At 39.1% G+C, this 1,109,954-nt stretch overlaps 13 protein-coding genes and 2 long non-coding RNA genes across 24 annotated transcripts; 7 read left to right on the forward strand and 8 right to left on the reverse strand.

The window, feature by feature from the left end:
- Window positions 1–17,720: 17,720 nt before the first annotated feature.
- On the reverse strand, window positions 17,721–507,189 carry asic2 (acid-sensing (proton-gated) ion channel 2). 2 transcript variants are annotated; one of them, XM_023299503.3, is made up of 11 exons: window positions 506,924–507,189; window positions 505,781–506,402; window positions 57,492–57,642; window positions 42,959–43,086; window positions 37,742–37,892; window positions 34,034–34,090; window positions 26,195–26,348; window positions 24,164–24,255; window positions 22,113–22,192; window positions 21,418–21,486; window positions 17,721–19,788 (listed from the first exon to the last, which is right to left on the reverse strand). In XM_023299503.3, exons 2-11 carry the CDS (start codon window positions 506,354–506,356, stop codon window positions 19,687–19,689), a joined length of 1,560 nt encoding a protein of 519 aa, XP_023155271.2. In that variant the 5' UTR covers window positions 506,357–506,402; window positions 506,924–507,189; the 3' UTR covers window positions 17,721–19,686. The 2 variants fall into 2 exon arrangements, with proteins under 2 accessions (XP_023155271.2, XP_023155269.1); XM_023299501.3 differs by lacking the exons at window positions 505,781–506,402; window positions 506,924–507,189 and adding an exon at window positions 175,621–177,612.
- Window positions 507,190–510,990: 3,801 nt separating this feature from the next.
- On the forward strand, window positions 510,991–513,140 carry LOC129347493 (uncharacterized). Its single transcript, XR_008599630.1, has 2 exons — window positions 510,991–511,327; window positions 512,794–513,140. It is a non-coding gene; the product is annotated as an uncharacterized LOC129347493 (long non-coding RNA).
- A 2,748-nt stretch (window positions 513,141–515,888) lies between these two features.
- On the reverse strand, window positions 515,889–545,916 carry hrob (homologous recombination factor with OB-fold). Its single transcript, XM_023299513.3, has 13 exons — window positions 545,692–545,916; window positions 545,474–545,524; window positions 544,306–545,253; window positions 544,052–544,135; window positions 540,713–540,847; window positions 537,778–537,886; window positions 532,750–532,835; window positions 532,544–532,666; window positions 532,232–532,421; window positions 523,304–528,659; window positions 522,515–522,673; window positions 521,280–521,572; window positions 515,889–516,759 (listed from the first exon to the last, which is right to left on the reverse strand). The coding sequence occupies exons 1-10, from the start codon at window positions 545,773–545,775 to the stop codon at window positions 528,604–528,606; spliced, it is 1,866 nt and encodes a 621-aa protein (XP_023155281.1). The 5' UTR covers window positions 545,776–545,916; the 3' UTR covers window positions 515,889–516,759; window positions 521,280–521,572; window positions 522,515–522,673; window positions 523,304–528,603.
- A 1,572-nt stretch (window positions 545,917–547,488) lies between these two features.
- Window positions 547,489–552,527, forward strand: asb16 (ankyrin repeat and SOCS box containing 16). Its single transcript, XM_023299518.3, has 7 exons — window positions 547,489–547,673; window positions 547,856–548,200; window positions 548,286–548,553; window positions 548,837–549,245; window positions 549,330–549,413; window positions 551,979–552,083; window positions 552,166–552,527. Exons 2-7 carry the CDS (start codon window positions 547,861–547,863, stop codon window positions 552,343–552,345), a joined length of 1,386 nt encoding a protein of 461 aa, XP_023155286.2. The 5' UTR covers window positions 547,489–547,673; window positions 547,856–547,860; the 3' UTR covers window positions 552,346–552,527.
- A 2,360-nt stretch (window positions 552,528–554,887) lies between these two features.
- On the forward strand, window positions 554,888–560,007 carry tmub2 (transmembrane and ubiquitin-like domain containing 2). The gene is made up of 3 exons (XM_023299507.3): window positions 554,888–555,038; window positions 557,116–557,714; window positions 558,811–560,007. Exons 2-3 carry the CDS (start codon window positions 557,131–557,133, stop codon window positions 559,202–559,204), a joined length of 978 nt encoding a protein of 325 aa, XP_023155275.1. The 5' UTR covers window positions 554,888–555,038; window positions 557,116–557,130; the 3' UTR covers window positions 559,205–560,007.
- A 25-nt stretch (window positions 560,008–560,032) lies between these two features.
- atxn7l3a (ataxin 7 like 3a) lies at window positions 560,033–573,994 on the reverse strand. Of its 4 annotated transcripts, none has more exons than XM_023299516.3 (14): window positions 573,740–573,993; window positions 573,059–573,101; window positions 572,734–572,833; window positions 572,488–572,620; window positions 572,221–572,392; window positions 572,020–572,117; window positions 571,684–571,706; window positions 571,535–571,580; window positions 570,629–570,666; window positions 570,449–570,517; window positions 569,558–569,601; window positions 568,914–568,985; window positions 566,973–567,109; window positions 560,033–565,373 (listed from the first exon to the last, which is right to left on the reverse strand). In XM_023299516.3, the coding sequence occupies exons 3-14, from the start codon at window positions 572,782–572,784 to the stop codon at window positions 565,162–565,164; spliced, it is 1,095 nt and encodes a 364-aa protein (XP_023155284.1). In that variant the 5' UTR covers window positions 572,785–572,833; window positions 573,059–573,101; window positions 573,740–573,993; the 3' UTR covers window positions 560,033–565,161. The 4 variants fall into 4 exon arrangements, 3 of the variants coding, with proteins under 3 accessions (XP_023155284.1, XP_023155283.1, XP_023155285.1); XM_023299515.3 differs by having other exon boundaries at window positions 573,059–573,104; XM_023299517.3 differs by lacking the exon at window positions 568,914–568,985 and having other exon boundaries at window positions 573,059–573,104; window positions 573,740–573,994.
- Window positions 573,995–576,098: 2,104 nt separating this feature from the next.
- On the reverse strand, window positions 576,099–588,423 carry ubtf (upstream binding transcription factor). Of its 2 annotated transcripts, none has more exons than XM_023299479.3 (21): window positions 587,629–588,423; window positions 587,327–587,385; window positions 585,795–585,967; window positions 585,614–585,697; window positions 585,362–585,517; window positions 585,212–585,276; window positions 584,425–584,551; window positions 584,225–584,335; window positions 583,998–584,131; window positions 583,735–583,876; window positions 583,608–583,649; window positions 583,408–583,518; window positions 583,056–583,211; window positions 582,571–582,717; window positions 581,744–581,854; window positions 581,571–581,659; window positions 581,294–581,483; window positions 581,156–581,203; window positions 580,859–580,912; window positions 579,314–579,439; window positions 576,099–578,744 (listed from the first exon to the last, which is right to left on the reverse strand). In XM_023299479.3, the coding sequence occupies exons 1-21, from the start codon at window positions 587,634–587,636 to the stop codon at window positions 578,601–578,603; spliced, it is 2,277 nt and encodes a 758-aa protein (XP_023155247.2). In that variant the 5' UTR covers window positions 587,637–588,423; the 3' UTR covers window positions 576,099–578,600. The 2 variants fall into 2 exon arrangements, with proteins under 2 accessions (XP_023155247.2, XP_023155246.2); XM_023299478.3 differs by having other exon boundaries at window positions 576,099–578,747; window positions 587,629–588,419.
- A 1,565-nt stretch (window positions 588,424–589,988) lies between these two features.
- LOC118469622 (uncharacterized) lies at window positions 589,989–601,311 on the forward strand. Its single transcript, XR_008599628.1, has 3 exons — window positions 589,989–590,432; window positions 593,260–593,458; window positions 599,499–601,311. It is a non-coding gene; the product is annotated as an uncharacterized LOC118469622 (long non-coding RNA).
- Window positions 592,223–606,808, reverse strand: slc4a1a (solute carrier family 4 member 1a (Diego blood group)). 2 transcript variants are annotated; one of them, XM_055004928.1, is made up of 21 exons: window positions 606,641–606,808; window positions 605,387–605,461; window positions 605,210–605,265; window positions 603,636–603,730; window positions 603,502–603,548; window positions 603,246–603,411; window positions 602,885–603,020; window positions 602,726–602,795; window positions 602,596–602,638; window positions 602,335–602,519; window positions 600,897–601,104; window positions 599,495–599,698; window positions 599,263–599,411; window positions 598,048–598,242; window positions 597,719–597,964; window positions 597,536–597,625; window positions 596,587–596,753; window positions 596,264–596,505; window positions 596,005–596,174; window positions 593,240–593,413; window positions 592,223–593,153 (listed from the first exon to the last, which is right to left on the reverse strand). In XM_055004928.1, the coding sequence occupies exons 2-21, from the start codon at window positions 605,411–605,413 to the stop codon at window positions 593,094–593,096; spliced, it is 2,730 nt and encodes a 909-aa protein (XP_054860903.1). In that variant the 5' UTR covers window positions 605,414–605,461; window positions 606,641–606,808; the 3' UTR covers window positions 592,223–593,093. The 2 variants fall into 2 exon arrangements, with proteins under 2 accessions (XP_054860903.1, XP_035799387.1); XM_035943494.2 differs by having other exon boundaries at window positions 606,621–606,807.
- A 3,688-nt stretch (window positions 606,809–610,496) lies between these two features.
- Window positions 610,497–613,856, reverse strand: selenow2a (selenoprotein W, 2a). Its single transcript, XM_023299505.3, has 4 exons — window positions 613,713–613,856; window positions 613,391–613,488; window positions 613,104–613,180; window positions 610,497–611,481 (listed from the first exon to the last, which is right to left on the reverse strand). Exons 1-4 carry the CDS (start codon window positions 613,739–613,741, stop codon window positions 611,398–611,400), a joined length of 288 nt encoding a protein of 95 aa, XP_023155273.2. The 5' UTR covers window positions 613,742–613,856; the 3' UTR covers window positions 610,497–611,397.
- Window positions 613,857–617,266: 3,410 nt separating this feature from the next.
- On the forward strand, window positions 617,267–625,054 carry si:ch211-214j24.15 (GTPase IMAP family member 8). The gene is made up of 5 exons (XM_023299521.3): window positions 617,267–617,408; window positions 618,757–619,443; window positions 621,147–621,860; window positions 621,942–622,592; window positions 624,031–625,054. Exons 1-5 carry the CDS (start codon window positions 617,384–617,386, stop codon window positions 624,729–624,731), a joined length of 2,778 nt encoding a protein of 925 aa, XP_023155289.2. The 5' UTR covers window positions 617,267–617,383; the 3' UTR covers window positions 624,732–625,054.
- Window positions 625,055–658,447: 33,393 nt separating this feature from the next.
- Window positions 658,448–700,880, forward strand: ngfra (nerve growth factor receptor a (TNFR superfamily, member 16)). 2 transcript variants are annotated; one of them, XM_055005288.1, is made up of 7 exons: window positions 658,448–658,842; window positions 663,930–664,092; window positions 673,587–673,949; window positions 684,709–684,946; window positions 687,240–687,370; window positions 687,401–687,490; window positions 696,461–700,880. In XM_055005288.1, the coding sequence occupies exons 1-7, from the start codon at window positions 658,804–658,806 to the stop codon at window positions 696,511–696,513; spliced, it is 1,077 nt and encodes a 358-aa protein (XP_054861263.1). In that variant the 5' UTR covers window positions 658,448–658,803; the 3' UTR covers window positions 696,514–700,880. The 2 variants fall into 2 exon arrangements, with proteins under 2 accessions (XP_054861263.1, XP_023155288.2); XM_023299520.3 differs by having other exon boundaries at window positions 658,449–658,842; window positions 687,240–687,490.
- A 100,672-nt stretch (window positions 700,881–801,552) lies between these two features.
- On the forward strand, window positions 801,553–825,923 carry LOC111588913 (neurexophilin-1). The gene is made up of 2 exons (XM_023299522.3): window positions 801,553–802,107; window positions 820,215–825,923. Exons 1-2 carry the CDS (start codon window positions 802,051–802,053, stop codon window positions 820,986–820,988), a joined length of 831 nt encoding a protein of 276 aa, XP_023155290.1. The 5' UTR covers window positions 801,553–802,050; the 3' UTR covers window positions 820,989–825,923.
- Window positions 825,924–931,637: 105,714 nt separating this feature from the next.
- On the reverse strand, window positions 931,638–1,062,090 carry spop (speckle type BTB/POZ protein). 3 transcript variants are annotated; one of them, XM_023299497.3, is made up of 11 exons: window positions 1,062,019–1,062,090; window positions 1,038,874–1,039,009; window positions 1,001,424–1,001,719; window positions 999,252–999,373; window positions 994,363–994,514; window positions 982,406–982,533; window positions 954,000–954,177; window positions 947,048–947,103; window positions 941,176–941,298; window positions 939,389–939,531; window positions 931,638–934,191 (listed from the first exon to the last, which is right to left on the reverse strand). In XM_023299497.3, the coding sequence occupies exons 3-11, from the start codon at window positions 1,001,499–1,001,501 to the stop codon at window positions 934,047–934,049; spliced, it is 1,125 nt and encodes a 374-aa protein (XP_023155265.1). In that variant the 5' UTR covers window positions 1,001,502–1,001,719; window positions 1,038,874–1,039,009; window positions 1,062,019–1,062,090; the 3' UTR covers window positions 931,638–934,046. The 3 variants fall into 3 exon arrangements, with proteins under 3 accessions (XP_023155265.1, XP_035799376.1, XP_023155266.1); XM_035943483.2 differs by lacking the exons at window positions 1,038,874–1,039,009; window positions 1,062,019–1,062,090 and adding an exon at window positions 1,038,010–1,038,074; XM_023299498.3 differs by lacking the exons at window positions 1,038,874–1,039,009; window positions 1,062,019–1,062,090 and adding an exon at window positions 1,002,219–1,002,656.
- A 43,124-nt stretch (window positions 1,062,091–1,105,214) lies between these two features.
- On the reverse strand, window positions 1,105,215–1,107,817 carry ndufa4a (NDUFA4 mitochondrial complex associated a). The gene is made up of 4 exons (XM_023299508.3): window positions 1,107,657–1,107,817; window positions 1,106,212–1,106,300; window positions 1,105,935–1,105,995; window positions 1,105,215–1,105,488 (listed from the first exon to the last, which is right to left on the reverse strand). Exons 1-4 carry the CDS (start codon window positions 1,107,696–1,107,698, stop codon window positions 1,105,432–1,105,434), a joined length of 249 nt encoding a protein of 82 aa, XP_023155276.2. The 5' UTR covers window positions 1,107,699–1,107,817; the 3' UTR covers window positions 1,105,215–1,105,431.
- Between the last annotated feature and the right edge of the window lie 2,137 nt (window positions 1,107,818–1,109,954).

Consider the following 1,109,954-nt stretch of genomic DNA (forward strand, 5'->3'; position numbering starts at 1 on the left):
AGATTTCAGGTATCAGAAGGTGGTTTTCAACTTTCTTTGTTAACTTTCTGCTTCAACTTTAAACTAAATTTCCTTCACTAACCCAGCCCTCTGGACTTCCAGTAAGCTGTGTTCCTATTGGCTGTCCAGGTGGCTGCTTGGTGTTATCAGGAACACCTGAGCAGCTTGGTGTTATCAGGAACACCTGAGCAGCTCAGTGTCTTCCTGCTTTATTTGGTTGCAAACATTTCCTCTGCTTCTCTTCACCACAGAACCAGGTTTAGCTCCATTGCTTTAGTTTGTTCTTTAGGCGTTGGCTTGCAGCTTCCAGCAGTAAAATCGTCTTTAATGTGTTTCTTGGTGTGTTTTAGGGCTTTGTACTGGATAGTTGTCTTGGTAAATGTGGTTCTTTAGCCACAGTTAGCACATGGTGCTAATGTGTGTAGTGATTAGTGGATTTGATGCAGCTGAGTTGTGTCTTTATCTTGGCTGTAGTGAGTCTTTAGAGGTTTTTGGTCAGACACATTCTGTATTCTTGTTTGTGAACCAAGGTTGGCTGTCCAGAAGGTAAGAGTTCCTGTCCTGATTCTCTGTTCTCAGAGGTTCTCTGGTAGGCTGCAGGAGACTTTAGTGTTTGGGTTGTGCTAGTTTGGTTTTTGTACGGTTTCATTTGGACGACTATCTTGAGGCCCCTCCATGTGGTTTAGTGAGGTTTTCTGCAACAGTTCTACAAAGTAACCTGCAGCAGAAGAGACTTTGAGAGTTTTTAGGAAGTTCTGGAGACCAGACTTTAGAGCAGCAGAAACATTTGTCAGCAGTTTGAGCTGGAGAAGGTGAGCTTCAGAGTAGATATGAGATGGAAACCTTCTTGACCCGTGTGGTGAGGTCCTGTACCAAGAGTTTGAGCAGGTTGTGAAGAGTTTGTAGTTCTGTGGTCTGAAAGCACAAGAAGAGTCGACTCATTAAAGGAGAAACAGGAGATATTGTTGGTTCTTCTGTCGCTCTGCAGTTTCCTTAGACTGAATATCAAGTTTATATTTTAAATGATTTCCCATGTGAGCCCAAGAAGACTTCAATAAACTCCCTCCATCCCCTGAACACAACATATTTTATTACTATGTTTTGTTTTTTTTTTGTTTTTTTAATTTTAATCATAATTTTAGCATAGTTTTTTCTCTTTGCTTGTTTAGTTTTGTAATCTGTGTGAAAGGTGCTAAACAAATAAAGTTGAATTGATAAACTGAATAATTGACTAACTCATGATTGTGACAACAGAAGTATTTTCATTGTGATTTAAGGGTTTGTTTCGTTTTTAAGGTTGGGGTTTAAATCTTGACAGAAAAAAAAGATTAAAGTAATAAACTACAGTAAAAAAGCAATTAAATCAAAGGAAAAAAACATTTAATATAATAAAACTTTTAAAAAGAAAATTAAACATTAAATACAATTAAATTATATTAGACAAAATATTTAATTAGATAATTAAACAGAAGATACAAAGCATGTAAGTATGAAATTAAACAAAAAATTTTAAACAAAAATATTAAACATTAAAGATGAAATATTTTAGATAATTAAACATTTAAAAAATACAATTAAACAAGAATATTAAACATTTAGAAAAATATGAAACATTTAATTAGATTATTAAACCTTTAAAAGTCAAAACATTTAATTAAAAAATTAAATGCTTAATTAGAAAATTAAATCTTAAAGACAATAAAACTTTAAATAGGAATTAAACAGAAAATACAATGAAGCATTAAAAAAGAAAATTAAACATTAAAAGGTGGTAAAACATTTAAAAAGAAAAACCTTAACAAAGATTTAGTCAAAAAATCAAACATTGGGAAAGAAAAGGAAATTTTTCAAACAAGCCAATAAAACATTTGAAAAAACAATTAAACATTAAAAAGACAAAACATTTCGAAATCAGATCAGACATTAGAACAGAATAAAAGGTGAGAAAAGAGCAAAACTAAACATTTAAGAAGAATCAAACTAAAGATAAAACCTTTGAAAGGGCACCAGTTAGACTTTAGAAGATCAAATTAAACAGGAGAAAATAAAGTGATCAAAAAGAGCAAAAACAGGTATAGGTGTTAAAGCGTTTTCTAGTCTGAAATGAAAACATCAAGTTGTTTCTTCAAACATTTCCTCTTTCTATGTTCTTGGTTTGATTGTGGACTGATTTATTAAGAACTCATTTCAGAAAACTGCTTTCCAGATAAAGTCTACTAGAGGTTGAAGGCATCAATCAAACTAATGTTACCTTTTGATCTCCACAAACTTTACTGTTCAGTGAAGAGAATCAAAGTTTGTTGAGGATTTCTAAAAAACCCACAGGTGAAGGTCTGAGAAGAACTCATGGATGGTCTAAATGTGAAATCAAGACTCATGGTCACAAGTTTTAAGGCTTCTGTTAACTAGAAAGTTCAAACTAACAGAGATGTACTGAGAAAGGTTTAAAATTTCAGTCCTCAGACTGTCTGAAGGTTCAAACTAACAGAGAAGTACTAAGAAACTTTTAAGATTTCAGTCCTCAGACTGTCTGAAGGTTCAAACGAACAGAGAAGTACTGAGAAACTTTTAAGATTTCAGTCCTCAGACTGTCTGAAGGTTCAAACGAACAGAGAAGTACTGAGAAACTTTTAAAACTTCAGTCCTCGGACTGTCTGAAGGTTCAAACGAACAGAGAACTACTCAAGAACTTTTAAGATTTCAGTCCTCAGACTGTCTGAAGGTTCAATCTAACAGAGAACTACTGTGGGACTTAGAAAATTTCAGCCCTCAGACTGTGTGAAAGCTCAGGTCCTGAGGACTCGGGAGGTGTGGAGGCTTTGGAAAGTCTTGGAACTGAAGGTTCAACCCTCCAGCACAAAGGCTGAAGTCCAACCTCCTGAGAAAAACGGTCAAGACGAGACTCGAGTTAAAAAAAAAACTCGAAAACGACAAAAAATAGATGATAAATGCGCAAAAAAAAGAAGAATTAGTATCTGAGCGAGTAGCTCAGGAGGATAAGAAGAGGACTACCAAGTGGAAGGTCGCAGGTTCAAGACCCACCACTGGCACTTTTCTTTCTTTGTCTTTGTCAGGATTTTGATGAAAATTTAAGAACTGTCTGGTCTTGAACCAGCGACCTGCAGCTCCATAGGCAAATCCTTAACTCACTGAGCTACAGATCAGACAAAAAGAAATAAATTCGTCGTCCCTTTGGCATCGTAGTTCGTGAAGTCACCACATGGGCGGAGCCAAGGCGGAGCCTGGGTGGAGTCAGGGCGGAGAGTAGGCGGGGAGGTGGGTGGCGGCCTCCCCCCTCTACTCCCCCACCTCCCCCCACCACCCACCACCCCTTCCTCCGCCCGCCGAGTTCTTCGAGTCTCGATGAGTTCCTCGAGTCTCGACAGGTTTTCCTGAGTTTCTTGAGTTTCCACGAGGTCGGAGGCAGAACAAGTTGTCATGAAGAGGTGTTGAAGTCGGCCAGGATGGAGTGACTTTTTACAGCGACTAGAAGGAAGACGACTCGAAGAGCAGGTCTTTAACCACCATCCATAAAATCCATGGAGTCGCTCCAGAGAAATGAAGGGAGGTCAACTTTTATCAACCTCCATCCAGATGTTCAACTTGATATCTTTACTTTGACATTTTTAGCACCACAAACCTTTAGTATCACACTTTTTTTTAATCATTCATTAGGATTTTAATGAAATCCACCAGCAGATTTAGTTTTTGTTGACTAACTTTATTCTTGTCGTCGTGGGACTGCAGTATTTAAAACTGTTCCTTCTATTTGGCCTCATGTTTATTAGTTTTAGTGGAGAAAGTTTTAATTGTCAATTAGTCTCTTAAAAACTAAATAATAAATTGGATTAGTCAAGAGGTTTAAATTTCTTACTTTGTCATATTTTAAATATGACAAAAAAATATAAAAATAAAGTCTTGAGACAATTTGACCTGTAATTGGCGTTATATAAAATTGAATTAAAATTGTATGTATCTTGTAATGTTGGAGTAATTCAGCCATATATGTTGGAAAACACATTTTCTTTGTCCATTAATCTGTTGATTGTTTTCTCCAGTAATTCATTTCTTGTTTTGGTTTATAAAATGTCAAGCCCAAATATATTCAGTTTACTGTCATAAAAAACCAAAAAGATTTACATTCATGATGCAGGAATCAGGCAGTTTTTCACTTTTTATCTTAGTTTAGTCAGAAAGATAGTTGATAATGTGTGAATTGTTGCAGCTTGTGAGCCGTAGAAGGTTTTAATCTTTGGGGCCGAGTGTCAAAAAACATTTAGAAACCAACATCAACAAAACGCTCAACAAAGATTTTAACATCATTAAAGGGAAATCCAACTTTTGCATGACAATGTCTAATTAAAGGACATTTATTTCCAACGTAAATGTGTGATATTCATCCTCTGGAGCTTTCTCTTCACATCGTCTTCCACCTGGACTGGTTTGGTCGGGAGCATGTGCAACAAACATTTGAAAAACTGCACTTTAACATCAATGAATGACAGTGAAGTTTAATCTCTACATAAATGAGACCGAGTCTGGATGTGCTGCTCTGTCATTAACTCGTAAGTTTAGGGAAAGTTCAAAAAAAAGAGGACAATTCAGATAAGACTTGAGAATGAGCTTATTTTGAACAAACATCTCAGACTTTCTGAGCTTCAGCACCTCTAGCAAGATATTTTAACAAGTAACTCAAGAGTTCCAGAAGTTGGAGAGAGTTAGCTTTGGCTGAGCCAAAGAACATGTGGGACACTAACCTAGCAAACATTTCAGACTTTTCTCTGTGAATTCTGAGAAATAATTTCCTATTTAACAACAGAGCTACACATCTTAACTCAGTCTCATTAAAACAGACTCTAATTCAGTGTCATCCATCCATATTAAAGTGCAGTTACCCAAAATGTTTGTTGCATGAGCTCCAACAAAACCAGTCCAGGTAGAAGGCCACTATGACAAACAGGAAGTGGACGATTCCAAGCAGATTTATAGAAGGGGGAACCGGACTGTACTAAGTGTGGTCGAGTATAGAGGGGTGTTTTGTGGGTTTTTAAGGCTGATAATGATTATTAGTGAGACATTTGGAGTAGATATTCATTTGCAGTAAATGAAAGTATTTAAAATCTTGGAGTTAAACTTAGAAGAACACAAACTCTAACAGAAAACTTTGTTGATACGTTTTTGTTTTGTTTACAGATGTTAAAGGAGTTTCATTCGTGACGTATAACCAATCAAATCACTCCAGAAGACAGAGCGACCACAGGTAGATAAAGGTTCAGATCCAAAGTAGCACCATTTTTAAATGTATTTATTACCGTAAATCAGTAAAAAATAAAATACTGATAATCAGTAAATCAGTCAGCCCACAATTACTACAATTCTACAGTTGATGTCTCTTTCCTTTGACTTGTTATTTGTACAATATACGATGTATATTATGCCGTTTTTTCATCCCAAAGGCTATACTATGATGTTTTCTAAGACACATACGATGCTACTCTTTTTGTTCTGGCCCTGGGCCGCTTGCACTCCTCCTCTGTTGTTTTCTGGATTGTACTCAGCTGCATGCCTTCGTCCACCCGGCCTCCGTTGACTCGTCCCGCCTGCCGTCTCTGGAGCTGAAGCTGGATTGGAACAGACCAAAGTACAGTCCAATCACGATGTCAGCTGCCTCTCAAAAGGCTCCTTCATCTCGTGGAACTTCTTCTGAGGGGAAGCTGAGCTGGCCCAGCAGAACTTTGGAGATGTGTTCCAGTGGTTGGTGGATGTGTGGGGAGATAGAGAGGGACCTTTGAATTATTCAGAAAGGAAAACAGGGAACCCATTAGTAGTTTTAGTTTAGGGTGCTACTGTGGTGTGTTTTTGGTTTTAAGAGGTGAACAGGAAGGGTTTTTTTTTTGTATTCATTATCTTTTACTTTGTTCCTGGTTGGAATGCCCATCAATGTCAACATGAAGTTCACTTTTAGTTCTGTTTATTTATTTTTATTTTACTAACACCCATTTGTTTTTAATCCCCTCACATGTTGTGTTGTTGTAAACTTACTCTTTCAAATAAATACTCGTCTAACCCTCTGGAAACCAGCGTTTGGACTGTTTTGGTGTTGCTCCTCACCTACTGACAGCTGTGGACTAAAGGCTATACTGTGACGTTTTTAGAGCGACATGCTATACTATGATGTTTGTTGGGCGACACACTATACTATAGGCTTTTTTAATTGACATATTACTGACCTTTTTTTTGTTTTAGTTTTTTTTTGTTGTTTTTTAGCAACATATTATAAGAATATGAACAGTTTTAAAACTTACTATACTTTTACTTGTGCAATGAAATATTATTTCATGGCATTTTTTAGACGAGATATTATACTCTGATGTTTTCTTGAATAACATACTATTTTGACAATATATTGCACTATGACATTTTTTGAACCACATATCATACATGACAATTTTAGGCAACATCCTATCATTTTGCGCTTTTTGAACCACATAATAATCTATGGGGTTTTTTTGCTGACATGCTATACTATGAACTACAGGCCATACTATGTTATTCTTGAGTAAAGTATACTATACTTTGACATTTTCTGAACTACATCCTATACTATGGCGTTATACACAGAGTGCTTTGGTTCCATGTTGATTTATAATCTAGATTTTTTTTCTGTTTTGTTTTTTGATGGGATTACCACAGACCTGACCATGAACACTATTGACACCCACCTGAGGGAGACGCTGCCTAAGATCTCAAGGCTGCTTGGTTGTGGTCTTTCTGGCACGTACTCTTCAAAGATGAGGCGGGAAGTTAAACACTGATGGAATGACACCAGGTCTAAGCCAACAAACTTCCATTTCCTCCTCAACCCATAGTCTCTGGGAAACCTACATGGAGTAAGAAAAGTAGACAGAGAAGTAATTAAGTCTGTACACAACATATTAAAAAAGAAATCATGCTAATAAAGTAAGTACAAATAACCGAATTCGCCAATATACTGGAGACCAGAGCTATTTAATTTGATAAGTATAACCTTGTTTAGTAACATTTCAATTATTTGAGAGCAGTCCTAAATAACTGCCTGTAATCCCAATCATAAAATGGGTTTGGAGGAAGAACATAGATGGTAATCTGGATACACATGAGTTAGGCTTTATAACTACTATTGGTAGTATTGGTGGTAGTTATAGCAATGTGACTACTACTAGTAGTAGTAACTACTGCTGCTGATACTGGCACTGCTACTACAACTTGTAATACTATTACAAATGCTGATACTACTTCTATGACTCTAACAGCTATTTTATACTACTACTGCTTGTACTTTTAGTACTACTGCTACTGCTTGTACAACTATACTACAGCTACTATTAATCGTCTGGTATTTGGTTGTCAAGCTGCTAGCTCGCCTTAGTGTTTTGCTAGTGGCTAACTAGTTAGCTCTCATAGACTGGAAGCTCTCAACAAGATTTCATAATGAAAAAAGAGCCAAAAACTATTCTTACCTATGAAAAGTCATTCCAAGTTTCCTTGTCTCAATCGTACGATGTAGTGTGTAATTGTATGCAGCACAGTGAGCCAGCATACTTGTTACGGAATGCACTGAAACTTGTCCCCCACTAGCTTAGCCTCGCCGTAGCACGCAGCTCAAAGGGACGTGTCCTATCTACTGATTCATATCTATGAGAACAACGGTGGCTGCACCTAAGGATGCCTGACGTTGATTAGCTGCGTAAAGGCTGGAATATACTTTCCGCACGAACGAACCGCGCGGAAATCAGCTGCACGGAAATCCGCGCGAGAGAAAGTGTGTGCATTTATACTCCGTGCGGCGTCTGCTCCCAAACTGCAGGGGGCAGTGTATCGCAAACGCATGTCTACCTGGTCTACTCTAGTAATAAACTAGTGAAGAAGAAGTTTGCTTCCAAACTGCAGGTGGCAGTGTATCGCAAACACATGTCTACCTGGTCTACTCTGGTACTAAACTAGAGAAGAAGAAGTTTGCCATCGTTTACAGCACTTACAACACGGCATTTTACCGAATAAAAGCATTTCAGCAGTTAGTTTTAATTTCACACCATGAATAGTTCATAACCCGGTTACCACGGTGATCTCTGTGTGATGAATCGTTTAAGTGCACGTATTTCTAGACTTCAGCTACGAGTAGGTCCTGGCCCTCCGCCATGTTTTTCCGCGTTGGTTAGAAAAGTGTGGAGGTGAGCGAGCGGAAATTTTCCCGGAAAGGCAGCTCGAGGGGGCGTGGGTGCGAAAATGACGTCATTTTTCTGCACGGAGCCGCACGGACTTCGCGGACGCGGCAAGCATAAAACAAGCTTAAATACCATTATATACAGTCTATGGTAAATACCTATGTGAATCGCATCATTGGCTGGAGAAGCCAGTCACTGGTCACTCACTGACTCACACTGAAAAATAGCACAGAATGAATTGTTACATGTTTATTTTATTTTCAATTTAGGTTGGATTTTTTTTGTGTGTGCGCAGCTACGTATGCACAGGGAGAACATGCAAAACTACATTTCTTTTTCAATGTATGTTAAATAAATAAGCAAAAAGCACCAACTTATTTTCATTTTTGATGTTGATTTATATCATTAGAACTGCACAAAAGACATTTCTGAGTTCTCTCTCCTTGATGGTTGCGCTGTTTCCATAGAGACACAGGACTTTATATTGCAGTGAAAGGTGAGCCCACAATGAGTAAAAATATTCCAGGATCAAAGGAAAAAGAAACCGCTTGGAGTTCAAAGGCCGAATAATTTTTTTTCCCTACCAAACTGATCCTCCTACAGCCTGAATGTGAAAGTTTAACTGGCGTCTTTACACTGAGGTAAACATTTTTCAAGTTACAGACCATGAGCTGCTGTTTCACCACCAGATGGCAGAAGTAGAGCACGACCCAGCTGCCTGTGGGCGAGATGGTTCTGGCAGGAGATGGTGTTGACATCTACCCTAAAATCATCTTGCGCCGCTAATCCCAGCGTCCTAATTGTAATTGCTTTCAGGCACTGAGAGCCATGACACACTTGACTTTGTTTACTCACTTGTGGTGCGAGATATGGGGGTGAAATAAAAAGCCTGTAAATACATAGTTCTCAGGAGTGACGCTGATAAAGGCCACGTGTTATTGAATCACAACACATCTGGTCACGATGACACTCCTCTGCTATCGGCCCATCTAATCTAATCTGCGCCGCCTCTTAGGTGCTGTACAGCATCAAGGCCACACAGTAATCTCCCCAGATGACTTTTTTTTTTTCATAATGTAACCGGCACCAAGTACATTTCTCCATGATGGATGAGCCGCTGAACAAATGACTGCAATTGTGGAGGCTCCTCTCTAAAGGTTTCCCCTCAAGTCCTCTGTTTCATTGCTTTGGCCCACATCTGCCCCGCAGGTCCTGTTATCTGTCACTGTCTGCTGCAATACATTTTACTGAGCAGCTCACACAATAACACACCATTATCACCCTGTCTGCTGTGGGAGTTGTGCTCTATTTTTAAAAATTCTTTTGTTAATTTTAATTAAATTTAACCTTTACATCTGTTTTTGTTTTGTTTTGCATTTTGAGTAGTTTGAAATAGTATGTAAGATGTGTGAGGGTTGTATTTGTTCTCTTATTAAACACCTACTGTTGCAAAAATTCAGTGTTTTAGATAGTTCACTTGTTTTTTTTTATATGCTAGAAGACATAGCATGAGAAAAATAGGCAGTAAACACAATGACAGTCGCAGTCTCAAAAATACAGATTCAGACTTCTGTCACCTTGCAGGGGGAACTTTCTTTCTGGCTTGAAAATGAAACTTATTTACAATATTACAACTTGCCATTGCTAGGAAGAGGTTCAAAATATGGAGTTTTTGGGGTTAAATCAATGACCTGAGAGGAATTCTAAGGATTTGTGAACTTGTCAATCTTCATTCACGTCCTACCTCGTCTTAGTTAGGCTTGCGGTTAATGGTAAAAACAGAAAAAGTCATCAGATTTTCATTTAAATTTAAGTAATTATTTTCAATTCAAATAAATTTTGGTTGACAGTTGAATCAATGAATAGACATATATGTGTGTATAATTTAAGATTTATAAAATTAATGCAATTTTAAAATGGGACATATAGAAAAAAAGTGATTTGGATGATTTAAAGTCTGGATTTAGTTTATTTTTTGCCACTGTATGGCACATAACAAAAGCATAAGTAGTTCAAGGACCTTCAGAAAGTTAAAAATCTAAAACAGAAACACAAAATTAGTGTTTCTGTTTTCTGCAGGTAATTTGGCTTTGTTGGTATCATCTGATCATAACCTTCAGTGGCACACTCTGGGAAGTCTGCTGCTGAGTGTCAAACATCCGGGAAAACAATCAGAACCTCGGCGTTCAGTTCATTCCACAGTGCCTGTTCTGCTCACTACAAATGTCACACAAAGTGGCTTGCATTCTACAGCTGGCTCCAATCCAGCAAGCTGGGTTTCTTACCGATTTGAAGCTTGATAATAGGTTGAGACTGTGTCAGCCCTAACAACTCTAATCATTCGCTTTACCAGATAAAACTGCAAGACTCTAAGCGCAGCTATCCTGAGGGAAACTTTGAAGGGAACCAGCTTGTAGATGCTTTGATTAAGTGTTTCACCCTTTAGTCAGGACCAGTTTGCACATCAGGGTCGCTACAGGCCTTCGTTAGATTTTCCCAGGCATGCCCAGACATAGTTCATCATCTTGCGGGTCCTAGAGACCTCGGTACCTAGAGACCGAGTCTGAGGCTGTGGTTCTCTTCTGGAACATGAAGGATTGCTCCCTTGTTGCTGTCCCAAGTGAAGGAGTTTAAGTATCTCAGCATCTTGTTCACAGGAAAATGGATTGTGTGATAAAACGATGCACTGGTGCAGTATCTGCAGTAATAGAGGTGTGTACCAGACCATCTTATCATATCTTATGTGGCCTGGGAACTGCTTGGGATCCCTGAGGAGGAACATTTCTGGGGAGACAAATATCTGGAATTCCCTTCTCAGCTTGCTGCGAAAGCAGCTCAACACTAGAAAAAGGATGAATGGATATAGCCCTCTAACATGCTAAACTAAGGTGATGAACATAATTATCATTATACCTAATAAACATTAGCATGCTAACATTGTTACTGCAGGTATGAAAAGGCCCTGACATTAGCATTTAGCTCGAAGCAACACTGTCCTCACAGAGCCTCTGACAAGGATGTACGTTTTTAATCTTGTTCATTTTCTTCTTTCACGTTCTTATTTCTATTAGTTCAGGAAAGAGGAACTTCTTGACGAAAATAACACCTCGAAGTATTTTTCATCAACCTTTAACATAACCTGCAGGATAATATGTTCTTTTTTAGTCACATTTGTATAACAACTATTTTTCTCTGTCTTAGTATGACCTCAATTACTGTTGCAACAATTATTTCTTGAAACTCTCTTAAATATTGACAATTTGGGTCAGAGGTGGAAAGTAATTAAATGGGTCTACTTCACTTAACTTTTATGCTACTTTATACTTCTGCTACTCCACATTTCAAAGCCAAACATTGTACCTATTATTCCACTGCATTTAACTGAAAGCTTTACATTTCAGATGAAGATGTTGCATGAAAGAAAAATACATAATAAATGCCTTGTTAAAGATTAAAAGTCAGCGGCTCTCTAACTTGTGGCTTTTCGTCCTGAATACAAAAGCCTCCAAACAAAAAAAAAAAAGCAAAAGCTGAGCAAGAGTTCATGACAAAGTCGGCTCTGGCACCATGACATGTTTAAGTCTCCCTGAGGAATCCAGTCGACAAAGATGATTTTAAATCCATCTGCAGTTTTCATCAAGTGCCATAGTTTGTATTTCCTAATCTGACCAACCAGAGCTAGAGAACGGACTCATGAGCCAAGTTTAAGTGACAATCTGAATCCAGTCTTCTATTGTGCACATGAACACGAGCCAACACACACATCGCTGTGCAACTTCACTTTCAAAGTCTTCCTCTAAATCTCTTTAAGGGAATTTGTATGGGGCTTTAACTCATCAGGCCATGACGATTTGCGAGACGTGTGGGATGCTGCAGCCTTGTTTCAGTAATTATCACGCCACACGCAGACTCCCTGATAGCAAAACTGTCTCGAGGATCTTGAGGAATGTTGACACTCGACTCGAGAGCGGAAGGTAGGTGGATGTGTATGTCGTTTCATTAGCTGCATGATTATTAGCCTCGTTAACTCCTCCGAATGCCACTGATTTCCCCGGGGCGTTAGGAACACATGAAAAGGCGAGCACCCTGATCAACTCGCTTAAGCACTAAGCAGAGTCAACAGGTAATTAAATACGATTCAGCCTCAGGTAACAGCACACACATGAAAGATGTAGATTATTCCAGTGCTCAAACAGATCACATTCAGTCTGGAATAGTCAACAGCCCCTCAAACTTGCGCCTGTTTTGAGTTAAGAATGCAATTATGTGCTCACAATTGCTTTTTGTGAGATCAAATTGGAGGCGTTAAATTATAGATGCGAAGGTTAAACGCTTTGTCCTCACCGTGTCCTTGCTGAAGTGAAACTTTTAACAGTTGAGGTTGGAAATAGCACCTGTAGCATTGCACTGAAAGTAAAATGAATAATCTGCTGTCTCAATGACTGGTAGAAGTAGTGAAAAAGAGTAAATGAAGCTCCATTTTTCTTTCTGATGTTCAATGCTTTCTTCATTCAGTTCTCCTGTGGATGTCTCACTGTCATTGATCATACAACTGTCAAACTCCAATTATGTGTCATTTTGTCTTTCATCTGCTCACTCTGCACTAACTGCCTTTCTCTGGCTGACATGAAAGAAGAGAACAATCATGTGATGTCTAATTAAGTGCGCTTGCTGAGAAGATTGAATCAAGTTGGATTTAAATCCTGCAGGATTCGAATCCAGCTTGATGCTCTGCTCTTTTATTCATGAGTGTACTGTGGAAAGTCATTAGATAATGCAAACTAGGTTGTCATTTTATTGTGGAACTGGGGCTAAAGTGACAACCTCTGGGGTGAAAAATAAAGCCAGAGACAAAAATTGCAGTTCCCCAATTGGCCACTTGGGGCTGGCTTCAAAAACAAGTTAATCCCCGTAGACCTCCACATTAAAATGTCCAACTTACAGCAGAAATAAACATGTTTACATCCTTGTAAAAATAAAGTGGCTTTAGTCATTACAGCTAATTTCTCTGTTCAGGATAACTGTACATAGGGTGAGTTTTATTAAAATAGGACACCTAGAAATGAATATTGTTGTGTAATCTTCAGGACACACTGGTTATAAAAAAAAGGCATCTCTGAAATTGGCCTTGTGACTAGCATTATGATCAATAATCATATTTTGAGCTATAATATATAATATATAATATATCTTATTGCTCCACTGGTTTGGTTTTGTAGTATTCAGTTTGTCTTGACAATAATTTCCCTTTTAGGAACACCCAAAATGTCTTAAGTGCATATAATAAAAGAATAACAAGCTGCCTACAGTCAAAAGCAAACTCTGCATTTAAATAGCAAAAAAAAAAAAAATGTTCCTAAGCATCTGAATCTGAGGTGAAAGCTTAAAAGCTTTAAAACTCTTCTCACAAGCTCGTATACGTACCTAGTGAGGGATGCTGGTTGTAACTGTTCTCACAAAGATCAACAACAGTCAAAAAGAAAATTCAGTGTAAGAGATGAGTCACACAGGCAAGAATTTAGCAATCAATGTCACAAAAAGTTATGGAATATTAAAAGAGTAGTTTTTCTAAGGTAAAATACATTTAGTGAAACTAAATTAAAATTTGAAGATGAAAAAACTAAAAAAAAAAAAAAAATCTCCTCAGACAAAAATGGTGAAAACACCGTCCTTGAACCATCCAAACCAGGAAAAAATCATGTTGCTTTGTCTTCCAGCGGTGAAATTTGCTCCAAAGGTCTTTCTGTGCCAAAAGCAAAACTAATTTAATTTAAATCCACAAAGTTGTTTTTAAGTTTATCTGTCAGCAGCAACCATCGAAAGCTAAACAGAAAATCTTGTGATATTATTACATTGCAGCAGAGCTGAAACAATTAGGAATACACTCAGCAAACAGAACATTGTTGGTGGTTATTTCAATAATTTATCAATTACTTGAGCAATTTTTTTTACAGTTTCAAGCCTCTGAAATGTGCATTGTTACCTTAATCTTTGCTTACCAGTCATGAATATTGCCTTCCTGTACAACTAAACTACATTTTCAAAAGGGTTTTGAGGGTTTTTTTTCTGCCAGATTATGTTTGTTTTGCGACATCATATCACAAATATATGTTTAAGCATCATATCGTTGCCATTTATTTTGTCGTGTTTATTCAGTCAACCAATCATATACTATACGTCTTGGATTCATCCTCCTGTTAACCCACAAAATGAAGAAGATTCAAGTAAGTTGAGAAAGGGTGATTTCTTTGTCCAAACTGTGTCATTTTCCTGGACATTACCAAGCAGTTTTGGTGCTTAAACTTAGTCAAGCTTCTAGAAAGTAGTTGTATATTTTTCTAATCTAATCTAATCTAAGATCATGAATATAACACCAGAAAGAAACACCAACTAAAGGGGAAAAAACGTAAGTTACAGTGCACCAGTTTTAGTATCTCGACAAAGGGTCCAAACATCTGGAATGCACTTGACAGGAACTTACAAGAATTAAATAGCCTGGATATCTTTAAAAAGGAAATGAAAACAGAATTATTACTTAAATATACTGAACCCAAACCCCAGAAGGCCAGCAAATGAAGCTGTTCAGACAAAACCTAATGATATACAAAACACAAAATGCAAAATATGTGTACTTACGTATATGAATATATATGTTGAGATGTGTGATTGGTTTGTTTATTTATTTTATATATGTCTTTCATTTTTTTCTGATTATGTTTTATATTATGAATGGAATGAAGTGGAACTAGTAAATATATGGAAATGGTGGAATGATGACTATCAGTTCTGATTATGATTATGTGAATATAGCTAACATTACCGAATTAAAATGTAAGGAATAATTGTATCTTCAATTACTGGGGAGTGGACTCGATAAGTTCTTTGAACTTTTATTTCGCTCCCTTTGAGAAACAATGTATTGATTTTCCTCAGAATTGCTTTATATGCTTATGTTTATGTTTAACTCAATAAAGAATAAAGAATTAATCTCTCTGTGTAGTTTCGGTGCATCAGCCTAATAAAACAGTGACTGGAAACTGAAATGAAACAAGTGAAAACAAAACTTAAGACAGGTACTCCTGGGGCAAAGTCCAGTTGCTAACTTAATAGATGTTGTGGCACTTTCAAAGTAAAAGCCTTGCAATTTGGGTGCTTCACAATGAAGAAAACCTAAATGAGAATGTAGCTTTGTTGACTCAAATTCCAGTGAAGCAACTTAGACATGATCCTTGGCTGACTTCTCATCCCTTAACACTGCCATCAGTATTTTGTTGGTTGAATCACATTGGTCGCTGGAATATCGAAAATAGTAATTTTGTTTTGGGGTTTACAAATTAGACTCTTTTTGCAAAAGCTGAGAAGAATACAACAGCCTCCTGACATATTTGGGTAGACAGTCTCTTAAACTTTACAACCGAGTTCTGTCGTTGGCTGAGCTCAGTGTTTTTCTCTTCCTGCATTACTACACAAATTTGATTCACGGAACACTTTAACGCACCAAAGGATTTGATCTTATTGTTTTGACAATGCCCTTTTAAGTACTAGTGCAACCTCCACTGTGTGTGTGAGTTCCCACTCCACCAAGGCAATCAGGGTGTTTACAATGAGTTGCTGATGCACTATGGCTGACCTGCAGGCAATTTCCTATGCCTAAATATCTACTAAATGAAGTGAGACTGAACTGGGGCTGAACTCCAGCCTGCAGCAGATAAGAGTCCTTGGCAATGTGGAGAATATCAATTTACGTAAACCAAAAAGGAGTCCTTTTACAAAACAGTTAACTCCATAAATTTAACTGCTGCTGTGCTCTGAATTTAAACTGAACTGGAAGTCTTTGCGAGGATAAATCCCCCCAGTACACCCAGTAACTACTGCTATTATTCTTTTACCGGTGAGACAGTTGTAAAGTTGAACATCTTCTCTTTCCTTCAAAGAATTATTTTAATTACAAACTGAATTAGCAAAACAAATGTGAAACCACTGAGCTCACTGCCTCAACAATTAGATTTTTCTTAAAAGTAGTGATGCCTAATAAAACCTGACTACTGAGTCAAATCGGGTTTTAAGTGGATTTTTCTGCTGCTGTAGTATACCTACTCCATTGTCCTGGCTGCTACTATCATTTGAGGCCAAATAGAGGAATACATCATCTGATATTAGGAGAATGTGGCACAGATGTCGGGCAGAAATTGTACCTTTGCCAAGCTACTGTACAATTGATCCAGCATGGCTTGTTATTCTTCCCTTCTTATTGTAGGGTTGTCAGGTGCTTTGTGCTAACTCACTCTGCCATTCTTTCCAACTCCCACTTATAAAGGCTGAGAATGAACTCAATTCAGATGCCACAGTGTACAACTCCCAAGAAATGACATGTCTGAGTACAGCCATGTTGATCAGCAGGCTATCCCTAGACCAGATTATGCACAACAACAAAATGTCTTATCATTAGTATGCAGATTAGGGATGCTCTGATGAGGAATTTTTTGCCCTTTATCAATCAGTCCCTGCTGATACCATTTTCCCAGTTAACACACTCGTCTAGTATTGTGGAATAGCTGTAGTACCTGGTTGTGCCACAAGGAGCCCTACTGTTTAATACTATAATGACCTGAGGAGGCAAAAAGAGAGCATAGTGGGGATTTAGCTAGTAGAGCGGCACCATGACAAAGACTTCAGTGTGGCTTAATGACCTAAAAAAAAAAAAGCCAGGATCAATTAGAACATTGTCGCTATATCCCAGTGACATATATACCTGCAGCTTTTGTGGCTTGTATCGTGTGTCTCCACCTTTTCCAGCAATACAGGTACATAATCGATAAAAAGGATACTGAACAAGAAAATTCTTCAACATGTGTGACAGTGGACATAAACAAATAATCAAGCTTAGGTTCTTGTTGACACGGATCTGTTCAAGATTGTCTTGATCTGGTCTGTGACATCCCTAAAATGCTTACACGAGGTAATTTTGTGCAGTGGCAAAAGTGGCCAAAATTGTGCTGGTTTTAACTTTGCTAACAGAACTTTTTACATGTTCACGCATTAACACAGCGTTAAAAGATGTGATTCACTCATTCAATTGACACACCAGAGTTGGTAGCCTACCTGTTATAGTTTTTATCAGGGTTTTTTTCACGATAAAGGAAGAAATGCCCATTTTAGAAAAACACGTAAATGCAAACAAAACCTCAGTCTTGTTGTATTGTTTTGTGTTTCTTGTACAATGGCTCTTGTAAAGACACAGACTCTATTTAAGATACGAACGTAGCCCCCGATTAAGAATATAAATTCAGTAGAAAAATGCTTACTGAGGTAGCCGATCAAGTAGGAGTCATTTTCTCATAGACATTTATATAGTTAGATTTTTTAAAACTCGAGCAGTCGTGCTCTGCTGGCCATTAGAAAGAACACAGATGTAAGTCACTTTCATGTCACTTTCAGACATCATCTTTTATATACAGCGTAAAGCCCTTCAGATGTCCTTGCAGCTCTGCTTTCCCACAACAACACGCCTACCACTGCAAAAACAAACTTTTTCATTTAATCGTTTCACATTAAAAACACACACTGTATGCTGCATCACAAAATGAGAAAATGCTGTCCTGCGATAACAATTGAAGCCAAAGAAGAGAGAAGAAACATCCAGTGTTGTTTGCCACCAGAGAGAAGCGAGACACGTCGGTCTGACGCCGCTGCAGGTCGGCTGAGGACTGTGTTCGTCTGAAGCCACAACATGAGATAGTACACAGAGACAGCAGGTTGAGCCACAGATGGGAAATTATAATTCAGACAGTCTCACGAAGCACTTGAATTCATTCCTACCTGTAATGTACATTACCATGATGACAGACACCATGCTAGAAGGATCATGGACTAGAAAACTCTGATACACTAAATCTTCCAAACAGTCTCACAAAAGCTTTTGGTGTAAAGCCGTATATATGTAATGGTTGTTTCTGAACCTGTACCGAAAAGGATGTCTGGTGCTCATAGCAAAGTGTGTCCTTCATTTTCAGCATGACATTCGACTACCCCAAATATGCTACTGGCGGTTACATAACATACTCACCTACTGAGAACTGCAGATTGAGTAAAAAAGAAAAAAAAAGTGAGAGAAATGTCGTTCCTTCTGGACTTGGAGTTGATGTTTGTACAAAAATTATTTGAAATTAGATCTGCTTCAGGCATGTCTGCGTGGTACCCGTTTTTGTGAGAAAAAAAAAAGACAATTATTTACATCATAACACTGCAGACCCTGTATGTATCTTAAAAAACAGACAAACATCCCAACTAAACTCTGCTTGTGGTGCTTTTGTAGTAATTTTTATCATCATGAAAAAGTGTTTACACTTGTCAAGCCTGGGGATTTCTTTTAGCATCCTTGATAAAAAATTAATAACTGTCCGAAATATCACCCTGGCATATTCTTAATGAAGTAATAGTTTAACAACATCCCGGCTATATTCATAGGTGTTCTGGACTTGTCTTGCTGCAGATAAATTTGGTTTCTATCTCATTTTGCTGGGCTGCTCTGGTGAGCTGCAGCACCCAGAAGCCAGTCTGTTATCCACATAAATTACCAGTTAGACATTCCTTTAAAGATGCCTGCAAACGTGAGCTTAGCACCGCAGGAGTCTTGTAGCAAAACTCTCCTTCTAGTAAAGTGATTAAACTGAAACTGACAGGTGAATAAAATATGCAAGACGCGGGCGGCAAAATGTTCAGATTTCACTCTGTTTTCAGTAAACAGAGCAAAATATTCCTCCCCCCCCCCCTTCTGACCCCGTTCTACCCCACAATAATTAAGTAATAAATGATAAATTGCTCAAAGATGGATTGGTCACACCTGAACTATGATTTTAAACAAACCATATGTTCAATCTGTACATTCGATTTCTCGCCCGGGCCCCTCATTGTGGGGCCTGTCCTGCAGATAGAGAGACAAATGGCACACATGTACAGTAAAGCAACACTGCAGTCCAGCGTATGCATCAGCAAAGAGAGCAAGATAGAGCGACGCATGCAGTTTGGACAGTTCGAAACTAATTTTTTTTGTACAGTTCATTTGGCAGTGAGCGACATATGAATGTGTTTGTTACATAGATATGCTGCACAGGGATGAGTCCCCCTTTTTATGGGTAGTTGCCCCACCCGATGTCTGGTTTTGTGTGTGCATGTATGTGGAGAATTGGACCCCACTGCGGGTCTGGTGTAGCAGAGGTCGCCCTCCCATAGCAGTACAGTGCAGGCTGACAGAGAGTGCTGATAAGTCCAGCTGACAGCTCCTTAATCCCCATTAGTGCCTCAGACAGGAGGGTGTGACAGAGCGCAGCGCTGTCCTCAGACCAACCCCTGTTCCTGTCCTCGTCTCCTCCCCTCCCCTGTTAAGGTCCCGTCGGATGCCATAACAAAGGATGTAGCGCCACCCGGTGAAGGGAGGCAGCCGCTGGATGTGTGTTGACTGTGAGGGGAAGGGAGGAGGGCTTCAGCAGGCGATCTCCTCCAGGGTGCCCAGTGTCGTCTGCAGGGGGACGGTCACGGTGTGGCTGATGGACTCGGAGTGGTTCGCCACTGGGTCACAGGAACTCTGCAAGAAGATTGAAAGAGTCTTAAAGCGAGGTCAGACTGCAGAGTGGCAGAGAAGGAGCACACTTACAAGGCAGATGTCTTTTTAGATTCTGAGTCATCCAGGTCATGGTCACCCTAGGAGCTTCAGTAGAGAACAACCGGACAACCATTCACCCCTGGAGACAGGTGAGTCCTGGGCCGCAAATGGGACATTAGCAATGAGACCTGGAGGGACTATAACCATCTGAAACTCCTGAACACTCAGAGCTCAAGGAGACTCTTGGATGAAGGTGAAATCTCTAAGAATCTAAATGAAAAGTCCAGTTGTTTTCTACTGAAGCTCTTGGGAGAGTACCATGTAGTACACAGAAAACAAATCTTAAACAAACCAAACTCCAAGCTGAACTCTGAATCATAGTAATTAAATTTCAAATGAGTCAACACTGTACGACCTTACAGTAACTGCATTACTGTTGAACAGCAGTGTATCTGCTCTTGTTTAAAATCAAAAACTAACTGTTCTGATCTACTCTTTTAAAAAATACAGGCACCACTGTAAGAACTCAATGCAGCATTCATTACTGACTTTCAAATCTTTTATTTTTTCAATACTTCCTGTGCCCACCTTTATTTTTAATGACACTCGATCTTCCTCAGCATGGAGTATTCCGAATTTCTGGAGAGATGTTCTGCTGTTCTTCAGAGATCATATTCTTTTCAGCTGGTCTTTGCTGGAGGGCATCTGTTGCTCCGTCTTTCTCTTAAAAATACCCCAAAGGTGTCTATTGGATTCAAGTCAGGTAATATACTTGGCCTGGTCATAGTTTTTACTTTTCATTCTTTAGGAACTCTTTTTTGGTTTTGGCAGTGTGCTTTGAGATATTCGACCTCTGGCAGGTTTCTGCAGACTGGTAGTCATCCTGTCAGCCAGTATTTAACATTCACCTCTAAATCTCATCTTCCCAACATGTTTTACATTAATGAACCTCATATTATCACAGACACACCTCCGTGCTTCAGTCAGGACTATGAATTTACTATGGCAGTCCTGACCAGGTTCACACCAGACATGCTGGACTCCATCTGAGCTGGATAAATTCATCTTGGTCTCATTGGATCAAAGAATGAGCTTCCAATCTTCATCAGTTACTCTTGTGTAACTTAGAAATACTAGAATTATTTAGAAGTAATGAAACTGCACCGGGGTGTACACACTTCTGCTGTGCACTGTAATTATCACTGAATACCCTGCAGATACCCTCATACAATTTCAAACCAACCCAAAGCTCCTCCTCATTCTGTCACTTCCAGTTTGGTTGATTTAACTCAGATATGATGTTCATGTATGTGTTTATTAGCAGAGCATAAGATCATACAGTCACTCCTCATTGCTGCTTGAATTCATGGAGATTTCCCTCCAGGAGCTGAGCTTTTCCTGACAAATTGGCATGTTGCAGTGGGTCCCGAACACGTTCTTAGTCTTGCTTGAGTGCTCCCTCTACATGCTCATGCGGATGGTTAGAAATAGTGCAAGGTTTGATATGCATGATCAGAGAGAGTGAAATTACACAGAATTATACACGCTCCACTTGTGCGAAGCTTTCAGTGGAGAATGACTGAAAAGTGTAGGGTTAAAGGCCACTCTTACCACATCCTCTCCGTGACTCTCCTCCTCCTCCTCTCTGCTCAGTAGGTCCAGTAGTCTGTCTTTCACCACCTGCAAATCAGAAAACAAAAGTCAGTCTGTTATAAAAAGATCTCCATGAGCTTTTCCTGTAATCAACATTTAACTGCAAAGTAAAAAAATAATAATAAGGTGGCGAACGTAACAACAGACTACATCATTACAATCACTTCAGCATGAAAGTTGTTAAAAGTTTCTCTGAAACTGCCTGTGTCAGTGACAGGAGGGTTTCTTATACCCAGCAATCCATTATGGTCATTAAAACGAAAAAAAAAAAATCTTTTCCAGTATATTTCCAAAACCCTAGGGGGAGGCTAAATCTATTATGTGCTTATCAGAAGCTTGTGCAGCTGAAAGCAGCATGAGAAGCTCTAAAAGGACTGCAAAGCAGAGCAAAGGTAATGGAAAAGTACCATTATACAGTCCTTCATCTCAGTCACCTCTAAGTAAATCTAGCTCTTTATCTGCTTTTTATATCGAAGACTTTGCTTCTGCTGTCAGCTTTCGCGGTCAACGGTCTGGTACTTCACTGTAACACCAAAAAACAAGAGTTATTAAAGTTTATTGGACTGCAAAAGCTGTCTGCGGAGGAGTGATATGTGGGAGTAATTGGGCGTTTCAACAGGTATATGAGAGTAAAACTGCCACTTCAGACTGACCTCATAAGCGTAGTCAAATAGCTCTAAGATGGTGAGAATGCTGGCTCCGATGAACAAACCCATCTGACCGCCAATATCACCTGCAAAAGGATATAAGTAGTTACACTAAGACAAGTAGAAAGAGGAAGCACAGAGACAGCTTTGCCTGGACAGCTTTTTATATGCCAGGGAGAAGGAAAAACTTTATTCTAATCAACTTGCAGCACATAGGACTCAGATGATTGGCACAGACAGGGAGAGAGGAAGACAATTTTTCAGACTGGAAACAGCTCGGTTTTAAAAATTGCAAAAAGTGTGTTGCTTCAGGTACCAGTGAGATGACAAAATATGCCCCTGAAAGTCTAGTTGCAGTGATAGATCCAAGGATATGAAAGTTTATCCAATGGCAAAACACTGCGCTGCAGTTCACAGCACAAAGACGAAAGATTTCACCTCTCTGGGGAGTCATTACATAGTCGATAATTGTATCTTTTCTTGCAACATTATCTTGTAATGACCAGCATTCGTTACACAAAATAAACTATCCACTGACTGACCCATGTATGCCTTGCTAGATAACAGTGCATTAAGTTGTAGAAAAAGTTCATGTTTAACTTTATTTTCCCAGGCGATTGTACTTTTTTTTTTTTTTTTTTTGCACTAGAGCCCTCTGCACAACAGCGGTCTCATTTATATGAATGAGGCGGCTCATGTTAGTCTGAACAAGGTAAACAAAACTCAGTACTTTGTTTAAATGCCAGTTTGTGGCTTCCACATTACCGATGCGGACTCTGGAAGCGGACAGCGGATGTACATACAGCTCTAGTTATACTACGAAAGATTTGCTACCCAGACAGTCGCATTGTTCCTCGTGTCAAACACAGAAAAACACACAGGGCTCCTGTGGATGTTTTTGAAAGGCTGTGACTTTGCATTTTTTTTTTCCAGGATATAGCAGCTGGTTCCAGATTTGGTTAACACTGTGTCATTTCATTCCTGAGGTGTGTCGAGCAAAGTGGGGCAGATATAACACAAGACTTCTGGAGAATTTAGAGCTTCCCATTGTATTTTGGCACCACTGATGGGAAGCAAATCAAAGGACCTTCAAATTTTAAAAGCTACAACTACAACTATTTTAATAACAGATTAAACAGGTATGGATAATAGAAAATCTACTCGTGTAGTTTCTCCTTACAACAAGCATTTGTTTTGAGCATTCTGTACTAGTACTTTACTAGTACTTGCACAGTTGGCATACTTGCATTGTGCACAGTCCGAAATTAAAGCAAATTGTAAATGTCATCATTCACTATCATAAACAACTTTATAGTTTATAAGTAGAAGAGTTATCGTCTAAGTGGCAGCTTTCAAAGTTTGGAGGTGCTTTGTTTTGCTTTCCATCAAAGGAGCCTAAACACAGTGGGAAGCTCTAAATTCTCTAGAAATCTCGTGTTACGTTCGCCCACTGCATTCGGCACACCTGGAGCCTCATGTCTGTTATTCTGTGCTCAGTATCAGTACAAAGCTACTGTCTGTGCATTTCTTTTGAGTACCTATTTCTTTCCATGGTGCCTGTGCAGTAGCATTGCACACAGTCCAATGCAATTTCAGTCTCAGAAATATCAAGTGTAGCCTTATTTATGTATTATTGCTTATTTACATATAGTTTATCAAGTAACCTGGAATACAAATCACATTTGGCTGTTTTTGTGTTGCAAATTAGGCATCAAAATCCCAGAACATCTCATAACGCCAATGATTGTTATAGAAACAAAACCATAACAAGTCCAGTGACCTCTTTATGTTCAATTAAAGCTTGGATGTGGGGTAATTACTGTAATTTTTACCCATTATTGCTACCGTGTCTGTAAAAGAACAGAAAAAAATTGACAGATTTTGCCAGTTGTGAATGAAATTGTACCATTTTTTCTTTGTACAACGTTTGTTCTTTTGTCACATGCTGCAAAAGCATCATCAGTAGCTTTGTTGAAGACCTAATTAGGCATCTCAGAAACATAGCTATGACGGATAATGAGGTTGTGAAAATCCAGAGCACCACTGTGCGAACCTACCCAGCAAACCTGCCACCTCATAGGCTTTCTTCTGCTCGATGGTCTCGTAGTTCAATGCTTCAAAGAACACATCCAGCACCAAGATGTTGTCTCTGCAAAAGGCCAAACAGGGCATTTGTCTAATGAATCCCACTTTAGGTAATCACTTGGCATGAACACACTCAACAACAGTCCATCCATTTCCTACACAGCTGAGCGACCAGAGGAAACAGGAGCGCTGTGTGGGAGGACGACACGCTTGTTGGAGCCAGTCGAAGCTTCCAGTTATTTAGAATCTTTATTAAAAGGGCTATAGGAAACAATGTGGGCAGTGAAGAGCTTCAGTGGTTTCATTTGCTGTCAGGCAGGGAGAAGACTCTGAGCTTGATTCTGCAGAAGTCCTCTCAGTGCAGAGTTTGCATGTTTTTCCTTTTATCGTGTGTCCCCAGGACGCTCAGCTTATCGGGTAAATAGGAAACTTTAAATTCTGGGTTGGTGGCTCATGAATACGGTAAGAAATGTTATCAACTGAACACATAATTTGGCACAACATTAAACCCAACTGACTAACACTGTCTAGGTTTTACTCCAAAACACCTCTTACTCGTCAGGGTATGAACTCCTGTGGTTTCAGGCACCAAGACTTCAGCAGCAGATCCTTTAAGTCCTGAAAGCTGCGAAGTGGTACCTCCATGGATCAGACTTGTTTTCACCACAGTCGTTTGATCAGATATATGAGAATTTGAAGTTAACACCTTGAAGTCCTGAAGAATATTTGCAGGATGGCAGTGAGTATTATCCTGCTGAAAAAAGCCACTGCCATCAGGTAATACTGCTGCCATGAAGGTTGTAGATGGTCTGCAGAAATATTTAAATGGGTTTTACATGTAAAAGTAGCATCCACATGAATGGGGAACCCAATGTTTCGCAGCAGAACATGTTTCAGAAATGCACACTGCCTCTGCTGGCCTTTCCTTCTTCCCATAATGCATCCTGCTGCTATTTCTTTCCTAGACAGATGATGAACCTTGATGTCTACAGGATATAAAAGAAAACATGACCCATCATACCACACCAAATTCTTCTACTATCCCATGGTCCAATTCTGCTGCTCACATGTCCATTGTTGGTGTTTTCAGAGTTGAACAGGAGTCATGCACCTCAGTAAGCCATTAGTTCAGCCATTCGTCCCTCCTTGGACTGTTTTGGTAGTTCCTAACCAGGGGAAACCCAAGAAAACCTGTTGTTCTGGTGCTCCTCAGATCCACTCAGCTGGTCATCCATCACAATTTGGCCCTCGCAAAGATTCTTATGCAGCCCATTTTTCCTGTATCTAAAACATCAGCGTCAAGAACTGACTGTTTACTTCCTGCCTCATATATTTCAACCCTTGACAGGTGCCATTGCAACAATATAATCAATGTTGATCATTTCATCTGTCAGCAGTCTTGTGTTGCAGACCACATACACTCTGGCATGGATGAGGTATTTCCTGAGGAAGGTGGCTTCTTTCGGCATAATATACTTGCTGCCGCACTGCAAACACTGTTCAGGAATGATTTGAGGAACATGACAACGAGTCTAAGTGTTGATTTAGTCTCCCAACTCTCCAGATCTCAATCTGATGGCGCATCAGTGGGATGTACTGGAAAAAATAAGTCAGATCCATGAAGGCCCCACTTGATAGTTTCCAGAACTGACAGGATCTGCTGCTAAAATCTTGGTGCCTGAAACCACAGGATATTTCAGAGGTCTATGGAGGTCAGACCTCAACTTGTTAGAGTGTTTTTGGCAGCAAAAAGCAATATCAGGCAATGTTGTGGCTGATCCATGCAGGAGTGGTCCCAAATGTCTAGTTTTACCCAAGAACATTTCGAGAAAATTAAAACAGAAATCCCCAAAGAGCATGTTAATGAAGATTAAATAGGTGCATATGAACATTAAACGAATTAGCTCTAAATGATTAGTTCAGTGGGTTTAATTAAAGCTACAGATGGAGACTTTATCTTGCAACTTTACCAAACATAAGGAACAAGAGAGGCGTCTACTCACGTGATGTACTTCTCCGACTTGTTGAACTTCTTCTGTAGATATCGGGCCGAGGTCTTGCTGGGGATTTTGACCATGGACAGCTCTTTGTTGTAGCGGGTCATGTTGCATGGCGTCCGGCACATGCAGTTACTGCTCTCCACTGCAGAAAGTTTAGCTTCATACAGATGTGGTGATGGATGATGGAAGTAGCGTAAAATATGGGAGGGAAGACGGAACGAAACATGGGAGGATGAGGATGAGGATGACGGACACAAAGGGAAAAAAATTCAGATGCAAAGTTTTCTTTATAATAGTCCCAGAGACATCCAGTATAAAGGCAGCAAAAGAAGAAGCAAGATCTGCCTGAGTGGTGTTTTCTCAGAGTTTCATAAAGTTCTACACTATTGATTTGGGTGAAGTTTCTCATGCCGTTCTAAATTTTCTGCTGACAATGTGCAAGTTTGACTAAAGGGCTTCACCTCAGTGACAATTCATATCCAACTGGAGAAAAAGACAGCTCATCCTTAATGTTTAAAGAACCTCTGCCCAGACTGAGCTGGTGTAATAATAAAATGCAATAAAAGAGTCAGGAGGAGGGTTATCTGCACAAATCAAACAGCTCATATATTCGTCTAGTATTGTATGAGAGACCTATCTTTCAGTTGAGACCACAGGATATATATGTTATCACAAGTGAAGGATGTGATAAAACAGTAAATCTGATAAAGTCACAAGTAAATACTAAGTGACAGAGAGGTGATATGAGATACTGTTGAGATGTTTTCAAATATAGTAGAGATGTCAGAAATGAGATAAAAGCTGCAAAATATGTTAAGTGACAGAAAAAAAATCACAGTTTTCAAAGCAGTCTACAAAATAGTCAATTAGTTGAGTGACAGAAACAGTTTAGCATTTTAATAATGCTTGCCTTTTGTAAGTATTCAGCAGCTGCAGCTTTTTAAATGATGAGATGATTCTCTGGTTTTTCACAGCAAATCGAGCAGTTTTGGATTTCGGTTTGTTGGTTAGACAGAACAAAGCATCATAAAGAAGTCGCCTTGGATTGAAACAAAGTGCATTGGTACAAATTTTGGACAGTTCATAGACTAAATTAATCATTTTACTTTGTTAGAAATCAAACAAAGATATAATAGAACTGATGCAATACAGCTCAAAATGTAGGAAATTCTGTTTTCATCATCTTAGCCAAAGCCAAGACTTTAGTAATCTGGACTAACATGTAAAGATAACAAGATATTCCCCTACATAACCTACTACAGTAACTACTTTTTATTAGCTATCATTATATTTCAAGCAGTTTCTGGGTTACTTAATTGCTCCTGGCACATTTTTCTTCACTGTGAGCTAATGATGTAATTTTGGAGATTTTGTAGAAATAACACACATTTCAAACCCAAAAATGAAAGCTGATATATTCAAACTAATCCGACACATAGAGCTTCTTGTACTCAGGATGTCAGATTTATAAATCTATAAATTTAAACACTATAAATTAGTGATGCAAGCACAGAAATTACAATGAGACTGCACACATGGCTGCATTTAAGTCATGTTTATTTTTACTCCATAAAAACCTTAATGACACTACAAGTCAATGTCACTGTCAGTGTCGCGGAGGCCAGAATGTAAAGCACCAAACACAAACAAGCCCCCGAGCTGCATCTGAGAAAACAGCCTTTACCCTGACAGAGACAAAGTCCTTATGCAGAAATGCCAAGCTCTATTTGAGGCAGTTCGACTAAGAGAAGAAGAAAAAAAAAATGCTGTGTTATTCCGCGTGAAGCCCACAGCCTCCTCCACAACACCAACCTCTCCTGCAGCACTGATGCTAATGTTAAGTGACGCAAGCTTTTCAAATATAGCTCCGTCAAAAGCTTTTTCTTCAGCTCTGACGTTGTTTAAACAGATCTCACTTTGGCTTTTGTTTCACGCGTGCTTTCTCACCAACTTCCGATTCAAAATCTCCCACCCCGCTATGCTCGAAATGGAAAAAGTAAAGGAGAGGCTAATGTTATCAGGCTTATTTCTCAGTGAGACAGCTCTGTGGCGGACCTCCAGATCACAGAGCAGGAAGCAGATATCCCCACGGCGAGCTAATAGCTGGAAGGGCTACACGGTCACGTAACGGCGACAAGAAATTCAATATGGATCCTCCGCGGTCTCTTATTTTTATTTAAATGAGCCGTTATTGGAAACACGGGAGCAAGACCTAATGCATCCAAATGATTGATTTCTTTGTCTAACCCTCTAACCCATGTCCATGCACACTTAAATCTAAATGAGCAAATGAACATTTCTTCCTCATAATACTAACTGATTAAAAAAAAGTATGAATAAATATCTTTGTGACAGAAAGACGACTTATATCCGCTTTTTTTGTAGGAGTTTTGGCAGCTCAGAAACTGGAAATAATTGTATCTCCGTCTGGATGTATAATTTTAATCCGCTCGTGTTTGTTCAAAAAGCAAATGACTAGATAAGAAAAAAGTTGCTCGCAGACAACAGATGTAGCTGGCTCTTATTAAAATAAAAATACTTTTGGTGCCGCTTCCAAAAAAACTTGAGTGACACAGTTACGGAGCTAGAAAAACCCAATCAAACTTTGACGCGCCAAATCTCGTTTGGTGGTTCGAAGCAAATTGGCACTCGGAAGTTTAAAACCGGAATTCATTTGCATGCGATGATCCGAGTGTGTGTGTGTGTGTGTGTGTGCATGTGCTGTGATTGTCTACGTCTAACTGTTCCAAAAATGAAGCCAATTACAGGAGAGGAAAAGGAAAAGAGCTGTCTGCACCGCCTCCTGCATCGCACACTTTGCTTTTCGAGTGCATGTTAATGACACTGGTGAGTTACGCCGAATGCTCGTATGGTGTGGGAGTCTGCAACCTTGATGCTGATTGCCTGAAAGTTTTGTTGCCCTTGGATACATTTCATTTATTTATTTATCTGTTTATTTTGCACCTCTCTGGCATCCCAGAAATAGTTTTACTACAGGGTGGGAGAGGTGGAGACTGAGCACAGAGAAGAATGACATGGGAGGGGAGAAAGTTTCACTGATGTAACTCCGACCGGCTGGCAGCTGAAGGTGATAAAGGTCAAACATTACTCACTGGAAGTATTTATTTATTTCTGGTTTCCCTGACTATGTTCTTTAAATTTCACCCCGCCCCCCAAAAAAATAAGATTATAGTACAATTAGCATCAGCTAAAAGTAGTTTCGGCTAATAGTTTTTTAAAATATGCTATAACTTTTTAATTACCACGCTCGAAAATGAATTAATCCTGTGTAAGAGCGCTTTAATTAAAAAAACCAACCCACTGCCACCGCTTAAGTTGCTAAATGGGTATAAAGCCATCGGAACCAAATTTTTTTCCCCACACTTACCTCATGAAAACATTACTACATTTTCAAAATAAGACAACTCATCTCATTTAGACCCAGTCTGAAAACACCCAGGGGTAATCAAAGCTGGATTTTAAGAGTTTAGCAGGAGTTTTAGGTGATTTACAGTCAAATTTCATTGGTTAAAATCACCACTGTAACACTATATGGGCTTATTACAATATGATCAGCTGTATTATAATGTTTCACCTTGTCTCATCACTGTGGTCACATTTTTTCATTTATACTGTGAGGACAAAAGAAGGTACGCAGTGTAACGGCTTGATTGAATGGGTGTTAAGACCTTTTCAGACATGAGATGAGTAACTCTGCTGCTTCATTAATCTGTTAAAGTGATGCCATTCCGTCAGTCAGACAGACAGAGGTCACTTTTGCGATAATGATCCTCACATGTGATATTTATCAGCTAGGTGAGATTGGACAGGACATTATGTGATGTCTAATGCATAATAATTCACCAACAAGCAAAAGATTAAATTGAAACTAAGAGCTTATTAAACTGTCTAAATAACTAATAGCTTACACTGTAAAACAACAAAACAAAAACGTAAACAAAATGCTAAAATGTTTTTTTTCCACTAAATTTTTTCTACATTTGATCATAAAATTATGCAGTTTTTTAATGTAATATATATTATATATTGAAAAAGGTAAAGAATTTGTTACAGTTATTATTGTTTTGTTTGCTTTACAATATAGAACCATACAATTTGAGTTTTACTGTATTTATCAGCTAAAAATATAATTACTTTACAGATATTTACAGTTTTTTTTACAGTTTATACCATTTTTCAATGTTAAAATATTCAGCTGTTTTTAATTTTATTTTTTGTTTTAATATAATAATTGTGTAACATATTCATAATTTACTAAACACTAAAAATTTACTACTTTACCAACAGTAAAATAAAAAAATATCCCCACAGCAGGACTTTATATAACAAATCACTTAAGTAGATTATAAAGTAGGAGCTTAAAAAAAAAAAAAAAAAAATCCACAGTGTGAGCTGCTGTTAGATCCATCCTTCCTCCATGCTGGGGATAATTAATTAGTAATTATTGAAGTTACTTCAGTTGTTTAATGTGTGTAAATTCATGCAGCTCTCTCTCTTTGGATCCTGCTTAATCCTGTTTGATGCTGCATTAATTTAATAAACTCAGAAGAAACATTCCCACGAACAGCTGGAAGCAACAAACCTGTTACTGTTCATCGAAACCCAGATTAAGCCTATTATTGACGAGTCTCATAAATTGTAGTGAAGTTTCATTTTTGTACTCATTTCACTTAAATGTGGTATTGTAGACCAAAGTGAATGAGATTTTGCTCTCAGGGGTGTTTTTGGATCAATATTGGTGCTGAAATTTGTAAAAAATGTTTTCCAAAATCGCCTCATGAAACTTGAAGTACTGTACATCGCTTGTGCGTTCACTTCAGACTTGAAAAATTTATAGGTACATGTTACTAATACTGGGGTCACAACTTTTTACAGAAAAGTGAGCAAGGTTCTCATTGAGACATGAAACTGAAATGTTCAGTTTCCATCAGGTAAACAGAAAGAAATGTATGCCTGAAAGGGGCTTTATTGTGAAAGAGAAAATTAGTGTGAGATTTCCTTTTACTCTAAACAATCTCCACTGCTATACATACAACACAGGCTAAGAACGTTGTAATTTGTGTGTCATGTATTTGTGTGTTTGCCTTTTCATAAACTGCCAACAGGCCCAGTGAAAGTCCACCTCTGGCTTTTAACACTCTTATTGGCTGAATCCCTGGAAAATAACAACATGTCTGAAATGTTTTCAGTCTGGGTTCATGGATGTTTCACAGCACCGAGGCTGCTCTGCTTCAAGGTTGCCGACCAGCTTTAAATGGCTGCTGTTGATGGTGTGTGTCGAGTCCTCAGAACTATCTCTGACATGACTGAAAACAGCATCATGTAAGACACACTGAGGCAGGAGGAGGTTTTTGGTGCAGTTTCAGCATAGTTTTCATGAAATCCGTCAAATGGGAGGTTTAAATAGGTTTCAAAGTGCCGTCGATGCAGCCTCCTGTTGATATTCTTTCAATAGCGATGCTGTAGACTAACAGACTTATTCTAAAGTCTGTTAATGGCTTGCCTCTCTGCAAACCTCCTCTGTGCAGGCTGGTGGTTATGTTACAGCAAACAAAAGCTTCCCTTATCATCTCATTTATCTCCTTTAAGGTTTCATCCTCAGCACAAAGGGAAAGTAGCTCCCTAAAGCTGAATTTGCAAACATTTTGTATTTGCTTTTTCTCATGAGCCCAACAAAACTGTTCTTTATTGAAGTCACATTGGGGTTCATTGGGAGTGGATCGCAGGGACTAAAAATGTGCCACGTTAACACATTGTACATGCCTATCTGTGATAAAAGTGACATTTCAGACTTGTGCAGTAATGAAAATGATACAGAGACGTCACTAGATCTGATCTAGTAAGTTTGCCATCACAGAGTTTCAGAGGAAAGGACCAGAATTTACATTCAGATACAAATCCAACACATGCAGATGCCGTCAGATTAATGGAAAAGAGTTCATTTCCCTGTGCATGTTCTACTTGGGCAGGTTTTTCATAAACGTAATGTCTCTTTTCATTTTTATGCTGATGATGCACAGGTGTACCTGGCTATAAGATCTTCTGACCATGACACATTGAATTCTCTTTTTAACTGCCTTTGTGAAGTCAAAAATGAGACGTCAAACATTTTTTTTCAGCAGATAAAACTGAGACTTCTGTCTTTGATAGCAGCACAATGTTAATGTGAGTTTTGAGCAGCGCACCACAAAACTTGTACAATCATCTCACAAATATCTAAAAAATACAATCAATCCTAACTTTTAAAGACACGTAAATCACCTCGTACTGCCTGGATTACTGCAACAGCCTTTTTATCTGCCTGAACCAAAAAACTATTGATTGACAGAATTCAGCTGCTGGGAGTTTTGTGATCACAGGTTTTAAGATTTTATTGCTTACTTTCAAGGCCCTTCATGGGCTTTGTTAGAGAAAAATCTAAGATTTTGTCAGTAGCAGGGTGCAGACTCACGGCCTTTCCTTTTTAATTTCATTTGAACTGTCTTTTACTTCCATTAACAATGTATCAACACATCATCGATTTTCCAACACTGTTTATAAACACCAAATAAAATTAAAAACTGATCATTTTATGACTTTTTGTTTTGTTTGGCTGCTTTAATAACATAGAATTTAAAAAGTGGACTATAGACAAAGGTTATTATTTTCAATTATTGGTATTATTATGTCCTATATCGGTTGCTTTTGTCATTAGATCACAATCTTTTAGTACTTTCTAGATTTTAACTGGCACCTTTGGGCTTTCTAAGCGGAAGCTCCAAGAGTCAAATATCACATTCCCATCTTCACCACCAGTTTTTTAATCCCAGTCAAAAACATATTTTTACTCATTGGGTCACCAGTTTTGGTGCACATTAAAATTTTATCTTGATATACAGTGCTAATGACTTTGTCTAATGGTTTTTAATTGTTAAATCTGTTAAAACTGCACTACTTTAGTCAACATGTTACATAACTAAACTGACCAAACTTTCTCTTGGCCTTTAAGATGATAATCATAAACTGTTATCAGGTATGAGAACGCCTTTTTTAATGATTCCTGTCAGCTTTAAAAGGTGAAACCATGACTTTTAAGCACTTTCTGAGGAATTTAATTTAGATAAAAATCGCAGAATCAGCCTCATCTGACTTTCATGTGTCTCTCCTCAGTGTAAAATATTACAGAGAGGTGTTAGGGCAGCTTCATAGCGAGTTAAAAACAATGAAAAACGCATTATGATGAGCCTATATTTAATAAAACCAGCAAAGTTAATATCAAATCTAGATTCCAATAGAGTGAGCCACAGCTGCCAAAACCTTTAACATAGCTGTATAATTTACCTCAATGCAGGAACTATGACGCATTATCTTTGTGACTACTCAAGCATTAAATTGAACTCTGCAGTCGCTGTCTGTTCTGATGCTGCTTATAGGCTTGATGAGCCCTTCACACACAAGGGGAAATATTAAGATGACTCCTCTTGATAAATCACCAAGTTCAAAAAGTGACACTTTCTCTAATATATAATATACTCTGAAACTTCTGCAGCTTTACAAGTAGACTACTTGTGTGCCTGCATGCAGGAGATTGTTGTTCTTACTACAGTTCTTCATTCATGGCTGGAGATGCTCTTAACTTGAGCCGTCTCCAGTTTGAAATTCTCTCCACTGTTGCTCGTCTGTAAAGCAGCTTTAGCATTAAAGCTCAGTGTCAACAGAAAAAAAAAATCCTAATCCCTTTGGAAAGCAGTAATAATATGTAAAACAGAAAACCGTGTGTGTGTGTGTGTGTGCATCGTCTGGGTTCATGCTTATGAGTGTGTTTGGTCTCTGCAGACTTACCGAGGGCAGGTTCAGCACAGTCTTTGTACTGCTCAGGTGTGCAGTAGGAGGCGTCACCTAGAAACAGGATAAATAACACACGGTTTTAACATTAACCCTGTAAGGCTGCAAATGTACACACATCACATTTAACTGACCACATTTACACAGTCATAGAGTCATATTGTTCGGCCTGTCAGTGCTATTAGATAGTATACATGTGAATATATACGGCTGGAAATCGAGTCATGAACTCACATAACCTATAGACTGATTTATGCTTGCATAGTAAAACAAAAATCCTAATTTTACTGGAAAAAAATTTACAGTGGTATTCTGTTTTTCTTAAAATTAGAGATGCCTAATTCCAAAAATGTAGATCATGACTAATCAAGGCATTTTAATCGATTTTAAATGATTGGTATCCCGATCCTTTATTTACATCAGCTATCTCACAGGTGTCATAAAGGAAAAGCACAATTTGTGACAAGACGCTAAAGATGCACAATTTGAATAATTTTCATTGTGACTAATCGGCAGCATCATCAATGAATAATCAACTGATAGCACAAATTGAGCACAGCAGACATTTGTCCTGTGTTAAAACTGCTAATTTGGTCAACAAACACATGATTGAAGTTCTGTTATATATGTCACTGGAATCTAGGGGCATAGTTCTAGTCAATCCAAGCTAGTCTTAAATACATAAGCTCTGGTCAGAGGTCATTAAGCATCACATAAGCCTCTGTCATGGTGCCCCTTTACCAGCAAACCCACACATCGCACTCTGCTTGGCAACATGAACTGCTAACTAGATTGACTGACACCCTCTCCTCTGGTCGCTATAGTATTAAACAGTAAGAGGCTCCATCTGGTGGAAGAACCAGGTACTACAGCCGATCTACAATACATTATCTGACATGCATGTAGAGAATACAGGATTTCTGTGTCTTTTGGAGCTTGTGGAGTCACGGTACATCCTACACTCTAACACTACATTTAAGACAGTGCTTTGCTGGAGCTGTATGACAATATTTACAACATAAGTAACTTTAAAGAACAACTTGGATGCAGAAATGCTTTTTTTCTTAATGCACTACAGTTGTTAAGCATTGGCTGTACATTGGATTGATTTTGATTACTTTTAACGAACTTGAAGTGTTTATTATCTAAGAGAAAGTTATCGAATTGGAACTCAGTCTCGGCAGATACTAAATATTACATGGCTTGGATCAGATCAGAGAGAGAGAAATAACTTGATTGGGGTATTTCTATTTTAGATTGTGTAGAAAAGTCTATAATATCGCACACATTACCCATAAATTAATAACCCAACAGTTATTTTAAGTACTATACCAAAAATGCCAGATTATATTTGTTTCTCCTTTAAAAAAAAAACAAAAACATGTACTATATTATGTACATAGTATTTCCTGATTTCTTAAATTACACACAAATTTCTGTACAATGACAAAAATGATCTGTAATTAAATGTAAAGCTTGTTACATAAAGGTTTATGCTAATCTATCAATTTAACCTTATCGCCCATATTATATCTTATTAGTTTTACATTTATGTGAATTTTTACACTCAAAACTCTGTAATGCTGGTTAGAAAATAACTTTTTTCATTACTCCACTGCCTGGTTCATGTTGCAGCCCACAAGCTGGGTCATAACCAAAGGCCATTTGTAGTTATTCGATTCCTCCTGAGGAGCTCTGCACAATTGTTTGTGAATACTACTGTAACAAATCTGAATAAATTCAACAAAAGGAACTTGAAATCAATAGTGATGAATATTTTATTTGTCTTCCAAAACAGTAACACTAATAGTTAAGGACAAGTCTCTAAAACAACAATGTTTCTCTGTAAAACCTATGATGAAAACTTCTGCAAATTTTTGCACTTTGCCATAATTATGACATTTTACTTCACATTTATTATTTTTGTCGACATTTTAAATAGATTTTTGTTTATACATTGCGTCTCTGTGGTTTTATTGGCTGGATATGTCAAGATTTAATTAAATAAAATGCCTTACATATATTTTTGGGGTGTTTTTTTACAGTGTAATGTGTAGATATTTAGTTGCTGTGGGAGACAATTGGATTTTGAGTTTGTTGTTGTCTTTGTTGCATTTCTAAGTATCTGGTTGAGAGTGGGAGGCGCTGCGTTTCTCACAAGTTCAGAAATGGGAAAGATAAACTAAGATCTTAATGTGTTTTCTCTGTTAAATTTTAGACCAGAATTGAACAAATGAATAAATTATTTGTGGTTGCAGCACTTCAAAGTCTTTCTGTAGCAGCATCTGAAACTGAATCTGTATCCTATCAGACAAAAAATACACTTAACTGTTTTGGGTTTTGTTTTCTTGCTCAAAAAGCTGCGTGTTGCATCAGATAGAACGGGTTCTGAGTGTTCTTCTGGGACATGATGGGTGGAACAGGTGTGAATGTTCTCTAACGTGGAGATGGAAGTGCTCTGGAGGTTTGCATAAATTCCTTTTAGTATGATAAAGAGGGAGCATAATTGTATACTCAGACAGTATTGTGTGACTTCGGTGAAATGTGTAAATAGGGTTAGAGTTAATTTGCATTAAAATATTTATTCCATTTCAGAAAAGCACAGAGAGGTCTTCTATAGAGTGTGCAGGATGTGACTGATGCCTTCCGAAATGGAGAAAGTGGTTTTGTAATGGAATCAGACTGCACTGCCACTTTGCAGAGGAAAATAACTCAAAATAGGATTATTATGCATGAAATACACTCTATAAAACATCACCATCACTAAGGAATTTAGTCCAATCAACTTACATTTCTAGTTTACTTGACACAAATATATGACTTTTGCTCATTTCTAGTTAACTAAACCTAAAATGTCAGAAGTTAAAAACAAGGTCCAATGACATGATGGATTTTGACTCAAAATACTGAGTTGAACAAATGACAGCTAAATAATGAGTTCACTCAATTCATTAAATTAGGCCCACAGGAAACAAAACTAGCATATATTTCCTAGGATGAATGAGGAGAGAGATAAAACTCTCCAAAAACTCTTGTTTTTTGTAATTTAAAGAATAGAGGTGCATGGTGGAAACTTCCTATGTGTCTTTAATACAACTTAAATTAAGTTATGCTCATTTCTTTTGATAAAGTTAGTACCAAATTCATTCCCTACGCCTGTAAGCTTTTAATTCATCTCAAGAAACAGCAACATAGATTGTTTTTACGCAGATTGAAAATGGACAAGAATGGTGTGAAAAGCTGATAAATGAAGAAAGAACTCTTCATACTTAGAAAATCTAAAGGGAATGTAAGCTTGTGACTAATTGATTCAACCTAATATCTAAAGTTTATTGAACTTGTCTTGTGTTCGGTTAATTAACTCAGCTTGTTTTACACTTTTACAACTCATAACATGACTTTGACGTAATTAATCAACTGAAGTGCAGTCAAGTCACATTTTTAAGGCATTTTAGTTATTCTGACAAAACAAAGTTTCAACAGGTAGATGAATAAAACAATCTGCACAGCACTTTTTTTTCACTGCCGGACACATAATCCCGGGGATTTTATCAGTGGTAACACCTAATCCAGGATCGACTTGTCATGTCAATATGAAGCCTCTCAGTGCTGTTTAATCTCATGTAAAATACTGCAACCTTGCTGAAAGCCCCTGTTTATGGATGCATGTTCGATATATCTGTGTGCTTATTTAGATGGGCTCACCGGGCATGTGTACCATCCTGCAGTTGCAGTTCTCCACGATGTAGCGTGTTTCACAGTCGATCCTGCAGGCGGTAACGCTGTAGACCTGAAAGAAGCCCGACTCCAGAGCTTTGGACTCGCACTCTCCCCACGGGGGAGGCAGGTAGGTCAGCTACAGGTGAGAAAGGAAGTGGGGGTTAGTGAGGCCTGGAGGAAGAAAAATGTGTGCTTATGAAGTTTTACATTTTTTAAGACCATGTCTTTCGCACACTCACACCAGTTACAGAATTGCAGAAAACTAACTGGAACAATATTTCTTTCAACCTCCCAGTCTGGTTATTGTTTAAACTGCTAAAAACTCATCTCTGTGTGTCAAAGTTACATATTTAAAAGCATGTTAACTACCTGAAAGAAGCTGAGAATGTAACTCTACACCTTCCCCTATAATGTTCACATACTGTATATGAAGTCCATTCCCCTCTCCCCACTCATGACAGCTCAAGCTCACCAGCTCACCTATGACTGCTACCCTATGCTACAATGGCAAGTCATATTAAAGTAAAACTCAGTCAAAAACTGATTCTGAAGAAGAATAATATGAAATTCTTGAAGTCTGAATCCATGTAGGGTAGTTTAGAGTTTGGAAATTATTGAGCCTAAGTTTTTATAGTCAAAAGAAATTATAACTATCTTGAAAATTGACTAAAAACACCAAAACTCAATCAATCTGAGCTGCCATTAATAGCACTGTCTGTTGTTATAATGAACAATTTAGGAATTTGTGGATCCAAATAAGCAGCCAATAAAAAAATTATGAATTAAAGTGAATAAAGTTTTTCACTGAGCGTAGAAGCAATGTTTTCTATAGTCTCCTGCAGTAGAATCTACTGTCACACCAAACTCATTTTTCATCCAGCAGCTTTCACAAAAAAACAGTTATCACTCATTTTTGTCTGCAGCATAAAAGATAAAATATTCAAGACCTTTGTGAATGAAATTTAGAACTTTTTCGTGGCAAACTTTTCCAGACCTGCAGATAAACTGCATCAAGTCCAAAGTGAGGACAGAGAGTCACAGCAGTTCTCCAGCACGTTTCCCTCCCTCCCTGAAACGCAGCCAGTACACAGCAAGCCAGGCGCCGTGCAGAACAATGCAACAGATAGCCAGAGTCTGTTGCAAAAATCCCACAACACCCGGCGACGGAAGAGCAGGAAAAAAACTCCAAATGTTCTCCTCCAGCTCCTGTGGCTCTGAAGACCGGGACAACAGATGAGAAACGAGGGACACCGGGCCGAGCAGCGTGGAGGCCCATCTGCTCCCAAACACATTCGCCGAGGCCTGGCCCTGCACGGCATCCATAACCACCACCCTCTGCTCCTTAGTTCCCTTCATTGTCACGGCGGCTCGTCCCTAACGGACCTGCTTCCTCTGCCAAAAGAGCCTTTTTTTTTTGTTTGTTTTGTTTTTTGGATGAGGCAAAATGCAACATCCTGCCAGGTGAAATTTGGCCACAGTCTTGCTTGTTAGTACTGACAGAATTTGAAACTCTGCCCCCCTGTCGGGTGATGTTGTATCTCTGCTTCGCTCTGCAGACACAATCACTCCACTTTAAAACAATAAATCCTCACCGCAGTCGAAATATTGCAGCGTCCAGACGCTTCCAGCCATTTCCGGGCGTAAAGTCTCCTGTGGTAATTGACCATGTTCTCGGTGAACAATAAAAACCGACATCCAGACGCTATTAATTTCGTTATAAGAAGAGGTGCTCCTCAGCTATCCTTAACCTTTAAAACCACCTTCATGGCTCAGCTAATCTTCACTCCCGGCTTAATTAGAGTCAGCTGAGCGCAGATTCCAGATCTGATTATTTTCTCTGTAATCAGATAATCCAAGGTGCTCGATATCACTTTTCACCGCGCTGAGACCTGCTGACCTGATTATGTTCCATCTAATAAGAGCCGAGGCCTGTGCCCCACTCTGGTGTTATTAATCATTGTTCTTCTTCCCCTGTTATAGCAGAGCAATGCTTTAATTAGGCTCCATGACTTGGGCAGCGAGGGACGTCGTTAAGAAAGTTGAGAATGTGGCGGGTTAGAACGAGGTCATTGTGTCTTTGCTCTGGTTGAGCAAGCCAGAATGGAAATTCTCTGGTTTAAACTCAACAACAATCCCCATGAAATTGCTCTTCTCTTAGTTATGTTTTATTTTTCTGATAGCACACAACTGCAACACAAAGACCCTGAGCTTGAATCAAAAGTCAGCAAAGGAATAATGGTCTCATGAAGATGTTTTTGTTCCATCCTTGGGAAGAATGACTTTCTCAACCTAGGGAACACTGTGCCCTTCCAGTTCCAGCTAAAAGCCCATGGAAGGGCAATTTCTGTGTCTAGAGAGTTTAAATTTAAAATTGGCTGCCAGTGTGTGAGGACTCATTCAGCCCTTACCATAGGCTGTGTACTTTGTGCCGTTAGCTCACTTGATTAAAGCCACTTTGATCTGAGCCTAATATTATTAGTCAAAATGAGTTCATTTAAACTCTGTCAAAGTCATTTTCATGAGCAAACTGACTGGTTTCCATTACAAAGATCCAATAATCACTTTTTTATTCATTAATTTTTGCTCCAGAAGGCATTTTTCCAAAATCTTTGCCCCAGATATTCCGACCAATCATTATTATCGGGATTGTTTCTGGACACATCTGAAAGTGCCCTGCAGGCTTCCGGAGCAGAGGAAGCTTAAGGAGACAGGTGGGAACTTCTCACAGTAGGAGGGGTTTTTCCCAGACTTCCCGACACAAAGAGCAGTTCTGCATTAATTAGCTGCAGCTAAATTTGCCGTGTTTCCCGCTGCGGAGGCTTGTGGAGAGAAGCAGCGTGTTCGCAGCAGGCAGGCGGCGGATCGGCCTCGTCTCCGCCCCGCCAGTCACAGAACTGGGCTGACAGATGAGCTGAAACCCTGGAGGCTCATTACCCGAGAGACGGAAGCATCTCCGGATAGATCTCCTCCACTCCTTCAGGCCGATATCGATCAGGTGACTCTTTGCATCGCTGCACCACAGCGAGCTGCTGAGGTTTCAACTGAATTCGGTTGAAGAAAACTTCCTGAAAGATCCGACTTACTTATTCCATTCAGTCTTCTTCACTATGTTTGCATAGACCTGAAGTAAAAAGTTATCTGGAGACACCAAAGAGAAAATGTATTTACATGTGCCTAATTTGTAAACTGTGGCTTTGTTAATTTAATTATATTGGTAGTAACTCATGAGCATTAAAAATTCTATAAAAAACGTTTTTAAAAAAAGTTTTTAACTCTAATGTTTAGAACAATTGATAGTTTTGTTTTTATTTATTGTTATTGTACAGATTCTTGTAAAGTTACAGAAAAAAAAGAAAACATGCCCAACGGTGAATAATGTCCACATCACACACCAGCATCTTTATAAAGGGCAATTAGTTTTTATTTAGTTTTTTATTTTTATTTTTAATCAGCAAAAACATCATTATTTCACAGACATTTGCAACTAAATATGTAATTACAGAGAACTAAATTAATTTAATAAGTCTGTTAATGTACTCAACTGGACTCAACATCTGATTACTTATCTTTTAGAAAAGTAATCTGAAAACTTCCAATATATATGCTGCATATGATTAGACTTCTTTTTGTGAGCAGAGGAGTCGCCTCCTACTGGCTGTTAGAAAAAATGCAGGTTTCATGCTTTTCTGAACCTTTTGTATAGTCTATGGTTATAACTCAAACCTTAAACTAATTGTTTTGGTTTTCTGGAATATATTGTTGATAACAGAGAAAGACAAGGTTAGCAACTAGCTGATGAGCGCAATTTAGCATTTAACAGCAAAAGAGACATATATTTAGCAGAGATAGTCAGGTTTCACCATGGTGTACAGAAACATGACTGGATGAGCAACAATTTACTTAAAAAAAAAAAAAAAACAGTCATTGGTGCGAATGCAGTTTGTTTCTGCTGCCCTCAATTGACTGAAAAATCACCCAGAATAGTCCATGTACTGTAAACTCACTGACTGACATCCAGCAGTTGCCAAGGAAAGGGAAATATCACTGATATGCCAGAGACGGGCCATTTTCAAAATGAGAGGGCAATACATTTATCTTGATAGAAATCTGTCTGCTCAGTGTAGAGCAATACAGTCAAGTCCCACTTTTGAGCCAGACAATACCTTTCGAAAAGCTTGGCTTTCAGACAGGAAGGGAGACAGAAAGGAAAATAAAGAAACACAGACACAAATAGTAAAAAGGAAAGACAGAACTAATAACCTCTGTGAACTGACAAAGCTGATAGGAGTCACAGTGGGAAGACATTCAGCTTGGCGGTACAGCAAAACATTCTGTTGAGCTTATTCAAGTTAAGCAGAAAGGAGAAGAAAGCAAAAAGAAAAAACAACCATGAGAAGCAGAAGCATAGTAACAGAGAGGAGGCTACCAACATCATATCAATCAAAGTCAAAGTCAGCTTTATTGTCGGTTCTGCTACATGCGTAGACATATAGAGAACTGAAATTGCATTTCTCTCTAACCCTAAAATGTGAAAACTAAAGCTAAAAATTTAAGATACACTCAAACATAAGAGAAAAACAAAAAGACAACAATAGTCCTAATCTACATAAGGCACAATTTAGTCTACTGTTCAGAACCTGAGTATTGTAGTACAACGGAAGACAAGAGTGCAAAGTGGCATTTAGGAGAAAACATTAAAGTGACTTAGCGTCAAACAGACCATGTGCTGTTACAGTGCAGATCAGAGGTTATTGACCAGAGTTTGTGTATGCAGGGGAAGGGGGTGGTAGAGAGGGCAGAGAGGGGAGAGAGTTCAGCTTCCTGACAGTCTGGTGGATCAATCTGTTGCTCAGTCGGCTGGTCCAACAACAACAACCTGTATAATCCCCGCAAGCCCTTAATGGTGTCCTTGTGTGAACAAAGCTTCAATATGATTGAGTGGGGCTGAATTTGAGTGGAAAACTTCTCTACCAGAAAGGTCAAAGCCAGAGACATATGAGGAAGTTCATCATCTGTCTGTCAACATTCACCAGGAGAAGACAAAGGCCAGATCAGGGTCCAGTGTGTAGTGAGACCCACAAAATCCCACCAGGGCAAGTTTTCTTTGCGTGATACGCTGAACGTGTGGATTAGCAGTGAAAACCAGCACAAGAAGAGAGATGATATAAAAAGAGTTATTAACTATGCAGCAGGAACACCTACCCTCTGCTCCTGTGTGGCTACAAAAGTCTGGAAGCCGGGGGCAACTCCGAAGCCCAGCTCATGGACAAACGGGGGCTCCGCCTGGCTGTGGATCTGCACCCGTACGCCTGCCTCGAAGGCTGTATCCTCTGCAGAAAAGACAGACGGAGAGTCTGAGTTAGATGATTTATTCAGTCAAAAAGCAGAAATGTGCAAAACTTGAAATATCTTCGGCTTTCTGACTGGTTCAGATAAACAGTTCAGGGAAAGGAAAGACAGAATAAAATGTTTACACTCAGCACAGAATCAAAAACTGAAAAAAAAACCCAAAACTGTTCTAGCAATGAATTGTGGGCCTAGTGGAGTCAAAGCTAAGGGCTTTTAAGATTACTTTTTGCTATAAGACACACTCGGCCCATTTGTCGCAACGTCAAATGCAGGAAGTTAAGAAGGCTCAGCGCTAACTCCACAGATGAAAGGGTCTTTACTCGTCCATTCCGAGCATTTGCACACAAGCAAGGACGAAAGGAGCCATAACATTTACAGGCAAAGCCAGAGCTGCCTTTGCACAAATCGATAATACTCTCCCCTCCGCATTCAGCCGTGTGCTCCCAGACATCCAGCCGAGTCTCCCCTTCCCCTCTGCTAACTCATCAGCCGGACACCTCGGGGTGTTCTGAAACCGAGACACTGGAGACTTTCAGTGCCACCAGCGTTACAAATCGACAGACTGCACACACAGACGCACTGCAGCATCACTCCACTATGATACAGTCATCAATCAAACATCTGCTGTGACTGATACGGTGACAACTTGGATGCATTCACATTAAGGGATGGATGAAGGGAACAAACATGCTTTTTTCATCTCTGTGAAAGAGGACAGTATGTGTGAGTATGAAAGAAGCCGCCTGTCAGAGAGAGATAATTAGAGCCCATGTTTCGGAGGCAATTGGACATAGAGAAACGGGTGCATGTGTGTGCTGTGCTTGAGCATGTGCATCCCTTTTTGTGTCCATTCCATCTTTTTAAAATATAATTTCATGTCTGATGACAGCCCTTTGTGTGGCTGACAACTTTCACGTGCTTTACGTCTCATCCAATTTCAACTGGATTACTGTCATTTGCACAAAACATGCAACTGCAGCGCGGCATCTGTGCATGTAGTTTACCACCATATGGCCGATATGTGGAGGCTTGAGCGCTGCAAACATTCCTGGGAATTGCTCGCACTGAGCTACAGGCACATGGATGTTGGTCTGACTCCTTGTTTCAAAAGTTTGAACCGTTAAAATCAGTCCCTGAACAAAAGTGAGGCGGGCAAGAGGGTCCCTTGTTTGCTCATTTGTGATTTGTTGTCTTCATTCTTCTGCTGTCTGATCACAATTTTATGCATAATTAAGCTTGATTTTCATTTGACATGCTGATTTTGAATTCATCTGCTCAAGGAGGAAAGCTGATGTGCGCATTTTAACTCTTAGTTTTGAACTTGAAACAACTTGAAAACAGATTGTAGAAAGAGTGAGATTATGTTCCAATAATCTTTCTAACATGCAATAAAGTATGCCAGAAAAATATTTAGTATGTCTGATAGGGCTGGACCCCAACATCCGAATATTCGGTCGTGATGGTGGTATCCGAATATTTACTTTGAGAGCCGAATATTCGGATCTGTTTGGGCCAGCCCTAATGTCTGAAAGCACAGTGTCTCAAATGCAGTATGCCAAAAACACCAGGATGTCCAACTATATCATACCACATTTTGCAGTTGTAGGTTTCTCACCCACAATCCTTTGCACAGCAGAAGATGTGTCACATAACGTGTTACAGGGATTTGTGTGAGCATATACAACTTTATGCAGATGACACCTCATTTCACAGTTCAGACTGTGATCGGTATATGAGTAATTGTCTGCATATTACCTGGAACAGAAAGCACTTTGTAGGGGCAGTTACAGAACAAGCTAAAAGATAAAAAGAAAACTAAGATTCAGAACACAGTGTGAGAATAGACTGTTCATCGAAGGAGGATACATCTTGTGTCTAGTAGTTAAACTTTTACAATGAACATGTGCACAATCAAAGCTTCTGGATTTTTCAGTAATACTGAGGGAGTAAATGTTAAATTACAATTTTTTTAACAAGCTAAATTCACCTTAAAAAATGAAATTTCTATGTGATCTTTCAAGTATGAATGTGGCATGTTGAATTAAAGCACCTGATATTCTACTGCGTATCTTAATATTAGTTATAAATGCGCCATCAGAAGCCGCAGCACTGTTAGAACTCACAAAATTGGCCATTGTTGTCCATCAACATGAGCACTAAACAGTGCAAACAAAAAAGTCACATCCCTGAGCCTGAACAGTGACCTTTAAACAACAAAAATATAACTCTACTGGCTATTTATTGCAATCAGGGATTATGTTGTTGTTGGGTCAGACTGTGTGGCTCTCTAGTTTGTTTTAACAGCAACCCCTGTGCAATAGCATTTAAATGTCAAGTGATTCAAATGTCGTCACCTCTGAAAAATTGAATTTTTTCCAGAGTTGAACAGTAAAGTGTGTACTCTTATGAACAATCCAAGACAAATACTTAACGAGGACTATTTTATAAATATAGACCTGAAAGTGGAGGCTCAGTGTAACAAAAGTGAAAACATCTGTGACCACTGACACACAAACAGATATGCTGTGATCATTAAATCAAAGTTAAGTAGAGCTGTGATTTCCACTCAGTCTAATAGTCTGGTCTAAAATGAACCATGAACACCAGGACTTTCTCAGTTTTGGACCTATGGGCAATGTCTATTTGCATGTCTGCATCATGGCTCCACATGGAAAAGAATTACCAAATGAACTGAACAATCTCATTGTGAGAGTTCACAAAGATTGAAAAGAATAAAAGAAGATCTACAAATGTGTGGAAACACAGTTGCAGCCATAATCAGAAGGTATAGAACAAGTTAGTACCACTAATCAGGGCTGGGGTGGTCACCCTATTAAAAATGACAACACAGACAGTGATGTATTTGTACAGTTTGCATCTGAAACACTGACAGGCAAGTGTTTCAGACTTGGCACAGGAGTTACTGATGGAAATCAGTTTCTGTGACAACTCAGACAGTACGAAGGACAGTGTATAAAATCAACCTTTATGGATGTCGTCCAAGAAAAAACAACCTTTCTTGCTCCTTGGCACAAAATTGCAAGATGAAATGTTGCAAAAGAACATGAAAAGACGTCTGATGAAACTGGGAGCACATTCTTTGGTCAGATGAGGCCAAGATAAAATAGTTATGACAGTGAAGCACAGAGGTGTGAGTGTGCTGATATGAAGCTGTGTGAGTGCAAAAGGTGTTGGAGACATGACATTTATAGATGGAACCATGAATGCCTGTGGATAAACCAAAATACTGGCTGGTAAGATGGCTCAAAGTTTGCAGAGGCTTGAAGAAGAGAAATATTCCAGCATGACAGCAATTCAAAATCACACAAGAGTTTCTAAAAGAAGAACAAAGTGAAAACTATGACCTGGATGAGTCTGTTGTCTGACCTGGATTCAACAAAACACATTTGGGGTTGTGGAGAGGAGAGAAATTTAGAGCAACACAACCGTTCAATCAAAAGGCAGTTTAAAGAAAAAATCTCCCTGAAGAATGAGGACTTTGGGATTTTTAAGAGTCAATCTTCCTCTGCATCGAGGATGGAGTTGTCAAAAATAAAGGTGAACATAAAAACAAGAGACTTGAATCTCAGTCCAGCTATGAGGCCTGTATCTTTAATATAGTGTATAAAAACCATTGTTTTTTAATTTTACGTATGAACAAATAACTTGCTGTTCTACTTTGAAGCAATGCAATTAGAATAATGTCAAACAACTTTCTTCTGACATTTAAGTGATATTACACAGGGGTGTTCATTTCCACCTTACACTGTATTTGCACAATAAATATATATTTGACTTTTGCATCCAAGAAGTAAGAAGTGTTGGTTTTGGCCTTGTCAAAGCATGTGTTGACAACAACAGAAAATGCTAAATAAAGTAATTTCTGACCTTTAACATAACAAGTATTCATGTAAGCAGAAGCTCCAAATTATGCCATTTTCTGTTGTTACAGTCTCGCTGCACATAACTCTGCTGTGACCAATTAGTGACTGTTCAAACTGTTCCTTCCCTGTCAAAAAACGGCGTATCTGTTAGTTCAGCTGTTGTGTACAGTGCGTTTTTTAACCAAAGCTCTTGCTGTAACACAAACAACCACATGCTAATGTATTGGCTGAATGTATGTATATTGGATTTGATCAAGCGTTTGCAGTGAACACTGGCTAACAGAGAACAGAGGATGAAGCAGAAACACTTTCTCAGCCAAAACAAGCTGCATTTAAAAAGCTTTCTTTTTTATATCAATGCGAGCGCGGCTCATATCACATCGACAGTAATGTGAGAAAAACTCTCTTTAAATAAATGACTCGTGAAAATGTCAGTTACACTCAGAACGGCCTGACATAAAGCAGGCAGAAGAAGAGGAATTGAACAAACAAAACAAGCGCACTGCAGCACAAGATGCAGGAGACAAGACCAATTACAGGGCCTGATGGTCGGTAATGGAGGTCTTGGCTCGGAGGAACCAAAGATATTAGTCTGATGAAGCAGGATTTCATTTTACTGTATTGAAACTCAGGTTTGTATTGATTTGCAACCAGCTCCATGTGTATCTAAAGATTGTTGTCATTATTAATTAATCTACTATGTCATACAGGAGCAACCCCCCCTTCACAGTCTTATTTTCACAAATATGGTTTATTATCACTGAACACAAAGAAAAGCAGAAAATCTGTACAACTGAGGAGCTGGAACTGGATTTTTTCCCTGAAATCATATACAACCTACGATGAATTAATCAACTGATTGTTCCAGCATTGATTCAGACCCAGTGTTCCTGCATCACAGTGGTCAGACACTAATAAAAACTGACGATACAAACACACAGAACACTGCAAAAACTAATCATCCGCTAGATTTTCTTCGCTGGAATCCGGCTAACACCTCGATTTCTTACAGCGAGATGTAAATTGCACAGAACAAGATGCAGCACAGGAGACAATGACCTCTTACCGAGAGTGAAAATTAGGTATTTGTATTGCCACACTGAATCTCTCCATCTGAAGGAGACTCCGAGAAACTGTGTTAGTGTTTGAGATCAGAGCAAACAGGGATCGCTGCGCTTGTTTGTGCGCCAGTCTGCTCTCCTTATCAGAAGATGATCAAGAGGATCGTGGGCAACGATACATCTGACCCCGACTCGAGCAGAATCACAGACAGCTCCGCAGGTTTGCAGTTACTGTGCATTTCATCACTGCTATCACGCTCATTTGACTTAAGAGGTGGAAGATGTAAGAGGTGCAGACCGAATTAGGATGCTACCAGCGGCTCCGCTCATAACCTGCTGCTTGGTATGGCAGCGAATAAATGCAGGTGGTGTTCTGACCTCAGCTCCGTCCTCCTCCAGCATCTCAAGTGAGTCCTCATGTGGGCAAACATGAGAGGGAGAGAGGAGGTGTGATGGCGTAAATGTGAAAAACCGCTCAGTTTTCACATTTCACATGCAAGATCAGCCATGCCTCCTGAAAAATACATTCTTATATAACCAGTTTTCATGTAATTCTGAGGAAGGTATTTTTTCCAGCGGATTCTGTTTGTTTGTGAACATATCTTTGCCATTTCTTTTATTGCTTGATTAGTGTTGCAAGAGTCATCACCCTGGTAACCAAGAATATGGAGGAGAAGCTTCAGATGTGTTGTTAAAGGGTCGTATTTTCAGTCATACCATGATACTCTTCCAAACCTAACTGCATAGTTTTATGGCTTAAACATGCAGCCTCCATCTGCATGTAGCTCAAAATTTGTAAGTGTTAGCGTAGCGAGTGTGCTGCCTGCATACATGCCAGAAAAACAAATTTGTACGAGGAGATTCTTTGTCATCCACACTTCTTTAATTCATCATTCAATAATCATTAAATCAGTTTAGTTGGAGAGGAGCACAGTTTTGTGGGGGAAAGGGTTGGCATGTATGTTAGAATTAAAACAAAAAAGCCAGTGGCAGTGTAAAGGCCTTTTTATGAATGTGCATCTATTGACACACACTTTCCTGCATGCATTTGCAGCAATGCCTTCCTTGCCACCATCCATTTTGTCCAGAATTTCTGATTAATCTTTTACTGTTTTGGACATGTTCCAGATTACTTCACTTCTTTATATATTTCTTTTATTTGTACCTTTCTTTCATACTGATTCTTTTCAACGTTTTTAAACAAGCTTGTTCTGCTGTCTATCTATTCATCTATCTATAAATCCCACATAGCGTGGTACTGTGTGTCCCTGACTTTTCCTCTTTGCACCATGAGACGTGCAGTAACTATTAAACTGCCAATTCTCTGAAATTAAATGTCATATCATTCACAAAAAGTGACACTTCAGTTGTACAGTTCATTCATGACCTTTTAAAGAACATGCTGAGTATTTTCACGGAATTTACCCTTAAAATTCCTTTAAATGATGGATTTGCAGTTTTATGAGAAATAAAGGCAGAAATTCAGATGCAATGCTTTAAAAAAAATGCTTTTTAAAAAAGTCATATGGTGGAGTCGTGCACTGTGCAGTAGTAGGTGGTAGCTAAAGTTGGTCTTCTTTCCTAGTTTTACTTTGCATTTGATAATTTTCCCAACACAAATGCTTTATTGTAAATCTTTTTTTATGTTCGCAAACTTTTAACTTACTCATTAGTGTCTGTCTCTCTCACCATAAAACGTAATGTTGATTTACTGTAGACAGGAATGATACCAGCTTTCTGTTGTGGCAAGTATCAATACTCCAGGATTAAACAGTCAATACGAGTTGTGTTTTTTCCTGATATGTACAGATTTACATTGGTCACGCACTGCTTCTCCTCACACCTAGAATTCATTCCTCACCGATGGCTATTATTTCTTCTAATCCTCGTCTGTTGCTGGTCTCTGTGAACCGCAGCAGGCTCATAATTATAAAGCTGTGGTTTGCTAAATCCATGTGAATATACATTTTCACCCTTTTCAGTGTAAAAACTACTGTTCTGATCCATATTTCTTCTTGTTAAACTGTATTTTTTTGAGATGGGTACAAAATTCAGGTAAATAACACTTTAAATGTTGTTGCAGAATATACAGACAGTTTTTTTTTATTTCTTTAAATGAAGTTTTTGCTTAATTTTCCTCCACAATAATTTATTTTTGTTGCCAACCTGCAAGCTTGTCTTTAAACATCTCACCAGGAGGTAAATTTAGTAGCTGTGTTGAGCTTTTGACTATAAAGTCCTTCTAAAAGGTAAGTGCTTATTGCTTTTTAACACTGAATTATGGTCATTTTAATGCAAGGAAGTGTCTTGGTGGCCTCCTTTATTAGTCTCTTTCTTGCACAGTAACTCAGCTGGCTCTATGTAGATTTATGCATGTGTCAAATTCTTTCCATTTCTTAATGATGGATGTAAGTCTACTCCAAAGGATATTAAATGACCTAGAAGTTTTTCTCGCACCCCTCCTATGACTTATGCTTTTTAAGAATCTTTTCATGGAATTGTTTGGTGTTCTTAATGGTGGAGGAGTGCTGTTTCACCAGTGGCCGGACCTTCTAGATACAGGTGTCTTTATACTAGTCACTTAAGACACATGTACTGCACTCAGATAATCTCAATTTCACAGATTTTGTGACTTCTAGCATCAACTGGCTGCACCTGTTCTGACTCATCTTACATTTTTAATAACATTATCTTTTAGAAATCTGTTTTCACTTTGATATTAAAGAATGTTTTTGTAAATTTTTGTCAGCAATTCCAAATGAAATTGATCATGATTTAATGTAGAAAAGCAATAAGACGAGAAAACTTCCAAGGGAGGTTAATCCTTTTAATAGGCACTGTATCATATGATCCTAAGCAGCCCATGAGTTTCACAGTTGTCATGGAAATGTTGAAATTTCCATATCTTCGAACCACTTCAAGAGTGTCATATCTGTGTTTATACTTTCCGATTCAGCCATTCCTTTACCACTCTGCTTCTCTACAGATGTATTTCGTTTAAATTGAGCTCGAGTACTGTAATCAGATCTACATTAGGCACGTTCTTTTGTAAAAATATACAACAATCTCTTTTTAATTCACAATCTGATGCTACAACAGGACAGCCGTCACATCACACTGAGCTAAAATGCTGTCTTTGCCCTACCAGCGCAAAATAGTATTATTATAATTTCGCTGCAGGGTGCTCTTGGGTTTACTTTGTGTGGATGTCGAGGCAAATAACACTTTACAGTGAGATGGGAAATAAAAGAAAATGACCTCTAAACGGCAGCAAATAAGCACATCATCCAGGGACGCCGTGTGTCACCCGTTCTACTGCAGCTGCTTCTCCTGTACCAACATTTTATTACCCACATTCAGCAACAACAGCAAAGCAACGAAAATGACTTCTGGATACTGACATGCTTGAAATTTAAACAGCAGTTCCCTACTCGCCAACGTAGGAGAAAATGTGGTGCACTAAAAGGACAATGGCTCGAAACGTCCACGAAAGCTGTTGTGTTTTATTATCGGCTGATCAGTCGTTTGTGAGGCACTTTCAGCTGCACCAAGGCCTATGAAAGGTGCTATATAAAATACAGTTTGATTTATCGAACAAGCAAATGCAATAGTTCGCCATAAACCCACGCAGAAGATTTCACAGATGAGAACATCACACTGGCCAAACACCAAAAAGGGAGGTGATGCAAGTAGGAAAAGATAAAAAGGATCAAGGACTTTCCACTTCCACTTTGCACTCGGTCCAACCTGTTGCTGGAGAAACATCCTTTTTTGCTCTTTTCAGAATGGTTTTCTCCTTCGCTTCGCTTTGATTTAATAACACCAGGCAGAGAAAGTGCAGAGGCATGGCGAGGACTTTAGCGGTGCACTCTAATGCTTTCCGGGCTTTACTTTCCTGTTTGCCACATAAAATGGGGAGTTAAAATCTGAAATGATGGATGACACATTGATGGGAAACAGAAAACAGAAGCAGACAGAAAGCTCAGGCTGCTGATGGGTCCCAGTAGCGTGTACCTACAAAGTCCTGTAGCTGTAAATAAAATAAAGCTTGACAGCTTTGTTAGAGAAACAAACAGAACTCAGACAGCAGCCGAAAGGAGATAAAACTTTAGCAGAAAGTGAAGCAGCAATCAATGAGGGGAAGGGAATCAAATAACGCGGCGACATAAACCAAAGAGAGCAAAACGGAGACATTAAAAAACTTGATATGCAACATGCTGTTCTCCCATTTACAGAGGAGATAAAACAGAGTTCGAGAAACTCGTCGCTCGCTCACAGTCTGCATCACTCCATCAATAATGCTGTTAAAAAAAGAAACGGTGGGTGAGCGAATCATAATTGGTTGCTTGGGAACTCAAAAATGTCAGGTTTCCAAGCTTAGCTTCTGTAGCATGAGAGCTGACTTGATCTGAAACAAAACTCTGTGATGTGCGCGATTAAAAGAATAAGATATTTGTTTGATATAAGAAGGAATGGGACTTCTGTCATCACAGTTTCACAGCTTGTGATGTGTTTGAAGGGATTCTCATCATACTGCAAACATTTCGTTGCTCTGCTGCTGAATGTAATGCGTGATAAGAGTGTAAACACATCGCTTTGATTTGGTCTGTTTGAGGAATCTGATATCAGTCCAATGCTGCAAGATCTGATGGCTTTTTAAAAGTCCCATATGGTGAAAATCCATTTTTATTGTGTCTTCTAAGTTTTAGAAAGTTGGAGGTGTACAGTAAAAGCTGTGAAAATGTACAGACACTTATTATTGCCATTTGTCCAGCCCCTTCGCAACTCCATAATCTCACAGAATTAATTTCTGGTTTATTTCTACATATAAACTGAGAAATAGTGATTCAGAAAAAGTCCGCCAGGTGTTTTTATCCAGAGCAGCCTCTATAAAGGTCACCAAATGTTCTGCTGTTGCCTGCAAATGTGAGCACAAAAGTCTCCATGCACTCCCAGCATCTGAGGAACTGAACCATAACAATAGGAAAATGCTCCATAGCGCATTGTGTGGCTAATGTGGCTAACGATACCATGAACTAAAGTCCATCACTTCAATCCACATTCTCAGTTTCAGTAAAACACAACTTCTTCTAACGTATTAATTATTCTGTCATAAACACACTCTTAGTGACTCCCATGTCCAGTAAACACAAGTTGGAAATGGAACAAGACGCCGCTTTCAGAAGTCCATATCTCTTGAAGTACATGTCCTAGACATATGTCCTAGAGGAGATATTCACAGGTTTCTGGTGAATTGAGAGAATGTAATATCCTTATCCAGGATCAAACCATTAAGTTGTATTAATAGTAGCTTGTATGCTTAAAATTAGGTGATAGTTCTGTGTAAAATCACAGAAAAACGTAGTCAAAGGTAACATGATGTCCTGTTCTCACATCTGCATTCACTTCTATGTCCGCTGCTGATTGATCAGTCATTTTGCTGTCAGTCACAGATGCAGAGAGAGTCTTCTTCCTGAAGGGGCGTGGCCAGAAGCAGCTCGGCTACGTTTAAAGCTATGGACACCGAAACTGCCCATTTAGAAAAAAGCTAATACCACTGGCTAAACAGTCATGGTGAGATATACCATCTTTGAAGTGCTTGGAGCTGAAAATGTCACATTCCAGGGACACCTAAGAATTTGCTCAAAAGGTTTAGCATATGGGACCCTTTAAGCTATAGACGCTTAAAAAGTTTGTTCAGAAACAGACAAGAAACTGGAGTTACACAGAAGTCAGGGTAAAATTAACAAACTTTGCAGTATTTTGAGCTGAAAAACTTGAAAGACACAAAAGGGCACAATATGTGACCTTTAAAAAATGTCATTTTGTCATCTTTCATTTTGTCAACTTCCCAAAACGAAAGATGTAAAAGCCATTGCGGAATGCTTACAAAGATAAAAATAGTTGATCTCTGTGCACCTGAGTCATTTCCAACACACTTAGAATTATTATTCCAAGCCATCACATAAAAAAGCCTCTCATTTCTTGGTAGGAAGCTAAGAAAGGGCAACATTAAGCAGAGGTTGCACTTTTGAACCCATATAACATCCACACAACAAAAGGGTAGGAGAAACACCAGCGGGTAAATGATGTTCTGATTCCGAGCTCTAACCGCTTTGACTGATTTGCTGGTGTTCTTCACGTAATTATTTAAGGTCTGCTTGAGAAAATATCGTGTAAACGGGCACCGAATGAACAAAAATAACCTACACACGCACATCCAAACCATTTATTATTTCCTTCGCTGAGCAGGTTGGTCAGCGGTGCAGTGAGGAGGATGCTGGGTATCCAGGCAACAGGCCATCTGCTTTCCTCTCACCACTCAAACTTATATCTGTCTCGTTCATTTTTCACCGAATGAAACGCGTTTTCTTGTAATGTTTGTCCACTGTGATAAAGCGAGGAGGAGCATCCTGGCCGGCCTGGCGCTAATAGCACCCCGGGGCCCGACCGCCGGCCTCTGGATGATGGACTATAAGGGAAGCCACAGGGGGGTCAGAGGTGTTTTGATTGGATGGAAGCAGGAAGTAACTGGTGGGAGGAGATGCTGGCTGCAGAGTGCGGCTGTCGTGGCTCAGCTAAGGAGACAACGAACTCCCCGCTGAGGCTGACTCAGCTCATCTCGGCTAATTAAACCACACAGGGATAAACAAGGGCACCAAGAATCTGGAACCTGCTGCGAGACGGAGCTCCACATGCCGCCTGGGTAGTGGAGTGTTCAAACGGAAATAAAAACCAGAGAGGACTTCAGGATGGAGGGAGCCGCTGGGGCCTGGTGTAGGAGAAGATGGCAGGACTTTTTCATGATGGATCTTCTTTAAGGGTAAATAATGTCTGTGTGCTGGGGAACTCCCCTGTCTGCCCTTCCACACTGTTCAGACGTGATCAGGCCACGCAATGAGCTTCAACCTGGAGCCAATCAGGCATCCAGAAGCCCTAAAAACACTCAATCTGAAAACAAGGGAGGAGGATGATTTTAAAGCTGCACAGTTAATGACTGAGATAATCAAAAAGGATCCGGTGCTCGACTCGAAAGGTTTTGAATATGCATTATGATCGCTGAGAAGTGTATGTTCTCTGAAGAGGAATATCTCCGCAGACAGAAAACAACTGACAGCGACTAACAATGTCTGGAGCACTTTATTTGGAGTCTCATTCAGAGTGGAAACAAAAGCAGAATATGCTTTAAAACTGCAATTTGTAGTGCTTGATGTTGATGAGAAAAGCCGCCTTTTAGTTAATGTGTACACATTAGGCTCAACTGGATCAATACAAAACCTTAAAAAGGACACTATCAGACAGAAAATAAAGATATTTTCCCACTGATTTGTAGCTGCCGGTTGGATTAAATGAATAACACAAGCGGATGATCTTGCATATCTCCAAAACGTTACACTCAATTTTCCGCAGCTTTATTCGATTTAGAACTTCTAGGTGTGAAACCGTCCCCAAAGGAATTTAATCAGGGAGATAGTAAGTCATTTCTGTGTTAATTATGGCCAAATTAAATAATGTGGAAAATACTCGCGGCCCAAAGGCTCAGCTTGAAAATCGACCGGGGAAATAAAGTTTTAAATACTTTATTGATTTCCAACATCTGAATTTCACTGTTATTTTTTTACGCTCAGATAGAAATATGACTTTCACATGTCAGTAAAGTTGCATGTGAGGCCACTGCAGTAAATAACATGAGGCATAAAAAAGTTGTTCATGCATTTAGCATTTAAACTCAATATTGTTGTCTTCCACATACAGAAGATGCTGAGCAATATCTGAATATCCACATATTGAAGAATTAGCGGTATTGTGTACCATTTTTCACTGATGCTCCCCACATGATTGCACTATCCTGTCTGCTGCTGCAGCTCTGCAGATTTCCATATTGGGGGATTAAAAAAAGGCTTCTTTTATATCATCTCATTCACTCAGAATCAGCTGATTTATTTTGTACAATAACCTCAGTATATTTAATGAAAACATGCAAAATTTTACCTTCATACTGTGGGTATTTTCAGAGTTACAGGCCCTTAAAGGACATAGGGGTGGGTTAAAATTTTCTTTCCAGCCTTTTTAAGTTCTTAAGTATAGGATATAGACATGTGATTTTTTTTTAGTGATGAAAAATACATTTGAGTTCTGTTGGAAACTACTGTACAACCAAATAAATTTTACGTCCACTTCAGATGTCACAATCTGAAGCCATAATCGTGTTTTTGTTCACTACAATTTTCTCTGTATTTTCAATAACAAAACTGCAGCAGTTTAATATCTATGACATTAAGTCAAATGGAGAAGGGAGAAAACTTGAAATATTGTATTTTGATGAACTTTCAAGGCTCATATCAGCATGCGTTATAGGTGGTTGGTCAGAACAAGCTAAGGCAAATGAAAAGTTTCATTTTGACACACATTAGATACCAGAATCATCTCCTAGAAATGATTCCTTCTGGCTCAAATTCATTTTCTATTACGGTCATATTTTAACACCTGTGAATGTAGATTATGACTGTGAAAGAAGACGGGTGTTCTCGCTTCATATCGTGGCTTGTACGAATCACATTCATCAAACAGGTCTGGAACATTCAGTACGTGTTTGTTTAAATTCTCCTCTGATACTGTTCAGTTCTTGTTCTGCCAGTTTGTTCTGTTTCAGATTGTGAGCTGCAGGAATGATGAGCAATCTTGGTGTCCAACACTCGTCTTTTCTATGGGACAGGAAAATGATGCTACAGGAATTTTATGGTTTTATCTCAAATTTTACATTTTGCAAAGTTCGCGTTCATTAAATATGAGTTACTGTGCATAAAGAAATGACTGATTTGGTTGATTTTAGATGGATTCACCCAGTGCAGTGGAGAAATACTGTGATAGCCTGGAGTTAAGTGCTCATTCAGAACAGGAATGAGTGATTCATGTGACAAATCTGCAGAGCCAGCTTCGCATTGGTCCACACAACAGATACAATCTACTCAAATCAAAGACAGAAGTTAAAGTCAGTCAAGGTAGCTCAATGTCACGGATCATATAATCAAGCGAATAATTGGTGAAGACAAAGAAAGTCCTCAACTTCATGAGCAGAAACACTGAAACTTTAAATCAATGCCATGGTTTTGTTTTTAACCTGGTAGTCTTATACATAAAACACACTGTACTGAGCTATTTTTGAAAAGAAAAACCAAGGCAATCTCAGGCTTTTTTGTGATTTTTTTTTTTCAGTCACCTGGCAACTGTGATTTCCTGACTTAAAGCACCTGTTGAGAATGAGTTCCACTTGAAGGCAGAGCAAGATAGGATGAGAAAGAAGAACATAATTGAAGGACGGTGTTGTTTGAGACTAGAATAAAAAGTTTGGAAGACAGCAGAGCAGCAGAGTGACTCTTTAGATTCTCTCTGTGATGCATTCAAGGTCAGTAGGATGGATGAGATTGTGTCCAGACTTACCTGTGTCGCCCCACACTGGCAGGTACTCGTCTTGCTGTATGTCCAGCATGATCTCCAGGCCGTTCCCCGTCCCTCCCTTCATAGTGGTGAGCAGCGTCTTCCCCTCCTCGGCGGCGTTGAACATGTAGCACTTCCCGTACCTGGTGAACACCTGAGGGGACAGGGACAGGGCTGATCAGTGATGATGTGGAGATCTATTGTAAAAATATCACTGTAGACAAAGGCATTAAAATACATTATTTAGGGCGGCCGTGTTCCCGCAACACTGAGAAAATACCAATCTGACCTTCATCAATTTACTGCAGAGAATATGCTAAATATATGAATATGCTATATATATCCAACACATTTGTCTCTTTGGCTCAGTTCTGTAGGTCCTGGAGGCCACAAATATTTAGAGCTTAGCCCTTTTCTGCTCGTAAAAAACTAATTTAACAGTGAGGAAGTCATTGTAGAGCATCAGAATGAGAGAAGAATATGTTCTTGCACTTCACAAGACAGAAACAACCCATCCGACTAACAATAAAATAGATTTTACATTAAATTGAGCTTGTTTTTACATTTCTGCACAGAGAGCAGTCCAGAATGAAAATTGCAGGAGTTTAAAAGCCTTAGCTTATGTGTCTTTAATTTTTTTAAAAAAAGATTGTTTTTTAACAGTTCTTAGTTCTATTTTTTATTTTATTCTTTTACAATTTACTGTCATTTGTCAGATTTTGCCTGTTTTTTCTTTAATTACTGATAATAACATTTACAAATAAGATATTAAAAATTAGGCCAAACCTATACATACAAACATCCACATAATTTTTCTATTGTAATTTCTTCCATTTACTGTATTTAATGAAGCAAAATATACCAAATATTGCCTTTTCAATTGCCCCTCGGGGATAAATAAAGTGTTTGAATTGAATTGAATTACTTCACAGACATCCATCATTATTTAAAATAAAAATTGTGTATGTTAAGGACCGACAAATGGTAATTTCTTAATTTTATTCAACACATTTTCCCTGTTTTCTTAAATTATAGATAATAACTAGTAAAACCACGGAAAAAAATAACTTAAATGGTATTCAGTAAAAAACCAAGCAAAAAGTGGAAACAACATCCACATTGAAAAATTAATATATTTATAATTAGTAATTTTTTCTTTGACATTTTTACTGTATTTAATTCAGCAAAGCATATCATTATTTTGCAGATATTTGCCTTTACTAGAAAGAAAAAAATACGTATATTAAGGATTGAAATAATTGTGAAAAATGGTAAATAATTTTACAAATTTTCCTTGTTGCTTGTTTTTAGTACAATCGCAGAAAAAAATAATAATTTAGATGTTGATTGTTAAAAACAGGCCAAAACTTATTTTACAAAGTGTGACTAATTACAGTTTAACTGTATTTAAATCAGCCATCTGCCATTTTTTGAAAGAACAACTATGTAAAAACACTAATGACTGATTTTCTCTGTTTTGTTAACTTATAGACTGTAACCAGTAAGATCACAGAAAGGTGTCACTGAGTCAATAGTCCTATTTGTCGCCACAGAGATTCTATCCTCTAATAAAAACCTGCAGCTTCACACAGCAGCGAAACAGTGAGTGTTTCTGTAAATTGACAGTATGTGCACATTTACACATGTGGCACATTAGCAGAGATTCCACAGACACAGGACTGATTGATTTTGATGGTAATAATGTTCTGTGTTGCTCTATGTTCAGAACTCAACCTGTTTCGCCACAATGTCTGTCGGGATTCACCGTAGACACCTTAAACTGCACATCGATGGGGCTAATTTACCACCAGGTTGTGTCTTTTTAAACTGCACATTTCGAGATTGCTTTAATGAAAACAAAGCACTTCCATTTGGAATTTGCACATGTTGTTTGTCTCTATTTGCACACGTCTGAATGCAGCAACAATACATAATGTATAAGAGCAGAAACAGGACAGGTTGATGTATGAACTGCATTTACTGGACATCCTCGGCCTTGGTGATGCCAACATTAGTGACTGAATATGTAAAACAGAACAGATAAAATTCTGTGTTTTTACTATCCTTTTCTTTCCCTGATAAATAGGCTTCCATAATGGCTTTGACGGAACACTAATATTTACAGTTTGGTAAATCTGCACCATAAAAAGTCACGCAGCCTGAGCTTCCAGCAGTTCTTGTTTTTATAGAAATTCCGAAAGTGAAAACAATAAGGACCGGGATTATTTTTGATAGAGGGGTAAAAAAATGAATTTAGATAATCACAGCTGAGGTGCAAGATTAGAAGAAGCGCCCTTTTCCCAAGATTTCTAAACAGATGTTTATCCTCAGTGGAGAGTCAGTACACAGATATATGTGATGTGTGCATGACAAAAAGATGGGGCCAGTTCTCGATGGACAGCAGACGCGCAGATGGCCTGAATCATACTACAACAATTAAGATAATATATAACACCAAAAAAACAAAAACAAACCACAAGGCTCCTGTGGAGGATTCTGAAGGCTGAGACTATGTACTTTTTAAAGGAAACAGCAGCAGTTTACAGATTAGACTGGACCACTGTGTCAAGGTGTGTCGAGCACAGTGGGCGGAAGCAGCAACGGATATCTGGAGATTTTAGCACTTACTGCGTTTTGGCAATGTTGATAATAAAAATCAAAGATGGGAGTAGCTACTTTAGTTATAACTCTTTTAACAATAAATGAAAATGTGTGTCCAATGTCTACATTGTAAATAGTCATGAAAATAAAGAAAAATCATTAAATTAAAAGGTGCGTCCAAACTTTTGACTGCTAGTTTAGCTTAGATCAAAACCCACACTAGAGTTGGACGATATGTTGATATTTTTCCACCATCAGTCCAACAACTGGCAATATATTCACAGAGGTTTCTGACACTATATAAAAAAAGAGCATCACATATTGATCTTCTATTTCTTTTGCAATTCAAAATGGGTTGAATTTTAATTGCAGTTACATTGGACCCATCTGCGAATTCAAACATGTGGGAGGAACACTCTGCTTTTCCCTGCAGAATCATTTCAATCCAGATTTCAGAAATAGTTTGTATCATGAACAGTTATTGCATAAATTTGCAATGCTGCAATCGTGCATAGTGGCTACAGCTATGTGCAGCTAACTTACTTGCCACAGCTATTAGTGCATGCTTTGAATTGCACTTTACAGGTTATCATTTTAGCAATTCATTGACAAAAAAAGAGAAACAATGCCACAAAAAGTTTCTTCCAAAACAAACAAAAAACAACAACAAAAAAACCCCAAACAAAACAGCAGGCAATGGACCGAATGGCTTTTTGCATCAACATGTCAGTTGGAGTCTACATGACATTAGTTTTGTCATCTATCCAAGTTTGTGAGGGTCCGCATGGTCCCCTTTGTAGACATCCATGTGCAGCCCAAAATGTGTGACCAACTGTCCTCACTGCAAACATGCTGGCTGCACATGTGCCAGGAAAGCAAATGCTTCTTTTGAGGAGATTCTTGGTCATCAACACCTTTAAAGTTTCAGGTGACTACCTCATGAAGCTCATCCAGAGAATACCAAGACTGTGCAAAGCAGTAATCAATGCAAAGGGTGGCTATTTTGAAGAATCTAAAACATAAAACATGTTTTGACTTATTTGACACTTTTTTTGTTTACTACATAATTCCATATGTGTTCATTCATAGTTTTGATACCTTCAGTGAGAATCTACAATGTAAATAGTCATGAAAATAAAGAAAAAACATTAAATGAGGTGTGTCCAAACTTTTGACTGGTGGTTTACATCTGCTGAAAAAATCCCTTGTGTGTGTTGGAATTGCAATGAGATTATGCGTACACAAACACACACAAACACACACACAGAGATCCCTGACAGCTACAGGTGTTGTTGTTAAGTGTTTTTCTCAGTGAAGGACAGCTTTGGCAATAAGTGCAGGCTGCCAGAGGGACACCTTCTTTCATTCTCACATTATCTACATTTCCCTCTGCAGGAGAAATGTGCACAGCTGTAGCGCTTGCAGAAAAATGCAACAAGTATATAAAAAAAAATGGGGGCAATTTCCCGTATAATCACTTAAAAGCAGAAAGCATCCGGACTGGACTTCAGCATAAACCCTCGATTCCTTTCATTTGTGCTAACAAGCCAGTATCCTGCTCCAATTAGAGCTACTGTAGGTGGACAACCACGTCTTCAAACCCCACACTGAGAGCCACCGAACGGCTCCGAGGCATCGATGAATAATAGATCCGGTTAAAACTGCAGCTTGTTTGCAAAGTGTGTGTGCGTTAGCGTAGCACAAGCCGACATGTAAATGAGACTGCAGTTGTGAGGTCTCCAATCATGAATAGTAAACACCACAACAACCATCCACTCCGACGCTGCAATGACTGATTGAAAGGAAGTGACTGATGGAGAATAAATCAGGAGTAACATGTTCTCCGGACCCCTGACTTCAAAATGGAAATTTAATCATCAATATGATGTTCTTGCAGATTCCGGTTTGTGATGTACGATCTCTGTATTCTGAACTGTAAAATCATTTACACTTGCTATTAGCAAACAGTATACACAATGCATTGGAGTTGAAGTGCTTCTAATATTTCACCCATCATGTTTACATCAGCTTATATATGGACTAAATATTACAAACACCTCTTGTTTAACACAATTCATAAAGCACCACTACAGCCTGCAGCTTCAAAAACTGTTGAATAATCAACACCTCTCGACAAACACATTGCATTAAATTCTATTATTGTACGGCTTACCTAATAAACAGACAACTGAGTGCATATCCTCTTATGTAAATGATGCATTTTGGTAAAAGGTGTCAATGTATGTAGTATGTGTTTTGTTTTAATGTCCCCTGACTCTGCCTCTCAAGCTGCCCATGAAAAAAAAAGCTGCAGACCAGCACTTCTTCTACAAAGAAAACATAAGTAGAACCTGTCCAGCAGCTCTACTTTCGAAGACTCTCGAGGAAACACTCGGAGTTGAGCTAAGACGAGCACTAACAAGCTCCCAACGTGTCATGGTGTAAGTAATGCCAGCAGCCGCCTATACAGATTACGCGCCCCTTGACTTCAACATCTCACCAATCCCTCAAGAGCAGCTCGCATTGCTTTAGTGTTTGTTAGCTGTCAGCTCCCCTTAGCTAACTAGCACACTGAGATTTCTTCACAATGTGGGTAGAATCGAAATAATGACAATCCCTTTTATTGCCAATGCAAAGATCATAAAATTATCCAAACAACAGCCAGACACAGTTAGAGTAGACAACAGAAGTAGAAACAACCCTATGCAACGTCACTCAAATGTCAAATGATTCAAACTTGTCACCTCTCAGCATTATTATTCCTATTAAAGTTGACAAGTCGAGCACTTTCTCTTATGAACAATCACAAACAAACACTTTGGAAAGACTATATTGAAAACAGGCTCCAAAGTAGAAACTCAGTGGAATAAAAGTGAATACATCCTCTATTTAGAACACCTGTGGTCATTGAAACAAATCTGACTACACCAGTGAGCATAATTGCACTGACACTGTGCTGTGTCTGTCTGCATGCATGCATCATGGCTCCACATGAAAAAAGGACCGCAAGAGGAGCTGGAAAAACCTGATTGTAAAACTTAGATGGAAAAGGATACAGAAATCAGTGGTCAGGCAACTGTGGCAGCAATCAGAAGGTATAGAATGAGTGCTAGTACCACTAATCATGGTAGCAGTGGTCACCCCCCTAAAGTGACTCCACAGGCAAGGGGCTACTTTTAAAGAAAAACAGATGGGCAGCTGCTTCAGGCTTGACACAGAGGTTATTAATAAAAATTGTTTCTGTGTAGATCCAACAGTGCGAAGGCTAGTTTTTGCTGTTGGTTAGCATCCAGGAAAGTATGTTTCTGAGGGGTAAGTAAGTGCCAATTTAAAGGATATAATGCTATAACAAGCCATATCCTCATATGACAGAATCTGCAATTATGCAGCATACATTTGGGGAAATTTTCCATTTCATTTTCCCATCCTGCATGATTTTAACACAGTAGCTATTTAAGGTCAATTGTTTATATAGATGAGGAGTAGGGATGAACAGTTGATTGATTTCAAATTGAAATTGCGATTTTGACCCTTATAATTTAATTTCATATGTGACAGTCAAACTTTTGATCATATCTCATGTGGTAATGACGCATGTGCCTCAATTCTATTAGATAGTGAATACTGAACCACAGCTTGACTTCTAACTGCAAATTGAATTGCAATATTTGTCACAAAAATCACAGTTGTATATTCTCCCCAAATCCTTCAGCACAAAAGTGTTGATTGCGATCACCATAAAGAGTGATAAAGAACAAGCAGCACTCCAGCTGACAAAAAGCAGGATTTATGCCTCTTACTAAAAAATACCATTTTACTTTTTGACTGCACTGTTCTGAGGCCTGCTATTAACCTCAGCCTCTATTGTATGAAATGTTCTCCTTTGATTGCAGAGGATTGTTTAAAAAGTCTGAGCCAAGAGCGAAACACTTTGTCTTCAGTTCTGAGGGGCTAAAACCAGACCTGATGTTTTATATTGCTGAGAAATACAACAAAACACAAGGCAAAGTGCACGTCCAATAGCTGGTTTTTCATAGCTGCGATGTTTTAAGATGGATTTTTCATTTCATGCTCCTCCTCCTTTATTGACACCGACCCTCTCGTGGATGGTTTACGGGATGTGATTGATCGACTGGCTAACGCCATACTGCCATAGAGGTGGTGCGGATGGGAAGAATATGAAGTACCACATTAGAGGTTCATTCACCTCTGAGAAACAGAGGTGCTGCGACAGATATGTATCTGAACAAAATAAATGACACACCACAAGTTGCTGGAGCAGAGTGAAGATGTTGGCAAATAAATATTCATAGTAGCATCACTCGTCATTTGCAGGTACAAGATGTGTCAGGATTTTTTTTTTTTTTTTGGTGGATTATTCTGCATGAACTCAGACTTCTAAAGAAGAGACACACCATGCCTGGTACAATATGGTGGTTTAACTCTCTGAACCTCAAGCAGTACTGGGTGTTTATAGCTAATGCCTCATTTTAACTCACTGTGGGCTCATTCTTCACTCTATATTCAAACAGCACAGCCATGACTAGAAGTAGAGAGAACTCCAAAATTAATTTTGTGCAGTTTAACACAGTTAAAATGAGACAAATTATATTTTTAAAATGTTGAATTTCTTTGATTTTTCAAAACCTTTTTCTAAAAACCTGGAATCACCATGTACAATATTTGTAACTGCCCATGGCTGTTTCCAGTACTGGACAATATAGTGGTTCTACATACTATAGGTATTTTACTACTTATGTTTATAATTTACATACTTATTGTTTATTTGCCCTGTATAAACGCAGCCTGCAGTTCAGACGAAAACAATCAGAATTGTTGTCACATGACTGTTGGTTACAGTGGAGTAACTCATAGTTTCATGGTTGCACCGACAAATTCTGGATTTTAAAAAAAAAAAAAGTTTGCTTTTCACAGAATCTAATTTAAAAGAGTTTATTTTTATCTTCATTTTAAAATGAGACATGTTGAATAAAGTAATTTTGATAAAATATCCCAATTTTAAGCTTAGATTTTATTGTGTTTTCCATTTTTTCTGCAGCAAAAATGACTACTTCAAAGACTATTGGAAAGTTGAAAATCCATAGGTATTTATGTTGTCAAAGTTTTTGGTTCTGATAAATAGTGTAATTCAGGGCCTTTAAAAAAAAAACACAAAAAAACTAAAAGCATAGCTTTCAGACCCACTGGCTGGACCTCAGGTTGATTGACAAATTGCAACAGGTGAGAAACAGTTTAAACAATGCATCTTTTCTTATCTAAATGACCCCTTAGTCAGAGTCTTGTTATGTCTTTTCAGCTGTACCAAGGACTACAGAACTTTTTGTTTAATATAGAATCTGGTAGAGCACATGTTTTTTTGGACAATTTTTAGATCTGACATGTAGAATAAAGTGACTTTAATGAAGTTAAATGATTTTAAGCTTAGACTTGGCTAATTTTCCTGATGGATGTGGAAATCATATGTGATTAGTTCAAGGACCATAAGAAAGTTAAAACTATGACATGTTTTTCTATTTTTGCAATTTTTGGCTTTAATAAATACTCTATTTTGTGCTGATTTTTAAATGATACCATCCCATTTACACCCACCAGTGTCTTTTGGAGCTCAGAGGGTTAACACTAAACGCTGCTGAGTCACAACTTCACTGCACAGACCTCAGTTTCATTGGCCCGGTGTTGACATGCACCACATTACCTTGACTCCTCCTGAATGAAAGCATTTTCTAATGACGCCTCAGATGAACTTCATTTGCGCGGCTGCCCAAACCCTGCCGAGATTGTTCCATTTAACCCTCCCTGGCTAATTGGGCAGAGCCTGTACCATTAAACGTAATCACCCTGCCATTTGTGCATGACGCAAGCACAGATTGGACCGAACATTTTCCTTCAGAGCAGCCACTTCCTCCCAAATGTCTACCGTCAACAGCTCTCTCGCCTCTGTATTTTTTTTCTAAGGGAAGGAAATGCTTTCATGGGGACGCTGCTCACCCCTCTCTCGCTCCTTTGTCAAGACAGATGGAGTTTGACAGACAGGACCACGGTTGGGTCAGGATCCCATTAGACCTCAGCCAGACAGAGAGGCTCCTCTTTGGCCACTCGATGACAAAGATGCTAACAAAAACCTTGACAGTGGGGCTCTGTTATTCTGCAAAGCCTTGCCGCTGACCCTGTCTTCGCCTCCCCCTCTTCCTCACTTCTCCGCTGAGCTGCCACCTCAGGTAGAGCTGTCAGATGGGAGAAGGTAATGAGTTCTCAAACCTGTCCAGGAATGTAAAGTAGCACAGGGGACCCTGCTCTGCTTGAAAAATGCATTTTTGGCTAAAAAAAAGAGAAAAGAAATGGGGCCTATCAATTCTCATTTAACGGGTAAATTGCACCACTGAAAATAGATAATATTGACTAGCACTGTCCGCATGAGGAGGTTTTTGTCGCAGGTGTCCCGGGAGAAAGTTGTCTATAATAAACAAGGCCATAATAACCTGTGTTCAGCTGGCACTTCATCAATGCCAGTGAGCCACTAGATACCCCAAAATTACTCATACCCCTGCTAAATTTGGATTTATAGTGAATTCTAGAGGTCTCTTGTGGCTGGAAATCACATAAACAAGTAAGAAAAGATGGTAAGATACTGTGTTATCTATTTCTATTTTTGGCACATTTGGCAATTTTTTGAGAAAATGCAGCTTTTATATCATTCCAAACGGGCTTGGTAATCTCTAAAAATACTCTAGAGTGTTCTAATATATGACAAATTAAGAAGAGCTGATGCAGTAGTTCTCTAGTCAGTAAACTGCAAGTCATGGTTAAAGCCAAAGAGCTGAGTGAGCTTAATACCAGGATACATTACTGATAGAGAGCTGCAAGTGTTCCCAAGTGCCAGTGGCCAGAGTGCAAAGCATCATCAGAAAGCACAAGGAGTTCCACATTGGGAAAAGTCTCAAAGGAAGCCAAAAATGACTCCTTCACACTGGCAAGAAAGAAGCCAGAAAGAATCCAAGGATCAGCACTAAGAGCGTCATGATGAATCTGAGCAGCTCTGGTAGCAACATGTTGGACACCAACCAAGAAGGACGCCATGTCTCCAAGACAGATGCACAAAAGCTCGACTTGATTAAGAAGAAAGCTTTTGGTCATCAGTTCTGTGTTTGGATGAGATAAAGTATTCAACATGGTGCTGGGAATGTAATAATTTGGATGCGTTTTTCGGCCAATGGACCAGACAACCTTGTCAAAGTAAACAGCACCATGAGAAATGAGGACTGCATTAAGATTCCGGCGGAAAACATCACGTAGTCTGCAGAATAACTTGTCCTTGGGAAGCAGTGGAGCTTCCAACAAGACATTGATGTAAAACATTCATCAAATAAGGTCAAGAAACGGTTAACAGAAGACAGAGTTCAGACCTGAGTCCCATGGAGAATCAATCGGTGAAGACTCCAACTGCAAAAAATCCCAGTGGAGACATACAGAAAGCTTGTTGACAATAAAAAGAACAGTTTGATTGATGTGATGGCAAAAAATGTCTTTGCCATGGATGACTGAATGACTAAATGAATAATTTTGGACATGACATTTTTGGTAAAAATGTAGTCAAAACTGAAACTTACTGTTTATCTCTCCTTTTATTAAAGTTGCATTGTTTTTTTTTATGTTAACAAATTCTCAAATTATCACGTGTAACCTCGAAGCTAAAGTTGCTCTGTGTCTGACGGATGAGTTAATAGGCGATCTTTTGTTAACACATGACACTAGAATTAAATCAGTTTACAAGGTCAGCCTTGTTTCCACCGAGTGTTCTTCCGCAGCTAAATGGAATTCATTTGAAAACAATTAACGCTGCTCCAATTTCACGCTTTGTGTCAAAACAACAGCAAAATTTCTGTCTGTTAACTTTTTGAACATTTTTAATTGAGTCAAGCTTCTGTATAAAATGTCAGAGAAAGTCAAACCCGGCCGCTGCCAATACACCGCATTAGTTCCCCCTTCCTATTCAAGCCAGAGGTCTGAGAGCCAACCTGGAAAGCGAGAGAGTGCGCGCATCTCGGCTGCCAATTAAAATGCCTTTTGACCAACAAAACACGTCTCATTAGCATTCACAGCTGCGAGCGCGAATGTCTGGAAGAGGAGAGCGGCAAACATTGCATGACCTCGCCTGTTTCGCCTCCCACAGAGTCCAAGCCAAAGATGACACGGCCATTAGTGTACATTCCCGTCATGATGAAAGGTCAGTTGTTAACACCAGCCGCCCACAAATTACACTCTTACACATGCTGCTCCTGGCTAATGCAAAGAAATGCAAATATATATTATATGAGCAAGAATGGAGGAAAAATTACAGTTTCCATCTTTGCATCTGTAAAGTCATCCCTCTCAGAGACTCTCTCATTCTGAATTCAACTTGCTGTCTTCCATACAATCCGATTTTTGTTATCGCCGCTTTGCAAACGCCTCGCTGACACGATGCCAAAGCAAAACAGAAGAAAAACTGGCAGATTATTGCTCCAGAAAGAGGATGTTATCTTTTCTTTTATATTCCCCCATTCCCACTGGCCTCCTTATTTATCTCTCTCGGTCCATGTGCTGTCCAAAGCATCAAAATTCCCCTAAAGTGCATCACCATATTTATGTATAAATACTACCGATGCAACAAAGCACCTCAAGAAAAGAGCTTCGCCATATCTGCCACCGTTCAAACATCTTTTTCATTATATCGAGTTGATTCAGTGATACGGACGGACCATTTCCTGCTGTAAATCGATAAACAGAAAGACCAGATGATGAGAGCTTTGCCTTTGTAATATTACGCTTTGTTTGAGGCCGGATGAAGAAACTTGTTCATTCAGATGCTGTGTGCTGACTTTGCTATTATTTTCTGTCGGCTGTGAGGTTGGGGTTATGAAACACTGACATTCCTTTCTGCAAATTTCAAAAAAAAGAGCTGAGAGCTTGTGTTCGCTTGTCACTGGATGACATCCCACCCGTCAGCCCTCTTGTATTTTCCCATTACAGAATAAGCAGGTAATAAGACACTTCTTCTCCTGCTCATCCCATTTGCTTTTCGCTGGCAGGCAGGATATGATGTGAAAACCACTGAAGAGTAAATTGAAATGTTAAGCATAACAGCCAGGAAACCGGTTTTATCAGTTCTCGCCTCTAACTTTTCAAGGTTACAGCACTTTTTTTTGTTAGTTTGGGCGGCTGTTGTGATCTGGTGTTATTGTTTGACAAATCAATATCCATTATGGGGGAATTTAGCAGCCGTTTTATGATAAAAAAAAAACCCAGCAGAAAGGGAGGCTGGAGGGTTAGAAGAGAGAGGGACCCTTTATCCTGAGGACTTACTGAAAGATAAGTTTATGAAAAAGGTCTTTGAGTTGCAAGATGTGCACTTTCTCCGCTGTGTGGCAGCAGTAAAAGTGGTTGTACTGCTGTGGGGATAAATAATGTAGAGGAGATGCTGCGTTAGCGACAGGGTTGGCACTGAGCATGAGAAAGGAGGGGTTCCAGCAGCCTCACTCATCATTACGGTTTTATGCACGGCACCCCGCTACCTGCATGCTAAGCTAGCTCGTCGTGAAGCTTAAACACATCCCGGAGCATATTTCTTGTTGCATTAAACAAATTCTGTCATTTATGTGACATGTTCAGAGTTTTATGGAACATATTTATCATTGCAACCCCTAATGTAATTTTACCAAGCCAGTCTATAATGCGTTTTTTACAGGGCGGCACATAAGTGAGGCAGGGCCGCGATAGGATACAAAGGATTGCAGGCGCTGCTGCCAGCCGGTTATTTATGCCTGTGGAGAGAGTGGAGGCTGAGCGATGAGGATACAAACTACAAAGGGAGCAGGAGAGATAAAAAATGAGAGGAGCGAAACAGACAAATACCCCTCTTAAGTGACAAAGTGAATTAAATCCCTGTGGCTGAACTCTAACCGAGGTTATTGTCTTCAGAGCCAGTTGTGTGTTTAGGACTTTTTCAGCTCAGTGCAGAAAACAGCGAGGGAGTGCAGGGGTCACGGAAACAGAGGACATGATCGATTATGTTGCTGCTTTCGGATGGGCAGCTGCTCCCTTTGGCAAAGCCTTTCGGCTTTAATTTCCTCTTTTATTCATCATCATCAGAGAGGCCACATTATCAAACTCATCCATTTCAGTGCATTTCAGTGATTCTCCATCAGTCTGTGATGCCAGGGGTCAACACGCCTGGCTTGCAATGCACCCGACCCCCGTTACTTATTCACTTATAGATTATTATTATTATTATCAGTTTATTTAAAAAGGGACCATGTACAATATTAAACATAAATGTTTCCATTTGATGTATTGCACCAGAGTTAGCTTTAAGCTAATTTCCATCTGCATTTTAGACATGCCACAATATCATAAAGGCAAAAAAATGAAGCTCAGGATAAGCAGAAGAGTATGGATGGATGAATAGATGGATAATCTTTATCAATCTAAACTGAATATCCATCAACTTAGACAGCTTTCAAGGATCAGCTCATCTTAAGTTTCCTTTTAAACTCAACATGATGTTACAGACAGAGGATACTGCAGCAGAGGCAGTGGAGATCAGGACAGACAGAATCTGACATAAGTGTTGCAGTATAATCCATCATCATATACAAACTCCGGGCTCCTGACTCTCCAATATGCAAAAGGCCATCCTATCAGCTCCAATGGTGCCTTAAAGTAAGAGTTCAATATTTAAGGAAATGTGGTTATTTGCTTTCCCCTCTGAAAGTGACATGCTATGATTGATGTAAATCTAATGTCTGTGCGGAGCAGCAGTCAGGACGGGGTTAGTGTAGCTTAATATATTGAGTGTAGGCTGGAGAAAAACAGCTACCCTCGCTGTCTGACTGAAAAAAATATGTCTAGCAGCACCTGCTGCTCACTATATGTTGTATCTTTTAGTTTTGGAGCAAATAACTGGAGGGTCAGGTTTTTCTCGGTATCACTGGGGATGTTACCGCACTAATCCAGCTTTTTCTGTCTTAATACGAATTGTCAGCTCACCCTCTGATACTTAGTAGCAGTGGTCTGTTTTTCCCAAATTTAAAATCTGTATATATCAGTGTAGAACTCACTGGGGTTATTTTACATCAGGTACAAGCCCAAGTATTAGTGTGGCGCATACAAATGGCCCACTGTGACTTAATGTATGCAACTGACAATGAAAACATTGCATTTTATAGAATGTTTACAAAAGTATTTATTGTGGATTGGTCACATAATGGCACATAATAACACCATATTGTTGCCAATGCTTATCTGGCATACTGGATCCATGCATACCAGGCTATTTGCTAGGCAAATATCCTCTCCGGTGGAGAAGTGGTAGGAAAGAAAGCATTACAAAATTGTATGTTGTTTAATCTGTTGTTTGGACAACAAACTGAAACCACACCATCCATCCTTCTAACCAGAGAGTAAAACCTGAGCTGCCTTCTGCAAGAGAAGAAGCCAGAAGAGGTTCTCAGCCACATGGCTACTTCTACCAGCAATTTTATATGGCCTTTTCCACTGAAGGAAGTTTCCTCAGGGACCAGGATCCTTTTGGAGGTAGGGAATGGAGTCTTAATTAGGTTTCTTGGAATTCCTAATAGTCCGTGCTGGGGAAAAGTATCCTTCAAAAGTACAGGAACTTTGGAGCTTGCAGCTCTAAACATTTCTGATTTGTCCTGTGTTTCAGCAGTTTATTTCAGCAACAACCTTTGTGTATGTACAGTTTGTTTTCTCCATTGTTGTTCGACACATCAACATGAAGCAACTTTCCACTTCATAAACTTGGGGCTGGTGAGAATATTTACAGGAATGCCGCCATAACTGGCCCTTTCAACCTTTCTTTCTCCATTGCAATGGAGGATCCAGCAACTTCAAAGGCAAAATGAACTCAGCATGCATCAAAATAACAAGAAATAGTGGCCTAAACTCTACTTCTATGAGCACAAAGGAAATAGATCAATGGACTGTTTGCTATGTTAATCTCTATGGCTAATTTTATGTTGTAAATTGTAAATGTTAGAGGGGAGAATGCTTCTACTCGAGGGCAGAAAAATGGCGCATGTTGTCTGCTGTGGGTTTAATAAATCAGCGTTTGTCGTCCACAAGTTAAACCAATTACTGTTGAGACCTACACTGCAGTTTATCAAGTATTTACTCTTTTTATCTCCCCCAAAGTAAATATGAAAGAGGTTCAATAGGGATTTTTCTGGCGGTGGGGAAATGCACAAAAGCTTGGGACACTCTAAAATGTCTCAAGTTTCTGCAGAAATATCTCGGCAGGTCTTTAGGCCACAGTGGAAATGCAAATGACCAATGGCCCGAAGAAACCTTTTAGTACCTTAAAAACATTCCTGAGAGTAAAAGTTGCAGGTACTTTGGTACACAGTTGAGTTCCACAGCTATGAGTCAGTCAGACCTTTTCCGCCCACTCAAGAGAAGCCTGAGCCATTAATGAGGGTGAAACAGTAACATCCTCACATTAAACTTGCAACACGGATGGCAAACTTCTCAGATTGCAGGGACCTTAATTGGAAGGTAAGTTATGTTTTTAAATATAGCTCCTGAACATGAAGTATCTTGTCTAACCAACACATAAATTAATAGAAACGCACAAACAAAAAAGTTTCATTTGGGGAGAAGTTCGAGCTGATCACCGAGAGCTATAATTCTCACTAATCCTGTTTATGTGAGGGTCCAAAAAATGAGACAAAACATTTTAATTAACTTCAGTTGCATTTTTTTTTTTCTTCTACTGATATCAATCCTCTGAGCTCAAACTGGGTAAGGAGCCAATAAGCACAATTCTCAACTGTTCCTTCAAGCCAAAAGTCACCTCTTTGTTGAACACGTCCTATTTGGTTTAGAAAAAAAACTTTGCTCAGTAAGTAAGGCAGTGTGTCTCCACTGAAAACAGAAAAGGTGAAATAAAATGTATTTATATTAGAACCCTGTGCCCCTGCGCTACTACATTCTTCTCCTTTTTATAGTTTGTAATCTTCAGGATCCTCAGGTTCAGATTGCGCCTCAGAAGAAACACATCAAGTAAGAAAAAAACTAAAAATGTGTGCTGAACATCGTGTACTCACTGAATAATAATTGTATTGCTCTCCTTCCCTTCAACAGCACTTTCTTCTTGCAGCAGATATTTTTAAATATTAAAATGACATGTTCTCCTTCGCTCTCCATCTCGTCCGACACGTCAGTCAAGTCAGGAGGTGTCCAGATATAGCTTATGGACTCGGAGCTGTCACCCCACTCTCATCAATGGCATCACGCACACAGCTGGTCATTAGTTTTAATAAGTCGGTGATGGCCGGTGGGGCTCCATCACACCTGTCACAGTCCGGCTGGCTCTGTTTGGGCTGATGTAAGGCTGAGTAATGGGCCAAGGGGTGAAAGACCTGTGGCAGCTCCTCATCACCAGCAGGAAACCTGACTGGCTCTCGTCTTCATTTCAGTGGTGTATCAATAGTATCAGGAAAACATGAGTCAAATGGAGGTTCATTCTCATCTGATTCATCCATCCATCCATTATCTATACACCGCTTAATCCTCATTAGGGTGGCGGTGGGGCCGGAGTCTATCCCAGCTGACTTAGGGCGAAGGCAGTTGACACCCTGGACAGGTCACCAGTCTATCACAGATCTACATATACAGAAAAACAATCACACTCACATTCACACCTACGGACTGAATCACCAATTTAGAATCACCAATTAACCTCAGCATGTTTTTGGACAGTGGGAGGAAGCCGGAGCACCTGGAAAAACCCACACATGCACAGGGAGAACATGCAAACTCCAAGCAGAAAGATCGTAGGAAGGTCAGGATGCAAACCAGAGATCTTCTAGCTGTGAAGCGAAAGTGCTAACGATCAAGCCACAGTGCAACCCTGGTCTGATTCAGTGACACTGATTCTTACAATCTGAGCACAGGGAGTTAAAGTTAGGACAGACTCAAGTGTGTTCACCTGTGCTGTTCACATTTCACACCTAAGTATTGCAAGGATAAATTAGAGGGGTTTCAGATGTGCATTTCTTTCTAATCTGATGGCATTTGAATGTATCAGCTTCAAGTCTGACTAAGCTTCCTGCTCAGTTGTCCATAAAAGCTGCGACAACATTCTAACTAGGCTGGACCTAGAGAAATTTCCCTATCACTTTCAATACATGTCTGAGCTGCATGCTGTCACATTTAGGGACAGACAGGCACAAGTTGTGTGAAGTGATTTGGGGAAGGCTTTTCCCTCATGTCAACACCAATATTGTCCTGAAAACATCACACAGAGCAGGAAATATACAGTTTGCAATCCAAAAGCATCTCTTTCGTGGCTGAGGCTCTACAATTTCACATCCACTACAGGCTGAAATGAAAATGAAACTTTACTGTAATGAAGACAGAACAGCTCAGATCAATGAGACTTGTTTGTTAAAAAAAAAAAACAAACAAACAAAAAAAAACGCAAACAGGAGCTAGAGTTCAGTTTGTTGCTTCCAGCTGTTTATAGGCATCTTGTCTCTAAATCTATTAAATATCTTCAGCATTAGACAGCAGCTGGATTCATATACGCAATTCCAGAACAAGAAAGTTGTGCATATTTATGCAACAGGCTAAATTATTTCTTTCTAATCATAAATTATCCCTGACATGGAGACGGGATGGATCAGGAACTAACAGCAGAGCCACTCCGTGGACTTTTCTTCACCTCAGACAGGTGAGCTGTCACACAGAGTCTCAGTGTATTAGATACAGGGAAATTCTTACACAGCGGATGTCCTTTTTCACATTATGCCACTTTAACAGATTGATGAAGCTAGCAATATAATGCATTCCATGTCCAACGAAGGTGCAAGAAATCATTTTCGGTCTCTGAGTACACTTTAATTCTCTTTTTTCCTCCTATAAATATTTAGGCATCTACATAGATGCTGCTTTATCCTGGAGAGCATACCCAGATTATACATGTCGCAATGTACAACATTTACTTTCTTAGAAGAGTAGACTAAGTTCATTTGGGGCAAACAGGTCCTGTTATTGGCTTTTGAATCTATAATACAGAATTTAGTGCAGTATGGAACCAGTATGTGGTCTCTCTGTTCAGTGTAAAGCTTGACTGGTTAGGCTTCAATGTATGCACTCAAAGATGAAGTTTTGAAGCTGCATGCACTAAAAGAACGTCTCTGGGAGGTAATATTGCGTCTCATGTTTTATTTGAGGAATATCAGTTTTTTCCATCAAACTGAAGATTTAAGGTCCCACCGGCTCGACTGAACAGACTGCGGCACTCTTTTGTTCCTCCGTCTGTCAAACTGTTAAATCACAGTTAGGGCTCTTAGCGGGCCTCGCTGTTTCATGTGTGGACTCACATTAAACCGATGCACTACAGCCAGACACTTATTCAAGCTGCAATATATGCTATAGCGGTTGTTTTGTTGTTCGGAGAATGTCTTGGGATGTTGTCAGCCCCTTATGGCTGCTAAGATGTGCTTAATGGATTGCTGAGATTATAGTCATTGACATCGGCGGCACGAAAAGGCCGTCTTAAAGAGGCTAGACCTACTGAGATTTCAGGGAATTTCAAGAGGAACCCTTTTAAAAGGGCTCAGAGTCAAAGACAACTTCTGTTTTGTAAGACTTTCCCTCACATCTGCTCTATCTTCAGGCAAACATTATTGATATATAAGACCTGGCAGCTTCCTGAAACCCTGATGTGATCAATACCAGCAGCAAAGCCTCATTTATCTCTTAATATCCAATGAGGCTTGCAGTTGAGTTCCCCAATGGCGACTAATAGGTTCAAAACAAAATACCCATTAACTCAGGTCAATGTGGCAACAACAACATTGGCTCCAGTCACATGTGCTTCAAAAACAGAGACACATTATTTTATGAATAAACCAGCCATGTAACCCCGGGGACTGTGCTCAAAATGGATGGATCTGCGGCACATAGTTAACATTCATTGTCAATGCGGGAAAGGAGAGGAGGTTAAGTGGAGGATGAGTGTGGAGCGACTCTGACTCAACTCATGGGAAGCTGGAGTTTATGTCGAGTCACAGGTCTGCAATTAATACATTTATTTTACTATGAATGCCAATGTCATCTACCAGCCCACCACTTTGGTCTAGAATGAAACTATTATTTAATAAGTGGATAGACTGCAATGAAAAAAAGACACTTGTGGTCCTGAAGTGGTGGATTTTTCTAACTTTGGTGATCCTCTTACTTCACTAGCAGCACCACTAGCTGCCTGACATGAGGCTAATGCCAGAACCGTGCATGTTTTGACTGCAAGAAACATTCCTGTTGAACATCTTTCAGGGCCGTTTATGGGGGAGAAAAAGCACCTATTCCTGGATAAGTACGTTTGAACGTCCCTGAAAAACTGCTGTGCAAGTCTCAACACTGATTGGTTAAACTTGAAGAGGCTCCTGCACACAGCCTAACTTCCAAAAGCCCAAAGATTAGTTTATGAGCTGCATCATCAAGCAGATGGATGTCTAACACCAAAATGTCACTAATTAGTTAATATAGGTAATTTTGCAAGTTAGACAGCATGCAGGATTCTGTTTGAGACTTTTGGAAAAACTTGTCCAACTCTTACCTGCCTCATGAAATAGATGTGCACAGAATCGTTATCTTAAACTTTCAAAGAACAACAAGCCTCATTTTTCTATCTTTTTTCTGCCCTATTGATGTCCTCACTGAGTTGCAGTTTGATCCTCTTAAACATCACTATCAACAACTTAAGCTTCCACCATATATGCTAACATAACAGCCCTCAATTGCTCTATTTCCTTAAGAGAACTGGATTTACTTCCAGAAGCTACTATTTGTTGTTTTGCCACACCTGGATCTGTCACATCCAACACTGCCATGGAAACAAAGGCTAAAAAGGTTGCATATGGGGCTGGCTCCTGTGAATATTTCCCTTCCGGAGCTCCCACAGTGGAAAAAAAAAACAAAACACCTATATCTTTGAGCAAAATGTCTGCAGAAGAATTGGATGAATTATCATAAAATGTGTTGCACATATTCATGTCCACCTCAGGATAAAATGTGAAACATCTGGGCGGATCATCGCTACTGGGTCAAATTCATAATTTGTTCAATACCTGCGAAACTCAAAAGTACAGATATAAATACAATAAGATGTCCAGGGTTTTAACACATAACAAGCCCACAGTACCAGTCCCGTGAAATCGCAGGATTGGACGTTCCGCATCATTATTCTTCTTTAGAATTGGTTTCCGATTTGAACAAGTGTATCTAAGAGGTACCTCTGTATTTAACATCAGCCTCTAAGAGCCACTAGAAAAGCTGTAGACTTATTTTAAACACAGTCTTCTTCCTACCAAGTGTTGCCTCACCAAAACTACGCATTAATGACAGATTAGTTGCCACTCCCAAAATCTTTTCCCTGCTTTTACAACATCTTATCTTCCATGTGTAGATTTTAAAGCAAGAGTACAAAATGTGACTGAAAGAAATCCTGTCCAACATCAGCCTTTTTTGCTTTCAGAAGTGTTGTGGTAGAGATAAACTTGATCCCAGGTGAACGCTGAAGGGCATTCTTGGCTCGCCTTGGTGCTCAGACTGATCCGCTCAGACTCACTAGGCAGCACTGACCACATATCCAAACACTTGGTTAGACAGTTGCATCCCTGCTGAGTTTGATTGTGAGGGTTTGCTGCATCAAACGATCCTTGTAGAAAGAAATCCACATCCACATTTGGAAAAAAGACCCCGTGGTGGTTCCTCTGTGGAGGTGGTGGGCCCGAAGACGCCTCGCAGAGAGGAAGCTAAACTAGCTCATGAATTTGATGAGTGGAGGAAGTCATGTGAAACAACGCAACGAGAAATATGTCTTACTGATCTTTTTTGGTAAAACATTTCTGAAGTGGACCCAACAGTGATCAATATTCAGACCAGTGAAGGGAGAATTCTTGAAGTTTCCACAACCAGCATGCATATTTTACAAAGTAGAAAGTACTTTTACTCAAATACTGTTCTTTGGTACAAATTCAAGGTATTTTTTCCGTTTTGTGCAGCTTTCTATTAGTGCTCCACTACATCTCAGAGACAAGTAATGTGCTTTTTACTTCACAAAATTTGTCTGACAGCTTATTATTATCATATTCAGCGAAAAGGCAGTGAAAAACCACATATCTCTAAGCCTGGTGATTTTACATGTATGAGATCAACTTTAAAGATTAAGTTATTCTCATGAATTGAGAACACTTTCCTACTTCTTTATAAACAAATTTTAATAACTTCTTTTGATCAGTTGGAAAATGTCACAAAGCTACAAACACAACAGTTTTCCTGAGCTCACAAAAAGCAGATTTTTTTTTTTTTTTGGAGAAAGATGTGTTTCTCACAGCACAATGACACTATAAACATTTGCTGATCGTACAGAATATGATGTATTGCTGTGGATTATTCTTCGCAAAAGTATAAACAGAAGTAAAAGGAGCTCATTTTTAAACATCTACTGCTGTAGAATGCAACATATGCAGCTGTAATATTATTCCAAAAACACAATATATGAGTTAGTAAAACGCTGACAGGGACCATTTTGCTGCACAGTGACATTCTTTACTGAGGCAAGGCTTTAAAAACAACTCTTTAACTTTTAGTGAAGTATTTTTACAGTTTGGTGTTCTTACTTTGAGCTAAATTAAATGATCCAAATACTTGTAATGGGTTTTCTGCTTCATGGGTCAACATGCATGATTGATTTTTCGTAAAAAAGGAAATAAATAGAGAGGAAGGCGCCACCTGGTTTGGTTAGGAGGAGAAGCAGGCTAAATACTGGATCTGATATTCAGCATTTTTCAGATTATCCTTATCGTTATTATTATTTGGACTGATTCCCAATAAAAAATAAATTAATTTCAAAGTATGTCAGTGCCAGCAACCAGGGAATTAATGTATACAAGTGTCCAAAACTGTGATATTAGCACACAAAAATGTACAAAATCTTGACATTAACAACAAAACTGCCAAAATCCTTCTTAGGAACGCAGTCGCCTCTCTCTGTCTGTAGTCATCAATCTGTAGTCTGATTGGTTAGATTTTACAAATAAGAGTGTACCATCACTGAAGAATAAATGCTAAAATCAAATATATGAAAATCACAAATAAACACAGGCATTTTAGCAAAGGATTGTGTTGGAGTGTGTGTTAGTCTGAATTTTAGTACCAAGATCTTTAAGTTTTCTACAGATGTATATCGCTTCTAAATGTCAGTTAGTATTGGTCTCCTTGATTTGGAATAATCAGTATTGAAATTGACCTGGAAAAAAAAAAAACACTTTGTTCGACCCCTAACTAAGAGAATTTAAAAATTTGCCTGAGATAGTCTTTGCAGTATGGAGATAGTAATGACTACTTTAGAAAATGAAGAACTGTTTAATTTGTTAATGGCATTTCTTGTCAAAATTTATTTTTAAAAAAATAATGTAACTCCATCTATTTTATCACATTCATGGTGTCACAGATTTACCACAAGTGATTTTTCAGTTTTTCTATAAGAAGACAAAGTGGCCTGTCTATGAATAAAATATCTTAACTTTATGACAAGGTCTTGTTTTTTTTTTGGTTAAAATTAAAAAGTACAATAACAGCAGAGGCCAAGAGAGGACAGAAAAGTGAGTTTGCTGAGAAACTAAGTCATGCAGCATCCATTAGCCTCCTCCTCGTGTACGTGACACCGCTGCACAAATTAGTGATTTTGGCTTAGTTTCCCGTGAAAATGACGAAGAATGACCCTGAGATAATAAGACAGTGTAATATATGGACCTGACAGCAGCTTGCAGCCATGCTGGGACGGCATTTCATATCTACTGCGCAGCAGAGTCACTGGTCCATGAAATAACACAGACTGAAATGAAATATCACAGAGATTGCTAATGATTTTGGAGCTACCATTTAAAAGATTATGTGTGGCAGAAAGACAAGAGAAGGTGCGTACAGCCGGTCAGGAAAAGATTACAAGCAAAGTAGGAAAAAGCAACACCAAATCCAGTCTTCTCTGGTGATTTTTAGTTGGGGCCATATAAAATAAAAACAGTGCCAGGAGTGGGAGGAATCCCATGAGTGCTAAAGATTATGTTTAACACCTGCTACTATGTGAAACCATAATTACAACATTAGCAAAAAATAATAATCAACTGCATGCCAAACCCATCTATTTGCAAGTTAGTAGCCAAGCAACTGGGCGTTTCCCCACAGCTACTTAATCAGCGTGTGAATTACCATGAATACAAAGCCGAGGGAAGCTTACAATGAGGCTTGATTTTTTTTTTTTTTTAAACTTTTTGTCAGATCTAACAGGATTAGAATTCACTGAATCGCATGAGGTTGTTTTTGATCTCATAAATAATGTCCAATATTCTCGCACACTCAAGGACTGTGATTTAAAAGCTGTTTTGGAAAGACTGACAAACGAGTATTAAATTAATTTCAGCTTACATTCATCTATGCTCATTTATTGAACCATATTCTATCACATATTTGACTTTTTTTGGTGACACAAACAAAAATCTGATTTTTGCTGCAACAATAGAGTTAGATTTCAAACTGCATACATGCCCCTGAACATGACCTCATCTAATATACAGCAGATCCACACATTTTAACTCCATGGGAACAGTAAGTCCATACCTGTATCGAATGCACATGACCTGACTGTGAAGCCTACTGAATGTCTTATATCTCAACCCTTAAGATATGCACACACCTTGTACTCAGTTCTCTAGAAATAACATATCAAAGAGCAAGACCCACTGTAGAATGAAACTTATATTTTCACTCCTTCTGCAACGTTAAAGGTCCCACATTTTACGGTTTTGAGCACATTAACTAAATTCTCATCTGTCTTCAGAAAATATTTAATATTTTAGCACAAAATACTACAAAGATGGTTTATTTCACCATGACTGTATATTTGCAAGCTTTAGTCCTAATCTAAATAGATGGTCAGCGTCTGTAGCTTTAAATGCAACTGAGCTACTGCTGTTCCCGCCCCCTTCAGGAAAAAGACTGTCTCTGTGTCTGTGATTGACAGTGTGGAAACCATATGTTTCTATAGCTTCTAACTTTCTTTCTTGATTATCATTTTACATGCAAATGTCGCCAAATTCACAGCACGGCTGTTGTGGTTAACTTGTTTGTTTAGTGAGTTTATTAGGCAACGTTATGGTCATAAAATCAGTATTTTAGGGGTGCAAAGCTGCAGCTTGGGAAATGACTCTGAAGTGGCTGCTGCTTAACATGTAGTGTTAACTGGATGCATTTAAGTCACCATTTCATGTGTTACATTGTCTGACAACAGAAAGAGAAAAATATGTAAATGAGGACAACCATATTGGTAATTTGGCTGCATAAAAATGCAGTTTATGTGAACACAGAGAGCAGGAGAGAAGCTAATGGATGTAAACAGCTGAGTTTAAGTTGTACAAAGCACAACAGACAATACACAACACAGTAACCCACCCAATCCTAGTTTTCACTACCTCTGACTGTCCATTAGCATTACAGTTTGCACAGCGCTCTCACCTCTGGCCATATCATCAAAAGCTAATGGTAACGTTAGCCACATTAGCCGCAAAATGTACAAACAGTGAGAATTTTGGATTATTATGGGGACACTGCCATCAAAACCTAAAGTAATCCAGTGAGCTTCAGTTTCTCAGCTGCTGGGAGTGCATTTAGACTCTTTTGTTCGCTCTTTCAACCAACAGCAGTGCATTTGGTGGGTTTTTCTTGTCACTGAGACATTTTAGAGTTAGCAGAAGCAGCTCTAGGAAGTAAATAAACCTGGTGAACTGAGAGGATGCTGCTCATTCTGAATGGTTCATCTGGAAGCAGTGAGGAGGCAGGATTATATAATTTAATGCAAACATACTTTAGGTGAAATCCTTATTGTCTTGTATCTAGTTGTGTCATGTTCCCCACTCCAGCCCCTGCCTGGCTCCCTCTTTCTCCCTCTGTCTGTCTGTCTGTCTGTCTGTCTGTCTGTCTGTCTATCTATCCCTCTTCCTCCTGATCAGCTTCTCCCTCCCTCTCTTGTTTATCCTCTCTCTCTCTCTCTCTCTCTCCTGTCAGTCCTGCCTTGCCTGCAACCTGCTGATTGCAGAAATAGGAGACAGCTGTGGTGATTAGCTCACCTGCTCGTTATGACCTCGTTCTGTAAACGCCCGGCTCATTCATCTCCTCTCTGCCAGACCATAGACTCTCACTGACTCTGTTTTACCCTGTGGTTCTGCCGGTACCTGATCCATCTGCAGCCTGCTTCCTCCAAGTCGCTGCCTCCTGCCTGCGGTGTTTCGTCAATGCTCTTGCTGTCCCAATCCTGCCTTGCCTGCCTCTGGTCTGTCCTGCATCGGCAAAGCTCTTGGTGGTCTGATCTTGTCTTTATCTGCCGCCAGCCCAGCTCCGCCCTCCTACCAGCCTGTTTCGGCTCGTCTGCTGACCCTGGATTCCCCGAGCCCGCCTGCTCGTTTTTATTAGCTTAGTTTAGTTCATTCTGCTCTGGTTTTAGTAGGATTTCCCTTTGAACTTAGTTTAGAGTTTTTTTTTTTCCAGGTTTTGTAGTGTTGCTTGTTTCTTGTATTCAGTTTGGTTTAGTTTTCTCCTCAGTTCCGAGTCCCCCATGCTGGATTGGTTTCAGTTTCTTGTCTTGTTAATAAGCCTTTTTGAATCCTCCACTGGTCTCCGTCAGTTCCGTGAGTCTGCTTCTCTGACCCGCCCCTGGGATGAGTTGTGGGGAGACTTGACGAATGGCAGAAGTAAAAGTCTTTCTATCATAACACCTTTTACTTTACACATCCAAACAGTCACAAAACACATTAAAAATGGATTTTCACCATGTGGGAGCTTTAAAAGTGTCTATTTACTATGGATTCCGATAGTGTCAGCACAGTATTAAAGCATCCAACACATCACGTCAAACCACCTTGACATCTTATTTAAAGCCAGCAACTTATCAGTATGACCATTTTTAACATATCGATGGAAAGCAACAGCTTGATGACCCCAGGCTGATTCAGTATCATGTTTATACATATTTTCTTTTGCCTGATTAAAGGGCACCAGGTCCATTTATGATATTTTCAGTAATTCAGACAGGTCTGGTGACGGCTCTTTCCTCCAGTTAGTGGGATTACAAATGGGCATGTCATCCTCATGTACCAAAAGCCAGAAAAACGTCTATGACAAATGGCAACAACCGCGGATAGAATCTTCCCAACTGTGCGGATTTTTAAATTCAAAACTGTATTTGATTGGCAACATTATATTAACTGCTCCACTGCATGTTGCATGTTGACCAAAGACTACGTGGCTGGGATGGAAACTGAAAAGAGCCACTATGAACGCAACAACAGACTAAACAATGATGTAAAATCCATAGGCTGTGTTGTCTAATCATTTGAAAGAAGGGCAATGAGACAGTCGCCATAGAGACCAGAGAGGAAAAGCAGGTTTTAAATATGAATCTAATGCAACACATTTTCAGAGCATCTTTCCACAAAAACATCATAGTGTTGTGTTTGCTTCTACACATGGAAATAAAAGATAAAAAATACAGCTACTGAGAGACATTGCTTACTTCTCACCTCCACATGCCTGGCCAGTCATAGAAGATGGTGTGAATGTCATATTCATGGTGTCAGAGATTTACAGAAACAGTCAGACCTCGATAATCCTCAGCCGGAGAGCTGCAGTGAGAAGAAGCTATTCAGCCGTCTGACACCTCTGATGGAGACTCTGAAGCTGATCATCGCCTCCGTCATCAGTGAAAACTAAAAACTCTGGAACTACATGGAGGAACACTTTATTAGGAAAACACATTCACCTGCTGATTGGTGCAATTATCCAATCAGCCAATCAGGCATAATCAGCCAATCACTGCTTCCCAAAATCCAAGATGACAAATGTTTGAGCCACAGTTATTTAATATATTGTCATAGAGAAGGAAAGAAAGCAGAAAAAAAAGCATCAAAAACACATATTCAGAGTATTAACTTTCAAAAATGTTATTGAAATTCTGTGAAAGCTGAATAATATGAACATGTATAGGTTTGTGCATGTCTCATTTTGCCTTTAATTTACTAGCTGACAGCTAATCGATTAATTGTTGCCGCTCTATAATCACAGAGAACATCACTGAGTGAGTGTGGGGCTACAAATCTGCACAAATCATGAGATGCAGTTATGTCTGCAGAGTCCCGAATCTCAAGAAATAATTCCAATGTTATGTGGATTCATGACACAGACAAGATGTTTTAAGGGCAAACAAAGATCTTAAGTATCAGTGCAGAGTTTTCATTGTGTGTCTGGTTTTTGCCATTTTGTGTACTTTTCATCATTTTGTGTCTGTTTGTTGCAGTTTTGTGTCTTTTTTTGTTCGTTTGTTGTCATTTTGTATTGGGTTTTTTCTTTGTCATTTTTTGTGCTTTTTGAGATTTTGTGTCCGTTTGTTGTAATTTGTGTGTGATTTTAATCATTTCGTGTTTGGTTTTTGTCGTTTTGTCACTGCTTTTTGTCATTTTGTGTCAGGTTTTTGTCATTTTGTGTCCGATTTTAATCTGGTTTTAATCGTTATGTGTTTTGTTTTTTAAAGACACCTAATGAAATGCTGTTTACAGCCTTACAGTGAGTGTTTCACACTAAAAACTTCTGTCAGAATCTGTTTGGTAAGTTCCAGACAATCATGAGTCCCATCCAGCCTTCCCTGTAACAGAGAGTTGTACTGTAGCTGCTTTTAGTGATCCCTGCGCTCATAAAAGTGAGGTGTGTTAAGCAGCCCACATCGTCTAAGGTAGAGCAGAGTCATGCATTAGGAGCACAGTGGCGAAACGAAATAAATATACCGCAATGTGTCCCCGCTGCTATACAGATATTACAGCAGCACTGAGACGATGAGTGACACGGACAGCTAAAGTGTAATTGGGGAGCCATCTGCAGAAATGAATATAGCTGATCTTGCATTTCCAATATGTCAAAAACTGCACGATGTCTCCCTCTATTACGATCCATCACGCAGGAGTTCTCACAGTGGAAGCTGGGGGGGGGGGGGGGGGGGGGGTGGATAATGTCTATATTGTCTCATTCAGCTGCATGAAATTGGATAAAGTGACAGGAAAAAGATGAACACTAACGCTGGGAATCGCTGGGAACAGATACATAAAAAGACATTTCCCTTAGTTTGTCAAGGACAGCGCGAGTGGGTGGAGGGACACAGCGATGTGAAATCTGATTAAGTTGCTGCCAGCGGTTGTTCTGCGTTGCGTGTTTTATGTATGGAGAATGCAGTCGCTGAGAATAACCTCGAATTCCCTAAAAAACATCCCATCAACAGATCATCAGTCTTCCAGAGCAGCTTTGTTGAAAGAGCAGTTTGTGTGTTGTTTGGCAGAGTCTATGCAAATGTTTTCAGAGGCATCTAACGAGTAGATTAATATTGATTGTTTTCTAAGTTACAACCAGAAAAAAAACAAAACACTTTAACATCCTTCACTTGTTGCTGAGAGCTTTGCTGATAGCGACTGTTTGGATTTAAGGAATTTTCCACCTTATTCTTGATATTTAAATTGGTAGGGTAGATTTGTAAATATAGTAATAAATACTATTGCAGGGTCTTAGAGGTACTATCTTAGTTAATCAGGTAAATCTGTATTATATGTAATACTGTAGAGTCTAAATATAAATATGTAAACTAGTGAATTTGGGAAATATATAATTTTTTTATAATCAAATCAGGTCAATTTGAATTCTATATATTATTGTAGGGTCTAAACCTTAGTTTTTAAATTTGTCTGATATTTCAGTATGATATACAATAATGCAGGCTTTTACTCTTAACATTCTGCTTATATATATATATATATATATATATATATATATATATATATATATATATATATATATATATATATATATATATATATATATAGCAGGGTCTTAAATTTATTATTTATGTTAGGGAAATCTGTATTAATTAAATTGCAAAGTGTTAACATTATATCTGACAAAGGCAGGCTAATTTATATTCCTTATAATATTGTAGGGTCTTCACCTTTATATTTGAATTAATCAGGTTTATTTATATTCCATATAAAATTGTAGGGTCTGCATCTTTATATTTGAATTAGTCTAGCTAATTTATATTCCATATAATATTGTAGAGTCTGTACGTTTATATTTAGTCAGGTTAATTTGTATTTTATACAATACTGTAGAATCTTTTTCTTATCACATATAATATTGTGGCACGTAATATCTAAAGCCTTCTAGTAAATTTGTATTAAATGTAATACTATAAGTTTATAGCCTATATATTCATATTTGTCAGGCAATTTGGTACATCCTTTATTGACATCAACCGTCTGACTGGTCCTGACTCTAGTCTTGTGACCACAGATTATCAGATCTTTGCCGTTCGTCCTCTGAAAATGTGGAAATCCTTCCCAGAGGGCTTCAGACTGTAATTGTTTTCTTTTAAAACACTACACAGAACATTTTTTTAACATATGACCTCCCCCAACTGGTGTTATTGTGGGTATTTTTTTTTTAGTTCTTGTATATTTTACAATTGGAGCACTTGTTCTCCTTCAAACCTAATGCATTGCGGTTATTTATCCGTTGTATTTTCATGTCTACTTGTTTTAGAAAGTTATTATTTGGAGCTCAAGCACCACAAGTGTAAAATATTTAGCTTGTGCATGGTGACATGTAGCTTACTTAGATTTTTCTCCATCCTATTTACCAAAGATATCTACAATATCTCTTGTTATCCTGGGCAGATTGATAGATTATGGGAGTTTATAACTAACAAATGCGTTTTTATTGCAGTTTTTTGTACAGTTTTTACAGTTTTCCCTGATAATAAATTACAGACTGCATCTGAACATGGTTGCAATGTGGTTCTTACATAACTGTCTGCATCATATATTGTGAAGCACTTCATTTATTGGGTGGTGATTTGAAAGTCTGGCACCAGGTTGGACTCCACCCGCTTCGGAAAACAAGTTTTGAGGGAGATATCCGGAGAGATAATTAACCAAAGTAAATTCAAACAGCTACATCTGGCCCAATCTGTTCATGCAAATATGAAAAATATTGGTTCAGTCCTCTGCAGTGGGATTTATGTGGCTCTGCTGCAACAATAATGGCTGCAAAACGAGTTCAAACAGCAGTAAAACATCCGGCATTGTTCATATCCTCTCAATGGAGCGAGGTGTCGTCGTCTGAGCAACTGGCAACACTGATGTGTCGTGTACTTACATCAGTATATCCAAAGCGCTCCCCTGACATTATCAAGCATCGGACGGGAAAGGACAACCTCTCACATGCTCGACTTTATGAAAAAAATAAAAAGAAATCTTATCAGTCCTGGAGAATGTCAGCAACAGGGCAAGTACTCCCTTGGCTTCAACCCTCAGCACAGAAGAAACTAACAAATGTCAGGTCTTTAGTCGCGAGCTGCTGGCCTTTTCCAAAGAATGCAGGAGCCAGACAGTCAAGCTTCATCTCCAGAAAAGATGACGAAAACAGAGATTCACAACAGTCTGTCACCTTCACTACATCACTTTCACTAAATGAAGCAGTCACCACGCAACATTACCTCACTTACATCAAGGACAAACACCGAATTTGAATGAAATCTCCCCAGTTACCTTCCCATCTCTCTCCACACACTCACAAAGGTATTGATCCTGCTCTCTTTTCCTGATGACCAAACTTGAGTCAATGGCTGCAGCAGTACAAAGTCAGAAGGCTTCTCCCCGACAGACATGTGAATGCTCAGAGGTGGAGAGCAAGTCCATCTGCTCGTGTACACATCCATCTGTTCAGCAGATTCATCCCTTCCATCCACATTAGTGTCCACGCCAGCCTGTTCTCAGTCTGGTAGCTGGGCTTTGCATCACACAATATAATTCAGCTCTAATGCACTAATTGAAGCCGTCTGCAGACAAAATTCGAAAAACTTAAGCATGAGATTGGGGTTTTGTGATGCTTTGCTGCCTGAGATAACATTTTCAGGTCGTCAAACCCAATCAGTCCAAGCAGAGAGCTCCATGTTTATAGGATTTTGGCATTTCCTGGTTTTATTCTACTTTGAAGAGGCATTTAAGCATCGATGACCCAATCTGAAATTCTGCCTTTGTTAGCTGTAATTGTTGCATTCTCAAGGCTGAACAATTAATCACAATGCAATTAGCAAATCACAAAGGCTGCAATTTGGGATTTAGGGGTTGTTTTTGCTTGTATCAAAACATGGTCCAGGCTACATGCTATGGTTTGGTCGACATGAAACCAGTCAATTTAAAAGGCATCTGATCTTTTTTGTTAATCAACAAAATTGCACCATTTGTCATCATAAAATTGCAAAAACAGAAGAAAGCAGCAGACAGTCCATGAATCTGCCATTTTGTTGCAAAAACTAACCAAATTTGTGCTTGAAAATGTACTGTTCAAAAACAGAATCACTTTATTCTACATGTCCAATTTGAAACCTTGGCTAAAAATTTGTTTTCTTCAATAACCAGATTCTGTAAAAAACTAAGTGTGAGTGATATGAGTCTAGAATCTAAACTGCCAGGTGTGAAAGGTATGATACCTTTTTAAAAATCAACTAATTATTTGTCATCAAAAAGCATCAAAATCTGAAGAAATCAATGGATTCAACTTTCTGACAGTCCATAAGCATACAGTTTCCTTTGGGAAATTAACCAAATAATGCTTAAAATTGTGATATTTTAAACAAAATCACTTTTTTCTCCATGTAATATCAAAAAATTGCTAAAATTTACGTTTTTCAAAAACCAGATTCTGTAAAAAAAAAAAAATAAATAAAGAAAGAAATAATAAAATAAAAATCTAAATTCTGTGCAACTGACATATGTCTGTTCTCTGTATTGTAACCCCTGAACCACAAAACGTGCCTGCAGGTGGGAAAGCCATGCTATAGTTTATTTATTTATTCATTCATTTTTTAAATCAGCATTTAAAAAATGCAAAAACAGAAGAAAACTGTGGATTTTACACTTTTTGACAGTCCACGAACAGGCCGCTTTGTTGGAAAAATGAACCACATCCATGTTTAAATCAATATATTTTATCAAAATTACTTTATTCTACATACCATATTTAAAAATTCACTAAAAATAAACTATGTGCAGTGCAGATTGGGCACGAGCAGGGCAACAAACTCAAAATATAAATAGTAAAATATCTTTTGTGTCTAGAGTAACTATTTTTTGCACCTGCACCTGCAGAATCATTTGCACTTGATGATTCCAGGATTTTTCAATTCTTGTAAAATAATCTAAGAAATTCAACTTTTGTTCCCCCTTTAGTTGGCAATCTAACGGTGTCATTTTTCTGGGTTCTCTTTTCTTCTAGCCATGATTGTGCAGTTTCAGCAGGAGTGTTGGACTTTATATTGCAGTGAAAAATGAGCCTATAGTGAGAAAAAATGTCCAGAAACTGCTCTGGGTTCAGAGCGTTCACACGATCATACTAATAACTGCTCCACACAGTAGTAAAGGTTGAAGAACAAATCTTGTGAAAGGGACCAATATAAACTCATCTCAAGTGAGTGTCTGGAGAGACGCCAAACCACAGTGTGATATCAACACAGGATCAAAGTACAGCAAAAAAAATAAATAAAGCATCAAGTCGCCATAATCTTATTACCTATCTTTTGAAACTGCAGGTGAGTCATTTGTCCTGTTGCTATCTGCAGCAGGAGCATTTTTAAATGTTGTATCCTGAGTAAATGGACGCTCCTGGGTTCTCGTTCTATACAGCTCGGAGATTTTCGATATGGATTGTGGATCGGCTGACGGTGCATTTGTCATCGGTATGGGGTAAGACTCAACACGTCTGCCCTCCGCTGAGCCTTTATCATCATCAGCAGGTGCGCTGGTGAGGTTTCCTTGCGCTCACATTCATTACACTTCTGGCAAAGCTCAAAAAAAATGGTCGTTGGCAGAATTTCAAAAAAAAAGGATCTATTCCTCCAGGCAAAGAATCACAAGAATAAATAAATAAATAACCTGGCTGATATTGACATGTATATTGTTGCCTTATGCATGTGGGCAGAACAGCGCCCCAGCGTGATGAATAATGATCTTTATAAGAAACAAGAATGATTAATGAGCCTCCCAGCACTGACACCAGCACATGTTGTTTGCCTGCCTGCATTAAGAGTAAAATTTAAGGGCTACAAGCAGCTTGGATGCATGAATATTTAGTATTTCTTTTATATCTGTGTGTGTGGATACAAAAAGTATAGTCTTGGAGTGTCATTTGTTTGAGACATCGAATAAAAAAACGTGTGAAAAATGAAACGCCGCATAAAACAAGATTTTGGCTCAGACCGAGCAGGCTCTCATTCGTAACACAAACACTTATGATAACTGATACCATCACCGGACAAATTATTCCCACAAACTGTCTCACAAGAGAACATCTACCGCAGGTTTTAGAGATAATGTCAACTCATTCTTCTTTCTCTCTCTGTATTTGTATGCTGGATTTTCTTTTTTTGTCTCCAATTCATTTCTTCTCTGTCTGTGTATTTCTTATCATCGCTCATTAAAATGTCCCTCATTTAGGGAACAGAACCGGCGTTGCGGTGGCACACAGTCGCACTCTGCGGTCTATTTCATTAATCATTTGATCTCCTAGATGCTGGCTCGTAGCTAACCCCAATTACCTGATTGAATGAGAGAGGAAACAAGTGTGGGCGTCGAGCGTGTTGACACAACAGTAACGAAAGTGATGAAGCAGCGCGAGGAGGCATGTAGAAAACACGAGACCATCGCCTGTTAAATGATGAAAAATCCATCAGTCACTTGTCTGGCGAGCTTCTGGTCTGTTTTTTCAAAAGAGAGTCTGTTTAGAACAAAAACTTGTGAATTCAGATGGAAGGACAATACAGCAGAATAACGAGAACAGGCTCAAACTGTCGGTTTCAGTTTGTTGCAGATCAAAAACGAAGGAACAGACGAGCGGTAAAGATATATGTTAAACTTACATGTAGTTTGAATACGCTAACAAGACAAATAGTGATGTTTTGCCACAGTCTCTTGAATGTCTTCGTCATTCTGAGCTTACACATTACTGCTTAATGATCTAACAGTAGTATTGATTGGGTTTGTTTGAGGGTAAAGCTGGGTGTTTCCTGCACAGACAAAGTTTTGGTGCCCACCAATAAGGTTTCAAGCAAGCTCTAAATGAAACTTTTGTCAATTAAGTCTTCATTTATCTAAGAATGATAGACAATTTTGTCAATATAATAGTCAGAAATAACAGGAAAATACACTGATTTCTGTCAAATATGGTAAAACATATTCATTTCCTTTACTGTATGTGGACCATTCATGAAGTTTGGTGTAAGAAAAACCATGGATGAAGACACAAAAATACTATGGTTAGGGATACATATTTAATTTTAGAATGCCCTCCAGGAAAAATCCAGTGTTTCACTTTGTTACTATGTCTATATGATGTGTTTTTTTACATGCTGAAAGACAGATCATAAGCAAAATAAACAGTCAACGCAACATTTCAGCATAGTCTGCAGCTCAAGCACACCAGCTCACCTACAACTCTGCTCTAACGTTGTAAAACGCCTCTACACACCAGCAAATTGTACATATTGGAGTCATTTAACTGTGAGTGTTCAAACCAGAAACCACTTCTAGAGAAGAAAAATGATACAGAAAGCCTTCCCCTACAAGCTGCCAGGATTGGTTCCTTTAATTTGAAATTCCTGAAGTCTGAAAGTGTGTTTTTGAGCAAGTTGTTAGTAGTTTTTAAGGTTTAAATACTGAAATGGGGGGGCTGACTGCTTATTTTCCTCATACAGTGTCTTCTAGTATATAAAAACACCATATGAACACTCTGCAGTGTTGAATCATAGACCAGATGAACATGAGATGGTCAAAGCCTCAGAATTAGCTAAAAAAAAATTTTAAAAAGTGCATCTTGACCAACAACATAAAGCCTGTTGAACAACTAGGTGCCCAGCAATAATGCAAAAACAAACCAGGATGTTCAGTCACTTTTCAAAGTGAGCTCAGATCAACGTCTATTTACAGGAGAGTATTCTAGAACCACCTAAACTGAGCTGAAGCAGTTACAGAAAATAAAAACATGTGGTGTCGAGGCTGTAATACCTGAATCTCCGAGCTAAATGACTGCATTGAGGGCAACCGCTTTGACAACAAAGGAGATTGTGCGGAATAAAATAACACAATATCTCCGGCTCTGCTGCATTCATTACACATCCATTATGAACCGACAGCGTTACAGGAATGCAAACCGGCAGAGCTCTCTTCTATCATATGTAGCCATTTCAGCTAAATAATGAATATAGTCTGCAAATAACAGCTGCTGCTGCTGGAAAATGAACAATAATTAATATTACAGCAAGCTTTTAATAATGTATAAAATGTACACTTCCTTGGATACATCTTGTACATTTCCTGCATCACCTTTAGACCCTTAGCTTCATCAATATAGAAAAAAGTCGGGTTTTGCCTCCAGCTGTGTGGCCATCTTCAGGTCTCAGCTGTAATTGACCGGACAGAGTGTCTGATGAGGCGTTTTAAGCCCCGACGGTCCCATGGAGTCGAGCCAGGAAGTCTTTTCACAACCTGTCCAGAGACTCTCCTCTGCTAGGTTTTCTGCATACTGTTCCCTTAATGCTCATATGTTTCTACTGAGAGAAAGTGAAATGAAATCCTGAGGTGATAAGGAGGGCCGATCCACTTCTCATTACCTTTGCTGGGAAACCACCGTCCTTCATTTCGTCCAGATATCTCCGAGGGGAGCCGGGCTAACAACCTGAGCAGAAAACTCTTAAGCAGACTTCCATCTTTGGTCTTATCGGGACATAGATCACACAAGGAGGTGCCAACTCTTCTCCAACAAGTCCAATACATTTATGGCACAAAGCAGACTTTTATGCAGAAGCCATCAACATACATCTCTGCTATGAATCACAATGACCGATCGGCATCATTTTCTACCGCACATATGGAGGCGGTCCGCATTTCCACGCTGTTAAATCTCATAACACTGTCTTTCAATACCTGATTTACATATTTCTCCGTGTGTTATTCATCCGTGACAAACACGCAAGTCAGCCTTATACTGTAAAAGGGCATTTTTTCACAATTTTCACATCACATGATGCAGCTAAATCCAATTACTGCACGTTAATAACCACACAGACACCATCATCAGTCATTTTATACCTGCACACGAGCTAAAGGTCAAACCATTAAATACTGAGTGCTGCTATGAAGATGTGAACATGCAAGATGGATTAATTATGCTTTTCTCCTGACTGAAAAATTAAGTTTCTCTGCACTCTGCTTTCAAAAAACCGACCAGTACTGGATCCTTTGCTGCCTGACAGAGCAGACAGTTTGGTAAACAAGCACACTTTGCATAGCTTACACTACAGACTTTACTTTGGGATACTGAAAAATTTCCAAATATTTAAAACTCCCCTGAGGAGAATTTGTCTTTAATGTATTCTGATTGCATATTGGAGAAACTTCAAACTAGACTGGCAGTTTGAGCGTCTGTGTTTGCTTTGAGCCTCTTATTGTCTGTATTTTGGAGGAAAAGTTTTTCAGCGTCACAACTGATGCACAAAAGATTGAAAAGTTCAATCTCGACATTTGGTGGTTTTACATTTTAGCGTAAAGTTAAGCCTGTGCTGTAAAAATGGACATTTTTAACAGTAATATTATTTTTCAGTTTTGAGAAATTACAGAAAATAACTAGTAAAATAGCACAAAAAGTATTAATTGTTAGTAACTGTTAACTGTAAAATAAAAAAATATTTTTTTAAAAAACACCACAAAACTGTGTCATGCCCACATCAAAATCTGAATTTTCATAAATTACAGCTTGTTATTTTAGAATGTTTGACCACAAAATTACATTTTTCTTTAAACTAAATTGAAACTAGCAAAAAAATAGGACATTTTACAGATGTTTGTGGTTATTTGAAGGCATTTTTTGTTTTAATTTAAGGATTCAAAATTGGTAAATACATTTTTTTAACTTATTTCATATTTAACCTTTATGTTTTTAAGTATCTAGTAAAATCACACAAGAAATCACGTTAATTTTTTAACTTTTTGTCAACAGAATTTTACGTTATCTATTTTTACAAAAGGTAATTCCTTCTTTTCAAGTTGGGGCTGGAAAATTATGAATTTTACTGTATTTAAATCAACTAAAATATCATAATTTTATGGCTATTTGCTGTTATTTTCACTGTTTCTACAGATTTTGGAGGTTACAATATTCCATATTTTTAAATTTTTTTTTTTTTTTTAATTTTCTGTTTTATACTGGCACTCTTAATTCCAGATTTCTACTGTTTTTATATGGATTTTTTTAGTGATGTGAAAACTAACTCCATCTTAACTAAACTTTACCGAAAATATCTAAAATACTGAAAAAATATATCTATGTGACTATTTAGTTCAGCTGTATGACATTTCAAAAATACCACACTTTAGTTTGCTTTCAGACAATTAGCATTTTATGGAACAAGCATATTGGTGGTAATTAGCCTTAATATCAAGGAAAAACAATATTCTGTATTTTGAAATTATTTAGTTTTTACATGTATCTCACTACAAAATGCCAAAAGTAGAGATATCCTTTCATAATTTGGTAGGGGAGAGTGTGTGTAGTCTAGAAATATCAGAACCATGATGGATACTGTAAGACTGAGAAATTGGTAAAATATGTGCTTCGTGCCAACAGGGAGATAAATATCAATGTTTTATCCACTTGCCGTGCTGATATAAGGTACCCTAGTTGCAGAAGTGGTAAACCAGACAAATGTTTGACCTCCATCCTCAAACAAAAGGCCCCCAAGAGCCACTTTGCCTTCAGCACACCAGTTGAGGATGCTTATTAGTGCAATGAGTTCTTGGGTAATTTAAACCTGAGTAATGGGGCCAAAGATGGAGGCACAGCCAGTTGTAACTATGATTAAATTTGGTGTAAGTTCATTTGAACTTTTCTTGCCAGCACTTTATCGCACAAGCAAACGCCTAGCATTGTTGGAAAGTTTAAGTTGTTCAGTTTCATCTGACATCACAAAACCCTTCTGCAGCAAATAGTTTGAGAGCAACTCAACCCAGAAGCAGGGACGTGAATTTGGACCTCTATAGGTTAGCTAACCGCAACGCTACGTTGTATCACTTCCAAAAGCTTTGAAATTTGGCTTCCAGTGTAGGACTTATCTTTAGTTGCTCTGGGTGTTAATGCATGTCTCTAACATTTGTTCCCTGGCTCTCAAAGGGGAGGATAAATGGTTCAATTGTGAAGCTTCTGATCTGGCAGAAGGATTTAGCAACACTTTCTTGGCAACTCTCAGAGTGGCAGTCGATAACTACTTACACTGGGAACTAAATTGCAGTATTACGGAGCATTAGCGGTAAATGGCAGTGATGGTTTTGATGGAGAGTTCTGTATTTGTCCCGTTATTTCAACAACAATACAAGAGAAGGGAGTCATTGAGTCAATCAATGTTAAGATGAGGTGAAAGGCAGCTTTGCAACATGGAGGGATTCTGCAGGCACTTTGTAGGAATCATGTAGAGGACAGCGAGTCAAGATTAACCATGACGGTCAGGAGATAGGGGATAGATTTGGTGTGTTTCAGCTGTGACGACGCTCCTTAACATACAGAATGTAGACACAGACAGATGCAGGTGGACAGACAGTAAAAATCTCTCGGTAAATAGAGGGATGAAGACGGTGTCACGGTAAATAATGAGCTTGGGGAGCTTCTCATATCCCCAGTCCTTCCTGTGTTTACAGAGGCCAGTCACCAACTGGGCTGCGGGCTAATTGACTTTTAATTAGTGTCTGATCAAACACACATGCAGCCACGGCGACACACACACACCGACGATGACACCGCCTCGACGCCAAGGTTATCACAAAACGTCCTTCACCATTCAATGTGTCACTTCACAGCAAATTAACTGGATTTGAAGAGGGCTTTGCGCGAAAAAATGAGACACCAACTACACTTACAACATGTCCCCAGCTTTAAATCTTCAAGGGAGATAAATTACCTTGTACACCGTTACTTTTAACTACTGCACATTGCGTTCCAGGACCGCTGGGGAGCACTAATTTATGAACTTTCCACCTTGCAGCTCAGCAACAGCGACCGATTCTCCTTAGAGTGTGAATGGAATAACAACCACAATGATTTTTCCAGCAGAGGAGCGAAAGAACCATCTATCCTTCTTAAGTATGTATTTAGAAATCTTTAATAAAAGCATTCCACACATAAGAAGGTAATTTATACACAGGGAAATTACTGACCTCTCCGGTTGTAATTATTTCTAGAGGATTTAAAAGCCTCCTGTGAGTGAAATACCAACATGTTTGAAAGTTGTGCAAACACCTGCGAGGCAGACTTCTTTTAACACTCCGTAGCACTTAGGAAATCCTTGAAACTCCTCTAATGTTTATGCTGAGAGGTCTGCCATGCATATTTTCTCTCTATACTCTGAAAATTGCTCAAAGGATTCCTTGCGCTTAATGTTTTGTGAGTGCTTCTGAGTGCTTGATGCCAAATAGGCTGCCACGGTTTAATATCCAGCTTTCAATCCAACTTTTCTTTCAATCACCTCCAGCAGGTGTTTCCTAAATCACTTTTATTTTTGGTGTAATAACTGCAAACTCACACTTTCAGTGCACGTCACACTGGGCTGCCATCTATACGCCAATTTCTATTATAAGTCAGAGTCTGTTGTTGTCAGTTGACTTTTCTGAGCTCTGAATCACCGTACACCCAATAAAATAGAAAACAGTTTAAGTGGTTGAGGAAATGCCAACATAACGTGGCAAATGAGAATAATCTAAATATGTAAAACCAAATTGCCCTCTTTATTGTGCCTTTTTCTTTCTTTCTTTGCACACTATATAGTTTCATGTATTTTTCACAGCTTACTTTAATTCCACAGATTTTCCCTGTTTGTTAAATTACAGGTAATAATACGTACAATCACATAAAAAAGTATTAATTTACATGCTAATCATCTAAAATGGCAAAAACTTCAGTAAAATGCCCACATCAATCTGTACCATTTGTGTTAAAAATACTAATTTGTTCTTTTGCATAAGTTTACACTGTTTTGCTACATTTAGATAAGCTAAAAAATATAATTATTTTTGAGATTTTTGCTGTTAATTTCTTTTTTTTGCAGAGTTTTCATTTTCATTTTATTTCAGCATACGCTTTCAAGCACCCTTGCTTCCAGAATGTCACAGTTTTTTGTGGTTTCTTAAAACAGTTTTTTGTTTAACAGTGTAGTTTTGCACTTTAGTACCATTCTACATTGTAAAAATAAAGAAAAACCCTTGCATTAGCCAATATGTCCAACTTTTGATTACATATAATAATAATAATAATAATAATAATAATAATAATAATAATAATAATAATAATAATAATAATAATAATAATAATAATAATAATAATAATATAGGACAAAGAAGCATGGGAATGTGAATGTTCAAATCCAGATTACGTAAATTTGTAGTTTTGTGATCATTGCTGTGGATGGGAGAACTTATTTTCGTTGTTTGAGTGACTGAGAGGATTGTGAGGGTTTAGCCAAGAATGGGCCGCCATGACAGAGGCTTCTGTAGCAATTAATGGCTTCCGGCAAGTGTTATTGTGTGGAGAACAAGCCAAAGCTTGCTGGACAGTATTCCTAATGCCAAGTGGCTAATTAGATTAAAAATGACTTCATCCAGCATACGGAAAAGCATTCATTGTGCTTTGAACGCTTTAATGAATACTTGATTGTTGATCGACAATATAGGTGATTATCGACTGAGAAAATTGTTTAAAATTTGCATCCAGTTGGGCGCCTGTATAGCTCAACGTGTTGAGCGGGTGACCCATGTACAGGGGCTGGTCCCTGACGCAGATGGCCCGTGTTCGATTCCCGCTCGCGGCCCTTTGCTGCATGTCTTCCCCCGACTCTTCTGCCCTGTTTCCTGTCTCTCTCTCACTGCGCCTATCTAATAAAGCTGACAAAAAGGCCAAAAAAAAAACTTTAAAAAAAAAAAAATTTGCATCCAGTTGTGAAATTAGACGTAACTAGTGAGGAGTGAATCTGACCATGATAAAATATATCATACTTTCTAATTCTTTCACATAGATGGAAGCACAATTTACAACGCTGTATTTCAAAATTCTTGAAACTAGTTATTTATACTGTTAACTCACTGGGAAAATATTTATTAAAGTAACAAATCCGCTGAGAAGTATGGTGATTTTCTCACAGGCTTCTATACAGTCTTCTTGTTTTTGCAACCTGCGGAGTCGCCCCCTGCTGGCTGTTAGACAGAATGCAGAATTAAAGCATTTGTATGTATGTTTCACTTTTTAGACGTGGAGACTACCTCCTTTTAGATCAAGTAAAAGTATTCAAAGTAAATTCTATATGAATATCAGGACTCAAGATTTGCCACCAGAACATTATATTTTTTAAAAAATGATCAATGTCAGTAACTTCCTGCCAGTGGATTTTAATGTTGTGGCCCATCTAAGATAAAACTAAATCCTGAACACTTCAAATTGCTGCTTCCCTCCCTGTTTTCCCCCCTCGGTCTTCATGTCCACTTCTCTCTTGTCACTCCTCTGTCTCCATTTTCACCCCAGCCCTTCCCTTCACATTTCCACCCCAGGCGGTGAACACAGCGGTAGGTCTCGATAATAACGTTTAATTTGAAGACTGTCATGGTTCTCTGATCGTGGCAAAACTGGCTGTCACCAGTGGATCAACAACACCTCCTCTGTGAGCTCAGCGTCCTGTCACGCCCACCGAGGCCTGAGCACAGCTTCAGGCGGACAAAGAAACAGAAAGCAAAATGGAAAGGAGGTAACAAGAGAAACAGCAGAGGGGATAAGATCTTTGTGGAAACTGGGGACACAAACAGAGCGAGCTTTACAATAAAATGAACTAGGATTTGGAAGGAAATCTCTTGTCCTGCAGAGTGAAATGAGGATTCTGTGGTGAGATGGTATCGTCTCGTCTCCGTCACGTCCAGGTATCTCAATGCGCATAGATGAATCATCTGAGGCTGATATGGTCTGATTGTGCTCCCCTACGAGGTGAATGTCAATAGGCATCGTGGTCTCCTGGCGTGAGTGGAGCACCTTGGGCAGCGGTGTCATTGACATTTAACTCTGACAGGGATAAAAACCCCTCTGGGCGAGGATTGATGATACAGGCCAGCCACGATGACTCAGCCACACTTTAGCGAGCTGTGACAATAAGTGGGGGGAAATCGGGCAGCGTCCTCCCTGATTGGGCTCATTGTGCAGCGATGGGGGCAAACGTGAAGCAGCTAGAGATTAATGTCCACTACCTCTATCAATGAATTAATGTGCCGTACACAAAGAGCAGCTTCTCCCCCGACTGTGGTGTCTATTAACAGTCTTCGAAAACTCCTCTGCCACCGGGTGGATCTACTCCAGCTGATATCATGAAAGGTCAAGATCGAACACATGGCTTTCCACTGAGCCAAAAGGTCATCCGGGACATGATTTCCACCGGGGACATCCCTCATCTGGATCTGGTTACTATATGATCAGAGCCCAAAAGTAGGATGAGTTACTTCATAACTTTTCTTCTTTACAACATAAAGAAGAAAAGTCCGTTTATTATCTGCATATTGAGTTGAGGCTGAGTGACTGACAGCTGCTGCATGAAACCCTTCTGGCTGAATTTCAGTTCAAAAGAAGAACGAGTATATATATATATATATCTGGTTCTTTGATTAAAAGCTCAAACGTACGAGAGTATGTCCACGAAAAGCAAACATTGATGTTCACTAAAGCTGTTTCTCAACTCTAGTCAGTGGTCGTAAAGTTGGCCTCTGACAAGCAGCCTTTAATATTCTGGGTCAATTTCAAACACATCTGGCAACTTACCAAATTACAATCATGAAGAATTGGTTGATGGTTAAAGTTATTTACAGGAACCGAACTGGAATATTGAAAACTTAAATTGTCCAGGAGATTTCTATATTTTTAGTTTTATCAATTTGCAGCTCTGTAAGCTTTATAAGTTGCTATGTCTGTGTTTCCATATGATGGCAAAGGGAATTTTAAGCAAACATGAAATGTCGTAAAGTATTAAAAATGTGTATGTAATGCAGAGTAGGCACGTTTCTATTAACTGCAATGAAATTAATAAACTAGGCTCCATATTGTCATCAAAAGGTGGCGCTCTAAGCTATGTTACACATGACTGTAATAAACAGAGTAGAAGAAATTAACTGCTTAAAAAGAAGAAAAAGACAACAAAAAAGTTTTGTCAATCTACAGTAGAAAAATAGAAGATTTCAGGAATTGTTTTCAAATGATAAAGCTGCAGCTATTCTTTCATGTCAGCTGGTGTTTTTCATAAAAAAAATCTGAAACATCAGATCAATCATGTGTTCAGTGTTCACAACGTCATAAATTATTCAAAAAAGATGTTTCCAACATAAAGCTCATTGTCTCTTTCTCGGAAAACATCAAAAAAGCACCTTAAGACAGCATGAAAACATTTTTTTCCCATGCTACAAACCACTCTTTGATTAGTGGAGCTGTACGTGGCAGTATAATTGTGTATATAAAAGATGAATGTTAGAAGAGTGAAGTCAACATGGAAGTGCATTAGACCCACATTCCCTCTAACAGCCAACAGGGGGCGACTCCTTTTTTTTTTTTTTTGCAAAAAGAAGCTAAATTGTTTAGAAGTCATTGAGAAAATGACCCCACCTCTCACTTGATCTGTTACCTCAATAAACATTTTCCTAATGAGCTTATGGTCTTAATTAGTCTCATCTAATCCAAAATGGTGTTAATTTTATACCCAATGGTCCCATTTAAAGTAAAATAGAAGACAAAGCAGGGTATTATTTGGGGCAGGGCTACCGAGTATCCTCAAGTTCTCAGTCAGGTCCACTGTTTGCTTGATGTCCAGTTTCAAAAGAACACGACAGAAACAGCCAAATTCCAAATTCGAGGCTTCAAACAAGTAGAAGGCAAACATCATGGTTGCTACATCCATCTTTTCTATACAGTCTATGGGTGGGACTCAATGAAAAGAACTGAAGAAGCTACTGGATTCACTAATTATATCCTCCAAACAATATGTTGGGTTTACCATCAATCTGTTCTCGATCATCTGTGGTATCAAAACAGGCAAAAAATATAGAATTAAAAGTAAGTTTTACATAGGATATACTATTTATGTGGAGTCTGGAGTTTGCTGCCAGATGAAGCTTCAACTGCTGCCCAGTATTACTTCTTCAACTTTTCACTCAGAGTTTAGTTTCCATATTACTTTCAAAAAATTGTACGAGGCTTGAATATTATCAAAAGCATTCCTCATACTTAGCAGGCCTGCACAGCTACCCCGGAGTGACTGCAGCATCAGCCGAGAATCACTCCCACGTCTTCTCAAATCTCCACATTTATGAGCGAAAATGATCGTCTTGTATCAAAACCATCTGCTATTCCACAAGGTGAGCTGAGGATTGAGATGGAGGACAAGATGAACTCAGGAGGAGGAAGCGAGATGGAAATCTAACAGCCACTTTTTTTTGTCTCCTTCCCTTCCCTCCCCTTGAGGAGCAGAAGTGTCGAGGTGTGAGGTCTTTAAAGGAGGGAAAAAAAAAATCCTTCGGGGAGTTGTCAAAATGTGTAACAAAGCTGGTGCAAACTCTGGCTGAGCTTCTTCCAGCCTGGAAATGTGCAACATGAAATAAAGTGTTAGGTGGGCAAACGCAGGGTAAACACAGGTGGAGCGTGGAGCGAGGACAGAAGTCCCGCTGAATCCCCGCCAGCTATAAAATGGCAGCCTCATATCTTTCAGATAGCCACCGCGGCTCCCACTGGAAGCAACGCTTTGAATGGCCCATTAAATCATTAAAACAACCTCCCATTCAGAGACCCCTGCTGCATAAGCTATTAACTGCACACAGGCTCGCACACAACACTCAAGCTTTCTCACAGTAATGCAAAGAGTAAAAAAAAAATTACATATGTGTGAAAAGATAAAAGGGGAAGTGCTCCTTACTTACAAAACACACTGAAAATTTAACATGAAATTCCACATTAAATCATATTGCCTCTTTCTTGCAGCATTTCTTTGAGCAACCGATAATGAAGCCGTCGTTTGATTTCGAGAGACTGCAGGCAGCTCTGACAGAAAAGCAGCAGAGTGATGAGATGTCAGAAGAGAAAGACTATTTTAGCTCATCAGCATGGAAATGTATGCAGCGAGAAACACCCAAATCTAATCACATCATCCACTCCACATACAGAAAGTTTCCACTAATGTGAAAATCGCCTTCTTTCTAATTAATTAGCATTTTTTTTCCCTACCGCTTGCTACATTCTTAGCATCAATTTGAACTTGTTAGCTTTAAGTGTTAAGTAGTTGCAGCAATTAGTGGAAAACAGGTGATCTGCAAGCGATAGAAAATGACAACATGGTGATATTTCTGCACCTCCAATGAGTCAACCTGAGGCTCTCTGTGTGTCGTGCACACAGGCTTCATTTTCCATAAGCAGATGGATGTTGAGAGCTGCAGCTAATGAATTTTGCGGTCTCGCTTTGTCCTCTAGCCTCACATCTGTTCATTTCATCCCCGAGCTTATTGCCTTTCTGTTAAGACTGAATCCTGACGGTTTACAGTGGCGGTGGGAGTTGTATATGTTTTATTTATTTATTTTTTTATTTGCACTACGGTGGCCTCATTAAATGTGGCAATTCCTCGTGTGAAATCCCTAAAAGACTCTTAAAAATGTGAAGTGTTACATCAATCCATTACTGTTTTTAGCAGAGTCGTGTGGTTTAGTTTGATCATCGTCGCTTCAAAAAAGGCAGCGTGTATATTTTTCAGTGTAAACTAATGCTGGGTTCAAATTCTCTGGGCTGTTTTTACACAATCGTCCTCTCGCCACCGCTTCCCTTCTTTGTACAACTACACAGAAATAAAACATAAATAAAATATATCCCTTTCTCTCCTCCGACATCTCTGGATGTGTGGTGCTGTTTCTCGAGTGTCTGGAACTGTTCTGTACCTAAGGTTCAGCTGCCTTGTTGCATAGCCAAGCAGTCACAAATTGTTCTTCAAATTGCGGGTAATAGCAGACTGTTGGCTGCAGGCGACTGGCAACAGTCTGAAGCAGGCTGGAGTTTAACATCCTTCTAACGTTAACAGGATTCACAAGGGGCAGAAATGTGCCGGGCATAAAGGAAGAGCTGAATCATTCAGCTAATATAATTTGGGACTTGGGATCAAAAATTAGCCTTAGAGCTTGTCTGCAATGCATATTTTCTCCTCAACCCAATGAACCCTAAGCAGATTCTGGGCATGTTTTCTTTGCTCCTGTCACATTTTTACTCACTGTGGACTCGTTTTTTTATTGCAGTATAAAATCCTGCACCTCTATGGAAACAGCAAAATCAAGGCTGGAAGCAGAGGGAACTCAGAAATGTCTTTTGTACAGGATGTGACACACTTATGAAGCCATAAATCATCAAAAAAAGAAGTTGCATTTTTTATGTATTTTACAAAAATTGAAGACATGTTCAACATTTTGCACACAGGGGTTACCAATAATGGAAAAAATAGCAGCTCTACATGCAATAAATCAATAGGTTTTTTACAACTTAAAGGTTTAATTTCCTTATGTATGTCTCCTATGTGCTCTGTGTAAACACTGCCCGCAGCTCAGCAGAAAAATGTCTGAATTTATGTCAAGTGTCTGTTGATCACAACAAAGTCACTAATATATTTTGTGTTTAAACAAGAAGCACAGAATTTTTAGTTTTTTACAGAATCTTAATAATGCAAATGGTTTGTTTTTAATAAATTTTCAAATAAGAAATTTTGAGAAGCCTACATTCGGTTAATTCTGTCACACATGATTCTTTCAATGGCTGTCAGAAAGTTAAGAAGCCGGTTTTTCCTTCTGTTTATGAAGTTTCTTGCTCTGATAAATGCTGTAGTTTTCACATTTAAAAAAAAAAAGCTAACATGCCTTTCAAGCCCACCGGTGGCTTTTTGGGGTTCAGAAGATTAAACAAAGAGACCTGAAAACAGGTTGAGAATATGTTGCTTGACAGTTTGATCCAACGGTATTCTTCAAATACCTGACAGGACACTTTATGTTATACTTGTTTATAAAAATTCCCATTGGAGAAGTAAAGCGAGTCAGTAAAGATTGACATGTTCTTATGCAAATTTTGATCCGGTTGCACTGATGCTTCCATATCCAGAATGTGATGAAAACACCAAATCAGGTCTTTTGAGTGATCTGAAGAGTTCGTTGTTGTGTTTTTGTGTTGAACCCAGAGGCTTCGGCTGACAGTTTGAACCGCAGCACAGAGGACACTGTGTCAGGCAGCCAAGTCCTTCTTGTTGCAGCAAAACTGGAAGTTTGATACCTCTTGCTGCCCGGGGCGACTGTCAATCCACCCCTCCACTGTCCCCTCAACTACCTCCTGCATCTCGTCTTCGCTATTCTGAAGGATTTAAGTAAGAAGGTTTGTTGGGGTTTTGGAGCTCAGTCAGATTTGACATTTGAGAAAGCAAAACAACTCGGAATCTGAAACAACAGACGACAGAAAGCTCCGAAAGCTACGAGCAGCTTAGTATCACAGTTTACTCAGCAAGCATGCATGCATAGCTGTATGTAAACTGAATACATTTGCATACTTTATCCGAGAGTTTATACATAAAGGGGGTTGCTATGGAGGCTGAGAGAGCACAAGTTGAGAAAACGCAGCAATTAAAACAGAATTAAAGTTTTCTGGAGATACTAAAGAGTGAGAACACAATCATGCATTACAATGTGAAACCAACACCACACTTGTGAGCGAAACTTCATTACAAATGGTCACAGTTTTCATCAGTATTCTTTGTTTTTCTGTTTTATTTGGTTCAGCTTGCAACATTTCAAACAAGTTCTAGAAGACAAAAGGGAGCTGAAGACACCGATTCATCCTCAGCCTTTAATTGCACAAACAGCCAAAAACGTGTCAAAACATTAGTCCGTTTGCATAATTAAAGGCTGGGAACTAATCAGTGCGCTGTAGTCCTCTTTGTCCTCTGCAGAGTCTGCTGTCCTCGAGATGAGAAGCTTTTGATTCGGCTGGAAGATGTGCGGAGAGGCTTGTTTTTACAAGATTTCAAACAACTTATTTGCCCGTGCCCTCTGGAAATATGCATAGAAACGTTTTCTGATCTGAGGCCGACATCGTTTCTGTGTGTTGTCCTAAACTGTTAGAGTGGTGATCTATTTTGAAGCTATTTGAACAGTGGCGAGGATCTTTAAAGCAACAGTCTCGACAGGATCTTGCAAACTAAAAGATATTTACGGTTTTTGATGCCTTAGTTTGCAGTAGCGTCTCCAAAAACTTCACTAAAATGTCCAGCTGTTTCGTTTTTCTGCCTTTTTGCAATAAATTGCTACAAGCAAAACTTAAAGAGCAGCTCGCAGTTTGCGATTTTCACTCCATTTTTCATTACATTTTCTTGTAAATGATTGTTTGAAAATTTAATACATGATTTTCTAAGTTTTACGAGACATTGAGGAAGAAATTTTGATGAAAAAAACTTTTTTTCCCCACGTCACATTATGGAATTGTCTGAGCGGCTGTGATTTAGTGAGTTGGTCGATGTTTTGCTAATTATATTGTATTTCACAATTTTGAGTCTCACATCCTGATATGCGTGAAAGTAATCTCAATGAAAAACTTTTAGGTTATTATTTATTTCTATGCTAATCATCTGTTAATCTTCTATTTATGGTCAGTTGTTATATATTTAGTGACTTTCAGAGAACTTCCGTTCTTATATAGTAATGTGAGATGTGTCTGTTTCACAATAAAAGTCCACAATAAAGATCTCTGGTCTTCTCAGGTTTGGAATTTCAGTCTGAAGAAGATCTTTGGTCTATTTATGAAATGTAACTGTTTTTGCTTTTTTCCTTTTAATTTTACCTTGCGATCTAATAATGGAGATCGGTCAAATTGGCAAATGTTTTTCAAAGCAATTTCTTTGCAGAAATAATTGTATGGAAATGGAAGAAAGGCACTTACTATTGGCTCGCCAGCAAAAATGCAAGGTTAGTACGGCATAGAAATGATTGTATTCTTCCTGTGTGGACTGCAAATGTGGAAAGAAAAATGCTAACTTTAACCTTGCTCCCTGAGTCGACCTTAAAGACGTTTCTTCACTCAACTCTGTGCTTAGTGAAGGAATGTGCCTCTTCATCCTTCGCTTTTTAAAAAAAAAATCTGTTCCTGTTCTCTACATTCACTCTGGCCTCATCTTTTCCCTCCTACATCCGCCTGCAGCGTGACCCTCCATCTCATCTCAGTATTTGCTCCAACACTCTCAGTACAAGAGATCGGCGTATTGATACAAGTTTGGATTATTCAAATGAAAAAGAAAATAAAATGCGGGTGACAAGCCAGCGACAGCGACATGGTGGGAAGGGAACAGCGTGATGGAGAAGTGATGGAAAAGTCACATTAATACCTGAGTGAATTTCAAATAAGAAAGCCTGAAATGGAGTCAAGTGAGGACTAAATATAGAAACTAGGTTGAGGCAATCAAAATGAATCAAATCAATAGTATGGGAGACAGATGACAGAAAAACGACAGCAGGAGTTTTTCAGCGTGAAACTTTATTTGGGGTTTTCAATCCAGACCTCATTAAGTAAGTGATTGATTTTCTTTGCAGCACGAAGTTATCGGCTGACCTGCTCATGTACAACACAGACCCGCTTTAACCTCGGCAGTCTCACGTGGCTTAAACACTACAGGTGATGGCGAGTCAATTGTCTACACAGTGATTTCAAGTCTGCAGGCTGATGGATTTCCAAATCTTTTCTCCTTTTCTTTGCCTCTCAACAAACTGGAGATGTATAGCCATCACTGTTCTTTCAAACCTCCCACCAATCTTCATCTCTGAGGGACTAAAATCAAGAAAAACAGATGTAGAGGAGGAAGAGGACAAAGATTTCTCTCTGACAGCTACTTTGTGTTTCTTATAATCAGAACAAGACACTGAACAAAACGTTTGTTGCATTGTTCTGAGACTTTCATTGCAATGAGATCAACAGCCGAAATGAGGCATTAAAAAATGAAAGTAATAATGTTTTGCTGCAACAACGGAGTCACCCCAGCAAAAAGAAACGTAGAAAATATAAAATAGAACTTCACATGTGACTTTCAGTGAGCTTTAATTGATAAATTACCGCCTGTTATTGCCTCCAGTAACACTTTCCAGCTCTTAATGGCAGATCCCGAATGCTTCCCAGCCCAGATGAGACGTATCCTGACCCGGTTCTGACCTGATGTCTCCGACCAGCTGGATGTACCCAAAAAACCTCAGCTGGCTCCTTTCTACATGAAAGAGCAGAAGATCCCTCCGGACGTCTGAGGCCACCACTCGATGCTCATGACCAACGGTGAAGACTGGAACATAAATCGAGTGCTAAATTGAAAACTTGCCTGCTGATCCCATGCTATATTTTACCATCACTCATGAACAGGAAACTTCAAGATGCTCACAACCCTGCACTTGGGGCGGCAACTTACCCCCGACTAGGAAAGCTTGGGGAGAAACCCATGGTTTTGGACAAACGTAACACCATAAATCCTCAATCTTATCACAACTAAAAGGATCTAAACTGTCACTGAATCAGGGACATCCCTGACAAAGTTCAGTGCATAAATACACAAAGTCATTCCGCATTTAAGGCAGCAAAGTTTTGCAGTTTTCACTAACATAGCAGACAACTGATACCAAATATCAAACAGTCTAGCACCACGACACAGAATACACATTTAAATTATTACAAATGTCTGAATATGATCTCAAAGATGCAGGACCAGTCAAGGAAAGGTTGGTCTTAAACACATGACTTCTGACCGGAGGACATTATGCATTACGGAAGTCTTTGTCATGGTGGCACTTTGCCAGCTAAGCGCCCACAATGTTCTCTGCTTGCCAAGCCTGAACTGCCCATAGTTGGAGTGACTACAGCATGAGTTCTTTTTCCCGCTTTTCTATTACTTTTTCTATTATTATTTTTCTACATATTCAAGAATCTTTGCAGTATTGGTATTTTCTATCCATGGAAGGTTCTGTGCAGATACAGTAATGTTATTTTCAGCATTCAGAGGAATCTACACAATATCTAGACTTTCTATGTGTAGAAGAAGAATCTGTACAATATCAACATTCATTCATGTATATTTCTTATTTATTTTTACTTACCATCCTTTTGCATCCTTCTTATCTAACCAGGTGCTACAGTTCATTTACAAGACATTTTCTAACATGGCGCGTAGAGAATACAGGTTTTTACTGTCATTAGGAGCTTGTGGAGCCAAATATAGGGTACATGTTTCAGCACAAATTAACAATATCTCAATAAAGCATGACATCTAGCAACTTCATGCTAAAATTGTCTCATCATTGCATTGTATCACATATTAGCAGAGAAAAGAGTGTCACCATTATAAACTAAATTACATTTTATTTTTGTTCGTGGGACAAACAAACTTTTTGGTTCAGTTGAAGTAAAATCGCATCAATAATTGGTTCATCATCAAAGTCCTAAAACTAATAATTCTTTTACATCTAATATTATTTTGAACACAGTTAATTTCATTGTGGCCTTTTATAAAGTGGTTTGACATTTAATTTTTCTCTCCTTTAACTACGTTATATTATCAATGCCATGGTTTAATTTTATTTTTTATCTGTTAATTGGCCATGGAAAGTGTTTTTGGACAAGAATATTACCAAATCATAGCTTCAAATAATGAGTTTGGCCATGGTCATTTTTTTTTTACCAGTTTTGGGGGACATTCAAACAAATACGGAGTCAGAAAATACTTAAATCAGTTTTTCAAGGCCATGACAACCCGTTGTTAAATTTTGTCATTTAGTTTAGAGGATTTACTACAGACAAACAATTACAAGCACTTTATTTTTCCATTTCAACTGAGAAAAATATAAAACTTGAAAGCGCCTTGTCAATTTTTACTGGAAAAGGAATGAGCTTTGCAATCACACTTTGTTTTTGATGTTGTGTTGTATCCAGATACATATAGCGAGACATCCACCAAATAAGCCTCTCAAGCGTTCGTCTCTTACCTCCATCACATCTTCAATATGAAAGTATAGCTGCATTCAAACAGTCAAACCTTTTTAGCACTTATTCTCTCCCAGCCTTTCATCTTCCCTTTATCTGTCCAATTTAATTAGAAGTCTGCCGTCTCTTGTGCTCCTTTCTGCCTCGCCTCTTTCATCTTCTGTCCAACACAGATCAATTCTTCATGGCGAACATCCCCAGTCCCTGCTGATGCTGTCAGACTCTCTGAGAAGCACCAAGGACCACTGGGCCACCACAAACTTTTACACATCTGAAAACGTCGTGGGACCCTGTAAAAACCCAAACAATTGATCGGGTCGCCCAGATTTTAAGTCTCTCGTGCCTTCAGCCTTTGACGTCTGTTTTACCTCAGGTGCGCCTTTGGTAGAGGAAGTAAAAAAAAAAAAGGAAAGGCTCTGCTCAGAGTTGCCATGTTACCTGTGGCATGTTGCTTCACTGATGAATAATTTCTAAATCATATGGAGAAGAAGTTCTCTGCAGAGGAGGCTCTAATCCTGTGGCACAGAGGTGGAGGGAGGCGATCAGGGAGAGAGTCTGAAGGATGTGAGCAGTAAGTTAGGAGAATAAAAAATCATAAGAGCTGCTGAGGGGGAGAAGTGGAACAAAAAAGAAGCATGCAGAGGGATTAAGAAACAGAGAAAAAGTCAAGTCATTAACCTTCTGGACCCCTAGGTGTTTTTGGACTTTTTTTTTTTTTGTTGCTCCTGTCACATTTTTTTTTTACTCACTGTGGGCTCATTTTTTGCTGCAGTATAAAGTCCTGCACCTCCGTGGAAACAGCCATGACTAACAGTAGAGAGAACTCAAAAATGACTTATGTACAAAATGGCAAAGTTAGCCATGCCATATGTCACAAAAAAGAAAAAAGAAAAAAACACAAGCTCAATTTCTGTGATAATTTAATTTGCATAAAAAACTATAATCAACATGTGCAACTCTTTCCCAAGTATCTCTGGGTATTACTGATGTTAGAAAAAGATATATTCATATCTACAAATAAATATATTATGACTATATATAATATTTTGCTATTTTGAATGCATTTGTGTGCTTGCTTCCTATCTACTCTGTACAAACACAACCTGCAGTTCATCCAAGAATTTCTTCAATTTTTGTCACATCACTTTTGGTTGCAGCTGAGTCACTAATGGCTTCACAGATTTATTAAAAGGTACAGAATTTTTTGTTTTTCACAGAAAGTGGTTGGTGAAAACGGTTTGTTGTTGACGAATTTCTAAATGACAAATACAGAATAAAGTGATTTTGTTGAAATATAATGATTTGACTAGGTTAGCTTAGCTTAGACAGCTTAGATTTGGTGAGGTTTTTAATGGTATGATTTTTCACAGGTGAGTAATTCAAGTACTGTGTAAATCTTGTAAATGGTTTAATATTGGAGGTTTTTTTTAAGATTTTCAAACCTAAAACTGGTGGATGAAAGCATACTTTGAACTAAACTGCACTGTTTTTTTTTTAGACTTTGGCAACTTTTGGGCAAGTTTTCCTGCATATCTCAGATAAGTACTTTGGACACTGCCTGAAAGTTAAAAAAAAAAAAAACAACATTATTATTCTGTCTGCTTTTACAGTTTGGAGTTGTGATAAATTGTGTATTTTTAGCATTTCTTCCCATAAAGTAACGTACTTCACAAACCCGCCGGGTGGTTTTGGGGTCTAGAGGGTTAGTGCATCACGTGAATAATGCAAATATTATTCCTCCCTATGAAGCTAATTGAATCCATTTGTTGGATTTCCATTGTCAAATGTGATTTGAATCAGTGTGACTCATTAACAGTGGATCCCCACAGGTGATTAACTTGCATGAGCCCTTACAGGTCAGAGCAGAAAGGTGTTTAATCCATTAGTTGGATTATTAATCAGGGTGTATTCACGTCACAGCAGTCTGTATTACAGCCCAGAGTCTAATCAGCTCACCACTGGGGGAACGCCGTATAATTGCAGTAATCCTTACATCAGTTCCCTGAATTACTGTAATGTGATTTGTAGCAAACCACTGTGTCCTGTCGTACTGTTTCAGAAATCAACACGTGGATGGATGCTGAAAGTACTGAGCTCCTGCTTGTAAACTGGCTCATAATTAAATGCTTCCATCCCCGGTGAGACTGCATTATAAACAGCCCACTCTGTTCCATCTAGCTTCCGCAGCAACGCCATGCACGGCTATCTTCCCATCAATTGTCTGAGCTGGAGCCAAGCTGCTGAGACGCTGCTCCAGCTGGAGGGGACGTCGCCCAGCAGGAAGTCCAGGCGACGGCGGCAGCGGCGACGACATCAGGGGACGGTGAGAGGAAGACGGGGCGGGGGAGGCTGGGCATGAACGTTGGCTGCTATTAGTCCTGCTGGATTAGCTTCTGACACCCACAAACTTCAGATCCTCCGTCAAGAAACGGGAGGGCTCCAGGTGAAGCAGAAATGGCCGTGACATAAGGTTCACCTTTGGTTGACATCGACAGACGAATGGAAAGCGATGACAGGACGGATCTGAGAGCCCAGAGAGCTGCGCAACACACCATCCACACTCACTTACTGCAGAGTGTGTATGTCAGCTGGAGAGGAAGGCTCAGCTGCCCAGAACACAGGATGAAAAACTAATGATGTCTCAGTCAGACTAAGCCATAATCCCCGATGACATTTCAGGGCCGGATTGTTTTTGTAGTCCAGCTTTAATGAAAGTGTTGAAGGGGAACGTTTTGTTCCTGGTGGGCTCCAATTACAAGCACAAGGACACAACAAGGAAGAAGGAAACAAAGGTCACGTCGTAGTTAACAGATTTTACGGGTTTCTTGTAACCAGTAATGAAAGCAGGATGCTTTGGAGAAATCTACTTCAGATACAGGTGGTTTGCTTGTAGATCGTTATATGAACAACTCTAATCACACGCCTAACTGAACAGACCTATCTCCAACTAAATAAATGATGGTTTCAAGATAGAACATATAAAGCCTAATTTACTGATTCAGATTTAAGTTGCAGACATTATTTTGACAGGTTAGGTTGACATAATAATGTTGGTAACTGCTTCAACTTAACATTGTGTGTGGTTTAAACTCAAATTTCTGCATTAGTTGATTTAAAACGTAAGTAAATTTGAGGCAACTTAATAAAATTGGCTTGATAAGTTAAAGTTTCTTCACCTTAAGTTCAGGATGTTAAGTCTTCTTCCCTGTCTTAACATGCATGGACAATTTCAAATGGATAGGACTGGTAATTAAAAACACCATTGATTGTAGAGAAGAAGCTAATTCACTTAACTCTGTAATTTGTTGGTTGAACATAATTTCATTAGATATTGTCAAAACTCAAAAATACTCATAGAAATTGTTGCAATAACTTTTTCATTCAGCCCAAGTACTATTGTTTTTAGAGTGATTTTTTTTACAAAAGGCATTTTGACACCTCATTGAAAACATACACCATGACACAGTCTCAAAAAAAGATGAATATTATAGGATTCACAAAGGTAATATTAAATAAAATATAGTATTCAAGTTGCACATGTATTACCGAGATATGCCTGCAGTAGATTTTGAGGGGTTTAGTTACCGTCATTGGTGGATATCAACCTTTCTTGGTCTTAAACTCTCTCTTGGTTCATTGATTAAACCACTAAAAGCTCCTCTCTGTCAAAGTCACACATTTAGAAGTTTATTGTCAATTAAAATGTTTTTGTTGCAGCTCTACCACGTTGCTTTGCCTAGAATATACAGACCTATAAAGTCCCTGCCTCTCTCTTCATGCACCCCTCGACACTCGCTGCAGCTCAGCACACCAGCTCCCCTAAGATTCTACTGTAAACCCAATCTACTGTAATACTTTTAATTCAGCCATACACACATCAAAACCAGAAATCAATTCTTAAGAAGACTGTCATCTGTACGCTGAAGTTTTTAGGTTGATATGCTCAGCCATGGCCTTGACTGCTTATTTCACTCATGATTTGTCTTCCAGCGTATAAAAAACACCATGTAAACGTGTAAACAAAGAAAAAAAGCTATTTAAACTTAAGAAAGTTTGTTTTGTTTAAGTGCACTTGGAGTTCTCTCTACAAATATACTACATTGGGAATTGAACACTATCTGACATTGTGTGTAATATTGATGTTTATCTCTTCTTAAAAATGTCTCAGAATAACAGCAGTTAAAGTTCAGTTTTTACTATTATTAACCATATATACTGTATATGAAATGTTTCTTAAAAGTCACAGATTCTGTCAATATCAGCTGAACTTCAGTGTTATTTTTGGGCTTAATTTTTTCCAGTCTTCCTGCTGGACTGTCTAACTCAGTGCTGGATGTGGTCAATAAGAAATGCACATACTTTTCAGAGAAAGAACAGTAAAATAAGAATTGCAAATTTCTTGCTTAATATACATGAATCCTGGGTTTTGTTCAGATTAAAGGACAGACAGATTGTTTGTCAAAGTGCATTCCAATTCTCATACTATAGTTTTTTCCCTTTAGTACATCCTGCAGGTGCCTGTACAACGTACTGTTGCATACAACTGGGGCATGTACTTCGTCATAATATTGTGCCTTTAGTTTTAACTGGCTTGCAAAAGATTGCTACTTGCTCGACGTACCTGACCTATCTTTTGCTGTGCAGAGGATTGTACTTATTGATTTCCATACTGCAAAACACTGATTTAGTTGAATATCCTGGTATTTTGGGCTTACTGCATTGACATGCAAAGTCTTTTCTAGCATACTCTTTATTCCGGTACTATGTGCAAAAAAATGCACCCTCAGTCTCAGGAAGAGTCTTATGTAATATTTCACAGAGAGAGAGAAAGAGAGAGGGCGAGAGAATAGATATATGGGTGAATGAGAGTCGTGCAGCAAATGAATTATGCAAAGTGCAAATTTTCATTATCAGTTGAGTACTGGCCATCAGGCAAACTGGTACAAATCCTGATGCACCGCAGCATCAGTGGGTATTTACTGGCTCTGTCTCTTTTTTTAAACCTGTTACACAAGGAACAGTTTGCACTAAACTGGGAACATTTAAGTGGCACTACACCAACATATTTGAGGAGTACATGCAGATTGCCCTCACAAACACTGACTGACTCTGGGCTAATGGTTTTCGAGGCTGCATGATTAGTAAACAGGGTTATTTGTTGCTGAAATGCAAAAAAATAAAAATAAAAAGATGTGACACAGACTCTGGCTAATTTCACCGCAGTTTGAGGAGAAAAAAAAGAATGCTCTGCTTGAAAATACCGAATGTGGTTTCTCAGAAAAATAACATCCAGTTTGTAAAATAATTTAAAAAAGACAGCTGGCAGAAAAGCGAAGTGCATTTTAGGCTGCTAATGAATTGAGTCTTTTTAAGACCTTTTCACACAAACTAGCTCTGTTTTTGAGCACTGAACCATCTGTGTTTTTAAATATTGATTGATGAATTTCAAGAAGCCAGATTTTTTTTCTCCCTTCACGCTTATAAAGAAATCCAAACTGAAACTGCTCTTATATTAAGAGTCATTCATTCCCCACAGCTTCAAACCAACAGAATCCTCTTTGAACCTCTGAGACTGTGGCTGCTGGGGTATTTTTCTCTCCTTCCTCTCCCGACTCGCCTCCATCAGAATAACTGCTGGACTTCCCTGAAACACATTACAGATTCCTGGCCCACAAATACAGGGCTTTGCAACACAGATGCTACACTGAAAATACAGGACATAAACTAATGTAATTCAGCTTTGTGAACAGAAATCTACAACCCAAAACCTGCTTGCAAAGCCAAACGGAATGTTAAAAGCAACTCATTCCTCCACAATGGGAGCATTAGATAAACAGTGGCATCAGTGAATAGTGCTGCGATTTTATTAGATGCACAAATGAAGAAAAGGTCTGACAGAGCTAATTACTCTTCTTACTTGAGCGTGAACTCAGGTCAGAGTTAAAGGAAGAAATAACATTGATTTTTATTACAGTGCTCTGAAAATAAGATGGCACAAAAGAGGGGCCATGAATAAATTCACACTTTATTATGACTATTGCCGTCCTTTGACTAGCTTAAATTATTTGTGGGACCCTGCCAGCATCCTGTTTGTGAAAAAAAACAAAAACAAACTAGAGCTTCTTTTTCATTAGAAAACAACTGGGCCCAGTGCCCAAAACAGTAGGAAAATGCTGGCAGCAGCAAAAGAAGAAAATCTAGCTCTCCAGCGTTACAGTAACTGTTGCTCTTTTGGACAAACTCAGCTTTAGGGATACTTTTTGTCTTTTGTGTTGCTGCAGAATACTAAGCACTATGCTGTTTTGAATTTACTGCAGTTCTCTGGGTTCTTTTAACCATTTCATAATAGTAATTTAGAGATAACAAATTGGTATTTTCTGGGTCAGAACCTCCAGCATTTGGATTTAGTAACTGCTGAAAAATAAGACACGAAAAAGCATGAAAGCTACACAATTGGATGTTAAAACCTGAATAAATGACTGGAAAAAACAATAAATATGATTTAGCAGTAAACATCTAATCAAGCTCTCTGGCATGTATAAAAATGGTGAATTGATTCTGATTTTGTATTAAAGTTGTAAGAGGAAAAATCTAAGTTACTTTAAAAGAGGGTTCATTGTTGGGGCACAGATGGCAGGAGCTTCAGTCACAATGACTGCTCAGCTGGTTTCTACAGGAAAGTGAGTAAAGCAACATCTACTTTTACATCTATGGGAAAGACCTCAGTAAACAGACTGTAAAACACATTTGATGACCGTGATGCTCATGTATTAGTTTAATATATAGCAAAAAACTGAACCCTTCCTCAGATAAAAGTCAATGCAGGATGCCATTACACAACAAAAACAATCTGTCGACATTTAGAGAGAGGAATAATATAGCAGGGCTGCAGTGCATAAAGCTTTCATTACAGAGATGAATGCAAATTTCAGTGCTCATTGGTGCAGAACCAAGGGCTCTACAGGGTCTGACTCGTTGAATACACACTTTGGGTATAAATTTGCTATTTCTGCCTTGATTTTAATGCAGCTTTTTCCTATTCATTCTCAATGGGAAACAGAAACAACAAAGTATAAGCAGCAACCTGGACGCTGAAAATAGCAAGTTTTGGAACAAGCATGAAGGCGACCCTGCTTGGTTTTTTTTTTTCTTATATCAGTAAATTAGCCATTTTAATGACAGTACAATTATCAATCAAAACAATTCCTCCCTGGCACTATCTTGCAGGGGCAAAATCTCTGCATCCTAAGCTTAGCACCACCTAAAACGATTGTGGTTGGTTCCAAGAAACACATAAAAGCCAGAGTGTTTTTGTCCTCTCTATAGCAAAATGATAATGAGGTGCAGTCAGACCAATTTCCAGCACTGTGGAGAAAGTTCTGATTATGTGAGACTTATAGACATGTGGAAAAAATAAACAAAAAACAGTATTATGGTCAAAACAGTCACTCTTCACCATATTTTCTACAAATAGGTGTGTGTGGTGAATTTTAAGAGAACAGTAGAGTAGATCAACTTCTACTTAATGGTTTGATAAAAATTATATGAATCATATAGTAGTGGTCTTCACAGTCAACAGCACTTTTTCCTACCATCATCAAAACACCAAGTGAAGGAATATCTTTTGGGAAAATGGCGCTCATGCCTCCAGTAAAGTTCCAGAGAATTTGGTCATTGATGGCAAGGAGCATTAAAGCTGTTCTGGTGGCACACTGTGACTCATTCATCCTCACTAAAACACTTTATGTTGCTTTTTCCTCTAATTCGTCGACTTCAGTGCATCAGTCACGTAGTCAATCCACATTTCATATCTTCTGCGGGTCATTTTCGGGTTGCAGACGTGGGTTGTGAACAGTTAATAAGCTGCCACTCAAAACTGTTTCTGACTTCTCAGCCCAGGAAAAAAAATACAGGCAGGTCTCAGCTGAATCTTTGAGTTATAACTTGCTACAAAAAAAAGATGAAAGCTGAATCCAAAAGAGCCCATGCGGGATTTTAAAGTATTTGTAGATTCAATGCTGGATTCAGATTTAATAAAATGTTCTGGAATCTTAACCTTAGACAGCAGAAAAACTTTATTATTAAAGCTTTTTTTATATACCAAACTTTCACAGAAAAAAAATAAATACTTGAAAGAACAAAAGTCTCATAAATCACAGTCTTGACACATTTTTGTCTGGTAAAACTTTGACTGACCACTATTTATGTATTATCTGTCAATGTGATGTGGCTGAAATGAAATGTTGCAGCATATAAAGTTGAATAAGTGGCAAGTATAGATAGAAAAAAAGTTTTTCTATGTTACTGACCTTACTGTTGATACTGAACACATGCTTTTATCTTAAGGTATGACTTTAGGCCATAAAATAAAGTCCCAATCTTCTTTTTTACTGCAGTGGAGGTTAAAAGATTGGAGAGAAATCTGTGCTACACACGTCAGAAGCAAACGGGAGATACATATTCTAGCTGGCAGGCTGCAGGAAAAAGAGAAAGAATAAAAAGAAATGGAGGCTGAGCTCCTGCCTCATTCACGGGCGCAGGAGGAGGTCTGCTCGCAGGTTTCACTTATTTTCTACAGAAAAATCCCTTCTGAATAAATTCACACTGGACTTGCATGCGTGAGGTCTGTGGGAAAATGCCTTCACTCCGTTTTCTAAACTCACCATTGATTTCAGATGCAGTAGTGTAATAAAAGCCTGATGTGCACAAATACAGGAATCCAACCTACAACGTAGCAAACAAAAATTCTGCTCTTACTGGGTAAAACAAGGTTCTAAGAGACCAAAATGCTGCTACAAAACAAAACAGGAGAGAAAAAGGAACCTGTACTGTCCCAATATGACCTGCTGCATAGTGAATTTTGACAGAGTGCCCTGCAGCGACTCAACTAAACATTTGTTTCTATTTTGTCATGTATTTTTCTTTTGCCTTTTGTTCTCCAGTTGAGCCCTTTTTTTGTTATTACGAAGCTGTCAATAGTTCAGCTCTCGTCCCGAATCATTTGTCAAATGCAGCTATTACTGACGCACAAAGACGAACTCAGAGACACTCCATCGCTCAAGCTGATGCCAGCAGACACACCGAAACAATTTGATCGTTTTCTTAAAACCTTCCCTTGACCTACTTTTCTATCGCTTTCTTTCCCTTATTCCACTCCTCACTTTCCATACTTTTACTGCACCATACAAACACAAGGCAGCAGGAAGATTAGAAGATTTTTTTCTCACCCAAAAACTCTACCACAACACTTGTGAGGTACTTCTAGTGCGGTCTTGATATCCCTACTCAGTCATTTTTGTCACCATCAACACTTAGAATCAGGTGAGCCTCTGTTTGCTGATGGGTTAACAAGTCAGTAAAAACTGAGCAAGCTTCTTGGATGTGAGGCGAAACATCTTCAAGAACCAAAAAAAGAGGTCAGTTTGCTGTCTGTGATGAAGATGAAAACAAGTTTGTTGCATATGCATTCCAACTGACATACACAGAATTAAAATGATGTGTCTAATGCTGCATAGGTTTCTCTTTTGTGCCCATAAATTAACTTTGGAGGTGACTACTTGTTGGTTTACAGCAGTGTTTAGGTAGACAGCAGTAACCTTCACATGAATGCCAGGATCTAAGGTTTCCCACCAGAACGTTGCACTGCAACAAGACGATCAATGTCACTTCACTTTGGCAGTGGTTGTAATGTTATGGCTGATCAAATAATCAATCAGAGTAAGCTTCACCTGCAATCCCACAGCCTGATTCACCCCAAAAATCCATATTTCTACTTTGATTCTCACGATGAACCACGAAATCAGAGCGATTAAGACTCTGATTAGACCAAATGGGGCATCAGACATATTGACATGAGGTCCATGAGAACATCACAACAGGGTTCTACTTGACCTGATTACGCTGATGAATAATACGCCAACATTTTCTAACAATACCATTAAACCAACACAAATAACTGATTTTAGGAAATATAAGTCTGATTGAAAAGTGTAATTTGATCTATTAGGAGGATATTCCTCCATTTTGAACCCTAAAAACATAAAGCAGCGAAACCAGAAAAACGTAAAATTAACGAAGAGGAAGAACTGAGAGCAGCTGTTGCAACATTATGGGTTCCACCTCATCTTAACCTTCTCACTTTTACATTAACCTCTGACCGGTGGATCCTTTCGGGGGAGGTACACGGCTTCGGTGTAATTGCTGCCCGAGAAGCTCCGGTCAAAGCTCCTTAACCACATTATGTGTGAGGAGACCTGAGTTTTGAACCAACATCTAAAGGCAGCGGTTGTGCATATTTAGAGCGGCCGCGTTTGTCTTGTAAAATTCATGTTACAGCCTGGAGCGAGGCGGTAGAACTTTCCTCTTGATCTCTTCACATTTTCTTTCTGCTTGTTGTTGTTGAAGAGCCATTTGGGAAATGTCCTGGTTCAATTTCACTGCAGCTGCAGCTTTCAACTTGACCTTCTCATTATGTCACGGAAAACATAAAGTAAACTTCAAATGCCCCCACGGCAGTGATGACACAACAAAGTAATCTTGTAGATGTGTTTTCTTTTTATAACACAGTAGCTATTATGGCAGTTTACTTCCTACTTCATTTTACTTCATTATATTTTAAAAAAATCAATATCTTGTAATGTCTCAGTTCTCTCCTGGACAACATCCGTGGAGGCTTGATTTCACATTTCTCCATTTCCTTTATTACTATAGCAACGCCAACTCAAATCAATGCCATCATTATGGAGCTCATCTCACCAAATTCTCTTCCTCAACTTAATATTCCTGTCCCTGTGTGCAAAGATGAACAGTTTGACAGAAAACGGCTGATTTGAACATAAGTAGCCACGAGCGTGAAAAGGATCTCAGTGGTGAAACTGTGGAGGTGTGAAGAGGAGGAGCCGAGGAGAATCTCTTGCCATGGATGAGGCCGTGTGAAATTTGTAAATCCTTGATTAGGAGGGATTGTCTCTTCTTCTAAATGGAGATTAAAGGGGAACATTTTCTAAAAATGGTACAAAAAGTATGGGAATATGAGACAGAGGTGGGGGAGCTTCGTGGAAAAAAGCGAGGTGAACTTTGTTAAATTGGAGTTTCCACAGTTCAGGCAGGGATAAGAGACAAGGCTGACTCGCAGACAGCAGCAGGGGATAGGATCTGGTTGGGGCTGGAACAGGAGGCCATACAGGGTCTAATCTATACTTCTGCAAAATTCAGCACCACTCCTCACCCCAGTTCAATGTGCTCAGGTCCAGAAAAGTTGAAACAAGTAACTCTCCCTCAGAATATAGAGGAAATGCAAATCGAGAGGCCAAATTGAACAACCTCACATCTCAAAATATACAAACTAGACTCATATCTTGCTGACCTCTATATATTATATTGGGCTGCACGATATTGGAAAAAAAAAATTACATTGTGATATTTTGTTTTTTCTGCAGCATACTAGTATATTACAATATGAAAAACTGCAGGATTTTCACCAGATGAGTCCCATGACTCTATTTGTACAGAATTCATCATTGCAGAATGATAGGGGAGATTTTGTAGGGAATTCTGTCTATACAAAAAGTAAAAGAATAATTTAACAAAAGCTGAAAAATGAGTTTTTACTGTGGAGACTTTCTTTGGGTGTGAAGTCTGTACAGCCTTTGTCATATGGTGCAACACTGGCAAAGGCAGCCGAAATAGACTTTTACTTTGGACGGAACTCAGATCTGGGTTTGCACTCGTCATACATAAGGTCCATGGTGCAAGACACTTCCAACAACTCTGTACAACTATTGTTCTTACCTGTATTTGGTCTAAACTTTGGTCCACTGTAATTTTGCATGAAAACTGATTGAAGATGCTTTTTTACACATATTTGTGATTTTACGTAGTAGTTTAACATTTATTTTCTTCCTGTAAACTGTTGCCCATGTTTAAATGCATGTATGTTTTATTTCTTTGTCAGAACTTTGAAAGCTAAATCAACATTGGAGTTAGATTCCTTGTATATGTTCACGATTCTGATTCTGACAAAGCACCAGAAGAGGAATACTTGCATAGTTAAGGACTATGACCAAAATGACAAAAATTATTATTTTGATCAAAACTGAGTTTAAGAATATTTATCACAATTATTCATTGATTTTTAGAGACACTGTATTTTCACTGCATTTTCACATTTAAATTAACAGAGTGCTGCTTTCATGTCATGTTGTACTACATTCCTGCTCAGGTACACGTTTTTATACCAAAATGACACTTAAAATAATCTTCACCGGAATTCATGAATGCATCTCCTGGATTCTAAATAGAACTGAAATTATCGCACTGCTTAACATCGGTTATCGATGGACATTGCATTTTACCAGTGTTCCCTAAATGCCTCACATGCAGGCTACAGTAGAAGCTAGCTAGTTAGCTGTGCACAGAGAAGCTTCGAGTCTCCATCAGTTACTGCAGCTCACAAAGGTGTGAAACCAAAACTTACTTTGAACAGAGTGAAATAAGGCAGTCTAACGTCGGATTAACCCCAACACCAACCAGGAAATGTAATCAGCGTGGGCAGTTTTCTGTGGCTGCAGCATGTTATACAACATCTCAGTCAGTCGTGTTCATTTAACTGTGTGAATCCAAAATTATGCAGTGATTAATAATTCATGAATTGTGCAGCCCTATAACAGACATATTGTCTTTTGGTAACCTGCAAATCAGCGAATTCTGTTTTTGTTAAGTAAAGTTAGAAAAAACCTTGGCGCTTGTTTTATCAGACAGAAAATGACAACTGTGTGAGTTTTCTTGCATAAAGCACCAATAAAAGTTGTAGTCTGATGTGTTTCCTTTATCGGTGATGCGACTATTGTGCACACAGCAATAGTGATGCTGAAACAATACATTATGCAGCCCTGATACTATGTATATTCAACTATCTAATCTGAAGAAAACCAAGGACAATCACCATGCATCAAAACAATCTTAATTGGCTACATGCTTAATTTAGTTTATTAAAAATGTACTTTTACCATAAAACTAGAGAGAAAACAGAAAGTTTTCAATGTTTATTTCAATTCACAGTGAAGTGGAGACACAAGCAGGAGACCAATAAAGCTCTAAATTTGTCTCTTTATCCAATGTTTCCCTCAGTGCTTGATTGGATCCCCAACTGAAAACAGATGGTTTGACATATTTTTATGGAACATGTAATTATGTCGATATGTTTCTAATCAACCGTTGGAATGGAGAATATAGTATGTTGTTGCGGCGTAGCTTTGGCTTGGCATTTGTAGGACGGTGACAAGAAACGAGCCACCGCTGAGCGTTAGCTTGTAACATTTTAATGAAGCCAGTGAAGCCGGCGAGCTCTGAGACGAGTTCAGTGGCAGCTGTGAGAAATGTGTCAGTCCTTAGTTCAATTATCTCATGCAATTTAAAGCAGCACAGATCTTTCAGAGTGATCGTTTATTTCTGGTGCCATCTGAGGCCGAGAATGTTAAGCAGCAGTGTAAACTAAATGTATAGAAAGGCGATGATATAATAGTCTGATTTTGTCAGCGGTCAGATTATTTTCTTTACTTTTCTAAATAGGTGTTTGCTTGTTCTTTATGTTTATTTCTGATTCTTGCATATAATTAGAATAATTTCTGTTGTTTTATCTCATGTCCTCTATATACAAACAGTACAGAGAGAACAACAGCTTCCAGAAACCAGAGGAACCACAGGCAACACACTGCGAAGCAGAGTAGCTGTTTAAAGCTATTTTCAGGGAAGATTTTTCACAATGAAATATAATGCAACAGCAGAGCAGGCAGCATCGGCCATGGCTTGCTTTTTTAGAAATACTGAGATTATGATGATTCATGAGACGTCCTCCCTTCTGCTGACTACTGAACACAAGAACTAAAGCGTCCTGATTTTCAGCAAATTCTGCTGGAAATATAACTCAAGTGGAGATAACCAAACTTCAAACTAATTCTAAGATACTAACCCTAATGAACTTCATAGTCGGTCTGAAAAAGCCCGTACTATGCATTTTGGGGTTTTCCCTTTCCTTCAGTTAACTGTAATAAAAAATAATGAAATAAAAGAAAAAAATTTCCAATCAACTGTTAAATTACAGATATTCTCTGTTTTGTTTAATGACAAATAACTAGAAAAATCACAAAAAAAATACTACTTTATATTAACCATTATAAAATACAAGCCAAAACTGTCTTTCCTGATGTTAACATAAATTACATGGTTGTAAAATTGTGTAAAACCAGTAAAAATGTCATTATTTTATAGATATTTGCTGTTATTTTCACAGTTTTTAAGCATTAAAGGCTTCCATGACGTTTTTTAAACACATTTTAGATTTTTTTTAATGATATTGTTTATTATAGTGTGTTATATAGCTGCAAGCCAAAACTGTAAATGCCATCCACATCCCTTATTTAAAAACTGTATATTTATAAATGGTCATTTGCTCTTTTCTGATGTTTGGCCATGAAATTACTCTGTATTGCTGTATTAAAATGCATTAAATTTAGTTAATTTACAGATACAAATATTTTCGCTGTTTGAATTTTACAATATTCTACCATTTTTTAAAAATCATTTCTATGATGCTGTTGCTGCCAGATTTTATTTATTTGGTTTTTTTTTTTTTTTTTGTTTACAATGTTCTATATACCTGTTGGGAAAAAAAGCAGGCCAAACTTTAAATAACGTCCACATAAAAAATAAATAAATCTGTTTTTATAAATGGTAGTTTGTGGTTTTACTATTGTTTGACAATAAAATTACACTATTTTTAAGTAGTTCCCTATAATATCATTATTTTACAGATGTTTCATTTAATTGTTTTTTTAAATAGTTTTTGAACATGACAAGATTGCACCATTTTAAACAGTTTTTCTGGCACCCAGAAACATTTGACCCGTTTCTTTTGTTACAGGATTGTTTTTTACAGTGTGTTATAATAGGTCTGCAGACATACAAAGCCCAAAGTTGACGCAAAAAGGCATTATTGTCTCCTAGCCTGCCTGAAACACCTCGTTTGCAGTGACAGTATTTCTTCTGTTACTTGTCTATGTCATCATGTAACACACTTATATAACACCTGCCTTGCAGCCAGTTTGGCACAAATTCAAACAATACACAAATCTCACAGTTTGCCATTGTTTCCTAATAATCAAAGATCTGGGGTTACAGTAAATCACCGACACTGCTTCCATTGGGCCGACTGAGCTTTTTTAACAATGGACCAGAGCTAAACAGAGTGTGAGAACAGATGCTGCACCAATGTATGAGAGAAATAATAAGCTGTTAGAACACTAAAGCATGTAAATATATTCTAGTAGACCCCAAACATAAAATTATAAACCTGTAATATGTGCAGAATATGGGCTCAGTATATGATTTGGATGCAAATTTAAACTCTTTGGCAGTCAAATTTCTACAAATACTCAGGGCATGACCTCCATGTTCTCTGTTGTAGCTGCAATAGTAGCTACGGATCTGATAAATATTCATCGTCATACACTTACAAAAAGGCTAAAAGGTGAGAGGAAAAAGCATCGGCATAAAAAGATCGAGAAGAAGCGCAAAGCTGACACAGTGATGCTTGAATTTTTGGCATTGTGACGATCGTGGAAATTGCGGTTACCCGGCACATTGCACACAAAGTGAAGTCAGATGCCCCGTGTGAAGCACAGTTGTCCCTTAAAGCCCCAGGACTGTTTGATGCTTCACCTGAGTCTGCAATTTGCATAATCCCTGCCTGAAGAGTGACGGCGATAAGCTTTTAGGTGGAGGTTGTGAGCTCGTGGCAGTCAGCAGTTTAGTCCCAGAGGCATGCTGGCCGTGTTCGGCAGGAAAACATAAAAGCCCAGACAGGACCGATAATGGCTTAACAGGCCTGCTGGGGAACAGCCTTTGCACGCACTCTTATTGAAACAAGAGAGCTGGAAAAACAGCAATGACAATCTGAGCCAATGCATAAAAAGTCAAGATAACTCTGCCCACTTTCAGAGTGCTGATTTGTCAATCTGGGGGAATTTGGGCTTATCGGTGCCGCCGTGGAGTCCACGATTTCTGCAAACAACTCCCTTCGCGAGGAACTTTTAAGGAGATGAGATTGCAGCGCTAATAGCCTCGAGCAGATGGGCGAAGTCGGACAGAGGGCAGATCCTTACGACTATTTTTTTCTATTAAATATCTGCGTTTCTCCTTTGCTGCTCCTCTGCCAGATAAAAAGTGATGAGAGGCAGGGGATTGGAGACGCTCTCTCTTGTCTTCAGGATGACTCCAGCCAGCTTATCCTCCTCTGGCCTGTCCAGGAGCAGCAGCCCCTGACCTCCGCTGTCAAGCGAGGGCTCTGCTGCCAACTGAGGAGGCGGGTAATAAAGTAAACAGAGAACAGAGACTCTAATACATGCTGGAACACACCAGGAATGTCAAGTGAACACCAAGCGGAGACAGACTGCAAACAGAACCAACAAGGAAACACACAAGGACTTGCTATGGATCTTGTATGTTTTGTCTCTCATGTTATTCAAATGCCGGGATATAAACTGAATACGTCTGAATGTCAGGGAAATCTTGCAACAGGTGGACATGATTTTTAACGTCCATAAAAGCTGGAACAGTCTTCAATGACAAACCCATAAAGACAGCTTGCATCGGAGTGGATCAAACTGCAGAGCTCAGTGGTTCTGTCACAAGATGCCATCTTTCCAATAAATCTATTTGTGAGTTTCCTGCCCTTCTAGATTTGCCCCCGCCAACAGTACCGGGGCTGTTATTGTGATGTGCAAATACCTAGCAGCAACAACAGCTCAGCCATGAAGCGGTATGCCACATAAGCTCACAGTCAGGGATTGCTGAGTCCCGAAGCGCATAGCGTGTAAAAATAATTTGTCCTTGGTTGCAACAATTACTAGCAAGTTTCAAACTGCCTCAAGAAGCAAACATCAGCACAAAAAATTGCTCCTTGAGAGATTCATGACATGGGGTTTTTCATGACTATGCAGCAGCCAGAAAAGCCTAACATCTCCATCCACTGCCACCGGAGTCCGAAGCACTGGGAGGAGGTTTTCAGAAGCTGAATCAAGCTTATCTGTCTGATGGAGAAATTTGGGTTTAGTGCAGAGGAAAAGTGTCCTGGGCTGTTTTCAAGGCTATATTCCCTGACCCAAAATGGGAAAAGTTTCAATTTTACAGCAGACGTGCATGTTTTAGACAACAGTTTGGTAAAGGTTCAACACACGCACACAGCTGGCTCAATAAAGAAATGCAACTTTGGGATGGAGCGGAATGCAAACTACACCTTATCACCCAACATTACTTTTGCAATCATCAGTATAGAGGGCGCAATACTGGATCTCATTTGGATTTTCACATTGGCCGATTGCCAACGCTGATACATGCACATATTTTGCCTACTTAATTGCAGAGAACATTAAAGCCCTTTTCAAACATGCAAAATGTAAACTTGCTGCTTCATTAATCTGTTATAGTGATGGCTCTCTGCATTCAGACATACGTCACTTTTATGTTCCTCATGGTTTCAATCTAACACTAAAGCGATGCATAATCCACTATAATGAACTAATAAATAAAACACAAAACCTGAACTAACAGCAAATTTATCAAACTGTCCAAATGACTTCTATTCTAAATTATTCATGATTTCCTAAACACTGAAAATTCTGTCTATGTGCAGCAATGATAAGGATCCTGCCGCTGTCTGATACTGCATTTATTTAAAAAACTCAGAGGAAAGACATCTAAACAACTGAAGGCAACAAACTAAACTTCAGCTCCAGTTGGTTGGAAAGTGGATTACAATAATTACTGGTAAACCTTATTAGTCTGAGCTGCTAGTCAGCAGTAAAGGTTAATTTGTATGGACATTTTAGTTTTTAAAAATGTGAAATCATAGGGCAACAGGAAGGAATTGTGATTCTGGCCACAATTTGTATGTTTTGCGATGTTTGTGGGTGAATATTGGTGCTGAAATATGGGGAAAAAGCCTTCCAAAAACCTCAGAATCGTACTGTGATCTTGTGCATGTCTACCCATTTATATGACAGCATGCAGTTTCGACTTCTGTTGTGCTGAACGTGATATAAAACAGTTAAAAAGGCGGACACGACTGTTCATTCAGATGTAAAGCTAACACATTCAGATGCAGTCACATTTTCAGTGTGTATGTCTGAAAGAAGCTTAAGTGTCTCCTGTAGCGGAGTTAATATAAAAAAAAGTTTCTCTAATGTAATGACAAAACAAGAAAACTGCTTCAACTTACACGTAAAACCTGCCATATTTAGTTTTAGGGGACATTTTTGAATAAAACTGTAAACTTTTGGGTGTTATCGGCCTGTCAGTGTTCATTATGGCCCGACTCGATATCTCTTTTCAAAGCTTTTATCGGCTTATACAGGTGACGCGCTGATATCACTGTGCTTCCAGTGTGTTTTCCCTCAAAAAACACAGCAGCACCAGATGAAGGAGAGACGAAGGAGCTGCTGCTGACATTGAAAGAAAGTGATAGGGAGGTCCTCAGAGGAAGAGGATGGTTCAAATTACACAGACAGGCAGGTCTATTAATATGGAAGAAGAGGATTTTTTCTGACACCGTGTCTCCAACCTAACATGCTCCACGTATCCGAAGCAGTCAGTCAAATTCTGCAGGCAAACGGGCATACTGGCTGCGTAGATGTCTCTGGAGATTAGCGGTTGCCATGTTGCAACGTGGATGCACATGGCTGCGTACTGTAAACACAGAACACGTCACTGTACGAAGTCACGGAGGCCTTTGATGTTTTCTGCTGCTGCGGTGCTCAATGTGACCTCAAACCACATCCTTCACTGTAACTGAGGGGAACACTGGAGCGTTCATTATCCCCCCGCCTTCCCCTGTCAATCCCAAACTACTCACACAACTCGAGTGCGAGAGCATCACCTGCACACACACAACACGGGTATTTGCTTCACACACACATGCACAGGGAAAAAAAAAAGAAGCTGAGATGCACTCAAGAGTCTTCAAAGTAAGCCCATGGCTCAGCGTCTAGCCAGGAGTTATTTTTTCTACCGTTCTGTTTTCTCCACATCAAAAGCTTTCAATCGGATGACAAGTAGAGTCAAGGCAGTTCCAACTCAGTTGCCTCTCAAGCCTTTTAGTCAAAAGATCTCTTTCTCACTCATTCCCCCCTCTTTTCTTTACTTTGTAATATAGACTCCACTCTGCAACCATGACAGCTGCAGAAAAAGGAGGGAAAAAACAAAACACTGCTTCTCACAGACTCGTAGCCGCAGCGCTCATGATAAGTTTGATTCGGACTGTGATTTATTTCATATCTGCCATCGCTGTCACTGACATGCTCATCCTCACCTGGTTTCCTACTCAGAAGACACACACTCGGAACACAGACCGGATCGGGGCGTCTTCTCCAACCCGCTTGACGGATTGATTGACTGATCATTTCAAACAAACATCTGCTTCGATCTGCTTGAATAATAAAAAGGCTAAACAGAAAACATTGTACCCCGGGGGTGTGAATAAATAAAACATCAGGAAAACGGCGAGAGGAAGATGAAGTCGGAGCGAGTGAAGCGGACGGCGGGAAGGGGACAGAAGGCGAGAGGGAAGCAGCTCAGAGAGTCAGTGAGGGGAGAAATGATAATGATGAGCCCTGAGACTGCTGACTATTTTAAGACTTCCTAAAAGTGAAACGACAGCTTCAGCAGACCGCAATATTGTTGGTTTTCCATGAGCACATACACAACTCAATCCGTCGGTCTGGTGAACGCTGGACGGTGACGTGAAACACCTGCAGGAAGGAAGTTTACAGACAGTGTTCGGGCTTAAATAACTCCACTGCTCTTTTGTGTTGATTAACATCCAACATCCTCAATTAAATGGTTGACTGTTAAACCTGTAAAATGTCCTAAAGTCAAAGGTTTGCTGCCCAACCAACAGACCAAAACTGCAAAAATATTCAGTTTAGTGGCACTTCTGATCAGTGGGATGCTTCGAAAAAATTAAGTACATCCAGATGGGTGACAAATTAAAGGAAAACCCTTAATTCTTGATCCTACAGTGATGGGATCTGGTGGATCTGATCATTTGGGTCCACTTTAAAGGAAGAGATACTGCAAATCAATAAAAACTAGTGCTAGCTGATTACTTTTATCATTTGATTGAAAAAACTGTATCCTGATAGTAGCGAAGATTTTGATCAAACACCATTAAAACACATGAGGGAATATGTTTCGGAAAAATAGAGTTCATAAATTTAGAAAACCAGTGTCAAGGTTCACTGAAGCTGTTCTGGTACTAAACTATATCCCAAAACCTTACTACTTAATGTTGGTTTTTCCCTTGATCACCCATCTGCACTTTAAGTTCTAAATTTTCATTTGAGACAACTATTTCTCTTAAAATGTTGCTTTGCTACAATAGAATTTCCACTTTAATGCAGGTAGACATATTTATTCATAAATGCCACATAGCTAAATGTATGTGGAAAACCAACATTACACCCATTTTCATTTTCATATCACTATTTATTTCGACCTGTACATTTGCATTAACAATCCACATCTATATATTCATTTTATGCAATCACACACTCCATCCATATTGTTTATTCTCTTGATTCTGGTACTATATATGTATACGATGCACTTTACTGCTGCTTTTGCAACTTGGTGCCTTAGTACTCTGTGCAGTGACAATAAAGCTGATTCAGTTGAAGGTTGTTGCTCCACTGTTTAGAGTTTTTGATAAAGCTCAGTTAGAGCTGCTCAGGTGACCCTGAACCATCCTTTAGTTATGCTGCTACAGAAACAGACTGCTGGGGACTTCCAATGATGTACTTCTCCTCATTTTAACTCTCCATATATTTATATGCCACCAGTGCATGTCATTAACTTAGTGTCTTCTCTCTGCTGTAGTCTGTGTTTTGTTTTCTCTGCAGGTTACTGGCCTCACCAGCCTCCCCAGAGTTTACTGCTCTCTTATGGATTGTTTGTTTGTTTTCTATCCGTTATTCTGTCCTCTCTCCTCTTTAAACCTCAACCCAACCTGTCGAGGCTGATCTCCACCCTGTCAAAAAGGGAGTTTTTTCTTCCCACTGTCACTAAAGTGCTGCTTAAAGGGAATCATTTGGATTTGTTCAGATTCTCTCTATGATATAAAGCTATGTTTACTTCCTTAACATGACTTATGCAGTGAATTGTTGCCCAGTAAATAAAGTTAATTGACCTGAAATGGACCAAATAAACAGCCTAAACTCTACAGGGAAGGTTTGCCACCAGGTTAGGGTAGAACTGCAACGGCCACCTGAGTTTTAATAAGGCCCAACCCTGACATCGGGTGAAGAAGTTCGGCTCGTGTCAGCATTCCAGCTCATCCCAAAGGTGTCAGACGGTCAGCAAAGTTCTGCCGCACCGAACCGGGAGAAGCAATTCTTTATGGACCTGGCTTAGTGCCTTCCTCACACTGCTGGCACAAAGCTGGAAGCACACTATTGTCTAAACTATCACTGTGGAATGCAGATTTAAGAGTCCAATCGATTGGATCTTAAGATTCAGCATAACTGCCTGACACTCAGTGTACACAAAAGCACTAGGCATCCAAATGCTTTTAGCCACATACTCTAGTCTAGACAGCTACATCAGTCTATTTAACACATTTTCCTAGATCCACACATAGACTAAAGAGGGATGCAGTCTGACAAGTAATGTTGAAATGTCTTAAACCTGCATTCTTTCAAACCACCAGCAGGGGGGCGACTCCTCTGGTAACAAAAGAAGCTAGCTGTTTAGAAGCCAACGAGATGAACCTGCTTCTAGCTGATTTGTTACCTCACTAAACATGTTTTAATGAGTTTATAGCCTCATTTGGTAGTTGTAAGACATTTTTGAAGACAGAATGATGTTTATTTAGTAAATTATGGTCCCATTTCAAGATATATAAGGCACCCACTGTACACTAAAACATTTACATGCCTAAATACTTAGACATATACTCTAGACAGCTACATAGCTGAATGTACTACAGTCTAACACATTTTACTAGGTCAACATATAGACTTTGTATCAAAGACGGATGCAGTCCCAAGTCTGAAAAGTAATGTCAAATTGTCTTAAATCTGCTGTCTTTCCAACAGCCAGCAGGGGGCAACTCCTCTGGAGACAAAAAGAAGTTAGACTGTTTAGAAGCCAACAAGAAACAGAGCTGACTTCTCAGTTGATTTGTTACCTCAGTAAACATTTTCCTAATTACTTTATTGTAATTTGCGAGTTGCAAGATTTTTTGAAAACAGAATATTGTTTATTTATTAAATTATGATCCCATTTTAAGATATAAAAGGTATATGAGGGTCCTCAGGAGCAACAACCTGCCACAAAGACTGCTGGTGACCTTCTATTGCCGCTCCATAGAGAGCATTCTGACTTACTGCATGTGTGTGGTTTGCCAGCTGCACAACAGCAGACGGGAAGGTTCTCCAGAGGGTCGTCAATATGGCCCAGAAAATCACCAGTTGTCCTCTGCCTTCCCTTGATGAACTGTAAAGCTCTTGTTGCCTCAGGAAGGCACAAAATATAATCAAAGACCCCTCCCTAATTCTAGTGTTTCATGGGTTTTATTGAATGGTTTTATGAATGTTTCTATATTGATGGTCTTACATGTCTGTTATTTTATTTATTATGCAGTTTAAGGACTGCACTTTCAATTTCGTTGTTCTCATACAATGACTATAAAGATATTTTGATTCTGATTCTATAAGATACACAACGGTACCCATTGTACACAAAGATATTTACTTATCCAAATACTTTTGGCCATGTACTGAAGAAAACTACATCAACCTATGTAACAACTCACTAGATGAGTGAATATGTCATTTTTTGATTATTTGTTTAAGAGGAGGTGTCACTAGGGTGCACTGTGACGGTTGACTCTTCTGTTTTGGCATTACTACAGCGCACATGCAAACAAAAAGCTAAAAATAAACAGCCGGATGCACAGATAGATACTACAGTTTATGAATCGGTGACAGTAGGTTTTGTTGTCTCGTAAAGGCCAGCTCTGCACATCCAAAATCTTTGGCCTCATTTCTGCAGTGGACGTCACACTTTATATAATGCGTTCTGACAAGAGCGTCACACCCTCTGGATTCACAAACTCCACACCACTAAAAGGCACGCCAGGTTCCCAATATATCCACACACATTTCTACTACCAGCAGATCTGGGAATCAGAGTGCGTTGCCCTACCAGGGAGGTATGATTGGCATCAGGCTGACAAACGCCGCAAAACAATATCATCAGAAATAAAGTCAGATCTGTCATGACAAAATCAACAGAGGCTGAATTTTTGTGCTGCAGATTTTAAATCATTTGCAGCAAAATGTGTAAGAGGGGTTGTTTGGTCGAGATGTTGGTGAAAAACACGGAACAAAACCCAGTGTGACTCGGCTCACTCGTGTCTCTCTACGCAGATAAATGCGCTGATGACAAAGCTTGCAACAACTCATGGTGAGGGAAGTGAAAGGAAAAAAAAAAGCTGTGATTTCAGACAAGAGGAGCTTTGCCCTGCCTGGTCTGTTAATGTAAAAGGAGCTTCTTTTTTTGAGGAGGAAGTCTTTGTTTCTTCAGATATAAAGGAATAGAGCAGAGCCAAGAAACTGCTTGACCTGATTCGAAACCAGACAAAGAGGTACCACTCAAGTCTTGAATAAATACTGAGCTAATCACAGTAAAGCTATCTCTGAGAGAGCAATCGTTGGATGGTAATATTATGCAGCTACACACCACCAGCTTGTGAGTCATCTGTCTGTCATCTCTTCTACGGTATTATGCAACAGAAACACCAATTGTTTTCCCTGCACGTGTGGTCCTAAATCATTTTTTAAATATGGTGCGCAGTTTTTCATGTATTATACCGTATCATAGCAACAAAAATATGAGCTATAATGATGCTACAGCTCTTGTGCAGGAGGTTTAATTTTTCAAAAGAGAAAAAAGGATGTTTATGAACATCTGTGGAAACGGTGACTCTGGGAGGGCTCTAATGTGGCAGTGGCTGACTGACATCTGAGAGGCAGTGTTGCTAGGTAACGGGGCTGTTAACTTCCATAGTGTACTAGTGACTAGAGAAGCGTATGACGTACAAACATGAACACAATACGCTTCATCCTCCTTTTTCAACGGGTTCACACATAGACTGCATTTCAAAGACGGATGTAACCTCCAGGTCTGAGAAGTGAAGCCAATGTGGAAGTACATGAAACCTGCATTCTTTGTAACAGCCAGCAGGGGACGACTCTTCTGGTTGCAAAAAGAAGAAAAAGAAGATGTACCAAGCCTATGAGAAAATCACTACTTCTCAGTTGATTCGATACTTCCATAAACATTTTCCTAATGACTTTATGGTGTCATTTGCAGTTTCAAGTTTTTTTCTTTTTGACAAAAGAATGCTGTTCATTTTGCAAAGTATTCCCATTTTGAGTAAAATTATGATTAAGCATGGTGTATTTTAGGCCACGTAAGTGGTTTCAGAAAAGCAAAAAAGTGTCTTGAAAGTATTACTCTACAAGCCAGCAGGTACATCAGTTTTTAAGAGTCTGTGGCTCCACATAAAATCTTTACACAGCTGTATAAGCTCTTTGCCCCTTTATAACAATTGAAAGACTAGTATGCTGTTAAGTTTGTGCTTAACTTGGAACGTTGAAGCAACAGTAGCTAGTCTCATTTGCAAATGCTAGCATGGTGATCACTGGCCTGTGGTCAGTGTCCAGCTCGGAGCTGAGGTGATTAGAAAATAATTTTTGAGAGACAACCAAACAGATACAAAACCAGTCAAATTACTCAGCAGCCAAACAGCAGTACAGACACAATGCGTTGAATTAAAATATATGCACATAATTGAAGCCATTAACATACACAGAATGCTTTTCTTTGCACGTTGCCATTTTGTTTTTACAATGTAATGTGGGAGTTTACTGTCTGTCTGTTGATAGATGTAGGGAGGATCAACAATTTCAAAGAAAGGGACTCACGCACCGACATGCATGAGCAGCTACAAAAAAGTATGCAACACAGGGAGCTCAGATTACACAGAGTAGGCCATTACCCCCCTATATCATTACTTAGAAAATAGTTGCTTGCTGTTATGCTATTTTTCTTTTCAACATCTCATGCAAAGAACCTTTAAGATACAGGTGCATAAAGATATAGAACAGAACATTTGCAGCTAAATGCCAACAGAAGGGTTCACAGTCATTTTTAACGATAAGAGCAGGAGTCTGTAGAGAGTGCAGGAAGTTAATGAGTTGAACCTATGAATGTAAAACTCAGCAGGTTAACTCAAGCCAATACAGAAGAAAATGCACCTGCTTTAATGTCACATAAACAAACAGACTCTCTCCCCACTTAAAACGCCAGGTGCAGAATCAAAGTCATATAAAACCCGCCTGTGCAGTTTTTCTGGGCTGTTATGTAAAAGGCTGATAAATCAGCAATATGGCAGCATGAGTAATAAACTCATCAGCAACTGCTTCTTATTTACTGGGGGGGTCTTATTTCCATCCCATAATTAAATTTTCATGGACTGTGTGTGTGTGTGGATACAGTGCTGAGCTGCACAGCCGGAGTACGAAGGTCCTCTCATGGCAACCGACATGGTTTTACACCCAAACTAACATCACAGGAGCTGATAGGAGGTACCGTTAACCGACCAAGACTTCACTTTGAAACATTCTGGAGGCTGACGTAAGTCAGTTGTTGCATCATCTGTGTTCTTTTTTTTTACCTCGTGATGTCCATCTCAACTGTTGGTGTTGCTGAGTCACATCCTCTCGGTTCATGTGTGTGCTGGTGCCAAAAAACGACAGCAGAAGGTGTTGTTTTTAAAGTGCAGGGGACAAGATGAGCAGCAATATGTGAATCATAAGGGTTGCAAGTCCTGGCCTGTGAGGAAACCAGTAGTCCTGATCGGAAGCCTCTGGAGACGAGGACCGTCTGTCCAGCCAGCAGCACATCCAGTACCAAGGCTTGTTTGGCTGCCACACAGGAGCTTGGTCTCCACGGAGGATGTCAGTGACAGCCGAGGCTTATCTTCAGCTGAAAACAACTGATCGGACTCTTTATAAGCTAATTGGCTTCAGTTCTTGAGCTCCAAATCCAGTGAGATAAATAGATATGTTACCGCACATCCAAGACGTGTTGCATCTTAGTGATTGGTACCAATTTGAGGCTCGAGAGGAGAAATGGCAAAGATATCCCGCCCACAGGGGAAATCACTTTGGGAAGGTGTCTGCAATGGACTTTGCTATGAGCTGTGAACTGTAACAGACTCAGGCAATTTTACTTTAAACCAAAACTCAGCAGCTGTGGGTGCCAGAGCTGTGCCACTGTGAGTGCCGATACATGGCTGACATGAACTGCATGCACATATCTCCCCTCAACTCATTTCCCGTCTTCTCTACTTCACTGTGCAGCTCAATTTTCATATTTTCACACAGTTGTGATTTCTCTTCACAGTACTCCTTTTGTTTTGTGACCTTTTTCTGCATTCCTGCAATCGCACTCGTTATTTCATCATCTCAGATTTAGAGATTAGTTAATTAGTAATCTATGATGACGTGGACAATAACCGTGAGCTAAATCTGAGCTGGTGTGACCGAGTTATGAATCCATTTCAAAAAGGCATGCTTGGATGAATTTTTAAAAAGTGCAAGGAAAGGGAGCAAGAAAGGACAAATGCAACATGCTTTTTGGAGGATTCAGAGGGTTGGAAAATGGGATGGCATGCCTCGATGGATCTGCTTTCCAGTTCAGCAGAAACAGAGCACTACAAGCCCAGCCGTGATGGAGACAAAGGTCGTTGCTCTGCAGGTCAGGACGAAGGCGACTGGTCACAGTAGAAAGGAGAACTGTGGAAAAACAGTCATTTTACAGCAGCACTTTACACAGTACATGCAGATACCGCGGCAGTCTTATCAGTCGCCAAACAGATCATCATAAATAATAAAAAAAAAAGCTATTTGAGTTGAATGGCTGCACAATACATATGATTCAAAATTATTGTAGTGTTTGAGGGTCTTGGAGGCTTTCAAGATAATCCTGAAATAATAAACAAGACTGACAGCCAGAACAGAAATATCATTCCCGATTTGAAGCAGCCGAGTAAAAATAACAGAAGCATAAATGTGATAAAAAAAAAGCTCTGAAGTTTTCAAAATGAGCTTTAGATATATGAAAAGAAGCTCTCCGCTGCCGAGATAAAGCGGAAAACTTCTAAAGCCACTTAACTTCTCACAGTCAGAGGAATACATCACACACTGCACTTTGTCCTTGAGGATGTGCACGGCAGGAAGAAGTCAATATGCTTGTGTTATTTATTTATTTAGCCTTAATTTAAAAAGGTAAATCCAACAATGTTTGTCCGACAGCAGCATTACAGTTACAGACAGGTCAATGCAACATCGGGTACACACAGAGACCTGCACTGCATAAGAGCAATGCAAGTTCTTATGCAAAGTTCAAGGAAAAGACTGTTACTAAACAACTGTCTCTGTTAAGAAAATAAATAAAAACACAGACAATCCTCTGACCTGACGGTTCAAGGACAAAACATAAATGCAACATCCCTTTTTTCCTGTTTCTCTGCCCTTTCAACCGTCAGATAAAGGCAAATATCGGAGAAACAATCAGCAAAGACATCCTTTAACACAGAATACTCAATGACCTTTGATTAAATAGCAACTTGCAAGCCAGTGTCCCTTGTCTATCAATGTGCAGGAAAATGAAGCAGAAACTAGACTTTTAGAAAATATGTCTGTATATGCACTCAATTAACATTTTAGAGACGTGTTTGTAGCAGGCTTGGTCCTAACAGTAGTGTTGTTACTGTGCAGGTTGAAAATGTGGATTTATACGCATATGACGGAACGCAGCTTTGTAATTATGGACCTCCTTGGTGTCACAGAGATCAGGAACAGACAAGGATTTGAAGAAAAACAACCAACGGTGAGAAATTAATTAGTGAGGAGAACTGGTGGAGAGCCGGGGAGCTCAGTGACTGACTGACATTTAATTAACATTAGCTAACTCTCAGTACTGTAAAGTTTGCTATCAAATGTCAGCATATAACACAACAACAACAACTGGCTGTTTAATACTGGATGATTGATACTTGCCACTTAACAGGAACTAATGGGCAATGATTAGTGAAACTATCTTTACTGGTGGCAGGTAAAGGAGAAGTGAAAGAAAGCTGGCTATTTTAGAAGTTTGCAAATTCAGAATGTGCATTTGTTATTTTCATGGAGCTGAATCTTTAATAAGTCACCAATGCCAGCACAAGAAGCTGCTGCTGATGGAGGAACTGAAGTTGTTGCCATTCTGTTACCAGTCTAACACGTCCCGACTTAGACACCCCATCCAAAACTCTTCACTAAAATGACTTCAGCACACAACCATGTTTATGCAGCAGAGAAGTGTCTCCACCTGCACGAAACTGGAAAAGGCATGAAAGCAGCTTCTAAGTTTGGAACTATGTGGATTGGATGTATTGACAGGTTTGAGTTTGTGCAACTGGCATGGACACAAAATTGTGAAATGCAAAGTATTTTGTGAAAAATAAGAACTTTTTAAGTCACAGCGGCTCAGACTCTGCACACTGCACTAAGGTATTATGTGACGTCACATGATGCATTACGGAAAGAAAATGCAGATAATTGATGCACACGATCATGTTTTCCATAACAGATGCAGCAGTGAAGACTCTTTACCTGCATGAAGCAGCCCAAGGCATAAAAAAACAGCTTCAATGATTTGAAATATGTACATTGGATGTATTCACAGGGTGGAGCTTGTGCAACTTGCATGAACACAAAAATCATGAAACACAATTTAGTGTTTATATAGATATTTAATTTTGTGTTACATGACACGCTGCATTGTGGGAAAAAGATGACTTTTCATTTAAATTTCTGTCTTTTCAGGCTTTAGCAAGAGATTCTAAGTACAAATGTAATGAAATACTCAACTTGCAAATTGCTCTTCAAGTCTATCATCATATCAGCTGATGGCAATTGGTTTGTAATTAGCACCCTAATTGTTTATGATGTGTGATACAACTCCCAAAGAAAGAACACATGGATTCTTATTAGCACCGCTATAGCAACTATATATGTAATTTACCTTTATTATTGTGTTTACAAGCCTGTGTTTCCCTTCATCTGAAAATGACTGTGAACTAAACTTGTAAATGATTACATCTCAATATGTTAAATAAAAGTTAATGAATTTTTCCTCATTGAATTAACGTAGCTTGTTTCCTTTTAATGAGTGTAATTTGTTAGGACGGCCCCAGAAAGTCAGATTATTGGATGAAAGTCGCGACCGTTATCGGGAAACAAGGGCAGAAGCCGATCATTATGACAGTTATTGGTCTGTTGGGTGTGTTTACAAGAAAATCTGCAAAACAGCACGTGTGGAATGAAAGAGTGTCATGCTCCAAGAGCTCGGGCCCACCGATCACACTGTTGTTTATTAGCTTGCAAAGCCGCATATGATCCGCACTGCAAATTACGATGCCCAATAAGTCTTAATGATGGGATCACATCAGACACTTTGCTGCATGCATGACAATGACTTTTGCCAGGCACTTGCCGTCTATTGAATCAGCTACCTGTAGATAAGAATGAAAATGTGCATCCACGATATACTGAGCGTGTCCTGCTGAATGTTCAAAACAGGAATGAATATTTATGCTAGGATCCTTCAGGGTTCTTTATTCGTGTTTGTCAGCGAACGGCCAGTCATGACAGAGACTGCATGATATTATAATGCTTCAAATAGACTATGATTATAAAATCCTGCTTGAAGAGCTAGTCAACAAATGCTGTGCTCCATGGGAAAGGATGTGTTTAATCTCTAGGGAGATTTATGCATCTTATTTATAAGTCTTTTTAACTAGATTGATTGTCTCTGTGTCTCTGCTGCATTCGGGCGAATCTCAACGTCTGGCTAATTAGAAGTGTGGTTTTTGGGGATGGCAGGTGGTTGAATAGGAAGTGGGCTGCTGTCGCCTCCCCCAACGACACACTGAGAATGGATCATAAAGGGGAGAGATAATGGTTGCTATTTCTTCGGCTGAATAAAACGAGTTATCTGAGGCACGCAGCTTCCTAGTGGCGAAGAGGCGGCGAGGGCCTGTTGAGCAGATGAGTTAGGGCCCCACATCTGGGAAAGTGGATATAAGTTACAGCAGTAATCAACATGGAGGTGGAAGCTGTTTGCCGTGATGAACGTCTCAACACATGCCACCAAGTCCATGTGTCTTATTAATGAGGCGGCAGAGACAAGAAAGCAGGTCGTCACCGAGACTTATGGAGACGGATCTCCCAGCTTGTCTACATTAATGGATATAAAAGCATAACAAAAATGATTACCGTTCTTACCCACGTCAGCTCTGAGAATGAATGAAGCAGGTACAGATGTGGAGATTACTTGATTACTTCTGTCTCAAGAACTTAAATCACTTTGAAATTGTTTTTAAAAATCGGTATCATTAAAGGTGCAGCTTGATTTTGGAGAAAAACTGTTGATATTTCACTAGTTAGCATATTCAGATCATTAGCATGCAGCAGATTTATCATCCCTTATGCTTCCACTGCATCATTTACCCTCAATGTCCCTCCAGTTTCCCCTCATCCTGTGCTTGAGCACCCGATTTGGACGTTATCAGTCCATTAAATGGCCATTATCATTGCACATCAGGACAATACATATGGGCCAGCAGGGACATCTTACCCCATCTAGAAGGGTGTTAATCATCCATTCTGATCACTGATAAACAAAAAACAATCCTGATGACATTGGTAAACTTTTGAGGTTGTATGAATAAGTGCATATAAGATCTCTGGTGGAGTCAGCACCTTGGAAACATGGAAAATGGAGCCTTGTAAGATGTGTTAAACACATAGAGGGTTTATTTTGAACCCAGGCAAGTGGTTTTAGTGCCAAAACTTAACCAGGTAGCTTTGGCAGATACATTGTGGCGATAGCGAAAGTATATTATATTGAATGTATTGAGAAAGTGTATATTCACCTGACCTCCAAGCCCCAGCAGCTCATCTGCATTCCAGCCAGTAAAATGTTTGAATTTCCGCGCGCTGGAAGAACAGGATCTACGACTTCTTGATATCTGCCGGTCTCCAAAGCAGTAGGGCGGAAAAGTCAGCGACAGATAGTTCATGGTGTTGGCCTCCCCACTGAAACTCGACAAGTTGTCCACAGTTACCGGCTACCGATTGCCGGCGGCGCAAGCCGGACTTTCCTCGAAGGACGCCCAGCTGCAGCACAAGCATCTCCGCCGCACACGTGAAACAACAAGGACCTGTGAGCTTGGTTTACTTTCTTTTCCCTCGTTTACGTTTCATCCTCCGTTCCCAAACCGGACGGCAGCGCTTTTCTTTGGATTATTTGTTTCTTTGGAACTGAATGAACAGTCGAAACTCACTTCCTTGTTTGGATTCTTGTTTTTGTGGGATTGGTTGGAAAACCTGGACTATTTGTGTTGGACGGGTCGGACTGTAAACGAAAGGGACTAACGAAAACCAGGACTGGATTATAAAATAAATAATTTGCGTTGATTATTGTAAACGTGTATTCTGCTCTTTATTTGTTGTATAGAAGGATTGTGATAGTAGGTTTGATATTGTTTCAACATTGTTTCAACATTGAACCTTTGTAGGGGCAACAGCATAATCTTTTAGTTGAACCGCTACAACATGTAACCAAGTATTTTGGTGACCAAACACCAACTGCACATGCAAATCAACACAGACTGAAAAACAACAATTAAATGTCAGAATGAGACTTAAGGGGGAAAAAAACAAACTGGAATGTGCTCAAGCACTTGATTCAGACACTATCAGCCAATAAAATGCCCATTAATTCAATTCAATTCAATTCAATTTTATTTATATAGCGCCAATTACAGTCAAATTGTCTCGAGACGCTTTACAGAACCCATATGCCTGACCCCCAGAGCAAGCCAAAAGGTGACAGTGGCAAGGAAAACACCCTTTTAACAGGGAAAAAACCTCGAGCAGAACCCGGCTCTAATGTGGGGGGACCCATCTGCCTGCTGGCCGGGCGGTTTGAGAGGGACAGAAGAAGTAGAGAGGTAGAGATAGAGGGGTAGAGGTAGAGATAGAGGGATACAGATAGAGGGGTAGAGATAGAGAGGTGGGGGGGGGGGGGGGGGGGCGACACGGACCATAAAACACACAGTATAATACATGCATGATAAGACAGATGATACATGCAAAGTACAACTAACATGGAAACTGATTATAGTTTACTGCTGTGGTGTACGGCTCTGACATTTAATATACTATATATATAGCTGGTGGTAAATTCAAAAATATGTAGATGAGCAAATCAAGTATAGTAAGGGCAATGCAGAGTAGACTGGTGGAAATGGGCAGCTTGAGGTGGGAGAACAACCACACATCTGAAGCATCCAGCTCTGGGACCAGGGACACTCGGAGAAAGGACACAGAAAGAAACAGAGTGAATGTAATGCAATAATGGTATATATATTAAATACATAGGTAGTTAGAGAAGGGCTCAGTGCATCAAGAGAGGTTCCCCAGCAGCCTAGGCCTATAGCAGCATAACTAGGGGCAGACTAAAGGGACGTCAAGAGGGGAAGTCAGTTTTGCAAATGAAAACACCAGCTCACCCCATCAGGGTCCCCCAGTCAGTCCTAACTATAAGCTTTGTCAAAAAGGAAGGTTTTTAAGCCTGGTCTTAAAATTAGAGAGGGTGTCCGCCTCCCGAACCCAAACTGGGAGCTGGTTCCACAGGAGAGGCGCCTGATAACTGAAGGCTCTGCCTCCCATTCTACTTTTAGAGATTCTAGGAACAACAAGTAAGCCTGCAGTCTGAGAGCGAAGAGTTCTGCTAGGATAATATGGTACTATCAGGTCTTTAAGATATGATGGGGATTGGTTGTTAAGAGCTTTATATGTCAGAAGAAGGATTTTGAATTCTATTCTAGATTTAACAGGAAGCCAATGAAGAGAAACCAATATAGGAGAAATATGATCTCTCTTGCTAACTCCCGTCAGTACTCTGGCTGCAACATTTTGGATCAGCTGTAGATGTTTCAGAGAGCTTTTGGGACAACCTGATAATAAGGAATTACAGTAGTCAAGCCTAGAAGTAACAAATGCATGGACTAGTTTCTCTGCATCACTCTGAGACAGGATGTTCCTGATTTTCACAACATTTCTCAGGTGGAAAAAGGAAGTCCTACAGATTTGTTTTATGTGTGAGTTAAAGGACATGTCCTGGTCAAAGATAACACCGAGGTTCCTCACAGTAGTACTGGAGGCCAATGTAATGCCATCCAGAGTAACTATATGCTTTGAAAGCAATTTTCTAAGATGTTTGGGGCCAAATACAATGACTTCAGTCTTGTCTGTATTTAGTAGTAAGAAATTATAGGTCATCCAGGTCTTTATGTTCTTAAGATAATCTTGCAGTCTGGCTAGCTGATTAGTTTCATCTGGCTTCATAGATAAATACAACTGAGTGTCATCAGCGTAACAATGGAAATTAATACAGTGCTTCCTAATAATATTGCCTAAGGGAAGCATGTATAATGTGAACATTATCATCACAGATTACCTCATGGGCCAGTAGGGGCATCATCCACCTTCTTGCAACCTCAGTAGGCATGTCACTATCCATTCTGATCTTTGATAAACAGAAAGCTACCTTGATAATGTTGACGACCTCTTGTGGCCATGCATGTAAAATCTCTGTTGGAAAATGAAACTAACATATGATTAATGTTAACAGGACATATTAAACTTAAACCATGATCCTTTTCTAAATGTAACCAAGTTAAAATGACATCTAAAAAGGAAAATTATAATTTTGGTCTGAGATCAGACATGAATTCAAGTCTGTTAGGTAAAAAACACCCAATTTATGCTTCCACCAGCCCTCCAACATTCAAATGCAAACATTTTTGTTAATTTTTGCAAGTGCAGAATCACTGGAGCTCTGCACAGTGGGGTGAAAATACTACTGAGCTGACTAGAAGGTGGAGAAAGTCCCTACTGGCCCATATGTACTGAAATGATGAATAATGATGGGGCTAATGAATGGGCTGATCACATGTGAAAAGGGGGCACACACAAACGTGCAAAAGACATGCTGGAACAGCTTTGTGTGGCTCAGTCTGAGCCACTTTGTTTCCCATTTACAGAACCAGGCCTGTGTGAACATCAAATTAGTTTCAGTGCACACACAGAATTGTAGGACGGTGAAGTGATATCCAGTGAATTGCACAAGAAGTGTATTGGATTAGAGTCACGTACTCCACCTTTAAATGCATTACAGTTGTGCCTGAGCAAAGCCTGCAGCAAAGTCACCGACATATGATCTTCCCCTCTCATGGTTAAGCAGCACATGTCTGCATGTCTGTGGCTGGAAGGAGCTGCTGGTGACATTAGATTAAATGTTTAATTACAGATATCAAAGGGGGATGAATGTATTCATGCCCCCACAGCTGCATCAACCTGCTGCTGTGTCACTGATAATGATAGAGCGGCACATAGACATGCAGACATGTGGGAGTGCACACGTTCACACTGTGGCAGCACATTAATGACAGAAAATCATGGTGTCATTTTAAAAATGATTGAATTTATAAACAACACTGATTAATTTGCATTTGCACAAAAGCAAAAGGCCATCTTATCTGAGAGGTGAGGCCAGTGACAATGTGGCACATAAATGTCATATACTGCACACAAACAAAACATCAGCCTGGAGAATGCAAGACATTAGATATAAGCAAATATTGATACATGCTAATGATGACTACAAATATTAAAACTAATCTCCCTTGCTAAATAAAGCAATGGGTATATTTTGTTTTTGAAAGATAATAATAATAATAATGACAGAAGCAACAACATAATTAGCTGCAACTGCTGACAACATCCCCAGAAAACACAATATAACACCACCACAACTGTCACTTGCTCATGAGAAAAAACCTGCATCCCCAGATTGTTTTTCTTTTTGGTATTCTGTGTCAACCACCACAACTATCGCAAATTGACAAGACATCTTGGGAAATGCTACTGTGCGAACTGAGCATATTATGAAGAAAATGTCTTAAATAAATGCATACAAAAGCATATTCTTAATTTTTTGAATTTGTGCTCCATTAGGCAAATTAATGATAGTCTCACCTGCCCGTCAAATGTGCAGTTTATATTCGCAAATCTACTACCGTACTCAAAAATTGTTTAAAAATGTTGTCTGATTTATGAATGCACGGGAAGAATTGTTCCTTAATTTATTTGTACGCTGTGAAATTGTATTCTACTCTATTACATTCTTTCCAACTCAAAATACCACACAGAGGATTTATTTTAATATGATTATGTAACTCTTGGTTTCAGTCCTGTTCTAAACCAGCTGTTGCAGGGTCTATAGCTTGAAATGCAGCTGAAGTGCTGCTGTATACACCCCCTTCAGGAAGAAGACTCTCTCTGCATCTGTGATAAACATATTTATGTGGAAAGTGGATAAAATTCTCACTGGGTTATAAAATTTGGATGCCATCTATGCAAGAGGAATAGCAGAAGTAAGTGTATTCATGTTCTCACAGCTATATTTTGCACCTTTAAATTTACAACAACCCCAGAATACAATAAAAATACATTTTCACCATATGGCACCTTTAATATTAAAGGTAGAGGTGGGTAATAAAATATTTGCCTTGTTCTTTTTGAAAATGAAACTTGTTTTTTGGGAAGCTACAGGCTCTGGTTCTTCTCTTTTAAATAAAAATGTTACATTAATGTGCATATTAGTAGTTTTATTGCATGTACTTAACTACATGTAGCCTCAGCTGTGACATTACAACAGTCCAATTACTGAGTTCAGAGAGTCTGAAACTTGTTGGTAATTGGAATTCTAAGTATCATCTGGCTAGAAAGCAAACAGTTGCACATTTATGTGCTTCAGACAAGATTAAAAGCATTGGGCAGTGCATTCACTATTAAAATCAAATTCCTCCTCAGAAGTTAATCCCATCTGAATAAACTGGAAAGTGGTGAGTCACATAATGATCTCAATACTATTTAAAGACCTCATAACTATTGTGCAGCACTAACAAATTACATGGCATCCAGTTTCTCTGGAGTACTATATTCTGTCACATGTGCAAAAGTTTCCCTATTCCAGTTCCCGTACAGTCTGATTCATCCAAGGTGAATTATTTACCACAGCCCTCTTCCAGCCACTTCACAAAGAATCCCTAATAAATGGGCTAGGTCCTGAGGCATTTATGCACCGCTCAGCCAGTGGAAGTACTAAAGGGGAGAGTACGCTGTCAACTACCGAGAGCTGCCAAATTTATTAATGACTAAATGAATAAGAAAGAAAATATTTTGCAATTCAGTTCATCATTCTCTTTGACTAATGACATCTAAAAGATTGAAAAATCCTAGGACACAGTGCCCTTGAGTCCAATGCTGAAAATGTAGCAGTTTCGTGGATTTTTAGAATTTCTACCAAAAAACAAAACAAACCAAAAAAAAAAACCCACAGTGAGGGATGATTATACAGTTCAAGAGGAGGGCAGTGGATGATGCTCGGTGCAGATTGAGATAAAAAACCAATTCTGCAGACTACTTTGTCTGCAGTAAAGCACAGTGAATAGTGTGGCATTGAAACTACAGTTACATTGAAAGAGCAACCCCATAAGAAAAAAACACACCCCAAACTTGTCAGATGGATGAAATATGGAGAAGAAAAATACATTTTTCTCTTCGGATCTGCAAACACGGTCAAGTTTTGCCTGCAGGTAGAGTCCAAAAATCCTGCAGTTACCTTAGACTAAAAAAAAAAGAGGAGAATTCTTCCTCCTCCGTACAGCCGATGCTCCAGGACTCGGCTTGTCAAGCTTTCCTGTATTGAGTTGGTTTGACTTTCAGCAGTCTAAAGCCTCTCCTTTACTTCCACTGGAGCCCATTTGTCTGACAGCTTCAGTCTGTCATAGCGGATTAAACTCTGTTCTGCAGGTTTGCAGGATTAACTAACAGAAAGTGTCTTGATGAGTCTTTTGTTTGACAATGAAGGACTAATCATTTCTATGTGAGACCCACCACCCATGTTTCGCACCACACCACCAGACTGCAAAGTGCAGAGTAGCTCCGCTCTGTATTTCCTGATCAAGCATGTCAGAGCAATATGGGACTGTAAATAAGTGTAAAATCTGCAGCAGATTCAGCTCTACCTCAGTCTCTGTATATGAAGGCGAATGTGTAGCATGTAAACATGTTACGGTTAGCATGGTACTCTACAATTACAACCCAGTCTCCATAAAATTAGGTTGCTCTACATTTAAAGTGCATTCCTGAACATGTTTTGAGGGAAACGTGTTTTCTGCCATTTTTTTTTTTGTGATGGATCACAAATGCATTTCAAATGAGCATATCATTTATTTCATTGCTTCACTGTCATTTCTTTTCAGTCAACCAATTGGAGAAGCTTCAAATGTGTTGTGAAAGGATTGCATTTGAACTCAAACCATAATATCTTCGTAAACCTAACTAATTTTGCTACCAACACTTAACAGAGGCTCTAAGAAGTTTATATCATTGTGAAAGTATCAGCCAAAGCAAACCAAAGAGTGAAAGAGTGAAAACCTAAACCAAAGGAGTAAAAACAAACCTTAAGTCTAAGGATAATGTTCCTACGCTTGATTCAAACCTCTGTGTCTTGGTTGAAAGTTCTGTTGCCGACTTATGCCTCCATCTTCCCCTCCTACCTCATTTCATGGACTTTGAATCTAATTTAAACTAAAATCTTTCCTACAGCATCATTAGTGGAAATTATGTGTCTGAGAAAACAGTTTAGTTGTATTGGAACCATTTTTAACCCTGTTTTGAAGAAAAAGTGATTTTGTTTCATAACAGACACAATTTGTCACCTGTGATGCGTTGGGAAGGGTGACCGGTTTTAAAGAGCAGTACTATGAGTATTCAGAGGCATGAAGAGGATGGATGCATCAACTAGAGACTGGACTGTCAAGTCATCGATCTCAAACTTCTCATTTAAGCTTAGAAAAACATCACACTTTGGTTGTTAGAAGCTAAGGTTTAACGTTTGACACTAAGAAGGGAGAATTCAGAGACTGGGCTAAAACACAACCATTTGACTCCATGTTTGAAGCTTCATTTTCTGGGCTACCGGGGGAAAAAACACAGATGTTTGATGTGGACATTATTGATTGCTTTATCCTGTTTATTCTTCTACAGTCAGTATGTAATTTTTTTTTGGATTGATGTTAGTACATATCATCTGTAATTCAAGACACCAGGTAAATTCTTTAAATTCTTTATTCTTTAAAAAATTATTCGCTCTTGTTCAACACTTAACATACATGATTTTTTCTTTTAAATAACACCAAATGTCTGTAAAATAATATTATTTGCTTATTTTAATAGAGTAAAATTTTGTGTAATTCTACAGTTACACTTTAAAAAAAAAACAAACACATTTCCATTTATAAAAAATCCAGACTTTTAATGTGAACATTATTGACAGGTTTGGTCTGGGTTTTTTTTGTTAGTTTTTTGACAGTTAACATGTAAATAAATTTTTCAGTCCCTAATGAAGAAGAAGCAACAGTAAAGTAATGTAATAAATGGAAAAGATGCACTGATTAGAAATGCACTCGTGTTGTGCGAAATGTTATAAACAAATGTAATCCTAGAGAAAATATGTTCCCCTCTACATATAGCTGAGAATGCTGTTGGCTTGATTGACAATTGCAGACATCTGCACTTATGAATGCTGCTTTTTTTCTGTACCTGACAGTAGTGTGGTCATTTATTTTCGAAGGTTTCTAGTATGAAGTGTTGAAAACTCTCCCAAAGAGAGCAGCCGTGGCCTCAGTCTCAGAGGTGCTGACTCTTATCCCGACTGCTTCACACTCTGTTGCAAACGGCTGAAGATTGTGATTGCGTTTAATAAAAAGTCATACCTGCGTGTAAAGCCAGAGGAGCAACATGCTAATACGCAATCCCCAATCCACATCTTGCATTTTTTTTGTCACATAAAGGCTTCCATCCTTTTTCCCGTGTCAATTTTCGGCATCAGGGGTGGAATCATCCAATATGGATGACAGTCTCAGAGGTAGTGGGCAGCTTAACAGATAGATACACAAATGCGAGAACACATGAATGCATCCGTCCATCCGCCCACACTCTCTTTCTGTTTCTTCCCACATCCACACGAGTTGGATCGCAGAAGGAGAGAGATTTGACAGTCGAGTGTCTTTGATCACTCTGATGCAGCCCTCTGAGGCCTGAATTGAGGATGGTGGCTCGGCATTATATCTCCACAGGCCTGCTGGGAGGTCCAAAAGACAGAGTGGTCCGGACCTCTGCAGGCACTAAGAGGAAGGCTGGGGGGATTCTGTGATGTTTAGACAGGACTGACAAAATACCACCTGTCATACATTCAGAGCTCAGAAAAACACGCTGACCGCCTTGTGATTCTAACTCCGGCTGACAGAGCGAGAGGTGGCATATGAGAAAGAAAATCAAAACACAGAAGACAAACTAAAGAGGGCAAATGTGTGAGGAGTCAGCCTCAACAGGGCAGTAAACCACATGCTGCTGCCTGCCTGGCAACCGAAAAACACTGCGGTGAAGGATTTATTTTTCCTGAAAGCAGTGACTTTCATGGAAATATGGCAGATGACACCTTGAATCAGAGCACCGGCTTTGATGGTGTCATTAAAGATGGGAGGGGAAGCGACTAATAGTTGCCACAGCTTTCTGACATCACCTTTAATTGTTTCCCTAATTTGAGGTATTTTTCATCGGCTTCATAACCGACTGGAAGTAAGTGGTGTTTAGTATGAGTCAGCAGAGGTACAGTGAAGAACAAATTGTACCAAAATCTAATTAGTCATCAGCAGATGAATATAAACAACAGAAATAGATCAGTGTTGTTACCTGAGAAGATGCACAAGCCCCATTTCAAAAAATTATTTTGACACAAACTTTTCATTTATAATTAGAATTCTCCCACACCTAGAATTTTGAATAAAGTGCTCTGCAATAGAAGCTTGCTGCCAAACTCAAAAGCCATCTCAGCTGAGATGGAAGTGAAATACAGCAGAGCAGGTCTTTGAAAATGAAATGGTAAAAGCTGTGGTCATTCTCTTTTTTCAAATTGTTCGAAAATTGCATTTTCGGTTTAATTTTGTCACCAAAAAGCGCAGCGGTACATAAATGTGAATACACAAGACCGAGGGCTTATTGCATTTGAATAATAACCACTGTAGAACAGGTCAACTCTTCGAAAATTACATTCCAAATGCCCTTTTCTTTCTCATTTTAATATGAATTTAATAGAACACCCATTCTGGTATGTGAAAATGGAAAGACAAATTGGATTACTGCACTTTCATTTTCACTCAAATAACACATACATTTGTGGAGAATTATAATGCTACTGAGAAATAACATTTTCATTTTCAAGTTTAAATTATCATTTAGATAAAGTCTGCCATAGATTCAGTCCTTCATGAAGTAGCAAGATTTGAAAATGGAAAAATAAAGTCAGTTTCTTAAATTCAATGTCAAAAAAGACACAGGTGATTCCAAAATAGAAAAGTCACATATTAGGATAAAACCTCTTCTGTCCATTAGCACAAAAAGACAAAAGCTTTTCTTCACTTTTTGGTGTTAAACAAGTGAGATGAAAGACAAGGTTTTAACTCAGAGACTGTTCTTAAAAAATCATATGTGTAGCCTTTCGTTAAATTATCTTTTGTTATATAGACCGACAGGATCAGCTCTCGCTGCACAAGTGTAATCGGTGTAAAATACAATCACAACCGCAGCAAATGATGTGATGTCAAAGCTGCTTTCAGCTGTCGTCTGTTAAAGGAGCTGTGAAATCAAGCCAATGTGTAATCATTCTGTGTTTTAGCAGCTCTGGTTGGAGATTTAAGCAGACAACCCTTTTAATTTCTCAACCAGGGAAATTTATTTCAAAGCTGGAGGATGAAAAATATGAAGAGAGCTCATTGTGGAATATACAGCACCACCCATGCATACAAACATACATACATATATTAAAAAAACATGTCTTTATGATTAATCCCCCTCCTACTGCCTCCCACGCATGTCAAGCCTTGGACCATCTCACAGATACAACAGGGGCTGAACACTACTTGGCAGAAGGGTGATGGTGCAGTACAATATTTTGAGAAAATGGCCACTCTCAGGAGGACAGCACTCACCACGAACAGCCGAAACCACCGTCGGCAGGTTCAGACCTCTCCACGACACTGAATCTGTCCAAGGCAGCATCACGGAGGACAGCAGAGGGAAGTGGGCAAAACATGAATCCAGAGTGGTTTTCATGTTGCCTCCCGGTGATGGTAACATGACAGAGGCAGATTTCCGTTTTGCATGCTTGACTTTGAAAATGTGAGTTTCTCCTCTGGTCATCGGTGATCACAGAGGAACTTTTGACACGGCTGGGTTAAGCCAGTAGAGGCTTTGGTCAGTCCGGAATTCTCCCTACAGGACTTTGGCTCATCTCAGGCTGCCTGATTCCAGCTATTGAGCCTCTCCTTGTTCTGCATCTTAGTGAATTTGGTTAAAGCATTTGTAAAGCTGTCATCATCTGTAAAGACAGCCTCAGCTTGTCCTCCGCCTGTCTACTGTCCAAGAAAGTCCCTCTGGGAGGAAGAAGCACCTGTCCTTCAGAAGGACAGCTCGGCCTCGGCCCAACAGTGCTGTCAGGACCGCTGTCCTCACCGCAAATCAAAATGCCTTGGGGGCCTTGAAGAGGTGATGAGGACACAAGATTGAAATCCAGAGTGTAGGAAGAGAACAGTGGTGCACACCATCCTCATGTTACAGAAACCAAGGCATGCTACTGATTACTAATCACTGCAGGGCTTAAACTGGCCTTTGAAAATCGCCCACAGTGGGGAATTTGGCAGCTTCATTATGTGAAATGAAGCTTCAGAACCAGCTAAAAGAGCCATAGTGACTCTGTGTGTGCAATTGTACGTTTAATACTCCCTTTAACCAAACGGTTTCTACTTTGTGACTTTGCTGATGATGTTTATCTATGACATTACTGAAGGTTGACTGTTTAAGAAGGACGTGATGGTACCTACTTGTTTGTGGATTACCATTCGGAAGCCTCTAGTTTTGTATTTGGATGCCGCCATCTTTATCTTTTGAAACCAAACATGGTAAGCGAGCTGTGAATCTGACTCAAGGACACTGCCCATGGCGATGAAGTAGCAACTTGTCAATCACAAAGTAGCCACGCAATAAAACACACACACAGAAAATGCAAATCATGCTGTACACAAACGTGTTCAAACTAACTATTAAGACCAGAAATATACTAGGAAAATGTTTACAGAGGTAGAAAATTGAGGGAAAAGTTTGGTCATTTTCTCATACAATCAGATTTCTTGGTGTCGCCCTCTGCTGGCAACAAGAAAGAAGGCAACTTTAAAGCACATATCCTACAATCTACGATCAGAATGCAACCACTGTGCATACAAAATGAGAACATTTGATAAAACTAGACCTATCTGGAGCTTTGACACACAACAGATCTGTGACAGTTGTGGACCCTGATGTGTCGACTTGCATCAAAATGCAGCAACATGTATGACAACACTGCCAGAAAATGGGCCTCAAGGTGGAGAATGAGAATCTAATCCAATGCATTTTTTGCTGAGGTGTTAGATATAGCTAAAGCACACTAGAACGATGCTCCACTACTTCCTTTTTTCCCCACGCGATGAAATAGAATTATCGAGTTGAAATTCATCTGCATTTTTTTAATCGCTTCAAGGTCTGATCATGATTACAGTGTATGTCAAGCAACAGAGACAATGAGAATGAAAGGTCAGACTTGTCATATTGATATTTGTCGTCTGCTGTGTTGATTGATTTACGATCTCACATCATGCATTGAGCAACATGCAAGAAAACATTGAACCCTAAAGGGTGCTGGATGTCTTTTAGTAGCACAATGAACTAAATTATGTTTTCTATGGTCAATAGGGGGTTCATCCATATTTATAGATGTCCATATATGCAATTTATATTGTTTACAGTGTCCTTGAACAAGACCTTAATTTTGTGTCAGTGGATAAAAGAAGGAAAAATCTATCAGAAAGGTGAATTTCAGATTTTTCTGCAGACCACCTCTGTGTTTTGCGTTACCAAATTATTAACTTTTCACTCAAAAGCCGTGGCACGCTTTGGCTCGGCTGCTAATGACAGTTTAATGCTTTTCAAAGTCGACAGGAATGGATGCCTGAATGCTTCTAATTATAGCCAAATGGCATACAACAGCGGTGTAGTGCAAAAATCTGGGCCGTACATATGCAGCTTCAGCTCCTCTCTTAATACTTCCACCGTCTCGCCTGTACAAAGAACTAAATCAACACATATGCACATGCATTTGTAGCAGCAATAGCACCCTGACAGGAGTCTTCTAATGCAACATACTGTAATAGCTTAGTCAAGCTGTCAGCATGGGCTGTTGGAACATTATTTCTGTCAGGTTTTTTTTTTTTTAAATAGCAGAACATAAAAGACAGGGGGAAAAGATTGGTATATTATTGTCCTCATTTTCTATATCATGTTTAGAGAAAAACTCTACACTCTTAACAATGAAGTAATCAAGCCACTTTCATTTAGTTACCTCAACGTGAGTTTATTTTTCAATCAACTACTGCAAAATTTTGCATTTTAATTACACACAATATGAAGTTGAATACATATTTTCCATTATTCTGCCAACTCAACCCACCAAAATAATGTTTGCAGCACAGAAGATGTATCTAAATAAGCAAATTGTATGTTTTTTGTCTTGCAATTATGCACTGAAATCGGTGAGGGGAATAGCTTCAATACGTTAGTTTTTGGAGTGCTGGACAACCTCTGTGCATCTCTTTATTTAATGCGTATCAAGATGAGACTTCCTTTGTTTTTATTTGTATTTCATTGTTGTGTTAACATGTTAATTATTACACATACGTATTTAAGTAAAGTAGCTAAATTCATTTCATTTATGTATTTTCTGTTATATTATGCTAAACCTGCATGGATGTATTCAGGTGTCCCTGACTGTATCGTGTACATGTGTCTGCAAAAGTATGACAGTGACAGCTACAAAAACACCTTGATCTCATCCGGTGTGACACAATCTCTGCCAGTCTAGCAAACCTTCCCTGCACTATTTCTATATATACAGTATCTACTTTTACCTGTGTGCTTGTTTGTTTTTCCACCTCGCTGTACCTTTCTATATTTACACAGTCTGCATAAATCTCGCTCAGAGACGCGGGCGGATTGGTGGGTCACACAGTCTGGAATCTAATTTATTTAGCCTGGCTTGCTTCCGCAGTTTATAATGAGGGGAAACGCAGATTTCTACATCGTGAGAGGAAAATCTTAATAAACCGTGTAGTCAGTTCTTTGCTTTGAAATGCGTGATATTTTCTCAATTTTTCCCGGCTGCTTCTTTTGTTACAGCCACCCACACAAGCACTGACCCACACAAACACTGCATGCCACAGCAGGGGATGTGCTAATGGGACTCCATATTTCCCTTTACCCATGAAAGATGGGCCATAGGGGTTTGAGTAATGAGCCAGTGCCACCTGTGCCCACAGTGCCATGGGGATGTGGACTATAATGCTGATGAGCTTCTGAGGGCCAATGTGACACTGTGCTCCTCCGTTCCCCCTCTTTACATCTCCATCCATCTTGGAGAATGCTCCTCGCTAGAACCTTGTGTCTCCCATTTCACACATTTGTATCAAAAGCTTTGCCGGGACGCTGTAAAGAAAGCGGCGTCTATGGCGAAAGAGAGCCCTGGGTCTCATTTGCTGAGGAGGACGGTGTGGGAGCAGATTTTGCAGCATTGTGGGCCTCCTCAGAAACTCTGTGGTTGGAAACAGTCATATTTTAGAAAAAAAAAGAAAAAAACCTTTGCTAATTGCTGTGCTAAGGGAGCAGCAATTAGTTTTCACAGAAAGGCTTCTTCATTAAACACTTAACGACAAACTGCACCAAACTCTTCCCACAGATGGATGTTAATGTACACTGAAAAGGTATATGTGCATTAAAAAGCAAGCTGCTATAAAAATGACTCCACGTTTTAGCCTGGGCCTCGTATTCACACTTTCAGCCAGGAAGGAATCGACCAATATTGCTTTCAGTGCCACAGCTGGAACCAGTATTTACAGAAAGTCCATTGCAGAGTTGAACTCACTTCCCTGTTGCCAAGAATTGCTAATTATTAATCTATAAAGCTCCACTGTAAGGTAACAGCAGCAATGCTCCTTATTGTTTTTATTGTCCACAAATCCCATGAGAAGACTAATACCAGAAATGATTATTCCTGTTGCATGCAGCAAAACCTCATATAACTTAATAATAATATCACCTATTGCCATAGAGTTGGAATGTCCAAAAACCTTTCTCTAAACATTGACTAAACCCCTACGAACTCATCTCTGCACATCAAAGTTACATAAAACAATCAGTCTGATTTCTTCTGCATCTTTGGTTTCTTAGTTTTGTTACACATGAAACTCTGGAAGTCTGAATATGTGTTTTTGAAAATAATGGCTAAGTGTGGCCTTGACTGCTGACTTTGCTCACAATGCATCTTCTAGGATGTAAAAAAGCACCATGCGGGGATGTTAACAAGGTAAAATAAGATACGTTTTCACCAGCATAGGCCACACTCTTGCTCTGTGCTCCTTCATTACTACTGCAGTTCATTCTGAGTCAGGGCCACATATAACTCATCCTTGCTGCAGAAAAATCACCAAAGCTGTATTACTGCTGCTGAACATAGTCCCAAACAAATGTACTATAAGATCCGGTTGGTCTAAGTTTGCTAAAAGCTACACTGCTGAGCTGTTTCAGGAAAATGCTGAGTCTTTTTTTCAAGTGAAACTGTGTATTTGGAAGCTGCTTTTAAAGATTTACATCTTCAGCCTGAGTGCTACCCACAGAGTAAAGAAATGTATGTCTCCCTTCATATTTAGAGTCTGTGCAGTCAGCAGGCTGACATTAAAAAACCTGCAGCTTTTTGTTGTTTAGTTTGGTTTTGTTTGTCATTGTACCAGCTTACTGAAATTATGTTTAAGAAACTGAAAGAAACGTCACAAATAATTGTTTTCAGTGTTTATTATAAGTAGGGTTCATCGGATATGGTATTTATAGATTTGAAACTAATTTGAAATGACGCTTGCAGTTGAAATAAATATATTAGGGTCAAAAAGCTGTCCAATTTTAGAATAACAACACAAAACTTTGAAATGAAGCTGGAATTTGCTCAACAGTACAGAGTAACTAAAGAAAAAGGAAGGAGGCTGCAGAAGAGGAAAAGTAGCATATTTTTAGATTAATTGATAGGGAATCAGTTAAAAATTAGCAATAGTAATAACCCTAAAAATGCAGAATATTGGATCCAATAATCTGCAACGATGGAGTTAAGTTGATCCCTAATTTCAGGTTATATATTTATCAGTTAAATTAGCACAGCATATATAACCTGTTATTCTGATGTATTGATTATTTATCATATCTGGTGAATGTCCTTTGTCTGAGATCATTGTGTTACGTATTTGCTTCAGTGTTTGGGGTCATCATCCTGCAGCGTCACAAAGCTCCCGCTGAGCGTCACCTGGCAGACGGCCACTGTGATATTATCCTGTAAGATAACTTGATAAACTTGGGAATCCATTTCCCTCCCCTCTGTGATGGCAAACTGCCCGGACCAGGGACAGCAGCCACAAATCACGACGCTGCCTCCACTGTACTTCACCTCTGGGATGGTATTTGCAGTTTGGTATTGTCACTTTCTGGTTCTCGTGACAAAGTCGCCTCTCAGCACAATGCCCTTGTTGCGGCGGACGTAGTGATGCATGTTCTTAACTCTGCTTTCAGGAGGCCACAAAACATTTTCCATTCGGCGCTGCGTCAAGGTGATCTTTGCTCTTCTTATAGAACAGACTATCTAACTGTGGACTGATTAAAAACTAAATATATCTATCAACATTTATTTCTGTCAATTTCTTTATGTTTGGGTGTTTTTTAGTAGTAAAAGTAGCTTTAATGCATATTGCAGGTGAAGAAGGGACCTAAGCAGACTAGCATGCCTTGGGAGACCTGTATGAACGCTAAAGGTAGCATGAAGGAGGCAGAACAGGCTGAATTACAATTGTAAACAAACAATTCCAAACAATTTATAAATCAATATTCTTATTTTTTTCTGAGCAGGTACCAGTAGAAACATCTTTGTTTTGTCAGGGAGCAGCAGAAACAGTCTATGTTCAGTAGCAGCTGTCCATGTTAGAGTGAGGTGAAGTGGTCAAACACAAAAAAGTACACAGCTGGGACTGACTGTGCAAAAGACTTCTCAGTCTTTTTTTTTTTTGGCCTTTTAGGCTTTAATACATAGGACTGTGGAGAGTGACAGGAAATGTAGGGAGAACAGTAAATGGTCATGGGATGGATTCAAACCTATGACCGCTGCGTCGGGAACTATAGTCCTGGTTCACATCGTGACACACACACAAAAAAACACTTCCAGTGATGCAGATTGAGGCTCACACGTGCCGTCATTCGTTGCGATCCTAAAAACTTTCCTCAGACCGACATCTTCCACAAAGCTAATCTGAATGCAGTCTATAGTCTTCTTCGCTACGACATTTGTTAGCCTGTCTTGTTTTAGTTTATCTCTATTTCTCCCACACACTGTATCCAACCAGTCTGCTGAAGCCTCCCTCCACTGTTAGTTTGGGTGAGACGTGATGACGCCCATCCCAAGCACTGATCAACATGCAGCCCTCCTGTGATCCATGGTTTGTCTGTCTGTGTATTCAAAGCCCGTGAGCAACAGACTTTCAGAATAATAATAATGTAATAGACTGATTTTGTTGTTGATGTTGAGGGTTCAATGTTTATTATTCACTTCGAGATTTACCTAATGTCAGTGAACGTGCCATGTTTAGTTAGCTCCCCTCTGATTGTCTCAGAGTCAGCAGTAGTGTGTGTGTGTCGCTCCATGTCGGTGTGTGTGTGGAGCGAGAGAGAGCTGGGAATGACGGCTAGTTCTGGAGCTAAGTTATAGGTTTTTTGTAGCTATTTTGGCGTTGGCTACGGCCCACAGTAGCCTGTATGAGGCTTCAATAAAAGACCAGAGAACGAAATAAAGTCTCACTCATTCATCACAGACGGTCACTACAATAATTTAAAAAAAAGAACTGTGTTAATGGGCGATAGAATAATTATCGTCGTTAATTAATGCACATTAACGTGTTAAAAACACATTAATGTGCCTAGCCCCGGTAATTAGTTAAAACAGACTGTGTTTGTTCCTAATTTTAACTTACAATCATTTCAAGTTGAAGATCTTTATACATAAATATATATTTTCCCATTACTTTTTTTTTGGTACTGCAAATTCTAACCTTTGCTTTGAAAATTCACAACTTTATTATATGATGCTTCCCTTTCTTGCTTGATTTTTGGATGTCTAACTTCATATATGTTGTTTTTGTTTGCTGACAGTATAGCTGATTGTAAATATATTTTGTTTCTTAAAAAAACAGTGCTCAAATTCCCTCCACAAATACTATGACTAAAATATTTGTTCATGACCTGCAAAAATCCTTTACAAAGGCCAGTATCATAAAAACAAGCTTGGATTTGTTGGCAACAAACAGCCAAAGCCTAAGGAAATAAACAACTCCAATCTGAATGTACATGCAGAGATAAAAAAAAAATAACACTTCCACATTTTTGTTCCTTCTTGCCTTTGCTCAACTACGTTAATTCTCATTTTTTTATTTAGTCTGTTGCTTAATTCCACACAATGTTTCATCTCAGTTCTTGCCAACAGCAGTATTAATATCCTCAGACTGACTAAGCCAACATAATGCCACACACAAACACAATAATATAAATATATACGTAGCCTCTTACAAAGTTGGACAAGCAGCACAAGGCGGTTTTCTCAGTAATTAAAGCCTGTTTTCCAATTTTTGGGAGAAATCTCCTGAATATTTAATCTGCCACCCACAGCAGATATAAACAATGGAAATGATTCATGTCTTTATATATTTATATATACACAAAACAGAAAATGGGCGAGAAGGTAAAGCTAAATTAAAGTGTGCTGTCAAGGAGACGGGATGAATTGGCGTGAATTGCTCCTCGTGTTTCCATTATTCATAAACGCACTGAAGCAGAGGCACAAACAATGGCGAGATGTTCAGCGTGTTAAATTATTGATGGAACCCCAAGATCTCAGACAGGTTTCTCTCTTTGATACTGTTCATGGTAAATGTGTGTTCTCCGTCTCTTGATGCCCACTCCTTCTTCCTGCTTGTTTACCTTTTTATTCTTTCCTCCTTTTGACTTAGGAAACCTCCTCCTCTGCTCTCAGCTTCCTCCAGAACAAGACAACGGACTCCCGGGATGCAATATTAAAGGCTTATCCAAATCTCAAGGCGATAAAGCAGAGAGGGGCGATCGCTTTGTTCTTCTTAGATTAGACTCGCCTAAATGAATCCAAAATGCACACTTTAAGGCTTCTACACTTCACAACACATGCTATGTTACGTCTAATTTCTCGAGCAGCTCCGGCTACAAGATCCAAAGGATGAGCTCAGAATCAAATAGTGAACCTTTGACACAAGGAAAAGGTATAAAATATGGATTAAGTCAGACATCAATAACATCCAGTTCAAGCCAACTGACTGGCCAACAGGTCAGGAAAGGTCACGGGAAAGCAAGAAAAGGAATCAGATATGTGGACATATATATGAAGATGGATGCTGGCTAAAGTTTTTTCAGCAGAACCAGGTTTTCATCAAAGATGCACAACCTTAAAACGGACTGTCGGGAGAATAGACTTGTATCCTTCTGTTGATTCCACCTTCAAAAAGCAAAGTCTTGTGAGACTCGAGTGAGAACAAACATGCGCTTGCCGTTTTAAGTCTGTTCACATTTGCCTCTGCTGCGGACCTTTGCTCCCGACCCTGATTTAAACAGGTTTGCTCGGAGGTATCTGATCCTCGGGAAGTTTCAGACACACCTCATCCCGCAACTCGTCTGGGGATTAAGTGCTTGCTGAAAGGCACGCGGGCAGAAGAAAATTGAAAAGGGAGACTGGGTTATAGTCGAAATCTAGCTTTCCTTCTCTTATTTGGAATCAGAATAGGAAACTGGCGGTGCGTAAAGGAACTGCGATGTGATGTGACAGATAGCACCAGAGACCATAAAAATTCAACCGGCAGCTGCATTTCCAGGATGAAATAGTGTAGCAAGTGTTGCATTCAAGAAATCGGATAAAAACTAAAAAAAAAAAAAAAAAAAAGAGAGGATAGGATGAAATGGCTGCTTCATTCTCTGACACTGGCACCATTGTGATCCATGAGTCTTTGATCAAATCAGATGCCAGTAATGCGCATTAGGGAGCTCTAGCGTGGTAAGGAGGATGCAGCTAGGTGAGATGGAAACAGAAGCTGAATACATGCTTTTTTTGTTTGTTTGTTTTGCCCAGAGTTTGAGAACTTTTGCCTCCTGTGCTGCAGTCTGACCTGAACAGCTGAATCCAAACTGCACACAATCCCACCTCATATAACTGATCTATATTAGGAAGCAGCACTAGAAACAGTCAAAATCATGCACGCTGAGATGGTCAGATGTCACGTGAACGCTAATATCCGCAGAGGACGGCAGAACCCTGATGATTTCATATTCCGAGTGTGAAAACACAGAGTGTGTGGGATGTAATGAATTGGAAATGTGTTCTTGGCGTTCTTCCAATGTGCTAGAAAATGGAATATAACTTTTCCCAGTGCCAAATGGATTCCTGTATATGTGCCGCCCTGTACTTTTGTAACTAAGCTTTTGTACGAGACAGAGGACTCAGAGCTATTAAGTGAAAAAGTGTGAAGTTTAGTCTGCTCCTGTGAGGGCGATATTATGAGCTGCAGAAGCTTAGATGCAGCATTTTCTTCACACTAACAGCATCTCGTCTGTTTGTGTGCGACTGTTTATGGCTATATGGGCCAATTGCTGCCCTGTCAAATGATAAGAGACACCTACAGTATGAGGAGAGCCTTACAGAGCTGCTATCACATGCTGGGAAGCTCATATTAGCGTCAGTGCTGCACCTGCTGGTGACTGATCCACCAAACAAGCCCAGAGGATGCTGCCAGCTCTGTCCTCCGTCCATGTTCCTACAAGGTTGTTTATATGAATCATGCAGCGACTATCACACACAAGCTATTAATGGTCATCCAACTAATTAGTTTAACCCGCTTAGCCTCAAAACCTGCCAGTGGGTGTGAAAGGCTTATTTCTTTAGGAAAAGAAAATCGGCAAAATGACACCATTTATTGGAGCCAGAAACAGGTTTTCAAATTCATGGCAGTTCTCGAACTTATGTGTGATGTACAGTTTCATCAGGAAAAACAACCAAATTTAAGCTCAAAGTTGAGATAAAAAATTAACAATATCACCATTTTCTAGATGTCTAATTTAAAAAGAAAAAGGAAATAAAACATTGACACTAGATTCTACAAAAAACACTGACCTTTGACTGACTCAGCTATGATGAACAGTCACGTTACAAAAATTCTGATTATTTTCAGGTGAATTGCAGGCAGTGTTGAGGAAAAGAAGCATATTTTACTAATAAAATAAATGCACTATGGCTCCAAAAAGGCTATACAGAGGACCAAGTTTTCAGAAGATACATTCAGCATGTTGAAATGTCTTTCTAGCATTCATGTGCAGAGTTGTGTGAAAAATGCCAAGTTTGTAGAGGCTGTGAAAAAGTAAATGGATAAATATCTCAAGATTTTAGAGGCCGTTTTTTCCCCAGTATTGCCACCAACTTAAGGGCACTTGGGAAAATGCTCTGCTCTATTTGACCAAAAGCTAAAAAATGTAACTTTCAGACGTTCCTTTATTTTCTGATTGCTGGTATTCTGTCAACGTTCACAAAATACCTTTCTGAGTGCTCTCATCTATTCATCTGTGGCAAGGCATTCCATAGAAAACCTGACCAAATCTGAGCCTAAAGTCGTGATGTTTCATCAAAACCTCTAAAAAAAAACAAAAAACAAAAAAAAAACAATTTGCAGCAACCTGTAAATGTAAAAAATGTAGTTCTGCACTCTGTGGCACAAAAAAATAATTCAACCTACTGGCCACTTTTAAAAGGTGTGCTTTCTTAAAACAAAACAAAAAAAACAAAAAACAAAATGACACCATATGTAAGAGCCAAAAATTGCAAAAATAGAAATAACTGTCACATTTTTAACTTTCAGAAAGGTTCTGTAAAACAAAAAAATTCTGTGCTCCACAGTGCAACCAAGAAACCACTAGTGACTCAGCTGCGACCAACAGTTATGCGACAAAAATTCAGGGAATATATGGAAAGTATAGAAAAAAGTAAAAATAAAAGTAGTAAAATATATATGGTATGTAAGGTCATTTTTTCTCTACTGTAATACCTACGGACACTTGAAAAAATGTTGTCCATGCCCATTCCGGGTTCTTTAAATTGTTTTGAATTAAAGAAAGCAATTCAACTTTAATTTTTAAAAATGATTTATCACATTATAATTCTTCATACTTCTCAAAAGACATTTCTGAGTTTTCTTTTCATGGTTGTGCCGTTTCCATAGAGATGTAGGATTTTATATTGCAGTAAAAAATAAGTCAACGGTGCATAAAAAATGTGACAGGAGCATAAAATGGGGCTCAGAGAGTTAACAAAAACCCAGAGTCATAAATTAGCATGATTAGCATACACAGAACAAAATGTGTATAATACTGTCCACTCTAGATCATATAAAGGATACACTGGTACTGTGGCTCATATAAACAGGACTATAACAGCCACTACACAAACATTTCTTTGCTTCAACATAAAACTGAGTGACTTGCCGCATTAAAAATGTGTTCATCGAGCTGGTAATTTGTTTAGTCCTTTTTCTAATGCAAAAATCAGAGTGTCAAATTAATTCAGTCGCTTAATTTGATGTCATATCATATCAAAGCTATTGTAATTACAGTTTCTGACATAGGGAGCGTTCACATTAACTTGCAAGCTGTAATATGGTGTTATATTGTCAAGGCACACTACTTTAATCTCACAAGGCTAACTTTGTCATCACACACGTTAACATCTGACGATTTCTCCTATGTGATAATTATATGGGCTGATAATTACGAGGTTACCTGTCTTGTAAGTGACAAAATCATCTAGTTAAACAGAGGTAATCAAGTATTTGAATTACATTTTACAGTGTAGGTGGTGGAGGAAAGTAGCTCACGCTGAGAAATACATTATCTGTATTGAGATTAGATAAGTGGTGCAACGTAATGCAATGTGGGACAACAGCCCTGCAATAATAATATCCCACCTTTGTAAAGCTTACAATGTTTAGTTTTTGTGGACTCTATGCCAGAGAGTTGTTGATGCAACTCTAGGGTAATCTTTAATGTCGTATTTTTCTTGGATTGTACTCTCCTAAAGCCTCATAGTGTCCATCTGCATTTACATACTTGCAGGTGGGTGTTTGTTGCCCAAAGGTGCGCCCTGACACCACATAGATTTGAACTGTGGGCGTAGTAGTATTTATACCTTTAGCGCATACCTACTGTGTTTGTGACGATAAAACAGTCAAAGGTGAGACAAACAAGCAAGAAAAACCCGGTGATCGCTGCCTGTCATCACTTATGTCTCGCATAAATACTCGACAACAGACAAATGGTTTTTCTTCACAATAATACAAAGAGTCTGCTGTAAGTTGTCCCTTTATCATCTGTGCTCCAGATTGGATACAGCTTCTGCTAATGGTATTCATAGAAGAGAACAACATCCATTAGCTTTCTATTTCAAACACTAACCTTTTACAAGTCCTGTGGCTTATGCATCGGCGCGTCCTGATGAATGCTAACCATGTATAATCTTTCCATCTGCATTCAGGGCCTGCGTTACACCGGGAGATTAAGGTGACTGTTCATCGTGGCCTACAGCTTGCTGTCAAACAGCAATAGATGCTCGGTGTATCCGGTGGCTGTTGCATATCAATGACCGGTCATAATAGGACACAGCACCGTTATGGTTTTTCATATGGAAACTGGAAGTTGGAGCTCAGAAAACCACTCCAGCCATCTGCTCTGAAGAGGGAAATTGGACTGGGGTGTTGTGAGGAGCTGGTTTGCACGGAGCCACCTGTGATAATGAGATTGCTTTGGTTGGAGTTGCAGCTTCCACCTGACTCCCAATGTTGTTTATTTCGAGCCAAATCAAGAGCTTACGGTGTTGCTTTACTGAATCCTACTGAAAGGTCAGTGACAAGCAACAGGAGAAGAGAAGCACATTATTACCAGGATGTGCTTAAAACTCAGTCGACAGCCCCTCCAGGCTCGGCAGTGATTGACCGGGCTTTGAAGGCGGCTTCACGGGGCCCTCCGCAAATAAGCCTCTGTCAGTCTCTTAATTGTGTTCATAGGCTCAGTGTGCAAAGTAAAACAAGGGAGAGTCAACAGGTGGTGCAGAGCTTGCTTTTCCCGCAGCGCTGACCCTAAAACTACAAACAATTGGAGCTACAGAATGAAAATAGAAGCTGAAAATAAACCCATCGACTGACTGAGCAAACCTCGCCTTTTCAGCTCTCAAATATATTCCATAAACATGCCCTATAGCCGGAGACAAGGGCATGTTTAATCAATTAACCTTTTGGAGAGATGAATTTTCAAAGATACCAGGCCTTTTTCTCAAAAGGTCACAAAAGACTCAGAGAAATCTGACAGAGGAGAGCAGTTAAAACAAACATCCAAGTCCATTAGTGCGACTTTCTAACCCACAGTACCAACAGAGGAATTCAGGGAGGAAAATGAAAATAGCAAATTAAGCTGAAGTAAAACAACTGCTTGAAGGATTGCAGGACATTTGGTTACTGTAAATTCACGACTGGAGCAACGACTTTCTTATTTTCTTTTCTTGCAAGCGGCCAAAGTTTACTTTTTCAAGCCCAGTTGAATTCTATTAAAGAAATACATAGAGAACAGATTAATAACATTAAACTTGCAAGCATGCAGCAGAAACAAGCTCTGAACACGACTGGGACACATTATCACCTTTTAAACTGAAAAACTTGTTAGCCAAATCAACTCATGTAGTTACACATCTGGCAACGGACCAACAATACCATTCATTTTAACAAGTACTGTGAAGTGAACTATCTCTAAAGCTGTTTTCAGGATTTTTAAACATTTGAGGTTGTTAAAAGTGAAACAAAACAGTAAAGTTTTATGCTGTAAATCAAATCAGTGATCTAAAAAAGATGCTGAAATAATCGAACTTTAAAATCCCAAAATGCAGGAGGTTTATATTGGTTATATTTATATGTTGTTAGTATTCCAACAATGGTACATCCAATGTGGTTACTACTTAACAGATGTATTAGTGGGGAGCCAGTAAAGTGCAGTGTGAAATTTGAAGTCATTTGAAAGTGTGATTCTCAAGAAAAATAATGTTACATGGCAGTCGGTGATTATTGTAGACTGGGGGTGACAAATACAACTGTGTGTCTCAAACATGGCAGCATGGATTGCCTTGAAAAACGAGCTGCAACCTCAAAAACTTCCATCACAGTCTTTTAAAGTGAGGGAGTATTTTATACAGAGACCCAGCAATGTGGTGCCAGAAGGCTTTGCTAAGACTGCAGCAACAGACAGCATCATCCTGTTCACTTTTTGTCCACGGTCAAACTTAGAGTTATCAGCTGCAGAAACTTGTGGGCAGTTTAAGGCGGCCCAAATCTTTGTGCATGTTCCAGTCGCATCAACAATGTAAAATCCATCATAAAGGTGTCTGGAGAACTTGATTTGCATGCAATCACTACAATTTATTGTTGTTATGCTGCATTTGGAGGTAATTCCATGGTCGAAACTGTTGGATTCGACACGAGAATAAAAACCGAAAGCCTGAAATGGTCGTAGAAAACTTCACACCAACTTCCCCAACATTGTAGCACTGGAAAGCCTCCCAATATGTTGCACATCTTGTTCTAGTGGTTTCATCATTACACCATTTGCCATCTCATGCTGTTTGGGCTTTTGCTATTGTCTATTGCCACGTATGGGGGAGAAAATGGCTCAATCTAACATTACACTGTAAATCATTTCAGTTATTTTCCTTCCGCCACTTTAGAGTTGCACAGTAAATTGCTTCAGCATCAACACTGCAATACAAGCATTTAGTCACATCACAGATACATCACAGATTCCATTACAACCGTTTGTATTGCTTAATGCAAAAGAAATATTTCACAGATTTAGGGTTTTTTATTTTTAGGTACGCTAAGCTTTTTTATTACTTTGTTTAAAGATGAAAAGTTTGTGAACATACAGGGTTCACATGTGCACAGCAAAATGCACAAGAAACAGGAAAGCGACACTAAAAATGTAGATTTGTTTGCAAAAACTAACGCAACTTCAGTGACTTGGAAATAATTCAGCTACGGAAATGATTATTGAAATCAGGGACTCTGGCACACAATGCAACGTGACTGCTTTGTTTGAATCTCCATTACGTTAGAATTTGACTGCTATATGTGACAAATGCAAAACCACATCTGAACGTCATCCAAAGAAAAAAAAAAAACATTCTGGATGTCTTTGCCAGTGTTGCACCACATGAGAAAAGATTCCAAACACAAGAGAGAATCACTGATGCGATAACTTTTCACCTCGCAAAACACATGATACCAATTAACACAGTTACCGGAGAGGATTTCACAAATGCAATCCAGTCGCTTGAGAAGCACGACGTGAAACAATCACGCGCCTGCTTTTTTTTTTCTTTCTGTTGCTGAGATGAATGAACAACAAAAGGCACAAGCTGAAACCGAGCTGTCAAAAGCAGAACATTCTACAGTTCCAACAGTCTTGTGTTCCAGTCGCACAAAGTGGCCCTACATGAGTCGGACCGTCCGCTTTATTAACGAGGATTACCGAGTGAAAAGTCGCTGTTTGAAAACAGCACTTTTCCAAGATGATCATACAAGTGAGAACATCACGGTGAGGATGAAAGAACCCACTTGAGGCCTCGATGAAAGATGTCAAGTCTGAAAAACAACAAAGTGGTGAACATGAAGAAGCTGCTGCCCTGAACAAGTGGACCAGACTGCACCTACAGTTGCTGAGCTGTACTCAAGCTGTACGCTGTTTTCAAATCGCAATATGCATTTCAGAAAAACCAAACATCATGCAGGGCTGTCCCACAGTGATGCTAAAATACATTTTACAGTGTTTGTCTTAACTAGATATTACTGCAGTGATGAATCCATGTCATGAATATTTTCCGTTTTAAGTCCTTCAGTAAAAATAGTGATTCTGCACTATGGGGAAAACATTTATTTGACAGATTTAATAATGTACATGTCCAATTGAAATAAAAATCCACATCATTAGGACTGACATAATAACAGCAGTGACGTAGAAATTAGATGATGATGGTGATTATAAGATTGAATAAAATGTTGAGAAATGAATACAACAAGTACTACATTAACCGTCTGAACCCCAAAACCAATCAGGGAGGTAGACAGGCATGTTATCTTTAAACGGATGGTAAAATGACACCATTTATCAAAGCCAGAAACTGCTAAAACAGAAAGAATCATCAGATTTTCAACTTTATGAAAATCCTTGAGCTACCCATGTCATGGACGTGCTGTTCCATCAAGAACAACCATCAAATCTAAGCTTACAATCTTGATATTCAAACAAAAATCCTTTATTCTACATGTCGCATTTAAAAATGAGCTAAAAATAGACCATTTGCATCATGTTCTGTAAAAAAATCTAATATTCCACACTCCTGGGCGCAACCGTGAAGCCGTTAATGATTTAACAGTCACGTGACAAAAACTTTGGGTGAACTTGGAACTGCGGGCAAGGTTCGTACGGGGCAGACATGAGATGGAAGTATGGAAGCAAATTAAAAATAAAAGGACTAAAATATGGTAGGTAGAGCCACCATTTTGTCTAGTATTAGTGACACGTGACCATTTGGAAAAATAGGTTGTACGTGTTGATTTCAGTTTTTTTTTCAGTTGTTGTAAAATAAATAAATAACAAAAGTCAACTTTATTTTTTTGTTTGTTTTATGATCCATGACAATATAACTGTGTCACATTGCATAAAAGACATTTCTGAGTCATGGTTGTGCTGTTTCCTTAGAGGTGCAGGACTTTATATTGCAGTGAAAAATTAGCCCAGAGTGAACCAAAAAAGAAAAAAAAAATAACTCCCAGAAACTACTTGGGGTTCAGAGGGTTAGTAGAATAATTTATTGTTATATTACTTGATATAAAAGCCTAGAGTCTGTTAGATCCAGAGTCATGTAGAGAGAGGGTTTCACCAGTGCCGGTCATCGCTACCTCAGCTAATTTGGGTTCTAATGTTCCCGTTTTGGCAACCCGACGCACTCAGTGTGGAGTGTGGAGTAGTTTGGATGAGTGGTTCATCACAGAGGAAGGAAGTACTGGGGCTGCACTAGTTCACACAGCTGAGATAAATCGCAGCCAAGTGATCATTTTTTCTCGGGTCATCACTTGGAGCACACCGCCTCACACAGACGTAGCTGCTCGAACCAGTGCTGATAGAAAAACTAATACACCCGCATTAATAACGCTACATTTTACCCACAGCATCACATAAATCACAATTCAAACCCACGTATGAACAAACCTCCTGAAGCCAAACACCTTCAGAGAGTGCAGTACAGCTCTGTGGCTCAGCAGTTATGAGATTTCTCTGGAGATACAGTTGATGCATTACAGTGGCCAGGGAAAGAGGCTCACCTTTTTTTTTCTTCTTCTTCTTTTTTTTTCATTCGCTACCTCAGAATGTGATCAGGTGCTACTCTCCAACGCCAAACACTGTTTAATTTGTCATTGCAGGTTCAGATGTCTACTCCTCTTTGGAGATGAGGGAGGTTTGATAAGGTGTCACTTACTCTTACTGAGGAAGGTGAGGACGCTCCGGCACCTTCCTCCAACCCTGTCATACGCTGCTGTTAGGATTAGCTGCTGGCTGCCTCAGAGTACATCAGTATCGGAGATGTGGGTGCAGAATAGACCGCCATAAACTACAGCACGAAGCTAATAGATTTATTGATCAGGCAGCCTTCTACTAGTTCGCAGAGATGCAGTAGATTCAGCAGATGAGATGCTGCTGCTGCAAAGAGGCTGATCAGATTGTGGGACCCAACTATATTCCCCACCGGGTTTTTTTTTTTTTTGTCCACACCACCTCTCACTTCCAACCTCTACCTTTTCCCCCTCCAAACCTCTCGCTTCTTGGCAGTTCAAAGCATCCTCTGTGCTCTTAAGCCTGTGATATTCAAATCCTATAAAGACTGAATTTCTCACTTACTCTCCAAAACAATCACTGAAATGTGCACAAACACACAAGACAGCAGCTCTCACGTATATATTTGCTCGCAGGTCTATGTTCCTGTGTGTTCCCTTTAATGTTGTTGTTGCATCCTTTTCGGTCCTGAGAGTGACAGTGCTCTAAATGCAGTGATAATGAATTGGCCTCGGGGAGTCTTTGCTGACTTGCAGCAGCAGGCTAATGAGATTAGCAAACCACCGAGGCCCCGTTAACGGCATGAGGCCCCCCTTTAAGGTAAAACAAGATGAGAAAGAAAGCAGGACTGGGGGCAAACAACGGGTCTCTGATGTGCAGAGTAAAGCTGACAGCATCCAACATACTGCCCGTGAAACGGCCAAAACATCCAGAATGTACGACCTATATTCTCATAAATGCGGTCTCAGTCAATTTGGGATCAAATACATCTGGATTTATTTGCAGTTTTCTGGTTTTTGTAGTGGAGCTGCTGCAGCAACTGTGTCCTTCATGGTGTCACCTCTTTGGATTTACTGATATTTTAGAGAGATTGTATTGATTGGTTGTTTAACCCTCTGAACCCCAAGCAGTTTCTAAATGGTTTTTTTCACACTTTTTCTCACTGTGGGTGTCACTTTTGTTAACAGCTCAACCAGGCTTGAATAACATCAGGACATAGGAAAAAAAAAGGAAACTAAAGTATGCTCTTTCTGAGCACTGAAAAAAAGTTTGTAGATGACAATTTTTAACCCTCCAAGGTAGTTTCTGGGGTTTTTCTTGTTTCTGTCACACTTGTACTCACTGTGGGCTCATTTTTTACTGCAATATAAAGCTCTGCACCTCTACGGAAACACAATAAACATGGCTAGATGATGTTAAATGTCTTTTGTATAGTATGGTACAATTATAATGACATAAATCACAAAAAAACAATGAACAAAAGTTGAATTTGTTTAAAATCAAAAACAAAAAAAAAAAAAACCTGGAATCAACATGTACAACATGTGCCCATAAGTGTAACCAATACTGGAAGAAAAATGTTGATTCTCTTGGGTTTATATTTGTCTCCTATATGCTCTGTGTGTAAATACAGTTCAAAGCAAAAATAACTTCTTTTTTTTAAGTTTTAGTTTAATTATTTATTTATTTATTTTACAGATTTTGGTCACTGCAAAGAGCTTAGTTTTGGTATTTTTAAAAAAAAAAAATAAGACATGTAGAACAAAGTGATTTTGATGTAACATCACGGTTCATTTTCTCGACAGAACTGCGCATCAATCATGATCAGTCCAAGGCTGATTCTTTCTGTTTGTACAGACCTTGGTGTCACTTCACCAGGCTTTAGAGATAACATGCCTTTCAACATGTCTGCCAGTGAACCTTGGGATTCAGAGGGTTAAGTCTGCCTAGTAGTTGCTCTCAGAGGATGATTTCCCATCCACAGCTTGATCCATTCTTACACCGCGTTCAGACATATTAAATGTGAGTAAATCATTCAGCCTGAGCGAACCGCTGCAGCACCAGACTCCACATGAAAACAGCTCATATGCTCAACTTAGTCGCAAGCCTCACGTTGGTAATGAATCATCGCTTCCACCCGACTGAATGCTTTGCCTTGACAGGAAGTGACCTGCCAATATTGAGGGAACAAAGCAGTGACACCAACAAATCAACACAACATTTCCAAAGCTGCACTGAAGCTGACATCTATATTTAAACAAATAGGAATATGTCTCTCCACATACAAAAAATAGCGTTTTTTAACAGATACTGGCTTAGAGGCATGATTCTTTTTTTTTCTTTTTTTTTCCCTAGAGGCATGATTCTAATCAAAGAGGAGGGCAGGAAGTCAGGGCTGCCTACCAGAGGTGATAAAAATGATGAAAATCATCCCGTTTGATCAAATTGCGTGCACAAACCAATAAACAACCGGCCATTACTTTTAAAAAGGTGAATTTATATACAACATTTTAGTTGTTTAGTTGTTATTTTATGCTTGCTGGAGCGTTGTCAGCATTGTAATCATCCATCCATCCATCCATTATCTATACACCGCTTAATCCTCACTAGGGTCGCGGGGGGGGGCTGGAGCCTATCCCAGCTGACTCGGGCGAAGGCAGGGGACACCCTAGACAGGTCGCCAGTCTGTCGCAGGGCTACATATATAGACAAACAATCACTCTCACATTCACACCTACGGGCAATTTAGAGTAATCAATTAACCTCAGCATATTTTTGGACTGTGGGAGGAAGCCGGAGTACCCGGAGAGAACCCACGCATGCACAGGGAGAACATGCAAACTCCATGCAGAAAGATCCCGGGAAAGCCGGGACGCGAACCAGGGACCTTCTTGCTGCAAGGCGAAAGTGCTAACCACTACGCCACTGTGCAGCCCGCATTGTAATCATGCTGCCTCCAAACAGCAATCATCAATTTCTTTCCAGCACTGGAGAGTCTACTGCATAATTTGATTGACATTCAGGAGGTTAAACTCTTTAAAAAACTTTTATTTGACTAGACAGCACCAGAAAAAATGCAGTTCCTCTCTGCTCACTTTCTCCAAATGGAAAATGATTATGTGCTTAGTGCAATTCAACACCATGGAGAGAACAGAGAAAAATACAAAGGACATTGAGAAAAAGTAATGACCTTCAACTATTGTGGGTCTTTTTTTGTGAGCTGCAATAAATAATCAATTAGTTGTCAGCTATTGCATTAATTGACAGCTGTTTTTATAATCAAATAATGTATTTTTTAAAACAAACAAAAGCCCTAAATGTGTTTATATTCTGGTTTCTTTCCTTCTCTACGACAGCTATCTTTATTGGTTATCTTTTTGAAAACACAAATCGCCATTTTTCACCATTTTCTGACATTCTAAAGACCAAACGATTTGATTAATTGGAACAATCAACAACAGATTAACAATGGAAATATCATTGGCTGCAGCCCCAAATCATGGTCTACACACCCTAATATGAAGTCCCAGCAAGTCTGACATTACTGAATACAGTGTAGACAGAACACTGGACTCTAACCCACAATGTCCACAGTAGGGAACACGCTGAGACAATCCACTATCATTTCACCCAGCATGTTTGCGTCCACCTACGTGAGTCCAGTCTATGCCTTGTAGTTTTCTCTGCTGTGCAGTGTTTATGCACTGGGTAAATCTTTGCCAAAACACCTTCCATCTCCAGAGCATAAAATTCACTTGTGAATACATTTAAAAGCCTGTATTTCATTAAAAAAAAAGAGAGAGACTTATTATTGCTGTTGCTAATTTCGTGCAATGCTGGCTTTAACACAAATACAACAAAACTGCAGCAACAGACAGGCTGACAGAGAGAACAAAGCCACAAAGTATCTAAACAAGATGAAAATGTGTATTCAATATGCTGTAAAATACGACACCGAAACAAATCTGCTCGCCGGAGAAGATGCTCAACACCTGAGTGAGCTGAAGCAGAGACACAATTCAATGCAGCCGGATCCTGTGGTAATACGGGGTAGGAATGAGGAAGTATCGGTGTTATAATGCTTGGTGGTGACTGTGATTACAGGTTGCTTGTGCAGCTATTCAATAACAGACTGTCCACAGTGTCACACTAACAGAAAGATGACTAAAGACAAGGTAATGTCAGGGATGTAAGCTGGTTAGAAGATTGCGAGGATACAAGAAAACTGTCAGAACTAGGGGAAGTTTGCAGACATGCATTACATGCTTATTTCAAGTTATATTTGGAGCTGCCTGGACAGCCATTATGGAGTAATACAAGCTCACATCAAACACATGAAATGAAAAAATGTGGGAGCTGAAAGCATTATCAAGATGAAAACAAAAGCGTACCAGAAAAAAAAAAAATTTATGTTGGAAATCAGCTCAGCCACATCAGACCATGGCGTCTTTGTCCGCATGTGTCCTTAAAATGCCATTTTTAGGCCAATTCATAACAGAGTTTGCACAGTCATGACCAAAACACCTTGGAACCACTGTGCATGAACCCAGTGTCAGATTAAACACACCCTCAGCGTGATTTCTAAAACTATCATAAAACTTATCGGGTTCACTTTTTCACATTTCTAAGATCACCTTAGAAAATCTGTGACATACTCAGCTGATCGTGTACAGATAAATTGTACAAATAAAAAAGATGGACGTAGTTTCTAGGTCCAAAAAAAATGAAGTTAATGCTTCTTAAACCTGCATTTTTTTCTAACAGCCAGCAGGGGACGACTCTGTTGGTTGCAAAAACTGTCAGATTGTACAGAAGTCTATGAGAAAATCTATCTACTTCTAACTTGATTTGTTAACTCAGAAAACATTGTCGTTATGAGTTTATGGTCCCAACTGCTAGTTTCAGCACTTTTTGAACACAGCATGATGTTCACTTTGTAAATCATGATCCCAATTAGTGTAAAATACACAATAAAATCGGGTATGTTTTAGGGCTATCTTGGTGATTGACAGTTCGCTAACATATGCTGCACATTGCTCTTGGGTTTTTTCAGTCAGATCCCTTGTTGCTTGTTATATGTGATTTCCAAAGACCAACAAGGTGACTGCCAAATTCCAAACTCCACAAACCAACAGGTAACGCCACGGTCGCCACATGCATGTTTAACGTACAGTCTATACCTACACACAACTGTCATACTGTTATTTTACATTATTGTGGATTATAAAAATTATTCTGCATTGCTAGAATTAGTAGAAAAAACACTTTTTAATCACACTTCATGTCCCCATCTCAATCCTGCCTGAAAAAATAATTTCTCCTCAGATGTGCACAAATCTAAAAGGTGACCTACTTTAATTGCAAAACAGTGAATTTTACTAAAATACAAAGAGTCTGAACTCATGACCAAATGTAGTACTCTGTATTAAATGACTCAACTTAGCATTGCATTCCAGTTTGAAAGAAAGGATCAAAACTGAAGCCGAACCAGAGACATTCGCTGCATTTCAAATTACATATACAGTAGAGTTACAAAGTACATAATGTTGCATGCAGTGCACACATTATTTGGACATACTTCTTTGTTGTGCACAGTAGTGTTGTGCATGGACTGTTTTGCTCATGTATCCCTTGCTTTCTGCAGCATGAAATCGCCTGTTTGTGTGCTTTTTGTGGTTCAAGCGTGTTACTCTATACCATGGCGTGTGTGACACATCTTCTGCTGTGCAAAGGATTGTGGGCCAGAAAAGCATGCTGGCTTGCATTTTATGAAACGAGACCAGGCGAACGAGGACATTCTTGTATTTTTGCCATATTGCATTTGTCGTAGTATGAATTGGGACACTCAAAATATTACATTGCAATGTAATAAGTGTATGTGAACACAAAAATTGTCATTTTCTTCACCCATCTGCACTCCATTTTCTTGTCAAAACTTGCAGCCTGCATTACCCACAATGCCACTTCCCCATCAACAGTTTAGCCGAAGATTCAGTACAAAAGCAATGGGCTGCAGATGGTTGATAAGCTCACTTCTTTGCAACTTCATACCCCTTCTTTTGTTTGAAGTTTCCAATTTCAGTCCTAAAACGGAGGGAAATCACTTCAGGCAATTTATCAGATCTGGCACAGCTTCTTCTAAAAAAAGAGGAATTTCTGCCAATAAACAGCTTTTCCAACATATTCTGCAGTACTCTCCAAAAGCCAGTAAACAGACTTAAACAGTTTCCGTTTAAGTGCTGCATAGATAGCTGACTGTATTCTACTTTAGATTCAATATATGCATGCATTGCTTTATCTGAAACTATAGTTTTGGTTAGTAATTTGAATCAACTGCAGGAAAAACCGAGAGTGCCACTAAGAATCAAGGCAACAGCAAATGGCTACTGGTGAAAAACGCCTGTAAATACTACCAGAAACACCATTTATTTGGTTATTTTGGTGAACATTTCAACAGCTACAACTTTAAAGTGTGCAAAGGGAGGTCAACAAACTCCACGGCAGCAACATGCACACAACAAACGGCAACCATCACCTGCAGCCTTTGCACACAGGTATCAGTACAGCGCATCTTCTTCTGTCAGACTCTGAGTTTCAAAGACGAGTTTGAGCGTCCACATTACAGGAGACATCTGCCACAGTTCAAACATGCTAAAGGAAGAGTGTACACACAAATCCCCAAACTCACAAACATGCACACAGCAAAAAGAAAGAAGACAGATATGAAGGAGATCAGACACTGAGGCAGTAATCTCCTCTGAGGGGCTGCTCGGTGCTGTGGGAGAATCTTTCTGATATCTAGAGGTTGTAGCTGTCAGCCATGTATATGACCGTGACTACATTTTTCGAAGCTGCAAATGCTTTATGCCTTCACCCAAGAGCTCTGCTGGTGATTTAATAATTACCCCGTGCAAATTTGCTTACATTTAACAGTCAGCTATAAGAGGAAGCTACAACAGCTTGTACTGTTTTAACAATACTTTAACAGCCTTGTAACTTAAGGCTAACTATAGAACAGGAGAATGCCCTCCTCCGAGATAATGTAATGAAGTAATATGCTGCTTCAGCATGATGCAAATGTTGTTGTAACTTTAATACACTGCAGTTGATGGCGGCGGTAACTGACAGCGAAGACAATGTAAAAGGATGGAAGTATAGGAGGACACACTGGACTGTTTAGTGCTGACACAAAATGCAGCAGAGGACTTACGGAGGAGAAGTTGTGAGCTCCACAGGGCTCCCCTCTGTATTTGCATGAGAGCAGCATGTCATCCAGTTGGTGGCTCAGTCTGTCCATAAACTCCAGGTTGGTTCCCTCAAAGTTTCTCGGTGGCAGGAAGAGCCTGAAGTCGGAGAGCTTCCTGAACCAGGCCCGGCGGTCCTCCTGAAGCAAGTCCAAAACCATGGGCCTCACTGTCCGGTTAGCCAGCAGCAGGCCCAGCCAGTGGCCGGCGAAATACAGGTCGCTCTTGGTGAGTTTGTAGAGGCGGATGGGGTTGTTGTTGCAGATAGTGACTGCAGGAAAGGCGAGTTCTTTGGCCCACTCAGCGTGAACCCTTGTGTACGTGGGGAAGGAAAGCCAGTGCAGGAGGCGGTTGGAGGACCAGGATAAAAGCAACCCCAGGGAGGTGCAGAGGGCCAGCAGCCAGAAGGCCCTGCGGCCGACCGAGCCGCCGGGGACGCAAACGTGCCGCAGGCCATGAAGGCGTGTCCTTGACAGCAGAGTGGAAGTGACCTGAGCCAGAGTTGGCTTTGTGCGACGTCGCTGATGGCCCTTTCTGATCATGGCCGGGGATCCCCTCCGGAGATAGCGGCCCTCCAGGGCCATAGTTGCCCACAGCACCCCTACAGCTGCGGGAAAGGCATCATTTCCCAGCCAGGCCTCAGAGGCTGGGGCCCACATGTAGCTCCAGGATAAATCCACTACTGTAATCCACACATGGATAGGTGTTTGGCCTTACCAACTCTATGGACCCATGCAGTCTTAGTGGCAGCAACTCTATAAAAGAAAAGTAGCGTCAGGGAGAGCTGTACGGTTTGAAGTCTCCTGCTGGAGCTCAGATGAACTCAGCAGCGCTGGCTACTTGTTGGTCATCTCCCACTGGTCCTCTCAATCTGCAGGTGCTCTAATCATTTATCTCAGCAGGGGAAGGGAAGAAGAGGGAAAAAATTTAAAATCAGCTAGACAAATGTGCTCCAAGCAAGGTGTCTTCTACATGAGTGACTCCAGCATCCACGGCAGTTAGTGTGACAGTGAACAAGGGAGGACGAGACAGAGGGGGAAGGCAAGAGAGGCAGAGGAGGGGAGGAGAGAGGGAGGATAGAATACAAAACACCAAGGGCTCAGCAGAGAGGACAAGAAAAGAAAAAACAACAAATGAAAGAAGGGAAGGTAATTAAAATAATGAGACAGCAGAGCAGAGGAGGGAACCGCTCGGTGCTGCAGTCTGTCGGACGAGAGCTCGCCTCGTTCCAGTGTTGTGGTTTCTCTTCTCCTGAGTTTCGGCAGCTTGCAGAGACGTTCGTAGGCAAGAGGTGGCAATCAAGTCACTGCGAGCTCTGATTGAAAAAGTCTCCCATCTCCTTGTCTGTTTCCACTTCTCACTTTTTTTTCCTTCCCTCGTCACTGATCTGCTGCAGGTCTCACTCGCCTTTTAGCGGTGTTATCAGGTGCTGCTGGTGTCCACGGGGAACCTCCATCTGGCAGCGGACTCGCTTCCTCGGCGCAGCCACAGTTAGAAACATACTACAACGCGCGTTCACATGGACCAGGAGCCACTCATGCACGTACACCGGGAACCAGACCAGAGATAATCTGCTCTGTCACACTCTGATCTCAACATCTCTCCCCTCCTTCATCTCCTCGTTATTCCCTCTTTCTGCCGAGTTTCTCCCCTCTCTGAGACGGCGTCTCTAATTTCGGCATTCCTCTCATGTCTCCTCTCTCTGCTAAAAATACTCTCGCCAAATCAAATCCATCAACTTGCCCTCACGCTCCTCCTCCTCTTCCTCCTCCTCTCCTCGCCTCTCTGGTGTCAGTCAAGCCCTCGTAAGCTCGACCTCTTGTCCGTCTCCTCCTCCTCCTCTTCTTTTCCACTTTCCTCTCCTCCCGTCAGGAACGGCGTCTCTTTGCGCTCTCCTCCCTCCGTGTCCTTGTCAGCTCCATCCACTTTCTCTCTGAATGACTTCTCTCCCCTCTGTGATCGCTGTTTCCCCCCCTCACCCTCCCTCTTCTCTCTGTCGTGGTGTTTTCTCTCTCTCTTTTTTTTAGCTCCTGTGTTTTTTCCCCCCCTTTTCAGCTCCTCTCGTCTCCCTGCGCCACAGCTCTTTCCACGCCGCCGGTGAGTCCGTCACCTTGGAGAGCTCCCGTCTCTCTCGGCGGTAACTCGCTCGCCGTTCTTCGCCCCCCTCCGTTCGCCTGCTGCCGCTGCTGAGCCACAGAGAAGCTGCTGTGTTCCTGCAGCGCAACAACAGCGGCACATAGAAGCCTCCGAGCAGGAGTCCAAACTTCTCTTTTGGCTTCTCTCTGTCACTGTAGTGGACGTTGGAGATTTCTCTGCAAACTGTTTGTGAATAAGGAGTCCAGCTGGGATCATGAATTAAAGATGATTTTTTAAAAAGTTTTGGGGCACTTCATTTAGAGATAACACTGGTTTTTATAGTAGTTGTTTTTTTTTCTCCAAATGTGAGTCTTTTCCTTTTGCTGATCAGTTAAACCCCATTAAAAGAAATTCCTACATGCCACTAACCCTTCTTACCTGTTAAATTTTAACCTGCTGCTATTTTTAGACATCCACTACATCATTTTAGTTGCCATATTTTGTACTGGTAAGGAGCGTTTCTTTCGTTTTACTATGTGTGCAAATGACATCCAACAATTGTTATCATTTCTGCCTCAGAAATTCATACATGCCAATTATAAGTATTCTCAGCCAACCCCGTCTCCCCAAAATTAAGAAAAAACATTATTTCATTTCCGAGCCAGATTTTGCTCAGAAAACACAAAATGGCATAACATTATAAAATGCAGTGCCTTAAGTAGAAAAGTAGTGAAATCTGAGTACAATACATTACTGAAATACAAGAAGCAGCTAAAGCAAGGCTAAAACAACGGGAAAATGCAATGCTAGCAAAAAACAAAACAAAAACAAACATGTTTCTATTTGACTAGACAGCATTTATACTTTGAAAAGAATGTATTTTCTTGCTGGAAATGTAGTTGTAAAAGCTACCAGTTCGAAAGTCTGCACAAGTAGATGGACAATATGGAGGCATAATTCAGCAACAGAACTTTCACTCAGGAAACTGTGATGTTCATCTCACATAGGAGCATTATTCTTAGATGAAAGTTTAATTTTCAATTACTGGTTTGGTATAGACAACAAAACGACATGGTTAGATTTAGGTAAATATCACCCTTTGGTTATCACTCTTAGAATTAAGAAACCCTCAAGGAACTCTGAGAGAAAAGAATGGAACTGGAAAATAAATCTCTACGAACCTTTCTAAGCAGTTCTTCCAGTAATATCTGCTGCAGGAGTTCTTCTAGGAACTATTTAGAACTCAAAAGGTTCCTCCACAGTGGCGATGATAAGGAACCACAAAAGGTTCCTTAAGGCTTGTTTACTTCTAAGAGTGCGTTTTTTTACAACAGTAAGTACATGTTAGTGGCTTGGTTAAAGTTAAGAACCTAACTTACCTGTTTTGGTTGAAGAAAATAGCACAATTTGCGTTTAAAATGCAACCCTTTAAATACATACTTTAACCTTTTGCTCCATTTCCTTGGTTACCAGGGCGATGAGTCCCACCACGTCGAATATTTGATCGGTTGATTGAAAATAGACAGCATTAAAGTAATGAAATAAATAGCAAAGATATGTTGATTAGAGATGTATTTGTAATACATCTGAAAATACAATTTCTGTCGAAATGTAGCTCAGAATGGAGCATAGTTGTATAGAAATATCATTTTATGGAGACAGTGGTGTCTGTGCTGTACAGTCATTTTTCCTGTATATAGTAACCACAGTTACAAGTGTAATTGTTGAGGTGAAAGTCTCCTTCCAGTCTTTCCTTGCACCCTTAAAAGCTCATCTATGTGCATCAAGGTTACATATTTAGACGTTGCATTCATTAAATACAACACTATCCTAACTTAAAATGGCCTGAATGTAACTCCACACTGCTACTTTGTGCTGTTTATTGCTTAATCCCCTTAAAAACCATGACACAGACATGTTAACGAGGTCAAAAATTTGAATTTTACTGGAAAAAATCTCAGTTCAATTTAGGAAACCACTTTAGTCAGGGATGATGTGTTATTTTAGTGGACAAAACAAACGAAACACTATTTGTTAAATGTATTACAGTCCACTGCAGCAACACGACCCACTGTGACCTCAATAAAAAACATAAAGCATCACCTTTTTGGACAGCCTCAACAAAGACTGAAAATGAAAAAAGCTTTGCCAAAGTCAAATTTACAGAAGAGCTGCTGCCTTAGATTTTATATTAAATTCCACAGGTGCTCCTAATAAAGTGTGTGTCACAGTTAGAGGCGAGTATTTACTATTTTCTAAAGAAATATGTTGAACAATTGCCCACAGCACTCATAAACTAAACAAAGAACTGACACCAACATCCAACTACAACAACTCATATTTATTTTCCATAAAATTTGGATTAAAGCAGCATTTCAAACATCCTCGGTGGCTCTTTGTAAAACAACCCTGCACACACAGAATGGCATCCTTTTACCGTGTTTCTCGGCTTTTGTTCTATATTTCACTGCTTTTAACGGTGGCAGAGTTAGTTTATATTCACTCTGCAATTATCACAGAAATCTTCTGTCCCACACGGTCGAGTTAAATAGAGTCCATCAGTAGAAGTTAACAGAAAGCTTGTGAGCCAACACTCCGCTGAGTGTTCTTGTTCACCCAGTGCTCTAATGCACGGTTTTATAAAAATCCAAGGTTTGACTCATTAGCATTCATAAGTATTCTTCTGCCAGTTACAGAGGAGACCATTTTCTCCCCATGCGATGAAGAGGGATATTTTTTCATTTCATTTGAAAGAATTTCTTAATTAAACTCCCCTAAGCTGCTCAGTGTTTCTGCAGAAAGAGGTGGAAATAAAACCCACAATATACCTCTGCAATGTATGAATCATTATCCCAGCATCGGATAATTTCTGCATTTGGGTGTGATGAGTCACAGGGGCGAACCAAATTATTATAAAACACTTTTTGATGCCACACGGGATGAGACAAATGTGGCATTTGTTGCAGAATAAGCTGCATGTTTGGGCTTGTCATTATTTTGACGCGAACACACGTCGGGCTTCATTGTGCGGCTGAATGTTTCCGCAACGCTGCCTGAAAAACTCCATGTGATCTCATCTTTTGAATGTGTAATGAAAAGACATTTTTACCTCGAGAATCGTGAAGCCCACACACGAGTTCCAAGAAACCTTTCACTCTGTCAGAAGAAATTAGCATAGAAACCCGAAACACACACACACGAACACACACAATGAGGCACCCAGCAGCAGAACCAGGACTGTGAAAATGTTAAAAAAAACATGCATGTAAAATACATAAGTGGTCCAAATACACAAAAAATAGGAGCGCAGTATTGAAATGTCGAAAGCGTACACTCATTCTTCCATACGCCTACTATATGGTACATTGTTGGACACACACACACACACACACACACACACACACACACACACACACACACACACACACACACACATTTACAGCCTGCAGCTACAGTCAGAGGCATCCTTCCAGAGCCTGAATCCACTGGATCTACAGGCTGAATAAGCTCGGAGTCATGAGGACGGTTTCTCAGTCCAGCTATGCAGCGAGTGTAAAGAGCAGCTCAAAGGCTCAACATATCCAATTTGCAATTCTAAAACATAAGGGAAATCACAGATTAATTAGGGATACAGCCAAGCCGAGCGTCACATACAATTACACGGCATTCTATAGCTGCAAAGCCACGGCTGGCGTTTCCAACCTCTACATTTCCACCAAGATCAGAAGACGCATAGCGGTAAATGGGCTGTGAGAGAGCAGCCTGTGAATATAATCCAACAATTAAACATTCATAGATTCATGTTAATGAGCTCCAAGAATGTTTTGGAGATTAAAAACGCCTAATAGTGCAACAGAAAAGTCTACAAGGAAGGCAACAGTTGGGGGTGATTCATAAGGATGCGGGCGTCACGTCGGCCTTGTTGAGGAACGCTCAGGTGAGGCCGCCTCGTCGGTGGCAAGTAGATGAAAGATGAGGGAGGAGAGCAAAAATAGTGTGTCCCGTGGCAGGCTGCCATTAATCAAAAACCCCCAGTTTGATTTAAAGTGACAGTGATGGCAGGCAAAGCTAGTCCACGGCGGTTCTCTGCTTTATGAGTTTTCTAAGCCGACTGCAGTAGCACGTCATGTTGGTGAGGGAAGAGAAAACGCTTCACCTTCCATCTTCTCCCGAGACCTGGGTCAGTTTATAAATGAATAAAAAGGATAAATCCCTCGGCTGCCGCTGATTAAGTCAAGAGATAGATGGTGTCACGAAGCTGCTCAGTTAACCGTCGCGTCACAGAGCCGCTGTAGTCGTAGAAACATCTGGAGATGGTGTGACAGAGGAGCACACTGGACAATCACCCACCTGTCAAAGTGTCCATATACACTCATACATAAATGCTGCAGTGCTCATCAGCTTTGTTTGATTTCCCTGCTCATGATTTAACCTTAAACCAACTGCTGGCTTCGCACGAACATGAAAAATCTCTTTGATGTCGCTGATGCAGGCAGAACTGTCCTGCTGCATCTCCCTCCTGGAGGACAAAGTGTCGTTATGGTTACAGCTGCTCTACATATACACAAGACCTGTGCAAATAACACTCTATCTATATTAAATTTAAACAATTACCTATTGGAGGAGTCACAGGTGCCTTGTTTCCATGTAAATAAAAAGCTGTCTTTGCATGCACCGTGCAAAACAAACAGCTTTTGTCTTCTTTTTTGTCACTGCCGGTCAATTCTTACTACAATAATGCTGCCAACTGTTGATCACAGAAAGTACTCAACAAAAAAAAAAAAAACTTTGCTCACTACCTCAAGTATTAATCATTAATTCCACATGGTACCTTTAGAGCAGCATTAATTTATTTTCTATTTATTCTTTCCCTTGCAAAGGAAAAACCTTCACAAATGTGATAAAATACAATCCTATGCAGTTGTTCTGCTGCTTTGTATGTTTGCTGAGCCTGACATTCCCTCTTGCTGCAGCTCTAAAGGGAAATATCAGGCTCTTTACTTCACTAAGTTAGTGTCTGTCACTTGAGCTGGGCAGGTAGTGTATTGTGGGTTTATCACAGATCTTTTTGCTAAAAAAAAACCCCAAAAACAACAACTGCATTCTGCGGCTAGAAACAAGATGAGGCAGCTGAAACAGAGGATCGATACAAACAGACAATAACAGAAAGAGACTAAAAAGCTCTGCAGAGCTAAAAAAGACACTTTCGAGCTGACTGACAGTTGCATGCGGGTTTGTTACCAGGAGAACACCCTACATATCAGTCATTTGATTAATTATTTACATGAATGCTAATTAGTGCAGCTATAAGTATGAAATTAAGCTACTTTGGAAGGAGAGCATGTATATATTTATACACTGTATGTGTAGTCTGTCTGACAGGGTCTTAACCGTCTGAACTCCAAGCAGTTTTGTCACTCTTGTCACGTTTCCACGCATTGTGGGATAACTGCAATATAAAGTCCTGCACCTCTATGAACAGACACTAACCATGAAGAAAGAGAGAAAACTGTCTTCTTTGCAGCATAAGGAAGCTGTAATGCAAAACAAAAAACTTTAATCAACATATAAAATATTTTTTCCAAGTGCCCATTGGTATTAAGTATACTGGAAAAATGGACTCTACATATTGTAGATATTTTACCCTTTACATTTTTATTTAGTTTCTTTATGTTCACCTATCCCTGTAGAAACACAGCCTGCAGTTCATCTGAAAAGCCCCTGAATTCTTGTCACGCGACTTTTCGCAGCTCAGTAAGTAATACGTTCACAATTGTGTCAAGGAGCTGATTCTTTGTTTGTTTGTTTTAACAAAATCTCGATTTAAAATATGTAGCTTTTTTTAGCTACATAAAAAAATATTTTAATGAAATATCAGGAATTAGATTTGATTAATGGCAACTAGTCACAGATGAGTAGTTCATGGACTGCCAAAAAGGTGAAAAGCCTTCAATTCATTCTGTTTTTACAATTTCTACTTCTGTTCAAGTTCATTTTGGTGGTTATTTAAAGATAAAATGCCTTTTAAATGTTGATTCCATCTTACTGAACTATAGTTCTATTCTGCAAAGATTACGATGAATTAATGTTTTGCCTATGGTGACGGTCGATATTAAACTTTAGACAAGTTCAAACAGAAACTATCTTGTTCTTCATTTGGAACCAGCAGTCTGCACAGTTCTGCAGAAACACGACAGATTCACACAAACTGGTTCGGTTGCAGATCAAATATCACCTGCGTTCTCATTCAGATTGTAAAGTTTTTAATAATGTGACTCATGCAGAGAACAAAGCATGGCGGAGTTCACTCTACCTGCAGAGAGCACAGCTGTCTGTTCTGTCAGGGCAGGAGGTGACACGACTCAAAGGAAATTAGAAGAAAAAAAAGCCCCTGCAAGTAAAACTGAACATTTACCTGTGATGGAGATGCTCAGATGAGTTGTAATTTAGCCTTCAGGCAGAAAAAGGGAAGAATTCTTCACTGAGTTAAGAAGAATCCACAGGGGGACTGCTGTACCTAGTCGGGAAGAGCGCTTTCATTTCTTGACTTATTTTAATAACAGCAGGTGAGTGGAGATTTCCTGAGTCTGTACTGCAGCTGACCTCAACAACTCTCTAAACACGTCGCTGCTCGCAGGCTACAGGTCAGGACGAGATTAAACAACACTAAATTACATGAAGCTTTAATGATCTCTGTGGGGATTTGAGGTTGAGAGAAGGATGTAACTAAGAATGGAAACATATGCAGAGTGTTCGGCGTGATGCAAAAACAGATCCTGAGGATGCTAATAAAAACTAATGCAACATCGACAACATTTTAAGTTGGATTTGTCACCTTACATGTCTAAAATTATTGGCTTTAATTTGATTATTATCTTTTACCCTCAATGCAATTAGAGTTTGATAATTGGGGATTAGCAGCTCATCGCCGCCTAATGAACAGGGGATGCACCTCATTTTCAGCTAAATCGATGAACCGGCTGCAGCCCTGCATGCTTCAGGAAGCCTGGAGGCCGCATGAAGCTGCTGCTGCCAATCCTGCAACATCCCTGCAACAGCCTCCGCTAAATGCGATATCGATCAGGTTTTAATTGATCTCTGTGGCCACAAAAACACACAAAAAATGCATAGTTCAAGAGAAACAAAATGGCCAATTGATGCTAAGAAATGGCATTTGGGTGTTGGGTTGCAACTGCACAATTGTAACAGTCTTATCTGCTGCTGCTGCATTATTTGTTTGAATTAACTCCCAATGCATCACTTTATTAGCTACACCTATAAAATCTCATGCAGTCCAATTTAACTTGTAATTTCATGCATATTAGGAACATTTTTGAAGATATTTCCTGGTTTTTCAATCTTGATAACACTTCACATGGTGTCTTTTTATTTGCTGGAAGACACATCATGACCAAAGTATTTAGTCAACCCCATGGCTGAGTTTTTCAAAACTGCAGCGTAGCAATGAAAGTGTCAAAAACACACATTCAGATTTCCAGCGTTTCATACGTGAGAAACCTAAGAAGTCAATTTTGTGAGGCTTTCCATTCAATTATTCTTCTTTAAAATCAGTTTCTGGCTTAAACATGTTTGGCTGAACTACTGCAGTATTACTACTTGCCATTGTATATTGCAGAGTAGTGCAGCCGTCTTGGAAAAACCTTCAGGCAACTGTTTCAGGTTAACAACACCAGGCTCGTATCTAAATCAATGGGAGCCATAACTGTATTTTCAATGGTCACTAGAACATAAAAAACTGCATATACAGTATAGAATCGGCAGTTACTTTACCGTGAAATAAGGTTTAAAAAGTGTTTTACCCCACAGTTTATACTTTTATGTTTAATGTGTTCACTTACATGTTACTGCATTTGCATCAGTTTAACAACAAGCAACATGATTGGCTGCCTGTTTCCTGGTTTGACTGTTACAAGGACAAAGGTACAATTGACATTTATTGGAGGGATGGACAGGACATGTGTCATACAACCACCGACTTTGGAGCTACAAAATTCTCACCATGATTTCTTTTCAGGATTCATTAAGTGGCGAAATTCTTACTTATGTCTCTGGTTATGTCCAAGTCATTGTAAGGCATTATTTTAACACACAGAGCTGAATTTATAGAGAGGTTTTAGAAGACATAAAGTAGATTCTTGATCACAGGAAGATCAACTGAAACTGCAGAAGCTTTGTAAAAGTAGAATTTAAGGCAACTCTATTGTACTGGATTGCATCGGATTAAACAGGTGTTTCTAAAAATGGCTGATGAGTAGGAATGGTTGGCATTTTCTATTATCAGAAATAAATATTGTGTCCTTTCCGCATTTCCAAACTACAATGAATCAACAACACCACAAAAAAAAAAAAATTATTAAAACCTCCCTGCTGTTTTTTTTTTTTTTTTTTTTACTCCTACACAGTAAAATTCAGTTTAACAAATGAGCAATATCAATTCAGTGGCATAAGGAATATACTTTTTATTCTATGCATTCTTGGTTCTTGTCAAAACCTAAAATGCCCACAATGCAACTTGACACTGGGAACTCAGTCGAACATTACGGTTTATTACGCAGTTAATAGTGGCTAATGAAGCCTGGAGCTGCTCGCCTCAAGCTAAGCTAAGAGGTGGGCGACTGACCAAAACCCGTCAACAGACTCCTGTTCACAGATGTTATGTATACAAATGCTAAGTGAACTCAACAGCGATAGAAACAGCCAAAAGGAGGAGGGCAGGAAAACTGTACAAAGACATATGCTGTAGGATCAGCTTAGAAAAAAAGAGTTTCAAGCTTGTTGCTGCTGCTTTTGATTCTCCCATTTAATGGTTGGTTAGGTAGATGTTCATGCTGCTGCACTTTTTATAAAACTGCCACCACCTTTTTCATTTAAAGACAATACGGAGCAGCTGCTTTGGCTCAACCTCCACACCTGGCTGGAATTTAGGGAAACGTTAAGCTGCCTAAAAACTGTGTGTGAACATGCAGTGGCAACAAAGGTCTGGTTGGTATTTGTGAATGACTTAGATAAGTGTGTCTTGGTCATGATATCCCAAACGCTGGTGTGTTGTTCATCCAGCTGGACTCCCATCTCTATGATTATAACATCAGCTCCAGTTAGACTAATAATCCTTCCCTCGCTGACACTACCTAAACACTATCTGACAGTTTGGCAGCATCCCAGCTGCACTCTGCACACACACTCCTGCCCTTTACTGCTCCCCTCGGCTATCCGCTCACTTTGCAAACGCCGGTCACGAATCAGTCACCGTGCCGACCTTTAAGAACCACACAATCCCTATATGCATTATAAAGGAAACGCAGCACTTGAAAGCAACACCTCAGCATTATTAATACCAAATACAACACCGTCCAACTGTATTTTAACATGGAAGTTTGAAGTCAGTGCATAAGCAGTGAGGCAGAAGCAGCCAGGCATAACATTAAAATGTACATTGTTTGAATTATTCAGAAGAATATGGGAACGCTTATTAAAGTGTAATGTCAGCAGGATGATATGCAACCAAACCGCCTTCATCACTGTATCTGTGCAAAATCAACATACCTGCAGCTTTACGTTTGCTCGAAAAGATGATTAAAATGTCATTGGAGGTTTAAGTTATTCACCAAAAACCACCCTTAGTTATGATTTACTGTTTAGCTGATGGGAGTATTTTGAACTCAAAGGGAAAAGGAACAATTGAAACCAACCAAATGACAAGATTACTAACTACGTAAGCAATATTGTCATTTTTTTGCATAAAAACACACTCATCTATCAACAGTTGCTAAAATAAATATCACAAACAGGTTACAATGTTGATTCTAGATCATTTTTTAAAGCGCTGCATGGCCTGCTCTGACAAACAGTGTAGTCTCCCTGTAGGGTAACATAACAAGCTGACATTTTATACACCGAACAATTGAATGATTCATCAAGAAAGTAAACAGAAGGTTAATGGCAGGTGAAAATAATGATTTATGTGGATTAATGTTCACGCTGTACGCTGATGCTGTGTCCATTATTGTACTTCAACAATAATGGGTTCAAGAGGTTCAAGTGTGTTATACAAGCTGGTAATGCTTTCTCTGTTGCAGTCTTGTTTATTTATCACCTGTAGTAACCCTCTGAACATCAGCACATGCTGGCAGGTTTGAAAGGCTTAATATCTACAAAAAAAATGCTCAAATTTAACTGTTTTCACTATTTATCAGTGTCAGAATCTGAAAAAAAACAAAACAGAATGAATCATCAGATTTTAAACTCTCTGACAACCATTAAGTGAATTATGTGTGATAAATGAGCCACTGAGAAAATTAACCAAACCTAAGCTTAAAATTGATATTTGATTCTGCATGTCTCATTTAACGTTTTGCCAAAAATAAAAAAATTTTGTTTAACAAATTCTGTAAAAAAATTAAAATTTTTCACTCCTCTGTGCAACTGAGGAGCCATGACTGATATATCTGTGATGAACAAAAAGATTTACAAATATGTCAACATGCATGTAATATACTTTCCAGTTGAACTTCTCCTCCTTCCACTCAAAACATAATTTCCATTTGTTCCCAGTGAAATAATTACACAATATCATGGGCAGTCACAACTATCTGAAAAAAGGAGACTTCAAAAACTTTTTTTCTTGCTTTTACCCTCTTTGTGTGCCTAACAATCTGTGAACTCCCACCATGCTCACAGCTTCCTGCGTGTTAGACTGTGACTCAGTACTTACCAGCTAAATTCTTGTTGTACAAGCTGAACAGTTGGTGAGGTTCAGCATGTCGATCCTGTGAGCTCAGACAGCCGACTGCTCATCTGAGACTTCAGTCTACTGCTGATTAAACCACGAAAATTCGACTCCCGCTGCATCTAAAGATTGTCGGCAAGGCCATTTTGTGCCTCTTTGACACTTGGGACAAGTAGCTGCTAACACTTTATTGAAGCTTTTCCAGAAAATGCACCTGTTTGGTGATTACATGCAGTTAACACTTAGGTGCTAATGAGTCGCTGCCTCTCTAATGATACACACAGGTCCTGCTGCAATTATGCTTCCTTGTGCTGTCATTTCTTTTAATACAAGACTTGTCCCAAGGTTGTCATGGTAACAGCAGCTCCAGCTTGACCCACGGAAATGGGTGTGGCGACGGCAACGCTAATAAAACGACTTTTGCTGTGCGATGATTTGTGTTTTACTCTCACTGAGAATCAAAGCCAATTAAAACTTAACCTGTCCCAATCTACGTTCCAAAAAAACCAAAAAGGAAGAATAAAAGGACCTGCAGAGAGGGAACAGAAAGCTCAGAGCCAAGATTGCAATAACAGTCCCAGCTAATGATGCTATTAGTGCTTCGGAGCAGCACAATCAATCAGAGAAGTGATTAGCATGAGCATGTACAGAGAGCCAGACCATTAGTCAGATGTGCTGTGTATAACCTTCAAGACTCCACTCATCCAACATGTGCAGCAAGCAGAGGAGCAACACAGTGGAAAGTGAGGCAGCAAATACAAATGGCCTTTATAATAGTATGTAAAACAGCATCATTAAGTTATCATGAGGAAGAAGCAAAGCTGCATCCAGATTTAGTCAAACACTGGATCCACATTCAGCAAAGACTCAAGCAGGATTTGCAACGCTCCCTTTTCCCCCGTGCATCTGCAACATATGACAAGTGAATTAACGGTCCGAATGCTTTGTGCTGCATAATAAAAACAAATTAAAAGCACTTCAGTCAGAGGGTATAATGGAAGAAGCAGCAGCACGCTGAGCTGACGCTGAGCCAGGCCAGACGAGGGTGCTGAGGTGAAGCGAGAGAGGAAACACTGAGGGCAGCGATGAAGCCGCTGTTAAACTGTAACCATGGAAATTCATCTGCTATTATTCTCCTGACCTATTTCCAATTAATCAGGTTGATTTTAGGTCTCTGGAATAACACATTTCGAGATGTTACCTCTCTGAGGGAAACGTTATCTAGATTTAAAGCAAAGGTTCAAAAGGGAGAGGTGTCAAGAAGATGTAGCAGAACTGTCTGACATTTTGAAATCTGAAAGAAAATGTCACCCAACAGATATGGTTACTGTTGATCAAATGGGAAATTAGTATGTTCATGAATATGCGGAAGGGCTAGTAAAATATTGATTATTTCGTTATATTTATAGAATTTTATTGATGCAGAAGTTGTGTGACTCACAGAGATGATGTTAGCCAAAGTCTGATAGATTTATGTGAAGTTAATCACGGCCATATTTCTATCTGCAGTCTACTTTTAGAGCCACAGGTGTGCAGAACATCACAGAGCTGCGTAAACCCCTGTGAACTATCATTTAAATGTCAAGACGATGTCACTTAAATGCCAATAATTACATGACTTCTTAGTTGAACAGTGGGGCATTTGCTCTTATGTAAAATTAAAAACTAGCAGCTTAGATTCACTCAATTAAAAATACAGGCCCTGCAGTAGGAACTGAATACAACAAAAGTCCAACATATTTCACTCCTGTGATTTAAAAACTGTATTTTTTTTCAATATATGTATATATTTTTTGTGTCCACCTTCATTTTTGATGACAGCATGGAGGATACCAAAGTTCTGGAGAGATGTTCTGCCAGTTTTTTCAGCTTCTCTTTGCTAGAGGGGCTGTGCTGCTCTGTCTTTCTCTTTAAAATACCCCAAAGGTGTTGATTCATTATCATGCTGAAATATTCCTCTCCTGCCAAGCTTCTGCATACTGGGAGTCATCTTGTCAGCCAGTATTTTGGTTTATCCACAGGCATTCATGGTGTCATCTATAAATATAATCTCCCCTACACTCAGCTTTTATGAAGCCCCATATCATCACACTCCCGCCTCAGTGCTTCACTGTCAGGGCTATGCGTTCACTGTGGGAATCCTGGTCACATTCACATCCAAGCATGCAGGATGCCTGTTGAGCTAAACAAATCAATCTTAGTTTCATCTGACCAAGGAATGTGCTCCCAACAGTCATCAGGCTTCTTTTCATGCCCTTAAATTTTGCAGTTTTGTACCTAACAGCAAACAAAAGTGTATTTTCTTGGGTACCATCCACAAAAAGTTAACATTATACACAATTTTTCACACTGTCTGAGATGTTATAGAAACTCTAAATTCCCTTGATAACCCCTGTGCCAAGTCTGAAGCATTTGCCCATCTGTTTTTTCAGAGTGAGACAGTGAAAATAGCACACTGTCTGTGATGTAGTTATAGGAGGACAACTACTGCCACTCATTCTAAACCTTCTGATTTGTCCTGCAACTGTGTTTCCACTGATTTTACTTGGGCACCAATTTTCCCCATAATAAAATTTTTCCAATTGCTCTGACAATTATTTTCCATTTGCATTGAATTTCCACTTTGAGGCTTGTATTTTCAATGTAGTCTTTCCAAAGTATTAGATTTTTAATACCTATACCTAACAACAGGAAATACTTCGAAATAATTGAGTAACTACTACTGTAATGTTGAGTCATTTAATATGTAGGCAATATTTCAAAGGGTTGTGCTCATCTCTGTTGTATACAGTTTATAGTGAGAAACAAAACACAAACAGACAGAGAAGTACATTTGAACAGCTTCGAAAAACTGGCATTGTACTCTATTCCCACTTCAACTCAAGCGGGAGAAAAGAAAAGAATGTGTCTAAAAATCTGTGGCAAGTGGCAAAAACCTTGTGTAAGCAACAGTGCTTGACTGAGAGAAATATTTGAGGACAGAGAGTTTGAGGACAAGAAAATCCCAGAGTTGCTTAGTTCTTGGACTCATCCGTCATTTTGAATCAATGTTTAATAGTGTATTAGATTATATTAGATTACAAAGCTCAATTTTCACAGGGCTAATGAACAGATGTCATCACTGAATTAGCACCTTAACATCTCACCTGCCTGCTGGATAGTGTTCAGCTTTATCAGCTGGATCTTGCACAGTATGTTTTAGATTTAGCTTTTGATCACTCTTTGGTTTTAAAAGGACAACTTGGTTCTCAAGAGGAATTCAAAGTGTTCCAAATCCATTCAAAAAGAAAAGAAGAACAATGTCACAGATGGAAGAGAAACAAATGACTCACGAAAACAAATTGCACTTTGATAAGAAAGAGGATTATCATGAAACTTGTTTACTGCACCAGAATTCACCTTCTCTTCTGTAATCTCCTGTGGATGATTCACGCAAGATGAAAATCACAAACGCTTTTCTGAAGTTAATATAAACCCCTGAATTTATTATCAGTCCGACGTGACTAGTGCTTTTTTAGCTACACATAAAGAGCATTAAAACTATTCATGTTCTTCCTCTAAATGTTGAGATTTTTTTCTGTACTAGGGGTCAAATTTTTGCCAAGAAACAGCTTTCATACTCTTTTCATGCCACAGCTTATTAACCAGCAGAACGTTGCCACAGAGCAAAACCTTGTGAATCAAAGTGCACAGCAGAGGCAGCAGCAGTGTGGCTGGAGTTGGAAATCATTCCTGCACACTGCCAGCACCATCGACCGAAATACCCTCATCAAGCCGGCACTCTTTGATCTTACACTGCGAACTAATTTAGAAACACAGAAATAAACTCCATTACTAAGACCTGATGATAACGAGAGGCAGGCAAGTCTGCGTGTTCCTTCTAAATATGTAAAACTGAATTTCTTTCCCAAATCACACAAGCTATGGTCTTTAAAATAAAAATGTAGCAAAAGTATTTTTTGTGTTTGACTAAAATCTGTCTAAAAAGTCTTTATTTCATGTTCTTTTTTTAAAGATGAGAAATGAAAATCAAAGACTTTGATACTATTTGTACTATCAATTCTCATTAACATATAAAATGAATATTTGTTGTTCCAACAGAGCATCTCAACAACAGGACGGGCATCATGAAACAACCAGGTATATTAGAAATGGTAATATGTAGATAGAAAATGGGATCCAGAAATTGTAAGTCAGTAACAAGTCAAGCATCTGCAACACAGGAAGCTAGTGAGGTTGGTGATGCTGCATGTGGGTCATATTGTCAGAAACATCAACCAGAGCTTCTGAAATGATCTCTTTGATGACAAGTGCTTGACTATGACTGTAATTGGTTTGCCAGCATCTTGTCCTTTTCTAGTCAGCTGTTGCACTAAATCAAATGAATTCAGCTGCATCATAAGGCCTTTAATGTACTGATCTCGCTATCTGATCATTATCCTTTAAAGCTGCACCTACCAAGGCTGTGGATTAACTCAGTGGTCGAGAATTTGTCACCAGTCGAGTTGTTGAGTTCAGTATGAGTTCAGTTTTGTGCACAGTTAGATAAATTGAACTATTTTCTAAGGGTAACAGAGATCTTTAACTTGTTTTCTTAGTCCTAAAGGAAGTTTTTTGTTCATGTATACCAAAACAGAACAAAATAAGACACCCAACCAACTCGTATCATCTGCTCTCACAATTATAATTGCAGCGATGCCTTATACAACACAAGACAATGATTTCCAAGTTCCCCTATAACAAAAAAAAAAAACAACCTTTTTTGTTGTATAAGGAACAGTCTCAAACAGAAGTGCCAATTAGACCCAGTTCAGATACTCAGACAAAACAAGGCTGAGAAGAAAAAAAAAAGGATAATAGTCCTGGACCAGGCCAGTTTCCATCTTTTATATTTAACAATTTAGTTCTGCACAAAGAGGGGAGATAATGACCCATAATGTAATTGTTCTATTATTACACCAATCAACCATCAGGCTTTATCGTTGGTACAATAAGATGCCAGATTGTCCAATTTTCATTAAATATGAATTCTTAATATAGTCTTTCTGTGTTATAAATTCCATATAGCTGCAGTGAGAGAATACAACATTAAACCTCTTCACATCCACAAAGAGTGGATGCCTCTCCAGAAGGAGGAAGAAGAAGCAGAGAAGTAATAGAATGGGATGAGAACTGTGGAACGCATTCAACGGGAGGCCCGTGTCCAGCTGTTTCCCTGAGGAAATGTTGACCCTTCTGGGATCTGCTTTAGCAGGGTGCAGGGAGAAGATTGCCCTGGCACTGCACTGTAAGCACTGCCATGAATTAAAGATGAGCTCCACGACTTATTCTTCTGGCTTGAACTGACTGGAACAGATTTACAATTTGCATTTTATTTGGACGCCCATAACTCGCACCTTCTTTCATTTACACCATCGTATGACACATCTACGGTCAGATTTGTGGGCATGCCAGGGTACCATTTCAGAATTAACAACTAACTGTGTCTAAAGCAGGTTTGTTATTTCTATTCTAAGCAATGCTTACTCAGGAAATTTACCATATTTTAACATGTAGAATAATCAGGGTGTAGAGATTCTCAGACAACAAATGGAATAATAAATTCAGGCCAATAAAATGTCATAAAATAACAATATGTGATGCAGAGAAAGCTGTAAAATCTCTGAAAAAGTCACCCCAGATGACTTGTAAAAGTGATCTCCTATCAACAGCTTGACAACCTCAAAGAACCTCGTTCTACCTCCAGACCTTTTACATCAAACCCAGACTTGCCAATTCCCCGGGGCAGAACTTTCTTCCCAACAACTACACTGTCTTGTTGAAACCAATTTGTGTGACAGCGACTCAAAGGAAGTGTTGCCACTCTCCTTATCCCAAGTGTGTTACCAACTCTGCTGTTTGAACAGTAGGTGCATTTGAAGTCAAACCGCCACCATCTCTGCTCGATAGTGCAGCTGCCGCTCCTAAAAGGTAGACAAGTGTGACCGTACAAGACACATTGACGGCAGATATGGTGAATCAGGTGTTTAGACAAGTGTGACAAAGACAAAAAAAATTTGAATGACTTGGACTGCACACTATTCTACACCAAGAGGCAACATCTGAGGCTGCAAAATAAAGGCAACAAAGAAGTGACAATAACTGCAGTTCCTCAAATAGCCACTTGAAGCAGACCCCACAAGTGAGTCAATGCCTGAAGTTACAGCAGAAAGAAACATATCTAAAGCCTGGTAGAAAGAATGGTTTTGGTCTCTGTAGCTAATTTCCCCGATCATGACCACTATACAAGGGGGGGATTTATATATAACTCACATGATAAAATGATATTAAGGCTTAAAGTTATGCATAATTAGGGGAATAGTCACTTTTCGTCACAGGCGTGTGCCTTTATATGACAGTTCGATGGTCCATGACCCAGAGATGTTAGCATGGCCCAACAAACAGAGATTTAAAACTACTACTCAGTAAATCTATAGGTGACGTCATGTAGTGCTCGTCCATCTTTATATACAGTCAGTGTTCTGGACCAGCCATTTTAAATCGATCCCCAATGAGGCAGAGTGGCATCATGACAAGCGTAGCTGCTGTGGTCCAACAGAGTGAATCGAGCACTTACTCCAGTTATGTTTGCTTTTAGCTGCTCCATTTACAGAACTGATGGGGTTAGTGTACTTACTTGCCTTTGAAAGGAAACAGATGTCTTTTCAAAAGCACAAAGACAGACATCCCTGCACCAGCTCGTACTTTTAAAAGATCAAGAGGAAGAGTCTACAGCCATACTGGGGGATTGGGGAAGTGTGCAGAGCTGTGACCTAATTTCTACCGTCAAGCTCACAATGAGAACACTCATGTTTTGTGAGTATAATGTTAACCATGTTCACCATAAAAAAAATCAGTGTGTTTGTATATTACTCTTGGCAGATCAGTGCAAAACACAAAGTGAAGCTGAGGCTGATGAAAAGGCAAAGTATTGACAGACAGGAATATGAACAGACCACCAAAGTGATTCAAATTCATCCTGAGAGGAGCATAAATGTCTGAACCACATTTCAAAGGCAATCCATCCGTTTTAGAGAAATTTATCAGAAAACCACGAATGCCAGCCTCATAGCGGTACTAAAACAAAATACACTGGCTCACCAAAGTCAGTAGGATTCATCACCAAACTGATTCACTCACAGTTAAGACAATTAAGAAACCAACGAAGCTAATAGGACTCATTTTCTGGGCATCAGGATTTGGTGCAACATTTAAAAACATATCCAATTACTGTTGAAACATTTCACTAAAATAAGAAAAGTCTACCTCACTCACAACCTCAATCCTCTGTGCACCCCAAATAAAAGACCTCAGATACTTCAAATATTAGTGAAGTTCATTCAAGAGTTGTTTAATTTTGCACTAAAGTGGAGAACTTTTCCATTATCATGGCTGGGAATTTAAAAATCTAACTTCACCAAGATGGATTAACAGTACTTGGATAAAAGTTGTACAATCTGATCTCAATAGTCAATTGGTTTACATGACTTCAAAAGCTGTACATGGAATTTTCCACCACTTTACCTTTCAGTGAGTCTCTGCCTCCAGCATATTACCTGGAGGCAACTCTTACCCAAGCACTAGGCTTAGCAGAAAGAAAAGTGAGAGGTGCAATGCTAAGCTAGAAGGTGTCCTTTTACACCTAAAGAACATCAAGAGTTCTTTCAGGTCTAGCACCGCTCAGTTGACTGTTTTTTATTCTCACCCAGTAGGGGAAAAAGGAAAGAAAACTTGAAAGAAACATGTGACTGTGCACTCTATATTGCACCCTGCCTGATTCTTTGTTTTGCTGACAGTGAAGGCACCTTGCAAACCTATGAGCTGGCAAGTTCTCTCAGCACACTCCATTCAGAGTATGGCATTGGCAACAGTCCTGCTGTTTGGGCCACAGAAAAAAGCAGGCTGTGGCGTTGTGGCCAGGTGTAAACTGGGACCTACAGAGGGTCATCGTGTCACCGTCACAACAGGTGCTTTGCCCATGAGATGAAAATCCATTTGAACTGTGTTTTGTGCATCTTGAAAACTTAAAAATATGAAGATGCTTACGACAGCCATTCCTCTAGCTCCCATTCAACTAGAAACCCTTCTAGATTTACAAGCCAGTAAGAATTTTATCAAGGGTGTGCATAAAACTGGGTAACCAATAGTCGTTGAACTAAAAAATTGTATATTTCTGCCCCCTTGGTGTTTCCAGGTGAATCAATTGATCACCTGATAACCCAGTGGATTATTGTTGATGTCACCACAATAACAGGAAATCCTTAGCGTTGGCATGTGATGCAGCTAACTTTACTATTAGCTTTGATAACAAACCCACAGGCCAGAGCTCCGTGAAACTTTAACACTGATAAACATTCAGAAATGATGGAAACTTGAGGACTGATTTGACCAATTTATGACCAATTACAAAATACACTACCAGTAAAAAGTTTGGACACACCTTCTCATTTGACGATTTTTCTTGATTTTCATGACCATTTACATCGTAGATTCTCACTGAAGGCATCAAAACTATGAATGAACACATATAGTATTACATAGTAAACAAGAAAGTGTGAAATAAGTTAAAACATGTTTTTATATTTTAGACTCTTCAAAATAGCCACCCTTTGCTTTGATTACTGCTTTGCAAACTCTTGGCCTTCTGTCGATGAACTTCATGAGGTAGTCACCTGAAATGGTTTTCCAACAGTCTTGAAGGAGATCCCAGAGATGCTGAGCACCTGTTGGCCCTTTTGCCTTCAGTCTGCGGTCCATCATATCCCAAACCATCTGGATTGAGTTTAGGTCAGGTAACTGTGGAGGACAGCTCATCTAACACAGCACTCCATCACTCTCTTCCTTGGTCAAATAGCCCTTACACAGTCAAAGTACCCTTGGAAACAACATCATGCTGACAAACACAAATAGGGACACAAGCGAATATCAGCTGGAGATATAGACACAATAATGCACTCCAAACACATGGCTCTTACCAACAACTCCTTCTGATGTGTGTTTTTCGATGAGTGGCGGCGTATAAACACTGGTCATTATCTCCTCAGAGTATATAAAAAGAACAAGCAGTTCACAAAAAAAAAAAAAACAGCCCAGAGGTCTCAGGCAAACACTCAAGTATCACATCCTTCAAACTCCAGACAAGGAGTGGGCGAACTGACAGGCATGCGAGAAATATAGAACATGTTGTTTCTCAGTGACTTGGTACACTTGCATTTGCCCCTCCAGCCATTTTATTTTGCTGTCCCTCACGCATGGCCTTTACTCTTACACATACAGCAGATGGAGTCGAAAATTGTAAAGGTCAGACATATTGATGCAGGGCAAAGCAGAAATGAGATTTGTTGAAGGTTACCTGCATTAGATCTACACCAATGTGGCCTTTTTAAGTCCAAAATAGAAACAGTAAATGTGTTGCTGTGAAAGAAAAGAAAAAAAGGTTGTTGTTTGTCCTCCATTTTCCTGTGACCTTTTATCTAAACTGTCTGTGATCTTCAGAATGTCACCGTGACATGGCCTTGATGATTTTCTACAAAGTTAGCTAATCTCTGACAGCCAGCTCAGACGTTTCTATTTTTGTTTCACAGGCAGTCTGGATGCAGATGTTTCTTTAAACAAGCAGCTTATGAGCGCGACATCAAGTATCACATGGAACCAGAAGCATCACATGAAACAGACACGCTGAACTGATGGCAAAGCTGAACAAAGTCAACGAAAAGTGGAGAAGTCATCTAAAAGGCTGGAGCTTAACCTTCGGAACCACGAGTAGTTCTGGGTGTTTTTCTGCTCCGGTCACATTTTCACTCATTTTTCACTGCAGTATAAAGCCCTGGAAGCAGCAGAATGATGGCGAAAAGCAGAGATAACTCCAAAATGTCTTTATTGAGCTACAATAAAGTTATAATGCCAGAAATCATAAAAAGAAAAAAACCCCATAAAAGTCCAGTTTCTTTAAATATTTATTTCAGAAAAGTTGAAAAATACTGGAATCAATGTCTACTAAATTTTTCCAAGTGCCCCCAGGTTAAAAAAAAAAAAACACCGACGCTCCACATACTAATGATATTTTACTACTTGCATTTTCCCAACCTCTACAAACTGTGGCATTTTCCCCACTACTCTGCACATCAACTCTATAAAGATATTTCACCAAACTGGATGCATCTTCCAGCAACTTGCTGACAGTTTGCTTCTCTGTATATGGTTTGTGAGTCAGGCTGTATTTATTTCACTGATGTTATATGTTTATTTTCCTCATAGTCTCTCTTGTCATCTCCTATCTGCTAAAACACATGTAAACACAACTCAGATTTTAATTGAAAACTCTGTGAATTTTTGTTACATGACTGTTGGTCACAGCTGAGTCAGTCATGGCTTCTCAGTTGCCCTGAGGAGTGCAGAATTTTTGGCTTTTTGCAGGATCTGATTATTTTTGGTGAAATTCTAAATAAAACACAACAAAATGTGAAGTAATTATGAAATATTGTAATTTCAAGTTTAATTTTGGTCATTTTTCTCTATGGAACCAAACATCACATATGATATGTTCACGGAAACTTGGAAAACAGATGATTCTTTCAGTTTTTAGCTTAAATAAATGGTGCCAGTTGGTGATGTTTTTTAAAGATAGTTTTTTTTTTCTCATATTGTACATAGCTGCAGTACCTCTTCCCATCGATTGTCTGAAATGTTCCATTTGAACTTCTGTATTTTAAGGATCCCTACTAAAAAACAGATTGGTTAGATATGAGTGTAACTCCAGACCTATAATTATATGGATATATATCACTAGTAGAAGTGATTCTAGTGAGGAAATCATGCCAGACTGCCAAGAAGCTGCTCCTTGTTGGTTAGAGGCCCAAACTAGCTGCTTGGTAGGCCTTATGCAAATGTGTTACATGTGACATAAATATGTAACGGAAAAAAAAGGACTTCAAACGAGGCATTTGTAGGAGGTAAGAGTCAATGTGGTAGAGAATACCTAGACTCCTAGATTTTGGGCTTTGTAAGTTTACAGATCTTTTTTACTTACATGCACGAAAGAGCAGCTATATTACACACTGAAGGAGCACATATGTAATATAATTACAGTGTTTCTCACAGAAATGTGGTGCTGCTGAGAACTATAATCATAATATTTCTGAAAAACACATTTTTCTTTCTTTTATTTGTCAGACTCTAATAACGCAGTGAGTTGAAGCTCAAAGCCTGCTGCACTATACAGATGACATGTAGCCACATGTGTGAACACGGCAGGGATATTTTGTATCAACACACACACACACACACACACACACACACACACACACACACACACACACACACACACACACACACACACACACACACACACACACACACACACACACACACACACACACACACACACACACACACACACACACACACACACACACACACACACACACACACACACACACACACACACACACACACACACACACACACACACACTACTGCTGAATATGTCCATAATGACACTAAGCATTTCTCACACCGTGTCCTCAAGCTCCTCATTATCTGTGACACTGGCAACTCTTGGTTATGTGACAGACGATTCAGACCCTGGTGTTTTGCAGCAGTCGATGTAGGGAGACACTTTTCGACTAATTGTCACTCATCAGGACTTTATCTCCTCTGTGGCGGCAAAACGTGTTACACAAGCTGTCAGAAATTCCCACAAGTTGAAATGGGATTCACACTTAATACTTTGAGGGCTAAAAGACATACAAAGAAACTCACTAGAAACAATACGACTGAGCAAGCCTTAGCACAGTCCAAAGGAACTGAAGGAAACTGTGAATTCTCATTGCCACTGTTCGGATCTATATTTTTAAGCTACAAGCTTGAGGGATTTTAAATACTTGCTCTCTGCTCTCTCCAATGAACAAGAATTATGAGTGTTGTGATACTGCTAGAAGTGAATGATGATGGAATAATGGCCTCTAAAGAGCGCTGCCGGACCTCAGGGTTTCATTAAAATGACTGCACTGATAGCACTGAGCGCAGAGCACCGCGGGTCTTTCAGCACACTTTTAGCTTTACAGCCCTTTGGGATAATCTTAAACAGCACCGCGACATGCTCCGAAGTGGAAACGGTACAGAAACACATGCCCTCAAACAGCAGCGACATCTCATCAGCATCTCAACGACATGCGTGGGGTTCACAGAAGCCGCTGCAGCTGCTGTTTGGTTAATAACGGGGTGCAAATGGCAAATGCTCTGCAGGTCGGCGGACTGATTTCTGATCAGAAGCCCGGGTGATGATGTTGTCTTTTGGGGGAGAACACTGATGAAAAGTTTAAACTACAGCTCATGTGCTTGTTTTTATTAATGTCTGCAGAATTTGCAGGTTTGCAGATTGAGGATCAGATAAATAGACAGCGTGGACATTCAGTCAAAGCCCAGAACAGGCGATCGATGGCCAGAGGAGCTGCTGAATCGACTGGCCAGCAGCCACCAGCCTCAGCACTAATCAGCGTTCCAGTCTCTATGAGCAATTAAAATTTTTACTGATATTACCTTTATTGTCCAGCAGTTCATTATACTTAAGCATTTAAACCTTATGCTGGCTGATGTTTTGATGCTCCATGCTGCTGCTAATTACTGCATTTCTGGTGGAACATTTTTCATAACATCAAATAGGTGAAACAAACATTGTAGAAAATGATGTTCAAAACATTAAGTTAAATGATGTAATTACTACTATCATTGCTGTTTCATAAATAAAGTAAGGAGGCAGAAGCAGAGCCATCTTACAGTACACAACGTGTAGAGAAAAAATAAAGACAATGACCGATGGAGTTAGTTGGCAGCAGCAGTGAAAAGGACTTTCACTATAGCTCTGTCAGTGCTAATAAACTCATAAACTGTTTCATTAAGCATCATATGAACCTAACATGTAGGATACCACACTATAAGACTCCATATTGTTTGTTCAGCATATACCAGCCACAGAAGACTATCTCTGAGTAAACACAGAGATAGAAATATACAACACAGCATCAAATTACAGTCCTGTGTGTCCCAAAAAATTACATTTTTCCACAGCTAAACTGCTTTCTCCACATCCAGAAACAAAAGAAGACTATTTTATACTCTGTTAGCAAATGAAATTTGTTAATTTCATTTGCAATAAGTCTGCTTTTCACCACTACGGACACAGATCTGACCTTGCATTAGCAAAAAAAACACAATTTTTTTTCATTTAATAATTATTTTTATTCTTGAAAGTTTCTTGGAATTTATTAGTTATTATGCTGAAACAGTACCACAAAAAGTTTCCAAATCCTTGAAAATAGGCAGCTTGCCTCCAAAACATATGTTTCTATACAACGAAATTGTGTTCTAAATTATGTGTTGAGAAGCATTTTCTACCAGACTGTATTTGCTTTTTCCTGATATTGTATCAGGAATACGTTCCTCATCAACAAGTGTGTGCTCTTTATTTCACTGCTGTCCCGTTGGTCCTTTTTAGCCAACCAATCATATACTAGCTGGGTATTTACTTGTCATTCAGAAAATGGATGGCAAACTTCAAACATGTTGTGAAAACGTTATATTAAACCAAACCGTGCTATTATTCTCAACCTAAGTATGTAGTTTTGGTTCCTAAACTTATGAAACTCTCTCCACTGGGTGAAAGTACTATTGTGGATTTATAGTACCTTTTAAAAGCATTATTCCATTTGGAAATTTATTTTCCTGGTCAATTTAATTTGGCTTTCTGGACAATATTTTTAATAAAAGCGTTTAAAAAAGACTTGTTCATGTCAAAGTCAAAACAGATTTGTACAATGTATGACAATTTCTTACAAATATAAAAGGAAAAATAAGTGACTCCATAAATATTCACCCGTTTAATAAATAGATGCACCTTTGGCCGCAATTACAGCTCTGAACCTGTGTGGATTTCTTAATCAGCCATGTATTTTTATTTAATTGACATTACATAGTAGAAATTTGTTTTTAGTTTGACACAAAAGACAATTTTTTTTTTGTAAATTCTTGTCAAAAAGCCAAATTATGTTTGCCAGAATTCAAGGTAAAAAAGCAACAAAGGCTTTCATGGGGGATTAATACTTTTTATAAGCACTCTATGCCTCTTTCTTTAAAGTGACTTTGGAGCTCATTCAAACTAAAACATGTTCCTATTACTTTGCATTCTAACATTTCAGGGGGAAAAAACTTCTTTCAAACTAAAAGTTAGAAAGTAGCTTAATTGTATAGAAACTACGCACAGAGATGTTGCTGCAAATTGATGTTATTGACATTTCTCATACTACACCAATGACTTGTTTAGAACTAGGAAATGCATTGATTGAGACTGTAATGGTGCTGTTTGTGTTGGGCTGCAGCTGCATGTTAAACTCCAGAATATAGGTAGGATTATATGTTGTTAAACAACTCCATTTATTATTTATAAGTCCCAGTAAGTAAATCTGCTTTCCAAACTGAATTATGCCAACAAAACAACCATGAAGCCTCCATTATTATTTAGCAAGGTATTCCCATTCTTAGCTGTCCATATGTCATTGCTTCTGTGGATAAAAATGCTCCGTAACTGTTGAACCATGTGCCAAGAGAGGCACACATCTTTTCGTAAAACATTTCTGACAGATGGACACACATTCTCTAACCACAAACCCAGATATAATAAAAGCTTTGATAATGTTTAATTCATACAAACAAATTATGCTTTTCTTTTAAAGTCATCAGTGCATAAAATGAAAAAAAAGCTACTTTACCTAACTTTAAAGATGACTTTCTTTCTTATTTATAGCATCTATTGATTTGTTTGCTCTTCCTTTACTTCCAGGGAGTGATGTTATTGTCTGGATCTGTCCAGGAAAGTAGCATTTGGGCTAAAAAGTACTGCAGAAACATAATGGCTGTGGAATTGATTGCAGTAATCATTTAATCCACATGCATTGTTTACTGTGGAGACACTGCCAGGCTTGGCCACAGTTGATGCTGACTTATCAGTAAGAAGGCTCATCAATAAATGACCTTGATGCTGGTTCTATATTAAAAACGTACTAAATGGACTCTTCAGATAAGAAATGAGCAGAGGAGAGGAGGCTATTGTCAGGGGTTTAGAGTTAGTGCTGCAGAGAGATTGTGTGTCTGAACCAGATGCATCGAGGTGGGGGGTCCGGTCTTGTCAGGTGGCTGAGATTCCTGAGCAACGCTCTCAGAAATGGCAAAACATAAAACAGAATGACCAAAGAACCGGAAGCTTCATGCTGACACTTTCATCTGCTTCCAACAAACCGCATGTAACAAGAAAACAACCTCAAAGTTAATTTGAGCACACATGAAAAGAAGAATATTTCACTTGTATGCAACTTTAGCTTCAGTGCGTCTCCCCTGCTCATTCTGGATTGCAGAAAAACAAACGTTAATTATGTCAAAAACAAAAAAACCACGTGGTGTCAGTGCATGTGAACTGAACTCAGGCTTTAAGTTAGTCTCGCTCTTCGCCAGCTTTGCCTTGCCTCGCAGAGCTCAAGTGTGGGTGTGTTTGTTTGTCCCCTAAGGGCTCCTCGACAAACTCATCAACACACAGAGAACAAAAACATCCCCCCAAATCTACAGCGATGGTGATCAAAGCCAAGCGCACAAACAAAATGCCACTTTATTGCCTTTACTGCTTCATAAATTCTGTCTTATGGTCTCCTCTTTTCCTCCAGTTTGCACTGCAGTGACCCTCAGATTGGCTGCAGTGTTTTCGGTCCACTCTGCTAAATTATGGGCCAACACAACAGAAGGACACAGTGCGTATATCAAGAAAAGCGTTTGCAATAGAAAAATATGTCGTAAGTGAAGGGGGTAAAAAAGGAAAGGCACTCTGAAATCTCCTAACTTTATGCCATTTACTGGAACCATCATTTACATACAGTATAATGCGCTGCAGCATTTTAAAGAGTCTTTTACTGGAAAGAAGCAAAGACAATCACATTTTCTAGTGATTCAGAGACTGAAAATGCCAAAACATGCATTAAACATGAGACTGCTACTAAAAATATTGTTAAAATCCAAATCCACAGGCAGATAATGTGCATAGATTAGTGATTAGGATCAGATTAGGGGCCAGTTGTTGGTATTTTTTTCCACAAACTGCAAATGAGCTGATGTAAATACAGACGGATAACAAATAAAGGAATGAATGGGACCATTGACCCCTATGGTGAGAAGAGCTGGTGGTTGTGTTATGCTGTACAGGGCTTTTTGTTGACCTTCAGAATAAAGGATAAGTGCAAAACTACACAAAGCTGTTCTAAGTGGTCACCTTTATCCTATGATATGATGAAACGCTTGTGTGATGGATGGCGTAAACCGCTTTAGATATAATGACAAGATATGGACTCTCTGCAACCCAGTTTTTGTGGTTTTACAAATGAGTCCACATCACCATTTCCACATGTCAAAATATCTAAAAACTGGAACTTTGACTTGCCATACTTGTCACATTCTACTGATGTCAAAGGCCTCAAAAGTTGGTGAAATATCAACCAGTTTTTAGTGGGAAATATAGATTCATCCATATATATATATATATATATATATATATATATATATATATATATATATACATATATATATATATATACATATATATATATATATATATATATATATATATACACCCAATACCCCTCCTGTCTGAGAATTTGACACTTTGATCCATTTTTAAAGGAAGATATTTAAAGATTTGGCCTCTGCTGAAGACATTCAATCACTTTGATCTGCTGGAAACAATTCAGTTTATGTCCTCACCAAATTTCATGCCAGTGGGAGATATATTTCTGGAGATATTAAACCCTCAAAATTCCTTTAGACACTAAATTGAAGATTTTTCAGGTCTCAAAACACATGACATTCTCAAAACTCAGCGAAAATGTTTAAACTTTTTAGGTTCCCAAATAACAAATGAGTAAACTTTGTGCAGCAACACAGCTATCTGAATCGACTGTCTCGGCAGATCTGTGGTGCTATGATGGTGTTCCCTTAAAATAGTAATGAGGAAAGCGTGTTGGTGAAACATTTGCAAGAGAGGAGGTGAGCACCGCCATTAAAACGGCTGATTAACAGGCTAATTAAGCAGGGCTGCTTTGTTGCACAATCCAAACTTCCACAAAACTGAGATATTGTAGGTTGATGCCAAAGGCTGTTTTTGTTGTTTCCTATAGTTCATGGGATTTTGAAAACAGTAACACCAAACAACCGTAGATGATGGATTTACTGTGTATTAGCAGTTTAATTACAGAAAATATGGAGAGTTTATGACCCATTTATGTAGAAAAGGGCGGCACACATCTAGCATAAAAACATAAATAGCAGACAGATGCTGGCAGCACAGATGCAGTGTAGCTAAAAGACAGAACTCTCTACCACCAACATCAAAACTCCAGATGAAGACGTAACTTTAAGAAAAAAATGATGTTCCATCCCTCCATTAAAGTTCCACGGACTTAGAGAATCAATATCAAGGAGAAATGAAGCTCTCCAGGCAACATATGGAGACCGACACCTTTAATTTGACACCGATCTGTACATTGCTTCATTTATTCCACATTTGTTTTTGCCCGTTTCCACCCACACTGACAACTTAATTCACAGAAAAGCATCACAATCCCCTCTTACCTATCTTTTACCACACAGCACTGATGATCTACCACTTCTGCTTCAATAAATGTCATGCTGTTCAGACACGATTACAGCTAATAACTATATTGTTCTCAACACAATGCCACTGCACACATCAGAGAACAAGCAGATAAATTGCTCTTGATGCCTCATTTTCCCACATTCCCCACAATTCGCAGCTTCATTTCCTCTCCTGCTTTTGTTTATCTTCAAGCAGCAAAGTCTCCTAATATGCTCTGAGATTAAAAATAAAGTGTATTTATGCACAACACCAAAGTAACTTGTGCTTCTTTCTTCAGGGAGTCCTATATTCTTAACTATAATCCTACATGTCCTTTTTTAAATTAAAACCATTATTTTGCAGCTGCAGAGGGGTCGGGGAGAGAACGCTGGTGTGTGACTACAAATGAGCACAGCGAGAAAGAAAACATTTCAAAAGTGATAAATATATGCTCTTTTAAGTGCAAACTGAAAGGATGTGTTTCCAACGTACCCACAAAGCCTGATTTGCTCTAATTTAGCTGTAAATTTCCTGAGCTGATCTCTGTCCTCAAAAACTTTCAGGCTGACTATCCACTTCTAAATCAGCTGGCACCCAATAATGCAACCGCATGCCAAAAGTAACACAAATAATGTGTGTTACGAAGCTTTTGGTTGCCAAGTCTGAAAAACAGAAATGGTGAGTCCCATTGACTAGATTTGAATGTAGTGCTGGGAGAAAAGCTCTCAGTAATCCAATAACCACTTAGCCACATCTTCCTTTCCCGCCTCTCCATCCTGGTATTTTTAATGATCTCAAAAGGCCACATATTGAAAGACACACCAATTTCATGATCTGACTCCCGTGACCTTTTCTAGTGATTATTTAAAAAGTCATGCTATGTTTTCCTTTCACATGTCTGCAGAAGTCTCCCTTCTGTGAGGTTGGAGGCAGTAATCTTCACTCTGATCTCCTGAAAGCTCTTTTCTTTAATGGTGTCATCACCGTCTGACTCATACCTTCGCTCCACTTGGAGGAAACACATCCATCTTAGATCACATTTTCCATTTCTCCCTATCTGATGTCACCTTTTATCTCCCGCTACAGCACACGGCCTAGATGTCTTCGGTGCACTTTTGGCAGGGGGGGAACCTGCTAATGCAGGCCGGCCGGTGGCTAAAAAGGAGTCCTAATGAGTGGGCATGAAAGCCGCGGAGGCAAACACTGGTCCTCATTAACTCTGCCGTTGTTAGCCTCCACTTCTCATTAGCATCCTTCATTACCATAGAATAGGCTCGGAGGAAGGTCTGGTATTTAATGCGGCGTACCTATACGCACGCAGCCCTAGACCGTTTTCGAAGAACAATTGAGTAAACTTTAAAACAAACTTGACTCACACAACAGGATCGGGAGCATCAGCCGTGTTTTTACACATGAATCTATTATCAGTCGGGAACAGGGACAGTCGGAGTGCAGTGATCTGTCACAGAGGTTGGACAGTCAGAGGACAGCGGAAAAGACAGCAGTTGAATTTACAATTAGCTTGTTGGCATCTGTTTCAAATGGTGAAGTAAAAGCATTTCCTCATTTCAAACGGATGTATCCGCTCTGATGGCACTGACACCTGCTCGATGAAACAACACAGGCTGCTGGGCTGATCAGCAAATTTCACGCTGCTATAGATATAGGTTTTTGTCGACCATTGATGCCTATTGACAGATGCCATGTGGAGGTTTTTCTTCTGTAAACAAACAAAAGACACACCAATCAGTCACAACATCTAAACCAGCTGTCTAATATCGTGCACGTCTCTCCTGTGATGCCGAAACAGCTCTGATTCAACGAGTCCTGCACTCCACAGACTTTTCAATGTGTCCTGTGGTTTCAGGATCAGACTTACTTTTCTCACAGATGCTCAATCAGACTGATATTTGGGGAATTTGGAGGCCACATCAGCACCTTTAACTCTTTTTTACTCAAACTATGCTGAACACTGTTTAGCACAGAGCATTTTGCTGCTAAAAGAGGCCATCAGGGAATACAGCTGCTATTAAGGCATGTATGGGGCCTGCAGCAATGTTTAGTTACAACATCCAAATGAATGCAGGGACCAAGGTTCCTCAAAACATTACACAGAGCTTCACACTGGTTGCAAAGATTAAAATTCTTTCAATAATGCGTCCTGATGCCAAATCCTCCACAAGTAAATGACACACCTGACTGTCTACATGATGTGAAAGAAAATATGATTCATGAGACCAGACTAAGCCTTCTTCTACAGGTCCAGCTTTGATGCTAACATGCCCATTGAAGGAGCCTGTGGTGTAGAAATGTCAGCATGGACACTTTGAATGGACAACTGTGATGCTCTGTGTGCCGTGACGATTTTCTATTATAGCCAGCAATATTTTCTGCAGTTTGTGCTACAGTAACACTTCTATAGGACTGCACTATACCAGCCAGCCTTCCATCCTCATCAATAAACCTTGAGGACCCTGCCACCAGTTATCCTTGCTTGCGTCATTTTTTCTAACCACAACATACCAGGGACGCCACACAAGACCTGCTGTTTTGGAAAATGATACACAGTTTGGTCTCCCAGATCCTCACACCCATTTTTCCTGCTTCCAACGCATCCACTTCAAGAATCGACTGCTCGCTTGCCCCCTCGTGTATCCCACCCACTGACAGGTGCCGCTGTAATGAGATAATTAACGTTATTCACTTCACCTGTCACTTCTAATGTAGTGGCTGATGGGTGTATATTTACAGCGTTACCCACCAAAATGCAAAGCGAATAAGAACTCCAAATCTTACAGTGTTTGTGTTTACTACCTTGCATTTTTTTTATCTACCTTCATTTGTGCATTACTGAGTCTCCTTCATGCATGTGTGCCTGCTCATCCTTGTGTGAGCACAAGTCCAACAAAAACTCAGACTAGCTCAGAGATATAGTCGAAATCAAACACTTCTAAGGGCATCTTCAAAAAATCAGAAGGCAGTTTATTGGCTCTTGCTGTTTTTTTAGTGTAAACAGAAAACACTTGATAAGAATCTCTAATCTTGGACATTTTATTGTCTCTGGTGGACAAACTATGTGATTATCAACATTATTTCAAACATATCTTTGAATATAAGGGTGTCATCTGGGTTGATTAATTGTGCTTTGTGCAGTTATTATTATTATTGTTATTGTTGTTCTTATTATTATTGTTGATATTGAAATTAGTGCTATTATTGGTGCTATTATCATCATTATTACTGCCGTTGTTTCCTTTGCTATTGTTGTTTTTGCCATTGCCAATGTCATAGTTATTGTTGCTGTCATTGTTATTATGACTGTTACTGGCATTATTATTTTTATTATTGTTCTTATTGATATAGTCGCTGCCACTGTTGTTGTTATTATTGTTTCCTTTGTTATCATTGTTATTGTTATTGCTGTCAGTGTTGATGTGATTGCTGTTGTTACCATTGCTATTATTGTTGTTGCTATTGTTATAGTTATTGTTGTTATTATTGGTTTAATGATTGTTGATGTTGTTATTACAGTTATTATTGTTGTTGTTTTCTACTGTTGTCATTGTTATTGTATGTAATATCATTGCTGTTGTTATTTTCATAGTTGCTACTGTTGTTGGCATTGTTATTGTTATTACTGTTACTGCTGTTGTTATTGTTGTTATTGATGCAGCCATTGTCACTGTTATTTAACAGGCTTTATTCTGGACTGATTTGGGTTAAATCAGTATTATGGTACAGTACATGGATTTATTTGTTATTTGTGCAGACTTTTGGAAGAAAAGTTGAGTTTTTCCAGACCAAAGAAGCAAACATGACTCTGTTTACATTCACCCAAACACACAATGTTTTCCCCTCAGGCGGAACAAACATGTTGAGTGCATTTCATATTTCATAAAACAAGGCCTACTGTTGCTAGTTTTCAGATTGCTTATTTTGCTTCAGGTTATTGTTACTTGTTAGAATTTATTAAGAAAACCAAATTTAACCAAACTATGTATTTGCAAAAATAACAATTTAAACATTTTTTATTTTTTTTAACATAACATTTCCTATCCCTTTCATTTGGTAGAATCTGTCCGTTTTGGAGTTTTCAAACCCCATATGTGTGAGTTTGCCAAAAACCTACAGCTTGACATATGAAACAACAGCGTACACAAGACATTTGCATTCCCCTCCTCTGCAGGCTCCGTAAAATGCTGTGTATGTCTTAATGTGCTAATTACAGGATCCATGTGGAGTGCTGCTAAAATGCACAAACGACGAACGGCATGTTTATGGAAACAATGCAATACCTCCACTGGAGACACCACCTGACTGCAACTAAAATTGGGATTCTCCTCATGTCTTTGATTTCAATCAAGTTTACTCCAACTGTTTTTTGTTTTCTCTGTTTGGATCTTTATTAGCTTCTGTTACACCAAGAGAGGCTGTGACAGTATCTGTAATAAGAACACTGGCTGCATGGAAATTTCATATTGAGAAATTGTCTTTATGAGGTCAAATTCTGAATATTATAGTCAGTGTAAACAACTGGTTCCCCACAAAGGATCTCTGTCATTTGAAACAATTTAATCAAAGTTAGACAGACACTTCAAAACCCCTCTGGATATAAGTCAGAGTGTAAGTCAACTTAACCGGAGTGACAACACTGATGCAACATGCAGTGTGTATTACATATTAACTAACCAAAAGAAGTCTTGATCACCATTCCAATATGATCAGAATCACATGAGGTAGGCAATAAAATATTCTGCTCCTAGGTGATTTAAAGGTTCTCTTAGAATGTTGATTAAACCTCTAAAACCTCATCTCTGAGTATCAAAGTTAAATGTTGTAGAAGTTTTAACCATAAAATAATTCCTTCCTGACTTGAAAAGGCTTTCATGAAACTTTTTACTGCGGCTTCCTTTAGAATGTGCAGATAAATTACATCTCATGTCTTCTAGGACAAGTTAACAAGGTATAAAAAAAAATGATTGGTTAGAAATAGATTTTGCACTCAAAACTGCAGCAGATCTTACAACAAACAGCAATCAACTGGCTTTCATGTTTTTCCCTCATCAAACATTTGCCTGGTTTTCATTTTCCTGCAAGAACACTACAGTATGTTCACATTTCAGTAAATAAAACAATGGCTGCTATTTACGTTAGGTAGTAAGCGCTTACATGCTGAGCCCAGTTTCTAAGTCACACAGTTTCCCATCATCATGGTTCTATTATAACCAGATTCCAGACAATCGCCTCGACAAAATTATGAAAGGGTAGCTCTATTGTAAGTATGTTATAGTGAAATACCTGCAAAAACATCACAAAAAATCTGCAATTGTTATCATATCAAGTGTTGGAAGATCTGGATAGTCCAGGGGGAAAACAGTGTGGATCGTCTTTATAATGGCTAAGATAAGAGCTTGAAAATAAAGGTAGTGAAGTTACTCTGAAAATAGCTTGGGGCTCACAGGGTTAACAGCAGTGGGAATCTTTCTCAAAAAGGTGCTAAAACCACTTTAAATTTTTATTAGGTTGTAGTCTGCGCTGCTGCTGAACTGTACTGAATTACACTGAGAGGTGTCACCTTTACTTATTAATTAGCATCTTTCCTAAATAATTAAGGAGCGGGTGGATTATGTGGTGAGAATGCTTGAAAATCACAAGAGGAATGTAGTAGTGTTTAGAGTTCTTCATTCTCACCCATTAATCTTCCATCTGTGATACCTGTAGACCTCCCTCGCATCACCTGTGGATTATATTAGAATAAATCTGCTCTGTAAATGTGATATAATGCCCAAGGATTTATTCGGTGTCCTTCACGAGGCTGAGAGGAATCGTATACACATCTCAGCATAAACTGTGTCTCATTTGGGTGTGATTCATGTCCTCCAGACGATATAATATGCTTTGTGAAATTGGACTCAGCCAATATTCCTTCATGTCCGTGTCACTTTGCATATTAAAGAAACAGGTGTTTAATGTTCAGTTCCAATTATAAGCAGTAATTACAGTCCTATAATGGAAAAAGCAGGGTGGAAGTTTTCATATAGCGGCGTCAAAGCTCATCATTGCTTTTCTTTTAGCATGGAGCATATTAATCCCTGGTTCTGGAAGGATTTGTGTATAAAGATTACTGCCTCAGTGGTAAGAGAGAAGCAGCGAAAGAGGAGAGGACAAAGAGGATTTTCCATTTTTGGGGCCAAGGTAACGACTTAATTAAAAGTGGAGTGAAAATAAAGCTGGTGCGATGTCCACAAGTGCCACCTGGAATGACTTCAAGCTCTGACCTGACAAATTCCCTCTCGAAAAAGGCTTGTGGTGCAGCAGGTTTGTCAGGGGTTTAAAGTGGAGACTGACGTAAGGTGAAGAAATACAGATGCTTGTTAAGTGCCCTCCAGAAGCACACTTTGTCATCAGACTCTCCCCGAGGGCTGGAAACAAGGTGCTCAGAAGCAGCAGAGAAGAAGTGACAACTGTACAGAGTTAATGGAGCAAAGGAAGAAGTGTTTTCTGTCTGTACGTTCACACACCCAGCTGCTGACAGTGTTTATGTAGCCATACCTTTCCTTCATTTCAAGTCAATACTGTGAGATTAATAGCGGGAGAGAAATGGTTTAGTCATCAAAGTAAGGTGGCCTCGTTTTCTAAGAGAGCACTGCACAGAATGCTGAACTACTTCCACAAGCAGCGGTCCAGCTGCTTTGATCTAGCAGGCAGAAGAGCTGAGAGCCTGCATTTAATCATCTTTTTCTTTTTTTAATAATAAAAAAAAGGAAGAAATTTGATAGTGTGTGCCAGTTTCCCCCAAGGGAGAGCTCAACCAATTGAAAGAACGTAATCTGCAGTTACATTTACAAGTGTGAGAGGAGAGCATTGTAGTGGCCATTCTCAAAGAGGAAGGACAATAATACAATGTCTGGAGAAATAAAAAATAAATATGATAATATGTGCAGCATGTGATTTTCAAAAAAGCTGCTGCTTGTTCCTTTGGAAAGAAACGTTATGTGTCTGCAATATCCTTTAACAGAATATTTACACTTCTACGTTCTGTAATTCTCGACATGGGTGTGAAAACACAGAAAACAACATTAAAAAGCAAGATTATTTATTTAAAAGCTCAAATGTTAGCGAGACAGTCTGAGTGGTTAAAATGGAAACTTGCTAAGAGGAAATCAAAGGGTACAGTTAAATGATGCTTTATGCAGACTGATTGTCTGAAGCTGAAGTCAAAGAGCTCCTGTGTAGCATTTACAAAGACAATTATTACTATAATTCTTAACAATTTTAGTGCAAGTTACATTTTCAAGCCAGCAACACATAACTTTCACTAATTATGGAGACATCTCTTGGCTGTCTTCATAAAAAAAAAAAAAAAATTGGGATGCTTTGTTGAATTTACAAGTGAGAAAAGGTTCTGTGATTACTCATTAAAATAATACTACAATGTAAGCTCCATTCAAGACTCAAGACTATTAGAAAAATTTGCAAAAATATAAATGCAAAAATACTAAATCTGCACAGTATGTCCTCCTATACTACTGTATTGATAAAATATATTACAATATTTTTTCATGATTACAGTTTCTTGGAATTTTTCACTGCAATATAAAGTCCTGCACCTCTATGGAAACAGAACAACCGTTGCTAAAGGAGAACTCAAAAATATGTTTTGTGCAGTATGATAAAGTTATGATGCAAATCCTATACAGAAAAGAAAAAGTAATTTAATAAAAAGATTTATTTTGAAAAAAAAACTAACAGAAACCTGGAATCAATACGTACAAACATTCTTTTATAGATATTTTACTACTTAAAAATGTCATTTGTTTGCATACTTCATTTGCGAACTGCACAGCCTGCAGTTCTGATGAAAACTTTCCAATTTTTTTTGCATATGTTTATTGATCACATTCAAATCACCAATGGCTTGCCAGTCTCAGCAAAGAGTACAGAATATTTAGTTTTTTACAGAGAAAGAGAAATTTTTTGTGAATTTTTAAATAAGATATGTAGATGCAATATTGCAATTTTTTGTTTCAATTTGGCTAAACTTCCCAGTTGAACAGCACATCATATAAGAGTAGTTCCAGGACCATCAGGAGATTGAAAATTTGATGATTCTTACAGTTTTTGCATTTTTGGGTCTGATAAATGGTGTAGCATTGCCAGTATTTTTTAAAAAATTACATATATTTCAAAGCCACTGGCGGATTTTCAGGTTCAGAGGAAATTAATGTGTAAGACACGCTGACCTACTGCATCTAGTCAGGATGGAGCAGAGTTTAACTATAGAAAATACTGTAAAAAGCAGAATATTTGATCCTGAAATGTACAACAGAGTAGTAGAAGTATAATGTAGCACAAAACAGAAATATTCACATGTGATACTAATATGCGACTGCAGGTATACAGAGTAAAACTGCTCAAGCACAGTGCTGGAGTGAATATCTTCATATACTTTCACTGCATCCAGATGGCAACTTTTACAACCAGTTAGTCCGATATAAAGAGTAAAAAAATAACAATTCAGCGATCCTTTCTATGTTCTGCATTTAGAAACTGTCAAACACATCAAATCCAGAAAAAGCAGAAGCATCACGGATCAGAACCCGTGTGGACATTGACGGGAAGATTCACATGTTGCTGTCACGCTTCTGTTGTCGTGCAGCCGCCGTTTTCTTAAGCATCAGGACGACACTGAACCAGATGCTCCTGCAATCTGTCACTGCTGGCCTACAGTAAAGTTGACTGTATAGCAAGTTCTGAAAAATCTGCTCCCCTGAAAACTTTTTCTCATGAATATATTATCTAAATCATATCCATTATACAAGAAAGAAGGCACTGCTGGTGTTCACAGTTGGTCTGTTACACTCCTGCTCTGTTTTTTTGACTAATTTTTGGTCGAGCAAAAAAGCTGTACAGATTCCATTTGGCAATTCAAGCAAACGAAGTGCACCTTTGTTTGCTTTAATTATAGAATAAAAAAAATGTGAAAAGCAGCAATGGAAGGATTTGAAAGGTAAGTATTACCTTGTTCTGGGTCTTCAACACATGAAGTAACAGCATCTGGCTCATTTTTAAAACTCACAGGATCCAGAGGTATTTTGTATTCATGTGTCAAGAACACAAAAAGCACAATGAATGTCAGTGGGAGGGAGATACAGGAGGAACTGTGAGTAAGGGAACAGGATCGCAGACCATAATGTTCTCTTTTCCCCTCTGTTTCTTACAACAATCATTAGAGACCAGTGCAAATTAAACATATTTTTCCCACTTTCATCCATTGCACATCTATTATTTTACATGCTTCAGCCCAGGTGATAGCCATGACCGGAGGCATTGTGTTTTCAGGTTTGCCATCAGTCTGTGCGTGCCATTCTCAAGAACCCGATGCCTCATAAACGCCCGCAGGGAATTTCTTCATATTTGGCACAAACATCCACTTGGACTCTGATTAGATTTCAGTGGGAAAAGGTCAAAGGTTACAGTGACCTCACGTCCGTGCCATTCTTGTGAGCAATAATAAATCACAAAGTCCTTCAGGCAATTTCATTATGTCTGGCACAAACGTCCACTCAGGCGGCACTTGAACTGATAAGAATCTGCTGGTCAGACGCTGCTGGAACCTCACACAACACATTTTTTTGGCCATAACTCAATAAACTGAAGCTCTAATTCTCAAACATTTTCACATTTATGTCAGATATATCGATCAGCCACAACCTTAAAACCACTGGCAGGTGAAGTGCATAGCATAGATCATCTCTTATTAATGCAATATCCTGCTGGGAAACCTCAAGTCCTGACATTAGTGTGTTTTCACATGTATCTAAACCTTATTTGAGACCACATTCCCAAACAACAGAGGCCTTCTGAACCAACACAATTACAAAAGCAAAGCAAAACATTACAAAAACTGCTCAGAACCAACCTGAGGAACATGACCAATAGCTTTTGACCTGGGCAGAATGATTCAGAGCTATTTTGAGGGACCTATGTAATATCAGAAAGACAGTTTTACTGTTTGATGTCAAATGGATTGATGAAATAATGTGATTTGACATCCAAAAGGTCAAAGGTCCAGTGAGTGTGATTTCTTACTTTCCGTGTTCCAAATCTACATGCTATAAAACAGTCGGTCATATTATGATTTTACCATACACAAATTGGTGTCTTGTGTCACTATAAAATGTGGAATTAGCACTTTGGTGTGCAGACTGCAAAAACAGAAGTATTGCTTATCTTAAACTTTACAAAGGTCAGTTCATTTAGTGATTTAATGCAAAAAGCAGTAGGAGGAGTTCCAATTTTCAAAATGGAAGCAACATTTTAATCTCTTAAAAGCTATGTGATCTGGTGTACCTTCTGAGACACACAAGTGCATTAATGAAGAAAAGGGACTACTTTTTTTTCAGGTCACAAGTCCAGTACTCGCTTTTTCTGGTTCCTGGTTTCTTATTTGGGAAAATTACTCTCTGGTACAGTTGCTAGTACCTGTATGTAATCTGTAATCAAGGCGTCACAAGGAGATGTATCTTTATTTTAGGGATAATTGTAGTGACATTCTGCATTTTTCTTGTCAACAGATGCCATTAAAGGACCATAACGATAAGATATTGATCCAGTAAAGGCTTTATATACTTCATTTCGCTGTGTCACAGAGCTCTATTGTTCTCCAAAAGCTATTAAAAATGCATTAGTGAGGGAAATATTTACACTCTGTGACATTACCTGCATTACAATGAATGTGGGTATGAGGGATGTTGTGATATCAGAAATCTCATCCAGTTTCCTTGTAGACTTTGAGTTTTTATTACATTTTGTGAGCCTCTGAAAAGAGCATCAGATTTAGTTGGCTCTGTGAATGCACTGATCTTTCCTGCTCAGCATTCTCCTCATGCAGATGCCGTGAAAAGACCACCAAGGTCATATTGTGAGCTGTTGCGACATTAGCCGAAACAAGCCAAGTTAGCCCTTGTGAACACTGTGTGGAGCGATTCATACAAGGTCACAGGATGTGAACATCGTGACAACTTGCTGTTTAAATTAAGTAACAACTGATCTAGGTGTCTGCCATAGATGACTACCATAAAGTGTCATAAATGTGCCAAATGTTTGATTTGAAAGCAGTTCCCCACATGCAGAGTTTATTTATGATTCAAAAAATTTAATCTTTTAGTCGTGTCCAATGCGTTTGCAGGGAAATGCTGTAGAAAAAGAGGCAAGTGAGAAAGTATCAAGACATGGACTAACCTTTTGAGAAATTTGTTGACAAAAACAAATAGACACACCCTTTGTGACATCAATGAATAGCAGTTTTGAAGCTCAGTGTGGCAGTTTCGGATGTTGTCATTTTGGCTTGTCCTTATTCCCTTGAATCTAACAGTGGGCAAAAAGGTCACTCATAGCCACAACATAAATATTTTACACATAATATTATGCCTTAATATAACCTAAGCTGTTGATTTATCTAAAAACGTGTCACCCGTACACTTGTCATGAGCAGAAAAATAGCTATAGAGACCAAACCAGTTTTTGTACCAGGCTGCAAACATGTTCATTTCTGCTGTAAAGTTGGACATTTAAACATGACTCCTGGGACTGACTTGCTTTTGGAGGCAGCCTCCATTTGAGGAAGTGCCATTTCTGGCACTTCAAAATTGGCTTTATTTTTCAGCCTGGAGGTTGTGGTTTGACATGAATTCAAACATGTTACAATCCGAAATGGCGGAGAACTGCTGTCCTACATTATACATGCACTTGTACTATCAGTGCAAATGTGTGAGAAAGAGAAATAAGGGAAAGAAAAATGACACATCTGATCATGATTTGAACTCTGAAATCTTAATCTTGCCTCGATCGTTATCCACTCTTGTGTATTAATGAAGAAAGCAGCAGTTCACATGGGAACGGTTCCTCCCACTGCCCATCTCACCACTAACTCAGGAACCTATGAAGTGCAATCATGTGCTGCAGCAGCAGCGACGCCCACACATTCCTCATCCGCCTTTAACTGAGTCAAAGGAGACTTTTTTTTCTCTCCATTAGAGGTCTGGGAGTGTCGGACTGAGCAAGCGAAGCGCTCTGAAGATCATGTTATGCTCATGACTGAGCAGGAAGGCGTGACCGTGTGGTGGGAGGCTCACTGGGAGGCTCTGCAACGTTGTTCTGGAAGACAAATAACAGTGAGACGCTTCGGTAGCTCAGCTCCCATATGGTCAGCTCGACATGCGTGTAGCTGCAACAGATGGCAAGGTCAGCAAAAACGGACACACTCCTCCTGATTAAAGCCTTTCTCTCCAAATAGAGCAGCTTTAGGGCGTAGGGCTGCTCACTTAGAGAAAGCATAAACTAAGACAGCGAATGTCATTTGTGGTTCATTTATCAAATCCATTTGTGAATAATTTTCGAAACAAGCATGACAGAGTGCTTTTTGCTTTGCGTCTTGCATAGCTGAAAAGATACAGAAGGGAATGAAATAACCTCGAAATGGAACGTGTAATTCAATGATGACCTTAATGTATTCAATTCATACAAATGTATCTCATATTGATTACATCAGCATTACCATTTCTTTTCCAAGCCATTCCTCTCTATTAAGTTGTTTCACTGAAATATGTGCATGAAGCAAACCTCTTCTGCTAAGAGCATAATCTGATGTGAGGCATTACTGGAAATAAGTGCTTGTTGTTTGCATGGAGGCAAGTGTTTTTTGGTTTTTTTTTTGCTTTTATTACAGTCAGAAATAATCCCCTCATTTCATCATGCATTGTCTTCACCTGAGAGATTTGGAGGCCTGGAGGGAAAATCATAGATACTGAAAATTTGCAGGAACGAGCAAAACGAGCTAATTTTTTGAACAACTGTAGGGGCCGCCAGTCGGAGTGGCACTTTGCTGCTCAGTTGGATCCATTTTCAAGTGAAAAGCTCACAGTGGCTGACAAACCACAGTGACAGGAGAGGATAATGGAGCAACATATGTGAACATGTTAAATGTTTGTAGACAAATCAACTCCATTACGCTACTACAGCTGCCAGTGACGATTCCTCAAGCAAATCCACAAATTACAGTGCTAACATGACAATCACAAGAAGGTATCATCACCTGGCTTTGGCTTAGTTACAGAGATAATCCTTCATCTCATACTGACTGCTTTTGACCATATTAAATAAAGAACACACACTGACTACAGCAATAATAAGCAATTTCAGAGTGTATACAATGCTAAGCTGAAGCTATCTATTTGAGGAATTATAAGACACAATTAAAGACATTTCAGAACATGCTTTGCTTCTCTATGTCATTAAATGTAATTTTCTGTCCTTCACGCCTTTCCCTACCTGATGGGATGAAAATGCTGACAGAATAACTAAAATAACATGCATTTGGATGGGTAAGTATCATAAGCAACTGCAGTAAATGAACAAAGAAAGAATGTTGGGGAAATGATCTCTGAAAGGCGAATCCATTGCAATCCAAAGTGTTTACGTAGTAGGAAACTAAACCTATTTCTGGTTCCTCAAGAGCTTTTCAAATGCTGCAGGAGCACTGGGAGCAGAGTATCACTGCACATTCACATTGATATTTATTGGCCCAGCTTCTGAACTTTTTGATCACAGCTTTGCATTAATGTATTGTTATCCACATAAATGAAGCCAGTAAAGCACGATGAAGTGAGGGAATCAGTCTGATGCCAACAAAGCTGCTATCGCTCCTCTCTCATTCCAGTTAGCGAGTGACGTTCAAGTAGCAGCTGTCGTTTGCAGGTAGCGCTGACCCTCACTTTCAAATGACAAACATCATATCAGCTGCTGCTAATCAATCTAATTTCATGATTCACTTAATGACAAGTTAACCTCTGCTGCTGTCTTGTTAAAATGCACCCTGAGGGCCGCAATGAGCTCATGAAATACATAAAGTACGTGGGATTTAACAGCTACAGCTGTTATTTTGATGTGTCAACTACATATTAAAACAGCATTTGGGATTTGGTCTCAGCAGACACACACAAAGAAACGTTAATTAGGACACCTGTAGTTCTTAATATATTGTTTGTGTGAAAACCACACTGAGGATTACATGAAGAAAACCTGAGTCATAAATTAGTGTGTTATTTGGCTCCACTACTATAAATATAATCAAAGAACACATGTAGGTGGTTATCATTAACTGAGTGGAATGGGAATGTTCCAGATTAGATAACAGCAGCCCAGAAATTTTAATGAATTTAAGTCGTCATCAGATATTTCTCCCACGCTTGGTTATTTTAGATTTCAGAGGTTCACACATCTGCAGACTCACACATGCACTGAATGACTAAGCAGCATTCGTGTACAGTAACATTTCCTCCGAAAGGTGATCCGGCAAGCAGAGCAGCTCATGTTTTACTCCCATGGGTGCTTTGTTCTCGCTCTGCAGAGATATGATGCTGTCTGGAGCTGATGGATGACTCCCTCTGTTATCTTCATTAAGAAGCTTGGCTAATCCAGCAGCTCCGTAAATCACGGCAGTTACCTCACCTTGTCTGCTAACTGAGATTTAAAAAAAAAAAAAAAAATCCATATTGTCCTTTTTTTTTTTTGCAGTGTTTGACAAGTATCAGAATGCCTTCAGGATAGAGAGACTCGAGGTTGTTTAATTTAAAAGCTAATTATTCCTGGGTACTGTTTCAGTTATTGTACTTGGGAATACTAAACATGAATGTGAAAACCTGACAGTGTAATGTATTCTCATTTGCTTTGGTTTTGGGCAATTGAGGACTGAAGTTATCCTGAGCTACACTCTGCCGCCACCCAATCAGATGCAGCTTAGCAACGACACGACTCTCTAGTTTCATCACGACGCATAAAAACCTCATACTGAAATAATTTCCTTTTCAATTTAATCAGGGAACACTGAAATTGAGGAAAACTGAAGTACAACATAAAGTAAATGTCATTACAAAACTATCAAGACGAGGATGCAGAACACAAACTTGGCTCATGATTTGATTGCTGAGTAATAATTGTGTTGCAGAATGAGATTGTGTGTGTGAAATGTGGACATGTAACTTCTGACAACTTCACAATCACCATAAAACACCTCAGAGGCATCTGCACTAAATAAAATCAACATTATTTAATGTTAACTTCAACAAGTTAGCATCATTTACCATATTTTTTCCTGTTTCCTCAACTTACAGGCAACTTTGTAAAATTACGAGCCATTTCTAAAAAAAAAAAAAAAAAAACAACAATGGAGAAAAAGATGTCAATTTTATCTACTAAAATGAAATGTTAATATTTGAACACAATTATTGCTATTTTTCATTTCTTGACTGTAAAATTACAACTCTGTCAAAATCAAATGCCCCTAAGTGATCATTATTTTCCAGATATTTGCAGTTTTCTTTTTTAAAGAAAAAAACCCTGTTGTTTGGGATCCAAAAGAAATTTTTTAAAAAGTATTTTAATCATTTTTTAAAAGTTATTCACAAAGCATTTTTCTTGAAATTTTGTTAAAATATACTACATTGGACAGACAAGCACCTATTTAGGCTGATATATATTTTAAGTGGGGCTGCTACCTCATAACGGTTGATGTAAACGATTGAATTTTTAAATCCTGACTATTTAAATCCCGACTCAGTGGTAGCCCAAAACAAATATATAACATTAAGAGGCCAATAAGATCTAAAAATGTAATTTTCAGCAACAACACAATGTCCCAATATCCTAAATTTACTAAAACCCTGAAATAATTTGGCAGAAAGGTTTGTTGTCATGTAGGCCTGGGTGACAAAACGACAGCATTATGTACTGGTGATAGTAAATTATTGGGCAGAACTTTCAACAGTTCACTTTCAAATGCAATAGATGCAAACCTCGATGAATGTGCATGACTAAAATGCAAAGATCGACTGCATGAACCAACTCAAGCTATGTTCCCTCCATCGTATCCCTCGATATGGAGCCTCTTCACTCTTTATTGTCCTGCACCTGAGTCTGAGGCCACATCTCACTTTTGGAGGCCGTGGCCACCAGGGACCGATAGTCGTCCTTGCAGGAAGGGCTGTGAAGCCTAAAAACAACCATGACAGACTCCCTGTGGTCTATTTGAAGCTGACCAGCAGGAACCTTGACCTCAGCTTGGTCGCCCTCCAGGATTAACCCTTTATTTAATGTGTAACAAGGAGACATCATTCCTTCATCCTTATTTACTTTAATTTGTGAATGCAAATTTATTATTTGTGTTTTTCATTTATGTAATATTAAAATTTATAGCTGTGCACATTAATAACTAGGCCTAAGTGGGTAAATTTAAATGAAACACATTTCTTCCTGCTCTTAATTACAAATGCTATTACAAACTATCAACTGAAATTATGGATTTATTTTCAACTAGCTCTCAACAACACAGTGGCAGAAGTTGAGTGTATATCCATGTTTAATATAAAGTAATCTATTCTAGATTGGTGAAGCACATGCAGCAACACATTGTTCTATCCAGTTACTTGCATGCATTTATTTTTTTCATTAAACTAAAGATCATTAGGTAAATATCCTAAATGTTCCTTTGCCAGAGTGTTTGTGCTGCACAGCAGAGAACGAGGACAAATCCACAGACATGTAAGTGATATTACAAAGTGACAATCACGCCAGCGACTGACTGGATCTACATTAATATGTTGTTTAATGTGCTGCGTTTGAGTAGCTTATTATCTGTGGACTCTAACTGTGCAGCTTTCTCAAGTTAATGTTAGTTTAGTTTAATTGTTCGACAGGCTGGTGAAGAAGCTCTACATCCATGTTTGCTGGGAGACTGTAGCAGTGAAGCTAATGTGAATTGTTGTTGTGTAGCTGGCTGCTGCTTGGCAACTGTTGTAACTTTCTGCATATGAAATAATGCTGACGTTCCAGCTTTATCCAAATATTTGGTTTGCTATATTGAATTTCTGCTCTGTTGTGTCCAATTAATTGCAAAAAAATGACACCACGATGGAATACACAATAAAATAATAAATAGGTTACACATTTTTCCTTTTTGTTTGTGAACTGCAGAGCAAATCTGTATGCTGCAGCAGTCGAAAAGAATGCGGTTTAATTGCAGTTGGGCTTTAACACAGAACAAGGTCCTCTGATAGCAGATGCCCTCACTGTCCTCGCACTGCAGATTATCATTTTCATGGCTCCTGGCTATGTCCACAGATTCAGCCGCTCTGGTTGGAGGTCATGAGCACGATATCCGACATCTTTTGGCCTCGGATTCTCTCTCTCCGTCCAACCGTCTCGTTCCTGAGTGACCTTTCTGCAGCTCACATCACTGCACACCATTTATTGAAGTAGCTTTAACACTGGGTAAGGAGATGATATTGCTGATTCAACAGCCATGATCACCAGATTAGACCTTAACATGTGTATAACACTCATCTATCATGATTTGTATATTAAATTAAAGGCAACTTTTTCCTAATTTTCTCTGCAGTGTACCTGTTTGTTGTGAATATATCTCGCTGAGTGGTTGTTACATACCAGTTTACACTAACTTTGCTGCTCCAAGCCCAAAAATTACTTTCCTATGAACTGCATTCTCATTTCCATTTTGCAAAAAACGTATTTTCCCACTGAAAGGCAAAACTTACAGTGAAGGCTTTCAGCCTGAAAGAGTCACAAAGTCGTATTAAGGAGGCAGAAGGGAAGGATAGAGGCAAAAGTCAGCAACACGACTTTCACCCAGGATGACATTTAATTGAGCGCGATTAATGGACATAATTAATGATGTTAAGCTGTCAATATTTTTAACTGATACGTTAGGATCGATTTTGAGACATGGTATGATTTGCTACATGTCATTCCGCCTCCATTTGTTCCAACATTTCCTGTCTCTCTTCAACTGCTCCATAATAAACGTTTAAGATGCACCATTTCTTATCACATTTACTTTTCTTCAGCAACAGTATGTCATTGCTGCAAAACAGCTGCAGTCACCATCATAGTTTTTCAAACTTGTGAAACTTTCCAAAAATCAGTAACTTCAAAAGTACTTCAAATGATCAAAACAACAAAACCGTGGTTTGTATACTGTTCAAAGTTTTGTTGACAGATCACAGCAGCACAATGTACGGGCAGCTCAATAGAAACACAATAGATCACAATAGATGGGACTGATCACATACTGCAAAACTCGTAATAAAGCTGCTCTTATTTACATACTGTTTCTATCTCTGATAACAAAACCAGTCAGAAATAGTGACTGAGACAGCTCATTAGGATTACATGTTAACCAGCTGTTACTACAAACTGCTGCTCAGCACTGCTAAAATTCTGATTGTATCACCACAACATCCTCTGAGAACCTCACCATATACACTACAGCAGCTGTAGAGTGAATTCTGCAATTCTTTCATCGAATTCAAAGCTACTGCTAAAGTCAGAAAACTATCACACATATCCACTCTGCCAATGCTGCACTTTTGTTTAACATACAGACCAACTTTCTGGCTTTATTAAGGAAAACTAATTATTTAGACAAGCGACTAATCAGTAAAAGAGTTAATAGATTAATTGATAGAAAAGTAGCTATTGGGGTGGGGTGACATTTAAGTTTAATTTTCACTCATTGTTTCATTAAATTTAAGAAACTAGCACAGTTTGGGATAAAATATAACCCTTTAACAACATGTTAGAAGCTTCTCCTCCACTTACTGAGTTAGAATAATGCCGCACCTGAAATATGATTGCTTGGATGAAAAGGAGCAAGAGTAAACTAATAAAATAAATGGCAACGTTGATTCAAAATGTATCTGTGATATGTCACAAACAACGTTGTGGTTGACTCCTCTTAGAAAACGTCTCCATTGTTTGATCAAATATCGATCCAATGTTGATTTAACAAGCTGCAGATGTCTTAAAATTCCCTGGAAATATTTGCCTTCAGTCCACATCACTTATTACTGATCCAAATTTGCATCTCTGTGTGTAGATACTACTATATTTCATTGCTGAATAATTCAGCAAAGCCAATTACTCCTGACTTGGGCAGCAGCGATATACATATATGTATTGTAAATGCAGAAAACATGCATACACATAAAGGCAGCATTGATTACGGGCTGCAGGCTCTGTGTGAATATTCTGCGAGCTGTTCAAGGAGTGATGTGATGTGGACATGAGGGAGAAAGCCCTGCCAGAGATGAGCTTTTTCACTGTCACTGTGGTTGATCTGAAGGACTGATAACGCTCACTGAGCCCTGAGGTGGCTGCTGGGAGGAGGGCAGCGCCTCGGCGGCCGTCAGTCCGTCCAGTTCGTCCTACCGGCTGCCAGGATTGTATCTGAGAGTCTCTGACACACACAGCTGCCTTCCTATTGGTGGCACCCAGAGACATCGGCGTCAGAAATTAATAACCTGCTGGGGGCTAGTATGCTCAAGTTTAAAAAAAAAACAACAACAAAAAAAAACAGCTGTCTTGAAGGACTATTTTTCACCTACAGATACAACAGAATGTGCTTTATTATAGGAAAACATCCCACTAATGGGGTTTTCAGTGGCAGAATATTTCACAAAAACAAATTCACTTAATCAAATATGTAATGAATTATGAGGCTCCCTTTGACAAGGCAACAACACTGAATTTCAACTAATGTCTGCACACTTCTATCAGCAGATAAAAGCAGGAAAACAGTTTGACAAATGGGAGTGACTATATAGAAATTCATACGCCACCAGCATTCATATGTTACTTGATCACACATGTCAGATAACTGGTGAAGACTGATGGATGAATCACTCTACTGTATATGTTTGTTAGTCAATATACTATAACTGAATTACATGGCAGGCTGGGAAGAAACAGAACAGAGCAGTTTAGGATGATTTCTATTGGAGATTATTTGGTCTTAGTGTGTTTAATTCCTAATCAAATGAAACAACACAGCACAAATAATGGCTCAGTTTGAAACACATGACAATATTACACTGCATGATTTATCATTATGTGAATTAAAAGGCTCAGCGAAGGAGAAATGAAAAGATTTTTCTGTCTAATGTTTCAAATCTCCCCCAAGTCTCTCTTTTTCTATCATTTTTGCTTGTCTGGACATCATGAAAGACTATGTTTAACGCACTGACTGAATATAAAAGATGGATGTAGCCACAATATTGCCACCCACTGGCTTGTTGACAACTGTTTTTAAGAGTTTAGAATCTGTCCACTTCATCTTGTTTTTCTGAAAATGAATGTAGCCTCGCTCAAAAACATCCCCTGTTTTATTGTCTATTTCACTCTAATATTTAAAATGAACATCATGCTGTGTTGAAGGAGATGCAAAACTAGCGATTCAGACCATAAACTCAGTCGGAAAATGTATGCTGAGATAACAAATCAAGGGAGAAGTAGGTTCATTTTCTCATACACTTCTGTACAATCAGACTTCTTGTTGCAATCAGAGGAGTCCCCCCCTGCTGGCACGTTTAAGGTAGTACCACATTGCTTGCAAGTTTTATATCCCAGCACAAGTCTCAACTGCATAGAGTCCCTTTAACATCAATTGCATGCACAAATTATGTACTGTAAGCTGTGTGAAGCTAATTAGTTTCAGCACCAGTAATTGTCCAAAAACATCTCCCTCAGCACAAATGCTCATTCTGCCAAATGCCAAAATTTAAAAGCCCCCTTTCTCATTCACTTTTCCCTACAATTTCACATCTATTACAAACTCAAATGTCTCTAAAAATTAAACTTTGAGATGATACTTATATTTTAGTGTTGTAGTGTGTTATAAAGCAGTGGTTATATTATCATCACACATGGACAGACTAAAAATGAGTACTTAGGAAAGCATAAATAAATGAGGCTATTAGTCATTTGGACAGTTTGATGAGCCGCTATTAGCTTAGATTTACCTTTTTGTTTTGTAGAGTGCATTAACACGAAAGCAACCTCTGCCTGACTGACAGAAATGCTGTCACTTTAAGAGATTGATGAAAGCAGTAATGTTACATATCCCATGTCTGAAAAGGGCTTTAGAGTCTGTTGACATTTAACTTACAACAACAACCTCATCTGACATTGTGGAAACTGCACATCATACAAAAATGCATCTGGTGTAATCTAATCCTGGTATGATATCAGCTGGATGTCAGAAACTGTCTGTGATATGACGGTTAGGGATCATAAGACTTTTGTCATTTGCAGTCAAGGTATTTGTGTTTATTATATGATTTTATGCCCACAAAGTAGAAGGGTCTTTGTTCGAAAACACCAAGGTCAGTGATAATTGTCCATTTGCTCTTCCCAGTTTGCTTGCATTCATCGGTCTGTAATCACTTCATTCCATTCGCAATCTTTACTATGTATTTTTAGGCTTGGAGAAGACTCGGTCGCTGGGTAATTTGGCTTCTCTGTTACACAAACATGAGCGCGTAGTAGATAATATCTGGGTTTTTAATCACAGACCAAAGTGAGACGTTATGCAGTCAGTGGAGGGAGATGGGTGATAAAACCACACATTCATCACACCACAAACTGTCGCAGTCAAACTCAATTAATTTCCAGAATGCGCTGTATAGTTTGCATAAGTGCTCATTTGGTGGGAGGGGAATAACTGAGACGAGTGATGCAGACAGGAGTAATATTGCCTTTGTAAGTTGCTGTGCTAAATGAGGGGGGTCTGATGTTTGTGTTACAGAGAACTCCAGCTGACAGCAACAGCAGAAAGCTAATGACTGGGGAGATACGCTGTAATTCATAATCAACCGTTATAAACATGCCACTACTATTAAGCTTCTCCATCAATAGTAGTAAAAAAATACAGCAAACTTTCCAGATGAGACAACAAACTTTTCAAATTTCAAACTCTAGTAATGATAGATGTACAGAAAGACACAAAACACAAGTATATGAATGAAAACAAGGTAATCTAGACAAAGTCTGCTTCATAAAAGGGAAACAACACATAAAAGAGAGAGACTCGTAAAGCAATCACTCAAAAAAATAAAATAATCGGCAGCTGGGATAACAGAAGTAAATGAAAGGGGCGCAGAGTGAATGATGGATGAGCCACAGTGCAGGATGTGTCTAGACAGCAGGCAAAAAAAACAAAAAAACAAAATGAGATTAGAAAGAAAGAAAAAAACACTGTCTAACTCTTGGCCAAATATTTTCAACATTTTATGTCTGTCAGTTCAGGTGGAAAGAGAATTTGTGGTCAACAGTGTGAGAACACGGCGCAACAGAGAACAGAATAACACTGAGAGAAACTGCTTGATTCACCAGCCGAATGCAAATGCAATCATAAACTAAGTGTAAATTGCAAACTTTTTATTCAACAGACTCTGGAGTCACTTTTTATATATTTGTTTCACTGGTGTGCCTAATTTTTTCATGAAGGTGCACAAGCAATTTTGGGTTCATCCTAATTTAGGTTCGCTGTGCCTCTTGATGTCTCCATTTCTAAACATGTTGGTGTTTTCTGTAACTGACTGTAAATAAGAAAAAAGGTGCAGAGAAATGTTTTGCACATCTGGCCCTCTCTTTGTCATGATAAACTGAAGCATAGTGTTAGTGTTATGAGTCTTGCCATTATTTTCTTGCAAGAGCTTCCTTACACTTCTGCTAAATGTCTCTAAACACATAGCCACAGGGCCTGTATAACCTGCTTCACATTTATCTAGGAGCTATAAAGCAAAAAGCAATGTACAGTATCAGAAAAATTGTACTCTTTGAACATTAAAGCATGTAAACACATTCTATAAGACTGCAAAAATACAATTATGACCCTGTAAATGATTATAATATGGGCTCTCTAAGTGCAGTGAAAATGTTAATTAGCTAACAAACAGTACAATATTCTTATTTCACTTAATGCTTGTTTACTAAAGACGTGTGATATACAATATTATACCACACATAATAAGGTGATGAACAACAACATTAACAGATGTTTGGTGACTTTCTGTTCATAACAGCAGCAATCCTTTTCTCAAGTGAATGCAGCACAAATGTTTCTATAAAGGAGATGTCATCTGTCACAGGAAATGTGCTCCCGGTGAAAATAGCAACAAAATAACTCTGCTGCCTTTTGTGTTATTAGTCTCTGCTGTCTTTTGTACATTCCCATGACAACTAATGTTGTAACTAACACAGGGCTGATGCAGAGTGCAGTCCAAGGTGCTCATTCTAAAGCAACTGTAACAGCAAACCACAATGCTGTCCAAGGTTCTGAATCTACAGTAACTATTTGTACTAAACCATGGTACTGTCCAAGGTGCTGATTGCATTACATAGTAAACCTGAGCGCTGTCCAGGGTGCTGATTTTAAAATAAAGAGTAAATCAGACTGTCTGAGGTGCAGATTCCAAAGTAACTATTAACCAGTGTGCTGTCCAACGTGCTGATTTTTGACATAACTAGTAAACTAGAGTGTTGACCAAGGTGCTGATGCTGAGATCCCTAGTAACCCAGGATACTGTCCAAGGTGCCTAATCTGAGTTAACTGTTGGACTTTATCAGAGTGCTGACCTTTATATATGTGCTACAACTGCCCTCATAATGTATGTACTGTTCCATGCAGTATACATGCCACTAGGACAAACTACTTGCCAAGATACGCTTTGATTGCTGTCCAAGGTGCTGATTCTCAAGTAACTATAAAGGCTGCATTCCAAATTGCATACCTACAGCTGCCTTGATTAAGTGTGCACTGTTTGATGTATACTACTAGGACAGGCTGCTTTATCATAATCATGTGTGGTAAACTTAAACCTCTGTAGTCTTAGAACAAAATGAGCTGTCATCTGTTTGTACACAGTGATGTAACTGTGTAGAAGATTGCTTGCATACTACAAAATCCACCTGGATGTAGTAGGGCATCCAAGTATTTTTGCTATATTACATTTGACATACTATGTATTGGGACATACTAAATGATTTATGAATGAAGCCATAGAAAACCAGAGTGTGGCCTAAGGTTTTGTTTCAGAGGTTACTGTTTCTTCTGAACCTGTCCAAGGTAGTGGAGGGTTGCACAAACCTACCACCTGTGGTCAAATTGAATAAGGCCAGATTTGTTCTAAATCTGATGGGTCCTGACAGACTGATAGCGGTCTCTGACCCAGAGTATGCTGGAAGAGCTCCAGCTCGCTGTGACTCTTTACAGGATAAGGAGGTACAAGAAAGTGATGGATGGACTTATATAGTAGTTTAGTGTTGGTATTACAGAATACTGCTCCTGGTCTAGCCCCAAAGCTACTGCAGCATTCACTATGTCTAATTTAAGACCTCTTAAGAACTTCATAATACAGCAGAAAACATAAGCATTTATTCTTTAAAATTATTTATTATATTGCATTTTGAGTACTTTTCAGCTGCTCTTTTACAAGGACACTCTGACCACAATATATAAAATAGTAACAGCACACAAAAGACACCATATGAACCAACAAATGCAGAATGCAAAAGTTATGCCATAATTCATGAAAAAGAAAAAATTGAATTAACATGTCGAACTTTTACCAAGCATCCACGAGTGCTATCAACACTGGAAAAAAAATGGTGAGTCTAAATGCTATAGATATTTAACACTTACATTTTAAAAAATATTTTACCATACTTGCATCCTATCTGCTCTATGTAAACACAGCCTGCAGTTCAGCTGAAAAGAATTTTTGTTATGCGACTGTCAGTGACAGCTGACCTACTAATGTTGACTCGTTTGCAGAATTTGGGGTTTATTTTTAATAAGACTTGGAGAACACAGTGGTTTTTGGGTACTATAAGGACTTTTAAGCTGGCAGAAAGGTCAAAATCTAACATTTATCTCTGTTTATGCAGTTTCTAGCTCTGAGACATGATGTCATTTTGCACAGATAACATGCATCTTAAACTTGCTGGGGGATTTTTGGAGTTAAATGGGTTAAACTGATTCAGATCCAATGGTAAATTGTAAATTTTAGTAGCTTTAGTAGAATGCAACACTAAAATAATTAAAAGCCAGCAATTTTAGTACGTACACAATGATTTTGAAGAACCACATATTCTCTTAACTTTGTACAGTATGAAGCTGATCTACAGTTAAAGACCACGAAAACTTGCTTTACTTTGTGGAAAAATAAATCAAATAAATTTCCAAAAATGAAGCCTTCTAAAGCTGCTTCCAGTCTCAAACTTAAGGGTATTATTGTAAACGGCATCAACAGGTTGAATAGTTGATGTATGAATGGATAAATGGAGAAAAATATGTTTTTGTACCATCTAAGAGCTTATTTAGGCAACTGAATTCTGTGCTTTATAGCTCTGTTGTTGGCTAACAACAATGAAAATACATTTTCAGAGCACTTTTCGAAGACATCTTGTAATGCTTGAACCTACTACATTCTGCTGGTAAACATTTTTTAACTTTAACTCTCTAAACACACGTTTCTATTGGAGAGAACAGAGCTGCACAGGCTGAACTGGTTTCCTCAATCAGGTGCATTACTTTCAGGTTAAAGTCAACCTTAATCCGCTGAAAACAAACAAGGAATCACTGCTACAGTCCAAAACTACACAGCTTTGGGAATTGATGAAGTTAGACCTGCTTGTTAGTATCCAAGCTGTGGTGAAAACCTATTTGTGTGAAACAAGCCTCTGGTGTGATGCAGGCACGGTTGTCAGTCAATAGTTCATTCTGTCTCGCTTCTGTTACCTTTAAAACTGTGTGTAGACAGAAACTAAACATGGGCAGTTTAGTCTCTGCTGTTGGTCTGTTATTCTACTGCTGTAAAAATACAATCTGCACTGTTTATTCCTGCTCTTCCCTTTCTGCTGCAGCAGTTGTATTTTCTTGCCGGATCTTATTAAAATAGACAAAACAAACTTTGAGTTATCTTCACTATTTAGCCGAGCATCGCAGTTTCTGCACAGAGGAGACACTTAAACATACAAAAGCACAGCGGGTATGTTTCTATTGATGCTAATTCTCAGTCGAAAACATAGAAACTAACCCACACTGCCATGGCACCAATTAGCAGAGAGTAAAATATATACGAGGAAGCACTCGTAAACACTAATCAGGAGTCAGAGGCGTGTTTGAGTTCAAAGTTTCATCCCACAGACGGCTAGAAGTCATAAAATTTAGATCTTAATTTTATTTTTTTGGACTGACCCCAACGCAGTCTGGAGCAAACAGCAAGGATTTAAATGTTGTTGCAGAACCCGAAGCCTGCAGGAAAATGCTAAATAGCCTTCAAACAAAAGTAAAGCAGTTCTGCTGGGAACGTGAGTTATAATTACTAGAGAGGACTCACAAAGCCGATATTAATTATCTGAGAACAAGTTTAATTGGCTTCACTGCTAAAGGTGATGGAAGTCTGTTTTGTGGAATAAAATTATAAACAGGGTCAATGTTTATGCTTAACTGGGGGGACAGAAGCTGCTGCTCAGAAGTGAGAGTCTCCCTGTGTTACTGAATGAAATTGGCTTCAAACAAATGTGCTTTTGATAATTTCACACTTGTTGAAAGGCTCTTAGTCGGAAAGAAAAAAGAAAACAAACAAAACAAAACTCTAAACTCCTAAACAATGTTTGCAGCTGTAACTTTGGAAATTTTAAGATATGTGAGCCAGAAATATAAGTGATATGTGTAAGAATCAGTAATGTCACATTTAACAGAGATTATTTAACATTTAAACTAGAGGATTGTTCATATTTTAATATGTATATATTTTTAATTACATTATCAAGTAATTTCCAAGAGGCTGGAAAATGCTTCTTTCACAATTTTAAAGGCTCACACTTCAAATACTCCTCTTTGTTAGCCAGTAGAATCTGTGAAATGAGTTTTCTTGCAACAAGAATAAAATTTTGCATTGATTTGACCAAACATTAGCAAAAAAGAGTTTTCATTAAAGCAATAAACTGTCAGAAATATGAGCTAAAAATGCTTTAAACTAGATTATTTTGCATTAAATTCACCCCCACTGTAAGAGCTAATCTGAATAAGGAATTACAAAGGAAGTTCCTAAATCTTTGGGAGAAGAAAGCTGTAGTTTCTCAGAAATTGTTGAGGAAATTGTTTTTCACCTGCAATTATGCTCCTTTTCAATCAGTCAATCGTATATTAGACGAGGCTGGATTCATCACATTTGTAATCCAGAAAAATTTATACTTTTAGTGCCTAAACTTAAACAAGATTCATTTATATAGTTAGCATTGTCAAAGGGAGAATTTTAACCCAAGACATGATATCTTCCTTAACCTAACCCAGCAATGGGTGAAAATGAAGCTAAAGTGTGAGCCTTATTTTCATTTCTCAGTTTGTACGTCCTCAACTCCTCCTCAAGTTTTAGCTCCTCCCAGGCGAGTAGAGAAATCGAAGCAACAGGTTTTTAACAAAACGAAACCTCCTTATTTTGGAGCTGTAGTTTTAAAGCAGTTTTAAAGGATGTGGAAGAGCTGCAGTGTTTTGTTACTGTTGCTCCTGTCTAATGAGCAGCATACTAAAAACGTGACAGAATGTGACAGAAATGTGCGGATGTCAAACACTTTTATCTTCTTATTTAACACACACACTCATGCTGTGGTGTACCAAAGAGGCAAGACACGCAAGAACACTAGCATTGAGTCATATCTACGACACACACATTAGTCAGTCCTGCTCCTGACATGGTTTGGATTTTCCAGCTGTGTGTCCCTGCTTGCAGATGATACACCTCCTAGAGATACATATTCTAGGATGGAAACATCCATCAAAGTGATAAGATGATTGACTTCTGGGTCACAGGCAGGAAGCCAGGGGAGATATGTGGATCAAAATGGAGAAATTACATGAGTCTTAAGAATAATGGTCCAACACAGGGCACGAAAGCCAAACGTCTGGGTCAAAGACGTACTCCATCTTCTGTTAAACCAGCTTCTACTACCTTTCTTAGAGGAAATGTAAATAAGAGTGAAGTTTATTGCTGTAGGATGATACTTCTTGTAAGATAGGGCTGAAAAAAAAAAAAACTTCTAGAGAAAAAAAATCTAGAGTATTTATCCATGAATTCAATTTAATCTTTGAACAAAACCCTGAAAACCTCGATGGATGAATTCTTGAAACATCTCATACGAAATAAACGCTCTTACTCTTCAAATGCTGGCTCTTATTTCAGCAGCAGATGGCCAGAATCTATTCATTCATTGTATCTTCTTGTTGGATCCTATTATATTAGACAAAACAAACGTTGCATTATCTCTGCTGGTTGGTCCTGCATCTCAAATTCTGTTCAGAGAAAATACTCGAGCACAAAAGAGGCAGACTGAGTGGAAATGTGTTTCAAATCAATGCTTATTCTTTGTCTGAAATACAGAAATTGACTGAGCTGCCATCAAACTCATCACTGCAATAAGCAAAAATATGGGGATAATAAATCTGTGTTCTTCTACACACAATTCAAACAGAAAGTTGAAGGTATTGAACTCTTTTCATAGTTTGTCGTAATGTTTGACAAAAAATTCAATGGCAGAAACACTATATAAAAGCAAATAATTACATATTTAACAACCACAAATGCACAAATATCACCTGGGGAAGTACAACATAGCATTTTAAAGGCATTTGAAACTTAACACACACCTGTCTACCTTGAAATCAGATCAGTTTCTAATCTGTACCATTTTTAACAGCACATTGTTCGGAACACAGCAATTGCTGTCTCACATCAAAATTTCCAGGATATTATCTCCAAAGGCAACCATCCAGATAAAATATTGGCACCTCACTTCTTAAAAGCAATCACAGATCCATATTTTAACAACATATGTGCATGTATTGATTGATATAACATCATCCTCAATGTAAAATTCACACAAGGACAAAAATAAGGGAGATTACAGAATTTGATTCTCTTGACAAACCTCCTATACCGTTTAATGGGAACAAGTGGTTTGAAGAGCGAAGCAGGGATGGAGGGGATGCTGCAAAATGCTGTTCAACAGTTGGTATGATGCCAACAGGAGTGACGAGTGGCTCTGAAGTGGAGTCAGTGATATTCTGAACCTCAGTAACAACGACTGTGTTGTATATAATGACTGAAGGCCAAACGATCGGAGTGCTGGTGGCGATTAACAGCAAACTGAGAAATCAAGAGGATTAAAGCTCTGAGTGACATTTACACTGCTACAGCTGAATAAAGTACATGCTATAGTGTTTACGCAATAGTATGGTTTTATTTTACTATTTTTAATCAATTTAAGGCATTACTTCTTCAGTTTGCACAAGAGATTTTGGAATGCTTCCCCTCAAATGGTCCCTGCTCTGTGGAAATCTGCTCTGCTCTTGCAACAAATAGTTTTTTGTGCATTTAAATATACCTTGCCTGCACAAATGTCATGGATTTCAGTTGAATGTGCTCCTCCAGCTTTGTCCTCTTGGATTTTTGGGAACATCCCAAACTAATACAATGCCAGGTTGACCACTGAAATCAGTGTCCATATTATTATTATTTTTTTTTTACTGCAAAAGCTACATACACTACCGTTCAAAAGTTTGGGGTCACCCAGACAATTTCATGTTCTCCATGAAAACTCACACTTTTTATTTATAATTGCACAAGGGTTTTCTAATTATCAATTAGCCTTTCAACATGATTAGCTAACACAACGTACCATTTAAAAACAGGAGAAATGTTCCTCTGTACCCCTATGGAGATATTCCATTAAAAATCAGCCGTTTCCATCTAGAATAGTCATTTACCACATTAACAATGTCTAGACTGGATTTCTGATTAATTTAATGTTATCTTCATTGGAAAAAAACTGCTTTCCTTTCAAACAAAAAAGGACATTTCTAAGTGACCCCAAACTTTTGAACGGTAGTATGTGATAGTAGACCAAAAATTATACTATAAAAGATCAACTTTTTGAACACTTTTTATTTGTAATGTTTAAATATCCATCCATCTATCCATCTACTATCTACACACCACTTTATCCTCACTAGGGAGGGGCTGGAGTCTATCTCAACTGACTTAGTGTGAAGGCAGGGGACACCCTGGACATGTCGCCAGTCTATCACAGGGTTGGTTAAAAATGTGCTCTTGTTTTAGAAATTTTCCCTTACATTGTTAAATTACAGATGACATCTAGGAAATTCAGACATGTTACAATGTACAGGTTAACCAGAAAAAAACAAAACAAACAACAAAAACAAACAAAAAAAGCAGGGTAAAACTGTAAATACTGTTCACATCACACAATTGTATTTTTACAAATGATAATTTGTTCTTGAACAATGTTTGACCATAAAATGCCAAAGTTTTGCTTGGTTTTTTTTGCATTACTGTATTTAAATCAGCAAAATTATAATTATTTTTACTGACAGGTGTCATTATATGACAGAAATAAATAAATAAATAAATAAATATAAATCATAGAAAAAAATAGTGGTAAATTACAGAGAAAAAAAAATCACGTTAACTGTATTAAAAATAAATACATAAGAAACAGGCCAAAGGTGAATCTAATGTCAAAATAAAAAAATTACCATTTCAAACAAAATCCATTATTTTACAATATGTGACCAAAAATATGCAGCTTTACCGTTTAAATTGACTCAAAAAATATTATTTTACAGTTATTGAATGTTGCACGATTCTACAGTTGTTGTTTTTTTCTTACCTTTCTTTTTTTTAACAGTGCAGATTAATCAAGTTTATTATTACAGCATCTTTTACAGACATTTACTGCTGAAGCAGGTTCTGAAAATGTCTGCCAGCTTGGATCACAAAGATCAAACACATCAATATTGTCTTTTAATGGTTCTATCACTTCCTTCAGATTTAATTGGTGAAGGCATATTTATCTAGAGGGAATTCATCCACCATAATATGTTTGACTGTCAAGGGTCTCAGTGTCAAAACTGTTACTAGGCAGCAAACAAGCAGTTTCTCTGATTGGGGTTAAATATCAGAACATCTCATGTTATATCATTTATGTACAGCAATAAGGCTATTTGTCTGAATGGAATGCAGCAAAATTAACATATAAGTCATAAATAGCATGAAGCTTCTTTACTCTTAACAAACCCAGACAATCTATGAGCAGCTTCTTAAAAAAGTAAAATGTCATAGTTCATAGGAGTAACTGTTGTTTTTCTACTGTCTAATGTGTTAGCTGTTGGTATCAGTGGGTTAGTTTTCCTACTTATAAACACTGAGATCAGAATAACGGAGAAACGCTCTAACAGCAGCTATTTGAGAGAGAGAGATATGTGGGTTTTATGGAAATCTGAATGCAAAATGAAGCAATAACGCTCTCAAATTGAAAGACCACACTGTTGAATAAAGATTGGAAATAACTCCCCGCTATGGCGTTTTTTTATTCTGACCACACTCCATGAATATTCACAGCAATATGGAAATGTTAAAGGCCCACTAGAAAAAGCTCTGCTCTTGTATTTTCTCCTCGAGCAGATGAGGACACTGAATCTTCCGGCGACTTCTTGTGCTTCTTGTTTCTTTGCTGAGTGAGTCACCTGTGATCTGAGATTCGTCGCTCCAAAGGAAGCAGGATCGCGGCCGTCATTGTACTCGTCAGGAACAACATGTTTCCATCTGACTCGGGAGGTGACGGCGAAGATTCACACGGAGAAACTCGGTTTCCATTTCGCACATTCATTTGACTTCTTATCAGCAAAAGCTACGAGTCTCTTCGTGGTGTTTATGTGAGCACACGCATGCATACAGTGTGGTTGTGTGTCTAAATATACACAGTGTTTTGCAGAATTCTTCTATTTTTGCAGATTTCTCACACTTAAATGTTCCAGATAATCAAATTAATATTCAAATGTATTGAAAAATAGACAGATAGCCCACAAAACAAAACAAAAAAAGTAGTTTTAAATGATGATTCATTGAAAATCTATATCACCCCTGTGGAAAAGTAATTGACTGGTTGGGCCAATTATGGCAGCAACAGCAGCAGTTCATACACATCACCATGGAGAAATTCTGGTTCACTCTTCGCTGTAGAAATTTAATTTGGTCACATTAGATGTCTTTCTATCATGAACTGCCCTTTTCAGGTTTTGCTGCAGCTTCTGAATTGGATTTAAGTCTAGACTTTGGTCACTCCAAAACCTTAATTTTGTTCATTTCCACTCAGAGGTGGACTTGCTTGTGTGCTTTGGTTCATTGTCTCGCTGCACAATCCATCTGCGTTGAGATTTAGGTCATGAACTGATGGGTGGATACTCTCCAGGAGGATTTTCTGACAGAGAACAAAATTCAAAGTCGTCCATGCCCTCAAACCATCCCACGACCACATTAGCATTTCTCTAAAAATGTGCATTTTATGTTTTCTTGGGTTATCTTTGTCTTATATTAGATTTAATTTGATGATCTGAATCATTTAAGTGTGATAAATATGCAAAAATACAAGATTTCTTTTGCACGGTGCTGTATATATCTATATAATGTAAGCAAATATAAATTCAGCCCATGTACGCACTTGGCGTGCTGTTACTTATTATTTCATTAACTACACAGTGGAAAGGAATTCAACAGTAATTGCAGCATTTGCAAAAGTCTGGGGAGAACTTCATTCACTCATTATGCCTTAATTTGCACATTTGGCCTCAGGCTGGTCAAGAATTGTCATTGAGAGTGATCAGCTGATGACAGTTACTCTGTCTGACTCTTCAAACCTCATGCTAACACTCGGCAACCGACCAACTGAGGATCTGAAAATGAAGGTAATTGCTGCCTACAAAAGAGGGGAAGATCATAAACCGAACAAAAATAATAAATCAAAGCACTTTCAGCTTGCAGTTTCTTCTGTCTGAAATGTCATCATCAAATGGCTGTTAAGAAGAACGGCGGAAGTCGAGACAAGATCGGGAAGCTGAAGAAGAATTTTGAGGGCTGTGCAGCTGTCACTGGAGACAGATAGAAGAAAAGTCCATTCTGTTTAATATCAGTAAATTCTGTGGGCAAATTTTAATGCAGTGACTAAAGAAAGTGAAACAAAAGCGAGGCGGCTTTCTGCGGCATGATAATGAGCCTAAACAGACCTAAAAATCCACCGTGAACTACTGCAAGAAGCTAAAGGGAAAGCGTTCCAACGGTCCAGACACCAGACAATCACTCAACAATGGTAGGAAAATCTTAAATATTCAGTAAGTTTGTGAATATTCCCAAAATCAAGAAGGCAAAAACTTGAATTCTACAATGTCTACTTGAAAGTGGATCTGCAATGATTAGTTTATTAACTAATTAGATGTCAACTATAAAGGAATCTGCAAGTATTCTAACAGTTGATTATTCTGAGAAAAAAAAAGGTCAAACTTGTCAGATTCCGGCTCTGTAAACATGAATATTTTCTCCTATTTTCCGCCTCTGTGACAGTAAACTGTCATCTTCAGCTTTAGGAAACACTGTTCGACATTTCTCTCCATTTTCTGACAATTAAGAGACCAAACAACAAATCAAGTAAACGAGAAAATAATTGACAGATTAATCAAAAGTGAAAATAATCATTAGTCACAGCTCTAATTAAGAAGTATGATGCCTGCCAAAGGAGATTATTAAGTAACAATTTAATAAACATAACACAAGCTTCTGCACAGGCACTGTAAAAAAAAAAAAAAAAAAGAAAAAGTAAATTTACACATTGTTTCTTTCTATTTTAAAGATTTCTTTTAAAATATATGTTCATGTGAAATTATGAATAAAATCACAAAAATAGACAATGAATTTGCACGTCTAATGCAAAATGAATTTTAACTGTAAAAAAACAGAAAATGTATTTTTAAATGACACCTCTTGACATAAAATGACAGTTAAAATACTTTCAAAAAAATCATAATTTCAAAAGTTTTTGCTTAAAGGTGACACTATTCAATTCAAGTTCAACAGTGTAAACATAATTCTAAATTTAATCAAATTTATTGACATTTAATAAACATCAACAAAAATATCGAAATATTGCATACACTACCGTTTAAAAGTTGGGGGTCACTCAGGCAATTTCAAGTTTTCCATGAAAACTCACACTTTTATTCATGTGCTAACATAACTGCACAAGGGTTTTCTAATCATCAGTTAGCCTTCAACACCATTAGCTAACACAATGTAGCATTAGAACACAGGAGTGATGGTTGGTGGAAATGTTCCTCTGTATCCCTATGGAGATATTCCATTAAAAATCAGCCATTTCCAGCTAGAATGGTCATTTAGTTAGTGTATTAGTGCGATAGAAATTCATAATAAAGAACACTTAAGTAACTGAGCAGGTCTCGGCAACCTGAGGACCTTTCTCGACATGCAGCAGAAGCTATCAATAAATATTTGTTGTGTCAACTTTGTGCACCATATAGAAGAACTCCTTCACCTCTGTACCAGTATGTGTAGATAAATATGGTCTATACAGTGTCTCCAAAGACATTTTTCTAAGGTAACTGAGAGACTAACAGCCACACTGGCCTTCAAAACTCTGTTTTTCTTCTTTCTTTGCTCATTTTGACTCGGCTGATTCATTAGATTGTGGATGTGAGTCTGAATGTAACTTACAGTCAGACATGTTTTTGATTTTGCTCTTTACTTTGCTGAATTTACCACCACATGAGATGGTTAATTTTTAATTATTTCATGCTCCAGCACCAAAACATTATTGTTTTTTGTATAGTTTTCTTTACTACAGAATACTATTTAATCTAATTTTCTATTTTTAACCCTTTAAAAAGACTGCCAGGACTTTTCCTGACTCAAAGTGGACCTTTGTAGAGTAACTAAACATGACAGTATCCATAATTGATTCATGTACACTGAAGTCCATCAACCTGTTTTACTTTGACAGCATTCTGTGTATTTTCTATTATTTCTGAGTGTTTGATGAGCAAAAGTGTCTATTATGCTTCAACAAACAAAACCATAATTCACAAAACTGGCTTAATTGGTACCATTTTGGTGATTTTACTGTGATTCTGGCTAAACCTCTTGGACTGTTGCCAAAAATACCACCATTGAGGACAAAACCATGCAGCAGAGCAGGGTTTCTTTCAGCACCAATAGCCTCCATTGACAAGTCAGGGCAGAATATGAACCCCTAGAGGCAAAAATATATCCGTAATACTGTGCACTGCACCACTGCTGGGTGCAAACTTCTGCTGAGTCAGATGAAAACATGGACATTTTTACCAGCTTATGTTTAGACGATAGTGACAGTGCGGACAGGAGGAGGACAATGCGGAGATAAATTTCAGTAATCTGAACAATAACAATGACAGGGACAAAAATAGGATTGTGAAAAGTGAGAGGAAACGTCCCCCAGCGGGAATTATACCCGCATATAAACCTCGGCTTCCTCACCTGTGTGACAGCGTGATGCGCCCGACTATATCTGTTCTTATTGCTTTACTCATGTCATCACGATGCGGGCAGCTCCAGTCTCTACTGACGACACTCAGCCTATAAAGGACAAGGACGAGGCGGCAGCAGCAGCACCAGGTTTCATTTCACACATCACTGACCGGTTCACAGTGACACTTAACAAAAGATAACCACGACTAACATGACAGCGGTCGGAGAGACATCAGATTCAGACCTGCCTCTGGAAACACTGGGAGATGATATTTACTCAGCATGGGGAGAAAAGTGAATAAAGCGACGCTTATCTGTACCTGTGATCTCTGTGAGTCTGGTGGAGTAAAGCGTTCACCAGAAAAGCAAACGGTTTAGGTTGTAAATGTGGCCAAACATGTCTGAATGAACCAAAATCATTCTAATCAAACAGGGAAAAAAATAGATTGCTGAGTCAAAAATATTCCCCACTCTGTTTAAATACTACTGCGATATAAAAGCTGGAGTAAAATCTGTACTTTTAGGTTACAGTGCAAAGATAGAAGAGAAAGATGGGTGTCTATGGTTTATTTTTGAAATTCTACTGAGATATAAAAGCAGGAGTTTAACCCTAAGACAGAACTGTAAGAAGATGCCTCACTCTGTTAGTGGGTTAAGTATCCAAAAAGGAATAGACATGTTCAACAGATGTCCCACTCTGTTAAAACTCTAGTGGGATATAAAGATAACTTCACTATGTATACTGACATATACTACAATATAACAACAACTATTATTATTATTGTTGTTACTACTAATACTACTATTACTATTAAGTTCATATTGTTTCAAGTTATGTTTTTCACTGTTTTCATATAAAAGAAAGCTGGAATTGTCACTTTCATGTGACATAAACATTCATAATGAAGCTCATTCAACTTCCTGATTATAAACAGATCGAGACTCCTCCCTCTGTAGTATATTAATGTGTAAAAATGTGTGTTTCCCTGTGTGGATATGTTTAGGTTTGTTTCTGATTATGAGGCTCATTTTTATTAGAATTTATTGTTATTTTCATTTAGACTGATGTTTCACTTAAAGCACTCAGTTCCAGTTAGAGGAATATAAAAACACCTGACTGAGTTTTCGAAGAGAAGATGCTGAACTTTTGATGAAGGATTTCAACAAGGCTTTAATCATGAAATATAATCAACTAGGATTCAATTCAAAGACAGCAGCGGCTTTATGAAATAGAGAAGCCATCAGTGCAATGAAATTCTTGACACACTGCGTCTCTACCTAATGCCATGATTTCTTTTTAAATGCACTCATTCAAATGCACCCATCACTCGATTCTACTCAAAATTAGTGAAACAGACAAACTCTGAATGTACAAAGAAGAGTGCAAAAAGATGAAAACTGTTAAAAAAGTAAAGTTCATTTAAAATCAGCTACCACAAACCTATCATTTTATTTCAACGTGTGTATGTGAAGCCTGAAAATGGATTTAAAATGTGAGGTTTAAACATGAAGTTATCTGAGCCATACGTTTTGCATTGATAGCTGTCAATTATTGTGATATGCAGGTGTGTTTTGGAGCTCACAGGGAACTATAAATGAGCATGTCATAGAGCAAAGTTTGTAAAGTGTTTTCTCACACAACGTATGATGATTCACAATTATTATTTCAAGTGATTCAAGTCTAACTGGAATTTAACTGCCACCTGAGATACAAAAAGGCAAAAAAACACTTTTTTAAAGTCCTGCTTCAGTTCAAATTTCACAGTGTAATAGAAGTAAAACATGTGGTGCAGCATTACCACATGAGACAACATCAAAAATGTGACTCATAAATTTCTAAACCATTGACATGACAATTAAACCCTCAGGTCAAACGTCTGTGGCTATTAAATAATAAGACTGAGCTAATGTAAGTTGAATCACACTGTGCATGAATGAAACATGTAGCATTCACTGATTAATGGGCTGCTAAAGCAACCCAGAAAGTTTAAATCTGTTGGAATTAATTAGAGTTGAACTGCAGCATCAGTCTCATTATTTACACCTTGTATATCTTAAATTGCTGCCTTTGCGATTCGCTAATTGCATCGTTGCAATTTTGATTTGAAATTGATTAATTGTTTATCCCTAAATGGCTTTGATCATCTCGTTACGATGCAATGTTCTGCTGGAAAACCTTGAGCTCTAGCATTCGTGTGGATGTTATTTTGAGATGTAGCATCCACCTTAACATTGCTACAGACCAAACAAAGCAGCAGTGTTCCTTGACATACCGCATATACTACTGAGGAAGAGCTCGAGGAACACAACAAAGAGCCCATTGCAAATGTGGACTGGGAATCAAAGTGCAAATCTTGCAAGTATTGAACATCCTTCTCTGTCTGACACATCTGTTAAGACCAATTGTGGAAGGAAATGTCCTTTGTTGAGATTGATGTTTTGGAAGGAGAATATTCCTAAACTTGTATCGTGTTTTGTCCTTTGGCTTGAAGTAGTGAATGACTTTAGGTGGCTGAATTCGTTAGGCATCTCGTGTTATATATAATAAAAAGATGCATTACTTAGGTGTTTTCAAGTTCATGCATTTTGTGGTGACCACACAGGTCATGGGAAAATGCCAGTTTGTCACGTGTAGTTTTCTTTAAATGATAAAATAGTTTATTTTATAGTCTCATAAATTATATTAATATAATTAATATTGGAGTACTATTAATTACTTTATACTGGAGCCATACATGCTCGAAATGGAAACCGCAAAAGAATAATGATGCACAAAATCTCACCCGGCAAGTTGACCGCTTTGGTTCTTTAGGTTTGTTACATATGAAACTCCAGAATCTGTGTTTTTGACAATATCATCAACCAGAGCAGTTTAAAGGCAGCATAAAGGTTTAAAGCACCATAATTGAGCAGAAATGCTCAGCTGTACTGCTTATTTCACTTTTCTAACATATGACAAATCCCATATTAACACGTTAGAGGATTTCAGGAGGCTTCTAACTGTTAAAGCACTTATTAATGTCAAAAGGTTTGATCTCAGTCTGCATTGAGGCCGACCTTAAAATAAGATTGTTATTCCAGCTGCTGTTTTCAAGGTTAAAATGGAACTTTGAACCTCACACAGTATAAGTTCTTTAAGCGCTGCCGAAGCTCTTTGGATCCCTGAAAGAGAGAAATGTCTTCAGTCAAGTGCAGAATCGCTGGCTAATATACATAGGAGGAAATTACTGCAGCAGTGTGGGTCTGATGTGGAATAATCGCAGTCACTTATGCAGCAGATCAGAGGCGACAGCTGCCTGAGAGACAGAGGACAGACACTGAATGTGAAACGCTGAGGCCTGTAAATCAGGGAGGTTGGCCTCAATGAGATGGAAGTGTGTCTATTATGTTCCCTTAATTGCCAAAGGTGCCGAAACCGCCTTCTGCTACATTAAAAATTCTTTACTGAGGGTTTAAATCTCCTCGATTCATTGCGGAGAGAAATTCTATTTGCCTCTTCTTCTTTTTTATAAACAGAGGTGTACAAATGTGATGACACCTGGATGGAAGAACAGAAGGGTGAAAGTGACAGAGTTGCAGATCTGATGGATCTCCTGAGGGATTTTAAAACTCCAACAGAAGAGACAGGTGTGGAGGGATACGAGGAGCGGTCGTCATTATCGCTCAACTTCTTACCTCCTATTTCAGATGAGGGGAAATTACATTCCTGTTGTGCTCGCAGCGAATGCACTCCTGCATGTTAAAGTGCAGTCCTCTGGGAATATACCGGGAGAACAGAGTGCAAATGTATGACTGCGAGAAAAAGTGAAAAATAAGATAAACCACTGGAGGCCAAGTCATTAACTGGAGGCCCCTTTTCAAAGCCGGCACTGGCAGACGTTCACCCCGTCTTCAGACGAACATTTAGTCAAAACTGATCCGACTCCCCCCCACTGCACCCAAATCTCAACTAATCCTCAAAGCACTTCAAAGCTGTGCACAAGAACCCACGCTCTGTTGTACTCTGTTGGGTGGAAAAAAAACACTTTCTACAGATCTCATTTAAATTGGAATTGAAGCACAAAACACTCTCTTAACATTTGTCTCATGTGATTTGGTCACAACATCCTCATTTCTGCTTGGAAGCTTGTGATAAAATCGAGGGAAAACTGGAGAAGCGTGGAGAAAATGTGTGGTGTTGTTACGTAGATAGAATACAGACGAGGTTGAGCTGGCTAAAATTGTGCTTTATCTAAATATAAAAATGTGTCTTTCAGGAAAATATATTGTCAAATATTCATATTCGAGGGTTTGATATGTAGAAATTGAAAATGCCTGCACAGATTCTCATCCATCCAAGTACATATTGTGTTAAAGTTGTATTTGTTGTTTTAGTCTGTTTTCTCTCTGTAGCTGTACAGATGAACACCACTTACTTTCATGCACTGTTGGATTCAAATTACTTGTACTTTGCTTATGTTAGCAGGCCACAGTGAATTAAATGTCAAATTAAAACACACACACACAGTCCTGAGGAAGCAGTTTAGCTTTTTGGAGAAATAATAACCACCTTGTGTTCCTCCGAACAGTTATTCTCTCTGCCAACAATCACCACAAAACAATCGTCCACAAACGCTGGAGCTGTTTTTGATCAATACCTCGACTTCAATCAGTGCATTAGGACTCTTGTCCAATCTTGCTATTTGCAAATTAGAAATACTGCCAAAGTCGAGGCAATGCTCCCGAACTCATCACATCCAGAGTCATTTACTCCCATTTCAACCTCTGCAGGTCACTCTCTCATTATTCACTCACCTAAATGATGCAGCAATCACACATTTACAGCGAGTTCAACACTGAAAACACATAAGGAACACAGTATTCCTGCCCCGGCTCCCTGTTCGTTACAGAGTTTAATTGAAGATTCCGTTAATTACTTTTGAATCTCTCAGAAGTCTTAACCTCTTATTCTGCACCCAGAACCCTCAGATCAGAAAACCATGTTAAATTCAGTCTGTTTAAAAAGCTTTTAAAACCCACACACAAGCATTTCTATAATATTTTATAATGTCTAATTAAATGTTTTATTGCCTTATTTTATATTTTATTGCTGCTTGTTTTCGTAAATCTCTCTGTTAGTCTGGTTTTGAAAAGTGACATTAAGTTTATTACAAAGAAATAAAGCTGGTTTATTGTCATTCTGCGGCGTTGTTAGCTTAAATCTCAGTCATATTTGCTGGTTGTTTGTATTGCTACACTAAGATTCTGATTTTCTACCCCTTTAAGTTGCATCACAGGTCTGCTAGAGTAAAGCAAAGCAATACAAAACTGGATGTTTTTTGTATAGTGAAGTAAGTAAAATTAATTTGTTGATGAGTAATATAATGAATAAACAAAGGAAGTTTGTAAAACCAATAGACGGGCATTCATATACTATTTTATAATGTCTAATTAAATGGTTTTTTTGGCTTATTTAATACTTTATTGTTGCTGCTTTTGTAAGGCAGCCTATAACTCTGGTTTTGGAAGGTGAAATGGAAGTTTACTATAGAAAGAAGTATTGTAGAGAAATAAAGATTATTATCATTCTCCTGAGTGAAACAAAGCAACATAAAAGTAAATGTTTTTTGTTTAGTAAAATTATTTATTGGTAAGTACTATGATCAACAAACAAAGGAGGCTTTTAAAATCCAATTCCATAACATTTTATAATTTCTAATTAAATGTTTCATTGCTGCCTTTTTATGTGTTGATCATCTTTTTGTAAAGCACCTTGTTACTCTGCAGGGTTTGTGTCCTTGCTAGTTTAAATCTCAGCCATATTTGCTGGTTGCGTGTATTAATTGTCTCCATTATTTTGCTGTCGAGGGAATAAAAGCCTGGTACCAACCATAGCTAACGATTTTTGCGTTTGTGAACACTTTTATATTGGAATGAAGATGTTTTGCAGTTCAAAACTTCAACTGTGACCTCAAAGTTGTCTGCTGGACCTTAAATTCCTGCAACTCAAAGCGACACAGATCTGAGAGCATCACATCCCAGCTCTAAAGAGAAACTACATGAATGAAGCCATTTATTGTTTGGCAGAAAGAAAGGACAGGAAAATAATCGTTTGAAATAAATATAATGAAAAGAAGACAGAGTTCCAGAGTTCTAACAGAGTTCCAATTTGCTAAATAAACTGCAAAGTGACTCAACTCCATCCCGAAACTGAAACATAAAGGCAGCAGCATCCCTGATCGGAGTCGACCTGACAGAACAAACTCCTAACTGAATGTGGTGTCCCAGTCTAGCAGCTGTAACACTCCATCAGCGGTGACTCTGCGAGTTATTTAGGATCAACACTCTGCAGTAACCTGTTTCTCACATAACACATTTTCCAACAAACGTCTCCTGCCATCTTTATTACAGATAGATACTAAAGTTTAATCTGTCATGAAGCCAGGGCTTACAGCGAGTCATGAGAGAGGACAGTGAGCTGAAAACATAAAAATAATATCTAAAAACTAGAGCTGAACTGGCACTGACATAAATTGTGACATGATCTGCAGCTTTAGTTCAATATTTTTTTTCTCTCGCAATTTTACAACTTTTTAAATTTTATTTTATTGTTTTACATGACGTTAAATAGTGTTTTCCTTGATTTCTGAAATATACTTGCAGACTACAATATGTCATAAAATGCTGTCTTTGAATAAATGTTCCCAATCCACCAAAAGGTACCTTGTCATACCCTTTATTGTTTGTTTTGTTTGCTTTATTTTAGTGCTATATGCATTTGTAAATGTTAAACAGAACTTGTAATTTTGTATCAGAAATATTGAAAGACACATTGTCTTTTTTATGGTATAACTCTGCAATTCATAGCAGAACATGCTGTAATTTACATGTAACTACAGTTAATGTTGATTAAACACCTAACAAATACGTGTTATTGGAAAGTCTCGTTACATTAATAAACAGTTAACCTAAATTTCACATTCTATAGTTGAATATGGTATTAATTTTTATAGTAATTATTTTTTCAATAAATTACAACAGTAAGATGAGAAGAATAGAGTACAATACTGGTAACTTCAGCTGTCAGTTTACAGAATTTTTATGTAAAAAATAATGTTGAGTGCATGAAAGACAGAAACTACTGGATAACTGCATGACAGATAATTTGACAAAATGCATTTTATTGTGTATTTCAGCTTCATAGATGCATGCAAATCTGATAGTATAGTTTGATACATCAACCTGACTTTCAATCTAACCTTCAGACAGTCTTTATTCAAGTATAGATGCTGCAGAATAATACATTTTCTTACAAAGAGGATCATTCTTTATTCATGTCAAACTATATAAGTTTAACTGTGTACAGTATAACCTAGACTGTTGCTGCTGTGCCAAATACATTGTCTATTTTCTCCACATTCAGGATGTGACTGACAATGACTGCTGGTGTATTTATGCACAAGCCATTTGCCTTTAAATGCATAACTGGATAATAGCCCATTAGCTTGTGCTTAACTATTCAATAAGTCTTTTGCATATTGATATTCTTCCTTAATAGAATATTTTGAACTGTTCCTTGGTGCAGATCTTCTCTGTGTGTTGGCCTTTGTTTAACCAGCAATCATTTCACCTAATTACACAATGCAATCTGGTGCCTGCGTCATATGCATACTTAGGAGTGATCGGCCATTCAATGCACATAAATCCATCAGAGTAAAAATTGATGGGCTGAACATGTTTTAAAGGCCCAACATAAAGCGAGCCAAGTTTAGTTTGTGATTCATGTGAGCTCCTGTTGGGTCATTATTAGTAATACAGCCGAGAGTGGCACATTTTTTTGAGTGAAATCTGGCAGGAAAATGTCCACTGTGCTGCTGAGTCCAGCCAGAATAAACTGTGTCAACTTGGCCGAACCCCAAAACTCTTCCACAGAAATGTAGGGGAATGAACTGGGCGGAGGAAAAAGCGAGGCCGAGCTCCGGTTGGGCCTCGTTGAACAAAAAAACCCTAAATTATGAATAAATGACTCAAAATAGATTTGATTTTCCTCAGTTGGATCCAGCATAATTTCATTCTCCGTCCATTGTATTTATTGTATTCATTGTATTCAAGGCCCAGCTGTGTGATTGATACTCGGCCCTGCAGCACTGAATGAACCCATATAAAGTAACAAGCATGTCTCAGCAGCTACAGCGACACAGCTACAGTCCGGCTGTTCATGCTGGCTAACATGATGGTCACTGACCTGACAGTGGATGAAAGCCTTGAGGCTGGAGTCAAGTAAACACCCCCGCCCGCCCTCATTATGTAGAGCTGTCAGCGTGGACTTCAGGTCACTAATACAGTACTGCAGAGCAACCAGGGAATAAAAAAAGCCTCCCTGACCCCAGAAAACATTGTTCAATCTCCCAGCCTCCCTTCCTCATCTCTCCTTGGACAGTCTAATTAATTTAGAGCTGAGAATTAATTAAAAATGTTCATCCATCTGTGTAGGAAACTGTTACATACGACACTGCCGATGTTCAAATAAAAGCTTTCAGCAGAATGTTAAACCCTTCAAGAGGGTGACATTCTTCCTCACTGAGAGGTTTCAGCTCTAATGTAGATTTGGCTGGGGAGATAATTAAATATAATTATAAAAACAGGTTTACTACAACAAAATTACAAGATTCAAACCCAAGAAGGAGATGGGAAAATAGACCCAATTAAAATCAAGATGGCAATATTCTCTTGGTTGTACAATATGTATGTATATTTTTTTTAATTCTGATTTGAAGTTCAAAACAAGTGTCTAAAGAGAAACTGTATTAATTAAGCTCTGAGACTGAGTTCATGCAGTAAAGTCAAACAGTGGTTTGATTAAGTAGTTCAATCGTTGGTTCACTGCACTGCTTTCCAAGTGGAGCGAGAACAAATAACCATGAAATCTTCCATGTGGTGGCCTTGATGATGCTAATTTTGTCTTGTAGATTCAATAGTTTCTTTTGTGCATTTATCTCTTAACCAAACCCACCAGTGGATTTAGAAGGCGTGTTCTCTTTTTTATTTAAAAAATCAAGAAAATTATGCAATTTATCAAAGAAAAAATGTAAAACAGGAGAATTCATCAGATTTTCTGTTGGTCCTTCAAATAATCTTATCTCTTCCAATCTAATGCAAAGTTTGACATATGTTTTTTTTTGGGGGGGGAAATTCACCAAATCTAATCTTAAAATCACAATACCATGTGTTATTTTAAAAATGCCAAAAATAAAGCATTTGCACTAAACAGATGCAATAAAAAAACTGAAAATCCTGCGCTACTCGACGCAACGAAAAAGCATTCAGTGACTGAGCTGTGAACAACAGTGACATAAAAATTTAGAGACTTTTTGGCTGAACTGCAGGCTGTGTTCCCATCAAAGCAGATAGGCACAAGTACAGAAAGTAATTAGCAATTGAGAGCAAAATAAACCATAATGCATCAATAAAATCAATGCAGCATGGATCAAAAACGATACACACAGGAGCTAGGTGTCAATAAAGTTGTCAGATAACCTCACAACACAGCTCAGATTGGAAATGCAAGAATTAGTGCAAGGTAATGCAAAAGTATTGGGACTTTCCACGAGAAACTGCAAAAACAGTCATGAAAAAAGGCATGGACCTCCCAGAGACGCCGTTCTAACAATGACTTCTGAACACTATTTAAAATGGAAAGCAGAGAGGTTGGATACCAGAAGTGTAGAATTTGAACAAACATAATTGTTTGATTGGACAACCAGGGTTATCTGTTATCAGCAACCAGTAATAAAGACAGTCTGATTTGCTTGATAGCTCAAAAAAATAGGTAAAAGTTTGTCTTTTAATTGTTTATTAAGATGAGGGCAAATTTTCTTTTTTCCAGTATTATTATAATTTATGTGAGAGCTATGAATTTTTAATGTATTAATATTTTGTTTCCATTGCATGTGCATCTTAAATAAATACATATTTACTCTCTTTGATATGAGCACTACAGTCCTACTACTATCTACTACTGAAAATGATAGAAAATGACAGAAAATCATAACTGGAATGAGTGCTTTTCTTGATTTTCTACTTGAAAAATATTGTCAACTAATCCCTTATGATGACTGCTGCTTACATTTCCATTAAATAATTGTAGAATCTTCTAATTATTTCCGTGAAAAATAAAATAGGGATCACAAAATAGTACTGCATACATAACTTTCAATATAAGATAAATAAAAAATAAATAAATACAATAGTAAAGTTGTCTCTTGCACTGTTAAAAGCAAGAGAACCAACTGAATAAACCCTGTGGACAAAAGTTAATTATTTGTGTATTTGTATGACAGTTATTCACAAATACATGCAGTATTAAGTCTTTTTCTTCAGCTATTTCAATAGAAACTTTCTGTTGAACTTTTGAGAATAGATCTTCTTTCAAACAGCCAAAACAACAAGCCTCCACCCCCGTAACAAGGCTTCTTTAAAGTGCCTAAAGTGCAACTAAATGTTCTCTAAATGCACAATTTCTCTGACTGTGGAAGATTTGAAAGGTTGACACACTGAGAAAAAAATTCAAAGCACCGTGTGTTTTAACATCACACTGTTTTCCAGCTGCCAGTCACACATTTTTCAGAAAATGTAGCACAGAGGGCCATCTTTAGAGTGTAAAAATTGCTTAATTTTCTGATTGCGTCAAGACCCAGGCAGGAACTAAGTAATTAGATGCGGCTTTTTAGATTTCAGTTCTGGGAATATGAAGAAATATTGTGAAGCTGGTGAAAACTATTCTTCACTTCCAAGAAGAATGACTTTCTATTAGACAGGTCAAAGTAAGGACTTTTGTTCACTTGCTGTGAATTAGTATGCAGAGAAGGACAATCTGTCTCCTCATATCTCTTTTTTTTGTGATTTTCAGGAGCCATTAGTACCATTTTAGGAGCAGAACTCATATGGCAGCAATTCCTCACCCAGCCGTCTTCAGCAGCACTTCCATTTAGTGAAAGTTCGATTTCATTTCTATAGAATTACCAGCTTTGAGTCTCTCCCATGGGTGGACTGCTTATTAGATGTATGGCGCTTTATGCTGATTGGTGGATAGAACATAAACTGTATTAACCGTGGATCATCTCTCTGCTTCAGATTTATTGGCTCTGGGACTGGAGGCAGTGCATTCAGTGTATAACTGGTTTTCTTCATCTGTGGCAGTAAATTTCTGGGGGACACAAAGGCGAGGTGGGGGCTGTGACTGAAAGGTTAAAGTGTGTGTCGCAGCACAAAAAATGCTGTTGTCAAAATAATCAATAGAGCAGCATCGGCCTTTAACTGCAGCTCTGTATCTGCTTGGCCTTTTCCTTTGGTTTTCAGGGGACAAGTTTAAGAGTCACAGCTTTCCTTTGTTGCTTCATTTTGACTTTCTGCACTTTGAGTCGCTCTTCTGCTCGCTTTGTATCGCCGACATTTATCAAATACGATTTTGGGCTTTGAAATAATCCTTTATACTCGGCAGGACTTTTTGTTATGTGGGCTCCTCTCATCTAAAAAAACAAGATTTTTCTTTTGAACCAGTGCATCCAGAGAAAAAAAAAATCTGATTTCTTCCACATTACAAAGATGTGTGTGTTGGGACGTAAAATAGTTTTTCACAGAACACACGATTAACTTTTAAGATTATGGGTTAAGAATAAAGATCCAGTGAATATTATCAGCATTTCTAAAATGTGATGCAATTCCTTACGAACCTGTTGAAACAGGTTGTGTAAGCTTCAGCGAGTGAGTTGAACATTTTAAGTATAAGTAATCTGGCTTTTTAAGTAATAATTTAACAGGGTCGACTGAGGGGAGGCAGTGTGTCATTGCTTCGGGTTGGAATTAGTTGGTTAGGCCTCCCAGGACAGAATCAGTTCCCCAGTCAAAATGTAAGATTATTCCAAAAGAAACCGCTTTTCAAAACATTCAAGGACTCCTAAATTTAGATTCAAACAAAAGTTTTCTGAGCTGACATCGCCATTGAAAGTACAACATCTTGCAAAATTTATACAAATTCACTTGATTCTGACATTATCAGCCCAATAAATGGACATCTCTGTACATCAGTTCTATATCTAAGAGTCAGTCCGAACATCATCCACCTTCTAGGAGGCTCATTAGACAATTATCATTCACTCTTATATAGATAAACAGAAGCAACTGCAGCCTTCTGTATTCATGTGGACGAAAAGTGTATTCACCTCGATTTTGACCTATTTTCTCAATCTAAACAAGGAGTATTGGTGATGAAACATGACCAAACAGAAACTGATCAGGGCCAGTGTTCCGCTTTTTACATCTGCACATATGTAAGTATGCAAAGTAATTACACCACAAGGGCAGTAGAGTGTATGTCTCTCTGGATGTAGACCAAACCTACTGCAGATATATGGAACAGCGTCCTTCGAATGGACTCCAGTGGAAGAGAAAAGCAGCATAATAACAACAATTATGTAGAAGCACATCCATAATCAAAGATTTGCATCAAGGCCAACCTGTTGAACTTCCAAATGTAGATTTTTGTTCTTCTTGTCAGTGCAAATTGCGGCTCCACTTGATTGAAATGAGATGATAAAGTGCATATGGAGGCAATTAGCAGCTGGAGGGGCACCTACTGGTCCACATGTACAAGAATGACCACCAAGGATAACATAACTAAATGGTATGATGGGACTGGAATCGGGTGTCGAATAACTGTTGAAAGGATAAATGTTGCATGATTTGACAAAACTTTGGTTAAAGTTGTATTTAGGTTTGGGGACAAAAACAACTGGTTTAGGGAAAGATGATGCTTTAGGTTTTCTGTTTGTTAGAAGATATCATGGTTGCAGTAATGCCAGTCTGGTTGAAGTCAAAGAATGATGGTGTTAATGGTGTTGATCATGACAGTGATGATGTTCATGGTTAAAACAAACCAATACTGACTGTCAGAATGAAGAAACTAACAGCGGCATTTTGTGTTTTGTCGGTCTGATGTGTTATTAGCTCTGTTTCCATATAACTGAATTGAATCTGAAGCAAATTTTTAAAATGTCAAAATATTTTGGAAAACAACATGAAAATTAAGCTTGATTTTTTAACATGCTCTAGAGCTAAAAAAAAAAAATTTAATTAATTACAAAAAACAGGCTGTGCAGTATCATTAGAATGGTATATGCAAAGAAGGAGGAGGAGGAGGAGAAGGAGAAGAAGAAGAAGAAGAAGAAGAAGAAGAAGAAGAAGAATTTGTTCATCGATGAGAAAAAAATGGAGGTGAGTCTGTTGGCCATGTTTCGTGTCCAGAGACAAAGCAAAAGAAAAACAAAAATCAGCAGAAACAACACATCAGTTATTTTAGTATTTATAAATGCCTGAGGGAATCAAAAAAATCATCTCAGGCAAGAGTGTAAAAGCTACAAATTTGTTTGCTTTTTTTTTTTAAATTGCTGTTTGGAATAACATTTTCTCATGCAATATTTCATTAACATGTGCTATGCTAACATCAGTAATGTCCCATTAATCCAAATCAACCTCCTTCCTCTACAGAACAACATCCAACTTCATCCAACAACTAACCATGTCTACAACCACTGCAGCTCTTTGTCACTTGCCCACATCAACATGCAATGGCCAATTTGCTACAAATATTTTTTTTTCTTGGGTCTAAATTGTCATTGAAAGTTAAGAAAAGAACGAAGTGAATGTAATGTAGGCGACAAAAACAAGTTCCGATTTTTACGGCAAATACTGAAGGCTTCATTCAAAGCCTCCTCCCAGTAAACTCAAGGGAGGCTGTGCAAGAATAACAACACCCTTGTGTGGCAAAGCAGTCAATAGTGTGAACTATTGTGTTGTTGAGTGTTGTTGGGAGCCACTTGAGGCTCAACATGCACAGAACAAATGCCAGGAGTTTTATAAGGGATGAGGTTAATGGAACACAGCAGCAGTAGGTTTACAAGCTTTCAGTATTCTGGGTCAATTGCAAACTCTCAGTCACATTAATTGTAAACCTGCCATTGTACTTTTTGTCCTTCATTCCTTTATGCACAGCTTCCATATAGAACATTAAGTGTATATTCCATATGGTTGAGTTATACAATGTTGAGGCTTTGCTAATTGCTTCTGTTGGATTTCCCATTGTGTTGCTTTTATCATCAGGACGTTTCACCTTGACCCCGAAAGACAAGCTAGCAAAAATCAAGGGTAAATAATGGCATAATGCACGGAAAGGCTCACTTTGACTACAATTAAGCATATATATATATATATATATATATATATATATATATATATATATATATATATATATATATATATATATATATATATATATATATATAAATAAATAAAATTTACTGGACTAACTAATCAACACACTGTAGAATCACCTGCATTTATGCTGTGTGTCTCTGTGAACAGATTTACTGCCTTCATATCAACCCACAGGTACTTAGTGTTCGCAGGATTACAAGTTGTAAACACAAAATCAGCTTGAGAGTTATTTATAGAGGCGTGCTTCCAGACTGGAGATAAACAGGAGCGCTGGGATTTATCAGCCAAACTGTTGCAGGTTGACATTCAGACGTTGAGCACAGAAGCTTATGCTAGACGAGCGCTGAGCAGCTTCTCTGAAAACCGTTCATTATATAAAATACTTTGAACTGGAATTCTTACATGAAATGCCTCATTAGGAATTTTGGAAAAGATCTAATTTTAACACCCACTCTTGTACTAAATTTAACATTCCAAATTTTACCTTATTGACTTGAACTACATTTAGCGCTGAGGACTTTTTAGGCTTAAGTCATTTTCAAGTTACACAGAAGCACTGTAGGAAAAACCTGAAATGTATTGTTATTTAATCTCAACAAATACCACAATAAGACCAAAAGAACACAGTTAAACCCCGACTGCTCTGTTTTTTGTTTTTTTAAACAAAGATTACTCGAACAACAGTAAAGGCTTATTTAGCTCCTAATGCACATTTAGTGTGATTCTCTTCTTGTTTTTGCTTGCTTTATAGGTTGTATTTGTCTGACGATTTGCATTTTTGTCAGCGTTTTGTTGCATTTGAATGTGCTATGTATAAAGCGTTACATGACTGAATCAATGAACTTCTACTGAAATCATGTTTAACCAACAAAATAGTATTTCCAGTACAATAAAATGTATTTTTTAATTTCCCACTTCATAGCGAATTCTTAGCATAAATTCAAGATTTTTAGCTGGTTACTCATAAAAATAAAGTTGTTCCAACAGTATTTAAATGGATTTTTAAAAATGTCATGTACATAATTAATGTAATTTTGAACAGAAGTTTTTAAGTTGGCATATAAAAAAAAGTTTCTTCAGTGTTAAAGGGAAGGTGACTTGACATCCTCACTTCAAAGTGAAGAAAAAAATTACATATCAGCCCAATTTCCCGAAATTATGTCAACTGTTAGATTTAAATCAACCAACGCAGAAGTTTGAGTTGAAATTACACAAAAATATTAAGCTGATGCATTATTACATCAGCACTACAATCAAAATAATGTTTGCAACTTAAAAGTTTTATTTAAATGAAAAATAAATAATAATAATAATTTTTATCTTGCAACCAAGCAATAAATTAGTTGGTGGGGATACGTCCCTTAGATTACTTTTGGAGCATATTGTGGGCCCCAAAACACATTAAAAACACATAATGGGCCAACAATTTAGCTCTGTGGTGCAGATGAATAAGGTTCACTGGGACTATGCAGCTGTACAGTTCTACCAGGTAAAATCCTTCAACAGTGAAATCGAATTTAACACGTTTTAGAGCACTTACAGATCCGATCAACAGATGTTCTAAGAGCATTTGAATTATGAAAAAGGTCCCTTTAAATCACACAATCTGATGGTAATTATGAAGATATATACAGTAGAGCTGTACTCTAGATTTTTATCTGTTTTTATGTCCATTTCATACTAAACGGTGTTGGCTTCTCAGATAAAATTCAAATTAAAACAAAAGCAACAGCTGTGTACGATTAGTATCTAACACTTTTGCGGTCGGATTTTGGCCCAAACATCTTTGCAGAACTTTTTTAAAACAGCCACACTTGAGGGTTTGCAAGCCTGAACTGCTCTTTTCACAGCATCTCAATGAGCTGCAGGTCTCGACTTTGACTGGGCCACTCCAGAACTCCAATTTTCTTCCTTTTGAGCCCTTTAGAGATGCACTCGCTCTTGTGTGCGAGATCATTGTCTTGCATAACGTATACTTGAGCTTCAGCAGACTGATGACCTGACATTCTCCTTCAGGATTTTCTGTCAGAAAGCAGAATTCATGTTTCTCTTTAATTATGGAAAGTTGGCCCGAGGCAGCAAACCGTCCCCAAAATATTCCACTGCCACCTCCATGCTTGACCATAGATATAGTGTTCTGTTTATGCCAGATTTAATGGGATTTCTGTCTTCTAAGCAGCTCAGCTTTTGAATGATCAGACCATACAGCATTTTTCCAAAAGGTTTGAGGGTCATCAAGGTGTTTTGTGGCAAAATTCACACCTAAACCTCAATCTCCTTCTGAGTTAGTGGTGGTTTGGACCTCACAAATCTCCAATGGATGCAGTTTTTTTGCCCAGTGGCATCAACACCTTTACTGAGGTGAGATTTTCTTTGGATCTTTTGTGACTAGCCTGGATGAGTCATCTCTGTGCTCTTTGAGGAATTTTGGAAAGTTAGCCACATCTAGTAAGTTCATTCTTACTCCAGGTCTTCTCCATTTTCCTCACTGTGGATCTGTTCAATCCAGGAGCCTTTGAAATTTCTTTCCAATCTTTCCCAAGCTGATATATTCCAATCCTCATCTTCCTCATCTCTTCTGGAGTTTCTTGTGATTTTGGCAGCATGCTACTGATGGAAGCTTCCAACCAACTTCATGCTCCTGAAAATGGTCTAATCGACGGTTTGACTGAGCGTAGCTGTTAACCTAGCGTAGCTGTCCAGTCCAGCTGCAACCAGTTATCAATGACTTTTTTGGATTTAGTAATCAAAGAGGTGAAGACTTTTTTAGTTGGTATACATAGTTATTTACTCATGTTTCCACATGTTTCGTGTTAGTTTGTTTGAAGACCTGACAGTTTAGGATAACATGCACACAAAAGAGAAGAAATCGAGGAGGTCAAATAATTTTTTCACAATATTGAGCAGTTTTACCACAGCAAGTATTGCCTCACAAGAAGAAAGCAATGACAGCCTATAGCCTAAAGAGAAAGTTTGAAGGGAACTTTTGAAATGTCACAAAACTGCACTGGAGTAAATAAACTATGATGTACAGTGACATCAGAAGGTAGGGGTAGAGACTACGATATTCAAGGCTGTGACAAACAGAGAAAAGAACTAGGAAACAAAAATGCTCAAGAAAACCAAAGAAGAAGAATAATCAAAATTTTGGCCACCTACAAGAGAAAACTTGAGAAGTTTTCAGGAATTGTTTTTTGTCCTGAAAGCTGTTAATATTTTTTCATGTCAACTGCTATCAGCCATGTTTCATACTGTCTGCAGGCGAAGACAATGAAAGAATCTGAGACACCTGATCAGTCATGTTAGATCAATGTTCGATACAAGAAAAGTAATTGGAAAAATGTTTCCATTTCAAGCACGACATTTGTTTGAAACCTTTCGTACTAAATTTGGTTATGTTTTTTAAAACTATATTTCATTAACATCCTCAGCAGACCTCTACAGTGACACCAGCTGATCAGTCATGATCTCAAGCAAATGTAAGAACCTTTAATCTAAAATTGGTACAGTTTGGGTTTTTTTGGAATTGTCATGTTTCCATTAAATTTCTCTGACGGGATACTTGCATAACAGTGCATAAAAATATGGATAAACAAGGCTAATGTCTTGTTGGACATGTAAAATTTCCACATGTGGGATCAAATAAAGTCTCTAACTGTGACGGTTTTACTGTTATATAGTAAAACTATTCTCATCGAACACTTTCTCTCACATAAGTCTGCAGTTGATCTATTCAAACCCATTCTGAAATTGAAGATGTGAACTGCAAAAGTTTGAGAAAAACAGAATCTTGTAAGTGGGGTTAAACCATGGAAACAATACAGAATGACACCTCCCAAAGGACAACATATAAAGAAGCATCGAACCGCACAACTTCATTCAAAATAACACAACAGACATATAAACACAATACATCCTTGGCGTTTCATAAATTGGATTGATTAGATGTGAAACTGGATTGATTAGAGCGTGGCAGCATGTGTGTAGCACACTGATGTGTAGAGTAAGTGGGCTTCAAACGGAGGCCTAATGAAAAGGCCTTTCATGACGCAGTCATCACTACTGCCTGCTGCTTCACGGCCTCCTGAGCACAAAGTGTTCTGGACATTTTGAGGCGAAAACAAACAAGAGGGGAAAATAAACCCTCCAAAATAGCACACTAACACACAATGAGTAACAACATTTTCAAAGAGCCTTCAAACCCGATCAGCATCAAGCCTATGCATGACTGGCCTCCTCCTACTGGTGTTGTAGTGCCTCTAATGTGGAAGGCTAACAGTGACTGACAACAGTGCCTGATTATTTCATCACTGAAGGTGTGCTGAATATAGCACCGACTTAGCGGCCTCTCAGTAACTCGGTCGACTCGCACTTTCAGCCAAAACACGTCCACTTATCACATCCACAGAGCTTCGAGGTAAAAAGAACAAGTTTAGAAACAACTATGACCTCCTGAGATGCATCTTTGTTAGTCTGCTTTGGCTTTGAAATGTCACACTATGTAAAATTAGGTCATCACAACTGAACCAGTATAATAAAAAACTTATTAATCATTTATTTCACTGTTGAATAAACAAACTGGAATTACCATGCCCAAAGTGTCAGGAGGCGATGGTGTCTGCAGAGTTGGTTTTAATGAATTAACCAGCCAAGAAAGATGATGTTCCATTCAGACAGCACAAAAGTGACTCATGTATAATTGATGAGTGACTCAGTGTCGGAAGTTTCATGTTGGGCTGGTGGGTGTTATCAGTTGGAGTGCCAATGCAAATGTGCAGTAGGCAGAGAGGCTCAAGAGGTTTGCTCCCGATCTACGAGTCCTGGAACTGTAAGAGGGCCAGTGCAGGGGATTATGTGCATTTTGGCTCCTCGTTTGTTCCGATATGTATGGCATTAGTGTTCCACAATAGTGTCACTTTCTAGTTTCAGAAATAGAGAAGTGCTCTGTCGTGATTCCACTCTTTCCATTGTTGGAGTCTGTGCTTGTAACAGGGACGTCACAAGAATTAATATTTCTGTACCAAGTTGATAGCAAAACTCTGAAAATGTGATGATACTTATTCACTGAGGTACTGAAAGTAATCGTTGTTAGGCAACTGGAGATTGGGATTCTTTCAAAATGCTGCAGGTTCAACAAAAGGTCCAATGCAACTTGTGGGGGGGAAAGACATACCACAAAAGTCAAATATAGAGATATGTAATGCTTCAATCATTGGTTAGAGACAAGTTATAGATGAGCAAAAGTCAGAATGCAAATACTAATAAATTTGAAAGAATGACTGGAAACACTCCAAACTGTTTACAAAGGCGAACTTAGCAAAAGTCTGACTCACTGAATGTAGATTGCAAATATAGGCCTGTCAAAAATTTCACCCAGCTTTATACAACTTTTCTGTCCTTGCCAGAGTGATATGGTTTAGATAACAAAAACCTGCTCATGATGCTTTCCAAAATTGCATTTTGGTGACAAAATAGAGCTCCTTCTCCCAAGAATTGCATTTCTATACCTGAAAGTATCAAAGAAAGGGTGTGATTTCAACCTGTTTAGCTTCATTAAAGCAAAAAATGTGCCATAAAATCAAGTCAAAGATGCTCAAAACCAGAGGAAGCTCGAAGACAGACATCAAGATATGCTCACAACACAATGCTAACAGAGGTTAACTTGCTTGTTTAGGTTAACGTAGCAACAGTCAGAGTGTAGGTAGATGCCTATCACTCTCTAAATATTTCACAAAACTTTCTTCTCCCCTTCTTCTGTTCAACCATTTAAAAAATCCCCTTCACTATAGAAAATGACAACCTCCAGGCAGCAACATACGCGTTAAAAATCGGGGTTTTTCTGAAGCTCTGCCATTTTTTTCATTTTTTGTTATTTTTATTTTTTTACTTGAAAGCGCCATCACAAATTGCTTCAAATAAAATATTATTATTTATTTTTCTCGCACACGCAGTGTTGAGTTAGGGATCAGTAATGTTGATTTTTATTACCTGAAGGTTCGAATAAAAGACTTGATATTGAAATTCAGTCATTCTGTTGGTTTATTTTTTGCCATTGTATTGAACCATTGTATTGAAACTGGTAGAGACTTGGAGAAATTCAGTGATATTTGTATCATCTGTTAAAATTCTAGAACTGTGACGACTCGTTTAAAGTGACTTTAAAAAGACAGAAAGTAAAGCTGCTCCTGCCATCTTGTAAAGGATTTTGGTGTGTTCTCATTGGCTTTCTGGTGCAGCGCTGACTGGAAATGTCTGTCGCCCTCCCAAGACAACAATGGCTGGAGATGACGTTTGCAATAACTCAGATAATCCCAGTGGAGAAAAGTAATCCAGGCTCATGTTGCAGCAACAAAAACAGAGAAAATGTGCACCAAAAGTTTTGACACTTTCCTAAAACACGGCGACCAGTTCCATTAAAGTTTTCCCATCTGCTCTCATAAATATTACATTTTCCATCATCTAAGTCATTGCAGCAGAAATGTATAATCATGTATAAGTGTCTTTAAAAGTTGTTTTGAGCAGCCACTCAACCTGATCCAAGCCATGATACCTGTTGGTGTCTGTACATGCAGAGATCAATAACCAATACTTGTTTCACAGTTTAGACAACCTGAAACGCACAAATATTGACAAAGTGCAAACACAGTAGATGGAGTCAGTACCTGCGCTCCCCATTTACCCAATGCCAAATAAACAAAGGTACCTATGGGGGACATTATCTATGTTTTGCAGATAAAGGAAGCTGCAAATAGCATATAGATTAGTGTAGCATCTTTTGTGGATGAAACTAAAGCAGCACAATGTGGAAAAAAAAGCAACAATATGGGCGCACATCTCTTTACAAGTCACACTGAAGGGATTTATCTTATGTTGCATTTGTGCATCTATGAAAAAACACACGACAGGCAGAGGAAACATATGCTGCAAGACAGTAACGGGGCTTCATGTCTTCCTGGTGCCTCTGAAAACAAGAACCCTGCCAGCGTGCATCTTCACTCAAGAGCCAAACACCACTCTAATTGACTTTGCATTTTGATTTAATTTCACCACTGTACTAAATAAGAATTTTTTTTCTTCCCCTGGATGCCGACTTAATACAATAATTTGCTCAGAGAAGCAGGCAGATGCTAAAAAAATACATCTTCAGAAAGAAAAAAACCCAAACAAACAACATTCTGGCCTCGGATAAGACACACAGCCTGCCAAGTCACTGAGTTGCTGAGGGCTTTTTTCAGCTTCTGTTAACTTTTCCCAAGCCAGAACCTCACTTAATATATTTCAATGAGACACTTTGTTACTGCTGCATCGCTCCATCAAAGAGGCAAGATAATTCAGTGCAGAGGTTTTTAGGGAAACTTAGGGAGACATATGTTAAGTCATGCAGCATGCTAGCACAACAACAGCAAGGCTTAATGCACTGCAACAAAGAAGCCCATACTTTCACCTTTCTCTAGACTTCTGTAGAGGACAAATCAGCACAGGTTAATAGAGGGTAAATAACACAAGAGGGATCTGGAAGCCACAAGTGACCCATGTCATGCTTGGGCTGTGCATTAATGCTCTCGACTGTTATAATGTGTTTAGCACATGGTTGCACTGCTAATCCCTCTAATGTATATTGTGCTTGTTGGTTGCAATTACTCATTTTGTATCCCTTACACACTTTTTTTAAAAAAGGGTGACTAATTGGATTTAATCAAAAATAACAGTTTCAGTGTACTTGCCAAAGACTTTCTTGCGGTTTGTTCCAAAATCCATGATTCACCACTTCTTTAAGCCTAAAATATCATTTTCTCTGTCAGTTGATTAAATCTACAGCCATGAAAAAGCACATGTACATCTACAGCATCTAATGAGATGTTGATGTTTGTTTTAAAAATGTTGTTTTATAACTCCAACATGGTATCGTAAGCAGGCAGCAGTACGCTGCAACACACAGTGCATTAATTCTGTGCTTTTTGGACGAGTTTGGCATTTTTGAGGCTAAATTTGGCTTGTTTCAGTTCAACAACTGCATGCATTGTGTCTTTATTTTCCAAAAATCCCAGAACGAGTGTTATATTTTTCATTGCAATAGGGAAAGGTCTGGGTGTAAATAACCTATGTTGCAGTCCTACACAGCAAAACAAAAATCTCTTCTCACCTTCAATGGATTTTGTTTGTTTTCAGGCAAGATTGTTTCTTGGGAAAACAGTGTTACATCAATTTTGCTAGATATGGTTCTTTTTAAATTAACACAGCTGAGAAAAAAACTGAAACAGAGAGATAAGTGGACTGCAAACTGAGAGGGCAGAAAAAGGTCTAACTTATAGATGTTTTTAAGACATAATCCAATTCTAAATGAGCCAGTTTTGCTATTCTGATGTATTTATAGAGCCTTTTGGAGCTAACAGAGGGGGAACAAAATACAGACCAAAAATGACGTTCCATTCCTGACACTACAGAAAAGAGTGAGATTTATACCTGCTTGGCTTAATTAACATGATGATTTGTCAGAAATTCAACTTAAAGATGCTCAAAACTGTTTTTTTTCAGTGAAGTCATTGAGTTAATATCTTGAAATGGTTCAGAAAAAAAGCACCCAAATTCTTGTCAGCTGACATTCTGATTTGTTCTGTATCTTAATATTATCTTTTTCAGTGTGTGAGAAGGGAAAAGTCACCTTTTTTGAGGAATTTAACAAAGTAAATGAGCTTCTTTTTGTGGAAAAACTTGTTTTTTTCAATCAATATTCAAATGCCACGAGTGTGCAAAGCAGCAATCAAGGCACTGCTACTGGAAATGCTGGTGGAGAACTGTTCAATGTGCACAATGTATTCATTTCACCAATCAGTGCAGCTGATTATTTCTATCTGACAGCTTTACAATAAAGTTACTAAACTTTAAACTTCATATATGTAAACATGGTAGTGCACTTAGGTCCGACACTGTCAGATAATGCAGGAAATCACTTTAATTTGTGGCCAAATCAAAGTGAAATTAATGTTACTAATTGAATATTCTCTGCAGTAAAACCAGGAGAATAACCAGCGTTCTCATCTGTGTTACATCAGTTGCAGTATCAGCAGTGAAACAGACAGCAAATCAGGATCAAACTTAACACGCAACTAAACACATGTGGGGTTCCCATGGCAACGTAATGCATACAGTGTGTCATACTGTAACTGCTTCATTCAGTGGGTTTAGTAACATGCAGCTCAAAGTGTTTGCAGAAAAAACATTTTCCCTCAGTTGAGAATCTGCATCGCTTGTGAATAAACGTTAGAAAACACTTTTTTCCCTTTATGTATGGTTTTTTATCTCTATGTATGGGTTTTTAATCCTTTTGTATGGTTTTTATCTGTTCTGTTGTATTTGGGGTTTTTTTTGTAAAGTGTCCTTGAGTGTCAAGAAAGGCGCCTACAAATAAAATGTATTATTATTATTATTAAAGAGAGATGCTTCTTATGGCCAATGTAAATCTGAAACTCTTAATATAATCTGCTCCTGACCAGGTTAGCTCTACAGCATATGTTGCCATGGAGATGTAACCAGGTAAAAAGAAAGCCACCTTTGTGATTCTGAAAACTCAGACTTTTGGCTCAACATACCTCACTAACCCATTAATCTCGCTTTGTAGTACAGCCCTCTGGTCACCTCTCAAAAGCTTCTTTCAAAACATATATGCAGTTTAGCTGTAAAGGAGTGTAATTTTTGTCACACATAGTTGCAAACCGCCCATCACTCCAACAAGTAAGAAGCATCATTACTTGTCCAGTCAGGCCTGCGTCGTTTCCACTGTGCTGTTTTCCTGCATAAACTGAACCTGAGTTCAGTAACTCATTAACTCACACTTTCACCTCTCAGGAAAAGCTGATTTCTCTTGCTTTTTTCTCCTCTCTTTATCTTACATCATTTGTCCTGTATGGATTTTTCCTTCAGGTTTGCTGTAAGGTCGGGTTATTGCAGAATTCGTGCAGCTCAGATGCTGTATACAGTATGTGAGGTCAGATGTGCCAGTGTTACAGCAATTAGTCAAGTTTTCTCTCTGAGCGAAACACAATCCGAAGTGGATAAAGAAAAGCAACCCGGCGGCTTCTGCTCGTTCTCCTGGATTTGTTTTAATTGTTTGTTTTAATTTAATTGCTCCTGGTGCTCTCAGTGGGCTTAATGGAAAGTAAATCAATTTGCTGATTTTGCCATAAGACTGAGAGGCACCCCATAAGTAACACAACACTGAGCAAGCATCCAAGCATAAACAATTAAATGTGTACATATCCTGCAGAGAGCACCATACGTTAAAGTCAAATCGCTCATAGCTGCAAAGAAACACAGACTGTTCCCCAAAGTAAAATGTCTATTAATGGTTTCATGGCAAATAGGAATCAATACAGAGCAGAAAGTATACATTTAAGCTGTCTGGGTGCTTGTCAAACCACTGGCGGACGAATCAGAGGTAACAGCTGCTGGTGCTGTAATTAAGGAGTAATTTCATCTTTGCTTTTAACCTTTCGACAACAGAAAATGTAACACGGGAGAAAAACAAGACGAAAAACCTGCAGCAGACCAGCCGTCCTGTGAAGCCCCATTATACAGCATGAGACAAATTTGTCTGATGGATGACAAAAGGGAGACTCATGCTATTAGTGGGGTCAAAAATGAGCAGTTAATGGCATGTTGCAGCGAGAAACAGAAAATGCTGTGCCAAAATGCCTATATGGCTTTATACTGTATGTGAGGGGAAGACAAAGCAACAATGCACCAGATGACAATTTACATCTATTGCTTTTGAGAAAAGCAGCAGATTAAAAAAAGAAAAGGAGTCTGTGAAAAGAACAAGTCTGTCTGGAGACATCTTCCTTTGTCAGAGTGTTTGGGTAAATATGTAGCCTGCTGTTGGGAATGAAAGTTTTCAGTTATTATAAATCCTTCTCGCACTCATAGCTTTCCACAAGGGCATTAAGGAGACAAACACTTGGAAAAAGTAGCTATTTAAGGGGTTCAGGTGCAAAAAAATTGGCTACAAAAGTTAAAATTTGGTGGCCTCTGATACACTTTAATTTTCTTCTTCTATGATATATTTAATGAATTCATCTGCTTATTTGTAAGCATGTAGAGAATTAAGCTTCTTGTGCATTGAAGCGCTGACAGCCTGTAAATAACTGTTAACCCTCTGAAGCCAAAAACATGCTGGTGGGTTTGAAAAGACATGTTTTCTTTACACACAAAAAAAAAAAAAATCACCAAAATGACAGCAAGAAACAGTAAAACTGAAAAAAAAAATCATAGAATTTTCAAAAACTTCATTATGAACAGTTGTGTCTGGAAAAGTAACCAAATCTAAGGTTAAAAGTCTCACATTTCATCAATAACATCTCTTTATTTTGCATGTCTTGCTTCAAAATTCGCAAAAACTTAACCGTTTGCACTGGTTTTGGTAAAAAACTCAAAAAAATTCTGCAATTCTCCATGCAACTGAAAAGCTGTGGTTGACTCAGCTGCAACCAACGAACATATGACAAAAATAGAGACTTTTCCAGGGAACTGCAGGCTGTTTTTACACATAGCAAAGAGAACAGAGGTTTGGAAACAAATTAGAGTGATTGAGAGCAAAACAATACATATTTGAGTAGTAAAATACATGCAGCATGGCTCAAAAATGGTACACAGGGGAGCAAGTTGGCAGCAAGTTGTTGCATTCAGCGTGGTGCAATATCTTTGTAGAGTTGGTGTAAAATGCATCTAGACCTGTGGGCACTTAGAAAAAAATGTTGTGGATGTTGATTACAGTTAGATTTCCAGTTACTACAAATTAAATAATCAAAGATAAAACAATTTTAGGTTATTTTTCCTTCTTCTTTTTGAGGATTGATGTCACACTGCATAGAAGACATTTCTTAGCTCTCTTCTTCATGGTTGTCCTGTTTCTATAGAGGTGCAGGATTTTATATTGCAGCAAAAAAAATAAAAAATTATAAAAAAAAATCTACAGTGAGTAGAAATGCGTCCAGAGCAAAAAAAAAAAAAAAAAACGCCCACAAAATGCTTGGTGTCAAGAGGGTTAACATTTAAAACCACATCTATTCCAGACTGATCTTAAGTCCTGTACATAGGAATCCTTAGACCTTATTTATCATTTATTTATTGACAACTTTATTGAAAGTTTTGTCAATAAATGTCACAAATGGCAGTTAAATCTGTTGTTAATCAACAAACCAACTTCTTCAACTATGTTTTATCTGGCCTATGTATTGGTTTTAAATTAAAACTGTGCCAAAAATGGCTCCAAAGTACCAAAACATGTGAATGACGTGACTCTAATCACGTGAATTCACTTTATAAACAAGTGGAATGTAAACAAAGACGATTCATTCACTCATTAGGCCCATAAACGTCTGTGTGGCATTTATTAAAAATGCAGCACTTTCATGGGACTTTTTAATGATCACTGTGCTCTCGTCAAGTCGCTGCCTCCAGTTTTTATCCCGAGGTGGCCGTCTAATGAGCAATCAGTGCAATTCTTAGTGTGTTTTGTCATCAATTATTGACTCTCTGCTCATTATTTGGACACAAACTCTCAGCTGAGGGCTCAAAAACACACATTTATACAGAATATGTGCAGACACAGTACAGATATGAATATTTCTATTGTCTCTGACAACGTATTGTTGGTTTTAGGGGGAGTCTAGTGATGTATATGCAAAACCAATTCAAACTTTTCAATTAAAACTATTTTTAACAGAATCAAGTGAATATAATAAAGTAGCCGGCTGGATTTAAATGAATAGTTGGCTGTTTTTGCTGAAAGAACTTTCGGCTTGCACCATTTAATTTGCTATTTGGTTTGTCAGACTCACATTTATGAGTCAAGTGTTGCTGATTTAGGTTTTTCAGTGTCTGTATGGACTAAAAACCTTTCATTTTTTCACACTGCCTACTCTACTCCTGCATCTCATTTCTGCACATGTACTAAGTTTAATTGTGAATTTTGGATTTAAATGATTAAAATGTTACATCTGTGTCCTTTACTGTGTTTTTTAATGTTGTGAAGTACTTTAAATTCTCGCTGTGTTTGAAATGTGCTATACAAACAAAGCTGAATGCCTATTACAGCACGCTCACATTTAAAAGATCATGTAAGAAGACGGATTTCTGCCCATTCAGTAATTGTCAAGCTTTCCTTACAATGACTCAGACTTTGTTCATTCAGCTCTATTTTATCACAACAGCATAATGTCAGACAAATACCTGATGTTTTGAAGATATTGTGGAATTCATGTACAGGATTGCAAGTTACAGAAACACTAATTCATCATATTTATGTTTTCTGACAGAAAAGGCAAAACAAACCAAAGTGCTGCCAAGAAAAAGGAAAGAAAACCTCAGTGTGGAATAAAAACTAAGTTGTAGCATGGAACAAACGAACAGAAAAACAAAGTATTTATGTTTTAAATTTCTCTTGTTGACTGAGTCACATCACAATATGCAAATATCAGCTTCTAAGAAAATGAGGTGAATACATAACTGTGGAAAATTTTTATGGAAATGGAACCACTATTCAGAGCTTACTTAGTTACAAATAAAGGACTTTTCCTGTTCAAAAATCAACTCGGATTCAAGATCTATTACTTAAATTCACAATTAAATAATTAAAATATGCACATTTTTGATATTCAGAAATCTAAGCACTTTTTTTAGGTTACATTGCATGTAAATCTACAGCGGTTCTACATGAAACGCAGTGAGTTGACATCAAACGGCTGTGGATTCCAGTCATAATGCTGGCCACCTTTTTTATCTCTCCCCTCATTTAGTTAAATGCCGCTTTGCACAGTAAACTGAGGCCACAGGCTTCCAAGATCATAAAACTGGTAGCAATGAGGGCAAGGTGCTGATAGCACTCAGAGCTTCATGCACCTTCGTCCTACAAGACGAAACAACTGGGACGAGATATACAACACACACTTTCCAGGATAAGATTGGTTTCTAGTTGAAAGTAAAGTAAATTTAAACTTGTGAAAATATATGAGAGTATAAGAATTACATTAAAGGACTATTCTGAGTCTTACTCCTGCCAGATAAACATTGATACTGAGAAGATATATTCTCTGTTTTCCTATTCAGTGGATAATCACACTACAAGTTGCAGAACTACTCGTATATGTTTTCACTGACCCTTGGGGGATGCCAAATGAAAATGCAACGTTGCCATGGAGTCGGTGATTTCGCTTCCAACCACAACCTGAAAACTGTTGTTTTAAAGTTACCGAGCCCGAAGCTATTTTCAAGGTAATTTCACCACTTTTACTTGGAAGCTCTTGTCTTGGTTATTATAAGGGTTAGCTGTATATGATGGAACTTGTTTTATCCAGAACAGCCGCATCTATCCAGATCCTCCAACATTTCATTGGAAAATACTTAGATTTTTTACATTTTCCTCTGTCAAGGTGCAACAGTATTTATTAAAGAATAAAAGGAGGGACAATGAAGAATAAAGAACAGAACAGCAGAGTGAATATTCCAGCTGAAGGGCAGAGCTCCGACATCAGAGATGCGATCAAGATTCAAACAACAAATGCAAATTTACACCAGTATCTGTCCTCAAAAATATTATGTTTTTATAGGTAATTCACCATGAAATTCTGGCAGTAAAAGTATTTTTTTTCCATTATTGAATCAAGGAGATTGTCTTGAATCTGGCAACATCAGAACAGAAATAAATGCCATTATTTTATTTATTTAAGTACATATAACAGTCTACTTGCAGAGATGGAAAACAAAGGAACCCTGGAGTTTGGAGTGAAAAACAAAATTCCTTGTTTGTGTTTCTTTTTTTCATTAACTGGAGTGCAATGTGAGTTCTGTGTGAAAGACAATTCAGAAATGACAACTGTAGTTTGAAAACGGCCTCATTTGTTTTAATATGTGATGGATCTATGTTATGAAACGATGTATACTTCAGGATTTAATCAAACAAGAGGAGTGAAAATAGGTGAAGAAATTATTAAAAATATCACTTTGCACACGATCTGTCTTTATAACAATATTACTTTGGTATTGACAGAATGATAAGAATAATTACAAAGCTCCAGCTTTGCTCTTTCCTGGGTTATGATATTAAAATATTATTGTACCGATATTAACATATGTAGAATTTAACATCTATGCCATGCCGAGCTCATGAGTAATTCAAACAAGAAAAATGGGTGGAAAAATGGATGCAGAGCTGCAGGCAGGTTGTAACTATGATTAAAATAATCCTAGGATCACTGGAAAGGTCAACTTGTGCCGTTTCATTTGATGTTTTGCACCTCTCTGCAATAAAGAAATTAAAAGCAATCCAACTGAGAAGAAAGGCTGTCAATTTGGATGTCAAGTGCATCCATCAGGCTCTAAGGGTTTATTTTGGCAAACTGGGACCTTTAAAAATCCCTTGTTCCCATGCAAGTACAGAAGATAGCATTGGATTACTTTGATACAAAAAGAAACATAAAATATACCGTACATGAAAAATCCTGCACAAATGTGGTATTGCCGATATTTTTACAGGTATTTGTTGCTGTCCTGTAGGAGAAGCTGTGCCAATTTACTCAGTGTTCTTTGGCCTACAGGGAGGCTGAAGGCAAACTCTCAATTTCCTCAACAGCTAAATATATATATATATATATATATATATATATATATATATATATATATATATATATATATATATATATATATATATATATATATATATAATCTCCATGAATTCTAAGTGGATTTTTTATGATTTGGGACATGTGGAAAGTGTAAGTCACAAAAGAAACTAAAAATATATGTTTCATGTCTCTGTTTTATGTTAATATTTAACTGCGGCATGACTCAGACTATGAATTTTGACATAAATTGCTATAATCGGGAGCTGAGGAAATCTAAGCGCCTCCACTTAGTCACAGCCTCTGCTGCTGTTCCAGCTGCTGACCATGAAAAGCACAAACCAGTCAGACAAATGAAAGACCTCAGTGTCATTATACAGCACCAAGGTACACCTGTTTCTCCCACCTAATGGGATATCTCTTCCTCCTCTGAGACTAAAACTCAGCTCATTGAAAATACCTGCTACGCCTCCAGACTTGACCTGATTTCAGCCGATGATACTCAACTTGTTGACCATGAATACTGACAAATGCTCTGCTGAATGCAGCTGTGCGCTTTGGAGCTCAGCGAACAATGTTTTTAATAATTAATACCACAAGCAGGAAGCTTGCAAAGTCTCCATATCCTAATGAACACTTTCAATTATAGTCTATAAATGAGAAGCTAAACAGTTTCCACCACTTGAATCATCTTTTTCTCTTCCCTCTGGACACGAAAGTGACACCAAAACACAAATATTTATATATATGCCAGCTCCTACTTTTGGGTACTGAAAATAGATCTTTTGTTTTTGTAAAATATTTAAAATTCATTTCATTACTAGAAATAATGACACTCATTTAATCCTGCTGTAAATGAGATGTTGGAGGAGGCAAACACCTTCTGTGAAAAACTAATGAAAAGCCAGTATTGAATTAAAAAAAAAACACACAAACCTGTCGGCAGCAGTCTTGTAAACACAATCCTCAGAGGGGAACATGGTGATTAAAACTGAAGCTGAACCTTGTTAATTAAGCTGAAGACAGTAAAATACATGTGTGTGATCTGCTGTGATGATTTTCCTTTAAGGGTTTTGGCTCCATTTAACGTCACGTTCATCAAAACAAACATTTGTGCAAATTGCTTGATCTAATTTTTTTATGTTAACATGAAATACAGAGTTTGAGCCTTCATGCACAACAGTGATTGATCATTATAGGCTTTGCTAAAATGTTGATCGCATCAAGCGTTAACTCGAATGCTGATATAATCGAAATTGGTTTGACAGAGCAGAAAGGTGCTAAAACAGGTTTTCTGTGTAACTGCACCTTTGTTTGTAAAAGTTCTTATTTGACACATACAGTTGATTTTGATTCATACTTGCAACTAGGGCTGAAATATTCATTCATTTCAGATTGTAATTACAATTTGATGCAAGGCAATTGGCAAATCACAAACTCAGTTGAGATCTACGAGGTGTGGCTGCTAAATAATGAGACTAATGCTGCTTTTGAATTCTGTTTAATCTGAACAGACTGAAACGTTGGTTGGTTGTTTATGCTACATATTAATCAATGTATGCGTGGCTGTACCAATATAAACGCTTCTTTTATCTAACAGCTACTAATCGTACATTTTCCAGCACGTCTGACCTAGAGTTTAAACAAATTCATGCACTTTTGATGGTGTTTCATGTTTTAATACTGCATCGCATGCTTGAAGTGAATACTGAATTGAAGTTTAACATGAAAATGAAAACATACACTACAGGTCAAAAGTTTGGACACACCTTCTCATTTAATGGTCTTTCTTATTTCACGACTATTTACTCTGTAGATTCTCACTGAAGGCATCAAAACTATGAATGAAAACATATGGAACGATGTAGTAAACAAAAAAGTGTGAAATAAGTCAAAACGTATTTTATATTGTAGATTCTTGAAAATAGCCACCCTTGATTACTGCTTTACACACTCTTGGCATTCTCTCCATGAGCCCTGAAATGGTTTTCCAACAGTCTTGAAGGAGTTCCCAGAGATGCTGAGCACTTGTTGGTCCTTTTGCCTTCACTCTGTGGTCCATCTCATCCCAAACCATCTGGACTGGGTTTAGGTCAGGTGACTGTGGAGGCCAGGTCATCTGACCTAAGCAGCACTCCATCACTCTCCTTGTTACAACCCGACTGTAGTCGGGTGGTAAAAAAAAAGAACGGAACATGAAACTGAATTATAGAGTGATGGGCTGTGATTTATTTTGAAAGAAAATGTGTACATAGAGGTAACAGAAGGTGAGGGAGTTAAATGCAAAAGAAAATGGGCGCTACATAAATAGAAGAACCAAACATAACCAAAAGCGAACTTGTCTAGAAGTTGGTGAACAAGTAAAAAGAAAAATATAAAGATAGTTAATGTACAGAAATAATGTAACCCAAAAGTACAATGTTGCAGCACCCCTATCTAAACTAACAGGGAATCTCTGATTGCCACTATACCGTTTGTAAGCATTTACTCCCAACAAATATGTCAACTGAGCAGCCTTGGCGGAGTACTGCGCTCTCTGAGTGCTTTTCTAGTTCCATACGCGTTCATTCATTCATTCATTCACAGTTTTGATGTCTTCACTGTGTATCTACAATGTAGAAAGTAGAAATAATAAAGAAAGAACATTTAATTAGAAGGTGTGTCCAAACTTTTGACTGGTAGTGTGAATCTAACTGCAGTTAATATTTTCCATGAACCTTTTAAACATTAAAAGTTCTGTTTCCAAATATTTTCTGTATATTTTTCTGCTACTTAGCACTGATTAACTGCGAAAAAAAAACATAATTCCTGACTTGGACTTGCTTTCTAAGAAGCTGAGAGTTGTTTTGGACTTTGTTCAAAAGACTTAAAAAGTGCTCTGCCTCACAGTTTGAAAACCTGTGCTATAGATGATAAACAGATCTGCTCTGCACAGCTTCAGTGCTGAAGGAATATGAAGTCTTCACGCATTTGAATACTCTGCATCATACGACAAAGCTCTATTCTCTGCAAACCTGCTGCCATGCATAATTCTACTAGCGTAGCTTCAAGATTTTATTAGAAGTCTCAGATGATTGCTGAATATTTGCCTCTGACCTTTAGTTTCTAGAAACATGAGGATATAAGTTGTGAACATTTGAACACTGAAGACTGAATATTTTAATGAACTCCTAAAAACATGGCTGGAAAGAGACATTCTGTTTGCTGTTCTCTGTATTTTACAACCGCTGACACCATCTCCTGATGAAACAAGACTCCATTGTGCAAATTCACAAAATAATCATCCCACCATTTGTGCCAGTGCACTCTGTGCCTCTAAATGAAAAAAAAAATACAGTTTCCAAAACAGCGCTGCTCATTTTGCCACTTGCCAACTATCATCTTTGAATTTCACACACAGTTATGCTTTAAACGTGACGCCCACTTGCAAAATAAAACTTTTCCATGACCTTATCTTTTTGATTTAACAGTTGTGTGAAAAATATGTGCCTCCTGTGGAAACTGTTTCCACTGACTTTTTCCAACATATTTGAATGCAAACACAGTTGATAACCACCACAAATGGATTTTTACCAAATAACAACACAACAGGTTTGACAGTATTTAGTGGAAAAAGTTAGTATTCTGCATGATTTTGTACCAGTCACAGATACTGGCTTGCAAAACTCTTTCTGTTGGAAGATGTTTGAGAGTTTTCTTGCACTTTCAAATCCGCTCACAGCATGTTGATGAGATTCACATCTGGATTTTGACTCCATGTCATAGAGTCTCTGTTTCTTCTTCTTTTTTTTTTTTTTTTAACCCATTCCTTTGTGGATTTGTTTGTGTGCTTTGGACCATTAATCTATTCTTCAACTCCTGGTGAGATAGTTTTGTAATATCTTTAAAAGTTTTGAAAATGATGCAGAATTCAGAGCTGAATCAATGATCGCAAGCTGTACAGCACCTGAGGCTGCAAAACAACCCCACACCGGAACATTTCCACCACCATGCTTTACATTCCAAATGAAGGTCAACTTTGATCAAACCTGTCTACCATCCAGAACAAATTACCCCAAAAGATCTGGTCTTTGCCAGTCAGTTCAATTGCAAACTGTAATTTTATTCTCATCTAGAAAGCAGAGCCTTTTCCTGGCACATCTCCCATGCAGGTCAAATTAGTAGTTTCTGAAAGACACGGCACCAACACTTGCAACAGTTTCCTAAAGATTTTTGCAGTGAAATTTTGGGGCTTTTGAAGGCGAATTGAAGTGAATGAAGTGAATTTGCTTGTGCAGTTAGTCCTGGATGAACTGGCAGTTGTTTCAAGTTCAATCGCTGTTACTTATACAACACATTTAATAAATAGTCACTCAGAAAAACAAGATGAGCAGAACAAATGAATCTAGCAACCTTAATTATTGATGTTAAGACCCTATAGTGTTACTTATGTTCAGAATTTACCTCAGTAATTCAAATATTAGGGATTAAAACTCTACAGAAACCTACACAAAACACACCCTTACTTGACTATAATGCTTATTATGGCTAAAATTCTACAATAGTACTAGTTATGGAGACATTTTCAAATCTACGCCACTTGCAGATGATTTCCATTTTAAATCCCCTTGCAAGACTCACAGCCTTTTTTTCCTGAAACTCTGAGAGCTCTTCACATCTTGGCAAAGTGACACCAAACACTTCAGCAGCAGAACAGCAGCTCCTCGATGTCAGAGGTTTAAATACGTTCCATTTCTCAGTATTTCCTAATCACTGGCTCTTAATGTGGAACTCCTGAATATAATCTCATGTATTTAAAGGAGTGATACATGTAAGGGGGTATTTTCTTTTAACATATGACTAACCAGCTGTTTTTTTTTTTTTATGTATGTTCGTTATGGAAATGAAGAGAAAATGTCAATTTTATGTATTTATCTGAGTGTAACATATTTATCTATATATTTAATGTCTGCTTGTGTCTTTGCTGTGTCTTGCTGACATTAGTATGCAGTGAAAGTATGACCAGTCAGACAGCTAACATCAGTTTAAATGGTAAAATGGCCACTGCAGCTCCTGTCAGAGTGATTAACCTGACGACTACTCTGAGCAGCCACATAGAAAAGAAGGAGGAAGAGAAAACAGCGTAGAAAAAAAAACATCACAAACACCGCAGACGTATGTTCACTGTAAAAATGGCAACAAACGATTACTTAGCAAACATAATTAGAAGTTGTTAGCCATTGGAACCTCACATTTTAAGCAGTTAATGAGAAAATAAACAGGGTCAGCAAATCAAGCTAGCTTCCTGTTTCAACAGAGTTCTGATAAGTTTGAATCTTAATTATTCATTACAAAGCAAGAACGTTCAGCTAACTTGTGTCCTTTAGTTACGGGGCTTGCAGGAAAGTTCAATGTAATTAGATAGGCTGGTCTGTTTCAGGTTTTAATTGTTTAATTATCACTTTCAGAATGACAAACATGAGTGCAGTTGACTGGATGGCCAATGGGTTGTTTATTTAATGATTTAAATTGAGTTATTTAGAAACGCTGCAATGTCATTAAGGCTTAATTTCTCCAGAAATCTACCTATTTCTTGTCTGAAAAAAAGCTTCATAATGGATTTGTCATTTTACACATCTCAGAGGTATTCGTATTACTACTACCAACTATAAATCTATTTCTAAATTAGATATAAATTGTGACAATCAATAGAAAAAGAAGCAGTGGTTATGTAATTTTACATAGACTTGTTAATTAAATAAGAGACATCTAATTACAAATCAAAATGAATGAAATGGTATTTTAACCTTAATTAGAAATTAGCTGTACTCTAATTAGCATCATCATCTGCCTGCAATCTTACATACGATTGGCAGAAAATGAAACAGACAATAAACAACCATTCACACACGGACATGAAAGAGTTAAAAGTGTGAGCCACTCATGAACAGCACTGATCTCCAAGGCTAAAGCTAATGCTAACACAAACTGCAGCAGCAGACATTGGCAGGTTAAACAGTCCAGTGTAGTTTTGGTGCTTATATTTAACCAAACACTGACTGAAATGCAAGTAAACACTGAGTAAAAAACGATGAGTCAACACGAAAACCAGGCTTAAGTGAAAAAAATAAACTACAATAAATGTCCAAGAAGGACCTCAAGTCTCCTGGGTCAAAGCCAGAAAATATGCAAATCCACCAGTTCCTCAAGTCTCAAAATTTTTACATTCTTTCCTTTTTATGAGGGAAAAATCACAGGTCCACTGCACTGAAATAAGGTGGTAACAGAGCAGTCAACAAACTGGTGAACTCAATATTCAATTACGCTGTTTTGATAAGAATTTACAAAAACAAAAAAGGAAAAAAGGGCGTTCATGTTTAAATAACAACAAATTTCTACAAAGTAATGTCAATTAACTAAAAATTAAAGTGTAAAAAAAACTGACATCTGCATCAGTATTCACACTTTTTAAAGTGACTAATGAAGGTGGCCACCAAGACAGCTATGACTCCTCTGACAGACACCAGGAAAAAAACAATGCTGCTCAATACTTAGGTTAAATAGCCTAACTTGACATTAAATTGATGTTTGTTGCCTTCAAATTTTAATTTTTCCCCTACTTTTTTTGGTGTTTTTTACAGTGTGCTGTCTGCCTCCTGATCAGAGTTAATGGTGTTACGGCTCCCTCTTATTACCAGCTCAGGAAGACAAATGCTGGGGCTGATCAACAATCACTGACAAGCAAAGCACCACACATCATAATTGCCTTGTCACACAGCAAATAACAGTCATCAGGAGGTGGACTGGAATAGCTGCAGGATGTGCCGGACATACAGTAATCAGTCGCTTTTCTCGACAGCTGCCCCGCTCTGCCTCACCAAAAAAACATTACACGCTGATATTCTCATAACAACAGCATGTTTTGGAGTTTATAATTTCCTGGTCACGATATGATTAACATTTCCAGCATGGTCATAAATATTCATTCAAAACCAATTTGTGTCATTTTTTTAATACATTCTGTCTAGTTTTCTTGTCTTTGTTGACGGTATTTGGCAGAATGGAAGGAAGAAATTAGCAATTAAATGCTGGGAATGTCTTGTTTATTAGGAAATCTCTTTACTATTTAGAAAATGATAATGATTTTAGCTCTAAAATGAAATGAAGTTGTATAAGCACTAATATGAACTGATAGATTCTTATTTGGACTGTTGTTGAACTCAATAGTGTTTTTTTATTTCCTTAAATGAACACCAATGTTTCTTATTTTTTGTCATTAAAAACATATAAGTGTTTGTGGGAGTCTTTGTGAATGAAGATAAACTCAACTTCAAAGCACTCAGGAGTGGAGCCACGGCTTTCTAACAGATCATAACCTGATATTGCATCATTCCTGAAGAGAAAAGGCCTCCAGTTCTGTAGGAGTTTTCACAAAGTGCCACTCAACTTCCCGTAAAGTTTCAGTGATCTGTGTTTTGAGGATTCTGCTTGGCTTAATCTGGCTGCTCATAAACAACCCCCTAAATCTGTTTACTGCTGTGTCCGGGGGCATCATCGTCCTGGAATGAGGGAACATCAAAGGGGAAGCGTGTTTTTGTACCTGAGGTGCAATTCTCTCTGTCTGCAAAATGGATGCGACATCACTGTGCAGAGCTGCCATCAGATAATGACGAGAGTCTGCATTACCAATCCGCTGCCATGTTAAACCCTGAGCAGCAGATAATGCTTTTATGCCTGGATTTTCTTTCAAAAAACTGAAACACAAGCTTATATGACTCTGATGACACAACCTCTTTCCAGGTTTTCTGAGATTCCTGATTAGATGCTTCATGCCCTTGAACATTTAATGATTTCTGCCACAACTCCTCCATTAAAAAGCTGTGATGCTTTCATTGTAATTGTGACATACAGGTATTGGGAGCAACATATTTTGATGTTCAGAATCTGTGCTCCCACCACATTTTCATCAAAGTTTGTCCATGTTTGATGGATTTTTGTGGCTGGTTCTGGTGCAGGATTGCATCATTATGGTGTTGACCAAAGCAATACAGCCACTAACTGGGTCACTCTGCGGTGCTCTGAGTCACACAGGCTTTAAGAATAAGGAAGCAACTAATAAGCTGATGAAGATCAATGACAAAATAATTTGCAGACAATTTTAATTGTCAGTTATTTTGTGATGTCTCAGAATGCTTTGACAGGTAAACATTACCGCTTACTGGGTTGAAAAATGTGACTTCCTGAGGTGAGTTGCTGCCTGAGGAGATTATATAAAAGCACTTTGGCCTTCTCACAGTCTGGGGACATATACTTATTTGATATTATCTGCTAATCCTGCTGCCACATTTTGCACTTTAAACACTGACCTTCTAAATACTTACACATTTTCAAATGCGCTTCTGTTTTAATCTTTTTGCGAAAGTCTTTTAAGGGACTATCTTTTTGTTTTGCATGCATTTTACTCAGGAAGTGACATTGACATTCTGTTGTAATGCTGTGCACTATAATGACAAGAAAGCTGACAGTGGACTAAGTTCAGCAGAAGAATCTGAGGAAAACAGAGTAATAACTGTGGTTTCCACCAGTGCAATGTTTGGGCTAAGTTCACCTCCCGATTTGGTCGAAGTATCAGGGAGAAAGTTACAGTGGGCAAGCTCAGTTGGAAACAGATATAATGGTTGGAAGCTCACCATCCAGCACTGGAAGCTCCACTGAGTCAACAGCAGCAGGTCAATATCATGCAGCTAGTTTAATACAACTTCCTCTGTAAGTTTTTACACTAACAAGCTAACCTTAATGCTGCAATCAGCCCAAAATCAGAAAAGTTATGGCTGCAGTGTGGTAACCTAGTGGCTGCCCCATTAAAGGACTGGTGCACCTTTTTTGTCTTTCCGTTTGTCAACCCCAGAATCAATATTTTAACAACTTTTCAACATAGTAATGCAGCTAGATATCAGAAATTGCAGTGTTGATGCACCATTCAAAATATGCATACTGTAACTTCCAAAAGGAGCATTATTGTTGTCTTTATTGGGTCATTCCACCTCAAAGTTCATGCCTGACCATTTCTTACTTGCATGATTTTAATTTTTTACACTGATGCTATTAAGTAAAACATGTAAAGATTTTGGTCACGTGTTGAGTAAAACATTTATAGAGAGAGAGGGGTGGAGCCATGTGTCGATTTTTGCATTGTTTTCTTTGCGCCAATCTGTGGATGAATGTTTGAAGTGCCACAACTTGAGAAATACTGTAGACAGAGTCCTGAAATCTTGCAGGCTCATTGATATGTGCATGTGGCCTTCAATAATACAACCTTGCTTTGATAGATCTATATTAACCAGTTATATGATGGTGCAAATTTGGTTAAAAAATTTTTTAAAAAATTCATTTGGCATGAAAAAAAGGGTGCACAACCTCACCAGTCTTTAAGAATTTTTAACTCAAACTCTAATTCACCTCTAAGGTCAGATTTTACACACAGTCAACACAATAAATATTCAACACTTTTAAAGAAAATCTCTGAATTGAAGATGGTCAGGCGTGGGGCATTCAGTGAATTGAGGCGGGATGACCCTATTGTTAGTTAACACATTCCTCAAACTTACTTCAAGCTAAGTTTTAATGCTGAAAGCTAAATAGTCATTGTGCAATTCTAGATCCAAACTGTTGTTTATTCATTTCAAAAACTGGTAGATAAATCATCTATCACTGCAGCTATAATAAAAATAGTTTCCATCCACAGCCAGTATTTATTCACTCACACTCGGCCCTCTGAGCTATTTCAGCCCCCCTGCATCGATGTTGAGGTGTACATACAGAAATTAATATTAATGTTCTTTGGCACAGAGTGAGTACAGTCATCACAAATTCATCAAGGAGCCCTAACAAACCAGGCTTTTGTTCCCTGCAGCCTTTTGGAGCTGACATTTCCTCTCTGAGGGAGCGCTAAACCAGGTCAGTTCACAGCGATTGCCTGAAAGTGCAGGACACCGCTGGAATCCAGAAAGGCATTCTCCCGAATGGGGAAAGGTACAGAGCAACATTTCTAAACTAAACTCCAAACCCCAGCAAGTGAACAAACCAAGAGATATTTCCAAGAAATGAGCAGCTATCTATTTGTGGATGATGTGTTTCTCAGCTAGACACACGCTGTGTCTGGATGGAGCCGGTAAGAGCTCAGTAACGGGTGTTACTTTGAGCATTTAGCACTTCTAAAAGGTGACAAGAAAAATATGAGCAGTGGTCAAATGCATCCACAGTTTTGTCCTCCTGCAAAGTAGATTCAGAAAGCCTCTCAATCTGTTTTTTGTTTGCCACCTTCAACTCTTGAGAGCCAACTTCATCACTTGGTGCTGGTTTGCTCCCTGTTGATATTTTTACCTTTAAAACAAGAATGGATGCAATTAACACTCCATTGACTCAGCAGAGTGAAATCAATTTTGAGTGGTGCACACTGATTTTAAATGCTAAACGTAAGCTGCAAGTTGTATTATTATATATTTTTTAAAGGCCAGTTCAATTTGAATTTTTGTTATTTACTTGAACAAGAGATTTGGGAGCAGCTGTGAGTGAGCTTCATAATCAGCCGGTTGAGGTAAAGTTACCAAAACGCTGAATGGCACAATATGAGGTTGAAAAATGACAGTGTTCACATTCAAAACCATTCAGTGACATTTAAAAGGGACAAAAAGAGTGGTTATTTTGTTGTGTGCAAGAGGATCAGTACCAGAATTACTTCTGCAGCCCTGTATGATGTGGTCAAACAGCAGGATTAAAGCTTTTAGCAGTTACAACATGACTGAAAGTTCAAAGCTAAACTTTTCTCACTCAACTATTCACCAAAAAGAGGCAGAATTATTTTTTAAAAAAGCAAAAATTATTTTTCTATAAAGCAGAAACCGAGAGCAGCTGTGAGACCAAAGATTCTGAGATTTAATATGAGATACAAAAAGGATCAATCTTGGGACCTTTTCGATTTACTCTGTCTCCTAAAAATTACATTCTGTACAGCTAAACTGCATTTTAAATATTTTTTGAGAAAAATACAGAGCATTTTCGACTGATTTTACTGTAGTTTGCGATGTGTCTCAAATATGTTTCTAACAAACATCTATTTGTCTTTTATTTTATTGTCATCTACCATGAAGCGCATTAACTCATTTTCAAAAAAGCCCAAAACCAACTCATCTGATCATAAGAACCACCTTCTTTTTTGTGAAACTGGAAACTCTGGCAGTTTTCATTCACCATTTCTAAAGCAATATTTCAAAATGCCCATAAAAATACATTATAGAAACACAGCTACCATGAGAATAACATGGTATTTCTTAGCTACATAAAAGATACAAAACTCTTCCTGTCATTTAAACCTCCTGAGATTAGGAAACTAGCATAGTTACAGAGACTGTCCCTCAGCTTTCATAAATTCTCCAAACAAATACAGCCACTTCTTGCTAGTCTTGGTCCTAACATTGATGTAAACTCCAAAAATCTAATCTTGGACTGTGTCTTGAACCAGTAGCAGCACGAACCAAGTAGTCGAGTTGTGTTTTTAACAGCAGAGGACCTCGCTGAAACCACTTAATATGGAAAAACTGCCTTCACATTCACTGTGTTTTGCTCATGCTACTATACAGACAGACATTTGCTCTCTGCCTGGTCTCTCCCTGACGAATCATACAACAGCAGAGCTCCTTCACTCTATACCTCAGTGCCATTAAAGCCATTCAATAAGCCCTAAAAGCAATTTTAGATTTTTATTGGCTTTTTAATGAAGATTATACACAGAAATCCTCTTATTTAAGAAAAAAAACCTGACAGCCACAGCAGGATGATAGCTATATTTCAAAAGCCACTGGTTTGCATAAGAGAATGAAAAAATCTGACTACAGACCACAGAGCAGACGTGAGTGTGCTGCAGAGCACTGCTTCACACAATGCAATGACCCGGCAGTTTTAGCCATCACTATTACAGATTACAGATCCATTTGGGATCTCAGCAGATTATAGCCCTTGGCTGATTGTACTGCATGTTTGTTGCACTGTATGGAACTAGAGCAGAATGCTACAGTGAAAGGAAAAAATCAACAACAACTAAATATTGGAGACAGGCCGCTCACTCAATCACAATCAGCTGGAGATGTGCGAGGAATAACCCATGGTGCGTTCATGAGTGCAGAGGCAGCGCTGCTAACGTCGACGTACATTCAAGTTTGATTTTGATCATTTCAGCGTTTATTTTTACACAATGAGAGCAGATGGTTTGTTTATTTTGTTCGAGTCGGTGGATGGAGGCCCCCCTGGGCTTCACGGCGGCAGCTGGCTGTAGAACATGGAACTTACTTTAACAATGTTTGCCATTGTTTTATTAGATCCAGTCACACTGGAGCTGTGGAGCTGCTGCAGGAGCCACAGAATAATTAAACATAACCATATTTTCATTTGTAAGGCATCAAACTGTAGCTTTAATTGGCATCTTTGACTACACAATGATACTTTGAACTCTTTCTAAGCCTTTACTTTTCATCACAGAAAACACAAATGCATCCTCTCTAATGGTGCTACATGTTATGCAGAGTCAGCTCCAAGACTTTTTTTTAACCTCATAATGCTGCGCTACACACTGTTAAGCTATTGGACCTATATATGTTCGATGTTGAAAACACCTTTGAAGAATATGTCTTTGTAGATTCTCAGTCATTTGGGTCACGGTAATCCTAAGTGCTTCAGTGGAAGACAACTGGACATTTCACCTTTATTGAAGAAAACCAAGCAAACTTCTTCAATGAGGAGTGAAATGTCTTCATGAGCCAAATAGAGAAGTTCAGTTGCTTTCTACTGAAGCATCTTAGGATGCTGAATAAGAATAATGATACAGAAAACCCCATCAAACAAGTTGACTGGATTGTTTCTTTAAGAACTGCAAATTAGGTCTTTGTAAATCCAAGACCAGAGTATACCCAAAGTGCATTAGTTTACTCTGCTGCAACTGCTGTGTGTCTATCTGCCTGCTCTCATTTGAGTACTTTAACTTGAATCAGTTATTGATTGCTGGAAATAGTACACGTGAAAGATACTAGACTCTATTGTTATGCTAGCAGCTATGTAAAGTCATACTTGGTTACTTAAGTTGAGACTAGTTGTTGAAAACTACAATAATGTGAAGAATATTTTACCTTGTCACATTTTTTTTTTTTTTTTTTAAAACTAAATCAAAGGGTAATGCTACGTTGGAATACATTAAGTTTAAATCTTGGTTTTCATGAGAGAAGTTATAAAGGAGAGATGTGCCACTTAAAGAATCCTGAGTAGAAATCTAAGGTAGGATTTTGTAACAAAGAAGATGGTGGTTGTATGACACAAGTCCCATTCTGAAACCCAAAAAACTGCTTTCCAAGAATCAAACCTGGAAACATCCAGTCAGCAGTTGCTTCCTTTACATTTTTCCTCACTGTGGGCTCATTTGTCAATGCAATACAAATACTTCCACTTCTATGGAAACAGAAGAACCATGACTGGAAGTAGAAGGAAGTCAAAAATGTCTATTGTGCAGTATTTTACAGTTATAATGTCATAAATCACAGAATAAACAAATAATAATATTAAAAAAGTAGGCTAAAGTTGCATGTCTTTGCTTATTCATTTTACAAAAAATGAAAAACACAACTTGCAGTTCAGCCAAAAACTCCCTGAATTTTTGTCACATCACTGTTGACTGCACACGAGTCACTACTGACATCCCGGTTGCACTGAGGAGCATAGAATTTTTAATTTTTTACAGAATCTAGCTGGACCAAACTGTTTCTGTTTTAGGCACCTTTTTCAGGCTTCCAAACCTGCCGGCACATTTTTGGAATTCAGAGGGGTTAAGCGTGTTTTCATCAGATTTGACTGGTGATTCTATTCATTTTAATGTCCCAATGAACATTTAAGCTGCACTTCTTGCTCTCTCCTCGTTCATTTCAACGGGAGCCTGATCTTGTTAACCTGCAAAAACCTGCCCAGAGGTGACACAAAGGTGGCCAAGTGTGGAGACTTTCCTAGAAGGACCCCGCTATCAGCCAGTCCACAGCAGGAGAGGGCTGTCATGGCTGATACACATGAAAACACAAGGAAAAAAAACAAAACAAAACTGTGCAATGTTTGAAAAGCGCTTAGATGTTTATGGAGCAAAATCACACCAAATAATGTGGGCACTAAAGCGATTTCCACTCAGTCACAGATGCCAGTGGATGGTTCATCATTCATGGAAATCGCCTCCTGCTCCCAATGTGCAGCCAGCACATCAAACACTCCGAGCAGCGACGAGTTCTCACTTCAGAAACAGACATCTCCCCTTCTCTGCTGCTCACTGTTCCCTTCCTCTACACACAGATGTGCACAAAATGCCACGAAGAGGGAAGGAGGCTGGAAAGTTGACAACTGAAACACTAATGAAAAACAAATCCCCTCTGAAAGGAATTCCAGCCAAGTATTCATCCTGCATTTCTGACTGCAAAATCCCCACTTTGGCATTTCACCATCCCATTGTTTCCAGCCATACCTGTGCATGTTTCCTCTTACATGCACTCTCAAATTTTGTAATGCGAAAACATGAGCAGGGTGTTACCGGCGTGACAACGGATTTCTGGAAATTTCAACCAGAGCCAAACAGACAAAGCCGTCAAATTGGGTTTTACAAAGTAATAAAAAGAGAAATTGATAGAATCTGTCTTTAATGTCTGCTTTAATTGTCTGTCAAAGTTCAGAGTAATATTTTCATGACTCAGTTCCAACTGTAGTTCATAAGCGGACAGTTCGATAGCTGCTTTAATAATATTCTTCTAGCCCTGCAGTCACTGGGGGCGAAGGGTTGAAACAGAATGTGACAGTTATGCTAAGCAGCAGGTAAAAGCCGAGAGGGCCGAGCAGATGCAGCAAATGGAAACATGCATCATAATAACAGAATCCCTCGTGTTCCCGCGGCACTGAAATAATCACACTGTAGTGAGAGACAAAGTGAGAAAAGACCGAGATGGTGGAGATCATCCATTCGACTGTTTTAAGCGTTTTAGTCATCGTCCGCCCCCAGAATCTAAATCCAGAGACTGAGTCCAAATCCTGGAGCTGAGGCTGTATTTTTGGAGAGCTGGTCAAGTAAGTGAGCTGGTAATTAATTGTTCTGCCATGTTAAATGATACTTTCCAAACTCTGCTGTACTCCAGCTGAATAATGAAGACTCTCTGGCCTGACAGTTTCTCTTTGTCAAGGCCCAGATTCACAGTAGGACATTATGAAATGAAAGGTTCCCTAAATTCTTACATGATAATTAATTTTACACAGAGGCCTGTGTTTCCTCTTTTCTCCGCGGCTTTAGTATAATTAATCATATTTGAGGAAGACGCATCACTCACTGTTCTACTGCTGAGTTTCTCTTTGTAACAGATTTACTGTTTTTATTCATCAATCAGTTCCAGCTGCTTCTATTTTGCAGTTTTCTCAGTTGCTGTTAAGACACTGTTAATGACACTCAGGTCTTCATGCACTAATGCATCACAGTAAAAGCCTTTCAGCAACTCAAGTAGCACACAGCCTTTACATCCTGCTACATGTTTAAAACTAATGGAAAGCCTTGAAAGTAAAACTCCTGCAGAAAACGGTCAGTTCCACTGATGGTATTTTGAGAGAAATTCAAAAGTTGTCAGAGTAGGAGGATATATTGGAACTGGAACTGTTTTGGGACTGATGTAGTTTTTTCATTTGTTGATAAACAAAAGTAAAGATATTAATGATTCATTGAGATAATAATTCAAGGAGAAGAATATTTTGCACTCGAACTGTGAACTTTACTTGGCAGTGATGTTTCACATATTTCTGCACATATGCTGTACCATTTACTGAGGATTTCTTGTATACAAACTGCAAAAACAATATGGAAATAATAGTAATGTTAATGATTCATTTTTAATGTAAGTCCCTTGATTCTGACTGTATCTGTTCTTTAAATTCTTCATGTAACTGAGTTGATTTTGTGTGGTTGAAAACTGTTTTACCAGCATATGGCAAAATGTATTTCCTTCATCTCAATAATTAATTGATTACTGTTTTTTAACATAGCTGATTATCTGTATTTAGAATTGCATCCCTAAACAGATAATTAACAAACAATACGTTTAAATTTTTTTCCCTTATGTGATAGTTATTTTTGAAGATACATCACAAAGTTGCAGTCAACTGTAATCTGTTACTATTAGAAGCTCAATAATGTCTTGAATTTGATCAGTTATAGCATTCTGTTTAATATACAGCAAGCAGTGGAAAATGAATGGTTATATCTGATATATTATAGGGCAGGTCAAATTTTAGGATATACACGTGGAATATTTTGTGGATGTAGATTCATCCCTTGAAGTATGAATAAATGATATTAAGAGATGGGCTAAAATAACGTGGCTATAGCTGAGCAGCTGTGTGATTTGGGGATGCCCATTAGGGAGGAGTAAATGGTGAGAATCCTCTCATTATGCCGTTGCCTCCCTCTCCGTCTCTGCTCCCCCACAGCATTGTTCAAAAGCCTCGTCTCTTTGAAAAATGGGTTTCTGTGTCTTTTTGAGGAGGAGAAAAACACATTCCACCACAGAGCTTCCTTTTCAACAGACCTGTTTCATTCCGCTGTAGCCACTGTATAATTTCCCTTTATGCTTGTTGGACTGATGGTGCAACTTCACACAGGAAAAGCCAAAGTATAAAAAGTTTTCCTCTCTTTTCAGTTTAGATGTTCAGGGAGATGGCCTGTCAGTCAGAGAGATGTCTGCTCAGTGGGATATAATGACAAATCCTAGCGCTAATGGGAGCTGGTCGTTGGTTGCTAACACACGTAAAAACCATTATTCTCTGTCGTTGCTTTTCTTTAATTTGTGGCTGGTACACAGCAGACAACGTTCCATGTTATCAGTGTGTGTGCACGGTGACACAATGACTACCAGTGCGCTTGCAAATGTGTTGACAGCAGGTAAACATAGAGGAGCCTCTCTTTAAATAATGCATGAGGAGTTTGGAGCGTACGCATGGCAACCCAGACTAACATGCTTTCATTTTTAAGAGTAAATGGGACAGGGCATTACACATTATTATGCCTAACAAGGGCTGTGTTGTTTGTGACGCTGTCTTCCAAGAAAAAATTTTAGTCAAATAATCCCTAGAAGACAATTACTCATGTCCTGTAATTAACATAAGGCTTTTACAGAGTGCAAATGTTCATCACTCTTAGAGAGGCCCGAGCAGCGACTTGGAAAATGAGTCACTTTCTCAGCCCACACAGCTCTAAGCGAGGAGGAAAACATTAGCAAATATAGCATTACCTTGCCTTCTCCTGCCTCTCTCACTATCTGGGCTTAGAATTGTTTAGACTAACAGCATGTACACTATAATACAGGGCTGTATAAACTAAATACTGGACTTTTCAGGGTGAAAGATGTAAAATTCTCCTTGTGGTAAACGTGATACACACGATTTCTAACTATTCCTGCAGCAGGAAAGCGGTTTTTCTCCCTAACCTAATATGTATCTATGTAGATTGTATTTCTATTAGCATTTTATTATTTGCCGAGCAGCAAACAATGTCAGTGGTATTTCCTCAAGCACATAATAAGCACTTAAGTTTCCTATTAAGATGGAGTCGTGTGCTGCGATGTTAGGATAAACACTTAAGTGATGCATAAAGTCATCCAGAACCAACTACAGAGCACTTTACTGATGTATATATTGTTGTGCTGGAAGGGGAGAGTATAAAGTAGGTTAAATCCACTTAATATGCTGAACTTGGGCAAAATAGGAGCTAATATAAACCTTAAACATCAGGCTTACATAATAATCACAGCTTATTTTCTCAGGCTACGGTCTTCTATTCTGCAGAGCTCCAGAGCGTAACCATACGTGACAAAATCTGTGAAATGTGACTAAAGGTTTTCATTGCTCGCACCGGTGCACCAGACAATCAGCAGGTCTGTGTGTGTGTCTCTGGGAAGGACACCCATGTATATGAAATCTGTCACCTGAGGTAAATTTTATACTACATCACCTTATTTCACTGTTCTTTAGCTAAATCCTGGCCATACATCTGTCTGAGCTGCTGCAGTAACTAAGTGGAGACTAGAGGCTTCACCTAGTAGTGTCTACTGATGCATGTGATTTCTTTACTGAACACTGGGAAGTTGTAGCATCCATCAATGCATCTGAGACCTTCAGAGGGCATCAGTATCAACAGATCATCTGCATGTGAGATGTTTAGGGGACATTTGTAAATAGTAGCTTCAGAAAACAATCGAGGTTACACTCTCCACCATGAAATTACATCACTCTTTGCCCACACACCAGCAACACTGCACCATCAACCCCAAAAGCAAATTCTTAACCTGTTAGAACAAGGAGATATAATGAAATGGCCAGCATTATTCTTTTTTTTTCCCAAAAATTATTCTTTTTTTTCCCAAAGATTGGTTGGAAAGAGAGATTTTGGTATCGGAGAATCGCCATTCAGACTTAAAATGCTAAAAAAAAAAAAAAAAAGCACAGTATCTCCAAGAAGCCTATACTCTAGCATGACAGGTAAAGAGGTAAAGAGCGACCTTTTAGTAACTTTAAGTCCCAGATCATCCTCATAAAAATAATGTAAATGTACAATAGATCTACTTGCACCTTCATTCCTTTTTCTGATCATTTACAGGATGTTAAGAAAAATTACAAAACAAAATCTGCATTATTCAGTCCCAAAAGGTACAGCAAAAAAAATGTGAAAAGCTCAGTGCACCAATGCAAACAATGTAAAACATCAGTCTGGAGTCTTGATTTGGTCATCACGCTACATAATCCTTAAAACCACTATTATTTTTGACATACTCAATGAGAAATGATTATGTTCGTATTAATTAGCAAGTGTCAACTGGTTATTACAGTTATGTGGATTCTCAGTCTTATACACATTTAAAACTCATTAAAAGAGCTTTAATTGAATTAGTTACTGCTAGATTGACACAGTAGGAAGTACTAAATCTTCAGATATCCTGTCCTATGTTCTGCCACTTTGCTTGGCATATCTCAGGAATAATCACACTGCTATTTCCTCTAAAAAGTACAAATCTACAGTATTTCAGAAGCATCCACGGGTCTTCAGTATGAGGGGCAATGCAACTGTCTGCAGCAGACTGAACTATTCCAGTATGAAATAAGCAAGTGCACGTCACCGTCATGTGAAAACCATGAACTGACCTTTACATTAAGATTCTATAACTGCAGAGGATGGAATCAAGTAATCATGATAATCAAATACAAGCAATTTTCTTTTCATTCTCTTTGTCTCTCACCAGCAAAGGTGACCATTGTTGACCTGTCTGACATGCTAATGTCAAGCCGTCAAACACAGACAAGTGATTATGAATTGGCAACAAATGAGGATGAAGACAGATTCAATCAGAAAGCTATTTTCTTGTCTATGTTTTCTGTGATCAGTCAAACCACCAAAACACTCGAGGATTTGGCCTTCGCTGAGTGGCAAAGGAAGCAGTGAGAGCGACTGTTAAGAGCTCCTCAGCGTAAGTGCTAATTTTCCACAGGCACGGAAAGGTCGGACATTTCAACTGTTTTTTTTTTTTTCTTTTACCATGGTAACGGGGGGGGCGCGCTGAGCATGGTAGTTGGACTGTGAAGGGAAATATGCAAAGAACGTACAGTCATCAATGGCAGACAAACCCACAGACAGAACTAATAATGTTGTATCCAGAGTAGTACTTTACTGAGACCAGTGTCTATACAGCTACTGCCTAATGGCATTACTGACAAACTTTCTTAACTTGATGTGAGTAAAATTAGTAAAATAAGTATGCCAGTACTCAGCTCCCTTTATTATTTTAGTTATTTATTAGGTGGGTGGTGTGAACCTCAGTGTGAAGCTGATTGGTCAGATGATTGTTATTAAAATTTAAATGATGCTAACTAGTCTTGCTAACTGACTGTTAGCTGGACTCTGACTGAGGATAGGAACATCCTGCATGAGCAACACACAGACACACCAACAAATACACAAATAAATGTAGAAACTAAGAAATAAACACAACATATTTGTGTATATATATATATATATATATATATATATATATGTAAATACATATATATTAAACACCATTAATGTATTGTACAAAAAATGTAAAATGATCACAACTTCTTATACCTGTTGTCACAAGTGGATTTATGATTGTTTTTGTTTTATTTAGGTTGAGCTGACTGTTCCTATTTCTTGAACACGTCCCATCATCTTAAATGTATTTTGAGAGTACCAGTGTCTTAACAAATTCCACAAGCCTTCATATTGTGGCGTGGTGCTGATTTTACTTCCACGACTGTCTGGTGCAGCCATAGAAATATGCAGACATGCCTCAGTGAAGGAAAGAAAGCATTTGCATCTGGAAAATTCAGCCTCCTCTCACTGACAGCCACACAAGCAGGACAGATTTCACTTCACAAAGTTTACCCATTTCAGTCACACTACAGAAAAGTCAACACTCTCAGAGCCAGAGTTCATTTACATTTCACATCTCTTTTCACTCTGGAATACATTTTGCATGAATCATGAAACTGAATTCACAAGCTGAAATCTGTGTGTAATTTAACAAAAAGAAAAAGAATTAAAATCCAAACAGCTTGACAGACTCGGCCGTTGTTCCGAGAAGCACAAGTTTTCAGAGTAACAAACAAATAGATTAAAAGCAATTTCTATTCCTATGCAGCCAAAAAGCAGATTTTCAGAGAACAAAGACAGCATGCTGTGCACACACATTGTGCTGTGAGCAGCTAGAAATCATTCATTTGGTCCCTTTTGGATGAGGAGAACTTTCTAATTCGCTGGTGGTTTTTCTGCCATGAATCACTGTCATTCGTTCATCACAACAAGTGGCTGTATATTAAGACATCCTCGCCTGTCAGCGGCCAAATCTCATCTGACGGAGCCTTAAACCCCACTGGTGCACAGCAGTAGAGGAAAAAAACACGTTGCTGCCTTTTTGAGCACAAAGGAGGCACACAAATAAAAATGTGCAGTTTAACACACAACTGGAAACAGTCATCACTAACCCAGCAGCAACATCTCTGTTAACTTCTCATTTCTCCTGAGCCTCTACTTTGCCTCCGACATGATGCTTTCTCTTTTGCCTCTGTTTTGAAATGTGTCTGACAGCGGCATAATGGAAAACCACCTTACAGTGCCGCGGATGGCAGGATTTCTCTCCAAAGTGTTAGATTATAGGTGATATATTGTCTCTCACTTGGTACTCACAAAATGACCTTGTTTATTGGAGTGATTTTACAGCCTTTGAAGCGAAGAGACATTGTATCCTATTGATGGATTCTGTATGCAAACACAACATGGTGGCAAATTCTGCTTCCAACATGAGCTGAATGAACAAGGCGCCTGTTTCGCACCAGTCTGCAACAGCAGGCGAGAGAAAACTTGTTTTCCTATTATTTTTCAGGAGAAAATACAGCAACGAACTCAAAAAACATCCAAGCAATCTATCTTGTACGCTCTGAGAACAGTTTTTAATTAGACTTCGATGCTGCAGCAGCACAAATCACAGCTTGGAGACATCTGGAGCAACTAAATAACTATGTTAACTACGAACTAAGTAACTATGTTTAATATTTTACTGCTGTGCATGCTGCATTTCAGCTGTGAATTTTAAAGTAAGAGGTTGTGTACCAACAGTATTGTATGGATTGACAAGCTTCATATCCTCAGGCCTTTCAACACACGCCCCAAGTCTGCGCCACAAACACAAGACCTGTGCGTGTTCGAAAAGGATTTCCAATAACTGCATTAATCTTCCTGTGCTGAAGGTGAGATTTTTAAGGTGGAGCTTCTCAGGAAGCTTTTTTTTTTTTGGTGAATAATGAAGATCTTTGTTCTCACCTTCCCAAAATTTGTAAAATTCAAACTGCTCAGAATTCAGTAGTTTGAAACCTCTGATCCCAAAAGCTCGCAGGCAGGTTTGAAAAACATGTTAAACGTTTTAAAAATGACACAATTTATAACAGCAAGGAATGGTAAAAACTAAAAAAAAAATGTTAAATTTTAAACTTTCTGATGGTCCCTGAACATAAAACTTGAACAGCTTCAAGCCTAGAATCGTCAAATTTCATCAAAATCCCTTTATTCTACATGTCTTATTTAAAAATATGTCAAAAACAAAACTTTTGGGCCAACAAAATTTTGTAAAAAAAAAAGTGAAATTCTGCAGTGCTCAATGCAACTGTGAAGCCATTAGTGACTGAGTTGCAATCAACAGGCGCACGACAAAAAATCAGTGACTTTCTGGTTGAATGGGTCGAATTGCAGGCCGTGCTAAAGAACAGATAGGAGACAAGCTCTCACCATGTTGTTGTAGAACCATGATACTGGCCATTCAAACTAGTAGAGAGCAGTCGTAGAAGAACAGAGATGATAAAGATAGAGATTTATTAACCAGGGAACAGTCAAATGGGTGTGTGCCCTGTGCTGGGAGAAATGGTGCTAGCTGGGGGGGCTTGGTGATTGATGGGGACCCTGCTAATGTTGCAGCCACAAAGCAAGCACCAAACAACAAGAAGCAGAGGGAGTCTTTGTTTAGAAGATATTGAACAACAGAGAAGCAGCAGAAACCCTGTCATGCAGCAGCTCCAACTCTAAATCCAGTCCATGTTGGATTCCTATCGGATCAGCTGATTGACACCAGGTTTGTGGCACAATGTAATCCAGTCCACGTCTGAATCCCAGCTTGGACTGATGCTAAATGGCACAACTGTAATAATGGATGCAATTCACTATAAACACTTGAACTCGACACGATGGGCTAAAATTCAACATGCAGCTGAATAGAAATTTGAGGTAGTCGTGAAATTTAACCAAAGCCCCTCATAAATAATCAGCTTTGTTAATGATTCACTATTGATTAAATCTTGTAACATGAAAAAAGCATGTTATTCTAATATGAATCTTTTTTCCTCAGTAAATTAGATATTTGAATTACATTAAATGAGAACAATGCAGTCATTCAGGATCGCAGTTTTCTTTTGTTAGTCGAGTGAAAAGAAGCCAATCTTACATTCATGTCTGTACATTCAGTACAGAGCTGCAAGCTGGAGGTGATTATCTTGGAATAAACACAAGAAAAAGATCACCTACATGTGTACCAATACCTCTAAAAATCATGAATTATGTAGCATTTAGTGGGAAAGAAAAGTCCTACATGCAAATTTAGACATTTTTTTGTGTTTTGTTTATGTGTTAATGCTAAGAATCTGTGTTAATGAAGGGGATAATTTCCCTCTCAGCTTAATGGCACCACAAATACCAATGTTTGGATCATAAATGTCAGTGCAGATGCATGCAAAAATACGTCCTGTACTGCATTCTTAATTCTGGTTTCAGGAAAATCTACTGGATTCTGTTTGTTTTTGTCACAAATATGTTTCAAATCAGCATATCTTCTGGATGTATTTTATTGTGTTATTGTCACAATTTCCCATATGAAGCAAATATTAGATAGGGAAGGACTTTTTGTCATGGTTACCCAGAAAATGCAGGAGAACCCCTGAAAATGGTGTGAAACAGTCGTGTTTTAGGCCAAACCTTAATATTTTCCTAAAGCAAACAGCATATTTTTGGTGCCTCAACTTTCTAGACAGTGAGCAAAAACAAAACTTACGTCTAAAGAAAAAAGGAAGTCCTTCCTACTAGTTCTCAGTGCTACCTTTCGGGGACAGAACATATATAAGAATGGAGTTTAGTTGCATATTTCTGCAAGACACTGTTGCACAAAGAGTCTTGCAAGAACACAATAAAATGAGTGCTTGTTTACTACACAGATTTACTGCACGTTCACCTGAACAAGACAAAGTAAACCAATAAAAGTGTAAAATGGTCTTTTTGCAGAGATACTCTTGACTATAACCGGAGGTACTGTAAGATATTATTGCACATATTCCCTCACCTTCATGGAGGCAGGACATAAAATCAAATACTACGCTCATATAACGGGGACCCGCACGCCCTGGGATGTAGAACACGGTGAGCTTTATACATCCATGCAGGCTGGAATTTCATCTTGAGCACGATGTACCAGCAACACCGAGAACAACAATAACAGCTCATATGACAGCTCGGGAATTAAATCCTGTGGATAAATATATGTCATGTTTGCTTCTTATTGCTGAAATCTCCCTGGTGGGTTCTCCTGCCCACCCAGTAAACACCCAGCAGGGACAAGACGGATATGGATGAGTGAATATATTGATATGTTAGAGTGTATATCATCTCACACATACACACACGTACAAAAATGGTTTTGGCTGAAACTGTTGAGCAGGTGCTTCGCCCAGGGGCAGCACTTCCTTTTAGACCCTTGGTGGGATTGTTGCCTTTCTGCTGCCAGAACATCACACCGGTTTAACCACAAAAAAAACAAAGTTACATTTCTATTTTCAGGGAACAAATAAAAACTCTTCATGGCTGGATTTCCCTGGTTAAGCACTTAATTGAGGTGGAAATTCAGCCTTGCTATAGATAAATGTAATCACTGTAGAGGATCTTCTTTATGTTTGTTCGTTGAAGGCAAATGCTACATTTCAAGTGTTTTCATGTATTGCAGTCTTTGCAGAGGTCCACTGAGAAAGAAAACAAGAAAAAATGCAAAAAAAGTTAAAATAAAACCCTTTCCTTTCCTTCTAGTGGTAGTAAGGTTACACTATTGTATTTGGTAAGATCCTGAAGAAAGATTAGTTAGTTAATATTGATTTTGCAGTGCTATGACCTTTACTTTATAGCATATGTTGCAAAATTTTTCATAATTTTGGTTGCAATTCTAATGACATCTTTGATTCCTCACTTAAATTCAAATTTTTTCACTTTCAGACAGTATTTTTCTGGCAAAGCTTTTAGTACAACTCTGTGTTTGGACTTTTAAATGAAAAAAAGGCATCTCAGAAAAACATGTTTACTCAAAATAAAAAGGATGTTTTTGTAGTTTTACTGGCAAAGAAAACTCAAGTATCATACCAGCACTTAGCTGGAGCAACACTGTACGGATGGTAAAATTATAACTCCCAACAGATGGACAAAATTCCCCTTCAGAAAGAAAAAAAGTACAACTGACAACTAGCCTGAGAATTATGGAATCAGTTTAGCAATAGTCAGTACCTGATCTGCTCAACCAGACTGAAATCTCAAGATCCCTCTAAAGGAGCAGGAAGGCTAAAGGTGTTTTCTAACCTTTAGGTAATTTACTTGAATCATATCTGCACATGAGCAGGCAAACTTTAATTGGTCCAGTTTGTTTTGATTTATTTTCACAGAAAAGTTCAAGGCAGATGTGTCTAGGCCAGTAATAAGTAAGCTAACGCGAAAAAGTAGTATAAAGAAATATTTTAAAGGCTGTGTATTTTATCGCCAATCCAGATCAGACCTGGATTTATTCTTCAGCTTGCTGCTGGAAGCTGTTGAATTCATGTACCCTCAATATATTATTAAAAGGAGACCTCACAAAGGAAGCCACATAAGCTAAACTTGCAGAGTGCACTTTAAATCAGATGAGGGTTTAAACTGTTTCCATGTAATAAACTGTTCCAGAACCAGTCAAAGATCACCTCCGCTGAAGGTTGCTTTAGCCTGTACTCAAATCCAGTTGGGTTCAGAGCTATTCAAAAAGGGAAAATGAACCAGGCACTATTGAACTAAATTAAGTTTGCAACTGTGATAAATGAAAGCATGTATGGATGATAGTTACACACTTTTATGTGCAGCTTCTTTCTCTTTTAAGGTTCTGTGTGCAACATTCAGAATTACTGGATGTCACTGGATTGATAATTTATCAGATCAAAACCAGCAACCCAGAATCCACAGAATGACCTTCCAAAACAACTAAACTGCACTGGCAATTACATTTTGAGGGGAGCAAAAGCTTGTTTGTAGAAAAAAAATAATAAAAAGGCCACTTTAGGAGATAAGAGGGGTGGATGGAGGCTTAAACCAGCAACCAGATTTTCACCAAGAAGACTGCGTCACAGCGTATGATGGACAAGAGACCATCAATTTGTGACTTGGGTTTTATTTTCTGTCTTGTACTTCTTACTTGTCATGTCCTTCAAGTTTTCACATGGTTTCTGGTTTGGTTTAAGCACCAAAACTACGTGGTTAGATCTAGGAAAACATCATGCTTTAGCAGAAACCTTTACATTTTAGAAAACTGATTAAAGTTAGACACCAAAATTAGTTGGTATTATTAAAAAAAAAAAAAAAATCATAATTTGGATTAAAATGCAACTCTTTCACCTCCAATAATCCAGTTCACTGAAAAGGAGTAACAATAGAAATATGTTTTCCTCAAAATGTAATTGAGAATGCACTTTCATTAACTCATTTTTATTTATGACTAGAAAGGCTGTGTACACGAAAGCTAACAAGAACTAGTGCAGCAACAACCATTAGCTCACACTAGTCATGTAAAATACATCAGATGGACGTAACAAGTTCTGTTATTCGCCTGCACTTTTACTGTGCAGTTCTAAAGGTCACGCTCTAATAATAGACACAGGGAGGGAAAACTGTTTCAAAGCGAGGGATCCACGTGCACGAACGTTGACGCACTGCCAAAACAGAACAAAGAAGCTCCGATTACAAAACGCATAGTGTGACTTCAGTTTCTGCTCAGGACACCATTCTTCCATTGTGTATTTATAAGGTGTTGTTTGCAGCCATATTTATGTTTAAAATCCCCTGCACCCTAAACAAACAGTGTCCAAATACCACCTCAGTAACCTCTACAAATGTGTGTACCCTCACATGCATCAACGAACACGGACATATTTCTATTCCTGGAGCTTCTTACCCATCCATTCTAATGATACTGTTGATGTCGGCTGAGTCAATATGCAGCGCTGCAGGGCTGAGACGCTCGCAGCTATTCCTCTGCTTCCCATCAGCCTCAATCATCACCCTCTCTGCAGGGTTCCACAACAAACCACACTTTACCAAACAGCTTCGCTCAAATGACACATTGGCACCCAAAGGCGGAGATGCGATGCTTTTAGTGGAAGTGGAAAACGCATAAATCCTGGGGGCACGGGTGGGCAGGACTTGTGCCGGAATAAAGGACCGATCTAATCAAAGCATTTAGTTCAAACGCCAACTCACACCCTGCGAGAGACAGGACAGGAATGGCTGCAGTATTACATGCATTTGTTCTCCCCTCCCCTCATTCGGCGCTGTCCCCTGTGGTTCTCTTAATCTTCTACAAGGAGAGCAAGATATTGGCAGAACACCTATGTGGACGGAGAATGAGTGGGATATAGAGTTAGGTGTGGAAATGAAGGTGTGGGAGGACAGACGAGAGAAGGAAACTCATGCCGGGTCACTGCGGGAGATGCTATTGAATGGCAGCAATTCCAATGTGCACCACTTCATTACAGAGCTGATGGCTTTTGGAAGCTGGAGCTGAAACACTACTACTAGTCCACGAGGAGCTGAGTTTTTACACTCTCTGTGATCCTCTGAACTGATTTTGACTCCTTCCCAAACAACCACCACCAGCAAACATAAGTTATGTGCAAAACGCTCCTCTGTGAGGTCTGAATACACTCCGAACATACATTGTAATTGTGTAAATAACAGCCAGAGTGTTGGCCGTTGTGGCACACTAATTAAGTAATAATTGTTTTCTGGTTTCCTGAAACCTAAATAGCACTTTTGCAATATGAGAGGACATTTTAACACTCTGTGGGCCAAAACATTGGTTTCTTTACTTTCACTCTGCCAGAGCGAAGAATCTCTGTGATTTCTCGCCTTTATTTGCTTTTAAAACTGCAGGGAAGAGGGAACAGTGGGCTGAAAGTTTATTTCGGAGAGACGATTTATTGATTTTTTGTTCTTGCACGGAGGCCGACTGGGAGAACATTGTGTTTATCTCTTTTTTTATGCATGCATGTTTGTCTGCTATGTGTGTGTATGTGCATGTTTCAGAGTCCTTGCCGCCATCTAAATAGCAAAACAGCTCGGTTCGTCGCCCTGCTGCTACAATCATTTCTGCATCAACATCCAGCGTGGCTCATGGTTGTATCTTCTCCTGGTTTTGCAGCCTTCCCATGCAAAGGGCCAGAAATCTGCAGGGATGCTTCTCTGGACTCACTCCAGACTTCAGGACAAATTTGTTAAACCAACAGGCTCTCCATGATGTCTAAGCACACCAAGATGAAGCCGTCCTTCCCAAACACCGCTCAGAGAATCATAACAACAGTGTCAAGTTTGGTTTTTCTTTTTTTTCCAGCTGCTGCCAGAAAGAGAAATGCAACCCGATGATCGGACGCGGGGCTCAGTTCGGTACAAGCTGCTTTGGATTGGTGGCAGATAAGTGAGATTTTAGGGGGGCAGGAGGATATTTCATCAGTTTCAGGAAGAACACAGACAAAGCGTGAATTATTGGAATGATTAATCTTATTAAAGTGATTTGATTGTTCTGCTCACGGTAACGTAGCAGCAGATCACTCACACTCACACTAACGCTGCCAACAGAGCAAAATGAATTTCTCATGAAATTGAAATCTGGATCTGAAACCACTTCATCACGTAGAGTTGGATCTTATCACAGGAAGAGAAGGAAAACAAGAATTGAGATACAGACAGGCCTTAAAATCGCTCATGACTATCTTATTAGCCTCTGGCACAAAGCTGAGGTAACTCACATCCCACCTGATGCAAGGAAAATATCCCGACACATGAATTAAGGAGTTTACTTTGAAATACATGAAACAGTCTGATGGAAAGCTGTGAAATACTACAAATCTGTGGGGTACAGAATTAGAGTGAAAGTTTGTAAAAACATGAAAACTGTTTAACAATCCACAACTTCTCTGTAGAATTCATTCACTGCCAGTTCAATGTCAAAACACGAACAAGAAGGAGAACATTCTGCTGCACTTTCTGTTTCCTTCTGTTGTAGAGTTCTTGCTGAAAGGAATCTGAATAAAACCCTGGAGTTGCTGGGTTTCTCTATGTAATTTTCTAAGGTCATATGACATATGTTAAGGATCTCCATCAAAACTTGAGCGAAACAATTCAGACTAAAGTTAAAAATTTGCAACATTGAGAATTTGCCCTTTTTCAATTTGAGAAAAGCAAGTTTATTTCCACATGTAGCCAGAATTTGATCAAATTTTCAAGCAAATATGCAGAAGAAAGCATGAATTAATGTACTTTTCCTTCTGACTACAGTGTAGGAATTTAATGTATTAAGGTAAACTGTTGGTGACACTATTTCTACACTTCATTGCCATTAAACAAGAGCAGAAGAAGAGGGTCTTGTTGCATCACTCGTCCATTTTGGGTCTGGTCAGCGACATGTTATAACCCTGCAGAAATTATGTTCCTACACAACTAAACTGTATTCTCATTTACATTTTGAAAGAAGGGCAATTTTCGTGAAACAATCATGATTTCTCACTGAAAGGTAAGACTGTGCATTACTAAGAAAGGTTTCCAGTTTGAAGCAGTCAAGACTCTGCAAGGAGTTAAGGATCTAGGCATGAATTAGCTTTTACCATGTAGACCGGAGTTTGCATCCCAAGTGTCATTTTCACTTCGTGCAGTTAGATTTATGCATTAAAATTATGTAATTAAGTGAGGAAAATATCACAGTTTGGGTTTTAAAAAAAAAAAACAAAAACAAAAAAAAAAACCCTACCTTTTCACAACATCTGTAAAACTTCTACTTTGTTTTCTGGGTTACCAGGGTGACAAGTAACATCCCATCTAATGTTTGATTGTTTGGATGAAAAGAAGCGACAGTAAAGCAATAAAATAAATAAAGGCATGTTGACTATAGACATATTTGCAATATATCACAAACAAATATCATCTGGCAGAAAATATGTTTTGCTCAAAGCATGATCGAGAATGAAGTTTAGTTGTTTTTTTATCGGACAGAGCTGAATATGTTCTGCTTATATCTTCAATCTTATCTCATATCCACTGCTCATACTGTCATTAATCTCCATATATTCATATTTACATTTATCCATCTTTATATTGTTATTTATCTGGCACACAAATATAATATCTAGGGTGTATTCAATTCAAAGATGCTTAAGTGCGTTTCATTGTGCTAGTATTTGTATTTTGTGCAGTGACAGTAAAGTTAAATGTAATGTGATATCATCTAATCTATTGTATTGAATTCATTAAGCCTGATCTAATTGACTTTTTTTTATCTTGCTCAACTCCAAAACTTTGAAATAGTCTTCCTTTTTTAATCTTTCCTCCTCCACTGACTCTGAGAAAGATGCACCCGTTTCCAATGTCAGTTAGTTGCGCTTCATGATCTTAACACATATGCTTGTTTTAGAAGTTGATTTTGCATGTTTTTGTCCTGTTTTCTGTCTTGCTTTTTTGCACATAATATGTGATGTTGCCAGTTTTATTGCATGCTCAATGCAGTCAGACTGGCTCAGGTAGCTGAGGTAGTTTCAAACAGAGCTGTATAAATAAATCTGATTTGATTGGATTGTCTTTATAACCGTAAAGAGCAAAGTAGAAAACATTCAGGTTTAACATTAGGCTCATTTCATCTGACGCTGAGTGTTGATTTTGCCACCTAAAGTGAGAAGTGGCAGGCAGGAGATTGTATCAGCTGGAGCTAATTAACACTAATTCTGTAACAGCTCTAAAGAAACATTTGGCTTCTCTTGCTCTGCAAAGCAACATCTTTACTTGGCAAAAGATTATTTGAGACTTAAACTAGAAATACTTGTGAAACATAAAGCATAAGTGTAAATTAAAGTTCAAATAATGTCATATTTCTTGCAATTAATGTAGTTTTTAGATTGTAGATACATTCTTCATGATTCGTGAACACTCAACATTAAAAGCTGCCTCTAACAACTGCTGTGCTTCTGGCTTCTTAGCGCGCAAAAGCTGATTACAGATATCCATCTTTTTTTTTTTTAAAGTTAATTATAACTGAAGCCACTTGCAGTTAATTGAAACTAAACATAATTAGATTCAATAAGAGATGTAAAACTGGATATATTAGATAAAATCAGAAGATGAGTAGTGTTGGACCATGGCTCTAAATGATGAAACCGGCTCTCTGCAGTCTGGGGAATTATTGATACCTACTGTCGGCTGCACAGCTGAGGCTTCCATTACATTCTGTATTATGAGCCTGACATCAAATGTTCTTCTATTTCAACGCTTTCATCTATCGCGCTGGTGAGTTTTTGTTTTTTTTTATTTCACATTGCAACCATTTGTGCAATGACAATGTGAAGAAAGCATTTTACAAGCAGCAGCATTCAGCATTTCAGGCTTTCAGTAAAACATTGCAATTCTGAGAATAGAGAGAAGACAGTGACAGAGAAAAGAGAAGGGAGCTAAAGAGTGCCTAAGAGCCCTCTGTTATGATTGATTATCTTCAGATGGGAGAAAACAATACCGAAAAAATGAGGCAAGCTTTACGAAACCACAAATTTTAAGGGCTGCTTGGTGTCCTACAGATAGTGTGCGACGCATGAGCAGGTACTGTAATAAAGATAAGAGAGATTTCTTCCAAAGGGCTGCAGAGCAACATTTGATTTTTTCATCTTACCTGGATCCCCATTAGCTGCTACCCACATGACCGCAGATCTTGCCGGGGTAAACACGCAAGACAAACAATTTATACAACAAAGCAGACAGCGGAGATGTGAAGCAGAGGCAAGAAAAGCAGGTCTATTCTCAGTACTATGACCAAAATACAACAATTCACCAAAGTCAGAAGCTGTCTGCTGCAGTCGACTCTCTGTGTAGCTTTTTTGAAAAGAAGTTGAACAATTATGAAAATCTAGGGCAGGTTAGAGACCCGCTTTGAGAACTGTCACGTAATCTTTTTTTTGCCGATCACCGCAGGGATCATCGCTTCTCTTTGCTCCTCTTTGCAACAATAAAAAACTCTCCTGCATAGAGTGCCTGCAGAAGTGAAGGATAATTCACACTACTGAAATTATTTAGTCTGAGTGGATGTTTTCAAAGCAGCTGACTTTGCGGTGCATTTAAATGTAGACTTTCAAACGTCTGGATATCAGTTAACCAAATTGAGCAGAGTGTTCTCCTAACAGCTCGTCAACTTCAAGCAAGAAAACTTTGGTCAGCTTTCAGAAAATATTGCAGTGGCTTTTTCCTGTTCTGCAGCTATGGAAGCTATATGGATCCATGGCAAGAGGCAGTAAAACAACAGAAACAAGTTGTGCTTGTACAGGAAAATGGTCCATTTGAGGCCAAAACAAGGTTGGCTCTGGTCCTCACAGAGTGTAAAAGGTCAAACAAAATGTTCTTACAGTGCTTCCTGGCTCCCCAGTGGTCCATACATATCACAAATTCGCCTGATGTAATGATTTTTTTGTGTCAGAAAAGCTGCAGTGTTCTAGTTGATATTCTGTGCTGATCTTGAGTTTCTCGAAGAAAAGAGTTTGACTTGATGGGGACCTCCTCTTCCTCCTCACTTACATGCGCCTTTATGGTCAAATGATTGTCCAACCAATGATAAATTGGTCAAATGAGAGCACATTGAGCACGGTGATTTACTGTTGATCCCAGTGTTTTAAAGTAAGTTGGATAGTCATTGACTCAACCTTTATTTAAACTTTGAGTACACTGAAACATGAAAGTCTCACTTAAAAATGTAACCAGGTGAGCACACAAAAAAGAAATGTAGAGAGCAATAAAACATTAAAAGACAAAGTTAGCAAAAAATCAACTAAAAGAACAGCAACTGGAAGTAAAATAAGATCAAATAACAAACCTGAATTACTCTAAGGTTAAAAATGAGTCAATCTGACTCTAGGTTGCAGGAGTACATTAATTAAAATTGGATTTTCCAAGCTCAGTAAAAACAGCTAGCACTTGCAGCCATTTAAACATCTATGGTAATGGTCAATATTTTACAATGTCAGTCCAATATACTTAAACTTCCCTAATGATACCAAACAATACTGGAGAATGGTCTGGCCACACCTTATTGTCATTCGACTATATAGGGAAAACAACACTCTGGCTTGCACATACTTTTTTAGACTAATCACAAAAGCGTTGGGAGGTGCTAAGCCCAGGATGCAGCAATGGTGTCCCAGCAAAATAATGTCAGGGAGAGTTGTTTAGTTGGAACATTAACAAGCCGGGAGACAAACGCTGCTGTTAAATTGGCTAATTTACCAAAGATCCAAGCAGAATTGTCTCATTTCACGATTCAAATCAGTGGCAAAACATGAAGTACATTTATAAATTCCTGTGACTTCTATTCAATTTGCTTCTTCGATGATGTTATTTTTTGCATTGAACAATTTAACTTTGGATTATTCGGTCTGGATAACATTTTTGTCTCTCCTTATAGAACCCTAAGTGTGTTTTTAACACTGTGTTGGACTTCCTCTCTAGCACATTAGTGTTTTATGTCCTCTTAACACAAGCATCTGTCCATAGCATTCAGCTCTTCCTAGAGGACTCGCGGTTAAACCACCACTGTCACACTCGCTTACGATGAGCCTCGTAGCTAAGAATGCGATGCAGCTTTCATTCTGAGGATGAGAATATCACAAATTGCTCACAGCAGTGACCACATCTCCCCCCTAAGCTCCCACAGCACCTCCTACAGGAGGCCTGAGGCTCACAGCATGTGGGTTCAGTCTAAATCCATGACTCAGGTGAAAAGAGGATTATCAAAAGTAGGACTGAACAAAGTAGAGGAAGTGTATAAGCTGAGACTCACATGCTGGATGTTGGTATGTCTGTATTCCTTCTCAAGAGAATCACACAATACAGTCGTTAAAGAGTTTTATTGGCTAAGATATGAACTGCTACTAATATTCTGCCGGATATTATATGAGTATTTGATCGTTTTTGGGTCAATTGTATGTAGGCAGCTGTTGTAAAAACAACAGACAGGAGCATATATGAACAAGCAACAGACACTTAACATCATTCATTAACAGACATTTTTTATGTAATTCTGATGAATGTGAGTTGGATATTAAGTCTCCTTCTGACTGTGTTATTCTCCAGTAACTCTTGAGGAAAAAAATCTGGCTTTTTAGATGCTAAATGCTCCACTAGGACCACTGGCTCATCACTTACTTTGCCCATATGTTGTCTGGTGCTGGAAAATAACTTTTTGAGTGGAAATGTGAGTCAAAAGCAAAACAGTAAAGTAGTGGATAGTCCAACTATAACAATGGGATCAAAGAGGATATGTTCCTGCAAAAAGACGAGGAAAGCTCAGATAATGATTTGTTCTGTATTTGTCACTATGACACCATCTTATCCATTGTTTCTCTAAAAAAAGATTTACTAGTGCAGCTTTAACATATATAGTATAACATCTAACACAAATTTCATGCAGCCAGAGCTACACAAAGTAGAAACCCTTGGAAGGCTTTATTCACATATTAAAGTGTTGGTTTGACAATTAGGGATGTCAAAATACCAGAAATGTGGTAGTCGGTACCAATACCACTGAAATTCTACGATTCTATGATACCAGGGCAAAAAATGAGCCAACAAAATCAATGCATTTCAACATCACCTCTGAAAAAACTTGGGTGGAAACTTCAAGCAAAATTTTATTCCTCTTTTATTGTCGCATTGGCATTTCTACGGCAGCTGTCTGACGGATGAAAAACAAATGCAGATAATAAGCATCTGAGGTGTAATAAATATATTTGAAAAAAAAAAGCTTTACAAAAGCTGTAGAATGTATCCTTCAAGTACTTTAACGCAAACAATACTGCATTTTGAAACTCACTAGTTCAGTTTCCTTTTGAGGACTTTGATGTGAGCTTTTGTCAGATTTTCTAAGCCCCTGAAAAAGTGCAGATATAGCTGGTTCTATGTGTGTTTTGTTGTCTCCTGTTCAATATCCTCCTCATGCAAATGTTGAATAAAGACCATTTGGAAAACCACAGAGGCTGCTAAGCCAAACTGCTCTGTGTTAGCATTAGTCTTTATGGAGTGTTGCTGCAACAGATGTAACGGTCACAGCAAACCAACAGCAACATTTCAGGTTGTGAACATTGTCACAAAATGTTAATATAAAGTAACAGCTGGAACTCTCTTAGATTGAATTCTGTGTCCAGTTTGTCTTTGAGCTGCTTTGATCAGTTTGAAATGTCTGCTGTTGGTTTCAAATGTGACACCGTATGAATTGTGCTCCCTGATTGTTGACTCAAAATATCTACATACATGACTTTTACTGTGTTTTCTTCTCTATATATCATATTGTACCTGTGCTGATCTTGAGTTTCTCTAATTTGTAAAATAAATAACTTCTTTTTTTCCTCTGAATTTCAGAAGTTTTGGTCCTCGTGACATCACTAATGACTCTAAAAATAGTGTTACAGTAGTGCTTCAAAACTACATCTACTAGCATGTTCTCACATCATCAGACTCGGCACCCTTGAACTTGGTTTAAGGTTTAAGCAACCTTGAAAATCTCTCAGCCTGGAAAACAGTGGGGGAAATCACAGAGTGTGAGAGAGAAAGAGAGAAGGAATATTTTTAATAAAAAAGTTTTCCTGAAGCCTGTTTAAGCTGCTGTCAGACTTTTTTTTTTTTGAATGGGGAGCTGTGTCTTTGCAAAAGCACACTTTCCTGTTATATCTGGAGAAACCAAGTGGTTGTTTAAAAAATTATCCCCAAAAAAGCAGAAGTCAACAGCAGGTCAGCTCTTGAGGCAAAGCGAACGCTCTGAAACAATTTCAGCTTACAAACAGCATCCGTTATGTGCCATGCGAGCTGGGGAATAAGAGCAATTACTTGAGACGTTTGTGCCTCGGCCCCTCCTGCCCTCGCAGCCGTAATGCAGAGGCAATTGTGTCGTGGCCAAACGAATGTCCTGAACTTGACGCACTCATACCTGCAGGTTGCCAGAAAACAATTGACGGAGCTGCCTCACAAGTGAATAAACAAGCAGCATTGATTTCACATCCCCATGGTGCATTTTGCAACACCGTTCGACTAATCCCAGGTACCTGCGTGCTTTAAAATACAACATCTCCTGTTATTTTTTTACGTAGTTAACCACCAAGGTCTTGTCAGGTCTTGTTATCCTGCTGCTGTGCTTTGAACCGTGCGTCTCATGAACCTTCGTAACCGGCAATCACTGTCAGAGCCGGTGCAGGAGTGGAGCTTTAATGAGGCCAGTGTTAGCAAACACAGGGGCAGCTCAGACAACTGACAGGTGTAAATAGGTGGATATCTATGCTGACACACACACACACACACACACACACGCACTGTGGCATGTACAAACCTGCTTAGCACATGTGCGCTGACTTTGAGCCAAACTCATCCCTAAGCTGTGGCGATGAGAGGGATCACAGGGGAGGATTGACAAAAGCAAATGTTTATTCTTCATCTCCCGAATAAAGAGCCGGTTAATCTGATGAAACCCTAAGACATACAGCACATACACTCCAGCAGCAGCATCTTCCCGACTCCAGCAGCTACTGTTTCACTCCTGACCATACTCTACCATCTAGTGGAGCTCCACGGTAGAGCAGGAGGAGGAAGCAGCTCAGGGTTGGATTTCAGTATCGATCAGAAACACTCACATCCAGCTGTGCTCTCGGTGAAACGCTTCTCCACACACAGTCGTTACTTTGCAGAGAGGTGACTGTGGGTGGACAAAAAGGCTGCAGAGGACCTCCAGCTATGAACCTGCCACTGTGAGCACGATGGAGAGCAACAAAAGAGGCTGGAAGCAGATCTCAGCAGTGCTTTGACTGAGATGAATTATTTCATTATGAAAAATCGACACCGGGGAGTAAACACAATGTATTGCTGTGACTGTGGCCACATCGATATGTGGACAGAGAAAGGCAATGGGAGGGAATTTGACTGACTTGTGTCGAGTTCATGCGCCACCAGGGGGAGCAGTGATCAGATTTGTGTCAACACTTCAAGTGCAAATCGCTGGTGGTGCAAATGAAACTACACATCCTGGAAACATGAAGTAGATGATGTGTTTGTGCAGCATTTTGAGTCTAGGAAAGTATGAGAGTTCAGACAGAAAAGTGCTGCGTCATAGTACAAGAAGCCCATGACGTCTCTCAGTAAAACCCAATTTCAGCAACGCTAGTCACACTTATTTTCCTTTGACCTGCATGACTCGTCAGCTGCAAACTCATTAACAAATTTTCAAATTAATATTAGATGAGTGGCAATCACAGATGTGTGCGTGAGTCATTCTAAAAATACAACTCGTGAAATCAGCCCCAAAGCTTTAAACAACAATGACAATCCTCCCTCTGCCTTGGTAATCCTCCTGACCTGCTCCCTTTTCTCTTTCACATTTTTCACTTTGATATCAATTTTCACTTTTCATTTCTGTATCAATGGACAAATTACTTTTCTCTCACAAAGTGCTATCTTCTGCAGCAGCCGCAATTTGTAACAGCTACCTGCCTCCTTCGACCGCACACGCCTCGATAAAATATCTGAGCAAGCGAGGTCACGGTGGGATTATTGCGTTTCTCATTTTCTTGCTTTCTGTCTCTCACAGAAATGATTGTGGCTTGTTGTCGCAGCAGATTACATCTTATTTATTCCCACTGCGTCCTTGAATTTATCGCTTAAACATGTAGAAACCCACTCATTTTCTCACTACATGACTAAATCAGTGACTTCTAACCTTGAAGCCCCACATTCAGCTTGAAATCATTATGTCTCCACAAGCGGATTTCAGTGGACGAAGGTCTCGGACTGCTCTGGGCTAAGTGTCCAGTTCAGTCCAGTCCAGTCTAGTCAAGGCTACGCTGGTCCAGTACTAAATCTCTGCCAGACCCTCTGCTGTGAGTGGAGGAGCATCCCACACAGCTCCACAGCCAGAGGAGGCAGACAGTGAGTAATACTTAAAAACAGAGTACTTACCTAAGCCAGGACAGCCGGAGGAGAGGCGATGGAGCCCAGAGGAAAGACCCGATTTAGCGGGGAGGAAGGCGATGGTGAAGGTGAGCCAGCAGGAGCAAGGTCATGGAGGAGAGTCCACCCAAAAATAGAAAAACAAAGAAAGATTTAGAATGTGCAACAGTCAAAAATCCCACGTCATGATTTTTATATTGTATTAGTCAGAACCATAAATAAATGTAATTTAACCTACAGTTTTTTTCATTTAAAAAATGTGTTGGTTTTAATATTTTTATGCACAATAATCTGTGATTGCATATTAATATAAATGCTTTCTGAAATAATTTGGGCCAAAGGGGACACTGCTTACAATTTATCAAAAAGGCAGGTGATTTTCAAGCATTTTTAGGATTCATCCTTCAAGTAATTTATCAAGGTTTGCTGATATTATATATACTTATCCCCAGGAAGCCTTGTCTTTTTGTTTGTTTTTGTTTTAAATTGCCAAAATTACACCATGTATCAGAGCCAGAACGAGTACAAACAGAAATAATCATCCTTGTACTAATCATGTGTAATTTATGGTTCTGTCAGAAAAAAAAACAAATCTAAGTTTCAAATTTTAATATTTCATCAAAATAAAAAATGTATACTTGCCAAATACAAACTGTTTGCTGTAACCAGATCCTGTAAAAAAAACAACTAAAATGTTGTGACGTTCAGCCCAACTGAGCAGTCAAGAGTGACTCAGCTGCAACCAACAGTCACGTGACAAATATTCAGAGTTTTCAGTTGAACTGGAGGCTGTGTTTACACAAAGCAAAGTAGAAGACACTAGAGGAAAATAAAACACACCAAGCAGAGTTCTCAATGCTTCTTCCAACAAAACGCAGCTGAAACTGGTGCTTCTTAGCTCAAGGACGAAATCTTTTATACCCAGAAAAAATATATTCAGCACGTTGTTATATAACTCTGGAGGTGATGTGCAGAGTAGTGAGATTGTAAAAATTTAAACATGCTAAGTTCTACTGCAAGTGCAGCCACCTGTGATGCAATGATACCCTTTTCAAATTTTTTTTGTAAAACAAATAACCCAAGTAAGTATTATTTGTGGCATGGTATTTGTGTTACATGGCACTTTTCAGTTCTTTCTAGCTCAAGTCATGATTGTGCTGTTTCCATAGATGTGTAGGACATTATATTGCAGTGAAAAATGAATCCACAGTGAGTAAAAATGCATCACAACTGCTTGGGGTTCACATTGTTAAATATCGTTGGAGACACTGTCCTTGAGATTGCTCAGAAATTGAAAAAAGCAATATATTTGACGATATGACCTTCCTCTCTGGTGAATTTGCAGACATTTTAGGATTAATTTAAATAATTCATGTCTTAACCTGAACTTGAAAAGCTCATTAAAAAGACAAAAAAAGACTGAACCATTGTAGATTTATTTTATCCACCCAAAGGAAACTATTGTCACCCATAATAGCAATTTAATCAGGAATCCTCACCAAAAACAACAGAATTTATGAAAACTAGAAAGATTTGTCTCTTTATTACGCAATTCCCTAATTTTCAACTAAACAATCAACAACAACTAGGCTGTGCAGATGTGTGAGTTCATCTCTTTTATGTCTGTAACAAGCAAAATGTGGCATTAAGGAATGTTGTGGCTGGCGAAGAGTCACATTTACAAGAAGAACACTGCAACAACCATTTTAACCTAAAGCCTGAAGCTTTTTTGGATACCTCTGTATTTAAAAAAATAGTTCTGATACAACTTAACTGCAAGTCCAATTATGTTCTCAGGGAAATGTATTTGCTGCTGGATTTGGTTTGTTTTGCAGCATCATAAATACATATAAAAATATACCATGTGTTTTATTGCTTCACTGTTTCCACTGCTGTTATTTTTCAACATATATTAATCACATATTATGGGTCAGGACTCATTACTGAGAAAACTGAGAAAGTTAATTAAAAAAAAAGGTAGAAATTTAACCCAGACTGTGATATTTCCCTAAACTAACCATATAGTTTGGTGCCTAAACTTGCTCCATCCTCCATCCTGCCTCCTCACAGACTTTGGAAGCCTTTTCTAGCACTTTAGAGTCCTATTTTTTGAGGACAATAAAATATTTTTCCCAGAAAGCATAAATGAAAAAAAACAGCTTAGTTGTATTGGAAAGTAATTTCTGAGAAACAGCACTGACCACGAACACAGAATTTACTTGGAGGTGAACATCAGCACTCAGACAAATAATCTGCAGGCTCACCAGATCCGCCTGGATGATTACAGTGACAACAGTGATGCAGAAACAAACACACAGCATGACATTTATGTTCTTTCACCTGCTGCTACTGTATTATTTGGACATTACATAAAAACTCAAGGGAGAGAAATTACAAGAGAACAAGAAAACATGTCTGCTCTGAAATATTTAGGTAAGGTGACTTATGTTGTGAAATACTTCACCACTGGCAAGTATAAAGGTCACCACTGTGGCAGGAAAAAACAATGATGAGGGCTGTTTGGAAAGACTTTGCACTTAAAAACAAGAAAAATAATTTACTAAAAATCCATAACTCCTTGCTTAACATGAAAGTTGGAGAAGCTCTAGTGGATATTTCACAGTGTAATAGGCAGATATTTCCTTCAGAAGTTCATGGAAATCAAAATCAGAGCAAAAATCACAAGATATTAGACTTGAATTGATCGCATGGGCACGAAGGCAAGTCAGAATAAATGATTGCAAGTAGATGTGTTCACAACTTTCCAAAGAAATTGTATTGCAGGTTTAAAGAAAACATCATTAGCTGTCTGACTGTGCAAACACCCTGCACCAAAAATTCATACATTACAAAACCAATATATAATTTTAAAGAATTTTTCCATTTTATTTATTTTTTATTTCATATATTTTAATGCAACAAAAATTGAATGCAATTGAAAAAACAGATTTTGAATTCATGAGTCTAATGTAAATTAACTGGTAATTGGAACTAACCATAAAATAATGTAAAATAAAATAGTTTGACATAAAAAGACATTTTTAAAATGATCTTAATTTTACAAATTTTTCATTTTCATTAAATAGATAAAGCTGTTAATTTAAATATACTGCAATTTTGTTCTAAAATTAGACAATTATGTACTTCTACAATTTTACATAGATTTCTGTGTTAAATGAGAGATGCCTTGTGTAATTACAGAAGTTTTTACAACAAATACGTGGGTTGAATGTGATTTCAGTGTATAATATCAATAAACAAAATGTAGTATCTATCATCTATCTATGAATTTCATGGTTTTTACACATGTATGTATTCTTCATTAAACATTAAAAAGTAAAAAAGCAAAAAACAAACACAAGATGCCATGTAAAATTAAGGCTATAGAATGTATTCCTTGTGATTTTAATTGTAATTACAGTTTTTTTGGCACCCAGTTATCATAAAGTTACTGTTTTTACAGTTGTTTTTTATATTATATTATAATATAAGTAGTAGCATACAATTTGATAAACGCAGTAATTAATTCTGTCACTGAGCTCTCACAGCATTTGTCATTCATCAGCCAACATTTTAACAGCAAGAATAATGGATTCTCAAAAAATGGTAATAGCATTATAGAATCTGAGTTAACAGAGAAACACCTGGAGTCGAGGAGTCAGTGCTCTCAATTATATGTGAAACTCAGGCAGCCAGGAATAAAACAGAACAAAGAGCTCCGAAATGAAGCTTAAGAGATAGAGGAGATGTAAGACAGCAGGTACCAGAACATGAATAACTCCCCAATATTTATTCAAAATTAGCTGGATTCTACCTTCATGAAGTGCAGTGAAACTGAATGAACAAGATCTAAGAAAATGAGAGAAAGATACAAAGTGAACTAATCGATTTACAAAAGGATCCTAATTAAATAGCAGCACAAGAAAACCATTTCGTAATACACAAATTTCTTAATCTGCATAGGTTTATATGCACAATTTAAACGTTTCTGATGCAATATGATTTGATTTCTGAGTAAAAGTGGAAGTGATAAGCTCTGCTCACTCAAACATAACAGCAAAAAAAAAAAAAAAAAAAAAGGGAAAAAAATGTCCGGCGAATGAATCTCAATCTTCTGTGCTTGTGTAGAGACTTCCGCCCACATCCTGCGCTGATTTTAACTGCTTCAGTCATTCGCCTCAACTTGTATGACCTTGTGAAAACCGAGATGCTTTACCAATGAGCTAATACAACTTATAGATGCTGGCGTCTGCATTGGCTGCGATTTAGCATCTCTGCTCTGTTTCATTGAATTTTAACATTCAGCTAAATTAAAGTGTCAGGTGTCAATCAAGGCAAATTTGAAATGATCAGCATTGGCAAGAATGCAAGTCTGACCTTTTACGTACATCTGCTGTCACAAAGCACTGCAGAAATGAATAAGCTACTTAATATGTGCAGAATTTATGAACTGATAAAATAAACTCAGCGTACTTTTTTATTGATATTTGTAGCAAAAGCTGCAGACACAGACTACTGGCTGAATAAATAGGAATTAGATATGCTAATGGGACATAAAAACAATGTTGTATTTGATCCAAACTGCATTTAATGCATGTGCACTGGCCAGAGGGCATTAGACCTCACAGAGGACTTTATCATGGTGCCCCTTTACTTTATGTACAACACATCAATTTAATGCGCAAGATTACATTTTTCAGGTGCAATTTTTAAAATTTTGTTTGCAATATTTCTTCATCATTTGAAACATTTCAGTTGTGTTTGAATATTTCTTAATCATAGTTCATTTTCATGTGTAGTATCCAAGTTCATGTGCAATATTTTATCTTCATGTAAGATATTACTTAGTATTTGACTTTTCATGTATTTTTTTTCAATTTCATTTGCAATATTTCCTCACCATTTGGAATCGTTCAATTGTGTTTCCAACATTTCTTCATCTTGTGCAATATTTCAATAAAATTAGCAGTATGTCTATCATTTTTACCCTTCCATACATAAAGTTCATGTGCAATATCCAAATTCATGTGCAATATTTCATCTTTATGTGTATTGGAAATCTCAATCATTTCGAGTGATATGTATTACTTTTCTATTTTAGCTCAGCTATTTTTATTTTCAGTAATGTATCATACTCATATTGCTTTTCTATTAGGCACTGCATTTTCTGATGTTACATATTTTTGTTTTTATGAGTAATATCTATCAAAACAGTTTCCTTTGGAATTCCAAAAGTTCTATCTTATTTAATTTATAAAACTATAAATGTATCATCTAGGGAAATGGTGTCAGATACTGCCAGATACTTGGATTAGGGGTGAAACAAAACCTAAGCAGGTCAGCCTTAGTTTCTGCAGACATTAACAGCAATGCTAAAGTTCCTTACTTCTCCTCCAAAACACTGCAATAACCAAGTATAAGCAAGGTCAGTTCGTCCCACATCCAGCAACACACGAGCCACAGAAAATCCACCACAGCGCTGAAGAATGGTTGAATAGACTCTGAACTGGTGATAGCACACTGAAGATGCATCAGCAACTTACAGCTGCAGTGACACAATTCAACCACTTTAGGGAGGACTTCAGAAAATGGATCTGCTTTCAAATCTCTGTCCGGAGCCTGCAGAGGACGCTTCACCAGCCAGATTATTAGGTTGTGTTGTTCCCAAGGTAACAGTCCCCACTTCTCTTCCTGTGCACAGTTTGGCAGAGTGGACAAGACAACGAGGAAGTGACCAAACAGAAATGCTTATCCTGGCCAGGCAGAGTTGTAAGGGTGCAGGTAATCCCTTTAGTGGGAGCAGGACTTAGCAGGGCGTCTAACTCTAGCTGCTGATAAAAACTACTTACCTGCCAGCTCTGCAGCAAGCAGCTGGACAGAAAAGCTGCTATGCTTTTGAAGGAAAAGGAAAAAATGTGCACTTTGATAGACGCAGGGAGTATTGTGGGTTTTTCTTTTTTTTTTGGCAGCAAAAGGATGTCTGATCAGAAAGCGATTACCAACAAAATGAAATGAAAGTAAAATCCAGTGTCTCATGCTTGCAGTTGTGCAGCATCACTGTAGAGGAGAGTGATTACAGATCAGAGGGTCTGGCTCACCATGCCCTGTTTTTAATTGCCTCTCCTTCTTTAATGGGAACCATCTATCACTCTCCGCTGCTAACAGGCGGAATGTGGAAATTCTCACGCCTCTGAGGAAGAGGTTTTTTAAGAATTTTCACAGCATCCACCATTCGTCCCTCATACACAAATGCACGTCCGACGTGACTCCTGAGGATTGTCTCCTCCTTCGTTTCAGCCTTTTTTTGCCCCTCAGACATGAGCTCAGGGATGTGAAACCACAGAAGGGAAGGCTCACTGTTCGGAGTCAGCATCTTTGCTTCTCCAGAGGTCGATGAGAATCTTTGCTACAGCCAATCGCACACCAATCTATCACTCACTGCACCTAATATCGCTGTAAAAATACAGCCTTTTGTCGCGTGTATTAAAAGTGTACAAAACCATTAAACAAGCCCTGCAGTAACAGTCCGGTGTGTTCGGCATCTGACTATAACCCCAGCTGCCAATCATTATTCAAAAATGGATTCTGATATGAAAGCAGGGAGACAGAGAGTTGGATTTTCGTGCTTTATTTTCTCAATTTTTGCTACACACAGTGCGTGCTTCCCTAAAACACTTCTGAGAATATTGAGAACTACACAACATGAAGTTAAGGAGCAAGAAAACCTTCAATTTGAGGCTTATAAATTCCATCTGTACTTATATCTGTGTAGATTTTCAGTCAGCATGACACACAAATCCTACATGCTTCACTCAGCATGCAACTAGTTGTCTTAAGGTACTAACATTATGATGCCCTGAGACACCATTTTCTCAAACTTTTCCCTCATTTGGGAGCTTTTTCAGTTGTCAGCAATATTTTACTTATTAATTTAATGATTTGCATACACTTCAAAAAAATTAATTTTAAAGAATTTTCAAAGATTTAACTTTTTTTTCCCCTGTATTTTTCAAATGCACAAAAATTACAAATACCAAAATACTATGAATTTATTGTGAATGGCCGTAAATCTTTTAGATTTTCTTAACAAAAATTAAAATGTTGACACAAAAAGACTAACAAATTTAACATAAACTAAATAAAAAGTATGATACATACTTGTAAAAATAAAAGAAACTATTTGTATACATCTAAAAAGTGTAATTTTAAAGAACTTTTAAAGATTTAAATATTAGTTTTCTGTATTTTCCAAATACACACAATGACAATTATCAAAAAAGTATAAATGACCATAAAAGGTTAATATTTTCTTAAAGAAAATTAAAATGTTGACATAAAAAGACTAACAAATGTACCACAAACTAATAAAATATATGTAAATTGAAGGCTAGAAAATGTATTCTATTTATGTAATATTACAGTATATTTCTATCAGACGATTATTTTCAATTTATACGTTTTTTTTTTTTTTTTTGGCAAACCACCATTTAAAATATTACTATTTTGTTTTTTGGGGTTGTTTTTTTCCTACAATATAGTACCTTGTTACAAAGTGCTTCACAAAAATGACAATGAGACGAGACAAAAACAACAAATCAGAGAGAAAAATGCATACAAATTCACACTGGTGTGAAAGGTTTAAAGAAGAGATTTAAAAAAAAAAAAAAAAAACACTGATTCAATCTCAGCAGATTAGCTATTGCAGTGTTTGGAAGCCAAAAGTAGCACTCAGGCTCTGGGAAGGATCAGGTGATCTGTTGATCTCAGATAGGGCTTAGTAACATTTGAAAATCACTACAAAACTCAACAGGGGTCAGAGAGGCCAGTATGGGAATTATATAATCTTGTGTTTTGAACACAAAACACAAGATTGGATGTTGAACCTATAACTGTGATAAAGGGAAGATTGAGTGCCATACAGAAATCTGAACTAAAAAAACAACAAAAGCATAAACAACCTTGTGTAGATACTTAACAGGTGAGAAGGATAATCACTGAAATTAAAAGTGTAAGAAGCAGGACTTCTTGACTTGGTCATCAAAACAATGGCCAGAATTAAATAAGACACCAACATTTCTAGCAGTTGGATTTCTCAGTGCAGCAGGGCTTCTTGATTTAGGTGTTATATGTGTGCAGAGGTTTCTTCTATAAATTAAGTTATAACAGTTTTTCAAAAGTGGGAGACTCGAAGCACTGAAATGTTTCAGTTAAATATATGCTATTATTTGCGTTTAAACTTTAGAATTAGTCTCAATGGGGCAAATAATTCTGAATGTACAGTCACCATTGCTTGTTATTGCTACCTGCCCTCTTCTAATAATCTGAATCCGCAGCTGCTCTCAGCTTTCACAGACCTCCATACAGAGTTTCAGCTTATTGTTCAGCTGTCTGTGCAGCAACTTCAGTCCTTTGGTTTAGTCTCGCTGCTCTCAAGTCATTTTCAGGCGCAGTAGGCAGCTGTTTCCAACTAAAAGCTCTTAGAAACCCACTGTACGCTCCCTGTTCAGCACTGACAGACAGACAAAGTCAGCAACTGGCTTCTGGATACAGTCAAGCATTTAAGAGCTTAAAAGCCAAACATTTCCTCCAGTAGCTGGTAGAGACCAAAACACGACTCCGAATGAATCATAACGCTGCTCTGAAAGTGCTCAATGTATAAATAAGGAACATTTGAGATGATGTTATGTCAATATATGTGTTCACAACTTGTTTACAGCGCTTCCAAAAAGATCTAAAATAATGTTTTAGTGCACAGAATGAAAGTGTGATCATGGATTCACCAACAGGTCAGAGAGGTTTAAATGGTTACATACTTAAGGCATAATTCAATGTAAAAAGAAAAATCCCATGGAGGTGAAAATCTGGAAGCAACACTTCCAATATGTGAAAAAAGGTGTTCAAACTAAAAAAAAAAAAAACATAAAAAATAATGGTAAGTTCCCATAAAATGAAGATATCTCTCTATAAACAAATATTCTTCTTTAGTTTTTGGTATTGCATGTTTACAATATAATTTATTTCCATTCAATTACTATTATTATAATAAATGCACTAATCTATTATCAGTGTCAGCTTACAAAATCCCTTCACTCTTGTGTAAATATCATAAATGCATGAACCTAATTTATATGATTATTTATAAATTGCAGCTTGTACACACTGATTTGCAGAAGCTTTTGAGTCTCAGACTGAGTGTGAAGCAACTGTCCCTGGATGCTCTTTAGATTAATCCCTGCAAGGAAAAAGGGGGATTTAAAGTCGTGCAGCTTCGTCACCGCTGAGAGTTAATACCTATTTACCTCCACTTTGTAGGAACAAATCCCTGTGTACATCCCCGGACCATTCAGGTGGATCGCAGACTCGTGTGCAGAACAACAACAGGCTGAGCAATGAGGCTCGCACAAGCCATCAGTGTGTGTGAAAAGTCCCATTTACTGAACAAGACACTGCACAGTACAGTTAAACACAGCAACATAATACAACTTTAGACTGGAAATAGACCACATTTTAAAGAGAGTTAAGAAAAATGCCACTAAAAAACACTGAAAAAAGTACCAAATGCTGTAATGTTCAAAAACTGCAAAACAAAACAAAAAAAACAACTAAAAAAACCTGTGAATTTATGACAAACATCTATTAAATAATAATGTGTTTCAGGCTATACATAGATTTTTTTCAGTTTGCAATATGTAAAATACTGCAAAATAATACAATTTTATAGCACCAGACTGGAAAAAGACAATATTTGAAATAGCAAAAAAAACCCACTAAAAACACAGAAAAATACATTATGGAATGCTGTAATGTTCAAAAATTGTAAGAAACTGTCAATTTATGGCAATTACCTGTAAAATAATTATGTTATTATAGTTGGGTATAGAAATTTTTCTTTGTACATACATGGCAAAACAATGCAGCTTCATAGCATCTGACTGACAACTTTTAACAGTGAATTTAAAAAATAGATAATTAAAAACAATTACAGAATGCTGCAATGTTCAAAAACTGTAAAAAAAATGTCACTTCATGACAAATATCTACAAAATAATAAGGTTCTTCTATCTATATATGCATATTTTCCATTGATTGCACTGCATAATACAGTCAAATACAGCATAATAATATAACTTCATAGCATCAGACTAGAAAAAGGCAACATTTTAATGCGAGTAAAGAATTTTTTAAAAAAATACTAGAAAAATACATTACAGAATGCTGTAACGTTCAAAAAATGTTTTAAAAAAATTTAAAAGTTGATTTATGACAAATATCTGTAAAATAATGATTTTTTCTAGCTGTACAGAGATATTTTTCTTTGTTTACGCTGCACAATAAGGCAACATTTCAAAGTGAGTAAAGAAAAATATCATTAAAAAAACTAATTACAGAAGGGTGCAGTATTCAAAAACTGTAAAAAGCTGTGAAATTACTGATAAATATCTGTAAAAAGGATTTTTTCTAGCTGTATATAGTTATTTTTCTTTGTTTACTGCAGCATGGTGAACAATACTTCAATGTTCTGTTAAAATCTCAAGCTTTGCATGTTTACAATATCATTTATTTTTAAATTTGTATGAATATTTCTCTTTAACAACAGCTCAGGTCATCACATACTGCATTATACAGATTCACTAAAAAGCATTTTGTGTAAAGAGGAGACATTAACTCTGTAGATGAGCCTGCATCTCTTTCAGAAACACAAGAGAAAGAAAAGTGCTTTTATTCTCAGTTGTGACTCTTGGATTAGCTCAAATGAGAACATTAGAATGAAGAGGTAAAGCTTTAAGGATTTTCTGATTAGCAGACAGTGCTTAGGTTTGTTGTGCTCTGAGAGGTGATGTAAATGATTACACTTGTCATAAGCTGCTTCTGAGACTTTACATCTTCCCCAGAAACACAGTAAAACAGTGCTTTGTTTAAGAGACAGAAGCTGCCACGCGCGATGAGGTGCTGAAATAAAATAACTCTGGGGGAAGCTTGATGTTCAGCAGAGGACGTCTGGCATCAATCTGACTCACATCAACGTCAAGTAGCCCCTCGGCAAACGCAGCTGCTGCCCACATCCCTCCATCCTGCCCAAATTCATGCAGCGACAGATCTGCTATACTTTTCTGTATGATAAGGCATTTTAACATTACATCACTGGACTGACTATGGCTTGCATATGTCCATTTTTTCAGTTCTTCAAAGCCAAAAAGAACATTTTTAGATGTTAACATTGTCATTCTTCCAGGACAAAAGACTTCTACCATTCATGTAAATGAGGCTTCATCATTACAGATATTTAATTCAAGATATCTAAAACGTCCTTTTAAAATATTTTACATTAAAAACTAGTCAAATGTCATTGTAGATATCTCAAACTGGAATTATGCTCAGTCGAAGTGCAATTACAGAGTTTCCAACAGTTAAAATGATGCTGCAGATATTTAAGTTAGAAGCTACGGCAAGCCAGTAGCAGATGTGGAGGCGGTTTGCTCTTCAAACCTACTGTGGAACCGTAACCAGATACGACAAGCCGGTTTACTGCCGTGTCAGAGCCGCCTGAGGGCAAAACGCGAATAAATTTCTATCTTCTAAATCTCAAATAAACAGAGCCCTCGTTCTGCAGAGCTTCAGTGCAGGTCAGTTCTTCCTATTTAACAGCATTTTCTAATAATCTTATCCACCACAGCAGTCGTCGTTACTTCTGAGAACACTGATGGATCAGTATTCAATTAGAAGTCTCACATGAGTTAAGTCAATGATGTCTACAGCTTTTATTTTAACTAGTCAAAACTATATTACAGACATCAGTAAGTATGGTTACTATAGATGAAGTGTAAAAAGAAATTGAAAAGTGATTTTTTTAAATTAATTTTTTCACAAACCGTAGAATACTGTAACACCCAAAACCTGCAAAAACTGTGAAGATACAAGCAAGTAAAATGTAAAATAATACAAAAAAACTAACAATTTGTAACAATACAGTTTTTTTACAGTAAAGATGTAAATGAATACTTTTTTCCTATGATTTGTATATAAATGAAATATTCAACAAAAAAGGAAAAATCTGCACAATCACACTTTTCAAAAAAAAAACAAACATTTGTCTTTAATATACGTAATTTATCTTAACAGCAAATATATATAAAATACATTGTTGTTGCTAATTTAAATACAGTAAAAGGTAATGCTGTTCTATACATTCTAAAGATATTTGATGTGGGCATTATGTTGCCTGTTTTGTTCACAATGAACGTGCCAGTTAATATTTTATTTCTGAGATTTTACTAGATAGTATCTGTATTTTTAAAAGTCTGAGAAAATCAGTAAAATAAGAATAAAAAACATTATTTACCATTTTTCCAATCTTCTCAATGCAAATTATACCTTTTAAATAACAGCAAATATATTTAATTTTTTTTGTAATTTTATTCGTTATTTATTTTAAATTTTTACAAAACGGGGAAAATAACAGCAAAGTGTGAAATTTAAATTATTACCGGCTGTACTTTGGGGATACTTCACTCTGTCTGACAGCAGATTTACGCTTCTTGGGACAAAAGCAGATGAAAGACGCAGCACAAAGGCTTGCTGAAGTGTAAAAGGCAAATGAAACAGACTCTCACACCGAATCATAACAATATCATTCAATAATCTGCTTCCAGAGGTGACAGAGCCATTTGCCGAGCAGAGGACTGACAGCATAACGCCACTAATCACACAACTTCTCACCACCGAATGAATGAAGCCTTCAATGAACAATTACAACGTCACATCTGCCCACAAACACACTCAACTCACACCATAAAATGAGACAAAATACCCTTTTTCCTCTTTCTGACGATCACTGAAACCTGCGCTCCACTGATCCCATACATGCAGATGAAAAGGCTTAAGTGAAAATACTTTTTCTCTCCCGCTTGTTATTCAAGAGTCACACAGTAACTGGGAATTACACTGTATAATCCATCATGAGAAAAGCTTCTAATCTTCTGGTGTGAAAGGCGACGCTGAGCATTCTTTAACTGACTGACAGCCAATCTGACAATAGCACAGTGACGCTGGTTTTAAAAAGAAAAGTTCATGCAGAGGATCCAACAAGGACATTTCAGAGTCCGTTAGAAGTCACTTTAACACATATATTTGTCCTCAAAAGTAAAGTTCCAGTCATGTTTTTATTCCTCCCTGTCTCAACCATTGTGGAAGCAACACATTGTCTGATATTTGTACTTGTATCTATTCAGGATCACACACTGAACTGCTTCTTCTGAGTCATCTTCCTCTCCAGAATCAAATGCTGCCAAGAGTATTCAACAAGAAAATCATGCTTGATAGCTAATGCATCTGTATTCTCGGTATGAGGAATTTTCTGTGAAATAATTTATAGATGTTGCAGTTGTTTGGGTGTTTAATGTTTAATGATGGAACCAATCAAACAGTGATTGCAACAAATATATATATATATATATATATATATATATATATATATATATATATATATAAATAAAAGAAAGGATTTTTTATTTATATATATATATATATATATAAAAATAAAAATCCTTTCTTGTTGTCGATTAAAGTACAACACCACCAGATGAACTAATTAAAGCACCTAAAATGCTATTGCCAATTAAGAAAAAGAAAATGAAAGATAAAACCATAAAGACAAGGCTAGAAGTAATATTAATAATAGTAAAAAAAATAAAAATGTAAATAAGTAATATGTAAAATACATTGAAATTAAGAAAAAAATCTAAAAATTAAAAATATATTAGACAATAAAAAAAATCGACTTTACATAAAAGCAAGTCGATAAAAATGGGTGTTAAGTAGTCATTTGGCCTGTTTTTTCTCCCCCAAGAGCAACATATAAATTAATTTAAAAGATGTTTCTATTGTGATTTCATCAGTTATCTGTAGTTTGACCAAAAAAAGGGAAAACCTATAAAATAACAGTTTTAAAAAATGATGTAACATTTTATTTAATCCACTATGACTAGTAGAGCTGAATAAGGAATTGAAATCACAACACAGAGTGATGAAATCAGCATTTGCTGCAGTTTTAAATATACGTTTTGCATGTGATTGAGGGTTGAAACTTTCATGTCAGTGCGTTCATATATTCCTGCCATCCTCCTAGTTGGCTCGCATCCTAAAGCTTGACTTTATAAGATATTATTGCAAATCAAATTGCATTAAATGTCAGGAAAAATTAGAATTAGATAACTTCTCAAAATAATTCAATCCTCTCAAAAAAGAAAAAAATAAGTGAAAGGTAGTGTTAGATTGTGGTGTCTTTCTCCAATGAAAGCAAACTATGATGTGCTGCTGCCAAAAATATATTCCATCCCTCAAAACTGTAAACAAGAAAGTAACTGTTGTATATGAATTTTTGAAACATGAATATTCATCAACTGTACATTTCCCAGCAGCCAAAAAAAGCTACTCTGTGCATTACAGCCTCTCAAGTGTAAACGCAGACAGCTCGGTGGGACCAGAGTACAGATACTGTAGCACATAATGTAGAAATAAATCATTCTGTCTCTGCAGTAAATCTTCAAATATGCTTGAGGTTTTGTCTCTTGCCTAAAGGTCACTAAGAATGACTCAGGACAGCTTGTGAACATACAGCTCTAAAATCAGGCTCAATTAAAGTTAAGGTCAGGAAAAGTTTCCATAGTAAGAAAGCATCACATGACTAATGTCAGAGGTGTCGCTTGTAGTGATGAACAGAGAATTATCACCTGAACCTGCAGCTCCACTCTGATTTATGGAGCTCTGCAGTGAGTTAAGGTGGACTGACCACAACTTTACTGCTGTTGTTGATTCTCACTGTTCCCACAGAGTTATTTTCAGCTGTATCGTGTGGAAAATTATTTTTATAAACAATCACATTTTTATTATTATGTATTACTTTACTTTGTAAACTGGATAAATGATGTGTAAACCTCAATGATGCTGTTTTATCATCACAATCTGAATATAGTATTATGCATTAAGCAGTTGTTAAGTAGTTGGATTTTTGAAATTATTAGTTACAAAAATGTTGAATGAATGTGTTTTCAGTGTACATCATGTATAAGTGCCTATGCATCTCTATACATTATTATTATTATAGGTAATTTGATTGTTGTTGTAACTGTAATTTTCCTTCATTAGGCATTAAAAGCCAAACAAAATACACAATTAAGGCTGGAAAACATATTGTACTGGTTATTGTTGTTATGATGGTTATTTTCTGTTGTTTTGCAGTATTTTTTGCCCCCGAGCTGCCAGAATATCACCGATTTTTCACATCTTACAGTGCCATTAATGTGACTATGAACATCCCATGGAGCAGCTTAAGCATTTTGCACTAACGATAAATGCTGTCATTCCAGTGAGGAGGACAGTCTCTGTTTTTCATTGCTCTGATGTGATCAAAAGAGCCAATTGCACACAAAAAAAGAGAGAAAAGAGGAAACTACAGTTCTGTATGAAGTGAAGAGTGCAAATTATTTCCCCCTGAGGCCCTGCAGCAGTGAACCCTGCTGATGCTGCCGACTCTCACCCAGAGCAGTAGATCAGTGTGTGCCGGTGGGAGGATGTTAAGAGGATCCTCTCACCTCTGGACACACAAACAGACACACACCCAAAGCGGCGGCAGTGTGTAGAAAGTTGTGAGCCTCTTTAATCTGTTAGGGCATCCTCTGTGGAGCACTCTGTCAGCACAGGACGGGAAAAGAGCAGGATTACGACTCAGAGCCTCTCGATTTATTAGAGCCCTGCTGACTCCTGATACTTGACTCCAGTATTCCAGTTCATGCAAATGGAATCCCGACGAGACAAGACACCGAGCCGGCACTCAAAATGTAATAGCGATAAACTGAGGACGCAGAAAGCACAAAGCAGCTACAGGAGCAGAGCGGGTGGTAAGAGATGAGCACAGGGGGAAGAGGGATGTCTGATCAGGCAGGTCGGTTTCCAGTTGTTTATGCTATTGAGACAATGCAGCAGCTGTTAGCAGATGTTGCTTCATCATTCCTAGCAGGGCCATTAAGGCTGAGATGATTTTCAGGCCGTTCGGATGTCACACTCTTGCTTTATGGCTCACTTCACAGCTGCTTTCTGCTCAAGTTATTTCGGTCCCTGTTTTACTCGCTGCTGTGGGAACGTTTTTTGAGGCACCAAACACCTTGAGCTGTTTGTCTGAGTTATGGTGTTTGGAAAAGCTGAGTCTGATCCAAGGTCCGTCATTCCACAGGGAAGTCGACCTGAGAAGCTTCTTTCATTTTCTGCGTGTGTACCCTTCAACTCTCACATGGTTCGATAAGTAGCTCAATACATATTCGATTCAGTACCAATACAATTAAGTGCAATGTGGAGATGATTTGATTTTTTAAGTAACAGTTGTGAAAAGTTTACAACACTCATGGCGGGTGTGAGTTTCCAGTGAGTCTGATTACTCTTAATATTCTATAATAGAATGAAGGAAACATGCATCAATGTCACAAAAATAACTTTCATAGATTTATTGTAGGTCTTCTGGAAAAATGATAAAATCTGTTGGGTCAAAAATATACATAAAGCAATTCTAATATTTGGTGAAATGTACTTTGGTTATTTTAACATCAACTAGAAACTTTTGGTGGCCATGTACAAGATTCTGCTTATATCTTTGACCCTCCTGTTGAGAGAGTTGGTACCGTTTCACAAAATGTGTTGGATTTCTGACACAGGTGGTTCACAGGTTCTTGATGAGGTTTAAATCAGAATTTTGGTAGGAGCAGTCTAAAACCTTAATTTTAGCCTGATTCAACAATTTCTCTAACACCTTTGATATGTGTTTGGGGTCACTGTCTGGTTGGAACATTCATATGTCTGACTGATGATTTTAGCGGCGCAGAACGGAGAGTGAGCAGAGTGGTGAAGGGAAAGAGAAGGAGAACAGAAAGAGGGATAGAAAGAGTGAGAGCAAAAGAATGAGAGGAAGAGGGAGTTAAAAGGAGGTCAGTCAGGGGGCAGATGTAGGGGTCCTAAAACATGGTCTTTACAAGGGTATGAAAACTTTTATTTACAAGTGTGCATAACTTAGTGTGAACATTTGGCAGAAGGAGTTAGAAATCTTGAAATATGTCTTATTTAACAATAGCAAACAATGTGCACTCACACACTGTATAACCTTGAATGTGGGTTGTTAAGTGAATACAAAATGAACTAATCGCCAAAAGGCTCAAAGTGCAGCCTGAAAGATTCTTTGCAACATTTTAAACATAATCTGCACAATGTTTTTGTTTTGTGCAACTTCAGAGACGAAAAAGGAACAGGACCACTATGCAAAGGTTTGATCTCCTATAACTTTACCGAGATCTCATAGCATAATTAGCTTGTTAGTGCTATAAGTTGTTCACAGAGGCCAGCTGGTGAAAGTTTCAAAGCTTCATAAATGCTTTTAATCGATCCCGGTTTGTGTTGCAGCCAGTGGCACAGGGATCATTTCAGTGGGGAAGAAAAGAATAGATTCAATCAACAGCAACAAATTCTGGAGAAAAAAAAAATCACACTGTCTTTAAAAAAAAAAAGCTGAAGATGAAAAGAGGTCAGCTTCTACAACAGGATAATGATCCTAAACACATCGTAAAATCCACATTAAATGACCTCAAGAGCTGCAAGCTGAAGGTTTTTGCGATTATTCTCACTTAAATACCATCAGAAATGTGTGGATGTACCTCAAAAGAGCAGCATGTGCAAGACAGCCCAAGAATTTAACAGAAATAGAGGCCTTTTGTACGGAGGAATGGGTAAAAAGCATCCAAACAAGAATTGAAGAGTCTTAGCTGCTGCAAAAAAAAGCATTTACAAGAAGTGACTCTTGCGAAAGGAGGATGTACTAAACGTTGACTGTTTGGAAACCTTTGATTCTACTTCTATATTCCTTGTCTTGTTTTTTTTTTTTTTTTTTTTACTGTGCTTCATTTTTATCTAGCTGCTGTAATGTGTGAATTTCCGTGAGGGATCGATAAAGTTTATCTCATTTTAACTGAGCCTCCACAGCTGCAGACACATTAGCAGATCATGGAAACAGCAGAAACATTACCAGCAGCAAAATCACTATATAGACTGCAGCCAGCTCTGCTAACTGCTGCCTATTTATTCTGCCCTACACTGTCACTGCACTGATTTGTTCCTGTCATCCTGTTCAATGTTTTTAACCCCACCAATTACGAGCTTATTTACACAAGCTTTCTTTTACATATTCTTCTGGTTACACCATGTGTCCAAACTCATCGATCAGAAATAATGTAGCGGCCCGGATGGGGAGAAATATATCCATCTATCATTTCCAGTGAGCTCAACCAGCTACTTTATACATCTGCTCTGAGGCATCCCTTCATAAATACATAAATTCTATGTTATTAAGTGATAATTCGGTGCTGCTACAAGACCAGAGAGTAAACATAGTTGGATGAAGGGATACAGGGAAGAAAGTCCCTAAAAAATCTATCATGATAACAGCTAATCCTAAAATAATTGCAACAAAAATTGAAATTTTGTTCTTTGTAGGTTTAAATTTCATGGTAAAAAAAAAACTATTAATTATTAATATACGCACCACAATATGATGGCATATTGTCATTGAAACAATTGGGGATGTCATTCTCACAACGGAGAAAAGATGAGTATAACTTAAAGTATAATTAGATGTTGGTAATGACTGCATCTTGACTTATTTATTATAAATGTACAGTTTTGCTTTTGCTGCACATTGGAGTTAAAAACAGTTGCTTCACTAAATATTTGGAAAAAAAAAATTTTCCGAGACAATACAAATAAATGTTCCAAATATGAAAACTTTACTCTATTTATTCATTTACTTCTTTGCACCAAATCTGCTTACAATTCACAAACTTAATGCTGGAGGGAAAGTTCAGACTGCTCCTGCATATTTTGACATTAGAAAATGCTTGTTTTTTTGTTTATTTTTTTTCCCCTCGGCACAATAATTTAGTTTAAAGCAAATTACAAAATGGGGGAAAATGAAAATGGCAGATGCTAGTTTGTTTTGGCATAAATTTTTACAAATCATGTCTAGACAATGCTCTTCCTGTACAAACTGCTCCACACAAAACACTGTGGTGATAATTCAGTGGGCCTGCCATCCAGGCAGTGAATGAGAAGTTCACTTTTAATTATACTAAATGGATATTTTATTACTAAATTGATAGAGTTGTAGAATTTTACTACTTCATTCCTAGAAGCTTCTACTTTACTGCAGCCCTTCTCTACTGCTCCTAATGAAACCCTTTTTTTCTCACTGTAAACCCACTGATTGCATATTTCTTTACAACAATCGGGGTAAACACCATGGTGGGGATGTACACAGTAAATATAAAAGTTACTCATCATCTTATAACAATGACATTCATGAATGCATGTGCTATAAAGTAAAGTGATTTAAGAGCTCTTCCACATGGCTGTCGACATCAGCAAAGTCAAGAAGCTTAAGATGAGACTGTGACTGACAGAAAGCAACAACCTTCACAGACTTTACAGTACACGAAGGGAAAAGAAGCAGCTTGACAGACGGAATGCATTGAGGAGTTCTTCTGCAGTCAGTCATGTCAGCCTGCAGAAAAAAAAACAACCCATGACAGTTATCCATCTTCCTGTCAGTGAGAAGATGAGTGTCTGGACTGACACACTAACTCATAATATTAGATCTGTGTGCCTTCTGAATATGTAACAATGGAGAAGTCACCAGAAGAATTTAGATGCACTCCGGAGCTCGGCTCTTGGTGAAAAACAGCATCGAGGGACAGATGGAGTTAATGGTGGAACCTAATCCTGTCAGTTACAGAGCAGCAGCAAGCTGCGTTGGTGCACTATAATGTCTCGGGCCCATCTGAGGCTCTTACAAAGCAAAAAAAGTGCTCTAAAAATGCATTTAATAGAATATGAATTAACCCAAAACTGCTTCAAGGGTTGCCTTGAAAAGAAAGAAACCAGCATCTATCAGCCACTGTTGATGCACAAAGAACAACCGGTATGCTTTACAAGACATCCAAAGTTGTTTAAAACAATCCAACTGGACAATGCAGTTGGATTGTTTTAAACAACTTTGGATAACCATGACCTGGATGAATGAGAAACTACACAGACATTTTACAAGACATATGAAAAAACCTTCATTTGTGTCACCTAAATTACTTTTGCATGTGGATGAAGCCAAAATTTAGATGAAAATCTTAATTTTGCTAAATATTTTTTTATAAGTGTCGACAAGGCATTAACCCTGTAAACAGAGAAACACTATTTTCCACCTGTTAAAGTTGTTATATTTCAGTTTTTCGGGAAATCATATGATCTTGCAAGAATGTCTTTTTACTCTCGCTGTTTGACACAATGAGAGTTCTTTTGCAGGGTTGATTGCTTATGTAGACCCATTAGAGAACACATCATGAGTAACAATGCAAAACTATCATTATTTTACTACTAGTCATATGTTATTAAATAATCTGAATAAAATTGCCTTTAAAAATGTTTACTTGGAATGACTGTCCCATAGACAGCTCAAGGATCCAAAGACCTTTTTGCCACATGAAGCAATAAACAAGTTATCAATACAATCAAATTCTTATTTCTTTTGTCTTTATCTGGTGCCATGAATAACCTGTTTATAAAGTACATTCATTCAGACACTCATCCCTCACATCCTCATACATACTGAGTTAACAAATATTAATATACAAGAACAGTGCAGTATATGTTCTGTACAGAAAAAAAATTATTATAAAATAATGTGCAATATTTATGGTGCAGAAGAGTAAAGATCTGCTCATATGAAATGAGGTAGGTAATGTTAAATATAAAAAGAAGAGCGCAAAAATGTTGATATACAAAGAAAATATAGTAGATAATTCAGTAGAAACAGTTATTTTCTTCTGAAAGTGTCAGTGTCACCTGATTTCATCCTAAAACCTCTCTCCACTTGGGATTCTGCACACTGTGTAGAAGACATTTCTTTGCTGCTAGTATTCTGAAATGGGAATATTTTTCAGGTTAAATATCTTGGCTGAATGATTTGGGGCAAATTTCTCACTGATTTTTCTGACAGATTGCAATTTGAGTTGAATAAAGTCGAGCCTAACCCTGTCTACACATTCAACTGAAGTCACTCAATACTGTTTAACAGGTCAGTTATTCTCAGTATTTATCATAGCAAAAGAAATACACACAAACCCTCAAGGGATGTACTCCTAGACATTAGAGAACTGCAGATCTCAAGCACTTGTGCATCAAAATATTAATCACAGGTTTATGAGGCCACAAGTGGAATATCTTCAAGACTTTTTTGTTACAAACTCATAAAGATGCAATGAAATTTTGTATTTTTTGGACATTTCATGCAGCATTCACCTATTGTGTGGACTATCTCCACATCTACAGGACTGATTGGCATGAATTATGAGACTGATCCCAGCTTAATCCTCTAATCCCCATGATATCATTGGTTTTGGTTGTGCCTTGCTGATTATTTAACTGCACATTTTTCACTATCCGCCTCACAGTTGTACTGTAACTGGGGTTGAGAGGTGTCAAATAAACAATGGCTTGACTTAACTCAGCCCTCTGTTGCTCTGCTGTATCCTGTAACAACAAACCAGCGGTGTCAGCACAAACTTGCTTAGGTGTGAAGCCAAAACCATAAATCACATCTCTGCGGCTTGTTGATCTTGTTTTTGTTTCGTTTCTTTGTCGTGCTGTGGGTGTTGGAAAGCAATCCCGAGCAAACTCAATCAAACTCAGAAGTTGTGCACCTCTTTTCCCCAGTGTTCTCTTTCTCAGAGTTTTCAACACAGGACGCTGTAGTGGAAACAGGATACACACCGGCGTTCAATAAACAGGCGATCATATTGATCCGGGCAGCGCATTTATCTAATCCTCACACACTTGCCTTTAATAAAAGACCCACTCTTGTGAGGAAAAAGTTGAGAAAGAAAGAAAAGACGATAGAAAAAAATGCAGCAGCAGCAAGTAATTTGTCTCCTCTACAGCTGGTGTGGCTTGTCTAACAGTGAGATGTGCAGCGTCCCTGAATGTTAACTACAGCAATACAGTGCATAGGCTGTAATGAGGCACGTCAAGGTTACATTAACTTTGGCTTTGTTCACTACAGCTCTTTAGGCTTTTCTTTGAGGCAACATGGCATCACGCTACGTCTGAAAGGTGTGATTTATCCACAGGTTAGAATCAAGACCACCAGGAGAGGATGGAAACCAGAAAATATGTCCATAGCATGAATTCAATTCAGAGAGAAACCCAGCAGCCCGCCTCCCGCTTTCTTTACGCTATGAACTAAATAATAAATAAAGCAGAAGAGTCAATCACTAAACACCTGTGCTTGACAGTCGGAGCTTTTCAGGAGATTATTTGTGGCACGAAGCGACTCCAAATTAAATCTCTTAATGGAGCTGCTAATTAAATCAAAACCCCATGAAAATATTGCAATAATTAACATTTCCTTGCCAGTGGATTGGCACAATGAATCCTCTGAGAATCTCAGAGCGCAACTGCACAGGCTCAAGGCAAAAACAGCAGTAACAAGATGGCAGCAGACCATGCCTAACCCCATTTTTATTTTATTATTTTTTTTTTTTGTGTTGCACTGCTGAATGGTAAGTACAACTTTCCTCCCAAAAAAATACAGGAAAAATACTGCACACCTCAACACCGACAACCAGCATAGTGGACCTGAGTACAACTGAAATAAATAACTGATCAGTTAGTTGGGTGACAGAAAGAAGACATTTATTCTTGTACAAATGTAAAATATTTACTGGTTTACTGGTATAAAATGTGAGATCTGACATATTGTGAACATATGAAGGACGTAGTTTGTGAAAAAGTGGACAAGTGGAAAAGTTAGACTTTAAAAAAACTTTGACAGTCGTATTTCAAAGTTTTTCATATATATATATATATATATATATATATATATATATATATATATATATATATATATATATATTAAACAATGTCAAATTTGCTCAAATTCATATATACATTTCTGTTAATGCAAATAACTACCAACTCAGCCATGGAAGATTATTGTATGTTGTGATGTTCGCTCCATATACTGCAACAATTTTTAAATTCTGACATTTAATGCTTTTATCCAACATCTCACAGCTCATAACTGCTGATGGTTAATTATACAAGCACAAAGGATTTACTTTGCATCAAAATGAGTTGAATTGCTCTCAAAGTGAAAATTCTAGTTGCTTTTTACCACATTTACTCACCAAATTTAATCACATATTATGTATGTTAATACCAGAATCATAGCTTTGTAATTCTGTCTACATACTTGTATATACTGATGTAGTAAGGTTTTGAAGACAGCGCAAATTTATCAAAAGTAATCCATTTACTAATCTCTCCTGCATCTCAGTCAAATAAGTCAAAGTAATACAGTTTCACCATCATGGCTCTGATTTTGCCAGATTCTAGATAGTCTCATCCACATAGTTATGAAAATATCTCTGATTGCCTAAATTATATGGTGAGGTACTTGCAAGAACATTATTTTACAATTCAAAATATCTGGTTTTCTTCTGATTTAATGTCTAATACAAAAATCTACAGGTATTATCATATGAAATGATGGAAGATCTGGACAGCTGAGACTGTTCTGAAAAACAAAAAAACAAGAAACAGATACAGCATATAGGACTAGGCCTCAGAATGAGCAGTAAAAGAAGGTAGAGGCAGAGGAAGTGACATTAGCCTGAAAAACGCCTGGAGCTAAAAGAGTTAAACGTCACCAATTTGACAACCACACAAGCTGCATCAAGACAACAAACAACAACAGTATGATGAGAGTTTAAGACTTTATACCTTTTACTTTTTTTCCTGATGATGCAAGAGCTGCGAGTTGACACATCATACATGTTGAATAAAAACAGCTCACAGTGTCTGCCAGCTGTCAAGACTAATCCTGCTAGCATACTATAGCTGATGGACAACAACCAGTGCACTGATGTGTCAGGTAGAACTCTAAAATTTTCATTCTGGGAACTTTCATTCTAAACCAAAGGTCATGTGCTCAGTGGATCAAGATAAAAACACATACCAGCACATCTCTAATCGTGAATTAAATGTCACCTTACCAATCTTAAATCAGTAAATCAAGATTAAAATTAACATTTATGCTAGTTTTAAAACACCACCTGAAGACAAACAGTCTCTAATGGCCTTTCTGTATTTTCCAGTTTAGCAATTCAACATGTCTGCTTCATAAAACCAATATATTCAGGCCTTTTCTGTGAGAATTTGAATGTGAAAAGAAAGAAATATCCACAATACCTGGACAAAATCACTTCCCCACAGGTTTAACTTCATCATAAAATCCAAAACCAGAAACAAAAAAGGCTTTTTTGAGTTAAGGGCATCATCTCATTGACAACTACATTATTTTTTATTTTTTTTGAAAAGATGTCACATTAAACTTGCTAAATGGCATGCTACTGACAATAAAAAAAAGCTATAGCGCCTTTAAACAAAGGATAAACGGTAACATCACACTTTCTCAGACTGGAATAATCCAATTTGCCTCATTCTTTCTGAGTCAGCATGACCTCTGAAAGCTGCTTGACTTTGCTCTTAGCTGTATGAAGATTGAAGAAAGATGACAAAGACATACACTGCAAGGAAAAAAAAAAAGAGCAGGAGAGAGGATACTGGTCATTTTGTCCGGCACCATCTGGGCTCCCTGGACTGGAAATGATTGGGCCTGGTGCTGGACACGAAGACAAATAGATGCTTCACATTCTGCATTGTGTTGCTCCCAGACAGGACCGGTCAGCTAAAACACTGCACAGAGCTAAAATACAGGCTGCAGCCGCACTGCCAGAACATCATACATTTCTGTCAGAGTTTTCCTAGTTTTTTTCCTCTGAAATTCACACTTCCACTCAGAACAGCCAGAGGGCAAAGAATGACACAGCGAGGAAAGCTGCATAAACATCTGCACATTTCTATTCGACGTGTCCAGTTCAGTAGCTGATGGGAGAAGTCTGACATGAAGCTGCGTCAGATGTTGACGATTCAATGTTTCACCTACAGTTCAACACTATGAAAAAGAATCAATGTGACAGAGTTTACATGCCGGCATCCCAACTGACAGCCCAACTGATTCACTTAGCAATGAGAGCTTTTAATAACCACTAATGTAAACAGAAACTACTAATAAAATAATGACTTAGGGGCATCAGCATTTCAATTAATCAACACTATTTCCATCATAGAGACAGCATGAGTAAAATGCAGGGATTGAAGTCCTGTTTTCATGGTTCTGGCAGAATATAAGTGATAACTTCAATTAATCAATCACTGTTGAAAGTTAAGTCTTACATAAGAAATCATTTTTGTTGTGTCCAGGCAATTAAATCCTAAAATTCGCAACAACAACAACAACAATAAAAAAAACCTCGGATTACAGAGTTGCTTCTATACTTTGCACAGTTTAAAAGATCTGAAACTGTACCTTGTAAAATCCTCCCTTTCCTCTCTGCTTCCCCTCATGACAGACATTATTCACTCCTCACTTTGTTTCCTCACTTTTCAAAACTGCTGCTCCACACCTCTCTGACCTCATCTCTGTCATCACTCCATCCCGTTCCCTCAGATCCTCCTCCTCCATCCACCTCACTGTCCTCGCCGGCCGTCTCAGCAGCATGAGGAGCAGAGCCTTCAGCCGCTCTGCTCCCCAGCTCTGGAACTCCCTACTACCCCCGGGTATCAGGAACTGTGACACCCTCACAATTTTCAAATCCAAAATCAAAACTCACCTGTTCAGGACTGCATACTCCCTCACACCATAACCTCACTGTGCCACACCTCTTTGTTGTTTTTTGTTCGATTGATATTTTTTATTGTATAGTTTTTAATTATTATTGTTGACTTTTATGCCTCTGTAAAGTGTCCTTGAGTTCCTTGAAAGGTGCTTTAAATAAAATGTATTATTATTATTATTATTATTATTATTATTATTATTATTATTATTATTATTATTATTATTATTATTATTATTATGGTGGGTGTTTAACAGCTGCAAACATTAACTGTGACAAGTCAGAATGTCAGATTGACATCGAATCGTAAACATTGTTGCCTGTTTTTGTGACCACCGGTAGGTGTTCTTTTGTGATTTTTCCATGGTCCACACATTGGAGCAAGGAGCAAAAATCTAATTTTGAGTCAGTTGGTTATGAGAGGCAGGTCTGCAGCCAGGACTAAAAGAAGACAGAGCAGTTTTAAACACTTTAAAAAAAAAAATCTCAATCTGATCCAAGTTATTTAGTATTTAGCATCTGCTAAATACTTCAAGTATTGCAGATTAACTTCAATACTTACTCGGTACAGCTTCGTACTGTTTCATACTGTAGTAACACAAGGAAGCTGTCTGTTGGGAAACAGAAAGCATTGTGGGAGTTTAGCTAGTAAAGGCGTGGCATGACTAAAGCTTGCTGACCTCGAGCCAGTGCTCAAGTGTTGAGCTGGAAAAACCAAGGACAGTGTTTCTCTATCCCAGTGGAATATCTAACAATCATTTTAGTGGCTTTTTCTTCATGTGTCTGTGTGACAACAGACATAAGTAAAGAATGAGGTGTCGGTTTCTGCAGAAAATGATCAGTTACCTGTGATTGACCCCGATTCTAATTTTAGAATCAAGAGACCACAGTTCTCAAGGCTGGACACAGATCATCAGGTCAGAAGCAAGAGGAGCAAATTCATTGTTTTCTTCGACATTCATGATGTTGTGCACCAGCAATTCAACACCATCACTCAGACTGTCAATGTCAAGTTCCACTGTAGTTTGAGGGAAAACATTTGGTGCAAACCGCCTGAACTGTAGCATGTGGATGTTCCAGTAGACACAGATATCAGCACTACTGCACTTGTGTACCCGTGACTTCTTCTTTCAAAACTGAAATTTTAGTTGAAGAATTTTCACACAGTTCAAGTCATTTAGCATTCAGAGTGAATGGTGCTTGACATGTTTATGTGACAGGACTTACAAGTGTTAAAAGCCTTGCAGGAGAACTTTATCACTCCACAAGGAGACTACTTCAATATTTTATAGGCACATTCTAAGACTTTCTGTTGCACCTAATATAGAGCTACTACTCCTCTGAAAAATGATAGTAGATATGTGATGGAAACATTTGCATGCTGATTATTTACTAAATTGATCGTTTGGTTGACAAAATGTCAGAAAAGGGTGAAAAATGTTATTTTGTGCAAGAGATCAAAGCCAAAGTATACATTTACCATCACATGTGACAAAGAAAAGCAATAAATTCTGAAATGGTAAAATGGTCTGCACTCATTAATACAGACACCAGTGGAGGTAGCTGCTCAAGACCACTTTGGAGGTGCCAAGTACTGAACCATGCAATTAGCAGAGAACCTGCTCTACTACAACCTCGGCTGCCCCTAATAAACTGAAGAAGCTGACGTTTGAGAAATGATGAAAGCAATTCATCAATTATTAAAATAATCAACAGAGCAATTGAACAACTAATCACTGCAGGTGGAGAGTATTCAGTCATTTTTGCTTGGACATTCATCCTTAACCTTTGGGGAAAGTAAATATAACAAAACACAATAATCACCAAAGTTCTTTTTTTCTTTTCTTTTTTCCTGCTAAAAGCATCCAAGTCCTGAAATCACATTCTAAAGTTCTTAGTCAGCAACCAGATCCATTTACTTAATGAATAAAAAACTATTTTGTATGACTGCTCAGACTACACTTTCCATTAATGTATAATGTTTTACTTTTCATATATATATACTTTCAGGCTCAGAAAGTGCGGTCCAGTGCTCTCAGATTAATTTCATTTAGGTTCCTGGGTTTAGTTCTGGCTGTGAATCTTTTGTTGCTCATCACAAACATTCTCTGCTGTCCCATAAAAGCAAAACATCATAAAATCTGCTGCACTATGAGATGTTGTGAGCCAGAGACACTGAAATATAAGGCTTATAAAGCTTACAGGGCCATTAACACTCACTTTTTTACTGCACCATCCTGTATGACAGTCGCACTACATCCTACATTTCTGTATGTTGCCACTGAACATTATCACAACTGTAAAACATTAGTTTCTCAATAGAATTATGGCAGGATTTCACTAAACTTAACTGCTAATAAAGAAACTGCATAAGAGCAAATGGAGATGCTGTGAACATGTGGACCACATGTACTCTTTAAAACAAGGTTTTTCTTTGTTTTCAAGAAAAATATATTCTCTGTCAGAGCTGTCAAAGCGCACGTCAAAGTAACAGGTGGCAATACAAGCCTTGAGTCATGTTGGCCAATCACAGGCCTAAAAAAAGTGATTACTGCATCTTGTTGGAGGAAATCACATGTGTGAACTGTTTCTAACACTGCTGTTCGTCTGTATAGTGAAACAGTAACTGTACATTATATATCTGAACCTGCATTAAATCTGCTATCATATTTTTCCTCACTGTTAGACCATTTTTCACTATAATATAAAGTCCTGCACTGCTATAAAAACAGTACAACCATGGTTAGAAGTAGAGAGAACTCAAAAATGTGTTCTCTGCAGGATGATACAGTTAATTATGTCATAGATCCTTAAAAAATAAAAACAGATGTCAGTTTTCTTTGATTATTTTACTTAGAAAAACCTTTTTTTTTAAAAGACTAAATTTATACAGGTGTTCCCAGTGGTGGCTTTACATACTACAGATATTTCACCACTTACATTTCTACTTTGTTTCCATACTCATCTTCAGCTTTCATTTCAGCTGGAAAGTGAATGATTTTTTGTCACATGACTGTCCGTCTCAGCAGAGTCACTCATGGTTTCATGCTTGAACCAAGAAAGGAAGAATGTTTTTGTTTGTTTTGTACAGAATGACTTCGTTTTTGGAATTTGTTTTAGACGACGTGTAGAACATATTGATTTTGATAGAAATTCAGATTTGGCAGTGTTCTGACTAAAGAGAATGACACAGATGTGTAGTTCAAGGATTCACAAAGTTGAAAATCCAATGATTCTTTCCATTTTTCCATTTTCTCATTCTGATAAATGGTGTAATTTTGTCTATTTTTAAAAGATCAAACCCATCCGTGAGTTTTGTAGACTGTTATCAAATTTAGCACCAGCTACTTTGGCCATTACGCAAAATCACCTCATAGAAATGTCGGACATAATGGCACACACACTGCCTTCAAAAACCTCACTTTCTCCCTGTCAGCACTGCAAATAGAGTTTCTGATTATCTTCATCTTTAGATTTCAGTCACCTAAATCTGCATTTGCATGTGTATTAAAGTGTAAATCGCACAGAAAAAATCTATGCGCATGTGGACAGACCTAATTGTCTTACTGGATCATCCAGATCACAAAATTCTTGCGAATGACCAAATCATCACCCTGCATCTTCAAATCTCGTCACCTCCTCATGACTGTGTTGTGAACTCCATTTGTACACACTCTGCTGATCTGCCTCCATGCTGACTTTACACAACGCCTGCTGGCTCCAATTTGCGCCGCTAAATTATGCGAGTCACTAAACCAAACCAATCACTGACCAACACCGCTCAGCACATCCCCATCTTTCATTCTGACGTTCGCAGATGAACAGAAAATGAGACAATACAAGTCTGTTTACATAACAGATCTGTGAACTGCCTTGCTAATGTTGCTTCACTATTCAAATGAACATCTTGTTTGTCTGTATGTAGATGTTTTTCATGCGTAAAGCAAGACAGGAAACATTTATTTTGGCAGACGTTAACTGCTTGGCACCGACTGGTGGTGAATTCTATACAAAGAGTTCCAACTCCTGCAGCAGCAGCAGCTCAGTCTGGTTCAGTGTTTCACTGCAATTAAAACACGGCTAATGGGCTCTAATCATCTGCTTGTAGGTCTCAGTTCACCAATTTCTGACTGAAGGCAAACAGAGACATCAAACAATGGGGGTCAGTAAATAACAAAAAGGTTGCTGAACGCCCAAAAAAAACAAAAAAAAACATCAGAAAACACACAAGAAACAAAATGAAGAGCAGCAAATTAGACGGATGTTCTGAAGCCTGGAGGATCAGCTGATGGAGCGGCCCCGTCCAGCTCTCTCATCACGGGTCAGTCAGCCAGTAATCATTACCAAGAGGCCTGGAACCTGCCCAGGTACTTTGGCTCGGCTGCCGTCACCGCGGGACAGCAGAATCTGTCAGGGCTTTATTTTCTCCTCCCACCCACAAGGTTTCTCCCAGGCAGAGGGATGACATGCAGAGATCGCCCTGCAATCTGTTGACTGGTTGGCAGAGATCAGCGGAAAGCACCAATCGCTCCCCATTGTCCCATCATGCATCAGTACCTGACAATGGAGACACATCATGCTACGAAATGTTCATCCAAAATGGAGCATTGAAAAGCAAACAATGGAATCAAAAGATAACCCATACCAATTTATATGCAACTTAAATGAGTAAATTTATTTATTGAATTGATCAGCAACAACAACAACAAAAAAAATAATCAGGAAACAACAATGTTAAAAATCCCTGAATAGTTTGTCATTTTCCAGATAAACATACAACAACCTCTTGCATCACAAAAATGAATATTTGCAAGTTTTGCTTTGGGTTTTGGGTGAAACTGAAGGACATTTTGCAAAGCAAACAATTAATTTAAAAACATAAGCGGCTAAACCATCTGAAGGCCAAAACCCACTGGCAAGGATGGACGAGATGTTTTTTTGTTTGGTTTTTTTTTTTGTTGTTGCTGTTTTGCAGTTCGCCAAAATTACGCAATTTATCAGCTACAAAAATGTGAAAACAGAAATAATTCGCAAATTTCCAGCAGTCAGTGAACATATCAGTAACATAGCATTCAATATAAGAATGTTTTTCAAATCTAAGCTTAAAATCACCATATTAATTCAAAGTCAAATTTTTCGACATACACTACCAGTCAAAAGTTTGGACACACCTTCTCATTTAACATTTTTTCTTTATTTTCATGACAGTTTACATAGATTCTCATTGAAGGCATCAAAACTATGAATGAACACATATGGAATTATGTAGTAAACAAAAAGTGTGAAATAGGTCAAAACGTGTTATATTTTAGATTCTTCAAAATAACCACCCTTTGCTTTGATTACTGCTTTACACACTCTTGGCATTCTCTCCATGAGCTTCATGAGGTAGTCACCTGAAATGGTTTTCCAACAATTTTGAAGGAGTTCCCAGAGATGCTGAGCACTTATTGGTCCTGTTGCCTTCACTCTGTGGTCCATTTCATCCCAAACCATCTGGATTGAGTTTACATCAGGTGACTATGGAGGCCAGGTCATCTGACACAGCACTCCATCACTCTCCTTCTTGGTCAAATAGCCCTTCCACAGCCTGAAGGTGTGTTTGGGGTCATTGTCCTGTTGAAAAATAAATGGTGGTCCAACTAAATGCAAACCGGATGGGAAAACCATTTCAGGTGACTACCTCATGAAGCTCATGGAGAGAAGGCCAAGAGTGTGCAAAGCAGTAATCAAAGCAAAGGGTGTCTTTTTTGAAGAATTTAAAATATAAAACATGTTCTGGCTTATTTCACATTTTTTTGTTTACTACATAATTCATATGTGCTCATTCATAGTTTTGTTGCCTTCAGTGAGAATCTATAATGTAAACTGTCATGAAAATAAAGAAAAACCATTAAATGAGAAGGTGTGTCCAAACTTTTGACTGGTAATGTATATCATTTCAAAAAAGCTCTGCTAAAAATAATTTTAAAAAAGATTCTGTGAAAAATAAATAAATAATAATAATGACAAATATGCAGCTTTCACTGGGTTATGTGACAAAAATGCAGAGACTTTTTGTCTCTGCTGTGGGTTATCTGTCCACAGAGCAGATAGACAAGTATGAATACAAACTAAAAAAACATTAGTAGTAAACTGTCTGTAGAGAATAGAGCATCCAGTTCATCCAGCAATGGTAATATTTTCTAGATGCTGATGCCAGTTTTTATTTATTTTTTTTACATTTATCTGAAGCTGATAGCAATCAAAAAACAACAACAAAAACATAGTTCTTTAATTTTGATTTTCAAATTTTTAGCCATAGTTGTGCTGTTTTCTATAGAGGTACAAAACTTTATGCTGCAGTAAAAAATGAGCCCACAGGAGCAAAAATCACCCTGAAACTGCTTAGGATTTAGAGGGTTATTAATAAATGATCAGATAATATAATAATATCAAATAAACAAATTATTTATAGCAATATCTTATCCATCTACAAGTAGGTGAAAAAAGCAAATTCAATACAGCTTCAAACAATCCAAATAAACTTCCTCAAATTGAACATTTTCATTTTTGGATCATTGGTCAGCCAGAGTTATTGGATGACCGATGACCCAAAACTGAAAATATTCAAATAACAGTCATATAAAACTGAAGAAATGTGTCCAATTTAGCATTCAAGAAGCTGGAACCAACAAATGTTTGGCAGTTTTGCTTAATTAACCAATAACAGATTCTCAAAATAGTCACATAATTCTTCCATTGTTTATATACCAGTGTTCGCCACAAAAACTTACTTTTCTATTCGAAAAGTTGTGCATCATTACGAAACCTAGTTAATCTCTTTTCTTTTGTCTTTGTTGCAAAACGTTCTTCCCTCATCAGGTATGTCCATCAGGACATTCCAGCATCATTCCATTGTGCTGTGCAGAAACAACATCTACGGATTAATTATATTGGAAAGAATCCCAGCTCATTCACAGAGCATATCCTCAGCATCAGCATCTAATTTTTGCCACGCATCATATATGAATACATTGGAGGCATAAAAAGAAGCCATGTTGAAAAAGTTGCTTTCACTTAAATTACCATTTATATTGCATTTGCAAAAAATAGAGCATTTTCTATTGTTTTACATGTCACATGGTGTCACCATAGCTGAGAAAAGGCTAATGAAACAGCTGTGCATGCACTCTGCAGGAAAATAAATCACCCAGATTAGTAAACTAAGCATTCTGGGTTCAGACCACAGTGGTTACATGACAGAATATGCAAAGTCAGACAGAACAGCAGCACAGCAGCATGCTCTCTCAGCACTTAAAGCCTGGTGACACTGTGCTTCCTGAATGTGTGTGTCAGTACCAAGGCATGAAATAGAGTAAATATGCCCTAACGAAGGCTGGCTCTTCAAAAACCCCTCTCCTAAAGTACCATGGTAAACTTAATCTGCACACTCTGCATGTGGGATACACTCATTTGCATAATGTTACAGTAGCACATGCAGCATGATGAATGCCTCGCTGCATATTCAGATTCCCAAACACTCGCATGCAGGCTGTGACATATGTGCTCAGACACACAGAAGAACAGATAAACACAGTCACACAGAGCTGACGGCCAAAACAACGCAGCCCCATCTGCTTCAGATTCTGTCGAGCTCTTCCTCTGTCTCCACAGTGACCAGTGTCCCTTAACAATCTCCATCCACACAGACCTTAGAGGGGCATTTCAGGAGTGAAGAATGTGGGAATTTAGCTCAAGACTGTGCATGCAGAGCTGGTACAGTACAGTGCCAATAAAAATTATTCAGTCTCCTTGGAAGTTTTCCCCTTTTAGGGTTTAATTAACAAAGTTATGTCAATTATTTTAAAAAATAAAATATAAAATAAGTGATTGTGTGAGTATTCACAACCTTTAAAATGACTCACCTACTTCACCACAGATGCAGTGAATGTATCTCAGTGATTGTTAGTATATAGATACCTGTATCTGGAAAGTCCAGTCAGTGTTGAATCAGTACTTTGGATATAACTGCACCATAGGACAAACGAACATTCCAAGCAACTCTGGGAAGGTAATTAAAGAGCATAAGTGAGGGCATGGAAATAAGAACTTTCCCAACTCACTGAATATCCATTGGAGTAGAGTTAAATCCAACTTTAAGAAATAGAAGGAATATCACGTGTACAAATCTGCCGAGAGCAGGCAATCCTTAAAAACTATGCAAGACAAGTGAGGAAGGCCACCAAAATGACTCCAGTGAAGGAGTTGCACGCTTCAGCAGCTGGGATCTGAGATACTGTTGTTCCCCAGTGAAAGCTTTATGGGAGAGTGGCAAAGAGAAAGACACTGTTGAGAAAACGCTCATATTAAATCTGGACTAGAGTTCACCAGAAGGCATGAGGGACCCTCTGAGCTCAACTGGAAGAAGATTATTTGGTCTGTTGAGACCAAAATTGAGCTTTTTGGCCTTGGATGCTATATTAGGCAGACACCCCAAACACTGCATATCATCACAAACACACCATCCCCACTGTGAAGCATGGTGGTGGCAGCATCATGACGTGAGCAGGCTTCTTGGTAGCAGGTCCTGAAAGGTTTGTAAAGGTAGAGGGTAAAATTTGATTTCAGCAAAGTATAGGGAAATCCTAAAGGGCAACATGACTCAGTCTGCAACAGAACTGCAAGGAGGGAGGAGACTGGTTTTCCAGCATGACAATGACTCAAAGCAAACAGCCAAAAGTACACAGAAATGGTTTGAAGACTACAAGGTGGGTGTTCTGTAGTGTCCAAATCAGAGTCCAGACTTCAGTCCAATCAAGAATTTGCAGCTGGACTTGAGAAGTGCTGTTTACTCAAGATCGCTGTGTAATCTGACTGAGAGTTTGAGCAGTTTTACAAAAAAGAACGAGATAAAATTGCAGTGTACAAGGCAGACTGAGACTTATCCACACAGGCTCAACGCTGTAACTGCAGCCAAAGGTGTATCTATCTACTAAATAGTGTCTTGAAGCAGGTGAATACTTTTGAAATCACTTATTTTATGTTTCATACTTTTAATCAATTGACATCACATTGTACACTTCAATGTGAACAATGTTTTTTTGTAAATTCTTGATGAGAAATCCAAATTAAATTGGCTATAATTTAACGTCAAAAAGCAATAAAAGAGGAAAACTTCCAAGGGGGGTGAAGACTTTTTATAGCCACTGTATGTCTGAATCTCATACTGCCTCTCTCTCTCTCTGATGCCCTATTAGCACAATTACATCCTCTAAAAGACCATTACTGACAAATTGGTAAAAGCTGAATGGGTTATCACTCATAAAATCAACAAAGTATTAAACAGAGAGAGAGCTCAGCTTTTATAGCAGAAACCGCTGGGCAACTTTTAATACTGTCAATAAAACAGGACTTTCACACTAAATCATATTTTTACTGTCTCTTTCTATGCAACTTGGCAGCACAATCAAAGGAGATAAAGAGGGAAAAAAGGGGATTCTGGTAAATTTGTATAATCCATAATAAGGAACATAACAATAAAAGATATGGAGGTTATAACCTCACACAAATAAAGTTCACAAAGTCCTGCTTTAATTTATTATTAAGGAGACAACCTGGTTATTTATCACATTAAGTGTGAAATGGAACAGATTTTAAAGCAAAACTCTTTGAAAAGAAGAAAGTAACTCAATAATATACAGAGTTGACATGCAAAATCCGCTAAAAACACACTCTGGTTGTAAGAGGCACTGTGGGCAACATATTCAAGAACTGCAGTTTTATTTAGATGCAGAACAAAGCCATAGACGAAGGACAAGACTGATTTGCTGAGAGCTTAAACTAAAGCAGTGAAGGACATGCAGAATTAGTGAAGAATAGAAAGGAAAATGTTTTATCATATAATCTGACAATTTCTTGATCTCGCCTTGATTTTTTTTTCTAAATAATGGGCTCAATCACCTCTAAAGTCTCTAATGAAAAAAAGAATTAAACAAAATTGTGTGCTACCTGCTCTATATGGCATTGTCAACTGAAGATCAAAATAAAGATTGAGATTGTTAAGAGACCATTATAATCATCATCTTTCTATCAGAGAAAAACACGCCTGATTGTATTGGACAAGGTGACATTTTTCAGTGGCTATCTACTGTCATTGTTAAAAAAAAATCATCATGCAGTGCAGTCGTTAAGGATGAAAGTCACGTTTAATAGGGGATATTTTTTCATAAAGGGAAAAACAAGGTTTTTTTCTTAGTAAAAGCCTACATAAAGTGCTTCATGTATGATGTTTTTTTCCTGCAGAAATGTTTTTTCTGTCCCTCCTTAAAGAGGTTTTAAGCAGCTACAAAGGAAAATCACCAGAGCCAGATTTTAAGAAATTAAACGAGTAGGTATTTTTGATCATTTACTCAGACATTTATGTTGTTCAAATGTCAGAAAAAAATGGAAAAATGCATAGATTTCTGTCAAAAAAGGTAAAACAGACTCCCTGTCTTTACTATAAGTATCTGTCATGAGTAGTCTCCCCTCAAAGATCCATTCTGAGCCAAGAAAAACCCACCTATATCAGAAGATCTCTCTGCTAATCAAATAATAAAGAAATCGTTTTCCGGTGAGTTATGATGACACCACCGGATATCTGTGTGATTTCTCACAGTGTCATCACCATTTCATGATCGATTTAACTTCAACCTTCTGAACTTCAGCTCAGACTCTGATCGGGCATTTTGTCTGTAGATGTGACTGTTGTATGGTGGATCCTGAAATGTCGGATGACTGTTTCATCAGTTTACCTCAAGAGTTGCGATATTTGTTGACTGATTTCCGCTTGGAGGCTTGAATAATCTAATAAGCTAAGACAACACAAGGGCTAAGAAATGAACTAAGAGTAAGTTTTAAAGGTTTTTGGCCTCTGTTTTGCATTTTCCTAAGATCGTTTGTTACAAGCCCATTCTTACAAGAACAGTTACAAACCCCAGTTGAATTTTTCTAAAAGCCCAAGTTACATTCTTCATAAAAACAACTCTAGTTAAAGACAAAATCAAGTAAACCCTTTTTTTAAAAAAAAAACACCCAAAACAAAAGCTAAAACTAAAACCCAAGAAAGCCCAAAAGAAAAGCTAAAACATTCCAGTGACTTTCCTCTATATAACAAAAAACATCGTGGTTTATTGGTTTTTTAGATTTTATTTTGAAACAGAAAAACGAATGAGCGAGCCATACACGGATTATTTTGCTTCCTACATTGGAAATGTGGTTGTTTTCTACTTTTCTCCACAATGTAAAGGATCTTCAGTACAGTGAAGAAGAACCTGATCACAGCACAACAGCTTTCCATTTACCAGAGGATAAAAGAAAACAAGATCACACAGGAAATGAGGAGCAGCAACAGAAAACAAGTACGTAAATTGCCAGGCTCAGTGCGGAAACGCCCCAGATCTACTGACTTATGAGCGAACGAGAGAAAGCCTTGAACCTTTTTAAATTACAATACTAACTCTTATAACAAGACAGACAGAGAGAAATCTTCCAGGCGTCCTCACAAGGCAGAAGTTTCCTCCATTGTGATAAAACCCTTTTCAAACATAATGTGCTTACTGGAAATACAGGCATTATTCTTGTAGCACAACAGCAAACAACCCTCTCCTGTGTTATTGTCAGAACAGAGGCCATTCATACATTTTACATTACACTGAGACTGGAATAACAGCATTTCCTGCTGTGTATAGAGCTGAGTAGAGATTAAGGTGAGGCAGGACCAGCCGTAAATGGGGAAAAAACTGATAGTTCTCCCTTTAAAAAGCGTATCTGTGGTGCTTCTCTATTGTGAAAAAGATGGTGGTATACAGAGAGGACAAAGTAGTGCACTGTGCTTATCAGAAGCAGACTCATAATGCCTCGGCATGCACTTCATCCTGATCACAGAGAGAGGGACAATGCTAAGAATACATCAATGGAAGCTTTTTTTTTTTCCATCACCAGAGAAGCAGTCCTGTATGAGGAGGAGCTTTTGGCAGCTAGAAACCAGTTTTCTGTCATGGGGAAGGTTCAACTGTCGTCTGAAGAGGCAAGCTGATCCCAAGTCAAGAAAGAGGGCAAGTTTAACAAAACAAACAAACAAAAAAAAACAAAAACAAAGAACAAGTCTTGTCTGTTCAAGGCCGGCCTTTAGAGTTCATTCTCCCCACAAGAACAAGGAGCTCGGGGGGGTTGACAAGTGACCACAAGACATCAGAGCTCACTTCTCTATAAAGCTGTCCAAGGGCATAACATTAGTTTGAATGTTGTGAGGGCTGAAATACAAAGAACGGCAAAGTTCTGAGAGGACCCAATGGACCACTGCCCCGAAGACTCTGTTTTGTTTTGTTTTTTCCGCACAGGAGCTGTGAAATCTGTAGCTCTGGTGAGATTTTTAGAAAACTGACATATCACAGATCCCATGGAGTACTCATATTTAGCCAAATGTGGATGGGACAGGATGCAGGGGTGGGATAATTAGCCTTACTAATCACTTTTCACCCTTTTTCCAGTCATAATACAACCGCAACTGCTTTCTGTTTATCAGGAAATTTTACAGTCGTCCTATAACTGAAATCACAATGAGAAGGACGTCCTTTGTGGAAGGTGGATATCTATGTTTCTTCTGAATAAAGAGTCTCCATCTACTTTCTTCTCCTTTTGAAATGTGAAATTTTACTTCAGAGTGAAAACGGCCCAATAACAGGTAACGTGAGAAACGAAAAACATATAAAATTCTAGTATCCCAGAGCAATTTCATATTTTGTAGATCTTTGAAGTAAAAAAAAAAGAAATCTTCCAGCAAACAGATGTTAAACATGTACCTTTCTTCAATTGTTAAATCTCTGTTACTGAACAGTTCCTTAACCCAAACACAGTAGAAATAAATCAAAAGTCATGATGGCATGTGAGGAAAGTTAAGATAAGTAGGTTGTTAGGTCCTAATTCAGTCATTAGTCTGGCCATGAGAAACTGTTAGCTGATGCCAGTTCAGCAGCTTGACAAATTCATTTGAAAATCAAGTTAACAAAGCAGTGGAACATATATACATATATATAAAACTACATGTTAATAAACTTCCAGCCTGTAATTTCCGCCATAAGAAATGGCAGTTGAGGAGAATGACTATTAAAGACCTTTTTTGGTGAAATTCACATTTCTTACCTCAATATTACAACTTGTCATTGTGGAGCAGAGCAGTTTTACAGCAGAGTTGTGGGTGAGCTGCTACACAGCATTTTCACACTTAAGGGTCAGTAGAAACCTCCTCCAACTTCTGGTCAGACAGAAGGTGCCTAATAATCCATTCTGATGCTTGAGAAGAAGACGTCACCCCAAACACATAGGTGAACTCTAGCAGTCGACAATTCAAGAGCTTTAGAAATTCATTTAAAAATAAAGTTAGCTGATACTACAAAGCAGTGGAAAATAGAATAATGTCAGGAAACCTACAGCTTGCAATTTCCATTGTTCGAAATGGACATTAATAAATAGCAGTTAAGGAGAGCTGAGAGCAGTTAAGACTAGACAATCTGTTGGGCAGAAAGACAAAGCAAAAAATGCATCAAAGTCATTACTCTACATGTTGCTCATGCTACATTGAGGGACTATGCACACACAAGACACCATCAATGGGCCACAACAAGAGAACATGGAAAGTCAATGACATATGGTGACCTGCAGCGAGAAGACAAAATAACAGTCAATAGAGCAGGTACTGAGTTGAAACTAATCTTAACTTTTAGGCCATATGACTGAAGCGACTACCCATGCCAGGAAAGGATGCTGTTGATTGACATATGACACCATTACTGAGTGCCCTAAACATTTGCCACAACGTCCATATCTTTATTTCTTGCCACATCAAAAATGGGAAAGCAGCTCATCCTTGCGGTCAGCAACAAGTCAAAACTGTACAACTGCTTTCACAACTCACTCATGTATGCTATCTGATTTTTTTTGAAAAAGGTAAAAATTACTTCCCAGTGGCACAGAACAGATGTCCACTGAGCTTCATTAATGTTTTTCATTATTGATTGATAATGCTGCTGATTATTGACTGAAAATAATACAATTCTTGTCATAAATTATCTTCTGCCTGTCTGACACGTGTGGCAACTCTTGGTTGGTAAGCAGAGAGCATTGTGGGAGTTGAGCCAGTTAATGTTTACTGACCAGAGTATTGTAATCAAGCCAAAATCTGTTAGGGCAGTGTTTCTGCATCACAATGGGACATGTAATTAGGCTGTTTTAGCAGTTTCTGATACATGCCAATTATCAAAAAGTAATTTATCAGCATATGAATTTGTCGCCACTGCAACCAGTTTGTGTGAAAGACTAATGGATTCATTGATAAGGCTGACAATTATGGGTTAGGAATTACTACAGCAAAGCCTTCATGCTTACTACATTTGTTGGTCTCTCATTCCAGCAGAATTTCAAAGTGTAGTTACTAAGTTCATCTGTTTAGTGTCTCATCTGGTTGCTTGGCAACATCACTGTGACAACAAGATCCTGTGAGGTCACTGCATCCTGTTGATGATTTGACAGTCAGCAGTAAGAAGCACTAACATCAGGATCCTGGTGATTAAATGCTGCTGTGACGCTGTCCGTGGTGCTGAAACGTTCATTGAGGCAGATTTGCATTCCTCAAAACACCGTCCAGGAATGAACTTATTTTTTAAATTTAAACCAAAAATATTTGTAAACAAAGGTAAACTAGACAAGTATTCAGTGTTTCTACCCATCTGATCATTATTTCTCCTGCTGGGAGGTGCAACAATTTAGTTTCAGATTTTTGTTTTTTTGCATTAGTAGCTCATTAATACGTTGCATGTATGAAAAATGTTGCATAATCTCCATATAATTCTAATGACATTCTACAACTTCAAGGTTAGAACCATTTCCCCCTTATTAATCCTGCACACATCATCCGGCCTGATGCCTGTTTATTTTACTGCTATTGTTCATATTTTTCTAATTAATGTCGACCTGCGTGTCTGCAGTGACTTTCTGACTGATGATGATGGTGATAATGAACAAGGTCACAACCGCAGCCATGTATACGATAAAGACTTGACGTTAACAGGTATGACTTCTCTGTGTTGTTTATTCGACATGCTGTTTCTGCAAACCCTCTGACCACCAAAACCCTCTGGCAAATATTTTCACAGGCTTATCTCAAATTCACTGAATTTCACAATCCTATTGAAGCATTTTCCAATAAAATATGATCATTCCTTGAGGTCAGAAGCTCAGATCTTCTGATTGGAAATATCAGTTTGAGCCTCCAGTCATCGGCAAACCATAAGTACAGCACCTCCCAAGTATTGAAGAAAAGCTTATCATGAATGTCAACAGTGTCTCCTAAAAATCTGGTTCCTAAACAACTAAATTCCATTGTCAACTATGTTTCGAGGGACACATTTTGTGTCACATTATGTTTATTTGCGATGTATCACAACCACATTCCTAATCAACATATATTTGCTATGTATTTTATTACTTTGTTGTTGCTCTTGTTAGGATTTATTATTTTACCATTTCTATTAAACATACTGCTGGCTTAATACTGATTTACACATTGCTTAAGTGCTAAATAAAAGAGTTGTGTTGACCTGTGTAAGATGAGAGGGTCTCGAACACGATCCCACGCTATGTGAATTGGGATGAACCACAGATGAAAAGAATCAGGTCAATTGAGGGCAAAATGCAAGCAGACTACCCTCAAGCACACCAACTCATTGCTGACACACATACATACATGCATGCACACCGCACATTCTCCCACACTCACTCAGAACTGAAGGCCACTCCATGTCATGAAGACTTGTTGTGAAAACAAAAGCTGCTGTGCTTAAGAACTGATAAAGTACTGATGACGAGTTGGTGCATCAACTAGACGCTGTGATAATATATGACTGAGACACAAGTCAGCAGTTAATGGAGAAGGGAACAGTACAGAAAGACACATATGAACCATAATGGCGAGGGTCTCATTTACAGTATCTGGGATCTTCTGATTGGAGGGATTGTGTGCCAAGAGGCTAAAGCCATGCCTGTGCTCCAACGAAGAGAGGGTTGAATTTAAACACAGCTTCTCTCCAACAATTTTTGGCCAATGAGACGGTTGCACATTCCCTAAAAAGACCTATAACTATAGCATCCATTACTGGGAAGACGCCTTCAGATTAACACTTTGTTAACTATTGCCCTCTGAACAGTAATGGTCCTTGATATCAAGCTGCTTGGCACTGCAGAATAAACAGAGAAGTTGCTTGTCTTCTATCTCAAAAAATTAACACACAACACTGTTTTTCATCCAATCACTCTTATATTAAATGGAAGTAATTCTGATACCTAAACTTGACCAAACTTCTAGCCATACTAGCAAGTATACATCATTGTTTAGGGTGTCAACCAAAGATGAAGAAAAATGGTCCCACTTGACTGCAAACTATGTTCTCCTGGGTTAGGATGTAGGCAAAAGTCAGCAACAGGACTTTGGCCTACATCCTCCTCTCCTGCTTTTTTTTTTGCATGGAATTTGTGGCTTTTTCAAACTGGAAGTAAAAACGAAAGAGAATGTAGTTTCATCACATCGGAACATAATTTTGGTAGACACAGATGTAAATGCTGGCTACACATGGATTACTGTTAGCACGCTGTATTATAATTGAATATTTATAGATAGAGCTGACTTGCATTATTCATGTTCACATTCATCAAATAATTACTCTTGTCTATGAATTATGCTCTAAAATGCTTTAAACACATCAGCCACAACAATAAAATTGCTGATAGGTGAAGTGCAATGATCTGTTGGAAAACAAACAAAAAAAGCCTTACTTTGACATGAAACACCTTTACTGACTTTTGCCTTCATCCTGCCTTCCTACCTAAGCAATTTTGCAGATGAAGTGCATTCCCCCATGGTGATCATACTCCCAAATAGTAGCAGCCTCCTGCAACAGGACAATGTGCCCTATCATGCCACAAAAACTGACCAGAAGAGACTCAAGAGCTCCCCACCACTGTCACCACATGTAAATCCAACAGAGTAGCCCTGAGACATACTAGAACATGCCTGATCCATGAACACCTCCCCCCTCAACCTACAGGACCCAAAAGACCTGCAACCAACATCCTGGTATCAGACACCACATCCTATGTCTTGGCTTCTTGCCCTGACAGTTCAGACTTGCTTGGGAGCACTAGGAGGATCAACACAATATTAGACAGGTGATTTTAATGTTGTGTGTATGCAAGTTATACAAGCTGCAAGTGTTGATTTATTCAAATTTCAAATTTAGCTGCACTGAATATTATTAGACCAGTTTGTCAAAACGTGTTCTGCAATGGGGATTATCCATAATATAGTTATATATACATAAAAGCCTGTTGGAGCCCCCTGCAGAGATGCAGTCTGTCTATAAAACATGACCAAACAGAGTCAGAGTGGCTCTGGTGGATTAGATCACAGCTCTTTGTTGATCTAGGACCGTTTCTGTCAATGTCACCATTAATCCTGCTTTTGAAAATCACATCCACCTCGCATCCAAAGTGTCTCTTTAGTTTTTTTTTTCCTCACCGTCAACAGCATATCTATGTCTCGCCTTCTTGGAATGTACCGCCAGAACATCCAACCAATCCCATCATCCTCAGTGGGCCCTGCGTGTCTGTGGCCCTGCTGGATCACATTAAGATCACGCTCATCGAAGCTGACAGGCCAGCAGAGCCGGGAGAAAACCAGCAGCGAGAGGAGGGATTTTAGAAAGTGTGAGGACGCAGACGCACCTTCAGTAGTGCAGCCGTGGACACACAGATAGTGCTGACATTTCCACCAGTGATCTTCCTCTTAGAAGAAATGACAGTCCAGGCAGATGAACTAAATCTGCTCAAACCTAAAAAATGCCTACAGTGCTTCTCTGTGGTTTAGTGGTTGAGGTCTCTCAGCCTGTCAGTGGCCAAAAATACTCTTTAAAAGTTCCCAGCAAACACCTCTTCACATCTCTGTGCATTCAGCTCCCACCACTTCACTTGTGGCTGTGCAGCAGACTGACAAAGTGGACGTTGTGTCGCACAGGGAGCAGCTAAACATCAGCTGCTTTCCTTATACAAAGTGAAATAAACCATAGCGTTCCCATTAACCTCGTGGCCTCTGTGTTTCCATCGGGGTGAGATGGAGACGACGGAAAAGGCCACAAAGATCAAACATAAAGCATTCTGAAGATGATCAAAGTGCCATTAGTGAGATTATTGTCAAAATATAATTAACAGGAAACATGACAGGCTGATTGGGTATTCCAGCATCCCATTTTAGTACTGTGTGTGCATGAACTGTCATGTAACTATTATTGGATAACTTGTTTGTCACAGTATTGCTGATTATAAATTCAACCATTAATGCTGAGATGATGGTCTTTGTTTTTGATGCTGTTTCCTGTTTACTTCATCACCTGCCAGTGCAACTGACCACATCATCAAAGCTTTTATGAATAATTCATAGTCATGATGCTGCACTTATTCACAAAAACGACAGCTTAATGCTCCCATCTAAAGGATAATCTCCACATTTGTCTCAGTATCTTGTCATCAAATGACCATTATATTGCAGAATGTGGGCCACTTTTACAAATAAATGTGCTGCAAACTTCTAACACCAATACTGATGGACACTAACATTAAAAGCGATGAATGAGAATTAAATAAAGGTTTTAAATACGTTGATCCAACACAGTAAAAGGATGCTTTGCTGCCTTTTCATCTTTACTTGTGAACTATAGACTAGAATAAAAAGGTGATTTTTTTTCTTGCATTCTGCTCAGTGCAATGTTGTAAATCAATGAACACACCTTAAATGTAAATACAACAGCCTTTGTTTTTCTCATGCTTGATTACTGGATTTTCAAGCCCTTTAAATAAACATGAAGATGAATTTCAACCAGATTTGCAAACTACAAATACTCCATTTCCTCACTTCGAGAAATAAAGTGGTGGAGCTGCGACACCATAACACTGATGCCTACAGTAGATTTACCTGTCTGATGGTAATGAGCTCAGTTCTTCATTTTTGTCTCCTTCTTTGAGCTTGTTTGCCTCCATTAATAACTTCCTGCTGCCCACTAACTACACCTGCTCTGCCTCTTTGCTTCTCTGTTGGGTCGACTCCAAGCTGTCATCACATTAAGGTGCTTCTAAAGAGGTTAAGAGGATCTAATGTCGCTGTCTGGATTTGGTGCCAGTTCTTCATTATCCCTCTGAACCCCAAACAGTTTCTGGGCTTTTCATTGCTCATGTTATATTTTTATTGCTCACTGTGGGTTCACTTTTCATTGAAATATAAAGTCCTGCACCTCTATAGAAGTAGAGGATACTCAGAAATGTCTTTTGTGCAGTATAGCACAGTTTATAATGTCATAAATCATAAAATTGAAAAGGCAAAAGCAGAATTTCTGTGATTATTTACAATGAAACAGATTTAAAACATGTAATGGAGCATCACCACGAGAGACATTAGAAGTGTGATTGTTGCACATGGAGGACAAAATGAATTTGTAAAAGCACTGACACCACAGTTTACAACCCTGTAGCAGATGTGTTTTATGATGTATATCCTAATGTACAGCCTCTTTGATTGGTTCATTTTAACTGAAAATCAAATCATTTTCCATCTTACATTGCTCCTTGTCCCTACTTTCATCCCATATAGCCACAGAAAACATGTCGTCAGGCACCGTATGTCCCTGTATACAATACAGATATGTGAGTTTTATTTTGTTCACGGCTGTCCTCCCTCTGCTCTCCTGTCAGAGGTTCTTGCTTTTTTTGCAGCAGCAAAATGTATTTACAAATGTCAGGCGCGGCAGACTTCATGCTGTAAAAAGGCGCAGACACTGAAAATCTGAGCTGCTATGTTCTTTTTCTACATTTTTATTTTTATCCAGTGTCATGATGCCATTTTGAAACGAGGCTGGGGGCATCAAATGCAGTCTTCAGTCACAATCTTGTACAAATTGCGTTCGGATTCTCTCTCTTTTAGTGTCAGTTTGTTCCCCAACATAGAGCAAATAACTTCTACTCCCTCCAATCTTCTCTGGGTCTATATGGTAATGAAGTGCAGAGCAACAAGCTGGCTGCAGGAGGTTGTCAAGGCCCATGCTGTTTCTAAGCTCATTTTAATAATGTCTTACTTTTTCTCCACAACCACAAAATTCTTATTTGGTGCAGCGACTTTAAAAGTGTAACATAAATGCGGTTGTCAGAGCTTTGGCACTGCCTCTCACGTGTCACCTTATCAGCAAACGATATATTACCAAGATCTGCTTCAGCAGTCTGCACACCACTAGCAGAGGGAAGGTAGCACATTTCAGACCATAAAGAGTTCAACATTTTACTAGCAGATCAAGTGCACCGTTTCATCTGAAATCACCTTTCAGCTTCAGTTATAAAACCGTGAATGGAACCAACATTTCCATGCAACCGATTATTATCAGTTTAATCAAACAGGAGATGTTGTGTGTGTTCACTGTGTATAGGTCTACGTGCACTGACAAGTACAAAGGATGAGAAAAAGAGCAGTCAAATTGAGCAAATTAAGTATTTATGTCCAATGTCATCTCTGCAGAGATTTAAGCCAGGCACATTTCCATAACAAGTGCTCTCTGTTGTCAGAATGCGATTACAATAACAGGAATTAGTCCAGATTACACAGATCTGTTTTGATGTTTCACATAAACTGCATTCCTTCTTATCTCTGCGACAGATACAAGTGAATTGAATAGGTTAGGGTTAATTGTGTCTAGCGACTGTGTCTTAGTTAAAAATGCATGAAAAGTGAAATCAGAATTTCTCGCCGGCTTAGATGCGCATCACCTTATTATGCCTGTCTGAGCTTAAATTGGTTTGCGAGAAAATTTGTTGTGCGTAAAGTAGATTGGCACCTCCTGTTAATACTGGATAAGCAACGGAGCGCCGGCAGTGAAATCCCAGCGCTAAAGACAGGTTGTGAAAATAGGCATGGAGCTTTCTTCTCAAGGTAATGAATTTTGCCACAAGACACTGAAACTCCAGACAGTTCCTATCAAAGGGATTTTTTGTTCATTTCCACTGTCAGCCAGCGAGAAAAATGGAGGGGAAAGTGACAGAAGGAAACAAGGGAGAGAGAAGTAGACAGATGCATCCAGAGAGTAATGACCACCGTTAACTCTGTGCCAAAGTGACTGCAGAGAGGCTTTTCGCCAGCCTTCATTATTACCAGGAAATAAGCTTCAGCTATTGGAGCCCAAATCTAGTTGTCATCGTATTTGTGATCATTTAATAATAATGATAATAATGATAATAATAATAATAATGATAATAATAATAATAATGATAATAATAATAATAATAATAATAATAATAATAATAATAATAAAACAATAATTCAGCTGATTTATTTTTTAACCACATGTCTTACTATGGTTGGATTACTGTGTACCAACTTTAACGTTGTTTGTACACGTCTCTTCATACACATAGAGCAAGATACATCATCAGCAAGATAAATGTTCAGCCTGAAAAACAGAAAACATCGACTACACACCCAGTCACTGTGGTAGCCCTGGGCGTTTGAAGCTATAACCATGAATATCTTATTTTACTTTTTTTCTCACAACAAAATGATTTTTTTTTAAAAAGTGCCATGAACTCATTCATCTGTCAATCCAATCATGCATGAAGCCCCAAAAATGATATGATGCAGTAGATCAAAAATACAAATAACCTGCATTTTGTGTCCTTGACGTGTCAATCTGGAAGCAGATACACTTCAGATTATTTCACGCTGATGCAAATATATGGTGATACCTCTGTAAATCATCATAAATAAGACTAATTTGGAGGTAAACGGTTTAGTCTAGTTAGCCTGAACTCACAGTGATGTTACTGTGGAACACAAGTGAAGCACAGAAAGAAAGTAGGATGATTTTACGTTTTTTATTCATAATACACCAAAATAAGTTGGTAGCAAAATTAAAATCTGGTAATAAAGTAATGTTTTCTTGGATGAGCTCAGCCACCCCATTGTTTCAAGATCCCAACAAGAAATCTGTACATATTTTAACAGGATTGGTCATTGGGAAACTTTTCCAAAATTCAGAGAGAAAGTTTAACTTCAGCTAAACTTATCCCATTTGGTGCAATTAATAAACAGCGTACGCCTACTATATATCTACCATTATCTGTCTGCAGCATTAGTCATGACAGTTGAATATATCTGTCTTTTCCCATCTCCTGATGCAGTTGTCTTAATAAATCATAAGTCTGGCATTGCTCCCAGTGAACCTGCTCAGCTGAGTTGCTTAATTATCAGGTGAACAGCACAAACTCTGAGATTGTCTTGTAATTAGAATCTTAATATAGCAAATGCTGCTGCAAAATGGTTTATAAGCTTTGGAAAACTTTTACAAAATCACAAATCTGGTGGTAAACTAATGGAAAACAAGCACAATTGACAGTCAAACTGACAGATTTGTTAAACTGCGGCCTGATGTGGTTCTAAACATTAGTATCATAGACAAGATCACAGGACAACAGGAAGGCAACAGACAGAGAAGCAGCTCAACAGAGAGGAAATGAAGACGAGAAAGCCTATTGCCAAGAATAACAGGCAGATAACGTTTCCATTTCAGGCTGTGCACAATATCACCTTAAGTGTAAGCTATAATTTAGATTTAATTACCTCCCTTGTGGTATTACTGCTGAACCAACACAAGTTCAGCAGCCAGCATGAATAGTCAGAACTAAACATGAACAAAAATACATCTGACTGATTAAAAAAAAAGGCCAAAGATGGAGAAGTTGAGGGGTACTTTGAGAAAAATTCCAGAAGGAAAAACCACTTCCACAACAGGTAACAGATTCAAAAGTCTTTGGCACAAAGTTTCAGTATTATCTGGAGCAGCTAGTTTAATTTGTGGTGCAGCAGCTGTTTGTATGCTGATTTTTTTCCAGGAGCTCCGGTGCTAATTCATCAGACCAAACCTGTTGGTCATTATCTGTCTGAACTCCAAGCAGTTCCCAGACTCATTTCTCACTGCAATATAAAATCCCACACCTCTTTGGAAACAGAGCAACCACAAAGGAGAGAGAACTCAGAAATGTATTTTAAGCAGTTTAACAAAGCTATAATGACATAAATCATGAAAGAAGAAAAGAAAATCTAAGTTGAATTTACTGAATCGACAAGTACAACATTTTTCAAAGTGCACAGATGTTAACAATATGAGGAAAATTGTGCCTTTGCACACTACAGACATTGTTATTCAAAGTTATGTCTTCAGATGCCTTGTTATGTCTGAACAATGGTCCAAATATATTCCATTTGTTATTGTATATGACAAAGAGAAGCATAACAAATTCACATATTACAAGTTGAAACCAGATCATGTTTTGCAATAATAAATTATGATCAAATCTACTCTTTCACCTTTCTGTACTATCAAATGAGAAGTTACCTGTACCTGCATGAACGGCACGTACACATAGATATATGGATTATTTTTGTAGGGGATAAATGTAGCAATTATCAATAAAAGAGACATCAACACATATTAAAGTAAAAAAGATAATTTCCACTGATTATTCAGCCTAGTCTTACAATTTATTGTGTTTTTGTGTCCATGTACACAAATCAATAGATTTTCATCATTATTTCAAGAACTGCCTTGAGATCATGCTGGATCCTGTCCAGTTTTATCTGAATTTCTCAGTGCATTCAACATAGAAAAAAATGTTTATGTAAGAAAAAGAGAAGAATTTTGCTAAAATCCGTCAGGGAAACTGTCTAAATATTGTTTAATATTGAGTGAACTGTTAAATACACAATTGTAATAACACACAAAGACATTTTTTCATTAGAGGACCTTCGAAAGGTCATGCGCTGACATTTTTGCATTATGTGAGTACAGAGCAGACGGCACCAGACAAGAACTTTTATTTATAACATCAGCGTGGAACAGTTGTTGAGAAGAAGAGGTCTCAGCCTGCACAAAGAGCAGCACTCAGCAGGGAAAACTGCAATGGCAATAATTCAAACAGATTCATCCCAACAGGTCAGGGCCTCGACCACTGAAGAGTATGTGGTCGATGATTTAAAAAACACAACGTTTCCTACTTGGAGTAGCAGCAAGATAGGGGGGATTTTCAAGCCAAATCACCAAGAGTTTACCATCAAGAAGCTTTAGAAGAGTGCAGCAGATTAGGATGAGAACAAAGTGGGAAAGAGCTGTTTTGTAAAGACAGCCTTGCAATGTAGAAAACAGCTTTCATGTCAAAAAAGAATGCATCGGCTCGATAAGATAAGAAAAGCTGCTGCGTTCCGAGGTCAGGGGGTTTAGTTGAAATGCACAAGGGACATATTACTTAAATCTATACACCGAGTCTTTCCACTTTATACTACGCACTGGAATCTGCACCTTTTGCCAGGAAGAGCTTCCTTCTCAGCTGTTAGCTCACAACAAAAAACACAAACCGCTAAATCCTCCCACACACCGAGCAGCACAGCCTCTCAGAAAATGAGTCAGGGCGAGTCTTTTCCCACTGCACTGAGGCCCGTGAGAGCCGGATTTGAAGTCGGGCATTATAGGAGCACAGACACCTTGACAGGCTCGAGGCGGCGGATAGGGAGTGTGCTGCTGATTCCACGGTGTGACTGCTGCCCTGCAGTCGTTCTGATCCGCCCAGATCCCCCAGAGCCTCATCTCAACACGCCCCGCATGCTGAGAGCAAGTGTAGCACTGGGACTGTTCAAGACGACAGCCTCACCTTGGTGTGCGTTACAGCTCTACTACATTTGCTGTCCACACTGGGGGGTAAAAGCTTCACTTCCCATCACAAATCCTCACAGAAGCAGGTGTGGGAGCACGATTGGTCTAAATTGAGATATTAAAAGGACTGAAAAAACACCAAAGTCTGAGAGGTTTAAGGTTAGAGAGAGAAAAAAAAAAAAAGACACCAGCAGCAACAATGAAGCTTCAAAAACAGTTAAAATAAGCTTATTTACTGCCATATATTTGGTAGCTGTGGGCATGCTGACAAATCACAATATTACATGAATGATGAGGCCAAACCAAAACACAGATAAGCTCTCGAGCACCGCTTCGAGTTGGCAAATACACCCAGTCAAGTATCACTACTACAGAGACAAAATCTAATTTTGAGCATCAGTACGAGGATCTTTCATCAGCACAAACATAAATGCTCCGAACTTCTCCCCTGCTCCTGTGTATCAGTTTACAAAATTTAATTAAAATAAATTTTTTAAAAGTATAATTAAAACTCATTCATGGCTTTTAACCCGCACATAACGAGGTAACAGAAAATACTGTACAAGAAAGACAAGTGATGTGTTTGGAAATATATTTGATGGTAATGAAATTTGAATCATGACATTGTGCCCTCCTCTACATTAGTCACTTTTAATAATAAAATGCATTTATTAGTAATTCCGGTGTTGGTATTACTGGTATTCACTCAAAATCTGAATTTGTGGCATCACTCACCCCTAATATCAGTTTTTTGGAAGGCATTTTAAACTTGCTATTCATTCATTTTTCCACTTATCCAGGGTGTGGTCGCATTGGCAGAAGACCAGCAAGGTTTTTCCTGTTTACCCAGACGGATAATTAGGCATTTGGGGTGCACTCCGGGATCTCCTCTTTGCTGGACATGCCCATAAAATCTTGCAGTGACTCTGCTTCAAGCTACTCCTAATATCGCTAAGACTGACCTATGGAGGAAACACATTTTGGTCACTTGTATCCGTGATCTCATTCTTTCAGTTACTATCCAGGGCTCAGGACGCTGGGTAGGTGCTAGAAAATATCATAATTCCCAGACTATTGAGTGCACCTGAATATAAGCCACACCCACTAAATTTTAAAAATAAAAAGATTTGTACATATGAGCCACACCTGACTATAAACCACAGGTGTCCACGTTGTAACATGAGATATTTACACAGAAAGATTTTTTTAAATTTTTAATTAAATAATTGCTTTTTTCCGAACAGTGCCTGTAACATGGCAGTAAAACACATCGTCAGTTCATGCTGCCGACTCCAACGTCTCACCATCGATTCATTGATGCCAAGCTTACGTGCAGCAGCTCTATTTCCTTCGACAGGCAGATCGATTGCCTTTAACTTAAAGGCAATCGATGCATCATATTAATTTCTTCTTGTGTTTTCCATGATGAGGGTCTGTGCATGAAGCGCAAAATGACTGATTTGGAGAATTTAGTGTGCGTGTGTTTGATTTAATTTGAACAGTTTCATTGGTCCACTGTGACCTGTTTGGTAATTTCATTCTGATGTGACAAGGCTAAATGTGTTGATGGCATGAAGCTCGCCGGGAAAAAAATCTATACATTAGCTGCATCGTCGTATAAGCCGCAGGGTTCAAAGCGTGAGAAAAAAGTAGTGGCTTATAGTCCGGAAAGTACGGTAGAGCAACTGTTAAATCAAGAACTTCGCCTTAAGACTCACCATGATGGTCCGGTACAACATCTGCATTATTGAGGCTGCACCAATTCACTTGTCCATCTCTTGCTCCATATTCCAGTGACAAGACCCCAAGATGATAAATCCAAATCTGCTGTTTTCCATTCAAGAAGATGATGCCAAAAGAACAATATCATCTGCAAAGAAGCTAATATGCAAATCTGATGAAGGACACCTTCCTTACATCAGCTACACCTTCACTCTGTCTTTCTAAATGTATGATTACCCAGAGACAAACAGTAGACCATCAAACAAGCTCAGAAAGAAGATGCACAAGATAGATTCCTCAACACAAGCGTCAGAGGTAAAAATCTGAAAAGCAGAACAATGACATCTTACTAGGTTGAAATACTGTGACTGAAGTTGCATCAGATGTGCTGCCAGAGACTTCTAACAGCGCTGTGGAGCACGGCTGCTATCTTACTGGCTACAGGGTGCAAGGTTGGAATTAGGAGGCTGCGTCTGCACGGACTGCAGAGCTGAGATATTCAGCATCAAAGTACTGGCATCTCAACCAACACCAAATATATCTTTAGAGTTCAACAAGCCCTGATCTCCTATTTTTAAAGAAGATCACACTCAGACTCCAACATGTCAGATTTTTCTTGCAGCAGCCCGATCTGGAAACATGCAGTTTATACTTGAGATCAACAGTTGATCACAAAGGATTAGTACAATTAAAATGGAGCAAAGTTAAACAAGATTTACAAGTAAAAAAGTGCAGTGAGAGAATGATTTTTGGTTCAAAGAATGAACTAACAGTGGCCAAAGCCAGATATCACCTTTGCTGCACACGTTTCTTATTTAGATTTAGTTGATCACAGAAACTGTTAGAATCTGAGAATTTGCACCAAAAATAATTAAACTTTGGTCTCCAAAGCTTTGAGCTTGTGGCCGGTATATCTGTGACCCTGTATTGGTTCAACAGCCAAAAATTAAATCATGTTTGCCAACTGGAGCTGCAATAATCAATCAATTAATCAACTACTGGTCAACTGTTAACTTAATCACCAACTATTTTGACAATAACTTAATTGAAAGTATTATGAGTAGCAATAAAAGTGGTAAAAATTCTCTGATTCCAGCTTCTTAAATGTGAATATCTCTGGGTTGTGGGCAAAACTAGACACTGGAGGACTTGTCAACAGTTTTCATCATTTTTGTGATATTCTATAAACCAAACTACTAGTCCAATAATGACGAGAATACTGGATAATCAAAATAATCCTTAGTTGCAGCCCTGCTGTGAACTTTATCCTCAGACAGAATATAGAGATTCACATTGACAGTAGGAACAGCATATATTGAGACTCAATCAGAATTCTCACTAAAACTCCCTTAAGCTTCCAGATTAAAACTGCCATTCCCCCATTTTAAAGCTCATTTTCAAGTTGTACAAAGGCAGCTGGTAGGACCCAAATGTTTTAGCCGAAAAGAAAAAGTTGGCATATCATAGCATGCCACCACTGCACTCTTGTGTTTAGTATTTTAACAGGCATATTTTAAAACCAAGATCTTTTACATAATCTAATCAAGTAGGTTTAGGGCCTGAACTTAGCCACGTATTTATGTCATGTTAAAAACAGTGACTCAAAACAGGGACTGACAATGAAAGTAAACAAGAAGTGGAAAGTGTTTAGTGTGTGTATTTTAACCTATTTTTTCTAAATGTCCAAATTAAGTACTTATGTAGTGTTGAAATAGGAAACGGAGACCGATTAACTTTCAGTTGCAGCTTGAGTCCAAACGTTGGACTCACTACAGTACAGGAAGTACTTCAATATTTACGAGCTACTACATATTTTGCTGAGAGACTGTGTTTTGCCGCTGAAAGTAAACTGCGTTGTCCCCTTCATCAACCAGTTCAATGATAATGGTGAAGCAGCAGATGGGGTAAAGTCAGGACTCTGGAGAATAGTTTCATTTGTGCTGCACGTCATAGCAGCTGAGTTTGGTGTTAGAACCAGACTGTTCCTGCTTGTCTGTCCTCTGTGGATGCATCTTATTTCTCTAAGCTTCACTCCCTTCTGTACTGCATTGAGTTTAAAGTGTACAGTCGGACTGCAGCTAAAGGTTCATTATTTATGAATGTATTGATTATTCTGATGAATACTTTTGCCCCTAAAAATCTAAAAATGATCTAAAAATTGCTTCAAAATGAAACATGTTATTAGCGGTTAAACATTAAGTACATGACTAATAACTATACAAGATACCAGATGATAAAAGTTGTCCTATAGATGATTTGTATTTAGTTTCTCTTTAATGTACAAGTATTTTTATGGGCACATGGATGCAGCAAATAGTGTGTAATTAAATACCCAATAAAGTTAAGTCAAGCCGTGTGGAGAAAGGCAGAGATTTTATTTATTTATTTTTTTTAATAAAAAAGAAAGAGAGGGATTATCATAATACAGCCGTGATTTTTGTGAGCCATTAATGAGACAGGCTGGATGACTACTAATGACCCTGACAGCTAGCGCAATTATCCACAGATTAATTCGCTATTAAAATCTCCACTGCTCTGTTTGCATGCATATGTATGCATACGTGCACTAATGAGAGATCACGGCTCCTCTTACTGCTGCATTATTAATCATCATGTGACAAAGACGCCGAGCAGCGTCACGCTGAGGAGGACGGCTGTGCTTTATAATGATCAGTCAAATGTGTCACCGGGGCTCTCAGTAATAGCTGCAGCCTCCAGCCGGGCTTCTCAAAAATCTGGCAGCAGCCGGCAAAATGACACACTCACTCTCCGCCTGCTGCTTGTGCTCGGTTTATTTTTTTTTCTTTCCAACATCCCATTTACTGGAGCTGTGTAACCATTTGATGCAATAATCTTTTCTGTTCTGATCTGAGTCGTACACCCTGTCAAAACTTGAAACAGCCATCAAAGAAGCTGCCGACTGTCGGTTTCCTGCCACAACTGGGGACCTGAGTTTACCTGGAAAAGGTCTGAGCCGTCTGCCTGCACATCACAAGCTGGAGGCTTTAATATTTCCACACACTGTTTCTAAGATGAAAACATAAAAGGTTGCTTTCTACTGACTACATGAAGATTTAAAAGTCCATTGTTAACATGCACAAGTTTAAGAAGTTTTCCTGACCAGTGTTGCCCTTGTCAAACAATGTATTTATTCTAAACATTCAATTAAAATCATATCTCTAATTACAGCCTGTAAATCCAGAGATGCATGCCCTTATTTTGACACTCTATAATGCTACATGCATATTTAGACTTTATTAAACTCCAATTAGTCTAATTGCTGTGTAATGTGTCTTACAAGCCACACACACATCCAAGCAAAGTTAGGAAAATTAGCATGTAAGTCAACAAACTGCCCTGATGTTGTTGACTGAAAGTGAAATGCCGCTGTATGCACACCTCATCAGTCACAGTTAGTCAGGAGGGAACATAAACAATACTGATAGAACCGAGTGAACCACGTCGGGATAAAGTGCCGTGTTTCATCAGCTCAACAATGGCAGGCAGCCGCTGGTATGAAAGAAATGCCACAAGGGTGCTGAGGAAAGTGAAAAGACGTCGCGACCACAAAACCAAATGTGGGGGAAAATGAAAAGGAGTTGAAAAATGTGACAGAGGACCAGAGTGGAAATCGCATCCAAGTCTGGACTGGCTAAACTGCACTGCAAACTGGGAAGCGGGATGAAGGTAGGCAAGTAAAAAACAGCTATAACTCAATAATCAAATCAAATCCTTTGTCGTCATTGTATGACAGCGTATACAACGAAATTGAGAATAGTAGCATTCAGTACCGACAGGAGTTTTGTTGTGTGTTTTGAAAGTTTTGGACATGAACTGAAACAAGGAAAAGTGGAAATTTTGACCTGTTAGTTGTGAAGATTCATTATCTGAGGACAATGTACAGTATAAAAAAGTTTACTCCAGATCAAACTCTTGCATTGACACTGGCCAGTGTAGATCCATGGATCTACGCTGTTTGGGCTACATTTTTGAGATATTTCGTTTATGTATGTTGCACAAAACAATGAGTTTTTCTGTTAATCAATAGAGCTGACTGCACCACCAACATAACAGTTCATGTGTCACCCACGCTGCTACAACCTGAAGCATATTTTTAGGTTTCTAGATTATTTTTCCATAAATTCTAACTCAAGCTAGCATATACAGCACTTTGAGCACTTCTACAAGGTGAATGACCGACACGCAACAATGTATGTTGTGGCCACAAAAAGTAAAGGAAGCAAAGCCATTTTAAAAAACAGAACAATCTCAATGTAGTGCAAGGAAAGATCTCAGCTGTTACATCAATGCACTGCTGGAAAAAGAAGGAAAAGTGACAGTGAAAACATGGAACACCCGTGCTGCTCCTTAAGTCTCTTTCAATTCATAATTTATCCAAAAAATGCTGCTCAATGAAAAGAGCTGTGGCTCAGAAGGTGCAGCAAGTTGGCCATTAAAGCTAGGTTAAGGTTTCCTTCCACAAGTGTCTTTGGGCAAAACACTAAACTAACACTAATATGGAAGGTTTCGCTGCTATTTGTATCTAAGTGGGAAACATTGTGAAGTGTCAGGAGCACAACTAGCATGAGAAAGTGCTATAACTGGAGATTATTTATCATTAAATGTTAAATACCAATTCCATCTCAAACCATCAAGTCTGTCTGCTCGACCATTTCTAGCTTGCTTGAAACTTTTACATCATAAACTATAGACATTTAAAATGGTATCTGTGAAGTTTTAGATGAAAACATCAAGTACTTTTCAAGACAACATTTTGCCATTGTTTTCTTTAAAGATTATCAACCTAATGTGAATAACTTCACTTGAAACAAATGTCACAATGTGGAATGGAAGTGATAAAGAAGAGAAAAAGAAAAGCGAGTTGTCTTGTGCATTCTTTAATATTTACCAGATCGTTCGAGTTTGGGCAGGATTTGAACAAAACCTTGCACAACTTGACAGTCTACCTGAATACCTCCAGTGAATCCAGACAAATGAAGAACTCATTGATGCTTAGGTTAGTCTGTTTGCAACTCACAGACTAATAGAGCAACAAATATCATAACAGAACTACAATAACTGAAAATTAGACCTCTATTTAACAATCACTCCAGAAAAATGCATTATTATCACCAAAATAATGACAAATGTAATGTATTTCTATGTCGGTTCAGTTGATCCACTTCGTCTACACAGAAATGTCTCAAAAGTTACAAACACAGTAATAGCTATTCTCAGCATATTTACATTTCTTCTGACATTTCTGCCAATTTTGTGACATTTTGTTTCCAGTGAAATATCTCTCCAAATAGTAGATGTATTGCTTTTACGATTGGGCCACTTCCACTTCTCATGTCTGCAGAATTCATCGCAGAGAATTGGTAACAACACTGAATGTGTCCAGACAATGTTTCCCAACAGTGCTACTGATTGATTCCCTGTGATCAAACAGCATAACATTAGTTTTCAGCTATTAAGCTGCTCACAGATGGAACCAACTTCTTCTTAATCTCAAATATGCTCCAACTCAACTCGCTTTACAATCTAAATTAAAAACTTTATTGGTTTTTCTACTGCACTCTGTGATTCATTTGTTGCATCCATGAGTTATTACTGCACTGTTTTACAACATTATGTGTTTTATTTTCATTTTATGTATTTTATTTCATTTTTTGGCATTTGTTCACATCTTGTTATACTCTGTCTTGATTTTATTCGGTTTCTGATTGCATTTGTTTTGACTGTTGCTCTAATGCTTTTTTTGTATGAAGCACTTTGAATTTCCTCTCTGTGTAATGTGTTCTATAAAAGCCTTTATTTTTAGTAGTGGTGCTAGAGCAAAAAGTTTTTACAGCTATTGGATAAATTAACCATAAAGGCTGGTATGTTTCCATTTCCCACAGGACAAATTTTATTTTCTTTTCTGTGGTTATTACACGTGTCAACTTGGAGGAATGACTGTAAATAATACAGATTTTCGCTATTCAAATTGCTCACAGATTTCTGCATAAAATCATTTAAAAAAGTCAATATATGTGTGGTAAAAGTTCAGTCTGGTGGTCTTCTACAACCTTCAGCAGAATGTGCAAAGCAGAACTTTAGTCCTTTCACATTTGTCAGGCCACAGATATTTTTATCTGCAATTGATTCTCGCTCTGATGTAGTTTCCTCCGGTGCAGTTTTCATTTAAAATGTTCTTGTGGATCTTACATGCTGTATGCTGCCACTGCCATGTCTCCTTACACAGACGGTGCAGTCTGCATGGTTTATGTTAATATTTTTTTCATTAAGTGTTGATTTCTTTCTTGCCATTTACAGATTTTACTCCTGTTTTATGAATATTTTTCCATTACGTGACACAGGAAGACATTCAAAAAGCTTATTACCAAAAAGTAGATTAACTTTTGTATTTATAGGCCACCCTGCCATTTAAACCCCCTTTCAATTTCTCTGCTTTCAACATCGGAACCTGTTTGATACAGGTTCCCAAAGACCTTTACTCCTACATCGCTCTTTCTACAGTTATTCCTCCACAGTCACAAAGGATCAATAGCAAACTTTCGACCTTGGCTTTTGGTTTTCTTGACAAAAACAACAATGCAACCTCCCAGAGCTGCTAGCTTTGTTCTAGACAGACTTGTTTCATGTTTGTCTCGGTCCAAAAAGCCTTCTAAGTTTGCTTCACAAGAAACAAGAAAAAAACCTACTAACAAATGTCTTTTTTTGTAGGTGTCACACTGTCAGCATACTGCTAGTTAGTGACATTTAAACTGGGGAAGGTGAGCGAACATAAGCATCGTTGCAGATGCAGAGGCTCATTCGCATGTTCGCAGCTGCAGATCTGTCAGTTTACTCTCTCTGGGTGACATCAAACATCCACATGCCGCCAAAGAGAAGCATTTTCATCAAAGCAGTGACCTTTCGCCGCCCCATACCATCCTGTTTACTTACAGACAGGCGCTGACATTCACACCACCAGCGTGGAAACATGCATGATGCTGTGTGGTGTCGATGTACCGATAGAGAGAGAAATCATTATGTAACTATCATCTCAAGATGGCTGTGTGAAAAGGCAATTAAGGCTTGCAAGAGTGCAGCGAAGAAGCCAGAAATGCTGGCGTAACGCGCCCAAAGAGAGGAGACACGACTGGAGGAGTGGAGTTGCTGTGTTTCATCGCAGCAGGAGACACACAAGTGGAGGAGAGTCACCTTTCTAAAGTGGAAAAACCTAAGAAGAACCTCTAATTGGCCTCTGTCAGCTGCGTGTTTGGTATTCCTGTTCAGGGCAAACACGGTGGCTGTTCTGTTCACTTGAATGCTCTCCAACGTTCGACGCTCACCTCAGCAGCAGCAGGTGGCAGAACACAGCGCTTGATGCTGTGAGGAGGTGCAGCATTTTTCATACCGTTATTTATATTTCTCACTTTTTAAAAAAATATATGCATTTTGTCAAATATCCCTTTCTGCCACCTCAGCCCTGTCTGGTTCTCCCTTTGATGCTGAAAAATCTACTAATGTTTCCTCTTAAGATAGCGTCTCCTTTGCCAGAGAGATGTTCAAACCTTATGGCAGATTTCAAAAAGACCTGACTTGGCAAAAGACTACTTAGACAAGCAGTAAGTAGAAGCAGAGCAGAAAGAGATGTCAGACAGATGAGAGAGGCCCTAGGAGAACAATGAATAAGAGGTATTATACACCAACAAATACAGTATACAGCCTCAGTCCTGCCTTTTGAGCTTCTGGCGTCCATCTGCAACAACCACAAAGTAACTCTGACGAGACGCTGGAACATTTAAGCCTGCAATCATTTCCATTCAGTTAATTTGTTATTAAATTACTGTCTCTGTAGTGAACAGAGATTATTTCAAAAAACTTGGAAGAATGCATTTTCTGTTTTTTTTTTTCTCTCTCACAATTGCAGTTAACTCCTGTTCGTCCTCAGGCCACCTTTTTTGAAAATCCTTAATATGACTTTAACTCACTGAAACCCAATTTGGAAGACATGTTTCCTTTAATACAATGAAAAAAAATAGCAAAGTTATGTAATTTATTAGTCAGAAGATGCAGCAACAGAACGAAGCAATTGGATTTTCAGTTCTGTGTCAGTTCCAGAAGTCTGTGACGAGCTGTTTCATTGCAAAATGTAACAAACTCTAACCTTAAAATCATAATATTTGAACAAAATCACTTTGCTAATATAACATTAACCATTTGCAATAATGAAATTCTGTCAGTCAAAATGCAGCTCCAAAGTCACACGATGGAATAGTTTTCGGCTGAACTGCAGGCAGTGTAGAGAGCAGATAGGAAACAGTTTTGAAACAAATTAAAAATGCAATAAAATATCTATAGTATGTAGAGTCATCTTCCCCCTCCACTATAAGTAACATTTGTTAGCATTTGAAAAATGTTCTAGATATTGAAGAAATTAAACTTCAGGGTTTGATTTTTTTTTTAAATGGTTGACGGCATTATAACTTTGTCATATGGTACCAAATACATTTTTGAGTTCTAGCCACAGTTGTTACTGTTTCTATAGAGATACATGACTTAATATTGCAGTGAGAAATGAGCCCACAGTGAATAAAAATGTAACAAGAGCAAAGAAACTTCCAAACAAAAGTGTATTTTTCTCCTCCACTTCCTGACAATCCCCTCCCTCATTTCCATTTTTTTCAATTTTTGCAAAATAATTCAACTTTTTGCATGATTTATGGCATGATAACTGCATCAAATTGCACAGAAGACATTTCTGAGTTCTCTCTCCTTCTTCATGATTGTTCTGTTTCCATAGAGGAGCAGGACTTTATATTGCAGTGAAAAATGAGCCCGCATTGAGTAAAAATGTGACAGGACAAACAACACCCAGTCACTGCTTGGAGTTCAGTGGGCTAAATGCAGAAATGCCTCTGAGGCCTTCTGTTGTCTGCATTTTCACCATCAGCTCTGTGGCAAAGTTCCAGTCTCCACACTCATGGACTTTGAGTCATGTTCTCGCTGAGTGCCTCAAGGCTCTCGGCTGTCTCACTGTCAAATCGTCAAGCGCATGAGGGCCCTCGTGCAGCTTTTCATGCTTTTCTGTGCATATCTGCAGATGTTCCTGAGGGGTCTGTCCATAGTATATAGCAGGACTGGTAACGTGTAAATGCAGTTGTCCTGATCTACCACAAAATGTGCACAAACCAGGCTTGGATGGTGAAAGGATGAAATTTATGACATGTGGCTGCTTGCTGTTGTGGCTATTTATTGCATGTTTGCAGGGCTGTTTGAATTTCCAGTCAAATATAGGATTTACAGATGCTCATATCTCTCCTGACCTTTGGTAGTTTGTTTGTGTGTGTACACACTGCAGTGTCACAAACAGGGAGTGCAGCTGCCCAAATTGAAGGAAACACGAGTCCAAATTCACTTTTTTTTAAAAATGGCAACGCACTGATTCCAAGCAACATGTGCTGTCACAATGTGGGTCCTATAGTGTGTAGCACTTCGAGCTTCACAAACTCACACACTCAAGAAACACAAAAGCAGTGACGTCAGTTAAGTCTCTAAGGTTTTGCTGCTCAGGCCTCAGGATGGAGATTGGAACTGGGTCAGTATGTACACTGCTACAGCACTGAGACCACACAGATCCATATGTGAGAGAGCCAGGTCATTTTAACCACACATTTTACAATCCAATTATGTCAGTTTTTGAAGAGAAAAAGGGAGAAAATGTCAGATCACCCTGTGCCTTTATTACTGCAGAACTTAAACTGTATATTACTGATTGGTTTGCTCATTATGAAAACACTTTGACATAAAAATTAAAATGAAATGTTACAGTTGTCTTTATCAGAAGTAAAATCTGTTCTCCTAATATCTTCTTGATTTGTTAATTGGTTAAGGGGCTGTGTCTGGCAACTGATTACTGATAACAATTTTTGGCTCCTAACAGTTAAATGAACATGACTGACTGCAATGTTGATGTTTTAAATGCTTTGCCCTGCTTACAAATTCACTTCGGTCAGACTATAACACTTTATCTCTCTGAGCTGCAGTAACTGAGGAGACTAGAAGCACTTCTGTGCATCGCCAGCTAGCTAGCGTCTACTGCAGCCTGTATATGAGGCATTTAGGGAACATTGGAAAAGTGCATTTCTATCAGTAAGTAGATGTTCTGCAAGCAAAGTGTGGTGGGTCCAATTTTATTTATATTTTCCTTAAGGAGATGTACTAAAATCAGGAGATGAGAAACTTAAAGTCTATTTTGATGCAGATTTGTACATTAGCTGGGATGTAGCACAATACAGAAGCGACAGCAGAACTCTTTTTATAAGTGAAAGTGCAACGTTTGGTCCCTAAAATCGATCAGGAATCGCAATAAATAATCACAGTTATCATATTTGCATTCACACCTACCAAATTACTTCCAGTGTAGACTGTAAGTTCACTCTGTTAACTCCATATTTATGCATTATCATGCCTCTCCCCAACACTGACTATGACTCCACCTTCCTGACATTTTGGCCTCGAGTTTGATCTGCAGCACCAACAATAATCACGGATTCCCTTTTATCTTCAGAACTGGACAAACCTTAAGGGACATGAGGATTCAACCAAGTTCACATCTGAATGCAGCTCAAAAGCAACTGAAATGTTTGAGAAAGTTTAGTGTTTTTAAAAACTTCACTGAAAATTGCCACATGTAATGGCAGCATTATACTTCCAGGAACAGCTGAAGAGGCCATATTGTGCATATTTAAAGAACCATGATTGTATTTTGGGGTGTAATACTATAAAGTGTGTTTACATTCTTAAATCTTCACCTACACATAATTTTCTCATACTGTACAACAGTGCAGCACCTCGCCTGACTATCTGATTGAAAGGTGTCATTTTAGCTTCATGTCTCTTTAAGGTCCTCTCCCGAGAGTTCAACTGCACACACTTTTACCCCAGAATCAATCAAGAACAAAAGAAGACTTCAGTAGAAGCTGCTACGTTACTCAGTGTTTTCATACGCTAGTGTCACTATTTCCCATAATGATGCCATCGTGACCATTTATTTTTCACATAGGTGCCATTGAGGAATGCTAACAAAAAGCCTGTTGAGTTTAGTTTCCATTACGGCACAAAATACTAAAATGAAAACACCGTAAGCCACACCTATTCCTTGTTTATTGATGTCAAATCGGTCTTAGTTTCAACAGTTTCTGATTGTCCTTCAGGTGCAATTTCTACCAAGTGCTGACCTGTGGGAATACGAGCAGAGCTAATGCTAACACTAGCTATATTAACCATTAACCAGCTTGCCAACAGTAAATATACATGGATTTTCCTATTATTGTGTGGACAGTACCATCAGAAATAAAAATCAATCCACTTGGTCTTAAGTTCATTCGATGCTGGGAGTGCACGACGACTTTTGTGTTCCCTCTTGCAGCCAACAACAGAACGTTTTTCGTGCCTTGTAATTAGAAGCAGTTCTAACAAAATAGTAATGGACTACAACACATATGCTCACTTATACAAATGTATATATATGCAAATATATTAAAATGTATGATGAACTACCAAAAAAAAAAAAAACCAACTACCAATGAGATGTTAAAGATGGGTGAAGAGCAACATTTTCTGTGGGAGAAAATAATTCTCTTTGCAACTTTGCAGACCTTTTACATACACGTAAAAGCTAAATAAGACACTAAAGCAAAGGGGAAAGCAAAAAAAAACATAAAATGCGCACTTCAAACATTTCATTATGTGTTAATGTCAACTGTAACCAGTACTTGTGTCTGGAGAATGGAGCCCAGAAAAAAAGAGTGTGAACCAGTCAAAAGTGATGTGAATGAAACAGCACTCTGAGCATGATTTAGAAATTAACGGAAGATTTGATTTGTATCTGTTAGAGCAAATCAAACCAAAAAGGTCAGCTTAATTAATGTGGAGAACTGGAATATTTATAAAAATCACTGTTAATATTCTCAGACCTGACAGTGTCTCTGCAGTGCTGAGCAAGTTAACAAACTATTTCATTTTCTATGGAATAATTCCAGTCCTTTAGCCCTCGGATAATGTTATTATTTAACTTTAATTACAGTTTTCCCCACAATTGCCTCAGTGTTGTCACAAACAAAAGACCCATTTTGAGAATACTTTAAACAAACACAAAAACTTCAGTGTTCCAGTTCACGAAACAGAAAATGCCAAGAGCCAAAAGCTGTTGCACTCTCAGAATGCTTAGGCATTTGTTCCAAAGAATAAAATTTAATTCAACACAGAACACCAAACAGAAAGATCACAATGGCACTCATTTTGCTATAATACTAAAAAACAACACACAAAAAAAAAAATCAGTTGAGCAGCTTACTAGCGCATATTTGCTTATAATTTACATAAAACATCTCTCCAACAGACATCTCAGATAGAATAACTTGTGCAATAAATCCAACCATAAGTGCAGATGTGACTACGACCTCAATTAGCGTATCCTGGAAAGAGAGATCTGCGTTTTAAATATTTCAGATTTTACTGAACTTGAGTTTTTAGTTGGCACACACTGGTGGGTTCATGTGAGTCAGTCTTATTCAGGCTGGTGTTTTTATTCTTAATCTTGCATTTAAAAGCCTATACACAGGTTACTAAAGAGGTCACATCTTAGCTGAAGCAATACAGGAGGTAGCAGTTAGTATACCAGCTGAAAATGTTTAACTGAACGTGTTTCTGTAAATGTATTGAGCTCGTGTTGCTAAAGAGAAAATCTACAACTGCCGGTGAAGAAAAGTGAGCAGAGAGCAGCTGTTTAGTCTTTATAACATTGTCTGTGTGGTGAACTAGCTTAAAGAATTAAAGGCAAAATATTTTTGGTAACTTTTGGCTTTCAATTATGGAATCCAACGACAGGTCTAATCTACTAAAAATGTTGTCAGACATGCTAATCAACTTCAACTCTGAATGGCTAAAATAACACTTTCTTCTGGGCTACTCATCAGTTATTTCTTGCATTATAGCTTATAAGGCATATAATAAACATAAGGAGAAAGAAGAAGAAGGTTAAAGAGTTAAATAACCTACAATCTAAACTAACTGGCAAACAAGAAAAGAAAAGATGAAGGAGAAGGAACCAGGTCAGGTTCATTTAGAGGTGAATTATTGAATATTACTGTGTGACTGTGAAGGTTCATTCAAGGCATTTCAATAAAAAGAGTCAATCCCAAGTACATTGCAATATTTTTTTTTCAAATAATTCTGAAAATAAAACCTTCTTTTCAGTCAAATTAGGTTTCAGGAGGTCAATGACTTCATTGAGCTTTGAATTTAGCCCTTTGTACAAACAGACATGAAAACCTTGGAAAATTAGTTTCATTACTCCACCTATTAGTCTCACAAAAACAGTACAAATGGTTGTGGGCATTTTTTGATCCTTTTATCTATAAACAAGTTGTGTCAGTTTGAATTTGTTTTATTAAATTTGCTGCTTTTTATTGCTAGTTTGCCCCATGAGAGATTTTGAATACTGAATATTGTAATATTCTACCTGAAAAACCTTGAGTTCATGTTTTTCATGCTGCACAACTTAACATAACTTACTTGAAATTTTCTTTAAAAGCAGATTTAATGAGAACAGAAGAAGTGCTGTTAATTTGTTGATGTTCAAATATCCAAAGTATGTATTCAGTAGTAAAAATGAGGTGTTGCTGTTGCTTATAAAACATATCATAAAATGTTTCTACACCTTTATGTTTAAGACAAATGCTTGAGATATTATACCACATGTACTTTAACGTAAACAACCTTATGTTACACTGAATTGCTATTTTGCATTTTCTTCACATATTCATTTCACCAGGATACCAGAAATCCTCCTCATGCTACTCACTTTTGCTCCTACTATGAGACTCATTTATTCCTGGAAAGGAAACCAAGCGGCTACAAAAAATAAAAAAATTCAGAGTACAACTACTCTAGCTGTGGAGTGAAGCAACGTGTGGGCGCATATGACAAGCAGGGAGAATAAAATCTTGTTTAGAAGCAGCATTAAGTGACGATATTCCTGTGAAAATACGAGGCAGGGAAACTAGGCCATGGCAACTTTCCAAAAAAAATCCAGTAACTTGGGTTCAAATCCAACAGAAAGGCAGACGAACCACAACTTTGTTGTTCCAGAAATACTAAAAACATGCAATAACTGGGCTCCAGGAGCTACAGATGAATCCATTTCAGGTGGCAATGCATGAATAATGACTCATACAAGTGGAAAAGAATGTTTTTTCCCTACAACTCAGAACGATTCCAGGTAGTCATTCGGCTCTGCACAATGTGTTATCAGTCAAAACATTAATCTCTCAAATGAGCTGGAATTAGCATTTGAATCAGACGCGAAGTAATGACTGGAAACAGAAACAGACAGAGAGGGAGGATTCAGAGGAAACTCTATTGCTTCAGTTGCATAACTGTTGTTCAGACCTCTGACATATGCTTTTCTTGTCACAAGTTTTGACTTCAAAGATGCCACAATGCAGTAATTGTCCTGCTGTTAAAGCGGCTATCACACACTTTCTTTGTGCTGCAGGCTGAAATGCAAACAGATGCAAAACAAAACCAAAAAACAAACAAACAAAAAAACTGAGCACATGCTTTATAGACACTATATTTTTCCTCATTTAGGCATTCTGTCAGGAAAAAAAAAACCTGAGCATAAGCCTCTACAGGTAGCCTTTTTCTCAATTAGCACTCAGCATGGCTAAAGATCTACAATTTCAGGTCACATTTAGTCTATTACTCTGGATTTTTGTGACTCATTAAGTTCTTTGATTATTTAGACAATGAAGATGGAGAGCAAGTTTAATGTAAAGACTAATAAAAGCAAACGATCATGCTCGATGATCTGCTTTTTGAACAGGCTTCTCCGGATTCCATCATTTCATATGACTGGGTTCATCTGGGAATAAACTCAAAGTATTCCCATTTCTGCATTCTGTTTTTAGATGCTGAAAGACTTCAGTCAGTCCTAGCAAATGCCACTTAAATGGGCTACAGGCATCGACAACTGCTCCCATTTCTGGTTCTCCTTATGCTTATGAAAGTGTTTTTTGCATGTAGTTTATGTTAAGCAGACTTTTAAAACATGTATGACGTAGAATATTCATGACCACTGATGACAACTTTTACATTACTCATTCATCCTGGCACCCTATTAAACCTTTCAACCTCAATACTAGCCAGAAGGTTTGAAAGTCATGTTATGTAAAAAGGAAAAAAATAATTGAAATGAAACTATTTATGAAACCAACTTAAAGTTTAGATGTTAAACTTTTAGATGGTCCTTGCAGTCATCATTGAATCAACCAAATCTAAGCTAAAAAATGTGTTGTTCACCAAATTCTCTTTATTCTACATGCCTCTGTTTAAAATTCACCAAAAATGAATGCTTTGCACTAATTAAATTCTCTAAAAATCTAAAACCTCTGCACTCCCTGGCAAAACCATGAAGGCCTAAGTGACTTATCTGTGACCAACAGTCACATGACCAAAATTCAGACTGCAGACTGCGTCCACATGACTTAAAATAGACAATTATAGAAACTAGCTAGAGAGGCTGAGAAGAAAACAAAACATATTTAAGTAATTAAACAAATGCAGCATGGCTTAAAAACAGTATACAGAGGAGCAAGCTGTCCGTAAGTTGGTGAACGATACATTCAGCATGGTGAAATATCTTGGTAGAGCCGATATGCAAATTAGTGTGAAAAATGCCTGGTTTGTTGAAGCTGTAAAAATGTAAATAGTTAAATATTTATAGCAGCCTGCATTTATTTTTATGATTAAGCTGTTCTGATAGAGGTGCAAGACTTTACATTACAGTGAAAAATAAGTCCACAGTGCGGAAAACTATGACAGAAGCAAAGAAAACATACTTGGGGTCCAGAGTGCACTATTTTTTGGCTCATGACTGGTACTTTAATCAATATTCAGTCCCTCTTCCATGCTTATAATGTGTGGGAAATAAGCATCATTCACTGAACCAACACAATTAATAATAAGAATATAACAACAAAAGGCTGATAGGGTCCCTGATCAATACCAATGATTTCATCGAGTAGCTTTCAAAACTCAATTTCTGGTCTATATTCCTGGAACAGAAATGTCCTTCCACTGCAGCAATTTTTAACAGCTCAGTGGTAGAGAACAGCGCTACCAGCAATGGGCTTCAAAAGAGATTTTGTTCTGAAGCCAAGTTGTGGGTCCAAGCAGCCGCTCGAAGGACTGCAGCCTTAATTTTCCTGGTTTCAGACTCTCCGCTTTATCTGGTAAAGAGACTGATTGGAGGTCTAGAGGCCAAAAATGACGCTTTGTTGCTACTACTGGGAATTGCACAGGATAGATAAAGTCCTCCTGTGAGATACTGAGAGCATTAACAAGTACAACTGTGTGAGATAATGCTCATATGTCCTACTATAAAAAGCCATACACAAAACTTATTTGCAAAGTTCTTATATTTTACAAGGCAATTGTAGGGAATTTAAATACAAAGAGACAGCAGCGTATTGTTAATGTTTTGTAGAAAGCTGAAAGTCAGAGTGAACACTGGTTTGGACTTAAACCTGAGGATGGAAGTGAACTCAGGTGTCCAGGTGGTAAACCGTCCACACAGGAATTATAGCGTTTTTAGTCTGATTCATCAGATGCACACTGTCAATTTGAACCAGACATTGGTCACATATTTCCCCTGGTATTCCCCAGCCCTTTTATTCTCGATATCTCCTTCACTACAAGAAGCAACAACAATGCCTGAGCAGCAACTTACATACTGAAAATGTCAAGTTTTGACAAAGATTTGGATTGTGCAGTAAAGCCTGCTTGGTTGTTTAGGTGAATGGTTATGTACAATGACTGACAGAGTAACTGCAGAACCAACAGAAGTTTTCATCCTTATTTTATCCTTATGGTAATTTGGTGGTTTCCTACTGATGAAATTCAAATAACCACAGCCTAATTTGGTTCTATTGTTCTACTGTAAGTGTTTACAAGGTAGAAACTCCCAAAATAAAACAAGTTACACCACACAGACTAGTTATCCTACAGAGAATACTTGTTGCAAAATATTAACACCCAATAACTGCCAGGTGTAATGCTTAAAACTAACATTAGCTTACTAACATATGATCTGTTTCAACTGGAAAGTACGACAAGCAATATGGATAACATATCTGACTTCAAATCTAATCATGAAGATTTTCAATTAGATTTCACTAAAACAGCACAACATATTCCAGTGACTAGTATATCTGCCAGCATAACCAGACAATGTAATTATGTCAACTTCAAAGGACAGCATCCAAGAAAAATACTTTGGTGTTCAGCACAAAACTGCAAAATGACACCAAAGGAAATTAAGTGAGGCTTGGGGAATGTTGGGAGCACATTCTTTGGTCAAATGAGACCAAAAATTTGTTCAGCTCAGGAGGAGCCCAACAAGTTTGGTGTGAACCTGTGCAAGACTATCACATTGAAAGCATTGTCCTGACAGTGCAGCACAGAGGTGGAATGTGATGATATGGGACTGCAAGAGTGAACAACAGCACTGGGAAATTACACTTATAGATGCATCATGAATGCTAGCACAAAATACTGGCTGGCAAGATGACGCTCAGTCTGTAGAGGCTTGGCAGAAGAATAATATTCCAGCATCATAACAATCCACAGCACACTGCCAAAATCACACAATAGCTTCTGAAGGAGAAACAACAACCTGGACGAGCGTGTGATCTGACTTGAACCCAATCGAACACCTTTGGAGTGTTTTAAAGAGAAAGGCAGAGCAGCACAAGCCCTTTAGCTAGGAGCAGCTAAAACAAAATAGTCTCTGAAGAATGGCAGAACATCTCGTTGTGCAACAACTGTATCTTCCATGCAGAAGAGGGATTGGGTCTGTCATCAAAAATAATTGTGGAAATAGGGAGTATTGAAGATCTGAATCTCAGACATGAAAGTTGCATTGAGTAGAGTCTGTATTTAATGCAGTAAACTGTGAAATAAACTGAGGAAGGGCCTTACATGTAGTCTTAGTAACTGATTAAAGTAGTTGGTGCAACACAACTCTAAGGATGACCTTAAACCTACAAAGACCACAAATAAAGGACCATTAAACAGTATAACTACGTAAATATAACAGTTTTCACACTGAGCAAACGGTCAGTAATGACCAAAGTTTGCTGGTGGGCAACATTATCACGCTCTTGTACCAAAATAAACACAGAAAGTAGCAGTTTCCCCTGCATACACAGAGACATTTGCACTTTAAAGAGTTTGTGTGAAGTAGAGGCGTGGGTAATGCTAACTTTATAGCCTACAGAGATAACTGGAGGTGAGTGAACTTCATCAAACAAAGTTTACTTCAGCTAAAGCTGTTCTTTAACGAGTGTGGCTTCCTTTGGCAACACACAAGTGACGCAGCTGGTTGTTGATGTTTTTGTAAGAAAGGATCTATCTGAATATATATAAATCACATAAAGTAATAAGAAAACTTTCAAAACCAGCTGAAACTGACCTGGCCAAACTTTCCTTGCTGAATCTATGTTGTTGTCATGAACACAGTGTGCAGTTTCAAGGTAGAAATGCTCCTCTGTGGAGTTGATGGCATATTTCGTTCATGACATGACTCTGGGATATTAAAACCACCATATGGACTTGTGAGTAAGATTTTTTTTTTTTTAAAAAGCTGTCTTTAAGTCATACAGATCTACTGCAGTCTTCTGCTCTAGATGTCAATCACTTATTGACAGACTTCTACCACCAAAATTTAGACTGCTGCTTTTTTTTTTTTTTTTTGTGGCCATGACTTCAAGCTAACTATTACAACACACACAGCTGTGACCTCATTTTCTGCGGAGGGGATCATTACTCCTCTACATCTTTATATAGCTAATAATTGCTTTCTGGTACATTAATGTTCAAAATCTGATGTATAGAACCTCTAAATGGTTATCTCATTGATAAAGTCTGGCATTACAAGTTTGTAGGAAGTTTGATGTACGACAGATTGTCCTACAAAACTCATGCAGACCATTGTGATGTAGATTCAGGTGGACTCCTTCTAATGTGAATACAGAAAATAACATACAGCATACTGTCCACAATGGATTATTAAGCTATCTAGTAGTCTTATGCTGTTGTCATCACCTTTAAACCACAGGACACATCACCACAGCACCCTGTGGTTCATTACTGCAGAGAGTTATCCAGCTTATCACCGTGAGGTGCAGCGTATGAAAAGGTTGGCTGGAAATCACTGGCAGCTAGACGGCAGAGGCATGCTTGTATTTTTATCTATAGGGATGATTTTTTAAAAATTGCATTACATTGTTCAGAGCCAGAAACTATGACAACAAAAAGAATCATTGGATTTTTAACTTTCCAGTGGTCTTTGTAAAGTAAATGTGTGTAATGCAGTTAAGTTGAGAACATTAGCCAAATGTCAAAAATCTTAAAATTGAATCTTTCGCAAGAGCCAGAATTGGTAAACCAAAAAATAAATAAATAAATAAAATCTGCTCATGAGGAAACAATGAATTTGCAAGTGATTCATCTGCAAACAGCAGTCACATGACAAATATTCAGGGACTATTAGCTGAACCGGGATGAAATGCAGGCTGTGTTAACACAGAGCATATGGGTGCCAAATATGGGAACAAATTCAATTTAAAAAATGCAGTTCATAAAGTGACTAAAGCATCTGGAGTTTTTTACTTTGCAGTTTTGCTAACACCTGTAAGCACTTAGAAAAATGTTGTACAAGTTGATTTTATTTTTATTTTTTTCAACTTCTGCAAAATCAGTAAAGAATGAAATTCAACTTTCAATTGTACTTAGTGATTTATGGCTTCATAACTTTGTAATACTTTACAAAAGACATTTCTGAGCTCCCTCTACTTCTATTCATGGTTGTGCTGTTTCCATAGAGGTTCATTACTTTATATTGTAGTGAAAAATGAATAACACAATAACTAAAAATATAAGAGAAGCAAAAAACACCCAGACATTGCTTAGGGTCCAGAGGGTTAAAGCAGCATGTGACGAATGGTTCATTAGTAAAGAAACTAAGAGCCTCCTTCCTTTCATATACAGACCCCACAGCTGGTTGATGCAGCTCATAACACAGAATTCTCTTAACATTCATGTAGCACCTCAACAGTGCAGTAAAGCGTGATGTTAATGCTGTAATAAGCTACACACGCCAGAATGCCTATAACCTGTGGTGAAATACAACGTTTTATGATATGGTTGACTGTAACTACACTTCCTCTCACACTGAGGGAAGACTGTGAATGGAAGCAGATATGTAGCTATAAACAGGGCAGGATATAGTTCCAATACAGCGCATGTATATATATATATATATATATATATATATATATATATATATATATATATATACAAACAAACTACGTCCCAGTGGCCAATTCGTTGCCAAGCAGTAAACTGCCATCTGTCACAGCCTCTCAGCAGCAAGCAGCCACTCTCACACTGAAATGTGTCATACAGACACAGTAGGCTTGTATGCAATACCGGAAAAGCGACAAAAAAAACATTAACAATGGCTCAGTTGCATTAAATATCAAGGCCCACCAGGAAACATTAATGCACCTGTGCTTTTCCTGCAGTGACATGTCAAGAGGTCTGCCGAGAGAGAGGTCGCAGGTATAAACGTGAGCAAATTAACCGAGCGAGATTTGATCTATGTTCCTCACTGTTTCCTTATCAGACTCCTCTGACTGACAAGACCTCACAGCAGGCAGCCTGTGAACCCAACGAAGGTCTGGCTTTAAACGTCATCAGCCAAAGAAAAGCAGCAGGCGAAAGATTAGTAACTGAGTGATGATAAATATACGCTAACATCATATCTGTAACTCGTGATTAAACTCCAGAAGAAACATTCAATATTATAGTAAAACAATATCAACATGAGATTGCAAGCATACGCATTATAGTCAAAATGATGCTTTCCAGGCTTGAAATCCCTGCAGACAGCTCAGTTTCGATGTGTCTGATCTAAAGTGCTCTTCTTGGTGACTACAAAGGAATTAGTAATCACAGGCGGCCGCAGCCTCAGAGACTAAACACTGAGATAAATCTCTCAGGATTAAAACTGAACAATCACATCACAAAGAAGACACAGAAGTGCAAAAAAGACTGCTTGTATCTCAACAAACATTTCTAAACCTACTATTTCTTACCCCTCTGGCAAATACAGTTGTTGTTCTCATCTTAATGAAGCCATGAAGATATCAAAGCAGATATATATCGCTGCAGAAGACAATAATTGTCATTCATGCCTACGCAATACAAACATCCACCATATTCAACTAGGGATGCGAATTGTCAGCTTATCAATCAATATATCGATTAATCAATAACACAGACAGTGTACAGCAAATACTTTTCCACAAGCTGATAAAGCTGTTTTCCACAGGACTTGATTGCATGTGCCAGACTGTAAGCACACTGTCATAGTAGACTACAGCACTTGATCAATACTTGACTTCCCCCTGGAAGCCGTTAACCATCACAGAAGTCAATGTCATGGTGCCCCTTTTCAAGCTAGGTCAACACAAGGCTTTCTGCTTAAGAACAAACAAACAAACAAAAAAACACCTGCAGTCTGACTGACCATGTCCTTGAGTCGCTGCAGTGTTAAATAACAATAAACTGCCGTCTTCCATCCAATCAAATAGTAAGAGACTCCACCTGGTGGTGCAACCAGGTACTGCAGTAACTGTATAATACATCATGTGACATGCCTATCCTACAGCTTTTTTTAAAAAAAAAATTGGTTACTGAATACTATAGAAAAACACTTCTGTACAATTGGTCATGAGCCCCTTTTTTTTCATCAGTGCCAGGACTATTTGATTCTTACATTTACATTGTATATTTATCAAATCTGAATTTAATGCAGTTGCAGGACCTAAATAACTTGTGAATGCACCTAAAGGAAATATATGACTCTGCCTCCCAAGATTCTCGATTCCTGACAATCTATTTCTTGGCACTGGTCAGTTAAAGTTGATTTGACACATCTTCTAAGTCTGGAAGCGACATGTGCCAGTAACATGGACTCGACCAATGTACAGATGTGTTCCACTTCCTACGAGCGTCGATTATGTCAGTTGTTAAAAGTTCTGCAAGGGCCACACACCCCCAACAAATCATCTGTGGTTTTAATAGGTCCAATGAGCTCTTTGGGACCGAAGGACAGATATGCTGCACCACTTGGTAACCGACTATTGAATTACTTTTGTCTCTTCTGTTGTTCAAAGTCATATCACCAAGCTGAAACACATCCTTTATGAAGTTTTCTGGCAATTTGTTTTGGAAGGATTTAGCCGTTAATTAGTAATACAGTTTTTGCCTCAGCACATGAAACTGTTCCACCAACACAAGTTTCTATTATCACTATTTTGCAGCGTCGCAGTCACAGCATCCCCAGCATCCCCAGCATCCCCAGCTTTGCCCTTACAAGCCAGGGATTTTTTTTTAACCCACAGCAGAATGATAGTGAAGTGCAACCATTGCAACTAAACCATTATGTTCTACAGAATAGGCTGCCTAAGTGAGACTAGTAACTTTCCAAGTGAACATCTGTGCCAAAGTTGAAGAAATTCTCTCAAGGTTCCTCATATATATATATATATATATATATATATATGTATATATATATATATATATATATATATATATATATATATATATATATATATATATATATATATACCTGACACCTGACAACATATCCCCTGCTGTAAATAAAAAGTCTTCATTGGATTATCTGCCTCTATCATGCTTACGTGTACACAATCAGCAAATGAGTCGGTGTAGGAGTGTTTGTGCGTCTGTTTCCAGCTTAGCGAGGCCGTGAACTTCTCCCATTAAGCCATCCTTCAGTGCTGTTAATGAGCTCCAGATAACATCCATCTCCATCTCCACGGTCTCATCGGACACCGAGCTCATAAAGTAAACAGACAAGAGATGGAGAGACGGCGGCGAGCATTTTATGAGTTTGTGGGAGAGAATGCTCCGATTATTCACAAGTCACAGATAAATAATGGTATCTGATTGAAGAAATGAGTTTATCGAGAGATGCCCTGTAGTGCCAAAGTAATGAAACAAAGCTACTGGTGGAGATGTAAGAACACTCATAGAGAAGATACACATAACTATGAGCTGTTTATGGAGGTTCCTCAGATGACTAAAGATCAGGAATATACAGCAGAGCCACTGTTTACAGCCACTCATAAACAGAAAGCACATTTCTGTACATCTCATTCAGTTCTGCACTGACCAGACGGCAGAGCTTCCACTCTTTCTTTCACAGTATGCAGATATCTTTATAAAGGCTTGTAAATATTGCTTGGAGACTGGAAATGCATCAGTTTATTTCAGGAGCAGTTTGAGACATTCTCGTTGTACATACTGTGCTGGACTCTGTTAGGGTTCAAGCCAGGCTTATGTTACAGGAATTTTAGGTCCATATACCCCAATTTTACCTAGAAATGTAGCTTGAGTCAGATCAAACATTTGTTCCAGATTATTTGGTAACATCAGGGATTTAAAGCTCCAGTCTTAAAACTCAAACTGCTGCGCAGGTTTCAGATTTGATATTTTCGAATGGTAACGATAATAGCATTAGCAGCGGATGCAGTTGTTGTGGGATTTTTAGAACTGAACAAACAGCAACAAGTGAAAATATGATTAAATTCGACTTATGTGCAAGAATGAATAATCCTGTGTGAACCTGTAAAATTACACCGACAAAAAGAGTTTATAAAATGCGTCAAATGGAACAAACACAAGTAGCTGAAGCAGGCAGAGAAAAATTTAACAGCGTGGTTTGTGTACACTTGCTGACACCTGAAACCTGAGCCTATGAGTTTGTGTGTGAGGCTTGTGTGTGTGCTGGTGGGTCATAGTGTCCATGGAGCTAAAACAAAAACCTCAGCAGAATTTAATGCCAGCAGGTGCTTTTTTGTGCCAGTGGTACTTCTGCCGTGCCTAGCGATGCTCCAGAGTCTTCGCTTTACTTTTACCTGCTGTGTGATGTGGTTCGCTTCTCCCTGATTTTAACTTCATGCACAGTAATCTTAAGAATCTTGTACTGTTTGCATGTCAGAGATAAGAGAAAAAGTTATGTGTGAAGTTTCTCCTTACGAGCATGATGCAACACGATTTCAAAATCTGACAAACTCCGGCAGAGTGAATCCAGGCTGACTAAAAAAGCTGTCAAATCAATTGCTACTCAAAAATACTGATTTTTCATTATCACTTTAGAAGCTTTTTATTCAACAGATAGCAGTACGTCATAACAATAGACAACTATGCAAGGTTCTGTAGTGTTTAGATAAACCAATCTTTAAATTAAAGCTGCGTTAATACTATTCTATTCAGCATGCTTTATGAACATGAATATGAGGTTAAAAAAACTGACAAAGCATCAAGGACTGTAATTCAAAATAAATAAATAAAATGCTGAGAAATTTGGAAAGAGAAACAAAAACAAGTTATTTTGTGGAATAAACAAACTGAATAAAATTATGTTTAATCAATTAATTGATGGTTAAGCTAACAGTTTTTTAAGAATTATTTTTTTTAAAATGTTTAAGTGTTAAGAATTCATGTTTCACTGATATGCAGAAAGCCTTTTCAGTGTCTCTGTTGGTGATAATGTCTAGTTTGTGTTGTGTTTTCCATCTCATATAGTTGGAGCTGGACCACTTGTGACAAAACATTTACTTTTGGCAACAACGCATAATCAGATGGAGACCACTTGACTGACACACGCCGTCACATCCTGCTTCATCCTTTTCAGTGGAGAATCCAGCCAGAATTCATGCACATGTGCTGCATCGTGTCTTCAACTGACCCAAGAAAATGACACATTTGTCATCAGTTTAAGAAACCTACATAATTATTGATTATACATAATTTGGTATAACTAAAAACATTTCCTTCTTTTTCACACACTCAAAGAGAGCAGACTGTCTGCCCAGTGGAGGATTAATGCTGAGCAACAACTGCACTGTGATCTGAGCAGAACGCCGCTGGGAAGACATTTGTATCTCTGCCTGTTTCCACGATTTGTGTCTCTGTTTGATTACAGAATGTCGATACACAATACTTTGTCTGGAAACATCCCTCTGCTCTCCGATTCTCCTGCAGCGACACCAAAACTTTCAGATCAATAGGCGCTGCTCAACTGCTGCATCTTAACTGCTGGAAAGTGGAACATTGTCTGTAAACCGACAACAGGGGCCAAGAAATGTCAGCTACATCACTTTTAAATGCTTCATAGCAGCATTTATGTGTTGATTTCTGGTCTCTTTTTGCAGCGCAGATCTTCCCCTGATCAGTTCAGGTAAAGCAAAGTGATGATACTGCTGCTGAGGCTGCATTTAGTAAAATGTCTTCAAAAAGCCTGAAAAGACTTTCTCCTTCTGGCCAATCGTAAAGTATTTCTTCTCATGTCTCCTTTCTGAAAACGCGCAGCTTCCCGTCTGATCTCATGTAACACCTCCCAGACTAACCAAGATCCATGTCAGGGATACAAAAGAGAAGAAAGGTCGAGAATCGCTCTCTGAAATCCTCTATTACAAGCTCTGAGGCCCTGATCTCTGACACACAGACGTGGAGACGAGGACATAGTCGCTAACCTCTGATCCACTCATTGTCCTCCTCCACGCCTCGGATCATCAGCCGGCCACGGGGATAAAACAAGCGCAGCACAGCGCTTCAACTGCAAAATAAGGAAAATGAAAACCTGTCACAGAGAACGGAGCACACAAAACCTGGATGAGCAGCTACAGAACAGCTTTACAGCCAAGAATAAAGAGCGGTTAATAAGAAGCGACTGCATAATTACCTTCTCTTTCACTCTTTGTTCACGGACTAAAGCGAAAGGATGATGTTTTTTTAAAGCCAATATATAATGTCTGATTTATCCCTGAAAAGGTGCAGAGCTGCTAAATTTATCCTCAGAGTCCTGTTGAGGACGCTGGCCTGGCCTGTGTTAATGACGCCTCAATTACATTACTCTAATGTGAAATAATACGTGGCCCAAAGCCTCAGTGAAGATACTAATAATTTGCTTTGTCGCTAGTCAAAAAGGTTTCCCACTATAGTCATTATTTCTCACAGTCAAAACAAAACCAGTATAGTAGAACAGCACAGGATATATTCCCTGTTATTAATCAAATAGGTTCAACTGAATTAATTAAAGTGTCCTGAAGCTAAATTATAGCTGAGCCTGCATTTGTTTTGTTTAATATCCTGGTTTCTATATCTATTCTTTCATTACTTTCACAGTGTAAACAAAGGAAGCACTGAACCTTTTCTGTGCACTTGATGTAAGTTTCTGTGGGTGGAACATCTGCAGTGTGCAGAAGGTACAAAACTGAGAGTGAACTATTCAACAATCCACAACACTGAAATGAATACATCTGAGCAGATGCAGCATAATGAAATCTGTGGCATCAATGAAACTAAATATCTTACCATGAATGTATCTAGTTTTACGTTAAACTGCAGTCGTACTTAAAAAGATATTGTGCTTTTTTTTTTTTTTTTTTTTAAGTAAACAAGATGTATTTAAATAATCTCCACCAATCTTCTGGGGATCACCCACATACAACAAATGCATCAGTCTCCCAGGTATGAGGCTGATTTTGTTCTTTTTTAGAAAATCATATTTGGAATGTAAAGGTTACACAAAGCAGAGAAAAATCTGGTTATCCATAAACCTGTATACAGGATAAATACTAGAAACCCAGTAATTTATTATTGCCTGCTGTTTGTAACTGTTAGCCTATTTTAAATTAATTTGACTGTGACTTTGAGCTTAACACTAATAAATCCACCTGAGAGCAAAAGAAAATATTAGACATGTTCTACTTTTATCGGCGTGAGTTTTCCAAAGTCACTGAACGGTGGATCAAGATATGCAGCAATGACTGATGTGGTAAGGTTGTCCGTGAGCGAAAAAAGAGGGAAAAACTTTTAGTCCATTCAGATGGATAGAACCATAGGGACCTTCTCCACGTTCCAGTAGGTGCTTTATCACTCCATTTAGTGGCGGTGAAGCTGTGAATTACTTATTCTGAAGACAAAAATCAAAATATAGAAGCAGGGGTTGAGTACAGGTGTGGTCACTGGACTTAAAGTTCAAGTTGCATCTTATATTACAATTATAGTTCATTTTCTTCACAAAAGTCTCATTTTGACTTTTGTTTTCAATCCATGTTAATTTTCACTTGGGGTTTGGTTAAGTTGAGGCACGCTGTCACTACACATAACACATGTTTGAAAGCTCCATTGTGGATGTTTCCAGAGTTATGACTCTGGAGTTATGACCAGAGATTGTACATTCACTTAATCACACAATCGCAACATGTCTGCAGCGTTATTGGGGTTACTCCCTGTTTATCAGTGATCTGAATGGATGATAACATCTTCTTGAGAGTGGAGGAAGCAAAGGAAACAACAGTACAAGCACCAGCTCTGTTACAGCAAAGTGCTGGTAGCAGGTAGTTGGAGACACTCAAACTTTGATAAATTGTAACCTGGATTCTTCCCGAGTAGCATAATTGTCAGATTTCTCAAAATCACAACAAGTGTTTATCTGCGTTTTTAAAATCAGAACATGATGTTTACATGCATCAATACGGTAATGGGAGGCTTCAAGAATCTGAAACTGTTCAGCAGCGCACTGTTCATTTGTTAAAATGACCCATCACTCGCCTTTCTAATCCATGTAGGGGCTAAATAATCCATCACAGCAACAGCGGACACTGTTGAAAAATCCTAAAGGTGATAATGTGACGTCTTTGTACTTATTTATCTAATAGTGACTATACAAACAACTCTTCACTGTTTCCTCCTCTCCAATTACCAGCTGTGTTATTAGGCGGTAAACTGCATGAAGCACTGCACCAACAACACGATTGCAGAGATCCGTGTGTTTGGAGACCACCTGCAACACAGAGGCGACCTTCAGAGAGGAGATAAGGTGTTTAGATGGTTATCTTCAGTGGATTGCACTGTGTAAAAACGTCCTACTTCGATGCTCACGTGGAGGTGTAGCAACAATATAAAAACATGCACATATTATATGATAGTCAATGGTTCTGTTTCTGTTCTTGTCTTGTTTTGTTTTTCCACCTAGGGCTTTGCACCACAAATGTAAAACCTGTAATAGTTTCACATAGTTGTTGTAAGAAACACCCAGAAATGAAATGCACATAGTTCTGTTTGTTGATGTAATAGATTCTGAATATTTAGTTTTTCACCTGAAGCCTGCATCAAGACCCACATAGTAGCTTTGCAGAAGTCCCAGGTCTGCAGTAGATACTCTTTTCTCCTCAGGCTCTACAGAGGTGGTTCTTGCAGTCAGAACATGTACAAAGCCTGAAGCTGCCACAAAAACAGGCTGCAAGTTCCGGCATCAGAGAACGACCAGCTGAATAGAGAATCAAGAAACACCCTGAAATGAACAATGGTGCGAAAAATGTACATAGTTCTATCTGTTGATGTAGTAGAGTCTTAATATGTTGTCTTTCACCTGAAGCCTGCATCAAGACACACAAGATGTTCTTTTCTCCTCCAAAACAGACCTGAAAGAGGCTCTACTGAGGCTCCACAGTCTCGGTAGAGCAGGGCTGTTTTGGAGGGAGAAAGAGGCTCTACCAAGGCAGTTTTTGCAGTCGGAACATGCACAAAGATGAAAGCCTGCAAGTTCCTGCATCACAGAACAAGAAACTGATTTCAGAAATATCCCAGCACCAGAGATGGAGACAAATTATACAGAAAAATAGGCAAACTTGCAGAAAAGAAAGATGTGTTTAGAATGAAAGTCCAACTGAGTTCCTTTTTAAAGCGCATGACAGGCCCAATGACAAATACACATGCAACGTCTGCTCTGCTCTCCTAAACATAAGGCCTGTTAATGTAGCAGACATGGCATATCATTACTTCCTCTTTTTTCCCCCCACAGCTCCGCCTGCCAGGCCCCCTGACTGTCGCCAGCCCCTCTCAGCCCCCACAACTTCCCATCTGCTCACCAGTTCACTCAGGGACAAGCAGGCAGAGGAGCAACCAGGGAGTAGAGTCAAACAGCCAGCAAATATGTTCTGCACACACAGCACAAGAGCCTCAGCCTTTCACAGGGCTACGTGCTGCATTCATACCATCTAACAAACTCAGATATGTACTGGATTATGATGTACAATTCAAACAGACGCAGCATCGCAGAGCTTGGGCAACATCCACACTAATGCATTTTCATCACAAAATGGCATTTTACAAACTAAAACGCGACCCAATAAGGAAGCATGTGTGGGTTTCTGTGCCCAAAAGTCTGTTCCCCATCTACACAGCAACCGAAGTTTCTGAAAATCTGCGTCCTGGAAGGAGTTTTTGAAAAGGTCAGTTTTCAATGACTTAAAACTGTTTGTGTGTGGACGGATGAGGCTGTGTTTCAAATAAATACCACGTGGATGTGGCTAAAGTCTAAATCAGACAGAGTAAAAATGTCAGTAGAGGGCTGTAAGGCGTCTAAGGGGCATCTACGAAGCAAAATGAATATTAGCGAGGTATGCTGAGCCTCTTTTAACCTGCTAGATCACCATGGTAACTGATGCTGCACAGCCAGAGGAGGTTCTGTTCAAAGTTTGGATTTTAAACAGGCTGTAAGCATCTCCCTTCAACCAGTTCTTTTCCTGATATTTTCTACTATGCTACTAATGAAACTGAATGAAGCTGTGTAGTTTAAGTAGCAAAAAGTTTATGCATCATGTTGCCATCTACATGCATTAAGTTGGTTATGCAGAAAATGCATAAATAGGTTATTACATGTGGACTTGTCTTGCTGCTAAATCTCTTCTATTCAGCTAATAGAACACAGGTTAGAAAATCAATGAATCTGTTGGTATCTATTAAGGAGAGCATGTTCAATCAATGACATTAATTTCACTTTGACTGAGCCAACATCACTTCCATGTGTCCATCATTAATGTACTGCTTGAGTATCATGTTTAAAATAGAGCTTTAATGCACAGCTGGCATAAAATAATAATCAGCTGCATTGAGTGTGCTGAGCGGTAAAATAAACATTTCCATAGTAGTTCTTCCCTTGTCTTATTGGCAGCTACAGTGTTGTTTTGTTGCCACAAATAAACCTTTTTTAACCCTCACAGCTTTTATTAGATTGGACCACTTTGTGTGAAATCAGTCACATGAGGCAGTAAACGCATTTTATAGAAGTGCACACAAAGTCTGATGAGCAAAACCTGCTTAACAAATGTCGCAAATGTTGATAACAATAGTTATATTTCCAACTGCACTGTAATAAATTGCTGGACAAATACAGTGATTTTTTTTTTCAAAATCTGACTAAAAACTGTCATATTTGATGGTTTTTGGAGTCAAAAACAAGAATGACTGTTAACAGCAGGCTACTGTAAACTGACAGTGTGAACCCAACATTCATAAAGCACTGTTTAGAGCAGCAACTTGATTTAGGCAGCTAATAATATTACTGATAATTTTACACTAATGTCCTGAGAGAAAGCATGTTTCCTTGATCTTTAAAATACATTTAGTAGATTTGTTATGCATTACTGCCTTTAAATGAATGCTCTCAACCCATAAAAATGTTATTGTTTTAGATGCTGTAGTTCTATATGCATCTTAAATGTGAAGCTAAGCTGGTAGATCTCAATTCTGGATTAAATATGAAAGACACTTCAGGGAACATTCACGGAAGGTTCATGTTTGCTTGATATTGTTAGGTTTTTTTTTTCTATAACTCACAGCAGTGTTTGTACTTTTTAAGAAGAAAATGTAATAGTTTACAGACAAATACAGTTAAAGTTAATGTTGGTGACACTGACAACACAATACAATAAGAAAAAAAAATAACACATGAAATACAGTATATTATTTTAAATTCTAGTCATAGTAGTTAAGAGTAAATCTCATTCTACTGCCAAGTAACTGGAATCAATTATAAAATAATGAACTGCTTAATTAAATTACAATTTTAACACTAAAAAATACAGTAACAAACTTGCAGTAATTTTGTCGTAAGATGGGGATTTAGGTTTTGTTAACCCTCAGGTCCGATGCTGCAAAACATGCAGTGTTAAATATCTGCTGGTTAGCATCAAGCTCTTGCAGATCACCACATATCCACAGTAAATCAAAAATTGTTACAGACTCACAGTCCTGAACACCTGTACTCAACCTGGGTCACTTTGTGCTGCTGCTGACTTATTCTTTTGACCCACTTCTGCGTTGTCGCTTCGATTTACACTCACAGTTGTCGCACTGAAGGTAAATTTTGTTGTCAGATGTCAGTGGAGAGGCCCGGTCCTGTTCAAACACACTTCACATGTGAAGCACATTTTTTACAGCTGCACACACCACCATCTGTTTTACATCGAGGTGCTGATAGATACAGGTGGGTGCAAAACTTGAGCATCTCTGAGCATGTTGCATTTTAAACACAATGCCTGCAGCAAAAACACAGTGTAAATGCACTGTTGCCTTTTGTTTCAGGAAGTTAAAACCAGAACAAAACTGTGCAAAGTTTGAGCACCCTGCTAAGTCAGTAATTTGTAACCCCCTTTTGGCAGATTTTAAGCCACCTTGCACAAACACAGCATGATCTGCCAACAGATTTTCACTGGTGTTCAAGTCAGGAAACTGTGAGGGCCTTTTCCAAAAGCATCAGCCTGTGTTTGGTGAAGTAGTTCACGGTGGTATGCTTTGGATCGAGGCCATGTTGTAGCAAACAGCCTCTTTTCAGGCTAAAGTTTGGTGGAACCCCTTCTTGTCTTTGAGTTACAGTGTTTCCTGCACCAAAAGCCACAACAAACAACCTCGGTTGGTGAGGCGATTTTTTCATCAAATGCTGCTCTTTTCTTTTCAGTCGTACCTTTAGTGACTGGCCAAAGAGCTTGGCAGTTCTTTTTTTAACATCTACTCACAGGGCCAGTTTCCAAACTCACTCGGGTTCAACAAGACATTGCTTCTCACAACTTGAAGTTTGTGATGAGTTCACAGGTAAGGCTTCTTCTCACCTTCCTGCAGCTCCTTCTGCTTTCATATTTAAGTTCTTATTTTGCTTTTCTTCACAGTTTTGCCTGTAGGTTTTTTTATCAGATTTGTCTTGACTTCCTCCGTTTCCCTTGACTACCATTTCAGACACTGGAAATCACAAACTGGAAGCACTCTGAGATGCTTTTTATAGCTTTTTCCAGCTTTTTAGACATCAGTTAGCTTCATTTTTAGATCCTGTCAGCTGTTTAGAGGAGATGACTACTGTTGAGTGATAACTGCCCAAAGTTTATTTGCAATTATATTTTTTTAAATTCTGTTTTGTAGAGTCATGAAATGAAATAAATTTGAGCATAAATAGGTGAAGAAAGTATGCAAAGACAAGTTTCCACATTGTCTGTGTTACATTAGCAGTGCTATAATATTAGCTTAAATGTCGACAGCTGCCTGCATATTGTTGTTTCTTTTATTTTTTGTGTGTTGCTATAGTAATGAGTTTAGTTCATGAGCCTGTTTCTCCAGGTAACATTACTGACAGACACAAAACGTTACTGTTGTAAGGTGCTGCTTATTAATGGCAGAACAACAGGTCAAAAAGACAAACCTAGTCCACAAGCTTTCAGCTGCAGTGTGTGATTCCCCAGATGCTGCAGGTCACTGAATACAACTTTGAATTCAAACTGTGTTAATGCTTCTGTGTTCTGACCTGCATCGTTGTGGCTGCTGTCAAGTTATCAATCTCTGCGCTTGTACAAATATGTGTTAGGGTTTTAACACATATGCATTCATTTACAAATGCAAACTGTAAAGTCCTGAACAATATAGATCTTACAGAGCCAAGACAGCAAAGAAAAGTGAAAGTCTGTCCTCCTGTTTGGTCGAACTTCTAGCATCCTCGATACTGTTGCCAGATTCAAGTTGGTTTTACACAGTCAAACAGAGAGCAGAGGGGAGAAACTAGCGACTACAAAACGTTGCTCTCACAACGAGCAGTAACAAATCAAGTGCACATACTGTAGCCAAACTGTGCTACGGTTTACTGGCATACTAAAGGAGCTGAAATTCAATGAGCTATCAACAATATTATTCTAGTTCTTGCTTTGTTTTAAAATAATTAAAAAAATTAAATTGTGCTTAATACCGGTTAAAATTAAATCACCAAGTTTCTAAAGCTATTCACAGATCATGCTTTCTTGGACGCCCTCCTTTACCAATTTAAAAACATTTTTCGACACAAACGTTTTCTCTTTGAGGGGGAAAAAGGTCAAACCTAGTAAATATTTCAAAGTTTCCATTTTATTTAACTACAAATCTGATCAGACATTTGAAGACAGGGTTTTAAAATATTAATGTCCAACCAGTTTTTATTCCCAGCACATCAAAAATTGACATTTTATCAAAGCCACTGCCACCAGAAAGATTGTCCTTTACCATTGGTGCTAACATTGCTGCAGATAAGGTGATTTTTTTTCCAGTTTAGAAGAACTTCAGCAGGTGGGTGTAGGTGTTGTGAGTTACAAGACTTTCAAACAGGTGACAGATGTTTGTATTCCATGTCTAACATTTTTTTCTTTTAATTTTGTTTTCTTTTACTTATTTTCTATTATTGAGTTGGTTAAGGTTAGGAAAATTGTGATTTCAGTTAAAATGCACCTTTTCACAACATTAACCACATTTCAACTTCACATTGACTGAAAAGTAGAGAATAATTGAGAACATAACAGTCACTGCGTGATCTATTGGACAATCCTGCAGCTTGAAAAATTACTCTGAAGAGTCCCCAGAGTGTTCAAATACCAAGTGGTTCTGACAAAGCAGCAGGATGTGACAAGCTGGAAGTGACACTGGGCTCTAACATAAAGAAGTATTGAGCTGCCTTCGTCTCAAACTAAATTCCTGTGATTCAAACATCCCAAAAATGCTTCAAGAGTAAATGTGGGACACAAAACTCAAACGGCCTTCAGATTCCATCACACACAACCTGCACAACAAGCAACTGATGCAGTAAGGAAACACATTCCTGCGACAGAGGGCAAAACAGAGAAGACGAGCCAAGGTTAAACAAGTCGAGGAGGAGGGAGATGAAGGGAACTGAGGTTTAAGGGACGTCTCCAGAGAGAGGACAAAAGAAAGGAGTCTCTTATAGATGAAGAGTAAATGAGACACAGAGAGAAAGAGACGTACCGCAGGGAGACAGACTGACTGATGAAGGAGAGGGGGGTTGTGGGTATTGCAGTGCCAGCTGATGATGGATTTGCACATGCTCTAGTCAGTCGGTAATGCGAGCGTGTGAGCTGTTAGAGCATGACTCAGTGCTGGCGGGTCACACCGAGGCCATGCATGAACAACAGGACACCTGGAGCTAAAGTACGGCTTCAATTAGACCCATATTTATCACTGCACTGTGCTGTGCTAATACCATCATATAAAGCCACTGTACACTTATGTAAATAGAAATCAGCGTTTGCATCCTTTTCAGACAGACAAACAGAAAAATCAGCTGGTAAATGAATTAAACAATGTTTCTACTTGAGATAAACTGGCTCCAGCATGCAAAAAATATCAGATTAATGTTGATATTAAACCATCTGCTGATCAAATAATGTCCCAGAAAAGCTAAATTAGGATGGATGCAGAACACAGTAGGGAATATAAAGGAGGATTGTCAAATCAGGCTTTGTTTCATGGAGAAAGACCTGACTCCCCTCTTTGTTGGCCACTGTGCTTGGTAGGTCAGTTAAAAATAGTACAAGTCTCTACAATTGAGGCTAATCTTTGCAGATGGGATGTGTGCAGCGCCGCGGTGGTAGCAGCAGGGAGGAATGTTGTCTCGGGCTGCTGCAGCCGAGCATGTAAACCTTTTCCTGCACACACACAGTCTTTCTCGACAAATGTCAACTCCAAACTGTTTTCCTTTGCATCGCTGTCTTGATTTCTCAGTCACTCTTTTGGCACTTTGATTCATATCCCACTGCATTCGTGCAGAGGTAAATGGAGTTGCTTAGCAACTTCACTCCAAACAGTCACTTTCCTGCCTCTTTCTACCCACATCGAAAAAACATCCTGCCTCTGTTTCCCCTTCTCCCTCTCCTTCAAAGTATCCACATACAAATACTGTATATTATAATACTAGAACACCAAATTTAGATAGTGTTGTTTAAGGTAGAATATAATGAAATAATATGGATATTTTATATTCTGTCCATGCAAGCATCATTTACCAAAATATTTGCATATGCATAAGGGCACCAAAATGACTACCAACTATCTAACAAGCGCATCTGGCTACTTTACGTCAGGATACATCCCATAGCAGGGAACATTCATCATATCTGCAGACAAACTGCAGATGCTGTAGACCACGTAGTATTAGATGGGTTTCGAGTGCTGGTTGATTAGTGCAGCAACGCCTAGTTAAGTTGTAAATTTGCAACTGCTAATGTAAACCAAACATGAAAAAACCCACATATTTATGCTCCTCACACAAAGCAACATTAGGCCTGCAGGCACTGAGCTAATTTTCATATTCTACATTTTACATTTCTACCAAGACGCACATAAACTAAAGCCCTTAAAAATCTTCCCTATAGAAGGTGATTTTTAAAAAAAAAAAAAACTCCTAAAATGCTGCTTGCATGCAGATGAGACACCCGAACGTAGAGGAAAATGCTCATTTTACAAAACATCAGTATTAATGTGGACTTTACACAGAGCTAGTAATATCTGACAATCTGCTGTGCTTAAGAAATCACTGGAGGTGCATTCACATGGGACAAGCCAAGTCTGTGTTTTACTAAAAATTTACTGACACCATCATCATCATTCATCAGTTTCAACTCAGATCATAATGCAATTAGTAAATCACAAATGTTGCAGGATATCTGTGGCTTTAAAAATTCATGATGTCCTCTTTGTGTGACAGTCATGCTACCTATGTGATAATGCCCCTTCATATGTTTTAAATCTATTACTCAGTGAGTGCTCTGATTCTGAACTGAAAATTGTTTTGTTTGGGGTTTTTTTTTAAAGCATGTTGAACATCAAATTGCATTTTCTATTTATATCCTCACTGGATTAACCCTCTTAATCCAAAAACCAAAAGATTTATTTCTTACAGGTTCTGGCTCTGTAATTTTTTTTTTTTTTTTTTAAAAAAGAGTTGTTGGATTTTCAATTTTCCAACAGATCTTAAACTATTGTCTATGATGTGATGTGTCATACTGTCAGAAAACTTGACTGAATCTAACCCTAAAATCATGTCTCATTTGAAAATTTGCCAAAAATAAATTCTTTGCATTAGGTCCTGTAGAAGAAAAAAAAGATCCTTCGTGAAACCATGAGGCTATTAGTGACTCAACTGTGACCAACATGACAAAATTTCAGGGACTTTTCTATTAAACTGCAGTAAACTGAGTATGGAAACAAAATAAGAATGTAAGCAGTAAACTATTCATAGTATGCAGCGCCACACCAGTAGGTACCAGAGAAATGCTGCACATGTTGACTCCAGGTTTCCTACATTTTTGTAAAATAAACAAAGAAATTTCACATTATTTCTTTGTTTAAATGTCCAATAGCTTTATGATTTTGCTACACTATACAGAAGACATTTCTGAGTTTTTTTTCTACTTGCGTTTATGGTTGTTCTGTTTCCACAGAGGTGCAGCACTTTATCTTGCAGTGAAATGTGAGCCCTCAGTGAATAAAAATGTGAACTGAGCAGCAAATGCTCAGAAACTGCTGAGGGTTCAGGGGGTCAATGGGCCACATAATAACTGTTAAAACTGCTCAAGAACAGCTAAATGTAGCTCACTGAATGCTGCTTGTCATGCCATCCATCCAAACATGCTTCAAGAATTAGTTTTTCTATCACTAAGCCTCCATGTTCTGCAGCAACACAAGCCTCTTGAATTTGCACCAAAAACGCCCCAAACTATCATTTGCAATTGCAAATGCTGCCTCCTTAATTCCCAAGTGAGAAACAGAAAACGGCCCACAGGGATGTCAATTTTCACAGTACTGATATTATCACAGGACCTCTGTGTTTGGCAAAACATGGTAGATAATTTGTGGTGGGAGATCTCTGCAGTTACTACAATTACAAGAAGTCTACTTAGTCCCATGTGAATAGAGCTTTATTCGTAGAGTTCTCTTTTACCAGCACGAACACAAATCCAGGGAGCCAAGAGATTTTATTCTTGAGTACCCACAGCAACTTCATTTATGGTTACAAATTCTAAGAGTCCCTGGTGGGAAGTTTTCCGAATCACAAACAAACATTCAACCCTGGCAGTGTTGTGCTCTGTGCTTATAAGGCAGAGAAAATCTTCAACTACAACCTGCCGACATTCATTTTAATTATCTGCTTTGCAGCACAACGCTCCTCCACTACCTGTAATCTCTGAACCCGCCAGCGTCACTCCAGCATCCACATCACCTGTTGTCCCCGAACACATTCTCAATCAGAAACCTCAGAATTCTTGCACTTGTTCTTTTTTCCAAATTGCAGTTATTTTCTCCCTTGTTTCTGTAAATTATAGATATCAGTGTTCAGACAGACTTCAAAAAACTAGTTAACTAGTTCCTGTACTTACATGTAGAAAAACTAATTTTAAAGCTCTAAAATTCTTCTCCATCCATCCCTGTCATCTTTCAGTTTCAGTCTGTGGATTCAACGGGAGGAAAAACTGCATTCCTACAATTTCCTGAGTCTTGTGCCTCCTCTGGGAGTCTTAATGTGAATTCTCCTACACCCTGAGATGGAAAAAATAAATCTTTCATGTCATGATATAGAGCCATTCACACACACACGACCGGCATTCAGCAGCTTTCCTTCACAGAAGAGCTTGGAATTTGAAAAGGCTCCATATCGACAACATGAAGCCTGTATATTTACAGAGATATGGACAGTGAGTGACAGCACATCGCCAATCAACACCGAGATAATGATAACAGTACGCTTATCTGCAAAGCTGTGGTGGTAATTACGAGCTATTGGTTGGTATGTCAGAGATTTAGAGTGACGCCGCCGCTCCCCGAGGGCTGCGCACCAGAATGTTTGAGCTAATTTCTAATTAGCAACCTCGACTGACTGCGAAATAACAGCCGATTTGGCCCGGTGTCCTCGTAATGAATTCAATTACCAAAGAATGCAGAGTGGAATTAAAATCACATATAGGCAGCACGAAGTTGGATCCCTGAGGAAGCAGTAGAGTAGTCAGATTACCGCTTTGAAGACGGTTTATCCACACAAAAGACACATATTTCCAGGAGTTTTAAATATTTTTAAAGCAGCAATATCTCTGATGACATTTGTGATTATTGCTTTCCTCAATTGGCTTAATTATTTCATCTCTCGAGAAGAAAAACTGTGATGTCCAAGAGATTTCTATAGAAAAGAAGCCAGAGAATGTGTGTCAGTTTGTGTGAGAGAGACACTGTCATGTATATTTAAAGGTGTTCAATGCAGCGTTTTCACATTAATAAAAGATAAGCACATTAATTTTGAGACATTAGTGCAATCAGTGCATGTAAACAAGAGCGTTGCCAAGCAGACTGGCAGCCTCAACACTGCATGTTAGATGATACGACACTGGTTCAGATTTTGGCAGCGAGTTTGCTCAAGTGGCACCAAACAAGGCTGAAACTTTCTCACAGTGTCAGATGGTGCAGGGAGTGGAGAGAAACGCTCCCAACATGTTTATCCTCTTTGGCAAAAGCAAAGAGAAAACTGATGAAGTGAGAGAAGCAAAATAGAAAACTTTATCTTTGCGGCAATCAGCAGAGCAATGTGAAATACTCTGTTTTCCCTCGCTATTTTAATGGAAAACTTCTGTTCATTACAACTCTGATTCAGATTCTGAAGTCATTTCTTGAGTTATGTTAATAAACGCAATCAAGCAGGTTGTGAAAATACATATATATAAACCAGATTAGGCAGTTTTTTCACTCTCAGTCCTTCTGTATCCACTGCAAGTGTAGAAATTTGACAGATTTGACTGCAACATTAACCAAGAGTGCGCCAAAACAATGACAAATGGTATACCAGATGAAACTCTATTTGCTTCAACGTGTATAAAAATGGAACAATGGAGATTTGTTCATTAGCCTACTCAGAGCAGTGGACAAACAGTTGTTGTTCTCTTCACTGAGTTTAAATAGTCAGTGTTGGAGCCCAAACAGCAGTTTTTCAGAAGTCGGTACTTTTTTTTGTTGTGGTCAGAACGGGTACAAATGTTTGTGCTGTCCTAAAATGGTCTGCCAGTTCTTGCAGTGAAAAACTATTTATTACCTTTTATTTTGTCACTTTATCAGTTTGGACTGTGTACAGTACTTCCAATGGATAAAGAGAGAGAATAAAAACGTTCTGCAACTGAAGTAAGCCACAAGATCTGCAGACAGTATGGTCTTTACCAACAGGAGGGACATTTAAGCCAATTCTTCAGTTTATCCTCTGAATGTAAGTGGTTCCTGGGTATAGTTTGCTCAATTTTTACAGCAATATAAAGTTCTGCATCTCTATGTCAACAGAACAACCATGGCTAGAAGTTGTGAAAAGATTTGTTTGCACTTCAACAAAGTTATGTCATTAATCACAATCATGGTAATAAATTGTACAAAATTTAAAAAAAAAAAAAAAATCATGTACAACATTTTTCCATTTGCCAACAAGTGAAATGTTTTTGTACTTTTCAAGTTTTTATTTTGTTTTATTTGATTTGTTGTTGGTTACATCTTCAATTTTTTACAAAACCTGCTGCTGCAAATGCTCTATTTTTAAATGGTAGAGTGAAAATATCAATCTGATTAAATATTTAATTTGCCCAATGTAACACTGTGTCTCAAGACAACAGAAGGTGCAATTTGGGTGATTTAAAAATAACCACATGCCTTTAAAATACAGTAGTGAAATTAGGTGATGAGAGAGTTAAATTTGTCTTTATGCAACTTGAGATCATATGATAGTAAAACATATAGACCTAATATGTATTCATTTAATCCAAGACATTATTTAAATAATATATCTCATTAAATATTCATACCAAGGACACCATGCTGTTATGACTGTATAGCTATTAAATGTAAGTATTCTACATATCTTGTGTATGCTTTTATATTCATTTCTTCGTGACTAAACCCAGCTTGCTTTATATCTCTGGTTGCTGCTTTTAATAAACATCTTATTTTAATTGACCACACAGGAGAGTCTGGCAGGGTTAAAGACATTTAGGGTGATGAATGAGGGATCACAAAATGCATATAGTTCCTATTCCTAAAAATTTGGCTATTAGAGTATATCGTAGGGCTGAATAATTAATTGAAATATCATCCAAATTGCAATATGTTCAAACCACAGGAGGTGCAATTTTTAGAAGGTGGTAAATGTGTAACTACAAATCGGATTCTCTAGATAACTTGTTTGGGACAAACTGCAGCAAAAATCGAATCATTTCTACATTTGCTTCAGAGAAAAAGAATTGCCATATTACCAATTTCACAAAAGTTAAGACTCTTATTGCAATATCTGTCAAAATACATGCAACATAATGTTTTTCTTTTAAAATATCCCTCAGCCCAAACACCTAGTCAACACAACTGTACCTTAAGTTAATAGCAACACCTGTAACACAACATTCCTCTACAAGGAGTGAAGGACACTGAACATTACATCTGGCAGACAAATAGTCCTCATAATCACCACTTGAATTCAATTTAAATAATCATGTGTCTTTAGGGAACATGATGAACGCATACAGCAGCAGAAGAGTCACACAGAGAAAATAATAAAACAGCACAGGTGATGAGGGGGAAAAGCATGCTAATACATGATCCACTCTAAACTGAAAAACGATGTCGCTTCAGAGAGTGTTCCTTCAGTTTCCTCAATTTTATGCAAATCTTTCACTGTATAAATGGTTGTCTGCCTGCTTGGCTGAGAAAAACAGCAATCATCACTCCATGCCCCGTGGGCAAAAGTGTGTAATGAGAACAGATCTACGGCAATAACACAAAATCTGTGTCTCAGTGCACACTGAGAGCCCTACATGCAGGTTTTCAGCAGAATCTTTTGGTGCGTTCGCCTGCCATTTCTCTCTTTGCCAAATGAGGCCAACGCAATGTGTGCGTTGGACGGGGGTGGAGAGGGAAGAGACAACAGGAGGATGCTGCAGAAAAACACAGTTTGTCCTCAAAGGGAGCGACAATCTGAATTTCAGATCAGCTGTGTAGGGGAGCCACTTTTTGATGGCTTGTTGTTGCCGTCATTTGTCATTTTCCGCAAAGCCACATCGAACGCCAAGGTCAGACAAGCTTGACTCATCGCACACCTGGTTGAAATTCCTCACTGCGCTCCTGTTTACTCAATGCCTCTCAGCAAAGCAAACAAGAGAGTAGCATCCTGGGAGTCGTAGTATTTATGGTTGCTGAGAGCTGGAGGTGAATGGAGCTGTGGGGACAGGAGAAAAAGGAAAGAAGGAGGGAATAGACAGAGGTGGAGAAAATTATACTCTGCAACAGCGTAGTGGAAATTCCCACAGGACGGCGGCCCAGGAGAGAACCCGGTGCCACCTACTGCAGCTCCAGGCTCAGAAAAACGAAGGAGGGTGGAGGAGGAAGATGAAGACGAGGGCTGAAGCGAGATGAAAGATTAACGCCTAGAGGAGCATCTCACAGGAAGTTCCACTATCAGATCAGAGTATAAGTTAATTTACAGCTCAGCGAGTGTCAAGATGGAGGATGATGAATTACTGATGGCGCTCCATGTCGACAGTCTCAACCTGTGTTTGATCCAAGTTGGTTTACTGGAACACAAAGCTTCTAATGTTAGCAGCAGAGCGCGTCCTGAGTCAGAGCAGGTTAAATTCAAGCCCGGGGCACCGCAGCTCCACCGGTTTTCGGTCCAAGCGGCCGGGCAGCCTGAGCTGTGGGTCTGAATCACTCACCGCAGTGTGCAAAAGGGACGGGAACAATCAGGGCTGCAGAGCTGGAGGCTCAGACTGGAGGCTAAGAGACTCTCATGTGATAAGTTGAGCACAGCAGTCTCCTGGGCAACACTCATCAAGCAGTTTTGTTCGAAGCCCAGCAGGCCACCGGCTGACACTCCAAACAAAAGGCCGGGATGAGTCGAGGGCTGTAAAATGAAAACTACACAGCTCAGCAGCAGCGGTGACATACAGCAGCCGTCAGTCAACACCCTGCTGACAAAGAGGAGCAGCGTTTATGTACTAGGGCAGCTTGTTGGAGACAAAACAGCACAGACTGTTGATGCCTTTAGAGGCTCCTCCAAGTGACAAAAAACCTCTTGAAAGTCGAGGATAAACAAAGTTACATCACAAACGCTTTCAACAAGCACTGGCAGGAATTTCAAGAGTAAATCCCCGTGAATGATTGAATGTTTCATGCTGCTTCTAAATGATACTTTTAATTAGCACATTTGAATAGTTTTAAATTCCAGAGGGAGCCATACAGGTGTGAGATTTGTTTTGACATCATCGACAGCTTCAAGAGAGGAGCTGCAGAAATATTTAACTCAACTATTACACTCCTACACACATACAGCAGAAACCACAAAAGAGCTTAAAATATACACAACATGACAGATGTTTATCATTTCTTTCCAAAAACACTAAATTCCTCAGCAGGAACTTGACATCAGTTCTTCATGCTTTCCAAACCATATGCCAATTTATTTGGCAGTTTATAAATCTGGCCACTTTATGATTAAGATTTGCTTAGGTTTTAGGCAACAACGCTACTTGCCTTATCCAAGATTATGTTTGTGGTTTAAACTCTAAACCAGATGGCTGGTTTGAAAGTGTCTAAAATGAAATGAACCAAAACAACACCATTTACCAGAGCCAGAAACTGTGAAAACAGAGGAGAGAATCATCAGATGTTCAACTTTCCAACAGTCCTTGAACTACTCAGCTGTCACATGCAATTCTGTCGGGACACTTTACAAAAGCTCAAGTTAAATTTGTGACATTTCAAATTTTATTCTACATGTCTCATCTAAAAATTCACCAAAAGCAAATCACTTGCATAAAGCAAATTCTGTAAAAAAGGGAAAAATCTGAGCTCTTTGGCCAAAATTGTTCAGGTATAAATTACTCAGCTGTGACCAACAGTCACATGACAAAAATTATTTTTCCACATTTTGGCTGAACTACAGGCTGTGTTTACTACACAGAAAACTACACAGAAAATTACACAGAAAACATTTTTGAGTTCTCGCTACTTCTAGTCATCATTGTGCTGTTTCCATAAACATACAGGACTTTACACTGCAGTGAAAAATGAGTAAAAATGTGACAGGAGCAGAAAAACTCCCAGAAACTGCTTGGGGTTCAGTGGGTTAAAGAAATCATCCTTGACAACTAGTAGAAAGAGAGTTTTTGGCATCAAAGTCGCCAAATCTCTCCCTGACATCTTAGAATAATATACTCGAACCTGCAACTTAATGTCTGCTGAGGAGATGTAAAATGGAGCGACAGGGAGACTGTATCATTCTTCAAATTAATACATGAAACAAGCATAAACACTACATTTTTATTTTCCACATTTAACACTCGACAGGCACCGTTTTAATGAAGTCATCTTATTGTGTCTTTCTCATTGTGGTTTAATGGCACCCAACCAACACATATGTTAATTTTTTCACAAGCAACTTGTAAATCAGAAAAAAACTGCTACAACCCTGCAGAAAAGTTGCTTTTCCAGTAGTTTGTCAAACATGTAGAAGTTGTAAACTTACACAAGAAGACAAAAAAATGTATTAAAAGGCAAGAAAGCTCTGGAGTCTGTCAATAACAGAGTAGAGGGCAGCTTCTGGTTCGCAGAGGGATGGATGTAAACAGCAACCAACATGGCATGTGAACCTCCCTTGGTACGTTGTGTAGTTGTAGCCTCACAGCTCAATATGTGGGTTGCAGAAACTGACTGACCAGGGTGGAAACAAGACCTCGTCTCTTTACTCTCCACCTTCAGATTGATTCCTGTCTGTCTGAACTCTGATGGGATCCAGAGTCGTTCCTGTTGCCATGCCACTGTGAAACATAACACTACACTCACAGAAGTCCCTCATTTCCACAGTATGGCCGCTAGTTCACTCATCTTAATGTCAAGCTTTTTTTTTATTATTTTATGCTGCCTGTTTTAATACAGTAATAATACAGCTGATATCTCCATTTGTCCATCAATCTATAGCTCTTTTTCTTCATTCATTCCTCTCTGCATCCTAATTTCTGCAGCTTCAGCATGATTTACTGGTCCCCTGGTGTAAACAATGCGAGCGTGAAGCTGCTGAGCAAAAGCAGCGCAGTTGAATTAAAGTATTAACAAAGAAAGAAGAAAAGACTCTCCCAACCATCATACACAGTTCCATAAAGTCACCAGCAGTAATCTGAACAAGCACAACAAAAACAAACCAAAAAAAAAGACAGTTCAAAGAAGTTAAATTAGAAAGCGAGCAGGAGCGACTGTCTCTGGCTGCATGTCAAGTTGATGCATGTGTCAAAAGTTCGAACATAAATACACCAAATGAAAACACACATTCATTTTCTTTAGCTGACAGTCTGTAATAGGGATGTTCCTAATCAGTAATTTCCAAGTCAATTAAACAGAAATTTTAATTTAAACTGAACCGCAATACCCACCAGCGTTTTTTTTTTTTTTAAAGCATACTTTGCTTTAAAAAAAATAATTAAAAATTAAATTAAAAAGGCCATAATTAGACTATTCATCAGAGCCAGGAAGGGTAAAAACTGAAGGAATCATTGGTTTTAGACTAACTAATAGTGTCTGAAAAGCAGTTTAAAACTGTGATATTTCATCACTTAAAATCACTTCATTCTATGTCTCATGTAAAAATTTGCAAAGAATAAACCAGCAAGCAACAGATCCTATAAAAACACGAGTAAACTATGAGCTCGTTGGCGATAAGTCTTTAGTGACTCAGATGTTTTAAAAAAAAAAAAAAAACAGTCATGTGACAATAATTCTGGGACTTTCATGTGAACTGCAGGCTGTGTAACACCTGTGAGGACTTGATTAAATGCTGTACATGGCGATTCCAGCTTTTTCTATTTATTTGTACAATTAATGACTTTCTTTTTAAAGATTTCCGACATTATAAACGTGCTATCCTGCACAAGATATTTATGAGTTCTACTTCTAGTCACGGTTGTTCTGTTTCCATGGAGGTGCAGGACTTCATATTGCAGTGAAAAATGAGCCCACAGTGAGTAAAAAGGTCACAGGAGTGAAAAATACCCAGAAAGTGTTGCTGTTCATGGAGTTAAAAGTGAGAAAAAACTCAAAAACTATCAAAATGAATCACAATTTAGGAATAAGATTGAATACTTTCTGAAAAAAATGTTCCATGTAGCTATTTAGGAACCAGTTAATTCTTAAATAACCAAATCACATTTCAAATCATGTTGAACGTTGTGGCAAATTTTGAACATTATCCTTAAAAAATGACAACTCACTAAGTAAAAGTTAACAAATGAGACAAACTATCTTGCATGTTAACATCTACATGAGTGAGGTTGCACTCAAGTGTTCATATTCCTTCATCTATACCTATATACAACCTTATTTTCATTTTCTTAATACATTTACTGCCCATCCACACTGGTTTTATCAGATGTCATCATCCCACTTACATCCAGACATGAGCATGGTGAGACTAAGAACCAGTATTATACACTGACATAATATTAATTACTAGTTTATGTTTCTTGCATATCCTGAACCAGCGTTTAAACCGGTGTGTCAGTGTTTTCCAAATTCATCCTTGTTGTGCGACAGTCAAGCTTTCTGATGTGCTGATGTCCATCTTCTGTTTTAAATTTAAAACATACAGCCAAGACTACATTTTAAGAGATGAAAAGAATAAATTTTTGTTTTGTCATAAATCAAAAAGCAGTATCTGTCAGAAAAATTGCAATTAGACCTTTTCCCCAATCCACACCATCTTCCTCTGCTCTAAATCTGACATCCAGACTCTGTGTCTGTAGCGCTGCATTTTTCATGCAGTACAGCAAAACAAAACATTTTTTCTGAATCCAAAACAAAGCACAACAAACACCACATGCTACATATTACAGTGTTATTGGAGACTTTGGCTGTGACCTGATTTCACAATATCCGACACTGTTCATTAAAATACATGTTCAATACTCCAAAAAATGTAAAAGTCATATTTTAATAAAAATGTCATGTGTGACTCCGGTCCAGACAGCCTCCAATTACTGCATGTTCCTTGGACAAGTTTATGTCCCACTTCATTTTCAGGCTCAGGGAGCTGCGTATTTCTCCACAGCTGATGACAGAAGTTGTCAATGACTTAACAGACCTCCGACTGGACTGAATTTCTGTATTTTCTGCTCCAAAATAAATCCGTCTACTGGTGGCTGCTTTTTTTTGGTGGCATACAAAAGACTTCAGAATCCATCAGAACCCAACTTGGCCAAAACACAAACCAAAAACACAAATGAGAATATTAAGTTGACACAGTTATGATTTCATTTCTGCTAGAAACTGGCAATATTAAGGCAGATTTTTTTCAGCTTGTAAAGTCTTTGAGCCGAGAATTCTTTAAACAGCTGACCAAAGTACAGAAGACAGAAAATAAGTAGAGAAAATCAGCCCGTTCTACAGGATAAAATATCCTTTAGAGCAGGGATCCCCAACCTTTTTTGTACCAGGGACCAGTTTCACGCAGAAACACTTTTTCAAAGACCGGGTAGGGGCATGAAGGTTCCAATAACAAAAACCTTAATCATTATATTTAGTATGTAATCTGAATGCAACAATTACATTTTATATTAGGCACTTTCATGAACTATTACACTACAATATCAACTCACCAAAATGTAGAATCAGTGGGAGCTCTGGGCTTGTTTTCCTGCAACTGGACGGTCCCATCTGGAGGTGATGGGAGACGATGACACTTGAATTGTATTCCTTACATCCAGTCTACTCCGTAGTCTTGTTTTTGTTGCTGTCACTGCAGAAAAGCCCGCCTCACAAAGATAAGAGGTTGAAAATGGAAGCAGGACTTTCAGTGCTTTTGTGGCAATGTCAGGATGTTCTGCTTTGACTTTACTCCAGAATGCAAAAAGATTTGAAGTTGTTCCAAACATGGATTAAAGGCCACCATCATTTGCAATCTCAACTAGTTGTTCCTCTTCTTGTAGGGTTAAAGTTGATTCCCCTGGCTTGTTCACAAATGGGTTCCGGATCCATTCCTTCCCCAGCCTCGACGTGCTCTGCTATTTCATTAATTCTTCTTGTTACGGTGTTCGCCGAAAGGGGGATGTTTTCGACCTTTTTTACTGGAGCCTCTCCGAAAAGTTCGCAGCAAATGTCCTTTGTAGCAGGCAAAATCAACTCTTCCCCAATAGTAAAGGGCGTCTTAGCTTTAGCAATGCCGTCCGCGACCAGGAATGATGCTTTTAGCGCGGACACATTTGTCGAAGTAGTGGCCTTCAATAATTGTTTCTGTCCTTCATGTTCCCGTTTTTTTCTTTCAAAATATTCTAAGGGCTTTTCTTTCAATGCTGGGTGTTTTGTCTCCGTGTGGCGGCGCAGTTTTGATGGTTTCATGGCTTCATTATTAGGAAGTTTGTCGCCGCATATTCTACAGAGTGGGTGTGGGGCTTGTGAATCACCTGTTGCGATGAACCCGTAACTCAAGTAGGAATCTTGATATTTTCTTTTAAAAGCAGCTTTGTTTTTGCAGGCAGTCTGTGACCCTTCTGCTGTCTCATCGTTGTCTCGTTTACCTTTTCCAAAGAAACTCGCCAGTGAACTCTGTTTCTGGCTCATTTTGCGAGGGCTAGCTTGCATTGCTGACGCAGGATAAATAGGCACCAAAGAGTCAAGCGCGGAAGTTAGGCGAGGGCGGAAGTGGTTGTCTTTCAAAATAGGACACCCGGAAGCAAAAACATATTTTTATATATATTTTAATCACGATTATTCATTCTTCGCGGCCCGGTACAAAATGATCCATGGACCGGTACCGGTCCGGGGCCCGGTGGTTGAGGACCCCTGCTTTAGAGGAGCTTGGTGAATAGATTCAATAGATTTATTTGCAGTATTACTGATTAAATCAAAATCATAAAGAAACTCTCCCTCACCAGGCAAGGCCACAGCTGCGCATTGAATAGACTCTTTCCCTGCAGAAATAAACCCCATGGAGGTGCCATGTGTGCAGTACCTTGTCCCAGTGTAAATATTTTGCAAATATATGTTATTACCCGCACAGTGTCCTCTTTGTAAAATATACAGCATCTCTGCTTGATATCGGAGCAAAATGACACCCAAAAACCACTCGTACATTACTATTAAAATTAATTAGTTCATTAGGTCCCTTTCATCAGCTGCAGGGTACAAGTAGTTTGGAAAAATGAAAGAAAACAGTCGCTGGATGTCACTGAGAAGATTTATATCATAACTGTCTTGCACACAGTGGCGTCCTACAGAGAAGGATGGATATAAATGAGAATGAGAGTGACAGAGATTCTAGCTGTGAAAAGCAAAAGAAGGAGATGGAGGGAGAAAGATCCGACAGCGCTGCTGGAGCTCATAACTCAAGTAATACTCATGACTCACAGCTAATACCAAAAGTTGTTACTACTTTCCTTATTACCCCCTTGGAGCAATCATTTGCCACAGTGCTTATTAAATTACTCGCACTTAAAGTCGGAAAATTAGTGCATGCATTTGTGCCTTCGCCGCAGTGAAATATCACAATAAAGATGTGCGGAGTTGTCTCTTCATTGTGCTCAATAAAATGAATGTGAAAGAAATGTGCCCACCCTTAGAGAACTGTAAATTAGGTTGTAGTTACCAGGATTTAGCTCAACTGCAGAAACAAGGCTTTATTATGAAGACTTCTAATATAAAGACACAGGCTCTCATTTTCAAATTTTCCTAGCTGGAATAGATATACTTTGCCCTATTAAGACTGGCATATCCCTGTTTCTGTTACTGAACTACTTCAGTTTTCATTTTTCACCTCTTAAGACAGGTTGTCTTGATGAAAATAAATTATTTGACACTAAATCAATCAGCCAAGCAAGAGTCATGCCATATTCACACTCAAATTTCTCTTTAGCAGAAATAACTTCATTCACCTCTCTCATCTTGTGCTGACTTTTTTTTGTAATACAGCATATAATTGAGAAATTTGTATGGAGGAAAAAAACAATGTGCTGAATACAGTAGAATTTATTCAAATGTCAAGTAGATATATTGAAATCACAAACCCAAAAGTAAAACTCAATGCTGCTAAAGTGTATACACCTGTGATCACTGAAACTAAAGTACACACGTGAATGTTTTTTGTTCCAGTTTTGGACCTATGGGTTATAGGGTTAGAGACAGATGCAGCAATAATCAGGACGTATAGAAGGAGCAATAGTCCAACTAATCAGGGCTGCAGCGGTCGTCTTACTAAAATGACGCCACAGACAGTGAACTACTCTCACAACGTAGCTGTGAAAATCTGACAAGCAGCTGATTCAGACTTGCACAGAGGCTATTAATGGAAATCATTTTTCATTTCTGTGACAGCTCAGTGAGTTTGAAGGACAGTTCATAACATCAGCCTCCCCCCTTTCCAGCTGTTGGTAACAAAACTGCAACGTACAATTTTGCTAAAGAACTTGAAAAGCAGCCTGATAAATGTGAAGAGCACATTCGTTGACTAGAAGAGCTTCCGATGAGGTTTCTTCATGTTTAATGTAAACCTGACCAGGACAACCACAGTGGATGCATAGTCCTGACAATAAGGCACATAGGTGATGATATGGGGTGGCATGAGTTAAAAAAAAATGTTGTGGAGATGACAAAACAGATGACACCTTGAGAATCAATGGATGTATCAAAACACAACAAGCCTCCCAGTGTGCAGAAGTTTGGCAGAAGAGGAATATTCCTGCATGATATTGATCCACGGCACGCTGCCAAAACCACACTGAAAAAAAGCTGACCTGACCTGGACAAGTATGTCACCTGACTTGAGTCCAGTAGAACACATTTGGGGTATTTTAAAGAGAAGGGCAGAGCAACTCAACGCTAGAGCAAAAGGCAGCTAAAAAATATATATATTCTCTGAAGAATGACAGAACATCTCTGCAGAAATTTGGTATCCTCCCTGTCAAAGAGGATAAAGTCTGTCATCAAAAATAAAGGTGGACATATAAAGTATTGAAAAAAAAGAAGATTTAAATCTCAGTAATGAAACATGAACGAACCTTTGTTGCAGGCTCCTACTGTGGTCTTTGCATTTTTAATGTAGTATCTAGACGGTTTCTTTTAATCTTACATTAGAGCAAGTACCCTACTGTTCTACTTGGAAGTGATGCAGGTATTGTAAGCTGTTGCCGCTTTAAATCATTTGATATTTAAGTGACATTACACACTTCTGTTGTAAACTGTAAGTACACAGGTAAGTGAACAAGAAGCAAGGGAAATGTAATGTCTCTAAATTGGAATCTAATTGCATGCTCATATTTTTAGAGGCTTTTAATGCGCAAATAGGGCCACAAATTACACAATTACAAGGCAGCCACAAAATAACCTTTCCAAGCCATTTAACAATTGCGTAACTGAAACTGAAAGAATAATTTGTTCTATTACTTTGACAGTTATGCTTGATCATGCATTTCCCCTCCATGCTCCGACTTAATTCTCACTCCTTTGTGTTCAAACGCAATTATGATTTCATCAGTACTTTTATTGGTCCAATCATGCAGACACTAAATGAGTAGAAGTATGGGAGGGCTCCTGTGGATTCCAGCTGTGTCTGTATTAGCACAAAAAACTGGACTGAAGTTTCCACTGCTTCCAGTCCACCAGTGGGTTTCAAACTGTAATTCCAGCTGCAAAAGAAGCAGGTTCCCCTGGGTGCTCGACTCCCACAGTCAGCAGCAAACAACTATTATTAAGACTTCAGCAAATCAACTTTTATGGCATCAACGCTGAGCACTTATTGCCTATTGATATATCACACCTGCAGAGGGAACCTCATCTTTATTAATGGATGCTAAGATCAATCTGGTCAGTGACAGAAGGGAAAGATTAGTGTGTGTTTGGTTGTGTGTGTGCAACACATTTGTACTACAAGGTTTAATGAAGATCTGTATGTATTCAGGCACGAGTGAGTATGTCAGGGCTTTTTCAGTATGTGTTCACTTTATATTAACAACGAAATTCATCCATTAGTTTGCAAGCGACCACATGTGAAAATGTCAGCGTGCACAGGGGAGGCCACAATAACATACCGACCTTTACAATAGAATGTAATACAAAGCAACAGCCGGGCTATTTATACAACCTTTGTGAAGCTAATAGTGTTGAGCTGCTATCAGAGAGGAGCAGATCTGATCTATAATGACTTTGGAAGCCACAGTTTCTTGCTGCAACCCTGTTCTCTAAAAATGCCATTTGCACACAACTAATTTCACTGTTTTCTTCGACATGATGACTGAATGCTGCACAGATTTGTTGTAAAGGATTCTCTGGAATTAAAGCAGTAAAAGTAAGTGAAACTTAACTGGCAGAGCATATCTTTCTGTCTGCAGGTTGTTTTATTTACTGGTGATTTCGTAGATGCCAACGGCAAAAACAGAAGCTTCCCAACATATTTCCTCTGCTGACCATTAGATATTCCATGTCTTTTCTTGGATGTCAGTGACCTGACTAATCTTTAAATATTATTGAAATCATTTTACTGGTGGGAGGAAATCAAGATCAGATTATGTCATATTCTGACTTCAGGCTACAAAACAGATCTCTGTGGGGTTATTTTTTAAAGGAATGTGCATACATAAAATTTTCTACACTGTTAACATGAGAGTCATCTGGAGTTATCCATTAGTTAACTAGAACTATAGCTGTAATATGGATATCAATGATTTGATTAACTCTAACCTTGCTAATGTTAGATTTTTGATAGAAGCTAAGAAGAAGTAAAAATGTATTATCTGTCCAAAAGGTCAACTAGGTGACTTTATGTTAATAATCCCACGCTATATTTGCTTGCTGTACCACTAGCTAATTTGCTGACCTGATATTCCAAGTATCACATATACTTTTTTCATTTTAAAATCCCCCCCAAAATTCTGCTTTTTAATAATTTTAAATGTCATGGGTCCACTGCATGAACTGGGAGACACTACAGGTAATTTTGACAACATTTTTAACTCTGATGTCATCATGAAACTTACAGTTCCAGTTAATTGCTTATAATAAGTTATGTAATGTATTCATATAATACATCTTGAAAACTTTCAAATGAGTTAATGTACATCTAAAAATGCCCACACTCGCATTCATTTCAAGAGCAGGAATCTGAATACTGGACAAGGGCAGTTGTCAACTGTGAAATTCTATCAAGAACGGAATCTATTTTCTACATGTTTTTAGAAGTAAAATGTTCTATAAATCCAGATGTGAGTGAAAGATGAACCAACCCCTCTGTAAAAATGTTTCGAACAGATATAGGATTCATATTGCAAAGCTTGATGGATGTATATGTGAGTAAAAAAAGATTTGTGGCTCAGAGTGATAAAAAACAAAAATCTATGAGAAAGCAGCCTAAAGATGTGTATTATAATCATAATCTACACACCCAAACACATCAAGTGTAGTAAATTACACGCCTAAATGTGTATCTTAAATGTTTTCCTTTTAGTCTGAAAAAGCACACACTATGGAAATAAAATAGGCCAAAATCCTAAAACTGACCAATGCATGACAACTCTAGTGTCTCGTCCTAGCTGCTCTGATGTTCCTGTTTTTCTGTCCACTTGTCTCTCTTCTCTATATGTATGAATTCAAACCTCCTCAGCACTCTGTCATCAGTCACTCTGGGCTCCAGATGGTTCCTTTACCCGCTGAAAGATGAGCTCACCACACAGCTATGATCACTTATAAATCAAACGGCGGATGGTGCAACAGGGATACATAAAGGAAAAGAGGTGCAGAAAGAGAAAAAGCGGGAAAACAAAGACAGCGATGGAAATAAATAACAGATGAGTGGGCGACGGATGAGGAGGAAGCGTGTAGGAACCAAAGAGTGTGCAAGACAACATTAAAAAAAAAAAAAAAAACTCATGAGAGGAGGAGATGGGGAGAGGAAGCATGAAAATGCTCTGATATGGTCAAGGTGAGGTGAGTATATGTTGTACAGAGAACCTCTATCATATCAACTCAATGGAAGGAAATGAGGAGAAGTAAACTGCCGTGAGTGATTATATGCGTCGGGGTTGTCTTAATCTCAGTGTTATATGTGAATATGCATACTGTCAAGTGATACACCGGGTCAAACAGTTACGCAGGAAAGAAGCTGCAGACAGATCCAGATATACTGTATGAATGCAGCAGCGCTCATTTATTAGAGCCTAAAGCAGCCTGTCTGCCTCCTGGCGCTCATATGCAATGCACTTTTGTGTTATTAAGTTTCTTGTGTCAGCTCATTTCCTCCATGGCTGCCCACCTTCCCAGGAAATACTCTGTGCCACCTTTAATCTGCACTTCCCGCCACTCACAGGGAAGTTCATTTATCCGGAGGCGGGAGAGCAAGACAACAGGCGTGATGAGACCGAGGCAGGAGGGCCGAATGCAGGAGTGCTCGAGAGGAGGCTGAGAAACCCTCTTAAAAACCGTTGTCATGGAGACAAAACATCTTGGCCAGGATCAGCCACTCCTCCCAAAGAAGCACTAAAAACAAAAGCCCGCTTAGCAAGCAGGCACTAACCGTTAACACCCGGCGCCGAGTTAGATACGGAGACGAAGGAGATGACAGAGGTGAAATAAAAATGTCATCTCGTCTCCATCTGCAAAAATAATGTTGTAAACGGTCACCGGTCCAGAGAGACACCTAATCTCTGCACAGCAAACTGCAACACACCTCACACCTGAGCAGCTCCAGTGTCCTCGACTCAGCCTCACTTCAGTATTCATCATGTGTAAATGAGCGTGCAGTCAGTCAGACCAAGCATGTATTAAAGGATGAGGCCCGGAGGAAGCAGGAATATGTTCGTGTCCTCAGTGTGCCGGTGAATGAAACACACCTGTAGATCGCTCAACATGCTCATGTCTGAGTTTAAAGCTAGTAATAATAAAGAGTCGGTGACATTTACCTGCAACAAATGAAAAAAGGCTGGAATTTTATTGCAATAAATCCTGAGCCTCTATTTCAATGACAAAGTCTGTAAAATGTTTGATTCTGGACTTTTTAGAATTGAACCGTACAATGTAAAAACAAATCCCACAGAAACTGTGAATATCTGGCTGGAAAGGTGCCCGAAAAAAACAGTCAAAAAACCCCATTAGAATATGATATTGCTCATCAATGATAAAAATTGAAAATAATGCAAAAATTTTTTAGCTTTAAATACAGTAAAACTGTGCAATTTTATTCCTGTCATCAAAATATGTATTTTTGATGTTGACATTATGAACAATTTTGGATATTTGTTCATTAGTTTTGTTTATTAGCATCAACATGTAAACTTTTTTAAATAATGGCAAATATATTTAAAATAAGGTTCTTGCTTACTTAAATACAATTTAAAAAATTGTAGAATTTTTCTGATAAAATGGTGTAAAAAATATTTGTAGAAATAGATTTTTTTTTTTTAAGTGGTCATTTTTGTTGTTACAGTCAAAATGTAAATTGACACATTTACCTGTGATTTTACTGGTCATTATCTATAATTTACCATAACAGGGAAAATCTGTAAAACACCAGTAAATTGCTAAAAGAAAATTACAGTACTGTTGTTTATTTTTATCGTTACATCTCAACAGAAAGCAGCTAAATAAGTATCGTATCTCGTATTTTTAACACCTGTTGGCACTGGTAAAATTTTGCACGTGTTGATTCCAGGTTCCATTATTTTTTGGTAAAATAATTACGATGTATGGCATAACTTTCTCATATTGTACAACAGACATTTCTGAGTTCTCTCTACTCCTAATCATGGTTGTTCTGTTTCCATAGAGGTGCAGGACTTTATATTGCAGTGAAAAATGAATCCACAGTGAGTGAAAATATGCTTGGGGTTTGGAGAGTTAACCGATTGGTTGTTTGTTCTGATAAATATGAGAAAATGGAGGGGAACACTCATCTTGGCCCAAAGAGGCATCTTTATATTGCTTGTTATGTCGTGCCAACAGTCTGAAACCCAAAGATATTTAATTTATAGCAATATTAATAACTGAAATGCAGCAAATCATCATATTTAAATAAGAAGCAGGGACCAAGAAACGTTTGCCATTTTTGCTGAATAGATATTTAAACATTAGATTTAATCAGCATTGCTAATTATACATAACCAATAATTTTCTGCCAGTCTACTTAACTGACTAACCATTTCAGTTAGTTTTATTAGTGATGTACTTTATTCTTGGCACTAGCTCTGTAGCTGTCTGGTGAATTTACACCTTTGGGTCTCAGTGTTAAACTAAAGATAAGCAGCATGTTCACACTGTTTCTGAAGGTTGTTGAAAGTTGTTCTGGGAGAAGTGGGAAGTCAATAACTGTACAATTAAGTCAATGAGGCAAAGTGCTAAACAAATGTGCTGCATTTGTAAGCGCAGAAACATTCTTCTCTGACAGCATTAATTTGTGTTCCTCCATTGATTTTCTGTCACTTAGCTTCTCAGGATGAAGGACAACATGACCTCTGTCAGTTTGGAAAACTCTTTTATTTATCTGATGCGTAAGCGCTGCACGTTTCTGGTGTTACCCTGGGAAAAAAAAAGAACTTGTGGTTCAACTTAAATAAATTGCTTCGATCAGAAACACACAACTATATTAAGTTCATTCAAATTAAATTAGCAAGAAATATTAATGTCTCTCTTTGACTTAGATGTACTTAAATCATTTGAATTCTTTAAATGAACATTTTGCATTGCTGCAAGTTTCCAGTTTTTCAGTGTGAAGCACAATCTTGTTTTGAACAAGGTCATGTTTTCATGTCTGTACTGTGTATTATACAGATTTGGTGGCAGGTTAAAGAGACTCCCCATTTCTGATTTTCACCTGACATTTTGGAGCTTAGATATATTGAGAGTCAATGAGAGTTGTGGTCTTAGTTCTGAGGTGATGTATGAAAAATGTTAAGCCCTACAGCAATAAAACTCAGCTGACTGGGTGAAAGAGGACAAAATACATTTCTATGTATAAATTGTTCATGTCGAGTTGAAGTTGTGATAAGGAGACAAGGTTATCTGTGTTTTGTTTTTTAAATAAAAATTCAGGTCAAAATTTAGACTCTAACCAAACAAAAATTCTGAATTTTAAAAAACGTAATCTGCAACTGCATGAAAACCTTAACGGATATCAAAACATGCATTCAGACAAAAGACAGTCAAAGCCTCGTGACCCGTTTAAACACTGAATGAAGTTTCTATTATAAAATATGCCAGAGCTACACGGTTCCACAGATGGATGGGTTTGGCAGGTGTCTAGCCAACTTCGCATTCTTGTCAATGAGGATTTTTAACATAGTTTTTTACAAATTTCATAAAAAAGTATCACGAATCACTACCAAAAAGACAAAGCTTTGATGCTTATGCACGGGCACATTTAAATGTTATTTTGTTATTGGACTTACTTCTTTCCCCTTTCCTTTACTCTGTAATCAGCAGTTGAAAAAACGGAAGAAACATGAACATGATGACATTACTGACACAATGCTGAGGTAATAGCAAAGCTAATTTTGCACTTTGGCTAAAGCTAGAAAACTGGTTTAAAGGTTCAACAGATAAATTGAAGTTGGTAGAATCCATGAATGTGAACAGCTCAAATGCAGTTTCAACAGCATACACAAAAGCTACACTGGAAACCTGCAGAAAAGAGCAGAAAAACAAAACATCACAGCAAATCCTGCTGTTGTATATTTGCAGTGGAGCGAACACATGCGCAAAGTGAACCATCTTCTTATGCAGTCAGAGCTGAAAATCTGATAGTAATTGCCTGGTTTCCGCATGCAGATATTATCAAATTCAAGGATGTTTGGTATCACCTCTGTCTTCTACTGCCTCTCCCTCCATCCATGTCTTCTAACCACAGACCTGCTCATAACACCAGACAGCCTGTGAATGATTTAACATATGCCCAGTCATGTCCCGGAGCAGGCAAGAGGGAGAGAGGAAAATGCAAGTTTCATTACATTTGTGCTGAGCTGTAGGCAAGTAATTACACTCAGGCAACAGTAGATTTTACTTCCTCCTTCGGACGCTCAGGTTGAATGACCACAGCTCTGCACCTGCTCAGCAAAAACCTTTTATGTCGGAGGGCCTGAGGTGCCATAAAAGAGAGGTCTTTTGACCGAAAGTATATTTTAAAGGCCTCTATTGTAACAGAGGTACAAGAAGCAGAGGAAAAGATAGTCAAATAGTGCTGCTGTCTGAGGGAAGATAGTGCGTTGTCTCTGTTCTTGAATGAGGTCAACAGAAGGTTAAACTTGTCGGGAAGGTACATTGGTTCGGACTTTTCCCGCAGGATGTTAACAGGTTTCTGCTGCTGACTTTACTGTACTGAGCTCAAAGGTTCAGAGATCATGGTCTGACTGCAGGTCAGGACAGCAGCCACAAATCAAAACACAGAATATATGAAAGCATAAAGATGATGGCGTCATTTCAGTCCACTGGCAAGAAGCTGAGATAATCCACACTTCACTCAGGCTTCCATGTGACATTTAAGGGAGCGAAACGTCAGTAATTCCAGCCGAGGCAGTAATATGTGCTTCAGTCACTTGTCAAGCAGAAATGACAAACATTGCCTCGTTTTAGCTTCTCAGTTTGGAGGATTTTTTCTACTTTCTTTGTGAACTATGGTTGATTATTTTCACAGTTGACTGTTTCTCCATTAATTGATTACTTGTTTAGTCTTTGAAATGTCAGAAGATGCTGAAAAATGTCAATCAGTGTTTCCCAAAGCCCAAGACAACAATTTCAAATGCTATTCAATTCTCTGTCACAGAGGAGGAAAAAAAACTGAAAATAGTCACATTAAGAAGCTGGAATCAGGGAATTGTGACTTTTATGTACTTCAACAATAATTCAAACAGATTAACAGATGATCTGAACAGCTAGTAATAGTTGACAACTAATCGAGTGAACTAAAATCTCTTTGGGCCCTGGACTGTTTTGTGGACATTCTAGCAATCTAGGCTAGCAGCTTCCACCCCACATGACTTTTCCATGAGTCATTTTTATGTATCCAAAGTTGGCGTATGACTCGACTGCTTACTAGGTTGAGACCTCAGGGGGCTGCTACATGTGGTTGGTATTCTGTGTGACTCTGTGTGCTGGTTATCTGGAAAATACACATTCGTATATAAGAATGCAAAGAAGAAAAACAAGAAAAAACATTAAAAATCATTCTTATATCAATCTGCATGAGAACTACTCTATACTGGTTTCCTTTCTCTTTTGGGTTGAGCTCTATTAAGGTTGCAGTTGATGGTGTTTTTGTGTGCAAGTTTAGATTTAATTTGTTGCAAACAATGAATACCAGAGAAAGGGCTGGTGGAAATGCATCAAACTGTTTAAAGTCCCAGATGGTGAAAATCCATTTGTATAGTCTTGTGGTTATTGTAAACTTAGAAGTGCAAACCAAAACCTGTTGAGATATGAAGAAAGAAATTTACTGAGCTGCTACTTTCCACCTGAAGAACCACTAGCTGTCTCGCTGTAACTCTGTATAATTCTACCCCCTCGCTGCTTCCAGATAAACCATTCAGAACGAGCAGTTGCCTCTCGGTCTACTAGGTTTATTTACTTTCTGCTAACTCTAAAATGCCTCAAAGCTCACCAAATGTGCTGCTGTTAGCTGCAAGAGAGAAAACAAAAGTCTCCATGTACTCCCACCATCTGAGGAACTGAAAACCCAGCGGATCACTTTCATTTTTAATGGTAATCTCACCACAACAATAGGAAAATCCTTAGTGCTAGCACATTGTGCAGCTAATGTGGCTACCATTAGCTTCAATGGTCTGTCCAGCTCTGTGAAAACTGTAAAGGCGAGAGACATTAAGGTGATAAAGCTTGAATCCGAAACCACGAAACAAGGACTGGGTGGGTTACTTTGTTTTCAAAAGTGCTTCAGTAAAACCTAAACTCAGCTGGTGTTCATATCTTTTAACTTCTCTCTTGCCCTCTGTGTTCACATAAACTGCATTTTAATACAGCTGAATTCCCAGTAAAGCTGTTCTCATTTACATAAACTACCATTCAAAAGTTTGGGGTCACCCAGGCAATTTCATGTTTTCCATGAAATCTGACACTTTTATTCATGTGCTAACATAATTGCACAAGGGTTTTCTAATCATCAATTAGCCTTTCAACACCATTAGCTAACACAATGTAGCATTAGAACACAGGAGTGATGGTTGCTGGAAATGTTCCTCTGTACCTCTATGTAGATATTCCATTAAAAATCAGCCATTTCCAGCTAGAATAGTCATTTACCACATTAACCACGTCTAGACTGGATTTCTGATTAATTTAATGTTATCTTCATTGAAAAAATTTCTTTTATTCAAAAATAAGGACATTTCTAAGTGACCCTAAACTTTTGAACAGTAGTGTATTGTGTCTGTGTACCCTAAATCTGTCCTCAATCAAGTCTTTACCACACCCGCTAGAAAAGAGGCGTGACACACAGCTGGAAAAATACAAATGATGTTGGCAGCAGGACAGACAAATGTGCATATATAATATAGAATATTAATATATGCCACACTTTCTTTGTATAATACTATTTTGTGTGCCACAGCTCTTTTATACTTCACACTGTGGATCATGTATGACATCTGTAAATTATCATGACATTCTGCTGCATTGTGACTTGAATTTTAAGTAAATATATACTGTAAGTCGTCATGAACACAGCTTTGTTCATCTGACAGAAATCATAAAACACAGTGGTAGGTTATAAGTAAAACAATCGACAGGTAATACAGCATGTGTCATATTTAGCTGACATTGCTTTAAACTGACGAGGGTGTTTCATTTTTTGAAAAACTAATTGCCTCAACTTTTTTCGTCGCCTCCACCGCTTGAATCTCTCCAAGGGGAATCAAAGATGTGCAATGAGTGAAATGAGATGAGGGGACAGCAGCAACTCAGCTGCATTTAAAGCTCCAGACGCTGAAACAATCCATTTAGACCAGGTCTAAAACCAGGAGATATGCAGTCATGGTTGACATTAACCATCTTTGCAGTATTCTGAGGTGAAACATGAGAAAAAACACATTCTCGGAACATGCAAGACTTTCATTAACTTGTTGAAAAAGGACACAATATGGGACCTTTAAAGATAATAAACTAGATCAGATGCACAGTGACATTTGGTAAGGACCTTTTTATATCTCCAACAGGCTCAACATGACTCCTTAAGGACAAGGCTGCTTTTCTCCAGGGATAAATTTAGTCAGTAAATTTCAGTTAACCATCGTCGGAACTGGATTAGTGCTCCAGAGAGAGCCGGGTAATGAAATATTTGACATGCAGCTCTGTAACCAAACTCGTCATTCCTGACAGCATTTTAGCCAGTGACAAATCACAGGACGGAGGTAGTAATTGTCCAGGGCGTTTTAAAGGGGAAATGATTTGAGCTAAATCACTAGCAGCTCTCTCTTCCGCCTAGAGCTGGAGGACTAAATGTGATAAGAAACATTTGGGAAGGAAAAAATACTACATATGTGCTTTCGATAACTGTTGAATAACTGATCAGTGAATATAATATTAAAGTCATCCATCTTTTCTTGGAACACTCCTGTCAAATGAGGAATCGGTTTATTCCATGCAAATGTACCACACAACTGACACACAGGGAAAATTTAAAAACCACAGGAGGTGCCTTGATAAACGTAATCTAGTGTGAGCTCAGGTTTATTTGAACATGGAGGGGTAATAACTATAGAAAAACACTGTCATCGTCACAGAGAAAGACACTTTATAAACAACTGGTCTATCTGGCCAGTGTGACCCTTAAAAACTGTCTTCATGTCAGACTTTTAGTCAACAATATGGCAAAGTATACACCTTTACTGCTCAGTTTGTCTGTTTTAAACTTTTTTAGGCAAGATAATTGTTCTTGTAGGCACATTGTAGCTAAAAGAAATGAGAGTGCAAAGATTACGAAGGTGGTCAGAAGTAGTGTTCAGGTGTGAATAGGTATAGGCTGTATTTTTATTTTTATTTAGGTAACATTTTCAGTGCAGGACTTTTAGAGTATGATATTACTACATTTATTTATTGAACAAATTAATTAGGTTACTACGTCTGCTAACCGGTGAAGTTACAAAGCCACAGTCTGACTACAAATCCCTTTTAAACAAAGTGGTGACATAGAAGAGTGGATTTTTCGTATGAATCAAATCTTTCTTGGTGCTTTAGAGAAGTAGCAGCACTTCACTGCCAAAAAAAAGCATTAAGTGTTGCTATAAGGGCAGTGCAGTTATTTTAGTCAGCTGTAACAAGTCTCAATAAGCTGACAAGTTGTGTTTGTTGTCACAGATGACAAATAAAGAGTTTCTGTTCATGTCACATTATTGCAGCATTCTTTTTTAGTGATACAACTAGATAAATATAACCAGCTGTTGTGTATTTTTCTGTTTACTGCAGGTACTTCACTGTAACAATAGTACAAAACTATCCTTGCAAAGTGTTTTATAGCAGCATTTGCCCAATCAATGTGATTGTTACAACATAATTACACAATTTCTGATATTGGCCCGCTAATCAAGCATCTCAGCAGTGGCTGAGGAGGTAAACTGAGACTGATGCTAGACTAGGGATGCAAATTCTGAACAATTTTCTTCAATGATAGTCGGCAGCATTATCAATCAATGATAGACTAATAGAAAATGCTTACAGTAGACAATATTGCATATGTTGATGTTGCTATTTTTGACCACTGTCATGTGATATGAGCCACTTAAACGGCTTAATTACATCCGCAGTCAAGCTTAAAGAGTGCTGTCATACTGTTGCCGTGTGCAGTAGCAGTGATAGTACGAGTTAAGTGGATGTTTTGAGTATCCACTCAATTCACCTCTGACTCAAATTAAGTTGATGCATTAAGTGTGCTAGGACAGCATCAGTGTTTTTAGGAAATCAAACTCTGCTGTGATGTACGTTTCAGCACCACGGACAGCGTCACAGCAACATTTAATCACCAGTATCCTGATGTTAGCGCTTCTTCCTGCTTACTATCAAATCACCAACAAGATGCAGTGACCTCACAGGGTCTTGTTGTCACAGCGATGTTGCCAGGCAACTGGATGAGTTGCTGCACATAAGATGTGTGGACATATAAAATAAAAAAAAGTACACGCTCAGTTTCAACCATAAATGTCAAACTCAGCAAAACAAAAACCAAACAAACAAAATAAATAAATAAATAAATGCAGCTAGAAATAAGGGAGGTCATAGCTGTAGTACAGATGCAAATTTTGAACATTTTTCTTAACCGATAATAGGCAGCCTTATCAATCAATAATCAACTGTCACAACACAAACTGAATGTTGTACATAAAATTTCATATGATGATACTATTTTTGATAACATACACACATCAAAACCCAATAAAACAGCTTGATTTTATGTTCCATTGGGCTGTAGGAACACTGTCCTAAGGCGGCAGTCATTAACTGATCCTCACCCCCATCCCCAACAATGCTCTCTGCTCACCAGTACAGAACTATAAGCAGTATCAAATTTAAAATCAGTTGTCATGAGTGCTCTTAGGAAAAGTGTTTATCAATCAGCCATATTCAGTTTATTATCCGCATCTGCAAGGCAAAGTTTCTGAGTATTGTGTAATTGCAGTATTACTCTTCCCAGTAATGACTGCAGTTTGGTTGCTTTTGAAACATCCACCTTAAACTTATTTAGTGCCAGCTCACGTAGAGTTTAGGTAGATTTTAGCAGGAAACTAGAGTTAGAGGTAGTACTCTGTTTTAATTTTACGGCCAAAAAAATGGGCACAAAAGTGCACTTTAAAGCTACTTTGTCTGATAATTCATGCAGAAGCTAATAAGTGTGAATGACTCAGAAGTTCTTTTTCCAGTTGTCTGATGGGAAGAGAGAATTTCATGGCTGTGGCTGGAACGACAACAATGAACAGTGTAATGAGCAACTGCTTTCAGCCAAGACACAGCTAAAGCTCCTCTTCAGTCATTGATTAAACCCAGACAAGCTCAGCTCCATGTAATAAAATCACATATTGACCACTTTCTTTTCCACAACAATAATCCAGTCCTGTCTTAGAATGGCTTATATACAACTCTAGACCAAATAAAGGGATCCTGAGCACAACAGCTCACCTAAGACAGCTCAAACACTTTAAAGTAAATGATCCATATATGTTAAAGTCAGAAACCAATTCTTAAGAAGATTGATGATATGGAAAGTCCCACTCTGCAAGTCTGGATTTCTGTTTTTGAGACTGTCATCTGTAAAGTGTTGACTATTTATCTGGCTTATGTTGAGTCCTACAGCATAGAAAAACACCAAATGGACAGGGATAGTTTTTAATAGGATAAAATACTAGATTTCCACCAAATAGGTACAGAACAATGTGTAAAATGACTTTTTTTGATTAGTAAGCCCAACTCTGACACAGAGTGAAAGTGTTTCATGTCTGAGGTGAGACAGGGTGCAGTGGTGAAGGCAAACATATTGGAGTTATGCAGATGTGGTGAGCAGGGGTCAGGCGACTGGTGAGACACTAATTATGGCAGAGTGATTTGGACTAATAGGATCTGAGCCTCTGCACTGAGGTTAACTCCTCTGAGGACAGAATGATGATCAGTTCAGAGACCAGACGATACGTCTCCCTGCAGGCAAACCCCCGCCTCCTCTAATAATACCATTAGGCAAATGTCTCTCATTTTGTATCCCTCAGTCATCTTTCACTTCCATCACTTCTCTTGTTCTGTTTTCCTGAGCCTCATCCTTTCTTTCGGTCTCCCTTTCTTCCTCCTCTCGCTCTCATTCTCGTCTTTGTGTTGCCTCTCACGCCAGTGGCTGTTGAATTATTGATGTGATGTTGAGCTGGTGAGATTTCTCCTGCTGCGGACTTGTTTGTTGGTCTGAGTTTGTCTTGCTTTCTCCTTCTCCTTCTGTTGTCACGCTGTGTGTCTGTGCCTGTGTGTGTCTGTGTGTGTGTGTGTGTGTGCGCGTAAATGTAAGTATGCATTTGTGTTTGGCTAATCAAATCTGCTGGTGCATCACTGCAAGACTTTTTAATCAGCGGGTACGTGTTTGAAAGCATCACTGCATTTTGAGGAGCAGAAATGTATGGAGACCATGCATATTAATGTATGCTCTCCTATCATGTGCACACAATCAGCCCTTTATGTAAGTCAAGCGAATCCTAAACAAGGACAACAGCATTACTTATAAGACAATAATACTCATTTTCTTATTTTTTAGAGTTGGACGACCAAAAACTCTTTCTCAGTCTTATGGACAGATCATGAATTTGTTTTGCTTCTCTTCACATAAACTCATATCAAAACAATACCTGAAGTGTTTCTCAAGTAACTAGATCTGTATGTTCAATAAAGCACCATGAGCCAAACTAATGTCATTATACATGTTTCAAACATTGTGAGAAAGCCACCAGGAGCAGCTGTGCAACGGTTACAAAACACAACACTTTGATGGAGGAATCACGTCTTTCTATGTATGAAATGTCAACTATTGTGTTATTTCCTTCCTCAGCGCCCTGTCTGGTCATACTAATCACATCTGACAGTCTCCAAGGAAACCGTGCCATTTTACATTACTGTTGTGACCCTTAGCAAGAGAGACAGCGCAAGTTGCACATTCTTTCTTTGTTGGTTTTACTCATGTTACATGCAAAAATGCATAGTTAAGTCAATGTATTTGCCACCAACAGTCTTCTTCTATCATATCAGTGAGCAGACAGTAACAGTGTGATTTCCAGGTACAAGCTAAAGCACACAGCTGTCACAAACAAATATGAAACCACCTAAACATTGTCTGATTTTGGACACACATTTACACGTGCCATACCAGTCGTTGCCCAGGATTGGTGCTTATCGTCCTCCTCCTCCACCCTGATCCACTACATCTGAGCATAAATATGCACCTAACCTACCAGTCTTTGTGGCCGTGATTCAACGTCTTTTGCTGTCCTCGTGCATTCTTTGTAATTTTGCAGCGTTGTGTTTCTTTATAATCTGCTAGTTGGAGGCTACTAGCTGTCTTTGTCAATTCTCTAATTGCTTGAGAGTGATATCTGGTTGTCTTTCTATAATCTGTAGCCACTAAAAATGAGTTGCTCATAACACAATGTAAACTACCAGTCAAAAGTTTGGACACACCTTCTCATTTAATGTTTTTTCTTTATTTTCACGACTATTTACATGGTAGATTCTCACTGAAAGCATCAAATCTATGAATGAACACATATGGAATTATGTAGTAAACAAAAAAGTGAAATAAGTCAAAACATGTTTTATATTTTAAATTCTTTAAAATAGCCACCCTTTGCTTTGATTACTGCTTTACACACTCTTGGCACTCTGAGCTTCATGAGGTAGTCTCCTGAAATGGTTTTCACTTCACAGGTGTGCCTTGTCTAGGTTAATTTGTGGAATTTCTTGCCTTCTTAATGGGGTTGGGACCATCAGTTGTGTTGTGCAGAAGTCAGGTTGATACACAGTTCAACCCTATTTGACAACTGATAGAATCCATATTATGGCAAGAATCAATCAGCTAAGTAAAAACGAAATAGCAGTCCATCATTATTACTTTAAAAACTGAACGTCAGTCAGTCCACAAAATTGTAAAAACTTTGAATGTATCCCTGAGTGCAGTCACAAAAATCATCAATTATCATGCGGACCACCCCAGTAAAGGAAGACCAAGAGTCACCTCTACTGCCGAGAACAAGTTCACCCGAGTCACCAGCCTCAGAAATCGTAAGTTAACAGCGCCTCAGATTAGAGCCCAGATAAATGCCACACAGAGTTCTAGTAGCAGACACATCTCTACATCAACTGTTCAGACGGTCTGGATGGTCTCTACATGCATGGTTCCCACTGTGAAGCATGGAGGAGGAGGTGTGATGGGTTGAGGGTGCTTTGATGGTGTCACTGTTGGGGATTAATCCAAATTGAAGGCACACTGAACCAACATGGCTACCACAGCATCCTGCAGCAACATGCCATCCCATCCTGTTTGCATTTAGTTGGACCATCATTTATTCTTCAACAGGACAATGACCCCAAACACACCTCCAGGCTGTGGAAGGGCTATTTGACCAAGAAGGAGAGTGATGGAGTGCTGTGTCACATGACCTGGCCTCCATAGTCACCTGACCTAAACCCAAAGAGATGGATCGCAGAGTGAAGGAAAAAGGGTCAACAAGTGCTTAGCATCTCTGGAAACTCCTTCAAGACTGCTGGGAAACCACTTCAGGTGACTACCTCATGAAACTCATGGAGAGAATACCAAGAGTGTGCAAAGCAGTAATCAAAGCAAAGGCTGGATATTTTGTAGAATCTAAAATACAAAACATTTTTGACTTATTTCATACTTTTTGTTAATTACATAATTCCATATGTGTTTATTCATAGTTTTGAAGCTAGAGATTCTCACCTTCAGTGACAATCTGCAATGTAAATAGTCATGAAAATAAAGAAAAACCATTAAATGAGAAGGTGTGTCAAAACTTTTGACTGGTAATGTAGGTTTGTGATTCATTGTACTAAAACACTTGTTCCACTGTCTGGAAACTGGGCCAGACTTTGCTAATTTCACACACCTGCACACACTTATCAGTCATTCTTTGTTAGCTACACTCAGAGCAGGGCGCTGCTGCTTTTGTATTTCAGTTTGCTTTTTTTTTTTTTTTTTTTTAACTTTTGTAGGATACTTACTAATTTGGAATACTGTTAGGCCACAACAACCACAGGCTGTTTTTCTCTCCAGCGTTGCCTCTTTTTTTCTTCTTATAATGCTACAACACAATATGTAACTTTGCTACATCAAAAACAATCTGTTTTATGTTACTCTCTTGTACCCTCACAGAGCTGTCAGAACAGTGTCTATCTATTGATCTATCATCTGTTTTACCAGTCAGTTAAAAGTTAGTTAATTTTATTTCAAAAAAGCAAAATGATGTTTATTTTATTTTGACAAATTGTATGTCATTACATAATGCAGTACAGTATGAAATAAAAGTTTAGATAATGAAGTGCAAAACTGAGGTTAACTCTGATTTTAAAAAAAAATCAAAAATGCACTACTAGCTTATTATTTAGGTCAGTGAAGTATATTCAACATGTTTGTTTCAAACCCATTATTAAACTGAAAAGGTTCAGTCTGTAGATTAAACCAACAGCAGCTAAACCAGCTGCTTTTCTTCTTATTGTGCAATTGTTCTGTACTTTTATAGTGAATGGCAGGCGCCAAAGTAGGATATTTCATCAACTGATAACATCTGAATTAGCTGACACATTACAAATATGTTTGCCATTTCTTTTGTAGTTTTATAATCATATCTTACATGTAGAGGGACTCGTCAGCCTGGTTTATTCAGAAAATTGAGGAATAGCTTCCAATGTGTTGTGAATGGGTCGTATTTTAAGCCAAACTGAGATATTTTCCTGTAAATCTAAATAATATTCTGATCACATTAATCCTGATCTCCAAATATTCAAGGTCAAGCAGCAGCTTGTTAAAATCGGAAAACCGGAAAATCTCATTTGTTTCGAAAAACTGTTGACTAGAATGCTTAAAATCAAGTCAAATACCAATATTATTTCGTTGTCTGTGGCCATTCTCGATGAATCCACTGGGATAAGGCTGGAAACACTACAAACGTCCTACTGGACCAGTGTAAGACTATCTGAGGCCCAACACTTGCTTCTGATTTACAGAACCGCATGAAAATCCTCCCAGTCTACACGTCGCAGTCACCACACAGTCAGCCAATGAAGTCCAACGTCCTTGGGAGACACTATAATTAACCAGGCTGAGAAAAATCAACTCTGATGTTGTTTCCATAGTTGCATTAAAACACGCTACATTTGCCTCACTCAGAAAAACTCCAAATTCCCTCTGTGAATAAATAATGCTTCTCCCTGGATAATTATAACACCACACAGTCCAGAAATATAGCTACGTCTTACCATCAAAGCACTTTGAGGATTTAATGAAGAGTTTATACTCAAAGTACTCATTTGTACTCAAAGGACACCCCACACAAAGCAAGTTAATGTATTCAGTTAGCAGAGCAGCCCTCTCACACTGGAGATTTCCTCCTAGCGTCTCGTTTCACAACTAATCAGCAAACCCACCTTCATTGTCAGACACATAGCCGGAGCTCTTGCTGAACCAAGACATGACTGTTGTTTTTACAACTATGGCACTTGGCATGAATATGCAAAAAGTCTTGGTCTAATTTATTTTATTAAATTTATTTCCAGAGAAGTTTTGTTTTTTTCCCCCTGTGATGCTGAAGGGAGTTTCGGCTTGAAAGAGACCTTAAGACATGACGCAGCTCCTGGGAGGATTTTACCCTTCAGCAACCACCAACAAATTAATTACTGTACGAGATATCAACAAAGAGGACAAAAGTACACAATGATAGTGTGCTAAAACGAGACAGGCCTCATGTTTAGATGTAAAGAGTTACTCAAGAATGAATATTGAGCTTCTTCAAGCCACTGGATCTTTCCATCAGCTAAAATAACATGTCATAATTTCAGCTTATACCACTACTTCTTTGATTTTTACAGATGTCATGTCAAATATTTCAATCATAGCAACAGGTGAGTTGTGCACAGAGACAACATTCTTTTCTATAGCGTTCCTTTCCTGGCATTTAACATTTTTCGGTCAGCTGTAACATTTTGCAAATCGTCTATGAAGTCAAGAGGATATTGTGGAGCTTTAGAGAAAAGTTGAGCTATGATGTGACCACATCTGCATTAATAAATCAGCTTATTACAGAAACGCCCCGATCGGCCACAACACTAAAACACTAAAGCAGCTTTAACCCATTAAGGACAGGACTCCACAGACCTCTGAAGGTGTTTTATGGTTTCAGGCACCAAGATGTTAACAGAAGATCCTTTAAGTTTTGGAAGTTACAAACTAAAGCTTCAAAGACAAAGGATCTTCTGCAACTTTTTTCTGGCACATTTCTCAGATGCTCTACTAGACTGAGATGTGGGGAATTTGTAGTCCAAGTCAACACCTGCAACTCTTTGTCATGTGCTTCAACCCATTCCTGAACAATGTTTGTAGTGTTGCAGAGAGCATTATACTGCTGAAAGATGCCATCAGAGAATACAGCTGGAAAGAAGGGATGTAGTTAGTCTGCACTAATGTTTAGAGGGCTGGTATGCGAAGAGGCTCACCTTCTTCCAATAATATCCTGAAATCATCTCTTCGCCATGTAAACAATGCACCCGGACATTCACATGATGCCAAAGAAAATGTAATCCATCAGACTACACTACCTTCTTCCATGCTCCACGGCCCTGTTATGATGCAAATGTGTCCTTGTAGGAGCTTTCAGTAGTTGACTGAGGTCAACATGGACACTGACTCGTCTGCAGCTGCACAGCTCTATACACAGCAAGCCGTTCAACACTATGTTCTGATATCTTTGTCTCATCTCATAGCAGCATTGAGATTTTTAACAGTTTGTAGAGTTAAGGTTGGTCCATGTTGTCAGATCTTACAGAAATGCTACTGTGTAACACACATCAATAAGTCTTGAGCACTCGTGACCCTGTTGCTGGTTCAATAATTCTCCATCTGGACTACTTTTATTAACTACTGCATATCTACAAAACCCTGCAGGACCTGCTGTTCAGGAGATGTTCTGACCCACTTGTCAAAACCTTTCAGATCCTCATGTTGCTCATTTTTCCTGCTTTCAGACATCCACTTCAAAGACTCATTGCTCACTTCACCTTCAAGCTAATGTTGTGGCTGATCAGTTTATGCCAGTGTATGCATTGACCAATTGCAGTGCAGTGGTGCCAAACTAGGATTTAAAACCTTTACAAAGAGTACAATACTGAGAAGTTTATATTGTCTTTGCAAAAAACACTATTGTCACCTATGCGGGAGAAATGTGCAGCAGATGCAAACCATCCACATTTTCAAATCAAATTAAATCTCCACTGACACAGTTTATGCTGCACACTGACATTATATGACTGTTCTGTTTATTGGTTGGACTCATCAGTTCACAGTTTCATTCACAATACTGAGCATAGAGTGGGTGCATTAGACATCTGGCTTACCACGAGTACATAAACGATGTGAGATTAATCAGCAACTATGCATGAATTGGCCTAGATCTTGGGTTTTTTTCCCCATTTGTTTAAAAGGCACACTGGACAGCAAAGGTAGTAATGAAGACACCAACCAGGAACTGACTGGTCAATACCTCTATCTATGGTTTGTAATTATTCCTGTCTCTTTGTGAGAACACAATGCATTCACAGAAAGCTATACAGTGCATTATAAAAGGGCGAATGAATCACTTTTTCAATCAATCAAATGTTAAAGTATAAAATAATAATAATAATAATCCATCCATCCATCTATCATCTATACACCGCTTAATCCTCACTAGGGTCGCGGGGGGGGGGGGGGGGGGGGGGGGGGGGGGCTGGAGTCTATCCCAGCTGACTCAGGTGAAGGCAGGGGACACCCTAGACAGGTCACCAGTCTGTCACAGGACTACATATATAGACAAACAAGCACTCACACATTCACACCTACGGGCAATTTAGAATGATCAATCAACCTCAGCATATTTTTGGACTGTGGGAGGAAGCCGGAGTACCCGGAGAAAACCCACGCATGCACAGGGAGAACATGCAAACTCCATGCAGAAAGATCCCGGGAAAGCCGGGACGCGAACCAGGGATCTTCTTGCTGCAAGGCGAAAGTGCTAACCACTACACCACTGTGCAGCCCAATAATAATAATAATAATAATAATAATAATAATGTCAAGAAACAGCATGATATCACAATATTTGATTAACTGCTTCAGCACTATTATTGCATTAGGAGAAAAATAAATGAAATAATAGTGCAACTCACATTTCCACACAAACTTTTTAGGTCTTTATTTTTCTGTTTTCTGTGGAAGAAGCCACAAAAATCATAACACATCTTTGTATCACGTGAACCTGTGTGTACAATCAACCAGCAAACACACTTTCTCAGGGTCGACTGGAAAACGCGAGGTCGATCAGCTGGAATGCAGCAGGATTCAGACTATCGGTAGTGATTTCTGCTTTCACAGAAACACCTCCACTTACAAACAGATGCTCACATAGTGGCTGAGCACCTGATGCTTGCTCTACACCACAAACAAGCCAGAAACCTGACTTCAAACATGAGATAAATGTCCTGCTCGGCGCTGTTTGAAACAAAAATCTCCTCTCTTTGCTCGGTACTGTTTGTGAGCGCTCACGGGAAATAGCTAATAGAGAAAGTCAACAGTAGAAGGTTGGAGGGGGTTTGAGAGAGATTCCCATCGGTTAGTTTTAGTGGGTGGCGCTAAACCGTCATTAGCCGCATTAGACAGACTTGTGTCTTGTGTTTGCTTGCGCTGGTTTTACCATTAAGCTGATTATACGTGAGGCTTTTGGAGACACATTTATTAATGCCAATAATGCCGTTTGGATTAGGAGGGAATCCAAATCATCTGCTCCATTCTGCTCTGTTTGCTGTTCTGGGATGGAGACAGATATACAAGCACAATAGCCAAATCTCTCTCTCTCTCTCTTTTTCTCGCTCTGGCTGAGTCTCAGTTTTATGTAACACAAGTCTGAGGTTTTTTCTACACACAGTTAATTCTATACTGCCTGCTGCTTTCTAAGGCTCTGTGCCTTTTTGGCAATAAAAAAAAAATGCTTAACTCCACTCGACTTAACGGAGAAGAACAAGAAAGATCCATCTGGTTTGGTACAATAGGAATGAACTTGTAATAATGGGAGGCTCTCTTGACCCTGCGTGAAGACTATTATTGTCTTGCTCTTTTGCCACAAAAAGGTCACAGACGAGGGTCAACTGCAGCCCCACACGAGCTGCTTGGACTTGTTCAGAACAAGCTGCAACCTTTGGGAATGGAAAATGAAGCAAAGCAGAACAGTCCTTGAGTGTGGCCCTGCTTTACAGAATAAATAAACATATTCACAGAATGGTAGAAGAAGAGATTTTTCTCTTTATAGCTAGTTTCTCTGTTCATGATGACTGTGCAGGGGTTGAATTTTTATAAGTTTTCATCTCTTTGCTCATTTGTGGATCATCCTGGTGTTAGGCAGCGTCTGGCACTGCCAAGACGCCAACAGCTGGAGTCGCCACATTGGCCCAGATGAGGGATCCGACTTTTCAACGCTATTATGTGCCATTTCTTTAGCGTACATATCTCAAGACTTTCCTGATGACATCATTGTTAGAAAAACTAGAGATGTATAAATGTGGCTGTTCTGCTCCTGACAAATTCTACACAAACCAAGCATACATGGTGAAGAGAAGAAATCATTTGTAAGTGTCATTAACTCATCTCACAGCTTATTGTTGTGGTTATCTTTTGCACATTTGCACAGTGTAAACATAGAATTTACAGATGTTCATGCCTTTCTTGACTTTTAGTTAAATTTTATAAACAGGGAGAAAACAAATGAGAAGCTAATCAAACTGCAAATTAGTCCAAGTTTATTTCCTGAGCATCTTGTCCTGTGGCTATAGTTTGGGGTGGACATTCAGATTGGGTTGGCTCTTTATTAAACCTGTGGGAGGCGTCACTGACAATTTTATCTATTTGTAAATACAGCCATAACAGAAACAGCTGTGTGGAGCAGATGGTTGCTGTCATGTTTTTGGATCACACATCATTTTGTTGAGGAATACATTATTTAGAAATAAAAAAACAGGCTACAAGATTTGAAAAAACAACAAAATCTACATCGTACATGACAAAGATCTGTGATAACCTGAAGCGCAACAAATAATCGACTGACTAGTTGTCGACAATTAATTTTGATAGCTGGTTAATTAATTTGAAAGTTTTTTTAAGAAGAAAAAGTGAAATCAGCTTCTTAAAGTTAAATATTTTCTGGTTTTGTTCATCGTCTATGACAGTAAACTGAATATCTTTGGATTGTGGGCTGTACTGACCAACATTTTTCACTATTTTCTGATATTTAGAGGCCACACAATTGAATAGTCGAGAAAAAAATCCACATATTGATCGACAATGAAAATAATCATTTGTTGCAGCCTTAATGACAACTAATGTTTCTCACAGAGATTTCGCCAGCAATAATTTATATCTAAGAATGTTTGGACATTAGTTTTGATCCAGTTTCCCAGCAAAGTAACTCTGATACAGGTATCCTGCTTATTGGCATCAATACAGATCAGTACTTGAAGATATCAGTTCCTTGTGGATACTCTTCCTTAATTTAGTGGGATTAATTTTACAACACAAGTACTCAATATGTCCTTTATTTATTATGTAAAAATGTCATTAGCTCCCTGTGAACTGGGAGGAAGAGAGAATCAAAGGCTGATGTAAAGTCGCTGTTGTTGATTTATGAGATCTGCCAGTGACCTGCTGTCTATTTTACATGCAGCTGCTTCAGGAAAAAACAACCTCCAGACAAGAGCAGTGAGTCAATAAATGTGCACAGATGGTTTTGATGTTGCACAACAGGTAAGATGTCAGATGTAAGCATGTCTGAAATGCACGTCATAGATTTCAAAGCGGAGAGTTGCTCAATATTGACCGCCAGCGGCACTGAAGCGAATGTTTAAAGTTTGGTTGCTGGTATAACTTTTTAATGGTAGTAAAAGTGGAGTTCTTTCATCTGATCATGACGTGAATCCAGCAATGACTCACCAACTCCAGCTGGGGGGATCAGACTGGAGTCAGAGAAGCATGAAACTGTCCAGAAAATCAAAAATATTGCAAAAAAAATATGACATATTGTCCCATTAGTTTGCTAGATTTTGCATGCTGTTTCTGGCTGCACTGTGGGTGTTTCTCCGTGAGCAATGTTCGCATTTAAAACTGTCCAGTGTGGCTACAGTCCAGATGATGCTAACAAGGTGACAACACAGTAGAAGGACACGGATGAGTTTATCTTCAAGGTTAGATTTAGTCAAACAGATAAATGGCTGATGTTCAAATATCAACTGCTGTCCAGGAATTTATTGTCTTTGACCAGTGAGGAACCAGCAACAAGTTAATCCCATCCCACTGTTTGTATATTTCTATAAAAATCTCTTTATTACTTCCTGGACTGACAATCTAACCCATAAAAATGGACACTGAGGCGTTTCAGTTTGGTCACTAATGGCGAGTAAAATAAATGTGTTTCATGGAGTCCTGCTGGATTTCAGAACATGTTTACAGCCTCAGTGACACAAAAATAGAATTGAAGTTGTTTAAATAGAGTTTGTTAACATCATGATTTGTACATTTTGTTCATGATTATTGTATCTTTCAAAATACTGGGTTGGGCTTGCATCATCATTATTGTTATTTATCTGCATTTGTGCATTTTTGGGGATCATATGAACCTTAAGCTACAAGCGTGAGCATATAACAAAGGCACCAAGTCATGAGTAATTAAAAAACAAACATGTCTATTATGTGCAATTGTTTTTGCCCTGTTCTCAGTTCTTAGCATTTTGGCACTGCTCATGTTCCTTTAGCAGCAACAAATATTTGTTTTTATGCACAAGATATCATTACTTACTGGAGCTGGAACATCTAGTGTGTAAATCAATCAATCAATCAAAATAGAATTATCTTCACTGCACTAGTTTTTTTGGTCTTAGATTATAATAAACTGAATATATTGAGGGGTTTGGACTTGCAGTCTGACAGAACTCGACAACAGTCCTCCCCATTGCCACACAGTGTAGTCACCACTGACAAGAATAATGCATTGCAGCCTCAGGGCCTGTGTTTTGAAGTTTACAGTGTCTCAGCTGTCTAACCTAAGAACAAGCACCAAGGGCACTTAAATGTGTGCATTTCTCCACAAACTGAACATGTGGGAAAATGGAAAAGGGTGAAAAGAGGCAGAGAGTTGCATCAGCCCTGGCACTTGAGAAAACCTGTTTTTCCATTTTCCTGTAAATATGTATGCAGCCACTCATGTCGGATATTGCTTCCTTGTCATTCTGCAGAAATCAACCTCAGAAAATCTCCTTTCCTCACCTACAGCTTAGCTTTTATGGCCCGCACAGGCTGTGAATCACTATACACCTGCAGGCATTTGTATACGCACACATTCACAGCCACAAAATAAAAACTGCTGCGTGTTCTGCTATCACACGAGCCACCACGGTCACCTTTCAGGCTAATAATCAGGCATGCCTTCAAACCCACACCGGTCTAATATGCCACCTCAATTTGGGAGACTGAACTCTGTTTACCTGCTCTTTTGTTGAATTCACAGCAGCTCTGGGGCTCAGCTGGAATTTCAAGTGGCTGGCAGAGTCATTTTAGAGGCATTCTGGATACATTTAGGCAGTGGACAAGAGGACATTGTGACCTGTTGGTAGGGTAACATGGAAAGTCAAAGGATCACCAAAGCACTGCTGTAAATAATAAGGATTTAAGTTGGATACTGGCTTTGATATCAATGTAAATTCAGTTTTGTCACATTTAATCCTTGAAGATTCATTTAAACAAAATGAATACAATGTTGCATATTGTTTTTAAATGAAAGCAGCTGCCACATGTTGCTTTGTGACTCAAATCATATCCTTATATACAAATTATATGAACTAATTTTCACAACACAGACATTTTGCACTTTGAGCAACCCCAACGTCACCATTACCACATCTATTAGATGTAACATACAAATGTAAACACAGAATAAAGGCACAAATGCCAATTTTCATCTTAAAATCAGGTATTTAATTAAAAATAGCCAATAATCTATTTTTTACTCAGTTGAAGTAGTTAAAAAAACCCTCCAGTGACAATCAAGTTGTTTGGTAACATGCTATTAAGACATATCACAATCAAAATATGCATTAATTCTGGAGGAACCAATAATATAGAGTTACATCTAAAAAATTTTAAGGTAGGAAGGGATTCACTTTATGTAAAACTTTGATACAGAGGGTTGAGATGGAAAGAGACTTTAGATAAATGTAAAAAATTAAGATCAGCTGAGCCAAAAAAGTGAGAAAAATAAACTGCCTTTTAAACTGCTTTTATACAGTCAACAATCCAACAATATTTAACTTTTGGTGAAAGCTGCAAATATTGGATACCTCACTAGATAAATTACTTCTTTAATCCAACCTAAAGTATAATCTATAATCAAAATGAATGAATTTCTGCTCCAAATTCATGGCACTCCGCCCACTTCTGGAGATATTTCCTGTTGAATCAAACTTTTGAAACAAGTAACTTTGCCAGCTATAGATCCAGACAGCCAGCATGGCAATATAAAACAGGAAAGTGGTTAATTACAGCGTCCCTATGTGCTGCTTTCACTTCTACAGATCGATATAAACACACGGTTTGATGGCCACGATCACACTCCACACCCACTGCAGCCTCCGAGGATTCTAATTCAACATGAGCCTTCATCAGCTCCAAGTGGACATAATTTATTGGACTGGTTCATTTTTCATTCGGGAGGATGGCGTAAAACATTGCAGTAACTGTGTCACCACTTGAACATAACGACTCCTTTGAATACTTTAAATCAAGCACTAAATTACGCTCTCAACCTCAGTCAGACTCCGTCTCGATCAACAGGGGTCAAGCAATAAGACCCTTGTAGCGTTAATCTGTCCTCTGTGATTAGATCAGAAAACTAATTTCCCTGTTCATAAACAGACAGTGTTGGCAAACACGTAACCTGGGGAAACAATGGTTAATAATGAAATAGGCAGAAAACACACCAACCCGCACACTGGAATAAATGGCCTCCTTTTCCAATTAGTGCTTTATACTGCCTTTAGATCACAGAGAGGAAGAAAAAACTACTTGGTTGATTTGCACAGACTCAATCTGATTATCCACCATGAGGATAGTCGGTGGGTTTTAGGCTGTGAGCTAAAAGAGAAAAAAGCCAGAGCAGCTTCATGAAGGCGATGCCATTTAAAAACAGTCTGGGCTCAATCAGATACGCCTGCCAGTCTTCCACAGCTTCTCACAAGACATGTTTCTCTCGCTATTTCTCTTCATAACAGAGAAAACTCTACAAATCAAAGTTTCAAAGACATGTTGGATTTTTTTTTTCCCAGCAGCGATGAGAATAAGTATCAGCAAAAGGGTGAAAAAAATAACAGTGAGCAAATGAAGACACATGATGCCCTTGGCTGAACTGGTTGCTTAAACCAAGGGCTTTTCACCAAAGTACAGATAATTTTTCACAAAGTAAAGTACAAACTGAACAGAACATACAGCTTTGAAGCAAAACTTGGCACAAACAGCCATAAACGGTCATCCTCATAAACTGGCATGAATTCAAGAAGAAAACACGAGTGTTTTACCACTACAAGCCTCTCAAGTGTGAAGAATTCAGTATTAATCTTTGGATTTTGGACTGCACAAGTCATTTTTTCATATCATCTTAATTTTTGATCAATTTTATATTTAAAATATGGGGATTTTCCACATATTTTTAACATAAAATTGATGTGTAGTTGTAATTTGTTGCATCTCATTCTTGAACTATAATCATTAATCTGCTGCTATGACAGCCTCATCGCTCTGGTTTTCAGGATTTTCCCTCATTTCAGCAGCCGCTGTGGTGACTCTCCCCAACAAAACTTGATGTTATTCAAGCTAAATGTTTTTTGTCACACGCCCGTAGCCAGCTGACATTGCAGCAGTGTTTGGCAACTTACTAAAATTACAGCTCGGCCAGATGTCTGTAGGGAGGTCACCTCGGTGGGTGTAGCCACTGGCCATCTAACTGACTTACTGTAGTGAGTGAGTTCTTCTCTCCTCTCTGAATGATTTTCTCTGACAGCATTTTTTTGAAACTGTCTTTTTGAACTCATCAGGTGTGACAGCCGTAATTCTTGGTTGTTTGATTTGATTTGGTTGGATTTTCTCCCTCCCATTTCTGCAGCGAATAATTTTTTTTTCTCTCCGTTGCAGCAGAACACCTTACAGGAGATTTCAACAACTCCTGCAGATGCAACTGTGATATCTAATTAACTGAGGGACTCACTAGCAGAGAAGCCCTAAGGCTGTATTTAAGATAGATAATATGTCACTACTTCATCCAGTTGTACAAAAGTGAAGCCAAATATGTCAGAAAAGCCATTTCGCACTGGTGACATAACTTGAAATCAGATCATCTTGCAAGCATCTTTGCAAGCTGACACCACACATTTCCAAGATATGTTGGCTTCAATTTGGGGAGAGTTTTCAAGACATTCATGAAAATACACACATGCTAAATGGTCCATGCTCCTATCTTTTAGCCGTATTTAACTTCTAAAATGAACTTAATGATTCACTTACTGAACCAGTTCACCTCAATAAGCTGTCACTATATTGCACTACTGCCAGTGTACATGGATTGATTTTTATATATTTCAATATACTTTGAAAAAAAAAAAAAAATCTATACTGTATTTTGATTATTTAGTTTTTCTTTAATGTATGGCACTAATTCAAAGGTAAAACAGAAATGTATTTTCGGTTCCTCTGTATGTCCTGAATATATAGAGAAATTGACAATAAAAATCTTCTCTTCTATTCTATAAACCGCTTTGCAAAGCTGTCATTCAAGTTGCTTGTCTTTAAAAACCTAGAGATCAGTAGCTTGCCCAAAGACTTTTCAGCGAATAGGGGGACCAGAATCAAACTCCAAAAATCACTCTACTGCTGACGGGAGCCACAGCTACCCAAAAAATGAAAAATAAATACATCACTCTCTGCTTATGTCTGTAATTACACTTATTACTTCATTATGAATGTAACTACTTAATTCAAAAAAATACCTAATGAGTTGTAAGTGGATGTACTGTGAATTGCCTCTTTGTTCTGGAGAAAAAAAATAACATAACAAAAATAATAACATAATGGGGGAAATGTTTTCTGCTATAACACTAGATTTAGTTGATTCAAAGCTAAAATTTGGAACAATGCAAATAGCAAATCACAAAAGCTGCAATTTAGGCCACTCAAGAAATGGATTTTAAATAATGAGACAAATGCTGCAATTCAATTTTATTTAATTTACACAAATTGAAACTTTCAGGGGTTGTTAATGCTCCATATTGATCAATGAGTGCTCAGTGGTTCAGGCTGCAAGCTGTGTTTGTCTGACAAAAAAACAGTCTCATTATTTAACAGCCACAACAGTGTGTCTGACCCAGAGTTTAAACTGTTGTGTCAGTGGACAAATTCGCACCGTTCTCCTTGTATGACAATCGCACCTTTAATGTTTAATGTTGTAATACTTCATCACACGTTTAAATATTTACTGCACAATGAATACTGGACTGAAGTTTGACTGTAAAAAAAAAAAAAAAATATATATATATATATATATATATATATATATATATAAAAAAAAAAAAAAATATATATATATATATATATATATATATATATATATTGCAACTCAAATCCTGCCAGAAACATTGCAATTAAATGTTTTTCCCCAAATCTTTTGGCCCTAGTTTTTACATTGCAGTGCCTGAACAAGAGAAATAATTAACTTAGCATGGATTGTGAGTGTGTTTGTGGAAGTCAAAATGTGTGTGCAGATGAGATTTTGATTGGACACAAAACCTTCTCATTTTGGAGCTCTGGTGCAGCAGTATCGTTCCTAACCAAGTAGCTATAGCCAATAATCATATGCAAGTCTTGAAAATCTGAAAACTCAAACACATGGAACTACTATGGAGCATTGGCTTCTCAGAAAATATATTCCTGCTCAAGACTCGGGCCAAAAGGAGGTGGGTCACCTCAAAGTCTGCAGTTCTGTTCCAACAGAGCCCAAAGCTTCCATCAAACTTCAGAAATATCAGCCTGACTTTTTGAAATTTACATGCACAGTCAAAAACAACATGAAACATCCGTAGTGGGTTATAAGTTCAGTGCTTGCACATGCTTGAAAGCTGTTCAACTTTTTTTCCCCTCTTGTCCGTTTCGATGCTATAGACAGCATAACACCTACACATTATCTCTCTAATTTATCCATATAGTCATTTCACAGCACAAACACCCACTTGTTTAGCTGTGGGGCTTACAGTAATGATTTTACAAAATATTCTGTGTAGTCGTGACTCAAAATGTTTCAGAACTACTGGTCTAGTCACCAAATATAACACAATCCTCACTTATATTCAGACCAATGCAATATCTTTTCTCTCCAAGCGTAGTGTCCTTCATTCCCATTTATTTCAGCTTAGATGCTGCTCTTAAGTCTTATAACTGTAGGAAAAAGCTGGCTGTCCTGCAGATGTCAGTGCTCTGCACAGGTCATGTCAAACAGAAATGCGAAAGAGTCTCTGCCAAAGTGCTGTCACCAAGCTGGAAGCACTACATTGTCTAAAATTGAAGTTCACAAACGGTTTTTTTTTGCCTTAGAAGCTCAATAAATGTCAAGCTCCATGCAGCTTTCTTAAGGAACCAAGACCAAAACAAAAGAACAACATTTGTGGACAGAGATGTTTAGTTTCTGCCAAGTTTCTGGTTAATTGGACAAATAATCTAAAGAAATCTTTATAATAAAAATTACATACTACTTAAGATACTTGAAATGATTAAGTTTGTATCCGAGTGGGTCCTTCAACCTTCTGATATCCAAAACCTGCTGGTGGATTTGCAAAGCCTCTCATTTTTAAAATAATAACAACAGATAAATAACAATAAAAACAGTATGCAGTCGATCACTGCTACGATCTATAACAGCAACAATCCTAAAACAACTTCACATCACTCAATTCTGAGTGAAAAAAACAGCGAAAAAAACATTTATTCTAAACAGATTAACAGATAACAATAATAAATGAATAAATAAATAACTTAATTATTGAAAAGATTCTGCACTTCTCTGTGCAACTAAAAAACCATTAGTGACTAACATGCAGCCAACAGTCACGTGACAGAAATTCAGGAATTTTTTGGTTGAACTGCAGACTCTACATAGAGTCGAAGGAGACAAGAAGGAAAACAAATTAAAAACGTAAGTTGTCAAATATCTATGGCATGTAGAGTCACCAGTTTTTTTTCCCAGTATTGGTTACATCTATGTGTACTTAAAAATCTACGTGCTGATTCCAGGGTTTTTCAGTTTTTATAAAATAAATAATGAAAACTTTTTTCTCTCTTTTTTTACATTTTATGACATCAGCTGTGCCATTCTGCTCAGAAGACATGTAGTCATGGTTGTGTTGTTTCTATAGAGGTGTAGGACTTTAATATGCAGTGAAAAATTAACGCACAGTGATGAAAACTGTGACAGGAGCAAAGAAACTCCCATAAGTCCCAACAAAAACACATTTCCTCTCACACACTCACTCTGTCACACACAAACTCCCATTAACACACAGTGTAGAAGCTGTCTGCTACTCTCCTCCTGTCCTCATTAGTAGGCAAGGCCCCCGATCTTGTTTGCACACTCCACTGTTTTGACTAAATGAGAAAATTAATGAGCCGGGGTGAGCTAGAGGGAACACCACAACCTTCAGTGCCTCCCCCACTTCACCCTCCGACTCATCAGCCCACCCCTTCCACTCCCTCACCTTTCCTGTTACCGTCTCCCGCATCCTTGTTTCATCTCCTGCCGTCGCCGTGGCCGACTGTGCAGACGGACCTTTGGTAAACAAAGAAGCTGCTCTGAAACTTGACCCCTCATCACTGTGTTTGGCTGGAGGAACGCTACACTCGATAAAAGACAAGAGAAGGAGAATACCAATGATCACAACGCGGAGCCATGCAGCTGCAGAACTGCTGTTTGATTATAAAGAGCTTTTCAACAGTAAAACAGGCCTCCAGGCAAGTAGTGCACACAAAAGGAAAATTCTATGAAGTACAATTCCTCGATTGCAACTTAGCAACGGGGGCTGAAACTCCGACACAATGCAGACGCATAGACGCTGAGTCACCCAAACACCTAGACATTGTTTACACATTTATGAATAAAAGACATGAAGGATATAAATAAGTAGCCCCCCGCCTGGCACACAAGATTAATAATGGATATTTCTTGTTTATTGGATGCTTTGAAAACGCACACAAACACAGATGGTCTCACAAACATTTGTAAGCAAGCTCAAGGGTGACTGATAGTGAAGCCACGTTTGTGCTCTGTGCTGCTTCAGCTCAACGAGATGCTTGATTCATTACCTGCCCTGAGTGTGACAACAAAAAATACTGAGTATCTTTAAAGCAAGAGGTTGTCAGTCCTATTTTCAGTCCATTCCATCTTCTTCCTCCTCAGTGAATACCAAGAGCCACTGGCTGGAGTTGAGGATAGATTACAGCCTCACTGTTGGTAAACCCCGTTAACACTATTTAAGAGCCATGTTTCTATAAAATTGCCAAGTAAATCTATCGGAAACTTTTGAATAGTTGTTCAAAAAGTTTAAAAAGAGAATGTAAATTACTCGTGTTTCCAATAACTATTTTGGAGCAAACAAACCAGGCTGCATCGTGTTGTCAGGAGGTGGCGCTATGTTACTCATGGCTGTAATAAATGGTACAAGAAAGCAAAACAAAAGCAGATGCTTGCCACTGACTAAAGAAAAAAAAAATTCTCCATCTACAAGAAAAACGGGGAAAAAAATATTTTCAATCAGGCAAGTTGTACTTAATCTTTTGTCACCTGATATCAACCTTATCTCATACTGTCCAGAGACAGCAGAGGAGGCTGAAACAGATTATTGATCAGAACTTACTTGAAAAGATGTTTCAATCTTCCATGAAGTGCATTCCCTCTTTTCAGAGTAAAAGTCAAAAACCAACCACAGCATGCATAAAAATTTTTTGTCAAATCTAAGCACATATATTCCAAATGTCCAGTTTGCATAAACTTTTTTTTAATATGACACCTCTATAAAAATGTATCATAGAATGACAGCTGTTGTTGCGGTGTTTGTTAGTAGTAGTATTTGTGTGCATGCAGATTTACAACTCAAACTTTCAAAGAACGTTGCCTTGCAGAGGGAACAAGAGAAATTCCACACTGCATTTTATTCATGGGAAATCATTTTCTTGTCGGCTGAAATAGCACATTTGTAGCAACTTAATACATGTGCGTGATATTTATGCACACCCTAAATGACATGCAGACAGACAATGAAAAGACAGGTGGGGCTGTTAAAAACGCTGGTTTATTTTTGACCTTCCGATAGCAGACACATCATTGTAGCTAAGCGTTTAGCTGGTGCAGTCCACCAACAGGCTAACGGCAGCAATGGTGGGACCCTATAGTTCTGTAAAAATTGAAGGTAGTGGTGCTCGCCAACCGCACTTGACTTGGTGGATATGCGACTGGTAGATATCTCCGGTTAAATAAATTTAAAAAAATTTTTAAAAAGCTGGCCCACTGTCACTGTAGTTTATGAATGACGATCAAAAAGCTCTGGGACTGTTTATTGTTCATGATGCAGAGAACGTGTCACAGTAACGCAACATGCGTCTGTCAGTAGACTGCATGACACCACAGTATCAATAATGGGACCTGTCAAGTACATGTTTTTGTGATAACTGACAGAAGTGCAGACAAACATTGCCTCCTGTGTCAGCATGTGTCAGTCACTGGTGGGTTTGCAGCTGTAAATGGGAGAAGAAATAGCAGCTTTCATGGTGAAAGCATCAACAGTTTCTAAAATTGGACATGGTATATCAGATCAGGAGCACGCTTATTATTTTCTTCAACAGTCACATGTTTGTGCAGCATGAATTTGTCTCCCAGGGTCAGACTGTATGGCCAGAGTTCGACTATAACGTTTATTCTCTGCCTAATGGCCCATAGGTGCTGCAGCACAGTGAATACACATGGGTTTTTTCAGCCAAAACAACACAATCATCACTCTCCACCTGCCCTACTCTGCAGATTTGATTCTTTGTGACTTCTTTCTCTTGGCCAAAATGAAGTGAAGAGTCACCATTTTGACAGAGTTTAAAGATTAAAGCACTGTATCGCTGCAAAGCTTTCAATGGGGACAGTGGACAAATTTAGATTAGGTGGAGTTTTGATTTTCATAGACACAGTCTTGGAACTGGACTTGTAACACACTGGTAGACACCCTGCACATGCAAAATATTCAGAGAGAAGAAGAAGAGCTACAGTTATGTGTCTTCCCAAAGTCATGTCTAGACACTGAGCCAGAGGTAGAAGAACACTGACAGCTGTGTAGTTTGACGTGGAAACATAGAAGCAAAAGAGGAAGTGAGAAAATAGCTTTTGTTTATGAGCTGGGCGAGAAGTTTTCATCTAAAATAAATGGAGCCAACGCTGGAGTCCAATATCGAATTCTTATAATACAACCATGTGAGAACTCCACAGCCTGTCAGGCCTGCTGTGCCTAGTTACAGTTGCTAAGCTATGATCGCACAATCACTCTGTATTGAATGGTCAATTATGCACAAAGGAAGAACAGAGGAAGAAATTCCTCATAAGTCTCAGTGTCCAAATAAAGCGTTCCCTCCCACCGCGCTCAGCTGAACACTCCAGTCCAGTTTTTTTAGACTTCAGGCCTTTGAACCCTCTTCTGCTCTGTGGTTCTCCCTATATGAGATAGTATAAATAAGAGCAACAGGGAAGGAGTCAGAGCAGGAGAGAGAGCTGCTGTTGTATTTTTTATGTTGGTTCTAATAACTGAATGGATCTGGAGGGGAGTCAGAGCACACCCCGGGTTTTTAATCAGCCTTTAAAATAAATAAAGCATGATTGCAGCCCCTGCTTTGTCTTCCCATGCAACACAAATGGCCTAGGGGAATCAGATCAACTGATATATGAGCTGAGATTAAATCCTAAGACATTTTAAATACAGGGGGATGATAGGAGAGAGGAGTGGGGAGATATTTATCACAAAAGAGACGGCAGGGGGAAACTAACTTATGGAGAGGCAGCCGGGCAGAACGAATCGCCAAAACAAATTCACATGGAGTACATAAAATCGACCATTTGGCATAAACACGATGATTTCTTCGCTCTGTGGCGGTAACTCATTAACAGCAGAACCCAGATCTATATTCCGGCTCGGTGTAAAGGCATGGCCTCGGGGAGGGAACTTGAGGATGCTCAGAGTTTGTAAATAATAGATGCAGTTAGAGACTGACACACACAGACTGGGTATGTCAGAACGTGAAAGGAGAAAAAATGAGAAGGTGGTTTGATCAAACACGCAGGGCTGAAGGAGGCATTCTTCATTTTGGGGGGTTGGTTTCATAGCCTTCCTTGAAACTACTTTCATTTTCCAAAAATACTGAACACATAAGAATCTCAGGCTTGTTATCCAAAACCCTCACGAGGGAAAGTCATCTGAAGCAACAGAAGGTTGAAATTAATTGGAAAAGACCTTCAACACTGGATCAAACCTCATACACAACATCATCAAAAATGTCTCTCTGGGAGACAAATGTGGAGTATTTATTTAGTGCATTTAAACAAAAGCTTCTCTGTTGTCCTTTCAGTGATTGTTCAAATCCCAAATGGATTCCAATTGATCTAAAGAGAAAGTTACTGAATTTGACTGACTCAAAGAAAACAGGAAAACCAAACAATCTGAAGTGGACGCCTTTAAAAACAGCAGCTTCACTACTGTGTGCCAGTTTCAGCCTGATCGATGCTTGTGCACCATGAGGGGTTCAGAATTCAAATCTGACAGTGGCTTTGTGCACAGCTAACATATCTGTGAATATTAACATATTAGAGATACATCAGCATCACATAGTTTGTCTGAAATATCTAAATATTAGAACTGTCTTAATAAAATAGAATATAATGCAGAAAAAAAAACTTGGGATAGTTTAGAAATGGTGTCATGACAGTTTGTCCAGCAAATCAGACAAACTAGACTGCTCAAAAACCGCAAGGGAACACTGCATTCTTATGTCATTTTGTTCTCAACAAATTACACTGTGTAGATCAATGACAGGACAGTGGACAACAAAATTACTGACCCACTGAGGGAGATTTCAAAGTACACATCACAGCTGAGCAGACAGTGGTGAGGAGTCGAGCTGAAGTGAAAAGAAAAAGCAAAAGTTCATATCAATCAGAATAAATTACTTTTGAATGCAGTAAATGGTAGAGTAATTCAATTACTTTTAAAAAGAAGCAACAACTAACTGAAACTATTTAGTAATTTTCAGTTACTTGCATAACGTTACTCATGAGTACTTTAGTATTTAGCTCAAATTTTAACACACAAAATAGACAGAAAAAGATGATTTCCACAGAAACAAAGTTGAAACACTTTGAAGCAGCAAATAGGACTTTGTCTTATTTTGTATTTATCTGAGAGATTCATAATTCTGTGTTGAGTAACACTGTATTGTAAAATCACCAAGTACAGGGATATACAGTTGAGAAAACAGAAGTAGAACCTGCAGCTTCTCCTACTTCAGATCATTGGGTCTTAAGTGGCTGAGATTACATGAATGTTTATTATTATGATAAAAATGCATGATGTCTGGAGATTAATTAAAAACTGTAAAGATACAAGCCTATTTGTTATTGTACATATCACAGACTTGCATGCAATCAGATGAAGTGTTTTTCAGTGCACCAGATTGCAGCCTCTGTCTACTTTCATCCATAAAAATTTTGCCTTTTGAGGCTTGCTGTTGTGTCTGTTTCAGTTCATTACAACTCCATCTTCAGAATTTTTAAAGAGGAGGAAGAACTGGCTTTTCAAAAACCATTTTCACTTCCAAATGAGCCAAACTGAGTAAAAGTTGAGGGCAGGTGAGGGGAGGGGAATCACATTAGCGGGTGATAAGGTAATACCCAGGACAGGCATTGAAGGATGTCTACCTCTCTCTGTAGTCGACCTGCAGACTCGGATCGATTCCCAGAGTGAAGCAAAGAGAAGAGCAGAATGAGATGGGGAAGCCATCCAGGCAGTCCTATATCCTTCAGTCTATCAATACTATTTGTCACCTGTCAGGGCCTCGCCCCAGCCGACCCCCTGTCTTGTCCCGAACCCGTTATTCATCCAGACGTTTCCATACTACCCGGCTGCAGCGTCTGCTCCTCAACTCTGAGACAAATCACCTGAGAGAGTTTGACTGATGAATGAGTTCCTGAAAACTGTGGAGAACAGGATCTTCCAAACCACGATGACTCAGAGTCAGCTAATCATAACCATCATTAATACGAAGAGGCAGCGTGTTGCAAGAAATGTGCGATGGGCAACAATGACAACTGTTTCAGTTTATATTACCACTGAAGCCTGAGAACATTTCTTCATTTCTTTTGGCCTGCTTTCTCCACACTTCAGCAATCTACCCGCGTCTGATTAAATGTGATTATGTCAAGCAAAGCTTTTTCGCATCAGAAAATACTCGGCTCCAGGTAAACGTGGCATATATGCTCATACCAGAATAACGCTATTCTGTATTCATCTCACTAATGCGGAATGCACAGCTGATGTGCAGGCATACCTGTTAAATTCATATATTAATGAGAGCAGTACAGGCAATCAGGCTGAATTCAAGCTTCTCAAAGATGTATTCATACATTTCATCTGATATATCAAAGCGGGAGGAGACACAGAGGACCTGGAATGATGAAATGAGCGAGGAGAACTAAGTGTCAATGGAAGATATGATGAGAAATTGGAAGAGTAATGAAATGGATAAGACAGGAGGTGTTGTAAAAGCAATGATAGAGAAGAGAGAAAATCAAGAGATCTGGCAGGAGATATCCATTGGATACTTCAAGCATCACTCACTTCACTCTGGACCAGGTCTTTAGGAGAAATGCAAGCACAGCTTTTTTTTTAAAAATAATTCATTTGAAACCTACTGACAACCGTTAGCTTCCAGTGTGACAAAGTAAATGATTGATCACCCACCGGAGCTCTACACCAAACACCTGATGCTCAAGTTCACTATTTGCATGATCTAAGAGCAACTCTCAGAGCATTTGAGCACTAAAACCAGACTCTAGAATAAACAATGTCTCATTTAGTCACCTTTTCATTTCATCTCTGAACCCCAAAACCCAGCGGCAGGTTTTAAAAAGTCATGTTATTATTAATAAATTGCCAAAATTACTCCATTTATCAGAACAGGAAACTGTAAAAGCAGAAAGACCCATCAAACTTAGAATTTTCTGACAGACCTGGAAGTAATAATAAATGAGTGACTTGCAGTTTTGTTGGAAAAATTTACTACATCTGAGCTTAAAATCATGATATTTCATTGAAATCACTTTATTCGACGTGCCATTACGAAATTTGCCATAAATTAACCAATTGCACCAACAAGATTGTGTTTTTAAAAAAAAAAAAAAAAAAAAAAAAAAATTTTTAAATCTGCACCGCTCAGCACAAACATGGTGCCAGGAGTGAGTGAGCTTTGACCAACGGAAATTCAGTTTTTGACTGAACTAACTACAAGTTGTGTTTACACAGACGACATAGAAAACAAGTAAGACTGTATGTCAACACACGGTCTTGAAAATAAAGTAAAAGAAAAAACCTCTATGTTGCCAGGAATCCTTAAATCATGTAATTATGTTCTATTGAGTAGACTTGTCTTGTAGATTAGTCATGGAAATTTTTAATTTTTTTTTTTTCATGTCACACTTCCTGCAATGTGACTACAGCATGTATAAAAAACATTGATCTCCCTTGGAAATTTTCATTTCAGGACTGAATCATGGTCAGTGTAATTTACAAACTAAGACTCTGTCATGTCATAGTGAAAACAGATTTCTAAAACGTAATGTCAGTTAATTGAAGTATAAAATAAGTCACTGCAAAATTACTCTTAATACCAAGAACACTGTGCAGATCCTGTATTGTGCTCATGGCAATATATCGTACAGCCCTTATAAGATGTTCAGTTATGTAATTACATTGACAGAAGAAAAGCTTTGTCTCACTTGCAATATAAATAATGAATAATCACACTTCACTAATCTCAGTGCTGATTATCACAACCCCCATTTACACCTGGTATTAATAAATATTGTCTCAACAGATTTTGTCATTTTTTCACATTACAAGTTAGAAAAACATGCACATGTAAATCACAAAATTAATGCCACATGAACTCCATGCAGCTGCTCGCTGTCACACTTGAATTCATGCTATTATTAACACTCTGCTTTAACCAGTCAAAAAATGCCTGCTGTGAAAAAAGCTTATACAAGTGATGCAATGCCAGATTTGTAATTAAGGATGCAGAGCTGTCAACAAACCTGGTAGAGGTCCAGACAAGTGATGTTGGGTCTGCTGCTATACTTGTTTTATCTTTTCTGAAGATGGAATCTGTAGCTTTCTGATGGGTTAAGACAGCAGGCAGAGGGAAAAGTGGGTGACAATTTAGCTTGCAGTGCAGGTTACTTTCTCAGGTTTGTGGTCAAACTGAACGAGTAAACTGCATTTCTGTTCTCTATTCACTTATACCTGTGTTAAATTAGATATCAAATGCAGATCACATGGTAATTCAGGGCATCAGTGGGTCTAAAATAAACTTTCAGTGGCATTTGTAACCTCCAGTATATTGTATAAGAGTAAATTTACCCCAAATAAAAAGAATAGTGTCAGTCTGCCAGTTTTACTTTAAAATCATTGTCAGGATCAGGTGGAGGATCAGGAAACAAGATTGGATAAAAACCAGGTGTGCAGCACATTGCTTATTTGCATTAATTAGGCTGAACACATGTTAACACCCATCGGTCTCGACACCACGTAAACAACCTGAGTTCCTTTGAAGCTGTGAACACACTGTTCAAGGAAGGTTTCTTTATGTAGATGGGGAAGTCTTCACGTATGCCTTGGTGTTTTTTTGTGTTATGGTATATTCCCCATAGATTATTTGCTGTGGCTTGTATTTTAATGTGAAATCTTTCCTTTTTTCTTACTCCATATCCTCTCTTGACGGGTTTGTCAGCTGGGTGCATTTCTTGAGCAAATCTAATCAATAAATATTGCCATGAGGGCAAAAGACAACCAAAATATTTTCCAAATCAAGGTTTATTTGTGGTCTTGAGGTAAAATAATTAACTACAATTTCTGCATTGCTACTTCTTTTCTGATCTTTCTGAACTTAAGCAAGTGTGAGCCCTGATCCTTTTCCTTTGAGCTTTTCTTCTCTTACAAAAATCATCGACAAGGTGTCATGTCATCAGAATGTATGATGAGTTGTTGCCTGAGTAAATCAGATGCTAATTTCACACAGATTTTAAACACAAATTGAATGAATGTGTAGTGCAAAGGGGTTTTATGCTGTCAGGTACATATTAGATCTGGCTGTTGCTCAAATTTTTTTTTTATAATTTGCTGATGGGTAGAACAGCAGAAGAGCGCCTCAAAACAGCAGTAGAGAATCTCACACTGAGCTGGAATGAAATGAGTGCACATGAATGAGGTAAATAAGACTAATAAAGGATTTGTTTCAAATTGTTGGGCTTTGTAGGGTACCAGATGAATGCTGGACTGCAATTTCACTTCATAAATGCAGAGTAGGTGGTCTGTTTATAAGCAAACAGTTTCAATGGGAGGGACACAGATGCATCAACATGCACTAAAATACAGCTGGGCCCACTGCCAAAATATAAAACAGAGAAGTTCAGATCACAACACACACAAAAAAGTGTGAATTCAGTGTGTGGCAATGATGCCACTGCTTGACTATATCTTCACATAGCAGATAGTCATTTGCTGCTGTATTGATGCTATATTAATGTTAAATATGTTGTATATAAATATTGCACTTTGCACCTTTAAGATTTGGCAACTTGCAGCAGAGGCAGGGGACTCTTCTGGACTGAGTTTTATTTTGACTAACTGAATGGACAGGCTGGTCATGACCGGTTACCATGTGCATGACATGGAACGGCCGAGGGCTTGTATGCCTGGTTTGTGTGCCTGTACTGTCAATGTGATACTTGTGCTGGGTTCTCTCCATCTCTTTTCTTGTCTATTTGTCATACAGCTTTGCACAAAAAAACCTTGCTAAATGTGGACTTGTGTATGTATATAATCCATTTGTTGTAATGTGAAAGATAAATAAATGATATATTAAGAAAAACATGAGGTAGTAGCAACACCCTGTACATTTTTGTTCTGTTTAAGGAAGAAAAATCTGTTCTTAGGGCCTGTTGCAACAATTAGAAGTCTTTATACACGTCATTTACTGCCTTCTAAACATCTACTGACAGAGCAACAAAAGATGCAGCTTTGATTGTTAACAAATGGGTGTAAAGACTAACAACAAGATGGATAACCTGATTACAGCTGCTGATGACAGCACTATCTGCAGTGTGATCTGTAAATTGTATTACACTGTTTGATATCTTCCTCAAAAGACTTGCAGTCAACACAGTCAGGAGAAGAAATGGAGAGCGGTGTACATTACAGAGCTGCACTAATCAGGTGTTTCTTCACACCAATTTCAGCCATGTCCTCATTTATGTGTAATAGATTTCAGTGTGGCCCTGACCACGGTGACGTACAATACTCCAAACTGAACAGTATTATAGATGCACAACCCACACACTCTCCATCATTCTGTGTTTCCCGTTATTTTCGCTCGCTGTTGCAGGCCTCCAGCCCACCAGAGCTGAGTGTGATTGGATCAGACATCAGTATGCCTGCTTCTCACAGCACAGACGCAGGCGGACACAAAGGGGCACGATGCACGGATAATCGCGCACACATACACAAGATGGGCGACCGTGCACACACCACACATATACACACATGCACACACACAAATACACACATACGCCGCAGTATAATGCAAAAGGAATAACTATCCAGAGGATTTAGAAGCTTTTTAGCTGCTTGGTGTGACCCCTGGGTAAATCAGCATTGCAGATTTAAAGGGGAGAGTCACCCAATTTAAAAAATACTGCATTTTACTGCTATATAGTCCAGCCAGGGAGGATCAGCATCAAAGCACTAAACAGAAACAGTAAGAAAACCCCTGAAGGTGAATGTTTAACTCTGAATTTTAGGTGAACTTTGAAATGTTGTGTTATTTTTGAGTGTTCACAAACATGTCTGTGATCTTAGAAACAGAGCAGAATCACTGTTTGTGTATCTGTGAATGTCCTCACTCTGTGCTACAGTGGATGGATTTCCCTTGTTTGCTAATTTACAGTTGGCTCCACAGTAAACACTCAATGTGCTACTCCACAGTGAGTGGACACTTGATGAATCCTCGTCCTTTTGCTTGCATTTTCACATGATGGTAGTTGACATGAAGAGACGTAGGATTTTTGAGAGTAAAGGGAGCAAATTACTCACACCTACTTGGACTGAACAATTAATCAACTTCAAATCACAATTTGAAACAACGCTAATGCAATTTTAATTACCCCTCAAAAGTCCTTTTTAATATTTTACATATGTAGACGTGATGTGTAGTTATACAGTTAAATGACTATACAGGGCTCCAGCATGCAACCAAAAATCTCATAGGAACGACTAAACATTTTAATCAGCTGCAGCATTATGCCTGACATTTACCAGGTCAATCTGTGTGTATCCGCACGGGTAGATAAAATCCCTAGGCCTGAACTGAGGTAAATCTGACATGAGAAAGCCTTATCTCACTACTTTCTATCTTCCACCTTAATTTGCAAAGGTGGATTTATTAGCGCAATGTTTCAGTGCTAGACTTAGATCAGGTACATAATCCACATTGCATAAAAAGGTATGAAATACTATAACATTCCACAGAACTACTTTCAGAACCATACAAAAAATGAGAATCATGAATATTACCATGGATAAGAATGCTTAAGGCCTGCCACATTCTCAGAAAGACCCAGACCTACAGATTTCATATGTAGATAAACCTGCAAGACTTCCTTTGAACTATTTTCTATCTAACAAAGGTTTGTCAGAACACTTGTAAAAGTATGTGCAAATGGGAACTAGAGGTTTCTCTGTGCACATATGCTGAGTAGTAATGCACCTCTAGGGAACATTGGTAGATTTCATCTACAGAAAAAAAACCTGATTACACTCTCCCCTTCTAGACTGCATAAGTTTCTGCATGCATATCAGTCATGCAGCACAGGACACAATGAAACGTGATAAAATGACAACATTAGGCACTAAATTTAATGCAAAGAGTGGAACCAAAGCACAACAGGGATTTTTTTGCTGTCAGAGAAGCAACCTTCCAAACGGAAACATTAAAAAAAGCCCAATGTCTTCAAGAAACTTGTCCTGTTACATGACAGGTGTAAGCCCAGCAGAACAACCTTCTTCCCTGTAGGGTTTCAGTGCAAGAAGAAAGCAAACCGAATCAGCAAATAGTCAGAAATGATAAGAAATTCCTGTCAGAGTTACGTTTGCTGCAGTGGAGACTTGAGACATCTCAAGTAGCAGCATCCACTGATGCATCGGAGACTTTAAGAAGACATCTACACTCTCCTCTTCTAAACTACATGACCCTGCATGCACAATAGTCAAGCAACACAGGAAACAATCTTTACAAAGAATAGAGTCAAAGCTTAGCTGGAAACAGAGCCTTAGCTGTCAGTGTATCAATATCTGAGGTAAAACGATAGAGAAACCTTCTTCCTGGCAGTGTTTGTGCACCCAGGTAGCTGCAAACCAAAGCAAAAAGAAATCAGGAATGATTTTTTTTTTTAAACTCTGGAGACTAGAGGCTTCTCTGTGCCAATCCGCCAAGTAGCGTCTACTGATGCATCCAAAATATCTTGAAATTGTAGCTTCAGGAATCAGTCTGGGTTGCACTCTCCTCCTCTAAAATGCATGGATGTCTGCTTGCACACTGGTCATGCCACACCAAAGGAAAAACTGAAGTATAAGAAAAACAGCAAACATTATGCTTTGAGTTTACTGCAAAAACTATAGAGTCAAAGCATGGCTGGAAACAGCCTGAGCTATAAGTGCATCGACATTCTGAGGTGAAACGATAGAAAAGCCTTCTTCCTGGCAGTGTTTCTGTGCCACGAAGCAGCAAGGAGTCAGAAATGATTTTTAAAAAAAACTCTGGAGACTAGAGGCTTCTCTGTGTCAGTCTGCTAAGTGGTGTCTACTGATGCATCCAAAATATCTTTAAATTGTAGTTTCAGAAAACAGCCTGGATTACAGTCTCCTCCTGTCAACTGTATGAGTCTCTGCAACCCAGCACCAAGTAAATTCTAAACCTGTGGGAAACACCAAGATATAACAAAATGGTCAACATTATGCAATTACCACGAGGAGCGCAGATAAGGACAGTTGGGAACAGCGCTTTTGTCAGTGTGTATGGGACATGACAAAAATAAACTAAAAACACTTAAAACATGTTACCCAGTGACACAGCAGGGGGAAATCTGGATGTGCTTAAATGTTGTGTAATATAATTTCACATTCAATAAAATAAAAAGTCAGTCTGCATACATACTAACCCAATAAATTGGTTTTAGTGTTACTTCATAAGGAAGTAATGATTCATGGGTGCTTTAATGATAGATGTCAGTGTTTTAGCTGTTCGTGATGTCTCAACCTGCTCTCTGAAAGTCAGCACAAAGTGTACTTGAGGCCACTGCAGACTTGATGAATTGTGAATTTAGACGGCCCTCAGCACTCTGCATGTCTGCGAGAGGAATGACAAATTTTACTTGGTTGCATTCTCCTTAAAGTACAAGAAAATTCTCTGCTATCTTCTTATCACATATCTCCTGACAAACGTCTAACTGGTAGAGTACCTAACGAGAGACTGACAGTATGGGAGATCATAAAAATGAATGTAATGCATGCAGTTGCTAGGGATACAGAAAAAGGTCGAGCAGCAAAACAGGGACTTCTGTAGCTTTCAGAAGTTTTCCCAAGGCTTAGGTGCAAGACAAATAGAGTGGGTGAGAAAATTAAAGATAAGTCAGTCATTTCTGGGCTCGGATGTTTTCATCATTCCTTACACCCCTATCTTAACCTGCATTTTCCATCTATACGCTTTCACCGAACTGCTGTCAGCAGTGATAACCACTCTGACAGCGCGGGGCATTAGAGAAATATGGAAATTTGTATTTTACAAAAATTTAGCAACAGAGTACACAGGCTTTCAGACAATATATCATCTCATCCGTCTCATCTGTTTTGTCATTTTACTCAAGTGTGAAAAAGAAACACCTTTCAGGAAATTAACTCTCTTCTACCTGCTGCGATGTGCCACTGAATAAGAGATTTTATTTCTGCAGGTTATGTATTATGCATTACACTATTTTCTATAGAGATGGTGCGGTAGTTTGGCCGCAGCTTCTCGCCCATAACATTCAAACAGGAGTCGTAGCTAGAAATTGCTGCACCACAGACATATATAGTGCATTTATGATGCTTCAAAATGGGCAAAATCACTGCAACACTTGCCAGAGTCCATAAACTATTACAACAGAGTCACGACGCACAGATGCCAAAACATTGTAAACACATCACTTTCCACAAACGAAGCCCCACATTCAGGAAGTTTATCTTGAAAATGCAGTTTTAATTTAATTGAAGAAACAATAATTTTTGCTTTGAGGTGGAGTATTTTTTTTGCATGCTAAAATGAGCTTCAGTCATTGTACTGTGTCATGCACCAAAAAACAGCTTGCTCTAAGCGTGGTGCAGAGGCATAATTACTAGAATGGCATCACTGCTCAAAAAGCCATGGGTGAATGCTTGCACACACCTCCGAGTCACCATTTAGCGGTGTGATTAATTCAGATGGGCCGATGTCCGTTTCTTTTTTTTTTCTTTTTTTTTTTGAGATCGATGCATATTTTAGTCTTGCAGCCAAATATTTTAATATTTAGTGCATGTGTGTGACCATCACCGGCCCTCCCTGAAAGCTAAGCAGATATTCTTTATTAGAATTCCCTATTATGAGCCAGGGAGGGCAGTGCTACACCTCAGTGATGTGTGGGGGAAACAAAAACTGGACAGGACGAACAGGACGAACAGGATGAACAGGATGAACAGGGATAGAAATTAACAGGCGGTGCTATTGCAATTAAAGATTGTAAGGTGGTGTGTTATTCCCAACTACTAACTGCCCATCAATAAAAAAAAAAAAAAAATTGAAAAAAGAAAACCAAACCAGCACAAAAGAAAAAGAGATTCGATAAATAAATAATTAAACAAACAGTACTGAGCACCATAATTGTGGATGTCTTGACGGTATAGAATAGAATAGAACAGGCCAGAAGAGGATACCAGTGAAGGAGAGAATGAGTTTACGGTAGAGACTCTGGAGAGATTCTCAGCACATTCCGGTGGGTCCCATCATTCGCCGACAATGGGACTCGGCAGTAGCTGGCGAGACCTGATCAAACATGTAAGTGTGAAGAACCCCGAAGCCCAGAACGGCAATCAAGGCAAGGCAGGGCCAAGCCGGCAGGGCACCCCTCCCCCCGGGCCATAGGAGCCACAGGGCGGCGCCCCCAGAGAGCCACCGGGGCCACCGTGAACAACGCGAACCTGGAGAACAAGAGGGAGCAGCTACCGACACCCCCAGCGCGCCAAGACCCCCCCCCCACGAGGGGGCCAACGGCCCCACGCAGCCAGGAAGCCAGACACAGGGGCCGAGCGGCCCACCGAAGGGGTGGCAACCAGCCCAGCACAAAGCAGGCCGCCACCGGGAGCCGGTCAGAGGAAATCGGAGCCGGGACCCGATGCGAGTCCAGAGGGTAAAAATGGACAGTGTGGTGGGGCCCGGCGACGCCGACAGGGAGGCACCCCGCATACCCCCCGCACCAGGCCCCAGGTGAGCGCAGTACACCCAGGGCCCCCACCCCCCGCAATGCGTCCTGACAACCCACCAGGACAGAGCCACCACATGCCACCAGCCCGCAGTACAGCCACAGCGCCCACCAAGACGGCCAATCCAGCCCCCGCAGCCCACCAAGAGCCATCGCACCAGCCTGGACCCGTCGGGCACGCAGGAGAACCCCCCCGACCACAGCCCCCAGGTCCCGGGGACCCCCCAGCCACAGCAACACGGATGATGGTCCACCCCCGCCACCCCATAGCCATAAGGGGGCCGGGTCCCACCAGCGAGGCCATATTGGTGAAATCTCCCTCATTACTCCCTATTAATATGTCTCCCGATCCCAGACTGGAGACATTATCCCTGCACCGTGATATTGTAACCCTGAGTGTCATGTGGTGCATTAAAAGTGGGGAGGCTGGGCGAGGCGTCCAGGGGGCGGGCCAGAGGACCACAGAGGATGGCTACTCTGCAGCCTACCCTGGCCCAAGTTCCCCGAGCCGTCCCAGACCTACCCCCAAGGTGTGAGTGTGTGTGGTGCATTAAAAACAAAGAGAGCAGGGGAGGCAAGCAAGAGGGTGATGGGGAAGAGACAAGGCCGTAGAGCCCTGCCATCCGCCCCACCACAGAGCCCATCATTCCTGCCCTCACCTGCTCTCGGGGCCCTAACTGTTGTGTCCCTATATGTGCCTAAGATTAGCTATATACAGTGATGTGTGAAGTATGTGAAGTGCACAGTAAGAGGCAGTCTGGTGTGGATCCGGCCCATGAGGAGAGAGCAGCGGGGGAGACAGGTAGTAAGACCACCGGTACTGATGCAGAGGACCCCCAGAGCCCAGAGGCAAGAGGCCGAGGTGGGCCCACCCGAACCCGACCGGCCCAGCCAGCACCAAAACCCCCAGAAGTTGCAGCGCTAGACCAGCGCCCCGGCAGACGCCGTAGCCCCACCACGGGCCAGCCGCATGCAGCACCTCGCCCCGGAGGGAGGACCAGGCCGCACCACTAGGAAGCAAGGGCCATGAGCCCCCACGCCCACCCCGGAGCCGGTACGTCCAGGATGCAGGGCGCCCACCCCGCAGCACCACCGAGACCCCACCCACCCCACTACTCCCCAGGACAGCACCGGGCCCGGACAGAAGCCCCCAGCCAGCAGAAACTTATCTCCAGTGGCGGCACACAGGCAAGTACCAGGGCCTGTGCCCAGATGAGCCAGAACCACCCCCCCAGAGAGACCACCCGGCCCCCATGCCAGTCCCCCAGGCAGCGGAGGGCCCCCAGCCCCCCCAGGGGAGGGAGAGGGACGAGGACGAGCGGCCAGGCAGGAGAGGAGGGAGGAGGAGGGAAGCAGAGCAGGAAAGGACAGGGGAGCGACCGGAGGGCCGACCCACCCCAAACCCCAGGGCCAGCCAGGGCGCCCCAGAAGAGACCAGCCGCCGCCACCCCCAAGGCCCCGGGAGAGCGCATAGACCCAGCAGACCCAGGGCTCTAAGGGAGAGACACCGGGGACACCCACCCCCAGGCAGAGGGGCCCGAGCCACGCCGGCCCCGCAGAGCCAGAGAGCGACCCCAAGAGCAATAGGGAAGGGACACCACCAGTGCATGCACACAGCCTTGAAGTCCATGGTGCCATCCTACTTAAAAAGGTAGAGGGTTAATAAACTGAAATAAAGCAGACAGAAGTCAGATCATACACACAGACAGAATAATAATAATTACAATTTTATGAGGGAAATGGCATACGCCTACATACAAGCGGAGGCTATAGATTAATATTTATTGATTTAATAAATGGAGACCATTTTTCTTTGAAGGAGTCCAATTGGTTTTTTCTGATAGCAGATATTCTCTCTAGTGAAATGTGTTCTGTGAGGAGGTTCAGCCAATGGATGATGTTGAGGGCTTTCTTATTTTTCCAGTTAACTAAAATAGTTTTTTTGGCAATGGCGATAGCTGCAAGTGTGGGTTGGATATGAATGTCTGGTAGGGCTGTTTGTGTTAGATCACCAATTAGGCAAACGTTCGGGGAGTGTGGAATCCCGCAGTCCAAAATATTGGAGAGTTTCTGTGTGATCGTTACCCAGAATTGATAGACGGGTGTACAAAGCCACAGAGCGTGAAAGTAAGTGTCCGTCATGTTTTGGGTGCACTGCGTACATGTGTCTGAGCGCGAGAAGCCCATTTTATACAGTTTATATTGCGTTATATGCGTTCTGTGAAGCACCTTAAATTGGATCAATTGTAAGTTGGTGTTTTTAGTCATTTTAAATGTGTTTTCACAAATCTAGGTCCAAAAATCAGAGTCAAAAGATTTGGATACGTCTTTTTCCCATTTTTGAGTTGGTAGGTGTATAGAGTGTGTCTTTGAGAGTAAACTATAAATTTTTTAGAGATTCTTTTTATTTCTTGGAGACAGTTTCACAATGTATTCGACAAATTCAGGTGGATTTCTGTTTCTATGACCAGAGAGCACACGCTGACAGTAAACATTCAGGCTCAGTTGGAGAGGATGAGCTGAACGAACGAAGGAATAAAAAACAGAATGAAACCAAATGGGAGGTGGATACGGCTTATTGCTTGGTATAAGATCCAGCTGGGGCCTGAAAGAGCAGCCGCTGGTGTGTCTCTTCAGCATGCTCATTATTATCTTGCCACTGCCTCTTTGTCTGTATTATTCATCGGTGCGCCCCGGCCCTCTGCCGTCTCAGGCCCTGGGTGGCTACTGTGCCACGGGTGCTAATTGGCAAATGGTCTGATGGTAATCCTGCCTCTGATCTGTCGTTTCCGTCAGTGAGTCGGTGCTGCAGCCCCACAGCTGATGAGATAACAACTCGGGCGACTCATGCAACCAAAATCGATACGCGCTCAACGTGGCCGTGTTTCCCCAAAACAGGTCAGTTTATACACATTTCCAGCGATTTTCACGGATGAGGCGGCTACAGCGAGCCGAACTGCCCGCTGTGTGGTGGATGGGTTACATGGGGGGAGGCTGTGGCTGTTTAAACACCACTGCACCAGTCTGCTGGACCACATCACTGCTAACAGACCGGATTCAGCAGCAAGCCAAGGATGATACTGGCATCTTCCTGCACTTCAATGAGCAGACCACCTTTAAATCCCCCTTCTAAATGACACTACACATTACAGGCAAATCACACTTCCTAAGACACCGACGCTCATGTTTTTCTGTATGTGGTTTCCCCCACACGCCGTCAGCGTCTTGTCAAAAAGTTACTGTCATATTCTGAAGCAGTGATTCACTGCAACTCTCCAAAAAACGAGACCCTGGATTAACACTTTCCGGCTAGTGCACCTTCTCCACTTCCATCTGTATGACGCATTAAAGCGTACAGGCATTAATTTTGTGGGTCAAATGATGCGACACTCCCAGATACAGAGAGTGCATGTTGCATCTAAGTGACTTCTTAAAAGAGTAGGGCACTGCAGGTTTAAACAAATGTCACTCAAGCAGGAATAACTTGCTGGAGGCTATTTTTAGCTGCAGATTTAGTGATCTGGTGGGTATTTAATAAAGTAACTAGATGAGTGAACTGAAATAATTTATGATGCTTGCGTTCATGGTAAAGGAACAAGTGATTGGGGCTGAACAATTAATCCTCTGAGCCCCAAAACCAGCCAATGGGTTTTAAAGGTATTCCACCAAAAAATAATTACGTAAAACACCCCAAATGACACGGTTTCAGAGCCAGAAACCATTAAAACAAAAGAATAATCAGAGTTTCGGCTGGTCCTTGGAGCCGTTTAGTCAGAAATGTCACCGAATCTATGCTTAAAATTGCAATATTAGATCAAAGTCTGCTTATTCTACATGTCTTCTTTAAAAATTCACACAAAACAAACAAGATGCTGCAAAATAACAAAATTGGTGCTTTTTTGGAAAATTGAGAAATCATGACTGGCTCATCTGTGACCAATAGCCACATGACAAACACTGAGGTTGTTTAACTGCAGTATGTGTGGGCACATAGCAGGTAGGATACCAGTATGAACAGAAAACTAAAAATGCAAATAGTAAAATATCTGAAGTATGTAGAGCCACCATTTTTCCAATATTGGTAACGCCTGTGGTCACTTCACAATGAATAATCAAAGAAATCCATCTTCTGTGTTTCATGTTTTTGTGATTTAAGGCATAACCGTGTCATACTGCACAGAAGACATTTTTGAGTTTCCTCTGCTTCTAGCCACGATCGTGCTGTTTCAATAGAGATGCATGATTTCAAACTGTAGTGAAAGATGAGCCCACAGTGAGTAGAAATGTGACAAGAGCACAAAAAAAAAAAAAAAAAAAACACCCAGAAGCTGATTGGGGTTCTTAGGGTTAGCTGATTTCAAATCAAAATTGCGAATTGAAATATGAAGTGTGGCTTTTAAATGAGACCAACACTGTATTTGAACTGTATTTAATTCAAAATGATTGAAACTTCCAGGGGTTGTTTATGCAGCTCATTGATCAATGAATACTAAGTGGTTGATACATGAATGCTGTGGTTTAACTGACATCCTCCCAGTTCCATTATTTAATAACTGCACCTCGTATGTTATGCAGAATGTGACCCAGGATTTAAACATTTGTGTCAGTGGTTTTACAAATTCATACACTACCTGTCAAAAGTTTTAGAACACCTCAATTTTTCCATTTTTTTTATTATAAATTATGCATGTTAATGTCTCATTGTACTCTGAAATGAAAGCATAGAACAAATAAACAAATTAAGTTTAAAAAAAAAAGAATTTAGAAACCAAACTGTATTCTAAACTTATGACTCAAAGTAGCCACCTTTTGCAGATGTAACAGCTGAACACACTCGTGGCGTTCTTTCCACAATGGAAATCAAATATTCTTCAGAAAGTTCTTCCCAACTCTGTTGCACAAGTTCCTATAGATGTGGGGCACATATAGCTTGCTTTGCTTTCACTCTTCTGTTCAGTTCATCCAAAACCAGCTCCAAGGGCTTTATGTTATGTTTGACAGTTGATGTCACACATGGAGGAACCATCCTTTCTCCTACTCGACGCCGTACAAAAATCCTGCATGATGCACCAAAGATTTCAAATTTTGATTCATCAGTCCATAATACCTTCTTCTAGTCTTCAGTAGTACATTGGTAGTGTTTCATGGCTCAGTCAAGCCTCTTTTTCTTATTCTGACGTCTTAGCAATGACTTTCTTGCTGCAACTTCACCTGCCAAACCTGCAACTCCAAGTCTTCTCTTCACAGTTGAAACTGAGACTTGTTTACTATGACCACTATGAAGCTCTGCTTGAAGCTGTTGTCCTGTGAGCTCCTATCACCAAGCTGTTGACTCTCAGAAACTTGTTTTCTGATTCTGTTGTGGCTTTGTGTTTTCCAGACTTCATCCAGTCAGAGTTTTCCCCAGTTTCTGAGTGAAGATGGTGAAGAAAACTGTACTTACTGACACCCTGACTTTCTTCACAATTTCTCTGCAGGAAAGACCTACATTTTTAAGTGTTATGATGGTCTGCCTCTCTTCTATTCATTTTATAGCAACACACTACTTTCTGCAGTACTGTTGAAATAATGCTCTGGAGGGTGTGGTGCCACGGTGCGTTCCAATTAATCAAGAAAAGTTGGGACACCTGTAGGATTTGGTAGCACCACCTTTCAAGGCTGAATCAACCTCCATTGCTGCAGAATAGCTTTAAGTTGTTTACTCATTTCTTGTTCCCTGAAATACGGAATATAATTCTGCAATGTACATTATTTTTCAGTTTGGGGAAACATTACCTTTGTTAACCTCTGGCAGTTCACCATTTACCTTTGTACCATTTCAAGCTATTCATTGGCCTTGAGCTACTTGAATTTCAATGAAAAACTGGAAAAATTGGGGCATTCTGAAACTTTTAACCGGTACTGTATGTGACTGCCACAATTTTGATGGTCTCTCATGTGGAAATGCTCCATCACATGTTTTAAACATGTTAAACAGTAAACATCTAACTGGAGTTTGACTGTAGAATCTATCAGAAAAAAAAAAAAACACATTTTCCTCAAACCTCTCAGCACCAAAAGTTAACCACAACATAATGATGTGGAAACAATGGAGCTAAATCAGCTATATCAAGCTCTGGACACATTTTGTAGAATTATTTTTTCTTAGGTTTAGTGGATGATGTCTGTGTTTCCTTTAAAATGAATATACTGCTGTTCCTGTTGAGCGGCAGTTTGTTGTCACCTTGAGTTACTTGCAAGCAGCTGCACTACCTACTAGCTTCAGAAGTATGTTTTTCAAATTCACTACAAAGCTGGAAAGTTGTATATTTAATATTTGCAATAAACACAACAACAGTAAACTTCTCCGGGGCTTGTATAAATTGCTACCCACTGGGAGTGCAGAGAGAACGGAGTGACACGAGTTACATTTCCACATAAATCAGCTTTCCAACTGAGAAGTGATGAAAAACTGGAAAACAGACACATCGACTGAAGTTAAAGCAGCTGTTTGTGCTTCGTCAACGAAGACAAAACTGCGAATTAAGTCCATTAAAGAGTCAGAAACGGTTATAATGCAAATGTGGCAGAGCTAGTCATCATCTAAACATAAACGCAAACCCTCTTGATGCTACTTGAGAATACTTTTATCATTGCTAATGCTGTGGCTGCTGACCTCAAACTGCAGTTTACTGACATTTAGCTGAAGAGCAGCTGAGTGGAGGCAGCTCAGCTCCTCTTAATTGCGTGCAGCGATCAGCAGGGATTTTACAGCATCACAAGGACAAAGATGTGATCTCGAGCACTAAAACTTAATTGCCAGCTACTTTGTTTTTTGTTTTGTTTTGGGTTTTTTTTATGGCACTTGTGATGCAGATTTTTCCAAAAATGTGTATTTCCTGTGCACTCACAGATCAGGACACAGTTATTAATCTTTAAAAAGGGAGACAAGAGGGACAGGCTGCTTTTGGTAATAGGCCATCATCACTTGTCATGGAGTTTTCCCTGGAAGATTGCTTTGGGGAAAGCAAGTTATTTTCGACATCACATCGGTGGCCTAGATAAACACCTCAGGATCCTTCACTGAGATGAACCACAGACAGCTTTAACTAACTGGTAGTACAAGAAACGCTGACTTGTAAGGTGCCAGTTCACAAATAATATTGGGGAAATTAATGGAAAAGTGGCTGCAGATTCCAATGTCATCACCTGAATCATTATCAGTGCTCCTGTGGTGCTTCAGCTACACCTGCTGTAACTCATCTTCTGGTCAACTGGAGGCAGCAAAAACAAGTCGTAAACCCAGTACTGACACATGGTCACATTTTACGTTGGTACAGCTAATACAAATAGAATGTATAAAAATAAAAAGTACAAAAATGGTGAACATTTTTAGCAGTAATACAGGTTTTTGATGATGACTTTGATTATATGTAAATTAACAATACAGGGAAAATCTGTAAAATAATTACTCACCCTTTTTCAATCCCTAATATACATAATCTGTCTTTAAAAAAACAAATATTTAAAATATTTTTCTCCTTGACTTATTTGCAATAAAAAATTGTGTAATTTTACAGTCTAAAGTAAAAACATAATAATTTGGATGAACTAAAAAAAAAAGATTTTTGATGTGAACATTATTTACAGTTTTCATCTATTAATTCTTCTGGTGTCTTTTTTTTTTTACAGTGAGAATGTAAACTCACAGTTTCTCTGAATTCCTAGAGATTATCTGTAATTTAACAAAATAGGAAAAATCTGAAAAATGACTTACCATTTTTCAATCCTCAACAAACATTCTTGGAAATAACTGCAAATATCTAAAATATAATTTTTAGGATCAAATGTTGTAAAAAATGAATTATCCTTTACAAAAACACAGATTTTTGGACACAATTTTTCCTTTTTTTCTTTTTTTAAAACAAATTCAGATTTTTTTTTTTTTTTTTTTGCTTTTTTTGTTGTTGTTTTTTTTTTTGCAATGTAGCCAATATGTCTATACATCTTGTAGCTATGAGCACAATTAGGATCCATTTGGAATCAGAGCTTGGCCAAGCTGGAGAATCGAAATCTAATATTTTCACTCTGCTTTTGGACAATATTGAAATCTCTACAGGCTCCAGAGGGAAAATTTTCCACTTAATTCTGCTCCATGTTCAACTATGCTCACAAGCTCATCTCTAACTGTATCTGTCTGCTGTTTAGTGCCGAACAAAGTCATATTAGTGAGGTCTTTAAAGCTCCATAAAGCTGAGAGGAGCTACACATTCAGGTGATCACTCTTAGTAACTTCATCAGCAAGATCATCTCTTTCACATTGTGGCTTGTTTTGTCCTTTGACACATTATTAAAGCCAAATATCAGCTGTAGCTGCATCAAAGCAGAATGAATATCCTGATGATGGATAAGGGTAACATAATTAATCCCCAAAGAGGGCGAGGAGAAGAGGGAACGCAGGTCATATAGGTCTGACGTTACCAATACATGAATTATGAGCATCGCTGCTGCAATTTTGCACAATTCATTAATATGCACAACAAAACACAAACACACCAGCTCGTGTTTTCTACTCCGTCTGTAGCTGAGCATAAAAATAAGGGGATCCTACAACACACCCACAAAAGAATATATATACATTACCATTTAAAAGTTTGGAGTCACCCAGACAATTTCATGTTTTCCATGAAAATTCACACTTTTATTCATGTGCTAACATAACTGCACAAGGGTTTTCTAATCATCAATTAGCCTTTCAACACCATTAGCTAACGCAATGTAGCATTAGAACACAGGAGTGATGGTTGCTGGAAATGTTCCTCTGTACCCCATGTAGATATTCTATTAAAAATCAGCCATTTCCAACTAGAATAGTCATTTGCCACATTAACAATGTCTAGATTTAATTTCTGGTTAATGTTTATGCTTTTGACTCCAAACTTTTGAACAGTTGTGTGTGTGCGTCAGGAATTTTATTTCCCCAGCTGCATAAACTGAGCCTGGCTGATAAAAAGCTAAAAGATCAGAGAGCCAAAGAGCAGCAGAGAGAGCAAGTGAGTGCAATAATAAAGGAGATGGATTTCAGTGAGGTGGCGATCTGTTCTGTGCAGCCGGGTGCCCACTGTGTGGTCGTATTCTCCATCACATCTGTCTGCCTCCCTGCCAACGGCAGCTCCATCCACCTGCTTACACGTTATGTATTGTCAGCTTTATCATCTCTTAAACACTGAGGCAGTCAGCGCAGGATGCCTACTGATTCATTTTACATGAAGCTTTAAGAGAAACAACAAATGCGAGACTGAAAAGCTCAGAGGAATGATTCCAGGAAATTCTTCAAACAGCTGCAGACAGCAAAGAGGAGAAGATGTCGACTCATCACAGCAGCGATGAGTCCACTACAAATACCAGTCAAGTTTTACAGCACACACAAGCAGGAGACAGAAGGCAACGGCTGCTGAAGAAAGTCCTCGGGGAAATACTGCAGGCTTATATCTGTTTTATCACACTGGGATCTTGTTACTATAAAAAAAAAAACCCTGTTCTTGTAAGATGCCGGTAACTGATATCATGTCTTCAGCACAACATGAGCTGTTAGATTGTAGATGCAGCTGTAATCCATTTTGATAGTTTAAAATAGATTAAGAGTTAAGTTAACAGTTAAGATTGGGGACAAGAATGGAAACAAATTTAAAAAGCAGTTAAATATCTATAGTATGTAGGGTCACCATTTTACCCCGATAATACTTGTTGACTGCATGTTTTTTAAATTTTTTAAAAATAAATAATGAAAGAATAGTTTTTTATAAAATGGTTCTGCAATATTGAGCTAAGAAATGTTATAAAATTCAATTCCATCCACTGTGTTTTCATTTTTGCCTTTTTACATAATGACATTATACTTCTGTCATACTGCACAAAAGACATTTTTGAGTTTTCTCTGCTTCTAGTCATGATTGTGCTGTTTCCACAGAGGTGCAAGATTTTATATTGCAGTGAACAATGAGCAGACGGTGAGTAAAAATGTGACAGGAGCAAACATAGATGCCCAGAAACTAAATGAAGTTCAGAAGTTTGAACTTATAAACACAAGTACCAACTTAGTGCAACAACTGGAAAGAGAGTCAAACACAGACTACAAACTATTTACATCAATAACAGCTAAAAGGGCATTTTTTCCTCAGAAGAATCCAGATTAAAATGGTTTTGTCCAAAACAGACACACACAAGATAACATTGGGTGATTGAGTGCCTAAAGAAAATATTAAACGTCACGCTAATGAGCCTTGTTGCAAAAACAAAAAAAAAAAAATTTTGGCTAGTGTTAAGGAGGTTTGGCTATAATGAAAGATGAGACAAATACATTCTCACTCTGTATGTAGCTCACGTTATAAACCCCGCACAGCTAGAATGAGAATAAATGGACACCTCTGCTGACCTAAGTTTAAAAGAGTGTCGCCTCATTTGCCCACTTAGCTCCAGACTCTCTGCATTATTTACAGGGTGCAGGCTACAGGGAGCATCCAGCCACTGAGGGGACGTTAATTAGTGATGCTGGATTTCAGATTATGCTTATTTGTGACAATATTCTGCACCCAGAAATCCAGAAAGGATAGCTTTCAAATCAATATTTGGCACATTGGTTTATGTCACTGAAGACGTTTCCGATTTATCAGTTATCATTCAGTGTATTCAATGATAAATATCACCTCAATCAGATGCTCATTGCAGTGAATCCTGATAGGAAATCTGTCACCGTTGTTATTGTAAACTGCATTATGTGCAGTGCAAGTACAAAAAGCTGGACGGCCAAGGGTTAGCCAACGGTCAATTCAATAAAGCTTCCACAAAGAAATGGCAGCATCAGGATCTGTTTGAGTATAAATACATATTGTGTGATGGATTTAAAATGCTATTACTCTGACAGAAATGTAATACTACACACAGACAAATCTTCAAGTTAGGTCTCGTGTGATTCAAGGCGTAGTTTACTTTTGAAGGTCAGCGTTGTGTTTTTTTTTTCACTGATGATCCCATAAAATATTTCAGATTTTGATCAATCTGAGTTTGTCAGAAGCTTCTACACTTCACTCACAGCCTGCACACATCACAATTTTTTTTACAAAAGTCGATACTGCAGTGTTGCTTCTTTTCTATTTCAAATGCCAATCTCAGTTAAGTGTATTGTTCAGTCTTCATGTGTCTCCATAAAAGCATGATATATGCTCTCACACTAATGTAATATCTCTGTGAAGGACAAGCTCTGCCATGGGAACACAAGAATAATGCATCACATATTCTCTGTGCTGTCACTGAAGACGAACCATGTGCACTGATCTGCATGAAAACAAACACAAAAAACACACACACACACACATTATATAAAAGAGAGTAACAGTATGATGAGGCTGCCACTGCAGTTTCCATTCAGACAGAAAGAAAAACACTCCAGGTCTTTTTCCAGGTAGGAAGTTAATGACACTCCAGATGACAAGTGAACCACCACAACTGCAAACACACTACACACTGATAAGAGACAAATAACCATGTTTCATTCAGGTAATCAGACAAGTTGCCTCTTTTGTTTTCCTTTGCTGCTCATTTCAATACAGAACTGAGAAAAACCAGATTACAAAGCAGGGTTATGACCTTTATCTTCATGGAAATGAACATTATACAGTTTTTTTCTGTCTTTAATTTAATCTCACAGCCATGATAGCAAAAAAAAAAGGTATCCGTGTTTGCAAAGATGGTAATTATCGTCTGGTGTTGAATAAACTCTTCAATGTCATTGAAGAGTTGCTCAACGTTGCTCAACTTCCCTACATCCACATTCAATAACATTTATGTTTTCACAATTCACGTTCTTAATAATTGCAGCAATAACTAAAGCTCTATTCACACAGGACCAGTATTACCTGGGGACCTCTAGTAATTTGTAGTAATTGTAGTCATCTGTGATCTTAATCCTGTGTGAATTTGCCACATCTGTAATTTGCCAAGTAAAAATTCCACCACAAATTAACTGTACAGAGGTCCGATGATAATAATAGCCCCATGCAAATTTGCATCTCTCTAATTTGGGGTCTTTCTTTCCTTTTTTTTGCAAAGTGTTTTTCACAGAAAGACCAAACTGAAATCCATCAGATTAGCAACATTTTCATGTATGTTTAGATGGTTGACATGCATGGCAATATGTGGTAAAAAACAATTTGCTGTCCTTCTACCGGCTCACCAATTATTATGTGGCAGCGCATTAATATAATATCCATAAAATTAAAGTTTATAAATTCTACTAAAAGGCAAATAAGGCTTATCCCGTCATGACTTGTGTTTTCACTAGGATTAATGGTTAATCAATCAGCTGTAGTCAATAACTTAACTAAATAAACATGCATTAACCAATAAGGCAGAAGATGAAGGACATGCATGTCAGAAAATGCATTTTAGATTTGCTGCAATACCTGGTTGCACCACTAAGTGGACCTTTTTACTATTGGATGAGATAAAACTGATCAACTGTTGCCACCCAGTCAACAGTTCCATGTTGGCAACCAGAAAGCATTGTGGGGGTGTAGCTAGCAAATGGCCACCATGACAAAGACTTATGTGGCAGTTCATGCTTTCTGGCCAATGTTGGCATATGCACGATGTTGTGACTCAGTCTGCCGCGCCAAAGGCCAGTGACGATCAGGCAGCTTTGTCAAATATGTAGTGAAAAATCTATTCTGGATCAAAAGTCATCAAAAAGTTCTCAAGAAAGAGTCTTCAAGCAGTCTTCAGATTCTGATGTGAATAATGTTTGTTCAAAACAGAGCTATAAGAACAAACGAGCAAAATCTCGAGAATTTAACTGACTACATAAATATCTATATACCTATGGACACTTGCCCTAAACACTGCTCTTCCTTTCTGGATAGCCACAACCCATCGCCTTAAGACCCAATCAAGACATCTGTGATGTAATCGTACCAAAAGTTTAACCACCTCCTCTTTTTTTTTTTTTTTATTTCTGCTAGGTTAGCATTATTTCTGCTGAGCTCAGCATGGCCTTGGACTCAACTCACAAGTACAGACAAAGAGACAGCTTGCACTTCCAGTCTTAACACCTTATATGGGCTCCATGCATTAATTCAGTTGACATGTTAGGTCTTCCAATCTTATCGTTTGTTCTAAAATCTGATTTACTCATCCTATTTGTCTACTTGGAACATTTATTCAGTCTTAAAATGCCACAACAATCAATATCCACCCCACTTATTCATATTAAAAATTTATTGATTATTGATAGTGTTGCCGACTATTGATTAGGAAAATAGTTTAACATTTGTATCCCTAGTACTGGTACAGCCAGAGACGACGCAAGTTTTCTGTGACAAATTTGTTATTTTCCGGGTTAATAGTGTTTTGTTAAAATTGTTTTTACTTTGCCCAGCAAGAAATTTACCTGGTAGTTTAGCTTGATGTTATGCTGTTAGTAAAGTGTTCTCTGTAGCTATTAAAATGACTTTCCAGGTGGTCACATTGGGTGGAAACTCTACAAGTATCTAAGTGGCAAAGATATGAGTCACCACTTAGAACACACACGTTCAACTAAATCTTTGGGTAGACTTATAGTTCTGATTGTGGACAGTAATTCTACTCCAAAAAACATCATATAATCTTTTAGCCAGATTGTCCATTCCTAAGTAGTGCAACAAGGAAACTTGATATTCAAATCAGTTGCATTCAGCCTTTTTCAATTAGCTTTAGAAGCATCATAAATCAAAACCTAAAAAAATCTCCAAATCCATGTCAAATCCAAATGCAACTTGATGACAATGCTACAAGCAGCTCAAGTAAACTGATAAAATAGCAGAAGACTTTAATTTATAGAAGGGCTGAAAGAAGTGCTGTCCAAAGTATCAATCTAAAGGAAAAGATGTAGTGCTTCAGCACATTATTCACTATATTGATATGAGGCACCTTTTAAAGGTTACTGGAAAGAACACTTCTGCTGTTTCTGTATTCAGTATATAAAGAACTGTATTTTTTAAAAATAATAGACCGCAGATGATCCAAGTGTCTACACAGCAGAAACTTCCCTCTCCTGGATGGCACAGTTTGGACTGCTGGTGTCAAACAGTCGGATGATACCAGCCATGTTTTGATTTCAAATGCATCAACTCCAAAAACAGCAACAAATAAAAACTCACTTGCTAGTTGAACGCCTGTAAATGGAAGGAAAAACAAGATCTTTATAAGGGGAGGCATTTGTACACACAGACACGAAAATTACAAAGCTTTTTCACTAGAGACATTTCAGTCTTGGCTCATCCCGCTAGCCACTTAATTTGATTTAATAAAATTTCAGTTTCTCTCCCATAGGAACCAGCAGTTAAAAGCATTCCCGTGTACTTGTCCTTGAGACTGACCAATGCCGTCATGGCTTTTAACTGTGGCTGCCCTCTCTGCCTTTCTTTTACTGTTCTACCCACAGCACTGTCCTCGGTCTGCCGTTATCCTGCAGGACAGCCCGCTACCATTGTCTTTACCCCCTGAGTATACTGACTGCCCATACACTTTCTTCTCTGTCTTTGTAAGGCAAACAAAGGTTGCTTACTGTAACTTCTCTGAATCTCCTTATTGCATACTAGCCTGATGGTGCTGCAGTGGAGGCAATTTAGAAGAAGGTATTTACAGCATTTCTCATTCACGAGTGGATAACATGTCAGCAGGTCAAGTCTTTCATGAACCCAACATGTAGAAAGATGATGGCACTAAAAGAAAGATCTTAACATCACCATAGTAAATGCATGTCTTTAGGACTGTTTTCAGGTGCCTGGAAAATTTAAAGTCTCTCTCTAGCCATGGAGTAATCCCTTAAAAACTAATTTCTCTGTGTTAAAGTAACATATTTAGAACTTCTTTTTCTCATGAAAATAATCACTCCATGTCTTCAAATGGCTTAGATGCAACTCTACACCTTCTAAGTCTATGAAGTCCCCTCCACCCACTCACTGCAACTCAAGCACACCAGCTCATCTAGACACTACACAATGGCAAATTGCAACATTGGAGTAATTCAGCCATATATATTTGCGCCAGAAACCAATTTTGAAGACAAATAATGATACAGGAATGCTTACACTGCAAATTTGACAGGATTGGTTCTTCAATTTGTTGTTTGTTGTGGTGGTGCAAACGTTGGCATAAATGGTTCATAACTGGCCTTTTCATTCTGTCTGTTTCCTTTGCAAAGTAAGACTCAACAGCATCATAATTTCAGTTCTATAAGCATGAAGAAGCGAGAACAATGGAGGGTTAGTTATAGTTAGTTATATTAGTCTATAAGGATACTTCAAAAAGTTCTCAGAATCACCAGAAAACATCACAGGAGAAAGACCGCTCATAAATTATTTATCAGCAAAGTCGCCTTTAACTTCTGTGCACTTGAATTATAAAGCTTCACTATCCCTTTGTGGGAGATGGTCACATCTTGAGTCACCAGAAACTTAACAGCATGTATGACTTCATCATCACTTTAAAAATGGTGCACAGCGGGATTTGGGAAACAGAAGCAAGAGCAAGTGAGGTTCACTTCAGAGTAACAATTGGCTGCTTCTGCCAACTGTGCTGTTGTTGGGTTTTTTTTTATATTTCCTCTCACCTAGTGATTTTTGAAAGACATCATCTGCAACGAAAAGATGTCAAACATTTGAGTTTTTGTGGACAGTGATATAAGGCTTTATAGTAGACAGTTATGCCAAAATGGGAGTTATGGCCCTTGTTTCTGGGTGAGGTCAAAAATGTTTCGCAGTATCTTCGTATATGGTGAATTTCCCATGTAGAGAGAAGAATACTGCTACTCACTAGGACATCGAGAAGGCAGGAAAAATGGTGGCTGTCATCTTTTATGAGTTTGATAAATTAGCATCAAGCCCTGAAAGAGGTTCTACAGGGTCTATTTTTGTTGTCAGAAAACACTCCAAGGTTTTATGCTGCCCTTAAATGGTTGAAAGAAGTCTATGTATAAAGCCCTGAAAAAAGTCTGAATCCATGTTTTTGAACCTGCAATAGCTGCAGTTTCGTCTTCCACTGTATGAAAAGCACCAAATGGAAATGCTAATCAGTGGGGGTCTTTAGTAATAAAGTCTCTCTTGCTGTCGTCGCCACCAACAAACTACATCCAGAATTGACAAAGCATATCCCGACTTTATGTGTAGGTCAAGCTCCAAAACACCAGCTCCAATTTCTCCCATAACACCACCCCCAAACATCTTTCACACACATTCCCTGTTTGGTGGATGCCCATATTTTCAAACTCCACATGCCGGCTTTCCATCATAAATTTGTAGCCTTGAAGCTCAAGCCAAGAAAATCGTGGCAAGGCAATTTTCTCAGTTGTGATAAAGCTCCCCCAGAACCACTGAAGACTGCTCTCCCAGAACTCCCAACCAAAAGCAAACTGACATTCATGTGCAAAAAAATAAAGCAAAAATCAGTGAAGCTCTCCTTAAGAAGATAATAACATCAAGTGACTGCAAAGTTGCTCATAGGGTAAACAAACGCACCAACCAGGGTTGACACGTATCAGCATTTTGTTAGTAGCTACTTTCTGTGTATCTGCTCCCCTTAGCACCCAAGTATGAATTATTCTTCATCTTTTTAAAACAGCCTCTTAAAACCAAGGCGTCTGACAAACAAAAAGCTCCATCACACTCCATTTTACAAATCCTCTCCCTCTCTGAGCTCATAAACAACTTCTCTGCTCCTTCGGCTCATAACTACCTATTGTGCTAATCCACACAGTTCACTATGGCCTTAAAGAAAAAGCTAAATGATGGGACCTGTGGGCTCTGGCTGCTTTACTCACCTATATGCAAACAAACGCACACATGTGAGTGGTCCATGAAAATTCAACTGCAAAAAATGTGACACTTCATCACATTTCCTAGTTTCCTCAGGTTCTCAGACAGCTTAATTTACACCAAATCCTGTCTGGTTTTTTTTTGGGGTGAAAAAGTGTCATCCTGCTCAATTTCCTGATGTGATAATTGTCTGTGAGGATTTTGCCTACAGTGAGATGCATCTGCAGAGAGGAAGAGGTGGAAGCAGAGGATGACAGGTTTATCACTGCCAACTGAGTCACTCAGAATAGCCCCCAGAGCCACAGCAGGGAGCTCTTACAGGCATTTTTCTTTTACCCCCGAGCTCCATGTCGCCCACATTGCATTTGGTCACTTGTATAAGTGACAGCCTCTCTCTGAAGCTCTGCCTTCAACCCTCCTTCCCTCGTCCTCCTTGTTCTCTGCCATCTATCTGCTGCATCTATTCCCCACCATGTTGATGGCCTCTTCCAGTTTTCGCTGTGATCCCTGCTGTAATGATGTCTCTCTATCGCTCTCCACATCTCTCCTTCACACGCTCTCTCCCACACTCGGGGTGTCAGAGTCACGCTGTCATCCTTAATGACAGTCTCTCATCTAATTTTCTGTCTTTTTTTTGCTTTTTTTTTTTGTACTCCAAGTTCTGACACCCCGGAGACATAAAGAGCAAGCGTGGACTTAGCCGACACTGTGGAAATGCACATTTTTAACATCCAAGCTCTCTAATTGTCTCCGAATGTACATGGCTTTCATTTTATCTCCCCGTTGCCTAAAGCTGGTTGATTCTTTGACTGACTAGAATCTATTTGGGGTGAGCGAGGAAGGCACTTAGGGAATAATTATTATCGCTATTTGCATGAGAAAGCCGGAGCCTTCAGCATTCCCTTCACATACTGCAGCCTAAGATGAGATTAATTTTGGGTTTCTGTCCTATTGATTGTCTCTGATAATGACAAACCATGCAAAGAAAGGGTATCAATCAACCGTACTCCCCGCCGTCTGATGGCTCCCTCTAATTCGGAACCAAACAACAACAACAAAAAGCCACAAAGAAAAAAGAAAACTGAAAAGGCTTCATCTGTGCTATTCAACAAAGATGTGTTTGCTCAATAATACCACTGCGGATGTAAAAACAAACTTTTACCTATAGACTGAACAGAGACCGAGCAACATAGGGTCATGTGATTTCACAGAAATTTGTCATTCAGTTCCATTTCTACCAACATTCCCTCAATAAATCCAGATGTATTAGGCTAGTGGAGGCAATGTCGCACAGAAAGATTAGAAATTGTTTTAGAGCAAACATGTTTTGCTTTAGTGTGATGACATTCTCTTCAATTTACTAATTAAAGATGCCTAATTAGCCAACAAATACAACCTACAGGGTTTTTCAAGCCTTCTCTCTGTTTCATAGTTTAGCCCTGCTTGAAACACAGACCATCATACAAAATGTCAGAAAAAAGAGGAGCAACAGTATGTGCACTTGTACACAACTGTTTTGTATGTCAAATTCAGTTGAGTATGAGACCTTGTGATCTTAACAGCTGCAACAAATCGTTGTTCATCAGCTATAGCATGCTAATAGAGGAAGCCACAAAAGCTGGACAGACTGTGCAATTTGTATTAACCCTGTACAATATGTTAACTCACTCTACACATTTTAAATTGGCTTTTTTGCAAGACCACAACCTGTGATTTCTTTGCCCACGTCACAGGTAAATCAACCAGCCAGTAGCCTCGCAAAAACCAAAATTAGCACAGAAGTTTATTCCAACAAGAAAGCTTGATCCTCAGTGTAGACACAAACTTATTAAATTTCAGTGCTGTAACTGCATTGCCTTTAATTGTTAAGTGAATGATAGATATGCTACACATTTGCTGTTTTTGATTTACATTTGAGCACATTCAGGTCTATGTAATTTTTATTAGTCATTTTTATGTTTTGGGCTGCACAGTGGTTCAGTGGTTAGCACTGTTGCCTTGCATTTTGAATTGTCTTGGACATGAAAGGTGTTATACAAATAAGCTTGCCTTGCAGCTAGAAGATCCCCAGTTCACATCCCGGCCAACATACATGGGTTTCCTCCCACAGTCCAAAATCATGAGACTGTCCCCTGTCTTTGCCCAAAGTCAGCTGGGGGAGACTCCAGCCCCCCGCAACTCAAATGAATATAAAGCAGTGTATGGATGGATGGATGGATGGATGGATGAGCTGTTTCTACACTGAACATGTAACATTCTGCATGTGGACTATTTGTGGAGCAGCTGCTGCAACATTTCGCTCCCACTACAATCAAGGAAAGCGGCTGCATAATTCGTTATGTTTCCTAATGTATGCAGCTTGTTTCACACAGACATGGGTCATAAAATGTTTCCATACATTTTTTTAATTCAAACAACCATTATCCAGGAAACAATGACTTCATATCTAACAGTTCAATCACCCTGTCAGCATTTATTTTGTCAGTTAGCGGCTGTCAGTAGCTTAGTAACTTTATCCCTCACAGAGTGTACTCGTGTCTAATGACATTAACGTACATTTAATACACAGACTTGGAACCTCGGAAAACTTCAACACTCAAAGTGCTGAACTGAAGACACAATCCCAAAATGAACGTTTACATTCTTATTCTACCTGTAATTTCTATCTTCACTTCTTGAGTTAACGCTCAATAATGTGTAACAACACACTACGTATTACACTGTATACTTGAGTTTTATTTCCTAGAAAATGCACATACTACATGCTATTTTACATGCTAAGCTTGTACTTTTCCACTTATGCTTATATTTTAGGACATATTTTTCTAGCTATGTTTATCTACACACTTTATTTAGATTTCTAAGACTTGGAATAGGAGCAGCTGCAATGTAAGCATTTCCCCTCGAGGATCAATTAAGTATTTCTGATTCTAATGAAACACACAAGCCTACACCGTGTCTGCACTGCAGATGTAGCATGTAAAAAGATACTTTTCACTCCACATATGATATGCATATACATTTTCAGTGGACAAAATTACAGCCAATGACTCACTGTTTACATTTTGCAAAATAAATGACAACAATGCAATTTTATGCTATTCTTTTGTTTTATCTGCTGATGTACCAAGGTTTAGACCAACTATGTTTCATGTATCTTTACTGTACCCTTCTTAGAAGAACTTAAAGCTTTAAAATAATATTAGTGTTCAAGAAAAACAAGCAGAGGCATTAAACCACACAGCAGAGGTCACATATCCAGAGAATATTTACTGGCATAAACAACTGGCTAACATCCCTAATGTTCTTAATATATATGTAAATGTTTTTCTCATTTGATTTTCACGTGAACCAATCCCAAATCTACTGTATAGCACTACCAAGATATGAAATTATATCAACTGCGACAGAAAATCTTACTCCTTTAAGTGAAAATTTTATTCCATGCGTGTTTATGCAGGACTTCCAGTGAAGCTGCTCGGTGCATGTTCACAAACATTTATTCATCCATACCAACACGGAACAGAAGATGACTAATTTCTCGTCAGCTGGCCTGCAGCTCTGTATCTGTAGTGGTATCAAATGCTCATTTATATTTATGCACACAGAGCAGAGTAGTGTTTGGAGCTTTCCATAAGTGAACAGATTTGATTATGGTAAGAGTATAAACGCCTTAGGACGACTCAGAGCATAGAAGCCTCCTCGTAGCAGGGAGTTAGGAGTACAATGGTGTAAATGCAAAGCAGAAGCCAGCCAATACCAGCTCAACTAATGCACCCAAACCCGAGGCTGCGAGATACAGGGAAGTCTGCTGCACTCTGATTCCTGTAACCCCTGACCTTGAGCCTTTGTAAGCCGCTACCACAGCTTTAGGGCTCACAGAGCGCACAGGAGAAGGTAGAACTGGAAATATTTCTGACCGAGGGTGAAAAGGAAGAAACACATAGAGGCGTGAAAGCAGGATGAGAAGCAGTGGCAGCACAGTGGAGGAGAGCGGTGATGGGGCAGAATAACAGCAGTTATTCAATTACTTGCAGCTCTAAACACAATGTGCTGTGCATTTTTACAGGGAAAAAACATCTGGTGCACACAACAAATGATGTATTTCTAAGGATACTGTAACAGGAGCAGCTAAGCAGAGTCCTCAGATTTACATAATGAGTGCAGCAGTATAAATAGAGATGTGGCACATAGACTTTAACCCTCTGAACCCCAAAGCCCACCTGGGGTTCAGAGGGTTTAAATTATATTACCATCATAGCAAGAAACTGGAAATACAGGAAGAATATTTCCAACAGTTCATGAATTAATCATGACTTTCAGTTTCATTGGGAAGAACAACCAAATCAAAGACATTTGATTGAAATCACGTTATTCTACCTGCTTAATTTAAAAATGTGTGATCTTTGTCACAAACATAACCATTCGTGACTAAACTGCAACCAACAGTTATGTAACAAAAATTCTGGCATTTTTTTTTTCCTGAACTGCAGGCTGTGTGTAGACAGATCAGAGAGGACACAAGTTTAGGAACAAATTAAAAGTAGCAATAATAAAACATTTATAATACGTAGCTGCGACGAACAGTCACATGAAAATAATTCTAGAAATTTTTGGCGAAACTGAGTGAAATTGCAGGCTGTGTTTACACAGAGATAAGAGTCAAATAGGGAAACAAATCAAGTCATAAATATAGTACACAGAGTCACCATTTTTTGGTTATTAGGAGCATGCGCATGTAATTTTTTAAAAATATTTTTGTAAGATAATTCTTTTTTTTTTTTTGCTGCACAGTGGAACGGTGGATAGCACTGTCGCCTTGCAGCTAGAAGATTCCCAGTTTGTGCCCCGGCCTGGGCCTGGGATCTTTCTACATGGAGTTTGCATGTTCTCCTTGTGCATGTGTGGGTTTTCTCTGGGTACTCTAGCTTTCTCCCACAGTCCAAAAACATGCTCAGGTTAATTGGTGATTCTAAATGGTCCATAGGTGTGAACACTGTTCTTGTTTGTCTCTATGTGTAGTCCTGCGATAGACTGGTGACCTGTCCATGTCCCATGTCCAGGGTGTCCCCTGCCTTCGCCCTAGTTCAGCTGGGATAGACTTCAGCCTGTGATCATAATGAGGATTAAGTGGTATATAGATATTGGATGGATGGAAATACATTTTTTTTCTTTTATTGTGATTAAGGGTGCAGGTCTTTAAATTCCAGTGAAAAATGAGCCCACAGTGAGTAAAAATGAGCACAAATTGTTTAGGATTCTGAGGTTAAAGAGCAAAGAAAATTGTCTTGCCAAGCAAACAAAGAATTGGAAAGCAGATAATTGGATTAACACTTACTGACAATAAAATATTATGAAAACACAGTACAGTGAACACATTTTTCAAAAAGTGGCTTTTTCTATCTGAAGTTTTCAATAATTCAGACTAGTCATTAACTTTCAGACCTGTATTTGCCTGGAATCCAGTCTTGCATTTATTCTGTGTGAACAATGCTCCAGTCAGGAGAATTGTACCCCGAATTCCTCTCTTCTTCCACTTCATTTTCCATCGTTAAAACAAGAGATGAATCAGAATATGTGAGAATGTGCACCATTTACGCAAAGCAGTCAATTCCGTCTACACTTTTATGCATGTGTAGCACAAAAAAACATTTCCTCTCCTTCTTACTTCGAGGTGTTTTTCACTTAGACCAACATTTTCTCACTAAGGATTTGTCACGGGTCCAGGTTGTTTCGCAGGCGAGTCGGTTTATCACATCACAGGTGAGATGCACACATGCCAAGCAGAGAAAAATATCACCGTGCAGGAAGGGAACTGCACACTTTAAGAGCTTCGGCGGTGTCAGTTTGTCACATGGTGAGCTGCAAATCCCTGCAAATCATAGATTATTCATCGGCTAAAAACTATAACACGGACGCTGCTGCGTGGATGTCTGCTAAGTTGAATATTTCAGCTGATGTGCGTTATGTATGCATGCATTTAATTGCTTCTTTGGATCGTATCCGTCAAAAAAAAGGCATATGAGGGCATAGTGAGACTGTAGAAGAGTGAGAGGACAGTGAAATGCCAGACAGATGAGGAGGAAAATGTCCTTCACCAGTGACCTTGTGCTGAGACAGTGAGAGCTGAGGTAGCATCTCAAGCATTTATCACCACAAATGTTGTAACCTGGTATTCATTCAGGACACAAACGCACGGTTAACATGAAAGCAAATTAAACGGCAAAGCATTTTATACCAGGTCAGCGAAGAGGGCTGTAAAATGCAGGTTTCTGTCACAGTTTTAATTGAGTACAAATACTAAGAGGCTGCATTGCAAAATCAATATGTACAGTAGCAATGAAAGAAGCACAGAAGAGGAAGCCACACAGCTTCAAAGTGCCACAGGGCACAAACACACAAACACACTTTACTTTGAAATTAAAATTAAATGGTGATTGCATTATTTCCCTGTAATTAAGTTGCAATCATCATCCATCAAATCCCACACTGATTTGTCATTTTGGTCAACAGAATAACAAAAAAAAGCAAATTTTCAACTGATTAACACAATGGTGTGGATTCGTTTGTTTTGTAAAATTGCAAAACAACTGAAGATTAAATGAGAGACGAAAGGAGCTGCATTGAAATCTTAATGTGACTTAGAGCAGGAGGGAAAAGATATATAAAAAAAACAGGGACAAAAGAAAGTAAGTGGTGGCTAAAAGGAAGAAAAAAATCAGCTTCAAAGGCTAAATGTAAGGAATAAGGACATTTAAAGAAGATACATTTTCTCCTGTCCTGCATACATTGCTATATTGGTGATTTTTTACCATTTTCTAATCTAATAATCAGACTCCATTTCATTTGGCCTGATGCTCTGCTCATGTCAGCTAATTTCTCATTTGTAATGATGGTATTTTCTTTCATCTTGTCTTAACCAATAAATATGTAGACATAAAATGTATTTCTGCAGTTTGTGCAGCTTTGGCAGACAGTAACAGGTTTTTATTCCAGAAGCACCCTAATTCTGCCAAACCAGAGTGACTTAAACTCATGACAGATGGCTGCTCTCAGAAAATCTGATTGCAAAGGTAAACTATGCACAACCAGCTATTTTTGCAAAATTTTCCTCATTTACATCAAGGCTTCAACATGCTGGAGAGGGTTTGTGGAACTAATTAACACAATATCAAGGATATTTAGAGCAACAGTGAATCCAACATTGTTTCTTGTTGTAGATGAGAACAAAACTAACCACAATAACTGCTAAATTTATCCACCTATGACAAAAAAGAGAATTAGTGTAAACTGCAGATTGTACTTTCAGTTATCTCAAAATTGTAGCTTCCACCCTTCTATTAACTCTCTGAACCCCAAAAAGACACGTCAACCATTTATCAACTACAAATTGTTAAAACAACAAATTGGCAGAATTTCTTTGAATTGCTCATCTGTGATGTGACATTCCGTTGAAAAAACTTGACCATATCCAAGCTTAAAATCAAGATATTTTATCCAAATCACTTTATTCTACATATTTAAAACAAAAAGCCATCAAAAATTAATCACTTTCAGAAATCAGAATCTGCAAAAGTAGAAAAATTCTGTATTCCTCAGTGCAACTGTGAAGCTATGACTGACTCAGCAGAAGCCAACAGCCATGTGGCAAAAATCCAAAGGTTTTTTTTTGGCTAAACTGGGTTGAACTGCAGGCTGTGTTTGCATGGCGCAAATAGGGGAAAAGTAAAAAAGAAATTCAAAATGCAAGTAGTAAAATCTCTACAGAACACAGAGTCCCCATGTTTCCATGGTGTTGGTAGCACCTATTTGTACATATCGAATTCAGTTTTTTTCTCAAATTTCAGTTTTTGCGGTATTTATGATTTATGGCATTCCAACTTTATTATACTGCACAGAAGACATTTCTGAGCTCTCATACATCTAGTCATGGTTGTGCTGTTTCCATAGAGGTGCAGGACTTTATACTGCAGTGAAAAATGAGCCACAGTGAGGAAAAATGTGAAAGAAAAAAAACTGCTCGAGGGTTCATAGGGTTTACACACACGTAATGAAATCTGAAGCTCGGTAGCTGGAGGTTTCTTGCGGCAATGCAGCTCATCAGTCGTGGGTAACATGGGTTTTATGAACCTCCAACGTCTTAATCGCAGGACCAGGTCCTAATGTTGTGGTTAATCTCCTGCACTGATGATTCAATCGGGAGAATTTCATGCCGATCGACGCCGTACAAGTGTGAGTCACGTTCATGCCGTCCGTGTGGAAGAATGAGTGGGATTCTTACTTCAGGAATCAGAGGCATCTAAAATAGCTCCTCCAACATCATAACTCTGTAACGCCTGACCTGTTTGAAAAGCTGACAATATGCTGGTGGTGAATCAGAGGTCTGTAACCAAAGCTTGATTTGGCATGTAATCCCATTCTTCTATCTTTAAGGCATGGGCTGTATTTTTAGTCATGTGGTCAGTATTTATGCAGATTTGGCTCCAGAATCAGTCATAATCAAATCAATCATACATATTCTATACATGTAAAAATTACAGGTTTAATTGTGGGATGTGACAGTCAGGAGGCTGCACACATTGGATTTTATGGCTGAACATGCATTTCAGTGGGAATGTGTTTGTTCAACTTGGTAGCAGCTGAGTTTTTCAAGCCTTAAGCAACCCCAAAGTGACTAGAAAAGTTGTTTTTACGATTTCTGTTGCCTGACAGTTACATGTAATTCCAGTATTGTTAGTTCTGTCTAGAGATGAATCTACAACTGTGCTCAAATCATCTCCAATTTTATCTGGACAACAGACTGCAGAAAGACTCGTCAGAGAGAGGTGTGCAGTCAGTATTTGAAAAGTAAATGTTGCTGTTGATCAAAATATCAGTAAATGACAAGCAGATCTCCTCGAGGGTGTCATTATCTTCCTACACATTAGAAAGAATACCTCTTTTGGCAATCAAACAGTGACAGACATGTCAACTTAATCTTTTCCAAAGTACAACTTAGGAAGTTGCTCCAGAGCTCCTTCATATTTTAGCATTCTGCACCAGCACTACACAATAACACAGTGGCTGCACCTAAAGTGCTCTGCTGAGGAAAACTCGGAGAGCAGTCACTAAAATGCAACAATCACTCATTTCATCGTGTAGCTTAATTACCTTTTGTGCTCGGTTTTGGATTTATTAGTAAATGCCCTTTGAAAGTTCCTCATGCAGCTTAATGAGCTTCAGCTACAAGTGCAGCGAGATTTTTCTTCAGAGAAGACAATGACCTCATGTAAATGTAGCCTGCAGGTCTAATCAAAATGCACAGTGACACCGACCATTAGCACAGGTGGAGGCCAATCAAGGACTATGTAGCTGCTGATATATGCACTCTAGAGCGCTGTACTATGAAGTGAGATGAATGGGATAAAGAGTAAAGTTACTGGCTGCAAATAATGACAAAAGTGGTTCTATTTTAACCTGCTAGATCACCATGGTAAGTGATGCCACATCAATAACCTCACATGTGGAGTAGGTCATGTTTACAGTTTGGGAGATAAATCGGCTGTAAGAAGAGTCTTTTTCTGATGATTTAATCTATAAATGATACAGATTATATATAACCTGTTGAGCTACACATCAGTAATGCAAGACAACCAAGCCGTGCAGTTACAGCAGGCAAGTCGTATGTGTTGTGCTGCCATGGGAACCTGCATGCATTCAGTTGGTGATGCAGAAAAATGCATAAATATGTTCACATTCACGGTCCCAATTTATTGCAGTGCAAGTGGTAGAACACAGATGAGAAAATGGATAAGTTTGTTGGTAGGTTTCACATACAAGGACTTAGATATGGTGTTCAAGTGAATAATAAGAAACACTGACAAGTAAAAAAGATTTTAAAGCAGGATAAAAGATTGAAAAAAGCAAACATCACATGTCAATTAAATACAATTATAGCAAATATAAAAATGAAAGTAATAGAAATAGTTATGAAGTGCAGGAAATATTCGTCTGAGGATGTGCAAGATTTACATGTAAACAAGCTGAAATATGCAAAGGTCAATAGTAATTCTATGAAGCTATGCATTGATCACAGAGAATATTCAATTAGCAACATTATGTTTCTCTTTGATTTGGCTAAAGTGATTTCCACGTCTCCTTCATTATGAGACAGCGTCAGACCTAAATGCACTTCTTTGAGTCTCATGTTTACAGCCTAAAAGCTCGAAAGTGCTGCTGTTGTATTAGAAATAAGCCGCTGAACTGGGAGTGCTAAAATAAATATATTAACTTGCACCATTAACAGATTTCTAGCAGCATTTCTCTCTTGCATCATTGCACTCACAGCGCTTCTTACCCTAATAAATTTTTATTTTCCTCACAGCTCCCCATTATAACAACCTGTTTCTCTTTACTGAAGAAGGTGGCCCACAATTAGTCTATAATGTGTGAAAGAACAGCCAAATGATGCTTCAAATGCCTCCTTTCATGGGAGGCTTATCAAGAAAACCTGGATACAAAGAAACCTGCAAACTACCACAAGGACATACATCATCTTTGACTGAGGTTTTAAGTTTTGTCAAGGCAGCTAATACATAGAAGAATAATATGAATAGCAGAACTTTTGGGTCACCTAAAAATAAATACACCCCATCTGGATTTAATTGTGCCTCATCTATGCAAGAACATCTGTAAAAGCTGTTTGTATTATTCCTTTCATCCTCCTGGTCAGTTCAAAATAACAGTAACATGCTCAAGTCTCCGAAGAAAGGGTGGGATGTGCTGAGTTCTTGAGTTTAATTAGACTTCTTATGATAATAATCTCCTTCTTTAAATAGCAAGGTCTCCTACCTCTTTTCCACATGAGATCATTTTGCCTCTGTCTTTAATTCCAAGGATACTCTATTATAAACAGTCAAGCCCATGAAAAACTGCATAAATAATCAGCAAGAAAAAAATGGCAAGTTGCTGGCATTTTGTGGCAAATATCATGGCCACGGCAACATTTCCTCTAAATTTCTGTCTCTACATTCATGGTGCCTGACAGAAAACGGATAGAAAATCAAAATATTTAAGAGTTTTTGATCAGTGCAAATGACAAACAGCAGACCTGCAAAACTCAGATGCAGTTTTCCTAAACACTCCGTGGAGCGTGGAATAATTGCATCAGTGCTGTGAGACAATATGTTCTCTATCCATCAAGTGACAGATTATCTGCTCTGCTTTGAAATGTGCTCATTTTTATTTCTTAACACTCCATTGGTTTGTGCAAAAGGCAGGTTAGTGCCATAATCCCAAGCTGCCGATACAGGTTGTTGCAAATGTGTTAAAATAAACAAACTGGATATTGTTGGATTTGCAGCTATTAGTCGTTAGAGCTACTGTTATTTTCATTTCAGCTCTTTTCTAAGTGGTTTCCACCTTCTAAAATGCGATGATCTGATGGATAAATGATTGTATATCAGCACAGATTTCTTCATGTTGCAGGCCATGTGTTTGTTTTCTGTAGCATTTGAAAATAAAAATCAAGGTTACTGGAGACAAAGCAGAGATAAAAAAGGATCTTGCCAAAGCTGTTCGTAACAAATCTAAAAAAGAAAAAAATTGCATTGCATTAGTGGTACTCGCCAAGTTCATCTTGTTTCTCCTCTCCCGCTGAGATAAAATAACTTTTTTCCCTCAAATAATCTGAAACATGAATCCACCATGATTCATATTCAAAAGCAGACTCCAGAGGGAAAATATTAGCAGAAATAAAATATAATGTGCACTGTTCTACATTAATTCTTATGTGTACACTCCAGAATGAAATGAAATGAAAGGCAGCAGTCTCTTTGGTGTTTTTTTTACTCTTTCATCACACACTTTTTCCTCTGTGATCGGCCCGCAGATTGTTCGCCAGAGATTTGGTGCAAATTAGTTTCTCATTAAGCCTGATGAGTTTTACTGAAACTGCAATGAGAAAGAGACAAGATGGGAAACGTCTGACAAGAGGGGAGGGACAAACCTCAAGGTTCTGGTTGGAATTGGGTTCTGAGGTCGTGGTTGATACGACAGAGGAAACAAAAAAAAAATGCAGGAAATTAAGTTTTGTGATTCGTTTCAAGACTCTCTCAGTGGCCATAGTTTTTACCATAATAAATAACATAAATATCAAAAATGCTTCAACATATGGCATTAAAAGACCATTACAGGCCATTTCAAACTAGGAAAGCAAATTTTGAAACTTCCTTAATTGATAGTCAGCCACATTAATCGACAATTGATTAATTGTTTGAATAAATTAAATACACTTCATATGTATTAACATGCACCTACTATTTTTCTTCCTTTTTATCTTCCTGTTTCCTTTCTCTTGGGAGGTTTCGTCAAGGAAAACTTTTTTCTCAAAGTTGGAAAGCCATAGCTTGATCTGATTAAAGCTTCTGAAATTAATAAGCGACTTTAGCAGTGCAAATAGTAATGCAAATTTTCTGGCAAAGTCATCAATTATTAACTGATTCATCGTGAAATGAATGTGGTCAAAATTTGAATAGGTGAGGAAATTCAAAGTGAAGAAAAATGAAGTTATCATGCCAATTTTAATAAGTTACATACAACTTCAATTTAGTTTGAAATCAATTAACCCTGAAATCTTAGTTTAAATTACATACAATATTAAGTTGATGCAATGTTTTCAACATTTTTAACCACTGGCATTTAATGTTTGTTGCAAAATCAGCTCAGTCACATCAGGAATTTAAAGAACAGATAAAACAAATGACAAATTACTCAAATTATAAATTAAAAAGCAATAAAATTACTTGCTATCCTACAAATGGCCCATCAAAATCCCAAGTGTTTAACACAACAAACGAACTGCTGTCTTCCACATAAATAACATGCAATTGCCTTTATAACTGATCTACATGATGCAGTGACTTGTTCACTGTAGTTAATACAGCTGCTGGAAACAACAGATGCCCCCAAATACTGTCACAGCAACTTTACCAGTTCATGAAATCTGTGAGTATTTAACTGTTGAATTTAAAATCCCATCAGGCTGCTAAAACCCCTCAGACCTGCAGAAAAATGTACCAAGGACATGACCTCAGTGTCCAAAACAGCTCCCGACAGCAGTCAATAACTCACTGAGGGTTTTACAACTCTGTGGCAACAATGATTTAATCTTCTGTCCTGCCGATTGAAGGTAAACAGCAGAATAATGTGCCAAGAATGTGAGCTGGATGTCGCCAGATGACACCGACAGTGACGGAGTGTGTTACAGCACAAGTTGATTACATTGGTTGATGACACAAAAAGGGAGGAGAGAAAGAGTTACAGGTTCCTTGGCAGAGGGTGAAAGTAAAGCACAAGGTTGACTTAAAAATAGCCTTCAGTGTCAAAATAAATAGTGCATATGGTGAGATACAGAACTGTGCATCTTTATTCATTAAACAAAACCATCAGGGAGGCGGCTGATCGCTCATGAATTCTGCAGCATGACAGCAAACACTAATACACACCCAGAGTCATTAAAGACATCTGGACTGACAAGAAGAAACAACTTTTCCACTTATCCTCAGCTTTTCTGTGCTCTTTATTTAGTTTCCAAAAGTATTCATTTATCCAAACAAATGAAGAAAATTGTTTTGCTTGTGTCTTTCTAGCATTGTTGAGCTAACAACAGAAGTTTAGTTCATGGAATGACTCACAAGTGTGATCATCTACAGATGCTAAGAAAGTTTTCTCTGCTGTTAAATATCGGCACTAATTTGGTGTAAAACTGCAGACATGACAAAGAGTTGTTGGCTGAGTCAATTCCTACCTCAGTAATTTTGTGTTTTACTTATCATTATCATAATTGTGATTCATTTATCTTTGTCCAATGTAACTGAGAAGTTGTTTCCATGTCGGTTCCTCTGCATCAGCACTTCCATTCTGCAAAAGCAGCAACTTCACTGGATTGAATGAGCATTTTTGAGTGTAAATGTTTGTCCATCTTGGGTGTCGGATAAAAGAAGAAGAAGTAAATTTTCATTTTTTTCTGAACAATTTACAGTTGCTGTAATTCATTAGTTGTTCAGTAATATCTTGATTGTTCTTGTAAAAATCAGTTCTCTGTTGACTCCAAAATATGAGGATTTGCATCAAGTCTAAACCTGATGAATCACACAGGATAATATTGAATGTTTTTTATATTTTACGTAATGTGTGTAGACTAAATGAGTCGTTGAGTAAACAGACTATGATTGACGTTTGAGCCGACCTGTCCTGTGTATTGTTGAATCTCTCACTTTCCGTCTGTCACACAAACTTCCACTAACTCTACCTTCTCTGCTCATTCTGGCCTCATCATGCAGTCAGCCAGGCGTGAGACGCCACCACTCTGGGTGTCAGCAGCCTCCTCACAGCTCGCTCTAACATTAACGTCCAAGCTGAGCTCCACTCCTCCATATTCCTGCCTCCCTTCCAGCCTTCTGCCTGCCAGTCGGCCTCATGCCGACCAAACGGAGATCCCAGATCAAATACTGCCTCTGCTGCACGCCTGCTGTCGGTACATATTCATAACGAGTCAAAATGCCACAACCGCCGACCATCCCGCATCACAGTCAACGCAGACGATAAGGCGGCACGTTCACTTCACAAGGATGCACTCATCTCATCAGGAACACCGTCGACAGCGGTATGGGAGCGTGTTGTTGCAGCGTGACATGATAGAGACAGTTACTAATGGTACTAGTCGCCCTACGGTGCCACATGTGGTATCACAGGATGGAGTTTGGATCCAGATCCGTGGACATCCAAGCAACTGCTCCTTGAATAATGAATGGGGAGGGAAAGCGAGGCGGCAACTGCCAAAGCACAGTCGAGTGTGAATGCTGAAGAGAGAAAGTAAAGAAGGCAGAGCCGTCACAAACTTAGCAAAATATTATCAGACTGAGGACAGAGGTAGAAAAGAGAAATTGAGACATTTGTTTGCTGCTCATTTACGTGTAATTTGTAGGAAAATAATATATTTTCTTTAAAATAGTTTCACTGTAGGGGAAAAGAAAACTCCTGTAGTTATGATACAGAGTTGTAGGAAAGGATTAGAATTTGTAAAATATTCACCCAAATGAGCTCTCAAAGGACACTCGGAGCGAACACACCTAAGAGCTCACGATGCATTATGTGGAAAAGTCTGGATTTATGCGAGACAGCATATCAAACAGCATCTGAGATCTGTTATCTGAGGCTTTTGTGTGTTTCATGAAGCAGATTCGGTAAACACTGGGGGCATTTCATCAGGCAGATGCTTCAAATTCAGTGTCATTGCTGCCCAAACTATTCTTCCTCCAAGTAAGGAAATGGGGACATGCCGTGCGCTGCCTGTGCCATCAGCTCGTGTATTCGTGTTGCTTTGTTGTTTATTTCTGCTGTACCTATGGTAACAAGAGCTTATATAGCTTCCCTGTGCTTTTTAAACAGACACTTTCCTTTGAGATGAGGTGTGGTGAGGCAGAGGACAGAAAAATGCAAAGTTTATTCATTCAACTGTTTTTAATTTCACTGACCATGATAGCGGTGGGTACAGCCACCGTTGTTCATGCAGACTTTGCCTTATTTCATCCACGGCGCCGCTGCCAAACCAAGGAGGGAGGAAGCTGGAAGTGAGACATTACTAGGTCTCAGTAGAACAAAAATTTAATTTTTAAAAACAGCAGTAAAAAAGTTTTTGGGGTCAGTGTCTTGCATCACAACATGCAAGTGGCACAGAAAAGGGAGTTTCCAGCATTCCCAAGTCTAATTTCTGATTTCAGTGGCAGATGAGAATGAAACGTAGCTTCAGGACATGTGTTTGGAATCACAGTGGTGTTACATTTAAACTGATTAACACATTTCTATTTAGTTCCACTATTGTTTGCAGTAAATTGATTTACCATTAATCAGTCCCTATACTACACAGTGAAAAATCAAAATCAATGAAATACTACATTATATTATCTATTTCTTTAGTTGTTACATGTTCAACCATGTTCAGACTAATTTCATACTAAAACAAACTCTTAGTGCCTTTATAACAGCAGTGTTTGTCAGATTCTTTCATCTGTACTTAGATCTTTCCAACATTCACTATAAGCCTCTGAGGGTTAAACATGGTGAACTCGGTTGACCACAGAGTTCAGATAACACAAATAAATGTACTGTGCATTTAGATTGACATTACTCGTCAGTGTATTATGTAGCCTGTTATTTGGCGAAAAAAAAGCCTGTGGTATAGTATGCTTGATAGAGCAGTCGTGAAGTCTATTTCTTTAACTAAATCAAGATGGGAAGAAGAACTTCAGATGTGTTTGTCCGAACAACAGTGGAACTTAGCACTAAAGTTAATTAACTCATCCTCAATCTGTGCCCGCCATGCTTTGATTCAATGCAAAGTATTTTATAAAATACATTATACCAATGCTAAGTTGTCTAGAATCTATCCAACCGTAAGTGATGCTTGCACCAGATGTGGACAATCACCTGCCAACCATGTGCATATGTTTTGGGCTTGTCCTAAACTGAATGTATTTTGGAGAGATATCTTTGACACACTTAGCCAAGCTTATGGCCAAACCATTGTTCCTAATCCCCTCTCAGCTATTTTTGGCATTCCTCCTGATGCTAACCTACCTGGTCCCCTTAGACAGGCATTGGCCTTTACTACCTTATTGGCTCGCAGGCTAATTTTACTGAAGTGGAAGCTTTCGCACCCCCCAACCCATGATCACTGGGTGAAGGAGGTACTATTTAATCTGAAGCTGGAAAAACTTAGATTTTCACTAAAAGGTTCTGTTGACAAATTTAAGAAAACATGGCAATCATTTATTTGGTTGATGGATACAGTTATTTTGCTCCCTGAAATTGAGGCGAATTAGTCTTGTAAAAAGCTACTTATATCTGTCAATATACTATTGCTATTGTCCCCCCCCCTCTTTTTTTTTATTTTATTTTATCTTATTTTACCTTATTTTTGTTTGATTTTATTTTGTACTTCTTTAGTATTTGGGAGTGTTTGCACAGGTATGGCTGAGATTTATTTATTTATTTACTTATTTTTATTTATTTATTTATTTATTTATTTATTTTCATGTGAGAGTAGAACTAGATTTCTGCAGTGTTGTATCTGGTCTGGACCTGACGTGGGTTAGTTCAGGGATGGGAGGGTGGGGTTAAAACATACAATTGTCTCTGAACTGTTGCTGTCTTCCTGGCATTGCAACTGTCAATATTGTATGTTATGTTGAAAATAATAAAGAAAGTTGGAAAAAAAAAAAAAAAAAGCCTGTGGTCAAAGAAGAAACACAGAAACAGATGAGACAGAGAGTCAATCCAACTTTGGCCTCGTGGGGCAAATGTCTGATTTCTCGTCATGCTGTCCTGCACACAAGCGTCATTTTGACAAAAAGAGCGCACATTGTCCTGACATCGATGAGAGGTCCTTTCCAGCAGGACAGCAGATCTACCTGGAGACGGGGAGCTGTTGGAGGGACATCTTGACATTAAAAGTTTTACTCTGCTGTCTCGGTAAAGTCAGAGAAAGAAAAACTTTCAATTTAAAGCACCTCTTCAAACATTCTCTGCTTACTCAAACCAAAAGATACTCAAGAAAAACAACTGCTAAGCTGCTTAAACAATGTCAAGCCTCGAAGAATGTTGTAAATTTTGACTCATAATTCATAACAATGGGTGCGACCTTGTGTGTTTGATTCCACACTTTTATGCAAGAAGTACTTTCCTCGCTCTTTCGAAGTGTGACAGGCGCACAAGTGAAGGTGACAAAAGCCACGATGAGTAAACGCATCAAAGTAAGCAGCGGTCACTTTCCATTAAAGCTGCCTAAATCTCTCTGCTTCAGCAAACAGACACGAGACCCTGAACACACACCTCTCAGGCGAGTATGAACTCGGAGATCAAAAGAGCTCCTGGGCAGCTTACGGAGATTAAAGAGAGAAAGACAGGTGGACAAAAAGGGAGTCTGAAAGAGTCTGTCAACCTGTTTAAGGAGGGAATGTGGTGTTTCAGCATGAGCCAGTCAGGTTTGAGCATCTAACGCTCGGCTCAGACACTGTGTAGTAAATTATGGAGAAGAGAAGAAGGCCTAGACATGAAAGGTAATCGGGAAACAGAGCCAGAGAGCGCAGGAGGCACGATATCACTGCAGACAGCATGAAATCGCATGTTTGGCTACTGTGTTGATAAAACCCACAGAGCAGTCTGTAGTCTGCAGAGGAATTCTAGATGCAGTCATCTTTATCAGCGTTTACACCACAGGAAAGCTGAATATCGACCACATTCATGTCACCACAGTAGAAAATTAGGCAGCGAGGATAATGTAGTGGACAGGTGATGGATGAGGTTCAGCTTCTTCTCATATCTTCAGTCTGGATGCAAGTAGCGACTATTTTATTTGCAGAATAATCTGTCCATTATTTTCTGGAATTTTACTTGTTTGGTCAGTAAAGTGTCAGAAAATGGTGAAAAATATGAAAAGACGAGATCCTCAAATACTTTGTTTTGTCCACAAACCAAAGATATTCATGGAACTGTGCATAAAATACAAGATAAACACATTTTGAAGGGTTTTTGGTAGCTCTTTATGGCCTTAATGTTTAGTATTTTTCTATTTCTTATATAGATCTTATAACATGTTATCCTGTTTTGCCTTGTTTTAACATTTTTACATCATTTTATTCTCCTTTACAAACTGATAGCTTTTTGCATGTGTTTTTTTTTGCTGCCCGACTAATAAAATTTACAGTACATCAGTCAACACCAGCTGTTTTAAACATTCTATACAAATAAGTTTGGTTTGACATGACAGCTGAGTTGAGAAAACAAATATCTTCTATTTTTTTTATTCGCTTCTTTTTGCAGGGACAATGCACAATTAAAAGCAATATGCTCCAGACTTGGCTGGCAACTAATTTACATCTGTTCCCTGCATCCCTGGTCACGTACAGAAAAAGAGAAGCTGGAGTCTGAGAGCTAACACTGTTTGTAAAAAAAGTAGTCAAACTTATTATTCAAATATCAAAATAGCTGGCAGCTTTAATATTCAGAGTAATGTTTGAACTCAATCTGCACAGCAAACTCTTTAAAACACAAATGTTTCATATTAGTACCACGTGTCAATAGTGTGATCCTCAATTTTGTGTCTACTGGATACTATATGCAAAGCCCCCACATTGGTCCGGTTTTAAATCCAGAAGCAGACAGCACATAAGTTCGTTCAGGTGGAGTCACTGAGACACTGAGTACAGCCGAGCTGTACGCCCATCGAACGACTCCTGAGAAATGCTCAGACCGCGGACACAAACCAAATAAGACCAGTTACTTTCAAAACCGTCACTACACTATGACAAGTTTGCATCAAGTTTGTAGAAATAATCTCTCCTTTTATAAACAAGTCAGAGTATTTTAGTGTACAGCATTTGAGAGTCATAATAATTACAGTAAGAATATTACTAATTAGACACTTTTGAATGTTTTCATTCTGAGAAAACAGGTAACAAAAAATGTTCATTTACATATTTGTTTTTGTCTGAGCTGCACCAAAGACATACTAAACCACCACTCAGACCAAATCACAAATTTTGTGTACCATTACACCGCAACTAATCAAAAACGGACCAAACAATGTCTCACGAAGTCAGATGCAGCAATTCCAGAGCTGCCAGTTCATGAACATTTCATAATTAGAAGGAAAGTAGGAAACGTTCCCATTATCCTGATGTTAACAGTCCATTTCGGTTCTGTATCATCCATGTCAAGCCTTTCAGATTCCCACCTGTATCACGGAAAAAAATCCATAAATTCTATATCAAATCTGTCGGATCTATATACTAATATGAAAGGTGATAAAATGTATGAGATATTACAGCTTGACTAAACAAAATGACTCCATCACACCAGCAACATAACACACAGTCTGCACAGTTAGTGTGAGAAGCCAAAGTGGCAGCGTGTTTGATGCAAAGCAACAGTTTAAATCGAAACTGCACCAGAGGAATCAGAGAGCGACTCAGCTACAGATGAAGATGCGTGCATGTCTGAAAGTCAGTGCCCTGACAGATGTAGTGAGGGCTGAAATTATGTTTTGCAACTTCACAACTTGCCAATGAATGCAGCAAACAGCTTCACTCAACTTTTACCTCACATATGTTGATCTTTTATGATCGGTACGTCATCACCGTTTTCCAAGAATTTTTCAAGGACAGAAAACTCTTTTCCAAGGACCCATGAGAAACCAGATGATGTATGGAGTGAACTGTATGCTGAGGCAGGATATTTTAATAGCTTATCGAGGAACCTGACAGAGTCACAAACCTCCAGCACTCTGAAGCTGCAAAGAGCATATAAATATGATGGCAGTAACACAGGCAGCCACCTAACATTTTTATGAATTCCTCACTAAAACAGAAATCCATTATGAATTAGATGTTGCAGTTTCAACAACACAAAAGAATTTCAGTTTCAGTTTGGTTGTAGGAGTTAGAGCTACAGTGATGAAGCAAAAAAGTCAAAACCGTCTGATTTCAGCTTGTTGAGTTTTAATAGTTTTGTAGTTTCTTCTCTGTGACAGCAAATGGCAGAAAATTACTGGGTTGTGGAGAAAACAAGACATTTAAGGACATAACCTTGGGCTTTGGGATACAATGACTGGTATTTTGCACTATTGTCCCACACTGACTAATCAAGAGAAGAATCATTAGTTGCAGTCCTAGTGGAAGTGCAATCAGCGAGACCATTCAAAATGCACCCTTACATCCAGTCATCACACTGTATGTCCTCACACAGACTCATTGTGTTCTCATGTCCCAGGGTGCTTCTCCATGGCTGACCTGACCGTCTGCACAAGTAGCTGAACAAAAAGAGGATTTCCTCAGCTGATCAATAAAGCACACAGGACAGTATTTCTGGGATGTTAACTACTGATGCGGACAACATGTAATTTCCACTCAGTGGCGTCCAAACAGACCGGGGATTTCAAGTTAAGTAGCCTCCTGACCTTCGATTTCATAACCGTTCGTCGATATCTGCTAAAAGCAACTGAGGGCTGAAAGCATCCGAGCAGCTGCTGCACAGACAGAACAAACCGAGTGCATTTGAGAGCACATTATAGCCCAAACCCACACACATGAAAATATAAACACACCCTGCAGCACTTTTAAAACACACACTTGTGAACCAGTGCACAGACTCCTCCTCTTCCTCCTCCCGTGGCCATGATGAAGTAGGTCTCCAGACAGGCAGCTTAGGTAATGGCCCGTACTGCCTCCTCTCTTGCAACCAACATCTTCAACCACGACTTGATGTCACGCATCGACACAGCGCTCCGTCTCTGCCATGGATCTCTCATTTTCTGCCTTGCTAACGGGGCTACGAGGTGATTAACTCGGCCAGGAAAATAATGGATGGTTATTAGAGATGTCCTCAACTGATCTACAAGATCCATACGCTGCCAAACCACGTGGAGTCAAACTGTGCTCCATTAAAATGCTGTAACTGCACAATGAAGCGCACACATCAACTAATAAAAGAGCTGCAACTACTAGCTGATTAATCAGTCAATCAATTTACAGAAAAATAATCAGCCATGTGCCATTTTTTTAACACAAAATGTTAAGATTTATTTTTCTTCTCTGTTTTACAAAACAACATATTACCTTGGAATCTAGGATGAGGTTTGCCATTATTTTCTGAGATATTAGTGACTACAGGATTGAAGTCTCTCTTCAGCTGTTGAACAATCCTCTAAAAACTCATCTGTGTATCAAAGTTGCATATTTACAAGTTTTGTGTCAATAATTTCTTTTTTCTCCAGAAAATAACTTAAATGCAACTCTGCATTGTGCTATACAGCTGACACTATTCAGCTCACCTACTGCTCAGACACTGTTAAATTACTCTGCAATGGCTGTATTTAATTCAATATTCAATGTATACATAAAAAACACAATATGAACAGCTTAAGAAGGTAAAAAAACGCGCTTTTTCCCCGTGAGGGTCTTTAAATATGTTAATTCATTAAGAGAAGATCAGATTGATCAATAAATCCATTAAAAACTCCCCTGTTTAAGCAAATAGATGTGTCTTCATTATTAAAATTAGATAATTCCTGGTCTAAATTATTACACCAAACCAATGTAGAACAACAGAAAGCTTTGCACCCATGGTCTTATTGTTCAGTCAGTGTACTTCTGGAGAAGGTTCACGTCAAGGAAACAAAACATAATTAAACACGCTGGTGAGTCAAGGTTGAATGACACCACCTTGTTTAATGACAGCATTAAGGGCATCTGTGTGTCCTTGTTACTATTAAAACTTGGAAGTGGATGAAAGACATCAGCGTTGCATGTAGGGGTGGAAAATTTCTTGAATTAATAGTCGGCCATGAAAACAATCGAAGAAATTAAATTTGCTTTGCCATAGGCTGATGAACCCTTTTTTATCCGTTAACACTTAATTTTCGCAAAACAAAATCTGCTCAGTTACCTCTGGGATGTAAAGAATAGATCACACGTTACCAAGTTGCTTGAAATATTAAAAAAAATATATAAAAAATTGTTATCCAATGACTGTCACAACAAAATTGTATGCAGTGACTTTTTCTCTGTTGTCAATCCAGCTGCTGGAAACAGCAGTGTACAGATGGCTACAGATACTGATAGAGCAACTTTATCACTCCAGGAAATCTGTCAGTATTAACAGCCACTTATAAAATGTGTTTATACTCAGAGCAAAGCGTTGCTGATCCATTTCATCTTTTTAGTTTAAATGCTTTGAAAGGATTCAACCAGAGCCCTACGGTTTCTGAATGCTAGCAGCATTTCTCTGCTCCCAGCCTGTGTTAGCATCTGAAAATCCTAGCTTAGCAGTGCTAGCACGAGCCTCAAATAGTTAGCTAAACCAGACAGCCACCAGACACGTTAACAACTTTATGCAGCAAAGTTCACCAGGTACCAATAGCCAGTTAGTAATTAGACAGCAGGGAGGTGCATTTGTTTTATGCAACTCTTACAGGCAGTCAGCAAACACACCTGTAACTCCATCTCATTATACGGTAAGAGGCTCCACCTGGTGGTACAACCAGGTGCTACAGCAAATTGATAACATTTTCTAACGTGCATGTCCCTCGTCTTCTGCCTGAACACATTTTTAAAATAATTATTAAAAGCAATTAATATATTGACAATTATCCATCGACATTCCTATTTGTTACACATTGTCTTTGCAGTTAGTATAGAAGAAATGACTGATAAAGATGTGTCATACCACTGCCAATTCAACTTCAGAGTGATTATTCCAATTTCCAACATTCCTTTCCAGCAGTTATGTTCAGTATCAACTTTCACTTTTATGTTGAGAGAAAAATGTGAAATTGGTCGTGTACAAATGATAGATTGAGGATGTTGCTTCTCTTGTTAATCTCCTTAAACTGCGGTTTTGACCTGCACATCCCTCATCTTCTGCTTCATCTGAAAATAGATTTTTTAATAGAATAAATTATTAACAGCAATAATTTCATTTACAAACCACAACATTCCCAGATGTATCTATGTTCTGTCTTTTCTGTCAAAATTTTGTTTGAACACACCAAATAAATGAATAACTTGGTGAATTACTGAGCCAATAACTTTCAGCCCCAAATCAGTTGTTTGAAGATGAGGAAAACCCTTCAGGGAAAATTATTGCTCCTTTAAGCCTCACCACAACACACACTCCATCATCAGCCTCCGGTAATCCACCACTGCAGACAGCTGCAGTGTCGACCACATAAGCACTATCCACACAGAGCTGTCTGTCTGTGGCTGCACTCCAGCTTTTCCTCCAAGCTGGTTAAATAGCACAGGTTGCCGCTGCCTCTCCGGGGTGTTTCAGAGAGGCGGGCTTGTGGGTGGCAGTGGTGCTTTCCCTGCCCTTTAAGAGACTGAGACATCACGCCTGCCGGGAATGTAAAATGCCATGGTAATGCCACATTAGTGATTGATACAGTACGTCCACTAAAGGTGGCGCATTGGGCTTTCAAATGCTGAGGAATTAATGCAAAAGTGATAAAATGCAGGTAGGGAGATGGAGTGGCCAGAGGAGGAGGAGGGGTGGGCAGGACAGATTAGAAGGCATACAATCCCCCTGCCAATGGGTGACTGACAGCCTTGTCCTGCCGCCGCTCCACGGCTGGCGAGAGCTCGGCGAATCCAGCCATGCAATAATCTGCCAGCGAAGTGCTAAGGCCACAGGTTGCGTGTAATGGCTAATTGCTGCTGCTGTAAACAGCCAACACCATTACGTCGGCGATGCTGTTCCAACAAGGCTCTGGTCAGAGGAATAAACGAGTGGCTAATTAGTGTCTGTGTGACACAGAGCTCAGGGTCTGGCTGCTATCAGGTTTCACATTAAGGCTGAGAGTGTGATAGGATCCTCCCTGGCCTGCTCTGTTCCAGGGGTATTTATATTTATATATATATATATATATATATATATATATATATATATATATATATATATATATATATATATATATATATATATATATATATATATTAGTGAGGCATGCAGGGAGTGCAGGAGCAGCACACTGAGCTGATTCACTCTGGCAGACACTGATGTGCCTTGTCACTGTGATCAATCAGCTTTTAATCATGGTTGTAATCACAGCCGGCATCACAAACACAGACGAGGGAGAAGTCCATTAATACAAATACACTTTACATATGATGTATTTGTATCATCACAGCTTCCTGAGGCTGAGCACGATTTAGCTTAAGAAAATATTTAGCCTTCACGCAGCTCAGCTCATGGTCAATTTAGTTAATAGATGATGGCCTCAATGATGGTCACGCTTATTAAATATATGACATCTGGCACTGGCTCTTTATCCCTTTAAGGTTAAAGCTTTATTTCATCATTATTTTTTATCTTATTAGCTTAGCAGAACTGGCCCTTGTTTCTGAAAAAAGTGGGCTTTACCCAACAATCAAAAGAAGCACAACCAAAAAAAAAAAAAAAAAAAAAAAAAAAAACAACGTAATATTAATATGATAAAGTTGCACGGTTAAGGTCAAAATAATAATCACGTTTATTTTGGTCAATATTGAGATTATATTTAGCAGATATAAATGAACAGAGCTCCTCTTTCACTTCCATGTCTTGCTACATTTCTGCTAATTCTAGTTCTTTACATCAAAACTGAAAAAGTTATTCAAGTGAATTATTTCCTAGAGGTAAACTAAATAAAACTGTGCCCAAACCGTTTCCTTTATTAAAAATCTACTTATCAATAGACACTACAATCAACCTATATTCCTTAAATGCCTCACATGCAAGCTAGAGCACAAATTAGATCCGTTATTTTGTACAAAGAAGCTTCTAGTCTCCACTCAGTTACTGCAGCCCACCAATTCAGAACCAAAAAATTATTTTATAAAGAGTGAAACAAGGTGTTCTAATGTCAAAATGAAACCAAGTGATATAATCAATATGGGTTGCCTTTCATGAAAGTAATTTTTTTGACGGCAACTTATATTTCACATGTCAATACTGCAGTTGATTAAATTAATTTAACTGTTTAACTGAATTTTACAGTTGGAGAATAAAGCTGTTAGCTTCTAAACTACCTCAATTCTTTGTATTTCTGGGATGCCGTTTGTTAGTTTTCAGCTCAAGGTATCAACATCTCATTTTGTTAGCCAACAACAGTTTGCTGGGAATCAAGACTTCAAACAAGAGTGTTATTCTAAATGATGAGGCAATACGATCATGTCCTTAACATACTTTGCAAATGAAGGAAGACGAACAATAAATGTGAAATGTCTGTTCTTCCTTACATTTTAAAGATTCAGTTGTCTGTATCGGAAAGGTGGATGCGGATGGAGATCAAGTTCTGTAGTTTCTTTAGTTGCATCCAACTCTCTGCAGTTGATTTGCAGTCATACCGTACAAACTGGGATGGAGCAGTGCTGCGACCACTCAGCATCCTCGCAGAGATGCTGCGTTGAAAGAAAAAAGGCTTCCCGTCTTGTTCACCAGCTGTGTTTGGAAGGCAGGATGCTGAATTTGGCTTGAGACGTGCCCTCCTTCTTTGGGCATCCTTGAAAAACACTTGTACCGACGTGCTTATTTAGAAGGAATCGTGTCAAGTCGGCTGCAGAGGAACTCGCGTCTGAACATAAATTAAAAAGATGAGCAGTCGGCGCGTTTGAAAATGCTAAAAAACTATGCGAGGCGACACACATCGCACGCACATAGGTGGAAATGTGCCCACTGTTCCTGTTTCCCTTTTGTGCAGTGCTATGCTCCAGTTCCATCAGTCACATCACACTGACTCCCGTGTCCCCACAATCCTCCCCACGGTCATTCATCACAGTGTCAGTCAAACGCTGACTCTGGTCCCTGGAGTGTCGTGGTAATGTCGTTCCTCGGTGTCTGCGTGTGTGCACTCATTCATGTATGCATATATTTTGGTGTTTCTGAGTATGTGTTTGTCTGAATGCATGTGTCTGAGCGCATTCATGCATGCATTTTTTTCTATTTTGGGGGGCCTGCTGTTTTGTTTTGCTTTTTCTCTTTCCTCTCAGAAGGCGCCGCGGACACGAAGGTGTGTCGCTGCAGTGACAGAGGAAGGAGAAGCAGTCGACAGAAAGGCGGCAGCAGCAACAGGCAGAGGGCACAGAGGATGACAGTGCCTCCTAGTAGCCTCTCTGTCAACATGATTATCTTTGAACCCAGCTCGAGGTCAGAGACGTGTCACAAAACACACAAGACGGTTACTAAGGGGAGTTAAACTGAGACTCATGGGGCTGCATACGGAGACGGAGCCCAGCGAGCTTTGCATTAACTCTCCCAAGATCCGACCGAGTGAAATTCCTGGCAGTTGCAAGCAGAAGAAACTGCTCATGTGGAGCTTTTTCTGCAATATGGATCAGAGCTCCAGGGGTAGCATCCGTCTGAAGGCACGAATAGAAAATCGCTACAGCCGTGTGATCCACCATTGTTGTTTTTCCAATTAGTGTCTCCGCATTGAGCATCGCTCAGCGTGAAACATGAAAATATCAATGCAAGAGTAACTGACACAGACGCAGCAGTGGCTTTAATGGCTCAGATTACACACAACTGAGTCGCAGTAGAGCCGCTGATGTGTTCTGTGAATGACAACAGAGTCCACTCTACGAAATGAAGAGCTCATCACAGCAGATCAAGTCCCAGGGGCGGCTACATAAAGCTGTTTGCATCCTGCTCACATCACTGGTCAGATTTGAGGTCAGCAAAAAAAAAAAAAAAAAAAGAACATCTAGTTAATACAGATCTGTATCCTGCGATCTGTGGTGAGAAGGCTGCGTACTGTGAATACTTTAGCAAGTTTTAGTCAACTTACTTTCCATATTTGCTCTCACGTACACAGTGAACCGTTCTGCAATCAACCCAACTGTGTTTTAGAAATTTGAATACATTTTCCATTCCATTCATTTCTGTGCAAAATCTACTGGCAACCTCCTGAAGTTTGTTTGAAAGCCACAATCCATCACAGCGAACATCATGTTTGCATAATAATAGCCAGTTTCATTTCTTATCTTGCTCACAGCCCAAATAACAGATCTGCTGCTGTCCAACGCTGACAAATATCTTAATGAACCCTTTATCTCTCATTGTTCTTAAGTGGAAAACAACACTGTCCCAAACATTCAGGTTACAATATCAGTAACACACGTCTTCATCAGGTCAAATAGTGTCACCACAGTTTGTGCTCTCGCCACACATTCTGTACAACTTAGCCAAACATCATTTGAAAATTAAAGGATGCATCGTTTCAAGATTTTTCTCACCTGATATTATTCCTGTAAATAACCGTCTGAGGCCCAAAACGCACCGGCGGGTTTGAAAGGTATTGAATATATAAAATTGGCTAAATCACACCATTTAACAGAGCCAGAAACTGCAAAAACAGAAGTAATCCTCGGATTTTCAATGTTCTAATTGTCTTTGAACTAATCATGTGTGACAAGCCACAGTCAGGTAACTAAACCTAATATAATATCATGAAAAATCACTTTCTTGTACATGCGTCTTTCAAAAATTTGCAAAAATATAAACCATTTGCACTAGCTAGATTCTGCAAAAGATGAAAATTTCCACACTCCTCAATGCAAACATGAGACCAATAATGACTCAGCTGCGATCAACAGGTGCAAGACCAAAATTGAGGGATTTCTTGCTAGGCGGTAGGCTGTGTTTACACCAATCAGTGAGGACACAAGACTGAAAACAAATGGAAAAATGTGTTAGTAAAAGATTTTAGTAACGTATTGAGCCATCAGTTTTTTTCCAGTATTGGGAACACCTGTGAGTAGTTGGAAGCGTGTTGTACATGTTGATTCCAGGTTTATCAATTTAAAAAAAAAATAATAATACATAAAATTGTAACTTTTTTCTTTTTTGTGAATTATAGCTTTACACCTGGTGCACACTGGGGGAAAAAAGCGTTTGCGAGTTCTCTCCACTTCTAGTTATGGTTGTGCTGCTTCCATAGAGGTGCAGGATTTTATATTACACTGAAAAATTAACCTACAGTGATGACAAATACTAGAGGATGCAAAAAACACTGACAATGCTAATTACAGATCTGACATCAATGCTTTTCTGACTGCCTGGAGATAACTGGGGACAAATCTATGCACAGGAACACGAGGATACATTGACTTATGCTGCTATCAACATAGAAACACTAAAGTGCATCTCAAAAAGAAACAATCTGTAACTCTGGTCTACAATCACAATCAAACTAATTACGTTACCTTTTTTAGTCATATTGATAGTTTTAGAGTTTTGAGTCAGGACTTCCAGCATGTGAACTGAAGTGGCTCATGACAAATGAGTGGGTGCACGACTACTAATAATATTTTGTCAATACTGTATATTTGATTTTCTGGTTGTTACCAGAAAAAGAGAACACTTTTGTCTTCTCACCACCACAAAGTGTTTACAGATTCAGTTATTTCTGCCTTTAATTACTTATCAAATGTTCCAGCTAAATTAAAGCGCTCAAAAAATTAAGTCGATTTAAATTTTATAAAATGCCATCCAACTTCTACCCTTTACGTTATTACTATAATGAGGTGCAGATTGATTTTGAAAAAGTCTTCAGCTTGCAGGCAATAATAATGCAACACCAACAAAACTAATACGGACTCAACGTGATGGATTACACAACTCAAGAGGCTGCCAACGGTGGAACAGCAAAATAAATGCACCCGAAACTCTCAAAGCGTGCAGCACAGATTTCAAATGGTCTGCAGGAATTCTACATATGCGAGATTTATGGTTTACAGTCTGGTATGATCCTTAAAATCTTAATACTAAACAACCAAATCTAAAGCCTGAAATGTCTGAGAAGATCTACAAAAGTGTGAAATGACATGAAAACAAGGTTGTGCTGTAAAAGCTCCAACGTTCCCTTTTGTAGCTCTCATTTATTGCAGGCACCGTGCTGCTCACTTACTCACTGATGGACTAACAATCGACCAGAGGGAGTCTTAAGCAACAAGTGGGTGTTGAGAAAATTGTGTTTTAGTGTCAAAACCAACTTCATGCCAGAATTTGCTCACTTTGATCTGCCAAAAAATTGAGGATTTGAAACAAAAAAGCCTTAAACGATCGGCATTTCAGTTGTGAATCAGTCAGTGCAACAACATACGCCACATTACAGCAGCAGAACAGCCCCTTGCTCTGGTCAGCGCCTCAAGTTTCACACAGCACAGCGTCGACACACAACAAATAGAACAGCAGGGTGCCACGCTCAACATCAAGCCAAATTACAGGCAGAAATTAACACCTGCAAGCTTTCAAATAATGGTTGCGATTTTACGCCTGATCAGACAGTACAACAGGGAGACAAACATCCTTTCAATGTGCAGAGTTGTTCGGAAAAGAAAGAAAACACCTGGCTGCAGAGATTAAAAACAAACTGGCTGCAGGATTTCAGGGAATTTCCTATTCAATGTCACCAACAGTTACTTTGCCTCGATGAGTAAAATACTTGAGACCTGTCGCAGGACTATATTTGCAACCGGTGCACTGCTATTATGTGAAGGCTGAGGACAACAACAAGGCAACTGCTCAAACAGCAAATCTTAAGAGCCAAACAGTGCAGCCTTGGACTGAAAGTGCAGCTACCAGCATACATTAAGTCCTTTCATGTGCAGAAAAAGCATGACCAACCTTCCAAGTTCAGAGCACCTCACAGGCCAAGTCCTCTGAAGGTTACCAGACTGCAGAGAGGGTCTGACCCCAACAGAGCGCACACCACATCTGACATTTAAAGGAAGATATGACTGGACTCACGGTTTTGAAGTCGCTGTGGCTGCAGTCTTTGCCCTGGTACCTGCAGTAGAGCATCATCTCCTTCAGGTCATGGCCTACCCTCTCGATGAACTCCTTCATGCTGAACGCTTTGGGCCTGTAGGCTGTGAAGTTGGTTTTTTCCTGCAGGAAGGCGAGCACGTCGGGCTCGGCCAGCTGAGGCTGGGGAATGGCCAGGTGCACGTCCAGCAGGGCCAGCAGCTCCCCAGCGTGATACAGGTCGTTGCGCGTCAGGCGGCTGAAGCGGTACGCGTTGAGATTGCAGATGGTGATGGCGGGGAAGACCAGGCTGCTCGACACCACGGCGTCCACGCTGGTCACGTGCGGGTAGGAGAGGAAGTAGGCGAGCCGCTCGGCGCTCTCCAGGGCCAGCAGTCCCAGGCAGGCGAGCAGAGCGGCGGCCCAGAGCAGGCGCCGGGCGCTGGGCTGGCCGTACGGGAAGACGAAGCGCAGGCCGTGCAGCGTGCTGGTGTGGGCAAAGGCCTGCCAAGAGGTGGGGTGCAGGCTGGAGCTCTCCTGGCTCCCCTGACTGCCACAGCTCTCCTTCAGATCCATCATCAGCCCACCGCCTCCTCAGCCGGGGAGCCCCTCTCTGCACTCACACCTGCACAGATGGGGGGAGCCAATACTTCACAATCCACGTCGACTGCACAGATGAAAGACACTCAAACAGCAGATGGGAAAAAAATTATAGAAAGAGAAAGTGCACACAGGAAGATCTCCACAACCCAAATAAGTACTAAAGGGAGTTGGAGGAGAAGGATGCTCCCTCAGGGCATCCCCCTCCTCTCAATCACTCCCTTCAGCTGAGAGTTACTGTGGCTGCCAGCCTGCCTGTGGCTCCTACAACCCTCAACACACACTCAACCCAAAATCCCAAAAAGAAATTGCCCGCCTCCCTCCTGTTTCGTGCCCTCTGCTCGATTTCACCACGAGGTAAGTCCTCTGTGACACCCGGAGCGAGAGGTGAGAGCCACTGTAAGCGGCGAGGAAATGAAAAGCTGCCTCTGTGTGTTTTAACATCCCGACTCATCTCCATTCAAACACACTCGGCTCGTGCACGCATGCAGACTGACACACACAAGGCTTCTTCCCGTGCCCTCAACTAATGACAAGCCTGAGCACCTCTCTCTCGTGCAGCCTAGCGAGGAGACATCCAGCCGGCATGAGTGTGTTTGTGTGTGTGAGAGAGAGAGAGAGAGAGAGGGAAAGAGAGGGAAAGCAAAAGCAAGAGAGAGAGACGTTGATGATAAGAGCCGCCGGTTAGTCTCGCATGCCGATCCAAAACTCCTCCTGTTTTCCTCTGGCCAGATACATCCGCTTTCCCTCCTCTTCCCAGCTCATCTGTGGCGGCGGCGAACAACAGCGGAGCAGGGAGAGATAGGAGGCACACACACCAACACACATGCTTCAACAGAGAGAGAGAGAGGAGAGGGAGACACAGAGAGCGAGTGACAGAGAGAGAGGGAGGGAGGGAGGGATGAGGGAGGGAGGGAGGGAGAGGGAGTTAAGACAACGCTCTCCTCCCTTTTCAAAGTCTCACTGAACCTCCCTCTTCCTCCTGCTGCAAACACCGCCACCTTTGCTCGCTGTGCATCCCTTCACACTTTCACCAAACACAAAAAAAATAAAAATGGAGCGATAGAAGACGGAGAAGGAGGGGACTGGATGTCATGGGAAGTGAAGCAGAAGTGGAGACGGAGGAGTAACGGCAGGGAGATGTAGGTTGAGGGGAGGGATGAGGACAAAAATAAAGAGAGGAAAACTAAAAAAAGAGCAGGCGGGCGGCAGCGATGTCAAGCAGAGGGAAGTAATTCAGACGTCGCAGCAGAGGGACGCAGATGTAAAGGGAATAATAAGAGCCGCACAGTGCGTCTGTCGGGCGTAATGGGACATTTAAAATCGCAGAGGAATCAAACTGATCCTTCACCCGAGAAGCAGCGCATTTATCAATAAGGAGAGGCAAGAAGCAGCGTGAGGCGATACGAGGAGACAGCAGGAGGAAAAGTGGTGAGAAGAAAACAACGAGGGTGCGAGAGCATTAAAAGGTGGTGAAAGAGGAAAAGAAAAAGCCTTGGCGTGTGTTCAGACGTGATGGAAATGGACAAGCTGTCAATGTGATCGCTGACAATAAATCTGAATTTCACCGCATCACCTTCAGCTGAAAGAAAACTTAATGCTTACTAAACTGGAAATAGCAGAAATAGAGGGAACACTGTTGATACTGGATGTTTTTAAATACCAATACTGATAGTTGAGAGTTCTTTCAAATAAAATACAAGCAAATATAACTTTTAATATGAAAACACATTTTCATTTTATTATATATAATTTTCAATCCCTTCTGCAGATGTAAATATCTGTGGTAAAAATGACATATTTTATAATACTAATTAATTACAAAAATTTAAGACAACATATATATATATAGCAAAAAATATTAATTATTTTTTAGATTTTAAAATTAAGTTCATATTTTGATCTTTTTTTGTAGATTGTTTTTGTTTGTTTGTTTTAACAAGAAAGCATTTTGTATAATTATTTAAGAAAATTTAAGACAACAGTCATTGCGCCAAAATGCTTTCTAGGTGATATATACATAATTATTATTTTCTAAAAATAATTTCAAAAAAATATGAAAAAGGCTTTAAATAACTTTTAAATAAATACATTGTATATACACATACATATAAAACTTTATTTAACTAGAAAGCACTTTAGTCACAGCCATTGTGAAAAAATATTTTCTAGGCAATATATGTAAAGATTTAAAAACAATAATCAAAAAAATTGAAAAGATTTGAAAAAATTATTGAATTATTTAAATTTATTTTTTATCTTTTAAACAATCTAGACATATTATTTCAGTTAATAACTGTTTTTAGATTAGAATGCACTTGGTTGCAATTGCTTACATGTTTTTGAATAAAAACACTGACTGAACATTTATGGTAAAGATTTCCTAATCTTGGTCCCTAAACAGCAGCAGAAAACTTTTAAGTACAAATTTCACTGAAGCTGCAATAGTCAATACATTTTTGACGCCTATTAAATGAATCAACTACTTTGATTATCAATCAGTTTCACAAAGGAAAAAATTGAAATTATCTGATCCCAGCCTCTCAAATTTGAATATTTCCTGGTTTCTTTACTCTTCCATTGCTGTAACTTTTAAAAAAAAAAAAAAAAAAAAATTGTTAGACTCACACTTTTCACCATTTTATGGACCAAAAAACTAATGACAATGAAATAGCTAGTTGCCAGCAACACCACAAGACAACACTGATTCTTACAGTCCAACCAACAGGTCAGACGGCTACAAAAATTCCTAACTCCGCTAAAAATCCAAAATCCCCTGTGGGGGAAATCTGCTGTCACCAGAACCTCATTTTCTCAAGTTACTGGGCCAATTACTGTGTACCCTTAATGAAGTGGTTAAAAATGAATGAGCAGTCATAAAAATGTGTCTTAATACTTCCAGGATAAAACCCAAAGTTTGAGCAGTGTGCAGTTCCATTAAATTTACATGAACCACCACCCATTTCCCCCATGTAAAGTAAAGTCTGGACTGAATAATTCAATAATTTAATAAATAGTGAGTAATTATTGGCACTCAGTTATTTTTTTTTCCCACCAATGTTGTGCAACTTTTTATAAATTCAACACCTAATTTCGTAGCTACATCTCCTGTATGTTAGAATGTTAACACTTCCTTCGCTAAGGGTTACTTTTATTCACATTATACCACTTTTAAAGCCTTTTCTGGCCGTTCATTTCTGCTTAACAGTGGTTAAAGCGTGCATTTGGTGCATTAGCTCACCTGTGGAGAACCGCATGTCCAGGTAACGCGTTGGTTTCTTCGCCCAGTTCGCCATTTAGATCCGCATTTTCGTCCATTTTCGAATTAATTAACCCGTCTAGCCGCTCTCTCTGCTTATTAGCGCATTTTAAAAGCGTTTTAAATAGACTGTAAAGAATAAACACACGATATTTTCCGAGCTCCACCGCCGAACATCCTTCTTCTGGAAAATTTACGCACCTGGACACTGATTGGACGAAGCTGGGCAGGTGTTCAAGGAGGAACTGATTGGTCAGTTTGTTAAAGATGCATCACCCATTTTAAACTTTTTTTTTTTTTTGATAAAGAAATGATCTCGTTTACAATTATCCTAAAGTCTCTGCATTATTTTACCTCATCTGCGTTCAGTATTTTAACCAATATAGTTGTTTCTATCATTAAAAAACGCATTAAAGGACTAATTCAACTCATATAATGCAGTTTTCTATTTTCCAAAAAGTCAGTACAAGTCCTAACCTTGAAAACTAAGTCAGTATGAGACATAATAAATCACACTCCGATGAAGTTTGTTTCACAGTTACTAATAATCTAGTGTGCATGGACTAATGCAGGTGCAGTGTTGGTTGCTGGACCACCATTTAAAACAGCCCAGATGAAGGGATGCTGCTGTATTTAAAGATAAAAAAAACTTCACCCAGAGACAAAAGCATCCACAGTTTATTCATGATTTCAACACTGTCCATGTGTGATGAGGATTTAGCAAGATATGGCTCAGTAAAATGTGTTCTTTGGTTATCTGTTGCAGTATTTTGGTTGGTACTTCAACAATGAGATGCTCAATGATGCATTCATTCTCACAATAATGTCTCTGTTGCATATATCCTGCTGTTAAAAGTGAAAATCTCCTAATGTGATAGACTTTAACAGTAAAATAATATCTACTAGTGGCAGATAAATGAGATTTCAGATCAATATATCAAATTCAATGCCTTTGTAACAGTAAAATATTGTGCAGTAATTTCACATCTGGGTCAGTTCATGTCTTTTCAGATAGACATGTTGCTGCACAGCCTCAGATTTTACTTATATGAGTTTATTGTTTGCTATTTGGGACCCAAAATTAAGATCTGTAAAATATTCTGGCTGCATTTTGAGAATTTCAAATGTTTTCAACTCTGGTATTTTTGTAATTTTACACTCAAAAAACCCCATCTTACTTGAGAAGCCATTTAAAGTGTTCAGTATCTCCAGGAATTAAACTCTCACAGCCATGAAAATTGGCAAGGACACAGACTTTGTTGTTTCAAGCAGATGCAAATGATTGTGTCAGGCTGGCTGCTGCCAGGCCAAGTTAGTGCCCTCCCCTCTCCTTCCTCTTCCCTTTTAGGGCAGCCCAGCAGCGCAGAGGAAGCAACAGGTGTTCCCTATCTGCCACAATTAGCCAGCTCATGGACAGGTGGCGTGCAACCAGTCAAGCTTGATTCCTGCTGCATAAAACCAGACACGACCCAGCTCTCACTGCCGGAGCGTAAAAGAAAAGAAAGAAAGTCATGTTCCTTCTGGACCCATCCGGTCCTGCCGTCAGCACTGGACCCTGGACCCTCCGATCAAAGGAAACTCTCACCTGAGCCGACTCCCCCCTTTTGGTGTCCTTCCCCACTCACCTGTTGCTGCTCCAAACCCTGACTGCCACCGCTGTGAGCCAGTTGGGAGCATTCCCAGCATACTTCGTGAGTTTGTTGTCCTGTCTTAGTTATAGCTCTTGTTAAAGAAACACTGTGTTGTGAGAAGACTTCAGTTGTAGTTACCTCTCGCTATCATTGTAAGGATAGCCTCGTGTTTTAGTTTCAGTACTCCAGAGCATTCCTAGTTTTACTCGTGTTTAGTTCGGTCATAGTCACCTTTTTCGTTACCCTCATAAAGATAGCCTCGAGTTGAGTTGCTCTGAGGATAGACACTTCTCGCCTAGGTGATACCTACCGTGAGTTGGTATTATTTTGCCGCGTTACAGTTCCGCCCGGCCCTTAGGTGCCGCTATAAGATTCAGAGCCTAGTGCTCTCTATTTCCGTTTCCTGTGTAAATCTTGATTTCCGTTTGTTGTCCCAGAAACGTAAATAAATCAGAGTGCATTCTAACCCCGTCTGTTCATTTCCTGTGCCTGAGCTCCCACTGAACCCCGTGACAGATTGAATGTCTCCAGCAGAGCACAGATTTTTAATTAGTGGCCCTCGAAAATTTAGAAAAGTGCAAAATGCTCAAATGGTAAAATATTTTTCATTTATTTGTTTTTGAACCCTTTTTTTTTTTTTTTTTTTTTAAACTAGAAAGATATTTAGATAAGTCAGTCAGTCTGACCTAGATTTTTGGCAACGGTCAACTGTGGCAAAGTGCTTTCTTGTGAATATATCTTTTTTTTTTTTTTTTTTTTTAAGAAGAAAAATTATTTAATTTTTTAAATTCATAATGTTTTAGCTTTTAAAATCAACATTTTTTTGTGATTTTATTATTTTATTTTCTTTGTAACTAGAAAGCCTTTTGGCTAATCATTAAGAAAATTTATGACAACAGGCATTGAGGCAAAGTACTTTCTAAGTAATATATCTTTTTTTTTTTTTAAGAAAAATTATGAAAAATCTATTTTTTATAAAAAAATTTTATCTCTTGAAAAATCCATATTTTAATTTCTTGCAAATGTATATTTGTGGAAGCATCCACATTTCCTACTAAAAATACAGTCTTTAGTGGACATTTTACCAACATTTGAGGCCTCTTACTTCAGTAATTTGATGTTTGACAAGAATAGTAAGCCCAGGTTCCAGTTTTTGCCATTTTGACATTGATACAAGCACTAAAACTGGCGTCCATGGGGGTCTATATATTGTCAATATATGTGCACAGTTACAAGCTTCTTCCATGTTGTCTTCACATTGAATTTAGCAACATATGGGGCTTAGTTTGTTTTAATGAATATACTTGAAATGCGCATCACGTCAACACGCATCACTATAAATCTCATGTTTATTGGAAGACGAATGAAACAAGATATTAATTCTGCTGCAAAAGCAATAAAAGAAAGCCAAAGAGCTATCATTCATTAAAAGGATTTACATTACATTTGGGAAATTCTCAGAAGCCAATTCGATGTCTCTGTTGGTCTGAACGTCCACTTTGTAATGTTTTCTCCTCCTCTTGTAGTTGGAGCTGGGATGCTGACAGAATACGTACGTTTGGCACCAACAGATCCCATCATACGGCATCCACTTGATAGACGCAGCTGGTCCACTTTGGTGCAGAAACTTCACCCTCACATCCTGCTGCTCTTCATCCTCTTCGGTGGTGAAACCAGCCGCCATTTTCCGCTTTTTTTGTTTGTTTCCTGCTTCAGACGAATACAACAACCTTTCATAAAAGCTGAAATAGTCTTCAAACAGTCAGTGGTGGGGAATTAGCTGGGGGAAAAAATACTGATTCTAATGTATTCAACACTGTCTGGCACAAATTGGGAAAAAGAGCTCTAAAAGTTGCTGGACCTGTAACACCAACTGCATTGTCTTTGCTTCTTAATTTCACCATTTAATGAGTGTATATGATTTGGACTGTGTCCATGTTTGGTAGCCTTTACTCTCTCTGTGCCTAATAAGAGTCTATGTTAAAGCACATTTGGAGGAACCTATCCATCATTCTGCCCTTTCAGACAAAGTTCAGCAATTTGCAACAACACAGAAACCCTAATTAAAAGTAAAGAAAGAGTGAAGTTGAAAGAGTATCTTAGTGTTATCTCTAACTCATCCGCACACACTGTCAGTCGATCTCACAGTCTTTTCTCCCAAATGAAATTTGCTGTGGTCTCCGACAGCTGCAGGGTTTGCTGGTTTCTTAACAACTTAATTAAGCAAATCTCCCTTTTTCCACCGAGGTAATGAGCGTAGTTTTACAGGGATTAAACGGTCTCCGGGGTTGAAAATAAGGCTTTATGCATTAGCAATCTTATTTGCCTTTATCCATCCAACCAACTTTCGATCCGCTGGATTAGAAAAGGCGCCAGGATTGTTAGCCTTTCCTCATACTTCTCTTTTTAATTTGCATGGTATTAATGCTAAAAAGCTTAGAGCAACATTCGGAAATATGAGTCAGAGTTTATTTTTACCGTCACTGGGTGAAAGTGTAAATATGCTTCTTGACTGAACGCTGACAGCAAATAATCAGTCAGAAATTTAGAGGCGTCAAATTAAAGATACACCAAGAAATTAAAGGAGAATCAAAAACGAGTTTTATTAAGGAGTCCATCTTGTCATAGATTCCCTCTACTCACGGTATTTGACATTATTGCATATTCTCTCCTTTGATTTTCTGATAAATGTTGTTCTCTAATCTCCCACCAGCCGTAATCTGGATTAAGATCTGTGACTACAAAGGCCAGGATTCAAATCATTTTCATTCATCATTTTTAATTCTATGACAACTGGCAACCACCATGTAATACAGTGCTGTTAAAAAGCCTTCATCCTTCTTGGAAGTTTTACCCCTTTATAGCTTTTCAACCATAAATCATGGTTTAATTTGGCTTTTTTGACAAGACATCTACAAAATCAAGTCAGCTATTTTAGTAGATGCACCTTTGGCTGAAGTAAGTCTGCGTGAAGAGGTTTCAGTCAGCCTTGTGCATCTGGATGCTGCAATTTTAACTCATTCTTCTTTGTAAAACTGACCAAACTCTGCCAGGCTACACAGAGATTATCAGTAAATTGCTATTTTCAAGTCCAGTCACAAATTCCCAGTTGGATTGAGGTCGGACATTCACATTCACTTTGTTGTCCTTAACCGAATTTGTTTCCTTTTGGCTAATTGTTAATAATTTTTTCCCTCTATATTTACGAGTCTTCCAGGACCTGCTGTCAAGAAGCATACCCACAGCATGATGATACCACCACGCTTCACATCATGATGCTATCATCACTATGTTTCACATCATGATGCTGCCAACACTACACTTCACATCATGATGCTGCCACGACCAATGTTCCCTGTAATTTTTCCTGAGTCTGAGCAAACACACAAACTCCCTGAGCGTCCCTTGGACCACTGTGAGCAACATCAGACGTGTGCACTGTGGTCACACCAGCATCGCATCCATTCAAGTTACATGGTTCATTAAAAGAATCAAATTACAGCATTTACATTTCTGTTAAAACACTTTGTCAACAGGAGCCAGTTGAAGGCTGCAGTGATTTTAGTGACACTACAATGTATAAGAGTGAAGTTATTGAATATTTGTCTCTCTTTACTGTTGCAGCGGTTTTGCAAATTGCAGACGGACCCTGTTCACTCCATAGACACCAATGTTATTCCTGTAGCTTGAAAGACAGCTACTTTTGATAAAACTGGGCTTGTAGCACATTGTCTGCCTTGCAACAATGGGAAAGAGGCACCGTTTATGTTTTGACAACCTATATCTAATGAGTTATTGATGCTGGAAGTCTGAATCTGTGAATATCTTTCCAACTTTACTGAACTTGGGGCCACTACCACCTAAGGAGTGATATATTTAATTTTGAAAAAAGCATTTAGCCATACTTAAAGCTTTAAGTGCTTTATTAACACGGAACTAAAAATTTTGTATTGTTTTATTATCACAGGTTCTGTCTGAAAAGAGGTGGCATCATTTTAAACAGTGAAATCAAACTAATAAAATGTAATGACCAACCAGTGAGCAATACTGGATTCTGCAAAAACATAAACAACTTTTAAAAAAAAAAAAAAAAAATCTAAATCTTATCTTAACACAGTTAATGTATTAACTTATTTTTGTGTGTATGCATGTATTTATTGATTTATTTAGTACTGTTAACATAGAGTTCTGAGTGAGTTTTTCTTAAGATAGGCAAAGGCCATTTAGTGATTACATATATGCTGTTAAATGTTTATTAAAAACTAAAAAGCATTTAAAAAAAAACAACTTAGGCATTTATTGAGTCACTGAAATACTGTAGAGTACAGACCACATCAGCATGATTATAAGCATCCTCTGGTAAATTAACAACCAGATACTGATGTCTCTCACCATATGGACTTCAGGAGATGACTGGGGGATGATAAACTGTGACCTACTGGTTGGGTTCTCTCTGTTCTCATGTTTCTTACATGTTTGTCCCCTGACAGCTGGGTCCTAATGTTTTTTGAGCAACACACCATACTATGACATTTTTACAATGATGGTTCTACTATGGAACCAGTTTGACATGTTCAGGTGTTCTTTGTGTGAAAACTCAGAGATTTCAGGTATCAGAAGGTGGTTTTCAACTTTCTTTGTTAACTTTCTGCTTCAACTTTAAATTAAATTTCCTTCACTAACCCAGCCCTCTGGACTTCCAGTAAGCTGTGTTCCTATTGGCTGTCCAGGTGGCTGCTTGGTGTTATCAGGAACACCTGAGCAGCTCAGTGTCTTCCTGCTTTATTTAGCTGCAGACAAACATTTCCTCTGCTTCTCTTCACCACTGAACTGGGTTTGGCTCCATTGCTTTAGTTTGTTCTTTAGGCGTTGGCTTGCAGCTTCCAGCAGTAAAATAGACTTTAATGTGTTTCTTGGTGTGTTTTAGGGCTTTGTACTGGATAGTTGTCTTGGTAAATGAGGTTCTTTAGCCACAGTTAGCACATGGTGCTAATGTGTGCAGTGATTAGTGGATTTGCTGCAGCTGAGTTGTGTCTTTATCTTGGCTGTAGTGAGTCTTTAGAGGTTTTTGGTCAGACACATTCTGAATTCTTGTTTGTGAACCAAGGTTGGCTGTCCAGAAGGTAAGAGTTCCTGTCCTGATTCTCTGTTCTCAGAGGTTCTCTGGTAGGCTGCAGGAGACTTTAGCATTTAGGTTGTGCTAGTTTGGTTTTTGTACGGTTTCATTTGGATGACTATCTTGAGGCCCCTCCATGTGGTTTAGTGAGGTTTTCTGCAACAGTTCTACAAAGCAACCTGCAGCAGAAGAGACTTTGAGAGTTTATAGGAAGTTCTGGAGAGCAGACTTTAGAGCAGCAGAAACATTTGTCAGCAGTTTGAGCAGGAGAAGGTGAGCTTCAGAGTAGAAATGAGACAGAAACCTTCTTGACCCGTGTGGTGAGGTCCTGTACCAAGAGTTTGAGCAGGTTGTGAAGAGTCTGTAGTTCTTTGGTCTGAAAGCACAAGAAGAGTCGACTCATTAAAGGAGAAAACAGGAGATATTGTTGGTTCTTCTGTCGCTCTGCAGTTTCTTTAGACTGAATATCAAGTTTATATTTTAAATGATTTCCCATGTGAGCCCAAGAAGACTTCAATAAACTCCCTCCATCCCCTGGACACAACATATTTTATTACCATGTTTTTTTTTTGTTGTTTTGTTTTTTTTAGTTTTAATTGTAGTTTTAGTATAGTTTTTTCTCTTTGCTTGTTTAGTTTTGTAATCTGTGTGAAAGGTGCTAAACAAATAAAGTTGAATTGATAAACTGAATAATTGACTAACTCATGATTGTGACAACAGAAGTATTTTCATTGTGATTTAAGGGTTTGTTTTGTTTTTAAGGTTGGGGTTTAAATCTTGACAGAAAAAAAAGATTAAAGAAATAAACTACAGTAAAAAAGCAATTAAATCAAAGGAAAAAAACATTTAATATAATAAAACTTTTAAAAGGAAAATTAAACATTAAATACAATTAAATTATATTAGACAAAATATTTAATTAGATAATTAAACAGAAGATACAAAGCATGTAATTATGAAATTAAACAAAAAATTTTAAACAAAAATATTAAACATTAAAGATGAAATATTTTAGATAATTAAACATTTAAAAAATACAATTAAACAAGAATATTAAACATTTAGAAAAATATAAAACATTTAATTAGATTATTAAACCTTTAAAAGTCAAAACATTTAATTAAAAAATTAAATGTTTAATTAGAAAATTAAATCTTAAAGACAATAAAACTTTAAATAGGAATTAAACAGAAAATACAATGAAGCATTAAAAAAGAAAATTAAACATTAAAAGGTGGTAAAACATTTAAAAAGAAAAACCTTAACAAAGATTTTGTCAAAAAATCAAACATTGGGAAAGAAAAGGAAATTTTTCAAACAAGCTGATAAAACATTTGAAAAAACAACAAATATTAAAAAGACAAAACATTTCAAAATCAGATCAGACATTAGAACAGAATAAAAGGTGAGAAAAGAGCAAAACTAAACATTTAAGAAGAATCAAACTAAAGATAAAACCTTTGAAAGGGCACCAGTTAGACTTTAGAAGATCAAATTAAACAAGAGAAAATAAAGCGATCAAAAAGAGCAAAAACAGGTATAGGTGTTAAAGCGTTTTTTAGTCTGAAATGAAAACATCAAGATGTTTCTTCAAACATTTCCTCTGTCTATGTTCTTGGTTTGATTGTGGACTGATTTACTAAGAACTCATTTCAGAAAACTGCTTTCCAGATAAAGTCTACTAGTAGTTGAAGGCATTTATCAAACTAATGTTACCTTTTGATCTCCACAAACTTTACTGTTCAGTGAAGAGAATCAAAGTTTGTTGAGGATTTCTAAAAAACCCACAGGTGAAGGTCTGAGAAGAACTCAGATGGATGGTCTAAATGTGAAATCAAGACTCATGGTCACAAGTTTTAAGGCTTCTGTTAACTAGAAAGTTCAAACTAACAGCGACGTACTGAGAAATGTTTAAAATTTCAGTCCTCAGACTGTCTGAAGGTTCAAACGAACAGAGAAGTACTGAGAAACTTTTAAGATTTCAGTCCTCGGACTGTCTGAAGGTTCAAACTATCAGAGAAGTACTGAGAAACTTTTAAAACTTCAGTCCTCAGACTGTCTGAAGGTTCAAACTAACAGAGAACTACTCAGGAACTCAGAAGATATCAGTCCCTGGACTGTCTGAAAGTTAAATCTAACAGAGAACTACTGTGGGACTTAGACAATTTCAGCCCTCAGACTGTGTGAAAGCTCAGGTCCTGAGGACTCGGGAGGTGTGGAGGCTTTGGAAAGTCTTGGAACTGAGGGTTCCACCCTCCAGCACAAAGGCTGAAGTCCAACCTCCTGAGAAAAACGGTCAAGACGAGACTCAAGTTAAAAAAAAACTCGAAAACGACAAAAAATAGATGATAAATGCGCAAAAAAAAGAAGAATTAGTATCTGAGCGAGTAGCTCAGGAGGATAAGAAGAGGACTACCAAGTGGAAGGTCGCAGGTTCAAGACCCACCACTGGCACTTTTCTTTCTTTGTCTTTGTCAGGATTTTGATGAAAATTTAAGAAGTGTCTGGTCTTGAACCAGCGACCTGCAGCTCCATAGGCAAATCCTTAACTCACTGAGCTACAGATCAGACAAAAAGAAATAAATTCGTCGTCCCTTTGACATCGTAGTTCCTGAACTGACCACATGGGCAGGGCCAAGGCGGAGTCTGGGTGGAGTCAGGGCGGAGAGTAGGCGGAGAGGTGGGTGGCGGCCTCCCCCCTCTACTCCCCCACCTCCCCCCCACCACCCACCACACCTTCCCCCGCCCGACGAGTTCTTCGAGTCTCGATGAGTTCCTCGAGTCTCGACAGGTTTTCCCGAGTTTCTTGAGTTTCCACGAGGTCGGAGGCAGAACAAGTTGTCATGAAGAGGTGTTGAAGTCGGCCAGGATGGACTGACTTTTTACAGCGACGAGAAGGAAGACGACTAGAAGAGCAGGTCTTTAACCACCATCCATAAAATCCATGGAGTCGCTCCAGAGAAATGAAGGGAGGTCAACTTTTATCAACCTCCATCCAGATGCTCAACTTGATATCTTTACTTGGAGATTTTTAGCACCACAAACCTTTAGTATCACACTTTTTTTTTTAATCATTTATTAGGATTTTAATGAAATCCACCAGCAGATTTAGTTTTTGTTGACTAACTTTATTCTTGTCGTCGTGGGACTGCAGTATTTAAAACTGTTCCTTCTATTTGGCCTCATGTTTATTAGTTTTAGTGGAGAAAGTTTTGTCAATTAGTCTCTTAAAAAATGAAATAATAAACTGGATTAGTCAAGAGGTTTAAATTTCTTACTTTGTCATATTTTAAATATGACAAAAAAATATAAAAATAAAGTCTTGAGACAATTTGACCTGTAATTGGCGTTATATAAATAAAATTGAATTAAAATTGTATGTATCTTGTAATATTGGAGTAATTCAGCCATATATGTTAGAAAACACATTTTCTTTGTCCATTAATCTGTCGTTTTCTCCAGTAATTCATTTCTTGTTTTGGTTTATAAAATGTCAAGCCCAAATATATTCAGTTTACTGTCATAAAAAACCAAAAAGATTTACATTCATGATGCAGGAATCAGAATCAGTTTTTCACTTTCTTAGTTTAGTCAGAAAGATAGTTGATAATGTGTGAATTGTTGCAGCTTGTGAGCCGTAGAAGGTTTTAATCTTTGGGGCCGAGTGTCAAAAAACATTTAGAAACCAACATCAACAAAACACTCAACAAAGATTTGAACATCATTAAAGGGAAATCCAACTTTTGCATGACAATGTCTAATTAAGGGACATTTATTTCCAACGTAAATGTGTGATATTCATCCTCTGGAGCTTTCTCTTCATATCGTCTTCAACCTGGACTGGTTTGGTCGGGAGCATGTGCAACAAACATTTGAAAAACTGCACTTTAACATCAATGAATGACACTGAAGTTTAATCTCTACATAAATGAGACTGAGTCTGGATGTGCTGCTCTGTCATTAACTCCTAAGTTTAGGGAAAGTTCAAACAAAAGAGGACAGTTCAGATAAGACTTGAGAATGAGCTTATTTTGAACAAACATCTCAGACTTTCTGAGCTTCAGCACCTATAGCAAGATATTTTAACAAGTAACTCAAGAGATCCAGAAGTTGGAGAGAGTTAGCTTTAGCTGAGCCAAAGAACATGTGGGACGCTAACCTAGCAAACATTTCAGACTTTTCTCTGTGAATTCTGAGAAATAATTTACTATTTAATGACAGAGCTACACATCTTAACTCAGTCTCATTAAAACAGACTCTAATTCAGTGTCATCCATCCATATTAAAGTGCAGTTACCCAAAATGTTTGTTGCATGAGCTCCAACAAAACCTGTCCAGGTAGAAGGCCACTTTGACAAACAGGAAGTGGACGATTCCAAGCAGATTTATAGAAGGGGGAACCGGACTGTACTAAGTGTGGTCGAATATAGAGGGGTGTTTTGTGGGTTTTTAAGGCTGATAATGATTATTAGTGAGACATTTGGAGTAGATATTAATTTGCAGTAAATGAAAGTATTTAAAATCTTGGAGTTAAACTTAGAAGAACACAAACTCTAACAGAAAACTTTGTTGATACGTTTTTGTTTTGTTTACAGATGTTAAGTTAAAGGAATTTTATTCGTGACGTATAACCAATCAAATCACTCCAGAAGACAGAGCGACCACAGGTAGATAAAGGTTCAGAGCCAAAGTAGCACCATTTTTAAATGTATTTATTACCGTAAATCAGTAAAAAAAATAAAATACTGATAATCAGTAAATCAGTCAGCCCACAATTACTACAATTCTACAGTTGATGTCTCTTTCCTTTGACTTGTTATATGTACAATATACGATGTATATGATGGCGTTTTTTCATCCCAAAGGCTATACTAGGATGTTTTCTAAGTGACATACTATGTTACTCTGTTCTGGCCCTGGGCTGCTGCACTCCTCCTCTGTTGTTTTCTGGATTGTACTCAGCTGCATGCCTTCGTCCACCCGGCCTCCGTTGACTCGTCCCGCCTGCCGTCTCTGGAGCTGAAGCTGGATTGGAACAGACCAAAGTACAGTCCAATCACGATGCCAGCTGCCTCTCAAAAGGCTCCTTCATCTGGTGAACTTCTTCTGAGGGGAAGCTGAGCTGGCCCAGCAGAACTTTGGAGATGTGTTCCAGTGGTTGGTGGATGTGTGGGGAGATAGAGAGGGACCTTTGAATTATTCAGAAAGGAAAACAGGGAACCCATTGGTAGTTTTAGTTTAGGGTGCTACTGCGGTGTGTTTTTGGTTTTAAGAGGTGAACAGGAAGAGGTTTTTTTTGTATTGATTATCTTTTACTTTGTTCCTGGTTGGAATGCCCATCAATGTCAACATGAAGTTCACTTTTAGTTCTGTTTATTTATTTTTATTTTACTAACACCCATTTGTTTTTAACCCCCTCACATGTTGTGTTGTTGTAAACTTCTTCTTTCAAATAAATAAACGTCTAACCCTCTGGAAACCAGCGTTTGGACTGTTTTTGTGTTGCTCCTCACCTACTGACAGCTGTGGACTAAAGGCTATACTGTGACGTTTTTAGAGCGACATGCTATACTATGATGTTTGTTGGGCGACACACTATACTATAGGCTTTTTTAATTGACATATTACTGACCTTTTTTTTGTTTTAGTTTTTTTTTGTTGTTTTTTAGCAACATATTATAAGAATATGAACAGTTTTAAAACTTACTATACTTTTACTTGTGCAATGAAATATTATTCTATGACATTTTTTAGACGAGATATTATACTCTGATGTTTTCTTGAATAACATACTATTTTGACAATATATTGCACTATGACATTTTTTGAACTATATATCATACACGACAATTTTAGGCAACATCCTATCATTTTGCGCTTTTTGAACCACATAATAATCTATGTTTTGTTTTTTTTTTCTTGCCAACATGCTGTACTATGAACTACAGGCCATACTATGTTATTCTTGAGTAAAGCATACTATACTTTGACATTTTCTGAACTACATCCTATACTATGGCGTTATACACAGAGTGCTTTGGTTACATGTTGATTTACAATCTAGATTTTTTTCTGTTTTGTTTTTTGACAGGATTACCACAGACCTGACCGTGAACACTGTTGACACCCACCTCAGGGAGACGCTGCCTAAGATCTCAAGGCTGCTTGGTTGTGGTCTTTCTGGCACGTACTCTTCCAAGATGAGCCAGGAAGTTTAACACTGATGGAATGACACCAGGTCTAAGCCGACAAACTTCCAATTCCTCCTCAACCCATAGTCTCTGGGAAACCTACATGGAGTAAGAAAAGTAGACAGAGAAGTAATTAAGTCTGTACACAACATATAAAAAAGAAATCATGCTAATTAATTAAGTACAAAGAACCGAATTCGCCAATATACTGGAGACCAGAGCTATTTAATTTGATAAGTATAAACTTGTTTAGTAACATTTCAATTATTTGAGAGCAGTCCTAAAGAACTGCCTGTAATCCCAATCATAAAATGGGTTTGGAGGAAGAACATAGATGGTATTCTGGATATACATGAGTTAGGCTTTATAACTACTATTGGTAGTATTGGTAATAGTAATAGGAATGTGACTACTACTAGTAGTAGTGGTAGTACACTGACTACTGCTGCTGATACTGACACTGCTACTACAACTTGTAATACTATTACAAATGCTGATACTACTTCTACGACTCTAACAGCCATTTATACTACTACTGCTGCTTGTAGTTTTAGTATTACTACTACTGCTTGTACAACTATACTGCAGCTACTATCAATCGTATGGTATTTGGTTGTCAAGCTGCTGGCTCGCCTTAGCGTTTTGCTAGTGGCTAACTAGTTAGCTCTCATAGACTGGAAGCTCTTAACAAGATTTCATAATGAAAAAAGAGCCAAAAACTATTCTTACCTATGAAAAGTCATTCCAAGTTTCCTTGTCTCAATCGTACGACGTAGTGTGTAACTGTATGCAGCACAGTGAGCTGGCATACTTGTTTCCGTTTTCATGCCGTCTACATCAACGGAACGCACTGAAACTTTGCCCCCACTAGCTTAGCCTCGCCGTAGCACGCAGCTCAAAGGGGCGTGTCCTATCTACTCATTCATATCTATGAGAACAACGGTGGCTGCACATAAGGACGCCTGACGTTGATTAGCTGCGTAAATACCATTATATACAGTCTATGGTAAATACGTATGTGAATCGCATCATTGGCTGCAGCAGCCAGTCACCGGTCACTCACTGACTCACACTGAAAAATAGCACAGAATGAATTGTTACGTGTTTATTTTATTTACAGTTTAGGTTGGATTTTTTTTTTGTGCGCAGCGCAGATTTTCTGTGCACGGAGACCATGTCAGCAGTGCGCAATTGCGCACGCGCGCAGCTTAGAGGGAACAGTGGCCACCACCATACTTCACATCTTGATGCTGCCACCACCATGCTTCACACCATCATGCGGCCAACACTACACTTCACGATGCTGCCACCACCATACTTCACATCTTGATGCTGCCACCACCATGCTTCACACCATGATGGTGCAAACACTACACTTCACACCACCATGCTGCCACCACCATGCTTCAGGTTTTGTGATGATGTGCAGTTTTTGCTGTCCACTAAACATATTGTTTAGCCTGATGGCCAAAAAGCTCAATTCTGGTCTCATTGAACCAAAGAACCTTCTTCTTGTTAACTTCAGAGTCTCTCACATACCTTCAGTTGAACTGTAGTCCAAAATTAATGAGATTTTTATCAACCGTGACTTTCTCTCCCGTAAAGCTTTGACTGATGAAGAACAAAAACTGTTATCATCTCAGGTGCTGAGGCTTGTAACTCCTTCAGAGAAGTCGTAGGTGCCTTGGTGGCCACCTTCACAACTCTCTTTCTTGCTCAGTGATTCAATTTACAATTCGCAATTTGATTCAGCAGACACTTTTATCCAAAGCGACGTACATCTGAGAGTAGATACAACACAGACTCAGTTTTTGAGGATGACTTGCTCTAGACAGATTTACGTGTCCATATTCCTTCCAATTCTTAATGATTTAACTGTACATTAAGAGATATTCAGGGACTTGGAAATTTTCTTATATCCATCCTTTGCCTTGTCTTTTCCAATAACTTTTTCATGTAGTGTTTGTTAGTCTTCATGGTGTAGTTATAGCTAGAAGTACTGATTCACCAGTGACTGGACCTTCCAGATACAGGTATCTTTATACTACAATCACTGAAACACATTCACTGAACCTAAATAGCCTCTTGTGTGACTTTTAGCACCAACTAGCTGCACCTCTGCTGAATTAGGTGAGTCACTTAATGGAGCCACTTTGTTTAGATTTTATATTTTTAATTAATTGACATGACTTTGTAGAAATTTGTTTTCATTTTGGCATGAAAGAGCCATTCTTTTTGGAATTTTGCCCCCCCACAAAAAAAACCAATATTAAATTGACTATGATTCAACGTTGAAAAGCAATTAAAAAAAACAAGGTCAAGTGAATATTTTTTATTGGCCTCATATAATCCAAGTCTCTGAACCAGCTGTTAAATTGACCTAGAGATGAGGCTATTTTGTCAGATAGTGTTTGTATGGTTTATTAGTCTGGTCACACCTGGACCCAATTTTGAATCCAACACCACACTCATATGCTTGTATTTGAGCAGCGCTGTTAATAGTGTAAATGACAGTCAACATTGCAGCGATGTGGCTTCTTTAAGTTCTATAATAGCAAACAAAGAGCAAGTTTGATTGCAGTTTTCATATTATTAACCATTTATTATAGCCACAACTTGTTAAAAACACTGTGTATGGTGGAACGTTTCAACCTGATCTCATACAGTTAACAGTGCTTTACATAATAGATGAGTAAACCACAGATAATACTTTTTAAAATATCTTTTTGAATGTTTTTTGGGATGTCACCAGGCACTTCTTGAACTATGCAGGTTACATGACAAGACCGGAAGAGTAATTACACTCTTGGACTATCTTAATGGATTATGAAAATAATAAGCTCTTACCGGGAGATAATTAGGCAGCCTAAGTACCAAAGTTGGAGAGACTGGGCACAGCTGATTATTACCTCTGGCGAGAGGCAATTGAAGTAGAAGGGAAAATTATTCCAGCGTGAGAGCAATAGCTGCAGACTCACAGGAACCAAGCACCCCACTCCCCCGTCCCCCCCTTTAGTGAAGGTCTTAATTGGTAGATGTGCAGATTATTGAAGGAGCAGCTCCTCGTCTGCAAACGCACATAAACACAGACAGTTACAAAGAGCCTTGTTCTGGTCAAATTAAGTTCCCCTCCAATTAGGAGTTTTATCATCAGGACTGTTAGCTGGGTGTTGGATGTCTGAGCGCTCTCATAAGCTCATGAACAGGAGTAATGAAGTCCACGAGGACCTGAACTGTCAGACGGGGTGTTAAATGCTACCCCCTGCTGGTTCTAACACTGACTGTATTATATACAGTAGACAGCTGCATCTCCAACAGTGGATCTCAACTTTTTTGCCTTTTTTTTTTTTTTTTTGGTCTTCTGACCCCAAAACACCTCAGTTATAGACAGAAGACTATCTGGGTTGTTCATTTTTTTGGAGAAGCAACAGTTTTCAAACATTTCAAAAAATATACATTACAAAAACATCACTGAATTTTGTTCTACATGAATATATTTTTCTTTATTATTTTAGTGTAGTTGTAAGGACACGTTGTGTGTCAGCAGCAGTCACCTATAGAAAAAGCTTCCAGAGGTGTTCAGACTTTTAAATGAAACCTTACAACTCCTCTTTTTAGGCTGCATTCAAGTAGTTTTATGTCATTTAATGAAACTGACCGGTATCAGGTCTGTTTATTACTTTGATTATGGACTTCTGTGTTTTATTGTCATGTGTTCTATCATTATTTTCATTTTATTCTCTGGTTTTTACTAATGTAAGGCATTTCGAGTTGGCCTTACTGTATAAATTGTGCAATAGGAATAAAGTTGATTATTATGAATATAAAGGCTTGTGAGATATTTAGCAGGATCCAAAAGCAAGAATACACACTTCTGCTACAAAAAGAACTGGTTTATCTGTCTAAATTGTGTTTTTTGTCAATTATTGACTAGTTTTACCTTGAAGTCTGTGAAAGTACTTAAAAAGGGCCACAAGACTAAAAGGAAAGTCTGGAAACACTGATGACCTCCTCAGATTTATCTTTTTACTTCCTGGAAAGCACAGACCCACAGTTCAGGAAACCACTCATCCGCTCGGTACGAACTGTAGCTCTTTAGGATTTGTTATTTTGCCCCACAGCACTTTTTCATTTGAAATGAATCAATGACTATTAGAATCGAGTGCTGACTTTCTGCATTTTCAGGTTTTCACATCAATACTACACTAAAACCCTTTTTATTCCCCAAATTATTAGAGTAGCAGCACATTGACAAGTCTGGCTGGAAGATACATCAATGAGTGTCAAACGTTGGCAATACCTTGCTTTCGATGGTCATATTGTTTCCTGTTAACCATTTCTTGACCACGTTGTGTTTACCATCATTGTCTGCCAAAGGGCAAGTTTTTCTGCGTACTGCCTGATGTTTTCGTCCTCTTTTCCCATTATGTCTTTTATTTTGACAAGGCTGTCTGGTCTACTGGCTACTGTTTGTGTCCAAACAACTCCAACTTGATCTCCTCCAACTACAGAACTGATGACAGTAAGCCTTCTTCTTTGTGCCTGCCTTGGAGTAGTGGAGTTCTCCTTGTTGTTTTGTCAAACATGTTGCTCAGATTCATCAGGATGGCCTTCGTGCTGATCTTAGACTCTTCATGGCGTCTAACATTCTTGCCAGTGCAGGGCTCACTTTTGTCTTCCTACTACTACAGCAAACCTTTGACGATGCACAACTCTGTGTCAGTTGTTTCCGTAACAGCAGTTCACTCAGATCTTAAAATTAATGATAAATTGAAAGTTTGCTTGAATAAACTTTGACCATAACTGTATCTTGTCACAGATCTACTTTTGTTTGTCTGACAACCATTTGAGATGCCCATCTGAGAAATTTACCAGCAAAATAACACTTCAGAAAGAGTCCCCCGGTGATTTGGGACAATCCACTGAACACACTTTCAAAATGACTTTTGGTTTATCTGTAGTATAAAGTAGCAGGACACCGTTTCTGGAAACATCGCCACTGAAGCATGAGGGCAATAACAGGGCTACCATGTAATCACCCTTCCACTGACACCGAGAGTCAGCACTTTAAACTCTCATTTACTGGTTCATTTCAGATCCAATGTGCAGAAGCCGAGAGCCCAAACAACGCAAGACGCGTAACTGTCCCAATATTTACAGACTGCACTGTAAATTGTACTTATTTAAGCGGCACGGCTCAGAGCGGAGACTGTAAACACAAGCCATTTCATCATCCCCATTCTCTCCCCTCTGAACATAAAACCAGGCACTCTGGAGCAGCTGCATCACTCTCAAAATGACAAAGAGGCTGAGGATTAACCTGAATCCGTTACAGTGAGGCAGGGCTACTGGAGGAGTCTGGATGTGGGGATGAGATGCCGCTGGGAAAGCCTCCATAAGAGCCTGTTAGTCACAGTGCGACTCCACCCTGATGCAGATAGAGCTGGGTAAAAACTGCTAGTTGAGAGTTCTCTGAAACTATTTCCCTGCAATCCTCGCCTGAAAACCTCCGATACACCTCTTAATGCACAGCAAACAAACAGGGTCAGTCTGTGCTCCCCCACGTCGAGGCTCGGAGACAAAGATGCGACTGATAAAATGAAGGTCAAGGGCAAAAACGAACAGGAAAACACAGCAGACGAAGAATCCTGATGTTGCTTTCATTTAACATAATTAGCAAATCAATGATGTCTAGAGTAGTTTTTCATTTCAAGGACAATGAAGCAGGCACAACAATGGATAAGAATGAATGGGAAAGTGAAAGGAACATCCTTAATGCATAAACAATCTGAATTAAAGTCCTTATGAGGAATGTGGGATGTGGAGCTGATTAATTAATGAGCAGATGTTCCAGAAACACCACAATCATCAGTAATGCACAGATTCACCACAGTAACAAGAAATAAACTGTCTTCTGTATCTTTTCAACATATATAGTACATATTTTCACCAGTTCTTCAGTCGTCGGAAGGGGTTTCTTGAAGAGGTGACGTCAGGAAAACAGTGTTTCAGGTCCGTCAGTCAATGAATCAGAGGCTGTAGGTGTCCTCAGGTAACTCTCCCAGCAGCTCATCCAGGTCGTCATCTGCACAACACAGGACATTAAACAGTATTTTAATAATTGATTAATCAATTCAGACAACTGGTTGGGAAAAAATAGGACATGTGATGACATCATTTTGGGCCTTGAGGAACTGTAATGGGACTTGGTTAATTATTTATTGACATTTCTTAGACTCAATTAATAATTTAATGGAAAAAATTTATCATAGATTGATTGGAAATGAAAATAATCCATATTTACAGTTCTATTAGTGGTAACCCTCTGAACCCCAAAACTCACTGGAGGGTTTAAAAAGCACGTGAGAATGATGCAATTTATCAGAGCTAGAAAGTGTAAACAGAAAGAATCATCAGATTTTTAATTTTACAACAGCCCTTGAACTACTCCTCTGTGACATGGAGTTCTGTTCGCGAATTAACTAAATTGTATTTAATTAAAAATCAAAACATTTTACATGTCTCAATGAAAAAATTGCCAAATATCAACCATTTGTAACCAGATTCTGGCACACATTTGTACAACTGATTAGCTAATAATGATCTGGATGCCACCAACAGCATTGTGACAAAAAATCAGGGACTGTTCAACTGAGCTAAAAGCCGTGTTACACTTAGGTGATAGTCGATTAGCATGATAACCAGCAGAAAAAAATGTAAATTGTAAAATAATTATAATATGTAGAGTCATCTTTGGACACATGGGAAAATGTTGCACATGTTGATTCCAAATTGTTTCACAAAAATTTCATTTTTTTTTTAATGATTTCTGGCATTATAACTGGGTCACACTGTACACGTGAGATTTTCTGAGTTTCTTATACTTCTAGTCACGGTTGTTCTGTTCCCATAGAGGTGCAGGACTTTATATTGCAGTGAAAAATGAGCCCACAGTGAGTAAAAATTTGACAGGAGCAAATAAATGACCAGAGGCTGCTTAGAGTTCAGAGGGTTAATCATCAATTTAAAAACACACACAGTCTACAGTGAGGCTTCCCCATCAAACAGGCCATAATTTTCTTTAAACATCAAGAACAAAATCCTGTTGGATGATGAAAAACAAAGTGTGGCCTTTTTTCCTTTATTAGATCTTACTGAAAACGGCAAAATGTTAAGTGTGGCTGGAGGGTGGTGTTACATCAAAGGTCTTGTTGTTAGTCAAATCAAAAGAGTTTTATAGAGTAAATGGACTGCATGTAACACTTTTATCCAGTTTTACCTTTTTATTCACACACACCGGTGGCATGCAAATCACTGCTCTGACTGTTAGAAGCTGTAATATGTGGACAGAAAGCTGGAGATCAAACTGCTAACTCTGCGAGTTGTGGATGAACCACGACCTCCTGAACCTCCGCCGCCGTAATTGCTCCACATTATGTATATTCGGTTTAATATGCAGAGTTTTCACATTTCCGAGTGGAAATTCTGATCTGTTGATAGACTAGAATACATCATGCAGAGATGCTGAACATTTGTACAAAACTTCATGTGATTGCAATTTCTGCCTCTGGACGAGTCTCGCTTTCACATTAACATTAAGGTGAGAATTTAGAGTTATTTCACTATTGTGGTCATAGGGGTAGATTTCAGAGGCACACAGCGGGTTTGTCCTTCTCATTACGTAGAACATGGGCATCTATTCCCCAATTATAACATAAATGAAGCAGAAGACCTTATTTAAAAAAACAAAAAACACTATAACATTACTAATGGACAGAACAATGCCTCAGAGAAGGCGTTTTTTCTTCAGCACTGGGTCATTTTTTTACTCTCAAATGATGAATTATGAGCCACTGAACCTAAACGCAACTACTGAATCTTCTGTGGAAACATAATTGGATCCATATATATGTATTCCATTATATTTTGAACTGTCTCCTTGTGCCAAGTCATTTAACCAAAACATTCTGTAGTAAACAACGTTCTGGCTGCACTTCATCATCATCCCGCTATAGGGGGAATAAAACTCTTTTGCTTGTTTGTATTTCTTGGAACAAATCACAGTCGTCATTGGCAGGGTTAAGCTAAGAATGTGGCTTTCTGTTCCCTCGAAACAAGGGAAAAAAATGAAACTCTTCTGGAGGAACATTCGCACACAAGGAGACAAGTACTGTCACTAAAGTGTATAATTAACCAAAAACAAAATGAGCAGGGCTGCCTTACTGCACAGTCCAAATCCTCGACAAAACTTGACATTTTCAGTGTGGAAGGTCGCTGGTTGGAAGTTGTTGCTTCTCCTAACAAAGCTGATTTTAAAAACAGTAACGCACGGATAGCTGAAGGAGAGGAGAGAGCTACCTAAGGCGACCAGACTAGCTGGTACCAGATGTTTGGGTTTTTTGTTCCATAAATGAAGACATTTCCAACATAAATTGAAGCAGAAAAGACACAAATTGCTGCATAAAGACTCATTAGAATGCTGAAAGTTAGGTGACAGATGCTTAAAAGACCTTGTGCTTAATATTCAGATGAAACTGAGGGACATGATTGTTGACTTGTCTTTGGGTTTTATATCTGTAAAAGTCAATCAGCTCTCATGAACCAATCTTTGTCTTGTCTACTCGGAAAGACAAAAAGTTTTTGAATGCTGAGGCAACAGGTTGCTGCAAAAGTCGCTAAGTCTATGTTTCAGCTTAATTATCCAGATCAACAATGAAAGAAAATAAGTTTACCAAGTGTCCAACTGCAAGTTTTGTCTCACACTTTGCTTACAGAACATGTCACAACACAATCATACAGGTTTAGCATCTCGATACCTTCAAGCGGTGACTTAGCCTCCACAATATCATGATTAGATTAATATTTATGAGCTGGCTGCTGATCTAGCCTGGTGTCGGCAGACAAATATAAAAAATACATATTAGTCTGGAACCTATGAGTTCATTTTCAATTTCCAAGTCGTCTAAATGCCGTTGGATGCAATCGCAGAGACCTACAACCAATCAGAGTAATGAAACGTGTGAAGTAGCGCTGAGAAATGGACAAAAGCCAACAGGTTTTGTTCTTATTTTAGAGAAAATACATTGTCTAATTCAGAAGCAGTGATCTTGATTGTCTACACAAACGCGTCAAAGCCTCACCTCTGTACAGAGATCGAACCAAACACACCCAAATCAGATAAATGATGATCATTGGCCCTGCACAGACAAGGTTGGGTGGTAATCTGTGTGAATGGGAGGTAAGCCAGATGCATCTTGGCACAGCAAATGAAACACGAGCTCTCAGATTGGTTCCCAAACTGCTGCTGATCTGACAAAGCGGACAGTTTTCAAATCCAGCATCAAGCACTGACACCTTGTGCTGTGCATCTACATTCACTGCTAACTGAATATTAAGTAGAAATCAACAGGTTAATCAGAAATGCAGCGCTGCTTAGTTGCATCTCCAGAAGCCTTCTTACTACACAGCTCTTGTTTTGCTCCACTTCCACAGGCTTTGGGAGGACAGCCAAATGTTAATATCTCACAACATTACCAGACAGCATTTATGTTTCACTCAGCAAAGCCAAATCATACTGCAGCGTGACACTTGGCAAACTCAGGATGTGACCAGAATTCATCTCTCGCTACCAGTCTGATTACATTCACGGGTACCCACCTGCATCCCAGCCGGGGTCCTGTGGCGTTGGGTTCCCTGCACACTCTTGGGGGCCTCTGCTGTAGCGAGTGTCTGCCGGAGCCCCAGGCCCTCTTCCCTCCTCATCCTCTTCATCGAACACCAGCTGCATGCGAGAAACCGGCTCCCGGAGGACGTTGGGACGCCGAGCGGGTGACAGCAGCAGCGGCTCCTGGAATAAAAATGTTTCAAAGAGACAGATGACAGGTTGACAGAACATTTCCGGATGAGAGGTTTAATATTTGCTGGAATGTAGCGGCGCTATTCTCAGCTGACAGCGGCGGTGGTGCTCACCAGGACCAGCGGGGGGAGCTGAGTGGAGGACAGACTGACTCCATCCGGGGCGTAGATCCTCAGCAGGTTGTTGGGGGTCACGTTCAGGTAATGGTTACGATGGGAGGGAGAAAACACACCCACCTGTTCAAACCAGCAAGATAATATGCTCAGGCCAAACACAGGGGAGGTATTTCTCTATGATGGAGGCCACCACTGAGTGTTACCTGTTTGAGCAGCAGCACGGCTCCGACCTTCAGCTCCTCCGCTCTGTCCTCTAAGAGACGCCGATGCACAGTTCCCTGAATTTCCCCTTAAGAGTGTGACAGAATGAGAGGAAGCAGCACACTCTTTAAAAAATGGCTGGTTAGAAGCACACAATATACTGGCGGTAAGGTGCAACTGAACTAACGTCAGATCTAATAGAAAGAAATTTTACAGTGACTGTTACTGCAAAAGGGAAATAATCTGTACAACTATCATAACATAATGCAGATCAGTGAGTGAAAACCATAAAATAGCATTTAAATTCACATTAGCAAGACCTCAAAATCTAAATATGAGCCCGCTGACAGGTTTGAAATGTTATCTTTAAAGAACATTAAAAAAAAATTAAATTAGAAGTAGAAAGAATTCAAAAACAAAGTCAAAACTTCTTTTATTTAAAATTTATCTTTCAAAAATTTTAAAAACTTGGACTCAACATGTAAAACACACAGTGCTGCAAGCAAATAGTTGCTGAATTTATGTCACGACTGTTGGTCACAACGGAGTCAACAAGGATCCCAGAATTTTAGTTTTTTACAGAATTACTTTAGTTCAATTTATTTTTTGCCAAATTCTTAAATGAGACATGCAGAAAAAAAATACTTTTGATCAAATATTACAAAATTTTATTTAATTTTTCTGATGGAATTCTAAGTTTCATGTGAGTAGTTTGAGAAAATTGGAAAGCTGAAAATTTGTAAATTATTTCTGATTTTTTTTTCCACCCAAGTTTTTATTTATTTTTATATAATTACACAAACCAAGAAAAATAAATGAGCAAATAAAACAACTGAACAATTCCTGGGTAGTAACAAAGCATCTACATCATCCTTCAGTCTTGTTAATCATAATTTTCCCCTTGCTCTCTTCCAACGTTGCCATTTCGAGTCCTGTATTCAGTCCACTTAGTCCATTTTTGGTCCATTTGTCATTCCTGTAGTCTCAGTTTGTGAGTTAGTTTTTCCATTGTGTAGATTTCCTCAGTTATTTTCAACCATTGATCTTTTGTTGGTCCTGTGTTCCCCAGTTTCTCGTTCTGGCTTTTTTACATGCCACTAACAGTATTTCGATTAAATATCTGTCATTTCCCATCACACTGTCTTCAGAGAAATTACAAAGATTAAAGCTGCAAGCAGCGTTGGTCGGGTCCTCGCATCTGAGTGGCCCGGCTGTCCCGCGCATGTCCACCAGGTGGCGCTGCAACAGAGAGTGCATTTCATCCCGTGGATGTGATTGTGGCCAGACTCTGATCACACTTGTAAAGTTTGAGGCAGATTGGAGCATGAACAGGCTAGTTATACTACGCTTCCTGTTTCATGGCGAGACATCCAAAATGGCTGCATTCCGCTGGTCACCATGGCCACACTCTCAGACTTTTGCAGAGCATTTTGATAACTTCTGATCACCCATGACTACTGTACATCCTGACCAAATTTGAGCTCTCTCTGGGTTACGCTGTTTGAGTTTATAGCTTTTGAAAATGTCCAAAAATGACAAAATTGTCCAAAATATGAATCATATTCAAAATGGCCGCATTCCATGGGTTGCCATTTTCACACCCTCAGACTTCTGCGGAGCGTTTTGATAACTTTTGATCACCCATAACTGCTGTACATCCTGACAAAATTTGAGCTCTCCCGGTGCTACGCTGTTTGAGTTTATAGCTTTTGATAATGTCCAAAAATAACAAAATATGAATCATATTTCAAAATGGCCACAATCCGTGGCTCGCCATGGCCACGCCCTCAGACTTTTGCGGAGCGTTTTGATAACTTTTGATTACCCATGACTGCTGTACATCCTGGCCAAATTTCAGCACTGTCGGGGTTACGCTGTTTGAGTTTATAGATTTTGAAAAATGTCCAAAAATGACACAAAATTGTCCAAAATATGAGCCATAATTCAAAATGGCCGACTTCCTGTTGGATTACGGGTAATGATGCAAGAGGCTTTTCTGTGCATCTTGACGAGTTACAGATGCGTACCGAATTTTGTAGCTCTAGGTGAAATGCTGAATTTTCACAATATTACAGGGGGGCGCTATTGAGCCATTTTGGCACGTACGCGTGCCATTCCCCTAAAATATCAAATTTTTCGCCGGTCCTTGTGTGTATCGATTTTCATGCGTTTTTGTGTATGTTTGCGTTTTTCACTTCGTGGTACTCGGACCCTAATAAAAAAATTTAACAAAGAAATAAAAAATTAAACAAATCACAAAAATGACACCATTCATCAGAGCTAAAAACAGAAATAATCATAACATATTATACTTTCCAGTGGTCCTCGAACTAATTATGGGTGACGTGAATTTCCCTTAGAAAAATTAACCAAATCGAACCCTAAAACCGGGATATTTCATCAAATCTTGTACACGTAGCATTTAAAAATTCACCAAAAATATATCATTTGCTCTAATCAGATTCTGTACAAAACAAAAAATAAACACAAAGCCATTAGTGTGACCAACAGCCATGTGAGAGAAATTCAGGGAGTTTTCGGCTGAACTGCAGGATGTGTTCACACAGAGCAGACAGGAGACAAATATGGAAACAAATTAAAAATGTAAGTAGGAAAATATCTATAGGATGTAAAGTCACTATGTTTTCCAGTATAGGTAACATTAGCTGCCACTTGGAAAAATGTTGTACTTGTTGATTCCAGGTTTTTCAATTGTTGTAAACCGAATAATCACAGAAATTTTATTTTTTTTCTGTGATATGATGTGTGGCATTTCAACTGTAGTAACTTTTTGTTATACCACACAGAAGATATTTCCGAGTCCTTTCTACTTCTTGTCATGATTGTGCCGTTTCCACAGATGTGCAGGACTTCATGTTGCAGTGAGTAAAAATGTAACAGGAGCAAAGAAAAAAAAAAAAAGCCAGAAACCACTTCGGGTTCAGAGGATTAAACCTCTTTATGCTCTTCACTTGTTTGTCCTCTTCTTAAATATTGTCTTGGAGAGGCATTGTGGCGTTTTCTGGTTAAAAAAAAAAATGTTAAATTTGAGGTCACCCAAACACACTGCATGTATCCTTCAGGCCAGACAGACATCATGAGTGAATTTTTAAAAATATTTCTAGTCTAGTATATTCTACAGTCCTGCATTATTTACATTCACGTCTGTTAGCCAGCGGTCCTCTTCTTCTTTCCCTTTATTGGGTCATTTTTATTTTTCTGGATGTGTAACCACCATCCGACATCCGGTGCTGAAATAGCACGAATCCTTCAGCATGAATATGTATCACATCACCCCTGTGCATGTGTGTCTGCACGAAATAAGAAAAAAACATGGACTCGCTAATGAAAGAATGACTCAGACCTACGCAGATGAAATTTCTTTTTTCCAATAGGGCTGCAGGAAACAATTATTTCCACTGTTGTCTGATCTGGTGGGTATTTTACTGATTGATCGATTTGTTGCTTGGTTTAAAAATGTCAGAAAATGGAAAACAAATACTCATCAGTGTTTCCCAAAAGCCCAAGATGACAAATGTCTTGTCTGTCCACATTCTGAAGATACTCAGTTTACTGTCAGAGGAGAAACGAAACCAGAAAATAACCACAGTTAAAAAGCTGGAATCTGAGAATTTCGATGTTTTTTATTGTTTTTTAAAAAACACTTAAAATATCAAAATTGCTGATGAAAGAAATAATTTAATCAATAAAACAACTAAACATTGCAATTATATTTTCCACTGTCAGAGCTTTAGCTCAGATCAAATAGCTGACAACTCATTTATCATCATAAATCCAATTTATTTCAGTTATTTTTGACTAATAATATAAGAAAATAGTTTTAATTAACAAATTACAATTCGCTGTGCATGTACATTTTACAAGCAGTAGCCTCTGCTTCAAAAGAGTGTGAACATGAGGAATATTGAACACGTCTCAATGATTTGCCAAAAATAAACCATTTGCTCTAACTAGATTCTGTAAAAAACTAAAAAATTTGCTCTCCTCAGCACAACTGTGAAGATTTTGTTGACTCAACTGTGAGCAAATGTCACGAGACAAAAATTCAGGGACTTTTGGGCTGAGCTGCAGGATGTGTCCATGCAAAGACAGACAGGAGACAAATTAGCATACAACCCATTTTCTAACATGCATGTCCTTTGTCTTCTGCTTCGTCAGTTAATGTATTTTTATTTGGTTTAATTATTAGCAGCAATTAATCTACCCACGGGTTCACTTGGAAAAATGTTGTACATGTCTATTCCATTTTTTTTAAAATTCTGAAACAGTCAAAGTGAGCCCGAGTGAGTAAAATTATGGAAGGAGCAAACAAACAAACAAACAAAAAATGATACAGAGTTCAGAGGTTAAAAAGCAGGAGAGAGGAATAGAAAAACACCTTGAGACGCTGCTTTGTTGATTTATATGCCGTCAATCAATTAATCTCCCTGCAACTAGTGTGGAGTCACCACAGGCTCTCAGCAGAAAACTGCGTGCAGGGAAAAAAAACCTGCAAACTGTCCAGCAGGTGGGAGGCACATTACCGAGAGAACAGTCCCTGGTGGTGTCGGAAGCACTTAATACCCACCCACCACTAATGCCAATCTACTGCTATTGAATCACTAATAAGCACTTAAGGCCTCTGCTGAGTACAACATCCTCTCCGGAGCGCTGATAATCTGTACACCTCATGTGGCTGCTCTCTGGGGGCCATGGCAACCGGCTCAGCCAGAGGTGGATCAGACAAAAGGGTGAAGGCTTAAGGCGGGAAATGAGTGCTGCAGAGGCCACAGTTGTGTATTCCACGTACGTGTGTGTGCGTCTCGGTGTAGTCGAGCAAGTTACAAAGGCTGAACTCTGCTCCCGGACTATGTGGAGCTCAGTCAAATGTGAGGCAGGAAGCTCGCTGCTCCCCCGCAAACAAAATTTCTTCATTCTACTACATTTTAGTCGGAGCATGGAGTGTTTTGCATCACCTCATAAGTGTGTGTGTGTGTGTGTGTGTGTGTGTGTGTGTGTGTGTCGACTACCTGTTGGGTCTTTAAACACAGCCTTGGCGTCAGCATGTGTATGGATAATGCTCTTCAGCAGCACGGCCATGTTGGGCACTTTGTTTCTCGCCAGCTGTTTCAGTGCAGCCTGAGTTGAAGAAACCGGCACACAGATTAGACTCCTTTTAATTGGTTAATTGATGGATTAATTGACAGCCTAAATTAATTGGCAGCAATTTTGATAATTAATCTTTCATAATGTTTCAAGCAAAAATGTCACATTTGCTCAGTCATGCTTGTAAAATGTAATGACGTGAAGCTTTTTTGTGTCATATATGATAATAAGCTGAATATACTCATCAGCCACAACATTAAAACCACCTTAATGTCAAATAGGTCCTGCTCATGCTGCCAAAAAAGCTAAGTAATTGCATTTCAAATTATCATTTCTGATTTGCTAGCAACTTTTTTTTTCATAACCTATGGCTATTATATTAAAATGCTATCCACACATTTTTAGATTGTTATATTAAATACTTTCTAGGATCATTTCTGGTTACTGTGAGCTCACACATGGAACTTTTCATGAAGGGTTCATTCGTTTTTCATATTTCAACTCAGACATTTATTGCAGATTCTGAATCAATAACATGATGAGAAATAACTGTGAAAAATTCAGGCTTCCATCTTGAATAGTCCTTGATAGTTTAAAACACCAGACAGACATTTTATTCATTCCCATGAGGAAATTCTCTGAAAAATGTGGTTCTGACAGGCGGAAAATCCTGCCAAAAATAAGCTAAGCTCGTTGGAGTCTCTCTACATGCAAGTTTTAGCAAAAGGCGAAAGACTTCTGAAGAGAAAACCAGAGTAACCAAGTAACAAACAAAGCCAAAAGAGGCTCGGCTAATGTACAACACATTTTCTAACATGTATGTCTTCTACTTTATAGCTTTATACAAGTTTATTTGGTTTATTATTTGCAGCAATTAATCCACCCAGAGCATCAAACTGCCTCCATCTCTACACGAGGTAAATGACACACCTGGTTGTCCACATGGTGGAAAAGAAAACACGACTTCTCAGGCCAAACCACCTTCTTCCTTTGCTCCATGTTCCCCTCCTCAACGTATTTTCTGACACCTTTCTATTGTAGCAGCATGAAGGTTTTCAGCAGTGTTTGCTAAATTAGCTCGTCTGTAGGCCAACCGTCGCTCCCATCACACATCAAAGAGCCTTGGGCACCCATGATCCTGTTACTAATTCACCAGTCGTCCTTCTTGCACCACTATTATTAACAACTACATACCAGCAACACGCCACAAGAGCTGCTGTTTAGATATTTAGACTCTGTCGTCCAGTCATCACAGTCAAAGTCTCTCAGATCTTTACAGCTGCCAATTTTTCCTGCTTCCAACACATCAACTCCAAGAACTGACTGTTCATTTGCTGTCTAATATGTCACACCCACTGACAGGTGCTATTATAATGAGATCATTAATCTTATTCAATTCACTTGTCAGTGGTTTTAATGTTGTGGCTGATCGATTATACGTTGAGGTGTTGGTAAAATGAAGTCAACACTATTTATACAGCATGTTTTAGACAACAGCCAAGGAACCAGAGTGCATGCAAATACAGAAATACAAGCACAAATTTAACAAGAATGCTTAAATATTACAGTTCAGACCCTACATCATTATATAAAATATAAATGTACCGTTTGAAATTAAATATTCAGGTTATGTTCGACAGTATTATACACAATATGAAATAACCTGACCAAAACAAATAAGAATAATATAACAGAAATACAATATTAAGATTCTATTAAGAGTGAGAACCTACAATATTGTACAAAACCATATGAAACTCAATAAAATCAGGAAATATTCTGACTTTTCTGAAATTTTACAGACAAAACAACAATTTTAAGGGATATTGAATCAGAACAGAAGTGTTAGCTTGTGGGTTAAACATTTTACTTGTGCTGGGATCACAAGTTTTCTAGTAATACTACAAGAAATTATGTGAAATAATAGTTCTTTAAAGTATAAATAAATATTCTTTCTGTATTTCAGTCTCACTCTGTATCTGCAGACCGGTTGAAAACACACCTATAACATTTCTTATAGTTGCTGTGTTTGCCATGAAGCTGAGCCAGTAATTAGGACCACAGCGACACACACAGCTGCAGTTTTATTTGTTTAAGATTAACTGAGGGGTGTTTAGTCATTCTGACAAATTACTGCTCCCTGTTGTTTTCAAAGGAAACTCAAAACCTGAATCAATAAGATCTCAGGTCTACCTACTGCATATCTAATCACCTCAGCTTGAAATCCTACTCCTGTCTCTCTCTAAGAGCACAAACACGGGTAGGAAAATGCATCCATGTCAATAAATAAACAGCAGTGAGCAGGATTTACTACTGGGATCATCCTTTCTTTCCACTGCATTAGATGGAACCTGTCAGGGCTGTGTGCTAATTTGTTTATTCATGCAAACAAGGATTTTGGAAAGCCGACATTCATGTAAACGGCTTAACCTGAATGAGCCTAGCCAGCATCCTGCCAGTGACTCGGTGCATATAAATGGAGTCGCCGACAAGCAAACACAGCAGAAACCAACATGTGTAAGTACTCAGAACGACTGCCACTCAAAGCCGCTCCACAGAGGCCGCCTCCGGTAGCTACACAGCAAGAGCAGAACAACGGCCCGGTCTCCATTAGCGTGATTGATGACTGATCGTACTGTTTATAATCACAAAACACCTCCGGAGCAGCGCCGTCATTTATCCTGATTATATCAATAGACCTCCAGCAGCGACACCACGGCTGCGATGATGGAGGATAAGTAACTTTAAAGAAACTGCTTGGCCTAAATATCCCTGCATACACAACGGTGCTTCAGTCTGAAGGAGAGTTTTCCTGTGGTTTCTCTGAACAACAGCAGATGTGTTATGATGAGAGCTTACCTTGCGGAGCACCATGACCACGCTGTAGGAGTGAAGGAAGCATGACGGATTCCTCTCATCCAAACCCATCTCTGCCTTCATCGCTGACCAGGCGCCGCCGCTGAACTCATCCTCCTCAGTCTGTGAGCTGAAGCCCTTAAAATAAAGCAAAACTGTTGGTAAAATCACAGAAAAAGCTATTGCGCAACTGAAACTTGTGATCATTAAGCCCAAAATCTCTCAGAGGGTATAAAAGGCATTCTATATCCTAAAATATTATCAAAATTATACCATTTATTAGAGTCAGACACTATAAACAGTCAAAGCCATCATTTCCAACTTTTAAGACAATTCTCAAACTAATCACGGGTCATGATGCATCATCAAAATGTATTTATTCTGAATGTCTTTTTTTTTTTTTTTTAAATGCCAAAAAATTGACTGTTTGCACTAAACAGATCATGTAAAGAACTAAAAATTGCGCTCCTCAGTGCCACCAAGAAGCCACAAGTGATTCGGCTGTGAACAACAGTGACGTGACAAAACTTCAGAGACCCTTCAGGTGCGGGCTGCAGATTGAAAACAAGTAAGGAGGAAAATAAAAGAGACTGGAGCAATAAAATAAATGCAGCGTTGTTGAAAAACGGTGGTGCAATTTGCTGCAGGATACATCCAGCATGGTGAAATATCTTTCCAGAGTTAATGTGCACAGTACACAGTGAGCAACACCTTGTCTGTAATAAAAATGTAAATGGTAAAATATCTGCAGCAGATGGAGCCCACAGTTTTTCCACTGTTGGCAACATCTGTGGGCACTTAAAAATACATGTCAGACATGTGGAATCCCGGTATTTTCAGTTTTTATAAAGCAAATAATCAAAGACATTCAGTTTTTCTTTTTTTTTTTTTTTTTGTATTTCTACCAAGGTTGTGCTGTTTCCATAGAGGAGCAGGACTTCATGTTGCAGTGAAAAATTCATCCACTGTGACGGAAAAATACATATTTTTATTCTGGAAATGTATACTGTGCCATATGTTATGTGAAAACAAAGCACTAATCAACAGACTGACTTCACATGCGTTGGCCACTAACAAGCTGGATGTGTACATAAGCAAACATTTGTCAACAGGGTTCCCTTGTCAACATCACAGCTAAGTGTTGTTTCTCACATCTTGTTTCCGCTGCCCCCATGTGGTCAAAACATCTGTTTCCTGATCTCCCACTGTCTATTTCTGTGTTATTTTAGTAATTTTATCTACTTTAGAAGCAACGCAAAGGGAAGAAGGCATACTGGAGCATTTGGGAGATCAAAACAGCTTTCAAGTCAGATCACACAAATCTCAGCAAGCTGTAAATATTAAGTAGTAAAACACGCAGATTTTTGTAAGGGCTTTTGTCGTGAAGCCCAAACAGTCACGTTGGAAACAGACAAAGTCTTGTGAGCAGCAGGCAGGAAAATTAGCAGTTATTGCTCCTCTGTTCTGCTCTGCATACAAAAAAAAGAATGACTGTGCCACATATCTTTTGTTGGAATGTGATCAAAACATGAACGTTCATCGTTTGCAGCATCTCTGTCCTCTTTTCTGATTCTGTGTTGCAGGAAGGTGGAGTTTATCCCAAAGTAAACTGAGTGAGAAGCAGAGAGGAAAGCTACTGTGCCAAAATCTGCTCCCACTGAAGATGAAAACACTTTTTTATTTTGGTTTCAGAGAAGATAAATCGTTTAAAACTTTAAAGTAACATTTTCCCAGGTGGTCCTGAAGGTAACACTCAGTGACCAGGAGCAGCTTAGCAGGACTAAACACAGCAGATCACTTGTGACCAGAGGTTAAAATGGGATTTGTGAAGAGTGGGAGCGCTCGCTCAGTGAGGTCAGGGCTCATAGACCAAACTACAGACTGTAGAAAAGGGGACTATTTCTTTCTTTGAAAGTTGTTCCAGTGAAACCTGTACGCATTGTGTTCCGTGGATTTTCCATAGCAAGCAAGAAATTGTTCCTGGAATGAGATATTACAGCTGAATTTTGTAACTGTCATTAAACTAAAAACTCAATTCTATTCACTTCCCTTATTTTTGTAAATAAAGTGCAGTTTAGTGTCTCCAGTTAAATCTGTCTAAATAGCCAGACTCCATTTGATGTATGCACTTTCTGTATATTTTGGTCCTTTGAATGATGCAATAATTTAAATTAATCGGATGAATAAAATGTTCTCCTCTGTGAAGCTCTGTGAATTTCCCAAAAATATTAATACACGATCTAATATACAGTCCTAGTTGCAAACACGCTGCCGCATAATTTCTATTTAACAAGTCTGATAAAAATTAGCATTTAACTGACGGCTCAGGAAACGCTGACATTCCCGCCATTCATTAAAAACACTTTGCACAAACCCAACTAAAGCATCCACAGCAGCCATTAGACTGAGGATAATAACTGTTTTCATTATTCAGGCGCCCGTCTCTTGCCTCATTTAAGTGATTAGATAAGTTCTATTCTTGCAATAATTCCAACGATTGCAAATGTTACAGCATTTAAGCAGCAAAACTGACAAATCCGTGCAATAATCCACCTCATACAACTGAAAAATATAATGATATTCTCTGAAGAAAATGGCATTTGAGCTTCTGCTGAGAATAAAACTGTAGCTGATGATGCTGGATTCATCAACAACACAATGGGTTTGTTCTCGATGATTTCACCGTGGAAACTGTGGATCTGAGCACAACCGCTCTGTTTGCTGTTGTTAGTAAAGCTACATACATGTCAGAGGATGTAAATAGTTAATGAAGTTACCACTGTTGTCACCTGAGCAAATTATAGTGCGGATTGTGCTGCAGTATTTTTACAGCTGTTTGATAACGTCAAAGAAGAGAAAGCAAAGTTTTACAGTCTGAAAGTAATTTTGAAGGTTTATGTTAGTCTGTGAGTTGGTGATTCTGATACTGAAGGAGGTGGCGGATCACTAATTTAACCCATTTGTGTCAAGATACAACAACCTAGTGGAATAATTACAAGAGAGCTAAAATAAATCAAAATAACAGTAACAGGCATGTCTATTTGTACTAAAATTACCAGTAATTCACTATTTTAAGTTTCCCCAGAATGAATATTTCCTGTCTGTCTAGGTCTTACATGCTGTTAAACTGAACATTCTAACTTTTGGTCAGCTTTTTGGACATTAAAATATGCAAATTTGGGCTCTGAGACATCATTTCTAATGTTATCTGACATTTTAGTGATGAAACAATTAATCAAATAATCAAGAAAATTACAGACTAACTGATAGTGAAATTAATCATCAGTTGAAGATTTGTCAGGGTGTTGGTTAATGCTTTCATGTGATATGTGATTTATTTACCTGGCTTGGCAGCCGGGCGACAACGCCGTGAGCAGGGGTCTGAGGAACAGAAACCACGATCTCCTCCAGATTCTGACCCTGAGGCTGAGAAAGAAGATTTAAATCAGGTTTGCACCTTGGTGGAAAGACAAATACACAACTGCGATGTTTCTCTGATAACGATTTACTTAATTCTGACAAGAGCGACATCTCAGGAGAGACAAGATGCAATTTCACTGCTCAAAAGGGGTAGCGGGAGATACTATGAGACCAACCTGCTGTGGTAAAAGTCCTGCAGGACCAGGGAAGCGCCGGGTCCTCGTTCGGTGAGGCTCAGAGCGAGGCCTCTTCTTTGGAAGCTTATTGGATGCAGATACGAGCTGGACGAGGCGATTGGTCAGAATCGGTGTGTGAAGGGGATGAGGGCTCAGATTGGAGGATGGAGAGGAAGAAGAAGCTGGGGAGACTGTTTCAAAGAGGCTGCGGGTCTGAGGGGAGGGTCTTGGAGTTACTCGTGGATTATGCGGCTGCTGCAGTGTTCTGGAAAAAGTGCTAAGGGAAGGAGAGGTCGCAGGTCGACTGGGGAAAACACCAGGACTCTGCAGAGGAGCAGGGCGAGAGTTCGCAGACTGCAAAACAGAAAGTGTCCGAGGAGGAAGGTTATGATTAGATGAGCTGGAGGTCTTGCTGAGCGCCCTGAGGGTCCGATCAGGTAGCGGCCCTCCACAGGTCGAGGGTCGCAGCGTTTTGGCCGAAGATGAAGGCTCAACTGTGGGAGCAGCAGGTGTACAGGGAGCAGGAGTTTGAGGCAGCTGCTGCATTTGGCCGTCGCACTCATCCAGGTCTGCCAGGTCAACATCCCAGTCATCGAAATCATCCTGAGCCACGCAGGGCTTCAGCAGCCCCGTTGAATGATTCTGTTGTGATGCCAAATTTGCGGGAGGAGGGAGCTGAGCTGAAGAGGAGGACGAGGAGGAGGAGAGTTGCCTCAAACCTAAAGCAACAGTTCGTTGAGCAGCAGCAGCAGCATCAGCGTTCGTGCCGATGCTTAATGCTGTGCCACCACACGGGGCAGCTGATTTGCCTCCAGTTTGCTGAAGGCAAATGTTCTCCGTCTCTCTGCGAGCAACCGAGGAGGCACGCAGGGCGCAGGATGACACAGCAGCTGCCACATCGGCTGGTCCAGACGCTGAGCAGGCAGTCCAGTCTGTCCCGAGCAGGTCCTGGGATACACAAAGGCACATAAAAACACACATAGACAGACAGACAGACAGACAGACAGACAGACAGACAGACAGACAGACAGACAGACAGACAGACACACACACACACACAGACAGACAGTTGGAGGGAAGGCGAGCAGAAGGAGCATCATTATGTTACAGAAAGCTGACAATTAAGTAACAGTGGAAATCAGGTGTGCAGAAGCCTGCTGGGAATCACCTCATCATCAAAGTCCTCGCCGGTGCTGAACAGGCCACTTAATTTGCAGGTCTGTAACAGAAGTAATAAAAATGTCTTTGCGGTAATAAACGTTCAGATGCTACTTAGCAAATAAAAATGGCCCAGTAAACCCCGAAAACGACTCATACATTGGTGTTACTGTGAGTGGTGACTGTGTTGTTAGCACATTAGCTCAGTTAGGGGTTTGGCTCACTTACCATCGCATTCATGAGATATCGCGATGAAAGCCGTTCTTGACAAGTTTGGACAAACACACCAAACTTATTGATACACAATGCCATCCAATACCAGCGTCTCAATAGAACTGCTTTTCTCTTATCGATATATTTTCTTTAGCGAGACAACGCGACTAGGTAGCAGGCTAGTTGAACTTTTTCTCGACTGCTGCTGCTGCTGCTTGGTACCCGCCGTACGTTCAAACACGACGTGATGACGTCAGGCGTGTTTATACAAAGAGTGCCGAAGTGCAGCAAGATGATTCACTCCGCATCAAATCTGACACGTGTTTCATAGGACTAGATTTAACTTTTTTCTGTTTATTTAATATCACTCATTTATTCATTTAAGCAGATTTATTAATTAAACTTTTATTTAAACTCAAAATACACTTAAGTACAAAGGCCTCATTTATAATACAGCTGAGTGATAAAATAAAAGACACACAATAAGAAACTTGGATAACAACAACATAAAAATACAAAAAGGCAAAGTCAGTAAAGTAAAATAAAAAAATAAACATTGACTAGAGCACTTACGATTAAATTTTTTTAAAACTAACTAAAACAGGAGAAGCTGGAAGCAAAATACGATTAAATTAAAGACCTGAACTGCCCTAAGGATAAAAAATAGTCAAGCTTTTATAGGGTTGTTCTGTAGGTTATTTCAGTTTGCTGTGCATAAAAATTGATTTTCCAAGCTCATTCAAAAACAGCCAGCATCTGCAACATAATCCAGTCATATGAATGTGCTTCATAAGTTACTACATGCACGTCTATTATTTTTTATTACTTAAAATTCATTGAATTTGCTATACATGCTGTTTATGTGACTTGTAAAAGTTACTGTTTGTTAACCTGCAATGCTTGCTTTCTTCTCTTCTTTTAAATATTTGATCTTTCTTTAAAAGTGTTGTACGTGTCCATGCTTACTGTAATGCACCAAATCACCACATCAGATTCCTCATCTGTGAAAACTGATGTGGCAACAGGAGAATATATATTTGAAAGTGACACAGAATTCCTGAGATTCTAACTGCATTATATTTAGTTACATTTTGAAATGTAACCTAGTGGCTGGATTTTGTGTTTTCATGAACATAAATAAGAACATTTCTACCATAAATTGATCCGGAAATGGAATTAATACTTCACAAAAAAATCACTACATGCAGGAAATTAGGTGTTTGATGCTCAAAACTTACTGGGGGAGGACGACCAGCCTTCTACATAATGTGTATCTCTAAATGGTCAACAAAATCCCATGAGGGAAAATTGCTGTGCAAATTAGCTTCATCATCTTATCCACAAAGAAAAAACTCATGCATTAACAGCGTTTTACATCCTAATGATAAGTATCTTTAAATAAACAGCTCTTAGTCAAACAACCCCTGTAAGTCAAACTGCTTTGCTTTTCCCTCACGGATATTTATTTTATAGCTTACTTTTGCATAATATGTGGATTTGAGGACACTCTCATAATGCAAATTTCCGCGTTCTAGTTTTTGAATCACTTCGAAGCATGCACTTACAAACTTTAACCCTTATATTTCTGCAAATTTGATACTGTGCATCAAAATCCTGCAGTCTGTGCCCTGCAGCACTTTTTTTTTTAGTTGTGATCATGACCTGTTCCTCTTTAAACTGGATTAGGACACAGTTGATCTTGACATTCCCTTGTTCTTTGCTTTGCTCTACTGTTCAGAGAAATGAATACTGGGTCTACTCTGCCATCCAGTGGCCGCTGTGGACAAGACTGGTATCAGCTTGCATTCTGATCTAAGAATAACTAGTGCTGAACTTGTGCTTGAGCAACAATCTTGTGACTGTGTCCACAAAGCAAGGACATTTAATTTCTCCATAATTAGTTTAATTTAAGAGCAAATTGGGACTGATTCCTATAATGAAAGTGTTTACCTGACCTCTGTTTGGACTCCTGTGACTCTGGACAGCTCCAGTAAAGGGTGAGTAGCAGCTGCAGGTTGACATTTCTGCAAACAGCAACCACACAGTGCTTCGGAGGCAAGACGCTCGGGAGGTTCATGTATGGACTACCTGCTCATATAAAACAGAAAAATTGTATAAAATGGTTTCATTTCTTTTAATAAGCCGTAAAAGTTCATATTTTTATCTGACTGACTTTAAGGTGCCATGTCCAAAGAGACATTTCCGTTCTCCTCTACCTCACTGCGCTCTCTGAGGCTGGAGCAGGAGTTGCAGGATTGGGAGGATGCACGGCGAGCGCTGGCCCACAGGAGAGCCATGACCCGGGCCCCGCTGCCTCGTGCCCCCAGGCCTCCTCCCAGGCAGCAGCAGAGGCTCCAGGAGGTCCGAGCTCCTCCACCACAGGTCCGCTGCAGAGACACCAGCATCCACAACACCTTCATGTGTGGAGACATGAAAGGAGTTTACGCTGTGCTGAAGGACCCTGCAATGGTCAACGCCCTGATGGAGACGGTGCACGAGGAGATGGTGTGGGCTCCAGAGATGGGTACGACTTTGAACATCTGATCATGTAGGCCTGTATCAATATCACCACTACTACTGATTGGACTGTGTTTCTGCTCCTGTGTCAGGCATGTGGACGCTGAGCTCCAAGGTGAAACAGACCTCAGCTCTGCGTCTGGCTGCCAGCAGAGGACACACCGGCTGTGTGGAGGAGCTGCTGTTTCGTGGAGCTGAGGTGAACGCTGACCCTGGTGGCAGCACGGCCCTCCATGATGCCTGTATAGGAGGTCATTCTGTCTGTGTCCAGCTGCTGCTGTCTCACGGAGCAGATCCTGACCTTTTGGCTGTAGACGGCAGCGCTCCTCTTCACCTCTGTACTTCTGCCCAGTCATTCCAGTGAGTGGAAGAGGAGCTGACAACTTGTGTTTTTTGAATTCCCATGAGTATCTGTATTAAAAAAAATCTGCTCTCTATTAACTTCATGAGACAACAAAAGCTGAGTTTCATCCTAATTTTCCTCTTCCAGTGCAAAAATGTTCATCTTTAAAAAACATTTCTGCTACTGTTGTTAAATCATGTTAGGATAATATTTATTTACAGTATAATGAAGCAAATAGTTTTCCAGCTGAAACTAAATGATGCTGGTAAGTCATGATCATAATGTGTCTGTTTTTCCAAGCTGTGCTGACCTGCTTCTAGAAGGAGGTGCAGAGGTCAATGTGAGGACCAGAGAGTCGAGACTGACACCTCTACATGTGGCTGCTCGGCGAGCCCTGGAGGAGCATGTGGAGCTCTTCCTGAGGCACGGAGCAGATGTTTTAGCCACAAATCGAGAGGGGGAGACGCCTCTGAACGCTGCCTGTTCTGGAGCCGAGAGGCCATCTGAGGCTGGACGTTACCTCCGTGTGATTCAAAGACTGCTGGATGCAGGAGCTGATCCCCAAACTGCAGGCAGGAAGCAGCACACCCCGCTGCACAATGCCTGCGCAAACTGTTGCCACAGGATCGTAGACGTCCTCCTGCAACACGGAGCAAAGGCTGATGTTGAGAACTGTGCAGGATACACACCGATGGACTGTTTGTTGCAGGTAGCAGATGAGAACTGTTGGGGATTTAAGGAAAAAAAGTTTATTGCTGTAAATACAGTCACACTTTTGTTCTTGGTCCTTAAGGTGGTGGAAGATTTCCCAGACCAGCAACCTGAAGCAATAGCACGATCTCTTCTGAACCATGGAGCAAAACCGGTTTCACCAAAGGTTCGGTCAAACAGCAACACTGACAGAATGTTGTAACTGCTGCATGTTGTATCAGTCAGGTGTTAGCTAGTGGACACCTGGCCGGCAGGTGTGTTGGAAAGGAAAGGATGAATTTCTACACATGGACAGGATTCTGTTTATTCACTGTAGTCATGGAACTTTGTGAGGCATCAGTTTTACAATATGTAACAATGACATCTTTTTACTAAAACTACACGCCATCTAGGGAGTTAGAAGCAAAGTGGTCTAACCCACAAAAAATTCTAACAGATTTTACATAATTTCTGTAATATTTTATGGTCTAGATTTTAGTGGCAAAGTGGTCTAACCCACAACCCCAATATAACATTGCAGTGGTGCTTCGAATGCTAGATCACTTTGAAAACACAAAACTTAGAACCAATTTTTGTCAAAAACTACAGAAAGTGGGTTAGATCACTTCCAAACCTTCATCTTATCCTGTTGAGGTTACAGGAGGTACAACCCCTAGTTGACATTGGACAAGAGGTAGGATACAGCCTGGACAGTTTTCCAGTTCATCATGGGGCAAACACAAAGGCAAAATCCCAATCTCAACCCTAAAGGCCAGTTCATGGTTTCCATATGGCCAATGCAGACTTTCAACGACTCCATTCATACTACAATGGGTGCATCTTGGTTTTCTATGTAGACAGTCATATTGCCTATCATATCAATCAAACACATGATGCTCCTTTGGATCTTTTAGAAAAGATTGTGAATTTGCCATTTTCACAGAATATAGCAGCTAGTAACAGATTGGACTGTAGCATCAAGTAAATGTGATTATTCCTGAGTTGTGCCAGACACAGTAGATGAACACAGCACAGGACTTCTGGAGAATTTCTGGCAGTGTTTGAGCATTGTGGATGGAAAATATGTAGAAACTGAAAAAATGCCAAAGTCCACCACCAATCGCTTTGATCACAACTCTTTAAATGATGGATTCTACAGGTGTTGATGATGGAGAATCTTTACTTACAGTCAGGCTTGCACAGTGCACATGTTCACACAAGGGTTGATGTGGAACACTTGCAACTTGGGTAGATGACATAATGTTTATCACACAGACCTTTGCAGACAGAGAAAGCATTAAATGGTCTTTATGTGACAGTGTACATGTCCACAAATGAATGCAGCTTGACTCCAACAACTGTGCATCCACAGCTGTCCAAGTAAAATCAAGGCTCAAGACCTCATCACAAAACCCTCACAGGCCGAACTAACATCAGGACACTGTAGTGATTATGAGTTACAGGGCTAGGAATAGGATAAAAGGGGAAAATGGGACACTGTCATGGCAGCAGGCTTGAAAACAGCATATTGCTACCAAAAAAAAAAAAAGAATCTACTACAGAGTTCTGTTTGATGTACAGGTTGATGAGATGCTCAGCTGTTTATATATTTTATCAAACTATCAAATCAGGAAAGCCATGAACATTTGTAAATCCTATATCTGACTGAAAACACAAACAGCTCTGCAAACATGCAGTAAAATAACCGCAACAGAAAGTAGCCAGATGCTGCCTCTGACAGATAAAGATCCTTTAGGATTTTTTTACTTTCACCATCCTAGCTTGGCTTGTGCATATATTGTGGAGGGGAAGAGAACCATGTTTATACATCACAAATTATGCTGTGAAATACGAACAAGTTCTTCAGGAAAGTGTGCAGATATGCAAACTTACAGAGGAGGTGCATGATGGCATTGACAGTCAGACACTTGGCGGGAAGAAGCGTCAAAGCCAGTGAGTGTGGAGATTGGGATCGGGCCATCGAGACAGATGAGCGTGCACGTTCACGCTCACACCTGTGTCCAATTTAGAGCCACCAGTTAACCTCGCGTGCATCTCTTTGGACTGTGGAAGAAATCCAGAGCACCTGTAGTTACGGGGAACACATGCCAGCTGCACACAGAAAGCTCGAATCGACCAGCAGGTTCAAAACCAGAAGGTACTTGTTGTGAAGCGCTAGTTGTAATAACCACTATGCTGACATGATGCTCCAATCAAAATGGCCCTGAAATGAAACAAATAATACATGTTAAAATTTCAAGAATACAACCAAAAGTAGAGAAAAAGATCTGAGTTAGAGGAGCAAAGTCACACCAAAAAAAATGTAATTTTTTAAAAAAAATTATACAACAATAGAATCGACTGTTGTCAAGAAGACATTGTGTAAAGACTCTAATATTGCAGAAAACATAATGGTAATGGTAATTGGCTGAGGAAACAGTCGATTGTTATCCATCTTAAATGTTTTATTCGTTGATCCAAATGCTCTCCATGCTTTAAATTGCCCCGAGAGGATAAATTCAGTTTTTCGAACTGAACTGAATTAAACTGAACCTGACCAGTATTTTCGTGCAATAATAGTAAAGATAAATGTGAAGTTGTTTGAGGAAATATCATGCAAAGTCAGGCAAAGAAACTATAAAAAAAACCCAAACTGAATATTATATATAATTCCACTCAGACACGCAAAGATTAACTTTATACCTTTAATCTTTGCGTGTTAAATAATATGATTTTTCTCCTCCCTCTACAGGAACTGAAGCAGTGCCTCCTCTCTCCTGCCACTCTGGAGGTGATGCTGAACTCCTACACCTCCATCCCTCCCTGTGACTGGATGGACTCTGCTGATGTTTCTGAGGTGAGTTCATCTCTCTGCAGTGCTACTGAACCTCCTCTGCTGCTCTTCGTTTACCTCCCACTCTTTCCGTTTTCTGCCTCAGGAGCCTTTCTTCCAGCTGCTGCGTCAGCGGAGCGGCCAGCCTCGATCACTGCAGCATCTCTGTCGATGTGCTTTACGTCAGCGCTTAGGAGCTCGGTGCCACTCGGCGGTCAGTAAACTGGACATTCCCGGCTCTGTGAGGGATTACCTGCTGCTGAGTAACGACGGGACGCTGCACTGACTTCACACTTTGTCTATACATATATTTAACAGTATGGTGCCTCTTTGGAAACAGTATCTAAGATTTATTTTTACATTACAATAACCTGTTGCTTTTTTTTTTTTTTAAACTAACGTGTTTTTGTCATCTTGAAATACTTAGATGGAGTTTCTGGAATTACAAATAAATACAATTTTACCTCCTGTTGGGTTAATTTTTAGTTTATATTGGATTGGTTGGTGGTGTTTTTGGAGTGTTGGATTGCGTCAATAAACTGATAAAATGTAAAATATTAGTTATTTCAAATACCTGAGCAAAATATGAATCCACAGAGAAACAGAAATGAGGAAATAAGAACCCACTTTATTTGCATTCACCTAATTCCCACCCTGAAACTCATGAAGGAGCAGATCAAATACAGTAAATACATTTAAAGTTGTGCTCCAAATGTTTCCTGTCTATAAGTCAAGAATCCATCTCTGTATATTATCAGAGAGTGGAGCTTTCAGATTTCAGGCTGAAGTTTAAATGGGTTTCCTATCTGGACAAATTTTGCAAAATTATATCCAAAATACAGTCTGTCTATTTCCAGTACCTGCACATTCTGGTCAGTAATTAGGTGCATAATTTCAAATTTATCTTTGACTATATTTTAAACTGATGCAGATGAAGTATTCACACCTTTTTCTGAACAGCAGCAATATTATAATATAAAGTAAAAGTCTTGTGTTCACACTTGCACTGAAAGTATTGTAGCACCAAGTAACGTAATAATTCACTGGAAATGTAATTGATTTTGCACTTAATTAGATTGAAAGTGTAATAAAAATGCCCCTACTGGTGTTGAGAGTGGAGCTTTATGTGGACAGGCCATATTGAAAATCTGTTTTCTAGATTGCACTGAAGGCATATTTCGATTATTTCATTTACAACAAGGACCCATCTGTGACTTGTACAGCTGTCTGTATGTGCAGGAGCTATAATTAAGGCTAAAGGTTGGCCTAACACTGGCATTAATGGAGTTATAGCATGTGCAAACCAGATGTTATCATTTCTTGATTTTTGTGGCAGCTCACTGCCCTCTCTGGAGGACTTATTCAGCTCTTGTTGCCTCAGTAAGGCAGCAAACACACTGAACACCATCTGTTCAACCCATTGCCCTCCAGCAGACGCTTCAGGTCTATCAAATCACAGACAAACGACTCAAAAAAAAACTTCTGCTGCAGCTGAATTCTGCCAAACAAAAGTACCTTCTATTTTTATACTAGACCTGCACATATGTTTACATAAAAGTACGCCTTGTATGTACTTTTTGCAAGACTAAAAGCCACTACATTTCTGCATTCTACTACAGTACTGTTTTTATACTGATCTTAATACACCAAAAAAAAAAGATACCTTTGCAAGAGTCTTTCTGTTTCATAATTCAGTTCTATTCTATTCTGGTTGTGGATATATTTTTTGGTTGAGTATCTGAAATAATGAATATATTCCACTTTCTTTGGTTTTTATAACAAATTGCAACACTATTTCTTTGTAACTATGTTTAAATCGCATCTATTGCGTAATAAAAAATTGTCCATGAAAAACTACCAGAGCATTATTATATTACACATACAGTTGCACTCAGAATTATTCAACCCCCATTGCAAAGCAGGTATACTGGCAAAATTTACAAACTTACAGCTGTTTTTGATGAACAACTCAAACAAGGACAATCGAAAAAGCTCAGCACAACCAGTATTAAAAGTGATTTCTCCAAATTCAAGACAGTATGCCACTCTTAATGAATACTGCTGTCTCAAAATTATTCAACCCCTTCTTAACAAGCATCTTTAGTAGAGCACCCTTTTGCTGCTATGACCTGATGCAAACGTGATATAGCCAGACACCAGGTTCTGACAGCTTTTCTGAGGAATCTTATCCCAATCCTTATGGGCAATAGCCTCCAGCTCTTTAATCTTCTTGCGTTTGCATACTGCAACTGCAAATGTTATTATGCTATTGGCCAAGTTATGACATAAATGGGTTTTACTACATGTTTGATAAGGTTCAGGGCAAATTTGATGACATTTTCAGTAAATTATGACATTATTGGGTGCTACAAGTATCAGAATTAATAATAATATCAATCAACAAATATACCGATCAAGCTCTACTTAAAAGAAGGGAGCCCAAATTGTAAGTTGGTCATAAATGTGTGTTCACTGGCTGATAAAGGGTTATAATTCAATTCACTGAAGTAAGTAAAGATCTTACAAAATTACAGAGGAAATAAAATCAACAACAAATCCAAATTTTGTCAGTTTGAATGTAAAATTTAGATAATTTTTACCGTTTTTTTTTTTTTTTTTGCAAAGTATTACAATATTGGTGCAATAAGTATGAGCTGAGCTGAGCTGGACTTTGGTACTTTTGTTTTTTTTTTTTTTTAAATAGAAACACCAACACTGGCTATATGCAACTGCGTTTAATTTCCATTTGCTATAAAAAAAATGATGGCATAATAAATTCCGCTCATAAAGCCGCCCCGGCACCGTTATTACCGGTTATTACCGGGCAGCTCGGAGGATCAACAGGTTGAGACTCGGGTCTAAAAGCGGCGCCGTGCTGACGTCACGCCGCCTCTGTGTTTGTTATGTGGTTTTGAAGCAGCAGCTGCTAACTAGCACCGAGCCTCGTCTTCAAACATGCTCTGATTCTACACCTGCCAGGTACCAGCTCTCTCACAAACACCCACACACTCCGAACACTTTTAACTCTCCGCATGAAGTCTCTGTTCTGTGTTTGAAAACTGTCGCGACCGAAACAAACCGAACCGCAAACATCCGAAGGTCGTTTTTTTTTTTGTCAAGCTACCTAGGCGCTAGCTGCCAGGCTAAGTTAGCTCGACAACAACAGCATAACATAACAAGTTAGCAGCTCAGCAGGCTATCTTTCATAAAGGCTAATGTATAGATAAAGGCTGAATGTCGAGTTGAACAAAATGACATGACAAACACTGCTGACATGGCTGCATAGCTGGATGTAGCTTCAGAGATACAAGAAACAGCTGTTGAGCAGAATTGCTAGCTAGCTGTATGTAAATTAACTCATCTTGAATGAGGCCAGGGACTTTCTAATATGTAAATACCAAATAGAACCATTAATGTGTGTTCTGCAACAACAGCATATAACTATATGTAACTACTGAGCTGTGAAACGCTGTCATTATAGATTGTTTTTACATTAGGAGTAAAGCAAATGTTAAGAAAGGCCAAGTTTGTCAGGCTTAATCAATGTGTCGTGCTGATGTGCAGATCAGTGTATTTAAATAGAATCTAGCTGTCACCGATGCTAGGTTTGAGCTTTATTAAAATTTGACAGTTTAATTCTGTATTACAATCCTGTTATTACTGCATTTCGTGCCCAAAAACAGGAATGAAATATTAAATCCATTTTACTTTTTCTCTGTCATCATCCAGGTTATGTGTGGAACATGCAAAAAGTCTATCTTCCACAATATTATATTTTAATGGTATTGTACATAAAGTCTGAATGATTTGGGGAAAATAACCAGTTGCAGGTTTTCTAACAGTTTTTTCAATTCCAGCTTCAGTTCCGTATTTTCTGGGTAATAGATTTAAAACATGCGATGGAGCAATAACACACGAGATACCATTAAAGTGTGACCGTCACTAAAAGAAGCGGGCAGTAATTGGTAAAACCATTGACACAACAGCTTAAACTCTGCAATGCATGACACAGATCCTAAATTGTAGCCTTTGTGAGTTATTTGCATTGCTTCAAACTTTAAACTTGAAATTAACTACATGACAGACTGCTGAAATGATTATTCTGAAATCTGAAGACGAGCAAACAGCTGTTTTAACAGTTGAATAAATTACTTTTCCTAATTTGTCCCCAAATTTGTCCCTCTTTTCTGACACGATAATCAGTAATAAAATAACTGCTTGATTCAGTCCTAATATTGTGTTGCGGTACATTTACTGTAACTTCAAGTGTGAAATTTTTCTGTGATAAATGAAGGTACTTTGTCCCAGTTAATTCAATGTTTAGACTCCCTATTGATTGTTAGAGTTCGATATAATATTTTCGAAGTAAAAGATGTGCAAAAAAATTAGATTGTATTTGTTTGTACATATATTGCTAATGCGATTTGACTGCAAATCATAGCATGAATGCTAATTCTAACATTTCTTTTCACCTAAACATGATCTAGAAATTGTGATTTTTACAGTTTTTGCTGCAGCCTGTACCAAACAAGACGTAATAATTTAGGAAATTATGTGCAAAAAGTCAGTAGCTTGGTGGTTAGCATTTTCGTCTTCCTGACCTTCCCGGGATCTTTCTGCATGGAGTTTGCATGTTCTCCCTGTGCATGCGTGGGTTTTCTCTGGGTACTCCAGCTTCCTCCCACAGTCCAAAAATATGCTGAGGTTAATTGGTAATTTTAAACTGTAGGTGTAAGTGTGATTGTTTGTCTCTAAATGTAGCCCTGTGACAGACTGGTGATCTGTCCAGGGTGTCCTCTGCCTTCATCCTAAGTCAGCTGGGATAGACTCCAGCCCCCCCACGACCCTAATGAGGATTAAGTGGTGTATAGATAAGGGATGGATGGATGTCCAAAAAAGTTAAAATTTAATTTGTACAGGTTCCAACCATGTGCATTATTTTTAAATTATATAAATTACATTCTGCTGAAGTTTACTATTATGTGTACATCCCTTTGAAACTTGTGTCACTTAACTCTATCCTTGTTCTTCATGTGTGTCTTCTTGTGCTCTACAGGTTTGGAGGACAGAGATGGCAGTATGTGCGCTGACCATGCTGGATGGGATGGAGGACGAGGTGACGGCAGCAGGTGGCGTTCTGCTCCTGGTCCTGGCCCTCATCTTGGCTTGGCTCTCGACCCACGTGGCTGACCGGGGAGACCACATCCTGGGGACCATCCTCACCGTGGGCGCTCACGCCTCCCTGATCGGACTGGGGGGCCATGACAACTACAGCGGGGGTCCTGCCGGTGCTGACGCCCCCGAACAGCAAACTCCTCCACCTTCACAGGAGAACAAGCCGGACGACAGCGAGCCGTCGACCGAGAGGGGAGAGGGTGAGGGGACGGGGGAAGGGGCTGAGGGGGTTTGGACAGATCTGCTGCTGGACATACAGAGCAAACAACCGCAGGCTGGAAGACTGAACGCTTCCGATGGAGAGGATGAAGAGGAGGATGAGGATGATGAGGAGCTGGATGAGGAAGAAAAGAAGGCTATAAAGCCAGTTTTGACCGCCGCCAGTACGACCACTTCCATCTCTGTCCGCTTGAAGTTTTTAAATGACACAGAGGAGGTGGCAGTCGTGGAACCACAGGACACAGTGGGAATACTGAAAAGGTTGGTGAAATAACCCTGAACAACCTCCACCAAGCTTTATGCAGAGCTTGTTAAAGTAAAGTTTAGGAAACTCTGCATAATAGCTTCCATGCATAGAAGCCAGCAGCCAGTTAATTTAGAATAAAGACTGAGACCAGCTTTCTTAACTCTGTCTCGCAGTTATAAAAATATCTGCCCGCCAGCCGTAAAGCTTCCTAATTAAGATGCTGCTCCTCGCTTATTAAAATTGACAGAAAACAAAGGATGAAAACTTTTTCATGTGGTTTTAGAGGAAGTTGTTTTTGGCACCATTTCGTGGAGTCTCAGCTGGTTAACGTTGATGACAAGACTTCATGCACAAATGACCATGTGTGGATTTGTCACGTAGGCTTTTGTTCCGATTAAACAAACAAGATGTTACATTTTATTTAGCTTGAAAGGTGCTGGAAGACAGATTGTGTTGCCTTTAGACAAGGCCAGATGAACTGGTTCCAGTCTTAAAAATTAGGTAATTGACAGATGGCTGCAACTTTAGGTTGATTGTACAGACACAAGAGTGGGCTTTCATCTAACTCTTGAAACGAAACGCAAACTATTCCTTTGACCCTCTAAACCTCTAAAGCAGTTTCTGGGTGTGGGCTCACTTTTCTCTGCAATATAAAGTCCTCAACCTCTATTAAAACTGCACAACCATGGCTAGAAGTAGAAAGAATTCAAAAATGTCTTCTGTTAATCTGACAATTATAATTCCACAAATCAAAAGGTTAAAAAAACAAGCAAACTTGAAATTCTTACATGATGTATTTTCTGAAAATTCAAAAAGCCTGGAATCAATAGGTGTTACCAATACTAGAAAATAAATGGTGACTCTACATAGGAGAGATTTTTACTATTTAGAATTTGACATTTGTTTCTATATTTACTTGAGGAATTTTATCAGGTGGGAAATTGCTGAAGCATAAGTTTTGATTTTCTTTACAGAACCTAATGAGTGCAAAGGTTTTATTTTGGGCCAGTGTTGAAAAGAAGCATGTAGAATAAAGTGCTCTGATAAATGGAGCCATTTTGGGAATATGTCTTCTAATGGCGCTTCTTTTTCTTCTGTCCTCTTTTCCAGTAAATGTTTCTCAGGTCGGGAGCATCAAATTAAGTTAATTTACCAAGGCCAGCTGCTGCAGGATCCCAAGAAGACTCTGTTATCCCTAAACATCACAGACAACAGCGTGATCCACTGCCACGTCTCCCAGACCCTGCACGAGGCCGGTCCAGAGGAAGGGGCTCAGTCGGGGGCCGGAGCAGGAGTCGGGTCTGGGGTTTCCGGAGGGTTCAGGGCTGCCGGCGTGGCAATCAGCACCAGCAGCCTGGTGGTGCCTGTGTTCGTGGTGATACTGGCCGTGGTGTGGTACTTCCGCATCAACTACCGGCAGTTCTTCACCGCCCCCGCGACCATCTCCCTCGTGGGAGTCACTGTGTTCTTTAGCTTTCTGATATTTGGGATGCACAGCCGTTGAAAAGGCAAAGAGAGGGCTCATGCTTAGAGCTGAATGTTGGGAGATGAAGTCAAAAATAGCTGCAGCGGTGGGCGAGCGTCTAGAGAGATGGACTAATCAAAAAGGGCCTCGGTGCAGATGCTACAGCTGATCGTTGTGTGTTTGTGGGTGGATAGGTGAGCCTGTTGGTGCATGTACCAAGAAAAGACAGATGAGTGATTGTACAAGTGCAGTAAATAATAATCTGCAGTGAGTGAGGAGTTTGCTTTAACTGAAACATAATTTAGCTTCTCTGCAAACATGACTTGGTGGTTCACACCATGTTGTAACACTCTGGCTTTATCTCATCATCATGCTTTCCTGTGCGTTATTCTTTTTCAGAGCACTGCTTCTATGTTTAAAGAAAAGCGCTAGATGCAAGAATCTGAAATCATTCTGAACCACTCACTGTCGTGTTGTGTGTGCCAGTTTGACTCTGTACCTTTATTTCATGTTATTTGACAGATTCAAGCCGTCTGTAAGCTAATATAAACTGTACAGCTGCCTCAGTGCAGACTGAATTATGATTTTTTTTTTTTGTTGCTCCAAAATGTGGCTCTGTAGGAATAGGCTAATTTAAACAATCACTAGACATGGAAATAGACACCTTTTGAGAAGATGCTGTAAATATGTTGTGTATTTTTCTGTAAATAAGATGATAGAATGAATCAGGTGAACCTGCATCTGGCACTTAAAGATGTGGAGGAGGGGTTGTTCTACCCTTCTGATTATGCTGGACTGCTCTGGTTTCAGTGGTATCTCAAATTAAAGCATTTCAAACCAAACCTGTGCTCTAAAGAAGTCAGTCTCTACATCCGGTACGTGTTTATTTATATACAAACATCAGAATGCATGTTAATGAAGAAAAATAGCCTATGTATCACATCATGTTCAGATACGAGTCACTCACACATGCACTCACATTTGTGCATTTTGCATTCTTTGTCATTGCACACAGATACACAAAGCCACGAGAGAACATCGGCTGTTAGCTTCATTCGCTAAAGGTGGCATGAGCATCGGATCATACTTGCCTAACTACCTCAGTTACAGTTCATTTTATCATTAGTGCACATTACAAGACTTTACTGAACAAGATTCACAAGGGCACGGTCAATGCTGCTGCAGAAACTAACAGAAACCTGAAAAATGTGATCCATACTGGAAATGAAATCAGGCTTTGGCAGATTGTCACATTTGAGACACAAGTGAATGCACTTGACTTTAGGGATTGTATAAAAAGTATTTGGAAGCTCAAGAGGCTTGAATATTACTTTTTTTTGATGAAGAAAAAAAGCTCTCCCTGACCGAAATGAATCTATTTTGTGCACCTTTTCCCAAATACCTGAGAATAAAATACTGACAAACATAAAACCTGGTGAATATTTGAGCCATTCTGAATAAAGAGACATTATTGGTTATTTCATCACCCAAATGCTTTCTGCTCTCTGTTGTTGCTGACAGTTGTCATTTACGCTCTTCCTCTTCCAAAACTAACTTCTCAGTCCAACTGTATCAACAAAGCTTTGCTACAGACACATGATTATTATCTGTGAATACTGCCAAATGTATCTTTATGACCCACAGCCATCCATAAAGAGTTTTCCCCTATAAATCTCACAGCAAAAATTGAATGAAACATAATCTGGGTTGAGAAAAATGGCAGAACATTTCAGGCCAACAGCCTTTCGGTGAGTAATATGTGCTCTAAAAGAATGGGCTCGTGATGGATTGTCCAACTGAGACAAAAGATAAAAGTAGTCAATCCAAAGCAGACCTATTCAGGCAAAGAGTGGGAAAACCACTCCGTCATAAAGTAATTTTCCACTGCAGGAACTTATGGGGCATTTTAGGGCACAATAAACCTTCGTGCAACCTCTTTTAAGGCTGTTTTCAGGGAGAAAAAAAGTACCTACTCAAGGGTAGGTAGTACTTCTTACCGCCCAGTGCTTGACTAAACTATAAGAGAAAGATTTGCACCATTTTTCTGCCATCTTGAGATTCCTTTTAACCCTTTGATGCACAGTGTGGGCCAGGAAATACTCATTTTCCATTAGATTTGGGTCACTTTTGACCCATGTTGTGCATCAAAGGGTTAAGCAGCAGTGTTGTCCTCTCTAACATCGCCATCAGCAATGTAAACTTCACCATACATAGGCCAACAAAACAAACCTTTGCTGCTCTATTTTTCATAAACCCCTATAATTGGAATCATGTCCACTATCTGTCCAATCCTCCAGGGAAATGGGAACAGAAATGCTCAGAGAGTCAATTAAAAAGCTGCTCCTGGAAATGTTTGCGCCAACTTTTGCCTGCCCCAAGTTCCTGCAGTGGAAACCCAACTGATAAAAGGGCATAAAAATAGGGATATTGTGCTCATTTTTAAGCAGCCTCTTCAGGTGCACGTCTCTAGTATTGATTTGCAGGCGCAGACAAGAAAATGCCACAAACTAACCTCCACTTCTCCCGTTTTCAAGCCTTTCCCCCCCCCAACAAATAAGTTTTGTACAATCCCCAAGTAGTACAGCATCACAGTGATGCATACAAATTAAATCTACTAGGGCTATAGTTGACCGAAGAAAATCGTATCTACTCCTCAACTAATCGATTGGTCGGCTATTGAATGAACTGTACCTGCTAGTCCAATTAGCCAGGGTTTAACCTCAGTACCTTATACTGAAATGATTACAGACACCTGTTAAATTTCATATGATTTCTGAAAGTAGAACAAGTGATCCAGCACAAAACCTTTTGAGGAATGGAACACAGATAAGTTAGATGCTATTTATACTCAACTTTTTGAGCCATATCAGTGACTTCTTTGATGTTTTGTCAGATAGTTTGGAGCCAACTCCAAATAAATGTTCACTAAATGTAAATAAGTGAGACCTATCATTGTACATTAGGTCGGGCCACTTCTAAATTGGCAATTAATCCTGAAAGTAATACCAGCGACTGTCTGACCAGTGACTATTTGGCAGGAGAACAGCATATTGAACAACCAATCGATCAGTCGACTTCTAAGATACAACATCCATATATTTTCCTATGCATTACTGATAACAACTGTATCAGTAAAATCTTTGGATTTTTAAAGCCAATTTATATGAAAAACAAACGCAAATGCGTCTGAGATGTTAACTGCAAAAAACACATTTTAGAATTTACATCAGACAATGTGAGCTTACAAGAAGCAGACTGTATATAAAGGATAGAAGTAGCCTCAAGGCCTGTAAGGTGAAGCGGACACTGAAGTGCCTTAAACCTGCATTCTTTCTAACAGCCAGCGGGGGGCGACTCCTCTGGTTGCAAAATGAAGTCAGAAATGAAGTCCAAGAAAATGAAACTGCTTCTCACTTGAACTACTACCTCAGTAAATATTTTCCTAATGAGTTTATGGTCAAAACTGCTAGTTCCATGGCTAGTTCAATACATCGTGATGTTTAATTTGTAAATTATGGTTCGATTTAGAGTAAAATAGACAATAAAGCAGGGAATGTTTCAGGGAAGGACTGGCTTGTGATTATTTTGTTTGGATGTTGACTTCAAGCATAAATCTGCCATTTCTAACGCAGATCACAAAAATTTTTGCTCCCTTTATGCTATCTACCTATTACAATTTTTAAAATCCTCTTCACAAAGGGCATCAACAAACTCTGAGCAACACATTCAAGATTTCTATTGCTTGATTAATAGGTGAATTTGCCATTTTTAAATGACAGTGGTCACCTACACACATCCCAGTTTAACATGAAAACTATTCCCCTGTCGCTGTTTTTGCAGGGGCATCATCACTGCATCCTGGGCTTAGCAGCATCTAAGGCGATTGTTCATATTTTAAAGAAATACTAACAAGCCAGACTGTTTTTTTCTATAGTGGAATGATAAGTAGGTGCAGCCAGACCATTCTACACAACGTTGTGTCACATCCAGTTTCAAAAGACCAAGAAGGCAACGATCAAAATGCCAAACTTGAGGCTTCAAAACAGCAGCCCACAAATCAATGGGTGACATCACTATGTCTAGGTCTATCTTTTATATACAGTGAGCAACAAACATAAGTACTGATCTACTTTTAAGTATGACGGAATCTAGAAGCAGAGAATCGGCAAAAATACGGAGGAACAAAAAAAGTTTCATTGATTCATGATTCATTTTCCATCTCACACGTACTGTACATTTGCCCCGAGAGCCCTACTGGCGCATCAAATATCAAAATCTGCATTTACACACAAATAATACACACGTCACTACATAGGCAGTGACAAAGAGGAACTTAAATATATCGTCGATGTAAACAAATAAAGTTAAATATTTAAAATGGCACGCATACTTTCACAAAAAAAGTCACATTCAAGGATGCATAATTTTGTGAGAATAGAAATGATTACACACAGACAGACACCTTCTAACCACATAAAAACATTCACACTGAATGCAAGTCAGCATACAGAGGCGCACGCACACACACACACACACACACACACACACACACAACTGTGCAATATAATGCTAGAATTAAAAAGCCACTGATGAGTACTTCAGTACACGTGTCAAGTGTCGAACTGAAAGCAGTCGCAGTTCTTGTGTCTGCTCATAACTGAGTTTCACAGAACACAGAGTCTAAAAGCAGGACAAGTTACAGAGCCAACGCACTGACAGAGTACCTGAAGGTCACATGGAAGAACTGAAGACCTTTTCATGATGCCTTTTCTGGATTCAGGAGAATTAACAGTGAAAATAAAGACTTTTCAGCCTGAGAAAAGAGAATTGAAAGATTTAAATTTTAAATAAGTGATTCAGATGTATCGGGGCTTTGTGGCATTTTGCATGAATAAAGATATAACATTTTTAACATTTGTTTTAAAGGCTTTACGGTTAACTGCCAGACCACGTTTTTGACAAAACTTATTTTTGTTTTACAATAAAACTCATTTCCAATAAATTTTACAATTTATAATTGCATTGCTCAATTATTTCCACTGACAAGTACCGAATATACGAATAATATTAGTATATTTCCTCCTCGATATTGGTTGGAAGGTTTTACCAGTTTGGTGTGGTACCTGAATGCATCATCAAGTCATCAAATTAAGTGCGTTAACCCTCTGAACCCCAAAACCCACCGGATGGTTTAAGGGCATGCTATGTCAACTGAAATCACACTAGTAATTGGCCGAAAAATAACTTTTTAACTTTAATCAACTTGTACTACTCTGCCAGGCTTTTCCATCAAGATTAACCAGATCAAGGCTGAAATTGCGATATTTAATCAAAATCACATTATTTCACATGCTTACTTGAAAAATGCACCAAAAATCAACAATTTGCTCTCACCAGATTACGTTAAAAAAAAAAACTGAAAATTCTGTGCTCCTAAGTGCAGCCTTGAAGCGATGACTGGCTCAACTGAAATCAACAGCCATGTGACAAAAATTTAGGGACTTTTCGGCTGAACTGCAGGCTGTCTTTAAAAATAATCAAAGAAATTACACAAAAAGAGAGTTTTGAGTTCTTTCTACTTCTAGTCATGGTTGTTCTGTTTCCATAAAGGTGCAGGACTTTATATTGCAATGAAAAATGAACCCACACTGAGGACAAAAAAAAAAGGGACAGGAGCAAAAAACGCCCACGAAATACTAAGGGTTCAGAGGGTTAAAATTTACTTGAGCATCAGAATGAATATTGTAGTTTTTGGTGGAACTGCGTCAATAAGTACCTGCAGATACTCAGTCTGGACTCTGTCTGACTGCCATTCTTAGAACACTGTGTTCATAATGCAGAAGAAGAAATCTCTAAAATGTAGATGTTGTCAAGGCCAAATGATGAAAGAACTACTAAGTCAAGTTTGATCCCATCCTGCTCAGACTTATAAATCTCAGTTTGAGAGGATGGATTTAACAGAGGAGGTGAAAGCTGGTCTGACAGACAGGCCTGTGCTAGTTTAAGTCATCGTAGATGCTCGGAATAGACGGTGCAGAGAGCTTAGGCCTCTTTTTTTTGGTTGATAAACTGATATTACTTTGAGAGCTGCTGCTGCCTCCAGTCAGACTCGAGCTTCCTCCTCCTCCTCCTCCTCCGCCTCCGCTGTTCAGACCAAGAGATGGCCTCTTCTTCTTCTTGGGCCTCCGGGAATCTGAAGGGTTGGTGCCTGTGAGAGGGACACAAATTAATTTATTAACTTCAAGTTTCATCCAAAAAATGGCTTCAAGGATTTATGTCCACCAAAGTGTATGTTGCCTGCTGAAAATGTTGGGCCTTCTTGTGAAAACACCCAGCTGGGAGCGTTTTGGATGCATTTTGTCAAACCTGTTGTAAAGAATGTCAGCGTCTGGTCTGACATTAATCTGAGTTTTGAGTAGCAGACCACAAAACTAGACAAAACTAGTACAAAGAAACCAATTTATCTTCATTTTTAAAGACACAGAGAGCATTTTACACATTTTTGTCTCATCCTGCCTGGTTTACTATAATGGCTTTTTGACCTGTCGGAACCAAGAATCTGTGGACAAACTGTGCAAAACTTAGCTGACAGGCTTTTAAGAAGAATCAAGAAACATGATCACGTCACTCTTGTTTTAGTATCTTTACTCAAAAACCAGTTTGTTTTATTTTTCCCAACTTAATGTCTGACCTGTTAGTACTATGCACTTGTACAATCTTGCATCTGGTCCATTGGTCCGGCTTACATACATATAAAACATACTTTAATCGGACAGTTTTTCCTGATACTGCTTGAGTTTTAGTTTCCTTTGAAAGTGCTTTAATTTCATGCAGTTATATTTGTACACTGTACAGGCTTTTACAACCAAATTGTGTTTCTTTCTGTCTTGTCTGTTTTATTGTGCTGCCGTGTGCACAACTACTCTATAAATAGTGATTATTAATGTTATTTTCAGCTGAGAGGCTTGTTCGTTGTAATCACCATCAACTAACTGACTCAGCTGACTGTTGCTTGCTAGAATGAAATGTTCCTCCAAGCAGGATTTTCCATATTAATACTGTGGCAGTCCAGGGATGTCAACTGGTAGACGCGTGGGCACTCTGAGGGTGGCAATATTAACTTCTCCTCTGTTGCTGTTTAGTGCTATTTGTACTAGTCATCCTGCTCTTCCTCTACTGCGTTTTGACAGCAAATATTGGAGAGTGCAGCATTATAATCTAACTTGAACATTTTCTACTCTCGGTGTCCAAAAAAAAAAAAAAAAAGGCAAGAAAGCAGAGCTCAGTGCAGACAAGATGCTCAGTGCCTCATCCCATTGTTAGTGATTGTCGCATAATGTACTACTCTACTCTTACCAACACTGCTCAGCCATTTTACGTTCATTTTTAAGACAAAAATTAAACAGAATAATAACAAAATACTACTGATGAATCCTCTGTCTTCACTTTTAAGTACAAAAATGCATTCAGGACTTATTTTTTGACACAGTTTGCACTGCGAGATATTGTTATTGATAAAGACTTAAATAAAAAAAGTTGAGCACCTTTACTACCAACACAAATGCAACACAAAAGAAACTAAAAAAAGAAGTAGAGAATGAAAACAAAGCAAGATTTGCATGTAAATCTCTAATTGTGAAACTGAAACAAAATCTCTAAACGACAGTTCAGATGATGCTCTGGCCATTACAGTAGCTTATTAATCTATTATTATAATGGCTCTTTGGTATCTATTTATTCTTGTAGCCTCAGTAATAAAAAGTTTGGTGGACATGTGCTCTAAGCGTACGGAGTGTTTCCTTCTTACTGGCTTTGGATGAGGCAGAGTCAGTGGGTGAAATATCAGATGAGTCTTCCCACTGCAGGCGGCTCATTAAAGTTTGTCCATCTGGAATGTCGAAGCCGTCGTTCTCCACCACAGGATCCGCATCAGGCAGCGTCGGCCTGTTACACGAAACCCAGACACAGAAACACAACAGTTTAACCACACAAAAGTACAAATGTAGTTACACGGCCAGTCACATGTTTATCAGCTCTACAGTACAAAATTACCACAGTGGATTTGCAGTTGTTTGAACGGAGTCACTTATCTGCTTGTTGCAGCGCTTCAGTTATCAAGTGTTGACGGTTGTGGCTTTTTAAAATCACAATCTGGCAGTTTTCAACAAAGGTTTTTCACTCAGTCTGTTCTCAGTTCTTCTAACGGCTGCTTGACTTGCACAGTAAAATATCACTTTTTTACCTTTAAAAAAGAATTAATTATATCTAGACTTGAATTTGTCATTTAATCAGTCAATCAACATATAATTCATTCAACCAACAGTATTCGGATAATACATTAATTCACAATATTTCCGAGCAAAAATGAAAAAGCTTCTCTGGTTAGAGCTTTGGAAATGTGGAAATTTGCTGCTCATCTTTCTTTTATACATGATATAAAACATAGATTAGACAGTTAAGTTAAAACATGACATTTAAATATTGCACTAACAGATCTGGAACGATATGGACAATTTCTAATGACTTTTTGTAATTTTGCGGAATAAAGTGTTTATCAGTTAGTTAAGAAAATAATATTTCTATGGAATGTAATTCGTAATTAAAAAATAGAAACAATAACTCAACTATGAAAAAAATACTATGACACTGTAGCATTGCCAATTTAAAATACAGATATAATGGAGTTAGTAAGAGATGGGTTTAGTATTATTATTTCACCCTTTTACACAGGGAAGGTATTTTGTAATAGTCATAACTAGATTTCAGACAGCTAAAAACAGGCATAATGATGTCTGATTTTTCTGTTTTCTTCTAAATGGCTCCTTGAAGCGCATATCAGTAACATTTAATTACCAACAATTTATCAATTAATACTGCAACAAATTCATTACATTCTTGAGAAGTCGGTCAGTAACACTTTGTCCATATTTTTGTGATAAACCAGAGTTCTGTTAAGTTTATATACATGGTATACCTAGGAATTCTACTATAAAATAATCGAAAAGTTTCAATAAATACCAGTGAACATTTTCTTAAGTTTTGAAGTCATTGTGGGGTTTGTGGTCTAAAGGTACATGCAAGGGTGATATATACTTAAACTGTAAGTAAGTCACATATAGACTGGCACAGGTGTTTCTCTCTCTCTCTCTCTCTCTCTCTCTCTCTCAAAAAAACCAAACTCTTGCAGTATGCATATGTTTTTCAGTGATAAAAGAACACATAACACTCAAGGCCCTTCAACTGCACCATACTAATCTGGTAAAGGACAACTTTGGTTTATTTCAACCTGCCATATTGTCCATTAATGTGGCTACTTTAGCTCTAAATGTCAGGTCAGCTTAGCACTCAGGGAAACACCATTTTGCAAGGCAATAAGAAATACTTTTGTTTCCAGCTTTCTTAGCATTTACTAACTGTATAAAGAGCTGAGCCTTGGTCTTTTGTTCCAGATGATGGTTTTTTAAAATATATTTTTGAAAATTGCAGGGAGTTTATGGCAACTGCCCCGCTACACGCTGTTCACAAGCTCCTCATTTCCTTGAATCTCGTCAGCTGCAGCCACATGAATGGAAAATAAATAAACCAGAACTCTCCTTTAACACCTGTTTTACCAGCTCGTTCAACAGTGTACTGACAACACTGACCAGCAGCACTGCTCCTGAAACCAGTGAACTGTATCAGCAAAACACCTGCACCATGAGGGTCACAACACTACCATGACTTTGTTGTAAGGATGGGGCAGACTCACGCGGACGGCCCCAGGAGGAACACCCTGACGGCCCTCCTCTGTTCGTCCGTGTGCTGGGGACATCGCTGAGACCTGGTGGGACACAAGGTGGCATTATAGATCCCTGACTGACGGCCGCCCAGCACCCACCACACAGAGGTGGGACGGACTGCTGGGACACAGTCAGTGACCAATAAGCTGTTAAAGTTACAAAGCATTAGAGGTTGGTCAGTGACGGGGTCCTCCGTGGTATGTAAACTTTACTGTTTTTGAAATCTCTGCAGAATTTAGTGTGTAATTTTGGAAAGAAAAAGTCAATTGCTGATCCAGAAATAGAAAATGAAGAGTTGCCACTTGTGTACCCATGAGTTAGTCCCAACATGCATGATCAATTTCATAAACACGGAAACTGATCATGTTTACAGATTTCACTTTTAAACATATAATTTTTATGAGTTTCACACAACTATGGGAAATGAAAACACAGACCTCAGAATTTGGATTTAAATCACATGGTGACACCAACACTAGGCCAGGTCTTACAGTACCTGAAACTATGGCTTCAAATGTGAGCTACACAGAAGCAGTTAACTGTTTTCTGAAAGTGGAAAGCTTTAATCAGTAATTCGTTTTCACTTTGTGTCAGACGCTTATAGAATAATTACCTGGTACACATCTTCTTGGTGTGCTCTGAGATCACACCACATTGCTGTAGAAACAAATAGTGATTTAATAATCAATATGTAGATAATTAAAACAGGAGAATAATGAATATTATCTTAATCCTCTGAAAGATAAAACCCACCAGTAGGTTTAAAAGGCATGTTACATTTCAATTGTCAAAATCATCACAATTCATCAAAGACAGAAACTGTAAAAACAGAAACTCTTTCAATGACTAACTTTCTGTTAGTCAGTGAACTAATGTGTGGTGTATACTCCATCTGCAAAGCTAACTAAATTTAAGTTTAAAATTCTAATATTCATCAAAATCATTTTATTCTACAGGTTTCTTGTAAAAATACGCTAAAAATAAACTATTTGTATGAACCAGATTTGGTTAAAAAAAAAAAAAAAAAAAAAAAAACAACTAACACTTCTGTGCTCTTTGGCACAACTATGAAGCCATTAATGATTAAGTCGCAAACAACAGTCGTTTAATGTTTTTTTGGACTGAAATGCAGGCAGTGTTTACACAGAGCAGATAGGTGACAACACGGCAAACTAAAGACGCAAGTAGTGGACATCTTCAGTATTCCCAGTATCGGTGGACACTTAAATATTGTACATGCCGATTCCTTTTTTTCAAACTTTTTATTATTTATTGCATTCTAACTTTGTTATGTTGCACAAAAGACATATTGCAATTCTGGCCATGGTTGTGCTGTTGCCATAGAGGTGCAGGATTTAATATTCCAGCAAAAAAAGAAAAAAGGTCAGCAGTAAGCAAAGATGTGACAGAAACAAAAAACGCCAGGTACTGCTTGGGGGTTTCAGAGGGTTAATCACCTGCAGAGAGATCTTCAAGCTTAAGTGGATTAATGAAAATTACTCACCGTTGTTAAAAGGGATCTGACTTCATCTGGGCCTAAAGTTTCATAACTGATGCCGGTATTAAAGTTGTACTGAAATGAAACACAGAATGAGAACCATTAAAATATTGTGCACTGGACTATGTTATAAAACAGAAGACGGTTTACAATACTTTATGGTTTTGTATCAATGTGGTTTGTCACCTTGTAAGGCTCTGAAGTGACGATAGTCCCAAGCTCACCTGCAAAAAAAAACACAACGGTTGATTCTCACACTATAGACTTTGAAAGCAGCTTGCAGCTACACAGCACATAAGTTATGATTACACAGATGCTGCTGTCATTGCTAATCTTGCTGTCCGCACTTCACTGTTATTGCTAATCTGTATTAGCAGGCGCCTGTATTCTATTTTACTGTGACTGATAAAACTGCATTAACAGAACAACCTGATCTGCAACAAAACCAGCCTGAACAATATGACAAAAATCTCCTTTACCATTATTCAATGTTGCAATAACAACATGGCTTTCGATGAATAAACATAAATTGAAGAACCTAAAATACAAAGTTCCTCGTTTTGCTTTAGCGGCACTGCTAACACAGTTTCCATTTAATAGCCTATTGCCACTAAATAAAGAAGAAAAATATATTGAACTTGCCTTTATTGAACAAATTCTACATGAATACTCAACAAAATAAATAGAACATTTAAAACATTTTAATTAGACATTATTTAAAAAAGAATCTAAGTTCAATTTTGCCTGCTGCTCTCTTTAACATATCTTCTTTGCTCTTCTCTCCTCGGTAACTTTGTAACAAACACTAAATAATCTGAGAGCAGTTGACAACGAGCTGGAGTTTCTTCTGACATGTTTCCATGCAATGTGTAAATCATGTATTTTCTCCTATTCATTGCATTCAAGCTGCGTTTTGTAATTGTGCTTCTAGTAGTTTTTTCATACTGCAATAATGTTGATAATACGATTATTTGGTCAGCATTACAACACACTAACAGCTTTAAGATTGCTGAAGTTAAAGTCTAACAAGTACTGCAGTCTTGAAGCAAAACCTCTTCACTAAACTACAAACTAAACATCTCACAGACTCACCATTTTTGTGTTTCATAGATTTGGATCTTCGAGGAGAATTCTGATTCTGCACAAAGAAAAATGCTTAGGTTAAACCCTTTCATTATACACATGCAAATATCTAAATTTACTCCAAAACTGTGTGCCAATGAGAAAATAAATAAAAACACCTTATCTGATTTTCTCTTCTTGGCTGCAAAAAACAAGACAGAAGTTTGTTTATTATGTGAAAGCAACTTGGAACTTTCTTTAATAATTCTTTTTGAAGAATCTGGTGCAAACGGATTATTATTGATACAGCTTGTATATGTTTTCTGATGGAGCTGTGATTCAAAGATGGCAGTTCAAGGGCCACCAGAAAGTTGAAAATTCAACAACTTTTTCTGTTTTTACAATTTCTGGCTCTGACAAATTATGTAACTTTGGCAATGACAGCATGCCTTTCATAACTGTTGGATGATTTTTTGGGTCCAGAAAGTTAAATAAAATTGTTTTTAAATGCTTGCCTTTTTTTTCTGCCCCATACGACCAGTCATTGTCATTTAGATCGTCGTTGTCTTCCTGATCACTCTCTGATTTGCTCATGTTATTATTGCTGGCTAGCCTGTTAAAAGCAGAAAAGACATGAGTAAATATTCTGATTGGATTTAGATGTAAATATTTGGATCAAGAAAATAATCAGTCCTGGATGACCTCCACTGACCGACCTGCGATTGGCGATGCGACTGCTGTTGCGTCCCATGCCGAGACATTTCTCCAAATGTGGCGCAAAGCGAGAGGCTGCTATTAATCTTTTGCAGTTGGGACACTCGCACTCTTTGTTCTTCCACTGATTGTACACCTGTCCAAATATGTCCACACCTGGTTGATCCACAATTTCTGAAGGAGTAAAAAAGGATAAAAAAACGAATATAATGCAAGCAAAAACACCAAAGACAAATGGACCAAAACTAACTGAAAGCCTTGGCACCAACCAAACTCCTTCATGCTCTCTTGGTCCGTTTCATCTAAGAAGAAGTAGCCCTGTTTCACTGCACGATGCACCTCAAAACACAGGCCCAAACACGCATCTTCCACCAGCTCAGAGTAGATGTCATGGACCAAGGACTAGAGCATCACAGAGATAAAGGGACACTAAATACAAACTTGATTCTAGTTGAAAAATAAATGCCTGCTTAAGATAGAAGAATGTCAAAGTATTGAGCACATCAGTGCCTTACCTCCAGCTTGGTGTTGTCTGGGCCTGAGAGGGGCATATCCTCCATTTTCATTTGAAAATCTGTATTGGAAATCTTGATCGCAAGGTAATAAGAAGCTGACCTGAGGATTTAGAACATGCACGAGTGAGTCAAAGTCAAATTTATTCATAAAGCTCATTGAAAAACAACAAGAGTTGAAATTAAGTGCTGCACAACTAAAATAGCAGGCAATACAAACACAACAACTAAAAGACAAACATGAATTAAAGATGCATTTAATTTCATTAAATGGCAAATGTAATGTCAAAGTAAAGGTCCATATCTAGTCAAGCTGCACAATACGTACTTTTAAAATCGTTATTGGCACTTGGTGGAGATCTATCTTCATGCTGCTGAAGAAAAGAAGAGTTAAAATCAATAGCTCATGCCACATATCAAGTGTGAAACTGTATTTTTCTTCAATTAAACAACATTAATCAATTCTAAATACAGAATTCAAATTACACATGAAGAGCAGCTGACTTCCATTTGTTTTATTCATTTTTCTGACACCTCTGGTTCATATTTTTAACAGAGGAACCAGTAGGAATAAAGCGGTGGAACTCGGGACGAATAAGCACCGTCAGAGCTGTTCAGCAAAAAAATAAATAAATGCAACAAACAGAAGAATATTTTGGCTTTAAAGCAGGAATATTTAGACAGTTGCATTTAATTTAGGACATCTGACTCTGTCATACAGTGGCGGTAAATGGGATTCAGTGTGTGGTACTTATGAACACTGCAAGAAAAGCTACATTTCAAACAAAAAACTAGCATCTAAACCACTTCACTAAAGGCTAGCTAACGTTAACACAATACAGACGCAGGTGATGACAGTTTGTTAGCAAAATTACCACTTTAGCTACATTTCAGTGTTTGTATTTGCTTGTAAATCCACCTCAACATAAAAAAACTGTTTTGGCATTAATACAAGCAACATAGAGTCGTCGGCTGTATTATAATGTCACCAAAACCAGTCTGCGCTTACCCGGTGTGAACAGAAAACTCAGCCCGAAGCAGGCATCTTCTCTGCGGGAGGAAACATCACCGAGTCGTGCCGCTGTAAGAACCGTTAAGAAGAAGAAGAAGAAGGATTCCGGTGTTCGGCCGCAGCCATCGTTTATGTTGTCGGTAAAAGGAAACCCTCGTCAAAGCGTTTGCTGTCGCAGGTGTCGACAGGTTTGCTGAACGAGGAAGCCGCTTCACAGAGAGGAGGCCAAACACAACAGAGAGCGGAGAAACACGAACGCTGCACAACTCACTTCCGGGTCAGCACCGGAAAATAAAAGCCCCAAGAGCTTAGACAACGCTTATTTGTGCTGTTTAAAAAAACAAACACGTAAATAAATAAATAAATAAATAAATAAATAAATAAATGAATGAATGAATATTGTCAAAAAATGGAATGCGGTAACGCTCAAAAACTATAAAAATTGTGAAAATTAAAAAAAATTAAAACAAAAACAGTAAAAAGATTTTTTTATCTGATTTTAATGAAGTGAAGCAGTGGGGTTTTACTGTCATACATCGTAAAAAAAACATTTGTGAAAGTTCTAATTTTTGATGTGGGTGTTATTTACAGCTCTGGCCTTCTTTTTTGTTTGTTCTTTGATTTTACCTTTAACATGTAAAATAATACTTTGCTGCGTTTTTCTTGTTCAAGAAATTGCAGCTAAAACTTGGTAATGTTCATTTAAAAACTGAACTTTTTTAAAAAAAGCAATTTTACAGTTAAACACTGTTCAACACTGTAAGAAACTAAAATGTTAAGTAAAAATAAAAGTTTCAAAAACTATTTTAACAGTAATGTGATTTTTTTTAATGGTGGTTGAACTCAGGGGTGGTACAAAATTACATTGTTATTGCAGCAAATCCCAATGGAGAAGATAGCACTTTTTTTAGTTGGCTCATTATTGGCTTATGAAAGTAGGTTGGCAGACAGGGAATGATGCTTTTACTTCTTTCACCACTGACGAGTCTTGATTAATTCTATTAGGACAGTGTCAGGGAAGAGTTGATTCAAGTGTTTATTTGTTGTAGTGTGTTGCTTTAAAAAATGTCCTTGTTTTAGAAATGTCACCTGTCATCCTGCATAACATTGTCTTTGTTGTATCCTTGTTTCATTTCTGTTCCGCCATTAAAAGCTGTGGTTGTAGCTGGAAGATTAATTTTCTGTTGTAGAAGTTTGGTGTTTTTATTTTGAAGGTCCAGTTTCTGCTCTTACTGGCAGCCTTAAGGTTCACTTTTCACTGCAGACATCAATAAACGATCACTGGAGTTTCGCTCTTTATCTACAATCAGTTTGTTTGGCCTGAGTGGTTGAATGAGGTCATCAGTTTCAATAAACGACCAAAAGTATTAGGACACATGAACGTTACAGTGAAATGCTGCTGGGCATCTCATTCCAAAACCATGGAAACCAATCCAGCACTATAGCATTGTTTTCATTTTGGTACTGTACAAACTGGATGCTAGCAGCTCTACAGGGGTCAAAGAATAATCAGGTTAAATATTGAACAGGAGAGAATTGAAAGCAACTTCCTTTTACAATCATTTCTTTGTCTGAAGTCCTGCATGCCCTAAAATAACTTAAATGTCGTTTTAAGAGGTGACATTCATAAGTCTGGGTTTTTCTGCATGCAGGAATTCTTTGAGCCTCCCAAAGAAACTCTTGCCAGCACCAACATGACAAGAACTATGAACAGATACAAGCTAGTAATTTCTTCAATCAGTTATGTTAATTGGGTTTTCATTTATTCAAGCAGAAAAATTTTTTTAAAAAAAAACAAAAAAAAACAAGCAGTGACAAATGACAGAAAATGCAAAGATTTCTGTCAGGACCAACGGTCTTTATTTTACTACTGGTTATAATTGCAGTCATGCATAGTAGGCAACAAGTAATAGCAGAGTTTTGTCTTTTTCATCGTCTAAATGTCTTTGTACAGGTCGGATTTGTCTTTTTTATGGTCCACTCTTGAGATTTACCCTACAGTTGTCTCCTAAATTTCCCCCTTTTTTGTTACTCATCCACTTTTGGTCCTATTTTGAACCAGGAAGAACCTGTCAGATATTAAATGGTTTAAAGGGATTGTGTGCAGACATTGCCTTGTGTTAAATCAGCATAAGAAGCAGTACAGCACAGAAAAACTGCAAGATTTATGCAGAAAATGTGAGGAATGGGGGTCAATCTGGCCATGCAAACAGTTGCCTCAAAGAAAAAGAAGGCTCATATATCCTCAGCACTAAGCCTTCCTTAACTACTACCACAAAAATAATGTGTCCCAACAGGGTAAATTGCATATTTTTGGTCATAAAACATACTGAAAAAGAACACACGCTTCTACCTGTTAAAGATAATTTTTTATTTGCCCAAATACTTGAACTACAAGGACATAAGAACACCCTCAGCTATAGAAAACATCAAATTCTGTCAAATGATGAGCAGTACAAACTTTGTAAAGCTTTGCTGTCTTAGATATCTCTATAAACCAACAGAAGGGAGAGAACAAACAACTAAAACAGGTGAATTTAACCAAAAATTCTCCCCCGTGAGTGAAAGACTCACTGGCCTCGGAAATCACAGATGAGGGTTTTGCCAAATTAAAGTACTAACAAAAAACAATAAGCACTCAATACAAAAAACAGTATTTACAGAAAAATTACAGTTTTTTTAAACCCCAAGTCCACTGGCAACTCAGTTCCCCCAGATCCCTTTTACAAACTCCCATCAGTCAATGTGAGCAATCACTTTCCGTTCCCCTCCCCCAGGTATTTAAATAGTCCACGCTGGTTTTGTTTCAGTCTGTGATGAGATTCATAATGGTCAAAATCAGTCCTAATAGTTGCCATGTACTTAGTCTGACCCAAAAATGACAGGAAGCCATCAGTCCATTTTCAGGTAATCAATGCGTGACAGCAAAGACCTTTGGAAGGAAAAAAATAGAGTCAACAATATCTACATTCATGGTGTTGGTATGATGTCCCCACACAGGCACATACATGCACGCTGCAGTCGCATCATGATAATGCAACGAAACAGCAAGAACAGCACAAATTAAAGCAAAGAAACACACACACACACACACACACACACACACACACACACCCTCATCTACAGTCTTGTGCATGCATGCACACTTAACTCACACTGAGGGACAGATTTACATTAAGTGCACACTCTTTTTGGGATAAGCATCAGACTAAAACCCAAACGGATTACAGTCAATACCATTAAAATTTCAAGATAACTTTAAAAATAAAGAACAGATGCAACCATTCAGTTCCAGATGGGATTAAAACAAACCTGGAAGCCAATAAACTGTAACTGAAACATGAAAGAAAAAAACAAATACATGTACTCTTTAAAACACCGAGTCACATCGAGCTCAAAACGCGGATCCCTTCGATGACAAAGTGCTCCTGTCGCACACTGGTCACATCACAGTGAGGCCAGAGCAAGCTGCTGGATTAACGGAGGATTAAGACTGACGGATTGACGATAACTTTCAGAAACACGGCGATGGATCCTGCAGCACCTTTTCAGCCCCCACCGGAAGTTAATGTTGTAAAATACGAGAAACAGTGGATGGAATGAGGCTTTTTTGACAATGTGAACACAACCTTTAGAACCGGATCTAAATTAAACGCAAATATAAAAGCCAATTACTTGATTAAAAAGTTTGACCTGCATCCGAAAGCCCAAATTTGTTATTTTTATGGTATAAAGATGAATATACTGCAGCAAGGTGACTGAAAATAACCATTCTTAATAGGTGTACAGACTCCTACACACCCAAAGAGCATGTAATCAACTGTTTTGAGTTTTATATTTGTGCTTAATTTAGATGCATTTGTAAAGATTCATATTTAGAGTAGCACAAGAAAACCTCATAATTTCATAAGATGATATCCACATCACTTTTACTTTAGCACTGTAAAGCCTGCAGCACTTTAAAACACACCCAAATTCATTTTCTTTTTCATGCAGATTAGTGTCAAAGGGCCTAATTACATCTGCTTCCATTCAGTCTTGTAAAATAATAAAACATTAAAGTCCAAATGGGGGGTGAACCATTTATAGGCACTGTAATCTTGTTGTTAAATGAGAACATGGGTAAGTAACAAAATCTGAAAAAAAAAAAGTTTTCCAGCAACAAAAACAGACATTCATAATGGCTTGATTTTTTTTTTCCTGAAAAAAATACCACCTCTTTAAGAACCAAATCATAAAATCTACACCATAAGTTGAGAATAGAGAACAACAACAATGTTCTGGGAAAAACAATAAAAAATTAAAAGGAAACATTCTGAAGAGTGCAATTTTTTCAGTACCCCGCACATCCCCCCCTCCCTAAAGTGATCCACCGTTCTATGTTCTTTGGCTCAATGAAGCCTGTTTACATCTCCTGCCACCTGACTGTAACTAACAACCAGAACTCTAACACTAACAAAACACTGAAGGGTTTTTATTTCACCCTACATGTTAAAACTCTAACTCTTAAACCAGATTGAAACCAGCGGCAGAAATGTTCATGACATCACCAAACCAGTGGGATGCTGTTGTTTTTTTGTTGTTGTTTTTTTTGTTTTGTTTTGTTGTTTTTTTTGGCATTTATGTGACCGTCACACAGCTGGGAGGAAGCTAAACGGATTTTGGAGATCGGGGCAGAGTCCGTCCTTGAGTACAGATCACCAGCAACATAAAGAGTGAAATGGATGAGGCGGTGCAGGGGCTCCCTCTGGTGGTGGGAGGAGAGCAGGGTTGGCACAGTGGCAGAGCTCCCTGGACTCTTGGCTCAGCTCAGCTCAGCGCTGCTCAGTTCGTCTCGGGGACGACGTCGGCCTCCGTCTCAGTCCGAATCAGAGTCCGACGTCCCCGCAGAGTTCGACTCGCTGCTGCTGTCCTCAGACTTGTTCTCCTTGTCCTCTGCCTCGTCGTCGTCTTCATCTTCTTCTTCATCATCGTCTTCTTCGTCGTCATCATCATCTGCCTCCTTCTTTAAAAAAATTTAAAGAATACATATTTAGCACGATTTTCTATTCTATAAATTGCATTTTTAGTTTAGAAAAGCATTTATTTCACATGTATCATTGTTTATAGTACCAGTATTGATGCAAGTAGATTTACACAGTATTATGCATGCTTAACATATATTGCAGTACATTTGACAGCCTTTATAGTTTGCCTTTTCTTTTAATGCCATTTGCTAAATTATTTACAATTAAACATTCAACCTTTCAGCTTAGACATAAAAAATAATATCAATAAAGATAGAAAAGTGAATAAAGAGTTGAACTGTTAGATGCAACAAACAGATGACATTATATTCTTACTCATATATTCTATCATATCAGCTTTGTCTGATCTAAAAGGTTATACCATCAGACCACTTTGTCCATAACCAGAAAATAAGTATCATGCTTGGACTTTCACAAAGTCCAAGCATGATTCTATACTTCATATATTATCTCCATTAGCTCATCAATTATAGGTGGTTCATCATTTTTCAGTTTTCATTTGCTTCTTGTCATTATCTCAAAGCAAAGAGCCGTTTTCACTCACGTCATCATCGTCGTCTTCGTCGTCTTCCTCGCTGGACGAGTCAGCCTCGGAAGAAGCCTTCTCCTGCTCATCGTCATCTTCATCTTCGTCCTCATCGTCGTCGTCATCGTCGTCCTCCTCAGTGTCCTATGATAAGAAAGATTATTAAATAAGGGTGCAACGAACAATTATTTTCATTACTGACTAATCTTGTTTTGTCCAAAACAAAGATAATTCACAAATTCAAAGATATTCAGTTTACTATCATAACGAAGGAAAGAAAACAAAGTATTCACATCTAACAAGCTGGAATCAGATAATGTGTACTTTGTTTCTTGTTGATTTATTGAATAGCTGACAATAAACAAGCATCAGATTAAAGATAAAACATACACCCTCGACCTCTACAGTGAGGGTACTCGTCGGTATGCTCTGTGCGGCATGTTGCTAGCATGGAATGAGTCCGCTTGTTCCCTTAGAGCAGGGGTGTCAAGCTCATTTTAGGTCAGGGGCCAAATACAGCCCAATTTGATCGCAAGTGGGTCGGACCAGTAAAATCACAGCATTAAGTAACAACTCCAAATTTTTTCCCTTTGTTTTAGTGCAAAAATGTACATTCTGAAAATGTTCACATCTAATGAACTCTCTTTTAACAAGACATTATGAACAACCTGAAATTTGTTAAGAAAATAGTGTAATTTTATCAATATATTATGCCTTAGTTTATCATTTGTGCATTCCAACTTACAGATCGCAGTTTATCTACAAAGGCACAAAAAGGCTTGTCAAGATCGAGAGATTATTCTAAGTTTACATCAATTTCCACATCTGTGTGGGAATCCTGACCACCTGAACTGACACATTAAAGTGGGAACAATTCAGGAAAGGGTTAAGTTATCCCCTGCCTTGTAAATGTATACAATTTGTACATAAAAAAAAATACAGAAAAGTTGTGGCAGTGCATGGAAAAACAAGGTTCCACCAAACAAAACTCTTTCACACTGAAGCTGCTGACTGACATTACATAGTAGAATGTTGAACATTTTGAAATATTTTCACAGTAGTATTCATTTTCACCTCTGTAATTTTTACACTTTGCAAAGTCATCATGTGGGCCGTATGTTTGACACCCCTGCCTTAGAGGGAAGGCTCGCTGCAAATCATTAGGAAGATGCTGTGATCAGCTTTATCCTCCTGTTTCCATCCTGATGGGAGTGATATATTTCAGGATGATAATGCTCCCATTTGTAGAGCACAAAGAGTCACTGACTGCTTCAATGAAAATGTTGTGAATCATAGGTCATGACCTTCACAGTGGCCAGATGGGAGATTTTGGAGCGTTCTGTCAGACGGCCCTTCCCACCCTCATCAAAACATTTTTTGGAATGTTTTATTCTTCCAGGAGAGTTCTGTTTTGTTCCTAAGAAGGTACATGGTAACCCATCATCTTACTGAGACACTTTACATTGATTTTCCTTTAATTCATCGCCTGCCTGTAGATAAATAGTTTGCAAACAGCTGATGGATGAGTTCTGTGACAGCAGACAAAGAAATTAAAGCACTCACAGATTTCTTGGACTTTGCCTTGGGGCCTCCTGGTTTTGCTGTATTTCTCCTTTTCTGAAACATTGAGGGAAATAAACAGTTAATTTAAAAAAATAAAAATAAAAAAAAAACCAAGAAACATATCAAAACCCCTTTCATAATTATAAGCAACATTCAATTCATTCAGACATCAAGCCAACACATTCAGATGCTGTCAGTTTAACCAAAAGAAATTCAGATTTTGTATTTTCTGGTTTGTCAGAACTCAATGCTAGCCACAGCCGAGTTAAAAAAAAACAAAACAAACAAAACACTTACTTGTGAATTATATTCTTTGTAAGTGTTCCTCTCTTGGGAAGACAAGCTCTGCGGAAAACCGAAAGCATATATTAGATAAGGATTTTTCAAGCACTAGCTTTACTTTCCCCTCTAAAACATTCAACCACCACTTCTTACAGCGAGCCACTGCTCCAGCTGGACTTTGTACTGCCTCTGCTTCTCCTCTGCGATCTTCTTGTAGCGATCTTTCTCCTTCAGCGGTAACCTCTGCCAGCGGCTGCCGATCTCAGCCATGCGCTCCTTCATCGGTAGGTGATTCAGCTCTCCATTGGACAGCATCTCCTGAGAGAACTTCTGATATCCATTTCTAGAGAGATAAAAATGAGGAAAATAATCGTCAGGCTTTAACTGATTTAAACAGGCAGCACAGATGAAATGGAAATCACAAACTCACGATGGTGGTTTCTTAGGTTCACCCTCAAACTTCATCTTCTTCCCTGAGGCAATGACGGCAGCAGGTGAGCGCATCTCACACAGGTCTCTCTGCAGAGGACACACGAGTCAGCAGTTAGCTCTCACTGGCACTAAATACAGATGGTGTAGATTTTATGAAGACTGCTTCTTAACCTCGTATCTTTTCTGGTCCTCTGCCGCCTTTTTGATCCACATGATCTTCTCTTTCTTCTCCATGGTGCTCCAGGTTGCTTCCATTGCTTTCTGTGCCTTTGGCCGGTCGTTCTGCAAAGCACCGGCTCACATTAAATACACTTCAAGGTGTGTTATTTGTATTTTCCAGTACTTGAGTCAAAGATCTGTACAGCTGTAGTTAAACTGTTGTATTTTTCTATTCTCAATAATCCCTCCAAATATTTTTCAGCATTAGAATCCCTTTTAACTTGGCTGTCTACATGTAAAAAATAGCATCTCTTGGGACACATTTATAGTACATATGAACTTTTATTCCAGTGTTAGAATGTGCTTTTGTGAGACACTGAATGAGTGTTTGGGTAGTCAGATTGTGAGCTCTTAGATTGTCATATATTCAAATGTTAATCATCTGTTAGTGATGAACTGCCTACATGTTTCTGTATTTATTTACAGAGAAACATCACACTTACATGTTTCCGGGTTACTCTTATCAGTGTTATACTAAAGTTAGATGTGTCTATTACACAACTTAAGTTGGGATTAGGGACTTTGAGGCTTCCTGAAGGGTGGATTTCTGTCCAAGAAAAGCAGGTTAAACTATGTGTACTGTCGAATAAAAAGGAATTCTTCAATTTCCTGCTCACTGTAAAAGCTATTACATTTCTGTTTTTTCTTTGAAAATCTGGATAAACTATGCTATTCTCCATATTTGACATGATGGGAAATTACCAGAACCAGAGCAAAGTGTTTGTTTTGTTATTTAAGCTAATGACAGCCATTGCAGTAGTCTTGAGATTCAAGCATACCTTAAATCTGGCCAGGTAGTCTCCTATAACGCTCTGTTGCCAGATGTCTTGTGCAGTCTTGGGCGGATCTGGCAGACGACTACGATCCTCCTTCTCTTTCTTTTCAGACTCTGCTTTCAGGACCGTTTCTAAACGTTTAAATTTCTCCTAAATCGCAAAGACAAGCAGAACATTAGAAAATATATTTAAACAATTGAATTACAAACTGTACACATCAGAATTCTTGGCTCCCATGATCCACATTACTGTTGTGGCATTTTGCTCATGACTGTGTTTTTTTTTTTTTTTTTACTGCTAAAAGGAAGTTTTTTTCCTCCACACTCTCACTCAGTACTTTCTCTAGGAGGAATTGTTGGGTCTCTTTCACTCATGTAACATTGGAAAGTCTTGATCTCACAATGTGAAGTGCACTGAGAGGATTCGTGATGAGAAATGGTGCTATATACAAATAAGACTGAATTTATCACATCAGATCGACATGTTACCTTCTTCTTTTCTGGCAGCTCGTTCCACATGCGAGCCAGGAGTCTTGTGACGTCGCTGTCAGAGAGGTCTGGCCTCTCCTGCTGCAGTTTGGGGCGTTTCTCTTCAGAGAATATGAACATGGCTGAAATGGGCCTTTTGGGTTTCTCTGGATTAGTCTACAAGGTACAGATAAGGGACATCAAGAAAAATATACAAAAACATCAAAGTAAAAAGTTATAGTTGTTACAGGAGATCAAATAATCAAACATGTTAAAAAAAAGACATCTGAACATAACACTTATAATAGTCCAATTTTACTTGATAACATTTGAATCAAAGTGGCAAAACACAATAAAAACGGGCTGGTTTTACCTTTGCTTTGGAGGTTTTCTTTTTCGAGGCAGGACTGCTGGCTCCGCTGCCCTTCTTAAAACCTGGCTTCTCCTCACCCAACACTCGCTGTTGCTCCTCCTCTGATAAACTCTGCAGATGTTCAAAACAGCATCAGAAACTCTCCCAGTAGCACACAAATGATTAGAGTGACAAGGGGGAACTAAGACAATAAGACTCACACTGAGAAATCTGTTCATCTCAATTTCATACTCCTTCTTTCTCTGAAAAAACAAACATGATTCTATTAGACAAGACTGAACGATGCAGATTTTTTTTAGCTGCGTGACTCGAGGATTCTGAGCTCACCTGTTCGCAGCGTTTCTGGTAGCCGTCCTTCTCGTTCTGTTTCAGCAGCTTCCACCGCTGGCTGCACATCACCATACGCTCTGTGCTGGGAACGTCCTTCATGCTCGACATCAGCTCCGCGCAGAACATAGAGTAACCATTTCTGAAAACATTTGTACACCACATGTTATGTCTAAATAACTCACTCACATTGCAGTGGGCATATCTCGCAGCTTACGGGATAGTTCAGGTGTACGAGCGGAGCTTTTGTAGGTGCGACTCACGGAGGAGGTTTGTCGGGTCGGCCGTCAGATTTGTCCTTCAAGTGCCTCTCTGCCTTGGTCAGAGTGGATTTTACAATATCCCCCTGGGTCATGTTTAACTCTGGGTGCTGCTGGATGTATTCCCGCATTGTCTCCTAGAATATTAGAAGAAAAAAAACACACAGTTAAAACAAATAAAAACATTTCAATACGTTATACATAACATATCACCAACACTGCTCTCTTACCTCATACTGTTTCTGCTGTTCCAGGGACTTGGTGATCCATTTGAGCCTCTTTTTGTCAGAAAGCTGCGTCCACTGTTTGCCAAGACTGTCTTTAATGTCTTTGGTGGTCGCCTGGTGTCAGACAATGAAAGTTAACATCTCTGGAATACCAAAATTACAGTTAAATAAAGACGCCGCAATCTGTGTGTTGTGAAGCTTACATCTGGGCGTGTCTTGAGGAAGGCTTTCTTTTCATGGTTGTACCACAACTGTTGGGGTGTCTTGGGCTTCTCTGGTACATTTGAGCCTTTCTTGGTCATGCTCTCCACAAGGTCTGGATGTTCTTCCCTGTTTATACACCATGAACCAACATTTAAGCACAAATTTTATCCCTTATGATGCTGTGCGTACATGTTTAATGCACCCAGAGTCATTATTAAATTTTAGAATTAACTCTCTGAACCCCAAAAACATGTTATCTTTTAAAAAAAAAAAAAAAAACAGCCAAAATTATACTACTTACAAGAGCCAGAAAGTTTAAAAACACAAGAAAGCATTGGATTTTCAAGGTTGTGACACCTATTCATTTGTTACTCTATTAGAATTTTTTTTTACCACATCTAAGCTTACAATTGTGGTATGTCATCAAAATCACTTTACTCTATAGGTCTCAGAAATTAGCAAAAATTATACTGTCAGGACTAACAAGTTCCTGTAAAAAATACAGAAATAATTTACTCGTCGGCACAACTGTGAAGCCATTACTGACAAAAATTCAGGAACTTTTCTGCTGTACTGCAGGCTGTTTACAGAGTAGATTGAAGACAGGTATCTAAACCAATAAAATTGTAAGTAGTAAAATGTATGTAGAGTCACCAGGACTTTAGTTTGTCATGAAAAATGAGCCCATGGTGAGGAAAAATCTGGCAGGAGCAAAAAACTGCAGAAAACTACTAGACCCAGAGTTACTACTAGGTTTCATAATTAAGTAGAATCGGAAAATCTCACCTGAATTTCATCATGCTATGCACAAAGGATTCTTTGTCTCGTAAGAAGTCATCAACATATTTTTTCTGTAGCCATTGAAAGAAAACGTTTTTGTTAGAATATCTGCCAAGCTTCATGGTGAAATGTAGCAGTGTTATCTTTTTGACTGACCTTCTTTTTGTCGGGCAGCTCTCTGTATTTCTTGGAGAGGATTTTAGTGAGGTCTAAGTTGCTCATCTCAGGGTGCAACTTGGCATACTTGGCCCTCTTTTCCATGAAGAAACGGAAGTATGGAGTCAAAGGCTTCTTGGGGAAATCTGGGTGTTTCTATATATTGTGAAGGGGAAAACAAGCAGAAAGACTTGAGCTTCACTCATACAGCTAGTTGTATATTACTGACAATAAATACTGGATTCCACTCACCTTTATTTTCTTGCCCTTGTATGGGTTCTTTATGTAGTCTTGAGCATCAACTATCAGCTCCGTTAGGGTCCTGAACTTACGAATCTGTGGAAGAAAAAGAAAATTTACAATAAGTAAGGGGAGCACTAAAGCTGGCTTTGAACGGACAATAATCAATGCAACATCAGCATGACTGTCTCACCTCTTTGGAGACCTCCTGCCACTTCTGTTTACACATCTCTGCTGTGTAAGAATTGAAAGCCACCTTCTGCCAGTCGAGGTGGGACTCTGAGGTTTTGTACTTAGTCAGGTCTTTCTGTGGCAGAGCAACTTTCATGGCTTCCAGCAGCTTTAAGAGATCGTCCTGCGCCCACACTGTAATGAGACAACAAAAACAAGACACTCAAATTAATATCTCATCCTTCCAAAAGGTACAAGAGACCTTTTGATTCTAAAATGATTCAGAATTTAGTATTACAGTGACCCTTGTCCCTTTTTATTTGTCTCTGGTAACACGGGGAAGATATTAAGGTTTTAGATTGTGTATGTAATACTTTGTAAGACTGGGTTTTTCAGCGGAGTTTCAGTAATTATTCAATTAGCTGCAAACTATTAAATTAATAGCAGACTATTATAATAATCAGTGAATCTGTGTTAGGCATTTTTAAAGAAATAAAAAAGTCTAAATCCTCTAGATTCCAGCTTCTTCTACACCGATCAACATTTGCTGCCATTTTTTGACTTTCTAAATATCAAACAACTGATCGATTAATCGCGAAAATAAATGACAGAATATTCTACAGTACAAATAATCAGAAATTGTGTTCCTAAACTTCACTGGAAAATGAATTTGTATCAAGAACATTGATGCAACAATGCAAACAAAGTCTCTCTTTGAACTTTGTTTGCATAGTAGTGGCTTTTGAAATGACAAAAAATGAATGACATGTGGCTTAAACAAGATTAAATGAATTTTGATGTATGTCACTACTTTTGAATCACCAATAATCTGTTGTTTTCAGTAGCTGACTCATAAATTCTGTTTGTCTTTTTCATCACACATATTTTTTACAGGGACCTGCAAAGTACATTAATACAAAGTATTACTGTCTGTTGGTTATAATATGCAGAGTTTCTTTGCTTTCTGTGGTATATAGGAATATATAATTGCTGAATCGCTGTGCATTGTTCACTGTTTTCATTGTGAGAGTTCAGTGAAGAAAATACTTCCATGATTTTCATTCCTCCTTAGTTAAAAAAAACCCACAATGTACTGGGTTTTTGGCTAAAAATCAGTGGCTAAAATCATACATTCTGCTTTATTCTGAATCTCAAAGGGTGTCACTGCAATACTATCTTTCCTACAACCACATTAATATAATGTATTACTGTTGGATTAACGTTTTCTTATTCTCTTCATTCTTCTGTTGTATGTAGGGACATAACTATTGAATCACTATTATTTGAAGACTGTTTCTAACATTTCTGTCTTGTTTATAAAATAACGGGATGTAATACTTTGTAATACCGGATTATCACAGGAAAAATCATAAATTCTGTTTCCGTTTTAATCTCACAGAGTGTCACTACATTAACCGATTTAATACAAGTGCATTAATATAGTGTAACAGTGTTGCAATGACATAGCATAAAGTGTGAGACTACTATAAATATTTACTAACTTATTTCCATGTAGAATTTGTGAAATAAAACAAAGTTGTTACTAAATCCCACCTTGGCCTTGAGTCGTTGCCTCCATTTCTCCATTCATTTGTGAGTGTACTTTCTTGGATCTGCAAAAACAACAACAAAAAAAGAATATTATCAAACAAATATCCTAAAATAACTTCAATCCTGAGCTAATCTGTAATATATAGGTTCATACGCATTTCTAAGAATCCGGAAATTATGTGGTTTTTAAATGCAGCATTTTATAATAATGTTATTTAATATGTATATTATTCATGTGATTAAAAGTGATTTCCGGAACAAGCGTGTTGTCAGTGATGATTTCCAGTCTTGGAATTTAAATTTACCTCGACATAATGGTTTATGTTCATTACACCGCCCCTTAAACGTTTACGCTACATGGTGAGACATAGGCTATTGCTTGTGACGGCTTCAAATCTCAAATAACACTGCGGAGGGCTTCAACTAGCACAACTAAAGCGGCGACAACAGGCGTCTCCGTCGAGCAAATTCTGCCAGCTGGATTTTTTTTGGCGTATTAACACTGTCCTTATTCCGCAACAAAAGTACCGTGGACGCACCGCAGCGACCATTTTCTCGCTCGGCCCGCTCGGTAATGGAGGATTTTCTGTCGGGAGCGGAGGTTGGGGAGGATCCACGGAAGGAGGAAGCGAATGGACGTGGACGGACAGGCAGCTGTAGGCGACCAGCTGACCACGGACGGGGGGATCTGCTTTCGGTCTCCGAGAAGGGGGAATGGTAGCTTGGAAGCACTGCAGCCAAATGCGCCACTCGGCAGAGGCGCCTCATCACCGTGTGGACGCGGATCTCGCTCCGCCATCAAACCCCATAATCTTCTCCTCCAATGTTCACCGAGGCAGGAGCTGGGAAACCCAAATAACACTCGAGTAGAGCTAATAAATATGTTTAAAGAGCATTTATCGAGCGGTTTGTTCGAGTTTTTTGCCGTGTTTTGAGAGCACAACCCAGAGCATTCTTCAGCGAGGCGTAGCCGAACTGAGCTCCAATGATGGCGGCTGCTCGTTGTTCGTCTTGTCCTTGATGGCCCCCAGCTCAATGTGGTGTCCACCGTGTGACCTAGCTGCGTTAAAACCGTCGATACCTCCGTTTATGTAACCGAAAAAACGCCATGTCGTGATTTCGGAGCCATTTACATTACATTGAGCTGAAATTTCGGTGGAAGTAGAGCATATGGAGGTTCTAAAAACGGGGCACCGAGGCGCTACACGACCAAGGGCAACGGAGAATGTAGCTTAAATCGGTCGGTTCTCCTACATATTTATCGGCATACATTTCCAAGAAAATATATTTTATACACATATTTAAGCTTCTAATGGATTTTTCTATTATCCCGAAGGGTTTTTACACATGCTGTGATCGGCTGGTGTTTACAAGAAATGGTTTTAAACAGTTAATGGCTCCCTAGCTAAAGTACGGGAAAACAAGGTTTAAAATCGAGAAGAATCGCGGCGGTTGGCTCGGAAGGACTTGCGGAGGTGAAGAGAGGAAAATGTGAAATGTTAGTTTGAAAACGTTATAGAATCGACCCCAGTTGGTCAATTTACGAGTCGCGGGTTAACAGTTGAGGATACGGTGCTTTAGAGTTAAACCACACCGACATTTGTCTAGCGAAAACCGGTCAAAAAAATGAACCCTCCGCGGCCGAGGGGCTCCTCTCTGGCGCGACAAACAAGCTCCAGATCCGCCATGCTTCAGCTCGACAAGGAAACCTACCGTGACAAGGTCCAATGGCGCACTGCAAACACAGAAAACGGGGCTTAAAGCTAAAGCCAGGGCGTTGCAGACTCCCTTCCCTCGATCCAAAAAGCGCACAAGCGAGGACGAGGAAGGCGGGTTCTCTCCCCGAGCTCGGTCCGTCGCTGTTTCTGGGCTAGTCGGTGAGAGAGAGAGGGGGAGAGAGAGGGCGAGTCTCTGCACGGTGAGATATTAAACCGAGATCCCTGATGGCTAACCGAGAGAGGCGGCTCGCTGTTCCGCCAACAGCCGCATGGAGGTCTCGGCGCGGAAACCACCGTGTATTCCCCCCTACGCAGATGCCCCCGGTTACAGCCGAAATGCTCACGTTTCGAGTCGGGAATTAGCTTAAAAGAACGGGGGTAATTTTATCACAAATAGTGCATTTACCTCCCGGTCCTACGTGCAGCTCCTTCCCCGCTGTTCGGCACAAAAATTCGGGTATGGCCGCCTTCGTGTGTACGCTGCCACCGCGGTCGGTCTATCTCGCTAGTACAAAGAAGCTACCGACCGAACCTTTACAGGCGCCTTTACAGAACATAAACACCGACGATAAATGTGCATTTTTTTCATATTTTTGTGGCTTTATCTGGCTCTCTCTAGCCGTATTATGAAACCGAGCGGCTGCTGGTGCGGGCTTACCTGTCTCTCGGCGTCGTTGTGGAGGAAGAAGGGGAGGGTTGAACGATAGCCAGCACTGCGCCGTCGGTCCTGGGCTCCAGTCCCCGCAGAGATGGTCCTTCCCCCCCGCCTCCATCTCACTCGCTGTCTCCCTCCAGTCAGCGCTCAGCAGCTCGTCTCTCTCCATCCAACCATTTCGCCACGCCGAGACATTTTTTCCGACCTCGCTCCGGTTCATTCGCGTTATTTTTTCGCTCCCGGAGACCGAAGCCGCTCACATCTGCAGCCCCGACTGTTTGATCAGGTAGCCCCATGAAAGTTGTCCAATTCAATGGCTCATTTGTTAGTATAACCAACATAATTTAAAACTTCACTATCTCCACTTATCAATGTCAGATGTGCCACTTTTTTTTCTTAGATTAAACTACCAGGGAGCTCCACCATGCAGCGCCCGCGTCTCTTTACTTTGCTCCAAAGGCTCTTTTAGTAAATTGTAAGCGGCTGTTTGACAGCTTCATTTTGGCCTCAGCGTGTTTTTTCTTTTCAACTCCACCTTGTATGTTTGTGGGCGGAACCCGCGGCCATCCAATCCAGTGGGTCCAACTCGGGGAAAACAAATGACTTTCAGGCAGTCGGCCTTGTTAAAGAGTGCTGCGTTCCCATGCTGTGGGAAAAACGATTACTAGATATGGAGACTGCCTCAGAGACTTACAAAAACAGTCCTCAACTTAACTGATTTCTAATTTCATTTTAGGTAATTCACTTGTTTATTTCTTATTTATGTGTCTTGAAATCAACGAGTTGCAACAATTACTCAATTAACTTTCCACTATTAAATTAATAGTGGATTTTTATAACAATCAATTTATCTAAGAAGTTTGTAAAGAAATAAAAAATCTAAATCCTCTCGATTCCAGCTTCTTCTAAATCAGTCAACATTTGTTGCTATTTTTGCCTATTTAAATATCAAACAACTGATCGATTAATCAAGAAAATAATCGATAGAATACTCTACAATACAAATAATCATAAATTGCATTCCTAACCTTCACTGGAAAATATTTTTTTATGAATAACAGTGATGCAACAATGCAAACAAAGCCTCTATTTGGATGAGAAACTTAGAAAGGCTTAAATATATATAAATGTAGTTTGTAGTGCCTTTTAAAATCCTAAACATGAATTGACGTGGTGTAAACAAGATTAAATGAATTTTTTAATGTATGCCACTACTTTTGAGTCGCCAGTAATTCATTGTTTTCAGTTTTCAATAGCTAAAATATAAATTCTGTTTGTCTTTTAGTTCACTATATTTCTTACAGGGACCTGCAAAATACATTAATACAATGTATTACTGTTGGATTAATATGCAAAGTTCTTTATTTATTTACTAGCAGCTGCTAATTTTGTAGTTATTTCACTTGTTTATTTCTTATTTATGTATCTAGGAATGAAGGAGGCCTCCATATCTCATTGTATTCAGACTTTAAATAAAGGTTTAATGAATCTGTATAGTATGCATGGTGACCCGAGTTCAGAGCAATTAAATTTCATAATAATGTTGACTGTATTTGTTTCCGAAATTTAGCAAATACTTATGAACAGGCAACTTTGACATTTATGCAGCACAAAGTGTAAAGTCACTCTTTTTTGAAAAGTTATTTCACCTATTTCATACTAAAAGAGTATATTATATTAAGTTTTTAGGACTTTGCAATTTCCATGTTCAAAGTGTCAATTTTCCAAAAACCTAGCAATCATTTTTCAGTTTAAATTTCCTCTTTTGCTGTTTAATGTCATTATTTGTCAACAGATTATTTTTACTAAAAAAGCAGCAGCCAAACACAGAATTGATCCTGTTTTTTGTCCTCCTTTAATACTTTGATTGAAAATGGCATCATGAAATAAAGTCTTACTAAATAACAGATACATACATAACCAAGTGAAGGTATCCAGTAGCTCACACATATTACGCAAAAGAAACAGGGTACAAGTCAAGTATTAGAAAGTATAAATATAGTATGGCAGTTTTAAAAATGCCTGCAAGAGGAGGACAAAGGAACAGCTGGAAAGAAATACACTATTATTGTGACAGTAATATAGCTGAAAAATAACCTTTAAACAAGTTTTAAGAATTAGCATTATTTAAAATCAATTACAGAACGTCAACGTGTGATGTATTTTGTTGTGCCACTGGTTTCTGTGCAACATTTTTGCATTATTGAACCTTCTCATCCTCATTTTTGATGTTTACTCTTACATTAATGACCTCATATGTGCAGAAAAATCCACTCTGAGCGCATTTTGCCAGCAGCAGTAAGAAAATAGAAGGCTTATTTATTTTATCCCAGTGCAAGAGCAGAGTATGTAATCAGACAGCAGTAATAAGAAGCTGGAGTTTACCTGACCTCCCTGAACGCAGCATGCAGCTGAGTCCAGACATCACGGTCCCAGTGATCCCCCTCTGCTGTTACTTCAGTATCGAATAAAACGAAATCCTGTGAAATACTGCTTCCTAGTGCATGCATATAAGGAAAACAAGCATTTTTAAGGTTTTTTTTTTTTTTTTTTTTAATAGAGTGAAATCCAAAGCATGTACAGTGTTTCAAGCACACAAACTTGATCTGCCACACAAAATACATATCATGACACATTTACAAAGAAGTTTTTCCTTGATTCACTCAAACAATTATATCTCATCATTGACTATTGACCTATAATGCTCATCCCATTTTAAAATCATTAAGCAATTACACACTTAAAATCAGATATAAGTGCATACCACCAAGAGAAACACACACATTTTTTGGGGAATTATCAAAGTACAGGATTGTGTATGTGGAAATGGCACCATAAAGTTTATTATCTCTCTGTGTGTTTAAAGATGTGACTGCATTAAATATGCCTAACTTAAGTAGTAAAGATAAAATAACATTACATTTAATTATAACATGGGCAGATCTAAAATACGACTGCACCATAGTCACTTTAAAGCCTTGCTCTTGTAATACTGAAAGAAAAATAACACTGAATAAATGGCTTTACCTCACATCTTGCAGAAAAATACCTCTCATTTTCAAAATTCTAATGTTTTCCTTAAGTTAAAGTATTAAAAAACTATAGTATAAACAGTCATGACCAATATCTGAAGTAGAAAACTAAAGGGAAGTATTTTAATGCCACGTGAAATGATAAAATATGGAATGTGAGAGAAATTAGGACAGGTAGTTATGCATCTTAATGATGACGTGGATGGCTGTCTAGAGATCACAAAACAGCTGCAGGAATAAAGTCTGAATTCTAAAAATGACAGGTAATTTCTTCAAAAGATAAATAACAATGACAGCAGTATGAAACTGCAAAGAAAAAAAAGACTTCACTTAAAAGTTTGTGAATTAAATATTATCGGGGATGTTTATGCCAGCGCGAACTCGTCGTCCTCGTCGAGTGTCACTTTGGCATCATCTGCATCCAGCTGCAACACAAACTCATCTGGTTAGCAACACAGAAACCTATGCACATGTGAAATATTGTGTAACTGAGCAACAGCGAGACACTTACACATTTCATCTCCTTCACAGAGAAAACCCTTCCAGTCAAAAACATGCGAAGAGGGATGGTGAGGATGAGGACGAAAGGCAGAGCCAGAGAGAAGGGGCTGATCTTCACTACCCACAGGACGGCCAGACATACGAGCTGGATCAGAGTGAACATGTGCATCCGCAAGGTGTTCACCTGCACAAACGACAGCACAGGAGGATTTGAACAGACAGACATTAGGTCAGGAAGTAACAAGAAGATGCCAGTTTGCATATTTATCATTTACAGGGAGGATGTGAGGAGTTTAAGGACTTTGAAATATGAGGAAAAGCAGAGAAGCCTGTGTAATCTAACGCGACAGGCTTGTGCATAGAGGGATTACTGAACAAGTCTATTGGAAAGTCAGTAGAAATGACTACAAATACATTAAAAAGTGATCACACATAGACATAAAGCTATCCAAATGTTCTACAAAGATGCACAAAATGACCAAGGAACACATGTAATGGCCACATGGAGACACAAAATTATTACAAGAAGATGCAAAACAATAACAAATAGACAAAAAATTACCACAGAGACACAAGTAATACCCAATAATAGACACAAAATGACTAGAGAGACAAATATTATGTCCACAAAGACATCGAAAATTCTTACAGAGAAAGAGACACAGAAGGATCACAGGGACACATGTCAAGCTTGCAAAGAGACAAGTGTCTACAAAGACATGTGTAATACCTTCAAACAGACAGAAAACTGTTTCAGAGATGTAAAACAACAACAAAGAGATACAAAATGACCACAGGGACACATGTAATTCCCCAAAACAGACACACAGTGACTAGAGAGACACATATACTGCCCACACAGAGACTGAAAACTCTTACAGAGAAATGAAAAACAACAACAAAGAGACACAAAATGACTACAGTGACAGATGTGATGCCCAAATAGAGACACAAAATAACTGGAGGGACACAAATGGCCACACAGACGCATGTAAAATGCACATACACACAAAATCATTACACAGAGAACCAAAACAACAACAAAGAGACACAGAATGGCCACAGAGGCATGTAAATCCCACAAATAAACACTAAATGACAAAAGAGACACATGTAAAGCGTGCAAAGAGACACAAAACATCCACAAGGCTACATTTCATTCACACAAACACAAAACCCGCACAGAGAGGTGTAATCAACAATAACCACAAAATAACCAAAACACAAAATGACCAAAGGGACACATGTCATGATCACAAAGAGATACAAAATGATCATAAAAACATATGTGACACCCACAAAAAGACACAAAACCCTTACAGAAAGATGTAAAACAACAACAAAGACACAAAATGGCCATAGACACACATGTAATGTCACAACTGTCATCTGAAGCTAGTGTCAACGGTGCTTGATAAGTTAGTAATGAGTAAATAACTATAAAGAGACAAAAAGTGATCAGATAGAGACGTAAAATGAGGCAAAAGTCTTGCAAAGAGACACAAAATGACCACAGAGACACACGTGATTCTAACAAAAAGACAAAAAATGACCACAAAAACATATGCCGTGGCCACAGAAAGACATAAAACCATTACAGAGAAATGCAAAACAACTACAAGGAGACGAAAAAGTGACCACAAGACACATGTAATGCCCACAAAAAGACACAACCATTGCAAAGAGATGCAAAACATCAACAGAGACACAAAAACAGAGAAGCATGTTAAGCCCTCAAAGAGATCAGAGACGTGCAAAACAAGCACACAGAGACAAAAGTACCACAGACATATGTAATTCTAAAAATAGACAACAAATCCACTATAGAGAGATGTAAAACAACAACAGACACAAAATGACCATAGAAACACATGTAATGCCACAACCCACAGTTCTTGATAGGTTAGTAATGAGTCAACAGCTATCAAGAGACAAAAACTGCTCACATACAGACATAAAGCCATGCAAAAGTTCTGCAAAGAGACACAAAATGACCACAGAGATACATGTAAATCTTGCAAAGAGACACAAGTGACCATAAAGACATATGTAATGCCCACAAAAGACACAAGGCCATTATATAGAGATGAAAAACAACAACGAAGAGAAACAAAATGACCACCTAAATACATATAACGTCCACAAAAAGATACAAAACCATTACAGGGAGCTACAAAACAATAACAAACGGAAACAAAACGACCATAGGTCGCTATGGTCATTTTGTTTGTCCATGTGATACCCACAAAGACACACAAAATGATCACAAAGACAAATGTAATGCCAACAAAAAGACACAAAACCATTATGTAGAAATGCAAAACAACAACAAAGAGGAACAAAATGGCATCAGAGACACATTTAACTGAGAAACACAAAAGACACAAAACCATGACAGAGATACAAAACAACTACAAAGAGACATAAAGTGACCACAGAGACACATAAAATTCCCACAAAGAGACACCAATGACCACAGAGGCACATCTAACGCCCACAAAAAGACACACAATCATTACAGGGAGCTACAAAACAACAACAAACGGAGACAAAATGACCAAACTGACATATATGTTGTCCACAAAGACACACTAAATGGCCAGAAAGACACATGTAACGGTGACAAAAAGACACAAAACCTTTACAGAGATGCAAAACAACCACAAATAAACACAGAATTAAATTTATTCTAAGCTTAAAGCCGAATCTCCAAACATGAGTGTGCAGCACATGAAAACCTGCTTTAACTAACATGAAGCGTATTTGATGGTGTACCTTGGTGGCGTAGGCATCAGAGGGATGGTATTTCTTGGGAGTAATGAGCAGAAGCATCCTGTCCCACATCTGGATTCCACTCAGAGAGGTGATACCCATGTAGAGGAAGATACCAAACAGGGCCGTCATCGGAATCATCTTCAGAATTGGCTCCATGTAGATGGAAACACCTGACAATCACAGACAGACGGTGGTTATTGAACTGGTAGATAAACTGGTTATTTCTGGTGACCCTTCCGTGACAGACGGCAGCACCTACCAACCATGATGGCCACAAGGATCCCACTGATCCTCTGCTCCACCACCTTCTCAATCTCCGGTTTGGGGCCTTTGGACATGACGGTGAGGGCGTTGGCGTGGGTCACAGATCGCACGGTGGCGGCGCTCAGCCAGGGGACCCCAAAGATGGAGGAGATCCCTCCCATGGTGACCAGGATGAGCAGGTCCAAATGGAAACCGGATCCTTTCACCATTTTCCTCTCAGGTTTGCTCACGATCAGCCTGGGATCCAAAGAGAACAGATGTTTCTCACAAATCTGCTCCAAACTTGAGTTGATTAAGTTCACAGGAAGTGAGACTCACGTAGTAATCTGGGATTCGAGGAAGATGAGGATGAAGACGAGCAGGGCAGGAACGCAGCAGGCACCCATCATCCAGATGGGGAACGGCTTCTTTTCTCCCATTGGGTTGATGAACCAGCCTCGGACTTTAGGGTTCGTCACTTCAACACCTTTTGGCACAACCAGTTTCTACAAGACGACAAGGTGGTGTTGATTCGTTCAGAAACAAAAAGGCAAACAGAGGTGGACTTCTTGTAATTTATTTGATCTGATTAGAATCTACAAGACTGTTTGAGTTTTTGAAGAGATAAAAATTACGGGATTTAGATTAAATACAAGGTGATGGAGAACAATAGGAATGTATCTTCCTTTTTAATCTGTAGGAAATGAGTTTAAAGAGATTTTAAAACGGACACACAAAAACTAAAACAGCTAAAACAGACTAGTCGACTGATTATTGGCCTGGATGATTGTCTGATCTGATATTCAGCATTTTTCATATTATAAGGACAATTTTATGTTGTTTATATAAAAAATATTCCTGATTTTAAAAAAAATAAACAAAAAAGGCTACATTGGCTCTGGCGATATTTTATGGACTGTAAGAAAAAAGAAAGAAATCAGGAAAAAAGTTCTAAAAAAGCGTAATATTGTAACTTTCAAAAATTGGGAAATATCTGTAATATATTTACTTTGTTAGCTGAATTAATTACAGTAATTTTTAAGTGTTTTATAGTCACAATGTAAAAGAACAAACTACTATATAGCAGTTTTTTATACTCAACATGTAACTTCATATTTACTAGATATTATCTGTAATTTAACAAAACCTGTAAAATAATTTTAAAAAGTTATTCGCCCTTTTCAGTCCTTAGTGTACTGTTTTTTCAAATAACACTAAATATCTATAAAATAATCACATTTTTTGAACAGTCTGGGACAAAAACATGAACATATTTAGCATTTTTTACCTGAGTGTAAGCATCTTCAATGCTGATATCCACAGCAATCATGAAGAAAATAGCAATGGGGACGCCAAAATCTCCAATCAAACGACGCAGCTAGAGAGAAAAAGAGCTTAGTTTAAAATACAGCTCTGCACCTATGTGATTAAAGGTTTTTTCCATTTAAAATATTTGAAAAGCTGGGCTCACTGGGCCGGGGAGGTAGTGGCCGCTCTTGAACTGACGGAGGAAGAAGGCGATGAAGAAGCAGCCAAACATCAGGCACATGGACAGCAGGGCAGTGTTGGGGTACGGCCTCTCGATCTCCAGCTCATGGACGGTCACATTGCCGTCCGGATGGTACTCGATGTGCTCCTTGACAACCGGGTGGAAGGGGTTGTCCAGGGTGTCGTTCAGGTGGTCGTAGTTCAGGATCAGAGGGTGGGTTTTGAAGATCTGAGGAGGAGAACGCAGAGTGAGACCACGAGCAGAACGGATCTATGAGGTGTGAAACAGGTCGAGTTGTGACCTGAGGAGACCTTGATGAGCTTGTTGAAGGTCTCGTAGATGAAGATGAGCGAGATGAGGATGGAGAAGATTTCCTGGGTGAAGCGGGAGATGAATCGGACCAGGAAACTGCCCTCCACGGCCACGATGATCACCACGATCACGATCAGCCACATTCCCACCCAGATACGACCCACGATGTACTCGATGCCCTGGGACTTGCAGAACTAGTATGGAATGGAAAATGGATTTTAATGAGGAAAGGAAGCTTTCGAAAAACTGGTCTCAGCACTTTTGGCAGCTTTTACCCTGTAAGATGCAATTTTTAGGTGTAATCTTTTTGAACAGTGTTCAGTGTTTTACAGAGTTTCCTCTTCTGTTAACTTGTAAAATCTCGGAAAATAAGTAATAATTTTTAAAGTTTGTAAATGGGAATTCATTCTTTTACAATGCTTAGACAGTAAAATTATCTAAAAAATTACTGTTTAAACCAGCTGATTTTTAAAAAAATTTTACACATATTTATTGTTATTTAAAAGAAAAATGATGTATATCAGGGATTTAAAAATCATAAATATTTTTTAACGGTTTGTTTTTGTTTTTTTTTTTTTCAGTTTTGTTCAAACACAGATAACACCTAGTAAAATTACAGAAAAATGTATGTTGTCCACATCAAAAATCTGTATTTTAATAAATGTAATTTAAAAACAAAAAAAGTTTTATAATATTTACTGCATTATAATTAATGTAATGAAATCAGAAAATATGTTTTTACAAAAAGTATTAATTTAAATATCGACATTAAAAATTCATATTTTTATAAATAGTGATCTGTTGTTTCTCAACATTTGAACATAATATCACACTACTTTTATTGCATTTAAATCTGCAAAAAAGATTAATTTACAAAAATTCTGTATTTAAAGATATAAAAAATGATCAATTAAATTTTAATTGATATTTTTAAGATTTTAAAATTTGTTAATTTACAGCTAATATTTAACAAACTGTACGCTGACTGTGAAAAAAAGTTTTACAATTAATTACCATAATATTACACAAATTTTACTGCACTGAAATCTTACAGAGCTTCTCTGTTTTTACGAAATTACAGATCATATCTATTCATACTTTTCCAATTTTTGAATGTCACAGCATTCCATTGTTTTTTGAAAATGATTCTCTGGCATCCTTGCTGCCAGATTTTCACAGTTTCTTTTATATGATAGTATTCTCAGTCTACATACAGCATAAAAAGCTTCTTCAAACACTAGCAGAGGTCCAGAGAAGCCGATGACCAGGACTGGTTGGGCAGCGATGAGGCAGAAGATGACTCCCTGGATGCTGGTGGAGATCATGAGCTCTGACACTCCCATCATTTTTTCTGTTTTGTCGGCTGGGCTCAGAGAGAGAATTATTAGATACTTAAAGACTCCGTGAGTTTATGTAGATGAACTGACACTGATATTTTTTTATTACCTAGAAGCCCTCCAAAGGTGATGGCCGGGGACAAGGCAGCGAAGTAGATGAAGATGACAGCGGCGAGCACCTGAGGGTTCAGGGCGTCTGTAAAGTCGCTGAGGTAGACGCGATAACGCCGCTTCATGTCCCTCACCATCCCACCGAAGGGATAACCTGTCCGGGCCAGAGGGTCCTCCCTGGGCTCTTCTGGAGCTTTGTCAACTGGACAAAAAAAACCCCAAATCATAATGGCTTTAACCCTGATGTTCTCTGTTCTCCTGCTTTTATAAGCCTTGTTTCTAATTTCTATTGTTGTCTCTTTGTGTTTTCTTCATTTATATGCATTAGAAATGGGATTTGAGGGTCACTGTTGAACTTTTTGCAATGTCCTCCTATATCTATGTCTGTTTCTCGTGTGTTTACATTGTTTATTCTTTTCTCTTTTATGCGACCAAAGTGTATATACAAATTTGAAATATTTAGAGCAAATTTTTCTCTTATGCATTTAGCATCCATTGCAAGAAAAGGACCCTCTTCCATGTAGAAATTTAGTTTATCATTATCCTTAAATACCGATTGTTCTCTGTCTAATAAGGGCAAATATTTGTAAATTAATATTTTCTGCAGATTCAAATACAGTAAAAAATAACATAATATGATGTTAATATGTTGCAAAGAACAGATTACCATTCATGAAAATACAGACTTTGGACGTAGATATTAAAATTAATGGTTCTGTAACAAAAAGAAAGGTTGTCTGATTTTATTGCATTAAATATAGCACAATTTATAACAAAAAACAGCAAATTACCATTTAAAAACTTAAAGACTTTTGATGCAGACATTAGTTTCAGTTTTGCTCTGTTTTTTCCAACATGTAGATTTTTAAAGTCTGCAGATATCTGAAAGTTTAACCACAGTATGAATGTGAAAAAGACCCCATATGACGAGTTATACTTCACTTTTCTCAAGGATGACCTGACTGAGAGTCTCAATTGCCACATACAGCTGGAAATAATTATTAGACCAGCCTTTCACTTTAGTTTTGTTTTAGAGTCATCAGCGTCATAAGCTCATTACAGCATCTCTAAAGGACATACAAATAGTCTAATATATCAGTATATACCTTGAATTATGTTTGAAAATTTGATGTGTTGAAACTATGTGTTTCAAAATTCACACTAGATGGCTGAAAATATTTTTTTAAGTCGCAAATATTTTGTGCATGGTACTGCCAAAGGTCATAAATATATAATATATCTTGTTTGTTTAATCAATACAGGCATCAAAATCTAAAAAGAAGCTGTTCTTTTAGGGGGTGTTGCAAAATCATATTGCACTTTTTCTGCAACAGTTTTTTTTAGACTCCAGTAGAAGACTGGGTTCAGGTTTAAAATGTGACACTACGTTGTTTGCTGACCTTTAACTCTGTCTCCGAAGGCCAGCCGGGAGTCACAGGGACGCAGTCTGTCTCGCAGCATCTTCTGCTGAAAGTCGATGATGGGATCCAGCATGGCCTTGTCCTGGATCTCAGTGGGAGGAATCACGATGCTGCAGTCCATGAAGTCAGCGATGGCATTGGTCAGATCTTTGTCACTCTGGGCCAAGAAGGCTTCAAGACAGAAAACCTGACAGAGAAAAGATACAGAACATTCATCAATTCATGTTTTTATTTAGACAACAACAAGAAAAACCCAGACATTTTCAGGTCAGTTAACTAGAAATTAGCTAAACTTATTTATCTACATTTGTAAACTAGAAAAGATAAGTTGATTTGACTAAACTTCTCTGTGATGGACCCTTGTTTTTCAAAACTCTTTTTTGGGCTCTGATAACATGGTGTTGTGCTCATTTGTCTACTCCAAAGGGGAGCTAGCTTCCCTAGCCTACAGTCACTTGCAAAAAAATAAAACAAATTATAACTCTGCACAATTTTGGGTAGAGTAAACCTTTAAAACCATAACTCATTCATTAGAAAGTAGTATTTAGGTGGAATAAACATTTAAAATGATCTTTCCATGGACAACAAAGTGGTATTTTAGGTGTAATAAACCTTTAAAACCATAACTGGCTGGTTTGAAATACTTTGTAGGTGGGATAAACTTGTAAATCAAGAAGTACTTTGATAGAAAGTAGCTTTTTGAGTGTAATTGACCTTTAAAACCATAACTTGTTCATTAGAAAGTACTATTTCGGTGGAATAAACATTTAAAACTATAGGAATTTGAAAAGAAAGTAGTTTATTGGAGGAGAAAATAAAGCTTAAAACCATAACTCATTCATCAGACAGCACTATTTGGGTGAAATGTAAGTACTTGGACAGAAAGTAGAACTTTCAGAGGAGTAAAGATTTTTTTGAGGAGATATTAAACTTTCAACCATAACTCATTAGTTAGAAAGTATAATTTGGGGGTTAAAAAAACTTTTAAAACTAAAATTAACTTTACATCTGAAAAACTTTACATTTGAAACTGAAAGAACTTGAGTAGAAAGTGGTATTTTCAATTGAGTAAACCTTTGACAACATAACATCTCCACTAGAAAATATTATGTCGGTTGAGTAAACCTTTAAAATTGTAAGTGCTCAGACAAAGAATAGTGTTTTGAGTGGAATAAATCTTTAAAACCACAATTTGTTTGTTAGAAAGTATTACTTGGGTGGAATAAACCTTTAAAACCAGTAGTTTTGGCGATCATTTAGTCCTGCAGGAGGCGCTGTTGTGACAAAGTTAATGTAAAATAGAGAAATCCTAAGACTGTGGTCCTGAGACTGCAGCCTCCTTTGCTGCAGATTCATTATATTATACAGTGTTTCGGTGGGATTGTGTTAACGCAACGCTACATCTGCTGCTGCTCACCCAGTCGGCCATCAGGGCTCCCATGGCTCGGCCACTCTCGCTGTAGTCCATTCCACTCTGGCTGGGGCCCACCAGGATGAAGACGAATCGGACGGGGACGGGAGACTCCAGAGCCGACTCCATCACCACAGAGTCCACCAGCCGAACGAAGCCCACCACCGGTTTCTCCAGGGACTCCACCACACCTGCAGCAAACACAGTCTTTAGGGATATCTGCTGCAGAAAGGCATGATGGCATCAGAATATGAAAAAGAAACTCACCTGAGAGGACAACTGAGGCCTCCATGTTGTCAGAGCAGTCCCTCTGCAGAAACATAGCAGCAGTAGAGTAAGTATGAACTCTATTATGTTAAAACAGAACACTTAAAGGATGAAACTGTAGAAAATGTACCTTCTTTGATACAGAAAAAGTCTGCATCTGAATGTCTCCAGCGGGAGTCACCACAGGTCCCGCAGTCTGGCTGGAAATGCAGACAAAATGGGGCATTAAGTGAATGTTGCAGACATGTTTTAAATATTAGAATCTTGCAGGACAAACATATTGAGATACCTGCGTCTCATGAGGAGAGCTCTCAGCAGACCATCTCGATCACCAGAACGAATCTCATTCTTATTCAGCAGCTCATCCACCACTTTCTCAGCAATAGAGGACAGGCTGCTGGCATTCAGGTCCAGGATGACAGCGCCTTCATGGAACAGAAGCTTCAAGATGTCAGCAAAATGTAATTTTATCCAAACATGCACTAATTTAATCGAAGGAGCTTAAGTGGAAACCAACAGGACCTCTCTTGTAGGTTCTTGAACCTACAAGAGAGGTCCTGCTGATTTCTACTGAAGCTCCTACAATTACCATGACCTGGATGACTGAGAATCAACAGATAGACTAATTTAGTTTAAGGTTCCACAGTCACCTGTGCTCATGGTCTTGCGGAGCTGAATCAGGCTCTTAAAGGTCAAATAGGAGACATGAGAAGGACCCCATGTTCCAGTAGCAGGGTTGAAGTTCTCCTCGTAGCCGACCCAGCGGCCCGTCTCCTGCCAGGTGCTGCCCTGGAGCTCATTCAGCTCCACGTAGGCCTGAGATAACACAGCATGTTTGTTACAAAACATACCAATAAATGACACTTTATATTATCTGAGCAGAGGAGTTAAAGACGGCCGACCAACCTGAGCGTCCCCTCTCGTGGTGGCGTTGGTGTTCACATTCAGAAAAGCTGGAATAAAGAGGAAGGGAAGTGATTTATGCGCAGATGTTTAAAGTTAAATCAGCAACAGCTGCTTGGACTGTCAGGAGAGTTTACCTTCTGAATCACTGGGGATGACGATGGCCTCTGACGGCGGCTCATTCTCCTCCTCATCCTCATCCTCCCTCCTCATGTCAAAGTCTGGTGGAGAGCTGGCGATGTGAGGAAACATTTATTAAAATCAGAGGTGGAAATGAATATAGTGTCACATCAGATCCTGCAGACAACATGGCAGAAGTTGCTCTTATTGTTTATGAAGTGATGCAACTCAGCTCTTGTTTATTTTTTTGGATATGCACTCCAATAAATGCATTTGTAGGCAAACTAACTTTGAAGCCTGTGACTCCAATTGGAAAAGTTGCTCCGAAGAAATCAAAATATGTGCCTCAGTGTCAGTGATTAACTCAATCAAACCGTCCATCATTTTCAAATTCTGTTAGTGCTATTCTGTTAGCAGCCACAAGATGGCAGGATAGCTCAACCAATTTCCCAGCTACTTTCTTATCACTTCCTGGCTTTGAGACTTCAGATTGTCAGGCATTGTTACCAACAGGCTGCATGAGAGTCCTGATCAGAACTGGTATTGGTATTAAAGGGGGTTATTTAAACGGTATCTTATTTACAGCAGCATCAAAGTTCAAACAGCTGGTCTATACCCATAATCTAAGTCATTTTTCCCCCTAATTTCCACAAGAGCTAAAATTGCCACAATCCCAACCTTTACCACTGGAGGGCAACTCAACAAGCTGGCAACAACATTATCATCACTTTATGTCATGTTTGTGGCCACCTCATTAATGTGAGTGCCATTTTAAAAATATTTTGAGCTCTGCTTTGGTCTCCACCAGCTCCTCAGGGAAATATTTTGGTCTGTGTTCCTAAAATCTTTATTCAGAGGTGGGCAGGTAATGGATATACAGCTTTGAAAATCATTTTTAGACCCCTGTGACCACCATTTTCTACCTTATTCTTTATAGTTCTTAGTGGAGCCACACTGTTTTTTCTTAAGGTTGTAATTTAAAGCTGTTTTGCTGATTCCAAGTCAGTTTGCAACATCAAGACATCTGTCTTTTCACCATCTCACAATCTTCCTTTGGGCATTGTTGAGTGATAATTTATTTTGCATTGTCTGTTGACTTTGCATATGCATCCTAAAGATAAAATAATGTTGCCTGAAAAATGTTTTCGGCCATTAAATGTGTGTTTTAAAACCTTCACAGCTTCGATACATTATATTGTTGAACATAAATGAGTGTACATGTGGAATTATTAGACATTTTTAATGCCATATTTAATAATTGTAATTAAATTCAACCAAAATTAGCAATGTTGAAGGCCTGTTGAGTAGCATTTGTCAAGAAATGTCAAATAAATATTTCTAAAGCTGTAGGTTATCCCACTTTAGACAGCTATATACTAAAGTAGTAAAAAGGAGCAATAAAGTTGGGTGAAAACTAAAACAACAAGCCAAAAGAGGCTAAAACATACCACAGATTTGCTCTATTATACTTAACATTCGTAGTTCAGGACAAGACATTATCTTATCAGAAACTGGATGCAGATTTTCAGTGCAAACACGGTGGAGTCTAAGTTTTACATAAACAGAGACTTCGATAAGAGGATGAACTCACAGTGCCAGTGGGGAGGGGAAGGCTGAGTCGTTGTCTTCATACGACATGTCACTGCTCTGGATAAGAAGGAGATTGAAAAAGAATTAATGGAAGCTAGTGGGATGAAAAGGAAAAATACCTATTGCTGCAGAAACAGCTATTGGAGCTTTAGTGTTTTGTGTCTCAACATTGACCAACCTCCTCAAAACTTAAATTGTTTTCCATGGATGTTGAATTGTCCGTCTTCAACTCTCAGCTACGTTTATGCATTACCTGAGACAGAAAATGAATTAAAACACACAAAAAACAAGAAATTAGCATATTAGATTCACAAAAGTTTCCTTAATCTAATTTGAAACCACAAATGATTCACTGGGGATCAACTATGTTAAATATTCAGACAGTTTGTTCTATCTGGTAGGAGTTTTTATGGTAGGTAGATGCACCTACAGCATTAAAAAAGGGGGTATTTACAAATAATATTTATTATATACTGTGGTAGTTATCATAATTAAAGCACCACTGATGGGTAATTAACTTGGTTGGGTGTTTGCTGTTTCACAATTAGATCTGCTTTCAGCCTTTTGGAGGCCCCTTATTTGAAAGCGCCGCCATCTACCATCTATTCTGTCCTCAGAGTCGTGGCTCAGACAGATAATCAGTCGGCCGTTGAGAATGTGAACTACGTTGTAGTTTATATAGTTGACATACTGAGTCTTATCTTGGAGTTACACCCTTCAACCAGACACCTCAGTACTCCTCAGTAACAAGAAAGTCAAAAGCTTTAAGTTGTGCAGCTAATGCACCATCAAGAAGCATACAACATTTAGACAAAAATACTGCTAATTAGTGACAATATAGTTTACAGAATGTCATTGCAGTTCCATTAACAAACAAAACGAGACTGGCACTTTTTGTTTTTGTAAATTGCACTTGGACATCGTTCGTTGCCAGACAGCCTTAAGAGAGACGATAGTAGAAAAACATCGACTTTACACCTGCTCAAAATTCTTAGGAATCATTGGCTGCAATTCTTGGAAATAAAAACATAAACATGGCCAATACATGGGGAGAAAAAAGATTTCCTCTGTCGCATTGACAGTATACAGATATTTTAGCACAAAACTAGAAAAGGTTAGACATTTTTAAAAATGCAACAATTTTCAAATGGTGGATAACTGCATTCTATCATGTGTTCAAATGAGTGAAAAAATGCTTGAAATATCATTAAAAAAATGCACAACAAACTTTTTTTGCTTTGTTTCCTGGAAAATAAGTTACAGAAAATAAATGACCTCCTGTGCTTATCTAAAAGCTGAGAATGAACTTCTCCCCTGTTGTGTTACATTCATCTTGTTTGACCTCTACCCTTTAGTCCAGTAGTGCCACTAATCATGTCACACCCTCTGGCCAGTGAAGGCCACACCCTTACCTGTATGCAGGTACTCCCACCTGGTCTCCAGCACTGGAAACAGGACGATCGCTGCTCTGTCAGCCTCCACGAACCCAGTGACAAAGTGAGCCAGAACAAACGAAAAAGACAGACAAGTGGCGGAGCAGGAACACCCATACGAAACTACGTCGACCTGAAGAGGTGCAGTACCCCACGACCCCTCTGGTTGCCACGCAACCTGCCGCAGGGGTGGAGTCTACGGCTGACAAACATCCCTATCAGTCAGAGACACCTTGATGCAGGGATATCCCAGCCCTAATTTGCCCGCTCCGCCCTCTCAGCATGAACCAAGTCCAGGCCTGGACAGATGCTTTCAGACGAAGCAGCAGCGTGAAGCTCATCCTGTCCGAGGGGCACATGAGGGGCAAAGAGGGTAATTAAGGGGGCAACATGCAGTATCAAGATCAGAGCATCTTCCTACGTCATCTTGTTTACATAGTGGGGATTCCCTCGTGATGCAGGTTGGGGGTTTTTCCAAATTCTAAATTCAACTTTTGTCTCCTCAAGGTTTGTAACACAGATGCATCAGGCCTGTGCAGCTGGTGATGGGCAGATGTAGGGCCGACTGGTGAAAGAGGAAAGCATCAAGGTTAATACGAGCAACAAAGCAATCCATAAAGCTACATAAAACTGTAAAAAGTCAGTTTGTGCAAGGACATTGCTGTCAAAGAACAGAAAACTATACATAAGAATGTGCAATATCATTTAAATGTCAAATAAATCAAAATTGCATCACCTCTCAACAATTTCTAAACTTGCACATAGAAGCATTTCCTCTTGTGAATAATCAAAAATACAGGTGTTGGAAAGACAGTATTGAAATTATAGGCTCTAAAATTAAAAAAAACAAACAAAAAACAACAAAGCAGCAAAAATGAAGACACTGTGATCACTGTCACACAAGTTGAAATTGAGTACAATCAGTCTGACTGCATGATTATAGTTTTAAAGTGAGCTGTCAGCACTAGAACTTTCTCAGGTTTGCACCTATTGACTGTGTCTGGCTACACGTCTGCATCATGGCTCCATATTTATACATAATATATGTTATGATCTATCCTATCCATGAGCAGCCTTGGCAGAGTACTGCACTCTGAGTGCTTTTCTTGTATTTCTGTTGTGTCCATACACCCTGCAGTGGGGGACCGTGGGCCCCAGCTGAAGACTCCACTTATCACCAATTATAGAAGCTATCTGCTGTGTCCATGTGTCTCAACATACAGCATCAGACACTCCCAGTCTTCGTATGGGCATTTCATCCAAACACACAACTGCTTATGCATTAGTCTTTGAACACAAGTTCATGTTACAGTGCTGGATTGAACTTTTTCATGCATGGATCATTAAAAAACGTGAGAAGTTTTGTCAGAAATTTTAATTTTTTTTAACTCCCAAACATTTTTCTTCATCTATTTTAAGTGAGACACACAACTGTCCACTATTGAGGACACCACGCATCAACAGTTTAAAATGCACTTTATGTGCAGAAAGCAACAGATGAATAGTGCAAAAATTATCAGGTATCACTGTGAAATCTCCCCAGCTGATTACTTACACTAACAGCTAATGTTTGTGTTACAAAGTTGTGAAGTTTTGGTGTTAAAATATGCAAATTAAGTATTTGGGGTAAATACTGTGGTTTTAGTTGAAGTTTCAATGACTGTACTGGACGTCATGTATGAAAGGACTAAACAGCTAATAATTGGTAAAATACCTGAGAAAAGACAAAACATGAAGTGTTAAGTAGTCAATGTGTGATTTGGACTTTAACCTAGTTGATAATAAACTACAAGGTGGAAAAGATGAAATAAAATACAAAGTGGCTGAAACATATGAGTGTTTGCAGTTGATCAAATTTAAAACTAAAGAGTATATAAATAGTACTCACATATTCGGCCTCTTTAAATTGATGCAGCCAAACATCACTGCTGTTGCCAGCTTGTCTCAGGATTCACGTAATTAGTTAAATGAAGCTCACCTGTGAGCAGTGATGACTGAAGAATAAACGAACACTTAAAAAAAAAATATCTGTAAAAAAATGTGGCAACAAGAGTACGAGAAAAACGGTCGAATGGCAAATATCTATAAAATATTTGTGTTTTTAGCTGATTTACACTAATGTGTAATTGTACAATCACACATTGTAAAAGAACAAGTTACTATTTGAAATAATTCTGATTTGTGATGTGTATTATTTACAGTTTTGGCTTGCTTTTTAACAGACAACATGTAAATGAACACGTTTTTTTCCTGTGAATTTATATATATCTGTAATTTGCAAAACAATTAACAGTTTTTCAATCCATATACAAGAACGTAATTTTTCTTTCAAATAATTACAAATATCTGTAAAATATCAATCTTTCCTGTAAATATTGTGCAATCATTCTGTCAAATGTGAAAAGACAAAACATTTATAAAAATATGGATTTTGGATGTGGACATTATGTACAGTTTTTAGTCTGTTTAAACAGTGATGCCATTTGTTTGTGATTTTACTAGATTTATCTGTAATTTAAAAACACAGGGAAAATCTGTAAAATAAAATACAATTTGTCATGTTTCAATATTCAATAGTTTTTTCTTTCAAATAACATCAAATATCTATGAAATAACTATATTTTCTGCTGATTTAAACACTGTAAGACATTGCGTAGTTTCACGGTCAAAAGTAAAAGAACAAATGATCATTTATAGAAATACAGAAGTTTTTATAGTGGCCTGTTTTATTCATGGTTAGTAAGTAAATTAATAATTTTGAGTCAAATTTTACTAATTATTATCTACAATTAAACAAGATGAGTTTAATCTATCATTAACAAAATAGTTTAAAACTTTCATTTTTTACAGTGTACATGCAGCTGGAAGGTCAGACTTAAAAATACATTTTACAGGACTTTTCAAACCTTTTTTTAGAGTTTGGTCAGGCAGCATAGATGAGCTCTATCAGCACAACAAGCCTGCTGCTCTGAGTTATCATGAAGAGCCAGAAATGAAGACCAAAGACCCACCTAGTCACGCTTCGCTACACAACATCCCATCTCTTAACTAAAAGACAATACAGTGTGACCCATCACAAATGTAATACTCTTAAAAATGTATATTCTTTACGGCCTGACCATGACCATACTGTATCGAAACTCAAATAATGGATCAAATATTTCAGCACATTCATGTTTCTTTAAAAATTAGTTTCAGTGCTTTATGTCTGTTATATCTAAGACGAGAATGAGTTCACAGCTATATTTGAAAACTTCAGAAAATAACAACTTTTCATGTCTAAAAATACAGTTTATAGCTGAAGAAAGTGCAAAACCCTGACTCCAGTGTGACAGTATCTCTGACTGAGGAGATGCCGGAGGCTCAATACTCACTCTTTGTTGAGTTTGGCGCCCCGTAGTGTAAACAATGTGACAAAATGCTACTCCACTAAATGATTCGTGTTTTGTTCTGCCCCACAGAGCTCCATTCTGAAAAAAAGCTCTGCACTGTGAAGCCTGTGTAAACATGATTTATGCTGTTTAGCAGCGTTACAAAGTGTTTTTGTTGCTTTCTTTCCCAGTGGTGAACATGAGTTTTGTTAAACAAATCTGTATTTTGTTTGCTGAAATGCCGCTATCATTGCACATGACTATAGTCAATAGCAACGGTTGTTATGCAGGCTGATTACACAAACAGAAAAAACTGTTTTAGTTTAAACATTCTCAAAGGACCAACAGTGGAATGTACCCAGAGAATAGAGGTGTGTGTGCACACAAACACCATCCCCAAGCTGGAAAATTATAACGTAACAATAAAAATCTGTAGACAGCGTCTTCAAAATGAGAAAAAAATCATGAAAAGTGACAACCGCAGTACTTAAACAACCGTTATTTTTATTGAAAGTCTACAGTTTTGACATCAGAGTAAATAATCTGAGATGATCTGTGGAAAAGTAGCTTGAAATGTATTCATTGTGAGCTTGACAGACCAGTGGGAGATGGTCTTCAGAAGCACAATGGATGATCGCTCCAGTTTTTTTTACCAGTTTAAATATGGAATAACTTACCATTTGTACAAAAAATGGACAACAAATTCAAATAGGGTACTTGACAGAGCTCAGCTGCTGCATACAACGGCAGCATTAAAACCAATTACTAATGTTGAAGACTCTTCCAATTTGATATGCATATAAAAGAAAGAAACTTTTGCATTCATCCACCACAAATTCATACTGCATCACCACTTAATACCCGTAAACAGAGTGTTCCAAATCAATCAAAACTAAGTAAGATGTGTTAGTAACAGATCATTCAGAACAGCACTGACACTCCCTTTATTCTTAGAACTCATGTGAAACTATTTTGCATTGACTGAAATTTGCATGTTAGAGCAAGAACAGAAAAGGCAATGAGGCCACAGGAAAAATAAAAGTGAACTCCCTCCTAAATATCTGCAACATCTTCTCCAAATCTCTGCTCCTACACAAAGGAAACTCCAGGAATGGATCCATCATACCGTAACCTTTAACATTTTCAGCTACAGTAATCATTAACAGCCTGGAGAACCAGAATAAGAGCAGAGAGAGGAGCCAGAAAGTAGAGACGTTTGGTGTTTGGCATCACAAAAAACACCTAGTGCTTCTCTGCTGGGGTTAAATTAAGTGCTGTTGTGTCCCAGCAGGTCAGACAAGGTGAACCAGAGGTGGCATCGGCAGTTCGAAGTCGCACTGGCCTGCTGTGATGCTGCAGATGTTAAAGCTGCAACACAGGGAGGTTTACATGATGACGCACGGTGCGCGGCTTTTGGTGATCTTCGCCACCGGTTTCCCATCGAAGGCGGCCTGGATCGCATTCATGACCTGTGGCAGGAAGAAGGAAAAATTAAATACATAACACACAGTTTGGCTGTTGTGATTTACATTTCAGGACTCCAGTGTAGCTAATATTTTAATTGGTTGCACCAGTATGGTCTAGTCTGTGTGTTCATTTTTCCACAGCCTCCTAGTTAACATCTACCTATTGTTGTGAGGCATTTATGAACTTTGGTAAATTGTTGCGTCTCCCAGCAAATTCTACCAACAGTCTACATGTTGGTTATATAGTTTAGATCTTTTTATATAATTTTTTTTTAGCTCTAGTGACAACAGGGAGCACTGAGCAACATTTCATAGCTTTATTATCCTCAATATCTCAAGCTGTTTACACCAAATGCTACTTAACTTTGACTTTACATTCTCAGGTGAATAATTTGCACATTCCTGCAGACTGTAAATATTTCTATTATTTTAATTATGTTGTATAAGTCCTTGGATCGCTAAACTTGCTGTTACTTTGTGTTTCAGCACTGTTTACTGACATGCAATGCCTGCTTTTTAAAATCTTTGAATGTTAGTCTTAGTTTTATACACACACACACACACACACACACACACACACACACACACACACACACACACACACACACACACACACACACACACACACACACACACACACACACACACACACACACACACACACACACACACACACACACAACTCTTTATGGACATTAGTTGTATTTCTATAGTTATTTAAGTGTATTGTTATTGGTATTTTTATAGTCATTTATTTAAAAGTATCGTTATGCACTGTCATGCACCAAAACACTAAGTTAAATTCCTTGTATTTGAAAACCTACATTTATATAAAACTTGCGCTTTTTAGTTCCTATGCATCACGGGGCACTGAACAACAAGATTTAATCATATTTATTATTTATTTTTATAGTACTAAACCACTTGTATAATTCACTTAAAAAATGTTTTATGTGCAGCGATTTGTTTATTTTTGATACGTGCTTTGACTTCATGATGTGTATTTTGTCCTGTCATAGTTCCTGTCTTGCATTGATTTTGAAGGGAATGCAGTTTCATTACACTATAACTTGTGTGCAGAGTTGAGATGACTATAAAAATTATATGACTTGAGGGAGACAGTCATCTCTGAGTTCAACCAGGTTTACAATCTCCCCAACTAAGCTGCATAAATCTCTGAATTCACACTGTTCATGCCTGCAACCCACCACCATAAGCAGATTATCAACCTGTGGGGAACACTGAGATACAATAAAATAAACTATGTAATTCATCAAACCTGTTGGAGCACTGAACATTTTAAGTGAAGAAACACAATGTCCCCAGGAAACATGCCCTCTGCTAAGACTAGTATGTGGTATTTCAAAACCTAAATCCTCCTGCTGACAAACACTAATCTGCAGCTTTGTTCCTCTTTAACATGTTAATCCTTCCTCTTCAGTATGATAAGAAGTAACCATGGTGTACGGAAACTGACAACACAGGTAACGCCCAAAATGTATTACTCACTGCCAAAAGGTGAGGTGGACATTTTTTTGTGCTGATAAACCTGTTAGGTGCACTGGTGCAATCAGTGCATTGAGTTAAATGTAATTTTGCAGACAGTTTGTGTTTGTGTTTCCTACGTCATCTTCCTGTGGGAAGCCGCCCAGCTCAAGCTTGGAGAAGATCAGCTGCCCATTGATCTGGATCTCAAAGCTGCCTGGAATACCCCACCCAAACAAACAAACAAATAATCAGCAAAACACTCACCAGGAAATAAGAGGAGAGCTTTGATTTGTTTTGCTCAAGTAATTATTGAATTATTTATTGTATTATACGTATGCTCAAGGTTCAATATGACTAACAGAGCATAAATCTTGGGTGCAAAGCTCAAACATTACTCCTGTCACATAAAACTATACTTATTTACCTGATCTTCCCACGAAGCCCGACACATCCGCATCAGGAAACTCCTCCTTCACGACTCGGTGGAGCTCCCGATAGCGGGGTTCGTAGCCTCAAGCGCCACTAGATGGAAAAAAACATACATATTTCAACAGCAGTTTGCAGAATAAGAAACTAAACACTACTAGCAAGGCTGCGAACAGTCATTTAGCTTAGAGCTAATGATGCTAGCGATTGGTAATGTACAGTGTAACCGTCTATAAACCGAGATTTTAAGGAAGAAACCGGGTACAAGTGAGCAAACACTGTCACAAAAAATGAGAACAGGTATGAAAAATGATAAATACCAGTATTCGACTTCAACTTTCACTCCCATTGTTCCTCCAGCGGCGTTGTGTCACCAGAGCAGAGCTCCTCTTGCTTTAGTAGCTAACAACAGCTTTTGTAACGGACAACCGGAAATGGGCGGGGGTTATTCCACACAGCCGGAAAGGGCGGGGCTTATTCCAAACTGCAGCTGTCTATCATAGACTATATAGATAGCTTAATATTTTTATTTTCATTGCTTATATGATCAGTTTTCTGATTTCGGATCATTTACCATTTACACTTCATTATTTGGACCGAATGTGACTTTAGATTTTTAATCCAAAGTCACTGAGAGTTTTAACCATCAAGCTTTTTTTTTTTTTTTTTTTTTATCAGTAGGTAATTTGGCTAAAAATAAACGATATTGTAAGATCACAGCATTGATATTTAATTTATTCATGCTAATGTATACAATAATATGGTAGGATCTTTCTATTTAAATTAGGTAGTTAAATTTGTATGAACTATTTAAATTTGTATTTTTTTTTTACTAATTTAAAAACAACAAAAAAAAATTATGGTTGGATCATGACCTTAATATTTAAATGAGTCAGTAAAATTTGTATGAACTAATTCAGTTTATTAATTTTAAAAAATATACTGAAAACTAGCAAACAATATCATAGGGCATTATCTTTAGGATTGAAATTTCTAAGTATTTTTTTTATTGCTGAATAATATTGTAGGGTCTTCTCCACTAATCTCATCCCCATGAGGAGTCCAAATCCTCAACAGAAGGCTATCCTGTAGGACATAACCTTGTCTCATATCTCCCACGTGACTGGATGGCACCACTAACGCATACAGATCTTTCAAGGATGAATCCTTTTTCTGTTCTTACACCAGGTCTGCACGAGAAACACAAAGATTATTTGGCACAGTAAAGGAATAGACTTTGCCAAGTTGCTTAGATATACCACTATAGGGCAATGCTGCTGCCATCGCACGACTTACAGCACACACAGCAGACGAAACGTCTTCCCCCTCATCTGGCTGCTGTGCCCCCACCAGGTGGCACCGCAGGACCTAGAACAGTGACCTTTACAGGATCTAAAGAACATGAGCGATCAGTCTGCATGGATACAGGAGTTTCAACAACGCCCCCTAGAGGCGCTGCAACAGGATGACATGGTAGCTGTTGCTGCTCAATCTGTACTAAAGTGGGATTTTGAGATGCACATACAGGTCTTTTATCATCGGACCACATACGACCATCACGTACCAGATCATTACCTAAGATGATATCAACTCCCCAGACTGGAAGTTCTTCCCGAACAGCAATTTCCACTTCCTTCTGGAAGAAACCACATGATAAAAACATTTTATGCACCGGAACATAAAGAGTTTGGAGCACCAAACCTCTACAGGACACACAGCCCCCGGTGTCTGACCATGGTGAAAAAAGCAAAACAGCTGCCTTTACAAAAGAGTGCATGGCTCCTGAATCTCTCAAAATTTTGACTGAGGTTTGCTGGTGTCCATCCCTTAATCTTACAACTCCATCAGAGATGAAGATCTGACAGCATGAATCAATCTCAGAGATGCTGTTTGTTTGAACTGTAAAACCAGAGGGCTCAACTAAGTCTGTTCTTTCTTGTTTGGTAATGTTGCTTTGTGGGAGTTTCGCTGTCTTAAGACTTTTTTTATTGCCTTTTTCTTGGTGAGAATGTTAAAGGGTTAAGCCACATAAAGTTTCTAGGCAAAAGATTGAGGTTACCAATCATTACCCACTTTCAGAAATTCCGGATTTATGGTGTTTCACATCACGTCAATTGGACAACAATCCTGTGTGTGGTGATTATACTGTTAATTTTATACTGTTTCCTTTTAGGAGTTTACATGTCAACTAAAGAAGAGAACCACCTGATTAGCTAAGCATAAATAATGTGTTCTGTGGCAGAGTCTAGAGAGACACACATCAGGAGTAATGAGGAATCCACTATGGGATCGATGCTGGGTTATGCTCAAGAACGGAATCTAAGCAAGTGTTGGGTGTATCAGAATATGCCTAACTCCATGTATTGTGGCATGCTTACATCAATAATCTTTTCTCTAGCAGACTATAAAGCAGTAAATCGGAATGGGTTAGATTAAAAGATGGAGAGACGTGCAGCAGACTGCTTCTCCCTTGGCTTTCCCATAAACATTACAGAATTTACTGAATATCAGAAAATGACAGAGTGGTTTGCAAAGGAGGGTCACAAATATATCTCCTAGTATAGATGAATTTATGTAAATATCAGTACAAAAGATAGTGATTGCTGGGTGAAGAATACTGAATGATGATTTAATAGTAACTGGAAATTATACTGTGATAAAGGTATTCATCTTAGAATTAATCAATGATTTTAACAACATTTCACTGTGATTTATGAATTTTTACTAGATGTGTTGCTGTATACTGATTCACACATTGCATCATTGTGCTCATTTGAGTTGCGCTGATCTGAGAAATAGGAGGGTCTCGAACATCGTTCCCACGGTGTGAATAGAACGAATAAAAGATGATTTAGACCAGATCAGTTAGAGGGATGCAACTGCTTACAGACACACACACACGCACGCACACACACAACATATACATACAAACACCACATACATCTCATACATAATTTTGTCACATCTAGGCCACATTTATGAGTTCTGTTTGAATCTTAATCACCAATTGTGGCTTATAATAAGTTTTATATTGTGTTTTATGTTTTTGAGAATCATGGATAACATGACAGTAACTGTGCTGCCTGGATACCAACTGAAGCTCTTAGGGAGACAGGCTAATGAGCTGTTATGCAGATCTCTAGGATCGCCGCCCCATGAATTTGGTGTAGTCAATCTATGTGATTTGTGAAGGAAAAATTACTCACTTTCTCTTTCTGAGGTGGTTCTAATTTATGACATCCTAAATGCCGGTGTGTCAACCAACTGCGGTCACTCTAAACCAACTGCAGGTGCTGAGTCATCCCAAATTGTCACCCTTGACTCATGGTTCTCCTATATAGAGGATACAAACTTGCGTATGCTGTCTCTGTCCCCTAATATGACCCTGAGACAGACGCTTGGTAAAGATAACATAGGGATAAAAGACAACTATCTGGCTGACGACGTCAGAACAACAAGATTATATTGCGGTGTTCCTGTTCAGATGGATCCTGAACTAACAGTCCTGCCTCCACATTTACAGTGTAATCTAAACATGGTATGCCTTCCAAACGGTATAAGTACCCAAGACCAGAGAGACTCCTCAGAACTGATGCTGCCAGTCCTCACATCACTGTGTTACTCGCTGTATCATTTCTCCTGAATTCAGTAAACCTTATTCTCAACATAAGCCATCTGAGACTCCAGAGTGTCTCTTGAGTTGCCTCCTGATTCCTCTTTCAACATCGCAGAACTCCCTAACAGTGTCCAGTGTGTCTGTGTTTGGTAAATGATAAATACTATTTCTACAGAGGTGTGGTTCCTTCTGTCCACTGCATGCCAGTCTGATTACTCATTACAGACGACCTTCAGACTCATAAAACACAAACTCCTGCAGCAAGAAGCTTTGGTCACATTTTTTCATGCAGAAACACGGAAACAGAAACGTGACATGTGAATAAACGGCGATTATTTTTAAGTCTAGAAGCTCATAGACGGTGCAGAATCTGAGATGGCAACCAGCGAGCTGTCAGCATGTAAGTTCTCATATCTGATGAATCTTATCAGCTAAATAACATCCATGACTTTGTTTCAATTTCAAACAAAACAACGTCTTACTTTGCAAAACTTGCACAGTAATTCTCAGCATCATATTCCAAATGTCCTGATATTGATTTAACAAACTATGTAATATAGGTATGTGTAATTGTTTATTGTTTTATGAAATTTGATGTCATTTACTTTTAGAATTGATTCCTCTAGTAGTTTCGTTGAGATCCCAAGTAAATAATCAATCTTTTCATTTGTAAAAGGTCATTTGAGCGTTTGAACATCGCCAATAATGCACAATATAATCCATGATGGAAATAAGGACATTTACTCAAGTGTTGTGCTTGAAATTTACTTGGGTATTTCCATTTTGTGCAGGTTGCTTCTTTTAATCCAGCCTTCATATGATGACTTAAATTCTATAATACCAATACAGACAAAATATTATAAACTAATAAATTACATTATCTGTAATTTAAGAAAACAGGGCAATCAGTTGAAAAATCTTTTACCACTTTTAAAAATCTTTAATATACATAATTAGTTCTACGTTTTAAAGATGCAAATATCTGTTAAATAATATTTTGTGTTGATTTAAATACAGCAAAATAGTCTAATTTTATGGGGAAATGTAAAAGAACAAAATATTATTTGTAAAAATACAGATTTTTTTTGACGTGGCCAGTTGCTTTTTGTTCATTGTTTGGTTTACAGTGCATGTCAAATATTTAATTTCTTTCATTTACTATTAATTATCTTTAATTTACTGAAACAGAAATAAACAGTAAATGTTCAACATTTAAAAACTGTTTGAATTGCTTGTTATTTACAGTATACTAATACTTTTGCCATTTCTAAACTTTGATGGCAATACTTTTGTACTTTTGTCAAGTATAATTTAAAAAGGCATAATTTTCACTTGTAATAGTATATTTACACTGCAGTTATGCTGCTTTCACTGAAGTAAAATACTTTATTTTCTTTTGCCATCTCTGACTGTAATTTCTCTGAGGTAATCCGATATGTTACAAATAGAACACGACAAAGAAAAGCAGTAAATACTCACCTTCAAGAAGCTGCAGCTGTGAGATCTGTGAGAGATTTTGACCCTTTTGTCTAGAAATTGACTTGACTGGTGGATTATCAAAACTATATCTGCTTAATTTTTTAACAAATAGTTCCAGATGTACAGGCTTATGGTGTAAATTTTTTAGGCATTTTCATTTAGTGTATGAAAATTGATCATTGGTTTTGAACAAGAAATGGGACTTTAGGCAAAGAAGCTTTAGCCATAATTATCCTTTCTCATATTTTTGTTTCATTTTTGTTTGTCAGTGGATGGCTGGTGTACGTCACAGTTACAGATTGTACTTCTTGGAGGCAGAAACTCAGGGAAGAACTCTGTGGGGAACCTTATCCTGGGTAAAGAGGAGTTTGTCACCAGAGAGAGGACTTCCTGCTCACGGCGGCTGGGTGTGGTGGCCGGACGGTGGCTCACGGTGGTCGACACTCCCGGCTGGTGGTGCGACTTCAGTGCTCAAGACACATCTAAGCTGGTGAAGAGAGAGATCCTCAGCAGCGTCTCTCTGTGCTCACCGGGCCCACATGTCTTCCTGGTCACGGTCAAGGCCAGCTCGGCCTTCTCGGAGAGGCGTCGACGGGCCGTGGAGGAGCACGTGGCCCTGCTGGGTGAGAAGGTGTGGAGCCACTGCATCGTGGTGTTCACCTTTGCAGACAGGTTCGAACACTCTGGAGCAGAAAAGTGTTTGGAAAGAGGAGGAAAGGCCCTCCGATGGCTGAGCGACAAGTGCAGCCAGAGGTGTCACAGTGTTATCTTGAGTGACGGCGCTGAAGTCAAAGAGCTGCTGGTGAAGATACAGAATCTAGTCATGGAAAACGGAAACAGAGTGTTTGAAATGCAGGAAAACATCTTGCAGGCGACTGCAGAGGAGAAGAGGCGGGTGGAGGAGAGGGCTCAGCTCAGGTTTATCAGGATGAAACAGCAGAGATCTCAGATGAGAGGTGAGTCAGTGATGATTTTTAAAATGCATTGCATAATTTATCTGCTCAAGGGAAATCCTCAAATTAGGTCTTAATATCCAGCAGTGTAAAAAGTAGTTAAATATGAGTATGCGTTTTCATTTACTGTGTGAAAATGCAACAGCATAATAACTGCAATTATTATAATCAATAGTCACCTACCTCAGAAATAATCCTTTAAATAAACAGTGATAATGCAGTAAAAATATCGACATGTATCTTTAAAATAATGCCATTTTAGTAGATTTCAATATAGTAAAACAAATCATTTTGTCATCACACATTGTAAAATAACAAATTACTATACGTAAAAATGCAGATTTGTTTTTAATGTACAGTTTTGGTCTGTTTTTTTACAGTTAATATGTCAATATTTTTTTCTGGGATCTTATCAGTTATCTGTAATGTAACAAACAGAGACAATCTGTAAAATAACAGTTGAAAAACCACATACTTTAAAAAATTTGTGAATATGCATGTTTTTGCAAATTTATAAACAGTAAAAAATAGTGTAATTTAAGATCAAATGACGCAAATATTTTGTGTTGGTTGAGGAGCTTCGCAAAGAACAGAATTCAGTTGAGTTTTTAGGTGTTCAGGTAAGGCTTCGGTTTCTGCAGCCATAATTCCTGTTGCTTTTTATGCTGTGGTGGCCATAAAAAGCATTTGTCCATCTAAGCACGACTTTTCCTGCAGTCCTAAATGTGCATACGTCTATTTTAAAAGGCAGTCGCCCTTCAGACAACAGCATTGACTGCCTGGCATCATCGTCCCTGCAAAGTCTCACAAAACAGCATCAAGACCTACTCAGGTACTTATTTCTTCCCCAAAAATGGCCCTAAAGGATTTACTACATGGACGATTGTTACACTCAAAACATGCACAAGGAGTTAAGCCAACCTGAAACAGTCCACAAGTTTCTGTAGTGGAAAAAGACCTACTAATACAGTCAGCAAATCAAACACAAAACCCAATTTGTGTTATCTCTCAGTACTCTGATTTCCCTGTACCAAGCCCCATATGTTGTTGAAGATGTAAACTCTTGAGAACAGGTTACATGTGGTAAAAGAGTAAGAACGTTTCCAAAACAGCTGGACACCAGAGAGCAAACAGTTCACTTGTAAAATCACAACGTGATAGCTACAGCTAAACAGCAAACTAAACTTGCTCAAACATTTGACAAATTGAAGGAAAAACCAGATTGCTTGGCCCCTACAATGGGAGATCTGGTGGATCTGGAGCATTTTGCTGGAATAGTTTGGTATCAGTTGTTCCTTTGAAGGGAAGGGTAACTACAAATCAGAACAAAGTTGTTCAAAGTGATCACCTTTATCCCATGGTGAAACATTTTTATTCTGATGGCAGTGGTCTCCTCCAAGATGATAGTGCCCCCATCTATAGGACATTGCAGGTCAATGTTTTCAATGAAAATAATGTGAATCATTTTCACTGAAAACACAGTCACCTGCAACTGATCTGATCATCAAAAATCCCAAAAATTGAGGAAATATGTTATTGAAGAATGGTTTTCTATCCTTCCAGTAGAGTTCCAAAGATTTGGAGACTGAATGCCAAGGTTTTGAGTCTCCAAACTATGCCTTTAACCATAACTTCTCACTCGATCTTGGCTGAAAATCATCTAAAAATCTTCCCTCTGCTCTACATTTACCAATTTTTTCATGCAGGGAGACTAAGGCCAGTTACTGACATTCGGATAGTGTTGCTTGGAGCAAAGGGTTCTGGGAAAACTTCAGCACTGAACACCATCCTGGGCAGAGAGAGCATCCAGCAAACCAGCAGAACAGCTCAGTGTGTGGTGGGAAAAGGTGTTGTGTTTGGGAGGCAGGTGACCGTGGTGGACACTCCAGGCTGGTGGATGAACTACTTCTGCGCCGAGAGTGCCATCTTCGATCAGAGGGAGATGGTGTTGGGTTTGTCTCTGTGCCCTCCTGGACCTCATGTCTTCTTGCTGGTGATCCGAGTGGACCGAGCCTTCACTGAAACCTACAGGAGGGCGGCTCAGGAGCATCTAGAGCTGATCAGCGAGCACATCTGGAGCCGCGTCCTCCTGCTGTTCACTTTCGGCGACTGGTTGGGAGAAACAACCACCGAGCAGTACATAGAAAGTGAAGGAGAACCTTTACGCTGGTTGGTTGAGAGATGCAACAACAAGTATCACGTTCTGAACAGTAAAACGAAAGGTGATGGGTTCCAGGTCAGAGAGCTGATTGGGAAGCTGGAGGAGATGACGATGAGTGGATGCAGCAGTGGACGGCATTATGAAATAGAGAGGAGAGCGTTGGAACAGCTGGAGGGGAAGATGAAACAAGAGAAAGACAGAGTCAAAGAAAGGCTGATGAGAAGGAAGACGCAAAGGCAGATGGCAAAGTCTCAGCTGGGTGAGTTGCATACATTTAATTAATCATTACTTGTTCTGTTTGGATTTTTTTTAACAAATGTCACTCTTTTTTTTCTCACAGAGAAGCTCAACCCTGTGCCAGAGATGAGAATAATCCTCATTGGTGGCAGGAAAACAGGCAAAAGCTCCTGTGGAAACACCATCCTCAACCAAAAGAGCTTTGACACCGACGTCCAAACCACTTCCTGTGCAGAAAAACGAGGCGAAATTGAAGGCAAGCTGGTGTCAGTGTTGGACACGCCAGGTTGCTTCTCAGTGACCTCTGATGTCCTGACAGCATCCTGTGCAATCCTTCTGGTCATCAACATGAGCTCCTCGTTCAAAGACGCCCACAGAGAAGCTCTGGAGGAGCAGCTGGAGGCCGGAGGAGGTCGCCTGTGGAGGAGAACCATGGTGCTGTTCAGTTACGGGGACTGGCTGGGCGACACGAGCATCGAGCAGCGAATCGAGAGCGAAGGCGAGTCGCTGCAGAGACTGGTGGAGAAATGTGGGAACAGATATAATGTTTTGGATAATAAGCACTGGGGAGATGGAGCTCAGGTGAAGGAGCTGATGGAGCTGGTGGAGGAGATGCTGGTTGCAGAAAGGATGGATGCTCTCCAGGGAGGTGACCACATGTACAAAAGCGTTTCTTCAGCACAAAATGCAATGACTCTAAGTAAGAAGGATATAAAGGAGCTCATAAAGAGAAGACATCAGCTGCTCAGTGCCTGTGAGTATTATTTACTAGCATGTTTAACCACCACACGTTCAGCCTTTTTGTTGTGGATTGAATTCTGTTTGAAGGACTTTTCATAAAACAAAAATACAAAACAAGAAAGAATCCACAGATTGGTTGGGTTTTCATGTATATTTTGTCAGGTCAAAACTCTAAATTCATGAGGGTTATTTCCATAATTAACAGTACTATGGGGTCTTGGCCATTCTATTTCTACTAGTTCAGGTCAGTGCCACAGTTTATTAAACTGTAGGGTCTTAGTTTTATTATTACAATCGTCAGGTTATATTCCATAATTACCAACACTGTAGTGTTTCAGCCTTAATATGTATTGTAGTCAAGTAGAGTCGTATTTTGTCTAACTTTTGTAGGTTTTATCCCAAATATGTAAATTACTCAGGTAAAATCATCATAAATAACATGAAAGGGTCATAACCCAAATAATTACACTTGTTAGGTTACTTTAGTAGCTCCAACCATAATCCTTTTTACTGGAGTGAATTTTAATACAGCAGTTAGTGTCATTAATGTGTTTTATGACAGAATAAAAGCAGAACAAAACTTGACGTACCTATTTTATCTTGTTATATTACATGCTGTCCAAGGGACTACAAGACAGTTAATAAGACAGAAATTAGATTTTTTTTTCTATTTTTAAATCATTCATGAATTTAGAATTTTTTCTCGTTGGTTACAGAATATCCTTTATAACACAAACCTAAAAATGACTTTATCATTGATGACTGGCTGCTTTGTTGTTTCCTGAACAACAGACATATGCAACCAGGGACACATCTCAAATGAGTCACAATTCGACATCACCTGCCCAAATGTGAATTTACAGCATCTGCCTCAGTGACCTTTGAACATCCAAATCTTATCCGTTCATCCTCGAATTCGAGTGAACCTTTGTCGTATGTTTGAAGAAGAAGAATGGAATGTAACTGCTATTTGTAAATTTGTCAACAGATAAACTATTATATCTTTAATTGGCCAGAATCAGCTCATTATGTTTACTAATTAGCGGGTATATTTGGTTTATTTAACAGGGACAGTAAATTAATAAAACATGCTGAATGTGTAAATATAGTCTGTGGGCAGAGATGAGGTAGTAATCAGTCATAAAGCATGACAAACAAAATCAGTTCTTGTGTAATATACAAAACTATGTACCAATTGAAACTGAAAATGATTTTTAAAAATATGGAATAAGCAGCACAGAGATGAAATATGAAAAACAGCCCTATCAGGTGTAATATGGGTAGAGAAGAAATGAAATGTGGTTAACGGTATAAAGGATGAGGTAGCAGCTGCTGTAAAGAGAGATAAGCAGATTTCTATCTGAGGATGGGTGGAGACAGCTGTTAAAAGAAGGGCTGGACTTTTAGTAGCTTACATGAAATCACATGAAGTGTTGTTATTTCCTTTACAGTGCCTGAATCAGCCACTTCTACACCAAACTGCACCGCTGCTGCTGCTCAAACTGTGGCTTTACCAGCCCACAGAGCCAGACGACTGACTGGATTCACCATCGTGGACATGTCCTACATCACCTCAGTGCTCTCTGGTGCAGAAGGACTGAGGTGGCCGACGGGGAATCTACCTGTCCGGCTCTCTGCTCCTCACCTGAAACTGAACAACTTCATGCATCCCAGAAATCAAACGATGCTTCTGGTTTCATCTCAAAATCACCACAGTACCCTCGCAGAGGAAGATACCATCAGTGTACACAGCCTCTGCCATCCTGTGCTGAAAGATCGGACTCTCAGGAGGCTTTCTGAGTCCGGAGGCCTGCAGATGCTCATCGATCAGTGGGGCAGCAGCAGCCTGGAGGAGCTGGAGGCCTTCATCGACTCCTACTTTGAGTTGGTGTGGGAGGAGACCATGGGGTCGTGTCAGGATGCCGAACCCGACTGTGAGACTGCAGAGCTGGACGCCGTCATCAGGGAAGTTGCAGAAGAGGAGAAGGAAAAGGAGGTTCTCTCTTCCATTGATAGGAAACTTTCAAAGCTGGAGATCCTCGAGGAGATCCGGAGTGATCTGGTGGAGCTGAAACAGAGTCTGGAGAGCAGCTGGAGAGCCATTCAGGAGCTTGGAGACAAAAACAAACCAGACCAAGATGACACATGTTGATAAAGAGGAGTCAGTGATCAAAACTTCAGGCAGAAAGAGAGAATTAATCATTTTTTCACAGCCATAATAATAAATGGATGTAAAGAAGAAGAAAAAAGAAATGGGGCTGCAGTTAAACCATTTCTCCACAAGAGGGAGCTGTTGTATAAGAGTAGGTTTTCTATCGTATGCTTCTGCTGATTCCTCCAACTTCTGTTTTTTTCTGAAAATATCAGAACTTTTGAAATAGATGAAGTATTAAGGATGATTTTGCAACTAAAGCTACATTTTCTCCAATAAAACGGTGCTGTATATAAACATTTTTGCACACTGAATATGAAAAATCTCTAGTTTTTCCTTCAAAGTTCTTTAGTTCCTGCTGTCATGACCGAATACTCACAAAAGATCTGAAGCTCTGCAAAGTGCTTGGGACGAATGCAGCCATTTGGCATTAATATTTCTCTCTTTTTCTTTCGCTCTCGTTCACATGTATGGGGCAACAAAACTATTAGAAACACACGAACATAATGGGATCCAACAGTACAAAGCCGTAAACTACAGTGTTGGCTTAGACACAGTTTCAACAACAATTAAGACTAAGATGATATAATGAAGAGACCAAATGTATGTGAAGGTTGTAACATTACAGCCAGATGTGATTGTTAAGCTTCTCATCCCAGAATCATGGGCATTAAGCTGCAGGGCACTCAAGGTTTTTCTGCAGGAGTTTGGCTGCAGTTAATTTTATCCATTTTATTTTTTAAGGCCTGGTTTGCAGGTGGGATTCCTGTTCATCTCAAAGGTACTGGATGGGGTTGAGATCAGAGCCCAGTTCAGGCCAGTAAATTTTATTTAAATAGGCCAAAGTCACAAATCACACAATTGTGATTCGTGCAGGTTTTGACATCTTCTTCTGTAGATGTGATTTGGATTGTATAGATGACAATATAGAGAAACGAAAAGACAATTTTCAGATTATAGATTGTAAAAATATCTGACTACTATGGATCAAGGAGGATGCCATGCAGCTTCCAGATGCCAAACCTCCCGACCCACATGACCTCTGCAAATTCACCACAAACTAAACATGCATTTGTCATCTGGCTTCACTAAGCCTGTTAAACTGCAGTCCACAGGTTCCAATTATAGGTATTAGCATGTTAGCATCAAAAACTACAGCATTAGAATAAGCTGATCAGGATATAAAGCTGTAAAAAAAAAAAAAACACCAAAAAAACACTGATGCATGCTGTGAGGCAGGAAGTCCCACTCTGTTTTGTCTGGTTTAAAGAGTTTGGGTCTGGTTTAAGCCTAGTTTAAAGTCTCTCAGTTTGGTTTGGATCTGGTGTGATGAGTCCAAATATGGCTTGAAGCTTCCAGGTTTGGTTCAAGTCTGTGTTCAAGTTTCAGGTCTGGTTTAGATCTGATTAATTGCATCAAGGTCTGGTTTAAAATGTCCAAGTCTGCTTTGGAGCTTCCAGGTCTAGTTCAAGTCTGGTTCAGTATCAACTGGAGGTCTGTTTTAAAGTATCCAGGTATGGTTGGAATCTAGGTTAAAGGTTTTAGCTCTGCTTTAGAGATTTGGTCTAAAGTGTCCATTTGTGGTTCAAGTTTGGTTTAAATTGTTCAAGTCTGGTTCAAGTTTCATTTAAAGCTTCCAGGTCTTGTTCAAGTCTGGTTTAGTGTCAACTAGTATGAGAAATTTAAAAACTATAACACAAAGCAAAGGCAGTTTAGTTGCTGCAGCCAAAGTCAGGAAAAAAGCTGTCAAACTGTGTGATTGTGTCAGTTAACAAACTTTTAAAATCATTTCCTAAAGAGCAGATCTGACTATAATTACAACTGTGTATTCCATTGAGTTATGGTGTTCCTTAGATGTGTTCTTCTACTGTCAATTTTGGCTTTATTCTTTCAGCTGCATGGACTTGAAAGCAAGTGAAGAACAAATATTAAAACATATCTCTAACAGGAAAGTGAGCTTACTGCCAATGCCAAGGCCAACAAGTACTAGGCTGTAGTGCTTTAATCGGTCTCTGTTTAAAGGCCCGTGGAAAAATAAAATGCTTTGAAACTTCTTTCTGTCAACACACAAAAAATAAAGCAAGCACGACCAGAGTTCCCACCACTAATACCCTGTATTTATGCTTGTCAGGGAAAGAAAAAGGTTTAGACGGACTGTAAAAACTCTGGCCTTTCTCAGAAACACTTGCACTATTGGTGCACTGAGATCTAGAAGTGGTGTTATCATTTTTCTAAGAGATCTGATTGGTCAGAAGGTGAAGTTTTTATATGCATTGGTCTGTTTTCTTAAACTTAACCTGTTCTGGAGAGGGTCAGGCGTGCATCATAATGATATATATAACCCTGGTAAGAAGTAAAGCACCATCATAACCCTAAAAACCCAGAATTTAACCAGAAGTTACCTCAGTAACAACAAATCCTGCTTCACAGTACAGACCTCTGGAGAGAAGACAAACTATAAAAGAAGCAAAATGACTACTAGTTACTGGAGACTAATAACTAGAAGCACACAAAAGACCACAAATCAAGAGAGAGGTTTAACAACAGCATTCTTAAAAGTACTACATCACTTGTGTATGATGAGTTAACAGGATTTGACATTGCAGGTTCAGGAAATTTCCAGAGATCTTTACAAACTTTGGTCAAAGACAATTTAGGAATCCACACATGAATCTGGCAATTAAGGGTTGTTGCTTAAGGTGAGGGGAAATACAAAGTGTTTCCCTTGAGGCACTGAGATGTACAATACTACAACCAACTATCTAAACTTGAGGTACTTGTCGTAAAGCTTTTTTACTTACCATGAAATCCCACTTGGTACAGTCCATTTTATAAACACCTGGTGAAACAAAGACCTTTAAGGTGTGCATTCTAACAATGATTGCAAATCAAGACAAGCAAGAAAATAATGGCACAAATACTTCAATGGAATCTTAAATTAAGCAAATTAATTAAATAAAGAAGATTATTACCTGATTGTTGGGTAAAGATGACTCAGTGCAGGAAGCACAGTCAGGCTGTCCAGAAATCTTTGGCCATATAGTCAGAACAGAGCCTTAAGAGGGAAAAGAAAGCAAACACTGGATCTAATTAAATTTAACGGCCTTTTGCAGAACGTCTAAAGTCTTGAAAGATTGAACTTAACTGTGCTCATTTATGCAGGAAAGTCCACATGTTGGTTTCTTCCAGTTTAAACTCTTCGCCATCCAACAATCTGACAGTGTTTAAAAATAGAAGATCATCCAACCTACTGTTTTCTTTGTAGAGGAAACAGACAATCTGCACAGCTCTCATTCAGCTTTTTCTTTGGACTTCAGCAAGACACACACACCAGCAGACGTCAACAAGTCTGCGGCAAAGTGAACATAGTGAAAGTCCACCGACTCCAAAGCTGATTTTCATACAGATGCCCTTAAATATAAATGTATGGCAACAGCAGGGAGCAAAGTTGTTTGAAAAAATTGAAGTCTTTTGGGATATATGGAAACATTTTTGCAAAACAGAAGACTTTTTAAATAATTTTGCCATGTCCATAAACTTTTTTCTGATGCCATAATTCAAAATGTGCACAAAAATAGATCATAGAAAACAACTTGAATGGCTACATATGGGCAGAGCAATGGTTAAAGCCAGAAATCCCCACAATTGCAATGGCAAAGCAACTAATACCACCTTAAATTAGCATTTTAACATGCTAGCATTAGAACTAAACACAAAAGTACTGCTCAGGCTGAAGGTAAGGTCTTCAGTTCTGCTGGCATTTCATTGTAAAATTAACTATTCATCAAATCAACATTGTCACCTGTATGAAATGTCACAGGAATGATCAAGCTGGTTACAATTCATCCTTGTTGGTGGCAAATACTATAGCCAATAACTGTTGAGAAATTTCACTCAAAACCACAAACCTTGAACCTTGAGATTAACTATCGCAAGACCACCAAAGTCACAGAATTTGAGTAAAATATATTTACAATCCATCTTGTGGTTGGAATATTTCAGTCAGGATTAAAACAGTGAACTCATCAATTCATTTGCAGACGGACATTTCTTTGCCTAAAGCCATGTTACTGGCACAGTTAAAAACACTGGCTGTAGTTAAAGTAAAAATCTCACTAAACCAAAGTGACACTAAGTCACAATCAAGAAACCAATGTTCTGCTTTTCAAGTCAAGTCAAAGTTTTGCTTTGTACTGGACTTCTACAGGAAGGTAATTGTACCTGACTCAAGAAACTCCACTTGAGATTTTACTGCAAGGTTCTGTGTGTAACATTCAGAAAACCCTTGTTATTAAAGGCACCTGTGAATATTTTTGATAGGTAGAGTACAACTGGGAGAAGACCCCAGGAAAGACCCAGAACTCACTGGAGGGATTACACATCTGATCTGGCCTGGGAACTGCTCAGGAGAAACTGGAAAATGGAGCTGCTGTGGAGAGGGATGTCTGGAAAACCCTGCTTGGCCTGCTGCCACTGCAACCTGATTCTGGATAAGTTGAAGAAAATGGATAGATGGTATCTTATACTGCTAAACCAGGTTCAGACTACTGAAGCTGAAGAGAATAGTTCTGTCTGATAAGATGTTCAGAGTATCTAAATAGATGATGGAAGTAACTTGGCTCAAAGACAGGACAGACTACAAACTGGTCCAATCATAGACTGCTGTCTTCCATGACAACATCTGGAAGAAAGCGTCAGGGATCAACCTCTGGAGACAAGAATGTAAATAATGTTGTTTAAAGCAAACAGCACATCAGAACAGTGGTGTCCAAAGCATTGTGTATAATATTGGCTGTGTTGTGCTAGCGAAAGTTGCGTTGATTATTATCTGTGAATATTTTGTACTTTAAAAACCCTGTGCATTATCTATTTCATCAGCATTCTTCTTAGGTACAATCTGTGCAATAATAGTACTCATTATTAGCATGTCTATTAATCAAAAAGTCAGTGCAATGCCACTGATATGTGCAATAATGTTATTTTTAGAGCTCATACTGATAAATATTTTGGTTTATTTTTTAACTTTTTTTTATACTGCATTCCTTAAATCTTTGCTGCTTTAACACTGCAAATTTCCCCACTGTGGGACTAACAAAGGGTTATCTTATTTTGTCATAACTTATTATTCCGTCAAGGAGTTATGTGACGATTTGCGTTGGTTTGTCTGTCTGTCTGTTTGTCTGTTAGCAACATTACTCAAAAACGGATTCACGAATTTGGATGAAATTTTCAGGGAAGGTCAGAAATGACACAGGGACAGGACCAGCTGATTAGATTTTAGCAGTGATGTGGCTTATAGTCTGGATCCACAGATTTGTTTAAGATTTCTGTATCATTGCGAGACAGCAGCGCAGCGTCACTGTAACTATGACTACAAGTGAACACTACTTCAGTTGCCTGCTGGCAATCACATTTGCAATTCTGCTACGAATCGACCGCTGCGGACTTACCTTTCCGAAATGATACAAGGAACAATTGATTAAATTGTGGGGGTGTTTCTGAGTCCCATCAATTCCCGCTGCGCGCTACATATTTAGATCATGTGATTCGGTATCCGTACCTAACGTACACATGCATAACACACGCCTGTGCTCAGCGCAAGGCCATGTTGTTTGTGGGTACATCTATATTAAATGATCATATTTTATGGTGCCATGATTTCACCGCAAATTTTTTCAAGATTTCAGCTGTTGGAAATGATATGACTCAGCAGCTTTGGCGGATTACTGCGCTCTGAGTGCTTTTCTTGTCTTAGTACTGTTTTAGTTTGAGAGGCAGGAAACCTCCATATTCAGCCCAAAACTCAGAAATTTCATGATAAAGATAAAACAATGGAGATGCAGGAAAAAGAAGGACACATTTTGAGGATGGACTCATAAAAGCGTAATAGCAAACAAGTGATTTATCAGCGATCCTGCTCTATTTATCTCTGCCAGTCTTCATCTTGGCATTTCCTCTTTACATTATACCTCTTTGAATATCATTACTCCTTCCATCCTCTCTTCCTGCCGTCTTACCATCCATCTTCCTCCGTTGTCAACATGTCATTGCTCCTCTCGACTCTCCTGCTGCTCATTTTCCCTCTTTTTTTATCCCTCTACATGCATTTTCTCTCTATGCCTTCCCTCTCTGAAATCAAGTCATGATCACTCAGCCCTCCCCTCTCATTAAAGGAGTTCTGCAGGCCAGGAGGAAGCACGGGAGAAATGGATCTCCAGCCTCTCTCTCTCTCCGTCATGGAAGCTTGTTCAGGAGACAATTCTGAGCCCACATCCATCTCCATTAGTGGGACGGTGCAGCGACCGCCGTGACCCCCCACCCGCTGCCCTGTATCACGTTTCACTGCCTGCTATTATTCCAGGTGGAAAAAAGAAGGCCAGGCGGAGAGTCAAAGCGGCCGGCGATGGGAATGGGAATGTAGAACGAGGAAGAGAGGGATGATTTAGACCTGGCGTAAAGAAATCATCCATCCTCCACTTCCCTTCATGCTCTGATATGCTGACATCCACTGGGGGGGGTGATGTCTGGTGTTGACCAGTGCACATCAGTGGGAACTTTTTTACCTTTTCCAGCCCATAAAGAAAATCTACATCATGAGGTTTCACACTGATAGTGTAGCACAGTAACAGCTGCATCAGATGATCAGACCGGGTCATGGATGTGTGATGCAACTACCTGGAAATGCATAAATATCAGAGGTTGAAATTTAATTTAGGTCGGTGCTGTGATGACCTACAGGAAGAGGCTTTATTTCAGGGTGTGGACATGGAGGGTGTTAAAAGGATTATTTGTATAAACAGAAAGATATTAGTTTTTAGGCCCCAGTTGTGTCTATTTCACATTCATGTGAGTAAAAGCGCTTTTTCGGGAACGGACTTGGACCTCAGACAAGTTTCATGTCAGTGAAGACAACCTAAATCTCAAGCAATTCAAAGCAAATCCTAGTCAAGTCTTAGATAAAAGCTCAGCTCCAGATGGATTCCAGCAGTCAAAGGGTGAAAGTGAACGTCTTAATTTGAAAGCTGTGCCAAGAATTCCTTCCTGTGCAGTATACATCTAGTAAATATGAGGCATATTGCTTTTATTTTATCATTCCAGAATAAAACCAACACTGTAAAACAAAAAAAATTCTGTAAAGAAACAGTGAAAATTTGGTAACAAGGATGTCCGAAAAAATGGCTGACTACTGTAATCTTCAAAAACTATAATAATGATGACAATAACAGCAAAAATCTCTAAGATGATGTGTTTTTACCTGTTTTAGATACAATTAAATTAACCAAACTATGACAACAAGTGAACGTTGTATCATTTCAGATGGATAAGTCTTGATAAGTACGGTCGATTTGTAGTAGGATCGCAATCATGTGATCGTCAGCAGGCAGTCGACATACATAATCATATAACTCTGCTGTGTTCCTTGGCAGAGTAATTATATGTAGTTTCACAAAACAGGGAAACATCTGTAAAATAAATATAAATTGATACTTCACAAAATACAGTAAATAACAGTTAAAACCATTCTTTTCTTACGTTATAGTCCAAATTTATGAATTAATTGCTTTTGATAAAGTCTTTAAGAGGAAAGCTTTGATGTTCAGTTGCATTCTGCTTCAAACTGGGTTTCTGAAGCCCTTTCAGACTTGAATTATAAAACATTATACAACAGCTGATGGCCTTTCATCATTCAGCAACTCTTGAGTTGTACTGAAATGTTGGTACCAGCTACATTCTGACATGAGAAATCATCTACAAAAAGAGTCGGCAAGACCACTCCTTGTTACTTTTATATACAGATATGAGATCTACATGTTAAAATACAATCAGATAGTATAATTATGCTGGGAGTCAAACATCACGTACTTTGACCATACGTTGTTTTTTTTTTGTACCTTTACACAATCCATTACACTTCACCTCTTTATAAGACAGCAGTATTTTACCTTATCTTCAAGTGAGACCATAGAGAACAGATATAAACACCATTAGACATGTCCAGATGATGCTTTGCACAGCCACGTTTATTTGCAACCTACTGAACTCTTTAAAACATCTAATTCAAGTACTGCGTTCTTCACAGTTGTAAATCTCAAGTCTACATCTCTTCTCTTTAAAACCCAACACTGAGGAGCCACTATGTACCTAAATATATGCTGTGATCATAAAAGGAACATTAGCTGCAGAGAAAATTACTTATAATCTCTCCAAACCCAGGCACTCTTCTGATTAAAATGTCTATCATATTGGTATGTCCTACCTGGACTATTAAAAGCATGCCCACGTGTAGCAGCTCAAGCCTTCTTCAGGCTGAGCTGCAAATGCCCCGAGGAAGGCGGGTTGAAATATATAGAAGTTCAATGAATCAATCAAGCAGGAGCACAGGTGCATGCTCTCAGTTAACAATGCTAGAACATCCTTCAGTAGAATTTCACTGGACAGATAATCTAGTAAATTGATGTGAAGCGATGTCTCTCTGCTCCAAACCCACTTAAGAAAGAGCAGCAAGGACAAGAATTAGAAAAGAAAAAACATTCATGAAAGGAATTACCTGCAAGTAATTCAACACAATCTCACAAATACACAGAGTATTACACATTCTTACTGCAGAACAGTGCTTTATGTTGGTTTGTACATATAAACCACTCAACCATCACAAACAAGGTCTAAAATCTGTTTCTTCATTGAGACTAGGATCTTTCATTATGGAATGCCATTTTAATCAATACTTGTATAGGTTTTTATTTTATTTAAAGGACATTTTGAAATGGAATACTTCTAGTTATTTTAGAGGACTTTTATCTCCTATAATGCCACATTTATTTATGTCACGATTTATCTCATAGATGCCGTTATTCATGTCATAGGATTATTTCTTTATTTATGTATGTGTTTATCTAATAGTAAACAAAATGACATTCCATATTCTATAGTTTTCAATTTCTAAATCCAAAATCTTTCACGTTGACACAACAGTTACAATCTGTCTCCCCTAATTAAAGGTGTTTTCTATAATAATCTCAGTGCCCTGAATCTTACAGGTTCTGCTCCGATTGTTGATTAAATCACTAAAAACTCCTTTTAGCCCCCTTAAAAATAAGCGTCGTCTGCCAGAAAATGGTTTAGATGTGAACTCTGCACTGTTTTTTCGACTAGAATTTGGAGATCTATGAAGTCTACAATTCTCACCGTTCAGTGGAGCTCAAGCACACCAGCTCTCTCGTGACTCCACTCAGACACTACAAAACTGCTCTGGCAAACTGAAATATTGGACTTCTGCTGTACGTATTCAAACCAGAAGCCAAATATGAAGAATAGTACAGAAAGCTCCACCCTGCAAGTTGACAGAATTGCATTATTCGGTTTGTTACATTTGCTGCAGTTTAAGGTAGAAATGCTCAGCTTCGGTGTTGACTGCATATTTTGCTGATAGTACATCTTCCAGTTTATTAAAAAAAAACACCATATGGACATGTTGACAAGATTAGAAAAAAACGCTTGAATTGCACCGAAGGGCTTTAAGGACAAATATTTGCTCTGTTGTGCCTCTTTATAACACATAGCCACATTACATGGTAGTCTTGATTTTCTTTTGACAAGAGTTGTCCATTTTTGTTCATCAAAATAATATTTTTTTTAAACTTTCTTTGAGTTCTACCTGCATAGAGCAACCACAAAGGCGGCACAACAAACTCAGAGTTACAGCTGATGAAGCCACTAATCTGATGTATTCAATCTTATTTCTGAATCACAGAACGTCCTGCTCTGGATAGTACTCTCAAAATGGAGACAAAAGGTGAAAATAAGGTTTCGCTTTTATTGCTATCATGTAATTCAGTCACACTGAGTGGACATGAAAAGAGGAAAAGATCGTAAATGGAGGTGAGAGGAAAGACATCTGGGTTATCCTGGAGAATAGATGGAAGGAAAAATGGATGATTGTCCAGTAAAGTCCGACAAAAGTTCTCAGATCTTCAGCTCTGATTCCAAACTGTTCTCAATCAAGGCAACATAGGCCTTTAATATGACCCCATTACAGCATCGCATTTAGCCGGTGGGAACAATTTCCCTGGAATGGTTCAGGACCAGTCTGAATAAATCCAGGCTTCACATGAGGAGGTGATGGAGGAGCGAGTGTCAGGACTAAATGAGCTACATTTGGGCTTCGCTGCCACCTGGTCCAGACCCGAACAACCACAACCACAACCACAACCGCACACACACACACACACACACACACACACACACACACACACACACACACACACACACACACCAACACACACACACACACACACACCAACACACACATCCAGAACTCCCCTCTTCCATCTTCCCAAATGCACGTCTGTCACGGTGCCCCATCAGGATACGCCGGGTCAGGGAAAACCTCAAGGGCAGAGTTCAGGAAACAATTAAGGAAAATAACTGCACACCAGTGGACTTCCATTTTGAATATGTGTCTGTTTCTCACTCGTTAAATCATTAACCCCGACGACTGGAGACCACAAGAGAGGAAAAGTAACACAGTTGTATGTTAAAAATTTAGATGCCATCTGCTTGGCAAGTGGCTATTACAAGAGCTATTACAGGGAGAGATGAGAGGAGAGCCCCCTGTAAGTCAATGGAGGCTGACTGGGCTCGTGGTTTGACCCTGAAGTCCATTTCACCTTCAGACGTTCAACTCTCTGCTACGGCCGATGAAGCAGAATGCTTTCACAGCATTTTATCACTGCAGAGTGTCAGTAGCACTTAAAAAAGAAATGTATCATGGAGTCCAAACTTCTCTTACAACTTAACCACCGACTGTGTGCAGGATGCAGAGGAACAGCAAAGGACGACTACTGAAATAAAGTTTGGACTAAACATACATGATAACAATTTTTTTTAGCCAACACTGTAACAATGAATTTAGAAAAAAATATTAAACAATTACATTTTATTTTATAAACATTTCCTGTTGTGGCAAATTACAGATAATAACTAGTAAAATCACAGAAAAAGGTATTAATTCACATTGAATCCTATAAAAATCTGCATATTAACAAAAAGCATTTTCTTCTTTTAAAATGTTTGACCATAAAATCAGACACTTTTTTGCTACAATAAACCAGCAAAAATACGTAATTATTTAGTAAATATATGACATTATTTTAAAGAAAAAATGTGCATATCAAGGTTTGAATTTTTTTTTCAATAAAAAACAGGCCCAAACTGTATATAACGTTCACATCAAAATTCTGTATTTTTACAAATAACAATTTCTTCTTTTACAATGTTTGATCATAAAATTACACTAGCTTTTTTTTACTGTAATAAACCAACAAAATATAATTATTTTGCAAACATCTGACATTATTTTAAAGAAAAATTATGTATATTAAAGACTGAAAAACTGTAAATAATTTTTTAATTTTTATTTTGCAGATTTTCCTTGTTTTATTGATTTTCCAATAATATCTCGTAAAACCAAAGAAAGAGTATTAGTTTATATGCTAACTGCAAAAATAGAAATGAAATAAGGCAAAACTGCAAATAACATCCACATTAAAAATCTGTATTTTTTGCAAATAGTAATTTCTTCTTTTAAAATGTCTGACTGTCTACTGTAACACTTTATATCAATTAAAAAAAAATATTATTTTGCAAACATTTGACTAATTTGAAGGAAAAACTTACGTATATATTATGTATATTAAGGATAAAAAATATTTTTAAAAATTGTTATTTTGCAGATTTTCTTTGTTTTACTAAAGTACAGATAACATCTAAAGCCACAGAGAAAGTAATAATGTAGATGTTAATTGTAAAAATGAAAAGAAAAAACAGGCCAAAGCTGCAAATAATGTCTGCATTAAAAATCTGTATTTTTAGAAATAATCATTTGTGATTTAACTGTAACATTACATTAATTTCTCTGTATTTAAATCAGTCAAAAAAAATGTATTATTTTACAGATATCTGTGGCTTTTTGAAACAAAAAATGATATAGAAGAATGATTAAAAGAATGTAAAATTTCTTTCACTGTTTCTTCACAGATTTTGCCTGTTTTGTTAACTTCAAGATAATTTGGAATAAAACTACAAGGGAAAGTATGAATTTACATGTTATAAAGACAGACCAAAATTGTACATAATGTGAACAAAAATGTGTCTTTTAACAAATAATAGTTTCTTCTTTTACATTGTGTGGCTAATTTATTGTATTTGTATCAATTAATATACCATTATTTTACAGATACTTGTTGGTATTCCAAAAATATGTTTCCATATCACATTATGTGAAATAACTTGAATTTCGAAAAAGTCAAAACACACCTCAAACTTTTATTTTTTTTTACAAAATTGGTAATGTTTTTGTTTGAATATTTAAAAAGGCACATAAAAATATATTTAAACATCTATTCAGAGTAAATATTTCTCTCTGATCTCTGAAATGGTGGGCATTTGTACTTCTTCATGTATTTATTTATTTATTTTTTTCCTTCAAATGCATTGAAAGCAAACAAAATGAAAGTATCTTATGCGGAAAATCTGTTTTCTGGTTGTTCTGACCTGACCTGCATCTCTCAGTGGGAAGGTGAGTCTCTCCTAACCCAAACCCTTCATTTTAAGGTGGCACAAGCCAAAAAAAAGTATTAATTTGCTTATTTGCTGTGACACATTAACACACTAATAGAGGTTATTCTATATGAGGCAGGATCTATTACCATTTAACATGGATGACTGACTCTAATCTGCAGCCTGTGACCTCCTTCCTGAGGTAGAAAATGAACAGTTGAGTGGAAAAAAACTGAATGACAGCAACATAAAGGGACGTAAAACGGTTATTTGGATGCATATTGTGTCAAGGGAGACGTACGGCGGCGCTCCCTGGGACATATGGATAATGGAAAGAACAAGAACAGGAAAGAAAAGCAGGCGAATGAATACAGATTTCACGTTTGGAGCCAAGAATTATGGGACATGGACATATAGGCTACATTACACAGACTCTTATGGAAGCACACACGCACCAATGAGTGTTTATTTTGTCTGTGTGTCGAGGATTTCCAGGACATTAAGAGCCAGCCATGAGTGAACATGACCGGCGCGCACAAGGTTACGGCCTTTGATCAAAGCCAATGAGACAGAAAACACGACGAGATGGAAACGCAATAGGACTATACACCTAACAAACACGTGCAACGACAACACAAACGCCCCTATTAGCCTGCATGTTGTTGCACAATTAAATCAAGATGAGGAAATACCAAAAGGCAACACACAACTCTGCATGTACAGAATGCGATTAAGTAATTAGGGCTTTCATTAGTCAATATTATTTCATTATATTGAGCTGTTTGTGGAAGTCCAGGGCTCAGGAAGATCACATTCTGGAAGTAAAGGATGCTTGGAGGAAGGTAGAGGATGAGGATCAGGTTATGTATGATTGCTATTCAATACCTTCCATCCAGCTAATCGCATTACTCTCCTTTTGGTGGCCGACTGTCAATAGACATCCTCGGGTTGTTCTCAGTCAACAGCTCATTTTTTTTTTTTTTTTTTTAACCAGCGCATGTATTCTCCACTGCTTTGCTCTGAGCACCTCTTTTCATTTGTTTCGATTTCTGTTGCTTCCTTCCATATGATGCTTTATAAAGATAAGATAGATACAGTGTATTGTCCCCAATGGAACATTTGTTCTGGGCAGTAATGCAAATTTAACTACAGACAACATGATACTAAAAGTAAAAATACACAACTAGGCACAAAATAAACACATATAAAACCATGTACGGAAATTTTCCTATTGAAAAATACATAAACAGTAATACATTTTTATTCCCCACTGAAATTTTCCTCTTGTATTGTTTGTCAACATTAAATCGTAATTTTACGGTTTTAAGACAAGAATTTACAATACAGACTCTTTCGTGTTAAAGTGAAAAAAGCAATGGGGTGTCTATTAATTACAAATACAAAAGGTAGAATAAGTGATTCCACAAGTATTCATCCCTTTAAGTCCGTATTTAGAAGATGCGCCTTTGGCTGCAATTCCAGCATTCAGCCTGTATGTCAACTTAATATATTCCTTGCAAAACTCCTCAAGCTCTGTCAAGTTGTACGGCACTCGTGAGCGAACAGCCTTTTTCGAGTCTTGAGATTGAGGTCTGGGCTCTGATTTGGCCAATCCAGAACATTTACCTTACAATTTTTAAACCATTTCTGTGTAGCTTTGGGTCATTATCTTGCTGGAAAGCAAATCTTCTCCCCAGTCTCAGTTCTCTTGTAGACTATCAGGTTGTTCTCCAGGATTTCTCTATACTTTGCTGAAATCATTTTACATTCCACCTTTACAAGACTTCCTGGACCTGCTGGTGAGAAGCATCCCTACACAATGATGCTGCCAACACCGTGCTTCACATCATGATGCTGCCACCATCGTGCTTCACATCATGATGCTGCCACCACCGTGCTTCACATCATGATGCTGCCACCACCGTGCTTTACATCTTGATGCTGCCACCACCGTGCTTCACATCATGATGCTGCCACCACCGTGCTTTACATCTTGATGCTGCCACCACCGTGCTTTACATCTTGATGCTGCCACCACCGTGCTTCACATCATGATGCTGCCACCACCATGCTTCAAATCATGTTGCGGCCATCACTGTACTTCACTGTGGGGATGGTGTATTTGTGATGATGCATAGTGGCTGCAGTCTGTCAAACACAGCATCATCCAAAAAAACAAAAAGATTGTTTTTTGTCTCATAAACTCAAAGAACCTTCTTCTGGTTGTCCTCAGGGTCTCTCACATGTCTTCTGGTGAACTCCCTTTGTCTATTTCTCATAAAACTTTGACTGGTGAAGAACAATAACAGTTACTGTCTACAGATATCTGTGGTATCTGCTGAAGCTTGTAACTCCTTCAGAGGAGTCATAGGTGTCTTGGTGGCCTTCCTCACTAATCTCTTTCCTGTTTTTTAGGACAATCTGATCGAGGCAGATTTACACATTCCTTTTCTTAATGATTCTTTCACTGTACAGTGAGGAATATTCAGTGACTTGGAAATTTTCTTGTTAAATCCTGACTTTTGCTATCCAATAACCTTTTCCCAGAGTTGCTTGCAGTGTTCTTTTGTCTTCATGGTGTAGTTATTTCCAGGAGTACTGATCCAGCAGTGACTGGATCTTCCAGATACAAGTGTCTTTATACCACAATCACTGAGACACATTCACTGCTTTCAGATTATTCCCATTTCTTGCACCAATTGACTGCATCTGTGTTGAATTAGCCACTTTAAAGGGGGTGAATACGTACGTAATCATTTATTTTACAGTTTCAATTAATGGACATTACTTTGTAGAAATCTGTTTTCACTTTCACATGAAATTTTTTCATTCTTTCTCTAAATTCTCATCTAAAAAGTCAACACAAATTGACCATGATCAAATGTCGAAAAGCAATAAAAGAGGAATAACTTCCAGGGGGGCGAATGCTTTTGACAGGCCCTGCATTTACAGGCTCTGTAATATCATTTCTGAAGATAAAATGACTGAGAGATCCTTCAAACCAGTTTAGTCATAGACAGTGTTGAAAGACAGGTGTTCTGTCATTGCTGTTTCAACCCAGCTGGTTATTTCCAACTACTCTATCTGCTTAGACTGCATTACAGCATTATAGAATGTAACCATGACTTGAATACCAATCATTCTTCCTCCTGGCTGCTTCAGAAGTCAAACTGTGGTGGCCTTGATGCTCCAATGGATCAAAGAAAGCCTAAAATGACAATGTCCTGCCTTATTCTCGCACATGAAACTCCTTTGATCCCAGCATGGCACGGCTGCATGAGACAAACCGCATATGAAGCAAGAGAAATTTAAATGTGTCCCCCCTGCAGCGGTATTATGCAGATGTTGTTTCGCTTCTATTTGTGCAAGCCCAATGAATATAAATGCAATTCTCAATTTTGAATACATTTGAATCACAATTTGTGCACCGCAATAATCATGTTTATGATTGATGCCGAGGAAAACGGCGCATTTACGTCCCGAGCTGCTCGATTCACTATCCAAGAGCAGAGAATCAAATGCAGATACACACCGAGGTTTGAAATCACACAACGCCATCAATATTCCATCACCATCACCCCGAGTGAAGCACCTCATCCATTTGGATGATTATGGTGGTTAGCTGAAGTGTCGCCATGAAGAGGATGGAGAAAAGCAGGTAAGAAAGCAGATAAGAAGTACTTCTCTCTTTACAGTGGATAACAGATTGATCTTATCTGCTTCAGTCTACTCCAGGGAGACGAGAGAGTGACAAATGGAGAATCTGTTATTACTTACTGGCAAAGGCCTCCTTGAAGCTGTTTCCAAACTTGCCATTTTTTAGGGGAAGAAAAGGATCAAGGCAATAACTGAAACAAAAAAAATATGATGATTAAATTTAAAGTACTCATGTGGGGTAATAACAAGACAGTCATAAAGTTAATAAGATACAACAGGGGAAAAACTGAGGAAAAGCAAACCCCAACAAAGAGTAAAATCAAGAGGCCAATCATCCTTTTACATTATCACTTGTCTGAGATAAACTACAGACAGAAGACAAATTAAAGGAAAACCCTGAAGCTCTGGCCCCCAACAGTACAAATAATTGAACACCTCATATCACACAGTTTGAGGATATTTAATCTGTTCTACAGGTTACATATAACAGCAGAATAGACATTAAATTATTACATTAAATAAATCAAAAAGCCAGTAAAGACAAGTACTGAACACAGCACATACAAGTTTAGTAGAATAACTAAAACTGATTGCCTACAACAGAAGAAAAAGATGATAAGAAAAGGCTAACCACCACTGTGCAGCCCCAGATTGAACATAGATTGTTTAAAACAGCTGCAAAAAGTAATTTACGCACACCGGCAAAAGCATTGGATGCTATTCAGATCTGGCCTTGCACTCATCATACAGCAACCAAACCTTCCTTTTCATCTTTTTCTCCTGTTCCTTCCTTATTTTGTTGCACATATGAAGCCTGCAGGTCAACAAACCGTGTGTGTCTTTTAAAAGAAAGTTTATAAAAATCTCTGTACCCAAGGAGTCTCACATCAGAGTAAATTATGTTCTATCAGACAGACTTCTCTTGTGGATTAGTCATAGAAAATGAGAAGTGTTTGACTTTTTTTGTATCAAGCATCAAAAAAGTCATGAGTTAATTTGCCTCACAAGTACAAAGTCACATCACAGGAAGCGTGATGTGACTTTGTACTTGCACACATTGCAAAGTTTCGATATATTGTGCAGCCCTTAGCCTGAGGATGACACATTTCTGTCCTGATGGGAGTCATCTTTTCCATCAGGATGACACCGCTCCTGTACAAGATAATGTGAATCATACCTTATGGTCTTCACAGTCACCAGATCTCAACCAAACTGAACACCTGGGAGAGACTTTGGACTGGCATACCAGATACAAAACATCATCAAAACATTAAACTAAGATTAGGAGCTCCAGAAGCACGGAGAGTCAATGTCAAAATGCACTGAAGCTGTTCTGAGGGCATGTGCCTTACACTGGTTTTCCTTTTAATTTGTCGCCTGTCTGCATACGCGTCATTGTGATGGCTCTTCTGAAAATTGCAGTGTTTTCAAAAAGCTTGTTTTAGCAAATTAAGGCACAACTTCACCCCTGTCAGCCACAGGAAAATTCCACAAACTGCACACTTTCCCTTAGTCCAGTTTAAAGCAATTAAAGTGTGTGATTTGTAGTCCTAAATGCCACATTATCATGCTCGACATTAAACTGAATTATCAGTGGAGAGCAGCAGATGCTCAGTATATTATTAAATATGCCGACTCAATGGGGATCAGCATTGCGCACTTTAAATACTGAATGTTAAATCAGCAGTTCATCTAGGAAGATGGAAGTCTTGGGTAAGTAATTCTTACCCAACTGATTGTTACAGTGCAGAACTTCACTATCAGGACACACATCATTTTTGATTCATGATGCAGGTGTTGAAAGATCTACATTTTTCTGCTGCCTTGGGAAAAATTGGAAGATTGTTTGTATATTCAAAGCCTTTCTTTTCCAAATAAACACTTTGGTTTCTCTGGATAAATCACAAACCTCACTATAAACAGTTCTGCATTTTTTTTTTTTTAAAGGGATTATAAGCAGTTTTCCATTGCAGGAACTTGCAGGCCATTTTATGGAGGCCCAAACCTTTGTGCATGTTCCGACTGCAAGAGCCACCCTGTAGAAGCTCTTTCAGGACTGTTTTTGGGGAGAATGAAGTACCTACTTGAAGGGAAGTACTTCTCAGCAGTCCTGAATAAATTGCTGGGACTCAGTGCTGATTGGTTAAACTCAGAGTACAACAAACACCATTTTTTTTCTGCTTTTTAAATGTGCGTATCCAGTAGAAGTCTGCTCTGTAACATCACCATCAACACTGTAAATTAACCATATAGACTTAAATAACAAACATTAATTGTTCTGTTCCCTGTGTGCACATAGAACTGGAGTTACATCCAGTATTGGAGGTGTTGTGACGCATTCTGAGTTCATGTCGTGGCCGAAGCTGTCAAATCTGACACCTCGATGGAAACAACAAGCCTTAAAGTGCTTATTAGAAGTCTGTTCTTGGAAATGTAGGTGCATTGCTAACACCCAAACCAACTTCCTCCTGACGAAAGCTGCCTTATTTCTTTCAAAGAACGTACTTCCTATCTCTCAGTGAGGGGTATGATTCTTCTGTGGAACCAGTGCATTGTTCTTAAAATATACACCCTAATTTTCTCAGTTAATTTCCAAATCTGTAGTCAGTAATGGTTGTTAAATTACAGAGTGAATAGTCTGTTCTCGGGTGTTGATTGTTGGCATAATCCTCACATTTCCTGTAGCTTTCTCCTCCAGTTCCACACTTTATGTGATGCTGATACCTTTTTTAAAATTCACTTCACTAAGGGAAGTAACAACATCAACTTCCAGCAAGCAATTAAATGCACAACGAAACTTAAGTTTTTGGATTTAGATCATGCAGTGACGTAACCCTACTGTTGTATTTATTCATCTTTGTGCAAATGTTCCACAAAAACAACCCCTGATCACTATTTTGAGGAAGAATGCTGCAACATTCTTTGCTAAGCTCCCCCCAGTACGATTATAATATTATGTTTAAAGAAATACAAATAAGTCAAAGAGTTTTTTTTTTTTTTAACCTATAGCAGAATGATAATGACGTGAAGCCCAGCTAGTATTTTTTAATTCTGAAAATGTTCTGGGCAAGTTCTGCAAACTTCTAGAATTGTTTTCAGTGGGAAGTTTTCTTTTAGTTCCCAGAATGTTCCTCTTAAAATCAAGGTATATTTCCTTAAAGACACTCAAATGTTGCATTGAGAACGTCCTTTCTTTGTTGTCATGTAATGCTGTGGGAACGTTTTACAGAAGAATGTTCTCAACAGCAACATTCTCAAATCATCCTCAGAATGTTACAGGCAAAATGTTCCACCTAAGTTACAGGAACATTTCATAAATACACATTCTGTCTTCTGAGGCCTTGATAATATCTTCAAAACATTGTTTGAATGTTTGCTTGAGAACATTCCTTTTCTGTTATGGAAAATAATCTGACAACATTTTCAAAACATCCCCTGAACATTAAAATGTTCTGTCTTAGTTAACGTTTAACCTCATAGGAACATTATTTGAAGTGTTCAAAAATGAAAACAATCTTTGAACATTAGAGTAAAATGTTTTCTTCTAAATAATATTGGAGCTTGTAGGTAATGTTAGCCAACGTTACGGAAACGTTTTGCTTGCTGCAGAATGGTCCCTCTAAGCCAGACTAGTTTGTAGTGAATTCCTTAGCTGCTTAACAATCTCATCTTGTTGCCAGATACTTTCCATGTGCACCAAGATAAATCATTTCTAAATAAACATGAGCTGAAATGACTTGTTGAAATGTCTTTGCAGTGAGCGTGTCAGTTCTCCAAGCATCGCCTCTGCAAATACACGCTTTCTGCTGCAGCTCTTAGCTTCTGGTTCCAGCTACATGTGGGTCATCTGCTCTGAGGGGTCACATGTTTTACAGCCTGCTGCTTTCAAGATACTGCCTCAGCGCTCGGTGACAGCAGGGGATCTGAGGGTGAATGCGGATGCGAGCACGTTCTGACCACCAGCCATGTGGACACTCAGACAGGAAGAGCACCAAGGGCATTTTTTTCCTCTTTTTTTTTTTTTTTTAACGATGGTGCAGGAATGTAAGCGTGCACCTGCTCGGTTCTCTATTCTCCGTCTGTCTGGTTTCATCAGGTATGAAAGCTCTGGTAGCTGTGTGAGAGTTGGGTCACTGTAAACACAGTGAACCATCTCAGGAGCAATACGACACTGGCTCAGATGTTTTACTGCATCCTGTGGCTGCCAGAAAAAAATCGCCCACTCTGGCAGGAAATAGAGGCTTTCTGAGAAGATCTGGTCATCCAGCACATGTGCATCAAAGCCATAAGCACAACTTTGATTAGGTTCGCATGCTGCAACTGCAAAATGAATTAATATCTAACCCAAACAAAAGATTGTTGTCACAAAATTGCAGCTACGCACTTAGTCCTTTTCTCTTACTCAGTGATGCTGCCTGAACAGCTGCATGTGTACATCTACTGGAAATTACATAACCCTCACTGTGGGTCACTTTTCATCACAATATAGAGTCCTCCACCTCAACAGCACAACCATGACTAGAAGTAACGAGAGCTCAAAAATGTATTTTGTGAAGTAGGGCACAGTTATAATGCTATAAATCATTAAAAAAAATCTGAAGTTGAATTTCTTTGAAAATATATTATACAATTTAAAAAAAAATGAAGCCTGGAATCAACATGCACAACATTTTTCCAAGTTCCCACAAGTTAACCATTACTGGGGGGAAAAAAAAATCTACACACAAATACAGATTTTTTGCATTTTTTAGTTTGTTTCCATACTCGTCCCCTGTCTGCTCCAAGTCCCAAAATTTTTGTCATTAAACTGTTGGTTGCAGCGGAGTCTGTAATAATTTCACAATTGCACAACTATTGCAGAATTTTACGTCTTTTACAGAATCTTGACAGTGCAAATGGTTAATTTTTTGAAGGATTTATTTTGATTAAATCTGATTTTCAACTGAGATTTCATTAATTTTCCTGATGAAAGTGCATGTCACATATGATAAATTTAAAGATGATCAGAAAGTCAGAAAATCCAACCAGTTTTGATAATTTATGACTCTGATAAATGGTGTAATTTTTGCAATATTTAAAAACAGAACATGACTTTTCAAACCCGCTGGTGGGTTTTGGGGTTTGAAGGGTTAAAAGTACAGGGTTATTCAAAAAGAAGGAACCGATTTCATTACTCTACTCTATTCTACTCACAATCAGCTTTTATTTGATGTTGAAGGTCATCAAATGAAGTAGAAGAACAACAGCGATCAACTCAGTGGATTGTGATATGCTGATAAGCGTCTGGGAGGAATTCTCTGATCGCATTCATGCTGCCCGTGCTGCAATGCGTGGCCACATTGAACACTTGTAAGACAGGAAGTAAAAGTTGATTGTGAGTAGAATACTTGTGACTTGGTTGGAGTTTTCTATTGCTTTTCCTTATTAAAATATTGCTTAATGAAACTGGTTATTTTTTTTAAAGAACCCTGTACATTACAATATCTGAATATCTCACAGGATTACTTTTTTATTTTGATGATAGTCTGTTTTGTGACCTTCATCTGCAAAGAGGCTTTAATGAACATTTCTGCCTGAGATAAGAGAGATTTTGGTCCAAACACCAGAGTTCACACTGAGAAAGCTGGATGCAGGAGGTTCTGTTTGATCCAAAAGTCTCACTTATTTCATGTGCAAATAAAGAGCACCCTCTGTTGTGCAGCTCTGCTGGAGCAATTAAAATTCTCCCTCTGAACTCAAGTGTTGTTCTGATTGGAAAAATGACTTCTAATAAAAAAGAACATTCAACAGAAATAAACTGAGATAAATATTCTCATCAAAACCAGATTTTTAATGAGCTCACTCAGCCTCACTGCACCAGCTCTGTTGAATCAAACTGGAAAATAAGCCAAAGTCCTAAAAATGTCCACACTGACAGACAAGACAACAAACTTTTAATAACGAATAATATGAACACACCTTTCTGATTTTAGACTTGGAGATCTGTATCTCACCATTTCAGTAACTTTACAAACTTTCCTCTTCTCCGACCTCATGTTGTGAACAAGCAGCTGTGTAGAGGTGAAGAAAGAGCTCAGTTTTGAACTTTTCTCTCGAGTTCTCTTTTCTCATTTCTCATCCAACTGTTTCTGGGCTCAGCCAAGTGCCACGCTGCTGTTCTCCAGGATAAACTATCCGAACACGTATACTGTTATCCCCAGTGTTATCACGATGATATCATGTCTCTGTGAAAGACAACTGGCCACCATGATTCTTTGGAACAACTAGATGTTTGATTTGTTGCCATATTTACCATGTTAGTTAACATGCTAACACACTAAGCTAATGGGGATGTCACTGGTTTTGCAGGTATTTCATCATCAACTTTGCTAATTATTTTACTCGATAATGGCTGTAGATAAAGAAATCAACAAAGTCATTACTGCTAAGAGTAACATCAGTATCAAATTTCATAGTAATCCACCCAAAATCTGCCAAAGATTATGGTAATGAGTACAACCCTGTCAGAATTAAAATAAAATGAACATAAATATTTCATTTTAGACTTGGGGGTCTGTGTCTCACCATTTTTTGTAACTTCCCTGCAATCTAACTTTTTTGTCGTACTGTGAATAAGCAGATGTGTTGAGGTGAGGACAACGGCTGATTTTGAACTTTTCCCTTTGGCTCTCCATTCTCATTTGTTATCCAGTTATTATGCTCAGCCAAGTGTCACACTGCTGTTTTCCAGGATAAACTGTCTGAACATGTGCGCTGCTATCCACAGTGTTAGATGATATCATGTCCCAGTGACAGCAGCTATCCACTGTGACTGTTTGGAAAAACTGAACACATCATCTCATGTTGCACCAAAATATTTTCTTAATTAGTTCACTTGATAGCAGGATCAACACAGTGACTGCAGTTCATGATGAGAGAGATGCCAGTATCAACTGTTATATCAACTGCAAAAGCAAAAAATGCATCTAAACCCCAAAAATGTGAACATCATGAGGTGAATCAAACAATACCATGTCTACAAGCAGAAACATAATTAAAATCTATATTGTAATTAAGTTCTAAGAGCCAGTCTATGTTTTGTCATGTGTTCCACCCAGCACAAAAAATGTGTTTTTGATCGCTAAGGTGAGATGTTACTTCATTAGCTTTTTGTTAAAGATGTCCAAAGTCTGATCCCTAGATCCTGATCATAAATTTTTGACTTATTGATATTAACAAGTAGCTAAGTCTAACCCTTGCTGTCACACATGTCATGTAAATTTAGAAATATTTACATACTATCTGGAGCAATCTCAATCAATAACTGATAATATTGATTCAACACACTGTAAGTCCAGTGATGTTTTTGCTTGGCCACAACTATTTGCAAAAATTTACAAAACTGCTTTCGAACATCAGACGTCATTAAGTCTCATAGAAGACTTTGTCACGGTGCCCCTTTGCTAGCTAAATCTCGCACAATGCTCTCTGCTTGCCTCGCTTGCTACAGTATTAAACAGCAAGAGGCTTCACCTGGTGGTGCAATCAGGTACTACAGCAAATGTACAATAGGTGAAGCGTTTATTTTCTAGAAAAATAAAACTGGCAGATGCTAAATATAAAACCTGGTCAGGACAGAAAGTTTTGTCTCTTATTTTGTGCATCATTGAGATCATCCCGGTACAGCACCTCAGAAGCTTCACATGTTGACTTAGCATCTACAACATATGAACAAAGCATTAGCCAATACAGATTACAAGGTCATATTTTCAGTTAATTCTTAGGTAACCTAATATTTCCAACATGTTGACCAGTAGCAACTTGGTTAAAGTCCCTCTCTGGTCATTGATTAAACCCCTAAAGACTTACCTCTGTATTTTAAAACTAGACATTTAGAAGTTTTTCCATTAAATTATTCCCTCCCTGCATTAAAAAGGCCCAGATATCTCACCTCTCTCCCACTCGGTGCAGCTTGAGCACACTAGATCATCTACAAGTCTACTCAAACACTGTAAAACTACCCGATGCTGCACAATAGCAAGTTGTATACTGATATATTAACCCATACATGTGCAAAAACTGCATTCTGAAGAACAATAATGATACAGAAACCTTCACCCTGCAAGCTGACAAAGTTGGTTCTTCAGGTTTGATTGAAACCCTGGAAATTTGAATTCCTGTTTCTGAGATTGTACAGTATTAAGGTGGAAATCCTCAGCCATGACATTGACTGTGACTATTTTACTCATTATTCTTCTTTCAGCAAATAAACAACACAATATGAACATGTTACCACAATAAAAACTATTAAAACTATTTTGACATGATCTGAGTGTTTAACCATCATTTAGTTTCTGATTTGTTCCTTATTTTTATGGAAACTATTTAGGCTGGTAAATCTTATTCAACGTTTCTGATGCCTGCCTCTGGCCTCTTGTGAGCTGTTGGCTGCAGCTCATCCCTCCTGCTCCTTCACTATGGAATGCATATTGGAAGTATACAGCTGAAAACAGCGCTTTGAACATCCAACAGATGAGAGGCAAACGGAATGATGAAAAGCTTTGACTCTGTGCTTTTGGTTTCCTGCAAAGCTGGTGTGTTTCCAATAAATTGCTCCTGAACTCAAAAAGAAAAAATCTGGCTTTGTTGAAAAAAAAAAAGAAAAAAAAAAAGCATTGTAAACACTGAAATCATTGAAGCACATTACCCAGAGGGACAATTTCTTTTACAATCAGACATGGACAGATGCAGACGAGAACGAAAGTTCCACATGGAAGTTAGAGAAGAAGAATTAGAATTTCATCTTGTTCTGTGGAATCCAGTACAGTGGAAGCCATTAATCACTCACCTACTCTCATTAGCAGGGAGTTAATTCATGCTTAAATAAATTACACCAGTGAACAGAGCTAACAAAAACAAGTTTGGTCAAAAATATGGCTATGAATAGCTTGCGTTTTTCTAAATATATTAGCAGGAAATGTTATACAATGCAGCAAAACCATGGGAGAGAGAAACCACTAAATTTGAAACCATTGATTATAGCTTTAGTCAGAAATAAGCCAGGAATTTCCAGATGAAAAAGCACCGTCGGCATTTACAGTATCTGTTTTACATAGTGTATGTGATATATGGGAAGGCTTTGGTAAGAAAAGCTCTCTGGGTCCCTAAATGGTGCCGTAACAACCTCGGTTAAATGACTCTGATGGGATCATCTGCTTAAAAATCCATTTTTATTCCTCTCTTTGAACTTCCAATATTTGAGTGTAATGTTCGGGACGCGGGCGATCTTTCAGAGTTAAAGTTAACCAAGGAGAAAATGAAAAACAACCGTGGATATGACAGCGTAAAGACAGCCTGCCAGGAGGAAAGTGTACGTTCCTCTACGGATCTGGCTGGCCTCCAGCCTTCAAGCATGCACTTCTCGTGGTTTATATTTGTGAAATGATTTGAGAAGGGTGAATGCATCTCCTCCTCTGTACTCAATGCAACTGGAAGTCCTGTTTTTAGATCTGTAACCAGTCGCAGGTGATGTACTATCCCCTACTTGGCAGTCTGTTCAAAACATGTGGTGTCCACCCTCTCGAATCCCAGCAGATTTTTTTCCCCCAATTGCATGCTGGGCCATAACTTTACACAGTGGCCCATCCAACTCTTATATCAGCCCCAATCTGTCACCTCAGCAGAACAGAGATAAGAAATAACGGCGTGGGTGTAACATCACACTAGGATCACACTATATTTGAGCTGCAGCAGTCTTCACTAAACTTCTGTGTCTAAACAGCACCACATCTGTATTTTATATCGACCAATATGCGAGACACACATTCCTCCAGTTTGAATTCTCAGCTTCCTTCAGATCTTAAGCCACATTCTGACAAAAGTGGTGTTAACCTGAATGCCATTTGTCTTATTTCAACACTCAGGATGCGAGTGAAGTGATTGATTGTGTGGATCGCTCTTTTTCTTTACATGCACGGCCAAGAAACCTTCTGTTTGACCTGAGCAAAGCCAGTCCACGGAAGAAGAGCTTTAAAACAGGTGAGAAAACTAGACAGACTTCTAGCTGAGATTCTTAATACTTACTAGCAGTGCTGTGCAGTTTCTGAGTATTTAGTGTTTTAGGTTGGCACTTATTTTTTTTGTACATGGGAAAATGGAAAATGAAAGAAGTTCAGAGCTGGAGGGCGATAAGTCTAAAAGCTTGTGTAGCCACATGAGAGGACGGACCAAACCAACCGAGAGATAATATGAAACACACAAGGGAGCTCTTCCGAGGAGACTTTTATAAATTAAGGTACAAGGATGGCCACCAGACATGGAGAGTGAGTGTCTAATGTTTGAAGACAGTCTCGAATATCGGTAAAAACACATAAAAACTCAACACATTTTCACCTCACATTTTCTGCTTCACTTCATCAGGTGAGTCTCTGCTCTATTTTACACAAATACACGACTTTTTAAAATGGTACGCCATAAAAAATGAACTTTTTGCTGGAGGAAACTTATGTGTCTTTGTTAAAGTCAGTTGTTTCTTTTCAGAAACCTCAAAACTCTTCTAATCATGACAACGTTTAATACAGAATTCAGTTCTTACAATCAATACTTATCCTTTATCTCAGCATTTAACAATGAATCTGGTCAAAAATGGCTTTAACAGTTAAAGGAAGTAGAAACTCTTCACACTTAAAGAATGTAAAAGTGATGCAAATCTGTATAATAAGTTGATTATATTTAATATCTTGAGTGTATTGAACTTGTTTCTCTAAGTTCAGGTCATGTTTTTCAGCTTGTTTTACATTTTCACAACTCATAAGATGACTTTTCACCAACCGAAGTGCATTAACTCAAATTTTAAAGCAGAATTTATATTTCTAAGCTGCAACTTCAAATGTTTTATAGTATGGGTGGATTTAACTAGGTGTTTCTTTATTTGTGTTTGGTTATTTTTGACGTTTTACTCTGATTTTATAGTTTGTAGCATTATATTTTGAATTAAACAATGACATTTTGGCTAACCTTAATCAAACCTGATATTTTCTTAAACCTAACTACATAGTTTTCATGCCTAAACTGAAGCAGAAAGTGAGTGTAAGTTAAAAATAAACAAGAGAAAATTCAATTTCAATTCAATTAAATTGGATTCAATTTCATTTATTTAGTGCCAATTACAGTTCAAACAGTCTCAAGACGCTTTACAGAACCCATATGCCTGAAAACAAAACTTAATTCTGAGACTGATGGTTTCTCGTCCATCATAGGATGCTAACTCTGGTCTTTCATTGGTACATGGCACCAACCACCCCTCCTACCTCCTAACTGGGACAGGTCACAAATTACATAAGATGAAATAATCTGAAGAGCATCACTGCCACAAAAATGAACACCTATTGTAGATCTCACAATAATTACAATTGTGTATTGCATTTAATCTGTTGCTTTGATGTTTCAATTCATGACTGATGCAGACTTTGAAAGCGGACAAGCATGTGGTTCGATTGCTACTCCATCAGGTCCATGTCATTTAGTAAAGCAGACAGTCGTGCTGGCCTTCATATCAAAGACAGAAATGAAGGTCAGGTTGCTGTACTCAGGAACAACTGGCTCCCTCCCTGACTACATGCAAACTTTTTGTGAAAAAAGTGGACATAAATCAGACACTATTTTGCTTTTACTGTAACTTTACAATTCCAGTGGCTACAGAAATTATTCTTCTTAAAGTTACATTTATTTGTCTGATTTCATCAAACAGCCCATTTAAAGGAAAATAAGCTCTAAAAGGCCTCACCTGTTGGAGTTGTCCCAAGTGGAAGCCATCTTGTTCTGGAGCTTTAAGGGGAGGCGGCCTCAAAAGCAGCATTTTTATGTGTTAGTTGAATAGGTCGGGTCTCAGATTTGATTGGACAATATATATGTAATTAAATTCAAAGATGTCAAGGTAAATATCAAAGGAAGCACAAATGTTTTGTACAGTTTGGATGTTCAGTATTGATGATTGTGGAACTATAAATTGAGGTGCTGTGGTTGGAAGAATCTGCACAATCTGGGGTTGGGATCTGATTGGCCAGTTTGGACCAGAAAGACAGGCCCTGTGCTCTATACATATGAGTATACTGGAAAAAAGTAGTGGAATGGTTTGATCTGAAGTCAACACAAGTCTTGGAAGTAATTGAGCTTCTCTATTATCTTTTTGTTTTTCCTCTTTGAGACTGCAGCTTGATTGGAGACTACAAATAAATGGCTTCCTCATTTCCAGCACGTTTTTTTTTTTTTTTTTTTTTGCCAAACAAGTAATATTTAGTCTTTCACATGCCTCACAATGCTACCTACACCTTCCCTTGCAGCACTGTGTTTACCCTGAGATGGATACAGCACAGGACTTCTGGAGAATTTAGAACATCTTACCGTGTCAGGTATCCAATGATAGAAAATATGTACAAATCAAAGCACTTAAAAAGCTCTGCAGCAGCTACTTTAATTGGACCTCTTTCGTGTCTCTGTACAGTCTCATAAGAAGTATGTTTGCTTTTCTGGAGCATGTCAGTCAGCGGTACACTTGCGGACTTGGGTGAATGACAAAATTTACATCATGCATACTCTTGCAGACCTTTATGAGCATGCAGATGTGATTTAGCCTTTAAGTTGCACGAGACAGTTTAGTCTTACTGTTTCAGCTGCAACCCTGGCAATGGTTAACAGTTTGGAGGTAAAGGAAGGCAATTGTTTGTACACCAGAAATATAAAACATTAAATTTCCCACTATTCTCGCTGCAGTCCTTACTGGATCAACTGGTACAAGGCGTTAGCGTTTTATCAGTCTATGTTTAAAGATTTTAATGCTACACTTGCTTTGAAATTGCTTGCACTTAACAGGAAAAAAAAAAGCAAGTAAGAATGGAGCTTCCCCCACTGTGAATTCTATCTCTTATATCTGTGCTTGCCAGGGCAAGAAAAAGGTTTAGATGATAAAAACTCCTGACCTCCTCATGGACTCTTTCAGTATCTGCACACTGGGATCCTCAGGATACACAGAAAGAAAATTGATCAGTTAGTAGGTGGCATTTTTATCTCTGATATCTGCTATCTTGAATATAACCGGCTCCAGAGCAGTTTAGCTGTGCAGCATAACAAAAAGTGAACCTGAAGTTACCTCACCAACCTCAAATCCAGGCGTCTGAATTTGAGCTTCTTGATGGCAAGTTAGTTTGTTTTTAGGTGGTAGGATTAATGGGATCTGCTGTTGGTGTTGCTGAGAGGTTGTAACATTTGTGTTTCTTGGACTGAGGAATAATTTTGTGGCTTTTTATCAGTTTTAGACCAAATAAATAAGCGTTAAATCAAAAATCTAATCAGAAATTATCTCACAGCAAATACGTTATTGTCCTCGACCTCCGCCGGACGGCAAGTCGTCTTCATCAAGATTGTATTTTGTTGGTGACCTTGCACACTGACGTGACATTTCCGTTTGCTGACCAATCATACGGCTGAAACGTGATACGTATGGAGAAAAATACATGTATCCTACCCAAGGCGCTGTCAGAACATAATCATATATCCATAACACTTCTAATAGCGCTCACATTCAGAGGGCGTTCTTCTATTTCTGGCTGTGTTGTCGAACATCTCCGTTACACCATTGTCGGAGTCGGACAGCAGCAACAACACGGCTGAGTTATTAGCTTCTGTTTGAGCTCGCAGTGACTGTGCTCCTGAGGTGATGCAGTGGATTTATTCCCACTGCAGTGATTATAGGTAGTAAATACTGGATCCAACACAGTAGCTAAGAAGGCTGTATTGATGGAGAAGAGTGCTGTCAAAGTCATCAAAATGGGGGTTAGCTGTAGGTGCTGCAGGGGTGATCTCAAAGGAGGATGTAGGAAGTGGGAAAATTGATGTGCCCCTAGATCAATACTGGAGAGCATTCGGATCCCAACAGTGTAACTGAATCGTCCTGCTGCTGCTGCAGGACGTCGGCCTCTGCATCCTCCATGATCAGTGTGGAGAAGGTGGAAATCGAGTGAGAAGGATTGTAGAGATGGAGAAATGTTTGAAACAGGTAAATGAGTCCATTCTTAGACTACAGCTGTTCTATTGTCTTGCAGTGTCTTGGATCAATATTCATCAACGCTGGTTTCCCCTAAGTGTAAAGGGTGAGTACCTCAACGAGCACCAAACACAATTACGCCGCGTAGACGTGCATTAGTGGTTTTGGAGTAGTCTCGCCAAATTTAGTATCATCTTGACAAAGGAAAAAAAAAAAAAGAAAAAACAAAAGTGCAGCAGCAGACCAGACAGAGCTGATTAGATTAATGGGATCTAAACTTCAAGAAACCTCAATGTGCTCGGCAGGTTTCCAAACAAGTGCAGCAAACTACATCTTGAAAAGAAGCGCTACATACTGTGAAGATTCTTCAACAAAAGTCTGGGTATCATCAGATAATTTGTGATTCATTTGTAATTAAGAAGACACAACAAAACATGACTCTACTCTTTGTTTCCACACAGAAGATGAAAAAACAGTTTAAGGTGTCAGAATGAAAAACACTGCCTGCTCAAATATGTTGTTTTTTTTCCCCCATTTTGGTTTTGACAAAGAATACAAATACCTTTTTGTTAATTTTTTTTGGCAACAAATAAGTAATGGATTTTTCAAATGATATATAGCCCAGTAACTAATATATACAGATAATATACAATAATCAAATGCAGCAATGCATGTATAAAAGATGCATAATTTAAAAAAATAAATAAATAAATAGTCCTATTTGAGCAGAAGAAACATCTTTGCAGTCTTAGTCTAAATCGCCTTGTTTCAAGTTAATTCACCTCATTTCAAATATACACAGTGTCAAACTGTGCAGCAGCATCTTACAGTGACACCTGAATGAGGTGAAAATAAAGTCTTTTCTCCTGGTGAAGTGAAAGAACAACCTCATCTGTCATAGTTAAGCTCTCACATTAAACTGAGTCTGAGCTGAGTCGCCCTCTTGTGGCGTATGAAGATAACAAACCTTGAAGTTTCTTTGGGCCACCTGAGAGGAGCAAGTTTGGACTCGGATGTTTCATTGTCGCAGCAGATTCCTAACACATGCATAATAAAAAATAAAACAAAGCAGCAGGAAGCGACATTTATTAATGAGCACAAAATCACAAACATCTGCACCAGTTTTGAGGCTGAGAGGCTTTGTGGTGGTCTCGTTGTGGATCGCATTAAACACAAAGGTGTTTCAAATATTGCAGCGCTTCATTTACATATAGAAACATTAGAAACACACTTGAGCCAAATGAATTCCGGCACAACAAAGCGGCAAAGCTACAATAAAGCATTATGTAGACTATGGTGCTTTGTCAGAAACATTAAAATAAAAGTAAAGAAGAAAAACGGAGTCAAATGTTTGTGGACACTCAAGACTTTGTTTGAACATTGTGGGGGGTAAAATAGATGGGGGTCTGAAAGTTCTCCTCCAGGAAATTTTGAGCATCAAACACATAATTTTTTGCATTCTGGTAAATTTTTATGCAATGATATGTATCTTTTCTGCATCAGTTTATGGTGGAAAACACACAATTTCCAAATATAATGGAATCTAATGCAGTGAAGTTGTCAGTTATTCTGTTTTGCTTTCAAATTTGTGTTCTTCTGCAGATTATTTCTCCTTATTTAATATAATACCAGCCGATTCAACACACATATATAGGCCCGATTTACTTTTCTGCTGTCTATTTGATCATTTGCTTCCAGAAATGACCTCTTTAAATGTACATGTGGCACCTTTTCACATCTTTTAGCTGATACATCAGCACCCCTGGACTTTAATAACTGGGATAAATTTATGTTTCAGCAAGATTTCTGCTCATGTTTCAGAACTTTTTGCACATTTAGGATACATTATACTGCTGTGGGGAGTTGCAGAGGGCTGAGCAACAATGAGAGCAAAATATGGGGCTTTGTCACTTAGTCAGTAAAATGTTACACTTGAGTAGGAAACCAATGATAAACCTAAGCTCTGTTTGGACATATTGCTAAATTACTATGAGGTACCTGACTGTTAAAACCATTATCTGTATAATAAGGGGGTAAAACACACCTGACAAGCCTACTTGGATGGAAACCTGTTTAAAGATCCAGTTTTCCTCCTCAGGTCTTGATACAAGCTCAGACTTGTGTTGTATAAATCTGGGAATTCAGATTAACATCAGCTTTTTTCTCTGTTCAGTCTCCCATGTCCAGGTTGGTTTTTATTGGCTATACAGGTGTAAACTCCTGAAAAACTTCTAAACTAACCGCTGTCGATCCAAATTGATGGCAGATTCAGCATCTGTGAGGTCTATTTCTCACCTCTCATGTTTTCAGAAACACATTTTAGTGAAATGTTTTAGAAATATAAGCAAAAAATTTCCAAAAGAGCCGCGATGTTAGTCCAGTTTCAAATCCAGAAGCAGACAACCTTAGAGTGAACATCGTACGATCAGGTGCATCCAGTGTTTTTGCAGCTGTAGGAGGGTGCAGTCGTATTAGTTTCCTGTTGAAGAGCACCTGTCAGACATATATTGAGGCACTGTCTGGTCGTATGTCCATCACATGTCCAATGTAAGGAAGCATTCAAAAACACCCCTATGGACATGTATCACAGGGTTATGAATCAGCCAGACCTCTGAGGTCATCCTGAACAGGTGTACCTTCTGTTTCAAAAGTCAAAATAAAAGACGGTGAGGCAGCTTTCAGTTTTTATGCACCACTAATCTGGAATAAACTACCAAAAACCTGCAAAGCTACTAAAACTCTCACTTCTTTGACATCAAGACTTCTCTATATGCCTTTAATTAAACCAAATCTGACTCAAACTATAGTGTTTTATATTTTGTATTCAACATTTTAAACATTGAGACGTCTTTTTTTATTTTGCTGTATATGCCTTTCACACTTAATTTTGATGCTTTTTTTGTTTTACATCAAGAAACATACAAATCATTTGACTTACTTAACTGTGGAAGAGTCAAATCAAAATATTTTGCTTTTTTTGTATTCTAAATATTAAGGGAGGCATATACCTTATATGATGATCTACACTAATTCTCCAGAGCTTTAGTGAAATCCATCACAAATTTATGCAGGTGATGCAGAAAGGATCATCTCCTGAGATGCTGGATGGGGGAAGCCCAAACAGTTTCCACTGTGCTAACCATTTGACATCACACTGATATCTAAAATATCACCACATGACGTAAAATTAACATTTCTTTTAACATGAGCAAAGACGTTTAACCCAAACCAGGAAAAAAACGCCTTAAATCTAAAGTAGCTCTATTTTGTGCTCAAAAGTATGTGGACAGTTTGACAGGTTATACGTACAGGGGCTGTCCACATACTTTTGGCGGCATGGTAAATAATAAATAAAGAAAAGGGGGTGTGTTATTGCTGAATGTGTCAGAGTTTTGCAATGAATCAGACCTCACGTGAGACTAAAGCCGAAGAGAGAGAGCGAGAGAGAGAGAGCGAGGAGCAGGTTGCACTGCAGGACTGTCGGGTAATAAAGCGGAGGGTGGACGTGCCTCCTTTACGCTCCTCTCGCCTCCTCCGCAGTGCACTTGCAGCTGAGCAGCTCTCCGGACAGGACGGTCTCCTCCTCCTCCACCTCTTCTTCTTCTTCTTCTTCTTCTCTGTGAGCTGCTGTGTGATAACAGTATTGGACGGTGCGCCCCGGCAGCTCACTCCAGAAGCTCCCCGAACAGACGCGCCATGGTGCGGACTCATTGACAGAATCCGTGCCGCTGGAATTAAAATGAGCTCTCCTGCTGCGCGCCTCTCCTCCTCCTCCACATAGCGCTGCCTTTCCCTGCACAAGAGCTGATTTTATGTGACTCCAGCAGACGGAGCAGGATGACTTCGACCTTATCGCTGGTGATTTTGTGCGCTCTGGTGAGTAATCTGTATTTTTTTTTCTTCAAGTCAAGTGAGTTTTTCCTGGTTTTATGCACTTTTCATTGCAGCTTTTCTCTATTTTTCCACTGGTGCTGTATTTTAGTCTTAAATGATCGATTTCACTGTACAATGCTGCTATTATAGACTTAAAATAACCCTGCAGGGACTTTGGTGTGGAGTTTTTGTGGCATTTTTGCAATATTTTGAAGGCAGTGCAAGTGTGGTGGTTCCCCCTTATAAATATTAAGAGGCTTGTAATGCAGGTGCATGTTGCTTCTGATTTTTGCACTCTGGTTTTATTATATTTAGTTCTGCACACATTCCTCTACATCTCCCTGTTGGAAAAGTTGGCTGTGAGTTGCTTCTGGAGCAGGTGCCTCCAAGAGCCCATTTATTTCTTCTTTTTTAGCATAATGTGTGCATATTTTACCTCGTAACTTAGACAAAGATGCTGCTGCAGCCATATGGGAAGCAAATTGATTCATTAAATCTGTATCCAACACGGAGAGCTTAAATTGTCTGGGTTTTTTTTTTTTTTTTGTCGTTGCATTAAACATGAGGCTCCTCTGATAATATGAGAAAGTTGATTATGGAAGATGGTGGTAATAAAGCGTGGAGCAGAAGGGCACATCCTCCCCAGTTCTCTGGAACATCCACAGCAGCTGGTCTAATTGGGGGCTTCAGTCATCATGTGAGCGAGGGGACGCTCTGTTATGACAGCTGCTTTAAAGGGTGTTCGGCGGTGGGGTGCACTTTGGTAGAATTGAATTCAGAAATAAACTCTCAAATTGACCATGAAATTGGGCCGAATATAAACCAAGCGCATCACAGTTGCGTCACTGTACAGTTTGGGCTTTTCTTTTTTTTTTTCTTTGTGAGCATGTGTGCTTCTGTGCTGTTTGCCAGTGAGCTTTTTTTCCCAGAGAATTTGTCATCAATCTGTGTTTGAGCTGAGTGAAATTCCAGGGAGATGTCAGAGGAAAGGGGAGTTGGCAGAGGAGGCTGGGACATGAATCCTCTCCTCTGCAGCTTTCTGGGCTGCATCCAAAGTTCAGTTTTGCAGACATAAATGTGAACTCTGATCTCTTTACCTGAATAAAAACTGAGAGAAAAAAACGCCGAGAAAAGGTGAGGGAGAGGAATGCGCTCCGAGAGCAAAAATCAGAATGACAGAAAGAGGGAAATATTGAGCAAGAGAAGCAGGGATAAGAGAACAAGCTGGTGGCTGCTCAGTACATCTGTTTCTGAATGAAAGCAGGGACAGCAGAGAGGAGGAGCATCGAGGCACGAATGAGAGAGACAGAAAAGACCGAAATGATGTCTCAGCAAATGTGAATTAAGTGGAAAGGAGCTTTTTTTCCCCCTCTCTTTTCTTGTGCTCGTTACATAATAAAAGCCACAGGACATGAAAGTGCTTCAGTGTAATGATTTTTTTTGTTCCGAAACGTCTGGATGTGAATTCTCCTTTGGCTGTTGCATACACACCAGCAGAACGAGCCTCAGTTCTTGTTCCAGGAAAGCTGCATGTCATTCATCAGAGAGGAAGCAACAAGAGCAGCAGGCAGACAGGAGGTGATAACTGGAGGAGATCAGACATCTTAGATGGGATGAGAGGGAAAACAGTGAACTGTCTGTGCAAGAAGTTTCAACTAAATCATATATGGAAGTAGGTGAAAGTGAGGAAGACTAAAATACGCACAAAAAAAGCAGATTTATTGTACTAGAAGTCGACTGGTGTGGTTTTTAAAGGCTAATAATAATCACTAATAATCAATGAAATGGATTACTGATGTCTGAAAAATGAAAATCATCCTTTTAATCTGTTTTCAATATTTTTTTTATTAAAAGAAAACTTGTCAATACTTAACTTTAAGTGTTGATTGGCTATTACTTGTAGCATGTAACCGATCTTATAGTGCTGCTAGAGGGACAATATTTGAGACTACAGAACCTACGTAGCAAACTTCTAAATGGTTTAATTGGAAATGGGTTTAAAAATGACAATCCCAGTAATAACTGGAATAACTGTCCACACTGATAATCAGTCGACCTCTAGTATTTACAGTAAAGCAGCCCCATGCTTTAAAGTGACATTGACATATTCAAATTAGGACAGTTCTATTTTAAAAAAAATCATAGGATCTGAAAACAACAATTTCACCTGTGTTGGGGATCTAATAAGAGTGAAAGTTTTTGAAAGTTTTTTCTGTGTAAATCTTGATTTAGGCTTCTGCGTTCAATCCAACATTGACCAAATCTGCTGTGATTGGTCCTCTTGGTATTCATATTTTGTGTTTCATTTGTGCAAATACAATACTTCTGTGGCACAAAATGTAATATAAAACATGTTTGAAATGTATTTGTCATACTCATAATTGAAACATAAGAGCCAGTATTCTACCAAAATATCTCCATGCTATCTTTCTACAATTCTACAATAAAAGCGTCTGCTAAATGAAACTTTAGAATTTTTCTATCTTCCTAGTTCTACAAAACTGTGTAAAAAGTTCTGAAGACTTTCTTTAGCTTTTCAAGATTAATTAGCTCCATCTTCAGTAATATCCACTGTGTTTTAGGTATCAGTTAATATATATATTAAAGATTAAAGTAACCTCCAGGTCTGAAAAGTCAAGCAAATGCCAGTGTCTTAAAATTGCACTCTTTCTGACAGCCAGCAGAGGGCGACTCATACACCCTGCAGACGTCCATGAGAAAATGAGATGATTTTTCACTTAATTTGCTACTTCAGTAAACCTTTTCTTCAAGCGCTGATAGTCTCAGTCAATAGTTTGAAGTCTCATTCTGTACAACATGATGTTCGTTCAGTATATTTTGGTCCCATTTAGAGTAAAACAGTCGATAAAGCAGGTATGTTTTGAAGCAAGGCTACTTTGTGATTTACATGTTGATACACCATACACACTGTCCTCAGGTGATCCAATCAGATCCACCGGTCACATGTTACGTCTGGTTTCGAAAGACCAAACCAAACCTGAGGACGTCGTCATGGTCACTTCGTCCATCTTGTATAAACAGTTCATGGTTTCACCACAATTGTTTGAAATACACAAAGAAACTCAACCCAGTGGCACTGAAACACCGTTGCTAACTAGTGTTTTTGGTCAAGTAATTGCAGAGCCATGCAGACACAACAGTACATACAGATTAACGCTCACAATGGCAGAGGTAACTTGCGTAGGTAGATTCAACGTAAAAGTAGAAATTAAACTTTAAAATCTTGGGACAAATATTTGTTCGCGCTGTCACATTATGCGAGCTGGTCACCTCCCAATTGGGTTTAAAAAATCCACACAAGGTAAACATGGTCCTGCTTTTTGGGTCTTTCAGGTCAATGTCCTGCAATATCGGACTCGAAAACTTGTCCGTCTATGTTTATGATGACCATTTTAGGTTTTAGACTGTGAGGGCTTTTTGGCAAGTTGTGATTTAAGGTAAAGACAGAAGTTAGTATTGTTAGAAAACAGTAATATCCCAAAATAACAAAACAAACAAAATAATACTGTAAAATAACAGAAAATAACCATCTTCTGAAATTTTGCTTTAATTTTACATGAGATCATATATATATTTTAACTTTTTTAATATTTATTGAAGGATATTTACACGTGTCAAACTGTCGCTAATTCTATGTAATTTTAGACTGACGTTTAAAATATTAAACCAGAATTTAACAGTTTTGTCTCTTATGAAAAAAAGAAAATACTTGTGAAGAATAACAATAAAGTTGCTCATGTTTATTTAAAAACATTTTTTAATATAAAAAATGATTCACTATTCTTTTAAAAAATTTCAAATGCATACTTCACAGCTCACAGTTAGTGGTTTTAATGCTGTTTTACGTTAGACATGAAAATTCAAAGTAAATTTTTAAAAAATCATTGTTGCTTGTATTTTTGCATATTTAAAAAAATATAGAAAAATGCTGTAAAATACAAAGCAAATTTTTTTTACAGTTTAGATTTTTGAAGTTTAAAGTTGAGTTTTAGTTGATAGGAAATGGTGTAAAATATAAAGCAAAAATTAGTAAAATAACAGAAAACAATGTCATTAAAATACAGTAATTTTCCAGAATTAAAATACATTTCCTTACTTAAGATTATGCGTATTTTTTTGTGTATTTACTTGAGCAAAAACAACTAAACTGACTATGAAATATAAATTCTTTATATTTCTATACATGCAAATTCACTGTCTACTTTTGTAATTTTGGCAATATTTGGTGTACTTCAAAAATATGGGAAAAAAGATGGGAAAATAACATTAAAAATTTTGTTAGAGATTTTTTTTAACAGTTTCGAAAAAAAGGAAAAAATCAGTAAAATGGAAATCACAAATCTGGTAAAATCACTGATTTTTTTTACAGTTTACATTTATGAAGGCTAAAGTTGAGTATTAATTGATAGGAAAGATCTCTGACAGACTATGAAACACTGTATATATGTATACATTTACATCATATTTTTGTATTTTTTGTGCATATTTTTGTGTATTTCAAAAAATATGGCAAAAATCTGTAAAATGGAAAGTGCAAATTTGGTAAAATTATTGTTTTTTTTGCAGTGTATATTCAGCTAATCAGATTTAAACATGCATGTTGAGGGTAAAATTTGGAGTTCAGTGACAGGAAATGGTTTGTCCTCTCTAGTATAGAAATAGAAGCCTGCCTGTGCACCAGCATTGTGCACCGTTCACAGCAGCTCTCACCTTTAGACAGTAATCAGGAGGGGCATGTGAAAAATGTCATGCACACATGATTTTACGGTAACTGCCTCGGCCGCAGCGCCTCACAGGTTCACTATTGGAGCTGATGTGCCTTCAGGGGGGCTATTAGGGCAGTTTAGACGACTGCTCTGTTCAAAGTGTGTCTAATGTCGGCGGAGACAGCATGATATATGATGAATCCTGATGGCGGGTGGATTTGAGGAACAGCTTGGACACCTGGCAGTAATTTTCATCAATTTGTTTTGCTGTGTATGTTTTAAGTTGCTATGTGTGAAAGTTTGCTCTGTCTGTCCACGTGTGCTGCTCTGACGTACCGTAACCGTCTCTCCCGGCGTTGCCAGGCGGCGTTGGCGTCGGCCTCGAAGACGGAGCGGGCCGTGCTGCTGCCCTGCGACTCGGGTCAGTACACCAACAGCGGAGAATGCTGCAAGGAGTGTCCACCTGGGGAGGGAGTGGTGAAGAAATGCGGCGCTGCTCAGACCGTCTGCGCCCAGTGTTTGGACAGTGAGTAAACACTTGTGATTGTTCGTGCAATTAAAAAGCAGTAAAACTGAGCAAACTAATAAGGTAGCCTTTACATAGGCTGCAGAATTTCAAACAAATGCGTCTCCTGATGGTTAATAAATAATTTAAGTAATGCTTTAATAAGAACAGCTGCCAGCTTGTGAAAACTCCCCCTACAAAAGGTGTTTATTAACATTTACAACTGCCAGCTTGATTAAATATTGTAAATATGCTCCGTTAAAGAACCCCCTCCAATGAAAACCCAGTTGAACATGTCCATATGGTGTTTTTATGCGTTAGTACACACATCATGAGTGAAATAAGCAGAGTGGCTGAGTATTTTCACATTAAAACTAGTGATGACTGACTGAAAACCACAAATTCATCCACAACAAACCTGAAAAAACCAATCCTATCCAGCTAATTTGCATATTAATAAATCTGCACATTCAGGTACATGAAGGTGTGGAGTTTCATCTATTATTCTATCATTATTTTCATTGAAAAAAAGGTCTAAATATGCAATTTTGATGATCAGAAATGAGCTTTTAGGGGTTTAATCAAAGCCAAAAGAGGACCTTTTATGATTCATTATTATTTATAACATCACTTTACTATGAGTCATTGTTACTCATGACTGTTTACTTTGGAAACAACAAAAATTATCTTGCTTCTTTTTCCCACTTCTATCAGAAAAACAGGATGTTTACAGTTAAAACAATGAGAATAATAATTTTTTGTATTTTTTTACTTTTTTCAGTGTCATTGTTAGTATTTATTTATAGTATTAAGTACAAATACACAAAAATGTCAGTGAAATTCTAAAAAAAAACAGACAGAATTTGTAAATGTCTCATGTGAAAAGGCACAAAAATCCTATCACTATAGTTTTTTTGAATATTTGTTGACATTTTACAAATATTTAGTTTCTACTTATTAGGTGAAACTGCTTGATTCAGTTTAATAGTGTATATTTTTTTCAAAAATTAGATAAATCAAGAACAAAGGGACAGAAGATGAAATATTCTTAGAAATTTTTGATAAATTTGTTCTTTAAATGAGAGATATCTTGTATAATTAGATAAGTTTTCGCAACAAAAATGTTGATTTTAATGTGGTAATACAGTTTTTGTCATTATATCCATCTATATAATCTATATATTGTATATTATAAATAATTTATTTGTTTACATCCATGAAAATATTCTTATTTAGCCATTAAAGTACATGTCTCATGTAAAATTAAGGCTAGAAAACATATTTTGATTATGAAAAACTACTGTTTTTATAAGATGGTAAGTCTCTGTTATTTTACAGTATTTTTTTAGTAATATTTTGAGAATAATAAAGTTTTTTACCATTCTTTTTTTACAGCATAAAGTGAAATCTCTAAACTCTTTCCAAGTGTTGAAAGACATCAAGTTTCAAGATGTCTGACTTTAAAGTTTTCATTGTCATCCACTAAAAGCCCTGGAAAGTTCCATCTAACAAAACTCAAAAGCAGCGCATCTGTCCATAGACAATAACCAGAAACCTCATTTTCAACAGTTTTCATCTTTGCTCCAGTCTGGTTCCAAGGAAGCATTTTAAAATCTGTTTTTTATTACAGTGATTTCACTTAACAAACTGTAACGTTCACATTAAAATGTAAAGTTTAACTCCACTTCCTGAAATGTGTCAAGTGTAAGAGGATTAAATTCAATCTGGAAACAATCAGAATCAAATATATACAGTATATATACAAATGTAAACTGATGCACAGCTGCAAGCATCACCACGAGTCTTACACTCTCTCACACCTGATTAATGCAAAGTTTCTGCACTCACATCATCTTTATTCATACATTCACTTTCATTCTTGGGGCTTCTAATGAAGCTCAGGCCTTGAACTCCAAACAAAAACATCGTCAAAGCCAAAACAAACTGCTATTGTCCAATTTGCTCATTTGTCAGAAGTGTATGATTTGCCTTTATCGGTTGTCCTGAGAAATAAGGCAGGAATTCATATGTTTGATGCTCGTAAGTGGCTCCAAATGTGTTCGCTTACAGCTCGGCTGTGGCTGCGAACCATTAGCGCTCGCTCTCCAGACCAGAGCTGGGAGAGGTGCCAACGTCACAACAGCCCCGAGAAGAGAGACGAAGAGTCGATGCAGCAAACAAATGTGTTCCTCTTGATTCAGAGCTTCTTTCTGCGGCCCTCTGCCTTTTAAGACGTCGGTCTGTAGCTTTGTCAGCACGCTAAGTAAACGTCAGAGTATAGGTCATCAACATCACGCTGCATCGCTCAGGAAAAGCTGCAGGATCGTTGAGCATTGATTGATTGCTTTAATCCATTATGACAGCATGTAAACACACTGACAAATCCTTTCTGTACACACAGTAAAAGTCTTTTAACCTCCTGAGCCTCCACAACCCGCCAGTGGCTTTGAAAGGTGTTGCATCTTTTTAAAAAAAATCACCAAAATCACACCATTTATCAGAGTCAGGAACTACAAAAACAGAAAAAAAAATCACCAGATCTTCAACTTTCTGCCAGTCCTTGAACTACTCCTCTGTGACCTAGTGTCCCATTATGAAATTGAACCAAATTTAAGCTTAAAATTGGGTGATTTGTTATCAATAACACTTAAAAATTGTCAAATGTTTTACTTTTGTAGCAGTGATTAACCCTCTGAACACCAATACCTAGGTTTAAAAGGCATCTGATCTTTGAAAAAAATCCTAAAATTACACCTTCTATTAGAGCCAGACACGATAAAAACTGAAAAATCACCAGGTTTTCAACTTTCCAATTGTAGTTGAATCAATTATCTGTGCCATGCTGCTCCATCAGGAAAATTATCCAAACCTAAGCTTAATAAAATAGTGATATTTTATCATTTTACTTCATTCAACATTTCAAAAATTAGCCAAAAACAAAGTCTTTGCTTTGACAAGGTTGGCAAAAAAAAAAAGCAAAAAATTCTGCAATTCTTGGAGAAACAGATAAAACATTAGTGACTGAGCTGCAGCAAACAGTCACATGACAAAAATTCACAGACTTTACGGCTGAACTGCAGTCTGTGTTAACATTAAGCAGATTGGAGTGAAGTATAGAAAAAACCTATTAATTCATATTTAAAAATTCTTCAAAAATAAAACTTTTGCTCTAACCAAATTCAGTAAAAAAAAAATCTGTACTCCTTGGTGCAACAGAAAAGCTATAAATGACTTAGCTGTGACCAACAGTATTATGAGGAAAATTCATAAACTTTTCAGTTGAACTACAGACTGTTAATACAGAGCAAACAGAGACAAGTATGGAAACAAATCAAAAATGTAAGCAGTAAAATATCTCTGGTGTGGTGTGTGGATCTTCTATTTTTTCCAGTATTGGTAACATCTGTCGGCACTTGGGAAAAAAATGTTGTACTTGTCGATTCCAGGCTTTTTCTGCATTAAAAAAATAATAAATTACTCAATTTTACTTCAGTTTCATTTGATTTTAATGATATTTTTGGCCTTGTACCCGTGTCAAACTGCATCAGAGACACTGAGTTCTCTCTCCTTCTAGTCATGGTTGTGCTGTTTCCATAGAGATGCAGAACTTCATGTTTCAGTGAAAAATGAGGAAAAATGTGACATTAGCAAAAGAAAATACCCAGAAGCAGCTTTGAGTTCAGAGGGTTAAGAAGTCAGGCCTAGAAGCTGTTGGTGTTTGGCCCAACAGCAGGAATCGGCTGTGTTCGGAGAAAATCAATTCTTGGATTTGTGGACGTGTTTGCACAACCGATGCTAATCTCTGCGTTGTGTTATGTTATTAAGCATCAAGTCTGGCACCTTTGAAGTTTCCTATTTCTCGCCTGGAGTATCTCAAGAGCTGCAGCGACGGCTACAAGGGCAGGGAGCCAATTCTCCACATCTAGAGCGCGACACTGCCACGGGGTGAAGAAAAAAAAAGAGACAAAGCAGTCTGAGTCAATTTCACATAAACCAACTCTGTCAAACAAAGCCAATGTTAGAAAAGGTAGAGGCATGTAATTGAGGAAAAATGGGATCGCTGCGCTAAAATAACAGAGAAAGCAGACCTCTTGTGAAAAACTTGGATGGCGGTTGAGTGGAATAATTAATAGTCGTGATTAAACAATGCATTTGAGAGGGAGGCTGGTGCCTGGAGTTTGTAAGGAAACACACTGCTGCTGTTGCTGCAGCTTCGTGAGCGTCTGGACTTTATCTTTGATGCTTTGACGTCACAAGGAGTTCGTCTCGCATGTCATACTCGTATAACAGAGGCAGATGATGCGTAGATGCTAAACCGCAGCCTCATTTTCCTCCTATTTTTTCCCAGCAAACCCCACCAACTCTTGTCGTGTCTCCCCTTCTTTCTAGTTTCCTCCACCAGCATCCCTCCTCCCTGCATCCCTCCTCCTCCTCCTCACTGCTATGACTCATCGTCTGTATTAGCGGATAAAATGGTATTAGAGATCCAGGCACCAAAGGGCATGATCTGCTCATTTATCATGCATACTGTTACATCAATGCATCTTTTACCCATTTGATCCAGCTAATTAAACCATATTGAAAAGCCAATTGTGCTCCTAACAGCGCGACAATTATCTTGCTCCGCGGTGCAGGAACACTGCTGATAAACACTCCACAATTAAAGCTCAAATACCCGGGAAGTTGCACTCAATATCCGGTGTATTTTCATATATTTTTATATTGGTTTTTTTTTGTCTCTGCTGATAAAATGTTAGTGTACCCAAATGGCCACACTAAAAAAAATCAAGCTGAGTGGGAGTCATGAGGCTAAAACACTGACCTCACCTGCAAAACTAACGCTATAAATACATTTGCTAAAGTGCAGAAATGAATAATTTAGGAGTTAAAACCAACACATCCATTTCCGCTTCATGGTAAACATGAGTGAATCTGTATTTACCACGACCCCCCTCCTTAAATTCCCACTTCCTGACAGCGCAACCCCCCGCTACCCTCCCGATTCCAGCATCGGGACGAGTGCCAGCGTCAGCAGCCCTGAAATATTTATCAGTCTCCTCCACTTTTCCCTGCTGTCATGGGAGACAAGACGACCAGACCTGCCTCACTTAGTGAACCATTCACAAACTGTTGTCCTACAAACCGACTGAGGGGGGGAAAAAATGGCCTCGTGAGTCAGTGCTGGCCGATTTGGACCTGAGGCTCACCAGGGATTTGAAGCAGGAAGGAAAGTAGAATCACAGAAACACAGAATCACTTCCAACTTCAGGATCATGAGGGATGAAGAAAGAAGGGAAATGGAGATTTCTCCGTGGTGGCTGCAGAGGAAACTTCTGCCCTGCACTCGCGAGGAAAAACCCCTATTAGCACAGGATGCCAGAGTAAATGTTGATTCTTAAATTGCAGCTAGGATCCTTTGGTCTCCTAATAATGTCTTTGATAATATCCTTAAACACCTGTTTTGAATCTTAAAGGGAAGCTAAGTGGACCGGCGAAGCGAGGCGATAATTGCACGCAGAAATGCTTCACGTTTAAAAGACAAATAAAAAACCGTCACGCAGATTTTCCCAGAATTTATCAGTCAGCGAAGGGTCAGCGGCTGTTTGAAGCTCCATAAAAGCTCACACCTTAAAGTGCTGATTGTTGGAGATCACTGAGCAGCTCCGAGGCCATCCGAAGCTACATTATTTATGACGCTAATGGGACCTGAGACACATCAGTCGTGGGCTGAAGTGGCACATTTTAAGTGCATCTCGTCTCCTTTTACCAACAAACACGAAAACTCTAAACGCCGGTCATCGCTCGACAGGGGACGATCAGAAAGGAGGTGATGTTTTATTAAAGAATCCACTTCCTGCCTTGTTCTTGATGGCCTTCTTCAGATGAAAGCATAAATGAGACGCACACCTCCCTCTCTGTGGCTGTTCTGCTGCATATGGTGGCGTTTAGGTGTGTTTACAAGGGGCGGCTCATGCATGTGAGTTAAAATTAGCCTCTGGGATAATTGAAATGAATGAGGAGGTTGAGCTTGACTGCAAAGAAAACAAAAGGCTTCAAGTTTACCTCGGAGGTCTGCTGTTCGTCTGCGTTGCGCTCCTCTATCACTTCTGCCTCCAGACAGCAATAAGAGCGAAGGGCGATGATGGATACGATGGAAAAACGCCGGATTTCGTGCTTTACATGTCTATCTGAGGAGGAAGCCTACATCCCCTGCTGCCCTGTTTCCCCTGACCCTTCTCCTTGCAGCAGTACATCAGCACTTTGATCAGCAAATCGTGTTTTTCAGCCTCAACTCGCAGCACCGGACCACCCTCAAAGGCTGTTTCCAATTATGCTGCAGCCTCGAGATTCATTCGAGCGAATCGAGCGGCGGAGCTTGCTGATCCGTCTCCCTACCTGCCTCTATATCATTACCTCCATCTGCTCGGCTCAGGCGGTAATGTGACAGGCGTCATCGTCGGCCCTCTTAGCTTCGCCGCTGTTTACAAGGTGTTTAGAGCTCCGGCTGGTGCCAGTGTTTACTTGCCGGAGCCGCTTACAACGCAAAAAGCAAAGCGCTGGGACATTGCTGCAGGCTTTTTCACACTGACAATATGCTGTTGCTCAACACGACACCCGCCAAGCAGCTCTCGTGAAAAACACACAGTCTGAAGCATATGGATGTGCAGATAAGAGTTGCGCAAAAAGTCTGACACATCCACACGGTCACGAGGCTTTACGATGATTTATTTCACTGTAAGACAAAAAGCATTTAACCGCAGCGGAGGTTTTAAACCAGTGTAAACTTGCTACATGCCTCGTTTTGTGGAATCAATAGCGAAGCAGGCGGCCTCTGGTGTCTATTAAACAGTTTACAAAGCTGCTTTCACATGCATTTTTGTCCCATAATCTCATGTTATGAAACGTTCAAACTAAACATCCAGCTACACTTTGACGCCCCTCTAATGTTTTGTGTATGCAGCAGGGATTAACCCTCTGAACCCCCAAACCCAGGGTTAGAAAGGCATGTTATTTTAAATGCCAAACTTGCACCATTAAGCAGAGGTAGAAACTGTAAAAACAGAAAAAAGTCTCGGATTTCTACCTTCACGACTGTTCTTGAATCAATCATCTCTGACGTGCTGTTTCATCAGGAAAATTCACTACATCTTAATCTAAAATTATGTTTTTTTTTTTGACAAAATCTTTTTATATCCATTTAAAAATGTAGCAAAAACTAATGAATTAGCAGTAATTAGATTTTATAAAAAACTAAAAATTCTGTGTTCGGCAATGCAACTGTAATTGTATTATTGTCTCAGCTGCGACCAATGGTAACGTGACAAAAATTCAGGAACTCTTTGGCTGAACCGCAGGCAGTGTTTATGCACAGCAGATAGGAGACAATGTGGAAATAAAATATAAGTAGTAAAATACCAGAGAGAGCTTTTGGCTGAAATGTTTTCTTTTTTCCAATACTGATAAGACTTATGGACACTTGGAAGAATGTTGTACATGCCGATTCAAGGTATTTTTCAGTTTTTGGAAGGCAAAAAATCTGAGAAATTCAACTTTTGTTTTGTAATTTTTTATAATATATAACATTCTAAGTGTGTTTTACTACATAGAAGACATTTTTTAGTTCTGTCTCCTTCTAGTCATTGTTGCTCTGTTTCTATAGAGGTGTAGGACTTTATATTGCAGTAAAAAAGGAGCCCACAGCGAGTTAAAATGTGACAGGAATAACAGAAACTGCTCGGGGTGCAGAGGGTTAAGAAGTCAGGCTTTATACTGTTCAGCTCTGACCTGCAGCTCTTGCAAGGTGACCGATCTCATGTTAAGCACCACAGAAAACGTAAAAAGGGATTTGGAGAACAGTGGAGCTGCTTTTGTAATGAATCTGAGCTGTAGTTTTTTTCCCCCGTCAGCCTCCCTACTCCACTCGCATCTCATTCAACCACTAAAACACACTCACAGGGCAACGCAGGCGCTCTCCCTCCGTCTGTATGCATAATTCAGCAGGCATCCAATTATATCTGAAAATAGTTCTATATGAACATGCAATATTAATAGATTACTTGGTGCCCCTAGGAACTGTCAGTGTAAGAATAAGCTAATTTGAGGTCATCACTTCCTTGGTGATGAACTCCCAAATCCTCCTGACGCTGAATGTTCCTGGAGAGCAAATCTGAAGTGTTTGAAGTAATTGAAAAGCAGCAGGCAATTAGTCACCATAGCTTTTACCTCATTCTGTTCTCCACAACTCAGCTGTGGTCTGCTATCTCCTCCGCTCACAACCCTTTAAAAAAAAAGAAGAAAATCTACACAACGCGATGAAGTTGCGCCTTAAAATGAATGTCTTTCGGACACATGCATTGATTTCAGAGGTGCTAATTTCATCCTGCCGGAGAGAGAACACAGTCAGATTATACAACTACATCCATTTATCTCAGCAAGTCCAAACGTTGTGAAGGTTTAGCAAAGACTTGACACAAACCAGAACTAACACATCCCTTTTAGTCGTGCAGTAATGCACTCAGGATGACAGTCAGTCCACCGCTTTGGCGGTTATTGGGAGGATTGCAATACAGTTTTGTGCAGACATTCATGGTGCCCAGAGGATGAATCAGTTCACTAATATGATGATTAATTTTATTTCAAAAAAGTTAAATGACTTATTTGAGTTCATTTTAATTAGAAAAAAAAATTTGTTCCTAATATACATAATTGTTTTTAAAAAATAGCATTCATCTGTTTTTGAATATTATTTGTACTGACTTAAATACAGTAAAAAAAATTATATAATTTTATGGTCAGCATTTGTAAAAATACAGACTTTTGATGTTGATATTATTTTACCTCAGTTATTTTAAACAGTTAAAATATAAATTAACACTTTTGCTGCAATTTTACTATCGGCTATTAAACAAGACTGGGAAAATCTGTTGAATAAAAGTGCATTGTTCAAAAAAAATGACAGTATAACAAGCCAAACCAACTTGTTCTGCATTTTCAGAGGCAGGAAATGTTTCAAACATAAAACAAATATTCTACTTAATCAGGTCAGTTTTATTGGCATTGACATTTTACACAAATTCAGTTAAGGGATGTCAGAAATGTTGGCAGAATGATTGCAGGGCGCTCCGTAAAGCATCTGATTCCAATTAACTCATGTCTTGATAACTATTTAAAGATGGTCTTCAGTACGTGGATGCACCTGCAGCTCCTTCCTCCCTGCATATCACTGAGATTAAAGCAGTTTACTGAGCGCAGCACAAACACATCGGGATCGATATCGTAATGAGCACAGCAGGCTTTTGACTCGCTCCCCAACAAGAGCACCTTTCTTGTCCCAGAGCACAAATCACTGAGAGCCCAGTGGATCAATGTGTCCGTCCTTCTAATGAATGTGCAGTAAACATGATTTATGTCATTAGACTCACTGTTTATCTCCCTGTATCTCCTCATATTTCCTCCTCTTCGCCCCCTTCTCCCGTTTCCTCCTCCTCACTTTTCCTTGGCCCTCTGATCTGCAGGTGAGACCTACTCGGAGAACTACAGCCACACAGAGCAGTGCAGGCCGTGCACTCAGTGTACCGGCCTCATGCGCATGGAGACGCCCTGCACCGACTCCAACGACGCCCGATGCGTCTGCAACTACAACTACTTCTTCAGCACGGTGTCGAACCGCTGCGAGCCGTGCACGGTGTGTCCGGTGGGTCAGGGCGTGTACTCCCACTGCGACCACAACCACGACACGGTGTGTGAGGAGTGCGTGGACGAGACCTTCTCCGACCGGGAAAGCTCCCTGGAACCCTGCCTGCCCTGCACCATCTGTGACGAAGAAACCGAGATTCAGTTGGCTTTGTGCACGCCGACCAGAGACTCTGTCTGCCACAGTGAGTCTGCCACACACTCAAAGATAAGCCTGTTGGTTTTACTTCATTTTATGTTGATTCTAAACAAATTAAGAACCTTATACCGAAATGTAAATGACTCTCAGGTAAACTGTTAATTGGATGGTTAAGTGAGTTAACCTCTAAAATTAAAAAAACAAACGCTGAGTTTCAGGGTTTGAAAAATCACCAAAATTTTAACATTTATCAGAGCAAGAAACTGTACAAACAGGAAAACTCATCAGATTTTTTCACCTTGAACTACTTCGCTGTGATATACTGTTTTGTCAAGAAAAATTATCCAAAACTAAAAAAATAAAATGGTGTTATTTCTAAAAAAAAAACTTTAAGAATTCACCAAAAATTTGCGTGGACAGAAATTGAAAAATCTAATGTAGAACCACCATTTTCTCCAATCTAGGTAACACCTGTGGGCACAGAAAAATGCTGTACTGGAGGATTCCTATTTTTTCAAGTTTTGTAAAAAGTTCAACTTGTTTTTATTTTTTATTTTTTATGGTTTATGGGATTTTAAGTGCATCATACTACGCACAAGACAGAGCATAAGTTCTCTCTACTTCTAGTCATGGTTGTGCTGTTTCCATAGAGGTGCAGGACTTTATATTGAAGTGAAAAATGAGCCAACAGTGAGTAAAAATATGACAGAAACAAAAAACGCCCTTCAGAGCATTTAATGCTGTTGCATCAAATGGATCCATGTAGAAATTTAATTCATTGTCCAGAGGAATTAATAGTCCAGCATTGATAGAGCTTCAATCAGTCAAACATATGAAATCAGTTCCTTGACAAGTTCCCACAGTCGGCAGACATTTAGCTTTTGAATTCATCCTGGCGCTTGGTTTCTTCTGCATTTGCACCTCAAACAAAACCAGTGTTTACTTCAGGCAAGATGTGTGCTTTCAGTTGAGCTCAACCTTCAGCACAGTTGGTTTGGGCAGATGTGAACACAGAACTGGTTCTTGGGTGCAGACCAAAACAACTGTAGAGTCCCTTCAGAGGAAGTGGTCGACGTTGGACCACAAATAAATTCTGGTTCTGCAGTTTGTTTGTGGTGTGAAACGTGATTTGACTCTGCAAGTCTGAGCGACATAACTGCTGTAGTCAGGAGCGGTTTGCATACCGTGATGTCGACAAGCAAAGTGGAGACTTCTCACAGAACCGGTTGAGGTCTGGTTGGACTAAAAATAACAAAGTGTGTTGGTTTTTTGATATTTGGGCAGATAGAATCATATCCCTGTGTTTAGTTTGTCACTAGACAAATCTAACCAATTAGCAGAGCGAACATTCTCACGTGTGTGCGTGAAAACAAACCCAACAAAGGTTGCAACGGTTTTACCGAGGCACCTATTAATCTGGACCAGAGAAAGCAAACAAAACCTTCATTTTTCAAGCGGTTGGGTGCAGTTGTTTGGTCTGCATCAGTACCGAAACAAACAGGCAAGCCCACCAGAGTTTGCAATACTAGAAGACAAAAAGCAGCTCCAGACCACAAACTGGCTGCATGTATTTTAAAGTAGCATTAAAGGTATCATATATGCATAATCGCAGCTCAACAGGCCACCAAGGGTGACTTCAACATGTGTCTGTCTCAGAGGTCGGATTCTCAAACACCACGAAGTTGAAGGTTTGAGGATTAAAAGGTCAAAGTCGACTGCAGTGTCAACACAGAGACAATGAATAATCTGATGTGCCACCAAACAGAAGCCGAGTCTGGAGGAGCTGAGTCCTCATATCCAAGAGTAAAGGCAGCTCTGACTCGAGGAAGCTGTAAATTCTTCTTGGTTAGACAAGGCGTGAAATCGACCTCATCAGGGGTCACATGGCTCAAACTTGGGTTGTGAAATGACTTAGCTGGTCCTGCTCTGGATTTTTTGAGTGAAAATCTCCTCAATGGACTCAATTTCACAAGTTTGTGGTGCTAGTTTGCTCCTCCTTCTTCTACTTGGTGGGATTTTTAATGCAGCTGTTGACCAATAAAGCACTTTAGTTGTGTATTGATCGAGCACTCTAAGTAAGCTCCTGATATGACTAATTTATCAATCGGTTGTGCACGTTATCATTTATACATTAACAATTTAATAATAGAAATGTTAGCAGATTTCTTTCTCGAACCGTCTATGCTTAGTTGGCTTGCATTGGGGTGGGGTGCAGGACCACAATGTTAATGCATCACCAGTTTCACCATGAACTATAGGGAACAGAAAAGTCTGCAGATGCTCGGACTCCAAGAAAAAATGCATAATAGCATCGAAAAGTTTTAATTTTTGCAGAAACATGGCTCAAAGTCCATAAATGTGGAGACAGGGACTGGGCTGTTGTGTGCATGTTAGCCTGCTGACATTAATGTTTAGCTCAGATCATGTTTAATGGTGGATTGAGGGGAAAGAAGATGCAAAAGATACTCAGAAATGAAACCAATAGACTTGAAGCAAGGGAAAAAATAATGGTTAAAATATTATTCCGATTTCCTGACTCATGCAGGAGGTCTGTCTGCTGGAAGAGTTTAGTCCTGGAAGCAAGACTGCAGACCAGATCTCACTGGCAAGAGCGCAGGAATTTTCTCATTTTTCATCAGAACAGAAGATTTACAATATACAAGGACTGGGAGGCCGTGTCCACAACCTTTAATGTGACCAGACTGACAGTCATTTACAGTAGAAACCCCCTTAAACACTCACAATATACTGTAGACATTCTGACATACAGTCAGCCACAATGTAGTCTTTGCTGCCCATTCAGCGCCCACCCAGGAGGCTCAACTTTGACCCGCCTTGTCCTTAGCGATAGCTGCAGCGACGGTGGGGACTGGAGATGGCACGATAAGTGACCTTCTGGGACATCCGTTTGAAAGGAGAGCCCTGTCCAATAGCACCAGTGGGCCCGCGGGTAACGGCTGCAGTCACATGTGGTTGTGATGATGTTTCCAGACCCTCCACGGTGGTCTTTGATGGCCGGGTGCAGATACGTTTTCTGCAGCAAAGAGGAAGCCTCCTCGCTGGAATCCTCATCCTGTCCGCGCATTTATTTATGTTATTTATGTCAGGAAAGTCTTTTTTTTTTTTTTTTTCCAATTCCCATCTTTGTCAAACTTACGCATGCAGTAAAAAACACAATCGGATTGGGGGTATTTTGAATTCCCTAAATCCCCGCTTCATATCCAGCTGTCACCAAGTGTCAATTACGCGATACAATGACAGGGACGGAAAGAGAGCGAGAGAAAGAAACCGAGATGGAATCAGGCAGGGAGAGCTGCAGCATATGTGCTGTGCTGGTATTCTATGCTGAGGGGGTCGATATGAGTCCTGGGATTTCTTCTGCTCATGCTCAGGTTTCGCTGAGTGACCTCTATGAGCACCCACGCTCGACTGCAGGACACACTCTCAGAGCTCAGTCCTCTGCCCGGCTTCAGGCGCACAAACTCTTCCTTTCACGAGCATTCAAAATCAATACAGCTGATAGCATTCAAACATGCACGCTGCCAAGTGCGATTTAACTTCTGCATTTTTCATTAAAAACTCCGGACACTGCACATGTGTGAGACGCTTTGATGCGAAATTGAAAACACCTCGTGCATCTTTTACCGGATTTTCCAAACAAGGTGCTGTTCGGTCATGAAATGTTGAGCATCTGTTTGAGTTGGACAAGATTAAAAAAGCAGATAAAGCAACTTCTTTTCTCTTCATTACTCCACTCTCTCAGCATCTTTCTATCTCTTCCCACAGCGGCCCTTGAGTGGCCGGACTCGCAGCGGTGGAAGGTGGCCAGTGTGCATTCAGGGCCTCTACCACTGCAGTATAATTACTCCTGCTAATCAGAGCACTTTACAGCAGCTCCTCTGTTCATGTGCACCCCCTCCTCACTCTCTCCTAACACTCTGCCTCTCTGTCTTTGCCCAACCCCTCAGCTCTTCCTATTAACCCTCCCTCACAGAAGACAGAGCGCTCACTTGAATAATCTGTGAGTGTGCGAGTGTGATGGATGTGTGCACGGCGGCCGATTGAGATAGAGGCTGAGCTGAGACAGAAGGGAGAGTGTTTGGCGGCTGATAAAGAGGTCATTGTGCAATGTGCTGCGCCTGATAGTCGCTCATCTCCACCCTGAACTGGCAGCAGCCGAGACATCCACCTCTGCTGCGAGACCCCTGGGTTAACTCCACCATAAAGACCTCAATGGCTCATAAAAATTAAATCTTTTTTCTCCCCCTCCTTCCCCACCTCTCGTCCACACCCCTGCTAATAAACACATCTCCCTGCACACACGGCGCCGCGCTCATAAAATCCACTTTTATTTTGCTTCATGAGTGCTTTAAACCCGCCAAAGCCAAATTGTTAAAGCTCCGCTGCCTGTTCCAGCTGAAGGTATGCAGCCTCCTGCAGCCGGAGCAGGAACTACAATAAAGACGCTGCACGCTGTACTTTAGCTTCTTGCTTTGAGTTGATGTTATGCGCAGCGTTCTCCCAGGAGTGCTGCCTTCTCAGCTCGGAATGCGAAAGACAATTTTCAAAGTCCTGAGGTGCAAATGACGTCTGCATGGAGGGAACATCCGCTGCATCAAAGAGCACTTACAGTACTGCAGGATGGCTGTTCGGATCCTTTAACAAACTGTATATAAATCCAGATGATCTGCACACTTTCGCTCACTCACACCTTCCATTCACAATTTATTCTATTTGCAAGCTCGTGTTGCATTGCTAATACCATTAGCCAGGGCTGCATTAGCCGGATGATGTATGGCAGCACTGAGGAAACCTGACTACATCCCAGGAAAGGTCAAGAAATGCATGTAATACAGACACCCATGTTCCACTCCTCCGAACACTCCCTCCTTTTAGACGGATCCGAATCAATAGCGCTGCTTTAAATAGATCTCCGCATTATTTCTGTGTTTCTAAGTATGGCATGCACATGTGCTGTGTTTTTCTGAGAGATATTTTCTATCATTTCGGAAAACCAATCCCCTCACGGGAGGCAGGATGGCCCCGTCATTGCCACGCAGACGGACCGACATGGGCCTTTAATGACAAACAGAAACTCTTCCACATGAGTTGCCCGTTAAGAATCGTAAAGAAAGCCACCATGTGTAAATTATGTAACAAATCAATGCAGAGAAACCTGAATATCTGCAATGTCAGTGAATATGTGTAGACAGTCTTTGGCTGTGATGGTCCACTGAACGTCTTTTTTCTAGTAGTCCACAGCAGTTAATGCATTTCTCTTCTTACAATTAGTTTTTGGGACCTCGTCCACTTGAAAATTGCCTCTACAGTCACTAGTATTGACTGATACGGAGTAATAGAAGGTAAACAACATCATACAGAAGAAGAAGATGACAAGCAATTTGTAGTGGTTTTGGTATGTATGACTCAGATCTTTGGTCTGTCAGCCCATGAGGGAAGAGGTGAATGAAATTTGCGGTGCTAAAAGCAATGATAATGACTTAAAAATCCAATTGCTGTGTGTAACTCAAACAAATTTTTACAGGTCTTCTTTTTTCTGAGGTTCAAAGTAGTTCAAATGAAAACTGTTATGAGTGAGGTTTTGAGGATGATTCAGAGGAACCGGGACATTGTTTCTGGAAAGGCACACTGCTGTTAAATTATTGAAATGTAATTTTTCTGTGCTGTGAGCTCCACAAATGAAACTCCGAGTGCCACAGGAGTGGAGGCACACATTTCAGTAGGACAGTATCTCCAACCGTGGCGAATAAAAATAATGAGCATCTGCTTTTCTTTCCAGTCTAAGTACTGTAATATCCATAGAGTGAACTGCCTCTTTGAGTCATTCTAAAGTTTTTAAAATTTCAGTTATGGTAAATTAATCCCTATTGCTGAAACTACTCTATTATCAACCCTCTGAACCTCGCTCCTGTCACATTTTTACCCACTGTGGGTTCATTTTTCACTGCAATAAAAAGTCCTGCACCTCTATGGAAACAGAACAACCATAACTAGAAGTACAGAAAACTCCAAAATGCTTTTGTGCAGTATGGCAAAGTTATAAAGCCATAAATCATTAAAAAGAAATCATGAATAGGATTAAGACAACGCCCATGCACCACCTACATAAAGGGTTCCTCTAGGAGCCACAAAAATTAGGACAAAGACCTTCTACAGTCTTGTTCTGTCTTCAGTCCTTCAGATATTGAACAAAAACAAAGACTTTGGGGGAAACAAATGTGGATCAATGCACAAATGTGCAGCAGCCAAGAGGGTCACCTACACAGAGCTGCTCCCATCCCCTAAATAAGGCAACAGATGAACCAACAAAGCAGCTTAAATCACACAATCTCTTAAATATCCAACAACTTTCATTCAGTGCAATACAGATTATAACTGAGACACGCTGATCTGGATCAGTTAATTGCATAGTCAAGTATGCATCAGACAACAACCACACAGCAAAACCAATTACTCTCACCAAATAGTTTAAAATGAAGCAAAAAAGAATCAAACCAAAAAGATTATTCACTCTAAGTTACTAAATATCAGCCAAAAGCAACGGCAAAAAATCCCAACTAAAAGTAAACTGCTGTCACTACAATACAAATGGTCACACACGTCACTAGATCCGCAAGATTCAGTGAAGTGAGCACACAGGTGACCAACAACAAATGGAAAGTCACACCCAAGCACATGTTACAACTGGTGCGGTTCAGTAACTCACAATTAGAGCTATACTGCCGTTACTCAGGAAGCAACATCCACAAGTGATTCTCCAGAAGTGGGCCGACTTCTCCTCAACATTAAAGGTCAAATCACGCAACAGCACAGTAAAACTCACCTCTGTAGCATGAAGATGTACACTAATGCAGTGGGCATGTCCACATACACCTGTAACGTGGAGGCTCATTTGCTGTGTATGGCACTGAACACAAGAGCATCTGTACCAACTGCTCTGCAAAGATCTCCAAGCTCGTAACAGCCACACAGGTCACAGAAAGACAGCACTGTCGTCACTGGTTTTAACCCTTTGAGCAACTCTCAAACTATCATACCTGATGAAAAAAAAGGTCAGACTATACCTACCAATATTTAAATGGTATAGCAAGATGGAGGCAGTTTTAAACACCAAGCAGACCAGAGATATAATCTACCAAGCCCTGGAGCAAACCACCAGATAACCACCAAATGCAATAAACAAAGCGGGAAAAAAAAATAAACAAATGCATTTTCCTTAATCACAACTAACAATTGAAGTCAAACTTCCCACACTATAGAAAAACAAGTTTCAAAACATCCCAGATTAGCCTCAATTAATGTTACAACTCATGAGCTGAAACATAAAGTGAAAACTGGCACCAAAATTTACAAATGTGAGTTAATTTTTTTTTTTTTAAATAGATAAAATAAACTAATATCCAGGTGGTAAAAGCATGAGGAGCCATGAGAGTATGATCAGCTCCAGCAGTGAAGAATAGACAAATAACGTAATTAACGCCATACACCATGGAAAAACTGCACTAATACCTCAAGGCCAGGAGAGGTTCAGTATGTATGTAAGAGTATGTAGTAACTGTTTGAATCTTCAGTGTTAAATATATACTGAATGAGTACATGCAATGCACTGGGAACCACTTCCACCCTTTTATTTACTTATTTATTCATTTATAGGCAGTATATTCAATAGCTGCTTCACAGCACACAATAATGTATTGTAAGTAGCTTTAATGTTCTTTAATGCATTTGTCAACAACTATCACTCTTGCCTCGGACTCTAATAAGTGGAGGCTGTTGAATAAACAGATAATGTAGTGAAACGCAGTTGTAAAGATATAAGATATGTCTGCAAAGAGAGAGTTAAAATGCCTTACATCTGCTTACAACTACATTTTCCATCTTTTGTTGTGAGCTGCATTATTGTGTGTGCTCTCAGCTTATTATTTAAAAGTTACATTGTGCTTATACATGATAAATATGTGTTGCAATCCAGGGTTACAATACATGCTGACCAGTTGGCAGCTGCAACAAATCATCACATTTGTGAAGTGGGACGACCCCTGAAGTATTTGGGATCCAGCGTCCCAGTCTTCGGCCTTGAAGGAAGCCTCAGGGGTCTCCGCAGGGTTAATCCTGTGAGCGCAAGTACAAAGCTAATGAGGAGCAGCCTGAGTTTCTGCTGGGAATTACAGGCTCAGATCTGAACCAGTCTGCACATTCTCCATCCCCACCAGGCCCGCCGAGCTCAGCGGAGTTTTGGCTTTGGCCGGACGGGTTCCCTCCACGGCCTGCTGTACCGTACCCCGAGGACAGGAATAATCTGCAGACTGCACCGTGAACCTTCCTACCGTTGGACAGAATCACTGCAGTGTTACTTACAGAGCTTCTCAAAGCAGAAGCAGAAAATGACAGGATTGTAGGGCAGATTTGATGGATAAATTGTGTTTTCAGGACGAGTCATGCCCACCCGAGTGGGCATGGCGTTCGCTGCACGATGGGAAATCACACTGAATCATTAATGGAGCTCACAATGAAAGAGGAAATAGGACAATTTATGAAAATGACTTCTGAACAAGCTTAGCTTTGATAGAAACCAGATCCATCCAGTAGCCCAGTGCCTTCCTTCTCGCTCTGGTCTCTGTAAAGGCTGCACTTGGAGCGATGACCTCCCTAAAGCCCCGGACTTTGTTCTACATGGATCCATATGGCCTTAATGTCATGCGATGTGCAGAGAGATCACATAGACGGGGCTGTGGTGAGGGCAGACCTGGCGTGCGGGGCTCAAGCCTGGTGTGGGGTGGGCTGGTGGGTGACAGATATTTACCCCCCTAGTTGAGGAACATTCTTTCTTTTTTTGCACACAGCAACTCAGCCAGAACCCATCTGTCTATCAGAAACAGCTGCTGCATGTATGCGGCGTATCAGACATCTGGTTAGGCACTCGGTGACTACACCCAGCAAACGAGGGCTCTGCAGATATATTAAAGTGTCATCGTGATAGCATTTCTCTTCAGCAACAACTACAGGATGGACTGAAATCCGGTACAGATGTCCATCATGTTCAGAGGATGAGTTCTAATAACTTTGAAGATCCTCTGACTTTCCTTGAGAGTCACCTGCCGCCAAAGTTTCCATTTATCCAACAGACTGCTTCAATATTTACCAAACAGACTTGCACAGAGTTCAGTACATGCATTCACGGTGCCCTGAGGATGTATCATAAGAATTTTTGTGAGCCATTGACAATTTTCTGTACCACAACAATGAGGTGGAAATATGTTGTTCTGCTACAAGATGGGCTGCTTTCAAATTTGACCCAGATGTTCCAAACCCCTCAAGATGAATTGTAATAACTTAAGTGATCTCTTCATTTATTCAGTGCTTTGGTTTATGTCAAAATGTGAAACTAAAATGGCGATCAGTGTAGACATTACAAACACATCTGCGTGCTAGCATTTAGCTCAAAGCATTAGTGTAGCACAGCGTTTTTTTCCTCCCCAATGACGTTAAAGGTCCCATATGGTGAAAATCCATTTTTATTGTGTTTTGTGGTTGTTGGAGGTGTAAAGTAAAAGCTGTTAAGATATGAAGAGGTTCACTTCTGCCATTTCTCAAGCCCCCCCACAACTAAATAGCCTCCCAGCTATTCAGGCAAGTTTGAATTTTATTCCATTTTTAAGTAGAAACAGAGGTAAGAATGTAGTCAGAGAGAGAATTTGTATATTCCTGCCCACTCACTGCTTTAGACATGAGTGATTCAGAACGAGCAGCTTCCTCAAACTCGGGCAGGTGTATTTAATTTCTAGACCTATTTCTGCTAACTGAAATATATCAGTCCTGACCAAACCATGTCAAATGTTTTGCCGTTAGTGGACACACAAGTCTTCATGCACTCCCAGCACCTGAGGAACTGAGAACCCAGGGGATTACTTTCATTGTTGATGCTAATCCAGCTAATGTTACCATTAGATTTGATCATATGCTCACAGGTCAGAGCTGTGTGGAAACTGTAGGACCAATTTGAAACCAGTGAAGAAGGACTGGGTGGGATTCTGTGTGTTCACATCACCTGTTGTGCTTCAGTACAACCTAAACAAAGCTGTTGTTTACTTTTCTCCTGCTCTGTGTGCTCACATAAACTGCATTTCAACGCAGTCAAATTTACAGTAAAGCTGTTTGCGTTTACATATTTTTCTCTGTCTGATGTTAGACAATGGAACGAGTCCAAAATAGTGACTGAGATTCGGCCAGTTAAGACTAGATGGTAACCAGCAGTCACTTTAAAGCCATTCCCCAGCTGCCGTTCTGCAACATGAACTACTGATTTCATAATAGCAACGTCGTCTGACAAACTCACCAAGAACACAAACTAAAAACAGCATCTGTGCTGTTATTTCAGTGATATTTCTATGTAAGATGATTTATCAGGGAGAAAGTTAGAAGTAATATAAAATCCTGGTCTCACACACTCAGTCACATCTGTCAGGTGTTGCAAGGTCAGCTGTTGTTCTCTGTGCTGTCAATCACAGATGCAGAGAGAGTTTTCTTCCTGAAGGGGGCGGGGGCAGCAGCAACTTGGCTGCATTTCAAGCTATGGGCACTGAAACAGCCTGTTTATAAGAGGACTAAAACTGAGAGTTATACAGTCTTAGGATAAATAAAGGTTTTTGAGCTGAAAAATTGAAGTGGGACACAAATGTTGATTAATTTGCTGAAAAGGGGCACAATATGGAACCTCTGAACTAATTTCTATGCATATTTCTTGTTCTATAAAAGCTCCTTTCTCTCCCTTATCTTCCCTACAGATCCTTCCCTCCCTACATATGCCACCACCACCGACATAGATCTGTCTTCGTCCTCCTTCCCCAATTATTTCTTTCCTGACGGCTCTGACAACCCGCTGCCAGGTGGAGAGACGACCACGTCCAGCGCCGGCTCTCCTCGCTTCCTCGGTCACGGCCTCAACGAGAACCTCATCCCCATCTACTGCTCCATCCTGGCCGCCGTGGTGGTCGGCCTGGTGGCTTATATCGTGTTTAAGAGGTCAGTTGGACGAAACAGAATGAAAAGCTGCACTGTCATGAAAGTCATTAGCACATTTCAGGTTGCGCGCCTCGGCCACGGCGTTATCTAGGACAGAGAACAGTGATGGAGATGGTGGTCTGGCTCCTGCTGGGGGCAACATCTGTCACTTTAACACAGATGTTGGCCTCGGGCACATCCAGTCTTTACAAAAAGTGTCCGTAAATAATGAAATATTCAGCTGAAAAGGACTTTGACCCATTTCTGATGCACACCATAATGAGTTCTTCTTACAACACTTAATGCATTGCAGAGGTCGCACACACACAAACACATTAAGTGAAAACACGCAACCACACATGCAGCACTCAGACCAACAGATACGAGTCTGCGCTAAAACACATCTGAAGCAAGCAAACAAGCTCATTAGAGGCATTGATTGTTTGAAAAGTGCCGACCAGGGGAAATTCGAGTGCCAGATTTATCAGCAGAGTCAGGATCACATCTGCCTAATACTCCTTCATGTACTTACTGTCATGCATAAACAGACGGTAAATGATGTGAATTTCTACAACAGCCGATATTTTACAAGTAGAGGTGTTGACTGTACTCTACCACTCGATACCTCATGAATATTTTAATCATTGATTCATGAGTCATTTATCTTCTGCGAGAGAAGCCGCAGCAGGGAATTGTTAAGCTTTTGCATGCTTTCTGAACATTTTATGAGCATCTAATTATAGTTTTATTCTATTCCCAGACAAACAAGTGGAAGTATTAACACTGACACACATGCAATTTGAAATAATAATGAAGGCAGAGTTACTACTGAAATTCATAGTCTTTTCTGAAACAGTGCAAAAGTAAATTCCTCAATTTTAGCCAATGACTGTGGATTTTTCTGTCACTGTCGCTGCCAGTGTGATTTTAGCAGTTAATTAATGACATCTCCATGAACATGCTGTCTCCATCTAGATTTTATATCGTTTCCAGCCCACCAGCATCAACACATGCTTTATAAACAGGCCTTCATTAGGCTGCTGAGAGTCAAATACACAATGCTGTGCTGATATATTGACACTTAAGGCACAAATTCCTTGCAAAAAGTCAGCATCTTCACTAGATTATAAGCCACACACAAGATAGGAATGGAGCAGAAAGGGTTAAGGGCCTTGCTCAAGGGCCACTGACCTTCTGATCAGTAGTCCAGAGACTTAACTGTTGCGCCACCACTGCCAAAATGGTATGTGTCAGAAGTGGGATCTACAGAAGTGGGAATACAGAGGACTATTTCCTGCAACCATCATTCCTGTGTTCTAATGCTACATTGTGTTAGCTAATGGTGTTGAAAGGCTAACTGATGATTAGAAAACCCTCGTCCAGTTATGTCAGCATATGAATAAAAGTGTGAGCTTTCATGGAAACTTTTGAACGGAAGTGTATAAGCATGATAGGGATAATGTAACATATTTTCATTTAGCTCTATTATAAGCTCTGTTGCAAACATTTTAAATCAAGAGAAAAGACTCTTAGAGTGAGAGCCAACCTAAACACTTGGCAAACACATTCAGTCAATAGGCCTGCAGAGATCTTGCGATAGCATCCAAGGCCATCAGTGAGAGCTTCATGATATATCATCTCAGCATTGATATTGGGATGTGTGCATACAGAATCACATGCACAATTGCAGTCACATTGCAGGGTTAAGCAAAAACAAAAACGTCATGCTACAAGTTTTTGCTGCTGGATACAAAAAGAAATTTGCCTGGTTCGCATTTTCCATGTTTAAAGCGCAAGAGAAGTCCGACAGAACATTATGTACTCTGATTTTCAGCGTTCTTGGACTTTCTTCCTTCACATAATTTACAAAATACGAGTTTGTTGAGATGGAGGTTCCACATTTGCACAGCAAAACGAGCAAGAAACAGGAGACAAAAGCTATTAAAGGAAGATCTGGCTGCAAAAAAATGGAAATGGATATAAATATTTTGGATACAGAAAGGATGATGTTGAACAAAAACAGGGTTTGTTTCAACAGCGCCTTGCAGCTGTTGCCACTACACGAGGCAACAATTTATTTGACCAATTAAAATCAGCACCACAAAGCTCAGTGTGGCTACATCTGAAGTTTGGGTACTTTTGCTATTATGAGTACCTCTGCCAGTATTTTACCATACGGGAAAAGTTGCAAACAGCAAACTAAACTTATTGCTTCTTGGCTTATAACTGCTGCAAAATGCGAGGATTTAAAACTCAGATAGGATCACATATCTGTGTTTTATCCGTTCATACCTGACATGCTACTTCTCCACAGGTGGAATAGCTGCAAGCAGAACAAGCAGGCGGCTAATAACCGTGCAGCTACAAACAACCAGATGGTGACGCCGGAGGGAGAGAAGCTGCACAGCGACAGCGGCATCTCGGTGGACAGTCAGAGTCTGCAGGAGCAGCAGCAGCAGCAGCAGCAGCAGCAGCAGCAGCAGCAGCAGCAGCAGCAGCAGCAGCAACAGGCCCAGGCTGAAGTCCAGACTCAGCCTTCACACTCTCACACACAGGAACAGATAGGTAAGCTTTCTTTTTATGGATAAACAGCAGTTTCAAATAGACACTGTGTGTATATACATAAAAGAATCAACAAAATGAGCAAAATAACAGCTCTAATGTCATATTCAACAACTTTTATCAAACCTAAACCTTAACTTACAAGAAAACACCTCAAATGTGTTCATTCATGCATCTAAAATGCTTCACATTTCAAAAACAGTACATCCAGATTGCCTTTTGCTTGCTGCAATTCACTTTCTGAGTTCCTTGAAAGCACAGACTGGAAATTGTGCAGCCTTGGTCCAAAAACAATGATGACAATGATGAGTTTGAGGTGTTTTTCACATTATAATAACTGGTGTCTTATCATAGAAAACTCATTCCAGACCGAAGACATTCCTCCTTCACACTGCGGTTTTCTAGCTGCCAAAGACAGTCATCATCGATTATATCAACTGAGATGTGTAGTGAGGTTTTTTTTCAGCGTTATGCAAGTTTTTCCCCGCAGAGCAGAGACACATTTCTGGGGATTGAGATCAAAAAACAATATATCACCTAGCAGCAGGACTCCCACCTACATGTAGCTGCCAACAGCAGATAGGTGAGGCCAGATCTTCCATGTATGCGTGATGTATTGGACGGCAGGAATGTAAAGATTATGACTGAGGGGAAGTGCAGTAACATGAATGTGAGGCAGGCAGTGAACACTACATATATTTTTTGCTTGATCGCTTTAACTCTTTGAACCCTAACACCTGCAGGCGGGTTTTAAAGTCATGCTTTATGTAAAAAAATATCCAAAAGTACACCATTAATCAGAGCTAAAAACTGTATAAACAGAAAGAGAGATTGTATTTTCAACTTCTGATGGTCTTTGAACTAATCATCCATCAGAAAACTGAATTTCATCAAGTCACTAAATTCTACATGTTTGGAAAAAAGGCAAAAATGAGTGGTTTGCTCCAATTAGATTCTGTAAAAAGCTCAAAATCCTGTGCTCCATGGCATAATATAAATCCGTTTGAGACTCAGCCATAACCACTAGTCACCTAACAAAAAATTCTGAGTTTTTGTCTGAACTAGGTTGAACTGCAGGCAGTGTTTTTGCATAGCAAAAAGAAGACAAGCATCGAATAGAAAAAGAAAAATGTTCAATATCTATAGAATGTACAGATATTTTTATTCCAGCATTGGTTTTGTTTTGTCAATTTTTGTCAACATTAATATTCTAAAAATTCAACCTTTATATGATTTCTGGCATTATAACTGTGTTAAACTGCACAAAAGACATTTTTGAGCTCTCTCTACTTCATTTGCTTGAAGACGATTTAGTAAAAAAGTAAAAGTTCTGCATTCCTGGGCACAACTGAGAATCTATTAGTGACTCAGCTGTGTCCCATGACAAAAATTCAAAAACTTTTCAACTGAACTGCTGGCAGTGTTTACACAGAGTAAAGAAAGTATGGAAATTCAAAAGTGTAAATAGAGTAATATCTTTAGTATGTACAGTCACCATTTTTTCTAGTATTGGTTACATGTTGGACATATTTCTTGCATTTTTAAATCAAACAATTATAATCAAAGAAACTAAACTAGCTGTTCTACTGCACAAAAGCCTTTTAGGAGTTGTAACCATGATTGTGATGTTTCCATAGAGGTGCAGGACTTTATATTGCTGTGAAAACATGAGCCCACAGTGAATAAAAATGCAACCAGGAGCCTAAAAAATTACCAAAAACTGTTCAGTATTAGCTTGGCTGTATTTATTCTGCTTCCATTATCTAAATGAGGTTAGAAATTTCAATGTTGACACAAGTTTGACACAGTTTCCATTTTAGCCAGTACTTATAGGTAATGTAACCTATAAGCAGGCTGTAACTGCATATGTGTGATCTATATTTGCCGTTAGTACTTTTACTGCTGCTCTATATTCGTCTCCGGGGACTCAGACAGTATTTTGAGTGCAGGTCTTTAGGACAGATTTTGCCACGTCGTCTCGCCATCCAGACGAAACCTAAAAGGTTTTGTGAGACGAACTCAGTAAATGATGTCTAGCTTGGGAACCAACATCATGCACTTTACTGATCTATTATAAAGCAATTTACTTTGTGCTTAATTTACTTCTTGTGGTGCAGTGCATTAAGAGAGAGCAACGCAGACCAAGGGCTCAGTGTTTTTGTTTGTTTCAATTAGCTGCCATCGCTGCATTAACACTTAAGAAGACTTGAGAAAACCTGAGAGTATATAAATTGTGCAATTTAAAACTACTTAATGTCTCAGTACTCTCCAACTTTTGGCTGTCAGCCTCATGGCCTGTGGTTTCTGCTAAAAGCACATGTTATTCTAGCAGGAGAAAATTGTGCATTTTTGGGGACTAACTTCAGTTGGAGATTAATACATATTTAATGCTCAAGTGGGTGTGAAAGCAGCAGGACGGTGTGTGTGGGACTCGCTCAAAAATATGACATCTTTAGCAAAGGAGTATTCGAGCTTTGGCAGCAAAGACAGTAGCTGTTAAAAGGATCAATAGTTTGTTGTTTTTGTTTTTCTTCACAGGATTTGCTAACAGTAAGAAACAGTGAATGGAATTTGGCCAGCATTATTTTTAAACCCCAAAACTCACTTGCAGGTTTGAAAGGCATCAGTTATCTTTTTAAAAAAATCACTGAAATGGCACCAGATCTTCTCAGTTTAATGTACAAACTCTAGAGAATCATTGGTCATTATTTCACGTCTTGTTTAAAAATTTGGCAAAAATAAAAGCATTTGCTCAAATCAGATTCTGTAAACTAAGAAGTCTGTGTTCCTTGGTGACATCTGGAAGCTCATGGAAGCTAATAGAGACTCAGCTGTGACCAACAGTGAACTGGACTGAACTGCAGGCTGTGTTTACACAAAGTAGACAAATTAAAAATGTATATGATTAAATCCCTATAGCATGAAAAACCACCTTTCCCCCAGTATTTTAACACCTGTGGGCACTTGGACGAAGTTTTTTTTTTTCAATATTTGCCCAATAATAATCAGAAAACCTTCTTTCTTTTGTAGATTTACAGCATTATAACTGTGTCACACTGAAAGGGAGACATTTCTGAGTTTTTGTTGCTTCTAGCCATTGTTGAGATGTTTCTACAGAGGTGCAGGACTTTAATTTGCAGTGAAAAATGAGCCCACAGTGAGTAAAAACGTGACAAGAGCAAAAAGATGACCAACAACTGCCTAGATTTCAGAATCTAAACCATTGCAATGTCTATAGAAAGTCAAAAAACATGAAATGTTAATTATATTTCAGCTAAATTAAGTCTACTTTGTCCTTCCAATTGTGTTTTAATGTATCCATAGATGTTGTCAGGGGATTTAACTCACTTTCCTGAACTGAGCACAAACAAACTGTGTCTATGTGCGTCAACGAGACATTGGCACAGAGCATTTTAAAAAAAAATGGAGGATAACCTTTAAACAGCTGACGGCAGAGTAAAAGCAAGTGGTGCAGGAACGAGACGCGACCTTCCTTCAATACTCAAACAACACTTACATTAAAGGAATGAAACCAGCTCTCTCACTCCATCCACACACAAACCTGAGAGGATTTTTACCCGGAGAACAAGTCGTGATCTCGTTATTCATTCATTCATGCTTCTCCCGCTGGCTCTCTTTCTCAGGATTTCATTTTTTCTCCTTCCTTGGCTTATTGTGTAAAGATTAAGAAATGGTTATACGGGGATAATAATGCGCTAACAAGCCAAACCGCTGACAAATCCTCCCCCAAACAATCCACACCACTGTGTCTTGTCTGGGATACCCATTACATCCTAATGAGGCTTGGGAAAAGCTTATTTTGTGTTTTTTGTTGTTTTGCCTGAGTACCTCTTTCCATTCTTACACTCCACGAATGCAAAGCCCGCTGTATGTCGAAGAAAAGAAGGAATTTCTTTTGGAGGGGCAGCTTGGCGTTGGTTCAGTGACAGGATGGCTGCTTGGTTAACCCTGTCGCCTCTGCTAACTGAGTGGCTCATTAGCAGGTGTTAGGAGATGGGATCCAGGCCTGCCTTCCCCAAACCTCATGCAGCATCAGTGTTTAGCACGTGCTAATTGGCATTAGCACCGGAAGCCATTAAAACAGGCAGCAAAAGCTCTGTGCAGGAGAGGGGTTGTTAAAAAACACGTGGGGGCGAGAATATGCACAATAAATCCATGATAATCACAGGGGGTTTCCTGCTCCCAGTGAACCATATTTAACTGGTGGGAACACCTTCAGTCAAATGAGCTTTTAAAAAGAGAAACACAGCAATGAAAATGTCTTTTTTTTTTTTGACTGACAGCCCCCAAAGAGGTTTTCCCCCCATGTGAGTCACTGCTGAGAGGTGACACCTCCTACATGAAGGCTGCTCGGCCTCATTTCTGGCTGCTCATCTCCATTAAAAAGAACCATCTATCTGCACAACCTCTTCTGCTTGCCTGCTTCCCCCACGCCTCTGAATATTCAGGGCGTTTAAAATTTAAACAAGACTCCGAGCTCTCGATCATATTGCCCACCCGTGGATCCCTGTCCTGTGTTTGACCTCACAGCCAACACAAAGTGGAGTCAAAGCAGCTGTCGCTCAAAAACCATTTAAAGGATCAACAGGGTCAGCGTGAATGAGCAGATTTCAACTAAGGCGTGCAAATTTGAGCTTCAAAAGTGACTGAAAAGCACACAGCAGCAGGTGTGAAGTCCAGGATTTAAGTAATTCAGTGTTATTTATCCGATACAAGTGAAAATCAGCTGCTTTGTCTTCCAAAATTTGTCATTTTGTATGACAATGTGCAGCACTTGCAAGATCTGAACAATCCATTCTTCAGCCTGTAACATTATACAACTCCATGTTATTGTAATAATGTAACTGAGTCATGTTATGAATTAATAACATAATGTCAGTAATACAGTGAGGATGATTCATAGCTGCTTGTCATCCTCCCACACGAGGAAGTTTTGATCAAACTTCTCTAGCTGGAAGTTTCCCCAACACTCTTAGGATTTAACATTTGAGAAGACAGCTGCAGTTTCAGCTGAATTCATCTAAAGTTCATTTAATGCACAGTAGAGCATCGATGCTCTCAGATCAGAACCAGAAACAGTAAAAACAGAAAAAAATAGTTGGATTTTCAACTCTCTAATGGTCCTGGAACTAATCATCTGTGATATGCAGTTCAGTTGGGAAAATTAACCAAATCTTAGCTTAAAATATTTAATCAAAACCCTTTTATTTGAGGTTTCTATGAAATACAGTACAGATTTAAATACAGTATAACTGTATTTTTATGCCCACACAGTCTAAGAGAACAAATTACTGAAAAAAAAAAGATTTTTGATGTGTCTGTGGACACTATTTACAGCTTTTTACCACCTACATGCATATTCTTGTTTTTTCAGTGGTTTTACTAAATATAATCTCTAATTTAACAAAACATGAAAAATGTGCAAAATAATAGTGAACAAAAGGTTTTCTATCCTTCATTTTTCAGTACTTTGTTTTGCTCATTTCAATACTGTAAAAAAAGTGTAATTTAACAGTCAAAATTTATTAGTAAAAACACAGATTTTTGATGTGGTGTTTGTTTTTTTACAATTCACATGTAAATTAATGCATTTTTTCTGTGATTTTACCAGTTATCTGTAATTGAACAAAACAGGGAAAATCTGTAAAATAACAGAAAAAAAACTACAGTTAAAAATGTTTATTTTTTACAGCGCGGGATTCTCTGGTAGGTAAAAAGAGGAGCTTTTTATATTTCTGTGTCTTGAGGCCTGTTGACTCATCATCTGCCTATTGCCATTGTTGTCTAAACAGAACAATATTAAAATAAGTTGTGAAATGAACATCTTCCCCCACGGAGCGATGAGCAAAGCAGCAAAATGAAAAACAAGCAACGTATTTTATAAATTATTAAACAATCACACTGTCTCTTAACTTGTCCCTGGGAGGTACCGTGATTACCGTGCAGTCGTTTAAAATTCAATCTCCGCCAGAATATTTCAGAGCTTTACTGTGGCTCAGGGTCCAATCAGGGCTGCGTGAGAGCGCTGATTAGAAAGGAGAAGTGAGTAACGAAGCTCTGCTCTGATTGGGAGTTCACGTTTCAGAAGAGACCTGATTGAACTGGTTCAGCGAAAGACAGCTTGTATTGATTCCGGGAAAGAGGTCGGATTGTATAAAACATCGCAGCGCCATGTGGCTGTTGTTATCAGTGCTGCCTCTGAAAGCAGGTCCGGTGCCAGGACTGAAGTACAGGTGCAAACCACTGAGTGTGTGCCTGAACTGTTGTGCATTCCAGATGGCCGAGCTCTGGCCAGCATCATCCTCTTTCTGCTCAGTGTCACTTATGACGCCTGCACACTGTTCAAACCGCACGGAAGAGGAGGACAGACTCAGGGTGGAGACAGAAATGAAGCAGCTCGGACAGTAAAATGTTTGGATTTTGTAGAAAGGCTGGCGACATTATAGCTCAGCCCGTTCTTTCTAAAGCTTTAAAATAAACTCTGCCGTACAAGGATGCATTGATACAGACTGGAAAACACCCAGCGGACTTGGGGGTCCTCTCAGGAACGCCTCTGCATTCCCCAAGGGTTTCCATGGCTTCCCCTCAATTGACAGCAGGTTAAGAGGTTTGTGGGAAAAGAGAGCATTTGTGTCCCATCCTCATGACTCTAGTTTAACAGGTTTGGATGAGTGAGTGATGCCACAGGGCCCCCTGCAGGGAGGACTGGGATTGTCAGGAGTTTTAGAGCTTCTACATGAAGAAAAACATTCAGGATTCATGTATTTTGGTATATTGGTAGCTTTAGATTGCAGCCTTTAACATACAGCGTAACTGAGTAAGTTGTCATCCCACCCGAGCAGTGCCTGAGCATCTTCTGCTCCTGTGACATTTTGACTCACTGTGGGCTCATTTTTCACTGCAGTATTAAGTCAGCAATGCAGTTCAGCTGAAAAGTCCTTAAAGTTTTTTGTCGTGACGGTTGGTCACAGCTTCTCAGTTTCCACTAGGAATGGAGGGCTCTCGTTTCAGCAAATTTATCAGCTGATACTGAAGTATAACAGAAAAGTGAATTTGGCAAAAATCCAGAGATTATAATTACAAAACCACAGATTCATCAATCCATTATCTATACACCACTTAATCCTCATTCTAGTCTATCCCAGCTGACTTAGGGTGAAGGCAGGGGACGTCCTGGACAGGTCACCAGTCTATCACAGGGCTACATACACAGACAAACAGTCACACTCACATTCACACCTACGGACAATTTAGAGTCACCAGTTAACCTCAGCATGTTTTTGGACTCTGAGACGAAGTTGGAGAACCCGGTGAGAACCCACACATGCACAGGGAGAACATGCAAACTCCACACAGAAAGATCTCAGGCCCAGGCTGGGACGCAAAAAACCGACAGATTGCACATGAATAATTCAAGGACATTGAAAAGTTGAATATCCAGTGATTCTTTATGTTTTTTTACAGTTTTTGGTTCTGATAAAAGCCAACATGACTTCCAAAGCTGCTAACAAGTTTCGGAGTTAAGTACTGCTAAACTATTTCATTATTATTACAGGGTACAGTATGACTCTAAAACTGCAAAACTATGACTTAATATTTCTGAGATAAATCATGGTAGAGGAAATAATAAAAAACAAAGTTTTGATAAACAAATCTATGCTCAGTTTTTGGACTTATTCTCTAATCTTTAATGTTGATTTATTGAAACAACTCACAGACACCCGATATACGACCCCTAGAACACATTGCTTTATGTAAAAAGCCAAAAAAGTTTGGAAACCACAACTTAATCTTTAATGTTTTGTATTCTAAATGCTTGTTATGCTTTCCATCTTAAAAATAAACTGAGAGATTAATGTAGTGGAGCAGAAAGTAAAACGTTTACCTTTGAAATGTAGCACAGTGGAAGTATAAAGTAGCATAAAATAGAAATATTTCAGAAAAGTACCTCGAAATTGAACTTAAATACAGCACTTGAGAAAATGTACTTACTGTATGTGGACAAAATGTCCTTATTACCAACAAATCTTCAAACAGTGTCATTCCTGTATAATTTTGGAGTACTTCAAATAACTATGGGGAACATTTGTGCTTTTACTTTGGGAAAAAAATGCCAAGAAACAGTGTCTTGTCAGAGATATTGTCAGCCTCTCAGGTGTTATTCACCTCACAAGCAAACTCATCTCACATTATAATAAAAGAATAGAAACCCAAAAACAGCACATGTTCTCTGTAAGATCCTAAATTGTTGCCCCATTATTACATTGCTACACAACTTGTTCTCTCGTACTTACACATATGCATTACACTATATAAGTCAATAGGAAGACACAGACAACTTTCTTAAGGGAGCAAACTGTGCCAAAATCTAGAAAAATAACGAAAAGTATGTTATCAGATGCTATACAGTGCATCCCGAATGAGCCCCCGTATGTTCTGACCCTGCTCAGGAGGCTGAGAAAACAAAACTGGATAAACGCAGTTAATTAGTCTTAATGAAATAAAAAGAACACATAAATAGGTGTGTGGAGACTCTGTTCCTGCAGAGGTTGCTGAGAAAGAAAGCTGACAGACACAGAAAACAACGTCCCGGGCCATTACAACAGGTAGAGAAAAGATTACACCGTAACTGCGGGGTAATTATGCTGCACATGGCGGGCTGTAATCTAAAGCATTACCATAGGAAGTTATAATCTTTGTGCGGAGGAAATTTAATTAAAAAAAACCATTTGCCCACGATTCAGAACCTAATCAAGGTGTCCTTAATCAAAGGACTTCCCACTTCCTGAAAAGGAGCTGCTTAGCAGGAGACTCAGGAAGGCTGTGTTGGCACAAGTGAGAATTCAGATAGATTAAATAAAAGGAGCCACCGTTGATTTAAATATCACCACAGATCACCCATGCCCTCCCCCCTGCAAGCCTGACACATTTCTTTTTGCTTTCTCCCTGCAGTGGTGAGGGTGGACGGCGGCCCCCAGCCCGACTCACCTCCTCCTGAAGTCTGAGGAAGACGAGGAGGAGGAGGAAGAGGAGCTGAAGACAGGGAGAAGAGACTGGACCAAAATAAAAGCAGGGTTGGGCCACGCAGAGAATGTAAAAAAACTGACGAGTGGCCGCGGACTTGACTTTTACGGACCTCCCAGCACCTTTGGGCCACAGTGTGACTCTTCGTCCCTGCATATAGAGTCTAACTCCGTCATTCAGTGTGCCTGGACACGACCTCTACGGCAATACCAACCACTATCTTAACTAGTGTTACACAGATCGTAGATAGACGCCAGTGCATCTCCTATTAATTCCAGTATGTCAGTAGCTGCCAGTTTAGTATCTTCTGCCCCTTTCTACGCTTTTAATTCTGTAACCACTTGCCATGAAACGTCTGTGCCTGAAAGGTAAATAGGCAGAAAGGTACTACATTATGTCTTCTTTCTTTTTTCCTGCACATCAAAGAGAGTGGAGCAGCTTTTTTTTCCCCTCATGCTTCTTCCACTACTCTCAGATAATCCTCTGTCTCTCTCCATAGGATTCACTCTATTAGACCCCTGCCGTCATCAGTGACACAAAAAGCAGCAGAAGGGGAGCCATGAGTCATTCCCAACTTCTTCTGAACTTTCTTGTATAGCTCAACCCGCGTTTCGTGTCACGTTGTCTTTGCGTCATTGTTAGGCCACGTTGACCGGGATGTGACGTCATTTACTGTACAAGGCCGCTCGGTATTCTTCCACAGCGTCCCGCCGACTGAATCCCTCTTCGCGGTGCCTCCAGGGGTTGTGTTTCAGCAATTTTGTGCTCACAATGTAACACGCCCCAAAAGTTTGCCTCCTGTTAGCGGTGAGCTACTTTCATTTTGTGGCTGATTCAGCAGGGAGCCTCCGGTTTAACATCTCTGGACCGTGGAGCTCTGCTGACTCACTGCAATGAGGGAAGGGAAGGCATCATCATTTAAAAAAAAAAAAAAAAAAAAAGAAAAGCTTAAATGAAAAAAATCTGAAACAAGGAATCCCATCTAGAATAATTTACACTTACTGAGCAGAAAATTGGGACACCCCTCAGAGGCACACTTTCCAAAAATCACTTCAGTCTCCACATGTTCACTTTTACCATCTTGCATACAGCTCTGTCTGATAAGCAGTGCCGAGGCGCTAATGCTTTGTCACCGGCGCTCAACACTGAGCCCATTAGAGTGACGTCCTGACAGGCAGGTAGTAATTACCTCAGGGTTTCAGCTTCATTTACCCTCTGCTCCACTCCCATCAGGATGAATGCAGCGGACAGCACAGAGGCGACGGAGCGCAGAAGCCTCAACGTGACATTACAGATCCCTTATCCAACGCTGAGGCCGCTGACATTTACTACATCGCCATGGTGATATAAAAGCACTTAGAGCAGGCTCACTTCTAAGGCTGGGTGGCACCTTTTATCACTGAGGACCACTTTCATGTTGCCCCCCTCCTGCTGCTCCAAATATCCGTAAAAGCAGCTGACAAACAGTAGATACCTTGTAAAAGAAGCAAACTGTAGCTGAGCTGAACTGCACTGCTTTCATTCCTACAGGGGCACACTCCTTCTCAGGGTCCCTCTTGTTGTGGTGACTAAAAATTATGAAGAAATTGTAGTGCATTTGTCTATAGATGTATGATCGAGATATAAAGCCGTGAAGAAAGACACAGTAATCGAATTCCAGCATGATTCAGGAACAGATGGTTTTAAAGCTTGATGCTTCTTGCTGAGACGTGGATGAAGAAAATTGATACCATGAAGCTACAGGCAGCAGCTCTGGGTATCATTGGGCGATCTGTAATTCACTTGCAATTCAAAAACATAATTCCGTTCTTCTTTATAAAACCAAAAACAGACCGACAGTTCACAGGAGTCACAGTCAAAGATGATAACTAATAAGGCATGGTGCATTTTTGGGTTTTGGCAACTCCTTTCCCTTTTTTTGTTTGGAAACCAGAAGTCATGAAGGGTTTTAGTTAAGTTTACTTTCAGACAAACAAAAACTGAGAAAACCAAAAGAAATGTTCCAGTGTTGCTTTCTGCAAATTCCCATTCACAATACATGGTAGTATCCATCCATGCATCCATCCATGCATCCATCCATCCATCCATCCATCCATCCATAATTTCATTTGGCATGCATAAATATGCTTCACTACACTTTAAAAGCCAAAAAAAATACACACATCATGTTATTTTACAGTATTTTTTGGCACCACAGACATTTTTTTGTTTTTACAGTTTTTTTGTTTTTCACAATTTACTGTTCATAAACAAATCATCCATTTATTAATGTCTATTAAAGTGCGTATATGCAAAATAAAACAAATTAAACCTGTATGCAAACGTGAATTGCTAATGTAAGCTAGCCCGTTTTACTCGGAGGCAGGGTTACCTAGGCAACCAGAGCCTGGAATATCCACGAGAAACTGAGCATCACTTAGAAAATGTTGGTTGATGAAAATGAAACACAAAAAACTCATGCGACGACTCAAAAAATTGCCAAAACCCAAACATAGACCGTGTTTCGTTGGTATTTTATTCATTTATTCTGACACCTATGACGTTTTTTTCCCCACCTTTTTGTTGCTGTTGTTGAATTCCAAATGAATTCTGGATAACTCATAGGTACTCAGTTTAGCATAAAGACTGGAAACAAGGACAAAGAGCTTGCTCGACTCCTTCCAAAGGTACAAACCAGCACCTTCAAAGCTCATTAATAAACTCATCAATTCCCATTTGTTTCATCCAAAAACTACAATTAAAAACACAACAGTGTTTTTGCAGGGGTGTTCCATGCCATTATCCCTGCACAAGTGGTGCCAATCTTCTACTCTGAGCTTGAATATGGACACAAACCGCTACTGAGAGGGAAGTGAAATGTGTTTACTTGTTAGTAGAGCTTGTGGAGTTTTATGAACGCTGCACAGATAAGAAAGGTTACAGCGAGGAGAAGAAAGAGAGAGTGAGTCATTACTGTACATCCTGTGCGATGCTGTGTGGATGCATCACGTGGTCGCCAACATCTCAACACAATTAAACTTTCCTCTCTTGTGATTCATGTGTCACTGCAGCGTAATGAATGGAAGCAGATGAACCTCGGCTCTAGTTTGCTCACAGCTGATGTGGTGTGGGCATGTGACCACACACACACACAAACACACAGACACAGACACACACACACAGACACACACACACACACACACACAGGCAGGCAGGCTATGATTCACTCCTCTATTGAGAGAGCTGCTATGATTCATCCTGCTTCTTGCTGTGGCTGTGACATTAAAGCAGACTCTGCTACAGTATGAGTGACCAGAGTGTTGATTTAACGGGAAAAAAAAGACACACTCGCTCCTCGACTCCATCTTCCCTTGAGGCCCAATCAGCCCTCCAGCAGCGCACTGAACCAGCTTATTCTGTTTCCCCAACAGCTTGTGTGTAAGAATGTACAACCTGAATATAAACCGAAAAAATATGCAAGACACATTCAAGGATAAGGTTTATGTTTGCCCAGAATTTTGAGTTGTTTTTTTTTTGTGTGTTTTTTTGTCTTTTCCAGTTTTATTTGTATTCTGAATAGTATTACACTTTTGGAATCAGTATTTTTTCTAACTGATGTTATTTTGTAGCACTTATTAGACGTAATATGAATGCACTCAAAGAGTGTACCACAGTTCAAGTGCCTGTGTACAGTGTCCAGTGTCTTTGAGTTCAGAAGTTTGACTATATTTTTTTTGGCAGTTTTCCATTTATTTTGTGTTTTTATGTGATTTTTTTTAAATATTTTGAGAGATAATGAAGGTTTTTAGTAAATCAAAGTCAGCACTATAGATGAACCTTGGAGACTCAAACAAACTGTATAAACCTGGCACCAGTATAGAGAGACTTGCAGTACAAATAGGTTGCCAGTGAACACATACTGTATGTTAACATGCTATAGATACTGGCAACTAATAGGGTCATGTAGCATTATGAAAACATTTACATGTCACCTAGGACTATTCTAAAACTCACATATGCTATTTGTCAATAGAACTCAGCTCAACTGTGCAGATGTTTTGCATGTACAGTACGTTTTATCACGTACCTCCATCTCAGAGGCAACAGGACATGTAATCTGCAACAACATGAAATCTATGGGGAGGTTCACTGTGATTCTCTGTGACATTATTACTGGATACAGACAGATCAAGACCTGGTCCCAAAAAAGCTGAATGTCATCTGTAGTTAGCTACTAATGTAAAATGCATTGTGTAAATGTGAATTTCTTAGAGTTGATACAAGATACAAAAATACACTATAAAATGTACAAAAACAAAATTGTGTGCAAGTGAAATGAACATCTATAATAAACAGAGATGTCATTGCATTATGTGTCCAGTTTGTCTTTGTAGCCAAACTATGACTGATTGGGTTCAAACGCACAGAGAAATGATTAATTTCATTATAAAAAAAGAGCTTGACATTTTGGAGAATATGCTTCTTGTGGAGGGTTAAATGAGAAGATTAATACTCAGAGTACACAACAGGCGAGCACACCCCTGTGCAAAATCAATTAAATGTCAAATGACTCCAAATTACATCACCTCGATTTTCTTTTCTAAAGGCACATTACAGCCTTTCTTCTGCTGCACTGTAACTTTTCATTTCCCGGACATAAAAAAAGAATATATATATATATATATTTCACTTTGCTCCCTAAATCAGCACTTAGTAAAACCCCTGCTTGCAAAAGCTTTTGCAGCTTGCTAGTCGTCTGTCTCCTTGTGATTTGCAGATCTTTTGATTCTGAGGCCACTGCAAAGGCAGTCTTCAGCGTCTCATCTGTTTGAAGGATTATTGAATCAGATTTTGGAAGTAACCTTTCATGGATTGTTTGGATTCCCCTTTCAGTTTCTTGACTTACATCCAGAATTTGCTGATATTTTGTGGAATCACTTTCTCCTTCTTTCCATTTCCTGCTTTATTGTCTGCTCATTTTGTGATGTATTTTTTCTATATTGATTGTATTTCAAATCTACAGTTTGCTGAGGGGTGTCCAAACATTTCCATAACTATATTATATATTAAGTGGAGAGATTTAGTGGCACTGGTAGGCTGATTTTGTTAGCTTCAGACAGATTCAGGCTCACTGTTTCCTCCTGTTTCTGGTCCTTATGCTAAGCTAATCTAAATGGCTGCTGGTAGCCTCTAGTGTAAAAATAAAAGTTGAATTTATCACCATCAAAATCTCGAGGAATCGTCCAAATGTGAGATACAGAGACTTGACATTAGGCTTAAGAACTGCAGTTTTTGTTTTGTTCCCCTTCTCACAAAAACACCCAAAAGCATTTGTGAAAATAACCTCAAGCAAATGAAAATAAAATCCTAAAACCAGACGGTATGGCTTTGTGGACTGGCAGCCAAACCACAGTTAAAAGCAGGAACATATGTGAATGTCCATTGGACCAGGAGTGTGGCTCTCTCCATTCTTATCACCACTTCAACATTGGGTGCTGTGGGATTTTCTTCCTGCTACGTGTCAGAGATTAATCCTCTGTGATAAATCCTCCACAGACACACAAAAAAAAATGTCACAGTACAAGAAAAGTCCCCGAGTACAGTAGAGATGTCTGTATTGCTGCAGTTTGGGAGGGAAAACACTGCCGTGTTAAGAGCAGTCCTGAAATATTTCTGTACAGCCTTTTCCCCTCTTTGACTGGTTTCTGTATGCAGCTCTGAATGCAGCAAACCAGACCAAGATGGGGATGACAGATAGTCTGCAAAATTTTAATTTGATCAGCAGGGAACATTTACATGGAGACACTAATCAAAATGTGTTTTTCCTTCGATCAAGATTAATCAAAACTGCAAGACAGCTGAAATGGCAGGAAAAGGCCATAAAGAGATAAAAGGAAACAGACATGCCAAGTGGAAAAGCAAAGACATTAGAACATGCTTGAGGCGATACAAGTCAAACAGCTCAAAGTCTACATGGCTAACTCAGTCCATCCAGAAACACTACAGTCACTTTCAGTTATAAGAAGAATGTCTGGGCTGTTTTTCAGGCTCTTGTTTGTTTATAGCTGCTTCTATTAGTAATTTAATTCAGCAGATTATTGCTTTATTCAGTCGAAGATGCTGACAGGCTCCATCAGCAGATGCTGCACTAAAGTTGATCTAGTGCAGCCTGGCATCCTGAAGTGCTGTATGGATAAAATGTCAAGTCACCACAGATTTAAGCATTTCATGTGTCATTTCAACACCATAAAATGACACATAAAAACCATAAAATACATAGACAGGACACATGAAATATGCCTGAAGTTACTGGTTATTCATGTTACCTGGTACATCTCATAGACTTACAGCACAAAGACAGACAAAAACAATAAAGTGCCTCACTGATTAAACCCTTAAAAACTCATCTCTGTGAATCAAACTTACATATTTAAAAGGTTTTTTTTCCATGAAAATAATCCTTTCCTGCCTTATAGTGTCTTAGATGGAACTCTACACTGTTGTTTCTGTGAGATTGTGCACAGCAACTCACCTTCAACTCTGAAACTACTGAAACACCGTAAAACTACTCTACGCTACACAATGGGGCAAGTTGGAATATTATAGGAATTCAGCCACAGCTGTTCAAACTGGAAACCAATTCTAAAAAGATAATAATGATACAGTAAGCTCCACCCTGCAAGTTGACAAGAATGTTTCTTTAGCTTTGTCATGTATGAAACTACGGAGGTTTTTAGTAAGTTTTTGAGATGGTCATCGGTACGCTACTGTGTCAAAGTGGAAATGCTACACCATGGTACTAAAAGCTTAATATGCTCATAAAGTGTCTTCTAGAATATAAAACACACCATATGGACACAGAAAGAGGAAAAAAATAGATTTTGACCACATTTAAGGAAAAAATCATTTCTGAATATTGAATACTAACTCTCTGTACCCCAAGAAAAATTTGTGGTTTTAAATATTATGTTTCTGGTCTACTTGAATATAGTCCGTTAGTCACTTATAAGACCACTGACATTTCTTGAAAAGCAGCTTTGAAGCTTGTTCTGGTTGCTGTTGTCATCTTGGTAAAGCAGCCTATGTAGTGTCCAGTGACAGCACCTGCCTGTCACTCAAAGCAGCCATGCTGTTAATTATAACTCTAAGCCTTAATACCATTTAAACGAATAAGTTTTGCAAAGTGTCATCCCTGTGTAGTCATCATGAATGAACATATTTGCTATAGAGACTAAAACCCTTCTTTGTACCAGGCTATCAACATGTTTAATTCTGCTGTAAAGTTGAACAGTTTAACATGGAAGTCTATGGGGAGTGACACACTTCTGGAACCAGCCTCAAGTGGACGTTCAAGGAACTACAGGTTTTAGTACTTGCACTGATTTCTCAGTTTTGGAGGTTTCTGCTTGCCTTTGACTGAGAAGTCATCACCAAGTATACAAAACACCTTCGTCAGCATCATTTTGAAAATACTGTTCACAAAATACCCTACGTTTACCATTTTCGGAGAGGTCTAAATAGTGAGACATGGCGTAAGGTATGCTGTGGATAATATCACTTGAGGGGGTTTAACAAGTTTCTATGTATGTTTGCAAATTTCATGACACAAATTTTTATTGTAGTATTCATTTACAATAAAATTCTATCGCAATTCTAATATTCCAACTCAACATTTTAATTTCATGTTATAATGTACAGCCTTATCTGAATGCATTTGGACTGTCATTCATTCCTGTATTTCCTTTTACACTGCAAACCTTCTCAACATTCCTAAGAACAAGGATGAGGTAGAAAACAGCAACATCTCCAGAGACAGAAAGAACCAGGATTCCTGGGAAATGTGGCTTTCATTCTTAAAACATTAGGCACAACATACTGCACCTCTGACTCAAGAGAGAAGGATGGAGTGAAATCAAAATGCTGAAACCACATCAGTGCAGAGAAGTTTTGGACTGTTGTTTCAGCCAGTCAATGTGCATCTGCAAACAATGTGAGCTGACATTGCAAAGAAGGATATTTTTGGAATCAGAATGGCATTTTTCCACACACTGGAGGAAGGACTGAAGTCTTTCAACAGGCTCCAAGTGGTTGAACTCTCTTCTGTTGAAACACCTGACAGATAAACATACAAGACATAGGAATAAATACCCAGCATGCGCGCACACGCAGCTGCAGAGCAAACTGGGAACATGGGGAGATTTCTAGCAAGATCTGTGTCATGTGTGATGTTTGTGTTTCTGCTTTATCAGTGTTTTCATTCATGTCTCTGCAGGGTGAGAAGTCTGCGTGGGAGAGCTGGCTGCAGGCCTGAACACTGGCTTCATGTGTCGGGCACATGAGGAAACCATCCGGCACACCAGCAGTTAACACAAATCAACCGGTCCACCCGTGGCCTCTCCCATCTGCCTGCAGCCTACGTGGAAATGAGGGGGACCACCCTGTCCCAACTCACTTAGAGCTCTGGATAAAGACAGAAGAGCTAAAGAAGAACAAGATTAAAAGATAGGACTGGAGGTGGGGAAAGGACAGACTTGAGAGTGATGGCGGCCAGCTGTGAGAGCTCCATTCTGTAACACCTCACTCTGGTGGACAACCAAAGCCAAACACACCCCACCGCAAAACCCTCATCAGTCAGCAATATTTTAATTTATCACATTGCACTTGTTACTGAGGGACTTCTGAGGTATGTCATCTGGAAACAAAAAGAAACGGAAGAGTGTTTTGTGTCTGTCTAGAAATATGAACCTCGAGGTGTCACATAGCACCACATTCATCTTCTGCTCTGTACAGTCCATAAATCAAGTCCATATGCACCCTGCGACTACTTACACCTTTGCAATAGGAAAGATAAACACTGTGGCAGGTTTGAAAGGCAGATTATCTTTAAAAAAAAAAAAAAATCACTGAACTGTAAAAACAGAAAAAAAATGTTGGAGTTTCAACTTTTCAACAGACCTTGAAGTGCAATTCTATTCTAGAACATAAAATTGTGATATTTTGTGAAAATTCTTTACATATTTCCTTTAAAAATTGCTAATAATAAATTGTGTGTTCTAATCACATTCTGTAAAAAAAACCCTAAAATATTCTGCGCTCCTCAGTTCAACTATGAAGCCATGAGTGACCCAGCTGTGACCAACAATCAAATTGTGCAAATTCTTTGAGTTTTTGGCTGAACTGCAGAATGTGTACTCAGAGCAGATATCAGACAAGTATGGAAACAAATTCAAATTTAAGTTGTAAAATATAGTTTGTAGAGTCCTCAGTTTTGTTTCCAGCATTGGCAACACATGTGAGCACTCAAAAAATGTCGCACATGTTGATTCCATGGTTTTTCAGCCTTGGCATAACAAATAATCCAAAAAAATGTACATCATGTTATCTATTTTTCTATATTTTTATCGTGTCCCCATAGAGGGACACGATTTTATATTGCAGTGGGAAAATGAGTTAACAGTAAGTAAAAATTGTGACAGGAGCAAAAAAACAGAGAGAAACTGATGGGTCTCAGAGGACTAATGACAGGTCATCACTCAGATGAATCACTTCTGAAATAAATACCTCTGTCTCCCTGTATTTTTAGCTTTATTGACAAAAAACTAAAATATGCCTCAACACAGCAGTGGTGCAGCAACTAAATGGTTTTCTTTTTTCCTACAAAGTAGTGTGGACAACATGGCTGACTAATGGAGACTCGGTGGGATTCAGTTTACCCACATCCATAACTTGACTGTCGCCTCGCATCAAGATAGAGATGAATTATTTTAGGGCAGTTAGATCTTATTTTGCTTTTCTCAGTTCCGCCCGTGAGAGAGAAAAATGATAGTGTGCCCAACGTTGCAATGCAGCCACCTTCGACAATTCATCTTGTTGGATGCAGATGCTTTGTTTCACAGTAAACAAAGTAGAAAGTGACGCAGAAATTAGGTCATTTCAGCAACAAACACTACTGAATCCCCCAAAAATTCTCTTGGTGAAAAGCCACTGTGTCATATTTACCGGGAAAGGTGACAAACGGTAAATAAACACAATGTAATGACAATACGGGAAATCACAAAAAGCACATTTTGCTGAAAAGAACACCCATACAGCCACTCTCTTAGAAACTATGTTTATATTCTACTGATTCACACTAGCAAATCAGCATGTTTTGAAAGAAATGCAATACCCTGTGGATGGCATTGCTTATAATAAACAGAATTAGGGAATGTTTTTCATTAACATATCTGACTAGTTCCAAAATGTCCACGCTGCTGCTCCTATTTAATAACTAGAAGAAACAGCTAAAGCACTGATTTTGCATTTAGTGTTTAAAACATATCCTGCTTTTTGTCAGTCTTACTCTAAATGAGACCATAATATTCAAAATAAAAATCACTCTGTCTTGAAGAAAGCTTGAAACTACCAACTGAGACCACAAACTTAGGAAAAAAAATGTTTACTTAAGTAACACATTAACTGAGACGTAGGCTCGTTTTCTCATAGACTTCTATACAATCTGACTTCTTTTTGCAAACAGAGGAGTTGCCCACTGCTGGTTGTTAGAGGGATAGTAGGCCCTTATTTGTATTGACTAAATAATTCAGGATTTGTTACAATTATGCCTTAAAAATGGCAGATTGAATTATGGCCAACAATAAGCTCATGTTTATTAAATGACAAAACTAAAAAGGTACCAGAAACAGAACAAAGGCTTCTGTTGTGTCATTTTCCCGACATCTTATCAAAAACAAACAGTGAATCTGTAGAAGTTTACCTCATGGTTGAGGTCGGATCAATAATTCTGTCATGACCTGAGAAACTGACCAGAAGGGTAAATACAATTTTGCTATGAGAGCTGGGAAATGAGAATAAAGAGATGTGCTAATGTGATAACATGTAAGCAGAAAACAGGTACATGATTCGATGATTAAAACGGACAGTTGCAATTTTGCTGATCAGAGTACTAATATTTGCTGTTAAAGGAGTTATTATAGGCCTAAAGGCTCCTATTTTTTTTGACTAAATAATTCAGGATTTGTCACAACAATGTTTTTAAAACTTCTAATAAATACAGCAATGTTATTTCCCATTTTTACAACTGATGCCATTTATGACACTGTATCCAAGACTTGAAACTATATTTAAAGCTACTTTCATTTGCTACTGACTGTTTTCTCAGCAAGGTGAATTCATTTATACTCTTTGTTAACCTCTTTTATTGGAGCATAGTGTTGCTCGCATCAAATGACTGACTATAAATGGATGCAGACAAGTGGAATAGAGGAATTTCTTAATAAACTGTATTTAAATAAAGTTCTTGATATGTGCCTCAAGCGTTTAAAACAAAATGCTTGAACAAGCAGAACTCTGCATTGGCATGCTGCTTTTTCCATTTGACTTATTTCAATGAACGCTTTGACATTTGTTTCTTACAAATAGAACAATAATAGGCTTATCATGCTAATAATATAACTGAATTATCACTACTCACTACATGTTTTTGGTATTTTGTTATTCCATTGATGGTTTTAGCCACATTCACTGCTCATCTTTGTTTTGTAGAGAGCTCCTGAAGCTCACTGAGACATTATACCATCCTTGATTGTGAGTAAAACAAACTTGATTTGCCGAAAGACCCCGTAACTCTGTCCTTGTTACTCTAGTATTCACCTCAATCAAAACAGCACTACACAATAAGTTTATGTGACACCCACAGGTAGCATCTCCCCAAAATGGAACATAATGTAAAACCACAAGATGTATAAACATTTACAAACCACTTATTGCCAATGTTTAAGTCAGTGTATCGTGTATTTTTCCCGTATTGTGAAAACCTATCTCGTATTGAGCTGGGATGCTTAGTTTCGTGCTCTCTGGACTTATTTCTAATCGCCAGCAGGCAGAAACAATCAGACAGAACACACAGATTGTGTTAATTCTCGTGACACACCTTCTCCTCTCTTTGATTACAGCACCAGGCTTGATTTTTACCCTCTAATCATCGTGGCTTCTCTGTATATGACAAAAAGATAAACAGCTCACACACATACAAACATGTATTTAAGCATTTGTATGGACAAATTAACGTTTTCCCCGAATTACAAACGGAGGTATGAACCGCACTTGGCAGTTGATGGGTAAACTACCTCGGGGTCTTGAGGCTGATCAGAGGCATCGCAGCAGCTTTTTGACATTTACGATGATAACAAGGGGAAAAAACAAGGCAAAGTAAAGCGATCTTCAATCATTGCACTGAACTCCACTTCACAGGACATTGTTGATATCCGTTACATAAAGTGAAACGCTCAGAGCGCTCCACATCCTGCTTCACAACAAAACCAGCTCTGGCGGAGAGAACACGACTTTCAACTTAAGTGAATCTAACAATCAGGTTTTTCTCATTACTCTGCCATTCTCACCTTGTAATGGACTCTGTTCTCTGTCAACAATGATGCATTCAGAGCTGCTTTTTCCTGCTTGCTGCGGGTGCTGCAGCTCGATGCCATGTGAATACTGAATATCCACACATATTTAAAAAAAAAAAAAAAAAAAAAGCAGGAAAGGTGGAATCCCCCTTGGGTGTTTGCTCAGTGGAGAAGCTGCGTGGGCAATTCAGCAACTGGAGTGTTTGGGATGAATAAGAAGTTGTAAATACGAGCGGATGCATGACAAGTAAGAAAAGAGGATGTTTTGTGGAGGAAATTAACAGCAGAAGTTGGGTTGCTATGGAGTTTTCTCCTTGAGGCTGGAGATGCTGGATACATAGCATGTTTAGGTGACAGTAAGCTGACACTTTGCTCTGCCACACAAGCAAATGGACCCGGAAATTGGTTTTATGATAAAACATTAACTTTTGCATACGTTGGTGGCCGAGACTATTGCACTGAACCAATAAAGCACAAATGTCTCACGGTGGAAGGAAGTACTTCCATTTCTCTCTTCTCTTTGGTGGAAAAACTCCGTGGCAGAAGTCATCATTTATACAGGCAGAGAATAAGAGATGGCCGATGGTGACTTGCCTCCCTCAAACAATATTTAGCACCCAAAAAGCTAAGGATGAAGAAAATACTCTAAAATGACAAGGGATAATGAAAAATCTGTGATTTTCTTTGTATATAAACATGGCACTGTTCAAAGGAATTAACAAGTCTAATATAATGAACGATTAGGAACAAGAACACACCTCATCTTCACTGAATTTCTTCTTTTTTTCCTCTAATACTAACCAGCTCATTCTTCCTTTGGCCTTTAGAGGTTCTTGACATGACCCTCAAGTTCTGTTCAGTTGGATCAGTGTGTATATGTTTGAGTTAAAAGTTATTAAATGTGGGTGAATTATTACTTTTGAAGCAAAACCTAACCAGTTTAACTTGGAAACTGGGTTTCCTAGGCAACCAGAGGCTGGAATATCCACTAGCAACCAAGTGTCAGTTACAAAATGTTGGGCAAAGAGTGAATTGCTTCACATGTGGAGACTTTAACACCAGACCTCAGTTTAGAACTATAGAGCTGCTAATGTAGCTGCAGATTGTCATGTTCCTTCTTTACCTCCTGTTCGGAGATGCAGGGGGTTATAGAGCCTTTCCCAGCATGCATTGCCTCAGAGAGGCTGTAGACAGGACTTACACACAGCCAAACATTTTCACAATCAAACCCTCAGAGTGTCCAATTCATCCAAACTGCACGTCTTTGGAAACCCATGCAGACATGAGAACAGTAGGGAGCTCAGTGACCTTTACAGTGTTAACTGACATCCTATTTTCCACTCCATCTATTTAGAGAGCAGCACCCAGCAGGGACGTATAACTGCCAGAGAGGAAAGAACAGATCATGGAGACGTAGCAGCACATTTACTAATTGATAACTATAAGACTTATGGGAGACGACCGACATAAACAGTTGAGATCAGTTTCAAGGGAGAAAGTGGCTGAAATCAAATAAATTTGGTGTGAAAAACTGCAGGACATCAAGAGAAGTCACTTTAAAAGGCATAATAAGGGGAACTTGCAGCAGTAGAGGTAAGTGATATGGAGATATACCGATATGGAGATATGAAGTTCCACAGAAACCAAATTATAAGTAAAGGCTGGTGTGAATGTTAAAGAACCTCCCTGCTGACATGTGAAAGGCTCTTTCAGTATTTTCTTGTGACTGTGGATGACCCGCTGCTCATATTAAACTATGTATAGCTGTGTAGCTGGGGGGCAAACAATCCCGAACAGCAATAACCTGTGATTTGTGTGAAAAGAAGGGTGGCTTTAGGGAAAAATATTTGATATGAGTGATGGATATTTTTTATTTAAAATCGCATTACTGCCAAGCAAAAGCTGCTGTCAGTACTAATAAATGTCCACGTTAGTAGGGAAATGACAGAACATAACAGAAAGTATAGCATGCAAAGGTTTTCAGACACGCACTCTTCTACATGAATTTGACAGCATCACTTTTCTCCAAAAGTCTCAATGCCAGTCTTTGTATATTATTTCCGCGTCACTGTTGTCACGGCATAAGTTTGAACTGCATGCAGTTGCATTAATGGATAGGTACAAACTAATGATTCAGGGAAGTTATTTTCCACATTTCAGCATCAAATTTTGGTCCAAAACATCAGAAAAAAAGCATCAAAAACACAGTTTTCTGCCAAAATCACAAAACACATTTCTAATTTATTTTGTTCTACAATTTCACATCTATTACAAACTGAACTACCCATAAAAATCCATCTTTACTGCGATGAAGACAGTGTCTATAACAGGTCAGAATAATGAGCTTCAGCACTAATGAATGACTCTTTAACAGAAGCTTAAGTTTAGTTTGTTGTTTCCAGCTGTTTATAGGAGTCTTTGCTCTGAGTTTACTAAGTACCTGCAGCATCAAACAAACAGTCCCAGTTTATCAGCTGCAGTTAAATCATTAGTTACAGAGTGGCTGTTCTCGGGTTGAATCCTGAGCTTCATCACAGCTGTTGGGATGTTTTTATCTTACTGATGGTAAAGTTAGATTATCACGACACATGGACATAATCTTCAATGTTTAGAAAGTCATGAATAAAGTCGTCTGCGAGTTATTTTGATACGTGATAAAACTGTGATTGGCTTAGATTTAGTTCTTGACCTCATAATGAGTTGTCATGCCTCACACATGACTTTGTGTACTGACAAATCTCTTGCATATTATACATATAGTGTAATCTATGTTTGAATGAAATAATGTTGCTATTTAACAGGGTTTTGGCAGCCAGGAAAAGTTTTTTATTTCCTCGGTGAGGGATCAAGAAAGTTTATCTGATCTTGATTGTTGAACCCAGAAAAGTTACATATCCCATGTCTGAAAAGGGCTACAGAAAACATTCAATGAAATAAGATTTATTATCATGTGATATCCTCACATCAGTGCAGTTTAATGTGTTATTTTAATCTCTTGTTTGACATGTATGAGGAAACGCCACTTAAAAATGAAATGAAGAAAGTGTAATGCAGAGAATTTGGCAAGGATTGATGATTTACATTGTAATAAAGCTTCATAAAAATAGACTAAAATAGACTACCAGTCAAAAGTTTTAGAACACCCCAGTTTTTCAACTTTTTTATTGGAAATTATGCCTGTTAATGTCTTACTGTCCTCTGAAATGAAAGCACAGAACAAACAAACAAATCAAGTTTAAAAAAAAAATTTGAAACAAAAATGTATTCTAAACTTTTGACTCATCAAAGTAGCCACCTTTGGCAGATACAACAGCTGAACACACTTGTGGCATTCGTTCCACAAGGGAAATCAAACACACTACTTTCTGCCATACAGCACTGTTCAAATAATGCTCTCGAGTGCATGGTGCCACGGTGTGTTCCAAAACTACTTGTATGCAGAGAGAGGGGGTTGTAAGTAATCAAGAAAAGTTGGGACACTTGTAGGATTTGGTAGCAGCAACTTTTAAGGCTTGATCAACCTCCATTGCTATAGAACAGCTCTAAGTTGTTAACCCATTTCTTACTCCCTGAAAAAGGCGTTCTTGTATAATTCTCATTATTTTTCAGTTTTGGGTAACTTCACCTTTTTTTTTTTAACCCCTGGCAGTTCACCACTTACTTTCGTACCATTTCAAGCTATTCATTGGACTTGAACTACTTGAATTTCAATAAATAAATGGAAAAATTGGGGCGGGTAGTGTTTGTAAATATATGTATGTAGCCATAATAGAAAATGCTCAATTTACAACGTATATCGAGCAAATCTCAAACTCCTAATGAGTGCTAACAGGTATTCTCAGATGTGAATTATGGTCAAAACACTAGAAGATAACAATTCACTTGACAATAGAGCTGCAGCAATCATTCAATTAGCTGTCCATTTTTAAACTGATGAGCAAATATTTTGCTAACTGATTAATCAGTTGAGTCATTTTCACAAAAAAATAGTCCCAATTCTCTGATTCTCGAATGTGACTATTTTCTGGTTACTCTCCCCCTCTATGACAATAAACTGAACATCGTTGAGTTGTGCACAAAGACATGTCCACAACTCAAGACAAGTGAGGAGGACGCCACCTTGAGTTTTGGGAAACACTGATTGACCATTTCAGCCATTTTTATATACCAACAGCTATTCAATAATCAACAGTAACAATAATTAACTGCAGCCCTACTTGCTTTCTGATTACTTTTTCAGGCTTCAGTGAATTTAACTGCTTTTTTACAGAAGAAATAAGAGTCAATACAAAAGTTTTTGGATTTTCCCAGCTGTCATAACAAAACTGTTGTTCAATGAGATTTATCACTTTCTGCAATAAAACTTTCGAATTACAGACTTGAAATATTGCTCACTGAGAGTTTGCTTCTTTCACATTTCTGCAGCGCATTAATGGATTTATCCTGAATTCCTGCAAAAAAATGTGCGCAGCTCTGTAGCCCATAAATGACATGTGACTGACCCACATGTGGATCTGCTAATATAAAACCCAGAACTGAGTTGTGCATGGTACCAATATCTGTGGCTTTGTTGATTAGCTGGCGAAAAAAACAGTCTCCTGCTGCTTTCTACTAACCAAGAATGCACTACAAAGACATGCAGAACACAATATATCAAACACACAAAGGGAATTAAAGGAACAATGGCTTGAAAGACTCAGAATAAAATTTATGATTAGCTTTGCAAAGTGTGCTTTTGTTTTTAGATTCAGATAGATAGAACTAAAGTATGTAGGAAAACTGAGACCAGAAATATGTCATACCTGCGATTCTAAGTGTATTTATTTATGAGGAGCCACTTTGGCTGCAGCTAATTGATCGGAAGATGCTGCTGCTTCACCAGCACTTAGGTCACGTATGTACCTGTCATTACAAGCAGACTTTCAGAAAAAACTCAAATCCCAGACATGCATTTTAACTGACCATTCAGAGGACATCTAATAGATCTGACACATCTAATGGATAATTACCTCTCCTGTAAAAAACCACACGTCAACCGCAGCAGCTTTTACTGTTCCGAAAAGCCACGCTGAAACAATGCTGGATTTCACTACACGCTTGGCATGTTGACATACCGTCATAAAAAAAAGCTTTATTTTCCCACTAAAATCCTCTGCTGACCGATGCCTGATTGCTGACTCATCTTGATGCGAGATAAAGTGGTGATTAAAACAAAGAGCGGCTGCAGGATCCATTACAGGGCACAAAATAGACAATACAAAGAGGAGATTAAAATAAAAGTCCTTCTACTTAGTGGAAAATCTTAAAAGAAAGCATGCACACCCTTGAGTCTGTGCAGGAAATAAAAGGTTCCACTCAGAGGACACCCACATTCTGTAGATGAAGCCCAGAGTGCAGAGTAAAGGTGAAGCCATCAATCAGAGCTGCCGTTTCATCAACACCACGAGGATGTGGGAGTGTTAGGAGGGACTGGATGGCTCAATCTTCTTCCTCACTGAAACCTACTGAGTCAAACAGTGTTTCTTCTACAATACTGTCAGAAAACATTCTGCAAAAAAACTCTGAAAAACAGCAGGAGTGCCAGAAAAAATGCTGGAAAAGCTCAAAAACTGCAAAAATGCTGAAAATAACAGCAAATATATGTAAAATAATGGTATTTTTAGCTGTATTTTGAAGTACAGTGTAATAGTGTGTTTTATAGTCAAACACAGTAAAAGAATAAATTACTATTATATTTTTTTTATTTTTTTCATTCTTATATAATGATATACAATTTTTCCATCCTTAACATACAGTCATGGAAAAAGTTATTAGACCACCCTTGTTTTCTTCAATGTCTTGTTCATTTTTATGCCTGGTATCACTAAAGGTACATTACCTGAAGAATACAATGAACACGACAAAAAATGCAGCTGATTACATAATATTTTCTGTCCTATTTGACATGTGTATTTGACACGTTCCTGTGTCAGGAATGGAGGAATCATCGTCAGACCTCCAGGGATCTTAAAAAAAGTGGGCACTGTTGAGAAATGTGACTTGTTTGGGAAGGACAGTTGGAAACCGACTTCTTGAAGCTGGTCTGAAGTCCCACAGGGCCTTGATGAAGCCCTTCATCAATGAAAGACGGAGGAAAACCTGGTTACTCTTTGCTGGGGATAACAAGGATTGGACTGTTGATGATTAGGCTAAGGTTCTCTTCAGTGATGGATCCAATTTTTGGTTGATACCCACTCCAGCCAGCTTACTGGTTAGGGGGAAGCCTGGAGAAGCCTACAAACCAGACTGTCTTGCCCCTACAGTAAAACATGGGGGTGGATCAGTGATGATCTGGGGTTGTTTCAGTATGAGTGGAACAGAGCAAATGCAATTGTGTGAAGGATGAATGAACCAGATCGTGTACAGGGATACTCTTGAAAACAGTCTTCTTCCATCAGCTGGAAAACTCTTTCCTGCCTCCAATGACTGGATTTTCCAACAAGACAATGCCCCAAGGCAAGGTCAGTTAAAGGCTGGATGGAGAACCAGAACATTGGAACCAAGCCTTGGCATGTATTAATTAATTTAACAAATAAATTGATACATTATTTTTCTGGGACGTAGTAGATATAATCTGTAATTTTACAAAACAGGGAAATTCTTTTAAATAACTGAAAATATATGTGAAAGTACAACAAAAAACTGTGGAATTTTACAGTCATGGTTGTAAATGAATGAATGAACTATCATAAAATGTATTCACAGTTTTGATTCTGTTCTTTAGTGTTTGCGGGAAAATTAATACCTTTTGGTGGTTCTGTAATTTTATAAAACAGGGATTATCTGTAAAATAACAGCAGATTATTCAAAAACCTACAGTTAAATTGAAGTTCATTTTTCATAGTGAAGTATTTCTAATCTGTTACTTGGCCAAAAGCATTAAGTGTCTTTGTCTGTTCGCCACATGCTGCACGGCAGAGATCAGGTAACAATAAGCTGCAGAAAGGTAATGAATGGTTCAAGGTCCTGACTAAAAGTCTGAACGCTCGACACAAAGTGTGTCATGTTAACTCCCAGATGAGGTCATCAATCAGCACTGCTGTGCGAGTCGGTCTGACAGCCGCTAATTCAGAGAGAGAATATGACCGAGCTGCAAAAAAAAAAAAAAAAGAACAAAAAAGAACATTTTCAATCTCCATCCTATTCTGGTGTTTCTGCGCTCCTTCCTCCTCTACTGCTGCCTCTCGCCGCCTTTTCCTTCTGAGGTCTTATCAACACATCTGTCTGGAGAAGTTAGTGTTCTCATCCATTTTTACCCCATGTTTTCCTAAAGCGTCACTGGATCCCCGAACAGCCCTCTGAGCTCTCCGTTTCCCTCCAGGCCTTCCAGAAAAGAAAAACTGTGTGAAACTAAAGACCCCTGACTAACCGCCGCTAACCTGCAGAGACCCCACCGGTCTGATCAGGCAGAGCTGGTGTTATAGTATGGCAGCTAATGAACGGGGGACATGGAACACTGGGTTTCACTGTAGCAGAGCTGACTTTGCATGAACAGGTTGATCTATAAACAAAGTCGGTGAACATCTGTTAAGTTAAAGTCTGTCACTCTTTTTGTGGGATCTCTAAAACATAAAGTCCCTGTAACAGATGGAAAACTAATGGCCTCCAAATGCCATGACGCCATCACATAGTGCAACTTGGTGAACTTATCGACAAGAATTCACAACACACTCGTGGCACTGCAGTAAAATATCAGAAACAGGTCTCACCACAAGCCAGAATCTGAGATATCTTTGGAAATTCCACTCCACTGGATGAATATATTACTCTGCTATTGACACGAATTTGGAAAAAGACCATGAATAGACACAGTGTTTTTCTAAATGAAAGAAAAACAGAGAATTTGCAAGCTAACAAGACCCAACCAGCTGCCTCAAACTGAAGCAGCGCCGCTCACCGACAGCCAGACGGTCATTTTGTGCCGAGTTGAAATGTGCAGATGCAGCTGTGCTTGTCGTTAGTCAGCTCACGTGGATCCACTCACCATCTTTATGGAAATGCTCCCACTAAATTGTATTATATTAGACTCCGGCGTTCCTCCCCTCCCTTCCTCCCTGGTCTATTACTCCCTCTGGCCAAGCAACACCAGTCACAGTACAAAGATAACAAATAAATAAAGAAAGCAGTAATAGTTTGGCAGCTGGCGCGGCAAAATAATAATGCAGAATAACGTAAAATAAGAATCTCATATAAATACGGGAGCTTTCCATGCATAAAATGAATTTTCTACTCTTTATTTTATATGAGATCATGTGTTTTTTGGGGGGCTTTATGAATATTTTTTCATGCAGAATTTGTAGAAGTCTAATAAAAACAAGAAAATTGGGAAAAATATCTTATAATTTATCTATATCATAGCTAGATAAATTGTTTTTATCATTTAAAAAAATGCATCTTAAAAATTATCCATGCTTTTAGATATTACATTTACAAAACCACTTTCATTCAACATTTTGTAGTGAAAACAGCAAAAATTACACAAGATAAATTGAAACGATCATCTTAATAAAATCAGCATTTCTTTTTTTTTTTTAAATACATAGGCTATTGTGAGTTTTTTGGCTTTTGAATGTTTAATTAAGGCACTTTTTAAGGTAATGTGTTCAAGCTATGAAATTACTTGTTATATACAGTAATATACAATTATGCAAACATAATGATGAATGATGTTTAAATTGAAAAAGCCACACTCATTCAACATTTTCTTTAATACAATGATGAATTTTCTGTTAATATTCACTAATTGTACCTAATTTTACAAATATATTTACAGTATTAAACTTGAATTTAACAGTTTGAACTATTAAATAATAATGAAATATTTCTCAATAAAATATTACTATTTTATTTCTAAAATTACAGTAGACTTACACGTGTATTGTAACACTCTTTATGCATATAAAAAAATGCAATTTTATTTTAAAAACATTTAACTGCTGTAGTTTTTTACAGTTGCAGTTTTTAGTGTTGTTTTACATTAGACATGCAACGTTATAGTCTGTTTTTGTAATTTCATAGCAAAAATACAGCAAAAAATCTGTAAAAGAAAAATGAGAAAATTGATCAAATAACAAAAACAACAATAATAATAATAATAATTTTATTTTTACGGTGTACTGTCAGAGCAGAGCAGCTGATTAATTGAACGGTGTTTCAGTACACACTGTTTGCAGCGTCTGGTATATGATGATGGCAGTGAAGCAGTAATACTGGACAAACCCAGTGTCTGTATCTAGTTAGTGGTTGTGAGGGTTTGTAGGGACAGAATGGATGCTCTACTCTGTAACAGTAACTATGCTGGAATACCCAAAGGTCCTGTTCACAGCACACGAGATATACAGTTAAGTTGTGCTTAGAGAGAGTCATTAAAACTGCATTATTGCACTAAGTGCTGCGAGGAGAGTAACTAAATGAGCACTTGTTAGCTTTATGGCACTGGTGGTATTGGCACACAGTCTGCAACCTACAACAACACAACTGGCTTCATGGGCCACGGAGATTTATTTCAAACAAGGTCGCTGAGGTCGGACTGAACCAACTCTGACTGAGATCAAGCAAAATAAGAAACAGTATTAAGATTCAAATCTGGATGAAGGTGTCAGGTATTTTGAAAGTGATGTAACCCCTAAACGCTCATCTCTGTGTATCAAAGTTACAGGTCAAGTGCTTTCATTCATAAAATCAGTCCCTTCACACCTAAAAATGGCTTAGGTGTAACTCTACACCTTTGTTCCTCTAGAACTCATGCACCTCTGCAACGTTCTGCAGCTGGAGCACACCAGCTCACCTTCAACTCTGCACAAACACTGAAAACTACACTACACAATGGAAAGTCGTAATACTGGAGCAAGTCAGCCACATGTTTGAAGTGAAAACTGATTTTGAAAAAGAATAATGATGAAGGAAGCCTCATTCTGCGAGTGGAAAGGATTGGTTCCTGAAACTCTGAAACTGCCATGAGTCAAGTGAAATTTCCTGAGTGAAATAAACAGTCAAGCATTGCTGCCATGTCTTCCAAAAAACACCACATGGACATGTTAAAGTAAAAAAAAAAAAAAAAAATATTGTCACTAAAGGAGGTCTTAAAAAGCTTTGTAAGTGACAATAGAAATAAATTATCATGGACAAAGCCAAGAAGACTTTAAGATCCACAGACACTCTTGTTTTTTTTTTTGCTTCAGCCCCAGTGAACACATTTCGTTGGTGAATTTTCATAGACTTTGCAATTCAGAACTTTGGAACCCAAATACAGCCTGCATCAACATTCAGAAATTCAAGACCAAATTCTTACAAAGTGACAACTCGAAATATTCTGTAGAAAATCACACAATGTACTGGACACTACGACACTGTAACACCAGATCAGACTATGAGTTTTGGTCCAATTTACCCCCATATTATCCTATGTGACAATCGGAGAAGAAATCAGGTCTGGGATCTTTGTCTGAGCTGATATTCAGCCCAGATTATTTTGTATTGTAAGAGGATTATAGATCCAGCCTTAAACCTCCCAAAAACTAAGATAGTTAAGATTATCATGCTAGAGCCTGAGGCGGGGGATGCTGTTGCCAAGCAACACGGATGATACCACCCTTGAGTTTAACGTTAGCTAAAGATATTAAAACTGATTAAAAACTCACCTCAGGTTCTCAGTGAAGCAAAGAAAAACCATGTTAGATGTATCTCATCAAACAGTTTCTTATCCAGGCAATTTTAGCGTAAAGTATTATTAACATCACAGCAAGTTGTTGCACCACAGTCTCTGTTTTATTTACATCTGCTTCCCCATGAGATCAAGCGATTTGTTGCAGTATTTTGTGGATTTCACAATAATTTTAACAGTATCCTGTGATGTGTGATGCAGCATTGTTTTCCAACTTTATGTGTGCATGTCTGAGATTAGAGAGAAGAACATCTGTAAGCTTGAAGCACTTGGATAGCACGAAAGATGGAGGCAAAACAAAAAGACACTGGAGATGGCAGAACTCTATTAACAAAACTTGTCCTTAGTTTTGCTGCATTTTCACAGCATGAAACCCTAAAAGGAGTCAAAACCAGCAGGGTACAGTGTGACAGATTAGCAACACATCTTATCAAACCCACCTCCCAGCGAGTGACATGCTCCGAACCTGTGCACCTCAATGCTGCCAAACATTCAAACTTAATTTGTATTCAGCACAAACTACAATATCATTATGTGTTGAGAGCAACATAATGCCCCTCTAATGCACAACATTGGTAATATGTTCGCGTCTGGCTTTAAATATGTCTGTGTGGAGATGGGTGTCTTAATGTACTGTGGAGTAACATTGTGCAGCGAAGGCCAGATTTTACAACGAGCCTCACAGAGCCGCTCCTCAACGTGAAAAATGACGTGACGCATTTGTGAGTGCATCTTGCTGAAAGAAATGAGTTAATGCATCAAACAGCCGGGGGAAGATCAAAAACAAAGACCCAAGCTGCTGCCTGCTGGGCCGTCCGGGAGAGTGGACATGTTCATTACAAATGCCACCCTCAAGATATCACTCGAATGCATCACAACTTCAGATAGCTCGCCGTCTCCGCAGCGAGCTTAGATATAAATGCAAACAGTGCATTAATGGATTCGGATGAAAGCATCTGTGCAGCATAGAGCTCTCTATTTCGGTCTATAATGAGCTCAGTGATAGCAAAGTTAAGAACGTTAGTTATGTAAACTGCACTTTCTGTTTGGCGTCATTCAGCTGTTTGTATTACTGTAGGTCTATAATTAGGACGGCTCAGATGTTCGATTATAAGACAAGAAAAGGTCACTGAGGATTTGGAGCCATAAACTTTAACCATTTAAACTCAGAAAATATGATGTATACACACAAACTCTTGCATTAAAATGTATTATGGGATTGTCTTCTGGTATGAACTTACAGATTCTTCCCAGGGACATCCAGCCTCAGCCATGGTGCACGTGTTGCACATGTACACAGTATTCTGTGGTTCAAAGGTTCCTGCATCCACTGCTGTCGTCACGGCTGATGGATTCTGCAGCTTACAGACAGCAGATGCTCTCCTCTGCGTGGTGCCTCTTCTGTGGAGAAATCTCATCTTCACCTTCATCTATTGCATGACATCCACCTGTAAACCAAACATCATCAAGGTCTAGTGACGACTGTATAACTGACTGGGGAGCATAAACAAGTAGTAGGAAAGCTTTAACAATATTTTAATACACTAAAAAGGGCAGTAAAAGATATGAAGCCAAAAAAGGAATGGAGCTGCAGCAGCGGTGGAAGTCAGTCTGCTTTCAGTCTAGTTCAGTGGATAATTTGGTGTTCAAACTAGTGGAAAATGTTCTTGCTCCACTCTTAAATCTACTCCCAATTATCTTTTTACACAAATCTAAAGTGTTTACATGAATGAAAGCAATCTCTCGAAAGTTAGTCTAAACTCATTTGGTTTGTAATTTCCATCAAGCAAAAATACTGCATACTTTAGGTAACAGCTAGAAAGTATTTGGAACAAAATAGACTGTCGAAAAGTACATAAAAACAATGCCAGCAAGAGTGCAAGCCAAAGGAGGTCATACCAAATATTAAGATTTTTTGGTTAATATATGTGAATAAGAACTATTTAGTTGGTCCAGTTTGTTATTTGCCTAATAAAAAATAACAACACAATTTTTAGTTTGAAACAAGTTTTTGACAGATTTTTAAGATCTTTGCGTCTTCTCGTTTTTATCACAGGTGGTCGAATAAATTTGTCAAGCACTGTTTATATGAATATGCCTGTGATCACTGACACACAATTTAGAAAACCTGTGATCACTATAATAAAACTGAGCAAACCTGTTTTTTTTTCTACCACCCTAATTGCATCAATGTGGTTTTTAAATGGACCTATGAACACTTTTTTTGGACCTATGGACTGTCTATCTGCATGTCTGCATCATGGCTCTATGTGGGAAAGAGTTGACAGAGGAATGGAAAAATCTGATTGTGCGACTTAACAAAAATGGAGAAGGATACAGGAAAGTCAGCGACCAAAAGTCAGTGGTGGCAGCAATAATCAGGAGGTATAGAACGAGTCATAGCGCCGCTAATCGGAGCTGCAGTGGTCATCTTTCTAAAATTACACCACAGCCAGGGTGCTACTTGCACAGTCTAGCTCTGAATAAAGGGTGGGCAAGTGCTTTATACTTGTCACAGCAGTTTTCAGCTCTGACAGTGTGAAGAACAGTGCATCCACAAAAACCCACTCTATCTTGCTCTTTGGCACAAAATTAGATTAGTTTTGCTAAAGAACATGAATGGACGCCTGATGAATACTGAGAGAACATTTTTTGGTCAGATAAGACCAAAATAGACTGTTGAGCTAAGATGGTGTCCAGCATGTTTGGTGTAAATCTGACCAGAAATACCACAGTGAATGCATCGTCCTGACAGTGAACCACCGACGTAGGAGTGTGATGATATGGGAACGCATGGGTGCAAAAGGTGTTTGGTAGACGACAATTAAAGATAAATGTTCATGGCAATACCAAAAATAATGACAAACAAGATGACTCCCAGTCTCCACAAGTTTGAAAAAGAGGAATACTCCACCATGATTTCCATTGAAAGCACATTGCCAGAATCGCACTAGAGTTTCTAAAATCGGAAAAACTGAAAACTATGGCCTGATCAGATATGTCGCCCAACTTGAATTCAATAGAACACTTTTGGGGTATATTAAAGAGAACATTAAAGCAACACCATGCCTCCAGCACAAATCAGCTGCTTAAAGTATCTGAAGAATGGCAGAACATCTCTCCAGATATTTGGTATCCTCCAAGCCGGGGATAAAGTTGGACATACAAAGGATCGAAAATCGAAAAGATTTGAATCTCAGTAATGAAAGTGAGGCCTGTATTTTTTATCTTGTAAATCCAATCTCTTGGTATTAATTTTACATTAGAATAAATGCCCTGTGCTCAACGTAGAAGTGATGCAATTGCTGAGATGTGACACAATTTTCAATGATATGACATTTAGGTCATATCGGATAATTTGTTGTACACTGCATATAGTGAATATCCACTTGTTAGCATCACTTCTGCTGTATACTCTACTTACTGACATGGCTACGAATAGCAATCTGGCATCATGGGAACCCATTTCAAATACATGTTCACCCAACAACATTGAAGAAAAACAAAAGCTGTGATTGGTTTATTTAAAGTGTCTAAAAGTGGTGTTTTACACACGTTCATGGTAAATGTTTTGTCTAATACGTTGGTGTAACGTAAAGGGGTTTTATAGGGTGGGTGAAAAAAAAAAGGTTAAAAGTATCAGTGGGAACCGTTACTTGAATGTGGCTGCAAAACATTCATCACGTGCCACGTTAATAAAGGTCAGAGTCTTTTCTAATTACACCCACGGATGTCTTTAATCCGACCATGGTTACAAGCAATAAAGTATTCAAATGAAATGTGAAAATACAGTGTTTGTTATCCGTAATTGTTTCATTATTGCCTCAATTCAACACCGTATTCGGAACAATAAAATCTCCTGAGTCTTATCTTCAAAGGTACGATGCTCCGAACCTGCCTGGATGCAATTTCAGTCAAATAGTTTCCGAATCATAAACTTAAAATCTGGTAGAAAACGTTTATAGCGTTAGATTAGCTTGAGGTGCACTCAAAGCCATCGGCTAACCACAGGCCTTTCAACTGGTTTGGAGGTAGATTCCTCTCTTACTGCAGATCAGGGAACAGTTTGTGATCCCACAAACAGCTGCAGGAAGTATATTTACCGTAAAAGCCTAATTGAAAGAACAGAGACCCTACAGTTGCTGAAAGGATGTGCAGATTTTATCTTTATTTTTCCGTTAATACGCTGCAAACCACTTAATATTTGTAGTTTAAGAAAGCATTGCACTTTGCAGGGAAGTCTGATTATTTCTCTCTCTTCTTTGCACCTCATTTTTTATTACATCTTCTAGGATTTTTTTCACACCTGTGACTTGTCTTTTCCTCCTACAGGGGTTGCTCATTTAACTTGTGAAGTGCTTCCATATTATTTCAAAGTGATCTCCAGGTGCCTCGGATCAGCTCATCAAAGGTTGCAGGTATAAAGTTGGATCTAGATTAGCGCTACTGTTGTTGCTTCCACAAAGGCTGGCAGTCTAAAATTTAAACAAGAGTCTACAGGGGTATTAGCTGGTTTGTGGGACTCTGCTGAGCTAAATGGCAATATCAGTCTACTAACATGTGGTTGTTCAGTATACAGAGTGCATAACTAATGTGTGCAATGTCACTTCATATTAATCAGTTCCAAATTGTATGACCTTACAGTAAACACATTCAAATAATCAAATTACTTCTAAGTTGAGCAGTCGGTTATTTGTTGTTATGTACAATTAATTAGATTTACTATATTAAAAATACAGTAGGAACTCAACGCAACAAAAGTCAGTCCACCTTTCATTACTAAGATTCAGCTCTTCGCTGTCAGGACTATACATTCACTGTGGTAGTCTTGACCACTTTTACACCAAACATGCTGGATCCCATCTGATCTGAACAAATTTATCTTGATCTCATCTGACCAAAGAATGTTCTCCTAACATCAGTCGGGCTTCTTTTCATGTTCTTTAGCAAAGTTTCATCGAACAGCAAGCAGGAGTGTTTTTCTTAGATGCTGTCCATTCAGGTTGATGCATGATGATTTCATGCTATTTCCTACAAAGTGTCTAAGCTGTCACAGAAACTTCAGTTTCAACCAATAACCCCTGTGCCAAGTCTAAAGCGCTTATCCATCTGCATCATTTTAGGGGGATGGCCACTACAGCTCCGATTAGTGGTACTTTGGCTGATTTTATACCTCCTAATAACTGGTGCTGCTCTGCTTCCACTGATTTTTAGTTAGCCACTGATCCTCCTGTATCCTTTACCATCTTTGTGACGTCTCAGTCAGATTTTTCCACTTCTTTGGCAGTTCTTTTTCATGTGGAGCCATAATGCAGACATGTAGATTGACATAGCCGAAAGGTCCAAAACTGAAAAAGTTCTGCTGTCCACAGATCATTTTATAACGATGTTCATGCTGTTAGGGTGATTAGAAATCACAGGTATACCTAATTATGTTTCAGTGATGACTGGTATATTCATTTGTCTTGTTTTTGTGTTTGTACTTTGGCTGCTAGAAAAATAGATAAAAATAGGATTCTTAAGTATATGTTTTGTAAATTGATCCTAAGAGACATACTTGACTTGTCAAAATAGAAATAATGCAGGCATTGAGTGCTAGCATTTGATATCTAAGTGATTTTGCACAGGAGTGTACTACTTTGGCTTTATGTATAATTTTTACTATTTCCAAAGCCTTAGCTGAATGTCTTGATGCTATGCAATCAGGTGATGCCCAAACACTACCAAAATAACATTTTTATTTTTAAAAAGCAGAATCCAATACGGGATTTTCCCCTCCAAAGTAATGCTATTCCCAAAAGCAAAACATACCCCATTAGATAAACATACTGTCATGTGAGCACATGCAAGCGAAGGTTCAAACCCCTGTGAAACTTATTTGACATGAAATCAGTGGACAGGACCTCAGTGTCTGCTGTGTTGTGACAGTTGAAACAGCAGCGGGTGTCTGAGAGGACTGACATGAGAACAAAACTCCACAAAATCACAACAGGTGTTTCAACTCCAGCTGGGGGGAGAAAGAAACCAAACCACGTCCGGTGTCGACCACAGACCTGCCCGTAAAATACCTTAATTTTTATCCCCACTGGGGCCAGTTCCTTCTCTACCGAACTGTGAGGTCTCTTTCTGCTGCTGCTCTCACTGCTCTTATTTTAAAGCTGTCCAAACTGATTACACAATAGCTGTAAATAGGCACCAGCTGTCAGAAGGAAATAAGTGCATAATCAAGCTTTTTGAAGCAGGCTATGTGAAAGGATTACAAAGCCCACAATCAGTTCTTTTAAATGAGTTTGCAGAACCTTTGCTCCTCTTATCATGTTGTAGTTCCTGCTTTCACTTGTTCTGTTTTCTGAACCCATTTACCTTTGTTCTTGGTAAGCTTTCTCACATTTTTACAGCATTGCTTTCTCTCTAATTTGCATCACCAGAATAAAGAGCACAAAGCAATATGAGCTGATGAACATCAGCGACCATCACCTCTCTCTCCTGCCTCACTAAATTGGAAAACACACAGCCTCTCATTGGGCCCGTAGCGCAGAAACCCATCCACATATTGTCATTGTGGTTTGTTTGAGTGGCGGCACAGAGGCTGGAGGTTATTTTCTCAGTGCTCTCAGCCCTGCGGAGGGGGAAATGCAGTGGCGTGGAATAGAGAGCTTTTTAAAAGCCTGTGAATAAAAGCTTTGACATCCCCTCTGCCCCGTAGCCCTGCAGCCGTTCCCATCTTCTGTTTCCTCCAGCAGCCCTCACGCCACTGTTTCTACTAGGGCATGTTGAGATGCAGTGAACACAATTAAGCCCGGTGTAATGAAATCACACTGCTCTGGTTAATGGAGATGCTGGTGAACGGGGTCACTGGGTGGACTCAGACTGTGTGTGTGCAGTCAGCGGAGGCAGCTGTCAGATCTTTCTTTTATGTTTTCAAATGGACCACCGGCCTCGCCTTTCTTAATAAAACTCAATCTGCAAATTACGGATTGAACAACAGGGTTTTAAGTGCATAAATGCTATAAAAAAAATTTCCACTTTGATATGTTATCTCATCAATGTGAAGCATTTATTTGACAGAGATGTTACAGCAGATTGGAGTGTCTTAGTGCCACATTTTCTTGATTAACCTCATAAAAAACAGTGGAGTGTTTAGTGTGGCTGATGGGCGAAGTGAAGTGATTAAATCTCGACCTTTTTCATTTTTCAAATGACTTTGAATCTAACAGCTATTCCGCTGCTCTTCATGAAGGTAGAAATCATTTTTCCACTGCGCGCTGCGTAATAATGTAGTTTTAGTGCAAGAACAGCCCACTAAAAAACACATTACGCCGAACCTAACACATCATTACACTCGGCTCGACCTTATCCAGAAACACCTCGGTGCACAACCAAATAGATTAAATACTCATTGACATTTAATTCTTAGATCACATCACAGGAAGCCGGTGACCTCTGATTGGTGCAACACGAGTCAAACTGCTGCCACACTGCACTCGTACAGTAGACGAGCAACACTCAGAATCCAGGAATCAAACTGCTTCGTCCACTTCAGAGGGCATTCAAGACGCTCTTCAAGACAGTGATGCCGAGCAGTAAATCAGCCAGATAATGAAAAAGGTCCATACAAGCAGCGTTGGAGCCAGAAGAACGGATTAATGGAGCTAATGAGGTGGATATGTAGCACAGCAGCACTGGGCGGGTGGACGTTTGGAGCATTAGGGACAGAAGGTCATTCAGTGTGTTCTATTCTCCTTGAAAACCTACAAGCATTCCAGTGTTACACCCTTAATGGGAAAGCAGTGAAAAAAATAATGTTCTAGCAGCCAATTCTCCCCGAGTTTTTATTGATGTAAGTAGAAGCAGACAGTTGAATGTTCTCTTTTATTTGGAGGCAGATTATAGTTTTGCTCAGTCTTAAGGAACCGGTTCATAACAGAAGCTGTTTCTGTAATGAATGGATTAGATCATTCTGCAGGACTGGATTTATGGCCAATGTTTAAAACCAACAGAGGCTGATGACAAATTGGAAAATGAGACACCAGCAACAAGAGATCGACCTAAAATTAGCCCACAGAAAGAAAGAAATCTGGCTTTATACAAATATAGACGCAATAAGCGTGTTTACACCTGTTTTTATACTTTTCACAAGCAAAAATCGCACAGCTACATATTTTCCAGTGTGAGGATTTGCTGCTTTTCTGGTTTTATATCACTGTAAATTTGTTCAATTGTTGATCTGTTTTTTTTTTGGAGTGGTGTTTGAACAAAATAAAACATGTTAACATCTCACATTGGATTGTAGGAAACTGTGGTATCTAGTTGTTGCTATTATCGGAGGAACCTTTTTTTCTAGTTGTTAAATGTTATACATGTTGATTCCAGGGCTACACAGTAGCTCGGTGGTTAGCACCGTTGCCTTACAGCTAGAAGATCCCTAGTTTTTGGCTTATCACATATAGCAGTGTGTAGTAGGGGTCACATATCAGATGTCTGTGAGTTCTTTCAATAAATCAGTGTCAAAGATTGGAGAAAAAGTTCAAAAACTGAACACTTTGTTTTGTCGTATTTCCTTTACCATGATTTATACGAAAATTATTAAGTCATCACTGCATCTTATTAGAATTTCACAGTTTTACACCCTGTAATAATAATAAAATAGTTAAGAGTAGTTAATCCCAAACCTTGCTAGCAGCTTTGGAAGTCATGTTGACTTTTATCAAACATAAAGAATCAGTGGAAATTCAACTTTCCAACTGTTCTTGAATTATTCATGTGCAATCTGTGGTTTTTTGCATCTTGGCCTGGACCTGGGATCTTTCTGCATGGAGTTTGCATGTTCTCCCTGTGCATGTGTGGGTTTTCTCCGGGTTCTCTGGCTTCCTCCCACAGTCCAAAAACATGCTGAGGTTAACTGATGATTCTAAGTTGTGTGTACGTGTGAATGTGAGTGTGACTGTTTGTCTGTATATGTAGGCCTGTGATAGACTGGCCACCTGTCCAGGGTGTCCCCTGCCTTCGCTCTAAGTCAGTTGGGATAGACTCCAGCACACTCCTGTGACACTAATGAGGATTAAGCGGTATATAGACAATGGATGGATGGATGGATGTTGATTCCAGTTTGTTTGTTGTTTTAATTTTTGCAGAAAAAAAATAAATCAAATAAATTCAGTTTTTGATTATTTTTGGCATTATCACTTTTCTCAACTGCACAGAAGACATTGTTGAGTTCCCTGTACTTCTAGTCATATTCTGTTTCTGTAGAGGTGCAGGATTTTATATTGCAGTGAAAAATGAGCCAACGGTGACTAAAAATGTAACAGGAGCAAGAATGCCCAGAAGCTGCTTGAGGTTTCTGAGGATAAATTGGAAAAACAACCATCAGAGTAACTTGATAATGACAAATAGACTTTAGTTGCAGCCTTTAAAATGGCCAGTCCAGTACATCCAGTACCATCAGCTCGGTTTGCAAATCTACCGCTAGATGTGGTTTATTTGACTTTGTCTTAACTGTTGTCTAACTGCTGCTGAGAGGTTTACAGTGGAGCTGAGTGTGATGTACAGACTCCTTTAACCACTTTAGCGTCTCTGTTCTTTCTCTGCAGTTCCTGACGTTTGGAGGAGGTGCTGCTCTTTGTGCTCCTTTTTGTGACAAACCACAGGGCCCGGCGTTGCTTTGCACTGTTGTTCGCATTTATGTTCGACCGGGTGTTGTTTTTAGAAACACAAATTTTATTAATGTGTACATGTGTGTGCTGGATGGAGCTTGATTTATTGCAGTTCAGGTCTCTATCCGCCCCTCTTCCCCTCCCTCCTGAACAGCAGTGCAGCAGCAGTAATGGGTCTGCCGCTGGTTATTGGGTCCTCTGGGGTATTAATCAGCTAACTGGCTGCCATGGAGGTGGGCAAGGCTCCTCACACTGATGCTTTTTAATCAAAACTTCCTGCACAAATTGCAGTGTGTTTGAAAGACTAAGATTAGATTACTGCTTTGATCTTCTGAAGCCAAATTAGTTTCTCCTTGCCAGATCACACATGCATGTATATGTGCATGCAAGAAGATGCATGTGGGAAACGCACAATCAAGCTGCACAAAGCCCTTCAAAACACTCAAGATCAACTTTCTTACACACAAGAGACCACATGGACTGTTTTCCCAAGGGTCTGAGCTCTGCACTGCAGAAAACACCACTGCATTTCATCCTCTTACTGAAACTCAGGTGCGTCATGCAGACATCCATCTAACAGCTCCTCTGTTGCAGACGTTGGCTCCGGACCAACATTATTATCGCACTCTTTGCATTTAAAAGCCTCACATATGGCTTCAACCGCGGATGATTTGCGAACCCGGAGTTTCACACTTCAGGAACTCCGAACACTTAGGCGGGATAATTCGAATAAATTTGCAGAAACACTGACCTGGGGAATTGAACCCGGGGCTCTTGTGTTCGCTCGACACCTGAGAAGCTGCAGAAAGGCAATCATGAGATATGCGATCGGAGCAAAATCTGACAGCATTTGCATCGTTGTGGATGTTTGGTTGGGGTGTTTGTTGCTGACTCTGCTGCTGCGGGTCAAATTTAAGACTTTTTTTATGCAGTTGTTCAAAGATATTTCGGGAGAGATTCCAAGAGGAAAGCCAGATAGTGAAAGGTAAACTGACAATAACAGAAAACAAAAATTAAATGCTAAGCTCTACACATATCTGGTGCAAACACACAAACCACAAAGTATATCTGCAAATGCAATGTCACCCTGCTCTTGTGTGCACCGCTGAAACTCATCTGTAGTCCATTAAAACGGCCTGTTCAGGAGGAGTGCTTAAGTTTCACAGAAAGGTTTTCTGTCAGAGCTTGTTTGCTGTAAACTCACTATTTCCCCTTTAAGATTTATACAAATTTCTTGCTTTAAAAGCACACCGAGTCCATTTCAGGTATCAACAGCAAAGACAGTGGCAAACGACACAGATAAAAAGGATCAAAACCAAATCAGGGGTGAATTCAATCTCCCCAATAGAGGCTCTTTGTACTGCAGGAATCCAGGAAGCATAACACTTAAAGAGACAAGTGAAAGAGCAGCTGATGGAGAGGTAACATAAGAGGAGGGAACACGGGAGTGCAGGAGGCATGAAGAGCAGCTGAAGGAAGATGGCATACAGGAGGATGCTTCTTTCTCCATCTGCATGAATCACAGTGTGGACGAAACACCATCCAGTTTTAAACTAATGGGGAGGGAATTTATGGTAACACTTAAAGAATGAGATCAATAGGAGCAGTGCTTCCAGCATGGAGGAGAAGGACGAGCTCGCCAGCCCAACGGAGTCAATATCAGCCTAACAGGATCAGTTACATCTCAGCCAGCAGTCGGAGAGGAGGAAAACCAAGAGGTCAATACCAGTTACCTGTTGCCTTGTGACAGGCTTGATCAGTCTCATAAAGTAAATGTGAAAGCGTTCTGTTAGCAATATTCAGTCGCTGTACTTCAAGTTGTAGCACTTACTGTAAATGCATGTTTTGAAGTAGATGTGGTTGCAGGTTATGAGTCTGGACTATTGCTGCCACGATTATGTTCCCAATTTTGCAAAAGGAGTAGCTATTATACGACACAAGCAAGTTGGATGAATGTGGCCAAAGTGGAATGTTGGTGCATAAAGCTCAGGAATTTGGCACTAGAGAGCCTGAAGTTTGTACTTCAAGTTGTCTGTGGTTACATTTACTCACTTTGGTCACATTGAGAGAAAGATTCTTCTTCCAGTTAATATGTCAGTATTGACTTTTTCCAATATTCAATGATTAAATATGATTGTTTCCTGATCTAGAGGCTGAATATAACCATTAAAATGTTTTGCATTTTGCAACGTGCTATTTACGACACAGTTTTTCATTATGTTAATGAAAGCCATAATCCAGGCAGCATTAAGTTTCATTAAAAACTTATTTATCACAAATCAGTAGTATATGACTATAATTTCTAGGAGGCAAGTATCCTGGGAGTGGAGCTTTTTGATTTCTTTCACCAACAAGGACTGCATTTGTTGCAGCTTGATATGACTTTGGTTGTAAGACAGATTGATTTAGTCCAGAAGCTGCAATGTGAGTTGTTTTTGCCTAATAACTGTTAAATGAAAAACTGATTGTTGGATAAGGCACCACTTCAATGTTGGAATCTTTACTGCACTTTCACTGAGGTCACACTGTGTTTAAATGGAGCACTGAAGATTCTCACAGTGTGAAATTAACCTCTTATTTCTGCATTCATAATACAAAACAATAAAAGACAAATTAAGGAACTCTGACCACAGAAATCCGGAGGGCTTTTAATTTGAAAGGGATCCAACAAATTAAAAGGAAATGGCTATATAAAGTTCATACAAGTGACTTACTCAAAAAATATAAGCACTAAAACTCGTGAAAGGTGTGATGTCAAAACAACTATAAACCGAACTTGCCATTGTTTTAGCTGAACTTCGTGTCTCATAGGAGTAAAAACCGGCTCTGTGAGAGGCTCAAGCTTCACCTCTCATGATGTGGGTGCACAGGGGTGTTTTTGGACATGAGGGGTCGTGCTGCTACACACTGCATCTTTGATGGACGTGTGACTAGCCAGATGATTGACAGGTGTGTTCCTCACCTGAAACAGAAGACTAATGCAGACTACAGCCTCCTACAACTGTGCAAATACTGTGTGCATGTGACTGGACAAACACTTCCCTCATAGGCTGTCTGCTCCCAGATTTCAACCCGGACCAACTTGGCAGCTTGTTTAGGAATGTATATTGCAAAAATAGCTCACTGAATGTGTTTCTGGAAACATTTGAGGGGAGAAATAGGTTGTGTAGCTGCTGAATCTGTCTTCATTTTACACCGACAACAATTACTTTAGAAGCTTTATGGGATTTTCCAGAAGTGGTGAGTCACCTTGGACACAACAGGTTTGCAAAAAGTGGTCTAGATGCCAAATTTACTCCAATTAGGAGCCACCAAAGTGATGCCCCACCTTTAAAAATGCAAACTTGTACTACCAGAATGCATTGCACAGCTGCTTACATAGACAATGATGGATCCGATGGACACTATAAACCAAAACCTGTTAACATGGAGGTCAAAAATAAATGCAGTTATTTCTGCACAAAAAAGTAATATACAGAGACTTTACACAAATATACTTTACATTTTACTGTTCTATTCCAGACTTATTTTAGCTCACTTATTTCAGTAATTTCAGTTATACTCAAATGTTATTGCTTCTTACTTTTAAAGTACTACATTTCTTATATTATGTCATCTCTTTCTTTCTGAACAATATCTGGCAGAAGAAGTTTCTTCAGGATTAATAAAGTTGTATCTTTTATATATATATATATGACGACATATTGTAAGATTATTATTGGTTTTTAGTCAAAAGAAGTCATAAAGCAGCAGAATATCCATCACCTAAGCGTTCCCAAATGCTGTATATCTAAAATGACTCCCACCACTGCAGCCGGAATAATGAAAAATGCATGTTGCAATGCATTTCATGATGTCAGAAGCCTCCATATTCTTCTGAGAAATGTTTCAGCGTTTGGCCACTTTACAAGAGCCACAGAAATTTCCAGACACCCAACACAGAGCAGAAACAAAGTTAAAGCCATACTGTTTTCCCTTTAAAATGCTAAGTTTATATAATTGCCTTATAAAAGTGGCAGACAGGCCAACATGCAGCCAGTGGTTACAACCGTGTTAAACCTCAGCGAAAGGCCAAACCTGCTTCGTGTCACATTCATGCGTTCACCCCCCTAGAAGAGACCCTTCGCTCTGAATCGGATTTTCTCCTCCTGACCCTGAACGGTGTTTAAACGCTGCTACAAGCTGCTCTCAGGATCCACGTTTACCTTCATTAAAAACACTTAGGCGGGACAGACTTGTTTTCTCTATTTTCCAGAGTATTTTTCAGGTTTTCAACAACAATTATCCGAGGTGTTTCTTTTCATATTCTCACAGAAATGCCTTTTCATTCATGCTTGGCTACAGTTAATATAGCAGGTTGTGGGTGGATATGTTTTTGTTTTTTTTTGACTGTGACATTTAAACAAATGGGGTAAAAGCTGTGCACATGAATGAGCAGTCCTGGTTTTTATTTGCTTCTCCACTCTTTCCCACATTAATATATTCTCTCCCTTCTCCCTCCCTCTTTCTTTCTTTTGCACCAAAAACCTAATGACAAGATGGCTCGAATCCCGGCCGAACACGTTGCTGTCATCATAATGCAGCATCTCCATCCAAAAAAAACATTTTTTTTTTCACTCCCCTGAGATTTAAAGTTATGACACAAGCTTCAATACAAGCCTGTTTGACTCAACTCCCGAATCTTTTTGGTCATTTCGTCTTCTTGGATGCGGGTATTTCCTGGATTTAGTGTAGGAAAGCAAAACAGTGAAGAACTTTATAAAGCGAGTTGAAGTAAGAAAAGGGTAAAGAATCCAGACAGCTGTCAGACAGGACCCCCCACAAGAAATAAAAAAAAAAAACCCTCGCTTTAACTAAAATAATCCTCCTGGAATTTTTGTGGGTAATCTCCAGCTGTGGGCACCAAGAATCATGACCACCGTCCTTGTGCGAAGCTGCCGGATGCCCAATTTTAACATATCTTCTTGAGCTCATAGTGGAAAATGAAGATTGAGGAAGAATTTAAGCATTAGAGGCCATTTTCCTTTGATTTTCTTGTCAGTTCCTGCACAGCTCATTTCCAGTCTCTTTGATTTAAATGGCAATATGATGCACACATGGGAAATGTCAATGTCATGCCACCACAGAGCAGTTAATGTACGCTGATATTACAGCGGTCTGGAAATGTGTTGGGGAAAAACTCACCGACATGAAGGAAAAAGGTGTGAAGGTTGCTTATTTCAAGGCTCGGCTTCAAATGTTTGCACCAAACGGGTCACATGAAAAGAAAAGACCCGGGGCCGTTATTATAGTCCAGCACGATTGCTTCAACATAATTAAATTTAGCTGCTTTCTTTTTATTAAAACAATGATCTTAATATGTTCCATTTTCAAGGGCTGGTTTGGTCTTTAAGTGCACTTGTGATGTCGAAGGGAACACTTTAATTTATGAGGTAGTTTGATGGGAGGTCAATGCTTTCCGTGCTCAAGGAGTCCAATAAAGCAAAGTCCAATATATATATTATATATGCAGGGAAGCAGGCGGTTGAGTCACACATAAAGCTTGGAAGCAAGACAACATACGCTGCGTTTCAGCGAGGGGTTACCTGTCTGTCTCTGCCCTGTCTGGCATGTGTTTGGCTGTGAGTTCGGGAAGACTGGGACCTGCTGTCTGTGTGATCGAGTGTTTTGAGCTCTGGGGGAGGAGAAGGTGATGAGTGTTAAATCCTCTCTGTGGCACATGCCTGATGTCCACCCGCCTCACCACCCCATGTTAAAGGGAAAAAAAAGAATGGAGGAATCAGAACAAACTCTTAACCTTGCAAGTGAGCACCAAGACGTTTGGGACAAGAGAAACAGAGAAGGAGGGAGTGAACGTGGGGATAAAATGCTGGAGTGCATGTCTGGACGGACACCAAGGTTCTGCTCTCATGAGTAGCATCTAGAGACGATTCCCACGACTCCCCTGCAGTACATTGTAAAAATAAATCACTAATTTTACCAATTTCTACACCATTTTATGCACAAAAATGTCTACAGAATTACAAAATAGACTGTGAATCTATATGTAAGATAAGATATTATTGTACCAGCTATTGCTCAGAAAAAAATTACACAACATGAGAATAAATGCAGTGGAAAGCAATAAGATATAAGTAGGATACAAGACTGAAATGTAAAGAAATAAGCTAAAATACAACAAAAATTCAAAAATAAGAAGCAATACTGGTAGTAAAATAATATTACACATAATAATGAAATATTGCACTAACACAAAACTACATTAAAACCAGTAACTGTGAATATACATAAATACATAATCCAGGTTTTAACGTTTTAACATGAAAACTATCAAAACACAAATACATTTTTTTATCATTATGTATATCATTTATCACTATATATATATAAAATTGTAAATTATAGGCAATTTCATTGTTTTATTACATGTAATTATTCCTGAGTAAACATTAAAAAGCCAAAAAATACTCATGAACTGATGTTAATTCAAGGCTAGAAAAAATATTTTACTCATGTAAAATTATTGGACTTTTGGAAATGGTTATTTTCCATTCTTTTCTAGCATTTTTTGTCACCCCAGCTGCTGAAATATCACTGTTTTTTCTCTATTATAGGCACTTCCAATCTTTTAACACGTGTAAATGTGCTTTATTAAACACCAAAAAGTAAAAATAAATAAATAAATAAATAAATAAAAATCTATATGATCTCATGTTAAATTATAGCTTGAATTTTTATTTTAATTTTGGAAATGTACAGATCTTCCCCCCTTTTTTTAGATGATCATTTCCAATTGTTTTCAGAGTATTTTTATGGCTCCCTAGCTGCTAAAATATCACTTTTTTTTTTTTACAGTGTACCTGCAGTGTTACTGTACTCCATTATAAGCTCACTAAACCCAACGGATCCCTGGTTTCTGCTCTGCTGTACTCTACAGCGCTGTGCCCAGCTGGAGGTATGGCATGTCTGTTTTATTTTAAAATCCCAACCTCTTATTACAGGAGTTTGTTCCAGCCGGGGGCCGCTCTGGGAAAGCCATTAGGAGGTGTGTATGAGCCGAGCCAGCCTCAGTGCGGTTACAGTAGTGCTGGGATCTGTCTAATGACTGGAGCGGCCTGTCTGTGCACTGTAATGAAGCAGGAGCGACTTGATCTTCAGCCTGACTTTATAAGGTGTCCTTTCAACCCCAATGGAGCCGACATAAGTGCAACACATCAGAGACAAATCCTTATAAAGAACCGCATTTTGACTGACTGCACTGAGCAGAGCTGACAGGTCGCTGACGTGCAACACTTCACTCAGCTTGTAAGGTCAGACCGCTTGAGCCTCCATTATAATAACTACTTGTTTTATTGTTGCACAAGATGATATAGTCCATGGCAACAGCGATCGGGCTGCAGATCCACTGGTGATTGGAGGAACGGTGCAGCAAAGAGGGCATGGAGGAGGTGGGGATGGGCTGAGTCACAATTAGTGGAGTGAAAGACCACCGGGGCGGCTCAGCTGCCACGCATGTAAAGCATTGAGAAAAAGACTTCAGCAGTGACAATGAGTGGGAGAGGCAGATAGCAATTTGAGCCGTACAAACATTTTTGGGTGGCTGAGGTGCTCTGGAGAAACAGCTGAATCTCAGAGGGTTGAGACAGAGAGAGGATGGCAGCTATGTCATGGCAAACAAACTGGAAGTCTGTCATGGACAACACACAGTTAAGAAATGACTCTGCTCTGGTTACTGTCGTTTAGGCTTCCATGTACCACAGTAATCCATCTAGTAGCTGTGAAAATGTGCCACTTTGAACCACAAATGTCAGTCTACCAGAGGCGCTAAAGGAAAAGTCAGAGGATCACCAAAGACAGTAAGATTTATCCTCAATAAAGCCTCCTAAAAACTGTGCTCCGATGCAATTAGACTGCATTCTCGATTATCTTTAGAGGGAAACTTATTTTGAGAGGATGCAGACTGATCACAATGTCCACATAGAACTTTTAAACATTTTAAGAAAAGGTATATTTTAACCAAAAGAGTTATATTTTAATCGACCGTACAAAGCTGCTTTTCTGCCTAAACTGGACCAAACAGCAAGTAAACACAAGTGAAAATGAAACTTAACCCCCTGCTATTCTGGGCATTCATTGCTCCTGTCACATGTTTACCAGTCGTGGGCTCATTTTTCACTGCACCTCTATGGAAACAGCACAAGCATGACTAGAACGCAAGGGAACTCAGAAGTAACCTCTGTGCAGTGAAACAAAGGTATGGCATCATAAATCATAAATAAACAAAAAACCAAAGTGGAATTTCTTTTACAAAAATGTAAAAAAAAAAAAAAAAAAAAACCTCTAATCAACATGGAAAACATTATTTGCAAGTGTCCACAGTTGATACCAATACTGCAAATAAAATGGTAACTCTACATACTATCCATAGTTTGCTATTTACATTTTTTTTCAATGCTTATCTTCTCTCCAGTCTGTGTAAACCCTTTGTGTAAGCCTTCAATCCAGTCAAAAAGTTCCAGAATTTTTATCACAAGACTGTCAATCACTGCTGAGCCATTTATGGCTTCTCAGTTCCATGGAGGAGTGCAGAATCTTAGTTCTTTTCACAGAATTTCTTTAGAACAAATGGTTCATCTTTGTCTGTCAGAAAGTACAAAATCTGACAATTCTTTCTGTTTTATAGCGTCTAACACCTATAAATGGTGTCATTTTGGTGATTTTTTTTCAAACATACCGACCGGTTCTGGGGTTCAGAGGGTGAAGAATAAGGTCAACATCCTCTGGTTCCATGGCAGCTCACTCAGTAGTTGTTGTGACATTTCAATTTGAACCAAAGTCTGACAAAAAAGTTGCTAGTCACATCCTGAGAGCCAAGCCGTAAGCATAGCAAAAATGATCACTTTTTAGCAAGATAAATTTTAACTTTTAAGGTCTTCTGTCAGGTAAGAATGTAAAAAATGAATGTGAGCATTGCTATGACTTAAACATAGCTACTTGCAAGCTGTGTCAGTAAAGTTACCATCAAAAAACTAGCTCAAGAACTCCTTTAATCCAGTTCTTTTGCATTTAAATTCCCCAAATCTCAACTTCTTTTCTTCCTCTTTAACAGTAAGATATATCCGACATTCACCAGCAATGGAGCAGAGTCTGACTCTTCACCAAAAACTGAGAACCCCACATGTAGTTCTGGTAAATGGTCCTCTTGCTGATTGAAACAGATAATTCACTTCTCAAACTCTTTTGGGAGCCATTACCTTTATAACCTGCCACTTCCTGCCTCCATGGAAGAAACACAGTCTTTGCTCTCTACATGGCAATGTTGCTTATTTCACTAATCTTTGTCTCTTTTTAATGATGTAAAACCGCCTCCAGTGAGGTTCTTTACGCTATTTTCACTTGTTTTTCTTTGGGTCCACATCGGGAGAGCAGAAAACAATTAATATGTTTACTTAAAGCTCAGAGTGCTGATTGATACCTTGATTGATCGAGTCGGGGGCCAATTACATGAATCAAAAGATCAACCGAGTAAACAAGCCATTACCACTGAGCCCTTCCTTCCTCGTAAAGATCAACTACAAATACAGGTAAGGTTCCCGCTCATATTCACAATCCACTTCCTGCTGCATTCCAATTGGTCCAGAGTCTTCCTCAGGCCCTCAGGCGACTCGCGTAATGACCTGAGGTGACCTTTCTAATGGGCAGGGGCAGTGAAGGATGGACGCCGCCTTCGGTCCTCCATCACAGCAGAGAAAATATAGAGGAAGGAAGCGACAACTTGGAGAAAGAGTTGATGCTTCCCATATGTCAGCGTCACTGGGGCTTGTTTCTAATCACGGCAGCGCCTGGAGACGAATACGGTGAGAGAAAGTTTAAAACAAACCAATCACCACCATTATTCCCATGTCGTCCACTAATATACACAAGAGAAAAGATGATGGAAACATGATGAGCGAAGGAGACGATAAATGACCCAGAGGGAACGCATCTACAGTCAGACAGCTTACACACAAAGTTTACCACAGTATAATATGTCAATTCATTCAATATTTTTCATTTTAATCATTATTTTTTTTAACAAAAAGCAGCAGAAGAAAGCCTTAATTTGAATTGAACTACTTTAGCCTATTTATCAAGGCACAAAGGTAATATTTTTAATGCAATCACAACAGTAAAAACACACAAATAGATAACTGTGCTCACATAAGTGCACTCTGTTTGAACCTAAGTGCTGCCAGCAATTCATGCTACCTACTTATGTACTTTGTATTTATTTATAATGCACTAAGAGATTATTGATTAATTTAGTTGCAAGTTTTCAATGACATTCAAGAAATTCCATTCTATTCAGTTACATAAACAAAAATTTAAAAAAGGCTAAAACATGATCTCACCTCGATGCTGACTTTAAAACGAGTCTTTGAGCTGTAGTTGAAGTCAAGCACAATAAATGTCATTTATCTTTCTGCTTTGGTGATGGCAGTTTACTTCTGAAATACCACGCTGTCCCCCTAAACTGGTATTGTCAGCAAAAGCACAAAAATTTTAGTACTTGTCATGCCTTTTGCACTTCTTACATTTTTTCTGCTTATTTTCTTCCAGTAGACTGACAGACTAAAGAAAAGGAATGACTAATAACTATAATGACAAACTCATGTTTTACATTTTACATTTGGGTAAAGCAATAAACTGAAGTTGGAAAATTGGAGCTTCAAGTAGATTTTATTTAAAATTAAATGATTTAAAATTAAATCAGTTGAGATAAAACTAATTATTTCAGCACATCTAGTGTACATCTTCAGTACATCTGAAACCAGTGACATTGAAATGACTTGTTAACTTAAACTGGCTAAACTTAGTTCAACGGTGTATATTATTTGAGGCAATTCAGTGAAGTTGCTGCAACAGTTTCCCTTTTTCAGGGCACAGTAAATACAGAAAACAAACAGGGATGCAGTATGCTGAGGGTTTCTGTTATGTGCTTTCATGGGAGTCTGCATCTGATGCATTAAAACTATTGAACATCTAATAATCTGTCTATACCGTACAGCTGTTTTATTGCAAACATTAACCTTCAGTTGACAGAAGCCACAATAAACAAATCTGCATCTCTGAGGTACTGCTGCTCCCTTAGGAAATTAGAGACAGTCCTCAGAGCCATCGTGCTTTTCTATGGTGACAGTAGTTACATCTCATACGCTAAGGATTACCTATATGCTTCCATATGTCTCATCTACTACTGAGTGACAGCCAGCCAGAGTTGCTCTTTGTGTATTTGTATCTTTTCAGTTTTTTCCTATATTTCTGCACATTACTTTTCATTAATTATTCTGCCAAGGAATGCGGTGGAGTTATGTGATGATCGGCGTACGTTTGTCCTCTGTTAATTGTTCCGTCTGTGCACAACATTACTCAAAAGCTGACTAACAGATTTGGATGAAATTTTCAGGGAAGGTCAGAAATCACACAAGGACCACCTCATTAGATTTTGGCAGTGATGCGGCTTATAGTCTGGATCCATGGATTTGTTAAAGATTTCTGCATTGTTGCGAGATAGCGGCAAGGCGTCACTGTAACTATGACAACAATTGAACGCTGACGATCACATGATTGTGATCCTACTACAAATCTACCACTGTGGGCTTATTCGTCGTAAAACATACAAGAAACAATTGATTAAATTGTGGGAGTATTTCCTAGTCCCATCAATTAACAGTGGCCACTACATATTTAGGTCACATGATTTGGTATCCGTACATAACGTACACATGCGTAACACATACCTGTGCTCAGCGCAAGGTTATTTTGTTTGTGGGTAAATCTATATTAAATGGCCACATTCTACGGTGCCGTGATTTCTGCCACAATTTTTTTCAAGATTTCATCCGTCGGAATTGATACAACGACTGAGCAGCCTTGGCAGAGTACTGCACACTGTGAGTGTTTTCTTGTCTCCTTTGTGTTTAATGAAGTTGCATCTTAGCTGATTGTAATTTATCTTATCCTATGTACACTGAACAAAAATCCAAACACAGCCTGCTAATGGTCTTCTTTTCTGACTTTTTCTATTTTTTGACTAGAAAAGAGTTAGTCAACTGTGCACAAAAAGAAAAAAGCTGTTAAACTGGTGACAAATTCTCGATCACTGAGTTAAGGACAATGATCAGCGTCACAAGTTGCCAGACACTCCTTTGACCAGTGACTATAAAAGGCCACTTTAAAAGCAGCTTTATTAAAATGACAGGATGCCACAGATGACAAGAGTCACGTCAGTCATGGCAACAACCAGACACTTACAAGTCCACAACTTTACCATTTCATTTCAGACAGCTTTGGATATCCGACAACGCAATCCTGTCCGTGAAAATGTCTGTCAACTTCACCGAGTCCTTCAGATTCAGTGGGACAAAATAGCACAAGGAGCATCATTAAATGCTTCACAAATGTTTCACTTGTTACTGATTTGTAATTTCTGGTCTATCATCCAATTCTCCATCTGCATGCTATCATTTTAATGTGTTCATTCTATTGTAGAGATGCCTAAACACTTATTCCCCTAGACTGAATTGAATTTAATAGAACAATTCATGCCGCATTTGTATTTTTGTTCATTATAGATGAGTGTAAGTTCGAGAGCGGGAGAAGTCGCCGCAGTAACACATCAAATTACGGAGGAAACCGTCTTGTCAAACACTCCCAGGAGCCGCCGGCTGAGTGACGAGGGTTAACCATGCATGCAGATATTATCAAAGCAAGGAATGTAGGAATTACCATTAGCCTCGACTGGTTTCCTCCAATTTCTCTCATGTCAGAAGAAGGAGTTGTGGCTGAGAGTGTTTTCACAGCATCGGTTTCCTCACCAGTGAACTAGAACAAGAAAACTCCCATTTAATAAGGAGCTACTTAGAGGACATGAGTGAGACAATTCATAAGGATCACTGTTGACATGAGGACTTAATAGAAATGGATGAAATTAGTTTTATATGTAATATTCCTGCATGGCTTCACCCACCATATGGAGCATGTGGGAAAAGCCATTCTTCACTGTCAGTTATCTTACAGGGGTTTTGCTTGTATTTGTAGCTCATGTAACCATCGTAAATCGATTACAAGTGATATGAGCCTGAACACATGCTGTACGGTTTACACACTGCTCTTATCTCACTAGATGAACAACAGCATATCCGTCAAAACTTCACAGATGATTGCGTTACTTTGGGGCACTAAGTCCAGCAGCCAGTCTCTCCTGCAAAGTTAAAGTCCACTCTGCTGCATTACCGCCCGCTCACTGGGTTATAACAGCGTTTTCCCGAGACCCAGCAGCCATCAAACCTCACCTGTCTGCCGGCAGAGTGAGAAAACTCTTTTAGACTGGACCTCCGGCTGCCAGGGTGGATTAAACAGCCAGAGTGTCTGATAGGCACAGGAAAGGCAACCACCCACCTCCCACAGGCCGGCTAATGGTGTCAACACCAGGGTTGGTTTTTCTGACTCATCCCCTGACAGACAGAATCCATCTACACTCATCCACCTGAGATTCTCAGTATCTCATACAAAATGATTACTTCTGTATTTTTTCATACATCATTATTAATGCTCCATATGTGAGTGAAATAACTAGCAGATTCAGAAAAGAACTCTAGAATCGAACGTATAAAATCTTAAAGTTCTTGTGGTTACATTTTTAAGAAAACTTGAGCTTGACTGGTTCATTCCTGACTTCACAAACAGAAGGTACAAATCTCAACTCAAAATCCACTCGCACTTGTCTCACAGCTGTTGATTATATTGAGTCTCACAAAACTGTAAAGAATTTTTTTTTTTTTTGTCATTTTACAGATTTTTTCCATTTTGTTAAATTACAGATAGTAAAATCACACACAAAACCTGTTCATTTATGTGTATGGCTGTAAATGATGTCCATAACAAAAATCTGAGTTTTTAAAAAATACTCATTTGTTCTTGTCTAACATTTGACGAACATTTAAAATTACACTGGATCTAAATCAGCTCAAAGTATAATTTTCTAGATAAATGCAGTCATCAAAAGATAAGTTCTGTATATTAGGGAATAAAATTGATGAAAAATGTGTGTTTAATTTATTTTACAGATGTTCCCTTTGTTGTTAAATTACTAATAATATCTGGTAAAATCACAGAAAAAAAATTAAAACAAAAAAAGCTAAAAAAAAAACAACAACTGTGAACTGTAAAAAGAACACACCAACAATGTGTTTTTAATTTTAAAAAATGTGTTCACGTATAGTGTGTGACCTTAAAATTAAACTGTAATAGCAAAAAACCCCCAAAAAACTGCTAAAATATTATTTAAGACATTTGTTGTTATTTTCACCCTTTTTACAACTTTTGAACATTATATTAGATACATTTTTCATCTATTTTTTATGGCACCTTTCCTGTCAGATATTCAACTTAGATTTATGGATTTATTTTTATGGTGTAGATATTAAGTCTCCATTTTTCTGAGCATGTTTATGTTGGCCTAAAAGTTGAGTTTGACAGTTTCTTGGACTACTTGAGTGAAAAATTATGTTTTCAAATGGTGCTCCCAAGATCAAGACTAACCTGTAAATTTTTTTGGCCTGGATGGTTATTAGATGTTTTACATGAGAGAATATTGAGAACTGAAGCAATCTGATTATGGTAAACTGAAACAACAGGCTGTAAGCTGCACTGAGCAGCAGCAGAGTGGGTGTTGATTCTCAGTGGGATTGACAGGGCAAGATAACCTTTAATATGACTTTTTGGCCTTTTATTCAGTAGTTTTTACAGCTTTCTGTTCACTCCAGATTACAAGAGACATCCAATGATATTTAATCCTGGTGTATATTACTCAACTTTTTCCTGGTATTTTGGTGATATGTTGTCACAGCACTCTCCAAACCCAGTTTACTCCCTGTGTTAGCATGTGCTATGAGCTGCCATGGTCATGCATATGCAACAAGCGCAAGCAGTAACTTTTGTGAGTCACTTCGTGGGACGATTTGCTGGTGCTCATTCGTAATTTCACCATCGATCTGCAGCAGTAGCAACGTTTCAAAATCTGCAAGGATCCTTCAACAGGGTCAGGATGACTGAGCATTCATGTTGGGGAACATCGCTGGTGACAGTTGAATCTACTGATCTGCAACCACCCAAAGCCCAAACAGCAGTCTTTACAGAGAAGGAGCATGCAGTATCCAAATATCCTGTATGAAATCAGAAGTGCGACCAAGAGGATGCTCATCATTTCGTTCGACATTCACGGGGTTGTGCACCATGAATTTCTTCCAAAACTCAAAGTTCTGCTGTCAGGGGAGAATATTCGTTCACTGAACTTTGCCGTGACGGCAATGGGATACTCCATCATGACAATATGCCACATAAGTCTGCAAGCTTTTGGGCCGCAACAATAGCAATTTTGTGCTGTTTGCCAGATTTGCCTCCTGCACAAATTAAAATTCAACTTGAAGTTTCATCATTCTGGCATGGTATAGAAGATCAAGTGAACATATGATGCTTGATGCACTTCCAGAACTTCTACTGATGTGTTTCAAATGTGGCAGGAGCACTGGGAACAGTGTATCTCTGCACAACTTTGAAAGGAAATTGCTCCAATTTTAAACCAGGTAGGTTTTTGCTTTTTATAGACAAAATCTTGGAGCTTTTTGATTGCGCCTCGTATTGTTGACTTTACTTTTATCTAAAGTTCCTGTGTTTTTTATTTGGAAGGGATTAAATAAGCAATAAACTCGATCAGAAGTCACTTGATGGTAAAGCTGTTTCTACCATTGGTTCTTTTTCATCTAATGCCAACTGCGTGCAGCACTGTGGATGCCTTTTAAAGAGAGACTGTCTGAAAACATGTGTTGTTATTCCCATATTTGAATAATAAGATTCATGCTCTGGTCTGGTAGGCAGCTTTTTACACTATATTTGGATTTCCGAAATGCCACATTGTGCAAAAATGCTTCTTAACAGACATAACTCGGACATTAATTCTCCCAGCAAAACTCACATGACTACTGTGGGTTTTTGAGAGGCACCTCAATGAGCAGGGCCTTTTATGGACAGCTATGACCAACAAATGCTTTGATCAAAGTGTCACAGTGTCAGTCCCTTCAATCCCACAGCTGTTGGTAAAGTCCAGAGACTGGGCAGTAAGTATATCAAACTGAGCGTAAGCTGCCAGATGAAATAAACATGTCATCACTGGGACATGCGCGCAGTGAAACACCTGAGCAATTATTATTTAATAGCAGAATGTGAGCAATAAATACAGTATGCTCGTCGTGACTTCTGGAGCATCTGACTGTTGGGGAGTTACGGTGATGAGATGTTAGCAGTAACCCGAGGCGGTCCTGATGGCTTCATCTCGGGGTCAGAAAGCCCAGCGGAGCCCAGTAATCCATTCTTCCCACAGGCCTGGAGTTTAATGACAGAAGTGGGAGAGGCAAACCTGGACCCCATCCAGTATGACATCCCCCTCTTTTCTCTGGTCGACTGTAAAGCAAGGCCTGCCTGTGGGACTGTACATGTGTCTGCAAACCCTCGACAAATCGCTTTGACTGACCTCCACTTGTGTTGATGTTGGTGAAGCGTCACATCAACACTGTCAAGGATCTTTTGTGTGCGTGTTTGTTGTTAAAACCAGAGGTGATGGTTAGTGTTCAGGGTGTTTATTCCATCACAGTTGTGGGTGTCCCACTGCAGAGCACGCATGTTTATGGCATTCGGGTAGAGTTAGCACTGACTGAGCAAATTCCACAACAGTTTCTTTTGCATGTAAACACACACAGAAACACACCTACGCACACATAGAAGGAATTAAGGACACACATGCTTCACTGCTGTGACTCATTAGCACTCGATATCCGTTGCAGTTGTGTTGTCTCAGTTAAATGGGAATAGAGTAAACTTAAAAGAAGCACAATTGACCAGGGACATTTTAATCAGTGTTTGTAAATGTGGACAAATCTCTTCCAGAGATTAACACTGTCATGATTTTACAGCAAGGAAAAGCTCCGCTGACAATAAACTGGAGAATTTCTATCGAAACAAGGCTCGATCGAACAGCAGAGCCAACACTTATTAACCAAAAAGAGTCTTCACGTGCCAGAAAGTTGTCAAAGGTAATGCAAAATTCTAACATCAACATTTTTGACCATCTTTTCTGGACATATATTAGATGACATGCATGACAAAATGCTTTACGGGATTAATGGAGACATTATTGATCTTTGAAGGGAGATACACTCTTCTCCTCACAGGTTAAGGGTCAGGGTTGACCACAGAACAGCAGCCATGAACCAGAGATTCAGGGACTTTTGAGTTAATGGATGGATTTATCAATGCCAACTGCAGATTCACTTAGAGATTAGCTTAGGCCATCCATAAATGTTGAAACTGTGGGAACAGGAGCACTTTTTTTAACTGATCTACCACCTGGAGGGGTAGTAATGGAGTAATTATAAGAGGAAAAATATAGCTTCATCCACGGGTGATTAATTACATGAAAAATCCAATTCTAAGCACTTACGAGGATGATTGAGAATGAAAAATATTGAATCAATATGGGCGAGCATTTTACGAACATACATATGGCGTACTTACTGGGAGGTGTCTTGACATAGAAAAATCCTTCCCCATAAATTTCACATAGCTGTGTTCCACTGAGCATACTACATACAAGAAAAGATCTGTCTTAGGAAAAAAAGGACTTCTTATCATTTCAAACTAAAAAAAATAAAAACCTAAGTTACATTTTAACAAGTTAAAATCTCTGATTAACGATTAACCCCTAAAAACTCAGTTTTGCCATGAAAGCAATCCCTTCCTGCCTTAAAATGGCTTAACAGTACTTATGCACCAGTGCTTCCTCTAGAATGTGTGGATCTATGAAGTTCCTCTTTCACCCACTATTCACCCCTCATTACTCGCTGCAGCTCAGCGCACCAGCTCAACTACAACTCTACTCAAACACTGTTAAACTACTCTGGACTACACAATAGAAAGGTGTAACACTGGAGCATTTCAGCCATACAGTACATGTTCAAAAGGAAAACCTGAAAAGAATAATGATACAGAAAGTATCAGGACTTCAGTTTATTATGTATGAAATCCAGGAAGTCTGAATCCATGTTTTTGAGACCGTCATCCGTACACTGAAGTTTCAAGGTGGAAATGCTCAACTGTAGTGTTGACTGCTTATTTCATTCATAATGTGTTCTTGAACATATAAAAACACTCTATATGGACATGTGATGAGGCAAAAAAACTTGATTTGACTTTAACTGATCCTTAATTGAACCTACAACATCCACGTTTTGCTTGGATATTATAGGTTTTATGAAGGTTCATTCAATTAAGGATCATTATAATCGTGAATGGAAAAGGTAAGGGTATTGTTCTTTTTTTATTTCAAACTGACAAAGCCAGATATTAATGGATTTTTAAACCTTTTTTACCCAACATGTTAAAACTGATTACTGTGCCTGTGTTCTGAGAATTATTAACATCATAAACCCACTACTATAATTATCTGAGAATTCATAATTTAATTAGCCATTTTATAAAGCTACAGGAAAGGCAACCATGCACCTATCTAATACAGTGTTGATAAAACCTATTAAGCCCATTTGTCAGTTTTTCCTTTCAATTGCTGTCCAACATTCAGTTGTTTAGTCAGGAAAGTCCTGATGTAGAGAGGAAACCTCACATCATGATGATGCCACCACCATGCTTTACAATGCAGACTGTGTTTGTGATGATGGGCAGTGCTTGATGCAATCTGATGGCCAATAAAATTTCCAAAGGGGGTGAATATTAATTGTAGGCACTATACACAATATGAATACAGGTAAAAGTATCTGAGGACTTGAGTATAGTGTAAGAGTAGAGTTGTAGAACTTTTTAAATTCTTATAACTTGCATTAGTCACAGTAAAACTAGTTATGTTTCCATATATTTGTCAAGTGAAAGTGAAGAATAATTTCAAAAGGACAGCACAAAGTAGGCTTGTTTCCATTAACCACTTTGGACTAAATAAACTAGGCTGCATAGTGTCATCAGAAGGATAGACTATGTCACAAATAGCTGCAATAAACAGAGAAGAGCAAGCCAGAAACAAAGCCGGTTGTTTGCCAAAAAAAGCTAGAAGAAGAAGACGACACAAACAAAATGTTGGCCACCTATGAGAGAAAAACAGTCCTCAGAAACTGTTTTCAATTGGGAACATTGTGATTATTCCTTCATGTAAATGGGTACTGGCCATGTTTCAAAGACAAAGCATGAAGTGTAAACAGCTGATCAAATATTTGAGCTAAAGGTTCGCAATAACTCTTTTTTGAAGACATGAAAAAACACCTCAAAGGAGCTTTTTGGTGAAATCGGGGATGGTTTTTTCAAATTTTGCAGTTTCTGTTACCTTTATCAAGTGCAATACTTCAAATTGTGCAAAAAATATGTTATGGAAACACCCGTATCGAGACACTGAACCATGTTCATTCATCTGAAGATTGGTTTCTAGATCCATTTGGCTTTACACTATACAGATGTCTTCACACTGGCTATAATTTGATATTTTTGTTCCAACATTAGAAACACAAATCTGACCTGAACAGCTGCTATTTGCAGCATAAAGATCTCCTCGACTCATCTGGTTTCCTCACTAGACTTTGGGACAGTTGTTAAAATCTTGGGATAGTTCCAAGTGCATGTTCAGTCCATTAACACCTCCCCCAGCACCATCACTGTCGGCTGTCCCGTCCCATAACTCCCAGTCAGAGATGGCCTCAATCTGCAGACGCTATGGAAACTTACCTGAGAATGTCATGTAACTCAAAGCAGGCCTTTCCATCAGTTAACTGGTTCTGAAAACATACTTTACAGCACTGACTTCGGACTGAATTTTTATAGACTGTCACATGCTAGAGGTCAGGCTTTCAATGGGTTCATAGTAACTGAGGTCCTCTAAACTGTGTCACATATTATTCCCAGATGACCGAGATGAATTACAGATCATTCATCTCACAACAGGCTTTCTTGAACTGAAGCACAAAAGCTCTCAATCAAGTTTCCTTTTCCTATAATGTTGTAAAAATCTTTTCTTTAAAAAGAAGAAGAAAAGGTTCATATCAGACTCAGGATATTCACCCCACTCATGCAAAACCGATAAGGTTACACTGTGAAATATGACTGAAATTACATCTTTTATTCTCTCTCGAACTCTTTAACCCTCTAAACCTCAAAACCTGCCAGCAGCTTTGAAAGGTATTTTATCTTTTTACAAAAATCTGTAAAATGATACCATTCATTAGAGCCAGAATCTGTATAAACTTGCTCAGATTTTCAACTTTCCGGTTGCTTAAAATGTCACATGTAATTCTGTCACAAAACTTAATGAAATCGAAGCTTAACATCATGAGAGTTCTTCAAAATCACTTTATGCTGTGTCTCATTTATTCAGCAAAAATTTACCATTTGCACTAACCATATTCTGTAAAAAAAAAAAAAAAAAAAAAATGTGTCCTTGACAGAAGTGTGAAGACATTAGTGGCTCATTTCGGATCAACACTCATATTCACAACATTCGGGCTACTTTTTTCAGAGCTGAACTGCAGGCTGTGTTTACACAGACAAGAGCAAAGTATAGAGGCAAACTGAAAATTAAAGTAGGAAGATACCTGAGCAATGTTACAGTCAGCATTTCTTCCAGTATTGGTAACAGCTGTGGGATTTTTGGAAACTATGTACATGTTGACTCCATTTTTTTAAAATTTATTTTTTATTCAGTCAACTTTTTTCTTTTGCCTGCTTTATTGCAACTTGATGGGAGCAAATAAAAAAAAAACAAAATAAAACAAAACAAAAAAACACCCAGAACCTGCTTGGGCTTCACAGAGAATTTGCATTTTTGATTTATTATGAAGCAACATATTGTGAAAGAATTAAGGAGTGAAATTAGATTCCAAATCTCCGGCCTGGTTTGAACAGTTAAGGGGTTTAGATAGGTGCATTAATTGAACAATAATTAAAATAGATAGCAGTCTGCGCTTCACTCAATTGCTCTTCCCAAAGACACAAATAAAAAAATAAAGATAACGTTCTTCAAAGAGATATCCTTTCTCTATTGCTCTTCTCAAGTGATTTTTCCTCCTTATAGATGAGTTGCAAAGCAATGCATCAAATGTATGAAATGCAAAGTAGCAGAAAAACACCATTACACCTGAAAAAACAAACAACAATCCTAACACAGACATATCTGCACCTGCTGTATTCCATTTTACCACAACAGAAGGAACCGATTCTACAGGTCCGTCTGAGATTCATCACAGATTCATTGCACACTCTGTGGGATTTCAAGTTGATATTGTACAGTTTGATACAGACTGCAAGAGAAGATTGTAGATTGCATCTCGCTCTGTGTGCAGCAAACCTGCACAGTCTAAAGGCACCTTCTGACAGACGAAAACCAGACAGTTAGGAGAGATTCAGGCATCAGTCTTCATGGTTCACTTTTAGTTTAGATTACAGTCGAGTATCATCATCTAGTTTTCGTTGTGTACTGGAAAAGATCACTGATGGATAAAGCCAGGTTTGAATTTAAACAATTTTCATGCGCTATGTGTCATTTTCCTGAATGATGTTATTTCACTACTTTGCTGTCATTGCTTGTATTAATTCTTGCATTTCTAATCTTATACTTTTACTCTCTGTGAGCTCATTTTTCACTGCAATATGAAGCCTTGCACCTCTACGGAAACAGTACAACCACGAAGAAGGAGAGAGGCTTCAATAAATGTCTTTTGTACAGTATAGCAAATTAAGAATGTCATAAATCGTATAAATAAAAACTTCTTTCATAATTTATTTTACAACACATTAATAAAAGTTGGTTCTTTGTGTAAACACTGCTTGCAGTTCAATCGGAAAGTCATGAATTTTTGTTGCATGGTTGTTGGTCATAGTTTTAAACAAGACATGTAGAATAAAGTGACTTCGGTAAAATATCACTATTCTAAGTTTAAGTTTGGTTAATTTTCTCAACAAAATTGCACATCACAGATGATAATTACAAAGACCATGTAGAAGTTTCTGGCTCTGATAAATGGTGTCATTTTGGTGATTTTTCAAAAAGATAGCACTGCTTTCAAACCCGCTTGTGGGTTTTGGGGGTTCAGAAAGTTAATGTAGTTCTGCTGCCAGTCATGTGTAAAGTCTAAGGACAGATGGTGTTGCATTACAGGCTGTACTATTCTTTTGTGGAACAAACGCTTTGAGCTATGCAAATACAGAAACTTTTCTATTTGAATACTTTATAGTATTACAGATATAATTTAAACTGATAATTTTAAGGCTTTTCTGGCAATAACATTAAGACTAATTGTATCTAAATTTTGTATATAGGCCTCTTAACCACAAAAGGGGAGTAAAATGCATTACTATAAAGATTTCATTATTAAAAAGTTTATAGAGATGTTACCCTTGGATAAATAAGGGAAAATATCAACTAAAAAACCATTGCATACCCAGGGATAAAAAGAAAATGACTCATTAGGTTAACACAGAAGTTCTTCCCTGAGTGCATCTAAATAGGATTCACAAGCAACTGATTGTTAGTCTGTAAGGAGCACTTATATCTTTAACATCTTATTTTTCAAGGGTCTCTGTCTCTACTGAAATAACTGCTGTCATTAAGACAAAGAGGCTCCTTCTCTGTGTATCCTTGAGTATAATAAGAACCAGAGGACGGATCTACACAACTACTGTTCGGTAAGTACACAAGATTTATCATGCATGCACGCAAAAAAAACCCAAACAAAACACACACACACGTACATGACAGCCGTTTGAGAGAGATTCCTACATTCATGCATCTCCACAGAGTTACCACCCAGACGGCAGCTTTCAGCTAGTGGGAATATGGGAGAGTGAGGGGAAGGAGGGGAGGGAAATGAAGAAGGGAATGCATTCATCTTCTCCTCAAATGGAGATGTTACAACAAAGCGAGCAGCACATTCACCCCAGGGATTTTCAGGCATTTGGACAGAGGAAAGTGGATTGTACACATAAAAGGCGTGCACTTCTTCTTCTTCACTGTGTCCAAAGCCCGAGTCCCCGAGCATTGTGCAGTTTTCTCTACATGTGAGCTGATCATGCAGCTTTTGGATGCCTGTGCTGAAAACACGCTGCTTTCAAGATGGGGCAAAATATAATCAGATGTGACTACATATGAGGCAAATTGAGATGGATCGGGATGCGGATCGATATCAGTAAGTGACTGGCTGTGCTGCGCTGCTCGGTGGACCTGCAGTCTCTTTTCTCCCCTTTCTCTCAGTGTCCAGCTCTCATTTTCACCACAACATCATAAACCCACTACTGGGTGTCTATATAGGCTCATTAGTGGCTGATGGGGAGGAAGGGTGGGAGGTGGAGGGGCAGAACCCATTACAGGAACCACCTGCCTTCTGCCCATTGCATTACTCTGCCCCCTGCTTCTCACCCATCATACACCATCTATACCAACCTCAATACCATCCACTTAAAAGCCCTCTCACTCGCTATATCAGAGATCCACTCTTATGAGATTAAAGTGAGGGAGGTGGAGCAGACACCAGAGGAGATAGGGAATGGGGGGTGAAGAGGAGGAGGATGTGGCGTTCGAGGATGAGGAGGGGGTTGAAGCAGTACAGATCGACCATTTTTTGAGTGATGAGTAATACGGCGGCCTCGGGTAGGCAGCCCTGTCATCTACAATGAGGGTGTGGGCAGCAGCACAGTGGCAGCGACGAGGAATGATGGGGGGAAAACAAGTGAGACAGAAGGGTGATTCAACAGCCATAAATGAAATCTTTATGAGGGCCGTGATGTGCCGTGGAGGCTCCTAAAGACGTGTGATGTCCGTCCATAATTTTATACGAACCAAACCACCCGAGGGCTTCGCAGCTTGTAGAGGAATGTGGAACCCAATGTGTGTGATGACCAGATTAGTTACAAACTTCAGGGTTCAAACTAAGGATGTTCAAGATCTGAGATTTTTAATATTTCATCTCTGCCAATACTGACTGCTTTCCCATTTCCCGGAATAATACATACTTCAAGTCCTTCAAAGTCATTCATATCAATCCAGGATATAGGCTTGACATCTGAATAACTCTGCAAAGCAATAAGAGAAAAACTGCATTCCTGCATCAGCTCTATAAACTCCAAAAGATGGCAAAAACCTGTAATTTCTACATCCACGTCAACTTGTAGTGTAGATAAGTTGTAACACCTTGTTGCACCACTAGGTGTTTTATACTGTAGTGACCTAAGAAGCAGGTAACTAAAACTACAGGTAGTTTAGTTGGCAAGCAAAGAGCATTGCAGGAATTTAGCTAGTAAGGGGCACCATGACAGAGACATCAATGACACTTAATGCTCTCTGGCAAAAGCTGGAAGAAGTCAAATTAAGCATCTCAGCACAACCTATTTACACTTATTGTGACGTGTGTGACAACAGATGTAAAGAAAGGATTGGACTTGTCCTGGGTGACTTACTTTAGATGTTTTCCAGCTGGGAGGAGATCCCAAGGTAGACCCAGAACTCAGTGAAATGATTACATATCCCATCTGGCATGGGGATGCCCAGGAGGAACTGGAGAGCATGGCTCAAGAAAGCGATGTCTGGAATGACCTGTTTCACCTGCTGCCTCCACAAGCTGACGCTCTATAGGCAGTAAAAAAGAAAGGAAGGATGGATTAATCTTAGAAAATACCTGATGCCAGTTTAAATCTGCTGCAATCAGCAACGATTCCCATCTTGGAAATCAGTTCATTACATCCTTAAAAAACTGAATCTTGACTGAAACATATGGCCCACACATTGTTTGAGGTGACCCTGAGACAGTCATTAAAAAAGAATATGAGAACACTAGTAAACAATAGATCTACATATATGTGCATGTCTGACAGCTAAAAAACAAACTGTAAATCATTTTTATGAAACAAATCCAATCCTGTCTGAATTAACATAGACGACTTAAACAAATGGTGATGATTGCAATGTGATGCATTATTCATACGCGTCATAAAATGAGGAAACTGACCGTGACAGCTTGATCAAAGACAACAGAAAGCAGATATATAGATGTAACATCATATGGCTGGCATGTGATTTGAATAAACAAAATGGCCAGGTGATGGCGTATGAAAGGTAAGATTAAATCAACATGCCTCAGTCAGCAAAGAATCCCACGGTCTGCAGCTTAGGAGACAGAAAAAAAAATAAAAAAGGCATCTATTTTCCAACCATTCCTCATGGGAGAAGATCAATGCCATCTCTGTATTGTTCTTAATCCCCTACAAGAACATTGTTTAGATGGAAACGCAGATGTGGTTTCAGTAACTAATGAGTAGCACACACACACTTGCCCGCAGTACACTGAGATGCACAGAAAAAATACAACGAGCCTTTAGTGTCTCATCCCTCAACACTATCTTTTCCTCAGCATCTGCCATGCAGTGCATTTAACATGTTAGATGAAGTTATTTAGAACAGCTGCAACTGTTTTACAAGGCCTTTAAAGAGGCCTGGAGTCCTGTGTGGGTAAAGCAGTGGAAGCAGTTCAGAAGCACTGAGCATATCAACATACATCCACTGCGCTGCACATAGATCCACATGCACATTTCAGTCTCAATTTCACATAAAAGCAGGTATTTGGATGTGTTTACAATGCACACTTTCCAGTGTATTCAGCTTTTTGAAAATTCCGTCATTTAGCAATTACTTTACAGCTCCATTCATTTAGACTGAGGCCATATTTTACAGTTAAACATAACTCTTTGTTTATGCTTAAAACTTGTATTCAGTTTTGCTTGATCCTTTTCCAATCTGTGCAACATATGCTGTTGCAATTACTATAACAAGAAGGTGAAATGGCACAAGAAAACATTTCACTGTTGCAGCTCAAAAGGTAGACAGAATGAGCTACAAGTCTTTGAAATTTTAAAGTTGAAATGTCTGACTCCTCTCCTACAGAAATCATTTGATGTCACACATCTAAAGTAACTTTAGGCTGTTTTTCACCTTCAAAACTCTCAAGTTTGAACCACCTCTGCACTACGAAGCACGTCAAATAAAATGCGTCATTTTCACAGCTGAATCCAGAAGTAAAATATTTGTTCTCGTCTACCACGTCACTAACTTTTGATGACAGATGATTAACTTCACTTTGAAAAAAATTCTATGAAATGACATTCATCCACTATCTACACACCGCTTAATCCTCATTAGGGTCGTGGGGGTGCTGGAGTCTATCCCAGCTGACTTAGGGTGAAGGCAGGGGACACCCTGGACAGGTCGCCAGTCTGTCGCAGGGCTACATATACAGACAAACAATCACACTCACATTGACACCTGCAGACAATTTAGAGTTGCCAATTAACCTGAGCAGGTTTTTGGACTGTGGGAGGAAGCCGAAGTACTTAGAGAAAACCCACGCATGCACAAGGAGAACATGCAAACTCCATGCAGAAAGATCCCGGAAAGGCCGGGTCGCGATGTTCTAGCTGCAAGGTGAAAGTGCTAACCACCAAGCCACTATGCAGCCCTATGAAATGACATTACATTAGCAATTATAGAATTGTATGCAAAAGACCACACACAAACATGATTCTTGTTAGCTTGATTGCAGTTCTTCAAGATAAGTATGTCCAGACTAAGAGCTTGCAGCAATTTAAGGGTTCTGTGTACAAAATTCAGAGTCAATGGATGTTGCTATTTTCTTCACTTTCACTTACAGCCAGAAAAGCTTTGTACACAAAAGCCAACAAAAGGCAATTCTCCCACAAAAGTGCTGTGAAAAACATTGAATGGCTGGAGCAAGTTGTTGTCAATTCCAGTAATGTTATCTCCACATCACTTGTCTGTCCTTCTCTATTGTTGTGGCTGCTTTCATGGTCTGTTGGACCAGAGTGGAGTTTTGATTGGAAACAGAAACATAAAGACTGGAGTGTAACAGGAGAAAGAGTAGCAGAGCCTCAAAACAGTTGTATCGACTCTTTTTTCTTCTTCTTTGTTATCCATTGTCCTGTTTTTGTCACCATTTTAATCAATGTCTTTATTCCACTTAATGTTTTTTTCTTTTTAATATTTTAAATAAACCATCATTGACGCTTTGGCAATATTGTTAGCCTGATATTCATGCCAATAAAGCATAAAACCTTGAATTTATTCGATATTTACAAGTGCACAGAAATGAAGTAACTAACATGAATAAAATGCATTATTTTAAATTCTTGGAATATGTGGGGCACTGGCTAAATGCTGGACCGCACTTTTGGTTTTCCAAAATGTTGTGGGAGAAAACTTTTGTTCTGTTTAGAAGTGCTAACAGTTTCAAAGGGCGGGGCTCACATGCACAAACACGCATGCACACCTGAAACAGCTGCCAAAACAGAGCACAGTATATTGAAGACCGACGTAGTCACAATGACGTCACCCACTGCTAGTTAGTAATTTGACCGTTGCCATCTTGCTCTTTTGAAACGAGACTGTATATAGTGAGAACTCGAGGAAACTATGCATAACGATACAGTAGCAACCTGTCAATCAGAAGGTTGCCCAGCCCTAAAATAAACTGTTTTATTGTCTATTTACCTCTAAATGTGACTACAATTTACAAAACGAACATAATGCTGTGTTCAAAATGTCTAGAAACTATCAATTGAGACCATGAACTATTTATAAAAATGTTAACCGATGTAACAAATTCTGTGAAAATAATGTCATTCTCTCATCAACTTCTAAGCAGTAGGACTTCTTTTTGCAACCAAATGAGTTAGTCTCTGCTGGCTGTCAGAAAAATGCAGATTTAAGACATTTTTGCATTATTGGCTTCACTTTTCAGACCCAGAAGCTTTGTCCATCTTTTATATACAGTCTGTGATTACAACATACAGACTGGCAAACAAGACACTTGCTTGATGCAAGATTCATGCAATACTTATGTCCAAAATCTGACATTTTGCACCTTTAAGGACAATCTTATATTGTGTAAATTTTTGGCAACATGATCCATGGTCTATTACAACCACACCTGATATTGAATTGGACAAAAGCAGTAACTGACAGTCTAATTTAGGGTGTGAGAGTGCATCCTTTCTCAGTGCACAGAGTACACATCCACTACCATTACCCTGGTATTAAACAGCCTGCCGATGGGGGTCTTGTGCTCGTGTCCTTTCATCACAGGACTGTAGGAGTGGGAGCTGAGAGGCAACAATAACATAAGAGCCCAGAGATAAAGCAGCCTAATTTTCATGGCTGTCCAGGTTGGTTGTGACGGACAGTGCCAAGGTGCAGGCGGTGCCAGAGCCACACTGTGATGAATGGGTCCTGCGGTGCGTCGTGACTCACCGAGCCTCCGGCGGGCACTGTGCCCACCCCCACTCCTCCACTCTTGGGTGCTTCTCCTCCCGTTCCTTCCCTCCTGCAGCAGATGAGTCAGAGAGGCTGTTACAGTATGAGATGGAAGCAAGGAGCAAGGAGAGGGAATTAATAAAATAAAAGAATGAGAAGCCTGCCATTAGGGGCCCTCCCCGGCACGCTCTGATGGCACACTTGATTTAATTTAGGGTTTTTAATCTGAGAAAGGGAGCTATGCTTTTATATCTCTTTTTCTCTTCTTGGCAGGCAGCGTTTCCAGCTTTCCAGGGAGTTCTAATTGTTTTAAGCGCTTCCTGGGCAGGTGTCAGCCGTGACGGCCTCGCTTTATAGGAGAAAGGAAGGGTAGTGGGCACAGAAATGTGTGTCAGAAAGTGTTATGAACCATGTGAGATGTGGCTCGGGGACGGTAATGTCTAACACCTGACAGCTATGCAAACCAGGCCAAACTGACATCACGTCCGAGACACATGTCCACTCGGCTCGCACACCGACATCAAAGACTGCGGTTTGTTGCGTGACCTCCATCTTTTGTTGTATCTTTCATTACTGAACAGGTGTTAGATTGCGGCACTGTGGAGACCGCTGAGGTCACGACAAGGAATTTCTCATTTCGCTGGTGTTGACTGAATGACAGAGCTGTCCTCCCGCCGACACTCCGAGGATCGACCTGAAGGGAAGGCAGGGCGGCTCAGCTGACTCTAATAATATCCATTGCCTATCTATCAGTGACAACAGCGGAATCCACAAGTGATTATATTCACATCCGCCAATCATCATGATCATTCTGGATAAACCAAATTTCATAAATAAAAGGACTCCCGAATAAAAGAATTTGAAGAAGCTGCGTCACCACCACAAACACTGTAACTAGGGCGGCCTGCATTAGGCTGCATGCAAATCAGTCAGTAAACTGTCTTTAAACTTCACATACACAATGATTCATGGCTTTATAAGGTGCAGCTGCACAGTTTAATGTAATCCAGCACCATCCTGATGGATGTTTCTGACTCACTTTTACATGAGCTTTATTGCAGGGTTGTTCTCCCAGATTGCATTTCATTATAAGATAATAAAGACATACATCAGTGCAGTTTATACTGTCTGTTGTCACGTCCCTGCTGGTTAGTTTCAGACTGGTTAAATCAGTTTATGTCGCTCACTGCTGTGACTATCAAGTTCAGCGTCACATATTAAATGAACCACAGTTTTTGGATGTTATTCATTTATTCAGTATTCTGAAATAGTTTTTTCCTGTTAGCAGTTACTTTTTTAGATTTTCTGATATATCTCATGTCTCATATCACCTTTTATGTTATCTATCCTGTCTCATATCATATCTCATCCAACATATCTCATTTTAATTTCCTCTCTAATTTCTGATGTGTCTCATCTCGATCTCCCCATCGTATTTGCCATATATCATATTTTAGAAAAGGTCACCAAGCTTTTTTCTCTTCCAGGCTTGAGTATTGCAGTACACTTTACTCTGGTACCAGCAAGTGAAACATCCATAGACTGCAGCTGATTCCAAACGCTGCTACCAGTGAGTCTCAGAATTGATTTTCAGATTTTACTGCTTGTTTTTGAAGCCTTGAATGCTTTGGCTGCTGCGTATATCTGCGGTCTGGAAGCTGCCTATGAGCCTGAGATCCCCTGGCAGCGACCTGCTCTCCCAAAAATTACCTTCTTATACAACTAAACTAAACATTTACTTTGTCAAAGAAACAGTAATTTCATTGTGAAACAAACAGATTTTCTCACTGAAAGGTGAGACTGTGACGTGAAGTGTGAAAGAGCCACAAAGCTAACGTAGGGAGGTAGGATGAGAGTTTGGAGGTGTAATTCAGCAACAGAACTTCCACCAAGGAGACCAGGGTTTGCATTCAGTGTGGGACCATTATTCTTAGATTTTAGGATTTGTTTTTGCCTGTTGTCTATTTTAATTTTTCCGTTAGGTTTATGCCCCATGTATGCAAATGTCCCTCCAAAACAATTCAATGGGTCACTATTTTTCAGAAACACTGGTACTATTACTGTTCATATGTCTCATGTTACCGTATGCAGCATGCAGGTCATGTTGAAATAACTACAGTATAAATAATAAAGTGTTATGGTAACATTAACTTGTTAGCAGAACTACATAAGAGGTATTACTAGCTCCCTTTCTGTGATGAACAAGGTTCATCTGCACTGGAGTTGGAACATTCTGCAGCCTGGTACAAGTGGTTCCATCCTCCACAGGATAAATGTTAGAATTCTTGTTATGAGTAATCCTTCCTTCTATAAACCAACATCTGTATGTCCTTTGTTAGTTAATGCAAACAATATAAACACGACAGGGTTTTTTTTCCCCCATTAGGGTAACCAGGGCCATTTAATCTAACAGATATTTGATTGGCTGAAAAGAGATGATAGTACAGCATTAAAATAGTTGCCAAAGATTTGTTGATTTGAAACCTATTTGTGAAGTCATGAAGAAAATAGACGTCCATCGAATGTAGTTTAGTTGTATAGGAGCATCATTTTTAGCTGCTGGCAGGGTTTTAGTGATGGTTCCTGATATTCATCTGGTCCCCAAAGGTGACTGGGTCACTCATCTGTCAATCTCAAAGGAACAAACTTCATATCGTGTTTTAAATCTCTTCGTAAAACTCACTTTAATCATTTGGCTTTTTCCTTAACTGATGGTAAATGTTGTATTGATTTAAATTACATTGTCCTGTTTACATCTTAAGTTCTGGTTCTTATTATTTTTATGATGTATTTTATTGTAAAGACAAAAGGAGGAAAAAATAATAAAGAAAGAGAAAGTTTGCTCTCAGGGAGTCCTTGGATTTGGTGGGTTTTTGTGTATATTTCTGTAGCTTTAGTTTTAAATCAGTCGGATTACTCTCCATAATCAATAACACTGCAGGGTCTCAGCCTTGATATTTATTACAGTCAGGTAAAGTTGTATTTTATACACTTTTTGCTGGGTTTTAATCTTTAATGTTATAATAGAATATTATATTCTATTATAACAAAAGCTGAAGGATCTTCACCTCAATATTTAAACTTGTCGGGTTTATTCATAAATGTAGTCTTTTTTTTTCCCTGCCTGAGCACTTTAGCTCAACAGTTGCTGTTTTAACTGTTAACAGTGACTTCACTTGACATTTCATAAGTAGTCATTTACAATTAGTTGATTAATGGACGCAGTTCTTTTACATCTTCGGGCTCATTGTATATATTTCATATATATCCTCACATCTGTCACATTCCTATCATCTCACGCAGAATCACAACGACAGAATCCCTTCCAACAGCCCTTTACTCTCCTCATTTACATCCTATAACTCATTTGGTCGCCTTCAGAGCAGCAGCAGGTCTCACTGACAGTGAATCATGGCTAAAGTTTCTCCTTTTAAAAGTATCCAGGCACTAACGTTGCAGTAATGAGTAATCCATTACCTTTGGTCAGCTAATTAGAGCAGAGCAAAGTTAGAGCTTTCATCTGGCTGCTTGTTTAGAGTGTAGTTGGCGTCAGGGGAGCTGCAGTGCTGCTGCACACTGAGCACTGGTGGTAATTGACTGTGTGTTCACATGTGCACGGCTGGCGGAGTGAATGACTCTATGAGAATTAAGGGGATGACAAAGTGTGAGTCTCTCAGAGTGTGTGTTTATTCTCCAACATGTTTGATCCATCATGTTCGATTGAAACCTGGCGAGAGGTTCCCCTCCATCCTGCAACACCAAGAAAAATAAACCCCGAAAAAGTCTTTCCAGCTTCCTCCAGGGCCTCGACGTTCTGCGCTGACCCGTGTCGAAACGGACCGTGCCCGATTGGAAGCTCTTCCTCCCTGCACAGCGGCGGCACATCCACCTGCCCTAAATCACAACCTCCTGGCCTGACAGCGTGCGATGGTGCTGAAAACATCTTTCCCAGCTTGTGATTGTGATTGATTAGCTGCTGAATAAATCACAAGATAAAATAAAGAAAAGTTGTCTGGAAGTTAAATGGTGTCACAAGAAAAATGTCTGGTGGAAAAAAAGAGGCAGTGTGCTGGAGAAAATGTGTTTTTAACCAATAATTTCTTGAATGATTTAGTGTAATTTTTTTATTTTATTTTAACAGATTTTACCTGTTTTGTTAAATTACAGATAAAATCACAAAAAGAATGTTTTAATTTACTAGTTATCCCTAAAAAACACACTAAACACAGACCAATACTGTCACATCCACATCAAATATGACTTTACGATTAGTGATTCCTTCTTTTGCAGCAGTTTCATGAAAAATTTACACAATTTTTTCTGTTTCAAAAATAATCATATAATATTATTTTAGAGATCTGCAGCTAATTGACAGAAAAAAATGTTTAAATATGTTTTAATTAAAAATAGCTATAAAAAATGTGCTGTTATTTTAGAGATTTTACTAAAATCTTGATTTTTACAAATAGTTATTTTTTCTTTTACACCATTTTACTGTAAAATGTCTTTATCTTTTACTACACTTTGTTAAATTACAGACAATAACTACTAGAATCACTGAAAAAAACTTTTAATGTACCAATGAACTGTGCAAAACTGTGACTAGTATCGGCTCCAAGAATCTTTTTTGTTTTTGTTTTTATTTCACAAATAACATCTGTGTTTTTGTGCTGTATTAAAATACTCAAAAAATAATATTATTGTACAGACACTTGCCATCATTTGAAAGAAAATTGATGTATACTAGGGACTGAAAATTGTTAAATAATTCTTAATTCTTATTTTTTTATTCTTTTAAATTGTTAGCTACTGTATTGTTATTATACATAATAACTACTAAAACCATTCAAAAAAATAAATATGAACTATAAACAACAGGCCAAAACTGTACATAATGAACATGAAAAATATATTACTATTATTAGCATTTTGTTTGTTTGCTTTTTGTTGTTTTTTTTTCACAAATTGTGGCTGTAAAATTGTACTGCTTTACTGTATTTAAATCTGCTTAAAATCATCATTATTTTACAGATTTTTGCCATTATTTTCATAATTTGTAACAGTTTCTGAACTTTTTCCACCATTTTTCATGGATTTTTTCTGGAACCTTTGCTGCCAGCCAACTTTTTTTTATTTTTTTTATTTTTAACAGGAGTGTAGCTGAACCAAAATCCCTTAAGAAATGAAGCATTTTTTTCAATTTCAGGAAGAAATCTCAGCCGTCGCTATAAATTACCTGCAGAGACCCAACCCAGTCTTTAAGATGACCACCTCCCCCAACACTTTATGCAGCTGCTAATTCCGGATGCTCACTATAATCATAAAAGTGACATATAAATCCAGGGCAGGGGCCAGCTTTACATCATCGCGGTCGTGCAGGGATTCATTGGCCTCAGTCAAGGACCTACAGAGTTGCATCCTGTTCAGTGTGGAGATCTGGGGACTGTGAGTCAACATTGTACTCATTTGATGGTTTTTGTTCATTGTTGCATAGTTATTGAAGCCTAATAAATAAGAGCGGTGGGCTGCAAATCATCCTGATTGTATGACGTCGTGACTGACCAACTGATCTGTTTCCCGTTAGCCCGGCAGCTGATGACTTTTTGATTCTGTACATGAGAGGTGGAAAGATGAAGTGATAATATTCGTGTGTGTTTGCAAGCATTCCTGCAGATACTACCGCAACCCTTGTAAGACTTTGGTGGGAGCGAGTGGGAGCAGCAGGGGTGCTGATTGGCTAAAGCGATGCGGAGAATTGAAGCGGGCTGTTTCTTTAGGGATCAATTCATTCCCTCCTAGTCCCCGGCTAGGCATGAAACACATGGAACCGATAAAAACCTGAGAGTCATGCGGTATACATACACGGACTACATGTAGGGAGACTTACAGAAAAGAGAGATCACGGAGGGGAAGGGGAAAGAAGTCTATTAATTCAAAACGGTAGGATCGTCTTTCACGGATATCTCGAGCCTATTCTCCTTATCTACCCTGGGAAATAAATATGAGAGAGTTTGCATGGGGTCAGTGACAGCAGGAGCTTCCAGAAAGTCAGTCAATAATGCATCACCTTTTACACAGAACTAGCCAGGGAAATACGAAATGCAACCTTTACGAAGGAATTTAAAACAATAAATCTACGCAACCGATTAAAGGGCGCCGTCATAAAACTCAAAGCACCATGTTCTCAGAGCGTTATATAGGATTTTGCAAGCAAAACACGCAACTAATAAAAATTCTGTAGGGGAATTCAGCATATTGCTTGACAGAAATGCTGTCATGCACTTTCCCTTTGGCCTCAAACATATAAATAAAAAAGCCTTTCACTGCTCCATACGGCAAACAGTTCAACTGGAGTGTAGGGTCTAATCAGGCTGATGTGTAGTTTATCTTACCACGCTTACTCTGATCTTGGTTTTGTCACTAAAGGGTGTCGGGTAGAGGAGTTTATTTTAGAGGGAGTTGTCGGTGCCGCCCGTCTTGACAGGACAGAGGCATCCATCAAACCCACCTCCCAAGCTCATTTGCGACAATGCTCTCAGCTTTTCTGGACTCACATTCATATGTGGTCGAGCAGAGGATGAAAAAGATTATCCATGACTGATGCGAACCTCCACCATGGTGCAGACGGAGCTACCGGTCCGAGCTGACAGCTGGTAGTTAACACAGGTATCGTCTCTCGCACACTGAGCCCAGATCAAACGCTGTGGAGGTGAATGAGCAGCGCCTCCCTGCCATGACATCGTTTTATACAGCTGACAAAAGGACCACACTTAACCTCTTTTCTCTGGGCTTCACGGAAACAAAGACCTAGAGGTCAGACGGAGCACAGGCGTCACTTTTACGCTGAATAGATGCAAAGAGGACTTTCTGAACCAACACTGAAAGATGTATGTTTTTAACATTTAACCCTCTGTACCAGTAGCAGTTTCCTGGGGTATTTTTTGCACATTTTTATTCACCGTGGACACATTTGTCACGACAAACCAAAGTCCTGCATCTCTATGGAAACAGCACAACCGTAGCTAGTAGAGAGAATGAAAAAATGTCCTCTGTTCAGTATGACACAGTTGTGCTACTATAAATAATAATAATAAGGGGCTACAAACACTGGAAAGAAGCATGGTGGTTCTACATACTACAGATATGTACGACTTACATATTGCACAAGTTTCCATATTTGTCTTCCTCTGCTGAACACAGCCTGCAGTTCAACTGAAAAGTTGACTGTTGGTTGGTCTGAGTCTGTCATGGCACTGAGAATTTTTTTTTTGCTTTATACAGAATCTGGTCATTTCAAAAACTATATTTTTGGCTAATGTTAAAACGAGACATGCAGAATTAAATGATTTTGATGAGATTTTACAATTGTAAGCTTGGACTTAACAGAACTGCACATCACTCATGATTGACTAAAGCTAACTAAACTGTCAGAAAGTTGAAAACCAGACTCATTTTATTTCTGAAGTTCCTTACTCTGATGAATTTAGGTGATTTATTAGAAAGACAAAATACCTGTCAAACCCACCAGTGAGTTTTTGGCTTCAGTGTTTAGAAAATGTATAAAATACAAAATGATTTAATATTTGACTCTCTAAACCAGAAAGAGTTTCTGGGTGTTTATTTGCGCCTGTGACATGTACCTCATTTTTCACAACAACAGAAAGTCCTGCCCCTTTATAAAGATGCAGATCTATGTCAATGCTAGAAGCAGAGAGAGTTCAAATACGTCTTTTGTGCAGTGTGACAAAGTTATGATGCCATAAATCATAAAAAACATATTTTTCACTTGTAAAGTGTCCATACTTGTTTGCAATACAGGGGAAAAAATATGACAGCTCTATTTTATTAAAGAAATCCTTTTTTCCCCCATCTGCTTCCATACTTGTGTATTGTCTGCTCTGGGAAAACACATCTTAGTGTTCATCCAAATTCAGACAAAACTCCTTGAGTTTTTGCCATGTGATTGTAAGCCAAAGGTGTATCAGTGATGGCTTCATGTTTGTGCTGATAAGTTTTTGCTTTTTACAGAATCTGGTTCGAGAAAACACTTTACCTTTGGCTAATTTTAAAATGAGACCTGTAGAACAAAGTAATTTTGATGAGATATCACAAATTGAAGTTATGATTTATTTTCTGGTAACAGATTAGTAGTTCATGTGCCGTTGGAAAGTTGAAAATCTGATGATTCTTTCTGTTTTTACACTTGCATGGTGTAATTTTCATGATCTTTTTAAAGACAACATACATTTTAAATCTTCCAGGTTTAGAGGACTTGAGGCTTAGCTGACCAATGTTAGAGAAAGCAAACATTTTCCTACTTTTGGTGCTACCTATTCAGACAAACAACTGATTCTAGGTATTTCTAGGTGATTCTAGTTTGAGTTATCTGACTGACAACACAATGAAGATAAACTGAAATTTGTTTGCTTCAAGTTACACATTACACTCAAAGCAACTCGTTCTACATTCGCTAGATCGTGGGAACTCAGGGTTATCTAAAGGTATCTCTATGAATTGTTTTCATGGACACAATACCTCAGTGGAAAGCATTTTCAAAGTGTATTTCCAGTTGTATAACACTTTGAGAACCACAAATGAAATTCCATTCTCTCCCACTGCAATGGGGAGGCGGCAGAAGTCTCAGAGATGGATATCTTAAAAACAGAGTAAACAAAAGTGTCTGCAAGGCCAGATAGCATTTAAGATACGAGGAAAAATGTGTTTTCATGTGGGGTAACTGATGCTTTAAATATGTTGTATTACCAGTTTGAACAGGTTTTCAAAGAACTGTTTAATACATTCTACATACTATCATGGACATTTGGTTCTAGGATGTTTTCAGGGAGGAGCAGGCTGTCTAGGTTTCTTCTCTCAGATCTGCAGCATTATGTATCTGTTTGGGTTGCGATATTGTTCGCTTGACAGAGAGAAAGAAAAGATAACAAAGCTCGCTGACTGTGAGGGCAGCAGCAGCGACGATGATAAGTCGGTACAAGCTTTAATCTGTCGCCCCGCTGCAGGTTGGCTGCTACTGCAGGAGCAGATCTCAATCGATGGCAGCACCCTGGATTAAATTACAAATTGAGTTTAGCAGGGCTGCTTTCCACCCCTCTTTATTCCTGCAGTGTCCCCCAGCGAGGCTCCACTGCAGGCTATTTACGGTGCCCTCTTCCTGGGTAAGTTAATAACGTGAGTCCAGGCTGGACGCAGCTCCACAGCAGGCCCACACTGAATCATTTGGGCTGGAATTGCTCCGACACACCCAATCAATCTCGGAGTGGGAAGGGGTCATCCCCAGAGCAGCCCCACCCCTGCACCTCGTGGCCACTCACACCAAGTCAATACCAGGCATTATTCTGATCATAATTGCATTAGATTTTTCACAGCGTGCAGCAAAAAACACCATCCCCCTGGACCCACTTACTGGCAAGAGCTTTAATACGCTATTGTTGATTCATGTATTTGGCTAAATTGCCTTATTGACCAAGCTCATTGACTTTTTATTAATGGATTCAGTCTGTTGCACTTATGGTCGAAGGCACTGGCTCTCCGCAATCAAAATGTCTGGTGATTATGAAAATAAGGGATAGTGAACCTGAGGGGGCTCCGAACAAAGCCGGAGCTCGATTAAATCCACCGACTAAGCCTGCAGGTGACCCGGCACAAAGAAACAAACCATACATCAATACATGAACACATTTATATGCCGCATCTCAGTCGCTGATTCGAGACTCAGAAGGCCTCGGATGTGAATCATACGAAATATCGGGATGAAATCATGGTTCATTGCTCACTTTGAATGTGATGTTAAAGCAGCTTTTTTGTGCTCATATCTGGATACGCGATGTGAATTCTGATGATGTGTGGGTGAGGTCCAGGGTGAATACTGGAGGCTTCATGCTGCAGCTGTTTATGGGCTCCACCGCAGGACTCTAATGAGGGAGATGCAGTCAGGGTAATTACACTAAGGTCTCCCCACCATCAGAGCTGAAGGTAGAGAGCGAGGGAGCGCTGGTGGGAGTGGAGGTCAGGCATGAGTTGGTTGTGTTTGGCAGACAAGTGTGAATAAAAAGTTCCTCGAAGCAGTCAATTTAACAACCCTTCCCTCACAATGCCCCAACCGCAGCCAACCCACAGGTTGCATGATTTAACCCAGTTGCGCCCCTTTTTTTTTCCTTTCATTCCTCCGCCGACGCCCACGCTACCTCCAGATGGGAAATCACATGACAAGACAGGGCAGTCTCTGGAGGCTGAAACCACACCAGGCCGCCGCAGAGTGCTTCTGGTGGTGCTGAGCATCACTGTGATCACAAACAAAGTGATGAAAAGCCACCATGACAGCGTGAGAGGGAGATAGAGGGCGGCATGAAGAGATCGGTTTGTCCGAGAGAATCCAGACCGCGGCTTCTCTGTGCGCAAAAAACAGAAGGGGAATTTTTGCTGCGATGAATAAGTGGCGAGTTGCCTCTGGGAGGGTTGTAGTTATCTTCTGTACATTACAGAAGTGCACATGTGTTACTGTGTGGAAGACGCAGAAATGTTCAGAGGTCGTACACTCGGTCAGAGCTGTTTTAGTTTACCACAGACGTTGTGAAGGGGCTTTTTCAGTTCAGTCTCAGCCCAACAGAGATATGTACAGTAGGTCTAGGCCATAACATGATGTACTGGTGATACACAATCCATCAACAGCAGTAAGAAAGCTGTTTGGCGAACTGTCCTTGGGCAAGACACTGAATAAAAATTGTTTCCAATGGCAGGCAAGCACATTGCATGGCAGTTCTGTCGCCATTGGTGTGTGAATGTGTGTGTGAATGGGTGAATGAGAAACACACTGTAAAGCACTTTGAGGACCACTAAGGTAGAAAGATGCTATATAAGTGCAGACCAGAGAGCAGGGCTCCAGACTGACTTTTTCACCGTTAGCACTAGTGCGACCCACTTTCTTACTTGGCTGCACTTCCCACCTTGTCACATTCAAAACACATCACTGGCTGAACATTCTCTCATGGATAGACACTACAATTTACCAATGTTCCACAAGAAGGCCCATTTTTAAAGTAAATACCACAGTACACCGAAATCATCTAAGTACTTCTTTCTGCCCCTGTGGTTAACACAGTAGTTGCCTTTGCCAGTTAGAGTGACATAAATACATCTTGATGATCATCATGCACTAGCACAATGCAACCACTTGTAATTTTAACTGGCACTATCAAAAAAGGCCACAAATGTGACCATTTTGGTTGCAGTCTGGAGCCCCAGAGTGTCTCTACACTGTTAATGACATGCATGGACTGTATCTTAAGGTGAAGAGGGTGTTCAGTTTGGAGACATCAGAAACTCTGATGGTATTGTTTTGTTGGCTTCATCCAATCGTGACATTTAACGTTCACTGGGACATTTTCAGTGTGAAGCAGCCGGGATGAGGGTCAGCTCCTAGAATTATGAGGACATGGGAAACTGCTGGATTCTTCTTCTTCGAGGTCTTTGTCATGAGTTATGGGAAGATGAAGCATGGAATGGACGGACTGGTGCAGGTTTAGCTTTAATGTGGGCATTGTTTAGTGAAAAGGGAGCTAAAGGAGATACTTTAGACCACTCGGCCTGCATTCCAACCTTCACCTGTAGTCATGAGCTCTGGGTAGTGACTGAACAAATGAGATGGCAAATACAGGTGACTGAAATGAATTGCCTCGATTGATCTCCAAGTAGAGTCGTTGCTCCTTCACATAGAAAGCAGGCAGCTGAGGTGATTCAAGCATCTGATTAGGTTGTCTCCTGGGTGCCTTCCTTTAGTGATTTTCCCAGTTTGCTGAACTAGCTTGAGGGATTATATGTCTCATTTAGCCTGGGAACACTTTTGGATCCCTTGGGAGGAACTGGAAAACACTGCTGTGAGGACGGACATCTGCAAAGTCCTGCTTAGCCTGCTGTCATCAATATCTGCAAACTCATAATGAAAATGCAAAATTGGGTTAAATTAACTAACTCTACCTATGCTCCCTACCTGGTTCACAAGCAGTCTTTCATATCCCCTGATATTAGAGCCTTTCACAGTTTACAGACCAAGTTCCCAGTTTCACTGCACTTGCTGTAAGTGCACAAACCTTTCTTGTTCATTGATGTTTACTGTATTTATTAGCAACATTTTAGTGAATCTTAGCTTTTACAGAGCCTATGTGATGCTTTTTTGTGTTCTTTGCTTTCTGGTGGTGTTATAAATGTTCTTTTGGTGCATGTTAAAATTCTGCAAACTTACAAAAATCAAAGTCCTTGTCAAGGGTCCTTTAAAGGGACAGGAGCTAAAATTAAGCGTTTCAGACAGAGTGTGAGAGGAGATGCTGAAACAGCATACAGTAGAAGAAAAATATGTTCTCTATAGCAAGTAAACACATTTTAGCAATTCCTAAAAATAAAATTATGAACCTATAAATGTGCATAATATAAATGTGCATAAATATCAAGCTTTCACACTTACATTTGATTATGTTTCCCAATGAAATGACACTTAATAGATGAGTATTTTCAAGACCATTGGTAAGTTCAACAATTCTTTCTGTTTTTATAGTTTCTGGTTCTGATAAATAGTGTCATTTTGGAGATGTTGTAAAGAAAACATATTTTTCATATTCTCTGGTGGGTTTTTCAGATTCAAAGGGTTAATACAGTGGTTTATGTGGATAAACTGCTTGTCTACAACCACTTCTGAAGGTCCGGCTGCTCCTGTTTCTTGTTCTGGTTGTAGAAATGTCACCAGATCGCAGCGATTGCTTTGATAAGTGTAATGTTGTTACAAGTGAGAGAAACTCTGACCAAAGCTACAAAAACAAGACCCAAGTTCTAATAAACACATTTCACTCGTGAAAAACTTTTGGTTTTAAAAACGTCTACCTAAATAAATGTGCTCTTTCATACAGAAAATGATTAAAGCCTTCGCTACGGCCACAGAACTGCGATTCGTTATGCAGTATGTTCTGGATCAGTCAAATAAAGTCCGAGCTGTGTGGTCAACGTGTGACTATAAATCTTTCAACCTGAGCAGTGAGTTTTCAAACATCTCCCACAATGTCGTGCAGAGAAAAAAAATCCATATGTCATCGCTCTGAATGCACACCGGGACTGTGAAGAACGTGGATGATGTCGGTGAGAGTCGAGTGAACTGAGGGGGTGGAAGGATGACGGGATGATCAGCGGGGGGAGGCCAACCGTTTCCTCGGCTCAAACACAATCTTCTCTGTTGTCAGAGAACATAAAGACAAGTCAAAGGTCAACTGTGGACACATTACGAGAGCAACCCTGAAATCTCCTGAATCAATAAACCACTCCGCTATCACATACTTTGATGTTTATCTTAGAAAGTCACCGTGGAAACCAATAACACAGCGCTCTAGCTAATTGCATGAGAAAACTCGAGTAAAAGTGTGACGACGGCAGATTGTTGGGGAACATGAGGAGGCTGGACTGGAGGTGATGGAGGAGGTGGAGGCAGACAAATTGAGCAGCAATTACGGCCATCATCATTACAGATTTTTGTGTTTCATCTGACTGCGAATGACAAAAAAAGTCTCTATTACCCAGAGTGGGACCAGGTGAGTCTCAGCCCTGCAAGGAGACACGTTTTTGGAGAAATTATCGCAACATCCCATCTTCTATCTTCATCCCAAAAGCACAATGAAGATGTGTTTATACCTGATCTGCTGCTGTAATCATCCCTGTATGTGTTGTTTTTTTTTTTAAGCTGATATCACAGAAGACGCAGGGATGAGTCACTGCCTGCAGACACAAGGAAAGAATAACTGAGGAGAGAGAGAGAGCTGCAGACAGAAGCCGGGGTTCCCACCTTTGTATTTTCATGCAAATTACAGTGCGCTGAATTAGTCGAGCTGAAAGTGAACAAAAAAAAGAAGAGAGAAAATATAAATGATGCAGAAAAATGTTTCTTTATATTGTTGGGGAAACTACAAGTATAATAATGCATGATGAAAGCTGAGCACAGTCTGTCCGAGAAATTGCTTTGTCGATAGAAATCAGCTCAAATTTGGCTTCCGACCAGAAGCAATTGACATGCAGTCAGTGAAGTATCGGTTCACAGTGACCTGGAGGACAGACACGCCGCTGCTACAATTATCTGATGTACAGAGCTGCTCTCACACATGTTGCATCATCGTCATCGGGGTCCCAAGCAGAAATCAGACTAATTCCTCCAGCTGAAACCAGCAAACAGTCATGCTGTTGCCGTGGCAACATCTGAATGTTGCATTCAACTTCTGGATCTGGTTTTAATGTGCAGATATTTGATATTGCAGACTAATACACAACTGTACACTATAGCCAAACGCTGTCAGCACAGTTTGGTATCAAATGGGACCTTTTGGCAACATTTTCGAAGCTTCTCTTCCATTTCCTGAGTACAAAGGCCGACAATTCACAAGCAACCTAATAAATAACCAACAAGACACAATGAGAGAACTAAAATCTATGGTCTTTTGTCCATCATGGGACATAAACTATAGTCCTCTGGGTAAATACCCCTGATGAAGCGTTTGTGGCACCTTCAAACTGATCGCCTTTCCTACGACGTCACAAGAGAGAAATTATTCCAAAACATACTGGAGAATGCAGCATAGATGTATAGGAATGCCATTTTGTGGATACTGGATTGGATCTAGACATCTCTGGACACCAAACAACATTATTTCATCACAAATCATCAAATTTCAACTCATTCATGTTACACTTTCTCTAATTTTCCTGAAATTTACACAGATATTTGTAAAAAGTTTAGACTGATATAGCCAATACATTCCAAAATAAAATTATACATATGTTCAGAAATAATTACAAATTGAGTTGTGCATTATTAATTTCTGAGATGGGACTTTTCATGAGAGCTTCATTTTTTTTTTCATTTTTTAACTCCCAAATGAGAGATTAATTGATATATTAGACCAATATTTCAGATTCCAAACTGATGATGATGATGTCCTGTTGAGAATTAACAGTGAATTTTTAAAAAGCTTTTATAGTTCCTGAGATATTGTCATTCCAACAGGCCATTTTTAAGAAAAAAACACCCCAGACAGTGTTTAATAAATCAGTTTAGGATTTTACAGATGTTGTTTTATATATTCATTGTTAATGATTAAGAAGTTTCAAGCACATGAAGGATAATGGAACAGAAAGTCTCTGATGATTTGAGATGGAATAACAAGGCAATAATGCTAGAAAACCTAAAAAAAAAAAAGAGAGAGAGAGTTTCAGAGCAGAGTTGAGGCTGAGCTCAGTCTACTAAACGGTTTTTCACATTAGCGGCTCCAACATTGTAATTGGGCCTCATATGTTACAATAAACACAGGAGGTGATCCTGGCAGGACCTTCACTGGGTCGAAACCACACACATTCACCCCGATGCTGGAAAGTACACAAATCTACACACGTATTTTTTTGGCGACAAACACACACACAAGAGCAGTTCTGCTGGGAATCAATACTGTCTAATATTACAGTAAAGCATCACATTGTTAATATGATATGATGGATTATTCAGTAATGTTGACATTTTCTTTACCGAACTGCTTCATTATGTAGGAGACAGCAGCGTCTGAGAGAATTTCACTTTCATTAACAAATCAAGCCTATGAAGTTTATTTGAGACTGCTTCAAGGAAAATAAATATATTGTAAAATAGTAAAACATACAGAGGCATGAATGTAAAATACACTGTAAAAAATGTTTTTTTAGCAGTTCTTAACTGTAAATTCTTCATCAATGTACTGTTATTTTACAGATTTTCCAAATTACATACTGTATCTAGTAAAATTGCAGGAAAAAAATGTTTTCATTTAAATGTTAAATGCAAAAATAAGAACAAGAAAGAAACAGGCCAAAAGTGTAAATTCTGTAAAATTTGTATTTTTATCAATAATAAGTCACTGTTTTATGATAAAATTGACAAATTTTTATGGCATTTAAATTAGCAATAAATAAATTTAAAAAATTACAGATGTTTGCCTTTTTTAAAAAATTCTGTTCATTAAGAAGGAAAAATGGTAATTTCTTAGAAACTGTTATTTTCCAGATTTTTTTCTAGTTTTGTTAATTTACAGATGTAAAATAAAATTACAGAAAAAAGGATTCATTTATATGTTGTCTGCACTTTTTAAAAAACAACTGTATTTTAACAAGTTTTTTAAAAATTCATTCTTTCATAACTTTTTACCATAAAATTACACTATTTTTATTCTTTAAAACATCTAGATTTTACATATATCTTGTGGAAGAAAAAAATGTTATAGTGTGTATGTATTCCCTGTTTTGTAATATCTTGCAAAGAAGAAAAGAAAAAAGTATTAATTCACATGTTGACTGTAAAAAATATAAATGTGTGCATCAAAAAATCTGTACTTTTACAAACAAGGAAATTGTTCTTTTGCAATGCGTGACCACTTTTACTCTAATTAAATCTGGGAAAAAAACATTATTGTACAGGTTTTGGTGCTTTTTTCACAGTTCTCTACTTTCTGTTTTTGACCATGATGGTATTACACCATTTTAAAAATATTTTTTCTGGCATCTTTGCTGCCGGATTTTCACCATTTTTCATCAATTTTTTTTTTTACAGTGTATGTATTTGAGACTGCATCAGGTATAATAAATAAACCCTGAAATTTAAACACATACTACCAAGTTACAGTGCATATGTGTATAATTTGCATGTGCAGTGTACCTGCACACAGAGATTCAGTAATAGATTTAGCTTTCCCCATAAATGAATTTAGGTGCAGCCTGATGCCACCCAACACCACACACTCAATGTTCTCCTAATGCGATTACGAAGCCGAGTCCAGCACTCAGTGATCCGAGCTTCATGCATGAACATGTGTACGGCAAACTCCACCGGCTCGCTGCAGCCCAGATGGATCTTTCTAATTACCATAGATTAACACACAGAGTGGAGATACCAGCCGAACCTCCGGAGACCACCACCCAGCGCTGCCAACTGTGCAGAGCTGGTAGCTGCTCGGCTCCATCGAGCAAATCTGCAGGCTGCGGTGTTGTGTTTCGGCCTTGAGCAGCAGCAGTCTGAGCTGCGGTCGCAACCTCAAAAACCACCAGCGACAAGCGTTTACATACCAGCTAAATCTACTGCAATATCAAACGCATATGTTCGGAGTGGACGGCTGGCTGTTGTGACAACCAGCAGATGTGTTGTGTAGGGAAATGGTTGTGCGTAACAATGCAAAACTCTGCATGTATGTTCAAATAAAAGGCAGTTTGACTTTGCCATTGCATGCTTGACCTTTTTTTTTTTGGACTTTACTCATGCAGGGAAGGTCAGGCCATCCTGTCGGCTGATTTCCAACAGCTGCCTGATTCACATTGACAAAGAAGCACCGACTGGATGATTCTCGGTGCAGCCGCAGACTTGAGTCGATCATCTAGCAGCTACACTGGGCCTGTCGAGGGTTTGGAGGCGTTTTCACACTTGAGCTGATTAGCTGGTTGTGAACTTCACATCATTTCTGAGGTGTTTTTTTTTTCCACCAGTACAAAATTGCTTCCATACACAAGAAAATGCGTCCAAACCACAGCGAGTTTTAGTGCTTCAGTTTTAGCGATCTTAACTTGCAAACACTGAAAAAAAAATCACAGGATAAATCTCTGTTTTTTGCCTCAAATGAGTCTATCATCGGTAACAGTTTTGCCAAGTTGGATTTAAAATCCCCTGAAGCTGCACCCAGTTCTGTGCTTGGCTCTTTATGCATGTACTTGAAAGCATGTCCAACACAATCATCTTCTCCGGTCCAATTTCTGACTTCCTTCCCTAATGCACATGCAAACTACAAAACTCTGCTGAATCCTAAAACACAGTGGATCAATAGCAGATTGACAAAAAGGCTAAAAGACAGATTGGTGGAGGCAGACATAAACCCCAAATTTCTGTTTTAATTCAATCCTTTTTCCTTTTCCTGACCAAACCTATGTTCAAAAGAAGTTTTTAGACCTACATACACTGCAAAAAAAAGACAAAACAATAAAAACATTAAAAACTTTTAAAAAAAAGCTACTGAGAAACAGTTCCTGAACAAATATGCTAAAAATGTTGTAAAACTACAATGTTAAAAAGCAGTATAATATGTGAAAATAACAGCAAAAAGATGTAAATAATGATATTTTTAGCTCATTTAAATACAGTACAACTCTGTAATATAAGAGTCACATGCTGTAAAAAGAATAAAAAACTATAGGGGTGTTTTTAATACACATTCACAGTTTTGGACATTTTTTTTCTTCTTTTTTTTTACAGTCAATATGTAAATTAATACTTCTGTGACTTTAGTAGTTATTTATCAAAACAGGAAAAAATCAAATAACAGTTTTTAAAATTATTTACTGTTTTCAATCTTTAATATAGATTTATTTCAAATAACAGCAAATATATGTAAAATAATGACATTTTAGCCGATTTAAATGCACTAAAATAAAATTAAATAAAATTAAACTTAAATACAGAAAGCGTGATTTTATGATCACACAATGTAAATCTTTTCTGCAAAAATACAAATTTTTCAATTGGACATTATGCACAGTTTTGGCCTGGTTTTCTATAATCAAAAAGTCAATTAATTAATTCTAAAAAAAAATAACACCAATGATAGCAATTAATTTTTAATAAATGGTATTTTCTGTGATTGCAGTAACTATTATTTATTTAAACAAGAATAGAAAAACAATAATCCTTACATTAATATTTTTTCTTTAAACTAACAACACATACCTGTAAAATACCAATCTTTTGCTGATTTATATACAATAAAAAAAATGTAATCTTTCATTCAAACATTGTAAAAGAACAACTTACCATCTACAAAAACACAAATTTTTGTGGATGGATGTGGTGAATTTAAGTTTTGTGGACTTTATATACAGCTTTGCTGGCCTGTTGTTTATTTCTTTTACAGCTGACATGTAAATTAATACTTCTTTTTCTGTGAGTTTACCAGTTATTATATGCCACTGAAATCTATAAAATAACAGTAATTTAAAAAAAAAAAAAAAAAAAAGTCATTTAAGTATAGGTTTTTTCTTACAGTGTACCAACAGGCTCGCATGTTGAAAAAAAAAACAAAACACTTTTCTCAAAGGCGCCAGAAGGACACTGATAAGGAATGCTACTAATTCATTTTTTTTTCTCCACCTGCCTTTTGTGTGTAGATTCTGGAAACCATCTGGTTACAAGCCCACAATTAAAATAAATCTAATTCTCTAATGCATAATGCAGCAAAGTACTCACTTGATTAGTATTACACTTCAGTAAGACCAGCTCACTACGCATTAAAACAGGCCCTTTTGCATAATTAATGAGGTGCTTGTTTCCAAGTACCAATTACGAAGGGCTACAATGGCAGAGTCCAATTGAACGCTGCAGCCATCTGGTCCAGAGCTGGGCTGCCTAACCAGGAGAGAGGCATAAATAAAGCTGCAGCAGCCGGCCCACATGCAGACCCGCAGCAGCTGTGTCTTTGTCAACATGCAGCCATGAACAGGATGTTTCCGACTTGGACGCGGAGGCAGGAGGGAAGATGAGGAAGAAGAGGAAAACATGTCGAGACAAAGAGAGGATAGAGGACAAAATTTTTTAAAAAAATTAAAAAAGGGGGGGAAGTTACAACAAGAAAGTTTCACCCTTTTGAAACAACTAGCACAGAGAATACCATAATATTGTGGTGTGATGCCACATTTCTTAGCGTAAAAACACAAGATTTCTCCGACGCTGCTGTTTAGATATGGATGGAAAAATAATAAAGAATGCTCAAGGCAGAAATGTAAATTTGAACATGTTGATGCGTAACTTTTCAAGGTTTTCTCAACATCCACGTCATGTGAGAACAAACAGAAAGACAAGAACAAACAAGCAGCATACGAACAGCCATGAGGACAAACACACGACGAAACAAACTGCTTGTGACTGCACGACGAAGAGAGGTGAAAAAATAGAGATTGAAGTCACGATGCGCAACGATGGCAGGGGAAGAAAGGAGGCTAGAAATTGGGAAAATAAAAGGGCCTGTTGGGATGGATCAGTGAGAGTAGCTGGGGGTGGCTGCTGGAATGTGTTTGACAGTAAATCACTTCCTATGAGGAAAAGTGAAAGCATGAGGGGATCGGAGGAGAGAGAGGGAGACAGCTGGGAGGGAGGGAGCAAATCAGAAACATCTTTTGATTATTTCACCCGAGAAATGTGCAAGGTATGTTGTAAAGCAGCCACGTACAGAAACATGATGATTTAAACGGAGATAATCAGAGTAATCCTCCATCAAACAGCTTCCCTGAGTCGTAACACAACTAATCCACACACTGCTGTGTTTCAATCAACAGAGAGACCCGGAAATTAAACAAGAAAAGTCATAAAAATCTATTATTCAGCAGCAAACTTGGAGAACTGAGGGTCACCGCAGTAAACAGAGCAGCAGACAATTACAACCATCCCAAGCAGAACTCCACTTTTGTGCAGCATCAGGTATTTAGAACCCAAAGCAAGCTTATTATATAGCAGAGGAACTGCACCATGATGATTTCTCGCAAACAGCTACACAATAGATGCTGCTGCCAGCCGACGGTTTTGTTTTCTTTCTTTTTTCTTTCTTTCTTTTTGTGTTCTGCTGAGTCTTGGATGTCGGCCTGGCTCGGTTTAAACAGAAACAGAAGCCTGTAATGGAAACTGGCTGCTTTCTGCTAAACAAAGGCATGAAATGTCATTTTTTTTCACTCTGGTTTTTTTGTCATTTGAAATCCAATGCTGTCAGAAAAAAATTTTCACACTCTACAGCTGCGTGTTTTTGTTTGATTTTACCGTGTGCATGGTGTGCGTTAGTCTGCATGTGTGGAAGACGGAGAGGACCATTAGGTGCTCTGATCCGCATCCTAAACCTATTGTCTCGGCCTGATCATCGTTCACTCTGATGGCCCTCCACGGCACAACCTTGTGAGACTTTAAAAACAGATTAATAAAAATAATTTTCTCCTCCCGTCGACAGCAGCCTGGAAGGTATTACAGCAGTCAGGCTCCGGACGATCTCCAGGAGCAGGATTAGCAGCATTAGCAGCATTAACCAGACAAATTAGGGCCTCAGTGCCTTCATAAAGCAAAGACAGAAACTCTCTCACTGACGTTCATAAACAAATCTCCCAGAGTTGTTAATCTAACTGCGCTCCCACTTTGAGGCCACCCGTGTTCGGCCGTGGAATATCGACTATAGCTGTCCTCACCGTGATGGAGTCAAGGTCGCGTTAACCTAATTGAACTGATGGAAAAACAAATAGGTGAGAAGAAGTGTATTGAGCGAAAATGGATGTGAAAATAAACAACAACAGAGCAGGGCTTCATTTATAGCTCTCTAATTGCACTCTCCTGGTTTTATTTGCTTTACCAGTCAGACTTTTAAAAACTCTCCAAGATGTGACATTGACAAATCCTACACTCAGGGCCATTTACATTTGTGTGAGTAACGAGAGCTTGTGTTACAGCACGTATCAGAGAACATAGCTAATGCTACACCTCAGCATCCTGTGGATTAGTGGCGCCGGAGGAGCAGGAGGTTTGTTTCACAAAGGTTTGGTTTCCGTGGATCACGACCACTGCCCCTCCACACTATCCATCATGGGACAGTTCACCAAGGCCACCAGAGCGGAGCAGAGGCCTCGACCCAAGTAACACCAGATAAGAAAGCAGAAGGAGTCCTGCTCTTGATGAATCACCTTGGTGAAATTGCTCCTCTACATTAAAATGGTGATTTTCTCTGTTTGTAAATAAAACTTCATCCCTCAGCTCATCTCTCTCCTCCTAACTTTAGCTCATTTGTCAAATTGACTCTTTGTGCCGACAGAGTAACTAACTTCAACTTGTGTCTGGTGTCGATTTAAAAAAAGACACCTGCAAATTGTACCTGCGCTTTCTGTATTTTTTTTCCAACTGTAATTTTGTTAAAGGGAACACGGCATGAAAAAAATCTAGTACCAGAGTCGCTAAGTGCTAATTAAATCTCTGGCACCAAGGCACTAGGTATTCAGTAGATAAAGTGAATGCACCCCTGTGTAATATGACTTAACTGTCAAATGAGCCTCGACTGTAACACCTTACAGTAATTGCATTACTTCTAATAGCGCAGTAGATATCAGCTCTTCTGTCAAATTAAAAACTGACAGTTTAGATCTATTAAAACAGCAGGCTGCAGCGTAGGAACACAGTGCAACAACAGTAAGTACAATTTCATTACTTAGATTTAAATTTTGTGTTTTTATTCAATACTTTTGTGTCCAGCTTTATTTTTGAGAACAGACTCAGCCCTGCTCAACACAGAGGATGCTACATTTCTGAAGACATGTTCTGATGTTCTTCAGAGCTGGTCTTTGCTGGAGGGGCTGTGTTGCTCTACGCTTCTCTTCAAAATACCCAAAATGCATTCTACTGGATTGAACTCAGGCAGCGTACTTGACCAGGTCGTAGTTTTCACTGTGTTCTACTTTTGAAACTCTTCTGTGATTCTGGCAAAAGCTGGAATATTTATGCTCTGCCAAGTTTCTGCATAGTGGGAGTCATCTTGTCAGCCAGTATTTTTGGTATAGCTACAGACATCCATGGTTCCATCAATAAATGTCTTCTCCCCAACACCTTTTGCACATGCTTCACTGTCAGGACTATGTGTTCACTGTGGTAGTTCAAGCCAAACATGCTGGATCCCATTTGCATTAAACACATTTATCTCGAACTAATCTCACTAAAGAATGTGCTCCCATTATTCATGAGGCTTCTTTTCATGCATTTTAGCGAGGTTTATCTTAATTTTTAGTGCCAAAGAGCAAGCAAGGGTTTTTCTTTTCTTGGATGCCATCTATAGGCTGATGTAATCCCTTAGACTTCACAGAAACTTCAATTTCCATTTTAACCCCTGTGCCAAATCTGAAGCATTGAAGCACTTGCCTGTCTGTTTTTCACATCTAGTAGTAATAGCACACTTTCTATAGCATCTTTTTTTGAGGACAGCAACTGCAGCTCTGATTAGTGGTACTACAGCTCCTTCTATACCTCCTGATTGCTTCTGCAATTGCATTTTAGCTGATTTTTAGTTGATCCTCCTGTATGTTTTTTCATTTTTGTTAAGACTCATAACTACATTCATGTGCAGCCATGAAGCTTCTTTTCCATGTGGAGCCATGATGCAGACATGTAATCAGATATAGCCCATAAGTCAAAAATGGTATGTGTACTCAATCAACTCTTTGCATCAGTGATTACGGATTTTCTACCTTGTGGGTCAGTGATCACCAGTGCATTTACTTTTGTTGCATTGAGTTTCCACTTTTGGGCCCATACTTTTGGGCCCATACTTTCAATATAGTTCTGAAGCATTAAATTTTTTGTTTATAAGATTAAGCACAGTTCGTGTCAAATTAGACATAATGCAACTATTGACAAGTGATTTTGAATATTTTGTTAGTTAAGTGATACTGCACAGGTCCTTATACACACACCTAAGTAACTAGGAAAGACTAAAAAAACGGAGAACTGGAACAACCAGGTGTACACATTGCAGTGAAATTATCAGGTGAGATAAAGGAAAAGGCTAACAAGTCAATGTAAACTGCCAGTTATCATTCCTTGCTGGAGGTACTCCTACTTGCTCACCTGAATTAAAGCCAGCAGCAATCGCAGCTCCAGACCAGCAGCCTGAATAGCACTCGAGACACAAACACATTATATTTCAGCGTGTTGTGGTAAATGTTTTCCAGCTGACACTAAAATGAAACATGTCTCCATATAAGAGCAATGCATTTTTCAACTCATCCAAGCTTCTTCTTCTACCCTAAGAACAGGACACATATCTGAAGACACATTAAGTCACATTAAAATACATAAGATCTGTGTCACCTTGACAGGCATTCACATCTACCACATAAAGTCTGTCAGCAACAGGAGGTCAATCACTACTCAAGAAGATGTTGAACTTTCTGCAGTTGTAGTATTATGTATAGATGTCAGCTAAGACGAACCAGTCAGACAGCTTGTTCTGGGGTCTTACTGAAACTAACAACACAGTGGTGGTTCCCACTGAGATCTGTATAAATATTTGCACTTTTCAGTAAATATAGACAAAAAATTATGACAAATTACGCACAGCAACAGTCCTAAGTCATGTTGATCCCACAGATGTTATACCTAGATGCCATGCTGGATGTTAGGGGCTGTTTATGCTTCAAAAAGTAAGAACCATCGGTCAATGCCAGTCAAATGTAACCTGAAATTGAAATTAAAGGGTCCCAGATGTTGAAAATCAGTTTGTTTGTTCTAAGTTTAAAAAACTTTAAAATAAAAGCTCTGTAAGTATGAAGATGTTTGTTATTGACATTCCTCTAGCTGTACAAGTCAGTGAGAATTTTATACCGTTTCTATGTAGGAAGTTAAGTAGGAAATAGTCCCTGAAACACAGTTCATGAAGACTACATGTTAGCCAGTTATTACCAAGTTGCTGCTCCACAGGTAAAATACAGATTTTATAACTGTAATATCATCAGACAAACTCACCAGACGTATGAATTTAAACAAACAGTGGCTGTGCTGTGAATTCAGCAATATTTCAACATGAAATAATCAGTCAGAGAGAAAGTTAGAAGCAGCAAAATGCCTCTGATTTAATCTATATCTGCTGCTGTGAGGTCAGCTGTTTGCTATCACTGTCAATCACAGACACAGAGAGACTCTTCTTCCTGAAGGGGGCGTGAACAGCAGCATCTATGCTACATTTAAAGCTAAAGATACTTAAACAACCAGTTTAGAACAAGACTAAAATGGTAAAATTCACCATCTTTGCTACATTTTGAACTGAAAATTCAAAGACATATTCTGTGCACATGCAAGAATCATTAATTTACTTGAAAAGGGGTCAAATAAGGAGATTTAAGGTTCATCTTACAAAATCTAACAGTTTTGGGTAGACTGTAAGCACACAGCAGAGTAAATAAAAATAGGATCAACACTCTTCAGCAACAAATTTACCCTGCTGCACAGTTGGACAGGGACTGCAGACTGAAAACTGACTCAAGCAGGAGTAGAGGATAAAGCAATCATGATGAGAAGGATTCAAGGTCAGAAGTTGGTATACTGGGGTCTATGTGACGCACGTCCTGCCAAAACAGAAGAATTATGTTGATAGGACTGGTCTGCAGCGGTAAACCGGCCCCATGGCCCGAATGCAATCAAATGACACTGAAGCCTCTTCATATTCTTTAAACATAGCCACACTGCAGTTGATTTTTGCTGTGAGGATTAATCAATCATACCCGTGAGTCACCATCAGCATCATTAGCACCTAATGAGTCTCGGGGTGACAAAGTGCCTCGGTAACAACTTCAACTCCTATCAGACAGCTAGTCACGTACAACTTTTTCCATTAGTCACCACGAAGAAATGGCTTAATCAGTAGCGCTGCAAGCCTGCATTTAGCTACATGCACGCACACAGTGTATATACACGCACTAAAATAGGCAGTAATATGAAGGAGAAAGACTCTGCTGCTCCTCATGGTCGGGTTCTGTTCATGAACAAAAGAAGAAACAGGAGTATTCCTGGAATGACATTATGCTGCAAGATTTCATATCCTGTCATGTCGCTCAGCAGGTAATACACCTGTAATCTGGTGCTGAGAGCCATCAGGAGGCCGTCTCCGCAGGATCTGGATGCAGTCGTCATGCTTGAGTCCATCTTTCAAGCCACTTTCATGCCTGACATAGCGTGGAATGCAGAGCAGACGGCCATTTCCACCGTACGAGAAACACAACCCGTTCATCTGACCACAGAAAAAATGTAATAAATATAAAAATCTCTCAGTATTGGAGATTAAGCTGGACTGAACTTTGCTGTATTGATTCTGTGTCTTCTGTACGCAGTGCTGGATTAGCCGAGTTTACCCAGGAACTGTCCGAGTACAGTTCAAGGGCAAAGTTTTGGATTTTAAAACAGCTGCCAGATACTACACATGGTCAACACTAGCGCTGCCAGGGAAGTCTGCGTGTGTGTGCATGTGATAATGATGACAATGAAAGGACAGAGTGACGGTTCTTTAGTTTTTGATTTCTGCTTTTCTCTCTGTATTACAGTATGGTGGTTAACTTGTGCATAGAGTGAAAACATACACGCATAAACTGAAAGCTGATGGCGCTGCGCTGACAGTAAAAATCAACAGCGTGGTATTTAAAATTGCACTGGGCAGCTTGTCATGTCAACAGCTACAAGTAGCAGTGAAACTTTCTCAAAAGCAGTTGGAGTTTCTCTTGAAATCCTGTTGTTTAAAGTCATTAAAAAGTCAGTAGCACGCTGCTCTATGTGTCCCATGGTTACCTGCATGCTTTGGATTGAAGCACTTACAGAAACCAAATGTCCAATCTGAGGAGAACTGGGTATTTTTGGACTGACTTACTCAGTGCTGTTCTACTTTGATTCTCCACTTTAATGCCACTAACAATTCAGCCACCAAGACAAAAATTTTAACAAGGCTGAGGTGAGTCATATTCAGTACCAGCGATGTCATGAAAAACAATACCTTAGTACCACATTAATACCTAGATTCTGAATTTATTCAATTTGTATGGCACTCAGGGCCATGGAAGTACCACAGCTGTCAAAGGTAACCATCCTTCAGATTGAAATTTCTCCGAGATAGCATCAGTAAGCATATGGGTTGCAACAGGTCCACTGAGATTTGTGCCAAAAAACCTCAAAAGTGTCTGTGATGATTTTTTGTGTTTGCACTGAGGATCAAGGACAAGTTAAAGACCAATAAAAGACAGCATACAAATAGCTAATGGAAGAAACTCTTTAAACTTATTGAAGCACCTCAAAACAGACATTGAGGTCTGTACATAGAAATAAAGCTGTCCATAAATGTAATTGTCAAATATCGGGCAACAACAAACTCCATTCTGCATTTTTTCCATTTCATAGGTTTGTCTTTTGCTGTTGGATTGAAATTGGTATTGAGAATCAGAAGGTATCAGTAGTAATGGTGCCAAACATTGACTTTATAGAATCTGTGTCTGAAAAATGAAGGCTACATGGAAGTGTTTTTACCATGTATTCTTTCCAACAGCCAGCAGGGGGCAACTCCTCTTGTTGGAAAAAGAGAAGAGATTGTATACACATCTATGAGAAAATGATTATACTTCTATGTTGATTTGTTACCTGAGCAAACAATTTCCTAATGAGTTTATGGTCTTAAACCCTAGTTTCAAGTTTCCTTCAATACAATATGGTGCTGATTTTGAAAATTATGGTTCTATTTGAAATAAAATTGACAACAAAGCAAGCTATTTTTTTTTAGGCAGGGTATGCTTTAAGTTGTGTTTTTATGTCTGGTTTCAAAAGACCACCACTGCAAAGGCCAAATTACAAACTCACGGCTTTAAAACAGTTGTCCACAAACCAGCTGGTGATATTACGGTCACTACTTTCATCTTTTATATATAGTCTGTAGTACTGACTACCAACTACTGTATGTAAATAATTTGTGGTGGAGCCTTAGTGTTGTATCTTGTTCAAAACAAAAATAGCATGAGAACAAAAATGAAAAGCAGTTTAAGAACTTGTAGCATAAATGTTTCAAGTAAACTCAGCATTAATTTTGTAGAAGATAATTTTGTACAGCTACAAATTACTTTAAAACAAACCTTGACCATGACAGCAAATCTACTTCTAAAGTGGAAATCTAAACATTGCCTCCACTCCAAACAGGCTTATGTTAAAAATAAATTATTCATACTTATATTTATGACAGGAGAGGCACATCTTTACCACCTGAGAGAAAAAAGGTTGCTGACTGGGACACATGGCTTAAGTCTGGTGATACAAATAATGCATGGAGCCATTAAGTACATATTTACATCCTTTTATAAGATTCTACTTTCAGAACAAGTCAGATGGAAACAATAAAGTGTTTACAATGTATGGAACTAATATTCGGTCAATTAGCTAGCTGTAGCTAATTAAGTTGTTTTTGTAGCTCACAAAACCAACAAGTGCTGGCTGGAAATGAAGACCTGCTTTTGTTTACTTGTGTTGAAAATCAAAGATCTATTGTTCAAAAAAAATAAGAATTTACTAAGAATTAGAGTCTGAACAACAACTCGAGTTGTTGTTCAGAACAGACAGTCAGTCACAGGTTAAAGAATCAGAATGATGTGATTTCTGCTTGTTTTTCAGATTTCTACTCATATTTCAAGTGTATTGTTGCCCTAAAGTTTGGGCATTTTTAAAAGTTGTTGATGATTATTGTGCACTCAATAACCCAAGTGAACGCTGGTTAGTTGCCAGCATTGTGTTGTGGTCCAGGAAGCTGCTCAGGCAGATGGAGGACGTGTCCTCTCCACCACCCACAACTCCACACGACTCGGTGCACAGCATGCCGGGACCAAACTTACAGACCTGACCCTTTGAAAAACTTTGCAAATTTTCTTTTTCTTTCCTCCCAGCCTTGTTCTGTTTGGCTGCTTTGCTTGCAGAACAAATAAATACACTTCAGCGCTATCGGTTTTCCATACCGCACTGCTCCCCTGGTCGACAGAAACACGTCAAACCGGGCAAATAAATAGCTCCCCTGTAACCCAAATAGTGTAATTGCTCAGATCCTGCGCCGCTGCCTGCCTTTTTACTGAACAGGCGAACCAGCGTGGAAACTCCCACTGCCTCCACCCGGGCCTGAGGAAGGGAGCCTCGGTCTGCCCCGAGCTCTTTAACACCTCCACCTCCACCTCCACACACTCAGCCACCCACTCCTCATTTATGGAGCAAGACGGTGTGGTCCACTTCACCGACTTCATGCCAAACACTGAGCAACATCAGTTCAAATATTTAATGGTCTCCACTGGGAATTAGGGTCATTCCATTAGCAGAAAACAGGACACTAACAATAACATGTATTACAGTAATAAGTGGGATTAAATACACACAAACAGCAATTTCAACAAATTACAGTAAAAAAAATAAGTGCTCATATTATAAATATGTGTGGTGAAAAATATGATGTGCAAATTGACAGTAAGCGATGCCACATAACAGCTGTGGAAGTCAGGCTGAGACCAAAAAATATGTAATTTAAAATCTCAATTGAACACATAAAAATGTTCTTTAAAAAACAGGAATTTATGCAGCATGCCAACTAATACACATGCCTAAACATTCAATAAACAAAGTAGGAATAAGACAGTATTAATCCTCTGAGCTCCCAAACCTGATGGCAGGTTTTATACGCATGTTATATTAGAAAGACATAAACTCCCCAAAATGACACCATTTATCTGCCAGTAAAACAGAAAAAAACTGTTGTGTTTTCAACTTTTCTACAGTGTTTGAACTCTAATCTGCACTATTCCAGCAGGAAATTTAACCAAATCAAAGCTTATAATGATGACATTTCATCAAACTTAATTTATTCTACATATCTCAGTTAAAAAATAGCCAGATATAAACCAATTGCTTTAACCAGATTGTGTAAAAAAAAAAAAAAAAAAAAAAAAAAAAGTAAATATTTTGTACTCCTCAGCACAACTGTGAAGCAATCAGGAACTCAACCATTGCCAGCAGTCCCAAGACAAAAATTTAAGGCCTTTTGGTTGAACTGCAGGCTGTGTTTACATAAAGCAAACAGGAGACAAGCATGGAAAAAATATAAAATGTAAATACTAAATATTTATAGTAGGTAGAATTAACATTTTTACAGTATTAAGAACACATGGGCATTTGGAAAATGTTGATTGTGGGTTTTTCGATTTTTGAAAATCAAATAATCAAAGAAAATCAACTTTCATTTTTCTCTTTTTTTGTAATTTATGTCATTATAACTTTCTCAAACTATACACAACGCATTTTGGTTCTCTCTCCTTCTAGTCATGGTTGTACTGTTTTTATAGAAGTACAGGACTTTTTATTGCAAGTCTAAAAATGAGTAAATTAATAAATTAAGCAAAAAAAACAAACACACAAAAAGTGCTTGGAGTTCAGCACACACAACCAGTATTTTTTTAAATTTTTTTAACAAATTACAGTCAAACAAACTGTACAAATTGAAAGTATGTGTGGTGAAGAATATGATGTGGTAATTGGCAGCAAGTGATGCCATATAGCAGCTGTAGAATGCCAACTAATACACATGCCCATTACATACACGTAAGAAAAGAAAAAACTATGACTCCTTATCCGCACAGAGGATTTGCATAATGGGTATATTTGCAAGCCTGTCAGCTGCACTTGAATGGAAATAAGATGTTAGTAAAGATAATCAGAGTGGAGGCAGAAGTAGTTCAGCTCACAGACCTTTAACCTCAACCTTTCTTTAACTCTGACCTGTACCTGAACCCAAAACTCACAACGTCTCCCCCAAGTCGCTGCACTTTACCTCTGGGTGCAGCCGTAAACACGGGGGATGTTTTCTTCCCCCTCGGTGATATTCAATAGGTGCGGTGGAGACAAACTGAGGGGCACAGTAGTTGTGCTCGACGGGCTCAGAGCTCTTTAACTCTCTGACCTCGTCTATTTGACCCCAGAGGCCACAATAACGCTGGTCTGCTCCGCTGGACTTCTTTGGGAGGGTGGGATCATTTACCTTCATGGGGGGAGAGTGTGAAAGAATCAGGACACTCTTCATTTCTGGCGAAGGAAATGAAAAGTGTTTTCGAATGTTTTCACAACCTGGGGGGGTTTAAGGACCTTGTTAATCACAACCACACGTCCAGAACTTTACACACCCGACACGCTGGTCTACAGTACAGCCTGTACTATATATAACCATAGTTTTCTAGTGCAAACTACCTGGTTCACAAATCTTGTTTGGATGAGTAGTCAAAACCTTTCATTTCTTCATTTCGCTGCAGCCAGTGTGTAATATAATACAAACTCCTACACTACATCTCAAGCAGCAGCTATCCTTCCACAAATGTAAAGAAACCCCTGAATCCCATTTATACCAGCATCTAATCCAGCCTCTCCCCTGGCTCTTATGAATATTTATAGTTCCCAGAGTGTTTAGATTAGGCTTTTTTTAACTCTATTATCAGTGGGGGCATGTCCGAGTTGTGTAATTTTTTCCATCCACGTCCACGGTGTTTACTTTTCAGAGCTTTGCCAGCAAACTAAATGTTTTGTGGACATGTAAACAGCAGCTAATAGCATCAAGGACAGAGCAGCAGCAGTGCAATTACATGACAAAGGTACAGCACAGATACAGTTTGGACAATTAGCACAATCAGTGAGTAAAGTGTTGCACATTCGAGTGGCCAGTGGACGCCATCATGACCTCCAGGTAATATTAAGTAATAGATTCGCTGAGGTCACAGTCTGAACTGCAAACAGCCTGAAGCACTTTTCATGTTCCTCCATGCAGCAGCAGGAGTTTCCTGTTTCTCCCCGAGCGCTTCATGGTATTTAAAACAACATTATACTAAAGCAGGCTGGTCATGCATGAGGACATCTGCCGGCAATTTTTACTCTCTCTGTACTACAGTAGGTACAACATACTTAAGCAGTAACTGCGCCTACATACAGTTTTAAAGCAGCTTTTCCATTTTATGCACTTTATATCTCTCTACTCCACTGCATTTTAAAGGAATATATTGTGTTTTTTACACCACAATATTTATATGACTGCTATAGTCATTTTGATTGATGATTAATACCGAGGATAAGCTTCAAAGTAAAATGTTTTGTTATATATTGTATTTGTAGTTCTCTTCAGAACCATTAACATTTAATTACTCGTCTTGTGTCTTTTCTGTCTCATATTTTTGACATTTTTGCATGATGTTTTTACTTCCTTGTCAGAAGTCTGTGCTTCTTGTGCTTTCTGTGTCCTTTCACTGTGCTAAGAAATCTCAACCCTTGCCAGCCTTTCTACCATCAGAACATTGTGGTTATTGTTCCTCAGGGGTTGCCTGTAGTGATGAACCTGCAGAGAATCACCACCTAAATCTGCAGCTCCCTTTATGGAAACTTCACATAGCTTTATAATGAGTTTCAGTTCACTGTTTAGCCTCCTGTTCTCGAATTTAATTATGCTGGTTCATTCTCCCAGCTCCAATATTCTAGGCTGCAGTAGGCAACAAAAAAAAAAGTTGGACCCACTGGACATTATCTGCTCAGCACCAAAAGGCACAGACACAGTTAGAGACTAGCTGGTGGCACATTTAGCAGTTGAAGTGATATTTCTCTGAAGAGCTGGCAAGGACCAAAAGCAGAGATACGAAAATGACTAGTGGACTCACATTTATCAGATGGACACAAATGTGACTCTACCTTAAAGGTTCCATAATATTGTGCCCCTTTTCAGCAAAATAATCAAAGTCACTTGTCTCCACAATATGTCTTTCAATTTTTAGCTCAAAATGCAAAACATTTGGGGAGTTTTGCTTGTGGCTGAGATATTTTACAGTTAACAGAAGCAGCTCTAGAAAGTAAATTAATCTGGATGACTATGAAACAGCTGCTCTTTTCGAATGACACCCCTGGAAACAGTGAGGGAGTGGGATTATATGAAGTTTTAGCTTGTTCACATTCTCTACTGCCCCTAAGGTTTAAGCAAAATGTTGTGATGTACAAACTACATGCTTCCATCATTGTAAACTACTAACCTGAAAGGTGTAGTCTAGTCTCGGTATTGCAGTATGAATCTGACAGGTAGGCGTTCAGTCAGGAGACATTCCATTTTTGCAGTATGCCAACATATACCCATTCCACTGATCACACTGCTACTCCAACCAGCTCAGCACCACCCCCACCTTTCCCCTTTAGTGGCACACCCTTCTTTAAAAGCTTTTTTAATTATGGCAGCCATTAAAGCGGTGCTGGCTCTGGGCTCTGACTGATGGTGGTGTATGCACCGCTGCTCCTCTGAGTCAACCACATGCTTACATGCACTTATATGACCAGACGCACAGACATGCATGTACTGTACATACAGATGTGCACACATTAGACATGAACATGTGCATACAAATGCACTCGTGGGCGCAAAATGCTTTGACCAGACAACCGAACTGGCTCCAGTGGCATTAAATCTGTCTAATCATTGCTTTTTTCAAGTCTGCCGAAGCGATGGTGGCGTGCCCTCATCTACTCGGGAGGAAAGCGAAAGGACAGCAAGAAAAGAGCAAGATGAAGAGAAAGACAGGGAGGAGGAAAAAGGGCAGCAGCGAGCAAAGCTATAAAACATTGTTTCCATGTGTCTCTCTGGATTGTTCACGTCAGAAACAGCAAAAGAATAAATGCAGGGCTAAAGATAGAAATGGCAGCAGGGCGGACTGGAAGTCTCAGTCACTAATAACAGATAAGTACACTTTCAATTATCGATTTGTTGTCATAAAACAAAAATGAAGCTGCTGATGTCATGTTTCTGATGAGTTGCACTGCTGCTGCCGGAACATACTGAGGAAACCTGAAGTTCCTCAGAGCCAAGCAGCTGGAAGACGATGTATCTGCTAGTGTGAGTGCTCCCAGGCCACTTCTACCTGTGTGAATGTGTCTGTGTTTGAGGTCGTCTGGTCCACATAAGACACTAATCCAATTGTCACTGTTCTAAGAAACGTGTTCGACCTCGGGGCTTCGAGGGGTCACGCTTGCTTCCTGTTTGGACCAATGAGAAGCCTCCATCAGCGGTCTGACAGGCTGCTACAGACGCTCTCGGGTTACACCGTCATGGTCTGGGAGCCTCGGAGCTCCCGGGGGTCGATTTCGGAGGTGTCCATATGTGATGTGTGGAAGCTGGGTGGGGTTCTGGGAGGGTCAGCAGCCACAGAGCTGCAACCAAACCCACTTCAAAGGGTCCCTGTCATTACTATCCCTGAGGGCACCCTGCTGTTCCCCCGCTGTGGCTCCACATACTGACCAGCCCATGTGATGCGGGTCCAGCTCAAAGGCCTTGAATCGGACACCGTCCCAGCAGTCGAGCATCTCAGCTGATGGTGGCTCCACTTTGATCTGCCCTAAAACACAGTGTAACTCGAGGACGCCATATCAGGACCTCGGGAGTCCATCCGATAGAGTCGTATAGACCATATGGAACAACCTGCTGTGGCTCCACTGTCTTTAAAAGGCTGCTCTTATATAATATATAGGTTGAGACATATTGCAAGCCTCCGTTATCAGTGTAGAGGACAAAAAAGAGGAAGATACAGTGACCACAACAAAGAGTCGCTTGTTCTCTGTGTTATCATTATGCATGTGAGAGGGTCTGGTGATTGATGGTCCTTTTAAAGGTGAGATGACAGATTTCCATTATGTGATGACTTTTAGTGTGGGTTTTCTCTGTGTGTTTTAAGTGCACATGTTTATTTAATCTGATACTATCACATGCAGTCAGAATTACTTTATTTACATTGACATGTAGGATGAACAACAACATATTAAATCACTGTTAAATTAGAATCTTCATTTTATCACTTCAAAGTTTGTTTTATTGCTGTTTAACTGCATTCAGCGACGGCACTGCAGGATGCAATGTAGACCAGATTTACAAGTTAATGGGCCATAACTCTAAATACGGCTCACATTCTCCTTTAATCTCACACTTTGCAGGTGATGGATATGTTAAGCAAGACAAACCACCAAAAGGAGCCTTCATTAGGGAACAGCGGAGCGTGACCTCGTGACACAGCTTCTATTTTTCTCCAGTGCTTAACCGGTTGTGATGGCCATCATTCATGCTGATGAAGTAAACCCCAGCATTAATAGATCAGCAATGGAAGGGCTTCTGACAAACGTACAAATGTATTCAGGCTGAGGTCCCCAAGGTGCTCGGCTGTGATCCATGGCTGCAGTAACGGTCCAGGAAATGTTTACGAGTGGACCGACTGGCTTGTTTAAGGTCAAAGGTTACGTAAAAAGTCGGATTGGTTTAAACTGTGTCATTCGATAGACACTAGAGGGGAGTGTGAACGAGCGTCACGCCTCTCAGTGGGAAATCCTAAGCTGGCCCTCCGGGCTCCCTCAGATGTTTATTTTTAGTATTAGAGGGAGGTTAAACATTACAGGCAGAGAGAAAGTGTCACAGCTGAAATCCAACGGTGTTAAAATTCAGTCACTCTCACCCCCCATGTAGACAGAACCCAAACAAACAGCTCTGAGTCAGAAACACCTTCAGACTCGCCTGCAGACAAACACGACAAACCTGCAGCACATGACGACTTATCCTGCCTCAAAGTGGGAAAATAATTCAAGCATTATTACACAGATCAGGAGGCATCCAATGCAAGCATGGCTCTACTACTACTGCCTCCTTGCTGTTTGTTTTCTTTAATTCTAACATTTTAAAAGAGCTACCACTGGATAGTTGGCACTGTATATAAGTTGGCATAGCAGCTGTATAGTTCCACCAGCAATGTTTGGTAAAACCTTGTGTAACAGTCTGGCTTTAGTCTTAATGACAAGGCATTTTTCCAATTGGGTTTGAAAGAAGAGCCTAAAAGGTTTAAGAAATTTTCTCAGCCTTCAGAGAAACACATAATTCTCAACACTTTCCTTTCTTGTCCTTTAGGCCTGTTCAACCCAGAATTCACCATCATCTTCACAAATTTCTGAAAGATTTAACTAAGTTCTCTCTCCAGCAGCAGCGTCTGTGTTTTGTCCAGTCATATCTCTTTTCTACATGAGCCAATACTTTGTGGAGATGCATCCTATTTATCACATCCAATCACCTCAGAAGTCAATAAAATTAAATCAAGTGTAATCTGAAACATTACACAGCTGATCTTTCCTTATTGAATTCTCATTCTAGACTAAACTTTGTCGCCTTCAGCTGTAGTTACTGTAAACTGTGCTTTCAGGCAAATGTTCATCTTAGCTCACCTGTGACAGACTAGTTTACATTTATGTTAATAGCTACTGCATGTTATAAAGCTAAATTATTTTAAACTTTTAGGATTAAGATATTGCCATTAAAGTCTCCTACTGGTTGTTGTTTTATTCTTTAAACACTCATTTCAACTACACTGAAAAAAAGAGAATTGTTGAACCAGCTTGCATTAATTAGTGGCACAAATTTGCATCAGGTTTATTCAAATTAAGTTAAATTATGATATCAACACTACTTGTTTAAGTTAAATGTACTAAATGTTGACAGAATCTTGAAAAGTAGACTTGGAAAGTAAAAGTGAAATTAATCCAGCCAGCAATCAAGAAAATAATGGACAAACTAATCCACAGTGAAAATAATCATTGGTTCCAGCTCTGCTTTTCAACCACTTATGAAATCTGCATTTTTTTTCCTGCCAAAAAAGTAGTTGGGATCAACTACAGCATCACAGTTGGAGTTGTTCAGAAACAGTTGAGAGCAAATTTTCCTTCACATTTTTGGATCAGAAGGACATTTCTTTTAAAATTCTTCTCCAGTCAATGATTAAGACCTGAAAAATTAATTTCTTCCTAAGAAAATTACACATTTTGAAGTTTTGTGCCATGAAAATAAACCCTTTTTTAGCTTAAAACAGCTGAGATGCAACTCAATACTGAGTACAAATCTTCTCTCGACCCACTTCTCCGCTATTCGCTGCAGCTCGAGCGCACCAGCTCACCTACAACTCTGCTCTAATACTGTACAACTACTCTACACAACACAATGGCAAGTTGTATATTGGAGTAATTCAACCAAACATGTTCGGCCCAGACAATTTCTGCAGAAGAACAAAGATACGGAAAGTTCCACTATCAAACACAGCTTCTTTGGTTTATTAATGTGGTCTGTTTCAATGTTTTTGCATATCCAAAGTACATTTTCGTGTATATACTTCAACATTGCCTTCAATGTTGGCTACTGAGACTGGTTAAAACATGCCAAAGTACTGATGCAACGACTGTGTGCCCCGGATGGGCGGTTGTTACCAGAAATGGATCAGATTTAGCCAAAACAGAAAGTAACTTGGCTTTAGAAACGCTGAAAATCCAAATCCATGTTTTTGAGCCTGCAGCTTCATTGTTGGAAGGAGTAGGCAACTGCTGCTTATTTCACTCAATACGTCTTATAGCATGACAAAAAAAAACATTATATGTTCATGAAGTGAGGTAGAAAACTGGATTTTCATTGGAGCTGCGTTTAGTAAACTCAAGTGTCTATCAAGTGGAAATGTTGACCTGTTTGTGACACTGGAAGAAGAGTGGAGTGGAAAAAGCAATTCTTCGGGGATCATGTGTTGCACCAAATTTCATAACAACCTCAGTTATCATGCAATTTCACTCTGGACCGAACTGCTGGAAAGACGCATCGGCCAAACAATCCTTCCCTGCAGCTACGCCACGAGTGAGGCTAAAAAGATTTGGAAGAACATTTGGATGGAACCAGCATCTGAGTCTCCCTGTCGCGGTCTGGAAGTAATCCACTCCTCTTCAATATGGGGGAAAAAAAACACAGAAAAGATGAAAAATTATGAAGCTGACAAGTCCCAAATGTGTATAATTTCCCCTCTGCAGCTCAATTAATCCTCTATGGTGCATTTAAAGTTTACATCAGATCTCAGGACGCAGCTAGAAGGACGACGCTCAACTTGTGAAAATGTTTTAGCGGAAATGAGAAAAGAGAAAAATACACACTGGCATTAAAATACAGAAGCATATTTAAAATTGAATTGAACTGAGTGACATTTTAGGGGAATGCCCCATAAATGGGAAACTTTCCTGTCTTATTCTTTGAGAAAAAGGAGGAAATGAAACATAAAGAAAAGAGGGATCTGTGTGGGATTAGTGGATCGTCAGTGTTTGGACCTCCCTAGAGCTGCACATTTGATTCTCCTCCATCCATCCAGACCTGTTTTCATCCCTCAATCCACAGTTAAACCTCCCTTCATCCCGTTTTTCTACTCCAATCTGTTCTCTTCGCTGTGGCCTTTTCCTCTCCTCCACAAAGATATTGATTAACAGGGGACACAGTGACTGACTGCACTGTCGCCGAGCTGCTCACGGGATTCAATCAGTCTATTGTTAGCTTCAAGTGCCTCATATGTTTGAATTTCTGAAGATTAAAGATTGAAACTGAGGAGGGGAGCGGCAGTTAAGAATGAGGAGATAAAAAGAAAGAAGAAAACTCTTTGTACTGCAGATTTTTACAGCAAATTTTCCTTATCCTCCTGCTGGCTCTGCAGTATTCTGTTCTTTCAACAAACAGATCCAACTGAAACAAGATAGAGGCTCAACTATGTGCCAGACTTGAAGCCCGATACGATCTGCTCGTCCTCGTCCAGCCACAAATAGACAGATTTCTCTCAGCTGAAGTGTTTTTCCCGACAGAGCAAAGTGTCGCAGTGAACAAACACCGACACAACACCTTCCTCACAGTGTCAGACATCACTCTGCCATGTCTGATGGATGGGTTCCATATCCAGGCAGGTGGAGCCCGGACACAACCACAACACACTTAGCTTGGCTTACAGCGCCCCCCAGTGGCTGCTGCTGCTCATCCCTAAAGCACATCTGGATTCATTCAACAGTTCAACAAGCACTGTGAGATCAATTTGCAAATATATAAATATATGAACCACATAATACTGCAACATTTGGGAGCATTTAACAGATCGATTCATCTAAATGACAAATTAAAAACAGAAATGAGAAAAGAAAACATGGATCCACACATTTCTGGTTCTCTCTTGCCAGGGTTTGAAGTTACACCAACATAAATATATCATATGAATGAAATAAAAGTGAATTTGTCCTGCTTAGTTATTTTAAAAATTACAAAACAAACAATTCAAAAAGAAACTGCAAACCTCAACATGAGTTTCCCAGTCATTAAATAAAAATGTTTGGTGGGGCTGAAAATGAAATCGCATAACATTAAATTTTCAATATTTATATGTCATTTGGAGCTGCATTTTAATTTAGAAAGGTAAAATGTGTCACAAAATATCATGTTTTTGCATCTTATTCTTTCCTAACTTTTGAGTTACTATTGACAGTCTTAAATCAGGTTGTGAAACATTTTCTTTTTCTGCAATTTCTACATGAAACAGTCTCTAGTGTGCTATTTAATTTTTTTTTTTTGTTTATCCTCACTGACTTCAGTTTCACACAGAGAAAATAAAGAGGACAAAGAGGAAAAAGCGGCCCAAATTTGATTTTCTCGCCTCCTAGTGACTCAGATCTTGACTTTTTTTTTTCATAGAAAAGTGAATAAATCAAAGCAGTTTTTTCTTACAGATCTCAGCTGCATATGTGATCTTAGATATGAATCATATCTGATCACTAGTAATGTGCTGGAACAGTCAGACTGGAATTCAGATGGTGTTTGGCAAAGATCCATCCAGTAAAAATTCAGTTTTATACCTTGTTTACAAGTCAATATGGTATTTTTTTTATATGCTGGAAGACACATCAGGAGTGGAATGAACAGTTCACACCATGGCTGAGCATTTCCATCTCAGTCTGCAGAGCACTGACAAAAGTCTAAAAAACACAGATTCAGACTTCCAGAGTTGAATAAGTCATAAAAATTAGGGGCCAATCCTTTCAACTTGCAAGTTTGGAGTTTGTGCATCATAATTCTTCTTTTGAATCATTTTCCAGTTCACATATGCACATCTGAATTCCAGCAATATTACAACTTACAACTGTGTAGTGCAGAGAAGATTTTATGTTGTTAAAGCAGAGTTGGGAGTGAGCTGGTGTGCTGAGCTGTAGTGAGTGTGGCGGTGTAGAGTCACATTTAGGCCATTTTAAAGCAGGAAGGGTTTATTTTCATGTTGAAGAAAACTTTTAAATGTATAACGGATACATAGCAATGAGTTTTTAGAGGTTAAATCAATGACCAGGGACAAACTTTAATGTTTCACTTTGCCTGTTGGCATCATTCAGTGTTGGCACCGAACAGGAAAAGTAAACATGGACAAGGGCAACAAACAGCAGCAACAGAGGTCAATGGAGGCACGAGGACGTTTCAAATTTGTTGTAAATTAGCACTGCTATAGAACTAGATTTCACTGTTGCATTAATCCCATTATTGCTGTTCCTAATGCACACATTTGTCTCACTTCTCTGTTAAATGTGTGCATCTGTGGCAGCTCAGGAGCTCAGTGGTGTTGATGCATACACAACACAAAAATTCACTTACAAAATTGAATGTTCCTGTAGTGTGAATCAAAAAAGCTCAGATCTGACTAAAAACATCAAGGCCTGTTACTGAACAAATGAGACAGTTGAGAGGTAGTTCAGTGCTGTCGGTGAAGCCATGGTCTCGGCTGGTCTCGCAGTAAAAATCCCGAGTCCTCTGTGCCCGAGACCGAGACAAGACCGAGTAAAAATGCGGTCGAGTGCGAGACAAGACCGAGATCTTCAAAAAGTGGTCTCAAGACCAGTCTCGAGACCGAGACCGATCTCGAGTGCTACAACACTAACGTGAACATACAAGTCTATTTCACTGGTATCCCCAGAATCCCTGTGTTTTAAGGTCTAAGTGTATGAGAGCGTGAGGGCTCCAAACTGTCTGTCGCATCACCTTGACAGGAAAATTTCGATAGTCAGCAAAGTTTGGAGTCGATATTTCATACTACATGTAGATGAAAGGTGCCCAGTGAAAAATTAGGGTCAAAGTCTCTCTTTGGTCATTTATTAAACTTCTAAAAACTCATCTCCAAGTATCACATTTCCTTACTTTAAAGTGTTCTGCATGAATATAATTCCTTCAAGCTCGAAAATGACTGTTTTAACTCTACACTGGTGCTTCCTCGAGAATATGCAGATCTTTAAGTGGATTTCCATTGCAGGAAGTCCAGACAGGTACGAAGAGCTGCAAACATTTACAGAACAAATCTGTAATCAGCCTTTTGAGCGGGAAAGATCCAACAACTTCTGTGACTTTAACTCTAAGTGAACAGAAACATTTAGGTTTGTCATGTTAGCCTAAATGATGAATGGTACATTACTGGAGACCGTGACCCCACACTGAAAGGTCAAAGAAGTCTTTTTCTTCCTCAAAAAGCTTCTACTGGGACGGTTCTTGGAGTCACACAGAAGTTCAGGTCGCCCTAAAACAATCTGGAAGGTCCTGCATTTGATCATGGTCACGGTGTTGACTGCTTAATTTGCTCATGATCTGTGTTCTAGCGTATAAAAACCACCACATGGATATGTTACAAGGTAAAACACTTCATTTTCACTGAAGGGGGTCTCTAAGGCTTCGCACCAACGTACACTGCTGCCTCCTTGAGATCATGTTAAATCCATTTCCTTCCTTATTAAACTAAAGTGGATTCAAGTGATTGGTTAAAAAACATGCATTGTTTACATTAATGTGCACTAACTTGAAATCTTCATTTTCCTTGCTATAATATCAATCTTTCCTTCTCATGGAAGAATCTGTGCAATATCAATATTTCTCTAGATAAAGAATAAAGCTGTGCAAATCACTGTTTCCAGATTCAGACTAATCTTTACAAAATTGGAATTTCTACATATGGAAGAATCTGTACAACACCAACAGTTCTTATACTTATTTCTGGTCTATTTTCTGTTTTTCTGCTGTAGTACTGCAAATTTCCCCACAGATTAATAAAGGCTGATCTTATCTGAACGGTATATTAAATGAGAGGTGAAATATCTTCAAGAACCATAAAAGAGGAGTCATTTATACAGGAAGAGAAGAAACTAACACGATCTGAATAACTGAAAATTAGATATGACGCACGTCACAGGTGAAAGTCTATTAAAACTCAAGGGTCAATGCTGATATCTTCTCTTTTAGTTTAACACAGGTAAAACATAAATTAAGATATTTAGATTAACTTTTACGTAGAAATTTCTCAATCTTGACCACCAAGATTTTCCGGGGTTTTTTGTAAATTATATTACTTCTAAACATCAGTTACGGGCCTCATTACTTAAATTACTAATAACTGGTGAAAACCCGTATTGTGTGACCCCTCGAATTAACAAAATTGGACTTCGCTCATGAAAAAAACTGATCCAAAGCACAACTAAGGGTTAAAAAGTCCACAAGAGTTCTTCATGAGACTAACAGTACTTCTTTGAAATGTCATCATGCCATTAAAAGACAAAACCTAAAGCCTAAAATATCCACATACCACCAGAAATAAGTGAGAAAACAGCTCAGTGTGACATTTGGAGGAAGCGACCCTTCGACTGACACCCACAGACTGAATCTCTGCCTTCATGCTCAGGCTGCAGAGGTGATCACAGACACTAGGAGGCAGCCGATGCTCGGCTATGAAGCCTGCAGTCTGGGTCTGTGACATCTCACCAGGCAGTCTGTTGCCTGCAGCTCCACATTCAAACTGAATTATACTGTGAAATAGGATTACGTGTCAAGCAATGCAATGATTGAGCACAATTGTTGGAGTTTGGCAGGAGAGCAGAATAAAAAGGAAATACACAAACACACATTCCTATTTGTCATGCTGATGTGAGTCGTCTGTGAAACAACATTAAGATAAGTCGATCCTTGGTGTCAAATGATCGGTATCTTAGCATCCACAATGCTTTCCTTTTCTTTCTTTTTTTTCTTCAAGTGAGTAAAAAATAGCAGCCGCTTGTCTGGCTGTTCCCCAGAGAGTCTACAGACTGAGTTATGGCCCTATAATTATGTGCAGGAGTGAAAGTCTGTGTATAAATGAACGTGCTCCGTTTTAGAAGGAGTTTTATTATGGTTGCTGTTTCTTCAGATTGTGGGCCGGGGAGCAGATCTCCCTTTATAGGTTGCTGTTTTTCTCTTCCCGGAGAGCTCCCCGGTACCCTGAAGAGTCCGGCTCGCATTATACAGAGACACGTTCGGTCGTTTGAAATAATCTAATAAAAAAAATAAATAAAAAGAAAGAGAGAGAGAGAGGGAGAGAGACGAGGAGCGATCAAGCAATCTCCTAAGTCGATGAGCTCATTCCCACCTTTCATCAGCATCTCCTGCATCATAATGAGCAGCAGACCTGGATGTGAGACTTTAAGAGTTTCTTGTTCACAAAACTGTTTGATGTCTGGGTGGATTGACAGGGCCTCCCTCTCCTCAGGTGAACCTCCTCCAGGCCCTGACCTCCCACCTCCAGGGGTCACATCCCTTGGAGCCAATTAACCCCCCGAACTGAGATCGATTAACCCTTTACAAGCACTATTAGCAGGTGCAGGAGAAACAGGAGACAAAGGGCTTGATCGGAGACAAAACAACACGGATAGACAAGGTTGTGACCTGGAGACTGAAAACACTCAGCAGGTCTCCTTCTGCTGCTGCCTGTCAGATAGAGGAGAGACAGTAAAGCTCATCTATGAGTCTAATTAAGCAGAATTGGAGCTGTTGGGTGTCAAGGGACTGGCATAGTGATATCCTGCATTTCAGTCCATTAACCTGCTCCTAATGAACTGTGTGTTATGGGGAAAGTCTTTATTAATCACACCTCAGCGAGGAGGTGGCGGCCACTGGTTCAATCTGTATGTCGATCCACCTCTGGAGACTATATGATGTGACCAGATTTTGACAGCTACCTCGTGTGACAGTTGTGCATTTTTGTTGTGACAAAGTGAAATCAGATCCACAACCAATGGCTTCCTTCCTCCCACAGTAATGGTTATAAGCAGTGACTGGAGATCACTGCCCACAAAACTTGCCAGAAATACTGCTAAGCAGATGCAAAAGTGAGCGAACAGATGTTTATTGTTGTGGAGCTGCTGGTTATGTATTGTTATTGTCTCTTATTTGATTGTATCGAGTGGATGGGATTAGAGAAAGTAGCTGAAATAAGGGAAAGAGGGAGATGCTGGATATGTGGGGAGATACTGAGATAAGGGAGGGGGGGTGAGAGCGGGAGGGAAAAAAGGGGGAAGAGAGGAAAGAGAGAGACACAAACACCCACACAGAGAGGCAGAAAGAGAGAGAGGGGAGCGTTAAAACGTCTGCTCGCTTCCTTCCAGCCTCAGCATCGGCTCGGTTTGTGCAGGAGGCTGCAGCTCCATCCCTCCAGGATCTCCAGCGTCCAGACATGATCACTTCCCACTCCGCCCGCCTCACTCTCAGCTGGGATCTCTTCATTGGGCTCTGCATGGATGATACCAGCCTTCATGGATTTCCCACAGCACAACTAATTTGACTCAAACACGGGATTGGTGAAAAGTGAAAAGACAGAAAAGCAAAAAAAGGAGGCAACACCAGGTGGTTTCCAGCGGTTTTTTAAGGTTTGTGGAAGCAGCTCAGTCTGCCTTGGACATGGGACCGTGCGTCAGCCGAGAGAGATCAGGAAGAGCCTCTTCTTGAAGGAGGAGAAGCCCGTGTTCGGGAGTTTTTTCTTTCCTTTTTTAAATTCAAATTTATTTGCTCGTTCGACCGGGGAGGGGGGAGCTGTGGGTTTTACGCGCCGGAATGATGCGTCCCAACCGCGGCTTCATCCTGCTCCTCCTCAACGGAACCGCTTGTTTGGTAAGAAAAAATAAAGTGTGAATGTTGGGGGGGGGGGGGGGGGGGGGGGGGGGGGATAAAGTCACATATCTTGCTCTGAATGACCTCATATTCCATGTGTGCGTCAGGCGCTGCGAAAACTTCCAAACTCGCAGATATGGGATATGTGTGTGCACACAGATGAGAAATCAGCAGGTCGTTTCTGTGCGGACATAATTCTGTGTCGCTATGTTCTGTTCGCTGCTGCTATTTTTTGCACCTCACCTCTAAATATTAACAGAATAACTTTCCCTCCGACTCCCCCGTGTGGCTCCGGTGCTCTCTATTCCCAGGACGCACTCGTTGCTGGAGCGCACCGCGCCGTCGGTGTTCGTCCTCCAGTCTGTGGTACTCTGTGCGTAAATGGAGCCACTTCAGACTTCCTGCCTGTCATTCATTCCGCGTTGTTGGACCGCTTCAAGTGTGCAGCAGCACATGAAAGTGATAATTACTTCCTGACTGATTAAACAGAAGGTACACATGTGGCAGGAATCGATTAAACTGCAGGGAGGCAAGAAAATAGGCAAAACAAACACTGCAAAAGCGATAGAAATAATTAGCTGTATATGGTTTCTTTCATAAAGCGTGTGTTAGGATACTAAAGCACTCAAGAAACTGCATGTAAACTAAAGAAAGAAGCCAGTAGCTCACATGTCAGGCTTTAAAAAAAGAACTCAAGATGTTTTATCACATTTTTACTGTGGCATTCATTTACTACAAGCACTATTCAGGGCCTGTGGTTGCACTATGTGGAGATAAATGTTTTTCCCTGTCAAAATCTACAGAAATGTAAGATAAGTTCTTTTTTTTTTTGACTGTGATGACTCTCAACATACTGTTAAATGTGGTGAAAGACAGAGTTTCTACCATAAATGAAGGATTAACTGTGAAATAATCCCATTTTCTGTTTACTAATTGAGCAAATGAGGCAATACAGAAAACATCCAGTGCATATTTCACCTAAATAAACCACTACATGTTCCTCGGGATGCCCCTGACCTACAACACCACAATGTGCAAAACACTGAGCTGAATGTGTTGCCTTAATAAGTACTTCCAGCATTACATAACCTTACAATCGAATTTGGATCACCCACTCCCCTCTTTCATGTACGCTTGCAGATTTATTAAAAAGCAGCCTTTAATGAGAAGTCAGCTCGGGATCCACATGAGAAAACTTGAAAACATCCTTCTGTTCGGAAACCCTTGGGCTTGAATGGAGCTCAATCATTGCAGGGCCCAGGGAGTAAAAAAATAAAAAATAAAAACACAAGCGAGTGAAACATTCAAGCTGGATGCATCCATTTGTGACGGCACCTCTTCAAGGATGACCTTGTGGTTTTGGTATTAAGGTATAATTCCGGCGCTCAGAGTAAAGTAATAGCCCTTTTGGTGATTTCAGGTCGAGTAGTTGTAGCTCACAGATATGCTTGGCTGAAACTGAGCTCTTTAAACAGATTCTAGGGCTCTCTGTGGAAGACGAGAGACCACACGCTGTCTTAAAATATGGGGGGATGAGCGCCTTTTCAGCCGTTGTATAACTAGATACAAGAGTGGGGATAATAGGCTTAACACTCACTTGTTGTCTTGGTTCTGGGAGCATTTTGGGAGCTGCAGGGCTGCAGCCCATTGTAACCCACCAGGTCTGTGGCTGATGATAATGAAATTAATTGGGGTTTTTTTTTCCTCTGTGCCTCGCCAGGCCATGTATCCATGAAAAACGTACATGGCATCCCTCAGCAGGAGATCCTGGCTAATTCATTAGCCCTGTGACATTGATAAATTACAGCACAATTAATAAATTAACTAACTTTTTTATATGCAACAGAGCAGTGATTAATACTCGCATGAGCCTACTGTGCATTAAAAATTTGATTTCTGTTGTAATAGCTACGCAATTCTTGGTGAAGGTTGTCTCGAGGGAGGCTTTTTTTTTTGCTTCTTTTTTTGCAAATGGCTACTAATATAGACGACTATTAACTCCGGGTGCCACTCCGGTTGTTGTTGATGTGATGAATGATGTGTTTCAAATGTTAATTATTCTCTGCGTTTTGAATGTGGACTTCGGAATAATATTACACAAGCTCAGCTGTATAATTGACTTGCTTGAGAAATTATGTTCATTTTTGGCAGCGGTTATTTTTCATCAGTGAAGCTTTGCATTCAGCTGGTGTGTGCGCGTATCAGTAGAATAATCTGAGGAGGATTGGGGATGGTGGTGTGATTTTTTTATGTCCTTTTACTGTCCTTGAGATTAGTGGACAGCAAGCAATGGCGACGTAAATTATTCTGATTATTCGGCTCTTTCATTCCCACAATTCACAGATGAGAAAATAGTGACATGTGCTCATTGGCATTTGCAGTTTGGCCTTTTGCATCCAGTTTATCATAATGTAAAGCAGCAAAATGTCACATTTAAGAAGGTGTAATCATCAAATGTTTGACATTTTGCATGAAAAATGAACAATCAAAGCTGTTTTTTGAATCATTTCTGTAAGTCAGCTTACTGATTAATGGACTCGTTGCTTCAGATCTAATGTGAAAGTTGCAGCAGACAGGTACAGACAGATGCAAAGAGCAAACTCAAAGTCAGATATTTTTCGTCTTTTTTGCAGAGAAAACATCCAAGAAAACATGTTAATCTGCGTCTAATCACAGCTGCAGCAACACAAGGTAGACAATCTGAATCCCTCAGACTAGTCTGGTTAAGTTTGGGAAGGGCGAGGTCAAGGAGGAGCTCTTCTCTCTTTCAAAGGTCTGAGTAACTACCAATAGATGGATGAAGAGCTCTCAAACTGCTCTGAACTCAGCTGCTCCACTGAACTGCACACTTCCTCCCTCCTCCCCTGCAATTATTTCAAGACCACTTCCACCCAGAAATCCAATTTTACTCTACATTCCAGGTTAAAGTGTTATTTTAATTGGAAAAAAAAAAATGCAAACACAACTCAAATATAATATTGCTCGCAAGGAGACAAACATCTCTACTCTTTATTCCAGCTGCAGAGTCACAAAAGAGCTTATTTCCTGAGCATTTCTATGCTGCAACCTTCATGTAGTGAAGATCGCCAGCGATGCAGGAGCTCGGCTCTTCGTACAAGCTCACGCCGAGTTCACAGATGCTCTTTCTCACGAGATTTTTTTCTGCGAGGGATCGCCTCAGGTAGCCTCTGTGCGGCCGTGAGAGACAGAACCGCTTTATACTCCATCTGATTGCTTTCTGCACAGATGCAGACGCCGGCCATCACGCTTGATAACTGAATTTCACCTCTGTAGCCGAGCACAGAATGTCACTTTTTTCTGCAGATTGAATTTCTGTGGAGACATTCATACATATTCCAAGGCTCGTACGCCACACTCCTCTCTGTGCAAAAGAAAAAGAAAACATGGCACTTTGGAGAATTCGCACCGAGAAATTAGGATCCGCCGAGGTCTGCGTCCTCTAAACTTCCACCATCACCCTCCATTTGACTTTGCCGCCAGCAAGGAGACACTTATATAACTACAGCACATCAATTAAAAACAAATTACGGTCTTAAAAGCTTCACAGAGAGAAAAATCCCTTTCAAAACAAAGGGACTGTACACAACAGAGTGCAGACTTGAATCATGGCATAACAGCACAACACACAGACAACAAAAGGCATTAAATCCCAGCTTTCTGCCTGTGTAGTTTTCCTGGAACACCACAAGACAGCGAGACACACTAACCTGGAGATTTGTGTGCGAGGTTAAAAAGCAGAGGCTGTCTAATTCTAACCACATCTATTCGTTTTGACCCGTCACAAACTCTTATATTCATGTTTCTCAGATACCTGTCCGCCTCCCAGGGTCGCCGACCTTGTCCAAGCAGATTCATCCCCGGATGAGCAGAAATACCACCTCAAACCTGGAAAAAAACACAAATAAGAGAGAGAGAGAGAAGAAGAAAAGAAGCTCAGTTTGATAGTGCATATATTGCATTCAGTCACAAATGTGAGACAGCAGCAGCGGCAGCAGACTGAATACTAATTTTTTTTTCCTCGGCTTTCTCATTCTCGTCCTCTTTGCCATCGCTGCTGCAATCTGCATGTCAGAGCTCATAAACTTCCCCTTTCCACCTCGCGTCCCACGCAGATGCTGGAAACACTAAACTCATTCATAATTGTCAAATTTCTATCATAAGGGTGGGTGTGGAAATGTAAGCACAGTGGGAGCAGACTGAACAGTTTGCCGTGCTGACGACATCTGTCCTGTACTTTCCCCCCCCGAGTGGAAACAGAAAAGATCACAAGGGGCCGATTTGAGAGGGACGATTATCGCAACGTCGCATCTTCATCATCAGTGTAGCTCGATATGCAACTGCTTTTATGAGCCATCGGTTTAACCCTCTCAACCACAAGCGGATTCTTGGAGTTTTTTCTTACCTCCTGTCACATTTTTACTTAGTGTCCTCATTTTTAACTGCAATATAAAGTCCTGCACCTCTATGGAAACAGAACAACCATGACTAGAAGTAGAGACAACTGAAAAATGTCTTCTGTGCAGTTAAAAACCCATAAATCATACATAAAGCAAAAACAAAAGTTGAATTTCTTTGATTATGATTTACAAGTACCGAACAAAATTGGAATCCGCATTTACAATGATTTAATAAATGCCCATGTGTGTTACCAATACAGGAAAAAAAGGGGACGCTTCACATACTATATATTTTAATATTTTGCTGTTATATTTTTAACTGGATTCCATACCATTTCCTATCTGCTCTGTGTAAACACAGCCTGCAGTTCAACCCAGTTTGGCCAAAAATTCTCTAATTTTTGTCACATGACTGTTGATCACAGAGTAATCAGTCATGACTGTTTGATTTCATTAAGGAACACAAATTTTTCCTTTTTTACAGAATAAGGTTAGACGAGACACTTTATTTTGGGCTATTTTTAACCTAGACATGCAGAATAATGTGATTATGATGAAATATCTTGATTTTTTTTTTTTTTTTTTTGGTTTAGGTTTAATTAACTTTTATGACAAAACAGTACATAACAGAAGAGTAGGTCAAGGAGTGAACTGTTCTTTCTGTTGTCACAGTTTCTGGATCTGATCAAATGGTGTCATTTTGCTGCTTTTATGAAAGCTAACATGCTTTTTAAAGCCTACAGCAGGTTTTAGCGCTCAGAAGGTTCATGGCCCAGTTTACCAATGTTAGAAAAGCACATTTTCTTTCTCTTACTGGTGCCTAAACATGCACACAATTGATTATATGTGCCAAAGTTTTACATCTCACTCACAAACTCCTGATATATATGACTGTGGTACATTCTGAATTTGTTCCCGTACTCGTCTCATATCTGCTCTGCATAAAAACAACCTGCAGTTCAGACAAAAAGTCTCAGAATTTTTGTAATTTGAACAGCTGAGTCACTGATGGCTTTAAGGTCGCAGTGAGGATGGTAAAATGTTTTGTTTTTCACAGAATTTGAAAATCTGGGGGATGCTTTAAAATGAGACATGTAGAATGACCCGACTTTGATGAAAACAGTTTTTTTCTTTTCAACAGAACATTCTGTCACAGTTATTCTCTATGTTATGTTACAACAAGGCTGTACAATGTCAGAAAAAAAGTCACATTGTGATATTTTATTTTTATAGACTGCAAAAACTAAAAAAAACTATTTCTTGAAACAATTCTAGATTTTCTGTTTTGTTAAACTACATATATTAGCTAGCAAAATCACAGAAGAAAGTAATAATTTGCATATCAATGTTAAAAAAACCAGGCCTAAACAGTATATTATGTCCACATAAAAAAACCTATATCATTATTAATGGAAATGTGTTTTTTTACAATGTGTAAAATTAAACCAGTTTTACTGTATTTAAATTTGCAAAAAAAAATTTTAGAAATATGTGTTGCTATTTGAAAGAAAAAATATGGACATTAAGGATTTAAAAATTGTTAAAAAAATTAAATAACTGCTATTTTTCAGGTTTTCCATGCTTTCCTAAATTATGGATAATATTAAGTAAACTCAGAAAAAAAATCATACAAAAAAGATGTGATTAAAAAATTCCACAATTTTAGCACATTTAAATTCACTAAAAGCTGACTTATTTAACAGATATTTTCTATTGTCTATAATGTTTTTAATGTTGCAATATTCCACAATTTTTACCAGATTCTTTCTGGCACTCTGGTTACCAGATTTCCACTTAAAAATAAATAAATTTTTTTTAAAAATTAAAAAAATTATATATTTTTTACACTGCATGATATCTATTACAATATGAGAAAGTAGATATTTACACCAGATGATTTTCTTTTTGAAAGAATAAATGATTCTATATTCATGTGGCTGATTTTGTTATGGAATGCATCTGTTGAGAAAATTTTGAAAATATATATTTTTTTAAAAAAGCTATTGGGAACCTTTCTCATACTGTAGAACACTGGAAACACTATCCAGAATAGTTTTGGATACTTGTCATGCAGAGCTTTGTGTTTGTGATTTAAATCACTAAACAAACCGTTTCCTCCTGTGGTGGCAACAACAGCAAACACTGCTGACAGAGTCCCTGTTTTCAGATATTGTTTCTGTCGCTGAAATATTTCCACACAATGGATTTCTTTTTACAATCAAATCTCCCTTTTCAGTGTTTTCTCTCCTGTTCCAACAAACTCTGTGTCTCGTAAATAAAGTTTAAAAAACTCCAAAACCCCTAAACGGGAGTAAATAATGTTCTGGCAGACAGAGTTTTCATGCAGACAAATTGCAAACAGCAGCATGATTACATTAATATTACTTATAATATTACTTCATATTGCACGCATTGTGATGCCGTATGTCATGATGTTGATGCTAAAACATTATACTGTGCAGCCTTCTGCTACAGCAACACTGATATCTTCAGGTGCTGGACACTGCATGAGACAGAATACTGAAATTAATTAATCGTGAAAAATTGTAAATAATAGTAACTGTTCTGACGTTGACACTAGTTTTCCGAATTCACTAAAACCAAATTGCTCAGTTATTATTTCACATCAGTCAGCTTCTGTTTATTTTCATGAACCTCTGAATCTGCCTCTAATTTTGCATTTTTTCCAGAGCATTTTAAATAAAACATGCTAAGTAATTTGTCATTGCTGATTGCTGGCACCCTTGCATTGAGAATGCATTTAGAAAAGCAGCTGCACAGATAATCTTAGGACTGTTGCTGCTTAAATGTGTCCTTAAAATTGAAGGGAAGCCACCAGTATATCTTATTTAACCTATTCCATTTAACCATTACCCAACAAATAGTCACAGAAGCACTATATGAGCATGAGGAGGCAGCGGCTGGACAACCTGCCTGTGGAGGTGAAACAGTTTGTACAACCACAGCTGGAAATGACCCCAGAGGTGCAGCTGTTGACCACCCAGTGAGGCTTCCAGCAGCCCCCACAGACGGAGGGGGAGTCTGCAGCGCTGCCTGACACACTGACAGCCCTTCACAGCGAAGCGCCGAGCTGTCCTGAGACACAATCCGCTGTTTGCCTCAAAACCAGCACAATTTATTGTGGCATTGCTCTCTGGGAGACAGAGCAGCCCCTGCAAGAAGAAGGAGAAAAATCTGCAGGTTTGTCTGGCGGTTTCGGGTAGTGAAGGGTGGATTACAGTGCACAGCTTAAAGAAAAATGACTCGCAGCCTCGGGTAGAACGAGTGGGTGTAACTCCCGAGGGATCCAGATAAAGATGCGCTTGACTTTCACACAGAGGAATAACTAAGGATGGGAAAATCCATAACAGACGTTTTAATTTCACAGAGCGTCTGCTGCAGCCGACGGTAGTAAAAGTTGGTTTAAGGTACTGTGAGGATGCAAAGTGTCAAGACTGAATGGAGCCTCGTTGCTTCGAGATCTGTAGACGTGTCAACAATATTAGAGAAGGTGATGTGGGAGCAGGAGATGGGAGTTTATTTGAAGAGGGAGCTGTCAGTGCAGTTTAATGGCAAAGGAAACCGATGCTCTGAGGTTCATACTGACCTCATGGTGGTGTGACTGGACAGAGACCCTGCAAGCAAAAGCTCCATTTATATTCTCAATTCAGGTCTGTAAACAGCCTGTTCTGCATGGATGAACATGTAGCGTGTAGCTCACCGGCCTGCTGCCCGGCCGGCACCGGTACACTGGTTTTCAGGGTCAGAGTGGTGCACATGTCCAGACGAGGCCTGCTGAGGGTCTTTAGAGGGGTTTCCAATTAAAGTGGTGCACAGCCACAGGGATGAGGGAATTTTTTTTCTTCCTTTTTTTGGCTGAGTACAATAAAATGGATAATGGGGACGTTTTTTTGCAGAGCACATTGATTTCTGGAGTGAACTCAGAGTGCATTGCTGTAGAATATAGGACAGTAATTATTTTAACCTTTGTTGCTCCAGGAAAAATCAATCTGAGCTGCCATGCACTTATAAAAGCCCCACTTCACTGTGACCCTGTGAAGAACTGTGCGTTTTTCTTTCTATTTAGCAAAGATTCTCAGGCCTATGGCGCAAATGTTTCAACAATGACACATACGAAAACTTTTGCTGCAGGTTGAAACAACTGTAGCTGCTAAGGTGAAGGAAAGAATGCACGCATAGGTAAAAGAAAAACAGTCTGCAATGTCAAGTCTTTTTGTTTTGAAATTTTTTGTTGTTGCAGCACACATTGTTCCTCTTATGCTATTGACATTTAAAACTCTGAACTCCAAAATGATCTTTTCTTTTCAAAAATTGCATAAAATTACACCATTTATCAGAGCTACAAACAGCAGAAACAGAGAAATCACTGGATTTTCAACTTTGAAAAAGTCTTTGAACTACCTTTCTGTGATGTGCCGCTCCATTGGAAAACTTATCCAAATGTAGCTTTGATTGAGATATTTGATGTATTTAATATATTCTAAATGTTCCATTTTAAAAAATTGCCCAAAATAAACTGTTTGAAATAAACAAATTATAAGAAAAACTAAAAATTCTGTACTCTTTAGTGTAACCATGAAGCCATTAGTGACTCAGTTAACAGTCACATGACAAAAATTCATTGAGTGTTTGGCTGAACTGGTTTGAAATGCAAGCAGTGTTCATATGTAACATATAATAAATATTAAAATTACAGTAAAATGTAATGATTTACATTTTAACTTTAAAAAAATATATAGGTCTAAACAGCATATTATGTCCACATCAAAAATCTGTATTATTATCAATGGGAATTTGTCTTTTTAAAATGTGTAAAGCTACACCAGTTTTACAGTATTTAAATCTGCAAAAATATACTTATTTTATCAATATTTGCTGTTATTTGAAAGAAAAATTTAGTACATTAAGGATTTAAAATTTTAAATTAATTTTAATTGGTAATTTACAGGTTTTTTGTGTTTAGTTAAATTTCAGAAAAAAGTGTTACTTGTTAAAAAAAAAAAAAAAAAAGGCCAAAACTGTGCATAATGTCGGCATCAAAAATCTGTTTTTACAAACACAATGTAACTGAAAAATACCACAATTTTACTACATTCAAATCAGCTAAAAACGGGCTTATTTTACAGATATTTTCTGTTATCTATACCGGTTTTCATCATATTTTTTGTTGGCACCCTTATTATCAGATTTTCACTTTTTTTTTTTTTTTTTTTTACACTATGATATATTACAATATTAAAAAAATAGACATGCACCAGATAATTTCTGTTTTTTTCTCTTTTTTTGTGGGCACTTGAAGGCATTATAACTGTTATCATACTGCACAAAAGAGATGCTTGCAGTCTCTCCTTCATGGTTGTGCTGCTTCCACTGAGGCGTAGGACTTTGTTTTGCAATGAAACATGAGCTCACAGTGAGTAAAACTGTGACCGATGCAAAAAATCACTCCTTAGGGTTAGCAAAGTCCTTTGAACAAAAGTTCTCATTAGCCTGAATTCCTGGAGGTCATGTGCAACTCAAAGCAGGAGTCTGAACAACTGTTTTGCTTCTCAGGTGACATTTCCAGATCGTGTCTGATCCAGCTGAGATGAACTGCAGTTTAAAACCTGTTGTCAGGTTGAGTGTCAAATGTCTCAGCAGCAAGCGTTTGTGGTCGGATTTCACTTTCCTGCTCACACTTGGTTTTAAAACACACAAAAAGTCCAAATTCAGCTAGAAGTGCGCTGAGGCAGTTGGAACTTCAGACTTCTGAGTGTCTGAGCTGTTTGTCACATGTTAATGAAGCGTGTTAGGAAGGTGTGTACTTCTATATGCAGCCTGCAATGCAAGACAAAGCAACCAGGAGTGTATTTGTGTTCACCGAGGACATATTTAGCTCTTCCTCTACATGTTAGTGAAGTGACAGTGTCCCTTCAGCTGCCCACTAATGAGAGAATCCCACGATTCAATACCTTTTAGAGCTTCTCTGAGTGTAAACGAAGTGCATTCACACAGTTACACACATTCCCAGCTGGGAGCTGCTCAGCTCAACCACTGTCTGTTTTAACACCAATTCAACTGTCTTGCTCAAGAGCATATTAATAGTTGTGCAGCAATGACAGAAGCATTTTTATCGGCTTTTTTCTTGTTGTTGGGGAGTCAAACCTGCAGCTGTGCAGGTATTAGGGTGCAAAATTTAACCAAAAAAATGGTAGTTTATGTGAGACAACAGCTATTGATGAAAAGGCATTTTTATACCTGAACCTGCAGGAGACGACTTCTATTTTTTTTAGCAGACAGGTGTGAACACTGTAGCTTTAATCAGCTGCGTCCCATCAGCCCACGCTTTGCTGCCGACTCCCTGGAGGGAAGAACCGGGGAGAAACCGTCCCCCGCCGCTGCTCTCCATCCTCCTCGCGCTGCCCACTTGTCGATATCTTATAATGTAAAAATCTGATAGCCAATTCAAAGCCCAGCTTCACTCTGAGCATACAAAATGAGTCCGAGTCCACCGGGACGGCACAACTGAACCTGTCCAAAATGAGCTGGGAGAAAAGGGTGAAGGATGCAGAAAGAGTTTAAAATGCAAAGATTCAGTGCAGTGAGTTTGTACTGCAGATCTGAGCTCTGATGACCTCTGAGTAGCTGGAGTAAATTATTCATTAAGAGTCAAATGGCTTGTTTCTTGTGAAATTACCTTTCTCTCCCTCACCTCTTCTTGGATCTACACTAGGCAGAAGAATAATTAGTTATAAGGGCACAGCCATTTTCAGGCTTTAATCATGTAACAGAGAAATCTCCTGCAGTGAGCATATTACATCTGGAGAAAGAGAGCGGAGAAAAAAGAATGAAGCCTTGACGGACACTTAAGAAATCTGAGCTGCCTGGGTCTTTAATTAAAAATTGATGTCATATTAGAGATGAAGATTTCAGCTCAACAGCCAGAGGAAAGTGGAGTGCTTATTGAACCTGTCAGCTCCCCAGGACAAGCATGTGCTTTAAGCCCTGTTGGGCGGCTCAGTGGGCAGAGTCTCTGTATCAATCAATCACTTTACATTATTCCAGATCATGCATCCATGTGAGGCGGAACAAATCAGTTGTATGGAAGCTACATGTTACAAAATAGTCACATTTCAGCTAAATTTAGCTCAGGTGTTCCCATAGAAATTATTTAGACGTGCAGTGACAGATTTATGACCACTTGGGGCCAGCAAAAAAAACCTGCGAACACAACATCTTCATATTATCACTTTTAAATGTAATATAGTGGACAATTGTCTTGTTAACACACAATAGACACAAAGCAACGTGTGAATGTGTTGGTGTCCAGCTGATGAAGTCAAATATTCTGTCGTCTCTGGATCTGATTGCTCTACACTGCATACAAAAAAGAAAAGAAAAAAGTACATTTGCATAATTGTCACTTTTTAGTTTACAAATTTTTTTCCAGGAAATACAGAAAAATATCCCAAAAATTACATAAAACTACAACATGAATTTAAAGAATCCAGATGTCTAATGTAAAATAATATTAAGTAACTAATAATTTAATTTACATTTTTCCATTGTTTTACAATGCAAATGTATAATTTCACAAATATTTTTTAATTTATAGGTGATTAGGTTAAATTCAAGTTTAATACTGTCAATTAATTTCTATACAATGCAATTTCTATGACATATGAAACCATTAATATAATTTGACAGATTTCTTTGATAATTGAGAATATCCTGTATAATATGCTGTATAGAAGTCTTTCATCAGTGCATAACATCTAAAAATATTTGACATATATCCAAATTTTTTTGTCATTACGTAAAGAGTTAAAAAAAAAACTTTAAAATAAATCTAGGAAAATATGACGCTCAAATACAGATTTTTTTTAAAGGAAAATAACAGTAATAATTAAATAATACTCATGGCAAATATCTGCAAAATAATAGTTTTTTTTTTTCAAATTACTAATTGTAAAAGTACATATTCTTGATGCATATGTAAATTAATATTTTTTCTGGGATTTTATTAAATATTTTCTGTACATTAGCATAACAAGGAAAATCTGTATATTAACAGAAAATTGTTTTAAAAAATGCAGTTAAAAACAGAGAAAATCTATTTTAAGTATGGAAAAGTATTCAATTATTTAAGATGTTAATTTCTGCCAGTATATACAAGTTTTTTTGTTGTTTCTTTTTTTTACAGTGTACTCACTCTTAAAAATGTCAAAAATTGTGAAAAATGTAAATCAAGGCCCAAGATGACATCATATAATGTCATGTTTTGTCCACAATGCAAAACATTTTCAGTTTACTGTCATAGAGGAGAAAATAAATCAGAAAATATTCACATATAAGAAGCCGGAATCAGAGAATTTAGGCTTTTTTCTTTTTAAAAAATTGTTCAAACTGTATAAATCAGTTATCAAAGTAGTTTCTAATTAAGAGTTGAATCGATCAATTGTTGCAGCTGTAATGTAAAGATGAGGACAGAAGCGCAGATAGTTCAGAATTCTGTGGTTTTGTTATAAGTGTTTTTTCTAGTTTTACATAGTTATTTGATGTATTGTCATACAGCTATTGTTGCAGCAGCTGCTTTAAAATTACATTTTTTTTCTTCTATAAAATATCTGAACATGTCACTGTCACCAAAGAGCTGAGGAAAGATTTTGAAATTGCTTTTTTTTTTTCTTCTTTTTCTGGGTCTGGCCAACAGTTGAAAACCCAGAGATATTCAATTTCCTGTTATACAAAACAGCAAAACTTCACACTGTAGAAGCCGGAACTCAGAAAGAACGTCAGAAAAGGAGTGAAATAATCAATAATCAGAGTAGCTGTTGAATTGACAAGTGCATTGCTTGTTTTATTTCTACTATTCTGCATCTCTGAAGTACATTATGTTGCACATCTGCAGCACGTGGACTTGGTATTCTTTTCCACGCTGGTCTGCCACCAGTCCCTTGAGTTATGGCTCAGATTTTAGCTAAGTGGACCCTCCACCCCGGGCCTCTGTGCTGCATTACGGACACAGAGTGCTGCTGTCACCGGGGGGAAGGGGTTAAAGCGTGGTACCTGTCACAGTAACAGGCTGATTATTGGCTGGTGAGGAAGCCTCCCCTCCCCTCGACTCCCTGCTGGGAGAGAGGCCCAGGGCTGCTGCTCACTGAGGCCGAATGACTCACAATTACCACAGTGACAGAGCCTGCAGCCACCTCCCATCCTCTCCAGCCGTTTCACTGACTCACTTAGCGCACATGACAAATGACAGAATCACCTCGAACCTCCGCCCCCTCGCTCAGACCTGACTGCCCGTCGCCCACACTTTGCCTACAGTACTTAAAGCCGGGGTACATCTCGCCAAGCTTCATGAAACAAAGCAAACTTACAGAGAGAAACTTGCTCCGAGCCTTTCGCAGCAAGATGACGCCGTTTTACACCGTGTGGCTGCTTCCAGGTGCATATTTTACACCTAGTTCCAGTAAAGCTTGGACTTTAAAGCTGCAGTTTTTCTAACTCTTTAAAACACGTCTTTAGCCATTTGAACTCCAAGCAGTTTGTGGGCGTTTTTTGCTCCTGTCACGTTTTCCTTCACTGTGAGCTCATTTTTCACCTCTATGGAAACAGCACAACCATGACAATACAGAAAATTTGACACATAGTTCCTTTTATCATCCCCATTTCAGTAAAGATTCAGGTGTTTACATTGCAAGATTCTCAGCAAGTTATTAATTTGTTTTAAAAAATGATGTTTTTTTTATTCTCACATTTCAAGTATGCTTAAGCCACAATAGTGGAGACAGTGGAGAGAATTAAGAAAAGCCTTTTGTGCAGTGTGACAAATTTATAATGCCATAAATAACATAAGAAAAGTATAATTGTACGTCTTTGATCATTTATTTTGCAAAAATTGGCAAAACCTGCAATCGACATGCCTAAAATTTTTCTAAGTGTTCTAAGAGCCCATAAGTGTTGGCTCCACATACTATATATATATATTCTATTGTTTATTTTTTTAATTCATTTCCGTGCCTGTCTCCTATCTGCTCAGTGTAAACACAACCTGCAGTTCAGGCAAAAGAAATTCAAAATCTTTGTCACATAACTGTTTAGCACAGAGGAGTCAGTCATAGATTTTTGGTTGTGCTGAGGAGCACAAAATATTGCGTTTTTTTTACAAAATTTGGTCAGACATAATGCTTTATTTTGGCTCATTTTTAAATCAGACAGTTAGAATACTGTAATTATAATCAAAAATTGTGATTTTCAGCTTTGAGTTAGTCAAGTTTTTGAACAGAACGGTGCTTCACCGAAAAGTAGTTCAACACACAAACTATTTTTTTTAACGTTTTTACATTTTCTGGTTCTGGCAAATGGTGTCATTTTGATTTTTTAAAGGCAGTAAGTGCTCACACGTTTTACCAATACTGGACGAAAAATAGGTGTCCCACATGTTATAGATACTTTGCAACTTTTATTTTTAATTAGTTTATATCTATCTGCTCTGTGTAAACACAACCTGCAGTCCAGCCACAAGAACCTATATTATAGTCACAGGATTGTTGGTAGCAGAGGAATCAGTTCTGGGTTCTCTTTTGGGTTTTCTTTCTTCATTTTTCTCATTTTTACAGTTTCTGGCTTTGATAAACAGTGTGATTTGGGTGATTTTTCTAAAACAAAACATGCTTTTTAAACCCGCCAGTGGGTTTTGGGGTTCAGAGAGTTAATTTTGCAACACTGTTGACCAATAAACATTATATTATTTGAGTTACATCATCACAGGATGATTTCATGCGCTGTGTTATATATGCGAAAGCAAATGAATAATATAAATACCCCAAGCAGACAACATTAATACTTGACTTTTCAGGTATGAGAGCTAAAATGTGAAAACATCTCACTGAAGTGAAGCACTTTATTAATCTTTTGCCACTGCGAAAAACAACACTGAACTTTGAGGTTATTTTACTCTGTTTCAATTTGCTTACAATGCATAAGTCAAAGTTGGTAGCGTGCTGATTGTTAGATCTTACACCTCATATACTTTGCTCGTTAAATGCAGAGTGGCGAGAGAGTTGTAGCAGTGTGCACTTTTTCAGAATGGAAGTGGAAAAGTAGCGCTTGTTATTTAATGAGGAAAAATGTGTTGAGTGCGGCTGTATAACGTGGGACTTCAGCGACCTGAGAGATGCATCATTCACCAGATAAACACATTTCCCTGCAGACACACAGCTGTATTTAAAGGCATGGTGGCTTGGACGGCTGTACCGGATCTGTTCTGTTACTTTAGCAGTCACTCCCGCTGTATTAAGCTCATTCCAACATTTGTCTTTGACAATGATGCTGTGCTCTGAATCCGACACCTCCAGTGGTGCCAGACACTTAAATCTTCTGCTCAACAATAGCACAACACTCAGTTCATCTCTTCTCCTGCAGCCCAGCGTCTGTGGCTCTCTAATGAAGAGAGGGAAGCAGAGAAGGGAGGGATTTTTAATGTCTGAGCTACAACAAAGCATACTGCAATATGTTTTTGCTCAGATACGAGTGTTGGCACCATCTGAGAATCGCTGGCGAAATGATCAGCATCTTAAAACCAAGCTGCAGTTTCAGTAGGAATCAAGTGTGACATATTTTTTCGAGAACCCTAAAGGGAGCGTTTGTAGGACACCACGGGGGCTCTTAAGTGCTATCTGGGGAGGCAGGCAGAGCGCTACCCTCTGAGCCCAGCAGCCAGCAGCTCATTGAAGAAGAGAAATCAAACAGAAACTAGTCCTTCAATAGGAGCCGTGGGGAACGGTGTGTCATCAAAGTCACCCTGTCTGGCCCCGATCCCCCCCCTCAACTCTGAGAAAAGACATGTTTGAAAAGATTAAAATCAATACGTCTTTCAGTTTTTTGTTCATTATTAATGAGTTCGGGATTCTCAAAGAAGCTATCAGAACTATCTGATTCAGGAGGAAGGAGTCCTTGTCGAGGCGGTTATCGGCCCTGTGGGGAGGCTGCAGGGTCTGAGCAGCAGTGTAGCGTAGCAGCAGACAGGTAACTAGAGCAGGAGGCGTCCGGCCTGTAACACCCCGGCGGGGGCAGAGCCAGATTAAGGCAAGTCGAGGACGGAGAGGAGGGGGGGGTCCTCTCGTCTGAGTCCAAACACCAGACCACAACCACATCAGCGGGAATCCTTCGGAAGCAGTTGAAATGCGATACACATCGTTATGAAAGGAAATACATGTTTTTAGAGCGACAGAAAATCAATATCGCTGACTGACTGCAGTGCGAGTGAACAAATCTGAGCGAGCTTGAAAAACCTGCATAAAATGGAATAAAAATGAGTCAGACTTAATAATCCTGACTAAGCCTGTATAAGAAAGCCCTGGCAGTCAAGACAGTAGATGGATCAGAGCGCAGACAGGGATGCATGCATTATGCATCATTGTAAAATCTCTCCGGGTTGAGCGCACACACGCATACACAAACTCAACACAGCATTTGCATCACTTATTGTTTGCATTTACCACAACTCAAAATTCACAAACGACGATGTTTGTGTGTCTGTGTTCTCTGCCGACGAAATCCAAAGAACACGATGGTGCAGGATACTTCCATGGCACATTAGACAGAAGCTACCTGTTAATAGATCATTACCATTGAATAATTACCCATTACTTTGCACTCACATTCACACACTCTTCACAAAGCTCCTGCTGAGCACAGCAACACCATCTTATCTCCTCCCTCCTCTTCCCCTCCCCACCGTTGATGTTAACATCTGACAGCTTTGTGCGTGTGTGCCGATACAAATTTTTTTTTCTTTAATTAAAACACTGGAAGTCTTAATTGGACATTACACTTTATTCTCGAGCCCTCCCGCCTGCCCACCTCCCTTTCCTCAAACACTTTGATCCTCCAACCAAATGTTTGGAGGCAATAATAGTTTCCCCTGCACTCACACCGCTGTGCTTAAGAAGCAAAAAGCTCACTTTAAAACAAGAAACACAGCTTACGTCTACTCTTCTCTTTGACTTTGTTCCTTTAAGGGTTTTTTTTTCATGTAAGAACAACTTCTTTCCAGTTGGATGATCCTCTTATTTAGTTCCAGTAAAAATGAGATCGTTTGAGTGAGGACTCGGATAAAGTTGGCAACGTAGAAATATCTTATAACCACATAAATCAACCTCCAACTTGAGACTTGAGCAAGCATTTCTTAATGACACAGCTTTATTGTTTTACAGCCTTTGTAGAAAATTGTCCAGCCCTCACAAATATTGATTAAACTGCTCGAGAACACTTCATGTGAATTCGGTTTTCGGTGTGGATTTTCTGTTTGAATCTGTTCTTTGATCCCCGTGGCCTCACCAGTAGCTCAAAGGAGGCATATGAGCCCATTACGTGCGAGCTTAGGGAATTACATCGGCTCTGTGGAAACTAGACATAAAGGGAGTATTTTCTCTCGCAACCGCGGTAAACAAAAGAATGTAATAATAGCAATACCTGTAAAAATTTCAAGCATTTATTTATATATATAACATTGATAGAATGTCACGGTTAACACCACTGGAGGTATGAACGGTAAATTAAGTATCGATTAAATCTGTAATTTGGTTTTTGTCCACGTTTCTCTCTAGCTCGCTAATAACTGCCTACTTTCTTTCTCTATTTTCTCCTTCGATCTTCTTCTCCTCCTCTGATTCTCTCCAGGTGGCACTGGGTCAAGAAGACGACTCCTCCGGCCCCAAGAGCTCCCCGGACGACTCCTCCAAGACGGTGGGCCTCCTGAGCGGCCAGGCTCCCATCTCGCCCCTCAGCCGCTGGATGCTGCACAGTAAAAGTCGAGCGGCCAACGCCACCTCCCTGGAGCTGCCCTACCGCTCCCCGGTCCCCTTCTCCAAGCAGGAGTTTTCTAAACAGGAGTTCTGGGAGATGCTGGGCAGCGATCTGCTCAAACCCGACGCCTCCAGCTCCAGGGTCAAACGTCGGCCGATTGTTAAGACTGGCAAGTTCAAGAAGATGTTCGGCTGGGGTGACTTCTACTCCAACATCAAGACGGTGAGGCTGAACCTGCTCATCACTGGCAAGATTGTGGATCACGGTAACGGCACGTTCAGCGTCTACTTCCGGCACAACTCCACGGGCCAGGGCAACATCTCCGTCAGCCTGGTGCCTCCTGTCAAGGCGGTGGAGTTCGACCTGGAGCGCCAGAGCGTTGTCTACCCCAAGGACTCCAAGATCTTCAACTGCCGCGTGGACTATGAGAAAGTGGATCGCAGCAAGCGCACCTCGTTGTGCAACTACGACCCATCCAAGACCTGCTTCCAGGAGCAGATCCAGAGCCATGTGTCCTGGATTTGCTCTAAGCCTTTCAAGGTCATCTGTATCTACATTTCCTTCTACAGCACAGACTACCGCCTGGTGCAGAAGGTCTGCCCGGACTACAACTACCACAACGAGATGCCCTACCTGCCCTCGGGCTAGAAGACTGTTCAGAAGGGGGGAGGGAGGAGAGGCGGGAGGAGAGAGGAAAAGGGGGATGAGTGGGAGCGACTGCTGGGCTGTGAATTGTCCTTAAGCCACAGTGGCAGCGAGACACCTTAAAAAAAAACCCTCTTTGTAGCCTGATTACTGTAAGATGTAAAAACATATATGCAAAACAAAAACTACAGTATGCAGATAATGAGGCATTTGAAATGCTTAACTGCAGCATTCATTAACTGGACTGGTAGTGAAAGTCAAACACCGCCAACATGCACATTCTTACCTCAATCCAGTTTCTAAATGCCAACTTCTCGCCAGCTATTTCTCTCTTCCATTAAGCCATTTGTGAATGTTGTCTGAATGTCCTTTTAATCACCCTTTACACTGTCGCTCTTTTCTTTTGCAAAAGGCAGCAATTTAGGTGAAAGTGTGCATTTAAATGCTCCGATGTGATCCACTGGAGAGTTGCATATGAATTCAGGTTTGATTACGAACCTCATCTCCCACTGTAAAGGCAAAAAACGTACCACGGAGAACATGAAACATTGTTTTTCCTCACAAAGAGCAGATGAATGTAAAGTGTAACCAACCGGAGGATCATTCAGGTTACGCTCGCAGTCTTTTGAAAGGGCATATTTTCTACGTGAACTAAAAATCCATCCCAGAACAATGCTGAAAGCTTCTCTTTCTACTCAGTTTCTCTTCTAACATAAGTGTCCCCCACCCCCCTCTCCTGTGTCCTTGTCAATATGCAGTGTTTACCATCCAAAACTAATCACAATATATCCTTCAGTTACATTTCAACAAAAGAGAATAAAAATATAGAGATGGAGGAGGATGGGGGAAAGAAAAATAATACGATTTACAAAGAAAGAGATTGCTCAACAGAGATTCAGGGCCAGGGGTTTAAGACAAGTTCAGAATGAGGGGAAATAACTAGATTCAGCATGGAGATAGAATTGGCCCTCCACACTTAAGAGAGAGGGAGCAAGGTGGGGGAGAGAGAGACTCAGTGAGCTCGTTTAATTAAAGTGGAGAAGGAAAGTATGCAGCGCCTTCTATTGTCCCCTCTGTATGAAAAAGATTACATTTTGTTGCCGTCAGGATTCCTGATTTCACGCCTTGATAACTTTGACTGTGTGAGGGAGATTGCTCTCTCCCGACAAATACTGTGTTCACTAAAGTCAGCCCCGTTATCTTGAATAAATGAAAATATTATCATAATAATTACATATAATTTAATCTCCTTTAGAACTAATTAAGGTTTCAACGAGAGGGCAAAATGTTTTCCTAAAAATCAAGTCAGGGGGAAGGAGGATAAGAGGACGTTCGCGGGGATTGTTGTGTTTTTGTGCCGAGCCACAAGCCCAGAGTTAACTGCTCTCATTAAGATAAATGGCCACTGGCTGGCCCGTCTCATGTTGCGTTCACAAACAATATCAGTTGAGAGCAGCGCCACAATGGAGCTGTGAATTAGTCGGCCTGACATTCTGTAAGCGCAGAGGTTACAACTGTCCTGTTTATGAGGACACGATGACTTCTTGGTTCATTAACAGTCACCAGACAGGTGTGAAGGGTCATTAAACAGCGAGATCAGATCACCGCGTTGACGCTGATGTATTGTGACATCGCTGAGATCCGGACGCACTCGGCCGAAGCTGCACGCCGGCGTCCCAGGTGGACTCGGCGGCAGTGAACGGTCACCACAAAGCCGTCGCCCCTGTGGGGAGACGAGACGTAAATGCATCGCTTTGGCTGCTCTGTGCGAGCTGGGAGAACAGGAGTAGGAGGGAAAATGCAGTCGCAGGGCTAAAGATAGCAACAAAGACCTGTAAATCTGCACATCAAAGCTCTTAGTTTTTAATTTGCTGTTAAAGAGGAGGGGAAGCTCCGCTCTGTATGAAGCAACTTGTGACCCAGAGCGAACAGCAGCAGCAGCAGCGGTGCACCGACATGTCTGCAGGGGACAGACAGCTGCAGCACCTGCAGTCGCTGGAAACGCTGCTCATCTGTTTCTGTCTGGTCTGACTCACCGGCTGCAGGTATGGACTGCTATTAACCACTCATTTCAGAAAGTGGTCTCCTCCTCTTATGCTTTCTGCATGGTCACAATTTCCCTCAACAGCAGCAATCTGAGCAGCAACCTACGCTGGAAATGACAAGTTGAGGACGACAGGGTCTCCTCCACTTGTAGGTTGAATCAGTCGTCTTAATACATTTCTGGACAACACAGCTTTTTTTGCCAGGCAACTGGTCATAAATATCATGGAACAACCCTCTGTATGTCTGGTCATAAACCTTTATGTAGTCATCAATGACAGGACTATATGAGTCTTAAATTTAGTTTATCTATCTGCTGAATCTGATTTTACTACAGTTTTAGGACCTAAATCCCAGATTCCATCTCACAGAACTCCAATGTTGATCCGTTTTCTGATAGCAGTCGTCAATCCTACTTGGTTTGACTAATCTTTTAACTCTTGAAGCAGCATTGACCAATGCACTGACACATTTCACCAATATAAATTAAATAAAGTTCTGCTACAGCCAGACTAAAGCCACATTCCACGAGCAAATCCTACAAAGAGCTAAAGTATAGACAGGCTTCAACTGTTGGGCACCAAATATCAAATTATTGGTAAAAGTCTGATCACAAATTGGTTTTTGTGGCATTTTCTCATTTAAGATAAACTTGATTAATCCCTCAGCAGATACATTTACTAAAAAAATAACCATCAAAAGACATTTAAGTCATCACACTAGTTGCACCTGCATAACTGCACAAGTACATCTGAGATTAGTGTAGAAAAGAACACGACAAACAATAAAAAGACATTAGAAACACAGGAAGAAAGCCGAGGCTGCTGTAACTTGCTGCCACTCATGGGCACATGTGCAGTCATTTGGGTGGAACCAATTGTAATTATAAACTTTTCATCGCTACGACTGAAACTGTTCTGCCAAAACAAGTATCCAATGTCCATACTTCCATAAAAAAACATTCAATATATCCTAATGCATAGTCTGACAAATGTAGATAATTTTTTTTGCAAATTTTGCAGTATTTAAGCCAACATGCTTTTCTGGCCACGCTGACCACCAATCATCTCGGCCGTTACATCACAATGACTCACATAAATGTAAACAAGCTTGAACTGAGAGTGAACAGAGAAGATAAGACTGCGATGGTCAAAGTTTTAGGCACAATGTTATGACAAAGCACTATGTCTCAACCGTATGAGTACTGCAAGAATTAGCAGCTGTAGTACACACTTAGACTATAAAATGTGTGATTTGCACAGAGCTACAGTCAGAACATTCATGGTCTAACAACACCCAAGATGTGCAACTGTTTTAAAGAAACAAAACACTGTTATAGCAGACTGATAGTGAGGTGCAACTAGCCAGACCAGTCAAACCTCCATCTCCTTTTGCATTTTTATCTCAGCTCATGTTTTATATATGCTTGGATGCCCTGCTTACTGACAACACCACAATGTGAGTTTTTCACAATCAAGAATCTTTTCCCTATGAATCAGAAAGCTATGAGAAAGTGAGCAGTGACTGATCTGACTCCAGTTACAGTTTGTACGGTATTTATTTGAAAGTCCCAGTGGAACATACAGCATAGGTTTGGCAGCAGCTCCAACTATGCGCCTGACTCTTGTACTTTTGCTCTATTGCTGGAGGAAATAGAATGTGCTTAAAATGCATCAACCAGCATGAATGAACCACTGCCTTCTGCTCTGTTCATCCATTTCCTCATCCTCCAGCTCTCTCTGTCCCTTCCCTTCTCCAGATGTCCATGTTACTCAGTCATCCGCCCCGCTGTCGTCCTCTCCTCCTGTGTGACCCCGGCTGACTGGCCTCAGCCTCCATACCGGCTCTACCTCCCTTACCCCGGAGTTGAACCCTGCTGAGGGTAGTTCCTCATAGCTGCCCCGCCCGCCCTCCTGCACGCAGTGCTGAGCTGAGCTGGCTAATCTCTGCAAGCTTAACACCGAGCCAAGCGAACATCAGCAGTGAGAACTCCCCTCTCTCCTTCTCTATCTATTTCTCTCTGTATCTATATCCCATCAAACAAATGCGAGTGCGCACACATTCTTAGGATGTGCCGGTTTTTAGGTATTTTCCTCTCTCCTGTTCAAAGCATCTTACATAAGCCCCTGGATTGGGAGGACGTGAAATCTCCTCGAGAGCATGCCAACGGAGTGCCCAACACAGATACGCCCCAGTAACCTCAATACTCCTCCCCACCACTACGCCCAGCACCCCCGTCCTGCAGGACGTCTGGAGAGAAGCTGGATGCTCGACACATGATGGAATCAAAGCTGGGCAACATGAGCCCAGAGCACTGTACCCATGTAGAAAAATCAAGGACACATGTTGGGCTGCCCACTGAGAAGAAGCCCCGCTCCCTGCTCCTTACTGATCCTCTCAGATTTACAGCAATACTCTCACCAAGACTCCACCCTCTCCGCCTTTCTGGGGCGACTTAAACACAAAGGCTGCTGGACTAAGTTTAAGAGACAGTCATGTTGCTGAGGAATGGGCAGTGTTGTTACAGCAGCAGCCTTATCATTGACCCCATCGTGGGCCAACAGACATGTGGATATTTGGCCTTAGAGACTGCAAAACAACACTGGTCCACGTTTGCAAAGAATAGTAACAAAATCAGGCTGTCTAAAAGAAATATATATATAAAAGTATATATATATTAAAGCTAAGAGTCCTCAGATCTGAATAAAGTTGTATTTAAATGTGGGTCATGCAGTGAAGGTTGTCTGTTTTACCTTTTTTTAAAATTTGTTCCTCATGGTTTTCTTTCTCTGTCATGTGGATGATATACTGTATGGATGATATGATGGCATTAACTGTGGTTTTCAACATTCTAAAAATCAATAAAGTACACAAAAGTACTTGAAGCCACTTCAATTGTAGAGAACCAGGCTCGGGTCTTATATCTGGTTGTACTTAGTGTGTAGGAAGAGTGTGTCAACAATGCTGAAGTCTCTGTTTTCTTGTATTTGCATACCCATACTGTGTGCCAACGGCAAAGAAAAGATGTGAAAAAATTCCCTTTGCTGAGGGCTCTTGCAGATATACATGCAGAGAAATAGAAAGGAGGGGAAAAGGAAGCAGGGAGGAAAATGGGGCTGAGAGAGAGAGAAAGGAAATGTTTCAACTGGAGTGATGCACAACTTCATCCCCTAATTAGCCTCCTCTTTCTTGATCCCCCTCCCCTAACTCTGTCACTCTCAGTTTCTTTGTTGTGCATCTTCGTGCTCCTTGTTCATGTCAAAATGCAAACTGACACCGAATTCATTCTAGTTCTTAATTAAATCCCAGACAACTGTTAACGAGGGGATGGGTTCAAACATTCAGCTCACGACATCCCCCTTAAACACCATCGATTAAGGCATGGCTAGCGGCAAAGCTAGACCCCTCCGCCACATCCCTTCCACGCTCCCTTGTTCCCCGCAAAAAGTGCTGCCTGCCTCGGGATAACCTTGCCGGAGATGATGAAAGGGAAGCAAATAAGTCAACGTGGAGAGGGAAGAATAGAAATCTTATTTGGGAGGAAAAAGGCAGAATTGAGGTTAATGTGAAAACTGTGAGAGCAGCATTCTGGGTCAAATATGTGCAAGGATACGCAGACTGCACAGAGCGGGAAAAATGAAGGCAGCAATCACGAATGATGGACATGAGAGAGCCTTGTGGTGGTCCGCAAATCAGAGAGCGCTCGCTTCTCAAAGAGGAAAGGGCATTTCAGCATGAGTAATGGGAAACTGGACTATGGTCAATTGAGAAAATAACTAGTCACAGCACAAGGAGATGGGAGAATAAGCTTAAAATGATAAATAGACATTCAGAAAATAACCTTGAGTTACAAAAACATGCGAGTGGAGGAAAAAATTGGACAAAACATAGAATGAGAGAAGAGGAGAATGAGTGCAGGCACAAGGGGATGAAGCTGGCTCCTTGTTAGCACTTTGTTTTGAATAACAAGGCCATCAGGTTTACAATATTATCCTGCAGAGTAATAATTATGAGTCATTTTCCTCCATGACATGTTACACCACAAAGTGTAGTATTGCTCTGCCAGGAGATATTGCTCCCTGCAACATCATCCCCTCGCTAACAGTGTTGACAAAGTCAACGCTCAACCAGGACGCTCCCATTTCTTCACACTTTGAAATCATCAGCAGGGATTAGACTGGGATACCAGCTTGTTGATACACCAAAACCAGAGTGAGACTGAGGGCTTTTTTCTATTCAAAAATCTGATTTCATCAGCCATCTGTTACTAATATGATGCAGGTTTCTCCTTGACAACGCTCACTTGAAATCAGAGTGTAAACGGAGGAATGAGGATAATCTTCTTGGCATCGTTTTGTTATCTTAATCTATTTTTTGTAAGCAATTTCTTAATTTGAAGGAGTTACGTATCCTCAAATCTCTCCTTGTATTGAATATGTGTATGGGGTCAGCCTGCTAATCCATTTGGAAATTTCATTAGTGTGGGGTTTAAGAAATTTTGGTGTCTCATTATGTTGTAAATGCCGTTTCAGAGGCTTTTTCACCCTGAGAAAATGAAAATCTCCAGAATATGAAATACATATTTGCACGAGTTACATTTGCAAGACTACATATGCTTAATTAAAAAGAAAAAAAAACACTATCTTTTATATTTTGCACAACAAACCTAGTCTACTATTTCTGTAATCTGTTTCCACCTCATGTTGGACACCAGGACTGCAGATCTTATAGAAACTGATTAGGGCTTTTGTTACCTGGATACCGTCTCCATCTAGATGCAATTTATTATCATACTTTACCTCGCTGCACTCGCTGAATTCAAATACACTTGATGTTCTTTGATATTCTGGGTCGTGTGTTGGTGTGGTCACGCTTTTACTACGGGCACAAATGTAAAATGTACGACATGCAGTCGCTGCCCACACACGTGTACACCTAAAGCAGGTTTCATGCTGCAGCATCTTAATAGTCTCAGTGCCCCGCCACGCCAATCACAAGCCCCGAGTCGAGTGGACAAGCAGGTGGGCCACGTCTGAGCATCATGGGAGACGGGCTACATCAGACAAGGACAAATAACAAGATCAACCTCCTCCCCCAGATCCTTTCATGAGGGAGCCACTACAACCCCTATCTGCAGTGCACTGTATTTCTGCTCACACAATGCAGGACACATGCTCAACAGAGGCCGGGAACAGAGAGGGAGGGAGGCTGGAAAATGATAGTGCAGCGAAAGGGGTTGAGGAAACAGTGGGGAGGTAGTGGAGGATGTGAGAGCTCGCTGCAAAAGAAAGCACAGATGGCCCAGGGCTACAACATGGTGGGAAGAAGAAAGCATAACTGAATAAACTAATTAGAAGGGCAGAAATTTCACACGCACCTCCATCGAGTCAACACTCCCTACCTCCGCTTGAAAAAGGTGCATTATCTATAATCATTCGTATGCGGTGAAAACAAGGCTTTAAGATGGAAATACTACAATCAGAGCTCAGAGCTGCATCTTCTAACACAATAACACGGCTTCACATGTCTACTCCGAAGTGGAAATTCAAGCTCCCTGTCATGCAATGTGGCAGTATTAGCTGGAGGACACGATGAAGACATTAGGGGCCGTGATCTCTGTATTAGCCTGAAAAGAGGACATTTCCACTTAACTAAAGGAAGCCATGGAGAGAAGGGGTGATTTAAATTCAGTGACAAGGCTTTAAATACCAGCCAGGGATCACAGTTGTGCCCTTTGGCAAAGTAATTATTCACTCCCCTCCGACTACGATCAGGTGTGGCCGTGCATCTGTCTGTGAGGGAGCGAGGAAAGGTGTGAAATGCTACAGTTTCTCCTCTTTTCATGTAACGGAGAAGTGTTTATGCCAAAGTCTTCAGAGGAGAGAAAGGGAGTTTGACTGAGGGCTTGTATCTGGCGATAAACACCAAGAGGTAGAAAGAGGGAGACATAAAACAAGAGTTGGTAAAGGTTAGCTCTCCACCTCTCAATCACTGTCTCGCACCAGCTTGTTGTCTCCTCCCGTCCATTTTATGTTTCCCCATAACCTTCAACCGGAGGCGGTGGGATCTCAGGAGGGAGGAGTTCTCTCCTACCAAGGCGAGACAGAAGCCCGGCCCAGGGGTTGACTGGATGAGCCTCTCATTGGAAAAATGTCCTTCATAAACTGTAGCCTGATGGATTTTTTTTGGCCTCTATCTTTCCGAACACATCCTCTCCGCCTCCCTCCTGGCAATCCTCCATCTCCCTGGAGCTCCCTCTGTTGCCCCCTGAGCTACCAAATAGCCCCGACATGCACACGTTTCTGCTGACAGTCCAGTCCTGAGTGCTGCAGGGTTGTAGCCTGATAAGTTAGAGGGGGGGGGCCTCGATGCTTCTTGTTATCTTTGGGGCTGTTCACAAGAAACTACTCCACACATACACAAACAATCCCCCTCCTCGGTCTTGTCATGGGAGCATGTTGCGCTCACATCATTATCGGCTCTCCTGCACGAGTTCATCACAAACCCAACGATGTGCAGACTCAGCTGCAGACAAGCCACAACGCCTTAATCAGTCTTCATTTGCCTCCTTCTCTGTGTAATATATTACCACCTGCCTTCTCATTTGGAGAGAAAACAGAGAGATCTCTCAAGTCAGAATTTATTTGCTCCTTATTTTTTTTAAGTTATATTGTGAAACATGTTCCAGACCCGAGTCCTGCCGGGAGGTTTGCCGAAAACCAGGACTGAGCCGCAGGCAGTGGAATAACAGCTAGCTAACAGCAGCACATCCCCCTGCAGACACTCACTGCAACTGGCACATGCACACACATGCTGCAGAAAGTAAAGCTCCCCCACCGCAACTCTAAAACGCAGTCGATGGACAAACAGTGGGTTCACCTCAGGAGTTTTCCTCTAAAGACATGGCAACAAATGAGTTTTTTCATATGAAATGGAAAAGTTTGGTCATGATCCCTCCATAAAATGTCTGAATAAACTTCTTGCTCCTTTTTATTGCCCTGAATGAAGTGGAACTGGCGGCTGGGCTTCCCCGTTTATTACTCAGTAAAAAGAGAGAGCCGCGATGGAGAGCGGGATCATTGCAGGGAGGTAATTGGAGGACTAGGCTTTAATGTGACCTCTCAATGACAAAGGACGGTCAAGCAGTAAGTCACAGTCTGACATTTTAGCAAATTATAAGGGGATCAAAGCCTGCTGTTGATTAATTATTTCATATACGGTGTCGGAGTGTTTAAAATGCTGGTTTAAAAAGGGCAACAGTTTAACAGCACCTATGCAGCTCCTCCAGAGGGAATGAAGTGAAAATAGTGCTGATAAAATGATTCTTATTCTTTACTTAAACTTGCACAGTGGAACTTTTGTCTTGTTCTTCTGGCAGTGACAGTAATTACATAAACCCCGCTGATGTGTGATTATGATGTAAGCAATTTTCAAACATGAAATACTTAACATTGCTGCTTCATCACTTTGTTAAAGTAACAGCATTCAAGTCACTTTTCATGTTCTTTACAGCTTCATTCAGACAAACCTACCAAAGTGAAAAAGAAAAATGCAACACATTTGTCATTCAAGAGATTGGACAGCATATCAAATGATGTTTAATGCATATTAATGCACTAATGAACAAAAGGGTAAATCTAACCTAATATCAACTTTATCAAGCTGCTCCGATAATTTACATTCTAGTTTATTCATAATTTCCTAAATGCTAATATTTCTGTCCATGTGTGACAGTAATCTCACTACTACTTCACCAGCAGTAAAATAAAAACTTTTCGATAGCTGTAATGGAGCTCAGGACTCGACCTGAGGATGGACGCTGCATAAAAAAATAAAAATAACAACTGATAAACTGTGACACTGTGTGAAAGCTCCCAGAAGTCCACAGTGTGAGCTGCTGTTAGATCCTAACCCATCCTGTCTCCATATCTGGGATAATTTCTAATTATAAGTATTTAATGAAGTTACTACTCTTTAGAGACACTCATATGGGTCCTGCTGCTGTCCAATGCTGCTGATATTCAGTAAACTCGGAGGAAAGACCCCAACAAACAGCTAGAAGCAACAAACAAACTTCAGTTCCGATTAAAGTTTGTCAAACCCTGCATTGTATTTATTATTGGTGAGTCTTAATCTGATCTATTACACTTCCTGTCTTTGCCACAGTGAAGTTTTACTTATTAAGTTTACTTATGGACATTCTAGTTTGTATAATGTAGATGTCATACTATAGAGCAAAGTGAGCAAGATTGATCATCGCTGCAAACACTGTCTTTTGCACTCTGATGTTTTTGGCCAAATATTTGTGCTAAAATGCGGAAAAAGGCTTCTGCACATCGTTTCACACAACTACAAGTGCATTGGTTGTACAGGCCTATCCATTAACATGACTGCATGCTGTTCAGACTTCTACCATGTTGAAAGTGATATTGCAAATTTTACTAAGTCTGACCTCATAAAATTGATCATGAAGTTAACAGAGTGCTTATTCAGATAAGAAGGAAACATTTTCAGATTAACAAAAAGCAATGAAGGTCTGAAAAGGGGCTTTTGACTGCAATCCTTCCTCTGAATGCATAGCTTCATTTGTATCTGGAGCATTAGAAGCTTTCTTAGATGCTTCTTTGTTTTTTCTGACATGAGTTCTGCAATGGTGCTACTTGGAGTCGCAGACAATTGCTCTTTTCTTCGGCTTGTTAATGTAAAATGTTCAATACCAGAGTGAGAATGACACCACATTTAAAACTTTGGCATACAGAGACGTTTGCCTGGGGTTGATAGGGTTAATCAGAATGTGTGAACTCATTTGGAGCCAATATAACAGCTGTTCATGTATATCTAAAGATCCTGCACTGTGGCTTTAAGAAAGAGCAGCAAAAACCAAGTATTCAACAAGAACTCTGTGTTCCAAGTCTTATTTAAAACTGCATTAATAGATCTTTAGCCACTTAGTGCTGTTGCAATAAGCCCTAAACACAACCATGACAAATTATCTCTTTAAGTTCATATTGCAGCAATATCAGCTAACAGTGGCTCACTTCAACCACAAGCAGCCGTAAGACAACAGTAACATTTATTTTGAGCTGCTTTTGTACCCACGGGATGAATCTAAACCCAATATTCACAATTCTCTTAGTGTTATTTTGCTCTCCTCCGGCTCCTGAGGGAAATATATGGCCCTTTAGTGGCTAAATACTCCAACTATGTTCACCAGCGAGTTCTTAACTTTGTTTGTCTGACTTTTGGTGCTGCTGAGTATGAAGCAAACAGTCTGTTTTAGGCTTTTCACTGAAAACAACTGTTTGCTGTGACTATGGGTGATACCGTCAAAGCTGCCGTGAAGTCAAAACAGTGAGCTGAAATGTGCAGAAAAGCTTCATACACTTAATCAGAAGTAATTCTGTTTTATATTGTTAATATACTGCAATTAATTACAGCGGCTTTTTTTTGCAAGTTAACTGTTCAGTTTTGTAATGATTTGTGTCTTTAGTCATCATTTGCAAAGTAAATATCAAAGCAGCTCTCACATGCAGTAGATGAAATAGACGAAAATGTACAATATTGTCTTGTTAAAAGTAGTCAAACCTGACCTGTGGTAAAGACACAGATATTCATATGAATCAAAGGTACATTTGGTTAGACAGTAAACTGAATAATTGAAAGATGTCAATAAAATTCTGCAGCCAAACCCCTTAGAATTCATGTGTACATTCCACTTTGACTGGCATTAATTCAAATATTTATAGCTGGAGAGAACTGCCATTGTTTCTATATTCAGGCTGTTCTGTGTAATGTGCTGACGCACTCATTCCAGTGATAGATATCTCCATTCAGCAAATATTTTCCTGCTCATTACCTGTAGAACAATGTCTGCTCTATCTCCTCTACCTTCTTAGGCTTCTGCTTAAAACTAAATTACATCTTCAACTGGATTCAGCTTGTAAGTTATTAAATCTTCTCACCTACTATGACTAAACATGACATCATTCACTGTCCTGTCCTACAACAGAAGAAGCTTCGACCAAAGTGCACCCACGAGGGAATAACAGCACCCCAGGGAGCCAATGTCTCCAGCCTGCGACCTTCAACTTAAAGATTTTAGTATATGACTATAACTTCTATTTTGGCTTCTAAATGATTGGATTATTGAGGTTGCATGGGCCGAGGGATTCTAATTCATCGCTGGATGCCTCCTGCATTATGATGATTAATGGCTGAATCTGCAGAGTTCTCTTATTGGCTTCGGGTTGTCTTTTGAGCCACATACATACAATACTGTCTCAAATATTTGGCACTGTACAGTTTAATATATATGTATATATATTTATGAGCCTGAGGAAGACACGAACCATCATGTATACACACACACCAACACACACCTACACACACACCTACACACACACCTACAAACACACACACACACACACACACACCTACAAACACACAGTCGTAGTCTTCAAATTCAAATCCCAGCCAGGACGCCAGACACTGAATGCTAAACAAGCCTTCCTCAGAACCTGAGCTAAGATACTGAACAAGGTTGATCAAGATATTAATGATTGATCGTTATGTTTTTTCCCTGGCTGATACAGATAGCATTTATTAGAAATCAGAGGGATCGACAGCCATCACTTGGAACAGATCTTGGTGTCTAAATTCCAAAAAACTCAAACCTTGGTAATAAACTTCTGTGAAATGTCTTTATTTAAATTTTCTCTATTCAATTGAAACATTTTTTTTATTTATCCCTCAGTGTTGAAAGCCAAAGAATAGCATTTTTAAATTCATTTATTTATTTATTTATTTTTTAGCAGAAATTGGTTAAAAAAGCAAAAATAATTGGAAAAAAATGTTGAATACTGGATCTGATAATTGGCTTATAATTGGACAACCCAGTCTCCACAAAATGATGTTTATATACAACCAAACTGCTTTATCAATTAAGTTTTAAAGGACACATTTTCTGTCAGATTATGTGTGCTTGCAGAAAATCACAAATATATTTCTAATCAACTGCCAATTGTTTTATTATTTTAATGTTGCTTTTTTCAGCCGAAAAATTCCATATTAGATCTGGGTGGGACTCGTCACCATGGTGACCCAGAAAATGGAGGAAAAACTTCAAAATTGTAGTAAAAGTGTTGTAGTTTAACACAAACCATAATACTTTTCCTAACCCTAAGTAATTCTGGTGCATAATCGAGACCAAGCTTCTAACAGTGTGTCTACCAAAGCAGGATATTTTCCTAAACTTAGCTGCGTAGCTTTGGGGGCTGAACTTAACCAGAAAGCAAGTGAAAAGCAAAAATTAACAATAGAAAATGAATGAATTTCGGGCAGATGGTCTCTGATCCAGCACAGGATGTGAACCCTGCTCTTCCCCTCTCATATCTCAACACAGATTGTGATTCTTTCAAACTGCCTCCCTTCCTTACAACTCCACAGGTGACAAATTACATAAATCTCAGAGCATAATCCATGAAGTTTACTGATATAGGAACATATTTTGTGGAAACAGGGTTGAAGAGAAATATGACAGCCAAACTGCCTCGAATGTCACCTGAATTAACAATGTCCAATGTCAGATATCAAGGCAGGATGTTAGGAGATCAATACACAGACCAGAAGAAGGAATGAACACCAATTAAGAATATTGAACTGATGGACTGAGTTATACATACATATGCACAAATCAGCCACAACATTAACACTACCCGCTGATTATTGTGTAGATCTGCCTTAAGTTGTCAAAACTGCTCTATCCTGCAGGATAATAAACATGGGACCATCTCACAAAACCTCAATCACTTTATAAACTAGGCCTTGAGCTCTTGATTATGTTCCTCGAGCCATTCCTGAGCAATTTTTTCAACGTGGCAGGACACATCATGCTGCTGTGGGAAGCTGCCACTATTTGAAAAGGCGCTTGCATTGAGGGAATGTTTATTCTGCAACAATTTTTAGGTGGGTTTTACATGTTAAATTAACCAAAGTCCCTCTAGAACAAGCCTCGCCACTCAGTAGCCATCTTAAAAATGTCTGCAGGCAGCTATTTTCGGCTAATAAGACTAAGTTTCTATGTAAATAAATGGAGAGAGCTAGAACTATTATTTCAATGGACCACCAGGACATAAAAACTCAAGGTATAGAATCAGTCAAATATGATAAATTTAGCTTAAAAATTTTTAGTGATTTTCCCCTAAAATAAGGTTTAAAATGTGATTCACGACCACCATATGGTGATAGTGCAGCAATACAACTAACTGGATGTTTTTCCATTCTGGTGGCTTTTTGAAAGGAGTATGGGAACAAGACATGTTTTAAAACAACCACTATCTTTGCCATTGATAAATTCTGTCACAGATTTCTATTCTGGATTCTTTAAGTGGTGAATCTCCACCTTACAACATCCACATGAATAGCAGGACCCAAGGTTTCGTAGAAGAACACCGCATTGCGTCGAGATAATTAACCTAATAACTTCATCTGTCGTTGCTTTATTTATAAATATATATTTATATAGCACACACACAGACATAGTGCAGATGTAAGGTAGCGGAAGGCAATTCTTTTCACACTGAGGGATTTCTCTGTGAATCAAACAAGTCAGCCGATTGGAATTATGACCGGGGTCAGTGCTCCAGATGAAACAGCGAGCCTCTCCTCTCTCGCTAAATTCACTTTCCAGCCATCCCCGCCTTTCCACTGTCCTTGACTCCTCTTGATCCTTCCACCTTGGCAGCTATTGAGTTATTCAGTGGTACAGCTATCACCCTGCAGCTATAACTTTAAAAGCTGACCTTAACACCTCTTGCAAACATGGTAGCCGGAGCGCGGGCTTATTGATGGAGGCTCTTTAACATGGTTCCTTTGTCTCCACCCGAGGCATGAGGAAATAAATCGACTTTACTAGTGCCTTCTTAATCCTCTCCCAACATCTCGACAACCCAGTCAGAGCTGACGGTTAGCTGGGGTCAGGGGCAAAGGGCCTCCTCGGTCATTGTATATACACGCAGTGACATGTCGCTGTCGGAAGCTGCATTACAGTCTGATATACGGCTCACAGGGACGCCTGATTGGGGTGGAAGGTGGTCTGCTCTCCCGTGACTCCATCCATCACTATTATCACGCTACAGGAGGGACGCATCGGGTCGCACGTGATGCAGGGGAACAGACAAATTCCTTTACATCTCAGCATACAGGTATGTCAGAAAGAGCTGCAGAGACACTTGCAGGAAGATGATAAGGCAGCAGTGTGTAGGTGGAGATTTACGGAGGCAGGGGAGGTTGATTGTGGGAGTGAGGTGTGTGGGTGATGTGGGGGAGGGCGGCGCAGGACGAGGGCGGGGAAGTGGATGTTTTATGAGGCCCTTAACATTTACTTCCCCGGCGTTTCAATCCGCCGTGTCTATTAAGGACGGCTGCTCCTCCTACGTGTTCCCCATCCATCAAAGAGCGAAAGACACGAGGCCCCACACTGACGGACAGCTCGCTATGATGGAGGGAGAGAAAGCCGGCATCAGGCAGGGGAGGGACAGAAAAAGTGGAAAATACTCAGAAATGAAAAAGGAAGAGGGAGAAAAGAGGTCGCAAAAAAGTGGAATGCAGCTGAAAATGCAGTCGCAGCCACCGAATGGAGAAAATGCTTTCAAACAAAATGGTCGAAGATGAGCTCAACGCGAAGAGCTGAAGCAGCATTTTGTCTCTGAATATGCTGGGTTTTTTTTCTTTCAAGGTGGGCTGCTGTCCCCTACTCAGGAATTTCTGTGATTCTGCATAATAAACCAAACGCACGCTGCCTGCCGAACAACATTTCTCAAGGAAGCAGTGAAGTCAAACCAGTCATAAATAAAAAGAGACGCCAGGAAAATAGATGAGGTCTCCATTCGTGGTGACAGAGTGTGTGAGGTGTGTGTGGGTCAGGGAGGTGTCCGCCGTGTTCAGGTTTTAGTAATACGTATAGCCTCTGCAGGTCACTGCTATTAATTACAAACTTAGCCAGCTACCCTCCATTAATCTAAATTTAGAGTCTAGACTAAGCTCTCGCTTGATGCTGCCACTGCGGAGCGCCATGCCAACCAACCAATCACATAATAGATTTTCTGCCCTCTGGTCGACCGAAGACAAGGTCCACTATCTGCAAACTAATCATAGCCACAGTCTGACATTTTCAACCTGCTGGCAGCCAAGGTCAGCCGATCACCGAGCTCCGCAGCTCAAACCTGAGCCGAGAATCTCCGCAGGTCGCAGCGGGGGGAGCCGGCGCGAGGCTGAGCATCCTGACCACCTGAAATGCATAAAAAATCAGGCTTGTTAATGAATACACGGAGTTAATGATCGTTGCAGTGATGAACAGCTGGTTTGTGCTGCCGTTCGTCTGCCTTCGGCCTTTTATCTTAATTAACGGCACACATATGTGCAACGATGTTCCCACTCTGAGGCGGCCCTGGCCGGCGCTCTCTCCGGCAACATGTGTAGGTCAGACAAGGAAACGTGGGGAATTTGTTTTACAGCACATAAACAAGGAGAGAGGGGAGACTGAGAGGGTAAACGAGACAGAGATGAAGAGGAGGAGAAAAGAGGGAAGTTACCGAGACTAAAAGGCAGAGAGGGAAGAGGATGAGGTGGAGAGGTGGTTACACCATCCTGTAACCTTGTGTTCCCCAGGCCATACTGCCCCTGGGCTGCTGTACCCCCCTCCAGCAATTAATCATCTGATACTGAGCTTACTCAACCGACAACCAGCTCCCCTACATCCTAATTAAGCCAGGAGAGGAGAGAGGAGAGGAAAGGAGAGGAGAGGACAATACATGAAGGGAAAGGATGGTCAGTGATGACGCAGAAAAACACTAGAGCAGTTACAGTACAGCCGAGTAAAAGGGATGCCAGGAGTAAATGTGAAAGAGGTAAAAAGGGAAGAAATCCAAAAGTTGAGGCCAGGTCCTATGGAATGGTGCTGAACATAATGAAAAGCCTGTGCCAGCCTGTGTCGAGGACCATCTATCTACCAGACTGGCGTAGCAGGAACCACGCTGGTGCCAAGGTTATTCTGCAAAGCTCAAAGACTGTGTGCTTGTGTGTGTGTGTGTGTGTGTATATGTGTGTGTGTGTGTGTGTGTGTGTGTGTGTGTGTGTGTGTGTGTGTGTGTGTGTGTGTGTGTGTGTGTGTGTGTGCGTGTGCTGGTGTGTTAAAGAAATGAAGCGATGGAGAGTGTGTCGGGAGCAAAATGCTGCAAGACGAGTGTATACACGCACATGTATGAGTGTGTTGCAGCTTGTGTGTAATTGGTAGCGGCGAGTGCGTGCAGTGTGGTTGTGCGTGCATGACTTATTTTCATTCCTGCAGAAGCCTTTTCATCTCTGGTCCAGGATACCGGGAGACTTGATGTCCTCGCTCTTCTTCTTCCTGGCTGAGACACACTTGCGTTGTCCCGGCCACCTGCCAGCCAATTAGCTGAGCGGGCAGAAGCAGCTGCCCAGTAGCAGGTGGACGTCCATCCCAACATCCCCACCACCTGCTAATGCTAATGGCTGTCATCTCAGGGACCGCCGGACTGGACCGCCAGGGGTGGCAGGTCAGCTGTGGATAGATATCACTGCAGGTCCATCTCAAGCCTCACAAAGGTGTTTCCATTGAGTGGGTAGCAGCCCATTGTGTACTGCAAGTACAGTCCAGCTGTCTAGTATGACTCCTGCTGTTCCACTAGCCAGACACGTGTGAAGTTTAGTCAGTGTTGCCATAAAAGCAGAGCCATACTTGTCTGGGGTTAACCCTCTGAACTCGCATGTTATCTTTAACCAAAAGAAATCACAGAAATTACTCAATTTATCAGAGCTAGAAACTGTAAAAACAGAAACAATTGCCGAATTTTCAACTTTTTCACAATTCTTGAACTACTCATATGTGACATACTGTCCTTTCGGAAAATGTGATTTTGTCATCAAAATTATTTCATTCAACATGTTTTATTTAAAAAATGTCCAAAAATAAAACACTTACCCATAATCTTTGGATAAACAGAAAAAAGTTGTGCTCCTTAGCCCGACTGAGAACCCACGACTCATTTTTCTTCGAACATTGTTAAACTGCAGGCAGTGCTCAAAAAGAGCAGTCACATTGTCTACTTTCCATGTGCCGCTCTACCACAAAACCTACACAAATCTAAGCTTACAATTGTTCTATTTCAAAACATTTTTTTCTCTTCTAAAAATTCTCCAGAAAATAAATCATTTGCATTAACCAGATTCTGTGAAAAGAAACAAAAAATTCTGCACTCCTTGGGGCAACCATGAAGCCATTAGTGAGTCAGGATGTGTTTACACTGAGCAGATGGGAGACAAGTATGGAAACCAATTAAAAACACAAGCAGTAAAATATCTGTAGTATGTAAAGCCTGTGTTTTTTTCAGTGTTGGTCAATGTAATAAGCATGTTTCCAGGGCTGTTTCTGAGATATATACTATTAACATAGCACTGCATAGGTATTGCTGCAATAATATCTAATGCATAGTTGCTATTCAAAAGTACCTTAAATTTGACGTAAATTCAACCAGGTTCTTTTCTCACCAACACTTTGCCGCACATGGAAGCAACTAGCATTTTTTCGTGCAGTTTTATTGTATGTGCTACATCTCGCTGCAAGAGTAATTCAACAGCCAAGAAAGGATCTGAATTTGGACAATTATTGCAAAAATATCAATTTTTGATGAGGGCTTTGTATAGTTGTGGCCTAATTTTACAGTCTACATGAATTGATTAAAGTAATTTAACTAGTTATCTGTGATTTGACAATTATTTAATACTTTTTTTCAGTTCTTGATATATATAATTTTTCTTTCAAATAATGGCAAATTTGCCAAATCATGCTTTTTTTGCTGATTTAAAATATAGTTTAAAAATTGTATAATTTAACGGTCAGATGCTGTAAAAGGAGAAATTACCCCTTTTTTAAACACAGATTTTTAATGCAGACATTATTTACAGTTTTGGTCTATGATTTGTTTGTGTTTACAGTTAACACAAATGAATACATCGTTCTCTGATACCGCTCGTTAGAATTTGTAATTAAAAAAATTTTGAATTCTGTAAAATAGCAATGAAGCATGTCAGTTAAAAAAAAAAAACATTTTTACAATACATAACCAAGCAATTAGTCTATTCTTTGCAAAGACCTGACATCAAATGTATAACAGAACATAAAACCTTTCATGAACTGACAGTGTAAACTGTTACATTAGTAAGAAAAGACAGAAGCAAAATGTATATTTCTTCATGCAAAAAAACTCATGAAACATTTTCTGCAGACTTGCAAATATTTCAAGATTTTTTGGTCCCCCTTTTTTTGTACATCATCAAGTCGGTGATGCAGATTAAAAACAGCCACATTGTCCCGGAGTCTGACCATCCACATCTCAGCCTCTCCATCGATTCCTCTTTGCTCTCCATCACTCTGCTGAATAATTAGCTCGGTCCACAGGTGGGGGCAGTGATGCGGCGGCTCTTTGCGATCCGACCCGAAATAGGCCCTGCTCCTCTCCTCCTCGTAAAACGCCTCGACCCTTTCTCACTTTTATAGATAGGGGAGTAATATATGGCTTTATTTACGAGGACAGGCCGTGACAGATTTAATATTTTAATTCAGTTTTATGACCTGAACATAGGGCCGCACAGGACTCTTTTATGAGCCATGGGCCTGAACGGACGGACCACCGGGTGGAGACGGGAGGGCAGCCAGTGACAGATGCAGCCATCCCTCATGCATCTCTGCTTAAACACTGTGCATATCTCTCACCTTTGCACACTCCACTCCTCCCCCACATGTCTCTATCATCCGTCTACTGCCCCCTCCTCCCATCCTCACCCATCCTCCCATAACTCCAACCGGAAGACGTGGCCATGGAGCAGACAGTGCAAGTCTAATAGAGCAGAGATTGATGGTTGAAACGATTCAGGGCTGCTACTGAGGGGAGATTCATGCTCGAGACAACTCAGAGCTATTGGTTTAGAGACTGATGAATCAGAAGATACAGCCCGAAACTTTCCACGGCTTCGGCAACACGCTGCCAATACTTTGCGAGTTCAGGGTTCAACAGTTGATATTGGAGCAAGGCACATGAGGGTTGATTGATGAATGCAATGATTCGAACGCTTCTGTGCAGATTGGTGGCCATTTTAAAAGCAGAAGTCAAATACTTTTTCACAATAGAAAAAAAAATCCCCCCGCCCATCTTGTAGTATGAAAAGTTTGATTACTTTTAATGGAAATCAATAAGGCTTCAGCACTCGCTCTCCCAGAGAATTTTTTTTTTAATCAAGAGAAATTCATTATTTCACCGTACTGTGCTCTCACACCGCTATCATCTTTCTTAAAAAACTGAGCCAAGAATAAGAATAATAACCAAGACACCCACTAACACGGCCACCAATTTTTTGTTCTAATTTTACCGCCATTTAAGGGGTCTAGCTATCATTTGGCACAAAATGAACCGCCGCAATGGTTGATTTAGCAAAAACTTCCAAAACAGAAACTTTAAGAAAAAAAAATCAAGCTGGTTTTCGACGCGACACATCCACTGGGATTCAGAGAAGTTCCCATGGGAACTGCTGGGAATGAGCGTCTACCCCGCCTCACCCTGCAGCACAGTGCCGGGAGAACACAGTGATTATCGATCTGTCTGAGGGGCGAACAGCTCAACCAATCAATGGCTCTTTGAGTCCCCGAGGATTGTGGGATAGAGGAGGACCAGTGTGTGTGTGCGCGGATAGAAGTGGCAGTGCCAGAGTGACTTCTGTCCAACACAAATCACCAGCTTAATTGACGGGTTTGAAATTGGTTTAAATGGCCTGGTGCCCCCCCGACACCTCCTCCCCAGGCTGGCATCAAGGCAGAGTGCCTTTTACAGGTATTAGTGTCATTATCCCCCCCAGGGATGGAGGTGAGGAGTCGGTCAGAGGCTGAGCAGAATGGGACAGCAGCAATCAAAACACTTCACAGCCTGGTGTGCTACAGTTCATGCATTTCACCTCCACTCACTGGTTTCCTGCATCCTGCATGAAAAGGCTAAATATCACTGCTTAAACGTGCAAGCAAGGGTTTTTTTTTCCAACAGAAAAGCTGTAATTTGTATTCTATACAAGTCATAGGGTAACAGTCAGGGTATGTTGTGGGCATGTAACCATTGCACTTTTGGGTAAAGGAACAAATTCTAATAAAAAACTAGTTTAAAAAGTTCATTTTTCAGTGCTTAAAGGTCAAAAGGGGTAAAAATCTTGCTAACTCTGAAGTGTTTCAACCATGGGCAAAGCTAACCAAATGCTCTGCTGTTAGAGTGAACACAAGAGTCCTCATGCACTCCCAGCATCTGAAGAATGAGACATCCAGTGGATTACGTCTATTGTCAGGAAAATCATTCATCTTAGCGAGTTGTATGATTAATGTGACTAATATTACCATTAGCTTTGACTGCATGGCCAAAAGTCTCAGTCTCTGTGGACATTCAAAGACAGTGGAAAATTTAACACCGATTTTAAAACCAATAAATGAGGACTGGGTGGGTTCCTGTGTTTTAATGTTGCCTCTTGTATTTTTTTGCAACCTAAACTCAATTGGTGCTTCTCTCCTGCTCTCTGTGCTCACATAGATTACATATATTTTAATACGGCTAAATTACAAATAAAGCTGTTCTCATTTATGTATGTTTTCTGTTTCTGTTGTCAGTCAATGCAACAAGCATGAAATAGCAACTTAAATGCAACTCATTGAGACTACATAACTTATAGCAGTCACTTTAGAGAGAGATCACTTTAGAGAGATTTTCAAGCTACTCATACTTGCAAAAATACAAATTTTACAACTGCAATTTTGTTAAAAATGGCCACGCTTTGAATTCAGAGAAATTTCCACTTCAAATGATTGATCAGAGAGAAAGAAGTGATAAAAAGTCCCAGTCTCACATACCTATCTATGTATGTAAGCTGCCATGTGGTCAATTGTTTATCTCCATGCTGTCAATCACAGACACAGAGAGAGTCTTCTTCCTGAAGGGGGTGGGGGCAGCAGCAGTTCAGCCACATTTAAATCTACAGACACTAAAACAACCTGTTTAGAGCAGGGCTAAAATCAGCACTTATGCAGCCATGGTGACATCAACCATCTTTGTGGGATTTTGAGCTCAAAATGTTACACAAGACATAAGACACATTCTGGGGACATGTGAGACTTATTCATTTCCTATAAAGAGGCACAATATAGGGCCTTTAAGTGAGGGCTGTTGATGCCTAAACATAAACATTAAAAGTTTGCTGTAGTTGCTATAGTAGTTACTGAAGTAACACTGTGTATTTCTACTTTAACAAATGCTTTCCAAGTACCCCTCATCCACACATACACAATGCAGCAGACAGAGCCAAAGACTGAACACCCAACCATGCTATAAGTAGATGAGCTGCACTTCTTTCTCAGCCATGGTCTCATATTATAATGCCAAAGCAGATAACACTGGGAAATAAATATCTTGTCTGTGATCATTTTCTGTAAATATGTACTGTAAATAGTATGCAATGAAATTTGCTACTTGCCAGAAACATTTATCCAAAACATTAGTCAGTGTACTAATAAAAAATATTATTCCTACGGTATGATATTTCTCTAAAATGCTTTGTAAATGACTAATTTTGAAAGATATTCCTTAGGAGAAAAAGCAGTCTGCCCCAAATTATTGCTAAAAAGGAGTCTGCCTGGCCAGTGTTCATAAGACAAACAATAATTCATAACTCTTTGGCTTTTAAACAAGGCCAATACCCTCAAGCTTAAGGGACAGCAATGGTGAGCAGGGGTTACTTAGAAGAAATTAAAATAAAATTACTGTCTGCACACTGAATTATAGCTGACAAAGATTTATTAGACTACAAACAGGCTTTTCTACCTCAACAGATCTTCATCAGATAAATAAGTGTTGCAAAAAGACAAACACTAATCAACCACAACATTAATACCACTGACAAGTGAGGTGAAAAACACTCATCTTGTTACAATTTAGGGAATATATTTCATCGTAATTTGTGGTAAAGATTGACAGGATCAAAATATTGTCAAGCCCACACACTACTTTTTTCTCCTCTCTGTTTCTTGTCTTGCACCTGAGTTAAATATAGTCCAAAAATAAAGATTACAGGAGAATTAATACCCAAAATGTCAGTGTAAAGTTGGTCCATCGCAGCTGTATGTTTCAACTTCGACCCAACACACTTTGTAGGTTTGTTTAATTTTGTAGTTTTGTGGCCGCATTCCCAGATCCGAGGGGCTACTTTTCTGGGTGCTATATTATAATAACCGAGAGAAATGATGGCCAAAACTTCGGCAAAGCAGAAATATGTGTTAATTAGTCTAAAAAATAAATGACGGACTAAAGCAATCATTAGAGGCAGCAGTATAGACTTTGAAATAAATTACATTGCACATGTTCAGCCTGTGGAGAGCGTAGGCTTAGTGAGAAACGGATGTATAGCTGTGGGCCCTGTTTTTTTTTTTTGTTTTTTTTCTTACATTCTACACAAGTCACAAACTGATCAAACTGAGGGCCGAGGATGGGGCAGGCTAAATAATTAACAGGCCTTTAATTACACCTATAAGCGAGCGAATGACCCTGAACCCCCGGAGAGCTGAAGGCGGATGGGAGGGGGGAGCGGAGGTGTGCGTGTGGGCTGGAGATATCAGATTATAGCAACAAACAAGGAGGAGAAAGTGGCCTGATGAGCACATACGCTAGCACAGCCTGGCCAGCTCATTTACTGTGACATTTGAGCAGAGCGATCGCCGCAGGAAGGGACTGTAAGGAGGCAGATACTGAAGGCGTCTGACTCACAGGACGGACTGACACTCGGAGGTGCATCCATCTGAGCCCAGGTGAATGAGGGGAGAGAGGCCGATCAATAAGGCAATGGTTTGATAGAGTGTTTGTGAGTGGCTGTATTTCCAGCTATTGAGTTTTCTGTGTTTCTAATAAGGGGGAAGATTTATAATGGCAGCTAACTAATGACTGAGCACTTGAATGGTGTTCTGACACTCAGACTGTGATAACCGATGCAGTGAAGCTCACTCTGGAACAATGAGGATCTCAAAGGCAGCGACCGTAATACAAAAAGAAAACAAAAACCTAATCACAAGACTGGAATTCAGATTTCACTTTTCTTCTCATGGCAAGTGTTTCAATGCACTGATTAAGGCAGTTATGAATGCAGGTACATCTTGAAAAACAGACAAATTAAAGAATTATTAGACAGAAATGACACTACGTCAGAGCAAGAAGCCGTAAAAACTGAAAGAATGGTCTGTTTTTCAACTTTATAGTGGTCCTTGATCTAATCCAGTGTTATGTTGGGAAAATTAACCAAATCTAAGCATAAAAGGGTGAAAATTGCCTCATCAAAATATCATGTTTGCAGCTGAGCATGTACTGGAAATTTAGTTCACTGCTTTGTAAACGCTGGGATGTTTAACAGAGCGAATACGTTTGTGAAGTTTCGGTTAGTGGGGCCATAAACACAGAGCTCTACGACATGAAATCTTTTAGGAATAAAAAAACACTGCCAAAATTACTCAACTTATCAGAGCCATAAACTGTGAAAACAGCAAGAATCAGCATGAATTCCTTTATTTTGCAAAACTGAAAATCCCGGAATCAAGTATCCACAGATATAACTCTAATGCTGTAGATGTGTTACTACACAACTTTTAATCATCTCCACAAATTTAGTGTTTTTCATTGTTTGTATATCAACTCCAGCAAGATATTTCACTATGCTGAATGCATCATCCTGCAACTTGCTTCTCTGTATATTGCTTTGGAGCAACGCTGCATTTATTTCATTGATCAACTATGTTTTATCTTGTTGTCAGTGTCTCAGATTCATTTCCACATCCATCTCCTATCAGTTCAAATGAAAAATCACCAAATTTATGACTGCTGGTTGCAGCTGACTCAGTCGTGGCATGTTGGTTGCATTGAGGAGTGCAGAATTTTTTGTTCCATACAGTAGCTGGTGGGTTTATTTATAATTTTTAAAATGAGACATGTAGAATAAAATGATTTTAATGAATTACTATGGTTTTAAGCTTAGGTTTGGCTACCTTTTTCAATGGAAAAGCACGTGAGGAGAGTGAAAATCCAATGATTATTTTAGTTTTTACAGTTTCTGGCTCTAACAAATGGTGTAATTGTGACAGTTTTTACAATATCAAGCCTTTCAAACCTGCCGGCGGGTTTTGGGTTTCAGAATTAATAATTTTGCTTTCTTTTAGTTTTATCTTCAGTTTCACATTATAGTGAAATACACACCATCATGTTGTTGTATGCAGTGACTGATGCGGTGATGGACTGGAAGATTTCCTCGTCTTTTAAAATAAACTGCTCGGAGAAACCATCCTATATTGTCCAATTAGTTCTCCATTTCCTACATTTCCAATTAGGATGGCGGTAATGTCAGACTTCTGCGCTCAAACTCCACCACATATTGCGAGACACGGAGCATAACATCTGAAAATACCATCATTTTCATCAACCTAATATTGCAGAAATGGGAGTAAGATCATCTTTCCCATTGGTTACAGTGACAGCACTCTCATTTAATCAAATTAAATCTCGAGAAGCGTGTCACGCCGCATACCCCCAACATACTTCTTTCACACATATCCAAGTCTCCTCGTAAGCCTGCACACACTTTGGTTCTTTCTTTTTCATCCCAGTGGCACAAGCACTCAGAGATCCAATCAATCACAGCTTTGCTCAGACACAAGCACACCGGGCCAAAGGTGGCTGCATGGACCTGCTCTAAGTTCACTACCTGACCAATGACATCCATTGTTTTACCCATCAGCCCTGCACAGCGATGTGAGTGAAGAATGCAGCAGAACAGATCGCCCACTTTCTCTCCATTAAAGCAACTGCCGACCCTAATGCTTGTGCCTTTTTTTTCCTTTTTTTAAATGGAGGTAAAGAGGAAATTAATCTCTCCCTGGGCTGCCGTGGCAGGATATTAATCTAGCGGCTTCACTCATCTTCTCATCTGTTCTCTCGTTCGCTGATAATCCCCTCCTCATCAACAGCATATGCAAACCACAGGTGGACGGAGAGTAATTGATTAGGATGTGAAACTCCCCTCACACCTCTCCTCTGCTCGGCTCTTTTCCCTTTTGTCAATCCCTCTGCCTATTGTCGGAGGTGTGGATCCTTAATCAGTTATAGCGAGTTACTGAAGTGACTTTTCATGTTATTGTCAAAGGGAGGCTGTGAAAGTAAAATCAGATGTAACTCAGGATGTCTTGATTCAGTCTCAAAGATGGCCGATCAATGCTTTTTACAACTGATCAGTATCAGTTTCAACCAAAGCCTGATCATTTGTGTCAACCGCTGTCACACAGGTGTCATAAAGGGAGGGTACAATTTGTGGTAGGACACTAGGGGTGTAAATTTTCAATAATCTTCTCATTCAGCAGCAAAAATCTATTGCTTGATAGCACAAATGGAGCACAGGGGACATTTATCCTGATATGCTGATATTTCTGTTATCAACAGACGTGATATGGGTTGGAAAATCTGCATAATTACATATGCCAGTTTGTCCGAAACACACAAGCTCTGGCAGGAGATCATTAAACATCACAGAAGTCTTCGTCATGGTGTCCATTCCTAGCTAAACCCCAACAATATTCACTGCTTACCAACATGGAACTGTCTGTAAATCAAGTGACAGTATGAGTCTGATTGACCAAATGTAGGATGCAGGGGATAGGTCAGCAACGGTTGCTAATTTAACCCAACTATAATACCGTCTGCTTGGTACCGTATTCAAAATCCGCTTCACTACAGGAAACAACAACAACAACCTCAGAGCAACAACCTGAACACTGAACATTTCCAATTTTGCAGACGACTTGGATCGTGCAGTGAGGTAGCCCTGCTAGTTTTAATGACAGTGCTTATCTCCCTGCATGCAAACTGTTCCACCGGTTGTTATTTTGACTGAACACCTCAGCTGCATCCTTCAATTAGCTTTGACCACAATGACTGTGATCAGTTAACAGAAAAGCAAACAAGCTTGAATGTTTTTTCCGGGATAGCAAAATGATACTGAGGTTCAGCCAGACCATTCGGTATTGCAGAATGTTGTAGCTAAACAAGACTACTACCACTTCAAACAGTGTGATGCTCCACCTGGTGGCACAATCGGGTACTACAGATAATCTAAAATATACAGTTCTGACATGCATGTTGAGAATACAGGTTTTCACTACCGTTTGGAGCTTGTGGAGCCATAGTACACACTGCCCTCTACGCACTACATTTTAGGTACCGACCGGAGCCTTACAACAACGTTTGCAATCACCTGTGGCACATAAAGGAACAGCTTGAAAGCAGAAATTACATTTTTCTTCCTAAAGCACTGTTGAGCTATTCAGTAAGCAAGCATGTACATTGGATTTAATTTAACATTTTTATGTGCTTGTGTATTTAGGGAAATCGGCATCAACAGATACTTAAATGACTCAGATTAGATGTGGGGCAACAAAAGCTTAATGTGGACATCCCTAAATGTTAGCTCTAAGGTTATAATTTATTTACAATCAGAATCAATAGTAATTATCAATTTCTTATGTGTCTATTGCGGTCATTAAATTAGAGTTTTAATAATGTGAGACGTCTCTGTTACACGACTAAGATCCTAAAAAGGAACGTGATGCCTCCTTTTGTACGGACTTTCAGCCTAAAGAGGCTCCCTGCTCATTTTATGGAATATATTCTAAGCTTTGTGCAATGACATCTCTAGGAAGCTGTATTATCTATGAAATGTGGGATTTTTATATACGATCAAGAAGAATCTTTAAGTTTGAACTCACAGACAATTTACAGCAAGTTTTCTGTTCACTGTCATCTTCCAAATAAGCTGTTATTTTTGTTTTTCTTTGGGAGAGAAAGAGAAGCTGGAAAAACTTTGTCTCTCTCCCCGCTGCAATGGAATAAATTTACCAACCGCCCAGCACAGTGTTTGTTTTATTATTTAAAGTAGCAAGAGTCATGGCAGCATTTCCACGACAGGAATCAGTTTAGAACTGACTGCAGTTGAATTTCAAGTTTCAGTTTAACATCACTTGTTCACGAAACCTCATACATCCTTAGTTAACTACAATGTTCAAACCTTTCATTACCGCTCTCTACGTGCTGGTGATCATTACAGGCATCTAAAACAACTGCAAGATGAAAATAAACCTGTTTCCTGAGAACGAGGCCATCTCCCCGTGGGACTGTCAGAAACAAATGCGTCACCTTGTTCTGATCTGTAATTACAGCTCCCCTCCTGAGGCTGATCAATAACATTTTAAAAAACGCACTTTGACAGAAGTGGGAAAATGTAGCAGTGACTCAGACATTACAAAACCTAAAAAATAAAGGAGACAATATGTAGAGTTACTGATTTTGCAGTATTGTAACACCTGTGGACATTTGAGTGTTTTTCCCCTCATTTTGTAGACCAGTAAACCAAATAAATCAACTCTCGTGTACAGTTAAATGTTAAATCACAAATTAAATTCAATTAATTTGAGTATAATTCATGTTTATGGTATCTAAAATCAGTTTTTCTTTGCTCATGTCACATTTTTACCTACTGTAGGCTCATTTTTCACTGCAATATAAAGTCCCGCACATTTATGGAAACAGTACAACCATGGCTAGAAGGCAAAAGAACTCTGAAATATCTTCTGTGCTGCATAGTACAGTAGTAAGTAGGCTCTACAACTCTGCACATCAGCTCTAGAAAGATATTTCACCATGCAAAATGTATCTTTCAACAACTTGCTGGACATTTTCTCCTCTGTATGCTGCTTTGGAGCCAAACTGCATTTATTTTAAAGATCAAGTATGTTTGATTTTGCTCTCAATGTTTCCGATTGTCTCCTATTTGCCTATAGTTGAAATAGAAAGTCCCTGAATTTTTGGTCACATGACTGCTGGTCGAAGCCAAGTAGCTGATGGCTTCTTAGTTGCACTGAGATGTGCCTACTTTTTAGATTTAATGGTTTATTTTTGACACATTTTTAAATGAGACATGTGGAACTCAGCGATTTTGTTGAAATAGTCTGATTATAAGCTTGAATGAGATTACTTTTCTTGACAGAAGTGCAGATAATTAGTCCAGGGACTAATCTATAAAGTGGGAAAATGTGGCAAAGAGTCAGACATCATCTAAAAAAACCTGAAAAAATAAACAAGCAAATAATAAAAGGATTGATGCAGCGGTCAGATGCATCCTTTTTCTGCCTTCCAGCGAGGGCACTTTGACATATCACATGTAACAAACGAATGGGTGTAATTGTAAGAGACAAAATTATCGCTTTATGAATAGTGTTCCCATCATTCATGAGAGCATCCTCACACAGTATCTGCCCCTCTGGGTAAATTAATAGTTGTTTCTTCTCGAGCAGCTCTCAGGTGAGAAGCCTCCAGTGAGAGCCGATAAAGCTCCGCGATTCTTATCTGAGCATTAACCCCGCTACTGCTCCCGGAGTTTACACCCGCTCCGCATATCAGGGCGAGGCTGCCACGCCGACCCTCGGGGAGACAAATGTGGCTGATAAAGCTAAGTTCATTATCTGCGACTGACACATTGGTCAGGGGTCAGGCCTAATCTGAGCCCAGAGGAGCGCAGCCCTGCTTGGCCGCGATGCGACCTGGCTCTGCTACAGCCCTTAATCGGATCCGAGGTTAATGTGCTGCCTCTCTATGACAAAAGCAGCGCAGGAGGGGAGGAAGCATCTCAGAGAAGCAGGCACCCTCCCTGCTTTCCCCCCCAGAGATCCAACACTTAGCCCACACAACTGAGCCGTGACTCAGAAGAAAAAGAGCATGCTGCAAAATAAATATCATTAACCCACAATTAAAATCCTGTTCTCTGTCCTGACATCCTTTATTGTTCTCATATCTCTGTCCAATTACAACATGCTGGAGTAATTACGGCAGCATTAAAAAGTAATGAAGTTATATGAGCGGTGCTGTTTCCACAGGGCAATCTGACAGAAGGTAGAGAGACGAGGCTGAAGCTGCTGGAGGAGCCGCTCATCGCTGCCCATGAGGTGAAATGTCAACTAGATGGCTCTGTAACACCCAGGAACATCCACAATTCAGCCGCTTCTCCCTCGTGGCAAACCACAATCAATCACTGCCACCTGGGTAGCCATTATTTTTTAGCTTTTTAACTGGTCAACATGAACTCGTAACCATGGAGACAGGGTCCTGTCCAGAGGGCACCAGATATAAATGGCTGTCTGGTCTCTGTAATGTGTGTTAACAGAGTGGAGCCACTCGTGCAGTAGTCGGGGGGAATTAACAACATGTTTATATGTCGTTTTAATGTCTCAAAAGTCTATCCGTGCACATTTATGCCTGTTGAAGTGTAAACACACATGCTTTCGAGGGCTGGATTGCCTGGGCGAGGCTGTTAAGCGAGGGTCAGAGATGAGAGCGAGGCAATTTGAGGTTGGAAATGAGTGATGTCCTTTCTCATTTGAGTGCCACTGAGGCCTCAGCCCTCTCAGACGCCGCCTCCTCTTATGTGTCAACACGGCCATTGTGTTTTCAGCTTCCCTCTGTTGTGTTTTTGTCTCTCAGTACATTGAAGGCAAAGATTGAGAGGAAGAGCAGAGTGGTAAAACAACTGCGAGCGCATTTGGAAATGAAATATCAGTCCCAGAGAGAAAGAGAAGGAGGAAAATAAACAGAGGATGTGGTTGCTGGGATAGACTGAGCTTGTGTCTGAGCTGCGCCACACATGAGTGGAGATTTGACACTGACACAACGCCGGTCATCCTGGTCTGAGAGCTGCACAAAGAGCCGTGGCTCCCTGGGAAACTCTCATATTCCCAGGGATGGAAGGAGGATTGAGGCTGGACAGATTTCTGGAAGAAGAAATCAGAAAATGAATGTCTGAGCAGGAAGACGGATAAAAGATGAGACAGGATGTGTTCTGTTTGGCTTATTAGAGTAAATGCAGAATGGAAGGACAGATAAAAAAAAAAGTTCTTAGAGTATAATAAAGGTCAGAGTTCAAATGGACTGGACTAATAAACTAATTTCCTAATTTAAAAAGCCCCGAGGAGTTCTTACCACTAAAGTTTGACCTCCACAGACTTTAAGTCATTTACACAAAATACTGCTCCTGACAACGAGCCTTAAATGTAACACACTAGAAGTCATTGAAGGGCTTTTGTTAAAATGACAGTCTTGAGGTTTCATTCACAAATTATTAATATCAAGGTCAAATACAAAGAAACAGCTGGTTTGCATATTTCCAACATGTCATTAAGACAGAGAATAAAGAGGATGAGCCATTTAATGTCCCTGTTCAAAATACACACAAAACATGTCACTCCTACAAGAACAGGTGTCATTTTAACTGCTGTTTTTTCACGGTCAGAAACTAAAATGTATTTTGACATGGAAACTGCAGTGTGATGAATAAAGAACTTTTTTCATTTTATTTTATTAAATAAATGCACTATTTTTAAAGCAAAAAGTCTGAAAGAAAACGAGAAAATTTGGTAGCAAGGGTGCCAAAAAAATGTGCACAACAAAACAGTGGGATAATGTGGGTGTTTAACTTTTAAAATGTAAAAATAGTGGCAAAGATCTGTAAAATAATTCCAATTTTCATTGATTTAAAAACAAGATCGCAAATTAAAAAGAACAAATTATTATTTGGAAACTTACTTTTTTTTATGTAATTATTTACAGTTGTGACCATTTTTAACATTAAACATGCAGATTTATACTTTTTTCTGTGATTTTAAGAGAATCACATCTGTAATTTAACGAAACAGAGAAAATCAGTTTAGCAACTGTTTCAAAAAATTATTTACCATTTATTAAAATCTGTGATATACATGATTTTCCTTTCAAATTATGGCAAATAAATACCAGTTTTTTAACCGATTTAAATTCAATAAACGTGTCATTTTATGTTCAAGTACTGTATAAGGGTGAATTATCATTTGTAAAAATCCAGATTCCTGATGTGGGCATTTACAATTTTGGCCTGTTTTATTTATTTTTTTTTTTTTTATGATTAACAAGTAAATTTATATATTTTTTCTTTATCTTACCCATTATCTGCAATTTCCAAGGGAAATAATAGGAAAAATCTGTAAACAACATTAAAGAGCGCTAAAACATTCATTTTTATATTGTATATTTAGACTACAGCTGCCATTAAAATATGATCTAACAATCAATCCATTGACTATTTTAACAGATTAGTTGATTATGACAGCAATTAACTGTCCTGCAAAAAAAAAAAGCTAATTGAACTTTTCATTTGAGTTCATGTTTTTGAGCTTTCTGAGTGTATTAGGAACTACAAGGACAATTGATATCAAAAAGCTCTTCCCACTAATAAGAGTGACCAGACAACACTTAAAGTGCGTCTGCCTTTCCCAGAATAGCAGCTGCGTGTTTGTTCTTCAAGTTTGCCTGCCTGGTCTGCCATCTAAACTTTGCAGTCGCAGCGTATAAACCACAAGCTTGTTCTGTGATAATTTGAAGTACTCACACACTTTGAAGTCTTTCTAAAGTTTTACACTGAACTGCGTTGAATTTATCTTCTAAAATTGCGTGAGTGGAGCCAGAAACAACTGACGTCATGACACAACAATTATGCATTCATACTAAAAGAAAATCAGCCCTTAGTTGACGCATATTCGAAAAAAATGATGGAAGTCATTGTATTTTCAGCATTAATGCAATCGGCTATGGTGACTAATCGGCTCCACTTTATACACAGAGCTGTGCTGCCAGTACATCTCAGTGAGAGGAGGGTCTGCAGCTAGCATTAAGAGAAGAAGCAGCAGTTTATAAGACTGGACAGCAACATCAGGTGAGAAGCATGCTCATTGTTTTGTGCAACAATCACATGCTTGTGCAACGTGAATTTCCCAATTTCTCCCATGAGCCAACTGTCAAGGTGGAGTTCTATTGTAGCATTTGGAGGTGATGGAAAACATTTGGCACAAACGTGATTGCACACTGATTCTTGACTGCAACCACACAATTATCACTCTCCACCCAGCTTTATCCCAATATTTGACTCCCTGTGACTTCTTCCTCAGCTCCAAAGTGAAATTTGACTTTAAATGACACCAATCTGACACAGTTTAGGAGAATCAGTGCTGACTGCAGGCAGTGTTCGACATGTTTGCCTAACTGGTGAACATGTCAAGCGTTGCAAATCTTGTGTAAATCTGCACAAGGAGACTACTTAGATGGGCATGGTAGCCAAATTTAGATCAAGTATGGATTATTTGTTTTCTCAGAACTTGTTGACGACACCTGGTATACAAAATTCCCATAGCAAAACTCCACTAATCAAAACAACAAAGCAAAATTTTGACTCACTATCAAATATACTAAAAAGTTTCTGAATATTTTTTTTTTTTTTTTTTTTTTAAAGTCAGACTGTTCAGACATACTCTCAGAATAACAGAAAGCAGTTTTATCCTAGTATGCAACTTTGGTAGAGAATACAAAAGACTTTGTTTAAAGAATTTGCTTTGGGGCATTGCTTGAAATTACAAAGTGACTGCAGATAGAGGAAGAATCAAAGCAGTGCATTTTTAAATTAATTTATTTAATCAGGAATTGGTTGAAAATAATGAGATTACTAATAGGAAAAATGCACAAATATTGGATCAGCCAGACCAATAAACTATCAACCTGTGAGTCTAGTGGATACACAAATTTGTGCTAATAGTGTTACACGTGCAACTGTCTAGTCATGAAATGATCATGGTTATTTTATGTCCTCCTCTAATTTACTTCCAGTGAAAAATCAACATGAAAGTCTCATTGCTGGCACCTTGAAACTTTTGTTGCTGCCATTTCAAGCTAACTCTTCGGCTGTATTGTGTGTTTCAAATGACCCCATTACATTTCACATTTTTCTGCACTGAACAGCTCCAACTTTTATGTGAAATTATTGATCTCAAAATCTCATTTTTTGGGCGTTCTTTGTAAAACTTATTTTTTTAAGCTATTACAAGATATGTTTGGGTTTTTTTAGATTCTGATGTTTTATAAAACAGGCCATTCTTTGTGGCTTCTGTAGAGTTTCTGGCTGCATGGTCCATCACAGAAGGTCTGAAACTGCATTACTGAGTTATAAATGAGGGAATGTCAGCCCGGCCTGTCATGGCTGTCTGGCACACCCGGCACCATCTTTTATTATTGAAGATTGTTTGGGATGGAGCAGGAACAATACCTGGCTAACAACACTCCAATGCAATAACGGTGGCGCAGATGACGACTGCGAATGGCAACACAGGTCAACAACAACAGATTCTTTGGTAAGCATCAATCAAAGTGCCGGCCCTCTCGGGGCTTTGATCGAGTGGTTGTGTGTTGTTGTTGAGAGGCTGGCTGGGGATGGAGGTTGGTGGGGGAACTGATAATGGGCTCCAGTGAATCACAAGAGATGAACCCCCGTTGAGAGATGGAAGAGGATGGAGGGGAGGGAGCAGCGGGGCAAACGGAGGGAGAAGAGGGAAGGATGGAGGCGGTTGGATGAGGAGGGAAGCTTAGCTCGGCTTGGCCTGCCTGCCTGCATCCTCCACCCATTTTCCCCTCAATCCCCTGCTGGATGACCAACACACAGACATCCAGGCAGCATGACGGACATTCCCCTCCTCTAATGAGTCCCAGTCACAGCTGAACACACCGCTGTGCTTTACAGCTCCAACAGAAGGGCCTGCCACCATGAAAAACCGAGTGTCTGCTACAATCGCAAACACCACAATAAACACAGAGTCAAATGAGGTCCTCCTGCAGTAAATCTTCGATATAATTAAGTTTGTTTGTGTCTTTGAAGGTGTGTGCGGACTGTTTCAATCTCCAAGCAAGCGATCAGGACAGTTGCGGCGTTGTTCACTCTGCCTTGCCGTCGCCTCTTTGCCGCCTGTTCCGACTTCTTCCTGAGTGGATCCAGCCAAGTGCCTACGCCAGATAGCAGCATATCACATAGGCATTGGCGCCAGGGAGGGGGAAAAAAAAAAGCTTCATGCAGCGCTCACTCACATTTCACATTCACTAAATCCATTCAGTAATCTCCTTATGCGTGTGACATGGCAGTATCAGAGGAGGTTTTTGAGGTAACTGTCAGGGAATTTGATGCGAGTTCCCTTGTCACAGTCACTTTGGCTCACTCCCGTCACTCAGCCCGCTGTGCCCCGAGGGCCCGCTGACAAGAACGGTATCGGCAGGCAGACGAATGGCGGCGAATCTGTCCTGGAGGGCACATATTGTACATGCAGGAGCCAGGACGCCGAACCTGCCATTTCACATTGGAAAAGGCATCGGTGCGCATTCCACTCCGGCTTGTGGAAACAGTCTTTGATCAAATAGGCAGCATTGATTTTGTGGAGCCGAGTCTTTGTTGGTGTATGTATATCGATTTCGTCCATCTTTGACATGTCAGACAGGGGGTGAGCTGCAATGTGAAAAATTACCAGCCTCTCTGCCAGACAGCCAATGAGGCGAGGCCAGGATCCAGCGGGGAGCCCTGCTATTAAAGCAGCGCCCTCTGCCCGGACACATTACACTCTATTATTTTTAAACTGGTGTCTCTTCATGCGGTTGGCGCTCACAAAAAAGCAACTCCCATTCTTCTCGACACCCTTTATAGCTCGGGCCCAAAAACACACAAACACCATCTGAGAGTATGAGTGTAATCTACTCCTCACCCTGATTCTCCTGTGGGTGTCTGTGGTTTGCTGTGCCGGTGAAATGAAAGCAGGCCTCTCTAATAACAGCGAATTTAATACCAGCACTAGTCCCTTAATGAGAGTGCCCTGTGTTTGCTCTAGGCTCATATCCGCAGCACCAGTGGGAGAGGAGGCGAGGAAGGGAGGAAGGAGGGAAATGTAGTTAAAATCTCCCATTAGCATCACCTCCAGGGCGAGCTAGCACGCTCCCCAGGTGGCGGCGGCGGGCGGCGTGTCGAGCGTTGGCGCAGAGGGGGCCCGCGAGATGCCCGTCCTCGCCTCGGCACAGCTGGAGCTCCCCCGGATGGCGGCTCGTGCCACCATTAATAACATACAGAAAATTACTGCGGCGCTTATTAGAAAACAGCACGACACTGGAGATCGGATGAGAAACAATCTGCCGTAAAGAAGAGCAGCTCTCGGAATGATAAATGATGTAAAACGCAGAAATAGCAGATAAATTCTACGCTCCTCCATAGCATCTGATGGCGGGTGAGGACCTAAGAATAAAAGATCAAAGGAGGCCGTGGGAGTGTGAAATCATTTTGAGAGTGCGTGTGTTTGATGTTACACTACATGCAAACATGGGAGAGGAAGAAAAAAAAAAACAAGAAGAGGAGGAGCTGATAAAACTTGCAGGGACATCAAGTCAGGTGATGGGAACGCTTCCATTACGGTCAGACAATTAACTCGCAATCCTTTAGCAATTAGCATGTCGGCCATATCAAGGAACAAAACTAAACAAAAACAAACCATTGCAATCATCTCTGCTTTAATAGTCTTGGTGAGGTCCCCTGAGTGTTTACTAAACAGAGTGATTGCAGTGGAGATTTGAATATTTAATAACAGGAAGAGATTGGAGAGGAGCAGCGTCTGGGGAGAACAACAATCCGTTTGGATTCACTGGGCAAATGAGGGAAACTAGGCTGAGCTCATTGAGTTTGTCCCTGTGGTATTAATGAATTTTAAATGAATTTTAGGGAATAGCCATAAATACACTTCGAAAACAGTGAGCGGGGAGTATTTCTCTGCTTGGAAGACAGAATATCTGTGTCTTTGCAATGAAGGTGCCCCGACAATACAGCTCTGGGTATTAGGGAGCAGACAGACAGATGTAAGACTTAGTAGGATTGGAAAAACTCTCTGAGGTAGATTTGATAGAGACATTTATTCTCCACCAGCTACAGTAGAAAAGCCCTTTTCCTCTGGGGCACATGTATTTTCAACTCAATATATTTCGCCATCTGACACATCTATCATATTGTGCACTTAAAGGGATCAAACTCACCGACACATGTAAATTGAGTTTTTTTTTTCCTCAGAAAGAAAACAGCCCAAAAAACTAAATAAGCAGTTGTATAAGTTGGATTTTTTTTTTTAGCTCTTTTTGAACTTCTATCTGGCCAGCGACAGACTCGATGCACCTATTAAAACATCAAAAACACCGCCAGCATGCAACTTCAGCGATTGGAGGCGCGCCGTGTATCTTTAACCTCCGTCTAGGGACAAGCATGTTACCATAGAAACAGTTTAGATACGTTTTAATTACATGCAAGTGCAATCCGACACACACGGAACAAAGTCCAAGCAGCATCGTATTAAATTAAAAGTTTTAATAAGTCGCTTTTGGCTGTGACTGAAGATTAGCAACACACACAGGCAGCAATTAGCCACCCGCCTGATATAGCGTACATCACCCTTGCACCAAAAAAAAAAAAAAAACTGGTTTGACTGATCGACTCCTGGACTTCACAGGACTGAAGATGTTGAAGACTTTAGCAGCAGATCCTTTAAGCTGTGGACCTGACTTGTATCACCGCTGATGTTTGTTCAGATTGAGATCTGGGGAATGTGGAGGCCAAATCAACACCTTGAACTCTGTTATGTTCCTCAGACCATTCCTGAGCAATGTTTGCACTGTAGGAAGCATTTTGCTCTTGAAAGAGAATACTGAATGGGTGTACATGGTCTTCAGCAACCTTTAGGTCAATGGTACATGTCAAAGTAGTACACAGATGAATGTGTAATCCAAGGTCTCCCAGCAGGACAAAACATCTTCTTTCCAGTAGTACATCCAGCTGCCATCTCCTCCCCAGAAACACAGTGATGGGAAATGGAATGTGAACCATAAGACGTTCTTCAACAGCTACATGGTCCAGCTATGACACTCATAACTGGACCTTTCTATCATTAATGTTTTCAGTAGTATGGTAGCTCTTCTGCTGCATTATCCTTCAAGACCCTGTTTCCAAGTAATTGGTTGTCCTTCCTTGGACCACTTTTGGTATTTTGAATATCAAAAAAAAAAATCCCACAAGACCAGTTATTGTAGAAATGTTCTGACCTAGTCATCTAGTCATCACAGTTTGGTCCTTGTCTCAGACTTTCAGATGCTCACGCTGCCCATTTTTCCTGATTCCAACACATCAACTTTGCCTGCAACATCCCACCCACTGACAGGCGCTACTAAAACAAGTTGATCAATCTCATTCACTTCAGCTGTCAGTGGTTTTAATGTCGTGGGTGATCAGTGTCTCAACAACATCCAACATTTGTAAACTTTCTGTTCAATCAAAAATTCCCAATGTTTGTCTTTTAAAAAACAGTGTCTGAAGTGTTTTGATTTGCATGTATTGAGAAGTGATGCAAACAGTCGTGGTTAAACAAAGCTCAATGATATATAATCCTAGCTGTTTTGATCATGCCGGTTTTTAGGTTGGTCTTATTGAGAATACCATTTTCCATTACTGTTTGTTATGTAACATCTCCATTTGCTAATAGATTTCAGAGATATCAGACCATTAGAAAATAACCTGATGGGCTGTTTGTGCAAGCAGATCCATAGCTACATTTTATTGTTAAGCAATTTGTAGCAGTCCTATGAGAGAGTCATTTCAGCAAATGGCCCAAAATGACATGCGTTGTGTTGAAGTGGCAGAAACATCACTTGGTTGTCATAATTACATGCTGCTCATAGGAAAATGTCATTCTTGGTATATTCATGTTTGAAATATCATCATATATCATTTATACCTAAATATTGTTTTATATGATAGGTAATTAATTGTTTAAACACAAGTAAATATCCTTTATTAAGTATTAAAAGGCAAAAATGTGTGATTCCCACAAAAAATTTAGGCTAGAAAGTGTAGTTTATTACAGAAAAATGACTGTATTTTTATGATTGGTACTTTTTGGTATTTTACAGTTATTTTAGCAGCCCAGATGCCAAGATATTACAGTTTTTTAAGTGTAAAAAAAAACTGTAAAACAAGTGTACAACAATTTACAATTTGTCATTCACACACACCACTAGCTGTGGTGTACTGGAGAAACTTCAGGTCCAATGTCTTACGCAGGAATACTTTGGTATGTGGCTCAGAGATTGAAGTGCCCATCCTACGATTAGTGGACATCCTGCTCTACCATCGAACCACAGCTGTGCATGTTTCTTCTTGTAAACATGATGGCAAAACTTGACAAAGTTCTTATTTAACCGACCCGAACCAAGTTGGTTTCTGACTCCCCAAACTACTGTCACATCATATCTTCTGCCACCAGCGTGCAGCTATCAGACAGCAGAGACACACCGGGCTTTAAACAAGACACATTTCAGTCACACAACAGCAAAACACAATGTTGAACCCATGAAAAACACACATTCCCATATGCACACACACACACACACGGAGTGAGACGATTTCTTGCAAACCCTGTCCAGGTCTATTAGGCAGGCATCAGGCATTCGCTGTGGGCCAGGTCTGGCCAGGCTCCCAGGTTAGAGGACGTCTCCTCCTGGCCCTCTCTTACCATCTGCTCCGTCCAGAAGGCCTGCACCACTGGGGGGAGGCGGGGGGAGCTGACCCACCAGACACAGCCCAGAGGAGAGATGAGGGAGAGAGGGAGGGAGGGGAGGACGACACCAAGGAGCAGGGAGGCGTTGGAGGGCGGAGCGAGGGGCAGAAAAGGGCCAGCAGAGGATGAATCATGTCGGGGGGGACAGAGGATGAAGAGGCGGGGCAGGGGCAGGGCTCAGGTGTCCTGGGGGGAGCTACAGGGTCGTCTGTTACCTGTCCACCTCTGACCAGAGCCATCTGCTGCAGGGAGGCAGAGGGGAGGTGGCGGGGCAAGTAGCAGTCGCCTGGTAGAAAAAAAACTGGTGGAAAGGTGAAAAAACGATACCGACGTGAAATCTAAATTTGTGTTCTGCATTTAGAGTTTAATTAGCATTTCATATTGTACTCTGGCTTGTCTGTTTTTCTAACTAGGCAGGGTAATTGAGTAAGAGAAAGGTAATTGAGAATGGGTGGAAATAATACTAATGATGGATCGAGTGGGCGAAGGACTGGGGGAAGGAAAGAGGAAGATATTATTCTTCCTGCATGGATATGAGAGTTTAATTGGACGCTGCTTTCGACTGGGCAGATGTAGGTGCTGCTGCTGACGCAGGGAGTTTTGGAAAAATTGAGTTTGAAACAAGAGGGAAATTTCTTCGCTGAAATGAGAGATGGAGCGATACAGGGGAGCTAACGCAGGACAAAGAAGCAGGTCATGCGCTTCGCCTGAACATTACCGTCTTCCCCTCTGCCAAATCCCATTCCAAATGAAATACACCACAGAGCTGGCAACAGAAGTTTATCACAGCGATGCATGCAGCCGTCTGATCTCTCATCCACTGGCTTTATAACTGACACTTGAGGAAAATGCAATGAGGATATAGCGAATGTACATCCCTGCTTCTAGGTCTCAGCTATGCAGTCCTTTTCCTGCTCAGCTGTGGTTCCAACCGAGTCAAAGACGAGGTAATGGACTAAAAAGACCAATGAAGGTGGAAGGAAAAGATTCAGCCAGTGAGGTGCTGCTCAGACTAAAGGATGGAGGGGCTTAACAGTGGATTTACATAGAGATCAACTCTCCATTGAACTCTGAATGAATTGACAAACTTGGGTTGTTCTCAGTACCGTCAGTCCATTTTTTTTTTAACTTTCCTTTCAGTATTTATGAATATAGAAAGGATTTATCAACTAGCAGCACAAAAAATGTCTGTGGTGACATACAATCTATAGCAGAATGAAGAACATCCCACTGCAATATGACTTATATACCAGGTGATTTAAAACTGTATCATCTTGAAATTACTGAATTATTTCTAAGCTGAACAGAAGTTTATGTTTACTATTTTAAAAATTCAAACAAAAATCAACAAAAGTCATGACTCAGTTTCAAATCTTGCATTTCTTCCAATATTTTGAGCCTCTATCTTTTTTTTTTTTATTATGACACTCAATCCTCCTCAGCACGGATGATTCCAAATTCTTTGAGAGATGCTCTGTCATTCTTCAAACACTATGTTTTTCAGTTGCTCCTTGCTGGAGGGGCTGTGTTGCTTTAATTTTGTCTTTAAAATACCCCAAAGATGTTTTATTGGTTTAATACCAAACGATACACTTGGCCAGGCCATAGTTTTTATGATTGTCATCTGCAGAAATGTCTGTGTAATTTTGGCAGTCTGCTTTAGATGGTTATCATTCTGGAAAATTCCATATCTCCATATCATCACACTTCCACCTCCGTGCTTCACTGTCAGGATGATGCATTTACTGTGGCGGGCCTGATGAGGTTCATGCCAAACATGCTGGATCCCATATGAGTTGAACTTATTTATCTGGGTCTAAACTGACCAAATTTGTGCTCCCAATATTTATTATAGGCATCCTTTCAGCATTCTTTCATTTTTAGCAAAGTTTCATCTTGCAGTTTTATGCCCAAGAGCAAGTTAGGGTTTATTCCTTGCACACAGTCCATAGAGAGTGATGCAATGTAATGTCTGGGCTGTCACAGGAACTCAGATTCTGAAAGTCTGAAGCACTTGTCGTCTGTTTTAAGATGTAAATTGTGCGAGTACATCACTGCCCATGGCGTCATTTTGAGGACGACCGCTGCAGCTCTGATCAGTGGTACTACAGCTCGTTCATTACCTCCTGATCACTGCTGCAACTGTAATTTGACAGATTTTTCATTAATCTTCCTGTACCCTTTTCCATCCTTGTAAAAGTCTCACTATCAGATTCTTTTAAGTTCCTCTGGTAATTATTTTCCATGAAGGCATGATGCAGACATGTATAGGTCCCAAACTGAGCAAGTTTGGGCATTCACAACTTATTTTATAACCATGTTTTCTAACTTGTGTGTCAGTGATCCCAGGTTGATTCACTTTTGTTGCATTGATTTTCTATTTTGGAGCCTGTGTTTTCAATAGAGTCTTTCTAAAGTATTTCTTTTTGATTGTTTAGCTCGACTTGTCAACTTAGACATGTAATGCAGTTGTTAACAGGTGATATAATTGAGTCATATAGCCTTTAAGTGGAATATGTTCACTTCTGTTGTGAAAGACCGATGCTTAATAACTTCATAACTACCAAGGTGATCTGAATTACTTTCATGTTCAGTAAATCAAAGTGCAAGCCTAGCAGTTGTATACAATCTATCACATCACGGCTGCAGACATCATCAAAAATTTGTCGGGGAGCTGGAAGCTGTCGGGGTTTGTGTTCGCTGCACCTCCGGCTATGACAGACTGGAGGATGACAGGACTTTCAGTCACCGAGCGCATCACCACAGGCACCACTTCCACCAGTTCCTCTGAAAAATGAACATGTATTGATGGCACCCTTTGAAATGAGCACCAAGGAATGCCATTTATACTGTTCATCATTTAAGGACAACTGTGGACAGAAACCTCAAAATACATTAATCTGCACACTTTTTTAGCTTTTCCATAAAAATAAATGACATTTTACGCCTCTTTGGTGTTGTCTGAAACACAACACGGATTCAAACGGAGGCCACAAGTGTCCCTGTTTTAAACACTCAGCAGCTGTTTCCTGGAAATACTGATTTGTTTATATTCACTGACAGCAGCATCAGTGATTTGTTTGAAACGTACGAGAAACCCTTGAATTACCTGCTTTAAGGGACTGTAAACTAAGTCTAATGTGACATGTTTGTCGCACAAAATTACTTTCACAGTTGTACCGCTTTAAAGAGCCAAAGAGGCTTATGGATCGACTCAACCTATTTGGCATTTTAAGCTGCTCCGAGACAGAGAACAGCACTGTACAGCTGAGCTACAGCGGCTCATTTTCATATTAAAAAAACTGTAATAATTGGATTTTGCTTCAGGGTATTTGCAGTCTTATGTCTTCATTAGATCTTTTTTTTCTGTGCTACTCTCTGATATAAAAGTGAGAATTTGTTGTTTGCATCAAATTGCAAGGGGTGAGGGTGGAGGTTGTGTCGTGAAATGTGTGGGAGGAGGTCGGTTCGGTTCACGCTGCAATCCCTGATGGTGACCAACAGAGGTCTGTACAAGGCATTCAACATTAAATGCCCCATTAAAGGGAAATCCATCAAACAGAATTATTTTAGAATACTGTACAGATCAGAGCAGTATTTAGGACACAAAGACGTGAAGTATAAACAACTCAGACACACAAGAAAAGCAACTCTGAATCCACAAATTCAAATAAGGAAAAGCTTGATGCTCTGATCTGCAGCTTATTGAGGAGGAAGATTCTTTTTGTAAAAATGACTGCAGAAGTCCAACTGTTTTAGTGCGAATTGTCCCTTTAGCTGTGAAACTTGTGCAAACATTGTTTTTCAGGCTGCTTTGCCAAACACACAGAAGTTGAGTCAACTTCCTGATAGATGGAGCTGACAGATGAGGGGCCACGAGCCTCCCAGCCGGCGGGCAGTGGTGTTGCCAGGCATGGCTGCTGATATCCGGTTTTTAGCATCTCTCCCCCGCCGAGCCACAATTAGCAGTCATTAGCAGCTCTGGGGAACGTGGGGGGGTGTGACGGGTTGGGGAGCACTGAGGCAGGGGACGGACTCCAGCAGCACGACCAGAGCTTACAGCGCTAATCAGGCCCCAGTCTCCGTCCCTGAACTCCACTCATCCACGCCCCCACAGCAAACACAGCCCCTTTGATGTGTGTGCAGTCATGGTTGCACACTAAAAAATAACCAGTGAAGTACACACACACACACACACACACACACACACACACACACACACACACACACACACACACACACACACACACACACACACACACACACACACACACACACACACACACACACACACACACACACACACACACACACACACACACACACACACGCTGTCTGTCATGTAAAGATTGAAGCCGATGAGATGGAGTGCTTAACACAGTGCAGAAATCCCGCAGGATCAATACTTAGCCAGAGTTATTACTCCGTGTATTACATTTGTATTGGCACGGCAGCTCTGAAAAGCCACCCAAGATGAACCGCGTGAAATTGATGTCAAAGGTGACTCTGCAACCGAAAGAAGCATAAAAGATAATGTGGAAGCAAAAGCAAATAAGAGCCGAATGCGGGCGGTGGGTTAGCATCATCGGCAAACCGAGATGGCCGTTTCTAACAGATAAAGACAAGCTCAATGGCCGTGCACAGCAAAGTGGCACCGCTGAAATGACATTGATGCATTGAAGGAAGCAGTGCAAGATGAGTGACTTCTCTTCCTTTTTTTTTCATTTTTGACTGGCAGCTTGTCCTTCGCCGTGGCCCTCCCCGGCTCTCTGAGCGGCGGGACGGCACCATCTCACCTCTCCTGCTGTGATTTGTGCGTCCGATCACAGAGGCGGCCACTTTTACAGCTGCTATATTGTCAGGGCTAAGCGGGATGTGGCATGTGGAGCCACCGCTGTGTGTATTTCCCAACGTGCGAGTGCAGTTGTGTGGCTATCTGTGAAAGGAAGACATTAATTTGCTGTATCATTTCATGCAGGGACAATCACCCTCCTTCCCCCCCTCGCGCACACGCACACACACACACACACATACTTGTATTTCTTTCCCCGTGAGACCCCCTGACCAGGACCCTCCTCATGGGATCCACCCTTTCTGAATGGTCTAGAGACACCATTTTAACTCCTAAATTTTTTAAAAATTCCTGTGAGGTTGAAAATCACTTGAAACTTCAAACACTCTCACAAAAATTTTAGACCTGAAATTTTGTCCCCTCTGGGGTCCAGTCACCTCAGTCAGATTTGTAGCCCCCCATGGGGACTAGTAACTCCACCACCACCACTCAGTCATGTTACGTCTGTTAGCCTCACAGAAGCAGAGAGAAGCAGTTCTTCAGGTCTCCACTGATGGAACCAGAGAGAACAGCATCTCCTGTGACCATTAGAAGGATCATTCTTCTCTGTAAGGAAGTGTTACTGAACAAAAGACAGGCTTCTGAAATCAATCTGCTATGATTTTATTTTGTCCCCCATGTTACTCATAAGTAACCATGGTGATAAGTCAGCCATTTCACAACAACAGCTGAACTGAAAGGTACTTTAACAACACTAGATGGTTTAAGTACTATATATGTCCATACAGAGCTTTACAGTACTGTAACAACATCTCTTCAGTCCTCAACATGTCAACCAAACATGCACAATCAGTGCATACAGAGCTACACAGAACTGTAGAGAGGAGAGAGGACAGACAGTGGAGAGGTGAGACAGTGGAGAGGACAGACAGCAGAAACAGCAGGGAGGAGAGACAGAGAAGAGAGACAGGAGAGGAGAGACAGAGAAGAGAAACAGAGGAGAAGAGAGACAGAGAAAAGAGAGAGAGGAGAGACAGCAGAGAGGAGAGACAGCAGAGAGTAAAGACAGAGGAGAAGAGACAGCAGAGGAGAGACAGAGGAGGAGACAGCAGAGAGACAGAGGAGAAGAGGAGAGACAGCAGAGAGGAGAGACAGCGGAAAGGACAGACAGCAGACAGAAGAGACAGCAGAGAGGAGAGACAGCAGAGAGGAGAGAGGACAGACAGCGGAGAGGTGAGACAGCGGAGAGGACAGATAGCAGAGAGGACAGACAGTAGAGAGGACAGACAGTAGAAAGAGTAGAGAGGAGAGACAGCAGAGAGAAGAGACAGTAGAGAGGAGAGAGCAGAAAGGAGAGACAGAGAAGAGACAGATGAGAGGAGAGACAACAGAGAGGAGAGACAGAGAAGAGGAGAGACAGCAGAGAGGTGAGACAACAGGGATATCGGAGAAGAGAGACAGCAGAGAGTAAAGACAGAGGAGAAGGAGAGAAAGAGGAGAGAGAGGAGAAGAGGAGAGACGTAGAGAGGAGAGACAGAGGAGAAGAGGAGAGACGGCAGAGAGGAGAGACAGCAGAGAGGAGAGACAGGAGGAGAGAGGGAGAGACAGGAGAAAAAAGGAGAGAGTAGAGAGGAGAGACAGGAGAAAAAAGGAGAGACAGTAGAAAGGAGAGACAGGAGAAGAGGAGACAAAGAGGAGAGACAGAGGAGAAGAGGAGAGACAGCAGAGAGGAGAGACAGCAGAGAGGAGAGACAGAGAAGAGAGACAGAGGAGAGGAAAGAACAGAAAGGAGAGAGAGGAGAGACAGCAGAGAGGACAGACAGCGGAGAGGAGAGACAGCGGAGAGGACAGACAGCAGAGAGAAGAGGCAGCAGAGAGGAGAGACAGCAGAGAGGAGAGAGAGTGGAGAGGTGAGACAGTGGAGAAGACAGACAGCAGAAACAGCAGGGAGGAGAGACAGAGAAGAGAGACAGGAGAGGAGAGACAGAGAAGAGAAACAGAGGAGAGGAGAGACAGAAGAGAGAGAGAGGGGAGACAGCAGAGAGGAGAGACAGCAGAGACAGCAGAGAGGACAGAGAGGAGAGAGGACAGACAGCGGAGAGGTGAGACAGCGGAGAGGACAGACAGCAGAGAGAGTAGATAGAAGAGACAGCAGAGACAGCAGAGAGGAGAGACAGTAGAGAGGAGAAACAGCAGAAAGTAGAGACAAAGAAGAGAGACAGATGAGAGGAGAGACAGCAGAGAGGAGAGACAGAGGAGAAGAGGAGAGACAGCAAAGAGGAGAGACAGCGGAGAGGACAGACAGCAGACAGAAGAGACAGCAGAGAGGAGAGACAGCAGAGAGGAGAGAGGACAGACAGCGGAGAGGACAGACAGCAGAGAGGACAGACAGCAGAGAGGACAGACAGTAGAGAGAGTAGAGAGGAGAGACAGCAGAGAGGAGAGACAGTAGAGAGGAGAGACAGCAGAAAGGAGAGACAGAGAAGAGACAGATGAGAGGAGAGACAACAGAGAGGAGAGACAGAGAAGAGGAGAGACAGCAGAGAGGTGAGACAACAGGGACAGCGGAGAGGAGAGACAGCAGAGAGTAAAGACAGAGAAGAGACAGCAGAGAGGAGAGACAGGAGGAGACAGCAGAGAGGAGAGACAGAGGAGGAGGAGAGAAAGAGGAGAGAGAGGAGAAGAGGAGAGACGTAGAGAGGAGAGACAGAGGAGAAGAGGAGAGACAGCAGAGAGGAGAGACAGCAGAGAGGAGAGACAGGAGGAGACAGCAGAGAGGAGAGACAGAGGAGGAGGAGAGAAAGAGGAGAGAGAGGAGAAGAGGAGAGACGTAGAGAGGAGAGACAGAGGAGAAGAGGAGAGACAGCAGAGAGGAGAGACAGCAGAGAGGAGAGACAGAGGTTTAGAGGAGAGACAGCAGAGAGGAGAGAGGGAGAGACAGGAGAAAAAAGGAGAGACAGTAGAGGGGAGAGACAGGAGAGAGGAGAGAGGACAGACAGCAGAGAGGAGAGAGGACAGACAGTGGAGAGGAGAGAGGCCAGACAGCGGAGAGATGAGACAGTGGAGAGGACAGACAGCAGAGAGGACAGACAGCAGAGAGAGTAGAGAGGAGAGACAGCAGAGACAGCAGAGAGGAGAGACAGTAGAGAGGAGAGACAGGAGAGAGGAGAGAGGACAGACAGCAGAGAGGAGAGAGGACAGACAGTGGAGAGGTGAGACAGTGGAGAGGACAGACAGCAGAGAGTAGAGAGGAGAGACAGCAGAGACAGCAGAGAGGAGAGACAGTAGAGAGGAGAGACAGCAGAAAGTAGAGACAGAGAAGAGAGACAGATGAGAGGAGAGACAACAGAGAGGAGAGACAGAGAAAAGGAGAGACAGCAGAGAGGTGAGACAGCGGAAAGGACAGAGGAGAGACAGCAGAGAGAACAGACCGCAGAGAGGCGAGACAGTAGAGAGGAGAGACGACAGGGACAGTGGAGAGGAGAGACAGAGAAGAGGAGAGACAGCAGAGAGGAGAGACAGAGAAGAGAGACAGATGAGAGGAGAGACAGAGAAGAGGAGAGACAGCAGAGAGAAGAGACAACAGGGACAGCGGAGAGGAGAGACAGCAGAGAGGTGAGACAGCGGAAAGGACAGAGAGGAGAGACAGCAGAGAGGAGAGACAGCAGAGCGGAGTTGATGTCTGAGTGGATGCTGGTACACACTTCCTGACTTTTGCGGCACCGAGTCAGAGGTAAGGGAGAAACACACACCTATAGCGGGCCCCATGCCGACTATGGGGGATGGGCATGGTCGGCGTGGGGCCCGCTATAGGTGTGTGTTTCTCCCTTACCTCTGACTTGGTGCTGGTACACACCTTTACTGTCTAGTGGTCCCCATGGTGACTATATCATCCTCCACTCAGTAATGACATGGCAAAGCTGTGTTAAGTTGCTGTTAAGGAAAACTTAACATTTCCTGTTGGTATTCCTTCACAATAAAAGTGATCCATCAGGGAACAAGTGGGATACTTCAGTTATGAAGAAAGCAACAGGAAATGTGATGTTTATGACACTAACTTAGCAAAGCTTCATTACTGGTGCTTTACTTACGTTAAAATGGGTCTAGTTATGTAGTTTTTGGCCATTTTCTGTTGTTTAATCTGCAGATCAAGTTAAATATTGCAGGAGATCATAGTGCAGTGGGGATGAGCTGTTAGATGAAGAGATGCATTAAGCAGATTCACACAGAACGTGACCAGTATTTTCAACGCGTCAAACAGGACTTATTAAATGGCCATACATGGAGTGGAAAAACGAACAACTGGCCAAAAAGGCAGTACACAAAGCACCTCATTGTTTAAAACATTGCAAGAGGAAGGATTAATGCAAACATTTTCTGAAAATATGAGTGGAGATATACTTCAGCACAGAAGCTATACTTCTCCAGTTGTGCAAGACAGTCAAAGGTAAAAACCATAGCCATAACTTCAAAGTTAATGTGGCTTTTCATGTCAGTAAATGCATGATGTATGACTTGGTGTGGATGAAATTTATTAACCAGTCAATCTTTTTACCATGTCTGAATGCCCTTCTGCCAGTGGCATGTCAGGACTCTCCTTGTTTACATGATATTCATCTTGACTTACAGTGTAAACTGTTAAAGCTGGCCTATTGAAAATATAAACCTCTTGTGGTTCTTCTTCACCACACCATCACTTTGTTCATAATCCCCCAAATTAACAACAATACACTGCCATTCCCAGAATGATTGTTCTGTTTGTCTTTTGATTGACGACCTGCTAACTATTGTGCAAACTAATTTTCTGGTTGCTTCATTTAAATCTCGCAATCAAATGGAGTACACCAGTACACTGCTTATTGTCTCTTTGGTAAAGGACATGTTCTGCTATTTGCCATTTTCATATTTGTGGTTGGAGAAAAGATTTCTTACTTCTATAACCTTCATCAATATGCCCAGCTTGTGTGTCCATTTGTATTTTTAATAGACTAGTTGACTGCGTACTTGTTTTTAGTAAGTGTTTGATATGAAAGTGTCATTCTCCATTAGCGTAACCATTTCAATTCACTTCAATTCAGTTTTATTCATATAGCGCAAATTACAGGTCAAACTGTATCAAGACGCTTTACAGAAACCATATGCCTGAACCCCCAGAGCAGTCCTAATGGGGCAGTGGCAAGAAAAAACTCCCTTTTAACAGGGAAAAAAACCTTGAGCAGAACCCGGCTCTTTATGTGGGGGGACCCATCTGTTGCTGGCCGGACGGGTTGAGGGGGACAGAAGAGGTAGAGGAGTAGAGGGAGAGAGGGAGAGGTAGATGTAGAGAGGTAGATGTAGAGAGGTAGAGAGGTAGAGGGGTAGAGGTAGAGAGGGAGAGGTAGAGGTAGAGAGAGAGAGGTAGAGGTGGAGAGGTAGAGGTAGAGGAAGAGAGGCAGAGAGGGAGAGGAAAGGGGAGAAGGGGGGGAGGGGAACAAGGAACATATAACATACAGTTGGATACATGTATGAATAGCTAGATGATACATACAAGGTACAAGCTAGCATTGAAATTGATTCATAGTTTACTGTTATGATGTATGACTTTGGCATTAAATATACAACGTATATAGCTGGTAAATAAAATTCAAGCAGTGCATATGTGTGTGAGCATATAATTTCAACTTCCATAACAAACCCACATTTGTGTTTAAGGAGCCTTTTTGAGAGGTCTGTAGTTGGTCATGTACTCTAGCTGTAATCAAGGTTAATTTTTACCAGAGCATTGTATTCAAAATCTGAAATGCTCTTCTTCCTGGTTGTCCTAATTGTCTGACATGCTCATACCCATAACATTATGACCCACACTCCTGTTTGAACAGCTAGGCCCTGTCCTTGTGGAGTTTGCTTCTGCTCAAGCTAAAGTAGCACATCTTGCCATTTCAAATAGATTTCTTCAGTTTGGCTCAGCATCCCAATCTAATGGAGTGAGTAAGATGCAGAGGTCCCACCACTATGTTCCATAATTAGACAATATTTTATAGGAACCAAAGACTTCACACCAGATTTCGGTAAACATTAGCAAAGTTACCATTGCAACCACAGCTGGCAGATGAAGGCTATGCTAGGTTGGTAGCAAAATTCAGAAACAACTCAAAAAATGTTCATGCTTCAGGGTTCCTTGCATAACGCTTACTGCACAGGAAAGGACAGGTAAATGCTACATGCAATTGAGGTTGGTAGCTGACTTGAAGTGAGCCAGAAGACCCTCATGCTAATGGTTAGAAATGTGATGCCCTCAAGTCCCTCCACTGCTGAAACAGCACACTGAAACACTGTTAGTTACTCATATCCTGGCATGGTTAATCAGATGATGATCAGCTGTGATAGAAATGAAGGATGGGACTGAGTCTGAGTCAGTCTGCAAACATATAGGAAATATGTGGGAAACAGGGCATAACTATGGCCTCCAACATCACATCAGACTAAGAAATTGGTCAAAAGGCAACAGAATCATTGCTGTTGTTCAGACAGTTACAAGTGTGACTCAAGCAGAGCCCTGTTAAAGTGGTACAGTTAATGAATCAGTGTAAAAGTTTAAAAATAAGTAAAGGAAAAGGCCAGGATATATCCAATTGCTTTTTTAAATCTCCCAGCTTAGTTTTTTGAGTGATTCACCTTTTCCTTTGACGTACTTTGATATACACTGTAGGTGACTATTGTTGACAGACAAGCAGTGACATTGTACAAATACTGAATACTCAGTCAGGGAGGAGAAGGGCACAGAGGGCAGATTTTCTGTTTACTGCGAATTCAGTTTGTAGATATTGATATTATGTATTCCCAAAGGAGACACAGAGACGGATGCAGGTTTAGAGTTAATTACAAAAACCAAAAACTATAACTGAGGGAAAGCAGAGCTTAGTAGGAGATGGGGCAGTGGGCAAAATCCAGGGAGGAAAACTGGGTCTAATGAAGGTAGCTTCATTACCTATATGGAATTCACATTCAAGATACAATAAGACACAAAACAATGACTGTGTCTTATGGATTTAATGAGTGTGGGTTTGAGGCTGGCATATGCTGCCATGTGCAGCCATGTGCTGTTTGGTGGCTTCTCCTTGCAACATTGGGTGAAAACCCTGCTGAGGCCTACAAGGCAGAAAGCAACAGTTTGAGTACAAGGATTAATTGATTGGACTTCATTTATAACTGAATGCCTGTAGAAGTGGGTGTGGGGCATTGTTTTGATAATGCATAAATTGAAAAGTGTGACATGACTCACCTGTCTTTTGTCACTGCAGGTGTTCCAGCCAAAGAGTCCCCATGGGCTGGAACATCTTTTTAAAGGTTCCGGGAGGAACCAAGTGTAGGTGAGGAGAGGGTGAGAAGAAATCTCTTCAGGTGATAAAATAAATGTATTGCTTGATGAGGATGTTGGTAGTCGTTTTTCGGAAATGGATATCCAGTTTTAATGTTTGTTATTATAGTTAAAATTAAAGACATTGCGTTTTTGGGAAATTCTTGTGTTTGATTATTTTGGTTAACCCTTATGTTGGTAGGCCTGAGGGGCTGATTAGGGGGATGCCTATAAAAGACTGGCAGTTGAGTGAGAGCGAGGAGAGAGGAAAGGAGCGACACAACACACCAGTTAACCACCTTTGCTATTTGTGTTCTTTTAATGTGAATGTTGGTGAACAAATGCCAGGTTGACCTGCATCTTATCTCGCCTCAAGCCTCCTGTTTTATCCAACTGTAAAACAGTCATCCTAACACTGGGGTGTGATGGGGAAGCAGTCTGAGTGAGGATTTACAGAACTGGAGGTAATAGCAGGGCTACAAGCAGAAAGAAACACACGAGGAAAAGAAACTGAACAGATAGCATGAGTGGATTTACAATAAACTGGTGGAGAGCGGAGGGAGAGATTGGTCTTTAAACTGCAGGTGTTGGGAGTGGCAGTTAGTGAGGATGAGCTGCAGGTGTGTCAGGAGCATGTTAGCAGGCACTGTCAGCTGAAGATCAGGCATTAGCCAGGATGGACAACCAAGAGAACAGGCTTAGAAATAGACATCACTCATGTCAACTGATATAGGAACATGAGAGATGTTGGCCATAAACTGACATAAATAGCATTTTTGTGAGACAGTGTTCTGTTGTTGACCTTTAATCTTTCAGACATTTGTGTGTTTTGTCATCATTAACAAATTAATTTGACGTGATCTCATAAAACAAAGCCAAAAACATGTTTTGTTAGGTCACAGTGACCTTGACCTTTGACCATCAAAATCTACTCAGTTCATCCTTGAGTCTATGTCAACATTTATGCCAAATTTGAAAGAATTCTCTCAAGCCTTTCTTGAAATATCTGACTATTAGGAATGAGCCTGACCTTTGACCTTCAGTGTTATACCTTGTATACATGTCATCACTTAATAATTTTATCTCAGTTGGTTTTGTTTGACGCTTTGTCATAATTAATGTGAATTCTTGAGTCATAGACAAAAACATGTTTTGACATCATTTGACCTTTGACCTTCAAAATCGAATCAGTTAATGTCCAAGTCTAAGTGGATGTTTAAATTCTTGAGGTGTGGCATAAATGTGAAGAAATTCCCTCAGGACTTTCTTGAGGTATGACATTCACAGTTTGCCTTTAACTAGTACATTCATTATATTTGTAAAAAGGATTCATTGCAGTTCTTGTGAGCCAGGTTGCATCCTCTCTCCCATGTGAGTGACATGCTCACCCCTCATGTCACCTCAGCCAACAGCCAATAGGATGTTACGGCTATTGGTAGTGTATCTGACTGTAGTGGAGAGGAGACTGAAGCTGTGGGAGATACAGAGCTGCACAGAATATGCATGGAATGTGTTATATGTGAGGCAGTGCTCAATAAAGACGTCAAACTACAGTGGCATCTCCTCGTGTTTCTGACCGAACACATTGCAGTAGAACAGCACAACAACCATGCTAACATTGGATAGTGAGAAGATCCTAAAATCACTATGACAATATTTATATGAAAATATGTATTTATATTTACATATACATACTGCAAATAAAACGAATTGACTGCTTTGACAGGATGCTATAGTGATTAAATTGATTCCTGAATTGATTTTAGGCAAAGTAATTCAATAACATTCGAGTTTAATCACTTGAAAATGCATAAATCTGTATGAAATATGAATTTTTTTGTCACACACACTTACACACACTCTCCGTTAATGGACCCCACGGATGCAAATTTACACACTGCAGTACCCACCAATGACCACTGGGGACGCTGTCCGACACACACTTTGTGTGAAGTCAGACTCCATGGGGTCCATTTTTTTTTTTCAAGAAAATCGCACCAGGCATGTCAGGAGGCCATTTTCTATTGATTGCAATGCTTGTGCCTGTGGGGCCCCGGTTTTGGGCCCCACGGGAAAAATTGGACCCCACGGCGTGAGTGATTTGTCAGGTTGTGGACCCCATCGAGATATAAATACAAACGCACACACACACACACACACACACACACACACACACACACACACACACACACACACACACACACACACACACACACACACACACACACACACACACACACACACACACACACACACACACACACACACACACACACACACACACACACACACACACACTCCTTCCCCCCCTCTGCTCTGAAGCTATAGCTCTATAGCTGGCCTGTCTGCCATAATAAACAGCTCGTGTTGGAGAACTGAATTTAAACCAGGGCCATATTGCATATTTCTGTACAAGTGAGTAGGAGGGGGGGGAGGAGCTGAGAGAGAAACACATCAATAAAGATGACACCGTTTAAGAGGCAGACAACCTTTACAAAAGAGCGGCGGGTTTAATGGCCTGGCCGCGTGGCTCATAAACCACAGCCGCATCCAACTGCAACAGAGACCGAGAGCCAGCTTTACTCAAGGCTGCGGCAGAGAAATGTTACCGCTCTGGATGCAACGCTGCCAGTTTCTGCATGAGTCAGTCACTTAGGCACAACTTCAAGAAGTCAAGCAGTCTGGACCAAAGTGATGCAGAGACACGAGGCGGGCCGGAGAGGCACTGCAGCAGTTCATTTGTCCTAAGCTAATAATCAGTAGAATACTCTAAAAGCTCAAACGTTCGTATTTTTTTTAATGCAGTTTCTGTAGCCACGAGCATGTTGTGTAATAGTGAGCAATCAGGAGAGAACTGGCAAAAGAAGGAAACTAGCAATCAAGCACTGCACGTTATTTGTGGGGAGGTTTTTAGTCTTACTCTGAAAGGTCACCATGTAAAAAAAAAAGAAATGCTTTATGAAATTCTAAGTTTGCAGCGTGACTGTTGGACAGTTTTGTAAGAGGAGCATTCAAAGTTTATCAATGAAATCTATTCATTTTCTTTGGGTGACTGTCTAGGCTGCCATAAACAACTATTTTTCTATCAATTCTATCAATCAATTGATTTTTCCTTTAAAATGGCAAAGTGCATGTCACTGTATGAAGCAGCTAAGGTCAAAACAGAAATATGGGTTCATACACTGCCTGGACAGAAAAAAGTTGCACACTAATATTTCGTTGGACCACCTTTAGCTTTGAGAACAGCACATGTTTGCCACGGCATCGTTTTGATAAGCTTCTGCAATGTCACAGAATTTATGTCTGTCCAGAGTTGCATTCATTTTCTACCAAGATCTTATACTGATGATGGGAGAGTCGGACCACTACACAAAGTCTTCTCCAGAACATCCCAAAGATTCTCAGTGAGGTCTGGACTCTGTGGAGGACAATCCATGTGTGAAAATGACGTCTCTTGTTTCCTGATCCACTCATTCTCAATGTGAGCCCCATGAATCCTGGCATTGTAATGTTGGAACATGTCCATGTCATGAAGGAAGAAAAACTCTATCCTGATGGAAAGACCAGGTCATTCAGTATATTCAGGTAGTCAGCTGACCTCATTCTTTGGGAACATACTGTTGCCGAACTTGACCAGCCCCAGATCATAACTCTAACCCCCACAGGCTTGTAGGCACTAGACATGATGAGTGCATCACTTCATCCTCCTCTCTTCTTACCCTGATGCTCCCATCACTTTGGAACAGAGTGAATCTGGACTCATCAGACCACATGATCGACCACATTTGTTACTCAAAGATGGTGGTTCACCACTATCCTCCCAGGTTTTAATTCTTCACCTGATTTTAGTAATTTCAGAAATCTCCTTAGTTTTCTTTAATTGATGCAGGCCAATAATTTGACCCTTCTGAGACAGATTAACATCCTTTCCATGACCACAGGATATGTCTTCCAACATGGTTGCTCCTCACTACATCAGCTATTGTTAAATAAGTTGTTGCAGCTGAAATGTATTCATCGCTGCAGTAATTATTCAATGGAAGGCTCTTACCTGTTTTCTTAGTTAAATCGAGGTGGCAACTTTTTTTTGGCTGGTCAGTGTATATGAAAGTGCAAAACTGTAGAGTTTAAGTGGAAACTAACAAGATGAAAATACATTTTTAAAAAGGGCTCATTATTTAAGTCAGTAGTGCAATGAGTTTCTAGTAAACCAGAGCAGTTACAACAACTCCTTTGCTCCTTATTGTGTAATTTGTCACTGACTTTGGTAGTAGCATCAAATTCAATGTAAATACTCTCAACAACCGAATTCTCAGTGCAGCAATTGAGTTTAAATCTTGTGTATTTGGTGAGTTTGTCATACATTGTGGTTACAAAATCAGGGTTTTAGCTTGACATTTACTGCTGGTTAACATGTAGCCTTAACAGGCCGCATTTCAGACACTATTTCATACTTGCTCCATAGTCTGACAACAGAAACAGCAACACATGTAAATAAAAACAGCTTAAAGAAATAACTGTATTTCCAACATGTATGCAAAGACCCTTTCTACAAAAAATCGAGCATGTCCACATGTCGTTTTTTTTAGTCTCCTGGAAGAGGCATCATGAGCAAAATAAACAGTCATGGCTGAACCTTTCCTCTCAGTGCACTGAAAAAACTATTCAGACTTTCACAGTTTCAGACTTCACAGTTCAGCCCATTATAGTGAAAGCAGCTTTTAAGAGTCACATTTAAGACAGGAAAAAAATAGTAATTAAATGGAAGAAGCTTCAAAACATGTAACTTTGATGCTAACAAAAGAGTTTTTAGGGGTATAATCAATGACTAGAGAGGAACTTTAAACACAGCACTGACAGCTTTCCTCTCTCAACAAACAGCAGTGTAGCAAATCCAAAGGACTGTAAGTCATTGAGATATTTACAGATGGCAGGAATGTGTAAATTATGTTATTTTAATATTCTGTCTTATGTGGTCATGTTTCATCACACATTTTAAAACTATTACATAGTAAAGGTTGAACTAAGCTTGAAAGTATTCGAATGAAATATCAAATATTCCCGCTCTACATTATGGTATTCTACATACCCAGTTGTCCAATTATCATTTCTGGTGCTTCAGCTCTGTCCATGTAAACAGGTTTTTAACTGGACATTTACTGTTATGTCATTTCGAATGATATAACAACCTACATAATTTAATATTCAGATGCAAGCATTTCTAATTAAAGCTGTCTTTCCAAGAATAGATGGCGCGGAAAATTTTGTAATTTAGCTAAAACATACATGTTGCACCATAATTTCAAACTGCCTGCAGGAACTTTAACATCTACTTTTCCCAGGTGCAGATTTTTACATATAAAATATTCAATCTAAGCTTTAAATATATGCATGCACTTCTATAAATTAAATAATTAACGGTGCATAGAGTTAAACATCAGAAATTAGCACCACCTGGAAGCTAATCTTGTTTGCACAGCATGTTAAAATCTGTCTTAATTGCCCCAAATTACCCAAAAGTGTGCTATGCTGTGGTATCTATTTAAAATGCTTTTATTTTGCATTTAAACATGGCTGTTTAGAGTGTGTGCGTCCTGCCCAGACCTTCTATAGTTTTCCTTACTGTCAACAAATCCAAAGAAAAGCCCAAAGTCAACACCGAGCTGATCCCACTAACAAGTACTGTCTGCGTTTCCAAAGCCTGATTTAGCTTCTTCGTCTGTGCCACCGAGCTCCAACTATTAAAGACACATTGCACTGCTGTGCCTGGAGACGTGTATGGGCATTACAGAAATGATGGCCACCAGTGTTTATTTACTGACAGCTCCACACACTAATACCAGCGATCACATTCAGAGTCTCAGGACAGCTGTTCCTTCTGATGTGCCATGTAAACAGAGCTCAGGAACTTGCATGTTTTGCGTAGCCAAGATAGACATGACAATAATGGACTCAGGAAAGAAAAAGGCATTTCATCCTGGCACACTTCGACTGTACTGCATCTATTACTTTTGTTTATCATTCACTGCCCTTATTACCTTCTGTGTAAACAACATAAAACCTTAGAGGAGGGTTTTTTCCCCCTTTTTGCTAGTTTATGACATTATAACAGTGTCATGCTGAACAGAAGATATTTTTGAGTTCTCTATCCCTCTTCATGGTTGTTCTGTTTCCATAGATGTGCAAGACTTTATATTGCAGTGAAAAATTTGCCCACAATGAGTTGAAATGTGAAAAAAAGCCCAGAAACTGCTGTGTTCTGAGGGTTAATAATCTCAGCTAAAGCAGAACAGTTCATTGGTTAAAGATTTCACAAACATTTATCAGTGTTTTCAGAAATAGGTCTACTCCAATTTTTATAACATCATTACGAACCACAGCATCATGTAAAAGGTTGTAACTTACAATTGTAACACCAGCTTCATTAATCACTTACAGTCATTCATTCAAGGTTAATTAGTGGAACCAAACAAGTCGGGGTCAGTCTCTCAGCCTCACTGTGTTCAGGGCTGGAAACAAACTGCTCTGGAATTTTACAAATGAGTGATCAGTGTATAAACTGTAATAACTGAACAGGAAACAGTGGCCGGGAAGGAGGCAGAAAGCCACTGGAATATCTACAAGTATATCACATCATTTAGATGGAAATGTATGCAAATACATGCCAAACCAGACACTGACCTCAACTCACCAGACACAAGAGCAGTAAATATCCAAATTTCCAAGTTTTAACCATCTTCTGCTTTGCCACCTGCCAAAAACACTCAACATTTTTTCTCATTAATATGCAAATGTGGGGAATCAGATTTGTGTGTTGGATTGAATTAATCCCTGCCACCCCTTCTGCTTGTGCTGTAATCACAAATTACAGGCGGGCGTCTGACGGTAGGCTAAAGCTTTGAATCCTGTCAGAGGGTCTTTTACCTCAGGGGAGAAATCCCAATCAACACAACTGGTCAGACACACAGATACGGCAGCAGCATAGTAATTTGGCACATCCGCTGTCAGTTTCAAAGGGATATTAATTTTCCCTTTTCTCTTTTCCTTATCTCTCTGTTCTTGTGGCGTCATTGTGGAGCAGCTACAGTAGGCCCACGCTGTGGCCAGCTTCCTGACGTGTTAATCAGCGGACAATTTGTCTGTGTTTAACAAGGGGGGATGTCTGCGGAGATAAAATGTACCCTTAAGATTTAGACTTAATAAGGAGCTGCTGTTCATCCTCTATTAAAGTATGTTTAAGAATATATAGAGCAAAAGATATATATTCGCATGTAGCAGATAACTGTGTAAAGAAATTAACAGTTGGCAAAGTTGTTTACACTGAATCGTCGAAATAGTTAATGAAATGTCTGCTTAAAATAGACTTATTCCATATAAAATCACTTTAAAAATCACTAATCACTTTGATTTTTAATGAGACATGTCTCATTAAAAAAAATGCCCAAAGATAAAACATTTGCACCAACTAAAGCCTGTAAAAAAAAAAAAAAGAATTATGCTTTCATCGGTGCAACCAGGAAGCCATTAGTGACTCTGATCAACAGTCATGTGAGAAAAAAACTAGGGATGGACCCAAATATCTGGATATCCAAATATTCGTTGGTTACAGTGGCATCCGAATATTTATTTTGAGATACGAATATTCGACTAAAAATCGCATTACTTAACATGTTAATATAAGTATCTGCCAGAAAAAAAATTTGCCAAACCACATCTTGTAAAAAAAACAAAGTTCTGTGCTCCTTGGGTCGACTGAAGAATCATGACTAACTCAACTGTGACCAATAGTCATGTTGCAAACATTATTTGGCCTTTAGGCTTAACTGTGGGCTGTGTTTACACAGAGCAGATAGGAGACAAGTATGTAAACAAACTGAGAATGTAAGACAGTTTCCTGACAAATTAATCAGTGGATAATTAGTTCTTATTTAACAAGGAGATTTAGAATTAATAAGGAGCTGCTATTCATACTCTTAGATGTAGCAGATAATTGTGTACATATCACCAGTTTGCAAAGCTGTTTATGTTGCATTTCTGTCCCAAAAAATTATAAAACCTACACTAAAAATAGATATATCTCATAAAAAAAATCACTTTCTTCCCCATGTCCTTCTTTAAAGTTCGCCAAAAATAAACCATTTGCAACTGTAAATTCATGACTGACTCAACTGTGACCAACAGTCAAGTGACAAACATTATTTGACTTTTAACCTTAACTGTGGGCAGTGTTTACACAGAGCAAGAGACGAGAAGAGAAACAAATTGAGAATGTACAACAGTTTCCTGACATCTAATTGGTCCATATTTAACAATGAGGATGTTTGAGTAGATAAAATGTAGCCTTGAGTGCCTTAATAAAGAGCTGCTATTCATGCTCTTCATGCTCCCAAAGCCATGAGCTGTAAACAAGAGTCTTGTTCAAACAGTCTTCTGACAAGAATTTGTGGGCATCTGGGTTGAACTGCAGACTGTGTTTATACAGGGCAGACAGGAGACGAATATGGGAACAAATTTAAAATGTAGGTAGCAAAATAGCTGTAGTATGCACTCATAACAGCTATAATATGTAGTCGAGATGCAGGCGAGTTTCCTAACATATTATTCAATGGACAATTTGTTTATTACTTTTATCCTCTTTTAAAGTATGTATAAGAATACAAAGAACATAAGAGACATATTTGGATGTAGCAGATAATTGTGTGTGCACGTTACCAGTTGGAGAGTGGTTTATATTGAATATTTTGTGTATCCTAATTTAACTGAACGTGTATATTGTCTCCTCTCAGCAGCCGCTCCCACACCCAGATGGCTGCATAATAAAATAATAAAATGACACGAACATTCACCTGTAAGGAGAGTGTCGGCAGAGCTGTGCAGACTGCTGAGATATTCATAAGCGGAGTCACGCTGGAGAGTGAAAGTGCGACGTCCCCCGTGAACGCCATCGGTAGTTACATCTGTGAGAGGAGAGACAACAAGAGGGAGAATATAACACGCCTCATTCAGACGGCAGAGAGGGACAGACAATGGGCGTAGCGGCATTATTTCAACTCCCCTATGACAGTGCTCTAATTTAATGAGGCGCTCTGTGAGTGCCAGGGTGAATCTCTGTCTCACTTTGTCTGGAGCAAGGTCAATCGGCAAACACAAGGGCAGGCAGAGGAAACAACAGCACAACAAAGCCAGGCCTTGTAAAGAAAAGAAAAAAAAATACAGGGGAAAAAACATAGATTACAAACCACCAACAGTGCAAACAAGAAAGGCTGTGCTGGCAGCCCAGAATATCCCAATAATTAAACTGTAATAGCGGACACGCTGTAAACAACGTTTGCTGTGCAGAGAGCGGTAATAGCATTTTACAGAGCAGAGGACTCGGCCAGATTATTAAACGCCGCTGCTCACCTCCCCTGATGTGCGAAAGTGCGACACTGCAAACACAGCTATCATTGTGGAAGCGACAGCAACAACAACAGTCGTCCAAACAAACACACAGTAACGCACACAGAGACTTGGAGAGACTGTAACTCCAGCCTCTTGGCTTCACCACGTCCTTCCTCCCTCCATCTGTCTGTCACCACAGACACGAACACCATTCCAGGCAGCAGTCGCCTGGCAACATGGCTCAGCCTCTGAACATATTTCCCAGTTCGGGTAAGATATACACTTTCAGCTACAGTGTTATTTCATTAGAACAGAGCATGTGGGTTTGTGTTTCTGCATCTCTGTCTCCAGCCACCTGCTTTTATTGGAGCCTGCCCCCGGAGTGTTTGCTGGGGGAATATTAAAAAGACGACTGCCGTTGAACGGGATATTATAACATAATTAGCAGGGGTTCCGGGCTGGCACGCTGCACGAAAACAGATGGCCTGCTAATTCTATTAGCAGGGCAAAAATGACCGCATAGCTTTCAGCGGTGGCACAGTGCCGTGACCTTCAAGCCCCTGGAAGTGGCCTCGTGCTCAGACCCCCAAACTACTACAAGACACTATCAGTGACCCCGGACACTTTTATTATAATAAACTAGCAGAACGTGGTGCACTAAAGGGGCACTGCCACGCGCATACATGGAGGTTCATATAAAGGTAAGATCACAAAAGAGCAGCTGAGCTGGATAAACATGTTCTGAAGCTCTGTGAGGTCAAAGCACTTGTTGGCAGAACAGTCATAATGGATTCTGATTAGCAGCAGCGTGAGTTCCTGTATTTCACATTAAATCCTGAATCAACGAATGAAAGTTCAGTCTGTATGTCTCACTGTGAGCATGTTCCTGTTATTACAGGAAAAAAGCACATATTGCAGACAATTTCAGGTAGAAAAGCCTTAAAACAGTGGCTTTGTTCATCAGGCTAATCATGTCCAGTTGTGGCTGAAAACGTAACATATAAATTAATATGAGAGTACATAGCAGGTTACTTAGGTTTAGGCACTTGAAAGAACTGTTTTCGGAAAAATCAAGCTAAAAATCTTTCTAAAAAATTAAAGTTGTGGTTGAAAATGTAACATAAACATTGCCCATTTAAGATGTAGGTTGAAGGAGTTTTCTTATTTTGCCAAGTGAATAAGAACATTGGAAAAGTGTTGCGCTTTTTGTCTGCACCAGCAGATCATAAAACAAGGCCTTGGTGATAAGAATATTATCGTAATTATATTATTATTATAATATAAAATTACAAGCAATATCTGAGAAATTTATCTTGATAGAATGTTTATTTTTCAGTCATTATCAGTTATTGATCATTTTAAACTATTTTTAGAAGAAAAAAGTTTAATTTCACCATTTTAGGTACTTTATCAAGACATACAATACCAGTTAAAACTTTTAGAACACCCCAATTTTCCATTTTTTTTAATTGAAATTCAAGTAGTTCAAGCCCAATGAATAGCTTGAAATGGTACAAAGGTAAGTGGTGAACTGCCAGAGGTTTAAAAAAAAGGTACGGTTACCCAAAACTGAAAAATAATGTACATTTCAGAATTATACACAACGACATTTTTCAGGAAACAAGAAATGGATTAACCACTTAAAGCTGTTCAGCAGCAATGGAGGTTGATCAAGCCTTGAAAGTTGCTGCTACTAAATCCTACAAGTGTCCCAACTTTTCTTGATCACTTACAACCCCCTCTGTCTGCATAAAAGTAGTGTTGGAACACACTGTGGCACCAAACCCCTCGAGAGCATTATTTGTACAGTATTGTACTGCAGAAAGTAATGTGTTGCTATAAAAATGGCCAGGAAAAGGCCATTAACAATAGAAGAGAGACAGACCATCATAACACTTAATAATGCGAAAAAAGTCCAGGTGTCAGTGAGTACCGTTTTCTTCACCATCAGAAAACACTCAGAAACTGGGGAAAACTCTGACTGGATGAAGTCTGGAAAACACAAAGCCACAACAGAATCAGAAGACAAGTTTCTGAGAGTCAACAGCTTGGTGATAGGAGCTCACAGGACAACAGCTTCAAGCAGAGCTTCATAGTGGTCATAGTAAACAAGTCTCAGTTTCAACTGTGAAGAGAAGACTTGGAGTTGCAGGTTTGGCAGGTGAAGTTGCAGCAAGAAAGTCATTGCTAAGACATCAGAATAAGAAAAAGAGGCTTGACTGGGCCATGAAATCATGTAGGATTTCTGTACGGCATCGAGTAGGAGAAAGGATGGTTCCTCAGTGTGTGACATCAACTGTCAAACATGGAGGAGGAAGCATGATGGTCTGGGGCTGTTTTGCTGGATCCAGGGTCAGTGACTTGTACAGAGTGAGAGGTACCCTGAACCTAAACATTCTGCAGCACCATGTAGTACCCACTGGTATGTTCCTAGTTGGTCAGGGGTTCATCCTACAGCAAGATAATGACCCAAAACATAAGTCCAAGCTATGTCAGAAGTACCTTAGGAAAAAAGAACAAGCTTGAAAACATGGAGTGGCAGCACAGTCTCCAGACTTAAACCCAGAGGAGCTGGTTTGGGATGAACTGGACAGAAGAGTGAAAGCAAAGCAACCTACAAGTGCCGCATATTTAGCAGCAACAGACATGGGAAGAACGTTCTGAAGAATATTTGATTTCCATTGTGGAAAGAACGCCACGAGTGTGTTCAGCTGTTGTATCTGCCAAAGGTGGCTACTTTGATGAGTCAAAAGTTGAGAATACATTTTGGTTGTCTGTGTAGTTTCTCATTCATCCAGGTCATGGTTATCCAAAGTTGTTTAAATCAATCCAGCTGGACTTTAAGAAGGTTCCTTGAAGCTTCCTTTCAAGGAAAGGAAGGTTCCTTGAAGGTTCCTTTCAAGGAAAAGAACCTTCAAGGAACCTTCTTAAAGTCCAGCTGGATTGATTTAAACAACTTTGGATACATTTTGGTTTATAAATAATTTTTTTTTGTTGTTGTTGTCACTTGTTTATTTGTTGTATGCTTTCATGCTCAGAGTACAATGAGACATTAACATGCATAATTTACAATAAAAAAAATGGACAAAATGGGGTGTTGTAAAACTTTTGAACGGTCACACACACACACACACACAAACAAACAAACACACACACACACACACACACACACACACATATATAAAATGATTCTAACGTTAACTTCACAAACTAAAGAAAATCTCTCCCATTTAAACAAATTTTTGTAAAATTACAGAACTTAAATTTAGAAATATTTTTACAGTGTTAAACTTGAATTTAACCGTTTCATTCCATTAAATAAAATAAATATTCTGCTATATTTGCATGTAAATGTAATTTTGTGCCAAAACATTTTATGGTTAAAGGTACAGGTTTTTAATATTATTTTGCAGTTAACAACAAAACACAAGATTCAACTTAGTTGTCATTGCACACAACAAAATGCAGTTTTCACACATCCTAGCTAGTTAGGAGGCTGAGCTCAGACACTGGAGCGAGAAAGATTAAATATCTTTTTTAAGGGCATTAACAGCTGAGTTACCCCTAAAAAGCACAAATAAATTCATTTATTCAACTAAAAACAAAGGAATCGTCTCTCCTTATTACACATTAAATTAAGATTGTGAGACAAATCTGAGTCACATACAGGACAACTGATGTCCTGTCTGTCAACAGGTCATCATCAGTCCATCAGTGCAGCGGTTGTCCGTGTTAGACAAACTTCAAGGTCTAAGAAAACCTACATTATGTCTCCACCACCTGAGAGACAAACTCCCAGAGGAACTGACATTGTGATGAACATGACCCTGACTCACTCTGAACCTTAACCTCAGTGCCGCACAGCAGATTTGTTTTTATTTATCTTTTATTTAATGTCTATTAAGATCACTCTGTCATTCTTATTTTATTTTTTGTGGTTGTGTTTTACTGTTATGTTAACACAAAATTATTACTCGTGCACCCTGATAAACAGGCTAAAGTGGTAAAATTGAAATATAAAAATTTAATATTTTGAAAAAGTACTGAAATCTACTAAAATGAAACACCATTTCTCTGTTTTATTGCCCAGCCCTAATAGACATAATGTGTTAATTCCACTACAAGAGATCTGGTGCTTGCCACAGTTAGGTAGAAAAAATGTGCACATATATCAGCAATCAGCCAAAATCAGCATCAGCATGTCAGATATTCGCAAAAATCCAGTATCATGCATCCCTAACGGGTGGAACTAATGCTTTAAAAATCTATCTACTAATAAAAAGCAATACAGTAGTTAATTTAAAAACTGAACAAATGTACAAACAAAAGTTCATAAAGAGCACACATACTTCTCAGAGATTAGCAACACTATGCAGGCGTGCAGAAAATTAATAAAAGTGCAATCTTTACTAAAACCATATGCAAAAGTAAACATTGTAAATTAAACGTAATGTAAACTAGCAAAATCCACACACAAAAAATTAATAAAAGCAAAAAAAGGAAAATAATGACAAGAAAAAGCAAAAAAAAAAAAAAGTTTGCAGCTAGTTTTGTTTGTAGGAGTAATAAGTGTTGAGCGGAGCAGAACTATAGTACATTGTCATGATGGTGTGACAGTTTATATGATAGTTTCTTCATTAAAAAGTCACAACTGTCAATACTGTCAACAGCACAAATTCCCTTGTTAAATCTACTCTCCTTCCAGGAGAGAATTCAACGACTGCAGCAGGTTCATTTGGTCTGAAAATTCAGTTTTATTAAAGTTGGTGTGACCAGAATAAATTAAAAGAATCATTTGTTAAATGACACTAAATCTGCAAATATATTCTTATGTCAAAACATTTCAATATTCTTAAAAAAACAGTTATTTACAGGTACAGGTTTTAAACGGTATTTTAGACAGGTAAATTCAGATTATTTCAGTATTTTTTTAATACTTTTGTGTATTATAAAATATAAACATTAATCAGATAATTAATATGTTATAATGCTAGATATTATGATTTATATAATTATTAATAATACAGAAAAAAATCTGTGACATAAAATAGGAAATCTGTAAAATCTTTTTTAAACACTGTCTTGGCAAAATCTGATGGTCACTCAGTTACTCATAAAGTTAAAACCTGCCACAAAATCCAACCACTCAGGGCTCATTTTACCTGAACTCATCAAACATCTTTTATGATCTCACGTACTTCATGTATGCTTCATGCGGGTCATTTGAATTTTCATTTTCGTTTTTGTCAAAGAGCCGATAAGCGGTAGCCACACGGGTTCATCTATTTAGCATCAGAATGAACAGTGATATTAAACATATTAACATATTTCAACCTCTCTTTAGTCACTTTAATATCCCCATTTTCGGTCACAAAAAGCCCAAAAAACACAGCTTTGGAGCGTTATCAGAGCATGAACCGTCACATTAGGACATATTAAAAATATCATTCTGTGTTTTATTACAGAACCACAAGAACCGCGTTCATGTTTATGGATTTTGCGCAGGTCCATGTGTAATTTGGATCCGGGCCGAGCTCGGTCAAAGCAATTTGCTTTCTGCATTCAAAGCATTGAATGTGTGCGGCGGATCCGTTTGACTGTCCACATCCAAACCTCTGCTCTGCCCCGAATACTGAGTGCAGCCGACTGTCATTCTCACACCGGCTCACTTTTCATCTCCCTCCCAGGTTTCAATATGCCATCCTTCATCCTTCATTTCTCACAAGATTCCATTTTCCTTCTCTGTATATTTCACTGACACATTTTCCAGCCCTTTTCGTTCCTTTTTTAAGCTCCCCCCTGCCCTTCCCTTCCCGTCCCTCTCCCTCTAAAGCAATCATCCTCCTTCCTTTCTCTCTTTATTTACATGACACCCAGGTTCTCTCTGAGGCAGGTGTGGATGGCAAAAGGCAGCTTTTTACAAAACGCTTCAGGTTTAATATCTTGCCCTCGCTTTTCATCACAACCGGAGAGCTTCATAGCAGAACTAACAGTCATCTCGTAATCGCATTGTCCTTCTGTAAATATCATGGGCCCAGTCTCATCTTTATTTTATTACCACCTCTTTCACTAAAGACCCCCAGTGTGGGCCAATATCGGTTAGGCTGGAGGGTCAGTCGACACCATCCTCATATCCTCCACCCCTGAACTGCACAAAACACCGCATGTGAGACTCTGCAGCAATAGTTAGATTCATATTTAGTCTAATAACACATTTCTAGTCGAAGCAGATCTTAAAGAGCGATTTAAGTGTAAATTATAAAAACTTGGTTTAAAAAGCAGCCATTCATTCGTTGTTTGATATGCAGAGTGGAAGAATCAATCAAAACAATTACGGAAGAAAGAAACTCTTCAGGCCTCTGATCCATTTACAAAGAATTACAGAAATACAAACGCTGTGAGAAGGAGCTTCTATCTGTCTGCAGTAGAAAACACAATACCTGGGATGGTAGATGGACTGGATGGGATTTGAACATGTAGAGCTCTTTGTCGAGTTCCTCAAACTATTTCTGATCAGTGTTTGCAGTGTTACAGGGAGCTTTATCCAGCAGAAAACTGCCATGAAGTAAGATCCACATGACTCAGGGCTGACCAGCAGAATATTCTGCCTCCAGGTATAGAAGAAAACATGATTCATCAGAGCAGACAACCTTCGTTTTGTGCTCTATAGTTCAGTCCTGATGCTTCGTAGCTGCTTTCAGCTGTAAACAAGGGTCAATACGGGCTCTGACCGGTCTGCAGCTACACAAGAAGCTGCAGTTCACTGTGTTTTTTAACATCTTTCTATTGTAGCAGCATGAAGGTTTGCAGCAGTTTATGCTACAGCAGCTCCTCTGCGGGATCAAACTATGTGGGCCAGTCTTTATTCCCCATATATCAATGCAACCTGGAGGCCAGTGATTCTTCAACACAGCTTTGGTGGACGTTAACTGATACATTCCACCATTACGAGACACCGTAACGAGATAATCCATGTTATTTACTTAAGCTGTCTGTGGTTTAAAGTGGCTGATATGTGTATTTATGATGAAATACACGATAAAGTTAAGATGCTTTCCATTCATATCCAGTAAACAGATGAGACCAGACAATTAAATTTCCTATCGGGGATTAATAAAGTCATTGTATTGTATTGTATTCACTTTTTAATGTATTTTTTCACGATTACCACTATTGCTATTACTATTAATACTGTTGCCATTGTTGCAGTTAAAGTAGTTGATATTGTTGCTGTACGTTATGATTGTTTCAGTCTCTGCTGTTGTTTCGGTTATTGTTACTCCACTAAGCAGGGTGAGTAACATATGCCTGACAGTGGTTTGTCTGTCTGTCTGTCTGTTCGCAACATTACTCAAAAACGGATTAATGGATTTGGATGAATTTATCAGGGAAGATCAGAAATGACACAAGGACCAACTGATCAGATTTCGCAGCGAAGTGGCTTATAGTGTGGATCCACGAATCTTTTAAAGATTTCATCCGTCGGAAATGATACGACGACTGAGCAGCCTTTGCGGAGGACTGCGCTCTCTGCGTTCTGTTCTATGTGTAGTTGTTGTTATTATTTCTGCTGCTATTGTTGCTGCCGTTATTACTGTGGTTGTCGTTGCTGTTATTGTTGACGCTGTAGCTATTTATCAAGTTGTTGCTGGTATTGCTGTTGTTGATATCGTTCCTGTTTCAGTTATTGTTTTGGTTGTTGCTATTATTGTTGCTGTTACTGTTGCTGCCGTTATTGCCGTTGCCATTATTGTTGATGTTTTAGTTACTGTTGTGCTTGTTGCTGTTAATGTTGTTGTTGGGTTGTCGCTATTATGTTGCTGTTGAGGTTATTATTATTTTGCTTGCTGATATATGTTATGGTTATCGCTGTTGATATTGTTGCCATTTCAGTTATTGTTGAGGTTGTTGCTATTATTGCCATTGATATCGTTGCTGTTGTAGTTATTGTTGCAGTTTCTGGTGTTCTTGTTGCTGTCATTGTGGCTGTTATTGTTGCACTTGCTGATATATGTTGTGGTTGTTGCTGCTATTGCCGTTGTTATTGTTGCAAGTGTTGCTGTTGTTATTGTTGCAGTTATAGTTGCAGTAATTGTTTTTAACCATTATTATTACTATTAATATTACTACATTTATATATTGCTTTTTCATCAATTACCTTGTACAAAGTGGAGTAAAGAAAAAAAGACCCAAACCAATACTTGGTGTGAGCAGCCTTTAAATTAAACCTATAAGCCCTGGACTATTCTCTCAGTACATTAACTTTATTATTAAGCTTTTTTTATTGTTCATTATAAGAGACAGATGCAGTTTCTTTTATTTCAGAACAGTCTGTATTCCTTATTAGCCATATAAACATTTTATAATAAAATTGTTATGTATTTACTAGTGGTGGGACGTGATTAAAAGTGTTGGTGTGTTACCGGTGTGCCAGACATTAGGGAACTGAGAAAGGTGCAACTAAATGTGTTATATTTGAACGCATTATTTTTTCTGAAATTAATAAATCGAATTTAACGCACTAAAGTCCCAGCCCTAATTTTTTTTTTTACATGTATCTCACTATAAAAGCCTGACAGGAGAGATATATTTTCATAATTATATCGTGGAAATGGTCTAAACTCTCAACTCCAGAAACACGACGGTGAGAAACTGTATGACTTAGAATGTGGGAAAAATATTTACTGAAGGCCTGATGGAAAAAATTCAAACAATTCAATTAAATAAATGGTAATTGTTCACATACAGTGGTGTAATTGCAGAGATGACAAGCGAGGCAAATGCAATACCAACTTCATGAGTAATTAAATCGGGCATAAAAACATGGAGATAAAAACTTGTATTCTGACTACAATTAAATTTAATGTAATTTCTACATTATTTTTCCTCACTGACACTTTGTTCAATTGATGAGCAACTAGTACTGCTGAAGAGGTTAAACTATGTGGTTTTATTTGAATTGACTGATGTGACGCACTAAATCTCACTGCAACAAATATTTCAAGAGCAGATCAACCCAGAAGAAGGGGATGTAAAAAAAAAAAAAAAAGTGCCTCCACGGAGCTCAAAGGGTTAAAATTGCACTGATTCTCTTATAGGCAAACCTGTGTACAATGATTTCAAGGAGAGATTTAGGCTTTTTCAGTGTGTTCTGTCTCTTCATACAATCTAAGACTCAATGGTGTTGAGGTCAAGGCCGTATGGAGGTCAGGTCATCTGCTGCAGGACTCTTTGTTAGTCTTTATAGCTGAATGTGGTTCTTTATGACTGGCTGTGTGTGTGGAATCAACATCAGGCAGCTGAATGAATTTATGACCAGGAAGATGCCTCCATGTTGGTGGTACATCAAGGTTTAGAGTCTGAACATCTACAATCTGCCTACAACTTCTGGACAGTTGCATATTATATGTCCACAAACAGTTCAATCAGGAGGAACATTTACTAAAGTGCAGGTTATTAGACCCAATAAGGACATTATTTGTTTTGATGGTGGTCACATTATGAGGAAGGAAGAGGAAAACTTCTGAAGTGGAGTCGAGATGATGGTGAAAAAGCAATAATTTATACTGAACCCGTTTCACAACAATTATATTCCTATACAACTTAATAACATTGTCATTCATTTGTTGAAATCAATGTATTTTTTTCTGGAAGAGTAAGACTGTGACAAAGAAGAAAGACTTCCAGTTTGAAAGAGCAACGAAATCTGCAAATGGAGCCATACAGGACTTCCAAGCAGGAGATCAGGGCTAACGTCTAATGTGGCACCATTATTTTCCTCTGCCTGCCCAGAACCAAGCTGTGGACCATGGGAGACAGAGCCTTCAACTCAGCCACCCTTCACATCTGGAACTCCCTCCCTGACCACCTGAGAGCGCCACAGACAGTGGATGCCTTTACAAAAAAAAAGGCTTAAAGATCTTTCTTTTTAACAAATCTTTAAAATAAACGTGTCCCTGAAATTTTAATTTTTAATTTTTATTTCACTCGTCTGTTTGTTTTTATCCTTTTAGGAGTAGCATTTTGAGATTCTGCAGAAATGAAAAGTGCACTGCCAATAAAATGTATTATTATTGTTATTATTATTATTATTATTATTATTATTATTATTATTATTATTATTATTATTATTATTATTAGACTAAAGTTCAGTTTTATTCACTTATTTGATCAGGATTAGGAAAGCTTAGTTATGTTTAGGCACCAAAACTTTGTAAAATAGCACACTTTCGTGTTATAATACAACCTTTTCACAACAGTATATTTTTCTCAGTTCAGTTCAGTTTATTTATTCCAAAATGTTAAACACACGGGGGAATGAAATGTGTTACCCTGGTGCAACAGTGTCTATATTAACCCTTTGATGCGCAGTGAGAGTCCGGCGATACCCATTTTCCATTGGATTTGTGTCACTTTTGACGCATGCTGTGCTTCAAAGGGTTAAGATGACGGACTTAGGATAAATAAATCAATCAGTAAGGAAAAAGTGAAAAACTTAAGTTGAACACATACTTCATGATTTTAAAAAGCAAAGTAATACACTTCATCTGGTTCACTCCCACCGTCATCCGATGCGTCAAACCACACAGTCCAACAGGCCAACACATGTACACAATAATGTGCACTAAAGGCATCACATGCAATACCCACAACACGCATGCACACACAAGTTTTTCTTTCACACTCATCCTGAACTTCCACTGAGGCTGAACAGATGTTCGGTCCAACAGAGATCTGAGCTGCACGTTTCCCTGAGCACAGAGGGGAAAAAGGAGGAGAGAAAAGTTGGAACAAAGCGCAGAATCCCCATCAGACTCCATGTCAGCTGTTCAAAATAGTCCATCACACACACACACACACACACACACACACACACACACACACACACACACACACACTGCTGGGTGTCTAAAAGCACAATGTGAGCACAACTCTTTACTTATGAAAGGACATATGTCACGTGTTTGCAGCCATGAAAAGTGCCTGTGAAGCGCCTTTTATGAAGTCCTTCATTATAATCAACAAGCACAATCTCTCCCTGCTGCTTGTGGTTTATAGTGTGCGTCATGTTGTCAGCTGTTTATTAATGGATTCCCTCCGGAGCAGCACATGCTACTCGCTGATTGTTGCAACACAGGAGCGATTCAACCTATTTATTGTACAGCCATTTTATTTCACAGTCCTTTCTCAGGAAAATCCTGGTGTTTGCTGGCAATCAAGCGTACTATGTTCCGTTTGGGATAAACACAAGAAGAAGAAATGATAATTCTGCGCTGCTCAGACAAGAAAAACAAAAAATAATTCAAAAAAAATTAGCTGCACAGAAAGAAACTTCAGCAATAACGCTAAAATTAAACGTCATGATAAGTTAAGGTTTACAGCTTTAATCTGTGGTGTAAATTTAGTTTTAACTCCAGTCAGACTGCAATTACACACTTTAAATTAGCGGCACTGCTGCATATTGTACAAGGCATCATGCTCGGAGTCATTAGCCGGAGCGACAGCACAGTGATGATTATTATTCCCATCACTGCACATGCACCTTTGTGCAGCTTCTGTAATTCATCCATTTATTTATTCACTTTGGATCTCGTGGTGATGTGGTTCTAATTAACACAACATACAGCATCAGGTGTCATTTTATAAAAGAAATTAAGTATGTGGTCATGGATGAGCAGAAATCTAAACTTTTCACAAACCTGCAGCAGAGAAAGTCTTAATTAAAAAGAACTTTCAGTGTTGAGTGTTTGAGGGAGAGCAGACTTTTGTTGTTTTTCTGTCTTATTCTGCCGCCTCCCTCGTAATGATTCTGCATGCTGTTTTGATTGTCGCGAGGCACTTTGAATATTGTTTTTCACATGAATTTTATTATCAGTGTCTCACCTCTAATGTACCTTGACCAGAAAATAAAAAATAAAATCATCTACTCACTTTATTTTCCCACAAAGCCATCAGAAATCTGAAACCGCCCACATCAGCTGCTCCTGCTTCATTATTGTCATTTAACTGTTCTAATTTCCTGTTAACTGTGATCCTGAGATGACAAATTAACTATCGACTGTGAGGTCAGGAGCTCTCGCTGCAGATCATTACAATGGGAGGTAAATGACTGACTGCTGTAATGTGACGACGTGCAGTTCACAGGAACAGTCGGGGTGAGTAATTGGCCCGGCGCAGCAGAGATATTTGTATTTCCCCCGCAGAGAAATAACCGCACCCCCTGGAGCAGCGCAAAGAGAGCGAATCAGCGAGGAAGACAAACTCGCAAAGCCTTACAAGGCGAGATAATTCTCAAGTGCAGTGGGGAGAAATTGGCAGATTGAGAGAGGAATAAGTGAGAGAGGCCAAAATCCTTTGCATTTTAATGAAAACTTTGAATTGAACGTTTTCAAAAAAAACTTTAAAAAAAAAAAAGGGGGGGGGAATGGAGAAAGACAGAAGTACATAAACAAAAAAAGCAGCAATACAGCATCAGCTTTTGGGGGGTTTGATGGAATTTTTAACCAGGCCAGACAATATGTGTGTGTGTGTGTGTGTATGTGTGTGTGTGTGTGTGTGTGTGTGTGCGCGTGGTGAACAGCAGCCTGATAACAGCGGATCGAGCAAAGCTTCTTGAAGGACGAGTGACCTCATACATCATGCTGGCATTCCTGTGCACTGTGGTGAAATGAGGGATTTACTATCCCACTCCCTTCTCTTCTCACACACACGCCGCGTTCATCCCACTGTACTTGCGAGGACCTTCGTTGGCATAATGCGTCCCCCAGCCCGAAACATTAAGTCATTCTCGGAATCTTCGCTTTAACCTGAAGCTAATTCTGACCCTGATATCAATCCCCAACAACAAAGGAAAGAAAACCAACCCCAGTCTCCACAAACTGTAATAAACCTGCATTCTCAGTTCTATTTAGGGGGGAAATTTATTTTGTTCCTACCCAACTAAACTCCTTCGTTTTGCAGGAAGCATAATTTAGTTTGAAAGCGATGCGTTTTGAAATTCATCCGGTATTCAAGAGCCACAAAGTCTAAGTAAAGACGTACGATGGAAAGATGGAAGCATTAGACTGCGACCAGACTTTTGTGGTTTGAGTCCACAGGATGCGTCACTTTAACGTTTCCTATCATTATCTATGAGAGACGCCCTGCAAGGCATTCTGGTAGCATTTTGAGAGGCGGGGCGCTGCCTGCTTGTCATTTGCAAGAAGTTAAGGTGTTTGCTACTTTATGTAGTGTCGACTGTGATCCAACGCCTCACAAAACTTTTAAAAAACTTTCAAACTAATGCCAAGATTTGTTTCCCAATAGGAACAAGAGACCATTAGCTTTAGGCTTAAATTTCGTTTCCTTTAATTTTTCTCTTTCTGGTTCGGAAAAGACAGCAAAACTGCTAAATATCACACATTTATGTATTAAAGGTTAGGCAAAGTTGAGGCACTAAAATTACTTAATTAGAATTAGTAAGAATGTCATGATAAGGAAAAAAATAAGTCCTTTTAACTACATTTTTCTATCTTCTCCTCCATTTTCTGGGTTACCAAAGTGACCAAGTCGTCAAACTTATTAATCAAAAGTCTGCATCTGATTTTTCACTCGGTGTCAGAAGGTCCAGATGAATGATGATCAAATTGAACATACATACAAATTCAAGACTGTCAAGCGAGTCAAAACACATCCGAGGCTACAACTTCTACTGCAATCAGCTGCATCAGCGTGGCCCATGAACTCCACCACTATTTCACTACAAGCGTCGCATCTCTTGTGACCGACGCAGCAAGAAGCCAAAGCGGACGACTTATTTCTGTAGGAATTAAAAGCAAAATATATTCTGTACTGCACTAATGCAACTCAACGTTCCCTCCAGAGGGCTGCACTATGAAACAAGATTAATGAGTTGGAAAGGTATGTTAAGAGGAAAGTCAGAGTTTTTATTATTAAAAGGAGGCTCTTTTGTTGCAAGATCTGCTAGATCACAATGGTGAATGATGCTAGACAGCTAACCTGCTCTGGGGAGGTTCTGTTCAGTGTTTCAATGTTCAGTTGACTTCCTCACAATTTTATGTGTGATACAGATTCTTAGTTACATCTGCAAACCTGTTGAGCTGCACACTAATGACAGAAACTACATTGATACCATTGGTGATGCAGAAATAAGGCAATAATATGTTCTAATACTTGGTCCTGATATGCACTGCAGCTAACAGAACACAGATTAGAAAACTGATGAATCTACTTATATTTATCACAGAATATTCAATCAATAACACTAATTTCACTTTGATTTGGCTGAAAACTAACAAGATGTCCATCAATATGTTACTTCATCAAACAGCAGCAGTTTGATCCACAGTGTGTCTAAACAGACAGAGGAACGGCAGGTAATTTCATTCATTATTTCAGTCTTCTGACACGTCATTGTAGTCCTACGTAGGTTTAATAACCTGCATGTTTTCAGATTCATAGTTTCTGCTGTGAAATCTCTAGAAACAAACCAGGATGAAGCAGCACCATCAGAGCTGGTTTTATCTCCTGCAAAAACTGTTTATTCAGAACAGTTTTTTTTTTCCAGGCATATCAAATGCATTATTACAAAGAGTTTTCAGTTTTGCTGCTTAAATGCAAATGCTGGTAATCATTTCTGAAAAATGGTCTGCCACCGCGGTGTGTTTGGATAAAGGCTGTATAATTGGAATGTTGTATTATTGTCCTCTGGTGCATCACAGGGCTTCAAGGGAACTTTTTTTCCCCCTCCAAATTCATTTAACATGTTGTTTAATCCAAATTACCACAAGCTACAGAAAGTGTAAATACAAAAAAAAAAAAAAAAAAAAGCCAAACGCAAATGAGAATGCTTTGGCGTCGCCCCAGTGGAGTCTGGTTATTTAGATAGTTAGCCCAGATTTAATTTGAGAGCCGACTCTGAGGTGGTCAGATAGAAGAAGTGGATGGATTTTAGTTTGTGATGCTACTTTAGAAACAATCATTTAGAAAGTTTAGCTGCAGAAACAGTTGGTATTATGCTCACAATTCACATCCACAGAAAACAACATGTACAGTATTAACTACTTCAGGAGGAACAGAGACAAACCAATTAATCCTTTCAAGGTTAGCTATTACATAAATTTTTGACTATTTGAAAAATTGATCATTAAAGTAACTTTTTAAGAACAGAAAGGCTAAATTCACTGATTCCAGCTTCTTAAATGTAAATATTTTTTGTTTTCTTTTCTTCTTTATAACAGTAAACTGAATATTGTTGGATTGTGGACAAAACAAGACATTGCAGGACGTCATGCTGGGCTTTGACTGATATTTTTAACCATTCTGTAGACCAAATAACTAATCAATTTATTGATTAAATACTCTACCAATTAACTGAACATGTATTTCATGATTAGTTGGTGCCCTATGGAAGAAATGGTCCCTCTGTCTACTATCTGCTGTTTGAATTGTGAGCCCCGACCTCACAATTCCCAAATTAAGTTCTGGAAATAAGCCACATTGAAGCTATATAGGGCTGCCACTAACGAGGAATCGATGAATCGCCTGAGCACGATACGTCATCAAAAGCGGAAGTGAGCGTGCAATGCAACACGATACAGCACGGATGCCTGCTCGTTAAAGTCCCAGCCCTACTTTAAGTACACCAAAGCTATTAAAAATCAACTGAATCTATATTCTTGACTACTCAAAAGCCCTGCAATGCATTAATGTTTATTGAGAAAACTGCAGATTGTTTGAGTTGAGACGCTTCAGTAACCAGTGTGAAGGTTTAGCTAGTAAAGGGACACCATGACAGTGACTTCTGTGACGATGGTGAACCTGGCCAGAGTTTCACACTTTGAGCTGAAGTTTGTTCAGACAGCCTAATGACATGTAAAAAAGGTGTTAAAAGAGTTTGTATTACATGTTATAGAAATCGATTCATCAGCATAAAGAACAATATCCACAATGATGTTATCAGTTAATTATTTAAGCTTAGTTTCATTTTTTTTTTTTTTTTTTTTTTTTTTTTCTTTTTTTTGTCTGCATTTGTTCTCATTGTTTAACTCCACAAAAGGGGAGTCAACATTATATGAGATTGATGCATATTTTAGTCTTGCAACCAAATATTTTAATATAGTTAGTATAGTTAATAGTTTCATAATGACTTCTCGTTATTTTTGATGATTATTTCTTCCATTTTTAAGGAACGTCTTGTTATCGCACATCCGTAAGGAACAGTCACTTTGCACTTCACTGCTCACACTGTATGAGCATGTGACAAAAAATTTTGGAATCTTGAGTTGATAATTGATTGATAATGCTGCTGATTATAGGTAAAAAAAAAAAAAAAAACTGCATAAAACTTGCATCCCTACGGCAGACCAAAGTTAGGTTCATGTTCAATAAACCCGATACCAATGAGTTACAAATGCCTTAATTTATTAACTATATAGTTCACTAAATAGCGAGCAATAGAAAGTTTATTCCCAAATAGAAACCTTCCACCTTAGAACCCATTGTATTCAGAACACGAGGAGCAGACTGAGTGCGGATTGACTTTCCATTTGGTTTGGACTTTGAGAAACACTGATCTATTCCTTCACTGTGTCTTTGACCCTCCAATGACACCTTGAAGAAGCAAAAACCTGCGAAAAATGTTTGAACTTTCCCGAAAAACTGTCCTCACTTGTGCAGTTTAAACCTCAAAGACAGAAGTACAAAGACATACACAGGTGCGTTCAGACAGCACACACACCTCAGAAGGTTAAACCACTGTGAGCTGCTGCCTGTTTCCATGACGGTGCCGACCTGCAGGCTGCACTCAACCCGGCTATTAACCGACAGACAACCATTACTGGCCCAACTACTGTACAGGTGAACGAACACACGAATGCACGCACACGAAAAGGTCTTTCTGCTGGAATATTAGCGTTCAGCGCGGCGGCTATCTGCCAGTAATCTGGAGATGTAGCAGGAAGCTCAGCAGTACTTCATCTGAGCGGGAAAGAAAAAAAAAACTTGCTGATTAGCGGCGGAATTATCCTATTAACAGAAATTATTTCACAGGCTTCAGCATACAAATGAGTCATGCACAAAAAGTTCCATCTGATACAACTGCAAAACTTATTAGATCATTTAATTGTGAGATTAAAGTGGGCTAATTTGACAAACCAGCACTAATCACAAATGACAATAGGACAAAGCCTGGAGGACCGGAGCGCCGATCGCCGCCTCGTGTTTATTTATATATTTTTAATAACTGGAATGATTCGAGGGTGAGGAAATGAAACAGCTGCAATGAAAGGGAGCGGCATTTTAATGAAATGGGTTTTTTTAGGCGTGGAAGACGGAGAGCGTTTTTGGAACACCGGGTCAGAGCTAAAGCAACACAATAAAAGACTTGATTTCTGCCCAGTGAGGCGGACGCACATGCTCAAAAACAAGCAGAGATGATAGCGCTGGAAGTAGTGGACTGTAATTAATCAGTGACAGCTAACCACTAATTACAACCCCCAATCAATTACCTCAACGCTCATTATCTAGTCAACACACCACCTGGAGAGCACTAATGCGCTTTACTTGCTGTGGGCAGAATCAGAACAGAAACTTGTCTTTTGAAGGCTCTGAATGGAGCTGGTTGTTTGTCGGTGTGGCTTCGTGCTGAATGATCTCTCCTGTATGTGTTCCTGTATTGTGTCTTCATAAAGGAGTATGCAAACGTGTGCGACACGGAGGGAAAAACCTCTGCAGTGTCCAGAAAGCCTGCAGCTTTTCCTTTACGTTTGGAGCGAGACTAAAGATTAAAGCCCGTCTCCCAGCAGTTCTCTAACGGAACACAACCCAATTACACCTCGCTGGACCTGCATCTCCAACCAAAGGAGGACAGAGATGGTAGAAAAGAGGAAGATGGAGACATGAGAAGATGAGGGATGCTATAGGGATTAAAAAAAGAAGAAGAAGAAAGGAAAAGGTGGCTGACGATGGCAGGGGGAAGGACGCAGAAGGAGAGATTGGGTAGGAGCGGGAGGGTGAGGGAAGAGCAGCGCGATGCAAAGGAAGGTGTTAAGAACAGAAGGCAAAAAAAGGAGGGAAATTGGATTGAGAATATCAGAGGCGAGAGGAAAAGCAATGTCAGACGTCTCCTCGGGGGGATCAAATACTGCGTTCGGCTACAAGTGAAGATTCAGAATGGCCAAAAAGAGTCAACCGGACCTCAAAAAGACGTGAATCATCCAGTGTGACGTCAGGAAGGAGACGGTTTACTCATGTTTCACAACCCAACTGCTCTGAAATCACAGCACACTAAGGGGACAGTTTTTTTTAGCCATGCTGGGCGTTCGGACGCAGAGACGCAAATGTCAGTTTTTACTCTCTGTTGGATAAAGTTGTCTGCAGATATTTGTAGTTAAAAGAGGAAGAATAGCTTTGGTGAGGCCTGTAATCAGTTTTCCAGGAGCCACACTGGCAGCACAAAGTCAACACAAGAGCTAACTGATGGAGTAACAACTCTTCAAACAGGGTTGTGTTGAAAAATGTAGTTGTGTTCTATAAAAGTTGCAGGGGGGGAAAAAAAGACATGTAATCACTAATATATTTAGTAAAAACAGAGATTATTAGCAGGATAACACTTGTAAAATTCTATTTTTTTCTTTTAAAAAGGCAACTAATGATGTACTACCATGCCACGGTCGAAAAAAAAACTAGATCATTCTTTGCAATTAACTGTTATTTGAGATTTTCCCTGTTTGGTAAAACTTTACATAACATTCAGTAAAATCACAGAAAAAAACATATTAATTCACATGTTAACCATAAATACAAAATAGGCCAAAACTGTAAACTGGCATTGATATCAGAGGGTTTTAAGACTGCAAATTTATATTATTTTTAATATTTAAATCAGGAATAAAATACAGCATTACTTTACAGGAATTTGAAATTATTGGAAAGAAAATTATGATTGAGCTAAAAATTTGTGAGATGTAACATAACTGTTAAATTACACTATTTATAATACTTAAATCAGCGCATATATATATATATATATATATATATATATATATATATATATATATATATATATATATATATATATATATACATATATATATATATATACATATATACACACACACACACACACACATATATAAGAAGAGAGAGAGAGAGAGAGATAAATATATAAAGCAAGCATTACTTTAGAGGCATGTGTAATTATCTGAAAGAAAATTCTGATTGAGGTCAAATTTTTTAAACAGGTATTTTACAGATTGTCTCTGTTTTGGTGAATTACAGATAAGATCTAGTAAAATTTTAGAAAACAACAAAGAAATGTAAATGTTAACTCAACTAAAAAAATGTTTACATTAAAGAACTGAATTTTATAAATTCTAATTATTTCTTTTATAGTGTTTAACAGCTAAAAAATATTATTTTACAGGTATTTGCAGTTATTGTAACATTTTATCTATTTTTTTTTACAGTTTTTAAACATTTAAATTTCGTGGTTTTTCAAAATATCTTCATATATCCTTGCTGAGATTTCAACAAATAAATAAAAAAATTGGGCCTTGATTCACTTCCAGCAGGCTTGGCTGCACCTTAAATTTTTAGATTGTATTTGAATGACAATATCTCAGGAAATTTTAAAGATAAATGCCTAAAATTTTTCCCGTTATTTCTCATCAATGTTGGACAAGTAGGTGAAGTAATATTTGATTACTCATTGAAATGTGAAAAATAACTGAAGCCATCCTGAAAAGTCCCAACTTCAAATTAAATATTACTTTTTAAAAATTCATTTTGCAGAAGTCAACTAGTGAGATTTTCTTAACATATGTAGCTTCGTGTCATAATAAAACAAAATAAGACAAAACTTTTAATGTGAAATACTTACAAAAATGAGTTATTTTTGTGAAACTTTCATAAATGACTGAGTAGGTTTGACAAGTTGTACCACAAAATAGAAGTATTTGTAGATAACCTGATCAAAATAGAACAGATTTACGCATTATAAAACTATTTAAATTTGCATGTTAGGCTAACATTCCCCTTATATTAATGCATTGTTGATAATACAGAGGTTTACAGTAAACCAGAGATGATCCAGTAGGAGGCCCCGTTTCCAACTTGGGTCACTTTTTACCTCAAAAACACCAAAAGTCCCAAAACTGAAGCAGATCTGCCAACTAATATATGAACCTCCAATATGCACCAGGCTGTAATACAGAAACTGTTCCTAATTAAAAGCAGGCTTACCTTCATGCTGGAGGAGAGGAGCAGTCCAGTGTTTCCTTCTGTCTTCAGGTTACAGCAGGTGGGAAGGAGTTCATTGAGTAAGTTCATTTAAGTTTTATTTTAAACTGGAATTTCGAGTTACTTGAATCCAAACTGGGCTGTTTGCACGTTAAACTCAAAAGTTTGCATCCGTGGAGGACAAATAAATATCCTTCTGCCTAATTTGGTTCGTACCTGTCCAGTTTACCTCCAACACCTGCTGCAGTTGCCGCCATTTTTCTGTTTGTTTTCAGTTTCTGCGGCGTCATTTCCACTTAAATTAGTCTCTGTTTGTCCCTTTGTTTGATCAAAAGTCGCTGAATTGTCATCGTCGGCGCACCTCTCCTCTCTACATGCTAAAACCGAATTACGTGCAGGTGTGCTGGGTTGCCAGGTTGTTAGTTTCCGCCTCTTTAGCGATAAAACTTAATTTTAATAAAAAGCCAAATACTTTGCGAAATGGCTGCATGCTTGTGATGCAGCGTTCTACATATACACAACATAAATATATTTGAATCACAGCAGATTATCCTCCGTTAGCTTAATATGTACTTATTTACAGTCCAACAGCATTTCTGCCGCTGTAGCACTGAGGTGGCCGCAAACCTGGCAACCCAGCAATCAGCGAGCACGTGTGACAGCCCCATGTTTGTAGTTTGAGTTCAGTAGCTGGTTTGACTATTTTTATGAATTATGTCTATGTGTGACTTATTATCTGCATTATCATGTAAATATTTTTATTAAATTTAGCCATAACTCCAAATTAATACAACATATCTGTATTTTTTCTGAAGCTCTCCAGACAACAAGCAGATTTCATTCCAAAAACTGATCTGTCTTTATGCCCTTGCTTTATTTTGTCTGGTCCGTGCCCTAAATTACAACCAGTCCAGTTGTTTTTTTGTTCTTTTTTTTTTTTTTTTAATCAGTAAAATAGCTTTAAAAGAAAAACTCAGCTCACATACTGCAGTTTTCTACTTGCAGAAGTGACTGCAGCTCCTACATTGTGACTGAAATGTTAATAATGCATCAAAATGAGTTGACTTTATTCATGAAGGTCGCGTTATAAAGATTAGAGCCCATAGAATAACTGCAAAAGAGATAATTTCTCTATTTTTTTTGCATAAAACTAATCTGTAAATCATCTTAATTACAGACAAAACGAGGATATAAAACAAACCAAACATGTACAGCCTACAACACTATGTATATTGCCTATAATCATCCTAAATGTGATGCCTGATTACATTATTAACTGCAAACATTTTTTGCATTACAATTATCCAATCACAAGAAACATTAAAGATTCACAAATACACACTTTTGAGTTGAGCATTATGCCTGTTTGATCCCAGTAAAAGCAGCTGCAGACAGATATAAAATGAATGATACAGGTTGACCAAGCGGTTTTTAGCACAACACCAGCAACTGCATCCACGACAGCATACAGGTATTTCAGAGACAGTACTTGAGCAAAGATTTCAATAATACAGAGTTCTGAATTGATTTGAATTAATTTGTCATTGAGCTGTATAGGTGTCACATGCTAATTTAAAGAGGTTACTTCTCCAAATAAAACAGGGCAGAAGAGTAAATTATACCTTGGAGTGTGTTGATTCGGTCAGGAAAATATTAAATTAGAAAGCTGAGCTACAGGAGAATAAATATTTGAAAGCTACACGTAATTCCTCAGGGCCTCACTGCACTGTATTTAAGTATATTTTTGAATGAACCCGGTGTCAGAACTTTATGTTTTTTCTTATATGAATAATAATAATGAATAATTTCAACTCAGTTTTGTTCACATATTCACACGCCAGCTCATAACGTAGGTCATCTCAGGGTACTTCACATAGTGAGGTGAAGACCTTACAGAATGATAACATAGAGAGAAGCCCAACAAACCCAAATGATTCTCTTAGAACAAGTTTTTTGATGACAGTAAGAAGAAAAAACTGCCATTTAATAGAAAATCACCAGACTGGCAGAACCAGGCAAAGAGAGGGCAGACGTCTGCCTCGACCTGTCAGGGTAAGGGTGAAGGGGAAGCAGAGGACACAGAAATTGATTTTTCCATCATAAATTGATGCATAAAATGCACAAGTTGGTGGGGGAAAAAATGACATAAAAATTTGGAAATTGAAGAGTTTTAATTTGAAAATCTCCTGCTGCAAGATCCTCTGCTTAATGGTTATTCCTGAACATTAAAATGAAATCAGCACAATCTGATATTTTGTCCGTATTTAGTTTGAAGGTAATTTTAGTTTCTCCTGGTTTCCCTTTAGTATGTTTTTCATTTATTTATTCTACTTTTATTTAAAACTCAAGGTCTCATTTTCAATTATGTCAAAAGTACAATCAAAGAGAATAAAGAGGGCAATAAGTAGCAAGAAAACAACCAATAAACACATTTATAAACAACTACATTCATAAGCAGTGTAGTCTTTGACCATGGATTTAATTTAAACCTACAGGTACATATATGTTAAGTTTTCACGTTTGTTGGAAAATGTTTCAGGTGCTGGAATTTCCTAGAAATGATGTGAGGTAGATTCCCAGGAATCCCATTTCCCACAATAAGGCAATACTATGAGACACTGAAGGAACAGGGATTAAACACAGGGCTGTGTTTCCTCCCTCAGCAACCGCTGAGCGTCAAACATTTCATTTTCTGCTTTCTGGTGATTTCTATGCACCAATTTGTTTCATTTTTGTGTCATTTTATGGTAGAAATTTCTTTATTTGTGTAAAGGAAAAATACAAAATCAAACCAGCAGGTGATAATTAAAAACACAATGGAATATAATGCTGGGAGGTTCTCAGGATTTCTGTATTTAATATTGCTATTATTTAAAATAAGTTTTTATTGAAGGAGGAAATCTGCATCGATGGCTGTCAGATATTGCTTCTGTTTGCCAGAAGACTCTTCTCATCACATAACTTGTATTTGAGCAGAAAACAGCTTATTTCTGATGTAATTTCTCTCCAAATACGCACAGCAGCCATCAAAACATTATCCCACCTAATTGAACAATTGGTATAAATGCAGTATTTACGCACTCGTGGCCATGATTTGCATCAGGCTTAGTAAATATTCCCCTTAGTCTCGTTAGATTTGTCTTACTAGCTTTTACATTTCACTTCTCACCAACAAATTGCACTGCTATGCATTCTTGGTATCATTTCGCTCTTTAATTGTGTTGTTTATTTGTTTCAGGCAGATATCTGGTCAAAAGTAGCTCAACAATGATTTCTAACAATGTAGTCTTGAGGACATAATTTCAAGATGGAATCAAGAAAAAATTACATCTATATTAGTCGCGTATTACTTCGTCTGTAAGCATCGAGCTGAATAAAATATCCTGTTCTTTCTGGCTGTCAAAACAGATTCTGGAAAAATGGAGAAAACCTCTAAGTGAAGCTGAAGTAGGTTGAACGGAAGCACTTCAACAGCAAAACTCAATTAAAACACGCCATCAGGAGCCATTTCAGATTGTTGATATGCAGAATATTTGCCCTCACCAGCTATCGGAGACGTTTTCTTGCCAGTGAGTCGACCTAATGCCAGGATTTCATGTCGGCAGACGTGCCAGCATAATCCTGCAGCGTGTTACAGGCTGACGAGACAAGTGTAATTTCACAAAGAGGCCCGGCCTGCTGGAGCTAAAGTGCCTCCTCTCCTGCAACACAAACGCACATCTGAGCAACAAAATGACAGAAAGCCCGTCTTCACTTTCTCCTAACAGCCTCCCAAAACGTTCAGAGTAATTATACAGCCCGTGTTTGTACCTGTCAAAGAGTTTCGTGCAACAAACAGTCAGAGAGGAGATGAGGAAGAGATGAAACAGGAGAAGAGATTAAAAGTGTTTGTCTGCTGTCTCGCAGCTTTTCTGACGTCTGCTAGCAGCTGAGTTTATCAGGTTTATCTGCTCTACTGTAGATAACCGATGATGGAAGTTTTCTGGAAGCCACCAACGATTCATCCCAGAAGCTGCGAGCTTCTTCCTGGTCAGTTTTGAAACACTTCTATGAATCTATGAAAACTATGGATCGATGTTGCAACATACATCTATTAGGTAATTCCCAGTTATTTTGTTTAGTTTTTGATCCATGCCACTTAATATTTAGTGTGTGTTTTATTGTTTGTTGTAAAATGTTCCAGGTGTTGGAATTCCCTGGAAAGAGTTTGGAAGTGGATTCTTGAGAATCCCATTTTACTGAAATTAAACACTTTTGTGCGACGAAGGAGTAAGGATTAAACAGAGGGCTCTGTATCCTCGCTCAGGAACTTTTGAACTTCAAACATTTCATTTTCTGCTTTCCAGTGATTTTTATGCACCAATTTGTTCCTTTTATGTGTCATTTTATGGTAGAAATGTCTTTACTTCTGTAAAAGACAACACAAAATCAAACCAGCAGGTGACAATTAAAAATATAATGGAATATAAAGCAGAGAGGTTCTCAGGATTTCTGTGTTTCATATTACAATTATCTAAAATAAATGCTTTTATTGAAGAGGGAAATCTGCATCTATGCCTGCCAGATATACACTGCTGATACCTGAAGTCTCAATGTGATATCATTTTATGAGATGATACACACTTTGAATACATTAAAATCATCCCAATACATATTTTTGAAAGTGGAATATTTATACCTTGCATTGTAAAAAAAGAGAACAATAAAAATCCAGTGAAAAACAGTGAAACCTTGGCAGCAAAGGTCCCAGAAAAAAATGACAAAACTGGATGAAATATTGTTACGTTCAAAAACTGTAAAAACAGTGAAAATAACCACAAGTTTCTGTAAAATAAGGATAATTTTAGTGGATTTAAATACAATAAAACTGTGTAATTTTACAGTCACACATTGTAAGAGAAACAATTACAGTTATCATACTGATTTTTCATGTTTTTTTATTTACAGTTTTGGGCAGTTCTTGTTGAAGTTCTTTCAGTTGTTTTTGTTACAGTCACCATGTAAATTAATACTTTTTTTCTGTGGTTCTGTTGTCATTATTTTTATTTTTATTTATATATATATATATATATATATATATATATATATATATATATATATATATATATAAAAATGACAGTCTAAATTAGTTTAAAAAAAACTTTATACAGCGTGCATTAAGAAAAAAATAGAGTGAAAATCTGTATTGTCTACCAATATAGTTTGTCAGTTAAATATGATTTTATCAGGTTGCCACAATCTCAGATAATTACTCCATCAACCAGGAGGTGGAGCCTTGGGAGAGTAATGTGACGATCTGCTTTGGTTTGTCAGTCTGTCTCTCTGTTTGTAATAATAATAATAATAATAATAATAATAATAATAATAATAATAATAATAATAATAATAATAATAATAATAATAATAATAATAAATTTTATTTATAGGCACCTTTCAGAACACTCAAGGTAACCGTACAGAGGAAACACCAATAAAAACACATTCAAATATGCAGTATAAAATGTAAGAATTTTTTAAAAATTTAAAAGAAGAAAATTTAGCAATTTTAAAACAACAGAAGGAGAAGGAGGAATGGAAGTCAAAGTGAATAGGCTTGTTTGAACAGGTGGGTTTTGAGATTGGATTTGAAAATGTCCAGTGTGTTGATGTTTCTGATGTCAGGTGGGAGGGAGTTCCAGAGGCGGGGGGCAGAGCGGCTGAAGGCTCTGAGGCCCATGGTGGTCATGCAGGCAGGAGGGATGGTGAGGCTGAGGGAAGAAGATGATCTGAGAGTCCGGCTGGATGTGTTTATATGGAGGAGTTCAGTGAGGTACGGAGGGGCGAGGTTACTGGTGGATATTATCAATTTTTGCAGTGAAAAAGTTCGTCAGTGAATTACAGTAGTTGACGGAGTAGAAGTGAGGGGGGAGGGTGTCTGGTGGGCGCAAGGAGTTATTAATGAGTGAAAACAGAGTCCGGGTGTTCCCATCACCTGCACTGATGAGACCTGCATAATATTGTGATTTGGCTGTGTTAATTGAGTCCTTATAATGAAGAATGTGGTGATGGTACATTTCTTTGTGGATGGTTAGACCAGTTTTATTGCAGAGTCGCTCCAGTTGTCGACCTTTGGCTTTGAGGAGGCGGAGTTGGGGTGTAAACAAGGGAGCAGAGTGAGTGAAGGATACAGTCCGAGTTTTTATGGGGGCAAGTGAGTCCAACAGAGTATGGAGACTGTTATTGTAGTGCGAAACCAGTTCATCTGTAGTGGAGGTGAAGCTGATAGTGGGGAGTGCTTTGATGTCCGTGATGAGAGCTGTCGGGTTAATGTCCTTGATGTCACGAAATGGTTTGGTTGTGGAGATGATCAGATTTAGATTGAATGATATAAACATCTGGTCAGAGATGGGGAGATGTGTTGAAGAGCAGTTAGAGGGGGATACACCAGAGGAGCAGACCAGGTCAAGGATATGACCCTTGGAATGGGTGGGGAAATGTATATGTTGTTGAAAACCGAAACTGTCCAGGCAGGATGAGAAATCCATAGTGAGAAAATGAGTCATATTGTCCATGTGAATGTTGAAATCACCAAGCAGAATGACATTGGAGGAGAGGGTGCAGAGGTGGGTGAGAAGGGAGGAGAATTCATCAATGAAGTCCTTGTTGTGTTTGGGTGGACGGTAAACAGTGGCTATTAGGGTCGGTTTTGGTCCAATAACCTGTAATATCACTGATTCAAATGATGAGTATGTCGGGGCTGAGAGAGGCAAGACTCTCCACTTCTCGCGATAAATTATCGCGAGACCTCCTCCCCGAGGCTGAGGTAAATAAACCCAGGTGGTGTAGACTCGTTCAACTGGGAAAAGTCGTTGGGTTGCTGCCATGTCTCTGTTAAGCACAGAAAATCCAGTTTACGGTCGAGGAGGAGGTCCCGAAGAAGAAGAGCTTTGCCGGTGAGGGAGCGGATGTTAAATAGTCCGACGTTGACATCGCTGCGGTCGGAGGTTGTGCCAACGTTAGCCGACATGGCAAGATTGGCCAACGCACCGCGGTCCGCTTTCCTGCCAAAGCTTCTCCGAGGACGACGACGAAGTGTGGACCAGCTGGAGTTGATGGCCGACGAGTTGTTGACATGGAAGCTCCAGCGAGACCCGCGGTGGATGTACCTCCGACGCGGGAGGCCAGCGATGCCTGGGGAGAGGTGCAGCACCGGAGGTGGAGCAGGTAGATGGAACCGCAGCTGGAGGAGCTCAGCAGCCGTGTACTGGAGAAAGGCTGCCGATGGACTGAGTAAGATGGACAGTACAGTCCCAGCGAAGATAAACCATACAACCAGCCTGTTTATCCACATGATGGATGGGCGGAGGTGGTAGCCGTCAGGTAGTAGCAACCAGGTGAGGAGTGGGAGACCGCCGATACGCCACAGGTAAAGAGATCAAACAGTCACTGCGAACGATCTGAACGTCTGTCTGTTAGTCAGGTTATTAACAATACGACATCGGCATAGCTAAAAGTTTAAGAAAAGTTTTAAAAAGTATCAGCGAGCAGCGGCAGCAAGTCACGCCAGCGTTCACTCAATTTTGTGTACAAAATTACTAAAAAACTGACTTTTTTCAGGGAAGGTCAGAAATGACTCAAGTGATTAGATTTTGGCAGTGATGTGGCGTATGGTCAGGATCCACGGATTTGTTAAAGATTTATGTATCATTGCCAGATAGTGGCACAGCGTCACTGTAACTGTGACAAGTGTCTTGTTATTATGGTACTGTTATGGTTAATTGTTGCTGCTAATGTTATCGTTGTTTTTTGTTTGTTTATTTGTATTATTTAATACCCTTTTCTTTTTATTTTATTATCATATCCGATTTTGTTTGACATTGCTTGTCTTATCTTATCCTGTGTCATCTTGTTAGCCTTTGACTTTGAGTTTTCCACCACTCCAGTCCAGTTGTGCTCAATGAGAAATGCATTGCTCTGCACTGATCCCAATTACATATTAGTGATCATACAAGTTCTACAAACAAATATAACAAATAAAGTGGACAATTTTCTGTCATTGTTTCAAAATTTTTAATTTGATTTCAACATGATGCCCAAATATTTCCATCCCACCTGTTCACCACAGTGATGCTTGTGCTGTCATACAACCTCCACATCTTCGAATCAGGCAGATTTCTGGCAGGTTTTCATCAGTCAGCTGCTGCAGCTGGAAGTGAGCGCGATGTGAGTAGAATTTGTGAGGCAGAAAACCAAAACAATGAGCTGAATCTGCAGATAAGGTGAGAATAATTGCAGAATTGATGATAATTCCCTGAGTGTTTATATCAACGTGGAGCCTCTTTCTTGTGAAACCTCTGATCCATTGAGCAACTAGAAGCTACAGAGTCAGTGACATTTCACTGCGAACCACAAAAAGTTTACTGAAGTAATTAGGATTCATCCTCTTGGCACAAAAAATATTTGTAGCACCTTTCATGGTAATTTATTTAATGCTACAGTGAAAGAAGGACACAATCAGACTTAACCTGACCTTCTCAGGTCTGCTTTGAGCCACTTCTTTATGTGACAACATACATGTGTGATTGTTTTCATATCAACCTCAGTCATATCAGAATTCATGCAACTTTTACATCACATTAGATCAACATTAGTCACAGTTTTGCGCTGGCAGGAGTCACTCAGTGAATACAAACATGGAAAACAGCTGCTATGGAAGCAGTCGGTGCAGGGAGAGTGAGGTGTTACACTTCAGAAGTACTTCAAGCGACACTTTCAACAGTTTTATTGGCTTCCACTGGATATCACCTTAGAAATTAAACCTTAAATGCTGATTTCAGTTGTCTCCACTGTTCCCTCTAAGCTGCACGCGTGCGCAATTGTGCACTTCTGACACAGTCTCCGCGCACAGAAAATCTGCGCTGCACACAAAAAAAAAAATCCAACCTAAATTGTAAATAAAATAAACACGTAACAATTCATTCTGTGCTATTTTTCAGTGTGAGTCAGTGAGTGACCGGTGACTGGCTGCTGCAGCCAATGATGCGATTCACATACGTATTTACCATAGACTGTATATAATGGTATTTACGCAGCTAATCAACGTCAGGCGTCCTTATGTGCAGCCACCGTTGTTCTTATAGATATGAATGAGTAGATAGAACACGACCCTTTGAGCTGTGTGCTACGGCGAGGCTAAGCTAGTGGGGGCAAAGTTTCAGTGCATTCCGTGGATGTAGACGGCGTGAAAACGGAAACAACAAGTATGCCGGCTCACTGTGCTGCATACAGTTACACACTACGTCGTACGATTGAGACAAGGAAACTTGGAATGACTTTTCATAGGTAAGAATAGTTTTTGGCTCTTTTTTCATTTTGAAATCTTGTTGAGAGCTTCCAGTCTATGAGAGCTAACTAGTTAGCCACTAGCAAAACACTAAGGCGAGCTAGCAGCTTGACAAGCAAATACCAGACGATTAATAGTAGCTGTAGTATAGTTGTACAAGCAGTAGTAGTAAGACTAAAAGTACAAGCAGTAGTAGTATAAAATAGCTGTTAGAGTCATAGAAGTAGTATCAGCATTTGTAATAATATTACAATTTGTAGTAGCAGTGCCAGTATCAGCAGCAGTAGTTGGTGTACCACCACTACTACTAGTAGTAGTCACATTGCTATTACTACCACCAATACTACCAATAGTAGTTATAAAGCCTAACTCATGTATATCCAGATTACCATCTATGTTCTTCCTCCAAACCCATTTTATGATTGGGATTACAGGCAGTTATTTAGGACTGCTCTCAAATAATTGAAATGTTACTAAACAAGGTTATACTTATCAAATTAAATAGCTCTGGTCTCCAGTATATTGGCAAATTCCGTTCTTTGTACTCAATTTATTAGCATGATTTCTTTTTTAATATGTTGTGTACAGACTTAATTACTTCTCTGTCTACTTTTCTTACTCCATGTAGGTTTCCCAGAGACTATAGGTTGAGGAGGAATTGGAAGTTTGTCGGCTTAGACCTGGTGTCATTCCATCAGTGTTAAACTTCCTGGCTCATCTTGGAAGAGTACGTGCCAGAAAGACCACAACCAAGCAGCCTTGAGATCTTAGGCAGCGTCTCCCTCAGGTGGGTGTCAACGGTGTTCACGGTCAGGTCTGTGGTAATCCCGTCAAAAAACAAAACAGAAAAAAAATCTAGATTATAAATCAACATGTAACCAAAGCACTCTGTGTATAACGCCATAGTATAGGATGTAGTTCAGAAAATGTCAAAGTATAGTATACTTTACTCAAGAATAACATAGTATGGCCTGTGGTTCATAGTATAGCATGTCAGCAAAAAAACCCCATAGATTATTATGTGGTTCAAAAAGCGCAAAATGATAGGATGTTGCCTAAAATTGTCATGTATGACATGTGGTTCAAAAAATGTCGTAGTGCAGTATATTGTCAAAATAGTATGTTATTCAAGAAAACACCAGAGTATAATATCTCATCTAAAAAATGCCATAGAATAATAATTTCATTGCACAAGTAAAAGTATAGTAACTTTTAAAACTGTTCGAATTCTTATATGTTGCTAAAAAAAAACAAAAAAACTAAAACAAAAAAAAGTCACAGTAATATGTCAATTAAAAAAGCCTATAGTATAGTGTGTCGCCCAACAAACATCATAGTATAGCATGACACTCTAAAAACGTCACAGTATAGCCTTTAGTCCACAGCTGTCAGTAGGTGAGGAGCAACACAAAAACAGTCCAAACGCTGGTTTCCAGAGGGTTAGACGTTTATTTATTTGAAAGAAGAAGTTTACAACAACACAACATGTGAGGGGGTTAAAAACAAATGGGTGTTAGTAAAATAAAAATAAATAAACAGAACTAAAAGTGAACTTCATGTTGACATTGATGGGCATTCCAACCAGGAACAAAGTAAAAGATAATGAATACAAAAAAAACCTCTTCCTGTTCACCTCTTAAAACCAAAAACACACCGCAGTAGCACCCTAAACTAAAACTACCAATGGGTTCCCTGTTTTCCTTTCTGAATAATTCAAAGGTCCCTCTCTATCTCCCCACACATCAACCAACCACTGGAACACATCTCCAAAGTTCTGCTGGGCCAGCTCAGCTTCCCCTCAGAAGAAGTTCACCAGATGAAGGAGCCTTTTGAGAGGCAGCTGGCATCGTGATTGGACTGTACTTTGGTCTGTTCCAATCCAGCTTCAGCTCCAGAGACGGCAGGCGGGACGAGTCAACGGAGGCCGGGTGGACGAAGGCATGCAGCTGAGTACAATCTAGAAAACAACAGAGGAGGAGTGCAGCAGCCCAGGGCCAGAACAGAGTAACATAGTATGTCACTTAGAAAACATCCTAGTATAGCATTTGGGATGAAAAAAACGCCATCATATACATCGTATATTGTACAAATAACAAGTCAAAGGAAAGAGACATCAACTGTAGAAGTGTAGTAATTGTGGGCTGACTGATTTACTGATTATCAGTATTTTATTTTTTTTACTGATTTACGGTAATAAATACATTTAAAAATGGTGCTACTTTGGCTCTGAACCTTTATCTACCTGTGGTCGCTCTGTCTTCTGGAGTGATTTGATTGGTTATACGTAACGAATAAAATTCCTTTAACTTAACATCTGTAAACAAAACAAAAACATATCAACAAAGTTTTCTGTTAGAGTTTGTGTTCTTGTAAGTTTAACTCCAAGATTTTAAATACTTTCATTTACTGCAAATGAATATCCAAATGAATATACTCCAGATGTCTCACTAATAATCATTATCAGCCTTAAAAACCCACAAAACACCCCTCTATATTCGACCACACTTAGTACAGTCCGGTTCCCCCTTCTATAAATCTGCTTGGAATCGTCCACTTCCTGTTTGTCAAAGTGGCCTTCTACCTGGACAGGTTTTGTTGGAGCTCATGCAACAAACATTTTGGGTAACTGCACTTTAATATGGATGGATGACACTGAATTAGAGTCTGTTTTACTGAGACTGAGTTAAGATGTGTAGCTCTGTCATTAAATAGTAAAATATTTCTCAGAATTCACAGAGAAAAGTCTGAACTGTTTGCTAGGTTAGCGTCCCACATGTTCTTTGGCTCAGCTAAAGCTAACTCTCTCCAACTTCTGGATCTCTTGAGTTACTTGTTAAAATATCTTGCTATAGGTGCTGAAGCTCAGAAAGTCTGAGATGTTTGTTCAAAATAAGCTCATTCTCAAGTCTTATCTGAACTGTCCTCTTTTGTTTGAACTTTCCCTAAACTTAGGAGTTAATGACAGAGCAGCACATCCAGACTCAGTCTCATTTATGTAGAGATTAAACTTCAGTGTCATTCATTGATGTTAAAGTGCAGTTTTTCAAATGTTTGTTGCACATGCTCCTGACCAAACCAGTCCAGGTGGAAGAGGATGTGAAGAGAAAGCTCCAGAAGATGAATATAACACATTTACGTTGGAAATAAATGTCCCTTAATTAGACATTGTCATGCAAAAGTTGGATTTCCCTTTAATGATGTTCAAATCTTTGTTGAGTGTTTTGTTGATGTTGGTTTCTAAATGTTTTTTGACACTCGGCCCCAAAGATTAAAACCTTTTACGGCTCACAAGCTGCAACAATTCACACATTATCAACTATCTTTCTGACTAAACTAAGATAAAAAGTGAAAAACTGTCTGATTCCTGCATCATGAATGTACATCTTTTTGGTTTTTATGACAGTAAACTGAATATATTTGGGCTTGACATTTTATAAACCAAAACAAGAAATGAATTACTGGAGAAAATGACAGATTAATGGACAAAGAAAATGTGTTTTCTAACATATATGGCTGAATTACTCCAACATTACAAGATACATACAATTTTAATTCAATTTTATTTATATAACGCCAATTACAGGTCAAATTGTCTCAAGACTTTATTTTTATATTTTTTTGTCATATTTAAAATATGACAAAGTAAGAAATTTAAACCTCTTGACTAATCCAATTTATTATTTAGTTTTTAAGAGACTAATTGACAATTAAAACTTCTCCACTAAAACTAATAAACATGAGGTCAAATAGAAGGAACAGTTTTAAATACTGCAGTCCCACGATGACAAGAATAAAGTTTGTCAACAAAAACTAAATCTGCTTGTGGAGTCCATTAAAATCCTAACAAATGATTAAAAAAAGTATGATACTAAAGGTTTGTGGTGCTAAAAATGTCAAAAATATCAAGTTGAACATCTGGATGGAGGTTGATAAAAGTTGACCTCCCTTCATTTCTCTGGAGCCGACTCCATGGATTTTATGGATGGTGGTTAAAGACCTGCTCTTCTAGTCGTCTTCCTTCTAGTCCCTGTAAAAAGTCAGTCCATCCTGGCTGACTTCAAGACCTCTTCATGACAACTTGTTCTGCCTCCGACCTCGTGGAAACTCCAGAAACTCAGGAAAACCCATGGAGACTCGAAGAACTCGTCGGGCGGGGGAAGGTGTGGTGGGTGGTGTGGGGAGGTGGGGGAGTAGAGGGGGGAGGCCGCCACCCACATCCCCGCCTACTCTCCGCCCTGACTCCACCCAGGCTCCGCCTTCGCTCCACCCATGTGGTCACTTCAGGAACTACGATGCCAAAGGGACGACGAATTTATTTCTTTTTGTCTGATCTGTAGCTCAGTGAGTTAAGGATTTGCCTATGGAGCTGCAGGTCGCTGGTTCAAGACCAGACCCTTCTTAAATTTTATCAAAATCCTGACAAAGACAAACAAAGAAAAGTGCCAGTGGCGGGTCTTGATCCTGCGACCTTCCACTTGGTAGTCCTCTTCTTATCCCCCTGAGCTACTCGCTCAGATACTAATTCTTCTTTTTTTTGCGCATTTATCATCTATTTTTTGTCATTTTTGAGTTTTTTTTTTAACTCGAGTCTCGTCTCGACCGTTTTTCTCAGGAGGTTGGACTTCAGCCTTTGTGCTGGAGGGTTGAACCCTCAGTTCCAAGACTTTCCAAAGCCTCCACACCTCCCGAGCCCTCAGGACCTGAGCTTTCACACAGTCTGAGGGCTGAAATTTTCTAAGTCCCACAGTAGTTCTCTGTTAGATTGAACTTTCAGACAGTCCAAGGACTGATATCTTCTAAGTTCCTGAGTAGTTCTCTGTAAGTTTGAACCTTCAGACAGTCTGAGGACTGAAATCCTCAAAATTCTTGAGTAGTTCTCTGTTAGTTTGAACCTTCAGACAGTCTGAGGACTGAAATCTTAAAAGTTTCTCAGTACTTCTCTGTTCGTTTGAACCTTCAGACAGTCTGAGCACTGAAATCTTAAAAGTTTCTCAGTACTTCTCTGTTAGTTTGAACCTTTAGACAGTCTGAGGACTGAAATTTTAAAAGTTTCTCGGTACGTCTCTGTTAGTTTGAACTTTCTAGTTAACAGAAGCCTTAAAACTTGTGACCATGGGTCTTGATTTCACATTTAGATCATCCATCTGAGTTCTTCTCAGACCTTCACCTGTGGGTTTTTTAGAAATCCTGAACAAACTTTGATGCTCTTCACTGAACAGTAAAGTTTGTGGAGATCAGAAGGTAACATTAGTTTGATCAATCCCTTCAACTACTAGTAGACTTTATCTGGAAAGCAGTTTTCTGAAATGAGTTCTTAGTAAATCTGTCCACAATCAAACCAAGGACATAGAAAGAGGAAATGTTTGAATAAACAACTTGATGTTTTAATTTCAGACTAGAAAACACTTGAAGGCCTTTATCTGTTTTTGCTCTTTTGATCATTTTATTGTTTCTTCTGTTAAATTTGATCTTCTAAAGTTTAACTGGTGCCCTTTCAAAGGTTTTATCTTTAGTTAGATTCTTCTTAAATGTTTAGTTTTGCTCTTTTCTCACCTTTTATTCTGTTCTAATGTCTGATCTGATTTCGAAATGTTTTGTCTTTTTAATGTTTAATTGTTTTTTCAAATGTTTTATCGGCTTGTTTGAAAAATTTCCTTTTCTTTCCCAATGTTTAATTTTTTGTTTAAATCTTTTTTCTTTTTAAATGTTTTACCACCTTTTAATGTTTAATTTTCTGTTTTAATGCTTCATTGTATTTTCTGTTTAATTCCTATTTAAAGTTTTATTGTCTTTAAGATGTAATTTTCTAATTAAACATTTAATTTTTTAATTAAATGTTTTGACTTTTAAAGGTTTAATAATCTAATTAAATGTTTTATATTTTTCTAAATGTGTAATATTCTTGTTGTATTTTTTAAATGTTTATCTAAAATATTTCATCTTTAATGTTTAATATTTTTGTTTAAAATTTTTTGTTTAATTTCATAATTACATGCTTTGCATCTTCTGTCTAATTATCTAATTAAATATTTTGTCTAATATAATTTAATTGTATTTAATATTTAATTTTCTTTTTAAAAGTTTTATTATATTAAATGTTTTTTCCTTTGATTTAATTGCATTTTTACTGTAGTTTATTTCTTTAATCTTTTTTTCTGTCAAGAAAACCCCAACCTAAAAACAAAACAAACCCTTAAATCACAATGAAAATACTTCTGTTGTCACAATCATGAGTTAATCAGTTATTCAGTTTATCAATTCAACTTTATTTGTTTAGCACCTTTCACACAGATTACAAACTAAACAAGCAAAGAGAAAAAAAACTATGCTAAAACTATGATTAAAACTCAAAAAAAAAAAAAAAAAAAAAGATTTGACATGGTAATAAAATATGTTGTGTCCAGGGGATGGAGGGAGTTTATTGAAGTCTTCTTGGGCTCAGATGGTAAATCATTTAATATATAAACTTGATATTCAGTCTAAGGAAACTGGAAACTGCAGTGACAGAAGAACCAACAATATCTCCTGTTTTCTCCTTTAATGAGTCGACTCTTCTTGTGCTTTCAGACCAAAGAACTACAGACTCTTCACAACCTGCTCAAACTCCTGGTACAGGACCTCACCACACGGGTCAAGAAGGTTTCCTTCTCATTTCTACTCTGAAGCTCACCTTCTCCAGCTCAAACTGCTGATAAATGTTTCTGCTGCTCTAAAGTCTGGTCTCCAGAACTTCCTAAAAACTCTCAAAGAATCTTCTGCTGCAGGTTGCTATGTAGAACTGTTGCAGAAAACCTCACTAAAACACATGGAGGGGCCTCAAGATAGTCGTCCAACTGAAACCATACAAAAAACAAACTAGCACAACCCAAACGCTAAAGTCTCCTGCAGCCTACCAGAGAACCTCTGAGAACAGAGAATCAGGACAGGAACTCTTACCTTCTGGACAACCAACGTTGGTTCTCAAACAAGAATACAGATTGTGTCTGACCAAAAACCTCTGAAGACTCACTACAGCCAAGATAAAGACACAACTCAGCTGCACCAAATCCACTAATCACTGCACACATAAGCACCATGTGCTAACTGTGGCTAAAGAACCACATTTACCAAGACAACTATCCAGTACAAAGCCCTAAAACACACCAAGAAACACATTAAAGTCTATTTTACTGCTGGAAGCTGCAAGCCAACGCCTAAAGAACAAATTAAAGCAATGGAGCCAAACCCGGTTCAGTGGGGAAGAGAAGCAGAGGAAATGTTTGTCTGCAGCTAAATAAAGCAGGAAGACACTGAGCTGCTCAGGTGTTCCTGATAACACCAAGCAGCCACCTGGACAGCCAATAGGAACACAGCTTACTGGAAGTCCAGAGGGCTGGGTTAGTGAAGGAAATTTAGTTTAAAGTTGAAGCAGAAAGTTAACAAAGAAAGTTGAAAACCACCTTCTGATACCTGAAATCTCTGAGTTTTCACACAAAGAACACCTGAACATGTCAAACTGGTTCCATAGTAGAACCATCATTGTAAAAATGTCATAGTATGGTGTGTTGCTCAAAAAACATTAGGACCCGGCTGTCAGGGGACAAACATGTAAGAAACATGAGAACAGAGAGAACCCAACCAGTAGGTCACAGTTTATCATCCCCCAGTCATCTCCTGAAGTCCATATGGTGAGAGACATCAGTATCTGGTTGTTAATTTACCAGAGGATGCTTATAATCATACTGATGTGGTCTGTACTCTACAGTATTTTAGTGACTCAATAAATGCCTAAGTTGTTTTTTTTTTAAATGCTTTTTAGTTTTTAATAAACATTTAATAGCCTATATGTAATCAATAAATGGCCTTTGCCTATCTTAAGAAAAACTCACTCAGAACTCTATGTTAACAGTACTAAATAAATCAATAAATACATGCATACACACATAAATAAGTTAATACATTAACTGTGTTAAGATAAGATTTTGATTTTTTTTTTAAAAAGTTGTTTATGTTTTTGCAGAATCCAGTATTGCTCACTGGTTGGTCATTACATTTTATTAGTTTGATTTCACTGTTTAAAATGATGCCACCTCTTTTCAGACAGAATCTGTGATAATAAAACAATACAAATTTTTTAGTTCCGTGTTAATAAAGCACTTAAAGCTTTAAGTATGGCTAAATGCTTTTTTCAAAATTAAATATATAACTCCTTAGGTGGTAGTGGCCCCAAGTTCAGTAAAGTTGGAAAGATATTCACAGATTCGGGCTTCCAGCATCAATAACTCATTAGATATAGGTTGTCAAAACATAAACGGTGCCTCTTTCCCATTGTTGCAAGGCAGACAATGTGCTACAAGCCCAGTTTTATCAAAAGTAGCTTCTTTCAAGCTACAGGAATAACATTGGTGTCTATGGAGTGAACAGGGTCCGTCTGCAATTTGCAAAACCACTGCAACAGTAAAGAGAGACAAATATTCAATAACTTCACTCTTATACATTGTAGTGTCACTAAAATCACTGCAGCCTTCAACTGGCTCCTGTTGACAAAGTGTTTTAACAGAAATGTAAATGCTGTAATTTGATTCTTTTAATGAACCATGTAACTTGAATGGATGTGATGCTGGTGTGACCACAGTGCACACGTCTGATGTTGCTCACAGTGGTCCAAGGGACGCTCAGGGAGTTTGTGTGTTTGCTCAGACTCATGAAAAATTACAGGGAACATTGGTTGTCTCCATATTTATTTTCATACAGCAGCATGTTGCACGTGATGTCTCAACCCAGCATCAACTTCACTGTATTCTCAGTTATGTTTTCAGGGAAACTTGTTTTCTGCTTGTTTGTGATGCATCACAAATACATTTTTTTTTAAAAACACAAAAAGATAATAGAGTAGAAGCTTCAACGAAAATTAAACTTAAGAATATGCAGGATGTGAGCCCTGGTAATTTTGTACAGACAGAGTTGGACATCTTGTTCTTTTCTGTATGCAGGTCAGTTCTGGACTACGACCAGTTTACACATTTTAAAAATATTGTGAGCTGGCAGCAAAATCAAACTAATCTGAATAGTAAAGCGGAATTGAGCAGGAAGGCATGCAGCATCTTTTGCTCGAGTAAAATCTCACACTGGATTTTTTTTTTTTTTTTTTTTTTTTTTGCTGTGGATTCATTTAGCTCTTGAATTATGAGAAACAAAAGCATTTTTTTTTAAGTCCACGATGTCAAAGCAACACCGTTTAACCCAAACACAGCTGACGTTCACACCTTCCTGTCCCGCTCTGTGTCCGCAGCACAAACAGTTCTGTCCATGTCATTGCTGAGAGGCCACAACTCCCATGCAGTGATCCACGTATTGCATGAAATGGGAATCTAGATAGCTGGAGAAAGTCACGTTCCAACCTTGAACCAGGTCTCGTGAGCTGAGAAGCCTCTACACCTGATGAAATGAACAAGAGCAGGACGAGCTTTACCTTCTTACTGTCTTCTTAGTTGAGAAGTTGAATCTCAGTCAAGTAACTAAGACTCCTTTATGACGATGGCAAACAGACCATACACCTAAATTCTCAGGAAATGCTCAGAAAAACTCAGTTTGAACTTGATATTGGACAGTAGAGGCACCCTCAAACTGTTAGGGAATACTTTGCTTACGTTTATTTTAAATAGTTGAGTCAGGTCATTAAAATTACTCATATTTTTAGGAGTTACTACTCCGCCAAGAAACGGCCGAGTTATGTGACAATCGGCGTACATTTGTCTGTCTGTTCGCTACATTACTCAAAAACAGACTAATGGATTTGGATGAAATTTTCAGGGAAGGTCTGAAATGAGACAAGGACCAAGTGATTAGATTTTAGCAGTGATGCAGGTTATAGTCTGGATCCACGGATTCGTTCAATATTTCTGTATCATTGTGAGATGGGGCACGGCGTTACTGTAACTATGACAACAAGTGAACACTACGTCAGCTGCCTGCTGACGATCACATGATTGCGATCCTACTACAAATTGACCGTTGCGGACTTTTCGGAACTTATCTGTCGGAACAATTGATTATATTGTGGGGGTGTTTCTGAGTCCCATCAATTCCCGCTACCCGCTACATATTTAGGTCACACAATTTGGTATCCGTACATAATGTACACATGCATAGCACATGCCTGTGTTCAGTGCAAGGTCATTTTGTTTGTGGGTGCATCTATATTAAATGGTCACATTCTATTGTGCTGTGTTTTCTGCCACATTTCAGCTGTTGAAAATCATACAATGACTGAGCAGCCTTGGCAGAATACTGCGCTCTGTTAGTGCTATTCTTGTTCTTATTTGTGTGGAATACAGAGATATGCAATAGTGTAACCCTATAGGGGGCACATTTTTACTCATTGTGGGATCATTTTTCACTGTAATTTAAAGTCCTGCACCTCTACGGAAAAAGAACAACCATGACTAGAAATAGAGAGAACTCTGAATTGTCTTTTGTGGAAGGATTTTGAAAAAGAAATAGCACAATTTTAAACTTAGATTTGGTCATCTTTCTAATGGAACAGCACATCACATGATGAGTTCAAGGACCATTGAAAAGTCAGTTTTCACACTTTCTGGCTCAGATACATGTCTTTCAAATCAATCGGCAGGTTTTAGGCTTTAGATGGTCGTTGACTTGAGCTGGGTTTCCTTGAGAATGCTTGTAATTTTGAATAGAATTCATATTTTCTTAAAGATTTATATTTTTAACTGACATTTCAGTTCCAGCAGCAGAGGTAATCCTGGACTATGTAGGAAACTTCATCCAGCACAGTGTATAGTGCATTTCATTCTCGCAGCAATCAAAAAAACAAATAATGTGAGTTTAGTAATGGAGGACTCCAATAAAGCTTTATGTCTAAAACTGGCTTGCAGTAGTTGTTGAGACATTTCTGACATTTGAAGGGTTTGGAAGCAGACTGGTCTAACCCACTTTCTGTAGTTTTTGAGAAAAATGGGTTGAAAGTTTTGTGTTTTCAAGAATGGTCTAATATTCCAACCATCATTGTAACACTATATTTGGATGTGGGTTAGACCACTTTGCCATTATATTGTAGACCATAAAATATTACAGAAATTACATAAAACTCAGTTTGGAGTTTTTGTGGGTTAGACCACTCTGCTTCTAACTCCCTCATTTAGTCTGGACCAAAATAAAAAACTACAGAAACAAACAGAAAGACTTGAACGTACTTTGAGACAAACAGTCAGCAAATATTAATTAGTGCAGCTTTAAATATTTCAAACTTTTCATGAGTTGTTCAGCTACGTGTGGAGCAAATGACTCAGATTTTTGGGTGGACACATTTGCAGACCCTGTAGACATTTGTGTTGGATTCACCAGGTCTTGAGTTCACATCACGTCAACCCAGATCACCATTTTACTGTCAACCATTGATGTTTTTTTTTATGTTTTCACAGCTCTCACGCTAACCAAATGTACCTGCCATGGGTCAGAGAATAGAGCTCCAGCTGGCTCAAGAGTGAAAAACACCACAAGTATAATATTCCTTTTTGTATCAAACATGTTTACATCTGCAGAATCACATCAAATACAATCCGTAGGAGAACTTAAACCAGAGCTCTGGTGCAGTATTGATCCTTCAGCGGGAGGATCATGTGCTGGAAGCTGACGGTGCATCATTGTGGATGAAGATCTCGGCTGCTCGCTGCGTCCCAGCGGCCGACGATGTTAAAAGGCTAAATAAATAAAGCCTGGCTACAGGGGGTCACCCAGCCGTGACCTTTCTGCCCATTGGCTTTGAGAGCAACTCCAACTAGCCACTCCCCGAACTCCGAAGGGCAGATTTTAATCAGCAGCGTGCCAATGGCAGTGCATCATGTTTAACGAGGCTAAAAGAGGCTCTCATTTACCCACACAGGTAACAAATGGGCCTCAGTGTTTCCCCTTCTCCACTCATGTCCTATAGTCCTCTCTTCATCCTGCGTCTCACAATATCTCATTGAAAAGGCTGGCTTTACTCTCCTGTGTTTACCCGAACACTCTGCTTTTAACTCTTCACACACCATTTTTCTTTCATGCCGAGCAAAGCAATTCCAGGGCAAATATTTATCTGAACAGCGCCTCTATCACTTGGCTGGATATTTCTTTTATGTCCCTTTTTTCATTTTTTTTCCCAGGTTATCATCAGACACACCTTCACAACTCTAATACAATCCAAAACAAGTGTCCTGCCAAAAAACCCTGCCTCTAATCTACACATTCTGTTGTTACTCCATCAGAGCTGCTTCCACGCTGGAGTCCAGACTATACGTAGCTGGCAGTCGTGGTGGTGATGAATTGATTGCATTATTCTGGAAAATGGTTTTTTTTATAATATTTTATCCAAACATATGTTCTTATACACTGAGACGTAAAGGTGTCAGCTTAGTGTGTGTGTTAGTGTTGGGATAAACTGGCACATTAAACATTAAAATTCATCATCTATGTCTTGTTCAATGAACAGTTTGGCTGGAGATGACACAAACAAGTGAAGACGGCTAATTATGATGAATCAGGTTTTCTAAAATATAAAAAATAAACATTATCTAGCCTCTTTCTTAGTGATGGTTTAAGCCACAACGTGCAGCTGACTAGAGAGCTACTACAGCAGCTGTTTAGAGTATGAGAATGCTCTCAGAACAGAACAGAACAAAACAGAACAGAACAGAACAGAACATAGAGACTACCAGGACCATTTGGAATGACTACAGAAGCTTGTTTAGTCATTTTTAAGAGTTATGATGACTTTTTGGCGTTGTGCTTTATTTAAACATGTAAAAAATAAGTATAGAAATAGTTAAAATCCCTCATTAACACCCTGAACACTACATCTTACCAAGGCCAAACTGTCATACCGCCTTTAAAAAAAATCTCTTGGTAGAATGTAACTCTAAAGTATTGAACATTTAAACACTTATTGTGAAAGTCACTCCATCCACTTCACAACTTAGTTTCACTTACAAATCTTTAGATTTACCTCGGCTGACTTGGTTACTTGGTTGCTAATACTAATGTCACACAAGAACTACAGCATCAAGAACAACTGATTTATTTCATTTCAGTAGATTTTTATCTTATAAAAAAAAACACAGTTTCAATATTTTAAGAGTATTTTCAAATATTTATAACACTTGATGACAAAAGTGTCTTTGTTTTTCATTTTCTCCATCACATTTTACTGTATTACTATGAAAGGAGAGAAGTGTGAATTTCAAACTGGACCTTTTCTGTGATTTTATTTTGTATCGACTCTTCATAACTTCATTCTTGAAGGCAAAACTTATCATGTGAGGCACTGGATTTAAAACATGTTATGACTACAGTTTTTTCTGGCCTTATGAGCATCTTCATTTATAGTAAAGTAATATATTATTACAGCAATCACAAACTATGGAAGTTATTTTTGGTCAATCATAAAATCGTAAATTTTTCTGAACAAGTCTCCAGTTTAATTCAAACTAGGTACATGATGTAGACACTTGAAGCTAAAATTATTTATTCCCATGACCAGTGCTTTATAATATGGTTTAACAGGACCAGTGAGTGTCTTTGGGCTGAAAATGACATCGACAACTGACAAGAGACTGTATTACATTATGTTGATGAATTTTCACCATGTCTATGTATATTTTTAAAAAAAAATTTTAACAGGATGCCAAAAATTACTCATTCAGTTTGTGTTTTTTTGGTTTTAGATTGGACTAAAATAACATTTTATTCAGACACATTCATAATATTCAGAGAACAGGCTAACATTTTAGTTTTTTTTTAATTTGGCATGAATTTTTACACAAGATGAACTGCAGCAGCCCTGATTTTTCTTGTTTAGTGCCACCAAGCAGACATGTAAAGTAGTTTGGTTATTAAGCTCATCACATCACGTACTGTTCATCACTTTTCTATTATTGTCCAATTTTGCTACGCTGAAGTTTTGACTTATCCTGCCCATGGTGCTCCCTCGTTTCATTTATTTATTCAATTTATTTATGTAATAAATGCAAAGCCCCTCAGTCCCTTTTATAACATACATTTGTTACGTTCAATTTATCTGAAAAGTTCGACACAAGATAATTAATTGAATTGGCAAACGTTAGGATGCTAATGCACTAATCTAAGCTTGTGAACATGCTACTTGCCTTCATGATGTAAACACTGAGAGTGTGTTAACATGCTGATAGCATTTAGCTCACAGCTCCATTCTGCCTCTCAGATCTGCTGCAGACGTGCTTATATTTCTTCTGTTTGTTGTCAATTACTCCATTTTTTCCCTCCACATTTACTGTGTGAAAACCAAATGGTGCCTCTGAGACATTAAAGCTTCTGCTCTACTCAGGCCTCCATTTATTCTTCATTCATCTCTCCTTCCATTATGCTGCATATCCTCGGCCCTATTTTGACAGGATTAATACTCCGGAGGGAGATGGGTAGTAAAATATTTCCCCTGCTACTTAGTAACTGAGCTAATAATTCCAGATGGAATTTCAACCATTGCTAAAACACACGAGGTAGCTTTAGAGGGGGATATTTTGCAGGAAAATTATGCGAGGCCAATTACCAGCAAGATTTTGGCTCCATCGGCTCTCATTTCAAAATCCACGGCGTCTGTTTGAACCGGGCGGAAATCACTGATCAGAAACAGATCCAGCGGAATGAAGGCAGCTTTAGCCAGCAATAATTAGCTTTTGACAAAAATTAGGAGACCTCTGCTAGTTGATTATTAACCCAGGAGATGTGTGTGTCGTGGCCTCGCTGCTATCTGCTACCTCTGTGTTGTCCTGATGAATTCAGCTCCATCATTCCTCGGCTCCACAGGTCTCATTACAGCCAGGCCAGTAGGGAACATTCTAATAAACAGATGAAGATGACACTCTCATAGCCGGTGCACGCACACACACAAACACACACAACCTTGAGAAAGATTACGCCGGGGACGAGTGCAAAATAAAAACCTTTCACTTGATTATTTCGAGTAAAATAAATCACAGCCCTCAGACGCACACTCTCACCTCAAAGCAAGAAAAATAGAGATACAATAACACTCGGCGTGAGAGCGCGAGCAAACATGAGGCCGTAGATGACAGCGCCGCTTGTTAAGGGAAAAAATGGACACACACATGCACATTGGAACGCACCCTCGAATAATGAAACATATACACCCGTGCACCTTCCTCTGTTGCACTGTGCACAATAAGTCTTGCTTCATTAAAGCCAAATCTCATCCACTATCAGTTTACAACCACAGAAGTCGTTTGAACCGCCGGGGAAATACAATTCCATTCCGTTTCGGGGTTATCTTAATATATGAGCTTGTCTCCGCCACATTGGTCTGCGGTTATGAGCCGGGCAAACACCCACAGCACTGCAATATTGCACCGGCACATTCACACGACGGATTGGAGCACACAAAGCAATTAGCAGCTCATATATATATGTGTAATTGTGCCCGTGTATGACTCAACTCCCATGTCTGCTTCTTTTTTTCTATTTTTTTTAACTCTAATTTCTACATCCACTGCTATTAGCAAACAGTTCATTGCGGATTGCAGTTTGTTTGTTTACGCCCCGTCCTCTAATCCTCGAGAAGATCCTCTCAGAGTGGAGGACTGTGCTAAAATGGCAGAATTCCCGAGCAGGTTCACCTCAAAACCGGCACCGCTGCTACTGTTGCAGCAGAATAAATAGCTTTATGAGCTTTAACTCTCTCTAAGGCGCAGCCGAGAAGCAGAAACAAGACAAATGGCGTGCGAAGAAGACAAATCTCTCAACGCTGTCAATGTCTGAGGTGCTCTGGCCATCCATCCTCCATCGCTCCTTCATTCACCATCTGTCTGGCCCTATCCCACCTGTATGACACCCGATCACTCTTCATCCCTCTATCCATCCATTACCCCTGTCACTTCATCCTTCCATTTCTCTGCCCCAAGGCCTGAGCTCCCCTCGCCTGTCACAGATGATACTATCTGAGTGGATTACTTGGGATATCATGAGGGATATACGGTCAAATATCTCCCCACAAAGGTTATAATACGCTTAATAATAACGTTTCAGTTGGCAGCGTTGGTTCGGTGACTCCGCGTGGCGACTGGATTCCACCTTCTTAACTCATTTATAAGCAGGTTCTAAGCTGTAATTAACTTCATTAATGCTAGCAATTTCATATCAATAGTTCATGTGTTGATTGGGTCAGGGTAAATTAATGCATGCATTAATTATAACAGACCCCCTACGGTAAAAACAAACACAAAATACTGTAAAAAAAAAATGCAGTAAAGTTCTAACATTAGTGAAGAATGTTGCCAAGATATGGTTATAAACTGTCAAATCTGATGCTTCTTTGGAGCTAAAATCAAGAAAATGGAAATTTTATTTAATTTTTTTACTTGCACAGTAACCAAACACTGTAAAAATGCAGCAAAAGTCTAACATTACTGAAGAGTGCTGTCAAAATATGGTTATAAACTGTTAAATATGGGGCTTTTTTTTGGAGCCAGAGTCAAGAATGGTTCTAGTCTCCACACATTTAGGTGCTAAAAATGAAAATTTGCTTTAAAAAAAAAAAAGTTAAATAATTTTTTTAAAATGTCAAATTTAGCCAAGCTGATTTTAATTAAATGGGCTGTTTATATATAAGTGGAACATTTTCAACATCAACATCACAGTCGATTAATCGTTATAGCGATTAATATGTAACCAACCTTGCATTTCTTTTTACAACCAAATCCTCCTTTTTGGGACTTTGTCTCATGTCCTTTGTTCATTTTTCTGTGCACATGTGGAGCCTGCATGTCAACAAACTCTTGTAAATAAAGTTGAGAAAAAAAACCCTTTGTATTCCAGAGCCCTTAAACTGAGTAAATCATGTCTTGCCGGACAGACTTCTTGTGGATTAGTCGTAAAATTTTCTATCACAAAATAAAACAAGTCGTAGCACGATGTGTTTGGGTTAAATTGCGCACATGGCGGCGCTGAACCGATACGTCGTTCAGCCCTCATCGTGACCCTTCCCTCGACTCCCCCCTCGTCCCCCACTCCTCCCCGCTGTCCTTCCTCCTGTCCGGGCCGAACACACCAGCAGGCATCAATCTCGGCGCGGCTCTTCCCCCTCTTTAGCGACGGCGGGCCAACACAGATGCAGAGCTTGTCACAGACTTTGGCAGCATTGACCTGCCACGCCTCACTCTCCCTTCTCCCATAAAAGGAGGAGTGAATGATGGGGGAGCCGGGGAGGAGGGGGGGAGTGACAGACTCATACAGCATGCATAACAACCGAGCACGCCTCTCCACATGCATCACTCCATCTATCTCCCCCTGACTGTCTCATCTAAGGCCAATGGAGACACACACACACACACACACATCTTTACAAAGACACAGAAGGTTGGCTGCAAGCTGCTACCCAAGCTGACTATCAAAGCTACGAGAAAAAAAATAATTTAAAAAAATCACACCCTGATGCCTCAAACTCCAGCTCACATGAAGAAGGTCACACTGACAGGCCCGGCTCCAGTTAACAAAGCCTCTTCCGATCTCAGGGACGTTCCCAAAAAAGCAGCGTGCTGACATGCATGCCCACTCAGAGAGAACCATATGCCTGCCATGTTCACACACTGGGACACACACTCTTTGACCTTTACGGCAAAGATCCTCAAACTCAGAAATACTGGCTGGGAGGCTTGTTGTGAGGGTCACCGGGCTTTATGGAGAGTAAACTATCCAATCTTGTTCTCAGTCGGCTTTCATTCTGATTTTATGCACAATGTCATTGAAATGTGCAATATTTCATCTTTCTGGTGCAATCATCCAATTTCACGTGTGATGTTTTGTTACTCTGCCAAGGATCACGCTCTTTGAGTGCTTTTCTTGTTATCATATGTGACACTTGACAACCTCAGAGTGATCGCCAGTATTACTTTTTCTATTCTAGTCTTATGTTAGTGTACCTTGTTATATCTTTAGCAATGTACAGTACTATTATCTTACAAGCACTGCATTTCTCATTTTACTTAATTTAGCTATTTTTTATTTTGAGTGACATCTCACAAGATGTAAAGTTTTATCTTAAATCAAGTATCTCCAGAAGTGGAGTTCACATGGTTTCAACCTGAAAAACTGGGGGAAAATTACTCAAATCATGTATACTAGCATTTTTTATATATAATAATTTTACACAACTGTGTTTTCCACTATTCCACTACTGGGATATAGTGTATATCAACATCCAAAAATATGCAATTTTTAAAAAAATATATGAGCATTACTGATTTCAGTCACTATAATGTGACAAACTACAGATTGCAACTTTATCGTCTGTAATTTTGGACAGCTGAATTTGAACCATCTGGCAGCTCATTAACACACAACAACACACTGATAATATACATAAACAGAAGCAGAACTAAACTGAGACCCTGAGAACGGAGCAAGTTGGCTTGGTGGTAGAGTCATATAAAAAATACTGTCTATGCGCTGCATCGCTGCAAGAAAATCTGCAATTTTACTGAATTTTTCCTTTTTATTTCACAGTATTTCTGAAATACACAAAAATGTCAATGCAATCACAAAAGTAGACTAAATTTACACATTTAACTGTGCATTAGAATAAAATGTCCATATTTTTGAGAAAATTAAAAATATTCAAATTAAAAAGACATCAAATTTGTTCATATGTTTAGCATAATTTTACAAATATTTTCTTTTTGTTTATTAGATGAAATTGTTCTCTTCAAGTTCAATACTGTAAATATATTTCTAAAATTAGATACAGTTAGCGACAATTAACAAAAACGTATAGATTCTGTATATTCACATAGATTTGTTTATGAAATTAGAGATTTTATTGTATAATTGTAATAGTATCACACAACTGGAGACTGTTACTTAACTTAAAATTGAATGAATGTGTTTTCATCAGTGTATGGCATCTGTAAGCACTTGTAATGTGCAACAGTTACTTTAAAACTATACAACGAAACTCTCATTTAGCAAACAAATCTATGTAAAATTACAGAACCTAGACTTCTTTTTACTAATTTACTGTCACTAATTGTTTTCTTTAACTTGAACATAATATTTTAATCTATCAAATATTGTGAAATTATAATACATTTGCAAATGCATTTTAACCCTTTGATGCATAACCTGGGTCAAAAGTGACCCAAATCCAATGGAAAATGGGTATCTCCTGATGTGGTCTACGCATCAAAGGGTTAACACTGATGTCAAACTTTACATTAACTGTCAGTTACAGTGCTACCGGCATATACTGACGCTGTTCTGCAAATATAACCGATTTAATTGAATCATCAGCTCCACTAACACGCTCTCTGTCATGCAGCTACAGCATCCTCCCTGTATCACAAATAATGGCCTTCCCCGTGTTTGATGAGCAGCAGGACAATGGCAGAATATCCCCATAGATCTGTGGCCAGGGCTGGCTGTTTGATGAGGAGTGATTTGCAGGGCTCAGGGATGAGCTTCCTCAAAGCCCGCTGGGCCTCGACTTTGGTCAACACAGAGAAATCCCTGTTAAAATACGCTCCAAGAGAAAGGTCCAACTCTCTCTGAAGTGATTACAACCTATCCATTCTCTAAGCGACGCTACAGAGGCCGAGTCAAACAGGCCTGCGACCGAGTCTACACGCCGCGCAGCTGGATGCTAGCCGGCGTGATCAGACGAGGTCGACGGCGCCTGCACACGGGGATTGAACTTTGATCACAACAGGATTAAGTCTGAAACTGAAATGTATTACTCAGGCACAGCGATCTGGCAGCAAGTTGCTAGAAGCTGTGCATTAATGAGTCAGTCACTGGTAGATGTGGCCAAACTGCATAATGAGAAATAATGAAGATTTCAAGGACAAAAAAGACACAAACATGCGGGAGAAAATTGAAAATATATGTATTTTACAGGTTTGGAGGGCAAAACGTTGCTTCAGTCGCAGGGAAAGCACTGAGGTGAACAGGCCAAGGTAAAGAGGTGTATTTGCTGGGCAGACACTGTGCTTTCAATAATTTTCAGTGTTATGTTAAATATGACCACACCTTTAATCAGACTCCCATTTTCTGGCATTTTTTATGTTCAGATTCAGTCGATTTAGTCCTGTGACATTTTAAACAAAGCTTATGCAAACAAGACAACCACAAAATATACACCAATCAGTCACAACATTTTGTGTAGTTTCCACTCGTAATGCCAAAACAGTTCTGACCCACTGGGGCGTGAACACAGGAACTCTTGGAGAAGCGATTGGTTTTTGGGGCTGTTCTCCATGTTACACCCTGAACCCAACATGGACACTACCGTTGAAAAGTTTGGGGTCACCCAGGCAATTTCATATTTTCCATGAAAACTCACACTTTTATTCATGTGCTAACATAATTGCACAAGGGTTTTCTAATCATCAATTAGCCTTTCAACACCATTAGCGAACACAATGTACCATTAGAACACAGGAGTGATGGTTGCTGGAAATGTTCCTCTGTACCCCTATGGAGATATTCCATTAAAAATCAGCCATTTCTAGCTAGAATAGTCATTTACCACATTAACCATGTCTCAACTGTATTTCTGATTGATTTAATGCTATTTTCACTGAACAAAATGCTTTTCTTTAAAAACTAAGGACATTTTTTGACCCCAAACTTTTGAATGGTAGTGCATCTTTAACAATATTGCAAAAACTTCACAATTTTTACAACTACAAACTGGAAAAACAGAAATAATCATCGGATTTTCAACTTTCCTCAGGCTAATCATGTGTGACGTACTGACTAACTAATCACTTTACTTTATATGTATCATCAAAGAATTGGCCAAAAATAAGCCACTTGCACTAACCAGATGCTGTAAAAAACAAACAAAAAAAATCTGTGTTTCTTTGTGCAACTGTGAAGTCATTAGTGATTCAGCTGTCACCAACAGTCACTTGACAAAAATTCTGAATTGCTTTGGCTGAACCGCAGGCTGTGTTTACACAGAGCAGATAGGAAACAAGTGTGGAAACAAAATCAATGTCAGATGCAAATTGTCTTTACATGTTTACATGTTGAGTCCAGGTTTTTCCAATTTTTGTAAAATAAAGAATCCCCAAAAAATCACCTATATTTAATTTTTTTCTTAGATTTTATGCTATTATGACGGCGTCACAAAGCACACACTTTATACCGCAGTGATAAATGAGACCACGGTTTGTAGAAAACAAAGAGAAACTGCTCCAGAGACGTTCAGATCATTGTGTGATCACTTTTCTAGAAGTGGGTTAAGTGTCAAAATAACATCCACATAAATGCTTCTCAGCAGAACCTTGATTGATGCTATGTACATAACTTGGTTTTAATTGTTGTGGCTGATTGGTTTTGACAAAAAATAGTATGCCAGCAGCACTATGTGCAGTTCTACTACAAATAAATAATAAGAAGTTACTGGAAAAAGTATGGAGCTGCAGATAACGGGACGATCCGGATTGTACGGTGTGATCATAATATATGACAATATGTAAACTACTACTCCAGTAATATTAAAACAAGCCCATGACAGGTTACAGCTGTTCTTTTGGCAGCATTCATGTCAACCAAAATACACGGCATGCCAGAAATCTTGAGAAGCAGCCTGCTGATCGTTCCTTTGATTATTCAAATGCCTTTACTGCAACTCAAACTTCAGAAATTCGTCCTGATTCTAAAATCATTCAAGTTCGGGGCTAAAATGGGGCCAGATCCACACAGCGTCTGCCTTCTTAAGACACAGTGAACATTAAAACGTGTTCAGATTTGTCTTCTTCCATTCAAGAGAATTGTTTTGTGCCCTAGAAAAACATGACACCGAACAAACATCATTTAAATCATCAACAATAGGAACAACAGTCTTGTATTTTCTGGCTGGTTGATCCTCTTCACGTGTCCTTTCACAAGCGCAGTTTGGGCTTTAACACTGTACAAGACAATATAAATGCCACAGAATAGCATTTACAGGGACTCAGCTGTGACTTTTCAAGCCAGAAGATCAGTTCTTTACGTGCCTGCCTCTCGGAGTGAGGATACCGTCGAGGCTTTTGGCTTACAGTCCATAAATATCCAGACTTGAATGAATCCCTACCTACAGAGATGTGTGGAACCTCCTCTGTGGCTCCAGTCCTGTGGTTCTCAGTTCCCCCAGCATCATCTAGCAGAGCCCCGGGCGTCGGCGTCGGGCGTCTCTATGGGAGCAGAAGGAGGACTGAGAGGGAGGAGCAGTGAGGTCGCCGGTTCAGGAGGACGCAGCAGGGTTCGGACAGCAGAGTCTCTCCGGACCTCTAGGACTGTTTCAGACGTTTCCTCGGGGGACCCAGGAAGGGACACTGGGCCGAGGCCAGGGAGTGGTACGCCTCGGCCACCAGGTGAGGGTGAGAGATCACCATGGACTTCCAGCCGGACGTCTCCATCACATCGGCTGCATGGCTGAGACAGGAAAAACAAAGTAGTTTCGAAACTAAACGACACAAGTGCAGAAATAAAGTGGAGAGTTTGGGATTACAGGACTCCATCTGTGTGCAGCTCTGAGACATTAAGGATTTGTCATACCAGCTGGTCGAGCTGTTATTTACTTTATATTTTTAAATATTTAACCCCACGGGTCATTTTTGAGATAAATAACATCACATAAATAAAAGGCAACATTGAAGTATCATAAATATGTGGGCATGTGAGGAAAAAGTCTGTCGAGTCATAGTTTTGTCATATGAAGTCATATTAGTCGATTAATCGGTCGATCGGTGGAAAACTACTTTGATCATCAGCTTACTTCTGGAAGTCAAACAAAAATGCCAAACAGTACTTAGTAGTTAATGCTTAATTGTAAAGTTTTGCTGCTTTTATATGTTTTTTTAAGATTGTCAACTTTATGTAAATGCTTTATGTGAGCCTAAATTGAACTGTTTTATCTGCAGATGTCCCTGTAAAAACAGATTCTTAATCTTAATGAGCTTTTTCCTTGTTAGGTAAAGGATAAATAAGACATCAGGCATATCATACTCTTTACAGAAAGCAAAATAATAACATACATGATCATTTATGAACTTTGTATTTTGCTGTTTTGGGTTGCTTACCTGTAGAAACTGCTTTTGTCTGTATACTGACCATTTTCCAAATCATTGCAGAGCCTTGTAATAATGATAAAAGTGTTAGTTTAGGATGCCACTGAAAGCTGAATGTCAACTAAAGCAGGAAGATAGAAGACAGAAAGAGGCTGAATTTCTAAATGATCATTTGTTTGCTCTTGGTAATTACAGCAGCTCAAAACCTCACAAACTTAAACTAAACAGCACTAGGTTTTTGACACCCCTGTCTTCCATGATTTATGTTCCTATATAGCTACGCTGTGTTCTTATTTTGAAACATATTTTCTCAACAAGAGCTAAATCTGTGACATAGTAGAACAGACTTTCAGTTTCGCAACAGGAGATTCACTGGAGAGATGTCTGGTGTCTTACCAAGTTGTGTTTTGGCAAAAAAACTGAGTCAGATTCTGATGGTTTCACATGTTTGAAGCTTCTCTTTAATTTTCTGGGTTAGCAGGATGTCCTGCCGCTTCTACTGCACTTGCTGTTTAGTAGACATAAAACACTTTAAAAAAAAAAAAAAAAAAAGATCTTTTTATACTACTTCAAAAGTTTTCTACTTGTTATGGACCAAAAAATACAGTCAAACTGCTTGTATGTGAAAACCTACTTAGCATTAAACAGATTCCGATCCCCAGTTAGTACAAGTAGTGATTAAGAGAAATGTGCAATGCCAGCATGTGCAATAGTGTCAGAGGGATATATGTAGTGGAATCTTGTGTTAAAGTGACAGAGGAGTAAATGTACTATAACAATGTGCAATAATGATTGAGGGATATATGCAAGAGCAACAAAGGGATATCTGCAATATAATCATGTGTAAATGTTAATGAATTACTGCTTGGTACCTTGCCTTGGTCCCCCAGCTTTGGTCTGTTTTGTTCCCTATGTGTTATCACTTGTTGCTTGTTTATCTGCTTTGTATGTCTTTGTTCACTTATGGTATTATGCTATTTGTAATTCCTTTATTGTTTACCCGTGAATAGGACTCGAGATGGAAACTAGCCATAAAAAATAAATAAAATACAAAGGCTGCACCTAGCAATTATTTTCATTTCATTTTTTTGAATTATCAATTAGTTTGCTTCCCATTAGTTTGTTTGTCAGAAAATGCTTAAAAATGTTGATGAGTGTTTTCCTAAGCCCAACAGAACACCCTCAAATGTCTTCTTTTGTCCACAACCCAAAAATATTCAGTTGACTGTCACAGAGGAGGAATGAACAAGGACAACACTCACATTTAAGAAGCTGAAACAGGAATATTTCCTCTTTAAAAATTAATCGCCAGTTAATTTAATAGTTGACAGCTATTTTGCAGCTTTAAAGCAGTAAAGCAATGAAATAAATGGCAGCGATGATTTGATTTGATTTGAAATGTATTTGTCACAAATGAACAAACTCCAATTGAAAATCCCTGAAAACAGAGTTGGAAAAAGTGGTTGAATATTTTAGGAAGGTCATTTTTTAGGAATCAGGGCTGTTTTTTTTTTTTCTTTGACATACTCTGACCTCCCTGCACGATGAGGGTGTGTGTGTGTGTGTGTGTGTGTGTGGACGGGTTTGATAATTAACTGATGGTGAGTTTACTGCTGATCATCATCTGCCCACATATGTGAGCTTTCAGCAGCAGGCCCTGTGGCGCTCTTCACCCCTCCGATGCCCTCGGGGCGCTGGGCTGCTCTATCACGCACACCGCTGCGTGGCCTTTAATGACATTTTTCAGGTTTTATTGCGTGCAAATAAACACATATGTGGCGGTGTGGGTACGTGGTCATATGGTTTCCAGACCTCCAGCTAACCTCTGACTCTGTCCTCTGGGGAGGAAGTGAACCCCTGCTGGCTGTAATGGCCGGTGTGCTGAAGCCGAGACAACAGGCAGCGAAAGGGCAGGAGGAGGGCAGCCACAGCAGGAGAGGAAGGAGGAGAGACGGAGGATAAGACAGCGGCGGTGACAAATAAACAAACAGGGAGGTGATGAAGAGTGAAATCCACAGAGAGCGACAGGAGATGGAGCGAGTGGAGCAGGGATGTGACGGTAAATTAAACTATGACCTCCAATCAGTGGTGATCTGAAGAAAGGCTGCAGGATAATGGGAAAAACAGGGAAAAATGCAGGAATTTTCACTACATCAATCCAACAACTCTATTTTGAAAGAATTGAGTATTTGGCAACGACTACAGTGATTTTGTAGGACATTAAATCTGCAAAGAAAACTAAAATTATGATTGAAAAAAGCTGAAAAATTGCATTTTACTGTGAAAATGGCAAGCCTTTATGAACCTTTACCATATGTAATACTAGCAAAGACATCTAAGGTAGTTTTTTTGTTTTGGATTACATTCAGATCTGGCTTTGCACTCATCATTCAGAATTTTGTGGCACTGATTTAAATGACAAATTTGTTGGGTTTCCTCTTGTGGTGGCACCATGCTTTCTATAGCTGAATGTTATTATAGAACTGACCAGGGCTTTATACTTACAGCCAAAATCACATTTTTTTGGATCAATTTTTCACTGAGGTTTTCATTCATTTCATGTTTCGCTACATTCCTGCTAATGCACAATTCTTCACCTAAATAAGACTTGACTTAGATGAACTTAACCGTCATCCGAAATTACGATGCATGGCTCACTGTAGTATAAATAACACTAAATACCCATCTATGAAACAACAGGTGCTAAGATTATAAAGTAAGTGTCTCAAAATACTTCAGCAATAAATACAGACGCATATAAAAAGTATACAGTACCATTTAAGATTCACCCGAATTCAGAGCATCTCCTAGATTCAAAATGCAAGTAAAATTGTCCCCAAAATGCCAGATTTGCTGCTTACTAATAGACATTACAATTTACTGATGTTCCCTAAACGCCTCACATGCAGGTTACAGTTGAATTTAATGTCTCAACTCCACTCAGTTATAGCAGCTCAGACAGTTGCAAGACCAACAATGATTTTAAAATAATGTTATAAGATGTTGTAATGACAGATTTACATAAGATGAAGCCAACTGATTTTATCTACAAATCCTGTTTTCTTTGAGTGGAGTATTTTAAATGTCAATATTGCACTTGATGGAGTAAACACCCAAAATCCCAATCATGGTTATTAATCCATATTTGTGCAGTCTGAGGTCGCATGGATTTTTTTGCAACCAAATCATCCTTTTTGTCCAGTTTTTTGTTCATTTTACTGTGTTATCTTGTAGATAAAGTTGAAAAGAAGCTTTAAACCGGAGTAAATGATGTTCTTTCAGACTTCTCTTGCAGATTAGCCGTGGAAAATGAGAACTTTGTGAGTTTTCCTTTTTCTATCAAGCAGCAAAAAACTTGTAGCATGATGCGTTTGAGTTCATTTGCTAACCATCAGTGTTATCAGCAGTAAGGCTACATCGCTGTTCGCCTCAAAACTTGTGCTTCATGTTGTGTTTGCACCACCTACATTGATAGATTTTATGAATTTAGTCTGGCATACAGATTCATTTTGGGTTACAAAAAAAAAAAGTGGGTAAGCTCTTTTCTATAAACAAAGTGGATTAAGATAGTTTGGGTGACTTTACTCTCTGCTCCATCCCTGGAGAGGATGAATAAATAAGACAGAAGCAGGAAAACAAGGACTCCTATTGTCTCCACTAAATGACCGTAAGCTGCTTGCAAAGACTGGTCTGGGGAGAGGTTGAGGTGCTACTGAAGGGAGGATTATTGGCTCCTCCGTTTCGTCTGTTTTCGATATTCCTCCTCCAAATTGATTTTTGTTTTGCTGCTCTTGTTGCTGTCGATTGTGTCCGGAGGAGGAGGGTTGATAACGCTTTGCTGGCCAGGAGTCCCCTGTGGCCAATTTTCCCACCACCACAACAACGCTGTCGCAAATTAAACTGTCATAACGCCCATAACCACAATTAATGACTGGGATTAGGGGCAGAAATCTGCATTACTGAACACCTTTAGGCGCACATGAGCTCTTAAGCACAGAACAGGAGAGGGAGGAAGGGGGAGGAATAAAGGGAGGGAAGATGAGGGTGAGTGCAGGAGGGAGGGAGATGGAGCCCAGGCAGGAACGAGGCCAGGAGATGGAGAAAAGCTGCAAAGAAAGGAAAGAGGAAGGAACAAAGGCCTGGAGAATGTGTCTGGCTGCGAGACAGAGAATTCAGAAAACACAGGGAAGGTGATGAGCAATTTAGGTAGCGACTGAGAGAAAGCTTTTTGTTTCAAGCGAGCATTCGAAGACCGGATCAATCACTTCTCCGCGGACATAAATAGCAGTCACTGATGCTAATAGGCCCCATCTTACCTAAACAGGCTGCCTGCAACATGATTAACATCAGCAGCTGAGGTTTATTGCTAAATGGACCAATATGATATGGCAGCAAAATCGTCTGATCTTGGGGATTAAATTAAATTTCCTTGGGAGACAAAAATTGCTCCCACTGAAAATTAATGACTTCCTTTGACGAAAAGCTGAACGGATGAGTGTGAGGAAATGTTTGCTAAAGTGTGGAGGTAGTTGCGGAGATGGATGATGTCGGCGGAGGCTCACTAGTTGATGAAGTCCACGGCCTGTGTCTTGAGCTGGTCGGCGCTGTGAAGGTCGGCGAGGATGAGGATCTCTGCGGCGTTCTCCACGGACAGACTCGAGCACAGAGCATCCTCGCACATCACCTTCAGCCTCTCCAGAGCATACTAGCGACGACAGAGAGACAGCAGAGACAGCAGGTAAACTAAATTACTTAAACAGCGCTGCCACCAACAACTGTTGCCGCACTGTGTAATGATACGGAAACATGGAATTACTCCAGCGCGCCGGCGAAGAGGCTTAAATTGAATAAGAAAAAAATATGGCGAAGGGAAGGAAAAGTGACAGTTATGCAGACCGAGGAGGGAATGGGATAAAGGATTACAGGAGAGCTAAAAAAAAATATATTTCCACTGACTTTGATTACAAAATTGCTAGGTACAACAACCTGCTCTCATATTCACACACACAGGCTACAAGGGATTTTCCATTGCCACTGTACACTAACAATCATGTAAATGAATGTACACAAAACAAGGCTGGCTCCAGAGCACATAAAACACATCTTACATATGATGAGGAAGCAAAGCAAAGTGTTTTCTGCCAGGAGGATTTAAATACTGGATCAAGAGAAGCAGAAAACTGTGATTCTGCACGCCATGCAAAAATGAAGGATGTAAGCAGAGTGAGGAAATAACATATTTCTCTCAAAGCTCGCAACATTAAAACCGGTGAAATGTTTCAGACTGTTTGGTAAATATATTGCTGCAAACACACTAAAGCTGACCACATCTGAACGTGTCAGCTTCATGTCTGAATGAGCCCCTTGATCACTTTGCTGTAAAAGCTGCAATCTTACTAATTCGGACCTGGTAATATTTCTGTACCACTTTCAATGCAGCAAAAGTATGAAGTGCATGTAGCACAAAGCTCAAGAGATTTGAAGATTTTTTCTACATTTGAGCATCAATATTGGTCCAAAAACATCACAGAGAGCAAAGGACAGTTTGCTGTCAAAGTCACACCTTCTTTGTTCACTTTGCACTACAATTTCAGATGTGTTACACACTTAAATGTCCTTGTAAGTAAAACTTTATTGCAGCAAAGACAGATTGTAACAGATCAATAAAATTCACTAATGATAAATGCAATCCCAGTTCTGACAAATTGTTAAGAGGAGCTGAAGTTCAGTTTGTTGCTCCTAGCTGTTTGTAGAAATCGTTCCTCTGAATTTATTCAATACCTGCAGCATCAAACAACAGCAGGATCCATATGAATGTCTTCAAAGAGAGAGTTGTGCACATTCATGCACTTCATGATATGTAATTCCTGACATGGAGACAAGTTGGATCAAGATTCAACAGCAGGCTACACTGTGGACGTTTCTTCACATCAGACAGGTGAGCTGCAACCTAACCCTTAAACTTGGGAGTACATTTAGGCATGGAGGCCTCATTTAAAATGTAGATGAGTAAAGAAATAGGAGATGCAGGCACAAAAAAGGAAACATAAGCAACAATAAAATACTGAAAAGCAAAGTTAGAAAACTAATTAAAGTATTAAGAATATTTAAGGATTGTGGATAAAAGTCAAAAAGAAATGAATTCATTCTAAGTGTGAGCATGTCTATACCTCCCACAGTGGGGTTGGTTTATGCTTTGCTATAAAAGTACGCCTGGATGTGACTGTACAAGTTTGTGTTGAGGAGCATTGGTGCTTCTCAGGTGTATTTGTGGGTACATTACCGTGCATACTGGCTTGTGTGTGAATGTACATGGTAACAGGTGCAGACACACACTCTCTCTGTGTACCTTGTCAGCTGCAGCCAGCAGGTCATCAGCCATCTTGTCCAGGTTGGGGGCCTTGCCTGTGTAGATGAAGCACATCATCTCTTTGAAGACATCTGGCTCCACGTCATTTATCTCCACACGATTCTGGATGGGTGGAGAGGACAGGAGAGGAGAATACACACAGGGTTTAACGGAATAAAAGGCGAGAGAAGAAAAAGACGAACGCTTTGACAATCCTTCAGAACTACGCACAGCAGCAGAGTGTTTTTTTTTTCATTTCATGTGAATATCCCAAAAACCTACCTGAATTCAACTCACTCACCTTGTTTAGCACACACACGGGGACAGCCAGCCATGCAATGATACAAAACAAGCTCCGAATAATGGAAGAAAAACCCTCTGAACAGTCTGAACACGTTTCAGCAAAACTACATTCTAGTACATAAATTTAATTCTTTTCAGCTGATTCCTGAAAATTAATCCCGAGCATTCATTCCTTGACGGTGCCTGCAGCCACCAGAAGTAGGCTTTATCGCTCCCTGGCACCGTAACCTGAACCTTTCTCTCTGCGCTGAGAGGTAGAACAAAGCAATAAACCAATTATAACAGTGCTTTATCGTCACCACGGTGACCAGCGGCGTTTTAGCAGGGTCAGACTGGGTGTACCAACAGCTTAGTGCGTTTGTGTCAACTCTGACCACTCAACGGCAACACAATCACACGGAGAAATAATCGAGGAAGAGTCTGAAACCAGCTGGTCTGAGCTTACAGTCTGCTATAGTGGCCTTTTGCAGAAACGCAGAAAACATACACACAAGAAGGCACAGCATATGCAGCTTTAACAGATAAAACAAATAATCTACAATATGTTACATGCTAGAATCTACAGTATACAACATCACTTAAATGGTAAATGATTCAAAATTTTACCACTTCTCAACAACTGCATTATTTCTAAATTGACAAGTTAAGTATGTCCATGGATGGACAATCAAAAACAAATACTTTTGCAGATTATACTAAGAATACAGGCCCCGAATTAATGACTAAATGCAACAAAAGCAAATTCGCCTGCGCTCATTTGAGCAAATTTGAGTAGAACCATGATTTCCAATCAGCCTAGTGGCCAGAAAATGGTTAAAAAATGGTATATATCTGTGTAGATAATCAATCATCCTTGGAGCTTCAGTAAAAGGCAACTGGAAAAGACTCAGTTGTGCACCTGCATCTAAAAGATGTTGAAGTAGAACAGCTGTCCTATTATAATGCAGAAAGTTTCACCATAATTCACACCTTGGGCTGTATGAATTTTGGGTCATGAACGGACCATATGGATGTAAGTTGGGGGTGACTACCTGCATTGGGGACTTCCCATCAGTCAGTTAGCTAAAGAAGCATCTTGTCTAAGAGGTGACTCCAGTTTCCTTCTACTGAAGCTCTTAGGGTTATAAAATGACCTGTGAACACCAGAACTTTTTTCAGTTTTGGTCCTATGGGCTGTGTTTATCTGCATGTCTGCATCATGGCTCCATGTGGAAATGTATTGCTACAGGAATTTAAAAATCTGATTGTGAGGTTTTACAAAAAATGGGAAAAATCAATAGAAACACAGTTGCGGTACTAATGAGGAGGTACAGAACAAGCCATACTACCGCTAATCAGAGCTGCAGCGGTTGTTCATCTAATGCAACAGACAGTGGACTATTTGCAATCTAGTTCTGAACAGTCCTCTATGAGAGTGACAAGCAAGTGTGTCAGATTTGGCACAGGCGGTATCAGTGCAAATCCGACAGCTCAGATAGCGTGAAGGACATTGTGGAACATCAATCTCTATGGACGGTGTCAAAGAAAAAAATAATATCGCTCGCTCTTTGACACCATCCTGCAAGGAAAAATCATGAAGGACATGACAACAAGCCTGATGAACAGTGGGAGAACATTCTTTCATCAAATGAGACCTACACATTTTTTGGACCTCTGACATTGTCTAGCTTGTTTGGTGTGAAACTGGTTCTAACCGCCACAGTGAATGCATAGTCCCAACAATGAAGCACAGAGGTGGAAGTGCAATGATATGGGCCTGCATGAGTGCAAAAATAATGAGGTAATTCAAATATTTCACTGGGCTGTATTCACTCCTGTTGTATACTCTGAATGCACACATCTGATGTTTGTTTTGAAATGAAGATTCCTACTTGAAAAACAGCATTCTTCCTCCCATCTTGTGCTTTATTATTTTTACTGTTTTTTGTACTTAGGGGGTCACATGAGGGGTGAAGCTAATTGTATTCTGCTGATTTCTGACATGTGTTGGAGTGTTAAAATTTAAAAAGCTACCCCTACACAACCATTTTGGAAGTTAAAACAAGAAAAACTAACAGGAATTCCCTCTGTAATGTGACGGCAACTCTCAGCACTGTCTCACAAACAGACAACAGTCCTGTAGTTACAGTGTCTGAAGCTCGCCTCTATTCACAGAGCAGTCGTCTGTTAGAGGGTTTCTTTATGAGCTCATTTGTCTCTCCTCTACAGAGTGCTGCAGAGGAGGCTTAACCCATCTATCTGTTTTCTCCGAGTCGTATGGGGACGTGGCCCACCATCTCTCCCTCTTTCTGATGAAGACGCCCACTTAAACAGCAATTAAGATGCATTTCCTGGCTCTGTGCTTTATAATTTCCCCATTTGAGCCGTGCAGGCATCAATATTCCGCTGACATGACGGCTAAATCACCGCGGTTCAATCTCACCACCTCCTATCGGGTGAACACAACCAACTGTGGCACAAGGTCCCTGTGCATCACATCCACCACGCACTGTTTTGTTTCCACTCCTTCAGAGGACATTAAATTTATTTGCATTAATTTTCTGGACACACATCCTTACTATAATCACTACTTGCATAACGCTAAGCCATACCCTAATCTTAAACCAAGATTTACGTCCTCAAAGTATGAATAATACCAAGACACACACAAACATCTCAGAGGACACATTAAAAAAAGCAATAACACTGCATATATTGTTAAAATACACATCCATACACTCAGTCCCAAACATAAACTTCTACTTAATGCATCAACGTCCATATCAACCACACTTGGGGAAAATAAAAATGAACATAAATGCAGGTTTCAGAGAGCTTAATTTAAGCTATTACGCTACGGTACATGACACTGAAATTAGAAATTTAATCACCTATCAGCATATTTATGAATAAATATAGTTACTGGGGGCAAAACAAGGCAACCTAATAAAGGTGTTTTGCCTCACATCCTGTCTGAACACCATATTAATTCCCGAGCAGAGAACTCAGTTATGTTAAGTGAAGGAAAGCACACACAGTGGATGAAATGCTTTGCATATTGTTCCATCCGGTTCTCTTTTAAACATGACATAAAGCAAAAATTAACCATTTTGTGGCAGCAGAGCATTTTTTTGATGTCTATTACTTTAAATTTGCAACGTGCTTTTGCAGTTCTTACTTTTATACTGTATATTTTCAAGCTACATTGTACAGCTTGGAGGGCAGCTGTGGCTCAGGTGGCAGAGCAGGTTGTCCTCTAATCACAAGGCTGGATGGTGTGTCCTTGAGCAAGACAATGGACTCTGAGTTGCATGGCAGCTCCACGGCCACTGGTGTGTGTGTGTGTGTGTGTGTGTGTGTGTGTGTGTGTGTGTGTGTGTGTGTGTGTGTGTGTGTGTGTGTGTGTGTGTGTGTGTGTGTGTGTGTGTGTGTGTGTGTGTGTGTGTGTGTGTGTGTGTGTGTGTGTGTGTGTGTGTGTGTATGTATGGCTGAATGAATGAAAACCACATTGTAAAGGTCTTTGTAAAACCTAGCTAAGATTCAAAAAGTGCCCCACAACTGCAGATTATCTCCCATGTAGAATATAGCAAGACTGAAAATATCAGCCGGTGTTTGAATATATCGATTGCTTGCCGGACATCAGAAAGCAGCTGAATGAAACTCATCTTTGCAAAATAGAATCACAAAAAACATGTGACTTTACAAGTTTTGTGACATAGTGGCTATTTAAAGAGCAGTTTGGTAAAGAATTGTAGCATATGATCAAGCAAACATATTAATCGGTAGAGAACATGTTAGCACATGAAAGCAATAGCTTTCCAAGCTTTCTGCAAGGGTTGAGCAAAAAGTTCAGAGACTGTCCCTGGTGTGCAAGCAGTAACTGCCCTGAGTCAAGATGTAGCGTGACATCATGCTATCAACATGTAGACTCGTGTTACACGTGTTTTTGTGACCATTGCACATTTGCAATTTCTCCCTGGACCACAAACTGGAGCAGAGAAGAAAACATCACATTGACGAGTGGTGGCTCTGTAGCTACCATCGAGAGAAAACTGGACAAGGTCAGGGGTGCACTAAGAAACATGCTTGTTGCTTTCTTCAACATTTATGTGGTTGTGCACTGTGAATTCATCCCGCAGGGTTGGACTATTAAGGGGGAGTTCTACTGTAAAATTCTGACGTGTGTGAGGACCAACATTTAATCGACCTGAACACAAATGACACGCAATGACATGTAAATGCTCCAATGTATTGTGCACCCAGTCGCAGTACGATGACTCTGTATTCAGATACAGGTTTTCTGGCTGCAACAACACAATCTAAACCCACCTGACTCACTGGATTTACCTCCCTGCGACTTCTTTCTTTTTCCCAAAATGAAACTGAAGTTGAAGGGTCGATGTTTAGATGCAGTTTAATGATACGTCTCCACAGGTTCCATCGCCCCTCAGTGGATACCATTCATTGTCTATGTAAGCAGCCATGTAACGCATTATAGTAGCATCTCAATGTGTTTGTGAGAGACTGAATGTGAAGTTGCCTGCTTGTCATTTGCATAAAGTATGCATGATCAATTACCTCCTAAAACTGCTAAAAAAATGCTTGAACTGGGCGCCTAGATGGTTCAACTGGTTGAGCTGGAGACCCATGAACAGTCCCCAGCACAGTAGTCTGGGTTCGATTCCAGCTCACGACCATTTGCTGCAGGTCTTCCCCCAATTCTTCTGCCTACTTTCCTGTCTGCCTCTCTACTAACCTGTCTAATAAGGCCAAAAAATAACTTTTAAAAAAACGCTTGAACTAATCGACCTAAAATGAAGACATATTTAGTAACTCCGTGGTTTATTTCTCATCGCAATGTTTTTGTCACAAAAGAGAAAGTTTTCAAACCAGCCACCATGTTAGTCTGGTTTGATAATCAAGCGTAGGCAGCCTCCAAGTGATGCGTTTGTCCAATCAGGTGCAGCCAATGTTTGTGAAACTGAAAGACGCTGAATTCTTTGTTGGATTCTTTTTTAAAAGCACCTTTATTTCCTCTAATGTGACACATCTCAACTGCAAACAGGACAATAAAGTCACACAGGTTTTTAAAAATATCTTTGTAATACTGCCTCCTGCCTTATAACTGTCTGAAAAATATTCCTCTTTTTATGCTAAGACCAGGCCCTAACAGCAAACTGCTGTACAGAAATGCCAAAGACATATTCATAATTTAGAAACAAATACTAAGACAAACCAATTCCCTCCTCCCATCGCAATTTTATTCTGGAAACAGTGTGATGATTTTGTTTGAGGCAACAGACTGCACTAATTTTCACTCATACTGTTTAATTTCATCCAGAAACAACACCTCTTGTGTTCAGAATAAAAATCCAAGATGCTACAATCACATAAAGAATTCCACACATAGCAGCTTTTAATGACACCAGATAATAGAGTTGCAGTCAACAAAACATGAGGGAACATGTGCAGTCACACTCGGATGTTTGAAGAGTGTGAACACTTCCTGATGCAACAGAAGGAAAGATCGGGATTTAGACAGTCTGGTCGCCACAGAGGGAGCAGGAACAACAGAGTCAAGTCTACTCACCTTCTTACTCTCTTCCATCTCATGCTCAAACATGGCACTGAACACCGGCGAGCGAGCTGAGGCACAGGGAAACAAAAGACAGAGAAAGGAGGGTTTGTTATAGCGTCTAATGTTGATACATGGTGAGGTCTCTGATATCCGTTAACAGGCTGCCACAGGGCTGCAGCAGAGCGACGACGTGATTGACAGCAGTGACAGCAGCACAGGCATCATGTGGAAAAAGTCAACTGCAGATCCTTCCTGCTGACAGACTCAAGTCGACCTTTCTGGTGTGTTTAGCCAGCATTCAGTGCAAAGAGACTCACTGCACTGGAGTTTATTTAGTACACTGTGCTTAAAGGTCTGTCTTCCTGTTCTGATAAACAAAGTCATCTGTGTCCAGACTCCTCTAACATCCTTTAGTTCTGCTCATTCCAATTTTAAAAAAGCATTTTTCACCCAGCTTTTACATCCTTGCAAATTCAAACATTGCTCCACGTCTTGCTGCAAGAGGACTGTTCACCACAGTTTACAAATCCCCCAGTGGCAAGGACAGTTCAGACTATCCTTCCATTAGCAGCGAAGGGGAGACAAAATGCAAAAGCACCGCTACTGCTGTGGCAAAGTCCCTCAAAGAAACAACATAGGAGTGTTTGCAATAAAAATGGTGCCTTTGTAATGCAAGTTCACCCATATTTCAAATAACTGCTTTTGTAAAACTGATTTTCACACATTTTGTTAAACATCTGAACCCCAATATCCACCAGCAGGCTTTAAAGTCATCTTATCTTTTAAGAAATTGTCAAAATTACCTCATTTATCAGAACCAGTAGTTTAAAAAAAAAAAAACAAAAAAAAAAAAAACAGGAATGGAATTGCTGAATTTTCAACTTTCTGGCAGTCCTTAAACTACTCATGTTTAAACTACTATTTTGTCACCAGCTTAACCAAATTATATGGGCAAAATCAGAGTTTATTCTACATGTCTCGATTTTTACAAATCACCAAACGTTAACTGATTGCTTTAAGAAGATTCTGTAAAAAACAAACAAAAAATGTCTCCTTGGTACAAATACAAAGTTATTAGTGAGTCAGCCGTGACCAACAGACATGTAACAAAAATTTAGACATTTTTTGGTTGAACTGCAGACTGTTTTCACTGACATACACTACCGTTCAAAAGTTTGGAGTCACTTAGAAATGTCCTTATATTTTGAAAGAAATGCATTTTTTTACAATGAAGATAACATTAACTTTATCAGAAATATAGTCTAGACATTGTTCATGTGGTAAATGACTATTCAAGCTGGAAATAGCTGATATTTAATGGAATATCTCCATTGGGGTACAGAGGAACATTTCCAGCAACCATCACTCCTGTGTTCTAATGCTACATTGTGTTAGCTAATGGTGTTGAAAGGCTCATTGATGATTAGAAAATCCTTGTGCAGTTATGTTAGCGCATGAATAAAAGAGTGAGTTTTCATGGAAAATATGAATTGCCAGGGTGACCCCAAAATTTTGAACGGTGGTGTAGCAGTGAAAACAAAGTTAAAATGGAAGCCCTAAAATGATGTAGTATGTAGCGTCACCTTGGAACGATATTGTATATACTCAATTAATTGTTGTCACTTTTTTAAACAGATAACAAAATAGTCATTTTTAAAAGCAATTGGTGGCATTATAACTGTGCTATACTGCACAATAGACATTTTTGAGTTTTGTCTGCTTCTAGCCATTTCTCTGGAGTTGCAGGACTTTGTATTGCATTGAAAAATGATCCCACAGTGAGTAAAGAACAACCAGGAACTGCTTGGTAGATAAATTCCCAGCGAGAATAAATCAAAAACGGTGACCTAAAAGGTCTGCAGCCACTAAACTGACAGTGACACATTAATGATTCTAATACATTTGTGTTTTTAATCACTAAATGCGTGAGGTGACCAGTAATTTATTGCATTGTTCTGAAAGCCAATCAGAGAGAGTTTTCTTTTTTATTATTCCAAATGTGACCACAGCTGAAGAGGTTATGATTAATCTCTAGCACAGACAGGCCACGCTGGTTGTCGGATTCAACCACGGAGCTTTAAATTACATAAATCAGTCCCACTTCTGCTACTTGAAATCACTGCTGTATAATAATTCTGCAAAATAATCATCATATCTCACTGTTGTGCTGCTTAAGGCAACAACCCCACGTCTTTTCTTCTTAGCATCCTGGCCATGAGAGCGGTTCGTTTCGGCACGAGCTAAAGCTGAACCTCGTAGATGGAGCTGACCTCGATTACCAGTTGGTTGTTTACCAGCCAAGCGAGAATGTGTCTCTACAAAGGTTACAAGTTGGCCTTTTACTATCAAATACAGTCACACTTTCCTGATATGGTTCACTTTTTTTTGATTGTGTGCTCACAGGGCAACACTTCACATTATCCTTCACTAATGAATGCTCAATTAACTAGTGATTAAAATTTAACAAATGTTTTAACGCATTATTAAGTATGTGTCAAAGTCAGTGATATGTTAATTAATTTAAGTACTTAATAATGAGTTATCAACTTGGAACTAGCTAGCCATTTAATTACTCATTCTGAAACACAGCATCATCCATCAACCCTGCTGAGGTCACAAATAAGTATAATCCTGATAAGAAAAGTAAAAATGTGGGAGTGAGCCTTTAACTGAATGACTAAGTTAACAATGAGACACAGAAGTTACAAGGTCAGAACCTGGACATGTCTGTTGCTGTGGTAGTAACTTAATTTAACTCAGCAAATAAGAAACAGCCACCTCCAAAGTATTTTTAACAAGTGTGTTATAGACACATTGTGGCTCAGGGTCAGAATAATGTCCTTGGTCAGCCTAGAAAGTAAGCTTAGTTTCAAACAAAAACAACAAAAACACTGGACAAAAGAAGTGTCAATGTTTCTATGAAAGTTTTTTAAGTAAATCATCTGAGTTGTCCAGATATTTTTAGGTTGGAAAAGAGCTCTTTAATTTTTGGATTGTGGCAACATTAAAGTTAGAGAAGCTGAAGCGTTGCATAGACAGTTAACTGACTTCAAAATTATCAGACTTGCATCAGGGATCCGTTAAAGAGACTTAAAAAACGTTCATATATTTCTCTTCTGTTTGCTCTCTCAAGAGGCGTTTTCTTTTGTTTACGAGGAGAGTTGGCCAGATAGTTTAAGTTACTGAAGGGTTGGTATAAAAAAAGGCAACTTTATCAATTTTCACGATATTTAAATCTGCTGAAGAGAGGACAAAAAATAGAATGTTGCTGATTGTGATGATTCATCCAGGATGTACTAAGCCAACAGCTGCTGGACTTGTAGTAGCTTCTTGGTTTCTGCCAGGTATCTACACTGTTACAGTATTCTGAGGCATTTGCAAAAAAGATTTATGTGAGAGACGGGGACATGATGTTGGTGTGAAGTCAAATACATTTTTAAGATGTTAGTGACTAATGACTTAATCATGAAGCTAGGTGGCTTAGAGGAGCACCCATCCAATGTCCACTTTCTTCTGTTTATACAGAGTCAGGTCATGGTGGCAACAGGCCAAGCTGGTCATTCTGCATGTGCCCCTCCCCAGCAAGGTTTTCCAGTTCTTCCTGGGGGATCTCAAGGGGTTTCCAGGAAAGATGAAGTATGCAATCCCTTCAACAACTTCTGGGCCAGGGTCCAAGTAGATAGAAGCCCAACGGGAATATTAATGAGACATCCAATCCAGAGTCCAGCCACGTTATGGAGGAAACTCATTTCAGCAGCTTGTATCTACAATCTCAATCTTTCAAATACTACTCAGGCCGTAGGTGAGGGTTGGAACATGGACTGACTGCTAAATCGAGAACTTTTCCTTCTGGCTCAGCTCCATCTTCACCAAGACATTCCAGCACAACACCTGCATTACTGCCCCAATCCATCTGTCCAGTCCATCATATATTCCATTTTCTATTGAGTTTCCATATTCAATATACCTGAACTCTTTCGCTTGAGGCTGCAACCACCTCCAACCATTTTCCAGCAAGGCCTCAGACTTGGAGGTGCTGACCGTCACCCCAGCAGCTTCACATTCACCTGCAAACTGGCCTACTACACTGTGAAGGTCATGGTTCAATAAAGCTGAGGTTCCCAAACTGGACACCCCCTAACCATACCTTGAGATCCTGACTGTGAATATTACATTTTCGATCAGAGATGATGGGAGTCCAACCCTGACTGGAAACATGTTTGCTGACAATTTGAAGGTTCAAATTCTCAGCTTAGAGATGAATTGAATCCCAAACATTTGCAACGAAACCAAGCTTAGCATTGTCGGTCCAGGTAAGACTTCGGGAACAAACCTCCAATAAGTCTGTCTGGTGCAACTGAATACTAGTGAGCTCATACTGCAGCAACAAAGGGAAACGGTGGGCAAGAGAGACAGAGAGGGAAAGAGTGGGGGAGAGGGGTTATAGTAAGGAAAGGATGAAGAGGAGAGAGAAAAGCAACAGACAAGGGGAGACAAGGGAACTGAGCAGGACAGGGAGAAAGAAGTGAAGACAGACAAGAACATAAACAGCACGAGGTTATGGGGAGAAAACCCAAGGAAATTGGGAGTAAGAATGAAAAGAAAAAACATGAAAGTGGAAGAGAAAGGAGGGATTCTGAGAAAAGGTAAGAGAGATGCAGAAATATAAAGATCACATGGTCAGTACAGAGCCAATTTGAGTTGCTCTCCCTCCTTCGTTTGATCCCTCTCAGTCCGTCTCCACGGCGATTAACGGCCGGGAGAGTTGTCACGGGAACGGCCAAGAGGGGGAATAACGAGGAGGAGGGACGTCATCTGGACCAAGTAGAGCAGAGAGAGATAGAGAGCGAGAGCGAGAGGGGAAGACCCCAAACCACAGCAGCACGTAATTAAAATGGCTCCTCACACACACATTTCAGCAAATCCAATAATGAACAGCCTCCCCTCGTCTCCACAGAGACTCACAGTCCACCAGTTTCCTCAAACTTTTCACTATCTCATGCTGGCTGTCATCAAAGTGCCAATATCTGAAACAAGTCCACGTTTGTTTGCATGAGCGTCACACTAAGAGCACTTTCATCATTCATGGATTCCTGAAGGCCAACAAAGACACTCAGGTGTCAATAGTGTGGATATTCAATGTATTCAAATTCAACCATCCCTGTGGCAAAGCAAAATTATTCATTCAAATTAAAAAACTGATGAAGTATTTCCTCCGCAACTAAATTTTTGTCACAGCCGAAAAGCCCCTGAAACAGCATTTCGATTGAAAATAAGAATAATGACAAACTCCATGATGAATATTGATATAAACTCAACTGTGTGTATGAGTTTGAAAGTATACTAAATCATTGCACAGCTCACCAGCACAAACATCTAATATATGTGTATTGTAATATTTTTAAGAGATATACTTGAAGTTTTCTAGTCTTTCAACATTTTTCTTTTTAAATTGAGCTTTTTACAGCACATTTTCACACAGCTTTCTTTGGTGTCCACAACTCTGTATAACATACAATCGGAATTTCCCAATCAAGTTTTTTGTCCCCGAGCCAGTCAGAGTCAGTTAATACCTGAAACCAGTTTCCAAAATAATACATACTTCAAGCAGTGCAGATCAACTGCAGTGTGGAGCGTCTTACTGTTGAATGCTGGAGCGATCAAAAAGAAATGGGCAGTTTGTGTTGAAAGCAGAGAAAATTCTGGGGGTTTAGCTAGTAAAGGGGCACCATGACAAAGCGTTCTCTGACGCCTAACAACCTCTGGCCAGTGCTGCTATATCCCAGTGGATTGTGTCATGTGTTCAAAGCACGGTGAGGTCTCTCTAGAGTCCACCACAAAAGTTAAAAATTTTCAACATACTTGAGGCAAAATCTGAACCAGAAAAAAATGGAAGGAGGAGTTTTGCCAATACAAAAGAGATCAAAGAGGCTTCTATAGGAACTAACGGACTTTAGGTGTTTCTGACATTAGGCATACTCTGATTACAGGGCTTTGTCCATGCAAAAGCAGCACTTATTCACTCATTATGTGTTTTCTAACATATAAAAAAACACCATATGGACATGTTACCAATATCACTGAAGGGTTTCTTACACGTTAAATACCATGTTATTTAACATGACAGCTGTAAGCAAAATCTTGGTGATCACATGTTTGAATTCCTTTGAGCTGACATGACAACAGAAGTTTCTCATGTCTGCTAATTGGTCCTGAACCATGATTTTTACACACTTAACAGACAGAATTTATATACATGAAAATGTACAGTATGTAGCCCTCTCAATAGTGATCAAAAAACGATTTGAGTAAGGAACATTCCTAACCCCTCTGAACTCCAAGCAGTTACATATTTAGTTACTGTGGGCAAACTGTTCACTGCAATATAAACTCCATAGCACCTCTCTGGTAATAGCACAGCCATTCCTGGAAGATGAGAGAACTCAGAAATATTTTGTGCAGTGTGTAACCATTATAATATCCTAAATCATAAAAGAAAAGCTGCATTTCATTGAATAAACCTTTAAAAACCTTGAATAAACATGTGCAACATTTTTCCATTAGACCAATACTAAGGAAATATAATGGCTTTACATACTGCAGACAATTTACTACTTACATTTTAAATTTGTTTCCATACATGTAAAGACAGCCTGCAGATCAGCTGACAAGGCTTCACGAGACTGTTGGCCATAGCTGAGTCACTAATGCTAGATCTGGATGTGATATCATGATTTTAAGCTTAGATTTGTTTACATGTCTCGATGGAACAGCATGTCACAGATCACAAGTTCAAGCACCGTTGAAATGGGTGGATGCTTTCTGTTTTAACAGTTCTAGCTCTGAGTAATTTTTGCATTTTATTTAAACATAACAGGCCTTTTCGAGCGTTTAAAAGCACCCAAATGCTAAATGTAAGATCATATCCATCACCTTTTCCAGATGTGACAAAAGATATCCTCACCTGCTAGTATGGCTTTGTGTGCCTGGAATTTTTGGCCGGCGACACAAAGGGAGCAGTCGGTGAATCTGGAGCTTTCCCACAGATCTCCAAGTTCCTCAGCCAACCTGCAGTCAGGAACCTTCACCATGTTCATCGTGTTCTGACCTGAGATGTTCACAGAGTCCTGCACTACACTCACCTGAAAACACACACACATATACATACAAATCAGCTGCACGCTCAAGTGTTACTGTTCTCTTTATGTGCAAGTGACATCCTGCATAGAAAGAGGCATTTTAGGGTGAATCGTTCCTTTAACACACAACAGAGGCAAATAAATAGCATGTGATGTTCATAAAAAGATAATAAATCAGTCAATCAAACGTGCTGTGAATGATTAATGTGGGTTCTCAGCCTCCGTAATCAATACATCAGCCACTCAATATGTGGGCAATTTAAAGACAACCTATTGTTCCTTCTTCATCCAATCAGACCGGCTACACTCTCAACCAGGCAGAATATCAGCACTCAAGTCAGATTGGGAGTGCCAGTGTATGTGTGTGTGCATGCGGGTTGTCTGTATGTCTTCCCTGCTGACTCCACCACCTGTTCCAGACAATGTCAACCAGACTCATTTATCTCTCAACAGGACTCAGTGCAAACACACACAAGCAGGCTCGTGAGCACAAACACACAACCACATATTCACACACACATACACTAATTACTAAGTAATTTCCGACAGACTGGATTGACTGACTTGCAGTTTTTCACCTGCATGCTGCACCATCTAATCAAACAGTAACAGCTGGTTGGCTATAGCCTGGTTGAGAGCATACTCTGACTGGTTAATGAGTTAGCTGGTTCACAATTATACGATAAAACTGTCTCATGAAGAGAAGTGTAACGCCAATTCGAGTGGGGAAAAAATAATCTAGAGTGGTCCTTGATGGCTAGAATCAATAGAGTGTTCAAGTGTGAAGGGTTCTACTGAGTGATCAAGGCCCCTGCAGTAAAGGTCCAATTAATTTAGCCATTAACAATGTTATACGACGGCCTGTTCTTCTTGGATTAACATGAAATTCTCCCAGGTGATTCATAAGTACAAGAGGAGCATTGCATTGAGAAACATCCACTCATCAAGCTTAAAGGTCCCATACTTGGCTCGCTTTCAGCAAATTAATTAAAGTTTCACTTGTACCCAGAATGTGTCTTTGAATTTGTCAGCATAAAATACTGCAAAGACAGTAAATGTAACCATGACTATGTACCTTCTGGTTTCGTTCTGCTCTAAATGGGCTGATTCACTGTGTGCAGCTTTAAATACAGCCGATGACATCCCTTTCAGGAAGAAAACTCTCTCTGTGTCTGGGATTGGCAAAACAGCTGACCACATGGCAGCTGCCTGAGACATAAAATGTCAAAACAGAACTTTCTATTACTTGTGATGTTCTTTGTGAAGATAATTTTACATAGAAATAAAGCTGAAGTCACAGCACAGTCGCTGTTTCTAACTCGTGTTTGGGGAATTTTTCAGATGGTGTTGCAGTTCTGAAATCACGAGTTTAGTGGTGCAGAGCTGCAGATTGGAAATGACTGAAGTGGTTGCAAGTTAACATGACGCTTTAATAGGCTGTGTTTCAGTTACTATTTTATACTAGTTCCGTTGTCTGACAACAGAAACAGCAAAATATGTAAATGAAAACACCTTCGTTGGGAATTTGACTATATTAGAATGCAGTATGTGTGAGCACAGGGAGCAGGAGAGAAGCAAACCAATGAAAAAGGCTAATAGTCGTGTTTAAGTAACATATTCAGTCCTTGTTTACTGGTTTCAAATTGCTCAAAAAGTTTCCACTATCTCTGAACATCCCAAAGTTATCAAATCAAATCAAATTGTCAGAGCTAACGGTAATATTAGCCACATTAGCCACACAGGCATACTAATATTTAGAATTTTTCCACTGATGTGCAATAGAAAGCGAGAGTGTAAGGTTCACCCTATAGGTACATGGCAATTTCAACGTGAAAATGCTAAACATTTCATTCATTTTGTGTCTTGTGACATAAAAATTGACAAAGGGGCATATAAACCAGATAGACAAAGGTTGATTTGTATTAGAGAGACACTTTAAAAAAAAAATCATTTTAGTTGTGGCAAAAAGCTAAGCTGGTGTCTTGACTGTGTCCTGGCAACTTACGATGATAAATTGTGCAGGATTACAAAGCGAGAAGGTTGTGTTCATTTGTTGTCTTTAGTTGTGTAAGGATTTCAGAACTTGCACAATGCATGAGTTCAAAAGCATCCAGCTGATGACCCACTGAACTTCTCAAATCAAGGTTATTAGTATGAATGCTTTGTACATGACTTTAAATTCTCCAGGCAGCCTCCTTTTAATTACCTGGAGTACAGTTTCACTGAATCTGTTAGGCTTCTGTGACAAATGGTCTTCTTTCTGAGTAACATTAAAATAAAGCAAACCACGCTGAAGATCTACTTCAACCACTCGCCGCACTTCAGTAGCGCATTTCAAAGCTTGATATACTGATCTGTATTTGCATATGGATGTGGTGCATGTGGGAGTCAAATGTGCTCATGCTTCACAAATGAAAAATGACTGGAAATAATGTGCAACAACTTTGGACAATACAATTGAACAGTTGCTGGCTCAACATAATATCTTAAGTGCTGTCTACTTCAAACTTTGAAGTTGCTTAAACAAGGAATGATTGATGAGATGTTCAGGTTTGCAGATGGCACATTATCACCATTTTGGCTTCAGTCTATTAAATGAACATAACTGACTGTGATATTGGCACTGAAAAAGCTATGTTCATGTCGAGGAAATCTCTTGGTTTCAACTTGGGTATATCTGACATTACAACACCTTATTTCACTCAATCTAATTTTTGGTGACACAGCTGTCTAAACTGTGCGCACTGTGGTAACTTTGTGGAGACTAGAGGCTTCTCTGTGCCCAGCCGCCCAGCGAGCTTCTACGGTAGCTTGTGTGTGATGCATTTAAGGAACATTGGTAAATTGTAGTGTCTATTGTAAGCAGATGTTCAGCAAGTGAGGCATCTTGGTTACAAGTTCATTTATATTTTGCCTTGGGGAGATGCATTGAATTAAGATAAAGAATACCGTAGGTCTAACTTTGATGTAAACAACTGTACATTAGCAGGAGTGTAGAAAAGTTACTGCAGGACCATTTATTTACATGTGAAATTGCAATACTAAAAATCAATGAATAACTGCTATAAATAAACACAATCTCAGTAGTGATAAAAATAATCCTGTTTAGTATTTCGAATATTATAGTGTAACACTGGTAAATGGTGTTGTCTTCATAGTAGCATTGCCTGCTAAGGCTATTGAGTATGTGTTGTAATCACATTTTCTCTGTTCTACGTTTTGGCAGCCATAGGGTCACTACATTGCTGTAGCCAAGGAGTAACAAATCCTACAGCTAAATATGAATATTACCATGTTCTTTTGATTCTAGGAATCTCCAAAGCCCAACCACAGCAATTTATGATTGATAGGTATTTGCAGAGAGCAAAGCCTGATTCTTTTTTACACAGTTGTCTCACAAGTATGTAAAAGAAGCCACAAAAATGGCTGTTTTATCTGCCACTGGGCATTAGGCTTTGTCATGGTGCCCCGTTACTAGGTAAGCTCCTGAAAATCCTAGCTTCCTCTGGTCATTTCAGCATTAAACAGTAGAGACTCCACCTGGTGGTGCAACAGGATGTTTTGACTAATCTGCAATACTTGAAGTTTGTATTATCTAGGAAATGAGTACTGCGTTGCGAGAAGATACTAAATATGAAATGACTTGGATTGGAGAAAAACAAAACAAAAACTTGATTGGTACATCCCAGTTTCATTCTGTATGTTTTTAATGGCAGTTGAATACACATTTGGCAATAACAATATATAACTATAATATGTATGTATAACTCTGTTTGTAAAACTGTGCATATAAATGTTGTACTCTACAAAGGTAACTTTTATTCTGTACTTCAGACTTAACCTACTATTTACACACCATTTCAAGTATGATAAATGTGATACAGTGGGTTGTAAAAGTAGAAAAATAAAATTTAAAGATGTTCTTTTCTTATAGATCACATCATTAGAGCAGATTTCATTACACTATCAAACTGTTTACCTGCACTGTGCATAATTACATCCAGTAAAGAGACAGCTGCCAGCAGCTAAATAAAAGGATAATCTCAGTTCCTCTGTTTTCTTTGCTGACACCTTTTAAATTGCTTGTTGTCAAGAAAAAGGCCAAAAATCCCCAGAACATCCCTGCAAAGTGACCTTGCTGTTAAAGCCTCAGCAAGAGAGGCTGACACCCAAAAATACACAAAAAAAAAAAAAAAATAGCCAGGTTCCCTCCTCATCCATCCATCCCCATTCAACCACCTGCCCGCCTATTCGTCCGATGCCACATCCATCCACCTATTCAACTCGCACAAAAAGACTCCTGGAAAAGGAGGAGAAGCACATACAATAGAGAAGTGCGTGGCAAGCAGGAAATTGAATGTCAAGGAGCCTTGTTTGCTCCTGATGGAGGTTTGAGGGTTAGCCTGAAGGGGACAGAAAGACAGAGAGACAGAGGGAAAGATAATAAAAGAGAAGAGTAAGAAAAGGGGGAAGATATAGGGATAATAAAAGGCTGGGAGAATACAGATGCAGAGATACCAAGCGACAGACGGACAGAGAATAGAGAGAAGCCATCACATAGGATAGGGTGGGAGTGTGAGCGGGCTATTGGGATGTACAGCTGGAGATGGCCTCTCATAGTAGCAGTTCATTTCTGGCACAGAAATGACAGGGACAGTGAGACGAAAATGTGAGTTTTGCAAAGAAAGGCGCGTTGAGAGTATCCCTGTGTGTGCGAGACAGTCTGGTTTCCACAGCTGGCTCTATTAATCACACCCCAGGGAGATGCAGGTCCGACTGACTGACATGCATCCATTTCCTGCTCGCAAATACGCCCGCATTCGCAGGACGAACAGACAGGCAGCAGCATTCATAAAAACACTGATTAGCAACACAGAAAAGCTTGGGAGAAACGGGAGCCGCTGTTTATGAGGGAAGAGAAAACAGCAGAGGAGGGAGACAGACGGACGGACAAAGACAGAGGGCAGAGGACAGAAGTTCAGTGAGCTGAAGTTGGAATGAAAAATGGCTTTAGGAGAGGAGGAGGAGGAGGGGGAGGAGGAGAGAAGGGAGAGTTCAGAGCTGTGTCCTGAGTACCCACTGAAAAAATAAACAAGAGCTGAAAAGCGAATTGGAAGGGAAGCCAGCGAGCCCGGTCAATGTATTTCGGTATAAATAGCCCAATTAGTATGGCGGAGCCGTCGCTGGGCTCTCAGACGCAGCGTGGCAGAGCCGGTCTAATTACTGGCTAACTTGACCAATTATTCCACTGTTTAACCAGGCAGAAACTAAATCGCAGCACCTGGTTATTTAGACACACTGGCTGCCCTGACAGTCTTCACGCCATTAGCTGTCATCTCCAGTCATTGTCAACCTCGTCCTCCTCGCATCTTCTCCTCCAAAACTTTCCTTCTCATACTGGGACACTTGATGTCAGTTTATGGCATGCAGTCAACTGAACGGTTTACATTAAAACGACTGATTTTTATACAGGTTTGTCTCCAGTATTTCATTGCAGTTGGCAGGCGGCTTTGTGATGCGACCATCAGAGGTTCATTCACCTGGTTTATCACTTCATAACAAGAAGGTAAAATACTGTCCTTCCAGGAAAACAGCAGCAATAATCATTTCAGTAATTGCATTCCACTAACAAAGCCCTCTAGTAATTATTAGAAAGCAGCTGTGGAAATTGTGGCTCTGATCCGTCAAGAGCACCAAAATGAAACTGTAAATCCTCATCTTTAGCATTTCCAATTTAAGAAACTGACTTGTTCTTTCAGTTGTCATTTGAAACCATTTCAGAAAACGATGTCAACTTGTAGATAGTGGCCTTAGATCAGAGAAGATCACAATAGCTATTTTGATCAATGGCACAAAACACGCTATTTCCACACAAAAGAGGCAATAAATTGTTAGATGCTTACATTTTGTCAGATTTAGCCATCCAAACCAGGTAAACAAAAAAAAAAAAAACACCATAGCTTTGTGTTTAGGGGTTGCATGGCTATATTTTAACCCAAAACTACAATGACTGTTTCATGTCTTCTAAGAATAAGTCCAGTTGCTTTTTACAAAAACGCAGAGTACTAAACCCTGATCTTTTCCTAAACCTTTGCTGCCTACACTTAGCAAAGTAGTTTTGTAACATCAACTGAAGCAAACGGAAGGAAAAACAAGACAAAACAGAGTCTGAACACACCACAGAAGGGCTGTGCATGTTGTTTGAACCCCAGTCTCCAGGGGGAAACTGGTTAATTCCATCCCGGATGTGGACTTTACTGCTGTTTTTATGTATAAAGCAAAAGAAACTCAAGTCTCAGAATTATCAAATGAAATTAAAAGTGTGACCATCACACAGAAGAAGGTTTACATCTTGGGTCAGACGCACCCTGTGATGTGTATCTGAGACTGAAGCCTTTGTAATTTGCTAATTGTATCGTTTTTAATGCGATTTCAATTTGAAAATGATAATAAAAATTACCTTTTTTATGATGTGTGACCATAAAATTACACTGTTGTACTGCATTTAAATGAATTATTTTACAAGTATTTGCCGGTATTATCCCCATTTTAGCATGCTATATTATTCCACTATTTTTTTAAATGTATTTTTTTTGTAAATTTTCACTATTTGTACATGACTGTTTTAGTAGTGTGTGTACACAATAAATGTGGGTGATTTTTTCACACTGTGAAAACAAAATTTAGTGATAGCCTCTTTGGCTACCATCTATTTATGTTAAACATCTTTCGACAATCAATAACTTTCTGGGTTACAGTTGATCTCTAATCACATCATAGCACAAGTGTGGTACATAAATAGAGTCAAAAAAGAGACCCAAGGCACTCATGGGAAATGGGGTTCCACCAGACTTTGACTTTCTGATGTGGTCAATAGCTGCAGATAAAGAGTTTCATGTTCACTGTCATGCTATATATAAGCTGTCACTTGGACTAATTCTGCCTTTCTTGCCGTACTGCAACAGATTAAACTTTACCAATGACTCAGCACAGGGTGTGCTTCATTTTTTGAGGTCACAAGAGACAAAGCAGTTTTTCCACACCAATCCGAGAGGGTTTGTTTTACAGCAGCACAAGAGAAAATATAAAAAGGATCATCAGAAATATTAGGATTCGTCCTGTGGATGCAAAATTAGATGACATATTTATAAGACACTAAGATCTGTTTTTCAGATACCAAGTAATGGGGTGACCTGATAGCCGAGCGGCGACGACGCAAACCACATGAGTGTTGATGCCTCGAGCAGCGAGTCCCCAGTTTGGATACCATTTCACTGTATACTCTCTCTTCACCTTAGTTCCCTTGTCTCTCCACTGTCCCCGTCTATAAACTGTGCATCTCATGTCCTAGTTTGTACATCCTCAATTACTCTCCTCTTGTCTTACTTCCAATTTACTGTGAGATCGACTAATTGAGATCTATCACTTTGTCTCCTGCAGTTACGTCTGCTGTTCTTCGTGTTTGCAATCTTTGACTGTTCTGCCACTTTAAAGCACACTAAGGTCTAACTCCATTACTAGTTATTGTTTTCCAAGAACTGTTTTCTGTGGCTGCTTCCTCCCCTGCGAAATAAGCCAATTTCCAAATTTGTGGTGCTTTTTGTTTAGTTTTTGCAGACTATGTTTCTGCTAGACAGACGTGTCTGTCAGTTACAGCAGATTGTTAAAGTTAATCTGACTTTAGAAAGATGTTAGGGTGCTACAGATAACGTTAGCTGCTGGCTAAGAGGCACAACAAACCCCTTAGTGATCGTCTATCGCCGTCAGTAAAGTCCCGGTTACGCTGACACCAACAAGTACATTATTCAGGAATTTTCAATGCAACTGGCAAACTGGGCATGTTTGTGGAAAATTGCAATGTTTAATACAACTTCAACTGTGTCCACTAACAGTTGCACTAATTCACCGGAGCTTCTTTGTTCTGCAAATGCACTCATCTTTCCCCACCTGTAAACAGTAGCTTTCAGTGTTGACTGACTGTTACCTGAGAAATGTAACCAATCAGACGGTGCTGTGGGCGGGACATTGACAACAAAGTCACTACAAAGAGAGAGAGCCAAAGTAGTGCTTTTAATGTATTTTATCGGTATCACCAAATGACAATAACGATATCAATAATTGGAAAAATGGAGAATATCAGCCCCTATAGTCAGCCAAGCTGAAAATCGGCTGATCCCTAGTTGTGGGTCACAAATGAGTACTACACAAATAAAAGTGGCATAGAATATTATTGAATGATCCGTATAATATAGACATTTGTCAGTCTTGCTCCTGACAAAAGACTTCATCATGGATACATCGAGGATACATCTGCGTATCCTCACTCAGAACTCCTCCAGCAAAACTCCTTGATCCTCAAGATGCATTTTAGGATTGAGATGTACTTTGTGATGATTGCACCAAGATTGAATTTCAGGTCAGGAGGACAAAGGAGGCTGAAATTAGTGCCAAAAAACGCCTGAATACAAACAATAATATAGAAAAAAATAAACAAAATAATGTATAAAATGTTGGTGAATGGTGAAGCCACAATGAAGTTTTGAGGGTCACTGAAGTCATTAAAAATAAACATCCATGGCAAACTTGTCGTCAGTCCAGCCAGCAGTGATGAAGATATGAAAGTGCTAAATTTACCAACCAACCAGCTGAATGACTGGCTGGCTTTTATTTCTTACCCGAGAGTTTTAACGAGGATAATGACGGTGATGACAGCAGAAACACATTCTGTATACAACCTTAGGTAAAGAATAACAGTAATGAAGAATCATTGCCACTGTATCGCCACAATCATCATTTGTTTTGGTAATTAAGTTCCCAAGATAAGTACTTACTAAAGCACTTGCCTTCCAGTTAGTTCCTCAGACATCAAGATGGATCTGTAGTAAGCTGCCTCAAAACCCTCCAGGCAACACAGAGTTAATATTGAGTTTCGTTACCCAGATGATTTATTCATAATGCATCAATCTTTTTCTGCCTGTTTATGTGTTTGTTTATGGATTTACGGTGTGTTGCCATGCGTGAAATAGTTTGAAAAAGAAAAAAAAATCAAATCAAATGAAATTCATTAAGTTATGGAACACTTGTTCTTTTACCTCCCAAGCCTCATTTTCTCTGCGCGTTCGGAAACACATAAACACGAGCAGAGATCATAAGGCGAACGGACAGACGCATTCAAACACGCACCACAGCAAAGTGAACACACTTTCATACGACACGACACCGTTCGCTGCAGCTGCACGAGCTCACGCAGAAAATCAAAGGGCTTTTTCTTTTCTGGGGCTAATTTCCTTCTTTCTTCCTTCACGTTGTTAATTTTGCAACAGATCATTTGCATGAACACTGTTTGAATTTGAACATAACATAGTTTTACTGACCTGATTTGGGGTAGCTTCACTTCTAATCCGAGGTGGCTGCTGCTGACTTCATGGCTAACTAACTGGCACTCAGTGTGAGTGTAAATCTCTACTGCAGCTATGCAATTGTCAAAATACATCAGTCCCACCTGTCACCTTCTTCCAAACCCCCTTACCACACATTTTCATAACTATATTTCAAATCCGACACATGGTGTTGAAATTTGAGTAACTTTTAAGCATTCCGACTAAATATTGGATCATTAAGGAAGCTGTTCTGCCATTAAACACTTTCTTTGTTTTATATATTATTATATATAATCGCAATAAGCGACTGTTTAATTGAGATGCATTTTTGCAATCGAGGGCCAGTTTTTCCACAGAACTTTGCCCGATTTTATTAACTTTCTGCCAGTCTTCTGAGGAATAAACAAACTGACAGAATAAATGCTCCAACTCTGTAGGCAGAGTCTGACATTAAGTTTCAGAAACGGTTGCCAGGTTGGCAAAGAGCGGTTGCCAGAATAGTAGCTCTATTTGCATTGTTTATAATTGGAGCGATACTGCCCAGTGTAATTATAATTCAAGAAGAAAAACTGATACAGACATCGGTTGAACACATTTTACACAACAAAGACTTCATTTTTAATCTTCTGTGTCTCACAAACACAAAGGCAAAAATACCTGCCATTGTGACTCAGCTTTATTAGTCAAACAAAAACAACACAGAGGGACTAGTGTTTGCTGAATGCATTTCTAATTCTGTATTTGCAAGGTCAAGTCTTTTGCAGCAACTCAGGAAAGGCTGACAACAGTTCCTCATTTGAAGAGATGCATTAAATTTCATTAAAAACACAACCTGAGTTAGTGTATTCAGATTCTGCATCTGCTGCAGCCCACTTTCACTATTCTGATTTTATTCAATGTTTTTTAATAAATCCACCCTCTACTTCTGTTCACTAGATCTCTGTTGCTCCCATTGATTTGATGAAATTATTATTTGTCTTTCAGTAACACGTCTACTGTCGTGTGGGTTACATTCTGTTTTTGACAGGTTTTGACTGGATTATTTAACCCCAAACTTTCCTCTCTAGCAGAGCCGCACAATATTATATAGTTTCAGCATCCACACTACAACATTTTTTCTGCTTCGTGCAAAAAGAGAACTCGCATAGTTTCCATTTTCCATGTCTAATCTACAAGAGAAGTCTGTCTAATAGAGCATAAGTTACTCTATTAATGGAATATTAATCACAGTCACAACTTTAGCGTCTCAATCAACAGCCCTATTGATGCTTCAAATTGTCCACAAATAGACAACAGCGCGTGCAGATAAATTTATTTGATTACTCTGTAAATCTGATATAAGAGCACCTTATTTCAGTCTTTTGAAAGTGATTTTTGGTGAGAAACTGAGCAGAGGCTAGAAGCTTCCCTGTACACAGCCACCCATCTAGCATCAATCGTAGCCTGCATGTGAGGCGTTTGGGGAACATTAGTAAATTGTAGCGTCTATCAATAAATAGCTGTTTTGTCTGTGAAGTGTTTTGGCTAAAATTTTATTCATATTTTGCCTCTCTGAGACACTCTGAAGTCAGATGAAGAAAGCTTTTAGTCTGATTTTCATGCAGTTTTGTACATTAGCAGGGCTGTAGCACAACATGGACATGAAAGCAGCCTCTGTTTATTTAAATGTCAAAGTGAAAGGAATATTGTGGTATAAATATTCACACTAAATAGGTTTGTTGTGATCTCAGCATTCACGAAAATAATCATGATGATATTTATTCTGTCCTGACAGAATACCACCTGTATTTCCACACAGATAGTGAACAAAAAAGAGAGACCCAGCAGGCTGAGGTTGAGTTGTGTTTACTGAATCTCCTTAGCTTTTTATATTATTGTAAAACTGCAACACAAATTAAAAGTGCAATATGTTACAAATAAATAAAATATGTAAGCACTCATCTTTTACAGGTTTTACATCAGGTAATTGTTAACTTTACAGTGTCAACCAAACAAACACACACCATTTTCACAGGAAAATGCACTCACACCAAGGTAGACATAGCATAAACACAGCAATAGAGATGTGTATTTATATAAACATCATAAATGAGGCTCCACAAGAAATTAAATTAGCCTTGGCAGCTTAACTAGCGACATGCTAGCAGTTAGCCTCACGGTTAGCCTTAGCATAGTTAGCATGGTTTCTAAACTTAAAATAAAGGCCAAAAAACACCACATTGAAGCTCACAGTGTCTTCAAACAAGTTAAATACATCTTTGCTTGAATGTGCAATAACCCAGAAAGACCACCAATTGGACACTAACATTTCTCAGTTAATGACAAGAGTCAGAACAATATTTTTGGCCATAACTGTGCAGCTAAGTCATTTGCATGAAAATTTCAGCTACAGAAAGGACGACGTTGACCAGATACTTAAGTTTCTTGCACCTGTTGCACATCACAAGAGGCAATATGACTGCCAGAAAGCTCCAAAGCAGATGCTTTTGCCAGTGTTACATCATATGAGAAAGCTCCCAAATGGTTTGCACTTGTCATAGTAAAAAAATCCTCATGCATAATTTTTGGAAGATGCTCTTCCCTACAAAGTTACCCCATTGATTTCAGATTCAGATCATTTCTTTTCAACTAGAGTTACTCAAAAATGAAATATTGTAATGTCAGCATTCTCCAGCAGGGTGCAGCCCTATTGCCTGTTCTAACATCTGGCTGTGTAAATCTGTGCAACAGCAGCACTCTTACTCTACAGTGAAAGCATTGCTGGAAATGAAAAGTGTTTCCTAACATTACTTCAGGGCTGACAATGATCCAAATCTGGCTGCCTGGGGCAATTGCAAAACATACTGTTGAGCTCTACGTAGACAGCGACCGAAACATAACTACTGAAACATTAACCAATTAACACATAATTTCTAGCAAAGTAGAAAATATGACAAATGCCTTCCATCATTTACAAAATTAACTGTATTCTGTTCGTAATCAAATGCCATATTAATCTGCGGATTCACTGCTACTTGTGTTGTTGCTGCTTGGATGGAATAAAATAAAAGTGTTTTAAAAAACATTAGAAATTTATTACAACTTCATTAAAGGGAACGGCACAGACTGTGCAGAACTGCATTATGGCTTCATTGTGGACTTCATTATCTGTTATTTGCATATTTAATAGAAATTTGATTGCAATTTAACCTGAATCAAATGTCAAAGGCAAATACTGCACATTATTTGCTGAACTTCAAAGGCACAGCAAGGTGGAACTGTGTTGTCTGAGAGATGAGTCAAATAATGAAGTGACCAGTAACTGCAGTATTTTCATTAAAAACCACACAAATACACACACAGGCACATTTCATCTGCAACAGCCTAATAGATCTGTCATCTTTAAACTTGTCGTTTGAACCCCCGAGCACAAAACTCATCACCAGCTTTTTATAATGCATGACTCGCCCTCCGCTCTCCAGCCAGCCAGAGTAAACAGGCTTGATGTCACAGAGCCAGTGAGCAGCTCTCCTACTCCCTCTCCTTTTCTTATTCATTCCCTGTGTCCACTTTTAGATCTTATTGCTCACAAAAATCAAAAACACTCAGAGCACTGACAACATATTGGATACAGCCTGATACAGGAGTCGGAGTTAGCAGCCCTCTGGCAGCTTCAGCAGGTAACTGAACTGATTAAAACCCAGAGTAAGAGCAAAATCTGATGCAGCCGTGACACCATTAAACAAACGTAGCCCCAAATCCCGGAGCTATTAAACAAAAGTCAAAAATAAACACTTCATTCAGAGGAAGGCAACAGCGAAAATCTTCCTTAATTAGAAGCTATTCACTTCATCCAAGCTGATGATTATTGGTTTTCAGACTCCTGATTCAACCCAAAAGGAGGTAATAGAAGCTCTTACATTTACTGCCAGCCTTGTATTTGGTGGGTTGGTGCACAAGATGAGTTTTATATTTCTGGTTCGTTTGTGGAAAACCGAAGAAGAAAATAAACCTGCCACCAAAAAACTCTGTTCAGTTTAAACTTTGTCTTTGATGTAACTTGTGGTTTCTGGCTCTGTATGGCAGGTTTCATTGTCAGTTGTTTAACCCTCCTGTTGTCCTGCGGGTCAAAATAGACCCGTTTTCAAGTTTGAAAATGTGGGGAAAAAAATATATTCTCACAGTGAAACTTCTGATGTCCACATTTTCATTATTTTTGGGAAATCTTTGAACATTTTTTGGTGGAAAAAAAAATGTTAAAAATGTTTCTTAAGAACATTCACAAAAAAATCAACCAAAATCCAGCGAATTTCGCTGGATTTTTCTGTGAATGTTCTGAAAGAAAATATTAGAAGTTTTACTGATATATTTGTAATCACTTTAGATATTTTTAGGATTTTCTTTGGAAGAGTTTTACTCATTTTTTGAAAATATTTACAAGAATTTTCTTGCCAAATTTGGAGGATTTTTTTTTTTTAATTTAAGGGAAACTTTTAAGGAATTATTGGAATTTTCTTCCTGAAGGTTTTGCAAATTATCAGAAATTTGGGGAATTTTTTTGCTGAATTTTTGGATTTTTTTCAGACAAAGAAACAATATTTTTTGGTGCCCGTAAATGAAGACAACAGGAGGGTTAATTTGCACTTTCATTGAGGGGCAGTTGCTCATAATTGTGTTTTTGTTGTTCTACTGACAAGATACAAAGTATTACTAACATGCAGGCTCTGCATGTGCACAAGAAAATGAGCAAGGAAAAGAAAAAAAAACACTGAAAAGGAAGATTCAGTTGCAAAAACAGCTGCAGCTTCAGTTGTCCGCAATGTCTGCAAGTTGTTGCGCACCAAAGAAAACAGCACAATAATTTATCTGACCATTTAAAATCAGCACCACAAGAGCTTCTCGAGTGAAAAAGCCCCAATTCTGAGTGCCATCCCAATCAGAAGACTATTTTGGATGCCTTCGTGAGTGTTACACCATATGCAAAAGGTTATGAACGGCAGAAAGAAATCACTGATGCGATAACTTTTCACCTCGCAAAGAACATGATGCCAATTAATACAGTTACCAAAGAGGGTTTTAAAAACATCAACAAGCAGGATGCAAAACCATCAAGCACCCATTTTTCTCATATAGCCATTCGAGAGCTGTGTGAAAAACAGAAAAATAGAGTTGTCATGTGCAGCTACAACATTCTTGTGTTCCAGCTGGACAATAGAGCCCTACTCTACACAAGTCTGACAATCCACTTCATTAATGAGAACTAACAACTGACATGACGCCGTTTGCAAACTGCATTTTTCATACAAGAGGGAACATCGCAGTGATGATGAGAGGAGCTGTTTGAGGCTTTGATGAGACACGTCCAGTCTGTAAAACAACAAAGTGGTGAACACGGTACAAGGCTGCAGCTCTGAACAAGTGGACGACAGAATGGAGTGCGTCGGCCACAGACTGCAGCTTCCAGTTTGTGGGTCATTCCAGAATTGGAGGACATTTGGGCTTCAAAACTTTGGAAAAATAAACCTTCTCTTTTAGAAATTGTTATGAAAATAGGAAGAATAGAAGAGAGGACATAGCTTTACTCGACCCATTCTTTTGAAAAACTGTTTGAGGATGTAAATTCCAGCGTATCGTGATCCACTGTTTTTGTCTTCTTCTACCAGCTAAAAAGGGTATGCTAACAGGGTTGTTGTGGAACACACATTCAATGTATAACAATTATTATTTAAAATATTATGTTAATTAAAAAAATGTTCTACAATTACAAGAGACATCAATGAAAAAAAGGAGATTTAAATTCCGTTTTAACTGTTTCATTTGAGATCCAATTTGGTCATTAGTGGGGTGGGACAAGACACAAATGGCATTTTAGGGGGAACTCCAGACTTATTTGGCATTTTAAAAATATTTTCAAATATTCTTTTCTCCCAGTTTTTTTTAGATGTAGTCTCAGGACAAGTAAATTTACACAACAATTACATGTTTTAGTATTTTGTACAAGGATTATTTGAAATTTGATGGGGAGGACGTAAAACGTCCTCCAATTCTGGAATGACCCATGTACATTCCACTCATGCTGTAATACATTTTGCAGAAAAATTCAATAACAGAATGTCAATATTTTTCAGTATTGTGCAGGCCTGGTTGTAACCCACTGAACTATTAGCAAGTTTCTGAGTGGTTTTTGGTTCTGTCACATTTTTTCTCACTGAGGGCTCATTTTTCACTACAATTTAAAGTTCTGCTCTTCTAGTGACACAGCTCAAACAGATTAGTAGTAGCAAGAACTCAAAGATGCTTGTCGTGCAGTATAACACAGTCTTAACTGTCATACACTATTAAAAAAATAGAGTACAATGTCTTTGATCATTCATTTCACATGAGTGATAAAAGCTAAAATCAGCATGGACAACATTTTTCCACGTGTCCACAGGTGTTACCAAAACTGGAAGAATAAATGGTGACTTTACATATTATAGATATTCAACTACTTGCATTTTTAATTTGCTTCCATACAAATTTCCTTGTACTCTGTGTTAGCAAAGCCTGCAGTTCAACCAAGTTCAGCTGAATAGTTTCTGAATTTTTATCATGTGACTGTCAGTCGCAGGCGAATCACTCGTAGCTTCTCAGATGCGGCAAGGAGCGTAGATTTTTTCGTTTTTCACCAAATCTGATTAGCGTACAGTTTATTTATGGTGAATTTTTAAACCAAGCACTTACAGTATAATGATTTGGATGAAATATCACAATTTTAAGCTCGGATTCGGATAATTTTTCGGATGAAACCAAAAGTTGCACATAAGAAGCTCAAGGTGTGTCAGATTTTCTGCACATTTTTTAAAGATATTTTACTACTTACATTTTGTATGTGATTGGGTACTTCTCTCTCTCTCTCTGCTCTTTGAAAACACAGTCTGCATTTTATTATAAATGTTTTTGAATTTTTGTTTTATGACTGTTGGTTAAAATGATGAAATATCTCTATTTTTGGCTTAGATTTGGTTATTATTTCCGCACAAAACAACACATCACAGAAGAGTCGTTCAAGAACTATTGAAAAGTTGAACAATCTATATTTTTCTTGTTTTTACAGTTTGGGAATCTGATAAATGGTTTGATTTTATTAAAGATAACACACCCTCGAGTTCTCTGCTGCACAGTAAACCGACACAACAGTTGCTCCTCTTTTGCACTTCTGACCAAGTAAACCTGTGGCATTAACCAGACTGTAGTGATTGTTCAGCCACATTGGTTCTCCGGTCACATCGGCCCACCACTGTATGTATCCATTCATGTGTGGCGGCGGTCACTTCAGCGACTGTGTGCAGGGACCCAGCCGTGTGAATTTGAATGGATCGGCCCACAGACAGGCACATTGACACAGAGGTATTTGGGTGAATCTGCACAGACAGAGGCATATTTCATGCATGATTTGAAGTGAAGCTACTGAACCAGCATTGTGGACTGGGCTCAGCCAACTTTGTTCTTACACGTGCACACACACACATGCAGACACACACTCAGTAGCACCACTGGCAGCTAACACGAGCCTCTGTGAGCAGCGGCCATTTGGGTCTCTTTTTAAGTAGTTTTGTTTTCTCTGCTGGAAGATCACAGACATTAAACTGATAGCTTTGAGACTCTGATGCCCAATCTAAAGTGCTTGAAGGAAATGTTTGGACAAAGAAAATAAATAAATAAGCTGTCCAAAAACAAAAAAAAAGTTGCCTGTTTGTTCAATTTCTGCTGTCTTTACCCAGGGAAAGGCAAAGGGCTTTTGATGAGATATAAAAGAAAGTTGATGTTGGTGTTGCAGAAGCAGTATCAATTAAAAGGATCCACTGTGGCTCAAAAACGGCTGCCAACATTAACAACCTATCATAGTAAAAAGAGGGAGGATCAAGCACTGCACTGTTTGCCTCTAGGCTTTGATTGGGTATTTCCATCCTAATGATCCAATACTACACTGCAAAAAAAAAAAAAAACTGTAAAAAAAAAAAAATGCATAAATCTGGCAGCAAGGTTACCAGAAAAAACATGTAAAAAAAATTATGGAATACCGCAACATTCAAAAACTGTAAAAAAAATAAATTAAAAAAATTAAAAAATAAATAAATAAATAAATAAATAATAATAATAATAATAATAATAATAATAACTGCACATCATTGCACTTTTAAACTTTATTTTTATTTTTTCTGTTAAAAAAATTTTTCACCCTTGTATATATTGTAAATAAAGCTGCTGTAACAATGTAAATTTCCCCTGGAGTGGGGAGAAATAAAGAACTTTATCTTTATCTTTATCTTATCTTTAATAAAATAATTAATTAAATTAAAGCAAATATTTGTAAAATAGTATTTTTTGCTTTTGATTCACATATGTCACAAATAGTGTAATTTTACACATTTTAAAATAACATTACTTTTTGTAAAAATATATATTTTATGTGGACTTTTTTCAAAGTCAAAATGTAAATTCATACTTTTGAAGTGATCTTACAAATTATTATCTGTAATTTCATTGAAAAGTTTATGTAAAATAACAGTGAAAAAATATTTACCATTTTTCAGTCCTAATATACAGAATTTTTCTGTAAAATAATTGCAAAAATCTGGAAAATAAAGTTTTCTCCTGATTTAACTATAGTAATAAGAGTGTCATTTACAATTTATGATAATATAGATCTTTGATGTGGACTTTACAGTTTTGTCCAGTACTTTTTATGGTTAATGGGAAAGTAATATCGTTTTGTATTTTATTTCACTGGATATTATTAAAAACTGATAAAATAACAGTTATAAATATTTCTTCATATCTGTAAAATAACCATATTTTGCTTAAATACAGTTAAATAATAATACTTAAAAATACAGTAAAAACAAGAAAAGCACTCAGAGAGTGCAGTACTCCACCAAATCTGTTCAGTCATTGTATCATTTCCAACGGATAAGTCCTGATAGGTCTGCAGCGGTAGATTTTTAGTAGGATTGCAATCGTGATCATCAGCAGGCAGCTGACGTAGCGTTCACTTGTTGTCATAGTTACAGTGACACCATGCCGCTATCTTGCAATGATACAGAAATCTTTAAAAAATCCGTTGAACCAGACTGTAAGCCGCACGACTGCCAAAATCTAATCACTTGGTCCTTGTGTCATTTCTGACCTTCCCCTCCAAATCCGTTATTCTGTTTTTGAGTAATGTTGCGCACAGACAGATTCACAGACAAACGTACGTCACATAACTCTGCCGCGTTCCTTGATGGAGCAAAAATGATGTCATTTTATAGTAAAACACTGTAAAAGACTAAAATACTATTTGTAAAAGTGCAGCTTTCTTTGATATGGACATTATTTACAGTTTTGGGTTCTTTTTTTTTTTTTAGTCAAAGGCAAATATCTGTAAAATAATATTTTCACATGAAATACAGTAAAAAATTTGTAATTTTACAGTCAAACTTTGTTGAGAATCAAATTATTATTTGTGAAAACATTATTTTTTTTACATAGACATTATTTACAGCGCTAATTTTTCTTTAACATGGAAATTAACATTTTTGTTTGTGATTTTGCTGGTTATTATCAGCAATTTGACAATAAGGGGAAAAATCTTTAAAATAATGTGAAACTACTTCAAAAAAACTACAAATACAAACTTGTTCACTCATGCATCCTCGTCTCTTTACACAACAAAACAATGTCTTTCACTTCATTTCTCACTTATGGAGGAAATCTTTGGCTCCCCCTTTTTGCCTAACTGAGCCCAAATCTCTTTCCCCCTTCGTCTCTTCCCACCTCTGCCTCTTTATCCTGCACAGGGCTGCTGATGTGTGTGCGTTGTTCAGTGTGCAGGGAGAGCAGCTGGAGCATCTGCAGTCTTCTCCTCTGACAGCAGCACAGCATATGGCAGGGCCCAGTGAAGGATGGGTGCTGTCACCCGGCAAAGTGCTTACCCACCGACAGGAGAGGCGAATCGCACTAACACCATGAGGAAGAGGAGGAAACAGCTGAACATCAGCACCCCGCTCATTTATTCTCCCACCGCCACCTCGCCATAGGAGGGGCGCAGCGCCGGAGCCTCGAAGAAAGGACTTCCGAGCAGCTAGCCAGTCACAAGACATTACAGTAAATCACGTCAAATATGGCCAATCTGCAGAAGATAGACCACTCCAGAGGAAAACATCGGGTCAATCTTTCAGTGTAGACGTGCAGGCGCTGATCCTCACAAACGCACTCATCGCCCTTTGATGTCTCACATAGAAGTCCATGAGAAACCGTGACTGGTGACCGCAAAGGATGTCCTGCAGGCTCACACTGCTGTTTCTTATTTTGTCTAAATTATTTCTCTGAACGCCAAACAGTTTCTGGCTGTTTTGTGCTCCATCGCACGTTTTTATTCACTGCAATATAAAGTCATGCAGCTCTATGGAAACAACATGAGTATTGCAAGAAGCAGAGAGATTTTTAGAATGTCTTGACAAAGTTATAATGCCAGAGAAAAGCAACTAGAGTTACATTTCTTTGATTATTTACGCTACAAAAGTGTAAAAACCTGGACTCAACATGTCCAGTATCTTTCCTAGTGGCCACAGGTATTACTGGGAAAACAGTGGCTCTACATATAGACATTTTATAAACGAACTTTTAAAATTAGTTCACTTTGCAACTTTGTCTCTGCCTGTAACGTCCACCAAGTTCAACTGAAAAGCTAGTGAACTTTTGACTATTGGTTACAGCTGAGTTACTAATGGCTTCTCAGTGGTGCTGAGGGGTGCAGAATTTTTAGTTTTTTAGTAAATTTATAATGAGACATATCAAAAAAGTGATCTTAGGGAAATATCACAATTTAAAACTTTTATTTGGTTAAGTTTTCCATCCGAATAGCATAACGCAGATGAGTACTTCAAAAATTGTCCAACGATTCTCTCTGTTATTATAGTTTCTCACTGTGATAAATGGTGGAATTATGCTGATTTTTAAAAATATATAATGCCTTTCAAATCCACTGATGAGTTTGGGGGTTCTCAAAATGTAGATTTAAGCTAAGGACTTGAACGACATCTCCAACTTGTGTGTACTTTTTAAGACAAAGTAAAATGAAAAATACAGATTCTTACCTCTAATGCCTCTTTGTTAACTGTTCAGTTACCTCTTGATATTTTTTAAATATACCACTAAGATATAGGAATGCTGTCCTAGTAAATCCTGGCTTTTACTAAACACGAGCTCTGGCTGGAGGTCCTTAAGTGTCACACAAGTTATTGTCATGGTGCTCATTGTGAGCTAAACCGTCACAATGCTCTCTGCTTTCCAACACTAAACTGGCTCTAGTCTGACTAAACGCCTTCTTGGGTCGCCAAGTATCGAAGACTAAGAGGCTCCATCTTGGGTTACCTGGACAAACAGGTTCTGCAGCTCATCTACAAAACATTTTCTGACATGTGTGTGGAGAGCGCAGTTTTTTACCATGCTTTGGAGCTTGTGGAGCCCCAGTACATCCTATCCTCTTGAGACCACATTTCAGACAGTGCCTTGCGGGAGCTTTTCAGAAAGGTTCATGATCACTTATGCAAATTTGATTTGGAGTAACTTCAGTTATCATATCTTCACACGACCCAATTTCACCATCAGCTAGAGGACACTAACCCTACAACTAGCACAGTCATTTGGCCAATACACTGTTTACAGTTCCAAAGAATGTGGTATGGTCTCATAATTTCTCATTCCTCTTGATCATAAACACAGGTGAGGAAAGCAGAGATGCAAGTTATCGTCTTCATGTCCTTATCTTATCTCTACGGCTCTTTATTTTTGCTAAATTTATTAAGTCCCCAGCATTTATGATGTATCCAATCAAACCATAAGGATCTTATTTAAATTCCGCCAGCAATTAAATCCCCTCCACATATTCTGTTTCAGTCTGAAAGACATCACATTGCTGCAGATAAAGATGCGCCAACTTGTCTAATAAACCCACTTTTTTTTTCTTTTCTCATGGCTCTTCCCAGTGATGTTTACAGAACCTGAAAAAATCCCCAAGTGAAAACTTCATCTCTTCCTTCTTGGTTAATTTATGTCTAGATCAGACAGCAGCCAAATATGCAGTACTTCTCAATTTCACAAGTGTTTGCTGCGTGAATGGAAGGACAGTAAAATCAATGCCAATTCAGTCTTTATCAACAGCCATTCTTCTTCTGCTTACTCTCTGGTGAATTGTGGTGATTGTTGCAGGGACAAAATATTCAGCCTGATCGTGGATGAAAAAACAAAAATCAATGGGTTCCAGTTTGGCTCATAAACGTGAATGCTTCTTTTAAAGCTGATATTACAGATTAAATTAGATGAATGACATGTTTTTCTTTTCAGAATTAGATCGTCCTTTCAAATAATGACAGCTATAATGAAACTGGCTACAGTTTTGTCAATATCAAAATCGTTGCATGTACCACAAAACATACCTTTATTAAGAGTCAACTAGTCACTGGCCACCTTGTGGAATCAAACTGTAATTGAGCAGCAATGTCAACAACAGGACTTTTGACCAGGAGACCTGAGGTTCAACTCCCACATGGAACCATTACTCTTAGATTTCAGATTTATTCACTTGTTGTTTACTTTCAGTTTTGCTTATTATTTTTTTTTTAAGCATAGGTAGCAAAAATACATGGTTAGGTTTGGGAAAATATCAGGGTTTGGGTTAATACACAACTGTTTCACACCCTGTTTGAAGCTTCTCCATTTTCACAGGCGAGAAAAAATACTTTAACCAAGAAGACCATTATTCAAGTGTTGCATGGGACCATTTTTCCCAGATTTAAGCTTCATAAAGTCTTTCGTTTAGTTAACGTTTTGTTAAAGATCTTGGTACTTGTTCCACAAAGGGCCATTATTCATAGACTTAAGTTTCATTAAGTCGTTTGCACTCCAAAAGGTTTGTTAAGGACTTTCATCCACGAGGCCAGGGATCACATCCCATGCAAAGCCACTATTCTTAGATTTAAGCCTAATTTCTGCTCATTGTTTGGTTAGGTTTATGTGAAAAAACTATGTTTTTGGAAATATCACAGTTTGCTTGAAATTTTCTCAATGCTAACTTCTTGTTACGAGCTTGGTTAAGTTTAGGTTCCAACATTACATGCTTAGGTTTAGGAAAATATCACGGTTTGGGCTAAAAGTCGACTCTTTCACAAACAAGTTTGAAGCTTCTTCTCCATTTTAATACGTCAGCAAATGTACCTTTATCCTGGAGATCAGGATTCACATTCCATGTGGGACCATTAATCTCACATTTAAGTCGCTTGAAGTCTTTCATTTAACAAAAGTTTCATAGGTACTTGAATCAAAGAGGCCTGGGTACTTCTCCCACATAGTGCCATTATTCTTAGACTATAGTTTTAAGTTTTCCAAGTAACAAAAAAAATCATTAAGGACATTCAGTAGACAAGGGGTTGTGTCCCATGTGGAACCACTATTCTTCGATTCAAGTTTCATTTTTGGTCATTGTTTGGTTAGGTTTATGAGCCAAAACTATGTGATTAAGTTTAAGTATATGTCACACTCTGGTTGAGACTTTCCCAATTACAACTACTTGTTTAGAAGCTTGGTTAAATTTAGATACCAAAGTTACTTGATTAGGTTGCAGAAAGTAATGCAATAAAACTTCAAATTTGGCTCTTTCACAGCTTCTCCTCCATTTTCTAGGTTACCAGATTGGTCCTTATACCTAAGATTTGATAAGGGTTTTGTTTAACAAAAGTTTCATTCAGATCTTTCAACCAGGAAACTGTCAGTCGCATCCCATGTGGGATTATTATTTTTCGGCTCCAGTTTACTTTTGACTCATTATTTACATTCGGTTTTCATTGCTATTTGCTACAAGCTTGGTTTAGGTACCAACATTACTTGGTTAGGTTTAGGAAAGTAACACAATTTGGGTTAAAGTAGGACCCTTTCACAACATATTTACTGGCTCCCTAACATTTTCTGGGTTACCAGAGCGGTTAGCTGAAAAGTAGCAATAGTAAAGTAATAAAAAAAAGGTAAATATATGTCATTTTAAACGTATTTGTGAATTCAGAATGCAGTTAAGTAGTTGTATAGGAAGATTATTTTTAGGAGACAGATGTGTTGTGTAAATCCCTGAAACAGAGTAATGTTCTGTGTCAAACAGAGGATATCATAGTCCATCTTGTACATTGCTCCTGAAGCCACAGCAGACCATGGAGGCAGAAGACAGACTCCTCTGTGAAATAAACCCAATGTGTCCAGCAGCAGTAGCTCTCTGGCTCTACTTCTGACTGACTAAAGGTGGACCACTGTGTTCCTTTGCCTTCACGAGCCAATTTAAGATGACTGACAGTAACTTCACCATAAACTCCTTCCTCCCAAAACAACCCCTTCTTTTCCCTTTAGTCAATCAAAACAGACTTCCACTGTAGTAACTCTCACATTGTCAGTCAAGACAACTCTGCCTGCAGGCAAATCGCAACAGCCTAAAATTGTCGAGATTTCTTGAAGAAGCCACAGGGCGTCACACGTGTGTGTCTGCTATTACTCAGGAAAAGTTTAAGCATTTGCATTATCTATAGCCTGAACAGCGAGGTAGCAATGGTTTGACCTTAAAGCTAGAGGTTACCTGCGGTGCTGACGGCGAAAGAGTGAGAGGATTACCCTCCAATTACCTCTGCGTCTCATTAGAAGAAGAAGGAGAAAAGACAAAAAAGAAGATCTTATCCTGATGAAAACATTCTCTTTCATACTAAATTCAATCCTGGCCTTTTGTTTTTACCCCGTATCATCTTTATTAGTCATCTTTACCAGCTCCGCATCCCTGCAGCTCGATGCCACCCAGTGTGCCCACTTTTTTCTGAGAAGGCCTTTCCTTCAATCTTTTCTCACGGTGTCTCCTTTCCCTTCCTTCCTTTTTTTTTTTTATCTCTCACTGTCCCTCTTGCTCTCTTTTGACAGCCAACGCAGCACCTTTAATGGGAGCTATCTCCTCATTAAATACCTGCAGGTGTCTGCAGTGCTTTGGCAGGGATGGAGAGGGAAAAAGAGAGAGAGACCGAGACAAAGAAAGACACAAAGAATAAGAAGGAGAAAGAGCGAGTAGCGGCTGGTGTTGTTTAGGGCCTCTCTGACATGACACATAGCCAGATTTCCTGTGCTAAATCTGAATTACTAATGTCTCTGGAGGCAACTGAACCGAGCGCAGGGACCAAGGGTCATAAGGAGAGGTTGAGCCAGTATCCCCCCTCCAACAGCGATCTGGCTTCTCCTCATAGCCTTTTTGCCCCTTTGACACCCAACTACACAAGCTGAAAGAAATAAAGGAGATGAAGGAGGGCAAAGAGGGAGGAAAAGCGGCAAAGCAGAGCAGAGGGGAGAGCCAAGGGACATGGAAGAGAGGTGAAGGTAGAGCAGAGGGGAGGAAAAAGTAAGAAACCGATGCTCAAAGTGGGAGGCAGCGGGACATGAAAAGGAAAAATGAGGAGAGTGGGTTTGAATGAGAGATAAGATGGAGGGGGAAAAGAGGAAAAGTGGAAGAGATGAGAGAAGAGAGAAGAGGAAGAGAGCTGGGCTTTGGGGCGATGGGGCTCTCTCAGATGCAGGACGGGACCATCTGGACGAATGCGGCGCCAGGTCTCTGACAGTAAACACTGGGCATCGCTTTCACATGGAAAAGGACCAGGAAAAGAGATTCAAACACCCGTTCCACACTTTCTTACCATCAGCCACCCGCCGTACCCCACCCAATAACCAGCCCTGCCAACTGTCCTGCCCACGTGTTGGTGGAAAACACAACCAGACCTCGATATTGGCAGTTTCATCACTGCTGCACAAAACATCCCACTTCCAGACTGCCCTTTTTCTATAGCACACTGCCTTCCAGTATGTTTTAGAATTCATTTTCAAACATTTTTGCTTTCTCTGAGAATATAAACTCTGTATGCGTCTCGGGTCATCTGTGGGCATGCTGCTAAATGCTTCCAGAGTTGGTAGATACACAGAGATGTCCATTGGATCTGTGAGTATTTTTCAAAAACTAGAATTGCAGCCTTGCAGGTTGAATGCCTCCGACAGCCAGTCAAGCTGCAGTTTACATCCACGTCTGTCCAGACTCATGAAATATATGTAGCGAAGACTTTGAAGGATCTGAATAAAGCCGATTCTGACAGAACATAAACTTGTAGCCATGACAGCAGACAATGCTTCAAGTATTGATTTTTCTGCAAAGAAACTGCAAAATCTGAAACGTGCCTTCCTCACATATTTTCTCAGCCGAGCAGCAGGCAAAGTTTATGCAGTTTCAAGGTGAAGTTTAGTGTCAAATATTCAGTATTGAGCCAAAAAGTGGTCAAAATCTCTCCTTCTGTTCTTGAGTTGTGGAGTTTAATAATGGTCAGAAAGATGTTTTTGCAGAACATTATGATGTCGCAGTGAAGTAGGGCTACATGCATGTTTTTTTAAACTTTACATCTGTTTGCTTCGCTCCTGCTCTCTGTGCTCACATATCCTGTATTTTATTACAGTGAAATACCCAATAAAGCTGTTCTCATTGACATATTTTTTTCTTTCTGTTGTCAGAGAAAAAATAAATATTTATATTTATATTCACAATGGCATCCAGTAAACTCACTATACATGTTTTAAAGATGATGTCTGTGCTGAGAAGTCAGTTATAGTTTCGTAGAATTTGAAGCTAAACAAAATTCAACTGCACTATGAGGAGAAAATTACTTGCTTCAGTTGCTCCATGCTTCTAAAATATCCACAGTGTCAACAAACTTTTTTTTCCCTCTTTGTTAAGAGGTTTAACAGTGGCTTGAATTTCATTTGGAGTTTCACTACTCAAATAATGAGCCCTTTTGTTCAGGTTTAACTTTACAGTCTTATACTTTGCTTATCTTTCATACTGTGCTACTTTGTGCATTGACATGCGGTTTGTCAAAATGAAAGAAACTTTTTAAGAAGAATTTTTGGCAGAATATTCCTTCTAATAAACCATCGTGATAATCGAATAATTGGAAAAAAAGAGTAGTTTGTGGCATGCAGTGAAGTTTTTAATAGAAAATGTCATAATTTTGTCATTTCATCCTACTAGAAGCAAATTTTGTCACAATTAGCACATGAATTCCTGAGTTATGATCAAAAATGTGTTCTGTGAGGTCGCAGTGACCTTCAGCCACTAAATTCCAAATCGCTTCATGCTTGAGTCTAAAGAATGTTTGTGCCAGTTGCTCCTGACATATCACGACCACGAGATGTGAACAGGCATGAGGTCACAGTGACTTTGACCCATCTCCAAGTCTAATCAATTCTAATCAATTCATCGTTGAGTCTTAGTTTGAGCCAAAACTAAAAAAAAAATTTCTTGAGGCATTTCCTAGATATCATGTCTACAAAAACGGCACAGAGAATGGATGACCCTCCAGCATAAAACCTGAAAATGTTCTCTGCCTCTTTTATTTATCTGCTTTCCGTTTACACTGTTTTTATAGCAAACACACTCATGTTTTCCTTGTGTGTACAATGTGCTCTATAAATCAGGCTTGCCTTGCCTCGCTTGGTCATCAGCAGAGCCAGCTAATTACCACAGTACAACAGATCTTTACGGGGGAGGAAGTGGCCACCGAGGACTTGAACCAGCAACCCCGCCTCCTCCCTGCCAGGAGAGGGGATGAATTGAGGGAGAGAGGGCCCTTCAAGGTAACTAATCCCTCTCTCTTCCTGCTCATCCTCTCCAGCAAACAGTCTCATCCTCAAAATTATGTCCCAACGAGACACGCCTGCACAAACACACACACACACACACACACACACACACACACACACACACACACACACACACACACACACACACACACACACACACACACACACACACACACACACACACAATATATGCATAAGATACTCCTACACACACACACACACACACACACACACACACACACACACAACACTACCCCCCATCCCACATGGCTCTGGAGAGGCAGCGCTGCCCCTCCTACCCCTCTGTCAATAAGCCCAGTTTGGAAACACTTTAAACAGACTTGCACACTGCACCACTACAAAAAGGGAAAACTTCAAGACATGCTCTCCTCCATACCCGCAGGGTTAATTAGAATTGTTTTAAACAGCCACTGCCATGCTTTTTAAACATTTATGGGTGCATGCATTACAACTAAGGCATTAACATATCCAGAAAGTTTAACCTCTTCTCTGCTCTCTGGCTCAATTACGAGGAGCAGAGGGGAACGAGAGGGAGGACAGTTGACCTCTGCTGCCCCCTGTGTTACAGCGGAAAAACAACAAGGGAATTTTCAATGAGGAGCAGCAGCCAGCTTTGGATCAGAGGAATCGGAGCCAAGTCACCATGCAGCCTGAATGACAATCAGCTTGTATGTTAGTGATGAAAGAGAGATCTAAACCCAGAGGCTATGTAGTACCAATAAAAACATACATTATTCACTAACAGGGACATAGAATGAGTGGTAGTGTTGAATAAAAAGATGAGTGAAACCCAAATTACAGTTGTGATAACTCCGAGGCAAAAACCACCAATGCAAACAAGAAATTTAGATATTTCAACAGCATTCATTATTTCTAGATTTTAATAAAATTACATATTCCGGGTTAATCCAAAGAGTTCTGCTAGTGTACACACAACTCGGCATCAAAATTTGGTTAATTATAGGTGTCTGTGTCTGCAGCGTTGAATCCGATGAATGATAATTTTGATCCCACAATATAAGCAGGATTACCGTTTGTGAATGTGCAGGCTGCACTGAGAATTTCTCCTGGAAAGATTTTTCGAAACGAGGACACAGCGAGCTCACAAATAACCTCAGTTCAAATGAACTCACCTCACAGAAAAGTGTTAGTTTGTCATCAGGCAGCAGACCGTTGGCCTCGTCCAGGAGGAAGTCCCTCCTTATGAACTTTTTGAAACCCCAGTCCTTCCCTTGGACAAAACGGTACGCCCTCTGGCTCTCTGGAAAGGTTAAAAAAAAAAAAAGAGAGAGGAAACACACATAGACAAACAAGGAGAAACAAGATTATTTGGAGACTTTCACAACGTGATTAAGCTCTGCGTGTGTGAATGTGTGTGCGAAAGAGAAAGTTTGTTATGAGTCATGGCCATAAGCAGCAGAGGAACAATGGCGAAAGAGGTTGGGTGCAGGAAGTAATGCCTGCAGGGAGCTTTTAACACTTCAGAAGAAAACAGAATCTCTCTCTCTCTCTCTCTCTCTCTCTCCCTCTTTCACTCCCTCTCTCCTCTCGCCGCCACATAAAGACTAGTGGTAAACATGAGACAGAACGGCTGTGCCTCTTTGGCCAAGAAGTGAGAAATTGCAGGGATCAAAGCAGTCCAATTATCATGTGTTTATGGAGTGCCAATTATCTCTGACAGTGGCAGGAAGGATTCTGTAACACTCAGTTGAACTACAAAGACGCAGGAAAGGTGGTGGAGTTCTTGTGTGTACAACAGTCACACTGTGGAGGCGGTCGCAGCTTTCTACAGTCACCTAACAGTCACAAATACTCACATACAAGGTCAAAACGTAATGGCTATGAATTATGACTGCTGCAGAGATCACAGCAAATTAAAGCTAATTGCACATAGAAGGAGAAGCAGGCACTAACACATAAATTGTGCAAGTAGCTGGAGTTCTGTTGGAGGGATGTAACACCATTTTTTGGTGGAATTACATCATTCACCATTTTGTTAATGAGAGGAAAAACGCTTCCTCGGGCACTACTTTGGGATTTCTGAATCAGAGGAGCCGAACTTCAGTGATAAACCCTTTCTGTGTCCATTCCTATGAGACATAACCACATAACATGATGAAGGTAATAACTTTAGACTTTATGTCTGTTTTATATGCATCTTGCACTGTAAAAGGTTACATGGCTACACAGGGAAACACACCCCAAGCTACAAAGGAATCACCAGAAACCAATTCACTTCTCAAGTCTTTTCATTTCATTTCTGTCTCATCCAGAACCTTCCAAGGAGGTCCTACATACATGATGCCATCAAAATCCAATCATCCGTGTATGTGGATTCCTGCATTGTATTGGCATGGATCAGAAACTCAATACAGGAGAAAATTCACAAAAAACACACAAAAGATTCAATGACTAAAATCACCAGGTATGCTGCTCCAAGCATCTTCAATGTATGTCGGCTGCCTCAGCGTAATCTGTCTCTTCATGTAATCCCATATTGAATCCATAATATTAGACTCTGCGTGGGTCAGAGCATCTATTCCTTGTTCTTCTTGTTTCTGAAGATAATTCTATGGCTGTAAATTTGTGCTGCAGAATGAATGCAAACATCTGAATTCTAGCCTACATTTTTTCACAGGGCTGCATGCAAATCAGTGTTTGTGCGTGAACCTAATTAGAAACCATGTATGCAAACCAAACAGGCAGCTCATAGAGGGGGGTATACACTGATGAGCCAAAACATTATGGCCACCCCTGCCTAATCTGCTGTTGATCCTTCGGCTGCCAAGCAGCTCCGACCCGCCAAGTCAAGCACTCTGAAGATGCCCTGTGGTATCTGGCACCAACACGGTAGCAGCAGATCCTGTAAATGGCAAGTCCTGTAAATTGAGAGGTGTAGCCGCGGCAGATCAAACTTGTTCCAGGACTTCCCCCAACACCCAATCACCATCGGATTACTGCAGAAGAATTTCCATTTCAGGAACACTCCGACATCGATACAGTTGTCTGACTATATATAAAGATGGATGAGTCGTCCGTGACGTTGCCTTTAAGTTCACTAAGCAGCAGTTTTCCAGCCATCAAGCATTGCCAAGATGAACATAAATGAAGCTGAAATAGGCCATGTACTGTCCTGCAATGACCCCAATGTATCACTCAGAACAATCATGCCCCTAATTATGTATAACTTTAACCCTCGATACAATTTAAATCAATAAGTTTCATAAAAATTAACTTCCTGCACAGTTGTCATAAAAGAGGGAATTAACTATAGAGACTGACACCATTTTTTGTAACAGGCTTTAAACATGTTTGTTTCTGCTGTGAAGCTGAGCATTTTAACATTAAGGTCTATGGGGACTGACTCACTTTTGGAACTAGCCCCAAGTGGTCATATGATACACTGCAGTTTGGAATTCATTTTTCAGCCTTAGAGTTTTGCTGCTTGTCAAGGTCACTCAAGTCTTCATCTGCCCATTTCTCCCCTATAAAACACATTGACTTCCAGAGCCATGTTTTGAGTGTTTGTTTACCATCTAATCTATGCTAGACCTTGATATGCTACAAGAAAATCGTTATTTGCTTTAAGTATAAACCGACGATGTCCTTGACAGGTGTTCAGAAAGAGATACTGTAAGTACTGTAGTATAGTAAAAAAGTTTTCACAACCCAAAAAGCATGAACCTCTGCTTTCTTGAGGTGCATGAATGCTCACCACAAAAACTTATACAAATGTTTTAAGCCTAATTTAACAGATTTATTCTGCATTTATTAAGCACTCCAGTTCATCACTGGTATTTGTGGCATTTACAACTTTTGCAGAACATGCAGACAATCTATATCCATTCACAATTCAGATTCAATTCAGTTGTTAATGCCAGACAATGAAAAACGATAAAGACAACCTTTACATCTTGTTAAATGAAGTCTCTTCTTACAGACCTTTGATAAAATCTGATGGAGTTGGCTTTAAGCTACACTTTCACCACACACCAAGAGTTCATCACCTTTCAGACTCGTAGCTCTGCAGTGTGTGCACACTACATGCGTTTAGCCGTGGTACTTCAAACAGACTTCCCTTCAGGCTGCTCTTGCGTAGAGATCCCGACAGGAGATCTGCTGACAGATCACAGTGGGAAGCGCGAAGATGAAGTGTCAATGCTGCTGTAAGATCCTGCGTCAAATCCCCTGTTTGGATCTGAGAGACCAGGCAGCCAAAGAGGGGATTGGTGGAGGAGTGCAGTGCATATGCAGTTACTCCCACCACCGCTCATGCAGGGGGCCCTTCACTGTAATCCCCTGCCTCTAGAGGCTGCGTACGCACAAGAAGCTGACAGGAATCACCATGCAAACACACACACACAAAAAGCATGAATGCAAGCCAATTCACAAAATGTACAAATCCATGCACTCTGCTTTTAACATTACTTTATTCATCGTTCTGTCACTGTGCAGAACAGAATATAAGCATATTCAGAAAGAGCTTGGAGACCAACGATATCTCCAGTAAATCTGAGTAAAATAGAGTCAAACTTCTGTGACCTTCATACACTGTGCCATTTGTAGCTGCTGAGACACAAAGGAGTAAAACGAGGATCCTTCGCAGGAATCTTAGAAAAGTCTTTTTAAGTCTCTGCTGACTTTCACACACTCTTTCATGTCCTTTAAGCATGTTTGATAGACCTGGTATGTGAGACCCAGGTGAAGTCCTGAGGCACAGACACCACTTGTGAAGTTGTGTTATTTGGGTATGAAACAAGGCTAGCAGTGATGAGTGAGGACTTCCCCAGTGGCGGTATCTAAAGCTAAACTCGGGGGTGAGGAGAGAGGCTGGCAGCAGACAGAGAGAGAGATGGAGGGAGAAGGAAGCCAAGTGTTGAGAAGAGGTGAGAGGGAATGCTGAAAGAAGCTCGGGCAGGAAGAGGAAGAGAGGTGTGACTTCTTCAGCGCTCAGCCGTGACAGCGAGGCGACTGTGTGAACGTGTGCATGCATACAGGCAGCGGCGACCATGATGAGGGCATGTGTGTGTGCTGAGCTCAGCTAATGCCATGCTGCCATCTCCAGTGGCGCATCAGAAAACCTGCACTGGCAGAGAATCAACTGCAGGTCAAATCGCTGGTGCTCACTCTTTCAGCGAGCTGGCCGCTGTGGTGGGAGTGCGGCCACTCTGCCAGAATACCAAAAAGAGCTGGGCAGCGGCGGAGGGGGTCGGCGCTACTGAGATATCCAACAGGGGGAAAAAAGCACGTGTGATGGAAAAGCCTGGCATGAAAAAGAGATTCGAGACAGGAGCCACAGGGCAACTTTAGTGGAAGTACACTGCACAGATCTCATGGATGTTTTAAGAAAATTATCATGAATTTGTGTGAAAAATCACACTTACAATGCAGACAGCTACAGGTACCACACAGTAAAGAACATTTCTTGACTTTTTTACCACTTTGCGGTTTATAGTTCAGCAGCATGGAAGAGTGAAGTTTCTCACCCTGCCAAAAAAGCCCAAAAACGACTGAAGGTGATGAGGAAGGTGAGAAAAATGAAGTCTGAGCTGGAGACAGAGGGAAGAGGAGGGAAGAGGAGGGAAGCGGGAGCGATGCCAGGGTGTTTAAGTGAGCAGGGCATCCATATTCAGGCGGTGGGCTCAGGGGCACGGTTGGCACACAGAAAGAGAAGGTCGCCAGAAGACGAACTGGCATGTAGAAAAATAACAGCCGACACAGCAGCCAGAGTCAACATCTCTCTTCCTGTCTGTCACTCTTCTGGCCTTATCTTTCACACATTCAACTTGGAGAAAATCCCCAGACGTAGCTCATGACCACCAACACACCACACTTATATATTTTACAACATATTGATGCAAAAGGGAAATCAGTGCACGAGTCAACAGACAAACCCTCAGTCAGTACAAATATAGATGCATGAGCAAATGGAGCAAACGCATTCCCACACTGTTACAAATTCTCCTATAAAATAACAGTAATGCTAGCAGCTGTGGCCGCCAGTATTTTTACAGTATTTTTATGGTGTTAAAAGTGTGATTTACTAAAACAGCTTTAAATAACTTGTTGTATAATTGATTAAAGTACTCTATAGTATAATATATAAGTTTGGTATCTAATAATGTGACTAGGCTCTCATAAAATATACTGTATTTATATGATGTTGCCACTGTAATCAACATAACCAATAAATTACAACATTTATCTTCTTTTAAAATGTATGAACTGTTTACTGGAGACATACACCATAAACAATGTATCTTTAATATTTATGATCCAGATTTGAGATTTACCATCTTATTTAGTAACGCATTAATGCACTACAACACCTAAGAACAAAGGATAAGAGAAGCTATATTTCTATATACCAAAGATTGCAACTATTATAGTCTGTCTAAACAAGCATTTTTGTTCTATTCACACTCTCAGTTTTACAATAGCCTATTGTTAATGATCATTCTTGTCTTGAACTCCAAAAAAGCAGCAGATTTTACAGTACCAGTAATTTATTACAGTGCATCAATTAATCAGGAGGACAGCTGTGGTTTTGCTGTCCCACTTTTTGCAGCAGTGAGTTATTCTGACGAGTAGGAGGAAAAGTGGAAAATATTGACAAATTTGGTTGTTGTATTTATTTTTATACATGTTCAGAATAATCTCAGTCACTGGCTCTTCTGGTGATGGCAACAAAGTGTATATAAAAGATGGATGTAGCCTCCAGATCTCAGAAGTGAAGCCTTAAACCGGCATTCTTTCTAACAGCCAGCAGGGGGCGACTTGTCTGTTTGCAGAAAGAAGTCCGACAGTATAAAAGTCTACAAAAATTACGCTCCTTCTTACTTGATCTGTTACCTCATTAAACATTTTCCTAATGACTTTATGGTCTCAGTCACTACTTTAAAGACTTTTTGAATTCAGAATGATGTTCAGTTTCTAAATTACGGTAGAGGAAACTAGAATTAAAACAGTTTGCATTGAGCTACCTTGTAGCTGACAGTTCGCTACTGTATCATCGTCTCAGTCAGATCAACCTCTCACCTGTTATATCTGCTTTCAAAAGAGTCATATGGCAGTAAACAAATGGCAGACTCAAGGTTTAAAAATAGTAGTTCACAAACCAATTGCTGACGTCACATTCGCTATACCGATCACATTGTACCTTCTTATTCTGCTGAGTTAAAAGGGTCACATTGAGACTGAAAAATTCTTGCAATTTCCAGGTGGCTGCTTTCTGACTTAATCCAAGAGGTTATTTGGTGTAAAAATGCAGAAAATTAGTTTAAATTACATTTTTCTCAGAGGAAGAACCTCAGACCAGCTGCAAATTATGTGTCTCTACAAGTCTGCTCCCTCATTTCAATGTTTTGAACTCTGAGCACTTTCTTGACATCTTTTTGCTCCCGCCACATTTTTTTTCTTCACTGGGGGCTTATTTTGTCACTGTAATATAAATGCCTGCATCTCTATAGAAACAGAGGAGATTGCCATTTGTTTTAGAGAGAACTTTAAAAGTGTCTTCTGTGCAGTACGACACAGTTATTATGCCATAAATTTTAAAAAAGTACATTTCTTTGATTATTTATTTTACAAAAATTCTAAATAACCTGGATCAACATGCACAACATTTTTCTAAGTGCTCAAATATATCAGCTGTTCATGAGTGTATATTTATCTCACTACTGTCTGAATTTGTACAGTGCACTAACTCTACTTGGCTGACATATAAGCAGACATATACACATAAAAAAGTGACACAGAGTCCTTCAGAGAAGAAAATCTAATCCCTATTGAAGACTGAGCTCTATAACTTTGTGTCAGCACAAACATGTCTATTAACATTCTTCCTACCAATGTCAATAGCATCTGATTATGTATAGACTGACCAATAGCTCCTACTCTATTAGCTGGGCTGCACTCGCCCACACAGAATGCCTGATCACCTCCATCAGTTACTGAGGGCAACAGACTCTGACTAGCTCACACCCAGAGCTTCAATTAGACGAGGCAAAAAACACGCCAAATCTTCAGCTGCAGAATAAACGAAGACCACACCAAAAAACCTGCTGTAACTAGACTCTCCAGCCACCTCATACACACAGACGCTCACTTAGCCTTTGGCTATAACACAACAAAACCATTGTCTGTAGGGGAGACTTAACATGGAGACTATTTGAATACAAAACAGCTTGCGGCAGAGGAGGCGAACTTTCCATCTCTCCTCTCCGAGCTGTCAGAACAGGAGTCTGCAGGGGGGCAGCTGTTTTCTCTGGCAAAAGGAGGAGGAAAGAGAGGAGAGGGTGTCAAGAGACAACTTACAACCCACCCAACAGCCTCAGAGGAGAGAACCAGCACATTAAGCCGGGGAGAGAAATGATGTGGCCAACTACGGTGTAGGGAGGAGGGTGGCGGGCATCCACTGCTGCCTGAATCTATCTCCATTAGTAAGTACAGACCATCAGAGGATCCAGACTCAGACACACGCTCTCTAGTGGGGGGCTCAAGGGCTGACTGATGTGGATGGGGTGTTTCATTAGATAATGTCAAGCTTTCCAGTCAAAATCTGCCATCACAGTACAGCAGGAAAGTTTGGACTATATTTATACCTCCTCATTTCAGCACTGCGGGGACTGTTTTAATTCTAAATATGTATACATCACTCCACACATCACCACAAACCAAAATCTATGTCAGCTCTGAGTCCATGTAAAATTATATATAATGACAGAAATTCAAAAAGCTACAAAAGACACAAATTCAGACCAACAGCTGAAACACAAACCTCCAGTTATTCAGCTGTCTGGCTCAGTGCAGGATTTCCATCAGCTACAGTTCGACACGTGTCAGTGGCAGTAATGTTTCTCTGACACATTTCAATACAGTGAGTTCATTACTATTTTCGAAATTCTCTAACTAACTATTGTGGTTTAAAAACTCCAACTTAATATGCATTGTAATAAAAATTGCCCCTGCAGGGGGAAAGCGTGCACGAAGGCCAAGCAGTGTCCTGCCACATAAACAGTCCTCAGCCACTCGGCTTTCTTAATTAAGCCACTTTGTTTTTATTTGGCCTTTTTTCCTGGAGGCCTGGATTAAATTGGATTCTAAATGATCCAGAACCGATAGAGCAATCTTTACTGCCATATTCTTAGACGGAGTGCTCACTAAACTGTCACAAATATGCTGGCAGTTGGGTAATTTTCTCCAGTCACAAGGCGAGCAAAGAGGAGAGCCCAGGTCTCCCCAGGGAGATTGTGGGAAGATTGGAGGAGGGCATATGGCAAGAATGGGATGGGGTGTGCACCATAGAGCACACCATTTATAGCCGAAAGCCCCCTGAGACACAAAAAGAGAGAAGGGGAGGAAAATGAGATCCTCATCACTTTACTCGACGGTCGCTGCGTTCAGGCTTCTCTGAGGTCATTTAGGGGAGCAATGCTCACAAAGCAGTGAAGTTGTGTTCTTCAAAGATCTGTTTATTACCACCGAAAAAACCCTCTCCAATAGATTACATTATACAAGCCAAGAGAGAAAGTTTCCTTGAGTCTCTCACTGAAAATTAAGAAGTGGGCATTCGCTGCTGATTTCAGGCAGCTTTCTCCTCCCCACTTTTCAAAATTCCCTTCAATAAAGGAAACGACATCCTCGAGTAGCAACCTTCACCTTGAAAATGAATTGTTCAGTAAGGTAGGCCTGTTTGATTCTTACAGTGAATGGTTCTCAAGATCTACAAAGAATATGTTTACAACATTTGCTGTCTAACAGCAGTGTTCTTGTGTGTTTTCCTACTTGTCATGAAAGAAGTTCCATTGTTCAAAGCATGGTCAGTTGTCTACAGTTGCACTTTCAAGGCTACACAAAGGCAGACTGCATGAAAAAAATGCTTTCGTTAGCATCCCTATTGGCAATGACAATGAAGGACCAGAAAATGGTACAGCTCAGGACATGGACAAAGAAAAGTTGCCAGCCTGTATGTATTGTATAACAATCTCCTGAGATATTTGTTGGCAATGTTTCTGCAAACGTTTCAAGCCAGACTGGTGGAAATTGCTGAGGACAAAGTACATACAGTGATATTGGTTTTTAAAAGTTCTGCAAGAACCACATCCTGGTAGTAAATCCTCTGTAGTTTAGAGAGAAATGAGCTTCTCCAGAGCTAAAGTAAAATCAGGCTTCCCTGCTGAGTACCAGTTATCCAGTCATGAAGGACCAGGTGAAAACCTTGCAGTCAGGGTACATCAATACAGATCCAGAAAACAACTGCTGGCCTGTATTCTATTGTGCACATATCTCCTGAAATATTTAATGGCAACAATATATGGAAGGCTGTTCTGCAAATGTAAAAGTCCACAATTTTCCACAATGGTGGAATTTGCTGTGGATGAAGCACATACAATGGTTATTTTTTTTATTAATTAAAATTCTGCAAAAACCACATCCCTCTAGCAAAATGTCTGTGGGCTTTAATGAGTCTACTGACCTCTTCCAGAAGTGAAGCCTGCAGGCTTCACCAGTTATCAAATCATGAGGTTTTCAAAGCAGCACTTAAACTCTTCCATCAAAACAAGCTTCCCCTGGTCACTAATTTGACTGCTCAAGATGATTGCGACTGGTTTAAAGAAAGAATGTCACAGCAGTTCTTAACTGATTGGTGTCAGCAGGAGGCTAAGCCTGATTCTATGTTTACATCCCTGATCTCAGCATGTGAAGCCAGCCACATAGATTGCTGTTTTATCTCTCACGAAGACAGAAGAACAATGTCCTAGTGTATTTCAGATTAATTTAATACTTGTGAAAGTCCCCTCTGGTCACTACAGTATCAAACAGAATGAATAAACCTGGTACTACAGTTAGTCTAGAAATACCTAAAGTGTGTGTTATTAAGGAAAATGGCATCAAGTAACCTCAGGTACTAAACAGTAAATGATTAGGGTCGAATCAGGAGGAAAAAAATAACAAGAAAAGCACTCAGAGTGCAGTACTCTGCCAAGGCTGCTCAGTCGTTGCATAATTTCCGACAGAGAAGTCCTGATAAGTCTGCAGTGGTTGATTTGTAATAGGATCACAATCGCGTATGTTAGCAGGCAGCTGACAATCACATGATTGCAATCCCACTTCAATCTCGCAATGATACGGAAATCTTTAACACATCCATGGATCCAGACTATAAGCCGCATCACTGACAAAATCTAATCAGTTGGTCTTTGTGTCATTTCGAACTTCCCTGAAAATTTCATCCAAATCCATTATTTTGTTATTGAGTAATGTTGCGCATGGACAGACAAACAGATGAAAGGACAAACATACACCAATCGTCACATAATTTTGCTACGTTCCTTGGCGGAGTAATAATCTTGATCAGCACATCCGAAGTTTAAAGAAGCACTAACAAGCCAGAGCTTTCTCCCCTATAGCAGAATGATAGTGAGGTGCAGCAAGACCATTATGTACGCCAGAATGGGCTGGCTAAGCGAGACTAGCACAGAAATAGAATTTAAAAAAGCATAAAAGAGTAAGAAAATGAATTTGAGAGTGTGAAAAAGAGAAGACAGGTGTCTAAGTGAGCAAATGAGGGAATGAAAGTTCACATGAGGGAATGTTTCTCAGCAGGAAAAAAGATTTCCCTTTCTACACAACCTGCACCGCAGGGGGTTGTACACAGCTCCACTGCATACGCCTCTGATTCAGGCACACTTCCGCCTCCCACCTCTTCGTCTCGCTCTCCCTGCCTCCCACCCGTCTTCCCTCCTCCATGCTTCCTGTACAGTATGCTGCAGGGCACTGGGAGAGAGGGAGGCAGCCAGAAAGCCTGATAACCAGGAAGCGGTCACATCTGGCCCTCACTAATTCGATTCCACACAAGTTTGCTTTTCCTCCCCATAACATAACCTAATTAAAGAAAAAAAAACAGGAATTGGAGGCACATTCATTTCCAATTCATCAACTGAGAGTGAGGCGGACGAAGACTTCTAAAAAGGTTGGGTCTTTTTTAATTAAAATCAAAATTGCCCCATGCTACTTTGAATTATATATTTACTAGAAATGGATCCAACCGGCAGTGATTACACAAGCCCATATGGCTATCAATACCTCACATTATTAGACACACTTGGAGTATTAGACACACTCCCCACCTCCTGCATTTACAAATTTCAGTGCCCCAAAGACACAGGTGTGACAGGAGTTTTTCATTATGAAACTCTCAAACTTTGAGATATTCTCAGTTTTCTGCTGAATGCCGACTTCTGTGTAGAACAGCTTATGAAGTTTTTCATTTATAAATGCTAATTTATTTCCCATGTCGAGCTTAGAGAATTATTTAAATTGTGGACATTTAGAGGAGATCAAGGATGAGGACCAGTATGCATTTCAAAGTGCTGGTTAGTGTTAATGTTGCTTCCTTATGTTTAGCAACACATGGAAAAAGAACCTCCTAACCCTTCATATGTTTATGAAACATAATTTTATCATCTTGATTGCCTGCACTGTATATCTTATTTACGTTTGAGTACATGTCTGTCCATCCTGCAAGACAGATTCCTCCTCAGATGTTCTTGCTGAGAAAACTTAAGCTAAGGCTCACAGAACAGGTGTTTCGGGTTAATCTATGCCCGTTTTGCCGCTAATGCCAATCAGAAAAGAAGTCTAGCCTGGGATTCTTTTCATCCAAGATTTTTTGCTAATGTCAGGGGTTTATACATCCTGATTTAAACATCCAACCAGCTAGTACACTCATCAGGGCATCACCCCCAACTATATCAAACATACGAGGTATAATATGAGTAAGCCCTTGAGGCGAACATTAGCTGCAGATATAAAACTGGTAGTGAAAATTTCTGTAAAGTTTCTCTTTATGTGTGCCACCCAAGACGATTTTTTAAAACTCTTGTCGTCTGACGGCATTAAAGATTAAAGGGTTTCCTGTTGGAGAGTTTTCTTATACAAACCAAGCTTTAAGAACAGATGGTGCGGCAAGCTGTACAGATTGCGAAACCCCTCGAGGCTAATTTGTCACTTGTGATATAGGCCTATATAAATAAAACTGACTTGATTATCAGTTAAGAATGGTTAGGGCCTGGTGACTCCGACTTACCCATGGCTTTGGTCTCTTCTCCCTTGGCATTGAGGATAGAAAACTTAAACTTGGCACGCACTTCACTTTTCGGGCAGCTAACCAAGAGGAGGTAAAGTGATAAATAGTCTTTGCTCTCCTCATCCAGACCTTTAGGATTCACACGCAAACACCTAAGAGAAAGACAAGGAAGAAACAAACTGGTGAGGCGCATAAAGCTAAAAGAAGTTTTACTGATTCTCTTCCTTAATTCAAGGTGTTTATATGCAATAATTACATTATTTTGACTATTTTCATCTGATATATGCTTTGAATTGTTGTCATTTTCACACTCCAGTTTAGCATTTAAATGATTCATATATTACATGAAAATGTATCAGCTTCTGGTACATCTTCATTCAAACAGCTTTTGTTATCAAAACCCTCCAAAAACAAATTAAAATGCTGCTATGAACTAAACCTATAATCCAGCTGCTGCACGACTACAATGCTGTGACAATAACATAAAAGACACACTCCTGCATCTCCGTGTCTGCAACAGTGAGACAACAATTACAATCATTAAGTAAAGCTAGAAATTACATTGCACTACCTCACCATTTTTTTAAATGTTTATTCATGTTATCTTTAAAAATTGAAGATTATATAATAGAGACTAACTGTTAAAATTGAAAGAACTGCAAGATTTTCAACTTTCAGTCCCTGAACTACCCATCTGTGATATGTCACTTAATCAAAATCATATATTACATCTAACAACAAAAAATCACCAAAAATAAGCCATATGTGCGGCTAAGATTCTGTAAAACTTTGTGATGCTGCAGAAAAGACATCTTTGAGTTCTCTCTCCTTCTAGCCATGAGGTGCTGTTTTTCTAGATGTGCAGGACTTCAAATTGTAGTGAAAAATTTAAAAAGTGAAAAGTGAAGGATGCCCACAGTGAGAAAATAAGACAGAAGTCAAATATGGCCACAACTACTTGGATTTCAGAGGGTTTGCATTTTGATACAAGTGCATTTCTATACATTAATAATTTGATGAATACCAGGGAGTTAACAGAAAAAATAATGAATTACCCAAACTGTAATATAGTTTTAGGTCTCTCATGATCCAATGTATGCATTAGAGGGTTAAACAAATTCGGAAATGCAGCTAGAATCAAAACTATACTCACATTTATTCGCTTCATTATGAAAAACTATGAGTTCTACAGATGGCTGGGATATATTTTTGCGAAACAAAGAGCAAACAGATTCTGGGGTTTTGAACAAACCCACAACAACATAAACACATGCCAATATTTCAATGTCAAATTTGCAGAAGGCTGAACTGCCAAAATCAGAATAACTCAGCGGTTCCTCTCTGTCACAGGAAAGAAGAGAACCTGAGCAGTGCAACAGAAAGCAACTCAATATTGGTGCTGAAGTATTTATATGGTGTTGTATGATTAGACCCACCTCAACCTCAGAGCTTTCTAGATAACCTTTCTGAACTTAAAATGAAAGAGGAGAATCCCAATTCTATCAGAGATCCAGTGCTCCAGGCAAAATGTCACAGAAATACACCATGTTAGACACACAAAAACTATACTCTACTTCAGATATTCAACTAAGGTTTGTTGTGGTCAGTGTACCAATACTACAGCTGAGTCACAGCCTTTTTATGTCTCACAAAAGGAACAATGAGTTTGTAACATACGGATAGTTTGTTGCACAGCCTGTTATAGTTTTAGTAACATGAAACACTTCACCGTGGCCATATGGACCGTTAATTAACACGTGAAGCATCTGGAGGTCGTAATTCTGCTGGGCCATTTGAGACAAATACATTTTACAAACATTTAATGAAAAGCAGTAACAATCTTTATGTGCTGGAGCTCTACCGACTTAACGCTGATGAGGAGAATCAGTAGCTAAATGCGCTGTAATGCATAACTGTCAGGCTTCCGTTTGATTTTACCGATATTGTACAGTAGGTAACCTTCCCTGAATTGTTGTCAGCTTGCTATTAATTCACCAACATTAGTCTTTTAGTGTTATTGTGTGCCATCTTGTTGTATTGCCTGTGCGGGGCTGACCTGTAGTGCACTTTGGAGCTCATTTCTCTAACAAGCATCTATGAGAGCACTGGAGAAACAGGCAATAACGCCGCTGACTGAGGTTCGCTGCAGACGGCTGGGAAAGAACAGTCGGAATTGCTCACTCAGATGAGATACAAAAGACAGAAGGCACTTAGAGGAGCAAGTGGACCACTGGAATAATGTTCAAAAATAATGCAGGTTGATGTGGTTTCTCTAAAATGATGTGTCTAATTTAAACCTCTCATAGACCCACTGACGTGTGTTATTTTACCCAAGGCTATAGTTGTTTCCTTCAGCCCCGCTCAAAATGTCTATGGTCACAATGTTATTGCATGAGATTTTGAATATGTTCCCCTTTATTCTGTGAACTTTTCTGTGAAAACAATATTCAACAAAGTCTTGTATCTTCAGTCTAGAGTACTGTAAACCCAGTAAAACAGCTGTTTACTGTATGTGGATCCAATTCAGCAGACGCACTATTCTATTTAATAATGTGTCTTAATACTATCTATTAATAATCAAGGACACCAATCTAGAACTGACTCATAATCGTAGTGAAAATGAAAATCTCTGTGTCAAACTTAACAAACTTCAACACAAAGAAATGTCTTTTTTTAGTTATATTTGTTTAATTTAAAAGATAACTTTTCAACAATTCTCATTTAAGGGTGTTAACTGGCTGTTACTCCTGATGCTCCACCAATCAGATTCTTCTTAGCTTGCTCGAGACCAGAGTGGATTGGTGGCTGCTTCAGAGTCAAAGGCGCACATTTTTAAATGAATTTATTTATTTGGAAATGTAAAAACAAAGCAAACAGTCACATCAATAATCTGAAAAATACTTGTATGCAAACTTCTAGTCCAAATCTACCATTTTCTTTCAGAGCAAACCAGTGTAGACCTTCTAAATCTAGGCTTTGACAACTGAACTGAGCCTTTCCAGCAATTTAGCATAATTTTTCAAGGGATGCTGAATACTATTACATTGCAATCACATCCTAAGGTTTTCTAAAAAAGTAAGAAACATCCCCATCTAATGCAGTCCACAGACACAGTGGCCAATAAAAATCTGCAGTCCACAGCATCCATTCTTCCATTTTCTGCTGCTTATCTGGGTCCAGCGTATTTCTTTTCACTTAGCCTCAACCTCCATCTCTTCCTGGGGAACACCAGGGAGTTTTTATGGCCAGAGGAGAGATGCTGGGGGCATGAAAATCACATGCTAGTACCATCTCCACCAGCTACTTTCAACACTACAGTAGAAACAAGGTGCTTGTCTCAGAGTAGGGATGCCAATTTTTAAGAGTTTTCCTAATTGATAACCAGCCACTTAACAATAAATAATAGATTATTCGATAACATTAATTGAAGTTAGCAGACATAATGATACAGCTTCTTTGGACGCAGTAGCGAGACATAAGCCACACAAATGGCATAGACCACAGATTTTTTTTTTGTCATGAAAATAATCCCTTTCTGATTGTTATAGTTTAAGCACTACAGCTCACCTATGGCTGCTCAAACAATATAAAAGTACTTTAAGCTACACAACTGGAATTCAGCCATACATGTTTTAAGTGGAAACTGATTCTGAAGAATTATGATATAGAAAATTCAAACGTGCAAGTTCACAGGATTGATTTCTTAGGTTTGTTTTCTATTAAACTCCAAAAATTGTGTTTTGAGACTGTAGACTATAGTTTCAAGGTATAAATGTTCAGCCATGGCTTTGAGTGCTTATTCCGCTTATGATGTATCCTGTATCATATTAAAAAAAACACCATGTAGACATGCTAACAAGGCAAGAAAAAAAAACTCTTTATTTTCATCAGCAGGGGCCTTTGATAAACCATATATGTTTAATTCATATGCATTTATTACTCCGCCAAGTAATGCGGTGGAGTTATGTGATGATTGGCGTATGTTTGTCTGTCTGTTAGTCTGTCTGTGCGCAATATTACTCAGAAACGGAAGAACAGATTTGGATGAAATTTTCAGGGAAGGTCAGAAATGACACAAGGACCACCTGATTAGATTTTGGCAGTGATGCGGCTTATAGTCTGGATCCACGGATTTGTTCAAGATTTCTGTATCATTGCGAGATATCAGCACGCCATCACTATAACTATGACAACAAGTGAACACTACATCAGCTGCCTGCTGACGATCACATGATTGTGATCCTACTATAAATCCACCGCTGCGAACTTATCGGGACTCATCCATTGGAAGTTATACGACTGAACAGCATTGGCAGAGCACTGCGCTGGCTGAGTGATTTTCTTGTCAAATGTACATTTCTGCACCTGTGCAATATTTTTGCACTATGAACAATATTCTTTGCTTTCTGCACGATTCTCCCTTTAGCAATTGTCATTTCACAGTACTGTATATATATTCATTTCTATATGTGTATAAACCTATGTATTTTTTTCTATAGTTATTTTTATTATTCTGTTTTCCTCATTCCTAGAGTGACACCAACAGCTGAAACCAAATTCCTTGTATGCTGTGAACATATTTGGCCATTAAAAGCTCATTCTGATTAATCCTGGTTTCTATCATGTGTTTTATCATAAACACTAAAACTGAAATGTTCCAAAAGTGATAATACAACCAGATTTGCAAATACAGATTAGCTGAAGGTACAAAAACATCACTGCTAAAAACCTTTGTGGATCATTTATACTCAAGCAAGCACCTTGATGTTCGTAGATTAAATCTCTTGAAACCTCTCAGAGACGGAACAAGTTGAAAATCCTTGACAAAACTGTTATGTTCTCCATAAACTGGTACATTTTCAGCTATATATCGACGAGGCTTCACTCACCATTTGAGTTTGTCGTTGGCTCCCGAGGAGAACGTAGAGCTTTTGATGACCTCTCCCATCTCCTCACGACAGAAGCTGAAGTTGTTGATGGTCCACATGTAGGAGAACTTCACCACTTTGATCTGCGGGGGGGGACACAGGGTGGTCTGAAACCGGATCTCTTTATTTATATATTTACCTATTCTATATGCGTAAGTGGTGTTTGGTCAGCCTGGACTTCAAAACAGCACATCAAAACTGCCTTTCATCTTAATAAACACCGACAACAAACAAAGGGAAAGAAGAAAGGATATTGTAAAAGTGGCAACGGGAAGAAAAAACAAGCAGAACAATTTTGCAAGGACATGGCAGAGATGGAAAAAAAAACAGGCATCATCAATGACATACTTTATCTACCTTGGCTCTTTACAGGAGAGTGATGTCTGAGCTAGCTGGGCCTGTGCCGCAATGACTGAAACAAATACAATTTCACAGTACAGATAACCTTTAAACAAAGAAAACATGTAAAATGCCTCCAATTTCTACGGGAAACAAATTACACTTGAGATGCTGAAACAGTCTGGAAAACACAGTAAATGAAAAAATGCAAACATGATTCATATCCATTAGGGTCATTACAGAAACATAAAACAGGAAGCTTTTCCGATTAAGTGGGCACCAGTAAGGATGATTTTCTCTATTCTTACTGACAGTCAGCTCCATTTAATATCATGCAAAAACACTTGATAAATCACAAAATAATCAGTTTTATTCTGAGGAAAACACAGAATACATTTTGTGCTGCAGGCAGAATTCAGATGCAGTATGAGGTTGGTAGCATATCAGTTGATATTTGATCTCACCTTTACACCAGGATGACTCCTCCACTTTAACATTCAACTAATAAAAACACCGTTAGATGTCAGTTTTTCTGTTAAAAATGCCTCTTTCCTTGTCAAAATCTGGAGCCGACTTCACCCGCAGTACATCTCAACTGCTAACAGTTCATCTGGAGATTCAGAGAGAGTAATAGTTGTAAATGCTAATGCACCCTCCAGCTTCTAGCCTCAAGCGGAAAAAGGTTAGCAGGCTAACGAGATCTGGTAAGCTCCTCTCCTTCTAACTCCACAACCTCACTTTGCTGTCTTCATTTTCAAGCTTTAGCCAAAACCAACACGTCTGAAGACACAGGAGGCAAATTATCAGATTTTGCACCAGTCCCAGAAAGGGCTAATACATCTTTTTGAACATAGGTAGTATCCAAGACCTGGAAACAACCTTTAACTCTCTGAACCCTAAGCAGTTTATGCCCATCTTTTGCTTTTGTCATATTGTTGGCTAATTATTTACAACAAAATAAAGTCCTGCACCTCTATTCAAACAGCACAACCATGACTAGAAGTAGAGAACTGAAAAATGTCTTTTGTGCAGTTTGACAAACATGTCTACACACTATAGATATTTTCCTACTTGCATTTTTGTTTCCAGACATGTCTCCATCTGCTTTGTGAAACACTGCCTGCAGTTCATCTGAATAATTCACAGATTCTTTTTTTCTTTAGCTTTTTACATAATCTGGTTAGTGCACACAGTTCACTTTTCATAGTTTTTTATATCAAATATGTAGAATAAAATGATTTGAATGAAGCATCACAATTTTAAGCAGAGTTTGGAGTTTAAAAAAAAACTATGTACAAAATCAGAAGAATTGTGTCTCGATTCTCCTAAAAGAAGTGTCTCCACTTGTACTCAGCAGCACTTGGGTGTTACCGACAACAAAATAAACAGATTGATTAGAATGACTTCTGTTGATTAGAATCACTTCTATTCACCTTCATAAAAACAGCTGGGCGAAACTTAAATAAGTGTCAAATTTCAATCACTGTTACCAAATCATTTTCCACTGCCTCTTCTGCTGTGGCTTAGTTGCTCCACCTGTTGATTATTTTGTGTGTTATTTTGTACACGTCTGTCAATTATTGTTTCTTGTCAGCTATTATCAGCCATGATTCATGAAGACAATGATACAAGCGGAAACACCTCATTAGTCAATGTTCATCAAAGCGTATTTGTGTTAAAACTAGTTCAGCAATGGCTTTTTTCTGTCGTTTCCAGGAACTTTTTCGAATGCGGTGCTTTAAAATGTGCATCAAAACATGGAAACACAGCCCAACACAGTCACACATGTCTCACCTGAGTATAACACCAGCTTTCAGCCACGGGGCTGCTGGACATTTCTGCCGGGGGTGGTGGGCTTGGGATTCTGGACATTGCCAGCGTTGGTGCAGAGAGGACCTGAGCGGGGCAGGAGCACCAGCCGGGTGTGGGGTGTGGGGTGTGGGGTGAGGCGGCGTGGGGAGGGATGGAGGAAGGGAAGGGCTAATAATCAGTCAAGCTGGCCGCCTCTTGAACACCTGCCGTACGGAGAGCGGCAGAAAGATGGATCCGGCTCAGCACAACGTCCAGACTCCAAAATAGCTACAGGCACCCTGTCGGGACACAGAAACACAGTCATTAAAATAACTCTGACTTTAAACTAGCGAGGCACATTACTATAAAAATCTGCGACCTTGTGTGTGCGCCTGTGTGTTTGTGCGCGTCAAAGCAAGCCCTAATTGAATGGTTAGTCTAATTGAGCGGTATTTCCCAGTAAGTAGGACGGAAGGGCTCTGAATTCATTTGTTTTAAAAGAGGCTTCGGCATTCAAAGCACAGCAGCGGCGTGCGCTCTGCTTCACCGAGGGAAGCCTTCCTTTATCTGCGCGTGGTTTCGGTCTTTGTTTTGCTCTGAGAGGAGCACAGTGCTGCGCCAGCCATCTGATTCCAGCCAGGCTGCACCCATCCGCCGTGGCTCTAAGTGAAGGGCAAGACTTAAGACTTTCATCTCAAGCTGCCAGTCTGCGCTCACAACACACACACAAGGTCGCGCAGCACTTTCAAAAAAGCCAGTGCTGACTAAGAAAGGTCAAAGCTGTTTTTTTATGAGCACCTGCTTGCAGGATGTTTTCACTCTGAAACGCCACGATTGAGATTTACACCGTCACCTCTCGCTTTTTTGTTTGTGGTAAAGAGAAACCTCCTCATTATTTCTGTCTCATTTTTTGTTGTTGTTCCTTCGCTTCACGAGCAGTCTCATGGGATTGAAAATCTTATTGGGTGAAAAAAGAAACATAGAATGAAAAGGAACATGCAGCAGTTTGAGTTCAAAGCTTTGTCTCTCTGCTGTTTAAATCTCATTTCCTCTGGTTTCATCTCCTCATGCTCCATCCACATATATCATACGGGAGGTCTCAGGATCTGGCTTTTCTCGCTCAACCTGCACGTCGCCCCAACCTCCTGCCAAAGAAACCCTTCCACTCCGCTGCTTAATTAGTGTCTGATTGAAAGAGAGGTTCGGGACCTGAGAGAACTTGGCACAAAGTGTCGGACCAAGAGGGGAGGCAGCAAGAAATGACAGGAGGAGGAAAAAGTGAGAGGGTGATTCGATTGGAGGCAAAAGAGGCGACACCCAGACCTCCATGGCTCCAAGACCCAGACACGACTTAATTAATGCTTCCAGATAACGCCTGCATCTGATCCTCCTCAATTCCCAGCCCCCTTTTTCTTCTTTTGTGCTATTTGTATCTGATGAAAAACACTGGTGGCATTTTCGCTCAGTAAAACAATAAAATATTAATCACAAAAGTTGGGAGAAAAAGGCTGCGCTGATTTGCAATTTAAATTACCTGAGACTTCCTGGCAATTAATTATCGTCCATATGAGTGAGTGAGGGCGTATACGCAAATTTCTTACGCTCGTGTGTGTTTCTCCGTGCGTGTCACCATTCGGGCATTGTCTCACGGCGCAATTTACCAAGTACTTTTCTTGTATCCTGTCCCATAAAGAGCACCACGAACGCCAAGTAATCACAGGGAATCAATTTAAGAAAACATGACAACACTGGCAGCCCTGCTAACAGCGTCACAGCTTTCTAAATAGACCCAGATGACACTTAAACAGAATAAAGCCAAGGAGAGGCTCTTTTTTTCATTCTTTTCATGACAAAACATCAAGAGCAAAGTGGCAGGAGGAAAAGCAGCAATAACAACTCCAAGACGGAGGAGATGTGTGCTAATCATAGGACTCCCTCAGAAGAAAAGTCTTCAGACAGTTCATTTGTCATGGGAATCTGTTGATGACAGCGCGAATGGGAAGAATGACTAATAGGTGATAATGCACTCGATGTAGAGAAAATAAATATTGTCACATTACAGTGTGTGTGCCAGGCAAGAGATTTACAAAGACTGTGTTCCCCCCCTCCAAAGGCAATTAAAAGACAAAGGAAGGAGGTAATGGAGGTGCTGTGCTTCAGATAAGGGTTGAAGTATTTGTTGCAGCGACTTGGGTTCCATCAGCACTTCATAGGTGGGATAAAAAGTAGTGGAAATTATTCAAAGGATAAGAGTGCTTGAATACAGAACATCAGGCAAACGAGTTCAGACTCTGTATTCGTCCTAATCTCTTTTCCAGGAAATACAGCAACCTAAAGCACCAAACAACAGCTTATTATATTGCAGCCATGTACACAAAGGCTGTGTAGCGAATACTGCAATGTGGAGCTTAAATGCCCAGCCCTTGTTGAGATTCCACACTACAATTTCTGGAGGTTGCTGTCGTATTGAATTGCACTAAAGTATGGGGTGTATTTTCAAGTCTGAACAACAAGTGAGCAGCACAAGCGTCATAAATATAGTATTTATTGGCACTTATCCAATTGCGTTCGATTGTATAATTGTCCGTGAACGTGTCCGACTTGGTACAAAGAACAAATTAAAGTAAGCACCACTGTAATTCAGTATATGACGTCAACCAATCACTACTGTTGTTACAAGTCTGTTGATTACTTTTTTCCAATTAATCAATTCGATGCTTCATATATAGAATGTTAAAAATAATAAATAAATAAAAAATTAAAATACCCACTCCAAGTCAAACAATATGCTTATTTTGCAGAGCCAATACTAAGAAAAATACTGATAATCAGAAAAACGCTGAAAATCAGATCGAACACCTGACCAGACCAATAATCCGTCAATCCCTTATACCTGCATTTGAAAAATCTGAGAAGCTGAATATTCGAAATGTCTATCTGAAATTACAAATGTTTTTAGTTATATTATTACAGCAGACAAATATCAGAAAATTCTCTAATGTCACAACATGAAGGGTGATTTGCACATACCGAAGAAGATTATAGGTAAAGTCGACGATACTAATCTAATCCTAGCTCTCTGTTCTGTGTGTGCACTCAAAAAAATATGCTTTTCGTACACAGAATTTAAAGAAGGAAAAAAGAAGAAAATAAATAAATTGTATCCATTTATTCATTTATCTATTTACAATTTGTTGCATTATAACCTAACGCTTAGATCAAGATTAGGGTCAATTAAGATTGTTTTTAGTGCTCAGTATCTGCAAGAATGTAAGCTTAATCCTTCGTTTGTCGATGTACTGTAAATTGGAGTAATTTACTTAATATGCACAGCAATCATAATCAGTAATTTATTGTTTCTCATTATCACTCCAGCATACTTCTTAACAGTCATGCACTGATGCTGCTGGCAATGTTAGACGACAGTGGCTGCAAAAGCAGTTGATTTAAAACATATGCTATGGCTGGAGGTCATTAAGCCTCACAAAAGACTTTGTCATGGTGCCCTTTCAAAGACTAAACCCCCACAATGCTCTGTAATGACAACACGGAACTTCCTGCCACCTCTGGTCACTACAGTACTACCTAGTAAGCAGTTTGCAACCAGGTATTACAGCTAATCTCCAATACTTTAAGTGTGTATTATCTAGGAAAATGGGATCTGGTTTTGGCAGCTACTAAATATTAGATGACTCAGACTGGATTGAGGGCAAGAAACTTTAATGGGACGTCCCTAATTATAACTGTAGCTACTGCACAGAAAGCATTTTTGAGTTTTCTTTACTTCTAGCTATGGCTGTGCTGTTTTCATAGAGGTGCAGGACTTTATATTGCAGTGAAAAAGGAGCCCAAATGTGACAGAAAAGGCTAAAAACGACAGGACAGCCAGCAGAGAAGCAAGAAAGAACACAAATGTCGGCATGTACAGTGCAGTGAGTATGAGTAGAAAGATAGACAGGACGGACCGACTCCATCCCACCTCCCCGTCCCACACCTGCCTTCAGAGAGCTAAGCCAGCTGAGGAGAGTGAGACCTGGAGCCCATTTATATTCATTACAGACAGACAGTCTGCTCTCACTCTGCCAGTCCAGCCACCATCTCCCTCCATCTCTCTGTCACACACCTCAACACGCCGTGGAAGAGTCTGACAAACCAAAAGACAGATAGATCCAACCTCCTCTGCATAAACAAGAGCTAAGCGAGGTGATGCTGCATCTGCCTGTGGCGTCAGTCTGAGAGCCGGAGGCCGCCAGCTGTCCAGATACCAAGTAGACCGTTGCAGCCCCACTGTATACATCACAAACACACGTTCAACACTAAGTCAATACGTGATACTCTGCTCGTGGTGTAATAATGCTGTGATATTTATGCCATCTGTAAATTTTACATGGCGATAGTATACATTTCTGCACATATGCTTCCTCCATCTGCAAATTTGATAATGTGAACGGCTCACAATGCATATTTACACTTGAGGACGCATTTCTGATCATTTGTTTTTCCATCTGTCCTTGTGACAATCTGAACAGCGGCTGATGTCACTTGCACAGCCTTCCCAACCTGCACGTCTGTCAGTGAGGACAATGCATATTTAGCTAGATGATTTTCAATATGTTCAGCTGGTGAACTTGTTTTTGCTTCTCTTATGCAAAAACAAACACACTTACTGGTCCTTGTCAAACGTTTGTCAGCGTTTATGTTAACACTCAATATTGTTCCCACTGAACAGGATGCATCAACTGCAGAGACACTTGTGAAAACACAAGAAACAAAAAAAAATGCAATAAAAAAATTAAATGAAGACATGGTTTTGCTACTTTTACTGATATATTTCACTTTGACGCAGCATGAAAACATTCAAAGTAGTGCATTATAAATATTTTGTACATTCAGTTTCTCTATGTATACAAGAAACTGTGCAATACCAGTATTTCTACCCATGAAAGAATCTGTGCAGTACAGATAAAATCTGTGCATTGTCAGTATTTCTTATATCTGTACTCCTACTGCTGGGTAATATCATTGTTTTTCAATAAATGGATATGTGCAGTATTGTTATTTACCACATCCACAACAATCTGTGCAATATCTGATTTTACACATGTGGAAGAATCTGTACAATCTCAATACTACTTCTGTATATTTCTTGTATATTTCTTCTACAAGTTCCCCCGCTCTGGGATTAATAAAAGCACATCTTATCTTTTTTTAGCTTATCTTAATGCTTGGCTTGATGGTGGCACAGAAGAAAAGCCCAGTTTATACACACAGAACTGAAGGTGTTGGAATAGAAGAAACAAATGTTAGATTTTGGGGCGTTATGGATAAAACTGACTTTCCTTGGACTTCAAGTTAAAAAATATATACTTTATTGAGCCCTGTAGGGACATTTATTCTCTGTATGTAGACCATCTTAAGTATTAGCAGCAGTGGGCAGCCACTGTGCTGGTCCTGGGGATCAAGTCCAGCTTCTAGTCAGTGCTTTGGACGAGGGCACTTTGGAGAATTAAGTCCACAGAAACTGGAGAACATGCAAACGGTACATTAAAAGGTCCTGGCCGGAGTCCAAACCCGGACCTTGTTGCTAAGAAGTGGGAGAGCTAACTTGACTTGTTACCCACAGTAAATCGAAAAGGTTTCTCCTCCTTTCAGTAGCGAGTACGTTACAATACTTCAGTCTCACCTTGCTGGTTCAGATCTATACTGTCAGACTATGATCAACTGTCATTTCCATTAAGTCTCCGCTGCACTTCAAGCTTTAAGCTGAATACAAATGCGCTAATGATAAAATGTTAGACGCTCAGCAGATTAACATGCATGTCAAGTAGTGAGCTAATATAATTAAAATCACGCCATCACTTTCAGTCTTTTCACTGTCTGTAGGTACACTTTGCCTATCAATTATCTTAGAGGCCCCAGTGCAGTAACTGCTAATGCATAGCAGCACTTTGTTAAGATCAGACACCTTCTGTTAAGTTGACAGCTTCCAGACTGTATTCTCTTGGACCAACCAATGAACTTCAATAAGAAAATCTTCAACAAACAATTTGCTATTAGTTTACCAATTATGGAACCACTGCTGGATGGAAGGGCAAAGCATTGCTACTTATGCACTAATTTGTGAAATTTGTTTCATCATATATGATATTTTTAAACTACTATGATGACTGTAGCCACACAGAACCAGCTCTCTGTAATATAACACAAGTTCTTGGTAGGCCAGCAGCCAATACAACAGCTAACTGACTGATTCAGATCCAGTCAGGGACTTTTGTTGCCTGCCATACACAACTCTTTCCTCGTATCTGGTCCACTAACACTATCAAGTAAAGGCAAAATGCCAAAACAAGAAAACAATCTCTGTATCTTTGATATCCAAAAAAAAAAAAAGTATATCAAAAGAGTCCAGTCTCCAAGCCAAATGTTGGTGCTGTTTGTTTTCTGAAAAAAAAAACAATTCTGCTGATTTGTAGAAAGCAGTTAAAGCTGGTGGAGACGGTCATTTTTTTGGTGTCACTGTGCAAAGATTCCTTTCGAACCATTCAGCATATTATATTTCAAGAGGAAACTGGATGTCTAAACTTCTTCTTTTCCCTGCTTTTAGACTTGAAAAAATCTAGCATGACATGGAAACCTTTGGCCAATTACAGGTGTTCTATGATAAAGAGCCTTGTTCCTGTTGGCTGTACTATGAATGCAGATGTGGTTACATGTCTCTTTAGATGGTGGAAAGTTCAGTGATAGAAAATCGAAAAAATCCCAATGACAGTTGATCACAGTCGGACAGTATAGATCTGAACCAGCAAGGTGAGATTCAACTGGTCACTGTTATACTTCCTGATCCATGGCTCCTATCCATTATAGGGAGATCTCTGGTCTTAGGTGAGGTATGTTTACTGTAGTGTGGCTCATAGGTACTAACTACCCTTTACATTCTTAACCAAGTCTGCAGTGCCAAGCCTTTTCCAGGTCAGTGAGGACACAACATCTGTATATCTGCTATAATGAAGCTCAAGTGTAACTTCAATAAAGAAGATCTGTCTTCATTCCTCTCTATTCTCTTCATTATTTCCGTTTTCCCACGCTGTCAAAATCAACTTCACTCTCAATTTCAATGCCACTACCCTTTTTCACTGATCTATCTGGCTGCAGTCCCCAAGCCAATCAGTTTGTAGACTCTGTTCCTTAAATTCATTTGTAATTCTATCACTCCCAGTCTATTGATCGTGCATCCTTCCTCCTCCCCATCTCCACCTAATCCGGATGTCCCAGGTGTTTCAGCCAGTCTCCATCAGCCATCTGCCAACTTTCCTCCACCACCACCAGCATCTAGACTCCAGGGGGTCCAGTCCTCATCTCCTACATTCATCTGGGACCACGAAACATGATGTTACTCCTCATCCCAACACCAAAATACTTTCATCCAGCATTTTTCCACAACAAAACTTTTGTTCTCTACTGTTACATGATGTCACCTTATTAATCTGAAATTTGTTCCTCTCTACACACTTAAGGGCTGACGACACTAATATAATCACCGCTGTCCACTTTACCGGTTAATTTTTGACAAAGTTCAATTCTCAAGGAGGGACAGCAAAAAATTTGTAACATAATGTGACCAAACGGACAGATTCAATTGCTCAACCCAGGCTGAAAGTTGCTATTAGTTCAGCAGTCTGCTAACTGTAGCGAAAGTTTCACTGCCGCCGCCATGGCCAATTCAATTTCATAAATTTGGTCAAACTTGTGCTTTGTGCATGTACGAAGTGCCTGCATATCTGATGGTGGAAGGGCCTGAAGACAGACAGGGAACAGTTGTCAGAGGAAGTCTTATATATACTTTTAATTTTTTGCCTTTTCCAGATTTCTGCCTACCACAGCTTTAACTTTATCCCAGAAATCCTTCAGTTTGGCCATATGGCTGGGACTTCAGGCGACCAGGCCTGCTGCGAAATAGGAGGTGAAGAGTGACAGAATAGAGAGAGAGAAAGCCTTCTGGAATTCATTACAGCTACTCTCTACAACAGAAAATAAATTCATTATAGACAGAAAAAAAAAATCAAAAATCCATTTCACATGCAAGCACACTCACACACTTACACACACAAACGTGTCTCCATCTAAATTCCCTTTAACTTGCAAAATGAAAGGGAAACATCAAATACGCAGAGCCACCCACTACAGTCTCCCCGAGGGCAGCGCTTCCTGCTGGGAGGAGGAGAACAGGTGGCACGATGCTGAGACACCGCCACCAGGTGGACAGGGGGTGGAGCTGCGTGATTTGGCTGCAGCAGAAAAGGCTGCGGTCGCAGTAGGGATCCTGGAGTGTTCAGAGGGTCACCTTGTGCAACAACAGGCAGCGAGCAAAACAGTGAGGTACAGAGACGGACTGCAGAGTTTAGAGGGACACACTACAAACACTGAAAACATGCCAGAAAGCCGAGGTTAAGTGACAGAGCGTTGCTGATTTGAACGTATGTGTGACGCATTTCTGAACGTAAATCAAACGCCCACATGCTAGCTCACTTTTCCTCGGCTCAGTGTCAACCCCGTGCTCTTCTAACACCCCCACCATCCCCAGCACCATCCTCCTCCCTCCAGCTCTGGTGAGAAATCTGACTGAGGGTTAATGAAGCCTGTTCATTATGAGGTCAGATTCCATTAAACGCTTACAGGGAGCATGTGCAGATGCATGCAAGGGATGAGCAAGATTGATCAAGGGCAGGAGCTGACCCTTCATTTCTAGAAATCATGCACAGCTGGCTAGAGGTGCTCATCCTGTCAAATAAGCACATGCACATGGATCAAGAAGTAAAAGAAGTAATTCCAACTTTATGAGAGATTCAGGATTGCTGGCAGAAGAAGCAGCACAGAGGCATCTCTGAAATGAATGGCAAGAAAATCGAAGCTATATGAGCTGCTGCAGGTGAGACTGGCAGGCAAAATAGGCAGAGGGAAGGAGAGAGAGCTGCCTCTCAGACGTGAGAGAAAGAACAAGGCTAGATGTGGAGCATGTATGAAAACATGTCTGCTGTAAAACAGTGTCTGTCCATTTTGCCCGAGGCACTGCTGATAGCCCTGACACTCACTCGGAGTGAGAAAAAGAGAGTGAAAACAGGGATAAGCGAATGCCAGGAACAGTGGGCACACATGCATGACAGAGCCGAGCGCGAACTCGGCAGCGGGTTGGGAAGACGCTGGAGTGTGTCGGATCCAGGGCCGCAGGAGGTGTGATGGATTAAGAGGCACTGGCAGAGACAGAGGTCCTCCCTGAACCGTGGCGCAAACCCCAGCGAAACAACATCACCATCCCTCTCCATATCACTGATGGTCTCCCTCTCTCTCTGTATTGCCTCTGCCTCTTTCTCTCTCTCCTTTCTAAACCATCTCCTCAATTCCCCATTTTCTCTTCTCTTAAGCCCACTCAAGATTGCTATAAAACCAGGAAACCATGACAATGCCACAAACCTTCTTTAATGCCTTTGACCCTCATTCTGATCACATTTTCTGCTTTACAAAATATACTGTATACAACAGAAGTGAAAACACCCCTGTGCAATTCAAATGTAAAGTGCTTCAAAATTGCATCACCTCTCAGTAATTGCACTATTTTTAGGTTGACAAGAAGAATATTTGCTCTTATGAACACTCAAAAATAACTACTTTAGGGGAACTATGCTCTAAATGAGACCCAAAGCAGAAATTGCAACACACTGAATACACTTCTGATCACTGAAACTAAACTCGGTAAACTGATTTCCAATCAGTCTAATTGCCAGAACTTTCTAACAAACTGACTAGTGAACACCAGAATTTGCTCAACTTTGGACCAATGGACTGTGTTTATCTGAGTCTTGGCTCCACATTGAAAAGAATTGCCAGACGAACCGAAAAACCTGACTTTGGAAAGATGGAAAAGGATGCAAGAAGATCCGTGGCCAACTAAAAATCAGTAGAAACCTAAAGACAACAGCAATCACGAGGTTTAAAATGATCCATAGTACCACAAATCAGGGCTGCAGTGGTAAACCTCCTGAAATTACACCACAGACAGTGCACTAACTGCACTATCTAGCTCGGAAAAACAGATGGGCACTGGGTATATCTGTGGACATCAAAGTTTCTGTGACAGCTCAAACAGTGTGAAGGACAGTTTATAACATCTTCCTTTATGGCCAGTGCCCGAGAAAAACACCCTTTTTTGCTCTTCAGCACAAAACTGCAAGATAAAACTTTGCCAAAGGTCATGAAAAGAAGCTTGATAAAGAGTGGGAGCACAATGTTTGATCAGATGAGACCAAGATAAATTTGCTCAGCTCAGATGGGGTCCAGAAACTGACCAAGACTACCACAGTGAATACATAATCCCAACAGTGAAGCACGGAGGTGGGAGTGTGATGATATGGGGCTGCATGAACGCAAAATACGCTGAGAAGACAACATTTATAGGTGCGCCATGGATGTCTGTGGATGTACCAAAATACTGGTTGAAAAGAGTCTGCAGAAGCTTCAAGAAAAGAAGTATTCCAGCATGAGAAGGATTCAAAGCACACTGCCAAAATCACACAAGAATTTCTAAACAAGAATAAAGTAAAAACTATGACCTGGCAAAATATATCGCCGGACTTGAATCCACTAGAACACCTGCGGGGTGTTTGAAAAAGAAAGACAGAGCAACGCAACCCCTTCATCAAAGAGCAGCTGAGAAAAAATAGTCTCTGAAGAATGACAGAACATCTCAACAGAAATTTGGTATCCTCCATGCCGAGGAAGACTGAGTCCGTCATCAAAACTAAACCTTTGTTGCATTCAGTTTCTACTGTGGGGTCTGTATTTTTGATGTCGCAATTTTAAGCTGTTGGTTTTTCATTTTACATAAGAGTAAAATACTCTACTGTTCAACTTAGAAGTAATTAAGTTATTGCAAGATGATACAGTTTGAAACTGATTGACATTTGAGCGATATTGCATTTTGATTGTAGAATGAAACAATGATGTGTTTGCAGATGGATCACAAAAATATCATCAGATGTCATGGAAACGAGATGGCTTTGTTCCAATCAATGATGTTAATATCAAAACTGTACTTCCCAGAGTGATAGCAGTCACTTTACAGCGTTGCTATGGTCATACCAAAAATAAATCTAGCTTTTGATGCAGATAAGGTGAACAGTTTAATTATTGAAATAGTCGTACAGGAGGCAGTATAAAGGCAGGTGATGTAAAGTCTGTTGGTACGACAGAAATAAAGTCTCAGCTCTATTTGCTACACCATCATTCATCAGATAACATAATCAAAGACATACAGTGGCCTCAAGCATTCTTAGTCGAATGCACTCACAAACCTAAAAAGAAAAAGCTAATATTTACATCAACATTTGGCCATTCCCATTATCCCGTCTTCACTCATCCCATTTCTCCATCCTCTCTGATCTCCCGCAAATCTCTGCCTCACCCTCTTGTAGCACAGCAGACCAGCTGCTGTGTGACTCAGTGTGTAGAAAAGGTTCAAACCCAGATCCGAACACAAACAAAGGAGCAGCTCCCACACAGTTCACCTACACATTTAAACTACAGTCAAAATGTGGAAGAATCGGTCTCTGGAAAGTTCAGATATGAATGTTTCGCCACAGAGCTGTAATGTGTGAATGAAAATCTGACAAGCACCTGCTCTGCTGTATTTCATTACACACTATTTCTTTACCGCAATGAATTCCAGTCATGATAACATGCAAATCAATCTATTTACATAGTGCCAATATGTCCTCCCAGTGTTTTTCCCACACAGATAGAAACATCCAATATTGCATTTACAATCAGACCAACCTGCAGCTAAGATAAAAAAGACTAATTTGACGAATGCAATGTAGGATTGAACAATTTATCAATTTCAAATCGGTTGCAATGGGAAACAATGAGATTAGCAAACTGCAAAGGCTGCAGTTTAGGATATAAAAGGTGTTGCTATTAAGCAATTGATTCAATTTCATCTAATTTGTGCAGACTGATAGTATCAGGGGGTGCTAATGCTCATCCATTGATCAATGTACACTATGTGGTTCAGGCGGACATCCTGCGACTCAACTGACATGAGGCCAGTCTTATTATTTAATATCGAGCTACAGAAACTAAGCAATTTCTCAATTACTTGTCAAACATTAAATGTCAGCATTTTTTTTTAGAAAAAATGCCAAAATTCTCTGATTTAAACTCCTTAAATATGAATATTTCCTTGTTTCTTTGGCCCTCTATGACAGCAAACTGACTATCTTTCTTTTTTTGGAGCCTATCCCAGCTAACTCAGGTGAAGGCAGGGGACACCCTAGACAGGTCGCCAGTCTGTCACAGGGCTACATATACAGACAAACAAGCACTCTCACATTCACACCTACGGGCAATTTAGAATGATCAATTAACCTCAGCATATTTTTGGACTGTGGGAGGAAGCCGGAGTACCCGGAGAGAACCCACACATGCACAGGGAGAACATGCAAACTCCATGCAGAAAGATCCCGGGAAAGCCGGGACGCGAACCAGGGATCTTCTCGCTGCAAGGCGAAAGTGCTAACCACTACACCACTGTGCAGCCTGTTAAATTAATCAGTACTTTTTTATTCAAAAAAATTTTTAAAAATTCGCTGATATGAGCTTCTCAGGTGCATATTTTACTTTGGGTTCTTTCCTCCTCTATGATAATAAATTGAATATCTTTTTTTAAATTTAATTGACTATTCGATACATTGTCTATTATCAAACTGATCGGCAACCGTTTACAGGAAAAAAAACAAAGTCAAAATTCTCTGATTCCAGCACCTTAAATGTGATTATTTTTCTGCTTTCTTTCCTCCTCTATGACAGTCAACTGTCATAGAGGAGGAAAGAAAGCAGGAAGGAGGATGTTGTGGACATTTGAAGATGTCATATTGGGCTGTGGGAAACACTGTTGAACAGTTTCACATTTTCTGGCATTTTATGGACCAAACAAGTAATCAGTTAAGAAAAATCAGCAGATTAATCAACAATGGAAAGCACTGTTAGCTGTAGCCTTATGGCTACAAGTCATACATTTTTAGCACATCTAACACTGGTTTTAAATTATTGATTTTACAATTTCATGTCGTCCTCCTTGTGCGACAGTCATGCTTTTGATGGTGCCTCATGTGCTTCATCACATTTTAAATCCATTACACAGTGACTATGGAACTGAAGCTGTATTTAGCAAATCAAATTGCAATATGTGTCAGAAAAATCGCAATTAAGGTATTTTCCACAAATCATTTAGCCCTAATGCAGCAGCAGCAGTGCAGGTGGTGAGAGTGTTTAAAAACACAAGCATTGTAAATAAAGTCCTAAATCTAATACCAACCTGCAAAGAAATTCCAGACAGGAGTTGTAAGCCCAAAATCTAGTCTTTCACTCTTTGCTCATGTAATTTCTCCCTACTTGTCAATTGTCCCTCTAAATGCACAACACGAGTGACAAAATATACTAATACCTCTACCAGTGATAGACTGATATGGGTTTTTTCAGGGTCGATACCGATGCAGATTATTGGTAATCAAAAAAGGCCGGTAACTGATATTTGGAGCCAGTATGATGTAATGTTTTAGCAGCATGTTATAGCAGAGAATTTGTCATTCATAACTAGGTTTCTTCATGTAAAATAGAAATAGAACTGATTAAATTATCTCCTCTATTTATGTGAGATTAACTGAGATTGATCAATTTGTCCACTGCTGGTTGTCTCTGTTTTCTTAATCTTTCACTGTTTGATCACTTTTATTCCCTACTAAGCTCCATATCTTAAAGCATTATTAATTATTGTTTTCCAGATTTTGTTTCAGGTTAATCTGTGGATGCCTTCTTACTTAGCTGCTAGCCATTAGCATAGCCTTCGCCACTTTGAGAGAAGCTAATTTTCTGGTTTGTGGCAGCGACTTGTGTTTCTCGTTCAGTTTTTGCTTCTGGATGACAGAGAGAGAGAGGATGCTTCATCAGACCTGAAGTAACACATTTAATTTATTCGTAATGGGCCAATAAAAATACAACTATTGGCCATGATAACTGGCCAGATCGACAATTGGTCCATCCCTAACTTCTACATAAGCTCAGACATACAAGCATGAAGAGGAGAATGAGCCAAACCCTTTGTGGAAATCTGAGGCTTGAAAAAATAAAAAATTCTATACTCTGAGACAGACATCAAACCACAGAGGGCCCATGTAGCCAAGATAACAACACAGAAGTGCCCTCTAAATGACAAAATGATACTGGTTGCAGCGAGTCCTCAGCTTTCTCAGTGTCTTCTCCTCCAGCACTCACACCCACTGCAAAGTCTGTCTGACCATCAAGCAAAAAAAAAATCTCTGTTTTTCACAATGCATTTCTTCCTTTCTCTGAACTAAGCTGACAGAAAACAGTATTTGTGCACCAGCGTTTGCATTCACCCACCAAGGCAGAGCTTCTTTCACCTTCATCCATTTAACTATTCTGGATGTGCTCTTACGTATTACCCTCCCTGTTTATTTTCTGCCCTGCAGAGGCTCTCCGCATGAAGTTCCATTCTCATGAAGTGAGCTGAGCTTGAAGCAAAAGGGAGGAGGTGAACGGAGGGAGAGCGAACTGTTTTGTTACCGCACTCGGTGCAATGATGCAATTTATAATTAAAATGCAAATAGAGCGACAGGGAGTCTCTCTTCACCTTGTTTTCACTTTACTCCGACATTCTCAGGGGAGGCCCATCTCTGCCCCGGATCTATGTATCCAAGCCAGTAAATCAATTTTTATATGAAGCACTGAAATCAATTTGAGATTTAGGCTATACAAAAACTGAAGTACAAGCCGGTGCTTAAATGAGAGAAAACTTGAGATGCATGGACGGACACATCCAGCCTGTGGCTACGAAACATTTTTCTACTTTACTATGATGATGTGTGAAGGATTTTTAAAAGCTCCCATCCCTAAACTGAAGGCTAAAAGCAATTATTCTGCAACAAGAAAACACAGGCCTGTCTGACACATCCACCAACGGCCTGTCTCTGTTTTGACTATAGCTTATCACAAAAGGTGGCTCAAACATCCCCTAAGCTTCAATCTCAACAAACAACAAAGACAAACGCTGTGGAATGAATCATTTGGGGAAGTTTTATTTCAAAAGTGTGCCTGACAGAGGAAGCGGGAGGAAGTGGAGAGGAGGCCTTTTTTAGTGGTTGTCCTTCAGCGTGACTTTGTCATGTAACACATTTCCAGCTCAATTATCTGTATCCAGTGGATTTCAAACACATTTAGCAAGGACCAGAGAGCTTGGTAATTAGCAGGAGCCCTGGCTCATAAGGGGACCAAAAACAAAGCCTGCCTTCAGCTCTATCTTTATCCCCTTCGCTTGTCTAATCTCTTCTGATCCTTCTCTTTTCTCAGAGGGTGCTGGACATCATGTATGCTCCTAGTCAATATCTGTGTATACCAACAGGTTTCAGGCTTTTATGGACCAAAGAGTGAAGCAAAACGAGACGCCTGATCATTAACAACTGGCTTGTTTGATTAAGGGATGTTTAAAATAGCACATCACACAGACTTAATTAAATATCACCAAAGGAATATCACCTGTATTCTCAAAGAACATTGCCTATAGAGTAACTGCAGAAATGTCACAAGAACTGATACTTGATAAAGTACTGCAGCTGTTGTAGGTAGCCTACTGGAAGATTGATTTCAGCAGAATGCCATCAACAAGTGCACACTGTGATTTAACTGACACAAGCCCAATATGGTTATTTAACAGAAGAGTGGCTACAATTAATTATTCAATTAGTTGTCAGCTATTACAATAATTGCCAGCTACTTTGGTCGTTGATTGATTAATCAGTTTCACTCATTTTCTGAGGAAAAAAAAGGCCCAAATTCTGTAATTTAAATATATAGTGAGCGGCGGGAATTGATGGGACTCTGAAACATCCCCACAATTTAATCAATTGTTCCTTGTATGATTTCCGATGGATAAGTCCCGGTAAGTCCGCAGCGGTCGATTTGTAGTAGGATCGCAATCGTGTGATCGTCAGCAGGCAGCTACAGTGACACCACTATCTCGTAATGATACAGAAATCTTGAACACAGCTGTAGATCCAGAATATAAGCCGCATCACTGCCAAAATCTAATCGCTTGGTCCTTGTGTCATTTCTGACCTTCCATGAAAATTTCATCCAAATCCATGAATCCATGCTTGAGTAATGTTGCTAACAGACAATCATACGCCGATCGTCACATAACGAATAATAGAATATTATTATTATATTAGAATTTTTTTTTCATTTCTTTCCTCTGTGATAGAAAACTGAATATTTTTGGGTAGTGAACAAAGCAATACATTTAAAGGCATCACGTTGGAGAACTCTCATCGACAGCGCTGACACTTGAGAAAAAAACACCTCACATGTTGCAAAAATTAGACATATTTAGAGTTTGAGTCAACGATCAGGGATCAGTTACAGTCAATCAGAGGCCAGAATAGAAATAATGTCACATTTAGAACCAGTAGAGGAAACACCTCCAACTTATCTAACAAAGTCAAAGACAGACATCCAGATCTGTACATAGAATTCAAGCTAGAAAATTCACTTTATATAAAAAAACATGTCGTCACAAAGTTCACATCCTGAAATGTGACAGCTGCATCTATTGTAGCAATACTCCTCACACGACGTTCACAATGGCTCACCTAGCTTGCTTAGGCTAACATAGAAATAGCTCATAATGTGAGGTGGGTGCTGCTGATAACGTTATTATTGCCAACATTACCGCTCAGTCTGTCAACATATAGCGGTGTGTATTACCTCACTGCACCTCTGTGGTTTTCCTAATGGTCTTTTCACAACTCCTGCATGAGGAGGATGTTGAGCAGGACAGATGAACACACACAGAACCAACTATATCTGCAATTTTCCAAAGGTTCCGCAAATATGACAAAAAATCACATTAAATACCTGAGAAACAAACTGGATGAGTGAGTTTTAGAACACAGTACTGCTTGTTTTAAATACTTGAATGCTACATTCTACTCTTCTTGTAAAATTAAAATTTCAAATGTACATAACACCTTTTTCAGACATTGGATATGTAACATCACTGCTTCAAGAATCTGTTAAAGTGACGCATTCTATCATTCTGACATTAGTCATTTTTAAAGTTCCTCACAGCTTTTTTCAGATATGAATGGAGAGAGCTGCAGTGTGCAAGCGATATTTGTCATTCATGTGAGGTGAAATAGTACATCAACTGACAGAATATACAATAAGACGAATAGCAAAAGACTGAATACCTAATAGTTGAAGAAATGTTTGATTTCCTAAACAAAGAAAATTCCACAGTGTGACCTGCTGTTAAATCCTGATTCATCCTGTCTCCAAGTCAGGGATAAGTTATCATTCTAAGTAATACGTAAAGTTACATCTTGTCGTTGTCCTACATCAAAAATTGGAGATATTCTTATGGATCCTACTGCTGTCTGGTGCTGCAGGTATTTAATAAACTCAGAGGAAAAATTCCGACAAACAGCTGGAAGCAACAAACTAAACTTCAGCTTCTATTTGTCAAAACCTGGATTGCATTCATAATTTTTGAGTTTCAATAATCAGACCCATTCTGTCTTCATGACAGTTAAGTTTTACTTTTATGGACATTCCAGTCTCTAATAGAGGTGAAATTGTAGAGCAAAGTAATGAGAGTTTTATGATTCTGACAGTCAAACTGTGTCTTTTGCTCCCTGTGATATTTTTGGACTAATATTGGTGCTAAAATGTTAATGTGGCTGCATGTAGTTTATACTGTTGCCGTGTTCAAAGTGATACAGAAATATTACTGGGTCTGACCTAGTAAGACTAACGTCATAACTGTTATGAAAAAGAACACAGGGTGCTCATTTAGTCATGATGCAACACGATCAGATGGCGTCAGATTAACAGCAAGGACTGTATTTCTGAAGGGAGCTTTAGGCTATTTATTATTTGCATTCATTCTCTTTATTATATATCAGGCAGCTGCAGTAAAAATGCTAATATGATGGCATAAAACAGCTGATTGTTTATTACCTTTCGGCACAATATTGCTTCAAATAACAGTAGTCTTCTTAATTTGATTACTTGAAAACATCAGAGGTTTCTTAAAACAAAAGCCTTGATGTCGAAATATATTTATTTCACTGGTGAAGTTTTATTATCAAAGCTGCTATTGAGAATTTCAGTGACACTGGTGCTGAATATCAAGTTTCTGGAGCCATGACATCCATATATAGAAGGTCCAGGGAGCATGTCTGGGGAACGTGTCCAGATAAAGAAAGGCAAACCAAACTTCACCAGCCTCCTAACGTTGCACTGTGCAAACCACAAAGACTAATGAATCTTTGATGAGACATACAACCTTTGCTATTCATACAAAAGCTTGATAAAGTATTAATAACTACTGTGCAATATAGATTGATTCAGTGTTCAAAGTATTCCTCGACATTATTAAAATTCCAAACATAAAGGTTACGTCCGTGTCAGACTTTGGTCGTGCACCTCCTCCTGCTTTTCTTTTCCATTTTAATTACGGCTTGAAATACTGTTAGCTTACTTTGGCACAGGAATGTAACCTTAGGTAAAATTTCTTTGTGTGTGTCCCCAGATTCTCATAAGAGAATATCTCAGCAAGGGACAATTTCATCATCCCTTCACACTCCCTCTTCACTCTGGTGCTTTGTCCAGAATGACTCGCTTTACTTGCATCCAGCCTGAATTCCATGGCATGCATTTACTGTATGCGCTGTAAAGGCATACGAACCCCCTTGCAGAAGAAAGCGTAATGCAACAGAATCTGACAATGATGGCACAAAATAATGATGTATCTTTAGTGTCCAAAATTTAATAATAGTATGTGGAAAATAGAGGATGCATAAACAAGGGAGTAATCTCAGACACATTTTCCTCCCTCTTTTCTCAATTTCCTCCTCACTATTCCCTCCCTGCTTTCCAACAATTATAATGATGAACTGTGCCGGCAGCAGTACAAGTTACTGAATTTGTGAGATGTCATCTTAAACAGAGCTAGAGTGAGTCATGTGGGCAAGAGAAAAAAAAAGAGTAAAAGAACAATAGTGTGGATCCATTAAGGTCTGCTGTTTTCAGAGATGAAAAAAACTGGAATAAAGTAAGAATTTTGAAAATAAATCCTCAAATGCAGAATCTCGACTGGCAGTATGGCTCACATTCTAAGTGTCAGTGACCATTTAGCACTTTAGGATCCTTTCTTCTACACTTTGCACAATGTGCATTCTATCAAGAGGGCCAGAGTAGCAAGTCGGGAAAACCATCAATGAAGCAAATATCGATGAAAAGCAAACATCTTTGTGTTAAGGAGATGCGTCCCTAAAGTTGGTGTTTCCATTAGCATAAAGTGCTTCAGTCCCAAGTGGACACACACACACAATTTCTGTGAAGATCAGCCAATTAAGATCAACTGCTCATTTAACATGTAATACCGTCATATTGCGCTGCAAATGTGGGGATCAAGGGCAATCTAATGCCAGAGAGGGGGTCAAAACTGGCATTCTTCCACACAGCAGCTCATCTTTACCTCAGGGAACAATATTCCTGCTTCTTACCAGATGTCACATCTAATCTGCCTCTGGCTGAAGAAGTGAACAGTTGAGAGCATTCAGCAGTAATCGCTGAGGCAGGGAGCTGACGTAGAGGGTCATCATAAGCGACGTTCCCAGGTTAAGCGTTGTTGAGACGGTCCTCCCAGAAGAAATCTGTTCAATTGGTGCTCCAAAATCACTTATGTTTGATTATACACCTAAAAACTCATGTCTGTGTAACAAAGTTATCCATTTAGATGCTTTCTTTTTTACATGAAAAAACTAATCACTTCCTGCCTGAGAGTGGCTCAAATGAAACTCTACAACTTTGCTTCCTATAAAATGTGCTGATCTATGAAGTCCTCGCCGCACTGCAGTTCGAGCACATCAGCTTACCTACAACTCTGCTCAAACTCTGTAAAACTGCTCTTCGACTCTAGGATTGGTTCCTTAAATTTCTTACATGTGGAAGTCTGAATCCATATTTTTGAGACCGTCGTCAGGACACTGCAGCTTCAAGGCGGAATGCTCAGCAATGGTGTTTGCTGCTTATCTCACTAATGAAAAGGTAACAAAAATCCCCATGTGGACATGATAGCATGGTAAACACTGAATTTCCACTGAAGGCGCAGGGTTCTTGACTCCCTTTTTCACGGGTTGCACTGGTGCTACCAACCTTCTTGATTGGTCACACCAACATGTAACTACCCTTGTTTGGTACAACATGGTATTAAACCCTTGTATGCCGACGAATAATTGCCTTTCGATGCCCTAGGTTTCCCTGATGCAAAAGTTGACAGTGACTCAGAATTTGGGATCTTAAATACATTTAAATCTGGAAATATTTTTATTGTCCTACCTGCAAACTAGGAACAGGTTTAACACTTCAACATCTGAATATTGATAGACACTACAATTTACTGAGGTTCCCCGAATGCCTCACATGCAGGCTAAGATAGACACTAGTTGTGCACAGAGAAGCTTCTAGTCTCCACTCAGTGACTCCAGAGCAGCAATTTAGATAAGTGTGTGTCACCATAATTAGTTTGAAAAGATTAAAATGACACATTCCAATGTTAAATTACCAAGCAATTTGATCTACGCCGGCTGTGTTTTATGAGTGCAGAGAATTTTAAATCAGAATGAGAATCAAAATCAGTTTTATTGCCAAGGTTTTCACATATAAGGAATTTGATGTTGTGATTTAGAACATTACAGTAAATGCTGACAGTTTTACTGAAAGTTATAAAAAGACATCAAGTGTTGCAATAAATAAGGAGCAAGTCTCAAAAAAAACAGCAAATGCAGCAAATCCAAGAAATTGTAAGTTATAAAAAAAAGAAATATTTACAATGTGCAGAAATGTGCAAAAAGTGCATTTATTCCCTTCAGTATGTGAGTAAATGTCAATATCACAGTCATTCATGCTCATTGGATTAATAGTCACTTAATTTTGCCACATTGCATCATGTTATCCATTGTGATTGAATCCAGTAGTATTTCTTATTCACCGACTCCCACTTTCAGGAGTTCTAAGTCAGGACCTCCCCTCTCCACCAGCCTCTCTTTTATGTCTTTAACCCCTTGACACCTTTTGTCGCGAATTCGCAACATACCACTTTCATTCAGACTGCAGCCGAGATAGCGTATCCATTCCCCCAGGGCCAATGTGTGCATATTCAATACCTACCTCGGAACCTTTTGCAAGCACTGTTTTTTCGTAGGACCTGTCGGAGTGGGACCTAATTATTATATATCTGTGATTATATATCTGTTATGTGTAATAAATAAATTAACAATCTCCACTTATTTTAGCATGAGCTGGAAAGCAAAGACACACAAAAAATTTTTAAAGTAAAAAAGTTTTTTATTTAATTCTAAATAAATTCATTCGTTAAGGGGTTAACAATAATTAGCTTTAAACCGCTTCGTCTTGGAACATGCTAACACCTAAATGGATTGTTTCAGGTTAAGCAGAGAGACTGAGCTAGAGAAGAAGTGAAAGTACTACTTTCAACCACAGTTGGCAGTGCAGTAGCCGCCCATGCTGGCTGCAGGGGCATCATATGTGAAATTTTAACTCGCACATCCTCAATAGATGGTTGCATATACAACCACTTTGCTCGTAGTCTGGATCTCGGCAGAGGGATTATTTAGACAGAAGCCACGATGTTTCCATAATCTGCCAACTAACCATGTATTTTTACCCAAGTCATTTACATGCCTCAACTTAACCGTGGCATTGTCACATCATAAAACTGATTAGTTTTGTTTTTTCCAGCGAGGCAGTTTTGGAAGCCACAGACACATATATGATGCTGCCCTGCTAATAGGTGCATCACAACAGAAAATGCTTCTGTGTGTCACCTAAAGTGAACAAAGTGTCTCTTAGAAGTAAAAAACACACCATGAATTCACAGACTCAAAAGTCAGGCAAACTCCAAACTGATGTTTGAAGTGCTCCGAAATATAAAATGCAATTAGGTTTGTTTCCATGAGCTCTACTGAGGTGAATAAATTGGCTTCTTGAAACTCACAGGAAGAGTGTGAAGTCTTCAGAAATACATAAATCCAAGGCGAGCTGCGAGGCCAAATTCCACAACACCAAGAGATAAAAAACAAAGAAATGCATTTAGTAATAATAACAATAACTGGTATTTTATATTTAATTTAATGAGCGATTGAGTCTAACTCATTATTTGTCAGCAGGGAAAGACATTTTAACAGAAGGTTCATTCCTTTCTTTATTCACACAGCTGCACTTATACGGAGTGAAAATCCAGGCAGAGTCTCAGAGCCCACTGAGGAGATTTGGAGACAGGTGCACACTGTGCTCTCTGTCTTATTGCTTTACTGTTGCTCTTTTCACTGAAAGGAAGGGAGAGGAAAGGTAGCAGCGCTAATAAGTTCAGTTCTATCCATCGGTTGCACTTGGTACGACAAGGGTTACTCCTTTGTGTGCCCCGACGTCACTCTGCTTCCCAATTACCACATTTATACACACACATACACACACTCGAGCACACGTTCATTTATATTCAGGGAGAATTTTAAATGCTCTCCATTAGATTCATAAAAGATGGATCGTCTTTTAAAAGCAAAAGTGATCTTCTCACCTTTTATAGGTTGTTATCTATACATTAAAGAGCACATACATTATACTGTGAGGGCTGAAAATGAGCCATCTCACTCTGAAAAGTGTCAAACCACAAGACTTAATGATAAAAAAAAAAAGGAAATGTCAGTTAATACTAAGCAGAGGGAAAAATACTGTTGGTCAGATAATGCATTAACACTATGGATGGAGAAACTTTAAAAATAGAAATATAAGCAAAACTTGGCTCAAGAAATACTGATCAAATCTCTGCTATTTCTATCAAAAATAAGTCAGGTAAATGAGCCTGTTCTTGCTGCTTACATTGTTTCTAATTATGAATAATTAAAAGTCTACTCCAGTCGTGTGGAGAATAATGTTAATTCAATACAATTCAATACATTTTTCATGTTACGGTCATATGTAATTATCTTTTCCGGAAACATATGGCTTTAAAAAATGCAAAATATTCAAGCGTTTCAGCTTCTATATAATTTTCAGGTGACATTTGCAGTATTTACTCCCTGAAGAACCCGAGATGAGATAGCTGTGGGCGCCGAGTGCCTGCAGACGTACATCTCTGTTTGGCTGCTGGCACCTAAATGCCAACGTCTATCCTCGCACTACTGAAGTGGAAAATGCTGCAAAGTTGGAGCCACAAGCTGATACCAGACAACTGTGTCCTATCGTCTGTATTAATCAGCGTGCATCCTGATTTGAGATCAGTCCATTACCTGCACAGGGGCTTGCAAAAAGTCAGCATTTGGGAAAATCAAACCCCAAACTGCCACTATTAAGATAACAGCCACAAAATAACTTGCCGGTGTAGGCAAAAGGTGACAAAACCCTGTTTGTCACCCTCCAAATGCGAGCGGTCCTAATTCATGTTAAGGTTACATGTGTTCCTCTCAATATTCTTTGCAGCGCTGAGCCTTTTGGAGGGTCATCAGATGGTGCCTGGAAGTGCAGTCGCTTCTGAAAGCAGGAAATGCCAGGCAGATAAAGCCGCTAGACCACCACAAACACACACACACACACCCACACACACACACACACACACACACACACACACACACGGTGACATTTCAGATCTTCGCAGTGAATCTGGGACCGTAACCAACAGTTATGCTCTGAATCCAAGCCTCCCTAATTCATCTCCTTCTCTTTCACTATCTATGAGAGAGCACTCCTGTCACTATCAAACTTCCAGCCCCTAAAAAACTCATCATCTTCGCCCATTCTGCCATTTCAAATTACTCACGTTAACTATTCCACATGTTTCGTCTTTTGTCTAAATGGCCTTTGGTGGATGCTGCCTTTGGTGGAGGCCCCCTCTGAGATTATCAGCCTCTCTAATGAAGTCATTTGAGTCAGGACGGCACATTCCAATCTCTGAACAGCCAATCAAAAGCACCAGAGAGACTTGCTCTGCTCTGGCAGATGCCAAGATGGTGGCAACAGCAGACAGTGATGGACTGAGGGATGGAGGCAGATAAAAAAGAGTAAGAAACAAGCGAGAGAGAAAAAAAAGCACAAGCCAGACAGCATTACTTTTGAAAAATGTTGAAAACGTAAACACATAATAAATACATATAAATGATAAGAGACTGTAATAAAGGAGCGACGTAATAGAAAGCTAGACAGCACAAAATGAGGAGGTGATAGGACCTGCCATTTTCTTTGCACAGAATAATGTGACCAGCGAGAAAAAGAGGACGGAAGAAAGAAAGCGAAGAATGTCCTGCCAGACAGAAACCAAAAAAGCAAACAAGGCAGCCAGACGTCAAAACAAATTAGATTCCAGTCCCTGCTACTTTGGATGGACTTGTCTGGATGATTTTTTTTTTATTTCGGATTCACACACAGACCTTTCAAATACAAATATTTCTGTGTAGTTTCGACTGCGTCATCCATTTGATTATAGCCATAAGGCTTTACATTTTAGAGTAATTTTCCTACTGTTGATATTCACAGCAGATACACCAGAATTAAAAAAAACACACACTTGTGCAGCTTTAGACATCCTGGCATGGTCACTTGTTTGTCGTTGTAACAGTCTGAGAAACCTTAATGGAAAAGAAGCGTGAAAAAAAGAAAATCTGACATAGTGAAGGAAGGAAGAGGGAACAATAGAAGACAATAGGGGAAAAAAGAAATTGCTGCTAGACAATAAACAAGCATGAAGGTGTCAATTCACACAGCACATCTTCAGTATATTGTACTCGTTGTCATCAAACTGTAGGTCTCTCATTCATAACTGCTAATATTTGCCAAAAAAATACCAATATATCAAGACTATTATCTCGTTATTGTAGAGATTTGACAGCCTGATTGTTACTTCCATGTATGTAAATGTATATTTTGATTAGTTTTTAGTTTTAACAGGATATTTGCTTAAGCTAAGCAGCCACCAGATCATTTTAAATTTATAAACTTTATTACCTCTCTTTTTTCTAAAAAGTGGACATGACAACCAATAGGAGGAGATTAACGTGTTGTGATATTTACAGTAGCCCGTTTTCACTTAAGGCAACATTGTGAAAGTGGCGTCGAACATAAAAGCTTCCAGTGCCGAAAAAAGAACAAAACGTTGGGATGAATTTAATCCTCTGCATTTGAGTCGTTGTGTAGCTCCGGTGAAAAAAGACGCTGAAACAATGTAGTGCTTAGTAATAAATTAGGACAGATGGTAAAACAGCAGGGCTTTAGTGGACATCGGAAGCTACACCAAGCGTTATAGTATATTGTATTAAGTGAACTCTACTGGTGAAAATAAAGTATATTTACAGTAAAACCCAAAATTATTCATGCTTTTTTGTAATTCTAACCAGTGAATTTCATCTGGCTGGAAATGGCATAAACAAGAAACAAAACACAGTAAGACATTTAGTTAGAGATGTGAATAATACAAACTTAATTTCTGTTTCATTTTGACAGGAGATTATCTTATCATTTCTAGCAAGTATTTTGCATGTGTCTACTTGGATTTTTCTCCAACCTACAGGTCTTTGATGTTGGAAGACTTCCTTGCAATCACTCTAGTCTTCAGTTTCTCAATGGATTCTTGATGGGAATCAGGTCTGGACACCAAAATGTTGATGTTGTCTTCTGCTAAAACTTTCTTCACCACTTTAGATGTATGTTTCAGATCATCGTTTTGTTGTAGTCTCCAATGCTAACAAGGGACAGGTTTTTCTGCAGGCTGCCTAATGTTTTCCTCCAGAATCTTCATGCTGTCCTAGTAGGGCTGCAGCTATCGATTATTTTAGTAATCGAGTATTCTATCAATTATTCTGGAGATTAATCAAGTAATCGGATTCCGCACTAAGCATACACGTTACAGCATCAAAAGCAGAAGTGAGCGCGCTGTCCAAAAGAAATAACCGTCCTGGACACATATAGGCTATAGTATAGTGGCATTGTACATATATAGTATAGTACAGGTGTACTGTACTTATATAGTTGGAAATTATACAACGACTGAGCTTCCTTGGCAGAATACTGCGCTTTCTGCATGCCGGTATGGACTCAAATGCAGCTGGATCTCAATGTCTTTCTAAAACCCGCCCCCACTTCACTTCCCATTGACTAGTGATATTAGTTGGGTTGAGCGCAAAAGCTGCGTTCCCCTCATTCCATTGGTAGACGAACTCGATTGGCAATGTAGTCCTGTCTTTTTTTTTTTTTTTTTTGAGCCGAACGCCGGCGCCGCACGCCGGAATTCCGGCACGGTGCCTGAAAACTTACAAAAAACATACAGTGAAGGTACGTGTCCACCATATACGTTTTTCCCGCATGTAAATGCTCCGCATCTGAAAATAGCACGCATGTTGTGCGGTTAGTAGCAGGCCACAACATTGTCACATGACAGTGCTCAAGCTTCAGCGGCCGCTACGTGGTCATGTGACCGAGCTGTCAGCTTGACGTTCCGGCAGATACATCGGATAAACACAGCGGCTCGGCCGCAAACTTTCTCTTTTATTTCAGAAACGCTTCAGGGAAAAGTATTTCTGAAAGCATTTGAGGTGAGAAATAACTTGTGCAGAAGCTGAATCTGTCCTTGTTTTATTTCACCGATGGCTACTTTAAACGACCCTTTAGACCGCGGACTGGTTGGCCACTCCTGCCGTAAACAATAGAAAAGCTGCACTGGTTAAAATAGAAGCATCCCGTCAAATTTATGGACCCGGTTTGTATCGAATGAAGTCTGGGTCTGGCCTCAGACCGCGGTCTGCCATTTCGTGACCTGGGGTCTAGCATGTAGTTCATTAAACGAAGCCTCGATTCAGAGAATTTTGCCTCGAGGAATTTTAGTAATCGAATTATTCGAATAACGCGAGGAATCGTTTCAGCCCTATGTCCTAGTTTCTCATGATGTAATTTACTGTGATAAAGTTGTCGGGTCCATCGGCTAAAAAACACCTCCAAGCCATCACATTCTCACTGCCAAGTTTGATGGTTTTCTTCGGCTTGAATGTTTGACCTTTCTTTGTGTCCAAATAATTCCATTTTCATCTCAGCAAACCACAGATCTGATGGCTGAAAGCTTTCTTTATGGAAAGGTTAAGTGAGCTTTAGTGTGTCCTGGGAGAAGTGAAGTCCTCCTTGGTCTACACCCATATAGACCAGAAGCTGAAGTAAAAGCGCCCCATGTTGCACTTTAATGTTTATTTTCAGTGTGGAAATCCTTGAACCTCTTGATGATGCTCTGCACTGTGGCCACTGGCACTTGAAAACACTTGGATATTGCTTTATATCTTTAAAATATCTTGTGAGCAACCACAGTGTGCAACTTTCACTTGGTGTTGGACACTAACAGCAAACTCACTGAACTCTTTGGTTTTGACCATGACTTGCAACTGACTGGATATCTACTGCATCAGATGATCTCAGTGTATAGTGTATTAAAAACGCCCAACAATATCATAGAAACTAGCCAGACCAATTGTAATGGTACAGAAGCTTCATTTTCTCAAAAATTTTAAACAATTTCAAGGGATACGGACATTTTCCAACATTACATTCTCAGTAAAACTAAAAGAAACTACTTAAAAATCATTAAAATTCCCCATTAACATATCTAAAACAATGTCTTACCATCTTTTGTGACTTATGTCTTTTTCAGTCAGAAGAAGCTTTTTGGTGAAATAAAAATTCACTTTAAATCAAACATTGACATGGTTATGAATAATTTTGGGCTTAACTGTATCAGGTGTTATTGAAAAATGAAATGAAAAATAGAGGCTTTAATAACCATAGAAATTACAGCCAAGTTTTTGGATATTTCATATATATATATATATATATATATATATATATATATATATATATATATATATATATATATATATATATATAAAGCAATACAAAGCAACCCTAAGGTGCACTGAAAATGTGTGTTTTCATCTTTTTGTGCGTTTCACTGAACTTTCTTTTTATGATGAACGAAGAGTCTGGCTGAACTGCGTTTAAACTTGATCTGCATAAAAGCAAACAATCAGTCGAGACACACAGAGCAAACTAATTTGCATCCAAGCATGCTATTGATAAGCAGCGACGGTCCACCTAGTCTCCTCGAATGACCACAATTTACAGTGGTAGAGCGCGGAGAAAAACATAAAAACACAAGACACGCTACTGCAAAACAGAAAAAAAAGGAAAATAAAGGTGAGTCAGAAAGAAAGCAAACAAGAAAGAAATGAAAGGGAGATGCGGGAGATAGAAAGGCAGACTTTGTAAAGAGTCAAGACGTGTGCCCTATCAAAAGGAACCCTACTGGAGGAAAAGTATAAATAAAACACAATCATTAACCAGCTCTGCCACACTTAACAAGGAGCTCAGAGAGACGAGGGAGGAGGCATAAGTGGAGGGAGCCGCAGGGTTGCCGCGGCAACTGAAATTAGAACCTGGGATAACAAGAGAAATGAGAATGTGTGGGACGACCCAGGTGAGGCAGACTGAGAGGGGAATAAAGAGGAGGGAAAAAAAAGATTCACAGACAGAATACCAGATCTGCCTTCATTCCTATGAGCACCTCCCATACAACAATGTGATAAATAAAACGCCAGAATGTTTTTTCTTTTAAAAAATCTTAAAGATACAAAGCAGCTCATTCAACACGATGCGTGGGGAAAATCAGAAATGTACTCTCCTGAGGCGTGACATCATCTCAAATGAAAAAAGAAAAGAAAAAGATGCACACAGATATTGCAGCAGGATTATTGCGACTGTGAGGAAGCCAAGATGTAGATATTTATAGTCTTCAAATTAATACAACTTGCACTTCTAGTTATTAATTAAGTCAATTTTATTTGTATAGCCTCTAATCACAGAGAGTCTCAGAGGGTTTCTCAACGCCCACGCTGTAAAAAGAAATGAAAACGAAGCCTTCCAACCTCAGACCCTCGCTGAAAATTAGGAAAACATCCCACAAAAAAACTTTATTAAGAAAAAAAAAACGAAGCAACCTTTGACAGAGCTGCTTATCTGTAAACAACAAATATGATATACAGGCAATTATTTTTATAACACCATGATAAATTTGAAAGCACCCATCTCGCCACAGCTGACAGATACAAATGCAGCTATGAGCAGTTATCAAGCACCTTTCTCAGTCTGCTTGGAGGTTGCCAAGAGACAGATAATGCCAACTGGAGGCTGGCAGTTTATAAGGTCTCAGTGTTAAGACCTTAAATGTCAATATTGGTCCCCAGGGATGGAATAATTAAGGCGTAAAGATCTAAAAGGCTTGTCACATATGGCTGGCCAGCTGTCACATCTGTCTGTTCATATTCATGCCGGTAACAACTAGGCCTATACTAAAGCAGCAGCAGAGTATGTAATGGCTGCGCATTAAATGTCAGCCGACTGAGCTACAGTATAACTAAAGGCTCCCACAAGAAAGCAAACTGAGTGAGTAGAAGCCTGGCATTTAAAACAACACACAAGCTCCACTTCTCATTTTAGACACTCACTCCCGAGTGGGCTGTCTAAAAAGATCTATTCCCTCTGGTTGTACTTCACATATCCCCAGTGTTCGTTGTGTTACAGGAGGAAACATTGTAGAACCAATGGATGGGTGAAGAATCTCAGGATGTCAAATTGGTAAGTTTGACCTTTTAGAGCAGCTGGGTGGCAATCCTTTACCTGGAGGAGATTAAGGTGCAACATCTATACTAATGTCACTGAGCAAACCCTACCGCCCAAAAGATATTATCCTATACACCTAAACTGCACTTTCATGCTTTGAAAGAAATCTATTTTGTCACCAAAAACAAGACTGTGACATCAAAACAGAGGCTTCTATTTTGAAAGAGGCACAAATTTTGCAAAAGAATATAGGAGACAAGGATAGAGTCCAGTTACTGTTATTTGCACAACTGATACCAACTTTAAAAATGGACTACAATAACTATGTGTCATATGGAACACAGAAAAACATGGAACTCTTGAAAGGCTGTGACCTTGCACTTGCTTTACAAGATGTAGCAGCCGGTTTACTCAATAAGATGCACATAGCAGGAGATATCTAGAGAATTTAGAATTTCCTACTGTGGAATCTCCAAAGTCCTGCAGCATCTATATCAATTACAACTCTTTGAATGATGAATCATAAAGGCAGAGAATCACCCCAGATGGTTTCTCCTTCAAACAAGCATTAGCCACCGTTTGGTTTTGCCGTACATGCTCAGTCAGTGTGCAATGCAGACAGTTCAAGTGGTCATAAATTTTGCAGTCATTTGGGTGGATGATGAAATTTGCATCATGCATATCGTTTTATACACAGAAAGCATGAATTGGCGTTATGTCAGCAGCAGCAAATTCAATGAGAAGAGCAGGATTTGTGCCCCATGTTGGAACATTGTCCTAAAGCTTAAGTTTAGTTTTCATTTATCACACTTTGTTTAAATTTAGTCACCAAAACTACATGGTTAGGTTTGGGAAAATATCATGGTTTGGATCAAAATACAACCCTCTCACAGTATGTTTGGCTAGCTGACAAGGAGTGACAGTAAAGCAATAAAGGCACATTTATGTTAAGTGAATTATCTCAAAAGCTGTTTTCAGGAATTTTAAACGTTTGAGGTTGTTAAAAGTGAAACAAAACAGTAAAATTGTATGCTGTAAATCAAATCGGTGATCTAAAAAAGATGCTGAAATAATCGAACTTTAAAATCCCGGAATGCAGGAGGTTTATATTGGTTATATTTATATATTGCTAATATTCCAACAATGGTACATCCAATATGGTTACAACTTGACAGGTGGGGACCCAGTAAAGTGCAGTGTGAAATTTGAAATCATTTGAAAGTGTGATTCTCAAGAAAAGTAATGTTACATGGCAGTCGGTGGCTATTATAGTGTGGGGGTAGAGTGAATACAGTTCAGTTTAATAGGAAAGTAATTTTTGGATACAGGACAGACTCGAGGAAGACCTTGAACTCCTTGCTTGTCCAAGAGTACTTACCATGAAATAAGAGCTACAGTATATATTTTCTAAAACTAACCTCTTCTTATCTCTTACAGGTATATCAATATAGACTGAGTACTGAGTAGCAAAGCATACGTAATTTCCACATCAAACACCTGCTTCTTGTTTTCTTTAAAACGTAGCTGCAGTCTTATACTTACCTCATTCAAAGAGTCTTAGTTATATGAGAGTTGTATTCGTATTTTGAAACAGTCATATGCATGACGCTCTTTCAATGGTACTGACAACTAATTTCATCATTTAGATAGGACTACCTGCTGGTGCATCTGTGTGCTCTGACCAAAGAAAAAGAGAATTTCTGTGTAGGAATAATGAGGGTATCATTTTTGTGGCCTTTACAAACCTTAGTCAGCTTGTTTTGGTCCAAATCAGAGAACAAGTTCTTTCTTTGTTGCATTCATGCAATGCTTACTTTATGATAACCATGGACAATTTTTCAGCTCGACTATAATTTATCAACAAAAGACATATGGGAGGCAAATTATTCAAAACAAATCCAATTGCAGTCCGTGTCACTTTCGCTGAGCTTTGTGGGTCTTGGCTCTTTTGTTTGCACTGGGCTCTAACACTACTTGTGTGCTCCTCCAGAGTTTAGAAACACATTGAAAAGGCATTTCACCGCATCTTAAGTGCAAGTTTGCCCTTGGTTCATTCTGTTATGCTTGGCTTTTCAAGCATGAGTAAGTACCAGCTATGAGATGACAACATTCGTCTTCTTATAGCTGTAAAACTGCATTTCAGGGTCGCGTCTTGTAGGTAACGGTCTATCTCCTGAAAAACTGTCTCACACCAAGTCCACTTTCTCAGACCTCTTGGTATGTTGTTTTTTTTTTTTTTTATGCGATCCCCTGAGTATTACAGCCCCTGCTCTCACCTGTCTAAATGAAAAAACGAAAAGAGCAAGGGTTCAGATACACATCTTAAGTGGTGGAAATGCACTCAGGCTTAGACTACAACAGGGGGTTAAGTGTAAACTGGTTAGATCTGGGTTTGTAAATGTGAAAGACGACGATGTGCTGAGATGTGTGTGGCAGGCAGCTGCTGGCAGTAGTGAGTGACAGGTCAGGTGAGCGCCGTGGTCCGCTCAGGCGTGCAGATCCAGCTCCTTTGACTGATCTGAAGTGGCTTCAATTAACTGAAGCAGCCAAGTGTGAGGGAGGGGACTGGGGAGCACGAGCCCCAGACAAGCCTCCTGACAGATTTTAGGGGGGTAAGATGAGTGGAGCCTTCTGACAGGTCCTCTAATGCCCCACCAACTCCAACCTTTCTCCATCTCCTCTTAGCTAATTACTAAGTATCCGTATGGAGACACTTGTCACTGTGATCACAGCAAATTGGCTGTAACTGCAGGGTCAGCAAGGACTGTCTTTCACCCGTGTATACACGCTACACACATCTCGTCAGGCACAAATACAAAAACACACACAATAGTTCCCTTCATTTTCAATATTGAAACTATTCTGAGTTTCATGAGAGAACAGGAAATTAAGTTGCAACCATGAAATGCAATATCAGAGGCACTGCTTCAGCTACATCTGCAAAATCATATTCATGTTGTTGTTGTTGTTGTTACATGTATGATAATACAGAAAGGAGGTGATTAAAATATCCCAGCATTTCACAACAAATCCTACACAGAGATTTAATTTTCACAGAGCTACACAGGAACACTGATGTCAGAAGACGCTGCCAAGTGAAATGTTAGTTTCACTTTGAATATATGAAGGTTAAAAAAATCACATTCCAAAAGTGTGGGAGCAGATTTGAACTGTCCTGGAATTTCTCTTGTCTCTACATTAACAGAAACCGTGTGCGTCAAATGTAAATCCAACGAAAAGATTCACTTAGGCAGAACTCACACTACAGGAGCTTTAAAATCCTAAAAGATTCTGAAATCAGATCCAAAACTGATATTTCTCTGTCCACCCTCTGACATGCACACACCACAACATTTGAAAATAATTGTGGAAAGTGGCTTTACCAGGTATGCAAGGGGCATCTAAGTCGTGTGTATGTGCTGTGGACATTTGCATGGCAAATATAAAAATGAAGGCTGTCCCGATCACCCCCAAACCAATCTAGTATCTGCCTACTAGACAGATAGTAAATCTGTCAAGTTTTAGCTCATTTGTCCATAAGGAGTCCAAATCCAGTGACATTTTTCTACGTGATACATAGTTCAAATAAAACTAAAGTTAATAAATTAACCCTATATGCTTAACAACTCAATAGGTCTGCAATGAATTAAACAAAAAAGCATTTCTGCGACAAAGCTATTCTTTTGATGGTACATAAGAGATTAAAAACCAGTGTAACAGGCCAGATTAACCCTCGGCCAAAGTATACCCTTCCAGGCCAGTTTATACCTGTTGACGTAAAGATTAAGTATGTGAAACTCTTAATTGTTAAGTTATTTAGGTTTTTTTCACAAAGAGGCATGCTCAGCAAGCAAGTCATTATGCAAAAACAATACTAGAATGTCCTTGAGCTAATTATAATTTAAAAAGTTAAAATGAAAGAAAAAACTGAATTGAAAACAAAGAAAAAATTAAGCAAAATATTATGAAAGAACGTTCACATTGGCTGGTGTTGCTTTCAATTGTTTCTGTATAACAGATTTCAGTATAAAATCTCTTTGTATTATCTTTGATTTGTGCTTAAACTAAGATTGACTTGATCTGTGTGTAACAGGCCAGATTAAACCCCAGACCAAAGTATACTTTAGCTTAGCCCAATTTATACCCCGAGGGCTGAAATAGCCGAGCCCAGAATATACCCTTCCAGGCTAAAATACATCCCATATAACATGAGATTACATCAATCAAATGAATTTGATCTTAATTTAAGTGCAAATCAATGAAATTAAATCAATCATTTTAGGCATAATAGGGTTGCACAATGGGCTGGTGGTTAGCACTGTTGCCCTGCAGCTAGAAGATTCCTGGTTCGTGTGTCCCAGCCTGGGCCTGGAATCTTTCTGCATGGAGTTTGCGTGTTCTCCCTGTGTGTTAAACCTCTATTCTCTACATGCATGTCAGAAAACGTATTGTAGATTAGTTGTAGTACCTGGTTGCACCACCAGGTGGAGCCTCTTACTGTTTAATAGTGCAGCAAACTGAGGAGGCAGACACCCAGACTGTGTGAATGTTGGCAAACAGGGAGCTGTAAAAGAGCCACCATGACAAAGACTTCTGTGGCGATCGATGACCTCTGGCCAGAGTTTATGTATTTATAACAAGTTTGGATGATGAGGACGCTCCTATATCCTAGTGACACGTGCAATAGAGTTGCTTACATGGATCAAAACAGAAACACTGAGCACAGGATTAATGTCTACTGTGCTCAATTCGTGGTGTCAACATATCAATAACTGTGTGGTAAATTATTCCAAATATGCATCCCAAACGCCCTGCCACAAATTGCGCTCTCCCTTTCTGACATCTGCGCAACAGTGAACCTAAATAAACGATCCAGCTTAGGTTCTGGATCTATAAACCCCTTACATTGGCTCAGACTAAAATTGCAGACCTGATTCCTCCTCCAACTGTCTGAAGGGGTGAACTGAGGACAAATCGGCACAAAACTCCTGTAATGTGAGTCTGGCCTTCGTTAATCTTATAATGAAACAGTGAAACAGCAGACGGACCTGTACGCACCAGCAGCCTAATTCACCACATCAATAATGCATCTATCATTTACTATTTTCTCCTCTCAGCACACACAAAAATATGTCTCTTATAGCCTCAAACTGGATAGCGTGTGCTGTTTTACACTGTCTTTTCATCCAGCTTTTGTTCTTGCTTTCTTGCACTCTTGCTGTTCTTGCTAGTTTTACATTACCTAATTAACATGGAAAAGTTTTTGAGGGGAGGCATGAAACACACAGGCCCACATAATTTCCCCTAAAGGATATATTTTATTATTTTTTTGTTTTTTGTCTCCCATGTTAGCACATCCTCTGTGCCTCCGCCCTCATTTCCCCTTCTAAAAACCTGATCTCCTTCCTCTTTTTCTCACTTTTTAGTCTTTTATTAGAACCGGGTGCAATTTCCACTTTTAAATAACGGCTGAATGCTACCTGAAACTTCTTACCCAAGTGCCATTTATACGATCAAGTGTCTACTGCATCCTCTGTTCTCCTGCTACTTGGTATTCCTTCACTAGCGGCCTTTAGATCTTCTGTCACCTTCATTCTTTTTTAAGGTTTGTGTTTCCTATTCAAACCATCCACCTCATTTCTCATTCCGGACCATCCATTTCCTTTTACCCACAATTTGGTTCAAAGCTAGCCATGTGAGGATACTGTAGATGTTGGTTTCTCGAAAATACTAAACAAAATGTAGTTTGCTTGAAAACAAATGAACACGCTATAACTTGCCAACTTATTTTTTTCAACATCGTGCCCACAGCAACAAAACACAACAGCAGCAAAATCTGTTGATATATATTATTAAAGCAGACTATCAAAGAGTCTTAAACCAAAAAAATTAAATCAATATGTAAATTAAACTAACTGTAAATCTGTTTATAATTCATCTGTGTGCCTGGTTTGACAAAATATAGAACACATGGAACAGAAAGACTACAATGCTTATAAGACACAGTAGTAAGAAGAAGTGAAAAATTAAAGAATATTTCTGCTGTTCTGTCAAATATTTTCTCGATAAACTCGTTGTTTGGTCTATAAAATGTCAGAAAACAGCAAGCGGCAGAGCATGATTATGAAAAATGAAGTGTTTTGTCCACAATCCAAAGATATTCAGTAGAAAAGAACCCCAGATAATATTGGCATTTTAAGAAGAGAATTTAGACTTTTTTCTTTCAAAAATTACTCTGCTTAATTAATTATCAAAATAGTTGACGGATAATATATTGGTTGATATCTAATTGATTAATTGTCGGGTATTTTTTTGTTTCAAGTTAGCATTGCATTCATCCCAAAGGACACACTTTACGACCAAGTTCACATCTCTTTTGGAATGAAACTGCATGATTTGACCTTTCCAACAAGCTAGCGATTTGTCTGTGCAACTAAATGTTAGCAAGAATAAGTAATTTTGAATTTGCATCAAGTTTAATCAAAGTTTCAGCCTGCATACAGCTGTGTCCACCTCTACAGCCCTTATTCTGATTTGAATACTCACAAACTGAACATTGCATAGATATGTTCATATGTAAATATGCGATGATACATTTATATCATATCACAAGAAACTGTGCAACTGTGTAATTATGTTTGTTACACATTCGTACACAGTGATGAATTGATGGTATGAAGACATTCAACTTCTGCAAAGCACTCTTTTTTTTAATCATTTTCTCACTGCTGCTTCTCGGTTGAATAAGCTACGAAGTCGATATATTTTCATAACATAGACCTGAATCTGTACATACCCTTTCCTGCGATAATGGTCTTTTTGCTGTGCACTGAAGAGTAATCTGGTTTCAAAACTGCAGCATATGTCTCCATTGTCTCCAAAGATAGAAAAAGAAGAGAGCATTACATCCCACTTTGCATAAAAATAACCACAAAATAAAGGATTTGCCTTTTAGTGCTGATCACCTGTGTGCAAGAGGGCAGTGGTGATCCTAGATTCTGGAAGCCCAAGGCTAAGTGGCCACTGGGGGGACATTTGAACTGTGCAGGTACTACTGCATGTAAACACTTAAGTGAGTAAAATAATTACATTTATGACCATTAGTTTAAAGGAAAGCCAGAGTTCAGACAATCTCCCCTACACAGTTACGAGGATATCTTTACTGCCAGCATTTCGTGGTGAGATACATGTGTCCAAGTTTCATAATAACTTGATATAAAGACTAATATAAAGAATCTGCAAGTATTATCATATCAAATGCTGGAAGATTTGGATAGACAAGAATGTTCTGAAAAAAACAAGGTACAACATGTGGGTTAAGCCTTTATAACGACCAAGAAAAGAGCTTTGAAATAAAGGTAGTGAAATTACTGTATAAAGAAAAGAGCCTTGGGCTCATAGGATTCAGGCCTTGGGTTTATACAGTATCTGCTTTAAAACATTTTTCAAAACTCTCCCACTACCTGCAGACGCCACGTCAAGCCAAAAGTGGTAATGTTAATGTGTTAATGTATCACAGAGTGAAACTGACTCTAACACACACTATTCCAGCCCCCCACAACCCACCCCCCACCCACTGCATACTTGCTATTTCCCAATATTGGTACAGACCAGCGGCCCCCCCCTCCTCCCCCAGATCCTCACCCCATTTGGTACTCACCTAGATCAAAGTGCCTCGCACATCTGTTCCACTCGCTGCTGCCATAACTAGCCAGCTGGACTCTGTCCGTCAGGTCTCTGTGTCTGTAGGTGTGTCAGTGCTGCAAGTCTGTCCAAATCCTGAGCTTCTTGGCAAGCTGCAAACACAAACAGCGAAAAGAATCAACAAGACTGTAGTTGTGAGAGCGAGCGTGGGTGTGAGCCAGTGCCTTATCATATTCTTGCAAGAGACTCCTTGTCAAGTTGACTGTTTGTGTGCACATCTGTTATGTAGGAGACTTGAATGTAGAATATTTTTTGAGATAGTGTGTGTGTGTGTGTGTGTGTGTGTGTGTGTGTGTGTGTGTGTGTGTGTGTGTGTGTGTGTGTGTGTGTGTGTTTGTGTGTGTGTGTGTGTGTGTGACAAGATATTACAAAGACATGTTTTACGAAGACTAGTGAGGTTTACACAGTAAGGCGGAACAAAATGGAGCAGGGGCCCTCCTTACGTAATTACACCCAGCTTTAAATCACTAATCCAAACACAAACTGTAGCTGGACTGTATCCAAACAGCACACTGGAAAAGCCACAGGTGTAAACAGAGCAATGCAATCTCATTCCCACAAAATCAAACGGAGGTGCTTATAGCAAGAACATCCAAAGCGGGCTTAATGCGTCCTTAATACTTCTTGGAGTATATTTACACTGACCCATCAAAGATAGATAAAAATCTTTGTGGATATAATTGTGATGTACACACTGCATGTTAATGTGATGCAGAAAAGGTCCGCAGAGACCTCAATAACAGTGCAACCATCTGACAGAACAGACCCACGGTGGCACTCAGCTCCAGCATTGAGGTTTGCTCTGGCAGTCTCATTAAAATCCTCCAAGTCTAATTCTCTTTCAAATACCACCGCTACCTAAATAAACATGACCAGGGACGCTTACTCATACTCCACATGCCTGCCAACCTCAGACGAACAGGATTTCACACAGCAGGCTGGTCGTGTTTGTCCAAACCATCCTTCCAGAAAGGTCTGCGGATTGTAAGGAAACAGCCACAGCGATGCTCTTTGGCATCATAATGCAGCCAATCCATAAAGACGCCTGACATTTAAATTCAAAAAAGCAGTTTGATTTAAGCCCGTTTTCTTTTACATCAACGTCATAAAGTGCATTTAAAACAGGCATGAATGACTTGTGGCTGCAGAAATGGGAGCCACAAGTTGACTCAGAAGGGAAATAAACTGTGACTCTAAGTAAAACACTGACATATTTTGCCCAGAAATACTAAACAGAGAATAGGCTACTTTTAATACTTATCCTCTTTGTATTCATGACAAGTATCCCAACTGCCTTTGGGCTTTTACCTCAGAGAGAGAAAAGATGATCTGCATGAATGAATGAAATATCTTAAGATCCGCATGTTTACACATATATACCAAGGAAATGTCAATCAGATGCAAAATACAAAGGTTGAGCCCTGAAAGAAATGTCAAAAAGGTAACCTCGGCTCTGTGATGTGTGTATGGGACCAGTGTCGTTTGATCAATAGCTCAGCTGAAATGAATAAGCGATCGCTCTCTCTGACTGTACAAAGCAGATGTGCACGCCGGACTTGACAACAAAATAGATGCAGTGAGGATCGATAGGTCCCGTCTCAGAAAGCTATTTAATACCAACCTACTCTGGTGATACATTTTCAAGTGCCAAAGCAAAAACTGACATTTCTGCCTAGCAACTGTTCAGTAAGACACATCAGAATTTCATTTGTGATATTTAGGAGTCATATCTGACACTTAACCGCCCTTTTGGCTCATGCTAGTAGGTTTTCACTGTTAAAGTATGAGGTATGTAGTAAAGCTGTGTGACGTAGCTGACAAATGCATCATGGTAAAATGTTTTATTTCTTATTTTTAACAACCTGTTTCTAAAGAAAGTCCACAAGAAAGAATGCTTGTTTTGAATTTAACCACCATACTTTAGTTTATTCATGAAGATAATTTTAACAAAACAATTCAAAAACACACACAAATAAATTACTACACACACACAAATAAAAATTAAAAAAGGATAAAGGAATGATCTCTCACTGACAGACATTACACATAGATCTTGTTATCTTTCATCGCCACAGTCTGATATGCAGCTAATTATACCACAAGAAAAGTGGTTGCTTTCAGATAACTTTATATCTTTGGTTCTATCTCTCTGTCTAGTTATATTATTATATATTCTATGTAATGTCAACATTTAATACATGTAAAAATCACATTAATCCAACATTTTTGTTGTAAAAACTGTAATCATACAAGATATCTTTTATTTAACAACAAATCTATTTAAAATTCCCGAATCAATATTTCTTCATGTGGTCACAAATTTTATCTAATTATATGTCAGTAAAATGGACCTTATTCAAAAAAAAGTTGTAATGTTCTGTTCATTCAACCCCATTACTGCTCTAAATTAATAGCGGCTGAGCTAGTAATATGTAATCTTCTTTTAGAACAACTTTCTCTACTGTTTTGGTCCTATGTTAGTGTAATTTTTAGTATACTCAAGTCAATTTATTTTTCTTTAAACAGCACAAATTCACTACACAAGTCATCAGTGTCATCAAAGTTTGCTACTAAACTTTGATGGACATAGTGACGCTTTTAGCAGCGAATAGGGACATTAATGATTACTTATAAATCAATTTATTGCTGTTAATTAGTAAAATTAATGTCATTAAGTAACACAATTGTGTCCACTGTGTTTATTTTATGTTAATGCTTAATTGAATACGGTAAGGTGACCAACAATTGGTCTAAAACATTCTTCCAAACGAGTATCCCTGGTAGCTATATGTTCTATATTCATAGGACAGAAACACATCTCTAGAGAAAGTTAATGTCACAGAGGACAACTGTTTAACAAGTTCGCCACATCAACTTAGGAAATTACAGTCAGTTTTCTGTTTGTTATTTTAGATTAGCTTTAGTTTCACTGAGAAGCCAACTAAATCCATGACCTTCATGTCAATAGATGCTCATAGAAATGCGGTAAGGTGAACATTAAGTGAGGTAAACAGTTGTTGCTGTTAAACCACAGCAGAAAAATACTGACATTTCTGTTAGCTTCATCCAGCTGTGATTCTAACTGTTATGCAAAATGATCACGGCCAGCTCTAACGACTGCAATCAGGCGATTATGTAACAATTGTGACATTCCTTATGTTTACAGCTTGTTTCCATTTCCCCCAAGGAATCAAGAAATCAACTACTGTAGATTATATATTCTACCACTTCTCTTACAGCTATAAACGGTGACTGTTAATACTTTCTGTGTGCGAAATTCACACTGGTCGGGTGGGTACTGACCACAAGAAAAGATGTATGACCCGGAGCTTGTAACATCCCTTTCAACGGTCTGAATGAGCACAACGGGATGCGGCCTTTATGTTCCTTTGTCTTCTCGGTCCTGCTGCCCCGCTGTGACTCCAACAGTCTCAAGTGGTCAGTTAAGACAGGAAGAGAAAACAATAGACAATCCGAGCAGTCACACCGCCAAGGCCTGACTAGTTGACCCCGGCGATGTCTGGGCGCCGTGAGACAGCACGGTCCATCAGACACAAATAGAAAAGGAGGATAGAGATGCCAGACAGGGACTTGAAGAAAGGGGAAAATAGAGTGCAGAAAAATGAAGAGTGGGGACGACATAGAGGAGGGATGAAACATGGGTCGATGTACAACAGGCTGATGAAATAGAGCGGGAAAGACAAAGAGAACAGAGTGGAACAGCATCTCAAACAATAGCCGAGAAACAGAGGAGACAAACAAAGGAGGCACTAAAGGGATGGAAGACAAATTAAGCAGAGGGCAGAGAGGGACACGGAGGGATGGGGGGTATCCCAGAAAAAATAAAGAAAATGTCAGATTCAATTGTGCTCTCAAAGGAGGGCAGAATTAAGGAGGAAGAAGAAAGATTTGCTCCTCTCTGTCTCGCTGCTCCTAAAACCTGCAAAGACTTAAAAAGACCAATATGTAGAAAGGAACAAAACGCCAGGAGGTTACATCAAACGCTTGACTAGGTTCAAAAAGAGCCACAGAGGGAGAATAACTGACACAATTAAGAGCAGAACTGTCATCACAGCCAATCAACCCAATGCCACCCACACGGGCACCGAGCAATAGACCTATCATGAAAAGGATGAAGGGTTGCTAATTCCCCCTAGCAGTGCAGCGCCGGCTGTTAATGCTGAATATCCCGATACCTTCAAGGCCTCCAGGAAACAGCATTCGAATGCAACGCAAACACCAGACACATGTAGAAAATCACTCCATCACAACACGTTCCTGTCTCATTTGCATCCTGAGAGAAAAGCTGACATTTAAATATAATCCTGCTGACATGCAAACCAAGTGCAGCCAATTCCATAACCCACGTGTGTGTTGGGGAAAGGAAAAAAAAAAAGAAAGAGTGATGTGTGAATCTGAAACCAATCACAGGTGGATGCATACTCGTACTCAATAAAACACAAACCAAATTTAATGAGCTCTCCAGCACCACCACAGTGACATTTCCTCTTCCATTTCTCCATCTTTTACAACTATCACTCACCCCACCTCCATTTCTTCTTTTTTTCCCCCACCACCAGCCCTCCCTGCCTCCCTCTCTCACTCGGTTTTTCATTTTAAACCCACTCCTCTGCCTCCATCTTTTTCTCTCTCCATCCAAAACAACCATTCCAGAAAGAGGGCCATCAATCTTCTTCAATGAGACCAGAGTGTGAGAGAGTGCCAAGGCTACAGCAGATTACTATCTTCCCTTACCTCCACTCAACGCTGGATAACGTATAGGAGGAGAGGGTGGGCAGGTTGAGGGGGGCGGCGGGGGTCCACAGTGAGTCAGAGAAACAATCTTAGATAGCAGGCGGACACATTAGATCTTAAAAGCCTCAAACAAACTTCCGGGCCTGTCAACAGCGGCGGCTTGTCGAGTAAAGAAGCACAGCGGCTGAATTTAAAAACGCTAATCCTAACTGGCAACTCCAAACCTGACCCCTGATTTATTTCCACAGAGAGCTCGTGCTAATGGAAAGACGCAAGATATACTTCAACTACAGTGGAGGCATTATTATCCAGTTTTCCATCAAGTAATCAAATTATTATCTTTAAATGAGCCTAATGATCTGGATTCAAAAGAGCCCAAGGTGACTTCTTCAAAATTTCATTAGAAAAACAAGCAAATGTTTAGTATTCTGCTTGATAAATGACTTAATTAACTGAATGTGAGAAGTGCCGCTACTTCATTTCATATCCTTGAACTTGGCAATTTATTGATTAACTGTTTGGGTTGGACAGCATTTTGCTGAACGTGAATTCAGTCCTTTTGACTCCCTCATCAAATAGACTTTAACATTTAAAAAATACATAAACTCCAACATCTGCAATCACCATCTGTTGGCTGAGGGAACAGAAAGCGTTGCATTTCATTTTCACATTTTTAGCGGTAGCCTAATTAGTGTTCACAACCTGTAGGAACAGGCTGAAAGTGATAAATTCAATTATCTGGAACAACAAGTACAGCTAATTGCTCAAAATGCGGGAGGTCGGAAATATTATTATTATGATTGGACAGAAATTGACTTGTCTGGTAAAATAAAGTTAAAATACATAAAAATAATACATTCAAAGTTGCTCAGTGAAGAAAAATACTATATTACTGGGGATTCAGTGCACTTTATAGCCTATGTCACACAGAAATTACGCTATAATGCTATTAAATAGAAAAATGTTGATAAAGCATTTGTGAAAGTTCAAGTGGGAAATGCATGATTTTTATACATTCAGTCTCTGCCAGTGCTTTTAGTTGTTCCCTACTGGTATAAACACGGCACTCTGTTGGTCTAGTAAGACTTAAAAATACAGTATTGTTCCACATTGAGGCCATATTGTGCCTCATTTTAATGCTCTCTCTTTTACAGCAGCGTGCAGCGTTGTGTTCAGTAAAAATGACAGCGTACGAATGTGAAAAGTTATCTCTGCCACAGAGGTTGGAAAAATAAGCACTAAAGATAATGAATTTGTTTGAGCGGCTTCTCTCTGGGTTTACGTTTGATTGGTGCTTTTATGACGTGTGCTGCTGGTTTTATGGTACGAGTGCTCTCGCTGCCTGTGTTCTCTGCTTGTTAATTTATTGTGGAACTGCAGTGAGGAGCCTAAAACAAGGTTCCCCATCAGGACACATAAATCACATGAATTATAAATTATGTCCTGATCTCATTTTTACCCAGCACTAACTGTCTGTATTGTTGGTTAAAATGATAAAAACGACCCACTAGCAGGCCAGCTATTCGCGAGTTAGGGGTAAAATTGAGCATATTTGTTGTCCGTTTTAGGTTATTTCTAATGTCTGTACTCAGAAAATGATGATTACTGAGGGAGAAAGCTTTTGAGAATATAACTCAGTAAAGATTTCACATAAATATTAACCTATAAAGTGCAATTCAAAGTTGTTTTTGTGAGTTAGTGTGTCGAATAGATTGCTCTTTGTAAAAAGTCAGATTTTTGATATGATATGGAGGTTAAGACGTTCAAAAAAGTTATCATTTTTCAGTCCTTAATATACAGTTTTTCTTTCAAGTAACAGCAAACATCTGTAAAATAATGATAATTTTTGCTGATTAAATGCAGTAATTATCATTTGAAACAAATAATAATTTACAGGTTGTGTGAGTGAAGTAACTGTGTGTCGACTGCTGTGATTAAATTGTTGTCAGTCAGTAACTGTGTAGATATAGTGTAAAAATTAACATTTTTTAACAGTTTTAACAGTTGTTGTACATATTTTCCCTGATGTGTTAAATTACAGATAACAACTAGTAAAATCATAGAAAAAAAAGTAATAATTTACAGGTTAAACCTTAAAAAACAGGCCACGGTAAAATTTGACGGTAAAATTACACTATCTACTGTATTTAATCAGCAAAAATAATCATTATTTTACAGATATTTGCTGTTACATATATATATATATATATATATATATATATATATATATATATATATATATATATATATATATATATATATATATATATATATATATACACACACACATATATTATTCTGGCTGCTGGGACTCCAAAAAATACTGTAAAATGATAGAAACTAATCATCTCGTAAAAATAATAATAAGAAAATAACAATCCTTGGATTTTTTTTGGCCTTTTATTTGCTTGACTTTGACAGACTATATGTTATTATACATGCTTTACACTGAGGAGGACAAATTCATTTAACATCTTTGTCATGAAAACCTTTATAATTATACATGATATCACTCAATTAATAAATTACCAAACCAATGAATGTTTTTCCAATAATTGGGATGAATTGTGTCCTATTAAAGAAATATATTTACAGGACTAAACTTGAATTTAACAGTTTCATGTCTTGAAAAAATAAATATGTATTTAAATATTTACTACAATATATAATATTCTAGAAACTCCCCCAAAAAATTGCCAATGTATTTCAATAGACTTTTTTTTGTCAAAGGGTTATTCACGGTCATGTTTCTAAAGTTATTTTGTAGTTTAAGTGATATTTTTGTGTATTTCAACAGAGAAAAAATTCTGTCAAATGAAATTAGTACATAAATAGCTATAGGTGTGTTGAACGGCATGGTTGAGTGACCACTGTGAACCTCTGAGGAGATTCATGTGTGCTTGTGACGCCAAACCCTGGAAGCTTTAGACACAAGTCTAAAGTAGGTTTTGTTTGCTGTTACAGCATTGATTCACACATTTTAATCAGTCTTCCTGTGCGGCCACAACGTCATCCAGCCTCCACGTGGAAATCACACTGAACATGTGTTGATAGCAGTTACTGGTCTGCTGTGTCCAGTCACAATTCCAGCAAAGATTATTCAAACAAGGGCAGCATTATTAAAGCTAAACTGCACTGCTGGATTCAGTGGTCAATGAATATGGTGCACTCGTCTCCACAGATATTTTTAGTCTTTAACAGGTCAGTCTTACAAAGGGGCATTACTGACATTTGTGATTCATATTTTTGGTTATTGACAGTAAGTTAGCAATTGAATGACATAACTGTTTGAGTACACTGTGACAAAAATGTTACGTGACAATTTTTAACCAATTTATTTTGACAACTTACTGTTGTTTTAAAGATTCCTTCTGTTTTGCTAAATTGACATAAAAGCCAGTAAAATGACAGACAAAAAAATCGTATGAAAATTTTAAATTCACATGTTAAATGTAAAAATAAACAGGCCAAAACTGTGACTAGTGTCGCTATTGTCTTCACTATTTTTGAACATTTGAAGACAAAATCCATTTTTTTAAACTGTAGTATTCATTTAAATATTGACAGTAAAAAATAAACAATTTAAAAAAATTGGAACAATATCTATAATCTCTGTGTGTAACCAGAAAAATCACACGGCATTTCTGTATTTAAATCAGCTAAAAAGATCATTCTTTTAAGATAACTGCTGTTATTTGGAAGAAAAATTCTCTATTTCAAAGATTGTAAAATTGGAAACAATATTTTTTGATTGTTATTTTACTGACTTTAACTATTATGTTAAATTACATCTCTGAATATGACAGAAAAAAATGTATTTCTTTAAATATTGACAGTAAAAAATAAGCAATAAAAAACTAACATCTATAATCTCTGTGTAACCATAAAATGGCACAGCATTATTATATTTAAATCAATTAAAATATAGTTATTTACCAATATTTTAGCATTTTTACAGTTTTTAAATGTTACAATATTCCATCATATGAACTAATTTTCTGACACCCTTGCTGCCAGATTTTCATACCTTTTTTCCACGATTTTTTTTTTTATTAAGGTAAGAATTAAGGCCAACGATCCACTGCTGACTGTCTGTCTTTTTCTTAATGCATAACAAAACTATTATTTAAGGCACCTCTTTTTTTTCTGCTGAACTGAAAATGCATCAAACTATGAGCATAATCTGAGGCTGAGCTGTGTGCTGTTATTTAGTGATATTTCATGTTATTTTGTGCTGTTTCGAGTGCTGTTACACTCCCATTATTTATTCGCTGTTACCACGTTCCCAGTGTATGGTCAATAGAGCACCAACAGGTCAGGCCCTCCGGATCACAATGGAGCAAGTCAATTCAATTTGAAATGTTATTTTCTAGCCTCCTTCACACAAATGCTCAAATGTCGAACAAAAAGTGACAGCGTCTCGTTCCAAAATGGATCACAACCCTGCAGACAGTTTCAGCACGTATGTTAGCGATTAGGAAGGAGGTGGGGAAATGATGGAGCAGCAAACATCACAAGTTGTTGATGCGTATGAGAATATGCGTGTGTTATATAAACTGCCATGATGCAAATTTGCAGTCTGGTGATATTTACAGACTCTTGAGAACCATGTGTGAATATATGTGTGTGACAAGCAATGACACTTGCAAATCCATAGGTGTCAGCCAAGAGGATTTTTAACAGTTTTAACTCATGTGTTTTGTTTTTTTTTAACAACATACTGTTATTTTACAGATTGTTTCCAGTTTTGTTCAATTACAGATGATAACTAGTAAAATGACACAAAAAAGTATCAATTCATGCGTTTAACCTTTAAAAAATGAAAAAAAACACTACTTACTGTATTTAGTCCGAATTTTTTTAAATTATTTTACAGATTTTTGTGATTATTTGAAAGAAAAATATGTTTATTAAGGACTGAAAAACAGTAAATACCTTTTTTGACTGTAGCAACCTCTAGCCTCTGTATTTTTTTTTTACAAAATAATCATTTTCTCTCGTGTTTAAACACGTTTTTATTGCATTTAATCGACTATTTTACAAATGTTTTAAGTTTTTGAATGTTACAGTATTTGTCTTTTAACATATTTTCTAGCACCTTCGTGTCACATTTTCAATATTATTTTACAAATTTGCCATGTTTTTTTCTTACATATAATATGGAGTAAAATCACAGAACAAATGTATTAATTTACATGTTAGATATAAAAAAAAACAGGCCAAAACTATAAATAATGTACACATCAAAAATCAGTATTTTTACAAATCATAGTTTATTCTTTTACAACATTTGACCATTAAATTACATTTTTTTCATCTTTAATCTTTAGTCAGCAAAAAATATTGTTTAACAGATATTCGTTCCCACATGAAAGAAAAATGATGTATATTAAGGACTGAAAAATGGTAAACAACTTTTTTTGACTGTCTCAACCTCCAGCCACTGCAATTGTTTTTGGAAATAATAAGTTAATCTGCTTTATTAAATATTTGAACATTTGACTGTTCTAGTGTTTCCTCTAGGATTTTTTCCTGCAGCGGCTGTGACTAAAACACATACTTACTCTCCTCCTGAGCCAAAACAAACACAGGAAATTTTCAAACCCTATTTCACAGATATTTTTTACAGTGCATGACAGAAGGAGACTGGTTACGAGGGGGAAATGTGGGATTTTGCGTGAAACATTCTCCTTTCAGCAGTGTGGTGCGCCCAAGGCCCTGTGATCTCTTACTACTTATACAACATGGTCTTCTCAAGCGGCGTACAACAGTGTTCAACGCAAAGACACAAGACCACCAAGCCAGCGCTGACAGCTACAGCCCCAATTGGGCATGATGGGGCTAATCGCTATGCAGCTTTCTGGCTGAGGAGGACCTACATGGGGGGAGTTTTGTCAGGAATAATAAACTCTCCTTGCATTGTCACACCGCTGTTGAGGAGGAAGGTTAAACTTAGAGCTGTCTGTAAAGCTGTCCCTCTGCAACAGTCGCGCCCTGACTGGGGATCAGCGTAGTGTGGCTTCTGTTGGGCCTCTGGGCCACACAGCAAAGAGTGGGAGGAGGCGGTGGCGGGGCTCAGTCAAGCGCTAAAGACTTTGACACTAACATAATCACTGATAATTGATTCGGCTGGTGAGGAAGGTTTAACATTAAAGGATAAAAACGGCAGCGGTGGCGGCGGAGCAGCGCCGGCGCCTAATGCGAGCTGATGGGACTGACGCCACCTGTCACACACCATCTAATCACACGAGGAGACGAGATTCTGAAGACGCGCACATATCATGAAATCACCATCAGCCCCGGACCCGCTCAGCACCCTCAAAGGGGCTTTGATCAAGGAAAGAGAGGGGCCACGGAGGCCAAGGGCAGCGGAGAGGAGGAGATGGAGGAAAGATAGAAAGAGAAGACAGGCGTCCTTCGCTACTGCAGGACAGCGGCTGTGAGATATCACATGGCAGGACCGAAACAGCAAGAAATACTTTAATAAATGCAACCTGAACCGAACACAGCTCTTGCACGAAGCTAATCTATTTATTATTACCTCTATACTTGTTTCAAATTTGCAATAAACACAGCGGAGCAGCAGTCAGTTGATGCGGCAGTTGCAATCCAGTTAATGTTATTCTCATTAGCTCATAATAAAATGACTACTATTATAGTTTAATAATCTGCCAACTGCTTGTTATTGTAAACTGCCAACCTGAGGGAAACACTCATAAATCTGAGGTTGTTCTCATTCTTCCGAGGTAATGAAGACATTTTTAACCTGTTTCGCTTGTGATTTGAGCAGACCCTTGTTTCTTAACATTACAAAACATGCGAGCGCCATTTCTAGTCACCCTCACAGCTTTGTTATTAACGTGTAATGGAGACACATGAAGTAAGTCTAGTAGCGGCGACTGGGGTGTGCCTATTTGCTGAGTGAACTGATGAAGACGGAGGGCTCCCTGTAGCCTTACAGTCAGAGCTCTGATAAATTGGCCAGCCTCCACCCTTTCCCCAACTGCAGGAAGGATGTGTGCGTGCGTGAGAATCAGTATGGACGCCTGCTAGACTGAAACTGACAACATTAAGTGGCAGTGCAACCGTTTTCATGAACACAGAGGAGCAGGAAGGCCTCCTGTATGTCACCACAAAGGAGCCTGGCGGACTATCTGGCCTCCACAACAGCAGGCTCGCCTCCCCAAATTAAAGGTTGCTGAGCACAAACGGTACGAGAAGGACAGACAAGCACACATTTCCACCTTGTACTGCAGACATAAACACACATCACCTCATGTCGAAAATGGCTGGTGGTAGATCAAAGATTTTACAGATGTTTAACAGAACCATCAAAGCTCCTGCATGGGTCAGATATCTAACGGAGACACGAGGGAGGATAGGCTGAGAGAGGGAGGTGGGGGGAAAGGTAGTAATAGCAAATAAGAGATGGAAAGGGGACCTGAGAGAGCCGCAGGCTGAAGGCAGTGAAGGCTGGGATGATGAGCAAGTGAGAAAATGTAAATGAGAAGCTGCCGAGCAAAAGGGGGGAAAAGAGAGGGGAGAAAAACGTAAGAGATTACTATAGGAACTATTGGAGGAGAATCTGAAAAGCAGAACAAAGCTGACAATGAAAAAAGTGTGGCGTGGCGGGAGGGTGGGGTGGAGGAGGGGAGGAAACAGCAACGCAAGAGACACGACGAGCATGCATCACGCAGCCTTTTGATGTTAAAATGGGCCGCATGCTGTCGTACGCGTCCTTTAACACGTAGTGCAGTCAGCATCACAGTGCAATATGCTCCAAGAAAGAAAATGCAAGAGCCACAGAAAATAAGAAGATGAAGACAGGTAGGAACCAAGAGGGAGAGGTATAATAAAAGGAAAGAGACGGTCCCCAGAGAGGAGACCTGTGGCATCAGTTTGTCACAAGCCAGGACCACAGGGAGGATGAAGCAGAGGAATGTAGCTCCTCTTCTCGGTCCCTCGGCTCTCCGGCTGTCTTCCATAAGCAGCTGGAGGCTAAACTTAAGCTCCAGCAGCAGCCACCAGGGAGGGAGGAAAGGCCTTGGGAACGGGTCATCCACAATCGCCGACCAAAACAAAACTCAGGGACGCACATCTGCATCATTAGCAGACGAGCCCAGAGTCTCCTGATGCACAGCGGATCACTCAGAAACGTGGCCACCACAGTCCCTGTGCACACAATCATCCTCTGCACAATCGCCACAGCGATGTCGGACTCCGCTTCATGAATATTCATCCGCCTCATTAACACTCAAGTGGGGAAACACAGCATATTGCGAGAGACTCCCGTTACTTGGAGAGAGAGTTAAAGGAGTGAGAGGAATAGGGGAAGAAGGGATGGGACACATGGTGACTGTAGAGGAAGCAAAGGGGAAGAGACAGAGAGTAAGAGGCAAAATCGGAGCATCTTTGCCAGCAAACTTTTTTTTGAATCTCAAGAGTGGAAGAGGAAAAATGTCCTATATTGTTCCGGGAGCTGATACCCTCCCGTCGCTTTTCCTTATGAAGCCAGATAGGGCCGAATGAAAGCAGCGTCAGCAGCAGGGACAGCACAGCGGGAGCACAGGCTGGGAATTACAGACCATTTTGCCCTGTAAATCCTCCAGCAATAAAGGCTTTAAAACAGCTGCAATTTCTCCACTAATGTCTGGCTGTTCACAGTAACTGCTAAACTATAGGGGATATATGTGAATACACCTCAATACGAGGTGCAGCTGTACCGACACTCCTGCAACCCCCCCATCCTTGTTGAGTAACAAAACACACTTACAGACATTCAAAGCCGGTCTGTCTCGTACACAGACATCGAGTCTGTCAGTCCACTCAGTCACACTCTTTCTCCCTGAGCCACTTGCCAATAGACACCCACGCAAACACATATTACCACACAAAGAGAGAGGATTATTTTCTCTTTATGTTGTAATGCTAGTGAATCTCTTAGCAGGAACTGCCAAGAGGGGAAATCTTCCATCCTGCAGCTGTGTCCTCATAGAGTCTCTGGAAACTGCAGAAACAGAAGGCTCTATTTCCTTGACTCTCTTCTCTGTGGCTTTGGTGACAGAAACAGCTGGCCACTCGGGGAGGAGGAGTTGAGGCAAAGTCGGGCGACGGCCAAAATTCTGCCCCACCAGAGTCGCTCTTGTCCTTTAAAGGGCACTGACAAAACCTGCGGTACCATAATTGGACCAGGTCTCTGGAAATCAATACTGTTGCTTACATGAGGGGCCTCCACCAAAGCTATTTCATATTCCACCTTCCATACGCTGTTTCTGACAAAAAACAACCCCTCAATTTCAGAACAGTATGAACTATCGATTTCACAGCCACAATTCTTACTCTTCCTCCACCTCCTCCTGTCCTCTTTCTTTTCAGTCCGCACCATTGACATGCAACTCCTTTTCTGCTGCCTGTTACAGGAAAACATGAGTGTTTTCTTTGGTGTTTGCAAAAAAAAAAGATTACAGCCTACATATCTATAAATTTGCATGTCAATACCTGCATGTGATCACTATCCCAGTAGGAATAATAGTGTTTTAATCAAATCTCTTGGATACGATAGTTTTCATCACCTCCCTCAACACATTCAGTTGGACTGGACCGCTATTCTCTTTTGGCCCTTAAAATCCTTCTCAAATGACAAATTAGACACATTGGAACCATGACAAAAGTCGATCTAGTAATCAAAGTAGACCCCAACCAACACTGGATACCTGCTTGCAACTGGTACCAACTGAAAATATATTTAAAACATATTAACCAATAAAGCAGAAGACCAAGGACATGCATGTCATAAAAGTAGATGTGCATTAGCTGTAGTACCTGGTTGTGCCACCAAGGAGGCGTTAAGAAGAAGAGCATGTAAGAGTTTTGGTTGTAGAAAGCCACCATGACAAAGTCTTCAGCCTAATGCCAACTGGCCGGAGGTGATATGCACTAACACAGCATCACTGAGGCCTAGTACCTTATATTCCACTCAGTTGGAGCAGCCAGAGTTCAATTTGTGTTAACGATCAATTGGTTATTAATGGATAAGGCTGTCGATTAGCGATTAAGAAATTTGCATCGATAATATGTAATTTTCAGAAGGTCCGAGAGCTAATCATGTGCCCTTTTGTCGAGAAAAATAACCAAAACTAAGCTGAAAATCATGACATTTCATATAAAATCACTTTATTCGACACATCACATTTAAAAGTTTGCAAAACATAAATTGTGTGTGCTAAACAGATTTTGGAAAAAAAACAAAAAAGAGATTGGCAGCTCTACACAACCATGAAGTCATTATTGACCAACAGTTGCATAACAAATAGGGACTTTTTGGCTGAACTGCAGGCAATGTTTACACAGAGCCAATAGAAACAGGTATAGAAGATAATTATTAATCCAAGTAGAACAACATCTATATCTCAGTCAACATTTCTCATACTTTCCAGCAATTTATTTCATAAACTAATTATCAATTCACAATGAAGACACCACTTGACTCCACACCACTAGCTGTAAAATGCACTCTGCTACATGTGCTGCAGGTAGTGCTTAGTGGATTGTAAATAACGAAGTCACAGCTGCACTGCTGGATAAACTATGTGATGACACCATTTCTAAATTATCCCAAGTATCTTTTTCTGCATTATGTTCCATTAAAAAAAAAAAAGTTTTCATATGCACGTATCAGACAGCAGTTCGGCTAATATCAATATATCCATGATCAATACTAGGTGAGAACATCAGCTCACTGATACATCCGTTGGGCTGAAAATCAAACTATTAGGATGGTTCACGGTTTTCTACGATTAAATGCCAGATAGTATCAGCAAAACTGGATCTGACTTTTAACCAACCGTGTTGCCATTAATTCATATTCAGGCAGCTTCACTGGGTCATAAGTTTTGCTGAGCAGCCTGGCAGAGACCAGGGACCTGGCCGGTTCAAATCGCAGGTCCAAAGTCAGCATGCATGCATGATTTAAATACATCTAAATGGCCAATGGCGAGAGACCTAGCTCATGTCAGGCTTCAAGACAGAAGCTGTATATAATGTACAGTAGGCGAAGCAGAGGATGAGGCTTCGTATTAGAGTGAAGAATAGCGTGGCTTGTCTTTAAGATTACTTTTCCTCTTAAAACATTCACTTCATCTGTGTCACTCCTGCTCCCTACTTGTTATTGGAAAATAGCTCTGTGCAACAGCGCTGGAAAACCATTCGATGCCGGCCCCGTCTGCATCAGTCACACGCTGACACACACATACACAGAAAATACATTTCATCCTCCATATCCGAAACAGCCAATAGCACTGGCAGGCATTTGCGACCCCAATCCATATTTCAATTTCCCTCGTCTCATGCAAACTAATTCAATACTTGTTGCCTTCCCTCACAAGCGATCAGCAATGTGAGAAATGAGCTTCTTCTCATGTTGCATCTATAAAAGGCCCAATCAGAGGCATTTTTGAGTGGGCCTCTGCCTATATCAATTATGTCTTAGTAGGCCAGCACACAGGCAGATTCTTGGAAGCAGCATCGGACGACAGAAAATCAATGCTACAACTGCACCGCGCTGAAATACAAAAAGCACTTTCTGTATTGAGAACGCACTCAAACCATATTAGCTACCTTTAAAACTCATATTTTACACCGCACACTGTCTGTGCTTATATGAAGAGCTTAACTACTCATATTTTTACACCAATTAAATACATTAAGCATCAAATGAGTCTATGGAAAAGGGAGCTCAAATACGAGGTATCCTTATGTTGATTATATTCTCATATTTTTTTATACCATTCATCAATTTTTTTTTTCCACAAAGACAGAAACAGAAAGCTGTGGGCTGTGATGCCATCGGCCAACACTTTCTGGAGCTGATCCAAAAGCACAGCTCAGGAGACAACTGGCTTTAGGGGAATTTCTGTATATTCTTGTAATCAGACTCATTAGTGGCAAAAAACACCATTCATTCCTGACGAATGAATGATTTTCAATGGCTCTCTTTTTCCCCACTAAGTGTGATTTGATGTGCTGACTGCTGTAGCATTGTACACTGTGACACCACAGAACAGATTTGCACATTTTGACATCTCCCCCTGCAAAGCAATTCCCCAAAAAGCACGTAGGCTAATATGAGTGTAAATACATAAAAACACAGAGCAGAAGACTGAGAAAATGGTGCAGTGCAGAAACATTTTGTTCAAATTCACCAAACTCTTGCACTTATCCTCACTGTTTACTTGATACCAATGTGGTGGACAGTGTTTTTATTGACCTTTACAGTCACTGCAATTCACTGCCAGTGCACTCCGATCCTGAAAACACACAAGTATGCCTGCACACGCCAGCAAACCCACTAAACGGGCAAAGATGAACAGCGACTCAAACTCAGGAGGACTCTTTGCCCATGTAAAGGGAGAAGCAGGCAGGTAATAGCGACAAATTTAGGGGCTTAAACAGCGACAGCTTTACGATGCCTGAGCGGCCTCTATGACTCCATTCCTGTCAGATTCTATTAGCTTGGCCTCCACCGTGTGTTTCGATTGGCTCTTGGCCGATTCCCAGCAGTTACAGAAGCACCTCCCGTAAATAAACCAAATGGCTGCATCTTGTAGTGTATAAAGAGGGGGGCTCTGGGCAACTGGCCGCTTGTGTGTAAAGAAAATCTGACAGAGTGTTTGAATAGTTTATATACAGCGACGAGCTGAGTGGACACAGTCGGCTAGAGGGGGAGCTCGACACACATCATTGTAAGAGTTTAAATTTGACTAGTGTTTAAGGCGAGTACAAGCAGCCAGGCGAGAAAAGCACTTTTAAATCAAGACAAGTGGTCTCATTCCAGTCCACACACACACACACTCTGATAAACAAAGAAAAAGTGTGTGTATCTGCCAGCTGCCAGGTGGAAGTCTATGGAAAGGCCACCTGTCTAATAACCACTTTTGATGCATACAGCTCAGCAATATGAAACAGAGCATCTGGCCTGTCCCCTCCAAATTCATCTTGTTAACAGCCTGATCTGTGTTCGTCTTACACCAAATTTACTTGGGTGGTTCATACAAATGGGTTTTCCCCCACGAAATACATAATTTTGCGTTCATAAATTCAGTACAGTTTTGCCACAGAATCTCAACTGCCACATGTCTGCTGGATGTTTTTATAAAGAGTACACAGAGTTTCCCCTCGCTGCGAGAATTTATTGGTTATTGACCAAAAAAAAAAAAAAAAAGAGAATCGCTTGAACTATTTTACAACCAAGTCACTTGTTCTTTTTAAACAAAAAGACCCCCAGAGTAAAATGAAATGGAATGATAAATTCTAGTAACAATTATTAAAATGCAATGCTTGACATGCTGCGGCGAAATTAGTTTTTTTATGGCTTTGAAATGGCTTTTGAAAAACAGCTGAAAATAATACATTTCATTGTACAGACAAAAACATACTGAACCAGCATGCTGAAAGAAGAAAGGCCGGCAGGGCTGTTTGCACAACAAAGTGACAATCAGTGTTACTTTGAATTATGAAAGAGGAAACATGGGCAGAATATAAAAGGCATATAAAGTATGTCTTAATAACAGCAATATTGTAATGAGTACTAAATCTCAGTTGCATATACTCAAATAGATATTCAATATATATATTTGTATACTGAAATAACCCTCACAACTGCGGGCACACAGCTGCCATTTAACATGTCATAGTAGAGCAGAGGTGTAATTAATACGATTAACAATGACACTGCACATTTATCACAGAGCGCTAACAGTGGGATCAGCACTTACAGCAGGCTGTTTTAACATTTAATGGCTAGACTGCAAATGTAGTACAGATATCTGTAATTCAATTTTCCTCAGTCGAAAAGAACATTTTATATATCTACATTATCATTCTTTCTAGGAAAAATTATGCTACTTTTTACCATTTATGTAAAAGAGGTTTCCCATTACAGATATCTGCAATTAGGCTGCAGATATGCATAATATGAATTCTGAATATTTGCAGCTAAATTATGAATAGTTGTAATTCTGGTGACAGACCTCTGCCGTTTAATTGCAACTACAGTCATTAATCCAGTTCATGATGACTACATTTCGCTAAATTCACGATATCTACATCTTAATTTAAGTTTTAACTGATCAGAATGACTTCATAGATAACTCAAACTGGAATGAGACACTAAAAAAAAATCTGTAAAAACACAAGGAAAATGTGGCAACAAGGGTACAAGAAAAAATGAGTCCAAAAACTGTAAACACAATGAAAATAACAGCAAATATCTGTAAATAATGCTATTTTTCGCTGATATAACTATTATTCTGACTGGTCAGAACTGAATTTCAGATATCTCAGACTGTCAGAAAGACCTGTCTCAGTGTAATTACAACTAATCAAAACGATGTTCACATCTATAATTCTGATTCTGAACAGTCAGCTGTTAAATTAAACGCCAAAAGCACTGGTGGGGTCTTGAAACTAGCAAATCAAAAAGGACTGCAGTCGTGGTTGGTGTGATTAATTACACCTGTAGTTCTCCTGCTATGTCATATCAAAATGTCTGCCTCGTTGTTTATGTCTCTTTCACTTTTGCTGATGTGCAACAGCTGCATCGGTTAAAATCTGAATGTTCTGTACAGAGGTGAACACCTACATCTCCACCACAGCCAGACCGAGCCTTGTGGGTGGCGGCCGCTCGTTTTATTTATGTTTGTTCAACTATGGCCTGACAATTTGCATGGTCTGTGAATAGAAACAGTTGCTGTCTCTGTACATCTAATCTTTATTACATTACTCATTTGCGTAAAATAGTTCAGTTCTGGTCTGGTCAGTGTTTCTTTATTGTCAGCCTCTAAACAAATAAATGCATCAGCCCTTCACAGCATGTTGCGCTGACAGCTACCTACAAGTGAGTGTTAACAAAACAAAAGAAGAGGTCACCAGCACACCGAAGACAAAGTATATAAATGTGGAACGGGTCGACAGCTTCCAGGATCTTACACTCTCCACAGTCAATAAAATCTTTTTTGACCAACATACCGCCATTATTAAAAAATAATGCCTGCAAAGTCTTGTTCTGTAAACTTTTGCTGTTGCCCCCCAACCTCATTAAAGAATAATTCAACTGGTCTCCCCACACCAACCTTCTCACACTTCACTAACAGAGCCATCAGATTCTTAGTACTAGTATGTGCCTGTCTACTTTATGTGCTCTTGGCTTGTCTGTATCTCTTCTTCTTTTGCTGTGAATTCTGAATTTCCAATCCCAGCACAGTAAAGCCTATCTATGTGTCTTCTTATGATACACAGTGGTATCACATTCCTTCTGGTGTTGAGAGCGAGATAATTTCTTGGACTGTGAGCTACTGTGACTGAAGTGATGACAGCTGTCGCACTAAACTGTTTGCATGATGAGCTCGAGTCTGCGGCGTGTTTTCGGCTTGAGAGGCAGAAGACAGTCCTTTTATTTTGTGGATGAAGCCGCAGTTTAATAACATTTCAATTATTCTAACAAACATTTACACCAGAACAAGTCGTCCGTCGGGAATCCCTCTGTACCGACAGCTATGTGAGGAATCTGTGTGACAGCATGGGAGGAAGAGAAATATGTCGAAGAGATATCTTTGTGATTGAAATATTTTCACGATACTCTTCTGAATCAAACAAGACTCCCATTCAGAGCATTTCTGAACTCCCACATGCCTTCTTGCTCACGCATACAATTCCAGCACATCTGAGTATGAAACTCTAGAAGACATTGCAGCTGAATTTTCAGCACACACTGGCAAGAAGTTAAACCAGTGTTGTGGTACGTGTCCACAGCATCGGTCATTGTCTATGCAGTGCATTCTGGTAGTGTTGTTTTTGTAGGATGGGCTGTCACGTTGGCTGCTTCTCATCTTTATAAAGTTGACATCTAGGCTACTTCATGGAAATCAGGGGCATCCAACTGCCACTTACCCCATCTGGAAACCCCAACCAACTGTTGTCGAAGAGAACAGTTAGTTGTTGTTGTTGAGGACAGATTCAGCAACTGCATGGCTTGTTTCTCACCTTAAATGTTTTCAGACACACATTTTCACGATTTTCTTTTTTCAGAATATAATTAAAAGAGTCGCCATTTTGGTCCCATTCTAAATGCAGGAGCAAACAGTGTACAAGTGAAGCATTCATTCTATCGATTGTGGCTCATATTTGCATGATTGCCCGAAGATGAAGCCTGTATTTGTTTCCTCTAGGATGGAGAGCACCTGTCAATTATTTATCATGACACTGCCTAGTGTCCACCCATCAAGTAGTCAAATGCAATTCCTCATATCAAAAAACGTCCCAGTGGACACATAACATTAGGTAAGTGTCATACTTCCCACTTCCACAAGTACTTGAAGGTTTGCAGTGATATGCACAGGTCTGTGTGATGGAAATTTTGTCATCTGCCAAAGTATGCAAGAGTCCATGTGGATTACTCTTCTGACTTTCACATGCAGCCTAATATGCAGGTCTGCATGGCACCTGTGCTACAAGGGCAGTAGTGTTCATGCTCAGCAGTAGTCTGCATGTGTAGATGCTGATCTAATGCACATGTATGGAACAGAGTCCTCCTTGCAGACTGGAAACTAGTATAAGATCAGTCTTACACTTTCTGTGCCCATATTTTATGTCTTCATCTTCTTCATCTTCAGTCTGTTCGGATCCCTCTGCAGACGTCCGTGTGCAGCCCAATAACTGCGTCGACTACGCTACAAGTTGTGGGGTTGTAGCCATGTTTGGCAGTAGCATGCATGCCTAGAATACATAGATACAAACACACTGGACATGTAAGGAGCAAAGTCCTCCCAGGTGAACATCTAGGAGACTACAAAGTAATATAATACAACATTTATGCATCCATGGTGTCTGCAGAGGGAGTATAATCAAGGCTCTAATGTCAACAACAACTGCACATCTATGGTGTCCGCAACTGTCCAGACACATGTCCACAAGAGACTAAAATCAAGGCCTTTTATTGCCAAATGTAGCTTTCAAGGGCATCTGTTCAACCAGTTTCCTCCTCATTACTACTCAATAAATAAGCACTGAGAATTAGGGTTGCACAATACATCGCTTCAACACAATTATAAATTATGTTCAGCAAGTAAATTACAAACATTCAGTCAGGGGAATTAGCTTTGTTTCTACAACAGAAAATATTTTTAATTACCAGTCTTAACCATCTGAAACTATCCAGACCTGGTAAGATAGAGGAGGGGAAGAAATGTTAAGTTATCAAGCCAATTTCATTTAGGTACTTCAACTTGGATTTAGTTTTGCATCAACTATATTGAAACATTCCATCTCTATATTTGACATCAAACATTTGAATTGCAATTACACACAATATTTAGTTGATGCAATTACCAACATTATTATGTCAACCTAATACATCAAAAAAGTTTGCAGTTTAGCAAATTAGATATTTCATCTTGTACCAATGCATTATTTTTAAGAGTTTATCATGTACAACAAGAAAAGGCATCAAATTCTCACATTTCTTACGTAAAACTGTCAAGTGTTACAGATTATTTAATGGAAAAGTACAGTCAGTTATTTAAAAAATAGTCACCAATGAATTTGTTATCAATAACTAGACTTCCTTGATAAATTGAGTATTTCAGCTCAAGTAGTAAGTACATTTAACATGATAAACTACATATAAGTGAATAAATACAATAAAAAGTAGCAGCTGTGGGATAAGGGCACAGATGTGGATGTCACAGTTTTCTCATCACTTTCTCTGCAGCTTATAATCTCCTTATGACTATGTTTCTTCTGACCATCTTGCAGAGGCAGCGTTGGGACATCAGCCTGCATTGCAGTAGCCTTTGTGCTGGACTCTTAACTCTGCGTTCAGACGCTCTCTGGCAGTGAAACCTGCAGCTGTCCTGCACTGCGGAGGGAGAAGCAACAGAGGGGGAAAAGCTGCGCTCACTATTTGGCAGGATGCTCTGAGCTGAGCCGGAGGATACGGGACGATATGCTTTATCACTGCGGGCTCACTATTTTGCATGCGCCCGTGGAAATTTTCACACCGATAATTTTTTGCCGTGACAAGCACATTCAGCCGGCAGACCTCAGTGCGACACGGAAAATGACAAAAATCAGCCGAAAAGTAGAACACAAACAAGAAGAGCCCAAATAAACAGTGTTGAGCCGTTAGTAACCTGCTAACAATAGCCTGCTAGCGGCTAATATTTAAGCTCTGGAAAAGTGCTTCCAGCGTCTAATCACGGCCAAACTTCAAACGTACGTTACCACAGGGGAGATATCAAACGGTACAAGCGACAGGCACAAGAAGAGGCAATCTTACAACTTTAAAACTCACCTTTTTTTCGCAGTTCCGAGAAAAGAGACCAAGGATTTTTGACAGGAGCTGTCACTGCTCTTCCGGGTTAGGCGGTGACGTGTGCAGACGCCCAATGAGAGACTCGCCATGCTGGGATTGTTTTGGTTCTGCTCTTATCAAATCCAGAATTCCGTATGTCACTCATGATCAGACTGCCGTTATTTTAAATGAGGTTTTTTTCTTTCTTTTTTTTTGCTGTCATTGTTTTTACTCACAGTGGGTTCATTTGTCATTGCAATATAGAGTTTTGCGCCTGTTTGCATACACCTTGGGCATGGCTAGAAGCAGAGAGAACTCAGAAATGTCTTTTTTGCAGTATATCAAAGTTATAATGTCAAAATAATAGAAAAGACAAAAGTTGGACGTGTTGATTCCAAGTTTTCATTTTGAGTAAAATAGTCAATATTACAGATCGATTTACAAATTCCAGATTCTAAAAAAAATATTTGGCAAAACTGAGACGGACTTTTTGAATAAAATCTGTTAAATAAAGTGAGTTTATTGAAATATTGAGATTTTAGGCATAGATTTGGTTAATTTTGGAACCACGCATGACAGGTGAGGAGTTGCAAAAATTTCAATAACTTCAAATTTTGATGGCTCTCTGTGTTTACAGTTTCTGTCTGATAAATGGTGTCATTTTAATGATCTTTAAAAAAAAAAAAAAAACACACACACACACACACCTTCCAAACATGCCGGGTTGAGAAATATTTGTTATGTGGTTGCAAAAAAAAAGCGTGTTCTTTCAGGGAAAAGGCAAGGCATGGTGTAAATGGATCTAAAATGTGAGACACTGTGCTCTCTGCAATGTAAGCTCATCCCACTGCCTTTCTGTGCTTTGCCCATCATCCTTTCACTCACCCATTTTCTGTTTGGGAAAGCTTCTTATATCCAAAGCTTTCCATTCCTGCCCCAGTGAGTGAGTTAACTGGTTACCACTACATGCCAAGAATTAACCGGTTCAGTCTCCAGCACACGTTCTAATAAAACCTTCAAGTGCCAAGTAAGTAAAACTGCTGCTTGAATGACACACAGAGAACCCAAAACATATGCAGTTTGCGCAATAAACCCCTCCAAAATAAGATGATATCAGAGATAAAAACACAAACAGAATGACAGATGAATAGATCCATATAAAACATTCGGGACTGCGGCGCTTATCATCACTGATGGTCAGACTGTAGTTAGTCTAGATCAGTTTTAGTTTGTTGGTTTTGCTTTGATACATAGCAGCAAAGAAAACCTCCATATCACATCAGGGAGAAGATGAGACATGATCAAGGACAGGAAATGCACAATATATAAAAATGAGCAGCACATACTAAACTGAGATATTGATAGTGACACAGTGACATGGAATGATGACATCAACACTCCATCACTTCATTATCATTACTTCTGAACTCTTAATTAGCATAGATAATTTTTTCCACATCTCTAGAATCAAACCAGGGGCTTTTATTTTCGAGCACCTCAGATGAATAAAATTAAAAATGCAACGTGCAGATGATTCTGTTTGCTAACTTACTGGGAAAGTTAAAAATCGCATTTCCATTGTTAGAAGTGGTTGGAAAAGTGTTAAATTTAGCTAATTGTTCAATTTGTGAGTTGGTCCACAAATTGGTGACAAATTCTCGACCACTGAGTTAATCCATAGCCTGTCAGGTGGCTTTAAAGGACAACAGTCAAATAGCGTGATCAGTACCTATAGACAATATAAAAGGCCAACCTAAATTCAGCTTTATTCTCATAACATGATGATAGAGATGACAAGAGCGAAATGAGAATGTGTGCCGACATGCTGGATGCCGGTTGTCAGTTAGAGCTGTAGCCAGGCAGTTAAATAAACTCCCCAGATCATCATCCAAGAAACCTTTTCATGCAGCTCTGGATGTAAAATATGATCCTAAAACCTCCAGCTTCACTGAGTCCTTCAGGAAGAGTAGGACAACATTCCAGTAGCAGCATCGACACCCTCAGTAACTCTATGTGTTGTGATTTCTGGTCTGTGACGCTGCTCTCCATCTGTCCATTGTTATTTTTTCAGTATACTTGGTTGTTTCATGATGTAAGTTCTGTTGTAGAGATTTTATCTTCTGGAACAGCAAATATTTATACCCCTCTATCTAAAAGAATGGATAGAATGTAAGAAAACATTGCGGTTTGCGTTTATGTGTTTGTTCAGTACAGTTCTGGAGCTTTTATATATATCCAACATCACAACACAAAAGGGCATTCTTTGAATATCAGATAATTTAGAAAAAGGGGATTCCTGAACCAAACCAACAATCAGGACCTCGCTGCAGAAGAGTCTTGGCTCCTTCTCAAGAAATCTCAAACTAACAGCCACAAACCACGAGTGCATTTAGGGATAGACTTTCAACTAACAAGTCACAAACAGTGTTCCAACACTCTTTCTCCAGCTGAGGAGCATTTTATAGATCAGGACCATCCTCACCAACATCGACCTTTAGAAACTGATACATGATTTTATATCACTGCTGTTAAGATTACAATTGATTTTAAGATTATACTAATCATGTTTAATGAACTTCTGAAAACTAATCAATCATCATTTGAATGTCACTTTGGTCTCCAATACATTTCACCCTTTTAAGCTTGTTTCCATAGTTTTCACATTGTTAGATTAGTTTTACTTTGGAGGAAAAAAAATCACAGAGAAATTCCATTATTGTAGTGAAAGCAATCAGTGAGGAAACTGTATAGAGAGCCTTGAACTTTACCTGGAGTAGAAGAAACAATGTTTAAAGTAGTCTGTTACAAGAGAAGTTCTACTTGTACAATGTTTATCAACAAAGTATTATCAGAAATATTTCCTAATCTATAGTATGTACTCCCAGTAAAACTGAAAGTGTGAATAATGCAGAATGAGCAGCCATCAGAGTTGCACATACTGAAATTCTCTTTGTGGATGTTTAATCATTTATGAAATTATCTGTATATCTTCCAGCAGGTGTTAAGTTAAAGTAGCTGCTTTACATTTTGTTGAATTTCAAGCAATGCATCACAGTTTGTTTGATTTATTATGTTTGGTATGTAAAACCTAATCTCCTATGTAACTACTGTAAACAGACTCCAGTTATATATCACATTTTAGCTAACTGAAGGTTTGGCCATCAGGACTAATTTAGGATTCGGTGTTTTGCCTCAAGAAGTAGAAAGGTATGTTTGTCTCAGATTTGTAAGGAGGTGGAAGAATCAAGTAGCAGAAAATGTAAATACTTATGTATCTCAAACAAGATACAGATAAAATGTATATATGCAGACAAACTGAGCCAACGTCTATCCAAAGCAAGGCAATTACGCAGGTCAACAGTGTGCACTTTGGGCTCATTATACTCAATAAATTCTAAAGCTTGGAGTAGAACACCAGCACGATCCATAAATTATGCCAGCTAAAACGCTCTGCTAAACGTAACTTGGGACATGTCTGAATCTGTGCACCTGTTGTTGCCTTACAAACATTAATTAAATGTATCTGTTGCCTCTGCTTCTTCATCCTTGCAAAGCAAAAACACACTGAACAGTATCAGACATGCAGCCTGCAAAATCCTCCCAATACCTGAACCACCGAGACATCGAAAACAAAACCATCCACCACTGCAAATGACACCAAACACTCTCAAAATTCTCCGTACATTACTATTATCTGGTACTGGTTCTGAATGTGATACTCTAAATAGCCCGAAATAAAACACCTCACATACCACTCCGTATCACTATGACTGTATATGTGAGAGGGTCTGTTGTGGCTTATTCATAAAGTACATGACTAATAATTAAAGGCCCCAAATTATGACCCTTTTAATGGAATTAAAGAGAATGTGTTTTTAATTTGTTTGCCTCAAAATACTGTAAAGATGGTTAATTCCACCATGTTTGCAAAACTACTGGTTTTATTCCTTTTCTAAATGAGCTGTTTCAGTGTCTGTAGCTTTAAATGTGGCTATGTTGCTGATGTCTCCGCCCCCTTCAGGAAGAAGACTCTCTCTGCATCTGTGAGCAAAGCAGTTAATCGCACAGTAGTCAGCACAAACGTGAATGATTGTGTGAGAGCAGGACTGTCTATTGACTCGTGTTTAGCGAGTTTATCAGACCATGTTGCGGTTATGAAATCAGTAATTTAGCAGTAGATGATGAAAATGGCTCTGAAGTGATTGCTAGTTGATATGGAGGCTTAATGTGCTGTAATTCAGTCACTATTTCCTCCTCGTTCTGTTGTCTGAAAACAGAAGCATTAGTATAAAAATGAGCACAGCTTAGTTAGGAATTTGGCTACAATGTATTCAGTATTTGCAAGCACAGAGAGCAGGAGAGAAAAAAAACAGTAGCGGAGTTTAGGTTCCACTGAAGCACCAACAGGTGATATGAAAACACAGTAAACCACCCTGTCTTTGTTTATTGGTTTCAAATTAGTCTTACAGTTTCTGCAATCTCTAAATGTCCCCCAGCCTCACTGTTTCCACAGAACTCTGACATTTTGGCAAGCTAATGGTAACGTTAACCACATTACATGCTAACAGTAAGGCTTTCCTTGTTATTGAGATGTTATCAGCCATCGAAAATAAAAGTAATCCACTGGGTTTTCTGTTCCTCCAATGCATGGAGACTCTTGTGTTCACTCTTGCAGCCAGTGATTGGGCTGGATTAGACAAAGTTTGAACTGGACAACTACTGGTTTGTAAGTTGATTTGTAGTAGCTCAATAAAATGCTTACTAGCCTGTACAGCTAGGAGGCTATCTAGTAATGGGAGAACTTGAGGAAAGGCAAAAGCAAATGTTTTCATATCTTAATAGCTTTTATTTTACACCTCCAAACCATAAAGCACAGTAAAAATGGATTTTCACACTATGGGTCCATTAAGAGTCGTGAAACTTCATTGATCATGTTGTGGAAACTACAGTATGTGTTGATTAGCAAGGGTTAAATGCGATGTTTCTTACTACATGAGACACAAAATGCAGCCAGGTAATGTTGTTGAATGCAAATTCAATCCATTTTTTCTTTGAGTCTGGGCGGTCAGTGATTTACAATATTTACAGGATATAAAGCACAAACAGATGCACTTTGCTTTGTCAGCAGTAATCATTTCAGTCTGTTCCCAGAATTTCAGCCAATATAAGCACAAAAATTTTCATTTAGGGGCAAACCATATTAAATGCAGGAATTTTTGCTATACGTGTGGTTTTGGCAAGTTATTGCCCTCAGGAAAGTGGGTCATCACAGCAGGAAATAGACGCAGGCAACGACAAGTGGGGATTCAAGAGATAATGCAACAAGCAATTAAAAGTGTACAGAGAATGACGCAAAATATAAATTACAGTGGAGTGTCTTTGTGGGCATTTACTGCTTTGACGACATTACATGAAGAGATGTGCTGTGATATGATTATAATCTTGATGCCTGCATGTAAATCAAGCATGACAAGAGCGGTGTGCGGGCTTGTTTGTGTTGCGGCTCTGAGTAGGCAGAGCTGCAGATATTAAGTCACCGCTCGTGGGTAGCTGCCCATGTAGGGCATCTTGGCAATTTCCTCAGTGTTATAAGAATATTGTAATATGATTTTCTCTTTTGAAGATTTAAATCACATTCATCAATCTTCAACAAAAGCGCATGGGATGTGCTGCGAATTTGCTGTGAAGCTCATCCAAAAGGTGGTCCGGTGGGATATTTAGTTTAAGCAAATTAGAAAGATAAACAACAAAAAAAGGAAGAAGAAGAGGAAGAATCTGGCAGTTGAATAAAGCAGAGAGGAGGTAAGTTGTTAAGACACCTGGATTGTTTTCTTCTCAGGAATGTTTGATCTCTGGGGGAACACGGTGCGGCTGGGATGATATCCATGAGATCCTCTCACAGGTGGAATTCTGTCTTGTGTTGTGAAACAGCCATGTGCTGCCACGCCTCTGAATTATGTACATCTGTGTTGACATTCTTTATTGGCGCTCCGGTGCTGTGAATAACAATCCAAACTTCTTTCTTTTTTTCCCCTCTTCCTCTCCCAGCTTGTTGTTGTTTAATGCACTGTGCATCCTTACATGATTCATAATGTGGAATTTTCCCAGCCAGTGGGACGTTTCAGTACATGAAATTGTATTACCGCGTGACAATCCCAGCTTACTCCACAGGTCTGGCACCGTGTTCGGCTGTGGCTCAGCTCTGGAGTTTAATGCAATTATAAATAAATAAGCATGTGGTCGGGAAGAAGACGGGGCCCTATGGGGACAAGCTGAGAGAAAATAGAGGAAGTTTAATTACAGATGCAAACCGCACTCCTACACAGGGACACACAGAGACACGCAGTAATATACTCAAAATCCATGCACTTAGATGTGTTTGTGTGTGCACTTCACTCATTTGCGTTTGCATGAGTGTGCCTATAGCTACAGCTATACAAAAGATTGTGCGAGTGGACTCCTATGCATGTGCACGTGTCTACAGGTGAACAAACAGAAGGATGCGGAGAGCATTGCCGTGTGGCGTTCAGATAAGATTCTCTAAATTCCTTCATCACGCCGCTTTTGGTGCGTAACCTTCCTGACAACAGAGAGGAAGGCATTTTGTCTCTTTCAGGATTTCACCTCCAGTAACCCGGCTATCACACTCTACACATGCACTGTAAAATGATTCGGTATTCGCCGCCACATTTTTTTGTTACATTATTTTCTGCAAAAATGATTGAACTGCCAGTCTCTTTGTAATTACCTAAGGGGTGCAGGCAATGGCACAGCCAGTAAAAGGCTGATGAGGGAGTATTGAATTTGCACTTCAATTAGAGTGCTTATAAAGTGTGGATTACACAAGGACTCCAGGGCCACAGCTCTCACTCAATTACCACAGTGCACTATGGGCTGAGGGACAACAGGCGGGAGGTGGACAGTGAAGGCATCGTAGAGCGAAGGATCAAGGTGGAGGAAGACGACCAGTGGAGAAAAAGTGGGAGATGCTGAATGTTAGCGAGCAGATACTTTAATCAGGATAGAATCATGCAAAGGCAAAGTGCAGAGAAGAGGATTAAATGAGGAGAAACAATTGGAGGGAAACCCATCCACGTGTGACTCAGGTCCTCCTCTACAAGTTCTGGCCTTGGATTCAACAAGGACATCTGAAAACACGAAGCCATTTGAGTTATTAAACTTCCAGGCGTCGCACAGTGTTAGTGCTGTGTTGATTTGAAATGCCTGTGGATGTGCATTCATTTCCATTTTCTGTGTTGTTTAAACAAGTCTCCTTCAAATTGAAGGGGTACAGAGGAATCTGTTCAAAAGAAACAACAACAGAAAAAAAAACTCAACAATGTGTCTGAGTCCCTGAGTAAATTCTCAAATGGATTATTGAGCCAATGAGTGAAAATCACCGGCCATTTAGAGTGGATTTGTCTGCAAGGCAGCGATAAACGACAGCTCGCCTTTCTACGGCTTAGCTCCTCGATTCTGAGAAGGAGATGCTTGAAGGACATGCTTTTAGAGTAAACAGGCCGGTGGCGAACAAGGAAAAAAAAAAGGGAAAATTTTCAATTTGATTGCTTGGCTGAACTTACGAAGACAATGTGAGGTGATATGAATGTGAATGATTGTTACAGCTCCTTAAGAAGTGCTTGTTGCCGCTTAATTAGTGGTTGTGATTTTTAAAGTGAGAATGTGCACCGAAACAAAGCAGAGTTTTATTTATCCTCTGTCAAATTCCGAAATCCCTTTTCACGGGAAAAAAGTTGCATCAGGAGGATGCACAAACACAGCATGACACCGCTGCAAGGGAGGTTACCTGAATTCTATTTGACGTCTTACATGATGGCAGTTACATGAACGCAAAGCTGGAGCTAATTGGATACGCGGGTGAACAAACAAAGGGAAACCCAGTAGCTTAGCACGGAAAAGGATTCCGCATCTGCACGTACCTTTAATCTCCTAGACTCCTTTTTTTTTCTGTCTGTCGAGATCCTCTCCTTGCACTTCTACCTTTCTCTCCCTCACTCTCTCATTTCTACTGTCAACAAAGAATGTGCAGGCTTCCCACAGGCCCTAAAGGAATCTCTCACACTGCACTCACATAATCACTTCAGACCCGGCTGTTTAGGCCGACATCTCCGCTGGGACTTACCAGCCGCACGCTGCAGGCCAAATCAGACCGCTGAGTTAAAAAAAAAAAAAAAAAACAACAACTGCAACAGTGAAACAAAGAAGTGCAAGTCAGACAGAAGAGAGTGGCCAGTCTGAGAACATCAAGGACTGGTCTACTGGTGGCTGAATGTCGTAGCCTCCTCCCTCAGTAACGGGATGATTTGGTGCCCTCCTGTATGAAAATGATAGACTGTAAGCAGCTTCCTGTGAGCGCACAATAAACACCCACACACTGAACGCCGCTTATGGGTTGTGTCTGTGGCAGGTCAAGCGTGATTCAGTTCAAGCCCAGTTTAAATTCCTACCCGAAGAATGAAAATGGGATCTGGAGCTTCATCGACGTATATCAAAGAAGCTGAATTTAATGACATGTTTAATGACTCCTTACTTTGGCAAATGGGCTTTATTTGAAGCCTCCAGAGCCCACAGGATGAAACCTCCTCTCCTCCAATTAGAGGCATCCTTCGGAAGACAGAGTCGCAGCTCTAAACGAGGATCATTTTTTTTCAAAAGATAGAGAAAGAAGAAGCTGTTGACGCTTGGTCCCTTGCTAATGTCAGGCTCAAACAGGCTGGAAATACATTAAACTATCAAGGTGAGAAAATATTTTTAACGATGGCAGGCAGCAGCTGACAGCGCGTGAGGAGTCTCAAGCTCACTTTGTTTAATGGGTGGCATCTTCACTTCACTTTTCATTGTTTTGGAAATTATTCCTTTTTGCTAAATCAAATTGCTTTTTCAAGTTGAGTTAGGATCAACGGCAGCTGCAGAAAGGGTTAATGGTGTTAGTATGACAACAAAAACCTGCGCGCTCGCAGACGTGCCATTCTGAATTTGGTAAATTGTAATGTTGGAAGTAGCACATCCTCGCTACGAGCCTCAGTCAATCAAATTATTAATATCTTAATTACAAGCCACAATACAAAAAGTGTGTGACGCATTACAGAATGAAAGATGCTTGTTTTTCTCACACTGTCAGAGCTGAACTATGCAGTTCAATTTGACAGACTCAAAAAGCTAATTCCCCTCCAGTGCTGACTTGCATAGAAATATTTGCATAGTAAAAGTGCATGTATAGGAGCTGGATGTCTCTCAGGATATAAATATGTGAATACACAAGTGCATATTAAGGTGCAGGGCCTTGAGAACTGTTCATGGTTGGGGTTGTTTTTAATTAGAAAGCTGTTGAATTTTATGTTCAACCAAAACATCAAAGAAACTCTGGGTTTTAAGTTAAGGAAACTAGATTCAAATAGGAACTCCAATTTAGTAATAATTTTCTATAACATCTTGAGATTCAATTCAAGGCACATACAATGACGAGTGGCCAAAGGTGACATTTAGTTGCCAGCAAACATCAGCCTGAGTCACCCATCATTTAATTTTCAAGTGTTTCCTTTGGGATTAATAAAATTTCATCTTAAATTTGATTCCCAGCTGTTAAGCCGAGCTAGTGGTGCCAAAATAACTGTCTTTGTAGGGAAAAAAAAGGAGGGAAACAGGCTATAAATCTTTCACAGTAAATTTGATACAAATTAACATCTTATGAGGACCTGAAAGCAAAGCATTGGAACACACTGCACGAGAAATTAACCACTTTTTTTATGGGCTAATAGCTTCAGGAGAAAAGCTGACTGAAGAGTTTGTAGCTTTGAGTCTGTTTGTTTGAATACTCCATCAGTCTCCAGGCAATCATAATTCAACTTTATAGCATCTTTAAACCACTGACTGTATATAAAGAAGGACAAACCCTCTGTGATGTCACCAATAGGCTTCCTGAACAGCGGTTTTGAAGTTCAGCGTTGTGGCTTCAGTCAATGTTTTGTTTGAGTCATAAACTGTCCGATGATGGCACCCACTTGTCGCTCAAAGCACCAACACCCCTGATTATTTATGACTTTAAGCCTTAATGTAACATAAACAGATGAGTTATAGAATAATTCCCCACCCGTTCAATGGTCATAAAGAGGGAAACTCACTATAGAGACCAAAACATTTTTGGTACCAGGTTGTAAACATGTTTATTTCTGCTGTAAAGTTGGACATTTTAACATGGAGGTCTATGAGGACAGACTCACTTTTAGAGTCACCCTCATATGGACATTTGAGGAACTGCATGTTACAGAACTTAAATGTTGGCTTAACAGTTCAAGAGGTTTACACTGATGTAATGGTCTGAAATAGTGAAGTCAAGGTGGAAATGTCTTCAAACTGCATTCTATCTAAGAGCCAGCAGGGGGCAACTCCTCTGATTGCAAGAAGAAATCAACATTGTATTGATGTCTATGAGAGAATGATCCTGCTTCTTATTTGATCTGTTACCTCCGTTCACCTTTGACAAATCTCTATGTGTTGGTGATCATAGTGTTCTCAGGTTCTCAGTCAGAACCGGCATTTGTTATGTTTGGTTCTGAAAGAACAAGATGGTAATAAAGAAATACCAAACTCAAGGCTTAAACACTGTAGTCCACAAACCAATTCCTGTTTTTAACATATGGCTTTTGCCTGATATTGAACCACATGCAGAGGAATGGTTTGCAGTTTTAATAAAATAATTATTGTCTGAGCTAAGCATGAAAATCCCAAACCTGTACATTTTAACACAGGGACTGAATCACTTTCGGAGCCAGCCTCAAGTTGACATCTGAAGAAGCTGGTTTCATTTTTCACTCTCAGGGATTGTTACTTGTGTGTCTTTATACTTCCACCTTGTCCACACCTTTCAAACTCTACAAATCCCATCTGTATCACTGTTTTTTCCTTACAATTTTAAATCTCAATCCCAAAATGAGACATTTTTCAGGCTTTTTAACATTCAAAAGCTCACTGCAGAGTCAAGGAACGGCAGGCAACCTGACGAGTAAACTGAGTTTCATGTGTAATTTTGGCAGAATGCATACATTAAATACATCTACACAGATGTTTAAAATTGTAATATTTCTGACAGATTGCATAGCTTAAATCAAAGTGCTCACTTTGCAATATTTTGGAGCTTTGCAAATATTGAATTTAATAAATGTATAGTTTATACAGTAGTGAGTACACCTCATGTAATGCCACTTAAATGTCAAATGATTCAAAACTGCATCATTTATAGGTTATTTTCTTTTACATAAGAGCGAATACCCACTTTATGTAGCATACCATGAAAAAAGGTTAGAAATGTGAACTCCTCAAAGTGATGCACTCTTTGAACACATTACTAAACCCAGTAACAACCACCAGATAAAACAAATACCTTAACGAGTCGGAAAACAAACGACAAAAGCCTTCACAAATGGCAGAAACACGAACACACATCCAGGATCGTTTTGACCTGAAACTCCTGATACAAAGACACATCATTAGGATCAATGTTCGCTCCTAACAGGCCTCTCTGTCTTTCAAACTGCAGTCATTAGCATCAACTGAAGCAGTTTCTGAGACAGAAAGGACACTGGCTGTCTTTCAAGGCTTTGACACACTCGGCTTCATCTCAAACACGTCGCATTATTACTGTGTTTCTAATTCAGAAAATTCAGGAGATAAACAAGGACACGAAAAAAGGTGCCAAAAAGTTGTGGCATGAAGAACAAACCGAGCGGAATCCCATCACCGGGTGCTCGATTTGTCATCTCATTTAACCACTTCATCTCCGCCTTGGTGGGGTTCCTGCAAAAGGACTTTAACTGATGCGATTTTCTGCTCACTGACCAGCAGCCAAAGCAAACCGCAAACATACAAAACAGGCTTATCTGTTTTCCTGACACAGCTGGGGCATGGTGACGTCGTGGCACAGGTCAGGACATTTTTTTCCGTCCGCCGTCCTCCAAATGAGGCTGCCTCTGGTCATTAGGGAAGCAGCGTTTTAAAAACACAGAAAAACAACCAGCGCTGTGGCCATTAAAGATGCCATCGACTTTTTAATTAAGTCTCATAAAGGACCTATCAATGTGAGGGCGGTAATGAACGGCGGCGTAAAGCCAATCCCATCCCATTTCTATGTTCTTTGAGGCTTTAACAGATCTGTTCTCATTTCACGCTATTAGAGAAGGTCTGGGACTGTAACACTTAACATCTCAGCAGTCTCGGGTCTAATTTCTCATCATGTGCCATAATCCAATTCCACCATTTCATTTCATTTCATATGACCTTTTTTTTTTTTTTTTTTTTTTTTACACTCCAACAATCACGGCAAAGAAAGTTTATTTATACAGAACCTTTCAAACACACTGGCAAGATAAAGTGCTTTAAGACTAAGGCACAGAAAGGCTTTAAAGCAGCTACAAGAAGTAATTTTTCTATCCTGTCAGCAACCTCATGGTTTGAACATTGTTTTGGACACAGCAAGCAGTAGATTTCAGTGGAAAAGCTAAAAAAATCAGGCATAATTTTGCTTGTCTAGGACCAAACGGACAGATGCAGTGAACAACTAGCTGGTGGACACTGTTGAGCATTTAGCAGCCTTAAAAAAATGTTTTAAAAAAGTGTGAATCTTAAACACTTTTTCTTCACCTCTCTGGAAGATATGACGGAGAGATGTGAAGGAGAATTCACGAGAACATAAAAAAACATATCTCATTACCTCTTTTCACTTCATAAAGGATGGTTCAGTGTGTCTATATGCTAAAGCAGAGAAGAAAAGAAGCACTGGAGCTTTCCTTTCAGAGAATTTAATCAGCTCATATCACAGTGCCTCTCAGTTACTGCTGAGATCATTTGGGAACCTTTCAATACAAAAAAGACGAAGAAAGAAAAGAAATGTTCTATTTTTTAAAGGGTATGTCTATGATGTAAAAAATGCATGAACTTTTCTTTTTATTGGTGCATCTATGGTTTAAAAAATACCTTAAAAACAGTTTTCTTGGTGTATTTATAATGAAAAAAACAGGCCACGTTGTCTAGATTAATAATAATGTACAAACAGTAGAAAACAGGACATTTCCTGTTTTCTTAAAGTGTAAAAAATGACATTTGCTAATGCTTAATGGCATATCTGCTGAGGGAAATATGACACGTTATTTAACAATAGTTTAAAATCTACAGTATAAAATAACAAAAAATGTGCACACAGTTCAATACCCAGAGATTCTCCCAGAGTCAAAAGATGGATGTCTTCTGTTACTGAACAGGAAGAAGTGTTTTCTCTGTTTTAATAATAATTTTAGTGGTTAAGACTTTTAGTGGTAAAAAGGACATTTCTGTTCATGATATATCTACAGTTTAAAAAATACAAATGTTAGATGAACCAATAAAACAGAAAATGTGATGCCAGGTCATCACTCAGGCATCGTCTTGCATTTAAAAAGATATCATTTTTGTCAATTTGCAGTTTACCGACTATGGATTTTAAAATAGAATAATATTTTGTTTCAATATGATACCTACAGCAATATGAATTGAACTTTTCTGCTACTTAATGACATACCACCAGCAATAATACTTTTTACAATTTTTTTTTTATTTATGTCACACACTTTTTTAAATAAGCTTCTACATCTTTCACATTTGCATAAAAGCTCTGAACTAAAATACACACTTTGTTTTATTTGTAAACCATTCACATTTTGTCAATTCATTTCATTCTTACTTAACATAAACTAAAGCATGACAGCAATTACATCAACTGATAGTAATGCTGTTAAAAAAATAGAAATACATGGAAATTCACATGTAAATCGCACATTATCTGTTAAAATATAGACTCATACATCTGTCAGATGTCTTAGAATGAACTATGCACATCTTTGGACTGTAGACGGAAGCGAAGCAAACAAATCATACTGCCGCCCTACTACTTTGTGTTATTTCTTTAAACTGTTTTGCAGACGAGTGTTTTAAAATCAGAACAGACACCTGAAAACTGTAGCACTGCGCAACATTAGTTGAACACTTGTCGTCTGGTTGCCTTTTTTTGAGAAACCTGCAGATCAACTAGTAAAATCATGGAGAAATTTTGTTGTACTTTGACAGAAATCCCTAAATTAAGCCTCTATTTTCAAGCTAATATACTTAATTTTGTTAAAATTACAGCTTTTAGTTCATCACGGGTCCATACTGTCAAGCTTGTTTACAACAGACAGCAACATAGGGACAAGCTGATTAGTTTTAGGATTTTTTTCTGCAAAAGTCTTTTGTGTATTTGTGTGTGCTTGTATCAGTAAGAAGCAAAAAAGGGGATCATGACACAAAATGCATGCCCTGGATCTCCTGCTTCAGACTCCCAGACCACCAAACAGACTTTGAATCTGTCCTTTGATTCCCTCTGTAGAGGAAGCATCCAGCAGCTGGAGAACCTTCACTCACCTCACACATGGGGCAGGTCACAGTGACCTCAAACCTCCACAGAAAGTTCTGAACCTACCGGGGAGCAGTAACCAGACCGACCTCCTTATCTCATGTTGGCTCCACATATCAGATCTACATCCCGAAGACGTTAGAAAGTCAGAAAGTGCAAACTTTTTAGAGGATGCTATGCGAGGAATTCCACTGGAGACTGGGTTGGATTAGATTTCCAAGATGTTATTATCTGATATCAACCTGTCAGGATGTATGTTGAACGCTACACATTCTGCATAATTATAATCATCCTATAAGTTTGATTCTTAAGAAGCAACTTGTGTGTGAAATTAAAATGCATTATTTGTAGATACAGTTCTGCTAATGCTGCAATCCATCTTGCTAATGTTGATAAATTGTGCCAAACGAGTGTTCCACTGGGAACAGCACACAACTGGGAACTTCCTCGAATCCATTTTCCTGCATGAGGTTTGTATCTGGCCTTCTCGTTGGTGTTACAGTGTCAACTCACACATTTGCATAAATATGCCAAAACAACCACAAAAAAAACCCACAACAACAAGGAGTTTGTAACAAGATAAATAAAAGCTACTTTTAAGCCACATTTTGCGATATTAATATTCATGACGATGCATGTGCTCGGTCCCACTGAGAATCAAGCCGACAGCGTGCAGCGCAGAACTCTGCAAAATGTTTTCAGTCTGTCGGCTCGTTGTTCTGCTGCTTCAGACTCACTGGAGCTGCTGAAGGTGCGTTCAGAGGACTGACGTGGTACCTGTCAGCATCCACACATATATAGACAGATATAGATGGCTATGGCTATTGTCTCTAACTGTATTTTGGTCAGTAATGTTATTTTTCATGCAAAGTTGTGGCATGTCATACATTAGTGGAAAAGTGTTTCCAGGCACCCCGTGTCTTTATGAAATACTGCATTAAGAATCACTCTTAGATCTTCAAGTGCAATTTCTTTTAGTACAGTCACGGCCAAAATACTTAACAAATTGTAAAAAAGCCATAAGAAATTTTGAGTATTGGGTCATTTTGGTACCAGTGATCCACTAATGAAGGTCGTGCTTTTTATTAAAAGACATAATTTTTGCAGCCATCTTTGTGTCTATATAAAGCCAGCACATTTGAAAGTTCTTCAGAGACAAAAATGGCTAAAATAAGGAACCTAATGCAGGAAACACACCTGAAAATACAGATTCTCTGCCAGGAAGGGTACAGCAGCCACCAGATAGCCAGGAAGTGCAGATGCAGTTGGATACACTCTGCAGAAATACAGATGAACAAACAGCTTGGAAGACAAACCAAGATCTGGGCGTCCAAGGGTTTCTTCAGCAAGAAATGACTGATCCTGATCCAGGTGGAAGGAAAACCACCAAATGACATCACAGGAGCTTCAGCAGCAGTGGTCAAACCAAACTGGTGTCCAGTGTTCCTTCTGCACTGTACATAATCGACTTTTAGATCATGGCTTAAGGTCCTACAAGGCTGTCAAGAAGCCTCTGACCAATTAGAGACAGAGGTTAGCCCGGTGTTGTTGGGCCCAAGCACACAAGAACTGGACAGCCAGGAAGTAGAAGAAGATTCTGTTGTCCATTTCCAGCTTTATCTTCCTCCTGCTAATGTGAAGGTACACAAAAGGCCAGGCCAAGCATTATCTCCAGCATGTACAGTACCAACTGTCAAGCATGGTGGAGGCAGTATCATGGTTTGGGGATGCATGAGTGCTGCTGGTGTTGGTCATCTCACCGTCTGTGATGACACATTAAACTCTGCCAAGTGTTGTGCCATTTTCCAAACCCACATGCTCCCTTCTGCACACGCATTGTTCCATCAAGGTCAAAACTGGATGTTTCAACAAGATAATGCCTCTTGAACACATCCAGAACCAGCAGAACTTGGCTGCAGGAGCACAGTATCCAGGTCTTAGAGTGACCAGCTCAATCCCCGGACATGAGCCCCACTGAAAATCTGTGGTGGATTATCAAAAGGTCTGTTTCAAACCAAAGAATTTAGAAGAATTAAGAGCAGTAATTCAAGAAGAATGGGACTAGATTACCCCTCAACAGTGTGAAAGACTCGTGGAGAACATACCAGCCAGGATTAGAGCTCTACTGTGTGCTAATAGCAGGACTACTAAATATTAATTTCATGATGTGATGGTTTATTTTTTTTTGTTCAGTTTTGAACACGCTCTGTTATTTGTTGACTTTAATATTGACAATGTTGAGAACTGACATTGAAACTGTCAAGAATTTAATTTTGTTGGGTTTTCTTGTAAATAAACAAAAAGATATATCATTTGTATTAATTTTCATCTGTCTAATGCAGCCACACCTTTTGAAACACAAAAAAAAGATTTTTCCACAAATATTTAACAATAATATTTGAGATTGTGTAAAATTTTAAGGGTGTCCGAAAACTTTTTTCCACCACTGTAGTTATTACACACTCTACACTGTAAGACAATTCTGTTAAAACACAATGGAAATCTGTTGGCAAGGGTGACAGAACAACTGTTAAAAAACACTGGACTAATTTGACATTCCAAAATGGCAAAAAAAGGTGAAAATAACTGCAAATATCTGTAAAATATAGTTAGTTTTTTTTTTTTTAAGATAAAGTACAAAGTTAAACTATAATTTCATGGTCACACAAACAATCATGATACAGATGTTTGATGTAGACATTATGTTGAGTTAGGATCTGCTCTTTTTTTCAGTCAACATGTAAATCTGTACTTTCATTTTAACAAAACAGCAACCATTTGTAAAATAACTTTTTTTAAAAAAATCCTTAATATACATTCTGTCAAATTACGGCAAATATCAGCAAAATAATTTTTGGCTGATTTACAAAAAGTAAATCTGTAATTTTATAACAAATTACTATTTGGTAATATATATATATATATATATATATATATATATATATATATATAAATATATATATATATATATATATATATATATATATATATATATATATATATATATATAGATAGATAGATAGATAGATAGATAGATAGATAGATAGATAGATAGATAGATATAGATATAGATATAGATATAGATATAGATATATAGATAGATAGATAGATAGATAGATAGATAGATAGATAGATAGATAGATAGATTTTAGATTTGGACAATATTTACAGTTTGAGCTTTTTTTGTTCAGTCAACATATAAATTAATTATTTTTCTGTAATTTTACTAGTTATTTTTATTTTACCAAACAAGGGAAAACTGTAAAATAACAGTTTAAGATAATTATTTACCTAATCCTTAATATAGGTAATTTTTCTTCCCAATAATCGCAAATATATGTAAAATAATGACATTTTCCTGATTTAAATGCAGTAATTTCACAGTTGAGAATCGTAAAAGGACTAGCTCCTATTTCACAAACTCCAGATGTTTTCTTTGTTGCATTGTTTAAAGTTCTGGTCTGTTTTTTAGTATTAACATAAATTAGTACTTCTTTTGGGCTGCACAGTGACGTAGTGGTTAGCACTTTCACCTTGCAGCAAGAAGGTCCCTGGTTCGCGTCCCGGCTTTCCCGGGATCTTTCTGCATGGAGTTTGCATGTTCTCCCTGTGCATGCGTGGGTTTTCTCCGGGTACTCCGGCTTCCTCCCACAGTCCAAAAATATGCTGAGGTTAATTGATTACTCTAAATTGCCCATAGGTGTGAATGTGAGAGTGATTGTTTGTCTATATATGTAGCCCTGCGACAGACTGGCGACCTGTCTAGGGTGTCCCCTGCCTTCACCTGAGTCAGCTGGGATAGACTCCCCCCCCCCCCCCCCCCCCCCCCCCGCGACCCTAGTGAGGATTAAGCGGTGTATAGATAATGGATGGATGGATAGTACTTCTTTTCCAGTGATTGTATTACATTAAAAAAAAAAAAAAACTATAAATTATTACAAAAAGTATTTTTTTTTATAAGTGCATACCTTCCAACTAAGTGGTGTGGAATCTTTCTAGTCATTTCAGCAGGCAATGACTGAACATATTAAACAGCCTCCTCAGTGAGAAACAGCGACTAGATGTCTCAAGTAGAAACTCAGCAATACACAATCACTGTAAGTGCACCAACGTTGCCTGTGGCGGGAAAACAAATGGTGCTTGAAACAAATGCTTGTCAAAAAGAGACTGCAGGTTGAGATTTTTGGTCCCCCGTACCTTCATAACTCATCATTAAGAGAGTTGAAATTCAAATAGTCACTGCTGGACTTTGGATGTGCTCTGATTTCTACATTCTTCCCATTAACGGAGCCCAAACACAGTCAGAATATCCTAAATTGTCTGGAGATCCTGTGCCAATGCCGGCCCACTGCACTGGAGAGGGGAAGGCAGCAAACTCCAGCTATTCAGCAGCACTTGGCACACCTCAGGAATAATTACATCGACTCGGTGCTACATCCAACCTGCAAACAGCTGCTGTATTCTGCAAAAAGTGCAAATGTTTCAGAAACATCCACAGGAGCTCCATGTGTTTTTTTTGTGTGTTTCATATGAGGAGCAATGTGACTGCAGAGCACTTCAATGTGTAGCTGTTGTTGGGTGAATAGAAAGGCCTGTGTCCACTGTTGGTCACGTGAAAACCATTAATTGGCCTCAAAAAATTGGTGTCGACAAGAAAAAAGTTGCTCATCTTTCTGTTTTTCTGCTGGATAATACAGTGACATTAGCTGTGTTTGCAGTAAGCACAATACATTGAGAGAGTAAACTGTATCTCCCCAGTCAAGTACACTGTAAATTATTTTGTAAGTTCATTCAGCTAAGTAAGGTTGAGTTCAGTTCCCCTGCTGCTTTTAAATGCAAGTTAATTCTACTTTAGATGATTATTTGGTGCAAAGTCAAGTGTAAAACTAGCTGAATTAAATTAGCTGAACTTGCGAAAACAAGTCCAATAAACCCAAGATACTAAGTTAAAGCAACAAGTCACATATACAGTGGTTACAGACAGAGTTGCTTTCTTTTCACATTTTCTAAAATTAAAGAATTTCTCCTTCAATTACAGCTCATTTAATGTCAAGAAATGTTAAAGTCTGTTTTGACCAGAGTCAGTATAAAGAGACGGCTACTGGTTACAGTGAAGTAAATGATAATTCTGTCAGTGAAGGGACTAAATTAACCTGATTATTACCAAAAGAAACAACTATAATTTACTTAATTTAACTTGTATTAAAGAGACACATTAGGCTTCCACCATGTTTGCTTTCTCAAAGTACAAAAAACAAGCAGTGCATCCTGGGAAGTCTGTTTATATGCTAGTTTGATTTCTTATGAACTCAATTTAATGAGTTGAGTCAACTCTCAAATGTTAATTCGTGCAACTCTATTTTATGTTTTAATAACTGATGTTTTTATATTTCTGAAAATAAATTCTAAAAGTTCAATAAACTAGAAATGCGCAAAACTCGTCTGCATTCAGTAAACTAGAAAAAAAGTGAGTTAATTCAACTAAACTCCTTTGTAAGATTTTACGGGTTTTTTTTTTTTTTATTGGCTTCATACATAGAAAACAGTAGTAAATGATATTTCTAGATTCATCTTATTGACTGGTGAGTAGGGTGTAATGCCTGTGATGTGTAAAATCTCACTCCTGACTTTTGACCTCCTAATAAAGAAGCTGTTTTCCTGGCAGAGCTCAGTATGCAAATAGATTTCGAGAGCTTCGATGAACTCATGCTGATGAGCTCCTTTAACCTTAGAGCATAAAAAGTAAGTCAGGCTTGTGCTTCACTCTCCTGTGCCTGCAGAAAGACTCGGTGGCTTCTTTTTCCTCCTGAACACATTGTGCTGCTCCACTAATCAAAGGCCTTGAGTCGAGTCCAGGATATTATCTTCAACCAATTGCATAAAGGCAGGAGAAAGAAGGTAATGGGGTTAGCAATATAAATCAGCGCACAAGAAACTCTATTATTGGTAAAGTAATGGGGACCGACGTTGTTTGTAAGCTTCAGCTGTTTGCTTAATTGCAGATCTACCAGCAACACTGGCTCTCATTTACATATGTAAATTCTAAGCAGGCCAACAGAGCTGTTCTTGGCAATGCTTCTGTTTGCCTGCAGGAGGAAGGGAAAAAAAGGAGGGCTGTGTGGCGAGAGAAAGAGGGGAGAGGGATAAACAAACAGAAACTAAAATAGAAGACAAAAAAAGGGGGGCGAACATTTAAAAAGTGATGAGCAGAAAGCGAGGCAGAGCTCTGGGGTGAAGTGACGGCCTAGCAGAGGTGGAGGATGGAAGGAGGGGTTCTGGCACGCAACGCTTCACCTGAGCACAAAGCATCTGCAGCAAGTAAATAAAAGAATGTGTCGCTCCTTCCTGTAGGTTAAACCCTCAGAGCGCCCCTGCAGATCGGCTGACAGTTGCAAGTGTCCTCGGGCCAACTTCCCCGCGAAGTTCAAGGACTCTCAGGCTCACACTGATGCGCTCAGATGTGCGCAGATGTTGCCGTGGCTGAGGCTGTGATCTGCTAGCATTAGTGGCGCTCAGTGTTACTAATTCATATAGACAGCATAGGGACAGTAGGAGCAGGTCCCCAGTGCTTCCACAGCTTCCAGACAGTCGGCTAATATCACAGGCGTAGAGACAGGTAATGGTGCAACTGAGGAGGAAGGCTGCTGCTTTTCCCACAGACCAGAAATGAGAGGAGAGATTTTCCTCTCTCTTTTTTTTTTGCAGCCAGGCATACTTTGATCCTTATTGTTCCGGTGAGATGTGGGTAAACAGGGAGCCAGCATGGGAAAGAAAGAAAGTTCAAAGTTCAAACTGACAGTAGAAAAAAAACAATCTGTTGTGTTTATAAAAAGGGAATATTTGGCAACAGAAATGCATCTTTCTAGTCTCTGATTACGAGTAGCAATCTCTGTGTCTGATTATATCAATCAGTGACAGAGAGGATATCACATAAAAGTGATTCAACCTATTCCCAGTTCATGAATATACATTAACTCTTCCAATCATCCAGAGTCTGGTTGGGGGGGGGGGGACACATCTTACATCTACTGTACCGGAGAAGTAATTAAAGGAGAAATAGGTGGTTAGCTGGAGCAGTTAATGTAAATACAGTCAGATCAAAAAATAAAACCACATGTTCCTTGCATGTTTACACTTTAATTGCATTTAAATAAACCCGGTTAGAGAGAGTAAACATGTTGGGGAGAAACAGCGGGGCGTCTCTCTTCTGAAATAATCATGCCATTACTTGTAGCAGTGTCCATGATATTCTGCAGATTGTTGGAGTGAAAGGCAGCCACTGATTTACAATTGATGGCAGCAGAGGCGGCTGCCGTCTCCGGCCAATCTTTCACTCTTTGCCTCTTTTGCACACACACACTCCTGTGCAAACACACGAGCACACAAGGCGGCAGAAATATCAATAAAATTCATCGCCACGGCGCCACATATTCCCTCCTGCTCTCCTCCTGTTGACAGACTCCTCCTCTCTCCTTCTGCTGATCTTCAGGCTGTCCTAATTCATACATCCTCCCGAGGAGCCATCAGTGCTACCTACTGTACTATACATCCTCCCTCCTGCTTCATTACAGCCTTTTGTTTTAACACATTTGCTCCATGAAATGTCCATAATAGAGGAAGAGTCCGGAAATTAATCCTGCTCCCAGATGGCGAAGCTTAGTGCGAGTGTGTTTTCAGACTGTGTTTATCTCGAACATTTTTTCTCCTCAGCACAGCTAATGTTTTTCTGTTTGGAATAAAAGGAGCTTCACTGCGTGTTTGCTGGGTCATTTGTGAATTTATTCCCACAGAACAAGGAAAGAGACACAAAATCTGTTCAGCGTCTCTCTCAAAGAGGAAAACAAGGGTGATAGTCAACACATAAGTTTTCAGCTTCTTCTGCATAGTTCAGCCGATAGAATTCTTCTTGACCATAGAAAGAAAGTAGGTAAGTAGTAGTAGTAAGAAATGCTGAATTCTACTGTCCAAAGACAAAACAGAGTCCTAGAAATGGAAGAAGGACCTGGAGTCTTTTCAAACCATCAAAAACTCTAAGATCACATTCCAGAAGCTGAGAATTAAGCTTCTAAAAATTGTAACTCCATTCCTCATGAAGACCTCAGACTGAAGTCATGTTACACAAACATGTCCCATCATTTAAAGCAGCGGCCAAAACCACCCAAAAGCAACTGATCATGGATAAATTATAACCTCTGAACTTAGAGTTGATTGAGTTTTCACAAAGGGGACTCAAATTCTGAAATTCTTCTTCCACACCAATCAGCCACAACATTAAAACCACCTGTCAGTTTGGAACATTTGCATTGCAAGGTGGCTAATTCACACAGAAAACCAAGCATGCTGCATGTTCCAGATGTGGAAAACATGTAATTTTCAAGTATCTAGGTTGCTGCTTGGAGGTTGTTGTTTCCCCAAAGTGAAGGGAATTTTAAAAGAGCTAACATGCGTCAGAAAATTTTATACCTGAAGTACAAAAAAATGTCATGGCTATCATTTCTTATTGCAGAAAGGATATGTAAAATAACAAGATATAAAGTACAAGAATAGTGCAATGGGTTTACAGAGAATAAAACAGAATAGTAGTGCAAAATGGATATTTACAGGAATTAAAAAAAAAAGATAGAAAATACAGCTACTCATCGTTGTTAGAAGCCAACAGCTCAAGGCCACATTAGCAGCTACTAGCAAAACGCTGTTGGTCATAACTGAGTTGCATTGTGGGTAATGTAGGCAGGAGGTTTTTAGCACGCAAGAAACTCTGGGGTTCAAAAATGGAGCAGAATCAAACACTGCAGTTCCACATATGTCCATTTGAGGCTGCCTCCAAAAATGAGTCAGTCCCCATAGACCTCCATGTTAAAACATCCAACTTTACAGCAGAAATAAACATGTTTACAGTCTGGCACAAGTAATGGTTTCGACTTCTATAGCTTATTTCTTGTTTATGGTTTACATACATGGGCAGAAATTTTATTTTAAAAAAAAGACTTGAAGCTCTATCCAATATCTTGCACTTCTATGATGAATGACAGTATGGTCTGCCTCACCTCCCTTTATTCTCTGCCTCTTGGCTCATTTTTGGATTAATGAGGGAGCTACTGCCAAGATGACCACACAGAGCTTCAGAACTGTTCATCAGGGAACTAGTGGGAGACATCACAGAGGGTTCATCTGTCTTTATATACAATCAGTGCTTTTGAGAACGAAGAAAAATGCATGGTATAATAAAAAAAAAGACAGTATATTTGGTTTAATTTGCTCCTTTTACCTTTAACCTGCCCGTTCAGGTTCAACAGTGTTCCATGGTTCAGTACTAAATCATTGACAAACTCTTTTAAGGTTAAACTAAAGCACATTCTCTCCTTGTTTCAGTCTGAACATGGAAAAAATCTCCAGTTCAGCACCATGGACAGCTCCACTCTGGAATTTGTCAAACCCCAGCATTAAAAGAGATTCAGAATTATTTTCAATTGTGCATTTTGTTGGGTCAAAGTTGGGCCACAATGAGCATGTAAAGCCACCGCAGACAAATGTGGTATCTGTGAATGCCTACGAAAACACATTCCCCCTCCAAATCAATAATCCAATATGTTCAGTCAGAGATAACAGATGATCAGAAGATAGGTACCACGCAGTGCCAAGAGGCGCCTCCATCACGCCTCACTCGCACATTTCAAGTAAAGAGGAGGGGGGGTGCCCGCTAAAACACATCTCGAGGGACTGCCAATCTCCTCCGGTAATGATAATACCGGAGACAAATGAAGGCAATAACCAGCAATGGGATTAGACCTCTTATAAAAGTGTGAAAGGGGGAGATTTGGGACATCTGTCTCTTCCACTACAGTGCAAATATGGCAGAGAAGAGCAGCAGTGACAGCAAGTGTGAGGCTGCTTTTAATGGGTGAGATTCTGCTGACATTATCATTGCAGATTTTTTAGTGTATATGCCTATTAAACGTCTATTTAGAAAACATAAACCAGGCAAAGAGCTGAAATCTGTCAGCGTTTGAGTCACAGATTAAGTCAGCTTCAGGTCAGAAATACAGATAAATAGATTATATTAAAAGCGTAATTAAATTTTCTTGCATCCGCACTGTGCATTAGGTCCTGTACTGTACTGTATTCTTTTATCCAGCACAAATTTTTACCTTCTTCTGCATACAGGTTTCACATTTTCTCAGGTTTATATATTTAACATGGTTGGAAGCAGCAGCTTATTGTCAGTGGCATTAAGCCAGTACACATCCGTCATGTCTGAAATGCTCTTGGGTTTTGGAACTCTAATATTCAACCTATTTTCTCTTCACATAATTGGCTCTCTCTGTACATGCCGTTACCTGCTGCAGGAATCAGATGCTCCAGAGCATCTATAATAGCACCATGTGCTCATAGAGGTGTGTTATCACACCTTGAAATACATATTTCCACCTCATTTAACTTCCACTGACTTCAGAATGCAGGAGCCAGTCATATATCATTTATTACTGCAGTGAACATTATCAGACGGTTTTCAAAGGCAGAAATCAAACACTTTGGAGCCGTTCACTTCCATCCAATAACGTGTTTTGTATTAATGATCACAATCAGAGTGCCTTGCATGGTTCCACACAAAATATACATTTTATTACAGAACGGTAAATCTGGTTTACTCTCACCAGTCCAACCTGCAACAACAAGCTTTGTAACAAGCAACAATAAAGCCGAATATAGATCCTTCATATGAGAGCTGCATATTAATGTGCAGCTTGTGGTCGTTCCACGCAGGCTTTCAGCCGTCATGGTAGCAAAGCGTCCTTATTGCAGCTTAATGCATTTCATAAAAGAACGGATCCAGGCTTTGTCAACAAACAAGCCGGGTCATCAAACAGAAGCCAACTGCACATCTATTAAAGCTAATCATTGTGAATAGATGGACACTGGGGTCCACAGAGAGCTCAGATTAAACCCAGCAGGCAGCAGACAAACAATGCACAGCACTGGAGCTAATGTGCACACAAAAACAAATCAGAGGGAATATTATTTTTGTACCCAACACTCATCCGCCTCTTTACGTGACCGCTGATGTTTCTGAGTGATGAATTTACATTTGCACAAGTGAACTGTTTATGCGCCGACTTCAGATAAGAAATTTAAGCACATTTTGTCGATTATTTTTTAATTTGGAACCGAGTTTGCCTTTCACATGGAGGCAATATATAGGAGCTCATTTGCATGTTATTTTGGGCGCCGCCAACTGCTGCTTCCCTTAAAAACTTATTCAGAGATTACAGGAGCTTTTAAATGAAGGAAATAAAACTCAAGCGACAGAAAAAAAAGACCATAAACAAAAGCAACCACAAGTATTTAAGAAGAAAATGTAGAATAAAATGTGCTTGACCACAGCAATAATGAGCAACATTTCAACCAGCACAGGAGATCCTGCTTAAAAATGAGTTGTGTAACCAATTCAGTTAATTTACTGTTTCTCTTTGGAACTTTACAGCTAATATAAATCATTACTGTTGCTCTGTTTATGGCTCTGAAAGGGAACAAAAATGCATTTGTTCCATCTCCTCTGTCCCTCAGTTGCTTCATACGTGCACATCAGCTCATAAACCGGCAGCTACATCAACATTATTTTTTAAATTTCAGGCCGATGCTTCATTTTAGACACCAAACTGCACCCAGCAAACACTTCCTTCTGTTATGATGGGGGCTGAAATCATAGATCTACAAGCCACATTTTGCCCTTTTGGTTTTATTGCTCGTCTGCACTTTAAAAGAACGTTAAATCTTACACGAATCTGATTAAATGTTACAGCACGGGTATAATTATGTTACAGGACAGACGGAAAGCTCTCCAGTAGGCTAATGTGCCTGTAGTTGCCGTTCACTCCACTTCAGATGGGAGCCAGTAGGCCTAATTGGCTACATACAGCCCTAATCAGACTTGCTGGATTGTCTTGCTGAACATTTTTATCCCCCATCCTTGTATCAGTTTTAAACTAAATTAGTCTTGTCCACCAGAGATGTAGCAGAGCGGGGAGGGAGAGGAGAGGCTGCAAATCATTGCACTTCACTTCCCCATTGCAGTATTCACAGTGTGTCACAGGAAAAAGGCTTCACAGTGTGTCTCATGTCATTCAGAGGCAAATATAGTCTGGTGTGACTCCAGCCTCAACTGTTAATGTGTCAAAAGGCTCACAGCTTTATTCAGAGATGACTTCACGCTACATATATACATTATAAGAACTCCTTCCAGTTAAAATTAGGTTTGTGTTGTGGCGTTTGTTTTTTTTTTTTATATGCTTTAAGATATACGTGTTAAATATGTAGTCACTGTGGCTGGAAATGTCAAAGGTTAAAATGCAGCATCTCAATAACATGGATTCAGAATCAATCACTTTGTCGTTACTGTTCTGCAAAGTCGATAATGCAACTTTCTATTGTGTTGCAAAGAGTAGCTTTACAGTGTTTGAGTATATGTAGGGGAGCTGGTGTGCTCAAGCTGCAATAAAGACCAGAGAGATGAGTGCAGATAGAGAGAGGAACTTCATAGCGCCTCACAGTCTAGAGCAGGGGTTTCAAACTCATTTTAGTTCAGGGGCCACATGCAGCCCAATTTAATCTCAAGTGGGCTTGACCAGTAAAATCAGAGCAAACTAACCTATAAATCAACACAACTCCAGAAGTTTCCCTTTGTTTTAGTGCAAAACAGTGCATTCTGGAACAATCTGTATGTTCTTTAGAGAAAAAAAAAGCAATTTCAATACTATTATGCCTCAGTTTGTCATTTGTGCATTCCAACTTACAGGTCAGAGTGTATCTACAAGGCACAAAACATTCAGTTACAGGCATCTGGAACTGAATAATATAGTATGTTACTTTATCATAAATTGTCGAGATCTAGAGATTATTTTAATTTACATTCATTTCCACACCTGTGTGGTAATGCTGACCAGCTGAACTGACACACCAGAGAAACTAAAGTGGGAACTACTAAGGAAGAAGGTTAAGTTGTCCCCATGCCTTATAAATAAAAGTTATACATTAAAAATACATAAAAGTTGACTCAGTTCATGAACAACAAGGTTCCATTAAACTAAACTCTGTCGTTCTGAAGCAGCTTGCTGACATTATATTGCACAAAGTTGAACATCTTTCAATATTTCCACAGTAAGGATTAATTTCACAAATATATTCTTCAGGGTGCAAAGGTGTCTGAAGCAGTACTTTACATTAAGTAGGTTTACTCACTGCTTAATCTGCTCCTGAAATTTGGCTTTTTCCCCCTTTTTTTTACACTTTGCAAAGTCATCCTGAAGGCTGGTTTTGGCCCACGGGCCGTATGTTTGACACTCCGGATCTAGAGGAATCAACAGTGTAGAGTTACATCTAACACATTTTAAACCTCTGGACTCCAAGCAGTTTCTAAGCATTTTGGGGTTTTTTGTGGCTCCTGTCACATTTTTACTCGCCGTGGACCCATTTTTCACTGTAGTATAAAGTCCTGCATCTCTGTGGAAACAAAACAACCATGACTGGATGTAAAGAGAATTAAAAAGAAATAAATAAGCTTCTCTGATTGTTCTACAAGAATTGATTTTATCTTTTTTTTTAAGGAATAAATACTTTAAAGGAAAAAGTGGGTCTCCACCTGCTACAGATATTATTATTTACACAACTATTCTCTATAAAAAAAACTAAATCTTTTTCCTCTCACCACTCTGCACAACAATTCCAGAAAGCTGTTTCACCATGCTCAATGTATCGTCCAACAACTTGCTCCACCTTTTTCAAACCATGCTGCATTTATTTTAATGATCTAGTAGGTTTCATTTTCTTCTCAGTGGAAACACTGCCTGCAGTTCACCTGAAAACTCTCAGATTTGTCACATGGGCCAAGTCAGACAGTATTATTAATAGTAGTAGGTGTAAAACAGAGTGACTTTGATGAAATATCACCATTTTCAGCTTAGTTTTGATAATGTTTCTCATTAAACCACATCTAACATCATATATAGTACATCTGAAATTTGAAAAATCTTTCTATTTTTATGGTGTAATAATCTGCCTTTCAAATCTGCCAGTGAATTTTGAAGTCTAGAGAAATAATTTCAACAAAAAAAACACAATGTCTTTGTGTATTAAACTCATATATTGAGAGGAGTTTTTAAGAATTTTATCAAAAATAATCTGAGAAGGACTTTAAAACATTCTGTGTCATTTTGCGGCACTAAACAGATAAACAAAATGTTTAAGTGCTAAACAAAGGTGACTGGACTTGCTTAAGTTTCTTGAAGATGTTTCACTTTTCATCTAAACAGCCTTTTCAGTTTAAACTGGCTGGTTAAGCTTGAATGCACAGGAGTTAAAATGTCTGGGACTCAGTTGGAACTGAAGAAACCATCTGGATGAGATGTGAAAAGTCAATTCAACTTCTTTTAACACCTAGTTATACTATGACCTGGACAACAAGGCATGTTAAATGATTAAAGTTAGCATTAAGCTGGGTGGGAGGGTGTCAAAATAAAAAGATGACACATGAAGTGACTTTTAAACACTATTTCTCACACCGGGACGCAGCAGGGTCACAGACTTCACATTCTGGAGTCACTACTGAAGCTGCTACAGTGAAGTGAGTGACCACATTTTAAATGTCATTGTTGGAAAAAACTGGGAAAATAAGGCTGAATGGGAAATGGAAATCGCGATTAGATATTTTCCCCAAATCTTTTAGCCCTTGTCCAGACCTGAAACATTAAAATAAACTCATTCTGTCGCTCACATTTCCCACTGAGCCTGAAAGCTGCACGAGGAAAACAAAAACAAGGCATTGCATCTTAACTTGCTGTCAGCCTTTTTTCTTCTTCAATTCACATCCCAGATGTCTCAAAAGCATAAAAAATTCTTCCCTAATTTGTCTTTTGTTTACATCCTTCTGCTCACTTCACATGCTTCGTCCTTGTTGTCATTGATTCACTGTTGAATTTCAGACAACGTGCAGGCAGCAGGGTGAAGTTTTTCATCAGGATAGTGTGGAAAGGGCAGCGAGACTTGGGCTGTCAGAGTATAAAAATGAGGAGAGAAATGGGAGGCTCTGAGCGGCGATGATGAGGAGGCAGGAAAGTCGCCTTGGCTGTGGGCAGATGCTGGCTGAGGTGCCAGCTGGTGGGGAGTGGGCCCACCTGTCTCTGGCTCTCCCAAGTCTCTCTCCCCTCCGCCGTGGAGAAAGCGACAGATGGAGTCCGAAGGTTCCGCTCTGATCCCTGGCGACGCTCCTCCAGGAACCCGGCCGGAGGGGCTCCACGCTCGGGGGGAAACACGGAGGGCCCCGACACCTCCACAGGGGTCAACCGCTTACAGACAGGGGTCGCCCCGCCGCCTCCGTCCTCCTACTAACGCTCTGCTGCCTCCCCGTGGACGCGAGCGGCAACTGCACGTTTGCTTTGAAGTCCTTGCCTGAGCAGAGGCGTTTCTTTTCTTCAGACAAAACATGCCCTCTCAAGGTCTCCCAGCGATGCCAGCTTTGAAATTATCAAGACGGCAGGCTTCGTGTAAGCGGCTCATTCCTCACGCCGAGATAGAGCGGGGAGGGAGAGGTGCCAAATTGGATGAGTTGTACACATTGATGTGCAATTGTATTGTTCCCCAGAGGAGTGCTTCGGATGATGCATGTGGACAGCATGATAAGGAGAGGATTGTGATGCAAGGTGGGGGTCAGAGCGTCGTCCTGGAGTCCATCACGTGGGCGACTGGTGACCTTTATGTCGCCGGTTTTGTGATAAATCAATGCATGAGGTCCCAAAAGCAGCACACAGAGATCATTAGGGATTCTTTAAAGACTGAGCCACTCTCTCTCCCAGTTGTTCTGCTGAACCTCTTATTAACCTCCTGCTCATTTGTTTGTAAGACACACACACTTGTTAAAAGAAGCTCCTCCAAACAGACGAGAAAGGACAAAATTCAAGCTGCTGCCCTCATCCAGGCTCCTTCAGGCGTCATATCTGCTCTCTATTATCTTTCTCTGGATTAACAATTTCCTCCAGAATCAGCCTTGATATTTGTGGATGTCTGTGTTCATTACCAGCAGAGCAGAATTATGCCTCAAAAATCAGCATAACTGGGCTGTTTCTCCTGCGAGCAGCTCCTGCTGGTCCCACAGGAACCTTTAGAGCACATTAATGGATTCTCTGCTGCTCGGCAGGAAAGTTATGGCTGCTGCAAAAGGCTTCATCTCAGCGACACAGACGGATAGATATCGATATTTAAATAACAGACTCCTTGGATGTGGTGTGTTGCTGTAACAGTGGCCTACTAAAGGGTGACAGACGATTAGAAAAACCACCTGAACCCCAAAAGAGAGAGCCAAGGTTCCTCCAAAGCTCTTCGATGAACCGCTGGGGATCACGGAGGTCGGCTTTTGCTCACAGGAGGGTTTAGCCTCTGAAGTTCTCGCGCCGGCTTTCAGGTTCCTGTTAAAGCCTTGTGGTGTGGTAATACATTGATTTAATGGAAATTACCTGGAGATTTCCCAACCACATGCAAAATGAAATGAGTTTTCCAGCGGCCCAAAGAATTCAGCTGTGAAAATATGAAGACTGAGGGATGTGTAAAAGCTGTCGGATGAACCGTTTGGTATTATCGAGACTGAAAAAGCTTCTCAATTACCGTAGAACATGAAATGAATCTAAAGAGACCAATTTTCACCAAATAATCAAGCCATTATCATTCATGACTCAATCACAGTAGAAATTACCAAGTCTCTGCTTGTGCCCAGTGGTGGGGAAGGGGGGAAAAAAAGAAGACGCAAGGAAACAAGGGTAATAACGGTTTGTGTCTCCAGTGGGACCGGCGTTCATGTGCGTAGCTGGGGTTTGGGAGCTTCGCCACATAGCTGAGCCTGATCGAGTGCAAATTAAATCTTTTTTCATCATTTGACTGGAACGCAAAGAATGAGCACAAACTAGCCAACAATCTATTTGGACGCAATATTTGTAAAAAAAAAAAGAAATCATACCAGGAGGATATTCAGGGATCATGTTTCCTCTGAGGCCAGCGTTTGGTGAGAGATGTGAAGTCACAGTGGATAAACAGGAAAATCTTCTCAGTCTGTTGCTCCAGTTTGTCCCCAATGTGAGGTTGACCAAAGTAGATTTGGAAGCTTTAATAATGGTATACGTGTCTTGGACAACTGTCCTGATGAGTATTAGTCAGAAAAAGAAAACAGTGACGCACTACTGAAGGACAGAGGGGTCAAGAGTAGAGGTCGAACAATGATCAGCCTGGCAGAGCAATTGTTTTTTCCATTATGGTATCTACTTTTCTGCTAAAATAAGAAAAAAATTGCTGGTTCAGCTCTGACAAAGCTAAAACTATCTACAGTCACCACATTGTGATCTTGAAAATGTCCCACTGCACTCTGATCTGCAGTTACATGAAATGTAGCCAATGAATAATCAAGGCTAAATAATGAAAAGCTATAAAATACAAATAATCCAAAGTATTTCAGTAAAGCTTTCAGTTGGAGTTTGAGTTAGGAGATTCCAATTTTGACACCAAAATGTTCAGCTTCCTAATATTGACTGTCAATCTCCTTGATTACTAAAAAAATCAGTGTCAGCTCTGAAAAACCCCACAATGATCTGTTATGTGGCCCAAATGCAGGCATGTGGTGCAGGTTTTCAAAAACAAAACATTAACTTTAATACCATAAACTGCCTCTTTCAGACACGTACAGTTAATCAGACGGTAACTGTTAGCTTCATGTCTGAATGAGCGCCCTGCACAAGTCTGAGATGCAACCAGTCACAATAATGGATAGGCACACATAATCAGCATTATTTTAAAGTTCTGTGTAGGGATTTGAGGAGGACTTTCCACATTTCGGCACCAAAATCCACCCAAAACCAACACAGAGAGCAAAAAACAGTTTGTTTGCCTAAATCAAACAGCTTTCTTATTCACTTTGTTTTCCAATTTCAAATCTGTTCAACAACAAACTGAAATGTGCATAATAATATAAGTTTACTACAGTAAGAACAGGGAAAAAAGGGGCTAAACTAACTTGAGTCCAGAAGTTAATTTAAAAAGTTTGACCAAAAATCCAAATTGCAACAACAAGCATATGGAGTGAGCTGAAACAACAAAAGGTTCAAATAGGAAACTTCCCTCACCAGAAGCAGAATTAGAACATGAAGAGAACTTGGACAGGTGAACTGGCAGCTAAAGCAGGTGAAGACAAGACTATATACATACAAAGAGGCTGATTGACCAGATCAGACTCAGGTGAAAGCAAAGAGGGCGGAGCAGAAAGGAAGGAAACAAACCAGGTGGAAGTTAACCAACTAGTGACATGAGGAAAGAGATATTTTTCAAAATAAGAGTAACTACAAACAAAGCCCCTAGTTAGAAGACAGAGACAAAAGTAAGGGGAAAGTCCAGCAAGTTTTTATACCAGTACTTTTTAGATCAGACAGTTTTCAGGAAACAAAAGGTTCAATGTATTTCCCAACATCTATAGATACCACTTTCATATTGTGTGATATTTATTAAACACAGAGCTACAGGTAGAAACTAGTTAGCTAAGCCAGCAACACCCAACATATTAGTACCAGTGTACAATACATCCACTCTAAAAAAGTCATTCAGGGAATCTGATTTAATGATTTTCATGAACTATTTAATTTTCAAATATTATTTTGATTGAATGGACTGACTTTTATGTGATTTCTAAAAACCAACCTCTGCTTTGGAACCACTGAGATTTGTGAAAGAGCAGAAAAATTGCACTTTTTTTGGGGTTTAAGAGCGACAGGGAGAGATTACTTCTTGGTGAATTTTGTCATCACTGTGAAGTTAAAGAGGGCTGCTTCAGAAGTAGTTTTATGTGGCATTTAGGCACTGACAATACAAATGAGGTTTAAAAAGCTAAAGTCCCTCTTCAGCTATCAGAAAATCTCATCTTTCTGCATCAAAATTACATCTTTAGAAGTTTTTTTTTCATGAAAATAATGCCTGTCTGCTTTACAATAGCTCTGATCGCTTCCTCTACAATGTGCAGATATATGAAGTCCTTTCATCTCTCTTTACTCACTTATCTACGATTTGCTGCAACTCAAGCACACCAGCTCACCTACAACTCTGTAAACACTGTCAAACTACACAATGGCAAGTACTAATACTGGATGAACTCAGCCATATAGGCCCAAACCAGAAAATGATTCTGAAGAAAAAAAATGATACAGAAAGTTCCACCTGAGAGTTGACAGGATTGATTCCTTTGATTTCTGACATACGAAACCCGACTCTTAGTTTTACTGACTGCTTATTTCACTCATGTTTTGACGTGTTCTCATGGTAAAATACTCATTATTGAGCTTTAAAGGTGCAACTTGTTGGATTTCTTTACCTTTGTGGACAGCCAGGTTAGTTGTTTCCACCTCTCTCCAAATCTTCATGTTTAGCTAATCGAGCTTCTAATCTAACATTTTCACAAAAATGCAAAAAAAAGTGTCTTAATATGTTAATTTAGTACTTTTTAGGCTTCTGACAGAAAACATATTTTCTGATCCTAACTAGAGTAATAGAGTGCACACCAGTGCTGCATAAAAGAATTAATTTTTAATGCAGACTTTAATATGCTATTAAAACATCAACCCTTTCATTAGAAGTCAGTTTCTGCATCAAGGCTGGGAGAGTCTGACTCTTCCCTCAGCTAAACGCTGATGAAATCTGGTTTTGGTTCTTCCTGCCAACGCACCAAACACGCACGATGCACATTGACTTTACTGATGTTTCTGGTGCTCCTGTGTGCCGGGGGCTCCTGTTTGGTTTGGGTAGTCGTGGTGTAGCTGGTGGTGTGTGGATAAACCGCTGGGTAGTTAGCGGTGCAGCTGGTGGTGCGTGGAAACCGCAGGTTGGATGGCGTGTGGATGGAGTGTGGTTGCTGGTGTCAGCGTGGCTCTAATCAGCTGTTGGCAGGCGGATGAGCGGGCGGTCTCTCCCCGCGGCGGCACCCCGGGTCGAAAGCCGGTTTGAAGTTTAATGATGCCAGCTGCCAGCTCCACCAGGCTGTGAGCGCTAACGAGCTGGCACCGACGGCGGACTGGGCCACAGCGGCAGCACCTGGAAATGTAGCGCGCCTTTCAGAGGGGTGGGGCTCCGCCGGGGCTGCTGAGGGGCCTGCTGGAGACCCAGGACGGCACCGAGAGGCCTGCATCGCTTTGAAGAGCGCCCCAATTTCCATATTTCATTACGCACTGCTGACTGACAAGGCCCAGCCAGATGTTCTATTTTCAGCTATTTAAATTTTGACCTGCTTTCCTACCATGGATGCAAAAAGGAAAAAAAAAATAAAACACAGATTTCATCAAAACACAGATGCCAAGGATGATGGGAACTTGGATGTGGTGCGTCTGCTAGTTTTCGCTGCCATTCTTCATGTTTCCATCCTGATGGAATAATCCCACATTAATCACACTTTAACTTGTGTTTAATACTTGCTTTTTAAGACAGCGCCACCTGCTGAAATGGATGATCGCTAAAGTGTACGACTCTTGGATTTAAAGGTGTATTCCACCTTAATAGTACTGTCTGTCTGGCAAGTTGTGCTTTTATTGTTTTTTTTCCACCCAAAATACTACTTTCTGTCTCAATACTTTGAATTTAAAAGGTATACTTCCCTCAAAATGCTGTTTTCTTTCCAAATACTTCAGACAGTAAAGGTTTAATCCAATCAAATAGTACATTGTAGGAAACAAGCTGTCATTTTAAAGGTTCTGTCTGTCTAACGAGTTGTATTTTTATTGTGTTTATTCCATCCAAAATGGCACTTTCTTACCAGATACTTTGGTTTTAAAGGTTTATTCCACCCAAAATTGCAAACTGCTTCTTATTTAAATTTTGACCTGCTTTCTTACCATGGATGTAAAAAGAAAAACAAAACAGATTTCATCAAAACATACATGCCAAGGATAATTGGAACTTGGATGTGGTGCATCTGCTAGGTTTTGCTGCCATTCTTCATGTTCAATCCTGACAGAATAATCTCACATTAATCACACTTTAACTTCTGTTTAACATTTGTTTTTTTAACAGCGCCACCTGCTGAAATAGATGATCACTAAAGTGCACGACTTATGGATTTAAAGGTTTAGTCCACCCAAATAGTGCTTTCTAAGAAGCAAGTAGTGATTTTAAAGGTATATTCCACCCAAAACACTACTTTCTGTCCAAATACTTATAATTTTAAAGATTCATTCTACTTAAAATACTGCTTTCTGTTAAAATACTTGAAATTTCAAAGGTGAATTCCACCCAAAATACTACTTTCTGTCCAAATACTTCAAATTTCAAGGTTTATTCCAACTGATTAGTACCTTCTAGCTAACTAATTGTGGTTTTATTGTTTTTTTTCCCCATCTAAAATACTGCTTTGTCTAAATGCCTCAAGTTATAAAAGTTTATTCCACCCAAAATACTACTTGCTGTCCAAGTACTTCATGTTTTAAAACTGTATTCCTCAAAATTACACACCTACTGAAATGGATGATCACAAAACTGCATGACTTGTGTTGATAAAGGTTTACTCCACCCATAATACTACATTCTGTTCAAGTGGTTTTAAATGTGTATTCCAACTAAATTGTACTTTCTATCTAATGAGTTGTGGTTTTATTGGGTTCATCCCACCCAAAATACTACTTTCGGTCCAAGTGCATATAGTTTTAAAGATTCATTCCACCCAAGACACTACTTTCTGTCAAAATACTTAAGATTTCAATGGTTTATTCCAGCCATTAATTTTACTTTCAGTCCAAATACTTCAGGATTTTGAGGTTTATTCCACCCAACATGCTACTTTCTGTCCAAATACATATAATTTTAAAGACTTGTTCCAACCAAGTAGTACTTTCTTGAAACAAGTTATGGTTTTAAAGGTTCAGACCACCCAGCTAGTACTGTCTATAAACAAGCTGTGGTTTTATTGAGTTTATTCCACCCAAAATTCAACTTTATGTCCAAGTACTCATTATTTTAAAGATTTATATTACCTTCTCTCCAACTACTTCAAGGTTTAAAGGTTTATTCTACCCCAAAATACTACTGTCTGTCTAAGTACTTGAAAGTTTTTTGGCCCAATATTATGCACTGCTGACTATTTAAGTTTTTACCTGCTTTCCTACCATGGATGCACAATGAAATAAATTTCATCCAAACACAGATGCCAAGGATAATTGGAACTTGAATGTGGTGCGTCTGCTAGTTTTCGCTGCCATTCTTCATGTGTTTCCATCCTGATAGAATTATCCGACATTAATCACACTTTAACTTGCATTTCCTATTTCACCGCAGACACTCGGCTGACAGTCTATCCCGAGGGGTCTTACTCAAGGACGAGACTCATTGGGTGTTTCAGGGATCAAACCGGAGACCTTGTATTTATGAGACAGTCTGTAACCATCTAGTCAGTCCAGCGCTGAATTGGCTCCAAAGTGAGTGATGCATGCTCTGAAACACCACATAAAGCATGCTCGCACCGCCTCTCCGTCCCTGAGATATCGGAGATGATTAATTCCTGTGGTATTCCTTCTGAAATGGCTGTTAAATTGCAGCGTCCTCACTCGATCCCTCATGCAAAAATACATCGACAACCCTGACCTTTTTGTGCATCTGCTGCAAATGGCACTTTGTCATCCTCAGTGAGCAGGCTCAAGGATCAATGTGATTTTGTCGGAATAAAACTTCCACAGCAAACTCCCCCGTCTGCTGGCTGTGTGTCTGAGTGTGTGCGTCCCTATGTGGGCTTTATGAAAGTGAAGCTGAAGAACTCTTGAAAGAGGGAGGAAGGAAAACAAAGCAGGGGTGAAGCACAGCAAGAACGAATGGAGAGCAGCAAAGAGTTGAACACCAAATGGCTAAAAATGAGGAGCACTCTCTCTGTGAGAATCAGAAGGAGAAAGGCTTTTGCTCATTACTCAACACAGCTCACAGCAGGGAGGGAAAGCAGTTTATTCCTTTAGTAATGCATCTGTGAGTGCGTGTGTCTGAATCTGACTGAGCGAAAATAGAGAGGTAATTGAGGAGTAACTAAAGCACTACAGAGGCAATATTGACACAGAGATAAAAGTGGATGAAATCCATCACTCTGTTTTTCTTCTCTGCGGCCTGAAATATCGGTTTGTTTCTGCTCCCCATCATTCGGAGTGTAAAATAATACACTGAGGAGGGTGTTTTTGCTTGTTGAGCCTTTATTATCTGCAAATCTTATGCTTACAGACAGTAAAAACGAGTTGAGGTGAACGTTTAGCGACAAGAGGAGTCGCAAAGTTTGTATGATAACACAGTGATTCTGCAGTTCAGTGGCGCTTTATGTGCAACCAGAGGTGAGTACAGAAAATTTTTATGTCAAACTTCAGTCAGGGCAAAAGCATTTTGTTATGTCTCTTTATAAATGCAAACAAAAGGAATCTAAACTTGTTTTTTTTTTGTTCTTAAAGATGTTTCACCTCTCATCCAAAAGGTTTGTCTTCTCAAAACTGAAGATTCATTGTGAAACATGTTCAAGAACCAGAAATCAAACTCCACTTACCTTCCACTGAAGGTCTTGTGAATACCATGACCTGAATGACTGAGAATCTACACGAGGGATGAATCAACTTGACATGTCGGGCGATTGTAGACATTAAATGTTGTTGGGGTTGGGTGATGTGATTAAATGCTACAGAAAATTTGTTGTGACAAGTTTTGCAACCCGGTCGAACAATGTTCAGAATAAAATGTATGAATGAATAGATTTCAGAAAAGGTAAATGAAACTAAATGTGTAAAACTTAAAGTTAAATTCATTTTAACACCTTTAAAGCGACGCTGATCAAGAATGACTTTTTGTGTGTACAGCAAAAGCGGCAGTAATTTAACAGTTAGTAATATACACTGATCAGCCACAACATTAAACCCACTGATGGATGAAGCATAGAACACTCTTTATCCAGTTATAATGGCACCTGTCAATGGATGGGATGTATCAAGTTCCAAGTCAGTTCTTTTAGTTGAGGCATTGGAAGGTATTGTAGCCCAAATTGCTGAAAAACTTAATGCTGGCATCACGGGTGCCAGAGCAAAGGGGAAATCTGGACCAGTAGAAAGTGACACACAGCCTATTCAGCACTGTGTAGCCAATATATAACATGGTACAAGAAATTGAGGGCCAAAGTTCACAAGAACGAAATTCATTCTGAGTCTTACAATTTCCCAGGTTCAAGTGCAAATTTGAATATTCTTCAGCTTAAACAAATAACTGCTTGAACAAATAGTGCATTAAGTTATGTAAAACATGTGTCCCAAAGTAAAATATATGGAAATAAATTCAAAGCAATTGAACATACATTCACATATACAAAGATTATTTTCCTCCAAATGCTACCATTACCCAAACATTAACAGTAGTCATGCAGTCAACATATCTAAAAAGATTCTCCAACATTGTTCTCTCTTGTACTAGCATTAACAGCATGGTGGCAAAACCAGCCAAAACACTGAACTTCTATTATCACTATTTACTTGTCACTGATTATGGATAAGATGATGGTGATTGGTTTAAAAAAAAAACTGTCTGCCATTCTGCAGCATAAAATGGTCTGTCTGCACCTCATTATCATTGTGCTATAGGAAGAAAAATAACACAGTCTGGTTGTTAATATTTCTTTAAGCCAGTCATAGTCATAGTGGGAGGAGCTAAGCCCGGGATGCAGCAACAGTGTCCCCTCAAAATAGGGACGGGGCAATCGTTTTGGTGGAACACTTGCACATACTGAGGTGAGAACTGTGATTTTAAAAACCTACCAGAGCAGCTTCATAGCACAATCAGCACTATCAGCACAGCTTCAAATGTTCAGCATGCTAGGTAGCTAACTGTGAAGTTGTTGTTTCCTGTAGTGAAGGGGATTTTAAAAGCGCTAGCACATAGATAGGGAAAGAGAACGTTAAATTCAAATCTTTGAAATTTACATCCGGTGAGTCAGACTAAAGAAATGCAAATAAGCCAGAGTGGGTTTATTTCTCCTTATAAGAAAATCATATTGAGGTGCAGTCAGACCATTCCACACAGCACTGGAGAATGGTCAGGCTATGTGAAACCTTGGGTTTTGGAATTCATGCGATATGTAACTTAACATTGTCGCACATTTTGTCCACTCCTTTTTGGCATTTATACTCCATGATGTCCTCTTTTTGTAGGATAATTGTCCCTGCTATCCTGCAAAAACTGTGAAGAAATAGTTTAAGGAACATGAGAAAGAGTTCAAGATGCGGTGCCCGAAACTCCAGAACACCTTCAGAGGTCTCTGGAGTTCAGGACAAGACAATATTCGACAGGTTTTAATGTTCTGGCTGATTGTGCATTGCGAAAAAGAAGTGGCAGACAAACAGAAAAAAAGCTGAAGATTATCTTCTTGGCAGCGCCACTTTCACAAATGATAAAAAAAAAAAGCAGTAATTTCAGCGAGCTAAATGTCATCAGCATTTCTGCATAATCTTCATGGTTGATCTCTCCTGATCGCTGAGATAAAATGAAAATCTCGAGATAAAAACACTTGAAGAAAGAACACAGGAGGTGTTGCCGACAGACTGCTGTACACCCGGTCAGTATTGCATAAGCTTTATGTGCATTTAGCGTTCAGCATACAGAGGAGAAAATCATAACTGGCACATGCATTAATCATTCCTTCTCATGCGCACGTTTTGAAACTCACACAAGCAGCGTGGGGGCTCTTCAGTGAGCATTTTATTGGTGTGAATGGTGCACGATTCTCTACACTCCCTCGTGTTTCTGGACCGCCTGACCTTTGGCACGACCTTTCGAAGACAATTTGCAGCAGCAGCAATCGGCCTGTGCCTCGCCTCACATTATTTTCCCTCATTATTTTTTCAATGTTACCTCTGCAGCGTGGCTGAAAAGAGCTGGATTCAGCAGCGAGGTCAGGGGTCGGGAGGAAGAGGGTAAAGATGCAGGTCAGCTCGGCTCTGCAGCTTTTTTCCAGCCGGCTTCCTCAGAGATTTCGCCGCCACGAAGCCATGTGAACTCTTCACCCCTCAGCTGTCTGTCAAGCGCTGACCCCTCGGTGTTGACTCTCTGTTTTGATGATTAGGAAGAGCCATTCGGCTGGTAATAACGGATCACACTGCTGGACTTTAATGTCGAGGAACAAAACGACTAACATGTGTAAGAGAATCAATTTTTGCTGCGCTACATTACAGCTAATCTTGGGTCATCATCTCTAAAGAGACGGATTAGGGTGTTTCTTCACGAGAGAGAACTTCTAGATACCATGTGTGCAGCAGAGGAAGCTGCAGGTTCAGGACCGCACTTGTTTTTCACAACAGCCAGTGGATAGATTTGTGTTTTTAAAGGTTTATTGTGGTTATAAATATTCAGTCCACCCAAATAGTACTTTGTGTCCAAGTACTTATAATTTTAAAGTTCATTCCCTGCAAATCGCCCTTTTTAGAGGTTTATTCCATCCAAATACTATTTTTTGTCCTGTAATTTAAGTTGGTTGCTAAGAACTGCATGCCAGGCAAATTGCATAATTGGTATAAATAGGTCACAGTGGAATCATGTTATGAAGCCTGTAGTCACAGGATCTCAAACTGATATCTGACAAGCTGGAGGGAGGCGAGACATAAGGCCTTTTGTTGCTTGTCATTTACAGCCAGAAAACCTCATTACAAATCCAAAATGTGGCAGAGGTTTGAATACATTTGGGTTTAACATTGCAGATTGAACTGTATTACTTCATTTTCACATTCAACTTGCGAGCTTTTTTTTTAAACTTTAATTCATCTTTTTTGATCTAATGTATACTGTAAAATTGTGTTTTTTATGTGCATTTTTGTGATACGTAAACTGCTGTTGCAACACTGCAATTTCCCTTAGGGGATCAATAAAGTGTGCTTCATATGAAAACAAGACTGGTGAAATATTGTCACTAAATTTGGTATTTTTTGGTGATAATCTGATTTTATGTCATGTAATTTAATAAATACAATGTCTGCTTCCTCCAGGATGAACTGCTTAATGATTCTTTTGACATTTCATCTTGTACCTTCATTAGGTTTATGACTAAAACATGCTCAAGACCTTCTCTAGAGCCTCAGCAGTACTTTGTTTTTGTGCTAACTAGCTACTCTAAATTGGGGAACATTGTAGAAATTGTACAGAGGGGGGAAAAATTAAAGGTAAAACCAATATAAATAGTCCTATTAAGGTGTTGGGCTACTTGGCATTGATTCTCAAGTTTCTGAGACTTTACTAGAGGTGTAAAGTCTTTTATTCCAAACCTCGCACCCACTCTAAGCTCTCACTGATTTAAGAATTCATGACGACAAAATTTCCTCAGCTTAATGCATTTATTCTTCAGAAGTGGCAAAGTTAACTTACAAAATCACTGATGCAAAAAGTGTAAACATTTTTAGATTTAGAAACAAAACCTGCTCTGGTAATCTGAAGTATTTTCAGTCATGATCGTCACTATACTGAACACCTTGAAACGAAGAGCCGAGGTTTCCTTGAGTTTAACTGTGCACCTATTACTGTTTTAATGGCAGTAAACTGAAGCTCAGCTCCCTTTTGACATCTCAAGACAGAATCATTTTGCTTGTTTAATGGTTGGTTGGTTGGTGCAAAGACAGAAAGCCATTATCTCTTTACACATCCATGACAGCATGTTTTCTTGATCTCAAGAGTGATTTCTTAATTTGTTTTTTCACCTCTCTGACCACTCAGCCACTGCTGTTTGCTGTCCACACACGCAGCACGACACTTGCTTTCACTTTGCTTCCATTAAGCTGAAAATCACAGGTTACTTCAACCAGTGAAATAAAAGGCTTTTTTTTTTTTGTTATATTTCCATTTCCAAGAAACCTATTTGAGCTGATTGTTGTAATTGTGGGCGGCAGGGGCTGAGTGCTCCGAGTCGACAGGGTGAACAAGCTGAAACAATTCGGCTCCAAAATGAAACTGTGTTACATGCTGTGCCAGGAGTTAATTTCCATTTCCCCAAGGTGAAAAACTGTGTGCGTTGAACGCTCCAGCCAAGGAGAGGCTGGGTGAAGACTTAGACGTGGGCTTCTATTCAAATATGAAGGTCTCCTTGACATTTTCTGCTCTGCGCTGGCTGCTCATCCTTTTCGCGTTTCTCCAAGCTGCAGATGGAACAGCACGACCTGTTGACATTTACAAACTCATCTGGCGGAGAGCGATGGCGTTCTATAAGGAGAAACACCTCCGAACATCCCACCATGAAAAACCCCGTCTCCTCTGCTCGGTGCATTAACACATGAACATGTAATTGCTTCAAACAGTAAAGTTTATTTGAAGAAAGTAATTTCACTCTGAGCTTCACTGCAGCATCTTCTGGCAGCTTAGACACTGACTCAGTTCTTCCACTTAACTGAAGGGGAAGTTTACTCCCCACGTTTCCTAAACTGCCACTAGAGGGCGCTGCTCAAATGTACAAGGTCGAGGTCAGCCTACCATACCCATAAGGCTCTGGACTGCAGCCAAGACAAATGTGGCACATAATTCACCAGCAGCTGAGTTGAAGCAGGACAAAGGTGAAATGAGGTGAAAGCGAAGCAGATATAGCAACAGAAGAGCATGACGAAGGTGTAAACAGAGTGGAGGGGGGTCTGGAAAGTGTAATGTGCTCTCGAGAACAGTAAATGAAAATGATTTTTTTTTTTTTTTTTTTTAAAAACACAACAAACAAAACAGGTTCTTTTCTCTGTATGGAGGAGAAAAGACTCCTTTACTTTATTGACAACCATTGAAAATGACAAATCCAAAACCAAATGGATGCAATGAGGAAACTTAAATATGAATCACTGCGGGTTTTGCCTCTGCATCCCTCAGATTTCCTCGAACAAGTTCACAAGGTGGCTGTTTGTGCGGATAAGCCGATCTTTGTGCATTTTGGTCCAGCAGATTGATATTTAGAAGTCAGGACGATCCTTCTTCAGCTTGCTGTAGTCCATGTTCACTGTGTAAAACTGAAAAAACAAAATAGTCAAATCTCAGCTCAACCCAAAACAGACATTTCACATGAACATAACTGTTATAACAGAGTTTGAGTTGCTCACAGTTGATATTTTATGTAGTTTGGCATGATTAGACTTAATCATGAAATTATCCTTTTATACTTATATCTCAATACTTTAATTGAATCACAACTTCTTTCTGTCTTGTGCAAACTCATAATAATTTTGACCAAGTCAAAGTAGTTAATTACTTCATTAGATTTGTCGCCACAGGTCGGCGTTAACCAGATTATATCAATTGATTAATCCAACTAAAGGGTTTATCCAAGGATCAACAACACCTCTGGCAAAGACCCAAACTGTGATCCCTGAATAATACCACCTCCACTCTGTCAGTGACAACTTCAGTGTAACACGACGTAATTATTAGGATTCACTGAGATGTGATTGAGGCACACCTTGTACTGATCAGTGGGGCCAAGTTTGTTCCAGGGCTCTGGGTTGTTCTTGCGATCCCAGCTGCACAAATAACAGAGGACACACGTTATGAAACAATAACTCAAGAGAGGCTGTAACTTGACACCAACATTTATTTTTAACACAATAGGTGAACTGTAAACTTGGCAACTTCCTTAAAACTTTTATCTCATTTGCAAATATACTTGGAAATATTTTTTCAACATGAAAAGGGTCAAAATTGTAGAGTAAATGTTATGTCAAAAACAGAGTCCTTACCACACATCAGGGTTTCTCAGGCCCAGACGAGCGAGGTATGCCATGGACATACCTGCTCCCCCACCGATGAAGATGAAGAGGGGGATGAGCTGCAAGTGACAGAATGAAATAAGAAATCTTCATCAACCTAAAAGTCAGCAGAGCGAGTGTACTGAAAACAGTCCTGCACAAGTAGGGAGAGCATGACAGCTTTGTAAATTCAGATTCACGCCTGTGAACACCAAAACCCACTGGCGAGTTTATTTTCTTTAAAGAAATATTTTTTCACAGTCAAAAACTGTAAACACTGAGGAAATCCTTCCATTTTTAGCTTTCAGGCTGCTCGAACAAATCGTGTGACATGCCGCTTCTTTAGGAAAAGGCACCAGGTAAAAATTGTGACATTTCAATGAAATCACTTTAATCTTTATATTTCAAACTAAAAATTGCAATATAAACAGTATGCACTGAGCAGATGCTGTAAAAAAAAAACGTCTTCACTCATCAGCACAACCAAAGCAGCCATGCGTGTCTCAGCTGCAGCCAACTGTCACGTCAGAAATTCATTTTTTTTCAAAGTGTGAACTAGAAGTTATGTTTACACAAAGCACAACAGAGACGACAAGAGAAAGTGACTGAAAAATTTTGCATATTCGGTCAATAGAACAAAGGCAAGATGGTTCGAAAACAGTATTCAGAGAAGCAATAAGGTTGCAAGTTATTCAACAACGGTCCAAATTTTAAATGATTTATAACAATTGTAACAAACTGTCGTGGTGTACAGAGGACGTTTTGAGTACTTCCTATTTACAGCCATGGTTGTGTTGTTTCCATAGAGGTGAAAGACTTCATACTGACACGAGTTAAATTGGGACAGGAGCAAAGAAATGTCCAAAATATGAGTTCAAAGTTGCCTCACTGTCTGACCCCAAATTCCACTGTCTTGTTTTGAGACTGGCCTGTTCACACGGGTTTTCTGGCATATTTATCACATTTTTTTCAATAAGCACTTCTCGACTGTGTTAATTTACTCAAGGTATATGTAACTTTTTTAGAAATACAGCGTTGTTTAGTGCATTTTAAGATATGCTACTTGCTAACACCAGCTAGCCAGTTAACTCGCTTGCTAACTAGCAGCTGCTATTTACAGCACAGCGGACACTTTCTCTGGGGTGTGTGGAGTCGTGACCTTATTTGACTCCACAGCATCAACTACCAACAGTCTTACTGTATACGTCAATTGAAAACATGGTTGAATTATCAACTATGCGGAGAAACGAAGTGAAGCATCTCCTGCTGTTTATCTCAAACTCTCAAAGTCAGCGCGGTCAAAGTCAGGATGCTAAAGCTAGCACTGCTAACCACATCAGCTAAGCTAAGTTAGCCTCAAAAATTCACAGATGCTCCAGGTTCACCAAAAGACATCAAAAATCAATTTCTACATGATATAAGTGAAGTCTACTCACGGCTGGGTGGTGTCTGAGTTGTTTGCGGATGGTGGCGAGCATTTTGACGGTTGTATGAGCCGCCTTATGTGAATTTGTACAGAAATAAACGGATTACGAGTAGTCTTGCCAAAACGGTGCGCAATTTAATCTGCGGAAGAAAAGGCCGAGGAGACCCACATAGGCTGCTGCACATAACGCCTGACAGACAGCGGCCAAAAATACAACATTAGTATTGATTGCGTGCGTTATATGGAAGAATTATTTTTTATCACTTGTAATAAATGCAGAGTAAAATGATTTTGTTTTATTTTTGTTTCGTGTTTACAAGTTAGCCGTCAATTCCGAGTGACATTTTATTCTGGCAAAATTAAAGAGGCTTAAAAATCGCCGGTTCCAACCCAAAATCAACACAACAGAGATACTGAACGTTTCACTCGAAATGTGTGGGGTTTTTTTGTTTGCTTTGTTTAGTTTTTTTCATGCAGTGGTAATGTTAGCCCTGGGGGTCCAACACAATACCCCTGAATATTTATTTAATTAAAATATATATATATATATATATATGTAATATTTATTTATTCAATTCAATGTATTGCATTTTATTCTATTTTACAAAAATAGGAATAAATCAAAATGCATACAAGGCTGTGACGGTCTGATTGTTTTACTAAAATCAAATAGTTTTCTGTCATGTCATTTTTTTTTTTATTATGGAAATTTCTCAATATTTACAGCACTACCATTATTTTATGTAATCAGAATCAGTTTTATTGCCGGCTAGGTTTTCACATAGGAGGAATTTGGCATGGTATTTTGGAAAATGACATTAAATGTTTGTTGTTTTTTTTTTTAAAAAGATGAATGAAACTATTTTTTAAAGATTAAAACGCATTTTTAAAAGCAAATGTTGGAAGTCAACAGGCAGGAAGTGTTACAAGACAGTATGAAGGTTTCCATAACTACATATAAATTGCCAAATTGAGATCGATCCTCTGTGTAAATGACATGAATCAGCATCCCTGTGAGTTCCTGTTGCTAAATAGGTTCTCATGAGGTTAAACATGGATGTTTATGTCAGCATGTTTAGGCTGAATATTACTTTTTCGGCCTGCATTTTTTCTCCTGAACTAATTCAAGAGTCTGTCCCCCATTGTAAATACTATTATAGGTTAAAATGAGCATCGTTAACCTACATGATATACTCTCCCTTGCTCCCATAGTGCCAGTTATCTATTTAGAATGGCATCAGTGTTTTTTTGTTATTGTTGTTGTTGTTGTTTTAACCTCTTTACATTGTCTTATTACTGTCTTTTAATGTAGATCCTGACCATAGAGGCATAAATTATTGGATTACACAGCTGGTGTTGTTTTACTGAGCTTGGAAAATCCATATTTTTGGATTGAATCAAGTTCATTCATTTGTCTAAGTTGATTCATTTGAAGGTTTTCATAACTACATATAAATTGCCAAATTGAGATCGATCGTCTGTGTAAATAACATGAATCAGCATCCCAGCTCATATGTGGAATGCTCATATTAATGTTTTTTCTTCTTCTTCTTCATGTTTTATTTTCTCTCTTGTCTACATTGTAAATTAAGTCTCCACACTTCAGTGCACTCTGAGTTCTCATAAAGGTTGAAAAAAATACCAATCTCACCTCGACTGGCAGTTGAATGTTGCAGCCCCGGTGTGGCTGAGTGGTTCTTAATTTTTGTCAAAAGGTACAACTTTATTTATGAGTACAGCTGTAAAATCATTGTAAATGAGACTCACAAGTAAAGACTCACAGTGAGAGAGCTACGGGTCTATAGCCTGCATTCATTGTGATATTAATATGGGTCATGGGTGAGTCACATTTTATATTCTTTTAACTCTTCAAATAACTTGAGAGCTGTGCAGACATGTAAAGATTTCTAGGTTGAGCTGAGCCTCCATTGTTTAAAATCCAACCAACATCTCTGGTTTATTGTAAAATGTGCATTTTGTTAATTTGATTACACACACTGTAACATTAGTATCCTGTTGCAGCTTTAATTCTGGTTTTTATCATGTTAATTCGCTTTGGATGATTAAAATAGCTGCATAACTCACCAGTTTAAATCATTAGTGTTGCTAACATGATGGAGATAAAAAGGAGAGTTTACTGCTTGAGTCGTTTATCAGCGTAACCAGGTAAACTGTGTTGCAACATGACAGCAGGAGGTGCTGTTGCATCCTTTCCAATATGAATGACTGCATTTCTTTTCAAGAGAAAGACTTCTCGCTTTCATCACTCTATGGTTTAAATCCTGTTTTAAGGATCTGTTCGTATTTT

This window comes from Amphiprion ocellaris, chromosome 19 (genome assembly GCF_022539595.1).
Source record: "Amphiprion ocellaris isolate individual 3 ecotype Okinawa chromosome 19, ASM2253959v1, whole genome shotgun sequence".
NCBI lineage: Eukaryota > Metazoa > Chordata > Actinopteri > Pomacentridae > Amphiprion > Amphiprion ocellaris.

Bases quoted from the DNA above. Each gene is read 5' to 3' on its own strand.
- asic2 (XM_023299501.3), bottom strand. From the start codon at position 176,313: ATGTGGGCCCCAGCCTCTGAGGCCTGGCTGGGAAATGATGCCTTTCCC. The intron at 26,349-34,033 runs GTAAGTCTGCAG...ATCTGTATGAAG, and splicing joins CTGTGCTGAACCTGCCCTCG to CTAAACTTTCTGCAGTGGAG. The intron at 19,789-21,417 runs GTAAGAGTGGCC...ATCTTCTTGCAG, and splicing joins AGAGTCACGGAGAGGATGTG to AGTTCCTGTGACCCAGTGGC.
- hrob (XM_023299513.3), bottom strand. From the start codon at position 545,775: ATGGCATTGTGTATCAATAAGTTTGGTGTGTTTGTCCAAACTTGTCAA. The intron at 544,136-544,305 runs GTTGGTCTCATA...CTTCTTTCTCAG, and splicing joins CAGGACTTTTACCACAGCAG to CCTCAGGGTCAGAATCTGGA. The intron at 532,667-532,749 runs GTAACACTCAGT...TGGTTTGAACAG, and splicing joins CCGTGCTGCTGCTCAAACAG to GTGGGTGTGTTTTCTCCCTC.
- asb16 (XM_023299518.3), top strand. From the start codon at position 547,861: ATGTCCAAAGAGACATTTCCGTTCTCCTCTACCTCACTGCGCTCTCTG. The intron at 548,554-548,836 runs GTGAGTGGAAGA...TGTTTTTCCAAG, and splicing joins ACTTCTGCCCAGTCATTCCA to CTGTGCTGACCTGCTTCTAG. The intron at 552,084-552,165 runs GTGAGTTCATCT...TTTCTGCCTCAG, and splicing joins ACTCTGCTGATGTTTCTGAG to GAGCCTTTCTTCCAGCTGCT.
- tmub2 (XM_023299507.3), top strand. From the start codon at position 557,131: ATGGCAGTATGTGCGCTGACCATGCTGGATGGGATGGAGGACGAGGTG. The intron at 557,715-558,810 runs GTTGGTGAAATA...CCTCTTTTCCAG, and splicing joins ACAGTGGGAATACTGAAAAG to TAAATGTTTCTCAGGTCGGG.
- atxn7l3a (XM_023299516.3), bottom strand. From the start codon at position 572,784: ATGAAAATGGAGGATATGCCCCTCTCAGGCCCAGACAACACCAAGCTG. The intron at 571,581-571,683 runs GTGTTTTTATTT...TTCTTTGTGCAG, and splicing joins AGAAGAGAAAATCAGATAAG to AATCAGAATTCTCCTCGAAG. The intron at 569,602-570,448 runs GTGAGTAATTTT...TTGTTTCTACAG, and splicing joins TCAGATCCCTTTTAACAACG to CAATGTGGTGTGATCTCAGA.
- ubtf (XM_023299478.3), bottom strand. The intron at 585,968-587,326 runs GTGGGATTTAGT...GTCTCATTACAG, and splicing joins GGCAACGACTCAAGGCCAAG to TGTGGGCGCAGGACGATCTC. The intron at 583,212-583,407 runs GTAAAACCAGCC...TGTACCTTGTAG, and splicing joins AGAAAACCTCCAAAGCAAAG to ACTAATCCAGAGAAACCCAA.
- slc4a1a (XM_055004928.1), bottom strand. From the start codon at position 605,413: ATGGAAAACAATTTAAGTTTTGAGGAG. The intron at 602,796-602,884 runs GTATCTCAATAT...CTGCATTTCCAG, and splicing joins GCTCTCCTCATGAGACGCAG to CCAGACTGCGGGACCTGTGG. The intron at 593,414-596,004 runs GTACACCATCAA...TCGTTTGTGCAG, and splicing joins CTGATGCCTACGCCACCAAG to GTGAACACCTTGCGGATGCA.
- si:ch211-214j24.15 (XM_023299521.3), top strand. From the start codon at position 617,384: ATGGCAACCAGCGAGCTGTCAGCAT. The intron at 617,409-618,756 runs GTAAGTTCTCAT...TTTGTTTGTCAG, and splicing joins AACCAGCGAGCTGTCAGCAT to TGGATGGCTGGTGTACGTCA. The intron at 622,593-624,030 runs GTGAGTATTATT...TTTCCTTTACAG, and splicing joins ACATCAGCTGCTCAGTGCCT to TGCCTGAATCAGCCACTTCT.
- ngfra (XM_023299520.3), top strand. From the start codon at position 658,804: ATGACTTCGACCTTATCGCTGGTGATTTTGTGCGCTCTG. The intron at 658,843-663,929 runs GTGAGTAATCTG...CGGCGTTGCCAG, and splicing joins TGGTGATTTTGTGCGCTCTG to GCGGCGTTGGCGTCGGCCTC. The intron at 664,093-673,586 runs GTGAGTAAACAC...TCTGATCTGCAG, and splicing joins CTGCGCCCAGTGTTTGGACA to GTGAGACCTACTCGGAGAAC.
- LOC111588913 (XM_023299522.3), top strand. From the start codon at position 802,051: ATGATGCGTCCCAACCGCGGCTTCATCCTGCTCCTCCTCAACGGAACC. The intron at 802,108-820,214 runs GTAAGAAAAAAT...GATTCTCTCCAG, and splicing joins TCAACGGAACCGCTTGTTTG to GTGGCACTGGGTCAAGAAGA.
- spop (XM_023299497.3), bottom strand. From the start codon at position 1,001,501: ATGTCCAGAATCCCAAGCCCACCACCCCCGGCAGAAATGTCCAGCAGC. The intron at 994,515-999,251 runs GTGAGTGAAGCC...TCTTTCTCTTAG, and splicing joins GCCAACGACAAACTCAAATG to GTGTTTGCGTGTGAATCCTA. The intron at 939,532-941,175 runs GTACACAGAGAG...TGTCGTCGCTAG, and splicing joins TGCTGGCTGCAGCTGACAAG to TATGCTCTGGAGAGGCTGAA.
- ndufa4a (XM_023299508.3), bottom strand. From the start codon at position 1,107,698: ATGCTCGCCACCATCCGCAAACAACTCAGACACCACCCAGCC. The intron at 1,105,996-1,106,211 runs GTAAGGACTCTG...TTATTTGTGCAG, and splicing joins CTGAGAAACCCTGATGTGTG to CTGGGATCGCAAGAACAACC. The intron at 1,105,489-1,105,934 runs GTGTGCCTCAAT...TTGTTTTTTCAG, and splicing joins GCCCCACTGATCAGTACAAG to TTTTACACAGTGAACATGGA.